This window comes from Lithobates pipiens, unplaced genomic scaffold (genome assembly GCF_037356315.1).
Source record: "Lithobates pipiens isolate NorthernLeopardFrog02 unplaced genomic scaffold, aLitPip1_a1.2 Scaffold_22, whole genome shotgun sequence".
Lineage (NCBI taxonomy): Eukaryota > Metazoa > Chordata > Amphibia > Anura > Ranidae > Lithobates > Lithobates pipiens.
In genome coordinates, this window is record NW_027507784.1 from 312,615,184 (window position 1) to 313,625,183 (window position 1,010,000).

At 44.1% G+C, this 1,010,000-nt stretch overlaps 4 protein-coding genes across 6 annotated transcripts in view; 1 reads left to right on the forward strand and 3 right to left on the reverse strand.

Annotated features, from left to right (window-relative positions):
• Positions 1-60,403, forward strand: part of CHTF18 (chromosome transmission fidelity factor 18) — a 117,510-nt gene extending 57,107 nt beyond the window's left edge. The window contains exons 13-22 of the mRNA XM_077449400.1: positions 5,445-5,543; positions 5,873-6,003; positions 8,095-8,263; positions 10,270-10,494; positions 21,477-21,626; positions 35,806-35,936; positions 43,568-43,712; positions 55,562-55,690; positions 56,166-56,223; positions 59,990-60,403. Coding sequence (XP_077305526.1) covers positions 5,445-5,543; positions 5,873-6,003; positions 8,095-8,263; positions 10,270-10,494; positions 21,477-21,626; positions 35,806-35,936; positions 43,568-43,712; positions 55,562-55,690; positions 56,166-56,223; positions 59,990-60,123 — 1,371 coding nt within the window. The 3' untranslated portion in view covers positions 60,124-60,403. The remainder of the gene's footprint in view (positions 1-5,444; positions 5,544-5,872; positions 6,004-8,094; positions 8,264-10,269; positions 10,495-21,476; positions 21,627-35,805; positions 35,937-43,567; positions 43,713-55,561; positions 55,691-56,165; positions 56,224-59,989) is intronic.
• Positions 60,404-80,574: 20,171 nt separating this feature from the next.
• Positions 80,575-132,467, reverse strand: GNG13 (G protein subunit gamma 13). 3 transcript variants are annotated; one of them, XM_077449401.1, is made up of 4 exons: positions 131,998-132,465; positions 96,008-96,243; positions 90,686-90,822; positions 80,575-81,327 (listed from the first exon to the last, which is right to left on the reverse strand). In XM_077449401.1, the coding sequence occupies exons 3-4, from the start codon at positions 90,781-90,783 to the stop codon at positions 81,222-81,224; spliced, it is 204 nt and encodes a 67-aa protein (XP_077305527.1). In that variant the 5' UTR covers positions 90,784-90,822; positions 96,008-96,243; positions 131,998-132,465; the 3' UTR covers positions 80,575-81,221. The 3 variants fall into 3 exon arrangements, with proteins under 3 accessions (XP_077305527.1, XP_077305528.1, XP_077305529.1); XM_077449402.1 differs by lacking the exon at positions 96,008-96,243 and having other exon boundaries at positions 131,998-132,467; XM_077449403.1 differs by lacking the exons at positions 96,008-96,243; positions 131,998-132,465 and adding an exon at positions 91,084-91,204.
• A 55,890-nt stretch (positions 132,468-188,357) lies between these two features.
• LOC143924895 (uncharacterized) lies at positions 188,358-263,010 on the reverse strand. Its single transcript, XM_077449404.1, has 20 exons — positions 262,941-263,010; positions 259,021-259,173; positions 255,872-255,995; positions 255,697-255,790; positions 255,323-255,473; positions 252,676-252,841; positions 250,631-250,756; positions 242,489-242,551; positions 239,162-239,284; positions 231,452-231,607; positions 230,812-230,865; positions 229,065-229,282; positions 225,605-225,681; positions 225,079-225,189; positions 223,905-223,985; positions 221,877-221,987; positions 215,622-215,743; positions 215,376-215,498; positions 212,555-212,597; positions 188,358-191,981 (listed from the first exon to the last, which is right to left on the reverse strand). The coding sequence occupies exons 2-20, from the start codon at positions 259,160-259,162 to the stop codon at positions 191,889-191,891; spliced, it is 2,178 nt and encodes a 725-aa protein (XP_077305530.1). The 5' UTR covers positions 259,163-259,173; positions 262,941-263,010; the 3' UTR covers positions 188,358-191,888.
• Positions 263,011-407,527: 144,517 nt separating this feature from the next.
• On the reverse strand, positions 407,528-959,521 carry LMF1 (lipase maturation factor 1). The gene is made up of 11 exons (XM_077449405.1): positions 959,303-959,521; positions 922,389-922,698; positions 883,034-883,044; positions 818,910-819,058; positions 709,971-710,036; positions 582,316-582,483; positions 482,413-482,596; positions 470,366-470,519; positions 439,556-439,739; positions 420,867-420,979; positions 407,528-410,735 (listed from the first exon to the last, which is right to left on the reverse strand). Exons 1-11 carry the CDS (start codon positions 959,511-959,513, stop codon positions 410,561-410,563), a joined length of 1,725 nt encoding a protein of 574 aa, XP_077305531.1. The 5' UTR covers positions 959,514-959,521; the 3' UTR covers positions 407,528-410,560.
• Between the last annotated feature and the right edge of the window lie 50,479 nt (positions 959,522-1,010,000).

Here is a 1,010,000-nt window from a genome sequence, read left to right on the forward strand (position 1 = left end):
ACACACATGCACACACATACATACATAGACACATACATAGACACACACATGCACACACATACATACATAGACACATACATAGACACACACATGCACACACATGCATACACATACACACACATGCACACACATACATACATAGACACATACATAGACACACACATGCACACACATACATACATAGACACACACATGCACACACATACATACATAGACACACACATGCACACACATACATACATAGACACACACATGCACACACATACATACATAGACACATACATAGACACACACATGCACACACATACATACATAGACACACACATGCACACACATACATACATAGACACATACATAGACACACACATGCACACACATACATACATAGACACATACATAGACACACACATGCACACACATACATACATAGACACACACATGCACACACATACATACATAGACACATACATAGACACACACATGCACACACATACATACATAGACACATACATAGACACACACATGCACACACATACATACATAGACACATACATAGACACACACATGCACACACATACATACATAGACACACACATGCACACACATACATACATAGACACATACATAGACACACACATGCACACACATACATACATAGACACATACATAGACACACACATGCACACACATACATACATAGACACATACATGCACACACATACATACATAGACACATACATAGACACACACATGCACACACATACATACATAGACACACACATGCACACACATACATACATAGACACATACATAGACACACACATGCACACACATACATACATAGACACACACATGCACACACATACATACATAGACACACACATGCACACACATACATACATAGACACATACATAGACACACACATACATACATAGACACACACATGCACACACATACATACATAGACACATACATAGACACACACATGCACACACATACATACATAGACACACACATGCACACACATACATACATAGACACACACATGCACACACATACATACATAGACACACACATGCACACACATACATACATAGACACATACATAGACACACACATGCACACACATACATACATAGACACACACATGCACACACATACATACATAGACACATACATAGACACACACATGCACACACATACATACATAGACACATACATAGACACACACATGCACACACATACATACATAGACACACACATGCACACACATACATACATAGACACATACATAGACACACACATGCACACACATACATACATAGACACATACATAGACACACACATGCACACACATACATACATAGACACATACATAGACACACACATGCACACACATACATACATAGACACACACATGCACACACATACATACATAGACACATACATAGACACACACATGCACACACATACATACATAGACACATACATAGACACACACATGCACACACATACATACATAGACACATACATGCACACACATACATACATAGACACATACATAGACACACACATGCACACACATACATACATAGACACACACATGCACACACATACATACATAGACACATACATAGACACACACATGCACACACATACATACATAGACACATACATAGACACACACATGCACACACATACATACATAGACACATACATAGACACACACATGCACACACATACATACATAGACACACACATGCACACACATACATACATAGACACACACATGCACACACATACATACATAGACACACACATGCACACACATACATACATAGACACACACATGCACACACATACATACATAGACACACACATGCACACACATACATACATAGACACACACATGCACACACATACATACATAGACACACACATGCACACACATACATACATAGACACACACATGCACACACATACATACATAGACACACACATGCACACACATGCACACACATGCACACACATGCACACACATGCACACACATGCACACACATGCACACACATGCACACACATGCACACACATGCACACACATGCACACACATGCACACACATGCACACACATGCACACACATGCACACACATGCATACAGACAGACATGCACACACACGCATACAGACAGACATGCACACACACGCATACAGACAGACATGCACACACACGCATACAGACAGACATGCACACACACGCATACAGACAGACATGCACACACACACACATACACATAAATAAAGCCTTTTTAAAACGAATCTAGCTTGTAGTACAGTACCTTTCCATTCCATTTCCTCATTCAGCCGGGTACTGCACTGTAGGGGGAAGCAGAGAGCACAGCACACTCCTCTGCACTTTACTTTCACATTTGAAGCCGACGGAGCTTCACACAGTGCCGGGGATCGGCTCATTTGACAGCCCTGATCCCGCAGCACACCAGGCGGGCCGTTCAAAACCGGACTGCGGGCCGCGATTGGCCCGCGGGCCGGACTTTGGACATGCCTGCTATAGAGAGACTATTGTATTTAATATGACATCCACTACCTCTGTATGCAGTAACACATTTATAAAACATGGATTTCAATGAGAGTAACTGCACAGGGAAAGTCCAGCCTTAAAGCGGAGGTCCACCCTAAAGTGGACCTTCCGCTCATCGGAACCCTCCCCCCCCTCCGGTGCCACAATCGGCACCTTTCAGGGGGGAGGGGGGTGCAGTTACCTGGATAATCCAGGTAACTGCACCCACTTCCGGGATAGCTCTCTGCGGAAAGGGGCGTAACTTACGCCCCTTTCCGCAAGTGCCCCGCTGCCTGCTGGGAAACACACAGATCCCAGAGGCAGCGGGGAGCGTCCTTATTGCGCAGCGCGATTCGCGCATGCGCAGTAGGGAACCGGGAAATGAAGCCGAAAGGCTCCATTTCCTGATTCCCATACCCAAGATGGCGGCGGCAGGACCCGACAGACGACCTAGAGATCGGCTTCGGGTGCCGACATCGCGGGCGCGCTGGACAGGTAAGTGTCACTATTTTAAAAGTCAGCAGCTGCAGTATTTGTAGCTGTTGGCTTTTAAAAAAAAAAAAAAAAACTCGGAGTCCCGGCGGACTCCCGCTTTAACCACTTGCTTACTGGGCACTTAAACCCCCCTCAGTCCCAGACCAATTTTCAGCTTTCAGCGCTGATGCACTTTGAGTGACAATTACGCGGTCATACAACACTGTACCCAAATGAATTTTTTATCATTTTTTTCCCACAAATAGAGCTTTCTTTTGGTGGTATTTAGTTACAGCTCGGAGTTTTATTTTTTGCTAAACAAACAAAAAAAGATGCAAAAAAATCATGTTTTAATAGTTTGTTATAAAATTTTGCAAACGGGTCATTTTTCTCCTTCATTGAAGTGCGCTGATTAGGCGGCACTGATAGGCTGCATTGGTGGGCACTGATGGGCTGCATTGGTGGGCACTGATGGGCTGCATTGGTGGGCACTGATGGGCTGCATTGGTGGGCACTGATGGGCTGCATTGGTGGGCACTGATGGGCTGCATTGGTGGGCACTGATGGGCTGCATTGGTGGGCACTGATAGGCATAGTTAAGGCGGCACTAATAGGCACAGATAAGGCGGCACCGATGGGCACAGATAAGGCGGCACTGATGGGCAAAGATGGGCACAGATAAGATGGCACGGATGGGTGGCACGGATAAGTGGCACGGATGGGTGGCACGGATGGGCACTGATAGGTACCACAGATAGATGGGACTGATGGGCACTGATAGGTGGCACTGATAGGTGGCTCTGATAGGTGGCACTGCTGGGCACTGATGGGCGGCACTGCTGGGCACTGATGGGCGGCACTGCTGGGCACTGATGGGCGGCACTGGGGTGCAGCACCTGAGGCAGATTTTGGGTGGCACTGTGGGTGGCACTGCTGGGTGGCACTGTGGGTGGCACTGTGGGCACTGTGGGTGGCACTGTGGGCACTGCTGGGTGGCACTGTGGGCACTGCTGGGTGGCACTGTGGGCACTATGGGCACTGCTGGGTGGCACTGACAGGGGGGCACTTACTTTATTTCAGGATGGCACTGCGGGTGGCAGGTGGGCACTGGCAGGGGGCAGGTGTCCTTTTAAATTGCTGGCCGTGATCGGGACTGATGTCCCGAACACGGCCGCCGGCGATCGGCTTTTTTTTTTTCTCCTCGCGCTGTCAGCGCGAGGAGGAATACTAGCCGATTACCGGCTCCGTTTTATCACATGATCAGCTGTCATTGGCTGACAGCTGATCACGTGATAAGGGGTCGGGATCGACCCCTTACACGGATCGGTGATCAGGCGAGTCTCACGGACTCGCCGATCACGGGGCGCGCAGGCCGCTCGTAACCGGGACTACGTCAATAGACGTAGTCCCGAAAATGTGGGTCCGCGCTAATGCCGTCATTTTGCAATAGCGCGGATCCCAAGTGGTTAAAGCTGAATTCTGGGATAAATAAATATGGTTTAATTACAAGGTGCATGTGCGTTCTTACTTCAATCTTGGTGTGCTTTGTCTATTTCGTTTAGATTTGTGCAGTATTCCAGTGTGAAAATGCTTCCGTAATCCTGTAATAAATACCAGATACCGCTGCTTTTTACCTTTTTCAGTGTGACTGGTCTTGTATTCCCCCCCCCCCCCCCCCCCTTCCACAATTTTCTGCAGTAGTTGGAGCCTGCAGGACTACACACCCTCCCCCTGCTCTGCCCTCTGCTCATGGTATGTACAGCATTGTGTTGAAGGTGGCTATATTTTTTTTTTTTTTTACAAGATATCAGGGTTTGCAAAGCATTTGGTCACACAAATTTTGTGGTTATTGAGAAATATATATTTCAATAAGTTACTGTTCCTGCAGTTCAGATTTAAAGGGTTTGTAAAGGTTTGTGTTTTTCACCTTAATGCTTCCTATGCATTAAGGTGAAAAAACACCTGGCAGTGACCCCCACCCATCTCTCGGCTAGGGGGTTCTCGGCTGTTGATTGGATAGAGTGATAGAGCAGCCATTTGCTCCCGCTGCTGCCAATCAATTCCAATGACGCTGCCGCCGGGGGGTGGGGGCGCGTCCTGCATTCGCCATCTATAGACGCCGAATGCTGGACTCAAGAGAGCTTCTCCCAGGGGGTTATCTGATGTGGGGAGGAGCCGAGAGCTGCAGAGGGACCCCAGAAGACCAGGATCGGGGCCGCTGTGTGCAAAATGAGCTGCACAGTGGAGGTAAGTATGACATGTTTGTTTTAAAAAAAAAAAATAATAATAATAATAATTTCACTTTAAGCATTGCTGTATACCAGTTTCATAACGCATGTGACTCCTGCCAGCACATGGCCTTGTTTCTAATATCTCCCTTTTGTGTTTCTGCAGATCACGGTTAGGCAAGGCATGAAAACTGACACTGGGGCGTTAATGGCTTTGTGCGAGAAGACTGAAAATGATATCCGCTCCTGCATTAATACATTACAGGTATGTTCATATGTCCCCCATACCATGGTTCACTTGTTGGATGATTGTATCATACCTACTACATTACCATCCAAGGGATAACCGAAATTTAGCAAAATGTGCTGCAAGGGCACCTAAAACAGGCAAGTGATGACACTCAGACTAATTTTATCTGTGTTCATCCTTGCTATGAGAGACAACGGGTGCAGAAAGTGATTTATTTTTTATCATATTGAGATTGTGTGTTTTTTTTTTTTTTTTTTTTTTGGCACTTTATAGATACGTATTGTTTTACCATGTCCTGATATTTGAATGTTAACTTGTCATGTTATAACCACTTGCTTTGTCAGTTCCTGCGTGGCAGAGGGAAGAAAGAGTTAAATGTCAAAACAGTCCAAACCATGAAGATTGGGCAGAAAGACCAAAATAAGAGCCTTTTCTTTGTGTGGCAGGAGATCTTCCAACTCCCCAAAGTACAGAGGTAGGGCGAAGGTCTTAAGTGATTGCATGGTGTTATTTTCCATACTTTGCCAGTGGTTGACAAAAAGTGTGCAAGCTGCGCTGGAGTTTCTTTCATAAAGCCTAGCATGCCTTGCACACACCATCAGGGAGGTATCTTTTAGGGACAGTTCACACCACATGCAATCCATTTTTTTTCTCTGCATCATGGGAAGTGGGTTATATGGTTTCCAATTGCATACTTCACACCAGTGCGGTCAGTTCCAGGGCATTCCAGAAAAAAAGTAGAACATGCAGTTTTCCTGCACTGGACACTGTAACATGGTAAAACGCATAAAAAATGTGCATGCTGGAATACTTCTTCTAAAACAGATCTGTAGTGTGTGTGTTTTGTTTTTTGTGTTGTGAACCAACCTTTAAAGGGTAACCGTACTTTCGTGGGGGGAAAAAAAACTGGCAAAAAAAAAAAAATATATATATATATATATATATGTATATATATAATTTGTAATTGAATGGTATTAAAAAATCACCTTTCCTTTTCAATCTGCAGTGCTGTAATTTTCTGTAAAATGCAATATGGAAACCGGGAGACGTTCTCTACACAGAAGGTGTTCAGAACGCCCCTGAAATTATCATTATCTGCTTGTGTGATTGGCTCACTAATTTTCCAAGAAGTCTGCACTGAGATAGTCAGTAAGATTTTGAGCATTCCCTAAGACAAAAATGTCATATTTTGGTGAGATACTCCCAAAGGGAAATCGCATCTAAAGGGATGCAGATCCTGCAGCTTTCCTCATTAGAGCTCTACAGGTGCAGCAGCTAATTGATTATAAAACAACTCCCGCACAGATTCACTTTGCACATGGGCACAGACAAACTGCTATCCCTTTTTAGAATTAAAAAAGTAGGACTCTGCTACAAAGTTTGTTAACCGCTTCCCGACTGCCTCACACAGATATACTGCGGCAGAAGGGCACGTACAGGCAGATTAATGTACCTGTACGTTGCCCTTTAAGATGTGGCTTGCGTACGCCCGCCGGGAGGTCCGTGAGCATGATCGCAGGTCCTGCAGACTCGATGTCTGCGGGGATGCTCACGATCATCTCACGGAGAGGAAGAACAAGCATTTCCCCATTCTGCCTAGGGACACGGTCACTGATCACCGCTCCCTGTGATTGGGAGCGGTGATCAGTGACTTGTCACACACAGCCCCCTCAGTTAGAATCACTCCCTAGGACACACTTAACCCCTACAGCGCCACCAAGTGGTTAACCTCTTCACTGCCAGTCACATTTACATAGTAATATGCCAGTGATGGCGAACCTTGGCACCCCAGATGTTTTGGAACTACATTTCCCATGATGCTCATGCACTCTGCAGTGTAGTGGAGCATCATGGGAAATGTAGTTCCAAAACATCTGGGGTGCCAAGGTTCGCCATCACTGTAATATGCATTTTTAATTGCACTGAATGCTGTATAAATGAAAATGGTCCCACAATCGCACCTAAGGTGTCCGATGTGTCTGCCATAATGTCGCAGTCCCGATATAAATCGCTGTTCACCGCCATTACTAGTAAAAAAAATAATAAATGCCATAAAACTATCCCCTATTTTAAAAAAGTAAAAAATGTGTTTGTTTTTTTTTTTTTCAAAATTTGTCACAATTTTTTGTTCATAGCGCAAAAAATACCGCAGAGGTAATCAAATATCACCAAAAGAAAGCTCTATTTGTGGGGGAAAAAGGATGCCTATTTTGTTTGGGAGCCACGTTGCCCAATTGTCAAAGTGACGCAGTGCCGATTCTCAAAAAGTGCTCTGGTCTTTGGCCAGCCAAATGGTCCGGGGGTTTAAGTGGTTAAAATCCTTTCAACGTACATGGATCACCCAGAGGGGAATGTGTGTTTTTTTTTTTTTTTTTTTTTTTTTTTTTTTTTTTTAACTCTTCAATGCTGTTTTGGTGAAAAAATGTTTTGTACATATGTGATCTGAAAAATGCTCCCAGCTGATCAAAGGCCATCGGAAGTAGCACACATTCTTCTGTTGGTGTAAATGGTTAATATTTATTTGGCTAGTTTACCTCTCTTTTAAATTTTTTATTTTTTTTTAAAGGAAACGTATTGGCCAAGATCTATCTGCACCAGACATCCACCACCTTCTGGGAAACCAAAATGACCCTCTGAACCTGTTGGGCAGGACACCACTGAGTGCCATGGCACAAAGGTTCCACCATGTTTTACACCTTACCTATGCAGCAGGGGAGTACGAGAAGCTGACCATGGTAAGTAGGGCTTCACGTTGCCACTGGCAGTTTATTGATAAGTGACAACACTGCAATGCCAAATGTGTAATTCCTTCTGCAGATGTGTTATTTTGATTCTTTTTTTTTTTTTTTTTTTTTATTGATCAGTTGCAGCCTAAATGCCGGGTTCACACCAGTGAGTGGTGTGGGATCGCATGTGATTCATGCAATGTCCTGCAATGCGATTTCAGCCATACAGATAGTATGGCTGAATTTGCATCGCATTTGGGCCTAACTTGCACAGAAGCCTTTTTTGGTCCGCCCCAAAATCTGATTGCATGGGTGTTCACACATATGCGATCCGATTCATGTCTGAACTGTCAGTTCGCAGTGCGAAATGCGAGCTGAAATGGGGGCGTCATTAACATTTGTATTGGCACTCCCCGCAGTTCACATATGGCTGTGTGAACTGCCTTGTGAGTCGGGTGCGATGCAGGAACCCGCAGTGGATTCACAGGGTCCCTGCATCACACAAGTGTGAACTGGCACTAAGGGATTACCCAGATTTGCCGCCTTAGAGCTGCCATCTTTGCTATGACAAGAAATAATAAAAGCTGGTGACAGCCATCCGCCTTACGCCATTTACCTTCCTAGTCAGAATATGTGGTGGTCAACCTCCAAGAGTTTGAGACCTAAACCATAGATTACTACTGAATGAGAGGAATTACTATAGTTCAGCACTACTAAGTGCAAAGCAAATTCTGCAGTTTGTATATATACACCAATTAATCATAACATTATGACCACTGACTGGTAAAGTGAATAGCATTATCTCGTTACAATGTAATCTGAAAGTGGGTGGGATATATTCGTTAGCAAATGAACACGTTGTCCCTGAAGTTGATGTGTTGAAAGTGGCGAAAATGGGCAAGCTTAAGGATTTGAACAACTCTGACAAGGACCAAATTGTAATGTCTAGATGACTGGGTCAGAGCAACTCCAAAACTGCAGCCATTGTGTGATGTTTCCGGTCTGCAGTGGTCAAACATGGTCTAAGGAAGGAAAACAAGCAACAGGGTCATGTTTGGCCAAGGCTCATTGATGCACCTGAGGCGCGAAGATCTTGTAGTGTAGTCTGAACTGTGTAGTCTGATCCAATAGAAGAGCTAGTGTAGCTCAAATTGCTGGAAAAGTTCATGCTGGTTCTGATAGAAAGGTGTCAGAACACACAGTGCATTGCAGTTTGTGTTTGGCAGTGGTTCTCAACCTCGGTCCTCAAGTATCCCCCAACGGGCCATGTTTTCATGTTTTCCTTTACTTTGCACAACTGCTTTAAATCGATATCGATGACATGGTATTGTTCAGAGCTATTTTATCTGAAGGGAAATTCCCAAAACGTGGCCTGTTGGACTGATATATTGGGGCTGTGTAGCTGCAGACCGGTCAGGGTGCCCAAGCTGACCCGTGTCCACAGCCAAAAGCGCCTACAATAGGTATGTGACTATTAGAATTTGGACCACGGAGCAATGGAAGAAGGTGGTCTGCTTTGATGAATCATGTACTCTTTTACATCATGTGGATGGCTAGGGGGTGTGTGTGCATCACCTACCTGGGAAAGAGATGGCAGCAGAATGTAGTATGGGAAGAAGGCAAGTTGGTGAAGGCAGTGTGATACTTAGGATAATCTTCTGGGTCTTTCCATTCATGTTGCTGTTACTTTGACAGCTTACTACCTACCTAAACATTGTTGACCAAGTACACCCCTTCATGAAAACGGTATTCCCTGATGGCAAGAAATTCACCAAAGTAGCTGAAAAACCTCTAATTTCCTTTGCAGATAGACTTTCTATATATTAGATTTTTTTTTTAGAATAAGAACAACATGACCATTAATGATAAAGTAGCTTAAGTCTCCCTCATTTTGGCCTTCAAACCTCACAGATTAGACCTGCCTTTCAGTTTGTTTACCACTGTACTGCATGAACTGGTTTTCTATAAATGATGGATGTCTGAATGTTGACCATGCTTCTCTTCTATTTCCACAGGGACTGTATGACAACTTTTTAAACATGAAGATTAAGGAGTCCAGTTTTGGCACGGTGTGTTTGGCTATGGACTGGCTGGAGTTCACGGACATTGTTAATACCATGATCATGCATGGGCAGAACTTCCAGCTAATGAAATACTTGCCCTTCCTTCCTGTTGCCTTCCACCTCTTTTTCGCTGCCAACAATATCCCTCGGATTGCCTATCCCAACAGCCATTACGAGGTATATCCTGCCTAGCCGTTTCTTACATTATTTCACCAGCACTTATTTCGTTTAGTTTTGTCATTAACTTTTTTTTTTGTAAATAATCATCCTAAGGGTCCGTTCACACAGGGGCAACTCTGATCCGACTTCAGGTCGCCCCTAGTCGCCTCAGGTCAGACAACATTTAAAAAGCAATGTAAGTGAATGAGAGCCGTCTTAATGCACACTACTGAAGTCGCTCCGGCTTCAGTAAAGGTTCCTGTACTACTTGAATCCGACTTGTAGGCGACCGGTACCCATTGATTTCAATGGAGGTCGCCTCCAAGTCGGATCTCCGTTTATACGGAGGCGACTCTGACAGAATTATCAGCTCTCAAGAAATTTGCCGTGGGTTCCCCCTCCGAGAGCATTCCAGGCCCTTAGGTCTGGTATGAATATTAAGGGGAACCCCCTACGCCGAAAAAACGGCGTGGGGTTCCCCCCCAGATCCATACCAGACCCTTATCAGAGCACGCTACCCGGCCGGCCAGGGAAAGGGGTGGGGACGACCGTGCGACCCCCCCCCCCCTCCTGAGCCGCGTGCCCTCAACATGGGGGGTGCCTTGGGGAAGAGGGGCGCGCGGCCCCCCCCCACCCCAAAGCACCTTGTCCCCATGTTGAGGACAAGGGCCTCTTCCCGACAACCCTGGCCGTTGGTTGTCGGGGTCTGCGGGCGGGGGGTTTATCGGAACCCGGGAGCCCCCTTTAATAAGGGGGCCCCCGGATACTGGCCCCCCACCCTATGTGAATGAGTATGGAGAATTTTAACCCTGTGTTGTTTTTTTTTTTTTGTTTTTTTTTTTTCCCCACAGGTGAATGGGTAGGGGTACGTTGTACCCCATACTCATTCACATAGGGTGGGGGGCCGGTATCCGGGGGCCCCTTATTAAAGGGGGCTCCCGGATTCCGATAAGCCCCCCACCCGCAGACCTCGCCAACCAACGGCCAGGGTTGTCGGGAAGAGGCCCTTGTCCTCATCAACATGGGGACAAGGTGCTTTGGGGTGGGGGGGGCCGCGTGGCCCCCCTTCCCCAAGGCACCCCCCATGTTGAGGGCACGCGGCCTGGTACGGCTCAGGAGGGGGGGCCCGCACGCTCTTCCCCACCCCCTTTCCTGGCCGGCCGGGTAGCGTGCTCGGATAAGGGTCTGGTATGGATCTGGGGGGGACCCCCACGCCGTTTTTTCGGCGTAGGGGGTTCCCCTTAATATTCATATCAGACCTAAGGGCCTGGTATGCTCTCGGAGGGGGAACCCACGCCAAATTTTTTTCATAAATTTGGCGTGGAGTTCCCTCTTGAGAGCTCATTCTCTGATTGGCCGCAGCAAAAGTCGCCTGGCCTGGGGCGACTTAGTCGTGTTGTAAGTCGCCCCAAGTCGTGTTCAGGTCGTGTCCAAGTTGCCTCCAAAAGTCATGTTGAAAGTTGTGTTGCCCCTGTGTGAACGGACCCCAAGTGTATTAGGCAACTTGACAGTGTAGTGTGACTGTGGCTCCCTTGGTTGCAGTACCCCTTTTGGCCACTACATAATGCTAATTCATTAGACTCGTAGTAGTCATTGTTGTGCAGTAGTTTTTCTAGAACAGGGGTCTCAAACTGGCAGCCCCCCAGTTGTTGCAAAACTCTAAGTCCCATCATGCTTCTGCCTGTGGGAGTCATGCTTGACACTGTCAGCCCTGCAATGCCTCATTTTGAATTGTAGTTTTGCGAAAGCTGGAGGGCCGCCAGTTTGAGACCCCTCTTCTAGAATCTAGCAGGTACATCGAAGAGTGTCTATTGAGGATCTTTTATACATTCTAAAGCGGGGAAGTTGTTAATTTTTTCTTCATCCAGTTTTGTATAGCCTGCTTTAATAGCGCTGCAGCATGAGAAGAACAGGTGATGTTCAGGGCAACACGGGTAAAGCTAGCAAGTATAACTTTACCTGCTGGAAAAGAAAATACTTAGAATTAATGTGTAAATTTAAAATGGACGCTTCATGTGTCATAATCTTTATTGCAGACTGGTTAAGAGAAACTGGTAACGGCAATACTCATGATTTTTCCATGAACATCATTTACTTTACAGAAATATTTTTTTATTCTTTTTGGTCGACATCTTTATACTGGATATAATATATACAGCGGATATAAAATGTCTACACACCCCTAAAAATGCCCGATTTTTAAGATGAGAAAAAACAAGATGAATCTCTAATTTAACCACTTGACCACTGGGCACTTAAACACCCTTAATAACCAGACCAACTTTCAGCTTTCGGTGCTCTCACATTTTGAATGACAATTACTCAGTCATGCAACACTGCACCCATATGAAATTTTTGTCATTTTTTTTCACACAAATAGAGCTCTCTTTTGGTGGTATTTAATCACCGCTGGGTTTTTTATTTTTTGTGCTATAAAAGAAAAAAGACCGAAAATTCGGTAAAAAAATGAATTTTTCTTTATTTCTGTTATAAAATTTAGCAGATTAGTAATTTTTCTTCATAAATTTTGGCCAAAATTTATACCACTATATATTTGGTAAAAATAAGTACAAATTGGTGGATATTATTTGGTCCTTGTGAAAGTTATAGAGTCCACAAGCTATGGTGCCAATATCTGAAAATTGATCACACCTGAAGTACTGACGGCCTATTTCAATTCTTGAGACCCTAACGTGCCAGAAAAGTACAAATACCCCCCAAATTACCCCTTTTTGGAAAGAAGACATTCCAAGGTATTTAGTAAGAGGCATGATGAGGTTTTTGAAGTTGTCATTTTTTCCCACAATTCTTTGCAAAATCAAGATCTTTTTTTTAACTTTTTATTTTTTTTCCACAAAATTGTCATATTATCAGGTTATTTCTCACACACAGCATATGCATACCACAAATTACACCCCCAAAACACATTCTGCTATTATTCCCGAGTACGGCGATACCACATGCGTGAGACTTTTACACAGTGTGGCCACATACAGAGGCCCAACATGCATGGAGCGCCATCAGGCGTTCTGGAGCACCCAGGACCATTCTGACATTTCTCTCCTACATGTAAAAATCATCATTTATTTGCTAGAAAATTACATAGAATCCCAAAACATTATAAATTTTTTTTTAGCCAACACCCTGGAGAATACAATGATGGCCGTTGCAACTTTTAATCTCGCACAGTATTTGCGCAGCAATTTTTCGAACGCGTTTTTTTTTGGGGAAAAAAAGTTTTGTGCTTAAAATAAAAACAGTAACGTTAGCCCAATTTTTGCATAAGGTGAAAGATGACGTTACGCCGAATAGATAGATGCCTAACCTGTCACTCTTCAAAATTGCACACGCTCGTGGAATAGCGCCAAATGTCGCTACCTAAAAATCCCCATAGGCGACGATTTAATTTTTTTTTTTTACTGGTTACATGTTTTGAGTTCTATTAGGTCTAGGGCTAGAATTATTGCTCTCGCTCGAACGTTCACAGCAATACCTCACATGTGTGGTTTGAACACCGTTTTCATATGTGGGCGGGACTTACGTATGCGTTCGCTTCTGAATGTGAGCAAATGGGGACGGGCCCTTTAATTTTTAATTTTTTTTTTATTGTTCATTTTACTTTATTTTAGTTTGACATTTTTTTCCCCCCCCCCCAAAAATACATTTTTTGATCACTTTTATTCCTATTACAAGGCATGTAAACATTCTTTGTAATAGGAATATGGCATGACAGGTCCTCTTTACAGTGAGCTATGGGGTCAATAAGACCCCACATCTCACCTCTAGGCTGGGAAGCCTGAAATGGGTATGGCAGGGTATTGGCGGGGTTAAATTCGGTGAGCAGCGATGTGGGCACTGCAGATGCAGCCCACAGCACTGCTGACACTGATCTCTTACCCCTCCGCTGTACCGATCGGTACAGAGAGGGGAGAGAGGTTTGTTTACAAGTGATCGCTCCGTCATTTGATGGAGCAGTCACGTGGTAAGCGGCCGTTTACTGTGATCCGTGATGCGCCGGGTCCTGTGGACCCGGTGTCCTATATTATATGGTCCCCCATCGGATAGTGTCCGCTGTGTACTGCGCATGCGCAGTACACAGCACACGCAGATTCTGAAAATAGCCGAGGATGAACGGCGCCTGCGCCGTGAGTCCAGGTTCTATCCCCACCATCCAAGTGGACATAGAGTTGGAATATAAAAGAGGCAATTTTCCCAATCCTATGTCCGCTTGGATGGTGGGGCTACCACCTCCACTCACGGCGCAGGTGCCGTTCATCTTTGGAGATTTTCCGAAGCTTCTTCTGACACTATATGATGGCAGGACACTATCTGCCAGAACACCGGCGGTCACGGATGCTCTCGAGTGCGGAATTCTGGGAGGACGTCATATGACGGCCTCCCCGAGTTAAGAAACCGCCCTGTAGCTGTCATTCGGCTATGGGGCGGTTGTTAAGTGGTTAAATTTATCCACCTTTTATTTGACCTATTTGTGCATTTCAGTTAAAGTGTAACTTTTCTCTCTCAATCGGCATTGATTATTTTTAATCCTTATGCTGCTACCATTAGTAAATGGACAAGAAAGTATATCATATTTACTTTTAAACTTGGATGGATAGATGGAGTTTGCTTTAAATATTCAAAATTAATTAAACCCTTTTTGGCTTGTGGTGCTCAGATGCAGTAAAATCCGCTTAAAAAAAAAAAGTATTTTTAAAGGGGGATAAAAAAAATTAACGTACAATGACATGGTCACATAAATATGTAACTATAACTTTTTGTTTTTATGACAGCATTTAGTCTTTTGGGGTAGGGGTCTATCCTCATGGCACATCTTGCCCTGGGAATCTTTTCCCACCCTTCCTTGCAAAGCACTCGAAATCTGTCAGATTGTGAAGGCATCTTCAGTGCTTCAGGTCACCCCACAGATTAACAAAAAATGTTTTGTACCCGTCTGCTGACTGATGTCTTCTAATAATGAGATCCTTTTGATGCTCTGTAAGCTCTTTGCTGACCATAATAATAAACAAATCGCCCGCGCTGGATATACTAGTGCCTATGTGTATTTATCTGGTAGCTGTTGTTCATGACCAAGTCAAAATATGAAAGAATGCAAACCACAGTGCAAACAAACCCAAAGTGCAATACAAATTAATAAATTGCAAGTGCTGTGCATAAACAAACAGAATAAAATGAATACAAGTGAAACAAATAAAAAAAAAAAAACTGACAATGTAGCCATTAAAAAACATCCCCAGCACAACCAATGAACTTTTTATTCTGCTACATTGTAAGTACGATTTTACCCATTTATTGAAATAAACCAACACGTTCTACACTATATATGGGTTCTTTTTCCTTATATACGAATCTGAATTACCGAGGAAGATGCATATAAAGTGTCCTTTCATCTCCCTGCTCACCAGTCTAAGCCTGATTGACCCACATGCAATACTGCTAAGGGGTGCATTCCATCTGGTGAGTTTAAGCACAAAAGGGGGTGTGTGAAGCACAGTTTACCTGTGTGATTTTTGAGTACCACAACTCTTCGAAATATCGTTTGCACTGGACCTTTTTTGATGAAAATTGTGTTGGACTGTTTATACAATTTAACGTGGACTTTCGCTGGGTACATGCTTGTCAGTGTTTTTTTTTTTTTTTTTTTTTTCCAGTTGTATTCATTTTATTCTGTTTGTTTATACACAGCACTTTAGTCATTTGTATAGCACTTTGGGTTTGTTTGCGCTGTGGTTTGGATCTTGCATATCTTGCTGACCATAGCTTTTGGTCTAAGAGGCAACTGAGTAAGTGTGCTTTGACGCTTCTTTAGTGCTTTTTTCCCCACAATGTGAGTGCATCTTTTTTTGTACAGGTTACCCACGTTTACCCATTAAAGTAGAAGTCCATGCTCAAACTAAAATCCCTGCATCTATAGACACCCAAGATCTAACATTGACCTATCTAGCCCTGTAAAGAAAAAAAATGAGTATACAGCAAAACCTTGGTTTGAGAGTGTTTGTTTTTCAAGACGAGCAAACATTTTTAATAATTTTGACTTGATAAACGAGCGATGTCTTGATACACAGGTAGTGCCATGTCACAGCTGAGTGTAAAGGAGAAGAGTGTAAGTGTAGCAATATGGTTACATTTAATGAAGATACAACATTTAGCAACTGCCATGGTTGATTAGTAAAACGGGCACATCTAAGTATGCAGGCATGCAAGGTAAAGCTGTCCACATAGATCATCCTCTGCACCACCATCAACGGGTTTGTTCTTCACTACGGTCTCTTCTCATGCTTTGGTTGCTGAGAATGACTGGACCTTCAGGTTTTTCTCAGTTGTTCTTTATGCTCCTACGGATGCCTATTATTTGATACTACTGTACTTTTACTCCAGGTTATACTATAAGCAATGTCTTATATGTCATGATGCATTTCATTATGGCCCTCCCTATGCTACTACGCTAGATATATTTTTCTATGGCTAATTGTTGAAATCAATTTCTTGGAATGTTAGGGGTCTGAATTCACCCCGCAAGCAGTCCTTGGTTTTCTGCTATTTAAAAAAATATAAACCCAATATCATCTGCCTTCAAGAGAATCGCCTAAGCAGTACTACTCTATGTACCTTTAAACATCCCTGGCTGTCTACACAATACCACGCCACCCACACTAACTACTCCTGCAGGCTCTCTATCTTGCTAGCAAAGTTCCTCCCGGCAGAAATTCTGCTGTTAAAGACAGACCCTGAGGGGAGATTCATTATAATTACTCTGTTATTTTTACCAGCTTTACATTAGTAAATGTGTATGTCCCACCTCCATTCTCCCCAGATGTATGTTCTCACTTGTCCCTTTTTATTACTGTCTAGATCCCCTGGTCTTCTACTATTCGTAGGACACTTTAATGCTGTACTTGATCCCACCATGGACCGCTTGAGGGGTGGAGGCAGGCCCTATACCTCATTTGTTGACTGCACTTAGGTGTATAGCCTTACTGAGATGGTGATGGAAGCACCCAGATGAGTGCCACTCTGACTCCTTTCACACCATGTCTCATATAGATCTGGCATTTGCCCCTGCTGATGTGCTACCTATTGCTCACAGTGTCTCCTATTTACCCAGGGGGATTTCTGACCATGTCCCTCTTTTCTGTGGATCTCCTCCTTTCTGCCGAGTGCAGTCCCTTACATTTGGCGATTAAACTCTCATTGGTTGGAGGATGAGATTGTACAGAATGAATGCCAGAAGGGTATTGCCGACTATTGGCATACGAATTAGGCCTCCAAGGTGGTGCTGAGGGGCACCTTTATGTCAATTACTGGTATTTTGCACAAAAATGCCCAACGGCGCACTGAAGAACTAGGAAATGCAATGACAGTCACAAAGAATGCCCATGCTCAGAACCCTAGTACAGCTATGCTAACCCCGTAGTTGCACAGTCATAGGGAGTACGAGCTCCGCTTGCTGGACCTTAATAAATAAACGTATGCTCTGTCACACAGAAGACGTTTGAGCGTGGTAAAAAGGACAGTCGCCTACCTAACTAGATCCGACCATATCCCTATCTCAATAACTAGGATCCTGATATCACAGGATAAGATTAGCGACATCCCTCAGAATATAACTTTTAGATTTTATATATATATCTTTCTGTCATGACCTTTATACCACTAGGGCCCACTACAGTATTCTGAGACCCAACTCGAAGAATATTTAACCCAAACAGCACTTCCCCAATTGTTGGACCAAGACCATGCTGACCTAGACGAACCTCTCTATAGAAGGGCTCTCCCTTGCAATTTCGCAGCTACTGACCCATAAGATACCAGGCTTTGATGGTTTCCCAGCTGAATTGTATACAAGCGTTTGGCACCTCCTGGGCCCTATCCTACTCAATACATATAATGAGGCCTTGAAAGATGGAGTACTTCCTCCCTCAATGAGAGGCATTAATCATTTTGATACTAAAACCTTGGAAAGATCTCCTTTCGATGTGACTATCGGCCAATATCCCTCATCAATGTAGATGTCAAAATTCTGGCCAATTGTCTGAACAAAGTGGTTGCGAAATTGGTTGTGAGCGATCAGGGGGGCTTTGTACCAGGCCACTCAACCATTTTAAATATCCGTAAACTATTCCACAACTTGACTTACTCTCATGACTGTTCACCTACCCGTGTTTTGTCACTGGACACCTGCAAAGCTTTCGACAGTGTGGAATGGCCTTTTTTGTTTCAGGTGTTACAACTATATGGGTTCGGCCCCCGAACCCTTAATAGCTGTAACACCTGAAACAAATGAGAGATATCTCAAACATATCTCAGCGATATCTCAAAGGCCTCCCCATAAATGATATAGAAGAGCCGATATCTCTATACGCAGATGAAATCCTAGTTTACCTAACAGATCCCCACGACTCCCTCACCAACTTCTAAGCTGAAATTAACACATTTAGTGACTTTTCCAGTTTCTAAGTTAATTGCGACAAATCAATCCTTTTCCCCCTAGACCAAACTGCTATATCTGAGTTTCCATCAGACTCTAAGCTACAAGTCGCCACCTCCAGGTACTTAGGAGTCAAAATTCAATTGCCATTATCCCTATACATAACCAATAACCTATGCCCCTTACTGCTCTAATTACAAACCAAACTTTGGAAGGATTTGCCCCTAGACCTCATGGGAAGAGCCAATATGCGTTTCTCCTGAATATTCAACCCCCTAGAGCTGCAGTGGAGACACGATGCCTCCCATACCACATGGCTGGCTTGGCTTTCTCCAACTTCTACCTTTTTACCATCTAGCTTCCCAGCTGGTTAACATTCATGATTGGCTTCACCCCGACCCCAATAATGCCTGTACCACTACTGATGGAGCTATAGTCTCCGCATTTGAAATGCTCCATAACATTGTATATAGAGGATGCACAGCACCTGGACCAGGCATGTCCATTATTCCCACCTGCCTCTCCCTGTTCCAAACTGTAGTAGTGAAGCTTTCCACTGACTCCTGGATGGCCTCTCCCAGTAGTCCACTGTGGTTTAACCCTACTCTGAAGGAGTTATGCGCTATGCCTGACCCTGAAAGATGGACGTCAAAGGCAATCAAGTATTTATGCCACATATATACCCCTCCAGCTTTCAAATCCTTCTCTTGAATGCATTTAGACTTTGACCTACCACATACCTATCTATTTTACTATTACCAACTTGGACATGCGGTACGAGCACAGTTTGGTTCCCTGGACAGTCCTCTCAGGATGCCTGACCTGGAAAAACTCCTGAGATCCCCAGACCAGACAAAACAAATTTCCACCAATTACTCGGCCTTCATGACAGACAACAACCCTAGATTTAAGACCGCACAAAAGAAATGTGACTCCCTTAATGTCCCTATTACAGAAGAAGACCGGTCTGAATTCTGTCACACATTTAAGACCTCTGTTATTTCGTCCAGGGACAGGGTAATCCAAATTAAACTTTCATCATTCACATCTCATCCCACCTAGAATGCATAAAATGGGAATATTCCCCTCTGCTGAATGCTTCCAAACGGCTGATTTTCTCCACTGCTTTTGGACCTGTCCCATAGTATAAGATTTCTGGGTGAACATAGGCTTCCTTCATGTCCTCAGCACTGGGTCTCCCAAATATAGTCAACCCCAAGAATTATCTTCTGGGCATGTTTGGCGACCTCACTATTCCCTCTCAGGCCAAGAGACTGCTTCGTATCCTCGATTTTTAGGCGAAGAAGGCATGGACATGGAAGGGATCAGAGATCCCAACTCAGAATTTCTGATTTGAGTCTCTGCCTCTATACAAGCTTACCTTTGATATCCAAAAGAGGAAAAAAACATTCCACAAAATCTGGGGCAGATGGCTAGCTAGTCCTCTGACTCTCTCCCTATACTGCCATAATTGAAGATTTACTGTGAAATCTGTATTGTTCTACTACACTGAACTTTGCCATGGTTATAATGTTTGGAACTATAACACTTACCTCCCAAGATTGATACCCATATCGGATGTATTTCTGCACTGCCTAGTATAGTGTCTATATGATGCACGGTCCCCTTTGTGATGAGGTGGAATAGGAGCATTCTGTACTTTGTGAGTTTGTTTTTTTTTTTGTTGTTTTTTTTTTTGTATGTATGCATGTCTGTTAGGAAAAGGCAATAAAAAAAAAAAAAAAAAAAAAAGTAAAACGAGCATGCTTTACTGCATTTACAGACTGATTTCACTGTTGTGAGTTTAGTAACACTTAAGTTTGCTTAAAGCTAACCTGTGTTTTTCCAATGCAGGACAAAGGAACAGCTTTGCTTAAAGTGTACAATTCCAAAACCTTTTTATTTATTTTTATTTTTTTTCAATCAGAGTGGCGGAAAGAACAAACTCCATTATAGTGGTTAGAACAAAGAGAATTGGAATTAATGGGACTTTTAGATGCTGAAACCGCCTACTGGAATAATATCTGACACAATGATGTATAAAAATACGTTTTATTAAATACGTAAAAATGTCTTATTGTTTAAGACATGTGTAACAAAAATATGAAATGGCAAACTCCTGTGAACAATTTCCTCAATAGTCATATATGCATAATCATGAACCATGACAAACACTCAGGACCAAAGTATGAGAAAAGAGAGACAGCCCATCATAGTGGTTATTAAAGCCTTTATTACGGTTTGTCCTAATGACTGTTTTCATTGGGGCAAATGTAATAACATCTATACTATACTTATACTTTTCAGTTGTTAGCAAAACAGGGACAATCTGTCAATGGAGGTGCTTGTTCTGTAGTTTTACTTTGGAGAGAATTCTTTTCAGTTCATGTGTCTGTGGGACAGGAAGTGAAGAAAAATCTCCCAATTAGGCAACGGTCTCCTCCCCCAAAAGTATTTTGACCATTTCTTATTTTTTATTTTTTTTCCTCTATCCAAAGCTTTAAAAATAAAAAATAAATAACTGCGCTTATTATTTTTTGCTTTGTTCTTCCAGGCCCAGTCCAAACTGAACCAGATGCAGAATATTCTTAACTCGATGGTCTCCGAAATCTCTCCACATATTCGGACACGTGTGGGCCCTCAGGCCTTAGTATTGGATGCCCTCTGCCTGCTGCTGGATGTCATCTCACCAAAGATGCGCCCTGTGAGTATTTTCTTTTTAGAGTTGTGTGTTTTTTGTTGTTGTTTTTTTTTTTTTTTTTTTTTTTTATTCTTACAAAACCAACATTCTGAGCTTGGCAATTTCTCCCACTTTGAAACTATAGTATATAGCTAAAACAAAAGGAAATAATCAGCATATACCATCACTGCCAAACGCTTACCACGTAGGGGAGCTCACTTGGTAATAACTATGAATTCCTGGACAAAACTATGCTCTGTGAATAGTGGTTCAACTCTACCCCCTTAGTATGAACTAAATATTTAAAAATATCCGCACAGGCTCTAATATGCCTTCCCCTCGCTTCCTCCAGCAAGCATCGGACACATATGACTGATCTGCCTGACGATCCAGAGTCCATGTACTTTCCATGCCTTCCTCTCTTCCTTTTCTTCCTGTTGACTTGACCCTAAATTCCCCTTTCCTTTTCCTTAGTTTTTTTTTTTTCCCGCATTTTCTCCTGCCTCTTCCTTTCAGGGCTCATGACTCGCTTTGTCTTCTTTGTGGTGACATTGCTGACTGATTCAGGTTTAGGTTTAACATATCTTTACAGAATTTTCTGGACCCCGCCTCGACATTCTAAACTTGGCACATATTAAGACACTGACCACAACTGTTCTTTTGGTTTGTAGATGGACTTTTCCCTGTGTTGCAGTTTATATATGAGCCCCTGTGTTGGCAGTTTTATATATGCCTGTTCTTTTAAAATTTGAAATAAAAAAATATTTGTACAAAAAATTAAAAAAAATCTCACTTAAAATATGCTATAATAATAAATGCAAAACACTTATGCAAGAGCTCTCCACTATATGCACATGAGCATCCCAAGTTATATTGAATATTATACCTAGACAGTACCTGTTATATATCGGTAGATCCTTTAGGCTAAAGTTGAAAGCCACATGAAAGATTCCTAGTGTCATGCTAGGCAAATATCTGGGCTTCTGTTCTAGAGCAGCCTTTTTCAACCAGGGTTTCTTCAGGCCAATATGGGTCAATATAAAACCTATTCACAAATAGTCCAAAATTGCCCTCTCGAGTTTCCCACACAGACAGACGACCAGTCTTTTTTAGTCCTAACCCCTCAACCTGCACAAAAAAGAAAACTAGAAGAGGCAGAAGAGGGGGGAGAAGAAACAAAACCCAAAGAAAAGTTTGCCAAACTATAAAAATCTACAACCTTTCTTCACATACCCTGGTCCCAGATGAAATCTCTCTACTTAATAAAGGACTCAACTTCGCACCCACCAGCCAGCCCAACCCTTTCACTTTATTTGTGGATCTAAACAAATTTATACGTAATCTCACAGTGAAACGCTTTTTCAATATCAAATCCAATAAGGAAAATCCCAACAATACCACAATACCCAGTATGTACAATACCTCTCCTTTATGTACAAAAAATATATACCAAGATGATCCCTGCCTAGCCATTTTGGAAGAATTATACAATATGAATGAAGACCCCGCCGTCACCACCATTAGTCTCTCAGACACTTCTTGCATTTATTATCAACCAGATTCCCCCCCAATAAAACACACTTCTCTTAGGCCAAAATCCATCTTCAACCCCAGCCAGGCAAAAGGCCCTTACATACAAAGTTTCTACCAGGTTGTGTATGCAGATATCAAACGACTTTGTAAATTAAGGCCACCCCCCTCCCCCCTGCATCACCACAGGAACAACCTCACCCCACAAGAAGCCCGGGCTCTCCAAAGTCTAGCAAAAAATAACTCTATTGTCATCAAAACAGCAGACAAAGGAGGTGGCATAGTAATCCAGAATTCGGAAGACTATCTAAATGAGGCCAACAGACTACTCTCCGATAACAACACATACAAGCCCTTAAAAAGTGACCCGCTCCCCCTCTTCTCTATAGAAGCTGAAGCACTCATAAAACGAGCCCTTGGAGATAATATTATTACAAAAGCAGAAGCTTCCTTTCTATCCAAAACATATTATAACACTCCCTATTTCTATCACCTTCCCAAAATACATAAAAATTCAGAGAATCCCCCGGGGAGACCAATTGTTGCCGCAATGGAAAGTATAACCAGCCCCTTTTCTATCTACATTGACCATTTCCTGCAACCACTGGCACAGAATCTCCAAACTTACATACGAGATGGTACACACCTACTAGAGATCCTAAAAACCTACTCCTGGGAGCCCACCTACCAATGGGTGTCCTTAGATGTCAATTCCCTCTATACTTCAATTCCCCATGCTGTTGGCCTTCAGGCAGTAAAACACTTCTTAGCCCTAGACCCATCCCTAAAAACTGCACAAGCAGAGTTTATCTTAGATTCCACAAAGTTCTGCCTCACCCACAACTACTTCTCCTTCAATAAAAAATTCTACTTACAAACCCAAGGGACAGCTATGGGTGCCAATTTTGCACCTAGCTATGCAAACCTGACAATGGGCTTCTGGGAAACTCTTTACATTTGGAACAACAATCCATATACAGAGCATATTATATACATAGGTCGCTATATAGATATTATCATCATATGGGACAACACCGGACCACCCATAGACCACTTCGTCTCACACTGTAACGCTAATGATCTAGGCCTATCTTTCACTTTTGAATCCAGTCCAGATACCTTACCCTTTTTAGATCTTGAACTCTGTCATATCAATAAAACCATCTTCGCAAGAAACCACATAAAACCCACTGCAGGAAATTCATATTTACACTTCCAAAGTTGCCACCACCCAAGGTGGATCACCAATATCCCAAAGAGTCAATTTAATCGTTTAAAACGAAATTGTACTCACAACTCAGATTATATCGAGCAGGGCACTCTGTTTAAAAGAAAATTTGAAGACAAAGGCTATCCCCCCACCCTAGTAGATGAAGCCTTCACCAAATTCCTGGACACCCAGCCAGTAACACACCCGGTCACACCCCAACCACATGAAACCACACCGAACAAACCGACTGTCCATTCCCAAACTCACAGCACCAGATTCATTACTCAATATCACTCCCAACACAAAAAAATGGAAAAAATCTTCAAAAACCATTGGAGTATCCTTCTAGAAGACCCTCTGTTAAAAACCTCCATAACAGATACCCCCAAGATAACATATCGTAGAGCACGCAACATAAAAAGTTTTATCGCCCCGAGCAAATTAAAAACCGATAACAAACCAAAGCCACTCAGGACATTCCTCACCCTGAAGGGCATGTACCAATGCAAGAAACAAAAATGTCTCACCTGTAAATTTGTCCAACACCGCCAAAAATCTTTTACGACAAAGGGCAACACATACCAACTAAAAGAGTTCTACAACTGCTCCTCTGAGTTTGTAATATATGCAATCCGCTGCCCTTGCAATCTACTTTATATAGGGCGTACCATTCGTACCCTAAGAAAAAGGTTTGGCGAACATCGCCGATCAGTAGAAGGGGACTCCAATCTCACTATCCCACGACACTTTAAAGAACACCATCAAGGGTCCACAGAGGGCATGCAAGTATGGGCCCTTGAACAGATACCTGGATCCTTCCCCCTCGCAGAACGTTTCAAACGTCTCTGCGAGAGGGAAACTTTTTGGATATATACGTTAGACACCCTCACGCCTGGAGGCCTCAACGAGGACATAGAAATCAACTCAGTTGTCTAATTTTTACCCATCACACTTTTTCCATGAGATTTTTTTAATGAGACTTAAAATTGCTTAGCCGCCCCCGCCCCCCTTCTCCCCCCTCCCCTTTCCCCCCCCCCCCGCCCTCACCTCCACAAATCAGTATCCACGCGCCTTTTTCTGATCCCACTATAAGTGGGTTCACACACGTACGAGTGCGTGTGCATGCGTATGTATGTATGTATGTGTATGTATGTGTATGTATGTGTGTGTATGTGTATATGTATGTGTATGTGTATATATATGTATATATATATATATGTGTGTATATATATATATATATGTGTATATATGTGTGTGTGTGTGTGTATATATATATATATATATATATATGTATGTGTATGTTCTGCTCTAACATCCACGTCTCATTTTAACACCATTTTATTGTATTTTACAGTACCAAATTCTCACAATATCAAATCCTATCAATATACATGTCTCTCACCATGTTATGTCATAATACCCACCATAGAAATATACCTTCAGCAATTTAATTAACAATTTTTTGCCCCTTTTTCATTTTAGTTTTATTTTTATTCCTAGTTCTATTTTTATTTTTATTTTTATTTTTATCTTTATTTTTATTTTTATTTTTATTGTTTTTTTATTGTTATTTTTATTCCTATTGTAATTTTATCCTTATTTTTACCTCTATTTTTATTGATTCTTTATATATTTTTTATATATATTTTTTATATATAAAACCTTTCTTTTTTATATATATATATATATTCTTTATATGTATTTTCTATGTATTTTTTCAATTTTTAACAACCTTCTTTTAATTCTTGCAAAATCCACTTCTATTTTTTACCTTTAACAAGTATTTTCATAATTTTTTAAAACAATTTTTAAAACAATTAAATAAATAAAAAAGTTCCAACTCTTATCACTTTTTCCCACATCTTGTCCACACTATCCAACTTGTATCCACATACATTGATGGACACACACACAATAATCACATACAACCAGCCTGCAACACATGAGCAATCAACACCATGCTTTGGTCGGAACAGCTCCGCCCCATAAGGTGGAACCTAAACGACTAATTAGAACTGCCCCCTTTCCCTATTTAAACCACTCCAAACATAGTACCCAGATGCCTGATGAAGGAGCACGCATGCTCCGAACGCGTGCAACGTAAACCACAACGAAACGTCATCGCAGTGCGCCCCTCAACATAACAACGAACGGACGAACGGACCTCCCTGACGCTGTTACACCAAGCCGTGCGACGCTGGGAACCACCGGCGCCACCGGACGAGAGATACAGCCGAACGAGTTACCGCTTCTCCTCGAGAGCCCTGCGATGCCCTCTAGATACATGATGTGCCTGAAACCTTCTGGTAGAGTGTGAGTGCATAACTTCACAAATTAAATGTCTTTGATTCAACAATACTGCACTTAGATTGGCGCTGTTTTTTCTTCTGTTTATATGTCTTTTACAAGGTACCTTCTATCCTTGAACATGCTGCCTACCTGCCTGTGCTAAAGAAATCATCCCCTTTCTATGACTATTTTTCACAACCAGTAACTGTGGACTATAATTTGTGATCCTGCCAGCTATCCATTACTTCTGCTGCATTTACTGACATACACAGCAAGGATTGCAAAACTCTGTGATAAGCAGACTTGACATCCCTAAATCCGCCACACCAATTTATCAACTTCAGCGGTTTTTTTCCCCCAAACCTTTTTCCCCTCCCCCATAAAAAAACCCCTCTTTTTTCCTTCCTCACTCCCCCCATCCAGGACATATATAATCCAGCAGCGCAACGCACAAAAAAACAATTTTTTCTTACTCTGTACCTTGGCAGAATTCTTAAATTGCCCCTGCTCCGCTCCGTGAGCACTTGGGCCACATTAACTGAATGAGGGAAAAGAGAAACCATGGAATACTAGTCTGTACCAGTTTGCAAAGGTGTACTTGCTTTGGGAAAAATGAATCGCCTCTAACGTTGGGTGTCCTATGTGTGTGGACGTTAAGAGAAAATTGGATTTTTCTTTCCTTTTTCTTAGGGCACACAGGTCCCATCCCTCTGTGCTTATGGTCATGGTCCCGGTACTGCTTTTCTTTAGAAGTGAGGAATGCTGGTAGTAGGAGGCGGTCATTGTAGGCTGATCTTCATATATTTTTTTATTTTTTGTGAGTGTTCAGTTCAACCTGAAGATTTAAGATTTTCAATGTTCCTCAATGGACTGCAAGAAAAGTTTTTAACAATAAGTACAGAAATCCTGTTTTTTTTTTTTTTTTTTTTTTAATACTTTATTAAGAATGATCTGTAAAAATAAGTATGCATACACAAACATTGCAATAGTTGTAAATAAGAAGTAGTTGTATTCCACAAAAGATCATACTACACAATGTTATTTCTGAAGGACAAGACAAACATTAGGCATACCTGAAGCTTGGGGCACACTATTATTTATTTATTTTTTATCATTTAACCCAGTGGGCTGAATATAAAAACCCTGAAGCGCTTGGTAGGATCAGCTGTACTAACAATCTGATGTTAGCACAGCAATCTCCCCCACTAAACTATTGAGTTCTGATAGAAAAGCAAAAAATTTGAGAAACGGGCAAACGAGCACCCCACATGTGAGGATCGCTCTGGATTATAACATCAGTGGTTTAGGCAAAACTGAATGGCTTTTTTTGCTTTACATCTTTACTGTGTTGACTGGATAGACTGTCTGGCCGCGTACACACGCGGGGACTGTTCGGCCAACTTTGTCCGCTGAACAGTGTTTCGGCGGACAGTCCGCCCGTGTGTGGGCGTTCAGCGGACAGTTTCAGCGAACAGTCCGCTGAACAAGGTTTTTCGGAATTTCCGAAAAACTGTCCGCTGAAACCTTGTTTCAGCGAACAGTTCCCTCGTGTGTAGGCTTGTTCGACAAACTAAGTTCCGCGCATGCTCAGAAAGGATTTACACGCTGAAAGTTATAATGCAGTGTATAGGACGTCGTATTTTTCGTCCCGTCGTATGTGCCGTTCACGTCATCGCGCACGGTTTCAGCAAACTGTTCGTACGTCGTGTGTGGCCATGTCCGTCCATGCTAATTTTGAGCGGACTGTTTGCCGAAACTGTTTGACGGACAAAGTTGGCCGAACAGTCCCCGCGTGTGTACGCGGCCTCTGTTGTTTCCCTTCTAATTGCAATATCCAACCTCAGAACGTGCATCTTCCATAAACAAGCCAACAGTTTATCAAAGAAACTCAAGCTAACAAAGTCGTTTTATAAATGATTGTGCAGTAACGTATCACACCAGAGCTGGCCTGCTTGAGCATATAAAACGGACAATGGCTGGAAGTCGCAGCTCTCACAACTTCAGGCTTGATGGTTTAGAAATGTCTTCCTAGCAGTGTTTTCTTTCCTCCGTGGTGCAACTTGGTGTGTAGCATTTTGCCCTTGAGACTCCATTGACTTCTACAGAGCCAGACAGCGTTTGTTGTCCATTGCATTCTCTTGAATCTCGAGGTGTCAGGCAAGGTCATCGTCTCCCCCCGGGTCTGAGGTTATTTTCCTTTTGTTCTTTATTTAGGTCCGTAAGCCCTAGGCTCATATCCTTTTAATTTAATTGTGATTGAAGTGAACGAAAAGCAATTTAATCTGTGTCTCCGGGTGAGCCAAGGGCCAAAGCAATTAGACTGAAAACTCATTTTTAGACTTAAAGTGTTAGCCCCCACATACAGAGCACAGGCCTTTCTCTTGGCCTGTTTTAACCTTGTGCTTCCTTTCTTACAGTATCGTGTAAGAGGACTTTATCGGCTGCAAATGTATTATATTCACATATTGCCCCCTAATGGTACATCCGTCACCTGATAAGTTAAGTTCTACCTGTAATGAAGTCATGGTTCTGTGTTAGTGCTCATCATTGGCCAATGGTACTTGATAGTTTTCCTGCATTTGCACTTCATAAATTGGGTAGTTTTACTGATTCTTGCTGCTGTCCTGCAGTTTTCATACGTTTTAATTGCTGACAATGTCATGCAATTCTGCTAAACATATGCATGTTACTTAAAGTGGCGTTCCACCCACATTTTTCACTCCCCACCATGCAGCACTAATGTGCATTCTTAAAATGAATTGGCAATTATTCATTTTTTCTGTTCACTTACCTGATTTAAGCCTATATCTAATTGCACGTCCTCCTTTAGTGGCCCTCGGACGTCATTTTCAGTTCTGCATTGGCTCCTGGGAGATCTTGGTCAGCTTGGCATGGCACTGCTCCCGTAACATTTAACATTGGCGTCTATGGAAAATCTTGGCCAGCTTGGCATGGCAAGTTGACCAAGATTGCACCGCACATGCGCGAAATCAGCAGGTGCATGCTGGGTAGCCAGCATGCACGGAATCAAGGAAGGACATTGTGGCTTCAGATGCCCACACTGGAGATGACCGCGCTGTGCAGGAACTTCAAAGTAAGAAAATGATGCTGCACAAATAGAAAACTGGGCAAAGTTTACGGCATACCTTTGTAACATTGCACGTGGTATGAGTATTCTGGGGGTATTTTTATCTTTTTAAAGTTCTATTTTGGCCGGAACGCCGCTTTAAACCCTATTGATCATTGTGCCAGGTAGATTTGAGTTTTGAGAGGTGGCTCCATGCACATACTCTTTGCGATTACTAAGCTGTTCTTATGCATGTGAGCACCGTGAAAGCCTTATACATTAGCTTTTTTTTCTTTTTAGACCCCTGTCTAGGAGGGAGCTGCTCACTCGTCCCTCCTTTTTAGGGATCCCGCTGACAGCATATGAGTTATGGTTGTTAAGGACCGCTTAAAGTGTTATAAAAGCAGAAGGTTTTTTTTTTTTTTGAGTTCCACCCAAAAGTGGAACTTCCGCTTTAAGCACTCTTCGCCCCCTTATATGCCACATTTTGGCATGTAATTTTTTTTTTTTTTGGGGTGGTGGGCTTCGTTAGGAGGGGGACTTCCTGTCCCTCTTCCACCCAGGGACCACCAAGGTGATTCCTACTCCTCCTTTAGCCTTAGGTGGCCCCTCCCTCTAGGCAATCTCCTACAGTCCCATTTTAGTTCTCCGTGTAATCTGCAGAAACCATTACACCTAAATGATGCACTGACCTTCAAATAAGAGACAGCTTTCCATACAAATTTCATTGGTGGACCTCAGGAAGCAATGATGGTTCAGAACATTTGTGTAGCATAAAGTACAGTAACATACCACCCCGGAATGAGCTCCACTTCATGGAGTCATCATTGATGGCCTGTACCACTGGACAGAAGCCTTATCTGTTACAGCAACAGCTGTTGTGACAGGCTCTCTTTAGGGCCTCATTCACACCATACATGCAAAAAAAAAAAACGGATGGAAAAAAATTGCTTGTTCACACCATGTACAGAGACGTTCATAAGGACACCCAGAAATCCATTATTTTCTATGTGCTGTGTTCACACTGTATAGCCTCATACACTCAATCGGATTGTTGGCCAACAAAACCGTGGACTTTTGTCTGAAGGGCATTGGCCCAAACTTGTCTTGCATAAGCACGGCACACAATTGTTGACCAGCAATGATATAGTGACATACTTCATTGTTTTCAGCTCTTTAGCGCCACCCTTTGGGCTCCTTCTGCTAATTTCATGTTGGTAGAAGTTTGAATGTTGATTCGCACTTTTCAGTTTGTTTGTGAACGGCCGTTTGTCAACCAGACATGTTCCGGAATCGGAGGAGATAACGGGTTATTTATTATTGGCCTTGACATTATTTTTCTGGTTGAATAATGATTTGATTTGGTATATTTTCGGATGGATAGAATGCACTTTTTGGTAAGTTCTATTGGCAGATAGCATGTCTAATTTTATTTTCTTAATGCACAATAAAAAAATGTTTAGAATAATACTTGGCTATGTGTTTTAGTTCAAATGACAGTTTGGGAGTAGGCAGTTGTATTTTTTAAAATGTAATGTGAAATTGACAAGGGACACCAACATAGTTGTATCTTTTTGATCTTAACCACTTCCCATCCCATCCTTAGTCTGCAGGAGGGATCTCCCATCCTGGGCGGGCATCATATGACGTCCTGGGCTTCCCGGCTGTCTGGGGGGCGTGCGTGTGCCCCCGCCACCTTACAAGGGGAGCCAATGCCCATACCCAGCGTGCGCAATGTCCACCCGGCACCCGCGATTGCCTGTTAACTGAGCAGGACCGGGGATCTGTATGTGTAAACGCACAGATCCACGTCCTGTCAGGTGAGGGGAGACGATTACCGACCGCTTCTGGCTTGTCCTTGCTTCTTCTGTGTAGAAAAGTGCATACACTATGCAGATTTACACACAGAAAAAAAAATCTGCATGTGATACCAGCACTGAACAGGGCACATAGAGAGCAATTGTTTTCCGTGTGTCCTTGCAGAGACAGGTGCAGAGAAACTCTCATCTCTGCCCATGGTGTGAGGCTTAAAGCTGACCTTCAGTCTTGCACAGTTGTACAGGTCCTTTAGGGACTCCAAGTCACATGACATGTGAAATCCCATGTTAGTCAATGAGAACTGTCTTAATTGGCACTACTGAAGTCACTTCAACTTTAGAAAAGGTTCCTGTACTGCTTCAAGACTTCGATCCGACTTGTGCACCATAGACTTTAATGGAAGTCGGATCCTCATCTATTGATGTAATTTGCATCTGACATTACAGGCATTCCCTGCGGTGTAACCCCTCCCTTGCTTCAAAGTCGCATACTCAAAGTAGTACTTAAGTCGCCTGGCAGTCGCATGACGTACAGGTCAAAGTAGCGTGAACCGAGCTAGCTGTGATTTTAACTGCACGCTGTGAGCTTCTCACAATGTGCTTCAGAAGCTACAGCAAGTCCAGACAGAGCCCTCCTCCATTTCCTTAGTAGATTTCCAGCAACATCTAACTCTTTCCTCCCCAGCCTAACTGTCCCTTGCCTGTACCTCTTGTTGATTGGACATCAGTCCTTTCAGTGAAAGGCTCAGCATCACATGTTGGTAATACCACAACTTCCTTTGATCAAGAATCAAATCTGACAGAGCCGGAATCTCTTCCTGGATGGACAGCGGCACCCCGCTGGCCCCTCCCACCAGCTATGATCCACCTGCTATGCATAGAGGAGCAAAGAAACGGAATGATGTCACAGAGTCTAAAATAAGGAACTTGATGAATATAGAGTTTTTATTTATTGTTTGAGGGGAAAGGAGGAGCCAGGGAAGGCAAAAATGCAATCGGAGATTAAACGTTGGCTTTACGTAAAAGCTCCCCCCCACCGTGTGTAGAACACAGGAGAGCCTTCTGATATGAGCATTGCTAGAGCCATGCATGTCAAGTCCCTGTAGCTCTGCTGCGATTTTGTAATCTATCCTCGAGGTGTTGGCTGCCAGCAAAAGCAGAGTGTTAAAAGGATACATTTCAGGAGCGTCGTCATTAGCGGCGACTGCGATAGCTGAGGTCTGACACATCTAATATATGCCCTTTACCTGCCTGAGCGCATAGAATGCCAAGATCAATATGTTTCCTTCAAGAAAAAATGTTACCAGCTCCTCCTAGATCGATGTTTGGAAGCGCTGCCTGTGTCTGCTTGCTTTCCTTCATGAATAATTGATGGTCGATAAGTGTTTGTAAACAGGAAATCTATACCATTCCCCTCCGCCTCCCCAGCTTGTGCGTTTACCCCTTACATTTTCCCGGCCCTCATTCAAAGATTAGCGATACAAGGTACTTAAGCGCTCATAACTTTCGTTTTTTCTTTCTTGTAGCTATCTTTAAAGGGTCAGTCAACCCGGAAGCAATTTCTTCTTCTTCTTCTTTTGAAGGCCCATGGCGTGTGAAACGTACTCAAAAACTTCACCCGGTGCCAAAAAAAAATGTGCACACACACACACATAAGCAGTGAAATACAAGCCCTCTAAAATCAGAGGGCCTTGCCCTGAATCCCCCGGGGCGTTAGGCTCCTGACAAGGACAAGGGTACTTAAAACTTGGTCCATCTGACCGAAACCAGACGGACCCCTTTCTTTGGAAGGTCTGCCGAAACAGACCCACCCAAGTACTAGGTGTGGCTCCCCCGAAGTGAGACCCCATGAGAGAGAGGGTGAACTAAGCCAGAAGGCTATGTCCACCCCTCCCAAGACTTTCAGGGCAGGCCCGAGGACCTGCAATTCTACTCCATCACACGTGCCCGGAAGTAATACTTTAGTTTTTGGTGAATATTGGGGTTCATTTACTAAAGGCAACTACACTGCACTTTTGAAAGTGCAGTTGCTCGAGAGCTTAGTAAATGAGGGAGAGCTCTGCTGACTTCCATCATCCAATCATGAGCAAGCAAAAATGCTGTTATTTTATTTTCCTTGCTTGTGATTGGGTATTCTTTGTAAAGTGAAGCCTTCCTCATTTATTAAGCTCTAGAGCAACTGCACTTTCCAAAGTGCACAGTCTATTTGCCTTTAGTAAATCAGCCCGCTAGTCGCACTCAATAATACCCTATTATTTCTAATATCTCTTAAAGGAGTTTTAAAGGCAGAAGGCTTTTTTATCTTTATGTATTCTATGCATTAAGATAAAAACCTGTGTAGCAGCCCCCAGCACCCCCCTATTGCCTACCTGAGCCCCTTCTCTCTCCAGCGATGTCCACAATCCCCTCAGCCATCCAGGACACTCCTCCTGATTTGCTTAGACAGAGCAGCAGCGGCATTGGCTCCCGTGACTGTCAGCCAGTCGGGGAAGAGAGGGGGCAGGGCCAGGTCAGGGCTTAATGTCTGAATGGATACACAGAGCTCTGACTCTGCTTGGGTGACCCCGGTAGAAAGCTGCTGGCTGAGGGGCACTCAAAGGAGGGAGGGGCTAGGAACACAGAAGAGGGACCCGATAAGAGGAGGATCAGGGCTGCTCTGTGCAAAACCAACTGCCCAGAGGAGGCAAGCATAACATGTTATTTAGAAAAAAAAAACTAGCCTTTACAATCACTTTAAGCCTTCTGAAGGCATAACCTCCATGCTCGAGTTCCCAGTTTAAGCCACATGTTGCGGCTTGCAGTATGAGTTGTGCTGGCCATACATATAGCAATCTAATTGATCAACTGAGTTTCTGCGTGTTTTTTTTTTTTCTCCTATATTTTTCTTCTTTCACTATCATATTAAATAAAATTCCATTATACATCAATAAAAATGTATTTCATTAAAGCAGAAGTATTGACAAAGCTCTTTTGCCCATACTTCTCCTGTAGGTCACAGGAGTCCACTTAGTTCTTCACTTCTGTGACCTAGATTCAGTGGACAGCAGGCTGATCTCACAGAGCTGGTCCAGCCTCTGTAGGGATCCTGGCATTAATGTTGGGATCTGCCTAGATGCCTGACCAGCAGCTGGCTCACCCTCTTGGCATGCTGCTGAGAGCCTGAACAAGTCTCTTCCACCCCCTCCACAGTCCAACACTCCTAGTGAATGCTGGGGGGCAGAGCTCCGAGCAGTGACTAGCGGTGTTCTCAGAGCAGACCTGTGAACTGAGCAATAAGCGGTCTTTTTTGCTCAGCTCTCTGTGTAGAGGTGGCGGGGCAGATGTAGCATCAGATCAATGTTGCATATGTGATTAAAAAAATTATTATTTTTTTTTTTCACTGCTTTTTTTTTTTTTAATGGTCGAATGCCTCTCACACTTCCTCTTCATTCCTTGCAATGTAAAATGAATTAAAAGTCCATCACACAGAGGGATTTCCTCACAAAAGCTAGAAGAGGTGCTGTGGTAACTCAAGTTAAAATGTATGTGTATTTTGGGGCAATGCAGATAGTTCTCATGCAAAAATTTACTAAAAGGGAATACGATTTTTCTTTGCTGGGGGGTCGCGCATCTTTAAACAACTGTGTGCCTATAAAACAGCCATTCACAGCCAGGTTTCTGTGTGGTCCTCCAGAGGTTGCTAGGGGGGATCACTTGAGCTTTTGCTCATGGGCATCTGATCTGATGGTCACTGCAAAATCCCACCTCCGTCTGTAAGGGGGAATTTTGATCACTACTGTAAGGCCTCATGTATATCGGTGTATATATCCTGCTGGCATCAAGATCCCACAAAAGTGTTTTAGTGTGTCTTTTACTTTTACGGTCATATGCATGTTTTTCCATATGGTCTGAAATGTGTATAGGCTTTTGTTTACATCTCCCCTGTCCCTGAATAGCTGAAATTAGTCTTACACTTTTGAAGTGGAAGCCCAGGTACAGAATGACCTAATTCTGCTATTGCTGCCTAATAATTGACCCATTCAGGGCCAGGGGGAGATGTAAACATCAAAGTGTAGGCAGCGGCGCAGGTGACCAAAGGATGAGGTCATTCTGCACTGCTGCCTACACATTTTTTGTTTTAAGTCTTTGCCATAGCCCCGATATCACAAGGCAGTGGAAATGGCCATAGGTCATATCCACTCATGTGATAGCAGAGAAAATTCTTCTGTTTTGATCCAAAAAACGTGTTCATGCCGTCTACATTATGTAGTCTGTATTGGTACTGACGGTCTTTATGTTCTGTTCCTGCAGGTGAACACACAGCTGTACAGCATGAAAGAGAAGCAGCAGTTGGCGGAATTAATTAATACAATGCTGGCCTATAACCTGACCTACCACCAGGAGCGCACCATGGACGGACAATACGTTTACAAGCTGGATCCGTGAGTATGATGTCATTACTGCAGATGCCTACTGTTGTGCACCCTGCTCCTTTTGCGGCCTACCTACGCTCCTCCCTTTTGCGGCCTACCTACGCTCCTCCCTTTTGCGGCCTACCTACGCTCCTCCCTTTTGCGGCCTACCTACGCTCCTCCCTTTTGCGGCCTACCTACGCTCCTCCCTTTTGCGGCCTACCTACGCTCCTCCCTTTTGCGGCCTACCTACGCTCCTCCCTTTTGCGGCCTACCTACGCTCCTCCCTTTTGCGGCCTACCTACGCTCCTCCCTTTTGCGGCCTACCTACGCTCCTCCCTTTTGCGGCCTACCTACGCTCCTCCCTTTTGCGGCCTACCTACGCTCCTCCCTTTTGCGGCCTACCTACGCTCCTCCCTTTTGCGGCCTACCTACGCTCCTCCCTTTTGCGGCCTACCTACGCTCCTCCCTTTTGCGGCCTACCTACGCTCCTCCCTTTTGCGGCCTACCTACGCTCCTCCCTTTTGCGGCCTACCTACGCTCCTCCCTTTTGCGGCCTACCTACGCTCCTCCCTTTTGCGGCCTACCTACGCTCCTCCCTTTTGCGGCCTACCTACGCTCCTCCCTTTTGCGGCCTACCTACGCTCCTCCCTTTTGCGGCCTACCTACGCTCCTCCCTTTTGCGGCCTACCTACGCTCCTCCCTTTTGCGGCCTACCTACGCTCCTCCCTTTTGCGGCCTACCTACGCTCCGCCCTTTTGCGGCCTACCTACGCTCCTCCCTTTTGCGGCCTACCTACGCTCCTCCCTTTTGCGGCCTACCTACGCTCCGCCCTTTTGCGGCCTACCTACGCTCCGCCCTTTTGCGGCCTACCTACGCTCCGCCCTTTTGCGGCCTACCTACGCTCCGCCCTTTTGCGGCCTACCTACGCTCCGCCCTTTTGCGGCCTACCTACGCTCCGCCCTTTTGCGGCCTACCTACGCTCCGCCCTTTTGCGGCCTACCTACGCTCCGCCCTTTTGCGGCCTACCTACGCTCCGCCCTTTTGCGGCCTACCTACGCTCCGCCCTTTTGCGGCCTACCTACGCTCCGCCCTTTTGCGGCCTACCTACGCTCCGCCCTTTTGCGGCCTACCTACGCTTCGCCCTTTTGCGGCCTACCTACGCTCCGCCCTTTTGCGGCCTACCTACGCTCCGCCCTTTTGCGGCCTACCTACGCTCCGCCCTTTTGCGGCCTACCTACGCTCCGCCCTTTTGCGGCCTACCTACGCTCCGCCCTTTTGCGGCCTACCTACGCTCCGCCCTTTTGCGGCCTACCTACGCTCCGCCCTTTTGCGGCCTACCTACGCTCCGCCCTTTTGCGGCCTACCTACGCTCCGCCCTTTTGCGGCCTACCTACGCTCCGCCCTTTTGCGGCCTACCTACGCTCCGCCCTTTTGCGGCCTACCTACGCTCCGCCCTTTTGCGGCCTACCTACGCTCCGCCCTTTTGCGGCCTACCTACGCTCCGCCCTTTTGCGGCCTACCTACGCTCCGCCCTTTTGCGGCCTACCTACGCTCCGCCCTTTTGCGGCCTACCTACGCTCCGCCCTTTTGCGGCCTACCTACGCTCCGCCCTTTTGCGGCCTACCTACGCTCCGCCCTTTTGCGGCCTACCTACGCTCCGCCCTTTTGCGGCCTACCTACGCTCCGCCCTTTTGCGGCCTACCTACGCTCCGCCCTTTTGCGGCCTACCTACGCTCCGCCCTTTTGCGGCCTACCTACGCTCCGCCCTTTTGCGGCCTACCTACGCTCCGCCCTTTTGCGGCCTACCTACGCTCCGCCCTTTTGCGGCCTACCTACGCTCCGCCCTTTTGCGGCCTACCTACGCTCCGCCCTTTTGCGGCCTACCTACGCTCCGCCCTTTTGCGGCCTACCTACGCTCCGCCCTTTTGCGGCCTACCTACGCTCCGCCCTTTTGCGGCCTACCTACGCTCCGCCCTTTTGCGGCCTACCTACGCTCCGCCCTTTTGCGGCCTACCTACGCTCCGCCCTTTTGCGGCCTACCTACGCTCCGCCCTTTTGCGGCCTACCTACGCTCCGCCCTTTTGCGGCCTACCTACGCTCCGCCCTTTTGCGGCCTACCTACGCTCCGCCCTTTTGCGGCCTACCTACGCTCCGCCCTTTTGCGGCCTACCTACGCTCCGCCCTTTTGCGGCCTACCTACGCTCCTTTTTATAAGATTGAACTGACAACTTGTTTTACCCTAAAATAGTTTTTTAAACCCTCTATGGCAGACTATAGTTAGTAAGGATTGTGCATCCCCCAAAAACTTGCTAAGATTTTCACTCAGCTCTTTTTCCAGGGGACTCCTGCACCTGATTGGTGCAATTATTACATTTATGTTTAGGTATTTACTTTGATTATTGCTTCATTGTATTGTAGTTATTTTGGCACTACATATTTTGTTTTAGAGCGGAATCTGTCAAGCAGATCAGCCTGCTCAGCGGAGTATCTCTCTGCTGATCCCCGCTGAGCAGGCGGGTGACCAGTCCATGTTGATGGCAAACGTATCCCCATGCATCTCTGTTTTTAGACCAGATCGGATGCCGGTGGGTGTTTGCGGATACATGTCCGCTGACAACCGCTGCTCAATAGAGAACAATGGGTGGTCCGATCGGGTCCGTCTGAAAAACAGACAGGCAGACCCGATCTGTCCGCTGTTGTGAAAGGAGCCTTATCTGTATCCTGGATGTGATTACCTGAGCATTTTGTGCTGTGGATCTTGCAGCAAATCTTTCGGTTTGGTGTGGACTTTGACATGGAGGTTGGATACAGATCTGACACATGGTGGAAGACATGGTGGGAGATATTCAATGAGGCTGTTCAGATTTCTGCACATCACCATATATTACAAAATGGACAGTAGCAGACACAGATGAATATAACCCTGGCCTCAAACAAGGAACAAAAAGGAAAATAATTGAAATACACCCACCTTTGTGTTAATATGATCAAATTATCATACAATTGGATTGAAATGTGGACCTGTAATTGTAAATGCAGGGCAGAGTCCTTGGGCCTGTGTAAGCTCTGCTTAGATAGACTTGGAGCTTACACAGCTTCTCATTTTCAGTGGCGAGGTAGTAAAAGGTATACAAGTATAAGCTGCTGTGGGGACCTGTCACTTTACCCTGCATAGTACAGCACAGGTTTACTTCAAAGAGACCCTGCCATCACACTGCCATCACACTGCCATTTAAACAAAACTGTTCCTTTTAAGTTTATGCATGCATTTATTGTATTTTATTTAGCATGTTTTGTTACCTTTTTAAAAGCCTCTCTTGTGTAGACACCCAAAAGCCCTGAGACTGCTTCTTGGCATCATCATCTTAGATGTAACATCAGCAGCCCCAGTAAATTCAGTGCTGTAACACTTTATAGTATTCCACTAAATCAGGAGTCTCCAAACTGCGGCATGGGGGCCAGATGTGGCCCTTTGCCTGCTTTTTTCCAGCTCTTGGGGCACTATTCATCCCACTGATGTGAGACACTATTCTGACACCAGAAATGGAGCATAAATCCTGCCACTGACATCAACAATGGGGTACTCTTCTGCCCCCTAATACCAAAGATGGGGCACTGTTTTCTCCCACTAATGGCAGAAACATTTTCTATTGCCGCTGGCCACCGTCCAGCCCCCCCTGAAGTCTGAAGAACCGTAAATTGATCCTTTGTTTAGAAAGATTGGAGACCTCTTCACTAAGTGATTGAATGGGGGGGGGGGGTGGCAGAGGAGCTGGGCCAGCACAGAGACTAATTAGACACTCCCAGAAGAGGAGAGGGCTATGGCATGCAAGGAGAGAAGAAGCTGTGCTAGGAAATTGACCCTTTTATATTAGATGCATTTTCTAGTAAGTTCAAAGGCACAATTCAAGTCAATAAAAAAAATAATCAGGAAAGGGAAGCATTTTAAATACTTGATTTTTCTGTACTTTTACCTGCATTTTTTAAAATGTTTCCTGATGTAAAGAGGGGCCCCTAGGTGATCATAAAATGGCCTGATTCAAGCATCTCTTACAACAGGTGGACAGCAATCATTCGTTTTCCTCCCAGATGTGGAACAGGAATTGTTGTGACGCATACTTCTTTATGTTGGCCCAGTTGCAGGTGTACTGGTAATATTACGTTGGCACTGTGCCATATCTGCCGTTTCCATGGCCTCCTACAGAAGAGCCCAGTCACACGTTGTACCCTCTCAGGACTGGCAAAAAAATTGAAGCAGTGTTATTAATGTGTTGCTGGTTACATAATATCAGGGGTGACTTCTCCTGGAGACCAGATTGTGTTATCGGCCCGCTATCATATGAACTTGTGGGAAGCAGATGGCAGCCCGCTCTATAGATGCTTTCCCCTGCCATTTAATCGCATCGGTAGCCTCTTTGCCACCTCTTCCAATCCAGAGCTTCAATACAGCTACTGCCGCTGATTGGAAATTACAAACCCAAGTTCACCTTTAGAACACTTTCCACCTGTCATATATATTTGCTGTACATTATTTATTTTCTCATTTCGGTTTAATTAAATCTCAGCCAAGGTCAAATATTGACTTAGTTTTGATGATCCCAGCTGCTGCCCCTGTTTTCAATATCCTTGTTGAGGCACCAAAGTAGCTGTAAGAGGGCGCTAGTGGCCACCAGCAGAGCTGTTAATCAGTTCATCTGCCTTGGTGGCCATACATTGTTTTATTTTTCTATCTGATCATTGTGCGATCCAATCAAAATGATGGAATCTGCAAACAATCAGCCATAGCTTCCCTTATAATCCGTTTAATACATAGGTGTATTGCTTTGTAACTGCCTGCAGTGCAGTTCTTTGTCTTCCAAGTTCCTTAATAAATGTGTGGGATTCTTCTCATTGCTGTGTCCTTAGAGCTCCATCTGCTTCTTCAGATGTTACTGGTTCCCATGGGTGAAGTGTACACCCACTGAATCCCTGGGTGTAGGATCCAATCATCTGCTAGAATCAACCCAATATTCCTTCCTTCCTTTCTTTCTTAAAAAAAACATGTCCCACCTACTGGATAATTGAATATGTATGCTGGAAATTAAAGTATATGTGAACCCTTATGCCTGTACACACAGAGATTATTAGACATTTGTGTGTGTGTATATGTGCATATATATATATTCTCACAAGTTAGTACACCCCTTTTTGTCAATGTTTTATTATCTTTTCATGTGACAACACTGAAGAAATTACACTTTGCTACAATGTAAAGTAGTGAGTGTACAGCTTGTATAACAGTGTAAATTTGCTGTCCCCTCAAAATATCTCAACACACAGCCAATAATGTCTAAACCGCTGGCTACAAAAGTGAGTACACCCCTAAGTGAAAACGTCCAAATTGGGCCCAGAGTGTCAATATTTTGTGTGGCCACCATTATTTTCCAGCACTGCCTTAACCCTCTTTGGCATGGAGTTCACCAGAGCTTCACAGGTTGCCACCGGAGTCCTCTTTCACTCCTCCATGAAGACATCACAGAACTGGTGGTTATTGGAGACCTTTGCCTTCCTCCACCTTCCGTTTGAGGATGCGCCACAGATGCTTAATAGGGTTTAGGTCTGGAGACATGTTTAGCCAGTCCATCACCTTTACCCTCAGCTTCTTTAGCAAGGCAGTGGCCATCTTGGAGGTGTATTTGGGGTCGGTATGTTGAAATACTGCCCTGCGGCCCAGTCTCTGAAGGGAGGGGATCAAGCGCTGCTTCAGTATGTCACAGTACATGTTGGCATTCATGTTTCCCTCAATGAACTGTAGTTCCCCAGTGCCGCTAGCACTCATGCAGCCCCAGATCATGACACTTGTCTTTGTACTCCTCACCTGGTTGCTGCCACACGCTCAACACCATCTGAACTAAATAGGTTTATATTGGTCTTATCAGACCACAAGTCATGGTTCCAGTAATCCATGTCCTTAGTCTGCTTTTCTTAAGCTGTTTGCGGGCATCTTTAGAAGAGGCTTCCTTCTGGGAATTTGATGCAGTGTGCAGCGTATGGTCTGGCTGACCCCCCCACCCCTTCAACCTGTGCAGCAATGCTGGCAGCACTCATATGTCTACTTTCCAAAGACAACCTCTGGATATGACGCTGAGCACGTGCACTCAACTTCTTTGGTTGACCATGGCGAGGCCTGTTCTGAGTGGAACCTGTCCTGTTAAACCGATGTATGGTCTCGGCCACCGTGCTGCAGCTCAATTTCAGGGTCTTGACAATCTTATAGCCTAGATCATCTTTATGTAGAGCAGCAATTCAGATCCTCAGAATTCTTTTCCATGAGGTGCGATGTTGAACTTCCAGTCACCAGTATGAGAAAGTGAGAGCCAAAACACCAAATTTAACACACCTGAGACCTTATAACGCTAACGAGTCACATGACACGGGGGAGGGAAAATGGCTAATTGGGCTCAATTTGGACATTTTCACTTAGGGGTGTACTCACTTTTGTTGTCAGTGGTTTAGACATTAATGGCTGTGTGTTGAGTTATTTTGAGAGGACAGAAAATGTACACTGTTATACAAGCTGTACACTCACTACTTTACATTGTTATACAAGCTGTATACTCACTAATTTACATTGTAGCAAAGTGTCATTTCTTCAGTGTTGACACATGAAAAGATATAAAATATTTACAAAAAATATGAGGGGTGGTACTCACTTTTGTGAGATACTGTATGATATATATATATATATATATATATATATATATATATATATCTCTATTATAGAGAGAGAGAGAGATATCTATCTCCATACAATGCACACACACCTTTCTATTTTTTTTATTGTAAGTGATCTCATGACCCCTGTTCTCAGCTGTACAAGTGAGCTTGTGGTGGAGAAACAGCTTACAGTGATCTTCCCTGTGAATGGCTGTGCAGAGGGGCACGTCAGCACAAGTCTGACCAAAGGAGGATAGTTGTACTGTGCTATCACAACCAGAAAACCGACTGTGCTGAGATAGATGTGCTCTCTTACCTAGAGTGGTCAGTTTGAAATGGGAAAGGAGGGGGACTTGCAGGATCTCCGGAGATATTTTGCACAAAGCAATACAAGGAGAACATGATACTTTTTAACAAACACATATCAGGAATATGAAGTTTTAGAGTAACATATTTAAGCATCTCTCTAAATTAAACATATTGGCATATGTGATGTACTACATTAGTGCAATTGGATTGGTTGCTGTGGGCAACCAATCATGAATTGATGCACGAATATAGGAGAAAATATGATGGCATTAAAGCAAAAATGTAACTCAAAGTGAGGCCGTTGCCTTTGTTTAAATCTGTGTTAAACTCACCCTTTAACTTTTTTTTTTTTTTATCTTTAATTTTTAAAGATTCTACTTCTCAAAAAAAAGAAGAGGAAATGCATTTTTTTTCATTTAGACTCTTTATTATATATTGGTTCTTGGGTATAAAGAGGAATTGTGTTCCTGCCTATAGAAACTGATTGTCTTATTTTTCATTTTCTAAAAGCTATAGGCTATAGCAGGCTGGAATATTGTTATTGTTTATAAGCAATATATACCTCTTCTATTACATGCTGTGGATATGAGACGGCGTGGTAAAGGCACCATGTCTTTTTGTTTAGCTCTAATAAATGTTTTCCTATTTTGCAGTAATGTGGAGGATGTGTGCAGATTCCCTGACCTCCCAGCTCGCAAGCAGCTCACCTACCAGGCCAAGCAACTTATCTCGAGAGAGATTGAGCTGGAGAAGATGAGGAGGTCAGAGGCCTTCCAGCAGGCGCGCAACGCAGGAAGGGTAAGTGCTGAGGAACAACCATGGCGATGTGTTTTCATGACCAGGCCCCACCAAAGACAAATTACCCACATCGCTGTGGCCCTAGACTGCATGTATTATGGGAGAAATAAATGGGCTGTTATTGCTGATCTTCTGAAAATCCAGTTGACTGGCTACAATAAAAGCTTCTGTGCTTTGAGTCACTAAACTAATATGCTATTCTCCATACCTGCATACACATAGTTAGGGACTGGTAGTGTGGAATCGAGAGGATTGGCAAGAGAGAGAGACAGCTAGCATGTTTGAAGGGAAAGGTTGAGTGACAGCCTACATATTTTTCTCAAGAATGTGTAAACTAGGCGAACTGACTCTCCCATTGGTCTTATAATTTTTGGGGACTGAAGTGTTACAATATGGCAATATGGCTGTACTACACCTAGAGGTTAACCCTTGTTGCTAAGACGCGGATGCTTATTTCGTGGCAAACAAACTAAAAATCCAACAAAGAGCAGGGTTATTTCTAATGTCTGTGTTAGTTACTGAAGTACCAAGATCTCACCTTTTTTGGAGTCCCCTAGAGCTATAGGAACCCATTTAAAGGACAATGCTTGTTGGGTTTGTTCCCTGATTCTGATATGGACAAAAACACTCAATTTGTACACAAGACGTTGTTCAGAGCCAGAGGGTGGGGATACAGGCTGTACCCTCTTGCTGCCTGGATAACTGAGGACAATAACACTCTACCTTTTATAAGAAGGTGATCTATACCAATAGAGGCTGTCTGGGTAAATACAATAAAATATGGGACAGATAGCTGCAGTCTACATCTACATGCATCACATCTACTGGACTCCTTAGCAAATGCATATGGTTTACACAGTTTGCCAGCGTTAATTATCTTTACCTAAAAAGAGGCTACGTAAAGGGCTAGGTCATTCTTGCACTTATGTTTTTTCAGGACTGGCCCCATGTTTAGGGGTTTGTATATGAAGTTTTGTTGCGTTGGTCCTCTGCACTTCTTTTGGACATATAATGTATGCTGTGTCGCTCAATATGTCTTAAAGGGGTTGTAAAGGTTCATTTTCTTATTTTCTAAATAGGTCCCTTTAAGCTAGTGCATTGTTGGTTCACTTACCTTTTTCCTTCAATTTTTTTCCCTTCTAATTGTTTTTTTTTTGTTTTTTTTTCTTTGTCTGAATTTCTCACTTCCTGTTCCTCCTCAGTAAGCTGTTCTGGCTGACTAAACACCGCTGGGATGATGGTGTGAAGTTTACTGAGGAGAAACAGGAAGTGAGAAATTCAGACAAAGAAAAAAGACATTTAGAAGGGAAATCGAAGGAAAAGGTAAGTGAACCAACAATGCACTAGCTTAAAGGAACCTATTTAGAAAATAAAAAATGAAGCTTTACAACCCCTTTAAACTGGTTATGTTGTAATCTTGGGTTTTCTACCCAAATGTTTCTTCCTGATACCTATAGTCTTTATATGTATCCTGTGTGAACTTCCAATAAACCTTGTTTGAAATAATAATAAAAAAATAACAGAACCACATAGGGGTCCAACGGCAAAACCGTGGCCACACATATGTGAACGGAGCCTTAGGGAGGTGAAGGCACAATAATAGGTTGCCTAGTTGTCCTAGGCTGCTGCCTTTCCAATCGCAATGAACGAGTGGTTCAACCGATATCTGTATTTCGATATAAAGTCAAGCGCTCCTGGTACAACTAGTCAACTTAATGTTAATATAAAATGTTTAGTATAGTCAACATGTTTCTGGGGAAGCGCCTCCCCTTTCTTCAGGGCTTAACCATATGGTTTGTAATTAAAGATTAATTAAAATGCCTATTCTGATGCCTTGTCACATGACATGTTTTATTCTCAGATGTGCTGTTGCCCTTTTTTATTTTTTTATTTTTATTTTTTTCTTTGCTAACATTTTATGGTCATTCACAATATGGGCAGGAGGGGGGGTTTGGAGCATTATTGACGTTGGTAGCTGTAAATGTATATCCTCGTGAGATGTCATGTGCAGAGGGAGCATTACATCTACTACCTGTAGTCACCGTAGAGTATTAACGATTGTCAGGAGTCACACGATGCATGCCAGGGGCTCCCTGCAGAACCACAGTTAAGTAACATGTTGATCCGAGAATCCTCTGTTTACACAGTATCTCAGAGACCAGGCTGGAAAGACGCAAACAGCTATTAACAGCCAATCTCGCTGGAATGTCTTTCTTTGTACAGCAAACGTCAACTAGAGGAGATGATGCAATATGAGGCTAGAAAAAAAAAGAATCCATACATATACATTTGTCCTGTTTTATCATAGTAATGGGATTGATCAATTTTTATTAGCTTTTATCTGCTAAATAATGGTAAGTTGTAGGAATGGCTGTTGTTGGAGGGTAGGTCAACAAACAGCTTAAAAGTAAACCAGTCCTTGCATCACACTTGCAAAACTTTTAGCAGTAATAAAAATTCCCAAGAGATATTTATACATTCAGTTAGAGGTCGACCGATATGGGTTTTTCTCTGGCCGATGCCGATATTTAGAAATCATGGCGGCCGATAGCCGATATATGATGCCGATTTTTTTTTGGGCCGATATGTTAGGCCGATTTTATTTTATTTATTTATTTTTAATCCCTGTTGATCTAACACACCTTTCCCACTGGGGCGTTTTTTAAGGCGCTTTTGGGCTAAAAATAGCGCCTGTAAAGTGCCTGCAAAATGGCTCCCCTGCAGTCTGCGTGAAAGACAGAGTGCTTTCACACTGAGGCGATGCGCTGGCAGGATCTTAAAAAAAAAAAAGTCCTGCAAGCAGCACGTTTGGAGTGGTGTATACCGCTCCTCCACCGCTCCTGCCCATTGATATGAATGGGCACCACTGCCGAAGCGCATGCAATGCGATTTGGCAGCGGTGCTTCATGGGCGCATTTAACCTCTTCCTTGGCCGCTAGCTGGGTTATATGTGCCCCACTAGCAGCCAAATAGCACTGCTAAAATGATGGTAAAGAGCCGCTAAAACTTGCATTTTACCATCAACGCCTGCCCGCTCCAGTGTGAAAGCAGTCTTCATAAGTGATACAGAAAATTTCTTACACTTAAACATTTATTAAACAAAACAAACCTCCAATCAGTTTACTTGTATGTATGATTTAGCTAAAAAAAAAAAACCTATATATTAAGGGTCGGTTCACACAGGGGCGACCCGTCAGGCGACTTAGCCGCCTGACAAGTCGCGTCCCGCTTCTTGCAGTGGAACCGTTCTAATCGGAGCGACTCAAGTCGCTCCGACTTAGAAAAAGGTTCCTGTACGACTTTTGGGGCGACTTGCATTGACTTCTATACAGAAGTCATTTCGCAAGCCGCCTCTAAAGTCGGATCACGGTCGCCTGAGGCAGTCGCGTTGCAAGTCGTGCTGCCTCAGTGTGAACGCGCTTTAAATAAAAACAGGTAGTCAAAACTTTTGGACAAAAAAAAAAAAAAATGGGCTAACTTTACTGTTTTTATTTTATTTTTATTTTTTAAATGGTGTATTTTTTTTCCAAAAAAATGCATTTGAAAGACCTCTGTGCAAATGCCGTGTGACATAAAATATTGCAACAACCGCTATTTTATTCCCTAGGATCTCTGCTAAAAAAATATATATCATTTTTGGGGGGTCTAAGTGATTTTCTGGCAGAAAATACAGGATTTTTACTTGGAAGCAACAAGTGTCAGAAAAGATTTAGTCTTTAAATGGTTAAACTGAGAACTTCTACACACAGAGATGATTTCATTCATTGAAGTGTAAACATTGTATCTTTCTGTTCTTTTCTTGGCAGCCTGCCCAGAGAGGAGGAAAGGGTTGCTATGACGACTCAGTCAACTTGCACTGACTTCTATACAGAAGTCATTTCAAAGTCCCGCTAAAAAACGGCCGATATATCGGTCGACCTCTACATTCAGTGCACTTAGGGAGTCATTGATAAGTCTTTGCTTGGATCTGTGATATTGAGCTCTAATGTATTTCCCTGCACATTTCTAATGTGTGCTGAAGTTCCTTTAGGCAGTGGTCATCAACCTTGTCCTCGGGGCCCACTAACAGGCCAGGTTTTATGTATTACCTTGGGGAGATGCAGACTAGAATACTGCAATCACTGAGCAGCAAATGATATCACCTGTGATGTATTTCAGTTATCTTGCAAACCCGGCCTGTTAGGGCCCTGAGGACAGGGTTGTTGACCACTGGCTTTAACCAAGGGACCAGAGTTCCTCATAACTGTGAGGGGCATATGGGGTGTGTGGTCCGGAGCTTGATTCTTTTAATCATTGCAATTGCGGAATTGAGCACCCAGAGTACTGGAGTACTGAGACTACTTGGATATTCTGGGAGAAAGCTATGTGAAGGTACTGCATGTAGAAGCCCCCATAGGTGATTTTTTTTTTTTTTTTTTTTTTAAGGCATGCCTGCAATTTGTAAAGTTTTGTACAAGAACACGTTTGTCAGCCTTTTTTGGCTTCTCCTTGTTTAAACGGTCATATTTGTGGACACCAAACAATTATGTCTGTTGGACAACCCATTCTAATGCCAAGGGCATTATTCTTGGGGGGGGGTTTAGTGTGCCTGTTAAAATTTGAGCCCTATAGGCCAGGTGAAGCCATGTACTGATGGTGGATGAGAAGAGGTGGCTTGCAATCTGCTTTTTAATCACAAATGTTTTCAGTGGGGTTGAGGTCAGATCTTTGTGTATACCAAATGTGTCAAGCCATGTCTTTAGGGAGCGGTCTGTGCAGAGGGGCACAGCCATACTGAAATAGAAAGGTGCCTTGGGTGAAATGGCACTAGTGTCCTAAAATTTGGAGGGATGCCCATATAATGTACCCTAGGGTCTTTTTATATAAGCTCTCGTTAATATTTCCACCCTGCTTCGAGCCAGGAAGTCCATCTCTCGCTTTTATTTACTACCATACCTGGAAGGTCTATTTCTCTGGGTCCAAATCTCAGGTTTTTCATCCTTGCAGGTTTTTTGTAGCTCGTATTTTGGCCTTCTTCCAACGTGGCGTGGACTGACATCTGGCCCTCAGCACCATAAAAGACCAGGTTTCTGCTTTGGATGTTCTATTTTCATGCCCCTTGCCCTCCCTTTCTTTGGTTTGTTCCTTCTGTCATAGTCTGGTTGCTCCTCCTTTAGACCTCAGATTGATTCCTTGGGACCTCAGTTGGGTTCTTTCTGCCCTACAAATACTTCCTTTTTGAATCTATTCGAGAAGGTCCTCTCTCACAGGCCTTTTTGGTAGCCATCACCTCGGCTCACAGGGTGTCGAAGCTTGCTGCTTTTTCTTGTAAAAGTTAGTTCTTTGTGGGATAAAGGTGGTTCTCCGTCCTCGGTCATCCTTTTTGCCGAAGGTTGTATTGACTTTTTCATTTGAGGACATTGTTTTGCCTTCCTTATATCCTAATCTACCCTATTTTTGCTGGTTATTTGTCTCCCTTCTCTCTAATACTGCTGACTACTAACTGAATGTGTTGTAAATAGGGTGGTTTGGCAACCAGCGGGGGCCGCTGATGGGTTGTATGTTAATCTTTGGTTGTACCTAACATCCTACTCCTGCAGGTGGTGCAAGACCCAATGGTCTCAATCTACTGAGACAGCTGTGTCCTTCAGAAAAAAGATTTTATGGCGAATACAATAATCAAATTTTCCTCTGTCATCCTTCTCACACATATTAGCTAAGAGATACTACGTCATAGTGGAAATCTTAAGGTGTCCTAAATTGTGTGTGAGGCAGGGTGGATATAAATCAATGATTTTTTTTTTTTTTTTTTTTTTATGAATTTTTTTTTTTCTCATCAAATTTATTTTAATAAAATGCTTTTGGAGTAAAAATATATCTAAAGATAGTTTTCTATTTACGATACATTAATAATTTTAGTTTATCCAGCATGAAATGGAGCATAGTTATATAGCATGAGGCTGTACATTCTGCAATGTTACGTTTTTGGTAAACTCATTCAATGAACCCAAGCTCTGCAAGCTGAGAACTTACACCGCATTCGCACAATTTCACAGTAACCATGAGATAAAACAGTTCAGGAATATTTATTTATCCCATTGTTTTTCAAATCTATGTACACTACAAACTGTAAGATTGAATCGGTTCTGATAACACTGTTTTACTAACCTGACAGCTTATTATTCTAAATGGGAAACCTTAATTTTGTTTACAAATATTTAAAGATTCTAACTACCAGCAAGAATAAGACCTTACATTTAAAGAGCACCTGTCATTTCAGATCCATCATGGCAGCGGCTGTTAGCGGGCATCCACTCACCCGCTGTCGCCACGTCCCTCACCTTGTTGTGTCACTGCCGCATCACCTGCCATCCCATTAAAGTGAATGGGACTGTTGGTAAGTCAACTGCGGGTCAGAGGCGGAGCTGCTGCGGGACAGAGATGACAGTTGCTCTTTAAAAATTATGCTGTTAATCGAGTTGATTTAAATCAAGCCTTTTTACTTGTGATTTAAATCGACTTGATTTAAATCAAATCCACCCTGGTTTGCGGTCATTGGTAAACAGGTGGGTTTCATTTTTTTTTGGTTGATTATTGTATGGTAAGCTCTTTATGTATTGTTGGACAACACCAGACAGTCTCAAGAGGAGTCGGAGCAGCTCTTCCCTGCAAATAAATTATGAATAAATTACCTTTTATCATACAATTAAAGGATCAGCCCACGCAAACGTGATATTCCAGATATGGATAGGGCCTGGTAGGCTGAAGCAGTCCCTAAGTTCTTGTATATCGTCGATGCTTCTGCATTGAGGTCTCACTGCTATAATGCCTGGCTGTTCCTGTCCACCTAGGGGTTCTGGGTGTCCTTGCCTCACCTTTTTGTGTGCTTCAGATATATAATATATTATATTATATTCTATTATATTTTTTTGGAAAAGTGGGTGCCTTTCAAAATGGGCACCAACAGTGTTTTGGGTGCCCGAGAGGTATAACAAAATGTAAGGGGTTTAACAGCATCTACCAAACACTTGTCAAGAAGTACTAACCCTTTAATGGTATATTTCCAATATAATGGGCCTCCTACGTCTTGGACTGCTTCTCCCTCTTTTAGAATACTCCAACTAGGAAAAAAAAAGAATCTGTATACATGCTTTTGGCTTTTTTTGCTGGTTGTGTGATGTGCAGAGTCCTCTTCAATATTTGTTGACAGTGCTTATGTAGTGATGTGGGCGCTGTTCTCTGCATCATTCTCCTGTCAGGCTGGCTTGGTTGTTGGCAGCCTGGGCTCACAGGAAGTGAATTTAATGACACTGGGTGTCATTCAGTTCAGAGGATGATTGGTGCAGGACCTCACAGTGCTTTTTGCTGGGGCCAGTGCCAAATTGAAGGCAAGTAACGCAGTAAGAACGTTTTTGTTTTGTTTTTTTGTTTGTTTTTTTCCCCAAATATTTGTTTTGCGATTTGGATTTTTTTTTTTTTATTAAGACTGGAGTTCCCCTTAAAGTGTTTCTTTGAAACAAATAATTTATAGCTAGCCATACTTCTGTTTGTAGAAGCACTGCTGACTGCATCACCCAACAAAATGCATCATTAAAACAGATCTGTAGGAGAGAATTTGCATAATTCCATTTACATAGCCTGGGGGATGTTAGCTTGTATGGATAGAATTTTTGCATAGCAGTTTATACTACTTCATTTTAGTTCTTTGCAATTTTGTATAACCATGTTTCTCTGCGCACTGATCGGGTAGGTACTGATTCATTCTAGAACATGGCTCGTCAGCGAAAATTACGTACAGCTCAACAATGAAGACCTTTCAGGTTATGCTTCCTTTTTTTGGTTTCCAAGTCCTGCTCCAAATGAGCCATGGTTTCCATACACTGCACTGATGATGGCCAACATGTCTGAAAGAACTATATGCAGTTTTGAAAAATGTTTCTGTAATGTTTTGCGCTTATCTGTTCTGTAAAGACACTAGCTATTCCATTTGCAAAGCTGCCCCAGGGGATAGTTTGCATGGCTTCATCCACTATCCTAAATGAGGATTTAATCCATTTATTTGTGGGCTTTGTGATGAAAGTAAGGCAGGCATGCCTTAAGCCTGGTATGCACTAATGTTTTTTTTTGTTTTTTTTTCCTGCTGGGTTAAATAAAAAAAATACTGAGGGCTGCAGTTAGAGCCACTGTATTAACGTACAGCAATCTCCCCTGCTGAGCTGTTGTGTTCCGACAGGGGGACCCTCCCCTCCCCCTCTCTTCCACCAGAGCACTCTAATCAGCGTTCTTTGCCATTGGCTGAGAGCGTTGATCAGGAGCCGGTCTGTTGCTGGTTTTTCAGAGTGCTCGTCCGACAGAAGCTGGCCAAATGGCTGGCTTCTGTTGGACCGGCTGGCATACACACTGGCAGAATGTCGGACGTTTTTTATAGACCCAGCCGATGTTTGCAAATATTTGGTCCATGTGTACTAGCCATTACTTGTTGGCTTTTTTACATTTGTGTTTTTTTTGTTTTTTCCATTCAGCCAGTGGACTGAATAGAAAATATTTATTCTTCTTTTTTTGCCTCCTTCCGCAAGGCGTGCTCCGCCTTTATATGGAGAAGTAAACCTCCTAGAATCAAATACGCAAGACTAATCCTCCCTAAAAATAAAGGCGGAATAGCCCTTCCTGACTTAAGAAAGTATCACCAGGCGGCTATATTAACACATATAGTTGATTGGAATATACACCAGTCAATCAAGGACTGGGTGTCACTAGAACAAGCCCAATTTACCTACCCCATTAACCACCTTCCATGGATAAACCCCAAGTTTCACCCAAATGAGATCAAATCTCACCCCCTTATTGGCCCCACGCTAGCAATATTTCATGACACATTTAGGAAAAGGGACCCCACCCCCTGGATCAGTCCCCTAACGCCTCTCAGAAAAAACCCAGATTTCCCTCCAGGAAACCAACAAAAATCTTTCCTAATTAACTGGCCCCACAAAGCAGTGCTAACTAAACACTTCTTCAGGAATGGGAAATTTCTATCCTTTGAAGAAATAAATAAGGACAACAACCCTGGACTAATATCACACTTTACTTATCTCCAAATCAAACATTATCTCTCCACAGCGGATATGGCAAGTCTAAGGTCCAAAACCCACACGACCCTAGAAATCTTATCCTCAGAAACGAGTCCACAAAGACACAATATTTCAACTCTGTACAACTCCTTATTTGAAGAGGGTTTAGAGTTCTCCACCACATCCTGCCTAGCATGGGAAAATGATCTCAACCTATCGTTTACCAAAGAAAATTGGGAAACCATTTTCACGTACGCCCATTAAGGCTCACTTAATGTCGCTACTCAGGAGTGTGGGTTTAAGATTTTAACAAGATGGTATAGAACACCCAACATCCTACACAAATTTTACCCCCAGATCTCCAACAGATGCTGGCGATGTAATAGTGAGGAGGGCTCGTTAATACATATCTGGTGGTCATGCCCGGATATTCAACCTTTTTGGAAAATGGTCCATGAAACCATCTCATCCATCACCCCAGAAAAGTTAAACTTTGACCCAGCCCACTTTCTATTACATCACAACAAAGTCCCTAAAAAAAAAAAATACTTGAAATCCCTAACCATGATCATGATAAATGCCGCAAGACTTTGCATCCCCGCCATTGGCGGTCTACCTCACTCCCAACGAAAAAAGAATGGTTCAGAAAAATCAACTCATTGAGGAACTTATAAGCATCTCACAGGAAAGAATGTCAAATTTTACCTCAACCTGGCTTAAATGGATAGAATACAAAGATACTCAGGAATACAAATCTTCCATTGTGTAACAATTATTTTCGAATTTTTGTCAGATAACTTTTCTGTTGATCCTTAGATATTTAAAGAGCGCAGGACCGCTATACAAATACCTCCTTGCCTACTCTTCCCATTTGTTAATATGTTTAACCAATTCTCTGCCTCCTCCCCTCACATCAGGGGTGTGGTGTTTTATTCTTTTCTTTCTCTCTTTTTCTCTCTCTTTTCCTTCCCTCTCCCACTTCCTCCCCCTTTATTGATGGAAGCAACCTGGTCTTAGCCTTATATTTGCTCAGATCCTTTAAATTTTTCTTTTTTGGATAATTCTGATTATATACTTGTCATTAGGAAACTACATGTTGTATCTATATATAATCTATCAGTTGTTGTAACATTCTCTGTACTCCTTCTTTAACATGTGAAAATATGTTCAAATGAAACCGACTTTGTACGATGTATTGTTGATTATAATGCTCTGTTCTCTTTCAATAAAAACTTTTGTGAAATAAAAAAAAAAAGTAAATATTTAACAGATTTCTCCTTCCACACAAACAAGTGTATGTAGGAATTCCCTCCATCGGATCTTGTATGCTGACTGCAGGACCTGCAGCAGTCAGAATACACAGATTAGGGCTGTAGCTGATTGGCTGTAGCCTTTGATTAAAAATGTTCTAACTTTTCCACCTGGCAGAATTCAATTAATCGACTTCTGTTGAGCGGGTACTGACGCACCCTGATTAAAATTTGCTGGTATCTGCTGAACCAGCCAAATTTTGATCTGTGTATGGCCAGCTCAAGACTCTATTATGCTTTTTCACTGGTTTACTTGGGATTTTGTTTTTTCTCAGCCTACCTCGTCATAACCTGATTGTGCCATCTGGCCTTAGGGAAATTGAAACATCATGCCTCATATTGTCCTCCTTGACAATCTATCTATAAAATAGTTTCTTTATTCTTGGCCTAATTAATTTCCCGGGCATTAAAATCTCAAGGGGCTGCAAGCTACTTCTTACTACCATATCCCTTGTGACATGGAAGGACTATTTTACATAAGTGGTTCTATCCAGAACCCCCTATTTTCCTTTTTTTTTTTTTTTTTTATAGCTAAATTAGCTTGCGTTTTTCACAGGGAATAGGAGAATGCCTTCCTGCATAAGGAATTACGGGTTCAAAATGTCTTCAAAATCTGGGAGTCTTTCATTTAAACCTTGCCCACAGAAACTCAACAATCTATAATCAAATCCTTTCAACATACTCAATGGTATCTATTCAGACTCCTAGCCGGTGATCCTCCAATCAACATTCCATGCCTCTTAAATTGAATTAGACTTGTTAGTCTAGAAATTGAGACCTCCCCCTCATTCCTCTGCTTGCTAATTACTAGTATGGCCACCATCCATTAAGAAATATTTGAATGTCTAAAGACATGCTGGTAGGTTAATCGGATCCTGTCTAAATTGGCCCTAGTATGGATGAATGTGAGTTAGGGACCTTAGATTGTAAGCTCCTTGAGGGCAGGGACTGATGTGAATGTACAATGTATATGTAAAGCGCTGCATATATTGACAGCGCTATATAAGTATATGAAATAATGTACACCACTAGGCCCAGCACTGCTAGGTCTCTCTCAGCTTATACCAATACTGTATATTGTCTTTCTTGATTTAACTTGTTGGCCAAATGTTTCAGCCATTGTTCTTGTTGCATTCTCACAATAAAAAGAATAAATAAATATAAATAAAAAAAATAAAATAAAGAAATGTATTATTCTCTAAATGACTGGCAAATGGTGCAGCTCTTTTCAGAATGCAGACACATTGATTTCCCCCAAAGTTGCTTACAGTCCATTACTCCCATCACACATTTATATATAATCTAGCTAATTTTGATGGAAGCCAGGCAGGATGTTTTTAGTTTGTGCAAGGAAACCCATATAGACAAAGGCGGCATACAAAATCTATGATGCCCACGAGCTCCAGGGTCGTGGTGCTCTCCCCCTGAGTGTGCATATCTGAAAAATTTAGAATTGTTGTGACATTGGTAAATCTTAATATCTCTTTGCCAGGAAGCTGCCAGCAAAAAGGAAGAAAAGGACGGGGAAAAGAATGCAGCCAAACCTGTGGCCAAACCGGGACCATTGAACCATGAGAAACGTCTTGAGACTATCATGAAGAAGACACCATTTGAGGAGAAGGTAATTCTATAGTTGCGCATACTACACTCTACCAGTGGCTGGCTATGGTAGTCTTAGAAGGAAAAGCCGCCAAGATTGCCGCCGGGAACCAGAGAAGAGGATGATCGGGGCCACTAACATGTTTTGTTATTTTAATTAAAAAAAAAATCTATATAGAGATATCTATCTCTATCTTTCTCTCTCTATCTATATCTTCTCTTTAGTAGCACTTTAATGCATAGAATTCATTAAGGTAAAAAAATATAAAAAATGTCTTCCCTTTTTATTACAACTTTGCAAGAAAAAAAAAGGGGGTGGGGGGGGGGGGGGGAGTGTGGTTTGCAGGATCTAACTTTACCTGTCGATCGTTTATCAGTTGCGATGAGTTCTGGTGATTCTTTAAGTAGCTTGCTTGAGCTAAAAGTACCCATCTACCTTAAAACCTTAACCTTAAAAAAATGTTACTGATTGAGCTTTTTTCTTCTCGTTTTTGCAGCCCGAGAAGGATTTCTTTGGCCGGCAGATAGTGAAAACGGTGGTTTCCACAAGTACAGGCAAGTTTTTCCCTGAATGGCACAGAGCAGGTTCAGTTATTAATACATCACTTCCTGATGGGTGACCAACTTGCCACTCCTGCTTGGTAAATCAATGTAGTTGATGGACATGGTCCCTGGGGTAGCTGGAATTGTCACTCACATGAAGGAGAGATAACATTGTATAGACACTACAGCCATCTGTCCATGTCCGCTAGGGCTATGGAACCATATGTGTCCGATGGATAACTGTTTTTCCACAGCAGTCAGTCAGACTGAAACTTGCAATCTTCCAAGGAAGGTTTACCTGATACGTGAATACAGCCTACAGTATTAAGGTAGGTCTAAACCCAATACCAAAATCGCATACAAAATGTAACATGTTGCTGTAATAAGAAATGTCTGGTGATCCTGCCATGAAGGTCCTTGTTCAGGGAACGTGTCTGATGGGGTAACAACTGGCTTCCAGTTTCGCTCCTGTGTTGTCACCTGATCAAATTTGCCTATGCCGAAGGCTGCAAACAGCCATATCAACACATATTGCACAGGAATGGTCCACCGTTGTCACATCAGGAAGCCAGTCTAGAGTACTGATGTGAGGCATAATGCATGTAGAGAGGAAGTGGATAAAAGACTGCAAGAGATTGCAAAAAAAAAAAAAAAAAAAAAAAAAAGGTGAACATGGTATTTTATAAGGGAAAAAACAAAAACGTTTCAATTAACAGTGCTTTTGCAGACAAGAGTTGCATTCACCCAGATTAGCACCACTTTTACTCAAGATTCACAATTTTTCTATTTAAACCTTATGTGGAAAATTGGGTGAGTCTTGGGTCAAAATACTGAAATACTCCTCTTCAATCTAGAACTCCCCCCCCTCCCCCACAGTTCTCTTCCACTGGATGTCCCCAGTCTTCCACATCGATTGAATGCCAGTGTTATTCAGCTCTCTTCCTCTGAGCCCAGGTTGTCATGGATCTGCTCCCTGGTGAAGCATAATCATGCAGCTTAGTCTGCACTGAACAGAGCTATCACATTTCAGCAGTTAAAGTCTGAGAATGCCTGCTCTGCTACAGCCCATGATTGTTCCAGGTCAATCCCCTACTAGGTAATGAAGCTAGGGCCACAATGCCAGAGCTTGCTTCTTTTAATAAAAAGCGTTCTGCAGCTCCCCACTTTGTCCTTTTATGTCCATTTTTAAGATGCGATCTTCATTGTTCAAGCTTAAAACATGGTTCACTTTTAATAGTACAGTAATATCACTTTTGGCATTTTGCTTCGCAGAAATATACATATTTATTTCGTTTTAAATCCTAGTTAGGCTGCCTAAACTAGAATTTTTAAAGCAGGAACAGCCACCCACGATCCCCGAGGCCAGGAAACAGGCCTCGGTATGATTACCTACTTCAGACTGCTATATTTGGATTGCATTGTGTGTGCATACTTTATTTTAGTAGACAGCGAAGGCAGATAAAGGCCCACGTATAGATTTCTAAGGAAAGGATGACGGCATACATAGATTGCTGCCGAAATGGGCCATAGTCTTCAGCTGCACATACTTCACTTTTACAGCCCATCATTCTCTGCTCTGAAATATAAATGAGCTCTTTCAGTGGCCCCCATCTTCTTGCCTCATTATTATATTTATATACGTTTAATTTGCCAGTCAAATGAGCTGCTTGGTGTGTAGATCTGGGCTGCTGTATTTGAAGCTCTTCTTCGCTGCTCTGCGCTTACTGTAAACTGTGTTTCACTTTACAATGCCCTGACCAGCAGCCAGTTGAAAGCTGCCTAATGCCTGAAAGGGAATATAGATTTAGGACAATTTTATTTTAATGTGTTTTCTTTTAAGTCTAATTTTAACTTTCAGTTTAAATCTGCTAAATGCATTCCACGTACATCAAACCTAGGTGTGCAAAGTCTTGCAGTTTGTTTTCTTTAGAAATCAGTAGAGTAGAAAAACCTGTCCTATGCCAGCATGCTGCAGAAAGGGGCCCGTGCTGTGTGTGTGTGGAAGCAGTGGTCTCTCTGCATGCCATGTGTTTTCACAAAGCTCTGCTGATTGGACAGCTCTAGCTTTGATTCAGCAAGGGTGTGTGTCAGACCACTGCTTCCCCCATAGGGAGCAAAGGGTCACGTCTCTGCTGCCTACCAGCAGGGAGCAGGCTTATTGTTTTCAGTCATTGATGGGTGTTGCGGGCCGCACCTGGGTGACGCCATTCCGATGGAGGCGAGGGTCCCAGAGGCGGGGCTTTTTTTTTTTTTTTTTCAGCCGACGCTAGCCCTGTATTTGCCTATTAACTGCTGTCACTTCTAATACAGAAGCCAGACTTTTGTATTTAGAAGTGATCATGGAATTCTCCAGGCAGCACGGCTTCACTGAATCCTCCCTCCCCAGGTGTAGCTGAGCTTTTGTGATGTGAAGGGAGGAGCAATGACATCGCTGGTGCCAGGGGTGGGCATCTATCCAGGCATGTTGCAGGTTTGACTGCTGCGATTACTGGCACCCACAGCATCTTCCCCCGCATCCATCCTATCCACATCCCAATTCCAGCAACAAACGGGTCAATTCCGAATCGATGCCATAGTCTGCAGGAACAGATGCCCCATACCATTGTCTATCATCAGAGAGCAGCTCTGACCAGTCCAGCTATCCTCCTGCCGGGGGGACGGGGTTGTCTCCAACCCTTGTGATGCCACTGACTCCAGGTATTCTGCTTCTTTGTAAAGAGTGAAGGCACACTATGGGGGATATTTACTAAAACTGGAGAGTACAAAATTTGGTGTAGCTCTGCAGAGAAACCAATCGGCTTCCAGGATATATTGTCAAAGCTTAACTGAACAGGCTGAAGTTAGAAGCTGATTGGCTACTATGCACAGTTGCACCACATTCTGAGTGCTCCGGTTTTAGTAAATCTCCTCCTAATGAGTTAACTCCAAGGAGGTACTTGACATCTCCTAAACTTATCTTTATTTATATCTGACAGGTTTATAGTACTCCTGGAAGACCATAATTGCTGTAGTACCGGAAGCCCGATGCTGATCCTTCAGGTCTCAGCATCTTCAACAGTAGAGTCGCTGCAGCTTCTGTCTGCCCCTCCCCTCAGAAGCCTTTTGTATTATGTGAACTCATTCACAAAATACAAAGGCTTCTGTGAATGGGCAGCAGAGGGGTGGAGCGGACATAGCTGCCCTGTATTGCTCTCTCCCATAGCCCTGAGTGTCTCGGCAGAGCCATAAATCTGTCCCATATAAATAGAGGTAAGTTCAGTAAATGTCATGCACTTCCTTGGACTCAACTCAGTGTGCCTTCATGTTATTTAAAGTATCTGAATTCCTGAAATTCAGCTTTATATTGGGCTATTGTACTTTGAGAATTGGCATATTTTTTTTTTTTTACAACAGAAGCAAAGGAGAAACTGGAAAACCTATGCAAAGGCGAGGCTACAGCTCTGCCTCCTGGCTAGAAATGGGAATACAATAGATTCATAGGAAAGATTTTCTATTTATTTATGCCACTGTGCATGCCCTTTAAGATATGTGCTATCCATTTTCTTGGTCCCATGGAAAAGCACAATACAACAGCCTGACAAATGTACCCATGCCCTCCACATTTTTTCTCAGTAAATACCTTGGTAAACACTGGACTTCTCAGAACCACGAGTGCATATTGGGCCTGCTGTTTGTGTTTTGAAGGCTGCAGATTTTTTTGTTGCTATGGCTCATGTTTGATCTGGTAAAGTATGTCCTACCACCTTGTACCATTCATATTATCTATTTATTTCCCCAGTGGGTGCAAACCAAGAGGAATCCATAGAAAAGAAGATTGGAAAGGCCGTGGGGAACAGCGATGTTTGGTTTCGATTTAATGAAGGCTTTTCAAATGCAGTGCGGAGGAATGTGTGCATTAAAGACTTATTGTAATTTTTTTTTTCTTCTTTTACATTTTTTTGTAAATAAGAAAAGTGTAATTTATAAGACTTTTTCCCAGAATGACAGACTTGGAGCATTTGTCTGTTTGTTCTCATTGGACGTTTTTGTATCAATGTTGCGTGAAGATAAGATTTTTTTTTTTTAGTCTGTTTGACTATACTACTTATCCGGTGAGAGCTTTTATCTCCTCCCTACATTAAGCAGTTTTTCCTGTTTATAAGCAGATCAGTTGTTATAGTTTTTGTATGAAGATAATAAATATTTTCTATTAGCTCTTTTCATTTTCCTTCATTATTCCTTCAGTGCAGGTTTAGAAATTAAAATGTAGTTACTGCGAGCAGCACATACAGTGTTTATTTCAGACATTTTTATAAATGCCAGGATAAATACAGCGCTGTTGGACAAAACAGAAGGGCTCAACCAGCAGCTGACCTTCCAACTGGTGGTCATTTTTTCTTGACCGTTTTTTGATCATACGTGGAATAGTCACCTTGAATCCACAATTTCTTACAATCAAGTCCAGATTGATTTTACAAAGCTTCCCCCAGAAGGATAAACAGAGCGGGTTCCCATGTGGTTGATTCAACTTGACTATCAAAGAGAACAGCAGGAAACAATCAAAACTTGACAATCACAATATAGCACATGAGAAATACCGTATATACTCAAGTATAGGCCAACCCGAAAATAAGCCAAGGCACCTAATTTTACTACAAAAAACTGGAAAAACATTGACTCGAGTATAAGCCTAGGGTGTGAAAATGCAGCAACTACTGGGTAAACAGTGCCCATTTTCAGCCTCACTGTACCCATTTGCAGCCATACCATAGACGGAACACGGATACAGTTTCCCAGCATTGTATCAATGTTCCTCTATCACGGACGAGGAGGAGGCAGGGCTTTGTTACAATGGATGGCTGAACAGACTGCATAACACAGCGGGAGACGCCTGCTGTTTTAGTAATCAAAGGTACGGCTCACTCGAGTATAAGCCGAGGGTGGGGGGTTGGGGTTTCAGCCTAAAAAAAATGGGCTGAAAAACTCAGCTTATTTGCGAGTATATACAGTAGCGCAGACATAGAGCCAGCACACAGGCAAAAAATTTACTTTGTCAGGTAGGCCTTTAAGGTGGATACCAGTAAAAGAGAAAAGGAAATTGGAGAGAAGCATACCGAATATTTCCACGCTGTGATCACCAGCGCTGTGATTAAAAAATTGCAGGCTGTCTATTTCCTCGTCTAGTGAACCTTGCAAGGAGCATTTACTGCTTAAAGCCCAACTCCAGAATATTAGTGTAACACCCCAGTCCCACCTCTCCCTTCCCAGTCCCACCTCTCCCTTCCCAGTCCCACCTCTCCCTTCCCAGTCCCACCTCTCCCTTCCCAGTCCCACCTCTCCCTTCCCAGTCCCACCTCTCCCTTCCCAGTCCCACCTCTCCCTTCCCAGTCCCACCTCTCCCTTCCCAGTCCCACCTCTCCCTTCCCAGTCCCACCTCTCCCTTCCCAGTCCCACCTCTCCCTTCCCAGTCCCACCTCTCCCTTCCCAGTCCCACCTCTCCCTTCCCAGTCCCACCTCTCCCTTCCCAGTCCCACCTCTCCCTTCCCAGTCCCACCTCTCCCTTCCCAGTCCCACCTCTCCCTTCCCAGTCCCACCTCTCCCTTCCCAGTCCCACCTCTCCCTTCCCAGTCCCACCTCTCCCTTCCCAGTCCCACCTCTCCCTTCCCAGTCCCACCTCTCCCTTCCCAGTCCCACCTCTCCCTTCCCAGTCCCACCTCCTCCTTCCCAGTCCCACCAATGGCTCATACACACTAAAAGAAAATCGGGTGAACAGTCAATTACAACCTTACGAATGAAAGTTTTTGAAGGGACAAACGCCCACATTTTTCTCGTACGAGAACAGAACAAATCCTTTTTAATTTGTACTATTTTTGGACAAGAAATATCAGGTACGTAAGTCTCCACATGATTAGAAACCATAATTAACAAAAAAGCCTTTTGTTGTCCAAGAGTTTTCGTACGTTATTTCTATCCTAGGTTCCGACTTGCTGTGAAACATCAAGGGAAAAAGCAGCCGCCCGTTCGCTCAATTTTCTTATAGTGTGTACCTGGTTTAACAAACCTAATCGCTGGAATAAAAAAGCTATCCAAATGCCCGTTTTACTTAAGCTGGCGATACATTTTCTTATTCACAGACCGACACAGCTCCTCTCTGTAACTAAATGGGTTTGTTAGCCTGCCTCTAGGAGAACTAGGCAAAATTGTAACACAATACACAGAATTGTCAGTACCGCCCAGGGGGCGGACCCTGTGCTAACAACCCTCCCTGCTGCCCCAGCAGACTCCGTTTTATTTTGCCTAGTGAAGGAGAATGACCTAGGAACCCTGCGGGCCCTTCGGTCCATTTTTTTTTTTTTTTTTTTTTTTTTTTTTTTGATGCAGGATTTATACTTTTGCGCAAGATAGAAGATCCTAGGATCTTTCATCAACTGCCGGCTGGGTGACAGGCTGGTTGAGTTAGCCTTGTAGTCCCCCCAGTCCGGCCATCGAGCGTGTGCAGGTTGCAGCTAAGGCTCGACAGGCCACAACAGGACTGGTAAGTACGGCTCTCCCTCCCTCGGGGGGTGAGCAGCTGGGCATTCCCTGAGAGGCCGATTTGGGAGCCACCTCACCTCCTCTTCTGTCTTGCGTCCCTATCTTCCCTTCCCCCTGGCTGCGGGCGGTGTGTGTATGGGGATCACTGGGTCTCTCACCTGTAGGGGGCCTGTACGGCTAGTGATGGTCCTGGTCCATGTGTGGGGGGGTCCCAAAAGGTGTCTGTAGAGGTATTTTTGCTGGTTGAAGGCAGCGCTATTCTGGGATTTTTCTTGTCACCGCATGGCGCTGTCCGGCAGCCATTTTGGCTGAGGGCAGAGCAGGTTCCCCTTGTGAGCCTCAGTGGCCATTTTTTATGGGATTTTCCTATTCGTTGCATTGGCGGCCATTTTTTTGAAGCCAGAGCGCTCTTTTCACCGCAGTTCTCTTGTGACAGCATGCCATGTGCTATCACATGCTGTTTCTTGTGTCCATTGTGTATACAGGACGCTGGATGGCCATTCCCTGAACGCTGGTGCAAGCTCTGCAGATCGTTTCACTGCTCTTTTCTACAGCTGCTGCCGACAGTTTCTTCACTCTGCAACTGGGTAACCTCCTGGGGACTACAGGCACGGCTAGTAAATATCGCAGAACGCCCCAGGGTGGTGAGTCTGGCGCTAGGAACCCCCCCCACCCCCAGGCGGTAGCAGGAGGGTGGGACCTTCACTGTCCGAAGTCCCCTTTCAGGTGGCAGGCAGGGTAGGGTCAGCATGGCTTCAGAAACTAGTGTTTCTTCCCCCTGAAATCCAGGCTATTGCAACTGGGTCACCTGTGGATAGAGCTGTGCCCATGGACACCCTGACGGCGGTCCTTAACTCTTTTGTTGCAAAAATAGAGGCGGTGCGTGGAAGGAAAGGTGCACTTAAAAGGCCCCTGCCCCCCCCCCATCCTCTGGGGAGAGCTCTGATGCAGACTCGGGCCCTGCTGTGGCTGGTGACCCCTGCTCTGACCTCTCCGACAAGGCTAACCAGGACCATTCGGACAGAGAGGATGATTCCCCGTCCGGGCGCAAAAAAGAGCATGTTGGAGCACTTATCACAGCTGTGCGTGATACCCTGAAGATCCAGGAGCCAGTGGATCCCTCTGCTGATGTATCGGTCCCTTTTGGGTCTCGCAAGCCAGAACGTTCACCTACAGGGAATGGGGTCGGCCGCAAAGGACCCTTTTCGGTCCCCAAAAACATGGCGGTGCGTTGCCCCCTTGAGGAAAGCCTTCTCAAGAAGTTTCGGTGCCTCCGGTCGTGGACCCCCCAGTATCTTGGTTAAATAAGGTAACCACGATCCCGGTTGAGGGGACTCCTACATTCAAGGATCCCACGGACAGGAAGGCCGAGGCGGTGGCTCGTTCCTTATTTACGGTTGTGGGGGTCAGCCGTGCGACCTGTACTGGCATCCGCACTCGTGTCGCAGACACTGACTTGGCGTGCAAAACCTTTGCACCGTGAATTGGGAGAGCAACAGGCCTCCCCTGTCTGTGTGGGACTAACAGACCAACTAGTGCAAGGCCTTAAGTACGTTTGTCACACAGCCCTGGATACTCTCCCTCTGTTATCCAGGGCTTCAGGGTCAGCTGTGGTGCTGAGGCGTCTGATTTGGTTAAAATGCTGTTCTGCTGACCAGGCATCCAAGAAAGCCCTGACGGATCTTCCCTTCCTTGGTGACCGGCTCTTTGGAGCTTCGTTGAATGACATTATTAAATGCCACGGGTGGTAGGAGTACACTACTCCCACAGGCCAGGAAGGCTAAGGAGCCACGCCGCAGGCAAGGGCCCTCTTTTTCCACTCACAAGCGGCTTTTTCGTCCGCCCGGTTCTTAAGCAAAATGTTCCCAGCCCGACAGGATGTCCACGGACGGTCAGAAGCGTCCCTGGAACCGCAAGCCTGCAAACAAAAGTGCTACCGCATGAAGGTTTGCCCGCACCCACATCTCGGGTGCGGGGTCGCCTTCGGGAGTTTGCAGCACAGTGGACCTCCCGGTTATCCGACAAATGGATCTGCAACCTGATTTCCACAGGCTACAAGATCGTTTCTCTCTTGGCCGCCAAACAGATTCTTCCCCTCCAGCATAACCACATCCCCGGTTCTTGGGGAGGCCCTGTTAGGGGTGGTGAGGGACTTGCTGAGTCAGGGGGTGATTGTACCAGTTCCGGAATCAGAACGCTTCCAGGGGTTGTACTCCAATCTGTGGTTCCCAAGAAGGAAGGGGTATGTCCGATCTTGGACTTAAAAGCCCTCAATCACTTTGTAAAAGTGCAGAGGTTTCGAATGGAATCAGTTCGCTCAGTAGTCGCTGCACTCCATCAAGGGGACTCCCTGGCATCCTTGGACATCCAGGATGCGTACCTGCACATACCCACATGACTTCGGCATCAAAAATTTCTGCGTTTGGCAGTCGAGGATGCCCACTACCAATTTGTGGCTCTCCCTTTTGGCCTGGCATCAGCCCCCTGAGTCTTTACCAAAGTACTGGCTCCAGTGTTGGCGTTGTTGCAACAACGTGGGATCGCGATCGTGGGTTACCTAGACGATCTCCTCCTGAGAGCATCTTCCGCCTCAGAATTAGGAGTGTGGCAATCGCCATGCAGACCCTGTGAGAATTTGGGTGGCTGTTGAACCTAAAGAAGTCAGTGATTGTACCGACCCAGCTTCTGGAGTACCTTGGTTTACCATTGGACTCCAGGGAAGCGAGGGTCTTTCTCCCTTCAGAAAAATTGCAGACTCTCAGATCTGCGGTCAAACTGCTGATGAACCTGCAAGTGGTCGTCGCTCCGCATTTGAATGAGAGTACTGGGGCTCATGGTAGCCTCCTTCGAGGCAGTACCTTATGCCCAGTTCCACACCAGTCCTGCAGAAGGAGATCTTGACAAACTGGGACAAATCTCTGTTGTCCCTGGATCAGCAGATCCAGGTGAGCCAGCCAGTCAGGGACTCCCTGATCTGATGGTTGAGGTCCCCGGTGATTCAGTCTGGAAAATCGTTCCTTCCTCTGAAATGGATGGTGATCACTACTGACGCCAGTCTATCCGGCTGGGGTGGAGTGATGGGGATTCAATTGGCTCAGGGCCTCTGGTCGACGGAAGAAAACAAGTTGCCGATCAATCTGCTCGAATTGAGAGCGATCAGGCTGTCTCCACACATGGTCGATGTGTCTTCAGGGGCGTTCGACCAGGATACAGTCAGACAATGCCATGGCTGTGGCGTACATAAATCACCAAGGGGGAACAAGAAGCTCAGCCGCTGCTCGGGAGGTCGCTCACATACTTTGGTGGGCAGAGCGACACGTTTTGGCCCTGTCGGCCATTTACATCCCGGGGGTGGAAAATTGGCAAGCGGATTATTTGAGTTGCCAGATGCTGGACCCAGGAAAATGGGCATTGCATCCGGAGATATTCAGACGGATTCACCAGATGTGGATCTATTGGCCTCCCGCCTCAATCGGAAGGTGCCTAGATTCGTGTCCAGGACAAGAGATCTGTGGGCAGACGCACTGGTGGCTCCGTGGGATCAGTACCAGCTGATTTACGCCTTCCTCTGCTAAAACTGTTGCCACGCCTGATGCGCAGAGTGGAAGCCAGGGGATCTCAGTAATCCTGGTGGCCCCAGATTGGCCTCAGCGACCCTGGTACACAGACCTGGTGCGTCTGGTGGCAGACGCTCCCTGGCGGCTGCCTCTGCGAGAGGACCGCCTATCTCAAGGTTCAATCTTTCACCCTGCTTTACCGTCACTGGTTTTAATAGCATGGCTATTGAGAGCCAGGTGCTGGGGAACTTGGGTCTGTTGGACTCAGTGATCCCCACTATGTTGAGGGCACGGAAATCTTCTTCACGGAAGATATATCATTGTACCTGTAAGGCCTATATCTCCATGTGTGAGGAGAAAGGGTGGCATCCGCACTCCTTTTCTATATCCAGGATCCTGCTGTTTCTTCAGCAAGGTGTAGACCAGAAGTTGGCGTTGAGCACCATTAAGGGGCAAATTTCAGCTCTGGCTGTATTTTTTTCAGCGATCCCTGGTGTCTCATTCATTAGTGAGTACCTTTGTTCAGGGGGTACGACATGTAGTCGCTCTGGTGCATCCACTGTTACCTCCATGGGATTTGAACCTGGTGCTGTCGGCACTTCAAAAGGCGCCGTTTGAGAATATCAGGGAGATTCCCTTGTTGACCCTTTCACAGAAGGTGGTTTTCCTAGTGGCCATAACATCGGCCAGGAGGGTTTCGGAATTTGCGGCCTTGTCCTGCAAGTCTCCTTATCTGGTCATCCACAGGGATAAGGTGGTGGTGTGTCCGCAACCATCCTTTCTACCTAAGGTGGTCGCGGCCTTTCATATCAATGAGGACATTATATTGCCATCGTTGTGTCCTAAGCCGAAGCACCCCAAAGAGGTGGCCCTTCACGCTCTTGACGTGGTTAGGGCTCTAAAAGTGTATTTGTCTGCCACAGCTCCCTTTCGGGAAGTCAGACTCGCTGTTTGTTTCGGTGTCTGGTCCAAAGAAGGGTATGGCGGTCTCTTCTGCCACCATTTCTAGGTGGATCAGACAGATTGTAGTACAAGCCAACTCCTTGAAGGGGCAGGTGCCTCCCTTTTCGGTCACAGCCCACTCATGGTGGTCAGGGCAATCGGAATGTCTTGGGCCTTCCGACACCAAGCGTTGGTCGCTCAGGTGTGTAAGGCGGCGACCTGGTCGTCTGTCCATACGTTTACCAAGTTTTACAGGGTAGACGTCAGTGCATCGGCTGATGCCTGTTTTGACCGCAAAGTTTTGCAGGCGGCCGTGTAGTTGCAATTGAGATTTTTTTTTTTCCTGGTTTTTCGATAAAAACGCAGTACTGTTTGTTAATGCACTGTTGCATCACTTCCGCAAAAAGGTTGCGGTGTTAGGGATCTCTCCTGTTGAGAATACCCGGTTATATGGCGGTGTGTTTTTCAGTACACTGCTGTTTTTTTTTTGTGGGTTCAGTTTCACTAGTTCCCACTTGTCATGGTGGATAAAGTTTTAATGCTGTTTTTTCCCACCCCTCGTTTGGCACTGCTTGGGGACGTCCCATTTAGTTACAGATAGGAGCTGTGTCGGTCGGTGAATATAAGAGACAATAGGATTTTTGTACTCGCCATAAAATCCTTTTTCTCTGTAATTCACCAATCGACACAGCACCCACCCCTCCTTTCTCTACGTTATACAGCTTGAGTACTGAGTCTGCTGGGGCAGCAGGGAGGGGATGTTAGCACAGGGTCCGCCCCCTGGGCGGTACTGACAATTCTGTGTATTGTTACAATTTTGCTTAGTTCTCCTAGTGACAGGCTAACAAACCCATTAAGTTAGAGAGGAGCTTTGTCGGTCGGTGAATTACAGAGTAAAGGATTTTACGGTGAGTACAAAAATCCTATTATACAATTTTGTTCAATTTTTTTGTGCAATCAGGTAGGGTAGGCCCTTGCCCTACAAAGTTAAAGTGTTTAGGTGTAACCTAAAATGATATGGTTTTGGTAAATCTAAAGGAAAATTGTATATTGTATGGCCAGTCTTAGCTGTAAACACGGTCATATGATGATCCTTTTATCTTGTTTACTCCTGTGGTCCTCCTATGGGTGTCCACAATCAGTGTCTGCACGATGTTGACATCTTCTATAGGTGGAGGTGATAAATTCATACAGTCAGGTCCTTTCCCACAGGCTCCTCAAGCAGGAGAATAGGGGGTGGTGGGGGGACCAGTACCCAAGAAGATAAACAGGAAAAAAAAAGCCTGGCCCATAGGACAGGGAATTGGCTTCACCCAGAGGAAACTGTGACTTTGATCCGTTACACTGCAGGATGGTTTGGTAAGACGCGTTAGAAATAAAGACTGCAGTTTAGGAGCTGGCTCTGAAATCGCCCATGTGAAAACGGGCTGTATTTTAGGGGTGTTGCTGCCCTCAGATGTTCAGGAGTGAACAGTAGTTCATGGATTGACCTTTGCTATTAGTCTAAGGTGATTGCTCAGGCTTCTCATAGCCCACTGCCCTTCTGAGTAAGGTAATTGGGTACTGTAAGACCCCTTTCACACTGCCGCGCCCATAGCGTCGGTGGTAAAACGCCGCTATTTTTAGCGGCGTTTTACTGTGGGATTTGCATCACATTTCTGCCACTAGCGGGGTGCTTTTACCCCCCCCCCAAGGGGCCGAGAAAGGGTTAAAACCACCCACAATACGCCACCATTGCCGGCGGTAATGCAGCACTGCCCCATTGATTTTAATGGGGAGGAGCGGTAAACACACCGCTACTTCACTGCTCCAAAGAAGCTGCTGGCAGGACTTTTCCTGACGTCCTGCCAGCGCAACGCTGGAATGAATGGAGCAGCAATTTGAGGGCGGATTGCAGGTGCTCTTTCTAACGCTATAGCGCCTGGGTGTGAAAGGGGTCTAAATATTTGAAAAGCTCTGTCAGTAAGAGTTTAACCATTTAGAATGTTTGACAGCTCATCATGTAGTTAAACCTTTGGGACTGTGCCTTGCAAGTGTTTTTCAGATGACTACCCAATTTCTGTAGTACTATAACATCCCATACACACACACAAGCCAGTATGTGTGTTATGAGTGAAAGCTCGTTGGCGTGAAATGTCAACATTTGCTCTTACTATGTTATTTGGACTTTTTTGATTTTCTTTCTTTCTTTCTTCCTTTCTTTCCTTCCCTACTTTCCTTCCTCCTTTCTTTAGTGTGGGGTCACCCACCTGTTAATTGTCCAAGCCAGTTTAGGTGCTCAGCTTTTGTATGCAATACCGATGATCTGTGATTTGGAAAACTACAGAACTCTGTTTGCCACGTTGTGTGAAACATAACTTCCCAAAATGACTTTCAGGACAGCCACCCGAGAGATCATGGCTCCACCTCCCAAAGGAAACACCTCCTCCATCAGAGCTTTTTAAGGGAAGTCTCCACGCAGCCTCCTCAGTTTTTTGTTTCCTCCAACCAGGAGGAACACCTCCGGTGCGAACCATGATCTCTCGGGTGGTCCTGGGGGTTAGGTTCTCACCTGGGGTTTTTCTTTTTTTCGGAGCTGGTCCTCCCATCTGCCTCCCGTTGGGGATGGTCCCATGGGCTCTCCCTCCCCCTTCAGTGCTCGGGGAGAGCCAGTACGTTGGAGGTCCTGTGCCCTGTTTTTGGCATCAGGGTGGCAGCCACACCGTTTTGGATTTCCCGCGTACAGCCCGCGCTGCATTGCGGGAGAGCGTTAGTAATCTTCCCGGCGGCCAGGAGAGCTTCGGCTGCGTCCTTCGGGAAGGGGCGGGACTTCCGGCAGTGCGCCGCGTCATTTCCTGGAGATGGAACGCAGGGGGAGAGAGGAGGATCAACTGGCGCCTTATTTTTGGTTCCAGTCGGCGCAGCAGCGCTTTTGAATCTGGGACCGGCAGCGGTGTGTCTGTTGGCAGCCATGGAGAGCTATACAGACAAGGGGGCAAGCCAAGGCGCCAGCAAGGTGAAGGTAGGAGCAGTGCTCTGATTGGCCCGGATCCTATGCTCCTGTGGGGGGGGGGAGGGGGAGTGATCACCCTTCCCCGCACCCCCACCCTCTCTCCCTCCCTTGCTGAGTGTTGCAGTGGTGGAAGTATTAGGGGTTGTCAGCTTGCTAGGGCACTGGGAAATTGTGTTTTTTCCTTGGTTGCACCTGGGTGATGGTTGCAGTTTGTTTGCAAAAAAAAAAAACAGTATGGTTTGTTTTTTTCTGGTCTCTTTCTGTTTGTTTAGGCAAAAAGTGCTGCCCAACCAGTTAAGAGAAAATGTCCTGTCTGCAAGGAAAAACTTAGTGAAACCTGGACCAAGACGCTTTGTGCGTCTTGTATCGCAAGCCTGGTCAGGGAGGAGTCCCCGTCCTTGTGTGGTGACTTAATTTCAACCATTAAATTTTGAGCTTAAGGCTACCTTTCAGGCATTCAGGTCTAATCTATCAGACGAGCCTGGAACGTCAGGGAGAGAGCGTAGAGCCCAGCAGCCTTCTTTGGAGCCGCAAGGGTGTTCTCAGTTGCTGACTGGGGGAGGGTTGTCTCAGGATTCTTTTTCGCTGGCCTTAAAGGAGTCTGACTCAGAAGCAGCTTCCAAGTACAAGTTATCATTGGAAGAAGTGGGAGGCCTCCTTAAAGTGATATATGCCACTTTAGGTATTGAAGAGAAGAAAGAGCTCTCCCTACATGATCGCATGTATGCGGGGCTAGGGGATTCCAGATCTCTCACCTTTCCGGTGTGCTCCCTGGTGTCCGACATGATCAAGAGAGTGTGGTTGGAGCCTGAGAAGAAAACCTTTTATTTTTTTTTTTTTTTTTTTTTTTTTTTTTCCCACCTGAGCACACAGGAGGAGGTTTCCCTTTGAAGATAACCCAGACCTACTTTGGAACAAGGTCCCAAAGTTAGACTTCGGCCTTCTCTCAGATCTCAAAATCGACAGATCTAGCCTTCGAAGATATGGTTATGTTAAAGGAACCCATGGATAAGAAGATGGATCTACTTCTAAAAAGATCCTGGCAGTCAGTGATGATGAATTTAAAACCGGCCATGGCAACAACCTGTGTGGCAAGAAATCTGGATCATTGGGTTAACCAGTTAGTCTCATATTTTAGCTGATTCCCCTAAGCAGGAGATTTTGGATTCCTTTGCTACTCTTTCAGCAGCAATTGCATACATTGCTGATGCCTCGGTGGAGTCTGTCCGCATGACAGCCAGGTCAGCCGCCCTGACTAACTCTGTTAGAAGGGCTTTGTGGCTGAAAACCTGGCCAGGGGATGCGGCCTAAAAAAATGGGCTATGTAGCATTCCTTTTGCGTGGGATTTGTTGTTTGGCTCAGAATTAGAATCCATTCTAGACCGAACGGCGGATAAGAAAAAATCCTTTCCGGTAAAGAAAAAACTGGCGCAGACACGGAAACTTTTTTTGGGGTCCGAGGTGACAAGCCGAGGATAGGACGCAAAGCAGGAGGAAGCCTTGGGCGGTGCAAAAGCCCAAGGGCAAAGGAGGAGTTCTCCTCAATCCTCATGTGTCCGCCACCAAGCCACAATGACTCACTCGTCAGAGTGGGAGGGAGACTCCAGGAGTTTCTCCCTCAGTGGGGGGCCATTACCCAGAATCAGTTTATTTTGAGGATGGTTACAAAGTAGAGTTTACGGAATTTCCCCATCAAAGGTTCCTGTTCATGAACGTTCCCAGAGATCCAGTCAAGGCCCTCACTATGAAGCCCCTCATTCAGGACCTGATGTTTCAGGGATTTTGGGGTTGGGACCATTGTGCCGGTCCCAATAGGGGAACTGGGTCAGGGATTTTACTCCCATGTGTTCCTGGTCCGAAAGCCTTCGGGAAGGTTCCGACTCTTCTTGAACCTCAAGGGGCTGAGCAAGTCTGTGCAATACGAAAGGTTTCGGATGGACTCTATTTTTTCCGTAAGAAACCTCCTGAATCAGGGGTGTATATGGCATCCACAGATTTGCAGGATGCGTATCTCCATGTCCCAATTTGGGTCTGAGATACTTGAGGTTGGCACTAAAGGAAGGGAGCAAGGTCATTCACCTTCAGTTCAGAGCCCTCCCGTTCGGTCTGTCATCGTCCCCGAGAGTGTTCACCAAAATCATGGCAGAAGGGTTAGCTGTTATTTTTCGCCCAGACCAGGGAGGGTTTGCGAAAGCATCTAGACAGAGCCTGCATCCACCTAAGAGAGTTGGGATGGATTATAAATCTGCAAAAGTCAAATTTGGCGCCTGCTCTCTAGACCAAAAGATCTTCCTGCTGGAAGAAAAGGAGAAGCTGGTACAGGGGGTAGCCCAACTGCAATCCAATCAGCCCCTGTCTATCAGGAAGGTTATGTCGGTTTTGGGAACTTTGACTGCCTTCATCCCGGTGGTCCAGTGGGCAAGGCATCACTTCAGGCCTCTTACTTCAGGCCTTTTCAGGCTTTCTTATTGAAGGTCTGGGATCGTCGGCAGAGTTCACTGGACGATCTGGTGAGGATCCCCACCTCGGTAAAGAGAGGTCTCTGGTGGTGGAGAAACCAAGAGGTACTTTTGGAAGGTCTGTTGTGGTCCTTCCCGGTCCAGGTGCGGCTGACAACCAACACCAGTGCCTGGGGTTGGGGGGGCTCATGTGGACACCCAGTGGGTTCAGGGCTCATGGTCCGCGGAAGAGGCGGAGAGGTCCTCAAATTGGAGGGAACTAAAGGCAGTGGATAGGGCAATGTTGGCCCTCTCAGGTGTTATTCAGAAGCAACACGTCCAAGTCCTATCGGACAATGCCACGGTTGTGGCATACTTGAACAGGCAGGGAGGAACCAGAAGCAGGGCACTTCAGGAATCTAGCCAAATGTATCCTGGTGTGGGCAGAGCAGTTTACTCTATCCTTGTCAGCGATCGACCTAAAGGGATCCCTAAACGAAAAAACAGACTTCCTCAGCAGGAAGCAGGTCCTAGAGGCAGAGTGGCAGTTGAATCCCGAGGTCTTCAGACTGATTGGGGAAAGATGGGGTCAGCCAGAGGTAGATCTCTTTGCCGCTCAGGAAAATGCCCAGGTCCCTCTCTTTTTCTCCCTGAACAGGCACGAGACGTCGTTTGGGAGTAGATGCCTTGGCACACAGCTGGAATTTTCACCTATGCTACGCCTTTCCCCCATTTCAGTTAATTCCGCGGGTGTTAAGCAAGATCAGAAGAGAGGAGGCAGGGGTAATTCTGATCACTCCCTTTTGGCCCAAAAGATCGTAGTTCTCGGCCCTACTACAGATGCAGCAAAAACCATTCTGGCATCTCCCTCTAAGGCAAGATCTTCTCCGGCAGGGCCCTCTCATCCATCAAGATCTAGTGAAACTAAGGCTTACGGCCTGGTTTCTGAGAAGCAGCTCTTGAAGAGAAAGGGGTTCTCAGATAGGTTGGTGGCTACCCTGTTGTCCAGTAGGAAGAAAGTCACCAGGGCAATATATTTCAAATATTGGAAGGTGTTTAACTCTTGGTGCAAGACTTCGGCTATATCACTGAGACAGATTGCTTCAGGTCTGGAATTCCTACAAGAGGGAGCAAGATAATAAGTTGGCAATCAGCACCCTCAAGGTGCAGGTGGCCGCTCTAGGGGTCTTCTTTGAGAAACTTATAGCATCACACCCCCAGTAGTAATCCAGGTTCTTTAGAGCTCTTTCTTGATCTAGGTCTGTGGTATCTAAAAGCTGCCCAGGCTGGGACCTGTCTACTGTCCTGCAGGCCCTGACCAAGGATCCATTCGAACTTATTGTTTGACTCCCTGAGATGGATTACATTACTTTTTTTTTTTTTTTTTTTTTTTTTTTTTTTTTTAGTGGCCATTACTTCAGCTCACAGTGAATTGCAGGTTTTGTCAATCAGGGAGCCGTTCTTTTTTTGTTTTTCTGGACAGGATAGTCCTTAAAACGGACCCTAATTTCTTGCCCAAAGTGGCGTCATTTCAAAATCGACCCCAAGAGATAATTCTCCCTACATTCTGCTCTAATCCATCGGGTAAGAAAGAAGAGGAATTCCATACCTTGGATGTTAAGAGAGCAGTTCTAAGTTATTTAGAAGCCACTAAAGACTTTAGACAAACTGATGCGCTCTTTATTTTATTTTCCGGTAGTAAAAAGGGAAAGAGAGCTTCCAAAGGGACCATAGCCAGATGGCTAAGGATGGCAATTTCGGAAGCCTATTCCTGTGCTGGCCAGAAGAATCCAGTGAGTGTCCGGGCTCATTCCACAAGGGCTACAGCGGTGAGTTGGGCAGAGAAAGCTGGCGCCACCCCCGAACAGATATGTAAGGCTGCTACCTGGTCAAGTCTGACATTTGCCCGCCATTATAGATTAGATCTCATGACGGCTGGGGATCAGGCTTTTGGAAAGAAAGTCTTACAGGCTGTTGTCCTGCCCTGAATGGAGTAAGTCTCGGTAATCCTCTCGGGTGGCTGGCCTGAAAGTCGTTTTGGAAAATTAAAGTTAGACTTACCGGTAACTTGTTTTCCAGTAGACTTTCAGGACAGCAGTAACCCGCCCTGTCTTTTTATGTTAATTGCTGTAATACTATGATATAACTTTCACTTGTGTGTTGCAGCAGGGGTTGGAGAGTCTCTACAAACAACTGAGGGGGCTGCGTGGAGACTTCCCTTAAAAAGCTCTGATGGAGGAGGTGTTTCCTTTGGGAGGTGGAGCCATCATCTCTTGGGTGGCTGTCCTGAAAGTCTACTAGAAAACAAGTTACCGGTAAGTCTAACTTGAATTATTTGTGCCTTCTGTTCAGGAGGGAGACCTCTGCCATTGTCTTAACTTTGGATAGTGAAACTTTTTTTTTTTTTTCTGCCAGTAAATACCTTTATACTGCCCACTTCCTGTTTCTTGTATGGTCATTAGCCCAGGCTTATGCCATCATGCACAGCTCTTGTGAGAGTTTGCCAGAAAGTTAAAATGGATGCAGTCAGACTTGGTGGAGGGAGATTTGGCAAGTACAGAATCATAGTATATATAAAATATGAAAAGTGGTTGGAGAGAACTTTTAGAATGACAAATTTGTTTTTATTACAAATTATGTGAGCAGACTGCAGTTCCTCTTTAATGGCAGTCAGGAATGGTAGGATCTGGACAAAAGGAGCAAAACGAATAGAAAGAAATCTTAATACTGGAGAGTCATCAAATCTACCCACAATGGATATGCCAACTTTGGGTGGCTGCTTTCTGCCCAATTTACCTGCCAGCTTCCTAAAGGGAAAGCACTAGGTATTTTCTTTGGGGACAGATTTTGCGTTATTGCGATGTTTACCTATTTATGTCATGCAACGTTGTGAAAAACAAATGTGGGTACAAAGAGAGCTTGCTTTTAGTTGTATTTGATCACCACTGAGTTTTTTTTAAATTATATTAATAAAAAACAAATTTTGAAGAAAAATATATTTTTCTACTTTCTGTTATAAAACATACAGTAAAATCAAAACTCTTCATACATTTAGGCCAAAATGTATTCTGCCACATGTCTTTAGTAAAATATTAAAATAATGTATATTAAAGTGGTGTTCCACAGAAAAAGCTGCAGTATTTGTAACTGCTGACTTTTTTTTTTTTTAGGGAATCTCCTCTTTAATTGGTTTGTGAGAAAGTTATAGTGTCTTCATATGTGTATATACCATGGGTTAAATAAGTATTGAACACATCACCAATTTCCTAGGTTCTAAAGGTGCTACTTACAATCATTTTTCACCACATGTCAGTAGCATCCCATGCAATCCATCCATACATACTAAGAAAGCAAGTTCAGGAATTAAGTTGTGTGTAATAAAATAGAATGACACAGGAGAAAAGTATTGAACACATGAAGAAAGGGAGGTGCAAAAAGGCATGGAAAGCCAAGACTCAAGCTGAAATCTATCAGTAATTAGAAACCAATCCTGCCCCTTGTCAGTGCAAATTAATATCCACTGTTTCAGTCTCAACTGATGGCCTATAAAAGTGTCTCGCACAAGAAACATCTCATGATGGGTAAAAGCAAAGAGCTCTCTCAAAACCATTGCGAATTTATTGTTGCAAAACATTCTGATGGCATTGGTTATAGAAGGATTTCTAAACTTCTAAATGTTCCAGTGAGCACTGTTGGGGCCATTATCTGGAAGTGGAAAGAACATCATTTCACCATAAACCAACCATGACCAGGTGCTCCTCACCATTTCTGACAAGTGAAAAGAATGAAGAAGAGTTGTCCAAGAGACAGGGACCACTCGTGGATAGCTTCAAAAAGACCTAGAATTAGCAGGTACAATTTTTTTTTTTTTTCAAAGAAAACAAGTAATGCACTCAACTGCCATAGCCTGTATGCAAGCTTACCATGCAAGGCTCCATTGCTGACAAAAGGCATGTGGAAACTTGTTTTAAAGTATGCTGCACAACATTTAGACAAGCCTGTGAAATACTGGGAGAATATAGTCTGGTCAGGTGAGACCAAAATTGAACTCTTTGGATGCCATAATACACACCATGTTTGGAGGCACATCACCTCAGTACCAACAGTGAAGTTTGGAGGTGGGAACATCATGGTGTGGGGCTGTTTTTCAGCATGCGGTACTGGAAAACTTCATGTCGTGGAAGGAAGAATGAATGGCAAAATGTACCAAGACATTCTTGATAAGTCTGCTGCCATCTAACAGGATGATGAAGATGAAATGAGGGTGGACATTTCAGCAAGACAATGATCCCAAACACAAAGCCAAGGAAACTCTCAATTGTTTTCAAAGAATGAAAATAAAGCTAGAATGGCTCAGCCAATCACCTGACTTGAATCCATTGGAAAATCTATGGACAGAACTAAAGATCAGAGTTCGTAGAAGAGGCCCACGGAACCTTCAAGATTTGAAGACTGTGTGGAAGAATGGCCCAAAATCACACCTGAGCAACGCATGTGACTAGTTTCTCCATACAGGAGGCGACTTGAAGCTGTCATTACCAACAAACGATTTTGTATGAAGTATTAAATAAATTTCAGTTGGCGTGTTCAATACTCATTCCATTTTATTACACACAAATTAATTTCTGAACTGAATTGTTTTGGTTTCTTTGTATGGATTGCACGGGTTCTTACCGACATGTGGTGAAAATTTCATGTCAATAGCACCTTTACCAATATATTTACCTAGAAAAATGGTGGTGTGTTCAATGCTTATTTTACCATCTGTATACTGGAATTTATACAGCTCTGACTTTCTGAATGCATGTCACGTTTCTAGAGTGACTAGGATAGTGTGGTGGGCAATAGGGGACTGGCACTGACGCTGACTGGGAGGGTCAATAATTGACACACTGTGACATCACCAGTGACGATAACATTGATCAGTGATAATACTGTCACTGTAATAATGACAGTGGGTGATCAGTAGGGCAATCAAAGGTTAACTTTGTGCCTAACAAATATCTGTGTGTTGATTTTACTCAGACTGGCTAACCGCATCTTAATCTCAGCTCTGAATTGTAAGTGAGATTAGGAAGCCGAACGTCTGTGTTGTGGTTGGCCACAACCATCAGCAGGTTCACAGCCAAAATCATTGGCGGCAAGCCTGCTGCCAAACATGTGCTTTGTCCAACCACAGCATGAGGCAGGGAGTGCGCACCTGTAAATCGGGAAGTTTTTCCATGATGTACAGGTACGTCACGGGGGGAACAAAGCCGCTGGCCAGCAGTGTATGTTAATCTGCTGGTCGTCAAGTGGTTAAAGTGGAATTGTGGCAAGACTATAGACATTCAGATAATTGCATTTTCTTAAGCTGTAAATTGACTTTAATAGCATCATTCACTATATTATTAAAAACATGTAGAAGTGTTAATTTTGGCAAAACAGACCCCTGAAAAATCTACTTTTTTGCCTTGCCTTCCTCTTGTAAAATAGCACTTACTGATGTGACTCTGACTAGGTATTCCTGTGTCCAAAGCCTTCATAGGGAGGAACTTCTGCCAGTAATTGTTATTCTTATGAGATTTGGAGGTTGAACTTGGGTGTTGCGTGCTGAAGAGGAAACTGTATCTGAAGATATGCAAAGCCAGAATCTCCCTGCTTCAGCTTTGGACCTTTGCTTCCTCTATCTTTCCTGCTTCTTGGTCGTCACCACACAAGTCATCTGACATGAAGCAAAGCCCTGCCTCTTCCAAGGTGGTCAACTTCACGCAGAAACACGCGCAGACCAAGTCATGCTAAGGAAAATATCAGCTGCAAGGAGTCCACAGGTACTACTGATGATTAGTTCTTTCCCTCTCCTTGACAGTGTTCAGCTACTCCTTAAAGGGATAATAAGGTATTTTTTTGTTTTGTTTAAAAATTACAAACATGTTATACTGAGGACCGATTCACACTGAGGCAGCACGACTTACAGCGCGACTTCCTCAGGCAACCCAGACCCGACCGCTGCGCCGACTTGCAAAACGACTTCTGTATAGAAGTCAATGCAAGTTGCCTCAAGCCTCCCCCAAAGTCGTACAGGAACCTTTTTCTAAGTCGGAGCGACTTGCATCGGTTCCATTGTACAGAACGGGATGCTACTTTTCAGGTGGCTAAGTCGCCTGACAAGTTGTCCTAGTGTGAACCGACCATTACCTGCCCTGTGTACTGGTTTTGCACAGAGCAGCCCATATCCTCTTCTCGGGTCCCTCACCGGTGCTCCTGGCCCCTCCCTCCTGCCAAGTGCCCCCCACAGCAATCCACTTGCTATTGGGGGCACTCGTGCCACTGCTCTGTGTCTATTCAGAGATGGAGCTGGGGCTTGACCCTGCCCCCTCTCCTCATTGGCTCACAGACTTTGGCTGAGATACAGCAGCAGGTGCCAGCTGCTGTCAATCAGGAGGGAGAGCCCCAAGGAGCCAATACTCTTGTGTAACATCCATGGATCAAGATGGGGCTCAGGTAAGTATTGGGGGGAGGGGGCGCTGCTTAAAAGATAAGAAACCTCCTCAGTTTAGAACCACTTTAAAGAGTACCTCCACTTATAGTGAGAAAAAAAAACATTCCACTCTGAGTGATCTATGTAGTTTGCAAGAATTTTACCAAAATTTGTTGCCAATTCCTATCTTTTTGGTATTCTGAAGAAATAGCTGTGTATCTGTCTGTGTCCAGAGTGAGTCTGTATGGGAGTTATTTATAATTCTCAATCGGCTGCTGCACTTGCAGGGGTCAAATGAGGAAAATGTTAGCATCTGCATCCCTTTAGATGTGATTTTTCCATTGGGAGTAACCCACCAAAAATGACATTTTTGTTACAAGGGATGCCAAAAATCTTCAGATTTCTGGGAAAATCAGTTGGTTTGAGGGTGCAGTCTGTGTACAGCACTCCTCCAGGTAGCCATATTGCATTTTACAGAAAATTACTGCGGCTGCACATTGAAAGGGAAAGGTTCTTTTTAATAACATTCAATTACAATATGTCTTAATTGTACGCTGACCCCACATATATATGACCCCACAATATATATTGTATATATTTTTTTTTATTTACAATTCTTCACCCCCACCCCCCACACACACACACAAAAAAGTAAGTTACCCTTTAAAGCAAACCCTCACTTAACCTCCACCTGCAGACACTGTGCAGCACCATCTACACAGGGTAGGTTTAGCCCCTGCGCTCCAGGTAGAAAAGTGCTACTGCTTGCAACATGTCAAAGTTTACAGCAGTCTGAAATATGTTGCAGTTGGATGCTGTACTGAGTGGTACTCCACATTTAGGGGCCTTTTTTGTTCAGGAAATACCCGTGTTTTGGGCATTGGGCTCTAAATGCAAGTACCTCTTGGTGCACCATATTTGAGTCTCTTAGAGACTTTGACAGGCTGCAGGCCACTCCCAGGTGCACAAAAAATGCTGGAATTGGACCCACAGGGGGTAAATGCCCAGTGTGCATGTCATGTATGTCATACCCATGCTATTAGCAGCATTCAAACCTTCTAACCTCCTAATATAAATCCAAACGGAAGTGCACAACTAATCTTTTTTTTCTTATCTTTTTTTTTTTTTTTAAAGCAGTGTTCTGCAGAATGTTCAGCTTAGTTGGGTGGTCATACACTGTACAATTTTACTTTAGATTTACCAAAACCATATAATATATAATATGAGGTCACTTATAATTTTTCTAGGCAGTCAGGCAGACCCTTACACTACATAGTTGAAGGTAAATCTAAAGGAAATTGAATAAGAAAAATTGTATAATATATGGCTGTTCCCTTCTTTCATCGCTCTTCCCATGTAGCTTGGTATCGAGTGCCATTGTGCTGTACTACAGTACACACACTGAGTTGCAACAAATCATAACCAAACACAGGAGGATTGGATAGACACAGACAGGAGAGGAAAAATGCACCAAGAGTTTATTCTTAGATATGAATCGGATTCATTTTACATTTTCTCTGCATTTAGCTCTTTGGAGAAATAAAAGATATAAAGAGGGTCTTGCAAGTCCCATGAGTATATAATTACAATGACTTAACCTGAAAAGCATAGTATGTTCAATATAGTGCATAACCTGGAAGGTACAGTCAGGGGGCGCTGTAGAGACATCTGCACCAGGGCATTGAAGCATCCTAGGATTGCTACAGCCCCAGACTGTATATTATTGCTGTCATACCACTGTGACAAGCAGCTGTGTCCTACCCTTCTAATCTAACCCCGTTTTCACTGTAAACTGACTCCTTAAATCTACAACACGTTCTTTGCCACGCTTCCTAGCCATCCTATAAACCTAAAATGACAAATAATAAAATTGGACCTCTTTGTTACAGCAGAACCACCCCACAGTCTAAGCTATGGTGGGGCGACTGGTTACTGGGGTGGCAGCACTCCCCTCCCCCCTTCCTGCATATGTTATTTCTGCTGGAGCAATGCAGTGTGATCAATTAGGTCTCTTCAGCTGCATATCTGGACTCTAATATCAGAATCTAGTTACATTCAGAGTAGATGAAAGTTGGGTGGGGGAGGGGGCAGAGGCGGTTGTTGGAGTCTCACAGGATGCTACATTTTCCTCTTTCTACCCAGGGGTTATTCTTCATCAGCTCTGGGTTCAGAAATGGGTCGTTGGGTACTCCTTCTTCAATCCACTTTAATAATCTAGAAATGAAAACATACATTTGATCATTACATTGAAAGAGTTATACCCTCAATGTGTCATCTAGAAACTTTTAGGATCAATGCGGGGGAGGGGAAATCAACTGTGCAGCTGTAGCAAAAACGTGCAACTACTATAGATCATCACAGACCTATCTCGGGGGTGCTCAACCTTTTTTGAGAAGCGAGGGCCACTTAACTGCTGAAGGACCGAGCCTCTTTCTGAGATTTGTAGTTTTTAAGTTAAAACCCTTTCTTTCTTCTTTTTTTTTCTTGCTAGAAAATTACTTAGAACCCCTAAACGTTATAAAAAAAAAAAAAAAATCTAACACCCTAGAGAATAAAATGGAGGTTGTTGCAATACTTTGTCACACCGTATTTGCGCAGCGGTCTTACAGGCGCACTTTTTTTTGGGGAAAAAATACACTTTCTCTTTCGTTCACTGACTGACACAGCTCCATTATTCTTGACCATAGGGTTGTTACGCCACCTTCAGGAGAGGACTAGGCAGAACATGTTACACATGTACAAAAACAGAACTTTCTAGTTCTGCCCAAGGGGCAGTCCCTTCAGTAACAACCCCCCAGCCTGCTTCCTGGAGCTTTAGTTTTTTTCTGCTTAGTGAAGGAGATTGACCTAGGAACTCTGCGGGACCGTCAGTCCTGGGATTTTATTTTTTTTGCAGAAGTTTGCCTTTTGTGCAATATTAAGATCCTGTGATCTACTATCAACAGCCGGCTGGGTGACAGGCTGGATACCCTTATCCTTGTAGTCTTCCCAGCCTGGCCATCGAGTGTATGCAGACCATAGCTACGCCCCTCAGGCTCCGGGGCAGCCAGTGAGCGCAATGCCCTGGGGCACACATATGATCGGGCTACTGATGTCTGAGTCACGGTGTGCCATGGCTAGCAGCCACCCTGTACTCTTCGGGAGTGGATCTGTGATGGAATGTCCCCAGCTCGTCTGGATGGTAAGTACAGCTCTCCCTGCCTCGGCGGGGTTGAGCAGCTGGGCATTCCCTGGGAGGTTGATTCAGGGGTCCCTCTCTTCTCTCCCTGTCCCTATCTCCCCCCCCCCCCGGTGGGGGATGCTGCATGGTGGGCTGTGTGCCATATAGCTAGGGGTTCCCTGGGGGGATCTCACCTTGGGTGGATGGCTGGGTCCCTGGGTGTCTGTCGTCTCCCCGCCGGGTGTCTGGAGGTCTGCACGTGCTGATCGCCATAGCGCTGTTCTGCCGCCATTTTCTCTTTCTTTTTCACTGTCCTTTTCTGTGTACAGTTATGTGGTGGCCATGTTTGGTGTGACACAGTGGAAAGCATGGCCAGGAACTATATTATACATTACTACTATATTTCGACGGCCATTTTCCCTGTGATTATGTCCTTTATACTGGACGCCCAGTGGCCATTTTGTTGTAGCCCAGCGCGGTTTTTATGCTCATCGCTGGTACCTGATGCTCAGAACAGCGTGTTTTTTTCACTCAGACACCTGGGAGCTGATACAGGACGCAGGCACTAGTGGCTGAATGGCACAGAACTCGGTGGGCAATGCCAATGGCAGTGCTTTACTAGCATTGGTCTTTCTTCCCTACCCTTTCACTATATGGTTCATTGTGACTTCTTTTCACACTTTTTTTTTAGTACATTTTCAGGTAGTTCATATCACCACCATTTTTACACTGTACACCATTTCACCTTATTATTTACACTCCATGTTTTTATCCCCACTTATTATTTTTCACCAACCCATGGTCATTTTATTCATCATTACAGGTCACATCAAAAATTATTTTGGGTTTTCTCCACCATTTGGTTACACTTTGGACATAAGGGGTCTGCGTCTCCTTTTGGGGGTTTCAGCTTGTGCGTTCCTTCTGGCTATGGGGCATATGATCACCTCAGCTCCCAGGATGGACCACTCCTAAGGCTCCGGTTCTGTTCCTACTGCATACCGTCGCTGTTTACTGGCATGTAAGTACTTAGGGTGGATGACATTGTTGTGTCCTGTCCTGCATCAGGCTATAATGGATGTAGATATGTGCCCCACTAGGAATATCTGGATATGTTACACTTTTAATCATTTTAATTACGAATCAGGCTGCCAGCGTTAATGTGAATTGATTATGTCATATGATTGCCATGTGCTTACCATGCATATATTTGTGAACATAATACTAGTTTTATACCCATGTACAAATATGATATTTATGAATTTTTCACATGAAATGTATCTACTACTGATAATACTATATAATTTATATGTACAGATAGGATAACAGTTACTTATGAAATTTATTATCATTACGTATTGACATTCTTACTCCTACAATAAAATTTCTCTGCATTGATCTACACGAGTCAACCACCTTATTTAAAGTCCCAAATTTCCCTCTTTGTCTCATTGAACCCGGGATGGAGAAGCATTATATGCTCATCATTTAAAGTCCCAATTCCCTCCATATACTACAAATAAAGTAACCACGATCCCAGTAGAGGGGACTCCTGCGTTTAAGGACCCCACGGACAGGAAGGCCGAGGCAGTGGCCCGTTCCTTGTTCTCCTGGCGGATCTACCCTTCCTTTGTGGTCGGCTCTTTGGAGCCTCGTTGGATGACATCATTAAGAATGCCACAGGTGGGAAGAAGAGTACCTTACTCCCACAGACCAGGAAGACTAAGGAGCCACACCGTAGGCAAGTAGTATTTCATATTCCCATTGCACATGTTCCTGGATGCGCTCTCGGATTTGGGTGCTGTAGCAACAACCAAAATTGGACAAATCTCCGTTATCCCCGGATCGGCAGATTCGGGTGAGCCTGTCAGTCAGGGACTCCCTGCTCTGGGGGCTGAGATCCCCGGCACTTCAGTCTGGGAAGTCATGCCTACCTCTACATTGGACAGTGATCACAACGGACGCCAGCCTGACCGGCTGGGGTGGAGTACTGGGTGTACAGTCGACCCAGGGCCTCTGGTTGTGGGGGGGGGGAATCCAAGTTGCCAATCAACGTGCTCGAGCTACAAGCGGTCGGGCTATGTCTCTCCACATGGTCGATGAGACTACCAGGGTGTCTGATCAGGATCCAGTCAAACAATGCCATGGCGGTGGCATATCTCAATTATCAAGGAGGAACAAGAAGCTCGGCTGCAGAAGGGGAGGTCGCTCACATCCTTCAGTGGGCAGAGCGACATGTACCGGCCCTATCGGCCATTTACATCCTGGGAGTGGAAAACTGGCAGGCGGACTACTTAAGTGGCCAGATGCTGAACCCAGGAGAATGGGCGCTGCATCCAGAGGTGTTCAGGCTACTGTGCCTGCGGTGGGGCACACCAGGTGTGGATCTCCTGGCTTCCCATCGCAATCAGAAGGTGCCGAGATTCGTATTCAAGACAAGAGATCCTTGGGCAAATGCGTCAGACGCGCTGGTGGCTCCGTGGGGTCAGTATCGACTGATCTAAGCTTTTCCTCTGTTAATGCTACTACCACGTCTGCTTCACAGAGTGAAGACCGAGGGGATTCCACTTATTCTGATTGCCCCAGATTGTCCTCGGCGACCCTGGTAAGCAGACCTAGTACGCCTGGTTGTGGACGCTCCCTGGCGACTACCAATGTGAGAAGACCTTCTGTCTCAAGGTCCGATTCTCCATCATGCTTTACCATCGCTGGTTTTAACGGCATGGCTGTTGAAAGCCAGGTGCTAAGGAATCGGGGGCCTATCGGACTCTGTGATTTCAACTATGTTGAGAGCACGGAAATCTTCTCGGAAGAAATATCCTCGTACCTGGAAGGCATACATCTCAATGTGTGAGGAGAAAGGATGGCGTCCGCGCACCTATTCCGTTTCCAGGATCCTGCTGTTTCTAGACCAGACCAGAAATTGGCTTTAAGCACCATTAACGGACAAATATCAGCCTTGGCTGTCTTTTTTTCAGTGACCCCTAGCGTCTCACTCTCTAGTGAGCACCTTTGTTCAGGGGGTCCGACATGTAGTTCCTCCAGTGCGTCCACCATTACCCCCGTGGGATCTGAACCTGGTGTTATCGGCGCTTCAGAAACCGCCGTTTGAGAACATCAGAGAAATTCCCTTGTTGACTCTTTCCCAGAAAGTGTTTTTTCTAGTGGCCATTACATCGGCCAGGAGGGTTTTGTAACTGGCGGCCTTGTCTTGCAAGTCGCCTTATCTGGTTATTCATAAGGATAAGGTGGTGTTGCGTCCGCAACCTTCTTTTCTGCCGAAAGTGGGTTTCACATCAAAGAAGACATTGTGTTACCATCTCTATGTCCTAAACCGACACATCCTAAGGAGGTGGTCCTTCATTCCTTGGACGTGGTTCGGGCTCTAAGGGTGTGTTTGTCTGCCACTGCTCCCTTTCGGAAGTCAAACTCTGTTTGTTTCGGTAGCTGGTCTGAAAAAAGGTATGGCGGTCTCATCGGCCACCATTTCCAGGTGGATTAGACAGATTGTGGTACAGACCTATGCCTTGAAGGGGCAGGTGCCCCCCTTTTCTGCCCATTCCACCAGGGCAATTGGAACTTCTTGGGCTTTCCAACATCAAGCGTCAGTCGCTCAAGTGTGTAAGGTGGCGACTTGGTCGTCTGTTCACACTTTTACCCAATTCTACAAAGTAGATGTAAGCGCATCGGCTGATGCTTGTTTTGGCCGCAAAGTTTTGCAGGCGGCCGTGTAATTTTGCAATTGCACTTATTTTTTTTCTGTTTTTTGAAAAGAAAATAGTTACCTTTGAGTATAATGCACTGTTGCATTGTTAGCCACAAGTTCTGATGCGGCTAGATAAGGTAGTGACTTCCCTGTTAGGGAGCACTTCTGGCTGTGGGTGAAGTTTTTTATGCTGTTTCCGACCCCTCGTTATGACACTGCTTGGGGACGTCTCTATGGTCAAGAATAATGGAGCTGTGTCAGTCAGTGAATGAAAGAATAAATAGGATTTTTGTACTTAAAATTTTGTACTTAAAAATCCTTTTCTCTTAAGTTCACTGACTGACACCGCACCCTCCCCTCCTATTGATTACGTTATACTGCTTGTTGATGTACTGAAGCTGCTGGAAGCAGGCTGGGGGTTGTTACTGAAGGGACCGCCCCTTGGGTGGAACTAGAAAGTTCTATATTTTTGTACATGTTAACATGTTCTGCCTAGTCCTCTCCTGCATGTGGCGTAACAACCCTATGGTCAAGAATAATGGAGATGTGTCAGTCAGTGAACTTCAGAGAAAAGGATTTTACGGTGAGTACAAAAATCCTATATTTTTGAATTAAAAAATAAGACAACAGTAAAGTTAGCCCAATTTGTTTTTCATATTGTGAAAGATAATGTTATGCCGCTTAAATTGATACCCAACATGTCACGCTTCATAATTGCGCCCGCTTCGTGGAATGGCGACAAACTTTTACCCTTAATAATCTCCATAGGCGACATTTAAAAAATTCTACCGGTTGCATGTTTTGCGTTACAGAGGAGGTTCAGGGCTAGAATTATTGCTCTTGGTCTACCGATCGCGGCAATACCTTGTGTGGTTTGAACACAGTTTTCATATGCGGGCTCTAGTTACGAATGCGTTCGCTTCTGCACGTGAGCTCGTCGGGACGGGGCGCATTTAACATTTCCTTTTTTTTTTCTTATTTATTTTACCTCATTTTTTTTTTTTTTTTTCGCCACTGCCGATGGCTCGGGTAAGTTGCGGAGGGCACCGGATCATGTCGGGAGACCCCTTTCCCGCCGTCAATAAAAAGGTGTTCTTGCGATGAATCTGAGAGACCACTTTTATCTTAAACTGGACTTCTCACTGAAGAAGAGGATAACTGCGGTTATGGTAGCTAGCTGCTCCCATAACAACGATATCCTCCTTCAAAGTACCGACGTATAACGACGGTGGGCGGTCCAGAAGTGGTTAAAGTGTTACTAAACCCAGGAGCCTGTATTCACTATATCTGGTCTCCCACAGTACACAAAACATGGAAATGCAATTCTTTTAGTAAATATAAATGGCTAAATACCTTTTCTAATCAGCATTATTATAGCAGTCTTGTGACTTCTATCCGTGCCTGGTTAAAGCTTATAGGAGTTTTAATTGTACTCTGACTGTCCTATGAGGGTGCAGAATCCCTGACCCTCTGTCTGGACAGTGCTAATCACATGCACCCTCCCAGGAAAAAAAACAACTCTAGCAATACACACTAAACTAAATGTGCACAGTGCCTCTGAAAGCTCTGAAGAAGGGGAGGATCAGAGACAGGGGCGGACTGACAACTCATGGGGCCCCCGGGCAATAGGAGATTATGGGCCCCCCAGGCAATCAGAGATTATGGGGCCACAAAGTATACACACACAGTATACAATCACACAGTATACACATACATGTACACACAGACATGTTTCTATTGGCTGAGAAGGTACTGGGGAGGTGGGGCAGCTATAATCTCAGGATTTTTAGACCAAAAGGATGTCGGTAAGGGACATTTCAGATATAGATGTAAAAAAAAAAAAACACAGATTTTTACATACTGTCCCTGGTTTTACTGAGGCTGGCAACCCTGATGGGGCCCCCTAGTGGCCCGGGGCCCTCGGGCAGTGCCCGAGTAGCCAAATGGTCAGTCCGCCCCTGATCAGAGAAGACGGGTTTAAACAGCCTTTTTACACAATGCAGAGGATTAACCTCTTAGGTTCCACAGGGAGTATAACAAGCACTGATTTTTACTGTTGAGAGTTTAATAACACGTTAGGTGATCTGGTAACCGTTCGTGGGCTACAATGAACTATGGGGTTTTACTGCCCCCCAAACTGCAAATGTAAGTGAGCCCTTACTGTTCTAAGCCCCCTAGCCTATTGGCTTCTTTCACACTGATGTTGTGCAGTTTATCCACAGTGCACCCTTCGCTTTCCTGTGGGTTAGCTGCACTGAGCCATAGACTTCTGCACTCTCAGAAAATGCACCAAACCTGCAGGATATAATAGAAGTCTATGGCTCAGTGCAGCTAAGCCACAAGTGCACTGCTCTGCAACTGCGAATCAGTGTTGAAGCAGCCTACTAACCCTTTTTTTTTTTAAAAAATGCTAATTTGCCCAATACAAAACTTTGTGATGTTTAACCAACCACTTTCTGCCCGTGCTATAGCCGAAAGACAATTACAGTGTGGGCTTCCAGTGCCGGGAGGAGGTCAATAGATGTCCTTCCATAATCGTGCTGCTCGCCCGCACCCGGCAGCACGCTCTGTGACCGCCAAGTTCTTCACACTCAGCTGATCACAGAACAGGGTAAAGGGCCAAGGGCCCTTTACCATGTGATCAGAAGGAAAAGAATAAACGTCTGCACATCGGCAATATTGATCCAAGGTAGATTTATTTGAACAAACTGGTACTCATGACTGCCAACCAAGACAAGGACAACGGAGAGGTGACATGTTTAAACGTTTTTTGAAGAAGCACTCTTGCCGTGTGAAACGTGTCACCTCTCCGTTGTCCTTGTCTTCATTGGCAGTCATGAGTACCAGTTTGTTCAAATAAATCTACGTTGGATGAATATTGCCGGTATGCAGCCGTTTCTTTACCTGTTACCTTTGGTGATTAGTGGTTTGCACTCAGCATATCCGGATCTATTTCATTGGGATTACCTGGAACGGATTTTCTCTACCATGTTATCAGCCGTCAGCCAATGACAGCTGATCATGGAAGTAAACCGTAGCCAGTTAGCTCTTTTTCTGTCAGGAAAAAGGAAGAAAGCTGGTAACCCGGCTTCTGTTACAGGGACATCGGTCCTACACAGTGCTGCCAATCGGTGGCTCATCAATCCATGTCACCTATCAGTGCAGCCTCATCAGCGCACATCAGTCAAGGAGAAAAATTACCTGTTTACAAAATTTTGTTACAAACTTTTGAAAAATGTTTTGTTTTTGTAAATTTTCGTTTTTTTTTCTTTGCTTTTTTTGTTTCTTTAGCAAAAAATAAAAAAAAACCTGTGGTGATTAAATGCCACCAAAACAAAGCTCTATTTGTGTGAAAAAAAGATAAAAATGTGGTTTGGGTACAGTGTGGCATGATTGCGCAATTGTCATTCAAAGTGTGACAGCGCTGAAAGCTGGTCTGGGCAGGCAGGGGCTATAAGTACCCAGTAAGCAAGTGGTTAACCACTTCAGCCCTGGAAGATTTGGCTGCTGAATGACCAGGCCATTATTTTGCAATTCGGCACTGCGTAGCTTTAACTGACAATTGCGCGGTCGTGCGACGCTGCACCCAAACAAAATTGACATCCTTTTTTTCACACAAATAGAGCTTTCTTTTGGTGGTATTTGATCGCCTCTGCAGTTTTCATTTTTTGCACTATAAACCAAAAAACAGGGACAATTTTGAAAAAAAAATGCAATATTTTGTACTTTTCGCTATAAATATCCCCATTAAAAAAAAAAAAAAAAAACGCACATTTTTTTTCTCAGTGTAGGCCTATATGTATTTTTCTACATATTTTTGGTATACAAAAATCCCAATAAGCGGTTTGCGCGAAAGTTATAGCATCTAAAAAATAGGGTATGGATTTATAGCATTTTTATTTTTTTTTTATTTTTTTTTACTGGGACTGTGACACTATGGCGGACACATCGGACACTTTTGACACATTTTTGGGACCATTGGCATTTATACAGCTATCAGTGCTATAAAAATGCACTTATTGCTGAAAAATTTCACTGGCAGGGAAGGGGTTAACACTAGGGTGCGATCAAGGGGTTAACTGTTCCCTGTGTGTGTCTCTAACTGAAGGGGGGAGGGGACTGACTAGAGGAAGTGACGGATCGTGGTTCCTAGCTATTAGGAACTCACTCACAGAGCAGAACAGAGACTTCGGTGTTCTGCCTCTCATGCCGGCGGGCATTGCAACCGTTGGCCACAGGCATCGCCAACCCCTGCAGTGCAGCGGGCGAATGCGCCTGCTATCCCTATCCCATGAGCCGACGTATGGCTACAGCAGCGCGTAGGATTGTGCCAAACTGACACAATAAAATTACGATGGCTGGTCGGCAAGTGGTTAATAAACGAACCCTTCTCTTTTGCAGCTGCTGCTGGTATCGCTCTCCAGGCTGCTAGAATGGATCAGAGGCGGAGTGCACTTGGTATCATTCCGCCTAGGCCAGGAGCCAGCTTGTGCAGCTCCTGTTTCCTCCTTAGCTGCCCGCTTCCTCCGCTTCAGGCTGTACTCACTGTGATGCTCTGGGCTGGTGGCCCGACAACACGCGATCTGGGAAAGCCTACCCGCCATCCCAGCGCATGAGGCCGCGGGCCATGGTTTGAGCACCCCTCTAACTAGCTGAAGTTAGAAAGGTGACCAGGATAGATCATTTGGTCACCCTGCCATACTCACTCAGGTATAGACTTGGAAGACATCTCTCGTTTGAAAGCCAGCTGATACTTTAGACTCTCCACCTCCTTCTTCATCTGCGGTGCGTCCATCTCATCCATGGTGACCAATAGAAAGGGGTAAAGCCAGCAGGGAATACACTAGAAGAGAAGAACACATGCTATTATAAAAAAAACTGACAAAAATTTAACACTGCTGTCCTCTGGCATCATCAAGTTTAAAAAAAAAAAATTCAGATTTATAAATGCTATGCAAATATATATGTTTTAATTTTAATTTCCTTAATTACGTTTCCATTACAGTTTGCAGCCAGATGTGACTGACTAATACAAATTAAGATTTTGGCAATGCTATGTCTTCTTACCTCACCGCAAACACCCCGCAAAAATCTCTTTGCTCACCTGATTGGCTGGTTTTACAAGCTGTTAGCGGTTCTGGAGTTACAATAAAGAAACTGAACATATCAAGCATCAAGACGCCCCCCACTAAGCACTTCTATTTCTTTCAGTCTGAGGAGGTTACTACAATGGTGAGTGTTAGTATCCACATAGTAGAAGCAGGTAAGAATTTGCAAAGTTTCCTCACTTCCTTGGCCACTGCAAGATGAGTTTTCCCTCTTCATATTATACATTTTAGCACGTTTGGCTATGCAAGTTAACAAACAGGTTGAGTGTATTGGGCCGAATTGTAGATGCTAACACAAGTATTGCAAAACAGTATTTGCAAGGAAATTACTTTTTTTTGCAAGAATTCCTATTGCAATACTCATGTTACCCAACGCCTCACATCTTACTTTCAGAGGAATTACACCGATAGTACGTGTACTGCTAGAACACAGCACCATATACTGTATGTGACTGAGGCTCCATACAGTTAGTATACCGCACCCAGCAAGTGAACCTATTAATGCAGTAAATAGTTCATTTGGGCCAGCTTGGTCCAAACAAACTATTAAAGTGACAATTAACATGGCGTTAGGATTTAACCTGAAACATGGGCAATAATTAAAAGATGAAAAAAAAATCTTCAGACTTAGTGATTAAATCAGCTGATGAAAGTGTTTTCTTTAAAAAAAAAAAAAACTAACCATTTAAACCACCTTTCACACGAAAGGTCTGATCGGGTTCAGCCTGTCTGTTTTTCAGGTGGACCTGATAGGACCCTCCATTCTTTTTTATGGCTTGTCAGATGTAAACGGCTTGTCAGCTTATACCCCGCTACCTCCAATTGGATCTGGCAAAAACAAACGGAAAAAGATTTGCCCCCCTCCTCCTGGCCAGCTTGGATCGGAGGGCAGTTGAGCAGAGTAGTCTGTGTCTGCGCTGCATAAGCGGAGTGAACACGCACCTGTCTTCCACCCGCTCAGCTCTGCAGGGGAGCAGCAGACAGATCCCTGGTGAGCAAAACCGGATCCAGGCCATGTAAAAGGAGCTTTAGTGTAATATATATATATATATATATATATATATATATCCTCAACTTAAGATTGCAAATTTGAACCACAATATTGAGGCAGCTGTCATTTTCAACAGAAGAGTTTAGCAATGGCAGCCTGAATATTTTTTTTTTTTGTATTTTCCTTCCTTCCTCTCTGGAGGGCCCCCTAAATAATAACACTAATATATGCCTGATATGTATGATAATTCTTAGACTAATGCAGAACCCCTCCAGCACTAAGTGAAATTAGAACATTTCCCAGTGGACTCAACTGACACTTCAAACATCTGTAGCAGCTTAACATTACAGTTACAACGCAGATTGTGTCACCATCTTGACTTAAAACAATCCTGTTGCTGTATTAAGTCTGGGTTGTTGTTTTTTTTGGTTTATATACCCCCATTTAGACACTTCTTGCCTATTGGATAGGAGTTACAAATAACAGGAAGCGAGGAGAAATCTTGAATGCAATAAAAACACAACTTCTATTAGAGGGAGGAAGGCTTAGAACCTCCGGTCAGGATTTGATTATGTCTGGGTCCTCATTAGGAGATTTCACTTCCTATCCAGGTGTCAGAACAGAAAAATAAAGGGGAATTTCCACAGTGGGGATACAGAGCATTTAAAACTTTTTATTCAAAGCTTGAAAAAATAATAAAGCGCCTACCTCCAGTCCAGGTTGGGCTGGAGATAGACTTTTAAAGGTACATTTATAATATTGGTAAGAAAAAAGTGTAGCGGCGTTGCTACTCTTTTTTTTCTTATCTATCTTTGTGTGTATCTCACCTCTAGCAGCTGCTTTTTTGTTTAGTGCAGTATTCACCCCCTTTTTTACATTTATAATATTGCATTGCGGCAACACTTCTTACCTGCATTGGGGAATTCTGAATGGTACACCTTGCTGATGGACATGCATTGCAGCACAGCAATGGTGGGGTGTAGTGCCAGAAATGGGGTGTATGCACCGGTTTTAGTACTTAGGTGGCCCGTTCATGTTAAATGTGCTACCTTAACTCAATGCCCATTGGCACATAGCAACACAGTGTGAACGAGCCATAAATGTTTCCTTGGAAATGAAAAGAAAGCTAAACAGTCTTGCATGTGTGGGAGGCATCAGACACCAGTGTCTAATGGTTCCTGGTTTATAAACTCAATGAGAGAGGTTTGAAAACCTTGTACAATTGCGATTTGTTTTTTTCTACCGAGCACCAGTAGTAGTGTCTGACTATTCTTCCACACTCCACAGGCGTAAACATGTATGCACGGTAAATAACCAGCATTATTGATAATTATTTGGAAAGTTGGCTGAGAGACCAACCTCTGGGAGTTTGTCCTGTGCTTACAAACCTATTTACCCATGCAGATCTATGGCCAGCTTTACAGCAGGCCTTGTCACAAAGGTATAAATACTTCAATTTCCAAACATTTTGGTGGGATCTGCCTGGGGGACGGTGTTTAATAATCAGCAGATGCTCCAAACTATCTGAAATACATATATTGCTATTGTGTTTAAGGATCTGGGTGTACTATTGCATCCCCTCTATGAATAGTAGGATTGAACTCCAGAACTGATTTGGATTCTTACATGAATATTTAGCCCTTTATCTTTGAAGCTCTTTGCTTCTGGTGTAAAAAAACGTGAAGGACTATATTGGAGATTTATTATACCTTTTAGCCTACTATCTTCACATTCCTCGGCTGTCCCCTTCTGGATTTGAGAATTTCCACTCCAGCAAACTGTATTGGAAACTTTTGATTTTACACTACTAGGTTTTCCTATTCGGATAATGTTCACATGTGCTCCTGAGGAAGATGTTTGAAGCATTCAAAACGAGTTGAGCTAACGTGGATGTTGAATTGAAATAAGATTTGTGACCTTCACTTTGCAAACACTGGCTAGGGTGATTATATACAATTTTAATGTGTGTATAATAAACTTTATAATTTTATGAATTAACTTTGTGGTAACCCATTCTATATGCCCAGAAAAAAATCCATTGCTATAAGAATTTTTCTGTTTTACATGTATTTGAGGATGTGGGCATATAGGACAGAGAAACTGCATCCTTTTATACCAATTTCCTGAAATTTTAAACCACATTTCATGTGGCAGAAGCTAGAATAAATATTGAAACTCACTTTAATAATACCTAGTTATTATTTTAGAGGGTCTATGTGAACCAAGTAAACCTTAACCTGCTTCATATTTGCCGCAAGTTTAGAAGTTCAGCTACAAAAGTCCTGAGTACTTTACAATATATTGTTCTGAGATATACATTTAGCCCCCAACTACTGCTTGGGGTCCACTGATCCTGATGTACAGCTGTGGCCAAAAGTTTTAAGAATGACACAACTATAAATTTTCACAATGTTTGCTGCTTCAGTTTTTATGATGGCAATTTGCATATACTCCAGAATGTTAGAAGAGTAATCAGATGAATTGCAAAGTCCCTCTTTGCCATGAAAATTAACTTAATCCCATAAAAAAACATTTCCACTGCATTTGTGAAGAAGGCTTCAGGGTGCCCAAGAAAGTCCAGCAAGTGCCAGGACCTACATTTGATTCAGCTGCGGGATCGGGGCACCACCAGTGCAGAGCTTGCTAAGGAATGGCAGCAGGCAGGTGTGAGTGCATCTTCACGCACAGTAAGGTGAAGACTTTTGGGGGATGGCCTGGTGTCAAGGGCAGGAAAAACATAAGGAACAGACTTTTTCTGCAAAAGGTACAGGGATTGGACTGCTGAGGACTGGGGTAAAGTCGTTTTCTCTGATGAATCCCCTTTCTGATTGTTTGGGGCATCCACAAAAAAACCTTTTCTGGAGAAGAAAAGGTGTGCGCTACCATCAGTCCTGTTTCATGCCAACAGTAAGGCATCCTGAGACCATGTGTATGGTTGCTTCTCAGCCAAGGGAGTGGGCTCACTCACAATTTTGCCTAAGAACACAGCCATGAATAAAGAATGGTACAAAGACATCCTCTGAGAGCAACCCAACCATCCAAGAACAGTGCCTTTTTCAGCATGATGAAGCAGAATAAGGCAAAAGTGATAACTAAGTGACTTGAGGAAGAAAACATTAACATTTTGGGTCCATGGCCAGGAAACTCCCCAGACCTTAATTACATTGAGAACTTGTGGTCAATCCTCAAGAGGCAGGTGGAACAAAAAAAACCCGCAAATTTTGCCAATCTCCAAGCATTGATTATGCAAGAATGAGCTGCCATCAGAAAGGATGTGGTCCAAAAGTTGAGTGACAGCATGCCAGGGAGAATTGAAGACATCTAAAAAAAGAAGGGTCCACATTGCAAATATTGACTCTTTGCATAAACCTCCTGTAAATTGTCAATAAAAGCCATAGACACTTATGAAATGCTTGTAATTATACTTCGGTATACCATAGTAACATCTGACAAACACTGAAGCAGCAAACTTTGTGAAAATTCATGTTTGTGTCAATTTAAAAACTTTTGGCCACGGCTTGTACTTGGGTTCTTGTATTTCCTGAAAAAGTTAACTTTACTTTTTTTTTCGATTCATAAGGTTTACTTCTAACATTTCCATTGTTCCCCCATAAACACATTTTTCACAATATGCACTAGTCATGAAATTCAGGAGTTGTTCGGTCGGAATTACAGTATATCTATGAACAATTCCTGTAATCTGACTGGTTGCCCAGAAAAATACTTCCACTTTTCAAAAAAGTCCATAATCCCAGGTTTGCTCTTGTATAGTTGAGGTCCTAATTTATAGAAAATATACTAAAATGGTCATGCTCCGAAATCCATGTCATTAAATCGAAGATCCTTCTGTTAAGTCATTTTGTAGTGCAGATGCGAACCCCATATTAGATAAATAGTAATAATCTTCCTAGCAATTCAAGCTCTCTTACCTGGGCTCAGGCAGACTCCAGATACACCAGGTTCTTATCGTAGGCTCTCTGCTCTGTGTGTTCAGATCCCGATTTGCATGAGCTCTCAGCACAAGTCAAATGATGCACAGGATTTGAATGAGATTTGAATGTTCCACTGGACTGGGGAGGCAGGCTGGCAGTTCTTTAAAGTGGCACTTGGAGACTGCCCTAATTGGCATGTAGGGCAGGTGTGTCAGGGTGGGCCATGTGAGGGCCTGGGGGTGGGAGAGAGAAAGTAGGGCAACATGAGGGAATATTTCAAACCATTAAACAATTTCCTAGACAGAAATCCTTGACAATTGGCCACTGGTGCTTGAATATCTTCTGGCCCTGCCAATGGCTTAAACTAACACAGAGTTACTTGTAAGGGATCAAACGTATTCTCTCCTGGATCAGCTCCATAGGTCATTCACAGGGCTTGACAGGAGAAAATTTAAAGCTGAACTCCAGACCCCATTAATTTGAATATTCCTCAGTGATCACAAAGGATATAAATCCATTTTGTGTGCACCAAGTGCCTTAGGAGATGCAGATATTAACCCCTTGGTGCCGACCGCACACAAATATGCAGCCTCTCGCCGTGTGGGCCTTGGCACCAAACGGCCGCATATTTGTGTGAATTCATGTAAATACTGCTGTGACTAGAGCACGTGTGCCATGCATGGTCCCGGTGTCCTATCATATATGGTCCCCCATCGGATAGTGTCCGCTGTGTACTGCGCATGCGCAGTACACCGCAACACAGATTCCGAAAATAGCCAAGGATGAACGGCGCCTGCGCTGTGAGTCCAGATTCTATCTCCACCATCCAAGTGGACATAGAGTAGAAATATAAAAAAACAGAGCGCAGCGAGGCCGAGCCCGAAGCGTGGCCAGCGAAGCTCGCCCGCAAGGGGCCCTCTAATTTTCACAACCCTATGTCTGCTTAGATGGTGGGGCTACCACCTCTACTCATGGCGCAGGCGCCGTTCAGCTTCGGAGATTTTCCGAAGCTTCTTATGCCCCGTACTGCACATGCGCAGTACGGGGCAGGACACTATGTGCCAGAACACCGGTATGGAAAGATCAAGTAATCGCCAGTCACAGTGATCAAATGATCATAAACCCCACCCTGCCTCCTAACATCCTAAACCTCTTAAAGGGCAAATAGGCACCAGCCCCAAGAAGTTAATTTGTAAAAAAGAAAAAAAAAAAAAAGTAGTGACATCACATCTATAAAGAGCAGAGCTGTGGGAGGGATGCGGCAGGCCCCAACCACTACAGGCTGCCTGCAGAAAACTAATGGGGGGGGGGTATATACATGATCAGTCACCCTGCACAAGGAGAGTAAGCAGCAGTGACCGGTCCTAATTACAGGAATCTCCTGCACAATAGCAAAGTTTCAAGCCAGATTACTGCACAGATCTGGTAGAAATACACAAAGCACACCGAGATTCATACAGGAATACATTGTATTGTATTTAGACAATATTTCCTTTTGTTGGAGTTATCAGCTTTAACTGACGTTTATTGTACTCTGACATTTTGGTCAAGTTTGTGCCCCATCGAAATGTCAAACTACATCAAAGTGTATGTAATATTTATTGCATTCATATAACAATAACTATTTGAGTCTCAGGTGCCATTTTAAAATGGCACTGGGACAGCGGCATCCATCACTAGGCTTAGGAGCTAAAATAATCATTTCCTGGGCTTGAGCGCTTGCTACACCGCACTTTATTTTTTAGAGTGCGGTTTTTAATTTTTTTCACAATGCTTTTTTTTTTTTTTTTTTTACACTTAATTGTTTTGAATTTTTTTACAATATATTTATTTTTATTTTTGGGGGGGCCTTTGGTGAGATGTCAGGGGTTTAAACAGACCCCTGACATCTCCCCTTTGAGACAAAGGGACTGAGGACACAGATTCCCCAGTCCCTTTCTCAGCACTAAAGATGAATGAACAGGAGACAGAGGCTCCTGTCCATTCATAAACTGAGCAGAGTAAACACAGTTTACAATGCTCCGTAATAACAGGACACAGGAGCGATCTGGCTCACTGTGTCCTATTACTAGTTCCCCCCACAGCTGGCGGGAGAGGAGGGGAGCCGGTTACGGTGGACAAGGAGTGGCGGAGAAGGACACGGAGGGGGGTGGGGGAAGGAGTACATGGAGAAGCTGGGGATGATTGGTGTGCTGCAGGAGGGACAGCCACAGCACCGATCATTCCCAGGAGACCGGGAGGCGCTTGTGGGTCTGCAGGAGCCACCGCAGAAATGTCGGAGTCTCCTGCACCTTCCGGGAGACTTGAAATGCCTGCACTCTGCCCCTAGTGGGAGCAGATTCCCAAGTCCAGTTCTTAAGTATGCAAACAGCTCACATCCTGCATGACTGGCCCAATCTAGTGGGTATCTACAGCAGTTTTCTACATTAAAAACTGCTACTATCCTTCTGTAGTAGGAGCAGGAGCCGCATCAGTTTCTATTTCACTTTGTGGTGCAGATAGACATGAAACAGGTTTATCTTTTCAGTCATTGTGCCACATCACTTGCACTAGTTTCCTACAGTAAGCTTAATTCCCAGGAATGCTTCCACATTGTGTTTACATTTGAAGTGATGTGAAGTCGCAGCACTTCACCTGAGTATGGAAATTGGGACAGCATCTTCCTGCAGCAATAGATCACAGCACAGCTCCCTTTCCTGACCTGCCAGGCTGCATGCTCGGATAAGGGCCTGGTATTGTTTTTTTTTTCTTTTTGCAATGTTGGTGTTTGGTTCCCATCCAAATACATACCAAACCTGAAGGGCTTGGTATGGATTGGGGGGGACACCAGGCCGTTTTTTTTTCACCATTTTCTTTTTGGCCAGCAATCCATTTTTTTTTTTACATTCAGCTGTCAGATGAGAATCCCGCTGACTGCTGAGGACTCATCAGTTGTTAAGGATGCGGCGGCCAGCTTCCCAGCCTGCTTCTTAGCAAATCGCTATATACAGTGTGCTTTAAAGAGATAAAAAAAATGCATGAAAACTGCATGCAAAAACACGGGTTTAAAAATGCACTGCACAGTGCGCCTGAAAACACATCAACCGGAACTGCGTAGATGTGAACATAGGCTCAAGGCCAGACCATAAAATATCATAATATGTTGTCCACTGGACAGGATAATATAGTTTATTGCAGTCAAGCCTTGTGAATCTATTTGTTCTTTAGCTTGCAGACTTGTATCCAGGGATATGTCATCTGACTAGACTAGATGGGAAGCATATGAGTACATATACTTTTAGAAAAGTTAACCGCAAAAAAAGAAAAAAAAAAAAAAATAGCATAATGTTCTAGTATGCATTGCATACTAGCACATTATAAAATACTCGCCTTAGAACAAAACCCTTCCAGCGGCGCCTGGTCACTGCTGAGGGAGTTGACATAATCTCCCGTCCTTTCTTCCAGGATTGCAGGCTCCGGCGCTATGAGTGGCCGGAGCCACCATGATGTCACGCCCGCGCGCGGGATACCCTCTGTTCCGGCAAGAAGCTCTGATGGTCCAGCATGCCAGACCTTCAGAACGTATGCACCACTGACGTCAGTGGCTGCATGCAGGGTGAATATCTACCAAGTGGTGCACATTTAGGAGAAATTAATTTTACCTACAGGTAAGACTTATTATAGGCTTACTTGTTGGTAAAATAACAAAGCAGGGTTTACAACCACTTTAAGATGTTCTTGTGAGATAAAAGGGGCCTCAGATAGTTTCTAGACCACTATCCTGTGGATTTAGGTATGCTTTTTTGTATTACCGTATTTTTCGGACTATAAGGCGCAGTTAAAAGCCTAAATTTTCTCACAAAATCGACCGTGCGCCTTATAATCCGGTGCGCCTTATATATGACCTGTTGACATCGCTGGAGTTCTTTGGTTAATGCACCCGGAATGATGGCAAGCACCGAATTAGTTTTCTTCACTTGGGCTTTAACAGTATCTGTCAGATGGGCACGCATGGAGTCACAGATCAATAGGGATGGAGATTCGTGGAAAAAGCCACCCGGTCTCTTACCGTAAACCGACGTACCGTAAACCTCTCTCAGGTTGTTCTACTGCGTGACTGATGGCGATGAGTTTGAAATCCGCTTCGTAAGCATGTCTCTTAACAGGAGCCATTTTTGGGGCAGCGGGTATACCGTAGAAAATGAACGAATGAATGCGCACACCTCCTGACTAAGATGGCCGTAATGCCCAATCCAAGCCTTATAGTCCGGTGCGCCTTATATATGGAAATATCCCATTTTATCAGCCGGTCGTTGCTAGTGCGCCTTATAATCCGGTGCACCTTATAGTCCAGTGCGCCTTATATATGGAAATATCCCATTTTATCAGCCGGTCGTTGCTAGTGCGCCTTATAATCCGGTGCGCCTTATAGTCCGAAAAATACGGTAACTATAAAAACTGGGCTAATAAATACATGATCAATAAACCAGCCTTTCTCAACCTTTGTACTTCAAAGGAACCCTTAAATATATATTTTTTTCTTTGGGAACCCCTGCTAAAACCAATTCATAGGGACGGATTTTTCTTACATTGATGGCCAATGGGTAGCATGCCTTATGCCCCGTGCACATGATCCGAAAATCAGTCGACAGATCGTGTTTTTTTTTTTTGCGCATGCTAGTCGTATATCAAACATGAAGAGTTTACTAAAGTTATGAAAATTCTCCTAAGACAGAATAAAAAATCGGAAGTGATGTAATGTATTGTAGTGCATTTGTATTGTATTATCGGATGACAACTGTACCGATTATCGTATGAGAAAAATTTTCGTGTTTTTCTGATCTGATAATATCGGATGAACTGTCGTGATCGGCTCTCGAAAGCTCTGTACTAACGATCCGATTATTGTACGTTCGTGTAGAAACCGGAATTTTAAGTTTGATTTTCGGATTGTGTGTACAAGCCATAACAGACATAAGAGACCATTGGTGTAATGCAGCTGGCTCTTCCAAGTGGAGTTGGCAACGGGACTATGCAGGCACAATTGGATGGGAGGTCAATCAGACACAGTTCAAGGAACCCCTAGCAACCTCTGGAGGAATTCAAACTGGGAATGGTTACTGTAGACTAATCATCATTATCCATAATTGGTGGAATCATGAGACACTTGACATATCCCTACGGCCTTGGAGGTAGGTATGCTTATAAAGGTTACAAGTGATGTAATGTACCTATACGCAGGAGTTACACACAGATTTTAAAAATGCCTTATTACATCTAAGGGTCTCATTTATTGATTGTGTTGTTACCAGACGGCAGCCCCACTAAGGCCTCACAATGCAAATTCTCTTATTAGATTTCCATCTGTTGTAACCCCTCCCCCTCTCTGGAGGTAGTCGGCGTCATTGCATACTACTACAAAGCCCTTTTTATCGACACAGAGCACTGCAACCAGATGCTAGTAACCCTACGGTTGAGGTCTGTTTGAAATTAGAGAAGACTTGTCCTAAAAAATTCCTGCTTTACATGAATCATAAGGCACATCGGCATTATATTATTTTTTGTTCAAAAAAAATGTAATATTGTATTTCATGAACAAAAAAAATTATCTTCCTAGGGAGGCTGGGTATGATAGCCAGTGACTACCAAGAGCATTGTGGGTATTTCAAGTCAATAGACAAGTCCTGTGTGATAGAATTCAGTGAGATAAGAGGTTCACAACCATAAAGCATACTAGAGCTTGTATATGTAATGAGCAAATACAGCTTGGCATGTATATGTATATCATTATAGGTCATATAGAATAACAAGATCCGACCCATGCTTGTCTCCAGGACTTCCCCAGAGCCTCTCCCATCCTGTGGAACTTCCTACCCCAATCTGTCCGCCTATCTCCTACTCTGTCCACTTTTAGGTGAGCCCGGAAAACTCATCTCTTCAGGGAAGCCTATCTGGTCTTCAGCTAATAACTGAATCTTCTATTTCTCCCATCAGTTCATCCCTCACAGATATTACCGTTTGTACCACCAGCCTCTCCCTATTAGATTGTAAGCTCACAGGTGCAGGGCCCTCCTAACCCTCTTGTAGTGAATTGCATTGTTGCTGTATTGTCTCTTGTCTCCTATATTGTAATTAGCTGTGCAAACTGTTGGCGCTATATAAATCCTGTATAAGATCCTTTTCACCCCTAAAATCCCTGAAGTCCCTCAATTCCCCTGCATGATATACACATCTTTCATTATTTCCTCTCAACCACCAGAGGATGGCGTTCTTCATTGTATAGCTGCCTGGTGTTCTGTTATTCCTGGACAATCCCTGTATTTTGTATGTACTAACAGCAGTGGATGTGTATATTATTTTGGCTGTTAATTAAAGCGGGGCTCCCCCTAATTTGCATTGGCTGCAACTATTGCTGACCACATCCCCATTAATTTTCACATCGATTTCTCTGAGCACACACAGGGCTCTAGGTCTTTTTTTTTCAGTGGATCAGTCCAGCCTTGGGGGCTTGCTGCCACAATCTTGCTGTTTGTGAGCCCTCAACATTCAACCTGAAGGCCTGAATGTTGAAGCTGCGGAGAACTGACTTGAGGGGCTGTCTGCTGAAGATCTAGTCCAGGGGTAGGCAACCTCGGCACTCCAGCTGTGGTGAAACCACAAATCCCATCATGCCTTAATTCCCTCCACCCCATCCAAGTTCTCCAAAAAAAAAGAAAACAAAAACACCCCTAGACTGGTTATTGAAGAAAAGTGCACCTGGCTGCAGGCCACTAGGGAAGAACCTGGACAAATTTCCAGCGGCTCCTACAGGAGTGAGCACTACATACTTGTAGCAGCACCATCTTGAATGTCAACACATTTTAAGTTGTGCCCCCCAAGTATGATTTTGTAAGCACTACATACATGTTGGCTATTAGGTTTTAATTTCATTCTTGCATCTAAACTGACACACCACCCAAACGCCGCAATTGCATGTATTTACAGCATGTTTCCATTCGCTTGAATGGGGCTTGTTTGGCAGCAGTCATATATAATATGACAGGAGTGATCGTTTTTGCCACAGGTGCAAAGCATTGTCACATTTTAATGGTCATCTTATAATAAAGATTACAGAAGAATTTCCAGAGTTGCCGGCGTTTCATTTTTTATTTGCAAAGCATTGTTACCGTGGCATGTGAACACCCTCACCCGCTACCTTTGCAGCTTAAGAGGGGGCACTAACCACAAGTCTGATGAAACGGACGAATTGTGATCCAAGTATGGCCAGCATAATTCGCAGTATCTGTTCTTGTTCTGCATGTATGAACTCAGCATACAGGACTGTTTGTTTCAGGGCTCTGCTAATCTATTTATAGCATCCTCCCCAACACAAAACTCTGGCTGCTTTTATCTCAGTTGAGAGAGAACTTGTCAGAAGTTATCAGGCTGATAACAGAAGAACAGAGCAGGAGACAGCCACTGGACATAGTGCTTTGAAGAGAGATAAGAAAACACTACAGATATTTGCCCAGCTCTAATTTCATGAATCGAGTTTACATCCACTTTAAGGCCACTTTCACACTGAGGCGCTTCTAAACTGCCAGTAAAAACACTGAGCGCTTTTGAAGAGCTTTTCAGGCTCTTTTGAAGAGCTTTCCATTCATTTCAATGGAGAGGGGAGTTTTTCACAGCCCTGCCAGCCCACTGCCCAGGTGTGAAAGCGTTCATTGATTTTAATGGAAATACGTTTTCATGAGCTCGAAAGCGCCTGAAAAGCGACTCAGTGTGAAAGTGGTCTTATTGTTCTTGTTCCTTTGTATACATGCTGCACATCCACACTTCTCTTGTTCTGTATGTTGGGTTTAGTTTCCAGTATCTGTTATTAAAGAGGAAGTAAACCCTGATGAGTTTACTTCCTCTTTCATTCCCTGCAAAGGCAAAGCATAATGGACTACTATGCATCGCATAGTAGCCCATTATGTGTCACTTACCTGACACAGGAGCCAGCGAAGTCGCCGCTGTCCCCTGTAGTCCGCCGCATCCATCTTGTTGGTGGGGTCTCGCAGCTCCACCGCTGTCATTCGGCGAACCCGCGATGACGTCACTCCCGCGCATGCGCACGGGAGCCGACACGCGCGGCAGCTCCATCGCTGAGAATGCCGCGCTCAGTGCGCCTGCGCGCCGCTGTCTACGGCGCATGCGCCGTAGACAGCGGTGCCTGTTTTTGGGCAAATATCTCCTAAACCATATAGGTTTAGGAGATTTTGCTTGGACCTACAGGTAAGCCTTAATCTAGGCTTACCTGTAGGTCAAAGTGGTTTGTAAGGGTTTACAACCACTTTAATCAGTATGTTTGGACTCTGCACAGTACCACTTGTCCTGTATGCTGGATGTAATTCCTGGTATCTATTCTTTTTCTGTATGTGCACAGCAAAAGACCTGTGTTCCAGACTTTCGTCCCTGAACATGCAGGGCCCAAAATAGCGGCACTGCGAAGTGCAGTGTTCAGTCCTGTTCAGCTGCAGCCTGTGCCACCGTGGTGCACTGAACAGCACGATGTGCAAGGGGCCTTTCACTTCTCCTGTCCTGTATCTGTTCGGTCTTATTCTCTATGTATGGACCATTTTTTTCCCCTACATTGCCGTTGACCTAAAACAAACATAAAACCTGTTCCAAGCTCTCTGCTTCGGGTCAGAAGTAACTCCCAAAGGAGCGCAGAATGAGATGGTTATAAAAGGGCAGGATTTATATTGCGATTGACATCTGAACGTCATATGACCCGCCACAGCTGTTGTCTTTGGGTACCAGATGATGGCAGCTATTACACAGGTTTTAGAAGCACTTTAGGTTTTAGGACAGCAGGGAAGAGGGATAAAATAGGACAGATTTGGATTAGGCTTTGGGTCCACTTTGAGCAGTTCACTTTCACATGTACTCATGAATTATTATTTTTTTTAATGACTATGACCTAATAATCATAAGCAATTGAAAAGACAGCCATCTCTTGTGGTGATCAGGCAACATAAAGGCTACTGTGCTCTTCCAACGCTTGCCAGGGCAAAACTAGTTTCTAGCGAGACCAAAAACCTCTGTATGAGCAGAAGCCAACTAGTTCCAATGTCGAGTGTCCCCAGCAGACTGAATGAGAATGGGAACTACGACTGGGCCATGGTGCACAAGTGTGGTTCGGAGATACCCCCCACCATAGGGCAGACTGTGCTGTGGAAGCAGCCATAGAGGAAGAGGGACTGTCATGCTGCAAGTGCTCTGGTCTTGTCAAGCTACAGATGGCTGGCAACCCCCCTCCCACTTATACACATATAGAGCAATTACTAAGATATGTGTGGAGCCGTGTATTATACTGTCACTTCCAGTTAGAGGCTGTCATTCACATCGGAGACTTTCCTGTTACACTAGTGTTGCAGAGGCAACCATGTCACCATTATTAGAGTTGGCCTGCCGTGATGGGTAAAGGCACTGGAGCAGTGAGCCTGTTATAATGCTTATGTTGACCTGTGCTGTTTTGCGGCATTTAAAGCACATATCAAATGCAATTCAGCAAATTGTCAATTACTTTTATGGTGTAGTATGCCTGACAATTCTGAAGCTGCATCTGACCTGCTTTGTGTTGCCGTTCGTTGGACGCAGCAGGTCCTACTGAGATGCCTTTGCATTGAAGGTTCAAACACATACATCAACCCTTTGTCACCTCATGTGGCACACTAGCATGCTGTCCAAACTGATTGTCATGGATCCATCATGTATTAAATGGGGGTTTTGTAAAATAAATATTTACAGCAAAATCCATTATTGTCCCTTTAAATCTTGTCTGCAGGAAAGAGCAGCATTTTCAGCTGGTCATTGGAGACGTTTGTTTTTACCAGCATATTTTTTGCAATTTCAGGTAAGAGACCAGCTGTGTTTATGAACACAAAGCTAAATGCTTTCAGTTGTGATTCTGCAAGGAAATCTAAAGTCACCGGACCCCCTAACTCTTACATGAAACGTGTAAGAAATATAGAAGCTTTCCCTGCTGATCTCTCCCTTTTATAAATACTAGTTGCCTGGCCATCAAGCTGATCCAATCATTCAGTATTCTGAGTCACTGACCCTGATCCCATGCTGCCATTTTTATTCTGCATGCTTGTTTTAGCTTAGGGTCTAAAAAAAAAACAAAAAAAAAAAAGACCGAAGGCAGAGACAACTAGGCAAGGAGGTCACCATTGGCGGCCTCCAAAATTTTCATTTACAGGTTCCCTTAAACACAAACACAAACATAAAAGTACTGTGAATGGGATTTTGAATAACATGTTTGTTTAGGAAAACCTTTTTAATAGAAAGATCATCCAATAGTTAAAAATATTCTGGATGAACATGGCCAGAAATTTGAAAACCTAGGGCCAGCTACTGTGCTTCAGGTTTCAACTGGGCACTGTTGACACCAATGCTGTATCCTGGCCTAGGACGACGAGGCCCAGGCCTAGGGCAGCACTTTCCAGGGGGGCAGCCCCGCTGGCTTGTACTGTTAGTGTAACGCCAGTTTTATGGGGGGCATTCCGCAACTTCTAATTTTGACTGTCCTATCATCCTGGACCACAAACCTTCCTCGTGGTGCTATATGTTTTCTGCTGCACCAATACCATGGTTATATCTTCTTATTCCTCTCCATAAAATTATCAGAAATTTGTGCTTAAAGTATAACGATAAGCAACACTTTTTCTTTTTTTCATTTTGGGAAGAGTAAGGGAGGGTTATATCCCCTGACAGTTTATTTTTTACCATCCCTGTCCCATTGTAGAGATGTCTCTTCACTTCCTGCCCCATAGCCAAACAGGAAGTGAGAGGAAATCAATGCAAATTAAGGGAATCCATTGCCCACACCCCAGGCCCTCAGAACTACTGTCACCACCCAAATATTTCAGGGTGGGTCTTAAACAGCAAGGGGTGTGACCTTGACAGGTAGGGGTGGGTCATATTTAAATTAGGGGGTGCACGAGTTTAGTCAGGCCTAGGGCAGCACAAAACCTAAATACACTACTGGTTGACACGCAGCTTTTCCCAATGGTCTCAACCCTTCTAACATGGCCTTTTCTTACTGACCTCATTGGTCAACTCAACCCTGCTGAGATGCAGCCTTTCCAAGCTCTGGTTCACACCCAGCACCACCACCGTCTATATATAAAATAATATGCAAAGTTGTTAGAGGGAAGCTTCAGAATGGCAAAGATGTTTTTATTACTAATTATGTGAGCAGACTGCAGTTTCTCTAACAATTTTTTCCATCTCAAATACTAACAAAGAAATAGGTATAGGGGCACATAGGGTCATCATTAGAAATTGTGGTGCCCCATAGTGCCTGCCTGATAGGGCCCATCCTTGGGTAAAGAGGAACCAACCTAGGTTCAGACCACGCTTCAGCTGTTTGGGCGTTCAGATGAATGTCTGAACTTTTGGCCATTCAGCCTCCTTCTATATATGACCGCTTCCCACTGTCAATGATCCCTAAGAGGGTAGTGGGTGCTGGTACCCCAATAACACCACATTGTCTTACATGCCTGATAATCCTTGGCCCTGCAGGAAAAGGACAGGGGTAGCGGTGACATCACTAGCCATATTTGGGCCACTTACCACTATTCCCACCCCTTCCCCTATTTAGGTGATGACAGCTCAGGGAGTCAACTGGTCCTTGTGCTCAATGACTGATTCATTTTTTTATCAAGCCTTCTGTAAAGTAGAGCCAGCAAGGACGATGTGAGGGCATTGTTTAACCCAGACGGGTGAGGACATTCTGTGAGTGCAGACCATCATCACGGTACTTTGCACTCGCAGCATATCAATGCAAAGAGCAGCACTAATATCATAGAGCTAACGCTATTCTCTGCTTTATCAAGGGGCCACTTACCACTAAAGAGGAACCTGTGCATCACGTGGACGTCCCTGAAGACATCTGAAGGAGGTCCAACGGAGAAGCCTGGAGTTGAGCTTTAAGGTTTGTTTTTTTAGTTTTGACTGGAGCTTACTTTCAACAGTCATGTGATTCTGTTCCCCGTCTGCATATTTTTAATGTGGACACGCTCTCCACTGATATTGATGTATATACATTTATATAGAATTATATGAGTAATTCCATGAATTATTAATAAAAATCCATTGATCAATAGCTGGGTAAGATGCTGACATCCAGTGAAAAGCTATACATCTGTGAGTCACTAAAAGGAATTCTCTCATTAATATTGTAAAGCACCATTGTCCCTCATTTTCCATCTGGAGGCACCTAAAGTAGGTTGGTAGGCGCTCCTTTCAGTATACAGCTAGCCCTAGGGCCCATTTGCTTCTGTGCTTGAAAATGCAGCTGTGTTTTAAGATGGTGTGTTTAGAAGTCTGTTTTCTATGTGCTGCAGCGAGTATTGGGGATGTTGAACATTTATATATGCCCTTTTGAGCTATAGAAAAGGATACTTGGTCTGTGTGTGGAAGCAGTGGTCTCTCTGCAGAGGTCTGATACGCCCCCTTGCTGAACCAGAACTAGGCCTCTCCAAAACAGCAAGAAGCATAAGAACTGCTGATTGCAGAGCTATAGGTTTCACTGAGCATGGGGTCGTGGCAGACCTCTGCAGAGAGAAAATGACATTCTCTGCAGCTGCTGGCAGGGGATCGGCTTTTCTACTGAGACTGTGATTGCTGATTGCAGAGCTATAGGTTTCACTGAGCAGGGGGCGTGGCAGACCTCTGCAGGGAGACCGCTGTTTCCATGCAGAGAGCAAATTATTTTCTCTGCAGCTGCTGGCAGGGGACCGGCTTTTCTACTGAGACTGTGACTGCTTTATAAAGAAAACAAAGATGTTATGCCCCTTTTTGTTTTGATGCACCTGGAATGTATTTGGCTTATTTAAACTGAAACTTTAATTGGATTTAATGTGGGACTGCAGCTACACCATTTTAGTTTCCACTTTTGGATGGAGACCTAGAACAGCTGTCAGATTTTTATTGCCATCTCCGTTTAGATTGTCCACCATTTCCTGTCTTGTTGACACAACTGAAGGATGGCAGTGCCCCCCCCCCCTCCTTCCTATTGGTCTTTTCATTTAGTATGTGGCTTTGATGCTTTAGCCCCCGTTCACACCGAATCCAATTTTGAAATCATGCGACTTCCCTTGAAATTGCGCAATTTCAAAGAAGCTGGCACAGTGCGAGTATGAATTCAGGTGAAACTTGGCTGATATCTGTGCACAACAGATATCTATGCAAGTTGCATCTGAAATCGCAAAAAAAATAGCGCAGAAACTTTTTTTTAATAAATCAGTGCAGCACTGCAAAGTCGGCGTCGCACCAATTTGAACAGTTCCATTGTCACGTCGCATTCGGCTACCCATCACATTTTGCTACCCGCTGGAGTGCGCATGCGCAACGCCACCATATGCGTTCCAACACAGGGCCCCCCGCGGGCTCGCTTCGCTCGCCATGCTTCGAGCACTGCCTCGCTTGGCATAATTATAATATATGCCACGTACACACAACTGGACTTTTCGATGGACTTGGTTGCAGCTGAGGTCTGCCGGACTTTCAAGCGAACGGACTTGGCCACATACGATCACTCCAAAAGTCCGACAGATTCGAACATGATGACGTAGAATAAGGAAGTTAATAGCCAGTAGCCAATAGCTGCCCTAGCATCAGTTTTAGTCTGTCGGACTAGCACGCAGATGACCGGATTTTTCGACCGGACTTGAGTCCGTCGGAAAGATTTGAAGCAAGTTTTATTTCTAGTTCAGTCGGACTTTTGGGAAGAAAAAGTCCGCTGGAGCCCACACACAATCAAATTGTCCGACGGATTCCAGTCCGCCGGACCAAGTCCATTGAAAAGTCCGGCCGTGTGTACGCGGCATTACTCTATGCCCACTTGGATATTGGGGCTTGAACCTGGACTCGGGTGTGGGCACAAAATTCTGTGCAAGCGCAGATCGCCACAATGTTTGAACGCATATGGTGGCGTCGCGCATGCTCAGTCCAGCGGGTAGCCAAATGTGATGGGTCGCCATATGTGCTGAAACACCATTGCTGACAATAGGGTGCGACTTGTCATATGATTTGGACCTGTGAAATTGTATGACAGCTTAGGGGTTGATAGAGGCCAACTTCATAGGTTCAATCAGTTTCTGTCTATTTGCACTCTAATGCCGTGTACACACGATCTGACTTTCCACCAACAAAACTGTAGATTTTTGTTCGAAGGTCATTGGCTCCAACTTGTCTTGCAGAGGGCCTATGGCTCACAGGAGAGTAAATTCGTTCTGCACTCCTGTGACCCATTTTCAGTGGACAGCGGCTGCCAACACAGAGCCGGTCCGGGCTGGGGAAAGATTGCTACCCATACTTTGGGGATCTACCGAGATGCCTGGATCCACACCTGGCTCAGTCTCTCAGCAAGACGCTAAGAGCCTGAGTCAGCCGCTCCCACCCCTTCCACAGCCCAGTGCTCTAGTGAGCGTGTGGCAGAGCTGTAAACTTACAGTCATGGCTCTCTGCTCAGAGTGGTGGAGAGGACTGGGCGATCAGCGGTGTCCGATCGCTCAGTTCTCAGTCTTAGAGCTGGCGGAGGACAGATAAGGTAAGTACGAATCGAAAAAAAATCCCAAACTTCTTTTTTTAATGCATTCCTTGTGTTAGGGTAAAAAATGCCCCACTACCTGTTCTACCCCCGACCCCCATTCCTAAACACTTACTTGACACCTCTCAAAGCTCTAGCGCTGTCCTGACTCCAGCACCGCTCTCCTCTCTTCCTGTTCCCACAAGAAACACTGATACTAACAGTATTGCCGTGTACATACAACTGGACTTTCTGGGAGAAAGGGTCCAATGGAATAATTTCATCGGATATTACGATCGTATGTTGGGCTTCATCTGACTTTTTTCTTAAAAAATTCTGACGGACCTAGAAATAGAACATGTTTTAAATCTTTCTGACGGAATAAATTGCTATCGGGAAAACCGTCTGTATGCTGTTCCGAAGGACCAAATACCACGCAAGGGCAGCTATTGGCTACTGACTATTGAACTTCCTTTTCTAGTCCCGTCGTACGTCATCGCGTTCAAAAGGAATGGACTTTGGTGTGATCATGTTTAGGCAAGTCCGTTCGGTCAGAAATCCATCGGAAACTCAGTTGGAAAGACCGTCACAGTTTTTTCTAATGGAAAGTCCGGTTGTGTGTACTCGGCATTACACTCTAAAAACATGCTGGTAGGTTAATTGGCTTCTGTCCAAAATTGGCCCTAATATATGAATGGGGACCTTGGATTGAGGTTAGGGACAGATGTGAGTGTGCGATGTACAGGGTTGGGGGCAATTGTAGACACGTACCCACACTCACTCAGGTTGAACTGGATGGACTGATGTCTTTATTCAATCTTACTAACTATGTAACAGGAGCTATTGTCTGTGAGGAGGGAGTAGGGGGGGGCATAGCTTGCTGGCTCTGTGTGTGTCTATGGATACACACAGCCTGGCTCAGAAGTGCACATGCACAGTTGCCCCACTTAGAACCCGGCTTGCTGAGGGGCCACTCGTAAAAAGGAGCATGGGACCGCCAAAGAGAATGTAAGTGATTTGCTCTGTGCAATATCGTTACACAGAGCAGATTAGTAGAGCATCTTTTTTAGGGGGGAAAAAAATGTCCTTTAAGTGAATGGATTTACATATATTAGAAAAAAAAAATCTTTAAAAAAGAGATTCCCTTGATCATTCACTCCGTTCGATGTAAATTAGAGCAACTGCCGTGAAGCCAGACAGACAAAATGGAATGACGAAGCAGCAATTTGCATTTTAACTCTTTACCAGCTGGATTAGAGGGAGCAGAATAGGAGAATTCTGAATCCATCAGGCACACAGGCTGAGATGGAATTGGGCCTCTTCTAGGTGGATGACAGATGACTAGCTGGGAAGATCACTAGACGGCAGGATGTGGGAGCTGAGCTGAGCAGCAGTGAAATCAGAGCCGAGATTAAGGAGAATGAAGATCTCATTAGAGCATCAGACTCTCCTGCATCCAATTAGAGTGAAGAAGGCCCCGATACCACCAGCACAGCCAGCTACAGCCTCATGGGCCAAGAGCGTTCACCGATTACTCAACCAGACTGGAGGCCACCAATTTACATGGCTAACCTAAATCTTACCACCGAAACGCAAATTCCCCAATCCTTGTGCAGAGTGACTGATCCACTGTTATCGAGGTTGCACCTCAGCTTCAAAGCACCAATCATTTCCACAAATGCATTTAGAAGAAACCGATAGTGATAAATATGTAGGCCGTTATTGACACTCTGAATAAGAAAATGCCAGTTATTAAGTTGTCATTCTGATCCTTTAGATTTGCAACCTGCAGACCAGGATTTCTGTCTTTGTTGGCTGCAAACTTGTTGAGGGTCAGAGACTGCCAGGAATAGAAGTCTTCATTCATCCAGCTGCAGGCAGGGTTGCCAACCTCCCGCAGCATTTTTTTTACTGACAAAACATGGAAAATGTACTGGCGGAACACATTTTTTTGTGGCAACCTGAGAAATTACAGAACTCCTATTGAAAACCAACACAGTGAATATTTGAACAGTAAAAACATGATATGGAAACACAGGCAATACCTATAACAAAGTAATTCGCTTGATTTATACTTAAAAAGTCAACACAGAATGAAATTATCAGCCCTGATATTTACTGGCAGTTGTAAAAAAATCACAGATTTTTACAAACTGTCAGTAAATGTACTGGCGGTTGGCAACCCTGGCTGCAGGAGCATGCAAGGCACTTTCAAGTGCACTGAAGGTTTGTTTAAAAAAACAAAAACAAACATGTTATACTTATCTGCTCTGTGCAGTTGGTTTTGCACAGAGCGGCCCCAATCCTCCTCTTCGTGGGTCCCTCAGCGCCACTCCTGGCTCCTCCTCTTCTCGAGTGCCCCCTTGGAGAGCCACCTTCTAAAGGGGGCACTCATGCGAGCGCGCTCCCCAGTCCTGCTGCTGCGTCCATTGACAAAGACAGAGACTCACTCTCGTCGCTGGAAAGATAGGGTTCAGGTAAGAAAAAGGGGGGCTCTGGAGCGTGGAAGGTTTTTCACCTTAATGCATAGAATGCATTAAAGAGGAAGTAAACCCCCTCTAAAAAAAAAAATAAAAAAAAAATAAACCCTGCAGGACAAAGGCATAATGAGCTAGTATGCATAGCATACTAGCTCATTATGAATTACTTACCTGAGATCGAAGCCCCCGAAGCGAACCTCCTTCACCTCCCCCGTCACGTCATATCTTCTGGAGTGACTTCCGGGTATCGTTGCTCCGGTGCTGTGACTGGCCGAAGCAGCGATGACGTCACTCCGGCACATGCACCTGGGAGCCGTCAATAACGGCATGATCGCCTTCACTAATGGCAAGCTCAGTGTGCCTGTGCCGTAAACATCAGTGTCTGTTTTTTGGAAAATATCTCCTTAACCATGTAGGTTAAGGAGATATTTCTTGCACCTACAGGTAAGCCTTAATCTAGGCTTACCTGTAGGTTAAAGTGGTCTGTAAGGGTTACAACCACTTTAATGTGAAAAACACTGAGAATTTACAACCACTTTAAAGTGGTTGTAAAGGAATCTAATAAAAAAAATAACAAACATGTTATACTTACCTCTACTGTGCAGCTCGTTTTTTTCTCAACAAAAGCAGACTTATTCCCTGTACACACGGTCGGACATTCTGACGAGAAAATCCGTCTGATTTTTTCTGACGGATTTTGGCCCAAACTTATCTTGCATACACACGGTCACACAAAGTTGTCGGAGAATCCGATCGTTCAGAATGAGGTGACATACACCACTATATATGACTATAAAGGGGCCAGTAGCCAATAGCTTCCGTCTCGTAATTTATTCTGAGCATGCTTGGCACTTTGTGCGTTGGAATTGTCTACATACAATCGGAATTTAAACGATCGGAATTTGTTGTCGGAAAATTTTAGAACAAGATCTCAAACTTTGTGTGTCGGAAATTCCGACCGAAAAAGTCAGATGGAGCCCACACACGATCGGAATTTCCGACCACACAGTCCGATTGCACATTTTCCATCGGAAAGTCCGACCGTGTGTACTTACCTCACCCCTCGAAAGTCCCGCGCTCGTCCCCCGACGTCCTTTCCACCGTTCAGCCTGGCCGCTGATTGGCTGGAGTGGATGGATGGAAAGCAGCGCAGCCATTGGCTCGCGCTGCTGTCAATCCCATCCAATGATGCGGCGCGCCGGGGGCCGGGGCCGTGTGATACAGCGAGCGGGTATAGCAGAGACAGCCGCCGAGGGACACCAGAAGAGTAGGTTCGGGGCCACTCTGTGCAAAACGAGCTGCACAGTGGAGGTAAGTATGACATGTTTGTTATTTAAAAAAATGTAATAAAATAATAACTTTACAATCCCTTTAAGGATCAGGGCCATAGTGCTTTAGGGTCCAATCATGCATTTTAACACAAGGCATTGCATGTACACAGGCAAGCTATTGTTTGAAATTATGAGATGTGACATCTGAGGCTCGGTTGACACTGCAGCGATGCAGGAACCCTGCAAATCCACAACGGGTTCCCGCATCGCATGTCTCCCGACGGAAGTCCACACTGCCCTATGCAAACTGCTGGGAGTGTCAATTTAAAAGTTAACTATACCCTAAAATCAGTTTGCAGATCGCAGTGCGATTTGCAACTTTGGACAGGAATCGGATCACATGGGTGTGAACATCCATGCGATCCGATTCTGCTGCGGACCAAAAAAGGGTTCAAATGCAATGCGAATTCAGCCATACTATCTGTATGGCTGAATTCGCATTGCATGGGATTTGCACAACGCAGCAGTGTGAACCAGCCCTGATAGATAAATTGATGTGCACTGTCCCTGTTTAATCGATAATATAGGGCCTATTTCTGAAAAAAAAAAATGATAAAAACACATGAAATTGTACATTGAAAGGTGGCATCCCAGGGGTTTTTATTATGACTGTCAAATGTTGAAATATACATATAGGGACTGCTTTACCTGCTAAATAGACAGGCAACCTCAGCACTCCAGCTGTGCTGAAACAAGTCCCATGATGCTCCACAAACTCCTGACAGCCACAGGCATGGTGGGATTTGTAGTTTCCCCACAGCCGGAGTGCCCCTCTAGCCAATGCTGTGATTGTTTTTTTTTTTTTTTTTTTTCTTTACTGCTGTTATGCAGTACAGCCTGGTCACCTCCCTGCCCCAGCCTGTGACTGGGCAATGAAGGAGGTCAGAAGATAGCTGAGGTCCTCTCTAATCTATCAGCAGGTTCCTTATCAGCACAATAATTCCAGCACAAAATTGGTTCCTGGCACTGTAGAGAAGAATTGCTGGCACCATGGTCGGACACAGCATGACATCAGCTTTATGAAGACATCAGTGTGTGCAGCACAAACAGTCGACGCGTTTCGGCCATAGCGGCCTTACTCATGGTTTCCTAGCGCTGTTGCTCCCTGGCCCACTCTGACAAGAGGCTGCTATCTAGTCACATTCAGCTTCACGCACTTAAAACACTCATTTAATTATTTTGTAATGAGTACATAAGTGTAAATTGATGTTGTGTTACATCAGGAAGTGGAAATCTCAAAAGAGTTAGGTGCTAACGACAGCTGTCTCAGGGCTAATGTCTAAGCATGCCGTAAATCCATCCGGTCATTCTCAATTAACTCCCTTTTTATTTTTATTTTTTTAAAGGGGAGAAAGACTTTAACACAATGCTTCTCAAGCAGAATGCCATTTGTTCCCCCTCCACCGGGGTGCAGTGGGTTCATGACACGGTTTGCCATGAATGAGTGGGCTCAGTGATGGGGGTACTGTGATGAGATGTGGGGCAGTCATGTATAGGACACTCGCTCCTGTTTCCCCTGATGATGTGAAACGCGTAGGACAGGGTAGGGAAACCTCGTACATGAAGGGGGGACTCTAACTTGAAGCTCATTTCATATGCATGCGTATGTGCATTGTTTCAGGCTCAAGTTTCCCATTGATAGACAATTAAAATGTTATTAAACCCAAAACCAAAAATGTAATATGTTGCAGCTAACCAGTCATTAGATGTGCTGGCCGCATTTGTTTTCTTTTTTAGACTTTACCCCCTCTGTTTTCAGCTGGTGATCTGGCCAGCAACACAACTCCTGTACTAGAGTGCCTCCACTCTGGATACAGTTGACAGAGCAGACAGCAGCATTGTCAATCTGGCGGGAGGGGTCCATGGCATGGGAGGGTGGAAGCGACGTCAAACATCACTTCTGCCCATAGCTCTTAAAGGAGAATTTTATTATTTTTTTTCCAAGTGATTTATTTTTTTATTGCATTTTAGTGTAAATATGAGATCTGAGGTCTTTTTGACTCATTGATCTCATATTTAAGAGGTCCTGTCATGCTTTTTTTTCTATTACAAGGGATATTTACATTCCTTGTAATAGGAATAGAAGTGGCCCAAAAATAAAAAAAATAATAAAAAAAACAGCTTAAAAAATAAATAAAAGTAAAATAAATAAGAAAAAAAAATTGAAATTGCCCCGTCCCGACAAGCTGGTGTGCAGAAGCGAACGTATACGTGAGTAGCACCCGCATATGAAAACGGTGTTCAGACCACACGTGAGCTATCGCTGCGATTGTTAGTGCAAGAGCAATAATTCTAGCCCTAGACCTCCTCTGTAACTCAAAACTGGCAATCTAGAATTTTTTAAACATCGCCTATGGATATTTTTAAGGGTAAAATTAAGTCGCCATTCCACAAGTGGGCGCAATTTTGAAACGTGACATGTTGGGTTTCAATTTACTCGGCGTAACATTATCTTTCACCATAAAAAAAAAAATGTGCTAACTTTACTGTTGTCTCTTTTAATTCAAAAAAGGGTATTTAAAAAAAAAAAAAAAGTGCGTTTGTAAGAATGCTGCGCAAATACGGTGTGACAAAGTATTGCAACCACCGCTATTAAATTTTCTAGGGTGTTAGAAAAAATAGATAAATAATTGTGTGTGTGTGTTTATATATATATATATATATATATATATATATATATATATGTATATGTATGTGTGTGTGTATGTATATATTTATATATGTGTTTGGGGTTCTAAGTTAATTTCTAGCAAAAAAAAATATTTTAACTTGTAAACAAGTGTAAAAAAGAGGCTCGGAGTTGAAGTGGTTAATACATTCTATGCATTAAGATAAAAAAAAAAAACCTTCTGTATGCAGCAGTCCTCCTCATACTTACACGAACCCCATCTTGATCCAGTGATGTTTCACAAGAGGCTCGGCTGTCTAGGACTCCCTCTTGTTGGCTGAGACAGCAGCAGGAGCCAATCATGGGCGTCCGCAGAACTTTTTTCAGGGGGGGGCATCATTTTAGGGTCACCCATCCACCACCCCTTTTCGACAATGTCATTATCACATTATCATGTTCAGAGACTGCAGACATAGTACATTCCCTAGGATAAGTAATGGATAATGACCAAACAGGCCCTCTTACCAGACCCAGCAAAGCTACAGCAGTGATACCTCCGGTTGGACGATCGATCACTCTGGGTCCCCCGGGGGCCACTCTGGTCAGTAGTGTAGCATGTCTGTACCCTGGTCTCTCTGACTTCCGCCCGGCACACTCCTCATTCTTTGGCCTGTAGCACTCTCTCCCTCAGCTTTTTTCCAGGCTGCAGTCTCTCAATCTCTCTCTTGATCGAGCTGTAGCCACCCACCTCCCTGTGGAAAATGGGGCTGCCAATCTTTGGGACTACATGTCCCATGATGTTCTCCTCTCCTTGTCTCCTTTGATTGGCCCTCAGTTATGGCCAATAGGGAAGGAACGGATCGGGCAGGAAGCCCCGATAGTGACGCAACTGTGCTGAATTTAAGATCTGATCCTCAAATCCGGGGGGGGGGGGGCGTCACTTGACCCCACTTGCCCCTACCTGCGGACGCCCATGGAGCCAATGGCAATCAAAGTCAGTAAACCAATGAGAGAGAGTGGCAGGCTGAGCCGCAGACACCCGAGCTGTGACTCTGCTCGGACGTCCCCTATAGAAAGCTTCTGGCTGTGGGGGCACTCGACAGGAGAGAGGGGCCAGGAGCACCAATGAAGGACCAGAGAGGAGGAGTATCCAGGCTGCTCTGTGCAAAACCAACTGCACAGAGGAGGTAAGTAGAACATGTTTGTTATTTTTAAACCAAAAAGAACTGAGACTTGAAGCCAAACTTCAGCTCACACTTTATAAACAGTTGCAGCAAACAGTTTTTTTTTTCCCTTCGAGGATAAAGGCTTTACATAAATGAAAAAAGCAGATCATTGTAAGCACCCCTGTCAGTGGTAAATGACTTGTCTCAACCTTCTAACTGATACCTCTTCAGGACAGCTTGTGCTGTTGAAAAATAAAAGAAACAAAGCCTAAAAAAGAAAAACAAATTCAGCCACCACGTCTAAGAATTGGTACTATAATTGCAATGTAATACATATTTTCTTTTGGGTTTAATACTAATCCAAATTTTTAGCATTTGAGCTGGGGGTACCTCTTGATTTTGCACACTTTTAAAGGGTACCATGACTGAACAAAGGATTGGGAGGCGCTGCTTTAAGTGAGACGAATCGGCCTGCGATCGATGTGGGAATTGTGTATTTAGCCTCTGGACTTTTCCAGTCAACGCCAAATTTTCCGCACAAGCTGACCCCCCCACCCTCCACCCCAATCAATATCCGCAGAGTGGAGCGGAGGGTAAGGGATGAGCGGCACACATAAAGAAAGAACCATCTGTAGAGATCTGCAGAGTGATTCTAAAACAAAGGCATTGCTACGTTCTCCTGGGCGACTTGCTGTCTATCCTCTGTGAATGCAAACGCTGCAATCATCTGACAAGATCTCTCCAGGCGGAATGCTGCACTGCATCACCATCCAGAGATTTATTAGGAGAGGAGTGAGGAGGAGAGGAGCGAGGAGGAGACACCTGAGCCAGGCCCAGCCAGTGACAACACCGCCATATTAATGGAGCAAGTCCCCCCCCCCCCCCATGGTACAGCCAAGCACTCAACCCCAGGGGGACTGCAAGGACTCATTAACCACTTAAGTACCAAGCCTCTTTTTTAGATTTGTTGTTTACAAGTTAAAAACATTTTGTTTTTGCTATAAAAAAACTTAGAACCCCCAAACATTATAATTTTTTTTTTTCTAACACCCGAGAGAATAAAATGGCGCTCATTGCAATACTTTCTGTCAAACTGTATTTGCGCAGCGGTCTTACAAGCACACTTTTTTTAGGAAAAAATACAAAATTTTTTAATAAAAAATAAGACAACAGTAAAGTTAGCCTAATTATTATTTTTTTATATTGTGAAAGATAATGTCACACCAAATAAATTGATACCCAACATGTCATGCTTCAAAATTGCGCCCGCTTGTGGAATGGCGACAAATTTTTAACCTTAAAATCTCCATAGGTGACGTTTAAAAAATTCTACAGGTTGCATGTTTTTAGTTACAGAGGAGGTCTAGGGCAAGAATTATTGCTCTCGCTCTGCCGATCGCGGCGATACCTCACATGTGTTGTTTGAACACCATTTTCATAAGCGGGCGCTACTCACGTATGCGTTCGCTTCTGGGCGCGAGCTGTAATGTAAACATCCCTTGTAATAGAATAAAAAAGCATGACAGGACCTCTTAAATATGAGATGTGGGGTCGAAAAGACCTCAGATCTCATATTTACACTAAAATGCAATAAAAAAATAAATAAAAAAATGGTCATTTAAAAAAATAAATACAAAATGGTCCTTTAAGAGCTATGGGCGGAAGTGAAGTTTTCACGTCGCTTCCAACCTGCAATGTTATGGAGATGGATGGGGGCCATCTTCCCCTCACTCGTCTCCATGCCCAGCAAGGGTGAAGATCCGATCGCCTCTGCTGCTGCCGATGGAGGCGAAGGGAGGCGGTGGCGCCGGTTAAAAGTGATCTTGCAGCGAATCCGCCACAGAGACCACTCTTATCGGAAAGCAGACCGCCGGCCGAAGAAGCGGTTACTGGGGTTATGGCAGCTAGCTGCTGCCATAACAACGATATTCCACTTCGAAATAAGGCATATATCGGCGTGCGGCAGTTCGGAAGTGAGTAAGCTCAGCCTGTCTGGCCCTCATCTGTACCATGAGAGGTGATCAGTATTACCAACACCCCAATACTGGGGAGTTATGGAACCCGTCTGAGCATTGCTTCCCTATAGGGGGATGTAAAACCCTAACTGGATGACATTTAGTTTGGTAAAGCACTGCATATTAAACAAATGCCTGTTTTTTTTTTTTTGGGGGGGGGGGGGGGGGGGTTGTACTTTTACAATAAAATATCTGTTTTCATCTTTTTTTTTTTTTTTTGCATCCAAGTGTTGGCCTCCTGCAGCTTCTTTGCAGCCACTTCCTGGCTACATTCTGTGATGGCTGCATGGCATTTCTCAGGGGGGTGGTGGTGACAATAGTGGACCATGCTTGTGTAATGTGTTGAAACAGCCACTTGGTAACCCATGTCACAGGGTGACAACGCAGGAGCACAAATGGGAGACAAGGGAAGAACGTTGTCACCCTTTACCAGGACGTGTCTAAACAAGGAACCTTCATGGCAGGATCACCAAGCATGATTTCAATAAAAGCTGCCGCTTCACTGCATACTAGCTCATTATCAAATACTTACCACAAAACGAAGCCCTGCAGTGCCGCCTGCATACCATCGACATATTCCCCAGTGTTTCTTCAGGGTTCGCGGGATCTGGCGCTGTGATTGGCCAGAGCCGCAATGACGTCACGCGCAGGGGCCAACGATCACGGCATGGGCAGCCGTTCCGTCAGAGCACATTCACCAATTAGGCAATTGCCACAGAATACAGTAAATATATTCCAGAGGCAAGTTTAGGAGATATTTACAGTACCTATAGGTACAAACACACAAGGGGCGTTTACTTCCTCTTTACCCGCTTGCCGACCAGCCGCCGCAGTTGTACTGTGGCAACATGGCTCGGCTGCGCGATTTGCCGTTATTTTACATCGCTTCCTTTTTTGGCCACTAGGGGCGTGCACCCGCAGCTCGCCCCCGAAGCCGATGCGTCGGCTCCCGCGATCGCTCGTGACACGGCGAGATCCCGGTTCTCTGAGGGGAGAAGAGACTGATCGTGTGTTCATACAAAGTATGAACACTGAGCAATCTCTTCCCCCCAGAAAGTCCCCTCCCCCCTTCAGTTAGAACACACACACTAAGGGAAACATTTAACCCTTTAATCACCTCCTAGTGTTAACCCCTTCACTGCCAGTGACATTTTTACAGTAATCAATGCATTTTTATAGCACTGATCGCTGTATAAATGACAATGGTCTCAAAAATATGTCAGAATTGTCTGATGTGTCTGCCATAATGTTGCAGTCACACTAGTAAAAAAACAATTATAATAAAAATGCTATAAATCTATCCCCTATTTTGTAGACTCTATAGCTTTTGCGCAAACCAATCAATAAATGCTTATTGCGATTTTTATTACCAAAAATATGTAGAAGAATACATATCGGCCTAAACTGAAGAAAAATGTACTTTAAAAAAAAAAAATGGGGGTATTTATTTTAGCAAAAAGTACAAAATACTGTGTTTTTTTTGTTTTGTTTTTTTAATTGTCGCTCTTTTTTTGTTTATAGCGCAAAAAATAAAAACCACAGAGATGATCAAATACCACCAAAAGAAAGCTCTATTTGTGGGGAAAAAAAAGGACATCAATTTTGTTTGGTTACAACGTCGCACGACCGCGCAATTGTCAGTTAAAGAAACGTAGTGCCGAATCACAAAAAATGGCCCGGTCATTCAGCAGCCAAATCTTCCGGGGCTGAAGTGGTTAAAGTGTTACTAAACCCAGGACCCTGCATTCACTATATCTGGTCTCCCACAGTACACAGAACCTGGAAATTCAATTATTTTCGTAAATATAAACTGCTAAATACCTTTTCTCGTCAGCAGTATATAACAGTCTTATGACTTCTATCAGTGTCTGGTTAAAGCTTGTAGGAGGAGTTCTCATTCTGCTCTGACCTATGAGGCTGCAGGAATCCCTGACCTTCTTGTCTGGAGAGTGCTGATTGGCCCAGACTGTCCCCAATCAGCAGATGGATTGGGAACAGTGGAAGAAGGGGAGGATCAGATCAGAGAAGACGGGACCAAACGCAATGCAGAGGAATAACCCCTTAGGTTCCACAGTGAGTATAACCAGCATGCTTTACTGCATATACAGACTGATTTTACTGTTGTGGGTTTAGTAACACTTTATCATGTACATTAAAAGGTTATATGAAATTTTATTGATTGGGTTTACATTAATTGAACCTTCCTAGCATCATAATTGACATCCTGTACAACCATGACCCCCACTTCCCTTCTCTGCGGAGTAAAGGGAACAAAGCGTTCCTCATGCTGCACTGTCTGCTGAGCCACAGGGAAGACCTGAGCGGCCATACAGGTGACTATATAGGCAAACCTCTCACCTCCTCTGGCTCTTGGGCGAGTGATTTTTAGGCAGCCCCCTAAGATACTAAAGCTGGTCACAGATGGATCGAAATTCAGCTATTTGATGAGGGGCCATCTGAATTTCGATCTATGTGTGGCCCGCTCTCACTCAACAGAAGTCACACCGACGATCGACTTCCGTCAAAAATGTTCTCGATCAGCAGCTGATCGGTGTATTCTGACAGCAGAGAGTGCCCACTGTCAGAATACAATGTCTCGGCGTCAATTGTTCCTCCATCCACCTCACATGTGTGGATGGAGGAATCTATTTTTTTTTTTATTCCAGCAAAAAACAATCCATCTATGACCAACCTAAAGCTGGATACACATTGTACATTTTTTTGGGGAGAGGGGGGTTACATTTCCTTTAGAGTTACCTTAAACTATTGCATGGGCCTACCTGATTGCCTACAAATTAAAAAAAAGTGTTTAGGTTTGACCTCATATTATATGGTTTTGGTAAATCTAAAGGAAAATTGTATAATGTATGGCCAGCCTAAAGCTCCATACACACTATTAGATTTTCTGCAGATTTTTGTCTTCAGATTTATCAAAAACATGTAGTAGAAGGGCCTGCCTGATTGCATACACATTGAAACTCTTGAGGTTTGACCTCATTATATGGTTTTGGTAAATCTGAAGACAAAAGTCTGCAGAAAATCTGATGTGTGTATGGGGCTTTAGTATCAACTTGGGAAGTGGGACTTTCTGCATGCCAGGTTCCCTTTCATTCCCTCCCCACTCCATATGTTTATCAGGAGCAAAGAAAACGACTCCATATTTCCAGATATTGGTGTTTGCCGATTGGCCACTCAATCACCTGGAATAAACCAGCTTCATCTCAAACCCACCGTACGGCCCTCATAGTATCTGTGGCTATTGCTAAACCCAGGCGCCTGCATTCACTATATCTGGTCTCTCACAGAACATAGAAGTTTATATTTACTAAAATAATTGCATTTCCAACTAAATACCTTTTCTTATCAGCAGTATATAGCAGTCTTGTGACTTCTATCAGTGTCTGGTTAAAGCTTAAAGGAGGACTTTTCATACTGCACTGTCTGTCCTATTAGGATCCAGGACCCCCAACCCACTGTCTGGATAGTGCTGATTGGACCTGTGCTGATCACATGCACCCTCCCAAGAAAAAAAAAACTCTCTAGCAATACACATCAAACTGAGCATGTGCAGCCTAACTCCTGTAACTTTGTCTTATCCGGACATGTTTTGGAGTCAGTGGAAGAAGAAGAAGAGGAGGATCTGTGCATACAGGATCAAAAAGCCTTTTTACACAATGCGGAGGATTAACTCCTTAGGTTCCACAGTGAATAGAGCAGATGGATTGGGGACAATGGAAGAAGGGGAGGATCAGAGAAGACGGGACCAAACACAATGTAGAGGAATAACCCCTTAGGTTCCACAGTGAGTATAAGAAGCATGCTTTATTGCATATACAGACTGATTTTACTGTTGTGGGTTTAGTAATACTTTAACCGCTTCAGCCCCGGAAGATTTTACCCAATTCCTGACCAGAGCACTTTTTGCGATTCGGCACTGTGTCGCTTTAACTGACAATTGCACGGTCGTGCGACATTGCACCCAAACAAAATTTATGTCCTTTTTTCGCACAAATAGAGCTTTCTTTTGGTGGTATTTGATCACCTCTGCAGTTTTTTTTATTTTTTGCGCTATAAACAAAAAAGTGACAATTTTGAAAAAAAAACGCATTATTTTTTACTTTTTATTAATATCCCCAAAAATATATAAAAACATTTTTTTTCCTCAGTTTAGGCTCAATAAGCGTATATCGATTGGTTTGCGCAAAAGTTATAGCGTCTACAAAATAAGAGATAATTTTATGTAATTTTTATTATTCTTTTTTTTTTTTTTAAGTAATGGAGGCAATCAGCAATTTTTATCAGGACTGCCACATTATGGCAGACACATCAGACATTTTTTACAGTATTTTGGGACCATTGTCATTTATACAGTGATCAGTGCTATAAAAATGCATTGATTACTGTGTAAATGTCACTGGCTTAACCACTAGGGGGGCGATGAAGGGGCTAAGTGTGTCCTAGGGAGTGATTCTAACTGTGGGGCGGGTGGGCTTCACGTCACATGACAGCGATCACTGCTCCCGATGACAGGGAGCGGTGATCTCTGTCATAACACAAGCCAGAACGGGGAAATGCTTTGTTTACATAGGCACCTCCCTGTTCTGAGGCTCCGTGACACGATCGCTGGGAGACCGGCGGACATCGAGTCCGCCGGTCCCGTGGGCAGGGTCAAGCTGTATGCCCCCAGCTCTTACAGGGGGGATGTACAGGTACAGCCATTTGCCCACAGCTGCCATTGTGCTGACGTGTATCGGCGTGCAGCGGTCGGCAACTGGTTAAGGAGGAACTCCATCCGCAAATAACAATCTAAAAATGAATAGCCTATAAACTCAAAACATAAAACTAGCCTTTGCTGCAATGCTCAGCTTTAATGCAGAGATTTTACCCTGCAGTACTTTTTCCAGCTGCTAGATGTCCTCAGTCTGATGACGGGCATCATTCAACCCACTTCCTCTGAGACAGGATTGTCCTGGATCCGCCCCCTGCCTGTGACTGGACAGTGAAAGGAGAAGTCTCACAGTGATGAGCTCATCTCCCTGCCACTCTGCCCTCTCCTCCTATTAGGATGCTCCTTGTCAGTGCCGGTACTGCTTCCTCCTCTCAAACTCCAGCTCTGCTCTACAGGGACTAGCGGATTCTGATATCAGGTCACATTCGGCACTTTACATTGCTTGTAGTTTAAGGAAAATATATATTAAAGCGGAATTCTAGGAATGTTTTTTTTTTTTTTTTTTTTTTGCATAGTTATATTGGTCTAGCTGGAACCAATGTAATAATCCATACTCTGTGGGACCACTGTGGAAGTAGAGAATCACTGTAGTAGTCACCACTAATACAATAATGGCCACAGTCTTCGGGGTCCTGTGTTGAGTGGCTGCCCTGCTGCTTAGTATCCACAGAGAGCCGCTTGCTTGGAATGGGCACCTTTCACAGAACACCTTGCACCACTCTCAATAAAGACAAAGGGTTCTCTGATTGGATGAGGTGGAGATTGTGACATCACTGCCCCACCTTTTCACCTTATCCAATCTGAAAATGTTTTGCATTAAGAAAAATGCAAGGTTTTCTGTGAATGGCAGCCTTGTTGATTTGGACACAGAAGACGGCGTTGGTAAAAAGGCAGTCTTATTTAGTAAGGTGAGCAACAAGTCATAGCAACCTATTGGATCTTTAGTTTAGAACAAACAAGATGATTGCACAATGATGTTTGATTGATGGACCCCTGATCTGTCAGTGCACAGTGAAAGGAGAAAGAGCTCAGCTTTCTGTCACTCTGCTCTCTCCTCCCATCTGCAACATGCCTAACTGGATCCTTGTGCTGCTTCTCTCTCTCCTAGTGTGAGCTCTGCTGAACAAGGACTGAAAGAGGCTGATGCCAATTCAATTCAAGAACTTGCACTTAAAAATACATTACGTTCAAAGTAATATTAAAGGCAAAGGGATTACAAAGAAGTCATACTTACCTGCTCTGTGTAATGGATTTGTACAGAGCGGCCCCGATTCTCCTGTTTTCGGGGCTCCAGCCGGCGCTCCTGGCCCCTCCCTCCTGCCAAGTGCTACCATAGCAAACAGCTTGCTGTAGGGGGCACCCAAGCAGGCTTGCTCACGAGCTGCTGCTCTGCGTGTCCAATCGCCCGCAAAGCCATGGCTTGGCCCTGCCACCTCTCCCCTCATTGGCTCACTGGCCAGTGAGGAGGGAGATTCCCCAGAGAGCCGAGTCTCTCGTGCACATCTCTGGATCACAATGGGGCTCAGGTACATATTGTTTGGGGGGGGGGGGGGGGGTTGCTGCACACAGAAGGTTTATTTACCTTCATGCATAGAATGTGTGAAGGTAAAGAAAAACTTGAGCCTTTACAACCACTTTGTGGCTCAGTTCACACTGCAGCGACTTGTCGGTCGTCTAAGTCACGCTCCTTCAGTGCAATGGAACCATTCTAATCAAAGGGACTCTGACTTAGAAAAAGTTTCCTGCACTACTTGGGGACAACTTTGGTGCGGCTTGCATTGACTTCTATTAGAAACGTCATTTGCAATTGCAAGCCACGCTGAAGTCGCGATGTACGGAGCAGCTTCAGAGTCGGGCGACTTTGAAGCCACCACAGTGTGAACTGAGCCTAATAGTGGGTTATTGATTACAGAGATGTATTATTTTATATGTTTTATATCTGCCTGGGAGTTCAACTTTAAAGGGCCAGTCCACTTGTAATTGATATTTCAGCATTTGGTAGTGGGGCTGTGCCCGCACTGCAAGGGGTAATTGCTTATGCTGTCTAGGGCAGTTGTTCCCAAACCTGTCCTCAAGTACCCCCAACAGGCCATGTTTTGGGAATTTCTCTTAGCTAAAATAGCTGTCCAAAATACCAATCCATTGACCAGTGGCAGCCCATGTTCTCTCCAGCCACCCCTCTAGCACCAATAGATTCATGCATTGCATGAATCTATCTATGGCCGCCGCTGCCTAACATCTAACACAGCAGGTCACTCAGCTGTGTTAGAAAAGCAAATAAATATTCGCTTTCCTAACACTAAACCACCTCTCTGCCAATCAGGTGCTCGGATCTGTCACCTGTCAGCTGATTGGCTGAAACGACAGGTGCTGTGATTGGACACCAGGTGTTCAATCATAGCAGAGGACGGGAGAAGACATTGAGGAGCTGACAGGTAAGTGCAGATGGCGGGGGCACACTGGCAGCATTTGATATGGCACAGTGGGAGAAATTGATGGGCACAGTGGGAGAAATTGATGGGCACAGTGGGAGAAATTGATGGGCACAGTGGGGGCAATTGATGGGCACAGTGGGGGCAATTGATGGGCACAGTGGGGGCAATTGATGGGCACAGTGGGGGCAATTGATGGGCACAGTGGGGGCAATTGATGGGCACAGTGGCGGCGATTGATGGGCACAGTGGCGGCGTTTGATGGGCACAGTGGCGGCGTTTGATGAGCACAGTGGCGGCGTTTGATGGGCACAGTGGCGGCGTTTGATGGGCACAGTGGCGGCGTTTGATGGGCACAGTGGCGGCGTTTGATGGGCACAGTGGCGGCGTTTGATGGGCACAGTGGCGGCGTTTGATGGGCACAGTGGCGGCGTTTGATGGGCACAGTGGCGGCGTTTGATGGGCACAGTGGCGGCGTTTGATGGGCACAGTGGCGGCGTTTGATGGCATAGTGGTGGCAATTGATGGGCACAGTGGAAGGAGGAGAGGATCAGAGAAGACAGGACCAAACACAATGCAGAGGAATAACCCCTTAGGTTCCACAGTGAGTATAACAAGCATGGTTTATTGCATATACAGACTGATTTTACTGTTGTAGTAACACTTTAACCGCTTCAGCCCCGGAAGATTTTACCCAATTCCTGACCAGAGCACTTTTTGCGATTCGGCACTGCGCCAATTTAACTGACAATTGCGCGGCTATGCGACGTTGCACCCAAACAAAATTTACGTCCTTTTTTTTCCCACAAATAGAGCTTTCTTTTGGGCACAGTGGCTGCGTTTGATGGGCTTGCATGGCATTTCTTGGTTAGCAACATTTTAAACCGAGAAGAGCACACATTGTGACATTTCCATGACTCATTCCAGTTTGTGTAAAGTGTGGATCGATCGATTAGTCTTGCATGCCTAGAGAATGCACACCTGCTGTGATCATTAGGAAGGGTTTCCCCTCTCCCTACTGAATTGTTTGTCTTTATTTTAGCAGAAGCAACAGGGAGGACCACACAGCGGTTATCAAGGTCACCCAGCATCCCACGCTGGTCAAGCCAAAGCCAGGAAGAGGATTCCTCAAGAGACAAATAATCAATAGGTGACTCCTCCAACCAGACTCCACCTATGGTATTGTTTAATGGATTGTCCCTTTACGATCACTCACCCGTCCCCCCCCCCCACACACACACAAAACCTAGTGAATTACAGGTGTCTGTTTATTAAGATGGTAATAAATCCAACAACAAACATTAAATGTGATGGTCGCATTCATTTTCTTTTTTTTTAGGCTTTCTATCTTCTATTTTTATCTGATAATCTGGCCAGTAAATCTGTTTTTCAAAAGCACAAGCTCTCCAGCAGCATTAATAATTTAAAGAGATGAGATAAACCACAGAACACTTGACAGTAGTGCTTACCATGATCAGCCTTTATTTATGTAAAACCTTTATCTCAAAAGGAAAAAAAATGGTTTGCTGTGACTGCTTATAGAGTTTTTCTTCAATTTGTTATGTTATTCAATTTATATCTAAATCTGCTAGTCCATCTAACACAGTGTTTCTCAACTCCCGTTCTCAAGGTGCCCCAACAGGTCATGTTTTCAGGATTTACTGGCCAGATCACCAGGTGAAAACAGAGGGTGGGGGGGATACTAATAAAAAAGTCGAATGCAGCCACCATATCGAAGAATCGGTAAGCTGCAATATATTACATTTTGGGTTTAATACTGCTTTACCCAACACAATCTTTAGACTAGTGGTTAAGCCAGCCGATATCAGTCAGGGTTCCTCCAGAGGTTGTTATGAGTTCCTTGAGCAATGAGCAATTCCTGCCTCTCAGAAAAGTTCCCACAGACAACAATGACCTTTTAAGCGATCTGTAAGGGCCATTCTACCAAATGACCACCAATTTTTTTTCCCCCCACTGAGTGCCAATGTAAGGAACTTTCTTCCCAATGACCACAAATGTAAAGAACATTCTTCTCAACGAGTGCCATTGTAATAAGAATTCTTTCCAAGGAGTGCCAATGTAAGGAATATTCTTCCCAATGAGCGGCAAAGTAAGGAATATTCTTCCCAATGAATGCCAATGTAAGGAACATTCTTCCCAATGAATGTCAATGTAAGGAACATTCTTCCCAATGAATGCCAATGTAAGGAATAGTCTTCCCAATGAATGTCAATATAAGGAATATTCTTCCCAATGAATGCCAATGTAAGGAACATTCTTCCCAGTGACCACCAAAGACAATCCTTCTTCAATGTGGGGGAACACTACTTTTTTTTACTGTCTGATCATTATCATAATTTGTTTTTTTTAGGACTTTAAATCATTTTGTTGTATATAGCAGGCCTAGGTATCCAATACACCAAAGGGCCTATTCATAAAATAGTGAATGTGAATTTCACCAAACATTCTCTGGTGGAGAATCAATTACTGTCATGTATAATGCATGGATCTACAAGATTCGCTTGTGGAGAATGTTTGTTGAATGTCAAAGTATTCCTTTTTTCTTTTATATCAGACTAGAGTTCATAATAATATACCATGGGCTATAAACTTTACTAATCCAGTTCTTAGGGTAACTGTTGCTAATAAAATTATTTTAAGGGCTCCTCCATCCTAAATAGTTGCGAAAGGTTGTAGCAAACATATCAGAAACGTGCGATATTTAATACACCTTATAATCACTCTGTTATATTATGACAGTGGTCCGATCTCATTGTCCTGGTAAAAATATTAATGAGCAATAACACACCACTGACACTAATAAACATATTAGACCCCCATACACACTATTAGATTTTCTGCAGATTTTTGTTTACCATGTAGTGGAAGGGCCTGCCTGATTGTATAAAAATGTAAACACTTAAAGTGGTTGTAAACCTTCGTGTTTTTTGCATCCTATGCATTAAGGTGAAAAAACTTCTGTCAGTCACCAGCCCCCTCCGTTTTCCTTACCTGAGCCCTGGAATTTCCAATGGCGCGAATGCGCTGTGCATCTCTCCGGGGTTCTTGGCACTTGATTGGATAGATTGATAGCAGTGCAGCCATTGGCTCCCACTGCTGTCAATCAAATCCAATGATGCGGGGGCGGCGCCAAGTCCAGCATTCATGTCTGTGGAGGCAAAAGCTGGACTCGGGAGCACGCCCGCAAGGTAACCCCCTCAGAAGAGCGCTTCTCCTAGGGGGTTATCTGATATGGGGAGGAGCCGCAAGAGCTGCCAGGGGACCCCAGAAGAGGATGTTGGGGGCCACTGTGTGCAAAACGAGCTGCACAGGGGAGGTAAGTATGACATGTTTGTGATAAAAAAAAAAAAACACACACACACAAAGCTTTACAATCACTTTAAGGTTTGACCTCATATTATATGTTTTTGGTAAATCTGAAGACAAATATCTGCAGAAAATCTAATACTGTATATGGGGTCTTACTAAAACCAAGAATTGTGATGACAACCCACAAAGCGCAGTAACCCACAGCGACCAGACGGTATGATTTTTAGTTCATAGTAGCCAAAATAACTGCCCATTGGTTAAAGGGAGGCACTGAGATCTGCCCAGTTTTTTTATGTTATAACATCTATATAGCTCCTGGTTTGAAGGATTAAAGTGATTGTAAGGGTTGGGTTTTTTTTTTGTGTTTTTTTTTAAATAACAAACATATCATACTTACCTCCACTGTGCAGCTCGTTTTGCACAGAGCCTCCCCGATCCTTGACTGCTGGGGTCCCCCGGCGGCTCCTCCCTGCATCAGATAACCCCCTGGGAAAAGCGCTCTCCTTGGGGGGGGTTACCTTGCAGGCGTGCTCCCGAGTCCAGCATTCGGTGTCCATAGCCGCCGAATGTATGACTTCTCCCTGCCCCCCGGAGCGCGTGTCATTGGATTTGATTGACAGCAGCAGGAGCCAATGGCTGTGCTGCTATCAATCTATCCAATCAAGAGCTGAGAACCCCGGGCAGAGGGACAGCGCGTCCCCACCGGGTCAAGTCAGGTAAGTAAAACGGGGGGGCTGGGGTCACTGCCAGGTGTTTTTTCACCTTAATGCAGTGAAAAAAACACAAAGGTTTACAACCCCTTTAATAAATCCCATAACAGTTGTTTGCTTCTCCAGGCGCTGGCCAGATGCTGAATCCCAGCAACCCTCCGGGACTCCCTCTGTGAGGTCTGCTCAGCTGCGTTCCCAGCTCCGCCCATCCACTATGACCATTACATAGGGATCTGACATAAAGCAGCATGTTGCGGGGGATAGCCAGGGTACCTCCTGCTGCAGCAGGAGCGAGACTTCCTGGAAATGAGAGGCAGAGCCAAGAACTCAAGGGAGGAGATCTTACCCCTTGGAGATTTAAAAAAGCCAATGGCTGAAATAGCCGACCAGTATCCACCCATAACTGAGCTTAGGGGACCAAGCCTTTATCAAAAAATAGACTAAAATATGTCAACTTTTAGCTCCCCTTGTATGTAAATGTAAAAAAAAAAAAAAAAGACTGCACCAATGTACCGTGTTATAACGGCGTCTAGACACGCTTCAGCTGCAACAGATATTAACCTATAAACCGCCAAGTCCAAACTATATACATGGCTCAAGCCTATACAATTCCGAGCATAAAGAACTAAAATAGGTCTTACCTTTTACTGCTGTGACCGTTCCTAAAGAAGACAGAAAAAAAACAAAACACTGTAATAATAAAAAAAAAAAAATGATGTATAAAAAAAACAATCCTTGACAGAAGGATAGAGGAGGTGTATCCCGGAGCCCGACCAAAACTCCAAATGGCCTTTAAACAGATTGAATCCGGTTAAATCTCCCCAATATCTCCAATGTAATCTTTTAATGGTTGTGCAGCCCAGCTGCTGCAGCAAAGAGGGAGGATTATCAGAAGTGATGGCCTTTTTCTGGGGTTGGGTTAAAAGCTGGCCGAAAGATAGCGTTTTATGGAGAGAGAGAGAGAGACACAGCTGGTATACGCTCGTCTTCTCATAAGCACTTACAATGCTCTGTGCATTAAGTAGGTTTTGTTGGAGAACAGGGAGAAAAAAAAAAAAGGGAGAGGGAGAGAGAGAGGCAGATAAGGATGTCCTCAGATGCAGTCAAGATTCATTAGTTGCCCAGTATATTTTTGCAATTTAATTACTGCCTGATGCTAATGACTTGCAATGTTTGGCTACCATAGATACCTGGATATCTGTATTAATTGCCCCCCCGAGGAGCGCCGTCCCAGTGCTTTTGGATACAGCAATTGACACTTGCTTACGACAATGAGGCATGATCTCAGCCACACGCGACGCCTTCGGTGTTTTGTCTTGCGGTGTTAGATGTGTGGTGCCTACAAGCTAAATGACTATTTGACAACATCTAAAGCACAATAGACCGCATTTGCATATAATTGGCTGCACTGGGGGTCCTGAGTTCAGCGCCAACCAGAGACAACGCGACGAGCCTGTATGCTCGTGACATGTTTGCGTTGGGTTTAATGGAATAATTTAAAAAAAAAAAAAATTTTAATATACGAGTAGGTTAGGGCTTGTCTCAACTGGTGGCAAACAGGGTTGTATTTCTGCTCCACAGTTCCCCATAAACGTTTACTGTGCAAAATAAGGTCCGTTGGCATGGACCATAGGGTGAGTACATGGATTGAAAACTGGCTACAAGGGTGAGTTCAGAGGGTGGTGATAAATGGGGAGTACTCGGAATGGTCAGGGGTGGGTAGTGGGGTCCCTCAGGGTTCTGTGCTGGGATCAATCCTATTTAATTTGTTCATAAATGACCTGGAGGATGGGGTAAACAGCTCAACCTCTGTATTTGCGGAAGATACTAACCTAAGCAGGGTAATAACTTCTCTGTAGGATGTGGAAACCTTGCAAAAAGATCTGAACAAATTAATGGGGTGGGCAACTACATGGCAAATGAGGTTCAATGTAGAAAAATATAAAATAATGCATTTGGGTGGCAAAAATATGAATGCAATCTATACACTGGGGGTAGAACCTCTGGGGGAATCTAGGATGGAAAAGGACCTGGGGGTCCTAGTAGATAATAGGCTCAGCAATGGCATGCAATGCCAAGCTGCTGCTAACAAAGCAAACAGAATATTGGCATGCATTAAAAAGGGAATTAATTCAAGAGATAAAACAATAATTCTCCCGCTCTACAAGACTCTGGTCCGGCCGCACCTGGAATATGCTGTCCGGTTCTGGGCACCAGTCCTCAGGAAGAATGTACTGGAAATGGAACGAGTACAAAGAAGGGCAACAAAGCTAATAAAGGATCTGGAGGATATTAGTTATGAGCAAAGGTTGCGAGCACTGAACTTATTCTCTATGGAGAAGAGACGCTTGAGAGGGGATATGATTTCAATATACAAATCCTGTACTGGTGACCCCACAATAGGCATAAAACTTTTTCGCGGAAGGCAGTTTAATAAGACTCCTGGCTACTCATTAAATTAGAAGAAAAGAAGTTTAACCTTAAACTACGTAGAGGGTTCTTTACTGTAAGAGCGGCAAAGATGTGGAATTCCCTTCCACAGGTGGTGGTCTCAGCGGGGAGCATTGATAGTTTCAAAAAACTATTAGATAAGCACCTGAACGACCTCAACATACAGGGATATACAATGTAATACTGACATATAATCACACACATAGGCTGAACTTGTGTCTTTTTCAGACCTCACCTACTATGTAACTCATAAGACTGGTTTCACACCAGTGCAAATTGGATGCAGGTTTTCTCCACATCCAATTCGCATGACAGGAGATTGTGACTGGCTTTCTATGGAGCCGGTTTACACATCTCCGGAGCGGCTGTGGAGCGGATTACACAGGGGTCCTGTGCATCTCTTGGCTCGGTTTCAAGCCCAAATTCAGGCAAAAATTTGGGTCCGATTCGTTGCTGAAATGGAGAACAGGAAAACACCGGACCCCCCCGCTGTTAGTCTCATCCATTTCAAGTGAGAGCCCAGCCAAAAACTGCAACATGCAACAGCGACGATGCAATCCATAGGCACGAAAGCAGCGGCAGCTATGCAGCGCAGAAAAAAAATAAAGTGCAGTGCAGCATTTAACCACTTTCAGACCGGACCATTTTGCTGGTAAATGACCAGAGGTCTTTTTACACTGTGGCACTGCGCTGCTTTAACTGGTAATTGCGCGGTCATGCAATGTTGTACCCAAACGAAATTTGCGTCCTTTTCTTCCCACAAATAGAGCTTTCTTTTAAAGGTATTTGACTGACTCTGCGATTTTTATTTTTTGCGATATAAACGTAAAAAGACCGCAAATTTTGAAAAAAAATTATATTTTCTACTTTTTGTTATTAGAAAAATCCAATAAACTCAATATTAGTCATACATTTAGGCCAAAATGTATTCAGCCACATGTCTTTGGTAAAAAAAAAGTCAATAACTGTATATTTATTGGTTTGCGCAAAAGTTGTCACATCTACAAACTAAGGTACGTTTTCTGGAATTTACGCAGCTTTTAGTTTACGACTGCCTATCTCATTTCTTGAGGTGCTAAAATGGCAGGGCAGTACAAAACCCCCCCAAATGACCCCATTTTGGAAAGCAGACCCCCTAAGGAAATTGATAAGTGGCATGTTGAGCCCATTGAATATTTTATTTTTTTGCCTCAAAGTTGTCACTAAATGATATATTGCTCACACATGCTATGGGCATATGTGAAATGACACCCCAAAATAAATTCTGCTGCTTCTCCTGAGTACGGGGATACCACATATGTGGGACTTTTTGGGAGCCTAGCCGCGTACGGGGCCCCGAAAACCAAGCACCACCTTCAGGCTATCTAAGGGCGTAAATTTTTGATTTCACTTCTCACTACCTATTACAGTTTTGAAGGCCATAAAATGCCAAGATGGCACAAAATCCCCACAAATGACCCCATTTTAGAAAGTAGACACCCCAAGCTATTTGCTGAGAGGCATGTTGAGTCCATGGAATATTTTATATTTTGCCACAAGTTGCGGGAAAATTACAAACTTTTTTTTTTTTCACAAAGTTGTCACTAAATGATATATTGCTCACGCATGCCATGGGCATATGTGAAATGACACCCCAAAATAAATTCTGCTGCTTCTCCTGAGTACGGGGATACCACATATGTGGGACTTTTTGGCAGCCTAGCCGCGTACGGGGCCCCGAAAACCAAGCACCGCCTTCAGGCTTTCTAAGGGCGTTACAGTTTTGAAGGCCATAAAATGCCAAGATGGCACAAACCCCCCCCCCAAATGACCCCATTTTGGAAAGTAGACACCCCTAAATTTAGGGGTACACTAGTGAGACTAGGTAATAAATGGCGGGTGCCCTGAAACTATAAAAAAATAACTAACCAACCAGCGTCACCTGTAACAGTTATATGGTGATCACTGGTGAAAGGGTTAACTAGGGGGCAATCAGGGGGCTTTATGCGGTAGTATATGGGGGTCCCTGGCGCTATAAAAAGCTGCGGCGAACCTAAATACCTACCTGCCTAACTAGCGTCACCTGTGACACTAATACAGCGATCAGAAAAACGATCGCTTATTAGGCTGGGTTCACACTGGAGCGATGCGGGAACGCCACGAATCCGCGGCGGGTTCCCGCATCGCATGCCTCCCGGCGGCAGTTCACACTGCCCTATGCGAACTGCTGGGAGTGTCAGTGAAATGTTAATGACACCCCCAGATCAGTTCGCATATCGCAGTGCGATCTGCAAACTCGGATCGCATGGTGTGAACACCCATGCGATCCGATTCTGCTGCGGACCAAAAAAAGGGTCCCGTGCGAGTTTGCGGCGGGTGCAACGCGAATTCAGCCGTATGGCTGAACTCTAATCGCACAGAGATCAGATGTGATTTGCACTGCAGTGCGGTGCGAATCACATCCGTTCTCATAAACCGCTGCAATGTGAACCCAGCCTTAGTGACACTGGCGACGGGGGGTGATCACGGGGTTAAACCTTTATTGGGGGGGTTAGGGGGGTACCTTAGAACTAAAGGGGGCTAACCCTAACTGCCCTAACAGTTATTACAGTCACAAATGACACCCGCCGGGTGATCAGGGGGTTAAACCTTTATTAGGTAATAAATGGCGGGTGCCCTGAAACTATAAAAAAATAACTAACCAACCAGCGTCACCTGTAACAGTTATATGGTGATCACTGGTGAAAGGGTTAACTAGGGGGCAATCAGGGGGCTTTATGCGGTAGTATATGGGGGTCCCTGGCGCTATAAAAAGCTGCGGCGAACCTAAATACCTACCTGCCTAACTAGCGTCACCTGTGACACTAATACAGCAATCAGAAAAACGATTGCTTATTAGGCTGGGTTCACACTGGATCGATGCGGGAACGCCACGAATCCGCGGCGGGTTCCCGCATCGCATGCCTCCCGGCGGCAGTTCACACTGCCCTATGCGAACTGCTGGGAGTGTCAGTGAAATATTAATGACACCCCCAGATCAGTTCGCATATCGCAGTGCGATCTGCAAACTCGGATCGCATGGTGTGAACACCCATGCGATCCGATTCTGCTGCGGACCAAAAAAAGGGTCCCGTGCGAATTTGCGGCGGGTGCCGCGAATGGCTGAACTCGAATCGCACAGAGATCGGATGTGATTTGCACTGCAGTGCGGTGCGAATCACATCCGTTCTCATAAACCGCTGCAATGTGAACCCAGCCTTAGTGACACTGGCGACGGGGGGTGATCACGGGGTTAAACCTTTATTGGGGGGGTTAGGGGGGTACATTAGAACTAAAGGGGGCTAACCCTAACTGCCCTAACAGTTATTACAGTCACAAATGACACCAATGCAAAAAAAAAAAAAAATGCATTGGTGTCACTGTGACTGGGGGGGGCAGGGGTAATTGGGGGGTGATCGGGGGGTAAAGGGGGGGTGTGAGTGTGCCTGGCATGTTCTACTGTGAAGTGTCGTGTTGGTGCAACTCACCGATCCTCTCTCCTCGGTGCCGGAACGAAAAATAACGACACGGAGGAGAGATTACATCACTTCCTCTCCTGTGTTTACATTACAGGAGAGGAAGTGATGTCACGAAGGATTTCCATTCGTCGGGAGCGATCGCGAGGGGGTGGCCATGAATGAATGGCCGCCCCCTCATCCCGGATCGCTCCCGAACGAATACCGACCGCCGCCCCCCACCCGCGGGAAGGCAGGGACGTACAGGTACGCCCATATGCCTGCCCGTGCCATTCTGTCGACGTACATCGTCGTGCAGCGGTCGGCAAGTGGTTAAAGTGCTACTAAACCCATAACAGTAAAATCAGTCTGTATATGCAGTAAAGCATCCTTGTTATACTCCCTGTGGAACCGAAGGGATTAATTCTCTGCATTGTGTAAAAAGGCTGTTTGAGCCTGTCTTCTCTGATCCCCCCTTTTTCCACTGTCCCCAAACCATCTCCTGATAGTACAGAGCCTTTGGAGTCACTCTGAACAATTCTCAGTTTGGTTGTATTGCTAAAGACATTTTTTTTTTTGTTCTTGGGAGGGTGCATGTGATCAGCACCGGTCCAATCAACACTGTCCAGACAGAGGGACAGGGGTCATGCAGCCTCATGGGACAGTCAAAGTAGAATGAAAACTCCTCCTGCAAGCTTTAACCAGACGCTGATAGAAGTCACAAGACTGCTATATACTGCTGAGGAGAAAGGGTATTTAGCAGTTTATATTTACTAAAATAATTGCATTTCCATGTTCTGTGTACTGTGGGAACCTAGATGTAGTAAATGCAGGGCCCTGGGTTTAGTAACACTTACATAGAATAAAAAAACGAAATACTAGTAGGTTCGGGCTTGTCTCAGATGGTGACAAACACCCCTGAAACAACTGCAATTCAATCCGGTATGCACAGAAGCAGCTGCTGTGCAGCGCAGAAATAAAATGAACATTAAAGGGATCATTTACAGCACATGCAGTCAAACATGTTTTTAAATGCAGTATATGCAGGAAAAACATGAATGAGTTTTAACAATTTGCTGTCTGCCCCATAGAAGTTTTACTGCTACAGGATGGCAGCTGTGTGCCAGATCACTTATATATATAAGTTATAAGTCACTGATCGCCGCCATCACTAGTATAAAAAAGAAATACCTCCCATAGTTTGTAGACACTATAACGTTTGCATTAACCAATGACACTTTTTGGGATTTTTTTTTTTTTTTTACCAAAAATATGTAGCAGAATACATATCGGCCAAAATTTGACGAAATTCGATTCTTGAAATTCTTTTATTGGATGTGTTTTAAAGCGGAAAGTAAAAAATGTTGTTTGTTCTTTTTTTAAATTGTTGGTCTTTTTTTGTTTATAGTGCAAAAAATTAAAACCGCAAATGTGATCACATACCACCAAAAGAAAGCTTGTGGGGGAAAAAATTATATAAATTGTATTTATGTACAGCATTGCATGACCGCTCAATTGTCAGTCAAGAATTTGCAGTGCTGTATCGAAAAAAATGGCCTGTTATGAAGGGGGGGGTAAATCTTTCGGTGGTCAAAGGGTGTGCCTGGTTTACACCACTGATGTGCTTTCCCATGTTTAAAAAAGAAAAAGTACAGCATGCTGCATGTTTTTTTTTTTTTTTTTTTTTTTTTTTTTTTTTGCACGTCAACATACCAGAACACACAAAAATGTAACTCTGTAAAAAAAAATAAAAAAAAAAATCATAAAATGCATCACAAACAAAAAACCCACCGTACACATATTGCAAATGCATGTACAGTCTCTCATAAAAGTAAGTACACCCCTCACATTTTTGTAAATATTTTATTATATCTTGTCTAAACCACTGGTAACAAAAGTGAGTACATCCCTAAGTGAAAATGTCCAAATTGGACCCAAAGTGTCAATATTTTATGTGGCCACCATTATTTTCCAGCACTGCCTTGACCCTCTTGGGCCTCTTGGAGTTCACCAGAGCTTGACAGGTTGCCACTGGAGTCCTCTTCCACTCCTCCATGAAGACATCACGGAGCTGGTGGATGTTAGAGACCTTGTGCTCCTCCACCTTCTGTTTGAGGATGCTCAATAGGGTTTAGGTCTGGAGACATGCTTGGCCAGTCCATCACCTTTACCCTCAGGTTCTTTAGCAAGGCAGTGGTCATCTTGGAGGTGTGTTTGGGGTCTTTATCATGTTGGAATGCTGCCTGTGGCCCAGTCTCCGAAGGGTAGGGATCATGCTCTCCTTCAGTATATCACAGTACATGTCGGCATTCATGGTTCCCTCAATGAACTGTAGCTCCCCAGTGTTGGCAGCTCTCATGCAGCCCCAGACCATGACACTCCCACCACCATGCTTGACTGTTCACCTAACTGCCGCCACACACGCTTGACACCATCCGTACCAAATACGTTTATCATGGTCTCATCAAACCACAGGACATGGTTCCAGTAATCCATGTCCTTAGTCTTCTTGTCTTCAGCAAACTGCGGGCTTTCTTGTGCATCATCTTTAGAAGAGGCTTCCTTCTGAGACGACAGCCAAACGGGCCAATTTGATTCACTGTGCGGCATATGGTCTGAGCACTGACAGACTGACTCCCCTTCAACTTCTGCAGAAATGCTGGCAGCACTCATACGTCTATTTCCCAAAGACAACCTCTAGATATGATGCTGAGCATGTGCACTCAACTTCTTTGGTCGATCATGGTGAGGTCTGTTCTGAGTGGATCCTGTCCTGTTAATTTGCTGTATAGTCTTGGCCACCATGCTGCAGCTCAGTTTCAGGGTCTTGGCAATCTTCTTATAGCCTAGGCCATCTTTATGTAGAGCAACAATTCTTTTTTTCAGATCCTCAGAGAGTTCTTTGCCATGAGGTGCCATGTTGAACTTCCAGTGACCAGTATGAGAGAGTGAGAGCGATAACACCAAATTTAACACACCTGCTCTCCATTCACACCCGAGACCTTGTAACACTAACTAGTCACATTACACCGGGGAGGGAAAATGGCTAATTGAGCCCAATTCAAATAACTCACTTTTGTTGCCAGCAGTTTAGACATTAATGGCCGTGTGTTGAATTATTTTGAGGGGACAGAAAATTGAAACTTATACAAGCAGTACACTCACTACTTTAAGGTCCAAGCAAAGTGTCATTTCTTCAGTGTTGTCACCTGAAAAAATATAATAAAATATTTACAAAAATGTGAGGGGTGTACTCACTTTTGTGAGTTACTGTAAATGAACATGTGGCATTGCACACGGAACGTGGGGATTGTGGTGTACACTAGCGGTTGGGTAACGGTAAAACCCTGTGTTTTTACCACCCCTTAACCACTCTCCCTTTTAGCTAGGAAGTAAAGAGTTGAAGTTGAAGCACCACAACACTGCTAAGATGTTCAGATACAACTTTATTCCATAAGGTCAGGGGTACAATTCAAAAAATGGAATTACGTACCGGTAATGTCCTTTTCCAGGAGTCTTTCAGGACAGCCACCTTAGAGAGACACCGGCTCCTCCCCTCTGAGGAAACACCGCCTTCAATTTCATAATTTAAGCCTCCTCCTCCCTTCGTTCCTCAGTTCTTCCAGAGTACCTCCGGCCAAACTGGGGAGACACAAGAACACGTCAAACAAATAAACTTTTTAAGTCTTACCTGACGGTCTCATGTAATGAGTTCCCGATGATCTGCAACAATTTGGGTGGGAACCGGTGCTGTCCTGAAAGACTCCTGGAAAAGGACATTACCGGTACGTAATTCCATTTTTCCCCAATCGTCTTTCAGGACAGCCACCTTAGAGAGGATAAGCGAGTATATTACCTTAGGGTGGGACTACTGCCTGTAGCACCTTACGACCAAAGGCTTGGTCTTTGGCTGACAGAAGATCCAGTCTATAGTGTCTCACAAACGTAGAAAAACTGGACCACGTTGCAGCTCTACAGATCTGTTCCGGAGATGCACCAGCCCACTCTGCCTGAGAAGTTGCCACGGCCCTGGTTGAGTGTGCCCTAATCCCAGCTGGAGGATCTAATCCCCCTGCCACGTATGCCTGCCCAATGGCTAACCTTAACCATCTAGCTATGGTACGTCTAGAGGCTTTGGAACCCTTCCTGGCCCCTGAAAATAAAACAAAAAGTGAATCAGTCTTTCTGAACTGACTTGTGCAGTCTAAATAATGAAGAACACATCTTCTAACATCTAGTCTGTGAAACATGTGTTCCTGTTCTCTAACTGGATTTGAACAAAATGTAGGTAGCACAATCTCCTGCATCCTGTGGAAACTAGAGGCTACCTTAGGCAAAAAGGCCGGATCTATCTTCAAAACCAGACGATCCGGAAAAACCTGAAAAAAGGGAGCCCTGATAGAAAGGGCTTCGAGTTCACTTACTCTTCTTGCTGTAGTGATCGCCACCAAAAACACCGTTTTGAGAGTGATCAGCTTTAATGAGCAAGATTCTAACGGCTCAAAAGGTTCCCCTGTGAGAACCTGTAAAACTAAAGAAAGATCCCAAACTGGGAAGGGGGAGCTTGAAGCCGGCCTCTGCCTACCTAGGGCCCTGAAGAACCTTACGACCCAAGGATCTGACGCTAGATGTTTCTCTAAAAACACGCTCAAAGTGGAAACCTGAGCCTTTAGTGTTCCAAGCGCTAACCCCTTATCTGCCCCTGCCTGTAGGAACTCTAGAACGGCTACAGGGCTGTGCACGTTGAAGGAACCCTCTGAACACCAGCTGTTAAACCGTTTCCATACCTTTAAGTAAATGGACTGGGTTTCCTTTTTCCTACAGTTTAGAAGAGTGGCTACCAACCGGTCTGAGAAGCCCTTGGCTTTCAGCAATTCTTCCTCAGAAGCCACGCTGCCAGGTTCCATCGTCCTACCTGAGGACAGAACACCGGACCTTGAGACAGGAGATCCTCCTGCACTGGGAGAATCCAGGGGGGTTCTACAGACAGGCCCTTCAGGATCGAGAACCACGGCCTCCTGGGCCAGTGAGGTGCAATTAGAATGAGGGTAGTGTTCTCCACTTGAAATTTCCTTAATACTGCTGGAATGAGCACGGGAGGGGGGAAGGCATAGCACCTGGAGAAACCCCAACTCTGTGCTAGAGCGTCCACCGCCAATGCCCCGTCCCCCCTGTTTATAGAGAAGAAAGTGGCTACCTTCGCGTTTTCCCTTGCGGCAAAGAGATCTATTGCAGGAATCCCCCATCTCCGGGTGATCATTTCGAATATTTCCTGCTTGAGAACCCAATTGCCTTCTCTCAGAGTTCTCCTGCTGAGAAAATCTGCCACCTGATTTTGTTCTCCCTTCAAGTGGATTGCTGAGAGGGACAGGATATTTGCTTCGGCCCATCTGAGGATGGCTTCCGCTAGGGCCCATAAGGACTTGCTCCTGGTGCCCCCCTGTCTGTTGATGTAAGCTACCACCGAGGAGTTGTCCGACCTTACCCTTACGTGATTCCCCCGGAGCTCCTTCTGAAAGGTTCTGAGAGCTAGATCTACTGCCCTCAGCTCCCTCCAATTCGAGGATCTCCTCGAGTCCCTCTTTTCCCAAATACCCTGTATTAATCGGGAGTCTAGGTGTGCCCCCCAACCTGAGCTGCTTGCATCGGTCGTGACCACCCTGGAGGTTGGCATGACCCACTCTAGACCTTGGGACAAATTTGCTCCCTTCCTCCACCACCATAGAGACCTCTTCACCTGATCTGGAATCGAAACCAGAGAATCCAAAGATCCCTGGCTGTGATCCCAAATTTTCAGCACAAATAATTGTAGAGGGCGGTAATGTAACCCTGCCCACTGAACCGCTGGAAGAGCGGATGTCAGCAACCCTAGCGCTGACATGATCTTCCTTATGGAGATCTGGTGGTTGCCCTGAAGAAACAACAGAGCCCTGTCTATCTTTTGAATTTTCTCCAAAGGAAGAAAGACCCTTTGTACTGTTGAGTCCAACTCGTACCCTAGGAAAGTAACCCTCTGGGAAGGGATTAAGTTGGATTTCTCCAGGTTCAGGAGCCAACCCAGGCTTACTAACAGGTTTCTTGTGACCTGTAAATCCTGAATTAACTGTGCTGGGGAAGGGGCAAACAGAAGGAGATCGTCGAGATATGCGATCACCGAGATTCCCCTGAGACGCAGAAATGCCAGAACTTCTGCCATCACTTTGGTGAAGATTCGGGGGGAAGAGGATAGCCCGAAAGGAAGCGCTCTGAACTGAAGGTGTAGTACTTCCATTGGAGTTCTCACTGCCAGTCTGAGAAAACGCTGGTGGGACTCTGCGATGGGAATATGCAGGTATGCATCTTTCAGATCTATTGATGCCATGAAGCAGTTCGGAGGAAGGAGTGCTTTTACTGAGTAAACCGAATCCATCCGAAACCTTCTGTAGGTAACTGAGACATTCAGGGGCTTCAGGTTCAGGATGAGCCTGAATTTCCCCGAAGGTTTGCGAACCACGAAGACGTGAGAGTAGAAGCCTCTGCCTGTCTCTCCTACTGGAACCCGTACTACCACCTCCTGTTCTTCCAACTCCTGAAGAGAGGAAAGAAGGGCAGATGATTTTTCTGCGCATTTTGGCAGCTCGGTGACAAGGAACCTCAGAGGAGGGAGTTCCGAAAACTCCAAATGGTAACCTCCTCTGACGATCCCCAAAACAAACTGATTGGAGGAAATCATTTCCCACTGTGGGAGGAAGGCCCCCAATCTTCCTCCCACCGTGACCCTGTCACTGAGATTTTTTGGGCTGTTCAGGAGGGCGAAAAATTGCTCCCCCGGGGCCCTTGCTTTTGAGTCCCCAACTTTTCTTCTGCTGAACAGTACGGGGTGGTACAACCCTTTTCTGGGGACGAGTCTTTCTTTTGGCTTGTTCCCCAAATTTCCTTTTAACAGGAAAGGCCTTTCTTTTGTCTGCTGTGCGATCTAGCACTGCTTCAAGACCTGGTCCAAACAGTAGATCTCCTGTAAAGGGGATTCCACAAAGTTTAAGTTTGGATGCATTGTCTCCAGGCCAGGTCTTCAGCCATAAGGCTCTCCTGGCAGAGTTGGTCAAGGCCAAGGACCTTGCCGACATTCTCACGGATTCCGCCGAAGCGTCCGCTATGTAGGCTATCCCTTTAAGAAGCATGGGAAAGGAGGATAGAATAGTCTCCTTTGCTGTCCCTGCTTCAATGTGTGCGCTAATCTGGGTGAGCCAATACTCCATGTTGCGGGCCACCACCGTGGTTGCCATGGCTGGCTTAAGATTTCCCTGTGATGAATCCCAGGCCTTCTTAAGAAGGTAATCCATCCTTCGATCCATAGGGTTAGAAAGTACCCCCATATCCTCAAAGGATAGATCAGTGTGTCTGGACACCTGGGAAAAAGCAGCGTCTAGTCTGGGAGATTTATTCCAGACGAGAGTCTCTTCCTCCGAAAAAGGAAACCTACGTCTTAATGCCCCGGAAAAGAAAGGTTTCCTTTCGGGATCCCGCCATTCCTTCTTGATGGTATCGATCAAGACGTTATGCACTGGGAACACCCGCTTCTTTTGTTCCCCCATGCCCTTGTACATCCGATCATGGAGTGACAATGTCTTAGTTTCTTCTTGAATGCCTAAAGTGGTATGAATCGCTCCCAAGAGCACATCCTCCAGGGAAAGCTTATACCGCGAGATTCTGTTGGATTCCCCATCCAACACCTCGGCGTCAGACTCCCCCTGGGAGTCTGAAACGACACTGTCAATTTCTTCCTCAGCTTCCTCCCTGGGACCCTCTGGATTCTCTCCCCTTGCAGGAGGAACGTCCACAGGGCTGGATGGTACACTCTGCTGCGCTGGTGTAGGAGTGCTCGGAGGCTGAGGCCACTGAAAACTGGAAAAAAAGTTTTGGAAGGACTGAAAGGTACCAGAGAGTTCCTTCATAGAAGCTACCAGATCTGCACCCTGCTCTACTGCCTGTTCCTTAAGTAAATCCTCAATACATTGTTTGCAAATAGCTTTAGACCAAGAGTCTCCCATAGACGTTCTACATGAAGGGCACTTCTTCTTAGAACCATGGGGGGACTTGCTCGTGGCTTTCTGAAAGACACAAAACACAGGAAGGGGCAGCATGAGCCTAAAAAAAAACAGCAACACCAGCGCTACATAGAGGACCACCGGGAGTGCCCCCCCTAGGATCACCATCACCAGGATCCCAGACACACTACCCTTCCCCCCGACCACCAAGGAGGCACACCAGTGGAGCTACTGGATACAAGTAAGGGAACACCTCCCCAGGTTTCCTCTTACCTTCGAGTGGCTGGTGCTGTTATCTCCAGGAGTTTTTGAAGCCTCTGCTTCGGACATTCTCCCGTTGAGGAAGCGTGGAACGAACGTGCCTCTAACAGCTACCTGTGCAACTGTGAAAAGAGAGGCTGCACCAGCCGAACGCTAGGTTCCCCTTCACGTGCCGCGTCCGGAACCGGAAGACGCGGATCGAACGAAGGGGTCCGCCCCCACCGGAACTGACGTCGCCCGCCTACCGGTCCGGCTTCCAGCTCCCAGCCGGCTGCATACACAGGGGGGCCCTGGACGCCTTCGTTCAGTGCCCCACTGGGCGAAACGCAGGGATGAACCTCCCCAAAGACTTCCTGCTTTCCCCAAGCGAAGATTGGAGTGCGTGTAAAGGTCAGTCGAGTATTCAGCTTCCCCAGCCGACTGGACTGTTTGTTCCGTTGAAACACCCGCGGGTGAACGAACGGACGACCCCATAAACTTCCTGCTTTCCCCAAGCGGAGTTTAGGGTATATGGACAGTACGAACACTTCAGCTCCCCGCTGATAGGACTGTCCTGGACCGACCGATGAATGGTCGGATAGCCGAACGGGGCCGGGGCTTCGCTCGGATGGCTTCAGTTTCACCAACCGAAATCAGCCTTAAGGTTCCTTGGCGGTGTCTCCCCGCCGGAGGAAACACCATAACTGAGGAACGAAGGGAGGAGGAGGCTTAAATTATGAAATTGAAGGCGGTGTTTCCTCAGAGGGGAGGAGCCGGTGTCTCTCTAAGGTGGCTGTCCTGAAAGACGATTGGGGAAAATGAGCTACTGTGTTTCAGGGTCTCAGTGCCCACTGTATCGGGGACTTGACTAACAACAAAGTAACCAAACCAGAAGTGAACTGGACCTACAGTGGTATTTTTTATTTCCGGTGTGAATTCAAACACAGGCCTAGTCAGGTTTGTTTGGCAGCCGGGAAGCTAGGAAGGCAGTGGCTGTGGGTGTACTCATGCCACGGGTTCAATGCCTTTCTTTGCCGCTGCAGAAAGAATTATGCCCCATCTCGTTAGGTGGGCACTGCTGTACGCCAACCACAACCCATTCAAGTGAATAGGGGCCGTGCTGAAACTGCAGTCAATCCTATGGTGACAACACTCACTGTGCTGTATCTATGGAGGAGCAGTGTTGTCACCCCAGTCTTCTCTCCTGTTAAAGTGGGGTGCCCCTAAAAAAAAAAAAAAAAAAAATTTAAAGTCAGCAGCTACAAATACTGCAGCTGCTGACTTTTAATAATTGGACACTTACCTGTCCCAGGGTCCAGCAATGCGGGGGATCGAAGCCCCCCCTCATTCCCCGCTCCGCTTGTGGCGCCGTCATTCGTACTGTGGGCACCCGGCTGCGGCTTCACAGCTGGGCACCCACTGCGCATGTGCGAGCAGCGTGAAACGCCACACAGTCATCTGGGACACGTCACAGGTCCCAGGTGACTGTGCGGCGTGAGGGGAAGTGATGTCACCAGCCCGGGCAAAGAAGAAGGCAGACTACGAGGGACTCCCTAGCAACAGGTATTTAGAGGTGAGTAAAACATATTTTTTTCCCAATTATTTATTTTTTTTTGAAGAATTTTAAACACTTTTTTTATTTTTTGGTGGCAACACCACTTTAAGGACTAGGGAGGGGTTTTGTAGTTTACAGAAGATATTGTAGAAAGCTGATAACATTGCTTTAGAGTTCAGCAAGCTATGAGGATACTGGATTTCTATCAGGATCAACTGGAATGCAGATACCACACCTAAAGCCTGTTAAGCTGTAATATATTAGCAGATTTGCTCTTGGTTTAGGTATCCTTTAACAGCTCAAAGAATCAGTGATGCAATTTATTTTATCAATATGTGTTTTGGGATTTTAATTTATTTGTAGACCTACAGAGCAGCTAATTCAGTTTACCCAACTAGCAAACTAGGAGGGTGCTACATGCAGAACGGCAGAGGCAAGTCAAGATACAACCTGATGGTTATTATAGCCTTTCCTACCACTCTCTCTCCTGTTATACATAAAGTATTTATACCCCTTGAAATTTTCCACATTTTGTCATGTTACAACCAAAAGCATAAATGTATTTTATTGGGAGTTTGTGATCGACCAACACAAAGTGGCACATAATTGTGAAGTGAAAGGAAAATGATAAAGGTTTTTTTTTACAAATAAATATGTGAAAAGTGTGGTGGGCTTTTGTATTCAGCCCCCTCTGATACCCCTAACTAAAATCTAGTGGAACCAGTCACCTTCAGAATTCACCTAATTATTAATAGAGTCCACCTGTGTGTAGATTAATCACATTAGAAATACAGCTGTTCTGTGAAGCCCCCAGAGGTTTGTTAGAGAACCTTAGTGAATAAACAGCATCATGAAGGCCAAGGAGCACACCAGACAGGTCAGGGATAAAGTTGTGGAGAAGTTTAAAGCTTGGGATATTTTTTTTATAAGTTAAACCTGCTTTAAACCTCTCACGGACCACTGTTTAATCCATCATCCGAAAATGAAGCGTATGGGACAACTGCAAACCTACCAAGATATGGCCGTCCACCTAAACAGACAGGCCGGGCAAGGAGAGCATTAATCAGAGAAGCAGCCAAGAGGCCCATGGCAACTCTGGCGGAGCTGCAGAGACAACTATTAGTCGTGCTCTCCACAAATCTGGCCTTTATGGAAGAGTGGCAAGAAGAAAGCCATTGTTGAAATAAAGCCATAAGAAGTTGTGTTTTCAGTTTATGAGTGGGGACACAGCAAATATGTGGAAGAAGGTGCTCTGGTCAGGTGAGACCAAAATTTAACTTTTTGGCCTAAAAGCAAAACGCTATGTGTGGCGGAAACCTAACACTGCACATCACCCTGAACACTCCATCCCCACTGTGAAACATGGTGGTGGCAGCAGCATCATGTTGTGGGGATGCTTTTCCTCAGCAGGGACAGGGAAGCTGGTCAGAGTTGATGGGGAGATGGATGGAGCCAAATACAGGACATTAGGGTCTGCAAAAGACTTAAGACAGGGCGGAGGTTCATCTTCCAGCAGGACAACGACCCTAAACGTACAGCCAGAGCTACAATGGAAAGATTTACATCAAAGCATATTCATGTGTTAGAATTGCCCAGTCAAAGTCCAGACCTAAATCTAATTGAGAATCTGTGGAAAGACTTGAGCTGTTTTGCAAAGAATGGGCAAAAATGTGTAAAGCTGGTAGAGAGAGACATCCCCAAAAAGACTTGCAGCTGTAATTGCAATGAAAGGCGGTTCTACAAAGTACTGACTCAGGGGGGCCGAATACAATGTACCCCACAGTTTTCACATATTTATTTGTAAAAAATATTGAGCATCATTTATAATTTTCCTTCCACTTCACAATTATGTGCCACTCTGTGTTGATCTATTACATAAAATCCCATTAAAATACATTTACATTTTTGGTTGTAACAAAATGTGGAAAATTTCAAGGGGTAGGAATACTTTTTCAAGGCACTGTATCTACTAAGCTCTGACAGCTGTGTTCAACAAAGCAGCTATTTCTTCATCTCTATTTGTTTAGTTGCATTTTTTATGCGTTTCGGTGCATTTTGCCATGTTCCAGGTGCATTCTACTTTTGTTGACTGCACTGATGTGAACTGGGGCCATTGGAATACATGGCAAATACTGTGCATGCGTTTTGATACAGAATAAAAACACACCGAACTACATCTGGTGTGAACCAGTCTTAAATTGGTGCTGCATCCCCAGTTGTAATCAAGGCCTGAAAGCTGAGTGTTGTAGTTCTACAACAGCAGGATAACCCTGGTCATAGCTGACATCACCTTTGACATCACCTTTGGTCAAGTCTCTGATACAATTACAGTTATGAGCATGCCATGGAAATAAGTAGCAGGTTTTCCCAGCGGGTGCCTCAAGGACACATCTGCTGGGAACAGAAGCAACTACAGAGGAACTACAAACCGCAATATGCCACCTCTGATACGTCTAGCTGCAGTCAATTGACCATGCTACATGCACCAGCTGTGCCCCCACTCCTCCCCCCACCCTGCTGGCATTGATACTTAAATGGGATGCTTAATCCTTACTAGACATCCAGATTATAATTTATATTCCCCATAACATCCAGAACAAATGCAGTTATCTGAACCACTATGAAATCCATGCTTTTTTTAGAATAAGCTTATTACTGGTTTCCCAAATATTAATGCACTGGTGACATCTGCAAATAGAGTGACATGCCTAATCCGGAGAAATCCTCACTCTCTGAATAATTCATACAAGTCTACAGTCACTAACTTTGTCATCTGCATTAGCGGTCGGTTTTATTTTAGCAGATGTCAGCCAGGAACATTTTAAAAGCACCAACTAATAATTTATATATTTCATTCTTTTATATTCATAAAGAGTCAGGTTATACTGCCACCTACAGGAAGTTGGGACACTGGCAAACTGAAAAACTAAACCAGGCCTTTTTATAACCCCTCCTCTACCCATCGTGCCTCGTTGTTTTCTTTGCGTCCTATGAGGTTGGTCGCCTTTTCTTCAACTCTCCTGAAAAAAAAAAAAAAAGCCAATATTTTGCCAGTCTTCTCACTAGTCCCTGCAAATGTTTCTACGTAGGAAAGACCAAATGTACATTTTGGGGGCGTATACGCGGGCTTGTGAATGATAATCATAGGAGGTGATCTGATTAACTGATTGATTTGTAGAATTCACCTCCGTAACATCTCTAAAATTCGCCCCTTTTTTACCCTCTTGTTATCTCTCACCTTGACTATTGCAACTCCCTTCTCATTGGCCTGCCCCTCCATAGGCTCCTCCCCCCTTCAGTCTATCATGAATGCTGCTGCCAGACTTATCCACCTTACCAACCACTCAGTGTCTGCCAACCCTCTCCTCCAATCCCTACACTGCCTCCCAATTCCCCAGTGAATTAAATTCAAAATACTAACCACAACATACAAAGCCATTCACAACTCTGCCCCGAGCTCCATCACCAATCTTGTCTCCAAATATCACCCAAGTCATCCCCTCCGTTCTTCTCAAGATCTCCTACTCTTAAGCTCTCTCGTCTCCTCCTCCCATGCTCGTCTCCAGGATTTCTCCAGAGCCTCTCTCAATCTATGGAACTCGCTACCTCCACCTGTCCGGCTGTCCCAGGGGTCATCAAACTATGGCCCTCCAGTTCTTCAGCAACTACAATTCCCATCATGCCTAGTCATGTCTGTGAATCTGAGTTTTACAATGCCTCATGGGATGTGTAGTTTTGCAACAGCTGGAGGGCCGTAGTTTGAAGATCCATGGGCTATCCCCTACTCTTGCTACCTTCAGGCGATCCCTAAAAACTCATCTCTTCAGGAAAGCCTATCACGTCTCCAACTAATCTTCTACCACTTCCATCAGCTCATTCCCCACAGTTACAACCTTTTGTACCACCTGCCCCACCCTATTAGATTGTAAGCTCTTCTGAGCAGGGCCCTCTTAAAGCGGTTCTGCACCTTTAAAAAAAAATATTAAAAGCCAGCAGCTACAAATATTGCAGCTGCTGACTTTTAATAAATGGACACTTACTTGTTTCAGGGTCCAGCGATGTCGGCGGCAAATGATGAGCGATCGCTCGTCTCTCTGCTGCCCCCGCCACCATCCTCTGTCAGGGAATCGGGAAGTGAAGCGTTGCGGCTTCACTACCCGGTTCCCTACTGCGCATGCGCGAGTCGCGCTGCGCGTCTCTGCTGGTCCCGGGAACTGTGTGTTTCCCAGAACACAACAGGGGAGGGGGGTGGGGCATCTACGGCGGTCTGTCCCGGAAGTGGGTGCAGATACCTGGATTATCCAGGTAACTGCACCCCCCTCCCCCCTGAAAGGTGCTGATTGTGGCACCGGAGGGGGGGGGGGGATCACATGAGCGGAACTTCCACTTTAGGGTGGAGAACCACTTTAATCCTCTTGTATTTTATTGTATTATAACTGTGTTGTCTCCCTTTTATATTGTAAAGCACTGCGTAAACTTTTGGTGCTATATAAATCCTGTATAATAATAATTTATCCAGTAGCAAGGTATTTTGCCAGATTTCATCAGTATACTCCAATGGGACAACGTTTTAAAGCCTTGGAAAGAATTCACCCCCACCCTTGAGGGAAAGAACTTGATAGAATGATCCTACAAAAGGGAATGTTGATGGATTTTCACTTTACAAGCCTGCAAAAAGCCAGGACTTAACGAAAAAAACAAGTTATTCCACCTTCTTATAAATAGCTTGTACCACCCTAGTGCCACATTTCTTTGCGCCAGGTTATGCCATTCCCTTACTTTTTTTTTTTTAGGTAGTAATAAATGTATTTTGTAAATGCATATACAGTTCTGATTGCTCTTTAACCTCTTCAGCCCTGGAAGATTTACCCCCCTTCATGACCAGACCATTTTTTGTGATACGGCACTGCGTTATTTTAACTGACAATTTTGCGGTCGTCCAACACTGTACGACCGTCGCTGGTCGTTCGACGCTGTGTATAAAATTTATGTGTTTTTTTTAGCAAAAATAGAGCTTTCTTCTGGTGGTATTTGATCACTACTGCAGTTTTTATTTTTTGCGCTATAAACAAAAAAGACCGACAATTTTGAAAAAAAAAATATATATATTGTTTTACTTTATGCTATAAAACCTGTCCAATAAAAAAAATTAAAAAAAAATCTAATTTATTCATCAATTTAGGCCAATGTGTATTCTGCTACATGTTTTTGGTAAAAAAAAAAAAATCCCAATAAGCGTATATTGATTGGTTTGCGCAAAAGTTCTAGCATCTACAAACTATGGGATAGATTTATGAAATTTTCTTTTTTTTTTTTATTTGTAGTGGCGGTGATCAGCGATTTTTAGCAGAACTGCGACCTTGCGGCAGACAAATCGGACACCTGACACTTTTTTGTGGACCAATGACATGAATACAGCGATCAGTGCTAAAAAAAAATTTGACTTATAGCGGGACTGCGATATTGCGGCGGACAATCAGACACTGACACTTTGCGTTAACCAGGGACACTTATACTGTGATCAGTCCTAAAAATATGTAGTCACTGTACTGACACTGGCTGGGAAGGGGTTAATATCAGGGGCGATCAAAGGGTTAAATGTGTTCCTTAGGAGTGCTTTCTAACTGTGGGGGGAGGTGTTTTTACTGGGGGGAAGACCGAGATCCGTGTTCCTGCTTAGCAGAAACACAAGATCTCCATCTTCCCCATTTACAGAACGACAGTCTACCTTGTTCTGTCTCTCCTGAGAACGATTGGGGAGGGGGGGAGCAAACATACAGGTACGTGATTTCGCGCAGGAGGACCGCCCTGCCGCAGTATATCTGCATGGGGTGGTCCAGAAGGGGTTAAAGTGTAGGTTGTGGCAACTGTGATGTTTTCTGGGTCTCCATTGAGCATGTATTTTGTAAAGGGGGAGATTGGAGTGAAATAGGTTGGGGGGTCATGTTTTTTTAAAATATATATATATATATATATATGTGTGTAAAATGTCTTTGTTGAGCTTGTGTTGGATGAAGCAATGTCTGCATGATGGATTTTTTGGGGAAGTGGTTTTTGAGTTTGTATGCCTTGTTGGAAGACATAACATTATTTTTATTTTTTAGACTTGTGGGCTATTTTGTCCCTCATTTGAGCCCTGTGTAATAGTCTGGTCTCGTTTTCCATATTCACAATATGGCGTCCCGATCACTTACACTTACTTAACTCATCAAGCGTCACCTCCGCTACCCTGCTGGGTCCCTGGCTTGGTACTTGATGATGCTTTCCCACTTCTTCACCATCCCCTGTTGGTGAGTAGACTGCTCTGATACTTGCTCAAGCTTACTCACTGTAGTCTCTGGTAGTAGGATGGATGGTCCCTTAGTGACAGCTTCCCCACAAGCTACGACCAAAACTGGTTCCCTGAACTTCTCAACTTGGTTGGACTCCAGTCCAGTCCAACCCTACGCTGCTACTCCTGCTCCTGGATAGGCCTGAGGCAGCCTAGCAGCCAGGTGTCCCCGGGATAGGCCTCAGACTCTGGCCTAACAGCCCAGGGTGACATAACACACGTCCACCTAGACAGCCGTCCAGGTGACACAGAACCACGATCACCTAACTCCACCCAAATAAATAGGCTCTCCCACCGGTCTAAGGGGTCTAAAGAAACCCCTGGCAATTGGCTGAGATACCCATCCATTCGTGATCTGACCTTGCTAAGACCTTACATAGTTGTCATTCTAATGTCACCAGCCACAGTGCCACCTAGTGACGGAAGAGAAGAGGTGCAGCAATTCCAGAGTTAGAGAGGAATCAATTGATCTTCTTACAATTAACCAGGAAAATTACCCCCTGGCAAACTAAATTTATTAGCAACCCTGCCTAAACACCAGGGTGCTACATCTGCTTTAAAGGAGGGGTCGCCAAAAAAGGACAGTTTACTGTCATTTAGAAGAGGTGGGTTGTGGTCAGTGGGAATAGAAAATGCCCCAGTATCATTGGGAGTAAACAATAACCTCAAGCTTGGTGGTGAGTGGGATTTAAAAAAAATATTAATTGTACCTCGTTGTTGGTGTCAACTGGATCTTAAGGTCAAAAGGCAGAACAGACTAACTAAAACTGTGATCACTGTGATTGGCTGTAACAGTGATCACATGATTGGGAGCCCAGCATTGACCCTGGAGTTGGACTTTAATGAGCATTGATGTCTTGCAGTGTCGGGGGCCCACTGCCATGGGTACATTTTACCTATTTTCCAGAGTTCAGCTTTAAGACAGCAGTTAATGTTTTTCAGAGTCCCCCCATAACAGAGTTATATAACCTGTTGAACCGGCCAGTAGATCTATTATTTTTCCACTTTTTTAACTTCAGCATAACACTGACAGAGGTCCTCACAATAGACAGCTTTTTTTCCCCCATATGGCTTAAACCTTTTTCTTCCAAAAGAACCAAAAAACATTTGCTGTGACTGCTATAAAATAGTTAACTGGAGTTAGACTTTGATTATTTTGGCTCTTACCCAAATTTCACTTAAAACATGTCCATCTAAGATTACTCTGTCCACAACCCTACTGTGGAACTGCACTGCAGAATGAACAGCATTGTCCCCTCTTATAGTTGTATTACCTATTCATCTAGCCAGGAGATCCACTGTTTATACACTTCCTATGTTATGGGGGGGGGGGGGGACTCATATCATAAATGCTATTTTTAAAGTGGTTCTAAAGGCAAAAGGTTTTCTACCTTAATGTATTCTATGCATTAAGGTAAAAAACCATCTCGTGCAGCCCCCCCCCCCCCCCCCGCACCCCCTTATACATTCCTGAGTTCCATCTTGATCCAGTGATGGGAATGAGAGCAGCAGATCTCCCAGGTCTCTCTCTCCTCACACAGCAGCAGGAGCCGTTGGCTTGTTGGCTCCTATTGCTGTCAATCACAGCCAGTGAGCCAATGAGGAGAGATCAGGGGGGGTGGGCCAAGCTCTGTGTTTGAATAGACAATATCAATTCACAGGAGCACGGATCAGGAGTGAGCCTGCTTGGGTGCCCCTATAGCAAGAGACTTGCTATAGGAGTACTCGGCAAGTGGGGAGGAGTCAGGAATACATGCGGGGGACCTAAAAAGAAAAGGCACACACAATCTTGCCTCTCCATGGGGGGGGTCGGCTGGAAAATGGATCATGTGAGGTGCTAACCCAGTCGTAGCTGTAGTAAAAATCGGCATGGTTACACACCTAAACGTAAATGGCTAAAATTTACTTTATTCCAGAAGGCCTCAGCAGAGACGGAATATTAGCTGTATGCTGCGGTACTGTGAATCAATTTCTCAGACACCGGTAGATGGTTGTGGCAGCTGAGAATACCTTTTTTGTCACCATTGTGATCTTTCTCTGCTACAACTCAATTTAAATTTACCTCTGCAGCATATTCATATTCTTGCATGCTTCCGCACTGTATTTAAACCCATTAGGTGGAGACCGAAATGACGAAGAGGCCTCTCTTGCATCTCCTGCCCAATACTTTGAAAATGGCAACAGGGAATGTGAGGACATGGAGTGGCACAAGTGTCAGTGTTACAGCCAGATGTGTTGAGTTTGGCAGGTGCATGGACCAGGTGACTGTAGACTCCTGGACAGGAACCAGATGCAGGAACACCAAGGTTCAAGAGCAGGTGCCAACAACATGGACAGGATACAAGCTTATTTTGGTAAGCATTTAGGAGACGGAGTTGGGGATTGAAGTCAAGGTCAATAAGAGTAGGGAAGTGAAGGTACCAATTCAATAAGACCGAATCGGAGTTAAGGTCTGAAGTCAAGGTTGGTACCAGCTGGGAGTGGAGGACTGAAGTCAAGGTTGGTAACGGCTGGGAATCAAGGACTGGAGTCAAGGTCGGTGCCAGCTGGGAGTCGAGGGCTGAAGTCAAGGTTGGTAATGGCTGGGAATCAGGGACTGAAGTCAAGGTTGGTAACAGTTAGGCACTGAAGGTACCAATTCAGAAGACAGGATTGGAGTTAAAGTGGTTCTAAAGGCAGAAGGTTTTTTTTTTTTTTTTTTTAATCATAATGCATTCTATGTAATATTGAAGCCAATAACTGAAGCAGAGGTTGTTATAAATTTGGCAGTGAAGGTACCTATTTAGAAGTTCGGATCGAAGTTGAGGATTGAAGCCAAGATTGGTAACAATTGGGTAGTGATGGTGGCTATTCAGAAGACAGGATTGGAGTCAGGGATTGACCCTGGGGTTGGTAACAGTCGGAGAGTGAAGGACTAAAACTAGGAGGTGATACTGAGCCCATCTGCCATAACCACATTGCCATCTTTGGTGCACTTCTAAGCTTGGAACCTTTTCCGTGGCCCATGCCTGAAATGCATACTATAGCTGAAAAGGGTCTGCCATAGCAGGTCGCAGTTGGGATTTGTAGACCCACACACATACTAGGGCCACCTTGGAATGTAGCTAGTTAACCTTCAGCGTGGCTTTGGAGTGTGGTAGGAAAAGGAATACCCAGAGGCACAGGGAAAACATACAAATTCCATAGTGTCCTGGCTAAGATTTCACCATAGGCATAGTGCTTTCTCTTTGAGCTCTGTGTCAGTACAGAAGAGAGATGTCGAACCAGCACCTGGAATGGTACTTTGAAGTGTGGTGTCTATTCTGACCTGGAGCTGCAAATAAAACTGCTTTAAAAAAAATAAAAAAAATAAAATAGAAGGAACAGGTTCTGGCCGACGCATTTGGCACCAGGCACAGTGCTTTCTCTTTGGGCCGTGCACAAACTGTGTTAGTACAGAGCTTGTTCCTATAAAGGAAGAGTACCATTTTGCATTTGTGTGCTGTGTTCTGAAATGATAAAATGACATTCAAAGTGACTTAGCTCCGGTTCACATTGCACATCGCATGTGATTAGCACCACAGTCCTGTGCAGATCACATGCGATTCTATGTGGTGCAGTTTGAGACAATTTATTTTGATCACACCATGGAAAAGGCAGCTTTTCTTTGTTATTTCTGGAGCAGATGACATGAGTGACACCCAATTCCATCACATTCAGCATTTTGCAACCTGCTTTTGGGTTGTCCTTAATGTGTAATTAGCACCTGCAGCAGATTGCATAAGAACAGTGATTGCTGTGCGGGAAATGCAGTGAGTACCAAACATGAAGACAGACAGAAAACGTACATATTTGATTTTTTTTGGCCAGCAAGGGTGACCCCCATCATTTACTTTTACAAATGTAGAAGTTCTAGAAGGCCGTGTCCCCATTACATCTTCACTAACTTGTCAGACCGTGAAAATCAGACGTTTCAATCTGTTGTCATGACGGAAGGAGAACAATCATCTTTTCCCGCCATTCTTCTGCTGTTTGTCTTTTTACTTGTGTTCTGCCCCGCTAGGTGCGATGAAAGCAGCGTGAGTGGAGCCGTGCGTGTCATTCTGCACCATTCTACACCAACGGTATACCCCTCCCCCTGCTCCTCCCCCCCCCTCCTCCTCCTCTTACTGCTATTGGTTGCTGCTATTCCCACTTTTCTCTATTGTAAATCAGAAACATACAAAGAACGGCCCGACGCATGCGTACTGCGGTCTAGAAACATCCTCTATCAACTGCACATGTGCAGTTTGGTCTGGGAAAATCTGGCATCTACTGCGCATGCACCGATGTTCCGGCCCGTGCATGCGCAGTTCGGTCCGGGAAATCTGGCATCTACTGCGCATGCGCCGATTTTCCGGCCCGCGCATGTGCAGTTCGGTCTGGGAAAATTTGGCATCTACTGTGCATGCGCCCTATTTCTGGCTCGCGCATGTGCAGTTCGGTCCGAGAAAATCTGGAATCTACTGCGCATTGCGCCGATCGTTTAAGCCCATGCGCAGTTTGGCCTGGGAAAATCTGGCATCTACTGCGCATGTGCCGATTTTCCGACCCGCATGTGCGCAGTTCGGTCCGGGAAAATCTGACATCTACTGCGCATGTGCCGATTTCCGGCCCGTGCATGTGCAGTTCGGCCTGGGAGATTTGGCATCTACTGCGCATGCGCTGGTTTTCCGTCCCACGCATGCTCAGTTCGGTGCAGGAAATCTGGCATCTACTGCGCATGCACCGATTTTGGCGCCTAGGGCGCAAGCATCGGATTCCATTTATTACAACCTGAGATACGCTCCATAGAAGAGCCATTACACAGAGCACCCCCTACAGTCCATCTACCAGTCTTACACAGACTGCAATACCCCCCCCCCCCCCCACCATATATATATATATATATATATATATATATATATATACACACTATACGCCCCCCACATATATTCCTACTGCTCTATATGCCCTCCCATATATATTGTTACTCTACACCCCATAGATATGCATATATGAATGAAATATAGATAGGTTGTAGAGATGAAAGTGAAGTTTGGAGAGAGTAAACAAGGTGGGCTGGGAGAGAGGAAACATGTAGTAGTAATATATATTATTACTACATGTTTCCTCTCTCCCAGCCCACCTTGTTTACTCTCTCCAAACTTCACTTTAATCTCTACAACCCCGCTGTTTTCTCTCTACCAAACCCGCTGTGCCCTCTCCCGGCCCCCCTCATCCCCCCAGCAGCTCTCTTGGCTTATGTGTAATTTACTGGCCCCTTCCTTGTCTGAAATGACAGTCAGTGATCAGTACCAATCATTGAATGTTTTTTTTTCATTCATAACTGAGGTATCGTAAACTATTTACTATGCTTCAATTTATGAATAAACGGAAAGCTCTGTAGCGTTATTCCTATTCCCCTTCTTGTTCTAACATTTCCAGTGTTCTGACAAACACGAGAAAAGAACTTTATTTGGTACATCCACAAATTCTAAATATGGAAAACTGCAAATGATTAATACTGAAGTACAATTTTATGCATATGTAGTATACGACATTGAACAAATCAATTGCTTAAAGAGAAAGTATCACTTTTTTATTCAGATGCCAATGGGAGGAACACGTGTAGTACAATGGGAGGAACACGTGTAGTACAATGGGAGGAACACGTGTAGTACAATGGGATGAACACGTGTAGTACAATGGGATGAACACGTGTAGTACAATGGGATGAACACGTGTAGTACAATGGGATGAACACGTGTAGTGTCCGGATTCTCTAAGCACCCGGTGATGGTAGCTGTGATGTTGGACATGGTGGTCCACCTTAGAGCAAAGGCTGTCCCAGCACAGCAGTTTACAAACCTTACTTCCTGCATTCCAGCTTGTCCTCAGCTGGGAGTCAGAAAGAGACCCTCACTATCAAAGCAGAGGTCCCCTTTGCTAGCTGTGGTATGAGGTGGCCAGGCGCCATGAGGAGCTTGCCCGGTCTGACATTATGGGACACCTAGGAGGATGGCATAAAGTACTAAGTGTATTTTGAAAACCGAATACCAAAAAAAGTGATACTTCCTCTTTAAAAACCGCTTCAGCCCCAGAAGAATCTACCCACCTTCCTGACCAGAGCACTTTGGCACTGTGTCGCTTTAGCTGACAATTGCGCGTTCGTGCAACAAAATTTATGTCCTTTCCCCCTTCCCCCCCCCCCCCCCCCCCCACAAATAGAGCTCTCTTTTGGTGGTATTTGATCACCTCTGTGGTTTTTATTTTTTGTGCTATAAACAAAAAAAAAAAAGCGTACATTTTGGAAAAAAAAAAACATTTTTTTTTACTTTTTGCTATAATATCCCCCAAAAATATATTAAAAAAAACATTTTTTTTCCTTCAGTTTCTACCGATACATATTCTTCTACATATTTTGGTATATATAAAAGAAAAAAAACACAATAAGTGCTTATTCATTGGTTTGCACAAAAGTTATAGCGTCTACAAAATAAGGGATAGTTTTATGTCTTTTTTTTTTTTTTTTTTTACTAGTAATGGCGGCGATTTTTATCAGGACTGTGATATTATGGCGGACACATCGGACACTTTTGACACTCTTTTGGGACCATTGTCATTTATACAGCAATCGGTGCTATAAAAATGCACAGATTACTGTAAAAATGTCACTGGCAGTGAAGGGGTTAACACTAGGGGGGCGATCAAGGGGTTGTGTTCCCTAGTGTGTGTTCTAACTGAAGGGGGGATATACATAGAATGCATTAAGGTGAAAAACATTTACCTTTACAACTGCTTTAACCACTTGCTTACTGGGCACTTAAACCCCCCCCCCCCCCCCTGCCCAGACCAATTTTCAGCGCTGATACACTTTGAATGACAATTGCGCGGTCATACCACACTGTAACCAAATGAAATTTTTATCATTTTTTTCCCCACAAATAGAGCTTTCTTTTGGTGGTATTTAATTACTGGGAGTTTTATTTTGCTAAACAAACAAAAAAAATGCAAAAAAAAATAAAAAATAAAAAAAAACATGTTTCATACTTTGTTATAAAATTTTGCAAAAAGGTCATTTTTCTCCTTCATTGAAATGCGCTGATGAGGCGGCACTGGTGGGCACTGATTATTATTATTATTATTATTATTCAGGATTTATATAGCGCCAACAGTTTGCGCAGCGCTTTACAATATGAGGGCAGACAGTACACTTACAATACAAATCGATACAGGAGGGATCAGAGGGCCCTGCTCGTTAGAGCTTACAATCTAGAAATAGGCTGCACTGGTGGGCACAGTTAAGGTGGCACTAATAGGCACAGAAAAGGTGGCACCGATAGGCACAGATAAGGCAGTACTGATGGGCACAGATAAGGCGGCACTGATGGGCACAGATAAGATGGCACGGATGGGTGGCACTAAGGGGCACTGATAGGTGGCACTGCTGGGCACTGGTAGATGACACTGATGGGCACGGATATGTTGCACTGGGGTGCAGCACTGTTGAGGCAGATTGTGGGCACTGATAGGTGGCACTGTGGGCACTGATAGGTGGCACTGTGGGCACTGATAGGTGGCACTGTGGGCACTGATAGGTGGCACTGTGGGCACTGATAGGTGGCACTGTGGGCACTGATAGGTGGCACTGTGGGCACTGATAGGTGGCACTGTGGGCACTGATGGGGGGCAGGTTGGCACTGATAAGCTGGCCGTGATCGGGACTGATGTCCCAATCACGGCCGCCGGTGATCGGGCGAGGAGGAAAAATAGCCGATTACCGGCTCTGTTGTGTCACATGATCAGCTGTCATTGGCTGACAGCTGATCACGTGGTAAGGGGTCGGGATCAACCCATTGCTTCGATCCGTGATCAGGCGAGTCTCATAGACTCGCTGATCACAGAGCGTGCTGCGCGCACCCCTCAGGGGGCGCGCAGGCCGCGCGTGCACGGGACAACGTCAATAGACGTCGTCCCGGCAAAACCAGGTCCGCGCTGTAGCCGTCATTCGGCTATAGCGCGGATCCCTAGTGGTTAAGGCACTACAGCTTTTTTTTGCCAAAGCTTCTAAGCTCAACTCCATAAAAGCCTATGTGTCCATGTACATTTTTACCAGGGTTCGAGAGCTGCTACGATTAGGGGAGCTTCAATCTTCCCTCTCCTGAACGCGAAAGAATTGCATTCACGATAGGAACATTATTACCACTGGTTGAAAAATGTGCCAAAATTACTGTAAATTGGTGGCACGATTTTGCAGTTTCCTGAGGCCGTCAGTCAAAGTAGCACAATCTGAATTTTGGTCGGAAAAAGGTCTCATGGTTTTCCCGACGGAATTCCGTTCAAGCTGTCTTGCATACACACGGTCACACCAAATTCCGGCTGCCAAGAATGCTGTGATGTACAACATGTACGACGGGACTAGAAAAAGGAAGTTCAATACCCAGTAACCAATAGCTTCCATCCCGTAGTTGAATCTGAGCATGTGTGAGATTATCGGACGAATGATCGTCAATATTTTTTTTGCATGCTAATCGGAAGTGATGTCATGTGTTGTAATGCATTTGTATTACATTTTTTGAACGACAGCTGTACTGATTAAATGAAAATCGTATGATCTGGCATCGTACAAATTTTTTTGCCGCGCATGTCCAATTGGATAATATCAGATGAACTGTAATGAGTGACTCTCGAAAGCTCTGTACAATCGATCCGATTATTGTGCGATCGATTTGAAAGCAGTATTTTTCGTACGATTTTCTGATCGTGTACGGGGCTTAAGGCTCCCATGGACATTAAAGTTTTATTTAGGCTACAAAAACCCTGCATAAAAAATGCTGGTAATAACTTTTTGTAGTAGCATTCTATGAGCGTTTAACCACTTGGTTACTGGGCACTTAAACCCCTCTCCTGCCCAAACCAATTTTCAGCGCCGTCACACTTTGAATGACAATTGCGCGGTCATACACTGTACTCAAATGACATTTTTATTATTTTTTTTCCCCACAAATAGAGCTTTCTTTTGGGGTTTTTATATATATTTTTTTCAATAAAGATTATTATTTAGCAAATATGAACAGGTGAACACGGTAATACATTTGCTTGTGACAACATTGTACATCTGGTGAATTTAGTACAACAGTGTGCACAGACAATGAATACAGCATAAGAGAATCAAATTCAGCAGAAAATGAATACACAACGAGATGCTAATGACCTCCATTAACTAGGGGAAGGCACGTTACATTCACAAGAAACATAGTCTGGAGGCATAATTAAACCAACGATAAAGATGGAGCAAAAACTGAGGTTAGATGGAAGGAAGGAAAGCAAGAACAGGTAGAAGTCAGGAGTGTCCCCCCCCCGGGGCCGTCACAGGTACATTTCCAATTCCCTAATTGTGGGAAAAGGACAACGGCTCAACAGTGGTCCAATGGTCAATATTTCTATGTGGTTTATGAGAGAGGGCGGGGAGCTCACCCAGTTGTCAAACTATCATATGGCACTGAATATTTGAACTGGAACAGTGCTGACCATGTTTTGTAAACTTGTCAGAGGTTTCGCTCGCTATAGCGAGAGTTTCTTCCATTTTCAGGACATGGTTCACTGTGGTGGTCCACTCCTTAATGGAAGGGGTTGTGGTCAACTTTCAATACCTGAGCAAGCAGAAGGTGCTTAGTCAGAGAAGGGGAATATTCTAAATATATAGGGGAAGACAACAAGCAGGTGTAAGTTTAATTTTAGTGTCTGTAATGTGAAGGCGCAATTTGCAAACGGTGTTCCAATAGGAGGCTATTTTAGGGCACTCCCATCAAATCTGAAACGTATCGCCCTTCGCTTCCCTACATCTCCAGCATAAATCTGAGGCCGACGGGTACCAGCACTTTATCTTTGCAGGTGTAGCATACCACTGTGCGAGTAGTTTATAAGTTTTCTTGAAATCTTGTGCTAATTGAGCATTTATGTGCTAGTATAAATGCGCTCTCCCATTGGGAATCCGTAAAGCTTGTTTGGAGAGCAGACTCCCATAGGCTTCTAAACCTGGTGGAATCAATGGATTGGGCCTGCTGGAGATGTGAGTACATCCGAGAGGTGTTTTTTTCAGTCTGTTCGCCAGCCTGGCAAACAGATTAAAAAAAATGTAAGGCCATCTTTGGTAGTAAATGCTTTTGCCTTTATGCCTGGGGCAAAATCTGGGTTGTTGTAGAGTGGGGTAAGTGGTCCTGGAGCTGTGGATACATGGTGCGTCAGGGAAATTTTCTGAAAGATTTTAAGGGTTGTTCCTATTAATGGGTGTTGTTTAAGATATGTATATGATAGGGTACGCATGCCAAGGAATCCAGGGAGAAAATTTCAGAGGGATTTCTCTGGAGCTTTCTTCTAAGGACAGTGGACATCCAGTCTTTATTTGTCGCATGGCAATGTCAATCTATAATTCTTGCCAGATGCGCCGCGTAATAATACAGCTTAAGGTTTGGGAAGCCTAGGCCTCTGGATGCCTTGAGTTTCATAATCTTAGATTAATACGTGTTTTATGTGCCCATAGAAATCTCCACAGAATCGTCTGCAATTGTTTAAAGAAGCTAGTGGGTATGTCAACTGGTAGTGTATGGAAAAGGTATAAGAGCCGTGGAAGTATTGTCATCTTGATGATGGCCGCGCTACCGAACCCAGAAAAATATTTAAATGACCAGTTAGTGAGATCCTGTTCTACTTGGCGAGGCATTGGTTTAACTACTTGCTGACCGCCGGCAGTCAAATAAGGGCCAGGTGGCGCACCTATTGTGGCGGGAAGCCGTCATATGATGGCCTCCCATTTAAACAGGGTGTGCGCGCATCCCCGTTTCTTCGGTGGCGGCGTGTCAGAGACACCGCTCGCCACCGAAGGGGGTGAACAGCCATTGGTTATGGCTGGTTTACCACGTGATCGGCCGTGATGAAGTCACGGCCGATCACAGATGGTCACACCCCCACTGTGCACGGCGCATGCGCGTGATCGCGAGCGTCGGTGGCGGCGTGTTCCCCGGGAATGCTGCTCGTCACCGATGCTGGTAAACAGCCATTGGCCAGCTGTTTACCCACGTGATCAGTTGTGATCCGGTCACAGCCGATCACTAAAATGTAAACAAACTGCGGTAACGAGATGTTACCGGCTTCTCCTTCTCACACACCGATCGTGTGTGAGGAGGAGATTGCGGTAACATCACGTTACCGCCTGCAGTGTACACCAATCATACTGATTGCCTGCCAGCCCCCCCCCCCCCCCCCCCCCCCCACAATAAAGAGGACCTGTCACCAGGCCATCAGGGTACCCGAGTACCTGTCACCAGGCCATCAGGGTACCCGAGTACCTGTCACCAGGCCATCAGGGTACCCGAGTACCTGTCACCAGGCCATCAGGGTACCCGAGTACCTTTCACCAGGCCATCAGGGTACCCGAGTACCTTTCACCAGGCCATCAGGGTACCCGAGTACCTGTCACCAGGCCATCAGGGTACCCGAGTACCTGTCACCAGGCCATCAGGGTACCCGAGTACCTGTCACCAGGCCATCAGGGTACCCGAGTACCTGTCACCAGGCCATCAGGGTACCCGAGTACCTTTCACCAGGCCATCAGGGTACCCGAGTACCTTTCACCAGGCCATCAGGGTACCCGAGTACCTTTCACCAGGCCATCAGGGTACCCGAGTACCTGTCACCAGGCCATCAGGGTACCCGAGTACCTGTCACCAGGCCATCAGAGTACCCGAGTACCTGTCACCAGGCCATCAGAGTACCCGAGTACCTGTCACCAGGCCATCAGAGTACCCGAGTACCTGTCACCAGGCCATCAGAGTACCCGAGTACCTGTCACCAGGCCATCAGAGTACCCGAGTACCTGTCACCAGGCCATCAGAGTACCCGAGTACCTGTCACCAGGCCATCAGAGTACCCGAGTACCTGTCACCAGGCCATCAGAGTACCCGAGTACCTGTCACCAGGCCATCAGAGTACCCGAGTACCTGTTACCAGGGCATTAGAGTACCCGAGTACCTATTTGCAGCCCATGTCTCATATGTTGGGGTGTTTACCCACAAAATGACCCCATTTTGGAAAGCAATTTCACTGTCCTGGTGGTCCAGGACCTTCAAAAGTGTGATGGGTAGGAATGAAATGAGATGTGTCATTTATGCTCCTAGGACCCCCTGAACGTACTACTTCAATGTTTGGCCTCTCTATGTGACCAGGCTGTGTAAAAGTCCTACACATGTGATTTTGCCTTACTCAGGAGGAGTAGCAGAATGTGTTTTGGGGTGTAATTTTTGCTATATACATGCTATGTGTTAGAAATATCTTATAAATGGACAACTTTGTGTAAAAAAAAAAAGCGGTTTCATTTTTTTTTCCACATATTCCAAAAACTTCTGGAAAAAAAATGAACCGTTCTAAAGACTCATTATGCCTCACAAATTATACGTTGGGGCGTTTGCTATCCAAAATGGGGTCATTTTATGGGAAATGCCATTGTCCTGGTACTCCAGGGCCTTCAAAAGTGTAGTAGGTGGTTGAGAAATGAGATGCGTAATTTTTGCTCGTAGAACGTCTGAAGGTACTACATCAATGTTGGTGCTCTGTATGTGGCCAGCCTGTGTAAAAGTCCCACACATGTGTTATCGCCATACTCGGGAAGAGTAGCAGGATGTATTTTGGGGTGTAATTTGTTGTATGCATATGCTGTGTGTGAGAAATAACCTGATATGACAATTTTGTAAAAAAAAATAATAAAAAAATCTTAATTTTGCAAAGAATTGTGGAAAAAAAATGACAAGTAGCATGGTGAGGTTTTTTTTAAGTTAATACCTTGGAATGTCTACTTTGGTAAAAATAACCCAAATTAGTGTATATTATTTGGTCTTTGTGAAAGTTATAGAGTCTACAAACTATGGTGGCAATCGCTGAAAATTGATCACATCTGATTAGGCCTTCAGTACATCAGGTGCATCTCATTTCTTGAGACACTAACAAGTCAGGAAAGTACAAATACCCCCCAAATGACCTCTTTTTACAAAGATATGTAGCAGTATAAATTTTGGCCAAAATCTATGAAGAAAAATTGCTAATTAGCAAAAATTTATGACAGAAACAAAGAAAATGCATTTTTTTTCACAAAATTTACGTTTTATTTTATTTATAGCACAAAATAAAAAACCCACTAGTGATTAAATACCACTAAAAGAAAGCTCTATTTGTGTAGAAAAAAGGATGCAAGTTTCATAATGGTACAGTCTTGCATGCCTGAGTAATTGTCATTCAAACTGTGAGAGCGCTGAAAGCTGAAAATTGGTCTGGTCAGGAAGGGGGTGTAAGTGCACTGTATTGAGGTGGTTAAAGTTGTGTGTGAAAATATCGTTGAGCTTGGGTGTTAGCCGTATCCCCAGGGACTTGAGGGCATGTGATACCCACTTGAGAGTTATTTTGATGTGCAAGACCAAGCGCGGATGGGGACAGAGCGAGATGCATGGCCTCAGATTTGCTATAATTGATTTTGAGGTTGGACAGGTAACCATAGGTAGTGAATTCTTGCAATAGATTGGGAATAGAAATGTGTGGCTGGGTCAAGAAAAACAGAAGGTCATCTGCATATGCTGCTATTTTGTAGGTTTTTCTGTTGATCTCAAACCCCTTGGATTCATTCCGGTTGATTGTGCAAATAAATGGTTCTAAGGTCAATATGAATAACAGAGGGGACAAGGGACAGCCCTGTCTTGTGACATCTTTAATGAATACCGGTTCCGACAGGGTGCCATTGATCCTCAGCTTGGCCATTGGACTCTGGTATAGTAAGGAGATCCAAGTAAGCATATGAGCTTTCAAGCCTATGTTAGAGTAAGTTGCTATCAAGAAATCCCATGACACCCTGTCGAAAGTCTTCTCCGCATCAGTCGATAAGAGAAAACCTTCAAGACCAGTTCCGTGGGCTCTCTGTATCCGATTGAGGGCTTTTGTAACGTCGTCCCTTGCCTCCCTACCCGGAATGAATCCAACTTGTTCGGGTCCTACGAGATGTAGGAGAAAAATGTGTAATGGACTTGCAAAAATTTTAGCCAGTAATTTTAAGTGAAAGTTACCCGGAATTAATCCAACTTGTTCAGGTCCTACGAGATTTTGGGATAAAAATGTGTAATCGATTTGCAATAATTTTAGCCAGTAATTTTAGGTCAAGGTTGAGTAGAGAAATGGGTCTGTAGCTTGAGCATTCTATCAGGTCTTTGCCCGATTTGGGAAGTATTGTCACATGAGCCATTAAGAACATGCTTGCTATTTGTATAGGGTCCATTAGGATGCTCAAAGTACTTAGTAGTGGGGCAGTAAGTACATTGGTAAATGTCTTGTAGTAATGCGCCGTGAGGCAGTCGGGTCCCGGGCTTTTCCCAGGTTTGAGACTCTATAGCAGAAAGCAATTCCTCTGAGGATATTGGAGTTTCTAAGGACTCCGCTTCCTCATTGGAAAGGGCCGGCATGTTGCTTTGCTTCAAATAGGCTCTATCCAGATACTTTCCCCTTGCTCTCCGTGCTCGTAATAGATCTTCTTAAGAAAAAGGGCGTGTTTGGCTTTAAAGTCTAACAGATCCTGAAGGCTCTGTTGTGCCTCCAGGAGTTCCAACGTATCTTGTTTTTCTAAGGAGAGTGTGATGCGACTCCAGTTTAGCTATTTTAACTGCTAGCATGGATAACGGACGTTCCGATTTTCGTTTACGCTGGGCCTCGAGTTTTATTAGTACACCTCTAAGGACACACTTATGTGCCTCCTATATTGTTAGAGGGGAGAAATCTTCCATAAAGTTTTCAGCAAAGTAGTGACGGAGAGTGTCAGTCATCGTTCGGAGCGCGTTGAGGTCTGGAGGGGTTCAATCTCCATGAACAGGGCTTAGCATGAGACTCTGGGGGTGTCAAGGTGATTGAGACAGGGGCATGATCCGAGAATGTCTGTATGCCAATTAGAGCATCTAACAAGTCTGGGAGATCTCTTTGAGTGTTGAAAACTTAATCAATACGCGTGTATCGTGGGGTGCCGAGTAGTAAGTGTAATCTTTGCCCGCTGTGCTGTTAGCACGGCATGTATCTATAAGGGTCAAAAATTGCAGCGCCAAGTTAATGTTTTTCAAATGCGGTATGTTAGACTAGAAGTCCCTGAAGAGGTGTCTTGTAAGCGATTTAAAGCGGGAGTCCACCGGGACTCCGCGTTTTTTTTTTTTTTTTTTTTTTTTTTTTTTTTTTTTTTTTTAAAAGCCAGCAGCTACAAATACTGCAGCTGCTGACTTTTAAATAGTGACACTTACCTGTCCAGCGCGCCCGCGATGTCGGCACCCGAAGCCGATCGCTCGCTCGGCTGCCGGGTCCCGCCGCCATCTTGGTTATGGGAATCAGGAAATGGAGCCTTTCGGCTTCATTTCCCGGTTCCCTACTGCGCATGCGCGAGCCGCGCGGCGCAATCCGGACGGTCCCCGCTGCCTCTGGGAGCTGTGTGTTTCCCAGCAGGCAGCGGGGCACTTGCTGAAGGGGGCGGGCGCTTGCGGAACGGGGGCGTAACGCCCGTTCCGCAGAGAGCTAGCCCGGAAGTGGGTGCAGTTACCTGGATTATCCAGGTAACTGCACCCCCCTCCCCCCTGAAAGGTGCCGATTGTGGCGCCGGAGGGGGGGGGGATTCCGATGAGCGGAGGTCCATTTTAGGGTGGACCTCCGCTTTAAAGCTACATTAAAATCTCCCCCCAGGATAATGTATCCTGAAGCAAAGCTTTTAAAGTGATTGTAAACCCTTATAACACACTTTAACCTACAGGTTAGCCTAGATTAAGGCTTACCTGTATGTGCTGCAAATATCATGTAGGTTTAGCAGATATTTACAATTCCCCATACAAGGATTCCTTCTGCGCATGCACCAATGTACTCGGCACATGCGCACTTTAGAAGGGTCACAGCGTGCTATTTTCATGAAACGACATGCCGTGACTGGCGGCCACCGCACGCACGTGCGGAGTGACATCACGTGACTCTGGGCAGTCACGATCCATAGTAGCCCATTATGCTTTGCCTTTGCAGGGAAACAAAGAGGAAGTAAACCCATCAGGGTTTACTTCCTCTTTAAGTTTCTCAATGAAATGTCTACAAAATGAAGCGTGGGCTTTGTTGGGGAAATAAACATTAGCCAACGTCAGAGGTATGGAGCCCCATGTACCTTTGAGAAGCCAATACCTGCCCTCCGGAACAGCCAACTGACAGGTAACCTCGAACCCTGCTTGTCTGCTGATAAGGATGAACACCCCTTTGGTTTTGGTAGTGCAGTTCGTTGCCTGATAGACTTTCGGATAATATTTGTGATACAGGTTTGGAATTTTCCCAGAAAGGAAATGTGTTTCCTGCAGATAGACGAACAAAGGTTTCACTTTGTGGAGTTCCCGTAAAAGGGAAGTCCGTTTCTCTACGGGGAGTTCAACCTCCTTACATTATGTGATATCAGAGTGGGGTTCTTCCCCAAAGAGGAGTAGGCCATGTCAACCGTGTGTTCTATACCTGTGTGACCACCAGGGGGAAGGAGGGGGGGAGAGAGGGAAAGGGTAGAGAAAGGGATGAGTAGGAAAAGACGAGGAGGAAATCAGGGGAAAGAAAAGTACACCCCTGCAGAGAGCTAGGGGCGTATAAGAAACACAGTATCTTCCTACAGCATGTATTGCTGTAAGCTTTTATTCAAGTGTGAGCTGTAAGTGTGCAGTCACAGTCGCACGCCAATGCCCACTTGGGGGGGTACGTGAGAGGAGCCAACTTGAGAGATGGCAATCTATATTTATCTATTTGCTAAAATTTCAATAAACAGATATGTAATAGATATGCAACGTTTCATCTAAAAGAGCTGGTCTTAAGAGAGACCCGCAGTCAAATAAAGCATAAACATTTCAACAATTTAACAATAAAGTACCTTTGAAAATAATATTTAAGATACTATTGAACCTCTGGCTCGCATGTAGTAGGCGTTTCAGCAAGCCGATTGAATGTGGAACAGAGCATAGTGCCATGTATCAATGAAGAAATGGGGTTAATGGCCCCACTTAACTTTCTGCCCTTAAGGGATATCTGCAGGGAGAGGAAAAATGTACTTTAAAGCTTTGCTAGGTATATGGTAACCTTAGTATGGCCCCAGCCCGTTGGGAAGTAATCTCCCCAGTAGGGTATTAGGCTCTGGCCAAAAAAAAAAGTTCAGATACCAGATCAAACTATGTCCCAAGTGGCATGAGCAAGTTCGGGAGAGCTGCTAGACTTGAGGTAAGTCTCCGGGCTGAGAAGAAATCGGTAAGGAGCCCAATGCGATGGGAGACTGCAATATCTGCCGTGACAGTCTCGTGCATAGCCCACGAGCAGCAATTATGTGTCGGTCCCTCCTGCCAGAAAGGATTTTATAGTCAACTGCTGGAGATAACTGTGCAGAGGGGTAGAACTCAAAAAAAGAAGAGGAACAACAGCAACACCCCCCCAACATAGGAACCATGCCATGTGGGTACACAGTACGGGGGGGGGGGGGGAGAAGGAGAAGAAGTAGTGTCTGCACAAGATTTCCCAGGTTTAATGTTTGTCACCCTTAAGTGACTTTGCCTTATTTAGGTTTGGTCTCGATGGTGAAATTGCTTGGACCTTTTAGAGGTAGAGGGTGAATGATTTGATCCTGAACCGAGTTGCTTACCAAACTTGCCCTTCTTTGTCGGTGGTTTGGCTAGAGAGGCATTTGGTGTGGACGGAGGCCTATGTTTGGTTCGGGGCGTGCGGAATTCCGTGAATGAGGCAGATCAGTGGGGGGGGGGTATATGCAAGTCTGTGCAGAAATCTGGAATTCGTAAGATGAATTGTTTCCCTTGAGCAGTGGCCTGTAGAGCAAAAGGAAAGCACCATTTATACACTATCCCATGTTCTCTAAGACTGTCCAGCAGCGGTCTCATGGCCCTTCTATTTTGCAGGGTAATGAGCTATAAATCTTGGTACAGGGAAATGGTGCTTTCATTAAACACAATGCTATCGTTCTTCCTGGCTTGGTTTAGTATTTCTTCTTTCAGGGGGAAGCCCTGAAGGCAGCACACTATGTCCCTGGGGGAAGCCTTCTCTGGGGGTTTCATTCTCAGTGCCCTGTGCACTCTTACAAATCCTATGGGCGAATCAGGCAGTTTTTCCATGAGATTAAAAATGGATGTCCGGGCTGGACAGAGCTGGTCAGGGCCTATGCTTTCAGGAACCCCCCTTACTCTAATATTGTTCCTGCGTCCTCTGTTATCGAGATCTTCCAGGTGCCTGTTGATCAAAGATACCGATCACAAGTCACGTTTCCTGTAATGTCGCCTGCATATCTTTTCTGTTGCACTGCATCACGTCTACTGGTCAGCTCTACCTAAAAGTGCTATTAGCTTTGAGTTTTTCCTGTAAAGCTGATTTATATGATGACCTACTACGTCGCTTAGAGAACAGTAATGTAGTGGAGTTGTGGGCACACCGAGGTGATGCCGTGGCACAATTTCCTATTAAAGGGTTAGCAGATTGCAGAATTACCTTAACCACCTCAATACAAGCATTGCCCAAGCCAATTTTCAGCGTTTAAATGACAATTGTGCGGTCATGCTACGCTGTACCCAAACAGAACTTTTATCATTTTGTTACCACAAATAGAGCTTTCTTTTGGTGGTATTTGATCACCCCTGTTTTTTTTTATTATTTAGCAAAAAATAAAAAACAAACTAACATTTTGAAGAAAAAAAAAAAGTTTTCCTTTTTGTTTCCATTATAAAATTTTGTAGTAATTTTTCTCTTTCACTGATGGGCACTAATACGGCTGCATTAAAGAGGTGGCACCAACGATGGGCACTGGTAGGCAGCACTGATAGGCAACACTGGGCACTGAAAGGCTGCACTGATTGGTACTTATGGGTAGCACTGATGGCATTGTTAGGCATTGGGGATGGGTACTGATTGGCAGCTGCCTTGGCACTGATTGGCATTGCTGTAGAGGCAGGGTCCTGCCTTAAAAATAGTATTTTTAAGCTATTCAAAAAAGAATTATTAAAGTGATTGTAAGGGTTCTTTTTTTTTTTAATTTTAAAATAACATACATGTCATACCTTCCACTGTGCTACTCGTTTTGCACAGAGTGGCTCCAAACCTAGTCTTCTGAGGTCCCCTGTTGGCTCTCGGGGCTCTGATAACCCCCTAGGAGAGGCGATTCCCCCAAGGGGGTTACCTTGCGGGTGCACTCCCGAGTCCAGCATTGGGCGTCCATAGCCGCCGAATAAATGGTTCAGCCCCAAACCCGCATCATTGGATTTGATTGACAGCAGTGGGAGACCATGCTTGCGCTGCTATCAATCTATCCAATCAAGAGCCGAGAACCCCCAGGCAGAGAGACAGCGCACCCCCGGAGGGTCAAGTTCTAGGGCTCAAGTAAGTAAAACCAGTCACTGCCAGGTGTTTTCCACCTAAGGACCAGCCCCTTTTTTGCGATTCGGCACTGCGTCGCTTTAACGGACAATTGCGAGGTCGTGCGACGTGACTACCAAACAAAATTTGAAGTCCTTTTTTCCCCACACATAGAGCTTTCTTTTGGTTGCATTTGATCACCTCTGCGGTTTTTATTTTTTGCGCTATAAACAAAAATAGAGTGACAGTTTTGAAAACAAATGCAATATTTTTTTACTTTTTGCTATATCTCCAAAGAAATATATATATATATATATATATATATATATATATATATATAAAAAAAAATGTTTCTTCCCAGTTTAGGCCGATACGTATTCCTCTACATATTTCTGGTTTTAAAAAAAACAAAAAACGCTATTAGCGATTATTGATTGGTTTGTGCAAAAGTTATAGCGTTTACAAAATAGGGGATAGATTTATAGCATTTTATTAATTTTTTTTTTTTTACTAATAATGGCGATTAGCGATTTTTATTGTCACTACTACATTATGGCGGACACATCGGACATTTTGTTTACACATTTTTGGGACCATTGTCATTTATACAGCAATCCGTACTATTTAAATGCACTGATTCCTGTGTAAATGACACTGGCAGTGAAGGAGTTAACCACTAGGGGGCAGGGAGGGGTTAAGCGTGATGTGTGTTTTTTTTTTTTTTTTACTGTTAGGGGGCGTGGCTTGGCATGTGACGACACTGATCGTCTTACTCTATAAACAGGGAACAGATGATCGGTGACAGCCACACTAGGAAGCACGGGGAGAGGTTTGTTTACACAGACCTCTCCTCGTTCTTCAGCTCTGTGACCCGATCGCGGGACACCAGCGGCGATCGGGTCTGCCGGTCTCCCGACCACGGTCACAGAGCTCAGGACCGGGTCGCGAGCGCCCCGCTGGCGGCACATGCGCGACCCATGGCTGGGCACTTAAAGAGCCACGTACAGTAACATGATTGTGCCCAGCCGTGCCATTCTGCCGACGTAAATGTGCAGGAGGCGGTCCTTAAGCGGTTCCCATTATAAAAAAAATAGGATGCATTAAAGCAGGAGTCCACCAGGACTCCGCGTTTTTTTTTTTTTAAAAGCCAGCAGCTACAAATACTGCAGCTGCTGACTTTTAAAATAGTGACACTTACCTGTCCAGCGCGCCCGCGATGTCGGCACCCGATCTCTAGGTCGTCTATCGGGTCCTGCCGCCGCCATCTTGGGTATGGGAATCAGGAAATGGAGCCTTTCGGCTTCATTTCCCGGTTCCCTACTGCGCATGCGCGAATCGCGCTGCGCAATAAGGACGGTCCCCGCTGCTTCTGGGATCTGTGCGTTTCCCAGCAGGCAGCGGGGCACTTGCGGGAAGGGGCGGGCACTTGCGGAAAGGGGCGTAAGTTACGCCCCTTTCCGCAGAGAGCTATCCCGGAAGTGGGTGCAGTTACCTGGATTATCTAGGTAACTGCACCCCCCTCCCCCCTGAAAGGTGCCGATTGTGGCACCGGAGGGGGGGGGAGGGTTCCGATGAGCGGAAGGTCCACTTTAGGGTGGACCTCCGCTTTAAGGTGAAAAAAACACAAAGGTTTACAACCCCTTTAACTTAAAAACATAAAAGAAAAGCTTTTATATTTCTACTAATTTCTCCTGCATGAAATGCCTGCTGTACTCTGAACAAGACAAAAGTCCCCAAAATTTACTTATTTTGGAGGGAAACAAATAAGCATCAAGGGGAGGTTAAAAACAGACAGTTGAGCCATGGTTAACCCACCCCTCCTGACTGGCCATAACAAGCCAGAGGGGTTGCTACATATGCCAAGGCCATAAAGCTTTGCTTCACAGCCGGAGAAAATGTAATTCAGCTTGTTAGGTTTCATAGGCAATCACCTCCAGTCAAATTAAAGCGGTTTTGTACTCAAAATTGCAACTTAATGTTCTTCCAATCGCTTTGGAGCATAGATGCAGAAATGACCATTAAAAAAAATTATGCACTAATTACTTTTTAGCAGAAATTATTATATTGACTTCCGGGCTCTCCTCCCGTGGGAGTAGGCATGTTTATCGCCTTTCCCTGGCTTCGCAATGACCCCTGGGAACTTTGTTATATTCTTCCCAAGAATCCGTGGGGGGCTCCGTCATGCCAAAATCTCGTGAGATTTCGGAAGGAAGACGCTGGTCACGTGACGAGGTTGTTTGTTTATGTTTTGTTGCCATCACAATGGGGTGGGAACTTCTGGCGACGCCGCCCGTTGTGATGGCAACCCGAAAGTCTACGGCCCTGCTCACTGATATCACTGAGCATGCGTGGGATCGAGCAGTGAATGCTGGGAGCACAGCATTCACCGCATCCAGGAAATCAGTGCTTGTGGGCTTCAAATGCCCACAATAAAAATGGAAACCGCCGGGAGGAATTTTTATAAGTTTACCTCACGGACGAAATCGGCAAGCAACGGATCTAAAAGCTGCAAGAAGTGAGTGATAGCATAATACTTTAAACTTATAGCGATGTGACACAAAAAAAGAAAATAGGTCAGCGGAATCCCGCTTTAACTCTATGGTTACACGCTGCATATTTTCTTCCTTATGTGAGTACTAGGGATGTTACTGATTAAAATTTTCGTGTTCGATTTTTTTTTTTTTTTTATCGATTAATCCAACTACTTTTAGCTGATCTCCTTGCATTGCAACTCTGCATTAGCCAGTGGTAAATGTGGTATACACTAGATACAATCACCCGACACTAGTTAGTTTCCACAATCCATGACTTAACTTCACACAAATATGTTTTAAATTCAAACTGTAGCACTGATGCAAGTCATTTTTTTCCCACATTAGCGTGACAATCACTCTCCCCTTATGGCATGGACCCCTGTGCAAACAGGTGGTCAAGCAAGTGGGTATCAAAAGGGTTAACACAGACCATAAACTTCTCGCACGTCTCCTTAGATCTCAGCAAGGACGCCAGGTCATGGGTAGAAAGAAAAGATCTAAGTGCTCACCGCTTAAATATAAGATTTCACTTTTGTGTACAAACACAAAATACTCACATAAGGATGATAAAAACACAGCATGTAAAGCCGACAATCGTGTTAGTTTGGTAGGGCAGCAGCGGGTGATGTCATGCATAGCACCTCCCCCCGTGCGTGTTATATTCAATCAGAACTTTGACGTCACCGGACTCCTCCCCCCTTCCCTTCGTTATCAGATGGAGGCATTTGGGGAAGGGAGAGTCCGGTGATGTCAATGTCCGTGACGTCACCGGAACTCCCTGAAGACCCGGAAACCGGCGGAGAGGCGAGTACCGATCAAAAGAATTTTGATCGATCAAACAAATTAACGATTAATCGAGGAATTAATCTTTAGTTTCCACAGCCCCTAGTGAGTACCCATCTGTTTCTTTTTAAGTAATGAACTTCGTTGGACTGAATTGTGCTACGAGTCTGAACTGTTCCATGGATAATCCCTGATTATACTGGGGAGATGTGAGGTCCTATTATGGTGGTCCTTCTGGTGGCTTTTTTTTTTTTTTGTAAGAGACCGATTTTGGTGTATGCGCACTGGAGTGACATTGTGTGAAATTATAAAACCATATAACCCGTGACCACCGAGGAGGGTCCCAGCGGTGACTGGCCAAGGGTTAGGGCCCAGTCCACATTCACATCTCAGTCAACTGAGGAGCACAAGAAATGGACTGGGCGATTCATACGGAGCCAGACCACTGAAAATATTGACGTGCTCCCACCAGCAGGATGAACCATGCTGCCCAAAATGGTAAAATTGTATTTCTGCATTTGCTCCCTTTTTATTTCATGGGGTATTGCTGAAAATTTCTATGAATTTTGTCTGTTTTTCATGGTTTTGTAAATTTAATTTTTGTACTTATTACACACCTTGAGATTTAAAATTTTAACATAAAAAGACACTCATTGGGGGTTGATTTACTAAAAGCAAATCCACTTTGCACTGCAAGTGCACTTGCTGTAAATCTGAGGGGGACATGAAAGGAAAAAAAAAAAAAAAACAGCATTTTTGCTTGTACACGATTGGATGATAAAATCAGCAGAGCTTCCCCTCATATCTACAGTGACTGCACTTCCAAGTGCACTTGTAGTGCAATGTGGATTTGCCCAGGGCTGGAGACCTGTGGTAAAGGCGTCCTTGCACTTTTTTCACAGCAGGAACGCCATTCCCTTTGTAGGACTAGAGCCGAATGTCGAGATGCATGCAGAGTAGCGCAGGAAGCGCCTGTCTGTAGTAAGTTCTCTCATGTCACACAGCGCTGCTCGCAGCCCGGCGGCCCCTCCTCTCTTCTATCCCCATTGGCTTGTGGCATCATCTGGGATAGACGAGAAGAGAGGAGGGGCTGCCGGGGAGCGAACAGGAATGCGTGACATTAGAAAACTACAGGCAAACACTTCCTGCACTACTCTGCATGCTGGCTAGTAAGATCCCCTGATGTACTATGTTCCCCATGCCCTAATGTGCCCAATGTCCCTAGCCCTGATGTGCCATTTGCCCCATGATGTGCCCTGACGTGCCATAATGTGCCCTGACGTGCCATAATGTGCCCTGACGTGCCATAATGTGCCCTGACGTGCCATAATGTGCCCCAATGTCCTATTTTTTTTTTGCTAGGGGAGTGAATCTTGGGTGGGAGTTCCCCCACTTTTTTTTCCCCAGGACATGACCCTTAGCTTTGCCTTTAGCAAATACTCCTCTTCCTAGAGAGGTTGGTGCATTGTGTTACCAGTGTGCATGCTCGGTCTAAGCTCTTTGTTAATCTGAATGCAATTGTACTGTGTGTTTAAGGGATCTAGATCTGGGCGTGTATATGGTTGTCGGCAAGCTATCATAGTGCTTGTGTCTGGGGTGTGGTAGAGGTGATTAACACAAGGATTCTAGCTCCTTGGTGGCAGCAGTCATCACATTGCGCCCGCTACTGCCCAGTGTGGGCACGCATTGAGCCACGAGGATAGGCATGGGGAATGGAGGGCCCATTGGAGTGGATGCTAATTGATGACATCATATTGTCTGGGACATCCATTTGGTAGTGGATCGCTTCAGGGTTGTGTGAAAGATTTGAGAGGCCAGTTGTACAAATGTAGAATTTGTTAAATTTTCGGGTATTATTCCCCTCCCCCCATTTTTCCACTACGGTATGTGCTATGTGTATAATTGGGCTGTATAGGCTTACTTTTTGGTCTTTATGAATTTGTAGCCTTTTTGAACCACCTCTTTAGTGAGGACTTTTTCCCTCTGAGTTTTTCATCTCTCTATTAAGGTAGGCCCACTTAGTTAATTGGTTACCACAATGTGTATATTCCACCTGCCTGTTTACACCCGACTACCATCCAGTTTAGAAGTAGGTCCATTGTGGGTGTAAACAAAAGTCTATTTACAGCAGCTGCTCCATAGAAGCTATTCTGACTTCAACTGTTGTAAGGTTTGATTCACACTAATGCTTTTTTGATGCATTTTGCAGAAAGGGTCGGGGACTTTTTTCATGCAAAATGCAGCTTTTTCCATGTAATAGACGTCAATGGACCTGCACCAAAAACGCAGGTATCGCATTTTACCGCGATTTGCGTTTTTTCTCACTGCATATAGCTGGTTGCCAAGCAACCACCGTGTAAAAAAAAAAAAAAAAAAAACACAAACCGCGACAAAATCGTGGTAAACCGCGTGTCCAAAAACGTGACAAGCACTGCAAAAACGCTCAAAAGCAACATACATAGATGTGAATCAAGCCTAAAAGTGACTTATCCCTTGCTGAAACCTCTATGCCTGGCCTGTATAAGCAGATATAATCCCCGTGGACAGTCTATCATCAGATAGCTTGAACTCACCAGACACCGTTTCTTCCATAAGCATGGGTTTTATTGCAAGCAGCAGACGATTAAAACAGGTTATCTGCAGATCAAAACATGGTAATGTGTTCCAGGATGCGAGTGAATTGCATACGGCCTATACAGAAGTGGCAATCTCTGTTCTCCCAAGACAGTGAAAGAATAGGAAAAGGAAGCACATCATAAAATGTACTTTTATCCATCCCCCCTCCCACCATAATTGTGGGAGGGGAGATAAATAATAAACAGAAAAGGATAGTGCTACAACCAAAACCCCCACAAGATAGCAGTATAATAATTATATAAACATTAACTATGCATAGCATTACATTTTACTGTACACAACTTGTGTAAAAGCACAGAGGGTCTGCCTAAGAGGGACACAGTTGGTCCGCCCGCGTGAAAGGGATGGGATTACTGTTTTAGGCTTATATTTTTTTTTTTTTTTTTTGTTCTTACATATTGTTTTTGATCTGAACAGTGGATTGTCATTGTTTTGTTCAGCAGAGGCAGCTGAACAGTTCTTCTATAAGCTCATGGTCATTGGAATTATAAGCTTCTAGCAGAAGGAGGAATGCCAGGTCCATATGCCATACAGACCTGGCAGTAAAAGGGTTAAAGGAGCAGTAAGGCCAAAGCTTTTTTGGCCATACTTCTTTTCCGGGTCACAGGAGTACACTTATTTCTTCCTTCCTGTGACTCTGATTCAGATGACATCGGACGCTAGCAGGTCATGATCCACCTAGAAGCTGGACCAGCCTCACAGTGAGCCACTGAGAGTCTGAGCCAGCCATTCCCACCCCCTCCACAGCGCTGGAGTGGCAGAACAGAGAGCTGGTGACCGGCGGTCAGCGTTGCCTGTTTAGTGAAGAACAAGATCTGAGTGATCAGTGGTCACATTATCACTCAGTTATCAGTCTTAGGGCTGGCAGGGGGACAGGTGAAGCGTAAGATCAGACCAATGCTGCAGCCACACAGGGGAGTATGTGCGTTTGTTTCCCCCCCCCCCCCCCATCTCACACATCTCCTCCAATAAGAATACCTCCAGAAGAATGTTGCAGCAAAGTTTAGTTACAGGGGTGTGATGTGGTGTCCTCTATGTTTAAGATATGAAGAAAAGATCAGCGGTGATGGGGAAATCCCTCCTCCTAGCCTGGATAAAATAAAGCAGCAGCTCCAGTATGGTCTCTCCAAAAAAATCTCTCTATGCACTTCCTTCCTCTGGGGTTTTCTAACCCAACCTTCCAGAGACAGGAAATGCATACATAAACTGTGTATATTAAAAAGCACAAATAGACAGTAGAGGACAGATGATCCCTATACACTTACATTTGTGTTCAAAATAATAGCAGTGTGTTTTAAAAAAAAAAAAAAAAAAAAAAAAAAGTGAGTAAAGCTCCAAATCCTTATAATAGCTTTTATTTTCATACATGTAAATGCATTGGAAACACTGCACGGTCTATTCCAAATCCAAACATTCAAATTGGTTATTGAAAAATACATGAACACATATAAAAGGTTACTAAAGTCCCAACAGTCAACACAAAGTGCTCTAGTGCATCTTCACATTTCAATATGTGCTCCACCATATAACAAGAGTGCTCCGTCACCAAATGAAATACTTGCTCACCTCAGGACAAGACCCTCAGAAGGTCCAAAATAGCATAATGGTAATCAATCCTGTACACCAGATAGCGGGTCCTCTGCATTCTCCGATGATAGAACTTCCCCAGCTGGGATGACTCCACAGAACTCTCAGGATAAAGGAAACAATCTCCAATAGTGCAGTATCGTGGTTAAAATGCATAAGAGAACACCAGCCAAACTTAAGGAAATGCACTCACATTTACTCAGTTAAAAAAAAACAAGCAATATGATATAATAGAATAACAGGGTCTCACAGCATCCAGATCAATGATACACGTTGCCTGGTTCCCCATTACACGTTACACCACTCCCTCATGTGGCTTCTTCAGGAGGAGACTTTACCTAATATGTGTTGATGTACAGTGGCTTGCGAAAGTATTCAGCCCCCCTTGAACTTTTCAACCTTTTGCCACATTTCAGGCTTCAAACATAAAGATATAACATTTTTATTTTTTGTGAAGAATCACCAACAAGTGGGACACAATTGTGAAGTGGAACGAAATCTATTGGATATTTTAAACTTTTTTAGCAAATAAAAAACTGAAAAGTGGTGCGTGCAAAATTATTCGGCCGAATAATTTTGCACGCCCCAATTTTCATTTTTTTTATTAGTTAAAAAAGTTTCAAAAATCTAATAGATTTCGTTCCACTTCACAATTGTGTCCCACTTGTTGGTGATTCTTCACAAAAAATAAAATTTTTATATCTTTGTTTGAAGCCTGAAATGTGGCAAAAGGTTGAAAAGTTCAAGGGGGCCGAATACTTTCGCAAGGCACTGTATTTATTAATATTTATAGCACAGGCGTTTATTGTTATCCAATATGTATGGAGTCACTTTTTTTTTAAGCAATTGATTGTTCACTATCGGGCAGCGTTATCACAACTTTTTTTCTTTACCAATTGTACTGTATGTGGGATTACATTTAATGAGAGCAGCAGCCTCGTGTTATTTATATATAGGCATAAGTGGCAGTGCACAAAATCTATTTTTGTCAAATATATTACTTTACAAAAAGTGAAGAAAAAACAATTATTTGGCTTTTCCAAAAAATAGTGTCTGCATTTTTATTTACAAACTCAAACATTTACTGTATAAACTGAAAAATGCTTGAAGATTTAGCTTGCCTGTAAATCACTGAACTAATATTTATTTGTATAAGAACCGTTTCTGAGAACTGCTTTGCATCTGTGTTGCATAGAGTTGACCAACTTCTGGCACCGGCGAGCAGGTATTCCAGCCCAGGGCTATTGCACTACATTTCACAATTTCTCAGAATTTCTTGGTTTTACCTCCGAAATCGCATTTGTGTCACCCTATAAGTTTACTATTGGATTAAGGTCTGGGGATTGGGCTGGTCACTCCATAACATTAATCTTGTAGGTCTAGAACCAGGATGCTGCTCACTTAGTGGTGTGTTTGAGGTCGTTGTCTTGTTTAAACACTAATTTCAAGGTCATTTTCTCTTCCGCAAAAGGCAGCAAGACCTTCAAGTATTTTGAGGTATTCAAACGGATCCATGATCCCTGGTACACAATAAACAGGCCCAACCAGTGGTCTCCAAACTATGGCCATCCAGATGTTCAGGAACCACAATTCCCATCATGTATGATCGCCAGAGTTGTGCAATGCATCGTGAGATTTGTAGTTTCACAACAACTGGAGGGCCGCAGTTTGGAGTTCCTTGGCCCAACACCATCGTATGAGCAACATCCCCTGTATCATGAAGTGGTGAATCTCTAGCGCTTACCTAGTGTGACTAAAGTGAAGCTAAAATCTAAAATAAATAATATAAAGGCTGAGATCGCAGCTCAATCTAAAGTGTACAAGTGCACTGAAAATGAATGGGTAAATTGAGATGAGCGCAACCTCAAAATAGTGATAATCGCTGACAATAATACCAGTAAATGATAATATAAGCGATGAATAAATCACGTGATAATAGATGATCCAAATAAATAAATGTGAAAAAAGCTCAAAGTATTGAAATTAAAAATGATCAAAGAAAAAAAATAACGTGTATAGTTCAAACAAAAGAATCTAGATGTACAATAAATCTTGCAGTTCATATGTCAAATAAAAAGCTTCTTGCAAAATGCTTCTGATGAAATCCTTCTTAAATAATGAGCTCACAGAGCGCTTACCTCATCGGCAGCTGAAATAAGCATACAACCAACTCCTGGGCGTTCAGATATCCAGATACGACCGTCTGGTCAGCCCTCCATCCGATCGGTGGCTCAAGTGATGGTCCGCGGGGTAAGCAGCAATGGCAATGATAATCAGTAAAAAATAAATATCGGTGGCACATATAGTAAAGGAGAAAATGAAAGGGGGGCATCTGACAAACTGTCTGCCACCCCTAGACCCAAAAACAACAATCTTGCGTTCTTTTTGGGACTGCGATATTGCGGCAGACAAAAATCAGACACCTGACACCTTTTGGGGACCAGTGACACCAGTACAGGGTTCAGTGCTAAATAATATACACTAACTGTACTGGCAGGGAAAGGGTTAACATCAGGGGCAATCAAAGGGTTAAGTGTGCTCCAAGGGAGTGATTCCTGAGGGGGGGAGGGGGGGAAATGCTGTGACACAAGATCTCCATCTTCCTCCCTCACAGAAAGGCAGACAGCCGTTCTGTTTCTCCTGTGAATGATCAGTGAGTCCCGGACCTGCTATTCACACTACATGCCACAGTCCCGGGCCCACTGCACTAAATCACGTACCTGTACGAGATATTCACACTGGACGACCACCTTGTCACAGTATATCTGCGTGGGGATCCTTAAGTGGTTGTAAACTTCCATCGATTTTGTGCCTAAAGGTACTGTAAATATCTCCTAAATGTGCACCGTTTAGGAGATATTTACTGTGTATGCAGCCAGTGACGTGATCGGCGCATGCCCACTGAAGGAATAGCCATCCATGCAGTTTCCGCAGAGCCTTGTGCCGTGACCGGTGACTCCCACGTGCAAGCATGGGAGTGACGTCTTGCAGCTCCTGACAGTCACGGAGCCAGAGTCCATGGACCCAGAAGGAAGATGGGGGAAGATAGATGCAGCCTCCAGGAGGTGACAACACATGGATGGAGGACTTTGTTTGCAGGTAAGTTTCACATAATGTGTTAGTATGCAATGCATACTAGCACTTTAACCACATCAGCCCCGGAAAGGATTTAACCCCTTCCTGACCAGAGCTTTTTTGCGATTAGGACCTGCGTCGCTCTAGCTGACTATTGTGCGGTCGTGCGACGTTGTACCCAAACAACATTGGGATCCTTTGTTCCCACAAATAGAGCTTTGGTGGTATTTGATCACCCCTGCAGTTTTTATTTTTTGCACTATAAACAAAATCTCCCCATTCTGCCTCTGCGCAATCGCGGGCCGCCGGCAAACAGAGTTTGCGAGACCAGCGGGCATGCTCCCATGGCGCGCGCCAGGCTGCAAATACAGAAGGGACTTACAGCTACGGCTCTTTTGCCTACCCATGCCATTCTGCCAACGTAAATCGGCACACGGTGGTCAGCAAGTGGCTAAGGTTTATTTACTAAAGGCAAATTCACTTTCAGTGCAGTCACTGTAGATCTGAGGGGGACAAGCAAGGAAATAAACAGCATTTTAGCTTGCACGTGATTGGATGATAAAATCAGCAGCGCTTCCCCGCAGATCTGCAGAGACTTTTAGAGACTACATATAGACGTTATAGAAACTACACTTTCAGTACACTTGTAGTGCAGACTGTATTTCCCTTTAGTAAATAACCTCCATTAGGTCTTTACTTTGCAGGTCCGAAATAGAAAAAAAAAAAACATACAAAATTAAAAAGGAGGCAGCAGTTTACTTCCTCTTTAATGATTCACTTACACAATCAGCAGCATGCATGTCATGACTGTTGGTTTTCTATTACACCTACTAGTAAAAATATAATTTATACCAAAAACAGGGATTGATCTGATCTGGTTATTGAGGTTTGACTGCTATTATTGTGAACACAGTTGTATCAAACCGATGAATATTCTATTATAACAAAAATATTTCTAACAACTCAAAGGAAAGTAAAAGATAATTGATGAGATTTATATACACTGTTGCCAGTTTGGGCTGATCTACTACTACTAGTTTGTTAAATTTCAATGAAAGTAAACTCATCCAATAAATCTCTTGTCTCAATTGATGACCTCTCTCTCTGAATGTTCTGGCTATTATACTGATCCCCTGCCTTCAATACTTTTAGTCATGGACCCAGAACAATATACAGATTAGGTTATCAGAATTCCTGCATACTTGTTGCGTCAATGACTCAAATACTGAAGCATAAGGATTGTCATGACAGCCAGGCATCTAACATTTTCAGAGGAGGTCACCAATGGATTCTTCTGTTTATAAAAAAAAAAAAAAAAAAAGAAGAAGGACAATAAAAACAGACCAGAGCTTTCAAAAGGCTTTTATTTTTTATTTCTAAATTGTATCTACATGTATATGTACAATAAAAATTAACACAAACAGTATTAAGAAAACAGACAAACCAAAGTGCCAAGTGGATGAAGCCAATTAGCGCTCCACAATACAGAAATATTACACATTAAGAAGCATGTGGACAGGCGTATTTATTTCCAAAGTGAACTAATGGCTTCATATTGCCCTAAACAAAAATGGCTGCCGCCACAGGTCAAAAGTGGCAAGGCACACAGGCTAGTTTAGTTTAAAGTAAAATCTGTGGCCAGGATTACGGATTTTTTTTTTCATATGTCCTCAACAAGCTATAAATAAAGCTTTAAAACAAGCCCTCTGTAGCACTGTGGAATAATTCAAAAGAGAAGCAGTAAAAGGTCTTCATGTCAAGACTTAGCACTATGCTTGCTCCCTCTCTCTGTGCACCCACCTTTACATTAGAGATCAGAAAGCTGGCAGGCAGCCAAGTCACTGCAGGGAGGAGGGAGCTGAATGGCGGAAATGAACACTGAAAAATCTGTGTATTAGGATAGTGAGTGCCACTGATCATAACTACGGATTCAAGTAAAACTATAAGCAAAACTTTTTTTTCCCCCCATTTTGAAGAAAGGGTTATAAACCCCTCTCAGATTTGTTTTCACCGTCTATACCCAGTTGTGGAGATTTACCTCAACTTCCTGTCTCATAGCCAAACAGGAAGTGAGAATCTCTGCAAATTAAGGGAATTCCTTGGGGACCACCGGATCATCAGAACTAGTGCCCCCATTGGAAGATTTCCCTGCAATTACTTTTCTGGGGACAGCCCAAAATGTGGGATTTTCCTTTACTTTCATTGATAACACTAAACAGAACAAAGAGGGAGAAGCAATAAAAACCTTACAGGTGTTCTAATCCTTCTCCATTCTATACAAAACTAAAAGAAAAAAAAAAAAAAGTTTTGCCTTTAGTCATACCTTTCAGCTATAATATGCTGGATTTATTATGCATTGCCACCTGCAGGTGAAATCTGGTATTGCAACACATTCATGTATAAATGTTCCCCAGGGAGAGCCTCAGCTTTTTTTTTTGTCAGTTCCCCTAAGCAGCCCTAGCAAATATGGGTTTGGCAATATTGTGTTTTTTTTTTTTTACTTTAAAATGCAGCAACCCCCCCCCCCCCCCCCAACCAGATATAAGCCTATATCAAGGTTACATGAAATAAATAGGATAAATCATTGAGAAGCTGGAAGAGCCCCAGCACTAAAACCTTTTCAGACAGACAAAAGATAGACATCTGGCTGCCTGTCAGCGCAGACTCTGGCCGACAAAATACGGAAATGATTCCATACAGAATGTAATAACAGGACCCACAGGAATGCTACAGGTCCTGCTTTCCAATGAGGTAAATGCAGAAATCGACTTCTCTCAGACTGGTGGCGTGGAGAGAAGGTAAGCAGTATTTGTTATAGGATAAAGTAGAAGACAGGCTGGCTATTTGGAGCAAATATTACTGTAATCGGTGTGTTTGCTCCACATTTATCCTCTCTCAGCACCATTGGCGGCAGCCAGTACCACCCAGAGAAGAAGCCGATTTGGGAATTTTAAGAGTTAAAATTTGAGAAGACCACTAAGGCCAGGGCATCCTTTCATCACCAACAGTATTCATAGTTTTCTTCTACAACAGGAAAAACAGATAAAAAAAAATGACATCTCTGTAAAATGAGACGTTCCAGGGGGTGGATGAAATGGGGTCCATTTATAAGACTAGAACTATATGCTAATAAAGTACCACACAAATCACTAAAAAGTGCGGAAAATGGTCATAAATAATATGTACAAGAGAATGAAGGTGATGGATGACCAGGGAAGATAATCAATCAATATTAAAAAGGTGGTTTCCAATATATATTGCAATCACTGCGGGGTATATGAAGGGTTCATTCACACATCAGGTTTTTCAAGGTAAATAGCGCTATGCAGCCAATGAAATGATGAATATGGCGTGAATGCCAGAAAACGTGGGTCCTGCTCTATTTATCAAAACAGTGCAGAGTCCTGTGCATGGCGGTGCACTGCAGCACTCTGCATAGGTGCTCTGGGATTAATTTAATAAATGGTGGTGAACCGCAATACACAGACAGTGCGGTGCCATTATGATGTCCTCTATGGTTCTCAACCCTGCCCTCCAGTAGCCTCAACGGGCCATGGTTTCAGGTTTTTCTTTATCGTGCACAGGTGCTTTGAATCAGAGTCAATGGACAGCTATTTTATCTAAATTCCCAAAACATGGCCTGTTGGGGGTACTTGAGGACAGGGTCGAGAACCACTGCTCTATGAGATTCCCTTAAATGGGCAAAATTTCACTCATGACAATGCTAGTAATATCCAAGCTGCAATAACTGCTTCTATCATAAGATGGCGTTACACATCTAAAGCTGTAGCTCCTAGTTAAAGCAGAAAGCTGTGGGAGAAGAGGCATGCTTCTGTGTAGTGATAGGCTCGGGAATGTTCAGATGGAGCCTGCCAGGAAGCTGGCACTGCACACTGCCAATCACAGGCAGTGAGGCATTTCCTGACCTGCACATACATACATATGCATGCTGCCTATGATTGGCGGTGTGCAGTGTCGGCTTCCTGGAGGGGCTCGATCCAAACACACCCAAGCCCACCACTACTGCTGTGTAACCGCATGGTGCAATGCAATCCAGAGATTACCACTTCAACTAAAAACCTAAATAAACTCACCTTTTCCTGAGAAAAATATGAGGGGCTGTGGCTGACCTACTTGTCAAAATGCTATGTGCCTGGCTATAATACTAAACATTTGGTTTCTGGGTCCGACCCAGGAAGATTAGTGTAAAGTCAGAAGAGCTGCTCAGTATACTTGTTCAGAGATGGTTACAAAATATTGGAACAATGGGGATGATTTACTAAAACTGGAGAGTGCAAAATCTGGTGCAAGCCTGCATAGAAACCAATCAACTTCCAGGTTCATTTTGGTCAAAGCTTAAATTAAACAAACTGAACTTAGAAGCCGACTGGCTACCATGTACAGTTGTACCTGATTTTACACTCTCCAGTTTTAGTAAACCCCAATATAACAGCCAGGAAGCTAGCAATATAGAATGTGAAGTCACCGGTTTCCATTTAATAGTTTGGGACAATCCTCTCAGCTCTCACTAAGTACTGAACCGTTTTTCTGCACTCTCCTCAGTATCTCTCTAGCTTTACCTTCTCCAATCCTTGGGGTAGACGAAATAGAGGCTACCAAACCAGTTGCTGGTGAGCTCAGTGCCTGACACGCCATTGGTCAAAAAACCATCAACGGGATTCCCAACTTCTTTATATACATGGACTCCACCTGCAAGCCCTAATGAAGGGGGCCATGTTGGGCTCCATGGAGTGTGTTGGGAGTTCTCATTTGATCTGCTCTCTGACCTTACACCGGAATAAAATAGTATCTGCGTTGTGACATGTCTTTTATATCCATTGTTTGTCTCCTCCCCAGTACACTGCTAGCGCTTATTATCAGGACAAGAAACCTCCTCTGAAAGATACAGCTTCTCTTCACTGGTTTAAAATGATATTCTGACAAACCACCCTCTCTCTATCCAAGGGAAGCTTCCAAAAAAAAAAAAAAAAAAGGCAACAAAGCTGGCAAACAATTCACTGAGAACTTGTAGCAAGAGATGTAATGGGGGAGATTTACTAAGACTGGAGCGTGAAAAATCTGGTGCATCTCTGCATACAAACCAATCAGCTTCCAGGTTTTAATGTAAACATTGAACTAAACGAGCTGAAGTTAGAAGCCGATTGGCTACCATGCACAGCTGCCCCAGATTTTTTACTCTCCAGGTTTAATAAATCGACCTCTAATATGAATGATGATGCCATTCACACAACAGGTGCCTCCATGGTGTACAAGTACACGTTACCAACACACAGCAGCAAAGTCATTACAAATGATTAGTGTACAAACAGAAGGTCCCGGAGTACTCATTATAGAGAAGCAGCATGCACTATTCGCTCACAATAAAACAAGGATACAGCTGCCTTTTTTTTGCAGCATAAAGCAGTATAAATATCCTTTGCAACCAGCCCCTAAGGATGTAGAGATCGAGGACTAGGAAGCATCATGGGATGCTGTGAAAGGATAACAAACGTAATACCAAAGCCACCTGCTGTACATAGACCAGTGCCAGATTTCAGGTTTAACATTTGCCAGGGAGGCACTTAAACAAATTAAAGGCACAGATTTATCAGATGACATGCCTGCCTTCAGCCTCTGCAATTAATGAGAACCGGTCATAAAAGAGCCATTGTACTAATCTGAATCTCTGCTCTCTGAATAGAATAGTCTTACTGGCCAGGAATGGATATTTGACCCATTATTCATCGCCACCCCTGACCCCACTGTAGGCAGAATTACTGCTCTGAAAATCAGATGGAATCGTCCGCTGCTGCTTTACCTGCTGTCAGAGCTCAGTGCTAACACCACAAGCTCAGCGTTTAATGAAACGGTCACATAACACTGAATGATGTATTTGCCTGGATTACATCCCTGCTCTGAAAGCTGATAAGACAGAGGTGCATGATCTTTAGCATCCCCTACAGGAATGGGGTGGAATTCTAGTTAGTGATAATGAGAGCGCTCCCCCCCACTGCCCCGGTGGCCAGAGGCACACATTACAACACAAGGAGATTTTCCAATTTATGGAAATCTTCCTCAAGTGGCACCGGATCCTTTTTTTTCTACCCAAAGGACCAGGAATGCCACATGTGTGCCAAACACACAAGCACAGCTGGTCCCTGTACTAGAACGAGGACATGAAGGTATCTCTCCACTCTGTGTTGTGCCATGTTGCAGATGTGGGGTTTTCCAGTCAACGGCCTAATCTCCATAGAGAAGAATGGTGCTCTACGTAAACTGAGACTAAACCAAACTGCACCATCTAAATCCAAAGAATTGGGCCTCACACCAATGACGTGCAGAAAGTTCAGTCAACTTTAATGACCATGCAGATGAAATGTATATTGCACACTGAAACTCCACCCACCTAAGGCCAAGTTCTAACGCATTTCACAGAGAGCTTAATTATAGGGATCACTGCAGTTTATTGTAGAGGTGTCACCCTGAGCCCCATGGAGTCCTAAACCCTGCCTGTGCTTAGTGCTGATAACAGATGCATTTTATTTGGATATTGCAGCATAAACCGTGTTTGCAAAAAACTGTTAAACATTTAGTGTAGTATTTAGGAAAATGCACCCATAATTAGAATGAATGCTGACTCGCGTTAAAAAGGATTAAAATGTATATTGACTCATCTCACTCAGAGATGTAACTGTAGCCATTGGAGGTGCTCTCACCTCCTGCCTGTGCTCTTTATGAGTTCTTGCAACAAAAAAGGTGTTTGCAAAAGAGTCAAACAGGAATAGTATACAGGTAAAAAAAAAAAAAAAAACAGGGACCCTCCTAGCTACCCCTGACCAGCAAGAGAAAGCTGGTATGACAAATTGCAATGGAGATTCCAATTTTGGCAACTGCTGTGCTGACTAGTTCTCTTTAATGCAATGCTGTGCAGTGAAGACTTTTTAACACAGTATAAAGGTGCCATGAACAGCTGCAACAAATTTAACTTTGAACAATCAGCATTAATGCATGTTTGGGGTAAAACTGATTAAAAAAACAAAGTAAAAAAAAAAAAAATCAGTACATCTCTACAATACATATCATCAGGTTTTCTTCTTTAAACACGCAAGCCCAGAAAAATACCCAGTGATCCTGCAAGAAATCCAGTGAGCTACCAACTTCCTGTTTTAGCAGACAATGTTTACCTGAAATCTCAAGCAGTGTTGTCAGCCCTGCCTGAGTCCTCCACTATTGAACTGAAGAATATATCCCTTCTATGTTATTTTATTCAGAAGGGAGGGGTGTTTTGTAGTCCAGTAGAGAACTGGGTAGGGCTGGCAGCAGTTCTTCAGTGCAGCAAAGGCAGCATTTGCCACTCACTGCAGGAAGTTCACATCTCATGGGATATTTGGCAGGATCACAAACAACTTTTCTGCACTTTTTTGTCAAATAGACAAAATGTGAAGATACATGTATTGTAGAGATAGTTTTTGTGGATATCTTTTCCCCATAAATACACTAGGGCCGGTTCACACCAGAAACCGCACAGAAATGCGCTGCACATTCCTGCGACATTCACATGTGGCGTGGCATGATTTGAGTCCATTCATTTTGAATGAGCGGAATTGAACTGAACCGCACCAAAAGCACTACTTTAGAAAACACACTGCAACCAGATCACAGGCTACTTCTGTACAATGCAATCTGGTGCAGGCAAATGCACTGTGTTTGGTGTGTCGTTAACTTAGCACTGAGGCCAGCTGCAGATCGCAACGGTGGTGCACTTTGAACATGGTGTGGCAATTGTACACGGAACGTGAGTTTCCTGCACCGCATTCTGGTGTGAATGGGCACATAAGGTCACCAACATGCAAAACAAACCTATTTTAACATGGTTCCCGGCAAGATGAATCGCATGTCAACTGGTCACGTTACAGGGATTACACTGAAGACATCAGTCATTAGAAAATAAAACAAAAATTGTGTTACACTTCCTTGACAAACCCTTCTAAATTCAGAACAAAATTCATAAGCAGGGAGTTCAGCTGCAGGAGAGCAAAACAGTTAATCGACCTTGTTAGAGGGAAATGGAGCAAAACCACTGCAAGTAAACCTCACTGCTAAAGTTGGGAGACATAAGGACAGACAGAGAACACAATGGGCTTAGTGATGGAAAGCACCTTAAGGCAACCATACCCATTGACTATTCTCAGTTGCTCCAATTGCCTTGGAAAATGTACATCAAACCTGACGTAAGGCTATGGTGAACAAGAGGTCTTCGGCCACTTAAGGCCTAATGGTCCTAGAGAAATTAACTCAAAGGCACAATAGTAAAAAGTGCAAATTTCACATAATAAAACTCAACTTTTAAATCGGTAAAGTTTGTTTGGTGTCCAGGAAGATAGCAGTCTCTGTATACACCTCACTGGGGAGGTTTACTTCTTTCCAGTCAAACGTCCTAGTTTGCTTAGCAGAATTTGCATTTGCACTTCATTGAAGATAAACAAGTGTGAATTCATGCTGCATACCTGAAAGACAACGATTTGTACAATGCAATTGTGAGTGAGTATGTTAAAAGCAGACCTAACCGCCCCCCCTTTCATAAACCATAAACGAATGAAAATAAAAGAATTGCCCTCGTCTGTGTCTATTTTCTATAATCCCATCTCACTTTACCCACCTCATGCTTGAAAACCCTTGCTGACACTTTCAAAATTTACATCATCAGTGGCAGGATTTTTCTTGCAGATTGTCCATGCTGGCCCACCAATGAGGTCTGTGACAAAGTTGGCAGAGTTTATGTTTAACTGTTTTTATAACAGTTAAATATAAAGCAAAGCGAGCGTCAATAAGCCACCCAACACTGCTGAAACCATGGCATTAGATAAATAAACCACGTTAAATTGCATGGGCAAACCCCAGAGCTGCCTTGGCTTCAGACACCCCCCCCCCTTCCCCCAAAGAAAAGACGCAAGCAGCCTGGAAGGTAATGGCCAACACCACTGCTACCTTAGAAAAGCCAAGTACAAGAAAAAATAGGATTTTTGGACTCACCGTAAATGAACTTCAGAGAAAAGGAATTGAAGGACGCAGCTCCATTAATCTTGACCGTAGGGTGGTTATGCCAACTTCAGGCCTTGTACAGTTCCACCCAGGGGGCCGTCCCTCTGGCAATTACCCCTCAGCCTGCAACTCACTACGTCAACAAGCAGTATAACGTAAACTAATAGGAGGGGTGGGTGCTGTGTCCATCAATGAACTTCAGAGAAAGGGATTTTACGGTGAGTACAAAAATCTTATTTTCTCTTTCGTTCATTGACGGACACAGCTACATTAATCTTGACCGTAGGGGTGTCCTCAAGTAGTTTCATAACGAGGGGTGGGAAAAGCAAACATAACTTCACCCACAACCAGAGGTGCTCCCCGATGGAGGAGTCACCATCTGAACCAAACGCATCAGAACTTGTGGCCAACATATGCATCAGAATTCATCATCAAAATGTAACTTCTCTAACAAGAAAGAGTGTAAATTGCAACATTACACGGCCGCCTGGGAGACAGACGCTTGATGTCGGAAAGCCCAAGAGGTCCCAATTGCCCTGATGGAATGGGCTGTGACAGGAAAGGGAGGCACCTGCCCCTTCAGGGCATAAGCCTGGACCACGATCTGTCTGATCCACCGTGAAATGTTGGTCCTCTTTTCAGACCAGCTACCAAAACGAACAGAGAATCTGACTTCCGGAAGGGAGTCATGGCAGACAGATATAGGGTGTGTCGGTTTAGGACACAGCGATGGTAACACAATGTCTTCATTGAGATGGAAGGCCAAAACCACCTTCGGCAGAAAAGAAGGTTGCGGACGCAACACCACCTTATCCTTGTGGATAATCAGATAGGGCGACTTGCACGACAAGGCCGCCAGCTCAGAAACCCTCCTGGCAGATGAAATAGCCACTAGAAAGACCATTTTCTGAGAAAGTCAACAAGGGAATTTCCCTGATGTTTTCAAATGGCGGCTTCTGAAGCGCCAATAGCACCAGGTTCAGATCACACAGAGGTAGAGGTGGTTGCATTGGAGGGACTACATGCCGAACCCCTTGCACGAAGGTGCTCACTAATGAGTGAGACGCCAGGGGTCATGGGGAAAAAATAGCCAAGGCTGATATTTGTCCCTTGATGGTGCTCAAGGCCAGCTTCTGGTCCACTCCTCGCTGTAATAACAGCAGGATTCTGGAAACGGAATAGGTGCGTGGATGCCATTGCATCTCCTCACACATGGAAATATAAGTATTCCACGTACGATGGTATATCTTCCGAGAAGATTTGTGCCCTCAGCATAGTGGAGATTACAGAGTCTGACAGACCTCGGTTCTTTAGCACCTGGCTTTCAACAGCCATGCTGTTAAAATCAGGGAGGGTAACACAGTATGGAGTATTAGACCTTGCGATAAGTCTTCTCGCATCGGTAACAGCCAAGGAGCATCCGCCACCAGGCATACTAGGTCGGTGTATCAAGGACACACAGGCCAATCTAGGGCAATCAGTATTACTGGAATCCCCTCGGCCTTCACTCTGCGGATCAGACGTGGTAACAGTTTGAGCAGAGGGAAGGCGTAAATACAGCCGGTACTGCTCCCTTGGAGCCACCAACACGTCTGCGCGTCCGTCTAAGGATTTCTTGTCCTGGACACGAACCTCCACATCTTTCGATTGAGCCAAGAGGCCATAAGATCCACACCTGGTGTGCCAAACCACAGGCAAAGAAGCCTAAAAACCTCCAGATGCAATGACAGTTCTCCTGGGTCCAGCATCTGGCTACTTATAGTCCGCCTGGCAGTTTTCTACTCCCAGGATTTATATGGCCGACAGGGCCGGTACAAGTCCCTCTGCCCACCGAAGGATGTGAGCGACCTCTCGTGCTGTAGCCGAGCTTCTTGTTCCTCCTTGGTTGACATATGCCACCTCCGTTGCGTTGTCCGACTGGATTCTGATCGGACGCCCTTGTAATCTCATCGACCATGTGGAGAGAGCACATTGATCGGCAACTGGGATTTCTCCCTCGACCAGAGGCCCTGGGTCGATTATACTCCCAGTACTCCATCCCAGCCGGTCAGGCTGGCGTCCGGTGTGATCACCGCCCAATGAAGAGGCAGGAACGATTTCACGCACTCAGTCACCGGAGAAGAGAGTCCGTGACTAATTGACTCACCCGAATCTGCCGATCCAAGGATAATGGAGATTTGTCCCATTTGGACAATATCTCCTTCTGCAAGACTCTGGTGTGAAATTGGGCGCACGGTGCTGTCTCGAAGGAGGCTACCATGAGGCCCAGAACTCGCATGCAGAAACGCAGCAACGTCATCCTGCAGTTCAGCAACAGCTTCACCGCGGCTCGGAGAGTCTGCAGTTTGCCCGAAGAGAGAAAAAAAACACTCTCGCTTTCATTGAGTCCAGCAGTAAGCCTAGGTACTCCAGGCACTGAGTCGGCACTAGTACTGACTTTTTGAGTCATTTGCATGGTGATCACCACATCCTCCCTTAATTCTGAGGCGGGAGCTGCTCTCAGAAGGAGATCGTCCATATACCGCACGATTGCGATCCCACGTTGTTGCAACAAAGCCAAAATTGGAGCCAATACTTTGGTAAAGACTTGGGGTGCTGAAGCCAGGCCTCCACCCTGGCAACGAATGTTTCAAGGACTGCCGACAAAGCGTCCAAAGGCACTGCACTGTTTGCAGGTGAGCCGGTTGCAATTGCAGGGAGGTCTGGGGAAGAAAAGCCAGCTTCGACGCCATGCTGACCCACCCTGTCTGCCACCCTTGGGGACTTAGGACAAGGTGCTCAATCCCACCCTCCTAGCTGCTAACAGAATGAGGGACCCCACCACAGGACTCACAAGCCCAACAGAGTGCTGCGCCGTGCTGTCGCTGATTGCCGTGTCAGCTCACAAGTGTCCAGGAACAAAAACCGCACTGTTCTGAGGCACCAGCGATGGGGAGAAAAACCGAGCTGATGCTACAAGAAAATGGGCGCCAGCCGTCCTTGTATAGAGGAAAAAAAAAAAAAACACAGGAAAAATAGCAGCCGGACTCCAAGAAAATAGCCGACGACCATGCTTCTCACAGAGGCTAACAGAAAATGGCCGACGATCATGCTGTACAGAGTACACCGAAAATGGCGGTGGTCAGCACTATGGCGGCAGCACATGCAGAGCCCAGACACCAGCAGAGACAGATGACACCACAGGGACACACAGTCAACGCGCAGTCCCCCATCAAGGATCAGATACAGGGAGAGACTAAAGGGAGAAGAGGGACCCCCTAATCGACCTCCCAGGGAATGCACAGTTGCTCTGTCCTGCAGAGACATAAAGAGCTGTACTTACCGTCTGAAAGAGCTGGAGGCATCCCATCACAGACCCACACCCGAGCAGTACGGGGTGGCCACGGCACACAGTGAAAGACATCCGTAGTCCAGTCATATGTGTGCCCCGGAGCATTGAGCTCGCCGGCCTCCCCTGGAGCCTGAGGGGCACGTCGTGGCCGACCCATCGCGTAGCTAGGGCCTGCACACGCTCGATGGCCAGGCTGGGGGGACTATAAGGATCTATATTAATACAGCCTGTCACGCAGCCGGCTGTTGATAGAAGATCACAGGATCAAAATCTTGCGCAAAAGGTGAAAATCCAGAAAAAAAATCCCAGGACTGATGGTCCCGCAGGGATCCTAGGTCCTTCACTAGGCAGAAAAAAAAATAATAAAAAAAAAAAAAGTTGCAAGAAGCAGGCTGAGGGGTTATTGCTAAATGGACCGCCCCCTGGGTAGAACTGTACAATTCTGTTTTTTACATGTATTACATGTTTTGCCTAGTTCTCTCCTGAAGGTGGCATAATAACCCTACGGTCAAGATTAATGGAGCTGTGTCAGTCACTGAACGAAAGAGAAAGAGGGGATGTGTTTCAGAAATAAATGTTAATTTTTCATAAAAACGATAAAGCCATTAGTGTTCAGCGTGCAGAGCTGAATGCTGATGTTCTTTTTTGGTTTGGAGGGTCTGCTCTAAAGAGCATCCAAACCCGGATTTCCCCCCCCCCCCCCCATAAGTTCACTTCCTATTCCTTGGTGGCAACACTCGCTTCAGGTACAATTATTTTTATTCAATTTAATATTTTTATTCAATTTAAAAAGGTATGACAGTAAAGCAGAAAGTCTTCGGATGCCAACATAAATCAGTACCACACTTCATATATTATCAAACAAATAAGACAAAAGTCATAGTTACATTTGAAAAGAATGGACCAATATTGCCACTAAAATGTTGACAACCCCCGAATACAATGACTATACAGCTCTATGGCACAATAAATTACTGAGTTCCTCTCAATTCCCGACACAGAGATATGGAGCGAACATGGGATATATTACTTACACCACATAATTTCCAAAGGCACGCTTAAAAACTTTGAGGGCCTCCAAAAATGAGTTCATGCTGCCTGAATCGCTGCTCTTTAGATTCTCCCAAGAGCGCCACACAGCTCAAACTCAGTTCCCCCAACATTTGCCACACTCTGCACCCAATGTCATTATGGCAGTAGTCAAGGGGGACGATCCACGAAGGCTGATCTCCGATTTTTATGTTATGCTCCTAACCCAAACATCATCCACGCTAGCTTACAGCCTTAAACCAAGATGGGAAAGAGAGGTGGGCCCATTAGAGGATGAGGAGTGGAGTGAGGCACTGGATTCATGCAAGACTTTCTCCCCCAAACTTTCAGACAGGTTGACCCAGTTGTATATATTGCACCGAGCATACCTTAGACCCCCCCCCCCCCCCCCCAAGAGGAGTCGCCCGCTTTAGGCAACAGTATTCTACCTTGTGTACAATGTGTAACTAGGCGACGGGCAGATTCTTCCATTTAATCTGGACATGTCCAGTACTTCAGAGTTTATGGAAGCAGACTGTAGATTTCCTCCATGATGACACAGGATCCCCTCTGACTCCAAACAAAGCCTCCCGGGGATCGCCCCCCAACTCCGAGATAGATAAATTCACTTAAACATTCCTACATTAACCACTTCAGCTCCGGACCAATAAACACCTTAAGGACCAGAGGTCTTTTTGCAATTTCGCACTGCGCTGCTTTAACTGGTAATTGCGCGGTCATGCAATATTGCACCCAAACGAAATTTGCGTCCTTTTCTTCCCACAAATAGAGCTTTCTTTTGATGGTATTTGATTGCCTCTGCGATTTTTTTTTTTTGCGATATAAATGGAAAAAGAGCGAAAATTTTGAAAAAAAAAGATATTTTCTTCTTTTTGTTATAAGAAAAATCGAATAAACTAAATTTTAGTCATACATTGAGGGCAAAATTTATTCAGCCACATGTCTTTAGTAAAAAAAATGTCAATAAGCGTATATTTTTTGGTTTGCGCAAAAGTTATAGCGTCTACAAACTAGAGTACATTTTCTGGAATTTACACAGCTTTTAATTTATGACTGCCGATCTCATTTCTTGAGGTGCTAAAATGGCAGGGCAGTACAAATCCCCCCCAAATGACCCCATTTTGGAAAGTAGACACCCCAAGGAAATTGCTGATGGGTATGTTGAGCCCATTGAATATTTATTTTTTTTGTTCTAAGGGATTGAATAATGACAAAAAAAAAAAAAAAAATTTTTTTTACAAAAAGTTGTCACTAAATGATATATTGCTCACACATGCCATGGTTATATGTGAAATGACACCCCAAAATACATTCTGCTGCTTCTCCCGAGTACGGGGATACCACATGTGTGGGACTTTTTGGGAGTCTAGTCGCGCACGGCACCCCGAAAACCAATCACCACCTTCAGGATTTCTAAGGGTGCAAATTTTTGATTTAACTCCTCACTACCTATCACAGTTTCGAAGGCCATAAAATGCCAAAATAGCACAAAACCCCCCCAAATGACCCCATTTTGGAAAGTAGACACCCCAAGCTATTTACTGAGAGGCATGTTGAGTCCATGGAATATTTTATATTTTGCCAAAAGTTGCGGGAATATTACAAACTTTTTTTTTTTGCACAAAGTTGTCACTAAATGATATATTGCTCACACATGCTATGGGCAGAAGTCAAATTACACCCCAAAATAAATTCTGCTGCTTCTCCCGAGTACGGGGATACCACATGTGGGGGACTTTTTGGGAGCCTAGTTAACTAGCTACCTAGCGACACTGATGCAGCGTTCAGAAAAATTATCGCTTAGTGACACTGGCAAAAGGGGGTGAAAGGGTTAACTAGCGGAAATCAGGGGGTTAAAACCATTATTGGGTAGTATATCGGGGTACCTAGCGCTATAAAAACCTGGCGGTGAACCTAAAAAAATAACTAGCTACCTAGCGACTGTAGCGACACTAATGCAGCGATCAGAAAAACGATCGCTTAGTGACACTGGCAAAAGGGGGTGAAAGGGTTAACTAGCGGCAATCAGGGGGTTAAAAACATTATTGGGTAGTATATCGGGGTACCTAGCGATATAAAAACCTGGCGGTGAACCTAAAAAAATAACTAGCTACCTAGCGACACATGCAGCGATCAGAAAAATGATCGCTTAGTGACACTGGCAAAAGGGGGTGAAAGGGTTAACTAGCGGCAATCAGGGGGTTAAAAACATTATTGGGTAGTATATCGGGGTACCTAGCGCTATAAAAACCTGGCGGTGAACCTAAAAAAATAACTAGCTACCTAGCGACTGTAGCGACACTAATGCAGCGATCAGAAAAACGATCGCTTAGTGACACTGGCAAAAGGGGGTGAAAGGGTTAACTAGCGGCAATCAGGGGGTTAAAAACATTATTGGGTAGTATATCGGGGTACCTAGCGATATAAAAACCTGGCGGTGAACCTAAAAAAATAACTAGCTACCTAGCGACACTAGCGACACATGCAGCGATCAGAAAAATGATCGCTTAGTGACACTGGCGAAAGGGTTAACTCTAGGGGCAATCAGGGGGTTAAATCTTTATTGGGGGGTGATAGGGGGCTACCCTGGACCTAACACTAACTGTCCTGACAGTTTTTACTGTCACAACTGACACTGAATGCATTGATCAGTAAAGAAATGATCAATGCAATCAGTGACACTGTGACTGGGGGGGCGGGGGGGGGGATCGGGGGGCGATCGGGGGGGGTTTGTGTGCCTGTGTGTACCTACATGTCAGTGTAGTGTTCGTGCAGACTTACTTTTACTCTTCTCCTCGTAGTCCGGTCAAAAAGACCGCCCCGAGGAGAATGACATCACTTCCTCCTTCCTGTGTAAACAATACACAGGGGAGGAAGCTTCTCATTGGCCAGGAGCGATCCAGAGGGGGTGGCCGAAAACGAACGGCCATCCCCTCATCACGGAGCGCTCCTGGACCGAATCGGACCGCCGTAACCAGCGGGAGGGGGTCCGATGGGACCCCCCACCCGCTGGAAGGCAATCACGTAGATGTACGTGATTATGCCTGCCTGTGCCATTGTGCTGACGTACAATGGCAATACGGCGGTCCTCAAGTGGTTAAACACTGTTTTTGGCCAGGAAAATTATAGCCAGACAGTGGATGAGATCCATTCCCCCCAGTTTCAACGACTGGAAAATAGATATAAAATAACCCACTTCCCTACAAGAAATTCATATACATCAACAAAGGTTGTCCAAACAAGTACAACAAAATTCGGGACCAGGTGGCTTCCATCTGCCGACATGTACTGGGGGTTCATAAAGCCACAACCCTTCCCAACGAGGAATCTCATGAATAGTACAGACACAAGGGTTTTGACGCAATTGATAGTCGCTGAGTTCATTGTTTAATCTGTACGAATTCCTGACATGTTGTGTTTACATGTTCATAAGCCATATATCTTTGTTATATGCATTTCCCCAGTATTGCCATATAATCTGCAGAAATAGGTTTAAACTGTAAATTGTTTTAATAAAACTTTTTGGGGAAAAACGGCGGAAAAAAAACGGGGTCCAGGTAAGATCTATGTGGATAGCAATGTCAGGCCTGGACAGGCATATTATCTGATAATGGAGCAGTATGGTGTGTTCCCAAAGAATGTAGAATAACCAAGAGATAGTGGCTAGGTGCCCAAGAGGAAAGGGGAAAAAAGGGGGGCTTAGGGTAGTAGGGATAAGGACTCAGGATAGTCTATAACACTAACTAGGGCAGGAGTAGGCAACCTTGGCCCTCCAGCCGTTTTGAAACTACAAGTCGCATAAGACATTGCAAGATCCTGACAATTACCGGCATGACTCCTAGAGGCCGAGGCATGATAGGATTCATAGTTTCACCACTGCTGGAGGGCCAAGGTTGCCCATCCTTGATCTAGAGGAAGGCATATTGAAGCCAAGGTTCCCAAACCATAAGAACATTTGGCTACACACACTTCTAAAGGTTTTCTTTTTTTTCAGGGCGCCATGATAGTCACGTAGGCTGGACTTTAACCACTTGTTGACCGGCTTGTGTCGATATACATCAGCAAAGTGGCCCGTTCCCGCAAAAACAAAAAATGGGTACATTGTCCCCTTTAAGAGTTGCCGGCCACCCACGATCGTGGGCGAGAGAGAGAGAGAGAGGGGGAGAGAGGGAGAGAGAGAACGGGATTTGTGTGTGTAAACACACAAATCCCTGTTCTGTCAGGGGAGAGGAGACATATCGTTGTTCCTACTTACTAGGAACAAACTATCTGTCTCTTCCCCCAGTCAGTCCCATCCCCTCACAGTAAGAAACACTCAGAGGGAGCACAACCCCTAGTGTTAACCCCTTCCCTACCAGTGACATTTACACAGTAACCAGTGCATTTTTATTAGCAAGGATCGCTGTATAAAATGTCAATGGTCCCAAAAATGTGTCAAAAGTGCCCGATCTGTCCACCGCATGTCACAGTACCACTAAAAATTACAGATCACAGCCATTACTAGTTAAAGAATCAAAAAAAGAAATGACATAAATCTTTCCCATAGTTTGTAGAAACTATAACTTTTGCACAAACCAATCATAGGCTCATTTTGATTTATTTTTTTTACCAAAAATATGTAGAATACATTAGCTTAAACTGATGAAGAAATTTGTTTTTTTAAAACATTTTTGGGGATATTATAGTAAAAAGTTAAATATAGTTTTGTTTCAAAATTGTCGCCTTTTTTTTGTTTATAGCGCAAAAAATAAAAACCGCAGAGGTGATCAAATACCACCAAACTAAAGACATTTGTGGCGTGACCCATGTCCTGTACTATACTCCAAGAAATGGATTTTACAAGTCAGTCCAAAATTCCATTTTCTGTTGATGCAGTACAGGACACAGGCAGATACAACTGGGATGTTCCAAAGCAATACCAATGTGGGTGAGGGGTAAAGTAGCAACAGAACCAGCAACAGAACCAGCCACAGACTGCCCCGCAACAACCAAAAAAAAGTCCAGTACTCGTTTTACCCTGAGCCACCTAGAGTCAAAAAGCAGCAACAGGTGAGGCCTGAATGTCATGTAAATCGAAAGACCAGGTAGCAGCCTTACAACTACACAACATAGAAGGTTAAAGCGGAGGCCCACCCTAAAGTGGACCTTCCGCTCATTGGAATCCCCCCCCTCCGGCGCCACAATTGGCACCTTTCAGGGGGGAGGGGGGTGCAGGTACCTGTACAGTACAGGTATCTGCACCCACTTCCGGGATAGCTCTCTGGGGAAAGGGGCGTACATTACGCCCCTTTCCGAAAGTCCCCCCGCTGCCCGCTGGGAAACACACAGATCCCAGAGGCAGCGGGTCCATCATTATTGCGCAGCGCGACTCGCGCATGCGCAGTAGGGAACCGGGAAATGAAGCCGAAAGGCTCTACTTCCTGATTCCCATACCCAAGATGGTGGCGGCAGCACCCGAGAGACGATCGAGAGATCGGCTTCGGGTGCCAACATCGCGGGCGCGCTGGACAGGCAAGTGTCGCTATTTTAAAAGTCAGCAGCTGCAGTGTTTGTAGCTGCTGGCTTTAAAAAAAAAAAAAACGCGGACTCCCGCTTTAATGCTAAAAAGATGCCCTAGAAGCACAGCTAATAGAATAAGCCTTCACCGGAAAGGGAGAAACTCCACGTTTGCAGAACATTCCCAAACCCCAACCTAATGGAACCACCTTGCAATGGTGAAACAAGAGGCAGGAAGCCCTCTACAACATCCCTCGAGAAGCAGAAAGAGGGGAAACTGATTGTCTCAGGGAGGCCATGGCTACAGGGAAGACTAAAGCTGGTCAAAGAGCATCCATCTATGGTCAGCCTCCCACCACTTCCTGAGAGTGTTTCAGAGCATAGCAAGTGGATGGAAAACTGTGTACTAAAAAGGGGCACTTAAAGGGTTGCTTAGGAAAATGTAGGGTACCAAAGTGCATCGGTGTTTTGCGGGTGCATGCAATTTAAAAGCTAAATATGTTGGGTATTTACCCAGTACACCTCATCTTTTAGATTTTTACCCAAAAATTGGTTAACATTGCATTAACTCTTTTTTCACTCATGGTTAGTGTTTGGCTGAAGCCTTTTATTATCTCTTATACTCTTTTTTTAAACCATAATGACAATAGAAACTACCCAAATGACCCTGATCAAAAGTTTACATACCCCCATTCTTAATACCGTGTATTGCCCCCTTTAACATCAATGACAGCTTCAAGTCTTTTGTGGTATTTGTGGGTGAGGCTCTTTATCTTCTCAGATGGTAAAGCTGCCCATTCCTCTTGGCAAAAAGCCTCCAGTTCCTGTAAATTCTTGGGCTGTCTTGCCTGCGCATTTAAGATCTCCCCAGAGTGGCTCAATGATACCGAGGTCAGGAGACCGAGATGGCCACTCCAGAATCTTCACTTTATTCTGCTGTAGCCAATGATGGGTTGACTTGGCCATATGTTTTGGATCATTGTCATGTTGGAATGTCCAAGTACGTCCCATGCGCAGCTTCCTGGCTAATGAATACAAATGTTCCTCCAGTATTGTTTGATAATATACTGCATTCATCTTGTAATCAATTTTGACCAAGTTTCCTGAGCTTTTGTAGCTCACACATCCCCAAAACATCAGCGATCCACCTCTGTTTCACAGTAGGAATGGTGTACCTTTCATCATAGGCCTTGTTGACTCCTCTCCAAATGTAGTGTTTATGGTTGTGACCAAAAAGCTAAATTTTGGTCTTATAATTTCAAATGACTTCCTGTCAGAAGGTTTGAGGCTTGTCTCTGTGCTGTTTGGCGTATCGTAAGCGGGATACTTTGTGGCATTTGGATAGTAATGGCTTTCTTCTGGCGACTCGACCATGCAGCCGATCCTTCAAGTGTCTCCTTATTGTGCATCTTGAAACAGCCACACCACATGTTTTCAGAGAGTCCTGTATTTCACCTGAAGTTATTTGTGGGTTTTTCTTGGCATCCCGAACAATTTTCCAGGCAGTTGTGACTGAAATTTTATTTGGTCTACCTGACCGTGGTTTGGTTTCAACAGAACCCCTCATTTTCCACTTCTTGATTACAGTTTGAACACTGCTGATTGGCATTCTCAATTCCTTGGATATCTTTTTATATCCCTTTCCCGTTTTATACAGTTCAAATACCTTTTCCCACAGATCCTTTAACAATTCTTTTTGCTTTCCCCATGACTCAGACTCCAGAAATGTCAGTGCAGCACTGGATGAAAGATGCAAAGGGTCTGTCAGGAGTCCAGGAACTCATTGACCCTTTATACACACAAATTACAAGCAAACAGATTACAGGGGAGGATTGTTACCTTTAATAGCCATTAAAACCCCTTTGTGTGTCAACTTGTGTGCATGTTATGAGGCCAAAATCACCAGGGTATGTAAACTTTTGATCAGGGTCATTTGGGTAGGTACTGTTGCCATTATGATTTAAAAACAGTAAACACAGTTCATTCAATAATAGCTTCAGCCAATCACTAATCATGAGTGAAAGAAATGTTTGTTTTATCATTCATATTCTCTGGAAAATGGCTAAGAAGTCAAATTCTGCCAGGGTATGTAAACTTAGCACAACTGTATATCTGAAAAAAATAAAAATAAATCAGAAGACAAAAACCACGCATGCTCAGAAACTGAAGAACACGTTACGTGATTTCCGACGTTGTATTCTGTCATACGAGAATTTCCGTAACTTTAGTAACGGTTTTTGATAGACCAGCATGCAAAAAATAAAATGAAAACACACAAAAGGGAGGACAATCATTCATCCAATATTCTCATTGTGTGCACCAGGCTTTAAATCATTTTTTTTTAAGGTGCTCAAAAAATAAAAGCAAAAATTATGCTGGCAGTGAAAAGGTTAAAAACTGGGAGATCCTCCACTGGCACATTCAATGATCTGTTGAGGTAAGCAATGGCTGAATCACTGAGCAGCAAATTATATCACCTGTGATGTATTTCAGTTATCTTGCAAACCTGGCCTGCTAGTGGGCCCTGAGGACAGGGTTGATGACCACTGGTCTAAAGTCTCGTACACACGATCGGATTTTCTAAAGACAAAACGTCAGACTTTTGTCTGAAGGGCGTTGGCCAAGAACTTGTCTTGCATACACACACAATTGTCGGCGAACAAACAAGAACGTAGTGACGTATTACATGGATTTTCAACTCTTTGGCGTCACCCTTTGGGCACCTTATAATGTTTGTGTTTGGTGAGCATTGATTCCGAGCATGCGTGTTTTTACGTTGGACTTTTGTCTGACGGACTTTTGTACACACACGATTGGAAAAATCCGACAGCAGACCATTGTCCGCGGAAAATTTATAAACCTGCCATCCAACATTAGTCCACTGAAAATCCATCACCAATTGTCTGATGGAGCGTACAAACGGTCAGATTTTAGGCCAACAGTCTGTCCTCACACAATTCCAGGCAGAAAATCCAATCATGTGTACGAGGCTTAAGTGATGGGAGTTAACTTCTGAGTTGCTCACATTGTAATGCCAGCTAGGGCAGTCACAAAGTATGGGGAAGGGGAGAACAGAAAACGAAGGCAAGACAGGATACCTACTCCCTGCATGTTAAGTGAGAAGGGGGTAGCCCCACCCTGGGAGAAGAGAGGCACCTAGGGCTTCATATACTCACAAAGCCAGGGATTTGTTTCACACAGAGGTCAATAGAAGATTAAACCTCAACACCCCTGACTTCGCCCACTTTGGAAGGGTAAACACCTTAAGCAATGGGGTATTTCGTGAGCCTCTGTCATTGACCTGTATATCAACATGTAGCCAACTCAACAAGTTACACTGTGTGTCAAGGTGGGCACCAAACAGCAGAAGGGGAGTAAAATGCTGTCATGGTCACAACGCAGCAATATAATTAGATTGAAGAATTTGGCAAATGTAACCAACATTCCACTCAAAGGAGACCTCCAACATCTAAAAGATGCCAGCAAAAGGACTGAGTATTGCTGGAAGTGGGAGGGCTTATATTGGGGTCCTCACAGTTTTTCTCGTGTGTCCAGCCACTGCCTATAATCCAGTTGTCTGCCTGTCCTATATAAACAAGAAATGGGTCACCTTCCTCATGCTTAACAACTGCATAGCACAGCAGGGAAGGATAAATCACAAGTTTGTGCATAATTTTTATTTATTTTTTAAAAGCTTTTGGCAGGTACATAGGTTCCCATATGGGCTCATTCACACCTTCAAATGGCACTGCCATGTGTTCAATGAAAACAGATCCCTATTGCAAATCTGTTTCTATTTGTACACATCCCTGGAGTGAACAAACCAGAAATGTGCTCTGTGTATTTCATAGATTGGCTGGAATGCTCTTACAAACACTGTCGTCTTAGCCATGCAGGGTACAGGGACAGCGTCTCTGCAAAAGAACCTCCCACCCCATCAGCGGCAAGATTGCTGAGAGCTGGGGAGCGAAATTCTGCAGCATTTCAGGCAGCAACATCACAAGCCTAGGTAGTTAGTCTACAGCATGTTTAGGGATTGTGCTGCTAGTGATTTGCCATAAGTGACGTGATCTCTAGTGGGACATAGCCCTTAATCTTCCACAGTAACCTGCTAGTGTTGCCATAGGAACAGGCAAAAAACACGGAATCCCAGAGGACTACGTAGAGCATATATTCCACATTACAAACACACACACACACACACACAATAACTCTATTCAAGTATGTATGTATTCTTAAAGTATATGGTTAAATCAAGCCAGTTTAAAATATAATTAAAAGGCAAACTGTGTGTGTGTGTGTGCGGGGCCCAAAGCACCAGCAGGGGACCTGAAAAGAGGAGGTTCGGGGATGCTCTGTGCAAAACCATTGCACAGAGCAAGCAAGTAAAACTTTTTTTTTTTTTTCCTCTAAACGTTTTAAGGACAATCACTACTATGGACTGTGGGACCCTAACCAATGTGCACAGCTTGTTCCAAGCAGGAGGTGAGGGCAGAAAATTACAGGTTAAAAAACCAATGGAGGACATTACAAAGGAGGCAGAAAAAAAAAAAAACTTTCATAAAAAATAGATTCCCGGGCCAGATAAAATAAATAGTTTAGTGTCACTTTAAGACTAGATTACCATTCACACATTTGGTGTTCTCTGCAAAGTATAGCTTCCATAGGTTCAGGAGCTCATCATCGTCTGGGAATAGGGATAGCCAGAATGAGTTTAAGTGCCAAGGCTTTGGGGGCCTACCAACGGGAATACTCAAGGAGATCCAATATGGGCTGTGATCAGATAACAGCCTTGGGCAAAAGGTCGCTTCTAATAGCCGCGGTGTTAGGGTTCTGGATACAAGAATAAAATCAATGCGGGACATGGACTTGTGGGAAGGTGAAAAGCAGGAGTAAGTCTTTGTAAGAGGGAATTTGTAGCGCCAAGTGTATTAAGTGGAGAGTGGAGCTCAGTTTAGAAAATTTTGTCTCCCTGGTATCCGTGTCCGTCCCCTGTGAGGTCTGTAATCTATCTAGTGCTGGCCGTAGGGTGGTGTTAAAGTCTCCCAACCAGATCGCTGGTATTGTGGGGTGGCGGGTCATAAGGGTGAGTCCCGCCATAATCACAGTCAAACTAAATGGGGGGGGGGGGGGGTATGTAAAAGGCCAGGAGGAGAAACTGTTAACCATATAGTTTGGCATGGAGAAAAACATATCTGCCCTGTGGGTCAGTAATTACTTCACACAACTCAAAGTGTACCGATTTGGCTGTTAAAAGTGAAACACCTCTGGCGTGAGAAGTATGAGTGCAATGATATGCCCACCCCACCCACGGGCGGCGGAGGGCCATCTGAAGCTATATGCGACTCTACCAAAGCCACTACATCTGCCCTCTGCCTCCTTAGGAATGAAAGGGCTGTCGAGTGTTTAATTTGCTCCGCAGGCCCCTCACATTCCACGTCAGGAACTTTATAGAGGTCATCGTATAGCATATGAAAAATAACCCCTTACTAGGATGTACTCCTTAGGACCACAAGCTAGAAGGTCAAGCAGTACCAAGAACATTAGCAGTATTAGAACCTGCCATATAGCTAACCATCTATAGGGTAACCAGTTAAGACATGTACCTGTTACAAACTCCTCTTGTAATAACACTCGTGCACTTAAATTTTGAGAAAATACCTGTAAAACATTCTCTCCCCCCCCCCACACCAACATGTGCGGGCACCATCCCTCAACAGTTGTGAACTACCGCCCCAGAGTCCCATCTCTGGACAACGTGAAAAAAAAGAGCAACAAAAAGGGGGGAGAATAGGAAGGATAAAAAAAAAAAAAAAAGAGAGAAAAAAAAAGGCTGCAAAAATGCAGCCCCTGTATACAGCCAATGCCTCTGGTCATGCATATTCGTGTTAAGTGGTCAATAGTCGCATAACTGTGAAAGTTGTTAGGAAGAGCCAGTGCCAGGTCCCAGTTCCTTCTGTAGTTCTGGCAAGGCCGGGCTCCAAGGATTAGTGGAGCCAGGCATCGCTGCGATTCAAGATCAAGTGGAAAATACAATGTGTAGTAGAACTGAGGTGCGTTGAACACCTCGTGAGGCACCTCTTCAGCCAATGCCCATTTTTCTATACTCGGTTCCGGGGATACAATTTGTACAATGGAAAAATTGCAAAAACAACTGTTGAACAACCCCCTCCCCCCCTCACACCCACCCCAAATTGTGCAGGCATAGTCCCCGAACAACTCTGAACTTCCATCTGGGAAAGAAGGAGACTGCATGCAAAAGGAGTAGATGAAGAACAGTTTTAGCTACTGGGTCATATAGTGGTTCCAAGCCAGCCGCCATGTAAGGTAATAAGAATGGGGTCTAACTGAGCACCCCTGCGAGTTGGTACGAAGAATAGGCAGCACAACCCAATTCCTCCGTTTGTCTACATAGCGGTTCCCAGTGGTTGGTGATGCATAAATTCGCCGCACTATGCATGCAGCTTGGAAGGACCAGCACACTTCCACAGCTGCGTGTGACGGATAAATGTAGGAGTAGTAAAAACAAGGCTCCCATAAGGGGAGCAATGATGTAAATGAAGTCCACTCCGAGTATCCAAACGAGTGAAGAGAAGAGAATTCGCGGTGGCGGGGTCAGTAGAGGTGTAGGGTACCACCTGTCTCTCCAGGTTGATGAGACATACTGAAGTGAAGTCGCCAAGGTGTGATACAGGTCAAGGCGGTAATGAGGCAGAAGTAGTTAGGACAGGTCAAGTAATGGCGGAACCATGAGGCAAGAGGATCTCGCCACGTGGCTCACCCAGAGTGCGGTCAGTGGCCCCTGCCGTGAGCAGGCCCATGTTCTAGCCAGGAGAGGACCTCACGAGGGTCCTCAAAAAAACAACACCCGGCCATCATGTGCCACCCTCAGACGCGCAGGGAAGAGCATAGAATACTTCAGGTGATGGTCACGAAGTCTGCGCTTGTCCCCCATAAAGCTCTGTCTGCGTTTCTGTATTTCGGCCAAGAAGTCAGGAAATATTGCCAGCTTGACATTTCCTACTGGGATGTTGCCCCTCTCTCTCGCCAGCCTCAGCACAGAGTCTACACATTTGGTGTTCTAGTCAAAACTCATTCAGCCCACTGAACTTTGCACCACAGATTTAGTCCCCGTTCAAATCTGGCGATTTGGGACCATGGGCAGAATTGCCGCGATTCTGCCCATCAGTCCAAATCTCACTGCAACAGTTGCAAATCTCACTGTGTGTGTTTGGGTGTCATTCACTTTGAATAACACCGCAATTGTGGTGTTTTATCACTGTCATCATTTGGCAAGTGCTGCAAACCACATTTTGCGAAGCTCGTTACCCAAAAGCTGCCGCTTCTCTTTGGCAACAAGCTTTGCGCTATGCAGTTTGCCGCAATTTATCGTGTTATAATGGCAGCAAAACTGCACAACATTTGAGGTGCCAATCAAAAGGAATGCCAAACATGCGTGGTATGTCTCATTTGTGAAGTTAGGATGTTGGTCAAACTGGCTCATGATCAGGATTCAAATTCATCCCAGAGGTGTTCAGTAGGGTTGAGGTCAGGGCTCTGTGCAGGACACTAAAGTTCCTCCACCACTAAACCCATCAAACCATGTATTTATGGAAAAGAAATACCGACGCTCAAATAATATTCTAATTATGTTCTGTACTGGTGTGCTGCAATCAAATAGACCCCTTCTATGAAGCGAGAAGAAATTTTTTTAGTGATAGAGTATAGATCACGCAAACTACCAAAACAAATGTGGATGTAAATAGCTCCTATCAACTGTGCTCAGTGTTTTAAAGAGGAAGTAAACCCTGATGAGTTTACTTCCTCTTTTTTTCCCTGCAAAGGTAAAGCATAATGGACTACTATGCATCGCATAGTAGCCCATTATGTGTCACTTACCTGACACAGGAGCCAGCGAAGTCGCCGCTGTCCCCTGTAGTCCGCCACATCCATCTTGCTGGTGGCGTCTCGCAGCTCCGCCGAATGACAGCGGCGAAGCCGCGATGACGTCACTCCCGCACATGCGCACGGGAGTCGCGTCTCGCAGCTCCGCCGCTGTCATTCGGCGAAGCCGCAATGACGTCACTCCCGCGCATGCGCACGGGAGTCGACAAATGCGGCAGCTCCATTCTTAGAACTGCCGCGTTTAGTGCGCCTGCGCGCCGCTGTCTACGGCACATGCGCCGTAGACAGCGGTGCCCATTTTCGGGCAAATATCTCCTAAACCGTGTAGGTTTAGGAGATATTGCTTGGACCTACAGGTAAGCCTTAATCTAGGCTTACCTGTAGGTCAAAGTGGTTTGTAAGGGTTTACAACCACTTTAATTGTACATGTATCCCATGCAAAATCTAGATAATACCACTTGTGTTATTATATACTATCAAGTGCACCAGTTCAAACTTTACAAAACAACCCTTAACAAAAACAGAGGACCAATCAAAACAAAACCAAAAAACCAACCCCCCCCCAATAAAGTCCGCGTGGCTTTCATTTTCAAAGTATATTTGTGAAATGGGATACAACTCCCTTGTCACAATTCTGAAGAAAGTTCCTTTATAAATGGATGGTTAAATCTTCCTATATTCACGTGCGTAGCTCCACACTACAATTCGCCCTTTGTGCCGCCACCACCACCTTACGAAATGGCCACTCATAAAAACTTATGGAACCAACAGTGTAAAACGTTTCGACTTATTTATTAAAAACAGATTGCACTCACATGTTCCAGTGTCAGCTAGCCGACACTAAGCTTATCCAGCCATGAATCGGGGTGCGCTCTGGGCCAGTATATGTTGTTGTACAGGTGACCACTTTCTCCCTTTCCTTAGTCCACCTGTTACCGGCACTCGTGCTATAAAACAGTTCCCGCAGCCTCTACGCGTTTCGCAGTCCCCTCTGTGTCATCAGGAAGCTTTTACACTATGTTGGTTCCACATGTTTTTTTATGAGTTTGCATAAACAGTGGATTGCTGACTGGAGAATAAGGGGGTGTAAGGAGTGGTTATCCAATGAATGAACCAAAGACGAGCTTCCATTTATTTCTGGTGAGTGGCCATTTCGTAAGGTGGTGGTGGCACGAAGGGTGAATTGTGGTGTGGAGCTATGCACGTGAATTTAGGAAGATTTAACCATTTATAAAGGAACTTTCCTCAGAATTGTGACAAGGGAGTTTCACGAATATACTTTGAAAATGATGAAAGCCACACAGACTTTATTGGGGGGGTTGGGTTGTATTTTTGGTTTTGTTTGGATTGGTCAGCTGTTTTTTGTTAAGGGTTGTTTTGTAATGTATTATCTAGATTTTGCATGGGATACATGTATAATTAAAACACTGAGCATGTCTTTATGGAGTTGGTTGGGGCACAGGGTACAGTTATGGCAGCAGAAGAAAAAAAAAAAAAAAAAAAAAAAAAAAAAAAAAAAAAGGACCTTCCCCAAACTATTACCACAAGGGTGGAAGTGCACAATTGTCTAAAAGGTCTTTGCATGCTATGGCAAAAACAGCATGCTTTACTAGAAAACAAATTTGGGGGGGTGGGGCATGGTGCCTTTATATTTTTGATCATACAGGTAGGTGTGATATCCGGTATCCTCAAGCAATAGACCATACAGCAAGGTTGAAAAATTTCAAGTCCTGAGCTATGAGCCAGGTCTCAAGGGTTACTCATCACCAGTTGCCCCACCCACACATTCTCATGAAATTACACTTAAATGTTTTATGCAGAATTAAGTTATAAATATTAACAACTTTATCAGTGCGGCCTAGCCCGTGCAGGGGGAAGAGAGAGGAGAGCAGGCGGGTGGATTATCAGAGCAGGGACATCTATCAAAGCCAGGAGGGCTGGGCTGTATGTGACGGCGAGTGCGGGGAACACAAGGCAAATGAAATGTAAGCCATTATAGCGATGTCCCCGCTCTCTGATAATCCAGCCGCCTGCTCTCCTCTCTTTCCCCTCCACAATCACTGGGAGAACGGCCCCATTCAACCTCGCATGCCAGCAGTGCTCGCCCCCCTCCGCCTCCCAGGCAGCCCAGCCCTCAATTTACACTTGCACAAATGCGAGTGGAAACGTTGAGGGCTGCCATACAGTATTTGGGAGTTCAGATGTCACTTTTAAATAAAGAATTAAAAAAATAATGCCACAAACACATCCACTTACTCTGTTCTTTAGGTTGTTGCCAACAATTGCAGTCCAATTATACCTGTGGAGGAAGGGATCAGTTCTGATTATTAATAAGCCCTAATGGGTGCAATTCTTTCAAGTTAACATGTTGCTTTAACAAGCCCATAGTATAAAACTTCTAAAAGTAGTAGAACTCAAAACAAAGCTATTTTTATATTCTGTATAGAATGTGGAAGGGTCAGGTTTTTACAGATGTCATTATCTCCACTGAGAAGATGTCCCAGGAGGTCCTGTTGTGTCACTGAGACGCACAATAAGGAGAAGCTCTATAACATGCACAGCAATAACAGTACAATTATTATTATAGTAGGTGTTAGAACCTCTCTCAGGTTTTTGTGTCCTTGTTGGCAGGATTTGCTCACTTCAAGTTGTAATTCTCCCTCGTTTTATGTAAAATGACCACCACACAGCTGGAAATTGTTAATAGAAACTTGTCATAAGACAGATCTCTTCTACTTTGGGTTGTGTCTAAACCCTGGAAGGGCCATCCACAATCTTTGTTGCAGGTTTTTCATCCAGCCCCTTATATGTCACTGGTCGTGAGCTACAAATCAGTGAATCCTTTGTATATATTCCTAGATTGTAAACTCTGACAAGCAGGGCCATCCGATTCCTCCTGTACTGAATTGTAACTTTACTGTCTGCTCTCATGTTGTAAAGCACTGCGCAAACTGTTAGCGCTATATAAATCCTGTATAATAATATTCTCCTCCAGTTTCATTATGGTGCGTTACTAACCCACAACTAGTATGCAGTTCAGGCTTCCCTCCTGCATGTTTTTGGAAAGTGACTATGTAGGGAAGATAGGTGACAGACAAAAAACAAGTAACATCCTGAAGAAATGCTGTAAAATGTAAAGTGCATGCCCAATCTCCAAAACTGCAGTGAGAACTAAACACTGGATCCCTCTGACAGATGAAGCTCTGGAACATCCTTAGAGTGTCAAAGCTTGCCTGCCCTTTCCTTTACTCTTTCACATTCCTTTTAGTCCGTTGGGTAGCCAGTCATAGTGCTGGACCAAAAGGTGTGAATGTGTGGGAACACAAAGACTGCTGTAGACATTATCTATTCAGGACAAAGTGACAGGTCCTCTTGATAGAGAACTCCACACAGTGATACCTACCTTACACACACATCCCTGTCACCCAATTTACCTGCAGGAGTGCCGAGTCTAATCCTTGTCTAATAACTGTATTAAACATGGTTAAGCTTACATGTTTAATGAGCTTCACCCCTTCTCTACGTGACAAAGCGATTGTCTGCTCAGGCCTGAGAGCTACTTCCTGGGATGCAGAGATAACATGCTCGCCTTTTCTAGAAGTACTGGGCATTGCCAAGGGTCTGACACACAATTAGAGCATCAGGGGAAACTCCTGAAGAATGCGTAGGTGAGGGGGGTATCCCATGAATGCCCTGAATGGGCAAAAAATTACAGGTCCTCTTTAATACACATGCTCCTTGTGTTTTCTGCCATGTTGAATTGACAAGAGGTTAGATTCTTGATAAAAGCAGATTTAAACTCGAACTGGACATTATGGTAAAGAACTGTGTATCAAATTGCCATGTTTTTTCATAAAATATTTGTTTGCTGGCCTCAGTGTCGTTGATCCCCTTTTGAATTACCATGCACTACACACGCAGATCCTGTGCGACAATGCTGGAAGACACATGAAGACGGTTCTCTCAATAAAACAAGTTCAGGGGAAAAAAAAAAAGTATCTTCGTTACTGCATCCCTGTTTTTTAGCGAACAGGATCAGAATGTGGGGGGTGTAAACAGACATGTCCGTTGACATCCGGCACTCCATGAAGAGCAATGGATGGTTTGATCGGGTCTGTCTGAAAAACTGACAGGCTGACCCGATCAGTCCATCAGTGTGAAAGGGGTCTAATATGCGAAAGCCAACAATACATTTTAGCAATCGAGTTTAGACCTACTTTATATGTAAATCTAAAAGCAATGTCAAATACCTGATGGCAATGCTTACCCATCGCCCAAACATGCCATCTCTACAAAAACGTGAAATGTATGTTAACACTTAAAAGCGGAATTCCACCCATTTAAAAGTTAGCAGCTACAAAAAGTGTAGCTGCTGACTTTTAATAATCAGACACTCACCTGTTCTGTGGTCCAGGGATGCGGGCGCAGGAAACCTCGGTCCTCTCCCCCACACCGGCATTCTGACCGAGCCGTGTGCTGTGAATGGCAGGGCAATCTTCTAGGACCTGTCCCAGAAGATTGCAGGGAGGGCGGGAGGAGAGGTGATCTCTCTTCCAGTGCCGCAGTGCCAAGTGAGGAAATGGGAACTGGGTGCCTGTAAATACCGGGTACACACCCCCCCCCCCCCCCTCCCGAAAAACATGCCAAATGTGGGATGTCAGGGGGTCAGCAGCACTTAGATCAGGAGTTTTATTTTTGGGTGGAATGCCACTAAGATATTTCCTGCACAGTTGCATGTCCTTTAACACTCTGGCTACAGGAGCCAATGCCTGTCTCTATCGGTGGGCTGGAAGACATGGCAGACTGAACATACAGAGTCCTGTACACGGATACTGCAGAAGTGCCAAATGTCTTGACAACAAAGAAATCAGGCAGTAACCTGATCTTCTCTTTGTCACCAGGGAAAGAGTAGAAGCTGCTAGCAGGATCACCAGGTAATTGCAAGATAAGGCACATGGGGATTAAATATTTTTGCTAAATAGAAAAATGTAATGCAGGGTTTACGGACACTTCAAAAGAAAGAGCAGACAAGAGGCTCATGCAGTGGATGTGAGAAAACCCAAAGACAAATACTTGCCTTGTTACATTTTTGAGGAGCACATCAATCAGGTGTTGGCCGAAAATCCGAACAGGCCCGCATCCATGCAGCAAAAACACAGATATGAGGTTTGAAGCATAGACGCCACCACGATAGTCCAGTCTAGAAATAGGATAAAGTATAATGCTTCATAAACTCTGGAGAGCTCTAGAGAACAAACATGGAATGATTCCAGAACACTAAACAGTTTAACACATTTTAAAAAAAAAATCTTCGCTTTCTTACGTGTTTAACACTTGCTGTTCATTGTCATTCAGCTCCTTTTGAATGTTTGACATGAATGCCAGCAGCAATGAATTCATAGGAATGATGTTCTGAATAAGTAGATCCAGTCCCCAAAGGTTTGACTATTTAGGAGGAAAGAAATTTGGTGGATCAATACAAGTCAAAGCAAATTTCATTCAGCCAGTAAGAGTTTCAGTCAACCCAAAAGTGATATTTTTAGTCATAGGGGGAGTTAGCCCCTTGATCAGTGGTTCTCAACTGCTGTCCTCAGGACCCACTAACAGGCCAGGTTTGCAAGATAACTGAAATACATAACAGGTGATATAATTTGCTGCTCAGTGATTGCAGTATTCTAGTCTGCATCTCCCCAAGGTAACACCTAAAATCTGGCCTATTGGTGGGTCCTGAGGACAGCAGTTGAGAACCACTGCCCTAGCTAGATTACTCTAACAGTTATCTCCAGCATAATTTGCTACTCTAAATCTGCCCACCTGTAGATTTAGGTGTTCCCACCCACCTTTCTCCGTTCCAGATCCTCCTGTTACATTTTCCACAGTACAGAGGAAAGCAGATGGTGGTGTGGCTCACAGCAAGCCCTGAAGTAAAGATGTACACTAAGCGTGGACAGGCACTTGAACGATTTGGAGAAAAGTCTTACGGGGAAAATTGAATTTTTGGTTTACCTTTCTTGGGGTACATCCCAGAACACAGGGTACCTTCATATCCATTATGATAGGGTTATTTTGCCAGATCCAGGGGATTGCACACTGGAAAAAACACAGGAATTCCCCTCCTTGCTATAACCCCTTCCAGCTAAGCAAGGCTTCTGTTTTTTTGTAGCAAGCCATGAACCACAAATGAAGAGCGTGGGATCCCCGTGTCCTACACCAAACTAAACTCCAGGATATGCAAATATTGTCTAAACAGAGGCGTGCATAGTCTTAAATTAACTGTAAATGATCGCTTTGTAAAACTCATTACATTTAAAATGGAAATGAAAGGCAAAACATTTGTGTATAGAAAAAAAAAAAAAAAAAAAAAAAAAAGAAAACACACAACACCCCCCCCCCCCATTTTTTTAAAGGGATCACATTCCCTCTGTTCTCAGAGCTGGGGGAGGAGAAACAGCAGCACACGGAACTTCCCAGTGAATGGCTGTGCAGCAGGGGCGCGTCAGGACAGTTCTGATCATTGGAGGATAGTATACACACACACACACACTAGGAGATGGTCAGACTGTAGAAAGTCTACAGGGGATGGTCAGAGAGACTGAACATGCTATAAAAGTTATTGGAGAATGAGGACATGCTGCATGAGACAGTCAGACAGGATAAAGTCCAAATCAAAGCTGCACTCCTCACAGCACTCACTTTTTTTGTTTTGTTTTATTGAATATACATATTCGGTATAACAGTGCGTATTCAAGATTCAAAACATCAAATACATGTAAAATACAGTAGCGTATATATCCAGGATACAGACCAGAAGCTTCCGTTAGGAATAAGATATCAAATCATATGCATCAATGAAGGCAAGAATTAAAAGGAACTGAATATAAATTTCTAAGAAGGCCCAGGCACTTTTACACAGGTCTCAGCAGCTTGTAACCAGCGGTCCCAAATTTTGTTACATTTGGATGGGCATCCTCTATTACTATAGAGGAATTTTTATATGGCAACATATTTCTATCGTCCAGTCATTGAATTGGGGAGGCAACAATCTTATCCATTGTCTGGCAAGATTTTCCTCGCCGAAAATAGGGTTTCATGCAAAAAAAAAAAAAAAAAAAAAAAAAAAAAACCCACCTCTTTGTGAACTTAGGTTCTGAATCAGGGAAAATCCCCAACAAGCACTCACCTTTTTTAATTAATAAGTGCTCAACGTGAATGCCATGGATGGTACCATGCCACAACCAGATGCAAAGATTTGAAGTCCCCAGCACTGGTGACATTGCATCTAGTCATTATTCCCAAATAAGCTGCGCTATACTGATCCGATAAATGCTATGTGAAGCAAATGAGTGAATAAATAAAGCATGAAATCAAAAAATATTAACAAAGTGCAGACAGGGAAATGCATATACTAATGTTCAAATATTAGTCCATCATCCCATCAACAAAAAACGTTTTGCTTGTAATCTCCAACGTGTTTTAAACACACCACACCGATATAGGAAAAGTGTCATCAGAGTTTGCAGGAAAAAAGAGGACTTCCACCACCAACACTACTGCCGCTTACCAGCTACACTGATCCCATCTCAGAGACCAGATATCGCCAAATCAAAAACGCTTCCTCTGAGTCAGGACTGCATGGAGGGTGTATCCTCTTTAAGCGCTTGGTTCAAATGGTTAGAAGAATCCTACGGCCACACCGCTTATTCCAATGGTTAGAAGGATAAGGGGGGGGGGGGAATAGTGGTTTTGGACCGCAAAGATTACCTGGCAGAGATGCATAGGATAGTGGATGATAAAGACACCTATATGATCCTCCCGGGTAATCCGGTCATTCAATATAAAAAAACGTTGCAATTATTGGTGGATAAGGGTTCTCGTTTGAGTATATTAAATGAAAAAGAAAAAATCTTTTTGATCCCTAAAGCACCACGAACCCCAGTTTTGTATTATCTTCCCAAGATCCACAAGAGTCTTACTTGCCCCCCGGGCCGTCCGATCGTGAGTGGTATTGACTCCGTCACGGCCCGGGTGGGCAAGTACATAGACTTCTTTCTTCAACCCTTGGTTCAATGTATGCCATCATACATCAAGGACACCAGACATGTAATTAATTTACTGTCAGAATTAAAAGTGGGTGTCTCCACCTTCCTAGTAACAGCAGACGTGTCTTCCTTGTACACTATAATTCCGCATGCCATGGGAATCTCTGCGGTAAAAAATATTTTTTGGAGGGTTTCTCCACTACATCTAAGGTGCAACGAACATTCATTATGGATCTTTTGGATTACGCGGCCAATCATAATTATTTTTGGTTTGAACAAGAATACTACCGACAAATTCGCGGTGTAGCTATGGGGGCAAAATATGCCCCCAGCCTCGCCAATTTGTTTTTGGCCAAGTGGGAGGAGGACGTCGTCTATAAGGACAAGAGTCCTCATCTGTCCTTTTGGGCTAGATATATAGATGACGTCCTCCTCCTATGGGATGGGACAGTTTTGGAATTGGAAGAATTTTTTATTAACTTAAACAATAATGAGAGAGGTATTAAGTTCACATATGAGGCTAATCAAGAGAGAATTAACTTTTTGGATTTAACTATTTGGAAGAGTGGTGATACACTTAAGACAGTCTCTTTTTTCAAGAAGACTGATAGGAATGCGTTTATACCCAAAGGGAGTTGCCATCATGAGGTATGGTTGGACTCGGTCCCAAAGAGTCAATTTTTGAGAATGAGGCGAAACTGTACTGACCTCGTTGATTATAAGCTGCAGGCAGATATAATTAAAAACAGATTAATAGAGAAGGGCTATGAGGTTGAGTCGTTGAATCAGATAATGCACCAAATAGGAGAGATCGATCGTTCTATCTTGCTAACTGTAGGCCCAAACAACAATAAGAAAAAGAGGGAGAGACCGGTTATACCTTTCATTACCACATTTTCAACTCAACATTACCTCATTAAAAAATTGCTTTGCAAACATTGGCATCTGTTGGGGAATGATAGGATCATTAAAACTTTTTTACCGGCTAAACCTCAGGTGGTGTTTAGGGGAGCACCCTCGCTCCGAGATAGAATTGCTCCGAATGCTGTAGATCCGCCCACTAAAAAGATATCTTTTTTCCAGAACATGTCAGGATATCATCAGTGTCGCAAATGCCAAATTTGCGCACTAAACAAAAATAAACAGAGGAAAACTGAATCTTTCATTTCTACAAGTACATCTAGGGAACACATAATCGAACCGTTCATCACATGTAGTTCCACGGGGGTGGTGTATCTCTTACAATGTCCCTGTGGGTTCCAATATATAGGTAGGACCAAACGCACCATGCAGGTGCGTTTGGGTGAACATCTAACCAATATAAGAAACGGGTTCAGATTTCACTCAGTGTCAAAACATTATGCTATTCATCATAATCGCAACCCAGCTAACACGTTGTTCTTGGGAATAGATAAATACAGTGCTCATTGGAGGGGAAGCTCTCTGGTAAGAGAATTATCCAAGTTAGAAATGACTTGGATACATAGGGTACGTTGTTATACTCCTTATGGCCTTAATGTGGAAGTGGATGTTAACGCTTTTATTGATAATAGTTAGATGGCAGGTGATAAGATAAGCTGTGAACCCACTGTGAGTTTCTCTATGACCAAGTAACATGAATTTTGCTCTCCATTTATTTTTACTATTTTTTCTAATAAAATGAATTTTCTCTTGAGGTGTCTTTAGAGAGCCCCACTATTATGATGGCAGATTAACGTTTGTTATTATTATTTGTGGGGTGGCAATTTACATAAATAGCCCACCAATAAACAATCTTAAAAGAAAGGTTTCTGACATACCATATATGATCCATTTGAATTAAATGGGGTCCTTATATATTTTCTATATTTTTTATAGGTTCCCCTCAGAAATGTGTAGAATAGTGGCTGGTAATCCTATAGGTAGAAATAATAATGTAAGGGAATTAAACCTTTTTTTCCCTTATTTTATAAATTTTTTTTATATTTTTTAGATATATATTTTTGTCTTTTAAAATAATTTTCATTTTATTTTTTAGATAATTTATATATTGTCTTTTTTGTCTCAAATTAATTAATTATTTTCCCTTGCTCCGATATGCCTATTGATTTGAATGTGCTGGCCGCAAGGTCAATGCATATCCTGGCGTTCGGTTTGATATAAAGTAATTTTTGCCCAGATCTAATATGGTTACTTTTAGATTTAATATGGCCGATGTTGTTTACAATATAGCTGATCACATGTGGCGGAAGTGATCTCATTACAGCTGATCACATGGGGCGGAAGTGATCTCATTACAGCTAATCACATGGGGCGGAAGTGATCTCATTACAGCTGATCACATGGGGCGGAAGTGATCTCATTACAGCTGATCACATGGGGCGGAAGTGATCTCATTACAGCTGATCACATGTGGCGGAAGTGATCTCATTTCCGCCCACATTATAGGGAATCTTGCCCTTAACTGACATGGTCAATGGAAGCTCAGAGCGGGGCGGAGTTAATTGTACACAGTTCTATTTAATGCGGTGAGTCAGTACGCCGCCTGTGCCCCTGGAAGACGTTACCTATAACGAAACAGCGTAGGGAGGAGCGACGTACTGACGTCACCGCGATCTACGCTGGACCCGGAAGCGACGGGCAGCGTTACTAAGCCGGCCGGCGAATTTGTTTGTTTTACAAAGCAAAGTTTTTTCTACTTGATGTAAGTGCAATCTTTTTTATTATATTAAATTTCGTGACTATATCACACTATGGCGATTCCTTTCGTTATTATATGTGCTGGGCAATGAGCGGTGTGGCCGTAGGATTTTTCTAACCATTGGAATAAGCGGTGTGGCCGTAGGATTCTTCTAACCATTTGAACCAAGCGCTTAAAGAGGATACACCCTCCATGCAGTCCTGACTCAGAGGAAGCATTTTTGATTTGGCGATATCTGGTCTCTGAGATGGGATCAGTGTAGCTGGTAAGCGGCAGTAGTGTTGGTGGTGGAAGTCCTCTTTTTTCCTGCAAACTCTGATGACACTTTTCCTATATCGGTGTGGTGTGTTTAAAACACGTTGGAGATTACAAGCAAAACGTTTTTTTGTTGATGGGATGATGGACTAATATTTGAACATTAGTATATGCATTTCCCTGTCTGCACTTTGTTAATATTTTTTGATTTCATGCTTTATTTATTCACTCATTTGCTTCACATAGCATTTATCGGATCAGTATAGCGCAGCTTATTTGGGAATAATTATTTGAATTGTGGGTATCTCACGGTTAAAGCTGCTGCTGCGTTTATAATTCACAATTTTTTTTTTTTTTTGTTTCATTACTTCACATTAAGTTTACATAGGAACAGCGCTGTATTTTTTAGGTTTTTATTATTGCATCTAGTCAGACTGGAGACACATTACATGAGAATGCCAGAGATCACTGCCAATATTGCCTCTAGAAACAAAATTGCTTTCACATTTATACTCCTTAAAAATAACTTGTGCCACATTTTTTATTTCTACTAGACTGTAAATTAAAAAACAAACTATACAAAACACTTGGGTTTAAAACTCACCCCAAAGGCGAAGACAAGTTCTAACATGGGAGGCAATGGAAGAGCTGCAGACAGCATAAAGCGGGTGACAGCTTGAACAATTACTATGAACTCCGCAGCAACCCTATGGGGCTACAGGAAAGAAAGAGGAGGCAAAACCACACAGAACATGATTTGCAAACGTAATAGAAATAAAATGTACTTTTCAACATCCAGAATACCCAATTTTATAACTTTCCAAAAAGTTAATTCCATGGGGTCGCTGACGCAGAGTGAGCAATCTACTTTAACTACTATGCAATACAGGCGACTTTGCCCTATTCCGGCTTTTTACCTAAAAAGATATTGCCGTTGTCCGACTACTGTATGTTTTTTCAAAGCGTTTTTACTTTTTCCACATTTTATGTTACAGACTTATTCCAAAATGATTAAATACATTATTTTCCTCAAAATTCTACAAACAATACCCCATAATGACAATGTGAAAGAAGTTTGCTTGAAATCTTTGCAAATTTGTAAAGAAAAAAAAAATCCAACGTACATAAGTATTCACAGTCTTCAACATTGAGCTCACTCAAGTGCATCCCGTTTTCACTGATCTTCCTTGAGAGGTTTCTACAACTTGGAGTCAACCTGTGGTAAATTCAGTTGATTGGACAGGATTTGGAAAGGCACACACCTGTCTATATAAAGTCCCACAGTTACTAGTGCTTGTTAGAGCACAAACCAAGCCATGAAGTCCAAGGAATTGTCTGTAGACCTCAGAGACAGGATTGTTTGGAGGCACAGATCTGGGGAAGGATACAGAAAATATCTGCAGCATTGAAGGTTCCAATCAGCACAGTGACCTCCATCATCTGTAAATGGAAGAAGTTTGGAACCACCAGGACTCTTCCTAGAGCGGGCAGCCCTGCCAAACTGAATGATTGGGGGGGAGAAGGGCCTAATGCCCGGTACACGCAATGAGATTGTTTTTTTTTCTTCTTTTGCATGCTAAACTCAGATCGAATCTGATGTGTTTACTAAAGTCATGAAAATTTGCATACGACAGAATAAAAATCTGTAAGTGATGTCATGTGTTGTAATGCATTTGTATTGCATTTTCAAAAGACAGCTGTACTGATTAAATGAAAATCGTAAGAGCTGGCATTGTACAAATTTTTTTTCGTGCACGTCCAATCAAATAATCGGATGAACCATCCTGATCGCCTCTCGAAAGCTCTGTACCAACGATCAGATCACACAACTGCACCAAAATCAGTATTTTTGGTACGATTGTCTGATCGTGTGTGCCAGGCAATAGTATTTTTGAGTTTATCTTTCATCACTTTTTAAAGATTGCATTTATATAGTTTACAAGGAAAGGTCATGCATGCCCAGGGTCCTCATGTGGTAGATTTCCAATCTAATTGGAAGGCACATGCAGACCTGATAAGAAATATAATCTTTCACTTTCAATTCTATAGCGCAGGGATAAAAATATCACTGAAGGAGCACAAATTAATATACACAGATACCCTCTGTTACTTATTAGCCCTCTGTCCACTTGGGATAAGCGACCCAAATGGTGGTTCACTTTTCAGGTGACGGAAGTGAAAAAAACACCCTCCCTGCTTGTACATTCACCTGGAAAGAGCGACTCACTGTGGAGGTTCACTCTTCGGGTGACGGGCAGTGACACCAAACCTATCTACAAATAGTCAGGGAGGTGACCAAGAACCCGATGGTCACTGACAGAGCTCAAGTTTTCCTCTGTAGAGAACCTTCCAGAAACAGACGTCTTTCATGTTGTCATTATGGGGTATTGTTTGTACTTTTGAGGAAAATAATTTAATCCATTTTGGAATAAGGCTGTAACATAACAAAAACGTGGAAAAAGTGAAGAGCTATGAATACTTTCAGGATGCACTGTACAGGCAACAACCCGGTATTTTTTCTTCTTTTTTTCAGGTGAGTATGACATTTTTAAAAATAAATAAAAACAAACATTACTTTAGTAACACTAAAAAAAACTCTTAATGATGCAAGACAGACAAAAGCACGACCTACCTGATGAAATGGAGGCGGTAAGTTTGGCATATTGTGTCTCTGCAGCTCATCCAGAATTGGGCACGACAGATCTAGCAGCATCTAGATTAATCAGAATTAACACCAAAATCAGTGTCTGGAAAACTGTCTGCACCTCCCATGTGCATCTGTCGGATCCTGGTCACCTGATCGATGTGTAGGCAGGCCTCTGATTGGCTATCACAGTGATCAATTGTTCTGAAGCCTGCCTATGTGTTTTCCTTTCATCTTTATTCAGAAGAGAAAGAATTGTATCTTTTTTCCCTTGCAGGAAAAAAAAAGATGAACAAAAGTGTGTTAAAAAATAAAGAAAAAACAGCTAGGTTTGATCTAGGTCAGCATTAGCCTCGGTTCACACTGCTGCAACTGCAAAGTTGTACTTCCTGCAACTTCCTTCAGACTCTTGATCCAACTTGGATGTTATTTAGGAGCCTGTACAAGGGCTGAAATAGCACCCAAGCCCAACCAAAGTAGTGAAGGAACCATTTTTTTTAAAGTCAGAGCAACTTGTGTAGTATCAGTTAAGACGGCTCTCATAGGGAAAAATTTACATATCATGAGACTTGGAGTCTCACAAGTTGGAACCCATGTTGCAGCCATGTGAACCGAGTCTTAGGGTCAAGGTTGTTTTTGGGTCCTACTACACTTACAAACATAGTCATTTGTGGTAGCACTGCAATTGTCAGGAGTAGAATTTATGGTTTATTTTAGGTTGTTCTTTGATGGCATAACATTGTTATTGTAATAAGAAAAATTGTGGGGGGATTGGAGGAGGAAGTAGGGGTGTTCCAAAATATACTGCTTCAATACATGAGGAAGGGGGGTGTAGTCTCCTACCTTTTACTAGTTGTATTCTAGATACACCTTTAACTCTCAGCCACAAAATTCAATGAATCAGGGTCATTTGGCTTGATGCCATGACAGTACAATAGCACCGTCATCTGTCAAAGTGAGCTTCACCCTTGCACTGCCATCGACATGCATCATACGTTGGCAGCAGCAGGTGGTTTTACAAACACTCCTGGCTGTTACAGCACCAGAAGAGCATGTAAATCTGACAAGTCAGCTGCAGATGGCCACATATCCTCAGTAGTTACATACCCTATAAAAAAAGATATACAGATAACTATTTATATTCCATAAAACGTAACCATACCATCTGAAAATCTTTATCAGGTTCGGGGATAATCCTAGGAATTAGCTGTCCGTCCTTTGACAAACGGTCACTGGTACTCCAGATGCGAACCACCGTACTCCAGCACCTGACCTAAATTAAATGACATAGTACAAAATGAAAGATAAAGGAGTATTACATTTCACTTTTTTTGTAAGAACAAAATAGACAAGACTACCACTCTAATGTACAGCATGTTTGTTTATGAAAAATGTAGCGACAAGGTTGAATTTCTCATATGTGGAGGTCTGCAGCCTTTGATACACCCAATTTATAGTGACATACATTGTGCCCCCTGGTAGATTTTCCTTCCATAGGAATGAATGGAAATAGAATTGGCAGTGGGTCATTCTCCAAGCTGCACAGAGAAAGTCTTGAAAAGTGCAGTGGGGACTGGTAAGCAAGACTTTGAAGGGATGCTGGGGGAGAAAGGCTGAGGGCCCTAATGAGGATAACTTTACTAAAAGTAGTTATCCTTGGAGAAAAACACATTGAACAAAGAACTAACCTCATGCAGAAATGCATTATTGCAGAGCAGGATTCGAAGGGCTATTCGTAGGAAAACCCCAGCCTTTAGTGGAGGACCTGTTGAAGTACAAAGCACTTTAAATTATGGGATCATACCTTCCAAAAGTTGCTTGCTGTATTTGCTTCACATTTAGGTGAATATAGCATTGTCCTGTTCTTCAATCTTCTGCATCTAAACGATCCCCCCCCCCCCCCTCCCCTCCATGCAAGTCAATATGAATGCACACAACTAAACTGCAAGATAGCGCTCACATCATGCTTCACTAGCCCTCAGCAATTTAAAAAGGCTGGCAGTTATTTTACAATTGAACTCCGGTCAGCTTGTAAACATGCCTTTTTAGTAGCTCTTCCTGCTATATAAAGTTAAAAAAAAAAAAAAAAAAGTGTTTTTTTTTTGTTTTGTTTTTTTAAGTTTTACGACATACAGACATAAAACAAAAAAGGCATAAGCTAAAACTACAAATCCAGCATATCATGAAAATCCAGGCAGTGTGCCATAATAAACTAGATATTACATCTACCAGTGGATATAAACATCAACAGAGGAGTGATACTGTTTTTAAACATCCTGGGCATAACAGAAGTGCATAACAGAAGTTTCTGTTTAATACAACACTCACAAGGTGAACTCCTGTCATGGTAGTACAGGGAAGAGGGGTCAGTGTGCTAGCCAGTCATCTGCCCCATGTTTTGTGGAATGCTTTAGTCCTCTTACGGCTGTAAAAGGTACGTTTATATAGAGGCAGGGAATCATTGACACGTTTCAGCCATATATTCCGCTTTGGGGGTCTCCGACCCTTTCCAAGTTAGCGGGAGGGACTTCCTTGCATAGAAATAGAGGAAGCAAAGTAATCTTTTAGCCTGAGGCTGGAAAGCAAGGTCACCAAATATGCCTAGACAGTTTTTAGGGTGCACTATATTTGGAAAACACAGTGCAGAAGATATGAAAGAGCTTATATCAACCCAGAAGCCGTGTACCAGTGGACGAGACGAAAAGCAGTGGAGAAAATCAGCAGTTTGTCCACAACCGCAGAAGCAGTCAGCAGAGGGGGATAATCCCATTTTATACAGTCTAGCAGGGGTGAGGTGTGAATGATGGAAAATTTTTAGGAGGCGATAACGGAGGTTTTGAAAATATCACAGAACTCAGACCAATCAAGATCAATGAGATATCAAAGGAGGCCCGCCTCTTTTGAGCCCTCTGAAACCTAGGGTTAGTACCTGTCACGAGAGTGGAGTAATACATACGTTTCGTATGGTCCGGGTCTCAGAGGTTTTTCTAGGTCAGGTGTCTTAATAGGACTGAGCAGAGAACCAAACAGAGTACGTATAGCTGGTCTGGAGTTGGTAATAGTAGAATAGGTAATATTGATGGGATGTCAAAGTCTGTCTGCAGTTGAGAAAAGGATTCAAAACCCTGGGGGGGTATACAGACCTTTGATGTCCATCTGATGGGGCCAGATATAGAATATAACTTGTTAGGGTTAAGTCACAAGGGACTGTTGGGGGAGGTCTGCCATTATTAAGTGGACATTTTCACAACTACCATTCGGAATAGGGAGAGGGAGAGGGGGTTTTGGATCATCAACATTCCCGGCCCAGGTGGTGTGCATCCCCTATAGACAATGTTGTGGAGTGTTCCAAATGAGGAAACTATGGCCCCCTCAGTAGTGGTACAGGCATCATCAGTTAGGGTGGAGCCAATCATGAATGTTAACCAGCTGGGATGCTAGGTAGTAAAGGTAGCAGTTATGGAATGCGAGACCTGTCATATGTGAGGGGATAATAAGGCTTTTAACCACTTCAATATTTTCACCCCCTTCCTGCCCAGACCAATTTTCAGCTTTCAGCACTGTTACAATTTTAATGACAATTGCGCGGTCATGCAACACTGTACCCATTTGAAATTTTGATCTTTTTTCCCTACAAATAGAGCTTTCTTTTGGTGGTATTTGATCACCTCGTCTCCATTGTATGATCTAAATTTTTATTTTTTTTAGAAACCAAGTTAAAAAAAGAAGAAAAAAAAATAAAAAAACACCACAATAAAAAAAAAAAAAAAACAACTATTGAAACCTGCTTTAAGGCAGCTTTTCACATTTTCCAGCACCTCTGTGTTTAGTGGGCATAAAAGTGATTGTAAAAAGGAAGAAGGTTTTTTTCTTAATGCAGTCTACGCATTAAGATAAAAAAGCCTTCTATGTGCAGCAGTCCCCCTAATACTTACCTGGGTCCCTCTAGATCCAGTGATGTTGCAGCGATGTCTCATCTGCCTGGGACTCCCCTCATTGGCTGATAAAGTAGCACATCGCCATTGGCTTCCACTGCTGTCAAAATCAGTCAGCCAATGAGGAGAGAAAGGGGGTGGAGTGGACCGCAGCTCCGTGTCTGAATGTGTATGGATCCCAACGCACAAGTTCCTGCTGAAGTGACTGTGCAATTGAGTGGGAGAGCAATGGCGACCAACGGCCGGAACCGCTTAAAGTCAAAATAAAAAATGTCACCAGCACACCAAGGATGGTCATATGCCTAATGAAGGGGTCCTGCGTGGCCCTGAAACGTTGCCTTCTGCTGTACTATGTGATCGCTATTAAAAACTTTGAACCCATTTTTGGAGATCCTTGGTGTGCTGGTGAAATTTTTGGTTTTGTCCATGTCAGAATGGACACAGGGAACTGTGACTTGGCTCATGTGCTTACTATGGGGGCACTCAACAGGAGAGAAGGGCCAGGGGAGCCGAAGAAGAGGGACCTGAGAAGAGGAGGATCTGGGCTGTTCTATGCCAATCCATTGCACAGAGCAGGTAAGTATAACATGTTAGTTTTTTTTTTATATTCTCTTTCTTTTTTGGTTAAAAATAAGACTACAAATCACTTTAATAGCAAAAGCTCAGATTTTACACAACCAGACCGACTCATTCCTCTTTTCTGCTTTACTTCACAGTGTAAGATTCTGTCCAGGGCTGCAATTAGAGTTAGGTTCTAGGAATTCCTTTTCATGTATTATTTGTGTGTGAAATACTGTACATATAACATTAAGCTCAGATGAAAAATAAATGCCATCGACTCCAAACTATTATGGATTAGTTGTAAACTACTGCTTTGTCATCATTTGTGACTTTGTAACACTACAAGCTAGATAGATAAATCTCTGTATAGCAAAACCTGCCGCAAAGAATTTGGATCCTCATACTTTTCCAAAAAACACTTTTGTAGCATCCATGTTCAGAAATTTGCCCCATTGTAAGAGAATTAAAATGATGCTCCTGCTGTAAATTACAGGTATATTAGGATTTACAGACAAGCCCATTGACTATAAAAATATATATAGGAGTTCACATAAGTACATATATAATAACAATATATAGCATATGTAAATATATACACATACATACAAAATGTAATGCTATGATGTTGTAATGGATGCAACGCAAGTAGTACCTTCACATGGAATCCACACTTCACCCGCTACTGGATCCTTCCCTGGTGGACAACTATTGGTGTGCAGCATAGTAAGGTAGAGTTCATACTGGTCCGGTGTCAGAATTGAGGCCATAGAACACTGCATTCCCTTGGTCTGCAGCAGAAAGAGAGCTGCTTGAGTGAAGTTGCCAAACTTGCACATATAGAAGGCCATCTTCTGCTTCAGGCAGAACAAGCTGCATGGCAAATAAGCAGAAAAAGTAAAAAAAATAAAAATAAACTTTACAGCACTTTTTCACAGTTCTAAAAGTAGAATAAAAAGCTTAAATTTAAGGCAAAAAAAAAAGCCGTACATCTCTGCACTACATGCACATTTTCCCTTGATTCCTTTAAAGTGGAACTATAATCATCTTCACTCAACGTTCCCTGCTATCTGCTGACATTTTCGTCATGTCTGCTTCTGGGTACCGATTTGAGACCTTTTTCATTGGCCGGGTCACTCCTGCTCATAAACAGCTTCATTCATTTTGTCACTGCCGAAAATGTACAATTTGCGGGATTGTGCACCTTGCCACAGTATAAGGACGGCGGCTGGTCGGCAAGTGGTTAAAGACCAAAAATTTTGAAAAAGTAAAAAAAAAAAAGTTTTAGCTTGCCAGAAAATTTTGTAAAGTAGTAATTTTTCTCTTGCACTGATGAGGTTGCGCTGATGAGCAGGCACCAATATGCAGCACTGATGGGGACAGGTTGCCTGATGGGCACTGATGATCATTTCCCCCACGATAACCTATACATGTCTCCCCTGTGATCCAATAAACTTCCTTGTTTACATGTGGTCAGCTGTGATTCGACACACCTGATCACATGGGTAAAGAGATGCGGCTCTTTACCAAGATCAGGGTCGTGCCGTGTTCCAGCATGCCCACGATCGTAGCGATGTCATACAGAACCAGAGGCAATCCGTCATTTCACTATACGGCGGGTAGGAGGCGGTTAAAGGCTAATTTCACCTTAAAAAAAATAAAATGCAATAATATAAATGCTTTTTTTTGTAGATTAAAAAAAAAAAAAAAAAAAAAAAAAAAAAAAAGGAGAGAATTTGAGAATTTTCCTAAGGTGTAAGACCCCACATCTCTCCTCCAGGCTGGAAAGCATGAGATCAAGGAAAAAAAAAAAAATTCATGATCTCATGCTTACCAGCCACGATCATGGATTTGTTTACAATCGCGACTCGGATGTGATGTTATAACGCCACGGCCGGGCCACTGACGGTCAAAGAGATGACTGGAAAGCTATGGACGCCACTCGGAGGCGGCTGATTCTTTCTCTGGGTCCCGATGGCACGGGAGAGCCCAGAGAAACACCGGATGGCGGCGGGAGGGAAATGTCCCCTCCTGTCGCCTGTAATAACGATCAAGCGGCAGGTCGGCCACTATGATCATCATTCTTATGGTGCACAGAATCGCCGACTGAAAACGAGAAAACCTGAATGATGCGTCTAGATGCAGGCACCATTCAGATATTCCCACTGAACATCAAGGATGTACTATGACAGCCTTGGGCTGGAAGTGGTTACTCTTCCCTTTCACCAGGCTCAACCGTTCCCATTAATCACTTCCCAATGTTACTCAGCAGAATAAAGAAAAAAAGGAAAAAAAATACTGTAGATAGGACAGGAAAAGAGGAAAGAAGAAAAAAAAGAACGAGGGTGGCGGCAGGCTGGGGGATACTTTCTAATTAAATTTTAAGCAGAAATAGAACTTACCCAGCCTGGTCTGGACATTTCACTGCAGTCAGGTAACGTACTAACTGTCGGTAACTGCAAAAACCAAAACATAATCTGTACAAGAAATTCATGTTCTTTAGCCTAGGTTGCAGTGTGGGTTTTGATTAAGGTTAGGCTCATGTGTGCGTCTCTCTGAGAGAGTATTTGCATGGGCACAGCAGCCCATTCATTTGAATGTGCAGCTGTACCTATTGGGGGGTGGGCACCAACCCTTTTCCTAATACCAACTTGCTGGGCCACTGCACAGAACTGCATAATGCTGTGGCAGCATGTTGTTTTGTGCACCCAAAAAATGTGCTGCGTTTTCAGATGCGTTGGGGTGCCATTAGGACTTAATGGCACCCCCACCTGTCTGTCAGAGCAGCAGGTTTTGGCTATAGGTGTGGAAACCTGCGATATGTACACACGTTCCTGCATATGTGTTACACTAGATTTAAAATAGATTCCCACATAATAACTGGGGCTCTATTTCATAGGTTTCTACTGACAGACACTTGATAACTGCAAATAAAGGATGCACAATAGCTAGATAGGAAAACTATGCACCAAACCAAAATCCTGACATTCAAATTGTGGCCTAAAATCCAGTTCTGAGTACCACGCAAGACAGAGTGCTTACCTTTGGTCCATCTCCATCTTCTTCACCCTGGACTGTACCACCGGCAGTGGCTCACACAAGTTCTCTCGCTTGCCTTTGTACATCCTTGTTCCTGACAAATTCTGACCAGCCAGCACCGACGTAAGGAAAAGGTTGTCCCATCGGAAGATATTCAGGCTAATGAGAGAAAATTCAGAATGCCAGCACATACGGTGAGCAGTTAAGTCATCTAATTGTATCGCCTTCTCTGGAGGGTACTACGTTGGTGGTTGATTTGAAATATGAATACACATTATCAAAACCGTATGCCACCTGCATGATCGAGTACAATAATATAGCTTCTATACCACTAGTAGAATCTCTCTCTCATATATATATATATATATATATATATATATATATATATATATATATATATATATATATATATATATATATATATATATATATATATATTTGTTGTGAATTCATGAAGAAATACATTTAATATTCGCTGGCAGAGATGAGGGATTTCAGTAGGCCTAAAAAAAGGCGGATGAACTATAATGTTGATATTATTGAACTGTGACCTCTTGGAGACCTTTAAAGCAAAGTACATGATCTCACATGTTTTTCCAAAGGTTAAAAGGATTAGTTCTTTTTAAACTTTTACAAAACCTGTGTTGAAACAAGAGACTGAAACAATGGTATTTTCTGTCACCAAACAAAAAGCGGTTTACTTATTTTGTTGGTTAGAGTGAGAAGACCAAACTTGCATAAGTATTTATCGCATGGAAATAACCCTTAACTAGAAAACCCCATTGTGCGTAAGTAAAAAGACTGTTTGGACAATATACAACCATGCAAATAGCTGACACCTTATCCAACAAAACCTATTGAAGGACACAGCTAAGCCATTTAATCATTTATTGGAAGCTTAGAGTTCATCTCAAAACATGCTGTAAGATTCATATACCAGTATCATCCATATTTTTCTAAGCCATTCAAATTATACATAGGTCGCAACAGAGATATTATAATGTTAGTATCTAATGATCTAAAGAACTTTGTCATAAAGAAATTATATATGAAAGTGTGATTATAAATAGAAGTGTTTTAGCAACGAATTAGCATGATAAACATATAATCGTGATTATAACTGTATAAGAATTTAACCTATGTTTAGATAAACAAATATTGATTGGATACCCGAATTATACATGTATCCATATAGATAATAATTGTATGTGATATTGTTTGATATATATCTAACCTGTGTCCTTTATAAATGGACTAAAGATTAATAGATATACATTGATATGCATATATATCACCATTTTATGCAAGTGATTTATCAAAATTATGTTAAGCGTATTTTATATATACTATCATTCCTGAACACTCGAGATATATTCGTTAGAACATATATAAACAACGAACGCATATTATAGAAATAAAAATATTAACTTAAAGAAATAAAACACCAAACACATGTGAGACACCTGGTGGTTGAAGGTGCTATTACCTTAAAATCACGAGACTACTGGGAAAGGTGATCATTAAGTCTGCCTGCCAATAGGAAAGGGACACATATCCTCTGGGCAGAACTTAGTATAATTTTATGACCTTTTTGTTTAAGACAGGGCTCGACAAAACCCGGGCGCCAGGTCGCATTTGCGACTAGAATTAGCGACCTGGGGCAGCACAGCTGGGGGTATCCTGTCTGTGGACCCCCCCCCGCTCGATCGCGTCGGGCCGCGCCGCCGGTGGCCGGTAATTGAGCCCCCGGCTTTGAGGCCTTCTGTGATCCTATGGTTCCTTCTGGAATCTGGCGCCCTCTTGTGGTGGCCGTTGGAATTACAACCAGCAATGCTAATAGAGCTATTTCCTTCCCTTTACTTAGAACCCCTAAGCATTATAATATTTTATATATATATATATATATATATATATATATATATATATATATATATATATATATATATATATATATATATATATATATATATATATATATATATATATATATATATATATATAATTTTTTTTTTATTATTCTAACACCCTAGAGAGTAACATGGTGGTCATTGCAATACTGTCTGTCACACCATATCTGCACAGCGGACTTACAAGCGCACTTTTTTTTTGGGGGAATAATAATTTATTTAATAAAAAAAAAAAATAAGACAACAGTAAAGTTAGCCCAATTTTTTTTTTTATATTGTGAAAGATAATGTTACGCCGAGTAAATCAATACCCAACATGTCATGCTTCAAAATTGCGCTGGCTCATGGAATGGCGACAAACTTTTACCCTTTAAAATCTCCATAGGCGACGTTTAAAAAAATTCTACAGGTTGCACGTTTTGAGTTACAGAGAAGGTCTAGGGCTAGAATTATTGCTCTCACTCTAACGATCACGGCGATACCTCACATGTATGGTTTGAACATCGCTTTCATATATACGTTCGCTTCTGCACGCAAGCTTGGCGGGACAGGGCGCATTTAAATATTTTTTTTTCTTATTTTAACTTTTTTTTTTCACCGTTTAAAAAATAAAAAAATAAATAAAAAAAATGTGTGTCACTTTTATTCCTATTACAAGGAATGTAAAAATCCCTTGTAATAGAAAAAAAGCATGACAGGTCCTCATATATGAGATCTGGGGTCAGAGAGACCTCACATCTCATATTTACACTAAAATGCAATTTAAAAAAAAATCATTTGAAAAAAATAAAACAAATAAAATGTCTCTCTAAGAGCTATGGGCAATGACTTGGATACAGGTGGGGGGCTGGGGGCTATCTTCCCCTCACTCGTCTCCATGTCAGGCCAGGGACAGGTCCAGATTACCGTCACGGACCTGGCTCCTAACTTTTTTAGCTGGCTCCTAGATTCCAAGCAAATTTGTCAAACCCCTGGTTTAAGAGGATATTTAAGAAACTAAAAGGGAGGAAAAAAGAAAAAGAAAGCTCGGAGGAGAGAGTCAGGGGGAAGCTTAGGGACCCCACCTGAGAAGGGACACTGGAAGACATGCATGAATACACATTCATGAAGATCCCTGCTCCTTGGAACTCAGAGGTCACACAAAGTAATTCCTCTGTAAGAGAATCCATGTTGAAAGCCACGGCAGCCATCTTAAAATTCCTGGTAACCAATCGGAGTGGGTAAATATACCACATTGATAAGTATATGTTTATCATCTATTCTATGTTCTCTTAAATATTGATTTTCTTTGAATATTCTATTATTGAAATATTTCTCCCGAATCAATAACTGCCTTTTAGATTTTTCTCTAAATTAAATTTTTCATTATAAATTTCTTTTTGCATAGATGCCAATTTTATTGACAAACAAATGTCTAATTTATTTCACATTGTTAACCACTTACTTACCTGCAGTATAGTAACGGTTGGACGTGTGAAATACAGATATTCTGTTTAATTGTCAATTATCAAAAGGTTATTGATTCTACCGAGAAGTGATAATGGTGATAATTGTGTCCAAGGTACTACTACGCCCAGTTTGAGGGTGTTTCCAGTAATTGTCAAAATGATCAAGTAATGCAATCTGTATTTTAATATTTCATGTAAATATTTGTCTTTTGTCAACCAATAAAAGTAACTATTTTGTATGATCACTCGTCTCCGTGAATACGTTTCCCATGTATAGACTGTGTCATATAGATTGATTCTGTATCTTAAAAATATCTTCGTTAAAAATTACTTAGTAAATATTGTGCGGGAAAATGTCCTTAAAAAGCACAACAAATAAATATATATATCTCACATACACACACACACTTACATGAAAGCTACCCAAGCATTGACCAGTTATCAGCCAGGAGTAATTAAAATATGTCCCATCAGCTGTCATCCACCCCCACATTGCAAAACATGAGCGAGCACAAAGGGCACCAGGACAGCCCCAATAAGAGTGTACACTAGGGAACACAAATAACCGTAATTATATCAGTTGTCCAGGAAAGCTAAAAAGTTACATATAGCTCCCGCAGAGACCAGCCCTCATTGCTGTCCGGGGACTTGCGAAGCTGTCCATATTGTTGGTGAGCTTTATTGCCTCATAACCCTGTATTTTTTTAGTAAAAATAGTGCTTTATTATGAGGGGGTGGTAGCTTGGCCCTTTTGTTTATGCTTTGAGTCTCTGATCGACATTTTTACATAAATGATTTGCTTTAGTGCAGGGGTGCTTAAGCTTTTGAAGAGCGAGGGCCACTTAAGTGATTTGGTGACCGGTCACAATGAACTATGGGGTTTTACCGCCCCCCCCCCCCCCAAACGGCAAAATGTAAAAAACTGAGCCCTTACTGTCCCAAGTCCCCTATAAGGCTGCATTTGCGCTAATGTGCTGTGGTTTATCCACACCGTGAGTGTGCGTGAATGCTATACTATACTTTGCAGCTTGCTAGGGGGGCATTCTGAAGGCAGGAGATAAACACCTGTGGGGGACCCCAGAAGAGGAGTATCAGGGCTTCTCTGCGCGAAACCATTAACACAGAGCAGGTAAGTATAACATGTTGGTTGGTTAAAAAAAAGAAAAAGAAAAAAAAAGTCAACATTTACACTTTAATAGTAGAAGTCCACCCTAAAACTAAAATCGCTACATCTACAGACATTGGCGAACACTAACCCCGTGACGAAAAGAAAATCAGTATACCTTTTCTGCAGGTGATACGACACGATCTCACGCTGATCTGTCAGCTGCTGCTTTGCTGTGGAGCTGAGTGCAGAAGAGATGTCCAACAGAGGCCCCATAGTAACTCTATGACCACTTTTACACTGAGGCGCTTTCATGCTAAAAACAGCACCTAAAAATCGCATGAAAACTTTATTCCCATTAAAATCAATGAACGCGTTCACACTGGGGCAGTGTGCTGGCAGGGCTGTGAAAAACTCCCCTCTCCATTGAAACGAATGGAAAGCTCTTCAAAAGCACTCAGTGTTTTTACTGGCAGTTTAGAAGCGCCTCAGTGTGAAAGTGATGTCACGCCCCATTCATTTCATAGCCATTATCGGCCGTGTCCTCTGCAGAGCTTCCGCTGCTGGAGATCGGGTCGGATGAGCTTCAGAAAAGTTATGTATACTGATTTTTTCTTTAAAAGGCTAGATAGGTTAGTGTTAGAATGTGCATGTCTGTAGATGCAGGGATTTTAGATTTAAGCGTGGACTTACACTTTAAGGGCTCTGTGCAGGGAAGATCAGCATCTGAACCCAGAGAAGCTGGAGGTAATATAAAGGCATTATAATTACATTTAAAAGTAAAAATGTTTACCATTATTGTGCATTTAAAACGATTATATGAAAAAAGTCTCAGCTTTTAGTATTACGTTAATATATTATAACTTCTATATAAAAAGATCTACCCCTCCACTCTTCATGTCCGACTCCTCGTTAAAATACGCTGTGTATCCAACTTCTGGGTATATATTTTTAAATGATATATAGAATATAAAAAAGTAGGGGTGTGATATTACTTTTATGGTTTCACAGTATAAATTAACTCCTTATAGTAGGATCTGCTGTGTTTGTACTATGAAGGGCACATTTTTTAAATCCCATCATGACAGGTGATACAAAAAGAATGCTTCCGCTACCAAACGTCTTATGCTGGACATACATGAATCTTTTTTTTTTTTTTACGAGAATATTTAAACGAAAATTCTTCATACATTCGATGAACAGACAAAATGTCATTCTGAAGTTTCACTTGCATTTAACATTCAATTTTAAAATTGATGTCATTTCTGAGCAAAATCCACATACACAATGCTCGAAAATTTGTTTAAGATAAAAAAAAAAAAAGTTTTCTATTCTGCACCTCTGAATTTTCCTGTCATTGTGGTTGAAAATGAATGTCGATTTGATCGTGCTAACGCTTAGAAAATCAAGCGCACTCAAAAGAAAAAACTTTGGAAGGAAACATTTGTTCCTATATGGCCAACATAAGTGGCTGCAGGCACAGGTAGGATGTATCAAGCTACTTGCCTATGACAAGGGAGTTGGTCATGCCCAATATGATATTACAATAATGTCTGAAAATCCACAAGTGTTTTAAGTCTCTTTACATTTTTTTTTTCCTTTGAATAAAAATGTTGATACAAGCTTCACGATATGTACCAGACTGAACCTCTAATAGTACATACAGTATCTCCCAAAAGTGAGTACACCCCTCAAATTTTTGTAAATATTTTATTATAGATTTTCATGTGACGACACTGAAGAAATTACACTTTACTACAATGTAAAGTAATGAGTGTACAGCTTGTATAACAGTGTAAATTTGCTGTCCCTTGAAAAGAAATCAACACAGCCATTAATGTCTAAACCACTGGCAGCAAAAGTGAGTACAACCCTAAGTGAAAATGTCCAAATTGGGCCCAATTAGCCATTTATTTTCCCTCCCCAGTGTCATGTGACTCGTTAGTGTTACAAGGTCTCAGGTGTGAATGGGGAGCTGGTGTTAAATTTGGTGTTATCACTCTCACTCTCTCATACTGGTCACTGGAAGTTCAACATGGCACCTCATGGCAAAGAACTCTCTGAGGATCTGAAAAAAAAAGAATTGTTGCTCTACATAAAGATGGCCTAGGCTATAAGAAGATTGCCAAGGCCCTGAAACTGAGCTGCAGCATGGTGGCCAAGACCTTACAGCAGTTTAACAGGACATATCTAGAGGTTGTCTTTGGGAAATAGACATATGAGTGCTACCAGCATTGCTGCAGAGGCTGAAGGGGTGAGGGGGTCAGCCTGTCACTGCTCAGACGATATGCCGCACACTGCATGTCCATGCATGAAGGTAAAAAACCTGTGTGCACCAGCACCTCCTAATACTTACCTGGGCCCCATCTTGATTCAGCGATCAGAAAGAGAGCAGGGGCCTTGGTGTCGCTCTCTACAGTAGCTTCTGCTACTGTGAGCCAATGAGGAGAGAACAGGGGCAGAGCCGATCCACACTACGTGCGTTAATGGACACACAGAACAAAGGCTTGGGAGCAAGCTGCTTGCTATGGTGGCAGGAGGGCATGGCTTGAGAAGTGGAGGATCGGTGCAAAACCACAGCACAAAGCAAGCATGACTTTTTTTATAATAATCACTTTCATTGTTTTATCATGGTCTTTGGGTTACGTGATGCCTTTAAAGTCCTAGTCCTTTTCTTGCAATAAAAATACAGGAATGTGGCACCTAGACAGTTATCAGACTGTATCTTGTCTCATTTATAGGTAATATTTGTTTACAGTTTTGTTTTCAAGGAATAAAAAAGGTATATAATACTAGGAACAGAAAAAAAGCACAACTTATTGATAAAATAAATGGACATAACAAAAATGTCCATAACATGTTGTTCCCATCCTGATACGGGGGAAGCTGTGCTATAACAATTTACAGAAATAAGGTAGGCAGGGGAGGGCAAGAATGGTAGGTACATTTTGTTGGGGGGGGGGGGGGGGGTTGGGCGACTGTGGTGTTGTAGTACATATGTGGAAAAGTCATTCAATGGAATGTAATGAGGAAATGGTTAAAGCAGACCATGCATTAACAGATTAAGAAAAGGAAATTGCTCGATTCCACCCTTTAACACATTTAGCGTTGTTGGGGGAATCCTTCCCACAGAGCTATTGTATTCTGACAATGAAAAGTTTCCCTGCTGTCAAAACACAATGGTTATTCTAACATCTAAAATAAAAAAAGAGTGCGTGCTTTTAAAGCCAATCAGCTGCCTTCAGACACTTACCTGTTTATAAAATTGCAGCAATGTCGAGGTAATGGGATGGATTGGAAAAATGTAATAAACTTCTCATAGAGATTCCTTGGATAATCTTCTAAAACCAGAAGCCTTTGTAAAGTAGCCACAATCCTGGGAGCAAAAAACACCAAAATGTCATACAAAATGTTTCCATCATATTACATTTAAAAACTCAAAGTCCAGCTGCTATTGCTACCTAAAATTCTTACATTTACACATAAAAAAAAAAAAAATTATAATAATAATTCTATGACAGAGAAACAGGTCTATCAGCTCAAAAAAAATAAAAATAAAGTGGAAACAGGAAATCTTTAAAAAGGTGGTTGCAAACACCAAACGTGAAATATAAACACCAAACATGAAATATAAACAAAGCATATGCCTCTATATTTCTAACAACAAAAATGGTGAAGGGGGAGGGACCTCCAGCTGGTTCACAGCCTCAGCTCTGTTCCTGTGTGAAGGGGATGTGTTCCTTCCCTCCAATGAGCTCAACTCACGGAGCTCTGCAGGGTGTAACTTAAGCTCTCCGCCCCCTTTTTTCTGAACTCTCAGGCAAGCTTATAAATTCAGCACTTTGAATGGATGTATAGAAGAGGGCTGCATCTCTATCACCTGAGGCCAATCATTTCACTGGGATTATGTAAGAATTTACAACCACTAACATGGGTTGTCTACTCTGGGATGATTGGGCGCTGCCTGGTAAAACAAATATTAACTGTAGGCCAGCATGCTTCAATCTTGTACCAAAGCAGTACTGAGAGCCCGACCATAAACACATAGGGATGGACATGTGACTGGAAGTAGCTCCAATTCTTGGAGCACTGAAGGATCCATCAGAATCAAGTCAGAGTTACGCACCATCGATTTGCCCCGACGGCCATGTTCTGACAGACAACCACCGATACCACCATGGATTGCATGGCCACACAAGAATAAAGGAGGGGTCTGGGATATCAGAAGGCTGTACCGACTAGGTTACTATCACCTGATGCCAAAAAGGCGTTTGACCTCATTGACTGGACCTTTATGACAGCGGTCCTTATACATCTTGGGGTGGGCAACAGCTTCCTGGATCACCATGATTTACTCACACCCGGTGGCAACAATTAAAATAAATGGTGCCTTATCAGAATCGTTTAAGAGTAATAATGGTACAAGGCAAGGATGTCTCCCATCACCACTTATTTTCATCTTAACCCTAGAACCCCTGTTGTGTTACATACGAGAAAATACCAATATCAAGGGTATTCCCATGAAACAGGATTACCATAAAGTCGCAGGTTACACCAATTACTTATTTTTCATTACCCAGCCTACTACCTCCCTTCCCAACTTACTGTCTGAATTCCTAGAATATGGCATCATCTCGAATTTTAACTGGCAAAACTCAGAATCCATGAATCTTACTATGCCTCTGCCCTTCAAGCTCACTTTCCTTTTAAGTGGACCCCGATATGCCTTAAATATTTCAGAATCTTACTTACTCCTAAGACTGAGGATATTTTTTGTGGCGCACTTCCCTCCATTTTTAGCCCATGTCAAGAGAGAATTTGCTAAGTGGACAAAACAGCATCTGTCCTGGTTTGGAAGAAATAGCACGCGCAAGATGACCGTATTTCCCAAACTCCTGTACCTCTTCCAGACCTTGCCAATATCCATACTGGGAGTGAATTTGGGAGATTCTTTTGAGAGGGCAAGGCACACAGGCTTTATTACCATCTTTTGACACAACCTAAAGCCTGGTACACTCTTAACAGTTTTCTTTCCATGCTACCCAGTGGATTGCATGAGGGGAAAAAAAAAAATAGACAGCTCCAGTCAGCCACTGCACTAACCATCTGACATTAGTACAGCTATCTTCCCCCGCTGAGCTGTTGTGTTCTGACAGGGGGGTGGCCGCACTGCCAAAACACTCCAATCAGCACTCTCCGCCATTGTCTGAGATAGGGAGTTGTTCAGCTGCTGGCTTCTGTCGGACAGACCGACATACACACGGGCCGCTGTCTCCCGAGATTTAGTCCATGTGTTCCCGGCTTAAGTCTCTAGAAGGCATTGGCCTGCCAAATGTCTACAAATGCCACAGAGCAACACATATGGCTCCTATTCTGAGCTGGTGCTCTACAAAAGCAGGGAAACAGTGGGTATGTTTTGAAGAGTGTATTTCAGAATGCTTATTGGGAGGAGTCCCATGGCTCATTCGAGAGGTACCCCGACACATACACCCACCCAACTATTGGGCTACCCTTATGCTCATGCTGAAGGACAAACACTCAATTCTATCTGCATCACCACCTAACTTGACCCCTGACATCTCTCACCCCCTGATCGTGTATGACTTAAAAACAAATAAAAAAAAAAAAGGAGGATGACCTCCACTAGAACTGTTACAGAGATTGGTTTAAGCAAGAATTTGCTAGATCCACCACTAAGTTTCCACTTCTTGTAAGTCTTCTCAGGAGGGTACTGCAGGGTATACCCCTTAGGAAGTGAATACATATTGTCAGACCGCTGCCAGTCTTCGTGTAAAACATTCTGTACCTGCGAGTGGACCGAAAAATATTTTGTAGGCTTTTTGGATTTGGATAGAGATAACAATACTGGTGTACCCTAGGCTCCAAAAGACAGCCGCTCCAACTTTAAACAAGGGCGTATTGCATCCAATAAAGACTTCAACGATTCCCTTCAGCTTTACAGTGATCGTGGCACACGGACCTTCCTCTCTGGATGAGTCGCCCTCCACTTCATCTTATTTCACCTCCTCATGGGGAAGCAACACTTCCGTGAAGGCAGAGTCAGACAACTCAGAAGGGGATACAGACTGATAGCGCTTATGCTTTTTGTGTCGTGTAGTCTCTTGCAACAGGAAGACCTTCCCCATAAGCTCAGACTAAGAGGCTGAAAATTTCCCCCTACCTACAGCTTTTTGTGTACACGCCTGTAGCAGCCTCCAAACCTTTGACATTACTTCTGACCTCAACCAGTTTCTGCTTCAAATTCAGAAGCTATGAAGGCCGCTTTATACCTGCAACACGAAGGACATTTCCTAAATGTCTGGGATGAAAAATAGCAAGTTGAAGTACTCAGAAATTGTAATCAAGTCCAGCCCTGAAGTCCTAGCTCCACATCCTACAGGAGCCATCATGAGAGGTTCACTCAAGGAGTGATAAACCTCCTGCAACAGGAAAAAAAGACGCCATGCTGTGGGGAGAGGCAGACAAGTACAGTTGTGGGCAGGGGACTGCTCTTTTAAATTACGTAATCAGCCACAACCCTGTTAAGCCTTAAATAATAAAAAAGTTCTATCAGACATACCTTGACATTAGGGCGACCGAAGACTCTATAACGCTAGTAGCTGCATCATAGCATTGTACTGGGCTGTTTTTTTGAGGGGAAGAAAAATAAAGACAATTATTCACTGTAGATATTAGAGCATTTTAAAAAATGTTAAAGTTATACTAAACACACTGTTTAAGTTACATTATTCCTTCTCAGTTTGTAGATGGGTGATGGCACTGTAATTCTGGTCAGAAAAAAAAAAATGAAGTACCTTTTTCCTAATTGATATATAGCCGTCACATGATCCAGCTCTTTCCCAGCCTGTCTGCAGGGAAACATAAGCAGGAGGAGCTTCTAGTCCACTGCTGCTGGTCACATGTTCAAAAGTAATAAAAAAAGCCCACACAAAACAGGGTCTGGGATATAGAGCAAAACAAAAATAAATCAAACTGTTTTAAAAGGTCACCTAAATATATATTTGAAATCAAATCTTTATTTTTTGGCAATAACATGCTGTGGGTAAATTTCTAGCAGTCAGTCTGTCTCACTCCTCCAGCTTGTGTCTTAGAATAAGAGGGTGGAGGAGGGAGGGAGCGGGCTGTCATTTACCACTGTGTATAGGCCCACATCTGTGACTCACACATTGGGCTCACATGTGGTAGGGAGGAAATGCTCAGCATAGAAAACTGAGCATGTGCAGATCTGCCAACACTGCTTTGTAAAATCACCAACTGCATCAAGGACATAAACAGAAGGGGGGACAGAGCAACAGGATCAACGAGTTTTTTTTTGCAGAATACAGAACACAAATCTCAGTGACTAAATGAGTATGAACAACATGTAATACACCATTTGATAATTTTTTTTATGATGGGGGTTTAATGACACTTTACGTTACATTATAAAGTGCAGTGGTGTGCTTTAAGCTGACCATACATTGTACAAATTAGTTTTTTTAATTTCCTTTAGATTTACCTTCAACTATGTAGTGCAAGGGCCTGCCTGAAAGTGTTTAGGTTTGACTTTAAAATATATGGTTTTGGCACCAAAAGTGGGCAGGGGTGGCCATCTTAATTAAACAGGGTTCTCCTTTCACTTACTCCTCTCACTATAGCGACCCTCAGGGCCATTTCTTAATCTTCCGAGGTCTATGGCATCATAGAGAAGTCACGTTTTGCAATGTTTATGTCCCAAACGTTAGGCAGACAGGGTTCCTGAATAAAGTCCTAACCCGTTTGTACAGAAGGCCACATGGGATGTTGGTGCTGGGCGGGGACTTTAACCTGATACACTCACTGACCTCGGATCACCAGGGGGTCTTTAGGACGCCCACGACTCAAGCACTGAGAGACTCAAAGATGTTTCGACAGTTAACCAGGAGATACGCCCTCTGATGCGTGGAGAGCACTAATCCCTAGCGACCGACAATACACTTTTTTCTCAGCCCCGCATCAAACGCACTCTCGTATAGACTATATCTTTGTTGATAATACCGCCCTGAGTGTGACCCGGACTGCGCAAATCTTGCCGATTTTGTGGTCGGACCATGCTCGGGTGACAATAACCCTAGATTTCGGCACCCATAACCACAGGCCCTATAATTGGTGACTGAACACGTTCCTGCTCCAGCACCTCCCAGCAAGAACGGAACTATTCACTACACTACAAAACTACCTGGCAGAAAACAATACAGGGGAGGTCTCTACCCCCACTTTGTGGGAAGCACACAAGGCGGTAATGAGGGGCAGATGTTTGGCCCTCTCCTCGGCCTTGAAAAAAGATGCACAAGAACTGAAAGCGCACACAGAAAGGAAGCTTAGAGCCCACGAAATACAACTGCAACACAAACCTACCCTAACTCTCTTAAAAAAAAAAAAAAAAAACACCACAAAACTTCCCTCAGGGCTACGCTAGGCGATTTGGCCCTGGGCCACGTCGAGAAGGCGATAATTAAGCTAAAACAGATCTTTTATGATAAAGGTAACAAAGCCCACACTTTGCTAGCCAGGAAACTGAGGGACAATATCCAGATGTCAACCCCGCACCAGATTAAAACGGGGGCAGGCACCTTGGTATTACACCCGAAGGACATACATTCGCAGACTTCTATAGGACTCTCTACAATAATCCACATATCCCTAGCAACCCTCCCGCGCCGGAACAAACCGATCGAATACGACAATACTTACAGGACAGTAGGCTACCCCAGCTTCAATCTACAGACCTGGACTTCTTAAATGCACCAATAACACCGGAAGAAATAGAGCAGGCCATTAAATCCCTCCCCAACCATAAAGCCCCAGGCCCTGACAGATTCCCTTACGAATATTACAAAGAATTTCTCCCTCACTTCCTCATATGTGTAATCTATTTAAAATGGAAGTAAACCCATCAATTTAAACAGTTTAAAAAAAAAAACGGCATGCCGGGAATGCTAACTGCACATTGGCTCTCAACCAAACTGTCAAACAACCCAATGGCTGGTGTCATAACGGATCACATGTGCAGCACCGTGGCAGCTGAAGATTAAACAGAGGCAAAGATGGCAGCTTCCAAGGATGAAAACAATAGGGGAGTTTACTACCACTTTAATGTCTTTCTACATGACACCCAGATACCTAGAGACATGCAGAGCTCCTTTCTCACAGTAATCCCCAATCCTGAAAAAGGATCCTTCCCTGTGTGCTAACTATAGGCCTATAGCCCTTCTTAACTCAGACATGAAAATGTTTACCAAACTGCTCTCGATCCGCCTGAACATGATCTTCTCCTCTCTGATCCACAAGGACCAGGTAGGATTTGTTCCCCTACGACAGGCAGGAGACAACACCAGAAAGATAATCAACTTAGTTGAGGTGGCGAACAGGGAGGGCAAGCAGGCGCTGATACTTAGTTTGGACGCGGAAAAGGCATTTGATCGCCTGGGCTGGCTCTTCCCGTTTGCCACACTGGGCCATATGGGATTCAGGGGGCCCTTTTACAGGGCTATTCAACACCTGTATTTGGATCCTTCATCTCAAGTAAAAACTCCCTTTGCAATATCTGCCTCGATACCGGTGCGGAATGGCACCAGACAGGGGTGTCCTTTATCACCCCTACTTTTTGCCCTGTGTATTGAACCCCTAGCGGCCACTATCCGACGGAATCCAGACATTAAAAAAGGTATGAGATAGGGAATTTAAAATCTCCATCATTTGCGGACGATATAATTCTTACGTTGACCCAACCTAGGACCTCTTTGCCGATTCTTCATGCGGAACTGGAACCCTACGAAGCCTCATCTAAATGAGAAGCCCTCCCTATGAACACACCAGAGGTAGAGGTGGCACACTTGAAAGCCAACTTCCACTATAGCTGGAAAACTACGGCTTTAAAATATCTGGGGATCAAACTCTACCCTCTTTCAGGAAAACTAACCCCACCCCCCCACCCCCAAACACTATTAGAGGTCTCCTACAACAGTGGAAAAAACACCACATTCCTTTGATAGGGCGGATAGCATCGGTGAAGATGACAATCCTCCCAAAATTACTGTATCTTTTCCAAACCCTACCCATCCCCGTCCCTTATGGACAATGAAAGCTCTTACAGGCAGAGCTCTTACAGTTTACCTGGAATTATAAACGTCACAGAATCCCGCGCTCGGTACTGCAGGCAGCCCGGAATGATGGTGGACTAGCATTCCCCAACCTTATTAAATGCCATCAAGCGGCGCAATTGAGGGCGATCACCTCCTGGTTCCCGCTTCGCTCCTATAATAAAATGGACCGAAATAGAGAAACTATGGCTGGCCCCAATATACCCGAATAGTCTCCTATGGAGTGCAAGGGCGGAGGTAGACCCTTCACGCCTACTTGGCCCAATGGCACAGCTCAGGAAACTATGGCGCAAAATTGGCGCAGCAGCATAATATTTCCTCCACTAGCTTGCTCCCGACTTCCTTTGCTTGTAACCCCAAGATGCCAGACAGCCTGACCCTATGGAAGTTTGGTGGATCCCTGTACACGTAAATTGAAACCGTTCACACAACTGCAAGCAAAATTTGATTTGCCGAAGCAAGCATTCTATGGGTACCTCCAAATCCGCCACTACGCCTTGACATTTGCACCGCACCTGCAATTCTCCCCACCTACTCCATTTGAGAATCTTGTCCTAGCAGGATCCGCCCAAAGAGGCCTGATCTCTGATATTTATAAAATTCTTAACGAAAGACCTACTTCTACTACATTGGTGGACAAGCATGCTTACATGCTTATGTGGGAAAAGGCTCTGGGTGAGATGATACCCATGGATCAATGGAGGATTATATGGACTCAGGCGGCCAAGAGCTTGATTTGCACGTTAAAGAAAACACCTACAAAATCCTATACTTTTGGTACATGACCCCAGATGTGCTTCATGCAATCTATCCAGCTAGCTCGGACCGCTGCTGGCGATGCCTAGAAGCCAAGGGAACACTGTTCCATATCTACTGGGAATGCCCGCGGATAGTCCCTTTTTGGACTATAGTCCAGCAGCTCTTGGTACGTCTCCTTGAAAGGGTAGTCCCCAGAATTCCTAAGTTCTTCCTGCAAGGACTGTCCCCGCTGAAAACATTGGCTCCTCAGAGGAAACTAGTTAGACATGTCCTCACAGCAGCACGCTGTCTGGTGGCGCTGAATTGGAAGCACAGCTCCCCCCCCCCCACCCCCGACTGAAGGAGCTCTATACACTAGAATAAGGGACATATAATTAATGGAGAAAATGACGGTGAGGATTGGAGACTGTCTGGATGCTCATAACGTGATCTGGGAGATATGGCACCGTTGAGAGGAACAAAGAGACCCGGACAGTGGCACAAGCCGACGTTGATCTAACCTACCACCCCCCCCCCCCCTTTTCTCTATTCTACTTTCTTTCTTCCTACTAATGGGAGCCCTTATACTCCAACAAATGTTACGAGTTAAAAGGTTTGGTTATACTTCTCTGGCACGGAACCCATCTCCCGACTTCTCTCTAAAATGTATGTATTACTGAATACCCCACCGCAACCGCATCGTATCTCTAGTCTCGCGAAATGGGAGGGGGATCTGGGTCGCACCTTCACACCCGCGCAAATTGCACAGGTTCTGCGGTTCGCCCTAAAATCTTCCATATGCATCAAAATGCAGGAGCTGAATTATAAAATACTCACGAGATGGTACCTAACCCCTAGCCGCCTTCACCTTATCTTCCCGGACACGTCTGCACACTGCTGGCGCTGTGGGGAGGATAGAGGTACGATCCTGCATGTTTTTTGGTCCTGCCCCAAGCTCTCGGACTTTTGGACAGCAGTCCGAAACATAGCCCAAAAATTCACGGAGTGGCAAATCCCGAATGACCCATCGTTCTTCCTCTTACATGTGTCGGACCTGCCCTCTAGGAAGTATGCACGGTCAATATTGCGCCATCTCACCAATGCGGCCAAAATCTTGTATCCCTCTGCTCTGGAAGCAACAAACTCCCCCTTCCGTGGCAATGTGGCTACGGAGGGTGGAAGAAATTAACAAAATGGAAGATTTGATAATGACTGCCCAGGATAGGCAGGAAGTCTACCGGAGGACCTGGTCCCTTTGGAATACGTTTGTGTACTCGACAGAAGGCAGAACCCTTCTCGGGCAATAGGTGGAGATGGGTTAGTTAACAGGAGTCCGTATGGGGTACACCGAACCACCTCCACTCCCCTCCCCTAATCCATTCCCTGTCCCTCCTTCCCTTATCCACCTCTTTCCTAAATCCCCCCCTCTCTCCTCACTGCTTCTCTATCCTATCCCACTCCCCTTCCTACATCTCTCACCCCCCCCCCTCTTATTTTTTCTTTCTCTTGTTTGTGCGCTCACTTCCTACCTCTTCTTACGATTACGACCCATTGCCTGCTCACAACAGCCTAGACCTTTGTTCGCGGCCCGGACCTTGGGATATTAACTGGACTTGGTATATCTTTGGCCCTTCTACCGGAACCGGCTAAGGGAGTGATCTTTGTGGGGTCGACTCACTATTCACAGTGTAATGCAAAACTGGTAGTCGTACTTTCTGTTACTGTGATGCACATTCGGGAGGCTGGGACCTTCACTGTCTATGTTGTACTTTCTTGCTTGGGGGCTCTACCCTGTATGTGTGAAAAATTCTGAATAAAACTTATATTTGCAAAAAAAAAAAAAAAAAAAGAAGGTTTGGTTATTTACTACTTGAGATGGAGAATGAATAACCGGATACTAGCATTTTGGACCTTGTTTTCCAGATAGAGAGTAACTCAGCATTTAGGATATATGGCAGCTGTGCATGCCCATGCTAAGAAAACAAGTACTTAATGTGAAAATGTATGAACACTGCACTTGAAATGTATCGAATAAAATTGTTATTGACAAAAAAAATTATATATATATATATATATATATATATATATATATATATATATATATATATATATATATATATATATATGGTTTTGGTAAATCTAAAGGAAAGTTGTATGAGAAAATTGTAGAATGTTTGGTCAGCCTTACATGCCCACTTGCTTTTTTTTCCCCTGGGACTCAGATGGTCATATACCCAGCCATGTCATGTTCCTTAACCCTTTCATGACTAAGCCTATTTTTGGAATTTGGTGTTTACAAGTTAAAATCCATATTTTTTGCTAGAAAATTACTTGGAACCCCCAAACATTATATATATTTTTTTAGCAGAGGCTCTAGAGAATAAAACGGCGATTGTTGCAATATTTTATGTCACACGGTATTTGCGCAGTGGTGTTTTAAACGCAACTTTTTGGGAAAAGGGACACTTCCAAGAATAAAAAAAAAACAAAACAGTAAAATTAGCCCAATTTTTTTGCGAAATGTGAAAGATAATGCTACGCCGAGTAAATAGATACCAAACATGTCACACTTTATAATTGCGCGCACTTGTAGATTGACGACAAAGTACGGTACCTAAAAATCTCAATAGGCGACGCTTTAAACATTTTTTACGGTTACCAGGTTAGCGTTACAGAGGAGGTCTACTGCTAGAATTATTGCTCTCGCTCTGACGATCGCGGCGATACCTCACATGTGTGACTTGAACACCGTTTACGTACGCGGGCGCGACTTCCGCATGCGTTTTCTTTGCTTCGCGAGCTCGCGGGGACGGCGGGCGCTTTGAAAATTTTTTTTTTATTTATTTTATTTATTTTTAAATGACTAAATTGTTTAAAAAAAAAATAAAAAATTTGATCACTTTTATTGCTGTCACAAGGAATGTAAACATCCCTTGTGACAGTAATAGGTGGTGACAGGTACTCTTTATGGAGGGATCGGGGGTCTAAAAGACCCCCCACCCCTCCTTTACACTTCAATGTATTCAGATCGCCGAAAACGGCGATTCTGAATACCGGATATTTTTTTAAAACCGGCGCCATTGGCAGCCGAGTAAACGGGAAGTGACGTCATGACGTCGCTTCCGTGTTTACGATGAGGAGACTGGAACGAAGCCGATTACGGCTTCGTTCCAGTTCCTCCCCAGCAGCCAGAGCCGACGGATCTTTAATCGGTGCTCCCGATCGAGCGGGAGCACCGGTAACAGCGGCGAGAGGCGGCGGGAGGGGGGGGACGTCCCCTCCCGCTCCTCCGGCATAACAGCCGAGCGGCTTTTAGCCGCATCGGTTGTTATGCCTGGATAGCCAATCGCCTGCTGTAAAAAACGGTACCGGGATGATGCCTGCAGGTGCGGGCATCATCCCGGTATAACCCCCGGAAGCCGAGTACGCAGATGTGCGTACGCTCGGCGGGAAAGGGTTAAAGAAGACAACACTCTGAGGAATACAATGGCTAGCATTTTATGAATAGCTCATAAAATGTCTGTGCGATTAGGTGTAAACCCAGCCTATAAGTAAAGTTATGAAAGGCACAGTCTATTTGAATATTTGTGGGCAGAGTCGGGGCTTTCATGATAGCCGTCACTTAGCACTAATGAAACATTCCTTTAATACTGGTGATTTTTTCTGCTCTCTCTGCCATGGCTTTCCAGATCTTCCTTTTACCAGTAAAGGTTTGTACGCTCCTGTGCCCGCTATTACAAACTACCAGAGATGACCACCCAAAGAATGACAGCTACAGAATTCCTCTTAAGCACATTTACCCAATACAGATACAGATTAATAAAACAAGTCCACAGACTTACTTAATCAAAATCTTCTCCAAAAGAATCTCTCTGGCAGCACCGAGTAACATCACTGCAGCAGTCTTTGGGTGTTCGTTTTCAGCTTTGTTCAAGTATTCAGTCACCAGCTTGTATACTGGCAAGTAACTGTGTGGTAAGGTTCAGAAATATTAGGTCCATCTTTTTCAATTGATCATAGTACAAAACATTCTAAAAACGTGGCTTGGTTTAAAAAAAATCATGTTGCCATATACTAAGGCCGGCTGCAGACAGTTTGAATGTCAGCCGGAACCGTGTATGGGCAGGCTGAATGTACCAAGTTGATCGATCAACTTATCACTAGCGGCTGCTATAGCCACTAGCAATAGTCACCGTGTTCTCCTGGCGGGGAAGGATTCCCCTGCTGGGAGAATACAAATTCTCAGCAGGAGGGATTCCCCTGTCAGCACGGTCTGTGTTGATGAAGAAACCTGTAGTTGCAGGAAATAAATCTGCGTCATCTATGGTCGATCTAAGTGCATTGCCTCAATGATAACACAAAGTGGAGCCAGTATCATATTTTCAAACTGATATGGTTAATCAAAAAAAAATAAAAATAAATACAGACATGTACAGTCAACAGAGCATTTAAGTGTTAAGTCTATCGAGTTTACTAAACTCGAGAAATTTAGATACTCCCATCAAAATATCAATGTACTGTAAATTAATTCTCCCCAATGGTGTTCTTGTACTGCACAATGCAGATGACTGATGAGGTGTACGATCTCCAACTTCATTTTGCAAATACAGTATATGCATCAGGAGGCCTTTGAAGACGGTATGGGCGAGAGACGATAGATCCTGAATTTTGTGGGCATTAAAATGAAATTGAAACTTTGGATGGGTGCAACTTGGATTTGACTTCTTGTCCATCTACACAGTTAGATTCATTGTTGCATGTAAAACATTTAGGTATGACTTTCATGCAGCTTTTGAGGGTTAACATTGAAGTCTATTGCCCTCAAGTTGCATGAAAATCAGATCAAAAGTAGTTCATGAACTACTTTGAAGTCGTCATGACTTTGTCACACATATATGAATGGTTATCATTGGAAAACATGGAGTACGACTTGTCATGCGACTTTGATGCCCAAAGTCTTATGACAAATCACACAAGTGTGAATGGAGTGTAAGGGCCTCTAGGGGGGACTTTGGGTGTGAAACATATTCATAAGTGAAGGAGCACAAAACGCAACAATGAGTGGTATGAAGGGGTCCCCTTTATCAATGGAGGTAGTACTGCAGCTGATACACACACAGTAATACAGTTGGTAGACCCAAGATTGGACGTTTGATATAGGAAAATATGCATAAAGAAGATGAAAAAAGCTATACTATTGATAAATGCATTTGGTATATTGAAGAACACCCCTTTGATGCAATTGGTATAGCAGATTTGCCCACAACTGGGCTAATGAGGTTAAAGAAATACATGACTAAAAAAACTATTACGGTACATACCATTAACATAATTTTTATTTTTTTTAAACAAACACAAACATATCATACTTGCCTCCACTGCGTAGCTGGTTTTGCACAGAAAGGCCCCCGAACCTGGTCTTCTGGGATCCCTCAGCGGCTCCTCCCCACATCAGATAAACCCCTGGGAGAAGAGCTCTCCCAGGGGATTACCTTGCAGGCTAGCTCCTGCGTCCAGCACTCGGCCCAACCACCCGCATCATTGGATTTGATTGATTGTATTGGGTGAGCCAATGGCTGCGCTGCTATCAATCTATCCAATCAAGTGCCGGGAGCCCATTAAGGCTTAAGGGGTTCAGGTAAGTAAAACAGAGGGGTGGGCTAAAAACACCCCAATTGGATTGCTCTGGGGGGCACTTGTGCAGGAATGCTCCTGAGATAGGCTGCGTGTGCCTCTAAAAAAAACACACACACAGCTCGACTCGGCCCCCACCCCTTTCTCACAGATGCTGATCTACAGCAGCAGGGATAATAGAATAATAATTCTGAATACAGAAAGTCAAACGATTGACTATAAACAGCAAACAAAAAGGATTTTTTTTTTTTACCTGTGCACACGCATTGGTTTGTGAGCCATGATGCACAAATTACACTTGGGCTTCTTGTCACGGTGGCAAACACATAAACACTTGCAGTCCAGCATTATGAACGTACCATCCCTGTACTTTTGCTGCACTGGTGAGAGCTCAGATAGGAAGTTTTCCAGCTGGTTTCCTACAGCAAACAGACACAGTGGTTACTACTAGGATGAAATTAGAAAAATAATTAAATGCTGAACTTCCAGCAAACAGCTAAAGACACAGATGAAATGCATGAACCATGTTACCCACTATATTTTTCTTTTATTTCTGTCCACCCCCTACGAGATTTACACAGCTCTGTGACACAGTACAGCTGTCTGGTCAGGAATCTGACATTTCTGTGTTGTAGTTTCTCTCACAGGTCTTTTTCTCTCCACCCTGTGACTAGACAGTGACAGGAGAACCAGCACAGTAAGTAAATCTCTCTCCTCCTCTCTCCTCCCATCACGCTACTTGCACTGCAACATACCCCAATTGGCAGCCTGTTCTGCTTCTCTCCCCCATTTGAGCTCTGCTGTGCAATAGCCTGCAAGAGGCTCATACCAATTCAAATTCAGTAACTTTATGGGGAGTGCAGTAAAAAAAAAAAAAAAAAAAAACTATGCGCACATCAGACACACACACACACACACACACACACACACACACGACAATACTGAAGAAACAACACTTTGCTACAATGTAAAGTAGTGAGTGTACAGCTTGTATAACAGTGTAAATTTGCTGTCCCCTCAAAATAACTCAACACACAGCCATTAATGTCTAAACTGCTGGCAACAAAAGCGAGTACACCCCTAAGTGAAAATGTCCAAATTGGGACCAAAGTGTCAATATTTTGTGTAGCCCCCATTAATTCCAGCACTGCCTTAACCCTCTTGGGCATGGAGTTCACCAGAACTTCACAGGTTGTCACTGGAGTCCTCTTCTACTCCTCCATGATGACATCACGGAGCTGGTGGATATTAGAGACCTTGCGCTCCTCCACCTTCCGTTTGAGGATGCCCCACAGATGCTCAATAGGGTTTAGGTCTGGAGACATGCTTGGCCAGTCCATCATTCTTACCCTAAGCTTCTATAGCAAGGCAGTGGTCATCTTGAAGGTGTGTTTGGGGCCCTTATGTTGGAATACTGCCCCGCAGCCCAGTCTCCGAAGGGAGGGGGAACATGCTCTGCTTCAGTATGTCACAGTACATGTTGGCATTCCTGGTTCCCTCAATGAACTGTAGCTCCCCAGTGCCATTAGCACTCATGCAGCCCCAGAATATGACACTCTCACCACCATGCTTGACTGTAGGCAAGACACTTCTCTTTGTACTCCTCACCTGGTTGCCACCACACACGCTTGACACCACCTGAACCAAATAAGTTTATCTTGGCCTCATCAGGCCACAGGACATGGTTCCAGTGATCCATGTCCTTAGGCTTTCTTGTCCATCATCTTTAGAAGAGAATTCCTTCTGGGATGACAGCCATGCAGACCAATTTGATACAGTTTGCGGCATATGGTCTGAGCACTGACAGGCTGACCCCCCACCCCTTCAACCTCTGCAATGCTGGCAGCACTCATACATTTATACTCTATTTCCCAAAGACAACCTCTGGATATGATGCAGAGCGAGGCCTTTTCTGAGTGGAACCTGTCCTGTTAAACAGCTGTATGGTCTTGGCCACGTGCTGCAGCTCAGTTTCAGGGTCTTGGCAATCTTCTTATAGCCTAGGCCATCTTTTATGTAGAGCAAAAATTATTTTTTTCAGATCCTCAGAGTTCTTTGCCATGAGGTGCCATGTTAAACTTCCAGTGACCAATATGAGTGATAACACCAAATTTAACACACCTGCGCCCCAATCACACCTGACACTTTGTAACAGTAACAAGTCACATGACCCTGGGAGGGAAAATGGCTAATTGGGCCAAATTTGGACATTTTCTCTTAGGGGTGTACTCACTTTTGTTGCCAGAAGTTTATACATTAATGGCTGTGTGTTGAGTTATTTTGGGGGACAGCAAATTTATACTGATGGGGGAGTATGGGGAATACATGGAGTGTGGTGCAAGTATAGGGGGGATAGCAAACTTACACTGTTATACTCACTACTTTACATTGTAGTAAAGTGTAATTTCTTCAGTGTTGTCACATGAAAAGATATAAGATATTTACAAAAAATGTTGTGTATATATTTCATATACACACACACACACATTTTCCCGCAAACTCCAGTGTGGATCCCACAGAAGCTTTAGACAGTTTGAGACTGCTGTGGTCTCCTTACTATGGGGTCCACATAAACCTAGGTACAGATTGTCAATATTGCAGAGGGGTTTGGCTTGCCCAGACCTACAGTTAATGCCTACTACTTTGCAGCACTGTTCTCAAAACACACACAAATGGCTGATGACCTTTATAAACTGCTGACTTTCTGGTGTAGGTAGGTACAGTGATGAATGCTGAGGACTAGGAGGATGTATGGTATTATTCTATGTCATAATTAGTCTCTACACGTGAATTCAAGATTCTTCATAGAATAGATTTCATTACTCTAAGCTACACAGGATTTTCCCTGAACACTCCTCTAGAAAAAAAAATAGTAAAAAGGTATTGAAAGACATAAGCACCTCCCTCCCTAAGCTCAGCATCAATCTCTGTAAGATCCAGCTTGAAGATGGTAAGGATCCCAGCTAAAGCCATGTCACGGTGCTCCTTCCAGTATTTGCTCTTGTTGTGGGCATTACAATGGCAGCCTGAGCGACACGTCCATGAGGAACACTAAAAGAGAACAAAAGGTAAACGAACATTTAAAATTTTTTTTTTTTAAAATAAAGAAAAAAATAAATAAAGGAAGAAGCAGCTAGCGGTTAGGATATAAATGGCAGTGGTGCAAGCTATTGATTTGTACAAGGTACAAATCTGACACTTCTTGTAGTGTCACAGTTTGGCACGATTTCTTAAGGTAAAAAATAGATTTGGAAAAGTTTTTTTTTTTTTTTACCTCTGAAGCAGGCTTGTCACACAGGTAGCAATAACATTCTCCACAGAAGCTGGCATTCTGCTCCAACGGGACATCAGTTTCCTGCTCCACACGTCTAGGGAACAAATGGTCATGTCATAACTACAGCCCACTATACACTCCTGGCACAATGCGGTTTACACTATGTGTGCCTTACGTGAAAGGATGCAAAGTGCAGTCGTATCTGGCGTGTGGCATCACATGAGGCTTTTTACTATACGTTATCGCAAGTTCATCATCCAGCACTTCCAACTTCCTCTTCTCTGGTGTGAAGAACCTATCTGAAATATTTCAAAAATATATAAAAAGAAAAATTATTAAAATGAACGACCAGTCACAACTGGGCTTTTTTTTTTTAGCCTAATGCTGGATACACACTATACAACTTTTCTTGTTTGATTTCCTTCAACTATGTAGTGCAAGGGCCTGCCTGATTGCGTACAAATTGAAAGCGTTTAGGTTTGTCCTCAGCTCTTGTGCTTCAGTGTCAGAGGTTACCTGATGTACGTTATGTGGGCACTGAAAGGAGAAGAGACCAGAAGTCTCAGGACCACACAAGGCCTGTTGTATGACCTTCATTTCAAGTAAGAAAATGGGGCTCACATTTATTTTCTTTTAAAATGATAGCTTCACTGCCAGTTTCCCTTACCTGAGATATTGGCGGCAGCACCGGAGAGCGGATTAAAAAAAAATCGGCTCGGGTGCAGACACAGCTGGATCTCTGGACAGGTAAGTGCCCCAATATTGAAAGTCAGCAGCTACAGTAGCATTTATAGGTTTTAGTAAAAATGACTGCTCTAATGTCATTTTACATGGATAGCTGCTAGCGCCACAACCTGACAGGACATTGTGGATCAACCATTTATACAAAACAAGTGCTGCGCTTGTTTTGTAGAAATCACTACAATATTTGTAGCTGCTAACTTTTAATTAATTAATTTTTTTTTTTTTTTTCTTATGAGCCTGGAGCTCTGCTTTAAATCATTACTACCTAGGAGACATTACACCCCACATTACGAAGGGAGAGCATTCTGTATACTTCAAAATATCACTCAAGGCTCAACACACAGCTGATACCCCCCCTTCGTCCCTCTGTCTCATTGACCATTCGATTGAGGGAGTACAAAGCATCCCTTAAAGTGGAACCTTAGTCAGAAAATAAAAGTAATTTCAAGGCAGGTTTTTTTTTCTTATCTTAATGCATTCTATGCATTAAAGAGGAAGTATACCCTGATGGGTTTACTTCCTCTTTGATTCCCTGCAAAGGTAAAGCATAATGGACTACTATGCATCGCATAGTAGTCCATTATGTGTCACTTACCTGACACAGGAGCCAGCAAAGTCACCGCTGTCCCCTTGTGTACGGAGCCTCCATCTTCTTGGTAGGTCTCACTGCGCCGGCGCTGTCATTCGCCGGAGCCGTGATGACGTCACTCCCGCCCGCTCGCGGCATATCAGCGTTAACTGCGTCGCGCTCAGTGCGCCTCTGTCTACGGCAAATATCTCCTAAACAGTGTAGGTTTAGGAGATATTTCTTAGACCTACAAGTAAGCCTTAATCTAGGCTTACCTGTTGGTCAAAGTGTGTTGTAAGGGTTTACAGCCACTTTAAAGAAAAAAAGCCTTGTGTGTACAGCAGCCCCCTAAAGACTTACCTGAGCCCCATCTAGATCCAGCGCTGTTGTCAGATTTTCTTGGCTGCCCGTGACTCCCCTCCTCATTGGCTTAGACAGCAGGGCAGCACCATTGGCTCCCCCTGCTGTCCATCAAAGTCAGCCAATGAGGAGAGAAAGGGGTGGGGCCGAGCCACGGCCCATGTCTGAATAGACACAGGGAGCTGTGGCTCATCTCAGGTGCCCCCATAGCAAGGTGCTTGTTGGGGTTGGGGGCACGCAACGGGAGGGCAGGGCCAGGAGTGGAGCACCTAAGAGGAGGATGCGGGCTGCTCTGTCCAAATCCACTGGGCAAGTATAACATGTTTAATTTTTTTGTTAAAAATAACAGACTTTACAATCACTTTAAGTCCTGATAAATCACTTCAGGTTGGCTACTTTTGCAGGTATAGCTATGTAAATCATTAAAAACAAGTACCTATAGTGTTTAAAACCCAGTAATGCAATGTCTCATATCCAACTGCTTGCTATGGGGACACACAAAAAAAAATAAAAAAGATGGCTCACAGGGACCCGAGAAGAGAAGGATTGGAGCCACTGTGAGCAATACCACTGCACAGAGCAGGGAAGTATAACATGTTTGTTATTTTAATTTAAAGAAATAAAATAATTCTGACTTTAGTAACACTTTACCTTCCATGCAGCCGAAAAGGCAGGTTTGCCACTGCAGTAAATGCCCTTGTAGATTCAATTAATTGTGACCGTGCCGATTAGCAGGCTAGTAGTTCATTCTTCCTTCAGCTTTGGAACAGAAAGTCAGAAAGTCTGTACAGAGATACAGACACAAAGCTGGGGGAAGACTGTGCAGGAGAACATAGCAAAAAAAAAAAAAATTATCTAAACATTTTTCCCTATAAATTTTAATTTTTTGAGGTGAACGTCACCTTTAAATAAAAGCATACGAAGGAACTGATTAGAGCTGCCACGACGCGTCGACGTATTTTCTTAGTCGACGTAGTCGATTACGTCGACGCGTCGTGGCAGCTCTAATCAGTTCCTTCGTATGCTTTTATTTAAAGGTGACGTTCACCTCAAAAAATTAAAATTTATAGGGAAAAATGTTTAGATAAATTTTACGTACGTGCAGGGCGTCGATGTGTCACAGTGGTGGCAGTGCTTAGTATCTACCGCTGCCCTCCGTGCCATCACCCCCCTCTCTTCTCCCCCTCCGTCCTTAGGGGTGCAACAGATCGTCACCGATCCGTGATCCGAGCACACATGCTAGAGAGGCCGTGGCTTCGGCCTAGCTCCGAAGCGGCGGCCATCTTTCTACACCCAGGTGTTTACAATGTAATCGCATCGACGGAGCGATCACTTGTAAACAAACCGGCGTCATGATATGACGCCGGTTTCTCTCTCCCTTCTCTGTACTCATCTGTGCAGTGGAGGGGAGAGGTCGGATGGAAGCAGCCATCCCTCCATACCCCACCCATTACAATACTCCGCCCATTACAATATTCTCAAGGTTATCCAAAGGATTAATTAGCTAATCAAAAAAAAAAACTAGATTCATTAAAAAATAAAAAAAATAATCGGATAGTCGTTGACTAATCGAAAAAATAATCGATAGATTAGTCGACAGACAAATTAATCGTTAGTTGCAGCTCTAGGACTAATACATGAATATTACTTACCAGCAGTTTCTTCAATTAGCAGGACAGAGTTGCCAAGTGCTGACACTTCACTCTCATCATCGCTAATTACAATTATGCTCACTTCTGGAAGGGTTGCTTCTAAAGATGTTCCCTCCCCACAACTTCCTTCACCCGTCCTCATTCTGATGGTTCCTAACAGCAAAAAACAAAACAAGTGCTGATGAATACAAACCTGTTAGCTGGAAGCACACACACAATTGGTAATACAATGTACACGTCACTACAGAACTACTGAGTTTGGTGCCACACAAAAGTTAGCTCTTCACTTTTTCCTGATTTCTGTCAAACTCGTGTAAACTCTGTCCAGGTTTTATGAGAAACACATGAATTGAAAATTCCTAAAAAATTATAGAGGGCTTCAAATGCTGCCCAGCACATTTTTGCATCTCAACACCCAAAAACTTCTGCCCTGCTGCATTTTTGCAGCGTATCGCAATGCATACAAAAGAAGTTGTAATACAATAACCTAGGGCTGCAGCGAACGATTATTTTCATAATCGATTAATAACCTTAAAAAAAAAAAGTGGGTCAAATTGACGTTCATTTTCAATCACAGTGACGGGAAAATTTAGAAATAGAAAACTTCTTAGTCAAAGGAATTTTCAGACAGTGTATGTGGTTTTCGTTCAGATATTACATTCATTTTAAAAACAGGTGAAAATGCCACACAAAATTCTTTCATTCAGCGAATGTACAAAGATTTTTAGGCTGAATATTCTCATCCGAAAATTGATCTGTGTGACCAGCATAAGGCTTGGTACACACTTACGCAGTTTTTGCTTTTAATCTGTTTCTGCAGTGCTTTTTGCTGTGCGTTTTGATTTTTGCCCACGTGATTTTACTGCAAATTTGTATTTTTTTTGTGGGCAGATTAAAAAACACAAATTGCTGCAAAAACGCATTACATGCTTTTCTGCAGCTTCTCCATTGAAGTATATTGAACCAATAAAGCACCATTTTGCGTTAAAAGTCCCTGACCCTTTCAGATGTGAACGTGCCCCATAGGAAACCCTGTAAATGAACTGTAGTGCATTTCTGCAAAAAAACACATAGATGTGAACCAGGTCTAAGACGTTTAGTAACATAATGGGGTTAAAAAAACTAAAATTATCCCTTTATAGTAGAAAAAGCAGATAATCACTACTGAAAGGGGTTCATTTTTTTAACTGTAGAACAGTGAAAGTAATATTTCCAGTAGCGATTATTTGCTCTTTTTGTATTATAAAGGGCTCATTTTAGTTTTTTTAACCCCATTAATCGATTATGAAAATAGTAATCGATTCATTTCATAATCGATTAGTTGACGATCAATTCGTTGTTTCAGCCCTACAATAAACCGTGTCGGCCGACGAAACAGCCCACAGACACTGGTGTCGGCTGACCCAACAACAGCCCCCCGACGTTGGTGTCGGCTGATGCAATAACAAACCCCCAACATTGGTGCCAGCTGACGCAATAATAACCCTCAGCATTGGAGCCAGTACTATTAACCTTTCCACCGACATCCCCACCCCACACATTGGTGATCATGGGCGCAAGGCTGGGTTCACACCTATAAATTGGATGGGACTTGCACTGCATCCAATTTGCAGAACATTTTAAAATCTATTAGTTTCAGTCAGTCCGATTCACATATGTGTGTTGCATTCGCACTCCGCATTGCCCAAAAAACGTGTGTGTTTTCTAGTCAGTGTGGTGCGAATTGCAGCGTGGCAATGAAACTTATTTTCTGAGGACCCACACTGGAGCTCTAGGCTCTTCCTCTTCTGTGTCTCCATAGGACACTGCTTCCTATCGGGGCACAGCTGAAGGCTTGCTCCAAATCTGGGCTGTGTGTAACTATAGACATGTCATGCAATGTCTCTTCTGCAATAAAATAAACTGACCACTCACAATCCTCTATTGCCTGTGCAGCTCAGTTTACATTTCTGGCATGGTGCCAGTGTTCTGTCAATTACTACAGATCATCATATAATGCCTCCGACAATCTGCGCATGGTGGAGAGCCGGGGGCCGCAGAGGCCAGCCTTGGCGGAGAGCCGGGGGCCGCAGAGGCCAGCCTTGGCGGAGAGCCGGGGGCCGCAGAGGCCAGCCTTGGCACAGACTAAGGATGAGCTCAGGCGTGTTCACAGGTCCATGTGCCCGTCAGGAAGCTGACACTCTGCAGCACTAATCACAGGCAGTGAGACATTTCCCGATCTGGCGGGCATGTGGACTTGCAAACATACCTGAGCTCATCCTTACTGCAAACCCACGCACCGAGGGCGAGGCAGAATCTGGAGATAAGATGGTCGGGTGATGCCTCTGACGACTTGGGTGCATGCAGTTTTGACATCACGCCAGCATTTCAGCTGGTGTGATGTCACTACTGCACATGCGCAGGTTGAAGGCATTACCGACCATCTGCCGTAATCGACAGAACACTGGGCTCAATGCTTCCCACGCATGCAGTCATGTCACAACCAAGCTGATGAACAACGGCATCCAGAAAAAGATGCCTGCAAGGTAACCTCATGGGCATCGCGGACGGCTGGCGCTAAGTGAAGTGTTCCCGGATAGAAGCAGCTTATGAACATCAGATATGGCGGGAATACACACGCATGGTAGAGTTGCCACCTCATCCCTTTAAACCCGAACACATGAATAACACAGGCTCTGAGACTAATTTAATGCAGATAAGACACCGAGTTTAATTACCACCTTAACCACTTGTCGACCGCAGCACGCCGATATATGTTGGCACAATGGCAGCGGTGGGCAAATGGACGTACCTGTACTTTCCCTTTAATGGGCAGGGCTAGCAGCGTGACCATGCCCGCAGGTGCCGCAGACTCGACGTCCGCCGGTGTCCCGCGATCATGTCATGGAGCTGCAGAATGGGGAGATTTCTATGTAAACAAGGCATTTCCCTGTTCTGCCTGGTGACATGATAGATCACTGCTACCTGTCATTGGGGAGCAGTGATCGCTGTCATGTCAGTCGTAGCCCACCCCCCCCCCCCCCAGTTAGAATCACTCCCTAGGACACACTTAACCCCTTCCCTGCCAGTGTCATTTACACAGTAATCAGTGCATTTTTTTATAACACTGATCGCTGTATGAATAACAATGGTCCCAAAATGGTGTCAAGTGTCCGATATGTCCGCCATAGTGTCGCAGTCACGATAAAAATCACAGATCGCCGCCATTACTAAGAATACAAAAAAAATTATATAATATATATATATATATATATATATATATATATATATATATATATATATATATATTCCCCTATTTTGTAGGCACTATAACTTTTGTGCAAAAAACAATATACACTTATTGCGTTTTTTTACAAAAATATGCAGAATACATATCGGCCTAAACTGATGAAAAAAAATGTGTTTATATATTTTTGGGGGATTTATATTATAGCAAAAAAATATTGTTTTTTCAAAATTGTCACTTTTTTTTGTTTATAGTGCAAAAAATAAAAACCGCAGAGATGATCAAATACCACCAAAAGAAAGCTTTATTTGTAGGGGAAAAAAAGGACTTCATTTTTTTTTTTGCTTGGGAGCAACGTCGCACGACCGCGCAATTCTTCCAGGGCTGTTAATCATGCAAGTTAATCAGCCTCAGAACCTGTGTGATTCATAATAATCCGGTTTTAAAGGGATGATGAGGTGGTAACTGCAATGCACGGTAGAGATGGCTCCTTGGCCATGGGAGAAGAGGCCTAGTCCTGCTTTCAGGAAGCGTTTTGGAAATGGAGGAACTACAAGTCCCAGGATAGAAGCCGCTTAGAAACATCAGATAAGGATAAACTAGAAGAGTCAGCCTATACAGATCACACAACGAGGGACTACAACTCCCAGCCTGTCACACGGGTGACGTATTAAGGGGAATAACAGTCTCTCACCTCGCCCTTCTCTCCTCTTCGAGCTGAAAGTTCGCGCGCTCCCGCCTCCTGGCGGAACAGGAAACGCCAATGTGGGTGGCTACAGACCGTGAAATGACGCATGCGCGGTAAAACCCGGCCGTCAGCTGTTTCAGTGACGGAGCCGCACCGGAAGTGACGCGTTTTGGTTTCTGCATGAGTCACAGAAATGTTTACTACACCGGAGCTCCACGATTGACAGGAAGCATGTGTCCTCCACTGCACTTTTTTTTTTTAAATGAACTTTAATGTCACAAACATTCACTAACTAGACGCGGGCTCGTGGAAGTGGAGGCCACATGTTTCCTGTCAAACATGGAGCTCCACTCCGCAGCCAGACACCTTCTACTCACTTGTTGTGCAAAGCTATTGGATACGCAGCCTGAAGCGGCGGCGGCCATATTTAGTAAGGGAGAGAATAAAAAAAAAAAAAAAAGGGGGGGCATTCCCTTTCTGCTATGCTGTGTGATTTATGTTTAAAAAAATAAGACACCAGCTGATATTAATAAATAATATAAAACGTGCATAATGTTCAGCGGTGGATTTGTTTTTCTCTTTTTAACCACTGACCAATTTTCAGCTTTCAGTGCTCTCACACTTTGGATGACAATTACTCATTCATGTAACACTGTACCCAAATAAATTTTTTGTCCTTTTTTTCCCACAAATAGAGCTTCCTTTTGGTGGTATTTGATCACCTCTGGGGTTTTTCAATTTTTGCGCTATAAATGAAAAAAGACCTAAAATTTTGAAAAAAAAACACATTTTCTTTGTTTCTGTGATAACATTTTGCAAATTATTAATTTTTCTTCATAAGTTTTGGCCACAATTTATACTGCTACATATCTTTGGTAAAAATAACCCAAATTAGTGGATATTATTTGGTCTTTGTGAAAGTTAGAGAGTCTACAAGCTGTGGTGCAAATCATACAAAATTGATCACACCCGAAGTACTGGTGGCCGATCTCATTTCTTGTGACCCGAACAAGTCAGGAAAGTACAAATACCACCCAAATGACCCCTTTTTGGAAAGTAGACATTCCAAGGTATTTAGTAAGAGGCATGGTGAGCTTTTTGATGTTGTCATTTTGTCCCACAATTCTTTGCAAAATTAAGATTTTTTTTCACAAAATTGTCATTGTAATAGGTTATTTATCTCACATGGCATGTGTATACCACAGATGACGCCCCAAAATAAATTCTGCTACTCCTCCTGAGTATTACGATACTACATGTGTGGGACTTTTCCACAGCCTGGCCACTCAGAGAGGCCCAACATGCAGGGAGCACCATCAGGTGTTCTAGGAGCATAAATTACACATCTAACTTGTTGACTACCTATTACACTTTTGAAGGCCCTGGAGCACCAGGACAATGACATGTGACACTGACGACAGATGGCACTGATACGTGGTACTGATGACACGTGACACTGATGTGGCACTGATGACACATGTCACTAATACGTGGCACCAGTGACACGTGACACTGATGACAGATGGCACTTATACGTGGCACTGATGACACATGCACTTATACGTGGCACTGATGAAACGTGGCACTAATACGTGGCACTGATGACATATGGCACTGATACATGGCACTAATATGTGGCACTGATGACAAGTGACACTGATATGGCACTGATGACACGTGGCACTGATGACAGATGGCACTTATACGTGGCACTGATGACAGATGGCACTTATACGTGGCACTGGGTACAGATGGCACTGGGGCAAATGGCACTGACAGCTGGCACTGAGGACAGATGGCACTGACAGGTGGCACTGGGGACAGATGGCACTGGGGACAGATGGCAGTGGGGATAGGTGGCAGTAGAGACTGATGGCAGTGACATTGTGGGCACTTTATTTTGTGTTATTTTTTTTTTCTATTCACGGCCACTGCAGCCGTTCATCTCTCCCTCCTCACACGCTGTCTGTGTAAGGAGGGAGAGTCGGCGATGAGAGATGATCTTATATGTTTACATATGAGATCATCTCTCATTGGACACGGCGATCACGCTGTAAACGGCCGCTGTGATTGGCCGTTTACAGCGATCTGTGACTGTCTGTGTCCAAGGGACACGGCCAGCAGAGAACTTCCCCGATGCGCAGAAGTAAACAGGAGGACGTCCAGGAACGGCCTCCCAGTCTTTCGGCTATAGCGCAGACGCCTAGTGGTTAAACGTGCTCAGTTTCCAGGAAGATTGGAGAAACAAGTGACAGTGTATATACTAACTGCACTAAGATGCAGGCCCGGACTGGGACAAAAAAAATAGGCCCATGCATTTTAAACTGAGCAGCCAACTTTTCCAGGGACCGGGGGGGGGAGGGGGGGAGATGTTGGTAGACACTGTCTACTGTAATGTGCAGGGATATAATGATGTGTGATATAAAGGGTACTGCTCTATAATGATTACATTGTCCCTTTACAGTGCAGTCCCCTTTATATTACAGTGTCCCAGTCCTATTGTGGGCATTCAATACTAGTACTGTCTGTCTCCTATTGTGCCGACACTGCCCAATGACATTGACCTGCTCTCTCTGGTGGTCCTGGACAGCATGGTGCTCTCTTTGGTGGTGCGGTGCAGCATGCCTCTCTCTGGTGGTGCGGGTACAGCATGGCGCTCTGGTGGTGTGAGTACAGCGTGGTTCTCTGGTGGTATGAGTACAGAGTGTCTCTCATGGCTCTCTGGTGTGGGTACAGTGTGGCACTCATGGCTCTCTGGTGGTGCAGATATAGTGTGGCGCTCATGACTCTCTCTGGTGGTGCGGGTACAGCGTAGTGCTCATGGCTCTCTCTGGTGGTGCGGGTATAGCGTAGCGCTCATGACTCTCTCTGGTGGTGCGGGTACAGCGTGGCGCTCATGGCTCTCTCTGGTAGTGCAGGTACAGCGTGGCGCTCATGGCTCTCTCTGGTAGTGCAGGTACAGCGTGGCGCTCATGGCTTTCTCTGGTAGTGCAGGTACAGCGTGGCGCTCATGACTTTCTCTGGTGGTGCGCATACAGCGTGGCGCTCATGGCTCTTTCTGGTGGTGCGGGTACAGCATGGCGCTCATGGCTCCCTCTGGTGGTGCGGGTACAGCGTGGTGCTCATGGCTCTCTCTGGTGGTGCGGGTACAGCGTGGTGCTTATGGCTCTCTCTGGTGGTGCGTGTACAGCATGGCGCTCTTGGCTCTCTCTGGTGGTGCGGGTACAGCGTGGCTCTCTGGTGGTGTGGGTACAGCGTGGCTCTCTGGTGGTGCAGTACAGCGTGGCGCTCTGGTGGTGCGGTACAGAGTGGCTCTCATGGCTCTCTGGTGGTGCGGGTACAGCGTGGCGCTCTCTCTCTGGTGGTGTGGGTACAGCATGGCTCTATCTGGTAGTGCTGGGGCTATTAGTTCCCCCAACACAGTCCTCTTTCTTTTTCCATGTCTCCTGTAGTACCTGCTTGTTTCCAGGTTCTCTCATTTCCCCCCAGCAGAGTGCATGCTCGGGACTGTAGCCGTCTCCCTGCTGAGATCAATTGGGCCTCCTATCTCTGGAATTACATTTCCCATGATGTCCCACTATTTTTTTCTGATTGGTCCTCTGCTGTGGCCAATTGGGATGGAAGAAGAATAAGCAGGAAGCTTTTTTCTCTCCCATCCTGTGCTGCCGACAAGCCCAACGTGAGAAAGGGGGAGGGGGGGGGCATCTTGTCAGTGGCCCAGAGGAGGAGGAGAAGTCCGTAGGGGCCGAGAACGGAATTGTCAGCGCGGCTCTGAGGCTGAGCTGTGTGTGAGAGACACACAGCTCAGCCTATGCAGCGATAGTTCCACCATAGAAGGCACAGGTACAGCCGCATAGCGGTAGGCGAGTGGCCTGTGTTAACCCTATCCAGGCCGCGGTTGCCGCTTACCTCTCGCTGTGCGGCCTGAACATCAACAGGCCACAGAACGGGTGGCCCCAGCCCACCGAGCAAATGCCTGGTCTGCCCTATGGCTAGTCCGGGCCTGCTAACATGTCACTACTTACTGTCATGTGAGTTTATACTGCCCTGCCCTGATTAAGTATATTGCCCTAATAAACTTTAATAATAATAATTCTGTTAGTGTATTTGATCTGTATACTGTGTGTACAGCCAGAAATCACAAGGCTAATAAAATAGGGTCCTGTGTACAAGATTTACATTAAAAAAAAATGCTCTTTTTTGCAAGTAAGTACAAGACTAAAAATAAAAAATAAAAATGTTAGTGTGTTAGCCCTTGTACACACGGTCGGAAATTCCGACCACAAAATCCGTCAGATTTTTTCAGTCGGATTTTGTCCGAAAATGGTGTTGCATACACATGGTCGGACAAAGTTGTCGGAAAATCTGATAGCTCGGAACTTGATGACGTTCGTTCATTACGATGAGACTACGTTCAGGCTAGTAGCCAATAGTTTTTGTCTCGTAATTTGATCTGAGCATGCGTGGCACTTTGTCCGATCAGAATTCTCTACAAACGATCGGACAAAGTCCGATCGGCTCATGTTGTCAGAAAATTTTATATCCAGCTCTCAAACTTTGTTGGTCAGACATTCCGACGGAAAAAGTCAGTTGGAGCCCACACACAGTCGGATTATGCGACAAGACAGTGCGATCGAACATTTTCCATCGGAATTTCCGACCGTGTGTACAAGGGCTTAGATCTGCCACTGATCTGGTGTTGTCACCTATGCGATCCGATTCCTGCGCAAGTTCACAGGTCGCACTGCGATCTGTGAACTAAACTGGGGATGTCATTAAAGTTAATGGCACCCGCAGTGGTTCGCACAACGCAGTGTGAACTGCCTGCGGGAGAGGAGCGATGCAGGAACTGGCGCTGGAATCGTGTTGGTTCCCGCATCGCAATAGTGTGAACCCAGGCTTTATTCACTTAAAGAAGCTGCATTCCACAATGTGTGCAACCTAACACACATTGTGGAAACAGTTTAGATGTATTTCTTATTTTGCTGGCTAGCTGGTAAGTATGCTGGAGGATGTTATGTATTGGTTTGTTCTGTGACCTGCCCTTGCCATGTCCACCTTACTTTAAGCCCCTAATCACACTTTTGTGCTTTACTGTAATGTTACATGTGTTAGTGTGTTGCAGTGCCATCCTTTGTTAATGGTACCCCAACACATTAACCCAACTTCTGCCACACGTGCATTGCAGCATACCGCATTGCACATCCATTGTGCTGTGCTGAGTCAGAAGAAATGGTGCTTGTCTGATTTTTTTGTCTACTCTGGTGTGTTGGCAGCCCATTCAATTGAATACAATGCACCGCAACAAGCAGTTTCAAATCCAGTCTTGTAGCTAGTAATACATTGATCAGAGGAGGTACAAATCTGGGAACTCTTATGACACGTACACACGACCGGACTTTTCGATGGACTAGGTCGGACGGTCTTCCCGACGAACTTTCGGCGGAGTCCCGACTGACTTTTCCGAATGAACGGACTTGACCACCCACAATCACACCAAAGTCCGACGGATTCAGACGTGATGACGTACGACCGGACTAGAATAAGGAAGTTCATAGCTAGTAGCCAATAGCTGCCCTAGCATCGGACTAGCATACACACAAGCACATTTATCGATAGGAACTGGGTCCGGAGGAGTTCCGGCGAAAAAGTTTGAAACATGTTCTATTTCTAAAGTCCGTCAGCTTTTTGGACAGCAAAAGTCTGATGGAGCCCTCACACGATCGAATTGTCCGACGGATTCGCTGTCGGACCTTTGCTGTCGAAAAGTCTGGTCGTGTGTACGTGGCATTAGAATGAGACTGACAGGGAAGGGGCTAACACTAGGGGGTGATCAAGGTGTTAACTGTGTTCCCTAGGTGTGTTCTAAGGGGGGGGGGGACTGACTAGGAGGAGAGAGAGATCAGTGTTCATACTTAGTATGAACACACAATCTGTCTCATTTCCCCTGAAAGAACCGGGATTTGTGTGTTCACACACACACATCCCCATTCTCATTCTGTAAGGAGCAATCCCAGGTGCCCGGGGGTCATCGCGTGCACAGGGCACTCGCATCGGCTCTGGGGACACACTTTGGGAGTGTATCTTACAGAGCTAATGTACAGCTAAGACGGCTTGTGTAGGGGAGCCAACTTTCCACAGTATAACTGTGGCGGCTCTTCTGGAAGAGGTTAAAATGGTCCATTTGATGTTTTCCATTGTGAATAAAATATGGGTTTATGAGATTTGCAAATCATTGCATTCTGTTTTTCTGTAGATTTGACACAGCGTCCAAACTTTTTTTGGAATTGAGGTTGTAGTAGGACCCTAGAAATGAAGAATAGCTGGTTTTTATTAAGGAGGGGACAGCCGCCACATCCATGACTAATCTGCTGTCAGTGGGATTCCCTGCTGTAAAACCTACAAACAGTTTGCTGAAGACAAGCAGACTAAGGACATGGATTAGGCCGCGTACACACGCGGGGACTGTTCGCCCAACTTTGTCCGTCAAACAGTTTCAGCAAACAGTCCGCTCAAAATTAGCATGGACGGACTTGCCCACACACGACGAACGAACAGTTTGCTGAAACCGTGCGCGATGACGTGAACGGCACGTACGACGGGACGGAAAATACAACGTCCTATACACTGCATTATAACTTTCGGCGTGTAAATCCTTTCTGAGCATGCGCGGAACTTAGTTTGACGAACAAGCCTACACACGAGGGGACTGTTCGCTGAAACAAAGTTTCAGCGGACAGTTTTACGGAATTTCCGAAAAACCTTGTTCAGCGGACTGTTCGCTGAAACTGTCCGCTGAAAGCCCACACACGAGCAGACTGTCCGCCGAAACACTGTTCAGCGGACAAAGTTGGGCGAACAGTCCCCGCGTGTGTACGCGGCCTTACTGGAACCATGTCCTGTGGTCTGATGAGACCAAGATAAAATTATTTGGTTCAGATGATGTCAAGCGTGTGTGGAGGCAACCAGGTGAGTACAAAGAAGTGTTTCTTGCCTACAGTCAAGCATGGTGGTGGGAGTGTCATGGTCTGGGGCTGCATGAGTGCTGCCGTCACTGGGGAGCTACAATTCATTGAGATAAAAATGAATGCCCACATGGACTGTGACATACTGAAACAGAGCATGATCCCCTCCCTTCAGAGACTGGGCCGCAGGGCAGTATTCATAATATAGTATAGTATACATAATAAGGACCCCAAATACACCACCAAGACAACCACTGCCTTGCTAAAGAAGCTGAGGGTAACGATGATGAACTGGCCAAGCATGTCTTCAGACTTAATCCCTATTGAACATCTGTGGGGCATCCTCAAACGAAAGGTGGAGGAGCACAAGGTCTCCAACATCCACCAGCTCTGTGATTTCGTCAGGGGCAACCTGTGAAGCTCTGGTGAACTCCATGCCTAAGAGGGTTAAGACAGTGCTGGAAAATAAAGGTGGCCACACAAAATATTGACAATTTGGGCTCAATTTAGACATTTTTGCTTTTGTTGCCAGCGGTTTAGGCATTAATGGGTGTGTGTTGAGTTATTTTAAAAGGAAAGCAAATTTACACTGTTATACAAGCTGTACACTCACTACTTTACATTGTAGCAAAGTGTCATTTCTTCAGTATTGTCACATGAAAGATATAATAAAATCTGTACAAAAATGTGAGGGGTGTACCCACTTTTGTGAGATACTGTATATTCTTTTCAGATTTTGTTTTGTGGACCCATACCTACGGGCATGCAACACCCACCTAAGCCAGGTCAAACGCAGTTCAGAAGGTTCACAACTGCACTTGTCACATTCCAAGTGATAAAAAGTGCTGCGTTCAGGGGCGGACTGACCAGTCGGTCGATCGGGCACCGCCCGAGGCCATTAGGGGCCGGACTCTGCCACATGAGAGGCCACTTTCAGCGGCTGAATTACATGCCAGTAATAATGCTGCTAACGGCGCGCTGCTCCCCACCGGCCCCTCCTTCTCTCCCATCCATCCCAGGTGCTTGTACTGTATGCGTCATGACATCACCTGGAATAGACGAGAAGAGTGGTGGGGCCGGCGGGGAGCAGCGCACCGTTACAAGTATTATTATCGGCATCCAGTGACTTAGTGAGTGAAGCCGAGACACCAGGGCCGCCGCACGTGATGGGGGGTGTAAAGATGTATGGGCCCCGGGTCCCCCCACCCCACAGTGTCCTCCTGGCTGTGTGTGTGTGTCCCTGTGTGCATGTCCTCCTGTGTGCGTGTCCTCCTGTGTGCGTGTCCCCCTGTGTGCGTGTCCTCCTGTGTGAGTGTCCTCCCGTGTGCATGTACCCCTGTGTGAATGTCCCCGTGTGAGTGTTCTCCTGTGTGCATGTCTCCCTGTGTGAGTGTCCCCCTATGTGCGTGTCCTCCTGTGTGTGTGTCCCCCTGTGTGCGTGTCCTCCTGTGTGCGTGTCCCCCTGTGTGCGTGTCCTCCTGTGTTCGTGTCCCCCTGTGTGCGTGTCCTCCTGTGTGAGTGTCCTCCCGTGTGCGTGTCCCCCTGTGTGCGTATCCCCCTGTTTGCGTGTCCCCATGTGTGTGTGTCCTCCTGTGTGAGTGTCCCCCTGTGTGTGCGTTCTTTCTCCAGTGTCCCCCTGTGTGCGTTCTCCCTCCAGTGTCCCCATGTGTGTGTGCGTCTCCCTCCAGTGTCCCCCTGTGTGTGTGCGTTCTCCCTCCAGTGTCCCCCTGTGTGTGCATTCTCCCTCCAGTGTCCCCCTGTGTGTGCGTTCTCCCTCCAGTGTCCCCCTTTGTGTGTGCGCGTTCTCCCTCCAGTGTCCCCCTGTGTGTGTGCGCGTTCTCCCTCGAGTGTTCCCCTGTGTGTGTGCTCTCTCCCTCCAGTGTCCCCCTGTGTGTGTGCGTTCTCCCTCCAGCGTCCCCCTGTGTGTGTGCGTTCTCCCTCCAGTATCCCCCTCTGTGTGTGCGTTCTCCCTCAAGTGTCCCCCCTGTGTGTGCATTCTCCCTCCAGTGTCCCCCTGTGTGTGTGCGTTCTCCCTCCAGTGTCCCCCTCTGTGTGTGCGTTCTCCCTCAAGTGTCCACCTGTGTGTGCGTTCTCCCTCCAGTGTCCCCCTGTGTGTGTGCATTTTCCCTTCAGTGTCCCCCCCGTGTGTGTGTGCTCTCCCTCCAGTGTCCCCTGTGTGTGTGTTTGCTCTCCCTCTAGTGTCCCCCGTGTGTGCATTCTCCCTACAGTGTCCCCCTGTGTGTGTGTTCTCCCTCCAGTGTCCCCCTGTGTGTGTGCATTCTCCCTCCAGTGTCCCCCTATGTGTGTTCTCCCTCCAGTGTCCCCATGTGTGTGTGTGTTCTCCCTCCAGTGTCCCCCTGTGTGTGTGCATTCTCCCTACAGTGTCCCCCTGTGTGTGTGCGTTCTCCCTTCAGTGTCCCTCTGTGTGTGCTCGTTCTCCCTCCAGTGTCCCCCTGTGTGTGTGTGCTCTCCCTCCAGTGTCCCCTGTGTGTATGTGTGCGTTCTCCGTCCAGTGTCCCCATGTGTGTGTGTGTGTGTGTGCGTTCTTCCTCCAGAGTCCCTCTGTGTGTGCATTTTCCATCCAGTGTCCCCCTGTGTGTCTGTGCGTTCTCCCTCCAGTGTCTCCCCGTGTGTGTGCGCTCTCCCTCCAGTGTCCACCTGTGTGTGTGCGTTCTCCCTCCAGTGTCCCCCTGTGTGTGCATTCTCCCTCCAGTGTCCCCCTGTGTGTGTGCGTTTTCCCTCCAGTGTTCCCCTGTGTGTGCATTCTCCCTCCAGTGTTCCCCTGTGTGTGCATTCTCCCTCCAGTGTCCCCCTGTGTGTGTGCGTTCTCCCTCCAGTGTCCCCCTGTGTGTGTGTTCTCCCTCCAGTGTCCCCCTGTGTGTGTGTGTTCTCCCTCCAGTGTTCCCCTGTGTGTGCGTTCTCCCTCCAGTGTCCCCCTGTGTGTGCATTCTCCCTCCAGTGTCCCCCTGTGTTTGAATTCTCCCTCCAGTGTCCCCCTGTGTGTGTGCGTTCTCCCTCCAGTGTCCCCCTGTGTGTGTGCTCTCCCCCCCGTGTCTCCCTGTGCAGGTGTGGCTTGAGTGTGGGGACCAAGGGGGCCCCATGATCTTCTATTGCCCAGGGGGCCCCATGAGTCATCAGTCCACCCCTGGCTGCGCTATACATGTACATTGATATACAATGACCTATGCTGATAAAACAAATTCAGTTAAATGGTGTATCATACATTCCTATCCAGATTGAACCATTCATTATGTATATAAATTATAGTCCATACTTGACATCAAAAAGAAAAATGTTCATAAATATAAAAAGCCCAAATTGTATCATACTTCCATTATGATAGAAGATGCCCTTTAGATTCCGAAGATAATAAAATATTTACAAAAATATGAGGGGTGTACTCACTTTTGTGAGATACTGTATATATAAGAATGGTCCTGCTAACCCCTGTACCCTGCCTTAATGACCCTGTCTTTCATCCTGCTGACCCATGTACCCCGCCCTACTGACCCCCTGTCTTCCGTCCTGCTGACCCCTGTACCCTGCCCTACTGACCCACAGCCTTCCGTCCTGCTATCCCCTGTACCATGCCCCACCGACCTTTTGTGCAGCAGCACCCCCCCAGACCCCCCCCCCTTGTTCTTACCTGAGCCCAATTGTTCCAGTGCTGGGGACAGGTACAGCAGCTCCAGCTGCTGTCACGTGTCCTCAGTGGATAGATTGATAGCAGCAGGAGCCATTGGCTCTTACTGCTGTCAGTCAAATCCAGTGACTTGGAAGCTGGGGGGCGGGGCCTAGCCCTGCTGTTTGTGTCAATGGACGCAGCAGCAGGACTTGGGAGCGTGCCTGCATGAGTGCCCCCATGGAAAGTGTCTCTCTGTGGGGGCACTCAAGAAGAGGAGGAGCCAGGAGTGCCATGGGGGGGACCCCAGAAAAGGACGATTGGGGCCACTCTGTGCAAAACCCTTGCACAGCATTATATTTGGAAAGGACAGGGTATTAGAATATCTCGAAACATCTTATACCGTTCTAAAAAACTAGGGGGACTGGCATAACCAAATTTATTATTATATTATCAAGCAATTGCACTAGCCCGTATGGCAGACTGGAAATATGCTAAAAAGACTAGACTCTGGGTAGAACTTGAAATGGCACTAGCAGATGATGACTTATCAGTAGTTCCATGCATACCATGATCTTTGAGAGGGCTGGCGGCCACAATATCTCCCCTGACAATATGGGACTCCGTACATACTCGGTATGGTTGGGAATTCCCCACTAAAGCCTTTGCTGAAACATGAATCTTTCATGCCAGGAGTACTTGATAAGGGCTTTGAATCATGGTTCCCAGGGGAAACACCGCTATTACATTAAGCATTAAAAGACTCAAAAATTAAACCAATTAATTCCTTATGTGGAGTAGATCAGCCAACATTTATGGACCAATAGAGATACATACAGTTGTCTCAATTTATTCGGAAGCCAATTCGTTCGGTAAAAAAACGGAATCCTATTGAAGCAATTATGCAATATAGAAATCAGCCATAACATTGTATTTCTCTTTTTCTCAAAGCTTTGATGAATCTTCTATACCCAGATTATATAGGTTGGTGGGAAAAAGATTTGCAAATTACACTTACAGATAAACAAAAAGATAAGATTATATAATTTTCTTATATGCCCGCCGCCTCAAGTAGAATGACGGAGGTAAACTTTTACCTCAATGGCATTATAAACCAGTAAAATTACATGCAATATCCGACTGGACTTCGCCCCTGTGTTGGAGGGAATGTGGAGAGCGAGCCACACACGGGCACATATGGTAGGGTGACCAGATGTCCCCGGTTTCAGGGGACAGTCCCCGGATTGAGGACACTGTCCCCGGACCAAGTTTGTCCCCGGTTTTGTCCCCGGATTTGACTTCAACAGGAGCAGGGGCAATTTTCAACCACAGTCAGTGCAGAATAAAAAAAAAATCAGAATTACACACCCCCGCTCCTACTATCTTAGGGGGGTGTAATTTTTCTATTACCTGTGTCCCTTTCTGATGATGATGTGCTGGTTGGAGCGGATGGACTATTTCTTCAGTTTCCGGCACATGCCCATTCAGCTCCGCTCACATGTTCTTCTGCCCTGGCTCAAATCCCGGCCAGATGCCTGCCTGCTTATCTCCTTGCCTTCCCTGGCAGAGTCATTTTCCTCCGCTCCCCACCCAGTAGTAGCCAGAGCCCGGAGAGTGAGATCTGAGAGGCTGTGAGGCGGACAGAGGCGGCGACGGGTAGAGAGAGGCAGCTGAGCTCAACTGACGATGTCCAGCAGCAGGAATAGAGGGGTTTGGGGGTGTCTGTGAATAGACAACATTGTACTGTGTCTGTCTCTCTGGAATAATGGATGGTATCAGAACTCACAGGCAGCAGGCACTTATTGGTCAGAAGTTAACAAAATCAGCACCCAGCAGCTATGTTATGTGAGACAATGTGACAGAGCCATGATAGAGTGCCAGTTGCCTGTGAGTTATCATAATGCTGATGATCTTAACCAGTTGCCGATCGCCTGATAGCAGATTTACTGCTACAGGGCGGTCACGCTGAGCAGGATCACTTATATACGTGATCCTGCATTTCTGGGTATCAGAGCCAATCAGCGGATCCGGCGGACTCGCTTAGTGGTCTGCCTATGTAAACAAGGCAGTTCGCCATTCTGTCAGTGTGGAAGACATTGATCCTGTGTTCCTGCAAAGCAGGTACAGGGATCTATGTTTTCCCTTAGTAAAATCACCTGCCCTACAGTGAGAAAACACTTGTTAGGCACACATTTAACCCATTGATTGCCCTAGATGTTATCCTCTTCCCAGCCAGTGTCATGAGTACAGTGACAGTACATATTTTTAGCACTGATCACTGTATTAGTGTCACTGGTTCCCACAAAGTTTCAAAAGTGTCACTTAGTGTCCGATTTGTCCACCTCAATATCGCCGTCCCGCTACGACTCGCTGATTGCTGGCATTACTAGTAAAAAAAAAAATATGTCCCCGGATTTCATTTTAAAAATCTGGTCACCGTAATATGGTTGTTTTGCCCTAAAATCTGCCCATTTTGGAAAGAAGTGGTGAAGGTTATCTCTCTGATACTGGGCCGAGTAATTAAACATGAACCATTAATGTTTTTACTTGTATGAAAAAAAAAAGGAGCAATACAAGATGTCTATGACCCCATATTTGTTAAACACCTGTAAATCTTTGATTCCACTATACTGGGGGAAAAGTTTAATACCTATCTCACAGTGGCTATGAAGGGTTGATGAGCTCCGTCTAATTGTAGAAATAACCTGTAGAAATAAAGAGCTGACCAGGAAATATATTATGACATGGTCAAAATGGTTTGAATTTAAGGAAACTAAAATATGAAATAATATCAGACCCTGATGGTAAATCAGAGTATGACTTATTAATTAATATTGATTAACCTTATAGTTTTTGTACCTCCCCGATAGTTCTATATTTACATCTGTCATAAGTTGCACCCCCCCTTTCCCTCTTTTCTTTTCTCTCTTTTCCCTTTTTGTGTGGTTCAAGCCTCCCTCCCCTCTTTTTCGCTATGGGAGGGGAGAGGATGGGAACTGATAAGATAAATTGCATTGTATATGTTTCAAGATAATGTTTGGAATTTTCTAAAATGCTGAAAATAATAATAATAAAAAAAAAACCTTGCACAGAGGAGGTAAGTAATGTAACATAACCACTTCCCACACTCCACTTGGGTGCTTCCATCAGTACACTGCTTCCTGCAGTCTGGACCTTCAGATATCAGATATTACAGCTGCATGTTGTAACCAAGAACCAGGGGAGGCTAGCTCAGTTACAAACTGGAACATGGAATGTTTATAGGACAAGGATACAGACTTTTTACTTGAAAAGTATGTCAGTCCCCCACATACACAATAACCCAAATATTTACCCAAAACATCACACAGCGGGTTAGATAACAAGGTAGGACTGACTCATGGCTACTCCCCCTCTTCTAGCAACTACTAGCTGACAATGATATAATTAACATGCTAATTAATGCAGCACTTAAACCAGCCCAGGTGAACAGACTACCCGGCAACAAGGTTAAAGCAGAATACATTATACATTATCCTAACTATAAACACAGGACACCTTATTGAACAGACAATAGCAGAAGACCCCAGTAGAAGGCTGTTTGTCTCCTACACACAATAGTCTGAAGCAAAACTCATACAATGTTCCATCATTCTGGTGGAAATAATGTATCATAGATTTCTTGAGGGATATTGTTGATAAATATTACTGTCCCATCTTCTGTAATCCAAACCACATTCTCAGTGTCCATTAAGTAGTTGTCCATTATTTGCCCCTTGAACCCCTCTAGGGAAAGGGAGCTTTGACTTCTGAAAGCTTGGCATCTATGTGGGTGTCAACTTAAAACAGGGAGGTTAAGTGGTTCCTTTAGGATTGTCCACAAAGACACAAGATGACTGGGTGGAGCCTGAACTCTAGAAAAATACTACGCAGGGGCACGTGCCACTACTCTGAGGAGATTGAGACATCACAAGAGTTTTCTTTACCTTGCCTGGGATTGATATTGCTTATATGCCCGTCTTGCACTTATGGTGAAGATAGACCTCATAGATTATCTGTGTTTTATTATGGATGCCCACGGTGTAACTGTGACTGGCATCATTATGTGGTATTTTAAATGTTGTTATATTTAGAAAGAATCCATCATCCAGAAATGGAGAGTATGGCACAAGTGCAAACCTACCAAGACATGGCCGTCCACCTAAACTGACAGGCTGGGCAAAGAGAACATTAATCAGAGAAGCAGCCAAGAGGTCCATGGTAACTCTGGAGAAGCTGCAGAGATCCACAGCTCAGGTGGGAGAAGCTGTCTACAGGACAACTATTAGTCGTGCTCTCCACAAATTTGTCCTTTATGGAAGTGTGTCAAGAAGAAAGCCATTGTTGAAAGAAAGCCATAAGAAGTCTTGTTTGCAGTTTGTGAGAAATCATGTGGGGGACACAGCAAACATGTGGAAGAAGGTGCTCTGGTCAGATGAGAACAAAATGTAACTTTTTGGCCTAAAAACACAACACTATGTGTAGCTGAAAACGAACACTGCACATCACCCTGAAGACACCATCCCCACCGTGAAACATGGTGGTGGCAGCATCATGTTGTGGGGATGCTTTTCTTCAGCAGGGACAGGAAAGCTGGTCAGAGTTGATGGGAAGATGAATGGAGCTAAATACAGGGCAATCTTAGAAGAAGACCTGTTATAGTCTGCAAAAGACTTGAGACTGGGGTGGAGGTTCACATTCCAGCAGGACAACGACCTGGTTGGTTTAGCTCAAAGCATATTCATGTGTTAGAATGGCCTAGTCAAAGTTCAGACCTAAATACAATTGAGATTCTGTGGCAAGACTTGAAAATTGCTGTTCACAGACGCCCTCCATCCAATCTATTTAGCAAGGAAACTGGGCAAAAATGTCACTCTCTAGATGTGCTAAGCTGGTAGAGACATCCCCAAAAAGACTACAAGCTGTAATTGCAGCGAAAGGTGGTTCTGCAAAGTATTGACTCGGGGACTGAATACAAATGCACACCACACTTTTCAGATATTTATTTGTAAAAAAAATTGAAAACCATTTATAATTTTCCTTACACTTCACAATTATGAGCCACTTTCTGTTGGTCTATTACAAAAAATCCCAATAAAAGAAATGTATGTTTTTGGTTGTAGCATGACAAAATGTGGACAATTTCAAGGGGTATGAATACTTTTTTAAGGCACTGTATGTGAGAAGTGTCAGAATTAGCTTGGACAGCAAGTGGTTAAATTTGAGTATTAGCAGGATTTCTATGCAGACTTATTTGACATTTTTACAGGAATACACTTTATGCCCTTTGTATCTCATTTTACTGACTTGTCTACGGGCTCGCTTACATCAGAGGTTAGGCATGGTAACCGGACCTGTTATTGGTCTCGCCATTCATCTGTTGAAATCATTTGTTGGGCAATAAGATGCTGCCGTCCATCAACTACGTGCTACAAATTCCTTCTTGCATCTTTGGGAGTATTGTTATGACCCCAGAACTGTACGCAGTCCAGTTATTGGACACTGTATGTGTTTTAGAGGGCTCTGCCATAAGGCAGTGCCCTCCAGCTGCCTGCAGGAGATTGGAACCACAGGACAGTTTTCTGACATTTGATGATATATTGAGTGGAAGGAGTCTTGGTAGCATGAACTAAATGGTGTTTACAGGCAAAGAATGTATCCCCAAGACAGTCTTCTGTACTCGATTACCAGGGACAGACCTATTTTTTGATGACTGTCCCTGGATATGTCCCTGATTTGGAAAACCAACTCAATTCAGAGTAAAGGATAATTAAAGTGAACATGTTCTTTGCACATGTAAGACAAAGGAACTTCTCCACTTTACTTATCCCTCACCTGCACCACATACTTACATTCCCTTAGTTCCCTCAGAGCTCCATTCCGCTTCTGGGTTTAGGTGAAGTCATACTGTGTATGCTATGAATTTCTCAAAACTTTACATAGGGCTTTAGACTCTCTCCATTTGACAGTACAGGGTGTCAGGAAGGGCATGCCAGCAGACAAGATGACTCCCTTGGCAGATTCCTGTTCACGGCTCTTCACATGCACGTAGGAGATGTGCATGTGCACATGCCCACGTGCGCACACATTTGCATAGATATGGGTGAGCATGCATTGGTGTGTACATGACAGATATTGGCATCAAATGGACTATTTAAACTGGGCTAGCGCTCAGGATCAGTTGTCTACAGCGTTCCTGTGCAAACCTGCAACCTGTTACTCTGCATCTATCTCCAGTTATTGACTCTGCTTACCTTGACTATTCCAGAACCAGCCTAAAACCTACCTCTACTTGTCTCTGACCTTCACTTCTGCCTGTGCCCATTACTGCTACTTTGCTGATTTGTTACTGACCTGGGCTGTACCGTGATGTCGCTCCTGCATCGGTACCTGATCTTTCTGCCTGTGTATGACCCAACTCATCTGACCCTGTCTATGTTTCAGTACCTACTGGATTTCCAAGCTGCAAGCATCTGCCTGTTTTCCACCAGTGCCTGCTCTCCATCTGCCTGCCTGTGATTAACCTGTCTGCTGTCGCCAGTGCCAGCCTGCTCTTGCCTACTGCTTATCAGCTACTACCCAGCAATTCTACCTGCTGTGGTTCACTGATGACCATCTGCTGCTTGACCGGGAGATTCTGTCCAGCCCTGTAGCTAGCATGCCACTCTGCACTCCTGCGCTACCTGTCCACTCTATCAGGGGCCCAGAGTCAGAGATGTAAGAGATGCCTTCCTCATAATATCAGGCTCTTCAAAAGGTACGGGAAACTGGACCAATTACTAAATACTAACACTTTCACATAGGGTGAGCCCATAGCCCTGTGTAAGCTCTGGCTTGTGGCTTCGTCAGTCTCAAGTTCCAAAATACTGAGAAGTACATAGTTTTAATTTTGTTTCTGGCAGTTGGCTAGTGAAAGAAATGTAGGTTTGTGCTGCTGGGAGGGTTGAGAACAAACCTGCTTGAACAGCCATTCAGGGGATCCGTTCTCATCATACAGTACATCCTACCCCTGACCATGGCTCAGACTCAGAAGTAAAAGTTTGCTGGTAAGCAGCAAAAAATTGGAAGTTCCTGAAAGTGAAGGGTTTTTGAAGCTCCTGGTTGTCTCATGGTTAGTTTGGGATATGGTGGAGCTCTGGTCTTAGTTATACTTTAGGTTTACTGTAGAACTCCTCCTATTGAGATATCATGGATTGACCCCCGAAATAGTAGGACATCAGTCACTGTAGTCTTTTGTTACTTTTAGTTGCTGAACTCAGTTCCAGAATAGTGGGTTTATGGGTGCAGAATACGCAAAAAAGGACAGGTATTCTCAATAAGTAATAGTAGTAGCAGTAGGACTTTTAGGAACAGACCTCTGATTTGATGGAAAGACTCGTAATGTAAAGGAAGGTTTCTGATATGAAGTTAATTTCATGAAGAAATGCATCATGTCTCGGGATTAGGTTTCCTATTCAGGATTAAACTAACATTTACTTATTTTACATTTAAGACTGACGTGCCTTGAAATTTTGCATAGTTTTAATAGGTGCCATGACTAAAAAGGGTTGAGAAAAGCTGGTCTATATAGTAGCTTCTACCCAGAAAGAACATCCCTTTTAGACCATCTTCCTGCAGATATCCACTCCAGCAGGTAAATGTAAAAGAAAATAGTGTGCTAATTCAATGAGTCAGAGTATCTCAATACTCTATGTAGCACTGACCCCTGATGGAGCTGCTGGTTTGATTTGGGCCTGCACTCTGCTAAAAAAAAACACTAACTTGACCCAGTCCCCTTGACACAGCTGTGGTGCAATACAATACAGTACAATATAATATAACACAATATACCTGTATTGTTACCTCAGGATCCACTGGCTCCACCTGCTGGGAAAAAACAATACTCCACACAACGGGGTACTTAACCAAAGTATCTTTTACTGTATATATTGGCAAACAGGTGATTACAGTAATTGTGCTGTCATCCCAACATAGAATGATAGAACAATGAATTTTAATAAAACAATTATAAACAATATAAATGCAAGGGAGCTCCCTTAACTTTTATAGCTATTTGCGAGATCTCATTAAAAGAACTCAGTCTTTAGTCTTCTTGTCTTCTGCTAGCTATTGTAATTCCTTATAATTTGTAATCCAAGGAATAAAGTAAATAAAGTAGAGTTAATGATGATCCTGGTGTTGCTTCCGTAACTATGATACATGGCTTGAAATGCAATAACAGATAGGCCTTATGCCTGCCTAGTGTCAGTTGCTATACTCCTCCTTCATAGGACCATGGATCCCAGTGAGGCCTGTGTATAAGTCTGACTAGGAGCAAAAGTTAATAGACTGTGGGCCGCAACCCGCTCACCAACTGGATCGGAAGCTCTGTATGGTAGCTCTGGTCCAGTGTTTGTAGCTTGCTTCTATGTCAGCTGGCTCGGTCACTCTGTTCCATTCCTATAGGTGGACCCGGTCTTCTGATGCTCAAATGAGTGTCTCTGGATCTTCCCAATCCGATCACTGTGTCTCTGGCACTTCAGGTCACTCGCACAATCGAGCAAGGTTGCGCTCCGTAATGGCAGTAGGCCACTTCTTCCGGGAGGCCTCCTCACAAGTCCTCACAGGCAGGCCATGCATTCCCAAGAGACCTAAAATGGCCACTCCAGGTCCTTTTATGTCCTACCCAGCATGCAGTGCAAGAGAAAGTGTCCATGGGTAGGTCACACGGCATCCTGGGTAAAAAGGTCAACTCCCCAGTTTAAATAACAGTCACTTCCTGTAAATAGTTCAATGCTTTGTGAAAGCAAAAAATCATTTAAGTCCACTATCAGTGTTTGGCTGCTAGATGGCGCCAAACACTAAACCATAGAAACGTCCATAGACTTTCATTATAAATGCTAATATAATTTAGTAGGCAAGGATGCCAGTGCTACATCTTTATTTAGCAACATGAACACAAATGACAGTGAAACAATAATATTTAGTGAAAGAAACTCCCATAAACTGGAATTCTTCCTTAAACACCTTTCTCCAAGTGCGACTTATTGCTATAGATCAGTGATAATGAAAACCACCACCGCCACCTCCTGGTGATTTGCCCACTCACCTTTGGAGAAGACCCTTTGGGTCTAATCACGCCTCAAGTATCGTGGTCTTTAACCACCTCGCGCCCGCCCTATAGCCGAATGACGGCCGTAGAGCAGGCGCGTTCGTCCGGGTGGTCGTCCCTGGACGTCCTGATGTTTACTTCTGCGATGCGCACCGCCGCGGGCGCGCATCGCAGAAGTTCTGTGTTCGCCGTGTCCCCCGGGGACAGGCAAACACAGATCGCTGTAAACGGCCAATCACAGCGGCCGTTTACAGCGTGATCGGCGTGTCCAATGGGAGATGATCTCATATGTAAACATATGAAATCATCTCTCAGCGCCGCTCTCCCTCCTCACACAGACAGTGTGAGAGGGGAGAGATGAACGGCTGCAGTGGCAGCCGTTCTGCCTCGAGTAAAAAAAAAAAAAAAAGTAAAAAAAAATATATGCCATCCTCCCCCAGCAGTGCCATCCTCCCCCAGCAGTGCCATCCGCCCCAGTGCCCTCCACCCCAGTGCTACCTGCCCCCAGTGCCATCCACCCCAGTGCTACCTGCCCCCAGTGCCACCTGCCCCCAGTGCCACCTGCCCCAGTGCCTTCTGTTGTCAGTGTCATTTGTCCCCAGTGCAATCTGTCATCAGTGCCACGTATAAGTGCCATCTGTCATCAGTGCCACGTGTCATCAGTGCCACATAGTGCCATCTGTCATCAGTGCCACGTATTAGTGCCATCTGTCATCAGTGCCACGTATTAGTGCCATCTGTCATCAGTTCCACGTATCAGTGCCATTTGTCATCAGTGCCACCTGTCAGTGTCACGTGTCATCAATGCCACTTATCAGTGCCATCTGTCATTAGTGTCACGCGTCATCGGTGCCATGTATTAGTGCCATCTGTCATCGGTGGCACATATTAGTGCCACGTATTAGTGCCATCTGTCATCAGTGTCACTTATTAGTGCCACATGTCTTCAGTGCCACGTATTAGTGCCACGTGTCATCAGTGCCACGTATAAGTGCCACGTGTCATCAGTGCCACATATTAGTGCCATCTGTCATCAGTGCCACATATTAGTGCCATCTGTCATCAGTGCCACGTATAAGTGTCATCATTGCCACGTATCAGTGCCATCTGTCATCAGTGTCACGTGTCATTGTCCTGGTGCTTCAAAAGTGTAATAAATAGTCAACAAGTTAGATGTGTAATTTATGTTCCTAGAACACATGATGGCTCTACCTGCATGTTGGGCCTCTCTATGTGGCCAGGCTGTGAAAAAGTCCCACACATGTGGTATTGTAATACTCAGGAGGAGTAGCAGAATTTTTTGGGGGGTGTCATTTGTGGTGTACACATGCCACGTGAGAGAAATAACCTATTACATTGACAATTTTGTGGAGAAAAAAAAATAATGAAAAATCTTAATTTTGCAAAGAATTGTGGGAAAAAAATGACAACATCAAAAAGCTCACTATGCCTCTTACTAAATACCTTGGAATGTCTACTTTCCAAAAAGGGGTCATTTGGGGGGTATTTGTACTTTCCTGACTTGAATGGGTCACAAGAAGTGAGATAGGCCACCAGTACATCAGATGTGATCAATTTTGTGCGATTCGCACCACAGCTTGTAGACTCTCTAACTTTCACAAAGACCAAATAATATCCAATAATTTGGGTTATTTTTATCAAAGATATGTAGCAGTATAAATTGTGGCCAAAATGTATGAAGAAAAATTAATAATTTGCATAATTCTGTCACAGAAACAAAGAAATATGCGTTTTTAAAAAAAAAAATCGGTCTTTTTTCATTTATAGCGCAAAAAATAAAAACCCCAGAGGTGATCAAATACCACCAAAAGAAAGCTCTATTTGTGGGAAAAAAAGGACAAAAACTTCATTTGGGTACAGTGTTGCATGACTGAGTAATTGTCATTCAAAATGTGAGAGCACCGAAAGCTGAAAATTGGCCTGGGCAGGAAGGGTGTTTAAGTGCCCAGTAAGCAAGTGGTTAAAAGTCCGGAAGTGTATCTTTGGTCTTTCTGGTCTCCTCAAAATACTCGGAACAGCTTCTCCACTGGGATACTCAGAACAGCTTCTTTAACATTAACTCAGATGGCAAAGAAACTGGATCCTCCTCGCTCACTCCTGCAAGTCTGCTGCGGTTTCTGTCAGTCTCCCTCCTAGACTCATTTCTGTCTGTCTCCTCCCCCAACCGCTGTTCCAGCAGGGGCTCTGCCTCTTCATACACACTCAGGAAGGAGAGAAAGCGGAAGGATATACAGTACATACACACATAACACAAGGCCGTGTTCACACTACAAGAAGTTTCTTGAGCTACAGTTCCTCTGAGTTCCACAAGGTGGTGATCTTCTTATTACAACTGTTTTTTTTGTGTCATACTGTTGGTGTATTCTGTAACAACTAAACTGATCACCAATAGCACTGGTACAAAGCACTGGCCTGTATACCATCGCCAACAGACATTACAATTGGGATTTACCATTTAGTTAACTCAGTTTCTCAAGTTGGAACTTGTAATATTTATAATGTAATGTTCCTAAAGTGTATCTAAAGCCAAAACTTTTATATTTGGAATTGGATACAGTAGTTATGGGGTTATAACCTCTGTTATGTTTGTCTGCTAAACCAAAATATTAAATTGACACTTAGCTCTAAATTAAAAAAAAAAATTCTATTCATGTATGTAACGCAAAAAAGTACCTTCTATTGCTCTCAGCCTTTTCCAAATAACCAACGTTTTTTTAGTTTTTTTTCTTGCTGCTGTGCTCCAACTTCTTAATAGAGGATGACTGCCTTGTTCTCCAAGGTCCAGTATGTAGGACCATAACCACCCTCTCTTGCTTGCCCCTGAGATCGACTGGAGACTATGGATTAAGTGATTTGTAGTATGTATAGTGCAGTGCACATGACCACAACTAACATGGTTTGCTTGTTTCAAACACATGGAAGTGAACGGAGAAAGGGAGAGGTTTGGTAGCTCATGGAAGACAAGGAGGCAGAAAAACACAGTAAGAAAGATTAATGAAAGCAGAGCCGTCTTTAATACTGATTGGACCCTGGGCAAAACTTTTCTTGGGGCCCCCCCATGCAATTTTGCTCTCCACCTGCTCTGAGACATACAATAAATAGCAGCTAGACTCAAAATCAGTTTTCTGAATCAAATCAGGCAGCTATTGCGATTGTTTGCTTAGGTTACAGTGTATCATTACCGTTCACTGACTGGTTGCTAGAGGTTACAGCACACATTACGGCTCACTGATTAGTTACTAGAGGTTACATGATTTCTGCTTGTTGATTGGTTGCTAGAGATTACTGTGGATATGACCTCAGGGGGCATGATATACATATCAAGTCCGCTGGCCACCACTATTTACATATGAATGCCGCTGGTATGTACATATGAATGCCGGTAATTTACACGTAAACACAGAGTTTGCAGGTGAGTCATCTGTACACAACAATAGGGCAGAGCATTAGTAGCAGCACTTCACACTCAGATATTGGGACCCAGCACAGGACTAAAACCTCAAGGGATGAGAGAATTTAAACCAGGATAGTTGGCACACAATGACAGGGCCCAGGGCAGCTGCCCCTTTTGCCCTGCCTTAAAAACGGCCCTGAATGAAAGATAGATTACAGAGCCATTAAGTAGTGAATGTGTATGGTGCCCCCAGAGAAGCCTTTGTTCTCAGTGTCATGATTCTCTGAGCAGCACCACACAATATTTATTGTTGCAACACACAGTAAATCAATAACCAAAAGATGTAAAAGCAACAATAAACACTATAGCAGGCATACCAGGACAAATGTAAAACTCAGGAAATGACAAGCGGACCAATGACTCTACCCCTAATCCCTATACTAAGACAGGACTTAACTAAGGGGTTTAGAGAACCCAAACAGTATTCCAAACAGGCAATACTGTTCCTTTAAACAGTGGGCAGAAGATTGTGTCCAGTGGCCTCTCAGCACTGAATCAGTTAAGAACTATCCTCCTTTAACAAACCTGGAGACCACACTGGCCTCCCAATGGCATTCCCACAGACCTAATGATATCACTAGCTGAACCTCTCCACATCTCTGACGCAGCTTGGTGATAGCTCAGTAGACTGCCTGCTGCACTCCACTTTGTACTCCACACCATCTTCCAAACAACTGCCTCCAGCCCAGGAACTATCTATCCTTTTCCTCTTTAGATCCATGGAACCTCTAGATCCAAAGCACCAGGCACAGTCTCTAGTAGGACTACAATACTGTACAAAAATTCTAGGCAGGTGTGGAAAAATCCCGTAAATTAAGAATGCCTTCACAAATAGATAGTGTTCGTTTTTTTTTCATCATTTAACAAAATGGAAAGTAGATAAACAAGAGAAATACAAATTAAATCAATATTTGGTGTGACCACCCTTTGCCTTCCAAACAGCATCAATTCTTATAGGTACAATTGCGCACAGTTTTTGAAGGAACTCAGCGGGTAGGTTGTTCCAAGCATCTTGAGAGAACTAACCCCAGATCTTCTGTGGATGTAGGCTGCCTCAAATTCTTCTGTCTCTTCATGTAATCCCAGACAGACTTGATGATGTTGAGATCAGGGTTCTGTGGGGCCCAAACCCTCACTTTCAGTGCCCCTGGTTCTTCTTTACACTGAAGATAGTTCTTAATGCCATTGGCTGCATGTTTGGAGTCATCGTTCTGCTGCAGAATAATGAAAAAAAAACAACACACACGAGTATGGAACCTGGATATCGTATAATCCCAATTCCCTTACATAACCCTTTGTGGGTTTTGTTTGCATTGTATTACAGGGATTGCTACCCCCTCAATTTTTCTTTTCGGGTCCAGAAACCTAGCTGCATTTACTGCTGCAGAACACATTTGATGGCATGGCATGATGGATAAGTATCCACCTGCATTTTTCAGAATTGGGGATGCCATTGATCCTGACCAAATCTCCAGCTCCATTTGCAGAAATGCAGCCCCAAACTTTCAAAGAACCTCCACCATGCTTCACTGTTGCCTGAAGACCCTCATTATTGTGCTCATTATTGTACCGCTCTCCAGTCCTTCGGTGAACAAACTGCCTTCTGCTACAGGCAAATATTTTAGATTTTCACTCATAAGTCCAGAGCACCTGCTGCCATTTTTCTGCACCAAAGTTCCTAGTCTTCGAGTCGTTGAGCCTTGTTTCCACATCAGAGGTGTGGCTTAATGGCAGCAATTCTTCCATGAAAACCACAAAAAACACCAAATTTAACACACCTGCTCCCCATTCACACCCAAGACCTTGTCACATTAATGAGTCACATGACACTGGCTAGGAAAAATGGCTAATTGGGCCCAATTTGGATATTTTCACTTAGGGGTGTACTCACTTTTGTTGCCAGCGGTTTAGACATTAATGGCTGTGTGTTGAGTTATTTTGAGGGGACAGCAAATTTAGACTGTTACACAAGCTGTACACTTACTACTTTACATTGTAACAAAGTGTAATTTCTCCAGTGTTGTCACATGAAAAGGTATAATAAAATATTTACAAAAATGTGAGGGGTGTACTATATATATATTATCAATTTTTCACCAACCAAATAAATCTTGGAAGCTCTGTAAGTCAGAGCTTATCCTATTGTCGCCTCTGATTTTATAAACAGCAGGAAAGGTGGACAGACAGGAGACAGGCCTGCCTTAGAAATTGAACACATTGTTGGTTACTGGTCCCCAAGTGCTGTAAATCGCACAACGTAAGAGGCTACCAGCTTTATAAGCAGTGAAGAGACAGAGACGTCAAGCACTTCCTGCCATCACATTGCAGCATTCCGCCCAGGGGATTCCTCCGAACAGTTCCTAGGATTCTGTATTTATGAGGGAGATTCATGAACTTTGGCCCTCTAAAGGCGTTTGGAGAGGTTCTGTTTCTCATTAGGAGTGGGAACAGCAAACAACCGCTTCCCATAGGATACAGAAAGCAATTTTGAAGTGAGAAGTTGATTGACTCAGTTGCCTACTTTAAACCTCATTAAATACCTCACAACTTTCTGAGATTGGAAAGGACACCTAGGGCAAATATATTTAGGTAAAAGAGAACCCTTCACTTGTGGTCGTGCAGGCCATAAAAAATTCATGAGCACAATACATACATTTATGTATTTACAGGTCCCTGAATGGGTCAACATCAGCAGAACTGGATTCCAAACATAGAAATGACTTGAACAGATAAAATCTGTGAATACACGGTTAATTTCTGGATGAACGAAAAAAAAACAAAAAAAAAAAAACTAGCATATGCCTCCATCCACACAAACGTGGTAGATGGAGAAATCCCCCCAGGTGGGACATTGTATTCGGACAGCGGGACCTGTAGCAGCTGATTGCCATAGGTTTTTCTGCACATCCCTTCAACAGAATTTGATCAAAAAACTGAATTATGTTGAGTGGGGACAGCTGCACACTGATCGGAACTTGGCCTGTCCCTGCTGAACGATCAATGCATGGCCAGTTTAAAGTGTTTGTAAAGGAAAAATGTATAAAATAAATAACAAACATGTCATACTTACCTGCTCTGAGTAATGGTTTTGCAAGGAGCAGTCCTAATCCTCCTTTTCTTGGGTCCCCTGCAGGCACAATGGGCCCCTCCTGCTTGCAGAGGGCCCCCCCATAACAAGCTGCGTACTCGCTCTTGAGCTGGCTCTCTGTGCCCATAAGACACAAAGAACGCAGCTCAGCCCCACGCTTGCCTCACTGGCTGTAATTAACAAGGGAGAGACCGGGGAAAGCCTTGGCTCTCATACACATCGCTGTATTGAGATCAGGCTCAGGTAAGTATTGTGGGGGGGGGGGGGGGGGGGGGCAGCTGAGGGAGGAGCTGCACACTGGAGGTGAAAATCCTTCAGCCTTTACAACCACTTTAATGTTATGCTTTACATATATATTCGTTTATATTAACATTTGTTAAAAAAACTCCACTAATTTAAAGAGGTAACCTGGAAATAGCCTATATATCAACGTGAACTAAATAAATCTAGTGCATGTCCCATAGTGTTTATCACCACAGGATGTACATACTCTCAAAAAAAAAAAAAAAAGGACTCCATAGTGCTCTCCAATAAGATATTTAGAAAAGAAATCAACATGTAAAGTGCTCAAGATCAGCATTAACAAAAGCAGAATCCCCAGTGTCTGGAGCAGCCGCCTGTCCTGAACCCTCTGCAGCCTGGGATCCAGCAGCTGTTTTGTTTTTTTAGCATTTCTCCATTATTTCCTTTATTCAAAACCTAGCAACAGTATGGGAAACTGTTATCCCTGCCCACGCTCCGTATTTCATAAGCCTACTTTTAGGGTGCACCCAAACCATGTCCACTTTTTGGGTAGGTCCCGTCTACACCCTGCTTCTAAATATGTGGTTGTAACCAGGTACATACAGAGGTATTACTGTGTTGGTTGTGATCAGGGTTTCTGTGTATTATCTTCTGTATTAATTGTACTAGATCAGTGATGGCGAACCTTGGCACCCCAGATGTTTTGGAACTACATTTCCCATGATGCTCATGCACTCTACAGTGCAGTTGAGCATCATGGGAAATGTAGTTCCAAAACATCTGGGGTGCCAAGGTTCGCCATCACTGTACTAGATAGTTAAGGTTTCCCAGCAGAAGTGGTCCTGCCTAAGAATGTAGAGCTAATGCCGCGTACACACGATCGGAATTTTGGTCGGAAAAAGCTCTGATGGTTTTCCCCGATGGAATTCCGACGGGATTTCGCTCAAGCTGTCTTGCATACACACAGTCACACCAAATTCTGACCGTCAAGAACGCGGTGACGTACAACGGGACTAGAAAAAGGAAGTTCAATACCCAGTAACCAATAGCTCCCATCTTCTAGTTGAATCTGAGCATGCATGAGTTTTTGCGCATCAGAATTGCATACACATGACCGGAATTTCCAATAGAAAGTTTTTCCGTCGGAAAAATTGAGAACATGCTCTCAAATTTTTGCTGGCAGGAATTCGGCCAGCTAAATTCCGATGGAGCATACACAAGGTCGCATTTTCCGATGAAAAGCTCTCATCGGTCTTTTACTAGCCGAAATTCCGATCGCGTGTACGCGGCATAACTCAGACATTCCCACGTTTTTCTGCAGAGCCCTGCCATTGCTGGAGAAACAATTAAAAAGAGATCAGCTTGTGAGAGAGAGCACCAGCATGGGAACAGAGAGGAAGGAGTGCTGCATCATGTAAAGCTACCCATTCGGGGGAACAGGAAGATGGATATGGACTCTTATGAAATCTTATCTGGAAGAATGAACTAGAGTTTGTATGGAAGGGTCTTTAATTGACTAAGCCACATTAACATTGTAATTTGTAAGAAGTTCAATTAAAAGTTCTTAAAGTTACCAAATGCCTGGTCTGAAATTTCTACAAAGATGTGCATAAAAAAGGGGTACTAAAAAGGGGATGAAGAGGGGAAGAGAGATAGCCACCACAAAGGGTAAATTGTGAAGGGGAGTTGGCGGGAGAGGCCGCCATATTGCTATTGTCATGAGAAACCAGTTTAGTGGTGTGGCATGTTATAGCAGCCAGCTAGTGGGAAGTAGTGCCTTGGCATGGGAGATGGTAACCCTGGTAGTGAGAAGGTTGGTGAGCTTGACCCACTCCCTAGGGATTGTTACCCCACATATTTGGGCCTGGACCCATGGAATGAGGAACCTCTGGACCTGCCTGGAAGGTACGGGAAAAGAGAGAGGAAGTAAGTGGATCAACAAAAAATATTCAAGCTCATTAGAAGCAGAGAACTCTGGGAGTGAGGTGGCAGTCATGGCTGTGCTGGTGGAGTGGCACACAGCCTCCACAGTGTCTACTCAGAAATGCTGTATTTTGTATGGAAGGAGAAGGTGTGCAGTTACACGGGAGTGCAAGGTAACAACTCCGTTCTAAGTTGGGGTGCCACCTATATGCTGATTTTTGCAGGACCGTGGGCATTAGTGAGCGCATTCATGAGGGTCCCCACATTGGTTACATAGGCATACATACCTACTCTTAACAATGATTCGTGCAATTAATGTCTTTTTGATCTACTGGGTATGTGCAGTAACTCAAAGTTGGTGCTATGGTCCCAGTATATGGCCCGGGACACAGTACCGGTAGGACAGAAGGGCCATAATGTAGAATTCTCCCAGCACATAGTGGACAGTTGGCATCTAACCTATTTTGATGACGACTGTAACATTTTCAACTTCCCATCACCTTCTACCCAAAAGTCACCAGGACAAAGGTGAGCTCTTCCCAGCAGGGACACAGAAAGCAAAAAAATATAACCAATTCTAACTGTTTGATAGTCTTTTTAAAACTTAAAAAAAAAAGCTTTGTCTTCAGATACACTTTGTAAAAATAAAATCAGGCTCCAGGCTACCCTCACAGCACACCAGCATGGTCCTAAATCTAGAAGCCTCTACTTCGCAAACCAGTTTTTGACTTTTCATACACAAACATTAAATGCGGATAACGTTTTTACCAAACGCTGCACCCAAATTAAAGCCCGGGCATGGGTAAATGATCGCAATTTTTATAACTTGCTATCCTTAAGATTCTGGAAGATATGTGGGCCCAAGCGGAAGATTGGATTTTGGAATCTCTTCTAAAGAATCAGCAAAAGGTCCACCTCCATGGAACAGAAATAGAAGTATTATTAAGCCCCAGTAAATCCTGGGAGAAGACGTAGTGCGTTAATAAAGCTCTAATCCCCATCAGCTGGAAATAGCCTGGCTGTCCCTGATCCCAATGGACCCCCCTCACCCTGCTCACATACACAGATGTTTAATAACCTGCCTTTAATTTATGGTGCACAGGAGGTCCTGCAAAGACCAAGAGGATTACCTGAGTGTCACAAGTATATTGTGACCAGAAACAAAGCCTATTGCTGGAGAAAGTAATGTAGCTTTTCAAAATGTTGCTATTTATTAAGGATTCATGCGTTCTCTTCTTGCCTATCTATTGCTGTGTATAGTGTTAATTTTCCTGAAATGGCTATATCTGACTTAAGCAAAACATACCTTAAAGTGGACCTTTCAAATCCTTGAGAAGTCAGTATTGAGAAATTCCTGACATGTCACAATGTACAGCAACAGTGCCATAAAAAAAAAAAAGGCCCCACCATTTATCATTGAAAATCAGCCCTTGAGCGCCAGTGCAGTGACTTTGCCTTAGCTGAATTGATGCCACTAATGCCGCGTACACACGGTCGAATTGTATGACGTACTTAGTCCGTTGAAACACATTTCAACGGACAATCCGCTCGTGTGTGGGCTTCAGCGGACTTTTTCAGCGTGCAGTCCGGAGTACTAAGAATTTCGGTTTGCACAACAATCTTTCCGTCGTACTTTGGTTTCAGCGGACAATACGGTCGTCAGTATGCTAGTCCGACGGACTAAGAATGGCGCATGCCCAGAAAGGATTTACAGGGCGGAAGCGCTCTGTCTTGTAAAACTAGTGTTCGTATTGAAGCTAGTATATTCGTCATGCTGCTAATTTTGTGTTTTTTTAATATAGCACATTCTTTTCTTCTTCTTCATAATGCAAGAAAAGTGAAGTTGCTTTGCTGCTTATATTCACACAGAGTTACCACAAATGTCTTTATTCATCCTCATCCTATGATTAATATTCCAATTCGAGAATAAATTAAAAAAACAAAAACGGACGAATTAAGCTGAAGTCTGAAAAGCGCGAATCGTCTCCTACCAAACTTCCACTAACGCAAAGTCAGCAGAAGGAGCCCAAAGGGTGCTTTGCTGTGTCTTGGACTTCCTATTTCTAGTCCCGTCGTACGCGCTGTACGTCATCGCGCAAGCTTTCGTCGGACTGTTTGTGTATCCGTGTGTGGCCAAGTCCGTTCGGTAGAAAGTACGCTGGATTGTCCGCCGGATTGTATGACGGACTAAGTACGTCATACAATTCGACCGTGTGTACGTGGCATTACTTTCTCTGTGGAATATATTTGCATAGAGCAGCCCTGAACCTCCTCTTCTCGTGTCCCCCACTGACGCTTCTGGCCCCTCTTCTCTGTCCAATGCCCCTATGGGAAGCCGCTGCCCATGAGGGCACTTGTGTGGGCTAAAGTAGTTCTTCTTTAAAGAGGAAGTAAACCCTGATGGGTTTACTTCCTCTTTGATTCCCTGCAAAGATAAAGCATAATGGACTACTATGCATCGCATAGTAGTCCATTATGTGTCACTTACCTGACACAGGGGCCAGCAAAGTCACCGATGTCCCCTGTAGTCTAGAGCGTCCATCTTCTCGGTGGGTCTTGCTGCTCCGCCGCTATCATCCGGCGAATCTGCGATGACGTCACTCGCGCATTCGCACGGGAGCCGCCACTCGCGGCATATCGCCGTTGACAGCGGCGCCTTCATTGTGCCTGCGCACTGCTGTCTACGCCGCATGCGCCGTAGACAGCGGTGTCTGTCTTTTGGCAAATATCTCCTAAACCGTGTAGGTTTAGGAGATATTTCTTGGACCGACAGGTAAGCCTTAATCTAGGCTTACCTGTAGGTCAAAGTTGGTTGTAAGGGTTTACAAACACTTTAATGCAATGCAAGTCAACACGAAAAAAAGAAAGGAAATAAACCCATGTGCATTAACATAAATCACCAGGATGCCAAGGTCTGCAGGGGCCCAAAGTGCTGTGAATGCAAGGATCTCCAGGCAATAAGCTTTGCAACAAGTTTGTAGGAGGGGTGCAGTGTGGTGCGGCAATAATAGTCAGGTGCAGTGAAGAACTTGTATTGAAATAGTACAGTAACAGTTCACAACAAAACCAGGTGGGAAGGCCCAACCGGATGCACTCACGGTTTCCATTAATGTAAAGAAAGCAGGTATCAGCTGGACTGACAGTGTCTGTTAAGAGAGCAGAATGTGGCCTGGCCATCTTGTGCCCAAACAGGATCCAAAGGAGATGCATCCCTATGCTTTCCCGCCTCATCAGGAGCCTTTCCCTTACCACTAGTACTGCCCCTAGCAGGCGGGGTACCTATCCCTACTCTACCACCTCGCAAAAAGAACATCAAACCTGGAAGTCAGAGCCTTAAAAAGACTGCCTGACTCAAGAATATCAGAGTCACATGGGGCAGCAGCATCCAATTGGAGGCTTCCTCAATGACCCAAGAAACTATAGAGGAAACTCTGTTCCTCTTGACTTCCTCTCCAACAGCAGTGCCGCTGAAGAAGAGTGCCAACTGCAGTGTAGAAAGTAGACTGCATCTGCCTACAAATTCACAGAATATCTATTTGTTAAAGAAATTGTATACAGTGAGCCATGATGCCAAACATACTGGATAATACAGTAGATTTTGGGTCTACGTATATTTTACCCCAAAAGCATTATATTTTCTATATTTTCCCCTAAAGTCTGCAGATAGCTTATTACATGAAACAATCAGCAGAAGGGCTGCAACTAACAATTATTTTATAATTGATTAGTTCGCTGATTATTGTTTCGATTCATCAAATAAAATCATTAAAAAAACTTAATATGCTATTCCTCCCGGGAACAACAATGATAAGGTACTATTCCTCCCAGGAACACCAATGATGGGGGACTATTCCTCCTGGGAACACCAATGATGGGGCACTATTCCTCCCAGGAACAGCAATGATGGGGCACTATTCTTCCCAGGAACACCAATAATGGAGAACTATTCCCCTCAGGAACAGCAATGATTGGGCACTATTCCTCCCAGGAACAGCAATGATGAAGTACTATTCCACCCAGGAACACCAATGATGGGGCACTATCCCCCCCTCCTAGGAACACCAATGGGGCACTTTTCTCCCCCTCCCAGGAAAACCAATGGGGCACTATTCCCCCCACCCTCCCTGGAACACCAATGATGAGGCACTATTTCCACCCCTAGAAATACTTATTATGGGGCACTTGTTGTCATTACAAAAATTAAAGTACACCGAGTATTGTAATAGCTGCAATCTTATATCGCAGGTGCAACTCGGCGCTCAAGGGTGCTTCTCGTCTTTCTCTCTATTCCTTAGAGGCAACAGGAGGGTGGGGCTGAGACTATCAGGGGGCAGCTGACGTCAGTGAGGAGGAGAGAGGCAGACGTGCCTGGTCACATGAGCGCCGCTGTATTCTCACGAGAATACAGCAGCGCCGTCGGCTTGTACATGGGCGTACAGGGGATTCTAACACTGGGACGGAGGTGGGACTGGCAGGGAGGAAGGTGCGTGTCGTTAGACCAACTAATCGATAATGAAAACCGTTGACAACGATTTTCGTTATCAATAATTATCGATTTTATCGATTGTTTTATCCCTAATCAGCGGATATATGAGGTAGATGGCTCTCCATGGCTCACTACAACCCATAAGATTTGGGTTTCCATATAATGCTGGTTTCCATTTGTTCCAAAGTCAACTGCTTGTACAGCTTATAATATATCTTCCACCATTGTAGTTTCCATTTTGCTACAATTTTACCAGTTCTTCAGCAATTTGGCCTCCATAGATGTTAAAATGACCATTCGATAACTGTTCCTTTACACATATGAAAGTCATTGTCTTAAAACTCCCTGATTCCACTACCCGGCAGCTGAGTGTTGCTTTCGCCGCCTGTCAAGGTGCAGAGAAGTTGTCGCTGGTCCAATTCCCATAGCTCTGACCCTTTGATAATAAGGTTGCGAGTATCTTCCAGCATCCTGGTCCTTGTCACCACCTGGACATGTGGAATCCATCCCCTGAACAGCACCTTGTTGTGGAAGGAGACACACCACTTGTCTAGATCCAGGTGTGGGTCGCTGGTTTCTTTCAGTAGCTCTCCCCCTCCACATACTAACTCTCTCTTGTGTATTGCAAAGCTTTTCCTTATTGCTGTTCCACTAGGGCTGCAAATAATGATATTACAGGTGTATTATACCCTCGTTTCACAGTCTGTGATATGTGTATCCCAAGAGGTCATTCCGGCTGGCTTAAAGAGTATGTTTGTCTGTAGAACCAAAAAATAATGATTAAAATATAATATTGATTTCAATAGTAATAAATCATGTTTAAAGGCCCATTTCAATTTTTGCAGTAAGTTAATGCATCTTTTATCAAGTGCTGGGTTAAGGCATCTTATTGAAAATAATGGGCAGCCGACACTCCAAAACGCATAGCTCCCAACTGTCCCTGATTTCAAGGGACTGTCCCTGATTTAGAGCAATGTCCCTCTGTCCCTCATTCCTCCTCATTTGTCCCTCATTTTGGTCTGATCTGTATAAATGTAATGAAAATGCAATTTTTATCTATCAAAAAGTGTTTTCCAGCACTAAACCTTTCATCTGATTTCTAAATTGCTGCATTTGTAAATTCCAAAAGCGGTCAAGGAGCTCAGGACTGCTTTCTCTTTAAGTGCCCAGCAGATCACTGCTGGGCACTTAAAGAGAAACGTACCCGTACGTTGATGTGCTCAGCCGTACCATTCTGGCGACGTAAATGTGCAGGAGGCGGTCCTTAACCACTTCAATACAGGGCACTTTCGCCCCCTTCCTTCCCAGCCCAATTTTCAGCTTTCATCGCTCTAGCGCTTTCAGTGACAATTGCGCGGTCATGCTACACTGTACCCAAATGAAATTTTTATCATTTTGTTCGCACAAACAGAGCTTTATTTTGGTGGTATTTATTCACTACTCCATTTTTTATTTTTTGCGATATAAGCGCAAAAAAAGTGGAAATTTTGAAAAAAACAATATTTTCTTTTTTCTATTTTAAAAGAAATCCAATAAAATCAAATTTTGTCATAAATTTAAGCCAAAATGTATTCTGCTACATGTTTTTGGTAAAAAAAAATCCGTTAAGTGTATAATAATTGGTTTGTGTGATCACGGACATATGTACGCAAATGATCATGTACATATGTGTGCAGGTGATCACGTACATATGTGTGCAGATAATCATTGGGACATGTGATTTTAGTGGGACATATGTGGGGGACATGTTTTTATTATTAGGGACATGTGTATTTATTATTTGGGGACATGTATGTTTTGGGGACATGTGTGGGGACATTGTGTTTATACTGTGTGGTGTGTTTACTGTGTGGTGATTTGTGTTTACACTAGACTGGTGATCAGTGAGTAAAAAGCTGTATAAAACAGCTCATACTCACTGATCATCAGCCGGCTGCAGCGATCTGCTCTCCTCTCCTCAGCGATGACTTCTGTGTGAGGAGAGGAGGAGCCGATTGCCTAGCAACCGGCTGTTTGTTTACATCACATAACGGCCGTGATTGGACACGGCCGTCATGTGATCAGGTGGGCCAATCACAGAGCCCTCCTGCCGATCTGAGATGCGCCGTGTCTGGGTGACACGGGCACATCGGGATCGCGCCGCTGCGTGGGCACGCGCGCGCGCGATCCCGCTCCTTCTGATGGATGTTCCTGAACGTCCTATCAGAAGTAGACGGCTCCCACCCGGCCGTATATGTGCATTGGCCGGGTGGGAAGTGGTTAAGTGATTAACCAATCTTGTTTTTTTGTACAATTCTCCTTTAAGGGGCGTGTCCTATGCCGGCATACTTTTGCTGATACGTGTCCCTCATTCCGATCTCATAGAGTTGGGAGGTATGCAGAACGTCCTGAAAATAGGACGTGACATATAGTGCACATTGCACCACAACCCAAGATAGAACTGTGCATTGCTGCACATTGTAGTATTGCACACGTTACCACAACACAAAATAAAAACAGGCCCTAAAACAAATGAAGTATTTTTTGTTATTTAGGGCCCATTTAAACTTCTGCGTTGCGGTAACATAAGATGTGTTAGTGCCTATCGACACATCCAATTCTGAATATTTTTTGGAATGTGTTGGCAGACCATTATTTTCAATGCACGTGAATGTACAGCAAAAATGTAAATGGACCTTAAAAGTGGAACTCTAGCAAAAAAAAAAAAAAACGTAAAAGGTGCATTGTTTATAATTTTTTTTTTTTTTAAAGTACACAAGTAACAAGTAAAGCCTTGTGACTACACACTGAGCCTTAATGGTCCAACCACTGGGGATGCAGGTAAATATTTCAATCAGTAATGGCTGGCTATCCACCAACCAATCTAGAGTATCTATCGCCTCCTCTTCCCATGGTGCTCCTCCCCTATCAGGAGCAGGACTGCCACTTAAAGAGAAACTTCATCCAAAAAGGGAAGTTTTGCTCTCCCTCCTCCTTTACGTTTGCCATTTTTTTTGGGGGGGGGGGGTCAGGTACTTGATTTTGATAGCCAAGGCAAACTGAGAGAAAGTTTGACCCCCCCCCCCCCTCTCTCGCAGCCTTCTGGGACACATCACAGGTGCCAGAAGACTGCAGGACCAATCACAATCATCATATTGTCAGGTATGTAAACTGTACTGTACATTACATACTCCTAACCAAGGAGTTTGTTTTCTCATCAGTTGCCAACTAGTTTTTAAATTCACCTTTATGCCTCATTCACATGGGCATAGCGATGTGTTCAGCCCTGTGGAATAATTACCGTGCAGCCTCATGCAGGCTGTTCGAATCAATGAAATCTGCATTAATCTGTACAGATCCCCAAGTGCATCCCCATTAGTGGAGGCTGGTGCTAATTTTTTTATTTTTTTTGGGGGGGGAGGGGGGGTGGGCGCAAACAAACTGAAAACATTTTGAACAAAAAAAGCTATCAAACATAGCCACTTTGCCATCAAACGCAGCCACATTGCCATCAAACACTGCCACTGCGCCATCAAATGCTGCAACTGTGCCCATCAAACGCTGCCACTGTGCCAAATGCTGTCAGCGTGACCATAAAATGCTGCCAGTGTGCCGAATTCTGCCAGTGTGCCCAATGCTGCCAGTGTGCCCAATGCTGCCAGTGTGCCAAATGTGCCCAGTGTGCCCAATGCTGCCAGTGTGCCCAATTCTGCCAGTGTGCCCAATGCTGCCAGTGTTACAGTGTGCCCCCCTGCTCGCCTTCTGCCCGGAACTTACCTTGTCTTGTGGGGCAGCGGGTGATGGTGGGGTCCTTCATGCGTCTCCTTCGCTTCTTCTCCTGTCCTCTCCTCCTATCAGGCGTCCAATAGCGGCGCCTGTTGTTTCAGCCAATCAGGTGACAGGTAACCAGACCTGAGAAACCTGATTGGCTGAGAGGCAGGGTCAGTGTTAGGAAAGCGATGTATTCGGTTCCCTAACACACCAATGAGTAATCAGCGCACAGCAGTGCACCCGCTGTTTACCCTTTTGGAAGCCTATTAGAGCCCATGGCTCTAATCAGGAAGCCTATTAGAGACTATGGCTCTAATCAGGCGCTTCCAAAGAAACCCCGCCATTCATATGCCCGGCGCCCGACAAGGGGCCGGGCACATGAATAGGGGGCGGCAGCGGCAACGATAGATAGATTCATGCAATGCATGAATCTATCTATGTCAGAGAGAGTGTGACAGGAGAGGGGGGGCGGCGCTCCTGCGCCCTTTATGGACGCACCGCCACCCATTCCCATCTGTACATCCATACAGGACCGATCGCACGCATCGTCATTTATTTAAGTATGGTCTCTAGTCCTGATTAAAAAAAAAAACTTCAGCTTTAAAGTGGTTGTAAACCCTTACAACCAACTTTGACCTACAGGTAAGCCTAGATTAAGGCTTACCTGTAGGTCCAAGAAATATCTCCTAAACCTACATGGTTCAGGAGATATTTGCCGAAAGACAGGCACCGCTGCGCCGTAGACAGCGGCACGCAGGCGCACTGAGCGCACCGCGGTCAACGGCGATATGCCGCGAGTGGCGGCTCCTGTGCGCATGCGCGGGAGTGACGTCATCGCGGCTTCGCCGAATGACAGCGGCGGAGCGGCGAGACCCCACCGAGAAGATGGATGCGCCGGACTACAGGGGACATCGGTGACTTCGCTGGCTCCTGTGTCAGGTAAGTGACACATAATGGACTACTATGCGATGCATAGTAGTCCATTATGCTTTACCTTTGCAGGGAATGAAAGAGGAAGTAAACCCATCAGGGTTTACTTCCTCTTTAACCACTTGGGATCCGCGCTATTGCCGAATGACGGCATTAGCGCGGACCTAGATTGCCGGGACTACGTCTATTGACGTAGTCTCGGTTACGAGCGGCCTGCGCGCCCTGTGATCGGCGAGTCCGTGAGACTCGCCTGATCACCGATCCGTGTAAGGGGTCGATCCCGACCCCTTATCACGTGATCAGCTGTCAGCCAATGACAGCTGATCATGTGATAAAACGGAGCCGGTAATCGGCTAGTATTCCTCCTCGCGCTGACAGCGCGAGGAGAAAAAAAAAAAGCCGATCGCCGGCGGCCGTGTTCGGGACATCAGTCCCGATCACGGCCAGCAATTCAAGCGGACACCTGCCCCCTGCCAGTGCCCACCTGCCACCCGCAGTGCCATCCTGAAATAAAGTAAGTGCCCCCCTGTCAGTGCCACCCAGCAGTGCCCATAGTGCCCACAGTGCCACCCAGCAGTGCCCACAGTGCCACCCACAGTGCCACCCACAGTGCCACCCACAGTGCCACCCAAAATCTGCCTCAAAGGTGCTGCACCCCAGTGCCGCCCATCAGTGCCCCGCAGTGCCACCCATCAGTGCCCAGCAGTGCCGCCCATCAGTGCCCAGCAGTGCCACCTATCAGAGCCACCTATCAGTGCCACCTATCAGTGCCCATCAGTCCCATCTATCTGTGGTACCTATCAGTGCCCATCCGTGCCACCCATCCGTGCCACTTATCCGTGCCACCCATCCGTGCCATCTTATCTGTGCCCATCTTTGCCCATCAGTGCCGCCTTATCTGTGCCCATCGGTGCCGCCTTATCTGTGCCTATTAGTGCCGCCTTAACTATGCCTATCAGTGCCCACCAGTGCAGCCTATCAGTGCCCACCAATGCAGCCCATCAGTGCCCACCAATGCAGCCCATCAGTGCCCACCAATGCAGCCTATCAGTGCCGCCTAATCAGCGCACTTCAATGAAGGAGAAAAATGACCCGTTTGCAAAATTTTATAACAAACTATTAAAACATGATTTTTTTTTTTTTTTTTTTTTGCATCTTTTTTTGTTTGTTTAGCAAAAAATAAAACTCTGAGCTGTAACTAAATACCACCAAAAGAAAGCTCTATTTGTGGGAAAAAAATGATAAAAATTTCATTTGGGTACAGTGTTGTATGACCGCGTAATTGTCACTCAAAGTGCATCAGCGCTGAAAGCTGAAAATTGGTCTGGGACTGAGGGGGGTTTAAGTGCCCAGTAAGCAAGTGGTTAAAGGCTGTCTACTTTTTAGACTATATTTAATTTAAATAATTCAGTTAGAAAGGTGTCATAACAAACAGTGCATCACAGTTTGTGGTCTAGCACCCTCTAGTGTGTGCTACTAGAAGTGAGAGTAGGACATTTCTGGCACAGGGATAAACCTGAGTCACTGAATCTGGGTCAGGATTATTAGAGGTCAGGGCTGGATGACTCATCCTGGCAGCTCTCTGGTGCCTCCCCCTGGTATGTGGAAAGCTGGAGAACATTCTGTGACTAGTGGGTGGAGGTGGGGAGCAGCTACCTTGAATATTTATGGGCTTTCAGCCAATCCCCAGGAGTGGGTCTGGCAGGGAACTGGGATAACCCCTAAATAGACATGGGCCATGCCAGCAAGAGGGTCGTGGTAGATGTAGAAGCAGTGCTGAGGAGAGACTATCGGTAGCCCTTGAGGGACCCCCACTGGGGGGGTTTACCTCCGGCTGGAGCTCGGAATCCTGGCCTGGAAGGATCACACCACAGAAGGCAGTTGGAGAGGGGGGGGAGGCGCCACCTGAGTGTAGTATTTATTACTTTAAGACTTTACTAAAACACTCACAAAATATAGATAATAAACTTGCTCATCATAAAGTAATAGGCCTTGAGAGGTCTCGCCGTCTTGCAGGCTCCGCCAGTTGTAGTCAATGTCACTGGAAGGAGTGGAATGGAGGCACAAGACGCCACTGTGAGTCCAGGAAGTCTCACGCTGACCAGCGTGGAAGGCATAGGTGGAAATGATGTCACTGGAACGGATGCAATTCGGGGATGGAATTGGAAATTGCAGACTACACGCTTGGAGCTCACAGCTCCTTCTACTGGCCTCGATCGTGTAGCCTGCAATTTCCAGTTCCAACCCACTTCCGGTGACATAATTTCCACTTGTGCGTTCCATACTGGTCAGCATGAGACTTCCTGGACTCACAGTGGCATCTTGTGCCTCCATTCCACTTCCTCCAGCAACATTGACTACAACTGGTGAAGCCTGCGGGAACTGTGGGTCCTCTCAGGACTAAGTACTTTATAATGAGCACATTTATTATCTATATTTTGTAAGTGTTTTAATCCTATGTTAATAAAGTCTTAAAGTAATACTACACTCAGGTGGTGCCTCCCCTTCACCTTTCTCCTTTTACATGTCTTTTCGGAGTTGAACACACTCTTATGCCCTGTACACACAATAGGATTTTCCGACAACAAAACTGTGTTTTTTTTTCCGAAGGATGTTGGCTCAAACTTGTCTTGCATACACACGGTCACACAAATGTTGTCGGAAATTCCTAACGTCGAGAACGCGGTGACCTACAACATGTACGATGAGCCGAGAAAAATGAAGTTCAATAGCCAGTGCGGCTCTTCTGCTTGATTCTGAGCATGTGTGGACTTTTGTGCGTTGGACTTGAAAATTTGAGAACCTGCTCTCAAACATTTGTTGGCGGAAATTCCGACAACAAATGTTCTATGGAGCATACACACAGTCAGACTTTCCGGCAACAAGCTCACATCCAACATTTGTTGTCAGAAAATCCTGAAATGCTGCTTATATTTACTTTACTTATGATTGACGGACTTATGGACTTAAGGACTAAGCTTGCCCCTTTTCAATGTTAACCACTGTCTAAGAGGACTTGTTTTATTTTTTGGGCATAAGCCCCCTGTGCGCCAAATTTTTCCTGTCTCACTGTATAATCCTCTATCGGAGGCAGTTGGAGGGATTCATGCCGGAGAGGCAATGGGAGAGAGCAAGGGGAGACTGTGAGTGGATCAGCACAGTTCAGGGACAGACAAGGGGAGAGATTGCCAGCTGTAGTAGTGCTCTCTTGAAGACAGCGTTGTGCCAAGTCTTTATCCAACCTTGCCCTTGGGAAGCTCCATGTGTATATATCAGTCGGGCAAGACTGGGAAGGAAAACAGGCAGGTGTGGCTGGTGGCAGTCAGGTGGGCTAACATTCTGCAAGCAACTGGAACCAGGATCAGCGGCCATAGGAAGGCAGAAGGAAGTGCTGTTCACCCCATTTATGCTACTGTGTCAAAGGGGCTGCATGTCTCTGCCTGTAATGGGCCTTTGGTGAACCAGCCAAAACTGTTAGTTCACTTTAGGAGTGAATCAGCAGGAGATGTACATAAAGAACCAAAAGTGTGCAGGAGGACATCAGAGGAGGAATCTGTAAACTGGGAGAAAAGTCCCCGAAGTCTGTTTGTTGTCCCATTGGTCATTCCTAGCCCATCCAAGTTATCATCCCCTATAAGAACAAAAAAAAAAAAAAGCGGAAGACTGTTTTCTGTGTTGAGCAAATGAAGGAAATTCTATGTGACTGGCTGTGCAGCAGTGGGGAACCCTAACCTACAGGGGTAATGCTACAGTTCTGTATGGGGTTGCATCAGGGTGCCCATGCTGACCTGTGTCTACAGCCAAAAGTAACTACAATCGGCACGCGAGCATCAGAATTGGACCACAGAGCAAAAAAAGAAGGTAGATTGATGTGATGAATTCAAGAAAGTGTAATGCTACCCCTGTAGGGGCCACTAGATAGCATGGGTCCTCTGTTCTTTGCCTGGACCTTCTCACGGACCTCAGCCACTCTGACACATTAGGTTGAGTGTACATTCTGCACATTATCACAGGGAATCACCGAACGTAATACCCAATATACAGTATGTGCTATATAAAAGAACACGTGGATTTGGTGCCAGATACCAGAGCATACCTTCAGAGGTGTAGGGGAGTCCATGCCTTGACGGGTTTTGGTGGGTGATAATAATGTTATTGCTGATCGGTATAAATGCTGTATGGAGCTGACACTTATGAATTTACTTGACTAAGCTACAACACACATTCAGCATTATAGAACTCGTCAAGGTCAATGTGACTAGCTACTTGTAGAATACCAACTATGGCATAACCTGAATTTAATAGATTGTACAATCAGGTTGTAAAGTATATGGCCAGTTTCAGGCTCTAGAGGCTGGAGGAGGAGTTGTTAGCAGAATACTAAGGAATATACAGATCTGCAGCCTTCCAATAGTCCAACCACCGAAGCGCCTCTGGCAGTACTATCGTTTTGCCCTCTCCCTGTCATTTTTGTTGGAAAGCTTCACCTGCACTTATTGGGAAGAAAAATTAAAATGAAGATAGAAAATAAAATTTATAATAATATATTGAATGCACACATTACAAATATTAATCACATACAGATAACAGAATACACAAGAGCTGTACTTTTATGCATGTGTTTAAATGCAGCATACTGCTGCGTCTTGCTGCTGTTCCTGCATTGGTCTGCAGGGGGAAGTCTGTACACATGATACAATTCCAGCAGCTGCTACTTTGCAGATTGTGAAAGGGAGAGTGTTTGACAAGGCACCATGGACCATAACATTTTTTAAGGGTTGCGCTAGCTGATTAACTATGCGTTAATTGGAGCAATTTCATGGAGTGTAAAACAGTTGTGGTAGCTGTCAGGTCTGACAGTTGATACTGAAGATAGATGGTGTCTTATGGAGTACACTCAGGAGAGAAGCGATGGTGTGGAGGGAAATATATGTCAATGTTGTCTGACACTAAAATAATTGGGCTAACTGGCAAAAGCTGAAAGTTGGTGCTGCAGGGAGAAGGGGGGTCACCTTAAAATGGAACTATGGCAAAATGAACAGTATTACACATAACACTGTTACTAGCATTACCGCAGCAGTATTTGTTGTTCCGAGTTCCCTCAGTTATGTCGTTTTATTACTTGTTGATCCTGCCTGTAGAACTGTTATTTTTCCACGTCCTTTAAACAGGGTGAGAATTCTGTTCATTCTGCAGTGAAATCGCACAGCAGCGTTTTCACCCTGTAAAAAGAATAGTTTAAAGCCCCATACACACGATCAAATTTTCCGACAGGAAATGTGTGATGACAGGCTGTTGGCGGGAATATCCGACCGTGTGTACGCTCCATCAGACAATTGTTGGCCAACTTTCCACGGACAAATGGTGGATAGATAGCAGGTCTATAAATTTTCCGCGGACAAACGTGCGTTGTTGGATTTTCTGAGCATGCGTACACAAGTCCATTGGACAAAAGTGCAAAGTACACACACGCATGCCCGGAAGCAAGGACGAGCCAGAAGTGGTCGGTCTTGTAAACTAGCATTCGTAATGGAGAATTAACATTCGTGGCGCGGCAAATTATGAAATCTCAAAATGCAGCGCACATTTGCTTCTTTTTTAATGGGATAATAATGAAGCTGCTTTGCTGGTGATACTGATGGAGTTATTACAAACTAATTTTCAAAGACTTTTTGTTTCTAGTGATATCAAGAATAATATTATTATGCTTCTTTTTTTTTTTTTTTTTTTGGGCAAGTTACCACAACACCATTATCCTGTAGTTTTTAAAAACAAAGATACAACTATGTTGGTGTCCCTTGTCAATTTTACATTCTATTTTTTTTAATGTAAACGGCCTACTCCCAAACTGTCATTTGAAGTAAAATACATAGCCAAGTATTATTCTCCACCATTTTTTTATTGTGCAAAAAGAAAACAAATAAAATTAGACATGTTATCTGCCAATAGAACTTAACCGAAAGTGCATTCTATGCATCCAAAAATATAGAAAATATACCAAATCAAATCATTATTCATCCAAAAAAATTATGTCAAAGCAATAACGCCAAGGCCAATAATAACATGTTATCTCCTCTGATTCTGCAACATGGCTGGTTGACGAACGACTATTCAGAAACGAACTGAAAAGCACGAAATCAACACTCACCAAACTTCTACAATCACAAAATTAGCAGAAGGAGCCCAAAGGGTGGCGCTAAAGAGCTGAAAAAACACGTAGAACATCACTCTGTATGTATCCTGTTGAAATAAAAAAAAAAAGAATATACTGATTTATATTATTATTTATTATTACTATTATTATTAATAACCACATACAGTTTACCAGAATACAATTTTATTTTGTACTATGGTTGGCCTTTAATTAAATGGCTGCAAGCCCCCCCCCCCCCACCCCCCTAGAAGAGTGGTGCCTGTTATAACCACAAAGGGGTTTACCTCCATATTAATACCCATGGTTTTGGCCTAGGTTCACACAAACCCGCACTGCACATTCCAGGCGATTGTGGGTGTGAGAACCGCATGGTCAAAAAAGAGGATTGCAGTTTCTCTGAAGCACCTTTTTCTTTTGTGTGGTTCCCACCACACAGCAGCCCATTCAAGTGAATAGGCTGCCGTGCCTGAGCTAACGTGGGACGCATGGCTCGCACTAGTGTGAACTGAGCCTTAACCACTTCAATACCGGGTACTTCCCCCCCCCCCCCTTCCTGCCCAGGCCAATTTTTAGCTTTCAGTGCTGTTTGAATCACAATTGCGCGGTCGTGCGACACTGTACTCAAACTACATTTTTATTAATTTCTTCCCCCAAATAGAGCTTTCTTTTGGTGGTATTTGATTACCACTGGGGTTTTTATTTTTTGATAAACAAACTAAAAAAGACCGAAATTTTTGAGAAAAAAAAAAGGTTTTTCTTAGTTTCTGTTATAACCTTTTGTTTTCTCCTTCACTAATGAGCACTGATGGGCACTGATGAGATGGCACTGATAAGGTGGAACTGATGGGCACTGATGAGGAGCCACTAATATGTAGAATTGATGGGCACTGATAGGTGGCACTGAAAAGTGGCACTGATAGGCAGCACTCATGATGAGGTACTGACAGTCATTACTGATGGGCACTGATTGGCATCTGTGAAGGGCATTAACAGGCGTTTTGATGGGCACAGACTGCCAGCTGATGGGCAGTGACTGACATATGTGGTGGGCATCTCTGATGATGGCTGCGCTGATAATCAGTGTTCTGATTATCAGCGCAGACCCCCCTCTGACAGGAAAGCTGCCGATTGACTCTCCCTGTCAGCGCGAACCGAAGAAAGCCATTTACCGGCACATCCTGGTTACATGCTGTGATTGGTTACAGCTGATCACGTGGTAAAGAGCCAACATCATACGCTACTTACCATGATCGGTGTTGCAGTGTTTTAGAGTGACACACTACACTGCCTCCGTGGGCACGCAATCGAGGCTTATCCTGCTGGAAGTCATATGACGTCCAGTCAGGATGACTTAACCACTTTGCGCACGTCATTCTGTTCTATGGCGGACAAGAAGTGGTTAAATAGGAGGGCAAGGTGTGATGGCCAGGTGCCTACAATCTTTTGGCCATATAGTGCATTTCTTAAAGCTATGATGTAAATACCTGAGATATCTTTTGTATGTTTATATCACAAATCCTAAATATATTGTTACAGTGACCAGAGCCATATTGCACACTATGCACAGTTGAATAATAACAGCCCCTTTTTCACAATCTCAACCCCCGGTACCATGTATTTTTTATAACGAATGCTTCTCTATACTATGGAAAAAGCACACAGTCTGCTTTATAGCCAAAGCAACTTTTAACCATGCACAATCAAAAACAAGAAAAAGAAGAGATGGTTGAATGTTTCTTGAACTACTGTGAGTCTGCTGACTCCTCTCAACATCCCCTACATGCCTCTCAACTGTCTCTGATTTGGAGGAACTGTCCCTACATTGTAACTAAATCCCTCTGACCATCATTATTCCTCAGATTGCCCTCTCTCTGGTTTTAGGTGTAGAGTAGACCCCTACAAAAAAACGAATATACTATATGGGAGTATTTATATAAAGTTTGCAGTTGTTCATCCTGCAAAACTGCATGTACATTCATTCTGTGTGAATAGGGAAAAGCTAATGTTAGTAGACTATTTATTTTCCAGGTTAAAAGTGATTCACTTACAAAAAATAGACTGAATCAAGAAAATGTCACAATATGGCCACCAGATGGAGCTGATGACCAAAATATAAAAAAATAAATACGTATTTATGTATCGTCAGCTCCATCTAGTGGCCATAATATTTTCCTGATTCACTCCACTCTTTATGCATGAATAACATTTGGCCTGGAAAGAGAATATAGCCTAATAACACTTGATTTTGCCCTCATTCGCACAGATATACCCCTATGTTACTACCAAAAGGGTCAGACTGTCTTAAACCACTTATACGACCCCTACATGAATGGATATTGTTATTATGGGTAATTAAGTGTGGGTTTAACTATTTATTTTCTGTGCATTCACTCTTCATGCTGTGTGTCTCTAAAGTCTTGGCCAGGGATATGTGCCCTGCGTACATACTTTGTTCTAAAATTGTCCCTCTATGCCAGTGGTTGTCAACTTATGAGCTAAATGGGCCTTAAATGTGGCCTCTGACATCACCAAAGGGCCCCACATAATGTTCATTATATATAATGTTTGTGAGGACTGTTGAAAACTGCAGACCTAAGGCCCCTTTCACATGGGCGGATAGAATTCAGCTTTTAGCTGCCGATAGATGAAGTTATCTACCTCATCTAAACTCACACAATGCTTTCCTATGGCCCGGTTCACAAACTGCATCTAGCATCGGTTTCCTTACATGGGGTTTTGTGCAGTTACAAAAAATAAATTTGACTGCGTCCAGGACCGATTTATCGCAGCTATCTGTACATAACCGCAGGTAATCGCAGTGTACTATTCTCCTTCGGATAGCAGCGGCAACAAGAAAAGAAAAACAACAGGAAGCTCATCAGAAATGGTAAGAATATTCCACCGCAGCTAAACGCAGCCACATGTAAACGCAAGTAATCGCTGCGACTCGCAATGTACAACTGTAACTGATCGCTGTGCCTGGAGTCTTGGAATTTCAAACAACAAAACATGCAGAGCAGCCGCCATGTGAAAGAGGCTAAATAGTGAAAATGAGGGTCAGAGAGGGAGGGAAGGATACATTGTTGGCTGGAGATATGCTGTAAAACAGCGGTCTCCAAACTGCGGCCCTGGGGCCAGATGTGGCCCTTTGCTTACTTCTATCCAACCATTGGAGCATTATTCCATCCACAACTGACACTAATGATGGGGCACCATTCCTCCCATTGACACCAGTAGTGGAACACTATTCCTACCATAGATACCAACGATGGGGTGCTAGTATGCCCACTTATATCAACACTGATGCCAACAATAGGGCACTATTCCTTCCACTGATACCAACAATGGGGCACTATTCCTTCCACTGATACCAACAACGGGGCACTATTCCTTCCACTGATACCAACAACGGGGCACTATTCCTTCCACTGATACCAACAATGGGGGCACTATTCCACTGATACCAACAACGAGGCACTAGTCCTTCCACTGATACCAACAATGGGGGCACTATTCCTTCCACTGATACCAACAATGGGGGCACTATTCCTTCCACTGATACCAACAATAGGGCACTATTCCTTCCACTGATACCAACAATGGGGCACTATTCCTTCCACTGATACCAACAATGGGGGCACTATTCCTTCCACTGATACCAACAATAGGGCACTATTCCTTCCACTGATACCAACAATGGGGCACTATTCCTTCCACTGATACCAACAATGGGGCACTATTCCTTCCACTGATATCAAGAATGGGGCACTATTACTTCCACTGACGCTGGGGCAAGTTTGGAGACCCCTGCTGTAGAAGACAATACAAAACTGGGAAGACGTTACATGAGACTAGTTGAGATCAATGCCATTTCCCTAATCAGTGTTCCCACTACAGACTGCTGAGGCCCGAAGGCCACACATCATATACCAGAGTGCAGCAGGTTAGGCACCAGGGCTCTATGCCATTTTAGAAAGTTGGGAGGTATGCACCTGTGCATCCTTACACCTATGATTAGTTTGCGGAATTTAGCTACAGATGTTTAGATGGACCATAGGTGGGACACAAAATAAGAAAAAAAAAAAAACATTAGATCAATGCTGATTCTTGGAGCTGGAACCATGCTGTCCCAGGATCTGGCCTGCAAATGCCCATATAGTAAGTATAGCCCTGGGTATGACATTGCTGCCATCCTGATGGAAGTACATGTGTATTAGGTGCCCTTGAGTGTTACTAGACCTCTGCAGACTGGACACCTGGCCCTGGAAAAAAGAGGGAAAGTCACCCGGCACAACAGCAGTGGCAGGTGTATCGGGTGGCTGGGGATCACTTGTGCCACGCACACATGTCACTGCCTGTTACAGGGCTGATTTCATGCTGCTAAATGGACGTGTCTGAAAATCCCATGTGCCGCATTCTCCAGCAGAACACCAGACACGGGACATTCCTGATTAACCCTCCACATTCCTCCGGCCTTATCAGCACTGACAGAGTTAACAGCAGGCCTTCACACATCTTAACTGAGCCCATATGTCTTTATAAGATTATACGATATCAGGTTTATTAAGAAATTTTAGATGACTAGTAATATAAATCAGTGAGCTGCTAATGCAGCTCAGTTTACCATCCCATGTGGTGGATTGTTTGGCCAGTTATGACACTAGGGTTGCCACCTCATCCCTTTAACCCGAACACAAATGAATTACACAGGTTCTGAGGCTAATTTAATGCAGATGAGGCACCAAGTAAGTTTAATTACCACCTTAATCAGCCAGAGAACCTGTGTAATTCATGTGTGTTTGGGTTTAAAGGGATTAGGTGGCAACCCTATATGGCACCAAGGCCTACAGTAAAAATTTGCAGTGATGGCGGGTCGGAGCCCGCAGCCACCATCCCTCTGGTTCACTATATTTCACAGCTTCTCCACTAATCTTAACTTTAAGCCCCATACACACTCAGATTTTCTGCTGATTTTTTCCTTCAGATTTACCAAAACCATATAATATGAGGTCAAACCTTAGGAGTTTCAATTTCTATGCAATCAGGCAGGCCCTTCACTACATGGTTTGGGTAAATCTGAAGGAAAAAAGCAGCAGAAAATCTGAGTGCGTATGGAGCTCAAGGGCCAATCAGGAGACACAAGTTACACACTTACAGGAGGGAACTAGGTCATCACAATAGGTCCCACGAAACACTAGAGGTCCATGAGGCACATACACCAAAGGGAGCCTTCAATCCACCACCAAGTAGATGGACCCTCTTTAATAGGCCACCAATCATTCCCAACCCGAATCAGTGGTAATGTCTGTACTCCTTGGCACTGGATGCATTAGGGCTCATTTACATGATTTCACCTGCCTTTCAGAAGGTGTTTGACAGGTAGTTGGGAGGTGTTATGTCACCTCCTCAGCACCTGCTTTGACTCCTAAAACCTCCGTGCCAGAACTTCTGGCATTGCAGTTGCTTAACCACTCAAGGACCGGCTCACGCCGATGTACGTCGGCAGAATGGCACAGCTGGGCACAAGCACGTACCTGTATGTTGCTTTTTAAGTGCCCAGCCGTGGGTCGGGAGCGCGCAGTCGGCGGCACGCTCCCGACCCAGTCCTGTGCTCCGTGACCGTGGGACCAGTGGACCCGATCGCCGCTGGTGTCCCGCGATCGGGTCACAGAGCTGAAGAATGAGGAGAGGTCTGTGTAAACAAACCTCTACCCGTGCTTCCCTGTGTGGCTGTCACCGATCGTCTCTTCCCTTTTATAGGGAAGGATGATCAGTGACATCGCATGCCAGGCCACGCCCCCCTACAGTAAAAAAAACATAACGTCATACATAACACCTACACTGCCCCCTAGTGGTTAACTCCTTCACTGCCAGTGTCATTTACGCAGGAATCAGTGCATTTAAATAGCACTGATTGCTGTATAAATGACAATGGTTCCAAAAATGTGTCAAAAATGTCCGATGTGTCCGCCATAATGTCGCAGTCACAATAAAAGTCGCTGATCGCCGCCATTACTAGTAAAAAAAAAATATATTAATAAAAATGCTATAAAACTATCCCCTATTTTGTAAACGCTATAACTTTTGCGCAAACCAATCAATAATCGCTAATTGCAATTTGTTTACCAAAAATATGTAGAAGAATACGTAATCGGCCTAAACTGAGGAAAAAATATTTTTTTAAATATTTTTGGGGGATATTTATTATAGCAAAAAGTAAAAAATATTGAATTTTTTTCAAAATTGTCGCTCTATTTTTGTTTATAGCGCAAAAAATAAAAACCGCAGAGGTGATCAAATACCACCAAAAGAAAGCTCTATTTGTGGGAAAAAAAGGACACCAATTTTGTTTGCGAGCCACGTCGCACGACCGCGCAATTGTCAGTTAAGGCGACGCAGTGCCGAATTGCAAAAAGGAGATTGGTCCTTTGGCTGCAAATTGGTCCAGGGCTTAAGTGGTTAAAGTGGAAGTTCAGGCAAAACCTAAGTAGGTCATGCTCAGGTCATGTTCAGTGTGTGGTGCTACCAGCCAGATGCATCGGGGGAGGGGGGGGAATTTTTACTGGCCACAGTAAGTTTACAGGACACCCCCAAATGAAATGTTGCCTTTGCAGCCTTAAGGTTTTTCACCTTAAAGTGGATGTAAACCCTCACATATACCCAATGCATAGCTCCCAACTGTGCCTGATTTGGAGGGACTGTCCCTGATTTGGAACAATGTCCCTCTTCCCCCCTCATTTGTCCCTCATTTTGATCTGATCTCTATTAGTTGTATATAAAATTCACTTTTTATCTTTCAAAAAGTGTTTCCCAGAGCTAAACCTTTCATCTAAATTCTAAATTTCTGCAGTTTGTAAATGTTAAAAGCCAATATAAAGGAATAGTAGTGGCAAAAAAAAAGTCCTTGTGGATTTGATTAAACGTTTTTTGGGCTAATTCTCCTTTAAGGGGGTGTGGCAGGGGGCGTGTCCTATGCCTACATACATTTGCAAGTAGGTGTCCCTCATTCCCATCTCAAAATGTTGGGAGGTATGCCAATGAAGTTAACAGCCTCAGATAACACACAAAGATTAAACAAATCTCCCTACATACGTTTTACATGTATACATACCTCCCAATTTTTTGAGATGGGAAAGATGGACACCTATGAGCAAAAGTATGTAGGCATAGGACACACCTTCCGCCACGCCCCCTTAAAAGGAGAATTATAAAAAAAAAAGAAGATTAGCTAAACCCAGAAGTGCTTTTTTTTACCACTACTATTCCTTTATATTGGCTTTTTAATTGCTTGCCGACCAGCCGCCACAGTTATACTGCAGCAGGTTGGCACGGCTGCACAAATCACTGTAGCTATATGTCGCTCCTTTAAGACAATATATGTCCACCGTGCACCTGTGATCGCTCGTGACAGAATGAGAACGGGGATGTGTGTGTGTGTAAACACACAAATACCGGTTCTGTCAGGGGGAGTATAGATAGATTGTGTGTTCCTACTAAGTAGGAACACCGATCAGTCTCCTCCTCCAGTCATTCCCCTCCCCCTACAGTTAGAACACATCCAGGGAACACAGTTAACCCCTTGATTGCCCCCTAGTGTTAACCCCTTCCCTGCCAGTGACATTTATACAGTAATCAGTGGTTATGTTTAGCGCTGATCACTGTATAAATGTCAATGTCCCCCAGAAAAGTGTCAAAAGTGTCCGATCTGTCTGCCGCAATGTAGCAGTCCCAATAAATATCGCAGATAGCCACCATTACTAGTAAAAAAATATATAATAATAAAAATAACATAAATCTATCCCCTATTTTGTAGATGCTATAACGTTTTGCGCAAACCAATCAATATACGCTTATTTCAATTATTTTTTTTTTTTACCAAAAATATATAGAAGAATACATATTGGCCTAAACTGATGAAGAAATTTGTTATTTTTTGGGGGATATTTATTATAGCAAAAAGTACAAAATATTGTTTTTTTCAAAATTGTCACTCTTTTTTTGTTTATAGTGCAAAAAATAAAAACCGCAGAGGGGATCAAATACCACCAAAAGAAAGCTCTATTTGTGGGGAAAAAAATGATTCATTTTGTTTGGGTCCAACGTGGCATGAACACGAAATTGTCAGTTAAAGCGACACAGTGCCGTATTGCAAAAAATGGCCTGGTCAGGAAGGGGGCAAATCCTTCCGGGGGCCGAAGTGGTTAAATGTACAAAGGCAGCAATTTACAAATTGGATGAAAGGTTTAGCTAAGGAAAACACTTTTTAAAAGCTAAAAAGTGCATTTTATATACAGTTATATAGATCAGACCAAAATGAGGGACAAATGTGGAAGACTGAGGGACATTGTTCCAAATCAGGGACAGTCCCTCGAAATCAGGGACAGTTGGGAGCTATGTGTATGTCTGCTGTCTTCAGCTTCAGCTTCATATACTGTTTAGAAAGTTCAGATTGTGTTAGGAGATTTTCTCTTCCTGGTCAGCACTGCAGTGAAGCCTGGGCATACAGCCAAGACAGCTGATTGGAGGAAAAGCACACACACCCTCTCCTTATAGGTAGAGACTTTCAGAGCTGATTTGTTGTATTGTTCAGGGCTCTGATAATCTACTTATAGCATCCACCCCAACACAAACTCCAGCTGCTTTTATCATATGTGACGGAGAACTTTTCAGGAGTTATCAGGCTGATAACAGAAGAACGAAGCAGGAGACAGCTACCGGGTACAGTGCTTTGAGGAGAGATAAGAAAAACACTGCAGATCTATGTGCCAACTCTATCATGAATCGTGTTTACGTCCACTTTAATGCATTCTTTGCATTAAGGTGAAAAACCTTCTGTGATGCAGCTCCCCCCCCTTTTTTTTCTTACCTGAGCCCGATCCGATCCAGCGATGTGCGTGAGCACAGTGGCTCAAGCCGCTATCTCTCTCCTCATTGGACAGATTGATAACAGCAGGAGCCATTGGCTGTCAATCAAATCTTGTAATGAGTGGGCGGGGCCAAGCCCTGCTGTCTGTGTCATGGACGCAGCAGCGGTGCTCAGGAGCGAGCATGCATGGGTGCCCCCATGGGAAGCGGCTTTTCGGTGGGGGTACCCGACGAAGAGGAGGGGCTTGGAGCACCAGCGGGGGACCACAGAAGAAGAGAATCAGGGCTGCTCTGTGCAAAAGCATTGCATAGATATGTTTGTTTACATCCAAAAAAAAAAAAAGAAGCTTTAGAAACACTGTAAAGTGACACTACAAATCTCATAGTCCATCCCAGAAGTGAGAAATATAGGGTGGCTACGTTCCTACATACAGTGGGACCATAGAGAATGTAGGTTCATCATTCATATCTCCGTACAATCGAAAATAGATCTACCAAAACTATGAGGAACTACCTGAACTATCAGGCAGATCCTTCTACTACATAATTACATAATGTAAAGGAGAATGTACAATCAGATTGTAATGTGTATGGTGAGCCTCACTGAGCACCCATGACACTGTGTCATGTATCAGGTGTGACCAGAACTGTGTGGCCAGCAACAGTGGAAACCAAACGTTATAAGTGAGAATATAGTGATTTATTAAGATAAGTGAATGATATAAACACAACCACCTCCAATATAATACAGCGTGCACATAACCAACCACAAATAATAATAATAAACAGACAGATAAAGGGGCGGACTGACCATTGGGCTACTCGGGCACTGCCCGAGGGCCCCATGCCACTAGGGGGCCCCATTAGGGTTGCCAGCCTCAGTAAAACCAGGGGCAGTATGTAAAAATGTGTGTTTTTTTTTAAATCTGTCTCTGAAATGTCCCTTACCGACATCTTTTTGGTCTAAAAATCCAGAGATTATAGCTGCCCCACCTCTCCAGTACCTTCTCAGCCAATAGAAACATGTCTGTGTATACTGTGTGATTGTATACTGTGTGTGTGTTTGTGTATACTGTGTGTCCCCATTATCTCTGATTGCCTGGGGGCTCATAATCTCCTATTGCCGGGGGCCCCATGAGTTGTCAGTCCGCCCCTGGACAGATATATACATATAATGGGGAATACCGGAATCATAAATGTAGCCAGACCAGGGTCATCAACTGGAGGTCAGCAGATGGGGACAGGGAACAAACAGGACAAGGAGAGGATGGATGGATCAGGCTGCAAGGCAAAGGTAAGGGCAACAAGATCACAGGAGGGACAGGGCTCAGGTGCAGGGTACAGGGGGTCAGGTGTCAGGTATCAGCTACAGAAACAGGATCAGGATCAGGTCAGAATCAGGTCAGGGTGCAAGGAAGATACCAAGGCAAAGTGTGTGTGTGCTTTATGCACATCTCCTGCAATCAGGCTCAGGTGACGCCTGATCGCAGGAGATGATGTTGACTCCACACTGCTAGGAACCACCCGGTGGTAGACGCCAGTACTGCGGCCCAAAGATCAAATAATACCACCAGCAGGAGAGAGCTCCCCTGACAGTTCCAGACTGCCAGGAGACACCCGCTGGTGGACATCAGTACTGCACGGCAAATGTCTGACAGTGTTACCAGTAGGTGGAACCATTCCTGACACATTGTAAGCACCTGAGTAGTAGCAATTCTGGAAGATGTTTCCTCTATTGAAACTTGTCGTAAGCCGCCATGTTGAAAGATTGTTTGCTAACAAGTTATATTAAACTAAAACTGTTAAAATTCAGTTCAAACCTAACTGGACATTCTGCAATTGGCTAGGAGGAAGAATGGGTCGGGAATAGGAATGGTGCCCAGAACCATGGGGTGGTTGGTCTGCCACTGCAAGGGTTAAAGAGGTTGTATTGCCCGCTTGGTCATTTTTACCTTCAGGTAAGTCTATAATAAGGCTTATCTAAAGGGTAAAATGAATATCTCCTAAACCTGCACGATGCATACTAGCACATTATGCTATTGTCTTTTTTTTTCCCAGTGATTTACTACAGCTTTAATTACTCATTTTGAGTAAGGGAGAGAAGTTTTACTTATGTGATCCTCCATTCCCTGAGAGGATGGTGCTACACCACGATCCGCTGGTGGACTATCCTATAGTATCCTCACATCCACAGCAGGGCTATGGACATCCAGAGCAGGGACCCTGCCCTGGTCATGATGATGTCAGGACTTTAGATCGGTGGAGCATGGGGGTGGAGGTGCTGCAGGGATCACTCTAGCTGTGGACAGGAATGGAGGGTCACGTGTTCATTTTTTTTGTACCTCTAGGATAAATGAGCAATTAACTCTTGCAGAGCAGGCCTAGCCCCACTGCAAAGCATAATTTTTTATTTGCCCAGAATTGGGTTTTAAGTGACTTGGTTTCTGACCTATCCACTTGTTGAAATAGGCAGTGACATTATTATTATACAGGATTTATATAGCGCTAACAGTTTGCGCAGCGCTTTACAACATGAGGGCAGACATTACAGTTACATTACAATTTAAAACAGGAGGGATCAGAGGGCCCTGCTCATTAGAGCTTACATCTTTGCGTATTTGTCTATAAGTCACTAGGGGGCGCTGCCATAACCACTCGCTCTACAAGTCTGCTGCAGCCATCTGCACAGGTGTTCTCTTTGGAGGATTTGCCCTCACTTCCTGTTCCTGTGACAACTCAAACATTTTGGATTTCCTATCACTTTCTATATAATGGTCAGCAGGACCAATAGTGTGGATGAATCTCCTTAGCATGGACATGATTAACTTTACAGAGGTTTTAACACTTGCACAGTCAACCTAAAACTAAAAAAAAAGTACGTTTTGTCTTTACATACACTGTAAACTTTTATCAGTTTAGAGCTGAGCTGAGAAGGAAAATACCAACAGAAAGTGATTTGAAAGGGTTCATCCACCATCCTGCCACTAGAGGGCAGTGTTCCCTCTTATTTCATTGGGTGAGCTTCCTGGAGTCACACAATGAAAACTTTACAATCATCTTGTATTAGGTATAGAAACAGCAAACCTTTTATTTATCTATTATAATGAAAGAACCGCAAGTTATCTTCCCTGATAAATTGACTCTTTTTTTGTAACTTTTTCTTTCTAAATTTACGCTCACACTACAGACATTTTCCAGCGTGCTGAGAAATTCAAACAGTTAGTTGCTATGTTTTATTGTTTTTTTCCTTTAACCACTTCAATACCGGGCACTTTCCACCCCTTCCTGCCCAGGCCAATTTTCAGCTTTCAGCTCTGTTACCATTTGAATGACAATTGCGCGGTCATGCTACACTGTACCCAAACAATTTTTTTAGCATTTTGATCCCACAAATAGAGCTTTTTTTTGGTGGTATTTGATCACTGCTGGGGTTTTTATTTTTTGCGCAGCAACTTTGAGAAAAAAAAATAGTTTTTCTTTGTTTCTGGTTAGAACATTTTGTAAATAAGTATGTTTTCTCCTGCACTGATGGGCACTGATGATGGGCACTAATGTGCAGCAGTAATGGGCAGTGATAGGTGGCATTGGTATGCAGCACTGATGGGCATTGATAGGAAGCACCGATGGGCACTCATGGGCAGCACTGATGGGCACTGATGATGGGCACTAATATGCAGCACTAATGGGCACTGCTAGGTGGCACTGGTATGCAGCACTGATGGGCATTGATAGGTGGCACCAATGGGCGGCACTGATGGGCACGGATAGGCAGCAATGATGGGTACTTATTGTTGGCACTGATAGGTGGGCACTGATGGGCCCCGATAGGAGGCACTGATGGACACTGATAGATGGCAATGATGGGCATCACTGATAAGGAGGCACTGGCAGGTATTATTACTGGGCACTGACTGGCATTGATTTTGGGCACAGATTGGCATCCCTGGTGGCCATGGGTGGATACCTGGTGGTCATCAGTGGTGGCAATCCCTGGTAGTCCTGGTGGCATCCCTGGTGGTCTGAAGTGGGCATCCTTGGGGGGCTGCGCTGATAATCAATCAGCGCAGACTCCCCCTGTCAGAGGAGCAGCCAATCGGCTATCCTCTACTCGCGTCTGTCAGACACGAGTGAGGAAAAGCTGATACACGGCTCTTCCTGTTTACATTGTGATCAGCTGTGATTGGACATGGCTGATCATGTGTTAAAGACCCTCCGTCAGAGACTCTTTACTGAGATCGGAGTTGTGGTATGTCAGACTGACACGCAGCACCACTGAGCGCCGCGCAGCGGCTGTTATCCTGAAAGACGTTGTATGATGTCCACTCAGAATAACGGAACCACCGCCCGGCTGTCATTCTGCTGTAGACCAGGCGGGAAGTGGTTAAAGCTCAACCCAAAAGGGGAAGTTCTGCTTTAAGGCCTCCCCTCCTCTTCTCCAAATGGCACTTTTTTATTTTTTTTTGATGGGGGGCAGGTACCTGGTTTTGACGGGTGTTCCCCTCTCCTCCTCCCACCCTGCAGTCACCTGGGACAATCACAGGTCCCAGAAGACTGCGGAACAGTCACAATGAGAAGCATGGCTCGCGCGTGCGCAGTGGGCACCTGGGTGTGAAGCTGCAGGCTGTCACTGCCGGGTGCCTACAGCTGAACTGCAGGTGCTGCTGAGAGAAGACTGATAGGAAGGACAGTTCAGGTGAGCACATCACTGGATCTTGGGACAGGTGAGTGCGTGTTTATTACAAGTCAGCAGATACAGTTTTTGTAGCTGCTGATTTTAAATAAACGCACAAATGACTGAAATTCCTCTTTAAAATTGACACAAGTCAGTAATACTCCCCTTACATCCATGTTCCCTTACAGAAGTTTTCCAGGTATGGTTATTTTATGCATACAGTTACATCGGTACAGCTTGAACCAACTATGCATATACTGTACCTGTTGGAACCCCTGGAAGGTGGAAATCACTCTAGTAGGCACTGCTACTCCAGAGATCCCTACTTGCTTCTGGGTCCTGGGAACACAACAGGTCGCCCGCTCAGAATGAGCACCATTTAAAGAAGGCTTCACATTTTCTCATTCTCTGAGACGAGGTGGGCAGAGTGTGAGGTTACTGCCTCATCCATTCAGAGAACGCTTTGCATGTATTGAGGAGGTACAAAGCAATCTCTAATTGGCATCCATTCCAAGAGAGCAACCTCCCATGTTCACAATGCAGAAGGGCAGCCGCTCAGCACAGGACCCGGAAGCTAGCAGAGATCACTAGAGTAGTTGTGTCTACAACAGTGATGTCCAGCTTCTGTGGGATCCCACAGGTATGGAATATACATAGTTACATTGGTCAAAGCTTGATCAATGTAACTATGTATAACATATCCGTGTCTGGATTTCCTAAAGATAATATCCTGTAGACACGTTCGGACATTCCGACAACAAAATCCATGGATTTTTTCCAATGCATGTTGGTTTAAACTTGTCTTGCATACACGCGGTCACACAAAGTTGGTCAGGATTTCCGAATGCCAAGAACGCGGTGATGTACAACACGTACGACGAGCCAAGAAAATTGAAGTTCAATAGCCAGCGCGGCTCTTCTGCTTGATTGCAAGCATGCGTACAACTTGTATACACAATCCGAATTTCTGACAACGGATTTTGTTGTCAGAAAATTTGAGATCCAGATCTCAAATTTTGTGTGTCGGAAATGTCCAATGGAAAATGCCCGTTGGAGCCTACACACGGTTGCAATTTCCGACAAAAAGTTCCCATCGAACATTTTCCTTTGGAAAATCCGACCGTGTGTACGGGGCATAAGGGAACCTATTCTTGATCTCATGTTGATGAGTCAGATAAAAGAAAGATCAATAGACATAGTACAAAACATGAATGCATGGCCAAGCAGAGAGAACCTTTTTTGTATGGTTAACCAAGATAGATGCCAGAGGGCAGTCAGGTTGGGCCAGCACATTCAATCACCCTTTTGTGTCAATAGCCATGTCTACCTTAGCTGCAGAAACAGCCATTTCAGGATCCCCAAGTGGCCAAATAGTACAAGAATTAAAAAAAAAAAAAACCTTTTTAAAATGATATACTTGTATGGCTTATTCTTTGGCTTTATAAAGTACTAATAATCTACAGTTTGGACACTCATAATTCAGGATAAGAAGAATTGAGTGAATCCATTCTCAACTTTGTTCCTTGAGCTGCTGGGGTGAAATGCACTTAAAAAAAGCTTTGAGGATGAATCATTCCACAGTACATGCAGCTACATAAGTCAGTGAGGACCTGTTCTAACACTATTTGCTCTTGCCTGTTAAAGCGGAGCTCCACCCAAAAGTGGAACTTCTGTTCGTTGTACCCCCCCCTCCCCATCCGGGGCCACATTTAGCACCTTTTGGGGGGGTGGACAGGATACCTGTCTTTTACAGGTATCCTGTTCCCACTTCCAGAAGCCTCAGCCGCGGGTATTGACATCACCACCCGGGCTTCCTCCTCCTTCCCCAGCCGCTGGGCCAGTAGGAGAGAGGAGCGGGGCCTCACTCTTGTGCAGTAGGGTTCCCGGGGTGAAGCCATATGGGCTACACTGCCTGATTCCCTCACTCACAATGGTGGCGGCAGCCCCCGACAGCTGATGGAAACATCAGCTGCGGTGCCGACATCGCTGGATTCCAGGACAGGTAAGTGTCTGATTATTAAAGAGGGAGTCCACCCGAAAAAAAAATATTAAAAGCCAGCAGCTACAAATACTACAGCTGCTGACTTTTAATAAATTAACACTTACCTTTCCTGGAGTCCAGCGATGTCGGCAGCCGAGGTCGCGCAATTGCCCGGCTCTCGGCTGCTGCCGGCGCCATTCTCGGTGAGGGAATCAGGAAGTGAAGCGTTGCAGCTTCACTTTCCGGTTCCCTACTGCACATGTGTGAGCCACGCAGCGCAATGGGAATGGTCCGCGCTGTCTCTGGGACATGTGTGTGTCGCAGGAGACAGCATGCCGGGACAGGAAGAGGCAAAGACTCCCATGTCTTAGACAAGTATCTGCACACCCCTGAAAGGTGCCAACTGTGGCACCGGAGGGGGGGGGGGGGTTCCGCTTTAATTATGTGCAGCTGCTGGCTTTTAATTTTTGCAGCTGTGGGCGGAGCACCGCTTTAAGGCAGGTCATACATGGGTCAAATTTCGAAAGAATTTTCTTTCGAAAATCTTATTTAAGAATTTTCATTCATATTTTGCACCATTAGTGGGCTGCAGCAACAGCCGATTTTTGTGCGGCCATCGAATTTGAGTAACTGAACATGTTGGACATTTTTTGAAAAGCAAGCGATTTTCTAATCAGTGATGGGAGAATTGTGCAAGAAATGAATCGAAAAAGAAATGCACATGTGCAAGAAAAGAAAATTCCCAGAAAGAAAAGAAGATTCCAAGCCATGCAAATTCTTTTCTGTAGCAACATGAGGTGAAATTGAAGGCTTGGTTGGTCGAATTTTGAAATCAATGGTGGCACCACTGGATCACAAAACGCACAAATTTTCTGATTTTCAAAAGAAAATTCTTTTGAAATTCGACAATGTATTGTCAGCCTAAGGATTGGTAAACTTTTGATTGTGCATGGCCTGGGTGCAGGTGCAAAATTCTGAGACTACAGTGGAATGTGTAGGGACAGATTTAGACTTGGGGGGGCTGAGGCACGTCGGGTTCTGGGGGCCCCTCATACACAATGGGGATACATTATCAATGACATTCACACATTTTTTAAATGCATGACACAACGTCATTCTGAGGTCAATCGCACAAACACACACAGTCATAGCGCTTTATGTGTGGTTGGCTTGAGCTGCCAAAATTAATTTTTAAAACAATGCAATATAACAATCCAAAGTAAAAACGGTTACAGATGACGGCCGGCAAAATATTACTTCCCAAGGTTCATTAAACAAAAGAAACTTCATTTTAATTCATTATTTTATACTATTTTATTATTATTTATTTGTCATTATTTTATGTTTAATCTCTTTTATTGATTTTAAAAATATAAAAAAAACACAAAAACAAATGTCAGAAAAAGACAAGAGAATACAAACATATCTAAGGAACATTGATATAGCCTAGCTCACACAGATATGTAGAGTAAATAATGGCAACATCTATCAGGAACAAGTCCACATCTGCAGGGAATAGGGAAGCAACCATCATTCCACAGATCGAACATGAGCAACCAAATGACCGAGTCCCATATTATAGAGATGGGGGGGAAACAGAATAGATCTCTATAGCGATAAATTGTAGGGAGAACACTGACACATGACTGCAGTGCACGTGCATCATACAGTGAGAGGGAAAAAAGTATTTGATCCCCTGCTGATTTTGCACATTTGCCCACTGACAAAGAAATGATCAGTATATAATTTTAATGGTAGGTTTATTTTAACAGTGAGAGACAGAATAACAACAAAAATATACAAAAAAAACACATTTCAAAAAAGTTATACATTGATTTACATTTTAATTAATGAAATAAGTATTTGACCCCTTCGCAAAACATGAATTTGTACTTGGTATAGAAACCCTTGTTGGCAATCACAGAAGTCAGACGTTTCTTGTAGTTGGCCACCAGGTTTTCACACATCTCAGGAGGGATTTTGTCCCACTCCTCTTTGCAGATCTTCTCCAAGTCACTAAAGTTTCGAGGCTAACGTTTGGTAAATCAAACCTTCAGCTCCCTCCACATATTTTCTATAGGATTAAGGTCTGGAGACTGGCTAGGCTTCTTCTTGAGCCACTCCTTTGTTGCCTTGGCCGTGTGCTTTGGGTCATTGTCATGCTGAAATACCCATCCACGACCCATTTTCAATGCCCTGGCTGAGGGAAGGAGGTTCTCTTGTCCATTGTCCCTTTGATACAGTGAAACAGTCCTGTCCCCTTAGCAGAAAAACACCCCAAAGCATAATGTTTCCACCTCCATGTTTGATGGTGGGGATGGTGTTCTTGGGATTATAGGCAGCATTCCTCCTCCTCCAAACACAGTGAGTTGAGTTGATGCCAAAGAGCTCGATTTTGGTCTCATCTGACCACAACACATCGAGTCAATGGGTCCCAGTGTACCTATGGGACCCGTTGACTCGATGTCCGCTGGTGTCCCGGCGATCGTGTCACAGAGCCGTAGAATGGGGAGATGCCTACGTAAACAAGGCATTTCCCCATTCTGCCTAGTGACATGACAGAGATCACTGCTCCCTTGCATCAGGAGAAGTGATCGCTGTCATGTCAGTGGTAGCCCACCCCCCCCACAGTTAGAATTACTCCCTAGGACACACTTAATCCCTTGATCGCCCCCTATTGTTTAACCCCTTCCCTGTCAGTGTCATTAACCCCTTCCTTGCCAGTGTGATGGGTATTCCATGCTGGAATACCCATCCATGACCCATTTTAAATGCCCTGGCTGAGGGAAGGAGGTTCTCTCGTCCATTGTCCCTTTGATACAGTGAAATAGTCCTGTCCCCTTAGCAGAAAAACACCCCCAAAGCATAATGTTTCCATCTCCATGTTTGATGGTGGGGATGATGTTCTTGGGATCATAGGCAGCATTCCTCCTCCTCCAAACAGTGAGTTAAGTTGATGCCAAAGAGCTCGATTTTGGTCTCATCTGACCACAACACTTTCACCCAGTTCTCCTCTGAATCATTCAAATGTTCATTAGCAGGCTTCAGATGGGCCTGTGCATGTACTTTCTTGAGCAGGGGGACCTTGTGGGCGCTGCAGGATTTCAATCCTTCACGGCGTAGTTTATTACCAATTGTTTTCTTGGTGACTATGATCCCAGCTGCCTTGAGATTATTGACAATATTCTCCAGTGTAGCTCTCGGCTGATTCCTCACCGTTCTCATAATCATTGAAACTTCAAAAGGTGAGATCTTGCATGGAGCCCCAGACCGAGGGAGATTGACAGTTATTTTGTGTTTCTTCCATTTGCAAATAATCGCACCAACTGTTGTCACCCTCTCACCAAGCTGCTTGGCGAGGTCTACAATCTTGTCCCTGATATCCTTGGACAGCTCTTTGGTCTTGGCCATGGTGGAGAGATTGGAATCTGATTCATTGCTTCTGTGGATAGGAGTCTTTTTAACAGGTAATAAACTGAGATTAGGAGCATTCCTTTTAAGAGAGTGCTCTTAATCTCAGCTCATTACCTGTAAAGAAGATACCTGGGAGCCAGAAATCTTGCTGATTGATTCTGTCTCTCACTGTTAAAATAAACCTCCAATAAAATGATAGCCCGATCATTTCTTTGTCAGTGGGCAAACGTAACAAAATCAGCAGGGGGTCAAATACTTTTTTCCTCACTGTAGCACCTCTGAAGCCAAAAGCAGCAACAGAGTGATGAGACATATATGCTCAGGAATGGTAAGAGAAGAGAAGGAGAACAGAAAGAAAAAGGAGAATGGTAGGAAAGGAAAAAAAAATTAACCACTTGCCAACCGCTGCACGCTGATATATATGTCTACACAATGGCAGCAGTGGGCAAATGAGGGCACCTACACCCCCTTTAACTGTTGGGGCTACCGGGCACGCGCCAGCCACCTACAGCCATGACCGTGCCTGCGGGACCCGTGAACTCGATGTCTGCCGGTGTCACGGAGCCACAGAACAGGGAGATGCCTATGTAAACAAGGCATTTCCCTGTTTTGCCTAGTGACATGACACAGATCACTGCTCCCTGTCATCTGGAGCAGTGATCGCTGTCATGCCAGTGGTAGCCCATCCCCCCCACAGTTACAATCACTCCTTAGGACAAATTTAACCTCTTGATCGCCCCCTAGTGTTTAACCCCTTCCCTGCCTGTGTCATTTACACAGTAATCAGTGTTTTTTTATAGCACTGATCGCTGTATAAATGACAATGGTCCTAAAATGGTGTCAAAAGTGTCCGATGTGTCCGCCATAATGTTGCAGATCACCGACATTATTAATACAAAAAAATGAATAATAAAAATTCCATAAAACTATCCCCTATTTTGTAGACGCTATAACTTTGTGCAAAGCTATCAATATACGCTTATTGCAATTTCTTTTACCAAAAATATGTAGAAGAATACATATCGGCCTAAACTGAGGAAAACAATTCTTTTTTTTAATATATTTTTGGGGGATATTTATTATAGCAAAAAGTTAAAAAAAAGTTTTTTTTGTTCAAAACTGTTGCTCTTTTTTTGTTTATAGCGCAAAAAATAGCGGTTTAACATCCCTGGCCTTATATAATTAAGCCCATTAGCAACAATCACTCCTTTTTCTAATTTTATCAGCCAGGTGAAACATGCCTGCTGTAAGAATGATGAGAAATTGCACCTGGTGTGCAGGGGATGATAGGAGTCAAATAGAATAGATGAAAGATTGTGGAATGTGGGTGTATTATCACAGCCCATTGTAAATTAACATAATCCCAAATGTATTTCCCCCCCTCTTTATACTGGTTCTTTAAAACGATTCCAAGACAGCTATGGCCTCCAGTTGCTCATGAGGTCATCCCACAGAAAAAGCTGCAGCTCCGGCTGTCTGTGTCCCCTTTTCTATGCGACCCATTAGACCCGAGGCGGCTGGCCAGAGTGCAATTGGCAAAGCAGAATAGCCAAATGTTAATTTCCCTGGACTGGAACAAAGTTATCTGAACCCCAACTGCCCCGGAGTCAGGTGCCTGGCTCTCTATAATCCGCTCTTTGTATGATGCTGTCTGGTTCTGCCGTCTAGGCATGTAACTATCCCTCTCAAAGGCCTTTGGATTTGCAAGGTGCGGTGACAACCAATAAAAAGTGTTTATTTACTTATTTATTTTAAACCGATAAACAAATCCAATGTGTTGCTGGGGGCAACCACATTCCTCTACACCTTGTAAAGACTTTCCTAACCACGTGCCATCTGGAAGATTTACCCCCACCCCTTCATGACCAGGCCATTTTATGCTTTTTGGTACTGTGTTATTTTAACTAATTGCACGGTAATGCAAAGCTGTACCCATCAAATTTATGTATTTCCCCCCCCCCCCCCATAAATAGTGGTGGTATTTGATCACCACAGCATTATTATTTTTTGGCGCTATAATCAAAAACATACTGAACATTTAAAAAAAAAAAAAAGCAAATAACAAAAACAATATTTTTCACTTTCTGCTATAAAACATATCCAATAAATAAAATGTAAAAAAAAAAAAAAAATTGGTTTTCAATCTTCCTTTATTCATTTTAAAACAATTCTACAAATACATATACATATCATTCATCATGAAGTTGAACTTTATATTATTATACAGCATCCTTTCCTTAAAACTTAATTTTTCCATTCTACTTACTAATGACCTGTGCATATATATGCATTTTATACAATTACTCATACATGTATTCCCATCCATATCATTCTTCACTAACTTATTTTCCATTTGTATCAAAAAAAAAAAAAAAAACTTTATAATTTCTTTCCCTCTCTCTTCAAGATATTTTGTTTTCATTCGCAACATTTTTTTCATAGATTTAGGTCAATATGTATCCTGCTACATGTTTTTGGTAAAAAAATAAATCCCAATAAGCGTATATTGATTGGTTTGCGCAAAAGTTATAGTGTCTATAAACTATGGGATATCAACTGGAATTTTTAGGCTGGGTTCACACCGATGCGAATTGGATGCGACTTTCGCATGACAGGAGATTCTGACCGGCTCTCTATGAAGCCAGTTCACATATCTCCATTGCAGCTGTGGAGAAGTGTTTGGCTCCGGTTCAGGGCTGAATTTAGGCAAAAATTTGGGCTCCGATTCATCCCTAAAATGGAGAACAGGGACACACCGGACCCATGCTGTGAGCCACATCCATCGGAGGTGTGAACCCAGCCTCATTTCTTTTCATTTATACTTGTAATGGCGGCGATTAGCGACACTAACTGACATTTTTGACACTTGCGGGAACCAGTGACACTAATACAGTGATCAGTGCTAAAAATATGCACTGTCATTGTACTAATAACACTGGCTGGGAAGGCGTTAAACATCTAGGGCGATCAAAGGGTTAAATGTGTGCCTAGCCAGTGTTTTTGTTTCCCCCTTGTGCTTCTTTTACTAAGGGAAGGGGTAGTTTCTAATATCTGCTTTACAGAAGTGGGAACCAGTGACACTAATACAGTGATCGGTGCTAAGAATATACATGGATACTTTTCTAATGACGCTGACTGAGAAGGGGTTAACACCTAGCGCGATCAAAGGGTTAAATGGGCGCCTACCTATTACTTGGTGCATTCGCTGTGTGCTGTTTTTACTAAGGGATGTGCTGGTTTTTATTCCCTGCAGGGGAACAAAAACTGACACATGTTGTTTACATTCACAGAGCTTGGTCCTGTCTTCCTCTTCAATGATCGGTGGGTGTGTGTGGTCAGTCATTGGCCAGCACCCGCCGATCGGCTTGTATTGTGACTAATCACAGCACAGCTGGCGCGCCTCTAGATCCCCATTCTGGCTCTCTGTGCATCGACAGCGGGCGGCCGGCGGACATCACGGTCCCCATCGATGCACATAGAGCCAGAATATTATATATTTATTTCAAATAAAATTCGCCCCAATCCATTTTAGTTTCTTTTTCATTCTTTTTTGAAGGAATACATATTAGTTTCATAATGCGTTCAGAGCTTTGTTTCAAATAAAACACAACATTCGCTGCACTGTAGGGAGCAGCTGCAATTATCCTGCCATTGTGTTATTGAAAGCAAAACAGGGGCTGAACTGGTAATAATCATGACACTGATAGCACGGCACACTGACATGTTGTGTTGTATCTTATCGGGGCAGAGATAGGAGGGATGGACACACAGCTCTGCCTAGCTCCACTCTCCAGCACTTCCTATAGGCTTATCCGGCCTCACCTTGCACCAGGACACAGTGATTATACAGTCCCCCGGGGGGGGGGCAAGTGGCAGAATGGGGAACATGCTGAGCCATCACAGTGCAGCTTAGGCATTTAAAAAATATTATAAAAATCAAATAACTTACTTTCTTTCTTGCCTTTTGTTTCTTCTTTCTTCCTTCCTTTCCTTCTTTCTTGCTTTCCTTCTCTCTTCCTTTTCTACTAGCTTACTTCTTTTGTTTCCTTCTTTCTTCCTTTCCTTCTTTCTTTCTTCATTCATTTCCTATTTTCTTTTCTTTCTTCCTTCCTTTCCTTCTTTATTCCTTTTGTACTAGCTTACTTCTTTTGCTTCCTTCTTTCTTTTACTTCATTTTTCTTCATTCCTTCTCTTCTTTCTTCCTTCCTTTCCTTCTTTCTTCCTTCTTTTCCTTCTCTCTTTCTTCCTTTCCTTCTCTCTTCCTTCCTTTCTAATAGCTTACTTCTTTTGTTTTCTTCTTTCTTCCATTCCTTCTTTTTTCTTTTCTTTCTTCCTCCCTTTCCTTCTTTCTTCCTTCCGTTCTTTCTTGCTTCATTTTCTTCTTCCTTCCTTAATTTTCTTCTTTCTTCCTTCCTTCCTTCCTTTCCTCCTTTCTTCCTTCATTTTCTTCTTTCTTCCTTACTTCCTCCAATGCAAAAGCCACCCCCTCATCACAGATGTCCTCACAGTCACACTCACTTATATTGCAGGAAAGGAGAGGAGGCATGTCTTACAGGTTTGCTACTGAGAGCTGATTACTGCATGTATTGGGTCAAACTTTGGTGCCTTTGCCTTGCATGGTGTCTTTTGCATGGATTCCATGAGAGATGCACTATGTACAACAGTCAATTTGTTTTTGACATGTCTCCATCCCGTATGTACAAATCATCAGTGGCACCAAGGGGAGTTGGACGGTGATTGGAGCCAGAAGGAAACAGCAAAAATGAAGTACCATGGAAAGAAGAAGAGTTGGGTACTAGATACATGCTAGAGAACATGGGAAATATTTATCTAATGCCGCGTACACACGACCGGACTTTTCAAAATCAAAGGTCCGACAGAACAATTCCGGCAGACCATTCGATCGTGTGTGTGCTGCAGCGGACTTTTGATTTGCAAAAATCCGACAGACTTTAGAAATGGAACATGTTTCAAATTTTTCCGCCAGAACTCCGCCGGACCCAGTTCCTACCGAGAAATCCGCTCGGACAAAAACCGACGCGAGGGCAGCTATTGGCTGCTGGCTATGAACTTCCTTATTCTAGTCCGGTCGTACGTCATCACGTTCGAATCCATCGGACTTTGGTGTGATTGTGTGTGGCCAAGTCCGTTCATTCGGAAAGTCCGTCAGAACTCTGTCAGAACTCCGTCAGAACTCAGTCGAAAGTCTGTCAAACCTAGTCCCTCGAAAAGTCTGGTCGTGTGTACGCGGCATAAAGTGTATCTAAAGTCAAACTTTTGTTTTCAGCTTTGAACAAAGATAAGAGTTCAAGCCTCTGTCGGGTTTTTATCATGGTCTGTGTCCATCTAAATATTCCCTGTTTGTGCTGTTAACCAATGTTGCCAGAACAGAACTAGAGGGGATATTTCCATTGGGGAAACTTGCTCCAGTAACAACCATGTAAGAGGGTTCCAGCTTTAGAAATACAGTACTGTGGCATTTTTCACAGAAATTGTGAGAGCTTTTAGGGTTAGCATGAAACATTTTTGGTTGGAGGACTCCTTTAGGAAATAAGCATCCTATTTTACTCCGTTCTTTAAATAGCTGCAGCCATGCTCGCAGGCTCAGATGTTCTCCGTGTCTCGTAGCAGAGCAGTAAATACAGCAGTCTGTAGTGAGGCTTTGCTCTGGCTCCACGCCACCCCACATTTGTGTTAGAATAAACAGAGGGATACATTTCCCGTATCCTGGCACACATGGGCGCTGAGTGTTTGTCGGTATGGGGCCCGCCATGAGGTGGAAGCCTGATCGCTGGCACGGGGACAATTATCAAATCACTGGTGTACTTCCCCGCAGAGCGGAGCTGACCAAACTCATCCCAGATTACACACAGGACCACTCTGCTCGCTTCCTGCGCAAGAACATCTTTTATATATTAATGCTGCTTGCTTGGGATTAGGCTGCCATGTTAACCCCTCATGGGCCAGTTTTCAGTTTTGCCAGGGAAGCCAAATCACCCCTCTGGCTTCCTATAGCTCTTGGGGACTCCGGGGGTGAGATATCCAATTTTCAGTTCTGCTCAAATTTGGCCCTTGTTGGAGCCATGCCAGACTATCTGTACTTCTACTAGCGACAAATGCTCATGTATGTATCCCTTTTTGTTTTTTACCCTTGCTTTTTGGGTGGTTTGTTGTGCACATTTCAGATACTCACCCACCCAGAGGATCCAGCATTGTCTCGCTGTGATCTCTTGTCTTCTGCCACCATTTGTTCCAATGTCACCATGTTGCTTGTGTTGTCATTGAGAGGCCTGTCCTATCACATAGTGTCCCCCATCGGATAGTGTCCGCTGTGTACTTGCGCATGCACAGTACACAGGACACACAGATTCCAAAAATAGGCGAAGACGAATGGCGCCTGCGCCGTGAGTCCAGGTTCTAGCCCCACCATCCAAGTGGACATAGAATTAGAATAAAAAGAGCCGAGCGTAGCGAGGCCGTGCCCGAGGCGTGGCGAGCGAAGCGAGCCCGCGAGGGGCCCCCCAATATTTGCAGCCCCATGTCCATTTGGATGGTGGGGCTAGCACCTCGACTCACGGCGCAGGCACCGCTCATCTTCGGATATTTTCCGAATCTCCTTCTGCTCCGTACTGCGCAAGCGCTGCACCTGCGCAGTACGGGGTGGACACTATCCGATGGAAGAACGATATATGGCAGAATATTGGCTCTTCTGTGTTTATCCGGCACACCTTCTAATGATGAGGTACTACGTTGGGCCTCCGCCTCTTTTCTGAATGAAGAACTTTTCCTCCTGTGATGGGCATATTCCAAGAGACACAGCTAGCACTGTGCACGTTATTCGCTTGGGCCACACGTTTCATTAAAAAAAGTTAAATAAACGGAACAAAAAAAAAAAGATAGCGCTATTCATGTAAAAGGGGAGGGGAATTTAGAAGTTAATCAGAGGGAAGTTCCCTCGGAGGGTGAAGACCTGCTTTAAAAACTAGAACTGCTAGAAAGTGATTCATTCTATATGGACAATGGAAATGAGATGGAGACACAAGTCTAGTACAGTGAAGCGAGTGCCAAACATATAGTATGGTTGTTAGATTTTTATGCATTAGACAGGTGACCAGAGCATGCCTTTTATCCATGCTAGAAAAATCTACTCCAGGATACTTTGTTCCATCTCTCATCTGCACAAGCTCCGATGAAGGGAGGTAGGATTGAAAGTCTCCAAAAGTTGTTGGGTATTGTTTTTACTCTTATTACAAAAATAAATTGAACTGGACTCTCAACCATACTCCTGGTGCTCTCCTCACTCTACCAGACTTGTGCCTCCACCCCATTTCCATAAGGCCATAATGAAGGTGTAATTTTCTTTCAGATGGCATTCTGGGGACCTCCTCTGCATACCCAATGGATCTTTGATCTTACTTCAGCCCTGGAAGAATTTACCCCCTTCCTGACCAAGCCATTTTTTTGCGATACGGCACCGCGTCATTTTAACTGACAATTGTGCGGTCGTATGACTTTGTACCCAAACAAAATGTATGTTTTTTCCCCACAAATAGAGCTTTCTTTTGGTGGTATTTGATCACCTCTGCGGTTTTTATTTTTTGCACTATAAACAAAAAAAACAGCATAAATTAAAAAAAATTATGTTTTGTACTTTTTGCTATAATAAATATCCAAAAAACAAATAAAAACAAAAACAAATGTCTTCATCAGTTTAGGTTGATATATATTCTTCTATATATTTTTGGTAAAAAAAAAATCGCCATAAGTGTATATTAATTGGTTTGCACAAAAGTTATAAAGTCTACAAAATAAGGAATAGATTTATGGCATTTTTATTATTATTATTATTTTTTACTAGTAATGGCGTTGATCTGTAATTTTTATCAGAGCTAAAAATAGCCACTGATTACTGTATAAATGTCACTGGCAGGGAAGAGGTTAACACTAGGGTGCGATCAAGAGGTTAAATTTGTTCCCTAGATGTGTTCTAACTGTGGGGGGAATGTGGCTAACTAGAGGAGGAGAGAGATCGTTGTTCCTACTTAGTAGGAACACACAATCTCTCTCGCCTCCCCTGACAGAACCGGGATTTGTGTGTTTACACACACAGATCCCAGTTCTCCCTCTGTCATGAGCAATCGCGGGTGCCCAGCAATCACCGCGCCCGTCGGGCACGCGTGCCTGTTACAGCTTTTTAAAGAGCTGATGTACAGCTGTGACGGCTCGTGCAGCAGTGTCATCCTGCCACAGTATAACTGTGCCGGCTGGTCGGGAAGGGGTTAAAATAGCAACAGGTTTAAATATGTACCAAAATCCTAAATCAGCTCCATCACATCTTCACTAACATTTATAAGGGGCTAGGAAGTGATCTGGTGCCCATCTAAAGATATGGTACCATTTTTGGGTGCTGTTGGTGCTAACAGAGTAAGCAGACTTCCTTCTGAATTTCTTAGTAGGACTTGTTACATGGAACCTCTTGTAGATCATCTTCTTAAGCCTCATACACACGATTGGACTTTAAAAAAACTTTCCTGTGGATTTCTGTACAAAGGGCATTGGCCGTGAACTTGTTAAGCATACACAAGATTGGACTTTTTCAGCCAGCTTTCACCAAATCACGTGGTTTTTCTGCTCTTTACCGCCACCTTTGGTCATCTTCTGTATTTTTGTCTGATCTTTTGCATTGGTTCTGAGCATGCGTGTTTGTAAAGTCCGATGGTTTTCTGTACACACGATCAGACTTTGCTCCAACGGACTTATGTTGTCGAAAAGTTTGTCTGTTCGCACAGCCAACATTTGTCCGCTGAAAACCGAAAAAGTTTGTCCGATGGAGCGTACACACGGTCGGATGTTGCCGTAAAACAACTAATTTGCATGTTTGTTGTCAAAAAGTCAGATCGTGTGTACGGGCCTTTACATGGGTCTGTGCTTTACAACCTCGCTGTTGAATTATAATATGTATGTGAGGCAAGACCATAGAAAGGAGAGTGCTGGAACCAGCAAAAACATGTTAAAATTCAGAGCAAAAAAAAATACTGTTTTTCCTGAGTGAGACTAAATGTCAGTTTTTCTATTCTCCCTAGTGTGTACTTTTAATTCTATATTCTTTTCTAATTTACGTAAGTGCAGTTCTCCAACTGATTATTAATATTTTGCATCTTATTGAGAGCAAAGTATTAATCCCCAAATGTTCACAGACCGCAGTGTCTGATAAAGCAAATGTTCTGTATCCGGCAAACTACATGCACATGTCTTATTTCCCATTAAATTAATCACAGGCTGAATATTTGTTTCTTTTAAACTGCTTCAGCCTCTTTCCAACTCTGTAAAATACACATACATGTTTATAATCACGAAATGTATACCTAATTAATTACTAAACCACTTAGAGGGGACTTCTACAAAGCACTGTGAATTATCTAGTTTATTAGATAAAAGTTATTTTAAAGTGGACTACATTTTCCGATAAACTTAAGATGTTTTTGCACCCACTGCTCTAAACTTTTACCAAAACCTATGTAGCCTGGCCAGACATTAGCCTTGCTCACCAGTTCCAAACCTGAGGAGGAAGTGTCCTCAATACAGGAAGAGTGGTGGCCCTTTTGCTGGAGACCAGGACTGGGATTGACTGCTTTTCTGAGTTCGGACTTTAGCCTCGTCCAATGGGGCAAGCAGCAGGGAGAACAGGGCTGCTATGTGGTGGTGGGAGAGAAAGCTTGGAGAAAGAGCCTATGAGCCTGGAGAGAACTGCAGAGTGACATAGGATGCAGTGCGTAGAGTAGCCTTTCTCAACCTTTTCAACACAGAGGAACCCTTGAAATAGTTCTCTGGTCTCGGGGGGGAACCCCTGCTAAAAATTTGAAATCTACAACTCATGATACATTAGTGTGATGGTCAGTGGGAAGAATGCTCCTTACACTTGTGGTCATTGGGAAGAATTACCTCTTTACAGATAGCTAAAAAGATCAATGGCGTGAGTGGGAACTTATCTGAGAGACAGAAATTGCTCAATGCTAAAGGAACCCCTAGCAATCTCTGGAGGAACCCTAGGGTTCCACGGAACCCGGGTTGAGAATCACTGGCATAGAGGCTGGAGAGACTGTGCTAAGTTCTGCATGCAGAGGAGAGAACACCATAGATCCTCCCTGGGACTTGTGTTGAGGACCCCATAGAGCAAGGTTTCTCAACCAGGGTTCCTCCAATGGTTGTTAGGGGTTCCTTGAGCAGTGACCAATTTTTGCCTCTCAGATAAGTTCCTAGTGACACCAATGATCTTTTTAGCTATCTGTAGGGGGGGGAATTCTTCCCCAAAACCACAGATGTAAGGAGCACTCTTCCACTGACCATTACACCAATGTATCATGAGTTGTAGATATAGCGATTTTTAACAGGGGTCCCCTGAGACCGAAAGGTTATTTCAAGGATTCCTCCATGTTGAAAAGGTCGAGAAACTCTGCCATAGAGGGAAAAAACACCGGCTTGAGCAAGGTTGCCAACTTCCCTCTTTGGGGACCAAATCCTCCCGTCCCACATAGAGCATCAATTGTCCTTCTTTTATATGTATTGTGTACATCTCTTGACAAAATATACAATTTTACCACCAAAAGTGATTTGCTGCATTAAGCTTTTTATCCAACCGCTATATTACTGCATCTGTTATTTTGAAAAGCCAGCAGAAAAGAGAGAGATTATATTATTGAAAACTCAAATAAAAAGACTAAAATAAAGAAAAGAGAGATCATAAAAGCACTTGTGTGGTTTAGCCAATCATATTCTGCATATTACATCCTTGTGATCCGTGTAACCAGGGCCATGGCAGGGACGTGTCCTTTGCCTACATACGGAGGGGTATTTACTAGACATGTGCATTCGTTTTCGTCCGAATGCATTTTCGTCCGAATTTCAGCAATTTTCGTTTTCGTTTTGACAAATGATAACGAAAGCACAGAATCCGAAAAACGAAAGATCCGACATAAATAAATGCTTTATTTTCGTTTTCATTGTTACAACAGTTTGATATAGAATAGGAGATTCGACATGACTCTGACAATAACAATCTGTCTATAGAACCTGTGGTCGAATGTGCCTAACCTTACCTCTATTAGTCCAAGATTATATAGAGAAAATATTCAACAGAGAAAAAAGATTTGACAGAGAGAAAAGATTCTGCAAGTTACTGTCCTAAAAAGTGTTTGGGGACCCGGGTCCTGCCCCAGGGGACATGTATCAATGCAAAAAAAAGTTTTAAAAACGGCCGTTTTTTCGGGAGCAGTGATTTTAATAATGATTAAAGTGAAACAATAAAAGTGTAATATTCCTTTCAATTTCGTAGGGGGGGGGGGGTGTCTATAGTATGCCTGTGAAGGGGCTCATGTTTCTGGTGCTTAGAACTGTCCCTGCACAAAGTGTCATTTATGCAGGAAAAAAAGTCCTTTAAAATCACTTGCAGCTATTATGAATTTTTGGCTCCGTAATACAGAGAACACTCATTGATAAAATAAATAAATAAATAAATAAATAAAAAAAAGTGTGGGGGTCCCCCAAATTCAATTACCAGGCCCTTCAGGTCTGGTATGGATATTAAGGGGAACCCTGCCTCAAATTTAAGAAAAAATTTGACGTGGGGTTCCCCCTAAATATCCATAACCAGACCCTTCAGGTCTGGTATGGATATTAAGGGGAACCCCGCGTCAAATTAAAAAAAAATTGACGTGGGGGTTCCCCTAAAAATCCATACCAGACCCTTTATCCGAGCACACAACCTGGCAGGCCGCAGGAAAAGAGGGGGGACGAGAGAGCGGCCCCCCTCCCTCCTGAACCGTACCAGGCCACATGCCCTCAACATTGGGAGGATGCTTTGGGGGTCTGTGACCCCTCAAAGCACCTTGTCCCCATGTTGATGAGGACAAGGGCCTCATCCCCACAACCCTGGCCGGTGGTTGTGGGGGTCTGCGGGCGGGGGGCTTATCAGAATCTGGAAGCCCCCTTTAACAAGGGGACCCCCAGATCCCAGCCCCCCCTGTTTGAAATGGTAAGGGGGTACAAAAGTACCCCTACCATTTCACAAAGAAAGTGTAAAAAATAGTTAAATAAGACAAACACACTTTTGAAAAATTCCTTTATTAAAAATAAAAAAAAATTAAAAAAAAGATTCCAGCGGTGGTAATCCACTCTTGCTATCCAGCGACGGACGGTCATCTCTCCAGCGATGGCTCATCTCATCCAGCGCAGCGAATCCATCCTTCTTCTGTCTCCATGCAGGAGACACTTCAGGGATTCCGGCGGTCTGTTTCTTATATACGGAGGACGGGTGTCAGGCTAGGTGCAGATAACAAGTAACAGTTCAGGTGTGCTGATTATACAAAGAGTTCAAAGCACATACCATGAGCAGGTCTAAGCAGAGCAGGTCAGCTGAGACTTGTAGTACACCGCTGCAGACGAAGGTAGATGATTGCTGGACCTTGTAGTTCACTGCTGTAGGTGAGGATAGATGATTGCTGGACCTTGTAGTTCACTGCTGTAGATGAGGATAGATGATTGCTGGACCTTGTGGTTCACTGCTGCAGATGAGGGTACTAGTAGAATCAGGCAAAGCGTAGTCTAGGCAAGCTGGGTCATACACAGGTAGATCAGAATCCAAACGGTACAGAATCAGAAGCAAGTACGGAGGGTCAAACAAGCCGGGTCAAACACGAAAGTCACAGAGCAAATATCAGCTGGATCAAACACAAGTGAACTCTAACACGAGCGCTGACTGAATGCTGATACAGGTGATTTAAACGTGAGCAGGCCAATCACTGTTGTTTCCCAGACACAGGCTGTGTCAGGCGAGTTGTGCTGGGTCCTAAAGGGATTCTAGTACTGACAGTACCCCCCCTTTCTCGAGGGGTTGCTCCTGCACCCCCAGGCTTACTTGGATAACGGAGATGGAACTTCTTCTTAAGTCGATCAGCATGAAGATCACGAGCTGGTACCCAAGATCGATCCTCTGGACCGAACCCTTTCCAATGAACAAGATATTGTAAGGAATTGCGCACTCGTCTGGAATCAAGAATAAATGCCACTTCATATTCTTGACTGTCCAACATATCCACAGGCTCTGGTTCATTTACTAGGAGGCTGGAATGAACAGGTTTCAACAATGAAACATGAAAGACATTTGGAATGCGCATGGATGGGGGAAGTTTTAATCTGTAGGACACAGGATTAACAATCTCCGAGATTTCATAAGGCCCGATGAATTTTGTGCCAAGCTTTTTAGATGGAACATGCAGGGACAGATTCCGAGATGATAACCACACTTTGTCACCAACTTTATATTCTGGAGCCTTTAAGCGCTTCTTGTCAGCAGTTTTCTTAAAAGCCTGCACAGAGCGGGAAATAGCATGATTTACATCGGACCAGATTTTGGAGAAATGTTCAATAGTGGTGTTGGCATCTGGAACATCAGAGGGCGGAAGATCAAAGGAGCACACACGAGGATGCAACCCGTAAACACAAAAGAAAGGAGAGGTCCCTGTAGATGTGCTGGCACAATTATTAAAGGCAAACTCTGCCCATGGAAGGATGTTGACCCACTCCACCTCATCTTTGGCCATCAGACAACGTACCATCTTCTCTAGAGTCTGATTAGTCCTTTCTGTTTGGCCATTAGTCTCAGGATGATATGCTGAAGAATATGATAATTTAATCCCCAGCTGAGAGCAAAGGGCCTTCCAAAACTGAGCTATAAACTGAGAGCCACGGTCAGAGACAATGTTAACTGGTGCCCCATGGAGCCTGAAAATGTGCTTAATGAATAAAGATGCCAATTCTTTAGCAGATGGAAGCTTCGGAAGCGGAACAAAGTGGGCCATTTTACTGAACCTGTCTACCACCACCCAGATCGTGGAACATCCCTGGGACAGAGGCAAGTCTGTGATAAAGTCCATAGATAAATGGGTCCAGGGACAGGTAGGTATTGGTAGAGGACGAAGGAGACCGGGGGGCTTAGAGGTACTGCTCTTGCTTCTGGCGCAAACTTCACAGGCCTGGACGAAGGCTAACACATCCTGCCTAAGCGATGGCCACCAGAGGTTGCGAGAGACAATCTCAAAAGTTTGTCTAAACCCTGGATGTGCTGCGGGTTTTGATGCATGTACTTGTTGCAATACCTGCAAACGAAGAGCCAGGGGCACAAAGAGCATACCAGGGGGAGTGGAGGGAGGGGCTTCAGCCTGTGCTGGTAACAAGGCCTCAGAGATGTCAGTCTGGGTAAAAGCCAAAATCCTATCCTCAGAGATAATGGGTTGAGGAGGAAGCGGAGGAGGAGACTCTGATAAAAAACTACGAGACAAGGCATCGGCCTTAATGTTTTTTGGACCTGGTAAATAAGAAATTGTAAAGTCAAATCTGGAGAAGAACAATGACCACCTGGCTTGACGCGAGTTCAGTCTTTTAGCAGAACGGATATATTCAAGGTTTTTGTGGTCAGTCAGAACTATGAATGGATAGCGAGCTCCCTCCAGCCAATGTCTCCACTCCTCTAAAGCTAGCTTTATGGCTAAAAGTTCTCTGTTGCCTATATCGTAATTGCGTTCTGCTGGGGAATATTTACGGGACAAGAAGGCACAAGGGTGGATGGCAGCGCTTACAGGATCTTTTTGTGACAAAAGCGCCCCCACTCCTACTTCAGATGCATCTACCTCTACAATAAAAGGTAGCTCAGGAACAGGATGGCGTAGAATTGGTGCAGAGGTAAAGGCTTTCTTTAACTGGGTGAAGGCTGCCTGGGCTTCAGTAGTCCATTTAAATGTACTAGGAGTCTTCCTGGTGAGAGAGGTGATGGGATGTGCAATGGTGGCAAAGTTCTTAATGAATTTTCGATAGAAATTTGCAAAGCCCAGGAAGCGTTGAACTGCCTTCAGGTCTGAAGGTGGTGCCCAGTCTAGAATGGCTTGAACTTTGGCTGGGTCCATGGTGAGGCCTGTGTCAGAAATTAGGTAGCCCAGGAAAGGTACTTGTTTAACATGGAAAAGACATTTTTCAGGCTTTACAAAAAGGGAGTGAGTCTTTAGTCGGGCTAATACCGAGCAGACATGCTTCTGATGTGTTTCAAGATTGGGAGAGTAAATCAAAATATCGTCTAAATAAACAAGCATGAAGCGACCCATCATGTCACGGAAAATGTCATTCATGAAGTTCTGAAAGACGGCTGGTGCATTCCTGAGGCCGAAAGGCATGACAATACATTCGTAATGACCATCCTTGGTGTTAAAGGCCGTCTTCCATTCATCGCCTGCACGGATTCGCACCAGATTATAGGCTCCCCTTAAATCCAGTTTGGAGAAGATTTTGGCTCCCTGGATTTGAGAGAACAACTCTGTGATGAGAGGGAGAGGATACCGATTGGGAATGGTTATTTTATTTAGACCTCTGTAATCAACACAAAGTCGCAGTCCTCCATCCTTCTTCGGGACAAAGAAGCATCCTGCTCCTGCGGGAGAAGTGGAGGGACGGATGAAACCCTTAGCTAGGTTTTCCTGGATGTATTCTTGCAAAGCAAGATTCTCTGGTTCAGACAGTGGAAAGACTCTCCCTCGAGGAGGTGTAGTGTCAGGCAAGAGGTCAATGGGACAATCATAACTGCGATGAGGAGGTAAAGTGTCAGCAATTCCTTTAGAAAACACATCCCGAAAGTCCTTATAACAAAGTGGAATCTGTTCTATTCCCACTTGACAGGTATCAAGTCGAACAAGGTGTTGGATGCAGCTCTTTTTACACTGATTGGACCAAGCCAGAATATCTCTTGTTGGCCAGTCAATTACAGGATTGTGCTTCTGAAGCCAAGGAAGGCCTAGGATCAAAGGAGTGGATGGAGAGTCAATGACAAGACAAGAAATCTTCTCCCAATGCAAAGCCCCTACTTGTAACTGGAAAGGGTTGGTGGATTTGAGCACCAGGTCTTGTGAGAGAGGCCGATTATCCACAGAGATCAGGCGGACTGGACAATCTAGAGCATGAGTTTCCAGGGACAAAGAGGTGATCAGAGTTTTATCAATAAAATTCTTAGCTGCTCCAGAATCCACCAAGGCCAGCAGTTCATGAGCCCCTGTCCCAAAGTGAATGACAGCGGGTAAAAGTATACGATTGTCCCCCTGGGGAGATGAGAGTAGACCTAAGGTGACCTCCCCGCAATCACCTAGGTCCTGGCGTTTCCCGGACGTGTAGGGCACGAACGGAGCATATGACCCTTGAGGCCACAGTATAAGCAGAGTCCCATATTAAGCCTGCGTTTGTGTTCCTGGGCAGATAACCGGGTGGAGCCTAACTGCATAGGTTCTTCCTCAGATTTGGCACTGGAGATGGAATAATCAGGTGGTAAGGAAGGTATACAGTTTGCCACAGCCATTGTTTGTTCTCGCCTCCTCTCTCGCTGGCGGCGGTATATTCTAATAGCTAGACACATAGCCTCCTCCAGTGAGGCTGGGTAGGAGAAGTTGACCAGAGCGTCTTTAATCGCATCTGAAAGGCCAATTCTAAACTGGCTGCGGAGAGCTGCATCATTCCAGCCAGATTCCGGGGCCCACCTGCGAAACTCTGAGCAATACATTTCAGCTGTGGTAGTTCCTTGTTTTAAGTTACGCAGGGTCGATTCTGCAGTAGCAGCACGATCTGGATCATCATATAGCAACCCAAGGGCTTCAAAGAAGGCATCTACTGTTAGTAAGGCTGGATGGTTAGGTTCCAGGTTAAAGGCCCAAGCCTGGGGGTCACCCTGTAGCAGAGAGATAATGATTTGAACCCTCTGAGTTTCAGGGCCAGACGAGGATGGCCTCAACTTGAAATATAATTTGCAGCTGTTTTTAAAGTTGCAAAACGCTTTACGGTCACCAGAAAACCGGTCGGGCAAAGGAATTTTAGGTTCAGATGGAGTTTTAGTAATGGTGGTAGTAGAAGGAGATTGCACCTTGGTGAGCTCTGTGGCCATTTCCTAAACTTGATGTGATAAACAGCAAAGTTCTTGTGCAAACAACTGAGCCTGTTCAGGATTCATGATAGGTTTCCCTTTATGTATTGGCTCGTGTTAATGTCAGGCTAGGTGCAGATAACAAGTAACAGTTCAGGTGTGCTGATTATACAAAGAGTTCAAAGCACATACCATGAGCAGGTCTAAGCAGAGCAGGTCAGCTGAGACTTGTAGTACACCGCTGCAGACGAAGGTAGATGATTGCTGGACCTTGTAGTTCACTGCTGTAGGTGAGGATAGATGATTGCTGGACCTTGTAGTTCACTGCTGTAGATGAGGATAGATGATTGCTGGACCTTGTGGTTCACTGCTGCAGATGAGGGTACTAGTAGAATCAGGCAAAGCGTAGTCTAGGCAAGCTGGGTCATACACAGGTAGATCAGAATCCAAACGGTACAGAATCAGAAGCAAGTACGGAGGGTCAAACAAGCCGGGTCAAACACGAAAGTCACAGAGCAAATATCAGCTGGATCAAACACAAGTGAACTCTAACACGAGCGCTGACTGAATGCTGATACAGGTGATTTAAACGTGAGCAGGCCAATCACTGTTGTTTCCCAGACACAGGCTGTGTCAGGTGAGTTGTGCTGGGTCCTAAAGGGATTCTAGTACTGACAACGGGGCCACCCGTCACCTGACCCCGCCCCCCTCTGACGCAAGGGGAAACCCGGGGTTCCCTGTGACGTATGGGTGACCCCGCCCCCCCTCTGATGTAACACAGGCAGGTTTCCATTACATCAGAGGGGGGCGGGGTCACCCACACGTCACAGGGAACCCCGGGTTTCCCCTTGCGTCAGAGGGGGCGGGGTCAGGTGACGGGTGGCCCCGCCCTCCGTATATAAGAAACGTCAGACCGCCGGAATCCCTGAAGTGTCTCCTCCGTGGAGACAGAAGAAGGATGGATTCGCTGCGCTGGATGAGATGAGCCATCGCTGGAGAGATGACCGTCCGTCGCTGGATAGCAAGAGTGGATTACCACCGCTGGAATCTTTTTTTTATTTTTTTTATTTTTAATAAAGGAATTTTTCAAAAGTGTGTTTGTCTTATTTAACTATTTTTTACACTTTCTTTGTGAAATGGTAGGGGTACTTTTGTACCCCCTTACCATTTCAAACAGGGGGGGGCGGGATCTGGGGGTCCCCTTGTTAAAGGGGGCTTCCAGATTCTGATAAGCCCCCCCGCCCGCAGACCCCCACAACCACCGGCCAGGGTTGTGGGGATGAGGCCCTTGTCCTCATCAACATGGGGACAAGGTGCTTTGAGGGGTCACAGACCCCCAAAGCATCCTCCCAATGTTGAAGGCATGTGGCCTGGTACGGTTCAGGAGGGAGGGGGGGCGCTCTCTCGTCCCCCCCTCTTTTCCTGCGGCCTGCCAGGTTGCGTGCTCGGATAAAGGGTCTGGTATGGATTTTTAGGGGGACCCCCACGTCAATTTTTTTTTAATTTGACACGGGGTTCCCCTTAATATCCATACCAGACCTGAAGGGTCTGGTTATGGATATTTAGGGGGAACCCCACGTCAAATTTTTTCTTAAATTTGAGGCAGGGTTCCCCTTAATATCCATACCAGACCTGAAGGGCCTGGTAATTGAATTTGGTGGACCCCCACGCTTTTTATTTTTTATTTTTTTATTTTTTATTTTATCAATGACTTTCAATGAGTGTTCTCTGTATTACGGAGCCGACAATTCATAATAGCTGCGAGTGATTTTAAAGGACTTTTTTTCATGCATAAATGACACTTTGTGCAGGGACAGTTCTAAGCACCAGAAACATGCGCCCCTTCACAGGCATACTATAGACAGACACCCCCCCCCTACGAAATTTAAAGGAATATTACACTTTTATTGTTTCACTTTAATCATTATTAAAATCACTGCTCCCGAAAAAACGGCCCTTTTTAAAACTTTTTTTTGCATTGATACATGTCCCCTGGGGCAGGACCCGGGTCCCCAAACACTTTTTAGGACAGTAACTTGCAAATTAGTCTTTAAAATTAGCACTTTAGATTTTGAACGTTGGAGTCCCATAGACTTTAATAGGGGTTCTAAAGTATGCTATATACTAGCTCCGTCGAATCTTCTTTATACATTCGACAGACACCATAAGCCTTCAAAGACAGATTCGACCGTAATTCATGTGGATTTTCGGACGAATGCAATTTTTGAATGAAAAACGAAATAAATAAAAACGAATTTCGGGAGTAACTAAATAAATTAAGTTTTCGGACGAAAACGAAATTCCGAAACGAAATATTTTACTCTGCACATGTCTAGTATTTACTAAAACTGAAGCATGCAAAATGTGGTGCAGCTCTTCACAAAAACCAATCAGCTTTCAGGTTTTATTGATTAAGCTGAAGTTAGAAGCTGATTGGACACTGTGCACAGCTGCACCAGATTCTGAGTGTTCCAGTTTTAGTAAATCTCCACCGTTGCGTGTTAAAATGTGTCTCTCTTTTCACTTCAGAATGTTGAGAGTTATGCTTGAGAGTGGAGCCTTTTAGCAATATATGACTTTTCCGCTGGTTATTGGAGAGGACGTGTACTGAATGCTGACTGGAGGGCCCTTATCCAACACTGGTGGTGAAAGACCTCTGGCCACCATTAGTTCCACCTTGCTGCCTTTGTGTGGATTTGACTGCTTCCAGCAGGGTTCATTTAGGGGTATTGCTACATCAACTTTATTACTGCAGGGTCCAAATACTCTCTCTTTGACCCCTTTCACACTGGGGCGTTTTTCAGGCGCTTTAGCGTTAAAAAAAAAAAGAAGAAGCCTCATCTGCAATCCCAATGTGAAAGCCCAAGTGCTTAACTAGATGCTGACCGCCGGCTGTCAAATGATGGCCAGGCGGTGCACCTATTGTGGCGGGAGGCCATCATATGACGGCCTCCTGTTTAAACAGGGAATGCACGCGATCGTGCGCGCGCATCCGTTTCTTCGGTGGTGGCGTGTCACAGAGACACAGCTCGCCACCGAAGGGGGTGAACAGCCATTGGTTATGGCTGTTTACCACGTGATTGGCCGTGATGAAGTCACGGCCGATCACAGATGGTCACACCCCGACTGTGCACGGCGCATGCGCGCGATCGTGAGCGCGCTGCGCGTGCACGTCGGTGGCGGCGTGTTCCCCGGGAACACTGCTCGTCACCGACGCTGGTAAACAGCCATTGGCCGGCTGTTTACCCACGTGATCGGCTGTGATCCTTTCACAGCCGATCACTATAATGTAAACAAACCACGGTAACGAGATGTTACCGGGTTCTCCTCCGCACACACCGATCGTGTGTGAGGAGGAGATTGCGGTAACATCTCGTTACCGCCGCCTACAGTGTACACCAATCATACTGATTGCCCCCCCCCCAATAAAGAGGACCTGTCACCACCCCTCATAGTACCTGTCAGTCCATCAGAGTACCTGTCACAGTCCATCAGAGTATTTGAGTACCTGTCACAGCCCATCAGAGTACCCGAGTACCTGTCACAGCCCATCAGGGTACCCGAGTACCTGTCACAGCCCATCATAGTACCCGAGTACCTGTCACAGCCCATCATAGTACCCAAGTACCTGTCCCAGCCCATCTGAGTACCCGAGTACCTGTCACAGTTCATCTGAGTACCCGAGTACCTGTACCAGCCCATCTGAGTACCCGAGTACCTGTCACAGTTCATCTGAGTACCCGAGTACCTGTCCCAGCCCATCTGAGTACCCAAGTACCTGTCCCAGCACATCAGAGTACCAGAGTACCTGTCACGGCACATCAGAGTACCCGAGTACCTGTCACGGCACATCAGAGTACCCGAGTACCTGTCACGGCACATCAGAGTATCCGAGTACCTGTCACGGCACATCAGAGTACCCGAGTACCTGTCACGGCCCATCAGAGTACCCGAGTACCTGTCACGGCCCATCAGAGTACCCGAGTACCTGTCACGGCCCATCAGAGTACCCGAGTACCTGTCACGGCCCTTCAGAGTACCCGAGTACCTGTCACGGCCCATCAGGGTACCCGAGTGCCTGTCACGGTCCATCAGGGTACCCGAGTACCTGTCACAGTCCATCAGAGTACCCGAGTACCTGTCACAGTCCATTAGAGTACCGAGTACCTGTCACAGACCATCAGGGTACCCGAGTATCTGTCACGGTCCATCAGAGTACCCGAGTATCTGTCACAGTCCATCAAAGTACCCGAGTACCTGTCACAGTCCATCAAAGTACCCGAGTACCTGTCACAGTTCATCCGAGTACCCGAGTACCTGTCACAGCCCATCTGAGTACCCGAGTACCTGTCACAGCCCATCTGAGTACCCGAGTACCTGTCACAGCCTATCTGAGTACCCGAGTACCTGTCACAGCCCATCTGAGTACCTGAGTATCTGTCACAGCCCATCTGAGTACAAGAGTACCTGTTCCAGTCCATCTGAGTACCCGAGTACCTGTCCCAGTCCATCTGAGTACCCGAGTACCTGTCCCAGTCCATCTGAGTACCCGAGTACCTGTCACAGTTCATTGGAGTACCCGAGTACCTGTCACAGTTCATCTGAGTACCTGTCACAGTTCATCTTAGTACCCGAGTACCTTTCACAGTTCATCTTAGTACCCGAGTACCTGTCACAGTTCATCTGAGTACCTGAGTACCTGTCACAGTTCATCTTAGTACCCGAGTACCTGTCACAGTCCATATGAGTACCTGTCACCGCCCTTCAGAGTACCCAAATACCAGTCACCAAGCCATCAGAGTACCCGAGTACCTGTCACCAGGCCATCAGAGTACCAGAGTACCTATCTCCAGCCCATCAGAGTCCCCGAGTACCTATTTGGAGCCCATGTCTCATAGAAAATACGTTGGGGTGTTTGCTTTCTTAAATGGGGTCATTTTGTGGGTAATTTCACTGTCCTGGTGGTCCAGGACCTTCAAAAGTGTGATGGGTAGGAATGAAATGAGATGTGTCATTTATGCTCCTAGAACACCTGAACGTACTACTTCAATGTTCGGCCTCTCTATGTGGCCAGGCTGTGTAAAAGTCCTACACATGTAGTATCGCCATACTCGGGAGGAGTAGCAGAATGTATTTTGGGGTGTAATTTTTGCTATATACATGCTATGTGTTAGAAATATCTTATAAATTGACAATTTTGTGTAAAAAAAATGCGTTTTAATTTTTTTCCACATATTCCAAAAACTTCTGGAAAAAAATTAACCATTCAAAAGACTCATTATGCCTCACAGATTATACGTTGGGGTGTTTGCTTTCCAAAATGGGGTCAGTTTATGGGAAATTTCATTGTCCTGGTACTCCAGGGCCTTCAAAAGTGTAATAGGTGGTTGAGAAATGAGATGCGTCATTTTTGCTCGTAGAACGTCTGAAGGTACTACATCAATGTTGGTGCTCTGTATGTGGCCAAGCTGTGTAAAAGTCTCACACATGTGGTATCGTCGTACTCGGGAAGAGTAGCAGAATGTATTTTGGGGTGTAATTTGTTGTATGCATATGCTGTGTGTGAGAAATAACCTGATAATATGACAATTTTGTAAAAAAAAATAATAATAAAAAAAATTCTTCATTTTGCAAAGAATTGTGGGAAAAAATTACAACTTAAAAAAACTCACCATGCTACTTACTTAATACCTTGGGATGTCTACTTTGTAAAAAGGGGTCATTTGGGGGGTATTTGTACTTTCCTGACTTGTTAGTGTCTCAAGAAATGAGGTACACCTGATGTATTGAAGGCCTGATCAGAAGTGATCAATTTTCAGTGATTGGCACCATAGTTTGTAGACTCTATAACTTTCACACAGACCAAATAATATACACTAATGTGGGTTATTTTTACCAAAGATATGTAGCAGTATAAATTTTGGCCAAAATTTATGAAGAAAAATTACTAAATAGCAAAAATGTATGACAGAAACAAAGAAAAAGGCATTTTTTTCACAAAATTTACGTTTTATTTTATTTATAGCCCAAAAAATAAAAAACCCACTAGTGATTAACCACTTGCTTACTGGGCACTTAAACACCCTTATTTGACCAATTTTCAGTTTTCGGTGCTCTCACACTTTGAATGACAATTACTCAGTCATGCAACACTGTACCCAAATGAATTTTTTGTCCTTTTTTTCCCACAAATAGAGCTTTCTTTTGGTGGCATTTGATCACCTCTGGGGTTTTTATTTTTTGCGCTATAAATGAAAAAACCGAAAATTTTGAAAAAAACACATATTTCTTTGTTTCTGTGACAGAATTATGCAAATTATTAATTTTTCTTCATACATTTTGGCCACAATTTATACTGCTACATATCTTTGGTAAAAAATAACCCAAATTAGTGGATATTATTTGGTCTTTGTGAAAGTCTACAAGCTGTGGTGCGAATCGCACAAAATTGATCACATCTGATGTACTGGTGGACTATCTCGCTTCTTGTGACCCGAACAAGCCAGGAAAGTACAAATACCCCCCAAATGACCCCTTTTTGGAAAGTAGACATTCCAAGGTATTTAGTAAGAGGCATGGTGAGCTTTTTGATGTTGTCATTTTTTTCCCACAATTCTTTGCAAAATTAAGATTTTTCATTTTTTTTCTCCACAAAATTGTCATTGTAACAGGTTATTTCTCTCACGTGGCATGTGTATACCACAAATGACACCCCCCAAAAAATTCTGCTACTCCTCCTGAGTATTACAATACCACATGTGTGGGACTTTTTCACAGCCTGACCACATAGAGAGTCCCAACATGCAGGGAGCGCCGTCACATGTTCTAGGAGCATAAATTACACATCTAACTTGTTGACTACCTATTACACTTTTGAAGGCCCTGGAGCACCAGGACAATGACACTGATGACAGATGGCACTGATACGTGGCACTGATGACAGATGGCACTAATATGTAGCACTGATGACAGATGGCACTTATACGTTGCACTGATGACACGTGGCACTAATATGTGGCACTGATGACACGTGGCACTAATACGTGGCACTGATGACAGATGGCACTAATACGTGCCACCGATGACAGATGGCACCAATACGTGGCACCGATGACGCGTGACACTGATGACAGATGGCACTGATAAGTGGCATTGATGGCATGTGACACTGACAACAGATGGCACGTGACACTGACAGATGGCACTGATGACAAATGGCACTGATACGTGGCACTGATGACAGATGGCACTAATCAGTGGCACTGATGACAGATGGAACTATGTGGCACTGATGACATGTGGCACTGATGACAGATGGCACTTATACGTGGCACTGATGACAGATGGCACTGGGGACAAATGGCACTGACAACAGGTGGCACTGGGGACAGATAGCACTAACAGGTGGCACTGGGGTGGATGGCACTGGGGCAGGATGGCACTGGGGTGGATGGCACTGGGGCAGGATGGCACTGGGGTGGATGGCACTGGGGCAGGATGGCACTGGGGCAAGATGGCACTTTTTTTAACTTTTTTGTTTTTACACTTACGGCCGCTGCAGCCGTTCATCTCTCCCCTCTCACAGGCTGTCTGTGAGGAGGGAGAGCGGCGCTGAGAGATGATCTCATATGTTTACATATGAGATCATCTCACATTGGACACGCCGATTGCACTGTAAACGGCCGCTGTGATTGGCCGTTTACAGCGATCTGTGTTTGCCTGTCTCCGGGGGACACGGCAAACACAGAACTTCCCCGATGCGCGCCCGTGGCGGCGCGCATTGCAGAAGTAAACAACAGGACGTCCAGGGACGGCCTCCCGGACGAAAGTGCCCGCTCTACGGCCGTCATTCGGCTATAGGGCGGGCGGGAAGAGGTTAAATACCACTAAAAGAAAGCTCTATTTGCGTGGAAAAAAGGACGCAAGTTTCATATGGATAAAGTGTTGGATGACTGAGTAATTGTCATTCAAACTGTGAGAGCGCTGAAAGCTGAAAATTGGTCTGGTCAGGAAGGGGGTGTAAGTGCACTGTATTGAGATGGTTAAAGAGCCCTTTCACAAAGTCAGCGCACGACAAACGCTCGTAAAGCGCCGCTTAAACTAGCAGCGCTTTACCAGCGTTTTTGATGTCAGTGACATCAAACACTGACATCAATGATGGGGCACTATTCCTCCCGCTGACACCAATGATGATGCACTCTTCCTCCCGCTGACACCAATGAGGGGGCACTATTCCTACCACTTACATCAATGATGGGGCACTATTCCTCCCACTGACACCAATGCTGGGGCACTATTCCTACCACTGACATCAATGATGGGGCACTATTCCTTCCACTGATACCAATGATGGTGCACTCTTCCTTCCGCTGACACCAATGAGGGGGCACTATTCCTACCACTTACATCAATGATGGGGCACTATTCCTCCCACTGACACCAATGATGGGGCACTATTCCTACCACTGACATCAATGATGGGGCACTATTCCTTCCACTGATACCAATGATGGTGCACTCTTCCTTCCGCTGACACCAATGAGGGGGCACTATTCCTACCACTTACATCAATGATGGGGCACTATTCCTCCCACTGACATCAATGATGGGGCACTATTCCTACCACTGACATCAATGATGGGGCACTATTCCTTCCACTGATACCAATGATGGTGCACTATTCCTCCCACTGACACCAATGAGGGGGCACTATTCCTACCACTGACATCAATGATGGGGCACTATTCCTCCCACTGACATCAATAATGGGGGCACTATTCCTCCCACTGACATCAATGATGGGGCACTATTTCTCCCACTGACATCAATGACGGGGCACTATTTTTCCCACTGACATCAATGATGGGGCACTATTCCTACCACTGATATCAATGATGGGGCACTATTCCTTCCACTGACACCAATGAGGGTGCATTATTCCTCCGCCTACTGGGCACAAGCAATATGTACTCTTTAATCCCACTGTCCACCAAGCCTGAGACATAGTGTATTTCCACTATTGCCAGGGCATTTTCTACTCCCACTGGCCACAGTCCAGCCCCCAAAAAGTCTGAATGACGGTAAACTGGCCCTTTGTTTAGGAAGTTTGAAGCCCCCTGCTTCATGGGAATATGTTGGAAGCCCCCGATTGCCTTTGAAAATACATTTGCAGTCTCTGATATTCTTTGCTAATACACTGGCTACATCTCTGATGGTCTCTGTAAATTCATTGGCAGCTTCTTTTTACCTCTTGAAAAAGCCTCTTATATCCTGTTAAACCAAATAACATTTTAAATCAGTAAAAAGTTTTCCCCAAAAGGTCCCTAGTTTTACCATACTCGTTATGATTAGGCAACTCCTTGTGACCATTTAAATGCGTTATTAAACCCAAAAGCAACATTTTTTATATTGCAGATTAGCAATTCTTAGCTGTGATAGCTGCCTTAGTTTTCTTTTATAAGGCTTTCTTTCCTTTATTTTCACCTGGTGATCTGGTCAGTAGGTCTGTTGTTTTATTAACAGAACAATCTGTCATGTGATCCTATGTAGCAGGGATGAGACAAACTATTTAACACTGACAGGGGTGATTACAATGATCAGCTTTTTTTAGTTCATGTAAAACCTTTATCCAAATAAGGAAAAAACAGTTTGCTATTAACCACTTTCAGACTGGACCATTTTGCTGGCTTAGGACCAGACCACTTTTTGCGATTCGGTGCTGCGTTGCTTTAACTGACAATTGCGCGGGCGTGCGACGTGGCTCCCAAACAAAATTGATGTCCTTTTTTCCCATAAATAGAGCTTTCTTTTGGTGGTATTTGATCACTTCTGCGGTTTTTATTTTTTGCGCTATAAACAAAAAAAGAGCGACAATTTTGAAAAAAACCCATTCTTTTTTACTTTTTGCTATAATAAATATCCCCCAAAAATATATATAAAAAAAAATGTTTTCCTCAGTTTAGGCCGATACGTATTCTTCTACGTATTTTTGTTAAAAAAAATGCAATAAGCGATTATTGATAGGTTTGCGCAAAATTTATAGCGTTTACAAAATAGGGGATAGTTTTATGGCATTTTTATTAATATTTTTTTTTTTTTACTAGTAATGGCGGCGATCAGCGATTTTTATTGTGACTGCGACATTATGGCGGACACATCGGACATTTTTGACACATTTTTGGGACCATTGTCATTTATACAGCAATCAATGCTATACAAATGCAGTGACTCCTGTGTAAATGACATTAGCAGTGAAGGGGTTAACCAGGAGGTGGCAGTGTAGGGGTTAAGTGTGTCCTAGGGGCGTGTTACTAACTGTGGGGGGCTGGGCTATGTGTTAGTGAACAGTGATCTCTGCTGCAATCACAGGGAGCAGAGATCAGAGTCACTTGTTGCTAGGCAGAATGGGGAGATGCTGTTTACAACGGCATCTCCCCGCTCAGCCTCCCCGTGAGGCGATCGCGGGTATGCCCTCGGGGATAGAGTCCGCGGGACCCGCGACCAGACTCACGGGGGTCCCGACCGGCACGCGAGCGTGCCGGCAGGGCGGCATGTAGAAATAGACATACCTGTACGCCTGTTTACATCGGCATCTCCCTGTTCAGCCTCTCCGTGAGACAATCGCGACCAGACTCACGGGGGTCCTGACCGACACGCGTGTGCTCCGCCGGCGAGCACGCGATGGAAGGGTGGCAATTTCAACTGGACGTACCTGTACACCAGTTTGCCTGCCCCTGCCATTCTGCCAACGTACATCGTTGTGCATCGTATTAGCAGGAGTTTGGTTTCAGTTTGTTAGTGTATCTAAATCTGCTAGTGCATCTAGTACTCCCCTCCCCTGACTGACAATGCTGCTGTGCAAAGAGAGTTTACAAAGACCTAGACTGATTTATTTTTTTTAGGAACCAGAAACATAAATATTAAAATCAACAATTTTATTGAAAAATCCATAAAAACTATTTTGGCAGGTAATACTTTTTTCCCCATAATAGGCCCGATGTATACTATTGAATCAAAACCACCCCACATACATATGTTAGGAGATAACAGTCAAATTTTGACATAGTTACGAATTCCAACATGTTTCTACTTTAAAGTTTTCTTCAGGAGAGAAGGAGGTTGAGCTAAAAAAAAATAATACATACACTACATTATCAAAAGTATTGGGACACCCGCCTTTACACACACATAAAATTTAATGACATCCCAGTCTTAGTCTGTAGGGTTCAATATTGAGTTTGTCCACCCTTTGCAGCTATAACAGCTTCATCTCTTCTGGGAAGGCTGTGCACAAGGTTTAGGAGTGTGTCTATGGGAATGTTTAACCATTCATCCAGAAACGCATTTGTGAGGTCAGGCACTGATTTTGGACGAGAAGGCCTGGCTCACAGTCTCCGCTCTAATTCCTCCCAAAGGTCTTCTATAGGGTTGAGGTCAGGACTATGTGCAGGCCAGTCAAGTTCCTCCACCCCAAACTGGAACTAAGGGGCCAAGCCCAACCTCTGAAAAACAACCCCCCACCATAATCCCCCCTCCACCAAATGATTTAGACCAGTGCACAAAGCAAGGTCCATAAAGACATGGATGAGCAAGTTTGGGGTGGAGGAAATTGACTGGCCTGCACAGAGTCCCGACCTCAATAGAACACCTGTGGGATGAATTAGAGCAGAGACTGCAAGCCAGGACTTTTTGTCCAACATCAGTGCCTGACCTCACAAATGCGTTTCTGGAAGAATGGCCAAACATTCCCATAGACACACTCCTAAACCTTGTGGACAGCCTTCCCAAGGAGTTGAAGCTGTTATAGCTGCAAAGGATGGGCCAACTCAATACTGAACCCCACAGACTAAGACGCAATTAAATTTAATGTGCGTGTAAAACAGTGGTCATCAACCCTGTCCTCAGGGCCCACTAACAGGCCAGGTTTGCAGGATAACTGAAATACATCACAGGTGATATAATTTGCTGCTCAGTGATTGCAGTATTCTAGTCTGCATCTCCCCAAGGTAATACATAAAACCTGGCCTGTTAGTGGGCCCTGAGGACAGGGTTGATGACCACTGGTGTAAAGGCAGGTGTCCTAATACTTTTGACAATATAGTGTATGTATTCTCACTTCAGACCAACCTCCATTTCCCCTGAATAAGACTTTAAAGTCGAAACAAGTTGGTATTCATAACTATGTCCAAATTTGACTGTTGTCATCTTGTAACATCTCAGTACTTCTGATAATATAGTATATATCAGTGACGGCCAACCTTGGCACCCCAGATATTTTGGAATTACATTTCCCATGATACTCAACTAGACAGCAGAGTACATGAGCATCATGGGAAATGTAGTTCCAAAACATCTGTGGGTGCCAAGGTTCGCCATCACTGGTATATATCAAAATGCTGGTTTCCAAAGGTGTCTCTGTTGCTCCTTCATCCAGAGTGGGGGCATGCTAATACAGGAGGTGTGTTACTGGCTGGATCACCAGGTGAAAACAGAGGGAAAAAAAGGCTAAAAAACAAAACAAAACAAAAAACTAATGCAGCCACCACATTTAATGATTGATAAACTGTTACATTTTTAGTTTTGGGTTTCATACCACTTTAACCACATCCATTTCCACCTACCCATGTCTGGATCTTTGTGCACCACACTCAAGTATGAGTATACTACAGAGGTTGTATGTGTAAGCAAGTTGGTATGTACATATGTGTGAAGTGTCAGTGTAGTTTTCTGCACCGACCATAGCATTATAAAGGGGCAGAGCTTCACAGTCTTTGAGATTACTGGTATACGCAATAGGTGTACTGTAAACAGACCATTACTGATGATCTGTACATGTGACATAAGAGAAAGTTATGAAACAAAGCGAGAGAGAATTGGGCTAAAAATATGGACAGTTTAGTGCTATGAGTGATCCAGGCTGCTGGCGTCCGCCCATACCAGGATATCGTTTTTCAGCGGACTGACCCTTCAACAAAATAGAGGGAAAATGTCCCAGATAACGTAATGTAATGTATGCAGACCGAGTGTGGTGATGGAAGGGGAAAGGGGCAGCTGGAGGCTACAGCACAAATGTGATGAGTTTTGTTTTTCCAGAGCTGGACGCGGCACTGAAATCACAGGGACGGGGACTGGCACAGCTGCGCCTATCTGAGCAGGAACAGGTGACGGGCCAGCTGTCACTGGGAGCCATGGTGCTGAAGTCTGCACACACACAGGATAGAGAGAGGAGCCGAATATGAGGTTGGAAAGATGGCAATGACCGTCAGAAGCCTATCACTGATGGCACGAGCGGACATTATTATAGGACACAGAATGTGCACACCCATAGGTTCCGAGACCAGGCAGCCACAAATCATAGATCAGGCTCTACACCTTCTGCCACCAACAATAAAACAGGATTATTATTACTGTCATTTTTTTCCCCAGTTTTGGATAGTGTTGAGAAGGATAAGAACTTCTGAGCGTTTTTTCCTGCTATCCAGGGCTCCGTTAGAGAGATTTACCCTCACTTCCTGGCCTACTGACAACAGTTTGGAAAAGACAGAAAGGGAAAATCTGCAACAGGGACGCAGACAGGAATTCAAATCTGTCAGGGTTTTTAGCTTTCCCCTACTCAAAGAAAAGCATTTCATTTCTGTTTGTGTTGCTGTTGGATAGTTAACTTGAATTTCTATTTGGTGAAAGGTTGTCAGAAGGACAGGAAATGAAAGTAAATCTCTCTGTGTAAACTCGTATAGAGCAAAAAAAACTAGGAAAAATGACTTTGGATGGACATACATTATAAGGTAATTGTAGCCATATTGGTGCCCCTGTGTCAGGGTCTGAATCTGAACCTGTGACCTCGGTAGAGTCGGTCTGTGGCACTTCCCGCTGTGCCACCTGAGATGCTGGACAGTTCCTTGTCTGATCTCTTAGGACAATCCTGCCTTGTCTCTTGTTTCTGTTAAACTTTGAATTCTTTGCTCCTCTCATGAACTTCCTGATTTAGGCCATGTCCCTACACTTCCTGTTTGCCACATCATTGTGCTCTCTCTAGCCAGCATCTTGCTCCTTTGTCTAACTGCAGTGGTCCTTATCTCCACTACCTTTCATTATCAACCTTTGGCTTGTTCCTCGACTACGCTTCAGCTTGATCCCATCCTGCAATTTTTTATTTTTTTTTACTGACCTTTGGCTTGTTTACGGACTACACTTGTACTTCATCCCTACCAACCCTGGTAGAGATGAGGGGCCTTCCCTGGCATAAAAATTGGTCTGAGATAAGTGTTTCAGTAACACTTAAGAACCATATACAGCCCATTGCACCCTTATCTATATTTATAAAGAAGTGCCATAAAAGTAGAAAAAAATATTTATGGAACCCTCGTCCCATCAAAATATGGACAGAGAAAAGAAAGAGGCTATTTATGGATTTTGATGGTACTGTAGAATTTACTGGTATTAGACCAGGGTTCCATGGAACCTTAGTGTTCCTCCAGAGGTTTATGGGAGTTCCTTGAGCAATGAGCAATTTCTGCCCCTCTGATAGGTTCCCTCTGACACCATTGATCTTTTTAGCTATCTGTAAGGGAGTAATTCTTCCCAATGACCACAAGTGTAAGGAGCATTCTTCCCACTGAGAATCACACTAATGTATCATGAGTAGTAGATATATACATTTTTAGCAGGGTCCCCCCCCCCCAGGTTGAAAAGTTATTTAAAGGGTTCCTCTGTGTTGAAAAGGTCGAGCAAGGCTGTATTAGGCAGCCAAGAGTAAAATTATTTAAAATATTTTTTTTACAAAAAGGGAATATGATAACTAATTTTACAAAAATATAAATACAGATTATGACAATCAAGAATGTTACATCCTGTCTTTAGCGGCTAGGATGTCAAAAACATTTTTATATTTAGTTACTCTACATGTTTCACGGACTTGGCTGCTTCTTCAGGCGCTTTCTATAATTAAATGGTTTAGGGAAGGGCTCGTTGATGCCACTGCGTTGCCAGATTTTATTTCCATGCTTGTATTTGCCTGTAATATGTGAGTACCCATTTACGCTTTTAATGTTAATAAAAGTTTTAAATGGTATTTCACTATGAGGCTGTATTTTCTTTTTGGCCTATAATATACGTGGAAGAATCTCTGTCCTCAGTCACCCCAAAAGGTGGATAGCCATTTCATCTATTTTTGGGTCATCTCTCTGTCTACTCTGGTACCCATGAGAAGTTACAAGTTTTGCCAGCTTTTTTTTTCGTGTGGATTTACATCAATAAACTCGTGTGACTCACTAGGTATATACCTGACTGGGTCCATTACATCTGGTAAGCCTCCTCTCAAGTGGTGGTGGATTTCTGCAAAGTATTCACTGAAGTCACTATAACTTCTCAAGATATTGCACTTTGGTACAATATTGTTTCACTTATGGACTCTTAACACGTTCACCTTGGTGGATATATACGTATATCAAATTTTTTATTAAATTTTTTTATATTTGGATATAGTGTTGTCTAAAACATAGAATCATTAATAGTGTTAATTTATGCAGAGTTTTTTTCACTATTAAAGTTGATTATATTATTTACACTGGTAAAAGATTATATAGATATTGTCATAATCTAAGCGCTGCACCTTTTTTATTATTTCACTCTTCTGGACACATGGGCTGCCTGTGAGGACCTCTGATGAGGCCTCCAGAAGGAGCGGCCTACAGCCATTGAAGAGCGCAGCTCAAACAGACTGTGTGAGCGATCTGACAGCGTGAGAGACACAGTGACTGGATTGGGAAAGATCCAGAGTCGCTTGTCTGAGCATCAGAGGACCTGGTTCACCCAGTGGAGCGGAGCGGTGTGACGGAGCCAGTTGGCGTTGAAGCAAGCCACAGAGCACCGGAACAGAGCTACTATACAGAGCTTCAGATCCAGTTGGTGAGCGGGTTGCAGCCCACAGTTTCATTACGCACTTGCATCTAGTCAGACTCATATGCAGTGTTTGCTGGGACCTGTAGTCCTACAGAAGAAGTTCACAGAGACTGACTTTAGGCAAGCATAAGGCCTAACTTTCATTGCATCTTAAGCATTGTACTATACTTAAGGAAACACTCACTGGAACATTTACAGAAACAGTAACAGGACCACTCCTTAATCAATCCTAATTTCTTTACTCTTTGGATTACAAATTATAAGAGACCATCATAGCTAGCAGAAGACAAGAAGATTAAAGACTGTGTACTTTTAATGAGATCTTGCAACTAGCTATTAAAGTAGGGGGAGCTCCCTTATAGTTACACTGTGTATAATTGTTGTTCAGGTTCATTGTCCTGTTATTTTATGTTAAGGTGACAGTACAATTATTGTAACCACCTGTTCTATCACAATTTACAGTAAAGTATACTTCTGGTTAAGTATCTCAATTGTGTGGAGTATTGCTTTCTCCCAGCAGGTGGAGCCATTGGATACGCTGGTGGTAATACAGGTATATTATATTGTATTGTGTATTGTGGGGTTATCTCGCACCATTTCATTACACACTCCACATCGCATCACAGCTGTGTCAAGGGGACTGAGTCAAGTCAGTGGGGGTTCATTAGCAGAGTGCAGGCCCAAATCAATTTCAGCAGCTCCTTCGGGGGTCAGTGTTACACTTACAAAAGTCCAAAATATGTTTAATATTGTCACCAATACAAGGAGAATTCTCTTGCTCCTCTTATACATTTCACTCCTACAGGAGTTTATTCATAGAGTGACTACATTTCTGCATGAAAGGCCTTGTTAGGGTGCTTCCTGTTATAGGGTGACAAAACTCTTTCCCTACCTCCCAACTAGTCTCCTGCCGTGTCACTCAATCACATCGGTTTGTGACATTATGACCACTGACAGGTAAGGCCTCTTGCACGTTTATTAGCATTTTTTTCAGATTTTTTTTTTCCAATGGATCAAAAACATTAAAAAAAACTGTGGTGAGCCACGTAGTGGTCAGAAAAATGACTCCTGAAAGCAATTTTATGGTGTTCAGAAAACAGCCTATAAACTCCACTGCTGATAAACTTCCGAAAACGTCAATGTGTGCATGGACACATAGGATAACATAGAGGGGAGTTTATGGGCTGTTAAAAAAAACACCCAAACTCCAAAAAACGGCTGTTTATGAGCTCCAGTGTATATGGAGCCTTAAATTGCGTTCAGGAGTTGTTTTTTTGACTACAAAAAACGCCAAATGCTCATAAATGCAGATAAATGTCGATAAACGCTCAAAAACATGGCTCACCAGCAGTTTTTAACGTTTCTGATCCATTGAAAAAAAAAAACACTAAGGTGGAAAAACGCTAATAAACACTATTGCAAAAACTTTGAAAGACTCACACTACAAAGCTACTGCCATTTTTGTAACATTATTTTAACGTCCGGTGTGCATGGAGCCTTATATGTGCGTACATGTGTTTGCATGCCTATATGTATGTTTACATATGTATAGACGCATAGGGTTGATTTACTAAAGGCAAATCCACTTTGCACTACAAGTGCACTTGGAAGTGAAGTCGCTGTAGATCTGAGGGGAAGATCTGAAATGAGGGGAAGCTCTGCTGATTTTATCCTCCAATCATGTGCAAGCTAAAGTGTTGTTTTTTATTTTCCTTGCATGTCCCCCTCGGATCTACAGCGACTTTACTTCCAAGTGCACTTGTAGTGCAAAGTGGATTTGCCTTTAGTAAATAAACCCCATATAGTGCAATGGTGGCAATGAAGAAGAATGTTATGCTTGTATATGCTCATTTGCCTTTATGTTCCTCTATGCAAGTTCTTTATGAAACAGTTTACTCTCTATCTTTTTTGTCAAAAAGATCCTGGGTATTAATAAAATAAACCGCAAAACCATCAAGTCCTTTCCTACTAATTAAAGCGCTTGTGGGATAGGTGAAACCATTCAAAATCCCATTAATGGTTTAAGCAGCTACCTTGCATACCTACAGATGGCAGGTTTTGGACATAAAACAAAACATAAAAGCAGTGCTACATAGCAAAACACAGTCCAATTGTTCCAGGTGTGCTGTCATACAATAGTACATACATATAAAAAGTCTAAGATGAGCTGCAAACGTATGTTATATTGGCTCCACAATATATGTATAGAAAAAAGTCCAAACGGTGTTTGATTCCCACATGGGATGAAAAGCTGTCACCAACACCTCTACATGTGAAAAAATGGGGGATAAATGAGTCCCCCCTTGAATCAGACTCTTACCAGAAATAATTGGATAAAAAGCATAAACACCAGATCTTTTCCTTTAAGCCTCGTACACACTATCGGCTTTTCCGATGGGAATTGTGTGATGACAGGCTGTTGTTGGAAAATCTGACCGTTTGTACGCTCCATCGGACAATTGTTGTCAGATTTTCCACGGACAAATGTTGGATGGCAGGCTTTAATATTTTCCACAGACAAATATCTGTTGTCGGATTTTCTGAGCGTGTGTACACAAGTCCGTCGGACAAAAGTCCAAAGTACAAACACGCATGCTCGGAAGCAAGGATGAGCCAGAAGCAGTCGGTCTTGTAAACTAGTGTTTGCAATGGAGAATTAACAAACGTGACGTGGCAAATTATGAAATCTCGTAATGCAGCGCACAATTCTCTTCTTCTTTAATGAGATAATAATGAAGATGCTTTGCTGGTGATACTGATTGAGTTATTGCAAACTCATAAAGGCTTTTTTTTTTCTAGTGTTACCACTACACCATTATCCCGTAGTTTTTAAGATCAAAGATACAACTATGTTGGTGTCCCTTGTAAATTTTACATTCGATTTTATTTAAATGTAACTGCCTACTCCCAAACTGTCATTTAAAGTAAAACACATAGCCAAGTATTATTCTACACATTTTTTTTTTACTGTGCATTAGAAAAAATAAAATAAAATTATACATGCTATCTGCCAATAGAACTTAAACAAAAAGTGCATTCTATGCATCCAATAATAGAAAATATACCAAATCAAATAAATATTCAACCAAAAATAAAATAATAGCCTCATGCATGTGTCCTGCTTCTTAATATAGGGGGTCAACAATACCAAGAGTTGGTGATAGCAGGGGTCCGTCATCCTGACATAATTCCAAAAATCATCTGGATTATTTTCCTGGAGCTCCCGCAGCAAAGGCATATGACATAATTGGTCATGATTAATAAGGCAGCCAATTTTTGCTCCAAAAAATCCTCCTCCTCCTGTTCCTGGACTGGACTTGGGTCAAAGCAATAACTCCAAGGCCAATAATAAATAACACGTCATCTCCTCTGATTCTGCAACATGGCTGGTTGACGAATGGCCGTTCAGAAACAAACTGAAAAGTGCGAAATGAAAAGAGCGAAATGAAAAGCGTGAATCAACACCCAGCAAACTTCTACTAACACGAAATTAGCAGAAGGAGCCCAAAGGGTGGCGCCTGTTAATTGAACTTCCTCTTTTCGGCTCGTAGTACGTCTAGTACGTCACTACGTTCGTGTTTGTTGGCCGACAATTGTTTACTGTTTGTATGCAAAACAAAATCCAGGCATTCGCCTACGGACAAAAGTCCAAGATTTTTGACTTCGGAAAATCCAGTCGTGTGTACGAGGCATAACACTCTCTCTGGATGACCCCAGATCTTGTTGCAGCCGGGAGGATGGATCACGTGCTAATGAGCTTACTCCAAAACAAAAGAAAAAAACTCAATAGCATAATCCCATATTTAAACAATTATATTATAATAATTATATTCAAATTTCCCCCTTTTAGGACTTACACTTACAGAAAATAAAATGCAAACATACATGTTAATTATGATATCAGTAAACCAGTGGGGATCATAGCGGTGTCTCCTACCACACTCAGCTCAGCTTTCCAGCGAAAAATCCCACCATGTCGGCACCCCAAGCTGATTCATCGGGTGCAGGCACCAGCATTGCAACTAAGGGAGACCATTTTTTCTACTGCGCATGCGTGAGTCGTGCTGCACTTGCTGAGTGGTCGCGTGGTTACACAGGTCCCAGAAGGCAGCATGGGGAATGAGGAGGGCCCAAAGCAATTGGAGGAAATGACGTACCTCGCAGCGCGGTACATAGGAAGTGAAGAAAGAAAAACAATAGAAAAAAAGGTAAAACAAAAAACAAAACAAAACAGTTAGCCAATACAGTTTTGCATGGATTAACTAGATGGCGCAAAGTGTTACATGTGGGCGGAACTGATAAAAATACATTTTAAAATGAACCCAGTAATTAAGTGTAGAAATAGTACCTGGTCCTAAACATTCTTTTTAAATCTCTACAATGCATTTGGAAATCTTGAATTATATTGCTATTCCTGCAAATGCATATTTTATAGTCATAAGCTTCCTATACGTAGTAGTTTCTGTATTTCCTACACTCTAGATTTTAAAGTCCAGAAATTCTATTTCATTTGCACTATACATGTGCATTAGGAAAATATTGCTCCTATTTTGATTAAAAGCAGTATTAAATGCAAAAGCAAAGATTTATTATATTATTCAAAAATAAGTTGCGCTAAACACATAAAAAATAAAAATAATGATAATAATTACTCAATTTTCATTATTTTTATTTTTTATGTGTTTAGCGCAACTTATTTTTGAATACGGTAATATAATAAATGTTTGAATAATGATTGGTGCTGTGTATATCTCACAGGAAGTTGCTGCTTATTTATTATTTTTCAATCATTGTCAATCTTTTTTTTCTGAGAATGCAGTAATATTCCCCCTTTTTTTTCCATTTATTATATTGCAGCGTACTAATTCTTAAGCCTCGTCAGTGTTGCCAACCGTCAGTATTTTTACTGGCAGTCAGTAAAAAACTGGCACTTTTCTCCTGCCAGTAAATTCCAGTGACAGGAAAAGGTTGCCAGTAAAAAATATGTCTGGGATTCTCAGGTCGGCATGCGCAGTTCTGGTCCGGAGCTGGCCAAAACTATTTGAGTGCCTGCTACAGTGTGTTGGGGCAGCACCAGCGGGGGGGCGGGGGGTCTGGCAGAGGCAATGCCTGAGCGTGTCATGTGATGTCATGGTGAAAGGGATCCGAGTGGATCGGCCAGAGCTTCGTATGTGGGTCTGCGGAATGGGAGCTAGACAAGCCACGAGGGGGACTGTCAGGGCTCTTTGGACTGGAGTGGACTGAAAGGACCACCTGGCGTGGAGAGAGACTGTCACTGTGACTTAGGAGGGGATGTGTCGGTGAGGTGTCATCATTATCTTCCTGCCCATTCAAATTTTTTGAGCTCCTGAGTTCTGTCTCTGAGCTAATTACTTAAGGCAAAAAACATATTTCTTATTTTATTTTTGAGAAATATCTACCTTAAAGAGGAAGTAAACCCTGATGAGTTTACTTCCTCTTTCATTCCCTGTAAAGGCAAAGCATAATGGACTACTATGCATTGCATAGTAGTCCATTATGTGTCACTTACCTGACACAGGAGCCAGCGAAGTCACCGCTGTCCCCTGTAGTTCCGAGCGTCCATCTTCTTGGTGGGTCTCCGTGGGTCTCTCTGCTCCGGAGCTGTGATTCGCTGGAGCAGCGATGACGTCACTCCCGCGCATGCGCACGGGAGCCGAGATTTGCGGCATTGCCCTCATCGACGATGCCCCGCTGAGTGCGCCTGTGCACCGCTGTCTACGACGCATGCGCCGTAGATAGCGGTGCCCGTCTTCGGGCAAATATCTCCTAAACCGTATAGGTTCGGGAGATATTTCTTGGACCTACAGGTAAGCCTTAATCTAGGTCAAAGTGGTTTGTAAGGGTTTACAACCACTTTAAATCACATTGCTAGTTGCATATTGTACTTGTTTGCAGCCTAAATACTGAAATTTGCACTTAAAACTGGAATTTTGTAACTTAAGGAAATGTCAGTAAAAACCTGGCTATGCCAGTAAATTTTGGGTGTGGTGCTAATAATATACACACTGGTAGGTTGGCAACACTGAGCCTTGTACTAACAATCAGATTTTCGCCAGGGAATTGTGTGATGACAGACTGCCTAAAATCCGTTAGTACGCTCCATCAGACAATTGTTGGCCAACTTTCCGCCAACAAATGTTGGATGGCAGACTAGTAAATTTTCGGTGCAACAAATTAGACATAGCGTCAGTAGACATTCCGGGCTGGTGGGAAGTGAAAGAGAATTCATCAAATAGTGTTGCCCACCAACAATGGCATTTGATCGACAGGAGGATGAAAACTCCCAAGAAGAATTAAGACTAAAATCGAGGGGAAGGGGAAGTTTCGGGTTAGAAGAATGGGGGGGGGGGGAAAGGTGGGGAAGGGGGAACGCCGCTGGAGGGGGGGGTGGGATGGGTAGGGGCACCCCAATGGGGGTAGCAGAAGCCTGCTGAGGGCACCATAATCATAGTTCAACCTCAGGGGAGGGATCCAGTGAATAGGAAGGTCCAGGGCAACCATGGATCCCAGTGCCTTTGGTAAGGCAATTTCCCCTTTTTGGTTTGGGGGGTCTGGGTGGGGGCGGCAAATAGGGGGGGTGAGGGCATTAGGAGAAGGGGGGACGGTGGGGTGGGGAAGTCTCTCCTCTATTCAGGGAAAGGGGCATATGAGGTCTGAGTCCGCCAAGGCCAGGGAGTGGTACGATGCCATTGGACCGGGGTACGGGTTTTTGGAGTTTTGGACAACGAGAAGGGTAGGAAGGGTCATGGAAGGCTTTACTTTAGATGGCCACATTAAAGGTAGTGTCATATAATGTTTGGGGGCTTAACATCCAAACTAAAAGAGCTAACATTTTGAGAGAAATGAAACACTTAAACACAGATATAGTTCTCCTCCAGGAAACTCATATAGCGCAGGCCTCTAGTTTGAAGATCTGGTCTAGAGATTATCCGACCTGGTTCTATGGGGACTCCCCAACCAAACAGGCTAGAGGAGTCACTATAGGCTTTGCGAGAGGTATAAGGTTCATACCAGAGGAAACGAGGGCAGAGCTGGAGGGACGCTATTTGTTTGTAAGGGGCAGAATAAATGAAGTTAACTACTCAATAGCAAATATCTATGGCCCCAATAGAAATCCAATAGGGTTTTTTTGGGAGTGGTGGATGAGTTTATGAAGTTTAAAAGTGGCTGGGTGCTGTTGGCTGGAGATTTTAATTTTAGTATGGTCCCCGTGGTGGATAGTACGTCGCGGACACAGCGGACAGAGAAGGAACAGCAGAAATCATTAAAAAAGAAGTTACACCAACACCAATTGATGGACGTGTGGAGAACACACAACATGTAAAACTACGGGACTATTCATTTCATTCCGCTGTGCACGGGACATTCTCGAGGATTGACTTTTTCTTAGTTGAACATAGGATGCTAAATGCAGTGAGGAGTTGAAATATTGAGATCGGGGTCTTCTCAGACCATGCCCCTGTATCAATAAAATTAAGGATAGAAGGGGAACGAAAGGGGGCTAATAGGTGGAGATTGAACAAAGCACTTTTGCAAGATACTGAGGTTGTAGAAAAGATAAAAACAGAAATGGATTTTTTTTTTCAACAAATAGTGGTAGCACCACATCGGAAGCTAAGGTATGGGAGGCACATAAGGCCTACATTATGGGTATCCTGATCTCAATTGAAACTGTGAAGAAAAAAGCAAATGCACACAACAGGGAAGGGTTATATAAAGAAATCCATGCGCTCAAGCAGATATATAAAAACGGTGGGGAAAAAAGGGTAGAAAAGGAATTAAGAAAGAGTGTTTAAAAGAAGTCATAGAACAAGAAAATATAACTATTTATTATCGGTTTAAGAAAGAGAGGTGCCAGTGGGGGGATATGTCGAGCAAATATCTCGCTAAAATGCTAAAAAAGAAAAATAATGCCAATTTTATTGAGAGTATACAAACAGGGAAAGGGGTAAGGTTTTCTCTATCTCAGAGATCTCTCAAGCCTTCCAAGAATACTATGGGAACCTATATTCAATAAACCAAAAGGAACCCCCAGACATTGCTAAAAATAGATCAGAGAACATTAGAGTCTTCCTAGAGGGATGCAGCCTAAGGAAAATACACCCAGATAAAGTTGGCCCCCTGGAGGACCCGATAACAGAACCAGAAATATCTAAAATGTTAAAAGATTCTGCATCTGGGAAAAGCCCAGGCCCAGATGGGTTCACGATTGCCTATTACAAAAAATGTACTGATATCTTGGTGCCTAAAATGGTATCCTATATGAAGGGGATAGGAGGAGACTGGGAGATACGACGGGAAGCGCTCGAGGCGGAGATTACTATTATCCCCAAGGAAGGAAAAGATCCCTCTCTGTGTTCTAGTTACCGGCCCATTTCTTTATTAAATGCTGATGTAAAACTATATGCAAAGACTCTAGCCAACCGAATGAAGACGGTAATGAACGATTTGGTGCATACAGACCAAGTGGAATTCATCCCTGGCAGGCGGAGTAGGGATAATGGCATTTTGATTATTCATAAACTGAAAGAGAGCGGATACCCAGGGCTGCTACTGTCTATAGACGCCCAGAAAGCATTTGACAGAGTAGACTGGGGATTCATGCAAAACTCTCTGGAGGTATTTGGAGTTGGCCCTAAGATGTTAGGCTGGACAAATGCCCTATATAAACATCCCACAGCGAGGGTTAAAAATAAACGGGTCTCTATCGGGGCCCTTTGAGATGTTCAATGGGACACGGCAGGGTTGTCCCATATCCCCTTTATTATTTATTTTATCAGTGGAACCACTGTTGACGAGGATAAGGATTAGGATTGCAGATCGATAATGAAGTTCATAAAATAGCCGCATATGCCGACAATGTTTTGTTCTATGTGACTAGTGCCAGGAAAACCCTTCCGAGCCTATTGAACATCTTAAAAATGTATGGTGAAGTCTCAAATTTCAAGATGAACCCCTCAAAATCTGAAATTTTGAATATAAATGTTGCCCCACAGGAGGATCAAATGCTTAAACAGAATTTTTCTTTTACGTGGAGGGATAAGGAAATCAAGTATCTCGGAGTTAAAATAACACCTACACACGATATGTTATATCAACAAAATTTTATTCCGTTAATGAACGATATTAAAACAGAATTAAACACTTTGGCCGCTAGACAGAAATCTTGGATTAACAGGATAAATTGCTTAAAGATGATAATACTCCCTAAAATATTATATAAAATACAATGTTACCAATTCCGATCCCTGAATCATATTTTAATAAACTAAATCTGCTATTTCGCAGGTTTATTTGGTGGCATAAAAAACCACGAATAAGCTTGGGAACACTCTCCAGAGATAAGACTCAAGGGGGCTTGGGGGTTCTGCAATTTTAATGGCACGAGTGGTGGATTGGGTAAAGGATAATAAAGAAAAAAGCTGGGTTAAGCTAGAAAAAGGGATAAGTAATGTCTCATTAGGTAAAGTGATATGGATTCCGTCACATTTAAGAGATTTAGATGTTCACACACACACAATCACATGGACCGCAATGGTAATATGGGATAGGGTTCATAAAAAACAAAAATGGGATCACAATTCCCCGTTAATACCCTTATGTGACACTAATTATTTTGCACCAGGGAAAGATAGGATATTTGGAGGGTGGATTAGAAATAAGGAGGCACAAGTAAAAGATATTATTAATAATGGCAAAATTTGCACGTTTCAGGAATTAAAGACGAAAAAAGAGGTGTTAGATATAAATTGGTGGAAGTACCCCCAGCTGAAACATTTTGTGGAATCCCTCCCATATCTGATTAGATCAGCAGACAGCTTGCTCCCATTAGAGCAGTTGTGTGTGGCGACTGAAGGAAGGAGAGGAATTGCGAAGATATATAAAATATTGAGTGGTTTAAAAATATCGGAACCCCCTGCATATATTAAAAAATGGGATGAAGAGATTGGGACTAGAAGTACGGAGGCTGAGATTAATAAAATATTAAAGATGCCACATGCAATCTCACCGGACTGCAGTTTATTGGAAATGAACTACAAGTGTATGGCCCAGTGGTATATAAGATAGAATACATCAATTTCAAAAAGGGCTCTCCAACCTATGCTGGAGGGGATGCTCAGAAACAGGCTCTATGATCCACATTTGGTGGTCATGCCCTAAAATTAAAGTTTTCTGGAAGACCGTTTTGGTAATAATCAAAGAAATCACAGGTCTAAATATCCCAGAAGACCCTAGGGTATGCCTGCTTCATGGGACCACTTTGCCTATTAAACAATACAGGCTATCATTGACACCATGTCTACTAAATGCTGCAAAGAGTTTAATCCCCTGCCAGTGGAAAAACCTCCCTCTTTGAAAACTTGGTTTAGTAAAATCAACAAAATTTATAATCTGGAGTATTTAAAGCATAGTGGAGAACCAGGAGAAACGGGATTTGTAAAGAGATGGAAAGTTTGGGAAAAATACCAACAAACATCAAGCTATGTCGAAAGGATGGCAGAAGTATTGTAGAACGATTACAGGCGGAATGGGTAGGTTATTCAATATAGATGAGAGACCAAGGGTGGGGGCTGTGTGGGTGGTTGGTGGAAGGGTGGGATAAAATTTTGTAAAGATATGTATATTGCGAGCAGATTAATTCTGAGCCCAATGGGCATAGCTTACGTTAAAAAAAAAAAAACAAAAACAAAAAAAAAACCCACATATATTTAAGAGATAAATGCTACAATGATGTTGAAACTAGTTGGGACTACGATGAACGGCAGAGTTGATTTGAGTTTCCCGAACGTGTTCACTGATGTGGCAAAAAAAAAGAATTTTTCGATGGACAACGGTCTGTTGCCAGATTTTCCTATTGTGTATACACAAGTCCATCACACAAAAGTCCAATGTACAAACACGCATGCTTGAAATCAGTGATCACCAAACACAACATTAGCAGAAGGTGCCCAAAAGGTGGCGCTCAGGAGCTGAAATTCCACGTAGTACATCACAGGGTTTGTGTTTGTTGGCCAACAATTGTGTGCTGTTAGTAGACATGTGCACACTGAAATATTTTGTTTAGAAATTTCGTTTTCATCCGAAAAATAAATTTATTTAGTTACTTCCGAAATTCGTTTTTATTTATTTTGTTTTTCGTAAAAAAATTGCATTAGTCCGAAAATGCAAATGAATTAAGGTCGAATCTGTCATTGAAGGCATATGGTGTCTGTCGAATGTTTAGAGAAGATTCGACGGAGCAGCTAAACTCACTGTATGATGCTGCAATTATACATTCCCGGTTGAATATTTAGACTACAAGCTATAGTAGGATTCTAACATTTTACGTCTTCTATGGGGTTTTTTAATTTAAAATTTTCTATTTGCATTGCACACAGGTCATGTTAGCATTAGCATTTAGAAAAAAAAAAAATTAAGAAAAAAAAATGCGTGGGGGCCCCCCAAAATTCCATACCAGGCCCTTCGGGGCAGCGGAGGTCCGCCAGATTTTCCAAACAAGTGAACTTGCACACACAAGAATGGACTTTCCGGCGCAATAGGTCCGACAGACTTCCCATCGGACTTTTGGTGGAGGTTCCGACGGACTTTCAAAATGAACGGACTTGCCCAAGTTTGAACGTGACTCCAGGTAGACAGGACTAGAGAAGGAAGTCAGTCTCGCCGCTTTCATCCCCGAGATTGATACCTTGCGAGCCCCGTCGCCTGGTAGGGATTTTAAGAGAAAAATGTGTCCCCCCAGACTACATACCAGACCCTTATCCGTGCACGCAGCCCGGCCGGTCAAGAAAGGGGATGGGGACGAGCGAGCACCCCCCCCCTCCTGAACCATACCAGGCCGCATGCCCTCAACCCCAAAGCACCTTGTCCCCATTTTGATAAGGACAAGGGCCTCTTCCTGACAACCCTGGCCGTTGGTTGTCGGGGTCTGCAGGCGGGGGGCTTATCGGAATCCGGGAGCCCCCTTTAATAAGGGGGCCCCCAGATCCTGGCCTCCACCATATGTGAATGAGTATGGGGTACATCGTACCCCTATCCATTCACCTGAGGGAAAACGTATCAATAAAAAAACACACTACACAGGTTTTTAAAGTGGTTTATTAGGCAGCTCCAGGGGTCTTCTTCTGACTTCGAGCGTCATCTTCCGACTTCGGGGGTCTTCTTCCGACTTCTTTGCGCTTTCCAGTTCTTCTCGCTGCGCTCCTCCGCTAGCTTCTGCTCTTTTGCCGCTCTTTTGCTAGCGGAGGAACCCGGCTTTCTCCGTCATCGTCGCCGTCTTCTTCTTCTTCTGTTCTTCCGATGTTGACACGACTCTCTCTCCTGCTGTAATGCCGTGGACACGGTGCGCAGAGACTTATATAGGCATAAGGGGCAGGGTCACCGGGTGATGAAACCCGGTGACCCACCCCTTATGATGTCACAGCCCCAGCATTCCCAGGACTGTGACATCATAAGGGCGGGGTCACCATGTGACATCACCCAGGGACCACACCCCTTATGCCTATATAAGTCGCCGCGCACCATTTCCACGGCATTACAGCGGGAGAGAGCGTTGTGTCAACATTGGAAGAACAGAAGAAGTTCCCCAATCATATCTAAGGTCTATGAAACTGATGAGGATTTTGTCACTTCCAGTTTTGGTTTGATGTAAACAAGCCTTTACTGTCGTGTGAAAGCATCTGATCAAACCGAAATCGGTTTGATCAGACGCTTTTGAGGGCAGAGGATAGACCTCGGGTCTAATAGACCACAGATCTTTCAGTAAAGATTAGCTGTCACTGCCATAGCCATCACAAGGCATATTGTTTGCAATAGCAATAAAGTTGATAAAGAAAAAAATTAAAGAGACAGTGTAAAAAACGAAACAAAAAAAATAAAAAAAAAAATATATATATATATATATATATATTTTTTAACCACTTACCAACCAGCCACTGCAGTTTTACTGCGGCAGGATGGCACAGCTGGGCGAAACAATGTTATGTTATGTCTCTTCGACCCAGGGCCACTAGGGAAGTGTGCGCGGCGCCGGAGCCGATGCGAGTGCCCGGCAGGCTTGATGACCGCCGGGCTCCCACGATCGCTCGTGACACAGCGAGAACCGGAAACTGTGTGTAAACACACAGATCCCGGCTCTCTGAGAGGAGAAGAGACTGATCGTGTGTTCATACAAAGTATGGACAGCGATTTGTCATCTCCCCTAGACAGTCCCATCCCCCCTACAGTTAGAACACAGAGACATTTAACCCCTTGATCACCCCCTAGTGTTAACCCCTTCCCTGCCAGTGTCATTTATATAATAATCAGTGCATTTTTATAGCTCTGATCGCTGTATACATGCCAGTGGTCCCAAAAATGTGTCAAAGGTGTCCGATGTGTCCGCCATAATGTTGCAGTCCCAATTAAAAATCGAAGATCGCAGCCATTACTAGTAAAAAAATAAAATAAAAATGCTATAAATCTATCCCCAATTTTGTAGACGCTATAACTTTTGCGCAAACAATCAATATCAATATTAAATCAATATATGCTTATTGCGATTTCTTTTACCAAAAATATGTAGAAAAATACATATCGGCCTAAACTGCGAAAAAATAGCTTTTTAAAAAAAAAAATGGGGATATTCAATAGACCCCTTTCACACTGGGGCGCTTTGCAGGCGCTACATCGCTAAAATAGCGCCTGCAAAGCACCCTGAAAGAGCCGCTCCTCACACTCCAGTGTGAAATCCCGAAGGATTTCACACTGGAGCGGTGCGCTGGCAGGACAGTAAACAAAGTTCTGCTAGCAACATCTTTGGAGCGGTGAAGGAGCGGTGTGTATACTGCTCCTGCCCATTGAAATAAATGTGGCAGTGCGGCTATACTGCCAGCAAAGTACAACTGCAGCAGCGCTTTGTGGTGGTCTTGACCGTTTCTTAACCCTTTCTTGACCGATAGCAGGGGGGTAAAACCGCCCCGCTAGCGGGCTGAATACCGCCGCTAAAATGGCACAAATATCACCATTATACCAAAAAGTACAAAATATTGTGTTTTCTTCGCAAATCGGCGCTCTTTTTTTGTTTATAGCGCAAAAAATAAAAACTGCAGAGATGATCAAATGCCACCAGAAGACAGCTCTATTTGTGGGAAAAAAAAGAAGGGACATCAATTTTGTTTGGGTGCAGCATCGCACGACCGTGCAATTGTCAGTTAAAGTGATGCAGTGCCGAATCGCAAAAAATGGCCTGGTCATTCAGCAGCCAAATCTTTTGGGGCTGAAGCGGTTAAGTGCCCCGTCCCGCCCATGCTTAGGCATAAATGTGAACGTGCATATCAGTCCCTAATGCATATGTCCCCTAAAATCGCACCACACAAGTGAGGTATCGCCACGAAAGTCAGAGCGAAGGCAATCATTCTAGAACCAGACCTCCTGTGTTACTCCCCACTGGTAACCTATATAGGCTTGTAAAGCGTTGTCTATTATTTTTTCGTAGTTTGTCACTGTTGCACAGTTTGGGAAAGAACCTGTATTACACCCAGCAGCTCCTTGGAGGGTAGCGCTACAATGACAATGCTGTGAGCTGGTAGGATGTATTCCTTGATTGTATGTGAAGCGGAAAAAATCCACAAATCCAGATCATCCAGCGTTCTCCAGAAGATAGAGGAAGCTTCTGGGTGTATCAGCCTGATTGCATCCACCCATAACTAAAACATCAGCTCTACAGGGACTAACCCCTTAAAACATCACAAAAATGCGATGAGATAGCGGAGTTATTTTCAGAGGGTTGGCACGCTTTAAACCTTAGGAAAGAAAACGGTACTCTTGGCAGCATCTACAAGATTTATGATATGGTTTGAGTTTGATGTGAGTCATCTGCGAGCTGCTGAATTGTCCCCGAATCATCGGCCAACATTTCTTCTACGAACGTCTATGTTAATCAGAGTTGCTGTGCACAAGACTGCCCAGGACAATGGAACAAGTTTCCACTTTAAACGAATTCCAGCCCTGGAGCTGGAGGCCACTAGCAATTTATTACTGAGAATGATATTTCATCATTAGACACATGTTTATGTTCATTAAAAAGGGCAATTATTAGGCATCACCCCAACCCTGTCACCTCCGATGGGATGGTGTTATTGTAAGTAGTGATTGTAAAGGTTTTTGTTTTGTTTTGTTTTTTAACCACTTGATCACTGAGCACTTAAACCCCCTTCCTAACCAGACCAATTTTCCGATTTCGGTGCTCTCACATTTTGAATGACAATTACTCAGTCATGCAACACTGCACCCATATGAAATGTCTTTTTTTTTTTACACAAATAGAGCTTTCTTTTGGTGGTATTTAATCACCGCTGGGTTTTTAATTTTTTGCGCTATAAATAAAAAAAGACTGAAAATTTGGTAAAAATAAATAAATTAAAATTCTTTGTTTCTGTTAAAATTTATTGCGGAGTATTGGCGAGTATTGGCAGATTATTGGCAGAGTACTGCAGAGTATGGGCACTGAGCAGCGCTGTGGGCACCACAGATCCAGCCCACAGCGATGCTGCAAACATTCTCTCCCCCTCTCCCCCCGCACTGTACAGATTGGTACAGAGAGGGGAGGGAGGAACCGGCATCATGATGCCGGTTTGTTTACAAGTGATCACTCCGTCATTTACCGTAATCCGTGTTTACTTAGTCCGGAACACCCGGCGGTCACAGATTTTTCTGGGACATCCATGGACATCCTCCTAGAATAAGCTGACCGCGCTGTAGCCGTCTTTCGGCTATGGCCCAGTGGGCAAGTGGTTAAATAACAAACATGTTATACTTACCAGTTCTGTGCAAGGGTTTTGCACAGATTAGCCTTGATCCTCCTCTTCTGGGATCCCCCAGCAGTGCTCCTGGTTCCTCCTCTTCATTGTGTGCCCCCATGGAGAGCCGCTTTCCATGGGGGCAGGCACGCTCCCGAGTCCTGCACAAACAGCAGGACTCCTTCCTTCCCCCCGCTCCCATCTCACTGGATTTGATTGAAAGCAGCGGGAGCCAATGGCAATAGCAAAGCCAATTTATTCAATAAGGACCCAAGACAGTGGCTGGAGCTGCTGTGCTTGTTCTCATCGCTGGAACGACCGGGCTCAGGTAAGTGTTAGGGGGGCTCTGGGGGGGGGGGGGGGAGCTGCAACACAGTAGGTTTTTCAACTTAATGCATAATGCATGGAAAAAACCTTGAGACTTTACAACCCCTGTAACCACTTGAAGACCAGACGCTGCAGTTATACTGCGGCAGGTTGGCTCTCCTGGGCGAATCACTGTCATGGTACGTTGGCCGATTTAATACCACTAGGGGGCCTCATCCCTTTAAAACCGAACACATATTAATTAGGCAAATTTTGGGCGAATCACTGTCATGGTACGTTGGCCGCTTTAACACCACTAGAGGGCCTCATCCCTTTAAAACCGAACACATATTAATTAGGCCAATTAAGGGGGTAATTAAACTCACTTGGTGCCTTATCTGTATTCAATTAGCCTCAGAACTTGTGTTCGGTTCATATGTGTTCGGTTTAAGGGATGAGGTGACAACCCTAGCCGGAACTGCCGGCCTGACAGACACAGAATGGGGATCTGTTAATGTAAACAGACAGATCCCTGCTCTGTCAGGGGAGGCTAGACAGATCGTCTGTTCTTAGTGATTAGGAACAACTATCTGTCTCCTCCTCCAGTCACTACACCAGTTTTGCGGCGCTGCTGAATCACTTTGCAGGCACATCTGCAACGCTGCCCATTCATTTCAGTGTGAAAGCACTCAGGCTTTCACAATGGGGAGGCACTTTTCAGGTGTTTTACATGTGCTATTTTTAGTGGAAAAATGCCTGAAAAGCACCCCAGTGTCAAAGGGGTAGAAGCGTCTACAAACTATGGAATATTTACTGGAATTTTTTTTTTTTCTTTTAACCACCAGAACACTTTTTGCGATTCGGCACTGTGTCGTTTTAACTGACAATTGCGCAGTCGTGCGAAGTGGCTTCCAAACAAAATCAGTGTCCTTTTTCCCCCACAAATAGAGCTTTCTTTTGGTGGGATTTGATCACCTCTGCGGTTTTTATTTTTTGCGCTATAAACATAAAAATAGCGACAATTTTGAAAAAAAAACACATTATTTTTTACCTTTTGCTATAATAAATATCCCCAAAAAATATATATATAAAAAAAATGTTTTTCCTCAGTTTAGGCCATACGTATTCTTCTACATATTTTTGGTAAAAAAATTTGCAATAAGTGTTTATTGATTGGTTTGCGCAAAAGTTATAGCGTCTACAAAATAGGGGATAGTTTTATGGCATTTTTATTAATTTACTAGTAATGGCGGTGATCAGCGTTTTTTATCGGGACTGTGACATTATGGCGGACACGTTGGACAATTTTGACACATTTTTGGGACCGTTGGCATTAATACAGCGATCAGTGCAATTAAAAATGCACCGATTACTGTAAAAATGTCACTGGCAGTGAATGGGGTTAACACTAGAGGGCAGTGAAGGGGTTAATGTGTGTCCTAGTTTTTGTTCTAACTGAAGGGGGATGGGACTGTGCACAGATGATGTGTCAGTTCTCCCCTCAGAGAACCGGAAACTGTGTGTTTACACACAGGTTCTCTGAGTGTCCCAAGCAATCGCGGGAGCCCGGCGGTGATCGAGACCGCCAGGCACTCGCATTGGCTTGGGAGGGTGAGAGCATGCCCCCTAGTGGCCACAGGGCGAAGCAACGTTACATAACGTTGTTTCGCTCAGCCGAGCCATTCTGCCACAGTACAACTACGGCGGCTGGTCGGCATGTGGTTAATACTACCATAGTAACGGCAGCGATCAGAAACTTATGGTGGGAATGTGATAGTATGGCTGGAAATCCAAAATATCAGTTTTTTTTTATCCAGCCTGGAATGAATGGAAATAGAAGTCACCTAGCAGGTTAAAAAAAAACTCCTATATTAGGCTGGGTTCACACTAGTGTGAGTTGGATGTGGGTTTCTCTGCATCCAATTTGCATGACAGGAGACTGTGACTGGCTCCCAATGGAGCCGGTTCACACACCTGCAGGCAGGGGCAGATCCGGGGGGGGGGGGGCAACGGGGCAATTGCCTCCTCCAAGAATGCGGGTGAGTGGGCGGGTGGCTCCGCAAGTGAGTGAGCGGGCGGCCAACTCTGCGGGTGAGAGGGCGAGCGGCTCCGTGGGGGGATAGGTCGGGAGGCTCAGTAGGTGAGTGAGTGGGCGGGCGGGCAGCCAACTCCACGGGTGAGAGAGGGGGCGGCTCGGTCGGTGAGTAGGCGGGTGAGAGAGCTGACGAGCAGCTGGGGCTCGGTGTGAGAGCGGGCTGCTGGCCATTCAGGGAGCCAGCAGGCGAGGGAGCAGAGAAATTACAAAATCTCTCACCGCCCGGAACCCGCCATGCATCCCTGCAGTTCCACCCTCACTGTGCAGGCAGCCACGGGCAGCAGAAAGATTACATCATCTCTCTGCTGCCTGACTGGTAATCTGCTGCCTGACTCTGGGACACAGCAAGAGACCACCTTAGTAGGAAAGTGGCACAGCAAGTGACAATTGCAGCATGCAAGTGACAATCCGCAACGTGTGGCAGGTGACGTGGCAAGCGACAGACTCAGGGCTCCCACTGATTCTGCATTATGGTGAGTTTAACTATTTAATTTCATATTACAATGTAATAATAGAAATAATGCGCTTCAATCATCCATGGTGCCGTAATGATTGAAGCGCCAACACCAGCCATTTCCCCGATAAATTGCCCCCAAAAAAGTATTTTCTGGCAGTGCCCCTCCCGAGACTAGACTCTGGATCCACCCTGCCTCCGGGGTGGCCGTGGAACGCACTGGAAAAGGGTCCTGTGTGTCTTTGGCTCCGTTTCAGGTCCGAATTCAGGCACAAAATTAGGACCCGATTCACACCTGAAATGGAAAACAGGGGTGCACCGGACCCCCCTGCTGTGAACCCGGCCTAAATATTGGAAGCTGTTTACCTGAGTCCAGCTTAAACAAACATGTAGCAAACACTGAAATGGAGTTCTCGGTGGACTTATCCTTTAAGTTAATCACATGCGCATAACTTACGGAACTTTACTAAGTCTAAAGGTTTCCTTTTAATAGACCAGCAGTGATCCGAAGCCTATTGTGGCGGGTTGTGAATAGGCTCATATGTTTACATAAACTTTATAAAAATATTTTGTTAACCGCTAATTAACAAGACAAAATCAAACAAAGCTGGTTTAGTGCTGGAGGAGGCTGAATAGATGTGCAGACAAGGAGCCCATTCTCCCACATGGCAGAGACATCTGCCTCTTTAAATATGAATTGGAGCGTCATTCTTCAGCTAGAGAGCGGCGCTGCAGCTGCAGGGGACACGGCCAGCGGAGGACAATGGCTCTCTGAGCACAGACACAGGGCTGCAGGTGCTGCGATGTCACACACACACTGAGCTCCCCGCCATTCCACCGCCGTGTCCTACAAACAACTGTCCGCATTCACCAAGGCACTGCCGCTTGTTACTGCAAAACTCATCAAATGATTAAAGGGGAAATGCAGTGGCCTTCTGGTTGGTATTATCATCTTCCTTTTACTTTTAAAATGCACAGCGACCAGCAATATCATGATGACCATTGACAGGTAAAGTGACTAACATTATCTCGTCACAATGGCATCTGAAAGTGGGTGGGATAAATTAGGCAGCAAGTGAACATGTTGTTCCTGAAGTTGATGTGTTAAAAGCAGAAAAAAAAAAAAAGCGGGCAAGTGTAAGGATTTGAGTGGCTTTGACAAGAACCAAATTGTAATGGATAGACGACGGAGCAACTCATGTTCAGTGGTCAGGACCTGGTCCAAGGAAAGAGAACCGGCAAACCGGTGACAGGGTCATGAGCAGCTAAGTCTCAGTGCACAGTGCATTGCAATTTGTTTTATATGAGTTTGCCTAGCCACAGACTGGTCAGGGCATCCATGCTCACCCGTGTTCACATCCAAAACAGCCTACAATGGGCACATGAGCATCAGAACCGGACCAAGGAGCCATGGAAGAAGGTGGTCACTGATGAACCAGTGATAGGGTCATGAGTGGCCGAGGCTCATTGATGTACATGGGGAGGAATGGTTGGCCCAAGTAGTCCGATCCAATAAAAAAAATGACTGTAGCTCAATTTGCTGAAAACGTTAATGCTGGTTCTAATAATAAGGTGACAGAACAAACAGTCAATCGCAGTTTGTTGTTTATGGTGTTGCGTAACTGCAGACCAATCCCGTGCCCCCGCTGATACATATCCACAGCCAAAAGGGTCTACAATGGGCACACGAGCATCAGAACCTAAAAATAACGAACACCAGACCCTTGCATATTCTCAAAAGTAATAAACTTCCATAGACCACTCACACATTAGGGTGTTGTCACAATAACCATACACCTAGTATACTACAAAAACCCTGGTAAATAGACTACCTGGGGAACCAACAGGGTTACTTAAGTGATAATAAATCATAATAGGGTTACATTTCCAAATATGTATTAATTGCTTTAGAATCAAAAGTATATTAGCATTAAAAACATCTGATCCCCAGCAATATAGAGTCCCTCAGATCAAACACAACACCAACAATTATAGTGCATAAAGGACAGACAAACATAAAACAAAAAAAAAAAAAAAAAAACACATATACCTACTAATTGTCCGGACGCCAAAAAATATCCCTATACACAAGGTTGTGACACGATAATTACCGCTTTTGGGGTTACAAACCTGGTACAGCAGGACCAATATAAGGTAACAACGAATGAGTGTAGAGCCCTTGGGCTCAAGTGTGACTCTCCCTACTGAATGAGGTACCTTACGGAAACACTATTCGCTATGACAAAGTAAATGAGATAACCCCCAATCCCCTGCCAACAATCCGATTGTGTGTACAAGGCTTTCGTTTTCTGCCACACATAGGGGGTTATTTACAAAAGGCGAATCCACTTTGCACTGAAAGTGCACTTGGAAATGCAGTCACTGTAGATCTGAGGGGGACATGCAAGGAAAATAGAAAACAGCATTTTAACTTGCACATGATTGGATGATAAAATCAGCAGAGCTTCCCCACATTTCAGATCTTCCCCTCAGATCTACAGCAACTGCAATTTCAAGTGAACTTGTAGTGCAAAGTGGATTTGCCTTTAGTAAATCAACCCCAAAGTGTTTTGCTTTTAGGCCAAAAAGTTCAATTTTGGTCTCATCTGACCAGAGCACCTTCTTCCACATGTTTGCTGTGTCCTCCACATGGCTTCTCACAAACTGCAAACAGGACTTCTTATGGCTTTCTCTCAACAATGACTTTGTTATTGCCTCTCTTCCATAAAGGCTAGATTTGTGGAGTGCACGACTAATAGTTGTCCTGTGGACAAATTCTCCCACCTGAGCTGTGGATCTCTGCAGCTCCACAAAAGTGCTGCCACTGTTCCCCAAGTGCTGCCACTGTGCCCCAAGTGCTGCCACTGTGCCCCAAGTGCTGCCACTGTTCTCCAAGTGCTGTCACTGTTCCCCAAACGCTGCTACTGTGCCCTAAGTGCTGCCACTGTGCCCCAAGTGCTGCCACTGTTCTCCAAGTGCTGTCACTGTTCCCCAAACGCTGCTACTGTGCCCTAAGTGCTGCCACTGTGCCCCAAGTGCTGCCACTGTTCTCCAAGTGCTGTCACTGTTCCCCAAACGCTGCTACTGTGCCCTAAGTGCTGCCACTGTGCCCCAAGTGCTGCCACAGTGCTCCAAACGCTGCCACTGTGCCCCAAGTGCTGCCATTGTGCTCCCTGCTCACCCGCCATCTGCCCGGCACTTACCTTGTCTCGGGTGGGCAGCGGGTTATGACGGTAGGCGGCGTCCGTTGTCCTCCATTTCTTCCCCGACCCCGATGTGTTGTCCCTCCCGCTCCTCCCCTGATAGGCGTTCAATCACAGCGCCTGTCATTTCAGCCAATCAGGTGACAGGTAACACAGACACGACAACCTGATTGGCGGTTCAATGTTAGCAAAGCGAATTCCTTCGCTTTGCTAACATAAAGCCGAGTGAGAAGTGAACGCACAGCGTTGCGCCCACTTCTCACATTTTTGGGTGCCTATTAGAGCCTATGGCTCTAATCAGGTGCTTCCCAAAAAAAAAAAAACCCTGCCAGTGTAATTCAGATGTCCGCCACCCGAAAATGGGCCAGGCACCTGAATAGGGGGTGTCAGCATCAATCTATCTATGGTGATTAGAGAGTGACAGGAGGGGGGGGGGGGGCGGTGCTCCTGTGCCCTTTATCGATGCACCGCCACTGGATGTACCTTTTTTAATGATCAACCATATGAGTTGCTAAATGTTGCACCTTCATTAAATGCAACCATATTGCTACACTTAGAGGCGCCTCTCTTCTCTTTTATACTCCGTAGCTTCTGCCAGATTTTGCTTCTAATCCCCTTGTGGAGGCTTCCGTTTGTGGATGGACTTTTTATGGTTACACAACCTATCACATTGCTATAATCTTTTTATATGGACTATAAACTAAAGGACTTCTGAATAAATGGCTGTGGAAGGAATCATCTTTTTCATTTCCATTATTTATTATGGGAAAGTTTGCTTTGATATAAGAGTGCTTTGGATTGCAAGCATGTTTCTGGAACGAATTATGCTCACAATTAAAGGTATTGCTGTATTTATTTGTAAAAAAAAAAAATTGGAAAACCATTTATCATTTTCCTTCCACTTAACAATTATGTGCCACTTTGTGTTGGCCTACTGCGCATGCACAGTACACAGCGGACGCTATCTGATGGGGAACCTTATATGATAAGACACCGGGAGGCATGCGATACGGGAACCCGCAGTAGAATCGCAGCGTTCCCGCATCTCAGCAGTGTGAACCCAGCCTTAGTCTTCTGCCACCTTGTCTCAAATTGGAAACAATTGCCAATAGGCATCCAGAGTGATGACAATAACCAAATATGGCCATATAAAAAAAAAAATAAGTTGCATTGGCATATGTTCCCCATGGCAATGCCCAGATACCCATGTTCCTTTTTTATTACCAAAAGTTAGAAAATTGGCCTTTAACCTTTTTGCTGCCAGAGCTGTTTTTTGCACATATGTTTAAAAAATAATTTTAGGTCTGAAGATTAGTTATATATTTTCTAAAAACAGAGATCCTGGAGAATAAAATAGTGGTAGGTGCAATTTTTTATGTCACGAGATATTTACGCAACAAGCACAAAATTTCAGCAAAAAATACATTAAAGGTCATTTAGCGCTCAAAAACATAAAATAGTACCCTATTTGGTGAAAAATAAAATATGAGGTTGCCTCAAGTAAATAGATATGCAACACATCTAGCTATAAGTTTATGCGCATGTGCAAAGGACAACAGACTTCGGTACTCTATATTTTCCCTAGGGATTCTTTTAAAATCTCTACAGGTCATTATTTTAGAGGTGACTGTGAATAATGGGCCTAGAATTATTGCCCTCACTCCGGTGTATACGACAATATGTAACGTGTATTGCAAGTGACATTTTTGGATGTAGGTGTGGCGATGGATGCATTCAAGTTTGTATGTGCATGCATGTTTTAAAGTGATATTAATGCTTTGTGTTTTTTTTTTTTTTTATTAATGTCATATTTACCTGCTCTGTGCAGTGATTTTGCACAGAGCAGCCCAGATTCTCTTTTTTTCGGTTCCCCCGCCGATGCTCCATGCTCCTTCCTCTCAAGCAGTACCCCCAGAGAAAGCTGCTTACCCTGGGGACACTGCTGCATGCTCACTCCCGAGCCACTGCTCTATGTGTTCATAAGACTCATAGAGATACAGTTTGGCCCCGCCCTCTACTCTCTCCTCAATGGCTCACTGGCTGTGAGGGTGGAGAGTCCCCATACAACCGAGGCTATTGTGAACATCACTGGATCAGAGGGGGCTCAGGTAAGGAATGGGGGGCTGCTGACCAAATAAGGATTTTTACCTTCATGCATAGAATGCATGAAGGTAAAAAACCTTCAAGTGTTTGTGAAGCCTTGAGGTTTTTTAGCTTAATGCATTCAATGCATTAAGGTGAAAATCTTTCTGATTGTTCTGTGCTGCAGCTCCCCGCCGATCCTCCCGCCCCCCCCCCTTTTTCTTACTTGAACCTGATCTGATCCAGCGAAGTGCACCACGACGGCAGCGGCTCCAGACACTGTCCCTTTCTCCATTGGACAGATTGATAGCAGCAGGAACCATTGGCTGTCAATTGAAAGCTGTGACACTGGAGCTGAGGGCGCAGCAGTGGGACTCGGGAGTGAGCCCGCACGGGTGCCCCCATGGAAAGCGGCTTTCTGTGGGGGCACCCGATGAAGAGGAGGGGCTTGGAGTGTCGGTGGGGGACCCTTTACAACCACTTTAAGTGCTTGGGTGCAACTTTTTTTTTTTTTTTTAGTTTCTTTACTAAAACTGAATTTATAATTACATGGGGGAGACATGTGATTTAATATCTTTAAAGACAGGGTCTTTTTAATGCGACATCTCACTTGTCTTTCATTGAAGCTAATGGAGCGCATATCGTGGATTATCCCATCATCAGAATCACTAAAATAAGTTCTATATACAGTATGTTTGAATTATTTGTATAGTCTTTTTTTTCACACAATAAACCCAACTTTGGGCTTGTGATTTTTTTGCCACCCTTTGACCTCCCTCACCCCCCCATGCTTTGATCAAAAGTGCATAATTTCATAATAACTGCTAATTTCATGTTAGTAGAAGTTTGGTGAGTGTTGATTTGTGCTTTTCATTTAGCACTTTTCAGTTCGTTTCTGAAGGCCCGTTCGTCAACCAGCCATGTTGCAGAATCGGAAGAGATAAGTGTTATTTATTATTGGCCTTGGAATTATTGCTTTGACCCAAGTCCAGTCTAGGAACAGGAGGAGGAGGCGTTCTTGGACCAAAAATTGGTTGCTTAATTAATCATGACCAATTATGTCATATGCCTTTGCTGCGGGAACTCCAGGAGAATAATCCAGATGTTTTTTGGAATTATCTCCGGATGACGGACCCCTGCTTTCACCAACTGTTGGCATTGCTGACCCCCCTAGATTAAGAAGCAGGACACATGCATGAGGCTTTTATTTTATTTTTTGGTTGAATAATAATGATTTGATTTGGTAGATTTTCTATATTTTTGGATGCATAGAATGCACTCTTTGGTTAAGTTCTATTGGCAGATAGCGTGTCTAATTTTATTTTCATTTTAGTTTTCTTTTTTAATGCACAATGAAAAAATTGAGAATAATACTTGGCTGTGTGTTTTACTTCAAATGACAGTTTGGGAGTAGACAGTTACATTTAAAAAAATAGAATGTAAAATTGACAAGGGACACCAACATAGTTGTATCTTTGATCTTAAAAACTATGGGATAATGGTGTTGTGGTAACTTGCCCAAATAATAATAAAAAAAAAAGCATAATAATATTATTCTTGATATCACTAGAAAAAAAAAAAAGCCTTTGAAAATCAGTTTGCAATAACTCCATCAGTTTTACCAGCAAAGCAGCTTCATTATTATCCCATTAAAGAAGAAGAGAATTGTGCGCTGCATTTTGAGATTTCATAATTTGCCACGTCACGAATGTTAATTCTCCATTACGATCGCTAGTTTACAAGACCGACCACTTCTGGCTCGTCCTTGCTTCCGAGCATGCCTGTTTGTACTTTGGACTTTTGTCCGACGGACTTGTGTACACACGCTTGGAAAATCCAACAACAGACATTTGTCCACGGAAAATGTGAAAGCCTGCCATCCAACATTTGTACGCGGAAAATCCAACAACAATTGTCCGATGGAGAATATAAACGGATTTTCCGCCAACAGCCTTTCATTACACAATTCCTGTTGGAAAATCCGATCGTATGTACGAGGCTTAAGAGTTTCTATCCAAATTGAGGAGAAATTTTCTCTCTGGGAAAAAAAAAATCCCCATTGCAAAGTTTCCCTTCATGCCTGTTCTGGTGACAACTAAAATGTTTGTTTTTTACCTTCAAGCAGAAGTTAAAAATAAATAGTCCATTTAAAGGTACACAACAAAGCCAGCTTTTGTTACGATATTCAGCTTCATTATATAGCTTTCCCCTGCAGTAACTTTTTGGCCTGCATTCTAATGGGCAACATCATTCAACCTACCTTCTCTGAGCCCAGAAGGTCCTACACCTTATAACCCAGCCTGTGACTGGACAGTGAAAGGAGAAGCAGCGCAGTGATGAGCTCATCTCTCTATCACTTTGCTTTCTCCCTCCTACCAGGATGTTTCTTGTCAGCATATGAAATGATTGGCTCCTTGTGCTGCTTCTTCCTCTTGCACTCCGGCCCTGCTGGAACTTCAAGAGGCTGATACCAGGTCACATTCAGGTACTTAAAAAAAAATGTAGTGATGTATTAATAATTACAGAGTTGCATTGATTTGGGTCTTTTATAGCTGCTGACACTTAACCCTAACCATGCTGGATATTGCATTGTGGAAATTTAGCAATCTCTTTGCTTTATTCCCCAAAATGACGTTATTGGTGGGGAATTTTTGAATAAAAAAAAATGATTGTCAGCATTCTAGAGCTGCAAACATTCAGGGAGGGTGGCGCTGTAATAGCCAGACTGGCCAATTGTGATAAACCTGGAAAAGATCTACTGTATCCACAGAAAATGGATTTTCTCTGGAAATGATCCAGACATGACTACAAAGGGTTAACGCGCAAGGGTTTGTCATTCGCAGCTCGCACAGCAGGCCCAAAAGCGTCCAGTTTGGCCAGCGTCCCTGGCGGCTGTGATATTTTGCATTTCTCATGTCTTCACCGGGGTCTAATATCTGGCTGGACAGTTCCCGGTTTAACCCCATCTCCTCCATGCTGATCTCTTCGCCTCGCTCGTTACGCCCCAGTCCCAAGTCTGTCTATTCCAGCCTTTAACCTCAATAAACGCGTTGGGCTTTTTAAAAAGGTGATGACAGGTATGTTTATGGTGGAGTCTGGCCCACTGTTATTACATTACCAATCTAATTGATTTGTGCCACGGACACAAGCGACGGCCTGACAAATGGCGGGGAAGTGACAGTGACATCTCTGAACTGGGACAGGAAGGGGACAGGGGGAGGAGGCAATGATCTTAAAGGTGCAGTACTCCTAAATTACGAACTGTGCTACATGACGGAGCAAGAAATAACATTTATGGGAATGGTTGTAAAAAAAATAAATTCGGGAGCTCTTTAGAAATTAATTCACAGAAGGGTGATATTTTCTAATATTAGCTGAATTTCTAGGCGTCCGTCTGACTTACTCCATCTGGTTAATGTCTTTCTTCTCCTGCTCATTACATTTGTGTTTTGAATTTCTTGCAGCACCTGTGTCAGAGTGGGGGTGGGGGGCTTTCTGCAGAGGCTTTGACAGGTGCTGCTGTATGAGATGCTGTTGCATGCTGCAGGTACCCTTAGACCGGGTTCGCACTGGTACGACACCACAGTCATACAACTTTGGACCGATTTTGCCCTGCGACTTGAAGTCCAACTTCAATGAACAGGGATTCGACTTTGTGCACTGTGTCTGGTATGAATCTTTAGGAGGAACTCCACACCAAATAAAAAAAAAAAAAAACGGCATGGGTCCCCCCTCCAAGACCATACCTGGGCCTTCGGTCTGGTTTGGATTTTAAGGGGAACCCCCCACGCCCAAAAAAACAGCATGGGGTCCCCTCCCAAAATTCAAAAACCATACCAGACCCTTATTCCGAGCACGCAGGCCGGCAGGTCAGGAAAGGGAGTGGGGATGAGCGATCGCCGCTCCCCCGCCCCCTCCTGAACTGTATTAAGCCACATGTCCTCAACATAGGGGAATGGGGGCTTAGGGGCACCCCTAAGCACCTTGTCCCCAGGTTGATGGGGACAAGGGCCTCTTCCCAACAACCCTGGTCGTTGGCTGTTGGGATCTGTGAGCGGGGGAGCTTATCGGAATCTGGAAACCCCCTTTAACAGGCACTTGTCCTCATCAATATGGGAACAAGGTGCATTGGGGTGGGGGACGCAAGGCCCCCCCTGCCCCAAAGCACCCACCCCCCCATGTTGAGGGCATGCGGCCTGGTACAATTCAGGGGGGAGCTCGCTTGTTCCCACCCCCTTTCCTGACTTGCCCGGCTGTGGGCTTGGATAAGGGTCTGGTATGGATTTTGGGGGGCGCAATTTTTTCTGCAAGGGGGCTCCTCTTAAAACCTATACCAGACCGAAGGGCCTGGTATGTTCTTGGTGGGGGAACCCATGCCTTTTTTCTTTTTTATTTGGCGTGGAGTTCCCCTTCAAGATCATCAGAGCACAATATACAATTTTTCTTTTTCTTTCATGTCTTTGTCTTTTGTAATTTATGTATATTTCAATAAATGCTAATATTTTTGTTTATCTCTATTGTCCGTTGTGCCTTTAAAGTCCGACCATAGGTTTTCTTTCTTTGGAACCTTTTTTCTTTATTTCTCCATCATCAGAGCACGCATGCCAAAGTCGGATCAGTCAAGATGGTGATCCGACTTTGATCCGACTTCATTGATATTCAATAGGCTGAAGTAGGATCAAAGTCAGACCAAAGTAGTGCAGGGAGCATTTTCAAAGTCGGACCAGTTAAAGCGAATGTTCACACAAAAATGTAACCTCCGCTTTTTGGAACCCTTACCCCCTCTGGTGTCACATTTGGCACCTTTCAGGGGGGAGGGGGGTGCAGATACCTGTCTAAGACAGGTATTTGCACCCACTTCCGGGCATAGACTCCCATAGTCTATGCCTCTTCCCGTCCCGCCGCGCTGTTTGCGGGGACACACATGGGTCCCATAGACAGCAGGGACCATTCTGATTGCGCTGTGCGACTCGCGCACGCACAGTAGGGAACTGGGAAGTGAAGCCGCAAGGCAGCATCCGAGGACCGAGGCACAGTTCGGTCTCCAGTGCCGACATCGCTGGACCCTGGGATAGGTGAGTGTCCTCATTTTAAAAGTCAGTAGTATTTGTAGCGGCTGACTTTTAAAAACAGAAATTTCGTGGGACTCCCGCTTTAAGACGGCTCTCATAGGAATTTTCACACGTCATGCGTCATTTTCACAGCACTAGAATTTGTAAACATAACCGTTTGGGCAGGCGTCCCTCCGGGTTGTTGTGAATTGTCGTTGCTTTACTTACAAGTTTTCTATTGCACAATTCCACCAATAGAACATGCCAGGATGGCAGTACAATTGGCAGAGCCCAGCATGCCTTCAACTCCAAGTAGAATATTTTTGTACAATGTAACAAAGCATATATTTAGGTTACCCAGCCTATGGCAAGGAGGGGGGCCATGGGGACACTTTTACCAAGTCCAGATAGGGGCCCCGGCAAGTTCCCATGTTTCGAGTAAAATAAACATACATTTTTTCACATTGAACATCACTGTTCTGTGGATTCTACTGGATTGTCCAAGCAGTGCCAAGTGAAACACTAGCCTGATACGCCCTGCTATTACTGCGGTTACAGTGCACTCTGTGATATAATATTCAAATCAAAGAATGCAAATTAACCAGGACAGATGCTCTTAAAGAGATTTATGGAGATAGAACAGGGGATAACCAGCATTCTAGGGCTCTTACACATTTATTAAGAACAGACGTAACGCAAATACAGTTTTGTATTGAAGAAAGCGGCAGAATAAAGAGACCCTGTCTGCTGCTCACTTTCTGGGTTTGGCTCATCTCCAGAGGAGGTACAGATGACTACAAGTAATACTTCAGATTCATCTGCAGTTTGTGCCAGATTATTGGCTGATATGGCATTTCTTCCTCCTGTCATTGTGGCTGACTATTAAGCTCATCCTCTCACCACTGCAAAATTTGTTTTATGTTGAAAATGAAAGATAATCTCACCAACCCTCCAAAAAAAGAAGCTAGTTATAAATGACTCAGGATGAAGGGTATTTGGGGGATCACTGCTGCTTATCCCTTTAAAAGCTCCTACAGGCTAAATCTGAGTTTCTCAATCAGGGTTCCAGGAGAGATCCCCAGGAGTTCCACCACCCCTCACCATTGCAGCATATATCTATCAGCCCAACCGTTGGCTTCAGTATCACCCCTGAAGGTAACTTCCCACCTGGCATTAGCCAGGTAGATTGATATCAGCCCGACAATACTATTAATTGGTACCTGATGCCACCAGCACCAGCCAGCCTCCTGGTGGCCCTTTAAGTAGGCTTTATTGCCCTGCAGGGGGCACAGCTTCTGTGTCATATGATCGCTGTGATTGGCTCTCACAGCAGTCACATAATCAGAAGCCCGCCCCACATGGTTCCCAGTCAGAAGCCTTGACCAAGAGCTGTGGGTGACAAGTCGGTCAGTGTGCTGGCAACCTCCTGCTGCTATGGATACAAATGTGCAGGCGTGTTATAGCCTACCTTTCAGATCAAGGCCAGCAAGAAGTTAAAGAAGAACCCCACCCATGTTATTATTTTTTTTCTCAAATACCCATCTACTGTACCCTGTGAGCAGGGACATGCAGTCAGGGGAGGCAGAGCCACTGCCATGGACATTAAAAAAAATAAAAATTGAGCTTCGAGGGTTGTAGCTCGGTGACCTGAGGTCACAGAGACCCTAAATTTGGGGAGTGGGTAGCCTAAGTCCTACCCCACCTATGATTTCGGAGCTCCTTTCGCAGCATGTCAGAAGCTACATACAGAGAGGCCAGTTTAAATACAAGCTGGCATACTCTGTTTGCAGCTGACTGAGAGGATGGGCTTACAGTGCCTCTCCTCACGTCTTGTCAGAGGCACTGAGCTCAATGGACAGCTTGGAGTCTTGGACCAATGGTAAAGTACCATTGGCCCCAGCTGTGCAATAAAAGTACTGCGGTGAAGGCACACCTCTCACTGCAGTGTCATAGAAGGGGCATGTGTCTAAAAGACAAATACTCCCTTCCAGCCCTCTTATCTACAAGAAAAAAACATGGGTTTATTTATCCACAATCCCATATTTTTCTCACACAGTTAAGAGGGAGAATGGGAATCTGCTGCTGTTGAAAAGGTACTGTTATAATCAAGCTAAATCATATATTAATATGTTATATGTTATAAGATAATAATTGATTATTCATCTATTTACAGGGAAATTACCGGTTTGAAGTTATAACTTCAAACTTCAGTAATTTGTCCGTTAAGCCACCTGCGTGAGTATAGTTTTTAAAAATATAATAAATTACCTTAAAAACAATATATAATAATTATTTGTATATTACTTACATATGGTAATTAACCCCTTGCCACCCAGGCCAATTGTCACACTTCTCTCCACCATGTAATAATCATCATTTATTTGCTAGAAAATTACAACCCCCAAACAATATATACATTACTTTAGCAGACACCCTAGGAAATAAAATGGTGGTCGTTGCAACTTTTTATGTTACACAGTATTTGCGCAGCAATTTTTCGAACGCATTTTTTTTTTTTTTGAGAAAAAATGTTTCATGAATATATATATATATATAAAAAAAAAAAACACTAAAGATAACCCTTTTTTTGTATAATGGGAAAGATGATGTTACGCCGAGTAAATAGATAACATGTCACGCTTTAAAATTGCGCACACTTGTGGAATGGCGCCAACTTCAGTACTTAAAAATCTCCATAGGCGACTCTTTTTTAGAGGTTACATTTTTACAGGTTACATGTTTAGAGTTACAGAGGAGGTCTAGTGCTGTAATTTTTGCTCTCGTTCTAACGATGGTGGCGTATGTAACCTGGTGTATCTGGCTCTGTTACTAGCTAGTGCCTCACCAGCCACTGGCCTCACCGCACATCCCTGCCTGTTAGCTGGGTTATCCTCAAAATACATACTCATACATCCAGCAAATACTGCTGCAATCTGTCACAGCACACTGGACTCCACGCAGCCATCTCCTTTACTGTTGTTATCACGGGAGTTCTGTCTCTTCCAAATTCTTAGACCATGGTGTGTCATCAGGGGGTGGCTGCAAGACCCAGTAAGAGACAGCCGGACACCTAATGATGCCCAGCAGTGTATGCACTTAAAAGTACTATGACGCCCCCTGGGATGTATGATGTCATTATCCGAGGAGGCTGCAAGTCACTGGAGAAGGGGGGACAATAAAAATAATTGCCCAGTGGTGAGAGAGGAGGGAGGTAAGGATGCATTTATGTTAGGTGGGTAGGAAGGGTTGTTTTCTTTCTAAAGCCTCATACACACGGTCGGACTTTGTACAAACTTTTCCGTGGACTTTTGTACAAAGGGTGTGGTCCACAAGTTTGTATTGCATACACACGGTTGGACTTTTTGACAACAGACACGAACGTAATGACGTCACAACGTACTGACGCCGCTTTGGTGAACTTCTGTATTGTAGTCTGATCTTTTGCATTGGTTCTAATCATGCGTGTTTGTACCTTGTACAAAAGTCCGATGCTTTTGCATACACACGGTCGGACTTTGCTCCATCTGACTTTTGTTGCCAGAAAGTTTGTCCGTTCGCACAGCCAACAAAAGTCCGATGAAAACAGAAAAAGTTTGTCCGATGGAGCGTACACACAGTCGGATGTTGCTCCAAAACAGCTAATTTGCATGTTTGTTGTCAAAAAGTCCGACCGTGTGTACGGGCCTTAAGTTTCACCTTCCATGTTACATTTGATTACTAAAGAACCACCCAGTAGTACTACCATTTTCACACAGAGATCTGAGGCGCACATAGGGTGGGGGATAAAGATGAGCATGAGACAAGAGATCAATTCCATGTGAAAGGGAATTTGAATAGAAATGGGGATTGCAAGATTCAAATCTCTATACAGCTGGTCCTGTGTGCTGGGTGCCAGTTATTCCACCACTATGAAACCAGCTGCAAAATCTGCAAAGCACTATAAGCGCTTTCACTAAGCATAAATGCACTAAGGATAATTTCACACCTGTGTTCTGCACAATGCATGCAAATTCATTGATGCACATTTCATTTGAATAGGCTGGCCAACACGCAGAAATTGAACCATGCATGCATTTTTTTTTTCAATGCAGCGCACTACAAAGCATGATATTAAGCTTCCATGGGTTGTAGAATACTGCATGTGCATTAGCAACGTACATTGGGGTACCATGAAAAATGAATGGCATTGTGATGTACCTACATGAAAAACATGTTTTTGTGTGCTCTGGGAACCTGAGTGATATGGGGCACATTCCCGCAGCTGTGAACAGAGCCTTATGCTGAATACACAATTTTCCAACAACAAATGTTGAAGGTGAGCTTGTTGGAGGAAATTCCATCCGTGTGTATGCTCATAGAACATTTGTTGTCGAAATTTCCGTCAACAAATGTTGGCTAGAAGGTTCTCAAATTTTCCGCCAACAAATTTTTGTTGCCTGACTTTCCGATCATGTGTACACAAGTCCATCGCACAAAAGTCCACGCATGCTCGGAATCAAGTACGAGCCGGAAGCACTCGGTCTTGTAAAACTAGCATTTATAATGGACATATATCGTACGTCTTGTACGTCACTATGTTCGTAATTGTTGGCCAACATTTGTGTGACCGTGTGTGCAATACAAGTTTGAGCCAACACCCTTCGAATAGAAATCCAAGGTTTTGTTGTCGGAAAGTCCGATCGTGTGTATGGGGCATTAGTGTATTTGCTGAGCACCAATGCACCCTTGCAGACGGTCCTGAGAAACTTGCAGAGTGGTGCCATTTATTTGAATGGGTTGTGTTCAGCAGGCGACAGGAGATATTTCCTGTGGCGGTATGCCAGGGGTTCTCCAAGATCTGATATTTTTTTCAAGGGTTTCTCAAGTGGAAAAGGTTGAGAAAGATTGGGGCTAATTGATAATCCATCCATCCAGATTTTGGTTAGGTTGCATTGGATTAAATTTATCACACTTGAATACATGGAGACAGATAGGGAGAGAAGGGGGTCTGGCCAGGCTGCAGTGGTACATGGTCAAATTATGTCTGGATGTCCCTCCGTTTAATTAAATCTTGCTGGAGTGATGAGTAAGCATAACTCTGAATTTGAAACAGTCAAGGCAACAAAGTTAAATAATAATCAGAGGCATAATCTTGTGGTGCCTGCTCTCAGGCAAGACTGATAGACTTCGTCCTAAAAATGCTTGTTGCTTGTCATCCTGATCCTCTAAACCAGGTATATTAAAACTTGCTAAACAAAGGGCCAAATTATTACGGTCCCTCAGTCTTTAGGAGTGATGGACTGTGGCCAGAAAATCCCAGGCTGGTGATCAGTGTGAATAGTGACACATAATTAATATTAGTGCTCATTATTTTATATCAGTGGGAGGAATAGTGTCCCATCATTGGTGTCAGTGGGAGGAATAGTGCCCCATCATTGGTGTCATTTGGGGGAAAACTGCCCCATCACTGGTGTTAGTGGAAAAAAAAGGTGCCTTACTGTTACTGTCAATGAGAGAACTGTGCCCCAAGAACCCAATAAGGGCAAAGGGCCGTACCTGGCCCATGGGCTGCAGTTTGGAGACCAATACTCTAAACCAATGGCAGTCTTAGGTGAGTAGAAAAGCTACAAGAGGTACTTAAAAAAAAAAAAAAAAAAGCTGATGAATGGCAAGAGATGAATGGCAGTCCCCTCTGTGCAATCTACAATACAGGACCAGTAGTAGCTTAAGTTTGTTTTTGTGCTGAACTGCTGGTAATTCTTGTTTCATATAACACAAATTATCTCTGATGCTCAAGCTTATGTTCAGCATTAAGCTGGATTCACATTTATGCGAATTGTATGCTGACCGCCCCCCCCCCCCCCGCATTCAGCCTAGGTTCAGACTAGTGCGAACCAGTGCGATTAGAGGGCGGGTTCCTGCATCGCTTCTCACTGCCCTCTGCGAACCGCTGCGGGTGTCAATACATTGTTAATTACCCCCCTCCCCAAAATGGTTGACAGATCGCAGTGGGAACTGTGGATTCATACAGGAATCAGATCGCATAGGTGAGAACACCCATGCGGTCCGATTTTAGCGTGGGGAAAAACAAGTCCCTGCACCTTTTTCTGGGATGACTGTATGGCTGAACTTGCATTGCTTAGACATCGCATGTGATCGGCACCTGCGGTGCGGGTGTGAATCACATGCGATGTCTGAATTCGCACTAGTCTGAACCTAGGCTCAATACACATGACATGAGAGTGTATCTGGCTTGCAATGGAGCCTGTTCACACACCTCCGGGGCGGCCGCACTCCGCATTTAGAAAGGGTGCTGTGCGTCTTTGGATCCAATTCAGGCAAAAATTTGGACCCGATTTGTACCTGAATCAGTGAACAGGGGTGCACTGGACCCCCTGCTGTGAGCCGCAGCCAGTGTGATCCCAGGCCTTAGGGTTTACTACTGTTTTATATGTATAGTTAGGGGTCTTGCAAAACTTTTTATTGCATGTGATGGGATTTGTTTTTTTGTACCTAAATTCTGGATTTCTATCCCAGAATTCTAGATTTGAAACGCAGAACTGATAGTCATACAGGCTTGCTGGCTCCGATAAGAGGGGGTATAGGAGGAACTCCCTAGAAAAGGTCACATGAAGTTCTTTCCTGAAGCAGTAGGCTTTGGAAATGTAGTGAGGGAACAAAGATCCATTATTTCCCAAAGGCAAAATCTCTTCTGCATTGACATCTGTCTGTAACCTCTAGTGGGCCAAAGTCCGAGCTATTGGTGCCAGGCTCAAACAGTAGTGGAGAGGCGCTCCCGCTCTGCACTTCATGAGCTGCAGGTGTGAACTTGCATGGATTAACCCCTTGTCTGCCTTGTGGCTTTCAAACTAATCACAAAAGGCGATAGATACCCTGTTAAAAATATGCCTTAGTTAATTTTCTTCTGCTGAGTCACAACTGTCACTGAAATATTTCAGCTTTTGATTTTCAAGAAACCTGTCATGAAGGAAATATGGAGGCTACCATTGCTGACTTTTTCTGAAGATGCCAGTTGCAGTGAGCTGGTACAAGTATGCAGATGAGAATTCCTGACCTTTCCAATGACTTTCCTGATCTGTATATTTGTTCTTTGTGATTTTATATGTATTAAAGCCAACTTTAGCCATAACAGTTTGATAATTAATGTTCTTTAACAAAAGAACATACTCAGGCTCTAGTGGCTCTGATTTTAGGCACCATGCCGAGAATAGAAAGCCATTGAGCATGTGCAGAGCAGGATGAGAAAGTGTATTTATGAATTTTAAACAGTATAGGCACTTTGACGTTTTACCTAGCTGTACCTGTAAAAGGGGCCAGCTTGAAGTGATCTATCAGGACTTTGTTTTCTAAAGTTCCACTTTAAAGACACAGGATCAGTACAGCCAGGTAACTCGTACTTCCAATTGGGGTCAGCAATGATAGAAACTATGTTTTTATCATGAACGTTTATTTTTTTTTTAACCAGCTTCAAGTAGATGTTGTTCACCACAGAGGGGACCTTTGGCCTGGGGAGAAACTACAACTAAAATGGCTTTTAAATGGTAGGGATTTCCCTCTGCCATATTCTGTGATCCCATGTCTGAACAAAGATCAGGTATCTATATAATGCCCACTGGGTCTAATTAACGCTATAACGGTATTCACTATAGCGCTGGTAAAAAAAAAAATACTCCCAAAATCGAATCTAATCCCTGAAAACAAATAGCCCCCAAACCCTTACTCTGCTAAAATCTGCAGTAGTGCACATGGAAATAATGTTTAGAGCATGATATATTTGCCTAAATGGTACTAAAATATATAGTATATTATTTAAAGGTAATCTGCTTTTAAACTATGTGAAAAGGTGATTTCTACACTGAAATATCTTTAAAAGTCAGAGAAGAGATAAATTTCCCGTCTCTGTACAACTAGGTGCCAACACAACTGAGCATGCTCAGACCTGCAAATAGCTCTCATTTTAGCTTCAATGTCTTTTTTTTTTACAGGGCGCTATAGTAAATACCAGAATAAGCGCTGTGCTAAAGAGCATTTTTTGATAGGTAAAATCTGCGCTATTATAGTCCAATGCAAGTTTTAGCCATTGATTCTAATGGTACAATTGTAACTTCCCCAAATAAATCCTTTTAATGTTGAGATGAAATGTATCTTTCTCTGAAATAAATTTTCCTTTGCAACAATGTTGCTTCTACTTCAAACATTTTGTTTTTAAGAATGCTAGAATGTGAAATGTTTTGATGTTTTGGTAATATATATTTTTCTGTCACTTTTACTTGTTATGCCCCATACACATGGTCAGACATTCCGACAACAAAATCCATCTGATCCTCCACCCCAAATTCGCTCATCCATGTCTTTATGGACCTTAATTTGTGCACTGGTGTGCAGTCATGTTGGAACAGGAAGGGGCCATTCCCAAACTGTTCTTACAAAGAGCATGAACTTGTCCAAAATGTCTTTGTGTGCTGATGCCTTAAGAGTTCCCTACACCGGAACTAAGAGGCCAAGCACAACCCTTGAAAAACAACCCCACATCATAATCCCCCCATCTACCAAATGATTTGGACCAGTGCACAAAGAAAGGTCAATAAAGACATGGATGAGTGAGTTTGGGGTGGAGGAAGTCAACTGGCCTGCACAGTCCTGACCTCAACACAACAGAAAACCTTGGGGATGACTTAGAGCGGAGACTGTAAGCCAGGCCTTCTCATTCAACATCAGTGCCTGACCTCACAAATGCACTTATGGAAGAATGGTCAAACATTCCCCTAAACCTTGTGGAAAGCATTCCCAGAAGAGTTGAAGCTGTTATAGCTGCAAAGTGTGGGCCAAATGAATTTTGAACCCTACGGACTAAGACTTAGATGCCATTACAGTTAATGTGCGTATGACAGTCAGGTGCTCTTTTTTCCTGTGGGTCACACTAGTGTACCAGTAAATTTAGAGGCCAAAATGTCCAATCGAAGGTAGACTAGTGAAGAGGCCTACGCGTTTCTGAGCCTGACAGATGAGAGTGAAGAGGAAGTCACCCATCTGTCCGATTCAGGCTCAGAATACAAACCAGAAGACAGTAGCGGCACCCTGACAGATAGTTCTGATGAGAGAGTAGTGGTCCCTGCCAAGGTCAGGCGTAGTGTGTTGAGGTCAGGGCTCTGTACAGGCAATTCCTGTTCCTCCACATCAAAGTATGTTGTTATGGAGCTGTACGCAGTGGAACAGTTAACGCTGAAACAGAAAACGGCCTTCCCCAAACAGTTGTCACAAAGTTGGAAGCACACAATTGTCTAAAATGTCTCTGCTGTAGTATTAACAGTACCTTTACTAGAAACACCTGATCTCGGTAATCTAGAGGGGTGGCCATACAAATTGGTGTGATCGTCGGGGGTCCACAAAATGTTGGCTATAAAGTGATGTCTTTGCCTTCTGATAGGTTGTATTCTGCAGAATATGAATCATAGCCAATACTGTTTGTGGTCGCTAAAAAAAAAGGTGGTATTATCCTAAACACAAGGAGCGTCAGTGATGTGACTGACATCTAGTGAATGGATAGGCCACGTTCTTGTAAATTTTTAGCACCGCCATGATGTTAGCACAGTAAAGAATGCATATCTTGCATTTTCATGAGTATAGTGAGTGGATAAGTAAGCTTTCTCAGTTAGTAGACAGAATTTGTAGAAAAGCTCAATAATGTCTACAAAATGGCCGACTTGTTTGCAAGTGTCAAGTACACATTTAATCTATTTATAAGTTCCAAAAATTATTATGACTAATTTGTTTTAGTGTTAACTCTTTACATGTGACTCATATGCTTTTGGTACTAGAAGAGTGAGAGATGAGTTCAAGCTAGAAGTACCTCACAAAGTGCACTCGTGGGGAGAGGTAGTGGGCTGAGAGGACATGCAGGGCAGTAGAGCGGGTCACTGGGTCTTCCTTCTCACCCACTGGGGACTTCTCCAGATGCTGCAGCACAGGTGGGAGAGGGGGTTAAAGCACATTATCCAAACAGATGGGGAGGTGTAGGCAGCAGCCAGACCCAGGAAAGTGAAAGATTACGGAGAGGTCATGGGTGTGTGGGAACATCTCCTCATGTGGCCTAGGGATACCTCACCCTTTAACTGCCACGCTGGAATCCCATTAGCATTCAAAACTGCTTATGGATTACTTCCGTTCCCGCTATTCAACACCATACAGGACCTTTAAAGTAAACACATATTTAAGTTATTACTGCAGGGCCTCCCTTAAGTGATTGTTGATATGACTTTCACATTTTTAAATGCTTACATTTCTGTTTTATTATATATGGAGATTTGTATATTAACCACTATAGGGAGCTCCATTTTTGACTAAAACTCATTCAACTTCCTTTCTTAAAGCTGAATTCCTAGGAAAACAAAAAATACCATTGCAGCAGGGTTTCTTCCCCACTGCAAAGGATAAAAAGCGGTTAAATGCTTGTTTATGCCCAGGCCCAGTGTATATCTAAAAATCAATAGACTTTTCATTCTTTTAATCTTAAACAATTGTTAACTTCTGGCTTGAATTCCTTCTGGACAAATAGCAGTGCACTTCTTGTGCCTAGGCTCTTCTGTGCCTTCAGTGACATACCTGCCTATCTGCGGTATCAGATCAAAGGGACCGCTGCTTCACACCGCTAGTCTCAGATTTGGAAAGTTGGTGATGTCACTACTGCACTGCTCACTGTTCTACTTTCTGGAGAGGAAGCTGTACCTGAGAACCTGCAGTGCTAGAATATGCCTGCTTCTGCTTCATTCATGTTGTGGATCTGAGTCCCATACATCTTCTGATGAATCTTATTCTTCCTTCAGTGATCAGATCACATGTTATCAGGGGGCAGCTCTGACATGAGTAAGCAAAGCCCTGCCCCTACCAAAATGGGTGTCTACACACAAAACTACAAGGTGGAACAGGGCATGCCTACAGATTAGCCTACATGATGCCCAGTTACTAGTCTTTTGCCCTCGGCTTACCTCTTTTTGGGCACAGTTACCACAGTTCAGGTCCTCACTAATAGCTATGATGGGTTTAATAACAGGATTGGCCAGACACATACAGAATTGTTGACTTTGCTCTGGGGCTAATGGGAGCCAAGGCACCCACATTGCAATAAGGGAATATGAGGGGCAGAGCATAGCTCCAAGTTTTATCAAAGTCAGGATTCTTAGGCGGTTTGTACTCAGGTTTGGTGCCATGCACCTTGCTGCCATCGTGGTCAGTTTGATGCTGCAGGTTCTCTTTAAGAGCATACTAATGTTTCTCCAGATTTATACAGGAACATAACTCAGCGTGATGGTGCCATCCATATAGAGAAGCTGTAAAAATAAAACTGCCTCCGTACGGAGCCTTTGGGGAGTTGCCTGTTCAGAAGGGCACACTTGTCCCCCTCACCACACTTAGCAAACCTCTCCCGCTTGCCTCTCATTTTTACTTTTATAATTAAGAATTGATTTGCAACCTCGGAGTTAATGAGGTGACAGAAGTCTGAAGGATTCCTGGACTGGATCCAGCACGCTCTGGCACCATGGCCCCCCCTTGCTTTAAACAGCCCCAAATGCTCATTTGTTCTTTACCGTACCCTGGGGACCTCCGCACCAACTCCCCCTCACCCTTATATGTTAGAAAAAAAGACTATTGCTGGTGGAACTTTGCAAGCTGTTGTTTATTTAATATTAGCAGAAAATGACTGGCAACATTTCACACGGACGGGGCCGAGACAATAATACACTCCGACGTTGAAGCAAGTGGACTGGCATTTTGTGGATGCAGAGTGTCACACGATCACTGAATTTAGATCCACACCCAGATACATTGAACAAGGAAAGATTAATAAGATACATTGAACAAGGAAAGATTAATAAGATATGTCTCCCGGGTTCCAGTACGGAAAGGGCCTACAACTTAGGTCACTATTTGTAGAAGATTTTAGGGCAAATATACAAAATAAACTGCATTTAGTTAACTTATAAGTTTCTTCAAAAGTTATGAAATTAGTTTTCAGTTCAGCTAGTTTACATTAAATGTAAATCCTACCTTAACCACTTGACCCCCAGGCCTTTTCTGGCACTTTTTGTTTACATGTAAAACAGGATTTTTGGTTAGAAATTTTCTCAAAACCCCCAAACATTATATATTTTTTTTAAAGCAGAGGCCCTAGAGAATAGTGGGTGTTGACATTTTTTATGTAACATGGTATCTGTGCAGCGTTTTTCCAAACACAATTTTTTTTGGGAAAAAATACACTTTGAATTCTATTGCAAGAAAACACAATACATAACCCATTTTTCTCTGTAAAATATAAAATATGATGTTACACAGAGTAAAGAAATACCAAACATGCTTGGGGACAGCTGATTTTTGTGCCAGTGTCCACAGCTCGCCTTTGCGTCCGCGTCCTCAGTTTACCTTGGCGTCTCCATCCACTGCTCACCTTGGCATCCCCGTCCTCAGCTCACCATGGCTTCCTTAACCACAGCTCACCTTGGCGTCCCTGTCCACTGCTCACCTTGGCGTCTTCAACAGCCCACCTTGTCGCCCCCAATCACAGCTCACCTCTGCATACCCCCATGCACAGCTCACCTTGATGTCCCCCTGTGCACAGCTCACCTTGATGTCCCTGTGCACACCTCACTTTGGCGTTACCGTCCTCAGCTCAATTTGGTGTCCCTGTCCTCAGCTCACCTTGGCATCCCCATCCCACCTTTGTGTCCTAGTTCACATCTCATCTTTGCCCACTTCTACATCTCACTCCTAGACTCCATCCACAGCTCTCAACTTTCCACCCCAGCTCCACCCACAGCTCTCACCTTGGCACCCTGCCCCCACCCAACCCTGACCTCTGCACCTAGCACCACCCCCAATCCACAGTTCTCACATTTTCACCCATCAGCCCCCTTTGCTCTCATCCACAGTCCCCCCCCCCCCCCCCACAGCTCTTACCTTCGGCAATGCACGTGGCAAACCCCTCCTTGGCTCACTATGTGTCCCCCTTAGAGCAGCCGGGATAGCTCTATTAGGCAGCTACCAGCAGGCAAAACTACAGCACAGCACTCTTCCTGCATTGCCAGCAGCCGTGTACAAGGAAACCTAGCTGCAAGCGGTGTCAGTACCCGAGGCACCAGTTAAGACATGTGGGGCATGATCCCCAAGTCTCAGGAGGTGATAACGCAGCAGGAGTCAAGTCAAGAGCATTTAGCCCTGCACAACCTCCAGAGCAATCTTGGGGGGGGGGGGGTTCTTGTAAGTTAAATAGGTATTGTTGCATTTATTGAACAGATATAACAAAATAATTTTAATGACAGACCAAAGAGAGCAAATAGTTCATTGTTAGGGCTTACCTACACTTTAAGGATTTACTTCACTAGCCTGAAATTGGTCTTTGAAATAGCAGATGTGCAAAATGTACTGTCAAATATTGACCAATCAGAAATTGTTTATTTTCTAAATACTCTGAAAGCTGGATCTAATTGGTTGCTCTGCAGCTAAAAAAATTTCTCCTTTTTAGCTTGCCCAGGTTGAGGACCACCAACACATCTACCCTTCAAGGTAGTGGGTCAGTGCTGGAGTCAGGGCTTACAGTACCCCGCTAGCCATAATGGGCCTCATGCCCCAAGGTGTCCAACAATCAGATTTAGAGCTGTCCTGGGAAAAGTTAGTTGGAATCTGAAATTTCTGAAATTAATAGGTGAGGAAATATTTTGTTGAAGGCTCTTTCACATATGTGACTGGGGGCAGTAAAAAACGGTTTTACTGCCCCCAGGCCACCCATCTGAATCCTAAATTTACAGCATTACAGCACTGCACACATGCTGTGGCTGCAATGCAGTGCTTTGCGGCTGCATTATTTTTTACTCGGGCTGCAGAGTTCGACAACAGTTAAACTCATCCATTGAGGGTTGCACCACAACCAAGAGCTAAAAAGAACAGAACAATAAATAAATAAAAACAAGTGTCGGGAGGCATCAGTAGCAGCTGTTAGTCGCTGCCCTACTACCCTCTGAAAAGCGATCCACTGCGGCGGCAAGCCCTAATCGAGATATTTTGAAGCAGAAGGTCTATTATTTTAAAATATCTACCAGTGTAGTCTGTGGGGAATACATGAAATCAAGAAGGCACTACTCTCCCAAACAGCCACCCTTGTACAGCCATCAAAACGGCTTCAGCCTTCTGGGAAGGGCATCCATGGACTCTCGTGTGCTCTGTGACTACTGTGTCTTTTGGACACAGCTGATCAAAGATCGTGGTAAAGGGCCAATCACAGTGGCCCTTTGCCATATGATCAGCTGTGTCTAATCACATGTAAACAGACTTTCCGGTTATCGACAGTCCTTTCTTCAAACGCTGTGTGTGTGAGGAAAGGATTGCCAATAACCGGCAAGGTTGTAGGTATATTTGTTTACACTGATAATTAGGGCACTGATCATCGGTGCAGCCCCATCAGTGCCCTACAGTTCAGCCTCAACAGTGCCACCTATCAGTCCCCATCAGTGCCGCCTCATCAATCTCCATCAGTGCCGCCTCATCAGTGCCCATCATTGCAGCCCATCAGCACCCACCATTGCACCTCAGCAGTGCACATCAGCAAAGAAAACAATTACTTACTTGGAACATTTTATAACAGAAACAAGGAAAAACGGACCGCCTGTGCATCTCCATGTGGGCAATCACCCGCTTCCACAAGTGTACCCTCTAGTATACCCATGTGAGCAAGGCCTTACAAAAAATAATGCAGGAGAGAGGTGAATAACCACACATTAGATTGTTAAACTGGAAACCATTTTTTCTGAAATTTACTGCTAGTAGGTGGCAATAGAAAGGCAGGTAATGAAGATAAGCCCAGAAGTATTCTCCGGTTACTGGAGAAGCTCATTGTACCACCTGCACAAATCAGGGAAGTTTTGTTGTATTGGAGCATCGCTGCAGAGCCTTCCTGAGGATCATTGGCCTCAGGACAATTCCTACAAGTGATGTTTCCTCTCCTCGCAAAGTAACAACCCCAAACATTATGTGCACAAGTCTTACGGCACTTGCACATGGACACTTATAAATGCCATATTTTTAGGTATTCAGGTCGTGTTTACTTACTGACCTAAGTGCAACCCATTCTTTTTAATGGGCTTGTACACATAGGCTGTAAACGTGTGCTGTGTATAGATCAGTTCAAAAAAAGGATACAAAAAATGTACTGCCCAACAGTAATTTATACATGTATGCTGAAATCCCTTATGCATATACGCATGTACTATACATCCCTTCCTCACATTTTTATGCAGGAACTTTCTGGAATATCTGATGTTTAGGACTATATGCAACAAGGCTTAAAGTGTCACTAAACCCACATCATAAAATGGTGTATTACATGCTGTTTATACTCACTCAATCACTATGAGATTAGTTTTCTGTAAAAAAAAACCTGGTTGATCCTGCTGCTCTCTATCTCCCCCTCCTTTCCATGTCCCCAATTCAGCTAGGGATTTTAGCAGCTGTGGTGACAACTCTGCACATGCTCAGTTTTCAGTGAGTTTCAATGCTGAGCCTTTCCTCCCTATTACATCTAAGCAGCCTATGTGACTATAGAGTGACACATGTGGGTGTATACACAGTGGTGAATCACAGTCCCTCCCTCCTCCTTCGTGCCCACTAACCAGGTAAACACAATGGGGGTGAGATATTACATGTAGATTAATGGAGGCTTCACCTGCCCCTTATTCTAAGACACAGGCTAGAGGGGCTTAACAAACCCTGTGACTGGCAGAAATCCGCCTACAACATGTTATTTCCACAAAATAATAAAATTTGATTTCATATACACTATATTACCAAAAGTACTGGGACGTCTGCCTTTACACGCACATGAACTTTAATGGCATTCCAGTCTTAGTCCGTAGGGTTCAATAATGAGTTTGCCCACCTTGTGCAGCTATAACAATTTAAACTCTTCTGGGAAGGCTGTCCACAAGGTTTAGGTGTGTGTCTATGGGAATGTTTGACCATTGTTCCAGAAGCACATTTTTGATGTCAGGCACTGATGTTGGATAAGGCCTGGCTCGCAGTCTCCACTCATCCCAAAGGTGTTCTATTGGGTTGAGGTCAGGACTCTTACAACCCAAACTTGCTCATCCATATCATTATAGACCTTGCTTTGTGCAAACTCACAAAGCCACTGAAAGTATTCGATTGTGTAAAGTGAAATATACTTGGTTGATCCTGCCTTCTGCTGTCTCTCCCATCTTCTTTGTGTCTCAACTACTGGTCGTGTAGACCAGCTGTTGTCAGCTACTGAGCATCTTCCAGTTTCAATTCCTTTCTAAGCTCTTCATCTTTTCCTTTTTGTTTTCTGTGCAGACCGCATACCTATAAACTCACACATATGGGCGTATACACAGTAGTAAATGACAATCCCATAGCTCCTTTTCCACGTCTTCCTGTTGCTAATCATTATAGGGGTGGGATATGGTATGCTGATTGAATAAATTCACTAAGAAACTCACAATAAAGCTTAATTAGCTTAGTATCATTAAGTATTAAGTATATCAAATGTAATGTATAAATACCTTTAACCACTTGAGGACTGGAAGGTTTTACCCCCTTAACCACTTCCCAACCGGCGCATGCTGATGTACATCGGCAGAATGGCATGGGCAGGCATATTGGCGTACAGGTACGTCTATTTCTACATGCCGCCCTGCCGGCACGCTCGCGTGCCGGTCGGGACCCCCGTGAGTCTGGTCGCGGGTCCCACGGACTCTATCGCCGAGGGCATACCCGCGATCGCCTTACGGGGAGGCTGAGCGGGGAGATGCCGTTGTAAACAGCATCTCCCCATTCTGCCTAGCAACAAGTGACACTGATCTCTGCTCCATGTGATTGGAGCAGAGATCAGTGTTCACTAACACAAAGCCCAGCCCCCCCCACAGTTAGTAACATGCCCCTAGGAATACTTAACCCCTACACTGCCACCCCCTGGTTAACCCCTTCACTGCCAGTGTCATTTACACAGGAATCAATGCATTTTTATAGCACTGATTGCTGTATAAATGACAATGGTCCCAAAAATGTGTCAAAAATGTCCGATGTGTCTACCATAATGTCGCAGTCACAATAAAAATCGCTGATCGCCGCCATTACTAGTAAAAAAAAAAATTATTAATAAAAATGCCATAAAACTATCCCCTATTTTGTAAATGCTATAACTTTTGCGCAAACCAATCAATCGCTTATTGCGATTTTTTTTTACCAAAAATATGTACAAGAATATGTATCGGCCTAAACTGAGGGAAAAAAATGTTTTTTTTATATATTTTTGGGGGATATTTATTATAACAAAAAGTAAAAAAAGAATGCGTTTTTTTCAAAATTGTCGCTCTATTCTTGTTTATAGCGCAAAAAATAAAAACCGCAGAGGTGATCAAATACCACCAAAAGAAAGCTCTATTTGTGGGAAAAAAAGGACGTAAATTTTGTTTGGAAGCCACTCGCGCGACCGCGCAATTGTCAGTTAAAGCGACGCAGTGCCGAATCGCAAAAAGTGGTCTGGTCTTAAGCCAGCAAAATGGTCCGGTCTGAAAGTGGTTAATGACCAGGCCATTTTTTTGCGATATAGCACTCCGTTACTTTAACTGACAATTGCGCAGGAGTGCAAAGATGTACCCAAATAAAATTGATGTCCTTTTCTTTCCCACAAATAGAGCTTTCTTTTGGTGGTATTTGATCACCACTGCGGTTTTTTTTTGCGCTATAAACTATTTTGAAAAAAAAAATACATTATTTTTTACTTTTTGCTATAATACATATCCAAAAAAAAAAAAAAAAGTAAAAAAAATGATTTCTTCATCAGTTTAGACCAATATATATTCTCCTACATATCTTTTTGTTAAAAAAATTCCCAATTAATGTATATTGATTGGTTTGCAAAAAAGGAATATTTTTATGGACTTTTTATTTTTCAGAATTTTTTTTTTTACTAGCAATGGCAGCGATTTTTAGCAGGACTGCGACATTGCTGTTATAGCTTCTACAAAATAGGGGGTATATTTAGGGGCTTTTAATTGTTTTTAATGGTAATGGTGGCGATCAGCGATTTTTAGCGCTACTGCAACATTGCAGCGGACAAATCTGACCCTAGATGACACTTTTTGGGGACCAGTGACACCAATACAGCGATGACTGCTAAAAAAAAAAAATGCACTCATCGCTGTATAAATGACACTGGCAGGGAAGGGGTTAACAACAGGGGCGATCAAAGGGTTAAGTGTGTCCTAGGGAGGTGCTTTCTAACTGTGTGGGGGATGGACTGAAAGGGAGTACACAAAGATCGCTGTTCCTGATTCCTCGAAACAGAAGATCTCTCTGTACTCCCTTGTCAGAATGGGGATCTGCCTTGTTTACATAGGCAGATCCCCATTCTGCCTCTCTGTGGAGCAATCAGGGGTGCCAAACCCGCAGATCGGCTTTCTGCTCCATGACACAGGTGTCCTCAGTATCTATTACACGAAGTGATGTACGAGTACATCGTTTCATGCAATAGAGTCGCCCTGCCGCAGTATATCTGTGGCAGGCTGTCCTTAGGGGGTTAAAGTAAAAAGAGCCTTGGATGTAAATGCCATCAAAATGAAAGCTGGTGTCGGTCATTTATGACTCCTGTAGAATCAGAGATTTAGTATACAAGAAAAAGAACTGCTCCAGGTGTATAAAGATAAGGCTGATTGGAGTATCTAGTACTAGCCCCGGCCCGTCTCCGTGGGAAACTTGGAAAGAAGAAAGAAATGGCTGCGATGTCACCACTGTCCCCTGTAGTCCAGAGCGTCCATCTTCTTCCAGGTATCGCTGCTCCGGCCACTCGCAGCGATGACATCACTCCCGCGCATGTGCACAGGAGCTGCCACTAACGGCATATCGCTGTTAGCAGAGGCATGCTGCTAACGGTGATAGTGTGCCTGCGCACCGCTGTCTTTTATTAAATATCTCCTAAACCGTGTAGGTTTAGGAGATATTTCTTGGGCCTACAGGTAAGCCTTAATCTAGGCTTACCTGTAGGTCAAAGTGGTTTGTAAGGGTTTACAACCACTTTAATCGTTACCAAATGATAATGATTAAGCACAAGATGTATGTGTGAAACGCGTCTATGTGACCGCAGTTTGGTGTCTTTGGTGTTATCTCTGTGAAACAAAATAAAAGGCAATCGGAAGTTCTGGATGTGCAGCCATTTCTTTCTTCTTTCCAAGCATCAGAGATTTGACAGATCAGAGATACAACACGAGGCAAACAATAATAATATATTGATGGCTAAAATTAATTCTTTATTATATATATATTTTTTTACTGTCTATAAAATGAATCAACATTTGCCAGGATTATATAAAACATAACTTTTTAAATGTTGTTTTGGAGATCAGGCCACACGCCCCTCGAAGGATGTATAAACCCCCCATTCATAAAAGCTGACTTGATAAGCGTGCAGCTAATGGACGGAATTCCAGCAGAAGGGCTTTAGGATTTTATGATGTGCACAGAACACAACAGCTGGGACATGTTTTGCAGGGAATCTCTGCACATAGCACAATACCGCTGAGCATTCGGCCAACACAACTGCTGCCTAGTGAAAGCATCAGTTTGCCGCGTCCCATGTCCCACAATCCATTGCTGGTTATGGCCGAGAGCCAAGACTTCTACCCTGGCCGCTCCAGGCACAATTCAACGTGTGTGATGGTTCAGTGATAGATGAGAGCTGTCGGTTTGAATTCTCTGCCACCTGCGCCCATACAGTGTATTCGCAATTAGAGATCGAGTGATATTGTCCAAAGGCGGACGAGGCTTGTGTTGGACAGGGAATCTCTGGTGCCCTTTTAGTTGGGTGCTGGTTGGTGGAGTTACTGTATATACCAGTCTATCACGGTGGTCACAAATGTGCGGATTATTTGTTGATTTGATTACAGTTTTTTTCATTTTTTTACATTTTTTATTGGCCACACATGTTTTCAAATATTTAGACATGCTCAATTGATTTTAAATTTTTTCCAGACAAAAAAAAAAAAAGAGCAGCAATAACAAAGAAAAAACATTCCGCACATCCAGTTTCAATATGATTTTTATTGCATAGTTACTTTGGTCCAGCTTGTCACAATGGAAGTATGCATAGCTCATACCTGTGGAAACTGCAAATCACTGTAATTGTCACCAGCGATAGCTGCAATCTGCAGAGCATCGGCCCATTTGCATAAAAATCACAGGGGGGGTCGCCATTCAAAGAACAGTGTGTTTTTCTCAATGCATACAAGCCGATCTCTGATTGAAAGAGGGGGAGATTGTGATGTCACTGCTCCACCTCATTCAATTGGAGAACACTTTGTAAACACTGAATAAAATACAAGGTGTTCTGTGAACAGCGGTAGTGCTGAGCGAATGACCCCCTGTGGTTACTATGCAGAAGGGCAGTGGCTTGGCACTGGACCCGGGATATCACTGCTATCACTGTAGCAGCACCAACTACTGCAGTGATTTGCAGAACCCCCAGGGAACGTTCAGGTATGCATACAAATCAGTAATAAAAATAAAAAATTGCCTAGGCAATCCAAGCAGAAGTATGGCCTCCACTCTAGCTGCAGCCTCTTGGGACACGTCACAAGTCCCAGAAGCGGGGGAGCTTTCATACAGTCACAGGCGTGCGCAGGGGGTGTGCCAGGGGGTGTGACTCCCCCTTCTGCCCAGGCTTCCCTCCGTGTTGCGCCCCTGCTGGCTTCCCTCCTCTCACCCTGGCTCCTGTGGGAGATGTTTCAGGATAGAGAGTGGGGGAAGAGGCTGATTAATATGCCATTTACTGGCCCCTTCCTAGTAAACAGTGTTTACTATGCTTCAGTTTGTGAATGAAAGGAAAGCCACTCAGCGCTTCACATTCATTCCCTGTCCATTGCCTCAACAGAGAAAGGCATGCGTGTTTGAGCTTTTGGATGCACACCCTAATGCAATGGGCTGTGCACACCTATCTATACAGTGCAGCTCGGTCCTCGCATGCGCAGTGAGAAACTGGCTGCGATGCCACAAGGCTTCCCACAGTAAGCATGGTGCCACTGGAAACCCGGAGACCAACAAAAAAAAATGGCCTTAGTGAGTAAAGCGTTGGATCCCTGGACAGGTAAGTGTCCTTTTACAAATACTGTACCTACTGACATTTCATTTTTTATTTTGGGGCTGGGGGGTGGTTGGGGGGACCGAACAACGGCTTTAATAGGAATTTCCACTCTTGCAGGCAAATTGGCATAATCCCAACTTTATATTTGTTACATGTCCCCAACCACATAGCATAACTTAGAAAGAATATTTAAAAATGACAGCTTACCATTTTTAGATGTTCTATTCTGGACCCTCTGGCAAGGAAAATGCTACATAGTCCTCTTTGTTTGTGAGGAGGCTGGACAGTAGTGTTTGCCATAACTAGGATGTGCTGTCCATCCTAATAAAGGGTTAGAGGTTTGGGGTCCGGGTTTCTTCCACTGTAATGTTAATGAGGACAGACTTGGGACAGACTCACTCTAACATTGTTCAAAAAACCTTGCAGTCAGCCATGACACCTCTTCCTGACAAAACATTAAAACGCAAGAAATATATATATATATTTTTACTTTTTTTGGCTTCCTATATGTATGTAAACACATTACAAATATACAGTGGAGTTTACTTGCAGAAGTGGAAATACACTTAAAGGGGAACCTCTTTTTAACTTTAAGCACATTTATAGCGGGCACCTAAATCTGGCTGCTCATCAGATGATATACCACAGACACACAGCTCCCCTCTCTGTTGGTCTATCAGTGTGATGGACGGCCTCGCTGACCAATATTAAGATGTGGAAGGTAGGGGCCAGCTTGGGGAACTTCAATCTTTGTTATATATATTGGAGCTGTCTGGGTCTTTGGGGTTCCTGGGAGGCTGTGTGAAGTATTGTTTAGTCAGCAAAGGTTCTGTAGTGTCCCCTACCTGGATGTACAGTGTAGAAGGGGAGTGGGAATCACAAAAATGGCTAACTACAACCATAAAATATGCAGAAAATTATTTAATTTGTGTATTCAGCAGTTTGCTCGGAGTTCAGCTTTAATACAGTTTCGATATCTAGCAATACTAGTGTTCACATTTTCCGTTTCAGATGAGGGGCAGCCAGACTTGTTCCTCTTAGGGACACTTTAATTTGTGAGACTCACGGTACTCATGCCAGTCCCCTGTACAGCAATTCACAGGCCGGGTAATGGCTCAGAGTGCAAAATGGCCACTGCCGACATACAGTGGAACCTTGGTTTACGAGTAACGCGGTTAACGAGCGTTTTGAAAGACGAGCAACTTTTTGACTCGGTTTGCAAGTGTTGTCTCGCAAAACGAGCAGGATTCAAGCTACTGGGGTGTGCAGTACCGCATTTGGCCAGAGGTGCAGGGGGGGTGCCGGTGACACTCGGAACGGTTCGGAGCTGTTCGGAAATAGTCAGAATCACTTGGAAATACTCAGTTCCCGAGTGTTTCCAAGCCTTTCTAAGGGTTTCTGAGTTCAGCTGAGCTTTCCCTGAGTATTTCCAAAGCTCTCCGGCGCCCCCCCCACCTCTGGCCACAGGTGGTCATTTCCATTGACTTCTATGGGGAAAATCGCTTTGCTATGCGAGTGCTTTGGACCAGAAGCATTCTCCTGGAATGGATTATGCTCTTAATCCAAGGTTCCACTGTATGAGGGTTTATTTACTAAGGAGTTGAGGATCTTCTCTCAATAAATGATGCGACTATTCACCTTAATTTTCCAATGAAGTGATAATTCTTGTCTTCTTACTTCATATGCACACTCTTGGCTATTTAAAGTGAACAGAAGTTTGCACGATTGAATAATTCAACACCACTTATTGATTGAAGAGTCGTAACTCCTTTAGTAAATTAGCCTTGTTGTGTCAAGTACAGTTCAAGGGATCAGTAGTAACACTAACTGTAGCATCGGGATACAAAACACCACTCTCAGAGTGGGCTAGGAAGTACCTGATTCATCTCTATAAAAAAGTATAAAATTACACATATCAATTACACATATATCGGTTTTAGCGGAAAACAATCCCTAGTGATAATAAAGCTACCATCAGGATGGAGAAGGCAGAGGCCAAGAGCGTGACTTGAAATATTTCTTCAGGCCTGCCAGATTGAGTGGCGGGAAATACGGTGCAATCCTTTTCCGAATCCACCACTTGCCCTCAGAGGCGTGTGTGCCCCATATACGGCTGAACTTGTACCGGTAATGTTCTCCTCGGATCCATCTGCAGGGGGTAGAAGGAAATCACAACAGGTTTTTATCTAAAATGATCATATAACACATCTGCATGGTAGTTTTAGGGGGAAAAAAAATTCTTAAAGAAATAAAGACTGAAAAGGGTGTCAACTGTCAAGATTTTTTATGGGTAAGCTGTGCTTATGCTATAGGCAAGTGATTGGCATTTTGCCCAGTAGAGTAGGGACTGGCTCTGGAGGTATTGCTTTGACACGGTTGACCAGCTTGAACCTGTATTGCAATAAAAATTGTATAGCAATCAAAAAATCCCTATTTGTAGGCAAAAGCTTGCTAGAGATATGAAATAGTTAATTCTGAAATCTCAGAGTATATATATATATATATATATATATATATTTTTTTTTTTAATATGCACTGTGCACATTTTTTTAACTTAACTTAACTTTATTTTATTTTTCTGTTCAAGTGCATTGAAAAAAACAGATATATATCTATATCTATATATGTATATATATATATATATATATATATATATATATATATATATATATATATATATATATATATATACTGTGTGTATATATTACCAAAAGTATTGGGACACCTGCCTTTACATGCACATGAACTTTAATGGAATCCCAGTCTTAAAGCCCGTACACACGATCCGAAAATCAGATGGAAAATTTTGTATGACAAGCTGTCTGCTGACATTCAGATCGTTAGTACGGTGCTTTCGACGGCCCATTTCGCTTTTTTCGTCAGACAAAAGCTGGATGTGCAGACTATAACATTTTTTGTGGGCTGTGAACTCAAAGTCCGATTTTCATTTAATCAGTAAGGCTTTCATACAAAAAAAATTGTAAGAGCAAGACTACGCATGCACAGAAACGAAAGAATACATACAAAACTATTCATACTATAACATACACATTACTTCACTCCTGATGTTGTATTCTGTCATACTAAAATTTTTGTATACCACTCCGCTGAAGCTTTGAAATTGCCGGGAGCCGCAGAACAAGGATTATTCCTCTGCCCAAAAGTCATCAAATAGTCCCTGCGGAGTAATACTTGTTCTGCGGCTCAATTTCAAAGCTCTGGCAGAGAGGTATAGAAGAGGGGTCGGGACTTTAGTTTAATTGGTGGAGCCATAGCATAAGGAACACTCCGCCTGGACTATTTGATAAATTTTCGGGCAGAGGAGGAGTAATGCTTGTGCTGTGGCTCCCGGGGATGACATGCCCCGGTGGATTGCTGTAGAAGAGGAATCTGTCAGAACTGCTCCACAAGCATTACCGCTGGTACCCTAGTCCTGTTCCTTCTCCACCCCCAAAGTTAAGCAGATGGAGCCCAGAGCCACATTCCGGTGTGAACAATGTGTCCGGGTTTCAGGTGGCAACCCTACCCGGTAAAAGACTCTGGGCTATGGGCCCCAGCTTCGGGGCTATAGCCCCAGAAGCCACCCCCTAGCGACCTCACTGGGTGAGGAGATGTCTTTTTTAGGGGTTGGACTTGGCCCCTTAGTTCCAGTGAAGGGAACGCTCAAGGTGTCAGAATACCAAGACATTTTGGACAATTTCAGGCTCCTAACTTTGTGGGAACAGTTTGGGGATGGCCTCTTCCTGTTCCAACATGACTGCGTACCAGTGCACAAAGCATGGTCCATAAACATATGGATGAGCGAGTTTGGGGTGGGTGAACTTCACTGGCCAGCATAGAGTCCTGACCTCAACCTGACAGAACACCTTTGGGATGAATGAGGACAGAGACTGTGAGCCAGGCCTTCTCGTCCAACATCAGTGCCTGATATCACAAATGCACTTCCAGAAGAATAGTCAAACATTCCCATAGACACACTCCTAAACCTTGTGGACGGCCTTCCCAGAAGAGTTGAAGCTGTTATAGCTACAAAGGGTGGGCCAACTCAATAATGAACCTTATGGACTAATGCTGGCCATACACAATATGAAAAATAAACCAAACCCATTTTCCAAAAACGAACATTCAGCCGTGAGCGCAAACGATAGTGCCGTCATGTAATGACTGATAAATCGTTCAGTGGAAATAAATGAATGCGTCTTTTGTTCATTTTTTCACATATACCTAGTGCAGACAGTTTGGACGGGAAGCATATTAGCCTTTCAAGTTATCGTTTGTTTGGCAGAAAATTTAAAAAATTGTCCTTTGTTTTTTCGGCTCAAAGACGTCCCAACGATTATCAATTTTGTGCCCAGTAACTGGTCGAAAAATGAACGAATTGTCTAAATTACCAAATTTCAGCCGATTTTTTGTATAGTGTATGGCCAGCATAAGACTGGGATGCCATTAAAGTTCATTTTTGTGTAAAGGCAGACGTCCCAATACTTTAGCTAATATAGTGTGTGTGTATATATATATATATATATATATTTTTTTTTTTTCCATTATTAAGTATAAAAAGACAAAAATCATAATTAAAACAAACATATATATATATATATATATATATATATATATATATATATATATATATATATATATATATATACACACACACATACACAATCTACATACTGTACTACATATATACACACCATATATTAATCACAGAGAAGTGGAGTTATGAAATACATTTTTATGAACGCTTCCCAGTCAGGTGCACAAAATAAAAAAACACGCTTTTTATTCGCATCCCGCAGAGAAGCGGTTAATGCAGCGTACGCCATTGTTGCCCGGTAGCAGCTGTGAGCAGCGATTGCTTTCATGGCTCTCTAAAAAGCAGCCTGGTGTTATGACATCTTCCAACTGTACGCGTTAAAAATTAGAAGCAATATCTGAGTTGTATGAGGGAGGGGGCCTAAATCTCACAGACAGCTGTAATTAGTTCCAGAGGGCAACAGCTGTCCCTGGGTGAACAGCTGAGAGATTTTTGGAGGGAAAAACAGGAACTGTGTTTTCTGTCAAAATTAACGACCTGACAAGGCCAGCGAGGGTGGGGAATAAGCCGAAACATGAGTTTTATTATTCCATACGTGCATTTAATATATATTATTGGCTTTTTATCTGGAGACCTCTTTGCAGGGTTTCCCTCCTAATTGTAAATCAAAGTGAGGAGGCTGGTGGAGAAACATAAATTCATTAAAAGCCATAAAACCTTCTCGCAGGTCTCGGCTCGGGCCTACCTCGGCCTATTAGGAGCGGTGTTCAGTCATCCCGGTGTGTAAAGTCTCCGGCAATTAATAGGGCTCTTTTTTTTTCTCCTCCAGATTGAATCTAGCGTTTCACCCTGACTCCTTTGTGGGTTAGGCGAGATGTTTTTGCAGCAGGAACGCGTGTTCGTATATCACCAACGCTAATAAATCATGTCAGGTCAAAGAGACGGTTTAATTGACGCCTTAAATGGACGACTCTGTGGGAGCTGGTAAAAAGGTCTTTATATCAAGCCAAAAGGGGTGTCTATGCGTTTTAATATCCTCTCCTCATAGGATATATGTCGCCGTGTAAGCGACCAGGGACATGCGGTACGGAGGCGAGATTTCCAGCAAAACATATGAGAGGGGAACAGAATATTGGAGGAAAAATGCTGCAGAAATTCAAAACATGTCACAAATCCAACAACACTTCTTGGTTTATTTAGAGTGATTCTAAAGCAAAACTTTGTTTTTGATAGAATAGGGAATGGTTGGTACCCCGTCAGGATTTCTGTTTCTTTTCTTTTCAGTTTGTATTCCTATGGAGAGATTTCCCTTCACTTCCTGTACCAGACATACAACAGGAAGTGACAAGAAATCTCTTCAAAATTAGACAGTTGCCACCAAAGCAGCGGTCTTCTGCTCAAAATGTATTCTCAACTTCTTTTCTGATGAGAATTGTAACATTTTTAATTTCCCATCTTCTTTTAACTCAGTGTCAGTGGTTACCAGGACAAATGGAGAGTTAATCTCCCTAGTAGCCATAGAGATAGCAAAAAAGACGTGACAGGGTTTTTAGTCATTGCTACTGCCATTCAATTCCCCTATCAACATGGTGTTAATGCGGGAATCCTTGTCAAGCCATTGTCTTCCCCTGACGGGGGGGCTTTGAAAGTCAGGAAGATGATTATTTCTAGCAGCTATACCAGCCGCTAGCGATATTCGCAAGTAAAATCCGGCAGGCTGGTTGTACGATCGATCAACTTGGTACATTCAGCCTGCCCATACATGGTTCACATCTAAACTGGTTCCTGCTAAACAGGCTGCGATTCGCACCGTCTATGGCTGGCATAAGACTTAAACCACTACATGGTCCTATGAATCCTGATCTGTCTTGTGCTGTGCAGATTGGAGGGTCAATCTGGCATACACAATGTAAATCCATGATCCATTCTGTCTTGTATCAACAGGTCAGGCCACATTGCATTGTGTTCATATTTCAAGTCACACACACCTGTTCAGGCCTGTCATTAGAACTGTAAAGCCTCATACACACGATTGGACTTTGTATAAACTTTCCCGTGGATTTTTGTACAAAGGGCATTGGCCGTAAATTTGTATTGCATACACACGATTGGACTTTTTAGGCAACAAACACGAACGTAGTGACGTTTCAACGTACTGATGACACTTCAAAAGAGGACATTCAATTACTCCGGCGCCACCCTTTGGTCAACTTCTGTATTGTTGTCTGATCTTTTGCATTGGTTCTGAGCATGCGTGTTTGTACTTTGTACAAAAGTCCGATGGTTTTGTGTACACACGTTCAGACTTTGCTCCATCGGACTTTTGTTGCCAGAAAGTTTGTCTGTTCGCACAGCCAACAAAAGTCAGATGAAAACAGAAAAAGTTTGTCCGATGGAGTTTACACATGATCCAACAGCCATTTGCATGTTTGTTGTCAAAAAGTCAAGTCGTGTTTACGGGCTTTAGAAATCATGGGGCTTATACAGTCTATCTCACAGCTCCCATCCACTTAACAGAGCCAGGGCCAAAGCTCATCCACCCCCCCATAGCCCAGAGAAGAAGGAGGTGACATGCACAGTGCGCTTTGGGGAAATTTGGATATGACGCTAACAGTGGCAGGAGTTTAAAAATTGTACAGAGCACATGGGTCAAATATGGAGTGTGTAATATACAGAGTGCAGGGATCTGGAGTGTGTAATGTACAGAGTGCAGGGGTCAGGAGTGTGTAATGTACAGAGTGCAGGGGTCAGGAGTGTGTAATGTACAGAGTGCAGGGGCCAGGAGTGTGTAATGTACAGAGTGCAGGGGTGTGTAATGTATAGAGTGCAGAGGTCTTTAACTGAATGCATTTATTTGCAGTGTGCTGGTTTTAGGGGTTAAAACAGGCCACGAGGAGGCAATATAACACCTCCTCACTGTCCCCCAAACTACTTCTGAAGAGCAGTCCAAACCTGTATCGCTCTTTCGAGAGCACCCCATGTGTAAATGGCCCCTAGGGCTGTTCAGCCAAACAGGTATTTTCTGCCAATTCAGCAGGGGCCTGAGGACAGAGAGGGCACTCTTTACACCGCAAACAATTCACAGGGGCCCAGGCTCCATACAGGAAGGCTAGCTGTACCCCCTAATTAGGGCCCTGCCCCCCCCTTAACACATTCTAGATATTTGTACTGAAAAAGTGGCCACACATTTAGTTGGGTTGGAGATAGATAGATTAGTTGGAATAGATAGAACAGAGGAAGAGAAACAGATACAGATGACAGACAGGCAGTGGAAAGAGAGCGGTGATGGAAAGAGAAAAAGAGGTGATGGAAAGAGAGAGAGGGGTATGGAGAGAGAGAGAGAGAGAGAGAGAGAGAGAGAGAGATGATGATGATAAGAGAGAGGTGATGGAAAGAGAGAGAGAGGAGATGGGAAGAAAGAAAGAGAGAAAGTGAGAGAGGTGATGGAAAGAGAGAGGCGATGGAAAGATAGAAAGAAAGAGGTGATGGAAAGAGAGAGAGGGGTATGGAAAGAGAGAGAGAGAGAGATGATGGAAAGAGAGAGAGAGGGGTGATGGAAAGAGACAGGGAGGTGATGAAAAGAGAGAGAAAGAGAGAGAGAGGTGATGGAAAGAGAGTGAGAGAGGTGATGGAAAGAGAGAAAGGGGTATGGAAAGAGAGAGATGATGGAAAGAGAGAAAGAAAGAGAGAGAGAGATGATGGAAAGAGAAAGAAAGAGAGATGGGTATGGAAAGAGAGAGAGATGATGGAAAGAGAGAGAGAGAGAGATGATGGAAAGAGAGAGAGAGAGAGAGGCGATGGAAAGAGAGAGAGAGAGAGAGAGAGAGGTGATGGAAAGAGGGAGAGAAAGGCGATTGAAAGAGAGAGAGATGTGATGGAAAGAGAGAGAAAGGTGATGGAAATAGAGAGAGAGGCGATGGAAAGAGAGAGAGAGATGATGGAAAGAGAGAGAGAGGCGATGTAGAGAGAGAGAGAGAGAGATGTAAAGAGAGAGAGAGAGAGATGTAAAGAGAGAGAGAGGTGATGGAAAGAGAGAGAGGCGATGGAAAGAGAGAGGCGATGGAAAGAGAGAGAGAGGCGATGTAAAGAGAGAGAGAGGCGATGTAAAGAGAGAGAGAGAGGCGATGTAAAGAGAGAGAGAGAGGCGATGGAAAGAGAGAGAGAGAGAGAGAGAGGCGATGGAAAGAGAGAGGCGATGGACAGAGAGAGAGAGGCGATGGACAGAGAGAGAGAGGCGATGTAAAGGGAAAGGGAAAGAGAAAGAGAGAGAGGCAATGGAAAGAGAGAGAGGCGCTGGAAAAAGAGAGAGAGAGAGGCGCTGGAAAGAGAGAGAGAGGCGATGGAAAGAGAGAGCGAGAGGCGATGGAAAGAGAGAGAGAGGGGTGATGGAAAGAGAGAGAGAGGGGTGATGGAAAGAGAGAGAGAGAGGTGATGGAGAGAGAGAGAGAGAGAGAGAGAGGTGATGGAGAGAGAGAGAGAGAGAGAGAGGTGATGGACAGAGAGAGAGAGAGAGAGAGAGGTGATGGAGAGAGAGAGAGGTGATGGAAAGAGAGAGAGAGAGGTGATGGAGAGAGAGAGAGAGGGGGAGAGAGAGAGAGAGAGAGAGAGGGGGAGAGAGAGAGAGAGGTGATAGAGAGAGAGGTGATAGAGAGAGAGAGAGAGAGAGAGAGAGAGAGAGGTGATGGAAAGAGAGAGAGAGAGAGAGAGAGGCGATGGAAAGAGAGGGAGAGAGAGGTGATGGAGAGAGAGAGGTGATGGAGAGAGAGAGAGAGAGGCGATGGAAAGAGAGGGAGAGAGAGGTGATGGAGAGAGAGAGAGAGGTGAGAGAGAGAGAGAGAGAGAGAGAGGTGATGGAAAGAGAGAGAGAGGTGATGATGGAAAGAGAGAGATGATGGAAAAAGAGAGAGAGAGATGATAGAGTAAGGGTCAGATGATGGAAAGAGAGGTGATTACGGGAGAGGGATGAAAGAGAGGGATGACAGTGGGGAAACATATACAATACAAGGAGAGGGATGATACTGGGAGTAAGCGAAGACCCACGAAAAAAGGGATGAAAGAGGGACAGAGAAAACAGAGATGGATATAGATGGAGAATGAAAAAGAGAGATAGATATAGATAGAGAATGAAAGATAAAAGCAGAGGGAGAGACAGATGATAGATAAAGCAAAAGTGAAGAGAAATGATGGCTAGAGAGATAGATAAATAGAAGAGAGTTGAAGAGACACATGATAGATAATAGAGATGACAGATGATGCAGAGAGATGATAGACAGACAGATGGGTACTGGAAATGAGTGTTTCTCAAAGCTGTCTACAACCCTTGAATCCTGAGTCAGTGGGTCCTGTAACATGAAGGAGAGCAGACTATAGGAGAAGTGGGACCTCAGTGTCCTCACTGGATTTAATAAGGGAGAGCGGGAGAGGTGTAATGGAATCCATGCTAAGACCTGGCCCAGTTCCAGGCTATGATTATCTGACTTGTTGAGCAGGCCACAGTATTAGGCAATAAAGCCAAATGAGCAATAAAGTGGAGAGAGCTTTCATAGTTGTGAGCCCTCTGGTAATTAGTTTTATGTTGCAGTAGCTCCAGCGATACCATTTAAGTACTTAACCCCTGCAGTGCCTGGGCACAGCCATGCTGCAGAGCAACTGACAACAACACAGTCTGCGTTGCCCACATCAACTAATCAGAATGCAACGATCGTTCTGCTAGGACGGGATGGAAAATGAATACATCTGAGGCCTATGAGCAACACAACTCCTTCATTTCCTGAATTTATTTTTGTAATGGCGTCCATAGGGATTAAGCTAAAACAGTTAAAGGGGAAAGTTAAAAAGTAAAAAGGAGACCAACAAACAAAACCAATCAACAAAATGATAATTCTTTGCAGCAGACACCTCCTCCGCGCTAATGTCAGAAAATCCACTCAGCTCTCTTAGTGTGTATGAGGCCGGGTTCACATATGTGCGGCTGCAGCTCACAGTAGGGGGTCCAGTTTGTCCGTGTTCACCGATTCAGGTGCGAATCAGGTCCGAATTTTTGCCTGAATTTGCACCTGAATCGGAACCAAAGACGCACAGGACCCTTTCTAAATGCGGACCGCAGCCACCCCAGGGCTGTGTGAACTGGCTCCATTGCGAGCCAGGCATACTCTCCTGCCATATGACTTGGATGAGGGGAAACCCGCATCAAATTTGCATAAGTGTGAACCCAGCCTTACACACAGCAGTAAGATCCAGTAGGCTTTCCTCAACACATCTGGGCAGGCCTGCAGCCTCATTTTAGGTGACTCTGTGCTTTGCTAGCAGCCTCTCATGCTCTGATGTGTATGGGTGAGGCTGGAGCTAGCTCAAAAGGATGTTCATGTCACTCAGATTAGATTATGCTTAGATTATGCTTGGTTGGGGTGACTGAAGGACAGATTTTTATGACAAGGCAGCACTTAGGGAACACTGCTTGGCTGGATGATCACCGCTAAATGACAGTGATCACCAGCCGGGAAGCAATGTGTTCTGCTAAAAGCTTTTTCCTATGCCCATGCACTCTTCTGTGGTCATACATGTCCCTTGCATTATCTACTATAGTACTTCTATATTCTGATGCTTCAAAGTCTAACATCAAAAAATGTAGATAAACTGTTAGCGGATCTTTAGCCATTAAGAGATCTGACCATAGAAAAGGTCTGCTTTCCATGGTCTGTTATTGGTTGTAGCACTAAATAATAAACATGTATAACAATATACAAATAAAAACCGGATAATGGAAAATCAATCACACAAAAAACAATCAAAAATGAATAAAAGTGTGAGTGGAAAAAGTCCAATGAGTGGAAGGGTCCTGAAAAGGACCGATGTAAGTCCAACACCAGGTGGTGGTTACTGAAGGATGTAATACACTGGCACTGGCCGGCATGTACAGCATCAAGGATGGTACATCTTCAACCAAAGGGAGAAGTATATCTACTCTTACCTGAAATGGTGGATTCAAGTGTCAGCGACAACGAGTTAGTCAGGCAGGGGTGCCACAATCGGCAGATCTCCAAAGGGACCAAAGACCTCCAAACACGACTTCAAAGGGTAACCGCAGAGCTGGAACTCACCAAGGCTGCCTCCATATGGTGTAGGTCAAAAAGTGGGTTTTTTATTATAAAAAACCAACATACATCGGTAGGAATAAAAAACTGTGATCACAGAGTAAAAAAGCAATGTGGGAAGCAGAAAGCCAAGCCTGACGTGTTTTGTCCCAATGGAAGTCCATTGGGACGAAACGGTCCCTTTTGAGATCTGTCAATCTGCCGATCGTGGCACCCCTGCCTGACTGACTCGTTGTCGCTGACACTCAAGTCCACCATTTCCGGTAAGAGTAGATATACCTCTCCCTTTGGTTGAAAACGTACCATCCTTGATGCGCTACATGCCAGCCAGTGCCAGTGTATTCTATCCCTGAGTAACCACTACCCGGTGGTAGACTTACACCGGTCCTCTCCAGGACCCTTCCACTCACTGGACTTTTTCCACCCACACTTTTATTCATTTTTGATTGTTTTTTGTGTGATTGATTTTCCATTATTGGTTATTATTTGTATATTGTTATAAATGTTTATTATTTAGTGCTACATCCTTTATCATTCACCATTTACAATCTTTGTCACATTATTATGTAGCAGCTTTTCACTTCCCACTCATTGAGTTAGCGCAGTAATATTTTCCATTTATACTTGTTATTGGTTGTAGCCCACTTACCTGGGCGGAGCCTTTTCCTGGAAGGGGTTGACAGCCAGAAGTGAAGTTGCAGTTTCATCATTGGCAAGCAGCTTCCCAGCCAGGTGTATTAGCCACTCGTTGTGTTCATAGGTCTAACACGCCAGTCAGGAGAAAGATACAACACATACAGTTAATACCAAGTAATGTTATGAAAAAAATAAAAAATAAAAAAAATAGTAGTTCCAATTATTTATGTCACACAATATTAGTGCTACAGGTTAGGAAAAGCAAAATGTCAGTAACAAAACTACACAAAAGTTAATGTTAAGGCACACAAATTCAATAAATTACTCAAAGGCGTAAAATATAAAATATGAGATTGTGCTGGGTAAATAGATACCCAGCATGTCAAATCTTAAAATTGGCGTGCCCATAAAACAGCGACTAACTTCAGTACCCCATATTTTCCAAAGGCGACACTTTAAAAAGCCCCTAAAGTCATCAGTTCAGAGTTACCTGTAAATAATTATTGGTTTCACTCTGGTGTGTATGGCGATATGTAACATGTGCAGCTCAATGACCGTTTTCCTGCATAGACAAGTCTGACGCATGTATTTACGTGCGTGCGTGTATGCGGGGGGGGGGGGGGGGGGCTTTAAAGTGCTTGGGTGTAACTTTAATTTTTCACACATTTTTTTACTTTTTTTTTTTATTTATTTATGCATTTTTATGCATTTATTTGGTGACAGGTTCTCTTTGATGAGGCATCAGGAGTCCTAAATGTCATCTCATCTGTCCTCCAATGAATGTAATAGAGTGCAGAATGCACTCCATTACATTCTTCCCCATGCTGGCTGGAGAGAGTGACATCAAGACCTGGAAAGTAAAGTTTTACACAAGTCAGTAACAGGAAGGAGACCAGCCTTCCCTATACCCACTATGTTATCCTGGGAAAGGGGGGTAGTGATACCGGGAGTAACAGGGGTTTGTGGAAGCAATTCGGCGGCTATCCTGTAGTCCAATTTTAAAGAAAAATAAATACTATTTTTAATTGAAGCTATAAATAGGCTAACTAGCTTGATTTAATATTTTTCCATGAAGTCCTCTACCTCTTTCTCCATAAAACCACTTCATCTACCAATAACCAAGTGCTCTGGGACCAGCTACAGAGCAGATGAAGCAGGCCCCATTGTTACAAGTCTGTTCCGCAGCCCTCCAAGCTCTTTTGCTAGAGCCCGATGTACTATTAAAACAAACTCCACCTGGTGGTACGAGCAGCACGGTGCGTTACACGCTCCATCTGGTGCAGAACATTTTCTCCATCTGCGAGCTGCAAACCCCGGATAAAGTTTCACTTTTTTCCCAAACAAACATCAATTTCCTCTGGCTTCTTTCACAGACTCGTGCTCCTATAGCAGCCCTGTTCTGATCGGCTTTAGTTCCGGCAGAAATTGTCTGTGGCAAGTGTTAAAAAAAAAAAAAAAAAAAAAAAAAACCTCCAACCACATTTTCTCTGTGCTAAAAGTGTAAAGTGCATCTAAAGCCCAGAGTGGTGAGGGGGTTAGAACATCTGTCTGTATTTTATTGCTGTTGGTGTCTCCTTTAGGAAGACACTCTCTTCAGCTGTCCTGGTGGCTAGTGTCAGTGGGACTAAAATGATGGGAAAATACAAAATTTTGAGTCATCAGAAAAGGAAGCGAGGAGAAATCTTCCAGTTTCCTAAGGCCTCATGTACAATGCTGCTGGTAAACAGACGTTTAGGAGCAGTTGGGCATTTTTTTCAGCTGCACCTGAAGTCTCCTCCATGTTATCCTATCAGTACATGTACACAGGATCCTTTATAGTCTTTTCTAGGCAGTTTAGTTTATAAGCATTTTTTGTAATGCAAAAAAAATGCGTTCAGGACGGATGTTCAGGTTTGAAATGCCAAATGCCCCTAACAGCTTGTAAATGCTGCTAAAACCGGTAACTCACGTTTAGCAGCATTTTGTTTACAGACGTTTTTCATTTTAACAAAAAATAAAAAAAATAATGGTACAGGAAAGGAACCAAAAAGAAAACAGGAATGGTAAAACAAAGCATTGAATTTTTTCGTAAGGACCTGATCTCAGTTCTACAACAGGAGTAGTTTAAAGCAACAGACATTAAAGTGGTTGTAAACCCTCCCCCACAACTTTGTGCTATGTAAATCACCATAAAAAACCCTAATGAACACTGCTTGTAGATATCTCCTTACTTGCTTAGTATTATTGTAATCCTTTTTGTTCTTTAGAATGAAGTCACTGAGCATGCCCAGATCTCCCCTGATTTACGGCACACTCTCTATGTGCTTATCTATCTGTTATCAGGACTTCCTAAGGCACACCACTGAACTCCCAGGAGACTTCAGAATCATTCAGAGCTTCCTCCTATACCCCATGTGACCATGTGACATCACATGCAGTGCAAACTTGGCCATTACTGCAGTCATATTATTATTATTATTCAGGATTTATATAGCGCCAACAGTTTGCGCAGCTCTTTACAATATGAGGGCAGACAGTACACTTACAATACAAATCAATACAGGAGGGATCAGAGGGCCCTGCTCATTAGAGCTTACAATCTAGAATCAGCTGAAGCTGATAAGACTGACAAAGGGAAACATTGGACATCGGCACAAGTAAATACTATGAAATAAAACAAGTCGGCTATGAACAGGGAAGCAGGGCTGCCATAGAAACGTTGGATTGAGAAAGAGGCTTGGTTAACAGTACAGGAAGTGCTCAATGTAAGGGCGGAAATACACTCCACTGTGGACTCAGAAAACAATACTTAACCACTACAATACAGGGCACTTTCACCCCCTTCCTTCCCAGCCCAATTTTCAGCTTTTAGCGCTCTAGCGCTTTCAGTGACAATTGCGCGGTCATGCTACACTGTACCCAAATGAAATTGTTATCATTTTGTTCGCACAAATAGAGCTTTATTTTGGTGTTATTTATTCACGACTCCGTTTTTTTTTTTGCGATATAAGTGCAAAAAAAGCGGAAATTTGGAAAAAAAACAATATTTTCTTTTTTCTATTTGAAAAGAAATCCAATAAAATCAAATTTTGTCATAAATTTAAGCCAAAATGTATTCTGCTACATGTTTTTGGTAAAAAAAATTCCGTTAAGTGTATAATAATTGGTTTGTGTGATCACGGACATATGTACGCAAATGATCATGTACATATGTGTGCAGGTGATCACGTACATATGTGTGCAGATAATCATTGGGACATGTGATTTTAGTGGGACATATGTGGGGGACATGTTTTTATTATTAGGGACATGTTTTTATTATTTGGGGACATGTATGTTTTGGGGACATGTGTGTTTTGGGGACATATGTGGGGACTGTGTTTGTACTGTGTGGTGTGTTGTGTGTTTACACTACACTGATGATCAGTGAGTAAAAAGCTGTAAAAAGCAGCCCATACGCACTGATCATCAGCCGGCTGCAGCATTCTGCTCTCCTCTCCTCAGCGGTGACTTCCGTGTGAGGAGAGGAGAGCCGATTGCCTAGCAACCGGCTGTTTGTTTACATCACATGATGGCCGTGATTGGACACGGCCGTCATGTGATCAGGAGGGCCAATCACAGAGCCCTCCTGCCGATCTGAGATGTGCCGTGTCCGGGTGACACGAGCACATCGGGATCGCGCCGCTGCGCGGGCACGCGCGCGCGCGATCCCGCTACTCCTGAAGGACGTTCCTGAACGTCCTATCAGGAGTAGACGGCTCCCACCCGGCCGTATATATGCATTGGCCGGGTGGGAAGTGGTTAAGATGGTGCTGCCTAACCGCTGGAAACAAGTTTTTTAAAGTTTCTTTAAACAGTATGTAATATGCGATTTGGGCTGGATTACAGTGGCTATAGTCTAATAATTACTTATTATAATGGACTAAATGAAGAGAAGCATCAGAGTGGGAGAGTTTATTTCCTCTTTAATGGGGTGATCAAAAACCCATTTAGAATGTAAATGAAAGCCCAGGTCAAGGGTCGGCTCAGATTTTCAATAAAAAAAAAAAAAACAGGGAATATTGACAGTCAGGGTCTTGGGCTCCATAGCCATATAGCATGGACATCACATGTCACGGAAATTGCATAAAGGTGTTTAGGGGGGCCCCATCTGACCCAGGTGATTCTAGAGGAAATAAAAAGGGGGGGTTTAAGAAAAAAGGGAGAAAAGGAAGAGTGCCGTCCACCTGAGAGCATATGAGGAGAACAGAAGGCAATAAGGCCCTCTTGTAGGGAATTAGATTAGCATCACCAAAAGCCCTCAGCAATTCATTCCCAGTCTCTCCCTCCTCTACGGCAGCCTCTTTAATGCATGTAAACTCAGTCCAATAAAACCATGTATTTCTGAACCTGGTATGTGTTTAAAAAAAAAAAAAAATTTATGGAGATTGTGAGATATTCCATCTCACTGATATTCTTAACCCTTCACTCATCAATTGTCGGGGGCTGAACCAACTTACACAGTGCTGGTATGCAAGACCGTGACACGTTAACCAGGTGGCGCACCACCAGTTTTTTGTAGGCTGATGTCGGAAATAAATTGTGATGCAATAGAAGAATTCAGGAGTTTTAGGGAGTAGGTGATCAGAGAATTTTTGGGTGAACCTGGGTCCAAAAGGTGTCTAATGCCGAGTACACACGACAGCAAAGGACGACGAAACGAATCCGCTGGACAATTCGATCGTGTGTGGGCTTCATCAGACCTTTGCTGTCTAAAAATCAGACTTTAGATTTAAAAAATGTTTCAAATCTTTCCAACAGACTCGAGTCCGTTCGAAAAATCCATTTGTCTGTATGCTAGTCCGATGGACAAAAACCAACGCTAGGGCAGCTATTGGCTACTGGCTATGAACTTCCTTATTCTAGTCCGGTCGTACGTCATCACATTCAAATCTGTCGGGACTTTGGTGTGATTGTGTGTGGCCAAGTCTGTTCATTGGGAAAGTCCATCAGAACTCCGCCGAAAGTCCGTCAGGTACCAACGGACCTAGTCCGTCGAAAAGTCCGGTCGTGTGTACGCGGCATACGGAGGGGCAAGACCAGAACATATGTTCCTTTACCCTTGTTATTCCTGTGTTTAAGACAAGCCTTAGATGAATTTCAAAGGCATTAGACAGTGGTTTCTGAAGCTCTCCAAATGCCAATTTTTTGGGGGATGGGGAAAAAAGCCCAGCTATAGTGCTCCACAAAAGCATGCCAAACACCTTAGGAACATTCAAAGCCCATTTGCAGTGCGCTTCTATTTATATGAATGGAGGCAATTGGCAAGCTTTGCAAGATGTAACCCCTGCAGAATGTTGAATGCAAGGTCAAACTTAATGCAAGCCAAAGCAAAGCTGCTGTTCGTATTAGAATATTCACTATTCATGTAAACAACAGGCATTTGCTTTATAAAAATGTTTGGAAAGCATTATGAATGGAAAGCAAGTGCCTGTTCTTTATGCCCCGTGAAGATTTCAACCACTTCCTGGTGTGTCACTGACACAAACTGCAAAAAATAGCCCAACTGTTTCAACCATTGTTAACACTTCGTCACTACCAAAAAGATTTTGGCTAGAGGTCCACTATAAAATTATAATTGCCTCCACTCTGAGTATCTAAATCTCCACATGCTGTCCATCAGCAGTCCAGTGCTAAGAGTTGGTCCTACAAGGTGCTCATCACCCGCCTAGAGTTGCCACCTCATCCCTTTAAACCCAAACTTATATTACACAGGTTCTGTGATTGATTAAGGTGGTAATTAAACTCACTTGGCGCCTTATCTGCACTAAATTATTCTCAGAACATGTGTAATTCATATGTGTTCAGGTTTAAAGGGATGAGGTGGCAACCCTACACCCGCCTGGTCCAGAAAAGCCGCCTCCTTTACCCTGCCCGAGTCTTTTCTATGGAGTTTTGCCTGCTTCGACTCTGGAGAATAATGCAGAACGCCCTGCACTCGCTAGCATGGCCCTTTTTGATTTGAGGCACAATTTTTGTTTTAGATCATAGAGGAAATTGGAATTTTTAAATACTTGCACTCTTCTTTCTAGTAATTGTGGGTGCTAGAAATTCTTCTGTAGATTTAGGAAATACCTAAATATGCACTTACAAATCAGGGGGCAAGATCTGTACTTATGGGGACAGGACTACTTTGAAGTTTTGTAGGGGTGAGAGGGCAGGGCACCTCTTTAGATCCTTAAAAGGAGGACACGTGTGAGCTTAGCGGATTTTCCCTCATTTCCTGTCTGGTAAAATTGCCAGTGGTATAAAAAGTGAGGGAAAAATCCCTCTAATGCCACCCGGATATCGGTAAATCCTGACTATTGTTTAAATCAGGGGTCTCAAACTGGCGGCCCTCCAGCTGTTGCAAAACTGCAAGTCCCATCATGCCTCTGCCTGTGAGAGTCATGCTTGTAACTGTCAGCCTTGCAATGCCTCATGGGACTTGTAGTTTTGCAACAGCTGGAGGGCCGCCAGTTTGAGACCCCTGGTTTAAATCCTTCCCCTACTAAAACTTCAAGGGTTAGTTCACCTTTACCAAAAAGCTTCCTATGCCAGTAAAGGGCACATGTAGTTAAATAAAACTCTGCAGCTTTGACCAAAGTATAATAATTCTCTTGGTATTGATGTAGGTCGGGAGTGTCTTAGCAAAGTCTTAGCAACAAGACTGGATGGGATGATGCCATCTCTGGGAGTTTTTCCAACCAGGCTTCAGGGGGTATGTAAATGGTCTACACACCAATAGCAAGGGCATTATCCATTCCTAATCTGCATAGGCAGTTTTTTTACCTTGTAAAGGTCTAACCCTTTACAAAAAAAAAAAAGAAAAAAAGGGCTGAACATAAAAATCAGGGTTTGTGCACATGGGTGTATATGGTCATACAGCATAAAAGATGGGTACATTTTATCACCCTGGAATCGGAAGTGTTGCATACTGTACAAATAAATTACAGGATATGGCTGTGTGTGGGTCCTAGCATAAACTTACAGATGTACTCCCCTGCATGCTGACAGTTTGCGTCCAGAGGTGTTCCTCTGTGCGTTTACGCATGTGTACGATAGAACCCATGTACATTCACATACAGCTGTATCCAGTAATTCATTTGTATGCAACACCTGTGACTCCCAGGTGCAGAAATACAACCATATTTTACATTGCATGGCCATATACGCCCATGTGCATGAGCCGTAAGCATGTAAACATACCATTTGAGATACACTATATTACCAAAAAGCATTGGGGAGCCTTCCTTTACATGCACATGAACTTTAATGCCATCCCATTCTTAGTCCGTAGGGTTCAAAAATTGAGTTGGCCCACCTTTTGCAGCTATAACAGCTTCAACTCTTTTGGGAAGGCCGTCCACAAGGTTTAGGAGTGTGTCTATGGGAATGTTTGACCATTCTTTCAGAAGCATATTTGTGAGGTCAGGCACTGTTGTTGGTCGAGAAGGCCCGCCTTGCAGTCTCCGCTCTAATTCATCCCAAAGATCTTTTATCAGGTTGAAGTCAGGAATCTGTGCAAGCCAGTCAACTTCCTCCACACCAAACTCGCTCATCCATGTCTTCATGGACCTTGCTTTGTGCACTGGTGCGCAGTCATGTTGGAACAGGAGGGGCCATCCCCAAACTGTTCCCACAAAGTTGGGAGCGTGAAATTGTCCAAAATCTCTTGGTATTCTGACACCTTAGGTGTTCCCTTCACTGGAACTGAGGGGCCAAGCCCAACCCCTGAAAACAACCCACATCATAATCCCTCCTCCACCAAATGATTTGGACCAGTGCACAAAGCAAAGTCCATAAAGACATGGATGAGCGAGTTTGGGGTGGAGACATTTGACTGGTCCTGACCTCAACCCAACAGAATACCTTTAGGATGAATTAGAGCGGAGACTGTGAGCCAGACCTCCTCATCCACATCAGTGCCTGACCTCACAAATGCGCTTCTGGTAGAATGGTCAAATATTCCCATAAACCTTATGGACAGCCCTCCCAGCAGAGCTGAAGCTGTTATAGCTGCAAAGAGTGGGCCGACTCAATTTTAAACCCTACGGACTAAGACTGGGATGCCATTGAAATTCATGTAAAGGCAGGCGTCCCAATACTTTTGATAATATAGTGTATTTATTTAGCTTTGCTGTGCAGCCTACTGACCTATGATAACACAAACGAAGCAGCATAATGATGGTCACACAATTTGTCCTACGGAATTACAGAACAGGAAGTCAGCAGTTTGCTGGAAATTATCACTCCCAATAACAGCTTCTGTCCTGGTAATCTCCTGAAATGTGAATATATCCATCTACAAATGTTATTCAACCCTTCTTTCCCCTAATAAACGGTTCATGAGAATGATGTCATTTGTGTACATCGGTCCTTTAACGTGCCTGGCCGCGAATCCTGCCCAAGTGGCAATGAGCTGGCCGCGCCGAGCCGAGAGAGATGTGCCAGATTTGCCCACTCAGGATCAGTGAGTCAGAGCAGGCCTGCTGAGCCCACTCCCAGTAGGCAGAGGCAAGTGCGAGCCAGTTCTCTGTTCGAGCAGACTTGTTTATTGCCAGAGCGGATTCCCTTGCTGATAAACGGAGACGAAGCAGCGGACTCGATGGCAGTGTGGAATACGTGTTGGGAAGAAGCCTACGGCAGTGACATTTGCTCAAGAGCCGGTTTACGATGTGATTTCAGCTTCTTGTAACTGCAGCTGGTAGACACCGATGCCACCTCTTGCCTGGCTGAGGGCTCGGCCAAAGCATCACTATGGACACCGCTTGGACAAAGCTGGCCAAACAATGAGTGTCATCTCCAGCTTGCATCAAGGAGGCAACGCCCATCTCAGCAAAAATGCAATTACAGAAATTAAAGGAGAATCCAGAAGGGGGGTACTAAGTAACAGTGGATTAAAACCATGTGCAAAGATTGATTTACTAACATAGTAAATAGTGTCAATTTACTAAAGCATAACGCGTGTCATTTATTAAAGTAGAACTCCAACCAAAATATTAAAATAAAAAATGAATAGCCGATGGGTTTTACTTCCTCTTTTGCTCCCCACAAGGCAGGCAAATTAAAAGCATAATGGGCCAATATGCATCGCATACTAGCCCATTATATGACACTTACCTACAATCGAAGCCTGCGCTGTCCCCTGTGCAGGGCACATCCATTTTGGCCCCTCTTCCTTCCAGGGCCGCGGACTCCGGCTCTGTGACTGGCCGGAGCCGCGTGATGTCACTCCTGTGCATGCGCTTTGGGGCTGTCAGTCATGGCGCACGCTAGGGGAAGAAATGGCACGGTGGTCCACAGCACATGTGGCAATTACGACATTGGCGCACTACAAGTGAAATATCTCCTAAACGCCGCACATTTAGTATATGTTTCCACTACCTATAGGTAAGCCTTATTCTAGGCTTACCTATAGGTAAAAGTAAGACAAAAGTGTTTGCAACCACTTTAAAAGATAAAATAACAAAACCAGTTTTCGCTGCAATATTCATCTTCTAGAGATTACCCCCAGAGTAATTTCTTTGCCACTAGATGTCTTCAGCCTAATGGCCAGTATCATTCAAGCCACTTCCTCTGAGTTTAGGTTGTTCTGGACTTGCCCCAGCCTGTGACTGGACAGTGAACAGAGAGGCAGTATGGTGATGACCTCATCTCTGTCACTCTGTTCTCTCATCCTATGAGCGTGTTTCTTCTCAGCACATGAACTGATTGATTCTTTACACTGCTTTTACAGGGACTGCAAGAAGCTGAAACCAGCTATTTACCCACCCTTGTTCCATGCCGCCAATTTAAAAAAAAAAAAATGTATGCACAGATGTGTTGCCAGTCTCTTCCAGGCATTAGCGAGCTGGCAGAGACCAGCGGCATGTCTAAGCTTTGCACACAAACGCAGCCAGCTTCTGGTGGAAAAGAGTTGTAGTGCCCCTCAGCATTTGTCCATGTGCACAAATGCGCTGCAAACTTGCGGTTTAGTAACACACTGGGGTTGATTTACTAAAACGAGAGAGTGCAAAATCTGGTACAGCTGTGCATGGTAGCCAATCAGCTTCTAACTTCAGCTTGTTCAATTAAGCTTTGACAATACAACCTGGAAGCTGATTGGTTTCTACGCAGAGCTGCACCGGATTTTGCATTCTCCAGTTTTAGTAAATCAACCTTGGGCTAGCTGTCACACAGCAATCCCAGGAGGCAGTGGAGCCTGGCCTAGATTGGAAACATGGAAGTGATGCAAAATGAGCAAAAAAAAAAAAAAAAGAAGTAAAAACACAGAATAACATTTTTTTTAGCAGTTGTAGTTTTTAGATCTGCCTAGAGTTCAGCTTTAAAGCAGATCAGCGTCATATTTTTTTTTTTGCAATACTCAGCAGATTTTAAAATAAAAAATACAGCTCTCGCCTTCTCTCTGGCACTGGCTGCCCAGACACTCTGCCCCCTCCTCTTGCTGCCAACTGTTTTCCTATTTAAAGTCCAGCGACATTCATCCCCTTGGGGGGTTCCTCATCAACCTGGTGTTGGCTCACAGGTGAATGGCACTGACATCACTACCTTAGTGCCCTGCCGTGGGCTGACCATTAACCAGACAGGTTCCATATGGATATGACACTTATCCATATTCCTTCTGATAAGTGATTAAAGAGAGAAACCTTGTTAACTTTTTTTTTTTTCAATATCTTTTTTTATTGATTTTTTTTTATAAAAGTGCACAAAACAAACAAAAAAGTATGAAAAGAAATATACACACACTCACAACCCATGCAGGGGGGAGCAGATATGTAAAAAACGAAACTCAAAACATAGAAGTTGTATAATAAATCGTACAGTGTGTGGCTGGAGAACATGTTGTAGAGAGTATGATTAAGGGTACCATGCCCCCCCAGGAGGATTTCTCAGGGACCAACTTTAACCACTTAAGCTTCGGAAGGTTTTACCCCATTCATGACCAGGGCAATTTTTGCTATTTATCACCGTGCTACTTTAACTGACAATTGCGCGGTCATGCAACACTGTACCCAAATGAAATTTATATCATTTTTTTTCACACAAATAGAACTTTCTTTTGGTGGTATTTGTTTTTTTTTGCTTTCAATTATTTTTTCACATAAAAACATTCCATATCATTGCATTTCAAAAAATCTTATATATAACCATGCTTAACATACATATATATATATATATATATATACATATATATATATATATATATATATATATATATATAAAACAAGACGCATAGTAACCACAATAGACATAGTACATGGATCAATCTCGTATTACCTTCAAGGAATGTTAAAGGTATTCCATCGTCTCCCCTCCTCTCCCATAAAAATAAAAATAAAATAAAATAAACAGGATAAAGTAATAACCATCCAAACTTTTTAGTGTAGTGTATTTCCTCTCCCTTATTTCTTGTTCCCGGTTATAATTATCCTTTATCCCATATTGTGTCCCATATATATATATATATATATATATATATATATATATATATATATATATATATATGTTACTATATCTTTCCCAAACCTGAAGGTATTTGATCACCACTGGGTTTTTATTATATAAATTAAAAAGAAATGTGAAAAAAAAAAAAAAAACACAATATTTTTTACTTTCTGCTATATCCAATGAAACAATTTAAAAAATGTTATTTCTTCATAAACTTAGACTAAAATGTAGTCTGCTACAAATCTTTGGAAAAAAAATCCCAAAAGGCATATTTTATTGGTTTGTGTGAAATTTATCTACAAAAACTGGTATATATACACTGATTTTTTTATTTTTATTCTAGTAATGGCGATGTTTAGTGACTTACAGTGGGATTGTGTACCTACACATACATATAAGTGCGGCGGGCAGCCCTGAACTGGGTAAGGGAGTAGATCAATAACTTTTGGTATCAGCTGATGGGGCTGCAGTAGGATTGTCCAGTCGGTATGACCAAACTTTCTGAATTGTCTATTACAATAATTGGCTTGACACTGAGGTAAATTTGATTTCACCAGTTGCATCCCAAATCAGACAGTAGAAGGCAATCATTTTTTTCCAGAACATTGTGATAGCCATCCTGGCATAAAATAATATGAGTAAGGCCTGCTGGCTGAAACGCGGTGGCTTTTATGACTGTTGTTCACCGGCAATAATAAAACGATGTTTTAGCCAACTTCCATGGCACCAGCCTTTCTCCCTTTTTTGCATGGATAAAACAATATTAGGCTTAAGATTATCCATATCGCCACTGAATTGGCAAGTTCTTCTACTGGGCCCAGAAAACAGTGTCTAGGCGTACAGTGGATTTGTCTGTAAGTCTTGCAGGTGATGACCTGAAGCACATTCTTCCAGTATACAGTAAGCCCAAGTCCAGAAAATGTGGAAGAAATCTCCCGTTGGGTATGTGCACCTCCAACAGACCGCGGGAACCATGCTGGTTCATCCTGTGGAGTCTGTATAGGCTAAAGGTAGCTTGATGTAGGATTTTGAATTGAATGAGTTTGTCCTTGGCGAACACTAGGTGAGTGAAAGGAAAGTCCCATACCTCAAACCAGTCATCCCCATCTAACTCAGGTACATCCGATCTCCATTTCTGTTTCAATGAAGATAACTCAGGGATGGCAGACAAAAGAAGGTACTAGTATAATACTGAAGTAGGTTCTTCTGTTTTTAACTTCTTTACTTTCTACTTTAATTATCAGTTTAGGGATGGCACTGCAGGTGGGATCACATGACAGTGCACAGTGGAAGTCCCATGAGAAATACCCTGTACAAAAGTCTTAATCAAAGGGTTGGAGGCCTGCTGTCTCTGAAATAATATTACAAAAACTGGGACCTGCTCCTTCATGGTGATTACGGCCAACTGCAGGTCCAAGCCTATCTGCTAAAAAGCCAGGATTCAGTTCAAACTATTTCTTGAGTTAATATCCCTAGGTTTGCGGCAAACAAAGTAAGCCTTGTGCAATGATAGACCCTGCAGGAAGTTAACTTCCTAGCTTTGAGCATAATGGCAATCACTGATAGAGGCTGGGATCACACCATTGGATATTGGATGTGGATTCCCCACATCCAATTCGCAATAGAAGGAGATTTTTTTGACCGGCTCTCTATGGAGCTGGTTCGCACATCTCCACTGCCGCTCCGGCGCGAATTTGCACAGGAACCCTGTGCGTCTTTTGGTCCGTTTCTGGTCCGAATTCAGATAAAAATTCGGGCTGAAAACAGACCTGAAGCAGTGAAACAGGACGCACCGGACCCCTGTTAGGAGCCTCATGTAGCAATGGTGTGAACCCAGCCTCAGAGATGCCTCTGTCCCTCAGGATCTGGTCTTCAGAGGCCATGCCAACTGACTGTAAAGCAGAGTAGTAAACTGGCCCTTAAGGTAAAAAATCTGAACAATTTGAAGAGCCCAGGGAGTGTCCTCCAGGAGTCTGACCAGGTTGGACTAACATGCCTCCCCAGGCAAACCTAGAGCAATGAGGATCACTAGAAAGCCCCCCTCTGACACCTGTGGAGAAAGCAAGGGAAGCAGTTTCAGGGGAGGAAAGGCATAAATTATGCTGTTCCAATCCCACAGAGCCATTAAATCATCCATTGCAAACTCCAGAGGAAACCTGTACCCAGAGACAAACCTGCCCAGTTTAGACCTGGAGGTCCACATTGATGTCCACCACCTGTAATACGGACCCTTAAAATGCCTTAATAAAGGTGTCAGCTGGACTTCTCAATTTTTTTACTCTACATTTTATAGAATACATCAATTGGCATGTTATTCAGCTCCCCAGCAATCAGGCAAAATTGAAATATCAGTCTGGGATGGAGTTGGAGCAGAATTACCCTGTTTTGGTACATGGAAATGTGGACGGTGTGCATATTTTTGCAAATGCACTAAATGCACAGATGTGCCAAATTACTGATGAATGATTTAATCCATCTTAACTGGTGTTATGCAGAGGAAGCCTGGGACAGACCACAGGAACGATCACAGAAACATGCCCGAGAGTGCTAAAGGGGTTCGGTCTCTCCGGAAGCAGAGTCATCAGATGCTGCTGGCTTGTGTCAGGACTGAGGTGTAAATTAGACTGGCAGAATGCGTGAGTGAAACACTACCACATGTTATGGCTGCACAATTCCAAATGGTGTTAGTAAATCCAGCCTTTCCACAGTTATGAGTATTGTGTCTGCTGCAAGACTTTAGTCTGTTGGCGCCTTATCGCCGAGGGGCTGCCTTCTAAGATGTACAGGAGGCGGCCATGTTGTATGAGGCTATGTTTATGTGCATGCAGCTTACACAATACTTTGGGACTGGCAGCCTTACAAGGCCCTGATTCATCACACTGCAAGATCACTTAAGGTGTGCAAACCAATGCTTAAAAACCACAGATTTTCAGTCATTTTAAATAATTACAAACTAATATTGTCCAAGGGGCCACTTTAGCATGCACTTTAAAGTTTATCAAAGAGCCCATACACACTATTAGATTTTCTGCAGATTTTTGTCTTCAGATTTACCAAAAACATGTAGTAGAAGGGCCTGCCTAATTGCATACAAATTGAAACTCTTAAGGTTTGCCCTCATATTACATGGTTTTGGTAAATCCATATTTACCAAAAGACAAAAAGCTGCAGAAAATCTAATAGTGTGTACTGGCTTAAATCCAAAATTGTCATATACTGCAATTTACTAGTCTTTAGATGTGGTGGCTACATTTGTTTTATTTTTTCAGGCTTTATATTTTTTTATTCTATATTCATCTGGTAATCCTGCAAATATCACACTTCCTGTCTCAAGAAAGACTCAACTGTAACTATGGAGAGGGACATGGTTGTCACCCAAAGTGTCATATACACTATACGGTCAAAATAGATACCTGTAAGCAGGTGCAGCTAGCTAGTCTGTCACTAGGTGGCTCTGTACCGGAAAAGTGTCTGGTTACAGTAGACAATGTCATCAGGTGCTAGGCCCCCTTTAGTTAGAAACACACAAATGTACAGATGGGTGGAAGCTGCCAGAGCTAGGGACCACTGCTATGCCAATTTCATAGACCAATGAGACATAAAAAGAACCAAAAATTGGAAAAAAAGCGTTGTGCCGCAAATGTGTTTATTTTATGGGAAATACAATTTAAAATGATGGCATACAGCAGTCATGGCTTCTCATGACCTTAAGAAGGGGTTAAGCCCTGAAACATCTAGTCATTGCTGTCGGCTTGTCTTAATGCACTTTTGGCTTCCGCTTCCTTGGAGCAGCCCCTGTGCTTGGTGCTGCCCATAGCTAGTGGATCTCCACGGCTGTGTTTCACCAGAGTGTGACATCATCCTTGGGAGGCGGAAGTAGCTTCCACCCTGCAAGCGGCCGTCACTTCCTGGTAGAGATGGCTGACATACATTCTCAGGGTGAAGGTTCGTGGGCATGGTGGGTGATGAACAAAAAAAGAACATTGGGCACCAGTCACTTTTATGCTTTAAACAAGAGAGAAGTTTGTATCTCAAAACAGGAAAAATATGGGAGGGAGGGGATCGGGTGCTAGACACCCTTAAAATGATCAGCAACAGGCAGATTGGCAGACCCCTTAGACAAAAATAGGTGAAGTAAGGTAGACAACAGTACATGAATAAGAGACTTTAAGCAGAACCAACACATCTGTACTTTGTAGGACAAGCTGTCTCCTCTAGTAACTGAACTTTACTCACAGCTTCATACACTGATTCCCTTGGATGAATTATCTCTTGAAGCTCTCCCAGCTACCTCATGGATCCCTGGTCCGTGAAGAGTCACCTCTGGTGTTTCTTTAGACTTCCATCCCTCCAGAATCATTTCCAGATCTTTAGCAGGCTTTCCTCTGCATAAACTTGAACACCCAGATAGGCCTAGCAGCTGGAAGCCACCTGGATAGGCCTCAGTCCTAGCAGCCAGGAACTGTATACACACCCACCCAGGCCAAAGCCATGGGCAGGAAGACTGACATCACCTGACTTCTTTCAATTAAATAGCTTTTCCCAGTATGCTTAGCCGCAAATATGATTAGCTGAGAAAAGTATGTTTATCCATAACTTAAGTATACTGTAGCTCATCACGCTAATTTCAAAGGCAAAAACAGTGACACCTACTGACAATCGGGAGAAGCCACAGCTTAGAACAGAAGTCAATCGACCATTAAACACTACAAATTAGCCAGGCTGGCTACCACCCAACATAACTAAATTTACCTCTAGCCCTATTCTAGGGACAAGGGTGCTACACACATTTAGGACTTGCTTGCAATGGCGGTCAAGGGGACCTGGGCCGCAGCACTCCCGCTATTGTTGAACTACAGGTCCCATGGGATTCTTACAGTCACAGGCGTAATGCTTAGAGGCATAATGGAATTTGTAGTCTTCCCACAATTGGATTGTTGGGGTTGCCTACCCCTGAGCGAGCATTTACCTATGCTTTACTTCCTCCTCTCTGCCTATTACAGGAAGGTCTGAAATACTAACCTGTCCTTCAGAAACACTGCTCTGAGCTCTGGTGGGAACCAGTTGCCTAAGCATTGGTCATGTGATTTTTGCTGAAGGAGAGTTCAGGCAGAGCTGCTGTTTGGATAACTCTTCATCAGAACAGTGCCCAGAAAGTTTTCTGAAGAGGTCATTTGGCCAATGCTTAGGTGTTTCGTTGTGTGACTGGATGCCATGGAAGGCCACAGAAGCAATTTTTACCTGTACTACTTTAAGGGATCACAATATGCAAATGGACAGTGGTGCATTTTTTAATGCGGGTCCACTTTAATGCTCCTAATTATATGCAGCAGATCCATTTTCAGTGGCTTAGTTTGAAGATGTAGGAAAATGAAGGAGGTCTGGCATTGAATAAGAAATATTTTTTTAGCACACACCCTGCCCGGAATGATGCTCACATAGTCCTCTCATTAATCTAATGTGAGCTTCCTCTGCTGAATCAGCAGGTTTCTGTCCCTGGGTGGTGGCTGCCCGCTGTCCGGCAGTCAGTAAATGTAGGTCACAGTGCTCTTAGCGGATGTTCCTGTGTTGGTCTCTGCATTAAATTCAGCAATGCTTCCACTCTGCAGGGCTTGCCCGTGTTTGCTTTCATAAGGACAGAGACTGGCTTAACCCTATCTTCATGCAGAGGGGTCATCACATACATCATACTGTTCACTACGGTGTGAGACAGATGTATGAAACTGTCCAAATGCTGCTAATGCTACTATACGTGACTACTTGTCTCTAAATGCCCCTGTCTACTAGACACAGAAACACATTCAAGAATCACCATAGAGAACAATATTGTGTTCTGGTACCTATATGAATTCAAAACCAGTAATGATAGTATCCACTATATGTATTCCTTCTTTTTTGTTTGACATGCCTTTTTTTTTCCTCTCTGTTTACATGCAAGTTAAGCTGTTCAGCAAACATGACAGTTACAGGGTGACAACACAGTTGTGCATTTTCACTGCAGAATGAACATTTTTTTTTTTTTTTTTCTTAGTATAATTCTTTATTCAAAAGATTTTTTTTCAATTATAACCAGCATATACATAATAACAAAAAAAGGAAATAAGCCTATTTTAGAATAAAAAATAAATAAAGTCAAGACCAACATCACTAAGCAGATATAAAAAATAAACCAACAATAGCACTCATTAAATTCATAAAATAAAAAATAAAAATAATAGAAGGTTGGTACAGATTATGAGTTTAATACACCACCCTAATGAAAATTCATTATCAAAAAAAAAAAAAGATAACCTCCAAAGTATATCTGATATTCAAAAATTACTTAAATTGTTAACCTATAATATATATACCTTGACTTATCTACTTTAGGATAGAAGAAACCTTTCTCCTGGCCCCAACATTAGGAGCCAGGAGACAAAATCTACAGAAAAAAAGAAGAGAGAAAGAAAGAAGAAACAGTGTCTCTGCAAAAAAAAACTACCATGTTATACATCAGATATTATTTGATTTTTCCTATAGTTAATTGTATCCAGAGAAACTTAAAGAGAAGTATGGCCAAAGCTCTTTTGGCCATACTTCTCATGTGGGTCACATGAATGTACTTACTTTTTCTCTCCTGTGACCCAGAATCAGCTAACAGCAAGCTTTATCAGACTCTGGAGGGATCCCGACAATAATGTTGGGATCCACCTAGATGCCTTACAGGTAACTGGCTCAACCTCTCAGCACACCGATGAGAGCCTGAGCCAGCAGCTCCCTCCCCTCTCCTGCCCGGTGCTTTAATAAGCACAGGAGGAGCAGAGCAGAGACTTCACTGAGCAGTCAGCACTCTCTGCTCAGGGAAGACTGAATACTGAGCGATCTGCAGTCACGTGACCGCTCAGTTCTCGGGCTTAGAGCTTGAGGGGGACAGCTTGCAGCATCAGACTGCATTAGGTAGGCAAGTAAGTGTGTTTGGTTTATAATAAACCTGCGCTTCTCTTTTACGTAGCCTTTTGCTATGCGGGCAGACACAAAGGGGAGGGGCCAAGATCACCGGGGGGGGGGGGTCCCCAGAAGAGGAGGTTCGGGCCCCTCTATGTAACACCATTGCACAGAGCAGGTAAGTATAACTTTTTTTTTAAGTAAAAAAACACCCACAGCTTTAATTTGAACTGACAAATGCCTGTTCCTATGCATTATACTGACATGTGTCATCTTGCTTTTTATAGCTACACAAAGAACTCATAGACAGGAATACAGAGAGACCATTACCTGAAACGCGGCAAACCACATCAGCCAGTCCAGACGGTAGTGATAAGGGCTGATCACACAGGGGCTCCGCGTCAGGTTTCCCGGCTTACATTTAAATTCATATTCCTCCCACACGGCATTAGGGTCACTGGGGTCCAGACTGGACGTTCCTTGAATGACCACCTCAGTCCGTTCCTTGGTGATGCTACATGGACAAAAAGAAAAGGTCTGAAACGTTTTACAGAATTATGAATGCAAAACCAATCCAGCGGGTTTCTCATAGTCTTGATTGGCCAACAATCTGTTCAAACATAGTAAGCTTAACTTATAAGATGTGTAAAAGTGTACAAACAACAGTAAACTGGGTTTTATCCGTTACTTATAATGATCACTAAGGGAAAAGTACAGCTAACTGTAAAACTGAAAGGACCGTTATACCCAAAGCTTGCCCTAAAGACAGTGTTTGCCATATTTGCAAATGATCTTTGGTACAAAATTTAGAGCAAAAGATTATTTTAAAAATTGTAAAGTGTTAAGCCATACATGAATCAAAATTTGGCTGGTAAAGCAGGGACTGGACGAATTTTGATAGGTGGAGGCAGCATTGGTCTGATGTTGCATCTGTCACCTGCGGCCTCTAAGACCGAGAACCAAACACTTGGTTCTCGGTCTTCAGGGAGCAGTGACTATCAGTCATTGGCTCTTTGCTCTGCTCTTCCAGCACTCACCGGAGCACTGGACTGTGGAGGGGGTGGGAGCGGCTGGCTCAGCCTGTTGATCCCGACTATAAAGTTGGGATCCCTCCAGAGCCTGGACAGGCTCAGTGGCCCTACTCCTCCTTTAAGGGCCCTTTCACATGGGCGTTCAGTCTGCATCAATGTGTCAGTTTTTGGAGAGATAAGAAAAATAGAGAAAAGAGGGCACACCAGCCTTGTGCATTATCCTCAATAATATTATTGATAAGATTAAAAACTACTCACAAACATGTGAAGAAAATTCTATTTGTGAAAGCCTCTTAATGATGGCAATCGGTCTAAATATCTATGGTCTTCAGATGCAAGAGAGAACATTAGGACTGCTGCTGACTGACGCGTTTCGAAGGGATACCTTCTTTCTCAGGAATATGTTTGTGAGTAGTCTTTAATCTGCTTTTATCAAGAATATTATTGAGGATAATGCACAAGGCCGGTGCACCCTCTTTTCTCTATTTTTCTTATGACTTCTAGGATACCCCTATCCTGAAGGGCAGCAAGGCCTGAGAAATTATCCTTTGAACATTAGATCACCCGGACATCACACTTGTGCGCAAGAGTATTTGTTTGCTGCTATAAAGTTTTTGGAGGGACCTAGACTAAACCACAATGTATGTCTATGTAATGGATGTATGTTTACATCTGCTCAAACTTAAGTCAACTTATATCTGCAGAAAAGAAATATAAAAGGTGTGTGCCCTTTTCTGTCTTGCCACCACGAATCGATGTAAAGCAGATCATGCGTCTACATTTACCTACATCTGTGTCCGTTTTTTAAATGGAACAAGGCTGCCTCATTTTTCATTTAGACGGTTCTGAATGAATGTGAACAGGTAACGTCCATTTACATCAATAAGTGAAAAAAAGGGGGGTAAAGGTGCGCTAAGGACCCTGGACTATTCTAATGGAACAAAACCAGTAGACAAATAAATTATACCAAAGATAAAAACCCAATGTGCAAACAAGCTGTGTATTATAGTGAAAGGGGCTGCCACTACCTAATATATTCACCTAAAAGGTGAAGGACATAAATAGATGCTAGGGTGGTAGTTACGGCGCTCACCTATTGTTAATTAAATTTACGGGCAAACCCGCCTATTAATGCTTGTGCCTAATTATTTGAAATAAAAATGAAAAAAATATAATGCAAATACAATTCTTTCCCAAAGAGAAAAAAAATATTATTTATATATATAAAAAACAAAAAAAACAAATAAAATAAAATAATAATAGAATGAATGTGTATATCTCTAACACTATGAGATATGCAAAATGCAAAAAGATGCTCAAACAAACCGCTTATTATTATTATTATTATTATTCAGGATTTATATAGCGCCAACAGTTTGCGCAGTGCTTTACAATATGAGGGCAGACAGTACACTTACAATACAAATCAATACAGGAGGGATCAGAGGGCCCTGCTCGTTAGAGCTTACAATCTAGAAGGGAGGGTCAAGTTGAAACAAAAGGTAATAACTATGGGGGGTGAGCTGATGGAGAAAATGAAAATACAGTTAGGTGTGGGTGGGGTAGGCTTCTCTGAAGAGAAGTGTTTTCAGGGATCGTCTAAAAGCTAATAAAGTAGGAGATAAGCGGACAGATTGGGGTAGGGCATTCCATAGGATTGGGGAGGCTTTGGAAAAGTCCTGGAGGCGAGTATGGGAGGAGGTGATGAGGGAGCTAGAGAGCAGGAGGTCTTGAGAGGAACGAAGAGGACGAGTAGGTTGGTATTTATTGCAATATTAAGGTGCTTATATAAATTTATATATGCAAATAAAACCCCTTATTGCAATACTAAAGTGCTAATATGAATTTGTGCAAACCATACGAGAAAAAGTGCTACGTGCTTAACAAAGTGCCATAATAACAATGTCGGCTATGCAAAAAGTGTCACGTGCTCCTAAAATTGCCACGGTACATAAATCCAGTCTATTTTGTTCATAAAATCGCTAAATAGAGGCATGCGATTTTTTCTAAAATGGGCATGGCCTAATGTGAATACACTCTCGTACAGCGGCGGCGGCGGTGGATTCAAAAATAAGCTGTGACCTGGATAAACAGAGACGCTATTTTTTACCTCTTACGGTGTGAGTAATTTTTTATGCATTCAATAAAACGCAATTTTAAACTGGATTACACTATGTTTGCCCCTTTTTTGCTTCCAATGAGGAAAAATGATTGAAAATTACTGGATGTCAACCAGATCAGCTCTGCAAAGCGGCACATAGGCTCACACTGTGAAGGCGCATTAACCCCTCATGGGGAAAGGGAGCTGGTGAGTGCGGTCATTTGTCTTACACACGGAAGTTGCACCGGTTGCAATCCAGGAATTCACTAACATGGAAGCACACTGGCACTTTCTTTTAGCAGAACCTTCTATTGTTCTTCTGGCATGGGTTTTTTACCAACTTCAAATGTGCAATTAATCGCATACTTCCATTTAGCGATTTTGAAAAAATTGCATGCCTCTATTTAGCGATTTTATGAACAAAATAGACTGGATTTATGTACTGTGGCAACTTTAGGAGCACGTGACACTTTTTGCATAGCCGACATTGTTATTATGGCACTTTGTTAAGCATGTAGCACTTTTTCTCGTATGGTTTGCACAAATTCATATTAGCACTTTAGTATTGCAATAAGGGGTTTTATTTGCATATTTGCATATATAAATTTATATAAGCACCTTAATATTACAATAAGCGGTTTGTTTGAGCATCTTTTTGCATATCTCATAGTGTTAGAGATATACACATTCATTCTATTATTATTTTATTTGTTTTTTTATATATATAAATAATAATTTTTTTCTCTTTGGGAAAGAATTGTATTTGCATTATATTTTTTTCATTTTTATTTCAAATAATTAGGCACAAGCATTAATAGGCGGGTTTGCCCGTAAATTTAATTAACAACAGGTGAGCGCCGTAACTACCACCCTAGCATCTATTTATGTCCATTTATATCAGCTCTGTTTATGTCTATTTTTAGGCAAGAAACCCTTTTTGTTCTGACTTTTGTTCATCTATAATTGGTTTCTGCAACAACTGAAAAAAATGGATGCAAAAACGGATGTAAACTGATGCAACTTTAAACCATATTCATCGTTTTTTTTTCTTAACAAAAAACATGACTGAACCGATGACACTCGTGTGGTAGGCCCCTTCGATTTATAACAGTGTCTGAATGAGAGAAGTCTATGGATTCCCCTATCCACTCCAAACTGTGTGCATGGTCGAATCTCCACTACCGGCTTTTGTATTCTGACTGTTGGCGTTCTGTCCGAATTGGCAACGCGCTAGATTAGGTAACGGAAGTTATGTGCCGTCATCCTCGCATGCGTACACCCGCTAGCAGGTTACCTAATCTGACGGCATTCACAAGAAGACAGCGGACATCTTACTACACCCAGCTACGTCTTTAATTTAACAGTAATTTTAGCACTAAAGTGAGCGTATATACATAAACATAGTATGTTGACATCTGTGATGATTGGCCTAAAGGTTTAGCCCTGAGCAGTGCGAGGTGTACCAACATGGCCTCCGCCACCCTCCTACTACTGGCCTCCAGCTTCTTTCAAAATTTAACATCACATAACCATCACAGATGTCCATATACTATATTCTTTTATATATACTCTAACTTTATTTCTAAAACGACCCCTTAAATTCAAGACATAGCTGGGTGTTCTAAGATGGCCGCTGCCGCCTTCTTCTGATTATTGTGTTCTGTCAGATTAGGCAACCTGCTAGCGGCTGTATGCATGCGCAGGTGACGAAATGTCACTTCCGTTATCTAAGCTGATAGGTCGCTGATTCGGATGGAACACCTGCAACCACAGCTGTCTAAATACATTAACACTGGCTGCACCTCATAGGATGTAGTCACTGTCAGTGGTGCCTGGTGCTCAAAATTTATGGGGGGTGCAAACAAACTGAAAAATACTGAACCCCCCCATCAATTACAGCCTCACTGTGCACATCAAATGCAGCCACTGTGCCCCTCAAATGCAGCCATTGTGCCCATCGTATGCAGCCACTTGTGCCTATCGTATGCAGCCACTGTGCCCCATCATATGCAGCCACTTATGCCCATCATATGTAGCCATTGTGCCCATCAAACGCTGCCACTTGTGCCAATAAAATGCAGCCACTTGTGGCCATCATATGCAGCCACCGTGCCCATCAAATGCAACCACTTGTGCCCAGTATATGCAGCCACTTGTGCCCAGTATATGCAGCCACTTGTGCCCAGTATATGCAGCCACTTGTGCCCATTAAATGCAGCCAGGCGTGTACTCCAGCTTGGCTGTCTCTTCACTAACACCCCCCCCCCCCCCCACGGCTGGTCCGGCAGCACTTACCGCTCACATAGCGGGGCTCTGCTCCTCTCCTGACACCTGTGTCCGCTCGGCTCCTTGGGCTTCCTCCACCATGTCTCCTCTTTGGCCAATCGGGAAACAGGTCTCACTGACCTGCCTGCTGATTGGCAGAGAGGAACGTTAGTGTGAAAATAGTGAAAATTCATTCGCTATGCCACACAACAGGGTGGGATCGGGATGCAGTGCTCTGCGCCCCAAACCCACCCTATTTTGAAGCCTATTAGAGCCTCTGTCTCTAATCACGTGCTTCAAAATACACCCCCCCGCCTATCCCTGCCATAGTATTTCATGTGCTCGGCGTCCTGAAAGGGACGGGACACATGAATAGGGAGGGCAGTGGAGGCGTCAGTAGTGGCAGCACCCTTGCGCTCACAATGCACGGGCCGCCACTGGTCACTGTTCAGCCATCGATTTTTCCACCCAGCTCCTTCGTTCTTTAGATTGAAGGACATCCAATGGGAGCTCAAATTTTACCCAATTCATCAGGAATAGGAGGAAATACGCTCCGTGTATTGCTAACACAACACACCTAGATATGGATTCTTTATTTTAATAAAAGCCATAGTTATTCCCAGTTGACTCCAGTGTGATTTGAAAATAACCGTGACATGGCTAAAATAAAGATCCTTATCAATGTGGTAAAGCTTTGTAAATTGAGCATTATCCATGAACAGTTTGCCATGGGGTTGATATACTAAAGGCAAATAGACAGTGCACTTTGTAAAGTGCAGTTGCTCCAGAGCTTAGTAAATGAGCAAAAGCTCCGCTGACGCTGAATGTGATTGGGTATTCTTTGTAAAGTGAAACTGAAACTTTACCTCATTTACTAAGCTCTGGAGCAACTGCAAAGTGCACAGTCTAGTTGCCTTTAGTAAATCAACCCCAAGTTGGCACAGGTAGTGAGATTATTAAAGTGATGTTCCACACACCAAAAAAATAAAAAAAAGCTTAAAATTCCTAAAAAAATAAATAAAAAAAAAACATTTGGAAAAAATAAATAATTTAACTCACCTCTAAATGCCTGTTGCTAGGGGGTCCCTCGTAGTCTGCCTCCTTCAGTGCCCGGTCACCTGAAGTCACTTCCCCTCAGCGTAGGAAGAGCGCAGCTCCGCCCCCTCCCTCCCGTCAGTCATCTTGGACACGTGACAGGTCCTAGATGACTGCGCGGCCAATCACGGAGCGCGTTGCCGCTCTCCCATGCGCTGTGAAGCCACAGCCGGGTGCCCACATTTGCAATGCTGGCGCCGCTGAGCGGATTGGGGATGAGCGAAGCTTCGACCCCCCGCATCGCTGGACCCTGGAACAGGTAAGTGTCTGATTATTAAAAGTCAGCAGCTGCAGTATTTGTAGCTGCTGACTTTTTTTAATGGATACTCCTCTTTAATATTCATGTGCCTTTCCGACGTGCTACTGTATATTTCTCTGTGTCAGCTGATGCTGAAGACATGAAAGGTTATTATTTTCTGTTAAAATAACTAGACAGGAAGTGTTGGAAAATATTGCTTCCCACTACACCACCGTTTTCTGCAACTGTGAGTCATTTATCCATAAAGATCATTACAGCTTATTTTACTTTATTAAAAATAAGAATCTGCTAATAGAGGCCCTTCTAAGCTCACGTCTGACCACAACTTCTTATTTTTAGTTTTGGGTAAAGCAGGCTTAGAACCTTTTAACCAGTTTTTATTGCTGTCTGTCCTCACTAAGGGTTTTTCTACCCATTTCCAGTCTATTTTGAGGATGTCGGTCAGAACAGGAAATGAGGGGGGTATCACCTCAATGGGGACATAAATCGTTTTTTCTTAGCAGTGTGAAGAAGGGTTGGAGCCTCCATCAAGGTTTTATTGCAGCACAGTGGTGTAGTGGGTAGCACTCTCACCTAGCAGTAAGAAAGGTCGCTGGTCTGAATCCCAACCACGACACTACCTGCCTGGAGTTTGCATGTTCTCCCTGTGCCTGCGTGGGTTTCCTCCGGGTACTTCGGTTTCCTCCCACACTCCAAAGACATGCTGGCAGATTAAATGGCTTCTGTCTAAATTGGCCCTAGTATATGAATGTGAGTTAGGGACCTTAGATTGTAAGCTCCTTGAGGGTAGGGATGTGAATGTACAATGTATATGTAAAGCACTGCGTAAATTGACATCGCTATGGAAGTACCTTAAATCAATAATTGCCGTTTGTTTTTATTATGGATTATGGAGATTTTCCATGACTTCCTATCCAGATCAATAATATTAGACACGAAAATCTTTCCAAAGGAGACACAGATAGCAGGTTAAGAACATCTAAAGGCTTCTATATGAGAGACCAAATAGGTCCTAAATCCAGTTATTAAGGTTACCATTAATCCCCATTTCCTTGGGAAATTCCCGGAGGCTGGGCATCATAGCATAATCGCGCAGTGTGCAGGCAGCAACTCAAAAGTCGCACTGTGCACTTATCAATTGAGATTAGCGGCGTTGAAGTGCCTGTGTGTGCAGAGAAATTAAGGTTTCTGAGCATACCGGGGCAGCATAAGGGCCGCTGTTTTTAATTGACTTTGACACTTTGGCACGGCAACACTGCATAGTGGGGTGCAGGGGTGCCAACAATAGAGAGTCAAGGTCACGGATGGAAAAATAGAATCAAATAGAATAAAAAATAAAATAATAGAGTAGAATAATGAAATAAAAAAAAATAATATAATTAAAAAACAATAGAATAGATTAGAATAGAAAGAATATAATCATTTCCCAAAATTCAAATAGAATCAATTTGAATAGAACAAAAAGGAATAGATTAGAATAGGAAGATGATTATATTCATTCTATTCTATTGTTTTTTTTCTATACTATTGTGCTATTTTATATTCTACTCTTTTCTTTTCTATTCAAATTGATTATATCTGAATTTTGGAAAATGGTTATATTATTTCTATTCTATTCTATTTTTTTTAAATTCTATTCGTTTCTATTCAAATTACAGAAGATTTTATTAAATTTTTTATTAAAAATATTCTATTCCATTCTATTTTGTTCTTTTATTTTTTTATCCTATTTTGTTCTTTTGTACTCTATTACATTATATTCTTTTATTTTCTGTTATATTCTTTACTAGTCCTTTATTTTTTATACTATTTTATTCTCTTTGGAAATTGGAAAACTTTTCGAATTCGAAAAATTATTTGAATTTGTTTCAAAACTTTTTGAATTAATCCAAAAACGAATAAACAAAACTAATTCCGAAAATAAATGAAATTAGATTAACTAAACAAATTTATGTAAATAACGAATCAAAACGAAACAAAACAAATGTTTTTTCGCTCTGCACATGTCTACTTATTCCGCTCTGCATTACTTGTTTCTGACCTCTGCGTTATTTGCTCCTGACCTCTGATCTTTGTGTGCTAGTTGCCCCTGACCTCTGCTCTGTGTGTTACTTACCCCTGACCTCTGCCGTGTGTATGTTACTTACTCCTGACCTCTGCTCTGTGTGTGTTACTTGCTCCTGACCTCTGCTCTGTGTGTGTTACTTGCTCCTGACCTCTTCTCTCTGTGCTTTACTTACTCCTGACCTCTGCACTCTTTGTGTTACTTACTCTTGATCTTTGCACTCTGTGCATTACTTGCTCCTGACCTCTTCTCTCTGTGCTTTACTTACTCCTGACCTCTGCACTCTTTGTGTTACTTACTCTTGACCTTTGCACTCTGTGCATTACTTGCTCCTGACCTCTTCTCTCTGTGCTTTACTTACTCCTGACCTCTACACTCTGTGTGTTACTTACTCCTGACCTTTGCACTCTGTGCATTACTTGCTCCTGACCTCTTCTCTCTGTGCTTTACTTACTTCTGACCTTGGCTCTGCCTGTGTTACACCCTGCCAGGCCTCTGTCCTCCATGCATCCCTTACGTCTGACTGCTGCAATCTGTGTGTTACATACTTCTGAGTTCTACACATTACTCCTGAACTCTGCCATTGGTGCAATACTTAGTTCTGAACTTTGCACTCTGTGCAATACATACTCCTGACCTTTGCACTTTGTGCATTACTTACTCCTGACATCTGTAACCTGTTTGTTTAATATGCCTGACACCTGCACTCTGTACATTATGCAGTCTTTACCCATATCAGCAGGTTTAATTTAACCATACCACTTTAATCTTTAAATCCTTTGTTACTGCAATGTGGTCACATCCTTATATTTGCTGCAGCTCCCTACGCATCATTCCTCTGTTCATAGCACATTCTGTATTTATACCTTGAATGTCTTGATTCTTGTTTCAAAATTCTATGACCAACTGTTTCAATGTGTGTTAAAACTGGGGTGTAATTTTGTAGGTGTGTTTTTTTGGGAATGGTTGAAAAGTGGGAGTGGTCAGTAGGATGTTCCTGGACTTAATTTTCAAAATCTTGTAAATACATGATGTGATACACGAGCCTCATGAAGTAGAAAACAATATTTTAGCTTCCCTGAGTGAGTCAAATTCCCCTTTATTAGTATCTCACAAGCTCCCCCTGCCAGACACTGCAGCTCACAGCGGGAGAGTTTCAGCAACTGAGGCAGTGGTGCCAATCCAGGGATTAGTGGGCAGGATTGGATGTGGCCAGCTGCTGACTGATAAGCAACAGGCTTGTGAAACAGCAGTGACAGTGCTGATTGCCTTGTCCCCTGCAATGTCTTCTCAACCAACTGTAGCACATCAGGGACAGCCTACGTGTGTGACTTCACTGGCAGGGTCAAAGGGTATCTTTGAGACTCGGGTGGGACTAACGATAATTTGTAGGCTCAGACACATTTAAAATTAAGTGCTGTACCTTTTTTTTAATTTTTTATTATAGCTGTTAATATTTCTTCTTTGAAACCGAGAGGTTCTAACCCTTCAACGTCTTATCTGAAGTGGAATTGGGCTTTAAAGAACCATCCAAATTCTAATTAAACAGAAGGATAGATATGTAGGTAGATCTACCCACAACCACATACCTCTCAGGGACCATGGAAGCAAAACCCCTGCACCTGAGTTCCCAGTTCTGCCCACATTCTGCAGCATCACTTGGAGGTCTCATTCTCCCTTTTGGTTGAGAGTTCAGCAGATGGTCCGAAACTCCCATAACCCACCCCATTCCTCACTGGTGAGCATTCTCCAACTGCAGCTGACAGTGTAAATACAGATAAATGCCAAAGGACTGAACCTGCACTAACATTTCTTTGCTCCATTTTCCAAAAGGTTTGAAAAAAAAGAAAATTAGGTCTGCAGAAACAAATCCAGTTATGCGTTGTCTTGCTCTAAAGGGCTGCATCTTTTTTTTAAAGATATGGAAGGAACACGTACTTCATCTATTTAACCCCAGCATTCTTAAGGGAGATAATTCATCAGCACTTAGGTGGTCCTTCACCAGATTATGAGGGGAGGTTAAGAACTTATTACAAAGCGTAAACACTGTTATAAGCCAAAATAATCAGTGGAGCATCCCACGGCCTGTTCATTGATATGGCTTCCATCATTACGTAATAACTTTAGTATGGACATGTTTTGATGGAGGCCTGAAGGTAAGGCCAGTTTAAGGCATAAATGGGCCCAACTCAATAATAAAATCATGGGGTCCACAGTTAAAAATAAAAGGGGCATTTGAATTCAAGATGAATGATGAATCTGCTTTCCCAAAGAGTAGAACTAACCCTGTTTTACTGATACTGGTCTAATTTTCCTTTGAAGGTTTCCAGCACCAACCTTTACATTTTTTATAGAGATTGTATTGTCTAGTTTGAAACTAGACAGTTTTAGAAGGTTGCCTAGGCTTTAGGCTTCAACAGGATTAAAATAACAATTATTCTAACAGTATATATATGTCTGTGAGACAGCAGTTACCTCTCTACTTATTGAGCACTTACCTGCTGAGGAACTTACACAGGCCTGTGCAAGCTTTCCTTATTGCCAGCACTGGGGTCTGGTAACTGGCTGCTCAGGAGTGCTGTCTTCAACTGAGGTAGGCAGGGCAGGGATAGTGCCCAGTGTTTGCCCAGGGATCGCCTGAAGATGGGCACAGAAGGTGATAGCTAAACAGATTGGGTTAGTGAGTTCCAGAGGAAGGCAGAGGCTATGGAGAAATCCTGGAGCTGTGGCAGGAGGTGACTAGGGAGCTAGAGAGCAAGAGGTCTTAGCCCTTGTACACACGGTTGGAGATTCCGACGGAGTATGTCCTATTGGACCGTTTTGTCGGATATTCGGACCGTGTGTGGTCTGCATCGGACTGTTTCATCGGGATATCTGACGGACAGGGTTTTCCAACTTGCCGGTAACATTTTCCGACAAAATGCTCCTATCGGACATACCCCGATCATGTGTAGCCTACTCAGACGGACAAAGTGCCACGCATGCTCAGATCAAATTCCTAGACCAAAGCTATTGGCTACTAGCCTGAACGTAGTCCCGTCGTAACGAAATAACGTCATCACGTTATGTACAATCGGATTTTCCGTCAACTTAGTCCGACCGTGTGTATGCAACATCACTTCCGGACCTCTTCCGGAATTAATCCATTGGAATTACTCCTATGGATTTGTTTGTTGGAATCTCCGACCGTGTGTACAAGGGCTTAGAAGATGATGAATTGGGGGATCTTTTGAGACAAGGTTGGAGTCGTAGCTTGAGGCAGAGCTGTGGATGGCTTTGTATGTTGTATTTTACATTTTTTTTCATTGAACGAGGCCAGTAGAAGGCTTGGCAGAGAAGGGTGGTGTTGCCACTGAACGGTTGGCAGCATGGATAATCTGGCAGCAGTATTCATGATAAACTGAAGGGGGTTAATCTGTGTAAAGTTAGGCCAACGAGGAGGGAGTTGAAAAAGTCCAGCGAGAGATAACAAGGAAGAGAATTAATTGCTTTTTGTTGTCAATTAGAAGGGGTGAATTTTGGAAACGTTATGGAGGTTAGTGCAGCAAGGTTTAAAATGTGATTAGATGTGGGGCTGAAAGGAGAGGTCAGAGTCTAGCATCCTGGCATGAGGGAAGGGACTGATAGTTGTGCTAGTTGTTAGTAAACTAGTGATGCATGAGGGAACTAAAGGGGTGACCTGTGGAGTGGAGATAGATTTAGGATTTGTAAGAAAAAATCTGGTTTTGGAAGCCATGGAAGGTTTATAACTGACCCAAGAAGGAGATGTAGACAGAGAATAGAAAGGGTCTGAGGATAGAGCCTTGGGGGACCCCGAAGGAAAGAGGAAGAGGAGAGAAGGAGAGAGAGTTGTAGGTGACACTGAAGGTTGACTGAAATAGGTAGGATGACAAGAGCAGAGTCTTGGAGGCCAAGGGAGTGAAGAGGGGCAGGTGGTCAACTGTATCAAAGGAAGTGGAACGGTATGAAGGTATAAGTATTTAATGATAAAAGATAAAGCTTTCAGTAATGATTAGACTTTATATTATAACATCTCAGGAATCTATTCATGCACACTGAAAATAACTGAATGGCCCACGTTATGAGGTGAATAGTACCTTTTGGCATTCTTGTTTAAAGCCTCCCTGCCGAGTGGAGTGTTTCGGGAAAGGGTTAAGCATTGCACAACTTCCAGGGTCTGTCTAGTGCTAGATTAAGCAATGGAACACCATTTCCCCAGACCCACGGATTGTTACCCAGGTTTTAATAGATTGTGGGGGCAGGCGTGGGCTGCAGGTTTCATATATATATATATATATGTCGACTGAGTTATGACTGTGGCTGCCAGCCCAGCGGTAACAAACACTTTGTAAATCAGGGACACCAAATTAGTAATAAAAGTTTGTTCCTACTGTGTGATTTCAGATATGTCAGCTTCCACATACTCCCAGATTCATTATGAGACGAAGGTAGTTTTTTTTTTTTATAGCTTTACACAAGCTGGAATTACAAGTGCGCACTGGGCTGGCGTCTTGCTGGTCCTTTCTCGTGGCTGAAATGAGAAGCGGGGACCGGAGAGGAAAAGCTGGAGATGGAGAGCCCTGATGGCAGTGGGGAGCCGGCACTTAGCAGTCAAGCCTGACCTACTATGGTTAACCTGTTCTGGTCTAGCTACAAGACCCACTGGTAGGAGGCCAGCAATAATAACTTAGGGATGTATGCTTTTATAACTGCTATGAAACAACGCCACAATTCTGAGTGCAAATTTTATGCTTTTAAAGAGAATATTTAAGGCTATAGTGCCCATTTACATTCTATATACATGTCAGGACAAAAATATATGTTTTTTACATATTTTATTTTGTCAGGCCAATACAAAATATTACATAAGAATACTATGACTGCAAACACTATGTATTATTACATGTAGGTAGCAGGTGGATCTTTAGGCCTTTTTACTTATATTTTCCATATGCCTGCTGTTTACAGAGCTCAACATCTTAAGCCGAAATGTTAGCAAATACAGTGTCTTGAAAAAGTATTCATACCCCTTGAAATTTTCCACATTTTGTCACATTACAACCCAAAACGGAAATATATTTTATTGGGATTTTATGTGATAGACACAAAGTGGCACATGATTGTGACGTGGAAGGAAAATGATAAATGGTTTTCAAAATTGTTAACAAATAAATATCTGAAAAGTGTGGTGTGCATTTGTATTCCGCCCCCTTTACTCTGATACCCATAACTAAAATATAGTGGATCCAATTGCCATCAGAAGTAATCTAATTAGTAAATAGAGTCTACCTGTGCATAATTAAATCTCAGTATAAAAAAAAAAAATACAGCTGTTCTGTGAAGCCCTCAGAGGTTTGTTAGCGAACCTCAGTGAACAAACAGGATCATGAAGGCCAAGGAACACACCAGACAGGTCAGGGATAAAGTTGTGGATAAATTTAAATCAGGGTTAGAGCCGGTTCACACAGCGGGCGATGAGAGGCGACACGACTCGCCTCGCCTCGCAAGTCGCCCCCGTTCTGTACAATGGAACCGTTCTGAGAGGAGCGACTCGAGTCGCTCCGACTCAGAAAAAAGGTTCCTGTACTACTTTTGGGCAACCTCGGGGCGACTTGCATTGACTTCTATACAGAAGTCATTTGCAAGTCGCCGCTGAGGCCGCGGCAGGTCGCGGCGAGGCAAGTCGGAGTCGCCTCGCCTGCAGTGTGAACCGGCCCTTAGGCTATAAAAAAAAAACAAGCTTTGAACATCTCACAGAGCATTGTTCAATATATCATCCGAAAATAGAAAGAGTATGGTACAACTACAAACCTACCAAGACATGGCCGTCCACCTAAACTGGCAGGCCGGGCAAGGAGAGCATTAATCAGAGAAGCAACCAAGAGGCCCATGGTAACTCTGGAGGAGCTGCAGAGAGCCACAGCTCAGGTGGGAGAATCTGTCCACAGGACAACTATTAGTCATGCTCTCCACAAATCTGCCCTTTATGGAATAGTAGCAAGAAAGCCATTTTTTAAAAGAAAGCCATAAGAAGTCCCATTTGCAGTTTGCAAGAAGCCATGTGGGGGACACAGCAAACAAGTAGAAGAAGGTGCTCTGGTCAGATGAGACCAAAACTGAACTTTTTGGCCTAAAAGCAAAAAATTATGTGTGGCAGAAAACTAACACTGCACCTTACCCTGAACACACCATCCCCACTGTGAAACATGATGGTGGCAGCATCATGTTGTGGGGATGCAGGGATAGGGAAGCTGGTCATAGTTAATAGGAAGATGAATGGAGCTAAATACATGGTAATCTCAGAAGAAAACATGTTAGAGTCTGCAAAAGACTTAAGACTGGGTGGAGGTTCACCTTCCAGCAGGGCAACAACCCTAAAAAGCCAGAGCTACAATGGAATGGTTTAAAGCGGTAGTAAACCCGCACATTTTTTTAAAAAATTTTTAAACCTGCAAAGCAAAAGGCATAATGAGCTAGTATGCACCGCATACTAGCTCATTATGAAATACTTACCTTAGAACGAGGCCCCGACATCTGGCCCGATCCACGCAGAGGGAGCCGACATGCACCCTCTGCGTTTCTTCTGGGTATCGTGGCTCTGGCGCTGTGAGTGGCCGGAGCCCCGATATCGTCACTCCCGCGCATGCGCGCGGGAGATTTCATTCCGGCCGGCCGGCCACTGCCGGATTTTCAGGCCGAGAATCCCCTTGTGCGCATGCGCCGCTGCAGTCAGTGGCGCATACCGAGGGGAATATCTCCTAAACCGTACAGGTAAGCCTTATTATAGGCTTTCCTGTAGGTAAAAGTTAAAAATTTGAGTATACAACCACTTTAAATCAAAGCATATTCATGTGTTAAAAATGGCCCAGTCAAAGTCCAGACCTAAATCCAATTGATAATCTGTGACAAGACTTAATTGCTGTTCATAGACGCTCTCCATCCAATCTAACAGAGCTTGAGCTATTTTGAAAAGAATGGGCAAAAACATTACTTAGATGTGCAAAGCTGGTAGAGATGTCCCCAAAAAGACTGGGGGGCTGAATACAAATGTACACCACACTTTTCACATATTTGTAAAAAAAATTGAAAACCATTTATCATTTTCCCTCCACTTCACAATCATGTGCCACTCTGGGTTGGTCTATCACATAAAATCCCAATAAAATACATTTGCGCTTTTGTTTGTAACATGACAAAATGTGGAAAATTTCAAGGGCTATGAATATATTTTCACTGTAGGTCAGAGCAAAGATATGCAGAGAAAGGTGCTTCTAAGTGCAGTATGTCAGCAATTCTATTAAAAGGCAATGGTAAAAAAACACTTACAGGATTACAGAGTAAACAGGCTCATCAATGGATGAAGTCCTGAGATGGTCTTCCCTGTCACTGTGCTTTCCTCCTGAGGAAGTGCAGCAGCCATCTTGCGCCTCCAGACCCTTGGTTCCTGCAGCTGCTAGTCGGCACAGAGACAAGGAAGACCATCTCAGGAGGATTTCACACATTGATGTGTTGCTATGGCCATTTGTATAGTGACTTTATTGCAATAATATAGAGTTAGATTTAGTAACAGCATATGTTTACAGAGGCCTTTCCCCCTCCATTGATATGTAAATAACTGAGGCAGGATGTTAAGTTGGTGTATGCAGGAAATGGGTGGGAGGGGCTTGGAGAGGGTTTGAAAAAAAAAAACATGTGTTTGGGACAGGGGGAGAGAGGTGTTTGGAAGGACAAAGAGGAGGCATGGCTGCCGGAAGCTGGAGAACTTTGTGACTTGGACTGAGCAAAGGACCATGGAGGATATCTTGACCCCTAAGTTGAGTAATTGTTTAGTTTACTTAATGTGTACAAATTGTACATGCTTATATGTGTAGGCATATATTTTGTAAGCTATAAGTTGTGTTGTATTGTTCATCCTACAGTTTGTATGTGCAGATTTTTTCCTGTTTAGTAAAGCATTGATACACTTCAGAAGTCTAAGCTTCCTTGGTTTTACCACAAGAGCTTAATAGATAGACGCAAAGCATTACAATAGTCACTATACAAATGGCCATAGCAACACAGTTGACGAGCCTATTTACTGTGTAAGGCCCCTTTCACACTGGGGAGTTTTCAGGCGTTACAGCGCTAAAAATAGTGCCTGTGTAGTGCCTGGAAAAAACCGACCCCTTTTACTCCAGTGTGAAAGCAGGAGGGCTTTCACACTGGAGCGGTGCGCTGGCAGGACGGTGAAAAAAGTCCTGCCAGCCGCATCTTTGGAGCGGTGAAGGAGCGGTGTATTTACCGCTCCTACCCATTGAAATCAGTGGGGCAGCGCGGCTATACCGCCGGCAAATCGCCGCTGCAGCGGCGCTTTGCGGGTGGTTTTAACCCTTTTTCGCCCGCCAACGTGGGTAAAACCGCCCCGCTAGTGGCCGCATAACGCCGCTAAAACGACGGTAAAGCGCCACTAAAAATAGCGGTGATTTAGTGCCAACGCCCGCACCGCCCCAGTGTGAAAGGGACCTAATCCTGTAAGTTGTTTTTAATGGGTGCCTTTTAATAAAATTGCTGTCAAACTGCGCTTAGAAGCGCCTTTCTCTGCATATCTTTGTCTATCCAGAGCCAGCTTCTCTCCTGTAAGTGCTGCTCGAGTGCCTGTCAGCTTGCTATCCTGCTATCTTGGATGATCCTGAATGTATATAGCACCTGGAGGACCCTTCTAGCAGAAGCGCTCCTAATTACTATTCTCCAAATAGGTCAGAGCAGTGACTTCTCAACCTTACTTTAGAGGGCTCCATACTAAGTTTCAAACACAGACAGGGTGACTGAAAGGAAGACGCTTCTGCTCCACCCACTCTTTAGAAAATCCATAATCCTGTAATCAGTGCTGTCTATCACTTTGAAAATACAAGAGAAGGAGAGGTTCTAAAGCCTAAGTGACCACAATATGTAGCTTAGGAGAAGTATCCAATTAAGAAGTAGTTAACAAAATGGAAAACTCTGGATGCAAAAAGTTCTCCTATGTAGAACCAGTAGTGCTGGGGTAGCAAAGTGATACCCTGAGGGCGAGTGTCCAGGCCAGGGCTGCTGTACCAGTGCCTGCTGCTGAGACAGTGTCCCAAGGGTGACTAAAGGAGTCTGAGAGCAGAACACACAGAGCCTAAATGTGGTAGAAACAGACAGGAACCCATTCCAGTTGCAAGTGGAATCTCAGCAACAGTGATAAATTGTCACCTTAGCTAGGATGCAGAGCATTGTCTCTTGCCAAATAAGCTGCAACAAACAAAAATGCTGTATATCTAATACCTTGGTAACAGAAACAAAATAAAATGGGCAACAAGCCCTAAGGCCCCATTCACACCTAGGTGTAGCGTTTTTAGGCAGATAGTTGCGCGATTTTACCACGATTTTATAAAAGGTCACCAATGTAAAAAGCAGAAAAAGGCCCCAATCTACCAAAAAAAATAATAATTCCAGAACTTGTTTGAGCTTCAGGTGTTTTGGAGTGGAGATGTGAACCATCTCCATACAGAATCGTTGATTTTTTTCCCCTCCAGTGTCTTGTAGCTTTAGGCTTCAAGCTACAAAACGCTCAGGTGTGAATGGGCAAAACTTGGCATGTGGACTGACTCAAGCTCTCTGTTTAAAGTTGATTCTTAAAGTAGATATATTTAACACGGGCTCTATACTGTACATATATGGCTCAGTCTGTTTCAATTAGAGAGAGAGGGGAAAACATATGCTGGGCTTTGTTTAGAAGTGCTCTGTGTATCCTATGTCATGGGTGCACACTCTATTAAATGTTTATTTGTAAAACAAAGAAAAAACCCCAGATATAAAACAGTTGAAAAGCATATGAATTAAAATTAATTGAATAAAATGTACCCCTTTTTTAGGCCCCATTCACACGAGCCTAAAGAAGGCCATACATGGGTCAAATTTCGAAATCTTATCTAAGAATTTTAGTTCAAAGATTGCACCATTAGTGGGCTGCAGCAACAGACGATTTTCAAGCGGCCATTGAATTAGAGTAACCATGCATGTTGGAAATTTTTTGAAAAATTAAAGATTTTCTATTCATTGATGGGAGAATCGTGCAAGAAATGTAATCAAAAAAGAAATGCACATGAGTGCAAGAAAAGAAAATTCCCGGAAAGAAAAGAAGATTGCCAGCCATGAAAATAATTTTCTGTAGCAACAGGAGGTGAAATGAAAAAGGCTTGGTTGGTCGAATTTTGAAATCAATGGTGGCACCATTGGATCACAAAACGCACCAAATTTCTTTCGAAAAAGAAAGTATGGCTTAATGGTGGCCATACACTAGACTAGTGATGGCGAACCTTGGCACCCCCAATGTTTTGGAACTACATTTCCCATGATGCTCCTGCACTCTGCAGTGTAGATGAGCATCATGGGAAATGTAGTTCCAAAACATCTGGGGTGCCAAGGTTCACCATCACTGCACTAGACGAAAAATCATTTGAAAATTTGTCATTTGGACAGTTTGTTTGTTTATTGTCTAGTTAATGGGCACAGATCAAAAATCAGTTGTGATGCTTTTGAGCTGAAAAATCAAAGCAAAAGTTTGGGAAACTTCGGCCGAACGGACGATAAATTAAAAGGTTAATGTGTTTCTCGCCCGAATAGTTTGCACTGGGCTTATGTGACAAAGCAAATGAAAAATGGATTAATTTATGTCAGTTGAACAATTTAGCAATCAATTTTTTTACATGATGGCAAAATCGCTTGCTCTCAAGACTACGTTTGTTTTTCGAAAACGAATTTGAATGATTTTTCGACAGTTGTATGGCTAGCATAAGGGTTGCACACCACCCAGATCAGCATATTTCTGTGGCGAGTATGGTTTGGTGTTTGCAATTTTCTGCAGCCCCGTAGCCTGTAAAAAAAAAAAATCACAAGCTCCACAGCTGTTTGTATGTAATTGCACATAGAGCGATCACCTACAGTTAGGGACAGATGAGTGGCTCTAGACGCAAATTGTTCACGCACAGGGATGCTCATTTGTCCCAGTTACAAACAGCCACTGAATGCAAACACCTAGCTTCTGACATACTCAGATCTGAGTGGTGTACGGCCCTGGAAGGTCATGTGAATGAGGCCTTAAAGTGGTTGTAAAGGGATTTTTTTTTTTTTTTAAATAACAAACATGTTATACTTACCTCCACTGTGCAGCTCATTTTGCACAGAGTGGCCCCGAACCTGGTCTTCTGGGGTCCCTTGGTGGCTGTCTCGGCTTCCCCCTGGAAGTACTTCTCACGTTCATGCGAGCTCCTTCACATGGTGAGAAGTACTTGTGGGCGCGCTCCCGTGATACAGCCGACCGCTATAGCCGCTCACTGTATCACTCGGCCCTGCCCCCTGGTGCGCTGCGTCATTGGATGTGATTGACAGCAGCGCGAGCCAATGGCTGCGCTGATTTCAATCCATCCACTCTAGCCAATCAGCGGCTAGGCTGAGCGGCGAAGAGGATGTCGGAGACGAGCACAGGACTTTTGAGGGGTCAGGTAAGTAAAACGAGGGGGCTGGGGGGGTGGCACTGTCAGATGTTTTTTCACCTTAATGCACAGAATGCATTAAGGTGAAAAAACTTTTACCTTTACAACCCCTTTAAGATAGCAAAGTGGATGCGTAGACAATATAAATAAAAAAAAAATAAGTAACATTTTTTTACAGGATGAAAACAGTGATCATGTTAAAAAAAAAAAAAGGCACATCGTTTTTCATAGACAAACTATTGACTTGTTGCATGATTCTTTAAACTGCTATCTTAGTAATGGTAACCATGCCTGACACAGCAGAATACCTGGGTCTTTAGAGCTGCACCCCAATAAAAAAAAAAATATTGTAGTTAAATATTTATTAGAAAAAAAAGAAAGCAGTATTTTTAAATTCAGCTAGTGTGCATACCAGAAATGTAATTGCTTTTAGTCTCGGTAATTCCCCTGCACAGCAGCACTTGAACTGGGAGAGGGAGACTCAGGGCTGATATCCAGTCTGGTATCCTGAATGTGCATGTAGTGACAAGGAGAGCATTCTGACAATATAGAGAGCAGAGAGATGACTCCATCAGCCTTCTGCTGCTCCTTTAATGTCAGATAACATGCTGTGGATAGGGGGGTGACCTAGATGTGTTGGTTCACAATAATAGAGAAAAGTTGTGTCACTAGGCTGGCTGAGCTATGTGGCAGAACCGTTTAAATAAAATCCTTTTAACAGGAAAAACAGCCCTCTTCTAAGTATTTCAACTTTCTTTTGAGCCCTTTTTCTGGAGTTCAACTTTAAGAAATACAGATCAGCACTAGAAACGTACCATGTACTGTATATTTATATATACATCTATTTTCTGGGTGGTATATTGCTTTGAATAGGAGGCAGCAGCTGCAGACAATCATAGATAGATTTTTAAACACTGTCTTTAGTGAAGGTAGAGATGATTTTATGGTGATAGATTTTGCCAGAAGCTGTTACTGCTGGCACTGAGCTCGGGTTGGAAGAGATGCGTCCCTCTTGGGCCGCATACATATTTGGCCGGCACGGTCCCAAGAATAAAAAAAAAATCCCTTAACATGTGTTTACCTTTAGCGGCAGCCAGGAACATGAAATCCAGAATCACGAGAGAGAAAATAGAGACGGAAAAGGAAAATATAGGAACATGTCTGCATTTTCCATCGCTGCACAAAATAACTGGGCGCCTTGGTTTTCGGTGGCCAAACTCCTTGAAATACATTGGAGTGTATGTAAATATTTGAATGTGAATTATCAATAAAAGGGCCAGTATATGACATTATTTTACTAATTTATGCAGTGGCTATGGTGCTTTCCAGAGAACGCTACCATATACATTACACCTGGCCCCCACCCCAAAGCAGCAAGCAGTTTAATGCCCCCTATTACTTAAGCCTAGGTGGAAGCTTGTTAACCATCAGTATTGGTCTTGGAATGTGCAAGTAAACCAGAACGCCTGGAAGAAGCCCAATGTTGCAAGGCAAGAGTGCTACCTAATTATGCTTCTCAAATGTATTTTTAGAAAAAGCTATTTTTTCCATGACTTGTAGAAGCTTCAGGAGTCTACTAGAACTAGAAGTAAGAAAATGGCTAAACAGGTTATTTTCGTGGTACCTGTTTAAAGATAGAGGGCTTCATCGACCAATAGTGCAGAATAGGAAGTAATAATAGGTTCTTTACCATTCATGTATGTACCTAAACCAGGTATGTAGTAGTAGTAGCATTTTTGACACCTTAGTTTTAGTTTCGGTTCACTTTAAAGCCTAAATACAGTGCCTTGCGAAAGTATTCGGCCCCCTTGAACTTTTCAACCTTTTGCCACATTTCAGGCTTCAAACATAAAGATATAATTTTTTAATTTTTTGTGAAGAATCACCAACAAGTGGGACACAATTGTGAAGTGGAACGAAATCTATTGGATTTTTGAAACTTTTTTAACTAATAAAAAAATGAAAAGTGGGGCGTGCAAAATTATTCGGCCCCCTTGCGTTAATACTTTGTAGAGCCACCTTTTGCTGCGATTACAGCTGCAAGTCGCTTGGGGTATGTCTCTATCAGTTTTGCACATCGAGAGACTGAAATTCTTGCCCATTCTTCCTTGAAAAACAGCTCGAGCTCAGTGAGGTTGGACGGAGAGCGTTTGTGAACAGCAGTTTTCAGCTCTTTCCACAGATTCTCTATTGGATTCAGGTCTGGACTTTGACTTGGCCATTCTAACACCTGGATACGTTTATTTGTGAACCATTCCTTTGTAGATTTTGCTGTATGTTTGGGATCATTGTCTTGTTGGAAGATAAATCTCCGTCACAGTTTCAGGTCTTTTGCAGACTCCAACAGGTTTTCATCCAGAATGGTCCTGTATTTGGCTGCATCCATCTTCCCCTCAATTTTAACCATCTTCCCTGTCCCTGCTGAAGAAAAGCAGGCCCAAAGCATGATGCTGCCACCACCATGTTTGACAGTGGGGATGGTGTGTTGAGGGTGATGAGCTGTGTTGCTTTTAGGCCAAACATATCGTTTTGCATTGTGGGCAAAAAGTTTGATTTTGGTTTCATCTGACCAGAGCACCTTCTTCCACATGTTTGGTGTGTCTCCCAGGTGGCTTGTGGCAAACTTTAGACGAGACTTTTTATGGATATCTTTGAGAAATGGCTTTCTTCTTGCCACTCTTCCATAAAGGCCAGATTTGTGCAGTGTACGACTGATTGTTGTCCTATGGCAGACTCTCCCACCTCAGCTGTAGTTCTCTGCAGTTCATCCAGAGTGATCATGGGCCTCTTGGCTGCATCTCTGATCAGTCTTCTCCTTGTCTGAGCTGAAAGTTTAGAGGGACGGCCAGGTCTTGGTAGATTTGCAGTGGTCTGATTCTCCTTCCATTTCAAAATGATCGCTTGCACAGTGCTCCTTGGGATGTTTAAAGCTTGGGAAATCTTTTTGTATCCAAATCCGGCTTTAAACCTCTCCACAACAGTATTACGGACCTGCCTGGTGTGTTCCTTGGTCTTCATGATGCTCTCTTCGCTTTCAACAGAACCCTGAGACTATCACAGAGCAGGTGCATTTATACAGAGACTTGATTACACACAGGTGGATTCTATTTATCACCATCAGTCATTTAGGACAACATTGGATCATTCAGAGATCCTCGCTGAACTTCTGGAGTGAGTTTGCTGCACTGAAAGTAAAGGGGCCGAATAATTTTGCACGCACCACTTTTCAGTTTTTTATTTGCTAAAAAAGTTTAAATTATCCAATAGATTTCGTTCCACTTCACAATTGTGTCCCACTTGTTGGTGATTCTTCACAAAAAATTAAAATGTTATATCTTTATGTTTGAAGCCTGAAATGTGGCAAAAGGTTGAAAAGTTCAAGGGGGCCGAATACTTTCGAAAGGCACTGTATACCTTCAGCTTTAATATCCTAGTCAAAATCATGGTGCATTAAAGTAATTGTAAAGACTTAAACGTTTTTTTTTTTTAAATAAGAGGTTTACACCAGCAAATAAATCTCCCCCTTCCTCACACCGCCGCCGCCACCATTTCCTCCCTTGGGGAGACGGATGGGAAGGCAGCCTTACCTAAGGAGGCAAGTGACTACAATCCAGGGTAGGGCTGCTGCTCCAGCTTGCCGAGGGAAGAGCCGAGGCTTCTCCTCCCGGCTGATCAGGAAGTGAGTCCTAATGCACCCTGGCCAATCGGTCTCAGGACCCGCTTACTGATTGGCCAGGAGGAGAATCAGGAAGACAATAGCGAATATTAATTTGCTATTGTCACACAACTGGGTGGGCTCAGGGCGCAGTGCTCTGTGTCCTGAGCCCATCCTTTTTTGAAGCCAATTAGTTAAGGAGCAGGCTCCCTATGGTCGCTGACCATTCTTTAACTTTTAAAAAAGAAGGGGGAAAGCCACTCGCCATATAAAAACCTTCAATCCTGTTTATTTAGGCTCTCTAACACAACAGATATTTCCTCCTGGTTTTTATATGATGAGTGGCTTCCCCCCTTTCTATTTGAAAGTTGGAGTTTGGAGCTGAAAGCTTGTATGTTAGGTGCACTACCCATAAGATAGTTTTTTTGTTCCATGGATGCTCTTTTCAAATTATTGACAGATTGACTGATCATTGTCAGCACTGACCTCTACCTCATTGCTTAAGCACCAATTAAGGTACTTTTCTCTGGTTGTTTGACTCTCTCGTAACAGAGCCTTGAATTGACCTCTACTACAATCTTACACTTTGTACTTTGCCTTTGTTTGTCTCACCTGGTGGTTGCAACCAGTATGTGGTTTGGAGGTACCTTTGCCATAAGCTCCAACTACATCATCAGTAACTCCAGAGAATACCTTTCTTTATCAACCATCACAGGACACAGAGCCATAGTAGTTACTATGTGGGTTATATAGGCCACCTTTAGGTGATGGACACTGGCACACCCTAAGACAGGAAGTTCCTTCTATTCAGCTTTGCATGAGGTTATTGTGAAAGATTGTGGCTTCATTCAAAGCCATTCCTTATACTCAGTTTCATTCGAGACTGCTGCAAAAACACTATCCTATCGGCTTGGAACAAGAAGGTACAAGCTCTAAATTTCCCAATGTGTCTGTCTCCAAAGGTGCATTGAAGCCTCAGTTGGTGGTGGATAACCAAGAATCTGCAGAAGGGAAAATCCTTCTTACCAGTTACCTGGAAGGTGGTAACAACAGATGCTAGCCTTTTGGGTTGGGGAGCAGTCCTGGAAGAGGCAACCGTCCAAGGGAAATGGTCCAGAACCGAAAGGACTGTGCCCATCAACATTCTAGAGATTTGGGCAGCGCACTTGGCCCTGGGGGCCTGGATATTCAGGTTGCGGAACTGTCCTGTCAGGATCCAATCTGACAATGCCATGGCAGTGGCCTATATCAATCACCAGGGGGGCACAAGAAGTCATGCGAACCAGAGAGAGGTGAATCCAATCCTAACTTGGGCAAAAACAACATGTACCTTGCCTATTGGCAGTCTTCATTCCAGGAGTAGAAAATTGGCAGGCGGACTACTTAAGTTGTTAGCAGTTGTGCCTGGGAGAATGGTCCCTTTACTCCGATATCTTCCTGGCAATATGCCGGAGATGGGGGATCCCAGATGTAGACCTGTTTGTGTCCAGGTGCAACAAAAAGATTGACAACTTTGTGTCAAGAACAAAGGATCCGCTAGAATGCAGAACAGAAACCTTGGTGGCCCTGCGGGATCAGTTTTCACAGATTTATGCATTCCCTCCTATTCTGCTACTTCCACAACTTCTTCGCAGGATCAAGCAGGTAGGGAAGTCAGTGATTCTTATGGGCCAAAAGATATTCATATGCAGAGATCATAACGATGGCGGTAGGGGACTCACGGACCCTACCACCACGTCCGGACCTACTCTCGCAAGATCCAGTATTCCATTCTACCTTACAAATGCTAAATTTAACGGTTTGGCTATTGAGACCCACATTCTATAGAGGCAGAGGCTGTCAGGATCAGCTGTATCTACCTTGATTAGTGCAAGGAAGCCGGCCTCTAGAGTCATATATTATAGAGTCTGGAAGGCATATCTTTCCTGGTGTGAATCCGGGGATTGGCATCCCAGAAAGTATGTCATAGGTCGAATCCTTGCCTTTTTGCAAATGGGGTTTGAGATGAAGCTGGCTTTGAGTACTATCAAAGGCCAGGTCTTGGCCTTATCGGTATTGTTTCAAAGACCACTTGCTTCACATTCTTTGGTCCATAGCTTTTTACAGGGGGTAACGTGGCTTAATCCATCGGTTAGGTCACCCTGGAACCCTTGGGACTTGAATTTAGTTCTGTCGGCATTACAGAAACAGCCTTTTGAGCCAATACAACATATTCCCTTGGTCCTTTTGACAAGGAAGCTAGTTTTTCTGGTAGCCATATCTTCTGCAAGAAGGGTATCAGAGTTGGCTGCTCTTTCTTGTAAAGAGCCATATTTAATTATTTACAAGGATAGGGTAGTATTGCGTCCTCATTATAAGTTTTTACCAAAGGTAGTGTCAGGTTTTCATCTAAAACCAGGACATTGTTCTACCTTCATTTTTTCCAGAACCCTGTTCTACGCAAGAAAAGTCGCTACATTCTCTTGATGTAGTGATAGCAGTCAAAGTCTACTTGAAGGCGACTGCTCAGATTCGAAAATCTGATGTTTTGTTTGTGTTGCCTGAAGGTCCTAAAAAAGGACAGGCAGCATCGAAATCTACTATTTCTAAGTGGATTCGGCAAGTAGTTCTTCAAGCTTATGGTTTGAGGATGAAGATTCCATCTTTTCAAATCAAATCGCACTCTACCAGGGCTGTTAGTGCTTCATGGGCAGTGCATTACCAAGCCTCCATGGCTCAAACCTGCAAGGCCACAACTTGGTCTTCAGTCCATACCAGATTCTTTACCAGATTCTATCAGGTGGATGTAAAAAGGCATGAGGATATTTCCTTTGGGCGCAGTGTGCTGCAGGCAGCAGTACAGGTCCTCAGGTCTGATGGCGCCCTACTTTTGTTTGTGTCTCCCTTCCCTCAGTTGGCATTGCTGTGGGACATCACACATAGTTACTACTATGGCTCTGTGTCCCGTGATGTACGATAAAGAAAATAATATTTTTATAACAGCTTACCTGTAAAATCCTTTTCTTGGAGTACCTCACGGGACACATAGGTCCCTCCCCTCTTTGGATACACATATATTGCTTTGCTACAAAAACTCCCAGTAATGGGAGTGGTTATATAGGGAGTGAACTTCCTGCCTTAAGGTGTGCCAGTGTCTAACATCTAATGGTGACCTATATAATACACATAGTAACTACTATGGCTCTGTGTCCCGTGTTGTACTCCAAGAAAGGATTTTATAGGTAACCGGTATTAAAAACCCTTTTTTACCCATGTGTTAACATTCTTGGTGGGACTATTTTACCATCCTACAGGTAACCAGATACCTTTTATGACATCCTTACTCTGTTTGCATGGGTCCAGTGTACAGCTGAGGGATCCTACAGACTTACATTCCTGAATTCAGGACAAAGCCATGCCAACTGCCTTAGCCCAATCCAATAAAAGAGCCAGTCTTGCTTACTGAAGCAAGTTCACTTTACCAATCCAGCCTTCTGAGAATACTGAACTTAAAGTGGAACTTTAGTCAAAAAATTAAGTCCTGCTAGATCACTCCAGGCTGGCACCTTTTGCAGGTATAGTTATGTAAAACATTAAAAATAAGTGACTATATAGTGCTGTTTAAACCCAGTAATACACTGTCTTATCCTGCTCTGCACATGCTCAGATGCTCTCTATTTTTCGGTACTGTACCAAATTTGTAGAGGCCAATCTGCTGACAACTTAAAGATTTACTGCTGTTTAAGGGCTCTGGGCTTCAACAAAATGGTGGCCTCCAGGAAGAAGAAACAGGAGCAATGCTGGAGGCAATTTACAGCACACAATAATTTTAGTAGCATAATTATTAATGTGAAATGTACTTTCCTTGTCAAATAACAAGTTGTTATGTGTACCGTTCTGCTTTATACAACTCAAGGCATAGTCAGAGCCAGAATCATTAAACTGCAATATAATGTGCAATTTGACTTTATTTTCCTCTCACATATGTCAAACTTTACTCTTGTTTAGTGCATAAAGTATTGAAAAAAACAATAACATAAAAATAGCATTGCAAAATCTTTGCCACACCTGGATTAATAGTTTAAAGAGGTCCAGAGCTCTTCCCCGTGCCCTCTAACATAGTGGTGAAAGAAGGAACGAAGGACAACTGGGTCTCTTAAACTTCCTCACTTAATTCCTAAATCCTGAAGCAAACGGCTGGACTTGCTTGGGGTATCTGAAATTAGGGAAAGAGCCTGAAGCGACAGCACAAAAATATTTTCCAGTGTAGCTCTGTAAAAGTGTTTCTCTCCTTTGCTATTAGGTCTGGGGAATGTCACCTTTCTTGGCCTGGAATACCCAGAATTCCACTGGTAATGCCAACCATCTTCAACATCGGCACAGAACACACCGTTCCATTCTCAACACAAACAAGTACAACCAAAACTTAAAACAAAAACAAAATGTAAGCGTATCTAGATTAAAGGGATAGAGCCGTACAATAACATAATATATACAACAATCAGCCATAACATGGCCGATGACAGGTAATGTGAATAACAATGGTTATCTCACAAGGGTATCTGAAAGTGGGTGGGATATATTAGGCAGCAAGTGGACATGTTGTCCCTGAAGTCAATGTGTAGAAAGCAGAAACGATGGGCAAACATAAGGATTTGAGCAACTGTGACAAGGGCCAAATTGTAGTGGGTAGACGACTGGGTCATAGCATGTCTAAAACTGTAGCTCTTGTGGAATGTTCTCGGTCTGCTGTGGTCAAAGGAAAGAGAACCGGCAAACCGGTGACAGGGTCATGAGCAGCTAAGACTCAGTGCACAATGCATTGCAATTTGTTGTATATGAGGTTGCCTAGCCATAGACTGGTCAGGGCATCCATGCTCACCCGTGTTCACAGCCAAAAGAGCCTACAATGGGCATGTGAGCATCAGAACTGCACCAAGGAGCAATGGAAGAAGGTGGTCTAGTCTGATCAATTTAAGAATGGTTTGAGGAACACAGCATTAAGGTGTTAACTTGGCCTCCAAATTCTCCAGAACCCAATCCAATCGAGCATCTGTGGGATGTGCTGGAAAAGTAAGGTTCCATGCACACTGAATCTCATAAACGGCAGTTTTTGGGAGATTGGGCAGCCCATAAACTCCCCTCTATGTTATCCTATGTGTCCCTGCACACATGGACGTTTTTGGAAGACTATCAGCAGTGGCATTTATGGCCTGTTTTCTGAACGCCATAAAATCACGTTCAGGAGTCCTTTTTCTGACCACAAAAACGCCAAATGCTCATTAACGTTGATAAACTCTCAAAAATGCGTTTCACCAGCATTTTTTAAGGTTTTTGATCCATTGAAAAAAAAAAATTCAAAGAAAAAAATTGCTAAAAAAACGAATAAATGTTATTGCAAAAACAAAAAAAAAGCATTGAAAGACTCACTGCAAAGCTACTGCCATTTTTATAACATTATTTTAATGTCCAGTGTGCATGGAGCCCAAGTCTGATTCATGGAGGGCAACACCTTACAACTTACAGGACTTAAAGGATCTGCTACTGACAGCTTGCTTCCAGATACTACAGCATACCTTCAGAGGTCTAGTGGAGTCCATGCCTTGATGGGTTAATATTATAACTGATTAGTATATATGAGACAGAAAGTGTCATTAAGGCCTCTTTCACATGGCCGATCCTAAAAAACAGCCAGGCGGACCTGAACGGATGCTCCATAGAGGTCTATGGAGCGTCAGATGTTAGCGGTGACATGTTTCCGCTTACATCTGACCTGCTCCGATCCGAAAAAGTGTGACGGAGGAAAAACCTACTTTTCCATCCGTCATTGAATCGGATCGGGTGACGACGGACACTGCGGTCACCCCATCTCCCATAGGGGAGAGCGGCGCTCTGACATGTCTGTCCCTGCACAGTGTGCAGAGATGGACCTGTCATCTTCCTGCTCAATGGGGATTGACGGAGCGATCCCCGCTGAGCAAGCGGATATCCACGGGGTGAATCAGCACCGATCCGCACCGTGTGAAAGAGCCCTAAAGGGAGAGCAGAGGAACAGCCAAGTACTCAACTGAAGCAAATATATACAAAGGGGAGGATTTACTAAAACTGGAGCGTGCAAAATCTGGTGCAACTCTGCATAGAAACCAACCAGCTTCCAGGTTTTATAGTCAAAGCTTAATTGAACAAGCTGAAGCTAGAAAATGATTGGCTACCATGCACAGCGACACCAGATTCTAAGCTCTCCAGTTTTATAAATCAACCCCAAAGTGTTTCACTTGCCAAAAACATTTTAAAGCTGTGCACATTTTCTTCTGATCCATCCATGGCCACTGGCTTTATGACATCTGTGCCATTGTCTGGTTTTTAGACCGCTAATGAACATCACAACTCTTCCCCTGCCAGATCACGTAAGTACCAACTCCTCCCACCCATCAGCTTACAGAGCATGCATTGCCACTGCAAGCCTTATATTAGCTTTCAACTGTCTAGTGTCAGCTCAATGTAATAGAGGATTTCAGGTAATTGTTGTTGCTGGATAGTACAATTCCATCACCTGGATGTGGAATTACATATTTGGTGAGAGTTCTTCTATTAACGTGAACTACAGTCAAACCATAACATGATTGATTGTGCACAGTGGAATGGAAACAAAAAAATATTAATACAAGCAGTTAAAGCAGAACCTCATTAACTTTTTTCATTTTGTATAGGGGAGGGAAAGGTTAGAACTGTTGTTTTATAGCTAATTATTTTTTTTGTTAATGCCATCAGTGCTCCAGAGAGAATTCATTTGACTTCCTGTTCCAAAGACCAACCAGGAGAGGAGAAATCTAACCAAACGGGATACAGATGACAGAAAATAACTGACAGAGCTTCTAGCCCTTATCCACACCATCCAAAATGGAACAAAATGATTTGGCTGGATTTTAACTACAGCCACCCTCCCGGTCTTTGTTTTGACTTCACAACTATGCCTCAATTGATCGAAAATGAGAAGAAAATCTTTTGGCTGAAAAACAAAAACCCTGTCCCAATATCAGCACTTCAGAGGTTCTAGGTGGACATATCACAAATAGTTCACAGAAGCACATTTGTTTTAAAATGCACACATCCTTAAGTGCTCTGCACGATTCTCTTTACCTAGAGTTGTGCTTCAACATTGGGTTCTCTCTTTGAGATTTAAGCTATATAGTACCTGCCGAAGGCTCCATATGTGTTGACAATCCGTAGAGGGTTGAATGACGTGTTCATAAGTTGTCTGGAGCTCATCAGGTTCACAACAACGGGGATACTGAGGTAGGCAATGAGGACTCCCAGAGACACATGTAGAATCTGGCGGATGTATGAACCTAAGTGAAAATGGCTTGGTTAGCTGAGCTTTCCAAAAATTTTACCTACAATTTTCAAAAGTACCCAATGGCTGTTCTGTTTGAGGAGTCGAAAACCAGAACTTGATTTACGTATAGTCAACATTGTAATCTAGGACGGCAGGTCTTCCAGGAGTGGCACAAATCTTCCTACACATCATGATGCAGTAACACAATCCTGTGTATAATAAAAGGTTCTAGACTGCCGCCCTGCCTGCCAAAGCAATATATCCAGGTCCTCATTGTTACATAATTAAGCTGAAGAACGACACGTCTAAAGAACAAAAATAAATAAAATAACCTGCATCCTAACTGTATTTAATCCAGAGGAAGGTGAGATACTCCTTATTAAACATGATCCTATTTTTTTTATCACTCCCCCCTGATTAAACAATCTAGGATGGTTATATTTTGTTTATCTAGAAACACATCCAACCTTATTTGAAACCTTTTTTTGGCTAGAACCAGATCCTGCAGAGAACTGTTCCACATCTTCACAGCTATTACTGTACCGTAAGGTTAAACACACCTTTTTCAAGAAAAAATAAATAAAAAATCATCCTTGTCCTTTGATCCTAAAGTGAATAACTTTGCACAAGGTTTATTATATGGGCCATTTATGAATATACTGTGTGTGTATATCTATATATATATATATATATATATATATATATATATATATATAAAAAAAATATATATAAAATGATAAATAATGATGTTGCCGAGGCTTCCTTCACATTGGCAAACTACAGTGCACACCCATGCAAGCGTCATGTTTGCCCGCACGGGTGTTCAATTCATCCCAGTGCCGGCAATATCATTCATGTCAACTGGGATGCAGAGGCTGCACAGACACAGCTGTTGCTCCCACCCTGACAGCCGTGCTGTCTGCATTCAGGGATGTGCACCCGCACCCACACTGATGTCAAATTGGGAGCAATGGCTGTGTCTGTGCAGCTGCTGCATCCCAAATGACATGAACTGGACTGCAAGCGCCATGTTTGCCGCACGGGTGTTCAATGCATCCCAGTGCCGGCAATGCCATTCATGTCAACTGGGATGCAGAGACTGCACAGACACAGCTGTTGCTCCCACCCTGACAGCCGTGTGGGTGAAAGTCCCCAAACGCACGCTGTCTGCATTCAGGGGTGTGCACCCTCACCCACACTGATGTCAAATTGGGAGAAATGGCTGTGTCTGTGCAGCTGTTGCATCCCAAATGAGATGAACTGGACTGCCTGCACGGAACACCTGTGCATCTCCTTGTTGGCAAACACTGCCCTTGCAAGGGTGTATGCTGTACTACGCCCATGTAGAAGAGGCCTAATCCTGCAACATGCATGTATTTGTACTTACAGTTTGCCCACTCTGGGTTTGTACACCTAGAACTAAACTGCTAGCAAAGTAGGATGACAGCATGTTGTAGCCTTCTAATTGTCTGACGAAGGGGCACTGCGCGGCTCCGAAACATTGCACTTATCTCTGTGATGTGATCTCTCAACAATAAAGAAACCTTTAGACAGTGATTGTTGATCCATGGTGTGCTGGTGAATATGTACAGATGCAGGCGTAAGACACAGAGGGGGGCAAACTGCCTTTTCAACAACTGCACTCCCAGAATCGGTGTGCCCTGTGTTGTCTTATCTTTGCTATTGAAGATGAGTGAAGATCTGGCAACACGGTATAATATGCCCAGTGAATTGAAGCTACTCTATTGCAGACCCATCAAGACAAGGGGGAATTCAAGATACAAAAAAGTTAACGTGTTTCAGACCTGTGCTGGGTCTTAGTCATAAGCTACAGGGCTGAAACACGTCAACCTATTTGTACATTGGATTCCCTCTTGCCTTGATGGATCTGCAATAAAGTAACATGAATTGTATGATCATGGTATACTGTATTGCTGGACCTTTATTCATCTTTAACATTATCTGACAGTGTGTGTAGCTGTGGTCCAGGCACAGGTATTTATTTATCCAGCAGCCACATCTACGATTCAGGTTGTAGCATCACATACTGTATATATTCTGAAGTTTGAACTCATCTTTGCGGTGTTCTCAATTGTCCATTGAATAGTATATTTAGTAGTAGTCAGTCACCTTCAACATACTTTGTTTTGTAATGTTGAAGACATCCAAGGATCCTCCTCAAATACGATTCGAGAACATACCCCAACATTTAGCTACATGAGTCACCCATGGAGTAAGAAATGTTGGAATATTTAAGCTGAGGAATATCCTTGGATTAGTAGCAAAAAGACTCCAACATTACAGAGCAAGTCCAGTTGAGTTGCTCTTGGATGGATAACCTTCCAGCGGAGCCAACCAATCAACAGTCTAATCGGTGTTCCTCCCCTCTGATTTTTTTTTCCAGATTTGTATTATTTCATCATATTGCATGCAGTTACAACACTTTTTCACTGCTTTTCTCAGAATATTTCAATTTTTAACTTGCCATTTTGCATTTTTATAAACCTTCAGAAAAAACAGACATGGAAAATGGTAAATGCCATATTTTGTCAGCTGCTTTATAAATGTACCCACCCTCTACTACAATATGGTGGAAGACCAACACAAGGCACAGCGGTGGGAACTGTTATGGCATTATGGGAATTTGCCTTTGTTTGCTGGGTCAGACTTGCGTTTTGCCTGTAGAAGCTGCTAATGTACATTAGGACATTTAGAGGCATATTATAAGGTCAGTTTTTAAAGGCAGGAAAGAAAACCCCTCTATTTTGCATTTTTGAGAGCAGAAAAAAAAGCTAAACGCTATTAAACAATAGTACAAAAACATTCAAAATTTGCGTTCTTTTTCCCTGCAAAGATCACTGGCATGTTTTTAAGCAGCTGTGCATGGACCCTTAAGCCCCATACACACACGATCAGATTTTCTGCTGATTTTTGAAACCATGTAGTGCAAGGGCCTGCCTGATTGCATACAAATTGAAACTCCTAAGGTTTGACCTCATATTATATGGTTTTGGTAAATGTGAAGCAAAAAAAATCAGCAGAAAATCTGATAGTGTGTATGGGGCTTTCGACATTTACCGTATTTATCCGCGTATAACATGCACAGGCACATAACACGCACATTCATTTTAAGAGGGAAGTTTCAGGAAAAAAAACGTACATTTTAAATAAAGAACTTTGAAGCAAAATAAGGGTCAGTGCCCATCTGCAGCCTCACCATTGCCATCAATGCAGCCTGATCAATGCCCATCTGCAGCCTCATTAGTCCACATCAATGCAGCCTCACCATTGCCATCAATGCAGCAGCCTCACCATTGCCATCAGTGCAGACTGCAGCCTGATCGATGCCCATCTGCAGCCTAGAGGGGGCAGGGAGGGGGGCGGGACGAGCGCCGACATATTACATACAGGAGAATCTCCTATGATAGACAGAACAGTGGTCCAATGGTGGGACTTTCTATTACAGAGGCAGGAGATTCTTACTGCCCCCCTCCCTGTCCCCTCCGAGGCAGCTAAAATTGAAGTATTGGCGTATAACACGTACCCGCTATTTGTGCCCGATTTTCATGGTGAAAAAGTGAGTGTTATACGTCAATAAATACAGTATTTTTCAGAGTCCATATTTTTAACTGCTTGCCGACCGCCGGCTGTCAATTGATGGCCAGGCGGCGCAGCTTTTGTTGTGGGAGTGCGTCATATGACGCCCTCGCCTTTTCGGCCCACCAGGGGGCACGCACTGGGGACTAAATGGGCGGCCGTGTTTTCCGCCAGGCACCCACGATTGCCCGGGAACACAGCAGGACCATGGATATGTTTATGTAAACACAGAGATCCACGGTCCTGTCAGAGGAGAGGAGACCGATGGTGTGTTCTCAGTACAGAGAAACACTGATCGGGCTCCTCCCCTTATGAATCACCTACAGTTAGAGTCACTCCCAGGGAACATATTAACCCCTTGATCACCACCTAGTGTTAACCCCTTCACTGCCAGTCACATTTATACAGTAATCAATGCAGTTTTACAGCACTGATCGCTGTATAAATGTGAATGGTCCCAAAAATGTGTGAAAAGTGTCCGATATGTTCGCCACAATGTTGCAGTCACAATAAAAAACGCAGATCACCACCATTACTAAAAAAAGTTAGTAAAAAAAAATAAAAAAAATAAAAAAGCTATAAATCTATCCTCTATTTTGTAGGCGCTATGACTTTTGCACAAACCAATCAATATACGCTTATTGCGATTTTTTTTTTTACCAAAAATATGTAGAAGAATACGTATCTGCCTAAACTGAGGAAAAAAAAATGTTTTAAAAGAAAAATTGGATATTTATTATAGCAAAAAGTAAAGAATATAGTTTTTTTTTTCAAACTTGTCGCTCTTCTTTTGTTTATTGCGCAAAAAATAAAAACCGCAGAGGTGATCAAATACCACCAAAAGAAAGCTCTATTTGTGGGGACAAAATGATAACCATTTCATTGGGGTACATCGTTGTATGACCGCTCAATTGTCATTCAAAGTGTGACAGCGCTGAAAACTGAAAAATGGCTTGGGCAGGAAGGGGGTGAAAATGCCCTGTATTGAGGTGGTTAAGGGCCTTGTCAATTAATTTAAACAATGATATCTAAACATACAAGGCTATAACAAAGCAACCACCCCAGAATCCCACAAGGTGTGCTTCCTCTCTAGGCACATGTTGCTAGCAGGCACTAAAGGGATTCTGGGATAAAAATGTAAAAAATAAATTACCAAAGCTTCTGTACATTTGCTTTAGTACATCGTTTATGAGCACCTTATTGAAGGCAATTGCTGTATAAACAAAATACAGTAAAAGTAATAAACCATGGTGGTGACCGCATATGATCTCAGCATGTTGCCGCACAATCCATACGTTTTTTTGTGTGGCATAGAAATTCATATTAATGGAGGTGTGCTTGACACAGAGTCAAGAGTCTGTGTGTAATGTGTCCTAAACTAAGGGTCTCCGAATGCACAGAAATTGACTCAAAGTGATTGTAAAGGCTCCTTTTTTTTAAAATAACAAATATATCATACTTTCCTCCACTGTGCAGTTCGTTTTGCACAAAGTGGCCCCAATCACCCTCTTCTAGGGTACCCCGGAACGAAGGGCTCAGGTGAGTAAAATGGGGGACGGGGGTCACTGTCAGAAGTTTTTTCACCCTTAATGCATATGTAGCGGTGGGCTAAATATGTGTTTTTCAAAATGTAACTTTAACCAAACTACAGTTTGGTTTGGGTCTATTTGCCTAAGTTTGACTTCTGTGTCAGTCTGACTGGGCTGTGAGATGTTCAGCCTGGCCACAGGGGGGCGCTGTCTCTGGTGGCAGGCATGGAACTATGGTCTGGTTGGGCGTTTAATTTACTCTCTATCTGAGTCAGGACAGTGGGAGTGGCCCTCTCGATGTGCCCTCTGGGAGAGAGTATTAAAGATGCGGACTTCATGTGGTCCGGGGTTCCGGTCCAGTATGCTGTGCTGATTACATGGTCCTGGTCCTCCTGACCAGCCCCCGGGAAGGCTATGGCCTGGGGTGCGGATCCACCCGACTTTAATGCCTCAGGGCTGGCTAGCCCAAAGCAAGGGAACTAGGGAAGGATTCCAAGGTGGATGGGTGCTGTCTCCGGTTCGGGAGAGACCCATTGAAATTCGAGCATTCCAGGGGAGGACTCTTTAGAAGAACACCACGAGTGAGTTTGGTTTTCTTAACAAGAGCCTGGAAGGGCTGAAGTAACCGAGAGAATCCGGTCTTGTGGATATCGCCAAGTGGGCTGAAAGATCCAGGTATCCTACACGTGTTCTACAGCTTAGTTTCCCTACATGTTCTGCAACGTTGGTGATAAAGACTTCAACCTGAGTGTTCATCCAGCTGCGAATGGCTATTCTCTGGATGCAGTCAAAGTAAGCAAGTTCCTTAACGTTTTTGGACTTTGACATTGAGAGTACCTGAACTTTCCTTTCCAACCCTCTGATTCCAAGTTGAAAGACTGTTCAATGGTTTGAGTTTTTGCAAATAAAATGCATTCAAGTGGATCTATTGTCAGTCTCAAGTTACTGGGCCATCTACCACAGGACATCCCCTAGACATGCAACAAGGAGAACGAAAGGCAACGGTAAGCCCAAAAATAACCAGCAGCTCCTTCGGGGGTTAGTGCTACACATAGGATGAATTAAAGTGAAAAAAACATGAGGGTTTACAACCCCTTTAAAGAGGAGGGCCGTTAAAAAAAAAAATTTAAAAGTCAGCAGCTGCAAACACTGCAGCTGCTGACTTAATAAGCCGACTTACCTGTCCAGGGCACCGGCGATGTCGGCCGCCCTGTCCTCAGCTCTCGGGTCCCGGCGCCGCCATTCCTTCTAAGGGAAACAGGCAGTGGAGCCTTGCGGCTTCACTGCCCGTTTCCTACTGCGCATGCGCGAGTCGCGCAGCGCTTTGTGAATGGGACGCGCTGTGTTCTGGGACACACAGTTCCCAGAACACAGCGCGATCCATTACCCAGAAGACAACGTGACGAGGAGAGAAAAAAGAAGATCTCCGCGGAGGAGGAAGAGGAAGATTAGGATTATGTGCCTAGCAACAGGCATTTCTGGTAAGTAAAAAAAAAATATTATTTTTTTTTTGGAATTTTTTATAATTTTTTATATTTTTTTTTTTCAGGGTGGCCCTCCACTTTAAGGATTACGTAAACCATACCAATGAACGACTCTCATTTGCTTCCCTTTGGCCTATTAATTATACTATGGAGTAGAGCTGCACTATTAATCGACAAGAATCGTTATCGCGATTTTTTCCCCATTGCGAATGTGACAGAAGTATTTCTTGATTCTTTCTATGCAGAGAATTCTCTCTGCTCTTCTGAAACCACAGCCATCAAAGGAAAGGAAGGAAAAAAACTGGGCAGTCTGCCAAGAATCACAACATTCTTTAGCAGTGGAATTAAGTATAAACATTGTAACAATTTTTCAAAGGAATAGACTTGTGTGTAAATGAGGAAAGTTTAACCACTAAAGCCCCATACACACTATCAGTTTTTCTGCTGATTTTTGTCTTCAAATTTACCAAAACCATGTAGTGAAGGACCTGCCTGATTGCATACAAATTGAAACTCCTAAGGTTTGACCTCATATTATATGGTTTTGGTAAATCTGAAGGAAAAAATCATCAGAAAATCTGTGTGTGGGGCTTTAAACACTAAACCTTTTTCTGACATTTATTGGTTTTAAGATAAAATCATTTTTTTTTCCTAGAAAATTAGTTGGAACCCCCAAACTTTATATATATATATATATATATATATAAATTTTTTTTAGTAGAGACCCTAGAGAATAAAATGGTGGTTGTTGCAATATTTTATGTCACTCTGCATTTGCACAGCGGTCTTTCAAATGCAATTTTGTTTGGAAAAAATGACTTTAATTAATAAAAAAAACAGTAAAGTTAGCCCAATTTTTTTTGTATAATGTGAAAGATTTTACATCACGAGAATTGTGATCTTTTTATTCTAAGCAAAAAAAATTGTGATTCTCATTTTGGCCAGAATCGCGCAGCTCTACTATGAAGTGTTTTGGTATTTTTGTTTGATAAGAGCAAAAAAAATAGTTGTCGATCCTGCCAAAAATCTTGTCTGTTTCTGTAGTTATGTCCTACAATGACAATACTGCTCCATAGGTATACTAGAGTGAGTGAGCATTGTTATTTTAAGACATAACACGTGTTAGTGGCAGGATCACCAGGTGAAAATAAAGGGAAAAAACGCCTAAAAAGTAATACAGCCACCACATATCTAAGGACTGGTAATCTGTAATATATTACACTTTTTTTTTTTGCTCTTCGGTTTAGATACACTTTAAGGATTAGCATATTGCCTTATACACACCTCCCAACTTTCTGAGAGGACAATGAGGGACACCTATTAGCAAATGTATTTAGGCATAGGACACGCCCCCTGCCACACCCCCTTAAGGCTGTATTCACACCTGAGCGTTTAAATGTCACGCATTTTTACCACGTTATTACCATGGTTTTGCCGTGATTTTGTTCAGGTCACCAATGTAAAAGGCAGAAAAACGGCTGTAATCTGCCCCAAAGAAGCTCATGTTCTTTTTTGAGCTTAGGGCGTTTTTCAGACGTTTTGCTTCAGGTAACAAAACACTCAGATGTGAACAGGTGCCATTGAAATGAATGGGATTTTGCTTGTTGGACGTTTTAGGAGGTGAAAACGCTCAGGTGTGAATACAGCCTAAAGGAGAATGGCTTTTTACCACTACTATATATTGGCTTTTTAAATTTATAAATGCAGCAATTTAGAAATTGGATGAAAGATTTAGCACTGGGAAACACTTTTTGAAAGATGCAAAATGCATTTTATATAAAGCTATATAGATCAGACCAAAATGAGGGACACACGAGGAGGAAAGGGGGACAGAGGGACATTGCTCCAAATCACAGACAGTCCCTGGAAATCAGGGACAGTATGCTTATATAAATTTGTGCATTTCAGTATTAAAGTATACTAAAGGCAAAACATATTTTTTTTGTGGAGAGGGATTAAAACACCTGTCAGTTTTTATCGCTGTCTGTGCCCCCGCCCGTTTAGGAGATTCACTATCTCTGTTTGTTCTGTTTACTATTATCATTGAAAGTGAAAGTAAAATAAAATCCCAAATTTTTGGCTGTCCCCAGAAAAGTAATAAAGGGGGAATCTTCCTAGAGGGATGCTAGTTTTGGTGCTACCCAAAGAATTCCCTTACTTTGCAGGGATTCCCCATCACTTCCTGTTTGGTTATGGGACAGGAAGTGAAGGAAAATCTCTCCACTGGGACATCCATAGCTTCCAACTGTCTCTGATTTAAGTGACTGTCCCTGATTTGGAGCAAAGTCCCTCTGTCCCTCTAATTTGTCCTTCATTTTGGTCTGATCTATATAGTTGTATATAAAATGCACTTTTTATCTTTCAAAAAGTGTTTTTCAGTGCTAAACCTTTCATCCAATTTCTAAATTGCTACATTTGTAAAATGTAAAAGCCAATATAAATAAATAGTAGTGGTAAAAAAGCCCTTGTTGATTTAATTAACCTTTTTATTTTGTTAATTCTCCTTTAAGGGGGTGTGGCAGGGGGCATGTCCTATACTGACATACATTTGCTAGTAGGTGTCCCTCATTCCCATTTCAAAATGTAGGGAGGTATGGACACCGATGCCGAAAAAACATCTGACAGGGGTTATAACCCTCCCTTACTCTATCCAAAATGAAAAAAAAAAAAAAGTTTTGCCCATAGTTCTACTTTAATTCTATAAGACGATTAATGGCCAAATAGGTTTTCTTTAATAAAACAAAATATCAATGGCGGTGCAGAGCTAAGCCTTGTTCATATAGGCGTATCCATGTGTACATCTGTGTGAAGGGCCGTCTTTGCCCACACGAGGTGCACAGGTATTCTGTACATCCAAGTGCAGGCAGCCCCATTCATGTCTATTGGCACACAGCTGCCGCATGGACACAGCGGCTGGTCCCAATTTGACATCTATGCAGGTACATGTCCCTGAATGCAGATGTTGTGAGTTTGAGGACACGTACCTGCATGGCTTTCGAATTGGGAGCAGCAGCTGTGTCTGTGCAGCTGCTGAGTACCAATAGACATAAATGGGACTGCCTGCGTGCTAATGCATGGAACACCTGTGCATCACATGCAGGCAAAGATGGTCCTTTGCATGGGGGTACGCATAGCCAAGTGAACAAGGCCTTAGCAGTAAGATCAGCTTGCTACAGCAAGTAGGAAGAGCTTAGAACTCAGGTTCACAGATAGGTCCACCAGAAAACCCATGGATGTAACCAACCAGTGTGTGTGAAACTGCTCAATGGCATCAACTAATGTAAAGTATCACCTTTAGACAGATTTGCCCTTTAAACATTAGACCCCATACTCTTGTTCTTCGCCAGACAAGAGGCTCCAGAGCTATAGACACTGTATAGAGGAAACATTATTGCTGTTATTCTGTATATATATTGTGAGCCAAATGACTTCTCACAAGGCCTCATTAGAAACAGAAAATAAACAAGGAAATGCTGTAGTATGAACTATTTATTTGACATATTTCAAATGCTGTTCATGTGTATACAATAATTTATCTCATGTGGGAAGTAAACACGAGATTTATACAATTCCCTGTTTATGCGAAGCCTTGTATAACATCCAACACCAATCGTAAGTCATATAATTGGGTCAGCGACACCTTGCACAACATCTCACTCCAATTATAGGTTACATAATTGGTTTAGCAAATATTGAAAATTATAGTTATGCATAAACCTCAATAAAAAAATCATGTTTTAACTACCAAAAGTGTTATACTACAGTAAGATCTTCATTCTACCTCTTCATTATCAATTTTGAGAGTTGGGGGGTAAGCAAGGGTGTCACAGACAGAAGATTCGTCCATTTTGGAGAAGTCATCCTTCAGTCTTGTCATGTATTGAAGAGGAATCAGCCATTATTGTGGGATATCATAGTCTGTACAGCAATCAATCATTTTTGGAGGACCTACACTTTATTAATTTCACAGGCTACAGAGCAATCAACCACCTTGGAGGACACACTCCTTCAATGTGGTCAATTGCATCTTCTGTCTGTGACACCATTACACCATGGTGTAATGGTGTCACAGACAGAAGAATAATCATCCATTTTGGAGGTGTCGTTCTTCAGTGTTTTGACAGATTAAAAAAAAAAGCTGCAATTTTTGAGGGATGTCATAGTCTGTACAGCAATCAACCATTTTAAGGAACTCACTCACAGTCCGCAGAGCAGTTAACCACCATGGAGGACACGTTCTTCAGTGATCTCACAGACTAATCAAAGAAACAATTTATGGATCTAATGCCTATGTTATGTCACAGACTGAAGAGGAGGTATCCATTTTGTAAGCCTTATGCCATGATGATGTCAAAGATTGAAGCATAGGCAGCTATTCTGGGATAATCATGACAATGCAGCCAATATGACCCTGTGATGGTAAAAGTACTTATTTTAACAAATACATAAAATGTGGTCATGAGTTGGACTTACAAGGATCTGTCTTTCTTGAAGAGGAATCCTACATCAATTTAGGCACAACATGGTACTCAAACAAAATAAGAAGGCACACCAGCCTGGTGGCATTACTGTATAACTCATTAAATAAATGTTAAAAGTCAAATGTACTCACAAAAGAAGAAAGACACAGGCTTAACATGAACAAATTCCACCCAACGTCAGTTCATCGAGTATAGCCTACTCAATGGACTGACGTTGGGTGGCATTTGTACATGCACTAGGTTGGTGCGCCTTCTTCATTTGTGTTTTAGTTGTGGTTACACTGAATCGAGGAAGGCCGCAAGGATAGTGTACAATTTGGTGGTTCCAGTCGGAGAATACCTGTAGTGGCCCATTTTTTGATTCAAGATGCCCGAAGTGTCCATTTTGGTTCCATAAGGCTGGACTTACTGGGAGAGTAGCATACCAGTAGTGCAGACTTTGTTTAAACTTTCTTGATGAACAGCATGGTACTCACCTGCCCTTTGCTAAATCCCATGCTAAACACAAACTGATAAATAACATAGAATTCAAAGGACAACTATAATCATTCCAAGGCAGAAATTACGAGATTCCCTTTCTGGAATGCAGGATTTTTATGTAAATCCAAAATGACCAGTGAGGATGATTTAGTACAAGGCCTTCATCATCAGCTGATCCTTTAGCAGAAGTTGTCAAGGTAATGGAAATGAACTATCCTTGACTAAACACACCAAATTCCACTTAACACGGACTTTTCAATAATGAGTGGAATTATTCTTCTTTTACAAAAACAAAGAATACATAAACTTGCAATTTAATCCACCCATGGGCTTACCATAACTTTTCGGAAGTCTGCCTCCGCTGGCGTCTTGTCTTTGGATCTTGGCCACTTGGTGTTTGACTGACCCATCCTTGGAGCTGAACAGGAAGCTGAAGCTGGCATCATCAAAACAGGCGAGACATGGCACAATGGTAAGCCAGTTTAGGAAGCTGAGGTTACCACTGAGGATAAGAAGAACCTGAAAAACATACAAATAAGGATTTATGGAGGTAGTGAGGTGTCACACTCTTGGGAAAATGGAAATCGATCCAAAAGCTGTACTAAGGATGAATTCCAGGTAAACAGCTTTAAGTAGTATTAAACTCTCAGGTTTTTTTTTGTGTTTCTCGATAGATCCACTTAATTTGCTGAACTATTTAATTTTTCCTAATCCTTACTGTGCTTCCAAACATCTTTACTTCAATACATATTGACTGTAAGCCTTTTCTAGCCACTTCCATGACATTTTGGTTGCGGAGCAAGCGCTGTGAACAGCAGACAGACATGTTGGGGACTCATGACCCAAGATCCCTTGTATGGATCTTCAACATGTATGCCTACATAGACTCTCTTTACACAGAAGCCTGTCAGTGCCCCCCATGTGTGTTGGTGTGCAGGAGACCGCAAACATAAGGGTTGCTGCAATGGGTCTCCAGGGAGACCCTGTAAGACAACATAGCCACCCTATAGGCTGAAACATTCTTCGAGAGATCAGCAAGTTCTTGTTTTAAAGACACAAGGGGACTGAAGATGAAAGAAAAACAGCAATTAAGCAAGCAGATGAGTAATGGAACTACTTTTGATTATACAGATCTTGTGTTTAAAAACGCATTAAAGTAGATGTAAACCTTAACTAGAAGACATTTAGTTTACGAAATAAATGTATCACAAACAATTGCCACATTTCTGCCATTAAGGCCTCATGGACACTGCTGCTCCTAAACTTACGTTTAGGAGTTTTTGGTGTTTTTTTTTTTGCCAAAGCCCCTGAACGCAACTCAATAAAAGCCTATGGGGTTGTTTTACTAAAGGGGAAAAGACCGTGCACTTTGCAAAGTGCAGCTGCTCCAGAGCTTAGTAAATGAGCAGAAACTTTGCTGGTTTCCATCATCCAATCACGTGCAAGCAAAAATATATATATATATTTTATTTTCCTTACATGTGATTGGGTATTCTTTGCAAAGTTGAGCCTTACCTCATTTATTAAGCTCTGGAGCAACTGCTCTCGCATAGTGCAACTGCACTTTCCAAAGTGCACAGTCTATTTCCTTTTACAGTAAATCAACCCCTTTGTGTCCACACACACATAGGAGTTGATTTATTAAAACTGGGGAGTGCAAAATCTGGTGCAGCTTTGCCTGGTGGCCAATCAGCTTTTATCTTCAGCTTGTTCAATTAAGCTTTGACAACAAAAAAACCTGGAAGCTGACTGGTTTCCATGCAGAGTTGCACCAGATTTTGCACTCTCCAGTTTTAGTAAATCTCCCCATAGGCTTTTACCAGAGTTTAGAAGCAGTAAAATGCTCCTCTTCTGAATGCAGAAGAATCAAGTTCAGAAGAAGAGCTTTTGGGTGCATGGGGCCTCAATGTTAGTTTTCATATATTTTCATCCTTCTTGTTTATCCATGCAGCAGATCTCCTTGAGCTTTTTTCAGGCACTTTCTGTCTGCATACATTTGCTCCAGCTCTGGCTGCACATCATTGCTCAGGAACGTAGTGTTGCCACCCCATCCGTTTAAACCCCAACACATATTAATTACACAGGTTCGGTGACTGATTAAGGTGGTAATTAAACTCACTTGGTGCCTTATCTGCATTTAATTAGCCTCAGAACCTGTGTCATTTATATGGGTTTAAAGGGATAAGGTGGCAACTCAACAGGAGCGGCTTCCTGAGAGCGCCAATGGTGGACCATCCCAACGCAATGTGTGTCAGCACAGCCTTTTGTCATCTGCATTAGGGGACCTGTGATGGAGTCACAATGCAGGAGAACATTTTAAAGACAGTTGTCACAGGAAGTGCTTGAAAAGTAAACTTTGTGGCAAGATCACCGAGTATTATTTAAATGGAACCTGCAGATTTTATAAGATTGAAAACAACACCTGAAAGTACAATGACATATTAAAGCTTATATGAGATTTTCGTAAGTGGGTTTAGCTCTGCTTTACCACACATTTGGAATACATATTTGTGAGCTTTCTTACCTACCAATATATTTGTAATTCTACTTAAATAGTCCTGTGATCTTGGTACCCCTGCCAAAAAGCATGACAAGTTGATCTCACTTTTCTGCACTCCAGTTAAACAACACAGCTTAGTTACTGACTCACCTCCACCCTGCTGACAGGATAATAAAAGAACACCACCAGTCTCAGTCAATGGAAAAATACATTTAATGACTTGTTTACTGAATACATTGCTGGATAGAAGAGTGATCTTTTATATCAGCCTGGAATTCAGCTTTAAATAACAAAAAGTTTCATGTGTCAAAAGTGTAGAAAACTGTATTTGTATTGCCCCCCATGATGTCCTGAAAAATTCAGCCAACGAAATGCCAGCTATACCCTCCCAGCCATTTTTTACTTCTACCTAAACCTTAGCTTTCCCGTTGTCTTGCTTGCTTGTGAGAACAAAGGGAAAGAAACCTTGTGTAAAGCTGGCCATACATTAGGTTGACCAGATGTCGCCAGTTTCAGGGGCAGTCCTTGGGAAAAAAAAGTGTCCCACACTTTGTCCCTGGTTAAATGAAGTTGTCCCCGATTTCTGTCAAGCTTTGATAATGGTGTCACCAGTCCAAGCAGCTGTGGGGTATTCCATCTTAGCAGTAGATAAAGGAGAAAAAGGAGAGAAAGGGGCGCCTCTGGGTGCAGATTTTTTTAAAAGGTTTTATTTTTCAGTGTAAAAAACATAAAATTTTGCACTCACATTTAGTAGGCAAAAAGTAAGCATTAAACACCAGGGGTCATCTGGTATATCTGATTTTTGGGACGTCAGTCTGATTCTGCCTGATGAAAGAGCGCGGTCGTCCGACAATCTCGACCCGCACGCTCAAGAAACGCGTCGCATACCCGCTGACGTCACAGCCCCGCGCCCTGGTCGTCTCTGCCTCCCAAGCCTCGTTTTGAAGACCGCACATCTCGTGTCCACCACAAGCCGGCTGCTTCATACAAAACACCTGCAGTGGACAGCATGTGAGAGGAACAGGAACAACGCGATGAGATGACAGATGTGGACCGGACCACTGGCTGACGTCCCAAAAATCAGATATACCAGATGACCCCTGGTGTTTAATGCTTACTTTTTGCCTACTAAATGTGAGTGCAAAATTTTATGTTTTTTACACTGAAAAATAAAACCTTTTAAAAAAATCTGCACCCAGAGGCGCCCCTTTCTCTCCTTTTTCTCCTTTATCTACAGCAATCCAGGAGCTCAAGTTTCAGCTCTTTTAAGGTGGCAGCCCTGCATGCGGATCCATCCCCCCCTCCCCATCCCTTTTCCCCTCCCCCTCTCCATGAACTAAAGAACATTTATTCCCTCCTTTTTTTGGTCTGGACAAAGTAGTGCATTCCCTGCACTCACCATATGTAACCTTATAGACTCCTTTTTTTCAAGTGGGAACCTAATATCTTTGATTTGCGCCAAATACTTGTCTTATATTCCATCTTAGCAACAATTTTGTAATTGGCCTAGAGCAGGAGGAGGGAGGGGAGGAGTGTGTCTGCTCTCGGCTCTGTCCGGGGTTATTGACGATGTCACACGCCGCTATCATGTGGTCTTACTGGTCCCTCCCCTCTTGGCTCGTGTAAACTTTTTCGCAGGAGGTAAGGATATGGATTATTTGCTGCCTTGCTCCTGTTTGTGATGGTGACCTGCAGGCTGCAGCACACATCTGAGCCAGGAGCCAATAAGTCAACATTACACTAGGGTACAACGTCAGGACAAGGGGTTGAGTGGTCATTTGGGAGAAGCGGCTACCCGATGCACAGTGTTTTAATTTAGGGGATGGGTGCCATGTTGTTAAGTAAATCAGTAGCAGTAGACACCAGTGGCACTTTTTGACATTACTACAGACTTTTTCTTTTCCAATGATTTTTATTGAAAATACATTTTTAACAGACAATAAGGTTCTCAATAACACAAATAGCCTGTCAACAACTGTGTTACAAAAGTGGGTGTCAGATCAGTGCAGTTGGATCATTGTACAACTATACCATATGAAAGTTGCTACAGCCTTTTTCAACCAAGGTGCCTTCAGGTTTCTTCAGGGGTGACTTGGCAAGATGCCTAAAAATTCCCCAAAATTTGTATACAATCCAGCGGGTAATTAAGCCTGTTTTTTTTTTTTTAAACCAACAAACTCTTTATTAGATATAAAATAGGTATAGGAGCAATACATTAAACTCCAGGGAAAAGTGTTAAAAGAACGGTTGTCATTAACAGAGATTTAAAGATATAGCTGTGCTCATACGTTTACCCTGGCAAAATGTATGATTTCTTGGCCATTTTTCAGGGAATATGAATGATAACACAAAAACTTTTCTTTCACTCATGGTTAGTGTTTGACAGAAGCCATTTATTATCAATCAACTGCGTTTACTCTTTTTAAATCATAATGACAACAGAAACTACCCAAATGACCCTGATCAAAAGTTTACACACCCTGGTGATTTTGGCCTGATAACATGCACTCAAGTTGACACAAAGGGGTTTGAATGGCTATTAAAGGTAACCATACTCACCTGTGATCTGTTTGCTTGTAATTAGTGTGTGTGTATAAAAGGTCAATGAGTTTCTGGACTCCTGACAGACCCTTGCATCTTTCATCCAGTGCTGCACTGACATTTCTGGATTCTGAGTCATGGGGAAAGCAAAGAAATTGTCAAAGGATCTGCGAGAAAAGGTCGTTGAAATGTATAAAACAGGAAAGGGATATAAAGAGATATCCAAGGAATCGAGAATGCCAATCAGCAGTGCTCAAACTCTATAATCAAGAAGTGAAAAATTAGGGGTTCTGTTGAAACCAAACCACGGTCAGGTAGACCAACTAAAATTTCAGCCACAACTGCCAGGAAAATTGTTCAGGATGCAAAGAAAAACCCACGAATAACTACAGGTGAAATACAGCACTCTCTCAAAACATGTGGCATGGCTATTTCAAGATGCACAATAAGGAGGCACTTGAAGAAAGATGGGCTGCATAGTCGAGTCGCCAGAAGAAAGCCATTACAATGCAAATGCCACAAAGTATCCCGCTTACAATATGCCAAACAGCACAGAGACAAGCCTCAAACCTTCTGGCACAAAGTCATTTGGAGTGATGAGACAAAAATATATATGCATAGCCAGGTATATAGGATACATAAAAAAAAATAACGTTTCTGCTCACAATAATCCGTGAGGACATATAAACATAGGCAAGGATAGCTTCAAGCAAAATGATCATACTCATTCGGTTACTGGTTCTTCCTCTGTGGAGGTAGATGTTAAGTCTAGCCAATGATCCCATATTCTATGGTATTTTGTCAGGCATTTCTGTGTATGTAAATTACTTTTTAGGGTAAGGACTGATTGACAGCCACCATCCATTCACGTGGTGTGGAGGCCACACTCTCGCTATTAACAATCTAGCTGTAAATAACATTTCCTGTAAGAAAATGTGGTGATGCCTATTATGATCCTGGTCAGGGACTAGCCCCAACAAGCACTGTTTAGGACACAGAGTCAGCGGGGAGCCTATTCCATCATGTTAAAACCGGACAACCTGCTCCCAATATCCCTGAATGGCAGTGCAAGTCCATAGAATGAACCATTGGGTTCTCCACACCTGGGACAAGAGGAGTCGTAGTAAGGTTTACACCTGGTTAAATGGATGGGGTTTATATAGAATATGTCTAGTATATACAGTTGGGTAAGTCTATCAGAAAACTTTGGGGAGACCATCTTACAAGATGTTAAAACATCTGTCCATTCATCAGGGGCGGACTGACCATTCAGGCACTCGAGCACTGCCCGAGGGCCCCATGCCACTAAGGGGCCTCATCAGGGTTGCCAGCCTCAATAAAACCAGGGACAGTATGTAAATATCTGTGTTTTTTTTTTAAATCCCAAGATTATAGCTGCCCCGCCTCTCCAGTACCTTTTCAGTGTGTGTATGTGTATTCCGTGTGCATGTATATTGTGTTTGTGTATATAATGTGTGGCCCCATAATCTCCTATTGCCCAGGGGCCCCATAATCTTCTCCTATTGCCCGGGGGCCCCATGAGTTGTCAGTCTGCCCCTGCCACTCATCATCCTCCAGTTCCCCCACATCCTCCTAAGCCTGCCTTTTACTTGCAGAAAGCCACAGGTTTTGTGCAACATTACAACCTTTCAGCCGTCAGAATCCTAACAACCCTGCTGTCATCGGTTGATAAGGATGACTTTGGGCACTTGCACAGCATCCTTATTTGCCTTTCCATCACCATTGGGGTCACATTCATTGAATAAGGGAAAGAAACTGAGGGAGAAGAGAAACATTGGAATACTATTCAGTACCTGTGTGCATATGTGTGCTTTGGAAGAATAAATCACTGCTAACGTTTGGCGTCCCAAGTCTGTGGCTGCATTATGAAAAACTTTTTGATTAGTTTATTACATTTTAGAGTGGGGGTGCCTCGAAATTGGGCATCGTTTAAAGGGCCTTGACTGAAAAAAGGTTGGAAAACACTACATTACTATACAGAGCTGGATTATGACTAGAGAGCCCTCTGCTGGCAGCCACCGGCCTGGGACATGACCTGTCACATGGGTGTGCTGGTGATTGCCTGTGCAGAGAAAGGCAGGAGGGCTTCAGGAGAGGTGGCATGTTCCACTTGATGCCACAGGCTCCTCCCTGTCCTGAAATTATATGGTGCTACCAATCGAGATGAGGGGAGGGAACCCACCAGCAGAGATTGGACTCTGCAAAGCCACATCAAGGCAAGTACAATTCCGGGAGGGGAGAATTTGTGCTGGAGGGGGCGTTGCAATGGGGGGTAGGGGATTGTATTAAAGGAGGGAGAGATTTTTATTTGGGAGGAGCTTTACTTACTTTTCGTCTCTACACTGTGCATGTTATGCACTACTGACCCAGAACAAAGTAGGCTTAGGTACCATTAAACCATACCCCATTGTTAGCACAATTTGGAGACACCCAACATTTTTTTTGCCCACACCCAACATTGGGTGTAGATTACTTTGTGTGCTGCTATTACCCCCACCCCCTGCTCTAAACCTATACCACCTCCAATAAAAGTATGCATGGTCAGTAGTGTGTGCCTACATTTCATTTTGAAATTCTGATCAGCTTACCACACATACTAAAATTTGATGACTGGACGAATACTGTTCGAAAATGTAATTTGCTTTTAACTTTCGATTTTTGGAAAGAATGTAATTTACCGAAAGAAAACCACGGACATTTTCCCATTATGCTCCTTCAAATTTTCTCATCACTGTCAAAAAGGGTTAAGGTTAAAAGGGTCTAAGCTGATTTAGTCAGGGCTTGCACAAATGACGTGGCTGGCCATTTAGGCAACCATCATTTCTCTGGAAGAATAGGAGAGGCACGTGCTCCCCCCACCTAGAAGTACCAGTATTTTCCCTAGCTTCAGGTGGCAGAATGGAACGGCGAAGGTAAGGGGAGTACATATGGAGGGGGGTGAACATTTCATTGAACTGATTGCTTGGCATGGGCAAATCACAGGTTCACTTTAAGTTATTTTGAAGCCAATACTATTGAGTCCTACTAATCTTCATAAGAATTTAGGTGGAAATGAAAGGGTTACTGCACGAAAATCTAATGACCTGAACGCTAAAATGGGTAATAAAAGTTAAATAAAAAAGTAATTTCTTGCTCATGTCAGATTGCTGAAGATTAATCTTATTCCATTATTTGGGGCCAAAACAGACAAATTCTCTTGCAGGATGCCAGGGGCACTTGTGGGGCTTTGTTTTTATGGAGGGGTTTCCTGGCTGGGATATGTCAAAGTCACAGCCATTAATCTGACACGATGTTTGTGCTGGGCTGGGCAGTGTAATTTGGAATGTCAGCCATGAAGGGCCTGCTCCAGGCCTCTCTCCGCAGCCAGCAAACTAGAGCTCAGTGACTGCATGGATTGTAGAGCTCGTCAGGATCCCACCCTACCGGTGGGTGGTGAGTTATCCTATAATTGCACCCTGCTCTTTAACCCTTCCCAAGCAACACACATCTTTACCACTGTAACACAGCGGCTTATATAGCAATACAATATGGTGTCTCATTGTACTACCTATGATAACCAACAGACATTATTAAGTCCTGGGCAGTGAATCATCTTTGACACTTGCAATACAACCTCCTACCTTGTTATCACCTGCAGTAACCACATCCAGTTCGGCTCCAGAGCAATTTTGTTTTATTTGTCGCATACAAAAAAATAAAAATCAAAATTTTTGGCAATAAAATTACTTAACCCCCCCCCCAGAACATTGTATATTTCTGAAAGCAGAGGCCCTGTAAAATAAACAGGTGATAGTTGCAAATTTTTTTGTCACATGGTATTTGCGCTGTTTATTAAAGGCAAATTTTCAGGACTAAATATAATATGATGAATTTTAGTGCAAAAACACACCATATAATACCCATTTTTGGTTAACACATAAAAGATGAGGTTGCATCGAGTAAACAGATATCAAACATTCAAACATTCCATATCTTAAAATTGCGTGTGCCCATATCGCCAAACACTGTGGTGCCCATAAATCACCATAGGCGATGCTTTAAAAGCCTTTAGCCTTCAGTTTAGAGTTAACTAGGAGCTCTTGTGCTAGAATTATTGTTCTCACGCTGACATTCGTGGCGATATGTCACACGTGTGGTGTGAACGCGTGCACATTCTGGGCTTCCGTTTGCACAGAGCAACTGGGTTTTCAGCAATTAAAAAAAAAAAAAAAAAAATATATATATATATATATATATATATATATATATTTTATTATCATTTTGTTTTTTTTCCTAAAACAGTGCTAAAAATATGCAATGTCACTGTACCAATGACGCTGGCTGAGAAGGGGTTGTGCCTAGCCAGTGTTTTACTGTACTATGTGTGCTGCTTTTACTCAGGGAAGTGATGGATTTTATTCCCTGCTTTGCAGGAACACAAAATCCATCCGTTCTGCCATCATAGATCTGCTTTGTTCTATCTCTCTGCCTGACGATTGGTGGGTGCCAGTGGAAATTCAGTGCCTGGCACCTGCACATCAGCTTCTGGTGTGAGCAATCACAGCAGTAAGTGGCCTGCCAGCGGCACGTGCCACCTAGGTGGAAGTGCAGAACCATGTGTACTTATGTGATTCTGTGCAGGATGGCCACCCTGTAATAGTAAATCTGCTATAGGGCAGTCCTTAACTGGTTAATGCTGATACGGTATAGGGAGAATGCTCAGACTGAACAGCACTACACGTATTCTGGTAAGATAACAGTTTACATGAATGGTTTTCTATTAAATGTTTTATCTTTTATCCACTTCTGGACTGCCGCATGCCGATGTACGTCCTTACTTTGAAGGGAGATACCATTGTTATGGCAGCAGCTAGCTGCCATAATCCCAGTATCCCCTTGTTCAGCAGGCGGTCTGCTCCAAGATAAAAGTGGTCTCTGCAGTGGATTCACTGCAAGATCACTTTTATCGGTGGCGGGGAAGGGCCTCCCCCCACCACGCTTCAGTGCCCTTCGCTGCTTACCAGAGCCGTTAGCAGCAGCGTAGGCTATCGGATGCTGTCACTAGCTGGGTATGGAGACAAGTGAGGGGAAGACGGCCCCCACCCGTCTCCATGACATTGCAGGTCAGAAGCGACGTCAAAATGTCACTTCTGCCCATAGCTCTTAAAGGGTCATTTTTTTTTTTATTGTATTTTAGTGTATATATGAGATCTGAGGTCTTTTTGGCCCCAGATCTCATATTCAAGAGGCCCTGTCATGCTTTTTTTCTATTACAAAGGATGTTTACATTCCTTGTAATAGGAATAAATTCATTGGAAAAAAAAAAAACTGTGTAAAAATAAAAAATAAATAAGAAAATATATATTTTTTTAAACTCGCCCCGTCTAGCCGAGCTTGCGTGCAGAAGCGAACGCTTACATGAGTAGCGCCCGCATATGAAAACGGTGTTCAAACCACACATGTGAGGTATCGCCGTGATCGGTAGAGCGAGATCAATAATTCTAGCCCTGGACCTCCTCTGTAACGCAGAACATGCAACCTGTAGAATTTTTTAAACGTCGCCTATGGAGATTTTTAAGGGTAAAGGTTAGTCGCTATTCTTTCACAATATAAAAGAAATCGGGATAACTTCCGGAAAAAAAAAAGTGCGCTTGTAAGACCGCTGCGCAAATATTGTGTGACAGAAAGTATTGCAACAACCACCATGTTATTCTCTAGGGTGTTAGAATATTTTTTTATAATATTTGGGGGTTATAAGTAATTTTCTAGCAAAAAACCTGTTTTTAACTTGTAAAGAACACATCTAAAAAACAAGAGGCTCAGTGGTTAATATAAAAAGAATGAATAAAAAGACAATCGACACTTACTGCTCTATGGAATTATTGCGCAGGAAGACAACTGTGCATAGGAAAATAGCTCCCACCATAAAGACAACTCTCTTCATTAACAGTAAGAGAACCTGTTGCTCTGTAACTGCATGGGCAAAACGCAGGTTCACTTTAAGTCTGTGCAATGACCATAAGAATTTTAGTTTACTAGCCCTTTAAGTTGCTGTTAAACCCAACACGTCTGCGATTCTAAGAGATCCTAATGAATGTAAAGCATTACCCTGACTCGTTAACGACCGTTCCCTGTGCTATGATTCATGTCTCTGGACGGTGAGCAGCCTGCGAGCTTTACTGATGAATTAGCCCCAACATGTAGCAGGCCCGTGCCCCTTGCAGGGGGATATGTCACCAGCTGAAGCAGCGAAGGGAAAAATTCAATATACTGCACCATAAAAACAAACAGAAGCCATAAAGTGGCTGGAATGCATAGGCCGGGGAAACAATGACGCCCCTGATGGGAGACGTGCCGCTTCATTACCAGACTAAGACCCCATAACGAGCATTTCCTGCCGCTGCTTGTATTTGGCGGGGAGTTATAACCGCTGCAATTAATGGGAGGAGGTGACAAGTGGGGTGCAGGTAACGCTGTGTGGAGAAAGGCTTGCCAAGAGAATGGGATTATGGGTAAAATTGAAAAAAATAGTCATATAGTAGAAACAATGCCAAAACAACCAAGTGATAAATGACCACACAGGGCATAAAACAATGACGCTAGATAAGCGCCAGCCATTTGGTCATCAGGCTGAAAATGACTTTTTCAATTTTATTGTTTGTGAACAAAAGGAAGAGATAGCTTTAAAGGATAAGTCAATCTTTTGCAAAAAAATAAAAAATAAAATAATTACACCCACATTTGCAAGAAAAAAAAAAAAGCGCGCTTAATGTTTTTTCCACATATCAGCCTGTAAGGCATTGCGACTGCAGTGCTTCGCAGGTTAAATGTCCAGGCTACAGCAGACTCTTCCTCCAGCTCTATATATATATATATATATATATATATGGACTTTCAGGTAGAGAGTTGGAAAAAGTATCAATGGACTACGAGTATGGCACTTGTGTTCCTTTGATCAGCCTGCTGCAGTTGGAGATGGGACTTGTAGTTTATTAATATGGGTGTAACCTATAACATGGTCTAAAACAGTGGTGGCCAACATTCTTGATATGGGGGGGCTTAAGTACATCCCCTGACATCACAAAAGGGCTGCACATACAATTTAGTGTCAGAGACTGCAGACACACAACAGGATATAATCAAAGACTATGGACATAATACAAGAGATGGTCAGAGGCTGTAAATATAATACAGGAGATGGTCAGAGACTTCATACATGACACAAAAGATGGTCATAGACTTTGGATATAATACAAGAGATGGTCAGAGACTTTGGATATAATACAAGAGATGGTTAAAGACTGTACACATGGTGGAGCAGATGTTCAGAGACTGCAGACTTGACACAAGAGATGGTCAGAGACTGTGGATATAATACAAGAGATGGTCAGAGACTGTGGATATACTACAAGAGATGGTCAGAGACTGTGGATATAATACAAGAGATGGTCAGAGACTGTGGATATACTACAAGAGATAGTCAGATACTGTGGATATGGGGGAGGAGATGTTCAGAGACTGCAGACTTGACACAAGAGATGGTCAGAGAGTGCGGATATACTACAAGAGATGGTCAGAGACTGTGGATATAATATAAGAGATGGTCAGAGACTGTGGATATAATACAAGAGATGGTCAGAGACTGTTGATATACTACAAGAGATGGTCAGAGACTGTTGATATACTACAAGAGATAGTCAGATACTGTGGATATGGGGGAGGAGATGTTCAGAGACTGCAGAGTTGACACAAGAGATGGTCAGAGAGTGCGGATATACTACAAGAGATGGTCAGAGACTGTGGATATAATATAAGAGATGGTCAGAGACTGTGGATATAATACAAGAGATGGTCAGAGACTGTTGATATACTACAAGAGATGGTCAGAGACTGTTGATATACTACAAGAGATAGTCAGATACTGTGGATATGGTGGAGGAGATGTTCAGAGACTGCAGACTTGACACAAGAGATGGTCAGAGACTGCGGATATACTACAAGAGATGGTCAGAGACTGTGGATATACTACAAGAGATGGTCAGAGACTGTGGATATACTACAAGAGATGGTCAGATACTGTGGCTATACTACAAGAGATGGTCAGAGACTGTGGATATACTACAAGAGATGGTCAGATACTGTGGATATGGTGGATGAGATGTTCAGAGACTGCAGACTTGACACAAGAGATGGTCAGAGACTGCGGATATACAGCGCCTTGAAAAAGTATTCACATCCCTTGACATTTTTCACATTTTTCCATGTTACAACCAAAAACTTAAATGTATTTTAGTGGGATTTTATGTGATAGACCAACACAAAGTGGTACATAATTGTGAAGTGAAGGAAAATTATAAATGTTTTAATTTTTTTTTTTTTACAAATACATATCTGAAAAGTGTGGCATGCATTTGTATTCAGCCCTCTTTACTCTGATACCCCTAACTGAAATCTAGTGGAATCAATTGACTTCAGAAGTTAACTAATTAGTAAATAGAGTCCACCTGTGTGTAATTTAATCTCAGTAGAAATGCACCTGTTCTGTGAAGCCCTCAGAGGTTTGTTAGAGAACCTTAGTGAACAAACAGCATCATGATGGCCAAGGAACACACCAGATAGGTCAGGAAAAAAAGTAGTGGAAAAGTTTAAAGCAGGGTTAGGTAATAAAAAAAACATCCCAAGCTTTGAACATCTCACAGAGCACTGTTCAATCCATCATCTGAAAATGGAAAGAGTATGGTACAACTGCAAACCTACCAAGACATGGCCGTCCACCTAAACTGACAGGCCAGGCAAGGAGAGCATTAATCAGAGAAGCAGGTAAGAGGCCCATGGTAACTCTGGAGAGGCTGCAGAGATCCACAGCTCAGGTGGGAGAATCTGTCCACAGGACAACTATTAGTCGTGCTCTCCACAAATCTGACCTTTATGGAAGAGTGGCAAGAAAAAAAGCCATTGTTTAAAGAAAGCTATAAGAAGTCCTGTTTGTGAGAAGTCATGTGGGGGACACAGCAAACATGTGGAAGAAGGTGCTCTGGTCAGATGAGACCAAAATGTAACTTTTTGGCCTAAAAGCAAAACACTATGGGTGGCAGAAAACCAACACTGCACATCACCCTGAACACACCATCCCCACCGTGAAACATGGTGGTGGCAGAATCATGTTGTGGAGATGCTTTTCTCCAGCAGGGACAGGGAAGCTGGTCAGAGTTGAAAGAAAGATGGATGGAGCAAAATACAGGGCAATCTTAGAAGAAAACCTGTTAAGAGTCTGCAAAAGACGTGAGACTGGGGCAGAGGTTCATCTTCTAGCAAGACAACACTAAACATACAGCCAGGGCCGTCTTTAATATTGATTGGACCCTGGGCAAAAATTTTCTTAGGGCCCCCCTCCCCCCATGAAATTTCACTCTCCACCTTCTCTAAGACATACAATAAATAGCAGCTAGGCTTAAAATCAGTTTACTGTATCAGATCAGGCAGCGATTGCGATTGGTTGCCAGAGGTTACAGCATATCATTACTGCTTACTGACTGGTTGCTAGAGGTAACAGCACTCCTTAAGGCTCATTCATTAGTTGCTAGAGGTTACAGCACATTTCTGTTTGTTGATTGGCTGCTAGAGATCGCTGTACAGTAATACTGCTCACTGGTTGCTATAGGTTACAGCACATCTTCTCCTCACTGCAGGGGGGCATGATATACCTATGAATGCTGCCTTTATTTACATATCAATGCTGTTGGCCTCAGTTATTTACATATGCATGTCACTGCTATTTACATATGAATGCCAGTATTTACATGTAAACACAGGTCTGCAGGTGAGTCACCTGTACACAACAATAGGGCAGAGCTGGGCAGCATTAGTAGCAGCACAGGACTAAAACTTCAAGGGACAAGGGAATGTAAACTGGGATAGTTGGCAAGTATGAGGCAGCTGTTTTGGGCCCCACAACAATGACAGGGCCCAGGGCAGCTGCCCCTTTTGCCCTGCCTTAAAGACGTCCCTGCATACAGCCAGAGCTACAATGGAATGGTTTAGATCAAAGCATATTCACGTGTGGCCTAGCCAAAGTCCACACTTAAATCCAATTGAGAATCTATGACATGGTTTAAAAATTGCTGTTCAGAGACACTCCCCATCCAATCTGACAGAGCGTGAGTTTTTTTTCAAAGAAGAATGGGCAAAAATGTCACTCTCTAGATGTGCAAAGCTGGTAGAGACATCTCCAAAAAGACTTGCAGCTGGAATTGCAGTGAAAGGCTGTTCTACAAAATATTGACTCAGGGGGGCTGAATACAAATGTACCCCACACTTTTCACATATTTATTTGGAGAACCATTTCTAATTTTCCCTCCACTTCACAATTATGTACCACTTTGTGTTGGTCTATCACATAACATCCCAATAAAATGCATTTACGTTTTTTTGGTTGTAACATGACAATATGTGAAAAATGTTGAGGTGTATGAATACTTTTTCAAGGCACTGTAATACAAGAGATGGTCAGAGACTGTGGACATGACACAAGAGATGGTCAGAGACTGTGGACATGACACAAGAGATGGTCAGAGACTGCGGACATGGTGGAGGGGATGTTCGGAGACTGCAGACATGAGACAAGTGATGGTCAGAGACTGTGGACATGACACAAGAGATGGTCAGAGACTGTGGACATGACACAAGAGATGGTCAGAGACTGTGGACATGACACAAGAGATGGTCAGAGACTGTGGACATGGTGGAGGGGATGTTCGGAGACTGCAGACATGAGACAAGTGATGGTCAGAGACTGCGGCACGTATTCACGATGCCCTGTAAATATGCGCTTCTGTGTCACACATTTCACAGAGCCTGCCTTCTGAACTACAGCGGTGCTTCAGGAGGTGGAGTCAGTACAGGAATCACAGCTTGTAGGTAGCAAGGTACAGTGGGATATGTAGTCCTTAGAAATGGAAATGTAACCAAAGGAATGAATAAAGGAGAAGTTGCAAAGCATGCAGGGAATCTAGGAAGTTGCAGAAAGAGGTGACAAGCAGACAGACAGTGCTTATGAATCAACAACATGAAAGGAGATTTTTTTACGTAAATTTATAATGGATTATCAAAAATAATATCATTTGTATTGCTATTATAATGCTGATGTTATAAAATGAAAGTGTATGCTGTGACTACAGATCTTTTTAAGGTTTATACATTGCAGAAAATGAGTGCCCACAAGGCCATTCGTGTATAATGGCATCCCAATGCACAAGTACAATAGGTTCTAACAGACCAGCACTGCAGGACACCACCCACATGCTGTGGGCTGTGTTAAAATAATGCAAGGTCTGGGCTTCAGTCCCTTACTGTAAGTTGGCAGCCTGTTCAAAATGAATAGATTGCATTTTTGCAAATTAAAGGGCAAACCAAAACTCTGCTCAGCCACAAGTGTGCAAAGGGGGTCCTAAATGTTTTTTGTTAAGGTGCAGAAGGGTTCGAATCTCTGTTATTCTTTTAAATACTTTGGGGCGATCTTTCTTTACTCCATGTTTTCTCTGACACCCATCGAGTCACCCACCAGTGTACTCACTTCATAGCTCAGAACTATACAGTTGTGCTCATAAGCGCAGAATTAATGATTTCTTGCCCATTTTTCAGAGAATATGAATGATAACACAAAAACTTTTCTTTCACTCGTGGTTAGTGTTTGGCTGAAGCCATTTATTATCAATCAACTGTGTTTACTCTTTTTAAATCCTAATGACAACAGAAACTACCCAAATGACCCTGATCAAAAGTTTACATACAACAGTTTTTAATACCGTGTATTGCCCTCTTTAACATCAATGACAGCTTGAAGTCTTTTGTGGTATTTGTGGATGAGGCTCTTTATCTTCTCAGATGGTAAAGTTTCCCATTCCTCTTGGCAAAAAGCCTCCAGTTCCTGTAAATTCTTGGGCTGTCTTGCATTAACTGCACATTTGAGATCTCCCCAGAGTGGCTCAGTGATATTGAGGTCAGGAGACTGAGATGCCACTCCAGAACCTTCACTTTATTCTGCTGTAGCCAATGACAGGTCAATTTGGCCTTGTGTTTTGGATGATTGTCATATTGGAAAGTCCAAGTACGTCCCATGCTCAGCTTTCTGGCTGATGAATGCAAATGTTCCTCCAGTATTTTTTGATAACATACGGCATTCATCCTGCCAACAATTTTGACCAAATTTCCTGTGCCTTTGTACCTCACACATCCCCAAAACATCAGTGATCCACCTCCGTGTTTCACAGTAGGTATACCTTTCATCATAGGCCTTGTTGACTCCTCTCCAAATGTAGCATTTATGGTTGTGGTCAAAAGGCTCAATTTTGGTCTCATCACACCAAATAACTTTGTGCCAGAAGTTTTGAGACTTGTCTCTGTGCCGTTTGGTGTTTTGTAAGCGGAATACTTTGTGGCATTTGTGTAGTAATGGCTTTCTTCTGGCGACTCGACCATGCAGCCCATTTTCTTCAAGTGTCTCCTTATTGTGCCTCTTGAAACAGCCACACCACATGTTTTCAGAGAGTCCTGTATTTCACCTGAAGTTATTTCTGGGTCTTTCTTTGCATCCTGAACAATTTTCCTGGCAGTTGTGGCTAAAATTTTAGTTGGTCTACCTGGCCGTGGTTTGGTTTCAACAGAACCTTTCTATAACCCTTTCCTGTTTTATACAGTTCAACTACCTTTTCCCACAGATCCTTTGAAAATTCTTTTGCTTTCCCCATGACTCAGAATCAAGAAACATCAGTGCAGCACTGGATGAAAGATGCAAGGGTCTGTCAGGAGTCCAGAAACGTATTGACCTTTTATGCACACACACTAATTACAAGCAAACAGATCACAGGTGAGGATGGTTACCTTTAATAGCCACTCCCCTAAAGTTTTTGTGTTATCATTCATATTCTCTGAAAACTTGCCAAGAAATCATAAATTCTGCTGGGGCATGTAAACTTATGAGCACAACTGTACATGGATTTGTTTATAAACACAAGCCCATTCATGCATTAAAAAAAAAAAAAAAAATTAAACTGAGAAATATAAAAGAATTGTATGTCTTTTTCAGGTTTTTGGCATATTTTCGTGTTTTTAATAATAATTTTATAAGAAAGGAAATCAAAATAGCAACTTAAAAAAGTTTAAAGAGACACCACCAACACAAGCATGAGTCCGGTGTTCCATACCTGTATAAGCCATGTGTAAGTAGAAAATCACTGTAGCAGTCGCCGCTACTACAGTGATCGCCGCTGTCACCTGGCTGCCAAGTATTCCTCATCTCCCCTTCACACTATCCTTCTGTTCCTCTTTTATATAATCCCCAATTACCAAAAACGAATCTATCATGCGTTTTTTTTTAAGAGGTTGAGGGTCCTCTGCATTTATTAGGTTGACCACCATTGTTCTAACTGTTCCTCCCTCCACTGAAAACTAAAGCGAAAAGTGACGTGCTGCAATCTTGTACCTTTCCATGATTGTACAATCTGGAGTTTGTTTTAGAAGTATATCTCTACCCATACCTACAAATTTGATTCGTTTTGAGAGGAGCCTAATGTCATCCTAAAAACAGCTCAGTGTCTTTTGGTGGAGATAAACGATGGCACAATGTTTGATATGACTGAAGAATCCTAATCATCCATCTGCATGTTCCTGTGACTGGCAATGTGTACATTATAAGAATTATGGATAATGTTAGGAATATAGGGAGGCCACCTCAGCCCACTTTTCTACCAAAAATCCTAAAGTATGTCTTGAAACTCACCTCAGTAATGAAAATGCAGTCCAGGGCATTGAGTACAATAAATCAGTGTCCTACAGTTGCCCACCAGCAAACACTAATACTAATGCTAAAGGGAATAATATAACCTAAAAGTATTGTCAGATCTGAATATGATCTTATGTTGTTAAATAGTTGTCAACCCCTTTTGCGGTGAGAAATCAATCAAGCAGGTTAAAACCAGGCCTCAATACCACTGTTTCCACTGAAGATAAGCAATAGTGACAGAGTAAGGTTTAGCGCTCATCATCACCTCTCATCTGCTCTTGCTTTAAATGAATCCTATACCTGAGGGTCAGCAGGCGCATGTATATCTGACTGCTGCTGTGGGTCTAAAAGCAGCCTAATGTACACATGATTGGAATTTTGGTCAGAAAAAGCTCTGATGGTTTTCCCAGCAGAATTTCATGGGATTTCGCTCAAGCTGTCTTGCATACACATGGTCACACCAAATTCCGATCACCAAGAACGTGGTGACGTACAACACGTACGACGGGACTAGAAAAACGAAGTTCAATAGCCAGTAGCCAATAGCTTCCATCTCGTAGTTGAGTCTGAGCTCGAGCAGAAGGTGGAGTCATTTACACCAAGCACCGCTGCCACAGCATCCCGATCCTCCGTTCCGACAACATCCGCATCTGCACATACAGTAGTGATGCCACCCCCAGAACCTCGAGTTCCTACCCCAGAGAGGTTTTCCGGAGATCGCAGCAAATTTCGCGCCTTCAAGAACGCCTGCCAGTTATATTTTTTGCTGCAGCCTCGTACCTTTTCCCTGGAAAGCACAAAGGTGGGATTCATTGTTTCCTTACTTCAGGGCGAACCCCAAACCTGGCCCCACCGCTTATTGGAACAGGCCAGCCCTCTGCTTGATACCATGGACTCTTTTTTAAATGAGATGGCTAAGTTATATGATGACCCTCAGCGTGCCACAACTGCAGAGGCCAGTCTCCATGCCATTCAGCAGGGTCGCAGACCTGTAGAGGACTACGTAACGGACTTCAGGAGGTGGAGTTCTGATACTCAATGGAACGACGCCGCCCTCCGTTATCAGTTCCGCATTGGACTATCCGAGGCTCTAAAAGACGAGTTGGCCCGTATCGGAGTTCCCAGTTCTTTGGAGGACCTAATACAAGTGTCAATTCAAATTGATCGTCGTCTCAGGGAAAGGAGATCTGAGAGAATCAGCCAAATTCGTCCCACATGGATGTTGCCTAAAATCCCGAATCATCCTCCCATTCCTTCATCTCATACACCTGTTACCACCTCTGAAACTCCAGAACCAATGCAAATAGGCTTGCTTCGTTCGCCGTTATCTGGGGAAGAAAAACAGCGCTGTCGTCAGAACAATCTCTGTCTCTATTGTGGAGAAGCTGGTCATTATGCAAATACGTGTCCAAACAAGACTCGTAAGTTCCATCCTTCGTTTCTTGAACCCAATGCTTTGCCTTTAACAAAATCCATTCACATCGCTGTTCCCATCTCCTTACAGCTTCCAGAAGGAACACTCCAGGTTCAAGCTATAGTTGACTCTGGCGCCTGCAGCTGCTTCATTGATCACGCTCTGGTCCTTCAACATAATATACCTCTGATATCCAAGCAACGTCAACTCTCCATACGGTTGGCGGATGGGTCAAACATTAAATCTGGCCCCATCACCCATGAGACTCAACCACTATCCGCCAGCATACTACCCAACCATCAGGAACTACTCCGCCTGGACGTTATTTCTTCACCTCTATTTCCGATCATTCTGGGGATGCCCTGGCTACAAGCCCATAATCCTCAAATAAACTGGGTGACTGGTGAAGTGGTTTTTCAATCCACCTACTGCCTTCAGAACTGCCTCAAGATCTCCCATCACTTGGTCCCAGTTCTTGCCTGCTCAGAGCCCGCATCCGAGGCTCAAAGACTGGTCCCGGCTACTTATCACAGTTTTCTAGATGTTTTTGACAAACAAAAAGCTGACACTCTTCCTCCACATCGGGTTTACGATTGCCCAATTGAATTATTACCAGGAGCTGAAATTCCCTTCGGAAGGATATTTCCCTTATCGGAACCTGAACTTCTGGTCCTCAAAGAATATATTGATGAGAACCTCAAGAAGGGGTTCATCCGGCATTCCTCCTCTCCAGCTGGTGCTGGGATATTCTTTGTGGAGAAAAAAGATCATTCCCTCCGCCCATGCATGGACTACAGGGACTTGAACAAAGTAACGATTAAAAATCGATATCCCCTTCCATTGATCCCGGAATTATTCCAGAGACTTCGGTCGGCAAGAATATTTACAAAACTAGATTTGCGGGGGGCCTATAATTTGATCAGAATCCGTGAAGGGGATGAGTGGAAAACGGCTTTCCGGACATGCTTTGGCCACTTTGAGTATTTGGTCATGCCATTCGGACTCTGCAACGCACCAGCTACGTTCCAGCATTTTGTTAACGATATTTTCAGAGACTTTTTGGATTTGTTTGTAATCGTTTATTTGGACGATATTTTGATATTTTCAGACTCCTTAGAAACACATCGTAACCACGTAAAACAGGTTCTTCTCAGACTGAGGCAAAACGGACTCTATGCCAAAGCCGAGAAATGTGAGTTTGAGCGCCAGACCATTCACTTTCTCGGCTTGGTGATATCGATTGAGGGTGTGGAAATGGATCCTCAGAAGGTTTCAGCCATCTTATCCTGGCCACCTCCAACCGATAAGAAAGGGGTACAACGTTTTATTGGGTTTTCTAATTTCTATAGAAAATTTATCAAGAACTTCTCCAGCATTATTGCACCTATCACACAACTCACAAGAAAACAAAGTCGATTTCAATGGACTGCTGCAGCTCAAGCTGCGTTTGATAAATTAAAAGGACTGTTCACATCTGCCCCAATATTAAAACATCCTGACCCTGCTCTGCCTTATACCCTGGAAGTGGATGCATCAGAAAATGCTGTAGGAGCCATTTTGTCCCAACGCCAAGGGCCCCAGTCCTTAACGCATCCTGTAGCTTTCTTTTCCAAAAAACTAGGTGCATCAGAAAAGAACTATGATGTGGGGGATCGGGAACTTTTGGCAATAAAATCAGCTTTAGAGGAATGGCGGTACCTCCTGGAAGGGGCAACACACCCAATATTGATCTTCACAGATCATAAAAATTTGGAGTACCTCAGAACGGCCAAACGTCTCAGGCCTCGGCAGGCAAGATGGGCTCTTTTCTTTTCTCGTTTTAATTTTCACATAACTTACAGACCAGGATCCAAGAACAGTAAACCTGATGCGTTATCCCGTATGTTCACAGAAACTGAAGTCTCATCTCCTCCAGACACTATCCTGCAAGCTGGAAATTTCTTATTAACACAACCTAGTTTCTTATCACAGGTTCGTCAGTCCTCCCAAGGAACATTAATCCCTCCAGATACAAACCTCCAAGAGAAGGATGGTCTCTTCTGGCTGAAAGACAAACTTTTCATCCCTCAGGATCTTCGCACTTCTGTTCTACAGGTTTGCCATGACTATCCTCTGGCTGGTCACTTTGGGGGTCACAAGACTACGAATCTAGTACAAAGACACTTCTGGTGGCCAAATCTTGCAAAAGACTGTAGGGACTATGTCAACTCTTGCCCAACTTGCCTCAGGAATAAAAATAGCAAGAATAAAGCATGGGGACTGTTGAGACCACTACCCATTCCCGAAAGACCATGGGATAAGATCGCAATGGATTTCATTGTTGAACTTCCTCCATCTGAAGGGTTTTCTTCCATTTTTGTGGTAGTGGATCGTTTTTCTAAAATGTCACACTTCATTCCCATGAGAGGAACTCCATCTGCGACTGAAACAGCCAAAATATTCATTAAAGAAATTGTTAGGCTCCACGGAATTCCCAGTGATATTGTCTCTGACCGTGGAGTTCAGTTCACGTCAAAATTCTGGAAATCCTTGTGTGAGGCACTAGGCATCAAATTGAATTTTTCTTCAGCCTATCATCCCCAAACCAACGGACAAACGGAACGTACTAATCAGACGTTGGAGCAGTATTTACGTTGTTTCACTTCCTTTTCCCAAGAGGATTGGGCTTCATTATTACCCTTGGCAGAATTTGCATTCAATAATTCTACTCACTCTGCCACAAACCAGTCACCATTCTTTTCTAACTATGGTTTTCATCCTTCTTTTCTGCCAACATTTGTAGTGGATTCTCCTGTACCAGCTGTCCAGGACAAGCTAAATTTCTTTGTTGCCAACAATCAGGTACTTAAGGAAACCATTGCCAAAGCACAAGAAGACAATAAAAGATTCTTCGATAGAAAGAAAAGGGGAGAATTGGATTTAAAGGTTGGTGATTGTGCATGGCTTTCAACCGCGAACCTAAAACTGGCATGTCCCTCTAGAAAATTGGGACCCAGATATTTGGGACCTTTTCCAATTAAAAAGAAAATCAATCCAGTGGCATATGAACTTGAACTTCCTGACTCATTTAGGATCCATCCTGTGTTCCATGCTTCTTTACTTAAACCTGATGTACCCAATTCCTTTCCAGGTCGTGAAATAGGCCCTCCAGAAGCTGTGTTGGTAGATGGGCAGGAGGAGTTCGAAATCGAAGCCATTTTGGATTACAGGAAACGCCAAGGACAAAACCAATATTTAATTAAATGGAAAGGCTTTGGTCCTGAGGAGAATTCCTGGGAACCCGAAACAAACCTCCATGCCCAGAGGCTCATACGGGCCTTTCATCATTCTCAAAGTGTGGTTCGAAGAGGCATCCGGAGGCTGCCCTTAAGGGGGGGGGCACTGTCAGAGAACTCACCATGCGAAGATCCGTCCCCGTGTAGCAGCAGCTCACCCAAGGATCATGCGCGGTGTCCCCGTCGGAGGCGTGCGAGTTCCGGTACGAACTGACGCACGCCAATACGAACACGTGGACGCACTCGCGCCAACCGAACGTGTGTACGTAATTACGCACGCACGGCCACGTCCACCAATCCGGGCACATCTCACCCTATATAAACAGGATCCTGACGGGATACCAGTGCTGGATCGTCTTCAGCTACTCCTGAGACACCCTGACCATTGTTCCTGTGCTCTTGTTCCTGTGACCTTGTTCCTGATACCCATTCCTTTGGATACTCCTTGTTTTGATCTCCTGGACTACCTCTGACCTCGGCTTGGACTTTCGACTTTGGCTTGCTTCCTGATTTTGTACCTCATTGCTAGCACGTTACCAGACCCTTGCTCGTCCTTGACTACGCACCTGCCTCTTGTTCCTGTACCGCATTGCCTGCCAGTTGCCGACCTTGCTTGTTCCAGAGGCGCAGAGTTTCCTGTATACCTGCTGAACCTCCGCTGTCTACCTCCGTGATCAACCAACACCTCTTCCTCCGTGAGGTCCCAGCGTCTCCAGGTCTTCAACTTCCACCTGCAGGCACCTGCACCCTTTCGCTGTCCTCACGCTCCCTGTTACCACCTCCAGGGGTGTGGAGACCGGAACCGTGCAAGAGGCCACCCTCAACAGTCTGACTCCGCTGTAAGGTACGTGACACATACACACAAACGCATTTTCGGATAGGAACTTTTTCGAACCAAAAAATTGAGAACATGATCTCAATCTTTTGCTGGCCGAAATTTGGCCAGCAAAAGTCAGATGGAGCATACACACGATCGCATCTTCTGACCAAAAGCTCTCATCGGTCTTTCACTGGCCAAATTTCCGATCGCATGTAAGCGGAATAAGAGTGGCTATGCATGGCATGATAGGGCAAGCATTATGGGAATGTAGGGAGTCCCTAGGAGGTTTGAAAATACTTTTGAAACTCTTGGAAATGGTTACCATAACCAGCTTGCTGGAAAATGTCTGTGTGATGGTATCAGTCCTTCTAAAAGACATTGGGGAAGGAGATGATTATTAACATGTGCAATGCTTCTTCATATCGTCTGAGTTAAAGGTTGCCGAGTTCAAAGGTGAGCAGAACACTTATTCTTAATGAGGCACCCGCCTATATCTAAAAGGGTAGGTGTCACTACATTACCAGCTGCAATGGCTACTATGTTGTCTGGAAGTCACAGGAGCAGGATTGGTTGGTTATCAGCCTGTAAAGGGAGAAATACATAGGCTGCCACTGCTCTTCTCTTTCTAATAATGCCACGTTGACCCTCTGGCCTCAATACTTCAACTAACTGACATTGAACATGTACAAAGATGGATAGTTCTAACTTCACATGCTTGTTCCAGATCTATGACTTAAACTGCACTGGAGCCAGAAGTATTTTTAGCAGTGATAGCTTGTAAATCCTTCTGCTTTAATTTACTGCTATAAACACAAAAATGTACCAAACATTTACATGTATCCAAAAAACAGAGGACACAGACAAATAGTTGTTCACTTCACAGTACTTACAGATTAATATATATATATATATATATATATATATATATATATATATATATATATATATATATTATTTTTTGCTGCGGAGATCCCCTTTAACAGCACCTCTGTGAGGCATTGCTGGCCCGGTGTGATGATCACAAGGTGCTGCGACTCGCCCGCTTGTCCTTATTAAGCACGGCATTAATCAGAGTAATTGGGTATGTAGGCCTAGGTTATAAAATCATGGCATGTCTAATGAAGGAGCGCCCTATAGAAGGAGTGCAGCGTTTTTAATCTAATGTCAGTTTTATGGATTATGACTGCAGTTTTATGGAGTGTGATATGAAATGGTCAAGATTCATTGCTCTCTCTGGATTAATTTGGAAAAGCAGTTTTTCCTGGTTCTAGGCCCGAAAACAATTATTTCTTGTATATGTCCCTCTCCCGGCACTGTACACACATCTCCCTACTAGGAAACAGCAAGCGTCCAAACATAAACATCTGAGAGAGCCTGGACGAGGCCGACACCATTATTATTATTTATACAGGCAGTGCCGCCGCTCAAACCCAGGGTGGCTGCATACATCGTAAACTGTTGTGTCCATCGTTTCTTTAATAAGCCAGACTTTATCTATTACTAGAACTAGATCATATTTTAAGAGAGATGTGTTCAAATATTCAGAGGATTCCTAAGGTTTTGCATCACAAAAGTCTTCATGTAGGGGTTCTTACCTGGAGGGATCCAAACCTCTTAGGGGTATGGAATTCAAATGACGGAGGATGAGACAGGATCTCTGAATAATTGTTAGCATGCTGTTTATATAGACATAGGTGCAACAACCTTTCTCATATAGTATATCGGGGTTGATTTACTAAAACTGGAGGGTGCAAAATCTGGTGTAGCTCTGCATAGAAACCAATCAGCTTCCAGGTTTTATTGTCAAATTGTTTTATTGTTAAATTGAACGAAGTGAAGTTAGAAGTTGATTGCAGTGACGACTGGTGCTCAATTTTTTTTTTTTTGGGGGGGGGGGGGGGGGGGGTGGTGTGCAAACAAACTGAAAAAGTTTGAAAAATACTGATAATAAAAACCCATCAATTGCAGCCACTGTGCCCATCAAATGCAGCCACACTGTGCCATCAAATGCAGCCACTGTGCCATCAAATGCAGCCACTGTGCCATCAAATGCAGCCACTGTGCCCATCAGTTGCAGCCACTGATCCATCAAATGCCAGCACTGTGCCCATCAAATGCCACAACTGTGTCCATCAAACGCCGCCATTGTACTCTATCAAATGCAGCCACTGTGACCCCACCCGCTGTCTGACTGGCCCTTCCCCCATCTTGGTGGCGGGTCAGGCAGCAGGCGAGCTGTGTCCTCCGTGTGTGTCTTCTTGCTTCCTCTTAGGCATCCAATAGCAGCGCTTGTCCTTTCAACCAATCAGGTGTTGGGTATCAGACCCGCGCTACCTGATTGGTGGAGAGATGAGTTAGAAAAGCAAATATTAATTTGCTTTTTCTAACACATCTGGGTGGATTCTGAGCACAATGCTCTGCACTCTGAGTCCACCTTTTTTGAAGCCTATTAGAGCCTATGGCTCTAATCAGGTGCTTTAAAAAAAAAAAACACCCCCTCGCTGCTGTAATTCAGGCGTCCTAAAAGGGGCCGGACGCCTGAATAGGGGGTGGCAGCGGCCATGGATAGATTCATGCAATGCATGAATCTATCCATTCTACATAGAGGGAGTGGCTGGAGAGAGGGGGCGCTGCCTGTGCTCCCTTAATGGACTGGGCCTGCCCCTGCTTGATTGACTACAATGCACAGCTGCACCAGATTTTGCCATCTCTGGTTTTAGTAAATCAACTACACTGTGGTAGCGCTCTTATATAATGAATTTTGTCCCTAGTGGAACTACATGGTTATGATGTAATTTCCTGTCATGTTGTTTACAATAAAACAAGAGGGGTCCAGGTATATGTCCAGCACCCACTGACTAGTAAAATCTTATCTGCAACAGCTTTCCAACCATAATTAAGACAAAAAAGAAACAGAATTCCTTGCGTTATAGATAATAAAATCATAGTAGAGAAATTGATCTAATTTGTCATATGACATCTAAGTAACATTGTCAGTAAATGGATCTTGATCCAAAGAGCGCAAATCTGACTAGTAATACTATATGGCTAAAAGTCTGTGGCCACCTGACCATGAGCTTGTTGGACCTCCCATTCCAAAACCATGGACATTAAAGTGGTTGTAAACCCTTTCAAACCACTTTGACCTACAGGTAAGCCTAGATTAAGGCTTACCTGTAGGTCCAAGAAATATCTCCTAAACCTATACGGTTTAGGAGATATTTGCCAAAAGACAGGCACCGCTGAGCACAGGCACCACTGAGCATGCCACTGTTAACGAGTGGCGGCTCCCGCGCGCATGCACGGGAGTGACGTCATTGCGGCTCCGTCGAATGACAGCGCCGGAGCAGCGAGATCCACCAAGAAGATAGAGGCCCCGTACACAAGGGGACAGTGGTGACTTCGCTGGCTCCTGTGTCAGGTAAGTGACACATAATAGGCTACTATGCGATGCATTATGCAGTCCATTATGCTTTACCTTTGCAGGAAATCAAAGAGGAAGTAAACCCATCAGGGTTTACTTCCCCTTTAAAAGAGAAGTATGGCCAAAACTTGTTTGGCCATATTTCTCATGTGGATCACAGGAGTGCACTTAAATTTGCATGTCTATGACCCAGAATCAGCTGACAGTGGATCCAGATGCTGGAAGCATCCCGTCAATACTTTTGTGATTCACCCTGATACCCAACTGGCATCTGGCTCAGCCTCTTAACACACCGCTGGGAGGCTGAGCCAGTCACTCCCACCCCCTCCACAGCCCGGTTCTCCATTGAGCGTTGGTGGGGCAGAGCAGAGAGCGGTGACTGACAGTCAATGCTCTCTGCTCAGAGTAGACACAAGAACTGAGGGATCAGTAGTCATGTGATCACTCAGTTCTCGATCTTAGGGCCGGCGAGGGACCGATGTTGCAGCCATATGGGTGAATATGTACAGTATGTATATATTTTTATTTCCCACACGTCTCCTTTAATATTGAGTTGCCCCTCCACTCTTCTGTGAAGGCTTTCTACAAGATTTTGGAGTGTCTGTGAGAATGTATGTTCATTTAGCCAAAATAGCATTTGTAAAGTCAGGTACTGATAATGGATGAGAAGACCTGGCTCAAAATTGGCATTCTAATTCATCTCAGAGGTGTCCAGTAGGACTGAGCTTCTGAAACCAGTCGTGCTGATATAGAAAAGGGTTTTCCCCAAACTGGTGTCACATCTTTGTATGCTGTAGCATTACCAGTACTCTTCACGTTAAACACCTAAACTCAATAATTTGGAAAGGTATCCACATACCTTTGACCGCATAGGTAGGAGTGATGGTGGGATGTCTACAAATGTATAGCCATACAGTATAACGTGTATTGAGGATTAGCTATTTGAATGAAATACAGTGGGAAAAATAATTATTTGATCCCCTGCAGATTTTGTAAGTTTGTCCACTTACAAAAAAATAAGGGTCTATAATTTTAAATGATAGAGACAGAATATCAACCAAAAATCCAGAAAAAACACAAGATACAAATGCTATAAATTGAGTTGCAGTTCAGTGAGTAAAACAGGAATTTGATCCCCAAGCAAAACTTGACTTAGTACTTGGTGGGGAAACCCTTGTTGGCAAGCACTGAGCTAAGACATTTCTTCTAGTTGGTTACCAGGTTTGCACACATCTCAGGAGGGTTTTTGGTCCACTGTTCTTTGCAGATCTTCTCTAAATCCTTAAGGCTTCTTGGCTGTTGCTTGGCAACTTGAAGTTTCAGCTCCCTCCAAAAATTTTCTATAGGATTAAGGTCTGGAGACTGGCTAGGTCTCTCCATGACCTTAATGTGCTTCTTCTTGAGCCACACCTTTGTTGCCTTGCTGAGGAAAGAATGTTCTCATTCCAGATTTTACAATATATGGCCCTGTTCATTGGCCCCTCAATGCGACAACGTCTGCCTGCACCTTTAGCAGAGAAACAGCACCAAAGAATAATGTTTCCACCTCCATACTTGACTGTAGGGATGGCGTTCTTAGGGTCCATAGTCAGCATTTTTCTTTCTCCAAACACGGCAAAGTAATGCCAAAGAGCTCAATTTTGGTCTCATCTGACCACAGCGCTTTCTCCCAATCCTTCTCTGATTCAAAATTGAGTTTAAATTGGATTTTGTTACTATTGTACTAGTGGTGAGCCACTCGGGCAAAAAGTGCTATGTAGACTACCTCCATATGCCGGGGAATTGTCAAAGAAACCTCAGGCAATGTTTAGAGTCTAAAAATTGAAGTGCTACACTAAGTAGGATTTTATTCTAAACTTATAACATATACAAACATGGGGCCACACTACTCCCCCTTCATCAGAGCTCTGAGAATGCTGATAAGGATGCTGAGTGATGATGAATAAGTGCTGTGAATCTACAGGGGACATGGTCATGTTCAGCAGCCAGTTGTGGCTGCACAGGCTTTAAATAAATCCAGTAGAGATAGAAATATGGAAACTTTTACTGATGAGCTCTTCTGAAAATGTTGGTTTCCTGGCCTTAAAGCCGTACTCAATTCCCCTCCTCCTGTTTTATTCCCACTTACCAGCAGTGCTCCTCAAAGCACATACTCACCCGTACAGTGAATCCATCATTGCCCCGCTGCGATCCGCTATTTGGGTGCCACACATCAGGTCCTGCACTGCCATCTTGGTCCGTATCAGCTAACTGCCTTATCCGGGTGCCCTGATGAAGCGCCGGCCCAACCCCCTTCCGGACACCCCCCCCCCCCCAGGTGCATTATGTGCCGATCCTGCAGCCTCTTGAAGGATGTGATCTAATTCTCCTAAGAAGCTGACACGGAAAAAGTACATGACATTCTGGCATAGGCTGGAATAGTGTCAGGGGGCTGGGCTAAAAAAAAATAGGGGAAAAGAAAACAATCTTTTGTTTGGGGGAGGCTGAACATTAATGTGGAACTAACTTCCTGTTCAGCTTTAATATATTCAGAATTCCCAAATTTTTTTTTTTTTTATAAATATGTTATACTTACCTTCTCTATAAAGTTGGTTTTGCATGGAGCAGCTCTGATCCTCCTCTTCTCGTGTCCCTTTCTGTGCTCCTGACCCCTCCCTGCTGTTGAGTGCCCCCACAGCAAGCAGCTTGCTATGGGGGCACCCACCCGAGCTGAGTCACAGCCCCCTCTGTCCATTCAGACACAGACCAGCGACCCGGTCCCGTCCCCTCTCCTGATTGGCTGAATTATTTTGATTGACAGCAGCGGGAGCCAATCCCACCATGCTGCCATCTCAGCCAATGAGGAGAGGTGTCCCGGGCAGCTTAGACACTCCTGCAACATCGCTGAATAAAGATAGGCTCATTTCAGTATTAGAGGGGCTGAAGGGGGCTGCTGCACACAGAAAGTTTTTTTGATCTTAATGCATACAATGTATTAAGATAACAAAAACCTTCTGCCTTTACAATCCCTTTAACCCTTTCAGTAGGGAAGGGGACTCACTGCAAGGGTGAAGACGGTTACAGCGCCGCAAGGGCGTCCATAGATCCTCCCGTGCTCGAGCGCCCTGCGCACCCCCTGCAGGGTGTGTGTGGCGCGCTCTGTGATCAGCGAGTCTATAAGACTCGGCTGATTGCAGGGTGTGCGTGGCGCGCTCTGTGATCAGCGAGTCTATGAGACTTGGCTGATCACAGATCGGAGTAACAATCCCAACCCCTTACCACGTGATCAGCTGTCAGACAATGACAGCTGATCACGTGATGTAAACAGAGCCGTAATCGGCAATTTTTTCTGCTTACGCTGGCTGTGAGAGGGATATTATTCCCGATCGTGGAGAGCCTCTGTAGAGGCTACTGTGCCCACCTGTGCCACCTACCAGTGCCCACCAGCTCCACCTACCAGCGCCACTCATCAGTGCCCACAGTGTCACCTATCAGTGCCCACAGTGCAAACTATAAATGTCACCAATCAGTGCCTCATCACCAGTGCTGCCTATCAATACCACCTACCAGTGGCCATCAGTGCCCCCTACCAATGTCCATCAGTGCCACCTATCAGTGTCCATCAGTGCCTATCTGTGTTGCCTTATCTGTGCCTATCAGTGCAGCCCACCAGTGCCCATCAGTGCAGCCTCATCAGCGAATATCAATGAAGGAGAAAAATTACCCATTTGCAAAATTTTACTTTTTTTTTTCAAAAATTTCTGTATTTTTTTTGTTTAATTTAGCAAAAAATTATAACCCAAGTGGTGATTAAATGCCACCAAAAGAAAGCTCTATTTGTTTGGAAAAAAAATAATAAAAATTAAATTTTAGTACAGTGTAGCAGCGCTGAAAGCTAAAAATTAATCTGGGCAGAAGGGGGGTTTAAGTGGCCAGTAAGCAAGCGGTTAAGTACTTGTTGGGGTGATCTGGTTGGGGTGAGGTGGAATTGTGCAGTGTATGCTGAGATGAGGTTAAACCCAGGATGAAAATATTCAGACTGTTAGATAAAAACTTCCACTCAGAACCAAAGTGACTTTGTCATCTGGTTTCAGTTTAAGGAAAAAAAAAATATCTGCAACATTTCCCCCCCAAAAAAAGTTATTGCTGAAAAATAGCTTGTAAAATGACAGTAAGCAAGAACATTTAATTAGCTGCTCTCCCGCCTTTCATCTTCTGTCATGTTGTTTTCAGTCTGCAAGGAATTCCACTTCCCATATCGAGCCAAGTGTTCGGGGAGTGGAACCTTAACTACATCCTGACTGGGGGGACAGGACTTAAAGCAGAACTCCGGACTTATTACATAGAGAGAGGTTCGTTTTAAAATGAGCAGCAGGTAAAATCTTTACCTATAACTAAAACGTTCACCTCTTTCTTTGTCATGATAAAGCAGAAAGAACGCAGTGTGGTTTTTCATTTCTAACAAACTATGTGGACGTTCCAACCCTCAACACAACGCAACATTCCGACATATTACACCGGGCGTTCCCAACTCAAATAAGTGCCAGGTTCGAGTAGGATAAGGAAGAAGGGGTCAGGTTAGTTCAACCAAAGGCTCCCTTTACATATTTGTTATTTAAAAAAAATGATACGGCAATTAACATTTCAATAACAAGCAAATATACATCTTATATAAACTTGTCCCGAGTGGTAAGTTGGTTCCTTCTCATCGGTACCTCTGGGAGAAGTGGTGGTCAGTGCGGTGCCCCTTCACAACAATGGTAAGTTGGAGAGGTACCTGTGTATAATGGTGGTTAATAGAGAAGAGTCCTTCTTACAACACAATACCCTTGTATTGCTGGTAAGTGACACCACTAGTGTAAGGGTCAAGTTACACCACTAGTGTAAGGGTCAAGTGACACCACTAGTGTAAGGGTCAAGTGACACCACTAGTGTAAGGGTCCCTTACACTAGTGGTCAGTGGCGAAGCACTCTCTAACATTGGTGCTCAATGGAAAAGTTCCCCTTAAATTGGTGGTCAGTGCAGTGCCTCCAAACACTAGTGGTCAGTGATGATGCTGCCCCTTATATTTGTGGTCTGTATAGAGTTCCTTTACATTTGTGGACAGTACAGAGCCCCTTTAACTTAATGGTGAGTGCTGTAACACCTTACACTGGTGGTCATTAGTGTAGTGACTACACACATTAAAACTCTGTAAAGTTTCCCCTTGCATTGAGTGTATTACCTACATACAATGAAGTTATGCAAAGCTTCCCTTTGCATTGGTGGTCAGTGACATGTCCCACTTACCGTACATTGGTGGTCAGTGGAGGAGGGGCCATGCATTGATGTTTTTTGGGGAGGTCCACCCATACACTAGTGGTCAACGGTAACATTACCCTTCAAGAGGTAACTAGTTGGGAATTAATAATGTGAGAATATGTGCCCTTAAAGCAGTTTTGGCGCTGGCATAGAGGCCTGGCAAATCTGGAGCAGAACCCAGCTCAGGTTGGCCTGATACTTCTGGAAAGGAAAAGATACGTGTTTGAAGTTAAGTTCGAGTTTAACCTCCCTGGCGGTACGATTATTTTCGGATTTTAGGTGCTAAAAGCAGTACAATTATTTTGCATGAAAATTTGGCGTTTTATATTGTAGTCCTGTAATTCTTAGCAATAACTCACTTAAATCTGTCCAAACCAGAGTCTAGCAGACATCCCGGGTATGATAAAGTTTGAAAAATGAAATCATAAATTATAATATAATAAATAATTATAAATAATTGTACCAAATAATAATATAACAATAATAAAAATGATTCAATAATGTAATCAAATCAAAAACACTGAAATTTGCTTAGTTGCAGAATTGACACTGTCGTTACTTTTCAGTATTTGATGACAGATCTCTCCACAAATCGCTATCCCTCAATTCTGCGAGTGATTACAATTTATTATCGCTGTTTTCTAGCTGGTCTAAAACCACTTTGGATGTAAAGGGACAGTTTTGGTTGCTATGGACAATCTCCAGTTTCCAGGCATAAAGAACAGTTTTTATTATATAAAACTGCATGCAGGACACTGGGCAGACCACTAGGGACAAAGGGGATGTGAAATAATTACATACAGCAATGTAATCTGTAAGATTACATTATACTGTATGTATACTGTGTGTTTCACTTTTTGAATTTGGCGCCGATCTCCGTCCCCGTGCGTCGCAACACTCGCAGGGAACGGAGATCGGCTCCGTGATAGATCGAGCGAGACATGGCTCGCTCGTACATCGCGGGGACGTCGCTGGATCCGAGGGAGAAGGTAAGTAAACGTCCTCCTGGATCCAGCGATGCGGTCCCGAGTCTGGCTCGGGGGTTACCGCTTTTGATATAAAAATTCCACCACGAGCCAGACTCGGGAATACCGCCAGGGGGGTTAAGGAAAGGGATAGAAGGCTTTTAGCTTCATTCTTAAAGTGATACTAAACACACACTGTTTAATTTACATTATCCCTTCTTTGTCTGTATGGGGGTGATAGCACTGTACTTATCTTAACCACATCAATACTGGGCCTATTCTCGCACTCCTCTCCTACACGTAAAAATCATAATTTGTTTGCTATAAAATTACTCAGAACCCCCAAACATTATATATTTTTTTAGCAGACACCCTAGGGAATAAAATGGCAGTCATTGCAACTGCAACTTTTTATCTTGCACAGTATTTGCGCAACAATTTTTCAAACGCAATTTTTTTGGAAATAAAACGTTTCACGATTTATAAAATAACAAAACAGTAAAGTTAGGCAATTTTTTTTGTATAATGTGAAAGATGATGTTACGCCGAGTAAATAGCTACCTAACATGTCACGCTTTAAAATTGCGCACACTCATGGAATGACGCAAAACTTCAGTACTTAAAAATCTCCATAGGCGACGCTTTAACATTTTTTACAGGTTACATATTGAGAGTTACAGAGGAGGTCTGGAGCTATAATTGTTGCTTGCGCTCTAACGCACGTGACGATACCTCACATGTGTAGTTTGAATGGCGTTTACATATGTGGGCGGGGCTAATATGTGCGTTCGCTTCTGAGCGCGAGCAACTGGGGACAGGGGCGTTTTAAAATTCAAATTTTTTTATCTTTACAACTTTTTTTTTTTGATCACTTTTATTCCTATTACAAACAATGTAAACATCCCTTGTAATAGGAATCTATGTGACAGGTCCTCTTTATGGAGAGATATGGGGTCAGTAAGACCCCACATCTCTCCTCCAAGCTGGAAAGCATGAGATCGTGAAAAAAAAATTCACCCATCCCATGCTGACAGCCGCGATCGCAGCTTTGTTTACATCCGGGAACCCGGGCGTGACGTCATAACATTGCGCTCGGGCCTCCGATGGTCATAGAGATGACTGGCATCCATCTGGTCACCGGAAATCTCTATCGTCATCCTCCGGCACCGGACGATTCTTTCTCCGGGTCCCTGATGGCACGGGAGAGCCCGGAGAAGCACCAGAAGGCGGCGGGAGGGGGGGGTGTGTCCCCTCCCGTCGCCTGTAAGAACGATCAAGCCTCTATGATTGTTCTTATGGTGCACAGAATCGCCGGCTGAAAAAAAGGATTGATGCCTGTGGCTGCTAGCATCATTCAGATATTCCCACTGAAAGTCCAGGACGTCATATGACGGCCATGGGCGGGAAGTGGTTAACCACTTGCCGCCCGCCCTATAGGGAATTGACGGCGGCAAAGTGGTTTCATAATCCTAACCGGACGTCATATGACGTGATTAGGATTATGAGCCGCTGCGCGCCCCCGGGGGCCCGCATCGCGGCGATCGTTGTTGCGGGGTGTCAGTCTGACACCCGGCAACTACGATCTCGGTAAAGAGTCTCCGACGGAGACTCTTTACCATGTGATCAGCCGTGTCCAATCACGGCTGATCACAGTGTAAATGGGAAGAGCCGGTGATCGGTTTTCCCTCACTCGCGTCTGTCAGACGCGAGTAGAGGAGAGCCGATCGGCTGCTCCTCTGACAGGGGGGGTCTGTGCTGATCGATTATCAGCACAGCCCCCCCCGAGGATGCCCACACTGGACCACCAGGGACACCACTAGACCACCAGGGAAAAGGTAATAAAATCCATAATCCTCCCTAGACCACCAGGGATGCCAGTCAGCACAATGGGTGCCAATCAGTGCCCACAATGGGCATCACTGATTGGCATGCATTATTGTTTGGCACTGATTGGCATCCATTACTATAACACCGATGCCGCCTATGAGTGCCCACCTGTGCCGCCTATGAGTGCCCACCTGTGCCGCCTGAGTGCCCACCTGTGCCGCCTATGAGTGCCCACCTGTGCCGCCTATGAGTGCCCACCTGTGCCGCCTATCCATGCCCACCTGTGCCGCCTATCTATGCCCACCTGTGCCGCCTATCCATACCCACCTGTGCCGCCTATCCATGCCCACCTGTGCCGCCTATCCATGCCCATCCGTGCCGCCCATCCGTGCCAGCTATCAGTGCCAATTTGTGCCACCTATCAGTGTCCGTCCGTGTTGCCCATCCGTGTCGCCCATCAGTGCCGCCTATCAGTGCCACTTCATTGGTGCCACATTGGTGCCCATCAGTGCCACCTTATCAGTGCCCATCAGTGTAGCCCCATCAGTGCCCATCAGTGAAGGAGAAAACGTACTTATTTACAAAGTTTTGAAACTGAAACAAAAAAAAACATTTTTTTTTTCAAAATTTTCGGTATTTTTTTATTTGTAGCGCAAAAAATAAAAACCGTAGAGGTGATCAAATACCACCAAAAGAAAGCTCTATTTGTGGGAAAAAAATGATAAAAATGTCATTTGGGTACAGTGTAGCATGACCGCGCAATTGTCATTCAAAGTGCGACAGCGCTGAAAGCTCAAAATTGGTCTGGGCAGGAAGGTGTTTAAGTGCCCTGTATTGAAGTGGTTAATATAAAAAAAAAATCATCTAAGTAAATTTTTTCTTTAATCAATGTACTTTTTTCAGTTTGCAGGGAAACATAAGCAAGAGGAGCTTCTAGCTAATAAAATAAAAAAATACATAAATAAAAAACAGCCTTTGGGATACCGAGTAAAAATAAATAAATAATATCAATAAACTGATTTAAATTCTCATACAAATATATATTTGAAAGTAAATCTTTATTATTTTTTGGAAATAAAATGGTGTGGGCCCCTCCAGCCCATGTCTTAGAATAACAGGGAGGTGAAGCCTCCATCAATTAAGATGGAATATCCCACTCCAATTGTGTTTAGTTGGTTAGTGGGCATGAAGGAGAAAGGAGGGAGTGGGCACATGGACAGAAGAGGGAGATAGAGAACAAAAAAAAAATCCCATAGTGACTGAGTGAGTATGAACATTATCTAATACATAAATACACCATTTATTCATAGTGTTTAAAGTGGGTGTAAACCTCAGACATGAAATATGAACAACGCACATCCCTTTATAGTGTGTACTTGTCTCAATTAGGAGCACTAAGTGTAATTTCTATCTGCTGCTTCACTCTTTTGCTATCAGGATGAGTCACTTCTGAGAACTTTTCCTGAAACCAAGAGAAAAAAGTTGATAAGGGAAGGACCTCCAGCTGATTGACAGCCTCAGCTCTGTTCCTGTGTGCTGTGTGAAGGGGTGTGTTTCCATCCATTCAATCAGCTCTCAGAGCCCTCCTCATCGAGCTCCGCAGAGTATAACATCAGCTCTCCGCCCCCCCGTTTATTAATATCTCAGACAATATTTACAAATTCTGGACCTTCAACTGCTGTAGAGAATAAAGCAGATAAACAGGTACAACTTATTTAGGAGGATTTGTTTTATCTCTGCATATCACCTGAGGCCAGCCACTTTACTGGGTATATATATGCAAGGGTTTATAACTACTTTAATGATATGGGTTTTATTACACTTTGGGGGTTATTTACTAAAGCCGGAGAGTGAAAATATCTGGTGCAACTCTGTAGAGATGGCAAGCAGCTTGCAGGTTTTATGGTCAAAGCTTAATTGAACAAGCTGAAGTTAGAAGCTGATTGGCTACAGCTGCCCCAGATTGTCAGTTTTCGTAAATCTCACCTATTAAGTCTTAAAGGTAACTTTTCAGTTTCAGGTTGGTTTTCATTGTCCATATTTGTGACTGGATTAGGGTTAATTTAGGAGTTAAATTATATTTTTGGGTTTGATTAACCACTTGCCGACCGCTGCACGCCGATATACATTGGCACAATGGCAGCATTGGGCACATGGGCGTACCTGTACTTCCCCTTTAAGAGGCGGGGATAGCAGGCGCACACGCCTGCCGCGCACAGCGTGACCATGCCCGCGGGACTCGATGTCTGCCAGTCTCCCGGCAATCGTGTTACGGAGCCTCCGAACGGGGACGTGCCTATGTAAACAAGGCATTTCCCCATTCTGGCTTGTGTCATGACAGAGATCTACTGCTCCCTGTCATCGGGAGCAGTGATCGCTGTCATGTGACTAGTAGCCCACTCCCCCCAGTTAGAATCACTCCCTAGGACACACTTAACCCCTTCACCGCTCCCTAGTGGTTAACTCCTTCACTGCCAGTGTCATTTACACAGCAATCAGTGCATTTTTATAGCACTGATCGCTGTATAAATGACAATGGTCCCAAAATGGTGTCAAAAGTGTCCGATGTGTCCACCATAATGTCGCAGTCCTGATAAAAATCGCTGATCGCCGCCATTACTAATAAAAAAAAAAGAATAATAAAAATGCCATAAAACTATCCCCTATTTTGTAAACGCTAAACCTTTTGTGCAAACCAATCAATATATGCTTATTGCAATTTTTTTTTATCAAAAATTATGTAGAAAAATATATATCGGCCTAAACTGAGGAAGACATTTTTTTTATATATATTTTTGGAGGATATTTATTATAGCAAAAAGTAAAAAAAAAAAGCTTTTTGTCAAAATTGCCGCTATTTTTTGTTTGTAGCGCAAAAAATAAAAACTGTAGAGGTGATCAAATACCACTAAAAGAAAGCTCTATTTGTGGGGGGGGGAAGGAGGTCAATTTGTTTTGGGTGCAACGTCGCACGACCGTGCAATTGTCAGTTAAAGCGACGCAGTGCCGAATCACAAAAAGTGCTCTGGTCAGGAAGGGGGTAAAGTCTTCCGGGGCTGAAGCGGTTAAAGGGGTTAAGAGTTAGGACTAGCCTGAAACTTTTTTTTTATAATCTACAGTTGCTTTTGGTGATGAACCCCCCCCCCCCCCCCCTTTCCTTGCACCAAGTTCTGCCATCAGTTTTTCTGTGCTGAGGACCAACAAACAAGTAAAAAGCTATAGCAAGTAGTCTCTACTATTTCATTTGTAACCTGCACTGAAAGACAAAAGTTGGAATCTGCTTGGTTGGTATAGCTAAACCTGATAGTCCTTATTTCAGACACATTTTATGCCTCAGCGGATCTCCTTGTGCTGCTCCCAGAATGCACCGCAGGGGGGAAAGGAATGCATAAAATATGAAATGGGAAACGGGAGGAAATATTAAGGGCACCAATATTTTTGGCAACAGCGTAGATTAATAATTTATGGAGAAATTTGTTATCCAATCCACTTGGCAAATCGTCCAGGCTCCCAGCGGCATTTACTGGCAAACAGAAGCGGCACTGAGGAGAGGCTGCCATAGATCTCCTACAGTCTGGTCTGCTATGGTCGAAAGGCTGTGTAAATATATATATATTATATACTGTATACACACGCGTATATGTTTATATGCATACTTTTCCTATAGTCTAAAAGCAAACCACATTCTAACCTAAGTATATTACATTCTTATTGTAAGTAACACATTTACAAATTACGTTTCTTTTATCACATGTCAAATTCTATGTATAACCTTATGATTTTACAAATAAACCTTTAATATAAGGTTTGTCATTACCATTTTGTTCGTACAACATATTGTTGGCTGCAATTCTGACTCGATGGCAATCTGTGTATACAGGACTGTTGTTAGAAACCACGGGGCCCCATACAGACAACCAGACACGGGCCCCATACAGACAACGGGCCCCATACAGACAACGGGTCCCATACAGACAACCTGACACGGGGCCCCATACAGACAACCAGACACGGGCCCCATACAGACAACGGGCCCCATACAGACAACGGGTCCCATACAGACAACGGGTCCCATACAGACAACCTGACACGGGACCCCATACAGACAATGGGCCCCATACAGACAATCAGACACGGGGGCCCCATACAGACAACAGGCCCCATACAGACAACCAGACACGGGGCCCCATACAGACAACCAGACACGGGGCCCCATACAGACAATGGGCCCCATACAGACAATCAGACACGGGGGCCCCATACAGACAACAGGCCCCATACAGACAACCAGACACGGGGCCCCATACAGACAGCCTGACACGGGGCCCCATACAGACAATGGGCCCCATACAGACAATCAGACACAGGGCCCCATACAGACAGCCTGACACGGGACCGCATACAGACAACGGGCCCCATACAGACAACCAGACACGGGGCCCCATACAGACAACAGGCCCCATACAGACAACCAGACACGGGGCCCCATACAGACAGCCTGACACGGGACCCCATACAGACAGCCTGACACGGGACCCCATACAGACAGCCTGACACGGGACCCCATACAGACAGCCTGACACGGGACCCCATACAGACGCCTGACACGGGACCCCATACAGACAGCCTGACACGGGACCCCATACAGGCAACGGACCCCATACAGAGAACCAGACACGGGATCCCATACAGAGAACCAGACACGGGATCCCATACAGACAACCAGACACGGGATCCCATACAGACAACCAGACACGGGATCCCATACAGACAACCAGACACGGAGTCCCATACAGACAATGCTTCAGTTATGAACACAGTGAATGATGAGTACCGATCACTCATTGTGTTCATTTAGGAAAGGAAGAGCCTGGTAAATATGACATATTTAGCAATCCCTTCCCCCTGTCTCAATCTTGAAGGATTCTATGGAGTGCTTGCAGCTGCAAGCGGGAAGAAGGAGGTAGAAGCCAGCAGCGCTGAAGTGGTAGGGGGGCACACAGGGGGGGTCTGGGCAGCATGGTGAAAGGTATGGCGCACAGGGAGGGTGATCGTGTGGCATGGGGGGGGGGGGACAATTACTGGAACCAATCCCCTGTATGGCTCTCTCTGCAGCAGCTAAAAGCCAACTGAAGGGAGGTGAAGGCAGCTTTCAGCTGCTGCAGAGAAAGCCATACAGGGTATTTTTTCCAGTAATTGCCGCCTGCCGTGCCTCTTAACCTCCCTGCCCAAATTCCATGAACTCTGCTGCCTGTGCCTCCTTGCTGGTATAGGCCCCGTACAGGAGGTCTGGTGGTACCCTCTTATCAACAGCCCTGTGTGTATAACTGACAACAAGATAGTTCCTGCTAGATGAGAATAGGATGTGTAATCTAATTGCTTCTGCTTTTCAGCTCCAAAATACTGCTGTAAGTCAGTTCTACAAAACTGCTGTCCTTGATGGAAACTTACCACTTTCTGGTCGCAAGGGTAAATGTTCCTATGTAATATTTTATATTTACACTGACCACCAATGTCATGGGGGATTCTACACTGACCATCAATGTACTGGGGTATTCTACACTGACCCCCATATCCACACTCCAGCGCTCAGACCTAAGTATATCCAATGGTGTCAGAGCCTTAACACAGTTGGAATGGCGACGTGTTTCAGGGGTTGTGCCCCCTTCTTTGGAGCTCTGAAGAAAGGGGCACCTCCCCCGAAACACGTTAGCCTTCCGACTGTGTTATACATGGTCAGTTGACATCGCCTGGAGTTGCAATTTGATAAGTCTGTTCCTTACAATGTCTGTGAGTATGCAATTGGCTTTTGGATCCAACAATAATGGATGATGGTAAAGCTCTAGGCATTTGTGCCCTCCTGTGTGTGTTTTTACTGACCCCCGTATGTAAAGGGAAATTCGATAATGACTACCTATATATACAGTGGGTAAAATAAGAATTGAACTTGTCACCATTTTTCTTGGTAAATGTATTTCTAAAGGTGCTATTGACATATAATTTTCACCACATGTTTATAACAACCCATGCAATCCATACAAAGAAACCAAAACAAATAAGTTCAGAAATTAAGTTATGTGTAATAAAATGGAATGACAAAGGGAAAAAGTATTGAACACATGAAAAAAGAGAGGTGCAAAAAGGCACAGAAAGCCAAGACACCAGCTGAAATCAATCAGTAAGTAGAAAGCAATCCTGCCCCTTGTCAGTGCAAATTATCATCAGCTGGTTCAGTCTCAACTGATGGCCTATAAAAAAAAGTTTCTAATTACTAAGGTGTCACACAAGAAACATCTCATGATGGGTAAAAGCAAAGAGCTCTCTCAAGACCTTTGCAATCTTATTGTTGCAAAACATACTGATAGCATTGGGTTTCAATGTTCCAGTGAGCACTGTTAGGGCTATAATCCGGAAGTGGAAAAAACATAATTTCACCATAAACCGACCACAACCAAGCTTGTTTAAAGTTTGCTGCACAACATTTAGACAAGCCTGTGAAATACCGGGAGACTATAGTCTGGTTAGATGAGACCAAAACTGAACTCTTTGGATAATACACACCATGTATGGAGGTCAAATGGCACTGCACATCGCCCCAAAAACACCCCCCATACCAACAGTGAAGTGTGGAGGTGGGAACATCACAATGTGGGGCTGTTTATCAGCATACGGTAATGGCAAATTTCATATCATTGAAGGAAGGATGAATGGAAAAATGTACCAAGACATTCTTGATAAAAATCTGCTGCCATCTACCAGGATGATGAAGAAGAAATGAGGGTGGACATTTCAGCAAGACAGACAATGATCCCAAACACAAAGCCAAGGAAACTCTCAATTGGGTTCAAAGAATAAAAAAAAAAGCTGCTAGAATGGCTCAGCCAATCACCTGACTTGAATCCAACAGAAAATCTATGGGAAGAACTAAAGATCAGAATTCATAGAAGAGGCCTACCGACCCTTCAAGATTTGAAGACTGTGTGGAAGAATGGGCCAAAATCACACCTGAGCAACGCATGTGACTAGTTTCTCCATACAGGAGACGTCTATAAGCTGTCATCACAACAAACGATTTTGTATGAAGTATTAAATACAATTCAGTTAGCGTGTTCAATACTTTTTCCATGCGTCCTTCCATTTTATTACACAACTTTATTTCTGGACTTATTTTTGTTGGCTGCTTTCTATGTATGGATTGCATGGGATGTTACCGACGTGGTGAAAATGTCATGTCAAAAGCGCCTATAGAAATATATTTACCTAGAAAAATGGTGACGTGTTCAATACTTATTTTACTCACTGTATATCAAATAACAAAACAGCAGCAACACATGAATAAATTGATTAAACCAGTTCAGCAGTTACATGCCACAATCTTAATACTAAAGCTAGAAGGAAGCAATGCGGAATGTTGAAGATTTTACAGTCCGTTAAGGTATAAAAGAGGTATATCATACACACTGGGAGAGATTGCACCATAACTGTATAAGAGAGTGATACAGAAAATGGAAGTACTTACAGTCAGAGAACAAGGGCATAGTACAGATGATAGAGCATCAGGTATGTAAAGAATGTGGTTCAAGACCGCTTTCACACCGAGCCGCCACCGGCGTCAGCGGTAAAGCGGCGCTATTTTTAGGACCGCTTTACCACCGTTTTAGCGGTGCTATTCGGCCGATAGCAGGGCGGTTTTACCCCCCGCTAGCGGCCAAAAATGGGGTTAAATTTGCCCCCAAAACGCCGCCAGAGTGCTGCATCATTGATTTCAATGGGGAGCAGCGGTGAGTTCACTGCTCCAAAGAAGCTGCTGGCAGGATTTTTTCTGACGCTCTGCCAGCGCACCGATCCAGTGTGAAAGGAGCCTCTTTTTTCAGCGCTGTAGTGCCTGAAAAACGCCGGCAGTGAGAAAGGGGTCAAAAGGGCCCAAAGTTGCCATCCTAACCAGGGCCAATGTCTTCTTAATCCAGGTCTGCTGCTGAGTCTCCAAAAGGGATACCATCCAAGACATTTTTGTTATTAGTGGTCAGAGTTGACTCCTGGCATCTTCTATGTCTTAGATACTTCAACAGTGAGATCTTCTTGCCATAAATACAGACTCAGTTTCTGTCTATCTGGGTGTTTTGGGTTTTCTCGCCCACCTTTGTGTATTCCAGCCCCTCCTGTTACATTGTTCGTAATATACACTATATTACCAAAAATAATTTACACGCACGTGAACTTTAATGGCATCCCAGTCTTAGTCCGTAGGGTTCAATATTGAGTTGGCCCACCCTTTGCCGCAATAACAGCTTCAACTCTTCTGGGAAGGCTGTCCACAAGGTTTAGGAGTGTGTCTATGGGAATTGTTTGGCTATTCTTCCAGAAGCGCATTTGTGAGGTCAGGCAGTGATGTAGACGAGAAGGCCTGGCTTGCAGTCTCCGCTCTAATTCAAAGGTGTTATCAGGTTGAGGTCAGGCCAGTCAAGTTCCTCCACCCCAAACTTGCTCATCCATGTCTTTACGGACTTTGCTTTGTGCACTGGTCCAAATCATTTGGTGGATTGACCCCTTATTTCCAGTGAACGGAACTCTTAAGGCATCAGCATACCAAGACAATTTGGACAATTGTGACAATAGTGAAACATATCATCAATCTACATTTATCAGGGATGATAGGAGCTCCTCAAAATGAGCACAGCTGGTGTGCAGACCCAGGAACTCAGCATGGAGACAATAGAGCCGTCAAGAGGTAGAAGACGTCTGGTTAAATTAGCTCTCTAGCAACTACCAAAATCTAAAAGATATTCATTTGGTGGAAAGAAGAAATAAATGGCTACACATCAAGAACTTCCAATTGCTATTTATTTTGCTTCACAAAGAACACCAGAGACAGAAAACTGTGGTCACGTAGACGCGTTTCACACATACATCTTGTGCTTAATCATTACCATACTCATTTGGTGGACTGACCATTTTCAGAACAAAATTTTCAACTGATGCAGTCATGGTCAAAAATATTGGCACCCCTGCATTTCTATCAGATAATGCACCACTTTGTCCAGAAAATTTTTGCAATAACAAATGTTTAGGCATTCTCATGTTTATTTATTTTGTTTGTATTGGTATGACACAAAAAAGTAGAGAAACAAAAAGCCAAATCTGGCACATTCCACTCAAAACTCCAAAAATGGACTGGACTAAATTATTGGCACCTTCAATTCAACATTTGGTAGCACACCCCTTGGAAAAAATAACTTAAATGAATTGCTTCCTGTAACAATCAATGAGTTTCTTACACTTCTCTAATGGAATTTTGGACCACTCTCCTTTCACCAGCTGCGCCAGGTATCTCAGATTGGAAGGATTCTTTTTCCCAACTTCTGTTTTGAGATCTCTCCACAGGTGCTCTAAGGCAGTGGTCACCACCCCTGTCCTCAGGGCCCACTAACAGGCCGGGTTTGCAAGATAACTGAAATACATCACAGGTGATATCATTTGCTGCTCAGTGATTGCAGTATTCTAGTCTGCATCTCCCCAAGGTAATACATAAAACCTGGCCTGTTAGTGGGCCCTGAGGACAGGCTTGATGACCACTGGTCTAAGGAATTTAGATCTGGACTCATTGCTGTCCAGTACTCTCCAGTGCTTTTTCTTAAACCATTTCTGGGTGCTTTTTGATGTGTGCTTTCAGTCATTGTACTGCTGTAAGACCTCTGACAGAGACCCAACTTTCTGACACGGGGCTTTAAATTGCACCCCAGAATTCTTTGGCAGTCTTCACATTTTATAATGCCATGCACAAAGTCAAGACATCCAGTGCCTGAAGCAGCAAAGCAACCCCAAAAGATCAGTAAACCTTCACCTTGTTTGACTGTAGGGACTGTATTCTTTTCTTTAAAGGCCTCATTTCTTTTTCTGAAAACAGTAGAACGACGGGCTTACCAAAAAGCTGTTACTGTGTTTCGTCTGTCCATAGCACATTCTCCCAAAAGGATTTTGGCTTCCTCAGGTAACTTTTGGCAAACTCTAATGTGTTTTTTTTCCTCCTGGGTCTCCTACCATAGCATCCCTTTTCATTCAGATGGTGACGTATAGTGCGTGCCTGAAGGTCAGCTTGAATTTGTCTGGAAGTTGCTTGAAGTTCTTTATAGAGCATTTTAACAATCTTTCGTTGCAATCTTTTTGATCAATTTTTCTCGTTTTTGTCCACGTCCAGGGAGATTAGCTACAGTGCCATGGGCTGTAAACTTCTTGACAATGTTGGACAAAGGCACACAGGAACATTTAGATCTCTGGAGATGGAATTGTAACCTTGAGATTGTCCATGCTTTTCCACAATTTTTGTTCCCATTTCTTTGCTGCTCTCTCTCTTGTCCATGCTCCGTGTGGCACACAGGGACACACAACAGAAAAGGTTGAGTAAATTATTAATAATTTTAACTGGTTGCCGGTGTGATTTCTATATCATCAGCACCTATTAATTGATACAGGTGAGTTTAATTACAAATTACAGGAGCATCACAAACGTGGAATGCAAATATTTCTTACAATTTTGAGAAGGTGCCAATCATTTTGTCCAGTCCATTTTTGGAGTTTTGCATTGAATGCATCAGTTTGGACTTTTCGTTTCTCCACTTTTTTTGTGTCATACCAATACAAACATAAGAAATGAACATGAGAATGCCTAAACATTTGTAATTGCAACAATTTTATGGGCAAACTGGTGCATTTAAACAGAATAAGTGTCCAATCATAAAATAAATATAATAAATATCATGTGGTAAAAAGTCAGTGAAAAAAACAAAAATTTAAAATAAATATGTGTGGGTCAATAAAACAGGTGAAAAAAATATATATATAGTGGAACAAATATTATAAAAACTTGATGGAGAAATATAAAAATTAGTATAAAAAAAATTAATATAAAAAATGAAAAAATATAAAAAAATACATTTGGATAAAATAAAAAGTAAAGATAATGACAAAAAATATAAAGGTGAAAAAATGATGACAAAAAAGTGAAAAAAATATGATGACAAAAAAAGTGGTGAAAAAATAGTGGTGAAAAAAAAGGTGGTGAAAAAATATATCTTCTGTGTATGGGGGAGGAGTGGAGGGGGTGACTTCAATTGCTGCTCCCAGTGCTCGGTGACCACTTATGAAATTTGCTCTCACCAGAGGTATGACCCCGTCCGGGGTGGATCAGCCTTCACAGTATAAGCCACTGTGTCGCTCCCTGGCTTGCCTCTGCTGTGGTGCTGGGGAGTCCCTCGCTCCTCCGTGGGTGTAATGTGCCTCGTTTACATATAACAGGGAAGAGGCATATCCATGGTGTAGTACGTTTAAAATGTAAATTTTATTTGAATAAGCATAAAACTACTCACAATCAATCAAATATAATCGCGTTTGTATTGCTGTTTGTTTTTAAAAGTCCCGCTCGGCTTCCTCGCCGTCTGAGCTGAAGGTGTACGCTGTCTGGCCACGCCCTACGCGTTTCGTCATACAGACGTCATCCGGAGTGGCCATCTTCATACACCTTTTCGTTTATATAGGGTGTAATGTGCCAATCGCGCATGCGCGGAACTTCGCCGCCATGTTTATTAGGGGAATGCCATCATTTAGCATAAATACAACTAATACAGGGCTGCACAGGAGGTATAGTATTGCGCCTGCGTTGAGCCAGTTGATTTACTACCAAAGAAAGGATTGGACATTACACCTCTATATCTGGGACTACACCGTAAAACCACTATTGATTATGAAAATTAAAGCAAGTGAATAAATATAAAAATAAAGATAAAAATAAAAATGTGATGACGTCTGTATGACGAAACGCGTAGGGCGTGGCCAGACAGCGTACACCTTCAGCTCAGACGGCGAGGAAGCCGAGCGGGACTTTTAAAAAACAAACAGCAATACAAACGCGATTATAAAATTACATAAATTTACATTTTAAACGTACTACACCATGGATATGCCTCTTCCCTGTTATATGTAAACGAGGCACATTACACCCACGGAGGAGCGAGGGACTCCCCAGCACCACAGCAGAGGCAAGCCAGGGAGCGACACAGTGGCTTATACTGTGAAGGCTGATCCACCCCGGACAGGGTCATACCTCTGATGAGAGCAAATTTCATAAGTGGTCACCGAGCACTGGGAGCAGCAATTGAAGTCACCCCCTCCACTCCTCCCCCATACACAGAAGATATATTTTTTCACCACCTTATTTTTTCACCACTATTTTTTCACCACTTTTTTTGTCATCATATTTTTTTCACTTTTTTGTCATCATTTTTTCACCTTTATATTTTTCGTCATTATCTTTACTTTTTATTTTATTTTTATTTTATCCAAATGTATTTTTTTATATTTTTTCATTTTTTATATAAATTTTTTATATACTAATTTTTTATACTAATTTTTATATTTCTCCATCAAGTTTTTATAATATTTGTTCCACTATATATATTTTTTTTTCACCTGTGTTATTGACCCACACATATTTATTTTTAATTTTTGTTTTTTTCACTGACTTTTTACCACATGATATTTATTATATTTATTTTATGATTGGACACTTATTCTGTTTTTATGCATTTGAATAATGACACCTGTTTTTTTCACTGGCACTTGCACTTTAATATTAGAATTTAAGGAATAGTATACCTAAATAATTATTTATGGTTTATATATAATTTATGTATGGAGTACTGATATTTATTGATTAACACATACATAGGAATATTGTTTTAGAATATTACACCTTCACCCCTCTATTTTAATTTATATTTCTACTTTAATTATTTACCAGCGAGCTGGAAAATTTATGCATACTATCTTCATCTATTCATTTAGTTTGAGTTAGAAATGGTATAGCGCCGAATCTATTTCCCTCTCTTATCTCGTCTTATTGTTCCACCCAAGTTGGGTAGAAATTAATAGAGGCTGCTCTTACCAAAATTACATTTATTTTATATTTTTTTGTACTAAAAGTTCCATAGCGCAACCTACCCCCCTCTTGCTTCTAAACTGGTGCATTATTTGCCAGAAATGCAGGGGTGCCAATATTTTTGGCAATGACTGTATGTACCTTTTACGGACACCATGCAGTTGCAACTTAAAAGCAATTTTTTTTTCATGCATTATGACAGACATATCTCATTTGCCAACCATAGTGTTGTATTGCTTCCTTCAGGCCAGTAACCCACATTAGCGTTTCCAGGTATCTAAGGCTGTGTGTTGATAAAGGGGGTGTTGAAGTTCAGCAGGGAGAGGGAGATAAATTTCAAAGCCAGTCTTCTACCCGCAGGTGTTTGTGGAGATGGAAAAAAAAAAAAGAGTCTCCTGGAACTTTTCTAGGGGTCAGAGGCCTGCTATGAATGAGAACCAGCAGCTTCCAAGAAACTGTTCTATGTAAAGATATGCACTAGTAATCTGGGAAGAGGACAAAGCTAGAATTCTGAGGAGAATGTAGGTAATGTGAAGAACATGAAAGATAGTAAACTTTACGTGGCACAAAGCAAACATCAAATTCCAGCCATCGTCTTGTAAACTGAGGTTTCTACTTCCAAGATTTCAAGGATGTTTCTTGGACCCAGGCTGCTGCAGTCCTATAACATCTGTATGATACTCCCTTTGAAAGGAAAGCCCCGATTATAACATTATCCAACAATATAAAAGTGCCAGACCTACCACAGAATGTGTTACTATGCAACAGGTTCACTTTAAAAATACAAGCAGAGTGCAAAGGAGTAGTCATCAATACTGCCTGTAGGCTCCCTGCAGATGATCTTTCACCATTGTCTTCTTCTGCATAGTGTCTCTGTGTGGAGGCAGACATCTTGGTAGAGGAACATGGCTTTTGTTCCTCATGCGAGAGTTGCCCCGCTGATGACTGGTGGGGGAAGAAGCAGCAAGAGAGGTGCAGAAAACATAGATCCAAAGAAAGAAAAAAGTAGAAGCAGGGAGGTCCTTGCATTGCAGGTCCTCGGATACAGCTTTCTCTCCAGCGAATAGAATAACGAGCTGCACAAAAGTGACAATGCCAAATCTGTGGTGTCTGCAGTCGTTTTTTTTAAGGCTTTTTTTTCCCTCTGTTACTCTAAAAAAAACAAATGGACATAACTCCATGCTGCAGCCATCCCTTGCTGGGTCTAAGCCTGAGAATTGTGCAATCACGAGCACTGATCGTTCAGTTCTTGGTCTTTTCAAGGCAGAGAGCAGTGACTGATAGACAACAGGCAGGGAGGAGAGGGCGAGGGGGACAGAGGAGAGCTGCGGATGATGGAGGGAGGTAAGCTGACCACTGTAGCCAGGGCTCAGCAGCCCTGATTATCGTGGCCAGCACAGAGAGGGGGACACAGGAAGTGGCAGGATCATCCAGGTTTCTTACAGTTTAGAGAGGAGCAGATTAGACAGCACAAGCACTGTGCTGTTTAATCTGCTCTAAAGAAACAGGATCTATATATTTTTTTTTTTTAGGTTAAAGAGTTTGTTAACCCCCCCAAAAAAAATATCTTGTTCCCTTAAAGCATGTTATACAGCACAGTGTTTGTGCTGTTATTTGGCCCCCTGTATCACCTGAAATACCTGTCTGATTGTACCAGTCCCCCCCCCCCCCCCCCCCGTACGCTGACTCCAATATATCAGGGCTGCTTAGCTCTGACAACAAAGTCAGTACATGCCACCATCATAGGCAGCCTGCTCTCTGTCTCATGTGTCCTTTCCTCCATCCTCTCCCCCCTCCCCTCTCTGAGTGTCTGCTCATGTCAGCGCCTACCCACCCCCCCTTTTAACAAACACTTTAATGATACCTCCCAACTTAAGAACCTAACAATGAAGGACAATTGAGAGAAACACCATCACCGAAAAGTGGGTGTGATTGGATTAAATTGAATATTGGGCATGGCTTAATAGATTCTGATTAGAAACCATGAAGAAACCTGAGATGCAGCACAAATTAATAGAATTTACTGATTGCTCTCTTCTGTAGAGATCACCCACTCCAGTCCCCCACACACACTGCTCTCTTTCCAGTACATATTTCCCCCATGTGGAAACAAAGCCCCCATTTACTTTACTGCCCTTGATCCATTGGGGGTCGAGAGTGATGAGAGGGAGACAAGGTGGAATTGTGAGTTGTCGCTCTCTCTCATTCTTGAAGAACATAACGCGTGACACTCCTTTCTTATACCTGCTAAAAATCACTCCTGTCAGGGAGAAGGCTGTGTCCAGAGCAGAAATGAAGCACAGCAGAGCAGAGGAGTCTGTCTTTCTCCTCCATTTTCCCAGCCCAGCAATACAGAGGCAGAAAGAGCTCTCACTCCACTTGTTCTCTGTGCAGCTTGGCACTGGAAGGAGTCAGTGCCTCTTCTGCCTCTACCTCCTAGGCCCAAAAGTGACAAGCAGCAGAGTGTGGGATTTTACTGAGATCTGCGGGTCCCTGAGACTTAGTTTAAAGCCCGGGACAATCCCGCAGAATCCGGGACGGTTGGGGGGTATGCATTAATGCAGCGTTTTTCAGCAGTACATACTTCCCTTTTCTTTTACATTTACCTGGGAGCAGAACAACACCCTGCATAAGCTTTGAATCACTGGAAATATAGCTTGCACAAGGCTGTGGAGTATTTGTGTTATTACATGGACTGAGTTACATGTTAACCCCATACATTTTAATACAAAAATGGATTGAAGGTTGTTTTTATATTATCGCAAGTTCAAAATGTTCTTCTTTGTCCCTCTTTTATGGGGGTAGTGGCCCCTCTGTGATGCCAGGGAAATGTAAGCCCTAACGAGGGCATGAGGAACTGCTCGGTGCCAACCGGAGCTCCACACAAGGGATGATGGGCTTTGCAGCAGTCAACTCCAAGAGTACTTTGTTACATTTAGAGTGGCAACAGCCGACAGCAGGCAGAAAGGAAAAATTGTATAAAGAACCAAGATTGTCAAACAAGCAAATGTCAGGGCAGGGGGATCATGAAGAAAAAGGCAGAGGTTTTAAACAGGTGTCAGGACTGACATCAGAGATGCGGAAGCAAAGGAAGAGATACTCCGAGAGGTCTTTGCTCAGACAATTCCCAAATGCACTGAGCAAGTTAGAATTGCATTACTGGACATGACCTCAGAGGAAGTGTCTGACAGCACTGTTCACTCAGTACCAGCAGGGGTGGTGTGAGAGCATCTAAAGTCAAGGACAGTAAAAGACCAGGGGCACATTTCTGGGGAATGCTGATATGGTTGTCCAGATGAACATGAATCAAGCATGGGACCCCGGTGTGAAACAACAGATAGATCTGATCGATTGAGGAAGAGGGCATGTCCCTCGAAACGCATCAGCTAAACTCTACCTGATGATTGTGTGTCTGGTGGTGATTTGTTGTTTATATTACCCTGATATTTCTCCTTTTGTGAGTATGTTTTTAGTTTCAAAATACTTATTAAAGATTTATACAGTAATGCACTAGGCTGGTGCGCCTTCTTCCTTTGCTTCTAGTTCTGGTTTCCCCCCCAACTGAAGAGGGCAGCAAGTCCCAAGTGCATACATTGGTGGACCATTTGGGTTGTCTAAGGTTGAAGACATGTCCGTGTGGGTTCCATGAAGATTGGACTGCCTGGAAGATTGTTTCACCTGTAGCACAGACTTTTTTGTACAGGTGCTACAGTCTGTTTTGTTTTCTGCTGCAGTTTATTCATCTATTTCTCAACCAACAGCAATCCAAACTTATAAACCAGAAGTGTGCCTATTCCAGTTCTATTCAGGTTACCAACCAAAGCCATTGCCCTCCTCCACCTGTGAGATACAAGGGCACCACGGCAGTAGTATGGACCAAATGGATTCCAACTGGTCAGTGCCATCCGTGTGATGGTGCTGACCAGTTAAAATCCATCTGGTCTGTACTGGCAGCACTGGACAGAGAGAAAGCAGCAGGGATTTCAAATCCCTGGACCATTGTAGTGGTTTGCAGGAGCGTGGAAAGCTCAGGGTTGAAGGAGGTAAGTAAAGCAGGGACTGGGTGAGCATTTACATAGCAGAGTGGACACGTACACAGTCCCACTCCCCTCTATGGGGCAATCGGATGGAAACGCACTGCCTGTCTGTTTCCATCCGATTCGATGGACAGATGGGGAATAAGACCACCATCTGTTTGTTTTTGGCGGACAGGATCGGATGGCGGTGGGTGTCAGGGGACATTTGTCCACCGACCTCTGCCACTCCATAGAAGAGACTGGAGGGTCCGATCAGGTCCGCCTGAAAAACGGACAGGCGGTCAGATCGCCCATGTGAAAGGGGCCTTATGCAGAGACACAAATCAGCTTTTCTGTGTTTAAGAGTGAGTAGAAGGCTGAGGCGTTCAGCAGACGCACCCATTGTAATCACAGATATAGTAATGGATGTCTGCTCTGCAGGGGGAGGTGAGAGAGAGGACAGGGACATCATCTCCTTACTATCCCCCCTCACTTCTACTACTCCGTTCCTCGCCCATCCCAGCTACAAACTACAAGTCAATATTATCTTTCTATTCACACATGCTGAGCGCTGAATTCTGCTTAGATTTTTTAACTGATTGTATCACGATACAAAGTAAGAATACATCGATGTAGCTGCTAAACGGTGACATGAGCGGGCATGTCCTGATGATACTGTATGTTTGTTCTCAGTACAAGGAGAATCTGGCAGCGTCCAGCACAAGAAACACTGAAATATAATATGAATGTTGTAGCTATCCCCTCTTCCAAAAACTAACCTAGTTTCCCTTACAACAGGGGTCACCAGACTAAGGCCGGCAGGCCACATCAGGCCCACTACAAGATTGTATCTGCCCCCAGCTCGGGACAGTGGCATATTCTCAATGTGCACTGACCAGTGGCGGCTGGTGATCCAAATGTTTTTAGACAAACAAACTGAAAAATTTAACTGTTAGTAATGCAGGACTGTAAATAGCCAATTACTGCTAGATAAAACTATGCCAATCAATTTCAGCCTCATTGTGCCCATCACAGTAGGCCAATCACATCCACATTTCAAGTAAAAGAAAATAAACCCATTTTACATAAGATGTCCTCATCAGAGCCCCCTTTTATATCAGATGTCACCATCAGAGTCCACCTTTACATTAGATGTCCCCATCAGAGTCCCTCTTTACATTAGATGTGCCCATCAGAGTCCCTCTTTACATTAGATGTGCCCATCAGAGTCCCTCATTACATCAGATGGCCCCCTTTACATCAGGTGTACCAATCAGAGCCCCCATTTACAATAGGTGTCCCCATCATCATCCCCCTATAAATCAGGTGTCCTTATCAGAGTTCCCCTTTACATTAGATGTCCCCATCAGAGTCCCCCTTTACATTAGATGTGCCCATCAGAGTCACCCCTTTACATTAGATGTACCCATCAGAGTCCCTCTTTAGATCAGATGTCACCATCAGAGCCCCCCTTACATTAGTTGTCCCCATCAGAGTCCTCCTTTACATCAGTTGTCACCATCAGAGACCCCCTTAATATCAGATGTCCCCATCAGAGTCCCCCTTTACATTAGATGTCCCCATCAGAGTCCCCCTTTACATTAGATGTCACCATCAGAGTCCCCCTTTACATTAGATATCCCCATCAGAGTACTCCTTTACATCAGATGTCCCCATCAGAGTACTCCTTTACATCAGATGTCCCCATCAGAGTACTCCTTTACATCAGATGTCCCCATCAGAGCCCTCCTTTACATCAGATGTCACCATCAGAGTCCCCTTTTACATTAGATGTCTATTATCAGAGTCCCCCTTTACAGTAGATGTCCCCCCTCGTATTTACAGCTCTCACAGCAAGTCGCCTGTCATGCACCTTCAGACCAGCCGGGATGAGTCAGAGAAACTGGAAGTGAAGGCACAGGACCCACCAATCACACACCACAGCAGAAACAATGCTATAGAGAGAGTGTTCTGGGCACAGAGCTCTGCACTCCAATGACTTTCTAAAGAAAGCCAATAAAGCTTCTGGTGTGCAATCACGTGATTGCAAACATGTCATGCTTCCCATAGCAGCTGTGTGTCCGGCGCCCTGCACACACTTGAAGGGCCATTATTTCTTTTCCCATTTTTTTTTCAATGGTAGCAGTACGTCATTCTTCCCATACACCTGTGTGTCCGGCATCCCGCACACACTTAAAGGGCCATTATTATATTTTTTTACATTTTCTGTTTTTTGTTTTTTTCATGATGAGGAGCTTTGGGGGGGGGGGGCAGTGCCCCTGCACCCCCTATGGGAGGGCCATCACTGGCATTAAGGTCAGCAGAGGCTACCTATGTTCTCTTCTTCTTTCCATGCCTAATGTTTTTCATTCAAACAAAATAGCGTTAATCAGAAAATATTTCCTATGATCATCAGCTCCATCTAGAGGCCATAATACAGTATTTTCCTAATTCACGCTATTCTGTATAAATTGAAAAGCATTCAACCTGGAGAGAAATTAGCCTGAAAACATTCATTTTTGACCCAATTCATACTGAAAAAATGTAAGTGCAGTTTGACAGGATGAATAACTTTTGTTAGTTTATTAATCTATATTGTTTATATATAAGTCTGATTGTCATATTTTCCACACCATCAAAACTCTATAGCTGCCGCACCACTTAACCACAGAATAGTCCTAAACACATTCCCATCTCCAGGCTATACTTTTAAAGTGGAAATTCACTCTCCAAATTAGCATTGCTTATTTTTAATCCTCATGCTGCTACCATTATTAAATAGATACGAAAGTATATCATATTTACTTACAGTCAGGTCCATAAATATTGGGACATCGACACAATTCTAAACGTTTTGGCTCTATACACCACCACAATGTATTTGTAAATGAAAAGAACAAGATGAGCGTTAACTGCAGACTTTCAGCTTTAATTTAGGGTATTTACATTCAAATCAGATAAACAGTGTAGGAATTACAACAGTTTGTATATGTGCTTCCCACTTTTTAAGGGACCAAAAGTAATGGGACAGATTAACAATCATCCATCAAACTTTCACTTTTTAATACTTGGTTGCAAATCCTTTGCAGTCAATTACAGCCTGAAGTCTGGAATGCATAGACATCACCAAACACTGGGTTTCACCCCTGGTGATGCTCTGCCAGGCCTCTACTGCAACTGTCTTCAGTTCCTGCTTGTTCTTGGGGCATTTTCCCTTCTGGTTTGTCTTCAGCAAGTGAAATGCAAGCTCAATCGGATTCAGGTCAGGTGATTGACTTGGCCATTGCATAGCATTCCACTTCTTTCTCTAAAAAAACTCTTTGATTGCTTTCGCAGTATGCTTCGGGTCATTGTCCATCTGCACTGTGAATTGCCATCCAATGAGTTCTAAAGCATTTTCCTGAATATGAGCAGATAATATTGCCCGAAACACTTCAGAATTCATCCTGCTGCTTTTGTCAACAGTCGCATCATCAAAAAATACAAGAGAACCAGTTTCGTTGGCAGCCATACACGCCCACGCCATGACACTACCACCACCATGCTTCACTGATGAGGTGGTATGCTTTGGATCATGAGCAGTTCCTTTCCTTCTCTATACTCTTCTCTTCCCATCACTCTGGTACATGTTGATCTTGGTCTCACCTGTCCATAGGATGTTGTTCCAGAACTGTGAAGGCTTTTTTAGATGTTGTTTGGCAAACTCTAATCTGGCCTTCCTGTTTTTGAGGTTCACCAATGGTTTACATCTTGTGGTGAACCCTCTGTATTCACTCTGGTGAAGTCTTCTCTTGATTGTGGACTTTGACACACATACACCTACATCCTGGAGAGTGTTCTTGATCTGGCCAATGGTTGTGAAGGGTGTTTTCTTCACCAGGGAAAGAATTCTTTGGTCAGCCCACCACAGTTGTTTTCCATTGTCTTCCGGGTCTTTTGGTGTTGCTGAGCTCACCGCTGAATTCTTTTTTTTTAAGCATGTTCCAAACAGTTGATTTGGCCACACCTAATGTTTTTGCTATCTCTCTGATGGGTTTTTTTTTTTTTTTTTAGCCTAATGATGGATTTGTTCACTGATAGTGACATCTCTTTGGATCTCATAGAGAGTGAGAGCAACAGATTTCAAATGCAAATAGCACACTTAAAATGAATGCTGGACCTTGTACCTGCTCCTTGTAAATGGGATAATGAGGGAATAACACACACCTGGCCATGGAACAGCTGAGCAGCCAATTGTCCCATTACTTTTGGTCCCTTAAAAAGTAGGAGGCACATATACAAACACCATTCACCTGCTTTGGATGTAAATACCCTCAAATTAAAGCTGAAAGTCAGTTAAAGTACATCTTGTTTGTTTCATTTCAAAACCATTGTGGTGGCGTATAGAGCCAAAAAGATTAAAGAGGAGGTCCGTTTTAAAAAAAAAATAAACACACTCACCTGTCCAGGGCGCCCGCGATGTCGGCCGCCCGAGGCCGACCCGTCCCTCGGCTCTCGGGTCCCGGCGCCGCCATTCGTTGTAAGGGAAACAGGCAGTGGAGCCTGATGGCTTCACTGCCCGTTTCCTACTGCGCATGCGCGAGTCCCGCAGCTACTGCGCATGCGCGAGTCCCGCAGCGCTTTCTGAATGGGACGCGCTGTGTTCTGGAACACACAGTTCCCAGAACACAGCGCGACTCATTACCCAGAAGACGCCGCGACGAAGGGAGAAGACACAAGATCTCCGCGGAGGAGGAAGAGGAAGATTAGGAGAAAGTGCCTAGCAACAGGCATTTCTGGTAAGTAAAAAAAAAAAAATTTTTTTCATTTTTTTTTTTTTTTATATTTTTTTGTAATTTTTAATATTTTTTCGTTTTCAGGGTGGCCCTCCACTTTAAAATTATGTCACTGTCCCAATATTTATGGACCTGACTGTATTTTAAACTTTTTTTTTATATTTCTTCAGTTACTTCCTGGTTTCTTGCCTGGGCAATTGATGTCATACATCTCAGGAGTCTTCAGGAGAAAGGGAGGGTTTTTTCTTAACTAAGCACAGCCTCCTGCCTGCATGCCTGAGCAAAGGGCAGATGGATTGCAGGAAGTAAATGTTACATGAATCGTCAGCCCTTACTCAAGATGGGCACAGGCAGAAATGCTTCTCAACAAAATAAAGCATGGAAAAATGGATGGATGGAGGAGTTTGCTTTGAATATTAAAAATGTATTGAATAGTGTTTTTAGTTTGTGGTGCGAAGATGCAGCGAAGATGCTTTTAGCCCGGGATCTCACTATAACCCGCTGCGGAACGCACAGGAGCGCTGTGCGTCCCTGTTCCCCATTTCAGGGACGAATCAGGGCCGATTCTATGATTGAATTCGGCCCTGAAACTGAGCCAAAGACACACGCGTTTTTTCTGCAGTGCGCTCCGCAGCCGCCCCGGAGATATGTGAATCGGCTCCATAGGGAGCCAGTCACATTCTCCTACTATGCAAATTAGATGCGGGGAAACGCACATCTAATTCGCATAGGTGTGAACGGGGGCTTAAAGCAATGCGTGAGTTGACATACTGTAGACAGACATAAGATGTTGATCATACCATGATGTTTCACTACATATTTCATGTTGATTATTGTGCCTTTTCTTTTGGCTAGGCCACTCTTTCTTTGCTATCAAGATAATGAGGTCCCGAGGCAGCTGATAGGCGAAATGAGTCGACCTCTCGGATCATATATGCCAGTATGGCCAACATCACACAGTAAATTGTATTCAATGGTTTTACCATTAATAATTTTAATATTTTGTAATAAAATGTATATTTTTTATAAATCTGTGTGGTCGGTCCTCCTTGGTACCAGTAAAGTCCAATACATTAAGGCTGGGTTCAGACACACAGAGGAACGGATCGGCTCACAGCAGGAGTCCAGTGTGTCTCCGTTCACCATTTCAGGTCCGATTTTAGCCTGAATGTTTGGCTGAACTCGGACCCAAAACTGAATACGCACAGGACTCCTGTGTAATTCGCACCGGAGCCGGTCCGGAGAAGAGTGAACCGGCTCCATAGAGAGCTGGTCACAATCTTCTGATACGCAAATTGGATGTGGGGACACTAATCCGCATTAGTGTGAACCCAGCCTAAACGTTTTTTGTAGTATAATTAGTTTAACTTTTTTTGTTATAAATACACGAGCTAATCTCATTTCCGCTTGTGTCTTCAGGATAGGAATATAAATTTCCTTAGTGGGAACTCAGACAGCACTTGGCTAAAATCTATCAAACCCAAAGAAAAAAAAGAAGGAATTTGCTGCTTTACTTAAAAGCAACCTGCAAGTTGAGTTGCTCAAATTTTGGTGAAAACATCTAGGAGCAAAGCTGCCATATTCTGTGCCTCATATCATAGTGCTGTCACTGTGACGGATCCAATCCCACACTCCGATTGAGTGCTTTCGTCATACACCACTTCCTCCCAGCCTGAATATAGATATCAGATATTTCAACTGGTCACAAGCACAAAACAAGACGACACTTGCTTAGCTGCTCAACATGGACTGATTTATTAGAACCAAAATGACAAGTATTTATAATACAGTAGAAGACTAAAACCTAACCTAATTAGTATGAGCTAATTATCTAATCATTGACCCAGACTAGTTGTCTGAGAGATAGGACTTTTCAGGGTTAGACTTTGTCTCCTAGCTCACTGATTGACTTTTCAATACACATTACCATAAACACAGGGTTAATTAGCACAAACAACAATGTGTGGAATACTCTTACAAGCCAGACTAGACTCATCTACACAACAGACAGGTGGCTGGAGTTGATGACATTAGCATCTAACAGTTTGTGTCCCAACAGTGTGATTCAGTCTATTGCTAATATGGCAAATACATATCCAGAGTCTGTGTGTCTTGGGGGGGGACATGGATCTGAATCCAAGTAACACCACCTCAGGGGACCCCAGGCATACAGCTCACAAAGAGCATCGTTCCCCCAAATGCCAGGGCCCATAATCGCAAGGCAAGAGGCTCGCATTCTGTCCCCTCCAACAGCCTCTGTCCCAGCTAGGTCTGTCACAGTCACCAATTCCTAAGAACGGTATACAATAGGTTGCATTCTTTGATGTACCGGCCAACCTTAGGTTGCCCAAAGTGGGATGATCGAAAAAAGAAATGAACAGATCCCCCCCCCCACCCACACAAGCGAGGTCCTCCCTGCTGTTCTCTTCTCTTGAGACTTTTCCACTGGCAGAATACACTGATCAGTGCTGCAGCCGCTGATCGACTATACATTTTTCAACATTGCCTTTCGACAGAAGTCGATCATTACATTGACTTCTGTCAAGCGGGAATGGCCATAGATGGATCGAAGTTCGATCGGTCCCCGCTGAACCGCCTGAATTTTGATCCATCTATAGCCAGCTTTACGCAATGGCTGTGCCCACCGATGACAGGTCCACTTTAAGACACTGCTTCTGTTTCAGCGGCTGCTCCAGCGAGTCTGGTGCTGAATCATTCATAAGGCTACTCTGGAGATCTGGAAAAATATCATTACTCGGCAGGATTTTTATGAGTCGTTACAGACTAATGAAACCGTGGAAATTTCCAGCCCCGTCCTCTCTGAGTTGTGCGCTCTGGAATTTGAATGTCCGAATATTCCAATAACAACCGTTTATTTTTCTGTTTTATAAACCGCATGTAAATACACTGCACGTTCCTTACAGCGCTGCTCCTTAGAGGGAATCTTCAGGCAGATTTACATGATGTACCTTTGCTTAAAGGGAAAAAAAAGAGTCTTATCGATTTTTTTGGATTTGATTTATTTTATTTTTTTAGTTACACATATAAATCAGATCACCTTGATGTAATCGTTATTAACATGTGCTATTATTTATAAGGCTACATTTACACCTAAGCGCCATGTTTTCAAGCATTTTTGTTGGCGAAGAATTGCATGTTTTTGCAGCTTTTTTCAAGCGTCTTTCCGCTAAAAGGAGCCGAGTGCTGCTGAAAAAGGAGCCAAGTGCTTCTGAAAAAGGAATTGACTGCTGCTGAAAAAGGAATTGAGTGCTGCTGAAAAAGGGGCAGAGTGCTGCTGAAAAAGGGGCAGAGTGCTGCTGAAAAAGGGGCAGAGTGCTGCTGAAAAAGGGGCAGAGTGCTGCTGAAAAAGGGGCAGAGTGCTGCTGAAAAAGGAGCGGAGTGCTGCTGAAAAAGGAGCGGAGTGCTGCAGAAAAAGGAACAGAGTGCTGCAGAAAAAGGAACAGAGTGCTGCTGAAAAAGGGGCCGAGTGTTGCTGAAAAATGGGCAGAGTGCTGCTGAAAAAGGGGCAGAGTGCTGCTGAAAAAGGGGCAGAGAGCTGCTGAAAAAGGGGCAGAGAGCTGCTGAAAAAGGGGCAGAGAGCTGCTGAAAAAGGGGCAGTGAGCTACTGAAAAAGGGCCACAGTGCTGCTGAAAAAGGGGCATAGTGCTGCTGAAAAAGGGGCATAGTGCTGCTGAAAAAGGGGCATAGTGCTGCTGAAAAAGGGGCATAGTGCTGCTGAAAAAGGGGCATAGTGCTGCTGAAAAAGGGGCATAGTGCTGCTGAAAAAGGGGCTGAGTGCTGCTGAAAAATGGGCTGAGTGCTGCTGAAAAATGGGCTGAGTGCTGCTGAAAAAGGGGCTGAGTGCTGCTGATAAAGGACAGAGAGCTGCTATTTGAGCAGAAAACGTGCAACAAAACTCTTAAAAAAAAAAAAAAGCACATTGCATTTTTCAGGCATTTCTATTGAAGTCTATGGGGACAAAAACGATAGTTCTGCCTGAAAAGCAGCTCATGTACTTTTCTGAGCAACAAGCGTTTTGCTACAAGTGACAGGACAATCAGATGTGAACATGGGCTATTGAAAGACCAAGTTAGACTTACCGGTAACTTGTTTTCCAGAAGTCTTTCAGGACAGCACCTGACAGCACCTGAGAGATAGCGACTCCACCCTCCTCGTTAGGAAACACCTTCTTCCTCCAGACTTTAAAGGGAGGCGCCTCCCTACCACACATCAGTTGTAGAAGAGAACCTCCGGCCCCGGCTGGAACACATAAACACATACGTTAGTCACAGCGTAGCATAATATAATACCATAGGGCGGGATGCTTGCTGTCCTGAAAGACTTCTGGAAAACAAGTTACCGGTAAGTCTAACTTGGTCTTTCCCAAGGCGTCTTTCAGGACAGCACCTGAGAGGATAACAGAGACTTACCCCTTAGGGCGGGACAACAGCTTGCAGGACCTTTCTGCCAAACGCCTGATCGCTGGCAGAAGTGAGATCCAGTCTATAATGTTTCACAAATGTGTGAAAACTCGACCATGTCGCCGCCTTGCAGATCTGCTCCGGGGTGGCACCAGCTCTCTCTGCCCACGTAGACGCCAGAGCCCTGGTTGAGTGTGCACAAATTTCTGCTGGAGGAGATAACCCTGCCTGGGAATATGCCTCCGAGATAGCTCATTTCAGCCATCTAGCTAAAGTAACTTTAGAAGCTTGAAAACCCTTTTTTCTTCCTGAGAAGAGTACAAACAGTGAATCTGAACGCCTGAAGGACTCCGTCCTTTCTAAATAACTCAGCAGAGTCCTCCTGACGTCCAAAGTATGGAAAAAAGTCTCCTTATTTCCTTTGGGGTTAACACAAAAGGTTGGCAGTACTATGTCCTGTATACGGTTCTGCACTGAAGCTACCTTCGGTAACAACTTTGCGTCTGTTCTAAGAATAACTCTGTCAGGAAAAATGGAAAGATATGGTTCTTTAACTGACAGAGCATTTAGCTCACTGATCCTGCGTGCAGAGACAATGGCAATCAGAAAAACGGTTTTTAATGTGAGAAACCTAAGGGAAGCCTCCACAAGAGGCTCAAAAGGCCCTTTTGTTAGAGACTGTAGGACTACCGACAAATCCCATCTAGGAAAAACCTTAACAGGAGCTGGCCTAGATCTTTTAAGAGCTCTAAAGAATCTGATCACCAGCGGATCTGAGGCCACAGATTTTTCTAAGAACACTGTCAGGGCTGCTACCTGCACCTTCAGGGTACTAACTGCCAGTCCCTTGTCTGCTCCATCCTGTAAAAACTCCAAGATGGAGACAAGGCTCCCTGTCACCTGGGCGGCTGACAAACACCAAGTTTTATAACGCTTCCAGACCTTAGAATAAATGGCCCTCGTAACCCTTTTCCTACTTGCTAAAAGGGTCGAGATTAAACGGTTGGAAAACCCCTTGCTCCTAAGGAGCTGCCTTTCAGAAACCAGGCCGTGAGGGCCAGGCTGGCCACTCCTGGATGGTTCACTGGGCCCTGCAACAACAGATCGTGTCTGAGGGGCAGACGCCAACAAGGCTTGATTGCCAGGCCTAGAACTGTCGAAAACCAAGCCCTTTTTGGCCAAAAGGGCGTGATTAGAATAACTGGCACCTTCTCCCTCTGAATTTTTCTTAAAATTAACGGGATTAACTGAAATGGGGGGAAAGCATAACAAAGACGAAATTCCCATGGATAAGCTAGCGCATCTGTGCCCAGCGAGCCATCGCGACTGTCCAGGGAAAAGAACTGGGGAACCTGGGCGTTCACCCTTGAGGCGAACAAGTCTACCTCATTTTCCGGCAATCATTGTGAATACCTCCGGGTTTAGAGACCATTCCGCTTCCCGAATAGCGTTTCTGCTTAGGAAGTCCGCTACCCTGTTTAGATCCCCTTTTAGGTGGACTGCTGATAGGGATAACAAATGTTTTTTCGCCCACCGAAGAATCTCCATGGCCAGTACCTGAAGCGACCTGCTTCTTGTACCCCCCTGTCTGTTTAAATAAGCCACTGCCGTGGCATTGTCTGTTAGGACCTGGACGTGATGGGACTGAAGCTCCTGAACAAACAATTCCAGAGCTAAGGCAATCGCCTTGAGCTCTCTCCAGTTTGAGGACCTTACTGTCTCCTCTTTGGCCCAGGACCCCTGAGTGAAACGTGTTCCTAGATGGGCTCCCCACCCCCAGGAACTGGCATCGGTTGTTAGTCTTTTCCCGACTGGAAAAGCCCAGACTAACCCTTCCGATAAGACATCCTGTCTTTTCCACCACCATAGGGCCCTTTTTACCTGGGTTGACACTCTCACCTCTGCCTCTAGGGATGCCACTGTGTGATCCCAAGATCTTAGAAGGAAAGCCTGCAGACATCTGAAATGCATTCTTGCCCACTGGACTGCTGGCATTGCTGAAGTCAGAACCCCCAAAGCTGACATAACCTGTCTTACTGTCAGATTTTGGCTGGTCTGTAATAAAGACACTGCACCGGAAATCCTGTCCCTTTTGTCTAAGGGAAGGAAGATCTTTTGCTCCGCCGAATTTATCAGAAACCCTAAAAACCGAATCTCCTGAGATGGGTTTAGGGACGACTTTTGGAGGTTCAAAATCCAACCCAACGCCTCCAGATGGCTGCGAGCTTTGCCTAGATTGGTCTGCAATTCCTCGCTGGATGGGGCGAAAAACAGCAGATCGTCTAAATAAGGAATAACTGCGATTCCCTGGAGACGCAGTGGCGCTAAAGCTTCTGCCATTATTTTGGTAAAAATTCGGGGAGATGATGACAGGCCGAAGGGTAGGGCCCTGAACTGGAGATGATGAACCACACCCCCCAACCTCACCGCCAGCCTGAGAAACTTCTGAGACTGGGGAGAGATCGGAACATGTAGGTATGCGTCTTTTAAATCTACTGACGCCATAAAACATCCTGGCGTCAACAGATTTCTGACCGAAAAAATTGAGTCCATTTTGAACTTCCTGTACCTTATGGACTCGTTTAAAGGTTTTAGGTTGAGAATCAACCGAAATTTCCCTGTCGGTTTCTTTACTAGGAAAACATGGGAATAAAACCCCTCCTGCTGTTCTTGCAGGGGTACCTGTACTACTACGCCCTGTTGCACCAGTTCCTCTAGAGAGGACTTCATGGCCAGGGCCCTTACTGGGTCCCGCGGGGTGTTGGTAATCAGGAACCTTTTTGGGGGGTCGTTGACAAACTCGAGTGAGTAACCCTGCGCGAGAATGGTCAGGATAAACTGATTTGAAGTTATCCCTGACCACTGCGGAAGAAATTCTTGTAGTCTTCCGCCCACCCGCAGAGACGAGTCATTGCGATTTTTCGGCCTGTGTAGGAGGACGGAAGAGAATTCCGCCTCTACCCTTCGGCTTCGGGGCGGACCAACTTTTCCTTCTCCCCTGCAACTTGCTGTCCTGATCCTGAGTTTTTTTAGGTCGAAAAAGACGCTTTGGTACCTGCTTTTTCTTTTTGACCGGAAAGGATCTCTTTTTATCGGCTGTCCTGTCAAGAATATTATCGAGGTCAGAGCCGAAGAGCAAGTCTCCTGAAAAGGGTAACCCACACAGCTTATTCTTTGAAGCAGAGTCACCCGGCCAGGTCTTAAGCCATAAGGCTCTTCTTGCAGCATTAGCTAGAGCTGCTGACCTGGCTGATATCTTAATTGCCTCAGCTGAGGCATCTGCAACATAAGCCACTGCCATAATCAGGGTAGGAAAAGAATCTAAAATTTCCTGCTTAGGGGAATCTGCGGCTATATGTGACTTTAACTGGTTAATCCAGTATTCTAAGTTTCTGGCTACACACGTTGTGGCCATTGCTGGTTTTAAATTGCTCACAACTGATTGCCATGATCTCTTGAGCAAAAGATCCATGCGTTTGTCCATCGGATCTTTCAAAACTCCCATGTCCTCAAAGGACAGATCCGTGGACCTTGAAACCTGGGAAAAGGCGGCATCCAGTCTGGGCACCTTGTTCCATACTGCTGCAGGGTCCTCCTCGAAAGGAAAACGCCTTTTGTGGGCTTTGGAGAAAAAGGGCTTTTTCTCTGGATCCTGCCATTCTTTCCTAATGGCCTCAGAGATGACCGGATGAACTGGGAATGTTCGGCCCTTAGGCTCATCCAACCCAGCATACATGCGGTCATGGAGTGATAATTCCTTTTTCTCCTCACTTAAACCAAGCGTAGCATGAATGGCTTTAAGGAGCCCATCGACCTCTTCAAGGGACAGTTTGAATTTAGAGGGGGCTACCTCAGAATCCTCCAACTCCTCTTCCGAATCTTTAACGGAAAGAGCAGTGGACTGCTTTTCCCTATCTGAAGGGTCTTCAGGCAGAGATTCTAACACCGGGATTGAGAGAGACCCCTGGGAAGACTCTGAAGTGGAAGGCTGACTAGCAGCTGGGTTTGCTAGTGAGTCACGAAAATTCTGGATCGTGGCGTACAGCTCCTTCTTTACAGAGGCCACCAGATCCTCACATACAGAGGCAGATTCCTCCTTAACTAAAGAAGTAATGCAGGGACTGCATAAGGTTTTCTTCCAATTTTCTCCCAGCTTGGCCCTGCAAGAAGGACATCTTTTCTTTGGGTCAGAGCTCTTAGCCTATGAAGAAAAAGACAAAAAAAGGGAAAAAAACCAGGGAACCCTTAGTGAGACCCAGTCTCAGCTTTGATAGGGATCACCACACAGGTGCACTGAGAAGAAACCAGTCAGCTTCTAGTGCCCAGACAGGCCCCTTGCCACCAGGGGGGAAAAAAGGAGAGAGAGCGAGACCAAACGCCAGGAAATAGGAAAAGAAAGGCAGACTTTAACTGCTGCCTCTTACCTGGGCTTTGCTGGTGCCTGTGCCTGTCCCCACCGCTGCAGACGCTGAATCTTCCATAACAGGTGTGCAGAGATCCACTTGTGGCTAAACGCCGCCTCCGGAGTCACGCCGTGCAGCTGCACCGGACCGGAAGCGGAAATAGGCACCAGCACCTGTCCTCCCTCCTCCCCCCTGCGTCCACGCCGGAAACGACGTTTCAGCTGACCCGATGACCCGCTCTGTCACTTCCGGCGCGACCGCCGAAAAAAAACATGGCGGCGGCACACGCGCGCCGCCGCGCCTACGAACGTGCGGGCCACCGAATCTTCGGCTCTCTCCGAGCACAAGAGGGGAAGAGGAGCCCGCTTGCTACCGCTGACGAGGCGTGGGTAGGTCGGGAGGACAGCGGGTCTCTTTAAAGGAGGAAAAAAAAAGGGAAAGAAGCCTAGTCCCTCAGGAACACCTAAGAGAAACAGACTCCCTCCCAAAAGGTGTTCCCTCCGGGCCGGAGGAAACACAAAAACTGATGTGTGGTAGGGAGGCGCCTCCCTTTAAAGTCTGGAGGAAGAAGGTGTTTCCTAACGAGGAGGGTGGAGTCGCTATCTCTCAGGTACTGTCAGGTGCTGTCCTGAAAGACGCCTTGGGAAACAAAGTTTTGATTGGCAGAAATCTACCCACACCATGGTATTGCCTAAAAATAATAAAGATTTGATTTCAAATATACATTTTATATCACAATTTAAAACAGTTTATTGATATTATTTATTTTTACACTGTATTCCAAAGGCTGTTTGTTTGTGACCATCGGCAGAGGAATAGAAGCTCCTCCTGCTTATGTTTCCCTGCAGACAGGCTGGGAAAGAGCTGGATCATGTGACAGCCGTATATCGATTCGGAAACAAGGTACTTCTAGATTGTAAGCTTTAACGAGCAGGGCCCTCTGATCCCTCCTGTATTGATTTGTATTGTAAGTGTACTGTCTGCCCTCATATTGTAAAGCGCTGTGCAAACTGTTGGCGCTATATAAATCCTGAATAATAATAATTTTTTTTAAATTAAAATAATTACAGTGTTATCATCCACTTACAGAAATAGAGGGACAATGGAAATGAAATAGTGTGTGTTTAGTAGGTCTTTTGAAAATGTTTAATGGTTAAAAGCATCAAATACAGCCAACGCGCTTCAAGGAAAAAAGCCTCCCCCTTCCTCAGGTCCTGATCATTTGAAGTTAAAAGAATCAGGACAGAATGCACTCCGGGACCCGTGCTAAGTTTTGATGAAGACTGATGTCTCCTAATAGCACAAGGAACTGTAGGCTGCTCATAGTGTTAGAAGATGCTTCCCTTCATTAAGCCTTACTCCCTCTAATCCCCTGTGCAGTCCAACTCAAGCTGGCAGAGGGAAGGTGTTCTATCACGTTGATGTCAGGACTCTGTGATGGCCAGTCAAGTTCCACCACCCCAAACTCGTTCATCCATGTCTTTATGGACCTTGCTTTGTGCACTGGTCCAAATCATTTGGTGGAGGAGGGGTATTATGGTGTGGGGTTGTTTTAGGGATTGAGCTTGGCCCCTTAGTTGCAGTTAAGGCATCAACATACAAAGACATTTTTGACAATTTCATGATCCCAACAGTGATGACCCCTTCCTGTTCCAACATGACTGCGCACCAGTGCACAAACAAGGTCCATAAAGACATGGATGAGCGAGTTTTGTGGTGGAGGAACTTTACTGGCCTGCACAAACTGATAGAACACCTTTGGGATGAATTAGAGCAGAGAGTGCGAGCCAGGCCTTCTTGTCCACATCAGTACCGGACTTCACAAATGTGCTTCAGGAAGAATAGTCAAACATTCCCATAGACACACTCCTAAACCTTGTGGACAGCCTTCCAAGAAGAGCTGAAGCTGTTATACCTGCAAAGGGTGAGTTAACTCAATACTGAACCCTACGGACCAAGACTGGGATTCCATTAAAGGTCATGTGCGTGTAAAGGCAGGCGTCCCAATACTTTTAACAATATAGTGTGTATATACACAGTACACACACACAGGCTAGTACTCAACTGGTTAAAGCGAGCCTGTGATGGAAATACAAAAGCCGACATTGATGACTAGTTTTTAGAGGTGCAGGCTCATGAACTGTCTCACTAATCCTGTATCCACTGATCTGGAACTGGGGAAAAGCTTGCTCCAGGTGGGTGAGTCACTAGGCAGCAAAGCCAGGAGCAAGATGAACGTTCTCGGAGTATTACAGACTACAAGTAGGCTTACTGCAATCCTGGACATCAGAATAACTATACAGCTGCATTTACCGTATCTCTACATCACTGGGAAACTTAAGAGAGTAGTTTTAACTTTTTTTTTTCCCATACAGTGTAAGCCTACTTTTTGATATAACACCCTGGCTGGTACCCACACTTGTTGCCACTTATAAGCCGCGATACCTAGCCCCTGGCAGACAACTCAGTGATATTTCTCTCTGCATCTGGCACTGACGAGGGTTAAGGAGGTTTGCAGTTAATGCAGAAGAGCGGTTAGTGGCCCTGGGAGACTTCCAAGAGCAGATGTTGCGGGGTTGATGTTACACGATGCTGAGAAAGAAGAGGAAGGAAGAGTACGTCTGCCAAGCCTCCACCCCCGATGTGCTGTAATTGAGTGCAGCCGGTCTCTAAACCCATGTGGAGACAGCAGGTGCGGCTTGGCCAAAGGATTTCAACTCCGCAGTCCGGGGTATCCCCACCTGTGATAGGGCCTCCGAAGCCTATTCCATCCTTTCTCCATCGGTGGCTGGGAGTAATCCGATTAGCTTCTAATTACACACACCAATATACTCCAACATCAAAAGAGGCTCTGTGACACTAAAGAGGTCAAAAAGGCTCTCATCTATGAGGTCATGGAGTTTATAATGCTTCCGGATGAGCATTGGGACATCAGCAGGCCTTTTAGAAGCTCAGACTTCATAAAGATCAGCCCCGTTAGGCCTAAATTAATTGCGTTACCAAAATTGCCTGCCAAGGCCTGAAGTGACAGTAGCCCTATTTAAATGTGAACAATTGCTGCATTGCAATAGGATGTTTGAGTGTAAAACTTCCATCACAGCAGGTCTCATGTAGGGCAGCCCAATTCACTTTTGGAACCACAGATCCCAAAGCAACAACAGGTGGAAATCTCAAAGGATTATCAAAGTGCTATTGTGATTATCATGTGTTATTTGTATTTTTTAGACTCTTTCTTCACTAAAGGTTTTATGGCATGAACACACTGTATTCTTTGCGTGCAAAAAAGGTTTGTGGACACTTGACCATCACATCTACATGAGCATGTTGGTGATCACATTTCATAACCACAGGCCTTGATATGGAGTTCCCGTTTTCCCAGAGGCATGGATATGGAGTTCCCTTCCCACCATTTTGGGAAGACTTTCCATAAGATTTTGAATTGTTTTTGTGGAAATGTATGCCCGTTCAGCTGAAAAAAGGTCAGATACTGATTCTGGTGAACATCTGCTCGGCAACTGGCATTGCCAAATAATCCCAAAGGTTTTCAGTAGAGTTTAGGTCACTCAAGCTGCTCCACACCAAACTCTTCAAACCACATCTTTATGGAACTGGCTTTGTACTCAGGGGCACAGTCACGGTGGAATAGAAAAGGGCCCTCCATAAACTGTTACCACAAGGTTAGGAAAACACAATTGTCTGATGTCTGCATACTGTAGCATTAACAGTACCCTTCACTGGAAACATCAGAATTCAACATTTTGGAGGATTGTCCACATGATTTCGGTAGCTGTGATGGTCAGATGACCACAAACTTTGGGCCATATACTTTAGCATAAAAGCTAATTTGCAAAGATTATCTCAATGGTTTGCAAACGCCCAAAAATGTAATATTTCAGACTCAGTTTGAGCCCCCCCACACCAAAGCACCCCCCTCATGTTGAGGGCACGTGGCCTGGTATGGTTCAGGAGGGGGGCACCCCCCTTCCTGACCTCCCAGGCTGCATGCTTGGATAAGGGTCTGGTATGGATTTTGGGGGGGGGGGGGTGCATGCAGTTTTTTTTTCTAAATAATTCCCATTATAATCCATACCAAACCCAAAGGGCCTGGTATGGACTGGGATGACCCCAAGCCATTTTTTCTGACTTTTCTTTTGCCCGCTCCTTAACAACCAGCTATTCTTTGCACAGAATTCATAATTTTTTGACTGATCTGAATTTGAACCGTTCCAAAAATGTGGAAATTGTTTGAAAATAATAAACGAAATGAAATGGAATGAAGCAAAACTAAACCAATTCCGAAACAAATAAACAAAACGAAATTAGTAACTTTACGAATCTATCCGAAACTAAACAAAATTTTCCATTCTGCACATGTCTAACAAGAAGTGTGGTGGGCCGGCACTTAAATAAACCACAGATTCACTTTCAGGGAAAGTTTAAAAAGGCACATGTACACACCATAACAAGCATTAAAATGCAAGTATTCGGCACAGCGTCACTTTAACTGACAATTGCGCGGTCGTTCGACATGGTTCCCAAACAAAATTGACGTCCTTTTTTTCCCACAAATATAGCTTTCTTTTGGTGGCATTTGATCACCTCTGCGGTTTTAATTTTTTGCGCTATAAACAAAAATAGATCACAATTCTGAAAAAAAACGCATTATTTTTTACTTTTTGCTATAATAATTATCCCCCAAAAATCTATAAAAAAACATGTTTTTCCCTCAGTTTAGGCCGATACGTTTTCTTCTACATATTTTTGGTAAAAAAAAATCGCAATAAGCGATTATTGATTGTTTTGCGCAAAAGTTATAGCGTTTACAAAATAGGGGATAGTTTTATGGCATTTTTATTAATAATTTATTTTTTACTAGTAATGGCGGCGATCAGCGATTTTTATTGTGACTGCGACATTATGGCGTACACATCGGACATTTTTGACACATTTTTGGGACCATTGTCATTTATACAGCAATCAGTGCTATACAAATGTTCCTGTATTCCTGTAAATTCCTGTATAAATGACACTGTCAGTGAAGGGGTTAACCAGGGGTGGCAGTGTAGGGGTTAAGTGTGTCCTAGGGCCGTGTTATTAACTGTGGGGGGCTGAGCTGTGTGTTAGTGAACACTGATCTCTGCTCCAATCACATGGAGCAGAGATCAGTGTCACTTGTTGCTAGGCAGAACGGGGAGATGCTGTTTACATCGGCATCTCCCCGTTCAGCCTCCCCGCTAGACGTTTGCGGGTATCCCCGCGCTGATCGAGTCCGTGGGATCCACGACTGGACTCACGGGGGTCCCGGCCGGTGGCGCGCACGTGATGGCAGGCGGCAAATACATATGGACGTACCTGTACGCCAATTTGCCTGCCCGTGCCATTCTGCCGACGTACATCATCGTGCGCCGGTCGGGAAGGGTTAAAGGTAATACGTTTCACCTCCAAGTTCTGTGACCAGTACTCTAAAGCCTCATACACACGATCGGATTTTCCGCAGACAAAACCTCTGACTTTAGTCCAAAGGCCTGTGCCTGGATTTTGTCTTGCATACAAACAGCAAGGAATTGTCGGCCAACAAATACGATTTTTCTTTGGGCTCCTTCTGCTAATTTTGTGTTAGTAGAAGCTTGGTGAGTGTTGATTCATGCTTTTCATTTCACGCTCTTCATTTTGTGCTTTTCAGTTCGCGCTTTTCAGCTCGTCAACCAGACATGTTGTGGAATCGAAGGAGATAATGTGTTATTTATTATTGGCCTTGGGGGTTACTGCTATGACCCAAGTCCAGTCCAGGAACAGGAGGAGTTCTTAGACCAAAAATTGATTGCTTTATTAATTGTGACCAATTAGTTCATATGCCTTTGCAGAGGGAGCTCCAGCAGAATAATCCAGATTCAGTTTGTTGGAATTATCTCCGGATGACGGACCCCTGCTTTCACCAACTTCTGGAATTATTGAACCCCTATATTAAGAAGCAGGACACATGCATGGGGCTTTTATTTTAGTTTTTTGGTTGAATATAATTGATTTGATTAGTTATATTTTTTCTCTAATTTTGGATGCATAGAATGCAATTTTTGGTTAAGTTCTATTGGCAGATAGCATGTCTAACTTTGTTTTCTTTTTTTAATGCACAGTAAAAAACAAATGTGGAGAATAATACTTGGCTATGTGTTTTACTTCAAATGACAGTTTGGGAGTAGCAGTTACATTTAAAAAAATACAATGTAAAATTAACAAGGGACATCAACATAGTTGTATTTTGATCGTAAAAACTACGGGGTAATGGTGTTGTGGTAACTTGCGCAAAAAAAAAAGCATAATAATATTATTCTTGATATCACTAGAAAAGAAAAGCCTTTGAAAATAACTCCATCAGTATCACCAGCAAAGCATCTTCGTTATTATCCCATTACAGAAGAAGAGAATTGTGCGCTGCATTTCGAGATTTTATAATTTTCCACGTCACCAATGTGAACTCTCCATTACGAACGCTAGTTTACAAGACCGACCGCTTCTGGCTCATCCTTGCTTCCGAGCATGCGTGTTTGTACTGTGGACTTTTGTACACACGCTTTGAAAAATACATTTGTCTGTGGACAATTTTAAAACGTGCTATCCAACGGAAAATCCATCTGCGGAAAAATCCATCAACAATTGTCCGATGGAGCATACACACGGTCGGATTCTCCGCCAACAGCCTGTCATCCCATTTCCCGTCGGAAAGTCCGATCATGTGTAGTTTATATGGTCACTAATCTCCTGACATTCTAATGTAGTATCAAACTCAAATCACATTTCACAGTAGCCAGAGCTTTACATTTCAGCCTGTTAACATGGCCGCTGGCCTAGTAATCACCTGGGGTATACTATACATGTACAGTATGCTGGGTGTGCATCATTAAATAATGTCCCTGCCTGGCTGCAACCAGTAAACTGCATCATGTATAGACCTATTTATTCCCACCAGGCCTTCCCTCCCAGGCCCCACTCGCTGGCTGCTTTTTCTCAAACTTGACCAAGCTCTGGAGCGGACAGCTGCTAATGAAAAACAAATTGTTATATTACCTGGGAAAATAATTTGCAGGAAACCCGAATTAACAGTGATGGAGGAAGGGGGAAAAAAGTGGTGGATGGAGCCGGAGGAAGGTGTATGTTGTTCAAAATAAGAAGGACACTTATCTGAAAACCAGGAGCCAGTCCCATTAGCAGGAGTACACATTTAAAAAAAGGAACATCTTAAATAAAAGGCAGTTTCAGAGATAGGGATTATTGAAGGATAAAATGAATGTTATAACGAATTCCAGGAACTAACTAAACACAGTTTGCCTTGTCAATAAGTACCATATTTATCAACATATAACACGCACAGGCGTATAACACGCACCGTCATTTTAGGAGGGAAGTTTCAGGAAAAAAACTAAAATTTTAAATAAAGAACTTTGAAGCAAAATAAGGGTCAGTGCCCATCAATGCAGCCTCACCATTGCCCATCTACAGCCTGATTAATGCCATCTGCAGCCTTACAATTGCTCATCAATGCAGCCTGATCAATGCCCATCTACAGCCTCACAATTGCACATCAATGCAGCTTGATCAATGCCCATCTGGCATCTACAGCCTCACAATAGCCCATCAATGCCCATCTACAGCACCACAATTGCCCTTCAATGCAGCGTGATCAATACCCATCTGCAGCCTGATTAATACCCATATGCAGCCTCACCATTGCCCTAAATGCAGCCTGATCAATGCCCATCTGCAGCCTCACCTCGGATTACTGCTGCCTCGGAGAGGACAGGGAGGGGTCAGGACGACCTTTGTCAGATTACATACAGGGAGAATCTCTTGATGACTCGGCGGCCTCTTTAATACAAAGTCCCGCCTCGTGGACAGGCTTCTATGATAGACAGAACACTGGTCCAATGAGACTTCCTATTACAGAGGCCGCTGAGTAAACAGGAGATTCTCGCTGTATGTAATCTGACAGTGCTCGTCCCACCCCCCTCTCCGTTCCCTCCTAGGCAGCACACTATTTGTACCCGATTTTCAGGGTGAAAAGGTGCGTGTTATACGCCAATAAATACAGTATATTGAACCCCTTTTCTACATGCAGCACAAAAGCTGCATCTTGTTGCTCAACTTGTACAGCATTCACAGTGGTGCCAGGACATGCAGGAGGGTCAGGGACCTATGTAATGATGGAGACAGTGTGTGGGGTCTGCCTGGGGTTAACTGTAGGATAGTCCAATAGGCTGGATCAGAGTGTGACTACACTGCCTAGTGAAGTCTGTAATTTAACAGACCTGGCCAGACACACAAATTTTATTCTTCATCACTACAAGTTCATGTAGGACATTTATAATGAAGGATGTGGCTGTTTCTCGCCTATGCCAGTACCATGGGTATTGCTAGTGCTGGGCATGTGCCCTGAGCATCTGCTGGTGAATGCCCTGGTTCTCAGTGCCACAACCTGTGTTTTTTACTTCATTATATCACTTATCCAGCTCCTGGATAAGTGAAATAGATATACTGGTTCCTTTACCTCCCTATTGCTGGCTTTTGTCAACATGAGACTGGACCAGCACATTATCTACTCCTGACCTCTGCACTCTGTACTGTACTTAATCCTCACCCTTGCTTTCTATATTGAGAATTAACAAAGAGTTGTGCAAGCACAATGCTTGTACAACTCTTCTAAACCTATGATGTAGAGCACATGCTGCTCTTAATTAAAAAAAGGGGCACAGGCCCCTTTGTTAATTTAGGAGCAATCCTTTCTCTGTTATCTGTCCATGACAGGCACAGTACACAGCACAGAGAGAGCTGGAGCTGCATACTCTGATCTCTATGCCCATCCCACCCCATTGCTCAGCTCAGAGAAGAGCAAGGTGGAGGGTGTTAACTTAGCAGGCTCTGCTCATGTAGTGCAATTACTACACGGGCAGAGGAGGGGATGTGAGTTGTCTGCTGACAGCTCACATCTCCTATGACAAGGTCACACCAGGCGGAAATCTGCAGCAGTTTTCTGAATGGAAAACTGGAAAATTCCTTCTGTTATTCAGGTGCAGATCACAATAGAAACTGGCACTGGTGGTGCAGATAGAACTGAAATGGATCTATCTGTTTTTTTTATCGTGGCACATGGCACTTTTGACAGTTTCCTGCACCATTATAATAGTGCAGGAAGCTTAGTTCATTCCCCGCTACGTGTTTTACCAATTCCTGTCCCCTGCACTCTGTCCTTTACATTCTGTATTTTACATACTCTGGACCTCTGTATATTATTATTTCCGACATCTGGACTCTGTGGCGTTGATTTACTGAAACTGGAGAGTGCAAATTCTGGGGCAGCTGTGCATGGTTGGTAATCAGCTTCTAAATTCAGTTTGTCCAATAAACTTTGACCAAAAAAAACAGCCTGAAACTGATTGGTTTCTTTGCAGAGCTGCACCTGATTTTGTACCCTCTAACTATGCTAAATGAATCCCTGTGTTTTACTAACTCCTGACCCCTGCACTCTGGATCCTACATCAACGCTGAATCTTCGCCTAGGGCAGCACTTTGCAGGGGTGCAGCACGGAAAGAGTCCCCGTCGGCTTGTGCTACATTGTTAGTGTAGCGCCAGTCTTATAGAGCATACTGGGCTGAGAGGCAAATTTGTCTCATGTCCCCATAAAGCGGCCGCACTGCTTCCGGTATGCGGGCGGGCGGCCAGCATTCCGCAAATGCGCTGCTTCTATTTTTTTTGACTGTCCTATCATCCTGGACCACAAACCTTTCTCACTGTGCTATGTTTTCTGCTGCAGCATTGGCATGGTTATATCTTCTTAGCCCTCTCCATAAAATTATCAGAAATTTGTGCTTAAAGTAGAAATATAGGCAACACTTTTTTTATTTTTTTATTTTGGATAGAGTAAGGGAGGGTTATAGCTCCTGTCAGTTTATTTTTTACCATCCCCGTTCCATTGCAGAGATTTCCCTTCACTTCCTGCCCCATAGCCAAACAGGAAATCTATGCAAATTAAGGGAATCCATTGCTCCCCCTCCCCCCCCCCCCAACTAGTGTCCCCACTCAAAAAATTTCAGGGCAGGTCTTAAACAGCAAGGGGTGTGGCCTTGACAGGAAGGGGTGAGTCATATCTAAATTAGGGGGTACACAAGTTTAGTCAGACCTAGGGCAGCAAAAAACCTAAATACACTACTGCCCTCCAATATGTGTGTTACTTATTCCAATGTAGCACCCTTGTCCTAGAATAGGGATACAGGTAAATTTAGTCAAGCTGGGTGATAGCCAACCTGGCTAATTTGTAGAGTTTAGTGGTCAAATGGCTTCTGTCCTAATGTTTAACTGTGGTTTCTCCCTTTTGTCAGTAGGGGGTGTTGTTGCCTTTTACATTAGTGTGAAGAGCTACAGTGAGTTCAGGTTATGGATAAACATACCTTTCTCAGCCAATCATATTTGCTGCTATGCATGCTGGGAAAAGGTATTTATATGAAAGGAGTTAGGTGATCGATGCCTTCCTGCCCAGGGCTGTGGCCTGGGTGGATGTGTGTGAAACAGCTCCTGGCTGCTAGGCCTGAGGCCTGAAGCTTGAAGCCTATCCAGGTGTCTAAGGTTCTGCTGAGGAAAGCTTGCCAAAGATACGGAAACAATTCTGAAAGGGATGGAGTTCTAGAGAAGCACCAGAGGTGACTCTCCGTGGACCGGGAGATCCATGACGTGGCTGGGAGAGCTTCAAGAGAGAACTTATCCAAGAGAATTCAGTATGCTATAGTCAGTACAGCTCAGTTACCATAATAGAAAACCTATCCTACAAAGTACAGATGTGCTCGTTCAGCTTAACTGCTTGTGCTGATATACGCTGGCGGAAGGGCACGTATAGGCATATTAACGCACCTGTACATTTCCCTTTAAGAATCGGCTTGTGAGTACGAACCCACTGTGAGCTCCGTGAGTGTGATCGTGGGTCCCACGGACTCGTTGTCAGCAGGGATACCCGCGATCCTCTCACGGAGAGGAAGAACGGGGAAACGTTCCAACACTACCTGGAAGTGTCAAAATGGTCCAGGATTAGAGTGCAGTTTTTCCTTGGTTCTAATAGAGTCTCTTTAAGCCTAGGTTTACATTCATATGATTTGGCATGCGATTTGACATGTCAAATCGCATGCCTTATCGGCGGCTATTGCACCACCCGAATCGGTTCGACACTGCATCGATTCGCAAAAGTCGTTTCTGTACTACTTTTGGCGACTTTGGGTGCGATTTCAATAGACATCTGTGCACAGATATCTCTGAAATCGTCCCCCGAAGTCAGACTGACATGCGGGAATGAAATCGTGTGAGTTCAGCTTAACTCGCACAATTTCATTCCTCCAGCAGTGTGAACCTAGGCTTAGACAGGGTTTCTTCATCTACACATATTTCAGTACATATTCGATCTCACCAACTGCGTCAAAGTGATCCTACTCTAGACATTCTAGACTGGTCTCGGGGGTATTTTCCCCGTTTCCCCATCCTTTATAAATAGTGCACGCTTGTTTTGCCTGTTGCTTACCGTGACCCACAAACTGTTTTAAAAAGCTACGGCTGTGTTGCTAACCTACGCTCTGCAATAAAAACAAATAAAAGAGCTAAAAGGCAAATAAATGCTTGTAATCGCAGCGACACGGTCACGTAGGGCCACGATAATAAGAGAATTTTAATACGGCCCTGTGTACTTGTTATGGAATATAAATATTTATCTGCATAAATACACATGGACACGCTCATACACACACTGGCTTGCAGATGCACACACAAAACCTTGATGGCTGCGGCGCTGCCACCATGCCAAGAGCGGAGTTCTGCTCACCCCCCATCCCGAGCCGGCACCTGGTCCCTTGGCAGGCTGGAAGGGCAGCTGCATGGGCTGGAGTCGATTCTGACTCTGTTACAGGGATAAATGTCTGACGAGAGTCGGCTGGACCCAATTAACCCTTTTGCGGCCTTGGTCGGCTGAGGTGACCTCTCTTGGCTTTAGTTTTAAAAGAATTCCAGTCTTGTTTTCATGCCATGTAGGTACCTTGAATATCTCCTAAACTTGCACATAATTCTAGACCTAGACCTCTGTAACTCAAAACTGGTAACCTGTAGAAATGTTTAAACATCGCCTATGGAGATTTATAAGGGTAAAAGTGTGTCTCCATTCCACGCGTGGGCACCATTTTGAATCGTGACATGTTGGGGTATCAATTTACTCAGTGTAACATTATCTTTCACAATATAAAAAAATTGGGCTAACTTTACTGTGGTCTTATTTTTTAATTCAAAAATGTATTTTTTTCAAAAAAAGTGCTCTTGTAAGACCACTGTGCAAATACAGTGTGACAGAAAGTATTGCAATGACCACCATTTTATTCTCTAGGGTGTTAGAAAAAAATAAATTAAAATAAATGTCATATATATATATATATATATATATATATATATATTTATATAAAATGTTTGGGGGTTCTAAGTAATTTTCTTGCAAAAAAAAAAATATTTTAAGTTGTAAACAACACGTGTAAAAAAAAGAGGAGTGGTTAAGACTGGAGAGTACAAAGAAACCAATTAGCTTCCGGGTTGTATTGCCAAAGCTTAATTGAGCAAGCTGGAGTTAGAAGCTGATTGGCTCCCATGCACAGCTGCGTCACATTTTCACTCTCCAGTTTTAGTAAATAAACTCCAGTGTGACATTGCCCCCTACTACCCTTTGCTTCTTTCCTAGTTTATACAGTATAAAAACTACCTGAGATACAGTATACAGGTATAGCAGAAATCAAGAAAAAATATACGCTCAGAAGGAAGGTTTTTTTATAAAATTTTTCTAAGATGCAAATGTGTACACTCTAATAAACTCTAATGTCCTGGCGCCCAATCTGTGGCTCTTTAGCCCTTTTTGTTCACCCTCAGGGCTCCTGAAGACACTAATCTGCATTTCCCTATTGCCCTGTTTACATCAGTGATTTCTAGAAGTCTCATGGAATATGTCTCTATTCAATGACTGTCTCCGGGAGCCACGTTCCCAGTTTCCAATAGCTCCTAGAGCATGTTCGCAGTCTCTGGCTATCTCTTGTATAATATCCGCAATCTCTGATCATCTCTTGTATCATGTCAGCAGTCTCTGACAGTCCCCTGCAGCGTGTCCACAGTCTCTGGCTATCTCCTGTATCATGTGCGCAGTCTCAAACCATCTCTTGTATCATGTCTGCAGTCTCTGACCATCTCCTGCATCATGTCTGCAGTCTCTGACCATCTCCTGTATCATGTCCACAGTCTCTTACCATCTCTTGTATCATGTCCACAGTCTTTGACCATCTCTTGTATCATGTCCACAGTCTCCGACCATCTCTTGTATCATGTCCACAGTCTCTGACCATCTCTTGTATCATGTCCACAGTCTCTGACCATCTCTTGTATCATGTCTGCAGTCTCTGACCATCTCTTGTATCATGTCCGCAGTCTCTAGCCATCTCTTGTATCATGTCTGCAGTCTCTGACCATCTCCTGTATCATGTCCGCAGTCTCTGACCATCTCTTGTATCACGTCTGCAGTCTCTGACCATCTCCTGTATCATGTCTGCAGTCCCTGACCATCTCTTGCATCATACCCGCAATCTCTGACCATCTCTTGCATCATGTCCGCAGTCTCTGACCATCTCTTGTATCATGTCTGAAGTCTCTGACCATCTCTTGTATCATGTCTGCAGTCTCTAAATCTCTTGTATCATGTCCGCAGTCTCTGACCATTTCTTGTATCATGTCTGCAGTCTCTGACCATTTCCTTTAGTGTTTCTGCAGTGTCTGATCATCTCCTGTATCATGTTTGCCATCTCTGACCATCTCATGTAGTATAGCTGCAGTCTCTGACCATCTCCTACAGTATAGCTGCAGTCTCTGACCATCTCCTGTAGTACAGGTGCAGTCTCTGACCATCTCCTGTAGTATAGCTGCAGTCTATAACCACCTCTTGTATCATGTCTACAGTCTCTGACCATCTCTTGTATCATGTGAACAGTCCCTGACCATCTCTTTTATCATGTCTGCAGTCTGACCATCTCTTGCATCATGCCTGCAAGTCTCTGACCATCTCTTGCATCATGCCTGCAGTCTCTGACCATCTCCTTTAGGGGGGTATTTACTAAAGGAAACTTGGAAGTAAAGTCACTGTAGATCCGAGGGGGACATGCAAGGAAAATAAAAAACAGCATTTTAGCTTGCACATGATTGGATGATAAAATCAGCAGAGCTTCCCCTCATTTCAGATCTACCCCTTAGATTCAGAGCGACTGCACTTCCAAGTGCACTTGCAATGCAAAGTAGATTTGTCTTTCATAAATAACCCCCTTAGTGTTTTAGCAGTCTCTGATCATCTCCTGTATCATGTCTGCCGCCTCTGACCATCTCTTGTATCATGTCCGCAGTCTCTGACCATCTCTTGTATCATGTCCGCAGTCTCTGACCATCTCTTGTATCATGTCCGCAGTCTCTGACCATCTCTTGTATCATGTCCGCAGTCTCTGACCATCTCTTGTATCATGTCCGCAGTCTTTGACCATCTCTTGTATCATGTCCGCAGTCTCTGACCATCTCTTGTATCATGTCCGCAGTCTTTGACCATCTCTTGTATCATGTCCGCAGTCTCTGACCATCTCTTGTATCATGTCTGCAGTCTCTGACCATCTCTTGTATCACGTGCGCAGTCTCTGGCCATTCCATTAGACTATATCCAGTTGTGTGTCTTCTGTCTCTGACACTAAATATTCACTGAATTAAAAGTAAGGCTCTTTGATGATGTCGAGGGCCGAACTCAAGACCCATAGCATCAAGAAAGATAACCGCTCTAATAGTTGACCCCACCCATAAACATTTCTAAGTTAGAAAATCCCACCAAAATTGTCAGTTCCATTTGGGTGATTCAACATACCCACAGCCCTAGCGGTCAGTTCTGGGTGGAGTTATCCTTTCCAAAACAACAATGTTCTTTATTTCATCAAAAAAGAAGGAAGGGGTTAAAACCCGATTTAAAACTGTATATAAAATATAGGGGGGAAAAAAATCCCACAGTTGGACCCGCCACCGCGACTCCAATAACAATTATAAAAAGCGCCGTAAAACCGTGCATGAAATGTCAATGGAGATCTTCAAGCGCGTGTATTAAATGGCATATCAGCATTAAAGTTTACAGCTTCCTCTGCAGAACAGGAGTCTGTCCATAAAGGCAGCTGAATGCCCAGACTGTGTGTGTGAAAGAAGCAGGGTTTTGTTTAAGAGCCAGATTCCCCCCTGCGCTCCGCTGTGCGTTTCTCGTGCACAGGCTCTCTCCCCGCCGTTAGGATAAATAAGTCCGTAATTGTGAACCGTCAATAAAATAGCAATTAACTCGTGGTTGGACTCGCGTAATTACGAGGTTTTATGGGAGCTTTCTAAATCCTACTGGCTCCTTGGGCACTGACACTGAGCAGGTAGCATGCAGTGAGCATAAATGTCCACTAGGGGCCACCATTCAATATGCAGGTCTTGTCGCAGCATCATTAGAACAATACAGCAAACTTGGCGAGTTACATTTTGTTTGGCTTTTAAAGCTGAACTCCGGGATAAGCACATATTGTCTTAATGCAAGAGGCATGTGTATTATTACTTGAATCCTGGTGTGCTTTGTCTGTTTCTTCCAGATCTGTGTAATAATCCAACGTGAGACTTGCTTTTGTGCAGGAGCTTCCTGTAATAAAGACCGCTCACTGCGGCGCTCTCTCCTTGTGCAGAGTGACTGGTCTCGTCTCCGCCCCCTCCCGTAGTTTTCTGCAGGTAGACTGTAGTGGGTGGAGTCTGCTGAGCCCCTCCCATAGCTCTGCGCTTTGTACAGCATAGTAATGATCTCACTGCTATTTTTACAAGGTAATATCTGGGTCTGCAAAGGCATTTTGTATTCACAAAGTGGATTTCTATCCTTTACCCCCAGCCTGACTGTCCTGTTGATTCTTCATGATTCTTTCAATCGTGGAGAATTAACCACTTAAGGACCGGGAGATTTTCCCCCTTAATGACCAGGCCATTTTTTGCGATGTGGCACTATGTCTCTTTAACTGACACTTGCGCGGTCGTACGATGCTGTACAAACAAAATTCATGTCTTTTTTCCCACAAATAGAGCTTTCTTTTGGTGCCATTTGATCACCTCTGCGATTTTTATTTTTTTGTGCTATAAACAAAAAAAGGCCAACAATTTTGAAAAAAAAAAAACAATTTTTTTTACTTTTTCTTATAATAAATATTCCCCCAAAAATGTAAAAAAACAAATTTCTTCATCAGTTTAGGCCAATATGTATTCTTCTACATATTTAAAATGGTAAAAAAAATCCCAATTAGCGTATATTGTGTGCAAAAATTATTGCCTCTACAAAATAGGGGATAGATTTATGGCATTTTTATTATTATTTTATTTTTTACTAGTAATGGTGGTAATCAGCAATTTTTAGTGGGACTGCGACATTGCGGCGGACAGATCGGACACTTTTTTGGGACCACTGGCATTTATACCCCGATCAGTGCTATAAAAATGAACTGATTACTGTATAAATGACACTGGAAGGGAAGGGGATAACACCAGAGGCGATCAAGGGGTTAAATGTTCCCTAGGGAAGTATTTTCTAACTGGGGGGGAAGGGATGTACAGGGAGTACTGAGAGATCGCTGTTTCTGATCACTAGGAACACAATCTCACTCTACTCCCCTGACAGAACGGGGATCTGTTTGTTTACACTGGAAGATCCCCGTTCTGCCTCTCTGAGCGATTGGGGGTGGCCGGCGAACATCGAGTCCGCCGAACCCATTGATTGGTTCCCCCCCGCTAGCGAATGGGCATGCACAGATCGCCGTGTACGCGCCCGACGTACAATGACGGTGATTCGACGTACAACTGCGGCGGCTGGTTGTTAAGCAGCTACCATCACATGTGGGCATTATCTAGGGTGGTCTGCATGCAAAGCCAGTCTGCCTAGGAAAGTCCACTACTCTGGACTAGGGATGAGCCGAACACCCCCCGGTTCGGTTCGCACCAGAACTTGCGAACGACCCCCGCGTTTGGCACGAACGTTAGAACCCCATTGAAGTCTATGGGACTCGAACGTTCGAATTGGAAAGTGCTAATTTTAATGGCTAATATGCAAGATAGTATGCTAAAAAGGGTTTGGCGATCTGCCTCCTGCCTCAGGGGACATGGGTCACTGCAAAAAAAAGTTTTAAAAACTACCGTTTTGGCGGGAGCACTGATTTTAATGACGATTAAAGTGAAAAAAAAAAGTGAAATATTCCTTTAAATATGGTGCCTGGGGGGTGTCTATATAGTATGCCTGTGAAGTGCCACGTGTTTCCCGTGTTTAGAACAGTCCCTGCACAAAATGACATTAAACGGAAATAACACCATTTAAAACTGCTTGCGGTTTTAATGTTACCGTATATCTGGTTCCTGCAATATGGTTGAAAATCATTCAGAAAAATGGCATGGGTAGCCCTCCCTGCCCATTACCAGCCTATTTGGGTCTTGTACGCACATTAAGGGGAACCCTGTACCCATATTAAAAAAAAGGAAATGCGTGTGGCCCCCAGGCCCTATATACTCAGAACAGCAGTATACAGGCGGTGCAAACAAGACAGGGACTGTGTAGGTTTGTTGTGTTAAGTTGAATCTGTTTGTCATTTTCAACCGGTACATTTTTAAAGTGTAGCTCCAGTCAAAAAAAATATCTTTAAGCTTTTTGGAAAACATAGGGAAGGGTTATCACCCCTGTATAATTTGTTGTCCATCTTTTTTCATCTCACTTGCTGTTGTCTCCTTCCGTTTGCAAGTAGGAGATGTTTGTAAATTGGATGTTTGAAAGTAGGGGCCTGCCCTATATGCTCTGCAGAAATGGCGGAACAAGGTGTTGGTTTTGCAACAACATTGTAAGCCCTCAAAGTGACTCTTGGTGGCCGCTGGAGCGCCCTGCTGTGAACGATTATATCAAGAATTGTAATTACATGCCATTGTTGAACAGTGGTAGAAAAATTGACCTTTGGTGGTTGTGGTGCTGGTGCCACAACACTATAAGTCCTCACAGTTACTCTGGGTGGGCACAGGAAGGGGCCCTCCTGTGAAATATTATATCAAGAATTGTAATTACATGTCCCTGTTAAACAGGGGCAGAAAAATTGGGCCTTAGGCACTGGTGCCATCACACTGCAACCTCTGCCATACACTCTAGTTTTTTTGCAGGAATTAGCCCTGCTGCAAAGCATTGCATCAAAAATTTTACTTAAACGCCCCTGTTAAACAGGGGCAGAAAAATTGGGCCTTAGGCACTGGTGCCATCACACTGCAACCTCTGCCATACACTCTAGTTTTTTTGCAGGAATTAGCCCTGCTGCAAAGCATTGCATCAAAAATTTTACTTAAACGCCCCTGTTAAACAGGGGCAGAAAAATTGGGCCTTAGGCACTGGTGCCATCACACTGCAACCTCTGCCATACACTCTAGTTTTTTTGCAGGAATTAGCCCTGCTGCAAAGCATTGCATCAAAAATTTTACTTAAACGCCCCTGTTAAACAGGGGCAGAAAAATTGGGCCTTAGGCACTGGTGCCATCACACTGCAACCTCTGCCATACACTCTAGTTTTATTGCAGGAATTAGCCCTGCTGCAAAGCATTGCATCAAAAATTGTACTTAAACGCCCCTGTTAAACAGGGGCAGAAAAATTGGGCCTTAGGCACTGGTGCCATCACACTGCAACCTCTGCCATATACTCTAGTTTTTTTGCAGGAATTAGCCCTGCTGCAAAGCATTGCATCAAAAATTGTACTTAAACGCCCCTGTTAAACAGGGGCAGAAAAATTGGGCTGCTGGCATCACCCAGAACCAAAAATGTTCTTCCAATATATCAGCGGAGGAGGAAGAGGATAGACAATCAACATAACAGGACAGTCACTCAGCATCAGCATAGGCAGTCTTGAAGGGATGTGGTATTTCAAAAAAAATTATTCGGTTACATCAGCTTCAGGTGCTTGGTAGCTGTGGGTGATCCAAGACTGATTCATCTTGATGAAGGTCAGTCGATCAACTGATTCGGTGGACAGGCGCACCCTGTGATCGGTAACGAAGCCACCAGCAGCACTGAAGGTGCGTTCCGAAAGAACGCTGGATGCAGGACAGGCCAGTAGCTCAATTGCATACTGTGCAAGCTCTGGCCAGTGATCCATCCTCAAGACCCAGTAAGCCAGAGGATTTTCAGTGGGAAAGGTGTCCAAGTCTGACCTTGCCCCTAGGTATTCCTGCACCATGTAAATTAGACGCTGGCGATGGGTGCTGGAACCAATCATACCTTGGGGCTGCGGACTAAAAAATTGTCTGAAAGCATCAGTCAGACGGCCACCTTCTCCACCGCTCCTTCTGACTGATGCCTCAGCAACACGTTGTCCAGGACCAGGAGTTTGTGACCTCCCAGTCTCTGGGAACGCGTTGCACAGAGCTTTCTGCAAGGCCTCCCGGAGATGTCTCATCCTCTGCTCCCTCTGCGATGGCAAGATAAGGTCGGCAACCTTACCCTTGTACCGTGGATCAAGGAGAGTGGCCAGCCAGTAATGGTCCCTCTCCTTGATCCGAAGAATACGAGGATCCTTCCGCAGGCTTTGCAGGATCAGGGAGGCCATGCAGCGTAGGTTAGCTGAGGCATTCGGTCCGGAGTCCTCTGGGTCACTAAGGACAACATGATCCGCAGCTACCTCCTCCCAGCCACGTACAAGTCCATGTGTTTCTTGGGACTGTAAATCATCCCTATAAGACTGCTGCTGCTGATGCTGAGTGCCAGCCTCCACCTCCATGCTGACACAATCATCCTCCTCCTCCTCTTCCTCCTCCTCACCCTCTTCCTGTGTGATGGGTGGCACAGCAGGAACACTGTCTGGATAAAGGGGGCCTTGAGAGGCAAGGAAGTCCTCCTCTTCCTGCCTCTGTTCTGCCTCAAGTGCCCTGTCCATTATTCCACGCAGCGTATGCTCCAAGAGGTGGACAAGAGGTATAGTGTCACTGATGCATGCACTGTCACTGCTCACCATCCTTGTGGCCTCCTCAATCGGTGACAGGACAGTGCATGCATCCCTGATCATGCCCCACTGGCGTGGTGAGAAAAAACCAAGCTCTCCTGACCCTGTCCTGGTGCCGTAGTCGCACAGGTACTCATTGATGGCCCTCTGCTGCGTGTGCAGCCGCTGCAGCATGGCCAATGTTGAGTTCCATCTGGTGGGCATGTCACATATAAGGCGGTTCTTGGGCAGGTTCAACTCCTTTTGGAGCTCAGCCAGCCGAGCACAGGCATTAAATGATCGGCGGAAATGCACACAGACTCTCCTGGCCTGTTTCAGGACATCCTGTAAGCCGGGGTACCTGCCCAAGAACCGCTGCACCACCAGGTTAAGGACGTGAGCTACACAGGGCACATGGGTCAGTTGTCCCTGTCGGAGTGCGGAGAGGAGGTTGGTGCCATTGTCGCAAACCACCATTCCTGGCTTAAGCTGGCGTGGCGTCAACCACCTCTCGGCCTGCCCCTGCAGAGCTGACAAAACATCCGCCCCAGTGTGGCTCCTGTCCCCCAAACAAACCAGCGCAAGCACGGCATGGCATCGTTTTGCCTGCGTACTTGCGTAGCCCCTGCAACGCCTACGGAGCACCGCTGTTTCTGAGGACAGAGCACTGGAAGAGGCCATGGAGGAAGAAGAAGAGGAGGGGGTGGAGGAGAGAGGTGTGTCACAACCAATAGTAGCATTTTGGAGGCGTGGTGGCGGAACAACCTCCAATACTACTGCACCTTGTCCTGCATCCTTCCCAGCAGCCAGAAGAGTGACCCAATGGGCCGTGAAAGACAGGTAACGTCCCTGTCCATGCCTGCTGGACCATGAGTCAGCGGTAATATGCACCTTACCGCTGACCGCCCTGTCCAGCGAGGCAAGGACATTGCCTTCCACATGCCGGTAGAGAGCCGGAATTGCCTTCCGTGAGAAAAAGTGGCGTTTGGGGACCTGCCACTGAGGAACCGCACATTGTACAAACTCACGGAAGGGGGCCGAGTCTACCAACTGAAAAGACAGCAGTTGAAGTGCTAGCAATTTAGCCAAGCTAGCATTCAACCGCTGGGCATGTGGATGGCTGGGAGTAAATTTCTTCCACCGGTCCAGCAGCTGGGGCAGGGACATTTGTCTGCTATAATCGGACGTGGATGTACCACTAGCAGAGTTCCCGGAAGCACTTGGCTGTGACACACCTAATTCTACACCTTCATTCCTCTCAGAGCAGGTTTCAGAGAGGACTGAAGGTCTAGTGGGGTTGGAGATGCCAGCTGATGAGGAGCAAGGAGAGGTCCGCTTTGTTCTTTGGTGTGGGTCTTTGAGGTATGCTTGCCAACGAGCTGCATGGCAGGTCAACATATGTCTGGTCAAGCATGTGGTGCCCAAGCGGCTGATGTTTTGGCCACGTGAGATACGCTTGAGACATATGTTGCAAATAGCAGCGGTGCGATCTGATGCACTCGTCTCAAAAAAGGGCCACACCAAAGAACTTTTAGAATAACGCGCAGAGGAAGCGCTCTGCGCAGGCGGAGCTCTGCGGTGTGATTCAGTCGGTGTGCTGCCCCTAAGCTGGCCCCCGGAGGGCATCCTGCCTCGTTGGACATGTGCCTCCTCCTCCTCCTCCTCCCTCCTTCCAGGCACCCACGTGGAGTCAGTGCCCTCATCATCCCCTCCCTCTTCATCGCTGTAGCAAACCTGGCAGTATGCTGCAGCTTGTGGAACATGACTGCCAGATTGCTGTCCTTCTTGAGCATCCCCTCTCTCTGTGCTCACGCTACTGCCTTCCTCTAGCTGAGTGTCATCATCAGAGCCCACCAAACACTGGGCATCCTCCTGGAGCATGTACCCAACACTGTGCTCAAAGAGTTCAGGAGACTCCTCAGGAGGACGTGGTGGGTCTAGGGAAGGAGTCACTGATGATGACATTGAGAGGAGGGACGACAATGTGTTAGCAGCTGCTTTTCTACTACCCTGAGACTGGGTGAGAGAGGATGAGGAGGATGAAGAGGGCTTGGTCATCCACTCTACCAAGTCGTTGGCATGTTGCGGTTCAACATGTCCAGCTGCAGAAAAGAAGGACAAGCATGTCCCATGGCCACGTGCTGATGACAATGCACCGCGTCCCCGACCAGCACTGTTGTCTCTAGACACAGAGCCTGCTTGCCCTCTTTTATCGGCTCGCGCCTGTCTGCCTCTCCTTGCTGGCCTTCCAGACATGGTAATGGCCTGAAGGGAGTTGGGTAAAACAGTAGTTGGGTAGTTTATATTGTGCTGGAGGCACACAACACCCACTAACTCCTGCAGATGCCTTTTTTATAGAACAGCAGAGTTAAAGGGGTATATACAGATGTATACTGTGCTGTGCTGGAAGCACACACAACTTCCAATAACTCCAGCAGATGTCAATCGGGCCCAAATAGAGAACAGCTATGTAGGTGGATAATAGCGGTATGTACTGGGTACAGAGCAGGCACACAGCATGCACTATCTCCTGAGTGACACTGCTGACTGCAAGCTCTATTGTTAAAGATGGACCACTAGCTATATAGGTGAGGTGAATATCACGGTGTATACTGCGGTCAGGGCACGCAGACAATAACCAGAAAACAGCAGAGTTAAAGGGGTATATACAGATGTATACTGTGCTGTGCTGGAAGCACACACAACTTCCAATAACTCCAGCAGATGCCAATCGGGCCCAAATAGAGAACAGCTATGTAGGTGGATAATAGCGGTATGTACTGGGTACAGAGCAGGCACACAGCACGCACTATCTCCTGAGTGACACTGCTGACTGCAAGCTCTATTGTTAAAGATGGACCACTAGCTATATAGGTGAGGTGAATATCACGGTGTATACTGCGGTCAGGGCACGCAGACAATAACAAGAAAACAGCAGAGTTAAAGGGGTATATACAGATGTATACTGTGCTGTGCTGGAGGCACACACAACTTCCAATAACTCCAGCAAATGACAATCGGGCTCAAATAGAGAACAGCTATGTAGGTGTATATAGTGGTATGTACTGGGTACAGAGCACGCAGACAGCACGCACTAACACTACTGACTGCAAGCTCTATTATTAAAGCTAGATCACTAGCTATATAGGTGAGGTGAATATAGTGGTGTATACTGCGGTCAGGGCACAGACAGTAACCACTACACAAGAGCAAAATAGTAAATCAGCCAAAAACGATTGGTGTGTAACTGTGTTGAAGGTACACAGAACACCCATTGCTTCAGATGCTAACAAACACTACAACGAGGCCGCCTGAAAGGCAGCTTTATATAGTGTGGGGCGTGCACTACACAGTCTGAGCTATGATTGGCCACAGGCAGGATGCCTGTGGCCAACCATTGCTCTTCCCGCTACTGGCGCTGCGATTGGCCAAGCATGCGGGGTCACAGTGCATGCTTGGCCAATCGTGAGACACAATGCATTGCGCCATCGCAGTGCATTGTGGGCCACACGAATTTTGCCGCGAACGGCCCAAACGTTCGGAATTCGGCGAACGCACGAACGACCGATGTTCGAGTCGAACATGCGTTCGACTCGAACACGAAGCTCATCCCTACTCTGGACCAACATCCACCCATCAAGGGATTCTGATCAAATCCAGAAAAAATATTTGGGACTTTTTAGGCATTATTATGAAATAAAGACTTGTAATTTTTATAAAATCTATAACTTTTTTTGTTGACAACGTCAATAAGAACAAGATAAAAAAAAAAGCAAGGCTGACAAATTACAATATTAAGTTACCAAATTCTAGAGATCATGTGCTAATATTGTGTAGGAAAACCTGGCGCGTTTCGAGAAGTAACTTTTCCTCAGGGGTTGGAGTGAGGTTATATTATTGATGAACCCAGATAACTATCAGCCATAATTAAAAAAAAAAGTGGTTGGAGTCCATACATCCACCTAGGCAGCCACCTGCCCACAGGAGCCCCGGCGGTCAAACTGCAGGGAAGGATCCTTTATTGCAGGGATATGCAATTAGTGGACCTCCAGCTGTTGCAGAACTACAAGTCCCATGAGGCATAGCAAGACTCTGACAGCCACAAGCATGACACTCAGAGGCAGAGGCATGATGGGAATTGTAGTTTTGCAACAGCTGGAGGTCCACTAATTGCATATCTCTGCTTTATTGGGTCTATCATTATTTAGGCCTCCACCGACTGGAACCACCCTTTGTACAGAAGGCGTGTGACAGGCAGTGAGGAAGCATTACATCATCTCCTTGCTGCTCACTTTAACCCCTTGGACACTGCACTAGCGTGCTGCAACTGCGTGCATTGCGCACTGTTGCGGGGAGCTTGCAGAGCAGCCCTTTTCATTTATATGGGTTGCAATCTGCAGGTGGTTGTCAGGGCTGGGCTCAGTCCTTCCTTCTCTGATCTGGCCGCTCAGCTGTCGGCTAATTACCAGCTCCTATCTCTCCACAGTTACTCAGCTGTTGATGATATCCTGCTCGTCAGTCCCGTCTACTTATGCCGTCCAGTCCAGCGGATCTCTGCCTTCGCCTTGGTCAACATCACAGAAACTATCTCCTGTGATCCTGTTCAAGACCTGCTTTGATGACATCCCTTCTGGCTCCAGATCCTGCTTGCTGTTCCACTACATTGATCCCCGACTTCTGGCTTAGCCAACTATCTGTTCTGGTTACTGAACTTTGGCTTATTTTTGACTACATTTGTTCTCTTTACTTTTATTATTAAAAAATAGTGATTTAGCTGTATTTCTGTCTCGTCTCGGCCTGATTTTATGGTTTCTGACAGAGGTAGTGCCTGCCAAAAGTATAATTCCTGCCATGGACGCGAAGCATCGCGGCAAACCCATGTGTACACCCCAGCTGTTGCCCCAGCAGCTAAAGGGAGTAGTAGTTGGAAAATGGTAAAAGTGAGCGTTTTACCACTCCTCAGCCTCACGTGTGAATAATTTCCTATTCCAGGACCAATGGGAATTCTTCACAAAGACAAAGCGGAAAGGATCGCTGCTACTCCCAACCAGTCCAGATGAATAAACGATAAAGATCAGCCCCAGCTTACATGTCTCCACCCAACCACATACCATGATGCATTTTGCCCTGCCCACCGGGGCTTAGTCATAGTCTATGTGCAGGGTCGGTGCACAGATTTTTGTCTATTTAGGCAAATGTGCACAATGGCAGTCCTGGAGCTTTTTTATTTATTTTATTTTTTGTTTGCATGTTTTAAAATGTATTTTTAGGCATGCAGATTACTTAAAATCCCAAAACATTATTTTTATTTTTTTTAAAGCAGACACCTTAGTGATGGTGAACCTTGGCGCCTCCAATTTCCCATAATGCTCATGCACTCTACAATGTAGTTGAGCATCATGGAAAATGTAGTTCCAAAATACCTGGCATGCCAAGGTTCACCATCACTGCGAGAATAAAATGTGAATAAAAAAAATAAAAAATTTCAGCAAAAAATACATCACATTAAATTTATGAATACACAAATGCAATGTATTACCTAATTGTTTTGGTAAAATATAAAAGATGAAGTTGTGCCAAGTAGCTAGATACCCACAGATATGCCCCAGCCGATGACCTATTGAGTCGAAACGCGTCGGGCTTGCTTATCTTATGCTTCCCACATTGCTTTTATACATTTTATGTGATCACATTTTTTATAATCACATCTGTTTTTCCATGTAAGATGTGAATACAATTTTATCAGTTTTGACCTGCACCATCGGAGTATCTTCCGTTTTTTTTTCTTCATATTTTTTCCTTGCCCTATTGGATTTCTGCTGAGCCATTTCACCATTTTGGATGGATGCCATTCCTCCATATGGTCGTTTTCCAGCCTTTAGCCATTGGATTTGGTTTGGCGCTCTAAGCTCAGTTGTACTGCGATAGAATGGCGTGGCTGGGCGAAACAACGTTATGTAACGTTGCTTAGCCCTGTGGCCACTAGGGGCGCGCACACCTGCTGCTCGCCCCCCAGGGCCGAAGAGAGTGCCCAGCAGGCATGATCACCACTGGGCTCCCGCGATCGCTGGTGAAGGGGATCTCCGAGGGGAGACTGATTGTGTGTTCATACAAAGTATGAACAGTGATCGGTCATCTCCCCTACACAGTCCCCTCCCCCTTCAGTTAGAACACACAGAGGGAACACAGTTAACCCCTTGATCACCCCCTAGTGTTAAGACCTTCCCTGCCAGTGACATTTATACAGTAATCAGTGCATTTTTATAGCACTGATCGCTGTATAAATGCCAATGGTCCCAAAAATGTGTTAGAAGTGTCCGAGGTGTCCGCCATAATGTCGCAGTCCCAATAAAAATCACAGATCGCCACCATTACTAGTAAAAAAAAATAATAATAATAAAAATGTTATAAATCTATCCCATATTTTGTAGACGCTATAACTTTTGCTCAAACAAATCAATATACGCTTATTGGAATTTTTTATTACCAAAAATATGTAGAAGAATACGTATCCGCTTAAACTGAGAAAAAATTAGGCTTTTTTAAAAACAAAATGGGGATATTTATTGTAGCAAAAAGTACAAAATATTGTGTTTTTTTCAAAATTGACGCTCTTTTTTGTTTATAGCGCACAAAATAAAAACCGCAGAGATGATCAAATACCACCAAAAGAAAGCTCTATTTGTGGGGAAAAAAGTACATACATTTTATTTGGGTACAGTGCCGCATGACCGTGCAATTGCCAGTTAAAGCGATGCAGTGCCGAATAGCAAAACATGGCCTGGTCATTCAGCAGCCAAATCTTCTGGGGCTGAAGAGGTTAAAAGCTCAGGTCATCAGTTTAGCGTTACACAGGAGCACTGGTGCTAAAATTATTGCTCTCGCTCTGGCTTGCGCGCTCATGTGTAGGACAATGGCCTTTCTCATACGTAGGTGCCCCAACAAATGCATTTTTTGTAGGTGTGTGTGTGTGTGCGTGTGAGGGGGGATCTAAACATTTTTTTTTAAATTCTTTATATGTCTGCTTATATATTTAAAACATTTTTGGTTTAATTTTTATTTCTTTTTACATAACTTTTTCCGCTATCACAATGGGGACCAATAGCCCCCTATGTAATAACATATAGGTGACAGGTTCTCTTTATGGAGACACCCTATTAGAGCCTGGATGTCTTCTCTCTGATCCACATTTCGACAGAACACCGGTCCAGGAAGTGACATCATACATGATGTCACTTCCTGGCCTGTGTACAGGAGGGAGGTTGAGAGGATGGAGGTCTGTTGAGCTCCAGCTGCCCTTCCCAGCCACAACTGCAATGACAACACCAGGCCTGCAGGTGGGACAGCAAAGCCCTGTGAACATGGCAGGGGATTAAGATTTTACCGAAGAAACCCCCCCCCACCAGCACCAGGTCCTGCATTTATCCCATCCAGGTTGCGGGTGGCTTCCCTGGCTTCTCCTTTCGGCCAATTAAAACTTCGGTCTTAAGACTCGCTTCCTGTTCTGATTGGCCGGGAGGAGAAGCAGGGAGAAAATGGCAAATGTTGATTCGCTAATGTCACAAGTGGGTGGGCTCGGAGCGAAATTCTCTGCGCCCCAAGCCCAACCATTTTGAAGCCAATTAGAGCCAAAAAGCTTGTAGAAATCTATGCATCCGGCACTCAGAATGGAGATTAGGGGCGGGCCAGCCGGCACATGGAGAGTAGTGTGGTGGCGCTCCGGCATTCCTTATGGACCGGCAATAGCTGATTCTTGCACCCTAAGGTGGTTGCTTAAGTCCGCCTTATGGTAGTGCCGACCCTGTCTATGTGATACAATCAAAGGGAATATCTATAATTTACTTTTTGATCGATTTAAACCCGTTTTTCGACTGGATTTGATCAAATAAGCCAGGGCAGAAAATTACTGAAAGTTTTACATGGACCAGCAGCACCGAGATGCTTTGATCTTGAATTTGTTTCATTTCGACTAATCAGATTATGAGTTTGCATCGTGGAAAAAAAAAGATAGGAATCAATAACGTACGATCTTCTGACTATCAACTAAAATCTACTTCTCGGTGAGTGGCATGGTGATTGATTGGGTTGTTGACTATAGTTTGATTATTGCGATTGACAGAAATCAATCAGCAAAGTAATCAATCACTTATCGAAGAGGTTATGGGCACGATTACCGTTATCAAATAATCTTTTGGGCCTGTATAGGTACCCTAATGCATACCTCCCAACATTTGCAGATGGGAATGAGGGACACCTACTAGCAAACGTATGTAGGCATAGGACACGCCTCCTGCCACACCCCCTTAAAGGAGAATTAACCAAAAAAAAAAAAAGGTTAATTAAATCCACAAGAGCTTTTTTTAACACTACTATTCCTTTATATTGGCTTTTAAAATTTACAAAATGCAGCAATTTAGAATTTGGATGAAAGATTTAGCACTGGGAAACACTTTTTGAAAGATAAAAAGTGCATTTTATATACAACTTTATAGATCAGACCAAAATGAGGAGGAGTGAGGGACAGAGGGACATTGCTCCAAATCAGGGACAGTCCCTCCAAATCAGGGACAGTTGGGAGCTATGGAACTTGTTAGTGTTATACACATAAAAGAACAAATTCACCTATGGCTACCTGATTCTAATAACAAGCCTCTCTCCTTTCTGATTGGATGCTGCTAACCTATTGCAGATTGGCGCCTAGTCCTGCATCTGCTTTCATATTCAAACCTGTGCATGAAAAATAACATCCACCATCCCAGCAACATCTCTGTGCAATGGTCCGGATAAAAAAAAATACCAAGACTTCTTCAGCCTTTAGTGCATTCAAGGGGCACTCTGGGATCTGTAGTCCCACAGCAGCCCAGGACTGATCAGCTGTCTCCGCTGTTTAAAAAAAATTGTAACCTAAAAAAATAAATGAAAACGGGGGCAATGAGAAAACATTCCCACCTTCGGCAGGAAGGTCCCTCCCCTCACATACAGTGACGCTGCTCCCTTTCCTCCCAGTTACAATGGGGCTACAGATGAAAAACACTACAACCCTGTGAATATACACTTTGTAACAGATACAGGTGTAAACAGTTCCATGATTACATAGGATATTCAACAGGAGTTAGGCAGTTTTCACCCATAATTAAAGGGTGACTCCAGCCAAACCGTTCCTTGGCAGGACAGGGTGGTTTGCATTATATACAGAGGTCACAGAGTTTTATTAGTCTAGAGCCTGCAGAGAAACAGGAGAGGGATGCATACTACTTGAGCTACAGAGAGTCTTGATATTACTCTACTGGAGTTTCCCACAAATGTATAAATGTAAAGACAACATTCATATAAATGGTAAACATGCCTATGCTTGGGGGAGATTTACTAAAACAGGAGAGTGCAAAATCTGGTGCAGCTCTGCACAGAAACCAATCAGCTTCCAGGTTTTATTATCAAAGCTTAACCGCTTCAGCCCTGGAAGATTTTACCCCCTTCCAGACCAGAGCCCCTTTTTTGCGATTTTACTGACAATTGCGCGGTCGTGCGATGTTACACCAAAACAAAATTGACGTCCTTTTTTTCCCACAAAAAGAGCTTTCTTTTGGTCGCATTTGATCATCTCTGCGGTTTTTATTTTTTCCGCTATAAACAAAAAAAGAGCGACAATTTTGAAAAAAAAAAAGCTATATTTTTTACTTTTTGTTATAATAAATATCCCCCAAAAATATATATATATAAAAAAAAATTTCTGCATATTTTTGCTAAAAAAAAAAATCGCAATAAGCGTATATTGATTGGTTTGCGCACAAGTTATAGCGTCTACAAAATAGGGGATAGATTTATGGCATTTTTATTATAATTTTTTTTTTATTAGTAATGGTAGTGATCTGCCTTTTTATATCGTGACTGCGACATTATGGCGGACACATCGGACACTATTTTGGGACCATTGTCATTTATACTGCAATCAGTGCTTTAAAAATGCACTGATTACTGTGCAAATGACACTGGCAGGAAAGAGCTTAAACACTAGGGGGCGATGAAGGGGTTAAGTGTGTCCTAGGGAGTGATTCTAACTGTGGGGGGGGATGGGCTACCACCGACATGACATCGATCGCTGTTCCTGATGACAAGGAGCAGTAGATCCCTGTTATGTCAGTAGGCAGAACGGGGAAATGCATTGTTTACATAGGCATCTCCCTGTTCTGCGGCTCCATAACATGATCGTGGGAGACCGGCGGACACCGAGTTTGCGGGACCCACGGGCACGGTCACGCTGTACGCAACAGGCCCGCACTAACCCCGCCAATTAAAGGGGACGTACAGGTATTGCCATTGTGCCGATGTATATCGGCATGCAGCGGTCGGCAAGGGTTAAAAGAGATTTGGGATTTGTTTTTTTTCCCCTAATCATACTTACCTAGGTAGATGCAGCATCTGTCCCCCATAGGCTCTAACACCAAGAACCAAGAGATCAAACACCGCTGATTGCTCAGTTCTCAGGACTTCCTGAACAGAGAGCTGGTGACTGTCAGCCCTACTTTTGTGTTCTGGCAAGTGGAGCCTTCCCTCCCGGCACAGCACAAAAATTAGCGTTGGCGGCTATAGCCGCCAACACTAATCATTCAGAAAAAACATGACAGGCTGGTTGTACATGTCAATCGATAGATTTGTTTGCTACCTGGATGCCCATACATGATTTGAAACTTGGCCGGTCTATGTTGAACTGGCCAAATTTCGATCCATGTATGGTCAGCTTTAGATTCCCCCATCTCTACTCTCCACCTAGACTCCTACTGTGTTTAGAACTTTATTGCAAAGATCTTCTGCTGGTCACAGCTGCACAGTAACTCCCCACTGAATTCTACAGAAGGTGTGCTAGCAGTACAGCCATAATTAAATCTGAACCATAGTCTCAAAAAAAAAAAAAAAAAAGCGTGCAGCAGAACATAAAGTGGCATCTGAGCCCCACAAACCAGAACCTTCCCACTGTGAGCTGTAAAGCCTGGGAGGGGGAGTGTGTGAGACACAACTGAAGGAGGATTTTGCTCTGTCATTAAAGCGGGAGTCCGCCGGGACTCCGCGTTTTATTTTATTTTTTAAAAGTCAGCAGCTACAAATACTGCAGCTGCTGACTTTTAAAATAGTGACACTTACCTGTCCAGCGCGCCCATGATGTCGGCACCCGAAGCCGATCTCTAGATCGACACTCGAGTGCTGCCGCCGCCATCTTGGGTATGGGAATCAGGAAATGGAGCCTTTCGGCTTCATTTCCCGGTTCCCTACTGCGCATGCGCAAGCCGCGCTGCGCAATGAGGACGGTCCCCGCTGCCTCTGGGATCTGTGTGTTTCCCAGCAGGCAGCGGGGCACTTGCGGAAAGGGGCGTAATGTACGCCCCTTTCCGCAGAGAGCTAGCCCGGAAGTGGGTGCAGTTACCTGGATTATCCAGGTAACTGCACCCCACCCCCCCCGAAAGGTGCCAATTGTGACGCCGGAGGGGGGGAGGAATCCGATGAGCGGAAGGTCCATTTTAGGGTGGACCTCCGCTTTAAGTGTTTTGTTTATTTTATGAGGCTTGTGCATGATGTAGCAACTGGATTTGGTACTTCTAAAGGTTCTAAAACCTTTTTTTTTTATTTATTTTTTTACTTTAATGCATTTCATGCATTAAAAGAAAAGTATGGGAATCAGGGTTATTGCATATTTATACTTAGCGAGGTGGATGTAGCATTGGTCTGATGCTGTATCAGTCCCCCGCCGGCTCTTCACTGAGAACTTAGTGATCTAGCACTGCAGATCACTCAGTTCTCACATCTCCCCGAGCAGAGACTGTCAGTCACCACTCTCTGCTCTACCCCCTCCTGGGCTGTGAAGGGGTGGGAACTACCGGCTGAAGCTCTCAGTGGCTCGCTAAGAGCCTGAGCCGGGTGCCAGTCCAGGCATGTGGGGGGATCCTGACCCTAGTGTCGTGATCTTGCCTGAGCCTACACCGGCTCTGTGACATCACCAGACAGTGGACTTCTGCCCGCAGCCTGCTGAAAACAGGTCACAGGAGTGCAAAACTAACTGCACTCCTGTGATCCACAGGAGAAGTACAGCCGAATGAACTTTGGCTGTAATTCTCCTTTAAGATAAGAAAAACCTTCTGTGTAACAGAATCCCCTCTATATACTTACCAGAGCCTATTCACGATCCAGCGCTGTGCATAAGCGCCCATGATCTTCCGGTTTTGTCCCTTCTCTCTGGGCAAATTGATAGCAGCAAGAGCCATTGGCTCACGTTGCTGTCAATCAAATGCTGTGATGAGGAATGAGGAGTGGGGCTGAGTGTCCTGTGTCAATGGAAGAGGGGGGCACTCGCTGAAGAGGAGGTGCCAAGAGTGCCACCGGGGAACCCCAGAAGAAAAGGATCCAGGCTGCTCTGTGCAAAACCATTACACAGAACAGGTAAGTATTACATGTTTATTATTTTGTTTAAAAAAAAATAAGAAATAACCTTTAATACCACTTTAAGTCCATTGAGAGATGCTATATTCCTATAGCAAAGGGTACCTATGATTTGACACTCTGTGAATACTTCTTGAAAAAGCAAGGAGACCATCACATCAGAATTCGATTCCTGGACGTACTCAGTACTCAAATGGTGTACGCAATGCCCTTAGATTTACCATTGTTGCAAAGATGCAACAAGTTCATTTTTTGCCGATAATGTAAATTTATAGCAGCTGCAGAGTAAAATGGATAGATCATCTTTAATAACTTCAAATTACAAGCTGGTTTGTGTAGGAATTACATATGTTATATGAAAATGTTGGTGGCGTTTCCCTTTAACACTGGGTGCTGCGGCGCCGATAGCATTCCTTCTTATCTTCTCCATGGTGGAGTTGTTTTTCTTCCTACTTGGTAAACATAACTAAGGCTTTCCCTAATGAGTGGAGGCAGCACTGTGGCCAGGAGGGATACAGAGAGCCAGTGTAAGGCTGGGAGGGCCGCCCGGGGCCCATCGGCTGTATGGAAAGGGGATGTTAGGTAGATTCCTTGCTGCATAATATTCATGTCATCCCTGGAACAACCGGGTCTTTGTATACCAGCCAGAGGCTTGTGGTCAGTGGAAGCCACTCTTTCCTATTGTTATCATTCAACTGTATATCTGTCATTTACAATGTGTACCATCCAATCACATCACAGAATGGAAGAATACAAGAAAAGGGAACAATCTGTATCAATTTTACATTAGACCTTCTTCATTTATGTGTCTTATAGAGACAGTCCCCAGGCAAATGGCTAAATACACTATAAAATACGTAGATGGGAAGGAAATATTTCACCTGTCACTTTGCTCAGTCTTCTGATCCTTACGACTCTGTCAACCTGTATAGCTTAGTAGACATCTCGGGGGCGATCATCAGACTAATTGCCCCTCGGGATCCCTTTACCAGTTCTGTAGACACTTTTCTCAACAATATCATGCCCTTTGAATCTCCAAAACGCATGGGATATTTATAACATACGAGTCTGCATAAACTTGATTCTGGATTTTATATGTTCTGCTTGTGGCCCCTTCCTTCATGCCCACCCAGAAAGTGGACTTCACTATTTCCTGGCTCGGTTTTGTAGCTTGCTGTGTCACCTGCCTGCCCATTTATTCGAGTGATTAGCTTGGTACAATGGAAAGGCCGAAGGCAAAAGCTTTCACACTGAACCAGGAAAAGGAGGTTGTAATGGATCTTAAAACTGGCTGAACAGAATCACAAATTCTTGGGCCAGTGAAAACGTTTCTATACGTGCATTTAGAGGTTTCCCTACCTGGAAGAGGATCTGGAGTATCCCGAAGATGGTGCACATACGTCTGCCCATTACAACGAAGAACGGCACTACCAGCTCAATGAAGTGGTTGATCAGGGTCTCAAACTGGTGGAACCACACTGGGTTACGATGCATGTAGTAGGCTAAAGGGTTGGGCACTGGTTGTGTCTGTAACAAAAACAAAGCAAAAAAACAACAGAATTATAAATGGGTCTGTGTGCCCAAAAGTGATAATTCAGTACATAATAATATTTAAAGTATATACCTGTATATTAGACATGGCAATAATTATGCAATGCAAGAAAAAGTATCATCATCAGATCACTACCTGGGAATCTTTTGGGGAGATATCAGCACATTTGCTATGACCAGTGCTAGGCAGCTCCACTCTCTATGTTGAGTTTTTAAACCCTAGGACCAGCCATACACACTATCTCTTTCTCCCTGCGGGCTGAATAAGAGAAATCTATTAATTCCCCCATCCACACTAACTGTAAGGTAAACCGGATTTCCAGCACCAAAAAACCAGCAAGGATCTACGCTCATGCGCATTGCACACATGCTCAAATTTCCAAGCGAAGGAACAATGTTAGATGTGCTGTTCCAGTACGTCACGCACATGCGCATACCAATTATCTTGCACATTTGACACAAAGTGGACTATTTAAACTGGTCCACTGAGCAGTTGCTGAATGTTCTTCAGCTTGTTCCCATGTTCCCAAGACCTGATCTGCTGTATCCGCTTACCTGTTTTTGAAATGTCTTGCCCTTGGACTTCATATCTGCTCCTGCCTTAACCTTGCACATCTGATTACTGTGACTTCAGCCTGTTTGTGTCTTTGCCTGCTGATTTTGTACCGCTTTGCCCGGCTGTTACTGACCTTGGCCTGCCTTCTGGACTTGCTCTGCCTGCCGGTTTGGTCCCTCGCTGACTGCTGCCTGTCTCCTTGTCCTGCTTCTGCCTTCTGCTCTGGAGCCAAGCTGCTCCTGCATCCTGTCCAGAGGACTGCGACTACCAGCTCAACCGACCCAAAGAGCGGATATCACCAGCCAGCTACTCCGGGACTTGTGCCACTTCATGCCTTCACATTCTCTGTCTCCATCCTCAGGGGTGTTGGGCAGGAGGTGCAAGAGAGGCCGCCACAACATTCCAGTCTTCACCAGGTATGTGATACTAAACAGAGGAGATGGGGGATCCGCCACTGCTGGCTATTGTATTCAGACAGCAGCAGCCCCTATGACTGCCTAAATACCTGAACAGTGACTGCAGCTGATTGGATGCAGTCACTGTTTGCACAACAATTTTCCACCTGGCTCCTTCCATTTTGAAATCAACTTTTGTTGAGCCATTAATGATCAGCCTAACTGCCCTCTTCAGGGGATAACGCCCCTAATCTTTGTTCCCTCATGCCCCATATTAAAAACAAAATTGAAAAAAATACTATCCAACACCTGCATGCCCCATTGCTGCCCTTCTGCATCCTCCTCTGGTCAGCGATACTCTTCGACTGAATGGCACCTGGTGTCATTCAACAACTTTTGGAGAGCCCAAGGTGTCAATGCCCTTTTTTAGCAATGTTACACAACCTGGGATCACAGTACGATGATGCTCACATGTCACATAAGCAATGGCATTCTATGGAGCTGATGTATCATTCTATGGAGCATTGAGTTTTGAGGATGTTGGAGGATAAGAAGTATCTGGCTCGTCACGTGGCCACCAGAATTAAGATGCGTTTTCTACATAATTTGTGGCTGATAAGGGTTTAATAGGTGGGGGGAGAAGACTGAGGGATGACCCCTAAACTGGAGTTGGGCTTTAGCAGCTATGGACCTGGCATCCCACCACTGATGTCCTCCTGAGTAATAAGAAATCACAGGGTGGGTACCCACAGCAGTACGGTGAGCCATTCTAAAACTGTTGTTTCACAGTATCATCAGCTCCGTCTGTTTTTATGACCGCTGAGCTTAAACAGGACTTAAAGTCGGGCTGCTGGGAAGGGGTTATGTAAGGCTGTGGGATTTAAGGCTGCAACTTCCAGGCTACTTTTAATTGAAGGAGACAAAACATCTTTAAATTATTTGTAGCGGAATTAGGCTGGGGTAATGGGAGAGCTACAAAATGTAGGAGACAGGAACAGAGAGCCAGAGCTTCTCACACACAGAGTTTCCTCGTAGACTAAAACTACTGGAAACCAGGTACCGGCCCCATGGCTGACATCCCAAGGACAGTTCTGGGCTTTAAAGCCTTGTCCCTAGAAATTTCGTTTTTTGCTGTAAGCCAGATTGAACTTTTATCAAAAATCAAGAACGGCTCCACCCAAAACATAGCAAAGGGTAAAACTTGGGTTTGGATATATCTAGAAAACGCAAGGGCTGGTAACACAAGTAGTTTGACTGAAATAATGGGTCCTCAGCCAGTCTTCGCCACGACGGGGATTGGTGGAGATCCCGCCATCAAAACTCCAGATGGAAATGAAGCTCTGGTGGGGGCACACACTGACTTAGTTGTTGCTTTTTCAAGCTAAAATTTATTGGAGTATAAATTACAACACAAGAAATCGTTTTTATACTCCAAAAGAAATATGTTTTTGTGTATAAAATGTTTTGCCATTCTCCAATAAAGTACCATGTGATGGGCTAAGCTACTTCAGCAACAACATTTCTAGGGAATGTATTAAAAGGCCTCATGCACGCTGCAGCTCAAAAACACCCGTTTTACAGACGTCCATGCACACATAAGGGTTAACGGGAGTTTAGAGGTAGGAAAAAAAAAATCACTTGCGCGTTCAGGAAAGGAGTGTTTAGGCTGAAAAACAGCAAAACATATCTAAACGCGTTTCAACACACAAGGCGCGTTTAGAGCATTTTTTTCATTTCAATGGCCAGAATAAATGAATATACTGGCCAATGAAATTATTAAATGCCCAAGAGCTTGGTGCGCCTGAACACGCCTAAATGTGTATGGAAAAACACAGCTTGAGTGCGTTTTTGAAGTTGCTTTTCTCCTTCCAGGAGAAAAGTGTTTACAGGAGAACCAGTGTGCATGAGGCCTTAAAGTGTTACTAAACTCACAACAGTAAATCAGTCTGTATATGCAGTAAAGCATGCTTGTTATACACACTGCAGAACCTATGGGGTTATTTCTGCGTATTGTGTTAAAAGGCAGTTTGATACTGTCTTCTCTGATCCTCCCCTTCTTCTACAGTCCCCAATCCATCTGCTGATAGAACAGAGCCTTGGGGGCAATCTGCACAGGCTCAGTTTGGTGGGTATTGCGAGAGATTTTTTATTTTTTTTGGGAGGGTGCATGTGATCAGCACAGGGCTAATCAGCACTGTCACGACAGAGGGTCCGAGGCTAGGCAGCCTCATAGGACAGTCAGAGGAGAATGAAAACTCCTCCTACAAGCTTTAACAGGACACTGATAGAAGTCACAAGACTGCTATATACTGCTGATGAGAAAAAAGGTATTTAGCAGTTTATATTTACTAAACCATGTGCACTTCCATGTGTGTACTGTGGGGGACCAGATGTAGTGAATGCAGGCTCCTGGGTTTAATAACACTTTAAAGTCTATGTAAACTCAATCATTAAAGTGGTTGTAAACCCTTACAACACACTTTGACCTACAGGTAAGCCTAGATTAAGGCTTACCTGTAGGTCCAAGAAATATCTCCTAAACCTACACGGTTTAGGAGATATTTGCCAAAATACAGGCACCGCTGTCTACGGCGCACAGGCGCACTGAGCGCGGCACCGTCAACGGCGAATATGCCGCGCGTGGCGGCTCCCATGCGCGGGAGTGACGTCATCGCGGCTTCGTCGGATGACAGCGGCGGGGCAGCGAGACCCACCAAGAAGATGGAGGCTCCGGACTACAGAGGACAGCGGTGACATCGCTGCCTCCTGTGTCAGGTAAGTGACACATAATGGACTACTATGCGATGCACAGTAGTCCATTATGATTGAGCTTTGCAGGGAATCAAAGAGGAAGTAAACTCATCAGGGTTTACTTCCTCTTTAATAACTCATATAAGCTTAAATATGTTAAAGTCTAAGCCCGGATCACACCAGTGCGACTTGTCATGCAACATGACAGTACATTGCAGCAATAGAACCATTAAATCGGTGTGACTCAAGTCACAGCGACTTTGAAAAAGGTTCCTGCACTATTTCTGAGCGATTTCATTGTGACTTGCATACAAGACCGGTGCAACCACACAAACTAGACAGCTGCCTAGGGCACCCGGCCACTGGTGTCATTACTCTCTTCTCTCTGCAGCAGGCAATTAAGTCTCAGCATCAGCTCCATTCACACATAGTGTCCCAACTCCTGAATGAAAGGAAGCAAGCAAACATTCATTGATGTGCACTGGTAGGCTGCATTTGATGACTGCTGGTGAGGCTGCATTTGATCTACGCTGGTGAAGCAGCATGTGATGGGTGCCGGCGAGACTGCATTTGATGGGCGCCGGCAAGACTGCATTTGATGGGTGCCGGCGAGACTGCATTTGATGGGTGCCGGCGAGACTGCATTTGATGGGCGACGGTGAGACTGCATTTGATGGGCGACGGTGAGACTGCATTTGATGAGCATTGGTGAGGCTGCATTTGATGGGCGCTGGTGAGGCTGCATTTGATGGGTGCTGGTGAGGCTGCATTTGATGGTCGCTGGTGAGGCTGCATTTGTTGGGTGCTGGTGAGGCTGCATTTGATGGTCGCTGGTGAGGCTGAATTTGATGGGTGCTGGTGAGGCTGCATTTGATGGGCAATGGTGAGGATGCATATGATGGGTGCTGGTGAGGTTGCATTTGATGGGCACTGGTGAGGCTGCTTGATGAATGCCGGTAGGCTGCATTTGATAAGCGCTAGTGAGGCTGCATTTGATGGGTGCTTCATTAAAAAGGCTGGGTAAACATGGGCAGGGCAAAGGGGTGGGGTCAGGGGTGGAGCCAAGGGGGCGGAATAATTAGGTTTCGCCTAGGGCAGGCATGTCCAAAGTCCGGCCCGTGGGCCAATCGCGGCCCACGGTCCGGTTTTGAACAGCCCGCCTGGTTAATTAAACATATATATCTTTTGTGGCCCCTGGCGATCTCCCAGCGCCGGGGCCACAAAAGATATATAGTCCGGCTGCCTCGGAGGGAGGAGACGGGACGAGTGCCGTGCACACAGGAGGAGAATTTCCGGTTTACACGGCAGCCTCTGTAATAGGAAGTCCCGTCTCTGCCATTGGACGACTGTGCTGTCCATCGAAGGAGGCGGGACTTTCTCTTAAAGAGGCCGCTGTGTAAACAGGAGATTCTCCTGTAGGATGTCTTTAGCGCTCGTCCTGCCCTCCATGGCTGCACTGATGGTAATGGTGGCTGCATTCCTGGCAATTGCAATTGTGGAGCTGCATTCCTGGCAATGGTGAGTGAATTCCTAGCAATGGTGGCTGCATTCCTGGCAATGGTGGGTGAAATTCCTGGCAATGGTGCCTGCATTCCTGGCAATGGTGGGTGAAATTCCTGGCAATGGTGGGTGAAATTCCTGGCAATGGTGGGTGAAATTCCCTGAAATGGTGGCTGCATTCCTGGCAATGGTGGGTGAAATTCCCGGCAATGGTGGCAGCATTCCTGGCAATGGTGGCTGCATTCCTGACAATGGTGGCTGCATTCCTGGCAATGGTGGCAACATTCCTGGCAATGGTGGCAGCATTCCCGGCAATGGTGAATTCCTGGCAATGGCAGGTGAATCCCTGGCAATTGTGGAGCTGCATTCCTGGCAATGGTGAGTGAATTCCTAGCAATGGTGGCTGCATTCCTGGCAATGGTGGGTGAAATTCCTGGCAATGGTGGCTGCATTCCTGGCAATGGTGCCTGCATTCCTGGCAATGGTGGGTGAAATTCCTGGCAATGGTGGCTGCATTCCTGGCAATGGTGGGTGAAATTCCCGGCAATGGTGGGTGAAATTCCCGGCAATGGTGGCTGCATTCCTGGCAATGGTGGGTGAAATTCCCGGCAATGGTGGCAGCATTCCTGGCAATGGTGGCTGCATTCCTGACAATGGTGGCTGCATTCCTGACAATGGTGGCTGCATTCCTGGCAATGGTGGCAGCATTCCCGGCAATGGTGAATTCCTGGCAATGGCAGGTGAATCCCTGGCAATTGTGGCTGCATTCCTGGCAATGGTGGGTGCATTCCTGGCAATGGTGGCAGCATTCCCGGCAATGGTGGCTGCATTCCTGGCAATGGTGGCTGCATTCCTGGCAATGGTGGCAGCATTCCCGGCAATGGTGGGTGCATTCCTGGCAATGGTGGGTGCATTCCCGGCAATGGTGGCTGCATTCCTGGCAATGGTGGCAGCATTCCCGGCAATGGCGAGTGAATTCCTGGCAATGGTGGCTGCATTCCTGGCAATGGCGGGTGAATCCCTGGCAATGGTGGGTGAATCCCTGGCAATGGTGGGTGAATAACTGGCAATGGTGGGTGCATTCCTGGCAATGGTGAGTGAATTCCTGGCAATGGTGGGTGCATTCCTGGCAATGGTGGGTGCATTCCCGGCAATGGTGGCTGCATTCCTGGCAATGGTGGCAGCATTCCCGGCAACGGTGAGTGAATTCCTGGCAATGGTGGCTGCATTCCTGGCAATGGCGGGTGAATCCCTGGCAATGGTGGGTGAATCCCTGGCAATGGTGGGTGAATAACTGGCAATGGTGGGTGCATTCCTGGCAATGGTGAGTGAATTCCTGGCAATGGTGGATGCATTCCTGGCAATGGTGGGTGCATTCCCGGCAATGGTGGCTGCATTCCTGGCAATGGTGGCAGCATTCCCGGCAATGGCGAGTGAATTCCTGGCAATGGTGGCTGCATTCCTGGCAATGGCGGGTGAATCCCTGGCAATGGTGGGTGAATCCCTGGCAATGGTGGGTGAATAACTGGCAATGGTGGGTGCATTCCTGGCAATGGTGAGTGAATTCCTGGCAATGGTGGCAGCATTCCCGGCAACGGCGAGTGAATTCCTGGCAATGGTGGCTGCATTCCTGGCAATGGCGGGTGAATCCCTGGCAATGGTGGGTGAATCCCTGGCAATGGTGGGTGAATAACTGGCAATGGTGGGTGCATTCCTGGCAATGGTGAGTGAATTCCTGGCAATGGTGGGTGCATTCCTGGCAATGGTGGGTGCATTCCTGGCAATGCTGGGTGTATTCCCGGCAATGGTGGCTGCATTCCTGGCAATGGTGGCAGCATTCCCGGCAATGGCGAGTGAATTCCTGGCAATGGTGGCTGCATTCCTGGCAATGGCGGGTGAATCCCTGGCAATGGTGGGTGAATCCCTGGCAATGGTGGGTGAATAACTGGCAATGGTGGGTGCATTCCTGGCAATGTTGACAGCATTCCCGGCAATGTTTGCAGCATTCCCGGCAATGGTGAGGGAATTCCTGGCAATGGTGGGTGCATTCCTGGCAATGGTGGCAGCATTCCTGGCAATGGTGGCAGCATTCCTGGCAATAGCGGGTGCATTGCTGGCAATGGTGGGTGAATTCCTGGCAATGGTGGGTGCATCACTGGCAATGGTGGGTGCATCCCTGGCAATGGTGGGCACTGCATTACTAGCAATGGTGGGTCTACAGATGGACACTGACCCTTATTTTGCTTCACAGTTCTTTATTTAAAATTTTAAGTTTTTTTTTCCCTGAAGCTTCCCTCTTAAAGTGAAGGTGCGTGTTATACACCAATACATACGATGTATCCAAATAATACACTTGAGTTCAAATATTCACCACACACAGCCTCAAAAGCAAGAGAATTCTTGTGGGGAAGTGTATTAGTGCTCGGACTAACACACTTAGACCGAACTTTAATGGTTCAAAGAATGTCAGGCAAAATGGTCGGCCCTCGCACATGTTCACTTCATCAAATCTGGCCCTCTTTGTAAAAAGTTTGGACATCCCTGGCCTAGGGTGTCAAAAATCCTTGCACCAGCCCCGCTTGCATAGACATCTGTTAAATGAAGTTGCACAGAGATCGTTGGCCGCAATCTCACTGATAGATGACTTTGAAGTCATGCTGGTGTGAACCAGGGCTAAGTTCACTTTTTAGACTATGTTTAAAGTGACACTAAAGGTTGTTTTCTTTTGGTTAAAATAAAAAAAAGAGCATCCAGGCTATGATCCATAGCAAAATTGAGGCAACTATTCAGGATAAAATTCCTAAACACCTCAAAATTTGACAACCCTGGGTGGATCACCTTCTTCCTCCAGGCTTTGATGAGTCTGTCCTGGAACCTCGAGACAAGATCCATCATGATTACTGTGACTAGGGCCTTGGGCTGGCTCGGAGCAGTCCACCTTCCTTCTTGCCCCTTTTTTCTTCCCCCTTTACCCTTCTTATTTTGCTCTGTTTATATTCCCTCTTCTTCAAACATTAAAGGAACGTGTTTTTTTTGGATGAGGGTTTCTTCTTTTTACACCTTCTGTCTATCAGTTGTAAATACATTGGTGATTGTTTCAATGTCGGTTCCTCTCTTGTTGGATTTAATATGCTTGGAAGGCCTTACGTCTTTTATTCATTATATACAATGCATAATTGATGTGTCCTCAGAACTGACCCACTGCTGAGCTTTGTACCTGCATTTATGCATTTTGTTCCCTTTATACTGGAATCTGATTTCTACTTTTTCTATAACAATAAAAAGTTTGAAAATAAACTAAAAAAGAGGTTATAAAGGTTATATAGATGTTATACTGTGCCCCTTTGTGTAGGCGCAGTTGTTACTATCAAGAAACCAGTCCAGAGCAATGATGAACAACCGACGCTGGAGGGAGCGTATATGTAGACAGGAAATGGCTGAAAGAGACTGAAGGAGATCAGCAACACTGAGATAGCTCTGAAGAAAGGCAAAAACAAAAAAAAAACATGGTAATTGCTTAACGCACGGCGTATCATAAACAAACTAAACGTCTTCCTATGTATATCTAACTGCTGACAATTATGCAACGGTTTTAATTGCAAAGGCTGGAAAAAAAAAAAACACTGGGTTGGCTCCCAGCAGATTTGACAACAGGAAGGTAATAAGTTCCACCATCCGCTCTCCTAAGCAACCCATCTGCCTGTCCTAGTATAAATTGTAGCCTCAAGTGACTGAACTGAAGGAAATATATGAGGCACATGTGTGACTGCACCACAAGGAGAAACAAAGGAACTCCAAACCTTCCCCCCGGAATCGAGTGTCTTAAGCCTCGTACACACGATCCGATTTTCTTACGGGAAATGTGTGATGACAGGCTGTTGGCGGTAAATCCGACCGCGTGTATGCTCTATCGGACAATTGTTGTCTGACTTTCCGGCAACAAATGTTGGATGGCAGGTTTTAAAATATTCCATTGACAAATGTGTGTTGTCTGATTTTCCGAGCGTGTGTACACAAGTCCATCGGACAAAAGTCCAAAGTACAAACAGGCATGCTCGGAAGCAAGGACGAGCCAGAAGCGGTCGGTCTTGTAAACTAGCGATCGTAATGGAGAATTAACATTCGTGACTTGGCAAATTATGAAATCTCCAAATGCAGCGCACAATTCTCTTCTTCTTTAACCACTTCCCACCCGGCCAATGCATATATACGGCCGGGTGGGAGCCGTCTACTCCTGATAGGCCGTTCAGGAACGTCCTTCAGGAGTAGCGGGATCGCTCGCGCAGCGGCGCGATCCCGATGTGCTCGTGTCACCCGGACACGGCATATCTCAGATCGGCAGGAGGGCTCTGTGATTGGCCCTCCTGATCACATGACGGCCGTGTCCAATCACGGCCGTCATGTGATGTAAACAAACAGCCGGTTGCTAGGCGATCGGCTCTCCTCTCCTCACACGGAAGTCACCGCTGAGAAGAGGAGAGCAGAACGCTGCAGCCGGCTGATGGGCTGCTTTTTACAGCTTTTTACTCACTGATCATCAGTGTAGTGTAAACACACAACACACCACACAGTACAAACACAGTCCCCACATATGTCCCCAAAACACACATGTCCCCAAAACATACATGTCCCCAAATAATAAAAACACATGTCCCTAATAATAAAAACATGTCCCCCACATATGTCCCACTAAAATCACATGTCCCAATGATTATCTGCACACATATGTACGTGATCACCTGCACACATATGTACATGATCATTTGCGTACATATGTCCGTGATCACACAAACCAATTATTATACACTTAACGGAATTTTTTTTACCAAAAACATGTAGCAGAATACATTTTGGCTTAAATTTATGACAAAATTTGATTTTATTGGATTTCTTTTCAAATAGAAAAAAGAAAATATTGTTTTTTTTCCAAATTTCCGCTATTTTTGCGCTTATATCGCAAAAAAAAAAAAAAAACTGAGTCGTGAATAAATAACACCAAAATAAAGCTCTATTTGTGCGAACAAAATGATAACAATTTCATTTGGGTACAGTGTAGCATGACCGCACAATTGTCACTGAAAGCGCTAGAGCGCTGAAAGCTGAAAATTGGGCTGGGAAGGAAGGGGGTGAAAGTGCCCTGTATTGTAGTGGTTAATGAGATAATAATGAAGCTGCTTTGCTGGTGATACTGATGGAGTTATTGCAAACTGATTTTCAAAGTTTTTTTTTGTTCTAGTGATATCAAGAATAATATTATTTTTTTATTTTTATTTTTATTTTTTTGTGCAAGTTACCAAAACACCATTATCCCGTAGTTTATAAGATCAAAGATACAAGTAGTTTGGTGTCCCTTGTCAATTTTACATTGTATTTTTTGTTTATGTAACTGCTACTCCTAAACTGTCATTTGAAGTAAAACATTTAGCCAAGTATTATTCTACACAATTGTTTTTTATTGTGCATTAAAAAAAGAAAACAAATAAAATTAGACACGCTATCTGCCAATAGAACTTAACCAAAAAGTGCATTCTATGCATCCAAAAATATAGAAAATATAACAAATCAAATCATTATTATTCAACCAAAAAAGTGATGTAAAAGCAATAACTCCAAGGCAAATAATAACACGTTATCTCCTCCGATTCCCCAACATGTCTGGTAGATGAACAGCCGTTCAGAAACAAACTGAAAAGTGTGAAATGAAAAGTGCAACTCAACATTCACCAAACCTCTACTAACACGAAATTAGTAGAAAGAGCTCAAAGGGTGGCGCTAAAGAGCTGAAAAACCATGTAGTACGTCACTACGTTCGTAATTGTTGGCCAACAATTGTGTGCTGTGTGTATGCAAGACAAGTTTGGGCCAACGCTCTTCGCATAAAAGTCCGCATTTTTTTTGGACAACAATCCGATCGCATGTACAAGGCTTTAGACTCTCTATGGAAATCGGTCTCATGATAGTGCTGCAAATGGCGGAACTTGCGACAGATTCATGTAATGTCGGTAAAGTGTATATGAATCTGTTGCAACTCTGGCCGGTCTGTCCCAATCATCCTGCGACGTGGTGCAGTTTTACAGATTGGTAGAGCAAAGCCAGCCATACAGTACATGGATTGGAGTTCAAACCATGTATGGGCAGGCTGGTTGTACACAAGATGATTTATCGACAGTCTTGTATAAAATCAGCATCGATCATCTTGTGTACAACCAGTCTGTGGGGTTTTTTCCGAACGATCAGAGTCGCCAGCTATATTTGGCAATACGAATCATTGCATTCTGCTGGTCGGTGGGGTCTCCCTCCTATCAGAATACATATAAATAATAACGTGTGCTGGTGCCTTATAATGTCATACCTTCATCCCCTATTTGCATATACAACGAACTAAAAACATTTTCCATGGGACTTTAAATGAGGTACAACATTTGCGTAAAAAGATTTATTGAGCAACACATGAAAATCAATTTTTAAAACAGCAAGCTGATTTGTATAAACTACCGTGTAATGGCATCAGTCAACATAGTACATGTCATATAATGATACATATACAAAGTCTTCTCTTCCAGGTATTTCACAAAACATGATGGGTACATCCTTTAGCTCAATGCGTTACGTGACAATAAACATATTATTGCTTAAACCAAGAAACCTACTTACACTATTGCAGTGGATCGTGCAAATCCGATGAGTTACAATAATCCTACTGGATTTGCACGATCCACTGCAATAGTGTAAGCAGGTTTATTGGTTTAACCATTTGCTTACTGGGCACTTAAACCCCCCTCCTGCCCAGACCAATTTTCAGCTTTCAGCGCTGATGCACTTTGAATGACAATTGCGCGGGCATACAACACTGTACCCAAATGAAATTTTTATAATTTTTTTTCCCAGAAATAGAGCTTTCTTTTGGTGGTATTTAATTACAACTGGGAGTTTTATTTTTTGCTAAACAAACAAAAAAAATGAAAAAAAAAAATCATGTTTAATAGTTTGTTATAAAATTTTGCAAACAGGTCATTTTTCTCCTTCATTGAAGTGCGCTGATGAGGCGGCACTGATAGGCTGCACTGATGGGCACTGATAGGCATAGTTAAGGCGGCACTAATAGGCACAGATAAGGTGGCACCGATAGGCACAGATAAGGCAGTACTGATGGGCACAGATAAGGCAGCACTGATGGGCAAAGATGGGCACAGATAAGATGGCGCGGATGGGTGGAACTAAGGGGCACTGATAGGTACCACTGATAGATGGGAATGATGGGCACTGATAGATGGCACTGATGGGCACTGGTAGATGACACTGATGGGCACGGATATGTGGCACTGGGGTGCAGCACCGTTGTTGAAGCAGATTGTGGGCACTGATGGGTGGCACTGTGGGCACTGCTGGGTGGCACTGATGGGGGCACTTATTTATTCCTGAGGTGGCACTGGCAGGGGGCAGGTGGGCACTGGTAAGCTGGCCGTGATCAGGACTGATGTCCCGATCACGGCCGCCGGTGATTGGCTCTTTAATTTAATTTAATCTTTAATTTTTCTCCTCGCGCTGAGGAAAAATAGCTGATTACCGGCTCCGTTGTATCACATGATCAGCTGTCATTGGCTGACAGCTGATCACGTGGTAAGGGGTCGGGATCGACCCCTTGCTCGGATCCGTGATCAGGCGAGTCTCATAGACTCGCCGATCACAGAGCGTGCCGCGCGCGCCCCTTAGGGGGGCGCGCAGGCCGCTCGTGCACGGGACGTCAATAGACATAGTCCCGGCAAAGGAGGTCCGCGCTGTAGCTGTCATTTGGCTATAGCGCGGACCTCTAGTGGTTAAGCAATAATATGTTTATTTTGGTCAGTTACTACATTATATGTAGATTTACATTTTTTTTCTTTTCTGTACAATGTATTTAGTGTTGCTCTACTGTGCTATATTGGGTCCTGAAGAAGCCGGGTTATTGGCGAAACGCTGACCTGGCAGATTGGGTTAAAGGAAACATGCAGCTCTACAAGTGTTGTTATGTTTTTTGATACCTATATAGTTATGATCTTCCAGTACCTTAATAGTTTGATTTGCAACATTTATTTATGGATCAATTTTAGGCTTATATGCCTCTGTTTTTATGAATTTTGTACAATAAAAGTAATTATTTTATCAATGTGTTCTCTCCCATCTTGAGCCTTTAAAGTCCGGTTTGATAGGCGGGTCCCGGCATATCTGGTCCCGCAATCTTTTTGTACCTCCAAATGGAAACCACCGCCAGGTGTCTGTCTTGGCAGTTGTGGGGGGAAGACATGACACCCTAATGGCAAAACAGAGGAGCAGCGCCAAGTGTGCAATCATGACATAATAACTCTTACAGGAGTGAATTTCCCTTCCTAGGGGTAGATTTCCTCTCACTTCCTGTTGTCTCCCTTCGTTTGTAAGTATGAATCGTGTGCAAGTCGGATGTTTGTAACTTGGGAACTGCCTGTATACTATAATGTTTTGGGTCAATTTTAAAAAGGGATTCAACCAAAAAAAAAAAATATTAAAAGCCAGCAGCTATAAATACTACAGCTGCTGACTTTTAATAAATGGACACTCACCTGTCCCGGGTTCCAGCGATGCCGGCAGCCGAGGCCGACCGATCGCTCGGCCCTCGGCTGCTGCCGCCACCATTCTAGGTGAGGGAATCAGGAAGTGAAGCGAAACTTCCCGGTTCCCTACTGAGCATGCGCGAGTCGCACAGCGCAATAGGAATTGTCCGCGCTGTCTCTGAGACCCGTGTGTGTCCCAGAAGACAGCGCGGCAGGGCAGGAAATGGCGTAGACTCCCACGGGAGTCTATGCCCGGAAGTGGGTGTAAATACCTGTCTTTGACAGGTATCTCCACCCCCCTCCCCCCTGAAAGGTGTCAATTGTGACACCGGAGGGGGGAGGGATCCGATCAGCGGAGGTTCCACTTTAGGGTGGAATCCCGCTTTAAATGTTTATGATTTCAATTGACATCTTGTTGATCGCCTCCCATAAGTCTTATCGCTGGGAGGTGGAGCTGCTGATTATGTGACCATTGTGATTGGCTGTCACAGGATTCAGAGCCTGTTTCATCATCTTGTAAACGATGACCAGGAGCTGTTGGTGACAGCTTGGTCAGCCTGCTGGGCCCCTACAGACACATATACACTATATTACCAAAAGTATTGGGGCGCCTGCCTTTACACGCACATGAAATTTCATGGCATCCTAGTCTTAGTCTGTAGGGTTCAATATTGATTTGGTCCACCCTTTGCAGCTATAACAGCTTCAACTCTTCTGGGAAGGCTGCCCACAAGGTTTAGGAGTGTGTCTATGGGAATTTTTAACCATTCTTCCAGAAGTGCATTTGTGAGGTCAGGTGCTAATGTTGGACGAGAAGACCTGGCAAGTAGTCTCCACTATAATTCCTTTTAAAGGTCTTCTATTGGGTTGAGGTTAGGACTCGATCCGATCGCACATTTTTCATTTCAAGTCTGACCATGTGTATAGGGCATAAGTCTGTGGGGTTCAATATTGAGTTGGCCCATCCTTTCCAGCTATAACAGCTTCAACTCTTCTGGGAAGGATGTCCACAAGGTTTAGGAGTGTGTCTATGGGAATGTTTGACCATTCTTCCAGAAATTTGTGTGGTCAGGCACTGATGTTGGACGAAATGGCCTAGCTCACAGTCTCTGCTCTTATTCATCCCAAAGGTGTCGGGTTGAGGTCAGGACTGTGGGCAGGCCAGTCAAGTTCCGCCATCCCAAACTCGTTCATCCATGTCTTTATGGACCTTGCTTTGTGCACTGGTGTGCAGTCATGTTGGAACAGGAAGCGCCATCCCCAAAAGTTGGGAGCATAAAATTGTCCAAAATGTCTTGGTATGCTGATGCCTTAAGAGTTCCCTTCACTGGATCTAAGGGGCCAAGCCCAAGTCCAAATGATAAACAAGAAAAACAAGAAACTCCACCCAATGGCAATTTCTTTTCTACCTAACTTCCATGCATGCTAAGTAACATGTCCGTGTAACGCTTCCAGATATTTATTACCTCTCGCAAAGATCACTGGACTTCCCCTGACAATACCTTCATTTACGCTCCTCTCCTGAAGGACAGGGACATTTTGGTCACCATCTATTTCCTGAAATTGGATGCTGGCTCCAAGATTACACAGTTGTGTGACTTTTGGTTACTGTACAATTCTTGGCTGTGTTCTTGGATGGGGGGATGTTGGATGTTTTCACTGCTTTGCTTCCTTTTAATTATTTTTGTAAATTTCAGCTTGAGCTATTGAGCTTTGTAAACAACAGAGTTTAAATGGCAAATCAGAATATGCATAGCCTGAAAATACATGAAAAGGGAGCCCAGAACTCCATATGCAGACTTAAAAATAGTTATATACAATTCATATACATGTACAGTGCCTTGCGAAAGTATTCGGCCCCCTTGAACTTTTCAACCTTTTGCCACATTTCAGGCTTCAAACATAAAGATATAAAATGTTTATTTTTTGTGAAGAATCACCAACAAGTGGGACACAATTGTGAAGTGGAACGAAATCCATTGGATTTTTTAAACTTTTTTAACTAATAAAAAAATGAAAAGTGGGGCGTGCAAAATTATTCGGCCCCCTTGCGTTATATACTTTGTAGAGCCACCTTTTGCTGCGATTACAGCTGCAAGTCGCTTGGGGTATGTCTCTATCAGTTTTGCACATCGAGAGACTGAAATTCTTGCCCATTCTTCCTTGCAAAACAGCTCGAGCTCAGTGAGGTTGGATGGAGAGCGTTTGTGAACAGCAGTTTTCAGCTCTTTCCACAGATTCTCGATTGGATTCAGGTCTGGACTTGGCCATTCTAACACCTGGATACGTTTATTTGTGAACCATTCCTTTGTAGATTTTGCTGTATGTTTGGGATCATTGTCTTGTTGGAAGATAAATCTACATCCCAGTTTAAGGTCTTTTGCAGACTCCAACAGGTTTTCATCCAGAATGGTCCTGTATTTGGCTGCTTCCATCTTCCCCTCAATTTTAACCATCTTCCCTGTCCCTGCTGAAGAAAAGCAGGCCCAAACCATGATGCTGCCACCACCATGTTTGACAGTGGGGATGGTGTGTTGAGGGTGATGAGCTGTGTTGCTTTTACGCCAAACATATGGTTTTGCATTGTGGGCAAAAAGTTCGATTTTGGTTTCATCTGACCAGAGCACCTTCTTCCACATGTTTGGTGTGTCTCCCAGGTGGCTTGTGGCAAACTTTAGACGAGACTTTTTATGGATATCTTTGAGAAATGGCTTTCTTCTTGCCACTCTTCCATAAAGGCCAGATTTGTGCAGTGTACGACTAATTGTTGTCCTATGGCAGACTCTCCCACCTCAGCTGTAGTTCTCTGCAGTTCATCCAGAGTGATCATGGGCCTCTTGGCTGCATCTCTGATCAGTCTTCTCCTTGTCTGAGATGAAAGTTTAGAGGGACGGCCAGGTCTTGGTAGATTTGCAGTGGTCTGATACTCCTTCCATTTCAAAATGATCGCTTGCACAGTGCTCCTTGGGATGTTTAAAGCTTGGGAAATCTTTTTGTATCCAAATCCGGATTTAAACTTCTCCACAACAGTATTACGGACCTGCCTGGTGTGTTCCTTGGTCTTCATGATGCTCTCTGCGCTTTCAACAGAACCCTGAGACTATCACAGAGCAGGTGCATTTATACAGAGACTTGATTACACACAGGTGGATTCTATTTATCACCATCAGTCATTTAGGACAACATTGGATCATTCAGAGATCCTCGCTGAACTTCTGGAGGGAGTTTGCTGCACTGAAAGTAAAGGGGCTGAATAATTTTGCACGCATCACTTTTCAGTTTTTTATTTGCTAAAAAAGTTTAAATTATCCAATAGATTTTGTTCCACTTCCCAATTGTGTCCCACTTGTTGGTGATTCTTCACAAAAAATTACAATTTTATATCTTTATGTTTGAAGCCTGAAATGTGGCAAAAGGTTGAAAAGTTCAAGGGGGCCGAATACTTTCGCAAGGCACTGTATAATATTATTTTTAATCATTGACAATACTAAAGAAGGAAATGTAAAATCAACCAACATGCATCCACTTTTGATTGAAGCCCAATTCCCTTACTTCTTTTGACCTGGTGTCAAAGGGATAAAAAGAGAAGAGAAATCTCAACACAATGATAGCTACTGAATAAATTCTGACCTTTCTTCACTCTATCTAAAAACATAAATAAAAAATAAATGTAAAAAACGTCATGAGTAAGATTGGTGTGGGGCTGTCAGTATTATACAGGAATGAGTTGTTAATCCCCAGTACAGGAACCACAAATCCCAGCATATACTGCCAGACAGCTGGAACTTGTAGTTCCTCAGCAATTGGAAGGTTGGTAGGGGGTCCATGTTTACTCCTCTTACAGGGAAGCCCCAGCAGTGCCAGGGAGGGAGAGTTGGCATACACAGTGCCATGTGCTAGGTGAAAAGGAAACCTCGGTCCCTCCCTAGTCCTCGGATCTCCCCCCAGCTCCTCTATTGTTATTTCTTTCTCAGTGGAGCTGGAAAGCATCATATTCTATCCTGATAGAAGGTGGTGAAGAGATCCCTTCCCCCAGCCCTGTGGACGGGACACGTCAGTGGGTCATGAATAGGAAGGCCGGGTGGGAGCACAGCGCACAGGGAGAGGCCGAGCTTTACATATTTGTCCGGATCAGCACAGAACTCTCTCTGGGGGAGGAAAATGGTCCTTCTCTTCAACACAAAAAATACGATCGTCTTTCCTACTGCAGTACAATTACTGGCACCAGAGGGGTTAATGCTAATCAGACGTTGATTCAATTGTGGGTTAAATCACTCATACAAGCAAAGTATTTTTTTAAAGATTGACAAGACAGTAAAATCATACAGATGATGGTGAGACGGACTATAGCAATGCTCTGCAAACTGCAGGCTTAAAGCGGACCTTTGCTAGCCAATAGCCAGCTCTAGGGGCACGATTCCTCCCATTAATATAAGGCAGGATTCCAATGATGGTGACTTCCTCCCACTAATACCAATAATGGGGCATTATTCCTCCCACTGATACCAATAATGGGGCATTATTCCTCCCACTAATACCAATAATCGGGCACTATTCATCCAACTAATACCAATGAGGGGGCACTATTCCTCCCACTAATACCAATAATGGGGCATTATTTCTCCCACTGATACCAATAATGGGGCATTATTTCTCCCACTGATACCAATAATGGGGCACTATTCATCCCACTGATACCAATAATGGGGCACTATTCATCCCACTGATACCAATAATGGGGCACTATTCATCCCACTGATACCAATGAGGGGGCACTATTCTTCCCACTAATACCAATAATGGGGCATTATTCATCCCACTGATACCAACAATGGGGCACTACTCCTCCCACTGATACTAATAATGGGGCACTATTCCTCCCACTGATACCAATAATGGGGCATTATTCCTCCCACTGATACCAATAATGGGGCACTATTCATCCCACTAATACCAATGAGGGGGCACTATTCCTCCCACTAATACCAATAATGGGGCATTATTCCTCCCACTGATACCAACAATGGGGCACTACTCCTCCCACTGATACTAATAATGGGGCACTATTCCTCCCACTGATACTAATAATGGGGCACTATTCCTCCCACTGATACCAATAATGGGGCATTATTCATCCTACTGATACCAATAATGGGGCATTATTCCTCCCACTGATACCAATGATGGGGCATTATTCCTCCCACTGATACCAACAATGGGGCACTACTCCTCCCACTGATACTAATAATGGGGCACTATTCCTCCCACTGATACCAATAATGGGGCATTATTCCTCCCACTGATACCAATAATGGGGCACTATTCCTCCCACTAATACCAATAATGGGGCATTATTCCTCCCACTGATACCAACAATGGGGCACTACTCCTCCCACTGATACTAATAATGGGGCACTATTCCTCCCACCGATACTAATAATGGGGCACTATTCCTCCCACTGATACCAATAATGGGGCATTATTCATCCTACTGATACCAATAATGGGGCATTATTCCTACCAATGATACCAATAATGGGGCACTATTCCTCCCACTGATACCAATAATGGGGCACTATTCCTCCCACTGATACCAATAATGGGGCACTATTCATCCCACTGATACCAATAATGGGGCACTATTCCTCTCACTGATACCAATAATGGGGCATTATTCCTCCCACCAATTCCAATAATGGGTCACTATTGGTCCCACTGATACCAATGATGGGGCATTATACATCCCACTAATACCAATAATGGTGAATTATTCCTCCCACTGATACCAATAATGGGGCACTATTCCTCCTACTGATACCAATAATGGGGCACTATTCCTCCCACCAATACCAATAATGGGGCACTATTCCTCTAATACCAACAATAGTGCACTATTCCGCCAATACCAATAATGGGGCACTATTCCTCCCACCGATACCAATAATGGGTCACTATCCCTCCCACTAATACCAATAATGGGGCACTATTCCTCCCACCAATACCAATAATGGGGCACTATTCCTCCCACCAATACCAATAATGGGGCACTATTCCTCCCACCAATACCAATAATGGGGCACTATTCCTCTAATACCAATAATAGTGCACTATTCCGCCAATACCAATAATGGGGCACTATTCTTCACACGAATACCACTAATGGGGCAATATGCCTCTCACTAATACCAATGAGGGGGCACTTTTCCTCCCACTGACACAAATGATGGGGCACTATTTCTCCTAATACCAATTTAGTTGGTACTATTCCTCCCACTAATACTAATGATGGGGCACATTTTCTCAAACTGATTCCAATGATGGGGCACTATTCCTCCTACTACTACCAATTTAGGGGGCACCATTCCTCCCACTGATACCAATGATGGGGCCATTTTTTTTTACTCCTACTGACCACCAAGCCTGAGGCATTGTTTGAAGAGCTCTATACTGGCCCTTTATTTAGAAGGTTTGGTGATCCCGAATGTATATGATCTCGTTCCTGAGCAGGTACCTTCCACACCCCAAAGAATCTCCATGGTCTTGTTGGCTTTGTAGTGTAATGCATCAAGAATGGGAACTGAAGCCACACCACTAAGAGGACCAGATACAACTTTATAGTAATAAAAGCCAGGGGGAAATCCAAAGAGCAGCCAAACCAGCTGCTGACAAGACCTGTGCTTGTAATCACACTGCAAGAAATAACATTAAAGGTCCATTCACAGTGTTAATGTTAATCATTCCTGATGAAGGGAGCATTTTCTGGAACCCTGAAACTTATTGGTTACTCTCTTACATTTCCTCCTGACTTTTATTTGGAATAAAGTTGTATCTGGACCTCTTAGGGGCATATTCCAGGTAAGCAAAAGAGTATCTTATGACTCCTTACCCTGGAGTGGAGTAAGCACCAGATGGAGTGAAACGCGTTGGAGTTTTTGTGAACCAGTCTATAATTCTGAGAGCTCAATAAACTTTAACAAAGCTTTTACTGGGGAGCGCCTTCAATTTTTTTCTGAGAGTTTGTGGGTGGAATTTATGGAGTGAACCCCCCGAGTCGGAGGATTACTGAGGAAGGGTGCCTGTAGAAGAACACTACTTTCTGCATCACATTATTGGCTCCTAACATAGTCCCTCCCTCTATGAGTGGGAATGCTGCTGTGCAGAAGACAACAGGATCCAATACCAAGACAGGTTCTTCTATACTTGTATAAAAGAGAGAGAAACAAATGTGCAAAAACAAACTAACCCAAAAATACGAAATAAAAATGAGAGAAGCTGCCTAGGTACCCTACATGGCTCTATCTAGGAATTGTAACTGTAAGTTACTACATTTTGTTTTAATAAATCTGATTGAAATACTGCACTATGGAGCCCCCTCCCCCTCTTTATTGCATGACCCTACCACATTGGATGAGCCTGAAGTCCACCTCGATATCGGTATTCGATAGATTGGGGAGTCGATCGATTGCAGAGGATCCTGGTTTTATGCATACCCAGGCCTGACTTGACCTGTAGGGGTCCTCGTATGAGGTGAGAGGCTGGGGGGAAATGAGTGGCGCGCTACGGATGGTGATTATAATTGGATGAAGTGGATATCGTTCGATCATATTGCACATGCACTTTTTTCTTTTTTCTATGAATTGTCAAATGGAGATTGGTCTCCTCTTCATTGGACTCGGATTGCACTTTCATCACTTTTTTGGCAATTTTTTGCACTTTATTGCTCTGTTTGCACTATATGAGACTATTGGACCTTATTGGATTTTGATTGCACTATCCACACTAAAGCAGACCTCCATCCTAAAGTGGAACTTCCACTCATCGGATTCCTCCCCCCCCCCTCCGGTGCCACAATTGGCACCTTTCAGGGGGGGAAGGGGGTGCAGATACCTGTATACTACAGGTATCTGCACTCACTTCCAGGCATAGATAGCTGCAGAATTCCCGCAGATGCCCCCCCCCCCCCCGTTGTGTTCTGGGAAACACACAGTTCCCAGAACACAACGGGGCCAGTGAAGAAGCGCATGCACAGTAGGGAAACTGGGCAGTGAGGCCGCAAAGCGGGGGCAGCCGAGAGACAGGCAATTGCTCATCATCTGCTGCCGACATCGCGGGCACCCTGGACAGGTAAGTGTCCATTTATTAAAAGTCAGCAGCTGCAGTATTTATAGCTGCTGGATTTTAATATATTTATATATATATATATTTTTTTTTAAGGTGGAGCTCCGTTAAGTACATTTGCACTTTATTGCTTTGTTTGCACCTTATTACCATTATGCTGAAGATGAATTTTTCTGCACATTAGCTGCAGCACGGCTCTGGAAGTGACTTGTGTTTAGTATGTATACCACACCTATTATTGCCCACTTTTTGTATTTAGGATTTATAGTTAGCGCCACATACTCTTTTATTCATGTATACTTGTATGCTATTTCCAGGTAACAATATTAGGGCTGTGAAAATGAAAGATTAATTCCTTGATTAATGTTTTTGATCGATCAAAATTCTTTTGATCGGTACTCACCTCTCCGCCGGCTTCCGGGTCTTCAGGGAGTTCCGCCGGAGATCCGGTGACGTCACGGACATTGACGTCACTGGACTCCTCCCCCGTTCCCCAAGTTACTCCGTCTGATAATGAAGAGAAGGGGGAGGAGTCCAGGTGACGTTGAAGTTCTGATTGAACGTAACGCGTACGGGGAAGAGCTACACACGACATCACTCGCTGCTGCCCTACGGAACTAACACGATTGTCGGCTTTACATGCTGTGTTTTTATCATCTTTATGTGAGTAGTTTGTGTTTGAACACACAAATTAAATCTTATACTTAAGTGGTGAGCACTTAGATCTTTTCTTTCTACCCATGACCCGTCGTCCTTGCTGAGGTCTAAGGAGACGTGAGAGAAGTTTATGGTCTGTGTAAACCCTTTTGATACCCGCTTGCATGACCACCTGTTTGCACAGGGGTCCATGCCATAAGGTGAGAGTGATTAGTTAGACCGGAGGTGGAGGGATTGTCACGCTACTGTGGGGGAAAAAAAAAGACTTATGTCAGTGCTACAGTTTGAATATAAAATGTATTTGTGTAAACTGTGAAGTTAAGTCATGGATTGTGGAAACTAACTAGTGTCGGGTGATTGTATATAGTGTAAACCACATTTACCACTGACTAATGCAGAGGTGCAATGCAAGGAGATCAGCTAAAAGTAGTTGGATCTGTATGTGCGTTATAATTAATCAAAATTAGTAGATTAATCGATTTAAAAAAATTGATTAATTGAACACGAAAATTGTAATCAGTAACAGCCCTAAACAATACATTTATTTATTCATGCTGATATGATCGATCTGAAATGAAAAGTAAAATCGTTTTTTTTTGGAGCTTGTAGAGTAGGGAAGGGTTAGAACGTCATATGTCATCCCCATTGGGGAAATGTGGACTTCTTTTCCTGGTGACCACTGTCACCTCTAAATGCGTTCAGTACATTCTTCTCTTGAAGTGGGACTCCAGCACGGCTTAAATACACATGAACAGCTTTCCACACTTCGGCCACAAAAAGCCCCCACGGGGTGACACAGCTTTTCCCATTGCAGCTTTCTGTGTCACTTGCCTGTTCACTGGATCATCAAACAACCCTGCTGACCCCCCCCCCCCCCCCCATCCTTCTCCTGTAAGCTGCCAAAACATCTCCTTCAGCCCCCCAATGCCTGCAGGCATGTTAGACTGACAGCTCAATGCAAGGCAGTAGAGCCTCGGGGGTCACAACACACGCTCCCTGATCTGCCTGATATCTGATGTAAAGGGGACTTTGGGAGGATAATATAAATACGGTTACACTAGCTACAATTAAAAAAATCCTACAATTTTTTTTTTTTTTTTTTTTAAATACATAACTCCATTAAAGGGTGTGTTTTATATATAATATTTCCCACTCTGATATCTGCTGTGGAGAGGGAAGTAATAGAACGACTTGTGCTCACTTTACTAGCAGCATTTTTTTATTTATAAATTATTATATAACTGGACTTAAGAAAGTTGTCTTCATATTCCCAACCTGCTGTGCTTGCTGGATAATAATATAAAAATTATTTTCAATAGTTATACTAGCTACATCTTAAAACCCGCTCTTTTTTTTTTTTTTTTTATTCGATACATAACTAAACTTAAAGCGGAGTTCCGCCAAAAAAAAATTAAAAATTAAAAGTCAGCAGCTACAAATAATGCTGCTACTGACTTTTAATAATCGGACACTTACCTGTCCCAGGGTCCAGCGATGTGGGGGATCGAAGTCCCGCTTGTCTCCCCCTCCTCTCTGCAAGGTTGGCATTGTCACTGTGGGCACCCGGGTGTGGCTTCCCAGCCGGGCACCCACTGCGCATGCGCGAGCCACGCAGCACGATGTGATAGGCTGGGCAATCATCTGGGACCTGTGACATGTCCCAGATGATTGTCAAGGGGGAGGGATGGGGGAGGTGATCTTCCTTCCAGCTCCACTGTGCCCTGGGAGGAAGTGGGAGGTGGAACCCTCTAAAAAGAGGATTTCCGCCCCCCCCCCAAAAAAAACGTGGCATGTCAGTGGGTCACCTTCCCTTCAAGCGCAATTTCCATTTTTGGGTGGAAATCCGCTTTAAAGTGTTACTAAACCCACAACAGTAAAATCAGTGTGTAAATGCAGTAAAGCATTCTTGTTATACTCACTGTGGAAGGGGTTAATCCTCTGCAGGCTGTTTGATCATGTCTTCTCTGATCCTCCCCTTCTTTTACTGTCCCCAATCCATCTCCTGATAGCACAAAGCCTTCGAGGCGCTCTGCACATTCTCAGTTTGGTGCTTATTGATAGTTTTTTTTTTTTTTTGGGAGGGTGCAAGTGATTGGCACAGGGCCCATAAGCACTGCCAAGATAGGGGTCATGCAGCCTCATAGGATAGTCAGAGGAGAATGAAAACTCCTCCTACAAGCTTTAACCAGATGGAACTCACAAGACTGCTATATACTGCTGATGAGAAAAGGTATTTAGCAGTTTATATTTACTAAAATAAAATAATTGCATTTCCATGTTCTGTGGGAGACCAGATATGGTGAATGCAGGCTCCTGGGTTTAGTAACACTTTAAAGCTGAACTCTTTGCAGACATATTAATGCAGCTTTGTATTCATTAAATGTAACTAAAGGCAAAACTTTCTTGACTTTTGGACAGAGTGGAGATGGATTAGAACACCTTTCAGGTGAAAGACAATCCGAAAGTTTGGGTTATCAACAGAACAGGAATAGAGGGGAAATCTTCCAATGGGGACACTAGTTCTGGTGACAACCGGGGATTTCCTTTCACTTTTTGTTTTGACTATGGGACAGGAACTGAAGGGAAATCTTCCCAATGGGATACAGATGGCAAAAAAACAAACAAAAAAAAACCTTTCAGGAGTTAAACCTTCCATAGTCGATCCAAAATCATCAGAAAAGTTTTCATTTTTTTTTTTCCAAATATTTTATTTCATCCATCAAGGTTGAGTCCAGGTACTCACAACAGTCTATATATATATACATACATACATACATACATACACACATACATACACACACACACTTTAACCACTTGCTTACTGGGCACTTAAACCCCCCTCCTGCCCAGACCAATTTTCAGCTTTCAGCGCTGATGCACTTTGAATGACAATTGCGTAGCCATATAACACTGTACCCAAATGAAATTTTTATCATTTTTTTCCCACAAATAGAGCTTTCTTTTGGTGGTATTTAATTATAGCTGGGAGTTTTATTTTTGCTAAACAAAAAAAAGATGCAAAAAAAAAAAAAAAAAAAAAAATCATGTTTAATAGTTATAAAATTTTGCAAACAGGTCATTTTTCTCCTTCATTGAAATGCGCTGATGAGGCGGCACTGATGAGGCTGCACTGGTGGGCACTGATAGGCGGCACAGATAAGGCGGTACTGATGGACACAGATAAGGCGGCACTGATGGGCACAGATAAGGCAGTACTGATGGACACAGATAAGGCGGTACTGATGGGGATAGATAAGGCGGTACTGATGGACACAGATAAGGCGGCACTGATGGGCACAGATAAGGCGGTACTGATGGACACAGATAAGGTGGTACTGATGGGCACAGGTAAGGCGGTACTGATGGACACAGATAAGGCGGTACTTATGGGGACAGATAAGGCGATACTGATGGACACAGATAAGGCGATACTGATGGACACAGATAAGGCGATACTGATGGACACAGATAAGGCGGTACTGATGGGCACAGATAAGGTGGTACTGATGGGCACAGATAAGGCGGTAATGATGGGGACAGATAAGGCGGTACTGATGGGGACAGATAAGGCGGTACTGATGGGCACAGATAAGGCGATACTGATGGACACAGATAAGGTGGTACTGATGGGGACAGATAAGGCGGTAATGATGGGGACAGATAAGGCGGTACTGATGGGCACAGATAAGGCGGTACTGATGGACACAGATAAGGCAGCACTGATGGGGACAGATAAGGCGGTACTGATGGGCACAGATAAGGTGGCACCGATGGCCACTGATAAGTTGGCACTGATGGGCATTGATAGGTACCACTGATGAGTGGTACTGTGGGAAATGGTAGGTGGCGCTGGTGGGCATTGGTAGGCGGCACTGTTGTGCATTGGCAGATGGCACAGATGAGCTGGCAGGAGCTCTCCTTGATTGGAACCGATGTCCCTCTGAGAGCCGCCGGTGAATGGCTTTTTTTCACAGAGCGCGCCGCGCGGGCCCTGCAGGGGGTGCACAGGCCGCTCGGGCACGGGAGGACGTCAATAGATGTACTCCCGGCAAAGTAGGTCTGCACTGTGGCCGTCATTCAGCTATAGGGCAGATCTGAAGCAGTTAATACATCATTAAATATAGATTTTTAAATGCAAGCAATGCAAGTACCTGGATAAGACCCGGTATATGTCCCTGTACAACAGGGGTGGAGGGTAAAGCAAAGGAGCAGCACAAGGAGACAAGCAGTCCATATGCTGACAAGTAGCATGCTGATAGGAGAGAAAGCAAAGTGACAGAGGGATGAGCTCATCACACTGCTGCTTCCTCTTTACTGTCATAGTCTGGGGACGGATCCAGGACTACCTGGGCTCAGATGAATGATGGGTTTAATGATGCTTGCCATCAAATTGAGGACACCTAGCAACAGAAAAAAGTACTGCGGGGGAAATTGCTTGAAAATCACAGAAAAATCTGAAATTTTTATTTTATCTTTTAAAGTGCTATTTATTTAATTTTTTTTTCAGTTCAGCTTTTGCTTAAAGAGTCAATTTTTATATAATTCCCACTGTCATGTTAGCAGCATTGTCAGTTACAGTAGCAGCATTTTCAAACCCATTTGAATTATTTTTTTTTTTTATACAGCTGGACTAAAGGACACTTCTGTCTATACAGGTTGTACATTTTAGGGATCCTCTTGAAGGGTTAAGTGACTACTTGAGAGGTTAATAATGGAGTCGGTACTAGTAAACAACATGTGCAGGAGAGACATGTGAAAGTAGGCAGGCCGGGGATCAGAGGCAGCTCAGGACGCTGGCTGTGTGTGTGTTCTCCGCACAATGCTTTCCATATGTGTGTACAGCCCAGGCTCCTATTCCCGGGAGGACACCCCATAATCTCTCTCCCCTGAGCTTCAGGATTACACCCTGACCCCCCCGGATCACAAGTGAGTCCCACCTACCTGGAGAACATACAGCATCAGCCTGCTCTCTGCCCTATACTGAAGTGTGTTATCACTTAGTATTAACAAGCCTGGAGTAGAGGAATGGTGTGACCGCCCGTAAAGCCATTAGTGGGTTGTACAGATTAGCACTGCTCCTCTCCCCGAATACAGCTACCGCCACCACACACTAGAGGTCTACACACCGACAGACCAGATTCTATAGTCTTACAACACTGAACTCCATGGACAGATAAGAAATACAGACTCATGTAGTTGTATATTTCTAAATAAATTAAATGGTGGGTATAGTTAGTACAAATGTCTTTATTGCTTGAAGTTATTTTAAAATATTTCTAGGGTGGCAACGATACCACTTTTTTTAAGACAGAGATACTTTTTTCCCCAAGTACTCACCAATACCGATTACCGATATGTTTTCTTAATGTCATTTGACAGTGGCACTAATATGCAGCACTGATGACTCATTGACTGGGTCAATAGATTTTTTTTTTTTTTTACAATTTTATTTTTTTTACGTTTTATTTTATTATTTTTTACAAATATTTTTCTTTTTGCAATGCTTATTTTGGGGGGGGTGGACATTGTCCGTGTGTTTTTTATTTTTTATTGTTCTTACAATTTCAATTTCTTTACTTTTTTTTTTACAATTTTATTTTTTTATTTATTTTTTATTATTTTTTGCAATGCTTTTTTTGGGGGGGGGGGGAGTGGACATTGTCCGTGTGTTTTTTTTTATTTTATTTTTTTAGTATTCTTACAATTTAAATTTTTTACATTTTCCTTTTTACAATTTTATTTCTTTAATTAATTTTTTTAATTATTTTTTGCAATGCTTTTTTTTTGGGGGGCGGGGGGGACATTGTGTGTTTTATTTTATTTTTTATTATTCTTACAATTTAAATTTTTGAAATTTTTTCTACAATTTTATTTTACAATTTTATTTTTTTTACATTTTTTATTTTATTATTTTTTTACAATTATTTTTCTTTTTACAATGCTTATTTGGGGAGGGGGGGGAGTGGACATTGTCCATGTGATTTTTATTTTATTTTTTATTATTCTTACAATTTCAATTTTTTACATTTTTTTTTTTTTTAATTTTACAATGCTTTTTTTGTGTGTGTGGGGGGGGGGGGGGGTGGACATTGTCCGTGTGGTTTTTTATTTTATTTTTTGTTATTCTTACAATTTAACCTTTTCAATATTTATTCAATATAATGCTTTTTTTCTTTTTGGTAAATTTATTTATTTTTATTAGCCCTGTTGGGGGGGGGGGTGGCTTTGGTGAGATATCAGGTGTCCTATCAGACCCCTGACACCTCCCTTTTGAGACAAGGAAAAGGAATGAGGACATAGATTACCCTGTCCCTTTCTCTGCAGCCTCAGGTGCACTGAAATGAATGGACAGGAGACAGAGGCTCCTCTCCATTCATAAACTGAAGCATCCTAAATGTGCTCAGTTATGTCAGTGATCACTGACTGTGTTCATTCGGAAAAGGAAGGAGTCGGTAAATGACATATGACTGGAGAGGAGGAGAAGCGGCTGTCAGCTTCTTTATTGAAATGTATACAGGGAGATCAGTGATTGTAACTCCCCCCCCCAGTGCCACACCGATCCCCTCTGACTGCCCAGGTATCGGATTAGGCATCGGAGCATTTGACCGAGCACCGATACTCGGGCAAATGCTCGGTATCGGTACCAATACTAGTATTGGTGTCAGTGCAACCCTATTTATTTCTTAAGTGCATCAGATACAGCCAACACACTTGAGGGAAAATTACTCATCTTCTTCAGGCCTTGAACAATGAATTTTCGCTGTCTGGATCTTTGGGCAACATCCTTAGGCATATAATCTGGCAGGCTTGATGTACGGCTGATTTATAATGTACTCTTTTGGAATCAGCATACTTTATTGTTTGGTATTCAATGTACTTATTTATATATTGTATTTTCTAGAAATCTGTACCTTTTCCCCCTGAAGAAGACCTTTACTACATATGGTCGAAACACGTTGGGGTTTTCCCAGTATGATTCTATATACGTATCATGCCATGTTTTAATGTCCACTGTACAGCTGTATTAATATGCATATCATGTATGTTTGCTAGCCTCCATCACAGAGCTCATGTTTTAACAGATAGCTTCTGTAAATTATTTTTGTAATAAAAATTTTTTATAATCATTTTGGACTCTTTTGCTGTAATACAAAACCCCATAGGGAAGCCTATGATATTATATAGGAAGCCAGAACAAACGCCAGGCCGTAATCGGGCAGTGCAGGAGGAAATGGTTTATTTCCCTCCCTACTGACCACTGTCAACTCAAAATGCAAACTCATTACAGCACCGTCTCTTTATGAAGCTAAAAAAAACTATATGTGAACGGATTTACACATTTTTACAACAAAAAGCCCACAGGGTGACATGGCTTTTCCCATTGTGGCTCTGAAGCTTCATATACCAACACGTTTTGGGGGAAAGGACTACTCCTTTGTCAGGTCTTGAACAATGATTTTTGGGACAATAAGGATGACAGCATATGGAAAGCCTGAAATGAGGCTGGACTGAAGCTAGTATGTTCTAATGAAATGTAAAGTGCTTGTTCCCCTGGCATCCTGATATGTACCTTGTAGAGCTGCACGATTCTGGGAAAAATGAGAATCACAATTTCTTTGCTTAGAATAAAGTTTACGATTCTCGTGGTGTAACATCATCTTTCACGATATAAAAAATATTTTATTAACCACTACCCATACGTCCCTGCGGAAGGTGTTGCGTCGTGGGAAATGGTGTGTCGCGGGAGGTGTTACGTTGCGGGAGGTGTTATGTAGTGGGATGGGAGATGTTGTGTAGCGGGAGGTGTCGTGTAGCAGGGGTTGTTATGTAGCGGGAGGTGTTACGTCGCGGGGGGCGTTGTGTAGCGGGAGGTGTTGTGTAGCGGGTTGGTGTTGCTTCGCAGGGGGTGTTACGTAGCAGGAGGTGTTCTGTTGCAGGGGGTGTTATGTAGCGGGAGGTGGTACGTAGCGGGAGGTGTTATGTCCTGGGAGGTGTTATGTCGCGGGAGGTGTTGTGTAGCGGGAGGCGTTATGACGTGGGAGGTGTTGTGTCGCGGGAGGTGGTGTGTCGCGGGAGGTGGTATGTTGCGGGAGGTGTTGTGTCGCGGGAGGTGGTATGTTGCAGGAGGTGTTATGTCGCAGGAGGTGGTATGTCGCGGGAGATGTGTCACGGGAGGTGGTATGTAGCGGGAGGTGGTATGTCGCGGGAGGCGGTATGTAGCTGGAGGTGGTATGTCGCGGGAGGCGGTATGTCGCAGGAGGTGGTATGTCGCGGGAGATGGTATGTCGCGGGAGGCGGTATGTAGCGGGAGGTGGTATGTCGCGGGAGTTGTTGTGTCGCGGGAGGTGGTATGTAGCGGGAGGTGGTATGTCGCGGGAGATGTGTCGCGGGAGGTGGTATGTAGCGGGAGATGTGTCGCGGGAGGTGGTACGTCGCGGGAGGCGGTACGTAGCGGGAGGCGGTATGTCGCAAGAGTTGTTGTGTCGCGGGAGGTGGTATGTAGTGGGAGGTGGTATGTCGCGGGAGGCGGTATGTCGTGGAAGATGTTGTGTCACGGGAGGTGGTATGTAGCGGGAGATGTTATGTCGCAGGGAGTGTTATGTAGTGGGAGGTGGTATGTCGCGGGAGGCGGTATGTAGCTGGAGGTGGTATGTCGCGGGAGGCGGTATGTCGTGGAAGATGTTGTGTCACGGGAGGTGGTATGTAGCGGGAGATGTTATGTCGCAGGGAGTGTTATGTAGTGGGAGGTGGTATGTAGCGGGAGGTGGTATGTAGCGGGAGATGTTATGTCGCAGGGAGTGTTATGTAGCGGGAGGTGGTATGTAGCGGGAGGTGGTATGTAGCGGGAGGTGGTATGTAGCGGGAGATGTTATGTCGCGGGAGGTGGTATGTAGCGGGAGGTGGTATGTAGCGGGAGATGTTATGTCGCGGGAGGTGGTATGTAGCGGGAGGTGGTATGTAGCGGGAGGTGGTATGTAGCGGGAGATGTTATGTCGCAGGGAGTGTTATGTAGTGGGAGGTGGTATGTAGCTGGAGATGGTATGTCGCGGGAGGCGGTATGTCGCAGGAGGTGGTATGTCGTGGGAGATGTGTCGCGGGAGGTGGTATGTCGCGGGAGGCGGTATGTAGCGGGAGGTGGTATGTCGCGGGAGGCGGTATGTCGCGGGAGGTGGTATGTCGCGGGAGGTGGTATGTCGCGGGAGGCGGTATGTAGCGGGAGGCGGTATGTCGCGGGAGATGTGTCGCGGGAGGTGGTATGTAGCGGGAGGTGGTATGTCGCGGGAGGCGGTACGTAGCGGGAGGTGGTATGTCGCAGGAGGCGGTATGTCGCGAGAGTTGTTGTGTCGCGGGAGGTGGTATGTAGTGGGAGGTGGTATGTCGCGGGAGGCGGTATGTCGTGGAAGATGTTGTGTCACGGGAGGTGGTATGTAGCGGGAGATGTTATGTCGCAGGGAGTGTTATGTAGTGGGAAGTGTTACGTAGCGGAGGTGTTGTGTCATTCACATACACTTTAAGACAAGTAAACATGCAAATTATCACAGGTTGACTGCAGTGGAACAGATAGGTGTGAATTAGGGACTTCAAGATGTGAAAGTCAAAAAAATCTAAATAAAAGACTGTAGAACTTCTGATCTGCATGTTTGCTCCAGGTCAGTGACTTTGTAAGTATAGAAGCCACTGGATTAGCATGACAACCAGGTAGTTTTCAAAGAAGAAAGTTTGAATCATTATGGCTTCCATGGATTGAACGCCACCTACCACCTGGACTTGATCACTCATATTTTCCTGAGGTTAACTACCTACCTCGCATATCACCACTTAAGTATCATTCCGAATTCACTAAAACACCAATCTTTTCTGGAGATATCCTCCTTCCCGCTTCCTTTAAACATACTTCCCAGTCCCCACCTTTCCCCCTCCTGCATATAAGAAACCAAGCTAATAAATCAGCTACATATTATTTAATAATACTTCTACAAAGGAGACACTTGGTATGGTCCAATCTATGATCCTTCTCAGGATTAACCAAGCCACATGGATGGATCTTGGACCTGGATTGTTAACTTACTTTCCCCGACTATCCCGAGGATAATCACCCTTTTAAATTCTAAGATACGGCGTCTCCTCCAAACCCGAGTCTTGATACCATATTTTATACTTTAGATTTAATTTTTCCTAAAATATTTTACATGATTGTCTAAATTAGAGAAATATCTTCAAATTACGCTTCAAGTTGTATAATTAAATGAAAATATATACTTTCCGTTAAGCTATTGAGAAGCCTTGTTTTCCATATTTGTACATCTTGATTACCTACAAATTCATTGTATGACACCTTGTGCTGTATTATTCTCAATAGAAATATTTGAAAGAGAAAACGCAATTCTTTCTGACCAATTTTTAATAATCTCATTGAGCCTCAACTGGATTCCACATGGCAGAGCCCAGAACCCGTGATGAAAAGGGGGCTGAAGAGGGATTGAGGACAAACTCTAAGCATGCGAGGGTGTTGGGTCAGCGCATTTTGACAAACATTATGACAAGTAAATGCCCCCCATCGGTGATCGTAATCAGTACTGCTCAAAAGCCACCAATCACATTCAAGCCTTTCATGGAAAATGAGAGATTGGACTAAAACTGGAATTTGATTGGTTACTACAGTGCAATGCCAACACACACCCTGTACATCCACGACGCCTTATGTCTACATAGCTTACAGAATCTTCAGTCTGGAAGTCCATTACGTTGTCAGCAGATCCAGCTGTATTTTCAGGTGAAAAATAAAACTTGACATCTTTATTCTTGCCAGACAGACACAAAGGAATCCTCCAGCCTTTGGAACTGTGCGTCCAGCCACAGAGATGTGTTTGATTCGGGGCCAGCAAAACCATAAACTGCTGGCAAATCGCTAGCCACCCTCGGCCCTCGCAGTCCTAAATCTGTTTCAGATGAAGAATTTTTAATGCTTTTTATGAAGCTGTATACAGAAAAAACATCAATGGGGAAACTATCAGACGGTATTAATCTGTGTACTTCTCTTTTACATAATCGGAACGCGTCGACGTTACAAGAACAACGTGCCAATGATATGATTTTCCCGAGGTGCACTGAGCATCCCAAACACTATAATGCACATATTAAAAAAGGGGTTACCGTACACCTCGCCATAAATCATAAGGATATTAAAAGTCAAAGAGTTCACAGACCGGGTTCTCTGGCCAAGTATTAGGCCCTTAGAGGTGAACCGGCCACGATTCAAACCCTCTATAGCTGGCTTTAGGCAACAAATTAAAGCAACCAAGTACTGCGAGAAATACAGTGGCTTCCACTGCTGACCTCCTTCTAAAAGTACTACCCTGGTGCCCCGAAAATAAGACCTAGCGTGATTTTCAGGGATGGTTGCAATATGAGACCTAACCCAAAAATAAGCCCTAGTTTAAGCCCTTGTAAAAACATGTACCATATATACTCGAGTATAAGCCAACTTTTTCAGCATTTTTTTAAGCTGAAAAAGGCCCCCCTCGGCTTCTACTCGAGTGAGGGTCCCCCGCTGTCATGCAGTCTTAACTGTTCGGCGGCTGTTCACTGTAGCAAAGCCCCACCTCCTCCTCATCCATGATGGACGGAACACTGAACACTGATACAATGCTGGGAAACTGAATCAGTGTTCCGTCTATCACGGACGAGGAGGAAGCGGGCTTTGTTACAGTGGACGGCCGCCGAACAGTTAAGACTGCAGTTGCATGACACAGTGGGAGACACCCGCTGTTTGTAATCAAAGGTACAGGTGGGCGCAGTGAGGCTGCAGATGGACACAGTGAGGCTGCAAATGGGCACAGTGAGGCTGCAAATGGGCACAGTGAGGCTGCAGATGGGCACAGTGACGCTGCAGATGGGCACAGTGACGCTGCAGATGGGCACAGTGATGCTGCAGATGGGCACAGTGAGGCTGCAGATGGGCACAGTGAGGCTGCAAACGGGCACAGTGAGGCTGCAAACGGGCACAGTGAGGCTGCAAATGGGCACAGTGAGGCTGCAATGGGCATTGTTTACCAGTAGCTGCTGCATTTCCCACCCTAGGCTTATACTCCAGTCAATATGTTTTCCCAGTTTTTTGTGGTAAAATTAGTTGCCTCGGCTTATATTCGGGTCGGTTTATACTCAAGTATATATGGTAATCCATTTTGTAAAAAGATTATATAATGTGCAGAGTGCCTCCTTTTGTAACTTTATTGTGGAAAATACCTTATTTACAGTGCTGCTGGCCGCTCACGTGACCCGCCAGAGATCTTCTCCTCTCCTCCCGGCTGACATCAGCGGGGATCTCTGCTCTTCCCTCTGCAGCATTCAGAGCGGGAAAGAAGAGCTTCGATGGGTCACGTGAGCGCCAAGCGAGGTTTTTAATAAGGTATTTTCCACAATAAAGTCACACAAGAAGACAAATTGCCCATTATATAGTCTTTTTACAAAACGGATTACATAAATTAAGGACTTTAACCAAGGTTTTGGGAATACAGATTTTGGGGATACAGAATAATGCTAACTCCTGAGCTGACGGGGGGAGAGCGGGAAAGAAGACACAGGAACTTAAAAAAAACAAAACATTTTATTGTTTTATTTCAGGTTTTTTAGAACATAGAGGGGTAAATGGCATAGTACAAGCACTGTGCTGTCTATTATGCTTTAAAGGATCAGGATATAGATTTTTTTTTTCCAGAACAAGATGACCTGACTGTATTTGAATAAATGCAGATTACTGTACATACTATAAATACATAAGACATCCCTGAAAATAAGCCCTAGTGTGTTTTTTTTGTAGAAAAAATTAATATAAGACCCAGTCTTATTTTTGGGTAAACATGGTAGTTGGTGGCTTTCACTGGCGTCAAAACTTTAAACTACTGACCAAATTAAAAAAATCATAGGAGGAATCAGAACTTCAGATACTTGTTTTACGTCAGCACTGAGACGTACTGAAACCACTGGATCAGCATGACAGCAGACAAGTAGCATTTTAGATAAGAGAGATCAGCCAGGGTACCCCTTATATTCTCTCAGTACATGTTCCTGTAAACTAGTCAATGAACCACTAATGTTGGATTCTCTGGGCTCCTGAAGGCACATTTTCATCAGAGTGCCCATAACTTTCTAGAGTGTAAGCTCTAATGAGCAGGGCCCTCTGATCCCTCCTGTATTGATTTGTATTGTAAATGTACTGTCTGCCCTCATGTTGTAAAGCGCTGCACAAACTGTTGGTGCTATATAAACCCTGTATAATAATAATAATAATAACCCTAATATGGGACCTGGAAGTTTTGGATTTTAAATGGAGCCGGAAATGAATGGATACGTATGTCACAAGAGGAACATCAGTCCCATTCTGCTCCGAGTCAGCAGGGGATCTTCAGGAAAGAGCATCACCAATGACAGCACCAACTTGGCATTTTATTTCCTGCCACAACACATACAGCGTGTGAACGCACCAAGAGCCTGTCACCAGCACTCATAATTATAGGCTACGATTGCACATAACAAGAGTTCACAAATGGACAGACATTTTCAATTAGGATTAAAGTTCTGCAGTGAGGAGTCCCCAGATGTGTTCTGTAGTTTTATTTCCTTATGTGCACGCCACTGCAAACATTTTAATATGTGGTTTAATTAATCAAATATAGACAGGGGGGTTGCAGCCTCTTATACTCTATTGCTTTGCAACCTCTTATGCGGAAAAAGCTGTAGTGTTCCCTAGATAGATGGTGCTGCATAAACCCAAGAACACAGCATCCTGCAACCGCCCTGACACCCCACTTATACAACCTCTGTTTCTGTACTGGGAGCCTATTCAAATACCCAGAGCTTCAGAGTATGAGTATTTCCTCCCAGAAAGCAGCGTTCAGACCTGACTGGCCAATCCCCAAAGACATGTGAAGTTGGAAAGAATGTCATCAATAAGGATGAGCTCAGGCGTGTTCGCATGGTCCATGCGCAGAGCCCGCCAGAAAGTCGGCGCATCGCTAATCACAGACAGTAAGGCCGCGTACACACGGGCGGACTGTTCGCCCAACCTTGTCCGCTGAACAGTGTTTGGGCGGACAGTCCGCTCGTGTGTGGGCTTTCAGCGGACAGTTTCAGCGGACAGTTGGACGGACAAAGTCTTTCGGAAATTCCGAAAAACTGTCCGCTGAAACTGTGTTTGAGCGAACAGTCCGCCCGTGTGTGGGCCTGTCCGCTGTACTTTCGAAATGAGCGGACTGTTCCCGCTCGGAAAGTCCGCCCATTTCGAGCGCGTGTACAGGTAGGCGGGGCCCGCGAAGGATACGTCGCGGGCTCCGCCGCCTGGAATGGGCTTAAAGGGGAACACCAACGCCGAAAAAAATCGGCGGGGGGGTTCCCCCCAAGTCCACACCAGACCCTTGTCCGAGCACGCTACCCGGCCGGCCAGGAAAGGGGGGCGAGCGAGCGCGCCCCCCCTCCTGAGCCGTACCAGGCCGCGTGCCCTCAACATGGGGGGTGCCTTGGGGAAGGGGGGGGCCGCGCGGCCCCCCCACCCCAAAGCACCTTGTCCCCATGTTGATGAGGACAAGGGCCTCTTCCCGACAACCCTGGCCGTTGGTTGTCGGGGTCTGCGGGCGGGGGGCTTATCGGAATCCGGGAGCCCCCTTTAAGAAGGGGGCCCCCGGATACCGGCCCCCCACCCTATGTGAATGAGTATGGGGTACAATGTACCCCTACCCATTCACCTGTGAAATAAAGTACAAATAAAAACACAACACAGGGGGAAAAAATATTTTATTGCACAGCCGGGGGTCTTCCGTCTTCGGGGGTCTTCTCGCCGGACTCCTCCGCTATGTGTGTGTAGCTCTTTTGCCAGCGGAGGAGTCCGGCTTTCTTCCTCCCCGCCGCCGGCCTCTTCTCCCGACTTCGGGGGTCTTGTCCCCCTCTTCGGTTCTTCTGCCGGGCCACCGCGCCTGGTCCGGTGGCCCGGTCTTCTGTCGCCGTCTTCCGTTCTTCTGTCGCCGCCTTCGGTTCTTCTGCCGGGCCACCGCGCCTTCTTGTAGCTCTTTTACAGGCGGTGGCCCGGTCTTCTGTCGCCGTCGCCGCCTTCCGTTCTTGTTCTTCTTCTTGTTCTTCTTGTTCTTCTCCAGGCGATGTTGACTCGACGAGCTCTCCGGCCGGAATGCCGGGGACGCGCTGTGCGGTCACTTATATAGTGACAATGGGGCGGGGTCACATGGTATATGTCACATGGGTTGGTCACATGGGTTGATGTCACATGGGGACTATGACATCGTAAGGGGGCGGGGTCACCATGTGACATCAACCCATGTGACATATACCATGTGACCCCGCCCCATTGTCACTATATAAGTCACAGCGCAGGGCGGCTCTGGCATTCCGGCCGGAGGGAGCGACGTGTCAACATCGCCTGGAGAAGAACAAGAAGAACAAGAAGAAGAACACGAACGGAAGGCGGCGACGGCGACAGAAGACCGGGCCACCGCCTGTAAAAGAGCTACAAGAAGGCGCGGTGGCCCGGCAGAAGAACCGAAGGCGGCGACAGAAGAACGGAAGACGGCGACAGAAGACCGGGCCACCGGACCAGGCGCGGTGGCCCGGCAGAAGAACCGAAGAGGGGGACAAGACCCCCGAAGTCGGGAGAAGAGGCCGGCGGCGGGGAGGAAGAAAGCCGGACTCCTCCGCTGGCAAAAGAGCTACACACACATAGCGGAGGAGTCCGGCGAGAAGACCCCCGAAGACGGAAGACCCCCGGCTGTGCAATAAAATATTTTTTCCCCCTGTGTTGTGTTTTTATTTGTACTTTATTTCACAGGTGAATGGGTAGGGGTACATTGTACCCCATACTCATTCACATAGGGTGGGGGGCCGGTATCCGGGGCCCCCTTCTTAAAGGGGGCTCCCGGATTCCGATAAGCCCCCCGCCCGCAGACCCCGACAACCAACGGCCAGGGTTGTCGGGAAGAGGCCCTTGTCCTCATCAACATGGGGACAAGGTGCTTTGGGGTGGGGGGGCCGCGCGGCCCCCCCTTCCCCAAGGCACCCCCCCATGTTGAGGGCACGCGGCCTGGTACGGCTCAGGAGGGGGGGCGCGCTCGCTCGCCCCCCTTTCCTGGCCGGCCGGGTAGCGTGCTCGGACAAGGGTCTGGTGTGGACTTGGGGGGAACCCCCACGCCGATTTTTTTCGGCGTTGGTGTTCCCCTTTAAGCCCATTCCAGGCGGCGGAGCCCGCGACGTCTCCTTCGCGGGCCCCGCCTACCTGTACACGCGCTCGAAATGGGCGGATTTGCCTCCTCCTTACGTGGGCGAGTCCGTTCATTTCAAAAGTTGAGCGAACTGTTTGCCCAACCTTGTTCGTCAAACAGTCCGCTCGTGTGTGGGCAAGTCCGCTCATGCAAATTTTGAGCGGACTGTTTGACAAACTGTTTGCCGAACAAGGTTGGGCGAACAGTCCGCGCGTGTGTACGCGGCCTGAGACATTGTCCCGATGCGCGGCTGCAGAGATCGGGCAATGTCTTACTGCCTGTGATTAGTGCAGCGCTGCGCCGACTTCCTGGCGGGCTCTGCACGTGGAGTATGCGAACACGCCTGAGCTCATCCCTAGTCATTCACCTTATGTAAGCTCTGAAAGCTTTAGACATGGAGCTTACACAGGATTTGGGCTCCTGGCTCTGAGAGAAGGGGCGTATGGTGGAGGTCAATGTAGGTGGGCCGGAGCTGGGCTTTCAACTCTGTCACTCTGCGCTCTGAATTATGTTTACTGCATGCAATACTGTCTATTTGTTTCATTTGTTTACTGTTGTTTTTTCATTGTTCGTATCTTTATGTTCATTTATTTCTTTTATAAAATGTTATACAAGATTGATTGGTAGCTCAAAAATGTATATGGCCTTCTCTGGATGGTAGTACTTATAGTTAATTCCTTCTACCAACTGTATAATTTTTTATTTTTTTTATTTTACTTGAATTTCATTAGAATTGATAAGAAAAGTAGACAATTACATAGCTAAAAATACTATGCGAAAGCATGAACAAGTTCTTAAGGAGTTTCCCTCAGCAGATGTCTTTGTCTTGGGGGCTCACTATAGATATGTTAAATATGTCGTATTACATTACAGTTCCAGGAAGCGTGTAGGTGGTTGCGTTGATGGGAAGTAATCAATTGTATACCTTTTTAACTTGTTCTCTGGTTATCTGTTACTCCTTTTAGTACAAAGAAGTTGCCCAAAAATATTTTTTTTTCTATTTAGGTTATCGAGTATGCTACACCTTTGTAACTGGATAATGATTTGCTACTTTTAGATCTATCTATTGATATTGTTTTTTGTTGTTTTGTCTCTCATGCCTGATAAAGGGAGAGTTGCAACCTCAAAACGTGCTGGCTTTATATACTGATTTTTTTGTCAAGATTAATAAATACACGACTTATAAATTTGGGGCACTCTCATGCATTGTACTTTCATTGAATGGGGAAAGTAACAGAGCCTCTTTAAAGTGGAGTTCGACCCATTTAAAAGTCAGCAGCTAGAAAAAGTGTAAATGACTTTTAAAGAGTAAGTAAACCCTGATGGGTTTACTTCCTCTTTGATTCCCTGCAAAGGTAAAGCATAATGGACTACTATGCATCGCATAGTAGTCCATTATGTGTCACTTACCTGACACAGGAGCCAGCGAAGTCACCTCTGTCCTCTGTAGTCCGGAGCATCCATCTTCTCGGTGGGTCTCACTGCTCCGCCGCTGTCATTCAGCGAAGCCGCGTTGACGTCACTCCCGCGCATGCGTACGGGAGCCGACACTCGTGGCATATCGCCTATCTTTCGGCAAATATCTCCTAAACCGTGTAGGTTTAGGAGATATTTCTTGGACCTACAGGTAAGCCTTAATCTAGGCTTACCTGTAGGTCAAAGTTGGTTGTAAGGGTTTACAACCACTTTAATAATCAAACACTCACCTGTCCCATGGTCCAGCGATGTGGGCACACAAAGCCCCGCTCCTCTCCGAATCGCCGGTGATCTTCCAGGGGAGGAAGTGGGAGCTGGATGCATGTAAATTAAACAACAATACCGGGAGCTGTAAGCCTGCTGTGCAAGATGGAAGCCAGGATAACAAAGCGCAACGACTGGCCAGTTTTCCATGAACCACATTTGAAATCGTGTTCACATTGGACAATGGCAGCCTTTCTCAACCTTTTCAACACAGAGGAACCCTTGAAATAACTTTCCAGTCTCAAAGAACCCCTGCTAGAAATGACTATATCTACACTTCATGATACATTAGTGAGATGGTCAGTGGGAAGAATTCTCCTTACACTTGTGGTCATTGGCAAGAATTATCCTCTTACAGATAGCTAAAAAGATCAATGGTGTGAGTAGTAACTTATCTGAGAGGCAGAAACTGCTCATTGCTCCAGGAACCCCTAGAAACCTCTGGAGGAACCCTAGTTGAGATACCCTGGACTAAGGTGTACCGAAACTGAGATTGCTTATTATAACCTGCCACAAGGTAAAAGTAAACGAATGAGCTCTAAATCGATTCAGCTAGCAAAATGGTTGCCCATGTAAGATACTTGCAGGTACTCTTTACAGAAAGGTGTTCAATGGAATTTTTTTTCCCCTAAACTTTACCATCTGCCTAATTTTACGCCTTGTAGACTCTGTGCTGCATCGTAACCACAATTCCCTTTGGTCAGGAAGATGTTAATGCAAAGTGTGGAAGTGTACAGAGCTGCCATTTAAATGAAGGTGTTCCACGTGATTCTGGGGCACTGCCGCCCTCCCCAGTGCTGTATAACTGGCACCAGTCTGAGCCACAAGTGACCAGTAAAATAAACATCTCTTGGCCGCGCTGACAGGCAGTCTCCAGGAGAGGCTGGTCCCGTTATGAGGGAGGAGGAGGGAAGCCCAACATCTTGCTAATAACCTGACTACTTTAAACAAACACTCCTCCCTTACCTCCCCCAGGCCAGGCATCACCCAGCCACTGGCTTCAATGAGCGCAGTGTCTAGTGCTAAGGCGTACACTGATCCCTGAGGGCTCTGGGATGTTTACCCCTCGCCCATTGCTATGCAAACATTATCATGAGCCAATGCTTCAATGTCCATCCACATCTGGGCCATCCATCAGCTGATCTCTTCTAACCTGCAAGTGCTACGTTCAAATGGGCTGTCATAAGACAGGATTAAAATGGAACTCCAGCAGGCAAACAGTTGAAATACATATAATGGAGCTGTTTTACATGCCAAGCAATAGCCTCGTCTAGAAAGGATGGGACTTGATCTTTCTCTGGTGCAGTTTCACTCAGAGGTCTCCTCCCTACCACCGACCTCCCTGTGCCCGGACAGTAAAAGGAAGAGCAGCACACTATTGAGGGCTTCTCTCTCCTCCTATCAGGATGCTTGTTGCACTGAAGCATACCCCACTGGCTCCATGTGTAATTTCTCCCTCCCTCTCTCTTAGCTATGTTGTTGTCAGAAAACATGAAATCAGACCGAGACAGAAGTACAGTTAAATCACACTTGTTTAATAATAAAAGTAAATAGAACAAACTTAGTCAAAACATAGCCAGAGTTCAGCAACCGGAACAGATAGTCAGAGAAGCCAAACGTCAGGGAGCTAGAGATGAGCGTAGTAAAACAGCAAGCAGGATCTGGAGCCTGAAGGGATGTCAGCCAAGCAAGTCTTTTAACAGGATTGCAGGCACTAGTCTCTCTGATGTTGACTTAGAAGGCTTCCACATCGAGCCGCCCTGGGCGTCTGCTGTATAGCGTCGCTATTTTTAGCACGACTTTACCGTCATTTTAGCAGTGCTATTCGGCCGCTAGTGGGGCGGTGTTAACCCACCCCTGTGGGCCGAAAAGGGGTTAAATCCGCCTGCAAAACGCAGCCAGAGTGGCATTTTGCCGGTGTTATCGCATCGCTGCCCCATTGATTTCAATGGGGAGCAGCGGTGGAGGAGCGGTGAGTTCACCACTCCAAAGTAGCTGCTGGCAGGAATTTTTCTGACGTCCTGCCAGCGCACTGTGGGCTTTCACACTGGAGTGAATGGAGCCAATTTTTTCAGGCGCTATACCGGTGCTATTTTAGAAACTGGATGAAAGGTTTAGCACTGCGAAACACTTTTTGAAAGATAAAAGTGCATTTTATATACAACTATATAGATCAGACCAAAATGAGGGACAAATGAGGAGGAATGAGGGACAGAGGGACATTGCTCCAAATCAGAGACAGTCCCTCCAAATCAGGGACAGTCGGGAGCTATGAGTGCATACTATACTGTACATGGACATACTTTTCTGTAAGCCAACATTTCTGTATTAAAAATCCATTTTTTATTAGTCTTATGTCAAATTTTCTGACATACTGAATTTGGGGTTTTCACGAGCCCACAATCGATGGATTGACTTTGGTAAAATCAGCCTGCCCATAGATGGTTTGAATCCCTGCTGAACCGGCTAAGATTCAAACCATCTATGGCTGGCTTAAAGTGGTTGTAAACTCACTAACTCAAAAAACTAACACCTGCAAGACAAAGGCATACTGAGCTAGTATGCATAGCATACCAGCTCATTATGTAATACTCACCCTCGCTGTGGTGCCCGTACACCACTCCAGTGGCCGACATCACTCCTGAGGGTTACTTCTGGGTATCACGGCTCCGGCACTGATTGGTCGGAGCCACGATGGCATCACTTCCGCGCATGCGCGTGGTAACGGCACGCTCACCGAAGCAACGGCACATATGTGCCATTGCTTCAGTTTGTGTCAGTGCGCATGTGCCAATGACGCTGGCACATGCAAATACAGGGGATATATCCTAAACCGTGCAGGTGATATCCTGGGTAGCTACAGGTAAGCCTTATTATAGGATTACCTGTAGCACAAAATGACCAATCTCATACCCAGAAATACAGTCAGTGAGAGATTTGCTCTCACCAATCAGCTGCCATGGTTGGCCCAGGCAGGTGTAAGCATTGCATTGTTTACAACATTAGGCAATTAAGGGTGGAAGGTGGACAGGCTGTTTGCTTCTAGCCGTTTGTGATTTCCAATGATAAGTGCATTCCAGCAGAGAATGCATTTATAGCTCTTGGCAGTGAAGCCAATGAATTAACCAGGTATGTAGAGTAAATGCTATCCTTGTTCTCACTCCTTGTCTGTGCAGTTGCAGACAGGCTCAATGTAAACAATGCCAAGTTTACACCACAGTGGGCCCTGGTTTTATAGCATAGGGAAAGATCTCTGGATGTATTAAAAGATATATAAAAATATAGCTATCCTTTAGGAGATTAACCCTTTATGTTGAGAAGATTACATGCCCCACGGGCATTGAGCAGCCTCTGCAGGAGCACAGTTTGGCAATGCGCAGTTACCTGGTTTACTGGAAGCCTTGTCTGATATGTCAGATCTGGATAAGGGCCAGCTGAAAGAGGGGCAGGGAGGGGGTTTGGCAAACAGTATACTTCCTTTAGAAATTCCATGTCAAAAATGTAACCTAACAAGTCCCAGGCTCCAGTTTCAATAAATCAGCCGCGCCGGGCAGCAGTAGCGCACGTCTCTCTCCTACTGCAGGTAAAGTCACCGTGAAGTGCAGAACAAAACGCTCGTTCTGTCTGGAGCCTGGCACAGGAACAGGCAGCTTTCTACACCTCCCTGCCTCTAAACCGAACCATTCATTAACCCGTGGTGCCAACACTTCATCGAGTCAACACGTACAACCACATACCTGCATGAGAGACCGGTAAATTGGACTTATCTAGTGAGGCGAAGAACAACGTTCAAAATAACCAATCAGGGATCATCTTTCATCGCACTGAAATTTCTAAGACAATAAAAGTCAGTTAACGTTGTGGCACTTAAAGTATTATTCATTTCTTGTATTATAGCATAACACTATATTGCCAAAAGTATTGTGACACCTGCCTTTACACAAACACACAAAATTTTATGGAATCCCAGTCTTATGTCCTGTACACATGGTCGGACATTCTGACAACAAAATCTGTCTGATTTTTTCCGTCGGATTTTGGCCCAAACTTGTCTTGCATACACACAGTCGCACAAAGTTGTCGGAAAATCCGATCGTTCAGAACGAGGTGACGTAAATCATGGACGACGGGACTATAAAGAGGGCAGTAGCCAATAGCTTTTGTCTCGTAATTTATTCTGAGCATGCGTGGCCCATTGTCCGTCGGAATTGTCTACACACAAGATTGAAATTTAAACGATCGGATTTTGTTGTTGGAAAATTTTAGATCCAGCTCTCAAACTTTGTGTGTCGGAGGAACCCACATACAATCGGATTTTCCAACAACACGATCCGATCGCACAAAGTTGTCAGAAAATCCGATCGTTCAGAACGAGGTGATGTAAATCACGTATGACGGGACTATAAAGAGGGCAGTAGCCAATAGCATTCCTCTTGTAATTTATTCTGAGCATGCGTGGCACTTTGTTCGTTGGAATTGTCTAAACACGATCGGAATTTAAACGATCGGATTTTGTTGTCAGAAAATTTTAGATCCAGATCCCAAACTTTGTGTGTCGGAAATTCTGACGGAAAAAGTCAGATGGAGCCCACACACGATCGGATTTTCCGGCAACACGATCCGATCGCACATTTTCCGTCGGAAAGTCAGACCGTGTGTACAGGGCATAAGTCTGTGGGGTTCAATAATGAGTTGGCCCACCCTTTGCAGCTATAACAGCTTCAACTCTTCTGGGAAAGCTGTCCACAAGTGGAAGGTGTGTCAAAAACATGTCCCAGGGCGTGACTGTTTAAGGACAGTAGATATTTTCCCACCGGTCATTGTGGGGGAGACCTCAGCCTACCTATGACGAGGCTTTGTGTGAGCTTTTTTCTCACAAACCAAAAATACACTAGTAGGTAAACTAGCATCTGCCATTGCCACCATCGCTATATAAGTAATGGCACACGGTGGACCCAAAATTGCAGCAGGAGAGAGCGTCCAGAGAACATCGGAGGAAGAACAGAGGGAGAAGACAGCTGAGAGAGGAGAACCAGCAGTGGAAGAAGAAGAAACCGGAGGATGAAGACATCAGCAGAGGGAGAAGAAACGCCAGAGATGCTTTAATAAATGACTTTGTCAAAACCCTGTGTACTGTTTTTATTATTGACACTTGGGGGTAAATGGGTAGGGGTACAATGTACCTCATTGTTAAAGCGGGCTTCCAGATTCCAAAAAGCCCCCCGCCCACAGACTTTGACAACCACCGGCCAGGGTTGTCGGGAAGAGGCCCTTGTCCTCATCAACATGGGGACAAGGTGCTTTGGGGTGGGGGCCCCAAAGCACCCAGCCCCCCCGTGTTGAGGGCATATGGCTGGGATGGTCCAGAAGGGGGGGGCATGCTTGTCCCCCCCCCCCTTTCCTGACCTGCCGGACTGCGTGCTTGGATAAGGTTCTGGTATGGATTGGGGGGGTGGGGGTGGGCACGCCAATTTTTTTTGGTGTGGGGGTTCCCCTTAAAATCCATACCAGACCGAAGGGTCTGGTACGCTCTTGGGGGGGAACCCCATGCCAGTTTTTTTTTCTTCATTTTAGCAAGGGTTCCCCTTCAAGATCCTCAGTGCACAAGCCGCACCGCAAGTCGGATCATTATGATCTGGCTTGTGGCGCGACTTCTATTCAAATCAATGGGCTCTCATAGGAAACCACTGATTTTTAATAGAGGCAGAGAAACGTTGCTAAAAGCTAGAGCGGCTAAATGTGCATTAACGCCAACGCAAAAAACTACTAAAAGCTTGTTTTTACAGCCACTTTTTCCTGGCATTGGTAATGGCTTTGCAGTTTTTTTCTAACATCCTGTGTGCATGAGGCCTTATAGTGGGCCTCTGATGAGAAAAAACCTCCTGCGGCGCTATTGTGTTCTGCCAGCAGGGAACATTCCTGGCCGGCAGAACACAGTGATTACTGCTAGCAGCCATAGCCTCCGGCATTAACCACATGTAAAAAATCTGACAGGCTGGTTGTACACAATCAGTGGATCAACTTGGGTATAACCAGTCTGCCCATAGATGGGTCGAATCTTGGTCAGCCCTTGCTGAACCAGCCAAGATTGCCATCTATGGCCAGCTTAATCCAGCCATCACATCTAAGGACTGGTAAGCTTTAGATACACTTAATGGAGCTCAGGGTTGATTCATCTTGTTTCTCGCTGCAATTGCTAGTTCCAGTCTTTATTTCAGTCCTAGTACACGTCAAATGTTGTGCTCCTCGGCCTGGAGGATGATGTCATCACACGTTCAATCACATCCCATCTCTCCTGTCCCAGCATTTAGATGCTCATTTTGGAGAACAAAGGTTTCCCAATCCCCGGTGATCAATGCAATTCTGAAAATGCCATAACAAACTGAAGACAAACAAATAAATGAACCGCTGCTAAACATGTGTGTTCCATGCTTGTTTACTGAAACATATACAAAGGTCACATCCACAAACTTCCTGCAGGGGGCAGCCATGTAATCCGTGATGTATAGAATGCCCCATATAAGCAAGTATGATAGCAGGGTTTCATTAAAGTGCTTTTAAGTTAAAATAAACCTAATCAATAAAATCTCATATAAGCTTTAACATGTTAATTTAAAAACTAAAATTTTTAACTTTTTTTTTTTTTTTTAATCTTAACCCCTTTGGCGCTGGCCGCCACAACCCTTTAAGGAGTTTGCCATGTCGAGAGGTGGGGCGAGCCTTATGACTACGTGCCCGCCGTGATTGGCTGTCACAGCGGTCAGATGATCGAGAAAAGTCCTGTGCGCAAGGCGCGTGCTCTCAGCGCTAATATGCGCAAATATGCGGCTGCTCTGCGCCAAGGTCCAGCCGCAGAGAGGCTGCATATTTGCGTGCGCTCGGTGAAAAGAGGTTAAAGTAGGACTATAGGCAAAACTTTTTTTTTCATTTTGGATAGCAAAGGAGGGTTATAACCCCTGTCAGTATTTTTTTGCCATCTGTTTCCCAACACAGAGATTTTCCTTCACTTCCTGTCCCATAACCAAAAAGGAAGTGAGAGAAAATCCCTGCAAATTAAGGGTATTCCTTGGGGACCCCCAGCTCACCAGAACTAGTGTCCCCCTTGGAAGATTTCCTCTCTATTACTGTTCCTGAGGTTAACCCAAAGTTTGGGATTTTCTTTAAATTTCAATGATAATGGCAAATGACAAATAGAGAGGGTGAATTTCCTTGTAGTCTTGCTGCACTTGCTGTTGTAGGAATTGTGCTCCTACATTGTCATGCTTCCACTGCAGCCTATGGAGCACATGCATGTAGACAGGTAACTGCAAAGAGGCCGCAGGAGATCCGACTTGTCAGCCCTCAAGTCGCCCCAAGTTGTTGCATTATAGTCAATGAGAGCCGTCTTAATGCACACTACTGAAGCCATTCAGAAAAGGTTCCTGTACTGCTTCAAGGCGACTTCTAGGCGACTGGTACCCATAGAATTCAATGGAATTCGCCTCCAAGTCGGATCTCCATCTATATTGAAGCGACTTTACAGGAAAATAAATTAGTTCACCCCGCAAACCCCTCTCTCCCTCCCAGAGAGCTGATTATTCTGTGATTGGCCACAGCCAAAGTCGCCTGTCCTGGAGGCAACTTTAAATTGCGTTGTAAGTTGCTTAAAGTCGCGCTGAAGTTGCCTCCAAATCGCCTTGCAAAGTCGCGCTGTAACTCGGGTTGCCCCTGTGTGAACTGAGCCTTACAATCACTTTAACTTCAAATTTGTTTGAAGATTTTAATTTATTCCCAGGAAAGTTGTCTATACAAACAAAACAGAACAAGGCAGGCAATTCCATTTACAAAGCTGGTCATTTCAATACCCTTTCTTACAATTTCTAGAATAAAGAAGTTACACATTGGATTATGTGTACTGGGTTTCTAAAATTCATATTAACTTCTAAAAGTTACCTAATGATGTCAGAATAAAGGGTGGTCTTCCCCAATGGATCATACATGCTATGAATGGCCTGATACATGGATGGACAATAGCACTGCAGGAGATCTCAGAAGGTCAGAGGTCAGAGGTCATTACAAATTACCTAAAATCCCCTATCAATAACTCAGCAAAAACTCATTAGTCCTGCATAAAAAAAACTCCTTCATCAGCAATCCTACTGACAGTGGGGAAGAGGCCAGGCCATGACTCTATCTGCTTATAAAAAGTAGCTAAAACTAAAGAATCAGCAGATTTATATAAATAATAATAAGCAACATTTAGGCCGGGTTCACACTATTGGATGTGGGGAGATTGTGATTGGCTCTCTATGGATCCGGTTCACATATCTCCGGCTGCGGCTCCGGTGAAAATTTGCACAGGAGTCCTGTGCGTCTTTTGGTTTGTTTCAGGTCTGAATTCAACCAAAAATTTGGGCTGAAATCGGACCCGAAATGGTAAACGGCAACACACCGGACCCCTGCTGGGAGCCGCATGCGCAGATAGTGTGAACCCAGCCTTGGGTTGGAACTTTACATGATCATCACAATGGATATAAACTCAGGTCATCCTCCTGAAGAGCAACGGCCCTCTGAAGGTATGGTCAGCCACAGACAGACAGATGTGTCACAAAGTAGGATGAGGAGGGAGACATCCGCTTGCTCTTAAAGCGGTATTTAACCCAAAGCAATCATTATATTGCGGCTTACCAATTCTTAGATATGGTGATTGCATGTGTTTCCTTTACTTTCATTTTCATCAGATGATCTAGCTAGTAAGTCTGTTGTTTTTCAACAGAACAAGCCACCCTGCAGATGTAGCAGGTATATATTTTTTTTATTATTTTTCCATTTTTTCCTGTATTTTTTTATTTTTTTTGCATTCTGTTGGGTTATATACACGATGCACCTTTTGGAAATGTGAGGTGGATTCTAAGGTTTTTAACATAAATGTCTTATGTGGTATCATTTTATATGATATACTTATATACTTTTTGATGATAATAAATCTTTAAATGACTCTAATGGATCCAGCGGGTTGAGATATACATACATACATATATACATGTGACAGAATAGGACTGCAGACAATAGTATCCTAGAACAGGGGCATATTGACACTGAGCTTTCGGAATATGGACAGACTAATGGCGCGTACACACGGTCAAACTTTCCGATGGAAAATGTGCGACTGGATCTTGTTGTCGGAAAATCCGATCGTGACTTTTTCCGTCGGAATTTAAAACACACAAAATTTGAGAGCAGGAGCTAAAATTTTCCGACAACAAAATCCAATCATTTAAATTCCGATCGTGTGTGGACAATTCCGACGGACAAAGTGCCACGCATGCTCAGAATAAATTACGAGACTAAAGCTATTGGCTACTGCCCTCTTTATAGTCCCGTCATACGTGGTTTACGTCACCTCGTTCTGAACGATCAGATTTTACGACAACTTTGTGTGACCGTGTGTATGCAAGACAAGTTTGGGCCAAAATCAGTCGGAAAAAATCAGACGGATTTTGTCGGAATGTCCGACTGTGTGTACAGGGCAAAACACTGGGGGTTCAAGAACAGGGGTACACTGACAGTGGGGATCCCACAACAAGGGCTCCTTGACCCTCGGGGTCCCAGCACAGGGGTATACTGACATTGGGAGTCCCAGAACAAGGGTACATTGCCTCTAGAAGCTCCACAATAGAGGCCTACAGACACCAATAGGTATCCCGGAAAAAAGGCACACAAACAGTAATGGTAAAAAAGGGCACCCTGACACCGGGAGAGTCAAAATAAAGGCACACACTGACACTGGGGGTCCTAGAACAGGTTCACACTGACATTGTAGGACCCAGAACAATGACGCAATGATACTAGTAATCCTTTAACCACTTGCCTACCAGACCAATTCTGACATTTCTCTCCTACATGTAAAAATTATATTTTTTTTGCTAGAAAATTACATAGAACCCCCAAACATTATATATGTTTTTTTTTTAGCAAAGACCCTAGAGAACGCAATGGTGGTCATTGCAACTTTTTATCTCACACAGTATTTGCGCAGCAATTTTTCGAATGCGTTTTTTTTGGAAAAAATAACATTTTTTTTGCTTTAAAAAAATAACAAAACAGTAAAAGTTAGCCCAATGTTTTTGCATAATGTGAAAGATGAAGTTACGCCGAGTTAATAGATATCTAATATATAAAACTTCAAAATGGCTCAAGCTCGTGCAATGGTGCCAAACGTCACTACTTAAAAATCGCCATAGGCAACGCTTTACATTTTTTTTTTACTGGTTACATGTTTTGATTTACAAAGGAGGTCTAGGACCAAAATTATTGCTCTCGCTCTACCATTCATGATGATACCTCAAATGTATGGTTTGAACACCGTTTTTATATATGGGCGAGACGTATTTATGCATTCGCTTCTGCGTGCGAGCACACGGGGACAGGGGCGCTTTAAAAACTTTTTTTTTTATTGTTAATTATACTTTATTTTAGCTTGACACTTTTTTCCCCTAAAACATTTTTTGATCACTTTTGATGTAAACATCCCTTGTAATAAGAATATGGCATGACAGGTCCTCTTTACAGTGAAATATGGGGTCAATAAGACCCCACAATTCACCTCTAGGCTGGGAGGCCTGACATAAAAAAAACGATCCTGGCTTCCCATGTGAATAGGCACCATTTGTTTGAATGCAGATGATCAGAGAGACTCCGGCAACCATCTGGTCCAACGGAAATCTCTATGATGAACATCCAGGGCCGGCGGATCCTGTGTCCGACTCACCGATCGTATCGGTGAGTCAGTAGAAGCACCGGAGGGCAGCGGGAGGGGGGGGACGGGACGTCCACTCTTGCCCCCCCCCCCCCCCCCCCGTAAGAAGAGCCACTATGATCATTCTTATGGTGCACAGAATCGCCGGCTCTAACAGACGATATCCCCGTTCAAAGCTGAGGACGTCATTTGGTGTACGGCGGGCAGGGCTGCTAACAATGGCATATTGACACTGGAGGTCCCAGAACAGGGGCACACTTTCCATGGGGCCCAAAAATGGCACACCAATGCTCACAATCCCAGACCAAAGATTCACTAAAATGGGACACTTGGGACCCCAGACAAGTCATACTGACATTATCAGTCAAAAGTAAAATGTCCAAACAACTTAATTTTTTAGAAGATGTAGCCTATGGCTTTCCTGTCTGTATAACGTGCTGGGACAAGTCCTGCAACAGCAAAAAAGACAAGGTTGCCTGAACCTCCTATGACTATAAGGGGCGTTTAGACACTCAGCGAAGATCCAACCACCCAAAGATTTTCTTTTCAGACTCTTTAAGCTCAGATCACCTACAAGGATGGCATAAAGCCATCACATCACTATTTCCCCTAAGATCAGATGGCACTCTGCTCTTGCCCACAGACATAAGGACTGCTGTCAAGATGATCAGATTTGGCCACAGTCATTCGTTTCTTACATTTGAACTAATAAATTAAATCTCATATCAGCTTTGACATGCAATGATGTGTAGCTGAACCTGGAGCGAGTGCCTGTAGACAGCAAGGGGCTGAAAAGGGCTGCAGGAGTTCAGGAGCAATGAGATCCAACAAAGGATGAAAAAAGGCAAAAATATTATCAAATATTTAAAAAATGCGAAAATTGTTTATATATCTAATGTAGGGCTGCAACTAACAATTATTTTCATAATCTGTCTGCCAAGATCAATGGCACATCTATCAGTCCATCCCCACATGCCGGGGTGCTCGGGGGAACCTTAGACTCTGAACTATCCTTTCAGGCCCACATTAAACCCCTGTCCAAATCATACAGCCTTAGCCTCCGCAACATTTCTAGAATACGCCCCTTTTTAACCAATGACACCACCAAGCTTCTAATTCACTCCCTGGTCATCTCTCGCCTCGACTACTGCAACTCCCTCCTCATTGGATTACCTTTACATAGACTATCCCCCCTCCAGTCCATAATGAAGGCTGCATGCAAGACTCATCCACCTTACCAGCCATTCAGTGTCCTCAGCTATTACCTTTTGTATCAATTGACCCTTCCTTTTTAGATTGTAAGCTCTAACGAGCAGGGCCCTCTGATTCCTCTTGTACCATATTGTAACGTAACTGTAATGTCTGCCTTTATTTTGTTAAGCGATGCGCAAACTGTTGGCACTATATAAAACCTGTATAATAATAATCGATTAGTTGGACGATTATTGTTTTGATCAATTGGTTAATAGCCGTGAAAAAAAAACGGTGGTATATAATTTAGCTAATATGTACAGTTTAAAAAAAAAGGCAAATTATTCTTAAATATCTCTATGCGGTAGTAAATATAAATATCCAACTATATGGTTAGGGAGCAAAATCTCGAATCCACTCTGAGAATAACAGACAGAAGAGATATACTGTATATACTATTAGAGGAGAGATATACTGTATAAACTATTAGGCCGCGTACACACGGGCGGATTGTCTGCCCAACTTAGTCCGCTGAACCGTGTTTCAGCGGACAATCCGCTCGTGTGTGGGCTTCAGCGGACTTTTTCAGCGGACTGTCTGACGAACAAAGTCTTAGGCCGCGTACACACGCGCGGACTGTTGGCCCAACTTTGTCCGTCCAACAGTTTGAGCGAACAGTCCGCTCAAACTTAGCATGGACGGACATGGCCACACACGACGGACGAACAGTTTGCTGAAACCGTGCGCGATGACGTGAACGGCACGTACGACGGGACGAAAAATACGACGTCCTATACACTGCAATGCAACCTTCCGACCTGGAAATACTTTCTGAGCATGCGCGAGACTTAGTTGGCCGAACAAGCCTACACACGAGCGAACAGTCCGCTGAAACAAGGTTTCAGCGGACAGTTTTTCGGAATTTCCGTAAGACCTTGTTCGGCCAACTGTCCGCTGAAACTGTCCGCTGAAGCCCCACACACGAGCGGACTGTCCGCCCAAACACTGTTCAGCGGACAAGGTTGGGCGAACAGTCCGCGCGTGTGTACGCGGCCTTACAGAATTTCCGAAATTTTGTCCGTTCAAACTTGGTTTTGTCCGTCCAAACTTGGTTTCAGCGGACAGTCCACTCGTGTGTAGGCAAGTTGGACGAACTAAGTATGGTGCATGCTCAGAAAGGATTTACACGGCCGAAGGTTGCATTGCAGTGTATTGGACGTCGTTTTTCTAGTCCCGTCGTACGTGCTGTACACGTCATCGCGCACGCTTTCAGCGGACTGTCTGCTCATCGTGTGTGGTCAAGTCCGTTCATTCAAATTTTGAACGGACTGTCTGTCGGATTGTCTGACGAACTTAGTTGGGCAGACAATCCGCCCGTGTGTACGCGGCCTTAGAGTAGAGATATACTTTTTTTTTTCAACCCCTTTATGTTACGATTAATCGATTGTGAAATAGTAATAGATTAATTTCATAATTGATTAGTTGTCGATTAATCGATTAGTTGTTTCAGCCCTAATCTAATGCTTTAGAAATGTCATCCAGGTACAGTTTAAATCTGCTTTATCATAACACAGTATCAGACTGTTCTTCCCCAACTATGCTGAATAAGAACGATTTGCTTATGTGTGCAAGTGAGCGAAAAAAACCCCCAAAAAACCAAAGTTAATCAGCGCAATATAAAAAGTTTTACATGCAATCCCATAAATGCTGGCCTCCGCACAATGAGCGAGGGTCTATATCCCAGCATTTAATTGGTTAATTTTGCATGGGACACTGCAATCACAAGCGTCTTTATAGTCACATAACATGCAACTACTTTCCATTTTAAAGAGCCTAACAGAATCTGCAGACGGCTCTCTCCAACAGGCCCTGGGTCCTCCTGCTGGGTTAAAGGACCTGAGTGCCTATAAGCAGTGCGGTGCTAGACTATCCGGAGTCTGCACTGATCGGAGAGGGAAGGACTGGGAAGAGGTGTTGGAAAAACAGAAACTGACACACACACACAACAAAAATAACCAAGAAGACGTATTAAGCAATTACACTTTACAAGATTTAAGGTAAAGTCCCAAGATACCCCTAAATCCTCACTGCCACCTCTCTGTTACCGAGCGTCCAACCTGGAAAAAATGTTTTTGGGTTGGTCTCATTTTTCAGCGATGGTGGACTGTAAGCCAACTGGACACTTACCGGCGCCAAGCGAGCGCCGCTATAGACGTTCTATTTATAGACCCTCAGTGTTCCACTAGAATCCTTTTACATGGAACGGGAGCAGGAAAATGTTTGCAACAGTTTGAAGCTGCCACCGGTGTCATTAAAGGTCCACTACAACCCAAAACAAATAGGAGTACAATAACAGGCTCATTCAACAAGTACAGACGCAACAGTCAATGAAAATCCATCTTGTATGGTGAATTCTGATTGGCTGCTATGGGTTAAAATTGACCTAAAAAACTATATTTTCTTTTTAGTCTTAAAGGGGAGGGGCAGTAGAACATCTGTCAGGGTATTATTGCTGTCTGTGCCCCCTCTCCCCCCAGTAGGGAGATTCACCCTCACTATTTGCCCTATTTACTATAATCAGTGAAAATGATAGGTTTTGGGTTGTCACCAGAATAGGAATAGAGGGGAAATCTAAGTATGGGGCATCATTCCTGGTACAGTTTACTGAATAAGAGCCTCTGCACACCACTGCATTGTGGTAATGTATTTACATACATTGGCATTTGAGTTACACACACCTGTCATTTGGTTGTCATTCAACTGGCACTCTAACACACCACCACAGTGTAATGCATTACCACTGTGGCGCACTGTGCTAACAGAAGAAAAGGTGTGTGTGTGTGTTTTATCATCTGCTCTTGTGTGTTGGCAGTCTATTCAAATGAATGGGCCACCTTAACGCAACACACCTTAAAGGAGAAGCACAGCCAAAGCTTGTTCGTCTGTACTTCTCCTGCGAATCACAAGCTTGCAGTTCGATCTGCACTCCTGTGACCTGTTTTCAGCAGACATCGGGCCGAAAGCCACTGTCGGCTGACGTCACAGAACCAGTCCAGGCTAGGAAAAAATTTAGACCATATGGTCGGGGTCCACCCAGAACCCTGGACTGGCACCTGGCTCAACCTCTCAGCGAGCCGCTGTGGGCCTGAGCCATCCACTCCCGTCCCTCCACAGCTCAGCACTCCAGTGAGCGTGGGGGGAGGGGGATAGAGCAGAGTGCTGGTGACTGACAGTCACCAGCACTCTGCTCATAGAGCTCTGAGAACCAAGCGATCAGTGAACAGCCCATGTGCGCACTAGCCTGTCTGAAAGAAAAAAACAGAATGGCTGGATTCTGTTAAATAAGCATGCTGGAAAAACAGCATCTAATCGGTATCTGATCAGCGCTGGCAGCCAATGGCTGCGAATGCTGACCGGTGTGTTATGGGGTTGCAGAACACAATAGCTTTGCGGGGAGATCGCTGTAGTAACTTTGGATAGATAATACAGCAAGCTCCTCATTTTTTTTTTTCTTCAACCCGCTGGGTTGAACGGAAAAAAACGAATAGCGTGTACTAGGCTTTACTGTAAAGAAGACATCCATGTGCTGAAGTATATTGGTTCTAGGAATGAGCAAAGCTGTTGGTGAGATTTAAAGTATGCCAAACCTTTTTTTAAATTTAGGACAGAGTGGGGAATAGTTAGAATCCTGTATGGATTTTTGTTAGCACCTTTGGGTAGATTCCTTTTTGTCTCATGCAGTCATAACAGGAAGTGAGAGGAACTCTATCCGGAAGCGGTTAAAGTGCTCCTGCCCATTAAAATCAATGGGCAGCACCGGCAAAGCGGAGCTTTTAACCCTCTCCGGCTGCTATCGGGGGTTAAAAGCATCCTGCTAGGGTCGGAAAAGGGTTAAAAGCACAGTTTTGCCATCGCTGCCCATTGATTTCAATGGGCAGGCACGCTTTAACCGATTCCCGACTGCTGCACAACGATATAAGTCGGCAGAATGGCACGGGTGGGCAAAAGGGCATACAGGTATGTCCCCTTTAAGAAGCGGTACTGGGGGCACGCGCGCCTGCCACGTTCTCCGCGACTGTGGGTCCCGCGGACTCAATGTCCGTCTGGTGCCCACGATCGTGTCACAGAGGGGTAGAATAGGGAGATGCCTTTGCAAACAAGGCATTTCCCCATTCTGTCTTGTGACATGACAGAGATCACTGTTTCCTGTGATCGGGAACAGTGATCGCTGTCATGTGTATTGAAGCCCATCCCCCCACAATTAGAATCACTCCCTAGGACACACTTAACCCCTTGATCGCCCCCTAATGTTTAATCTGTTCCCTGCCAGTGTCATTTACACAGTAATCAATGCATTTTTATAGCACTGATCGCTGTATAAATGACAATGGTCCCAAAATAGTGTCAAAAGTGTCTGATGTGTCCGCCATAATGTTGCAGTCACAATAAAAATCACAGATCGCCGCCATTACTAATAAAAAAAACACTGCTCCTAAAGCGTCTTAAAGACGTGGCTTGCACGACTTTTTTAAGGGTCCTGCCAGCGCAGCGCTCCAGTGTAAAAACCCTCAGGCTTTCACACTGGCGTGACAGGAGAGGCACTTTGCAGTTGCTATTTTTCGCACTATAGCGCCTGTAAAGTGCCTCAGTGTGAAAGTAACCTAAGCCTTCATCACATTAACCCCCCCCCCCCTCAAAATAAAAGAAACAATACAAAAACCTTATGCTATATGTATATATAATGTGTATGAAAACTGACTTTATCCATCAACTCATCCCCTTCAGTTAATACCTTTTGTATTACTTGCCCCTCCTCATTAGATTGTAAGCTCCCACAATCAGGGTCCTCTCCTGTCTTACTTTGTATTATATTTTTACTGCCTCCCTTTATTTTGCAAAGCTCTATGCAAATATTTGGCCCTACATAAGTCCTTGTGTTCTAAAAACAATAATAATCATAGTAGTAAAGGTTTAAAATAAATATAATTTTTTTGTTTAATACATTTTCATTGAGATTCAATATAATAATAAAATGTCACACAAAGTATCATTTATAGTGTTTACTGTATAAATGGTTTACTCAGCTTAAAACTAACATACAAAGTTGAATACATATGGTTTCATTATTTGAAGTACTCTATGTGATAATTTGACATTTACAATTTTCAGCCAACAGGTGGCGTTGCAGTCTCAATTTCTTGTTTACCTATATATTATTAGCTGCTCTGTTGATGAAGGCCTGTTGTTTACAAAGCTGAATAGGTAAAATGCAAACTAATCACAGCTTAATAAGACAGGCAAGTGACTCATCCCCCCCATCCTTGTTCCCACCGCTTGCTCTGCACAGCTCAGTAAAGACTTCTAATTAGCAAGTGACAGCTGAATAACATTAGTTTAAAACTTTTTTTTTTTTTTTTAATCGCCCATAAAACCAATTTAGCTGCTACACATCTCTGCATTGCGTGGACCAAATTGTGCAGCGTCACCATTCATTATGAATAGTATTCTGGGTTCTCATAGATAAGTAGTCTTCAAGTTAGAGGAAATCTTCCCGGGCGCTCAGATACCAGTAAAGGCCTAACACAGGTTCTAACCCTTCCCCAATCTGTTCCACGCTAATAAATCTTTTGGCCAGGGGTTCCATTTTAAATGAAGAATTTGATTAGAGGCCAATCAAGAGGATTGCTATTTCCGTCCAGTGGTCTTATTCTAACTGCATAGACACTAAGCTACCTAGACCAGCAGGAGGGGTTGCGTCATGGAGCTACTGCACCGTATTGTTTGGACATAATTGTCAAAACACAATCAGGACGTTAATTAGGTGGAGCGGCCTCCACTCACAGCTCCTTCAGTCAGATGCAATTAGAGGAGTAGTAGGTAACAGCAGACGTTGCTTGTTACACATGTTTCTAATAATTCAATTTTCTTTATTGATAATAATTAAAAACATTTCTCCCCGGCTGGATTCTGGTACAAACATATACATTTATTCAGGAGACTCCCCTCTCGATCGGCCTGTGGCTATTTTTTTTATGCTTGAGTGAGCCGCTTCGTCTTTCCAGACATCGTAGTGCAGACCCTACTAAGAAGCTGAGCTGTAGGTATTCAGGGAGAAGCTGTGAGCCCGACCACAGATTTAGGAATATTTTATTATAGGTAGATCCACCTGGAGACCTGTGAGATTCTTCATAGTCACAGGACTAAGGAAGCACGTGGCTAATGTAGGCATCTGCATAGGGTACGTAAAGTAATGGGCAAAGCATGGTAACCTATCGCAGCCACATATGACTTCAGGACACGTAATTTGATTGGAAGTGGTGGGTTCCAGTTTCTCAATCAGGGTAGGTGTTCTCCTTGGAGAAATTCCAACTGTCCTTGGGGTTGTTTTTGGTTGTTAAAGTGGAACTAAACATTTCAATACCCAACTCCAAAATCGGTGATGTGATGTCTGCGAGCTCCCTTGCCAGATTCTGCTACATATTATTGGTAAAAAAAAAAAATACCAATAAGCGTATAATGATTGGTTTGCGCAAAAGTTATAGCGTCTACAAAATAAGGGATATATTTATGGCATTTTTATTTATTTTTCACGTGTAATGGGGGTGATCAGCAATTTTTAGCAGGACTGCGACATTGTGGCGGACCGATCAGACTCCTAGCTGACACTTTTTTGGGAACCATTGACATTAATACAGTGATCAGTGCTAAAAATATGCACTGACACTGTATAAATGACACTGGCAGGGAAGAGGTTAACATCAGGGACAATGAAAGGGTTAAATGTGTTTCTAACTGTGTGGGGGATGGGCTTACTGCATGGACACTCTGATCCCTGTTCCTGATTAGCAGGGAGACTAGCCTGACAGCATGGGGGTCTGCTTGTTTACATCAGCAGACCGCTGTTCTGTCTCTGTGGGGAGCAATCACAGGTGGCAGGCGAACATCGCGTCCGCCGGGCCCGCTGATTGGTTCCCTCTGTGGCCAATCAGCACATGATTGTGTTTCTGTACAGGTACATGATTTTGTGCAATAGAGCCGCCTCACCGCACTATATGCATGGCAGGCGGTTGGGAAATGGTTAATATTCTTCTGTTGAAGCCATTCCTTTGTTGATTTGGATGTATGCTTTGGGTCATTGTCATACTGAAAAATGAAGTTCCTCTTCATGTTCAGCTTTCTAGCAGAAGCCTGAAGGTTTTGTGCCAATATTGACTGGTATTTGTAACTGTTTATAATTTACTCTACCTTGACTAAGGTCCCTGTTCCAGCTGAAGAAAAACAGCCCCAAAGCATGATGCTGCCACCACCATGCTTCACAGTGGGTATTGTGTTCTTTTGGTGATGTGCAGTGTTGTTTTTGCTTCAAACATACCTTTTGGAATTTTGGCCAAAAAGTTCAACGTTGATTTAATCAGACCAAAACACATTTTCCCACATGCTTTTGGGAGACTTCAGATGTGTTTTTGCAAAATTTAGCCAGGCTTGGATGTTTTTCTTCAAAGAAAAGGTCTTACCACTGTACCCCATAGCCCAGACATATGAAGAATATGGGAGATTGTTGTCCCGTGTACCAAACAGCCAATACACAGCCAGATATTCCTGCAGCTCCTTTAATATTGCTGTAGGCCTCTTGGCAGCCTCCCTGACCAGTTTTCTTCTCATCTTTTCATCAATTTCATAGGGACGTCCAGTTCTTGGTAATGTCCCTGTTGTGCCATATTTCCTCCACTTGATGATGACTGTCCTCACTGTGTTCCATGGTATATCTAATGCCTTTGAAATTCTTTTGTACCCTTCTCCTGACTGATACCTTTTATCAATGAGATCCCTCTGATGCTTTGGAAGCTCGATGAGGACCATGGCTTTTGCTGTAGGATGCGACCAAGAGCAAAGACTTTCTAGAACAGCTGAACTTTATTTGGGGCTAATCAGAGGCACTTTAAATGATGGCAGGGTGTACTGACTCCTATCTATCATGAGTTTGAATGTGATTGCTTAATTCTGAACACAGCTACAACCTCAGTTATAAGAGGGTGTGCACACTTATGCAACCACATTATTTTCGTTTTTTTATTTGAACTCTTATTTTCAATTGAGTTGTACAGTTTATAGGTCACATTAAAGGTGGAAAAAAGTTCTGAAATGATTTACCTTTGTCTAATTTTTTTACATCACAGAAACCTGACATTTTAACAGGGGTGTGTAGACTTTTTTTTTATCCACTGTATATAGACAGTCTGCTATTCTGAGTCAGGTTAGACATGATTCTCAGAACCCCCTTGCTCCCTGGACAGATGGAGGGAAGATATGCCAGCTCTAGGGAAGGACGAATGGGAGGACTCATCCAACTCAAATGCCCTGTAACACGCGGTCGGACTTTCCGACGACCAAATCCGTCAGATTTTTTCAGACGGATTTTGGCCCAAACTTGTCTTACATACACACACGGTCACACAAAGTTGTCGGAAAATCCAATCGTTCTGAACGCGGTGACGTAAAACACGTACCATGGGACTATAAAGAGGCCAGTAGCCAATAGCTTTCGTCTCGTAATTTATTCTGAGCAAGTGTGGTACTTTGTCCATCGGAACTGTCTACACACGATCGGAATTTAAACAATCGGATTCTGTTGTAGGAAAAATTTTAGATCCAGCTCTCAAACTTTGTGTGTTGGAAATTCCGTCGGAAAAAGTCAGATGGAGCCAACACACGATCGGATTTTCCGACAACACGATCCGATCGCAAAGTCCGACGACGAGTACAAGGCAAAATTCACACACAGGGCATACTACACCCTGCATAGAATGGCCAACATATACACCTTGACCCATACTGCGCTAGATGTAGAAGCAAAGTGGGGACATTTTAGCATATGGTCTGATAATGTTCTAAGCTCCGGCTATACTGGGAGGAAGTGGCGGGGACGTTGAGCAGCCTGTGCGTGGTCCAGATACCAGTGGAACCCATGGTGCTCCTGCTGAGCTACCTGGAGGAGGCTGAGGGAGACAGGTACACCAAACTATGCTTACTTTCTCCCTGTTTTATGCCAGGCGGGAGATACTTCTGAAATGAAAAATCGGCCAACCCACCCACTCCTGATTACTGGCGAATGGTCAATTCCGTATTGCCCCTATACAAACTTACCTACGAGAGCAGGCAATGCTCGGGTAAATTTGACAAAGTGTGGGCTGCATGGATAGATGCCTGCGGCTGAGGGGGCATGGAGGGTTAGCAATGTGCAAACAGGATCTTCCCTCCTGTTTCGTCAGGGGACCCCCCCATCCCAATTGTTAATGTATCCCACAACATACAAGAAGGAGTCCTATTTCCGCTCTCCCCCCAGGATACTGCTTCAGTACCCTTCACTGGTCAAGGGTAAGATACTGGGGAAGGTGTTGAATAAAAATCTTCATCATCATAAGTTGGAATATTGCTTTGATCCTCTTCGTAAATAGTTTTTTTGTAATGTGACCTGTGGGTTAATAATCCCCAACTATGGAATACCATTGTATACAATATTGGCACTGTAGCAAAAGGAATGTCTTCTGCTGACTTTGATGCAATGCTGATTTGTTTGTTTAATAAAAACGTTTCTGTTAGACACGATTCTCAGACTTGCACTGAAAAAGGAGAAACGAAGCACAGTCACTGTGCGCTACATAGGTAGGTGCAGATCTGCTATTAAGGATTTCAAGGTTCCTTATAAAGCCAAATTAATTTGCAATAGATCCCTCGTGTATGCAAATCTATATATCAGACCTAAAAGAGAGCCAGTTCTATAAGGAAGACAGAAATTCAGATCCAAAACACTGAGAGTGAAGAGGCCTCCGTAGCACTTGACATCTCTAAATTCCATGAGTCTAACTGTATCACTCTCAGTAATTCTATACAAAGTGGAAAAACACAAAGGGATCGCTGTGGTTTCTGGTAAGCTCTTTACAAATACATGTGTTCCTGCACAGTGTTGACCTCTGACACGTCAGTATTCTTATTTGTTTGTTCTGTAGGGGGACCAGCAGGTGGCAGTGTTGCTGCTGCTGCCCAATGAAAAAAACAAAACAAAACGTAAAGTCACGCTTTGGAAACAAGTTACAACCCAACATAGCATACAGCCAAAAAATAGTTTGCTCAATTATAACTCTAGATTTCTCTGATATGTCACAAATTCTGAATTCTTCCTTTATTTCTCTAACCGTCCAAAATGTTTTATACATCTGCAATGTTCCAAGTTTATTTCCCATATTTATATAGTGTGGACATACAAAAGAAATAACTCACGTTGTATGCAGTTGCTACCACTGTATTTTTTTCCTTTTGCTGCAAACACAGTCTAGGTCAGGGTTTCTCAACCAGGGTTCCTCCACTCGGGGTAGGGAACCTCGGCTCTCCAGCTGTTTTGAAACTTCAAACCCCATCATGCCTCTGCCTCTAGGAGTCATGCCTGTGATTGTCAGGGTCTTGCAATGTCTCATGGGACTTGTAGTTTCAAAACAGCTGGAGAGCCGAGGTTCCGTTCCTTGAGCAGTGAGCAAGTTCTGCCTCTCGGATAAGTTCTCACCGACCCCATTGATCTGCTTAGCTATCTGTAAGAGGGTAATTCTTCCCAATAACCACAATAAGGAGCATTCTTCCCACTGATCATCAAAATAATATATCATCAGATGTAGTTATAGTCATTTCTAGCAAGGGTTCCCTGAGACCGGAAAGTTATTTCAAGGGTTCTTCTGTGTTGAAAAGGTTGAGAAAGGCTGGTCGGGGTCTTGACTAATAGCCGGTATTATCGGTCAACGCTGTTTGCCACTCAAACCAATCCTTGGTACCAAGTATCCTGTGACCGATCGTAGATTCAGGCTGGGATGACACTATTGCCGGTGCGACCCCATTCACTGTTTCAGGTCCGATTTTATCCCAAATTTTGGGCTGAGTTCGGACCTTAAACAGACCAAAAGACGCACCCGGACCCCTGAGCAAATTCGCACCGGAGCCGCAGCGAAGATATGTGAACCGGCTCTGTAGAGAGCCAGTCACAATCTCCTACCATGCAAATTAGATAGGGGGAAACCTGCATCCAATTCGCATAGGTGTGAACCCAGCCTCAGCTATGAGACGGTAAAGCAATGGATCTCCATTATCTGATGAATTGCCAAGCATGATAGCAGTCTGTAGAAGCAGACACAGACTGCAGTGTTGGTCAGGTGACGAAAAACCTGCTTATTTGGGCATGTGATCTCTATCAAGGGGAAGGATCAAAGTTTATACTAGCTGATCCTCCTTTCTTCAGAATTCAAACCAAATTCCTAGGCATTTGATCACATTGAGTGAGCCTGTAATTAATCGATTAATCAATTACTCATTGTGTTCATTCATAACAAAAGCATAGCAAACTGTGTTTGCTATGCTTCACTTAGTGAATGAACAGTAAAACTGTGTAGAGCGCTTCCTGTTCATTCATTCATTCTGTGCAAACGTGAGACATCATGGGTCTGTTTAGACCCCCCAATATTTCACCAAAGCGCATTTGTGAGGTCAGGCACAGATGTTGGACAGGAAGGCCTGGCTCACAGTCTCTGCTCTAATTCATCCCAAAGGTGTTCTATCGGGTTGAGGTCAGGACTCTGTGCAGGTCAGTCAAATTCCTCCATCCCAAACTCGCTCATCCATGTCTTTATGGACCTCATTTTGTGCACTGGTCGAAATAATTTGGTGGAGGGGGGATTATGGTGTGGGGTTGTTTTTCAGTTGTTGAGTTTGGCCCCTTAGTTCCAGTGAAGTGAACTCTTAAGGCATCAGCATACCAAGACATTTTGGACAATTTCATGCTACAAACTTTGTAGGAACAGTTTCTGGATGGCCCCTTCCTGTTCCAACATGACTGCGCACCAGTGCACAAAGCAAGATCCACCCTTACGGATTAAGACTGGGATGTCATTAAAGTTCATGTGCGTGTAAAGGCAGGCATCCCGATACTTTTGTGTATATGAGCGCGTTGAGCATCCCATTCCAAAACGATGGCGCTAATATGGCGTTGGCCTCTTTTTGCCTAACAGCCTCCACTCTTCTAGGAAGGCTTTCCACAAGATTTTGGAATGCGTCTATAGGAATTTGAGCCCATTCAGCCAAAAGAGCATTTGTGAGATCAGGTACTAATGTTGGTCAAGAAGACCTGGCTGTTCCAGCTCACCTCAAGGTTTATCTCAATTCATCCAAAGGTGTTCAGTACAGTTGAGGTCAGGGCTCCTCATGAAACCATTTAAAGACCTCAGCCTCCACTCTTATGAGAAGGCTTTTGAATTTTGAAGTGTGTCTATGGGAATTTCTGCCCATTCAGTCAAAAATTTGTCAGGTCAGGTACTGATTTTGGAGAAAACCTGGCCTGCAGTTGGCATTCCACTATATCCCAAAAGTGTTCAGTAGGGCTGAGGTCAGGGCTCTGTGTAGGCCACTCAAATTCATCCACACCAAACTCATCAAACTGTATCTTTATGGAGCTGGATTTGTACATAGTGGCCTAGTCAGGCTGAAACAGAAGAGTCTTCCCTAAACTGTTACCACAAGGTTAGAAGAGCACAATTGTCCAAATTGTCCTTGGTATGCCAATGTTTTTCAATAGAGGTTGCATTGCTATGCGATTGATTTTACACACCTGGTTCTGGGATGGAATATATAATGCCGCGTACACACCACCGGACTTTTCGAGGGACTAGGTCCGACGGTCTTTACGATGGACTTTCCTAATGAACGGACTTGGCCACACACAATCACACCAAAGTCTGACGGATTTGAACGTGATGACATATGACCGGACTAGAATAAGGAAGTTCATAGCCAGTAGCCAATAGCTGCCCTAGCGTTGGCTTTTGTCCGTCGGACTAGCATACACACGAACGGATTTCTCGGTCCGGTGGAAAAATTTAAAACATGTTCTATTTCTAAAGTCCGCCGGATTTTTGGCAAGCAAAGGTCCGATGGATCCCATACAAGATCAAATTGTCTGACAGACTCGTTCCGTCGGACCTTTACTGTCAAAAAGTCCGGTCGTGTGTACACGGCATAACATTCTCATATGGGTGTGATGGTCAGGTGACCACAAAACTTTAGTTATACAGTGTAACTTCTAATGTATGCATAACAAGATTTTATTTTTTCTTTAAGTTGGCTCAAAATTCCCCTTTAAAAATGAAATGCTAGACAGAAAACATAGGCAGTTTCATGTCAATCCCATGTTCCTGGAAGGAAAAAAAAAGTTCCAAACCAGTCCTGGTCATAAGACCCCTGTGTGGTAATTAGGGACTGTGGAGGAATTAGTTCAGGCGAATGCTCAGCATATTTTTGTATCGGACAGAAGAGGGGCTCTATTGTTCCCAGTGTCCCGAGGGGGACAGGCACACAGCAGCACATGAAGGACCCGAGGCCAGCTTGTTGCCCTGGTGCCACTCTCACACTGTCACATCCCATCTATCTCCCAGCAGTGATGAGTCCCCATGTGTAGAGGCCAAAAACCGGGAGCCTGGCCTCTGCTACCGCTGCATACCCGCAACATTCTAGAACTAGATATGACCTGAAGATTCAACTGTGCTGACACGTAGGTCTGTCATAGTGATTTCTGAGGGAAGCTTTGTCTTATGGATAATATATATGACTAGCAAAACAGTCAGCGGCTAAAACTGTTATATTTTTAGCTCAACACAAAAAAATAACCATAAAAAAAATGACTGATGGGAAAATGGACTATTTATGTACACTTTGTGACTATGCTTTTGTATCGTAAGCATCCATGGCAAATGCATTATATTTCTTCTCAATCATGAAACCAAGTGGAATTTTAATGGGACACAGTGTGGGCATAAGTGAATATAATGTGGCACTATGGTTGTGGGCACATTCATGTTTAATGTGACACTGCAGGTGTGTGCACATCTGGATATCATGTGTCAGTGTGGTCTTGGGCATATGGGTATCACGTGACACTGGGGTGTGGTCACACTGCCACTAGAAAGTGGGCACAGGGGGCATCATGTGGCACAGTGAGTTAAGTAATGTAGGTATTATATGGCCCTGAGAGGTAGATACAATGGGTATCACATAACACTGGGGTGAGGGCACACTGGGTATCATGTGCACTGGAATATGGGTACAGTGGGTATCATGTGGCACTGGGGGGTAGGCACCATGGGTATGATGTGGCCCTGAAAGGCTACATACACCGAGTATCACATGGCACTGGGGTGTGGGTACACTGGGTATTACATGGCACTGGAATGTGGGCACAGTGGGTATCATGTGGCACATGGAGGTAGGTACATTGAGTATCACATGGCACTGGGGTGTGGGCACACTGGGTATCACATGGCACTGGAATGTGGGCACAGTGGGTATCATGTGGCATGAGGGTTGGGCACATGTGGTACCACACTCTGGGTGTGCTGATTTCAATTAAATGTGATCAAGTGCAGGACTAAAGGGCACCGCCATCTACATCAGAATCAGTCCAAATAATGGTAAAGAACGGTGATGTGTTATTTTCAAAAGCATTGCCAAAATGTCTAAGAAGTTCAAATTGATGTTAAATTAGAAGTAAACACTAAACAAATTACATTTTGGTTAACTGCAAGGAGCACATGGAAGGGCGACGTATGTCATACAACAAAGAAAAGTTTCCAGCTCAACTTACCAGCTAGCAAAAAAACAAAATTGTCCTGTCTGTAAGGCTTCATGTACACTTGAACTACTTTGACCGCCGATCGCGGGAAAATGCAAAACACTGCAAAATTGCACCACGATTTTACTGCAATTTTGTGAGTTTTATCCTGAATGCGGTTCTTATGCGTTCAGGGGAGGGAGGTTATGGTAGGTTGATTCTCCTCTAACCGCAGCAGCTCCTAAACATTTCTAAAATCCTATGTGTACATGGAAACATACTGTAGGCTTTTATGGAGTTGAGTTTTTGAGCCTTGTCAATGAAACGGCAAAAGCTACCTAACTCGAGTTTAGGAGCTGCTATTGTACATGGAGCCTAATGCCACGTACACACGACCGGACTTTTTGACAGCAAAGGAGTCCATCGGACAATTCGATCTTGTGTGGGCTCCATCGGACCTTTGCTTGCCAAAAATCCGGCGGACTTTAGAAATAGAACATGTTTTACATTTTCCCACCGGAACTCCGCCGAACTGAGAAATCCGTTCGTGTGTATGCTATTCCGACGGACAAAAACCAACACTAGGGCAGCTATTGGCTACTGGCTATGAACTTCCTTATTCTAGTCCGGTCGTACGTCATCACGTTCGAATCCGTCGGACTTTGATGTGATTGTGTGTGGCCAAGTCCATTCATTCTGAAAGTCCGTCGGAACTCTGCCGAAAGTCTGTCGGAAAGACCGTTGGACCTAGTCCCTCGAAAAGTCCCGTCGTGTGTACGCGGCAACACAGTTTATGTTAAAAACAAGGGTTTAAATTGCACACATTTGCAAATAGATCTGTAAGCTGCAGAGGCCACGACAAGGAACCCCGGTATTATTTGCAGTCCTAATGCTATAAGACTGTTGCTCCATACGTGTCCATTGCCTGAGTCCCACACCGCACTGAGATTCTTTCCATTAGTCTCTAGTGTGTCCTGTAGACACATACACTATATTGCTAAAAGTATTGGGACCCCTCCTTTAAACGCACATGAAATTTAATGGCACCCCAGTCTTAGTCTGTAGGGTTCAATATTGAGTTGGCCCACCCTTTGCAGCTATAACAGCTTGGAAGGCTATCCACAAGGTTTAGGAGTGTGTCTATGGGAATGTTTAAACATTCTTCCAGAAGGGCATTTGTGAGCTCAGGCACTGATGTTGGACAAGAAGGCCTGGCTCGCAGCCTCCGCACTAATTCATCCCAAAGGTGTTCTATCAGGTTGAGGTCAGAATTCTGTGCAGGCCAGTCAAGTTCCCCCACCCCAAACTCGCTCATCCACACTACATTGCCAAAAGTATTGAGTCACCCCTCCAAATCATTTGGTGGAGGGGGGACTATGGAGGGGGGGGGGGGGTTTGCAAGGGTTGGACTTGGCCTCTTAGTTCCAGTGAAGGGAACTCTCAAGGTTTCCGCATACCAAGACATTTTGGACAATTTCATGCTCCCAACTTTGTGGGAACAGTTTGGGGATGGCCCCTTCCCGCTCCAACATGACTGCGCACCAGTGCACAAAGCGAGATCCATAAAGCAGTGTTTCTCAACTCCAGTCCTCAAGGCGCCCCAACAGGTCATGTTTCAGGATTTCCCTCAGATGAAATGGCTGTGGCAATTACCATTGATTTTCACTGATCAAATCACCTTTACAAACTAATGGCAAGCCTGAAAACATGACCTGTTGGGGAGCCTTGAAGACTGGAGTTAAGAAACACTGCCATAAAGACATGGATGAGCGAGTTTAGGGTGGAGGAACTTGACTGGCCTGCACAGAGTCCTGACCTCAACCCAATAGAACACAAGAGTTGAAGCTGTTATAGCTGCAAAGGGTGGGCCAACTCAATATTGAACCCTACAGACCAAGATTGGAATGCATTAAATTTAATTTGCGTGTGTAGCGGCCATAACCCTCATTGGGGCGGCCTTGACTTTTGGGCTTACCGGTGTTACCTCTGCTTGGCTTGTTCTTCCAGGTCTAGGGGTTCCCAGGGTTAGTACCCAACGACTTTGGACGCTGACACCATAAAAGTCCTTTAGAAAGGTTTTTATTTGCAGGGGTAACATCCAACAATCTGTCTTGTATGGGAACAGAGGGCATGGGTGAAGAAACTCAGGCACCTTGAACTGCTAATCATTAGAAAATCTCTAATGCAACCCAGAGAGTAGCCACTCGCAGCTGGGCGCTTCAAAGCTGAACAAATCTCTAGCCAGAGATTATGGCAGTCAGCACTTTAATATGGAACTTGCAAAGTCTCTAACCTTGAATAAATTTGCAACCGAAAGTGAACAGGAACCTTTCCTCAGTACCTGGAACGTTCTCTCTTGTCTCCTTGGCAGTACTGGAAAAAACGTGGATTCATTAGTGTCCTTGACAACCCAGCAACCAGGCACTTCTTGGGATGCCAGCTTGTTGGCCCTCCTCCGAAGAGTCCTCCCTTGGTCGCTTACACGAGCTGCGGTGCCCCTCCAAGTTGAGAGCACACCCGGACACCTTGAATCCTCCCTCAGTTACTGCGCCTCGGACCAGCCGGTTCCGAGACTCGGGAACGGATGGATCCTTACCCCAGACCATGCGGGTCTAATGGGGCTAGTCAAATTGACCATGTTGTGGGGCGGCACACGCTCCCCTGACCGGGACCCCTCTCTGGGCTACCCCGATCCAGCTTCAGGAACAGGCAGCTCTGGCCTAACGAACGAACCCCGAACACGTGACTTCAGCATCTTAAGCACCCTTCCCCAGTCTCCTCAGCAGGGCCAGACGCACCCACTGATTGGCACCGGGGAACGCTGATACTCAAAGCGTCCAACCAGGCCTGGTTCTGGACCTGTTATGTGCACCTAACTGTACACATGACCAGGCAGAACCCTAACTCAGCCCAGCCAAACTGATACCGAAGTTAAACCTGCACAATCCCTCAGAACCACTTTACTGTTCTGAGGAAAAACTAAATTTGTACATAGCGGAAACCTTGTCAAAAGCGTCGCCGCTACACGTGTAAAGGCAGGTGTCCCAATACTTTTAACAAAATAGAGTGTAGATGTCTGCGGAAGGAACCACAAAGCGTTTCGAGGGATTTAGGCATCAGACACACCCGGAAGTGTGTCGGGTGTGAAGATTCTTGGACAACAGATCAAGGATTCCAGGAATGGGCCTCTTCTTTCACTGGAGATTTTTGTTTTTTTCTGGTGTCCTATCATATATGGCCCCCCATTGGATAGTGTCCGCTGTGTACTGCGCATGCGCAGTACACAGCACACACAGATTCCGAAAATAGCCGAGGATAAACGGCGCCTGTGCCGCGAGTCCAGGTTCTATCCCCACCATCCAAGTGGACATAGAGTAGGAATATAAAAGAGCCGAGCGCAGCGGGGCCGAGCCCAAAGTTCGCCCGCAAGGGGCCCTCTAATTTTCCCAACCCTATGTCCGCTTGGATGGTGGGGCATGCACTGTACGGGGCGGACACTATATGATGGCAGGACACTATCTGCCAGAACACCGGCAATAGGATCGTTTCAAACCTGGGTGACTTTACTTTCAAGAGGCCAACTTAAATCTTATTAGAAGACAATGTCACTGAGGAGTAAGTGACTTGTAACCTGGGGCACGGTCATTTATCTGCTCCTGTCTAGGGCTCAGCCCGCTGCAGGCACTGGCAGGGATCTGAAGAGAGCCATCCCAGGGACATATGAGGGCCCAGTAAAACACTGCTGAGCCATTGTGCTCATCCACAGGGGGGCCACAGACATTTTAATTCTCACTTCTACCGCTCAGGCCCTAAATACAAATTACTGTTAACCTTCCTGGCTTGAGATAACCTTTCAGAGTAATTATTAAACGCAGTCAGTGAGTAACCTCACAGTAATACGAGATTGTGTAATATTTCAGAAATCCCGCTGAAGTGCATTTTATTACACCTAATCCCGCTTTAAGGAAGTTCCATTTTTATCCTTTAAATTTTTTCAGATTTTAATCACAAACCTCCCATAATACTTAATTGTTTAGCTCACCATATAGCATGATTCAACATCAAAGAATACCCCACAAAACTGATATTTGAAGCAAATTTTTTTTTCATTTTCTTTTTTCCTGCTTCCTTCCCCCGACCTCCGACACATTAGAAAAAAAAAAAAGTTAAAAACCTAAATTATAATTTTTTTTGTTACTTCCTAAATCCCAGTCTAGGTCACGGTGACATCACGGCATCCTCCCGCATGTGAAATTGCTACGGGTCTCTGTCAAGTTCATTTAAAATTTGGCAATTTTATTTTTATTTTTCACAAATGTAAAAAAATAGGCATTTTTTGCAAAAAAAATAAAATAAAAATAAAGGAGTTGTAAAGGCAAAAGGTTTTTTATTTTAATGCATTCTATGCAATAATCGGCCTTACTGGTAATCAGACGATCCCTAATCAGGAATCATGCAGACTCATAGGACAGTCAGGGGAGAATGAAAACTCCTACAAGCTTTAACCAGTGCTCGGGAAAAAAAAACGGAGTCTTTACAATCACTTTAACCGCTTCCCGAGCAGCCGCCACAGTTATACTGCAGCAGGTTGGCTCCCCTGCGTGAGCCGTCGTAGCTATACTTTGGCTCGCGGGGTTGGGATAGCAGGCGAACGAGCTCGTGCTGCACAGTAGGGGTGCCGACGCTTGTGGCCGACAGTCGCGATAACCGCCGGCCACAAGCGATCGTGTGCAGGAGACACAGAACAGGAACGAGTATGTGGTAAACACACACTTCCCTGTTCTGTTCTGACAGGAGTGACAGATCGTGTGTTCCTATTAGCTAGGAACCCCGATCCGTCACTTACTCCAGTCAGTCCCCTCCCCCTACAGTTATAATCACCTCCCAGGGAACACAGTTAACCCCTTGATTGCCCCCTAGTGTTAACCCCTTCACTGCCAGTGACATTTTTACAGTAATCAATGCATTTTTATAGCACTGATCGTTGTATAAATGCCAATGGTTCCAAAAATGTGTCAAAAGTGTCCGATGTGATCACCATAATGTAACAGTCATAATAAAAATTACAGATCGCTGCCATTACTAGTAAAAAAACAAAAAATAATAATAAAAAATGCTATAAATCTATCCCCTATTTTGTAGATGCTATAACTTTTGCGCAAACCAATCAATATAAGCTAATTGTGATTTTTTTTTTACCAAAAATATGTAGAAGAATACATATCGGCCTAAACTGAGAAAAAATTAGCTTTTTAAAAAAAAAAAAAAAAAAATGTGGATATTTATTATAGCAAAAAGTAAAAAATATTGTGTTTTTTTCAAAATTGTCGCTTTTTTTGTTTATAGCTCAAAAAATAAAAAAACTGCAGAGGTGATCAAATCCCACCAAAAGAAATCTCTATTTGTGGGAAAAAAGGGACGTCAAATTTGTTTGGGTACAACGCAGCACGACCGCGCAATTGTCAGTTAAAGCGACACAGTGCCGAATCGCAAAAAGTGCTCTGGTCAGGAAGGGGGTAAAATCTTCTGAGTGTGAAGCGGTTAAATTGCCACTTTGGGGCTAAAGCATGCATGTTTTTAAACTCATACATTCAGACAACATACAATACATGCATGTTGCTTTCAAAAAGCATACCATGTGGGGGGATTATGGGGACAGAATTGGGTGTTCTGGTAGATCATAGAACTAAAAAGTGAAAATGTGTGAATGGGCAGGACTTTCATTGCAGAAGAGACATATTATATTCCTTCCGCAATAAAGAATCCTTACCTGCCTGTTCACAATCCTCTTCACAATGTGCTGAGCATATGCAGCTCAGGGTACGTTCATTTCGGCATCTGCTGGGATGAATGATCAAGATTGCCAAAGATCCTGAACAGAACGGGCAAATATGTTGGCACAAGCAAGGGAGCTCACAGACGTCACATCACTGGAGGGGAGGTGAGAAGAGATGCAAATGGTGTAGTTCCTAGGGCCAGCAAGAAATGTGTATAGACTCAAAGGAGACATGACCTTCTCCTGTACACAGCATTGGTAAGACTCCATATTAAAGTGTTACCAAACCCAGGAACCTGCATTCACTATATCTGGTCTCCCACAGGACATGAAAATGCAATTATTTCAGTAAATATAAATTGCTAATACTTTTTCTCATCAGCAGTATATAGCAGTCTTGTGATTTCTATCAGTGTCTGGTTAAAGCTTGTAAGAGGAGTTTTCATTCTCCTCTGACCGTCCTATGAGGCTGCATGATTCCTGACTAGGGATCGTCCGATTATTGGTAAGGCCGATTATTGCAGGACGTCATCAGCATTTTCCAAAAAATCCTTATCGGTCGCAAAATAGACTAATATTACCGATAATGCTTCGGGGGGTTTTACCGGGGTGATGCCTGTAGCTGTACGCATCACCCCGGTACTGTTCTTTAGAGTGGATGGCTGGCTTCATTGTAATAACAGTGGGAGGGGACATCCCTCCCCCTCCCACCACTTGCCCCGGATCTCCCGTCCCACCGGTAGGCTAGAGCAACCAGCCGGCACGTACGCTGGCTAGCTGGAGACCCAAACAAAACCAATGCTTTGTTTGAGTCTCGGATCTAGTAACCCGGATACGATGTCATGACATCACTTCTCAGATTACTGGCATCTTAAAGGCGCCAGTTTAAAAAAAATAAAGTATTCAAAAACGCAGATCTTGAGGTTTTGAATACTTTCACGTGCAGAGGAGGGGTTTGGGGTCTTACAGACCCCCAATCTCTTCATAAAGAGGACCTGTCACTGCCTATTACTGTCACAAGGGATGTTTACATGACCTTATACAGTAGATGCCAATGGAGACAGCACAAGAGGACGCCAGCCTAGATGGGTAGGAACGAGGTTCACTCATTGGCAGCTGTAGAATGTGCAGACCGTGGCCATTGGAGGGCTTGTAGAATTTGTTTTCACATGACGGGCAAAGTGCATTGGCATTGCCACTTTCAAAGGATCAGCATACTTCTGCAAGAACTCCCTGGCAGAAGATGGATCGATCGGTATGTTATATGTCTACAAGATGATTTTAAATGAGATCCACAAAGCTAAGTTTCTCTGGCTAGGAAGAGAGATCTCCCTTTGATAAGGGCACAGTGTCATTCAGCAATGGCCCTAAGGTTTTGGCAGCGGCCTCATATTCCACTGTGATTTACTTGGCTTCTTCATCTGTTAAAATTGCAATTCGGGTCAAGCACCATAATGCCAGCTAAATAACCCCACCCGCTTCACCTACTCCACCATCAGACCTGTCCCTGCCCCCAACCCGCTGTCCTGCCGGAATGCTACAGATAATGACATAGGTGCGGAAAGGATGAAGGACAGCATCATACTTCAGGCCCACATTACAAAGAAATGATTCTGTACCATGTCTTTTTCCGTTTTCATTTTTGTATTTGTTAAAATGTAATTTTCTAACATGTGGTGAGATAGAGATGATGCTTCTGCAGGGTCGGGTTCACACCAATGCATTTTGTTAGCAAGTGTGCATTTATGTGCTGCAGTGACATTCATTTTTAACAGACTCAGCAACACATGGCAGCCCACTATTGTATTTGTATTTCAGTGTACAAGTGCTAAAAAGGAACATGCTGATAGGATGAAAGAGCAGAGTGATTGAGATGGGCTCATCAGTTTGCTGCTTCTCTATTCAGTGTCCAGCCACAAACGTGGAGCGGGACAAAATCTATGTTACCGTATTTGCCGGCGTATAAGACGACCCGGCATATAAGACGACCCCCTAAAAACCTGCACAGTTAAAATGTTTTGCCTGTACTCACCGTTTAAGACGACCCCCGATTCCGAGGCTTCCGACGCTTCATATCCCTCTTCTTCTTCGTTCTTGCTGGAGCCATTTCCTTCTTCCTTCTGGTGCTGGAGCCAATCACGGCGAGCAATGTATTCTATTAATGAATACAAAGCCTGCTGGGATTGGCGGAGGCTGTTACATCATCAGCCCGCGCCTCACTCTCAAAGCCAATCGGAGCAGGCTACTGTGTGTAGCCTGCTCGGATTGGCAGAGATTGCTGCTCCAATCCGAGCAGGCTCTGTATTCATTTGAATACATCGCTCACTGGGATTGGTTCAGTGGTATATACTGTATGTAGCCGAAGCTACATACAGTATTACCGGACAGCCAGAAGGCATCCCAGCAGCGGACCCGGCGTATAAGACGACCCCTCCTTTTTGCTCAGTTTTTTTAAGTGTAAAAGGTCGTCTTATACGCCGGCAAATACGGTACTTAAAGTGGTGTTGTACAAAAAAATAAAAATAATAATTCATTAAAATTCCTAAAAAAATAAATAAAATAAAAAACATTTGGAAAAAATGTTTTTTTTTAAACTCGCCTCTAAATGCCTGTTGCTAGGGGGTCCCTTGTAGTCTGCCTCCTTCAGTGCCTGGGCTGGGGACATCACTTCCCCTCGGTGCAGGAAGGGCTCAGCTCTGCCACCTCCCTCCTGTCAGTCATCTGGGACACGTGACAGGTCCTAGATGACTGCGTGGCCAATCACTTGCGTATGCACAGTGGGTGTCTGGCTGTGAAGCCACAGCCAGGTGCCCACAGTTAGAATGCCGGCGCCGCCGAGTGGAGGGGGCAATGAGCGGGGCTTTGTTCCCCCGCATTGCTGGACCCTGGGACAGGTAAGTGTCCAATTATTAAAAGTCAGCAGCTGCAGTATTTGTGGCTGCTGATTTCTATTTTTTTTTTTTTTTTTTAAGGGGAACTCCTCTTTAACTTTGAGGGTGCCTGCAAAGTTCTAGGGCCAATAATCTTTTTTTCCACCTACAAGGGTGCGCTCACACTGGCAGTTTTAATCGAGCCTAGGTGTGGTTCACTCTCTTTTGTCTAGTTCGTTTTCGTAGCATGAGTGCTCTAAACCATGCTTGTGAATGGTTAAGTATACCATACCTGGAACCACTTGGAAGAGGTGGTCATTGTTCATTGGTGGTCTAGTACGGGTCGCTTTGGTGTTAGGGCAAACCATGCCTGAGCACAGAACTCTCCATTGTTGACTGAGCAGAGAAGTGGGGATCGCTGTAGTCTGGTTGGCCGAGGTGATGATGTAAGTGTGCCTGGAAACAATTGCTTATAAGCCAGCGTGAGTGCAGACTGGTGGGGGAGTGAAAACAATCAAGCTCAGGTTCAGTCAACCATCCCTAGTGTGAGTGCACCCTAAAGCCTCGTACACACAATCTGATTGTTGGCCAATAAAACCGTGGAATTTTGTAAGAAGGGCATTGGCCCAAACTTGTCTTGCATACAAACGGCAAGGAATTGTCGGCCAACAAATACGAACGTAGTGACGTACTACGTTGTTTTTCGTCAATTTAGCGCCACCCTTTGGGTTACTTCTGCTAATTTCATGTTAGTAGAAGTCTGGTGAGTGTTGATTCGCGCTTTTCATTTTGCACTTTTCTTTCGCACTTTTCATTTCCTGCTTTTCAGTTTGTTTCTGAACAGCCGCTCGGCTAGACATGTTGCAGAATTGGAGATAACGTGTTATTTATTAATGGCCTTATAGTTATTGCTTTGACATTATTTTTTGGTTGAATAATGATTTGATTTGGTATATTTTCTATATTTTTGGATGCATAGAATGTACTTTTTGGTTAAGTTCTATTGGCAGATAAAATGTCTAATTTTATTGGTTTTCTTTTTTTAATGCACAATAAAAAAAATTATGTAGAATAATACTTGGCTATGTGTTTTACTTCAAATGACAGTTTGGGAGTAGCAGTTACATTTAAAAAAATACAATGTAAAATTAACAAGGGACACCAACATAGTTGTATCTTTGATCTTAACTGCGGGATAATGGCGCTGTGATAACTTGCACAAAAAAAGAGAAATAATAATATTATTCTTGATATCACTAGAAAAAAAAAGCCTTTGAAAATTAGTTTGTAATAACTCCATCAGTATCACCAGCAAAGCATCTTCATTATTATCCCATTAAATAAAGAAGAGAATTGTGCGCTGCATTTCGAGATTTCATAATTTCCCACGTCACGAATGTTAATTCTTCATTACGATTGCTAGATTACAAGACTGACCGCTTCTGGCTCGTCCTTGCTTCTGAGCATGCGTGTTTGTACTTGGGACTTTTGTGTGACGGACTTGTGTACACAAGCTCGGAAAATCCGACAACAGACATTTGTCCATGGAAAACATAAAACCTGCCATCCAAAATTTGTCAGTGGAAAATCCGACAACAATTGTCTGATGGAGCATACACATGGTCGGCTTTTCCGCCAACAGCCTGACATCACACAATTCCCGTGGAAAATCCGATCGTGTGTATGTGGCTTTAGAGTGGCACTCTCACCACTATTGTAAGGGTTATATTCTTCCCACTAATGACCAGTCTAAGGGGCCTTTTCCCACAAATCCCCAATTATTTGATTTTAATAGAAGTTCCCTGAGACCTGATAACTATTTTAATGGTTCCTCTGGGGTAGAAAGGCTGGTCACCAGTTTTTGGTGAGTTGCCTGTCCTTTAGATTTTGGTTCTTAGGCCGCGTACACACGCGGGGACTGTTCGCCCAACTTTGTCCGCTGAACAGTGTTTCGGCAAACAGTCCGCTCGTGTGTGGGCTTTCAGCGGACAGTTTCAGCGAACAGTCCGCTGAACAAGGTTTTTCGGAAATTCCGAAAAACTGTCCGCTGAAACTTTGTTTCAGCGAACAGTCCCCTCGTGTGTAGGCTTGTTCGTCAAACTAAGTTCCGCGCATGCTCAGAAAGGATTTACACGCCGAAAGTTAAAATGCAGTGTATAGGACGTCGTATTTTTCGTCCCGTCGTACGTGCCGTTCACGTCATCGCGCACGGTTTCAGCAAACTGTTCGTCCGTCGTGTGTGGCCATGTCCGTCCATGCTAATTTTGAGCGGACTGTTTGCCGAAACTGTTTGACGGACAAAGTTGGGCGAACAGTCCCCGCGTGTGTACGCGGCCTCACTCAATATCTCATGGATATCCAAATGGTAGAAACGTCCTTTCATGTGGGATCAGTTTTAAATTATATATTTTTTTTTTGTCTTTTAAAGAATCTGTTTTGAGCAAAAAGGAAATCCAGACTCAGCTTGAATAAATTCAGTTTTTACAAGCTATATCTTCTCAGAAAATAACAGTGCATGTGCCAAAAATAAGCTTAACGGGGCATCTGCTTAATGGGAGACGAATATTAAAAGCACGTGCAACAGGGATGCTAGAGAGGTATATTTGTAGGAGAACACCGATGTTGTAGAAAATCGAGATATTGTTGATAATATATATATATATATATATATATATATATATATATATATTGATATTGAGAGCAGAGGTGGAAATAAAAGCAGCCAATTAACATTTTCCCCACTTTTTTCCGCAATGGGAGAACAGCTGATATGCAGACCTGCATCACGCGCCTTCCCATACCTGCGCCTGCCTACAGATTGATTGTAACAGAAAATGTTCTTGGCTTTAAAAAAATAATGGTTGTCACTCTAGATAGAAAATTGTGTGCATCCTTGCTAGGCAGCAGAAGTTGATGTTGGTCTTCCTGGCAGACTACCACCATTTTCCTTCCTCCCCCCTTCCCCATATCCATAGTGGTGCAGGGAAAGCCGGAAGACATCGCTACCTGTTCTGCTTTACTTGGTTCCTTTCTGAGCCTCTCGCATCCATCCCAGGTGGTTGATTGTAATATCACATAAAAACATCTGTAGAATGGATGCGAGGGGAAGGATCGTGGGGACAAGTGTGGCAGAACATGGGACCGTTAATAAGGTAGTACAGCCAGCGTTTCTGTACCAGGCCCAGGCCCCATCAGTTCAAAAGGGGCCCGACACCTGCCGAGCAGGAGCGACGCCTGTACTGCCTCATTGCCAACTCTTGTGGCTCCCCCTGCAGCTCTGTCGGCTTCTCTTCATTTTTCTTCCTCCGCATGTACTGCAGGGGGATTAGTATCTATGTCCCCACCCCCTTATTATTGGGGTCTTCCTGTGTGCCCCCCTACCCTGCAGCAGTACCAGCTTCCCTCCTCTCCTGCCAGCAGCTGCTGAAGGCACATAGGGGGAAATTGTGTTTACTATGCTTCAGTTTATGAACAGAGAGCCTCAGAGCTCTTCCCATCCCATTCACTCTCCAGTGCAGCTGAGGCTGCAGAGAAAGGGATTGGGGAATTGCTGTCCTCAGCCCCTTTCTCTGTCTCAAATGTAAGTCATCAGCCGTCTGTTTAGACCTGATATTTCACCAAAGGCCCCCCAACAAGGCTGTAAAAAAACAAAAGGGGGGCTGTCAGGTAGGCTGTGCAGGGCCCTGTGATTTCTAACAGCAGCTATGGGTTGCTGCCACTCTGCATATGGGGATGGAGGGCCAGTATGGCGGGGGCACGGACGGTCTACCCGTCACATGACCAACTTGTTGCCAACCCCTGTTCTAATCCTTCCTTGCTCTATTAAAAATGTGTTTTTGGTTTGCCCATTGTCCTTAATTTCCTGCCCCCTGTGACAGCCACACCAGAAATAGGAGCAGTGGCTGTCACCGAGACCGGAAGCCACAGACACAGATAACACCATTGTCCAAAGTTCTTACCCTTTCCCACTCCACAAAATATGTGTTGTTGTGCTCGTTTGCGTCCCTGATGTGAAATTTCCCCTAACTTCTTGTCCTGACAGATGGCAATAACAACCTGGCATAAGACCATATGATCACACCATAAGATAATTTTCTCTGTGTTCAATGGATCACACAGCTCTGCTTCAGATCAACACCTACTGGGTTAGGGTGCCACTTGCAGGAGTAGGTGATGACCTCAAGCACAGCTGTGTCCTCCAATAAACAAAAAAGAAAATATAATTTTTTTTACCAACCATAACATTCTTTACTCTGTGTTGATTGGAGGACACAGCTATAATTTTAATCATCACCTACTCCTGCAGATGGCGCTATAACCAGTAGGTGATGATCTATCTTAGATTGTAAGATCCTTGAGGGCAGGGACTGATGCAAATGTATAATGAATATGTAAAGTGCTGAGTAAAAAGATGGCACTATAGAGAAATAGACCTTTTACATTTGCAAAAATTGAATAATAAAAAGGTCCGGATGGCCGCACTCCAATGAAAACGATTTCTTTAGTGTTATAATAAATCCATGCAGCAAGGATAAAACAACTAACGCGTTTCACATCGTTATAGCAGGTGCACCTGCTATAATGGTGTGAAACGCGTTTGTGGTTATATCCTTGCTGCATGGATTTATTATAACAATAAATAGTTTTTCATTGGAGTGCGGCCATCCGGACCTTTTTGTTCAATTTTTGCATATGGTTGTATATTGAGCTGCACCCACGCCTGGAGAGGGCAGAGATCATTAGGAAGTAGACACCTGGAGCGGGTTCTTCTTTTTGTTTTAGACTTTTTACATTGCTAGGGACATTTCCAAGCACAAGTTTTGAAGACCCTGGCCTGTCCCAGGAAATCCGACACAACTGGCACCTGAGGAACTATATGACAAGACATCATAGCTTGTGAAGCCCTGTGCCATGCAGGCCTCTTAACGAACAACAGCAGTGCCCGGCGTCTCCCTACCGCGGAATGCCCGATGCATTGAAGCGGTTAATGTCCTCTTTAGGTTTCTGGACTCTGTGCCAGTTTTGGAGGAGAGCGTATATGTCCGCTTTTGTTTGCTACCGCTTGGAAAGTCCAGGCTATAAATTAAATTAGCGGCAGACAAAGGAGTCCATTGTGCTGGCGCGGAGCTGTACAGATTTTACTTAGAAAGGGGCTAGAAGGTGATTTATGTGCCCAGATGAGAGGTCAGCGCCAAGCACACGACTTGGGCTGGAAGATGAGCAATACATGTAAATGCACTGTCCTTAAAGGAAAACTCCAATCACACAAAAATCCCTATGAAATGCATATATTATCAGGTTTGGTGCACATTAATTGTCTTCTCTCTGTGAAATGCAGCAGTACCGGGTTATAATTTGTATTTTACCTCTATGCAAGTAAGGATAACATTGAACTCCAAGCTCCAAGAGATACTAGCTGGGACACATACATGGGAATGTTGTTTTTTTCAGCCAAAGGGTTTGTAATTCTGTTTGGCTAGTCTACTGATCAGGTACCTCTACTGGAGAGCATACTGACGGCAGAGACAGACTGGCTGTAATAATTGTGATCCTTCCTTCCCAGTATCAGATTTGCTGCATAGGCAATTAAAGTCTTTGTAAATCCTCACATACAGTGCCTTGCAAAAGTATTCACCCCCCCTTGGCATTTTTCGTGTTTTGTTGCCTCACAACCTGCAATTAACATGGATTGTGTGAGGATTTGCATCATTTAATTTAAAGAACATGCCCCCAACTTTCAAGATTTTTTTTTTTTATTGTGAAGCAAACAACAAATAGGACAAATTAACAAAAATAAGTCAATGTTCCTAACTATTCACCCCCTAAAGTCAATACTTTGTAGATCCACCTTTTGCAGCTATCACAGCTCCAAGTCGCTTTGGATCAGTCTCTATGATCTTGCCACATCTTACCACTGGGATTTTTGCCCATCCCTCCTTGTAAAACTGCTCCAACTCCTTCAAGTTGGGTGGTTTGCTCTTGTGAACAGCAATCTAAGTCTGACCACAGATTTTCTATTGGATTGAGGTCTGGGCTTTGACTAGGCCAATTTAACACATTTACATGTTTCTCCTTAAACCGCTCGAGTGTTTTTTAGCAGCGTGTTTGGGGGTCATTGTCCTGCTTGAAGGTGAACCTCAGTCCTAGTCTCAAATCACACACAGGGTGGTACAGGTTTTGCTAAAGAACATCCCTGTATTTAGCACCATTCAACTTTCCCTCAACTCTGACCAGTTTCCCAGTCCTGACTGCTGAAAAACATCCCCACAGCGTGATGCTGCCACCACCATGCTTCACTGTGGGGATGGTGTTCTTTGGGTGATGTGTTGGGTTTGCGCCAGACATAGCGTTTTCTTTGATGGCCAAAAAGTTCAATTTTGGTCTCATCAGACCAGAGCACCTTCCTCCATACATTTTGGGAGTCTCCCACATGCCTTTTCGCAAACTCAAAACGTGCTTTTTTTTTTTTGCTGAATGTAATGGCTTTCTTCTGGCCACTCTGCCATAAAGCCCAACTCTATGGAGCGTACGGCTTATTGTCCTCCTATGTACAGATACTCCAGTCTCTGCTGTGCAGCTCTGCAGCTCCTCCAGGGTTACCTTATATCGCTGTGCTGCCTCTCTGATTAATGCCCTCCTTGCCTGGTCCGTGAGTTTTGGTGTGCGGCCGTCTCTTGGCAGGTTTGCTGTTGTGCCATGTTCTTTCCATTTGGTTATGATAGATTTGATGGTGCTCCTAGGGATCATCAAAGATTTGGATGTTTTTTTATAACCTAACCCTGACTTGTACTTCTCGACAACATTGTCTCTTACATGTTTGGAGAGTTCCTTGGTCTTCATGGCAGTGTTTGGTTAGTGGTGCCTCTTGCTTAGGTGTTGCAGCCTCTGGGGCCTTTCAAAAAGGTGTGTATATGTAATGACAGATCACGTGACACTTAGATTGCACACAGGTGGACATCATTTCACTAATTATGTGACTTTTAAAGGTAATTAGTTGCAGCAGAGCTTTTTTATGGGCTTCACAACAAAGGGGATGAATACATACGTCAATTATCAGTTTTTTATTTCTAAAAAAAATAGTTTTATGTATATATTTTTCAAATTTTACTTCACCAACTTAGACTATTGTGTTCTGATCCATCACATATAATTCAAATAAAAAAAACATTGAACCTCTAAAGGCTCTAATGTAACAAAATGCGTAAAACACCAAGGGGGTGAATACTTTTGCAAGGCACTGTATACTATATCTATACAAGTTGTACCTGTTTATCTGCAGTCTTCTCTACATCCGTTCAAAGTCCAGAATTTATAAAGCTTTCCTGAGCTGTCAGGGAAAAAAAGGGGACGGAGAGTTGAAGTTACCCTCTGCAGAGCTCAGTAAGGAGAGGTCTGAGAGCTGATTGGAGGGAAGGGATACACCCCACTTTCACACAGCTCACAGGAACAGATGTGAGGCTGTCAATCATCTGGAGGTCCCTCCCCGTCACCTTTTTTCTCTTGTAAGGAAAACTTGTCACAAGTGATTCATGGTGATAGAAGAAGAACGAAGCAGCAGACAGGAATTACACAAAGTACTCTGAATTAGGACACACTGGTAGCCCATTATTTCCAATGGGCTGTCGCATGATCATTAACACACAGCATAAATGTAAATGGGCTGCTAATGATTTTTAATCATAGCTGTATGTATGTCCTAACCGAATGATAATTATTTGGCCAAAACACAATACCAAACACCTGCATTGTTTTTGTTCAGGTAAAATAGTGTTTTCACCTTTTTTTTCTATCCTTACTTGCACCTCAGTGCTGCTGATCGCTTTCAGCCTCTTTTAGCAACTTCACTGTCTACATGCACTTGCTGCACTAGCATTAGCACCATGTCATTGTTCTGGACCCTGACGGTGTGCCAACACAAAGGGTGCAGTTGTTAGACAGATGTCATGCCATAGCATAAAGTGCATAATTAAGTATGTCCATAGAGAAATCATCAGGTATTTTTTTTTTTAAACTAAAACTGCAGGTTCAAAAACACTGCAGACAATAGCTGAAATGTTAACAATACAATACCGTTTATGAGATTTTAGTGATTGGGTCAACTTTGATCCAGTTTTTTTATCAATCTTCATTACCATGATTGTCCTGTTGATGGCACTGATGTGCAGCAATAACTGCATTTTCATGTGCCACCTTTAGAGGTCTCACACCTGACCCTCACCTAGAACCTATTCATAGTCCTCCCACCAAATTCCTCAGCATTGTACCTGGTGCCAATATGTGTAGACTGATCTCCCTTCCCATGCCTGTTCCTGGTTTTCTAATTATGACTGTACATGTAGCAATCAGAACATACAATCTCAATTGTACAACTTGCTTTTCCATCAAAGCTGAAAAATAATCAAATGAATGATCCACTGTCTTCCATCAGACTGCTGGAAATATTCTATATTTTCAATCAATTTCCTTCTCTATTTTCAATGTTTCCTTCGGTCTAATGAACATACAGTGCCTTGCAAAAGTGTTCACACCCTTGGCTTTTTACCTATGTTGTTACATTATAGCCTTTAGTTCAATGTTTTTTTAATCTGAATTATATGTGATGGATCAGAACACAATAGTCTAAGTTGGTGAAGTAAAATTAGAAAAAATCTATACATAAACCTATTTTTCACAAATAAAAACCTGATAATTGTCATGTGCGTATGTATTCACCCCCTTTGTTATGAAGCCCATAAAAAGCTCTGGTGCAACCAATTACCTTCAGAAGTCACATAATTAGTGAAATGATGTCCCCCTGTGTGCAATCTAAGTGTCACGTGATCTGTCATTACATATACACACCTTTTGAAACACCTAAGCAAGAGGCACCACTAACCAAACACTTCCATGAAGACCAAGGAACTCTCCAAACAAGTAAGGGACAATGTTGTTGAGAAGTACAATTCAGGGTTAGGTTATAAAAAAACATCCAAATCTTTGATGATCCCTAGGAGCACCATCAAATCTATCATAACCAAATGGAAAGAACATGGCACAACATCAAACCTGCCAAGAGACGGCCGCACACCAAAACTCACGGAGCGGGCAAGGGGGGCATTAATCAGAGAGGCAGCACAGAGACGTAAGGTAACCCTGGAGGAGCTGCAGAGTTCCACAGCAGAGACTGGAGTATCTGTACATAGGACGACAATAAGCCGTACGCTCCATAGAGTTGGGCTTTATGGCAGAGTGGCCAGAAGAAAGACATTACTTTCAGCAACAAAAAAAAAGGCACGTTTTGAGTTTGTGAAAAGGCATGTGGAAGACTCCCAAAATGTATGGAGGAAGGTGCTCTGGTCTGATGAGACTAAAATTTAACTTTTTGGCCATCAAAGAAAACGCTATGTCTGGCACAATCCCAACACATCACATCATCCAAAGAACACCATCCCCACAGTGAAGCATGGTGGTGGCAGCATCAGGCTGTGGGGATGTTTTTCAGCAGTCGGGACTGGGAAACTGGTCAGAGTTGAGGGAAAAATGGATGGTGCTAAATACAGGGATATTCTTGAGCAAAACCTGTACCACTCTGTGTGTGATTTGAGGCTAGGATTAGAGGTTCACCTTCCAGCAGGACAATGACCCCAATCACACTGCTAAAGCAACACTTGAGTGGTTTAAGGAGAAACATGTAAATGTGTTGGAATGGCCTAGTCAAAGCCCAGACCTCAATCCAATAGAAAATCTGTGGCCAGACTTAAAGATTGCTGTTCACAAGCACAAACCATCCAACATGAAGGAGTTGGAACAGTTTTTCAAGGAGGAACGGGCACAAATCCCAGTGGTAAGATTTGGCAAGATCATAGAGACTGATCCAAAGTGATTTGGAGCTGTGATAGCCACAAAAGGAGGCTCCACGAAGTATTGAATTTAGGGGGGTGAATAGTTATGCACATTGTCTTTTTCTGTTATTTTGTCCTACTTATTGTTTGCTTCATAATAATAAAAACACATCTTCAAAGTTGTAGGCATGTTCTGTAAATTAAGTGATGCAAATCCTCAAATAATCCATGTTAATTAAATAAAGATTGCTGTCCACAAGAGCAAACCATCCAACTAGAAGGAGTTGGAGCAGTTTTACAAGGAGGGATGGGCAAAAATCCCAGTGGTAAGATGTGGCAAGATCATAGAGACTTATACAAAGCGACTTGGAGCTGTGATAGTTGCAAAAAAGTGGCTCTACAAATTATTGACTTTAGGGGGTGAATAGTTATGCACATTGACTTTATCTGTTTTGTCCTATTTGTTGTTTGCTTCACAATAAAAAAAACATCTTCAAAGTTGGAGGCATGTTCTGTAAATTAAAGCGGAAGTAAACTCCCCTATCGTTTTCAGCCAAGGAAGCTGCCATCTTTGCCTCTGTTTAATCTTCAACTGCTATGGTGCTGCACATGTGATTCGTTATGACACCAGCCATTGGATGGTTTGATAGTTTGGCTGAGAGCACAGCCAATGTGCAGTTAGCATTCCCGGCATGCCTTTTTTTTTTTAACTGTTTAAATCGATGGGTTTACTTCCACTTTAAATGATACAAATCCTCAAACAATCCATGTTCATTTCAGGTTGTGAGGCAACAAAACACGAAAAATGTCAAGGGGGGGGGGGGGTGAATACTTTTGCAAGGCACTGTATTTTAAGCCACAAAACTGATTGAAATTTGTTGGCCATTTGAAAGCATTAAAGTGACCCTGTCATTATATTTAATTTACTCAGACAAGATATACCTATAAAAGATGTAAAGGGGGTGTTTGGGACTTTAAATTAAGCATGTTTCCTATTGTTCATCGGTGCCACGCCTCGCTCTGGATGGTATAGATAACCCAGCGCCAACGCACCCTTTTCATCCTATTGGTTGATTCATGGGGGAGTTTTGGCGCCAACTGTGAGCAGCAGTGACTCTCAGGTGAGGACACCCCCATTTGGACCTGAAAGTACTGTCAGTTGCTGTCCTTGGGCTTACTGCACACCACTATTGGACCTCGATCTCTTGTGGCCACACAAGGTAACCACCCTGGGAGTTTGTCTATCAACATTTTTTTTCTTTTCTTTTTTGTTTACGGTATTTACTTTTTGTTTTTTCTTGGGATGCTGCATAATGGGTTACACGCAACACTCCAACCACCATCCCTGACTTTTTCTCACACAGTGTTCATGGTCCAACCTATAGGTCCTTTTATTCATCCTTTCTTCCATGTGTCTAGAATCACTAATGATCACTTTGAATGGCATCCAGAGAGCTTTAACAGAGCCTGTCCAAAGCCTTGTTTTGAAGCAAGTGTAAACTAACCCTAAGAAAGGCTGCTTTAAGACCCCTTTCACACTGGGGCGTTTTTCAGGCGTTTTTCAAGCATTTTAGCGTTAAAAAAAAGCACCTGTGAATCGCTTGAAAGAAGCCTCATCTGCAATCCCAATGTGAAAGCCCAAGTGCTTTAATAGACCTTTTACAATGTCAGCGCCTGAAAAACACTCGTAAAGCGCCACTATACCAGCATTTTTCCGAGTGCTATTGGGGCGCTTTTAACCCCTGCTAGTGGCCAAATAAAGGGTTAAAAGCGCCCACAAAACGCTGCTGCTAAAAGCGTTTTTCAGGCGATTTTCAGGCGTTTCCCATTGATTTCAGTGGGAAGGGGAGCTTTAGGAGCGTTGTATTCACCGCTGCAAAGAAGCTGCTTGCAGGACTTTTTTTGACACCCTGCCAGCACAGCGCCTCAGTGTGAAAGCACTTGGGCTTTTACATTGGGATTGCAGTTGCGGCTTCTATCAGGCGCTTTTTTTAACGCTAAAGCATCTGAAAAACACCCCAATGTGAAAGCACTCAGGCTTTTACACTGGGATTGCAGTTGTGGCTTCTTTCAAGCGCTTTACAGGCGCTTTTTTAATGCTAAAGCGCCTGAAAAACGCCTAAAAAACGCCCCAGTGTGAAAGGGGTCTAAGCAATTCTGTAGCATGGAGAAGAGAAATGTTTAAAACCTGGATATCAAATATCCAACATTTTACACATTCTTTATTCTTATATTTATTACGATTATATAAAATATACAGGTCTTGCTAATGTACCATGAGCTGTACACATCATTTTTAGCAAGGGTTAATTAAATCTTGAAATTTATGTTAAGCGTTCCTTCATGGTAAAAGAGTTGAGTGTCTTCTCTAGAGTACAGAACACCGACAAGCCTGGCATAGATGGAGATCCTGAGGCCGGGATAAAGGGAAGATGATGCTGGATACTCAAAGCTCCACAAGGGAGCCCAGTCAGATAAAAGCCAATTAGAAGCTGTGGTAAAGAGCTGATTAAGTGGCTGTAAAGAGTTACTTGGAGGATTAAACAGATTAGTGTGAGAAATCCGGAGAGCCGAGCTTCATCCAGGATTCAACTGCACTTGTCACAGCTTAATAGAATGTTGATTTGGTTACAAGGAATGACACAATTTGAATCTTTGCCAAAGGAAACTGAAGGTGCAGGACAGCAGGCTGACCGATTCAACTCAGGGTCAGGTAAAGTCAAATAGAAAGTGAACCTGTCACATCGGTGTATTGTAGCCGATATTAATATTCCTGAAGGGGCAAACGATACCAAAATTAGCCCGTCTAACCCAGCTTCTGAAGACTCTGCCAGCCTTGCCGTATTTAATCCTAAAGTGAGCTGTACTGACGTTGTTAATTTATTGCCCAGATTTGTCTTCACAATTGATTATTTTCTATCGGACTCGTAGTTGGTAGATCGCGTTATCTATTTTCGGGATGCTGCTTCTTTAACTAGGACACGTCTTCAGTCTGCAGAGATGCTGCAAGAAGCACAGAACGCTTGTAACAGCAGGTGGTGGCCGGCCACTGCCAGTACAGAAGATGGGCACAGACTGGTACCATACACACTCCGCAGGCTTGCCAGGGGAGAACACAAGCTGCTATAAGAACGCAGATGGGGGCACAGTAGGGGGTGGGTAGTAAATTAGTGGCAACAATAGAACCCGAATCTTGTGGAATTTGCACTGACGTCATTAAAAACAGGCCTGCAGGCTTCTCTTGTCTCAATTAAATGCTCAACAAGACGCTGTCTCCAGCTATCAGCCAGAACCCGAATAGTCTTACACCGTGACCATCTCTAGCTCCTGGCTGCAGGACAAAGACATTATTCCCCAACGGAAGCTACGATTGGCTAAATTAGGTTCTAATAATACTGAACAAGAAACTTTCCTAAACTAGACATATATTGTGAGATTTGATTGTAAGCTCTAACGAGCAGGGCCCTCCGATTCCTCTTGTACCAAATTGTAATGCAACTGTAATGTCTGCCCTCATGTTGTAAAGCACTGAGCAAACTGTTGGCGCTATATAAAACCTGTATAATAATAATAATTTGTGATTAGCGATTAAATCTGGGGCCATTTGCCAGAATCGGGTGGTAAACAGGTCAACAATAGACTACTGAAAAATGATGATAGATGTTAGCATGCCAATGCATGAACAAGCTGTAAATGTTAACGTTGACCTCCAAGCAGATTAAAGAGGAAGTAAAGGCAAAAAAAAAACACACCCTGTAAGGCAAAGGCATAATGAGCTAGTATGCATAGCATACTAGCTTATTATGAATAACTTACCTGAGAACGAAGCCCCCGGAGCGGTCTTCCGCCTTCCTCTTCGCCGTTGCCATGTATCCTGCAGCAACTTCCGGGTCTCGCTGCTCCGGCGCTGTGATTCGCCGGAGCCGCGATGATGTCACTCCCGCACATGCGCACAGGAGCCGGCACTTGCGGCATATCGCCGCGATCTGCGTCGTGTCCAGTGCGCCTGCGCGCCACTGTCTACAGCGCACGCGGCGTAGACAGTGGTGGGTGTCTTTGGGTGAATATCTCCTAAACCGTATAGGTTTAGGAGATATTTCTTGGACCTACAGGTAAGCCTTAATCTAGGCTTACCTGTAGGTCAAAGTGGTTTGTAAGGGTTTACAACCACTTTAGAAACTATTTATTGCAACTGTGCAATCCTTTAAAACAACAAAATTTGCTTTTACATTCAACTTGCATAAGTGTTTGAATCTTTTTTGATAAGAGCCATAAATCATGCCTTACACAGCAGCACTCAGGCTGGAAGAGGCAGAACCTGATTGGCTTCTAGTACTGACCCAGCACTAGAGGCCAATCAGGTTCTGCTGTATGAGCATGGGCTGACATGTTGATGACTTACCAGTGTGGTATTGCTCCTTCATTGTCCAATCACCAGGCTGCAGAGAGAGTGACAGACCCAACCGGGCAGGGGCTTTTGGAGGGGATTGCAGGGTAGCCGCTTGCCTACTGACTATGGGCCTTAGAAGGTGAGGGAGCTACGAGAGCATTCAGGAAGATGTCAGATTATATAATGCAAGATGACATGTTATTACCACATTTAAAAGCCAAGGAAGCCATGATGGTCTCTACCAATTTGAGACTCAGTGAGAAGATGGATGTGGAAAGAAATCGGATTAACCCCCTTACGAACCGCCGTACGCCGATATAAGTCCTAACTTTGAAGGGGGATATCGCTGTTATGGCAGCAGCTTAGCTGCCATAACCCCACTACCCTCTTCTTCGGCCGGCGGCCCGCTTTCCAATAAGAGTGGTCTCTGCGACGGATGTCCCAGCAGACAGCGCGGCGGCACAGGAAGAGGCAAAGATAGGTATCTGCACCCCCTCCCCCCTGAAAGGTGTTAAATGTGACACCGGAGGGGGGGAGGGTTCCGAAAAGAGGTCCTGTCATGCTTTTTTTCTATTACAGGGGATGTTTACATTCCTTGTAATAGGAATAAAAGTGACACAATTTTCTCTTTATTAAAACAGTGTAAAAATAAAAGGTAAAACATATAAGAAGCAGAAAAAATTAAAACGTGCCCCGTCCCGCCAAGCTCTCGCGCAGAAGCGAACGCATACGTGAGTAGCGCCCGCATATGAAAACGGTGTTCAAACCACACATGTGAGGTATCAACGTGATCGGTAGAGCAAGAGCAATAATTCTCGCCCTAAACTTTCTCTGTAACTTAAATTATGCAACCTGTAGAATTTCTTAAACATCGCCTATGGATATTTTTAAGGGTAAAAGTCTGTCACCGTTCCACGAGCGGGCGCAATGTTGAAGCGTGACATGTTGGGTATCAATTTACTCTGCGTAATCTTTCACAATAAAAAAATTTTTAGCTTACGTTACTTTTGTCTTATTTTTTTATTCAAAAAAGTGTATTTTGTTCAAAAAAAGTGCGCTTTTGAACCTTGGCACCCCAGATGTTTTGGAACTACATTTCCCATAATGCTCATGCACTCTGCAGTGTAGTGGAGCATCATGGGAAATGTAGTTCCAAAACATCTGGGGTGCCAAGGTTCACCATCACTGGTCTAGGGTGTTAGAAAATAAATGGGGGTTCTCAGTAATTTTCTAGCAAAAAACAGTTTTTAACTTGTAAACAACAAATCTCAAAAAGAGGCTCGTCCTTTAGTTCCAAAACATCTGGCGTGCCAAGGTACGCATTCACTAGTCTATGACTTAAAGCGGGAGTCCGCCGTTTTGTTTTTTTTAAAAGCCAGCAGCTACAAATACTGCAGCTGCTGACTTTTAAAATAATGACACTTACCCGCCCAGCGTGCCCGCGATGTCGGCAACCGAAGCCGATCTCTCGATCGTCTCTCGGGTTGCCTGTCTTTCTGGGGTGGGCACTTCCTGATTAAACAAGGCTTGTCTAGGGGTCTAGCTGTTGATTAGCTGTTAATTACATTGCTGTTTAAAGAGGGATTCCACCTACAAAAAAAATATTAAAAGCCAGCAGCTATAAATCCTCCGCTCCAGAGGACGTCGTAGTGACGAAACGCGTAGGGCGTGGCCACGTTGTGTGCACTCGTTTGAGACGAACGGCGGAGTTTTTCCTATATGCACATGCTTTTAATGTAATATGTGAGTAGATTTTAATATTAATAAACGAACGATTTGGTTAAGAACGTATTACACTATGGATATGTCTTCCCTTATATAATTAACGTTGGATACCATACGGACGGAACAACGAAGCTTCACCCAGTGCACCAGCAGCAGCCAGAGAGCGACACAGTGGCTTACATTGTGAAGGTCCATCCAGCCCCACAGGGGCATTAACTCTGGTGAGAGCATTCACATACTATAGCACAGAGTGGCGCACCGGGGATGAAGTTCTCTAATTGAAAGCCCGCACTATTTGCACGAATAAATCAAATACCCCCCATTGACTTTTTGTAACAATTACAAAAATAGTCTGAAGAGGCAGCACTACCAAGCCAAATATTAAGTTTGGACTTATATTGGACACAGATGCGTCTTCATGCGATTATTGGTTGAAAATATTGTCTATTCGCACATTTAGCGACTTCATGCGATTTTATGGTTAAATTATTTCTGATCCTTGGTTGTTCTGACCTTTAGTTGCTTTTTTGTACATTTTTTTGCACATGTTTGCACAATCTGTTTTACACTAACATACTGTTGAATATTAACATTATTTCCACTAATTTGCACATTTAATGAAGGTTTACATGTTTTTAGCAGGCTGATACGTACATGATAATTTAATACTCATTTTTTGTTTTTATTATAATGGAACATGAATGCTGACTCCACATTAATCACACACAATTTGTTTTGGATAAAATTGCTTTAGGACATATATATTTTTTTCACGGTATCACCAACAGCTCTTTTCTTTTTCTTTCTCTTTTTATATAAAAAATCAAACACTAGGATTTGATAAGTCAACTCACCTCATCACTAATAGGGTTTAGCGCCATAACCTTTTTATTTCACATTTCCATTTCCCTCTCCTCCCCAATAAGGAAGTGAGGGCTTCAGGCACAGGCAGCTCTAACCCAGTATATTTTTATTTTTATTTTATTTCACATATTTCTATCACTTAGGAGATCTGGTTTTTCCATAGCGCGACTTTATTTATTTATTCATATAAATACTACAGCTGCTGACTTTTAATAAATGTACACTCACCTGTCCCGGGTTCCAGCGATGCCGGCAGCCGAGGCCGAACTATTGCTCGACCCTCGGCTGCTGCCGCCACCATTCTAGGTGAGGGAATCAGGAAGTGAAGCGAATCGGCTTCACTTCCCGGTTCCCTACTGCACATGCGCGAGTCGCGCAGCGCAATAGGAATTGTCCGCGCTGTCTCTGAGACCCGTGTGTGTCCCAGCAGGCAGGCGTCTTTGACAGGTATCTCCACCCCCCTCCCCCCTGAAAGGTGCCAATTGTGACACCGGAGGGGGGGAGGGTTCCAATCAGCGGAGGTTCCACTTTAGGGTGGAACCCCGCTTTAATTAGGTTACTATTAGTTGCTAGCTGTTTATTAGGTATACTGTTATATGTTCTGATGATATTACTGTTTAAAGTTTGCATTGTTTAAGATAATGTGATCAAGCTCTTATCTAATTTTGTGTGGTATAAATTCTGTGAGAATTTTCAATAAAGAGTTCCAGTTTGCACCTAACCCAGTGTCATCTACTTCTTGGGTGCAATTCTCAGCTATAACACCTGGCTCCTGGAAGAAGGAAGCTGTATCTTGGCAGAAGCACCCGGGCGTGGTGCCAGGCAGTCCGTCACAGGGAGGTTACACCACTGTGCAAATTAGAGCTTAGCTCCAGGCATACAGCTGAATGCTCAGATGAAATGCACAAAAGGGGAGTGTTCTGCCTGTCAAAAGAGTTCTAGTTCTGTTCATCCAGCATACAGATTTACACAGCTCTGCCATTTCTGGCAGTGCAGAAGACCTTAATTTTGTCTGCTGTAGTTCAGAAACACTTACAAGTCTTGCCCCCCTCGCAGCCTGTGACTGGTCAGTGAAAGGAGACAAAGCAGTCTGATGAGCTCAATTCTGCTCTCACCTCCTTATCAGTATGCTTCTTGTTAGCATAGGAAAACTAAAGCACAATTGATTGGCTCTTTTTGCTGTTTCCCCCTCTCCCAGCCAGGGGCTGCATGTTGCAGAATTCATGAACTTACGGGACACTGCATATATTAATTTAATGATGAATATAAATCTGCAATCAATCTTGGCTCTATTGTCTGGTAGTTGCATACAAATCACTAAAAGTAGCTGAACAGAATTACCGAACCTTTGGCAGATAAAGCCGCGTACACACGGGCGGACTGTCTGGCCTACTTAGTCCGCCGAAACACATTTCAGCGGACAGTCTGCTCGTGTGTGGGCTTCAGCGGACTTTTTCAGCGTGCAGTCTGGCGGACTAAGTATTTCGGAATTTCCGTAATACTGTCCGTCGGACTCGCATTTCGGCGGACAATCCGCCCGTGTGTGTGCCAGTCCGCCCTACTTTTGAAATGAGCGGACTTTTCCCGCCCGGAGAAAAGTCCGCTCATTTCGAGCGGGTATCCAGGTAGGCGGGGCCCGCGAAGGAGACGTCGCTGGCCCCGCCGCCTGGTATGGACTTAAAGGGGAACCCCAACGCCGGAAAAAAACGGCGTGGGGGTCCCCCCCAAGTCCACAACAGACCCTTGTCCGAGCACGCTACCCGGCCGGCCAGGAAAGGGGGGCGAGCGAGCGAGCCATACCAGGCCGCGTGCCCTCAACATGGGGGGGTGCCTTGGGGAAGGGGGGCCGCGCGGCCCCCCCACCCCAAAGCACCTTGTCCCCATGTTGATGAGGACAAGGGCCTCTTCCCGACAACCCTGGCCGTTGGTTGTCGGGGTCTGCGGGCGGGGGGCTTACCGCTTATAGCGGAGGAGTCCGGCGGGAAAGACCCCCGAAGACGGAAGACCCCCGGAGCTGTGCAATAAAGTATTTTATCTCGTGTGTTGTGTTTTTTTTTGTACTTTTATTTTACAGGTGAATGGGTAGGGGTACATTGTACCCCATACTCATTCACATAGGGTGGGGGGCCGGTATCCGGGGGCCCCCTTATTAAAAGGGGCTCCCGGATTCCGATAAGCCCCCCGCCCGCAGACCCCGACAACCAACGGCCAGGGTTGTCGGGAAGAGGCCCTTGTCCTCATCAACATGGGGACAAGGTGCTTTGGGGTGGCGCCCCCCCATGTTGAGGGCACGCGGCCTGGTACGGCTCAGGAGGGGGGGGGGGGGCGCTCGCTCCCCCCCCTTCCTGGCCGGCCGGGTAGCGTGCTCGGACAAGGGTCTGTTGTGGACTTGGGGGGGACCCCCACGCCGATTTTTTTCGGCGTTGGGGTTCCCCTTTAAGTCCATACCAGGCGGCGGGGCCAGCGACGTCTCCTTCGCGGGCTCCGCCTACCTGGAGACGCGCTCGAAATGAGCGGACTTTCCTCCGCGTGTGTGGGCGAGTCCGTTCATTTCAAAAGTAGGGCAGATAGTATGGTGGACTTAGTACGCCGTATTAGTCCGCTCAAAAAGTGGTGTGTGTGGTCAAGTCCGTTCATTCGAAAGTATGACGGACTGTCCGTCAGATTGTCTGACGGACTAAGTTGGCCAGACAGTCCGCCCCGTGTGTACGCGGCTTCAGACTGCTCAAATTTGTTGTTTCTAAATGTGTAATTAGTGAATTGTCTGGAGTTCAGCTTTAAAGTGGTTCTAAAGGCATTTGCTGCATTAGGGCAAAAAAAAAAACCCTTCTAATGTCTCACCCCCCCCCCCCCCATCCTTAAACACTTACCTGTCATCGCTCTCAATCCAGCATTGTCCCCGCAGGTAGCCTTCATTTCCTCTCTTCCTGCATTCACAGCTGCTGCTGCTGTCAGTTAAATCCTGTGAGAAGGAAATGGGGGCAGGACCAAGCCGCGCTGTGTGTGTCTATGGGCTCAGGAACATGTTCACACAAGGGGGGCACTCGGAAGAGGAGAGAGTGCCTGCAGGGGACCCCAGAAGCAAAGTAAAAGGACCACTCTATGCAAGGCCCATAAAGACATGGATGAGCAAGTTTGGAGTGGAGGAACTTGACTGGCCTGCGCAGAGTCCTAACCTCAACCTAAAAGAAGACCTTTGGGATGAATTAGAGTGGAGACTGTGAGCCAGACCTTCTCATCCAAGATCAGGGCTTGACACACCTCACAAATGTGCTTCTGGTCAAACATTGCCATTGACAAACAAAGATAGTTTGTAGAACAGATATAACTTGTCAGGTTCAAGGCTGTGGAGCATGAAGTAGCTTTGAGGTGCAGGACAGAAAGTAGGCTCTGCTTCTAGAATCCTGGAACAGGATCAGTCCATAGATGCAGCCTTTTGTACAGTAATCCAGCATCCAGTCCCAAGGTGTCAGGGGCAAGCGGTCTCTCTCCTCCCCAGCTCACTGGTTGATCCCCTTTTGGGGAAAAGTGACAATCTTTTCAGGGCTTCAAACTATTTAACAACTCTCCCAGCCACCAGCTCGGCACACCTCCCCATGGATTGGCTGGGGCATGATGGGACTTGTAGTTATGCATCAGCTGGAGGGCCGCCAGTTTGAGACCCCAGTTCTATATGCAGGTGGAAGCAATCAAACTCCCAGCTTTGCAGCCCTGCTGCTGTCAGTTAAATCTTGTGAGAAGGAAATGGGGTCAGGGCCAAGCCACGCTGTGTGTGTCTATGGGCTCAGGAGCATGTTCACACAAGGGGGGCACTCGGAAAGGGAGGAAGAGCAAAGAGTGCCGGCAGGGGACCCCAGAAGAAAAGGAAAAGGACCACTCTATGCAAGGTCCATAAGGACATGGATGAGAGAGTTTGAGATGGAGGAACTTGAGTCCTGACCTCAACCTAAAAACACCTTTGGGATGAATTAGAGTGGAGACTGCGAGCCAGGCCTTCTCGTCCAACATCAGTGTCTGACAAATGTGCTTCTTGAAGAATGGTCAAACCTTCCCATAGACACACTCCTAAAACCTTGTGGACAGCCTTCCCAGAAGAGTTGAAGCTGTTATAGCTGCAAAGGGTGGGCCCACTCAATATTGAACCCTACGGACTAAAGCGCCATTAAAGTTTCTGTGTGTGTGTTTTGACAATATAGTGCAGCGATTCTCAACCAGGTTTCCGTGGAACCCTAGGGTTCCTCCACAGGTTGCTAGGGGTTCCTTTAGCATTGGGCCATTTCTGCCTCTCGGATAAGTTCCCACTGACACATTGATCTTTTTAGCTATCTGTAAGGACGTAATTCTTCCCAATGACCACATGTGTAAGGACCATTCTTCTCAATGACCACAAGTGTAAGGACCATTCTTCCCAATGGCCACATGTGTACGGACCATTCTTCCCAATGGCCACATGTGTACGGACAATTCTTCCCAATGGCCACATGTGTACGGACCATTCTTCCCAATGGCCACATGTGTAAGGACCATTCTTCCCACTGACCACAAGTGTAAGAACCATTCTTCCCACTGACCACAAGTGTAAGGACCATTCTTCCCACTGACCACATGTGTACGGACCATTCTTCCCAATGGCCACATGTGTAAGGACCATTCTTCCCAATGGCCACATGTGTAAGGACCATTCTTCCCACTGACCACAAGTGTAAGGACCATTCTTTCCAATGGCCACATGTGTACGGACCATTCTTCCCAATGGCCACATGTGTAAGGACTATTCTTCCCACTGACCACAAGTGTAAGGACCATTCTTCCCAATGACCACAAGTGCAAGGACCATTCTTCCCAATGACCACAAGTGAAAGGACCATTCTTCCCAATGACCACAAGTTTAAGGACCATTCTTCCCAATGACCACAAGTGTAAGGACCATTCTTCCCAATGACCACAAGTGTAAGGACCATTCTTCCCAATGACCACAAGTGTACGGACCATTCTTCCCAATGACCACAAGTGTAAGGACCATTCTTCCCAATGACCACAAGTGCAAGGACCATTCTTCCCAATGACCACAAGTGTAAGGACCATTCTTCCCAATGACCACAAGTGTAAGGACCATTCTTCCCAATGACCACAAGTGCAAGGACCATTCTTCCCAATGACCACAAGTGCAAGGACCATTCTTCCCAATGACCACAAGTTTAAGGACCATTCTTCCCAATGACCACAAGTGTAAGGACCATTCTTCCCAATGACCACAAGTGCAAGGACCATTCTTCCCAATGACCACAAGTGCAAGGACCATTCTTCCCAATGACCACAAGTGTAAGGACCATTCTTCCCAATGACCACAAGTGCAAGGACCATTCTTCCCAATGACCACAAGTGCAAGGACCATTCTTCCCAATGACCACAAGTGCAAGGACCATTCTTCCCAATGACCACAAGTGTAAGGACCATTCTTCCCAATGACCACAAGTGCAAGGACCATTCTTCCCAATGACCACAAGTGCAAGGACCATTCTTCCCAATGACCACAAGTGCAAGGACCATTCTTCCCAATGACCACAAGTGAAAGGACCATTCTTCCCAATGACCACAAGTTTAAGGACCATTCTTCCCAATGACCACAAGTGTAAGGACCATTCTTCCCAATGACCACAAGTGTAAGGACCATTCTTCCCAATGACCACAAGTGTACGGACCATTCTTCCCAATGACCACAAGTGTAAGGACCATTCTTCCCAATGACCACAAGTGCAAGGACCATTCTTCCCAATGACCACAAGTGTAAGGACCATTCTTCCCAATGACCACAAGTGTAAGGACCATTCTTCTCAATGACCACAAGTGCAAGGACCATTCTTCCCAATGACCACAAGTGCAAGGACCATTCTTCCCAATGACCACAAGTTTAAGGACCATTCTTCCCAATGACCACAAGTGTAAGGACCATTCTTCCCAATGACCACAAGTGCAAGGACCATTCTTCCCAATGACCACAAGTGCAAGGACCATTCTTCCCAATGACCACAAGTGTAAGGACCATTCTTCCCAATGACCACAAGTGCAAGGACCATTCTTCCCAATGACCACAAGTGCAAGGACCATTCTTCCCAATGACCACAAGTGCAAGGACCATTCTTCCCAATGACCACAAGTGTAAGGACCATTCTTCCCAATGACCACAAGTGCAAGGACCATTCTTCCCAATGACCACAAGTGCAAGGACCATTCTTCCCAATGACCACAAGTGCAAGGACCATTCTTCCCAATGACCATCACACTAATGTATCATGAGTTGTAGATTTCTAATTTTTAGCAGGGGTTCCCCGAGACCAGAGAACTATTTCAAGGGTTCCTCTGTGTTGGAAAGGTTGAGAAAGACCGATATATTGTATTTGGGCAGCAAAAAACAAAACAAAAACGTTCACTGTTATTAAAGAAGTGCCTCACAGCCACCAATCACAATCTTACTTTCACTCTCTAGCGAAGGATTTTAGTGCGATTCGCCAGGGCAGCAGATGAAGTTCGCCTTTTCAGATGCCAATAACTGAGGCCTTACTGACGCCCTTTTGACGTCACACCGACCTGTCAAATCGCGCAGCTTAGTAAATGTCGCCCTGAAGCGGAGACGTTGCGATTTACAGACTTTATTTGTTCTCCAATCACTAAACATTTCTGTGCGTGCCGCACCTGGGACCCATTAAGAATTCAGTGGACCATTATAAAGTTCTATAAAGCTAAGCATTGAATACAAAATCCAGACTCGGGGTAATAAGCTTGATGGCATGTTGACATTTATCTGCCAGTGTTCCTGCCTGTGCGCCGGGCCTGCACGGGAAGCCGCTCGTTAATTGCTTACATGCAGGTTTGAGGTTTACGGCTTTGGAATTGTCTGACGAAAAACTCTTTCCAGAGGAGCCAGAAGAGACGGCCCGAGCACGGCCTCCAATCAGGCTGAATTGCCGCTCAATGAGTGTTAATCGCCGCAATTTGTCCTTCACTTGCACTTCGGGGAAAGGTTATTATTCGGGAGCAATGACCACATTAAATGCCCCTGAGACTGGGGCTGGCTTTTCCTTTCAGCCCATTGTGTTACCGGTCTCAGGCATTGACAGGCACCAGCCAACACCTCGGAAAGGCATGGGCTCTCCTGGGGTCTGATTGACAGATGAACCACAGCAGCTTGAACTGTTTTTAAAGTGAACCTGTCAAGCCCAGCAAAGGGTATACTAATATTATACATTAAATGTGGGTACAAGTAACAATGTGTGGCTTCAAATCAATGTCCTATGTGCCCTGGGGGCGTTCTGGCCCAGGGCAATGACTACTCTTCAAATCTAGATTAAAGTAATTGTAAACCCTTACATATACAACCATTGGAGTGACTAGCCTCAGGTGATACAGCAAGATGAAACAAATCCTTCTACATAAGTTGTACCTGTTTATCTGCAGTCTTCTCTTCAGCCTCCTAAATAAGTTGCACCTGTTTATCTGCGGTTTTCTCTTCTCTACAGCCTCCTACAGAACACATTTTACACAGTAGTTCTGAGCTCTAGAAGGCAAGTAGTGGGGATCTGACGTCACACATTGCATAGCATTGAGCAGGGAGCTGAGTGTTATCTGAGAGTGGAAGGAATTGACACCACCCTTTATACAGTCTCATAAGGAAACATGCACAGCTGAGGCTGTCAATCACCTTCTGTGTGCTGGAGTGGGCATAACCTTTCAGAAGTTACTCAGAGTGGAGGAGAGAACAGAAAGGAACCACGCTAGGTGCTTGGATTGAGGCTAGTACACACTATAGAGGGACTTGCTTTGCTCATTGTACATTTTAGAGGTTTATAACTGCTTTAAAGAGGAAGCAGACCCTGGTGGGTTTTACTTCCTCTTAATTCCCCTGTAAAGTAAAAGCATAATAGGCTAGTATGCATTGCATACTATCCCATTATGTGCCCCTTACCTGCAAACGAAGCCCGCAATGTCCCAGAGGTCCCCGCTGGTTTCCGAGTCCATCTTTACCCCTCTTCCTTCTGGGGCCATGGACTCCGGCTCTCTGACTGGCCAGAGTCGCGTGACGTCACTCCCACGCATGCGTGCGGAAGCCGATGGTCACAGCATTGGGCCCAATAGAAACGGCACAATCGTGCCCTTTGTTTAGTGCACATGCGCCCATGATATCAGCACAAGTGTATATGGTAAATATTTCCTAAACCATGCAGGTTTAAGAGATCTTTCCAGTACCTACAGGTAAGTCTTATTATAGGCTTACCTGTAGGTAAAAGTGGTCCGTAAGAGTTAACAACCACTTTTTTTAGGTGCTTAACTCTACATTCTGTCACTCAGCTGACAAATACAGACTTTTGTTGGGCAGATGAGTCTCAAGTATTTATCAACTAAAAGTCTGGAAGTGGGCCCAATAAACTTGGAGAGAAACTAGGGTTTTGTATATGATCTAGGTCACATGTGTCAAACACAAGGCCCACAGGCTAAATCCAGCCCACTAGGTCATTTCATGTGGCCCTTGCCCCTCTCCTGCAGCTGTGTAACCCCACCCCCCCCCCCCATCTCCGTCCCCAATCTGTCTCAGCAGTCGGCAGCAGAGAAGAGGACAGCACTCCTCCTACAGATCCTGCACCTCTTTGTGCAGCTGTAGCACCCCCTCATCTCTGTCTTTCCTGGTCTCACCATTCAGCAGACTCTGGCAGCTGACTCCAGCCCTCCTCTTGTCCTCCTGCAGACCCTGCACTTTCTGCTTCCCAGCTCCACCCTAAGCTTCTTCCCATCAGCAGCACAAGATAGGGGGTACACTGTAATATATGGGAGGGTGGGGGACTCGACTTATGATAATGGAGGGACTCTTGACATCTGATGTAGGGGGGGGGGGGTTGGGGTGCTCTGGACATCCCCTTTGAGGGCAATGATAATGCTGATACGGCCCACGATGAAATTGAGTTTAACACCCCTGATCTAGGTCTATGATCCTCCTTAGTCCTCTTTCACACTTGTGCGACTTTTCCTGAGACTTGGGACTGCAAAGTCACATGACAAGTTGTGCCCCATGATTTCCAATGATAACCATTCATATCTGTGCGACTTCAAGTCGCACCAACTTCAAAGTAGTCCCTGTACTGCTTTGGTCCGACTTTGATATAAGTTGGGAATCATAGACCGCAAGTTTACACAGGCATTCCCTGAAATCGTAGTAAAATTGTGCGACTTTGAAGTCGGGGTAGTGTGAAAGGGGCCTTAGTGCCGGTTCACACACACACAGTCGCCTGACTCTGGAGCCGCCCGTACAGTGCGACTTCAGAGCAGCTTGAAAAACGACTTCTGAATAGAAGTCAATGCAAGTGGCTCTGAAGTCGCCTCAAAGTAGTACAGGGACTTTTTTCTAAGTTGGAGTCGCTCCTATTAGAACGGTTCCATTGCACAGAATGCAACGCGACTTGTCAGGCGGTTAAGTCGCCTGACAGGTCGCCCCTGTGTGAACTGGGTTTTAGGCACAAAGGAAATAATGTGAAGTGCAGATACCTGCAGGCTCCACAAGGGATCTACTCGTTCAGGGCAAAGCAACATGTTTGCTATAATGCCTCTCCCTAGCAGCATATACTTACCTTGTCTTAATTTTGCTGCAAAAATATACCCAGTACTCTCAGGTATAAATTAGCATTGGACTGGCTCCATGTGGCAGTGCTGGTGCTTGGAGAGTGGCCCACAGCTGTCATATGGAGGTGTTGAGAATTCTCAGTACTGTGTAAGCTCCAATTTGAGTACATTAGAGCTTACATAGGGATGACTTTCGCCTTGCTGCTGGAGGCTGAACACAGCATTGGAAAAGTGAAGGATAAGGAAGTATGTGCAAATGGGGAGCATGGTATTAAGATTCACTTTAAGCAGCATCAGCCACCAAGGAGCAAATTCAGGTATTACCCAGAAAATATAATACCAGGTAATACCTGAAATAGTGTATACTGTACCAAAAAGGGTTTAATAGAATAAAAGGATTGCACTTACAAATAAGAAGATAAAAACGATCATAACAAACAGCCGCCCAGCAAGCGATCACCCATCCACTGAGAAAGCGCAATGACGTCAGCACGTCAACCTCCCTACGTGCGCTTCGTCACAATCTGACGTCGTCTCGGATGCTCCTTGGTGGCTGATGCTCGAGTATTCCAGGCTATTTGGTGCTCATTATAAGCTCCTTTCAAATACTAGCAGTGGATTACCATCTTCCCTGAAAGCTTGCTTTCTGAGTAAGCGCACAATTTATGTGGTGAAGGTACACTGTCGTCAAGAGGTGTTATTCTTAAGCACTCACATTATGTGCTATTTATGGATTGTTTATTTACCACTTATGTCATTTGTACATAACCACTGATGTAGACTAATTCATTTTATTTTTTATTTTATTTTAATTTTTACACTTATTTGGTCACGTTTTGGTTAGCGCTGCTACTTTGTATTATTTATCTGTTTCTGTGTGTATCTCATGGTTATAGCAGCTGCTCTTTTTAAACAATTTTTTTGTATCTATGTATGTTATTTAAGCTGGGTATGTTTCCATTTTTTTATTATGGGGGTAAAGGGGTTGGAGGGGAGGGGGGGGGTTGCCATAGATGAACTATAAGTGGACGTTTGCATTTTTCAGCAACGTCCGCTTTAAAATGGTAACTCGATATCCAGAGGCATTGTAATTGTTTTACTACAATTCCCCAATCTCATGCTCCTATATGCTGCAGAATAAGGAAGGTGATTCCTGACATCATCTTCACGTAAGTTAATAAAGGGGAAATGTTTCATAGTCTGAAGCTATGCAATTCTTAAATTTATTCTGCTTCACGGCGCGAAAGGACCACAAAGCTGAATTAATAGAAGGGGACTCCCACTATTAGTCTGCAGGATTAAAAAACTCACCAAACTTCCTGTTTTCAGGGATAACAGTAAATGTGTGTGAAATGAGGACATAGCAAGTCGTCAACCACAGTCTCCCTTTGAGAGCATACAGTACATCAGAACAATGCAGAGTTCACAAATGACATCCACTTACTTAGTTTGTTCATTGTCATTGAGCTGCAATGTCATTGTAATTAGAAGAAATCATCTTGTCTGCATTTGAAGTTGTCAATATTGAGTCATAACAGATCTAAGGCCCTTGTCAGTAGAAGTGGGCAGTCAGTCATGTAGGCTTGGTAGCCTGATGCATGTGTTTTGGTTGGCCGTTCCATAGACATGAATTCATGTGCTCGTGGCGAAAGGGCAGCACCAGAAGTTGCAGAGGCCACTTTTAGGGAGGACAAAGAACAAAAAAGATATTTCTTGATGTAGGTCCCTTAGACCAATGTTCACCAGCCAGTGGTTCCTGGACTACTGATGGGCCATGAGAAAATGTTGGTGGTCCCAAATGGTTCTACCGCAAATCAACATTGTGGCGGGTTACTGCCCAGTGCTGTTTCCAGTGTTGTACTCAGTCAATGCTGTCAGCGCGCTTTGATAACCGACGGCTCCTCTGTAGTTCCGGTCCTGTGAGCTCAGAGGGAGGTGAAGAAGGTGAATGGTCCAATATCTCAAAGGCAACATGGGCCAGGTGCTCGTGCATGCACATGGCTATCCAGAGACAAGTCAAGAAGCGCCACTTAGCGTGGAATACATGTGACCATCAGGGTAAACCCACTGTGGGCAGTCAAACATAGTCAAAGTGAAAGGTAGGGTCAATGTGCAATGGAGGAACGAGTGATTATCAAGTTCTGCTACAAATTGGGGAAACCAGCGACAGAGATGCATGAAATGTTGGTGCAAGTGTACGAGACGGAAGCCGCGAGCAATAAACGTGTTTACGACTGGTTCAAATGCTTTTGGGACGGGAAGAAAACGTCTGAGAATGAGCCACGTTCAGGTCGGCTGTTGACACACAGCAAATGCAACAAATGCCGGCATGAGATCAGTGACTGTCTCTGCGATTAATGGCGCGGAGGAATCGGGCAGTACCAAGGACACGATGCGCTCAATTGTCCATAAAGATTTGGGTAAGCAGAAGATCTGTTCCTGGTTTGTGCCACGCAAGCTGACAGACAAACAGAAAGCAAGACGGATGGAAACCTCTGGAGTTCTATACCATGTGTGACCAGAATCCATCCTTTCTGCCAACCATCCTCACAGGGGGTAAGACCTGGTGCCACCAGTTTGATCCTGAATCCAAGTGGTATCCACCATACTCTGCTGATCTGGCGCCTGTGGACTTCTGTTTTCCCACCTGAAGAGTGTCATAAAAGGCATAGGTTTTTCGGACGTGGCGGCAGTCCAAGAATGTGTGACAGTCGTTCTGCGATTGATTCGTGAAGAGGACTTTGCTGACAGTTTCCAGAACCTTTATGAACCAAAGTGAGTTGCGAAGGATGGCGATTATTTTGAAGGCCATTAAAGGTAATTTGTTTGTATCTTCTTATTTGTTTGTTCCCTGATACCATTCACCAAACTTTTTAGATACACCTCATACATGAATAATAAATTTTTTTGTTCAACCCCAATGACCTGATTACTCCATCCACACACTCAATGTGGATGGGGAATCACTCCTGCTTTACCACTGTAATCTGACAGCAGGAGTGATTCCCTGCTGTCAGAATACACCAAACAGTGCTGCTGGCTAAGGATGAGCTCAGACGTGTTCACAACTCCACGTGCCCACGCCCGCCAGAAAGAGGAAGCTCTGCATCGCTAATTACAGGTAGTGAGACATTTCCTGATCTGTGCTGCCATGGATCGGGAAACGTCACATTGCGTGCGATTAGCAATGCAGAGCATCAGCTTCCTGGCAGGCACGTGGAGTTGCGAACATGCCTGAGCTCATCCTTACTGCTGGCTAACTGTTTGGGAAAAACCCAAAAGGCTGGTTGTACAGAAGTCAATCGGTAGATCGACTTCTGTACAACCAGCCTGCCCATACATGGATTGAAATTCAGTCCCGACTCTACTGAACCAGCAGAATTTTGAGCCTTGTATGGCAGCACTAAGACTCCTGTTCTGATGCCACAGAGACAAGAAGAGAGGGGAAATCTCTCCATAATAAAAGTCGAGTTTCACCTAAAAAAAATTTCCCCCAGTCTAAGCTTGGACCTGGCCTTATAAGACTAATTACTGCCTCTTTAGATGTTGGTCTTATTAACCACGGAACAGTGTAACTCAGCATGCGCTCTCATTGCTGCCAGCAATTATGAGAAGACGGCTAATTAAGAATGATGGTTTATATGGCTCCTTTAACCATTTGGCTCCTGGTGGTGACTTTGAGGCACTTTGAAGATATACAATAACAAAAGGAATCTGTAATTTTAATTAAGATTGCCCAGATGGAGTTTATTTACTGACAAGACGTGTGTGTGTGTGCGTGGAATATTGGGGGGGGGGGGCGGGGGCAGCGAACCGATTGCTTTTCATGTTTATGTAACTTTACGAAAATCGTTGCTTGCGTTTAATAAAATTCTAGTTTAGGCCAACATAAAATTTTCAATCAGCAACATTAACAAGATATTCCCAGCTCACACTGAACGTCTTCGAGAAAAAAAACAAAAAAACGGGGCTTTATCATTTCAAAAGAACTCTCTTATAACTATAGGTTAGAGTTCTTTGCATTCATTGCTTTTCAGAATCCTTAAAACAAAAAACGAAGTCCATCTTCAAATATGAACATTGCTGTTCAGATCTCGAGGGCTGCCTTTCCGTGGAATCCCAAGAAACCAACAGGCACTTCAAGTTGGCTATCAGCGACGAATCCATCGATTTGCAAAGCAAGTTAATTAACTTTTTTGTAAATTTCCATTGATTTGAATACTGTCTAGCAGAATTTTCCAGGGTACATAGATTCATCCAGAGGTGTGTGCTATTCCAAGGAACCAAAAGTGAACAAATAAGTGATTCTCTTGTGATGTTTGTCTTGAAAAATGCTCCAACAAAGTTGATCCAACACCCTAAAACAACGGGGATTTCGGTGAAGTCACTTCCGCTGTTTGGAATGCAAACCGGCGTTCCTGGTTTCAGTTTTTTGTTGCCTTATTTTCAATGTGATTGTAAGTGCAATACTATTCCCCAAGGATCGTATATTAAAAAAATAAAATACATTATATGCAATTTTCCCCACTTTCTCACAATGGTTATGTTGAGGACCCATAAAGGGACTAAGCAATGTTTGAGATCTTAAAGGAAAATTACCCAGTGTGTACTACTTAAAGGGACCAAGAACCACCATTTGCTACACGCATGACACACAGATGGAAAAAAATCTCTCATTGACTTCTTCTAATTTGGAAGTCAACATCTGGTGAGTGTGGTGTGTTTGTGTTTTCTTAAAAGAACGGAGGAACACACTTCAATAGGTCACAACGCAAGTTTTTATAGATTGAAGATATTATATGAATTGATGGTTTAGGCACTTAAATCCAATGTAAATCATTTGTGAATGCTTTACATTGGATTTATGATAATATGGTAGCGTTGTCTTCTTTCTGAAGAATTTTATTTATAAACTTTATTCTGGACTTCATATGTCTTGTTTTTTGTACTTTCCATTGTGAACTTTTAATCTACTAGTATTAGTTGTTTGGTGTGTACCAAGCCATTTTCAGTAAATAGCTGCACTGGGAAGCATGCTCTTGCCCCAGAACTAGCAAGCAGCCCAGAATGTAAGCCTGCATTCAAAGATTCTCACACAGATTTTTTTAGTTGTTATACAGTGCCTTGCAAAAGTATTCAAGGTTCTGGTGCAACCAATTACCTTCAAAAGTCACATAATTAGTGAAATGATGTCCACCTGTGTGCAATCTAAGTGTCACATGATCTGTCATTACATATACACACCTTTTTGAAAGGCCCCAGAGGCTGCAACACCTAAGCAAGAGGCACCACTAGCCAAACACTGCCATGAAGACCAAGGAACTCTCCAAACAAGTAAGGGACAATGTTGTTGAGAAGTACAAGTCAGGGTTAGGTTATAAAAAAACATCCAAATCTTTCATGATCCCTAGGAGAACCATCAAATCCATCATAACCAAATGGAAAGAACATGGCACAACAGCAAACCTGCTAAGAGACGGCCGCACACAAAAACTCACGGATCGGGCAAGGAGGGCATTAATCAGAGAGGCAGCACAGAGACGTAAGGTAACCCTGGAGGAGCTGCAAAGTTGCGCAGCAGAGACTGGAGTATCTGTACATAGGATGACAATAAGCCGTATGCTCCATAGAGTTGGGCTTTATGGCAGAATGGCCAGAAGAAAGACTTTACATTCAGAAAAAAACAAAATGGCACGTTTTGAGTTTGCGAAAAGGCATGTGGGAGACTCCCAAAATGTATGGAGGAAGGTGCTCTGGTCTGATGAGACTAAAATTGAACTTTTTGGCCATCAAAGAAAACGCTGTCTGGCACAAACCTAACACATCACCCAAAGAACACCACCCCCACAGTGAAACATGGTGGTGGCAGCATCATGCTGTGGTGATGTTTTTCAGCAGTCGGGACTAGAAAACTGGTCAGAGTTGAGGGAAAGATGGATGGTGCTAAATACAGGGATATTCTTGAGCAAAACCTGTACCACCCTGTGTGTGATTTGAGGCTAGGACGGAGGTTCACCTTCCAGCAGGACAATGACCCCAAACACACTGCTAAAGCAACACTTGAGCGGTTTAAGGAGAAACATGTAAATGTGTTGGAATGGCCTAATCAAAGCCCAGACCTCAATCCAATAGAAAATCTGTGGTCAGACTTAAAGATTGCTGTTCACAAGAGCAAACCATCCAACATGAAGGAGTTGGAGCAGTTTTGCAATTAGGAATGTGCAAAAATCCCAGTGGTAAGATTTGGCAAGCTCATAGAGACTGATCCAAAGTGACTTGGAGCAGTGATAGCCACAAAAGGAGGCTCCAGAAAGTATTGAATTTAGGGGGGTGAATAGTTATGCACATTGACTTTTTCTGTTATTTTGTCCTATTTGTTGTTTGCTTCATAATAATAATAAAATAAAATAAAAAACACATCTTGAAAGTTGTGGGCATGTTCTGTAAATTAAATTATGCAAATCCTCAAACAATCCATGTTAATTCCAGGTTGTGAGGCAACAAAACACAAAAAATGCCAAGGGGGGTGAATACTTTTGCAAGGCACTGTAAATACACTCAATGGCCACTTTATTAGGTACACTTGCTTGGTAACACAAATTGCTAATCAGCCAATAACATGGCAACAACTCAATGCCTTTAGGCATCTAGATGTGGTGAAGGGGACTTGCTGAAGCTCAAACCGAGCATCAGAATGGGAAAAGAAAGGGAATTTAAGTGACTTGGAACATGGCATGGATGTTGGTGCCAGACGGGCTGGTCTGAGTATTTCAAAAACTTCTGATCTACTGGGATTTTCACACACAACAGTCTCTAGAGTTTACAGAGAATGGCCCAAAAAAGAGAACATATCCAGCAGTTGTGTGGAGGAAAATGCCTTGTTGAGGTCAGAGGAGAATGGACAGACTGGTTTAAGATGATAGAAAGGCAACAGTAACTGAAATAACCACTCGTTACAACCAAGGTATGCACACATCGAACCTTGAACCAGATGGGCTATAGCAGCAGAAGACCACATCGGTAGCCACTCCTGTCAGCTAAGAACAGGAAACTGAGCCTACAATTTGCACAGGCTCTCCAAAATTGAAGAGTAGAAGATAGGAAAAACGTTGCTTGATCTGATGAGTCTCGATTTCAGCTGCGACATTCAGATGGTCGGGTCAGAATTTGGCGTAAACAACATGAACGCATGGATCCATCCTGCCTTGTATCGATGGTTCAGGCTGCTGGTGGTGATGGTGGTGTAAGGTTCCATGCACACTGGAGCTCAAAAATGGCCGTTTGTTGGAGTTTGGGCGTTTTTTTTTTTTAACAGCCCACAAACGCCACTCTATGTTATGCTATGTGTCCATGCACACATGGACGTTTTTTAGCTTTTATCAGCATTGGAGTTTATGGGCTGTTCTCTCAACGCCATAACATCGCGTTCAAAGTGTCGTTTTTCTGACCACAAAAAACGCGAAACGCCCGTAAATGCGTGTTAATTAGCATTTGGTGTTCTATTTTTTCAATGCATTGTGGGAGTTTGGGGATGCATTGCAGGATTTTTGGAGTGTTCTCTGTGTATTTTTATTAAAAACGCCCATAAACACAAAAAAAACGTGCATAAACGCTAGTACAAAACGCTGTTAAAAGTGTGTTTTTCAACCAGCGTTTTCTGCCAGCAATCTGGCGTCCAGAAAAAGCTTTTCTGAGCTCCAGTGTGCATGGAGCCTTAAAGTGTGAACACTTCCATACACGAACCTTTGTAACCTCATAGATAGACATAATATCTGCACGGGTGTTCTTTTGCTGATGCATGTGGGGACTTTTTACAAAGGCCATGAACTTAGTGCTGTCATTACTTATTTCCCAGATGAAAGTTTTATTTTGTAGGGGGAAGGGGGGGGCAAAGGACTTAAACCAAAAGGGAAGTAACATTAATCTGTAAGTAGGACAAGAAAAAAAAAAAAAACATCCCCACAAGTGACATGTGACCAAACATTCATCTCGTGTTGTCATTGAAGGTGACTGGACATTCATGTCCTCGCTCTGCCATTAGGTCGAGCTGTGAGCCTGGGCTATCATGAAAATAACATTCTGCAGAATAGTTTGCATATTTGTGTGGAGACAGACACCTCTGCATATGCAAATATACCTGGAGAAGGTTGAAGGGCTTGATTTGCATAATAAAGATTTGCATTGCAGGAGGTGGCCTAGCGTAACAAAGGGATGATTTGACTATCTTACAGCACCCTGGGACACAAGGCCTGATGCACATTGAGCTGCTCAGCCTGGTTAGAGGACAACGAAAGAAGCAATAAGCTTAATTTGGCCATGGGCTTTCTGCATTTTGCTGCAGATTTGACCTAATGGAGCCATATTATTAATAATACCATTATACATATACAGCCAAGGTTATATTTAGGCCACTCTAGTGCATTGCAGTGTGTTGCCGCACACGTGATAAAGAGACCCTGTCCCCAGACCATTCATTTCAACAAAATTCTTCCCATTAGACAATATCTGCAGTTAACATATTGTCAGGGCTGGGCTCAGTCCTCCCTTCTCAGTGCTCAGCTGTTGGTTAATTGCCAGCAATCATCGTTACATAGTACCTCATTTGGCGATCATTTTCTGCTCGTCAGCCAGCCCCTTCTGGTTATTCAAACTGTCTGGTTCATTTCTCCAATGCCTTCGCCTTGGTCAACATATCTGAAGATTCTCTGCTGTGTTCCTGTTCAAGACTTGCCTGGCTGACGTCCTCTCTGGTTCCTGATCCTGTATGCAGTCTACAACTACGCCGATCTCTGGCTTCCTGATTTACTGGCTTGCACTGACTACCCACTTTGATTACTGACCCCTGGCTATGTTTTCACTATGTTTACTATTTGTACCATTTTTACCACTATATTAAAAGGTGTGATTTGTACTGCATTTTCTGTCTCCGTCTGATTCATGGTTCCTGACACATATTTAATTCATATTATTACCTGTAAAAACTTCTCTTGGTGCACATATCCAAAAGCCAAGACTGCTGTCAGGCTCCACCAGGTGTGATGTCAGCAGCCCCAGCAGACACTTTATGGTAGACTTTTTCGACCAGGGTTCAGCAGAACCCTAGGATTCCTCCAGAGGCAGCTAAGGGCTTTTAGGGAAGACAACGTTAGCTGCATCTCACATATGCAACGACTGACATCAAGGATCTTTTTAGCTATCTGTAAAAAGAGCCATCTTCCCAATGACTACCAGTGATGAACTTGAGCATGTTCAGATGAGGACCAAACCAATATGTGCAAAGCTGCCAGGAAGCTGTCACCTGTACGGCCAATCATCTGTGGTTGGGGCAATCACCACCCTACAGCCGCACGTATACACACCCCTTACTGCAGACAATTGGCCATACAGGTGGTAACTTCCTGGCAGGTTTGCACATATGGGTCTGGATCCTAGTCTGAACATTCCTAAGCTTATTACTACTGACTACCAATGTGAGGAGTATCGTTCTCCCCTACCATCATGCTAATGTACTGTGAGCAATAGCTATAGCAGTTACTAACAGGGGTTCACTAAGGCCTGTAAACTATTTCAAGGCTACTTTATAGTATTCCCCTTTGCTCCTCTCCTACAGCTATGTAAAAGGTTATGTAGAAAAGCGAAAGAGCTGGACCAGTCCAAAAACATAACCCTCTCCAGTCCCAGAAGAGGATAGGGTTATGTTTCGCAGGAAGTTAGGGGGTGTGCCAAGGAATTGACTCTTCCTGGAGCAGTCATCATTTCTACTAAAATCAAAGGATTATTGCAAGTGAACACAAAAATCATTTAGGAAAAAGCATTTTTTGTGAAGGAGCTGGACCAGCCCTAAAATTTGTTGGACAGTCCCAGAAGAAGAGAGGGTTATGTTTTGCAAGAAGGAAGGGGGGGGGGGGCTGTGCCAGGGAATTGACTCTTCCTGGAGCAGTCATAATTTCTACTAAGTTTAAAGAATCATTGCAAGTGAATACAAAAATCATTTATGAAAAATAAAAAATGCTGCCAGTAAGCATTTAAAATACTTTTTTTCTTTGCTTTCCCCAACATTTTTTAAAGTTGGTAATAAAGCCCCTTTAACATCCATTATTTTTTGTATCAATGTGTGTTGGGTTGAGGCAGTCCATTCATTTTAAAAGGGCTGGCAATAAAAAAAAAAATTAGACAGGGCCATTTTTGTCCTAATGTAATACACAACTTGCACTGGTGTAACTGAGGAATCCATTTTAATAGCACTGTAACAAGACAACCATGCAATACTGTTCATTTTTGTAGAATGTGCATTTACTGCACTTATTGCAATGCTCATATATTAAGCCTAAGTATTAAAGCTTATCTAAAACCCCCAAAAAAAGTTTTTTTTAAATAGCAGCCTACCAGTCCTTTGATGAGGTGTCTGGTTCTCTCTTTTTTTTTCACCTTTCTGTCTCTGGGTGGCTACATTTGGCTGGTGGCTGGCATTAGGAACAGGCATTTGAGGGACATTTTTGCAGCTCCTTAATTGCCTAGTAGCAGCCTGCAACAGATACCATATTCATTGGCGTATAACACGCACACTCATTTTAGGAGGGAAGTTTCAGGAAAAAACTTAAATTTTAAACAAGGCAGCTAAAATGTAAGTATTGGTGTATAACACGCACATGCTATTTGCACCCGGTTTTCATGGTGAAAAAGTGAGTGTTATACGCCAATAAATACAGTAATATGGACAGCAGACAGGACATGTAGCTTTTGTGTGGCTGTGCGGCAAAAATAGAGCTCCAAGTCTAGTCTGGGAAGAGTTTAAAGTGGTTGTTAAGCCACTCTAACCTGTATACACCATCAGCACTGCCTCCTATTGTAGTACCCCTCTCTGTGTATGATTTATAAAAATAAATTTTGCAAATATCTAATTTCACTGGCAAGATTGCGATCACATGACTGGCCAGCATTCTCCTTTCCTCCTCTGAGAGATGCAGTGGGTGTGGCTGAGGTTCCTCTGCCGATGTCAGCCTGGAGGGGGGGAGGAGGAGGAGGAGAGAGCTGGCTGGTCATGTGATCACAATCTTGGCTCTTAAATTAGGTATTTGCAGCATTTATGTTTATAAATCATTCACAGAGGGGGGACACTGTGAATGATAGAGGCAGTGCTGTAATGTATACAAGATAGTGTTATGAGAGCAGCGGGGGGGCGGCTCACAAACAGATAGAGAGGGAAGGGGGAGGAGGACACAGGGGCAGAGAGGAGAGCAGATAGCAGGCTGCTGATGACAGAGGCACCTAAACTGACCACGGTGTCAGGTCTTAGCAGCTATGATACATCGTGGTCAGTTTACAGAGGGGTGGGGAGAAACTGGCAGGATCAGCCAGTTTTTTTTTTAGATGTTACAGGGGGCCAAATGACACAGGACAAGCACTGTTTTATATAGCATGCTTTAAAGGAGGGGGGGGGGTAACAAATGCTTTAAGCTTGTTAACTCCTTCCATTCAAGTCTACGGTAACATTAACATGCCTGTAGCGTTTACAGCAGGGGTCCCAAACTGGTGGCCCTCCACTGTGAAACTACAAGTCCCATCATGCCTCTGCCTGTGGGAGTCATGCTTGTAACTGTCAGCCTTGCAATGCTTCATGGGACTTGTAGTTTTGCAACAGCTGGAGGGCTGCCAGTTTGAAACCCCTGGTTTACAGTGTGTTTGTCGAGTGTCATCAAATATCAGTGAAGTGGAAGATAGAATGTCAGTGAGGTGCAGAAAAAAAATCACTTGGAGTGCATCTGGGGTGCGTTGTTACCGCACTTCAAACATGTCAAAAACAAGTGTCAATGCTATAAGTGCATTGGTTCGCGTTACTGTCAGCATTAGTATTTTTAGCAAGTGTGAACTTACTACTGCCCTACTGCTGCATCTCAATCAATGCATTTCTACAAAATGTAAAAAAAATATATGACTGGACTAAAATAGTCAGCAATGTCAGTTCCTCTGAACTTTACAGGTTCCCTTTATACCCAGCGTAGGGCTGTAACCCCTCAGGTCAGTTGAATAAAGGAGGACATGCAATACAGCACATGGCAATGTAAACAGGATAGGAATTGCTTACTATCAAAGACAAATTCCCCCAAGTTACATTTAAAACTTTCTCTTTATTTCCTCCTTTTTTATTCATTTGGGGAAATTCTGTTAATCACTGATTAGGTGGCCGTAACACAACAAATACAATGTCATGGACTTTTACATTTCTGATAAAAGTTCAAGAGAAAAAAAGGAGAAATTAATTTTATTTCCTCGTTCTCTGTCTGGTCTTAAAGTAAAAATGTGCCCCCTATGGCTTTTAGACAATCCAAACCCAAGAAGGAAATATAGAATATATATTGTGGTTTATACAGTAAATCCTTAGATATGGTGGCTGCATTGGTCTTCATTTTCCATGATTTTTTTTTCTCTTTATTTTCATCTGGTAAACCACTTTATAGCATACTTATGCCCTGTACACATGATAGGATTTTCCAACAACAAATGTTGGATGTGAGCTTGTTGTCGGAAAGTCGGACCATGTGTATGCTCCATAGAACATTTGTTGGAATTGGAATTTCCGCCAACAAATGTTTGAGAGCAAGTTCTCAAATTTTCCGACAACAAAACTTGTCGGAAATTCCAAGCGTATGTACATAAGTCCGACGCACAAAAGTCCACGCATGCTTGGAATCAAGCGGAAGAGCCGCACTGGCTATTGAACTTCATGTTTCTCGGCTCATCGTACCTGTTGTAAGTCACTGTGTTCTTGACGTTCGGAATTTCCAACAACATTTGTGTGACTGTGTGTATGCAGAACAAGTTTGAGCCAACATCCTTCGGAAAAAAATTCAGTTTTGTTGTCGGAAAATCCTATTGTGTGTACAGGGCATTACTGTCCTAGAGCGACAACGCTGACTGGCTGTAATGCATCTTTTTTGAGGAGCAGTGTTGTCATCCTAGCAGGCCAAAAAACACCTCTTCTTCAACATAACAGAGGAAACATGTTCAGCAGTTCTCAGATATAGCTAAAAATATTATAATTGTCAGTACAGGAAGTTATCAGCTGATAAGATTTCTAGGTAGTTTATTGCACTTACTGAACAGAAATAACACAATACTTTCAAAGGTGTATTTAACAGACCAAAAGGAAGCAAATAAGAGCATAATCACACTAGGCTCGTTTGCCTTGTATCATGCTCATGCACGATTGTCCCCTGTCCTCCACTGGCCACATTGTGCCAGGCCTGAGCATGCTTACATCATCACCTCTGGTATAGACCAAAGTCAACCCTTTGCCACCATGTTTGTCAAATGGGTCAGTCGCATAACTGAGGTCATAACATTCAAGATCTGTGCTAACACAAGCATCGTATACAGCGTGATCACATGAACTGGACTTTGGGGGTCCAACGTACCTAAGCACAGTAATGATTATCCTAAAATAAATGTATTGAGGTTTACATACCATTTAGACATCATGCACACTGGGCACTTAGCCCTGGTGTATGAGGCTCCTGCGTACCATCCAGCCCCATTGCCAGCAGCCTGTCAGTCTCTATGAGAGTCTGACAGTGGCTGGAAGGGGCTGGGTAGTGCACCTAGCATATTGTGTGCTTAGAGCAGTATGTACCCAGGGACAAATGCTGGAACGCAAGCATTCTGGGCCTATGTCCCAGGGAGCACATGGCACCAAAGTAGCCCTGTGTGCACTGCACAGCCTTGTCCAACCACAGCAGTTGTCAGCCTGTTATAGGAGACTTTTCACACTTTTCACACTGGGGTGTTTGTGCCGATTGGCCGGGCACAGTAGTGCCCGTTCGGAGGTGCTCCTTGCCCCCCCCCTGACGTGTGCGGCGGTCTTTGTGGGGACGCCTATAGAGGCGTAACTTCGGCGGTGCTGGCTCTCAAGGCTCCCATTACACTGGATGTTACATATGCTTGGGGATTGTTATTTCCTTCCTTTTGGCTTACTCCACACACCAGGTACTGTCACTATCTTACTGGGTTTTTTTTTCCCCCTCATTTCCCTTAATTTTTTTTCATGGTTTTTATCTGGCATTTGGTTTTCTCCTTTTTTTTCAGCAATCCATTTTTCTCTTCACGTTCCACTCTTTCTCCATTTCTCCCAATCACTACCACATTCCCTTAGCTCACTCATTCACTCCCTGGTGGCACTTCTTGTTTTGTACTTTCACTTATATAATCTCACTTTACACACAGACCTGCCTCGTGAGTTTATGCCGGCTGGATGACTCCTTGCGGGTTGCCTCCGCTTATCTGTCCACCTCAGCTCCCGGGGGTGGTGCCTCCTAATGGCTGGTGGCGCCCGACTTTCAGCCACCATCACATGAACCATTATGCGTAAGCAGGTACTTTGGGTGGGGTTTTTTCTTACCACCCCACCTCTGCTTTTTGTCTGTAATTAACAGACCATTTCTATACTATATTTTTATTCTAGACAAGACACGCGCTTGCTTCTGACGAGTGGTACCTCAGCCACGAAATGCGCTACCAAATGTCGTGTTCTTTACAAACTGTATCCAACTTCCCATAATGTCTTCCCTACAGGATATCCGGGCCACTTGTCACGTAGGCACCATCTTATATTTACAGTTTTATATTATAAATTGGTGTACTGTGGAAATTTCTTTGTGTTCATATTACTATGTATAGTTGTTTTATTATGTTTACTGTGCATATCTATTCTTACATGGAATTGATATTTTATGTATACTGTCTATATATTAATTTTTATGAACCAATTACTACATTTTCTCTTGTTCACCAAATTCTACTTTATTGCACTCACACACTTCATGTAAAGTCCCACCTTCGTTGCTCTCCCCATTTTGATTATTACAAGGATGGAAACATATGACCCTACCAGATTATTGTTTCATTCAAAGTCCCAAGGGATGGAAATAGGTGGCCTTACCAGGCCATAATTTCGTTACAGTCCCTGAACTCTCCCCCCCCCCCCCCAATCAAGCCTGTTATAGACTTGAGTTAGGCACATTGTCGGAAGTGGGGCTGGATTGTGTGCCTGTGTCCTTCAGCTGCAGCTAAACACTGGAGCCATATGCACTGAATCTAAATGCCATGTGTGCACGAGGCCTAATGTGTATGTCCAGTTCAACGTTTTTTGTTTAATTTTATGAAGAACTGGGAAAGGTTAGAACCTGGAGCTCCGTAACAGATTTCTCCTTACTTAAGATGGCCATAGATGCCTTGGCCATCGAACCACTTCGTACTTCATGATTGGTGAAGGGTGTTCAGGTAGGCCCTCTAGAAGAGCAAGTTACGTTATATGCCAATGGTATGCTGTTATACCCGGTCCAATGCCTAATTCAGTACTTTGGTTGCTATTCCGGGTATAAGGTTAACTGGACCAAATCAATTGATCAATCTTTCAGCCTGTCCATACTGTTCAAATCTCGGCCGATTCTTGTTCAAACCTTCTATGACAAGCCTTACTGACCTCATCAGACAGGAAGTGAGGGGAAATCTGCAACACCAGCACAGACAGAAAAAAAAAAAAAAAACATTTTTTTCATAAGAGTTTGGAAATGCTAGAAGCCCCATCATTGTTTTATTGATGTCTACAATCATATATACAGTGGGGGATTAAGATTTTGTTTATTAGCGGGCTGCAATTTTTAATGCTCACGTTCCAGGTACGGACCTCAGCCAATCATAATGTGACATGCCAGCCATAACAGTTACTGTACAAGAAATCAAGAAAGAACAATTATTTTTATCCATATTCAGATAGCAGAATTGACTTCCCCTTTGAAGGTGATCACACCTAGTAAATTGGGTCATAAATTGCTGCTTGGATTCAGGCTCCAGTCTTTATCTCAGCAACCCAGACAGAATTATCTTTAGAGTACTCATTTCTAGCCAGATAAATGATTTGGTGACAAAGCCTGGGGAAGCGAGTTATACTGTAATCAAACCTCCGCTACAGGCAACCAATTATTAACATGTAGGTTACACATTGTCCCACTGCACATATGAAACTCCGGCGCTGTTACCACCTTTACTGCTGAACACAAATTACTTGTCGGGTCCAAAGAGAGACAAATGTCCCAGTCACTTCGTCACAAAGTCACCCCCCTGCTGAGACACAAAGGTCTGAGCTCCTTAGGCAGCCTTGGGTTATAATCACACTAAGTCCATAAAATAGGGTGACTTAGAGCACTGCTGGCTGGGTAATAAATTCCATAGACAGCACTCAGTGTAATTAATCAGTGGCAGAAGATAAGGTAGATGGAAGGAATTTCATTGATTACATTCTAACAAAAGTGTGCCCAAGTGTTACACAGGAGAAATATACAGAGGGGTTATTATTTATCTATCAGATCTATCTATTTATCCATCAGATCTATCTATCTTTAACTCATCTATCTATTGTATCTATCATATCCATCTAGCTTTTGCTTCTACGGTATCTATCTATCTTTAACTTATCTATCTATTTATCTATCTATTTATCGATCTATTGTATCTATCTAGCTTTTGCATCCATCTATCTATCGTATCTATCTATCTATCTTATCTATCTATCGTATCTATCTATCTATCTTATCTATCTATCGTATCTATCGTATCTATCGTATCTATCGTATCTATCGTATCTATCGTATCTATCTATCGTATCTATCGTATCTATCTATCGTATCTATCGTATCTATCGTATCTATCTATCTATCGTATCTATCGTATCTATCTATCTATCGTATCTATCGTATCTATCGTATCTATCGTATCTATCTATCTGTTGTATCTATCGTATCCCTCTAGCTTTTGCATCTATCTATCTATCTAACATATCTATCTTATCAATCTATATATCTATATATCTATCGTATCTATCTATCTATCTTTAAGTCATCTATCTATTTTATCTATCGGATCTATCTATCGTATATATCTGTCTATTATATCTATCTATTGTATCTATCGTATCTATCTATCATATCTCTATTGTATCTGTCGTATCCATCTAGCTTTTGCATATATCTATCTATCTATTTTATCTATTGTATCCATCTAGCTTTTTTCATCTATCTTATCTATTGCATCTATCTATCTATCTATCTAATCTATCTAATCTATCTAATCTATCTAATCTATCTATCTACCTAATCTATCATATCCATCTAGCTTTTGCATCTATCTACCATATCTATTTATCATATCTAATCAATCTATCTATCGTATCCATCTAGCTTTAGCATTTATCTATCTATCTCTCATATTTTCAGGTTTTCCGTCAGATGAAACGGCTGTGGTAATGACTCATGGCCCGTACACACGATCCGAATATCGTACGAAAACGGTCATTCAAGGAAGGATTGTACGATTTTCGGATCGTGTGTACACTACTTTCGACAGCTGATCACGACCGTTCATCCGACATTATTAGATCGGACATGCATGGAAATTTTCCTCGTACGATTTTTGTTTAGTCAGTATAGTTGTCGTCCGAAAATACAATACAAATACATTACAACACATGACATCACTTCCAATTTTTTTTTCTACCATACGAGAATTTTCGTGACTTTATTTAGCTATTAAATTTCTACTTGCAATTATTAAACGAAAACGGTCGTACGATATTCGGATCATGTGTACGGGGCATAAGGCAGTGAAACTAATCAAATCACCTGTGCAAAATAATGGAGAGCCTGAAAACCTGTTGGGGCGCCTTGAGAACTGGAGTTGGGAAACACTGATCTAATCTATCTATCTTTATATCTATATACCATATCTATTTATCTATCTACATATCTAATCCAGTGTTGCTCAACTCCAGTCCTCAAGGCGCCCCAACAGGTCATCCCAATAATCAATTGGATACTATACTCCCCTCCTTTTCTTTTATACGTGCGTATTGGTGGCATCGGACGTTGTCTGTCTAATGGCTGCGTCTTTCTTTGTTATGTCCCGGGGTTGCGACACGAATTGGGGATTTCCCCTCCGCCCTGTTCTGGAGTAGGGCGGGTGGGGTCTCCTCCACTGCGCGTCGACGTCATGTTTCCGGCGCCGGATATTTGCCGTCCTTGTGGCGCACTTATACCGGCTGTGGGTTTTCCATCTCCGACAGTTGGAGAGCTCGGTCTGATGCTCGCAGCTGCCTAGCCTAGTTGGCATGGCAGGCAGCCTTTGGTGTCTCCCTTACCCTTTTGAATGTCGGGTTCTTGGCGTTGGGGGTAAGTCTATGGCGGCGCCCTCTGCATGAGTTTTCCCCCCCTGTAGGTTCTCATACTCAGGTCCTTTTATTCACCCCTTTTTGCAATCACATGCACACACGGTTTCCTGACCTTCATTCACGTTATTCTTATATTCTTAGGTATTCACACATTTAGATCTCCTTTTCCTTTTTTGTTTAAGATGTAATTCCTCCTTTTTTTTTTTTTTTGCTGTTTTTTCACCACTTGATTTTGTTTTGCAATTCTTTACCTCTCAAGTTTTTCCATTTTTTATTTTCTTCACTAATTTTTCTTCCTTTACACTTTTTCCTGCACTTTTAACCTTTCCCCTTTTTCTTCTTCTCTCCATTACACTTCACTTTTACATTCACTTGTCACACTTAGGATTTTTGAATGTTTCATTTTTTAGATTTCCCCTCCATCTTCAACACTGAATTTGTGTCACATTCTACACTTGGACCTGCTTGGGGTGTCATTTGTGCTTTTTGGGTGTCGCCTTGTTTTTGCCCCCTCAACCCCGGTCTGTGGCATTTTTAATGCCGGCCTGATTACCAATGTGCCGCACCACCTCTGCGCAGGTATATATGTAAGTATATGGGCCAAGTATACATATGGGTTTCTTCATATTGTATATTTGTCCACTTTTTCCCAGACCATCTCAAAAATGGTTGTTCTCTCTATTCATAGGTTACCACCACGGTCGTGCTCCTGATGAGTGACAAAAAGGTCATGTAACGCGTAGAGCTGTCAACTTCCGTGTTGTGTATACAATTTTTAACAATGAATGGACGTTCCTTTTTGATTTATCCCTTTTTTTTTTTTTTGTAAGTGACATTTCAGTGTGTCACATACCCGTAGATAATTGGTGCTTATTGAATGTGAAGTTTCTCACGTATTTAATATTAAGTCCTTGTTGGAATGTATATTTTGATGAAATTGAAAATATTAATGTATGGTTATGTGCAATAATATGTAAATATATGACTATTCGAATCTATTAAAACCTGTTTTTTACCTAAATGAATTTTTCTGCTCCCGTGTGCCTCATATAAAGTCCCGCCTGTTGCTCCCCCTTTTTTTTTCTAGGTCATGTTTTCAGGATTTCCCTCAGATGAAACGGCTGTGGTAATTACTAAGGCAGTGAAACTGATCAAATCACCTGTGCAAAATAATGGAAAGCCTGAAAACATGACCTGTTGGGGCGCCTTAAAGAGGAAGTAAACCCTGACTCTTTTTCCCTGCAAAGGTAAAGCATAATGGACTACTATGCATCGCATAGTAGCTCATTATGTGTCACTTACCTGACACAGGAGCCAGCAAAGTCGCCGCTGATCCCTGTAGTCCGCCGCATCCATCTTGCTGGTGGCGTCTCGCAGCTCCGACCAATGACAGCGGCGAAGCCGCGATGACCTCACTCCCGCGCATGCGCACGGGAGTCGCGTCTCGCAGCTCCGCCGCTGCCATTCGGCGAAGCCGCGATGACGTCACTCCCGCGCATGCGCACGGGAGTCGACAAATTAGGCAAATCCATTCTTGGACTTGCCGCATTTAGTGCGCCTGCGCGCCGCTGTCTACGGCGCATGCGCCGTAGACAGCAGTGCCCATTTTCGGGCAAATATCTCCTAAACCATATAGGTTTAGGAGATATTGCTTGGACCTACAGGTAAGCCTTAATCTAGGCTTACCTGTAGGTCAAAGTGGTTTGAAGGGGTTTACTTCCTCTTTAAGGACTGGAGTTGAGAAACACTGGTCTAATCTATCGAGCTATCTACTTATCTTCTACTCTATCTATCTTATTTACTTTAGAAAAACCTGAATGATACATGAGCTGTTTCATAATTAAACTGTTACATTGTTCCCATAACTGGTTGATTCAGCAGCCATAAAATCATGATTACTATACATCACATGCCTTCTCTGAAGTGACGAGATGCATGCACAAAAGGAATTCATGGCCAAGATCCCTTTAGGAGTCCATGCACCCCTATCAGGAACTAGCCTTCTGTGCATGCAATATATATAAAGTGCATATTACACTGTATATTATAAGAGTAGCACTCCAAACAGCGGACTGACAATGACAGAGGAGCAGAGTGGTGACTTACTACTTACTTTATTATAATTCTATTACCATTTTAAGAACCTCCAACGCTCCCGTGTAATAAAACCCTACAGATGTGATGTTTCCATGCCTCTTACTTCCAGGATCCATGTGTAGAACTTTTAAATTGTTCCTATGTGACTACTAGACTTCCTCCTGTATGTCACAGATGAGCAGGTCTGTACCAAGAAAGTTGTCTCAGCTCCTGTGATTCAGAGCAATGTGGAATAATCTGCATAAGGTGTGCTGATGATTACGTGATGAGGTATGGGGTGGGGGGCACAAAATATCAGAGGGTCATCAGAGGGTGAAGGATTTACACTTCTAGAAATACATTGAAAATCCTCTCCACTAATGAACCACCCAACTGTTTTTTTTTTTTTTTTTTTTGCAGGTCATCAGAAAATAGGTACCAAAATAAAACAACATACCCTGTTTCCCCCCGAAAATAAGACCTAGCGTGATTGTCGGTGATGGCTGCAATATAAGCCCTACCACCCAAATAAGCCCTACCCTGTTTCCCCAAAAATAAGCCCCACCCGAAAATAAGACCTACAAGGACTTTAACTAGGGCTTATTTGGGGGGTAGGGCTTATATTGCAGCCATCACCGACAATCACGCTTGGTCTTATTTTCGGGTTAACAGGGTATCTACAGCTGTCATATGGTACTAATACATACTGTAGCTTAAAGGCCAGTTCCAGACAAAACTTTTCTTTTTTCTTTAAGTGTTTAGGAGAATGTGGCAGGGTTTGGTGTCTCTTTGTGTTCTGAGACCCGTCACCTGGACAGGAAATGAGGAGACATCTCTCTCGTGGCGATAGAGGCAAAAATCTAATTCTAAATATCCAATCCAATTGTCGAATGTAAACAGAATTTTTTTATAAATATATGTAGCAGTGGCCCCCGAAGGAGCTGCTGGTTGTTATTGGGCTTACCGTTACCTCACCTGCTCGCTTCGTCTGTCTTTGAGGTCACGTTGGAAAGTGAATTAAAAAATGTTAGCTCCGAGACTAATGCCGCGTACACAAGACCGAATTGTCCGGCAAACAATCCGCCGGAATTTCTAACGAACGGACTTGGCCACATACGAACACTCCAAAAGTCCGGCGATTTCTAACGCGATGTCGTACAGCACATACGATGGGACTAGAAAAAGGAAGTTCAATAGCCAGTAGCCAATAGCTTCCTTCTCATACTTGCTTCAGAGCATTTGTCATTCTTAGTCCGCCGGACTAGCACACTAACGAATGGATTGTCCGCTGAAAGCCAAGTCCGGCGGACAAATTTTGAGTCAAAACTACTTTCTAAGTCCCCCGGACTTTGCGATGAAAAAGTCCGCTGGAGCTCACACATGACCGAATTGTCCAGCGTAATGCAGTGCGGTGCGGCGCACTAAGTCCGCTGGACAATTCGATCGTGTGTACGCGGCATTAGTCTTTTTTTCAAAGATTTATTTGAGGTACCGTATATACTCGAGTATAAGCCGAGATTTTCAGCCTCTTTTTTGAGGCTGAAAGTGCCCCCCTCGGCTTATACTCGAGTCATCGCTGTCTGCCCGCTCGATCAGCGTGTCGAGCAGACAGACAGCGGCCATTCTATGATTCAAAAGCCGCGCCTCCGGCTCCGCCTTCGCCTGTGATAGGCGGAACACTGAATTTCCCAGCAGCCTGTGTTCCGCCTATCACGGGCATCGTCTCATCCTCGTACTACGGACGAGGATGATACGACGTCCGTGATAGGCGGAACACAGGCTGCTGGGAAATTCAGTGTTCCGCCTATCACAGGCGAAGGAGGAGGCGCGGCTTTTGAATTTTACAATGGCCGCCGACGAAGAGGGCACGGGACGGAGGCAAGGCAAGGCACGGCACGGGACGGGACGGGACGGGACGAAGGCAAGGCACGACACGGGACGGAGGCTCGGGACAAAGGCTCGGGACACAGGTAGGCTGGACACACACACACACACACACACACACACACACACACACACACACACACGGATGGAGACACACACACACGGATGGATGGATGGATGGAGACACACACACACGGATGGATGGATGGATGGAGACACACACACACACAGGGATGGATGGATACACACACACACAGGGATGGATGGATGGATGGAGACACACACACACAGGGATGGATGGATGGAGACACACACACACAGGGATGGATGGATGGATGGATGGAGACACACACACACAGGGATGGATGGATGGATGGATGGAGACACACACACACACAGGGATGGATGGATGGATGGACACACACACACACAGGGATGGATGGACGGACACACAGGGATGGACGGACACACAGGGATGGACGGACACACAGGGATGGACGGACACACACACAGGGATGGACAGGCATGTCTCACCCTCGGCTTATACACGAGTCAATAAGTTTGCCAGTTTTTTTGGGGGTAAATTGGGGGCCTCGGCTTATATTCGGGTCGGCCTATACTCGAGTATATACGGTAAACAAAAAGCTTTGAAATAGAGGGATAGAGGGTTAAGGGAAGTTCAGGTACCTGGTAATTGTGGGTTAGAGGTATTTCCTTGATCCAGAGGACAAACAGCTTCCACAGACTGGATCTAGCAACCACCGGATAGGCCTCTCTCACTGGCCTAGCAGCCGGTGAGATGCTCCAACAAAGTCTCTGCCACAGACTTGTCAATTTAAATGAAGTCGTTGTGCAATCCTCTGCCACAGGAAAGTAAAACCAGAAACTTGTTGAAAAAAAAACTAAAAAGAGTTGTCACACAGTACCAGTTTCCTTCAGCCGATCCGGCGATACTGTGTGGTAGGTGACCCGGGATGGGTCCTCCAACTGAGTCTCCAGGCTCTTCCAGAGATACCAGCTTTGTTGCTCAGTCCTCTCCTGAAAAAGTCCTCCCCTGGATCCTCCAGTCGCTTGGCTTCTTCCCGCAGGCAAGACAGCACAGGACCACCCCTGGATCGGTAGGCCCAAGACTTTTGGGCCCACCCCTTCAGTTACAGAGCCTTGGGCCAGCCGGCCCCGAGACACAAAAACAGGCAGCACACACCTCAGGCCAGGAGGGCCATGAGGTCGGGATAGCGAACCCTGGAAAAGAGACCCTTCAAAATGGCGTCAGTACCTTAAGTACCCCCACTCAGAATGCACAGCGGGTGAACCACTCCCACCGGGCTATCTCCGAGCAAAAGGGGCACTCAACGCATTCAGCCCGTTGCACCTCCAACACTCGCCAGTGGCGACACCCATGGCCAAGTGGAAACCAGCACAACCCAGCCCAACTGGCACAAAAACCAGAACCCCAAAACAACCAGTCTGAGCCAACCTGCAGCTTCAGACAACCTAAATTTACAAAAACAATAGCGTCTGCTCATTAGGAGCAGGGCGCTACATATATATTAATCCAAAGCAGTGGGGTTTGCAGCACTTCACCCAGATCACTTTAAGGCTTCATTTAGATGGGCACAGGCACTTGTTCTGTGTTCCGGCTGGCATTGTTTTGGTGTCTGCACAATGTCTGTATTCAGGGTCATGCCATTACTCCTGCACAGTGTTCATTTTGGCATCAAATTTCATTTTAGTCATAGTCTTTTGACTAAAATGCCATTTTAGTCATCTGAATTGTTTTTTGTTTTAGTCGTATTTAGTCACCTAAAATCTCCAGTACATTTTAGTCGACTAAAATCTAATGTGTTTTTGTAAATTGTAATGCATTAAACATTTTCCTAGAATTTCCAAACTCCTGGAGTAAAAACAAATCGAATATGTTATTATTTCTGGTATTAAGATTTGAACAAACTACACAGACACTCTGGATGGTGGTCTGAGGAGGCCTGTAGTGCTGCAAGGTGCTCTGGACGATCTGAAGAGGCCTGCAATTCACACAGTGCTCTGGATGTTGTCTGAGGAGGTCTGTAATGCACACACAGTGCTCTGAATGATCTGAAGAGGCCTGTAATGCACACAGTGCTCTGGACGATCTGAAGAGATCTGTAATGCACACAGTGCTCTGGCCTATCTATAATGCACACAGTGCTCTGGACGGTTGTATGAGGAGGCCTGAAATGCACACAGTGCTCTGGATGGTCTGAGGAGGCCTGTAATGCACACAGTGCTCTGGATGGTCTGAGGAGGCCTATATCTTTTGCACAGTGCTCTGGATAGTGGTCTTAGGAGGCCTGGAATGCACACATTGCTCTGGGTGGTCCGAGGAGGCCTATAAATGCAGCACAGTGCTCTGAGAAGGCCTGGAATGCACAAAGTGCTCTGGAGGGACCAAGGAGGCCTATACATGCTGCACAGTGCTCTGGATAGTGGTCTGAGGAGGCCTGTAAACACTGCACAGTACTCAGGACAGTCTGAGGAGGCCTGAAATTTACACAGTGCTCTGGAGGCCTATAAATGCTGCACAGTGCTCTGGATAGTGGTCTGAGGAGGCCTGTAAATGCTGCAATGTCTTTACTGGAAACATGTGCCGCTGACGAAAAGTATGACAAAAAAAGTTGGCAATGAAATTAACACTGCTTGCACAGCTGTCAAATTTTGACATGTAGCTGTCTGTGCAGCCACTGCATCTGCACTCCCCTCTATAGGTTGCCTGCACTCAGCATTGGTGCTGCAAACTCTGCTACATTGGATTTATATATATATATATATATATATATATATATATATATATATATATATATATATATATATATATATATATACACATATATATATATATATATATATACACTCCGTATATACGATCAAGCTGGAGGTGGTAATGCAACACAGAGGCTTCAGAGCTAAGCCCCTGACTAGACATGCCACTGTTTGGCTATAGAGTATGGCAGGTGTGTCAAAATACAATATACATTTCAACTGCTTATTTAACCATTTTGCTAGAGTTCTGCTTTAAACTGTCTGAAGGAAACCTTACTGATTCAGGGAAACATCAGTAAAAGCCAAAATCAGTCCATACCTCGTAATGGTAGTTCATGCAGGTTAGGTCACGCCAGCATTTGTCACCTCGAATTTTAATCAGACCCTGCACAACATAAAAGAGAGAAATGAAAAACAGTCAGTAAAAATACTTCTTGTAAAAAATATGGCAGATCTGTCAGGTCAGTGACATTTAGTGCCCACCGAAATACTGGATCTTTTATCCCTATAAATGCGCTGCATTAAAGGGTTATTCCACCCAAAACAAAACCTTTGTCTCACTCCACACTGTAGCTGTTAACAAGCATAGCGCCTCACTACCAAATACATTTATATTGTTCTTGTAGTGTTCTGGAACATATAACGTGATAATTTAAAGGCTGTCTGTATCCCTGAGTAGATTTATCAGTCTGATATTGTGTTTTTCTCTTCTAACAGCCGTCACCTGGACAGGAAGTGGGGTAGAAAGTCTCTCAGGGGGACACAGACATGGATAAAATACCAATATTATTGTGTTAGTGGGATGCAGGTATGTGCAGTCAGGGGAGGCAAAGCTCGCCTGCCATGAACATTATAAAAAAAAAAAAAAATTGACTTAGAGGGTCATAGCTTGGCGACCTTGGGTCACAGACACCCCAAATTTGGAAGGTAGGTAATTGATAAATATTCCCCAAAAATATAATAACAAATTTTTTCCTCAGTTTAGGCCGATATGTATTCTTCTTTATATTAAGTGTGTCCTAGGGTGTGATTCTAACTGTGGGGGGGGGGGGGGGGGGGGCTACCACTGACATGACAGCGATCACTGCTCCCGGTCACAGGGAGCGGTGATCTCTGTCATGTCACTAGGCAGAACAGGGAAATACCTTGTTTACATAGGCATTCTGCGGCTCCGTGACATGGTCGTCGGCAGACATCAAGTCCGCGGGTCCTGTGGGTACAGTCACATTGTACGTGGCGGGCACATATCCGCTAGCCCTGCCAAGTAAAGGGGATGTACAGGTATGCCCATTTGCCCACCGCTGCCACTGTGTCGACGTATATCAGCATGCAAGTGGTTAAAACGCACTGCCAATGACAACCAACAGGTTGGGTTAAATAGCATTGCTTCTGAGTACCAGTGCAGGAAGGGGAAGTTACCAGTACTGCCACTGATACCATTGCTGGGGGATACCAGTGAGGTCACTGACACCACGGTTGGTGGTTTTCAGTGTGGCCACTGGCACCAATGATGACTTCCACTTCCTCTTCAGTGTACATTGCAAAAAATGCAGCAGGTTTTTTGGGTGTTGCGGTTCATTACAATCCACTCATTTTGAATGGGCTGCCTAACTTGACGCAATACACTTCAACACACATAAACGCACTGCTGTTGTGCTACCCTCGGGAAGTGTAAAGGGGGCAGCACTTGAGGCCTTCTATTATTTATAAATTGACGACCACTGTTCTAAACCTTCTCTAATTGAAATAACACACAAAAATTCAGAACCAGCTACCAAAAATCATGCTCCTTTGCACTTTAGCCTCTTAAAATAACTGAACCGCAAGGAAAGGTCAGCCCCACAGCAGTTCTATCGGCCTTTCTGCATCAGATTCACCATTTTCAGTTGTCGCTGATCATAAGACAAGGGCACATTTGTATCTGTCTAGAGAGGTGTTGTAGCCAGTCACAGCAGCGACCGCACAGCCAAAGTGTTCTACAACTGCTACAAATCGATGATAAAAATCTACAAGTGAAAACATTGCCTAAACCCAATCACTAAAATTTCATAAAGCTTTAGCATGTTAACAGTTTTCTATAGAATACCCAGTGCTCCTGCTATAAAAGTCTCAACTACGCCTCAACTGTGCTCCTGAGTTGTCACTTTGCTGACACACATTGCACAGACATGGTCCACTGGTGTCACGATCAGAAAGATGGTCCAGGGCAATGATGTGCATAGGGCTGCCACCTGTCTGGGATTCACCCGGACAGTCCGAGTTTTGAATCAGGTGTCCAGGTTTCATACTGTCTGAAACCCGGACACAATATTCAGACGAGACTGAACCCCCCCCCCCCCCAACTTAGGCATGCCAGGGCACACCCTATTCACCCAGTGCATTTCCCCCTTTTACCGGGGTTGCATACACCTATGCTCCCCATTAACCACAGTACCCCAACCACCCAGTGCATAGGCCCCCTCTCTCCCTTCTTTGTTCTTTCCCTGAGCAAGTGAGTACACTAAGGCAACGGGGACTCAGATGTAACGGGTGCTCTGTGGACTCTGATTTAAGGGGGAGCTTTGGGAACCCTGATTGAATGGGAAATGCTGAAAATTCTGATGTTAGTGGGGGATTTGGTAAGCAGAAACCCCCTTACATCAGAGTTCCATTTTATACCACAGTCCACAAATGAATGGGCTGCTGTGCTCGAGCAAACGTGGGACACATGGCCCGCGCTAGTGTGAACCGAGCTTTAGAAGCCGATTGGTTATCATGCATTGCTGCTCCAGATTTCGCACTCTCGACTTTTAGTAAATTAGCCCCAGTACTTTATTAAATGAAACATCATCGAGTTTATCCATACACCTTGCGTTCTGACTAAACAACCTTCTTTAGATCTACAATTACATAGATGCGACAGCCTGGCTACATACAAATGGAGTTGGGCTTCTACTACATCGTTTTGGTAGCTCTGATGGCGATAAAATAGAGATTGTATACTCAGATTGCAATGTGATTGACCAAATTAGGCATCAGATCCACTTTAACTGTGGCCACAGACTTGACAGTTTTCAGGCAACTTCAACCACTCTCGACCAACTTTTCATCATCAATCGATCGCACGGATCAGGGCAATATAGCACTAAAGGCCCACTCCCATTATGACACCCCAATGTGTGTTGCAGTGCATGCACTTTTTTTTGGAAGGGCAACGCATGCTGCGCTGCATTGCACATCCTTCAACACGTGTTACTGTGACAAGTAAAAAAAAAAATGCCAACGAATGCCAACGATGCGCGTAACACACATTGGTGCGAGCATTACCATAACGTCATAGTGTCAATAGGCCCTTACGTTTCTAAGATGCGTTAATAAATGACTTGGGCCCTGACAGTTTTAATGTTGGAGGAAGGTTGCTGCTCGCCTTGCTGTGTCTGGCAGAGCATGTGTCTGGCAGAAGTATGGTAAAAAATCTGTCTATGGAACAGATTCCTCTGCACACTAAAGACTCAGGTCTGGAAACGATAAAAGATTAATAAAGGGCAATGCAGACACCTGAGCCAGGGGCACCAGGGACATCTGCAGAGCACGTTCTCCGCCTCAGGCCAGGCCACTGTCTCCTGTCTGCTTTGATCAGCGCTTAAACCACTTCACTAATTAGGATCACAATCCTTCTGATGAAGGAAGAGCTTGACTGGTCAAAAGGCCAAGGGATGATGTACATATGGATGGATACAAGACATGTCTTCACCTTCTCATCTCTCACAATTCTTCATCAGCTAAAAAGACAAGCAGAAAGTATCAACATTCTAATATCTGGGTTAGGAGAAGACATATCGTAGACTTATGCAGGCCATACATGGTCGAATTTCAAACAAATTTTCTTTTCAAAATCAGAAATTTTGTTTTGTTTTTTGTGATCCGATGATGCCACCATTGATTTTCGAAATTCGGCCGACCAAGCCTTCAATTTCACCTCATGTTGCTACAGAAAAGAATTTTAGTGGTCGGGAATTTTCTTTTCTCTCCATAAATTTTCTTTTCTTATTACATTTCTCGCACGATTCTCCCATCATTGATTAGAAAATCGTTTGTTTTTCAAACAATTTCCAAGATGTCCGATTCCTCAAATTTAATTTCCACACGAAAATCGGCTGTTGCTGCAGCCCACTAATGGTGGGAAATTCATACGAAAATTCTTAGGTACAATTTTCGAAAGAAAATTCTTTCGAAATTCGAACCGTGTATGGCCGGCATTATATGTGGATGTTATGTGTGGGTTAAGAGTAAACACCTTTACATTCATTTAAGAACCCACGGTGAGATAAAGCTTCATACACCTGGGCATTAAATTGTATACCGATTAGCCATACCCTTATAACCACTGACAGGTAATGTGAATGAGATTGATTATCTCCTTACAATGGAACCTGAAAACAAGTAGTATTTATAAGGCAGCAAGTGAACACATTATCCCTGAAGTTGATGTGTTGAAAGCAGACAAAATGGGCAAGCACAAGGATTTGAGACCAAATTGTAATGGCTAGCTGACTGGGTCAGAGCAACTCCAAAACTGCAGCTCTTGTGGAATATTCCCGATCTGAGTGGCCAGGACTGACCAAAAGTGGTCAAAGGAAGGAAAACCAGAAAACTAGGGACAGGGTCATGGGTGGCAAAGGCCTGATGCATGTGGGGAGAGAAGGTTGGCCCATGTAGTCCAATCCAATATAAGAGCTACTGTAGCTTAAATTGCTGAAAAAGTGAATATTGGTTCTGATAGAAAGGTGTCAAAAAACACACGCAGTTTGTTGTGTATGGGTATCAGAGAAGTACTTACCAAGGCCGAGATGCCGAGAGCAGTTCACCCTTGCGACTAAGCGCATTTCGCCCCCTGGAGGTGATACAGGGAGCAATTGACACAAAAAGGCACGGGCAACCCTTGCATGCAGAGAAGGGCAACCAAACTGATAAGAGGCATGGAGGAACTCAGCTAGGAGGAAAGATTAGAGGAACTGAATTTATTCACTCTTGATAAGAGGAGATTAAGGGGGGATATGATCAACATGTACAAATATATAAGGGGTCCATATAGTGAACTTGGTGTCGAGTTATTCACTTTACAGTCAACAAAGAGGACAAGGGGGCACTCTTTACGTCTAGAGGAAAAGAGATTTCATCTCCAAATACGGAAAGGTTTCTTCACAGTAAGAGCTGTGAAAATGTGGAATAGACTCCTTGTAGAGGTGGTTCTGGCCAGCTCAGTGGATTGCTTTAAGAAGGGCCTGGATTATTTCCTAAGTGTACATAATATAACTGGGTACTGACATTTATAGGTAAAGTTGATCCGGGGAAAATCCGATTGCCTCTCGGGGGATCAGGAAGGAATTTTTTCCCCTGCTTTTGCAAATTGGATCATGCTCTGCTGAGGTTTTTTGCCTTCCTCTGGATCAACTGTGGGTATAGAATTGGGTATATGGGATTATTAAGCTATAATGTAGCGCTAAAAAAAGAGAAAGTGACCTTGTATACACTATAGCTTAATATTTGCAATTTGTTCACTGCTTTATATCCTTGTGATTGTGTTAGCAGCTTTCTTTTATTTTTTTGGGGATAGCGCAGTGTTGATTGGTATTGACGTTTTTGGGTATATGGGATTGTATGATATTATTATTATTTGTTTTTTTTTGTTTTTTCGTGGTTGAACTGGATGGACTTGTGTCTTTTTTCAACCTGACTAACTATATAACTATGTGAAGGTCTGGTAGAGATGGACACCTTGTGTAGCAACTGGCTGGTAGCTGTAGAGGGCGGAACGCCCAGCTGAGGGTCAAACACTGACAGTCCTAGATACAGGCACAGGCTCAGGTAAGGTGTCTTAGGGAGACACAAGCAAGTCCGGGTCACAGGCCGTAGGTCAGGGCAGGAGACAAGAGGCAAGTCCGGGTCACAGGCAGAGGGTCAAACACTGGAGAGAAGCAGAGTCCGTATACCAAAGCTGAGGGTCAAGTCCAGGAGATAAGCAGCAGCGTCAAAGAGCAATCCGGGTCACAACAGGTAATCAGATGCACAAAAAGGTTTTCAGGTAACAGGAGCTGAAGACAAACCAATAATTGATGTGTGCACCAGAGCAGCTTTTATAGGCCGCCAGGGGGACGCTAAACGTGCGCCAGTGCGCATGTGTGCACCTGAGCGCCGGACCGCGAATGTGCATGCAGCGGAGCGCCGTTCCACCGCGCATGTGCGCAGGGACACGGCTGAGGCGCCTGGATGGCCTGAACCCCTGACAATGGGGCTGTGTAGATGCAGAGCGGTCAGGGTGCCCATGCTGACTCGTGTCCACAGCCAAAAGTGCCTACAATGGGCATGTAAGCATCATAACTGAACCATGGAGCAATGAAGGAAGATGATACCAGGGTGCCTTGACAAGGCTCTGTGGCTTACGCATGCATTTGCAAATGTGTGCAGACTAAACCCCTGCTTTTAACACATACTGTTAGACAGGTTATTTGGCTGTCTGCAGGCTGGTGGTAAGTTAATCTTGGGTTTTCCCTTGGATTTATCCTTGGCCTTGTTTGTACCTGTCGTTACCCATCCAATGCTTCTTACTGCGATAGCCAACTATAGATGGGAGCAAATGGAATTTTCTTGTATCGCAGCAATGGAAAAAGGCCTGGTCTGATGAATCACATTCTCTTTTACATCATGTGGATGGCCGGGTGTGTCTAAGTCACCTACCTGGGGAAGAGATGGCCCCAGGATGCAGTATGGAAAGAGGACAAGCCAGCGGCAGCAGTGTGATTGATGCTTTGGGCAATGATCTGCTGGGAAACCTCGGGTCATGCATTTCATGTAGATGTTACTTTGGCATCCATTCCTCGACAGGTCAGGGCTGTTTTGATAGCAAAAAGGTGACATGCTCAATATTAGGTGGGTAGTCATAATGTTATGGCTGATCAGTGTATCTCCATTTACAATTATTGGGCTATACTAAACTTTCACATCCCCACTCACAAGTCTAAGGCCTGGTTTACATATATGCAAGTTTACATTACATTATTTGAATGGGCTGCTGTGCCTGTGTTTCCTGCAGGAAAAAAGTTCCTGCACCATTCTAAACACAGAGGCCAGGAAATCACATGGTGCTTTTGCACCATAAGATTTCCTGGTGGTTTCAGCACCAGCAAACACGCTGCAGGTTTGGATGTGTGGAGGTGCTATTCAGAATAAATTGGCAGCTCTGCGCGTTTTCAAACAACAGCATGTTTTGGTTGCGGGTGCAGGAATTGCTGTGTTTCCCCCACCCGCATAGATGTGAAGCAGGCTGAATACCTACTTAAGTAGAGTAATGTAGAAAAAATTATCCGCACTCTGGTTGTTGCTCTTAAAATGTCTTCATTTTATTGAATAGTCACAGTGAATAAACACAGATTAAGTCAGTTGACACGTTTCAGCCTATAAGGCCTTAGTCATAACCACTAAGGCACATCTCAAGGAGTACTGTTCAATCCATCATCCATCAAAAATGGAAAGAGTATGGCACAACTACAAACCTACCAAGACACGGCCGTCCACCGAAACTGACAGGCTGGGCAAGGAGAGCATTCATCAGAGCAGCAGCCAAGAGACCCATGGTAACTCTGGAAGACCTGAAGAGATCCACAGCTCAGGTGGGAGAATCTCTCCACAGAACAAATCTGGCCTTTATGGAAGAGTGGCAAGAAGAAAGCCATTGTTGAAAGAAAGCCATAAGAAGTCCCATTTGCAGTTTGTGAGAAGCCATGTGCGGCACACAGCAAACATGTAAAAAAAGGTGCTCTGGTCAGGTGAGACCAAAATTTAACTTTTTGGTATAAAAGCAAAACGCTATGTGTGGCAGAAAACTAACACTGCACATCACCCTGAACACACCATCCCCACTGTGAAACATGGTGGTGGCAGCATCATGTTGTGGGGATGCTTTTCTTCAGCAGGGACAGGGAAGCTGGTCAGAGTTGATGAGAAGATGGATGAAGCCAAACAAAGGGCAATCTTAGAAGTAAATCTGTAAGCCCTTGTACACACGGTCGGACATTCCGACAACCAAATCCGTCGGATTTTGTCTGATGGATTTTGTCCGAAACTGTTGCATACATACAGTCGGACAAAGTTGTCAGAAAATCCGATCGTAGTTAACGTGACAACGTTATTTCGTTAGGACGGGACTACGTTCAGGCTAGTAGCCAATAGCTTTGGTCTAGGAATTTGATCTGAGCATGCGTGGCACTTTGTCCGATCGGAAATCTCTACACATGATCGGACAAAGTCCGCTCGGATTATGTTGTTGGAAAATTTTATAGCTCAGCTGGAAAACTTGGTCCATCGGACAGTCCAATGGAACCCACACACTGTCGGATTATCCGACAACACAGTCCTATCGGACATTGTCCATCGGAATGTCCAACCGTGTGTACAAGGGCTTAGAGTCTGCAAAAGACTTAAGACTGGGGTGGAGGTTCACCTTCCAGCAGGACAATGGCCCTAAACATACAGCCAGAGCTACAATGGAATAGTTTAGATCAAAGCATATTCATGTGTTAGAATGGCCCAGTCAAAGTCCAGACCTAAATCCAATTGAGAATCTGTGGCAAGACTTGAAAATTGCTGTTCACTGCCATTCTCCATCCAATCTGACAGATCTTGAGCTATTTTGCAAAGAAGAATGGGCAAAAATGTCACTCTCTAGATGTGCAAAGCTGGTAGAGACATCCCCAAAAATACTTGCAGCTGTAATTGCAGTGAAAGGTGGTTCTACAAAGTATTGACTCCGGGGGGCTGAATACAAATGTTCACCACACTTTTCACATATTTATTTGTAGAAAATGTGAAAACCATTTATCATTTTCCTTCCACTTCACAATTATGTGCCACTTTGTGTTGGTCTATCACATAAAATCCCAATAAAATTCATTTACGTTTTTGGTTGTAAGATGACAAAATGTGGAAACTTTTAAGGGGTGTGAATACTTTTTCAGGGCACTATAGCCTACCTTAGATTGTGATGTCGCGTACACATGACCGGACTTTCCGGCAGACTAGGTCCGGACAATACAATCATGTGTGGGATAGTCCGATCGTTTTTCAAAAAAAAATAAAAAATCAGACGGATCTAGAAATAGAACATGTTTCAAATCTATCCGACGGACTCAATTCCGACGAACTAAAATCGGGGGAAAAAAGTTGGTCTGTGTGCTGGTCCGACGGACCAAATACGACGCAAGGGCAGCTATTGGCTACTGACTATTGAACTTCCTTGTTTAGTCCCGTCTTATGTCATCACTTTCAAAACGAACGGACTCAGTCCGTTTGTATGTGGCCAAGTCCATTCGTTCGCAAAGTCCGTCTAAACTCCGTCGGGAAGACCGTCAGACCTAGTCTGCCAGAAAGTCCGGTCGTGTGTACACAGCATAAGCCTCTTGAGGGCATGAGCTGATGTGAATGTACAATATTTATGACGGCTACAGCGCGGATCTCCTTTTCCGGGACTACGTCTATTGACGTAGTCCCGTGCACGAGCGGCCTGTGCGCCCCCTGAGGGGCGCGCGCGGCTTGCTCTGTGATCGGCGAGTCTACCAGACTCGCCTGATCACCGATCCGTGCAAGGGGTCGATCCCGACCCCTTATCACGTGATCAGCTGTCAGCCAATGACAGCTGATCATGTGATATAACGGAGCCGGTAATCGGCTTTTATTCCTCCTCGCGCTGACAGCGCGAGGAGAGAAAAAAAGCCAATCACCGGCGGCCGTGATCGGGAACATCAGTCCCGATCACGGCCAGCCCTGCCAGTGCCCACCTGTCCCCTGCTTTGCCTGCCTGAATAAAAAATGTGTCCCCCCTGTCAGTGCCACCCAGCAGTGCCCATAGTGCCACCCAGCAGTGCCCACAGTGCCACCCAGCAGTGCCACCCAGCAGTGCCCACAGTGCCACCCAGCAGTGCCCACAGTCTGCCTCAACAAAGGTGCTGCACCCCAGTGCCACATATCCGTGCCCAGCAGTGCCGCCCATCAGTGCCCATCAGTGCCGCCCATCAGTGCCCAGCAGTGCCACCTAGCAGAACCACCTATCAGTGCCACCCATCAGTGCCCATCAGTCCCATCTATCAGTGGTACCTATCAGTGCCCCTTAGTGCCACCTATCCGTGCCACCCATCCGTGCCATCTTATCTGTGCCCGTCTTTGCCCATCGGTGCCGCCTTATCTGTGCCCATCGGTGCCGCCTTATCTGTGCCTATTAGTGCCGCCTTAACTATGCCTATCAGTGCCCACCAGTGCAGCCTATCAGTGCCCACCAGTGCAGCCTATCAGTGCTGCCTCATCAGCGCACTTCAATGAAGGAGAAAAATGACCTGTTTGCTAAATTTTTTAACAAACTATTAAACATGATTTTTTTTTTTTTTTTTTGCATCTTTTTTGTTTGTTTAGCAAAAAATAAAACTCCCAGTTGTGATTAAATACCACCAAAAGAAAGCTCTATTTGTGGGAAAAAAATGATAAAAATTTCATTTGGGTACAGTGTTGTATGCCCGCGCAATTGTCATTCAAAGTGCATCAGCGCTGAAAGCTGAAAATTGGTCTGGGACTGAGGGGGGTTTAAGTGCCCAGTAAGCAAGTGGTTAAAGCACTGTGTAAATTGTTGGTGCTATAAAACTACCCGTAATAAATAAATGTAAAGTGTTCTTTTTCAAACGTATATTTCCTGGAAAGCATAATCAGTCAACAGACTGATTTTACTAACTGTTGTTTCTTATTAATTTCTAGGAGAACAACTGCCGAGATACAAACCCCTCCTCCAACAGATTGTTTGGCCACCAGCAGGGCTCATCAGTGAAAGACCCTTCCCATCATTTTGTTCTGGAACCCATTCTGGAGCCGAGTGCACATAATAAAGTAAAACTGGAGAACATGTCTGGGGAATCCTCATTGCCAGAACTTTAATCCTAATTGGAAATGTCTGTCCGTTTGTGAAACTCTTGTTATGTGCAATCGTAGCCTATAATTATGGGCGCTGGTGACAGGCTCTTGGTGCGTTCACACGGCGAATCGTGTTGTGGCAGGAAATAAAGCGCCATGGCGGTACTATCATTGGCGACGCGCTTCCCCCGAACGCAGACAATTATTTACACTCCGGCTTTGCATGATCCTTTTGTAATGAGTTGCAAATGTGAGGAGCCCATCAATAACGACACTACAAGTGGTACAACATTAGCCACACTCGGAACACCCAGGGACTCCGATTAACCCGTGGTGGGATGGAGAGCTTTTTGAGAATCGGTTGTCTTCCAGGGGACAAGTTAATCAGACAAGGGAACAATTGGTAACATCTGGGGGCACAAGCAGAGTCTCAGGGCCGTTTGCTCAAACAGATAGTACATTCTAACACATGGTGTTCAACCAGAAGAAGAATTACAGCGTGTACGAAAAACACCTGGGACCCTCCATGTTACCACACTAAGGGCTCTTTTATACTTGACATCGACTTGCTTTTTTGATGCTTCTGTGATGCTTTTTTTTTAAGCTTTAATGATGCTTGACAAATCCCCTGTGTGTCGATATTCTATTTGTTTAAAGGGGACCAATAGAACCCAAGTAAATTTTTACCCCCGTTCAGCAAATCCCCAGCTTAACCACCTCAATACGGGGCACTTACCAGCTGTTGCTGTTTAAATGACAATTGCGCAGTCATGCTAAACTGTACCCAAACAGAATTTTTATCATTTTGTTCCCACAGATAGAGCTTTCTTTTATGGGTATTTGATCACCTCTGCTAAACAAAAAATGACCTAAAATTTAGATTATTTTTTTTTCTCTTGTTTCTGTTATAAATTTTTGTAAATAAGTACGTTTTCTCCTTCACTGATGGGCACTGATAAGGCGGCACTGACGGACGGCACTGATATGCAGCACCAATGGGTATTGATAGGCAGCACTGATAGGTACTTCTGGGTGGCACTGATAGGCGGCACTGCTGGGCACTGATAGGCGGCACTGCTGGGCACTGATACATGGCACTGCTGGGCACTGATAGAAGGCATTGATAGGCATCACTGATGGAACTGACAGGCATTGGGGATGGGCACTGATTGGCAGCTGCATGGGCACTGATTGGTATTTCTCTGGTGGTCTAGGGTGGCATACCTGGTGGTCCAGGGAGGTGCCAATCCCTGGTGGTCCTGGGTGGGCATCCGAGGGGGGGCTGCGCTGATAAACAATCAGCACAGACCCCCACTGTCAGGAGAGCAGCCAATCGGCTCCCCTCTACTCACGTCTGTGAGACGCCTCTTCCCGTTTACTGTGATTGGACATGGCTCATCACGTGGTAAAGAGCCTTCCGTCAGAGGCTCTTTACCAAGATTGGTGTAGCGGTGCGTCTGACTGACACACCAGACTACCGATCGCCTCGGTGCACGCCCCCACAGGCACGCGAGAGCGGTCATTCTGGGAGGACGTCATATGACGGCCTCCCACAACGAGAATTGCGCGGCCCAGACTTCATTTGGTGGCTGGCGGAGCCTGAGATGGTTAATAGTACCCCTGTTCAGCAGATCCCTAGCTCATTAGAGTCCCCATTCAGCAGATCCCGTGCATAGTAATACCCCCAAACTCTGCTGATGTCCCACTCAGTAGTAGCGCCCAGCAATGCTAATCCTCTGCTCAGTAGTAACTCCCAGCACTGCTGATCCTTTACCTGGTAGTAACCCCCAGCTCTGCTGATCCTCCACCCAGTAGTAACCCCCAGCTCTGCTGATGGTTTTCTGATCCTCCTCTCTCTCCAGTCCCTGCTCCTTTCCTGACATATTGCTCCCATGTTGCGTGCACCATGCGTGACATCTGCTAGTTCTTCTAGTTCCAGTCCCCCAGCTCTGCTGATCCTCTGCCTCTCAGTCAGTTCTCTCTGATCCCTCATATGGAAAATTTCTGCAATTTGGTTCAGCAGCTCTTGAGATTTACACAAGCCAAAACGCTAGAAAAGGATGCTACTGTTCAGCTTCCTGCGCCATTTAAAGTGGTTGTAAAGGCTGAAGATTTGTTATCTTCATGCATTCTTTGCATGAAGGTAAAAAACCTTCAGTGTGCAGCTCCCCCCTCAGCCCCCCTAATACTTACCTGAGCCTGATCCCGATCCAGCAATGGCTTTCCCTCCTGATTGGCTCCCACTGCTCTCAATCACAGCCAGTGATGCGGGAGTGGGGCTAGGCCATGCTCTCTGTGTCTTATTTGAGCACACACGAGTGTCCCCACAGAAGCAGCTTGCTATGGGGGGCCCTCAGCAAGGAGGAGGGGCCAAGAACGCCGGCGGGGGAACCGAGAAGAGGAGGATCTGGGCTGCTCTGTGCAAAACCATTACACAGAGCAAGTATTTATGACATGACTGGAATTGTTTTCCCCCTTCATAATCACTTTAAGATCTTTGCTCTCTCCAAGCCTACAGTACCCAGAGAATCCCCTATTTCTCTGGGCTTGGTCACACTAGGGGTTGGGGGCGGTAAAATCCCATGGTTCAGCTATGCTTTTACTGACCCCCCTCCACCAAACTGATGGCCACATGCTGCTCTTCGGTTCTTGTGCAACTTGAGAACCCCAGCAGTCAGTAGTGGGAGTAGGAGCACTGATTTGTAAAGAGGTAATAGCAGTGATCTCTACTAGCCTCATGTCCTAAGTCTATAACTGTCTTCTGCAGCATGTCTCCACTCTCCAAACAAACTGGTATGGCATGTCCATCATTGGTCAATGGCTCCCGCTGCTGTGTCTAAGCCAATGTGCACATCGCTGGGTCAAGATCGGGTTAAAGTACGTATAAGGGGGGCTGGGAAAGGAGCTGCATGCAGAAGGTTTTTTACCTTAATGCAGAGAATGCATTAAAGCGGAGTTTCACCCAAAAGTGGAACTTCAACTCATTTGTCTCCTCTCCCCCTCTGGTGCCACATTTGGCACCTTTTGGGGGGGGGGTCTTTGACCGGTATCCTGTTCCCACTTCCGAAAGTCAGTGCCGCGGCCCAAAACGTCACCCTGGGGCTCCCATCTCCTCCCCCTCTCGCCAGGCCAGTAGGAGAGAGAAACGGGGCCTCGCGCATGTGCAGTAGGGTTCCCGGCATGAAGCCGTAAAGATACACTGCTGGGTTCCCTTATCCGCAAAGGCGGTGGCAGCACCCGACAACACTGGACTCCAGGATAGGTAAGTGTCTTATTATTAAAAACCAGCAGCTGCAGTATGTGTATGTATGTGTTTATTGATTGGTTTATGCGTACGTTATAGTGTTTACAAACTATGGTATATATTTAAGGAATTTCTATTTATTTTATTTTTTTATACTAGTAACGGCGGCAATCGCAGGAGTGCGACATTGTGGCGAACAATCGGACATTAACTGACATTTTGAGGGAAACAGTGACACGAATAGAGTGATCAGTGCTAAAAACATGCACTCTGACTGTACTGACACTAGCTGGGAAGGGGATGAACATTTAGGGTGATCAAAGGATTAACTGCATGCCTAGCCAGTGTTTTTTGCGAAGTGTGTGTGATGCTTTTACTAGGGGAAGAGATGAATTGTATTCCCTGCTTCGCAGGGGCACAAAGTCTATCCCTTTTCCCCTGTCAGAGCAGAGATCTGCCTTGTTTACATAGGCAGATCTCTGTTCTTTGTGTTTTGCACAGTGATTGGTGAGTGCCAGCGGACATCCTGTGCCCGGCACCCACAGATCTGCTTCTGCTGTGACTGATCACAGCAGAAGCGGCCTGTCCACGGCACCCCCCTGCAGTGCAAAATCCCATATATATATACAGTGGTGTGAAAAAGTGTTTGCCCCCTTCCTCATTTCCTGTTCCTTTGCATGTTTGTCACACTTAAGTGTTTCGGAACATCAAACCAATTTAAACAATAGTCAAGGACAACACAAGTAAACACAAAATGCAATTTGTAAATGAAGGTGTTTATTATTAAAGGTGAAAAAAAATCCAAACCATCATGGCCCTGTGTGAAAAAGTGATTGCCCCCTTGTTAAAAAATACTATAACTGTGGTTGTCCACACCTGAGTTCAATTTCTCTAGCCACACCCAGGCCTGATTATTGCCACACCTGTTCACAATCAAGGCATCACTTAAATAGGAGCTGCTTGACACAGTAAGGTCCACCAGAAGATCCTTAAAAGCTACACATCATGCCGAGACCCAAAGAAATTCAGGAACAATTGAGAAAGAAAGTAATTGAGATCTATCAGTCTGGAAAGGGTTATAAAGCCATTTCCAAAGCTTTGGGAATCCAGCGAACCACAGTGAGAGCCATTATCCACAAATGGCGAAGACATGGAACAGTGGTGAACCTTCCCAGGAGTGGCCGGCCGCCCAAAATTACCCCAAGAGCGCAGCGACGACTCATCCAAGAGGTCACAAAAGACCCCACAACAACGTCCAAGGAACTGCAGGCCTCACTTGCCTCAGTTAAGGTCAGCGTTCATGCCTCCACCATCAGGAAAAGACTGGGCAAAAATGGCCTGTATGGCAGAGTTCCAAGGAGAAAACCACTGCTGGGCAAAAAGAACATCAAAGCTCGTCTCAATTTCTCCACAACACATCTTGATGATCCCCAAGACTTTTGGGACAACATTCTGTGGACCGATGAGACAAAAGTGGAACTCTTTGGAAGGTGTGTGTCCAAGTATATCTGGCGTAGAAGGAACACTGCATTTCATAAAAAGAACATTATACCAACAGTAAAATATGGTGGTGGTAGTGTGATGGTCTGGGGCTGTTTTGCTGCTTCAGGACCTGGAAGACTTGCCGTGATAAAAGGAACTATGAATTCTGCTGTCTACCAAGAGATCCTGAAGGAGAATGTCCGACCATCTGTTCGTGTACTCAAGCTGAAACGAACTTGGGTTCTGCAGCAGGACAATGATCCTAAACACACCAGCAAGTCCACCACCGAATGGCTGAAGAAAAACAAAATGAAGACTTTGGAGTGGCCTAGCCAAAGTTCTGACCTGAATCCTATTGAGATGTTGTGGTATGACCTTAAAAAGACCGTTCATGCTCGAAAACCCTCTAATGTAACTGAATTAGGACAATTCTGCAAAGATGAGTGGGCCAAAATTCCTCCAGGACGCTGTAAAAGCCTCATTGCACGTTATCGCAAACGCTTGGTTGCAGTTGTTGCTGCTAAGGGTGGCGCAACCAGTTATTAGGTTTAGGGGGCAATCACTTTTTCACACAGGGCCATGATGGTTTGGATTTTTTTTCACCTTTAATAATAAACACCTTCATTTACAAATTGCATTTTGTGTTTACCGGTACTTGTGTTGTCCTTGACTATTGTTTAAATTGGTTTGATGTTCCGAAACACTTAAGTGTGACAAACATGCAAAGGAACAGGAAATGAGGAAGGGGGCAAACACTTTTTCACACCACTGTATATATATATATATATATACACGTGATCCTGCACAGGAGGGCCGCCCTGTAGCAGTAAATCTGCTATAGGGCGGTCCGGAATTAATTAAAGATGGCTTTTCACTGATAAAATGTGGAACTTTCTTGATAAATTATATTGTTCCCATATATTGTGACATCTCAGATATTTATTGATACAGATTGTAAGGTTACTGGTAGCTTCCCTTTAAGTGTGGCCTGTGCTGTACATCCAGCCTTCCATACGAGAGAGCTCTATCTAACTTGTGTCAGCCTCTAAGCTCGGCCCTCAACTCCACCGTCCCGCTATTCATCAAGACAGGAAACAAATGTGACATATCATTTGCCATGAATGAAGAAAAATAAATATAGGAGGATCTGTGATAGGAAGACGAGGCTGCGTGTTCAGTGGCGGCTCCTGCGTTCTGCCCGCCCAGTATTGGTCAATCAACTCCAAATGGCGTCACTTTGTGAACCGTTTCCAAGAACTAGTCCAGAGGATGCCATTTTTACATAAATCACAAGTCAACGAGATGAATGAAGGCCTGGCTAATTGGCTCTGGGTTAATTGCAAGCCATTGCTGCAGAAGAACAGCTGTTTTGGTACAGTAAGTCAGTCCAAATTGCTCGGGTATGGCGTCAGCCATTAACAATAAACACAGCTTCTCCCTCCACCCTGGGGACGTCGCGTGGATGTGTTTATGGAACGCTGGATACTTATATGTGCCGCCGAGTGGGGGGGGAGGGAGCAGATACATGGCTAAGCGAACAAAATGTAAAAAAAAAAAAAAAAAAACGCCGCTTTTGAAGTGTCGCGTTTTATTACAATTGTCTAAGGAAATTTTATTGCGGTTCGTTAGGCAGGCAAAAACAATAGGTGACTCAGCTTTCTCCAAGTGAGGATGTAATCCAACGTAATCGTTTGAGATAACAAACTGCGCTGTGCAGTGCCCTTGAAAAAGTATTCATACCCCTTAAAATTTTCCACATATTGTTACCACCAAAAACATACATATATTTTATTGGGATTTTATGTAATAGATCAACACAAATCGGCACATAATTGTGAAGTGGATGGAAAATGATAAATGGTTTTCAATTTTTTTTACAAATAAGTATCTGGAAAAGTGTGACATGCATTTGTATTCAGCCTCCTTTACTCTGATACCCCTAACTAAAATCTAGTGGTACCAATTGCCTTCAGAAGTCACCTAATTAGTAAAAAGAGTCCACCTGTGTGTAATTTAATCTCAGTATACATACAGCTGTTCTGTGAAGCCCTCAGAGGTTTGTTAGAGAACCTTAGTGAACAAACAGCATCATGAAGGCCAAGGAACACACCAGACACGTCAGAGATAAAGTTGTGGAGAAGTTTAAAGCAGGGTTAAGTTATAAAAATAAAATATTCCAAGCTTTGAACAGCTCACGGAGCACTGTTCAATCCATCATCCGAAAATGGAAAGAGTATGGTACAACTGCAAACCTACCAAGACACGGCCGTCCACCTAAACTGACAGGCCGGGCAAGGAGAGCATTAATCAGAGAAGCAGCCAAGAGGCCCATGGTAACTCTGGAGGAGCTCCAGAGATCCACAGCTCAGGTGGGAGAATCTGTCCACAGAACTATTAGTCGTGCTCTCCACAAATCTGGTCTTCATGGAAGATTGGCAAGAAGAAAGCCATAGGAAGTCCCATTTGCAGTTTGCGAGAAGCCATGTAGGAGACACAGCAAACATGTGGAAGAAGGTGCTCTGGTCAGAGGAGGTCAAAGTGTAACTTTTTGGCCTAAAAGCAAAATGTTATGTGTGGCGGAAAACTAACACTGCACATCACCCTGAACACACCATCCCCACTGTGAAACATGGTGGTGGTAGAATCATGTTACGGGGATGCTTTTCTTCGGCAGGGACAGGGAAGCGTGTCAGAGTTGATTGGAAGATGAATGGAGCCAAATACAGGGCAATCTTAGAAGAAAACCTGTTAGGGTCTGCAGAAGACTTGAGACTGGAGCGGAGGTTCACCTTCCAGCAGGACAATGACCCTAAACATACAGCCAGAGCTACACTGGAATGGTTTAGTTCAAAGCATATTCATGTGTTAGAATGGCCTAGTCAAAGTCCAAACCTAAATTCAATTGAGAATCTGTGGTAAAAAATTGCTGTTCACAGATGCTCTCCATCCAATCTGACAGATCTTGAGCTATTTTGCAAAGAATGGGCAAAAATGTCCCTCTCTAGATGTACAAAGCTGGTAGAGACATCCCCAAATAGACTTGCAGCTGTAATTGCAGAGAAAGGAGGTTCTACAAAGTATTGACACAGAGGGACTGAATACAAATACACCCAACACTATTCACATATTTATTTGTAAAAGGTTTTGAAAACGATTTATCATTTTTTTTTCCACTTCACAATTATGTGCCACTTTGTGTTGGTCTATCATATAAAATCCCAATAAAATTCATTTACATTTTTGGTTGTAACATGAGAAATGTGGAAAATCTCAAGGGATATGAATACCGTATATACTCGAGTATAAGCCGAGATTTTCAGCCTCTTTTTTGAGGCTGAAAGTGCCCCCCTCGGCTTATACTCGAGTCATCGCTGTCTGCCCGCTCGATCAGCGTGTCGAGCAGACAGACAGCGGCCATTCTAGGATTCAAAAGCCGCGCCTCCGGCTCCGCCTTCGCCTGTGATAGGCGGAACACTGAATTTCCCAGCAGCCTGTGTTCCGCCTATCACGGACATCGTATCATCCTCGTACTACGGACGAGGATGATACGATGTCCGTGATAGGCGGAACACAGGCTGCTGGGAAATTCAGTGTTCCGCCTATCACAGGCGAAGGCGGAGGCGCGGCTTTTGAATTTTACAATGGCCGCCGAGGCGCCGACGAAGAGGGCACGGGACGGAGGCAAGGCAAGGCACGGCACGGCACGGGACGGGACGGAGGCAAGGCAAGGCACGACACGGGACGGAGGCAGGGCACGGCACGGGACGGAGGCAAGGAGGCAAGGCACGGGACGGAGGCTCGGGACAAAGGCTCGGGACACAGGTAGGCTGGACACACACACACACACACACACACACGGATGGAGACACACACACACACACAGGGATGGATGGATGGATGGAGACACACACACACAGGGATGGATGGATGGAGACACACACACACAGGGATGGATGGATGGATGGATGGAGACACACACACACAGGGATGGATGGATGGATGGACACACACACACACAGGGATGGATGGACGGACACACAGGGATGGACGGACACACACACAGGGATGGACAGGCATGTCTCACCCTCGGCTTATACACGAGTCAATAAGTTTGCCAGTTTTTTTGGGGGTAAATTGGGGGCCTCGGCTTATATTCGGGTCGGCCTATACTCGAGTATATACGGTACTTTTTCAAGGCACTGTATATGTTAAAACAAAAGGCCGCTCCACCCAAAAGCGATATTTCAGTTCTGCCCATAAGGTTTGCTTGGATTTCTCAGGCAAACCATAAAGAGGCTTCTTCTCTCCATCTCCTAGATCTGCACAATGGCTGCAGCAATCATGAGGCAGTGCCCTGTTGGACTGTTGGATGGTAGTTTATTTACATGACATGAAAAGGCAAACAAAACGACGTGTTTCAACATCCTCAAACATCCCTGTTTTACCAGCTGGAGTGAGACTATATAGTGGGCATAGAAAAAAAATGAAGAAGACACGGGGGAGTGGGGGAGGCCGGGTTGGGTAGGAGGAGTTATCAATATGCAAATCAGCCCACCAGTCTCCACCTGTAAGTGCAATATTTGCTTTAACCCTTTTGCTGCACACATGTGCCTGAAGATTAGTTAAAGTGGTTGTAAACCCTTACAACCAACTTTGACCTACAGGTAAACCTAGATTAAGGCTTACCTGTAGGTCCAAGAAATATCTCCTAAACCTATATGGTTTAGGAGATATTTGCCGAAAGACAAGCACCGCTGTCAACGGCGATATGCCGCAAGTGGCGGCTCCCGTGCGCATGCGCAGGAGTGACATCATCGCGGCTGCGCCGAATGACAGCGGAGGAGCAGCGAGACCCACCGAGAAGATGGATGCTCCGTACTACAGGGGACATCGGTGACTTCGCTGGCTCCTGTGTCAGGTAAGTGACACATAATGGGCTACTATGCGATGCACAGTAGTCCATTATGCTTTACCTTTGCAGGGAATGAAAGAGGAAGTAAACCCATCAGGGTTTACTTCCTCTTTAAAACCCCCAAATATTATATATTTTCTGAAAGCAGACACCCTGGATGGAGAATAGCTGCACAGCAGTTTATCAAGTGAACAATTTCACAAAAAATATATTTAACCACTTGCTTACTGGGCACTTAAACCCCCCTCAGTCCCAGACCAATTTTCAGCTTTCAGTGCTCTCACATTTTGAATGACAATTACTCAGTCATGCAACACTGTAACCAAATGATTTTTTTGTCCTTTTCTTCATACCAATAGAGCTTTCTTTTGGTGGTATTTGATCACCTCTCAGTTTTTTATTTTCTGCGCTATAAATGAAAAAAGACCGAAAATTTTGAAAAAAAATGAATTTTTCTTCGTTTCTGTGACAAAATTTAGCAAATTAGCAATTTTTCTTCATAAATTTTGGCCACAATTTATACTACTACACATCTTTGGTAAAAAATAACCCAAATTTTTGCATATTATATGATCTGTGTGAAATTTATAGAGTCTACAAGCTATGGTGCAAATCATAAAGATTTGCAAAAAAAGATCACATCTGATGTACTAAGGCCTATCTCCATTCTTGAGACCATAACAAGCCAGGAAAGTACAAATGCCCCCCAAATTACCCCTTTTTGGAAAGTAGACATTCCAATGTATTTAGTAAGAGGCATGGTTAGTTATTTTAAGTTGTCATTTTTTCCCACAATTCTTTGGAAAATTACGATTTTTTTTTTTTTTTCACACAAAATTTTCATTGTAATAGCTTATTTCTCCCACACGGAATGTGCATACCACAAATAACACCCCAAAATACATTCTCCTACTCCTCCTGAGTATAACGATACTACATGTGTGAGACTTTCGCACAGCCTGACCACATACAGAGGCCTAATTTTGAAGTAGCACCTTCAGGCATTCTAGGAGCATAAATTACACATTTCATTTCTCAACCACCTATTACAGTTTTGAAGGCCCTGGAACACCAGGGCAATGGAAACGTCCAGAAAATGACCCCATTTTGGAAAGCTAACACCCCAACGTATAATCTATGAGGCATAATGAGTCTTTTCAATGGTTCATTTTTTTCCAGAAGTTTTTGGAAAATGTGGAAAAAAATGAAAACGCATTTTTTTTTTACACAAAGTTGTCCGTTTATAAGATATTTCCAACGCATAGCATTTACATAGCAAAAATAACACCCCAAAATACATTCTACTACTTCTCCTGAGTATGGCAATACCACATGTGTGAGACGTTTACACAGCCTGACCACATACAGAGGCGCAACATGCAAGAAACACCGTCGGCGTTCCAGGGACATAGCCTGCACATACCAAGAATTACACCCCCAAATACATTATGCTGAGCAAAGGGTAAAGAAAAGATTACCTGTGGTTTTAGAAGCGCAGTTGTCCACAGGAGGATATCACTGGTCCAGGCAGCAGGCAGGGACTTGGTCAGCAACAGCGAACACAGTTTTTTAGGCAGCAGGCAGGGATACTGTCCATATTACAGTCCAGGGTCAGTGCAGAGATGTCAGCAGTGCCAAAAATATTGGTCCTGGTAGTAGGCAGGTCCTTGTGGTGTGGTCAGTGCGGCATGATGGCAGTAAGTCCTACAGGCAGCAGACAGAAGTAGAGCCTCGTTCAGGACAGAATGGGGATAGGGGTAGAGGCTTCTCCCTCCCAAATCTCTTTGAAGACTGCCTCCGAGTCTCCAGACCCTAATCTAGGAATAAGAAAACAAAGAAAATTGTTTTCTTCTTCCAGAAAAACTATACTGGAGCCCCTCACATATGTGAGACCCCGTGTTGAATCCCACTAGTCCAGTTGCAGAATACAAGATCAGTCCAAGAGGCAGGCAAATATCGTGGTCAAACAGTCCCAGGTCAGTTCCAGATCAGGCAGAGATATGTACAGAATCGTTAGGCAGAAGCATGGTCGAATAACAGTCCAGGGTCAGTTCCAGATCAGGCAGCGGTATGTACAGAATCGGCAGGCATAAGAGTGGTCAAATAACAAGCCAGGGTCAGTTACAGAGCAGGCAGTGGCATAAGGGGTGTGCAGGTGTATGAAGGCAGGAACTGAGGATTATGTTTACCATACTTCACTAAAAATTTATTGAAGTATGGTAACGCCGAAAACAGTCGCCTATGCAGAGGCCTGGTTGGGAAGGACATTGTGCACAATAATAAGATGTGTCTCTTCTGACTCCTGCTCTGGTACACACCTTACATCTTTTTTGGCGTCTTTTGCCTGTTGGTGTGGGGGGGATTTTATCGGGAAAGTGGCGCTCGGAGAGTCGACTAACAACGTCTGATCTGATATTTTCTGGTGGGCCGTTTGGGAAAATAAGGGCAGTGAAAACTTCCTCCTGGTAGCCAAAGAAACGTTTGGGGTTTTGGGTGGCGTTGCGGTAAATGACATATGAATTATAAATGGCCAATTGAAAAAAATAAATTGCTACTTTTTTGTACCAATGGTATGTCCGTCTTGTGACCAGATATGGTTCCATCATTTGGTCGTTGAAGTCGACTCCTCCCATGAACAAATTATATTCGGAAATGCATTTGGGTTTCTTTACGGGGCCATTCCTTCTGGGGATTTCCACGAAGGTATCGTTGTGGATAGAAGATAACATGTATACATCCCTTCTGTCCCTCCACTTCACTGCCAGAACCTCCTTGTTTCTTAGACTTGCGGTTTCTCCTTTCCGCAGCTTCTTGTTCACCAGACTTTGAGGAAAGCCCTTCCGATTCTTTTTTACAGTGCCACATGCTGGCGTCTTCTTCCGGTGAAGGTTGTGGAACAGGGGCAGAGATGTGTAGAAGTTATCTACATAGAGGTGGTAGCCTTTATCCAGTAGGGGGTATATGAGGTCCCAAACAATTTTTCCGCTGGATCCCAAGTAGTCCGGACAATTAGGGGGCTGTAGCTGGGTGTCCTTCCCTTCGTACACCTTGAATGAATATGTGTACCCTGTGGCTCGGTCACATAATTTGTAGACCTTCACCCCATAGCGGGCCCTTTTGCTGGGCATAAATTGCTTCATTCTAAGCCTGCCACTAAATTTAATAAGGGACTCGTCCACACATATGTGTTGGTCCGGGGTAAACAATTTGGGGAATATTTCTGAAAAATAATTTAGTATTGGTCTAATTTTGTAAAGGCGGTCATAATTTGGATAATTTCGTGGAAGGCACTGGGAATTGTCACTGAAATGTAAGAACCCCAGGATCATCTGATACCTGGTTCTGGGCATTACCGCGGAGAAGAGCGGTGAGTGGTGGAGGGGGTGGGTTGACCAGTAGGTACGTAATTGATTTTTTTTGTTGAGTCCCATATTAAATGTGAGGCCTAAAAAAAGCTTGAACTCCTCCACCGTTAGGTCTCTCCATTCGTAGGGACGGGCATAATAGGAGGTCGGATTTTGAAAAATAAATTGTTGTGCATACAGGTTGCACTGGGCCACAATTGACGCCAACATATCCTCCGTAAAAATTTAATTAAAAAAATCTATAGGGCTAAAATTCTCCGTGTCCACCTGGACTCCTGGCTGGGCGGTGAAAGGGGGAACATTGGCCTCTCCTGAATTAGGAGGAAGCCACAAGGGGTTCTGAAGGGCATAGGGAAGGCCAGCATGGCTCCTAACCCTTTGGGGCTGAGATGACACCCCACTGGTACTTGGCCTTTCTTGCTGGGGCACTGCGGTGCTGGTGGACGGCACTGCGGTGCTGGTGGACGGCACTGCGGTGCTGGTGGACGGCACTGCCTCACTAGAACGCCTTCGCTTGATGGGCCGGATATCTTCCTCCTCGGATTCATCAGTCAGTGTTTCACTGCTGAGGACTGGCTCATAATTTACGTCGGCTTCAGAATCCGAATCCGAAAAGGAATCTGAAGAGGAGAGCTCCCCGTTGCTCTCGTCGGCCGTGGAAATAATTTGGTACGCCTCCTCAGCGGAAAAGACACGTTTAGCCATGGTAGCACTGATGGGCACTGATGAGGTGGCACAGATGGGCGCTTTTGAGGTGGCACAGATGGGCGCTTTTGAGGTGACACAAATGGGCACTGATGGGTCGGCACAGATGTGCACTAATTTATTGCACAGATGTGCAGATTTATTGCACGGATGTGCACTGATGAGGCGGCAGATGGGCACTGCTGAGGCGGCACAGATGGGCACTGCTGAGGCGGCACAGATGGGCACTGCTGAGGCGGCAGATGGGCACTGATGGGTCGGCACAGATGTGCACTGATTTATTGCACGGATGTGCACTGATGAGGCGGCAGATGGGCACTGCTGAGGCGGCAGATGGGCACTGCTGAGGCAGCAGATGGGCACTGCTGAGGCGGCAGATGGGCACTGCTGAGTCGGCACAGATGGGCACTGCTGAGTCGGCACAGATGGGCACTGCTGAGTCGGCAGATGGGCACTGCTGGGTCGGCACAGATGTGCACTGATTTATTGCACGGATGTGCACTGAGAAGGCAGCAGATGGGCACAGATGGGCACTGCTGAGGCGGCACAGATGGGCACTGCTGAGGCGGCACAGATGGGCACTGCTTAGGCGGCACAGATGGGCACTGCTGAGGCACAGATGGGCACCGATTGGTACAGATGGGCACCGATTGGCACTGGCGGGCACTGGCGGGCACAGATGGGCACTGGCGGGCACTGGTGGTGCACAGATGGAGCACTGGCGATGCACAGGTGGGCACTGGCGGGCACAGGTGGGGTAGATTTGGACACAGGTGGGGTAGATCTGGCCACAGGTGGGGTAGATCTGGGCACTGGCAGGGTATATCTGGGCACTGGCACGTTTACACACTACAAGAACACTCACTAGCTCTCGCTGTGTGAGGAGACACATTCGGCAATGGGTGATGATCTCATTTGTTTACATTTGAGGTCATCACCCATTGGAGGCGGCGATCGCGCTGTAAACGGCCGCTGTGATTGGCCGTTTACAGCGATCTGTGATTGGCTGTGTCCAGGGGACACGGCCAACACAGATTTTCCCCGATGCGCGCTCCCGGGAGCGCGCGGGGAGCTCTTAAAGGGGACGACGTCAATAGACGTAGTCCCGGAAATTGAGATCCGCGCTGTAGCCGTCATTTGACTATAGCGCGGATCTCAAGTGGTTAAAGTGATTGTAAAGCTTAACATGTTTTTTCATTAAAGTAACAAACATGTTATACTTACCTGTTCTGTGCAGTGGTTTTGCAAAGAGTGGCCCCAATCCTCCTCTTCTCGGGTCCCACGACGGTACTCCTGGCTCCACCCTTCTGTCTGATGTCCCCACAGCAAGCAGCTTGATATGGGGGCACCCAAGCCGAGCCGCTGCTCTGTGTGTCCATTCACACCCGGAGCCATAGTTCATCCCCACCCCCTCCGTCTCCTGATTGGCTTGCTGGCTGTGATCCCAACAGCCGATCAGGAGTGCGAGGCACTTATGGACATCGCTGGACAGAGAGAGTCTCCGGTAAGTATGGGGGGGGGGGGGGGTCTGCTGAACGCATAAGGTTTTTTTACCTTCCTGCAGGTAAACAATCTTGTGCCTTTTCCAACCACTTTACAGTGATGGTAAAGTCTCCTTTTTCTTTTTTGCTTTAAAAATAACAAATTATACTTGCCTGCGCTGTTGCAATGGATTTGCACATAGCCACCCGGATACTCTTCTCGGGTCCCTCTCTGGAGCTCCTGGCCCCTCCCTCCTGCCAAGTGCCCCCCACAGCAAGCAGCTTGCTATGGGGGCACCCAAGCTGAATCACAGCTCCGTGTATCCATTCAGTCATGGAGCCCCAACCCGGCCCGCCTCATCTCTCCCCTGATTGGCTGACTGATTTTGATTGACAGCAGCGGGAGCCAATGGTGCCGCGCTACTGTCTCAGCCAATGAGGGGGTGTTCCGGCCAGATGAGACACTTGTGCAACATCACTGGACAGAGAGGGGGCTCAGGTAAGTATTGGGGGGTGGGGTGGCTGCTGCACACAGAAGGTTTATATTAATACATAGAATGCATTAAAATAAAAAGGAAGGCATTTCCCCTTTCTGCCTAGTGACATGACAGAGATCTATTGTTCCCAGTGATCGGGAACAGTGATCTCTGTCATGTTCCTGGCAGCCCACCCCCATCCCTGCAGTTAAAACACACTGAGGGAACACGCTTAACCCCTTGATCGCCCCCTAGTGTTAACCCCTTCCCTGCCAGTGTCATTTTTACATTGATCAGTGCATTTTATGACACTGATCAATGTAATAATGTCACTGGTCCCCAAAGTGTAATTTGGGGTCAGATTTGTCCGCCACAATGTCAACGCCCCCCCGCTAAAAAAATTTTTTTTTTAAAACGCAGATTGCGGCCATTACCAGTAAAAACAATAAATTGCGCCAAGTAATTATATACCAAACATCTCAAGCTTTAAGCCGCGTACACACGGGCGGACTGTATGGCCAACTTAGTCCGTCAGACAATCCGACGGATAGTCCGTCCTACTTTCAAATGAACGGACTTGACCACACAAGGATTGAAAAAAAACAGTGCACAAACAGTCCGCCGAAAGCTTGCGCAATGACGTGTACGGCACGTACGACGGGACTAGAAATAGGAAGTCCAATACACAGCAATGCAACCTTTCGCCGTGTAAATCCTTTCTGAGCATGCGCCATACTTAGTCCGTCGAACTAGCCTATTGACGAGAGGATTGTCCGCTGAAACCAAAGTATGACGGACAGTATTACGGAAATTCCGAAATACTTAGTACGCCAGACTGCACGCTGAAAAAGTCCGCTGAAGCCCACACACGAGCGGACTGTCCGCTGAAATGTGTTTCGACGGACTAAGTTGGCCAGACAGTCCGCCCGTGTGTATGCGGCTTTAGATTTGTGTGTGCCTGCAACACAACAAACTTCGTACCCTATATTTTCCATTGGCAACGCTTTAAAAGCTTCTATAGGTCATCCGTTTAACCGAGTTGACCGAAAATAATTGCCCTATAATTTTTGCTCTCCGGTAAGTATGGCAATATGCAATGTGTATTGCAAGCAATGTTTTTGTACATAGGCACCCCTGACGAATGCGTTTATGTTAGTGTGTGCATGCATGTGCATTCAAGGGTCGCTGGTTTGAATCCCAACCACGACACTACCTGCCTGGAGTTTGCATGTTCTCCCCGTGCCTGTGTGGGTTTCCTCCGGGTACTCCGGTTTCCTCCCACATGCAGGTAAGTTAATTGGCTTCTGTGCAAAATTGACCCTAGTATATGAATGGGGACCTTGGATTGTGGGCTCCTTGAGGGTAGGGACCAATGTGAGTGTGCAATTTACAGGGATAGGGAGAATTGTAGACACTCAGGTTGAACTGGATGGACTGGTGTCTTTATTCAACCTTACTAACTATGTAACTATGTGGGGGTTTTAAAAGAGGTTCAAGGGGTGGGAGTGGATTTATGCTTAGTTTGGTTGTGACTTGCCTTCCACTTTAAGATTTTTAGGCCAGTTTATCTTTGTTTGCCAAAGTGAGAGTCACAGGAGTAGCCAACATTGTAAAGAGCTGTGTAAACTGTCGGCGCTATATAAATCCTGTATAACAATAATAACAACTGTCACACTCTGGGTTGCCCATGATTTCCATAGCTCCTCATTGCCCGTGCTACACTGGAAATATTGGCTGACCCAACAGACATCTTGAGGACCAGGTCATCTACTGTGTATGGATGGCTCAGATTGATCCACCTGAGAACAGATCAGCACCGCCTGGCTTGCAGGTCAATCGTTACGGAGCTGACATGGCGTCACAGACGTTAGTCGGTTAAGCCTTTACAGGCCCATGCAGGTTTATCCATTGTTTTTTCTAGATAAGAGAATCACAGTACAGCCTCTGGACCAGGGAGGTTTATTGGCTGCCATGGCCTGGTTGCTGAGTGACTGTATTACAATCAACACAATTGTCACTGTCTCCCATGGCAGAAAGCAACCTGTGTGATTTCATTTATTAATCATTATTTAGCCTTGGTAGCTATAGGATAAGGGTGGGGGTGACCAGGTGAATGCCCATAACAATAGAATGGTGTGTGCCAGAGGGACATCAGTGGTGTGATCTATATGCATGACTTAAATAGTTGTGATGAAATCACAATTATAATAATAATGCTAGAAAAATAATCCTGGAATGGGACTTTAACATCTTGGAATCTTCTGTACAATGGCATTCAGGTTGGAAGAGGAACGGGAAGCATTACAAGCCAACCAGGTGTACTACACTCACATGTTGTGACAAACACGCCGACAGGAGGAGAGAGCAGAAGGATGACTCCTAAAGGGACCGGCCGAATTTTCATCCATGGCTAGTTGTACAGACGTAGATCCAACATAATATATTCAATAGTGTTGCGCAGTAAATACACAGCGGGTAAAATAAGTATTGAACACGTCACCATTTTTCTAGGTAAATATATTTCTAAGGCTCGGTTCACACAGGTGTCGCGTCGCGTCCTGCTCTATGCAATGGAACCGTTCTAATCGGAGCGACTCAAGTCGCTCCGACTTAGAAAAAGGTTCCTGTACGACTTTTGGGTGACTTGCATTGACTTCTATACAGAAGTCATTTCACAAGCCGCCGCTAAAGTCGGATCCCGGTCGCCTGAGGCAGTCGCGCTGCAAGTCGTGCTGCCTCAGTGTGAACGGGCTCTCCAAGTGATATTGACATGAAAATTTCACCATAATCCATACATACAAAAACCAAAACAAATACGTTCAGAAATGAAGTTATGTGTAATAAAATGGAATGACATAAGGAAAAAGTAATGAACACAAGAAGAATAGGAGGTGCAAAAAGGCTTGGAACGCCAAGACACCAGCTGAAATCTATCAGAAATTAGAAAGCAACCTTGCCCCTTGTCAGTGCAAATTAATATCAGCTGGTTCATCTCAACTGAAGGCCTATAAAAAGGTGTCTCATTACCAAGGTGGCACACAGGAAACATCTCATGATGGGTAAAAGCAAAAAGCTCTCTCAAGACCTTCACAACCTTATTGTTGCAAAACATGCTGATGGCATTAGTTACAGAAGGATTTCTAAACGCTTGAATTCCCTTGTGAGTACCGTTGGGACCATCATCTGAAAGTGGAAAGAACATCATTTCACCATAAACTGGCCACGACCAGGTGCTCCTCACAAGATTTTTGACTGAGTGAAAAGAATTATAAGAAGAGTTGTCCAAGAGCCAAGGGCCACTAGTGGGGAGCTTCAGAAAGACCTGCAATTATTAGGTACAATTGTTGCAAAGAAACCAATAAGCCATGGTTTGTATGCGCAAACTCACCACGCAAGACTCCATTGCTGAAGAAAATGTTGAAGCTCGTTTAAAGTTTGTTGCACAACATTTAGACAATCCCTGTGAAATACGGGTAGAATAAATATAGTCTGGTTATATGAGACCAAAATTTAACTCTTTGGATGCCATAATACACACCATGTTTGGAGGTCAAATGATCCCAAAAAACACCATCATACCAACAGTGAAGTGTGGAGGTGGGAACATCATGGTGTGGGGCTGTTTTTTAGCATACGGTACTGGTAAACTTCATGTTATTGAAGGAAGGATGAATGGAAAAATGTACCAAGATATTCTTGATAAAAATCTGCTGCCATCTACCAGGATGATGAAGAAGAAACGAGGGTGGACATTTCAGCAAGACAGACAATGATCCCAAACACAAAGCCAAGGAAACTCTCAATTGGAAAGAAAATAAAGCTGCTAGAATGGCTCAGCCAATCACCTGACTCGAACCCAACAGAAAATCTATGGGAACAACTAAAGATCAGAGTTCATAGAAGAGGCCCACGGAACCTTCGAGATTTGAAGACTGTGTGGAAGAATGGGCCAAAATCGCACCTGAGAAACCAACGCATGTGACTCGTTTCTCCATAGAGGCGTCTTGAAGATGTCATTACCAACAAGGGAGTTTGTATGAAGTATTAAATACATTTCAGTTAGCGTATTCAATACTTTTTCCCTGCGTCCTTCCATTTTATTACGCATGGATTGCATGGGTTGTTACCGACATGTCAATAGCACCTTTAGAAATATATTTACCTAGAAAAATGGTGACGTGTTCAATACATATTTTACCCGCTGTATATTAAATGTAAATATAACAAACCTATAGGAATAGCCCACAGAAAATGGTGGGCTGCAGATTTCCGGGTTAAGCTTCTCCCAACACATTGCTTCACAAATTTAGAAGAGATTCCCCTGAGGAAGTCCCGTATCTCTGTGATGCAACGCTGCTAAACTGGAAGTCTATGGGCTGCCATTTTCTGTAAGTCTTTCCTATACACTTGCTTGTATCCTGATATGTGGCAATCATAGTGCATTATAAACTTTCCCACACACTCATTGAGGGATCTCGGAAGATGGAGATGGATTGAAGTATACCCGCAGGAAATGTAGGTTAACATCATTCCTGGTACACCAATCCTGACTTAGAGAGAAAGCGCATTTCACTTGACGATTATGAGGTCTAACTAGAAGGTGGAAGCATTGCCACATTGGTGAGGGGTACTGTACATTTAAGAGTTAAAGTGACGCACATTCATATTTAGGATACAGTACTTTCAGCACATATGGATGGAAAATAATAAGGGGCACACACTTAAATATTTGAAATACTTTTATTTATTTTATTGGATGCACAAGATTATACGATCTGTGTTATTATGTATGTAGATGTTGAGAGCATTTTTTATTTGAATTGAGATCTGCACTGATGTTGAAGATATAAGGTTTTCTATATTTACATTTAGTATATATTTACTGTGCGGCACTGTTGAATATCTTATACTAGGTTAAGTCACATATAGGAACACACAGCAGGGGTCTTGAATTAAAATTTACGGAGGTCCAGTCAGTAAAATGTTCTTTCGTCAGATGTCCGAATCTCATGTTTGCACTAGAACACATCACACAGGATTGTATCAAAGCACAGATCTGGGGAAGGGTACAGAAAAATTTCCGCAGGATTGGAGGTCCCAATGAGCACAGTGACCTCCATCATCCGTAAATGGAAGATGTTTGAAAACACCAGGACATTCCTAGAGCGGGCCGCCCAGCCAAACTGAGCGATGGGAGGTGAAGAGCCTTAGTCAGGGAGGTGACCAAGAACCGATGGTCACTCTGACAGAGCTCCAGCGCTTCTCTGTGAAGAATGGAGAACCTTCCAGAAGAACAACCATCTCTGCAAAACTCCACTAATCAGGCATGTATGGTAGAGTGGCCAGATGAAAGCCACTCCTCAGTAAAAGGCACATGATAGACCACCTGGAGTTTGCCAAAAGGCACTTAAAGGACTCTCAGACCATGAGAAACAAAATTCTCTGGTCTGGTGAAACAAAGACTGAACTATTTGGCCTGAATGGCAAGCGTCATGTCTGGAGGAAACCAGGCACCACTCATCACCTGGCCAATACAGTCCCTACCGTGAAGCATGGTGGTGGCAGCATCATGCTGTAGGGATGTTTTTCAGCTACAGGTACTGGAAGACTACTCAGGATCAAGGGAAAGATGAATGCAGCAATGTTCAGAGACATCCTTGATGAAAACCTGCTCCAGAGCGCTCTGGAGCTCAGACTGGGGCAAAGGTTCATCTTCCAACAAGACAACAACCCCAAGCACACATCCAAGATAACAAAGGAGTGGCTATGGCACAATGCTGTGAATGTCCTTGAGTGGCCCAGCCAGAGCCCAGACTTGAACCCGATTGAACATCTCTGGAGAGATCTGAAAATGGCTGTGCACTGATGTTGTCCATCCAACCTGATGAAGCTTGAGAGGTCTTGCAAGGAAGAATGTGAGAAACTGCCCAAAAATAGGAGTGCCAAGCTTGTAGCATCATACTCAAAAAGACCTGAGGCTGTAATTGGTGCCAAAGTTGCTTCAACAAAGTATTGAGCAAAGGCTGTGAACGCTACATGTACATGGGATTTTTAATTTTTTATAAATTTGCAAACACTTTAAACTTCTTTCATGTTGTCATTATGGGGTATTGTTTGTAGAATTTCGAAGAAAATAATGCATTAAATCCATTTTGGAAAAAGGCTACAGCATAACAAAATGTGGAAAAAGTGAAGCTCTGTGAATATCTTCCGGATGCACTGTAACTGTCAACACTGATCAGTGTGTTCAGATGGCGCGGTAATCATTTTTTACCATAACTGAGAGAATGCAATTAAGGGAAAAAAAATTTGACTTTAGATGTTTGAAATCCTTTACATTATGCTTCTAATCAATCAGAGAGCAGAACTCAAATCTTCTCCCAGGGACAATACAAAACGTGAGCAGTGCAGGTAAGAATGGCAGTGCCGGGCACTTCTAATAATATAATAAGGAGGTCTGAGCTTGCAGGTAATCAGTGAAGTGTGTGTAATATCAGTGATACAGAATACATAGCACAGCTGGCACTGCGGAGTAATGCTGCTGATCATATCTCACTCTACAAGATGACGAGAGAGGCTTTAAAAAGCTGCCAAGAGGCTCTTGTATGTTCTGGCTGCAGTGAAAGCGTGAGATAGGGGACACTATCTGGCCACCTGGTAATAGTAAGAAACAAGCCACCCCCTCCTATACTCCACCAATAACCCAGCACCTAGGGACGCAGCCTTGCAACAGAACAGGAAATGTGGTAAAAAGATCTGTGTTTCTCGGGTGACTTGCTTCAAAATAGAATTACTAGTATGTAAACAGTGTTTTCTGACAAAGGTTTTGCTACTCTACTCAGCCCATCTTGTGATCTAGGGGTCCCTGCCAAACAGTACAGCCAGCTCAGTAACCTCACTGTCTTCCACTGATCACAGCCACACCCCGATGTCTGGACTCTGCGCTCTACTGTGGTCAGCAAATGCAGAATAGATTGACTGGCTCACAGCACATCCTCTCCATCTCCCAGTCTGATCTCTGCTGTGCTGCGGACTACATTGGGGTCATATAAGGCTGAATTAATTTAAATGTTATGAGTCTGTACATTTTTGTTGAACACATATCTCTCACACTACTGTTGTGAACCTTTTAAAAACCCATGTGTTCCCTGGAATCTTGTATGCAGAAACAGGGCTGCTGTAAAGATGTATGAGAATGGTGAAGGGTAGCCTGGATCTTCTCTCCTCTGAGCACTTTTAGGGCTAATAAATGGCAAATGATTGTGAGCTGCCAAATCCCAGTGCTCAGCAGTGGCATCTCTAGGGTTGGTGTCACCTGGTGCTGTAAAACATGGTGGGGGGGGGAGTGAGGGGGGGGTGAGAGAGGGGGCAGGGATAGAGAGAGAAGGGGGCAGGGATAGAGAGAGAGGGGGGCAGGAAAAGAGAGAGAGGGGGGCAGGAAGAGAGAGAGAGGGGGGCAGGAAGAGAGAGAGAGGGGGGCAGCAAGAGAGGAGGAGGCAGAGAGGGCAGTAGGAGGCAGAGAGGGCAGGAGGAGGCAGAGAGGGCAGGAGGAGAGAGAGGGGGCGGAAGAGAGAGAGGGGGCTGAAGTGAGAGAAAGCGTGAAGAGAGAGAAGGCGGGAAGAGAGAGAAGGCGGGAAGAGAGAGAAGGCGGGAAGAGAGAGGGGGCGGGAAGAGAGAGCGGGCGGGAAGAGAGAGGGGAAGGGAAGAGAGAGGGGAAGGGAAGAGAGAGGGGAAGGGAAGAGAGAGGGGAAGGGAAGAGAGAGGGGGCGGGAAGACAGAGAGGGGGCGGGAAGACAGAGAGGGGGCGGGAAGACAGAGAGGGGGCAGGAGGAGAGAGAAGGGGTGGAGGAGAGAGAGAGGGCGGAGGAGAGAGAGAGGGCGGAGGAGAGAGAGAGGGCGGAGGAGAGAGAGAGAGGGCGGAGGAGAGAGAGGGGGCGGAGGAGAGAGATGGGGGCAGGAAGAGAGAGAGGGGGGCAGGAAGAGAGAGAGGGGGGCAGGAAGAGAGAGAGGGGGCAGGAAGAGAGAGAGTGGGGTAAGGAGTGGATGCTGACTTAGCAGCTCAGTTTAACCTGCTACCCTCTTCTAGCAATAACTCAGTAGATTATGTTCTTGTGCTCTCTCCGCCAGCAGTGACTTGACAGGTCAACTCCCCTATTTTCCCCTCAAAGCAGTGACTCAGCATCTCAGTTCACCCTGCTCCCACTCAGGCCAGTGTCTCAGCAGCTCAGTTCACCCTGCTCCCCACTCAGGCCAGTGTCTCAGCAGCTCAGTTCACCCTGCTCCCCACTCAAGGCAATGTCCCTGCAGCTCAGCTCACCCTGCTCCCCACTCAGGGCAGTGACTCAGCAGCTCATATCACCCTGCTCCCTACTCAGGGCAGTGACTCAGCAGCTCATATCACCCTGCTCCCCACTCAGGGCAGTGACTCTGCTAAAAGAACAACTTCAGTTCTCCTGTGGTGAACTTTGAAGATAAACTGCTCCACAGTACCTGCAACTACAGACAGCAGTGAGAACGTTTCAATACATATCAATGCTTGTTGAGAAGCTTGTTTTCACATTCATACTGTGTGTATAGATAAGTTTAACTAGGCATACTGGAAGGGAAAGTTAAAGTTTTTGCATACCGTTATTTTTACCTGTAGGTAAAATGAATATCTTCTAAACCTGTACAGTTTAGGAGATATTCAATTGGCATGCAGCCGCTGACGTCAGTGGCGCATGGGCTGTGAATGCCCGGCTGAAGGTCTGACAGCATCTTGCCGGGAAGAAGACTCCCGTATGAATGCATGTGGTATTGACATAATCGCAGCTCTGGCCACTCACCGCGCTGGAGCCACGAACCCGGAAGAAATGCCAAGGGCAAAATGTCGGCTCCCTCAGCATGGACCGGGCTACGGTATGGGGACTTCGTTCTAAGGTAAGTATATCATAATGAGCTAGTATGCGGTGTATACTAGCTCATTATGCCTTTGCCTTCCAGAGTTTTTCTTTTCTTTTCTTTTACATGTGCAGGTATACAACAGCTTTAAGGCTGGAAACTGCTATTATAACAGCATTCACCAGCATTGCAAAATAGAGGACTGTACTATAAAGTCTACAGACCTACAAGTTCTACAAAGTCTCTTCTTTCCTAAAGTACATGGAAACCCTTTATACTGCAAACTATACCATCAATTTTCTAAGATTAAGGAATGTTATGGGATAGTAACACAAAAAACCCTTCAGGGAAATACCAGATTTTATCATTTTGAGATGCGTTCACATTACCACTAAGCCCCTCATAATGCCCTCAATATGTGGCCAGTAGGCAGGGACTAAATACACATTGGCATCACACCAGGGATCCGTCTCCTCCTGTGGTCATCTGTAGTAAAGCTAGGAGAAGAGAAAGTTTTCATGTTGGCAAGCAGTAGGTGTTGTCTGCATTTTTCCATCTACATTAAAGTGGTTGTTAACTCACAGGGTTAATTTGCATTATCCTCTCGGTTGATTCATGTAATGTGCCCGTGACTGTGCTCTATAAAAAAAAATACAGCTATATAACTGTTTACAGAGCGCAGATCGGTGCACACGTGACCCACCGTCTCTCTCCTCTCTCGGCCTGACAACTGCAGCAGGCGGGACCAAGCATCCCCCGCTGACGTCAGTCAGGAGGGGAGGAGAGACACGGCCCCACCCCCTGCAGCTGTCATGCGAGAGAGGAGAGAGGTGGCGAGTCACATGCGCACCGATCTGCGCTCTGTATTTTTTTTTTTATAAAGCACAGTCATAGGGGGACATTACATGAAGTCAATTTAATCCTAATTTGAGCAGCTGGAGGGGAGGGGATGGGCACAGAGACAGGTGAGACAGCGGATGATGGAGGGACGTAAACTGACCACTGTGTCAGGGCTCAGCAGCCATAATATACCGTGGTCAGTTAATACCGTGGTCAGTCTGCCAGGCAGGATCAGCCAGGTATTTCAGGTGATAGAAGGGGCCAAATCATACAGCACAAGCACTGTGTTGTATTAACATGCTTTAAAGCAGTGGTTCTCAACCCTGTCCTCAAGTACCCCCAACAGGCCATGTTTGCAGGTTTTCCTTTATCTTGCACAGGTGCTTTAAATCAGAGCCAATGGCTTGGTATTTTGGAAAGCTATGTTATCAAAGAGAAATTCCCAAAACATGGCCTGTTGGAGGCACTAGAGATCCGCGCTATTGCCAAATGTCGGCTACTGCTTTGCCGGGACTATGTCTATTGACGTCGTCCCGTGCACAAGCGGCCTGCGCGCCCCCTGAGGGGTGTGCGCAGCGTGCTTTGTGATCAGCGAGTCTATGAGACTCGCCCGATCACAGATCGGTGAAAGGTATCGATCCCGACCCCTTACCACGTGACCAGCTGTCAGCTAATGACAGCTGATCATGTGATGACAACAGAGCCGGTAATCGGCTCTAAAGCTGATCACCGGCGGCCGTGAGAGGGACTTCAGGTGCTACATTATCCGTGCCTATCAGTGCAGCCTATCAGTGCCCACCAGTGCCGCCTCATCAGCGCATTTCAATGAAGGAGAAAAATTACCTGTTTGCAAAATTTTATAGCAAACTATTAAACATGATTTATTTATTTATTTTTTTGCATATTATTTTGTTTGTTTAGCAAAAAATAAAACTCCCAGCTGTAATTAAATACCACCAAAAGAAAGCTCTCTATTTGTGGGAAAAAAATGATAAAAATTTAATTTGGGTACAGTGTTGTATGCCCGCGCAATTGTCATTCAAAGTGCATCAGCGCTGAAAGCTGAAAATTGGTCTGGGCAGGAGGGGGGTTTAAGTGCCCAGTAAGCAAGTGGTTAAAGGAACAGGATCTTTATTTTTTTTTTTTTTTAGGTTAACAAATGCTTTAATTTCAGTTGTGGGCAGTACATTTTGTTTCCCCTCTGCTGGAAATTCAATAAACAACAAGGAACTGGTAGAATCAATTGGTAATATATGAATGCAAATGCAAGGAGAATAAACAGCTAGTATCATTGAACATAAGTTGGACTGTCCTTACATAATGTTGATTCTTATATTTACCTGGGGATACATTTTAAGCTATATAGCGCTGCGGGGGATGTATGGAACATAAGCTGGAAGTCCCCCTTAATCATGTAGATGCCGTTCTATCAGGAGTGCACACAAAGGCTGAGGTATGGCCCCTTCCGTTGCTGAGCTGTTCTCATGAAAATTTTCAAATAACTTTCAAAGAATGAAAAAAAAAAGTTCTCCAGAGAGGAACCAAAATTGAATAAAGAACAGGAAACAGGTGCCCTAAATGGATTAGGACCTTGACCTTTCACCCCCGAAGACCGCAAAACTCCATTCTAACCCAATTTATGAAAGCTCTGCTGATCAGCCTCTGGCGGCAAGATTCCCATCACAGGGGACGGTAATGCTGTCTTCGGAATAATTCCCTTCGAAACCTGGTCTACATTATTGGTGAGATGGTCCACATTCCCAGGGGGCTGTCAGGCTGCACTTCTAACCTTTGGGCCAACGGCAATTATCTCTATATATATCCTTATGCATAACACATCAAAAAGCAAAACACACCTGTAGTCTAAAATACTAGATGCAAAAACAGGAAAAACCTGACCAGGGGTTCTTGGGTTCAGTTCCCACAGGAGGTAATGCATGCCAACATAATGTTTTCCCTATGGTGGGATTCATCCCAGAGTTTCCCTAAATTACCCTGGTAGATTAAATGTTATCTACAGTACACACTGCCATTGATATGTATACAGTGTAGGTCTAAGTGAGGCAAAGACAATGGAATGTCAGTTCTTTTAGGGCTGAACCTCATGATAAACCATCATAGACCCACTTCAAAGATCTTTAACTTAAAAATGGGCATTCAATAAAACGAAGCAAACATTAATACGATCCAATTTGGCAAGATTTTTTAGCAAATTGTTTACTTTATTTTAAAAAAAAACTATTGATCCAACCTGCCTGTGTAGTTTAATGCTGGCCATACATATATCAACCCAATCATATAACAAAGGGAATGGTTTAATGTTCTGCTTAAATCTAGCAATTATCAATTGGTTACCAGTACCAAATTTACCAAGATTAAACCTGACATGCAAAAGATCAGATGGATCTGAAAAGTCTGATCAGTTTTAATGCGCCGTAGACAGAGGCGAGCAGGCGCACTGAGCGCGCCGCGGTCAACGGCAATATGCCGCGAGTGGCGGCTCCCGTGCGCATGCGCGGGAGTGATGTCATTGCGGCTTCGCTGAATGACAGCTGCGGAGTGGCGAGACCCACCGAGAAGATGGATGCGCCGGACTACAGGGGACAGCGGTGACATCGCTGGCTCCTGTGTCAGGTAAGTGACACATAATGGACTACTATGCGATGCATAGAAGTCCATTATGCTTTAACCTTTGCAGGAAATCAAAGAGGAAGTAAACCCATCAGGGTTTACTTCCTCTTGAATGCTGCACAAATTTTTCATATGGTCATTCCTTCCATCCAATCAATTCTTAGATTATTTTATGTGTGGCACAAGACAATTCCTCTTCTTCCAATAAGATTGGAGACCTCTGATATAGGGGAATCAGTATCTCCTTCCTCCTGAAGATCTAAATAGGGCGACCAAAGCCTCCTTCCTCTTGCTGGTACCCCTAGTGATAACTAAAGATCTTTATAGGGGAACCAGGACCTCCTTTCTCCTCCTGCTGATCCCTATAGTGATCACTAAAAATCTATTTAGGGAATCAGACCTCTTCAACCTTAAAAACTATTATAGAGGTTAAAGAATAATTTCAGCCATCAGCATTTAATACATAGTTACACTGGTTCAGCTTGAACCAATGTAACTATGTATATGACATACTTGGCTGATGCCGTCGAAGGATGGAAATCGTAGAAGTAGATCTCCACTTGTTTCCGGGTCCTGTGCTGAGCGGCTGGCCTGATGTCTTGTGAATACAGGAGGTCAGAAGCTCAGCGTTGGCACCATTCAGAGAATGCTTTGCATCAGCCAGGTATTTAATATACACTGTACTTACAGTACAAACTAGACCAATGTGACTGTATAACATGCTAATGCCTAGAATTATTCTTTAAACTTACTGCCCTATAGTTACCAGCTTCCTCCTTTATACCCCTCTCGTGGACAGGTAGAATATTAGTTGTTTGCCAGCCACAGGGAACTTCTGTTTTATGTTAGTGAAAAGTTTCCTTTAACTACATTCTTAAAAAGAAATATTTCTGTCTAGGAACTGAAAAAGAGAAATAGTTTGTTAACCTGCTTATTTAAAATAAACCTATACATTTATTATGCATGCAAGAAGAGCTTATTAACTGAGAAGGCATGCGTTCTTCCTGACCACCCGTCCTACAGGGTGACCTGATGACAGAAGAGGACTGGAGGCAGGAGGCCATCTGCCCTGGGCCAGTGTTATTAAGATGAGTTGGGCTGGTGGCCCTGAGTGGGGATACTTAAACAGTTGGATTCTGCAATCGACACATGGTGGTTGTTACATAGTTGTCCACAAGACCTGTGACTATGGAATCCTGCAAAGTCTTCCAGCACCAACCTACTTTGTGACTATGAGGTATCATGTGACCAAATTCCATTACCACCAACTTTTTGGGTTGATTGATAGCTAAAGCCATGCAAATCATTCCTGCAAGCCACGGATACCCTCTTGGGGGTTTGCCATCATGCCTGCCTGTGCTGCTAGTCTAAATGGCTCTCCTGCATTCACCCAGTGGTTGTATGTCAGGCCTGTATGTCAAGGCTACTATGCACTGCTATCAGAGTCCACAGAGCGCCTCAAAGGCTCACTAGGAGTTTCCTTCTGAAAGTCTGGACTCCTGAACTCTTCTCTGCTTAATGCATCACCAATCACATTTAAAAGAGAAGTATGGGTTTAGTAAGAAAACAAAAAAGTTTAAACTCACCCAGGTGGATGCAGCATCTGTTCCCCACCAGCTCTGCAGTGAGAACTGAGTGATCAAACACAGCTGATCGCTCTGTTTCCCCCCTCTGACTGTCAGTCTCCGACTCTCTGGTCTACCCCTCCAGCGCTCACTGGAGGGCTGAGCTGTGGAAGGGGCGGGTGCTGCTGGCTCAGGCTCTCAGCGGCATGCTGAGTCCATACTGTAAAGTTGGGCTTGATCCAGAGTCCGGACTGGCTGAGTGATGTCAGCTAACAGTGGACTTTAGCCCGCTGTCAGCTAAAAACACACGTCACAGGAGTGCAGAACGAACTGCATCCATACTACTCCTTTAAAATTTTGAGAGAAGTGTTACTCTACTTGGTGGCTGTGAAAAAAATTTTTTTGCTGGGAGATACAGCAAGGATTATGGCAAGGCTGTGTTTGGGAACAGCTCTCTTGTATCATAAATCACAGTTTTCAGATGATCATCAAAAGGAAGTGTGATGAACAGGTGCAAAGTATGTACCATGCTCCATGGTATACTCCATGCATGTGCAATTTTTACACTGTACAAAGTAGGGATAGGGTCATCATCATCAATCCACCTGTGGCTGGTTGTTCAGGTTCATTGAATGGCAGACTGCACCATCTAAGCATCCTGGCAAAGAACTAAGTTATGTCCCACAGCAGTCTCTGGAGCTTGGCTTCAACTCTCTTTCTGATGGTGTCCTGGTTGGTACATGTTTTTGTCAGCCTCTTCCATCTAGTTAACTGAACCACCAGCTGCAGGTCTTGGTAGCTGCTCCTGAAATGCTGCCATGGACTTGTGTCAGGGCTGGGCCCAGCCCTTCCTTCTCTGAGCTGGTCGCTCAGCTGTCGGCTAATTGCCAGCTCCCAGCTCTCTCCACAGTTACTCAGCTGTTGATGATATCCTGCTCGTCAGTCCTGCCTACTTAAGCCGGCCAGTCCAGAGGAGCTCTGCCTGCGATCCTGTTCAAGACGTGCTTTGCTGACATCCCTTCTGGCTCTAGATCCCGCTTGCTGTTCCACTACATTGATCCCTGACTTCTGGCTTGGCTGACTATCCATTGAGGTTACTGAACTTTGGCTATGTTTTGACTACATTTGTTCTTTTTCCTTTTATTTGTGTGATTTAACTGTACTTCTGTCCCGGCCTGATTTCATGGTTTCTGACACTTGATACACAATGATCCTATTCCTACTTTACTTTAATGGAACCATGCTACTAACGTCTGTTTAATAAATATTAATGCTTTTGTTGCTTATGCTCTTGCATCTATGTTCAGAAACTGAAGAACTGTAACCCACGTCATACGTATTGCTTGGACACAGCAAATGACATGATTGTGGCGCACTGATGGCCAAAGTGGCCGCACACTGTGAGAGCCTATCGCTGGGCAGACTTCAGAGAAAGGGCAAGGCTGTCGAGCGCGGGTCACATACAATACATTCCTCCATCCTACAAGAGATGGAGGCCGCGCATTTCATAAAAAGCCCATCGCGTCAGCTTGCTTCGCGGTTATCTCTCGCCCTTTGCCACCAGCCTGTCTAAAACCGCAAATCTGCAAAACTGATAATACACTTTGTCTCCTGACATGAGCAAGATGCCATATAATTAAAATGGCAGTCAAGCTCTAAACTGATATGAGGCCCTCACAGATTCCTTTAGAAGCGGGGGATAATTATATTCCTCCTAATCTATTGATTTGTTCCTTACAATGCAGATGTCAAATTTTCCACGGCACTCATTTTTTTTTTTTCTGCAGTGTCCAGGGAACAAAGCCGGCTTTCAGCCTTTTTCAGCCCAAAGTGAGTTTGGACGGGGAGGGGAGGGGAGGGGGGGATGATGAGATGGCACAGACGAGCCCATGGAGAGGGAGAGAAGAAAAAGTACGAAGTGACCTGTGGCTATGGCTGTAAAAATTCCATTGATATGGGCTTGGGAAAGTGGCAGAGAACCGCAGGCAAATGCCCTGAGACCACAGCTTCCCTTTCTGAGTGTCAGCTCTGCAGGCATGTCCCCAGCAAAACATTCCAGTTTTTTTTTTTAAATCCATATACTTAAAGCATAAAGATTATCCTACAGATTTAGTTTTAAAATTCAATTGTGACCCTGTGAGTCAAGATTGTATATGCATAGAAAATGCATTTTGTAGAAGTCGAATGTTGTTAGACGCTCTGGGAGGCCCAGTGTGCATAAATTTTGCAAATTACAACAATGTTAAGCACAATACATGGCAAAAAATGGGCGAACCTGTCGGGTGTTGAGATGGTCTCACAAACAGATTAGAAAAAAAATATTTATTTATTCTAAAATTTGAATGTTTAATTGGACAATATTTTGGAACTTTTCTGCCCCCATGTAACAGTTCCTGGGCCTGTCAATTTAATATATAGGAAACAAGCGCAGCATCATAGGAAGGCGGGGTAGTGTTGTGCATTTCCCGATATACTATATTGCCAAAAGTATTTGGACGCCTGCCTTTACACACACATAAACTTTAATGGCATCCCAGTCTTAAGTCCGTAAGGTTCAATATTGAGTTGGCCCACCCTTTGCAGCTATAACAGCTTCAACTCTTCTGGGAAGGCCGTCCACAAGGTTTGGTAATGTGTCTGTGGGGATGTTTGACCATTCTTCTAGATATGCATTTGTGAGGTCAGGCACTGATGTTGGACGATAAGGCCTGGCTTGCAGCGTACGCTCTAATTCATCCCAAAAGTTGTTCCTTTAGGTTGAGGTCAGGACTCTGTGCAAGCAAGTCAAGTTCCTCCATCCCAAACTCGATCATCCGGATCTTTATTGTCATTGTTTTGTGCACTGGTCCAAATAATTTGGTGGAGGGGGGGATTATGTTGTGGGTTTTATTTTTCAGGGGTTGGGCTTGGCCCCTTAGTTCCAGTGAAGGGAACTTTTAAGGCGTTAGCATACCAAGACATTTTGGACAATTTCATGCTCCCAACTTTGTGGGAACAGTTTGGGGATGGCCCCTTCCTGTTCCAACATGAATGCGCACCAGTGCACAAAGCAAGGTCCATAAAGACATGGATGAGCGAGTTTGGGGTGGAGAAACTTTACTGGCCTACACAGAGTCCTGACCTTAATTTGATAGAACACCTCTGGGATAAATTAGTGGAGACTACGAGCCAGATCTTCTCGTTTACATCAGTACCTGACCTCACAAAAGCATGGTCAAACATTCCCATAGACCAGTGATGGCGAACCTTGGCACCCCAGATGTTTTGGAACTACATTTCCCATGATGCTCATGCACTCTGCAGTGTAGTTGAGCATCATGGGAAATGTAGTTCCAAAACATCTGGGGTGCCAAGGTTCGCCATCACTGCCATAGACACTCTCCTAAACCTTGTGGACGGCCTTCCCAGAAGAGCTGAAACCGTTATAGCTGCAAAGGGTGGGCCAACTCAATATTGAACCCTACAGACTAAGACTGGGATGCCATTAAAGTTCACGTGTGTGTAAAGGCAGACGTCACAACACTTTTGGTAATATAATGTATCTATAAGTGTTCGGCAGGAAAAAGATTGGAGCTAATGGTCAGTATTGGTTTCTTATGGTCCCACCAGTAAAGTGAACCTGTCACTGTATCTAGTATGGACAAAACACAGGTTCACTTTAAGAACAGATATAGACATTACCAGCTCACTGAAATAGGTTTTAAATGTGCTTCTAACCCCAAAAACATAATATATCATAGCTGACCCATCCATAAATGTAATCGACAATCCAGAACCCCCCTGCATCACTCCCCCATAGCATTGGCCATAGCATTTCGGATACCGACATTTCCCTGAAAGTGTTAAACACATAAGCAAACAGCACACTCCAGAATAGACTCACTGGATTGCTTACTGATTTCTCCAAGCCTTTGGTCCCTACTGTTTATTATTGTTGGATGAACAAACACAGCAGAGCTTAAGTCGAGATCCCTAAACAAAGTGCGCCTTATTTCCTTGGTAAACGGTAAAACAAGTTGATGTGCCAGCAGGGCTTCTGAGCTGGCGTCAAGGTGATCTGAAGCGTAAAACGGGTCTCGTGGAACCACATTTCAATCCACTTTATCTCTCTGTGCTTAATTGATCGGGTTCCGTTTTCTTTGTATTTGATTTGGAGCCAAGGTGAGTGAGCCAAACAATTTAAAGGGGAATTCACCTACATACCTTGCCGTTTTCAAACACTACAAGCATTGTAATGAATGTGCCATTCATCAAATGAAGCTGTAAGAACACAAGATGATGATACCAATGGATAAAAATACCAGGGAAACATTTGTTATTGTTGCCTGTACCCTAGATGCCATCCATCTCCACAATGAAGTTATGTTGCTCAGCTCACAGTGGGCCTTCAGCCTCTTTTTAAAGTTCCTCTTATTGTATTTCTTTTCCCACCTATAACATTGCTGAAAAAAAAAAAATATATAAAAAAAATTGGATCCCAAAATACCTTTTTTGAATTGTCCCGCTCTACTTCCTGCTTTTTCGCTGAATGGCGTAGCCTCTGCTCCCGTTGACTCCTGGGATATCAGCGTCACATATCCCAGGATTCTTCGGGCACTTTTTTTCTTTTGTTACAGTGAGATCTCTGCCCTTGAGAAGGAGGAGTAGGGTAGAGAAGCATGCAATTGCACATTAAGGTGAAGAGAATGGGCGCTGGCTTCAGCCACCCTTAAGGTAGGTTCACATGGTTCCATTTTCTATGTGTCATGTTTGTGGGGGCAGAGCAGTACATTCATATGAACGGGGTGCTGTACTTGCGGGAAAACACAGGGAAAAGATGCACCTTTTTAAAATTGCAACTGCATGAAAATGGAGAATTGAAACACATTGCGTTTTCTGATGCATGGGGGTGCCATTAAGAATTAAAGTGGTTCTAAAGGCAGAAGTTTTTTTTTACCTTTATGCATTCTATGCATAAAAAAAAAAAAAAACCTTCTGAATGCAGCCCCCCTTATACTTACATGAGCCTGATCTCGATCCAGCGATGTGCAGAAGAGCAGTGTCAACAGACGCAGACAGCTTAGCTCTGGAGCAAGCCCGCAAAAGTACCCCCATAGCAAGTGGCTTGCTATGGGGGGAGCAGTCAGAGAAGAGGAGGAGCCAGGAGCACCGGCAGAGGACCCGAGAAGAGGAGGAACGGGGCTGCTGAGTGCAAAACGCTTGTTCGTTAGTTTAAAGCAGAGATCCAGCCAAAAGTGGAAGCTCCACTTGTCTGCCTCCTCCCGACCTCTGGTGCCACATTTGGCACCTTGTGGGGGGGGGGGGGGAGCGGGTACCTGGTTGACAGGTCCCTACTCCCACTTCCTGCTGAGTTTCCCGAAGCAAACTCAGCCGGAATTTCGGCCCCCACCGCAGCTGGCCCATTGAGAAATAGGCTTCGGGTCCAGGCACCAGCATCTTAACTAACATAAACCGGAACTGAAGACTTGCGGCTTCGCAGCCAGTTTCCCACTGCGCATGTGTGAGCTACGCTGCCCAATGTGAGTGGTCCCATAGTCTTCTGGGACCTGTGACATGTCCCAGAAGGCTGCAGGCAAAGGGAGGAGAGTGAAATTCCGCTCGCTTCCCGGTGGAAGTGACGGCAGTGGGACTGGGCCTCTATGAAAACCAGGTACCCCCCCGCCCCCTCCCCCCCACTAAAAAAAAACAATGGCAAAAAACGTGGAAGAGAAGGAGATGGAGGGGTCAAACAAGCGGAACTTCCCCTTTTGGGTGAAGTTTTGTTTAACCGCTTGAGATCCGCGCTAAAGCCGATTGGCGGCTACAGCGCAGACCTGCTTTGCCGGGACGACATCTATTGTCTATGAGACTCGCCTGATCACAGATCAGAGCAAGGGGTTGATCCCGACCCCTTACCACGTGATCAGCTGTCAGCCAATGACAGCTGATTATGTGATCACAACAGAGCCGGTAATCGGCTATTTTTTCTCCTCCCGCTGACAGCGTGAGGAGAAAAAAAAAAGCCGATCACCGGCGGCCGTGAGAGGGACTTCAGTCCCGATCACGGCGAGCTGGGGCCAACTCATCAGTGCCCACCTGCCCCCTGCCAGTGCCACCTAATGATAGGAAAAGTGCCACCCATCAGTGCCACCCATTAGTGCCCATAGTGCCATCCATTAGTGCCCACAGTGCCACCCATCAGTGCCCACAGTGCCACCTATCAGTGCCCACAGTGCCACCTATCAGTGCCCACAATCTGCCTCAACAACAGTGCTGCACCTCATATGCCACATATCCATGCCCATCAGTGTCATCTACCAGTGCCTATCAGTGCCGCCCATCAGTGCCCAGCAGTGCCACCTATCAGTGCCCATCAGTCCCATCTATCAGTGGTACCCATCAGTGGTACCTATCAGTGCCCATTAGTGCCACCCATCTGTGCCACCCATCCGTGCCATCTTATCTTTGCTCATCTTTGCCCATCAGTGCCAGCTTATCTGTGCCCATCAGTACTGCCTTATCTGTGCCTATCAGTACCGCCTTATCTGTGTCTATCGGTGCCACCTTAACCGTGCCTATCAGTGCCCACCAGTGCAGCCTATCAGTGCCCACCAGTGCCGCCTCATCAGCGCATTTCAACGAAGGAGAAAAATGACCTGTTTGCAAAAATTTTATAACAAACTTTTTTTTTTTGCATCTTTTTTTGTTTGTTTAGCAAAAAATAAACCTCCGAGCTGTAATTAAATACCACCAAAAGAAAGCTCTATTTGTGGGAAAAAATTGATAAAAATTTCATTTGGGTACAGTGTTGTATGACCGCGCAATTGTCATTCAAAGTGCATCAGAGCTGAAAGCGGAAAATTGGTCTGGGCAGGAGGGGGGTTTAAGTGCCCAGTAAGCAAGTGGTTAAAGAATTATTTTTTTTAAATTTAGAATCACTTTATTGGCACCTCCTTGCAATGGCAAAAGAGCAGCACATGTTGTCTGTGGGTGCTGGAATGCTTGCAATTGACACGCTATCCTGCACCAGCGACCTCCTGCAACAGTGTGAACCAAGCCTTAGTGAAAATGGATGCCAACAAAGCACAGGTGCCTTGGCTGCTTCAGTTTTTATTTTTGACTGAAGTTCCTCTTTAAGCTGCCCTACATAAACACGCAGGAAAAATGAATGGCACTGCAACACACCGCACAGAGCGCAGGTGTGTTGACGTGTTTTAGCGTGCGTCAATGCGTACATTTTAGCCACATTGCCACAAAACATAAGAGTGAATGGTCTCCATGATTAAACCCCAAGGGCGGGACGAAACATGTTGGGAGTTGTGGTCTGGAAAAATCAAGCTGAGGCTGCTTTTACCTCCTAACCACTTGGGCTGAGTGAGGTGAGCGGCGGCTGGCCTATCTCTTTCCTATTTTTGCGGTACGTCTCCAAAAGAGCTGCAAATAAAACTCCAGTCTTGGCAAATTCACACCACACCAGGATTTGTGCTATTCATAATTATTGTTGACATGCAAGTGTCCCTGTTTGCTTCCTGCAGAGAGGGGAGTGGGGCTGCCCTTACACCAACCCGCACTGTGTGTAATGGCTAATTTGGTGTCCTCAACCTTCTGAAGCAGGGTGATGTCCCTGGCAATGCTTCACTTACCCCATTATTTCTCCTCTTTCAAACAGCATATATAAAAAAAAAAAAAGCAGACATGAGTAACTGTTGTTTCCTTGATATATATGACAGAAATTTGGATTTTGCCTGCAGGTCTCTTTGAGTGCTGCAATATGCGTGTGAAATCTGAACTGTATGTAAGAAAAAAAGCAAAAAAAAAAAACCAACTGTGCCGAAGGCAAATGGATGGTGCAATGGCGATCACATGAGATAAAATAAGTTATAAAGACTTGTTCTAGTATTGGACTCCTACTGAAGAGAAGGAGGCTGCAGCTGGAGAGGTCATAGGTTGATGCCTTGTAAACACCATTTAACCCCCCCAAAAAAATTCCCATGAAGCCCCGTTGCCCTGTATGAATAATGATTGAGCCGACTAAGAATGCCCTCTTTCTTTGCTTTCACCCACGCTAATGCAATAAAGCTAATTAGTATGAGCGCTCTTCATTTCAGGACGGGGCTGGCAGTGACATGACGAAGGGGCAGCTTCTTGATAGCAGAGACCACAGACTGGATGAGGTCAGATGGTAGACTGGCAGACATGGGAATGGAGCACAGCCAAGGACAGGGCCCAGGGAACAGGGCAATGCCCGGCTGTAATAAAAGGGGGACAGTTACCAAAGCTTACAAAGAACACGTCTATTATTATTATACACGATTTATATTATATATATATATATATATATATATATATATATATAATTTTTTTATACTAGTAATGGCGGAAATCTGAGACTTATATCGGGACTGCGATATTGCGGTGGACATCACGACACCAACTGACACTTTTTGGGAACCAATGACACTAATGACCAGGGCCCTCTGATTTCCCCCCTGTATTGAATTGTATTGTAATTGTACTGTCTGCCCTAATGCTGTAAAGCGCTGCGTAAACTCTTGGCACTATATAAATCCTGTATAATAATAATAATACAGTGATCAGTGTTAACAAAATGCTCTGTCACTGAACTAATGACACTGTCTGGGAAGAGGTTAAACCTCTAGGGCGATCAAAGGGTTAAATATACGCCTAGCCAGTAATTTTGTGTACTATGTGTGATGCTTTTACTAAGAGAAGTGATGGATTTTATTCATCAATTTATAAGAAAATTCATATTTTCCCCCCTTGTCAGAACAGAGCTCTGCCTTGTTTACATATGCAGAGCTCCGTTCTGTGTGCTTTCCTGGTGATTGGCGGGTGCCGGCAGACATTCAATGGCCAGCACCCGCTGACAAATCAAAGCAGAAGTACCGCTCTGACGGTGCATGCCCACTACCCGTAAATGCAAAATGATGTATATATTAGAGCTGCACGATTAATCATTATAAAAATTGCGATCCCACATCAACCTCCTTCACGATCTTAATCTGGCATTTCCTAGAGATAACTATAAACAATGTAACATTTGGTTCTTTTAAATCAAAGGAATGAACTTCGGTCTGTAAATGAGGATAGTGTAACCACTTAAAGGCTAAGTTTTTTTCTGACTCTTGTTGCTTACAAGTTAAATCGGACCTTCAGTCAATTTTTCAACTTTCCATCTATTAAATCTTCTGCCCTTGTAGTTTCAATAGAAAAACATTGTTTTTTTCTGCCAGTAAATAACTTATACCGCCCACTTTCTGTTTTTTGTCTGGTCATTAGCCTAGGCTTATGACATCATGCACAGCTCTCTCTCTCACTTTCATGAGTGTTTGCCAGGAATGGAGGGGGGGGGGGGGGGGGTGAGTCATAAGAGGGCCAATGAGAGCTGCAGAGCGTGCCTCTGTGTAAATCCAGGAAGTGAACAGGCAGCAGCTTCAGCTGACCACTGTTAAAATGGTTGCAGCCAGACTCAGTGGAGGGAGATTTCTGCATCATATTTGGCAAGTACAGAATCACAGTATATATATATATATATATATATATGTATGTATATATGTGTATGTGTATATATATATATATATATATATATATATAAAAAAATAATATGCAAAATGGTTGGAGGGAAGCTTCAGAATGGCAAAGATGTTTTTATTACAAACTACATGAGCAGACTGCAGTTCCACTTTAAAATCAGTATTTTTTGCTAGAAAATTACTTAGATCCCCAAACATTACATAAATATTTTTAGCAGAGACCCTAGAGAATAAAATTATGGTTGAGTCGATATTTTATATCACACTGTATTTGAGCAGCGTTTTTTCAAATGCAATTTCTTGAGAGCTAAAAAATTGTGATTCTCATTTTAGCCAGAATTGTGCAGCTCTAGTATATATACAGTGGATATAAAAAGTCTACACACCCTGTTAAAATGTCACATTTCTGTGATGTAAAAAAATGAGACAAAGATAAATGGTTTCAGAACTTTTCCCACCTTTAATGTGACCTATAAACTGTACTGTTGAAAAACAAACTGAAATCTTTAAGAAGGGGGGAAGTAAAAATAAAAAATGAAAATAATGTGTTTGCATAAGTGTGCACACCCTCTTATAAGGGGGGATGTAGCTGTGTTGAGAATTAAGCAATCACATGCAAACTCATGATAAATAGGAGTCAGTACACCCCTGCCATCATTTAAAGTGCCTCTGATAACCCCAAATGAAGTTCAACTGTTTTAGTAGGTCTTTCCTGACATTTTCTTAGTTGCATCCTACAGCAAAATCCATGGTCCACAGACAGCTTCCAAAGCATCAGAGACATCTCATTGTTAAAAGGTCAGAGCAGTTAGTAGAAAGCTACAAAAGAATTTCCAAGGCATTAGATATACCATGGAACACAGTGAGGACAGTCATCATCAAGTGGAGAAAATATGGCACAACAGGGACATTACCAAGAACTGGATGTCCCTCCAAAATTGATGAAAAGGAGCTGCAGGAATATCGGTCAAGAATTGGCTGTGTGGTACATGTGACAACAATCTCCCGTATTCTTCATATGTCTGGGCTATGGGGTAGAGTGGCAAGACCTTTTCTTGGAAGAAAAACATCCAAGCCTGGCTAAATTTTACAAAAACACATCTGAAGTCTCCCAAAAGCATGCGGGAAAATGTGTTCTGGTCTGATGAAACCAAGGATGAACTTTTTGACCGAAATTCCAAAAGGTATGTTTGGCGCAAAACCACACCCCACATCACCAAAAGAACACCATACCCACCGTGAAGCATGGTGGTGGCAGCATCATGCTTTGGGGCTGGTTTTCTACAGCTGGAACAGGGGCCTTAGTCAAGGTAGAAGGGATTATGAACAGTTCCAAATACCAGTCAATATTGGCACAAAACCTTCAGGCTTCTGCTAGAAAGCTGAACATGAAGAGGAACTTAATCTTTCAGCATGACAACGACCCAAAACATACATCCAAATCAACAAAGGAATGGCTTAACGAGAAGAAGATTAAAGTTTTGGAATGGCCCAGCCAGAGCCCAGACCTGAATCCCATTGAAAATCTGTGGGGTGATCTGAAAAGGGCTGAGCTCAGGAGATGCCCTCGCAATCTGACAGATCTGGAGTGTTTTTGCAAAGAAGAGTAGGCAAATGTTGCCAAGTCAAGATGTGCCATGCTGATAGACTCATACCCAAAAAGACTGAGTGCTGTAATAAAATCAAAAGGTTCTTCAACAAAGTATTAGTGTAAGGGTGTGGGTTCTTAGCTAAGCACGCTCTCCTGCGTTCATGCTTGAACTAAGGGCAGATGGATTCCAGGAAGTAAATGATACATGAATCATTTGCTCTTACTCAAGATGGCAACAGCCAGAAATTCTAGGGGGTTTTTTTTCAAAGTGATTTCTCAAAAAAAAAAAAAAATTGAGACAGATGGAGGCAGGAGTTTGCTTTGAATATTAAAAATGATTAAATAGCAGTTTTGGTTTGTGGTGCTCAGATGCAGTGAAGATCCACTTTAGCTTTCCAACAGATGGCCTCACATTCTCATCAGGCATACTTTGACATGCTGCAGAATTCACAGTTAATTTACTAACTGAAAGCTGCTCAGGCCCCAAAGCAGCAAAGCAACCACAAACCATAACTTTTCTTTCACCATGCTTCACAGTTTGTAGGATGTTATTTTCCCAGAATACTGTCTACAGTTTTCACACACATATTTACTGTTATTGTGGCCAATGACTACTAAGCTTTGGTTCATCAGTGCCCAGTACAGTCCAGGAGGCCTGGTCTACGTCTATATGTTCAATGGCAAACTTTAGTCTTTTGAAAAGCAAAGACTTTTTCCAGGCCAGGGTAGATATGATTTAAATCAAGTCGATTTAAATCATCATTTTTAAAGAGCGACTGTTAACGGCTCCTCCTCTGACCCGCTGTTGACTCACCGACAGTCCCATTCACTTTAATGGGACGGTTGGTGATGGGGCAGTAACACCACAAGGTGAGGGACGTGGCGTCAGCGGGTGAGTGGATGCCCGCTAACAGGTGCTGCCATGATTGATATGAAATTACTCTTTAAATTAGGGTTGCACCGATACTAGTATCGGTGCTGATACCGAGTATTTGCACAAGTATTGGTACTCGTGTAAATGCGCAGATACCTGAAACCGATACTTTCAGGCTCAGTTCTTTGAGCTGTCAGTGGGTCTCCCCTGTTGACAGCTGAAGTGTTAAAGAAGGTAATTGGAGCTGTCAAAAAAAAAAAAACAGCCAGCAATGTTTATTAACAACATTGCTCAGCCACACTAAAATTTAAAGAAACATTGTTTCTTTTTGTATCTTTCTGTTTCTTCATCTGCAGATCAAAGGGATGAACAACCCCTTATAAACCCCTAAAGGGATGTTTAACCCCTTATAAACCCCTAATTTACTCTAATCACCCTTAATTAACTCCCTATTCTCCACCATTTAATTATTTTCCTGCTTTTTTTTTGTTCACGTCTATTTTTATAAACGATAAATAATTAAAACTTTTTTTTGTTTGCTTCGTTAGTGAATATTTTTACACATATATTTTAACATATATTTACACATTTCACATTGAAAAAGCGCAAAATCGAAAATCTATTTATTTAATTTGTAAATAACTTTTCAATGCTTTGTACCATTGCTGACAGCTGAAGTGAAAACAAAACAGTTGCGGTAGGTATCGGTAATCGGTATCGGCGAGTAATAAAAAAAGAAAAAAATGGCATCGGTGCATCCCTACTTTAGATGTAAGCATTTATTCTTGCTGGTAGTTAGAATCTTTAATATATGTAAACAGAATGAAGGTTTCCTATTTAGAATAATAAGCTGTTAGTAAAACAGCGATATTCAAACTGATTCAATCATACAGTTTGTAGTGCACATAGATTTGCAGAACAGTGGGATAAATAAATATTCCTGAACTTTGTTTTATCTCATGGATACTGTGAAATTGTGTAAATGCTTCAATGCAGTGCATGTTATCTCAGCTTGCAGAACTTGGATTCATTGAATGAGTTTTCCAAAAATGTAAATATTGTAGAATATACAGCCTCATGCTTCACAACTAAGCTCCATTTCATGCTGAATAAACTAAATTATTAATATATTATTAATTATTATATTATTAATATATCCTAAATAGAAAACTATCTTTAGATAGATTTTTACTCCAAAAGCATTTTATTAAAATAAATTTGATAAAATACAAAAAAATCGATTAAAATTAAAAAAAATATCAGATCTAAATCAAAAAAATCTGATGTTTTTTAAAAAAAATCATTGATTGTTATCCACCCTGGTGTACAACGCTGCATAATCCCGCAATTGTCAGGTAAAGTAACGCAGTGCTTTATCACAAAAAATTGCCTGGTTATTTTATTTCAAATTTTTTTTATTAAAATAGATATGAACAGCAGTCCCTAGACATCAAGAAGGGTCCCTTCTATATCCTCCATTCTTTTAATAAGTGAAAACTATTCTGGAAAATTAGATTCTAATTTCATGGATTTGTAAGTACTGTAGTGGTAAAATGTAGGGGTGTATTTCCATTTCCATTAGACTAAAGCCCCATACACACTATCAGTTTTTCTGCTGAGTTTTTACTTTAAATTTACCAAAACCATGTAGTAGAAGGGCCTGTCTGATTACATACAAATTGAAACTCCTAAAGTTTGACCTCATATTATATGGTTTTGGTAAATCTGAAGGAAAAACTGATAGTGTGTATGGGGCATACATCTCCAGTATATTTTAATCGACTAAAATGTCCTGTTTTAGTCGACTAAAATGTCCAGTACATTTTAGTCGACTAAAACTAATTTTAGTCATCTAAAACCAAATGGGTGTAATTAAATTGTAATGCATTAGTTAAAAATTTTCTACAATTTCCAAACTCATTATATACTACTGGAGTGAAAAACTGAATGTTATATATTACGGTATTGAGGTATGAACATGCACTACAGACCAGTGTTATTTTCAAAGTCAAATTTCAATTTAGTTTTAGTCTTAGCCCTTGTACACACGGTCGGACATTCCGATGGAGAATGTCAGATCGGACCGTGTTGTCGGATAATCCGTCCGTGTGTGGGCTCCATCGGACTGTTTCGGTCGGAATACCCGACCGACAAAGTTTTAGAGCTGGGCTATAAAATTTTCCGACAACATGATCCGATTGGACTTTGTCTGATCGTTTGTAGTGAATTCCGATCGGACAAAGTGCCATGCATGCTCAGATCAAATTCCTAGATCAAAGCTATTGGCTACTAGCCTGAACGTAGTCCCGTCGTAATGAAATAACGTCATCCCATTCCGAACGATCGGATTTTCCGACAACTTTGTCCGACCGTGTGTATGCAACACCGGTTTTGGACAAAATCCGCCGGATTTTGTTGTCAGAATGTCCGGCCGTGTGTACAAGGGCTTAGTCTTTTGACTAAAAGGCCATTTTAGTTTTAGTCGTATTTTAGCCATCTCATTTTTTTTTTTTTTGTTTTAGTCATATTTTAGTTGACTAAAATAATATTCATTTAGTCGACTAAAATGTTTTAGTCAACAAAATTAACAATGCTGTAGGCTCTGTTTGAATGAAGATCTTTTGTTTACATTTTGAAAAATTCTAAAATTTCCATTGGTGTGTACTTGCTTTCCCACATGGCTGTGCATCATTCATTAATGCACGCAAATTTAAATATAACCGTGTTCTATTTCCATTAAAATCAATGTTATTTCTCTGAAGAAACGCTGCAATTATTTTATGGAAATGTTATATTTTTGTGTTTTGAATTTAGATTTTTTTTTTTTTAACTATGGACAATCAGCTACTTAGATTTGCTTTTGGGTGTCTGTAAAAAAAGATCACATTTGGTCACCAAAAAAAAAAAAAAAAGAAAAGAAAATGAGAATATAGGATCTTGTGGTGGAGACAGCTTACTTGATCAAGGAATGACCACAATAATGAAAGTCCCTGAACTTTCCTTGTACTCGGCGGGGAGTAGAAGGGATTGGCCCGGAGCCAGTTAGTCAGAATGTACTGTTCGGCTTTTATGCAGGGGAGAAGTAACATTTAGAGGGCAGAGGTGTGACAGATCATAAACCAGGGCAAATAGACCCCGAAGCAACATGGCACCCCACCATCCCCTTCCCCACGTCAACATCAGTCATCCAAGATGTTCTTAGGATTAGGAGCCCCGATCACTCAAAGGATTGAATGTCCTATCTTCGTGATCCACAGCTTCAGGAGTCCACAAACCAAAAATTATTTTGTCATCAGATTTAAGGTATAGCTGAGTAAAATAACACTTGGAGTGGAATTCTGCCCAGGAAAACATTGAGAGCAGAAAGGTTTTCTTTTATTGAAGAGTAATGTAACTGTATTATAGGTTTTACGCGCCACACCACTGCTAAAATGTCCAAATAAGACTATTCAAATAAAAATCAGGGGGACAATTCCCCAGATAGAAAATAATTGTGCTGCAAGTTTGAAAATAACTTGCTAAGCTATTACTAGACTTGTCAAGCAAGTTTGTTGCACAATTGCAGCAAGTCCGCATTGCATGACTCCAGATCAACTTTCTTTGCAAACATTCTGCAAGTTCTGGTTCAGTTATGTTGTGCAATAGTCATCCCACCACCGGGGGTCACTGTGGTTAAATTTTCATGCTGTAGACTTGCAGAGCTCTTGCTGTAGACTCACGACTGCAACTTTGCTTTTGCTAGAGATTTGCCATGCAAATTTGCTAAAGATTGGAAAAGTGCCAACTAGAACTTGTGTTTCAAGTGCTCTGCAAGTATACAACTTGACACACACACACCTTTTTTTTTTCTTTCTGTCCCTTTATTCTTTCTCTCCTCTTTGCCTTGGAACTGGCATTTTCCCCACAAGCTACAGTGGTCCCATAGACAACTGAATGTTTTTTTTATTTTTTAGCTCTATAGTCCCCCCCCCCCTTTTTTTTTTTGACATGAAACGCATCGCAATTTCAGGCATAGTTTGCTATTTGATTGCCTATTAACTTAATGCTGCTGGGCCTAGTTATTCCTTTTTTTATTTCTTATTTCTGTATCATTGATTAATGTATAAAACTTGCAGAAAAAAAACTCCTTTTTTGCTATTGTATAATTTTAAAAGTGCCCATTTTCCTTATTCTTCTCGATCAAAATTCAAGTAAATGAAAATGTACAGCAAGTTAACAGACTTACAATTCAACACTGTTATCTTTTGTTATCCTTGCTATCTGTTCATAGAGCAGCCAACATGTTTCAGGGGTCCAAAAATGCCTCCTTCACCTTAACAGCTGCAAGACCTGTGCATTGGAAATAATAGCATTAAGGATCTAGTTCACTTTTAGTCCATTCATATTGGTTTTATTCCCATGCCTTGATAAAGGGAGTGTTTTTGGCTAATCTTTGGAATGTCCATCTGACTCCTACTGCAATAAGTATCTGGACCTTTTAGCAGTGGTGTGGTGGTTCAAATAAATCTATTTCAAAATGATCCTTTTTTTTCTTAACCACTTGCTGACCAGCCGCCACAGATATACTGCGGCAGAATGGCACGTTATGTTACATTGCTTTGACCTGTGGCCACTAGGGGAGCACACATGCCCGCTTCTCGACCCCCGAGCCGATGCGAGTGCCTGGCGGGCGGGATGACCGCCATGCACCCACGATCGTTCGTGACACAGCAACAGTAAACACACAGATCCCGATTTTCTGAGGGGAGAAGAGACAAATCATGTGTCCATACAAAGTATGGGCAGCGATCTGTAATCTCCCCTAGACAGTTCCATCCCCCCTTCAGTTAGAACACACACTAGGAAACACATTTAACCACTTGATCGCCCCCTAGCGTTAACCCCTTCCCTGCCAGTAACATTTTTACAGTAATCAGTGCATTTCTAAATTATACCCAGACTGGGGGTGTAGCTATGGGGCACGTTATGCCCCAAGCATGGCAAATATAGTACTGAATATAAAAGGTATATCGACAACATCATTCTGTTTTGGGAGGGCTCCCATACAAGTATCGTAGTATTTTTGACACAAATGAATAATAAGAATTATGGTCTAAATTTTACGGCAGTTACACCACTGTCAACTATTTGGATCTTACACTTACCAAACATCATAATACTGTTGGCTCCAAGACATTCTTCAAAGAGACTGACAGAAATGGGTTTGTGCCAACTCACAGTTGCCATCATCCCCAGTGGATAGGGGCTATCCCAAAGGGACAATATATGCAACTAAGGCGCAACTGTGATAATAATGAGGATATTTTTTCTACAAGCAGAATTACTTACCAGAAGGTTCCTTGAGAAAGGTTACCCACTAACGACATTGGAGAAAATACAGGACCAGGTTTCAGTAATGGATAGACAATCACTCCTAGCCACAAAGCAAAAAACAGAATATAAAGGGGAAGTGGTGTTTGTATCAGGGTTCCATAGGCAATACAAACAAGTTGAAACATTTTTAAAAAAAAATTCTGGCCCATTCTGCTAAAAGATAAGGATTTACAATCCACAATACCCCCTAAGCCTACATTTATATATAGGAAAGCCCCAGATTTAAGGAATCTCATTGCCTGAAATGTTCCAGACCCCTAAGAAAAAAATCCACCTTTTTAGATGGTTCAGGTTTTCATTATTGCACTAGATGTAAAGCTTGTAAAACAACCAAAAAAACAGGCCCAAACAAAAAAATCTCCCATTTTCAATCAATAGTGATCAAACAAGAATTTAAAATCAAACTTTTGATCACGTGCTTTTCGGATCATGTGGCTTATGTTTTGGAGTGTCCATGTTCCCTACAATATGCGGGCAGAACTACACGCCAGCTAAGGGTTAGAATTAATGAGCACCTTGCCATTATAAAAAAGGTTTCCTAAACCACAGTGTTTCAAGACATTTCAAACTCTTCCACAATAGGGACCCGACCCTTCTAACTTTTTAAGGTATTGACAAAATATCCAAGCACTGGAGGTACACACATGAAGAGGGCAATCTCACAAAATGAAACCCATTGGCTGCACAAACTCCGCAGTATGCAGCCTTTTGGCATGAGTCTAGAATTGGATCTAAATTGTTTTCTGGCCAGCGATTAATACACTTCTATACCATCATGTGTTTACCCTTTTTTTCGTCTCTTTTTTTCTTGACTACATATTGGAGGTAGTATTTTTATCATCACCCATAGGTGATTCCACCTTTGTAGATATATATTTGTTTATTTATATTTTTTATAATTTTATATTATAAATAACTATTTTTACAGCTATGCATAACTTCTGTTTCTTTGAATATTTACCATTCCATTGTATATGTTGTTGCAACGTTCAGTGTGTTGATTGGCTGCGCTTTTACAACTCTCTTTTAAAATCAACACGCCCATAATCTGACATTTGACTATAAGTATCACATTTCCTTAGTGACCAGGTACGCTTCCTGAAGACGTAATCACGAAACGTACGTTGGAGCGGTACCTGGTCATGCTATCCCACGTCACATCCAGTCCCTTTGGCTGTCTCTCCCAGCTGGTGGAATGCATGCCGACCATGGAGGTCAAAGTAAGGCATCTACACACAGTTCCAGCACAGATGAGCTAGCAGCCCCAGTGCCGGGTTAGCCACTTGAAAATGTAAGCAGCGCCTCTTGGTTTTTTTGTATTTTAAACCTTTTTAATAAATAGAATTACGCTATGGATCGCTATTGTTTTTTTCCCATATATCCCATGTTTAATCCTGGGGAGGAAGGTTTTTTCACATCTCCAGTCCATATATGCGTGTAGGCATTACCCTGCCAAAGCAGAATTTGACTATCTTTTTAAGTAAAGAGGTCAAATCTATCTGGTAAGCAGATTTCATACTCAGCACACGTTGGGTGTCATCTCTTGTTTTTTGGTGAAGGATTTGTCACAACTTCTTTGGAAGATTGTCCACACAGAAGAATTTGTTGTCTACCTAGACAACTATGAACTTTTTGTTTGGGATTTTATATACTTACTTTTTCACTTATTATGATTGATCGAGTTTGTCTTGCTATAAAGTCTTTTTAATAGATTTTTTGTACTGTTCATATATGCATGATTATTTATCATATTTTTGTGTTTTGATTAAGCAATATTTCACAGCACCCTCTATATACCATACAATTGGTTTTGAGTACTAGCATACCAAATTAGGGGACCAGCTTTTATTATTTTGTATATTATCACTTAACTACATTCACGCTTTTATTTTTATTTTTGTTTGGCGTGGAGTTTATATTCACTTTCTTATAGCAATGATCTCTGTATAAATGCCAATTGTCCCAAAAATGTGTCAAAAGTGTCCGATGTGTCCGCCATAATGTTGCAGTTCCGATAAAAATCGCAGATTGCCGCCATTACTAGTAAAAAAAAAAAAAGAAGAAGAATGCTATTTTGTAGACACTAAAACTTTTGCGCAAAGCAATCAATATACACTTATTGCGATTTTTTTTTTTATACCAAAAATATGTACATCGGCCTAAACTGAGAAAAAATGTGCTTTAAAAAAAAAAATGGGGGATTATTTATCCATTTATTTTAGCAAAAAGTACAAAACATTGTGTTTTTTTCAAAATTGTCGCTCTTTTTTTGTTTATAGCACAAAAAATAAAAACTGCAGAGATGATCAAATACCACCAAAAGAAAGTTCTATTTGTGGGAAAAAAAGGACATCAATTTTGTTTGGGTGCAACATCGCACGACCACGCAATTGTCAGTTAAAGTGACGCAGTGCCGAACCACAAAAAATGGCCCGGTCATTCAACAGCCAAATCTTCCGGGGCTGAAGCGGTTAAATGGACTGTTTTTCAGTGTAAACATGTATTATGTTTCTATTGGGAATAAAATATGGGTTTATGAGTTTTGTAAATCATTTCAGTAAACAAGGCCATAGGCTTAGTGGTCAATGGGATTAAAAAATATTACCTCATTGGTCTTAGTGGGAGAATTAGTTCCACATTTCTGGTGTCAGTGGGAGGAACAGTGCCCTATTGTTGGTATCAGTGGGAGGAACAGTGCCCTATTGTTGGTATCAGTGGGAGGAACAGTGCCCTATTGTTGGTATCAGTGGGAGGAATAGTGCATCATATCAGTGGAGGGAATAGTGTCCAAAGGGTCAGATGAAGGCAAGCAAAGGGCCACATCCGGGCCACAGTTTGGAGACCCTGATACAGGTGGTCCACGGGTTACGAACAATATAGAGACTGTATGTTTGTTCTTACGTCAAATTTGTTTGTAAGTCGGAACAGTACATTTGTAACTCCAGCCTGTGCAGTGATGTGGGATGTTCTGGGTGCTTCTGCGCATGCAGTCATATTATTTGGGGCTCTTGTGGCCATGCAGTACTGTAGTGTGGGATGTGTCCGGCACTGAAAAATGGTTGCTCGGCTGTATCCGGGACCAGTGTGGAGAGCAAGCGGCTGGCAGTGACGTCACACCACCTCCGTTCATAAGTAGAGGTCGACCGATATATCGGCCGATATTTGCCGTTTTTTAATTAATCGGCATCGGCCGATTGTGCTGGTAAAAAGCCGATATAGAACTGCAGCGGGACTTTGAAATGACTTCTGTATAGAAGCCAGTGTAAGTTGCCATAGAAACGTCTTTCCTCCTCTCTGGGCAGGCTGCCAAGAAAAGAACAAAATGATACAATGTTTACACTTGAATGAATGAAGTCATCTCAGTGTGTAGAAGTTCTCAGTTTAACCATTTAAAGACTAAATCTTTTCTGACACTTGTTGCTTACAAGTAAAAATCCTGTATTTTCTGCCAGAAAATCACTTAGACCCCCCCAAAAATTATATATATTTTTTTAGCCGAGATCCTAGGGAATAAAATAGCGGTTGTTGCAATATTTTATGTCACACGGCATTTGCACAAAGGTCTTTCAAATGCATTTTTTGGGGGAAAAAATACACTATTTAAAAAATAAAAAGTAAAATAAAAACAGTAAAGTTAGCCCATTTTTTTTTTTTTTGTCCAAAAGTTTTGACTACCTGTTTTTATTTAATACATAGGTTTTTTTTTTTTTATCTAAATCATACATACAAGTAAACTGATTGGAGGTTTGTTTTGTTTAATAAATGTTTAAATGTAAGAAATTTTCTGTATCACTTATGAAGACTGCTTTCACACTGGAGCGGGCAGGCGTTGATGGTAAAACGCAAGTTTTAGCGGCTCTTTACCATCATTTTAGCGGTGCTATTTGGCTGCTAGTGGGGCACATATAACCCAGCTAGCGGCCAAGGAAGAGGTTAAATGCGCCCATGAAGCACTGCTGCCAAATCGCATTGCATGCGCTTCGGCAGTGGTGCCCATTCATATCAATGGGCAGGAGTGGTGGAGGAGCGGTATACACCACTCCAAACGTGCTGCTTGCAGGACTTTTTTTTTAAGATCCTGCCAGCGCATCGCCTCAGTGTGAAAGCACTCTGTCTTTCACACAGACTGCAGGGGAGCCATTTTGCAGGCACTTTACAGGCACTATTTTTAGCCCAAAAGCGCCTGAAAAACGCCCCAGTGGGAAAGGTGTGTTAGATCAAGGGGGATTAAAAAAAAAATAATAATAATATATAAAAAAAGGAAAAAAATAAAGAAATAAAATAAAATCGGCCTAACATATCGGGCCAAAAAAAAATCGGCATCATATATCGGCTATCGGCCGCCATGATTTCTAAATATCGGCATCAGCCAGAGAAAAACCCATATCGGTCGACCTCTATTCATAAGTAGAAGTCGTTTGTAATTTGGATGTTCGGAACTTGGGGACTGCCTGTATAGAGGGTGCTTAAAGTTCACCAGCTATTTCAAGAGAAGGATGGCGGAAGGTGTGTTTTACCAAATAATGGTAATAGCCTTCTTGACATACAAAAGTAGCAAACCCAAAAAAGTTCCTTCAGGGATCCACTAGGCCCAGCAAACAGATTTTGGATGTGGAAGGTGGGCTAAAGCCACTATGATGACAAAGTTCACTATCCCTCCAGAACAAAAAAATGTGAGGGCAATTCCAGAATATATGGAAAAATTCCTCTGCTTAGAAGAGACCAAAATTGAACTTTTCTCCTAAAAGCAAAACGCTATGTGTGGTGGAAAATTAACACTGTAAATCACCCTGAACACACCACCGAGAAACATAATGGTAACAGCATCATGTTGTGGGGATGCTTTTCTTCAGCAGGGACAGGGAAGATGGTCAGAGTTGATGGGAAGATGGATCGAGCCAAATACAGGGCAATCTTAGAAGAAAACCTGTTATGCCGCGTACACACGATCAGAATTTTGGTTGAAAAAAGCTCTGATGGTTTTCCCGACGGAATTCCAAAAGGGATTTCGCTCCAGCTGTCTTGCATACACACAGTCACATCAAATTCCGACCGTCAAGAAGAAGGTGATATACAACACGTATGACGGGACTAGAAAAAGGAAGTTCAATAGCCAGTAGCTTCCATCTCGTAGTTGATCTGAGCATGTGTGAGTTTTTGTGCATCGGAATTGCATACACACGAACGCATTTTTGGATAGGAACTTTTGTCGACCGAAAAATTGAGAACATGCCCTCAATCTTATGCTGGCCGAAATTAGGCTAGCAAAAGTCTGATGGAGCATACACATGATCACATTTTCCGACCAAAAGCTCTCATCGGTCTTTTGCTGGCCAAATTTCACATCGTGTGTACGCAGCATTTGAGTCTGCAAGAGACTTGAGACTGGGGCGGAGGTTCACCTTCCAGCAGGACAACGACCCAAAACATACAGCCAGAGCTACTATGTAATGGTTTAGATCAAAGCATATTCATGTGTTAGAATGGCCCAAAGTCCAGACCTAAATCCAATTGAAAATCTGTGGGAAGACTTGAAAATTGCTGTCCATCCAATCTGACAGAGTTTGAGCTATTTTTGCACAGAAGAATGAGCAAAAATGTCACTCTCTAGATGTACAAAGCTGGTAGAGACATTCCCAAAAGACTTTGCAGATGTAATTGCAGTGAAAGGCGGTTCTACAAAGTATTGACTCAGGGGGGCGCTATACAAAAAACACAAAACTTTTCACATATTTAAAAAAAAAAATTGAAAATCATTTATCATTTTCCTTCCACTTCATTTATCGGCGTATAAACGCGCACTTTTTTCCCCTTAAAATCAGGGGGAAATCGTGGGCGCGTGTTATATGCCGATCCCCGCTGACTGAGGGTGAGAGGAGTGAGCGCTGCCAAGATACAACATAGCCGAGTGTACTGTGTACTCGGCTCCTCTCGCAGTCCCGTCCAGTCCTGCCATTGGACCTCTGTTATGTCCATCATAGGAGCCGGGCCAAGGAGCGGAACTGCGAGCGGAGCCGAATGGAGCCGAGAGGAGCCGAGATACACGGAACATCCGGTGTCTTGTAAAATAGTGTCCCCCATCAGATGCTGTCCCCTGCGTACTGCACATGCGCAGTACACAGGAACACAGATTCCGAAAATTGCCGAGGACGAACGGCGCCTGCGCCGTGAGTCCAGGTTCTATCCCCACTATCCAAGTGGACATAGAGTTAGAATAAAAAAGAGCCGAGCGGAGCGAGGCCGAGCCCGAAGCGTGGCGAGCGAAGTTCGCCCGCGAGGGGCCCTCTAAAATTCTTAATCCTATGTCCACTTGGATAGTGGGGCTACCTCCTCCACTCACGGCGCAGGCGCCGTTCAACTTCGGAGTTTTTCCGAAGCTTCGGCTGCTCCGTACTGCGCATGCGCAGTACGGAGTGGACAGCATTTGATGGCCGGACTGTATTAGGCAGAACACCGGCTCTGTGTATCTCAGTGGTGTTCATTTTAAAAAACGAGCAAGGCTGCAAGGCTGAATTGACACTGAGAAAGGCTGCAATCAGACTGGGCAAGGCTGCAGTGACAGTGATCATTCTGCAATGATGGACAAGGCTGCAGATGGACACTAATAAGGCTGCATTGATGGGCATTTAAATTAAAAAAAAATTTCTTTAAACTTCCCTCCTAAAACTTTTTTTCCTTAAAATTCCCTCCTAAACTTGGGGTACGTGTTATACGCCGATAAATACAGTATGTGCCACTTTGTGTTGGTCTATGACAGTAATGGTGAACCTTGGCACCCCAGATGTTTTGGAACTACATTTCCCACGATGCCCAACCACACTGCAGAGTGCCTGAGCATCATGGGAAATGTAGTTCCAAAACATCTGGGGTGCCAAGGTACGCATTCACTAGTCTATGACTTAAAGCGGGAGTTCCGGCGTTTTTTTTTTTAAAAGTCAGCAGCTACAAATACTGCAGCTGCTGACTTTTTAAATAAGGACACTTACCCGCCCAGCGCGCCCGCGATGTCGACACCCGAAGCCGATCTCTCGATCGTCTCTCGGGTGCTGCTGCCACCATCTTAGGTATGGGAATCACTTCCCGGTTCCCTACTGCGCATGCGCGAGTCGCGCTGCGCAATAAGGATGGTCCCCCGCTGTCTCTGGGATCCATGTGTTTCCCAGCAGACAGCGGGGGACCCGCAGTAAATGGCGTAAATATCCACAGATTCTGCAGATATCTATGCCGGAAGTGGGTGCAAATACCTGTACTATACAGGTATCTGCACCCCCCTCCCCCCTGAAAGGTGCCAATTGTGGCACTGGAGGGGGGGAGGGTTCCAATGAGCGGAAGCTCCACATTAAGGTGGAGCTCCGCTTTAAATTCCAATCAAATACATTTATGTTTTTGGTTGTAAAATGACAAAACATTTCAAGGAGTATGAATACTTTTTCAGGGTACTGTACACTAATCACTGTGTAGTCCTAGGCAACTCCCTACTGCTTCATTTACATCATGACATGCGTAATGGAATGTGGTAGTTGTGTTGCTTGAAAACGTCCCACTATTAGGTGAAATTCCCCTTTAAAAGGTTTTAAACACGTACAGATCATATGCTCATTATGATGATATAAAAACATTGTGTGAACTCTGATCACGTTCTATTCTGCATAAAAATACATTTCAGTGATTCAACGTTTGTGGTTTTCAATAAAAGAAGAAAAAGGCAGATGATCCGATTCACTGATCTTATTTTATACATTTTATTTTTATACAGGATAGAACGTGAACATCGCTCACATCGCTCACATCGCTCACGCACTGTTTTTATTTTGTCATAAGGGGCCTATCACCCATATGTGTAGAAGACTATATAGAGGGAAATTCCAGCTAATAACGTGATATCTTGGTTTTGATTTGTGGGACAAATTACTGCAAATGTAATATGGAGCAACTGTGAAAGGGCAACGCATGAAATGAGTCAGTGAAGTCCTGTTCCAATCCAGAAAACAATAAAAACTGTAATAAAGTCACTAGGTTTACGTAACACAACTTAGCATACCTATGGTAGAAAAGACGATACAGAGAACAGTGGCAGGAGGTAGTCGACTCGACAGCTTGAAACTGAACTCCAGGTTAACAACTAAATACATGGATCATATACATATATGGGAGCCGTTTTACTAGCCAAAGGATTTGCATTTCTGTCCATGAGATTTACAAAGCTCTGCCACAAAGCACAGCCTTGTCTGGTAGGGCAACAGCCCTGACTTTTCTCTGCTGCAGTTAGATAACCCTTATAGGTCTTCCAGCCTTTGAATGCACAGTAAAAGAAGAAGCAGCAGCCTGATGAGCTCATCTCTCTGCCCTCTTCTCCAATCAGCATGCTACTCAATAGCACATGAGCACTGCACCACACCTAATGGATGGCTGTGCTGCTTCTTCCTCCTGCATTCTGATCTCTGCTGTACAGGGACTGCAAGAGGCTGAAGAAAGCTCAAATTCAGGTATATACACTGTTTGCGTTTACAGAATCAATCAAAGCTGTATTAATCATTACAGAGCTGTGTTAAAGCGGAGCTACACACAAAAATGGAACTTCTGCTTTTCGGAACCCTTCCCCCCTCCGGTGTCAGATTTGGCACCTTTCAGGGGGGAGGGGGGTGCAAACACCTGTATAATACAGGTATTTGTACCCACTTCTGGGCATAGATCACCGCGGTGATCGCGTGACCTACGGCACTCCCCCCCCCCCCCCCCACTGTTTGCTGGGAGACACACGGTTCCCAGAGACAGCAGGGACCATTCAGATTGCACAGTGCGACTCGCGCATGTGCAGTAGGGAACCAGGAAGTGATTTGCTTCCTGATTTCCTTACCAGAGATGGCGGCGGCAGCATCCGAGGACTGAGGTACAGTTCAGCCTCAGGTGCCAACTTCGCGGGCACCCTGGCAGGCAAGCGTCCTTATTTTAAAAGTCAGCCGCTACAGTATTTGTAGCTAACTTTAAAAAAAAAAAATTGGCGGATCGCCGCTTTAATTCCTGTATTTTATATTAAAGAGTACTTGTACTCTACCCCGACTTGGCACCAAATGCTGAGCTGTGGAAGGTGAACAGAAGTGCCTCACTGTCACATACCTTGAAGTGCCAAGTTATTCTTGGAGTTGATCAAATAGCAGGGGAGCATAGAGAAAGTAAGAGCAGGCATATTAGGATGTCAGGTATGCTGTGTGCCTGTTACTTTGCCTAATCTGATCAAAGCGCAGGTTCTCGTTTACCTGTCAGGACATATACAGCCCTCTCATCTTCTGGGAAAGTCTAAATTTTATCTGTGCTGGTCCAGCTCCTATGCCCCTCCCACCACCTTCCTACATAACCTTTTATGTAGCTGCTGGGGGAAGAAAAAAGTGGAATACTATAGAGCAGGGATATGCAATTAGCGGACTTCCAGCTGTTGCAGAAGTCCCATGAGGCATAACAAGACTCTGAGAGCCACAAGCATGACACCCAGAGGCAGAGGCATGATGGGACTTGTAGTTTTGCAACAGCTGGAGGTCCGCTATTTGCGTATCCCTGCTAAAGAGTGTCACTCAGTGACAGCTGTGATTCTGCTGGGGCAGCTGACATCACATCCAAGATGGCAGTGCCCAGCAGCAGTCTTAGGGCTTTCAGGAGTCTAAAGAAGGAAGGCTTCTACAGGTAAATAACATACATAACAATTCTTAACCTCTTCACGTCGGCACCTCCCAGCCCTTTAAGAGGTTTAGAATGCCGGGAGGTGGGATGGTGTTTAGGATCACGTGACTGTTGTGAATGGCTCTAACGTGATCCAAAAACTCCTGATCGCAAGTAGCAATTGGGAGCTTTGGGTAAGGCATCGGTTACTGTGCTGGGAGGTGGCACACTGTCGGCACAGCTGTATTGACCGCAATTCAAGCAAATATGTGACCTCTCAGCGCCAAGGACCAGGCACAGAGAGGCCACATATTTGCATGCGGCCGGCACCAAGAGGTTAAAGGAGAAGTAGGGCCAAAGCTCTCTTGGTCCTACGTCTCCTGTGTGTCCCAGGAGTGCACTTAACTCTGCACTCCTGTAACCCGACGGCGGGCTAAAGTCTACTGTCAGCTGACGTCATTCAGCCGCTCCAGACTCTGGGGAGATCCAGACTTTAATGTTGTGACCCGCCCAGATTCCCGAGCAGCTCTCCAGCCCCCTCCACAGTGAGCGCTGGAGGGGCAGAGCAGAGAGTCGGTGAATTCTGCCCTTGATTGCCCAGTTCCTGGTCTTAGAGGAGGCGGTGGACCGCTGTTGCAACTAAATAGGTGAGTATGACAGTTTGTTTTGTTCAAATCCCACACTTCTCTTTTAAATGCACATATAACCTTATTTTAGAGCTGCACGATTAATCTTTAAGAATCGTTATCGAAATTTTTTTCCCCGTTGCAAAGTATTTCCTGATTCTTTCTATACAGGGACAGCCGTCAAAAGAAAAAAGGAAGAAAAAAAACTGGGCAGTCTGCCAAGAATCACAACATTCTTTAGCAGTGGAACTTAAGTATAAACATTGTAACAATTTGTCCTTTAGATCAAAGGAATACACTTTGGTGTGTAAATGAGGGAAGTTTAAAGGGGTTGTAAAGTTTCGTGTTTTTTCACCTTAATACATCCTAAGCATTAAGGTGAAAAAACACCTGTCAGTGACCGGCCTCCCAGCCCCCTCCGTTTTACTTGCCTGAACCCTCGAACTTGTCCCACAGGGACACGCTCTCCCTCTGCCCGGGGTTCTCGGCTCTTGATTCGATAGATTGATAGCAGATTGATAGATCGATTGATCGCTCCCGCTGCTGTCAATCAAATCCAATGATGCGGCCCAGGGGGGCGGGGCCGGGTCCTGCATTCGGCATTTATGGACACGAATGCTGGACTCGGGAGCGTGCCCGCAAGTAAAAGCGCTTCTCCCAGGGGGTTATCTGATGCCTGGAGGAGCCAAGAGAGTCGCCAAGGGATCCCAGAAGAGCAGGTGCAAAACGAGCTGCACAGTGGAGGTAAGTATAATATGTTTGTTATGGGGTTTTTTTCCTTTAAAAACCCAAACTTTTAGTGTCACTTTAGACACTAAACCTTTTTCTGACATTTGTTGGTTTCAAGTTAAAATCATTTTTTTTTTCTAGAAAATTACTTAGAACCCCCAAACATTATATATATATATATATATATATATATATATATATATATATATATATATATATATTATTTTTTTAGTAGAGACCCTAGAGAATAAAATGGTGGTTGTTGCTATGCCACACTGTATTTGCGCAGCAGTCGTTCAAATGCAGTTTTTTTGTGAAAAATTTCACTTTAATGTATTTAAAAAAAAAACGAAACAGTAAAGTTAGCCCAATGTTTTTTGTATAATGTAAAAGATTTTACGCCGTGAGAATTGTGATCTTTTTATTCTAAGCAAAAAAATTGTGGCTCTCATTTTGGCCAGAATCGTGCAGCTCTACCTTATGTGAAGATCTTTGTTGAAACAAATGGTCTGATGACAGGGTCTCTTTAACATAGAGTTGATGAGAAAAACTGCAGGATATGTAGATTGATTGCGGAGGGATCAGAGGCCTTAAGAGGGGGCATATAACCAAGGTGACAATAACGGCATTGCTCCTTATAAATAAAATACAGCTTGGCAGAACAGTCCTGGGGAAGGAAGTACTGCTTACTGTAATAGTTAGCAAGGCATCGTTGTTTAATGGCACCAACCCTCTGCAAAAGCAAATGAGATTCTTGGATGTATAAAAAGAGAATTAAAAGAAGTCATGATAGTATAGCATTACCCCATTATTCACTTTTAAGGCCACGTCATGAATATAGGGCACTGTTTTGGATACCACACTGCAAGGAAATAGGAAATTTGGACAGCATTCAAAGTTGGGCAGCCAAATTAATAACAGGGATGGAAAATGTCTCCTACAATGAAAGGTCAGAAAAACTGGGCTTGTTTAGTTTGGCAAAAAAAAGACTTATAATTGAACTAATTAATACTTATAAATATATCCAAGGTCATTAAAAAGATTTGGCAAATGCACAACAAGGATTGTCTTGCATTCTCAGCAGCTCTATGGTGAAATATATGCAAAATATACTTTACAGGAAGTTCAGCTCACGGAAGTGAGGTGTAATCTCTACTCTGGGGAGCGGGATAGTAATAAAGCCCCGACAGAGGATCTGACCTTTCCAAAATGGGCCAACTGTAGCCAGCAGCTCTACCAAGTTGTTAGCTGACCCCTGGCTGGCCACTTCCTACCTCTGATTACTACATTACTAGGTAAGTTAGTTCCGCTCCACACCCAGTTTGGCAATACCACTCATCTATGCTCCCCCTTTTTTTTTTGCAGTGTCATGACGGACAGTTCCACCTCTCAAAAGGTAAGGGTGTCAGGGCTGGGCTCAGCCCTTCCTTCTCTGAGCTGGCTGCTCAGCTGTCAGCTAATTGACAGCTATCTCTCCATAGTTACTCAGCTGCCGATGATATCCTGCTTGTCAGTCCTGCCTACTTAAGCCATCCAGTCTTTCGCCTTGGTCAACATCACAGAAACATTCTCCTGCAATCTTGTTCAAGATTTGCTTTGCCGACATCACTTCTGGCTCCAGATCCTGCCTGCTGTTCCACTACATTGATCCCTGACTTCTGGCTTGGCTGACTATCCGTTCCGGTTACTGAACTTTGGCTATGTTGTGTTCTTTTTACTTTTATTATTAAACAGGTGTGATTTAACAGTACTTCTGTCTCGGCCTGATTTCATGGTTTCTGACAAAGGGTAGGGCGAGTTAAAAAAAAAAAAAAGACTGAGGATAGGTCACAATTCATAACAATTTAATGATTTTTGCAGCCCTCCTCATAAAACCTTGACCGAAGATCATATGCTAGTTCATGAACTGAAACTTGGATCTCCTTCACCTAGACACTACCTTCACAGAAATAGTCACTTATGTTCTCAGGCTCTCATTGGCAGCACAGATACCCGCATAAGAGCTTAGAGCTTATAGTTTTTGTGTCTTTGAATTTGATATTTTTGTATTTGATATCACTCTAGTATAGGCCACTAGTTTATTATATCAATATTTTTTGCACTTTTGCAAGTTAGGTGGTTCTGGCACATTCTAACCAGACTATCACATTCAGCGCTACACTTTATTTACCAATTTACCCGCATAAGAGCACCTGCTGGGTCTATGGCCATACAGCACTCTAGTGCAAGCTATAAACAAGCAGGGGTGGCAGATTCAGTCTCAATCACAAAGCATTTGATAAAAGTTTCCATTAAAGAACTTTGCAAGCTAAACCCACAATCAGTGGCTGGTTCCTCTTATCAGGTAACCAATGTGCCTCTGGATGAACCACAGTGATCAGTGAGAAGAACCTTGCCCAGACGTGTTTCGACTTGTCTGGAAGAGCCATTTGTGGTGACTGTATCAGACGTGTAAAAGTATTATTCTAACTTGAACAAATTTTGTGGCTTACTTTCCATATATTGAAGAGATAAAAGGGATCATCATAACGGAATGGAAAAGGGTTGAAAAGTAACCTTGTTTTTAATAACAAACTTCCATAGTAAAACCCTCTAAAAGAGCATGGAGTTCTTCCAGCCGAACCACTCTCTCCATTGTGAATGTCTCAGTTAGAAGGTTAGCACATGATGATATCCTCCAATAAAGGATGCCGTGTCTTACCCAGTCAACAGAAAGGAAGATCTTGACCTGAGAAAAAGAAAATTCGTGTTTCAGGTGGGGCATGTCACCCCACAATGACTCTAACATGGACCATAAGAGCAGGTTCTTCATGCACAAATAATACCTTGTGTTTGCTTAAATCGCTTCAAAGGGAAACTAGGCACTGCTATTTCAAAAGTGACAGGGGGTTGCTCAAGTTTATTGCCAAACAACAGAAAACCCTGCTGCCAAAGACAACACATGGAATAGAGAGCATTCAGTGACAGATCCAATGATTTGTGATCACACAAACCTGGTACTGAGTTTTGTAGGGATTGGCGAGGAACACAATTGTTCGTCAAGATGTCTAAACAAAATTCCACGTCTACTTCCTGGGAGACAAAAAAAAAAAACCTTCTGCCTGGTGGGGATCGCTCTTTGGGCATTTCTCGGGTGTGGAAAAATAATATTGAGGACTGTTGGGTGATTTCTACATTGATGAAAGGCTATTGCTGGTCCTTAAAAACATTCTCCTTGGAACTATCTCTGCTGTTCATCCAGTACATTTAAGGCTCCATGCACACTGAAGCTCAAGAAAGCTTTTTCTGGATGCCAGATTGCTGGCAGAAAACGCTGGTTGAAAAACTTGCTTTTAACAGCGTTTTGTACTAGCGTTTATGGGCGTTTATTAGCGTTAGCGTTTATGGGCGTTTTCAATAAAAATACACACTCCAAAAATCCCACAGTGCATTCCAAACTCCCACAATGCATTGAAAAAATAGAATGCCAAACACGAATTAACGAGTGTTAATAAGCATTTATCTGCGTTTGTCGTTTTTTTGGCGGTGAAAAACTGCACTTTGAGCGCAAATTTCTGGCATTCAGAAAAAAGCCCATAAACTCCACTGCTCATTAAAGCTAAAAAACGTCCATGTGTGCATGGACACATAGCCTAACATAGAGTGGAGTTTATGGGCTTTTACAAAAAATGCCCAAACTCCAAAAAACTGCAGTTTATCAGCTCCAGTGTGCATGGAGCCAAAGGGTCCGTTCACACAGGGGCAACTCCGATCCGACTTCAGGTCGCCCCTAGTCGCCTCAGGTCGGACAACATTTAAAAAGCAATGTAAGTGAATGAGAGCCGTCTTAATGCACACTACTGAAGTCGCTCCGACTTCAGAAAAGGTTCCTGTACTACTTGAATCCGACTTGTAGGCGACCGGTACCCATTGATTTCAATGGAGGTCGCCTCCAAGTCAGATCTCCGTTTATACGGAGGCGACTCTGACAGAATTATCAGCTCTCAAGAGGGCACTCCACGCCAAATTTATGAAAAAAAATTGGCGTGGGTTCCCCCTCTGAGAGCATACCAGGCCCTTAGGTCTGGTATGAATTCCAAGGGGAACTCCCTACGCCGAAAAAACGGCGTGGGGGTCCCCCCCAGATTCATACCAGACCCTTATCCGAGCACGCTACCCGGCCGGCCAGGAAAGGGGGTGGGGACGAGCGTGCGCCCCCCCTCCTGAGCCGTACCAGGCCGCGTGCCCTCAACATGGGGGGGTGCCTTGAGGAAGGGGGGGCCGCACGGCCCCCCCACCCCAAAGCACCTTGTCCCCATGTTGATGAGGACAAGGGCCTCTTCCCGACAACCCTGGCCGTTGGTTGTCGGGGTCTGCGGGCGGGGGGCTTATCGGAATCCGGGAGCCCCCCTACCCATTCACCTGTAAAATAAAAGTACCAAAAAAAACACAACACAGGGTTAAAATATTTTATTGCACAGCTCCGGCGGTCTTCCGTCTTCGGGGGTCTTCTCGCCGGACTCCTCCGCTATCTTCTTGTAGCTTTTTTGCTAGCGGAGGAGTCCGGCTTTCCTCCTTGCCGCCGGCCTCTTTGGTTCTTCTGCCGGGCCACCGCGCCTTCTTATAGCTCTTTTACAGGCGGTGGCCCGGTCTTCTGTCGCCGCCGCCGCCTTCCGTTCTTCTTCTTATTCTTCTTCTTCTTCTCCAGGAGATGTTGCCTCGACGCTCTCTCCGGCCGGAATGCCAGGGACGCGCTCCGCTGCCACTTATATAGGGACAATGGGGCGGTGTCACATGGCTTTATGTCACATGGGTTGGTCACATGGTGACCCCGCCCCCTTACGATGTCATAGTCCCCATGTGACATCAACCCATGTGACCAACCCATGTGACATAAAGCCATGTTGAGGGCACGCGGCCTGGTACGGCTCAGAAGGGGGGGGGCGCACGCTCGTCCCCACCCCCTTTCCTGGCCGGCCGGGTAGCGTGCTCGGATATGGGTCTGGTATGAATCTGGGGGGGACCCCCACGCCGTTTTTTCGGCGTAGGGAGTTCCCCTTGGAATCCATACCAGACCTAAGGGCCTGGTATGCTCTCGGAGGGGGAACCCATGCCAAATTTTTTTCATAATTTGGCGTGGAGTTCCCTCTTGAGAGCTCATTCTCTGATTGGCCGCGGCAAAAGTCGCCTGGCTGGGGCGACTTAAAGTCGTGTTGTAAGTCGTGTTCAGGTCGTGTCCAAGTTGCGTCCAAGTTGCCTCCAAAAGTCGTGTTGAAAGTCGTGTTGCCCCTGTGTGAACGGACCCTAAAGGTCACTTAAATTGGGCTAATCAGCCAGTTCTAGGAGTAGATAGATTCATTTCCTTCCACTCAATTCTTTTCATAATAAAAAGAAACAGGAGACCTAAGACCGGTTTTGGGCTTGTTATCATCAAACTGATCATATCAGCTATTCACATAGGGTCCGATTGGTGACCACAGCATCAGACTGAAGAGATAAAGGTTGACCAACGCGTTAACTGTTCTCTGTCCGTATGTCGGATTTGTGATCTATGCAGTTTTTATTGTGAAGATTTCAAGAAACAATCTTTTATCTGGTACATTGTTGGAGTGTAGTCAATTCTTATCTCTACCACTTACGATTTGTAAGTCTTTAATTCAGAATACCAACACTGAGGACCTTCCCAAATGTGTCAATGCCTCTCACTACACATCTTAGAATAAAGAGCTTTAGACTAATGCCGCGTACACACGATCGGAATTCTCGTCAGAAAAAGTTTTCCCGACGGAATTCGGCTCAAGCTGTCTTGCCTACACACGGTCACATCAAATTCCGATCGCTTATAACACGGTGACGTACAACACGTACGACGGGACTAGAAAAAGGAAGTTCAATAGCCAGTAGCCAATAGCTTCCGTCTCGTAGCTGAATCTGAGCATGCGTGATTTTTGGCGTGTTGGAATTGCATACACACGATCGGAATTACTCAATTTTTGGCTGGCGGAAATTCAGACAGCTAAATTCTGATGGAGCATACACACGGTCGCATTTTCCGATGAAAAGCTCTCATCTGTCTTTTTCTGGCTGGAATTCCGATCGTGTGTACGCGGAATAAGTCATTGTCTAGAAAACATCTCACTCCTACGCATGAAAACATCAATTGTGATACACTTGTTACATATCGTCGCGCACCCTTTAATGAGAGCAAACATTCCAGCACCAGACCTCCTTCATAACGCTAAACTGATGACCTATAGGGTCTTTTAAAGTGTTGACTATGGAAAATATAGGGTATTAAAGTTTGTCGCCCATTCATGGGCACACGCAAATTTAAGGTTTAACATGTTTGGTATCTATTCCCTCTGTGCAGCTTATATTACCAAATATATTACATATTTTACCAAAAATTTGGGTAATTTATTCTTTTATTGCGCCCTAAAATGAACTTTAGTGTATTTTTTACTGAATTTTTTTGCAGTAATATCGTGTGACATAAAAAACTGAACTACCGCTATTTTATTCTCTAGGCGTCATAGTGCTACATAAGAGAAGAGGTTTTGTCATTGAAAATAAAGCTTTGTGTCAGTTAACAAAAACTGGCTCCTAACTTTTTTAGCTGGCTCCTAGATTCAAAAGCCAATTTGCCAAGCCCTGATCTAGGGGAGATATCTATCCGGTCTACTGGACATGATAAACAATTTCATACAGTTGCCACAAGAAAACATATTGGATGTTCAGAACAGAAGTAAATAAAAAGGCTTGTATGATTTTCTTTTACAACTGCGGATATCGGCAAATACTTCTATGTAATTACAAGGAAAGATCTGACAACCTTTGCAGGCTCAGTAAGGATTCCTCCTCACCCCCACGACACAGAACACAGTACCCCAGAGGGTCTCGTCTTCTTCTGGACTAGAACTGCAGCAGTCTGTGAGAGGCTGAACTTGATAGACTGGTGTTTTTTGTTATCTAGTTAGTTTAAAATTTCACAATTAAAGCAGTATTAAACGCAAAAGCAAACATTTATTATACTGCAGCTTACCAATTCTTAGATATGACGGCTGCATTAAAGTCTCTTTTTTAAGCTTACTTTATTTTCACATGGTGATCCAGCGAGCAAGTCTGAATCAAGCTGTCCTGCAGATGTTGCACCTCTATGACTTAACCTTTGGTGGACGGAGGCAAAACACGTCTGGGGGGCGTGGTTAGTGGGGTATTGCTGGCTGAGGCCACTCAACACTGTACACTGGTAGCGGCTTCCCAGATACTGCCTATTGTTACTACTGCAGATGTTGCGCCTCTATGACTAAACCCCCGGTGGGCGGAGGTGAAACATGCCAGGGGGCGTGGTTAGTGGGGTATTGCTGGCTGAGGCCACGTAACACTGTACACTGGTCAAGTCAGGGAAGTGGCATCCCAGACACTGCATATTATTACTAATGCAGATGTTGCGCCTCTATGACTAAGCCCAGGTGGGCGGAGGCGAAACATGATAGGGAGAGCATGGTTAGTAGGGTAGTTCTGGCTAAAGCCACTTAACCCTATACACTGGTCAGGTCGGGGGAGTGGCATCCCATATACTGCATAATGTTATGACTGCAGATGTTGAAGTTATAGGGCTGAGACAAACCATGTACCACTGACAGGGGTGCTTATAATGATGAGCTTTTATGTATTCAATTAAAACCTTTCTGCAACTGCCTAAAAAGTGCTGGAGTTTGGTTTCATTGTGTTGATGTATTTAAACCTGCTAGTACATTTAACACTTTCCTCCCCAGATTAAAAATACAGCTGTCCAAAGGTGTCTCTGTTGCTTCTTCATCCACAGTGGGGGAACTCTAATACAGGAGGCGTGGTTTGGACCAGATCACCAGGAAAAAAGCCTAAAAAAAGGAAAACTGATGCAGACATCACCTAATGATTGGTAAGCTGCAATAAATATTTTTGGTTTTGTGCTTAATACAGCTTTAATAAGTATTAAAGTGGTTACTATACCCCGGCAAGGATAGCTGGGATATATGGCACGGATACGGCAGTGTGCTGGCGCTGCCCGGACAATAATGCTGACTTCGACCATGTGTTCTGGCGGTGCCAGCAGATACAGGTATTCTGGAAGGGGGTGACACACACTATACAGACGGTGCTTTCGGTGCCGATTCCTGTTACGGTAGCGATCTGTTTACTCGGGCTGGTGGAGGAGTTGGCGCCCAGAAGGGCACAAAGAATTATGATTTCTCTTTCTTTGTTCTATGCCCGTAAGGCTATTCTGTTGTGTTGGAAGAGTCCAGAGCCACCCACGGTGTCATTCTGGAAAAGTATAATTAACAAATCGCTACCAATGTATAAAGCTACTTACTTGAGCAGGGGATGCCCTAAAAAATTTGAGAAAGTGTGGCAATGTTGGCTAGATGCTAATGGTACTGTGAATTAATCCATTGTGTTGGGGCTGGGTTTTTGATTTCAGGCTTGCTATGCTGGGCGGGGGAGTGATATGAGTATGATATTTTTCTGTATGCGGGTTGGACGGTACTGTTATGGATGTCTTAGACATGTAATATTTGTTATAGTTGGAAATATGGAATGTGATTTAGTATTGGTCGGAAGGCTGCACAGGGGATTAAGGGGGGGGGGGGGGGGGGTTGATATATGTGTGTTGTACTGTGTGTGTTGATAAAACTGTTAATAAATAAAAGTTTACAAAAAAAAAAGTATTAAAGTGGTTGTAAATGCTGAAGGTTTTTTTACCTTCATACATTCTCTGCTGTGTGCTGCTCCCCCGCAGCCTCCTAATCCTCGATCCAGTGATGTGCATGAGAGCCTCAGATGTCCCGGGACTCCATCTCCTCATTGGCTGAGCTAGCAGTGGAAGCCATTGACTCCCACTGCTGTTAATTACAGCCAGTGAGCCAATGAGGAGAGAGCAAGGGGTGGGGTCGAGCCATGGCTCTGTGTGTCCTATGGAGCAGGGCTAATGAGCAAACACACACCAGTGCCCCGATAGCAAGTGACTTGCTATTGGGGGCACTGGTCAAGGGGGAGGAGCCAGGAGAAGGATAGGGGCTGCTCTGTGCAAAACCACTGCACAGAGCAGGTAAGCATGATATTTGTTTTTTTTTGTTTTGTTTTTTTAAAGCCGAACCTTTAAATATCACTTTAATTTATATCAATTGAGCAGTAGAGCGTGTTGTGGCCACAGAAATGTGTAGTAATAGTAGAAAATAAAAGCAACTTAACAAACACATAACTTAACCACTTCCTAACCGCAGAACGCAGATATACGTCCTTATTTTAAGGAGGAATATCGTTGTTATGGCAGCAGCTATCTGTTCGGCCAGCGGTCCGCTACAAGTTAAAAGTGGTCTCTGCAGCGGATTCACCGCAAGATCACTTTTATTGGCGGTGAGAGAGGGCCCCCCCCTCCCGCCGCGCTCCGGTGCCCTGCCCCCTGGTGATTGGGTACTCTCTGCAGCTGGGCATGGAGACGAGTGAGGGGAAGACGGCCCCCGCCCGTCTCCATGACATTGCAGGGCGGAAGCCACGTCAAAATGGCACTTCCGCCCATAGCTCTTAAAGGGTCGTTTTTTTAAATAATTTTTTTAAATGACATTTTATTTTTTTATTTTTTTTTATTTAGTGTAAATATGAGATCTGAGGTCTTTTTGAGCCCACATCTCATACTTAAGAGGTCCTGTCATGCTTTTTTTTCTATTACAAGGGATGTTTATATTCCTTGTAATAGGAACAAAAGGGACACATTTTTTTTTTTTTTAAACAGTGTAAAAATAAAAAATAAAAAGGTATCCTTTACCACTTCTGGGAGTCCGGTGTTGTGACAGATACAGTCCACTTATCGAAAAGTGTGCGCTCTGAACTGCGCAGGCGCAGCGCTTGCGCAGTACGGAGCAGAAGGAGATTTGGAAAATCTCCGAAGATGAAGAAGAGTCCAGGTGCAAGCCCCACCATCCAAGTGGACATAGGGTTGCACATATGAGAGGGCCCCTCACGGTCTCGCTTCGCTCGCCACACTTTGGGCACAGCCTCGCTTCTCTCAGCTCTTTTTATTCTAACTCTATGTCCACTTGGATGGTGGGGCTTGAACCTGGACTTGCAGCGCAGGCGCCATTCATCTTTGGATATTTTCGGAATCTGCTTGTACTGAGCATGCGCAGTACACAGCGGACACTATCCGACGGGGGACACTATATGACATGCCACCGGCAGCAGCCGTGATGTGTCTGTGATGTCACCGCGGGGCTCCCTCATCCTCCTCCCCCGGCCACCGGGCTAATAGGAGAGAGGAGCGGGGCCTTGCGCATACGCAGTAGGGTTCCCGGCGTGAAGCAGAAAGGCTACACTGCTGGGTTCCCTTACCCGCAATGGCGACGGCAGCACCCGACAGCTGTTAGAAACATCAGCTGCGGTGCCGACATCGAGGGGCTGCAGGACAGGTAAGTGTCCATTTAATAAAAGCCAGCAGCTGCGGTAAATGTAGCTGCTGGCTTTTATTTATTTCTTTTTTCCCCCACTTTAAGTGGTTAAAACGACTGCAGTCTCTAATAATGTGAAATACCCACAATGCTCCTGTAGCCAAAGTCCATGTCTTATAATCAGCAGAGTGTGCAGCATTTTTCTTATTTATGCCAAGTAAACAGATTTAAAAAATAAATAAAAAACGAATAATAATAACGTGCTTTCATGCCATGTGCCCTACTGATTCATGTGCAGTATGAATTTTAGTAATAGGTCCACTTCATATGCCATTTCTGCCCACTTACTTCCAATGAAACAGAAAAATGTAATGGAATCTTAACAAAACTTGCCAATGTGGAGTTTTAAAAAAAAAAAAAAAAGAGGAAATACTCTGTGAATAATAACAGAAAGAGACAGTTGTGCAAAAAATAATGCCTTTGGCTGAATCACAAGAAAGCCAGGGAGAGCGCGACCACAGCAAATAAACCACAAGGAAATCAGATGAGCCGTGAGCCAATGAGATGGGCAGCGAGGCAGTGTCCCGCTGCCAGTTACAGATAAGATTTAAACTGTGGTCTGAGGTTTACCATCACATCCTGTTATGTTTCATGCACTCCTCTGAGTTGGTTACGGTAAGGAGAGGAGAAAAAAAATAAAAAATCTCTGTTCCAAGCTTCACCCTTACATTGCCAATCGACTCGAGGGAGACAATCGTCTTTTTTTTTTTTTAATGCAATTTATATCAGCAAGATGTTTATGTCATTGTGGCCTGATTGGCATAAATTATTGTTAATATAAGAGAAATAATCTATTTATAGATAGTTTGTGATTTTCTATGAACAATCAGGGGAGGCATTTCCTCATGCAGGCTCTGCGTTCTACTTAGTAGTGCTGCACAGTGCTTGTGATCTGCGGCTCCTGAATTTTAATGCAAGCTTATTATAAAGTATAACTAAAGGCCAAACCTTTTTTTTTTTTTTTATTTTTTTTTTTAGGAGAGAGAGAGTGGAGAAGGATTAGAGCACCTGTCAGGTTTTTATTGCCGCCTGTGCCCCTGTTAGGCTAAGTTTACACTTGTGCAGGGTGAGAACGCATGCATAATCGCGTTCCTGACCGGCAGACAAACCGCATTGCTCTTTAACTCTTTATGGCACCCTCATGTATTGGAAAATGTGGCACATTTTCATGTGCGCAAAACGGCATAGTGCTGGCTTCAAAAAGTGTTGAGGACTTTTTCTCCACGTTTCCCACAGATACATCAGCTCATTCAAACCAATGGGCTGCTGCAGGGCCACCAATAGGGGGCCTGGGCGCACGCGGGGGCCTGAACAGCAGGGGGATCAGTGCGGCAGGACGAGAGGACAATTACAGAACAATGCTCTGTCTCTGTGTCTCCCCCCTCCAGCAGCTGAAAGCGGTTTCTCCCCCTCTCCCTGCTGCCAATTTTCAGCTGCTGGAGGGGGAAAAACACAGAAACAGCATTGTTCTGTAATTGTCATCCCATCCCGCTGTATTTATGACTCTCTGTGTGCTGCCCACATCCGGTTCCCTGGGCCCCACCTCATCCCCCCGCAGCACTGTTGGTTTCCCTCTCCCACTGGCTGCTACAGTCGCACAGGAGGATGGAGAGTGGGGGAGGGGGATTAGGGTCCAGTAAATATGTAATTTAAATAATTTTTCTGAATTGGACACAGTGAGCGATCGGTACGGAACACTCCTGTGTCCATTCATAACTGAGCATAGTAAACTGTGTCCAATTCAGACCGGCAGCAACAGGAAAAAAATGGTTAAAGGAGAAAAATTGTATGCATTCTAATTGTTTTTTGGGGACTTTTAAAGTAATTTCTGATGTAATTTTTTAAGTAATTTCTGATGCAATTCATTTTACTGGCTGTTTTTATTTTTTATAAGTCTAGGTTCACATATATGTGAATTGGATAGCATGTTTACTATGCTTCAGTTTATGAATAAACAGGAGCCTCTGTCTCCTGTCCATTCATCTTCAGTGCAACCGAGGCTGCTGAGAAAGGAATGGAAGAATCTGTGTTATCAATTCCTTTCTCTGTCTCAAAGGTGAGATGTTAGAGGTCTATTTAGACCCCTGATATTTCAACCAATCCCCCCCAGTGTTGTAAAAAAAAAAAAAAAAAAAGAAAGAAAGGTTTTGCCTTTATTCCTACTTTGAAGTGGCACTAAACCCACATCATAAAAAATAACTATCAATAAATGGTATATTACATGCTGTTCATACTCAGTCACTGAGATTCATTTTTTGCATTCTGCAAAAAACCTGGTTGATCCTGCTGCTCTCTGTCTCCTCCTTCTGTCCATGTCCCCAATCCAGCTATGGATTTAGCAGCTGTAGTGGCAAGTCTGCACATGTTCAGTTTTCAGTGAGTTTCTATGCTGAGCATTTCCTCCTTATCACATCTGAGGAGCCAATGTGACTACATAGTCACATGTGGGCCTATACACAGTGGTAAATGACAGTACACTCCCTTCCCCCTCCTCCATGCCCTCCAACCAGCTAAACACAATGGGAGTGGGGTATTACATGTAGATGTACGGAGGCTTCACCTCCCTCTTATTCTAACACACAGACAGGATGGGCGTGACACAGCCTGTGTCAGAAATCCGCCCACACCATGTTATTGCCAAAAAAACAATAAAGATTTGATTTCAAATATATATTTATGACAATTGAATATTATTTATTTATTTTTACTCTGTTTTATTTATTTTGAACATGTTACTACTTACCACCAGCAGAGATCTTCCTGCCTATGTTTCCCTGCAAGCAGGATGCTGGGAAAGAGCTGGGTCATGTGACAGCTATATATGGATTAGGAAAAGGTACTTAGATGTGTGTGTGTTTAGTATCACTTTAACTTTCTCAAACCTGACCCCTTTCACACCGAGGGCGTTTTGCAGGCGCTATAGCGTTAAAAATAGCGCCTGCAAAACGCCCTAAAACACTGGAGCATTGCACTGGCAGGGCATCAGAAAAAGGCCTGCCAGCAGCTTCTTTGGAGCGGTGAACTCCCTGCTCCTCCACCGCTGCTCCCCATTGAAATCAATGGGGCAGCGCTGCGATACCGCTGGTAAAACAACGCTCCGGTGGCGTTTTGCAGGCAGATTTAGCCCCTTTTCAGCCGCTAGTGGGGGGGTTAAAGCCACCCCGCTAGCGGCCGAATAGTGCCGCTAAAACGGTGCTAAAAACAGCGCCGCTTTACCACCGACTGCGGTTTTCTGTCCCGGATCTGGTGTGTTTCTATTCACCGGTTCAGGTGCGATTCAGGTGCAAATTTTTGCCTGAATTCACACCTGAACCGGAGCCAAAAACACACAGAACCCTTTTCAAAACCGCCCTCCTGCCCCCTGGACATGTGTGAACTGGCTCTATTGAAAGCCGGTCACATTCACGTTATGTGAATTGAATGCGGTTAAAAATGCATCCAAGTCACATATATGTGAACCCAGACTTATAAAAAATAAAAACAGCAATTAAATTGGAAAATTACTTAAAAAGTCCACAAAAACAATTAGAATGCATTACATTTTTCCCCTTTAACCATTTTGTTTCTGTTGCTGCCGGTCAGTTTGTTTTGAAGGGCCCTAGCAGAATATAGTCACTGAGCCGGGTGCAGAAACGGGGTGAGTTTGTCCCTGAGGATTCATGTACACGGGACGTTTTTTCTCCTGATCGATTTAAGTTGACAGATAGTAACTCACGTTTAAAATATCCATTTTGCAGCGTTTAAATGACGCATTTAGCAGCGTGTTGCCACGTTTGCGTTTCAAAGTGTTTTAAAAAAAAAAAAAAGAATAAAAATTTTTTTTTTTTAAATTAGCCAAAAATTTAAAACACCTGTAAGTGAAACACGAGTTACCACGCTTAGAAGACCTTGGCGCTTGAAATGCCTCTAAACTCAGCTTCTGAACCAGTTTTTTTGCGTTCCAAAAAAAGCCCCTAAACTCATCTGCCTAAAAAATTACTATAAACGACGCCTGTGTACATGTACTGATAAGATAACATGGAGGAGAGTTCAGGGGGCAGTTGAAAAAAAATGCCCAACTGCTCCTAAAGGTCAGTTTACCAGTAGCAGTGTACATGAAGCCTTAACCACTTGGCGATCGCCGCACGTTGATATACGTTGGCACAATGGCAATGGTGGGCAAATAGGCGTACCTGTACGTCCTCTTTAATTGGCGGGGCTAGCGGGTGCGGGGATGCGCTCGCTTCTTACAGCGTGACCGTGGGCGACCGTGTCACGGAGCCGCAGAATGGGGAGATGCCTATGTAAACAAGGCTAGTCCCCATTCTGCCTTGTGACATGACAGATCACTGCTCCCTGTCATCTGGAGCAGTGCTTGTGGTCATGTGAGTGGAAGCCCACCCCCCCCCACAGTTAGAATCACTCCCTAGGACACACTTAATCCCTTGATCACCCCCTAGTGCTTAATCCCTTCCCTGCCAGTGTCATTTACACAGTAATCAGTGCATTTTTATAGCACTGATCGCTGAATAAATGACAACGGTCCCAAAATAATGTCAAAAGTATCTGATGTGTCTGCCATAATGTTGCAATCACAATAAAAATCACAGATCACCGCCATTACCAATAAAAAATAAATAATAATAAAAATGCTATAAATCTATCACCTATTTTGTAGACGCTATAACTTTTGCGCAAACCAATCAATATACGCTTATTGCAATTTTGTTACCAAAAATATGTAGAAAAATACACATTGGCCTAAACTGAGGGAAAAAAAATATTTTTTTTATATTTTTTGGGGGGATATTTATTATAGCAAAAAGTAGAAAATATAGCTTTTTTTTTCAAAATTGTCGCTCTTTATTTGTTTATAGTGCAAAAACTAAAAACCGCAGAGGTGATCAAATACCACCAAAATAAAGCTCCATTTGTGGGAGGAAAAGGACATCAATTTTCTTTGGGTGTACCGTCGCACGACCGCGCAATTGTCAGTTAAAGCGACGCAGTGCCTTATCGCAAAAAGTGCTCCGTTCAGGAAGGGGGTAAAATCTTCCGGGGCTGAAGCTGTTAAAGAGAACACAACAACCCGGGGCGTCCACCATCCTGTGCGTCAAACATCCTCCCCATATTACCACTATTTTTGAAAGTTACATAATGCTTTAATTTTTACAAGTGTATATGGCAAACATAAATCAGACACAGCTGAGGATGGACAGCGACATGGGATTTGGCTCCAAAAGAGCCAGTTTTAAGCCACGGCTGATTTTACTGATTTATTGTGGTTTATATCCTATTGTTAGACTTCATTGCTCTTTCACAATTAAAGAAAAAAAATTTCATTTAGCAAACAATGGAAGCTTCCAGCACCCAGACATTATAAAAAAGAAAAAAAAAGAAAAAAAGAAAGATGATGTTGGTTTACTGAGTATGCCAATATGCTGTATTTTCTTTTCCTAAATAAAAAAATATTGGAAAAGAAAAAAAGAAATCAGATGTGCGGGGGTTAAACTGTCTGTCAGTCTGCAAAAACACCAGGCCTCATAACTCACACTGTTCCCTCCATTTCCCTGACAGTTATCAACCTGCTACAGCTCTGCTGCTGTCAATCAACTACTGCTATGAGACTTGCCAGGGCCTGTCCTACACTCCACATCATGTACCCTCCATACTACACTCTGGTACCATAGTGCCCCTCTACATCCTGTACCCTGCGTACTGCACTCCTGTACCATAGTGCCCCTCCACATCCTGTACCCTGCATACTGCACTCCTGTACCATAGTGCCCCTCTACATCCTGTACCCTGTATACTACACTCCTGTACCATAGTGTCCCTCTACATCCTGTACCCTGCATACTACACTCCTGTACCATAGTGCCCCTCCACATCCTGTACCCTCCATACTACACTCCTGTACCATAGTGCCCCTCTACATCCTGTACCCTGCATACTACACTCCTGTACCATAGTGCCCCTCCACATCCTGTACCCTCCATACTACACTCCTGTACCATAGTGCCCCTCTACATCCTGTACCCTGCATACTACACTCCTGTACCATAGTGCCCCTCTACATCCTGTACCCTGCGTACTACACTCCTGTACCATAGTGCCCCTCTACATCCTGTACCCTGCGTACTACACTCCTGTACCATAGTGCCCCTCCACATCCTGTACCCTGCATACTACACTCCTGTACCATAGTGCCCCTCCACATCCGAAACCCTTCATACTACACTCCTGTACCATAGTGCCCCTCCACATCCTGTACCCTGCGTACTACATTCCTGTACCATAGTGCCCCTCCACATCCTGTACCCTGCATACTACACTCCTGTACCATAGTGCCCCTCTACATCCTGTACCCTGTATACTACACTCTTGTACCATAGTGCCCCTCCACATCCTGTACCCTCCATACTACACTCCTGTACCATAGTGCCCCTCTACATCCTGTACCCTGCGTACTACACTCGTGTACCATAGTGCCTCTCTACATCCTGTACCCTCCATACTACACTCCTGTACCATAGTGCCCCTCCACATCCTGTACCCTGTATACTACACTCTTGTACCATAGTGCCCCTCCACATCCTGTACCCTGTATACTACACTCCTGTACCATAGTGCCCCTCCACATCCTGTACCCTGCATACTGCACTCCTGTACCATAGTGCCCCTCTACATCCTGTACCCTGCGTACTACACTCCTGTACCATAGTGCCCCTCTACATCCTGTACCCTCCATACTACACTCCTGTACCATAGTGCCCCTCCACATCCTGTACCCTGTATACTACACTCTTGTACCATAGTGCCCCTCCACATCCTGTACACTGTATACTGCACTCCTGTACCATAGTGCCCCTCTACATCCTGTACCCCGTATACTACACTCTTGTACCATAGTGCCCCTCCACATCCTGTACCCTGCGTACTACACTCCTGTACCATAGTGCCCCTCTACATCCTGTACCCTCCATACTACACTCCTGTACCATAGTGCCCCTCCACATCCTGTACCCTGTATACTACACTCTTGTACCATAGTGCCCCTCCACATCCTGTACCCTGCGTACTACACTCCTGTACCATAGTGCCCCTCTACATCCTGTACCCTCCATACTACACTCCTGTACCATAGTGCCCCTCCACATCCTGTACCCTGTATACTACACTCCTGTACCATAGTGCCCCTCCACATCCTGTACCCTGCATACTGCACTCCTGTACCATAGTGCCCCTCTACATCCTGTACCCTGCATACTGCACTCCTGTACCATAGTGCCCCTCCACATCCTGTACACTGTATACTGCACTCCTGTACCATAGTGCCTCTCCACATCCCGTACCTTATGTACTACACTCCTGTACCTTAGTGCCTCTCCACATCCCATACCCTATGTTATACACTCCTGTACCATAGTGCCCCTCCACAACCCGTACCCTGTATACTACACACCTGTGCCTTAGTGCCCCTCCAAACCGTGTACCCTACATTCTACACTCCTGTACCATAGTGCCCATCCACATCCTGTAGAAAACATTTATAACTGTCAGGGGTGCTTACAATGGCCAGTTTTTATTTATTCATGTAAACTTTTATCCTAAAAAATAAATAAAAAAACTGTTTGCTGTGTGAGCTGGAGTTTGGCTTCAATTTGTTAGGGTATCAAAACCTGCTAGTACATCTAACACTCCCCTTCCCCCAGACTCACAATTTTGCTGTCCAGAGGTACCCATGTGCTCCTTCATCCAGAGTGGGGGCACTCTAAGCCCCTGTACACACGGTCGGAGATTCTGCCAACCAAATCCGTCGGATTTTGTCCGTCAGATTTAGTCTGACGGATCTTGTCCGAAACTGTTGCATACACACGGTCGGACTAAGTTGTCGAAAAATCCGATCTTTCAGAACGTGATGACGTAATTTCGTTACGATGGGACTACATTCAGGCTAGTAGCCAATAGCTTTGATGTAGGAATTTGATTTGAGCATGCGTGGCACTTGGTCCGATCAAAATTCTCTACACATGATCGGATTACGTCCGACCGGCCCAGTTGGTCGGGAAATATTTCCAACATGTTGGAAAATTGAGTCGGACGGAGATTCGGACGGAATCAGTCCGATGCATACCACCGATTATCTGACGACACGGTCTGATAAGACGCATTCCGACGGATTCTCCGACCGTGTGAACGCGGCATAATACAGGAGGAGTGCTACTGGCCAGATCACCAGGTATAAACTGAGGGGGGGGGGGAAAAAAACAAACAAAAATAAAACAAATGCAGCCACCACATCTAATGATTGGTAAGCTACAATATATTACATTTTTTATTTTGGGTTGAATACCACTTTAAGTGCATGCATGCCCACTAATGTGTCAGTATAACACTTCCTATGGGTGCCAAGTATACCCCACGGGGAAGTATATCAATTTTTTGGAATTGGTGGCATCATTGGGGAATATACCTATGGCCAAGTGGAGACATTACCAAATGACAGACATTTTTTTTTAGTAAATTAAAGTGGTTGTATAGTCTTAATTTGAACTTTTACCTACAGGTAAGTCCATAATAAGGCTTACCTGTAGGTAAAAAAAAATCTCTTAAACCTGTAAGGATTAGGAGATATTCCCCTCGCAATGAGCCGCTGACTGCAGCGGTGCATGCGCACAGGGAATTCTCGGCTGGAAGCCCAGCAGACGCCGTACCCTGACAGAAAGAAATTACCCATACTAGCTCATTATGCCTTTTGCCTTGCAGGTGTGAAAACCCCCCCCCCCCCCCAAAAAAAAACATGTCAGCGGGTTTACTACCCCTTTAAAGAGGAGCTGCACCTAAAAAAATAAATAAAAAAAGCCAGCAGCTACTAATATTGCAGCTGCTGACTTTTAATAATATCACACTTACCTGTCCCAGGTTCCAGCGATGTCGGCGGCAGATGACGAGCGATCACTCGTCTCGCTGCAGCCACCGCCACCATCCTCTGTCAGGGAATCGGGAAGTGAAGCATGAGGGCTTCACTGCCCGGTTCCCTACTGCGCATGCGCGAGTGGCGCTGCGCGTCTCTTCTGGTCCCCCGCTGTGTCTCTGGGAACTGTGTGTTTCCCAGAACACAACGGGGGGCGGAGCGATGCGGGGGTCTGCGGCGGTCTGGCCGGAAGTGGGTGCAGTTACCTGGATTATTCAGGTAACTGCACCCCCCTCCCCCCTGAAAGGTGCCGATTGTGGCACCGGAGGGGGGGAGGGATAATACTAGCGGAACTTCCCCTTTAGGGTGAAGAACCGCTTTAAAACCTAGAGTGAGACCCTTGAGTACTCTCACTACATTGGAATCTTTGTGTATTCATATCTCAGAGCCTAAACATTTGTTATCTCTGATGTATAGACTAGTTCTTAGTGGCCAACATACCTAAGTCCCTTATTTTATTAGCGTGGGAGAGAGAGCTAAACCATATGTTTACTTCACTACAAATAAAAAAAACTGATCGAATCGACTCACTCCACCCCAATAAGTTCCTACATTCAAGAAATGTCTTATAAATTCTTGGTTAGATCAGAGATCTTCAAACTACGGCCCTCCAGCTGTTGTGGAACTACAAATCCCATGAGGCATTGTAAAACTCTGACATTCACAGACGTGACTAGGTATGATGGGAATTGTAGTTCCTGAACAACTAGAGGGCTGTAGTTTGTTACGGGTTAGATGGTATCAAACACCAGTCAGGTTGGCACAGGTGTATTTGATAGTAAATGATCACTGTTGGAGGGGTTGAGATCAGAGGGGTACATTCCTCCACTTATGGTGGGACTGCCCTAAATTGAGACCATTCTGGGAGGCGATTGCTCCGTGGATTAAAAGGATGACTTTGAGACCCATAGAATTCTCCCCGCTGCACTTCCTCTTTGATGGGATGCCCTCCTCTGCTAAGTTCCATAAAAAAAACATCAATCCACACTTGTTGAATGCAGCCAAATTGTTAAAGAGAAGTAAAGGCACTTAAAAAAAAAAATGCAACCTGCAAGGCAAAGGCATAATGAGCTAGTATGCATAGCATACTAGCTCATTATGAATAACTTACCTGAGAAGGAAGCCCCCGAAGCGGTTCTCCGTCTTCATGTTTGCCGCTGCCATAGATCCCGGAGTGACATCCAGGTCTTGCTGCTCCAGCGCTGTGATTCGCTGGAGCTGCGATGACGTCATTCCCGCGCATGCGCACAGGGGCCGACACAAGCGGCATATCGCCGCGATATGCGGCCTGCCCAGTGCGCCTGCGCGCCGCTGTCTACGGTGGCTGTCTTTTTGTAAATATCTCCTAAACCTTATAGGTTTAGGAAATATTTCTTGGACCTACAGGTAAGCCTTAATCTAGGCTTACCTGTAGGTCAAAGTGGTTTGTAAGGGTTTACAATCACTTTAATACCTAGGTTGTGGAAAAAAGGCTACATGTCCTTTCATAGTTACATAGTAGGTGAGGTCGAAAAAAGTCCATCAAGTCCAACCTATGTGTGTGATTTTATATATATACACATTATATATATATATATATATATATATATATATATATACACACACACACACACACACACACACACACACACAGTATCTCACAAAAGTGAGTACACCCCTCATATTTTTGTAAATATTATATTCTACCTTTTCATGTGACAACACTGAAGAAATGACACTTGTCTACAACGTAAAGTAGTGAGTGTACAGCTTGTATAACAGTGTACATTTTCTGTCCCCTTAAAATAACTCAACACACAGCCATTAATGTCTAAACCGCTGTCAACAAAAGTGAGTACACCCCTAAGTGAAAAATGTACAAATTGGGCCCAAAGTGTCAATATTTTGTGTGGCCGCCATTAATTTCCAGCACTGCCTTAAAGGGGTTTGTAAGGCCCCTTTCACACGGGCGGCTGTTCTGCCGCTGTTAAAAGCATGTTTTGTTATTCTGAAATTCAGAGACTCCTGGCACAGCGTTCACTTGCAGTTGTACATTGCGATTAGCTGCGTTTGGAAAATTTTTGCCATTTGTGATGAGCTTCCTATTGTTTTTCTTTCCTTGTTGCCGCTGCTATCTGCAGGAGAAATAGTACACTGCGATTACCTGCAGTTATGTGCAGATAGCTGCAGTAAATCGTTCCTGGACGCAGTCAACTTTATTTTTTCTATCTGCACAAAACTGCATGTAACAAAACCATCACTAAACGCAGTGTGTGAATGGGGCCATAGGAAAGCATTTAGCTGCGGTAGATATCATCTGTCCGCTGCTAAAAGCACAATTCTATCCGCCCGTGTGAAAGGGGCCTAAAGCTTCGTGTTTTTTTCACCTTAATGCATTCTATGCATTAAGGTGAAAAAACACTTTGCACTCTCCGGCCCCCCCGAGCCCATGTTTTACTTCCTTGAGTCCCAAATCTTCCTGGGCATGATCCCACATTGCTTTCCCCCAGCTCTTCATTAGCTGATTGCTAGCAGCGCAGCCATTGGCTCCCGCTGCTGTCAATAAAATCAATGATGTGGTGTGCCAGGGGCGGGGCCAAGTAATACACTCGGCGGCTATGGTCACCGAGTGTATCACGTGGGAGAGTGCCCGCAAGCTAATCTTCTAGGGAGCGCGCTTCCCAGAAGGGGGTTAGCTCTTGTGGGGAGGAGCAGAGACAGCCGCCGAGGGACCCCAGAAGACAAGGATCGGGGTCACTCTGTGCAAAACAAACTGCACAGGGGAGGCAAGTATGATATGTTTGTTATTTTTTTTTTATTTTTTTTTTTAATTAAACCTTTACAACCCCTTTAACCCTCTTGGGCATGGAGTTCACCAGAGCTTCACTGGAGTCCTCTTCCACTCCTCCGTGATGACATCATGGAGCTGGTGGATGTTGGAGACCTTGTGCTCCTCCACCTTCCGTATGAGGATGCCCCAAAAAATGCTCAATAGGGTTTAGGTCTGGAGACATGCTTGGCCAGTCCATCACCTTTACCCTCAGCTTCTTTTGCAAGGCAGTGGTCATCTTGGAGGTGTGTTTGGGGTCGTTATGTTGGAATACTGCCCTGTGGCCCAGTCTCTGAAGGGAGGGGATCAAGTTCAGCCTAAGTAAGTCACAGTACATGCTGGCATTTATGGTTCCCTCAATAAACTGTAGCATGCTTGACTGTAGACAAGACACACTTGTCTTTGTGCTCCTCACCTGGTTGCTCCCACACACTTGACACCATTTGAACCAAATAAGTTTATCTTGGTCTCATCAGACCACAGGACATGGTTCCAGTAATCCATGTCCTTAGTCTGCTTGTCTTCAGCAAACTGTTTGCAGGCTTTCTTGTGCATCATCTTTAGCAGAGGCTTCCTTCTGGGACGACAGCCATGCAGACCAATTTGATGCAGTGTGCGGCGTATGATCTGAGCACTGACAGGCTCACCCTCCACCCCTTTAACCTCTGCAGCAATGCTGGCAGCACTCATATGTCTATTTCCCAAAGACAACCTCTGGATATGACACTGAGCACTTGCACTCAAATTTTTTGGTTGACCATGGCGAAGCCTATTCTGAGTGGAACCTGTCCTGTTAAACTGCTGTATGGTCTTGGCCACCGTGCTGCAGCTCAGTTTCAGGGTCTTGTTGTAGCCTAGGCCATCTTTATGTAAAGCAACAATTATTTTTTTCATCCTCAGAGAGTTCTTTGCCATAAGGTGCCATGTTGAACTTCCAGTGACCAGTATGAGAGAGTGAGAGCGATATCAAATTTAACACACCTGCTCCCCATTCACATCTGAGAACTTGTAACACGAACAATCCACATGACACGAGGAGGGAAAATGGCTAATTATGCCCAATTTGGAAATTTCCACTTAGAGTTGTACTTACTTTTGTTGCCAGCGGTTTAGACATTAATGGCTGTGTGTTGAGTTATTTTGAGGGGACAGAAAATTTACACTGTTATACAAGCTGTACACTCTCTACTTTACATTGTAGACAAGTGTAATTTCTTCAGTGTTGAAAAGGTATAATAAAATAGTTACAAAAATGTGAGGGGTGTACTCACTTTTGTGAGAGATAGATAGATATATATATATATTTTTTATACACTTTATAGATACTGTACACAAATCACTATTGATCACTGCACTGGGGGATTCCCCCCCCCCCCTGGATTTTTTTTTGGGGGGGGAGGGGGGGAGTTGAGAAGAGCGTAAATAATATAACGTTTATTGATGATATTGGTAATTTGACAAATTTTGTGGAGAATGTTTAGAATGTTTGTGATTAATGGGATGTGAGATTATAAATTACTTATAGTTTAGAGATTTAAGCACTAACATATAGACCACTTTGGAGTTTGTTTAAAGGGGAAAGGGTGAGTGGGTGGGTGGGGGGAGGGTTTTCGTTTTTTTGATGGTTTGATGATAAGCCATATCATATGTAGAGATATTATGGGAGAATATAAAGTTGAGGCAAAGAGACTGGTTAAGGAGATGTTGGGGGTTTATTTGGCGTTAGTCTAATCCTTGTATAATATAAAAGAAGGAATATGGTTTTACAAGGTAACTGTAATTGGAAGAATAGAATATTGGACGGGCCTTTCCCTTCCTTTTTTTGTTTTGTTTGTTTTTGTAGATGTTTTGGGGTTTAGGGGAAAATACCCCGAGATAGGCATACAAACAGGATATAATGTGTAAACTAATGTTTTTTAACGGTGGATATGAGTTATGGTCTTTTTTAATTGACTTGTTTTGTTATGTTAAATCTCAATAAAACTTTGATTAATAAAAATAAATAAAAAAAAAAAACACTTCCAGGTATCAATTGCTCCTCGTCGAGATCACAGCACTCCCCCCGATGACGCTTTCATACGTTTTTTTTTTTCCAATCTCCAGAATGACGGAGCCATCTTTGTTCAGCCATATTCATTTTTTTCCATCTACTGCCTGGACTTAAACGCTGACCCTGAGATGACGTCTTCATGTAAATATTGGTGGCTGTGTTCAAAAATGTCTAAAGCCATACCATAGACGGTGCAATTTTTTTTTTTTTTCTACAAACACAGGTTGCAGGAAAGAAAACTGCTTGATTCACTGACTGCACTGGGGGAATCCCTCGGGCGGCGCTATTGTTTTCTCCCGGCAGGATGACAAGGGGTTTGTCTATGGCCGGCTTAACGCAGATCAGCCCACGCTGCAGCCTCTCACTTGCTGCAAACTCAGATTGCTGCAGTCTAATCACTGGAAGAGAGGTGACTGAGGAAATGCTTCCTCCTGCGTGCAGCTGACTGGTGGCATCTGACAGCCAATGACGGCTCTTTAATGGTAAAATGTGCATTTTTTTTGGGGGGGGGGGGGGGTGGCACTTTAGCTGCATAGAAGTTACTGGAAGATTTACGTTACCATAAAGCAACTTTTGCAAACACGTTTTATCCATAGATTTCTGAAAAGACTCATCAAAAAAAAAAAAAAAGGGAGCCCCCCTTTGCCCCTCCCGTATAATAATTTAAGCTACAGTGTAATTTGGACAGAGGGTTAGCCTGGCCTGGAAAGAGAGGCAGGTTCTGTGTACATGTGTCAGGCCTCAGCTGGCTCAGGACACAAATCATAAAACGTCCCCCTCCCCACCCTCCCAAACAGGTGCACATGTGCCTGGAAGGAAACTTTGCTTTCACGCATCAGCCGTGCTTTATAGCGCCTGTCAGGATCATTATCCTGTGCGAGAAGGAAACGTGCAAGTGTTTTGGCTCACGGTGACATTAGAGCCATCAATCACAGGCTCCTAATCGTAGGGATTACACAGCCAGCTAATGCTCTTCCCATCCTTCCCTGATCAACGTCATCCCTGCAAACCTGTCACTGAAGACTCATATCCAGTGACAAGGAAAAGGTGGACCTCCAGAAATTAGGACCTCTCCGATTTACAGAGGTCAACGAGAGGAGGTGACCTTCAACCCAACATCATCTGAGAACCTCAACATCTTCTTTTTTTATGGGAAAATACATTAAAAAGCAATATTATCAATTTTTATGGAGGTGGGTCAATAGCTGCTGACTGAAAACAATATTTTTTTTCAAGTGCTTAAAGACCTCTAGCAAAACACTGGCCCGACCTGTATGTGTATGGACAGACCAAGGAATATTTCTATGTCTATAGCCAGACCTCAAAAAGGCACAAAGTCCCACAAGAACCCTCCAAAATCTTGTGGAAACTCTTTGTAGGAAAGGTAGAAGCTGTTACAGTTGCAGAGGGAGAGTGTGGAGGGCAAATCAATACTGATGCCAATAGTCTTGGAATAGAATGTCCAACAAACTTCTGGCCATGTAGTGTATGTAGGCATTTTCTGCTCAGGTCTGAAGTCTACAGTCAGATTTGTCAGGTGCCACTTTACTGACCAGTGTGTCCAGAGAGGTGCCAACCAACCTAGACACATTGGTAGGTCTAGTCTGCAGCCAGATTAGACAAATGCCAGGTAACTGACCAATGTGTCTAGATTAGTCCCAGCCATTCTTGGACACACTGGTAGGGCTATTCTACAGCCAGATTAGTCATATTCCAGACAACCAGCCATCCTAGACACACAGGTAAATTACCGCCCGATTAGTCAGATGCAAGGTAACCTACCAATGTGTCTAGATTGGTGCCAGCCATTCTAGACACACTGGTGAGTCTAATCTACTGCCAGCATAGTCAATCAAAGACAACCAGCCACTGTAGACACACTAGTAAATCTAAACTACCGCCAGATTAGTCAATTGCCAGTTGACCTACCAATGTGTGTAGATTGGTGCCAGCCATTAGACAAACTGGCTAGTTTACAGACAGATTAGTCAGATGCCAGACAACCAGCCACCCTAGACACATTGGTGGGTCTAGTCTACAGCCAGATTAGTCACATGCCAGTTAACTCACCAATGTGTCTACATTGGTGCCAGCCATTCTAGGCACATTGGTAGGTCTAGTTTGCAGCCAGATTAGTCAGACGGCAGTTAACCTACCAGTGTGTGTGGATTGGTGCCAGCCATTCCAGACACACTGGTAGATCTAGTCTACAGACAGATGCGTAAGTGCCATACAACCAGCCACCCTAGACACACTGGTAAGTCTAGTCTACTATTAGATTAGTCAAATGCCAGTTAACCTACCAGTGTGTTTAGATTGGTGCCAGCCATTCTAGACACACTATTAAATCTAGTTTACAGCCAAATTAGTCAGGTGCCAGACAACCAGCCACCATTGGTTTGTCTAGTCTTCCCCCAGATAAGTCAGATGCCAGTTAGGGTGGTAGGAGGAAGCCCTTACAAACACAGGAAGCGTAAACAAACTACATGCAGACAGTGCTAACCAGTGTACAGTGGGGATCGAAAGTTTGGGCACCCCAAGTAAAAATGTGTATTAACCACTTCAGCTCCGGACCAATAAACACCTTAAGGACCAGAGGTCTTTTTGCAATTTCGCACTGCGCTGCTTTAACTGGTAATTGCGCGGTCATGCAATATTGCACCCAAACGAAATTTGCGTCCTTTTCTTCCCACAAATAGAGCTTTCTTTTGATGGTATTTGATTGCCTCTGCGATTTTTTTTTTTTGCGATATAAATGGAAAAAGAGCGAAAATTTTGAAAAAAAAAGATATTTTCTTCTTTTTGTTATAAGAAAAATCGAATAAACTAAATTTTAGTCATACATTGAGGGCAAAATTTATTCAGCCACATGTCTTTAGTAAAAAAAATGTCAATAAGCGTATATTTTTTGGTTTGCGCAAAAGTTATAGCGTCTACAAACTAGAGTACATTTTCTGGAATTTACACAGCTTTTAATTTATGACTGCCGATCTCATTTCTTGAGGTGCTAAAATGGCAGGGCAGTACAAATCCCCCCCAAATGACCCCATTTTGGAAAGTAGACACCCCAAGGAAATTGCTGATGGGTATGTTGAGCCCATTGAATATTTATTTTTTTTGTCCTAAGGGATTGAATAATGACAAAAAAAAAAAAAAAAAATTTTTTTACAAAAAGTTGTCACTAAATGATATATTGCTCACACATGCCATGGTTATATGTGAAATGACACCCCAAAATACATTCTGCTGCTTCTCCCGAGTACGGGGATACCACATGTGTGGGACTTTTTGGGAGTCTAGTCGCGCACGGCACCCCGAAAACCAATCACCACCTTCAGGATTTCTAAGGGTGCAAATTTTTGATTTAACTCCTCACTACCTATCACAGTTTCGAAGGCCATAAAATGCCAAAATAGCACAAAACCCCCCCAAATGACCCCATTTTGGAAAGTAGACACCCCAAGCTATTTACTGAGAGGCATGTTGAGTCCATGGAATATTTTATATTTTGCCAAAAGTTGCGGGAATATTACAAACTTTTTTTTTTTTTGCACAAAGTTGTCACTAAATGATATATTGCTCACACATGCTATGGGCAGAAGTCAAATTACACCCCAAAATAAATTCTGCTGCTTCTCCCGAGTACGGGGATACCACATGTGGGGGACTTTTTGGGAGCCTAGTTAACTAGCTACCTAGCGACACTAGCGACACTGATGCAGCGTTCAGAAAAATTATCGCTTAGTGACACTGGCAAAAGGGGGTGAAAGGGTTAACTAGCGGAAATCAGGGGGTTAAAACCATTATTGGGTAGTATATCGGGGTACCTAGCGCTATAAAAACCTGGCGGTGAACCTAAAAAAATAACTAGCTACCTAGCGACTGTAGCGACACTAATGCAGCGATCAGAAAAACGATCGCTTAGTGACACTGGCAAAAGGGGGTGAAAGGGTTAACTAGCGGCAATCAGGGGGTTAAAACCATTATTGGGTAGTATATCGGGGTACCTAGCGATATAAAAACCTGGCGGTGAACCTAAAAAAATAACTAGCTACCTAGCGACACATGCAGCGATCAGAAAAATGATCGCTTAGTGACACTGGCAAAAGGGGGTGAAAGGGTTAACTAGCGGCAATCAGGGGGTTAAAAACATTATTGGGTAGTATATCGGGGTACCTAGCGCTATAAAAACCTGGCGGTGAACCTAAAAAAATAACTAGCTACCTAGCGACTGTAGCGACACTAATGCAGCGATCAGAAAAACGATCGCTTAGTGACACTGGCAAAAGGGGGTGAAAGGGTTAACTAGCGGCAATCAGGGGGTTAAAAACATTATTGGGTAGTATATCGGGGTACCTAGCGATATAAAAACCTGGCGGTGAACCTAAAAAAATAACTAGCTACCTAGCGACACTAGCGACACATGCAGCGATCAGAAAAATGATCGCTTAGTGACACTGGCAAAAGGGGGTGAAAGGGTTAACTCTAGGGGCAATCAGGGGGTTAAATCTTTATTGGGGGGTGATAGGGAGCTACCCTGGACCTAACACTAACTGTCCTGACAGTTTTTACTGTCACAACTGACACTGAATGCATTGATCAGTAAAGAAATGATCAATGCAATCAGTGACACTGTGACTGGGGGGGGAGGGGGGGCGGGGGGGGATCGGGGGGCGATCGGGGGGGGGATCGGGGGGGGTTTGTGTGCCTGTGTGTACCTACATGTCAGTGTAGTGTTCGTGCAGACTTACTTTTACTCTTCTCCTCGTAGTCCGGTCAAAAAGACCGCCCCGAGGAGAATGACATCACTTCCTCCTTCCTGTGTAAACAATACACAGGGGAGGAAGCTTCTCATTGGCCAGGAGCGATCCAGAGGGGGTGGCCGAAAACGAACGGCCATCCCCTCATCACGGAGCGCTCCTGGACCGAATTGGACCGCCGTAACCAGCGGGAGGGGGTCCGATGGGACCCCCCACCCGCTGGAAGGCAATCACGTAGATGTACGTGATTATGCCTGCCTGTGCCATTGTGCTGACGTACAATGGCAATACGGCGGTCCTCAAGTGGTTAATGTGCATAACGAAGCCAAGGAAAGATGGAAAAATCTCCAAATGGCATCAAATTACAGATTAGACATTCTTAGAATATGTTAAAAAAGTTAGATTTTATTTCCATCATTTACACTTTCAAAATTACAGAAAACAAAAAAATGGCGTCTGCAAAAGTTTGGGCACCCTGCAGAATTTATAGCATGCACTGCCCCCTTTGCAAAGCTGAGACCTGCCAGTGTCATGGATTGTTCTCAATCATCATCTGGGAAGACCAGGTGATGTCAATCTCAAAGGTTTTAAATGGCCAGACTCATCTGACCTTGCCCCAACAATCAGCACCATGGGTTCTTCTAAGCAGTTGTCTAGAAAACTGAAACTGAAAAGAGTTGACGCTCACAAAGCGTCAAAAACAGCTCGCAGGATTGTGAGAAAAGCAATTCAAAACCAACGTTTGACTGCACGATCCCTCCAGAAAGATCTGGCAGACACTGGAGTTGTGGTACACTATTCCACTATAAAGATATACTTGTACAAATATGGTCTTCATGGAAGAGTCATCGGAAGAAAACCTCTTCTACGTCCTCACCACAAAAATCAGCGTTTAAACTTTGCAAATGAACATATAGACAAGCCTGATGCATTTTGGAAACAAGTTCTGTGGACCGATGAGGTTAAAATATAACTTTTTGGCCGGAATGAGCAAAGGTACGTTTGGAGAAGAAAGGGCACAGAATTTAATGAAAAGAACCTCTGCCCAACTGTTAAGCATGGGGGTGGATCAATCATGCTTTGGGGTTGTATTGCAGCCAGTGGCACAGGGAACATTTCACGAGTAGAAGGAAAAATGGATTCAATAAAATTTCAGCAAATTTTGGATGGTAACTTGATGCCATCTGTGAAAAAGCTGAAGTTAAAGAGGAAGTAAACCCTGATGGGTTTACTTCCTCTTTTTTTCCCTGCAAAGGTAAAGCATAATGGACTACTATGCATAGTAGCTCATTATGTGTCACTTACCTGACACAGGAGCCAGCGAAGTCGCCGCTGTCCCCTGTAGTCCGCCGCATCCATGTTGCTTGTGGCGTCTCGCAGCTCCGACGAATCACAGCGGCGCAACCGCGATGACGTCACTCCCGCGCATGCGCACGGGAGTCGCGTCTCGCAGCTCCGCCGCTGCCACACGGCGAAGCCGCGATGACGTCACTCCCGACAAATTTGGCAAATCCATTCTTGGATTTGCCGCATTTAGTGCGCCTGCGCGCCGCTGTCTACGGCGCATGCGCCGTAGACAGCGGTGCCTATTTTCGGGCAAATATCTCCTAAACCATATAGGTTTAGGAGATATTGCTTGGACCTACAGGTAAGCCTTAATCTAGGCTTACCTATAGGTCCAAGTTGTTTGGAAGGGTTTACTTCCTCTTTAAAGAGAGGATGGCTTCTACAAATGGATAATGATCCTAAACACACCTCAAAATCCACGGGGGATTACATCAAGAGGTATAAACTGAAGGTTTTGCCATGGCCTTCACAATCTCCTGACCTCAACATTATTGAAAATCTATGGATAGACCTTAAAAGAGCAGTGCGTGACGGACAGCCCAGAAATCTCAAAGAACTGGAACACTTTTGTAAGGAAGAATGGGCAAAGATACCTCAAACAAGAATTGAAAGACTCTTGGCTGGCTACAAAAAGCGTTTACAAGCTGTGATACTTGCCAAAGGGGGCAGTACAAGATACTAACTCTGCAGGGTGCCCAAACTTTTGCAGATGCCATTTTTTTTGTTTTCTGTAATGTTGAAAGTGTAAATCATGGAAATGAAATCTAACTTTTTTTGACATATTATAAGAATGTCTAATCTGTAATTTGATGCCATTTGGAGATTTTTCCATCTTTCCTTGGCTTCGTTATGCACATTAATACACATTTTTACCTGGGGTGCCCAAACTTTCGATCCCCACTGTAAATGGGATTTAAGAGCACAGTAGTGAAAGACGAGAGTTCTAACCACCCTTTTGCCTTTTTTTTAATCCCCTGCACAGCAGCAAAAAGGCTAAAAGAGGAAGGGGCATACTTGAAGACATTCAGGTGAGTTCATAGACGTTGCTAAACCCCAACATTGGAGGAACATGCCCTAGGTCTTGTACCCAGTGCCTTGGGTCTGGCGAGAGTGTTAAAACATCTAGTCACTCCATCAGAGGGATTTGCTTAGTTCTATGAAGGCAGCGCAGAGCGGAGGGCTATCCAGCTTTTTTTTTTTTTTTTTTTTTATAGTTTTGGCCCAATACAACAAGCAGAGATCTGTGAGCCTGAAGGAAGTAGTGTGGAACCTGTACTGGTGAGTACACATTGCTCACACTAATCACCAATAAAAGGGGGTTACAGATTGTTGACCATCACAAGGGGGCACTATCTCAAAGGGGAACTTACCGCTGCCCTGAGGAGCACGGACTACTTCAATGCATTAGCAGAGCTGCTTTCGTCACTGTACCAGAGGTTGGCCTGCAATTTCCTAATCCTAGAAACACCACTGGGTGAGTTGAATGCACAAGTCCTGACAAGGAAGATGCTGATCAGGGGAGAGAGCAGAGTGAATAAATGGACGAGATCACAATTCTGTTGCTTCTCTTTCACTGTCCAATCACAGGATGGGGGGGGGGTTAACAAAATGCGTTACGAAACTGCAGTAGAGAAAAGTCAGGTCACCAGGCCGGCTGTGCATTCTGGCAGGGCCCTGTGTATCTTAGGACAAGGCAGAAAGAAATACAACACCTTTGGGAAATAGGAAGCTCCAATAAATGTATTTCAATTGTGTGTTTAGCTGCTTGTCTGGAGTTCAGCTTTAAGCTGAAGATCTCCATGTGGCAGAAGTTGGACCAGAGTGGGAAGTGTTAAGTCTTTTGTCGGGTGAAGGTTTTGGTAGATGGGCTGTCGGTCACGAATTGAAGGGGGAACTGGTGGCGTCTTTGTTCTGGAATAGGAGTTCTGTTTGTATTGCGATGGTGAGGCGGCCCTGCTTCTCTTTAATGCCAGATTTTACAACCTTTGCTTTTGCACCTAAAGAAAGCCTATAGGATTACACATCTGCTTGGCCTGATACCAGAGCAGCTCAGGGAGATAAGGCACCTCAGCAGAGCCAAAGAAAGCAGCCTGGGACAAACCCTCTGTATTCTACCATTTTATTATTTTATAGGGTAATCTTCTGTTATCTTGGAAAAACACGTACGTACAACATGTGGGATTAAAAGCCTCACACTATACCGTCTGATAAGGATTGCTTCAATGTTCAGCTAAGTGTGGACTCTGTCCTCATGCCAAGTGCTGGCACAATAGCTGGTCACATGACTGTTCAGGTTATAATTACTGTCCTTATGATAATAGCGGTGATTACCCAGAATCCTTAGGGCACACAGGCTCATAGCTTATGTTGGGCTCCCGGCATTGCTATGCTGACATTTACCAATCTCCAAGGTTTGGTAAAAAGTGAATTACTAAGCACTGCAACAGGCCACCTACAATTGGCAGCACGTTGTCTATTAAAAAAAAAAAGAGACCGAGCAACACATCTACTAATCTACAACAGACGGCAGGCTGGTAACAAGAGAGCATCTTAATTCCCCATCTACCAATCTGCAACTGACCTCAAGCCATATAACAAGAAAGAGTCCAAGAGACAAATCCACCAATCTATACTAACAGTGAGTTATACAGGAAGATAGAGACTGAGAGCTACATCTACCAGTCTATAATTGACTTCAGGTTAGGTGACAATTGAGAGACTGTGAGCTACTGTACATCTACCAATCTATAATTACAGTTAGTTATAAAGTAGGAAAGAGACTGAGAACTACATCTACCAATCTTTAACTAACCTCAGGCTATGTTACACGAAAGTGACTGAGAGCCACCTCTACCAATCTATACTGACAGTGAGTTGTATAGCAAGGGACAGACTGAAAGCCACTAATTCCAATCTATAATTGACTTAAGGCTATGTAACAAGAGATCGTGTGTGGGCTCCAGTGGACTTTTTCATCATAAAAGTCCGGCGGACTTAGACAGTAGTTTTGACTCAAAATTTGTCCGCCGGACTTGGCTTTCAGCAGACAATCCATTCGTCAGTGTGCTAGTCCGGCAGACTAAGAATGACGCATGCTCTGAAGCAAGTACAAGAAGGAAGCTATTGGCTACTGAACTTCATTTTTCTAGTCCCGCCGTACGTGCTGTATGTCATTGCGTTAGAAATCGCCGGACCTATCGGAGTGTCCGTGTTTGGCCAAGTCCGTTCGTTATAAAGTCCGGCGGATTGTTTGCCGGTCCAAATCCGCCAGGACAATTCGATCGTGTGTACGCAGCATGAGAGTTACTTCTACCAATCTATAATGGACTTCCGAATACGTAACAAGAGACAGACTGAGGCTCGGTTGACACTGCTGCAACTTATGGTGCGACTTTGCCAGGTGACTTCCAGGCGATTTGCCAGCAACTTTATGTGACTTGAGTACTACTTTGATGCGACTTTAGACATGACTTTCAGGGAATGCCCGAGTAATCTCCCTGTAATGTCGGATCCCAATCACATCAATATAGATGAGGATCTGACTTGGAGGTGACTTTCATCAAAGTCTATGGGCACAAGTTGGATAGAAGTCACCTTAAAGTAGTATAGGAACCTTTTCTAAAGTTGGAACGACTTCAGTAGTGCTAATTAAGATAGTTCTCATTGACTAACATGGGATTTTACATTAAAAAAGAAGGAGTTTTGTGGGACTTTAAAATGACGTGCATGACTCCATGCACCTCCATCCCTGTATCAAAGTTTCATAAGAGAGGGGAGGGGGAATTTATGGATTGTGAGGCACCGGACACAATTGTAAACTGAATAATGTTTAGTTTACTGAAAGACATGACATAACCCAAGACGTATAATACATAGAGCAGGCCGCCCCGGCCAAACTGAGCAATCAGGGGAGAAGGGTCTTATTCAGGGAGGTGACCAAAAACCCGATGGTCACTCTGACAGAGCTCCAGTGTTTCTCTGTGAAGAGAGAAGAACCTTCCAGAAGAACAACCATCTCTGCAGCAATCCACCAATCAGGCCTGTATGGTATAGTGGCCAGACGGAAGCCACTCCTCAGTAAAAGGGACACGACAGCCCACCTTGAGTTTGCCAAAGGGCACCTAAAGGATTCTCAGACCATGAGAAACAAAATTCTCTGGTCTTATGAAACAAACACCGGTAGTCTATGACTAGGTTGTCTTTAGGCGACTGAAGTACTCCATGCATTCAGCCCATTCACATCTATGGGCATGCAGCAGCTGCATGGACATTTGCATGGCTTTTGAAAATTAGCATGGTTGTTGGGTACCAGCTTTTCAGCATCACAGGTTTCAGCATACAAGTTTTCTTCACCAAAAATAACTGCGGCTGTTATACACTTTCCTACTCACACCTGAAAATGTGATCTTCATTTACTAGCTCCTAACTATCTCAGCCATAACCCTCTCAAGGCACACTTGGTCTTATATCTAAAGTTTGGTTGCGCAACATGAATTAATTTAGTGCAGCTTAATGTGACAAAAGTGGTTTAGTGGCTAGCATTTAAGCCTTCCAGCAATTGGGTCCTTAGCTCAAATCTATCTGCATGGAGTTTACATGTTCTCCTTGTGCTTGTGTGAATTTCCTCTGGGTACTTTCGTTTCCCGCCACATTCCAAAGAAAAGCTGATAGGTTAGTTGACACCTATCTAAATTGGCACTAGTATGTACATACAAGTTGGCTGAGTACACATTTTATCGCATTCTACATGTGATCCCAAAGTCCGAGCAATGGAAGGGTTGAGGAAAGACCTTTAAGTACCAAGACAGTTCTATGGAAAAGGCCCTCAAGTGTATCAGATATAGTGCCTAGAGAGCTGGCTCCCTAGAATTGCTAAGAGTTGAACATGACTGAGTGGATATATACTGTACATATATACAATGGGGGTTATTTACGAAAGACAAATCCACTTTGCACTGCAAGTGCACTTGGAAGTGCAGTCTCTATAAATCTAAGGGGTAGATCTGAAATGAGAGGAAGCTCTGCTGATTTTATCATCCAATCGTGTGCAAGCTAAAATGCATTTTTTTAATTTTCCTGGCATGTCCTCCTCGGTTCTACAGCGACTTTACCTCCAAGTGCACTTGCAGTTCAAAGTGGATTTTCCTTTAGTAAATAACCCCCAATGTGTATATTGGCTCCAGGAGCAGGAGGAGTTGTCCAATAATGGTTTGTAGCTCTACTACTATGTTTGCAACAACACAGCGCTGTGCAATGGGTGAAAAAGTGAAAAGGAGCAGTTGCAGAATAAACACTTTAAGTGCTATATCATTCACTACTGACTTTTCTCACACCTAAGGATAAGTTTGTCTGCAAAATGTTCAGTATTACCTGTCTTGTAATGGCAATAGCAATTCTCAGAGGCTTGTAACATGGCCAATGAATGGCCAATGATTCAATATATATGCAGTGTTTGCATTGATTTTTTTTTGTTAGTACTGATTTTCATTTGAAGGAGAGGTGCGGTAATAAAAAAATAAAAAAAACATACATACTTACCTACCTGTTGCAGCATTGGTCCAAGCTGCCGGCTCTAAGCCTGAGAACTGAGCAATTACATGACAGCTGATCCCTCAGTTCTCAGTCTGTTTTGAGCAGAGAGTGGTGACCATCAGTCACTGCTCTGTGTTTTGCCCCTCAAGTGGCTGGCTCTTAGTGTTGTGCTGAGAGGCTGAGCAAGCTTCTTGAAAGACATTATTTTCAGGATACAGAAGGAGGAAACTAAAGGGGAAGTAGTACGGGGAGTATGCTATAGGCCCCCTAAAAAGAGGGAGGAGACGACGGCGGACCTCCTATCACAATTTGGATTAGCGGCAAGAATCGGAATGTGTCATTACAATGGGGGATTTTAATTATCCAGACATAGACTGGGTGGAAGGAACCACGCATTCATCTAAGACTCGCCATTTCCTTAATGTCTTTCAAGACAATTTCATGGTTCAGACGGTAAATGCACCAACTAGAAACAAAGCGTTACTAGACCTACTGATTACCAACAATACAGACCTGATCACAGATGTGGAAATATGGGGCAATTTAGGAAACAGCGATCACATGTCAATTAGTTTTAGTATAAATCAAACAAATAGGAAACATAAGGGAATACAAAGACACTGAATTTCAAAAAAGCCAACTTCCCTAAACTACAGTCTTTGCTAGAGGATAATAATTGGGATAAAATCTTAGGAACAAAGAACACAGAGGAAAAATGGGTATGTTTTAGGAGCATATTAAATAAGGGCATTAGCCAGTGCATCCCAATGGGAAATAATTTTAAAAGAGCTAATAAAAGTTCTGGGTGGCTTAACGCCAATGTAAAAATGCATATAAAAGCAAAGGATGAAGGCCTTAAAAAAAAATACAAGGCTGAGGGATCATCATCAGAATTCCAACTTTACAAAGAATGCAACAAGAAATGTAAGGCCACGTACACACGCGGGGACTGTTCGCCCAACTTTGTCCGTCAAACAGTTTCAGCAAACAGTCCGCTCAAAATTAGCATGGACGGACATGGCCACACACGACGAACGAACAGTTTGCTGAAACCGTGCGCGATGACGTGAACGGCACGTACGACGGGACAAAAAATATGACGTCCTATACACTGCATTATAACTTTCGGCGTGTAAATCCTTTCTGAGCATGCGCGGAACTTAGTTTGACGAACAAGCCTACACACGAGGGGACTGTTCGCTGAAACAAAGTTTCAGCGGACAGTTTTTCGGAATTTCCGAAAAACCTTGTTCAGCGGACTGTTCGCTGAAACTGTCCGCTGAAAGCCCACACACGGGCGGACTGTCCGCCGAAACACTGTTCAGCGGACAAAGTTGGCCGAACAGTCCCCGCGTGTGTACGCGGCCTAAGGGTGCAATCAGTGCAGCCAAGATAGAACAAGAAAGGCACATAGCAGAGGAGAGTAAAAAAAAATCCCAAGAAATTCTTTAAGTACATAAATAAGTAAGAAGGGGCGGTCAGATCATATTGGTCCCATAAAGAATGGTGAATGGAATCTGGTTACTAAGGATGGAGAGATGGCAAAGATTTTGAATTTATTCTGCTCCTCGGTCTTCATTAGGAAATCGGGGGCCTTCAGCAAGCAAAACATGACATGTCACAGGAAGCACCCTCATGGCTAACAGAGGATAGAGTTAGAATTAGACTTGAAAACCGTAACATTAATAAGTCACCAGGACCAGACAGCTTGTACCCAAGGGTCCTTAAGGAACTCAGTCAAGTAATTGCCAGACCATTGTTCCTAATTTTTACGAACAGTCTACTGACTGGAATAGTACCAGCTGATTGGAGAAAAGCCAATGTAGCACCAATATTTAAAAAAGGGCCAAGATACATCCCTGGGAATTAGAGACCAGTTAGCCCAACATCAATTGTATGCAAGCTCTTGAAGGGGATGATAAGGAACTATATACAAGATTTTAGTAATGACAACAATATCATTAGCAGTAATCTATTAACCTGCTATGAGGAGGTGAGCTGCCATCTAAATAAAGGAAGGCCCGTAGACATGGTGTGTCTGAATTTTGCGAAAGCATTTGATACAGTTCCCCATAAACGTTTACTGTACAAAGTAAGGTCCGTTGACATGCACCATAGGGCGAGTACATGGGTTGAAAACTGGCTACAAGGTCGAAGTTCAGAGGATGGTGATAAATGTGGAATGCTCGGAATGGTCCGAGCTGGAAAGTAGGGTCCCCCAGGGTTCTGTCCTGGGACTAGTCCTATTTAATTAATCATAAATGACCTGGAGGATGGGATAAACATCTCAATCTCTGTATTTGCGGGTGATGATACTAAGCTAAGCAGGGCAATAACTTCTCTGCAGGATGTGGAAACCTTGCAAGAAGATCTGAACAAATTAATGGGGTGGGCAACTACATGGAAATGAGGTTTAATCTAGAAAAATGTAAAATAATGCATTTGGGTGGCAAAAATAAGAATGCAAATCTACTCACTGAGGGGAGAACCTCTGGGGGAATCTAGGATGGAAAAGGACTTGGGGCCCTTTAGGGGGTTTGTCTGGGGTTTTTTTTTTTTTTTTTTGGTGGTTTGGTGTGTTTTTTGTCTCTTTTCCCTTTTTTTTTTTTTTTTTTTGTTTTGTAGAAGGGAGTGGGGATGGAAGGAGAGGAATCCCCACCTTACACAAACCACAAATTGGAATTAAGAAAAAGCGTCACGAGGGGGGGGTAATAAATATGGGTAAGATAAAATCACAAAAGGATAATTTTAAACACATGAAGAGAGGGGGAGGGGGTGTGCTTTAATTTATTTATTTATTTATTTTATTTTTTTCTCCCTCTCTCTCTCTTCTTCTTCTTCTTCCCTCTTGGGATATTTAAGATCGATCCGGTCGGGCACCCAATGTGTACTTTTTTTTGACTGTTTGTTTTTATGTGAATGTTGAAAACTCTGAAATAACATGAATGTTAGTCAAAGTGATTTTTAAAAGTATGTATAAGGAATATTTTGTACTGTTCTTTTTGTAAATGTGGAAAACGAAATAAACAATATTTAAACACGAAAAGGACGGAAAGCTGCTGCAAGCAAAGCAAACAGAATATTGGCATGCATTAAAAAGGGGATTAACTCCAGAGATAAAATGATAATTATCCCACTCTACTCTGACTCTGGTCCGGCCACACCTGGAGTATGCTGTCCAGTTCTGGGCACCAGCCCTCATGAAGCATGTGCTGGAACTGGAGAGAATCAAGAGAAGGGCAACAAAACTAATAAATGGACTGGAGGACAAGTTATGAGGAAAGGTTACAAGCACTGATATTGTTCTCTCTGGAGAAGAGACGCTTGAGAGGGGATATGATCAATACCATACTGGTGACCCCACAATAGGGATAAAGCTTTTCCGTGAAAGAGAATGTAAGATATGTAGCCATTCACTAAAATTAGAATAAAAGCAGTTAAACCTTAAACTGCGTAGAGGGTTCTTTACTGTAAGAGTGGTTAGGATGTGGAATTCCCTTCCACAGGTAGTGGTTTCAGCAGGGAGCATTGATAATTAAAAAAAAACTACTAGATAGGCACCTAAACAAAACATACAGGGTTATACAATGTAATACTGACATTAAATCACACACATAGATTGGACTTGATGGTGTCTATTTTCAGCCTCGCCTGCTATATAACTATGTAAGGTCTGGAGCACTCTGTGACATCTGTGTGGCTAAAGCCCGCTGTTGGCTGATTTCTGGTCACAGGAGAGAAGAAGTAAGGGCACTTCTGTGACCCACATGAGGATTATGGCCATAAGAGCTTTGGCCATGCTTGTCTTTTAAAGCAGAACTAAACCCCCAATCCTTTCCAGCCAAGGAAGCTGCCATCTTTGTCTCTGCTTGATCTGCAGTTGCCATGGTGCTGAACATGTGATCAAATATGACACCAGCCATTTATTGACTTGACAGATGGGTTAAGAGAACAAGCACCCATGACAGTTTTTAATCACAGCATGCCTTGAATGTAACTGCTTTGAGAAATGATTACAGTGATGGGTTTAGTTCCACAAGCGGAACTAAACCCTCCTATCTTGTCTTAGCCCCTGTCTGATCTTCAACTGCCATACTGCTGCACATGTGATTGGTTATTACACCAGCCATTTGATGGTTTGACAGTTTGGTTGAGAGTATCAGCAAATGTGACAGTGACATTCCCGTAGCATCCTGAGAATGTTACTTTTAAGTCGTTTGGTTTAGTTCCGCTTTGAGAGGAGGTGCTGTTACCAAGGACATTGAACAGAAGGGGCAGAGAACACAGTTATGGAAATGATAACCTTTCCCGGGCTTGAGCCTGTATTATTCCTGGTCTCTATTAGAGGGCCGTACCCAGAACAAAATTAGCGTTATCGAGGAAGTCTTGTCACACTGTGATTTTCCACCCAAAAGGGTAGGTGTGGTAGAGCACATACAAACACTTACCGCCCCAAGCATGATGCGGAAGATGAGCCAGCGAAATGCCCAGATGACGATGCCAGATGGGGGTGTTTGTTCCGGCACTCGTGACAAAGTCCAGACAGGGCACAGAAAGATTCCCAGAAATCCTGTTTCCAAAAGCTGTGACTCCCATCCTAAAGAAAAAGAGACAAGATTGTACACATAACTTTGTTCTGAAAAGAAAGCCTACATTTATAGGTGAGAACATAAGACAAGCCAGGTGTGGACAGTTCTAAACGTATTCCATAGAAATGGAGGAGTAGGATGTAAAGTGCTTCCTACACCTATCCTAATAAGTTTCACTTAATCCTAATAATTATCACATCAAACCTGGTCAAATGCCAATTGCTCCAATACAACGGCAGCCATTGTAAATGGAGGAAGCTCTTATCTGGCCTCCTGATGAAAGATCATACACCGGATAAGACTGGAGATCAAAGAACAGTTCCTGTTGGACTGGTTTATTTGTCAAAACCCAACAGTGAACTTTTCTAATTTGCTCCCTTGTGTTCTGTTAAAAAGGTTCTAAAAGCTCAAGGTTTTTAACCTTCATGTATTCTATGAATGAAGGTAAAAAAAATCTTCTAAGTGCAGCAGCCCCCCCCAATACTTACGCGATCCAGAGATGTGCACGAGAGCCTCAGCTCTCCGGGACTCTCCCTCCTCATTGGCTGAGACAGCAATTGAAGCTGTCAATCCCAGCAAGTGAGCCAATGAGCAGAGAAAGGGGTGGGGCCGAGCCGCGGCTGTGTGTGTAAACAGACACGCAGAGCAGCGGCTCGAGAGCGAGCCTGCTATGGTGGCCCCATGGCAAGTCGCTTGCTGTGGGGGCACTTGCCAGCAGGGAGGGTCCAGGAGAGCTGGCGGTGGGGGACCTGAGAAGAGGAGGATCAGGACTGTTCTATGCAAAACCATTACACAGAGCAGGAAAGTATAACAAGTTTTTTTTTTTTTAAATGCCTTTTATATCACTTTAAATACAATTGAAAGAGTTTGCTATTAGACATGTGCAAACTGGAATTTTTTGTTTTGTTTCATTTTGAATTCATCCATTCATTGAAGAATTACTTGAAAAGAGCCTGTTGGACTGTGATTGGCTCCTGTGGACAATACAGATACTTTTTGCTTTAGTTTATACACAAAGGTTCATATTTATATGTGGCCATGAGATGCACATAATCTCCAGCTCTGTACAACGTATGACACTGTCCTTGTTTAGGCATGGCCAGCCTTGTAAGTTATAATAGGTTGCCAGTATGCAAAGGAACCATTTGCATGTTAGATTCCAGGCAAGTTGATAAGAAACATAACTACTTTGAAAGGCAAAACAAACCGCTGTGTAACTGTGACCTGAAGGCATAGCTGTCACCTGGAGCTCAGCTGCTGATAAACCTTTAAACTAAAATTTAAAGGGGAAGAACTGGTCAACCATATATCTTATTACTGAACTCCAAGCAGAAATACACTAGATCAGTGATGGCGAACGTTGGCACCCCAGATGTTTTGGAACTACATTTCCCATGATGCTCCACTACACTGCAGAGTGCATGAGCATCATGGGAAATGTAGTTCCAAAACATCTGGGGTGCCAAGGTTCACCATCACCGCACTAGATGGTCAACCACCAAAAATATTTGACTTCAGCTCCATTAAAACATGGTTTGACCAGCTTACAATGGAGGCGCTAGGGAGGGGCCTGACCTCCACCTTCCTAAACACCTCTGTGGTGAATTAGAATGCGAATTGCAAGCAAGGTCTTCTCATCCAACATTAGTACCTGACCTCACAAATGCTATTTTGGCTAAATTATTACAAATTGCCAGAACAACCATTCAAAATCTTTTGGAAGGTCTTCACAAAAGAACAGAGGAGGTTACAGCCGCCAAGAGGGGTCCCCATTTTAATGTCTATGGTTTTGGAATGGGTTGTCCAGGAGCTCATATAGATGTGATGGTCAGGTGCCCACAAACCTTTTTGATGGTAATGGGTCTCCAACCCTTTGGCCATATAGTGTACATTATTGTGGACTGTGTTACCTGCCAATGATTTCAAATTCTGCTCATCCTGTCATTGTCCTGCTAAACAGTGCAACAAAGTCCAGAATGAACCTCCTTGCAGACTACATTATAGTTAAGGCTACTTTTACACTGAGATGCATTACAGGCGTTTTACCGCGAAAAATAGCGCCTGTAAAGCACCTCTCCTGTCACTCCAGTGTGAAACCCCAGTGCTTTCACACTGGATTGGTATGCTTTCAGGACATTAAAAGAAGTCCTGCAAGCACCATCTTTGAGGCGGTTTAGGAGCGGTGTATACACTGCTCCTAAAACGCCCCTGCCCATTGAAATGAATGTACATCCTATGGGCCTGCGGCAGCAGCGCTTTGCGGGCACTATTGACCCCTTCTTTGGCCGCTAGTGGGGGTTAAAAGCACCACTAAACCTAGCGGCGCTTGCACGCTGCACACACATAGAGACATACATACCGACACATGTGCACACACACACGTACATACAGACAGACATACATACAGACACATGCATACACATACTTACAGACACATACAGACATACATACAGACACATGCGCACACACACACATACATACATACAGACACACATGTACACACATACAGATATACAGACACATGTGCACACACACACATACATACAGACAGACAGACATATATACAGACACGTGCACACACACATACATACAGACAGACATAAATGCACACACATACATACAGACATACATATAGACACATGTGCACACAGACACATGTGCACACACACACATACACATGTGCACACACACACAGACACATGTGCACACACACACAGACACATGTGCACACACACACAGACACATGTGCACACACACATACAGACACATGTGCACACACACATACAGACACATGTGCACACACACATACAGACACATGTGCACACACACATACATACAGACACATGCGCACACACATACATACAGACACATGCGCGCACACACACATACAGACACATGCGCGCACACACACATACAGACACATGCGCGCACACACACATACAGACACATGTGCACACACACATAGACACATGTGCACACACACACAGACACATGTGCACACACACATACAGACACATGTGCGCACACACACACATACAGACACATGTGCGCACACACACACATACAGACACATGCGCGCACACACACACATACAGACACATGCGCGCACACACACACATACAGACACATGCGCGCACACACACATACAGACACATGCGCGCACACACACATACAGACACATGCGCGCACACACACATACAGACACATGCGCGCACACACACATACAGACACATGCGCGCACACACACATACAGACACATGCGCGCACACACACATACAGACACATGCGCACACACACACACACACACACACACACAGACACATGCGCGCACACACACACACACATACACATGTGCGCACACACACACACACACACACACACACACACACATGTGCGCACACACACACACATACAGACACATGTGCGCACACACACACAGACACATGTGCGCAGACACATGTGCGCACACACACACACATACAGACACATGTGCGCACACACACACACATACAGACACATGTGCGCACACACACACACATACAGACACATGTGCACACACACACACATACAGACACATGTGCACACACACACACACACATACAGACACATGTGCACACACACACACATACAGACACATGTGCACACACACACACATACAGACACATGTGCACACACACACATACAGACACATGTGCACACACACACATACAGACACATGTGCACACACACAAACAGACTAATCTGCACACACACACACAGACACATGTGCACACACACACAAACAGACACATCTGCACACACACACAAACAGACACATCTGCACACACACACAAACAGACACATCTGCACACACACACACACACATACAGACACATGCATACATACACACACACACATGAATAAAGCCCTTTTTAACACTAATCTAGCTTGTAGCATAGTACAGTACCTTTCAAGCTTCCTCATTCAGCCGGGTACTGCACTGTAGGGGGAAGTAGAGAGCACAGCACACTCCTCTGCACTTTACTTTCACTTTTGAAGCTCACAGAGCTTCTGACAGTGCTGGGGATCGGGCTCATCTGACAGCCCTGATCCCGCAGCATAATAATATGAGAAAGACCAGATGGGCCGTTCAAAACTGGACCTTGGCCGCAATTGGCCCGCGGGCCGGACTTTGGACATGCCTGCCCTAGGGAATAAAATGGCGGTCATTGCAACTTTTTATCTCGCACAGTATTTGCGCAATAATTTTTCAAACGCCTTTTTTGGGGAAAAGAAACGGTTTTATGAATTCAAAAATAACAAAACAGTAAAGTTAGCCCAATTTTTTTGTATAATGTGAAAGATGATGTTATGCCGAGTAAATAGATACCCAACATATCACGTTTTAAAATTGCGCCAAACTTCGGTACTTAAAAATCTCCATAGGCGACGCAGGTTACCAGTTTAGAAGTACAGAGGAGGTCTAGGGCTAGAATTGTTGCACACGTTCTAACGCACGCAGCGATACCTCACATGTGTGGTTTGAATGGCGTTTACATATGTGGGTAGGACTTGAATGTGCGTTTGCTTCTGAACACGAGCTACCGGGGACAGGGGCATATACATTTTTTTTATTTTTACACTGTAACATCCCTTGTAATAGCAATCTATTGTGACAGGTCCTCTTTATGGAGAGATGCTGGGTCAATAAGACCCCACATCTCTCCTCCAGGCTGGAAAGCATGAGATCGAGAAAAAAAAATGACTGATCTCATGCTGACAGCCGCGATTGCGGCTTTTTTTACTTCCGGGAACCTTGGCGTGACATCATAATGACGGTCATAGAGATGACTGGTGACCATCTGGTCATCGGAAATCTCTATCGTCGTCATCCAGCGCCGGCCTATTGTTTATCCGGGCCCACGATGGCACGGGAGAGCCCAGAGAAGCACCGGATGGCGGTGGGAGGGGGGGGGCACCTATAAGAACGATAAAATGGCAGAACTGCTGCTTTGATCATTCTTATCGTGCACAGAATCGTCAGCTGGAAAATAATGATATCTGAATGATGCCTGTAGCTACAGGCATCATTCAGATATTCCCTTACAAAGTCAAGGACGTCATATGACGCCCTAAGGTATTGAAGTGGTTAAATGTGTATAACTTCTATATTTAAGAAAATAATTGTCCTAAAGCCAGCATTACCTGTGAATAAAACACACCTTTAGCGCCCTCTACATTATTCTAATACAAGGCTGGCCTCCAAGGAGCTTGAATTTTTTTTCTTATAACTTACAAAATATATATATACAACTTTTCCCTGTTGTAGTAATGAGCTTCTAATGCCTTGGCTTTTCCATAGAGCTGCAGAGGGTGATCTGCTCAGTATCAACAGCACTTGTAGAAGATTGCTCTCACTCCATTACTACCAACATCAGGGTCACCCCGCGCAGCTACTAGAGTCCGCATGATGATCACATCGTAAAATACACAAATTCCCACCCTACTGACCATCTACCTACTTCTGGTGTGTATGCTTCAATATTCTGTTCTGCTTTATCATTTAAATCAGCGCTCATTCCTTCAACATTCTGCAGAGCCCTGTGCGTAACAGAAAGAGCAGGAGTAGCAGAACTAAAGAAAATCTTATCAGAAGTGCAGAGCAGATGGAAACAATACACAACTGTGTTCTCCTTTCTTTTTTATTTCAGTCTGCTATTGCTGAGTTAGCAATAGAAAATCAAATATTTTATGCCTATTTAAAGGGAGACTGTCATCGCCTATATAAACAATGAAATATGCTTTACTGGCAAGGTTCTGGACACCCAACTAATACCCTTACGCTATATAGTCAAAAGTATGTAAAACATTCTCCAAATTGTCAAGTCCATATGCTCGCAAACTGAGTCAGAATAAAAAAAAAGAAAAGAAAAGTTGCTCGTCTTTCAAAAGTCTTGTTAACCGCGTTACTCATTAAAGAGGAAGTAAACCCTCTCTTAAAAAAAAAAAACATACTAGCTCATTATGAATTACTTACCTGAGAATGAAGCCCCCGCAGCGGTCCTCGGTCACCTCCTTCTCCTCCGGAGTGACTTCCATGTATCACGGCTCCGGCGCTGTGACTGGCTGGAGCCGTGATGATGTCACTCCCGCAAATGTGCGCGGAAGCCATCTGGCACGATCCCATTCATTAGACAGCATGTTACAGGTAAGCTTTAATCTAGGCTTACCTGTGGGCCAAAGTGGTCTGCCACTGTACTAACATAATTTTTGTTTCCTGGTGCCAATTCATGGCAGCATACATGTAAGTATGCTGCCATGTTGGTACCAGGAGGATGGAAAATTGTATCAAATACCGTAATTTTCCTTTCCTGGCGCCAATCCATGGCAGCATACTACATGTATGATGTTATATTGGCACCAGGAAAGACGTGTTTTGATGAGTTTGGTGTAGAGGAAATTGAGTGGCCTGCACAGAGCCTTGACCTCAACCCGATAGAAGACCTTCAAGATCAACTTTTTGCATTGGCCTCAATGCGCATTTAGCGTTTCTCTGCCTCTATTCAAAAGCAATGATTCCCTATGAGAGCTGTGTTAAAGGGGTTTCACCTTAATGCATCCTACGCATTAAGGTGAAAAAACTTCTGTCATTGACAGCCCCTCCAGAACCCCCTCCCCCCCCCCCCCCGTTTTACTCAACTGAGTCCTGTAATTCCCACGCTGGTGACACGCTCTTCTCCTCTGCCTGTTGTCTCACCTCTTGATTGGATAGATTGATAGCAGTGCAGCCATTGGCTCCCTCTGCTGCCAATCAAATCCAATGACGTTGGGGATGGGACCGAATTCAACATATTGAATCTATGGATGCAAATGCTGGACTCAGAAGGGCGCCCGAAAGGTAACCCCCCGGGAAAGCGCTTCTCCTAGGGGGTTAAACGATGCGGGGAGGAGTTACCAGTGCCGCCGGGGGACCCCAGAAGTCGAGCATCGGGGCCATTCTGTGCAAAAAGAACTGCACATTGGAGGTAGGTATGACATGCTTGTTATTTAAAAAACAAAGCCTTACAATCACTTTAACTGATCCGACTTTCAGCCCATTGATTTGAATAGAAGTTGCATCCAAGTCAGATCATGATGATGAAAGGGAACCCCACACCAAAATAAAAATGGCATGGACCCCCCCCCCCAAATCAATACCAGACCCTTTCCTGAGCATGCAGCCTGGCAGGTCGGGAAGGGGGGGGGGGAACGAGCAAGCATAACCCCCTCCGGACCATACCAGGCCACTCACCCTCAACATGGAGGCCTCTTCCCCACAACCCTGAACGGTGAGTGTGGGGGTCTGCGGGCAGGTGGCTTATCAGAATCTGGATCCACCCCCCCCCCCCCCTTAACCACTTCCAGCTGGGAGGGCGTACATGGACCTCCTCCCGTTTCAGTGGTTATAATGGGATGATGCCTGCATCTACATCCCAGTATTAATCTTTTCAGCCGGCGATTCCCTGCACTGAAACAATCATAATGGCAGTTCAGCCGCTTGATTGTTCTTATAAGCACCCACCACCTGTAAGAACAATCAAGTGGCTGAACTGCCATTATGATTGTTCTCTATGACTCTCGGAGGCCCGGGTGCGACAGTATGACATCATGTCTGGCCTGGCAATTGTAAATACTGTACTCGGCTGGAAAGCCAAGATCGTTTTGTTTTGTTTTTTTATCTCAGGCTTACCAACCTGGAGGAGGGATGTGAGGTCGTATTGACCCCAGATCTCTCCATAATAAATTACATTCCTTGTAATAGGAATAAAAGTGATCAAAAATAATAATTTAAAGGGAAAGTGTAAAAAAAAAATAAACAAAAAAAAAAGTAAAGTGCCCCGTACCCGTGTGCTCGCAAGCAGAAGTGAACGAATACTTACGCTGCTCCCACATATGTAAACGTAGGTTCAATCCACATATGTGAGGTATCGTCGCAAAAAAGTGAGAGAGCAACAATTCTATCCCAAGACTTCCTCTATAACCCTAAACTGGCAACCTGTAAAAAAATTAAAGCGTTGTCTAAGGAGAAGTACCAAAGTTTGGAGCCAGGGTGTGCGCAATTTTAAAGTGTGACATGTTAGGTATCTATTCACATCATCTTTCACATTATACAAAAAAATTGGGCTAACTTTAGTGTTTTGTTTAAAAAAAAAAAAAAATATAGCGTTTGAAAAATTGGTGTGCAAATACCATGAGAACATATTGACCACCATTTTATTCCCTAGGGCAGTGATGGCAAACCTTGGCACCCCAGATGTTTTGGAACTACATTTCCCATGATGCTCTACTACAATGCAAGGTACCAGAGCATCATGGGAAATGTAGTTCCAAAACATCTGGAGTGCCAAGGTTTGCCATGACTGCCCTAGGGTCTCTGCTAAAAAAAAACATATATAATGTTTGGGGGTTTTGAGTAATTTTCGAGCAAAAAAATGATGATTTTTACATAGAATTGGGCCGGATGGCAAGTGGTTAAAAAGGTGGCCGCCAGATTTCACCCCCCCCCCCCCCCCAATGTGAATGATTATAGGGTACATACTCCTACCCATTCACCTCAAAAAAAGGCAATGTAGCGTAAATAAAAACAAGAGATGATTTTGAAAATTCCTTTATTAAAATATCTTCTTCCAGTCCTCTCTGCTGCCGACCCGGTTCTCCTGATGCCGTCTCCCGTTGTTGTGCCAGCTCCACTCTTCAACTGTTCTTATATAGCCATGAGGACGTGGCTTCACAAAAGGGAACGTTCTAATGGTGAAATCACCTGATGGCCACACCCCATGGCTATATAAGAACTGGCAGAGAGTGGAGCTGGCACAATGGGAGACGGCGTCGGAGGAGGACCAGGTCGGTGGCAGAGAAGATAGCAGAGGTGGAGGGAGGAAGGGAGAAGACCAGAGGAAGATTTTTTTAATAAAAAACTTGTCAAAATCGTCTCTTGTTTTTATTTACACTACAGTGCCTTTTTTTGGGGTGAATGGGTAGGGGTACAATGTACCCCATACTGATTCACATAGGGGGGCAGGATCTGGGGGCCTCATTGTTAAAGGGGGCTTCCAGATTACGATAAGCCCCCTGCCCACAGACCCCCGCCTAGGGTTGTGAAGAACAGACCCTTGTCCCCATCAACATGGGGACAAGGTGTTTTGGGGTGCACCCACCCCCCCATGTTGAGGGTGTGTGGCCTGGTATGGTCCAGGAGAGGGAGCACTCGCTCACCCCCCCCTCCTGACCTTCCAGGCTGCATGCTCATATAAAGGTCTGGTATGAATTTTGTGGGGGCCCCATGGTGTTTTTTTGGCATGGGAGTTCCCCTTAAAATCCATACCAGACCCTTGGTATGGTCTTGGGGGGACCCCACACCATTTTTTTTTTCATTTTGGTGTGGGGTTCCCTTTCAGGATCCATACCAGACTAAAAGGGCCTGGTATGAATCTTGGGGGGACCCCACGCCGTTTTTTTTTTTTTTTTTACATTTTGGCGTGGGGCTCCCCTTCAAGATCCTCAAAGCACAAGTCACACCACAAGTCGGATTATCATGATCCAACTTGGATGGGACTTCCATTCAAATCAATGGGCTGAAAGTCAGATAAGTTCTCATAGGGAACCATTGATTTTCACATGTCAAAAAACGCTTAACGCTGTATCCAGCGTTAAACTTTTTTACAGCTATAATGCCTGTCCTCAGAATGCACTGGACCTGAGGTTTCTTTGCAGCTTGAAAACACCTATGCCACTTACAGCTCCTAAAAGCCTGTGTGTGCATGAAGCCATAGAATAACATGGAGTGGCGTTTTTAAGCTGAATAAAAAAAAAAAAAAACCTCTGACGCTGATAAAAGGCGCTGTAAAAAAAATGCCTATGTGCATGGGGACTAATAGTTGTGATGGTCAGGTGTCCACAAAGTTTTGGAGAGACAGGATATAATAAGTACACATTTACATAGCATACAGTATGACGTTAAACAAATTTGATTGTAAACCCATATTATTATTTTTTTTAATAACAAACATATCATACTTACCTGCTCTGTGCAATCAGCAGCCCTGATCCTCTTCTTCTTGGGTCCCCGCCGGCGCTCCTGGCTCCTCCCCCCTGTTTGCTATGGGGGTACTCGTGTAGGCTCATATCTGAGCCACGCTCTGTGTGCCCGCTGAACACACAGAGCAAAGCTAGGCCTGGCCCCTCGCTCCCTCCTCACTGGCTGTGATTGACAGCAGCAGGAGCCAAGGGCTCTTGCTGCTGTCTCAGAACCTAGGAACCTAAGAGAGCCTCCGGTTTTTGTATACAGTGCTGAATTCAGATTGCATTCAGGTAAGTATAAGGGGGAGGGGAGCTGCACTTAAAGGGTTTTTACCTTAATGCAGAGAATGCATAATGGAAAAAAACCTTTAGTAAGCGTGGGACGTACCCGGACGTTCCCCCGTGTTCGAGCTTCCTTTGGAATCACAGATCAGGGTAAAGGGCCGATCACAGCAGCCCTTTACCACGTGATCAGCTGTGTCCAATGACAGCTGATCACGGATGTCAACACAAGCCGGTTATCGGTTTTTCTTTACTCACGCTGACAGCCAGAGGAGAGAAAAAGAGAACCGGCTTGTGTTAAAGGGATCGACATTGATAATCAAGGCACCTATTATCAGTGTCCTGATTATCAGTGCAGTCCCATCAGTGCTGCCAATCAGTGCCCACCAGTGCTGCCCATCAATAACGCCTATCTCTGCCACCTATCAGTGACACCTATCAGAGTCCATTGATGCCACCTATCAGTGACACCTATTAGAGACCATTGGTGCCACCTATCAGTGCCCACCAGTGCCACTCTCCAGTTTTAGTAAACCAACCCCACTGCATCATTACTTTTTACTTCCTCACCCTGTCTCTGACTTCAGTAGACAAACTTCTTTAGGAGTAGCACATGTACTATATTGTTTCAACTTTTTAAATAATGGGTTCATTCAATTTTTATGACCCAACTGTGATTGGTACTTTTCCAGGACTTTATCTGGAACTTGTTTTGACAATTCCTAGGTCTTCATGATTCTGGTGTTCAGTTTTTGTGCCAAAAAATATTGGGCCTTCCAAAAACAGGTGTATTTATCTTGAGATCATGTGACACTTTAATGACACACAGGTGCACTCCACTCAACTAATGGTGACCTCTGAAGGCAATTGGTTGAACCCGAGCTCATTAGGAGTTTTCAAAGCGAGAGGGGTGACTATGTATACAATCAAGATTTATTTTTATTTTTTTCTATTTTTGGTTTCTAAATAGATTTGTTTTGTTTTTTGTTGTAACTATTTTGTCTAGATCGGTGACGAAAAATCCCAATTTAAGCATATGTCCGACCAAATAAATTTTTCTAAGTTTTGAATAGAGTAGAGAAAGATGGGATCCCTTGTTGGGTCTTTATACTGATCTACTACAAAGATCTCCTTTCACTTGCTGTCATGTTGACACCGTTTTATTTTAATAGGAAGTGAATCAGACAAAACAAATAAAAGGCCGACTTCTTGCCTTTTTCTATTCTACTTAAAATGGAAGTAAACCCTTCCAAACAACTTTGACCTACAGGTAAGCCTAGATTAAGGCTTACCTGTAGGTCCAAGTAATATCTCCTAAACCTATATGGTTTAGGAGATATTTGCCCGAAAATGGGCACCGCTGTCTACGGCGCATGCGCCGTAGACAGCGGCGCGCATGCGCACTAAATGCGGCAAGTCCAAGAATGGATTTGCCAAATTTGTCGACTCCCGTGCGCATGCGCGGGAGTGACGTCATCGCGGCCTCGCCGTATGACAGCCGCGGAGCTGCGAGGCGCGACTCCCGTGCGCATGCGCGGGAGTGACGTCATCGCGGCTTCGCCGCTGTCATTGGTCGGAGCTGCGAGACGCCACCAGCAAGATGGACGCGGCGGACTACAGGGATCAGCGGCGACTTCGCTGGCTCCTGTGTCAGGTAAGTGACACATAATGAGCTACTATGCGATGCATAGTAGTCCATTATGCTTTACCTTTGCAGGGAAAAAAAGAGGAAGTAAACCCATCAGGGTTTACTTCCTCTTTAAACATGCATTGTTATTTTTGTCCGTATTGATGGTAGAATTTCTTTTTCCTATCACGTCTGGTGAATCTGATGTCATCAGGACAGTAAGCGGGAATTTCTTTCTAATAGAACCTTGCCTATCAGGAAAAATGTGACAAAGGTTCTGATACATTTCTAATCTGTCTAACTAAAAAAAATTGTGGCTGGGCATACACTATAAATCTGAATTTCACAGATATAAAAGATTATTAATGCAGCCAGGGGCGGACTGACCATTGGGCCACTCGGGCACTGCACGAGGGCCTTGTGCCACTAGGGGGCCCCATCAGGGTTGCCAGCCTCAGTAAAACCAGGGACAGTATGTAAAAATTTGTGTTTTTTTACATTTGTCTCTGAAATGTCCCTTACCGACATAATTTTGGTCTAAAAATCCAGAGATTATAGCTGCCCCACCTCTCCAGTACCTTCTCAGCCAATAGAAACATGTCTGTGTATACTGTGTGATTGTATACTGTGTATACTGTGTGGCCCCATAATCTCTGATTGCCTGGGGGCCCCATGAGTTGTCAGTCCGCCCCTGAATGCAGCTCTATAATCATTAAATAGGTTTATCTTTTCACAAAAAATAATAAATGCACATTTTTTTTGTAGGTAAAATAAAATGTGCATTTATTATTTTATTGTTGCAGGAGCCTGTAAAGCATTGCCATGCTGGTCTCCTGCAGATCTGTCAGTGTATAGGCTTGCTCCTACCTCGTACGGGAGAAGGTTCCCCGCTAGTCACAGTGGGGGGGGGGCAGGAGGTTCGGGGGCAAATATGGGTGTAACCGGTTATCCTTTATCCTCAACAAAAGCAAAATAATTTTTTCCTTTTGGACAGAACAGATCAGGTTGTTATTGCTGTCTGTTCAACCACTTCCGGACCTCGGCACACTGATATATGTCCTTACTTTGATGGCGGATACCGTTGTTATGGCAGCAGCTAGCTGCCATAATCCCAGTATCTTCTTGTTCGGCTGGCGATCCGCTTCAAGATAAAAGTGGTCTCTGCAGCAGGTTCGCCGTGAGATCACTTTTATCAGTGGCGGGAGGGGGTCCCTCCCTTTGCGCCGCTTACCGGAGCCATCGGCATTGGCAGAGGCGATCGGATGTTCCTCCTACCTTGGCATGGAGACATGTGAGGGGCCCCCACCCATCCCGATGACATTGCAGGACGGAAGCAATGTCAAAATGTCACTTCTGCCCAAGCTCAGGCCATTTTTATTTTTTTTTAAATGACAAATTTTTATTATTTTTATTGCATTTTAGTGTAAATATGAGATCTGTGGTCTTTTTGACCCCCGATCTCATATTTAAGAGGTCCTATCATGCTTTGTTTCTATTACAAGGGATGTTTACATTCCTTTTAATAGTTATAAAAGTGATATTATTTTTTTTTTAAAAACAGTGTAAAAAAGGTAAAGGTAAAATAAATATAAAAAAAAAAAAAAAATTTTTTTTTTAAACGTGCCCTGTCCCGACGAGCTCACATGCAGAAAACAGTGTTCAAACCACACATGTGAGGTATTGCCGCGATCGGTAGAGTGAGGGCAATAATTCTCGCCCCAGACCTCCTCTATAACACTGATGAGTTTACTTCCTCTTTCATTCCCTGCAAAGGTAAAGCATAGTAGTCCATTATGTGTCACTTACCTGACACAGGAGCCAGCGAAGTCACCGCTGTCCCCTGTAGTCCGCCGCATCCATCTTCTCGGTGGGTCTCGCTGCTCCGCCGCTGTTATTCGGCGAAGCCGCGATGACGTCACTCCCGCGCATTGCGCACGGGAGCCGCTACGCGCGGAATAACGCCATTGACGGGTGCCACGCTCAGTGCACCTGGTGCCTGTCTTTCGGCAAATATCTCCTAAACCTTGTAGGTTTAGGAGATATTTCTTGGACCTACAGGTAAGCCTTAATCTAGGCTTACCTGTAGGTCAAAGTGTGTTGTAAGGGTTTACAACCACTTTAAAACATGCAACCTGTAGAATTTTTTAAACTTCCCCTATGGAGATCTTTAAGGGCAAAAGTTTGTCGCCATTCCACGAGCAGACGCAATTTTGAAGCGTGACATGTTGGGTATCAATTTACGCGGCATAACATTATTTTTCACAATATAAAAAGAAATTGGGCCAACTTTACTGTTGTCTTCTTTCTTTTTTAATTCAAAAAAGTGTATTTTTTCCCCAAAAAAGCGCGCTTGTAAGACCGCTGCGCAAATACAGTGACAGAAAGTATTGCGACGACCGCCATTTTATTCTCTAGGGTGTTAGAACCCCAAACATTACACATTTCCTTCTAAATTTTCTAGCAAAAAACAAACAAACCTGTTTTTAACTTTTAAACGACACCTCTAAAAAAAGAGGCTCGATCCTTATGTGGTTAAATGTTATGGAGATGCACCCCCTTTCAATTAATTATCAGTTAATTAAATCACAAATTTTGGGTTGTCACTAGAACCATTTTTTTACCATGCAGTGGGGCTGTGCTTGTTAGCTGGGGCTGTGCAGTGGGGTTAACTGCTTGTTTATTTTCTAGGCGAGAGGAGAGCACAGATATTGTTACCTCCAATCCTCCCAGCACAAGACCGATCCCTGTGGCTTCTGCCTCCCCTGCGGCCTTGAATAGTGGACTGTTCCTGACGTCATCACGCCCATACCAGGCTCCATAAATCGGGAATAGACCACTGCTGGACCATGAGGGAGTGCTGTTTTCCGGAGGATCGGGTAAGTATAAGAATTCTGCTCTCCGCCTAGACAAAGTGAGTAGTTGACCCATGTAGTGTGGGCACAGCCCTACTGCATGGGGAAATCATTTTTTGCCTGGAGTTGGGCTTTTAAAAGAAAAAAGTAGATGGAAAAAGTGAAAAAGAGAATAAAGATATACCAACAGGCTTATAATAAAAGTACAAACTATTATTATGTCATAATAATATTATGTAAACTTTTATATTTAACAGATGAAAAAAAAATTTTGGATTTAGGCCTCACGTACACAAGACATTTAAGAAAAAAAACGCCAGAGCTGCTGCCAGTAAAAAGCAGCATTAAAAACCCGCTGTTAGCTGCATCTTTGAATAGCGTTCATTGGCCTTTTTCTGTAAAAACACCAAACGTAGCTAAACGCAGCTAACAGCTTGTTACAACCGTTAGCAGCGTTTTTACAGCTCAACCACCTCTCGCTTTTTTTCTGCTTATGCCTCCAAACGCCTCTGAGAGTTTGTGTGTGTATGGACACATAGGCCGACATGAAGGGCCATTTAAAGGCAATTTAAAAAAAACATCAGATGCCCCTAACAGCAGCTGTACAAATATCCTGTGTGCATGAGCCCTTACCATAAGGATGCATTCACACCAGAGCAAAGCGATATACTGGTTGTTTTTTGTTTTTGAGAGTTTTCTAGCAGAGTATTTATTTATAAGAGTATTACAAGCATTTCACAAGTGTATTACTTCAGGTCGCCCCAGGTCGGACAACATTTAAAAAGCAATGTAAGTGAATGAGAGCCGTCTTAATGCACGCTACTGAAGTCGCCCCGATTTCAGAAAAGGTTCCTGTACTACTTCAATCCGACTTGTAGGCGACCGGTACCCATTGATTTCAATGGAGGTCGCCTCCAATTCGGATCTCCGTCTATGCGGAGGCGACTCTGACAGAATTATCTTATTAAACTTATGAATAAAAATTTGGCATGGGTTCCCCCTCCGAGAGCGTACCAGGCCCTTAGGTCTGGTATGAATATTAAGGGGAACCCCCTACGCCAACAAAACGGCGTGGGGGTCCCCCCAGATCCATACCAGACCCTTATCCGAGCACGCTACCCGGCCGGCCAGGAAAGGGGGTGGGGACGAGCGTGCGCCCCCCCCCCTCCTGAGCCGTACCAGGCCGCGTGCCCTCAACATGGGGGGGTGCCTTGGGGAAGGGGGGGCCGTGCAGCCCCCCCCACCCCAAAGCACCTTGTCCCCATGTTGATGAGGACAAGGGCCTCTTCCCGACAACCCTGGCCGTTGGTTGTCGGGGTCTGCGGGCGAGGGGCTTATCGGAATCCGGGAGCCCCCTTTAATAATACTGGCCCCCCACCCTATGTGAATGAGTATGGGGTACAATGTACCCCTACCCCTACCCATTCACCTGTGAAAAAATTAAAAAAAAAAAACACAACACAGGGTAAAAATAGTTTATTGCACAGCTCCGGGGGACTTCCGTCTTCGCCCACCCCCTTTCCTGGCCGGCCGGGTAGCGTGCTCGGGCACGGCCCCCCCTTCCCCAAGGCACCCCTCCATGTTGAGGGCACGCGGCCTGGTACGGCTCAGGAGGGGGGGGGGGCGCACGCTCGTCCCCACCCCTTTTCCTGGCCGGCCGGGTAGCATGCTCGGATAAGGGTCTGGTATGGATCTGGGGGGGACCCCACGCCTTTTTTTCGGCGTAGGGGGTTCCCCTTAATACTCATACCAGACCTAAGGGCCTGGTATGCTCTCGGAGGGGGGACCCACGCCAATTTTTTTTCATAAATTTGGCGTGGAGTTCCCTCTTGAGAGCTCATTCTCTGATTGGCCGCGGCAAAAGTCGCCTGGCCTGGGGCGACTTAAAGTCATGTTGTAAGTCGCCCCAAGTCGTGTTCAGGTCATGTCCAAGTTGCCTCCAAAAGTCGTGTTGAAAGTCGTGTTGCCCCTGTGTGAATGGACCCTTACAGCTTCAGGCGTTTTTGTTTGGCCAATAGAAAGCACTAGGGCAGTGATTCTCAACTCCTGTCCTCAGGACCCACTAACTGGCCAGGTTTGCAGGATAACTGAAATACATCACAGGGGATAGAATTTGCTGCTCAGTGATTGCAGTATTCTAGTCTGCATCTCCCCAAGGAAATATTTAACCACTTGCTTCCTGGGCACTTAAACCCCCCTCCTGCCAAGACCAATTTTCAGCTTTCAGCGCTGTCACACTTTGAATGACAATTATGCGGTCATACAACACTGTACCCAAATAAAAAATGTTATCATTTTTTTTTCATACAAATAGAGCTTTCTTTTGGTGGTATTTAATCACCACTGGGGTTTTTTATTTTTTGCTAGACAAGCATAAAAAGATGGAAAATTTTGAAAAAAAAAAATCATGTTTTATAGTTTGTTATCAAATTTTGCAAACAGGTAATTTTTCTCCTTTATTGATATGCGCTGATGAGGCGGCACTGATGGGCACCGATAAGCTGCACTGATGGGCACAGATAAGGAGGCACTGATGGGGACAGATAAGGCAGTACTGATGGACTCTGATAAGATGGCCCTGATGGGTGACACTGAAGGGCACTTATAGGTGTTACTGATAGGTACCACTAATAGATGGCACTGAAGGGCAATTATAGGTGTTACTGATAGGTACCACTAATAGATGGCACTGATGGGTGGCACTGGTAGGTGACACTGATGGGCAGCCCTGTTGATGAGGCACTGATTGGTGACATTGATAGGTGGCACTGATGGGTGGAACGGGTAGACAGCACTGTTGTGCACTGGTAGGTGGCACCGGTGGGCACAGATGAGCTGGCAGCTGGTCTCCTTGATCGGGACCGATGTCCCTCTGACAGCCGCTGGTGATCGGCTTTTTTTTTTCTCCTCAGCATGGAGAAGGGAGAGGAAATTAGGGGTGGAAAGCTGCTGTTTGAGCAAAAAACACATGACATAAAACGCTCAAATCAGGCATTTCTATTAAAGTCTATGGGGCCAAAAAACTCATGTAATCTGCAAAAAAAAGAAGCGCATGTACTTTTTGAGCGACAGACATTTTGTATCAGGCGACACAATGCTCAAATGTGAACAGGGGCCATTGAAATGAATGAATGGGATTTGGCTTATTGGTGGTTTTAGCGCTACAAGCAGATAATCGCTCAGGTGTGAACGGGACCTTATAAAGCAAAATGAATCCATAAATATCTAAAATTAAAAACAAAAGTTTGGGCTTTAGATATTAAACCAACATAAACTACCGCATATGTATTTTGCTTAGCTTACTAAACAGTCCCTATAAAGTAGTCTCAGTACAGCATTTCCTATGTGTTGTTGCAGAGGGTTTGCATGTAAAAGACGACGGATCATCTGAGGAAAGTTGGGAACATGGGAATTAAGTTGGAGGAGGAGAACTTTTTGACTGATGTCATTCAGGTCTGACAACCAGGTCCCTTTTCCCACCAGAACTAGGAGACGCCAGGCTTCCCTCAGGGCCATGGGTGCTTGGATACTGCTGGGGAGGGAAGGCTTGGAACTGTTGTCCCACCTGCTCTCGTTCTGTGCGGTGGCACGGAGGGCTAGCTCCAGCAGCTGCATACAGGAGCACAAAGAGCTCTTTTGTCCCGTCCCCTGCTGGACCCAGACACAGAGAGATAGGAATAATTAGGAGTATCTTCCAGCAGCCCTAGATGCTGCTACTCCTCCTTGTACTCCCCAGATCCATTAACCTATTCATTGCTGCCACCCCCAGTGCTCTGGTTTATAGCCCAGCTAATATGACATCGGCTCCTTTCATCGACTTGGTGGCTTTCCTTTGAGCTCTGAAAGATCTTTTTATGTTACGTGCAGAGATGTTCCCATGATAGAAACTGGGTTCTTCTACCAAATAGCTTCAGGGTGAAAAATCTGGGAATTAAATGGAGTACTACCCAAACTTTCCATAGAGTTTCAAACTACACTAAACTTATTTCTAAATATGTCACCACAGGAAAAAGCTGATCAGAGGAGAGCCCACTGGCACCGCATCTCATATACCTTATTTATCGGTGCATAACACGCACATTCATTTTAAGAGGGAAGTTTCAGGAAAAAAAATTACATTTTAAATAAGGAACTCTGACACAAAATAAGGGTCAGTGCCCATCTGCAGCCTCACCATTGCCATCATTGCAGCAGCCTCACCACTGCCATCAATGCAGCCCCACCGTTGCCATCAGAGCAGCCTCACCGTTGCCTTCAGAGCAGCCTCGCCGTTGCCATCAGTGCAGCCTCGCCATTGCCATCAGTGCAGCCTCGCCATTGCCATCAGTGCAGCCTCGCCATTGCCATCAGTGCAGCCTCGCCATTGCCATCAGTGCAGCCTCGCCATTGCCATCAGTGCAGCCTCGCCATTGCCATCAGTGCAGCCTCGCCATTGCCATCAGTGCAGCCTCGCCATTGCCATCAGTGCAGCCTCGCCATTGCCATCAGTGCAGCCTCGCCATTGCCATCAGTGCAGCCTCGCCATTGCCATCAGTGCAGCCTCGCCATTGCCATCAATGCAGCCTCACCATTGCCATCAAAACAGCCTCACCATTGCCATCAAAACAGCCTCACCATTGCCATCAAAACAGCCTCACCATTGCCATCAAAACAGCCTCACCATTGCCATCAATGCACCCTCACCATTGCCATCAATGCAGCCTGATTAATGCCCATCTGCAGCCTCACAAGAGCCATCAATGCAGCAGCCCCACCATTGCCATCAATGCAGCAGCCCCACCATTGCCATCAATGTAGCAGCCTTACCATTGCCATCAATGCACCCTCACCATTGCCATCAATGCAGCCTGATTAATGCCCATCTGCAGCCTCACAAGAGCCATCAATGCAGCAGCCCCACCATTGCCATCAATGCAGCAGCCCCACCATTGCCATCAATGTAGCAGCCTTACCATTGCCATCAATGCACCCTCACCATTGCCATCAATGCAGCCTGATTAATGCCCATCTGCAGCCTCACAAGAGCCATCAATGCAGCAGCCCCACCATTGCCATCAATGTAGCAGCCTTACCATTGCCATCAAAGCAGCCTCACCATTGCCATCAAAGCAGCCTCACCATTGCCATCAATGCTGCCTCACCATTGCCATCAATGCAGCCCCACCATTGCCATCAATGCAGCCTCACCATTGCCATCAATGCAGCCTCACCATTGCCATCAATGCAGCCTCACCATTGCCATCAATGCAGCCTCACCATTGCCATCAATAAAGCCTCACCATTGCCATCAATAAAGCCTCACCATTGCCATCAAAACAGCCTCATCATTGCCATCAATGCAGAAGCCTCACAAGTGCCATCAACGCAGCCTGATTAATGCACATCTGCAGCCTCACCATTGCCATCAATGCAGCAGCATCACAAGTGCCATCAATGCAGCCTCAGCATTGCCATCAATGCAGCAGCCTCACAAGTGCCATCAATGCAGCAGCCTCACCATTGCCATCCATGCAGCACATATAATGCAGCATATACTGTATTGGGTCACCAGCAACCCAATATATGTACCCTGAAAATCTTTTGTGTACTCTGTTCTTTATCCCTTTGTATTTAATAAAGAAAATATAATTTTTTTACTCAATTTGTTATGAAATAATTGTTGGTAGCACGTTACAATCCCATTCCTTCACATTTCATTTGTTACCTGTTTAGTTGGTACTTTAGGCGCATTTTGCACTTTTCAATACACACTTTTGACCATTGAAGTCTATGGAACCAAAAAACAGAAAAACAGTCCCCGGCCCTTTCCATAAAATGCACAGATGTGAACGTGACCCATAGGAAACCATGTTAGATGGACTGTATTGTGTTTCTGCAAAACAGAAAACCCACTAAAAAATACATAGGTTTGACCTAGGCCTAAAGTATCTCCAGGCATGTTTGAATCAATCACATCATCTGCCGTTTCCTGGCTCTGTACTGGCAGCCTAAAGTGCAGAGAACTCTGAAAGATTTATTTTGGATCTTTGTAATTATTCTGCTAATGGGTTTCCTCTGCCTCTCCCCTCCTTCTGTTTGATGTAGGTGTCTGTCAGTTTGACAGATCCATATCTGTTTAATGAGCTTGTCAGATAAGAGTAGAGGCAGATAAGGAGAGGGGATCCAGCTGTCACCATAGCTTGCTACTGTGCTATCAGAGGACCTCGAAATGCTCTGCTGTGATAATCTGCAGACATGCTGATAGAATGGCGGATGGATGGAATATTTACCATTTAGCAGATCCAATCTTCCATTGGGCTCCCCCAGCTCCCAGACAAATCCGATTCAGCCAATCAATGCCTCTGCTATCTGTCTTTGTGAACACTTTTACGAATTGGAAGTGAAGGGTAAGGCTCTATTCACACGGGCTTGTCCGTGTATGGATTTCACTTTGCTCAGTGGAGATCGATCCGTTGATCCCCGCTGAGCAGGCGAATGACAGTCAGTGTCTGCTCACCCGCTGCGGAGATGGACCTGTCAGAGCCCCGCTGTCCTCTATGGAGATCGGATGAAAACGGACCACCTGTTTTCACCTAATCCGATTCTCTAGACGGATGGAATATAGGGTTTCCATTCATCTGGATTTCACGGACAGGATCAAATCGGATCGATATTGGCGGATTTGACATGTCCCCCCTGACATCTGCCGTTCCATAGGGCTGAACGGAGCGTCCGATCAGGTCCACCTGAAAAACTGACAGGCGGGACCTGATCGGAACGCCCTTGTGAAAGGGCCCTAAAGCTGGGTACAGACTACAGCTGCACGATTAATCGTTAAAGCGGCGTTCCACCCAAAAATGGAACTTCTGCTTTAAGCACTCCTCGCCCCCTTACATGCCACATTTGGCATGTCATTTTTTTGGGGGGGGGAGTGGGGGCTTCGTTAGGAGGGGGGACTTCCTGTCCCACTTTCTCCTTCTGCCCAGGCGACTCCTCCTTTCGCCTTAGGCGGTCCCTCCCTCTAGGCAATCTCCTGGAACACATGACAAGTTCCAGGAGATCGACTGTCCACTCCGGGAGCGCAGTGCGACTTGCGCATGCGCCATGTGTGCCCGGCCATGAAGCCGAAAGCTGTCATGGCCGGGTGCCCAGAGTGGTAATGGAGCTGCCGGAGGAGAGGAGCGGCGATCCGTTCGGCCGCATCGCTGGACCATGGAACATGTGTCTGTTTATTAAAAGTCAGCAACTACACTTTTTATAGCTGCTGACTTTTAATAAACATAAAAAGCCTGGAACTCCACTTTAAGAATCAAAGTCGCCATCTTTTTCTCTTCCCGATCTTCAAAACAGCATGTCACGATTCTAAAAAGTGCAGAGAGTTCTCACAGCTGGGGAAAAAAATAAAAATACAGGCAGCCTGCCAAGTTTAATCACAACAAATAAGTAGAAACAAAGTATCTTTTCATTCTTTTATCAAAGGAAAGAACTCCGCGTGTAAATGAAGGAAGTTTAACCATTTAAAGACCAAACCTTTTCTGACATTTGTTGATTACAAGTAAAAATCACTACTTTCTGCAACACCCAAACATGATATATATATATATATATATATATATATATATATATATATATATAAAATATATATATATATATATATATATATATTTTTTTTTTTTTTTTTAGCAGAAACCCTATAGAATAAAATGGTGGTTGATGCAATATTTTATGTCACACCGCATTTGCGCAGCAGTCTTTCAAAAGCAGTTTTAAAAAACAAATACACTTTAATGAATTTATAAAAAAATAAAACTAAACTGTAAAGTTAGCCTGATTTTTTTGTAGTGTGAAAGAAGATGTTATGCCACCTACACAGGATCGGAAATCCCACCAGCAAAAGTCAGATGAGAGCTTTTGGTTGGATATTCCAACTGCGTGTATGCTCCATCGGACTTTTGCTGGCGGAATTCCCACCAGCAAAACATTTTCGAGCAAGTTTATTATTTTTCCGTCTGAAAAAGTTCAGATCGTCTGTAGCAATTCCGACGCACAAAATTCCTACGCATGCTTGGAAAAATTTGACGCATGCTCGGAAGCATTAAACGTAATTTTCTACGGCTCGTTGTAGTGTTGTACGTCACAGCGTTCTTGATGGTCGAAAGCTCAGAGAACTTTTGTATGACCGTGTGTATGCAAGCCAAGCTTGAGCGGAATTCCATCAGAAAAAGCATCAAAGATTTTTCTGACGAAAACGCAGATCGTGTGTACGGGGCATTACACTGTGAGAATCGTGAGAGAATTGTGATCTTTATTCTAAGCAAAAAAATTGTGATTCTCATTTTAGCCAAAATCGTGCAGCTTTAGTACAGACTATTCATTTTTTTGTTCAACAAGCAGGCTGAATGGAAAAAAACAAACTAACGTGTACCCAGCGTGAGCCAAAATTCAGGTGATAAACCGTCTATGGCAGTGGTTCTCAACTCCTGTCCTCAGGGCCCACGAACAGGCCAGGCTTGCAAGGTAATAAGATAACTGAAATACATCACAGGTGATATAATTTGCTGCTCAGTGATTGCAGTATTCTGGTCTGCATCTCCCCAAGGTAATACTTCAAATCTGGCCTGTTAGTGGGTCCTGAGGACAGGAGTTGAGAACCACTGGTCTAAGGGCTCTTTCACACAAGCAGCAAGGAAAGGAGGTAAAAACAGACAGCTGAGAGGCACTTTTACTGCCTCCCTGGCCACCCACTCAAATTGTAACAATACAGCCAGACAGGGCGGTCGCAGCCACAATACTTTGCTTCACAGTTGCAACAGTTTAGCCTGGCGGTTCAGAGTTTGACAGGCAGCGCCACCTGTCAACCGGCCACATGGCAACCACAAGCCGAACATTCAGCATGCAGTTGAGGCACAGCTCCGCAATATAGAATTGCTATTTGGCAAAAAAAAGGCGACAGTAGCTCCTCCTGAACGACTCTCAGCCACTACTATGCCGCACTCTGAAAAGCGATCCACTGCAAGTTAGCAGTGTAGTGAAACCAAATGAAACGATTTCCCCAATCTTTCTGCACAGACCATATAAAGTAAGAAGCTGAGAACTAAGCAGAACTTTGAGCTCAGTCTTCTCCAACAACCTGTTGTAAGCTCTCAGTGAGAGTGTCTGAGGGCTGCCTTCCCCTGCTGAGAACTGTCATGTTACACAGGTGTCGGAACAGCTTGTAAATCCATCAGCAAACTGATACTACATCGTGTCTGCCCCGTGTCACACAAACAAGTCTGACTGGAAGCTCTTTAATGTGACATTTCCCTCCGAGACACTGATCAGCAGATCAACCAGCTACTGTGGGACTATGAAATATCAGCAAATGAATGACTGGAAAACACCTAGAGCCTTATAGAATGTTAATGGGAAGAATATTGACTATTACAGCGGTTCCCCAATTTACTTTGTTTTCTTTTTCTCCCAATTTATTTTGCCTGTATACCCCATTTCCATAAATTGTACTCCTTGGCAACCCATTTCCATATATTGTACCCCCCGGCCACCCACTACCCTAAATTTGTACCCCTTGGCATGCCATTTCCATAAATTGTACCTTTTGGCAGCCCATTGCCATAAATTTGTACCCTTTGATAGTCCATTTCCATAAACCGTATCCTTGCCAAAAATTGTACCCCTTGGTACCCTATTTTCATAAACGGTACTCCTTGGCATCCCATTCCATAAATTGTAGCCTTTGACACACCACTTTCAATAAATGTACCCCTGGGCAGCCAATTTCCATAAATTGAACTCCTTGGTGGCTAATTTCCATAAAATGTTACTATTTGGCAGCCCAATTTGTTTTTATTTTTTTTGCAGGCTAGCTAGGAAATTTGTATCCGGTTGCGTTGTGCATTGCCCTTCCATGTGCACCTTACTACAAAGGCTAGTTATGAATTTGGAGTGGCTGCCATCTTTTCGTATAGCTTGATTGCAGGATTTTGCATGGGGACACATTGTTTGCCTCAAGCCGCCATTGTGCTATTTCTGGGTGTCTAATGTGACCCTGTGCTTTTAACTGCTTGTTGACCCACTGCAGTACATATACTGTGGATGGACAGCAAGTACGGGAACTGTAAGGTACTTGTAAATCCCGGCTTTCTTCCGTGTCCAAGCTGTCATTAGCTACAGAACAAATTTGTCAACGGATGGTCGGGACCTGCTGATCGGCTGAGCGAATGACAGAAGAGAGATCTGTGTTGGTAAACAACACAGAGCTCTCTACAGAGTACAGCGACGAGGGAGAAACAGTCACACCGGTTAGTAAAAGCAGCATAAAGTAAACACTTTACACATTTTAGGCACACAGTTAACCTTTTGATTGCCCCAATGGCGTCACTAGGTTGATGTCATCCGGTGCAGAAAAAATTGGTGTCACCCCCCCTCCACCTATAGTCCACCATCCCTCAGTACAGACCCCCCCCCCACTAAGTTCAGACCCCCCTCTCTCAGTATAGACCCCCTCCATCTTTATAGCCCCCGTCAGTGCAAACCCTCCTCCAGCAGTATAGCCCCCCCTCAGTGCAGAACCCCCCTCTCCCCTCCCATAGCGCCCCCCAGCACATGTCCATCTGCATTACAATAAACTGTACAGACCTGGGAATACAGCGGGATATGCACAGCGGTGTGTGACCCTCGGACTCTCGCCTCCTGTGTAGATGTAAACAGAGAGGAGGGGGAGGTGGCTTTGGTCCACTCCACTGAGGGAGAAAGCTGGCGAGACACGAGACATTAGAAATCGTGCGGTGTTACTGGTGCCGCTGCCCACAGGTGTCAACCCTCTGGCGGGTGTCACCCCGGTGCCCCGCACCCCCCATGCAGCCCCCCCCCAGCGACACCACTGGACTGCCCCTAGATGTTAACCCTTCCTAGTCAGTGTCATTAGTACAGTGACAGTGTATATTATTGTCACTGCTCCCTGTATTAGTGTCACTGTTGATGTCAGTTACTTAGTTCCCACAAAGTATCAGATTGACCACTGCACTATCACAGTCCCACGATAGGTCACCGATCAGTGCCATTTCTAGTATAAAAAAAATCCAGTATATATACCCCATCGTTTGTAGATGCTATAACTTTCACGCAAACCAATTAAAATACGCGTATTGGAATTTATTTTTATAAAAGACATGTAGCAGAATACATATTTTCCTAAATTTATAAAGGAATTGTATTTTTTTTATTTGATACGTTTTATAGCAGAAAGTAAAAAATAGTTGTTGTTTTTTCAAATTTTTTTTTTTTGATTATATAATAATAAAATAAAAAAAAACAGATGTGATCAAATACCATCCGAAGAAAGCTCTATTTGTGTGAAAGAAAATAATATAAATTTAATTTGGGCACAATGTTACATGACAATTACCAGTTAAAACAGCACAGTGCCCAATAGCAAAAAATGGCCTGGTCATGAAGGAGATAAAAATGGACATAGACGGAGAAAGCGTTGACAGGGGAATCCCTCCCATTGAGCTGTTGTGTTCTCCCGGGGTGAGGAAAGCTGTCCCTGCTGGAGATCACAGTGATTATTGCTAAATGCTATAACAGGCGCTAATGATAATCGCATTGTAAAATTCAGCAGGCTCATTGCATCCAAGTTGACATATCGATCAACTTGGGTGCAACCAGCCTGCTGGAATATCCATGCGATTATCACTAGCGGCTGTTATAGCTGATAGCAACCATCACTGTTGTGTTCTCCAGCGGGGGGGGGGGGGGGGGTGGGGGGGTTCATGTCTGGCATGAGTTCTGCTTTAAAAAAAAAGACAAGCCACAATTCATTTATTAACTTTTTTTAAAACTGCCAATTTTTTTCATTTTAGCCTCAAGTGAGGAATTCAAAGAGGGTCTGACATGTACAGAATTTCAGAAAGGTCACCCACTCCTTTAGCACAAAGGAATAAAGAGAATCCAACATCAGCGAATTGCTGCTACAATGTCAGGGCTCTGCTTCTATAGCCCACCTGGGTGTAGGAGGTTAGCGGTGTCTGAACTGGTCAGTCTTTGTAGTGGCAAAGTAAAAGCAGGCCGACTTCAGAAACCCCAAAACACTTCAATGGCTGAGGCAAATCTGTAGGCGTTCAATGCACAGAAAAGCTTTACATCTTCCATAGACAAGAGTGCTTCAGAAGGAGGGCATTGCTGAGAACGAGCTCAGTGCAAGGGTTCAGTATTTGACGGGTCAGCCCATCCAAAAACGATTTTATAGTTTTTTTCTGTATGTTGGAAAAGCTTTTATCTATTAACCACTTCAATACCAGGCACTTAAACACCTTCCTGCCCAGACCAATTTTGAGCTTTCAGCGCTGTCGCACTTTGAATGACAATTGTGCGGTCATGCTACACTGTGCCCAAATGAAATTTTTATCATTTTTTCCCCACAAATAGAGCTTTCTTTTGGTGGTATTTGATCACCTTTGCGGTTTTTATTTTTTGCTAAACAAATAAAAAAATACCAAAAATTTAGAAAAAATAAGTAAGTTTTCTCCTTCACTGATGGGCACTTATGGGGTTACACTGATGGGCAATGATAAGGCGGCACTGATGGGGCACCGATGAGGTGGCACCAATGAAGTGGCACTGATGAGGTGGCATTGATGGACACCGATATGTGGCACTGATAGGCGGCACTGATGGGTGGCACTGATGGGCGACACAGATGGGCACTGATAGGTGGCACAAATTGGCACTGATATCTGGCACGGATTGGCATGGATGGGCATGGATAGGTGGCACAGGTGGGCATGGGTTAGTCGGCACAGGTGGGCATGGGTAGGCGGCACAGGTGGGCATGAGTAGGCACTGATAGGCGGCACAGATGGGAACTGATAGGCACAGGTGGGCATGGGTAGGCACTGATAGGCGGCACAGATGGGAATTGATAGGCGGCATTGTATTATAATATATTGTACTAATGGATGCCAATCAGTGCCAATCAATAATGCATGCCAATCAGTGATGCCCATTGTGGGCACTGATTGGCATCCATTATGGGCACTGATTGGCATCCATTGTGGCACTGACTGGAATCCCTGGTGGTCTAGGGTGGCATACCTTGTCCTTGGCATCCCTGGTGGTCTGGTGGTATCCCTGGTGGTCCAGTGTGGACATCCTCGGGGGGGCTGTGCTGATAATCTATCAGCACAGACCCCCCTGTCAGAGGAGCAGCCGATCGGCTCTCCTCTACTCGCGTCTGACAGAATCGGCTCATAATCCTGATAACGTCATATGACATCCGGTCAGGATTATGCAACCACCATATGTGGCACTGATAGGCGGCACTGATAGGCGGCACTGATGGGCGACACGGATGGGCACTGATAGGTGGCACAAATTGGCACTGATAGCTGGCACAGATTGGCATGGATGGGCATGGATAGGTGGCACAGGCGGGCATGGGTTAGTTGGCACAGGTGGGCATGGGTAGGCGGCACAGGTGGGCATGGGTAGGCACTGATAGGCGGCACAGATGGGAACTGATAGGCGGCATTGTATTATAATATATTGTACTAATGGATGCCAATCAGTGCCAATCAATAATGCATGCCAATCAGTGATGCCCATTGTGGGCACTGATTGGCATCCATTATGGGCACTGATTGGCATCCATTGTGGCACTGACTGGAATCCCTGGTGGTCTAGGGTGGCATACCTTGTCCTTGGCATACCTGGTGGTCTGGTGGCATCCCTGGTGGTCCAGTGTGGGCATCCTCGGGGGGGCTGTGCTGATAATCGATCAGCACAGACCCCCCTGTCAGAGGAGCAGCCGATCGGCTCTCCTCTACTCGCGTCTGACAGAATCGGCTCATAATCCTGATCACGTCATATGACATCCGGTCAGGATTATGCAACCACTTTGCCACCGTCTATTTGTTATAGGGCGGGCGGCAAGTGGTTAAGAACTTCACTGAACCTCGAGTTCCCAAGTGTGTCCATCTGAGGAGGTCCCACCTTGTCTGTTGGATTTTTTATTTAATTTGTGTAATAATTCAGTAGAAGAAAATAGGAATCCCCCAGGCTGTGGGAACACTTAAGGACCTGTTTTGCATTTTTTTTTTTTTTTTTTTGCATTTTCATACAAGTGGGAATGTAAAACCAGCTTTAAGCCGGTCAGAGGTAGGGCAACTGCAAGTCAAACATACCGGTCAATTAATTCTGAACAATCTCAGAAGGGTCTCAAACTGGTCTCAAAGGGTCTCAAACTGATCAACACAAGAAAAGCCTGTCAACACAGACTCTAACAAAGTCAAGGAGATGTTCTGTTGGAAGACCCCAAGAAAGATAAGGAGCAATTGGGTTCCCAAGTGTGTCCATCTGAGAAGGTCCCACCTTGTCTGTTGGATTTTTTATTTCATTTGTGTAATAATTCAGTACAAGAAAATGGGAATCCCCCAGGCCGTGGGAACACTTAAGGACCTGTTTTGCATTTTTCTTTTGCATTTTCATACAAGTCCATGGGAATGTAAAACCAGCTTTAAGCCGGTCAGAGGTACTGCAAGTCAAATATACCGGTCAATTAATTCTGAACGATTTCAGAAGAGTCTCAAACTGATCAACACAAGCCCAAAGCCTGTAAACCTAGACCCTAACAAAGTCAAGGAGATGGTGTGTTGGAAGACCCCAAGAAAGATAAGGAGCAATTGGCTAAGGATCTTACTTTGCGGTGGGGTGGCCCATTCAGGTTTACGATGGCATGCCAGTAAACGCACTGACTGCACTTATTGTTCTGTTATTCAGACAGCCATGAGTGTGAGATTCCTCCATTCATGTGATTTAGCATGGATGGGGAAATCGAGTGTATGGCTACCGTTATAGGGAAGCTCCTGCTGGTAGTAGAAATGAAGGAATGCCACCAGTCGGAAATTAAATGTGCAGCAGCATTATATGAAATCTTCTTGGCTGCAGCAGGGGCCAACTACATTATCCAGCGCTAAGGCCACCTCTTTGGCAGTTCAACAAACCACAGTGCCCTCAAAACCAACCCAAAATCAGAATAAACTATTCTCTAAAACCAACTTAAAACAAACAAAACTTTTATCTTTGAAAGAGCTAAGCTTCATGATGACATTTCAGTATTTGACACTCCTGGAAGTGTCAGATACCTAATCCCTCTCTCTCTGCACTCTAAGTTTCCTCTTGCCAAATCCTTACATCACTACAAGACAAAGTAGTGACATTGAGACTGATGGAAGGAACCACAGCATGAAGTGCGGGGGTGAGGAATACAACTCACAATGGGGTTGGTTTACTAAAACTGGATAGTGCAAAATCTGGTGCAGTTCTGCATAGAAACCAATCAGCTTTCCTTTTATGTTTTGTTCAAGCTTAATTGAATAAGCTAAAGTTAGAAGCTGATTGGCTACCATGCACAGCTGCACCAGATTTTCTACTCTCCGGTATTATGTTAAAGATTCTTCTACAAGTTAAAGCGGAACTCTGTCAATCAACTTTGACTATTTTTCAACCTTATGCTGCTAGCATTAGTAAATAGATAGTAAAGTAAATAGATAGGAAAGTATATCATATTTAAGTAAGTTTGCTTTAAAAATTTAAAATTGATTAAATGGGGTTTTTGTTTTGTGGTGTTCAGATTCAACTTTAAGCTCTTCCAAAGGGTGAAGATTGACAGCATGATAGGAAAGTATTTACTGTATTCTTTGCAGGAAGTTTTTGTTGTTGTTGTTTGTTTAACCACTTGCCTACTGGGCACTCTTACCCCTTTTCCTGCCTAGTTCAATGTTCAGCTTTCAATGCGGTCACATTATGAATGACAATTTTTTGCACACAAATGGAGCTTTCTTTTGGCGGTATTTATTCACCACTGGATTTTTTTGCTTAATAAACAAAGGCCGAAAAAAAACAAAAAAAAAGTTTTTATAGTTTGTTATAAAATTTTGCAAACAGGTAATTTTTCTCCTTTACTGATGTGCGCTGATGAGGCTGCATTAATGGGCTCCAATAGGCTACCCTGATGAGGCAGCATTGACGGGCACCGAAGAGGAGGCACTTGTGGGCAATGATGAGGCTGCACTGATAGGTGACAATGACTAGGAGGCATTGATTGGCAGCACTGGCAGTGCCCTGATTATCAGTGTAGATGTCCCTTTCACACAAAGGAACAAAAATGGTAATATCATGCTAGTATAGTGCCACATCCAAATTTTTTTGAAAAAGAGAGGGGTTTCCCCTAGGTGGACTTTAAAAGCACATAATAGTATATATTAGAGGAGTATACAAAGTATTTATAGTATATATAATTTGTATACTCCTCTAATATATACTATTGTGTGCTTTTAAAGTCCACCTAGGGGAAACCTCTCTCTTTCTTTCACACAAGCCAGTTATCGGCTCTCCTCTCCTCACACTGTCAGCGTAAGTAAAGGAACGCCGATAACCACCTTGTGTTTACATCGTGATCAGCTGTCATTGGTCATGTGGTAAAGGGCCGCTGTGAGTGGCCCTTTACCCTGATTTGTGTCCTAGGCTCAAACTAACATTAGTTTTCAATTGCAATGGCAAGAAAATTTGAAAGAGCAGGATGAAAAATTATTCTCAAACATATTTTCAACAGTGAATGTTGTTTTCGTTCGGTAAAGTCCGTTCATTCTGAAAGCAAAAGTTAAAAGCAAACAAATCTATCAAATGTCATTTGAATGTTCTGAGAATTTTCGTACATATTTTCCCCAGACTTTTCCGAATAATTTTTGTTCAAAATTCTATTTACCTATGGCCTTCCCATAGCAATCCTAAGAGGTTGGATGTATGCGATTTGACTGCCTTCAGGCACCCCTATCGTTGGTGTCTACACAAACATGGCAGCCCAGTTTGGCTGAATCTCATGTTTCTATGCAGAGGGAAATGAGTGGCATATCTAAATGCTACTGGAACAAGTTTTCTGACTTGCCCCATCCCAATTGATTGTTCTCTGCAAGCAGACATGGGGCAGTTGGGTATGAGAACTACAGTAATGACATTGTGTGCAGCCATGGCCAAAAGTTTTAAGAATTACACAAATATTAATTTTCACAAAGTCTACTGCCTTCGTTTTTATGATGGCAATTTGCATTTACTCCTGAATGTTATGAATTGCAAAATCCCTCTTTGCCATGTAAATTAACTTAATCCCATAAAAAAACATTTCTACTGCATTTGTAAAGAAGTATCAATATAGGAAAAGTGCATTTTGGGACTTTAAATGAGGCCAGCATCAAAGGGACGCCAGCCTCCATCCCTGTCAGTAGTTTATAAGGAGAGGAGAGAGATGGGACTTTTAGTGAAGCACACAGCAGTAAATGGATTGGTCAAGTGACTGGAAAAATGTAATTTATATTTCACAAATCATACATTGTTTGTATTTTGGGCAACAAGCCTCTAAAAAATACTTGGGGCAACATGCCTCGTACAATATAAATCACAGTTCAATAAATAAACATATGTTGAGTAGTCTTGAGACTTTGGTTAGTAAGTAAATTAACCAAACGACCAAAATAAATATTTCTAAATATGAATAAAAATTCAGATTATGTAAAAACTGGATATTCCATGATTACAATAAAAAGAAGGTAATAATTCAAGGCTCTACGCGTTTCGCGGCGCTGTAGCCGCTCATCAGGAGCAAGTACCATGGAATAGATATTTGCATCAGCACACCATCTGGGTGGCATCAAGGATCGCCAAAAAAAGACCGCAAGGTGAAGCCCTCAGGTAGCACGGTAGCCTGCATGGATGATTACAATCGCCAAGGACACCTCCAGAGTCGGTGAGTGCAATGGGTGTGATGTGAACATAATGACTGAAAGAAACCCCTAGGGGGACATGTAAAAACATAAGTGTCAGTGCTTACGAAAAATCAGCTGCTCAGAGCGTTCCCAACACGGCCCGCTGTGTTCACGGAGATACCTTAGAGTGATGTCACTGGCTCCTCCCAACCCATTGCGTCACGTCACGTGACTTTATCAAGGGAGTCAAGTTTGGCTGAATCTCATGTTTCTATGGGGAGGGAAATGAGTGGCATCTCTAAATGCTACTGGAACAAGTTTTCTGACTTGCCCCATCCCAATTGATTGTTCCCTGCAAGCAGACATGGGGCAGTTGGGTTATCTGAACTACAGTCATGACATTGTGTGCAGCCATGGCCAAAAGTTTTAAGAATTACACAAATATTAATTTTCACAAAGTCTACTGCCTCAGTTTTTATGATGCCAATTTGCATTTACTCCAGAATGTTATGAATTAATTTCAAAGTCCCTCTTTGCCATGTAAATGAACTTAATCCCATAAAAAAACATTTCTACTGCATTTATGAAGAAGGCTTCAGGGCGCCTTAAGAAAGTCTAGCAAGTGCCAGGACAGTTGATTCAGCTGCAGAATCGGGGCACCACCAGTGCAGAGCTTGCTCAGGAATGGCAGCAGGACGTGTGAGTACACCTTTACGCACAGTGAGGCAAAGACTTTTAAAGGATAGCCTGGTGTCAAGAAAGGCAGTCCTGGTATCAATAAAGGCAGTCAAGAAGCCACTTCTCTCTAGGAAAAACATCTAGGACAGACTGATATTCTGCAAAAGGTACAGGGATTGGGCTGCTGAGATCTGGGGTAAACAAATTTTCTCTAAAGAATCCCCCTTCCGATTGTTTGCGGCATCTGGAAAAAAAAAACCTTGTCCGGAGAAAAGCTGAGCACTACCATCGGTCCTGTGTCATGCCAACAGTGAAACATCCTGAGACCATTAATGTGTGGGATTGCTTCTCGGCCAAGGGAGTGAGCTCACTCACAATTTTGCCTAAGAACACAGCCATAAATAAAGACTGGTACTAAAACATCCTCCAAGAGCAAGGTCTCTCAACCATCCAAGAACAGTTTGGTGATGAACAATTCCTTTTCCAGAATGATGGAGCACCTTGCCATCAGGCAAAAATGATAAAGTGTCTTGAGGAGCAAAACATCAAAATTTTGGGTCCATGGTAAGGAAACTCTCCAGACCTTCATTCCATTGAGAACTTGTGGTCAATCTTCAAGAGTCAAGTGAACCAAAAACCCACAAATCCTGACAAACGCCAAGCACTGATTATGCAACAATGGGCTGCCATCAGTCAGGATGTGGTCCAGAAGTTGATTGACAGCATGCCAGGGAGAACTGCAGACGTCTCGAAAAAAGAAGGGGCAACGCTGCAAATATTGACTTTTTGCATAAACCTAATGTAATTGTCAATAAAAGCCTTTGGCACTTATGAGAGGCTTGTAATTATACTTCAGTATACCATAGTAACATCTGACACAAAGATCTAAAAACACTGAAGTGGTAAACTTTGCGAAAATTAATATTTGTGTCATTCTCAAAACGTTTGGCCATGGCTGTACAGTAGTCTATGGATAGTTTACCCACCAATGGTCTTTGCAGTGTTTTACTGTGTAAGCCTGTAAGAATATAACCAGAATCGAAAACTGCCATAGCATGTAATGTAGACATTCCGTACCCCTATACAGTTTCAGCACAAGAAATTGTTTACAGCATTTAGTCAGCGGAGCACTGTTGCTAGTTAAAATGTTTTGCATATTCTCCCCCTCTCTCTTATTAACGATGGTGGAGGGGGGGGGGGGGGAGAGGAAGTGACCTTACTGACCGGCACACCCACAGCATTGACCCCTCGGCCCATTCTGCTTTTGTCATGGTACTTGTTAAAGTTTCCGTTGCCATGACAACGAAACTTCCTCCTCGCAGATGGCTCTAATCCATACAGGTGCCACGGGGCCAGGCTGAAAGAAAAAAAAAAAAAACTGCGCTGAACGGCCTCTGCCGGGGCTAATGGAGCTGCAATGGATAGGAACATGCTTCCCTTCAGCGGAAATTGGGCCTAGCAACACAAGGCCATTTAGCCTTGATATATTCAGAATATTCAGCATATACTTTGCTTCGGGGCACTGCACATTAAGCATTTCTCCGTGCTCCCAGTTCCTGCTCTTGAAATGCAGAACAGCTTTCTGAAGTTAGACGTTAACCCAGAAGCAGACAAGCCGCAGAGGCAGGGTGCCAGCGTCACACTGGGGAGCTCGGTAGTAGCGAGAATATGCTTCAATGTGCCAAAAAGAAAGAGGGGAGGCTTAAAGGGGAACTCCACAAAAGGGAAATCTCTGAAGCTAAGGAAGATAAGCATACATCTGCAAGTTTAAAAAAAAAAACACACACACCTCTGTGGCTGCAGTGAGTAGAAACAAAGCTTAAAAAACTAGGCTCCATAAAAAAATATTCAGATGCCTAAAATTGGTCCCGGAGTCCCGTTCTTTATCAAGCAATACTACGACATCTATAAGGGCCACTATTTTACAGCTGAACTCCAGGATAAACAAGTATTGTCTAAATACAAGATTATGCTTACTTGAGTCTTTGTGTAATTTTGGTGTGTATTTTTCTTCCAGATCTGAGCAGTAATCCAGTGTAAGACTTTACCTCTATGCAGGAGCTTCCTATAATGAAGACCGCTCACTGCTGCTCTCTCCTTGTGCAGGGTGGCTGGTCTCGTCTCCGCCCCCCTCCTGTAGTTTCTGCAGGTCGCCTGTAGTGGCTGGGCATGCTGGCCCCCTCCCAGAGCTCTGTTCTCTGCACAGTACAGTGATGCCATCTTTGAAGTTTCTCATTTATTCAAGTCATAGCATATCTAGTAGTAGTTAGGCAAATTCGAAGGCCTTTTCTGTAATATTGAACACATTTCATAGTTTATCCAAGCCAATTCTGCAGATCTAATGAGCATTGGCAAAAAATACCCCAGTAGCCACACACAGGTAGCACAGGCACCTTAATCCAATCATTATGGAAAGGCAGAATTTATTGTATAAGAACAGGATGGGATGTGTGAAAATTGTGAAACCACCCTGCTCCAGTTACCGATTTCCATTATGGTGTCAACAATTTCCACAGCTCCCATCTTGGTCTTTGACAATATCATCTGCCTTTTTATGGTAATTGGTCTAAGGTGTATGTGCTCCCTGTGTGGATATACATATTGGGGTATGATCCTGACACTCATTAGAACTGAAGAAGTGACTTGAAGTTGGATAAGCTATGAAATGTCTTTCGCATTACAAAACAAGCTTGTGTTGCAGACTAAGCTGGACCGACTGGATTGGTCACTGGTTCTAACTGGGTATTTGTGTGGGCAAAAAGGAAAGAACGTTTTTCCGGTGGATAGTGCTCAGTTATAGATTGTGGTGATGGGCCCTCTCGGATACTGGGCTGCTGCCTTTTATGTGCGACCTTAAGGTCGTTTCAGCATGTAGACTTATGCCCCATACACACGATGAGATTATCGGACGAATGATCGTCCGTTTTTTATTGCATGCTAATCTCAGATCGAATCTGATGAGTTTACTAAAGTCACGAAAATTCCTGCACGACAGAAAAAAAATTCGGAAGTGATGTCATGTGTTGTAATGCATTTGTATTGCATTTTCGAACGATAGCTGTACTGATTAAACGAAAATCGTACGATCTGGCATCGTACGAAAAAAATTTCCGTGCATGTCTGATAGAATAATATCGGATGTACTGTCCTAATCGGCTCTCGAAAGCTCTGTACTAACGATCCGATTATCGTACGATCGCTTCGAAAGCGGTATTTTCCGTACGATTTTCGGATCGTGTGTACGGGGCATTAGATTAAAAAAGGAGCCCCTGAACCCTTGTATTAGATATCTCCAATCGCTGTGAGGGGCGGGGGGGGGGGGGGGTGTCAGTAGCCTGGAGTGTGGGGGTCGTTTGCACATTCCTCTTTTTTCTTCCTCTCTTTTTCTCTTCCCTCTTCTTTTTCTCCTCTTCTCTTCTTTCACCTCTTCATACAAACTTTTACTTTGTCCCCATAGTTGGGTTGCCACATGCTTGATAGTGGGCTCTACAGTATATTAAGCCCAGAGTATACTTAATACCTAGGCTTTCTGTTATAACTCCAAGCTGGGAAATCTGATTCCCCCACACGATAGTCCCTCTACAGGGAATTTCACAGTTTCATCAGCCCCCCTCCCCTACTACTTTTTCGTAAGGCCTTCCTGGGTTACACAAGAATAGCCTTGATCTGTTATAGAGGTTTTTAATACTATCGTTAGGTGTACAGTGAACAGTTTTATCGATAGTGTGTTAGGCACCTTATGAACCATCAGTTTGCTTATGGACAGGGTTAGTACCTTTGTTTTAGTAAGGATGAACCACCGCTCCAAAGTAATCCTCGAGGACTGAAGCTCTGTCTCCTATTGATGAGCCCCAGGTGCTGACCATTACACACACCATGACCTCATAGCTTGAGTAAGCACTGATTACGGTGCGAAACGCGTCAGTATTTTCATGTACCCTGTTATTCCTTTTGCTGTGGATTTTTTGATTTTGTTTTGCCGTGACCCACGTTGTTTCAATTAAAGATGGGATTTCAAGTCTTTTTCCAGTGTGCGGCTATCCAGAGTTTTGTCCTGCTTGTTTACCTTTGTTTTAGTACAATCATATAATGTTTCATTCGTGCTAATCTGAGACCCACTATTGCAACATTACTGTTGGCATAAAACTTGTATCAATGTGAACCCTTGTTATCTGTCAAAATTTGATTTCAATAAAAAACATTGAAAGAGAAAAAAGGAGCCCCCAATGTCCAGAGAAATGTGACTTATAAAATATGGTTCATGAACCTTTATTAAAATTACCAACATGTACATCAATCCAACATGTTTCAGGGGAATAGACTCTCCTTTCTTCAGGGCTGTTGCTGCATCCTATTTGGTGAGAACGATTCCCATGAGTGGTTATGTTGGATCAAGGTTTCTGAATGGCAGTATGTTGGCTTTAGTTATACAAGCAAAAAACATTACAGGAAAAGTCGAGTTGTATGTGACTAAATACTACTAGATACTAGGCCTGTTAAAATATTTCGCATTATGGGAACCCATTCATTAGGATGGTGTGTTGTGCATTGGGCTTTATTGTATAATGTGTTGTCCTGCCATTTACACCACAACAGTCAGGAACATTGTACCAGCCATCAAGCTTATGTGCCTGCGCATAAGAGTGCACATATTTGTGGGCATAGAAGCCCAACTGCACATGCATTGTTGCGTACATGTATAAGCATGTACGCACCTCCACTGCCACCAAGCAGGCTATTTAAACCTGAACATTGCAAGCTCCTTCCTGGAGCTTGCAATTGCCAATGGCCTTCACTCTTGCTCCTGTTTTCCTGATCCTGATACTCATTCTAATCCCGTTATTGACCCTGCTTCCAAATATCTTTCTTTGAGCTTGAGACCCTTGTCTGCTTACATTTGCTGCCTATCTTCATTCTTGACCATTGGCCTGGATTAGTAACTACACTTCTACCCATCCAATTCATACCTCACTGCCTGCTCATTATGGACCTTTGCTGGTCTGACTGATTCTGCCTTCCTGCTGTGCTGTTACTAGACCTGGCTTGGGACCCAACTGAACTTGGTACATCTATGGTGTACTATAAGCTGTACCCCTGATCACCCGATACCAGCGCTCTCAAGTTTCAGCCCACAGTGCTGGCACTTGTGCCATTCCATCACCCATGCAGATCCTGTCTCAACTTCCAGGGGTGCTCCGATGGGAACTGTTCAAGAGGCCACCCTCGCTATCTCAGGTGCAGCATACATGTATATGAGAACAACCCATAGCACATAGGTCAGGTGCTTTGCCAAGCATTGTGGCAATGCATGTTAACGTGTGTTTTAGCATGCATTCCCACAACAAGCAAGTGTAACTGGGCCCTGATGGTTTCCAGTAAGGTAGAGACAGCACAGCCTGAGACACACTTTAGGAGAAAAGGCAGATCTTTGCAAATGAAAAGAAACTTGCAATAAGGAAAGTGCGGTTAACGGATTATGAAAAGCAGGCTAATAAGTGGAGTTTTCCTTCAAAAGTATCTAAAGCCAGGAAACAAGGCATTGTCGGGGGGTCCATGTTACCGCTGTTCAGCATTACATCAGAATCCTGTAGGAGACCACAATGTGGTTAGATCACCTTATCCCAATCAGGTGGGGCAGGGGAAATAGCCACAAGCGGGGTCCGTCTCGCGGAAATTAGTGGCTTGGTGTTTCCATGCTAGGGGCTGCTCCCCCCCTCCCCTCCCCTCCCCCTTTAAAATGTGCACATGCCTGTAATCACTGGTTATAAATTACTGCAATCTTATTTTACACAGAGTCTGACCAGGTCAGCAGACAGGCTAATGAGAGGCGTATAAATCTGCAGTAATGTGCGGGGAGCCTCGATGAGGTCTGCTGGAAGTGATGGGGTGAGGCACCGCGCTTGTCCGGGACCTGCACACACACAATAAGAAGCACTGCCTATAAGCGCCTATGCATCATGCCGAGCTGGATTAGGGGGGCTTCTGGCAACGGAGCACAAAATCATTACAGGCTTATTTTTAATGATGGTAAAGAAAATGAAATCGAGAATCTAAAGCTGATTAGCGAAATTAAAAATATACTGGGATTTTGTTAGGTTCGCTTTTTAAATTGGTTTTATGTTGAAGGTATTAACGTGTACTTTCTGTAACTCTTCTGAGTAAACCAGGCTCAACGTAGGTTACTAATGATGAGATATTAAAGAAGACCTCCGCTAAGCTTGGCTTGCAAACTAACTGCAAAACATAAAAACTCAGTTTGATTAATATAACCCGATGTGATCAATATATAACCAACATTTTCCTCTTGGATATTTTATGTATCCCACAACTTTTTTTATGTTGTTTTTTTTCTTAGCGCTGGTTGATTATCTGTGCTTATCCCACGACTTGGCATCCTCCACAGTGCTGGGTCTGTACCCATCACTTCTCCTATCTTTAATATAGAAATCTGCTACCGCTGCATCATGAGAAGTAACGCTTTTTCTTTCTTGATACGGGCCTGTAAAGTTGTGACACTCAGAGGGAGTGGACGCACACAGATCCTATTATTTGATTCAGTTTATCCAAATATCTGACTGTCCCTGACCTGTTGCCAAAGCACTGTGTATCATAATCATTTCAATTGCGATAGAGTACAGCGCCGCTTTAACTGGCGATTGTGTGGTCGTGCAACGCTGTACCCAAACAAATTTGACGTCCTTTTTTGTTTCCCGCACTTAGAGCTTTCTTTTAGTGGTATTTGATCCCCTCTGTGGTTTATCTTTTTTGTGCCATAAACAAAAAAAAAAAAAACGACAATTTTGAAAAAAGAAAAACAAGTGTTTTTTTTTACTTTCTGCTATAATACATATACAAAAAAAAAAATAGAAAAAAAAAATATTTATTGATCAGTTTAGGCGGATATATATTCTTCTACATATTTTTGGTAAAAAATAAAAATCGTAATAGGCATATATTGATTGGCTTGCGCAAAAGTTATCGCGTCTACAAACTATGGGAAAGATTTAGGGACTTTTCTTTTTCTTTTGTTGTTTTTACTGGTAGTGGCGGCGATCTGCGATTTTTAGCGGGACTACAACATTGCGGTGGACAAATCTGACCCCAAATTACACTTTTTGGGGACCAGTGGCATTATTACATTGATCAGTGCTATAAAAATGCACTGATCAATGTAAAAATGACACTGGCAGGGAAGGGGTTAACACTAGGGGGCGATCAAAGGGTTAAGTGCGTTCGCTCAGCATGTTCTAACTGTAGGGGAGATGGGCTTACTGAAACATGAAAGAGATCACTGTTCCCGATCACTGGGAATTGTAGATCCCTGTCATGTCACTAGGCAGAACAGAGAAATGGTCAGTTTCTCTGTTCTGCCTCTCCTCGCCATGATCGCGTGCCCCCGGCAGATATCGAGTCCGCGCGCCGGCTATCCTGCTCTTAAAGCACGTTATATGACACCGTGTTTGTCCTGTGTCATTTGGCTCCCTGTAACACCTTAAAAAACCTGGCTGATCCTGCCAGTTTCTCCCCACCCCTCTGTAAACTGACTTCAGTGTATCATGGCTGCTGAGACCAGACACCGTGGTCAGTTTATGTGCCTCTGTCATCAGCAGCCTGCTAGCTGCTCTCCTCTCTACTCCTTTGTCCTCCTCCCCTTCCCCTCTCTGTTTGTGTGTGAGCCGCTCCTCCTCCCTCCTGCTGCTGCTCTCATAACACTAACCTGTATACACCATCAGCGCTGCCTCCTATTACAGTGTCCCCCTCTGTGAATGATTTATAAATATAAATGCCGTAAATACCTAATTTAAGAGTCGATATTGTGATCACATGACCAGACAGCTCTCTCCTCATCTCCAGACTGACATCAGCAGAGGAATCTTAGCCCCGCCCACTGCATCTGTCAGAGGAGGAAAGGAGAAAGCTGGCTAGTCATGTGATCGCAATCTCTGCAGTGAAATTAGGTATTTAAAACATTTTTTTGATAAATCATACACAGAGGGGGGTACTACAATAGGAGGCAGTGCTGATGGTGTATAAAGGTTAGAGTGGCTTAACAACCACTTTAAGGACTGGCGTACAGATACGTCAGTTTGCAATGGAGAGCAGACCTACCACAATATATCTGCATGAGCAGGCCAGCAAGTGGTTAAATAAAATGGTTGTTTTCACCTTTTTTCATCCTGTGTTGCATCTCAGTGCTACTGATCTCCAGCAGCCTCTTTGCAGGCACTTCCTGTCTACATGCACTCCAGTGATGGCTGAATTGCATTTCTTGGAGTTGTTTTCTTGATGGTGATAACAGTGAACCATAACTGTTCAATCAGTCTCTTAGAATTGTGAGACAGAGTGTTGCCACAATATAACAGGAAATGCCTGAACAAGGGCTAGTATTCCAATGTTTCTTTTCTCCCTCAATTTCTCTCCATCAGTCTGCTAATGTGACCCCAGTGGTGAGGAAGAGGGGCAGAGGAGGGTCAAACAAGGATATTGTGGAGGCAACAGACATCCTCGCTATGAACTGATAATGTCATTGGTTGTTAGAATGCAGATGCCTAGAAAGTTGCAATGATGCATAATGAAAACCCGTTGCTTGGTGTAACTAAAAGGCAGGCTTGATCCACAATTTTTTATACATTTTGAGGCATTTTGCCAAGGCACCTCTGAAGAAAGCTCAAGGCACCCTAGTTGAAAAAGGCTGCTCTAAAGCACTGCACCTGCCATGCAGGTCTCCTGCAGGTCTGTCAGTGTATCTGTATGCCCGTACATCGTACGAGAAAGCAGGTACAATCTGACAGGAAGGCTTAGTGAACTACCACAGTGTTGCACAGCGCCATGGTAGGTAGTTCATTGAAAGCTACAAGCTGACATCCACAAAGGCTGCTGGGACTTGTTGTTTTTCCATTCACAGAACACTGTGATTGGGCGACGCATCCAGGTGGGCAGAGCCGTGCTCAGCTGTTTTTTTTTTCTTATTTAAAAAAAACACACCCGGGCAAGTTTTTTTTTTTTTTTTTGTGACAGCCAGGCTTAAAGTGGAAGTAAACTCCCCTATCATTTTCAGCCAAGGAAGCTGCCATCTTTGCCTCTGTTTAATCTTCAACTGCTATGGTGCTGCACATGTGATTCGTTATGACACCAGCCATTGGATGGTTTGACAGTTTGGCTGAGAGCACAGCCAATATGCAGTTCGCAATTCCCGGCATGCCTTTTTTTTTTAACTGTTTAAATCAATGGGTTTACTTCCACTTTAAGATCTCGATCGGGGGATTGGGGGGTGCGGGGGCCGGTCCCTTCATAACATGTTACACCCTGAATATGGGTGTAACATGTTACGAAAGGGGAGCGTATCCTTCAATTTTCTTGTATTTTGCATTCTCTGGTTCCTTCTTTTCCTCTCATCAACGTGACAATTACATTTTTGAATAAAGTGCTGAAGCATGTCAGCATCGAAACGCCATCTTTGACTGTGCATACTCCGGGAGTGACATCGGAAGTAGGCTTTCCCTGTCTTCTAGGCTGCTCTCTGGTTGGATGAATGTATACCAGACTTACACAGCTATACATGGCACCCTCTACCATCTTCTGGGCTGTGTCAGCCGCTATCCTCCACTGCTGGCTGCCAAGCCTGGTGTTGTGGTGCTTAACTCTCCTGCCCTGCCCTTCCTGCCCTGCCTCTCCCTTCTTCTTGTGAGTGTAACTTATACTCATTGTTTAATAAACTGTTGATTTTAACTATTGCACCATGGTGGCCCTTGTACTTGTCTTTTTCCTCCCCTTGTGGATATTTTTCAATTAAACCCACCCATATTCATTACAGACAATGATATAGTCATTGGTTCTTTGCATTTCTCAGTGCAATGCAGGCAGATTATGGTTGATGGGAAGAACCCACAGGGTTCTGTACAGAACTTCCTTAACCACATAAGGACCGAGCCTCTTTCTGAGATTTGTTGTTTGCAAGTTAAAAACATTTTTTTTGCTAGAAAATTACTTAGAAACCCCAAACATTATACATTTTTTTTCTAACAACCTAGAGAATAAAATGGCGGTCATTGCAATACTTTCTGGCACATCGTATTTGCACAGCGGTCTTGCAAGCTCACTTTTAAAAAAATATATATACTTATTTGAATAAAAAAAAAGACAAAAGTAAAGTTAGCCCAATTTTTTTTTTTATATAGTGAAAGATGATGTTACACCAAGCAAATTGATACCCAACATGCCACGCTTCAAAATTGCGCCCGCTCGTGGAATAGCGACAAACTTTTACCCTTAAAAATCTCCATAGGGGATGTTTAAAAAATTCTACAGGTTGCATGTTTTGCGTTAGAGCCGGTTCACACTGCGGGCGATGCGAGGCGACACAACTTGCCTCGCCTCGATCTGACAAGTCGCCCCCGTTCTGTACAATGGAACTGTTCTGAGAGGAGCGACTCGAGTCGCTCCGACTCAGAAAAAAGGTTCCTGTACTACTTTCGGGCGACCTCGGGGCGACTTGCATTGACTTCTATAGAGAAGTCATCTGCAAGTTGCCGCTGAGGTCGCGGCAGGTCCGGGCGAGGCAAGTCGGTGTCGCCTCGCATCGCCTGCAGTGTGAACCGGCCCTTACAGAAGAAGACATTTTCCTGATCTGCGGCTGCAGAGATCAGGAAATGTCTCACTGCCTGTCATTAGTACTGTGCAGTGTCGACTTCCTGGCAGGCTCTGCACGTGTGGTTGCGAACATGCCTGAGCCCCATCCTTACTGCAGATATACTGTACAGCTTCAAGGCTCAAGGGACAGGAGTACCTAGGCACTGGTTGCTGTTTTTCAGGAGAAATTTGAGACAAAAAGGTTGATCTTTCAAAGTAACACCGTGTTATGCCGTGTACACACGACCGGACTTTCCGGCAGACTAGGTCCGACGGTCTTCCCGGCGGAATTTTGGCGGAGTTCCGTCAGACTTCCCGAACGAACGGACAAAGTCCGTTCGATAGTCCGTTCATTTTGAGCGTGATGACGTAAAATGGGACTAAAAAAGTTCAATAGCCAGTAGCCAATAGCTTCCCTTGCGTCGTATTTGGTCCTTCGGACCAGCACACAGACGAACGGTTTTCCCAATAGGAATTGAGTCCATTGGATAGATTTGAAACATGTTCTATTTCTAGATCCGTCTGATTTTTTTTAACGAAAAACGATCGGATTAGCCCACACACGATCAGATTGTCCGACAAACTGATTCCGTCGGGCCTAGTCTGCCGGAAAGTTCGGTCGTGTGTACGCGGCATTAGGAGCAAATAACATTTCTAGATTGTCTTTCTAAAACAGAAAATCTTTATTTTTTGGAGACCACTTCAATAAAGAAATCAGTCTGGAAAAGGACAAATTGTGAATGTAAAGGTCATTATTTAAATGACATGCCAGGTAAAAGGTTGCTTCATGCTAATAACATTATGGGGTTGATTTACTAAAGGCAAATAAACTATGCAAGTGCAGTTGCTCCAGTGATTAGTAAATTAGGTAAAGCTTTACTATGCCAAGAGTACCCAATCATGTGCAAGGAAAAAAAATAAAAAATAAAGCAACATTTTAGCTTGCACCTGATTGGATGATGGAAGTCAGCAGAGCTTCTGCTCATTTACTAAGCTCAGGAGCAACGGCACTTTGCAAAGTTCACAGCCTATTTGTCTTTGTAAATCAACCCCTATACGTCATCCACGCTGGGTGTTGCATTATTCCAAAATTTCTCCATTCTTCTTTTCATTATAAGTAGGCTAATTAATTGGTTGGCTTATTTTTCTCCCTTGTGCAAATTTAAACATGGATTAATAATCTAAAGGTAAACAGTTTTTGAAGGCAAGGATTTCGTTTTGAGTAAGTAGATCCTAGGACATAAATAGCTTTCATGAAAGAAGTAGTATTGTGTATTTTCAGTTATTATTGCAGCCGTTACTGCAAAATAAATTTTTACGTGACATTCTATTTTTTTTATTATAGTAAAAATTTGTAGACTAGCCAACAAATGCATTGTAGAGTAGACAAAAATACAGCTTTCTGTATTGAAAGTGATTGTAAATGCAAAAAACAAAAAGGTTTATACATTTGCACAGAGCAGGTGTCCTGTCAGAAAGCTGCTACCCATCAGAAAATGCAACCAAAGTGATGTTCCTTCTCTGGCCATCTTGGTAAACCCCGCACTCGGCTGCAGTAAGCCTACAGTCAGAAGGCGACAAGGGGACATCTTTTTAAACCCACCGGAGTCTTGCATTTCACACTTATTATTACTGGTGCCTATACTGAGCTTATATAGTGAAATACAGTGTTTTAAAATCCGTCAAACAGTTTTGATGTTGAATTTTAAAAGCAGTGATGTTCCGTCAGATTAGCAAACCTGTGAGATCAGCAGGCTTGCTGGTTCTTCTAATATTCAACATCAAAACAGTGTCAAGGATTTCTAAATACTGTATTTTATTATATAAGCTAAATTTTCTGGTAAAACTTTGGTGGGCGTAAAAAGATGTCCGTTTACCGCCATCTGACTATAGGCTGACTGCACCCGAGTGCGGGTGTACCAAGATGGCCATGACGGAACGTCACTCCCATTGCATTTTCTGATGGGTTGCGGCTTTCTGATAGAACACAAACCCCAAACATCTTCTCAGGTCCTCCACCAGTGCCCCCCCGCTCTTGTCACTGGCCTTGATTGACAGCACTGGGAGCCAGTAGCTCCCGCTGCCTCAGCAAAGCCAACAAGACCAGGGAGTGAGGGGAGAGAAGTGCTGCAGGCATGGATCAAACAAGGGCTCAGGTAAGTATGTGGGGGGGGGGGGGTGAGGGGGGCGATTATGATGCCTAAATATTTTTTTACCTTAAAGGAAGGAATGCATTAAAGTGGAACTAAAGGCAAAACTTTTTTTTTTTCATTTTGAATAGAGGAAAGGAGGGTTATAACCGGTCAGATTTTTTTTCATCATCTGTGTCCCATTGGGGAGATTTCCCTGCACTTTCCGGCCCCATAGCCAAACAGGAAGTGAGAGGAAATCCCTGAAAATTAAGGAAATTCCTTGGGGATCCCCAGGTCACCAGAATGAGGGGGCTTGTACTTAAAGTGTACATCTGTACTTAAAATTTTGCTAAACCCAGGACCCTGCATTCACTATACCTGGTCCCCCACAGTACACAGAACATGGAAATGCAAATATCTTTAGTAAAAATAAACTGCTAAATATCATCAGCAGTATATAGCAGTCTTGTGACTTCTATCAGTATTTGGTTAAAGCTTGTAGGAGGAGATTTCATTCTCCTCTGACCCATGAGGCTGCAGGATCCCCTTTCTGTTTGGGCAGTGCTGATTGGCCCTGTGCTGACCAAATGCACCCTCCCAAGAAAAAAAAAAAAAGAGAAACTCTCTAGCAAAATACACACCAAACTGAGCATGTGCAGGGTGCCTCCCAGGGCTCTGTTCTAGCAGGAGATGGATTGGGGACAGTAAAAGAAGGGGGGGGGGGATCAGAGAAGACAGGATCAAACTGCCTTTTTACACAATGTTCAGGATTAACCCCTTAGGTTCTACAGTGAGTATAACAAGCATGCTTTACTGCATATACAGACTGATTTTACTGTTGTGGGTTTAGCAGTACTTTAATGCAAAGAAAAACATCTAGACTTGTGTTGCTTATAGTTACATGCCTCTGTTCTCTTTCCCCCAGTCTCACTGCTCTGACCCTCATTGGCGAAATTAAAAAAAAACTGAATGGGATTTTTGTTTCTTTTTAGTGGCTGCCAGGGTGATAATTCCGAGATAGTGGAAATCTCAGCACACGCCTCCAATAATAGAATGGCTAACCAAACGGGTAACAGGAGTGCAGAACAAGAAGTACAGCCAAATGAGCTTTGGCTGTACTTCTCCATTATCCAGACACTGTCTCCTCTGATCCTCTCCTTCTTCCACTGTCCCCAATATATCTCCTGATAGTACAGAGCTAGGGGACAAGCTGCATGTGCTCAGTTTGGTGTGTATTGCTAGAGAGTTTTTTTTTTTCTTCTTAGGAGATTGCATGTGATCGGCACAAGGCCAATCAGCATTGTCCAGACAGAGGGTCAGGGGTCCTGCATTATAGGACAGAGTAGAATGAAAACATCTCCTACATGTTTTAACCAAACACAGATAGAAGTCACAAGACTGCGATATACTGCTGATGAGAAAAGGTATTTAGCAGTGTATATTTACTAAAATAATTGAATATACATGTTCTGTGTACTGTGGGAGACCAGATATAGTGAATGCAGGGTCCTGGGTTTAGAAACACTTTTCAGGGCATTAAAGGAAGCGAATAAAAAGCCAGAAGCAGCTACCTATACCAGCTGTATTTAAAAACAATACAGTTAACTATTTTTTCTTTCAGAAAAATATACCTGGATTGAATGGAAATATATTGCATCTGCCCAGAGTTCAACTACAAAACTAAAGTAGAAGGAAAAACATCCCAAATACAATGACTACATCAGTGTCATTGTAACACTGCACAAGAGTTACTCTGTAAGATCGATGTGACCTGGCTCCGTACAGACGGTTTATATTGCCGGAGACACGGAGGACCTCCACGTGAAGCTGCCAGCTTCTTGTAATGGAACATGGAATCGGTCTGGAACAGTTTAAGGGGAACATGGGGGGGGGGGAGAATAGGATTTTTTTTTTTTCCTGCTACAACTGGGGAAATCTCTAAACTCACTTACTTTTCGCTAATTGCTTCCTTCAGGCGGACTGCTTCAGTGCACTAATGGGTTTTAATAAAAACTTCCAATTGGACCAGTAAACCCCTCATTAAGCTGTTTGGAGAACATGAATTTAAGAGAGGGGAGGGCAGGAGGTCGCTAGGAATACGCAAGTCACCTTTGCTGGTGAGTGGTACAGCCCTGATTGAAAACACTGGGGAGTGACTGCCCATGTCCGCCAAATGCTATATTTAAAGGGACACTCCAGTCCAACAAGAAAGCTCCACCCAGGACTTTTGTCCTTCATTCTCGTGTTCAGGACCGTCTTTAAGGCAGGGCAAAAGGGGCAGCTGCCCTGGGCCCTGTCATTGTTGTGGGTCCCAAAGCAGTTGCCTTATACTTGCTAACGCTTTCTGTTTAAATTCCCTTGTCCCTTGAAGTTTTAGTCCTGTGCTGTGTCCCGATATCTCAGTGTGAAGTGCTGGTACTAATGCTGCCCTGCTCTGCCCTATTGTTGTGTACAGATGACTCACCTGCAGACCCTGTGTTTACATGTAAATAACCGGCATTTGTATGTAAATAGCAGCGGCATTTACAAGTAAACAGCTGCGGTCAGTGGCATTGATATGTACAGTGGTGTGAAAAAGTGTTTGCCCCCTTCCTCATTTCCTGTTCCTTTGCATGTTTGTCACACTTAAGTGTTTCGGAACATCAAACCAATTTAAACAATAGTCAAGGACAACACAAGTAAACACAAAATGCAATTTGTAAATGAAGGTGTTTATTATTAAAGGTGAAAAAAAATCCAAACCATCATGGCCCTGTGTGAAAAAGTGATTGCCCCCTAAACCTAATAACTGGTTGGGCCACCCTTAGCAGCAACAACTGCAACCAAGCGTTTGCGATAACGTGCAATAAGGCTTTTACAGCGTCCTGGAGGAATTTTGGCCCACTCATCTTTGCAGAATTGTCCTGGGCTAGCCACTCAGCTGTCGGCTAATTGCCATGAACGGCCTTTTTAAGGTCATACCACAACATCTCAATAGGATTCAGGTCAGGACTTTGGCTAGGCCACTCCAAAGTCTTCATTTTGTTTTTCTTCAGCCATTCGGTGGTGGACTTGCTGGTGTGTTTAGGATCATTGTCCTGCTGCAGAACCCAAGTTCGTTTCAGCTTGAGTACACGAACAGATGGTCGGACATTCTCCTTCAGGATCTCTTGGTAGACAGCAGAATTCATTGTTCCTTTTATCACGGCAAGTCTTCCAGGTCCTGAAGCAGCAAAACAGCCCCAGACCATCACACTACCACCACCATATTTTACTGTTGGTATAATGTTCTTTTTATGAAATGCAGTGTTCCTTCTACGCCAGATATACTTGGACACACACCTTCCAAAGAGTTCCACTTTTGTCTCATCGGTCCACAGAATGTTGTCCCAAAAGTCTTGGGGATCATCAAGATGTGTTGTGGAGAAATTGAGACGAGCTTTGATGTTCTTTTTGCTCAGCAGTGGTTTTCTCCTTGGAACTCTGCCATGCAGGCCATTTTTGCCCAGTCTTTTCCTGATGGTGGAGGCATGAACGCTGACCTTAACTGAGGCAAGTGAGGCCTGCAGTTCCTTGGACGTTGTGGGATCTTTTGTGACCTCTTGGATGAGTCGTCGCTGCGCTCTTGGGGTAATTTTGGGCGGCCGGCCACTCCTGGGAAGGTTCACCACTGTTCCATGTCTTCGCCATTTGTGGATAATGGCTCTCACTGTGGTTCGCTGGATTCCCAAAGCTTTGGAAATGGCTTTATAACCCTTTCCAGATTGATAGATCTCAATTACTTTCTTTCTCAATTGTTCCTGAATTTCTTTGGGTCTCGGCATGATGTGTAGCTTTTAAGGATCTTCTGGTGGACCTTACTGTGTCAAGCAGCTCCTATTTAAGTGATGCCTTGATTGTGAACAGGTGTGGCAATAATCAGGCCTGGGTGTGGCTAGAGAAATTGAACTCAGGTGTGGACAACCACAGTTATAGTATGTTTTAACAAGGGGGCAATCACTTTTTCACACAGGGCCATGATGGTTTGGATTTTTTTTCACCTTTAATAATAAACACCTTCATTTACAAATTGCATTTTGTGTTTACTTGTGTTGTCCTTGACTATTGTTTAAATTGGTTTGATGTTCCGAAACACTTAAGTGTGACAAACATGCAAAGGAACAGGAAATGAGGAAGGGGCAAACACTTTTTCACACCACTGTAAATAAAGGCGGCATTCATATGTATATCATGTCCCCCTGCAGTGAGGAGATTATGTTCTTTAACCTCTAGGAACCAATCAGTGAGCAGAATTACTTTACATTAATCTTCAGCAACCAATTAACAAGCAGAAATCATTTGCTGTAACCTCTAGCAGCTAATCAGTGAGCCGTAATGTGTGCTGTAACCTCTAGCAGCCAGTCAGTAAGCAGTAATGATATGCTGTAACCACTGGCAACCAATCGCAAATTCCTGCCTGATCTGATACAGTAAACTGATTTTAAGTCTAGCTGCTATTTATTGTATGTCTCAGAGCAGATGGAGAATGAAATTGTGAAATTGCATTTGGCCAAGAAAATTTTTGCCCAGGGTCCAATCAATATTAAAGACGGCCCTGCTCGTGACGTCTGTGTAAAGCCTCATACAAACAATCAGACTTTGTACAAACTTTCCCATGGATTTTTTTCCCATGCTGCATTTTTCCTGTGCTAGACTGTACTGCAATGCTGTAAAATGCATAAAAGAAATAAATGCACCGGACCCCAGTAAAGTGGAGAGAAAAAAAAAGAATAAAAAAGCATCTGGACACCCACTTTATCTAATTCTCTGGCTGTTTGGGATAGGTGCGAAACAATCTCAAGCTAGTCTCTCCTTTTCGCCCTCTAAACCTTCCCTCTTGGTCTGGAATCTGACGCTTTTCATTGGTGACTCAATAAGGGCCTCTACACAATTTGTGCACTTTTTGACCTTCCATTAGCCCACTGCGGATCTATTTTGAAAATGCCTTTTTCGTTTTAGTTTTTTTTCATATCTCCCATTTTTTTTACACTCCTTGGGCCCGTCTGTGACTAAGGATCCTTCAGTTACTCCCTACGAGACATGATGTATGCAGCAGGCAGGGCACAAGGGGGGTATATCCACCATCTATAGGCTGCTGCTTGACTCCTCTGACAAATTTCCCTACACGTGGGCATGGGATTCGGATCTAGCCTCCGAAAGTGATTTGGATCATTGGCCTATAAGGGCATTCTGAATATTTCCCTAGTGGAATCCAATGTCAAAGTATTGACTAGGTGGTACTTGGTGCCTTATTTATCAAGGCTTTATCCGTCTTCCTCACGCCTATGTTTTTTGCAGGTGCCACTCGTTTGGCACTATGTATCATATACAGTTGTGCTCATAAGTTTACATACCCTGGCAGAATTTATGATTTCTCAGCCATTTTTCAGAGAATATGAATAACAACACAAAAAACTTTTCTTTCACTCATGGTTAGTGTTTGGCTAAAGCCATTTATTATCAGTCAACTGTGTTTACAACAGAAACTACCCAAATTACCCTGATCAAAAGTTTACATACCCCTGTGATTTTGGCCTGATAAAATGCACACAAGTAGACACAAAGGGGTTTGAATGGCTATTAAAGGTAACCATCCTCATCTGTGATCTGTTTACTTGTAATTAGTGTGTATAAAAGATCAATGAGTTTCTGGACTCCTGACAGACCCTTGCATCTTTCATCCAGTGCTGCACTGATGTTTCTGGATACTGAGTCATGGGGAAAGCAAAAGAATTGTCAAAGGATCTGTGGGAAAAGGTAGTTGAGCTGTATAAAACAGGAAAGGGATATAAAAAGATATCCAAGGAATTGAGAATGCCAATCAGCAGTGTTCAAACTCTAATCAAGAAGTGGAAAATGAGGGGTTCTGTTGAAACCAAACCACGGTCAGGCAGACTCACAAACAACTTCAGGTGAAATACAGGACTCTATGAAAACATGTGGTGTGGCTGTTTCAAGGTGCACAATAAGGAGACACTTGCATGGTCGAGTCGCCAGAAGAAAGCCATTACTACACAAATACCACAAAGTATCCACGGTATAACAGCACAGAGACAAGCCTCTAACCTTCTGGCACAAAGTCATTTGGAGTGATGAGACCAAAATTTTGCTTTTTGACCACAACCATAAACGCTTCATTTGGAGAGGAGTCAACAAGGCCTATGATGAAAGGTACACCATTCCTACTGTGAAACACGGAGGTGGATTGCTGATGATTTGGGGATGTGCGAGCTACAAAGTCACAGGGAATTTGGTCATAATTGTTGGCAAGATGAATGCAGTATGCTATCAAAAAATACTGGAGGAACATTTGCATTAATCAGCCAGGAAGCTGCGCATGGGACGCACTTGGACATTCCAACATGACAATCACCCAAAACACAAGGCCAAGTCCCCCTGTCATTGGCTACAGCAGAATAAAGTGAAGGTTCTGGAGTGGCCATCTCAGTCTCCTGACCTCAATATCATTGAACCACTCTGGGGAGATCTCAAATGTGCAGTTCATGCAAGACAGCCCAAGAATTTACAGGAACTGGAGGCTTTTTACCAAGAGAAATGGGCAGCGCTACCATCTGAGAAGATAAAGAGCCTCATCCACAAATACCACAAAAGACTTCAAGCTGTCATTGATGTTAAAGGGGGCAACGCATGCTATTAAGAACTGGGGTATATAAACTTTTGATCAGGGTCATTTGGGTAGTTCCTATTGTCATTATGATTTAAAAAGAGTAAACACAGTTGACTGATAATAAATGGCTTTTGCCAAACACTAAGCATGAGTGAAAGAAAAGTTTTTGTGTTATCATTCATATTCTCCTAAAAATGGCCAAGAAATCCTAAATTCTGCCAGGATGTGTAAACTTATGAGCACAAATGTATGGTGGGAATGTCTGAAGTTGCAGGGTTTCTGGAAAAGAGTATTTGCTATAATACGGAAGGTTTCGGGGATAGGTGTTGTTCTGTTAAATGAACCCGTTGGGCACATTCCCCGCTCTAAGCAGTGTTTGATACTCTAAGTTTTTAGCCACGAAACTTACTATAGCCTGTTCCTGGAAAAAGACCCCAGTATGTGTTTCGTTATATAGGTGAAAGGTATCTTGGGATAATGCTCAATGAGCAATTTGTAAGTAGAATTAATGATACTAATAGTTGTTTTGAGGCAGTCTGGAGCCCCTGGGCCAACTATGATCATCTGCAGCTGTAGGGGCCTTGAACATGGTTGAAGCTTCTCCTGGAAGCCTCATTTCGTTCTCCCCTTTCTGGGTTTCTTTCTTTTTCTTTTCTTCTTTTTTCCATTTCCGCTACTGGTTTCTCCATTATTTTCTTCGTTATCTGAGGTCTCTCTCGTGGGGGGCTTGTTATCTTAAAAAAGGGTCGCAGTTGGTGTTCATGACACTTCTTTGTCTTAGGCGTCTGACATAGTAAATTGCCAGTCTCTCCCAATGATTCTTGTTACAGAATGTGTAAGCCCTTGTACACACGGTCGGAGATTCCGATGGAATGTGTCCGATCGGACCGTTTTGTCGGATATTCCGACTGTGTGTGGTCTACATCGGACCGTTTCCGTCAGAGTATCCGACGGACCAAGTTTTCCAACTTGTTGGTAAAATTTTCCGACAAAATGCTCCGATCGGACATACTCTGATCATGTGTAGAGAATTCCGATCGGACAAAGTGGCAAGCATGCTCAGATCAAATTCCTACACCAAAGCTATTGGCTACTAGCCTGAACGTAGTTCTGTCGTAACGAAATAACGTCATCACGTCTGATTTTCCGACAACTTTGTCCGACTGTGTGTATGCAACAGTTTCGGACAAAATCCGACGGATTTGGTTGTCAGAATCTCCGACCGTGTGTACAAGGGCTAAGGATTTTTTTTTCTAGATTCTCTGTATCGTCCATACCTAGACTGGACAAGGCTTGAGGTCACTTAGACATTAAGTATTCATTTTGCCATTGTCCCTTTCCCCATAATTGTGGTGGAGAGATGCCTATTATTCAATGTATTTACAGAGTTTGTGACAGAATCCTGGCTGTTGCTATGATTACAGTACTTTTCTCTGCCTGATGTTTAAATCTTCAATAAAAATCTATTTAAAGTAAAAAAAAAAACATTGTCTGGAATTCATCAAAAACACACTAGAATGCGTCAAAAACATGCAGAAACGCATCCAGAAACGGATCTGGAGTGCGTTTTTGTGGTGTGAATCAGCGTTAAAGAACAGGAAGCTAGTGTTATAGGCACTCAGAAAAAGTTCCCGTTTGACTGGAGTGCACTTTTAAGGGAAAAAAAAGACGGCACGCGCATCCCCATTATGGCACAAGAGTTAAACATGAGACAGAAAAAAAGCCATATTCAAATGAAGTAAAAAAGAAAAGAAGAATAAAAATAAGATTTCAAAAGAGCGTCTTCCTGCGGGGAACAGGAAGAGAGCGGGAACACAAAGCGAAGTTTCGGAATGTTTTAAGGCATTGTTCTTTGAAGTCTTGGTCGGCCGTCTTCAGTGCGGCAGAATCCTTCCTTTAGATAGGAGGGAGTATGAGAAGAGATGTTGTTCCTGCAAAATTATAACGCAAACTATATTGTGGTTTTCCTGTATCTCCGCTCTGCCAGGACACATTTACATCTCCTTCATCTGGACGGTCAGGAACATCGCATCCAAGGGACAAGAAAAACACGGGTCCCCCTGGCTACAAAGAACGAGCGCAGGAAACAAAAGGGGATCAGTCTGCACTCACAGGCAGTCGCTGAGCTTTGTTTAGGAACAGGAAATGGACGCAGGTGACAAGGGACATGGTTCAGGACGATGACAAGCCAGCCGAGGGTAATGTTAAAGTGTAGTCGGAGCTTGTGCTGTTGTAGAGCAGTCTGAGACAATGTAGACATTTCTTTTACCTTAAAGTGGTTGTAAACCTAAGCCTAGGTTCACACCTGTGCGTGCAAAACACGCAAGTGATTCGCACTGCATTCACATGCGATGTCTGTGCGATGCGATTTGAGCCATACATTTTGTAAGGCTAATATCGCATCTGCACTAAAATGGTGCAGGACAGTTTTTTTCCCCCGGCACCTGAATCACACCCATACGAAGCGATTTTGGCAATTGCACTGCATTTTGCAATCTGTTTCAGGGTGTTGTTAATCTAGCATTGACAGCCGCTGCAGAACGCAAGGATAGCGCGTGATTGACTTGCAGTGTGATGCGATGCGGGGAAACGCAGTGAATCCTGCATCGCATCAGTGTGAACCAGGGCTCAGACATGAAATATGAACAAAGCATATCCCTCTATAGTGTGTACTTGTCCTAATTCAAAACACTAAATATAATTTCTGTCTGCTGCTTCATTGCTCTGCTATCATCATTAAATTATTATTATACAGGATTTATAATCACTTCTGACAAGTTTTTTTCGCACAGGAGCGGACGCATGACTCCAAAACGCATCCGAAAGAGGACCTGTCTAGTTTTACTTAATAGCAGGACTAACGCTGCCTACTGTACTGTACTACAAATGTGAACAAATATATTATAAATATATAAACCCGTGCTAATTGTGCACAAATATAACAATAAAATAAAATAACGTAAAATAAAAGTGCAATATCAGGTGCAGCTGCTGTACACAAAGTGCTATTCACTTGACAAAAGACAATAAAGATAAGAATAAGCGCTAGCAAACACAACATTAATAAATGTGGAAAAAAAATCATTAGTAATAAAGAGTGAAAGTCCATATAAAGTGACTGATGTGCTCCAATCCAACAAAAGTGCAAAGTGCTCCGGAGTTTTCACCGGATGGAATGGACTAGAGCTGCACGATTCTGGCTAAAATGACAATCACGATTTTTTTGCTTAGAAGATAGATCACGATTCTCGCGGCGTTTTCGTTTTACTCATTGAAATGTATTTTTTCCCAAAAAAATGTGCTTGAAAGACCGCTGGGCAAATACAGTTTGGCATAAAATACTGCAACAATTGCTATTTTATCCCCTAGGGTCTCTGCTAAAATATATATAATGTTTGGGGGTAATTTTCTAGCATAAAATATTGATTTTAACTTAAGAAAGATTTAGACTTTAAGTGGTTAAACTTCCTTCATTTACACTGTGTTAAAAACTTGGCAGACTGCAGTGTATCCCTTTGATCTAAAGAAGGAAGTTAGTTACAAGGTTTCATAAGGAAGTTAGTTACAATGCCGGTGTCCTGTCGGATAGTGTCCCCCGTCGGATAGTGTCCGCTGTGTATTGTGCATGCGCAGTACACAGGACAGGCAGATTCCGAAGATGAACAGCGCCTGCGCCGTGAGTCCAGGCTCTAGCCCTACCATCCAAATGGACCTAGAGGTAGAATAAAAAGAGCCAAGCGAAGCGAGGCCATGCCCGAAGCATGGTGAGCGAAGCGAGCCCACGAGGGGCCCTCTAATATTTGCAGCCCTATGTCCACTTGGATGGTGGGGCTTGCACCTCGACTCACGGTGCAGGCGCCGTTCATCTTCTGAGATTTTCTGAATCTCCTTCTGCTCCGTACTGCACTTGTGCAGTACGGGGCGGACACTTTTCGATGGCCGGACTGTATAAGTCACAACACTGGGATGTTTTCTTTTGACAGCTGAGTGAGCAGATAAGTCTCTCCACTTGTTATATGAAAGAATCGGCAAACTCAGCAATATAGATCGTGGGGGGGGGGGGGGGGTAATCGAGATCGCGATTTGTTAACGATTAATTGTGCAGCTCTAGAATGGACCCCCAGCTTTTCAGTCTAGGGGTCACTTCAGGCTTTATTAATGGTGGCCAGGGATGGCAGCTTTAACATTAGATCATCAGGTAGATCTCCCTTGTTATGGATACTCAGCCAGGATAAAAAGGTACCCAAAATGAAAGGAAGGGACTAATAGTGAAGTACCGTTGTTGCAGCGGGTTTATTGCGCCTAAAAAAGAATACTTACAATCATTTCTGCTGGCAGCTACAGTCGCTGGCAGCAATCACATACACAAAAAAAAAATCAGACAGGCTGCTTATATCGAATTCAATCGATGAATCAACTTCAGTACAGCTATTCCCCCTTCAGTCTATTATGAATGCTGCTGCTATACTAATACACCTCACTAATCGTTCCATGACTGATCCCTTCACTGGCTTCCCCTACCCCACTGTATAAAATTCAAAATGCTAACCATAACATACAAAGCCATTCACAACATCGCTCCCATCTACATCACCAACCTAATCTGCAGATATCGCCCAAATCGTCCACTCCGCTCCTCCCAGGACCTCCTGCTTTCTATCTCCCTTGTTACCCCCTCTCATGCTCCCCTTCAAGACTTCTCCAGAGGCACTCCCATCCTCTGGAACTCCCTGCCTCCAGTCTGTCCACTCAGCCCCTACCCTGCCTACCTTTAGAGGTTCCCTGAAATCATTTATTCAGGGAAGCCTATCCCACACCCAACTAACTGTCCCCAAGCCACCCCCATCAAATCATTCTCTGCAGCTATTACCTTTTGTACCACCCCCTCCCTTTAGAATGTAAGCTCTATGAGCAGGGCCCTCCTGTACCTTTTGTACTGTGCTATAATTGTGTTGTCCCCCCTATACATTGTAAAGCGCTGCGTAAACTGTTGGCGCTATATAAATCGTTATTAATAATAATAATAATAATAATATTGTAACATGTCAGGGATTAAATCATGAAGACTCGCAAAGTTACTGAAAGGTCTGCTTAAAGAACAAGAAAAAAAACAAAGACTTCTGCTTCTTGTTCATAGATTTACTGAAACACATACTGTTTTGGGATTGAAAGAAAAGCACCTACATGTTGCAAGTCTAAAAATAGAAAAACAAGTTTTTTATATATCCATATATATATATATATATACACACATACACACACACACAGTATCTCACAAAAGTAAGTACACACCTCACTAACATTTTTTTTTTTTTATATTTTATTCTATCTTTTCATGTGACATCACTGAAGAAATAACACTTTGCTACAATGTATAGTAGTGAGTGTACAGCTTGTATAACAGTGTAAATTTGCTGTCCCCTCAAAATAACTCAACACACAGCCATTAATGTCTAAACCACTGGAAACAAAAGTGAGTACACCCCTAAGACCCCCCACTGAGATGTTTTTCAGGTGCTAAAGCGCTAAAAATAGAGTCTGTAAAGCACCTGAAAAAAGCCTCAGCTGCAAACCCAGTGTGAAAGCCCTCGGCTTTCACACTGGGGCGCTGCGCTGGCAGGGCATCACAAAAAGTCCTGCCAGCAGCTTCTTTGCAGCAGTGGAGGAGCGGTGAATACACTGAAAACAATGGGGCAGCACTGCTATACTGTCGGCAAAGCGCCACTGCAGCGGCGTTTTGCGAGCGGATTTAACCCCTTTTTTGCCACTAGCAGTGGGTTAAAAACGCCTCGCTAGCGGCCAAATAGTGCAGCAAAAAATAACGGTAAATTGGCGCCAAAAATAGCGCCACTTTACCGCTGACGCCCAGGGTGGCTCAGTGTGCAAGGAGCTTAAGTGAAAATGTCCAAATTGGGCCCAAAGTGTAAATATTTTGTGTGGCCACCATTATTTTCCAGCACTGTCTTAACCCTCTTGGGCATGGAGTTCACCAGAGCTTCACAGGTTGCCACCGGAGTCCTCTTCCACTCCTCCATGACAATATCACAAAGCTGGTGGATGTTAGAGACCTTGCACTCCACCTTCTGTTTGAGGATGTCCCACAGATGTTCAATAGGGTTTAGGTCTGGAGACATGCTTGGCCAGTCCATCACCTTTACCCTCAGCTTCTTTAGCAAGGCAGTGGTTGTCTTTGAGATGTGTCTGGGGTCATTATGTTGGAATACTGCCCTGCAGTCCAGTCTCCGAAGGGAGGGGATCATGCTCTGCTTCTGTATGTCACAGTACATGTTGGCATTCCTGGTTCCCTCAATGATCTGTAGCTCCCCAGTGCCGGCAGCACTCATGCAGCCCCAGACCATGACACTCCCACCACCATGCTTCACTGTAGGCAAGACACACTTGTCTTTGTACTCATCACCTGGTTGCCACCACACACACTTGACACCATCTGAACCAAATAAGCTTATCTTGGTCTCATCAGACCACAGGACATGGTTCCAGTAATCTATGTCCTTGGTCTGCTTGTCTTCAGCAAACTGTTTGCAGGCTTTCTTCTGCATCATCTTTAGAAGAGGCTTCCTTCTGGGAGGACAGCCATGCAGACCAATTTGATGCAGTGTGTGGCGTATGATCTGAGCACTGATAGGCTGCCCCCACCCCTTCAATTTCTGCAGCAATTCTGGCAGCACTCATACGTCTATTTCCCAAAGACAACCTCTGGATATGACGCTGAGCACGTGCACTGAACTTCTTTGGTCGACCATGGTGGGGCCTGTTCTGAGCGGAACCTGTCCTGTTAGACCGCTGTATGGTCTTGGCCACCGTGCTGCAGCTCAGTTTCAGGGTCTTGGTAATCTTCTTATAGCCTAGGCCATCTTTATGTAGAGCAACAATTCTTTTTTTCAGATCCTCAGAGAGTTCTTTGCCGTGAGGTGACATGTTGAACTTCCAGTAACCAGTATGAGAACGTGAGAGCGATAACACCAAATTTAACACACCCGCTCCCCATTCACTACTTAGACCTTGTAACACTAATGAGTCACATGACACCGGGGAGGGAAAGTGGCTAATTGGGCCCAGTTTGGATATTTTCACGTAGGGGTGTACTCACTTTTGTTGCCAGCGGTTTAGACATTAATGGCCGTGTGCTGAGTTGTTTTGAGGGGACAGAAAATGTACACTGTTATACAAGCTGTATACACTTTTCTTTCTATCAAATCATTCCCTGCATTCCCTTTTGTACTACCACACCCTCCCTTTTTTGTTTTCATTATGATTTAAAAAGAGTAAACAAAGTTGATTCATAATAAATGGGAAAGAAAATAATGAAGGCATGGGACTTTAAAGGTGTGATTTAGAACACCAAAATTTATATCAAAAATATAATTTTATTTAGAAAAATATTAATAAAAAACAAAACGATATAGTAGTTTTAAAATTCATCCAAAATTACAGTACAATTACAAGCAATGCAACCGAAAACATTTATTTTGTTCTCAACATGTTTCACCACATCCAGTAGCTTCCTCAGGAGAATGGTATTTTGCAGGCACTAAAATAAAATACTATTTAAAAATACCAAACTTTTTTTTTTTATATAGTTATATGTATATAGATATATTTATATATAATATTTTAAATTATAACCAAACTAGATAAATTCTTTGTGTCTGGAAATTTTGCATAGTACTGGGCATAGCCCACAGAGCCTCAATAGAAATGAGTCCCCGATAGTATCAGCAGCTATTTGATTTCTGTTAATCTCTACATTTCCTCTTTAATTAAATGAAGAAAGCATAAAGACCACCTGTGTTTTGCTCATGCAAGCAAAGTAAAAGCTTCACTTTAATATCCGTACCGCTGCAGAATATACTGCCCGTTTTATTGTGCTCTGTTCAGCTGCCGGGAGTGAGGTGGAAATCCTGGTACTTCTGGGTATGGGGATCATGTGACTTTCTCCTACATGACAGCGCTGGTTGCAACATGTTGCTCAGACTCCCAACACTGTCTTGGAAGAGAGAGAGTTCTTGTGAGCATTACAACAGAACTTCACTCTATCAAACAACATCGACTACTTTTAATCCTCATGTTGCTAGCATTAGTAAATAGATAGGAAATTATATCATATTTACTTGTTTTTACTTTTTTTTTTTACATTTATTCAGTTTCTTCCTGGTTTCTGGCCAAAATTATGTCATACATTCTAGGAGGGGTTTTCACAGCTAAGCATGCCCTCCTGTTTGTATGTCTGAGCTAAGGCCAGATGAATTCCAGGAAGTAAATGCTACATTTGCCCTTACGCAAGATGGCCACAGCCAGAAATGCTAAGGAAGTTATTTTTCAAAGTGGTTTCTGAGCAATAAAACACGGAGACATGGATGGATGGGTGAGTTTGCTTAGAGGAGGCTTAACTAGGGCTTTGTTGCATCCATATGACAAATCCAGTTTTTGGTTTGCTATGCTCAGGTGGAGTGGAGTTCCCCTTTAAACCAAGGACTGGAGCTTACAAAGGGCTAACTCTTCTTCTCTCCCAGTGACAGAGGGAGAGGGAAGGGAAGAGGAGAGGAGAATATGCAGCTAATGAGTCTGTCATTAAAGTGAATCTCTTGCTTGCCCTGCATGCAAAGGTGTCATAAACATGCATATCTCCCAGGAAATCATAAACAGTGTCAGGAACAACGACAGGGAAATCTTGCCATTGGGATTATCCAAGAAGCCAGGAGCCGCCTCAGCCCATCAGACTACATTTATAAATATGATATCAGTTCTGGGGTGACTATCCGTTTAAATGATAAATACATTTTCTAAGAAATCATTAATTTAGCCAAAACCTCCTCAGCCAACTCCTTGGTCCAGATGGACTGGATGTGTCTGCATTCAAAATCCAAATTTCGGTAACCAGCTTATGTGCCTCCATCATCTGCTCTCTCCTGTTCTCCTCTGTGCTCTCCTCCATCCTCTCCCCCCTCCCCTCCCTGCCTGTCAGCTCAAATTACTGTTATTTTTTTTACACCATCCTCTCTGTTTATTAATGTAATATGCCCTGTGTCTGTGCCTTATAAAAAAAATGCAGCTATATACCTAATTTCAGAGCGCTGATCGGTGCCCATATGACCCGCCAGCTCTCTCCTCTCAGCCCAACAGCTGCTACAGGTGGGGCCGAGGATCCCCCGCTGTCAGTCAGGGGGAAAGGAGGAGGAGGAGGAGGAGGAGAGAGATGGTGGGTCACGTGAGCGCTCTGAAATTAGCTATATTGCTGCATTATTTTTATAAGCACACAGTATACAATGTCTTGGTATGCTGACACCTTAAAAGTTTCTTTCACTGGAACTAAGGGGCCAAGCCCAACCCCTGAAAAACAACCCCACACCATAATCCCCCCCCCTCCACCAAATTATTTGGAGGGGTGGCCCAATACGTTTGGCAATACAGTGTGGATGAGCGAGTTTGGGGTGGAGAAACTTGACTGGCCTGCACAGAGTCCAGACTTCAACCCGATAGAACACATTTGGGATAAATCAGAGCAGATCTTCTCATCTATCAGTGACTGACAACTGCGCTTCTGGAAGAATGGCCAAACATTCCCATAGACACACTCCTAAACCTTGTGGACAGCCTTCCCAGAAGAGTTGAAGCTGTTATAGCTGCAAAGGGTGGGCCAACTCAATACTGAACCCTACGGACTAAGACTGGGATTTCATTAAAGTTCATGCACGTGTAACGGCAGACATCCCAATACTTTTGACAATATAGTATATTTTTGTGAAGACAGAATCACATAAGTCATAAGAAACAGACATATCAGGGCCTTGCATTGTCTCTTCCTCAAGACAACATAGTGACCACTAGGTGATCTTGAGAAAGGGATCCCGGACAGCCTCAAAACATGATTTTCTTATCATTTATGTGATCTGTCTTCACAATGAATGTGTGAAACACATTTATTCGAAGTGCCAGTGACTTTGTATTTTAGTAATTTACTGATGTATTTTAATAATGGGAAAACGCTAGAGTGAGCCTACAGGCAATATTGGAGTCCCTTTCCTTTTGCTTGCTTTTTTGAGCACAGATTTCACAGTACAGGTCCTCTTTATGATACATACATGTCTCAAACACAAGAATCATTCAGCAAAATGAAGTGATGGCCTACTATGAGTACACACGTGTTACACTTACTGTGAGTTACACTTGTATAGTTTATTACAGATTCATATGTCTTTTATCATTCAATACATTTTTTTAAATAATTCTGTATAACTTCATTAACCACTTGACGACCAGCCGCGGTAGTTTTACTGTGGCAGAATGGCATGGCTGGGCGAAACGATGTTATGTTACGTCGCTTCGCCCTGTGGCCACTAGGGAAGTTCCCGCTGCTCGCCCCTCTGAGCAATGCGAGTGCCTGGCGGGCGCGATGACCGCTGTGCTTCCACGATGGCTCGTGACACACCGAGAACCGGGATCTGTATGTATAAACACACAGATCCTGGTTCTCTGAGGGGAGAAGAGACAGATTGTGTGTTCATACAAAGTATGAACAGTGATCTGTCATCTCACCTAGACAGTCCCACCCCCCCCTTCAGTTAGAACACAGAGAGGGAACACAGTTAACCCCTTGATCGCCCCCTAGTGTTAACCCCTTCCCTGCCAGTGACATTTTTACAGTAACCAGTGCATTTTTATAGCAATGATCGCTGTATAAATGCCAATGGTCCCAAAAATGTGTCAAAAGTGTCCGATGGGTCCGCCATAATGGCACAGTATTAATAAAAATCGCAGATCACAGCCATTACTAGTAAAAAAAATAATAATAATAATAAAAATTCTATAAATCTATCCCCTATTATGAAGACGCTATAACTTTTGCGCAAACCAATCAATATACGCTTATTACAATTTTTTTTTTTTTTTTACCAAAAGTATGTAGAAGAATACATATTGGCCTAAACTGAGAAAAAATCTGCCTTTTAAAAAACAAATGGGGATATTTATTATAACAAAAAGTACAAAATACTGTTTTTTTTTCTCAAAATTGTCGCTTTTTTTGTTTATAGTGCAAAAAATTAAAACCGCAGAGGTGATCAAATACCACCAAAAGAAAGCTCCATTTGTGGGGAGAAAAGGACGTCAAATTTTGTTTGGGTGCAACGTCGCACGACCTCGCAAATGGCTGAATGGTCATTCAGCAGCCGAATCTTCCAGGGTTGAAGCGGTTAAACTGTATTTTGTTTTATTGTAATGGAGTTTCCTTTATTATTGTCCTCCTCTAATGTAAAGTAAGGGTGTGAGCCGTGCAATCACTATACACTTACAGTTGTGATACAGACAGGAATAGGCAGACATGTTCCCCATCAGGTCACTTACCAAAAGAATACCTGTAATAGACAAAAACAAAGAAATCTATTAGACAGAAAATTCCATTCCAAATGTAAAGAAAGAACTAGAAGTGTTTTCAGGAACACCCAATCACATTCAACAGTCCACACACTGTCAGTTTTCTAAGGACTAATAGATACTTACATGTGCAAGGGTATAAAATGACAAACCAGATATTAGCACACATATGCGATTTGCATGCCGTTTCCATTTAAGTCTAGAGATATACAAATTGCACCGCACTGCATTAAACTCGCACAGGACCCTTTTTAGAATTGCATCATTTTCACACAGCATATAGGTGAACAGCCTCCATAGAAACAAATATTATTTCAATAGTCATGCAATTCCATGCAATCTGGAATGCATCAGAAATCGCATCAGTGTGAACCAGGGCTTAATCCTTCCCAACTCTATCCAAAAATTAAATGTTTTGTCTGGACATATGAGAAACCCTCACTTAAAAAAATAAAAATACTGGCGCTCCAGGGAAATGTCCAAACAACCCTTGCAGCAGGACTACACTACACCACAGCCCGCCTGTGTGAGCAGATTCTCTGTTTCTTCACTAAGGCCTGAGGAAGAAGACACCTTGGAGGTACGATGGGGACATTCTTCAATTAATAAAGGACTTGTCAAAAACTCTCTCTTTGTTATTTGTAAAACTAAAAAAATGGGTAGGGGTACAATGTAAATAAAACCCCCTGCCCACAGACCCCCCACAACCATCGCCCAGGGTTCTCGAGAAGAGGCCCTTGTCCTCATCAACAAGGTGCTTCCTGACCTGCTGGGCTGCATGCTCGGATAAGGGTCTGGTATGGATTTTGGGGGGGCCCACACCGTTTTTTTTTAAATTTTGGCGTGGTGGTTTCCAGCATCAGTAATTGAGTATTTGGGCGAGTTGGCTGTTTTCACAGAACACCGGCAGCGTATACACTACTGTACGCGATACGAGTGGAGATTGTAAGACCCCTTTCACACGAGCCGCCCCGGCCGTCAGCGGTAATTTTAGCAGCACTATTCGCCCGGGGGGGTTTTACCCCTACTAGCGGCCAAAAAGGGGTTAAATCCACCCGGAAAATGCCACGGATCTACGTTTTGCCAGCAGTATCGCAGTGCTGCCCCACTGATTTCAATGGGGAGCAGCGGAGAGTTCACCGCTTCTTCACCTCTCCAAAGAAGCTGCTGGCAGGACTTTTTTAGGCACCCTGCCAGCGCACCACTCCAGTGTGAAAGCCCTCGGAGTGCATGGAGCAGCTGTTTTAGGGCGGTTTGCAGGAGCTATTTTTAACGCTATAGCGCCTGCAAAACGCCCCCAGTGTGAAAAGAGCTTACCGTAAGTCTGCCGGGAACTAACGAACAACTTTTTTCCTCCTTACCCAGTGTTCTGTGAAACCAGCCAACGCGTCGAAATCTCCAATAATTGCTGCTAGAGAGTCACCAGAAGTGACGTGGTTAGAGATTTTAGCTAGTTGGGAGTTTTCATCAGAACACCTTGTTAAAGGGGGCTTCCAGATTCCGATAAGCCCCCTGCCACAGACCCCCACAACCACCGCCAGGGTTGTCGAGAAGAGGCCCTTGTTCCGATGGGGACAAGGTGCTTTGGGGTGTGGGGCGCCAAACCACCCACCCCCTCATGTTGAGGGCATGGAGCCTGGTATGGTCCGGGGGGGGCACTTGCCCGTCCCTCCCCACTTTCCTGCCTCACCAGGCTGCATGCACGGTAAGGGTCTGGTATGGATTTTTTTTTACTTTTGACCTAGGGTTCTCCCTCAAGATCCATAGCAGAGACACCAAAAGTGTTTTTTTTTTTTTTTATAAATTCGGTTCCTGCCCACGCTGATGAAGTCCCGCTCACGGACGTAACGCGTATGGGGGGTCAGGAATCACGTGCGACATCACCCGCGGCCATCTTGTTGGTTTGATAACATTACATGCCTGCACTCGGATCTGAGTGCTGCTGAATGTAAGTAGATTTTCAAACTTTCTTATAAATAAATACACAGACACATAGCATTAGATCGTTTCCCTTCTGTTTTATATATGCTGTGGAGTACAAATTAAATACAAAAGGTGTGGATTCGAGGACGTTTATCCAGAGAGTGGGGTTATTGCTTGGAGATCTGCTTACTGCTTTGTGACCTGTGTCAGGTCGAATATATGCACAATCTCACAAAGAGTGACCCTGGTGGGGCTGAACGTAGGACCCCAGCGCTGACGCCAGTAAGAACGTACTGATTACAGCGAAGGGGGTGCGCACAGAAACTCCCCACCTCTCCCATGATCCATGTCTATCCTTCCCCTCCGCATCCTAAAAAAAATGCAATTCAGCTTGGCAAAGACAGAGTCCTATTAGAGGAAGCCCTGGAGACAGCATTAGCACCAGGCACAGGATGCTGCAGAGATGCTCTGGCTGTTTATAATGAAATGAATCTTTGAAATCCAATCCTTTCTCCAGAGTGCAAGAATTCAAACTGATTCAGACTTCCAGTCAGCTTTCAATGATTATCTTGGTCTGTTCTTCAAATAAAGCAAGAGACAAAAAAAAAAAAGAGAAAACCCCTCAGCTCCTTCTGCCAGGACAAGCTGATGTACAGTTCCTGTGCATTAAATAAACACAGATAATTACAAATGTCATTAAGTGCCGGTTCACACATAGGCGACGACAGACATTGCATGCGATTCCCACCGCATTGCTGTGTCGATCTCATGCAATGCGAATTTTAGCCATACAAACTGTATGGCTGAAATCGCATCGCATATGCACCAAAATGGTGCAGGATCCTTTTTTTGGTCCGTACTGGAATCAAATCACATGAGTGTTCAGAGCTATGGGATCCGATTCCTGCACCATTTGACAGTTCGCACTGCGATACGTGAACCGATCTGGAGGTGTCATTAACTTTCTATTTACACCCTCAGCGGTTAGCATAGGGCAGTGTGATCCGCCGGCAGGTGACATACGATGCAGGAACCGGCACTGGAATGTGTGAACCCAGCCCAATGGTGACATTTTTGTTAAAGAAGCACAAGGAATTAGTCAGTAACTTTAAGGAAGGCCATAGATTTCCTTCCACCTTGTTCATACAAAAACAAAGAAAAAAAATTACCACCACACCAGTCATATTGTGCTTAATCACTGCTACGTTACTTACAATGGAAGTTATGTACTAAAGGAAAATCCACTTGAAAGTGTACTAAAAAGTGCACTTAGAAGTAAAGTCGCTGTAGATCCGAGGGGGACATGCAAGGAAAATAAAAAACAGCATTTTAGCTTGCACGTGATTGGATGATAAAATCAGCAGAGCTTCCACTCATTTCAGGTCTACCCCTTAGATTTAGAGCGACTGCACTTCCAAGTGCACTTGCAGTGCAAAGTGGATTTGCCTTTTGTAAATAATCCCCAATGTCTCTGATCACCACCACACTAGTTACAGTGCCTTGCAAAAGTATTCACCCCCTTGGCATTCTTCGTGTTTTGTTGCCTCACAACCTGGAATTAACATGGATTGTTTGAGGATTTGCATCATTTAATTTACAGAACGTGCCCACAACTTCGAAGATTTTTTTTTATTTTATTTTTCTATTGTGAAGCAAACAACAGATAGAACAAAATAAAAGAAAAAGTCAATGTGCATAACTATTCACCCCCCTAAAGTCAATACTTTGTAGAGCCACCTTTTGCAGCTATCACAGCTCCAAGTCACTTTGGATCAGTCTCTATGAGCTTGCCAAATCTTACCACTGGGATTTTTGCCCATTCCTCCTTGCAAAACTGCTCCAGCTCCTTCAAGTTGGATGGTTTGCGCTTGTGAACAGCAATCTTTAAGTCTGACCACAGATTTTCTATTGGATTGAGGTCTGGGCTTTGACTAGGCCATTCCAACACATTTACATGTTTCCCCTTAAATCACTCAAGTGTTGCTTTAACAGTGTGTTTGGGGTCATTGTCCTGCTGGAAGGTGAACCTCCGTCTTATCCATCGTATTTAGCACCATCCATCTTTCCCTCAACTCTGACCAGTTTCCCAGTTCCAACTGCTGAAAAACATCCCCACAGCGTGATGCTGCCACCACGTTTCACTGTGTGGATGGTGTTCTTTGGGTGATGTGTCGGGTTTGCGCCAGACATAGCTTTTTCTTTGATGGCCAAAAAGTAAAATTTTAGTCTCATCAGACCAGAGCACCTTCATCCATACATTTTGGGAGTCTCCCACATGCCTTTTCGCAAAGTCAAAATGTGCCGTTTAGTTTTTTGCTGAAAGTAATGTCTTTCTTCTGGCCACTCTGCCATAAAGCCCAACTCTATGGAGTATACGGCTTATTGTCCTCCTATGTACAGATACTCCAGTCTCTGCTGTGGAACTCTGCAGCTCCTCCAGGGTTACCTTAGGTCTCTGTGCTGCCTCTCTGATTAATGCCCTCCTTGCCCGGTCCATGAGCTTTGGTGTGCGGCCGTCTCTTGGCAAGTTTGCTGTTGTGCCATGTTCTTTCCATTTGGTTATGATAGATTTGCTGGTGCTCCTAGGGATCATCAAAGATTTGGATATTTTTTATAACCTAACCCTGACTTGTACTTCTCAACAACATTGTCCCTTACTTGTTTGGAGAGTTCCTTGGTCTTCGTGGAAGTGTTTGGTTAGTGGTGCCTCTTGCTTTGGTGTTGCAGCCTCTGGGGCCTTTCAAAAAGGTGTATATATGTAATGACAGATCATGTGACACTTAGATTGCACAAAGGGGGACATCATTTCACTAATTATGTGACTTCTGAAGGTAATTGGTTGTACCAGAGCTTTTTATGGCTTCATAACAAACGGGGTGAATACACACGCACATGCCAATTATACATTTTTTATTTCTGAAAAATAGTTTTATGTATAGATTTTTCTCATTTTACTTCACCAACTCTGTGTTCTGATCGATCACATAGAATTCAGATTAAAAAAACATTGAAATAAAGGCTGTAATGTAACAACATAGGTAAAAAACCAAGGGGGGGGGGGGGGGGTAATACTTTTGCAAGGCACTGTACAATGTCTCTGATCCCCACCACACCAGTCATATTGTCCCTAATCACCACCGCACCGTTACAGTGTCTCCCATCACTGCCACACTGGTTACAATGCCTCTAACCACCAACACACCAGTTACAGTATCTCTGATCACCACCACACCAGTTACATTGTTCCTCAAGAAATTAGATAGGCAGTCAGTACATCAGCACTAATTGATTTTCAAATATATATATACACCATAGTTTGTGGACTAACTTCCACACCGACTAAAAAATATACACTGATTGGGTTACTTTTACCAAGGAAATGTAGCAGAATACATTTTGGACAAAAATTCATGAAAAAAGTTTATTACAAATTTTTAAAACAAAAACTAAGAAAAAAACATTTTTTTTTTTCTCAAAATGTTCGACTTTATATAGCAAAAAAAAAAGAAAAAAAGTGTTGATTAAATACCACCAAAAGAAAGCTCTGTCTGTCTAAAAAAAAAGGTTTAAAAATGTCGCTTGGGCGCAGTGATGCATGCCTGAGTAATGGTGTGACAGTGCTGAAAGCTGAAAATTGGCCTGGACTAGAATGAAGTGAAAGTCTCTGGACTGGGTGGTTAAAGAGAACCGTTCTTATAAATATTATATCACATAGCAGACTTTGTGTCCCCTATGTGACATTAATCATATAATACTGAAAGTTAAAAAATTAAATTATATCCAAGCACTTCAAATTTCCCCTCCAAATAAATTTTAGCCCACCCTGCCCCTACATACACGCACACACAATGCACATCTTACATATATGGCTGTGTACGCTGGAGCAAAAATTCTAGGCCCATTATTTGTGGTAATTCTAAATGGATGACCTATAGGGGCTTTTAAAGTCACAGTTTGGTGTGTATTGCTAGAGAGGTTTTTTTCTTGGGAGAGTGCATGTGATCAGCACAGGGCCAATCAGCACTGTACAGAGGGTTGAGGGTCCTGGATCCTGTTAGGAGAGCCAGTGCAGTATGAAAAAAACTCCTCCTACAAGGATTAACCAGGCACCGATAGAAGTCACAAGACTGCTATATACTGCTGATAAGAAACGGTATTTAGCATTTTATATTTACTAAAATAATTGCATTTCCATGTTCTGTGTACTGTTGGAGACCAGATATAGTGAATAGAGTGCGTTCCTGGGTTTAGTAACACTTTAACCACTTCTGGACTGCCGCACGCCGATATACGTCCTAAGTTTGACGAGGAATATCGTTATGGCAGCAGCTAGATTTTTTTCGGCCGGTGGTTCAGTTTCCGATAATAGTGGTCTCTGTGGTGGATTCACAGCGAGGTCACTTTTACTGGTGGCAGGAGAGGTCCCTCCCCCCCTCCTGCCGCGCTCCGATGCCCTCCACCACTTACCGGCAGTGGCGGAGGCGATCGGATGTTCTTCCATCATCTCCAATGATATGGAGACGAGTGAGGAGAAGATGGCCCCCACCCCTCTCCATATCATTGCTGGGTGGAAGCAACGTCAAAATGTCACTTCCACCCATAGCTCTTAAAGGGTCATTTTTTTTTTTTTTAAATGACAACATTTTTATTTATTTATTTATTTATTTTATTGCATTTTTGTGTAAATATGAGATGTGAGGTCTTTTTGACCCCAGATCTCATATTTAAGAGGTCCTGTCATGCTTTTTTTCTATTGTGATAGAAAAAAAACATACAATAAATTTTTTTTTTTAAAAGAAATATAAAAGATAAAATAAATAGGAATTTTTTTTTTTTTTTTAAATGTGCCCCATCCCACTGAGCTTGTGTGCAAAAGCAAACACATACGTGAGTAGCGCCTGCATATGAAAACGGTGTTCAAGCCACACATGTGAGGTATCACCGCGATTGGTAGAGCGAGAGCAATAATTCTTTCCCTAGACCTCCTCTGTAACTCAAAACATGCAACCTGTAGAATTTTTTAAACCTCGCCTATGGAGACTTCTAAGGGTAAAATTTTGTCGTCATTCCACGAGCGGGCGCAATTTTGAAGCTTGACATGTTGGGTATCAATTTACTTGGCGTAACATTATCTTTCGCTATAAAAAAAGGACAAAAAAAGTGCGCTTGTAAGACCGCTGAGCAAATACGGTGTGACAGAAAGTATTGCAACGACCGCCATTTTTTTCTCTAGGGTATTAGAAAAAAAATGTATAATGTTTGGGGGTTCTAAGTAATTTTTGTAGCAAAAAAAACTTTTTAACTTGTAAACAAGATATCTCAAAAAGAGGCTCGGTCCTTAAGTGGTTAAGTGAATAAACAAGCTCTTTTGGGACTACACGAGATTCGCCAATTGTTGGGCTGATTCCCACCTGAGCAAAGGATCTTTGCAAATTATCAGCACCATACAGTAAAAAGCTTTAGGATTCAACAGAAAAATAAAACCAGGTGGGGTTTTCTTTAGGAATAACGGCCTGGAACGGAGCTTGCACTGTCTGCCTGCTGTAATGATTCTAGAAGCTCGGAGTTCCCCAGGGTTAAAGTTTATAGCCCTCCCGTAAGACGCGGCGTTGTCACTAATTGCGTTGAAGCTCATTTCAGATTTGAGAATGTGACTTTTCATTTTGCGAATCCTGGTCGTCCCGGGGCATTATGAGAACGCGCGGTCAGACAAATCATAGAGTCTGCCTTTTTTTTTTTACGAGCCTATCTGCTGTACGACTGATCTCTAATCACGGCTATTTTCTGAATCGCTCCAACACTCCAAAGTGTCTGAAGGAAGCGAAGGAAGCGAAGGAAGCCAGTGCACTTTATTGGAAGTCAATGAGCCAAACGTCTAATTACCTTGTAAAAGAGGTTCTGGGCTTCACCAAACAAAAAACAAAAAAAAAGATTAAGCAATGGGAAAATGGCTTTAGGGGGCCGCCTATGTTATGGGAATTATAAAACTATAGAGAAAGAAAGAAATAGAAAGTTAAACTCCACCTTTGTAGAGGAAAATTTATAGATTTAAAATCACTAAACATCATTTTGAAATATAGAATTTAGGCCCCTTTTCACGTGATTTTGCCGCGATTTTACCGCAATTTCAGGGAATGCCTGTGTAAACTTGAGGTCTATGGACCTCAACTCGCATCAAATTCAGACCAAAGTAGTACAGGGACTACTTTGAAGTCGGTGCAACTTGAAGGTCGCACAGATATGGATAGTTGTCATTGGAAATCATGGGGTACAACTTGTCCTGCGACTTTGCAGTCCCAAGGCGCAGGACATGTTGCACAAGTGTGAAAGGGGCCTGAAACAAATCCCTTCTGCAGACAGGTATGACTTTCAGGGATCAGCAAAAAATTTCAAATTTCTGCGACCATAACAACAGTATTCTGTGTAGGGACTTTCCAGAATTCCCATTATGTGACTGGCTCATTGCTGTTCTAAGTGATCTACACAGATTTATTTAAAGTGTAAACCTCAGACATGAAATATGAACAAAGCATATCCCTCTATAGTGTGTACTTGTCTCAATCTAGAGCACTAAGTGTCATTTCTGTCTGGTGCTTCATTCCTCTGCTATCAGCATGAGTCACTTCTGACAAGTTTTCCTGACACCAAGGAAAACAAAAAGGTGACAGGGGAGGGATCTCCAGCTGATTATAAGCCTCAGATCTATTCCTGAGTGCTATGTACAGGGGGTATGTCCCTTCCCTCCAATTGGCTCTCAGATCTCTTCTCACTGAACTCTGCAGTTTGCGATTTTAGCTCTCCGCCCCCTTTTTTCTGACAGCTCAGACAACCTTTATAAATTCTGGCTTTTGAACGGATGCAGAGAAGGGACTGTAGATAAACAGGTACAATTTATGTAGGATTATTTGTTTCATCACCTGAGGCCAGTCACTTAACTGATATATGTAAGGGTTGGCATTACAAATATAAACTCTACATGCCCTCTTTACTTACTTAAATGCTAATGTACACACGATCGGCCTTTCCGTCAACAAAATCCATGGTATTTTTATCCGACAGATGTTGGCTCAAACTTGTCTTGCATGCACACGGCCACACTACCCACGCCTTTCCATGTTGTTTTATGTTGGTCTACCGGTTTACACAGACTCTGTTCCTGATCCTAAGGCTCTGATGAAGAGGTTATCCTCAAAACACGTCGGCCTCATTTTAAGTACTTGCCCTTGCATGGGCATGTTCTACTTTTAACCTTTTACGTGTATATTTTGTAACCTATCTTTTTATGTCACTTAGTATATATATATTTTTATATATGTATTCCATTATACACCAATAAACTGTATGATTTTGATGCAGGCGGTTGATCACGCGCCTTCCATCCACTCTTCCCATACAGACATTCCGAATGTCAAGAACTTGGTGATGTACGATGAGCCGAGAAAATTGAAGTTAAATAGGCAGTGCGGCTCTTCTGCTTGATTGTGAGCATGCGTAGAACTTTGTGCTTCAGAACTGTGTACACACGATTGGAATTTCCGACAACGGATTTTGTTGCCGGAAAATTTGAGATCCAGATCTCCAATTTTGTGTGTCGAAAATTCCGATGGAAAATGTCTGAAGGAGTCTACACCCGGTCATAATTTCCGACAAAAAGCTCCCATCAAATATTTTCCGTCCGAAAATCCGACCGTGTGTACGCGGCATTAGTCATGTGATGCTCCAGTCCCAAGTCTTCTCTGTTCTGTTTACAACAGGCGGGGTCCTCCTTTGGGTGTCTAAATCACTGTCTGCATGACATGGACAATTCCTATTGGCTGTCCAGTGGCAGGGTTTTCTCAGGATCTGGGGGAGGTGTCTGCACTGGTGCCTTCAGTACAAGGTGCCTGTCAGAGGCCAGTTGGTACAGGCACATCTACAGTGCTGGATTAGTGCCCGACCCCCTCATTTTCAGATTTATAAAAGCATGTCAAAGCTTACTCCTGCATCTCCATTTCAGAAGCCAGTATGACCTCGTTCACACGGGCATATTTAAAGTGTTACTAAACCCAGGAGCCTGCATTCACTATATATGTTCTCCCACAGTACACCAAACATGGAAATGCAATAGCTTTAGTAAATATAAACTACTAAATACCTTTTCTCATCAGCAGTATATAGCAGTCTTGTGACTTCTATCAGTGTCTGGTTAAAGTTTGTAGGAGGAGTTTTCATTCTACTCTGACTGTCCTATCAGGCTGCAGGACGCCTGGCCGTCTGCCTGGACAGTGCGGATTGGCCCTGTGCTGATCACATGCACTCTCCAAAAAAAATAAAAATGACTCTATATTAATACCCACCAAACTGAGCATGTGCAGCTTGTCCCATAGCTCTGTACTACCAGGAGATATATTGGGGACGGTGGAAGAAGGGGAGGATCACAGAAGACAGGAGCAAACAGCCTTTTTTCACAATGCAGAGGACCAACCACTTAGGTTCCACAGTGAGTATAACAAGCATGCTTTACTGTATATACAGACCGATTTTACTGTTGTGGGTTTAGTAACACTTTAAGCGTACACCCATATGTGTGCTCTCTCTCGCTCTCTCTCCCCCACCTCACTGGACTCAGTGAGAGCAGCGGAAGTCATTGGCTCCTGCTGCTGTCAATCAAATACAGTGATGAGTGTCCTGAGCAGCACTGTGTGTGTGTCAACAGACACACACAACATGGCTAGGGATCGAGCCTACACATGAGCCACCATAGGAAGTGGTTAACTATGGTGTGCACTCAGGAGGGGGGAGGAGTCAGGAGTGAATTGTGGGGACCCTAGAAGTGGAGGACCAGAGCTGCTCTGTGCAAAACCAGGCAAGTATAAAAAGTTTTTTTTTTTTTTTTAAAGAACCATTACAATCACTTTAATGATTCATACTCTGAATGGTGTAAGGTTATTAGTGGTGTATCCCAAGGTTCAGTGTTGAGACCCCTGCTTTTTATTAGCTTTATAAATGATATTGGGTCTGGGATTAAAAATACATCCTTACAGGATGTCTCCGATTTACAAACTGAATGTACCTCAATACACTATTTAATTGGGCAACTGAGATTTAATGTTGGTAAATGTAAAGTTATGCACTTGGGGGGGGGCGGGGCTAAGAATATGCATGCATCATACTGTACATACTAGGGGGAGTAGAACTGGGGGAATCCATAGTGGAGAAGGATCTGGGGGTTTTGGTAGATCATAAGCTTTATAATAGCATGCAATGCCAAGCTGCGGTTTCCAGAGCGAGAAAAATCCTATTATGTTTTTTTTTTTTTTTTTACCTTCCTCTGGATCAGCTATGAGTATAGGAATGTGCATATAGAGGTTTTCTACTTATTTACTCATTTTTTTTTTCTATTAGTTGAACTAACTTGTGTATTTTTTCAACTTGACTAACTATGTAACTCGCTAAGAAATACAATTCTGGTAAATATTATTGATCCAGACCAGTAGTCTCCGATCTGGATGTGGCCCTTTGCTTTCCTTTATCTGGCCCTTGGGGCACCATTTCACCAACTGACATGAATGGTAGGGCATCATTCCCCATACCAAGATCATCAATAGGGCGCTATTCCTCTAATTAAAACCAATGATGGGGCACTAATGCCGGGGCATTTTCTATTCCCAGTCTAGCCCCCCCCTAAAACCTAAAGGACAGTAAACTGGCCCCTTGCTTAAAAAGTTTGAAGATCCCTCATCCAGACAACTGAACATAGAAGCTCTGCCTGGGAACCTTCTCCTCTTACTTATTTCACCCACAAGACTGGGCTTAGTCGAAAACTATGACTTCCCACGAGACTAGGCTTAATAGAAAACTATAGACTTCCATGAGACTGGGCTTAATTGAAAACTATAGACTTCCATAAGACTGGGCTTAATCGAAAACCATAGACTTCAATGAGACTGGGCTTAATCGAAAAACCATAGACTTCAATGAGACTGGGCTTAATCGAAAAACCATAGACTTCCACAAAACTGGGCTTAATCGAAAACCATAGACTTCCATGAGACTGGGCTTAATCAAAAACCATAGACTTCCACAAAACTGGGCTTAATCGAAAACCATAGACTTCCATGAGACTGGGCTTAATCAAAAACGATAGAACACCACTAGACTTGGCTTAGTCATAGACTATTAAGTTGCTGGTCAAGTTCCATCAATGGTTCTACAGGTCAGGATCTTTGTCTCCCAGTGGCCCCAGACACAAGAATCTAAAGTTGACCTACATCTAGCAGACAGAAAATACTGCCGACTCTCTGGCTTGGGAGCAGTTGGACTGTTTATAGGAGACCCAAAGCATTTCATCAATTGATTTTTACTAGTTGCTTGGAGCTGCTTTATAAATTCTGTATTCCGAGTGTGCCAGACTAGTCTGTGAACTTTGCACCTAACGTCCGTATTAGAAAGCGATGCATTTCCAGAATGCAATCACAGATACTCTTCGCCGCTCTGAGTTGTGTATGTAGCATCAGCCATCTCAGACAGCTGTTTCCCGTTGCTGCCAAGCCTGGGCAGACCCTACGTGGTTTGGGATGGGGGGGGGGGGGGGTGAGTAGGGGAGGAAGCACAGCACAGAATGGTAGTAAATGAAACTTGTCTGCTTTCTGGATTCACTTTATTGTGGTTGTGGAATTCTGAGATCTGGGACACTCATTTCTGCAATTACTAGAGACGACTTAACCCCTGCACCGATGGCGTGCAAGCCAAACCAGGCTAAGAGTTTGTGGTTTAAGGACTCTGCAATAGTGGTATTTAAAGTGGACCTTGTAGTAACTTCAACGGTATACGTGAAAAAATTGTTGAAATGTAACAATAAGCAGCAACAATATATTTTTTTTAAACCTCTGCATTTTTATAATCATTACAATTAAATTCCTGGCCTCCGGTTTTTGTCTAAGCTGATGTCACCAGTCTGCTGCAGGCAGCAGAAAGCCTTTCCTCAGTCTCCTCTCTCCAAGTGATCAGACAGCAACATTATAACTTTGTAGCAAGTTACAAATGATGCAGCAGAAGGGTGTCAGACATCTGTGTCACCTAAGGCTAGGGGTAGATGGTGACCCTGGATGATGCCTGAATGCAGGCCTGCACTGGGAGATAAAATAGACCCGGGCATTTTTGACTGAGCAGCCCACGGCATATTTACCAGCCCCTTCCCCAATCTCCATCTTAATGGAAGGGGGACCAGGAATGAGCAGGGGAGGGGGGGGTGGGATTGGAGAGCATGAGGGGATGGCAGCACGTGGGGGAGTGAAGGGCACTGTCAGGGGGCAGGTGAGCGGGGGGGGGGGGGGGGGTCGGAGAGCATGAGGGGATGGCAGCATGTGGGAGAGTGAAGGGCACTATCGGGGGGGAAGATGAGCGGGGGGGGGGATGGAAAGCACGAGGGGATGGCAGCATGTGGGGGAGTGAAGGGCACTGTCGGGGGGCAGGCGAGCGGGGGAGGGGGTTGGAGAGCACGAGGGGATGGCAGCACGTGGGGGAGTGAAGGGCACTGTCAGGGGGCAGGCGAGCGGGGGGGGGGGGTCGGAGAGCATGAGGGGATGGCAGCACGTGGGGGAGTAAAGGGCACTGTTCGGGGGGCAGGCGAGCGGGGGGGGGGGTCGGAGAGCATGAGGGGATGGCAGCACATGGGGGAGTGAAGGGCACTGTCGGGGGGCAGGCGAGCGGGGGGGTCGGAGATGTCAGCACGTGGGGGAGGTAAGGGCACTATCGGGGGGCAGGTGAGCGTGGGGGGGTCGGAGAGCACGAGGGGATGGCAGCACATGGGGGAGTGAAGGGCACTGTCGGGGGGCAGGGGGAGTCGGCGAGCAAAGGGGGCCCTAAAAAAAGGAACAAAAACAGTAAAGTTAGCCCAATTTTTTTTTTGTATAATGTGAAAGATGATGTTACTCCGATAACCGTGATATTTATTCTAAGCAAAATAATCGTGATTGTCATTTTATCCAGAATTGTGCATCACTACTTTTGGCTTATCAGATGTAAACAGCGCCATTTTTAATTTGGTAAAGCATCTGATCAGATGCTTATAAGGGCAGAGGGGACATCTGGGGTCTAATAGATCCCTCCATAAAGAGTACCTGTCACCGCCTATTGCTGTCAGAAGGGATGTTTACATTCCTTCTGACAGCAATAAAAGTGATAAAAAATAAATAAATTGAAAGAAACAGTGTAAAAATAAAAATAAACTTAAAAAAAGTATGCTTGCGCACAAAGGCGAATGCATATGTTAACAGTGTTTGCAGCACACATGTGAGACATCGCCACAAACTGCATAGCGAGAGCAATAATTCTAGCACCAGACCTCCTTCGTAACTCTAAAATGGTAACATATACATTTTAATTGAGGTTTGGTGCCATTCCACAGGCATACACAATTTGACTTACTAAAGCTGGAAAGGGCAAAATCAGGCTCACTTCTGCATAGAAACCAAGGAGCTTCTAACCTCAGCTTGTTCAATTAAGCTTTGGTAATAATACCTGGAAGCTCATTGGTTTCTATGCAGAAGTGAACCTGATTTTGCACTTTCCAGCTTTAGTAAATAAACCCCATTGTGTACTTAAAAGTGGGGTATGCTTGTGTGTATGTGTATATATATATATATATATATATATATATATATATATATATATATATACACACAGTGGTGTGAAAAAGTGTTGGCCCCCTTCCTCATTTCCTGTTCCTTTGCATGTTTGTCACACTTAAAGAGGAAGTAAACCCTTCCAAACAACTTGGACCTATAGGTAAGCCTAGATTAAGGCTTACCTGTAGGTCCAAGCAATATCTCCTAAACCTATATGGTTTAGGAGATATTTGCCCGAAAATGGGCACCGCTGTCTACGGCGCATGCGCCGTAGACAGCGGCGCGCAGGCGCACTAAATGCGGCAAATCCAAGAATGGATTTGCCAAATTTGTCGACTCCCGTGCGCATGCGCGGGAGTGACGTCATCGCGGCTTCGCCGTATGACAGCAACGGAGCTGCGAGGCGCGACTCCCGTGCGCATGAGCGGGAGTGACGTCATCGCGGTTGCGCCGCTGTCATTGGTCGGAGCTGCGAGACGCCACCAGCAAGATGGACGCGGCGGACTACAGGGATCAGCGGCGACTTCGCTGGCTCCTGTGTCAGGTAAGTGACACATAATGAGCTACTATGCGATGCATAGTAGTCCATTATGCTTTACCTTTGCAGAGAAAAAAAGAGGAAGTAAACCCATCAGGGTTTACTTCCTCTTTAAGTGTTTTGGAACATCAAACCAATTTAAACAATAGTCAAGGACAACACAAGTAAACACAAAATGCAATTTGTAAATAAAGGTGTTTATTATTAAAGGTGAAAAAAAATCCAAACCATCATGGCCCTGTGTGAAAAAGTGATTGCCCCCTAAACCTAATAACTGGTTGGGCCACCCTTAGCAGCAACAACTGCAACCAAGCATTTGCGATAACGTGCAATGAGGCTTTTACAGCGTCCTGGAGGAATTTTGGCCCACTCATCTTTGCAGAATTGTCCTAATTCAGTTACATTAGAGGGTTTTCAAGCATGAACGGCCTTTTTAAGGTCATACCACAACATCTCAATAGGATTCAGGTCAGGACTTTGGCTAGGCCACTCCAAAGTCTTCATTTTGTTTTTCTTCAGCCATTCGGTGGTGGATTTGCTGGTGTGTTTAGGATCATTGTCCTGCTGCAGAACCCACGTTTGTTTCAGCTTGAGTACACGAACAGATGGTCGGACATTCTCCTTCAGGATCTCTTGGTAGACAGCAGAATTCATAGTTCCTTTTATCACGGCAAGTCTTCCAGGTCCTGAAGCAGCAAAACAGCCCCAGACCATCACACTACCACCACCATATTTTACTGTTGGTATAATGTTCTTTTTATGAAATGCAGTGTTCCTTCTACGCCAGATATACTTGGACACACACCTTCCAAAGAGTTCCACTTTTGTCTCATCGGTCCACAGAATGTTGTCCCAAAAGTCTTGGGGATCATCAAGATGTGTTGTGGAGAAATTGAGACGAGCTTTGATGTTCTTTTTGCTCAGCAGTGGTTTTCTCCTTGGAACTCTGCCATGCAGGCCATTTTTGCCCAGTCTTTTCCTGATGGTGGAGGCATGAACGCTGACCTTAACTGAGGCAAGTGAGGCCTGCAGTTCCTTGGACGTTGTTGTGGGGTCTTTTGTGACCTCTTGGATGAGTCGTCGCTGCGCTCTTGGGGTAATTTTGGGCGGCCGGCCACTCCTGGGAAGGTTCACCACTGTTCCATGTCTTCGCCATTTGTGGATAATGGCTCTCACTGTGGTTCGCTGGATTCCCAAAGCTTTGGAAATGGCTTTATAACCCTTTCCAGACTGATAGATCTCAATTACTTTCTTTCTCAATTGTTCCTGAATTTCTTTGGGTCTCGGCATGATGTGTAGCTTTTAAGGATCTTCTGGTGGACCTTACTGTGTCAAGCAGTTCCTATTTAAGTGATGCCTTGATTGTGAACAGGTGTGACAATAATCAGGCCTGGGTGTGGCTAGAGAAATTGAACTCAGGTGTGGACAACCACAGTTATAGTATGTTTTAACAAGGGGGGCAATCACTTTTTCACACAGGGCCATGATGGTTTGGATTTTTTTTTCACCTTTAATAATAAACACCTACATTTACAAATTGCATTTTGTGTTTACTTGTGTTATCCTTGACTATTGTTTAAATTGGTTTGATGTTCCGAAACACTTAAGTGTGACAAACATGCAAAGGAACAGGATATGAGGAAGGGGGCAAACACTTTTTCACACCACTGTGTATATATATATATATATATATATATATATATATATATATATATATATATATATATATAAATGCTTGGGGGTTCCAAGTAATTATCTAGCAAAAAAAATTGATTTTTACATGTATGTGAGAAGTGTCAGGATTGGCCCAGTGGGGACGTAGATAAAATGGTCACATGACCTAAACCCAAAATAAAATTAGAAGACGGCATCTTTTTCTGTAGACAAATGATCAATGCGGTTCACAGGATCCCATTATCTCTGTCAGGTACAACTTGAGCAGGTCAAATTTTAGAAAAACAATATTTGGAGCAGAACTCAAACCGTAAAGTCCCACTAGTCTGCTCTCTCCTTCCACACTGTAACCGAGGTACAGGTTTCGATTTTCATCGGTACCCACTCCCACAATCCTTGCCTAGGTGAGTATGATGTCCCCCTCCCCCCGCACTAGAGTCCCGTAGCGGTAGGACGAATCGGCTTCAGACAGCGCTGGACCCCAGGCACTGGTAAGTACCCGATTTTTTTTTACTGTAGTTCCTGACTTTTAAAAAAACTGAAGTTCCTCTTTAAAGTTTAACTTTTTTTATATGTTTTGCATAGAGAGAGAGAGAGAGAGAGAGAAAGGGTTAGAACCTCGTTATTGCTTTGTGTGCCTGTTGGCATGTACAGCTTAATAGTGAGCTATTCTGTCTTGCAGAACTTGGGTCCAAGTCAGAACACCCTGTGCTTGTGCGGGTTTCCCCCAGGTACTCCAGTTTCCTCCCACACTCCAAAAGACAAGCTGATAGGTCAATGGAATCCTGACAATTGATGAATCAGAGTCTGATGCAATGTGAACCTACACCCTAGCGTGTGTTGTAAAGGCTACTTGAAGTTTCCACGGGTGGGGAGCATTACGCACTAAATATGAGTATAAAATCAATCATGGTCCAAAAGGTGGACTTGGCCTTAAACTTCAACATAGACCAAGTAGGCTCCAAGTCAACCTGTTGTTTTGCCCTGCAACAGTGGCAGCTGGTGCGCAAACAAACTGAAAAATACTGACCCCCCCCCATCAATTGTAGCCTCACTGTGCCCATCAAATGCAGCCATTCTGCCCATCAAATGCAGCCACTTGTGCTCATCAAATGCAGCCATTGTGCCCATCAAATGCAGCCACTGCGCCCATCAATTGCAGCCACTGCGCACATCAATTGCAGCCACTGCGCACATCAATTGCAGCCACTGCGCCCATCAAATGCAGCCATTCTGCCCATCAAATGCAGCCACTTGTGCTCATCAAATGCAGCCATTTGTGCTCATCAAATGCAGCCACTAGTGCCCATCAAATGCAGCCACTTGTGCCCATCAAATGCAGCCACTTCTGCCCATCATATGCAGCCACTGTGCCCACCGACCCCCCCCCCCACTCGCGGCTCTGGCAGCACCCAACCCTCCACCCCCCACATGTCTCTCGCAGCAGCACCCCCAACCCTGCACGGTTCTGGCAGCACAAAAACCATCCAAAAGAGTTGCCAGGCGCTTTGGCCAATCAGGAAACAGGTCTGTCGCCCTGCCTTCCGACTGATGGGGAGGAAGGTTAGTGTGAAAATAGTGAACATTTGCTATTGTCACACAATTGGGTGGGATCAGGGCGCACTCTCTGCACCCCGACCCCACCCTATTTTGAAGCCTATTAGAGCCTCTGGCTCTAATCAGGTGCATCAAAAATTACCACCCCTTCCCACTTCCGCCATAGGAATCCATGCGTCCGGTGTCCTGAAAGGGGCCGTTCGCAAGGATGGGGGGAGCTAATATCAACACAAAAAATAAGGGGAGATGTTGCCGGTCATCACTGCTGTCTAAAAAAAAAAAAAAGCAAATCCGGCAGAGCCTAGATCTCTAGAACTTCTTGCCCGTCTTTAGATGGGACCATAGACAGGTGCGGGCTCCCTGGGAGGAGCACATGGTCCTGCACCTGTGAGCACAGGCCGAAGCAGATTTCGCCTCGCTGTCTGAAAATAGAGAAGATGCTGTGCAATAAACCGTTCTAGCCAGACAAATTCAGGAAGCCTCTCTGTTTCCCTTTCTATAGCCACAAATATGCTGCTTTCCAATAAGTTTCCCTCCAGAATTTCCCCTCTGTATTACGGTTTCTGGTCATTTTTTTTTTTTATTATTTCACAAGTCTGTTAACTGAGTTTTATGCAACTTTTAATATATCAATAAAATTGTACTTAAAAAAATAAAATAAAAAAAATGCATTAAGGCTGCACCCATGACGCACACCTTGCAAAGCGTACTGAAAACGCATAAGAAAACTCTGCACTGTCTTTGCTTCTCGATATCCCGTGTAAACTCTATCCGCTAGGAGGGAAAGAGTCATTCAGAAACCGCATAATTCAAACTCTCCCATTCATTTATGTGGTATGCCCTGTACACACGATCGGACATTCCGACCATAAAATCCATCTGATTTTTTCGGACGGATTTTGGCCGAAACTTGTGTTGCACACACACGGTCGCAGAAAGTTGTCGGAATTTCCGATCGTTCTGAATGAGGTGACACAGAACACGTATGTCAGGACTAGAAACGGGGCAGTAGCCAATAGCTTTCATCTCTTCGTTTATTCTGAGCATGCGTGGCACTTTGTCCGTCGCAATTGTCTGCGATTGGATTTTGTTATCGGAAAATTTGCTCCTGGGAGATGTCTGTCATCATTTCCCAGGAGTTTCTGGGCAGTGCCAAGGGCTTTGTTGCCATCACAACAGAGGCGGGCACTTCCGACGATGACGCTCGCTGTGATGGCAACGTCAGAAGTGTACGGCACATGCGTGAGAACGGGAAGTGCCTGCTGGTCGCTCAGCTGCACCAGAGCCCGAAAGATAGTGCTTGTGTGCTTCACATGCCCACAAGCACTATGGAAACTTCCAGTAAACAGGAATATAAGATATTCCTATCTATATATCAAATTGGCAACCGAGCACAGATTAATCTCACAAATCTGAGTGCGCTAAATATACCTAAAAAAAAAAAAATGCATCCTAAAAAAAAAATGTTTAAACAGTGAGAACTCCGCTTTAAGTGGTTAAACTTTCCTCACTTACACATGAAGTCTATTCCTTTGACAAATTGTTACAATGTTTAGACTTAGTTCCACTGCTAAAGAATGTTGCGATTCTTGGCAGACTGCCCGGTTTTTTTTTTTCTTCCTTTTTTTTTTTTGACAGCTGAGGCTTCAGAAGAGCAGAGAGAATTCTTTGCATAGCAAGAATTGTGAAACACTTTAGTCAAGATCGCAATGGGGAAAAAAATTGCGATAACGACTCTTGATGATTAATCGTGAAGCTCTAATTGAGAGGTAAAGGTGATTGTAAATGATCACCTTGTAAAACAATCAATTCCATTTAAAGTTAAAAATTATGAATACCTTTTTTTCTCATTTTTAAAAGTGATCGCATTCCCTCTGTTCTCACCTACAAAAGAGCTGGGGGGAGGAGAAGCAACAGTACAGGGATATTCCTAGTGAATGGCTGTGCAGGGGAGGCATGTCAGGATCATTGGAGGAGAGTACACCGAGTTCCCAGCAAAGCTAGAGAACTCACCATGATGTGCTCTCTTGCTTAGTGTGGTCTGTTTTTAATAGGAAAGCAGAGGGTGCAGCGGTGGGGGGAGAGGCGGTGGTAGACTTTAATAAAGCAGCTGAAAGCCGCTTCTCTTCTTCTCCCTCCCGTACCGGTCAGCTGCTTTGATTAAATCTATACAGGGAGATCGGTGCTTGCAACTCCCCATCCCCCCGCCGCACCGATCACCCCTGACTGTCCCCTGTGTCCTCTTCCGGTCCTCTTCCAGTCCCCCTATGTGTGTTCCCCCAGTCCCCCTCCGTGTCCTCTTCCAGTCCCCCTCCGTGTCCTCTTCCAGTCCCCCTCCGTGTCCTCTTCCAGCCCCCCTCCGTGTCCTCTTCCAGTCCCCCTCCGTGTCCTCTTCCAGTCCCCCTCCGTGCCCTCCTCTGTGTGCTCCTCCAGTCCCCCTCCGTGTCCTCTTCCAGTCCCCCTCCGTGCCCTCCTCTGTGTGCTCCTCCAGTCCCCCTCCGTGTCCTCTTCCAGTCCCCCTCCGTGTCCTCTTCCAGTCCCCCTCCGTGTCCTCTTCCAGTCCCCCTCCGTGCCCTCCTCTGTGTGCTCCTCCAGTCCCCCTCCGTGTCCTCTTCCAGTCCCCCTCCGTGTCCTCTTCCAGTCCCCCTCCGTGTCCTCTTCCAGTCCCCCTCCGTGCCCTCCTCTGTGTGCTCCTCTAGTCCCCCTCCGTGTCCTCTTCCAGTCCCCCTCCGTGCCCTCCTCTGTGTGCTCCTCCAGTCCCCCTCCATGTCCTACTCTGTGTGCTCCTCCAGTCCCCCTCCGTGCCCTCCTCTGTGTGCTCCTCCAGTCCCCCTCCATGTCCTACTCTGTGCTCCTCCTCCGGTCCCCCTTCGTATCCTCGTCCGGTCCTCCCTCTGTGCTACCCGAGTCCTCTTCCGGTCCCCCCCCCCTTCTAGATCTGTCAGGATGGAGAGTGGAGGAAGGAGCTGGTAAATCTTTCTTTTACTGACTGCTTCCTTTTTCAAATGCAGTCAGTGACTGTCCATTCAATTCATAACTGTCCCTGAGCACAGTAAACTGTGTTTATATGGGGAGGACCTGCTGTCTCCTGTCCGTTAATTTTCAGTGCAGCTGAGGCTGCTGAGAAAGGGGCTAGGGAATCTGTGTCCTCAGTCCCTTTCCTTGTCTCAAAGGGGAGATGTCAGGGGTGTGTTTAGACCCCCGATATCTCACCAAAGCCCCCCCCCCCATAGGAAACAATTGTAATAAATATTTAAAAGTTAAAATTGTAAAAGAATTTTAAAAAATAAAAAACATCATCAGTGCTGCATATTAGTGTCACTGTCAGATGACATTAAAGAAAAAATGTATCGGTAATCGGCATCAGTGAAAAAAAGTACTGGTACTTGTCTGGTACTCGGTCTTAACAAAGTGGTATCGGTGCAACCCTAGAATATGGACAACTGATCCGTTTAAATCCAGCTGCCAATAGAGCAGGGCGGGTTGTGTCCGTGTCTGCTCTGCATATACAGAGCAGACGTAGACCTGTCATCCTGCTGCTCCACTCAGCTCATCAGAGGATCAGCGGATGTATCCCCCGCTGAGATAAAACCAGATCTGGTCCATGTAAAAAGGGCCTACACGCTGCAGTTACAGAACAGTTCAAGCTGATCCTACCAGAAAACCAGTTAACTGTCTGTGCTGCACTGAAGTCCAAAGGTATATTATCAGTCCCTGCACAGTTCTACTATGCTAGACTACAGAACACATCCCCTTATGCTATAAAGATGAGGAGGGAATGTAATGTACTGTAGTTCACTGGGCAAGACTGAAAACACTGCTTGGGATTTCAGTGTAGCAGGTGCATGGTGTTGTAATCTCAAGCGAGGAGCACGCTGGATTTTTAGCAGATCAACAGGTTGATTTTGCTGTACTTGCAAGAGTCGATTGCTCATTTTGGTCTAAGGGGCTTATCAAGGTAGATTTACTTACCAGATACCAGATGTGCTACTAGACCGATCCCTGCAGTGTCTTCTCCCCGACGCTGCAACAGTTTAGGGTGCTGACATCATCAAGAACAAAGCGAGGTCGGTAGCCCTGCACTGAATGTGATGATGCTGAGGGACAGTCTAACACAGAAGCACCTATTGGGGAGCAGAGGATCAAGAAACTAGAAGAACTTTTACTCTCCAGAAGACTAAACAAGCAATAATAACCCCTTGTAGTGCAAAAAAGCCCCATTGCAAGGGATCATTTTCAAGCTTCCTGGGGTTGGGCTTTAATAGAGCTAAAACATGGATGAATTGTGCATGCATTGCAGAGATGGCCATATATAGAGAGAGATTTACTAAAACTGGACTATTCAAAATCTGGTGCAGCAGTGCAAGGTAGCCAATCAGCTTCTAACTTCAGCTTTTTCAATTAAAGTGACACTAAAAAATCGTTTTAATTTTTTTTTTAAATCACAAACATGTCATATTTACCTCCACTGTGCAGCTTGTTTTGCAAAGACTGGCCCCGAACCTCCATTTCTGGGGTCCCTCAGCGGCTCTTGCGGCTCCTCCCTGCATTAGATAACCCCCTAAGAGAAGCGCTCTCCCGATGGGAGACACGAATGCCGGACTCGGACCCGATCCCCGCGTCATTGGATTTGATTGACAGCAGCGGGAGCCAATGGCTGAGCTGCTATCAATCTATCAAATCAAGAGCCGGGAACCCGTGGAGAGAGGGACGGCAAGGACGCGCTGACGGAAGTTCGGGGCTCAGGTAAGTAAAACAGGGAGGGGCTAGGGGGCGGTGACTGCAAGGTGTTTTTCACCTTACTGCATAGGATGCAGTAAGGTGAAAAAACACAAAGGTTTACAACCCCTTTAAGCTTTGACAATAAAACCTGGAAGCGGATTGGTTTCTATGCACAGCAGCATCAGATTTTACACTCTCCAGTTTTAGTACCGTATTTTCCGCACTATAAGGTGCACCTAAGAGCCTTATATTTTCCTCCAAATTGGCAGTGCGCCTAATAATCCGGTGCGCTTTATGTGTGCACTGAGTTCCAAAATCAATTCCTGCTGACACAGGGACGTAATACGTGCAGGACGTACGCTTATCTCCGCCACGCCTCCGGTAGGTATACTACTGGTATGCTGAAAAACAACGTTTATGTAAGGATCCCCAAAAATGGCACCAGTCAAGAGACATGCTTACGGGGCACAATTCAAGATACAGGCTATCAGTTACATGGTTGTAAATGGGAATAGAGCAGCTACGAAAGAATTCAACATCAATGAATCTATGGTTCGGAAGTGGAGGAAGCAAGAAAATGAACTGCGCCAAGTTAAGAAGACGAAACAGACTTTCCGCGGGAACAAAGCAAGGACTACCGTGGCACAGAAACTGCCAGTGGATTTCAAAGAAAAGCTGGCCACCTACTGCAAGATTACTGACAAAAAAATCCAGCCCAACTACATCACCAACATAGACGAGGCCCCCCTCACTTTTGAAATCCCATGAACCATACTGTGGAGAAAAAGGGGACCAGCGCGGTATCGATACGTACCACGGGGCATGAAAAGTTGGCTTTCACTGTTGTTCTTGGTTGCCACGTTAATGGACAGAAACTACCACCTATGGTCATTTTTAGGAGGAAGACTCTGCCAAAAGAAAAATTCCCAGCCGGAGTCATCGTTAAAGCTGGATGGACGAGGAGAAAAAGAGAGTGGCTGAGGGAGGTTTATGTAAAGAGACCGGATTTTTTTTCCGCGCATCACCGTCCCTGTTGATCTGCGACTCCATGTGCGCCCATCTCACCGCTACTATGAAAAACCAAGTGAAGCAAATGAATTCGGAACTTGCCATCATTCCGGGAGGATTAACAAAGAAACTCCAACCACTGGACGTTGGTGTAAACAGGGCGTTCAAAGTGAAGTGTCGAGCGGGGTGGGAGCGATGGATGACAGATGGCGAACACACCTTCACTAAGACTGCAAGGCAGCGCCGGGAGAGCTATGCCACCATATGTGAATGCCTAGGCTAAGGTATCTGCTTTAACTGTTGTCCGAGCTTTCGCGAAAGCCGGCATCATTGCTGAACAGCCACCTGGCAACAAGACTGACTCCGACAATGATGAGAGGGAACCTGGCATGTTTGATGGTGAAATTGCCCAGCTTTTCAATTCAGACACAGACGATGAGGACTTTGATGGATTTGTGGGAGAAGATTGATTAAAAAAATAATGTGAGTGTATTGATAAATAGTAGAATAAAGTAAACTCACGTTTTGCTTCCGTTACCTTTTTTTTTTGTAGACTGTATGTTTTAGCATGCGCCTTATGCATGGGTCAAGTACAGAAAATATACCCCGTAATTGAGACTGCGCCTTATAATCTGGTGCGCCTTAAAGTGCAGAAAATACGGTAAATCAACCGCGTGTGTTTTTTCCATTACCCAGACACTTTAATGTCTGCGTTAAAGATAAAAATAGGCACTATATTGGCCGGAAACATATCAACGTATAAGAATTATACCTTATTCTCTTGAGCTTTAATATCTAATGCTATGTTCCTTTTTTCAACTGTACATTGAATGGCATATATTCTGTATTATGAAAAACGAAAAAAAAAAAAAATTTTAATCAGAAAAAAAAAGTAGGATAAAATTGAGTATGATATCAAATATACCAGCTACAGACTGTAAAGATTAAAAAAAAAAGTACACAGTGCGAATGTCTTTGAACTGTCACAGTTGTCAGGGTAACGGCGCACCCTTTGGCTCCTGGAACAACAAAACTGGCACAGTACCACCAACGTTCCAGAAGGCAAAAATAGAGACGGGGGTGACCGTAGCTTTGAAACTGATCCCCCTTCTCTCGCCGATGACACAGGAAGTCTCCCCCAAAGCCTCTTCCCTTTGCAGGAAGGATGACCCCCCATGAGCCCAGAATGTTGACTTTCAAAGTCTCAGTGATAATCTGCTTCCCTTTTTGTTCTCTATCTCCAGTCTGTGCAAAACAAGAATTAAAACAAAGGCAGCTCTGTGTGCCGGGCCAAGGAGAAGTGACACATGAAAGGACATGGACCCGGGCAATTAATAGGGAACGTGACTGAGCACGCTCTATGTTCCGTCTAGGTTCTGTGTGCATTACAATTCAGCCTTATGTTTGTATTTGTTTTATTGAACTCAAAATGACGGTAAGATCTCAATTAGGTTGAATCAGTAAAGTATATCTAAAATCTAAAATCAATAGTTTTTTTTTTTAACAAGTGAAAGTTTTTATTAAGTATAAAAATAGTATACAAATAAAGGCAGCATTGGGCATGTCAAAAAAGGGATAGATATGGTGATACAATGGTTAAATCCATCGTCATCCACGACAATAAGTACGTTCAGCTGATATGCAAAAGAAAGAAATGGGAGCACAAAAAACATCAATGACCCAGAGTAGTACCATCCCTTATAAAGGAACAACTTAAATGAGGGAACAGGGAGGGAGAGAACCCGGAAGGAGAAAAGGGAGAGGAGACCAGGAGCAAGGGACAAAAAGGAAGCTGAGAGCGTTGTGTAAGGGGAGAGAGAAAGAAGGGCAAAGCACCTAGACAAAGTCACCTATTGGTGAGTCTAGATTTTAACCACTTCTGGAATGGCCCAATAAGCGGGTCATTCTCAGGAGAGTGTATGTAAACTAGACAGACTGCCATTCTGTCCAGGGCCGGTGCTACCACTCAGAAAACTAGGCAGCCGCCTAGGGTGCACAGCTGCCTAGGGCACCCGGCCACTGGTGTTATTACTCTCTTCTCTCTGCAGCAAGCAACTAAGTCTCAGAATCAGCAGGCAGCCGCCGCTCGGTGGTGGAGGACTGTCTGTGTTCTGACTCCTGAATGTATGAAAGCAAGCAAATATTGATTGATGGGCCTGGTGAGGTTGCATCGATGGGTGCTGGTGAGGCTGCATTTGATGGGCGCTGGTGAGGCTGCATTTGATGGGCGCTGGTGAGGCTGCATTTGATGGGCGCTGGTGAGGCTGCATTTGATGGGCGCTGGTGAGGCTGCATTTGATGGGCGATCGTGAGGCTGCATTTGATGGGCGATCGTGAGGCTGCATTTGATGGGCGCTGGTGAGGCTGCATTTGATGGGTGCTCGTGAGGCTGCATTTGATGGGCGCTCGGCTGGTGAGGCTGCATTTGATGGGCACTTCATTAAAAAGGTGGGGTATACATTGGCAGGGCAAAGGGGGTGGAGTCAGGGGTGGAGTTAGGGGGGCCGAAAAATGAGGTTTCGCCTAGGGTGTCAAAAATCCTTGCACCAGCCCGGATTCTGTCAGAGGGGAAAATGGGGATCTTGTGTTTTAGCAGAAACACAGATCTCTGTTTTCACCTAGTCAAAGCACATCTCCCCCAGTTAGAAAGCACCCCCTAGGGCAGCCATTCTCAACTAGGGTTCCTCCAGAGATGGCTAGGGGTTCCTTGAGCTGTGGCTGATTTACCTCCTGTTTGATGGTGCCTACATACTTTTGAGCCAATGCCACTTGGAGGAACCAGTGGTATGACACCAATGATCTTTATAGCTCTCTGTAAGAGAGCCATTCTTAAACACCATTGTAAAAAAAAAGGGCATTCTTCTCACTGACCACCAAAGTAAGGGGCATTGTTCCCACTCACCCCCAATGGATGGGTTTTATCAGGGGTTCCCTGACACCTGAAAATGATTTTAAGGGTTCCCCTGGGGTAAAAAGGTTGAGAAAGGCTGCCCTAGGGACACATTTAACCCTTTGATTGCCCCTGATGTTAACCCCTTTCCTTGTTAGTATTTAGTTTTTTTAGCACTGATCACTGTGTTGGTGTCACTGGTGCCCAAAAAGTGTCAGATTTGTCTGCTGCAATGTAGCAGTCCCGCTAAAAATCGTTGCCATTACTAGTTACATTTTTTTTTAAAAATCTGTAGATGCTATAACTTTTGCGCAAACCAATCAATATACGCTTATTGGGATTTTTTTACCAAAATATGTAGCAGAATACATATTGGCCTAAATTGAAAAATACATTAGATTTTTTTTTTTAAATGTTATTGGGTATGTTTTAGAGCAGAAAATAAAAATTATAGTTTTTTTTTTTCAAAATTGTTGTTTTTTTTGTTTATAGCGCAAAAAATAAAAACTGCAAAGGTGATCAAATACCACCAAAAGAAAGCTCTATTTGTGGGGGGAAAAAAGGACATCGATTGTATTTGGGTACAGTGTCGCACGACCACGCAATTGTCAGTTATGTTGTAATAATTTGTTTGCTAGAAACCCCCCAGACACCCTAGGAAATAAAATGGCGGTCATTGCAACTTTTTATCTTGCACGGTATTTGCACAACGATTTTTCAAACGTGTTTTTTTTTGGGGGGAAAAAAAACAGTTTCATGATTTACAAAATAAAACATTAAAGTTGGCCCTTTTTTATATAATGTGAAAGATGATGTTACGCCGAGTAAATAAATACCCAGCATGTAATACTTTAAAATTGCGTACTCTCATGGAATGACACCAAACTTCAGTACTTAAAAATCTCCATAGGCAACGCTTTAACATTTTGTACAGGTTACATGTTTAGAGTTACAGAAGAAGTCTAGTACTAGAATTCGCACGTGGCGATACCTCACATGTGTGGTTTGAACGGCGTTTACATATGTGGGCGAGACCATAGTGTGCGTTCGCTTCTGAGTGCGAGCTACTGGGGACAGGGGCGTTTTATATATATATTTTTTTTTTACTTTTTTTTTATTTTTATCTTTACTTTCTTTTACAAAATGTTTTTTTTTTTGGATCACTTTTATTCCTATTACAAGGAATGTAATCCCTTGTAATAGGAATCATTCGTGACAGGTCCTCTTTATGGAGAGATGCGAGGTCAATAAGACCCCACATCTCTCCTCCAGGCTGGAAAGCACGAGATCGGGAAAAAAATGAACGATCCCATGCTTACCAGCCGTGATCACGCCTTTGTTTACATCCGCGGCCCGGACATGACATTATAACGCCCGGGCCTCCGCCGGTCATATAGATGACCGGTGACCATCTGGTCACCGGTCATCTCTATGCTCATCATCCGGCAGCGGCCGGTTCTTTCTCCTCTCTCTTTTTAATATATGCCTTGTCACAATGGGTCCCTGATGGCACGGAGAGCCCAGAGAAGCACCGGATGGCGGCAGGAGGGAGGGCATGTCCCCTCCCGTCGCCTGTAAGAACGATCAAGCGGCGAAACAGCCGCTAAGATCGATTTTATGGTGCACAGAATCGCAGGATGAAAACAAGGATATCTGAAATGTAGCTGCAGGCATCATTCAGATATTCCCACTGAAAGCCCAGGACGTCATATGACGTCCTTGGGCGGGGAAGTGGTTAAAGGCCGATTTAGCACAACACACAGGAACAAATATGAGGCTGTCAATCACAGGCTGTGTGCTGGAGCTCCCTCCTCTATCAACTTTGTACCAAAACTTTACAGAAGTGACTCTTGCGATAACAAAGGAATAGGGCAGCAGACAGAAATGACACTTAGTGCTATTGGGATGCAGTGGATGCACTGACACAGCCACTGCTGCCAACTTGACATCCATGTGGGTGCAAGTACACGGCACTGAACGCACGCTGTCTGCGTTTGGGGCTGTGCACCCAACTTATGTCAATGGGGAGTAGCAGCTGTGTCAATAAAGCCACTGCATCCCAAAAGACGTGAATGCAACTGCTTGCATGCGGATGCACGGGAACACCTGCACATCCCATGCGGGCAAACATGGCCCTTGCACGGTTGTATGCTTAAAGTGTTTATTACCCCAACAGTTCATATTCCTGATATGTGGCTGCTGTAATTGGATGAGAAAGTAGCCTCTTCTCTTTGTATTGCTTCCTTTATGTGAAATCCCTGGTGTTCCCGTTAGTCCCTTTACTTTCCTATTATTACCTGACCACACTAAGCAGGAGAACACACCGTGGTCAGTTCTCTAGCTATGCTGGGCCTTCAGCTAGCACTCCTCCAATGATCAGACCTGTCCTGACACCCCCCTTCCCCACACAGCCATTCACTGCGAAGCTCAGCATACTGTCGCTTCTCCTCCCCCCAGCTCCTATGCAGCCGAGAGCAGAGCGAAGGTGGTCAGTTTAAAAAAAAAAGGGAAAAACAAGGTATTTATAATGTTTGTCTTTTTTTATATATATATATATATATATCTATAAGGAAATGTTTTGCCTTTCATTTCAATTGTAAACTGAATGGGTTGTTTTACAAGGTGATCGTTTACAAGCACAGCTCATTTGGCTGTACTTCTATGGATCACAGGAGTGCAGTTCCTTCTGCACTTGTGACCCATTTTCAGCAGACTGCTGAAGCCCGCTGTCTGCTGACATCACAGAGCCGGTCCAGGCTAGGGTAAGATCGTGACAATGAAGTTGGGATCCGCCTACATGCCTGGACTGGCAGCTGGTCGCTCCTGGCCCTTCCACAGCCCAGCACTCCAGTGAGCGCAGGGGGGCCGAGCAGAGAGCCTGTGACTGAAAATCCCCAGCTCTCTGCTCAGGAATCAATGAAAACCTGAGCGACTTGCGGCATTTGATCGCTCGGTTCTCAGTGGGGGACAGATGCAGCATCCAACTGGGTGAGTATGATTCTAAAAAAAAAAAAAAAAAAGACTCATACTTTTCTTTTAAGTACACCAGTGTGAACGAGGTCTTTCAGCATAAGGGAGTCCACTCAAATAAACGCACTGCGTCAATACAACGCACATAAACGCACCAAGTAATAAGTAATGCATGTCAATGTGGTTTGTGTTACCTCACTGCAGAAATTTAATGCCAGCCTACATCTTGGACTTAAAGCGGAATTTCACCCATAAGTGGAACTTCTGCTGATCTGATTCCTCCCACCCTCCGGTGCCGCAATTGCCACCTTTCGGGGGGGGGGGGCAGGATACCTGTCTTTGACAGGTATATTTTCCCACTTCCGGGAGCTTCAGCCGCGGGTTTTGATGTCACCGCAGGGCTCCCTCCTCCTTCCCCCGTCGCCAGGCCAGTAGGAAAGAGGAGCATGTGCAGTACGGTTCCTGGCATGAAGCCAAAAAGGCTACACTGCCGGATACCCTTACCTGCAATGGTGGCAGCAGCTGATGGAAACAACAGCTGCGGTGCCGACATCGCTGGACTCCAGGACAGGCAAGTGTCCGATTATTAAAAGCCAGCAGCTGCAGTATGTGTTTGCTATTTTTATTTATTTATTTTTTTGGGCGGAACTCCTCTTTAAGTCCACTTTAATATGGCTGGCAGGTTTGCTTTAAAACCTGCTCTTTTCCACAAAAATCCGCCCTTCAAAGCTACAGAAAACCCAGAGAGAGAGCAGGTCCTATCCCACCTGTGACCAGCTAAGCGTGCTCTGGCAAAACCAATAACAAGAGCACTCATGCGATCCGGCAGAACGCGATATGAATCCTGGTTTGGTGAGCAGGAGGGGATGTGAGGTGTCAATCAGCACGGTGTTCTGGAAAAGGGAGCGCTCCTCTCTTCAGAAGATCCGGGTGATCCACATGCTGGGACACAATGATAAAACTGCCCATCATACAAGATGGTGTTACAGTGCGTGCACAATAATAATGTGCTCTCCTCGCCGCTGACCCGTTCACTGCGTGTAATGAAAGGCGCGATCACACACCACTGAGCACCAGAAATGAGAAGATTTCACTTGGTTTTCCTTCTCTAAAAAAAAAAAAAAAAAAAAAAACCTAATTTCCTGTTTAATATATGCCATGTCACAATGGGTACAGAGTATATGTGGCGGGTAGGAAGCCTGTGCGGCTCGTCCTGCTAGGAGGACCAGCTGCTGTCACTGTACCTGCTGATCCCCAGATGGTCTCACAAGCAGTCAATGGACTAACAGGTGAAAAGTAAAGAGACACCACAAAGCTTTATTTAGTAATAGAGAGGAAGGGCGAGCACAGTGCAAGAATAACCCACAGCAGCCATTTGGCCTTTAGTGGTTTTGTCAGACTAATAAAAAGCTGTTTCCTCATTGGCTGTCCTGGGTTACTATATATCAGTGGTCTCCAAACTGCAGCCCAGGCGGCCGGATAGGGCCCTTTGGCCACCTTTATCCGGCCCTTGAAGCACTTTTCTTCCCACTGATGTAAGACATTATTCCCACTGACACCAAATGGGGCATAATTCTTACTACTGACATCAATGGGGCACTATTCCTCCCATTGAAACCAATGATGGGGCAACTATTCCTCCCACTGACACAAATGATGGGGCACTATTCCTCCCATTGACACCAATGATGGGGCACTATTCCTCCCACTGACACCAATGATTGGGCACTATCCCTCCCACTGACACCAATGATGGGGCACTATTCCTCCCACTGACACCAATGATGGGGCACTATTCCTCCCACTGACACCAATGATGGGGCACTATTCCTCCCACTGACACCAATGATGGGGCACTATTCCTCCCACTGACACCAATGATGGGGCACTACTTCTCCCACTAACACCAATGATTGGGCACTATTCCTCCCACTGACACCAATGATGGGGCACTATTCCTCCCACTGACACCAGTGATGGGGCACTATTCCTCCCACTAACATCAATGATGGGGCACTATTCCTCCCACTGACACCAATGATGGGGCACTATTCCTCCCACTGACACCAATGATGGGGCACTATTCCTCCCACTGACACCAATGATGGGGCACTACTTCTCCCACTAACACCAATGATTGGGCACTATCCCTCCCACTGACACCAATGATTGGGCACTATCCCTCCCACTGACACCAATGATTGGGCACTATCCCTCCCACTGACACCAATGATTGGGCACTATCCCTCCCACTGACACCAATGATTGGGCACTATCCCTCCCACTGACACCAATGATGGGCGCACTATCCCTCCCACTGACACCAATGATGGGGCACTACTTCTCCCACTGACACCAATGATTGGGCACTATTCCTCCCACTGACACCAATGATGGGGCACTATTCCTCCCACTAACACCAATGATGGGGGCACAATTCCTCCCACTAACACCAATGATGGGGCACTATTCCTCCCACTAACACCAATGATGGGGGCACAATTCCTCCCACTAACACCAATGATGGGGCACTATTCCCCCCACTAACACCAATGATGGGGGCACAATTCCTCCCACTAACACCAATGATGGGGCACTATTTCTCCCACTAACACCAATGATGGAGCACTATTCCTCTAACTAACACTAATGATGCGACACTATTTCTCCCACTGATACCAACGATGCGGCACAATTCCACCTACTGAAACCAACGATGAGGCACTATTCCTCCAACTAACACCAAAGCCCCATACACACTATCAGATTTTCTGCTGATTTTTGTCTTCAGATTTACCAAAACCATATAATATGAGGTCAAACCTTAGGAGTTTGAATGTGTATGCAATCAGGTAGGCCCTTCACTACATGGTTTTGGTAAAACTGAAGACAAAAATCAGCAGAAAATCTGATAGTGTGTATGGGGCATTAGTCCACCCCCTGACACCAATGATGGGGCACTATTCCTCCCACTGACACCAATGATGGAGCACCATTCCTCCTACAGACACCAATGATGGGGTACTATTCTTTCCACTAACACCAATGATGGGGCACTATTTCTCCCACGGACTCCAAAGTTGCATTGTTTACTCCCACTGAAGCCAGGGAAATTTCTACTCCCAATAGCCAGTGTGACCCCCTGAAGTCTGAAGGACAGTAAAGTGGCCCTTTGTTTAGAAAGTTTGGAGACTCCTGCTATAAACCATCACTCGCTATGCTTGACAAAGTAGATCTAAACCCTTTCACTAAATATCCTATAAAAATAACATCATTTTACATCATTTAAATCTAGTCTTCAAAAAAATATTATCTGGTGAACCTGCCATGAAGGTCCTTGTTCAGACATTTCCTGTTATGGGGTGACAACTCTCTACCAATTTTGCTCCTGCATCATCACTCTGTCGCAGGCACCCCTGGTGGGGGCTACAAGCTTCTTGACCGGAAACACACTGTACATGTATGCTCTACTCTGGACACTATCAGGAAGCCAGTTCACAGCAATGATGAGCAGCCAAAACGAGTTCATGTTGACAGGAAGTTGTTGAAAAGGCTGGAGGAGGTCAGCAGCACTGAGATGCAAATTAAGATAAAAAAAAGGTAAAAACTGTATTTGCAGGTTGGTACTTACCTCCTCTGCACTGTCAATAGCCCAGCCAGCAAAAATGTGTTGCTGGGTGGGACACTCAAATGCACAGACCTGAATGGAATGAGGCTCCTACAGTATGAGAACATCTGACTCAAGTGTATGGGATGCTAGAATGAAGGAGCAGCCAGGCACAGCATTTTCGTTTTCTAATTGAGCTTTAGGAGGAGGTAAGTACAGGCCTGCAGGGAGTGGGAGGGATGAAGCACATCTGAATATATTGAGGGGGCTGGGGGAATTTTTAATTAAAAAGGTAAGATCTTTTTTAGTTTTACTTTGGTTTTGGATAGTGTGTGGATGAGTTAACACCTCCGTCAAGTTTTTACCCCGATCTGTGTCTCATTGAAATTTCCCCATGCTTTTCAGGACTAGAAGTGAGAAGAAATCTCCCCAACATACAGTGATGAAAACTTGACCGGGGTTCTAAACTTCTCATTCAAAACATAACGTTGACCTGTTTTTTGCCAGTGCAGGGAAAAGCAAGGGGTTCTCATTAAGGCCATATGTACATTTCTGCTCCTACACAAGTTTTTTTTTTTTTTTTACCAAAGCCCCTGTAGCAGGGTGACCCCATGGCACTGGGTAAAATGGTGGTTTACCCCACATTTTGCAAGAAGCAAGCATGCAGGTGTGTGCCTCTCTTCATATGAGAGCCAGAGATAGCCGAGGGGGACAGTGTGTGAAGGGAGCCGTGAGAGGTGCTGGCGTGCACCATGGCGTCCAGGTCAGGACAGGCAAAGGCCCGAGTCGGAGGGACAGAGTGGCTAGGATGCTGTAGAGAGAAAGAGAAATAACAATACAAAAAAAAAAACAAGGGCGCTTCGACCTAGCACATTACCTCAATAAAATTTATTCCAAGATAAAAATAGCAAAAACACGAATTACGTAAACGCAGGTCATAGCAAGTGAGTTTGACTGCCTGAAGGTCTAATCAAACCTAACGGTACTGTCCATTAGTAATGTAAAAAAATTGCAGCAAAAATCACGGCATGCTTACTTGCCACGTTTAGCGTTTTTCTGCAGCCAGGAGAGTTACGTTTAGGGGCGGCCAGTGTACATGTAGCCTCAGGCTGTTCCCTGTAGCATCTAATATTTACCTTCCAGTCTCTGCCAGACTGTTCAAAGTTGGGAGAGAGAAGAAGCCCTTGGTAAAATGCAGTCAGAGCTTACACAGGGCAGATGACTCTCACACCTCCTCTATCTGAAAGAGCTTGGCCTTTCACCAAGCATCACCTCAGTCACATGGGAGAGAGTGAGTCACATGAGCCCCATACTCCGAAGTCCTGGATATTTCACTTTGTTCCCATTGGTAATAGGATTCCCAGAGAAGTGTAGAAAAGGTGAGTATATGCATTCGAGAGGCTAGGCATTAAAGTGGAACTAAGACCTCATTGATGCTGAATGCGGCTTTGAAATTGCGCTACTTCCACTTGTTTTCAAAGCCACCAGTCAGTGTCATTTCATGTTCGGCTTGCCGACATCTGTGCAACTTCTTGCAATGGAGAAACCATTTTCAAATCGCTGCAAATCAGAGTCACACCGATTTGAACAGTTCCCTAGGCACAAATCGCATGAAAATTCAATTTTATTTTGAATACAGTAAAGGGAGGGTTATAACCACTATAAGGTTTATTTTGGCCCACTGTGTCCCATTAGGGAGATTTCCCTTCCCTTCCTGCCCCATAGCCAAAACAGGACGTGAAAGGAAATCCCTCCAAAGTGAGGGAATGCCTTCTTGTCACTAGAACTAGTCCTGAGATTCACCCTCTCTATTTTTCCTGTCCTGATTGGTAGATGTTCCCACTATTCCTGTTATGAGGACAAATCAAAATTTGGGGTTTTCTTTTATTTTCACTTTCAGCAATAATGGTAAACAGGACAAATAGAGAGGGAAAATCCCCCTAATGGGGACACAGGCATCAATAAAAACCTGACAGATGTTCAAATCTCTCTCTGTCCAATCCAAAACGAAAAAAAAAAAGTTTGCCTTTAGTTACTGTATTTATCGGCATATAACACGCACTTTCTCCCCCTGAAAATCATGTGTGCGTGTTATACGCCGAATTCCTGCTGCCTCGCCGATGGAGGACACAGAGCCGCGATCTACTGTGTATCCGGTGCTGTCGCACACAGTCCCACCCCCCTGGCCCGGCATTGGACCACTGCTCTGTCCATCATATTAGCTGGGCGGGACTGTGAGTGACTGAGTGCCGGATACACAGGAGATTGCGGATTTGTGCAATCCAGCACTGGCATGGCTGCAGTGATCGGCAAAGGTGAGGATGTAGATGTACACTAAACAGGCTGCAATGATGGGCATATTAGAGGATGCAGTTGGGCACTAAACAGGCTGCAATAATGGGCACTAAACAGGCTGCAATGATGGGCATATTAGAGGCTGCAGATGGGCAATAAACAGGCTGCAAAGATGGGCATATTAGAGGCTGCAGATGGGCATGGATCAGGCTGCATTGATGGGCACAGGTGAGGCTGCAGATGGGCACTGATAAGGCTGCATTGATGGACACTGACCCTTATTTTGCTTCAAAGTCCTTTATTTAAAATTTAAGTTTTTTTGCTGCAACTTCCCTCTTAAAGTTAAGGTGCTTGTTATACGCCAATAAATACGGTAGTTAAAGTAAATGGCTGGAATTCATTTATTAAAGTCACACTATTGTGGAATTAATGCCAATCTGATCTTTTTTTTTTATTTTACTTAACTTTCTCTGGAGGTAAAGAAATGCTGCTCTTGGTCCCTGTGATATCATCACAGGGGTGGCGGGGCCACCAAGGCCTTCACTCCTTTGAGCAATGGTTTTCAAACTGGGGCCTGAGGCCCAGATGTGGCCCTTTGCTTGCCTTTATCCATCCCTTTGGGCACTACTCCTGCCAATGATACGAGGCGCTATTCCTCCCACTGGCACCAACAATGCGGCACTATTCCTGCCACTGACACCATTGATGTCTGTAGGTGAAGATTTAAATCTGATTCATGATCAGGAATCTTATGTAGTTTTTATAGTAGGTTGGTGTTGTTAATTATTATTTGGGGTAATGCTAGAGAAATTGATGTATTATTTGCATTTTAGTTGTTTATTTTTATGTGATTTTTTAATCTGTTATTTATTCTATGTTGTATTTTAATTGTATGTATGGTTTATTAGGCCCCTTTCACACAGGGTGGAATCCGCCCAAGCAGATCTGCTTGCTCAGCAGGGAATCTCTCCACTGAGCAGGTGGATGACAGGTCCGTGTCCCCTCCGCTATCCTGAGCAGACACGGACACAGACCGCTGTTCATTATAAGGCAGTCCGATGGAAACAGACTGAATGTCCGTTTTCATCCAGTTGTTATGCAATCCTTCAGATGGATGGCGAACGCAACCCCATCCTTCTGTTTTTAGCAGCCCGGATCGGATGCCAGCAGGTGGTCCGATTTGGTCCACCTGAAAAACGAACAGGCGGACCCGATTGGTCCGCTGGTGTGAAAGGAGCCTTAGCGTGTAGTTTTAATTTGTTTTATTAATGCAAATTGCGGTTATTGCTCATTTTGTTGTGTTATTGTGTCTTTTTTGTTTATTGTGATCTTGCGTTGTCTTTGTTGAGTGTGGCTGTGTCGCAATAATTTCCCTTTAATAAAGTATTCTAAATCTATTCCCACCACTGACACAACAATGTGGCACTATTCCTGCCACTGAAACCGATGATGGGAGTACTATTCCTCCTCCTAATGACCACCAACCCTGAGGTCATGTTTCTTCTCACTAATGTTGGGTGCAAGACATTTCTTACCCCCACTGGTCACAATCTGGCTCCCCTAAAGTCTGAAGGACAGTAAACTGTTCCTTTCTTTGAAAAGTTTGGAGACCTCTGTCTCAGAGCCATGACTCAGGATCCAAGAAGGTGCCTTGCATTAGTTTCTCCTGATGCCAGATTTTCTAACTCTAACAACATTTCAAATACCGCTTTCCTGCAATGACGCCAATACTGGGTCACTCTGTACAAAGTTTGCTTACAGAACGCTCCTAAAAAATGATTGGTCTTCTGATGCAAGCTATTCCCAGAAATCCCTGTGCACAGAGTTTGCAATCAAATGACATGCATCCCCACGAGAAGCCTTTTTTTTTTCTGAGGCGCTTTTGAATATTCAGACATGTAACGGCTTTTCCTGCTCAAACACTGAGACTGTTCAGGTTGTGGTAATGAAGGCAGACCCACATAGCAGTCAGTTTGCAAAAAAGAACTTGGTAAGGCTTGCATCATTTTTTACAGTGGATGTAAAAAAAAAAAAAAAAAAACATTATACAGAAAATAAATTGCTCAGCAGTGGATTATTTTTATTGTGTTTCTCAATAAAAGTAAGTTTTTTTTTTTTTTTTTTTTTTAAAGAAAAAGGAAATTCACATTTCACAACATATCCACAGAAAAACGTCCGTTAAAGCTAAACTCCAGGCAGACATAAAATACACAAATGAATACAAGTTTATATTTAATAATAGACCCTTAAATACACTATATTACCAAAAGTATTGGGACGCCCGCCCGCCTGCCTATCTATCTATCTATCTATCTATCTATCTATCTATCTATCTATCTATCTATCTATCTATATATCTATATATATATATATATATATATAAGCTTCTTCTGGGAAGGGTGTCCACAAGGTTTAGGGGTGTGTCTATGGGAATGTTTGACCATTCTTCAAGAAGCGTATTTGTGAGGTCAGGGATTGATGTTGGACAAGAAGGCCTGGCTCACAGTCTCCACTCGAAATTCGTCCCAAAGGTGTTCTATCGGGTTGAGGTCAGGACTCTGAGCAGGCCAGTCAAATTTTTACACCCCCAACTCGCTCATCCATATCTTTATGGACCTTGCTTTGTGCACTGGTGCACAGTCATGTTGGAACAGGAAGGGGCTATCCCCAAACTGTTCCCACAGAGTTGGGAGCATGAAATTGTCCAAAATGTCTTGGTATGCTGACACTGTAAGCCCTTGTACACACAGTCGGAGATTCCGACGGAATGTGTCCTATCGGACTGTTTTGTCGGATAATCCGACTGTGTGTGGTCTCCATCGGACTGTTTCCATCGGAGTATCCGACGGACCAAGTTTTCCAATTTGTCCGTAAAATTTTCTCACAAAATGCTCCGATCGGACATACTCCGACGGACAAAGTGCCACGCATGCTCAGATCAAATTCCTAGACCAAAGCTATTGGCTACTAGCCTGAACGTCGTAACGAAATAACGTCATCACTTTATGTACAATCGGATTTTCTGACAACTTTGTCCGACCGTGTGTATGCAACAGTTTCAGACAAAATCCGTCGGACAAAAATCCAACGGATTTGGTTGTCAGAATGTCCGACCGTGTGTACAAGGGCTAAGAGTTCCCTTCACTGGAACTAAGGAGCCAACCCCAGAAAAACAACCCTCACCATAATCTCCCCTCCACCAAATGATTTGGCCAAGAGCACAAAGCAAGGTCCATACAGACATGGACCAGTGAGTCATAACCTTATCAGCCTTCTGATGCATTTTCACTGTCTAGTCAGCAGGCTTGGGGTGGGGAGATGACAACACTGCATTCATTTACTGCAAAAGAGCAAATGGTGTCATCAGCCTAATTGTGCCGAATAACAAAGATCTGAGAATCTCAGGACTGGATGAACAAAATTTTAAATCCTTTGACATGACAAAACAGCTCTATTATATGTATTTCTTATGTGTGTTTAACAGTTTGCCTGGAGTTTAGCTTGTAGCTCCCCAAGTATCAGGATACACTCACCATCTCTGTCCTACGGCCACCAGCGAGTGATAGAGAATCCACAGAGTTGTCATCAGGATCATGTTAGCACATCCAGTTAAAGTAATGAAAGCTGAAATCCCAAGGCCAGCCAGAGCAATGTTATCTAGGTGGGTATCCATGTGTGTCCAGTCTAGGAGCCAGAGGACTGTGGGGGCATAACTGAAAGCCTCCACGCCAACCTTACCTCCGAAGTACTCTTTGATGTTCCCCAGGTGGAGTTTACATGGCAGCAGACCCTTCTCCCCAATCAGCTGCTTGTTCTGATGAAAAGCCACCAGGAATGCTACAACTGAAAGAGAGGAACAAGAATGTGAGATCAGGAGGGATAAATATTAGATTGTACTGTGCATACAGATGACAAAACGAGGCCCGACTTCTGCAGACTAAAAACATTTTTTTCCTATTCAACTTGATTACAATTTTCGGTTATTCAGTCTTGACGGCACCAAATGCTCTTTCTTGCCATCAACGTTTCTCTAACAAATACTGTGACAAAAATGTACCAAACCACCTTCAAGTCATCTTCACAATGTTGGGGGGGGACTTATAGGTAATATGTACCTTATACAACATATCAGGTCTTTATTTCTTCCTGGGATAGAGTGCGCACTGCATTGTTTACATTCAGCTTGTCTGCATTCTGCACAGTAACTGAAAACAAAGACTGAGCTACTTCTAATGCTGCGTACACATGACCGGACTTCCCGGCAGACTAGGTCCGCAGGGATTAGTCCTCGGACAATCTGATCGTGTGGGGGCTAGTCCGATCGTTTTTCGATAAATAAATCAGACAGATCTAGAAATAGAACATGTTTCAAATCTATCCGACAGACTCCATTCCGACTGACTAAAATTGGGAAAACCATTTGTCTGTGTGCTGGTCTGACGGATCAAATACGACGGAAGGGAAGCTATTGGCTACTGACTATTGTACTTCCTTGTTTAGTCCCGTTTACGTCATCACGTTCAACACGAACAGACTTTGGAATGGACTTCGTTCGTGTGTGGCCATGTCCGTTCGTTCGGAAAATCCTTCGGAACTCTGCCATTTTAGAGGGTTCCAGCTCCCACTTCCAGGGGCTCCGCAGCACCGGAAGGTAGTTCACCTCTCTCTCCCCCCCCCCCCCCCCTCCCACTCGGCAATCATCTGGGACACATCACAGGCCCCAGATGATTGCCTGGCAGGTCACAGCATGCCGCGTGGCTCATGCATGCTCAGTGTGTGCCCGGCTGTGAAGCCACAGCCAGGCGCCCACAGTGACAATGTCGGCACTGCAGAGAGGAGGGGGAGACAAGCGGAGGTTTGTTCCCTCGCATCGCTGGACCCTGGGACAGGTAAGTGCCCGATTATTAAAAGTCAGCAGCTGCAGTATTTGTAGCTGCTGACATTTTTTTTTTAAGCAGAACTCCGCTTTAATGCATCCTAAACTAGCTTTAACATTGGTCTGTAGTGCATGTTTTTAGTCGACTAAAATGTCCTGGAGATTTAGTCGACTAAATATGACTAAAACAATTGCAGAAGACTAAAATGTGACTAAAACTAAAAGTTTAGTTCTAAGAGTAAAACAAAACTGAAATTTGCTGGCAAAATTAATACTACTGTAAGGACACGGATGATATATGTACTCAAATAACTGTTAATAACTCCGCTTTGTTCCATATTGGTGGGACCTTTCTCTGTAATATAAATGTAATAAAAAGACTGAAATGAAAGTGGAGTTCCACCCTAAAGTGGAACTTCCAGTCATGAGAACCCTCCCCCTCTCCGGTGCCACAATTGGCACCTTTCAGGGGGGAGGGGGTACAGATACCTGTATAATACAGGTATCTGCACCCACTTCCGGGCATAAATATCTGCAGAATCTGCGGGTATTTACGCCACTTCCTGAAGGGCCCCCGCTGTCTGCTGGGAAACACATGGATCCCAGAGGCAGTAGGGTCCGTCCTTATTGTGCAGCGTGACTCGCGCATGCGCAGTAGGGAACCGGGAAGTGAAGCCGCAAGGCTTCTCTTCCTGATTCCCATATCCAAGATGGCAGCGGCAGCACCCGAGAGCCAAGCAACAAATAGGCTTCGGGTGCCGACATCGCGGGCGTGGTAGACGGGTAAGTATCCATATTTTAAAAGTCAGCAGCTGCAGTATTTGTTATATATATTATATTATATATTATATTATGTTATATTTTGTAATATTTGCTATGGAGCCACATAGAACAGTGGTGGCGGGCAAACTAAAAATGTATTTATGTACCAACACTAATGTCCTGGCAGGTACAACAGTTCCTATATATGGTTCTTAAAGCGGGAGTCCACCGGGACTCCGCGTTTTTTTTTTTTTTTTAAAAGCCAGCAGCTACAAATACTGCAGCTGCTGACTTTTAAAATAGTGACACTTACCTGTCCAGCGCGCCCGCGATGTCGGCACCCGAAGCCGATCGCTAGGTCGTCTGTCGGGTCCTGCCGCCGCCATCTTGGGTATGGGAATCAGGAAATGGAGCCTTTCGGCTTCATTTCCCGGTTCCCTACTGCGCATGCGCGAATTGCGCTGCGCAATAAGGACGCTCCCCGCTGCCTCTGGGAGCTGTGTGTTTCCCAGCAGGCAGCGGGGCACTTGCGGGAAGGGGCGGGCACTTGCGGAAAGGGGCGTAAGTTACGTCCCTTTCCGCAGAGAGCTGTCCCGGAAGTGGGTGCAGTTACCTGGATTATCCAGGTAACTGCACCCCCCTCCCCCCTGAAAGGTGCCGATTGTGGCACCGGAGGGGGGGAGGGTTCCGATGAGCGGAAGGTCCATTTTAGGGTGGACCTCCGCTTTAAAGCGGAGGGCCGGTTATAAAAAAAAAAAAAAAAAAAGTCAGCAGCTGCAAACACTGCAGCTGCTGACTTAATAAACACACTCACCTTATGGCTTCACTGCCCGTTTCCTACTGCGCATGCGCGAGTCCCGCAGCTGCTGCGCATGCGCGAGTCCCGCAGCGCTTTCTGAATGGGACGCGCTGTGTTCTGGAACACACAGTTCCCAGAACACAGCGCGACTCATTACCCAGAAGACGCCGCGACGAAGAGAGAAGACAGAAGATCTCCGCGGAGGAGGAAGAGGAAGATTAGGATAAAGTGCCTAGCAACAGGCATTTCTGGTAAGTAAAAAAAAAAAATTTTTTTTTCATTTTTTTTTTTTAGATTTTTTTGTAATTTTTAAAAATTTTTTGTTTTTCAGGGTGGCCCTCCCCTTTAACACTGTACTTAGTCAATTGGTTAGAGTAGCCCTTTAATAACAAATATACGATTTGCGAGGCCTTTACTGAATTCAACTCACGTAGGCACACAAAACCATCAGCAGTTGGTCTCGTGATGAATGAGAACGTTGGGTCCTGTAGAAGGTGGGAGAGTTCGTGAAAGATCTGGCATTTGCAAATTACAGAAAATCTCGGCACCGCTCATTGCTAATAAAGTCATTTTCCTTGCAGCAGACTAACATTATCCCGCCCTGCAAATTCAGCCCACCAAGTCCAAACGGAAGCTCTTTTCCTGTGCAGTCTGTCTGAGGGATTTAATTAAGGCACATGAGCTCAGAGCCGAGAAATCGCTACAGAAACTGGTCATCTCCTTGGCAGGAGATAATATTTTTGGAATCCCTTCTGCTACCCAACTCACAGCTTGTTCCCCTAGAATAGGAAGATTACATCCTAAATTATAGCGAAATTCTGGGCAAACTACTCAATACACAGATAAATACACAGGAATTATGGGCCTAAAGGTTGTAAACACCTAATCATCACACCAATGGAGAACCCCCCTAGTGTAGAGTAAGCGAAGTAAAAATAGTTAGCTCCACTGTAACAAAGGAGCGGGGGGTTGATTATTTAGGCTGCTCAGAGTTTCACAGGCCGCTGCTCTGTTACTTCTCCCTATCTTCTAGACTCTAGAGGATTCTAGAGAGAAGAAGTACAGGACATGCAGCCTTGACCACTTAAGGACCGAGCCTCTTTTCAAGATTTGTTGTTTACAAGTTAAAAACATTTTTTTTTGCTAGAAAATTACTTAGAACCCCCAAACATTCTTTTTTTTTTTTCTAACACCCTAGAGAAAAAAAAATGTCAGTCCTTGCAATACTTTCTGTCACACCGTATTTTCGCAGCGATCTTACAAGGGCACTATTTTTGGAAAAAATAAATTTTTTGAATTACAAATTAAGACAACAGTAAAGTTAGCCCATTTTTTTTTTTTTTGTGTTACGCCAAGTAAATTGATACCCAACATATCACGCTGCAAAATTGCGCCCGCTCATGGAATGGTGACAAACTTTTACCCTTAAAAATCTCCATAGGCGATGTTTAAAAAATTCTACAGGTTGCCCGTTTTAAGATACAGAGGTCTAGGGTTAGAAATATTGCTCTCGTTCTACCAACCGCGGTGATACCTCACATGTGTGATTTGAACACCGTTTTCATATGCGGGCGCTACTCACGTATATGTTCACTTCTGCCCGCAAGCTCGGCGGGACGGATCGCATTTAAAAAAAAAAAATGTTATGTATGTTTGTATATATATATATATATATATATATATATATATATATATTGTTTTTTTTTTTTTTTTTTTATTTATATATATTTGTATTTATTTTACCTTTTATTTTTACACCATTATTAAAAAAAAAAAAAAAAATTGGGTCACTTTTATTCCTATTACAAGGAATAAAAACATCCCTTGTAATAGAAAAAAAGCATGACCGGACCTCTTAAATATGAGCTCTGGGGTCGAAAAGACCTCAGAGCTCATATTTACACTAAAATGCAATAATAAAAAAATAAAAATAAATTGTAATTTAAAAAAAATTGCCCTTTAAGAGCTATGGTGACATTTTGACGTCGCTTCCACCCTGCAATGCTATGGAGATGGGTGAGGACCATCCGATCACCTCCGCCGCTGCCAACGGCCCCAGTAAGTAGCGGAGGGCACCGGAGCTCGGCGGGAGGAGGGGGCCCCTCTCCCGCCACCAATAAAAGTGATCTCGCTGTGAAACCGCCGCAGAGACCACTCTTACCGGAAATTGAACCGCCAGATGAAGAAGAGGATACCGGGGGTTATGGCAGCTAGCTGCTGCCATAACAACAATATTCCTCTTCAGACTTAGGACGTATATCGTTGCCTGGCGGTCCGTAAGTGGTTAATATCAATGGGACTCCAGCCAATCCCTGGGGAGGTGTTTCCAGTAGGTGGACAGAGAACCCATAAATAGTCTGGGGCCTGAGCAGCAGATTTTAGTGTTTCTGGGTCCAGTCCCACAGGAGACCCCTGTGCAAGGGCTCTGCCACCGGTGCAGGATCCTAGAGAAAGTCTTCATGAAGACATTGAGATCCCAGCAGGGCCTATGATCAACTTGGGTCTGGGGACGCTCACTGGAGAGAGCCAGGGGGAAGTTGGTGGGAAAAGGTCCAGCTGTCCTATGGTGGTGTGCGTCTATATCTTCCTTACTACGAAGAGCCTTGTAATTTCGTCAGGAAGCAACCAATGATCCTGTGGCTAAGACCCCTTTCACAATGGGGCATTTTTCAGGCGCTTTAGCGTTAAAAAAAGCGCCTGTAAAGCGCTTGAAAGAAGCCGCAACTGCAATCCCAATGTAAAAGCCTGAGTGTTTTCACACTGAGATCCCTTTCGCACTGGAGTGTTTTTCAGGCACTTTAGCTTTAAAAAAAGCGCCTGAAAGAAGCCGCAACTGCAATCCTTGCTTTCACACTGAGGCGCTGCGCTGGCAGGGCGTTAAAAAAAAGTCCTGCAAACAGCTTCTTTGCAGCGCTTTTGGAGCGGTGAATACACCGATCCTAAAGCGCCCCTTCCCATTGAAATCAAGCACTTTTGGCAGCAGCGTTTTGCGGGCGCTTTTAACCCTTTATTTGGCCACTAGCGGGGGGTTAAAAACGCCCCAATAGCGCTCGAAAAATGCTGGTAAAGCGCTGCTAGTTTAAGCGGCGCTTTACGAGCATTTTTCGGGCACTGACATTGTGAAAGGGCTCTTAAAGCACTTGGGCTTTTACGTTGGGATTGCAGATGAGGCTTCTTTCAAGCGCTTCACAGGTGCTTTTATTTAACGCTAAAGCGCCTGAAAAATGCCCCAGTGTGAAAGGGGTCTAAGTGAGTAAGTGACTCCCAGTGCTGAAGAGTTAGTGACTGTGTGTAGCTGTTAAACTCTGGTAGGAGTAATAATCATTATCAGCATAGAGATCCTTTTGGGATTTTCTTTTTGTATTGTGCAGCCGGAAAGTGAGGCGTCCTCAAGTTATTCAGTTCTTCACTTTCCTGGGGTAACCCATTCCTAGTTAATGGTTCCCAATAAAAAAAACAAAAAATATACCCCTAGACTGTTATTTGGAGCCAGTGGAAGAGTGAGAAATATGTTTGGTGCCTGGCTGTGTGCTCTAAGTGGGGGATAGGACTGCGCTACACCGATATAAGCTTATTGGATATCCCAAAACCACGAGCTTTAATATGGAGTTGGCCTTTCTTCGTGGCTTTCAAAGCCTCCACTCTTTTGGGAAGTCATTTTCACAAGATTTTAGAGCATGTCTGCGGGAATTCCTGCCCATTCAGCCAAAAGAGCATTTGTGAGGTCAAATACTGATACTGGACGAGAAGAACTGCCGGACAATTCATCCCAAAGGTGTTCAGTAGCATTGAAGTAGGTGCTTTGTGCGAGTTCCTCCACATCAAACCATGTCTTTACGGTTGTATGGCTTTATGGAGCTGGATTTGTACACATGGAAACAGCCATGCCTCAACAGAAAATGGCCTTCAAACTACTACCTTAGATTTGGAAGCACACAATTATCAAAACTGTATTTGTATGCTAGAAACACAACGCTTTTGGCTATACAATTGGGTGTAAAAACCAGGTATCCTCAAACTTATGGCCCTATAGTGCATGTATGTTGTCCTACCTACCATGAGATATGCAATTCTGGTCTGGTTTTGTTTAAGGGGGGGTGAAAAAACTTATGGCTGGTTTGCTACATTGACTGAAAAGCTCTGCACTGAGCTCATCCTTCCTAATAATCCTCTCAATTGGGGAAGATGTCACAATACTGTAGGAGAAGGGGATGTTCAATATCTCTAGAATCTAAGCAAGCAGAAATCTGAAAAAAAAAAAGAAGTCTAAAATGCTTCCAATAGACGCACAAAGGAAATCTGTTTTTGTTTGTTAAAAAAGGAATTTCGCTTTAAATGTGTTTCTCTGAGTTTGTTTTTTTGCTGAAAACTTGAAGGGGAATTCAAGCATGGCAACTGCAAATTGCACAATGTTATCACATGCCAAATCCCTCCATTTTAACCATATGAAGGAATTATATATGCTTACCATAGGCATTATCAAACCCAGCATAATGGCTTATGTAAGAAGCATATTTGAAAGGCATGCCCTTAAAACTAGAAGATAAAATTTTACTTGCAAATGATTACAGTTTCTTATGCAATGTGATGATGGACAAACATATTAGGAGGGTGGTTAGGAAAATGAGAATCCGCATAAACATATTTTTTCTACAATAAGCAGAAAATTTGAAATTTAAATAATAAACTTGTCCCAGATAATACCATTATACCAGGACTAAAAAACAAAACAACTTGCCAATGAGTACTTAGGCTCCATAAACACCTATGACACTGTGCACGTTTGTGCGCGATTTTGCTCGCCATGCATTGGTTAGCCTATTCATTCCAATGGGCTGCCCAAAATGCAAAAAAAAAGGTAAAAAAAAAAAAAAAAAAAATCGCACAAAAGCGCATAAGCCTTTTTTTTTTTTGTAAATTGCGCTGCACCAAAATGCTTCGCACTTTGCTACAACGTGTTTTGGTACATGTGCTAGCAAGGTGCATTGGGGTGCCATTAAGGGTGTGCACAATTTTGCTTGATTTTGCACAATTTAGTGCATCAGGTCTAGAGCAACCCATACATTTCAATAGCCGCCCTATATGCGAAAATCACATGAAAGTGCATGACCCCTTTTTAAGGCCCCTTTGCCACGGATGTTCTGATCGGGTCCGCCTGTCAGTTTTTCTGGTGGACCCGATCAGAAACCTCCATTCTTCTCTATGGAGCTGCAGGTTCAAAACAATCATACATTTGTTTATACCCGCCCACATCCAATCTGATCCGATCCAGCAAAAAGAGACCGATGAGGATACGTTCACCATCCGTCCAGCGAATCGGATTGGATAGCCATTGGGTGTAAAAACGGACAGGCGGTCCGTTTACATCCGGCGGACCAAAGGAGAGTGGTCTGTTTCCGCGTCGGACCAGACACGGACCTGAACGGACCAGACACTAACCTGTCACCCGCCTGCTCAGCAGGGATCAGCGGACAGATCCCCTGCTGAGCAAGCGGATCACAGCCAGAGTCTGCCCCGGCTGAAAGAGGCTTAAAATAGAGCAGCACCAAAATGCATGGTACTCTGCAAAGGTGCACTGGGGTGCTACTTTTTTTTTTTGCACAATTTGTTTGCAACACACAAATATGAACCTGGTCTTTTGGAGCATTCACGCCATATATGTTGAGCTGCTTTGATTTGCACATATCAAGTCAGGATCAACACAAGAGCACACAGAAAATAAATGTTTTCTATTTGCCCTGTTCCCATCATAAGACTGCCTTGAGCTGGGTTGCTGAAAAATGCAGACATGACAGCATTTTTACTAGGGATGCACCGATACCATTTTTTTTTTACGAGTGCTGACACTTATTTATTTTTTTGTACTTGCGGATACCAATTACCGATACCTACCGCTTTTTTAATGTGAAATGTGTACATCTATGTTAATATTAATGTGTAAATATATTCACTAACAAAGCAAACAAAAAAAAAGAAAAAAAGTTTTTATTATTTATCGGTTATAAAATAGACGTGAAAAAAAAAAAAGCAGGAAAATAATAATTAAATGGAGAATGGGGAGTCAATTAAGGCTGATTAGAGTAAATTAGGGGTTAATAAGGGGTTAAACAGAGGAACATTTGTTCATCCCTTTGATCTGCAGATGAAGAAACATAAAGATACAAAAAGAAACAATGTTTCTTTTAATTTAAGTGTGGCTGAGCAATGTTGTTAATAAATATTGCCGGCTGCTTTTTTTTTTTGACAGCTCCAATTACCGGACTTCTTTAACATTTCAGCTGTCAACAGAGGAGAACCACTGACAGCTCAAAGAACCAAGCCTGAAAGTATTGGTTTCAGGTATTGGTGTACTTGCACGAGTATCGATACTTGTGCCAATACTCGGTATCGGAGTAACCCTAATTTTTACCCAGCCCAAATGGACAAGTCGCAATGCACTGTGCAGGCACAAGGTTAAATGGAGTGTCATCACACTGCCCCTACACAACATAGTCCTTATGTCGGCTCTTGCAGTAAAATACAAGGTCTCCTTGCAATGTCTGAACCACCTCTCCCTTCACAATCACCTACTATTAGGAGATGTAAAATGTACCTGTAAAGAAAAAAGTTAGATTTATACTTATTTCCCCCCCTCTTCCACCTTGCTCTCCTCACGCTGACAGCGCGAGGAGAGGAAAAAAAAGCAGATCACCGGCGGCCATGAGAGGGAGTTCAGTCCCGATCACGGCCAGCTCATCAGTCCCCACCTGCCCCCTGCCAGTGCCACCCAGATATTTAAAAAGTGCCACCCAGCAGTGCCACCTATCAGTGCCCACAGTGCCACCCATCAGTGCCCACAGTGCCACCCATCAGTGCCCACAGTGCCACCCATCAGTGCCCACAGTGCCACCCATCAGTGCCCACAGTGCCACCCATCAGTGCCCACAGTGCCACACATCAGTGCCCACAGTGCCATACATCAGTGCCCACAGTGCCACCTATCAGTGTCCACAGTGCCACCTATCAGTGTCCACAATCTGCCTCAACAGTGCTGCACCTCAGTGCCACATATCCGTGCCCATCAGTGTCATCTACCAGTGCCCATCAGTGCCGCCCAGCAGTGCCACCTATCAGTGGTACCTATCAGTGCCCCTTAGTGCCACCCATCCATGCCACCTATCAGTGCCCATCTTTGCCCATCAGTGCTGCCTTATTTGTGCCCATCAGTACTGCCTTATCTGTGCCTATTGGTGCCACCTTATCTGTGCCTATTAGTGTCGCCTTAACTGTGCCTATCAGTGCCCACCAGTGCCGCCTATCAGTGCCCACCAGTGCCGCCTATCAGTGCCCACCAGTGCCGCCTATCAGTGCCCACCAGTGCCGCCAGTGCATTTCAATGAAGGAGAAAAATGACCTGTTTGCAAAATTTTATAACAAACTATTAAACATGATTTTTTATTTTTTTGCATTTTTTTTGCTTGTTTAGCAAAAAATAAAACTCCCAGCTGTAATTAAATACCACCAAAAGAAAGCTCTATTTGTGGGAAAAAAATTATAAAAATTTCATTTGGGTACAGTGTTATATGGCCGCGCAATTGTCATTCAAAATGCATCAGCGCTGAAAACTGAAAATTGGTCTGGGCAGGAGGGGGGTTTAAGTGCCCAGTAAGCAAGTGGTTAAAGAGGAACTCCAGTTATATTTGCGTTTGTTAAAAGTCAGCAGCTACAAAAATTGTAGCTGCTGACTTTTAATAAACAAACACTCACCTGTCCCAGGATCCAGCCATGTGCTCCACCGAGTGTTGTTCCTTCCATCAGCGTTTTGTCCCCGATGCCAGCATTTCAATTGTGGACACCCGGCTGTGACAGCTTGCGACTTCACAGCCGGCTGCTCACTATGCATGTGTGTGCTGCGCTACGCTTTGTGAATGGTCACTGTTATGTGTCACAGAAGACTGCAGGAAATGGGGGGAGGGGGACTTCCGCTCAGATCACCTAGGAAATTTGAGCAGATATGGGAGTGGGTACCTATCAAAATCAAAGAGGAGGGATAAAGGAGGCCTTACAGTAGTACTTTTTGGTGGAGCATCTCTTTAAATTAGGTCAACAGTCTTTTTTTTTTTATGTATTTGTACTGTACAACCCTCCACCCCGAAAACTACAGATGTCTAGAAAAAGACAACACAAACTGAATTTTCACAGTCAATAATGAAACACCATTATTAAAACAAGGTAATAAACCAAGACACTTAGTTAATAACATTTGCCTAATCAGTATCCTTTAAAAAAAGTTCACTTTATTCTGTCCAGGAAAGTGTCCGCACAGTTCCATGCTCACCACAGGCACTTCATCAGGGGACAAAGATACTCCATATATCTATATATAGCATGCCTAGAGAGATCACATGACTGCAAGTCGCAACAATAATATAAAAAAACTAAATTATAAAAGAATGTGGAACTGAACTCAAAAAATGAAGAATTGTTATGTTTTATGGAACAAAAGTGAAACTTCAATCCTGCCTACGAATACCCTGTAAAATGTAATTGCTCCTAAACAAAGCAGTGCACTTCCTGGTAGGTGATTGCACCGAGGCTCTCCTGTGCCTACATCCTCATAGTTGTATATCTGCAGTGTGAGATCTAAGGCACTGCTGCCTCTGACTGCCAGTCCCAGGAGATTTGGATTGAGATTTGGTGATGTCACTACTGTGCTTCTTATTGTTCTACTTTCTACAGGCAAGTAAATGCCTGCCTCTAACAAAATGGCTGAATCCATGGAGACACAGATCAAGGAGTGTATAGATGCCAAATGCCCTGGATTTTCCTCCTGCATCTTTTCTCATTTGTTCCAGAATCACAGGATCAACCTTATTTGCGTTAATACACATGTGCCATAACCCAACCCAATTGCAGAGATTGAAGCCAAGGGTGGGTGTTCCCTGCTTATTCAAAGGCAGGCTCTAAAATGGGATCAACCCCTAAAGTGGGTGTAATGTATAGTCTCCACATATTTAGAGGTGGGGTCTGGGCAGGACCAATCCAAAAAGTAGGCGTAGTTTGGGCACACCTTCTTGGGAAGTGGGTTGGAGAACTGCGATCCGTGGGTAGGGTTATTTACTGTGGTCAAACCCTTACAGACCACTTTGACCTACAGGTGGACATGTAGGTCCAAGAAATATCTCCTAAGCCTACATGGTTTAGGAGATATTTGCAAAAAGACAGGCACCGCTGTGCTTGCGCCGTAGACAGTGGCGCGCAGGTGCACTGAGCATGCTGCTGCTAACAGCAATATGCCGTTAGTGGCGGCTCCCGTGTGCATGCGTGGGAGTGACGTCATCGCGGCTCATGGCCAATCACAGCGCAGCAGCCACGATACCCAGAAAGAAGATGGAAGCTCCGTGGAAGAGGGGACAGCGGCGACATCGCCGGCTCCTGTGTCAGGTAAGTGACACATAATGGGCTACTATGCGATGCATAGTAGCCCATTATGCTTTACCTTTGCAGGGAAACAAAGAGGAAGTAAACCCATTTACTTCCTCTTTAAGTATGAGAATGGAAAGTCGGCAATGGGTGAAAAGATCAGCTACAGGGAGCCCATAGGCACAATGGGCGACTAGTCCACTGGCCTCTGCCTGCCTTTTTTTGGCACAGCTTCCAGAGTTCAGTTCTTTTTTTTATTATTACTACAGAATGAAAGCTATATACAGGGGTTTGACAAACATATGGATACACCAGGTAAAATAATTAACTCATTACATAATGTGGAGTTGGACCGCCTTTGGCATTCAAGACAGCCTGAATTCTCCTGGGAATTGATAAATATAAAAGTCTTGGGTGGTGGATAATGGAATCGGATACCACTCTTAATGCAAAAATCGTTCCAGTTCTCGCAGAGATGCCAGAGGCGGAAAATGAACCTGAACCTTTTTGACCATGGTGGCTCTATGATACTAAGGTCCGGCGACTGCAGCGCCCAGGGAAATTGCGACTTCATCTGCATGCCTGTCAAACTACGATTTGACAACACCAGCTGTGTGAATCTGAGCATTATTATTGTCTTGGTAAATGGCACGGTCTTCAAGAAAAAATGACTGACTGCACATGGTCGGCCAAAATTTGTACATGGCAGTGACTCTACCCTTCAAGGTGATGATGGGGCTTGCAGCATACCAAGATATGGCTGCCGAAACCATGATCGCACGTCGTAAGTTTGAGACAGTTTTGGGATCAGTGTGAAGCTCGATTCATCAGGACATATTACAACAGTCTATTGATCGATAGTCCATGATGTATGGGTGTTGCACCACTCTCCTCTTCTGAGCGTCCATATTAGTCACTAGTGGTTTGGCAATTGCAGTTCGTCTGTGAATGTTTTGCTTATAGAGTTCAAAAGAATGTGAGGAAAGGGGGGAGACTCTGTTTTGCATTAAAGTTTTACATTAAAGCTGATTGTTTTCTTGTTTTTCCTCTCAGTACCAAAAAGAGAATTTTAAACCTCGGTGATGTAGGTAGGGTACATGTTTTACATGGATTTACAATAATTACTTTGGAAGGTTCCTTTGGTTGTAATTTTTTCAGTAACGATCATGAAATGGAACAAGTAAACACCAACAGTAAAAATGATTGTGCCCCTTACATTGTTGCTCAGTGAAAAAGTGCCTTCTTATATTGGTAGTTGGTGTAGTGGTCCAATACACTGGTGGCCAATGGAAGATGTCCCCCCTTTTTTATAAATGATCAGTGTGACTGGGCACTGGAAAACTGACCCTCCCATTTTAACAAAGCTAAAAATAAAATTAGTATAAGTGGTAACTGGGAGGTAGAAAGTCTTCATTGCTCAAGGAACCCAACCCAACCCAACCAAGCTCTGAAAGAACCCCGTTTGAGAAATCCTGTATTCGAGGCTTTGGTTGTATAATAGACTCATCACTGGCACAAAATAAAGTGTGTAGGTTCTTATGTAGATTGCTGAAGATATTGGGGTCAAAAAGACCATTCAGAGAAGATGGATAACAGCAATTTAGCTTTGGAGGATATCCAGCATAACAAGACGAATGCCGCAATGAAGATTAGAGACACTCATTGGGTTAGGTGTCATCGGAGTGAGCCTCGGTGCAAAACTTTCAACTATGAACAAAGTGAACATTTGCAAAACCATTGGAAGACATGTACAGTAAACCGCCCACTAAATGCAGACAACATTCTTTGCAAAATTCTCAAGCTAATCAACGGACGGAAGACAAGGACTTTCTAAGGAACTACGCTGTTAGTCTTGATCCTTTTCTGTTACTGCATTCTTAATTATGAACATGAGTGCTCACCAAAATATAATTTTGCACGGTTATTTCAATAAAATTCAGAAGAGATGCGTGAAACCACAGTCAATTAGATGATCAGGCAAAGAGAAAAAAAATATACGCTTTTCTGGAACCTCCAAGGCTGATCTCCGAGACTCTGATTAAACCATTTAACGACACAACCTTATTCAGTCTGGTTTTGGTCCTATAATCGGTCCGTTCTTATAAACACGGTGCAGACAGAACTGGTTTTCCAAGGAGAAATAATAGTATGTATTTTATGTGTAACTTCAGAGGGGATCATTAAAAGAAAAAAAATATAAGAAACTAAGAGGAATTTTTGAGTGGAAAACATTCCAATATCCTCCAAGTACTGAAGGTAATAGAACAGAGAGGAGTCACTTTTTTTAAAAAAAGTTCAAGGTTATGGGAATAGGCAAAACACCAAATTCTGAATCCAAAATGATATGATTTTTTTCCTTGTATAATTCAGGAACGTTTAAATCTATAGAAAGTTCTCCACTGTTTCTGACTGGGAAACTTTTTGCTCTGCAGGTCTCTCCTCTCACCTGGTTACACACCGGACCACGCTGATCCCACTGATACCAGAGCAGATTTCAATCCTTGGTGGCTCCTGAGGAAGCTACAACGTGAAACACGTAGAGATGTGTTTTTGCCCTCATTCAGCATAAACCTGACATTGTTATGTGATTGATATAGTGTCTTTGCCATAACTTGGTATTAAGGGGTTAACCACCAAACAAAAGTCCAATTTTTCAAGAGAATCCGGCGGTATGGTACAATAACCGATAATATTTGAAGTTGCCAGCACCCCAATTATATTCTCAGGGATATAACCAGATGTAAAAAATTATAAAGATGGATGCAGAGCTGCACCCATATTTATCATTTGTTTACCATTTTTTTTATTGTATAACTTCAAGCTCGAAAGCAAACTGATGGGGCATCAACAAGGCAACCATAAACAGACCATTCTGGGCAAGTAATACTCCCCCATTTCAAGCAGCAATCCTAATGATCAAGCCGTTTCTGAGCTCCCAACACTTACTTTCAACAGAAATGGGCACTTACAAAGGATCTAGTTAAAAGGCATCCCTAAGATCCCATTCACACCTATACAATTTAACGAAATTTGCCCAACATGCAGTAATGCAGGACAAGAGGAATTGCCATTTGTTTAATGGAGCCCTCTCACAGAAGAATAATACAGGTGTATTTGTTTGGTGCTTCAACGTGCCCCCCCATAAATCTTAATGGCAGTGCACAAACAAGGCGTTCAACATTTATTTTCAGGCGTTGTCATACAAGAAGCCCCCCAATCCCTCCAAAAAAAGTGCATTAAAAAATGCAGACGCAAAGATGTGAACCTAGGCTAAGAGTAGATCAGATTTTTCCATCTTTTCTATAGCACCATCTGCACTAGGCATGAACATAGCCAGGCAATTTAGAGACTTCTTTGTGCATCTTTACACACGACCAGTATGGTAGTACAGACGCACAATCTGTGTTTTTGGCCCCATAGTCTTTTAAATGGGACCACCTGCAATACGCACACTTTTTCTCAAGTGTTTTTTTTTTAGGCCCTTTCATTAGCCACTTCAATAGCGGGCACTTTCCCCCTTCCTGCCCAGGACAATTTTCAGCTTTCAGCGCTGTTGCCAGCGGAGTATTTGTATTTGGGCTGCCCTAGGCCAGACTAAACTCATGCACCCCCTAATTAAAATATGGCCCACCCCTTCCTGCCAAGGCCATACCCCTTTCTGTTTAAGACCTTCCCTCTTTGTAAACCCCACCCCTTCCTATTTAGGCTCCACCTTTTCTTTTGAGAGCTCCACCTCTTCAGCTCTCTACATTAAAAGTGGGTACCAAGTGACCTCATCAGTGCAGCCTATCAGTTCCCATATCAGTGCTGGCTTATCAGTACAGCACATCCTTATCAGTGCCCATCGGTGCAGCCTCATCAGGGGCAACCAGTGCAGCCTCATCAGGGGCAACCAGTGCAGCCTCATCAGGGGCAACCAGTGCAGCCTCATCAGGGGCAACCAGTGCAGCCTCATCAGGGGTAACCAGTGCAGCCTCATCAGGGGTTACCCAGTGCAGCCTCATCAGGGGTTACCCAGTGCAGATTCATCATGGGTAACCAGTGCAGCCTCATCAGGGGCAACCAGTGCAGCCTCATCAGGGGCAACCAGTGCAGCCTCATCAGGGGCAACCAGTGCAGCCTCATCAGGGGCAACCAGTGCAGCCTCATCAGGGGCAACCAGTGCAGCCTCATCAGGGGCAACCAGTGCAGCCTCATCAGGGGCAACCAGTGCAGCCTATTAGTGTCCATCAGTGCCCATATCAGTGCAGCCCATCAGTGCCCATATCAGTGCAGCATACCAGTGCCCATATCAGTGCAGCCGATAAGTGCCCAAATCAGTTAAGCTAAGTGTCCAAATCAGTGCAGATCATCAGTGCTTATATCAGTGCAGCTGATAAGTGCCCACATCGGTTCTGCTAATAAGTGCCCTATCAGTGCAGCCTACCAGTGCCCGTATCAGTGCAGCCTACCAGTGCCCGTATCAGTGCAGCCTACCAGTGCCCGTATCAGTGCAGCCTACCAGTGCCCGTATCAGTGCAGCCTACCAGTGCCTGTATCAGTGCAGCCTACCAGTGCCCGTATCAGTGCAGCCTACCAGTGCCCGTATCAGTGCAGCCTACCAGTGCCCGTATCAGTGCAGCCTACCAGTGCCCGTTTCAATGCAGCCTACCAGTGCCCGTTTCAATGCAGCCTACCAGTTCCCGTTTCAATGCAGCCTACCAGTTCCCATTTCAATGCAGCCTACCAGTTCCCATATCAATGCAGCCTACCAGTTCCCATATCAATGCAGCCTACCAGTTCCTATATCAATGCAGCCTACCAGTTCCCATATCAATGCAGCCTACCAGTTCCCATATCAATGCAGCCTACCAGTTGCCATATCAATGCAGCCTACCAGTTCCCATATCAATGCAGCCTACCAGTTCCCATATCAATGCAGCCTAGCAGTTCCCATATCAATGCAGCCTACCAGTTCCAATATCAATGCAGCCTACCAGTTCCCATATCAGTGAAGCCTACCAGTTCCCATATCAGTGAAGCCTACCAGTTCCCATATCAGTGAAGCCTACCAGTTCCCATATCAGTGAAGCCTACCAGTTCCCATATCAGTGAAGCCTACCAGTGCCCATATCAGTGATAGTAACAACCAATTTTACCTGCTGTCCCAAACGCTGGCTGGGGGTTCCCCTCGTGCTCATCTCTCTCGCTCTCCTCCTCCTATCGCCCCGGGCCGAGGAGGGGGGGGAGGGTTTTAGTGAAAAAGAAAGCCGTGCAAAGGAGGATGAGTGGAGCATTGGGTAGAGCCTCTGCCAGTCAGATTATGTGCCACCGTGCTGACCAATCACCGGCTGCTTAGGGGGGTGCCAGTTGTCGTTGGCGCCATCCCTCCCCACCCCCAGCACCAGCCAAGCACGCTCCGTATACTGCCCGCTGTATTTGTGCGGGAGGGGGCCGCGGGACTTAGGAAAATGGGATGGGGGACCTGGGCTAAGAAATTTTGAATGACAATTGCGCAGTCATGCGACATTGTACCAAAACTAAATTTTTATCATTTTCTTCCCACAAATAGAGCTTCCTTTTGGTGGTATTTGATCACTAATGTTTTTATTTTTTGCTAAACAAATTTTTATTTGTTTGTTATACCATTTTGGTTTCTCCTTCACTGACGGGCACTGAGGCAGCACTGATAAGGTGGCATTGATGAGGAAGCACTAATATGTAGAATTGATGGGCACTGATAGGCAGCACTGATATGCAGCACTGATGACCAACGATAGGCAGCACTGATATGCAGCACTGTTGGGCACTGACAGGCAGCATTGATGGGCACTAATAGATGGCACTGATTGTCAGTACCTTATTATCAGTGCTGCCTGTCATTACTGATGGGCACTGATTGGCATCTGTGAAGGGCACTGACAGGCATTACTGATTGGCACTGATTGGCAGCTGATGGGTATTGATTCGCAGCTGTGGTGATGGGGGCTGAGCTGATAATCAATGTGCTGATTATCAGCGCAGACCCCCCTCTGACAGGAGAGCCGCTGATTGGCTCTCCCTGTTAGCACAAACTGAGGAAAGTCGTTTACCGACACTTCCTGGTTACACGTTGTGATCAGCTGTGATTGGTCACAGCTGATCACGTGGTAAAGAGCCTCCGTCATATGCTCTTTACCACGATCGGAGTTGCGGAGTGTCAGAGTGACACACAGCACCACCGATCGCCGTGCTGAGAACCCCCGCAGGCGCGCAAACGGAGCTTATCCTGCTTGACGTCATAAAACGCCCAATCAGGATAACGCAAACACCACCCGCCCGTCATTTTGCTATAGGCCGGGCGAGAAGTGATTAAAGTCTATGGAGCCCAAAACCCATGATTCAGTCACATAGAAGGTCACATGCAATTATCTGCTTCGAGCAACAGGCGACAAGCTAGGTGATACCCGGGTGTCAATGTGCCTATCAAAGCCTGGTACACACGATCAGAAAATTGGACAAAAAAAATAACGCTTTCTAAGCAATCGTAAAGTAATCTGATCAATAGTACACAGCTTTCGAGAGCCGATCGACCACGATACTTTTTCCAAAATTATCCAAAGGGACAAAATACAACAAATGTTCTCGTACGATACCAGAGATTGTACGATTTTCATTTAATCAGTACAGTATTCATCCCAAAAAAAAAAATCAGAAGAACAAGTTTACGCATGCTCAGAAACTAAAGACTACTACTTATAATTACTATACAATACAACACAATATATCACGTCTGAAGTTGTATTCTGTCGTACGAGAATTTTTGTAAGTTGAGTAACCTCGTTAGGTTCTATATGGAGAACATATCTAAAGACGCCGAATGCTGGACTTGGGAGCGTGCCCGCAAGGTAACCCCCCCCCGGGAGAGCGCTACTCCCAGGGGGATTATCTGATGCGGAGAGGAGCCGAGAAAGCCGCAGAGGGACCCCAAAAGACCGGGATCGGGGCCACTCTGTGCAAAAAGAGCTGCACAGTGGAGGAAAGTATGATATGTTTGTATTTTTTTTTTGTTCTTTTCTTAACTTTAGTGTCACTTTAAAGTCAAATTAATTTAAATAAAATAACAAGCATGTCATACTTACCTGCTCTCTGCGGTGGTTTTGCACAGAGCAGCCCCAATCCTCCTTTTCTCAGGTCCCCTCGCCGGGGCTCCTGGTCCTTCCCTCCTGCCAAGTGCCCCCAGAGCAAGCAGATTGCAATGGGGGCACCCAGCCGCTACTCTATGTGTCCATTCACACTCGGTCTTGCCCCCTCTCTCTCCTCATTGGCTCACTGGCTGTGATTGACAGCAGCGGTAGCCAATGACTGTCTTAGCCAATGAAGAGGGGAAAGTCCCAAGGCTCTTGTGCACAAGCAAGGAGGCTGATCTGGCTCAGGTACGTTTTTGGGGGGGGGGGGGGGGGTTGCACACTGAAGGTGTTTTACTTTTGTTCATTGAATGCATGAAGGTAAAAAACCTTCAACCTTTACAAACACTTCAATCTATAAAAAAAAATTATTCTTCCGTTTTTGTTAGATGCTGGACAGTTACTAGGGTTACACCGATACCATTATGCAAACCAATAGGCTCAGTTCTTTGAGCTGTCAGTGGGTCTCCTCTGTTGACAGCTGAAGTGTTAAAGAAGTCCGGTAATTGGAGCTGTCAAAAAATGTTTTATTAACAACATTGCTCAGCAGCTAAAACACTAAAATAAAAAGAAACATTGTTTCTTTTTGTATCTTTCTGTTTCTTCATCTGCAGATCAAAGGGATGGGCAAATGTCCCTCTGTTTAACCCCTTAATAACCCTTAATTTACTTAAATCAGCCTTAATTAACTCCCTATTCTCTTCCATTTAATTATTATTTTCCTGCTTTTTTGTTTATAAATGATAAACAGTTAAAACTTTTTTTGTTTGCTTGCTTTGTTAGTGAATATTTTTACACATATATATATTAACATATATTTACACATTTACATTGTAAAGGGCAAAATGTAAAAAAAAATATTTAATTTATAAATAACTTTTCAATGCTTTGTACTATTGCTGACAGCTGAAGTGAAAAAAAAAAAAACAGTTGTGGTAGGTATCGGTAATTGATATCAGCGAGTATTTAAAAAAAATTAAAAAATAAAGTACTAGTAAAAAAAAATATGGTACTGGTGCATCCCTAACAGTTACGATACCTGAAAGATTCTCGTATACTATGTAAGAAAATGTTTGTGGACACAGATTAATTTTAGAACTCCCATGACTAGCAATAAGCGAACGAAACCAAATCTGCGTGATTTGGCTTTTTTTATTTTCTTACATATATGCCCCTAAGCCTGCTCATGTGAACTGAAGATGGCAGCAATGGTCGATCGTAACATACGCTTATTTTAAGACTTTTTTTTTTTTCCTAGAGTTTTGCATGGATATTCGAAGCTCCCTATTTGCACCCCAGCTCCTATCACATCTCTTGGCTCAAGCTGCTGTCAGCTGGTGCAGCTGGGGTGGAACATTAGCTTTTGCATTGAGGGGAGAATATCCAATTTTCCGCCACATTTCTAAAGAAAGCTCCCAGGAGAGTGGATTTTAAGCACTGCAGGAGCAACAGGGAATGGGATAGAGCGGATTCTTAGGCTACATACCGTGCACGGATCCAAATGCTGATCACATGACCATTACGGGACGCTAACACTCAAAGCCGGGCCCCCAAACCATACAGCTGCTTTTGCTTTGCTCCAAATTTTTTGTGACATTTTAATGTCCGTATGCAAGAACCGCTGCAGCTGCTCCATTTTTTTATTTTATTTTTTCACTAAGACGACGCACGTTTTATACAAGCGTATATAAGGCGAAATGTCCGCCCACAAGTGAAACCTCTCAAGCACAGCAATAGTTTGGCATGACAGAGCTCACAAATCGGATAACCCCTTGAGCGTAAATAGTAAATTAACTTTAAAAAAAAAAAAAACATTCATTTATTAAAATGCTCGAGCAAATCAAGCAAACTGGCAAATAACCCCTTTTGCCTTTTTTCCTACATCTTAAAGTCCTTTGAGAGCTGTACATGGAATCAAAGGTCCTTCAAGTTTACATTTCCTATTTCTTCTTGAGATACTTAACCACTTCAATACCAGGCACTTACACCCCCTTCCTGCCCAGGCCATTTTTCAGATTTCAGGGCTGTCACACTTTGAATGACAATTGCGCGGTCATGCTACACTGTAACCATATAAAATTGTTATCATTTTCTTCACACAGAGCTTTATTTTGGTGGTATTTAATCACTTGTGGGTTTTTTATTTTTTCCTGGAAAAAAAAAAAGACCAAAAATTTGGAAAAAAAAAAATGTCTTAGTTTCTGTCAGTAAATTTTGTAAATAAGTAATTTTTCCCCTTCACTGATGGCCACTGATAGGCTGCACTGATGGGCACTGATTAGGTGGCACTGATGAGGAAGCACGAATATGCCGCACTTATGGGCACTGAGCACAGATAGGTGGCACTGATTGGCATTGATGAGCAGCAGTGATGAGCATTGATTGGCAGCACTGACTGGCATCACTAAAGGCCACTGATTGCTGCCACTTGTGGGCACTAATTGCTGGTACAGATTGGTAGAAATTGTGGGTACTGGTTGGCACTGATTGCTGGCATTGGTGGGCACACAGTTCTGGCACTGGTGGGCTCTTAATTGTAATCAGGGCACTAATGATCAGTGCCCTGATTACATCCCTACCTGTGAGGAGATGCTGCTGATCGGCTCTCCTCTCTTCATACTCTCTGTCACTGTGAGGCGAGGAGAGCCGATTACCGGCATCTCCATGTTTACATGTGACCAGCTGTGATTGGGCAGAGCCGATCACATGGTTAAAGAGCTGCTTTACACAGATAGGGGTCGCGCTATGTGCTGCACACCCCCGATGCACCTGTATATGTAGCCTCACAGCCCATGTTTCTGCAGTGGGATGAGAACTTCCTATCCCACTGCCGAAATGGAGTGGGGCTCAGGCTTACTCAGAAGAATCTTTATATAATATGAATGAATACAACGCTTTCTGTGATTGGCTAAGGCAGAGTTTGTGATGTTATCAGCCCACTTCTCCTCCTCAGCCTATTAGAGGAAGTTATCTATTCATTCATAGAACACAAAGCTTCCTCTGAATAGCTGAACAGCACTCAGTCCGACTGGATTTTGTTCCGGAAGTTCTAATCCCGCTGCCGAAACACAGCGCTGTATGAAGTATATAGCTGAGACTATATACAGCACACACAGCCTTTGCCTTTTTATTAAAAAAATCTAATCAAAATCAAAAGATACATGCCACAGCAGACAGGGGACTGATGCGTTTCGCACATTCAGTAGTGCTTATTCATAAGTGTGAAACGCGTCAGACCGTCTGCTGTGGCATTCTGAGAAATAGCTACCTGCAGCCACCAGCAACCTGTCAATATAGTGAAAAGAGTCGGCGGCCACACCTAGGTGCTCACAGCCACAGCAGAAATCAGAAGTTTTCTGCCACTACAATTTGCACCGGCCTAAATCACCAGTGTGAATGTAGTCTAAAGCTTAGATTTTTTTTACATAGTTAAGAGTGATCATACTAAATTCAGTACATACTCTGTTCATCAGCACCAAGCCCTGATGAAGGGGAACCCTGTAAACCTCTGAAATGTGTTGTTTTTTTATCATATAGGAATCTGAATCAAATAAAGTCCCTACTTAAAGAAAAAAAACCTGACAAAAGGTTTAAACCCTTACACATTCTGTCAAAAACATAAAAGGGGTTGTAAACCCTCATGTATTTTCACCTTAATGCATCCTATGCATTAACCACTTTCAGACCGGACCATTTTGCTGGTAAATGACCAGAGGTCTTTTTACACTTTGGCACTGCGCTGCTTTAACTGGTAATTGCGCGGTCATGCAATGTTGTACCCAAACAAAATTTGCGTCCTTTTCTTCCCACAAATAGAGCTTTCTTTTGATGGTATTTGATTGCCTCTGCGATTTTTATTTTTTGCGATATAAACGTAAAAAGACCGCAAATTTTGAAAAAAAATGATATTTTCTACTTTTTGTTATTAGAAAAATCCAATAAACTCAATTTTAGTCATACATTTAGGCCAAAATGTATTCAGCCACATGTCTTTGGTAAAAAAAAAGTCAATAATTGTATATTTATTGGTTTGCGCAAAAGTTGTCACATCTACAAACTAAGGTACGTTTTCTGGAATTTACGCAGCTTTTAGTTTACGACTGCCTATCTCATTTCTTGAGGTGCTAAAATGACAGGGCAGTACAAAACCCCCCCAAATGACCCCATTTTGGAAAGTAGACCCCCTAAGGAAATTGATAAGAGGCATGTTGAGCCCATTGAATATTTTATTTTTTTGCCTCAAGCGATTGAATAATGACAAAAAAAAAATTTTTTTTTTTTTTTTACACAAAGTTGTCACTAAATGATATATTGCTCACACATGCTATGGGCGTATGTGAAATGACACCCCAAAATAAATTCTGCTGCTTCTCCTGAGTACGGGGATACCACATATGTGGGACTTTTTGGGAGCCTAGCCGCGTACAGGGCCCCGAAAACCAAGCACCGCCTTCAGGCTTTCTAAGGGCGTAAATTTTTGATTTCACGCCTCACTACCTATTACAGTTTTGAAGGCCATAAAATGCCAAGATGGCACAAAACCCCCACAAATGACCCCATTTTAGAAAGTAGACACCCCAAGCTATTTGCTGAGAGGCATGTTGAGTCCATGGAATATTTTATATTTTGCCACAAGTTGCGGGAAAATTACAAACTTTTTTTTTTTTTTTTTTTTTTTCACAAAGTTGTCACTAAATGATATATTGCTCATGCATGCCATGGGCATATGTGAAATGACACCCCAAAATAAATTCTGCTGCTTCTCCTGAGTACGGGGATACCACATATGTGGGACTTTTTGGGAGCCTAGCCGCGTACGGGGCCCCGAAAACCAAGCACCGCCTTCAGGCTTTCTAAGGGCGTAATTTTTTGAGTTCACTTCTCACTACCTATTACAGTTTTGAAGGCCATAAAATGCCAAGATGGCACAAAACCCCCACAAATGACCCCATTTTAGAAAGTAGACACCCCAAGCTATTTGCTGAGAGGCATGTTGAGTCCATGGAATATTTTATATTTTGCCACAAGTTGCGGGAAAATTACAAACTTTTTTTTTTTTTCACAAAGTTGTCACTAAATGATATATTGCTCACGCATGCCATGGGCATATGTGAAATGACACCCCAAAATAAATTCTGCTGCTTCTCCTGAGTACGGGGATACCACATATGTGGGACTTTTTGGGAGCCTAGCCGCGTACGGGGCCCCAAAAACCAAGCACCGCCTTCAGGCTTTCTAAGGGCGTTACAGTTTTGAAGGCCATAAAATGCCAAGATGGCACAAACCCCCCCCCCCAAATGACCCCATTTTAGAAAGTAGACACCCCTAAATTTAGGGGTACACTAGTGAGACTAGGTAATAAATGGCGGGTGCCCTGAAACTATAAAAAAATAACTAACCAACCAGCGTCACCTGTAACAGTTATATGGTGATCACTGGTGAAAGGGTTAACTAGGGGGCAATCAGGGGGCTTTATGCGGTAGTATATGGGGGTCCCTGGCGCTATAAAAAGCTGCGGCGAACCTAAATACCTACCTGCCTAACTAGCGTCACCTGTGACACTAATACAGCGATCAGAAAAACGATCGCTTATTAGGCTGGGTTCACACTGGAGCGATGCGGGAACGCCACGAATGTGCGGCGGGTTCCCGCATCGCATGCCTCCCGGCGGCAGTTCACACTGCCCTATGCGAACTGCTGGGAGTGTCAGTGAAATGTTAATGACACCCCCAGATCAGTTCGCATATCGCAGTGCGATCTGCAAACTTGGATCGCATGGTGTGAACACCCATGCGATCCGATTCTGCTGCGGACCAAAAAAAGGGTCCCGTGCGAGTTTGCGGCGGGTGCGGCGGGTGCGACACGAATTCAGCCATACTATCTGTATAGCTGAACTCGAATCGCACAGAGATCGGATGTGATTTGCACTGCAGTGCGGTGCGAATCACATCCGTTCTCATAAACCGCTGCAATGTGAACCCAGCCTTAGTGACACTGGCGACGGGGGGTGATCACGGGGTTAAACCTTTATTGGGGGGGTTAGGGGGGTACCTTAGAACTAAAGGGGGCTAACCCTAACTGCCCTAACAGTTATTAGTCACAAATGACACCTGCCGGGTGATCAGGGGGTTAAACCTTTATTAGGTAATAAATGGCGGGTGCCCTGAAACTATAAAAAAATAACTAACCAACCAGCGTCACCTGTAACAGTTATATGGTGATCACTGGTGAAAGGGTTAACTAGGGGGCAATCAGGGGGCTTTATGCGGTAGTATATGGGGGTCCCTAGCGCTATAAAAAGCTGCGGCGAACCTAAATACCTACCTGCCTAACTAGCGTCACCTGTGACACTAATACGGCGATCAGAAAAATGATCGCTTATTAGGCTGGGTTCACACTGGAGCGATGCGGAAACGCCGCGAATCCGCGGCGGGTTCCCGCATCGCATGCCTCCCGGCGGCAGTTCACACTGCCCTATGCGAACTGCTGGGAGTGTCAGTGAAATGTTACTGACACCCCCAGATCAGTTCGCATATCGCAGTGCGATCTGCAAACTCGGATCGCATGGTGTGAACACCCATGCGATCCGATTCTGCTGCGGGCCAAAAAAAGGGTCCCGTGCGAATTTGCGGCGGGTGCGGCGGGTGTGGCGGGTGCGGCGGGTGCGGCGAATGGCTGAACTCGAATCGCACAGAGATCGGATGTGATTTGCACTGCAGTGCGGTGCGAATCACATTCGTTCTCATAAACCGCTGCAATGTGAACCCAGCCTTAGTGACACTGGCGACGGGGGGTGATCACGGGGTTAAACCTTTATTGGGGGGGTTAGGGGGGTACATTAGAACTAAAGGGGGCTAACCCTAACTGCCCTAACAGTTATTACAGTCACAAATGACACCAATGCAAAAAAAAAAAAAATAAAAAAAAAATGACATTGGTGTCACTGTGACTGGGGGGGCAGGGGTAATTGGGGGGGTGATCGGGGGGTAAAGGGGGGGTGTGAGTGTGCCTGGCATGTTCTACTGTGTGTGGGATGTGTTGGTGCAACTCACTGATCCGCTCTCCTCCGTGTCGGAACGAAAAATACCGACACGGAGGAGAGAATACATCACTTCCTCTCCTGTGTTTACATTACAGGAGAGGAAGTGATGTCACCGGGGATTTCCATTCGTCGGGAGCGATCGCGGGGGGGTGGCCATGAATGAATGGCCGTCCCCTCGTCCGGGATCGCTCCCGAACGAAAACCGACCGCCGCAGGCACCGGGCGGGGGCCCGATCGGGCCCCCGACCCGCGGGAGGCAAATCACGTACATGTACGTGCTTATGCCTGCCCGTGCCATTCTGCCGACGTACATCGGCGTGAGGCGGTCGGCAAGTGGTTAAGGTGAAAAAAAAAAAAACAACTGGCAGTGACTGGCCCCCCAGCCTCCCCCCCCCCCCATTTTACTTACCTGAGCCCTGTATTTGTCGGCAGAGTCACGCTCTCCCTCTCTCCATGAGGTCCCGGCTCTTGACTGGATAGATTGCGCAGCCATTGGCTCTCGCTGCTGTCAATCAAATCCAATGACGCAAGTGCCCGGGGGTGGGGCAGTGTCCGGCATTCGGGTCTATGGACGCAAATGCTGGACTCGGGAGCACGCCCAGTAAGCTAACCCCCTCAGGAGAGCAGTTCTCCTAGGGGGCTATCTGATGTGGGGAGGAGCCGCGAGAGCCGCCGGGGAACCCCAGAAGACCAGGTTTGGGGCAAAACAAGCTACACAGTGGAGATAAGTATGACATGTTTGTGATTTAAAAAAAAAAAAACAAGCCTTTACAATCACTTTAATGTTTTGGCTTTACATTATACATTAAAGAGGAACTTCACCCTTTAAAAAAAAATAAAGTCAGTAGCTACAAATAGTGTAGCTGCCGATTTTTAAAAATCAAGTATTTAAAGTGGTTGTAAAGCCTTAGACCCTTTTCACACTGTGCCGCCACTGGTGTCAGTGGCAAAGCAGCGCTATTTGACCACTAGCGGGGTGGTTTTAGCCCCCCCGCTAGCGGCCAAAAAGGGTTTTTATCGCAGCACTGCCCCATTGATTTCAAAGGGGAGCAGTGGTGAGTTCACCTTTCCTTCACCTCTCCAAAGAAGCTGCTGGCAGGACTTTTTCTGACGCCCTGCCAGCGCACCGCTCCAGTGTGAAAGCCCTCGGGAGCAGGGGGTGGGATCGAGTCCCATGGTCTGTGTCAATGAACGCAACAGCAGGACTTGGGAGCAAGCCTGTATATGGGTGCCCCCATGAAAAGTGGCTTTCGGCAGGGGACCCCAGAAGAAGTCGGCAGGGGACCCCAGAAGAAGAGTATCGGCGGCTGCTCTGTGCAAAACCATTGCACATAGCAGGTAAGTATAGGCATGTTTGTTGTTTTTTTTTTTTTTTTAAACAAAAAAAACACGAGCATTTACAATCACTTTAACAGACCTTGGAGTTCAACGATATCTTCCCACAGCGGTTCTTCTTAACGCCATCTGGAATTTGGGAGCTGGTTATGACTTCCTGAGGAATCACAGCCAGCGCCCCACTGCACATGCACAAGATTGTGCATTGCAGGGAGTCGGGTTGTGCAGCCTCCTAGGACGTCTAACGTGTCCCAGGGGGCTACACATGGGTAGGGAGCGAGGAAAGTGCAGTCATTCTCCCCTGGGCGGGTACCTGTCAAAAAAGGTGCCTGCTTCCTGTGACAATCCCCTCTGTACATTGCAAGGAAAGTTTTTACATTTCAGCCTTGAAGAGTATCTCACCAAAACTGAAATTCTTATTGCAGAGGATGCCTGCAATCTATCTTAGTGCAGACTTCTAGGGATATCAGTAAGCCAATCACACAAGCAGGAAATGACATTTCCGGGGGACAGAACCTAGACCGTATGTGTACCGAACACCTCCAGGTTGCCATATTGCTTTGAATTGTACAGAAAAATGACAGCGCTGCAGATTAAAAAGGAAATTAAATTTTTAATCATTTTCATTTTAAATAATTTTCAATTAAATTCATTTCTTTTTTCTATATATTTTTTTTCACAAAAGTGGAAGTATCCTTTAAAGTTTAACTTTTTTTTATTTTTAAGAGGAAAAAAAAAAAAACACACAGCAAAAATTCATTTTTTCGGATTATGGCCGTACAGGACCCCCGAATGGAATGCAATCTGTGAGGTCGGCTTTGCTTACAATATTTTGCCCAGTTTAAGGCTGTTAATTAAAGACAGAAGAGAGAATGTGGGGGGGCATCTGTCAAGTAAACAACGCTGAGCTGGCTGGGGTTATCAAAAATGTTCCGCTGCAATCACAGTGCCGGCCAAAAGATGCAGCAAATATACTCAACAGGTCCTGTTACTCCGATTCCCAACAAATATCTTCTATTCAGGAAGACGTATTGGAGACAATGCAAGTCTCGGCAGGGTTCCCTGTGCTTTTTTGTTTTTTTTAGGGAAACTATTATTTTGCGTTTATATACAGTAGTTATACAAAATAATCACCCTCCTTTAACATTTTGTTGCTTTGCAGCCTGAAAAGAAGACAAACACTGTTTTTGTTTTATCCAGCTGCATTTATCATAGTATTTACTTGTGCCGATTACCTAGTGTTTGCCTGTATGAGTCCTATCAGCTTCAGTTGATAAGACTGCAGTACTGCTGTCCTATTCCCTGCTTTACACTGTATGTGAGGTCACATGGTCACATGGTATGTAGAAGGAAGCTCTGAGTGATAAGCAGCCTGCTGGGAGCTCAGTGCTGTGCTGTAGGAAGTCCTGATAACAGATAGATAAGCACATAGAGAGTGTGCCGTAAATCAGGGGTGATCTGGGCATGCTCAGTGACATCATTCTAAAGAACAAAAAGGATTACAACAATACTAAGCAAGTAAGGAGATATCTATAAGCAGTGTTCATTAACCACTTGCTTACTGGGCACTTAAACCCCCCTCCTGCCCAGACCAATTTTCAGCTTTCAGCGCTGATGCACGTTGAATGACAATTGCGCGGCCATATAACACTGTACCAAAATGACATTTTTATCATTTTTTCCCCACAAATAGAGCTTTCTTTTGGTGGTATTTATTTACTGCTGGGAGTTTTATTTTTTGTTAAACAAAAAAAAATCATGTTTAATAGTTTGTTATAAAATTTTGCAAACAGGTAATTTTTCTCCTTCATTGAAATACGCTGATGAGGCGGCACTGGTGGGCACTTACAGGCTGCACTGATGGGCACTGATAGGCACAGATAAGGCGGTACTGATGGGCAAAGATGGGCACAGATAAGGTGGCACAGATGGGTGGCATGGATGGGCACTGATAGATGGGACTGATGGGCACTGAGAGGTGGCACTGATGGGCACTGGTAGATGACACTAATGGGCACGGATATGTGGCATATGACGTGCAGCACTGTTGTTGAGGCAGATTGTGGGCACTGATGGGTGGCACTATGGGCACTGATGGGTGGCACTATGGGTGTCACGTTTCCTATAATTAGGTGGCTCTGGCAGGGGGCAGGTGGGCACTGATGATCTGGCCGTGATCGGGACTGAAGTCCCTCTCACGGCCGCCGGTGATCAGCTTTTTTTTTTCTCCTCGTGTGGAAAAATAGCCGATTACCGGCTCTGTTGTGATCACATGATCAGCTGTCATTGGCTGACAGCTGATCACGTGGTAAGGCGTCGGGATCGACCCCTTGCTCCGATCTGTGATCAGGCGAGTCAATAGACGTAGTCCTGGCAAAGCAGGTCCGCGCTGTAGCCGTCATTTGGCTATAGCGCAGATCTCGAGCGGTTAAGGTTTTTTATGCTGATTCACATGGGACAAAGTTGTAGGGGAGGGTTTACAACCACTTTAAGGCTTACCTGTAGGTGCAAGAAATATCTCCCAAACCTAAAAGGTTTAGGAGATATTTGTAGAACTAGCTGCACCGATGTCTACGGTGCAGGCCCACTGAGTGTGCCGTTTGTAACGGCGATCATGCTGTTAGTGGCGGCACCAGCGCGCATGCACAGGAGTGATGTCATCGCGGCTCCGGCCAGTCACAGTGCCCGAGCCGTGATACCCGGAAGTCACTCCGGGATAGATGGCAGCGTCGGAAGAGGGTAACGAGGACCGCTTCGGGGTGCTTCGATCTCAGGTAAGTAATTCATAATGAGCTAGTGTGCTATGCATACTAGCTCTTTATGCCTTTGTCTTGCAGGGGTTATTTTTTAATTTAAATTTTTTTTCTTTAAAGTGGAAGTCCCACAAAAATATATATTTTTTTAAAGTCAGCAGCTACAAATACTGCAGCTGCTGACCCTTATCTGTCAAGGGCGCCCACGATTGTCGGCACCCGAAGCCATTCTGTCGCTTGGCTCTCAGGTGCTGCTGCCACCATCTACGGTAAGGAAATCAGGAAGTGAAGCCTTGCGGCTGCACAGCCTGATTCCCTACTGCACATGTGCAAGTCGAGCTGCGCAATTCGGATGGTCCCTGCTGTCTCTGGCATCCGTGTGATCCGTGACAGCGGGGGGGGAAGAGGCGTATTATACCCGTATCTGCCCCCCCCCTCCCCCTTGAAAAGTGCCAAATGCGACACCAGAGTGGGGGAGGGTTCCGAAAAGCAGAGGTTTCATTTTTGTGTGAACCTCCGCTTTAAATGTGATGGTGACTGTTTGTGGCCTGCAAGCTTCAAGTCATTCCACAGATTTTCAATGGGGTTGAAGTCTGGGCTCTGACTAGGCCATGCAAGGACATTCACAGTTTTCTCCTTCAACCACTGTGTGGTCATTGTTGCTGTGTGCTTTGGGTCACTGTCATGTTGGAAGGTAACCCACCTTCCCAATGACAACTTGCAGAAGGCAGCAGATTTTCCTCAAGATTTTGATGGTATTTTTCCCCATGCATTTTTCCTTCTATCCTGACAAGTGCTCCAGTCCCTGCTGCAGAGAAACATCCCCATCACAGGATATTACCACCTCCATACTTTACTGTAGGAATGGTGTTATTTAGCTGTATAGGATTTCTTCCCAACGTCAATTGGTGTTGAGGCCAAATAATAAAATTTTTGTCTCATCTGACCAGAACACCTTTTTCCATGTGGCCTCAGAATCTTCAAGGTACGTTTTGGCAAAGCTCAGTCATGACTGCATGTGGCCTTTCTTGAGTGGCTTTTTTCTTGCAACCCTCCCATACAAGTCACATTTGAAGAGAATTTGTGATATTGTCAAGTGCACACAATGACCACTCTGTCATAAATACCTCCAACTGCTTCAGGGTTGCTGTAGGCCTCTTGGTAGCCCTCTTTGACCAGTTTCCTCCTGGCTCTGTCCTCCAGTTTGGAGCAACGGTGTTCCACATACCTTCTACTTCTTAATAATAAACGTCATTGTGCATCTAGGCCTTGATAAAACCTTTAAAAATAATTTTTTATCCATCTCCTACTTGTGCCTGTCCACAACTTTATCCGGTAGATTTCGGTGACAGTGGCTTGCCACGCATAGTTGATTGCTTCCTTCGGTTGCACCACCAGGGACTGAAATGCTCCAGGAAAGCTCTTTTCATGCTGAGCTAATGAAATAGACCACAGCTGATCGCAGTTGAAAGTCAAATGGCTTTATGCACCATTGAGAAGGTGATTAGCTACATCTGATTGAGTTTACAAGTCATTTTTAGGAGGTGGGTGATACTTTTAACCAACTCAGTGATTCTCTCCTTTCTTTTTTTTTTTTTGTTATATCTTTCACTTGGATGTTATAAGTTTCACTGACGAAATACAGCTGGATAAAACAAAAATTGTGTCTGTCTTCAATTCAGGCTGCAAAGCAACAAATGTGATTATTTTAAAGGGGGACGATTCTTTTGTATAACCACTGTAAGACTAGGTTCAGGCCTATGCATGTCGGGAAGGTGCGCAAAATCGCATGCTTTCCCAAAACGCAGAGAAACCCGCCGCCATTTAGCGAACATGCAGCAGTGCCATTCATTAATGGCATCCCCATGCATCTGCAAACTCGCTGCATTTTTAGAAAATATTCTCGGACTTCTTTTTTAAGCATTTCTCATACATAGGGCAGCCTATTGAAAGAATGGGCTGCCGTACATTTGAGACATGGGATTTTGTGAAAAATGCCCGTGTTTGGTGGCACCTGTAGATGTGAACCAAGACTAAGAAGACTCATGTATGGTATGTTGTACAGTATCTCACAAAAGTGAGTACACCCCTCACATTTTTGTAAATATGTTATTATATCTTTTCATGTGACAACACTGAAGAAATGACACTTTGCTACAATGTAAAGTAGTGAGTGTGCAGCTTGTATAACAGTGTAAATTTTCTGTCCCCTCAAAATAACTCAACACACAGCCATTAATGTCTAAACCGTTGGTAACAGAAGTGAGTACACCCCTTAGAACAAGAACGGAAGGCAGCGACAGCGGCGACAGAAGACCGGGCCACCGCCTGTAAAAGAGCTACAAGAAGGCGCGGTGGCCCGGCAGAAGAACCAAAGGCGGCGACAGAAGAACGGAAGGCAGCGGCGACAGAAGACCGGGCCACCGCCTGTAAAAGAGCTACAAGAAGGCGCGGTGGCCCGGCAGAAGAACCGAAGAGGGGGACAAGACCCCCGAAGTCGGGAGAAGAGGCCGGCGGCGGGGAGGAAGAAAGCCGGACTCCTCCGCTAGTAAAAGAGCTACACACACATAGCGGAGGAGTCCGGCGAGAAGACCCCCGAAGACGGAAGACCCCCGGAGCTGTGCAATAAAATATTTTTTCCCCTGTGTTGTGTTTTTTTTTGTACTTTATTTCACAGGTGAATGGGTAGGGGTACATTGTACCCCATACTCATTCACATAGGGTGGGGGGCCGGTATCCGGGGGCCCCCTTCTTAAAGGGGGCTCCCGGATTCCGATAAGCCCCCCGCCCGCAGACCCCGACAACCAACGGCCAGGGTTGTCGGGAAGAGGCCCTTGTCCTCATCAACATGGGGACAAGGTGCTTTGGGGTGGGGGGGCCGCGCGGCCCCCCCTTCCCCAAGGCACCCCCCCATGTTGAGGGCACGCGGCCTGGTACGGCTCAGGAGGGGGGGCGCGCTCGCTCGCCCCCCTTTCCTGGCCGGCCGGGTAGCGTGCTCGGACAAGGGTCTGGTGTGGACTTTGGGGGAACCCCCACGCCGATTTTTTTCGGCGTTGGGGTTCCCCTTTAAGCCCATTCCAGGCGGCGGAGCCCGCGACGTCTCCTTCGCGGGCCCCGCCTACCTGTACACGCGCTCGAAATGGGCGGACTTTCCGAGCGGGAACAGTCCGCTCATTTCGAAAGTACAGCGGACAGGCCCACACACGGGCGGACTGTTCGCTCAAACACAGTTTCAGCGGACAGTTTTTCGGAATTTCCGAAAGACTTTGTCCGTCCAACTGTCCGCTGAAACTGTCTGCTGAAAGCCCACACACGAGCGGACTGTCCGCCCAAACACTGTTCCGCGGACAAGGTTGGGCGAACAGTCCGCCCGTGTGTACGCGGCCTAAGTGAAAATGTCCAAATTGGGCCCAATTTGCCATTTTCCCTCCCCAGTGTCTTGCGACTCGTGTTACAAGGTCTCAGGTGTGAATGGGGAGCAGGTGTGTGAAATTTGGTGTTATCACTCTCACTCTCTCATACTGGTCACTGGAGTTCAACATGGCACCTCATGGCAAAGAACTCTCTGGGGATCTGAAAATTTTTTTTTTTGCTCTACATAAAATGGCATAGGCCAAGGGTAGGCAACCTCGGCCTTCCAGCTGTGGTGAAACTACAAGTCCCATGAGACATTGCAAGACCTTGACAATCACAGGTATGACTCCTAGAGGCAGAGGCATGATGGGATTTGTAGTTTTAAAACAGCTGGAGTGCCGAGGTTGCCTACCCTGGCCTGGGCTAGAAGAAGATTACCAAGACCCTGAAACTGAGCTGCAGCATGGTGGCCAAGACCATACAGTGGTTTAATAGGACAGGTTACACTCGGCCTCGCCATGGTCGACCAAAGAAGTTGAGTGCATGTTCTCAGTGTCATATCTGTCTTTGGGAAATATACGTATGAGTGCTGCCAGCATTGCTGCAGATGTTGAAGGGGGGGGTCAGCCTGTCAGTGTTCAGACCATACGCTGCACATTGCATCAAATTGGTCAGCATGGCTGTCATCCCAGAAGGAAGCCTCTTCTAAAGATGATGCAAAGAAAGACCGCAAACAGTTTGCTGAAGACAAGCAGACTAAGGACATGGATTACTGGAACCATGCCCTGTGGTCTGATGAGACCAAGATAAACGTATTTGGTTCAGATGGTGTCAGGCCTGTGTGGCAGCAATCAGGTGAGGAGCACAAAGACAAATGTGTCTTGCCTACAGTCAAGCATGGTGGTGGGAGTGTCATGATCTGGGGCTGCATGAGTGCTGCCGGCACTGGGGAGTTACAGTTCATTGAGGGAACCAGGAATGCCAACATGTACTGTGACATACTGAAGCAGAGCATGATCCCCTCCCTTTGGAGACTGGGCCGCAGGGCAGACCCCAAACACACCTCCAAGGTGACCACTGCCTTGCTAAAGAAGCTGAGGGTAAAGGTGATGGACTGTAGGGCTGCAACTAATGATTATTTTCATAATCGATTAGTTGACCAACAGCCCCACATCACACAATTCCCATTGGAAAATCCAATCGTGTGTACGAGGCTTTAGTCTTGGCTAAAATATTGTTTTGGTCATATTTTAGTAGACTAAAATGGTATTAAGTTAGTCGACTAAAATGTTTTAGTCGGTTTTAGTTGATGACATTAACAATGCCTAGCAGTGTACATACTGTACTGGAAGATTTTTTTTTCTGTTTATTTTTAGAGGTTAACCACTTGCCTGCCGAGCTATTTCCCCCCCTTTCCGCCCCAGGCCATTTTTCAGCGCTGTCGCACTTTGAAAGACAATTGCGAGGTCATCCAACACTGTACCCATATGACATCTTTATCATTTTTTGAGACCGATAGAGATTTCTGTTGGTGGTATTTAATAACCACTGGGGTTTTATTTTTTGGTAAATACATTTAAAAAAAGGCAAAAAATGTTGAAAAAACTTTTTTTTTTTCTTCATTTGTTAGAAAATTTTGCAAGTAAGTAAATTTTCTGGCTGCACCGACGGGGTGGCACTGATGAGGTGGCTCTGATTATTAGTGTAAATGTGCCTGTCAGAATTGCCAGTTACTGGCTCTCCTTTCCTCACACTGTGACAGTGCATGAAGAAAACAAATTTGGCAAATTTGTTTACAATGTGATCAGCAGTGACTGGACACAACTGATCACATGATAAAGGGCCACTGTGATTGATGAGCCGAGTCCAAATGGCACAGCAATCACAGGACACGACCAATGTGCTCCCCGGGAGCGGGATTCTGGGAGGACGTTAATAGATGCCCTTCCAGAACTAGCCGACCATGCGGTCAGCAACAAGCTGCCTGGCACGGCATCTCCGGGGGCATCGGGTAATAGGAATTGCTAATGCTTGGGGATGGGCTGACAGATGCCCAGGCACCAGGACCCAATTTCTAGTCGCCATGGCAACCTGGAGCCTGGGTTTGTTGATACTATAGATATTATATTATTATATGGGGTTATCTATATATCGTATAGGGGATATATATATATAGTATTATTATATAGGGTTATCTATATATTGTATAGGTATATATATTGCATTGGGGTATATATTATTATATAGGGTTACCTATATATTGTATAGGGATATATATATATATATATATATATATATATATATATAGTATAGTATAGGAGTATATATTATTTTATAGGGATATATATATATATATATATATATATAGTATTATTATATAGGGTTTTATATATATATATATATATATATTGTATGGGTATATATTTTGTATAGGGGTATATATTATTATATAGGGTTATCTATATATTGTATAGGTATATATTGTATAGGGGTATATATTATTATATAGGGTTACATATATATATATATATTATAGGAGTATATATTATTTTATAGGTATATATATATATAGTATTATTATATAGGGTTATCTATATATATATTGTATAGGGGTATATATTGTTATATAGTGGTGATTCAGTTCACATTGTGCGCTATACAAATATTTAATTCAGTCATATAGAGGTATGTATGTATGTATTATATAGGTTTATCTATTATATTACATAGAGGGATATATATATATATATATATATATATATATATATATATATATGCTTGTATATGTTGTATTGGGGTGTATATATAGATAGATGTATGTATTATTATATAGACGTATGTATATATTATATAGGGTATGTATTATTCTATAGGGGTATGTATGACACTCCCAGTACAGGACCCCCAGGCTGTCAGTATATATAATATAGGGGTGTATATATATATGTATATTCTATAGATATTATCTATCAGACTCACAGTAAAGTCCCCCCAGGGCTCTGAGGAGGACAATCCTGGTCATCCAGAAGGTTCCTGTCCTCAGGGTCCCGCCATGGCGGCTCTTCTCCCCCCCGGGCTCCGCTGTGCCCTCTGGCGGTGGGGGAGGGTGTGTGCGCGCCCCCTTCCTCCTCCTCAGCCCCCCATTCCCGCTATCACTGGGCGCAGACATGTTGCTGTCCACACCGCGCATGCGCCGACCTGTCAGTCCCCTCCACGTGGATCCCAGCCAGTCGCTGCGCGATCCCGAATGCCGGTACCTAACTGTGCGCGTCCCCGACAACTATTCACCTGGGACACAGCAGGACTGCAGGTCCTACACCCTGGGGCCCCTGTGCTGTGTCCCCCTGGGGCCCCTGTGCTGTGTCTGCTGTCTGGATCGCATATATCATGTAACAGGCTTTGCTCTGCTGACTGAGTGTTATTAAAGGACCCCCCCCCCATACACCATCATTAGGGGTACACAGGACCCCAGACTGGTCTGATAAAGTAAAGATCAATTGATTTGATAATCTATGCAAAAAGATCAATTGTTTTCTGCCAACTCAGTTTGAAATAATCTGATCCAAACTGAGTTGGACTCTAAATGAATGAGAAGGGAAGTGAATTTGATTGCAGATCACACACCACCATTATGTGCAGACTCCGGATTCCCGCAGATTTCTCTGTGATTTCCAGTGGATTCGCCTAGACAGGGAATGTCTCGGACCTCCCGGGTTGTCTTTGCGAATGTGCGGGAAACCCTGCATGTGCACAGATGTGCCGCACTCTCTGAGGACCTGAACCCACATCTGTGCACACCCAGGGAGCCGGGAAAACAATGAGGAAAAATGAAAAGATATCCATTTGGAAGAGGTGAGGAGACAGAACAGCACAACGTGACCTTAGGTTAGGGAGAAGATCCACTTTAACCATTCATCCAGTTCTGGGAGGGCATCTATTGACATCCTCCCAAACCATGCACCCGCTGAGGCGCACATCTGGCACACTCTGTGATCACTGTGCCCTTTCCACACAGCTGATCACAGATTGGACTAAAGGGCCAATTACAGCTGATCACAATGTAAATACACTTGCCAGTTATCAGCATTCCTTTCATGCCCATCAGTGCTGTCTTTCAGTGCCACCTATCAATGTCCTTTAGTGCCACCTATCAGTGCCCTTCAATGCTGCATATCAGTGCAACCTCATCAGTGCTGCCTCATCAGTGCAGCCTGTTAGTGCCCAGCAGTGCAGCCTATCAGTGCAGCCTATCAGTGTCGCATATCAGTGCAACCTCATCAATGCCTCCTAATCAGTGACAACCAGTGCAATCTATCAGTGCCTACCAGTGCAGCCTATCAATGCTGCCTTATCAGTGCCCACCAGTGCAGCCTATCAGTGGCCAACAGTGCCGCCTCATCAGTGCCCACTAGTGCATAGTATCAGTGGCCAACAGTGTCTCCTTATCTGTGGCCATCAATGCTGCCTCATCAGTACCCACCAGTGCAGCCTATCATTGCCACATATCAGTGCCTCCTCATCAGTGGCCAACAGTTCTTCATCAGTGCCGCCTCATTAGTGCCACCTCATCAGTGACACCAGTGCAGCCTATCAGTGGCCAATTGCCGCCTCATTAGTGCCGTCTAATCGATGCAGCCTATCAGTGTCGCATATCAGTGCAACCTCATCAGTGTCCACCAGTGCAATCTATAAGCGCCGCTTAATCAGTGCTCACCAGTGCAGCCTATCAGTGCTGCCTAATCAGTGCCCACCAGTGCAGCCTGTCAGTGCCTCCTCATCAGTGCCATATATCAGTTTTTGCTCATCAGTACCCACCAGTGCAGCCTATCAGTGCCACATATCAGTGCCTCATCATCAGTGGCCAACAGTCTTCAGTGCTCATCAGTGCCGCCTCATGAGTGTCCATCAATGCAGTCGATCAGTGCCTCCTCATCAGTGCTGCTTCATCAGTGCCCACCAGTTCAGCCAATCAGGGCCACATATCAGTGCATCCTCATCAGTGGTCAATAGTGCCTCCTCATCAGTGCCCACCAGTGCTGCCTATCAGTTCCACATATCAGTGCCGCCATATCAGTGCTGCCTCATCAGTGCCCAAGAGTGCAGCCTATCAGTGGCCAACAGTGCCTCCTTATCTGTGCGCATTAGTGCCGCCTCATCAGTGCCCAGCAGTGCAGTCTATAAGTGCCACACATCAGTGCCTCCTCATCAGTGCCCGTCAGTATAGCCTCATCATCGCACATCAGTGAAGGAGAATAATTACTTATTTGTAAAATGTTATAACAGAAACTAAAAAAAGAAAAAAAATGTTTTTTCCCCCCAAATTTTCTGTCTTAATAAGAATACTCAGTGGTGATTAAATATTGCCAAAAGAAGAGCTTTTTGTATGAAAAATATGATAAGAATGTCATATGAGTACAGCGTTTCATGTCCGCGCAATTGTCATTCAAAGTGTGACAGCGTAAAATTGGCCTGGGCAGGAAGGGGGTGAAAGTGCCCGGTATTGAAGTAGTTAACGTCTATGGACCGTGGTGCGTGGCGCTAGATTGCGTAACACTACTCTGCTCTTGAAAGAAAAGGACTACATGCTGCACTTTCTTCAGCACACACTGGTCCGATAGGAGGCGAGGAGTTCACCTTGCTCTGGAATAGACCAACGCAGTCCCACCGCACCGGCCAGGAATGGGCCCTCAATGATTATTAGCAGGTTGTGTTCTCCTAATCAGCTTCTTCCAGCTTGGAGATGGGAAGTGTCATTAGATGTGTAATGTACAGTAATCAGGAGGAGGAGGAGGAGAGGGGACCGAGGGGTCTGAGTGACACACTGTCTGCTGTGTCCTGGGATCACCATGTAACCTGTTGTGTCCAGACTGTGCCGTAATGTACTGTTATCAGGATACACTCAGACCCGCACTCCCGCCATTCTCAGCCCGTCAATGTTATCTCCAGGAGGTACAGTCACATGAGGTCATACCGCGCTCTACACACCATGGATCTTGTCTGTCTGCTCACATTTTAGGTAAACCAAAGACATGTATTGTAATACATAACCAGAAATATTAGTGTCTTCAAAACGTATATTAAAAGGAAAATTCAGGTTATGTTAAAAGGTGATAAGAAATATACACTTGCTATATAACCGAGTTAATGGTCTTAAAAAATATATATATTTATTATTTATTACGGTATTTATATAGCACCATCACTTTACACAGAACTTGTTCAATTGCTTGGTAACACAAATTGCTAATCAGCCAATCACATGGCAGCAACTGAATAGGTTTAAGCATCCAGACATGGTAAACACGACCAAACCAAACCAAACATCAGAATGGGGAAGAAAAGGGATTTAAGTGACTTTAAATGTGCCATAGGTGCCAGAAGGACTGGTCTGAGTATTTCAAAAACTGCCGATCTACTGGGATTTTCACCCACAACCATCTCTCGGGTTTACAGAGAATGGTCAGAAAAAGAGAAAATAACCAGTGAGCGGCAGTTGTGTGGAGGAAAATGCCTTTTTAATGTCAGAGGAGAATGGGCAGACTGGTTCCTGATGATAGAAAGGCAACAGTAACTTAAATAATCACTCGTTACAACCAAGAGTTGCAGAATCCAAGAGAAAACAGCTGCACACCATGGCAAGTCCTTCCACCATTTATTTTATAATCTCCAAAACAGAGTGACACAAACAGGACACAAGCAAACTGCTGCTAGTTGACGCGTTTGACACAAACATTGTGCTTAATCACAACCCATTATGATTAAGCACAATGTTTGTGTGAAATGCGTCAACTAGCAGAAGTCTGTCTGTGTCCTGTTTGTGTCACTCTATTTTGGAGATCGGGTGGAGGATATTACTCTGTATCATCACTTAATTTTCAGTTGGTGTACTCTTATTTAATCAGGCCATGTACATTTTATGTTATTGTTTTTAAATGAGGAGATATAAATAAAAAAAATGTTTTTATCTGATTAATTGTGATACGAGTCAAGTGGCTGCAATGTTACATTAAAGGGGAATGTCTGTTTTCCATTTCTATTTTGGAGATCATACAATAAGACCCCTTTCACACCACACCCCCCATTTCGCTCCCGCTAGCGGGGAGCATTTACCCCCCGCTAGCGGCCGAGAAAGGGTTAAAACCGCAAATAGCGTCGTTTTGCCGGCGGTATTACAGCGCTGCCCCATTGATCTCAATGGGGAGCAGCGGTGGAGGAGTGGTATACACACCGCTCCTTCACCGCTCCAAAGAAGCTGCTGGCAGGACTTTTCCTGACGTCTTGCCAGCGCACCGCTGCGGTGTGAAAGCCCTCAGGCTTTCACACTACAGACAATGGTGCAGCTGTTTTAGGGCAGATTGCAGGCGCTATTTCTAACGATATAGCACCTGCAAAACGCCCTTGGTGTGAAAGGGGTCTAAATGGTGCAAGGACTTGCCATAGTATGCAGCCGTTTCTTCTTGGATTGTATGTATTATGAAGGCAAGTCGGGGCGCGTACCCATGTGTGGAGTCTATTAGGCTGGTCCATCTCACCCGGAGCATGGTGTTTGCCATTATCCATGTAGATATGCAGAATACCATCTCTGAACACACAGCACACAGGCTACAGCAGAAGAAGACCAAACCGGGTGCCACTCCTGTCAGCTAAGAACAGGAAACTGAGTCTACAATTCACACAGGATCACCAAAATTGGACAATAGAAAATTGGAAAAAACGTTGCCTGGTCTGAAGAGTCTCAATCTCATCTGTGACATTCAGATGGTGGGGTCAGAATTTGGCATAAGCAAAATGAAAGCATGGATCCATCCTGCCTTGTATCAATGGTTCAAGCTGGTGGTGGTGTAATGGTGTGGAGGATATTTTCTTGGAACACTTTGGGCCCCTTAGTACCAATTGAGCATTGTATAAACACCACGGCCTACCTGAGTATTGTTCCTGACCAAGTCTATCCCTTTATGACTACAGTGTACCCATCTTCTGAGCAGTATAATGCACCATGTCACAAAGTTGCAATCATCTCACCACTGGTTTCATGAACATGACAATGAAGCCATCAGCCAAGAAACTGTTGGCCCAGTCTGCCCCTGCTCCACACCGGCCCTCAGCTAATTTCCCACTCACCAAATGCAAGCAAGCGAGTGGAAATTTTTAGGGCTGCGCATAGCATCATATTTAACTTCTGCTCACACTCTGGTTGTCCAGCATCCGGGACTGCAAACTTCCAGTTATTACCAGTGACACCATTCAACGTATGGTGCCACTCAGCCCCCCTATGCTAGCTACGTCTTTGGCAGGATCAGGGTACAAAGCACGTGTTTCCCAGAATTACAAGATGTAGATAGCATGGTGGGGGGGGGGGGGGAGAGCTGAGCGACACTATGGTGTCGTATGGTGTCGCTGATAAATGGCCACCAGTTTCCAATGCTGACTTCTGGACATCTGGAGCATGGGCAGACATCAAATATGGTGCTATGCATTTATCAAGGCACATCTGTTAAATGGCTGTTTAGTGTTCATATATATATTATTATTATTATAAACTATATAAATGACATTACATATGCAACGCTTTGGGGTGAACATTTAAAATTACAATCTTACCAGTTGATTTTTTATTTTTTTTAGATAGGTCATATATGTTACGATGTAAGCATATAATCTCCCTGCAATCTACTTTAAATTGTGAGAGTCTCATTAAACGATTGACTGATTTGCATCCAATCAGACAGGTGCTTCTACTGTGCGGTTGTTGGTAGGTCTGAACACAACATAGAACAGCAGTTTGATATGATAAAAGGCTGGAGGAGGGGGGGGGTAAAAAAAAAAAAAAAGATCAATTAGAGGTAGGAATGGAGGGAATTGTTTTGGGGTTTTTTTTGACTGGAGATTGGCTTTAAGACGGTAGACAGTTGACACTTGCAGACAGTGTCACTATGTGTTTACTTGGTGTCACCTGCCAGCTGGAAGAGGCCCATGAGCTGGTCTCAGCTGGGGACACTGACCTACTAGCACTTGTTCCTATAATGAAGGGTTTTCCTTTTTAAGGCCTACCGTCCTTCTTTCAGATACTTTTAAACACAAAGGCCTGTGTGATTTATTATGTCAGTTGTCAAAACAGTGTGATACGTAGTGTCCTAAGCTGTCACAAAGGCTCTCCCTGTCTCCAGATCTGGCTCCTCTCAGGTATAGTAAAACGAAGGAATTATAAATGACCTATTGTTCAGAACTTCTGCCATCAATACTGGAGGTAACACTGTTCTACACAGCACCGTACATAATGGTGCATTGTACGGACAAAGAAAATAAAGAGTAACAGCCACCGAAGGTTAATAAATACAGCACTGTCTGAAGATCATTCACAACTAAGTCTGCCAGCAGCATGTATATATCTGGTCTGTGCACCTTGCAGATCCAAGGATTCGGGCTCTTTGTTAGGAGGATCTGGGGATGTGGGCTTTTGGGTATGAGGATCTGGCATATTCTGTATGAGAACCTCAAGATCTAGGCTCTTCTGTATGAGGGCTCCAAGCTCTAGGCTCTTCTTTATGAAAATCCAAGGATCTTGGCTCTTTGGTGTGAAAAACTGAGGATCTGGGCTCTTCTGCATAAGGACCCAAGGATCTAGACTTTTCTGTATGAGGATCCGAGGATCTGAGATCATCGGTATGAGGACTTGAAGATATGGGCTCTTCAATATGAGGACCCAAGGATATAGAATTTTCAGTGTGAGGACCTGAGAATCTGGGATCTTCAATATGAGGACCTGAGGATCTGGGCTGTTTGGTATGAGGACCCGAGGATCTGGGTGGTTTGGTATGAGGAGCCAAGGATCTAGTTGCTTTGGTATGAGGACCTGAAGTTGTAGACTCTTCTGTATGAAGATCTGAGGATCTGGGCTCTTCTGTATGAGGAATCGAGGATTTGGGATCTTCGACACAAGGACTGGAGAATTTGGATTTTTCCATGTGAGGACCCAAGGATCTCAACTCTTCAGTATGCAGACCTGAGGATCTGGGCACTTCAGAATGAAAGTATGTTCTCTGCATTATGGGCATTTTACTGGCACTGGAAATGATTCGCACCTCCCAGCATGCTATGACTAAAGGTGAGTTTGGGGATTTCAGTTTGTGAAAACTTTGGAGTTGAAAGTGTGGCTCCTTTAAAAACTATAAAGCAGGGAAGTAAATCAAGGGACCTTTGCATACAGTATGAATTACCTGATATAGTGTGTGCCACCAGCGCAAAACAAATTCCAAATGCTTTTTAAATATTTTATAGTGCGGACTATGCTGCAGCTAATATTATATATTGTGTTGTGTTGCTGCGCTGGCCCTTTAAATCAAACGGTGTAATGTTTAAGCTAACAGTTTACCATCAAAAACATAAAGTCCCATAAAAAATATCATATATGGTATCAAAAAATATAAAGTCCAAGTCCAATCTATATGCTTACCAAAAACCAGTGATAAACATGCCTATATGTAGCCTTTCTTTTATCTTCCATGTGAGTAAATAGATTTTGTCTCCACCAAACCCCAGATCACTTTCTCAATCCTTAATAGTTAATATGTTTCTCAAAAGAAAAAAAACGGCCATCATTGCGCCAAATTCCATACTTTAATAGTTTACAAGGTCGTATAAAAGATTTGCACTCACATGTATGTGTGCCTCAGACCGGCACTGAGTTTCTCCAGCTTTCCAGTATTAACCAGTAATGGCGGTGTGCTACTAGGAGTCGGCGTGCGGTTCAAGCCTCTTTTTCGATACGATACATTTGTCAGGAAATTATTTTTCGATGTGGTACATTCAACAGGAAACAATGTCAGCGTCACACCATGAATTACCTTGTCTTCGTGTTGAACTAATCCATTAATGGATGATATTTAGCTTGGACATAGAACACAAGTACAATGTTTATTTTCTTTAGAAAATCTTGTTTTTACCTTTTTATCTTTTTTTTTAGTGCTGCTGATCGCCTGCAGCCCCATTTGCAGCCACCTCCTGTTCCCATGCATTCCAGCAGCTGCATGTCTTTATGCTGGATGCCAGTGACTGTTGTCCATAACTGTAACCTCCCAACTGTCCCTGATTTCGAGGGACTTTCCCTGATTTGGAGCAATGTCCCTCTGTCCCTCATTCCTCCTCATTTGTCCCTCATTTTGGTCTGATCTATATAGATGTATATAAAATGCACTTTTTATCTATCAAAAAGTGTTTTCCAGCACTAAAACTTTCACCTGATTTCTGAATTGTTGCATTTGTAAATTCCAAAAGCCAATATAAAGGAATAGTAGCGGGAAAAAAAGCATTTTGTGGGTTTAACCAATCTTGTTTTTTTTTGTACAATTCTCCTTTAAGGGGGCGTGGCCAGGGGGTGTGTCCTATGCCTGCATACTTTTACTGATAGGCGTCCCTCATTCCCATCTCAAAAAGTTGGGAGGTATGGTGTTGTCACCTTACATCAGGAAGTGCCTGAAGGACCCTCATGGTGGTATCTGGTGATTTTGGGTTATTAGAAGAAACGACCCCAGGCGTCCTCATCAGCGGTAGCTGCTCAGCCTGTACAACTAAATGGCAGGCTGGCAGGAGCCATAGTTCTCTGGCTCTACAAGGATGTATCCGCAGATATCAGCACATCCAATGGTTACCTGCAGTTAGGGACAGATAATCAGCCCTGGATGCAATAAAACTGCATCCAGGGGCAGACATTAGTCCCTAATGGCAGGTAACCACTGGATATGCTGAGACTTGTGTATAGATTCTTACAGCTGCAGAAAACTGTGGCTAATGTCATTCGGTTGTTCAGACTGAGCAGCTGCCACTGAACAGATACACCTGGGATCCTGGCTGCGAGCATCTGTAGTATATCTGCAGCAGGAATCCCCAGAAGAGCACTTTTTTCCCATGTGAGTGAGGCCTTGCAATGTTGCAGTATGATCCTTGGAGGAGAATAGACCGAAGAAATGTTTACTCCTGCCTGCAGCAGACTGATGACATCATTTCCTGGCCTAGACAAAGTCACTGATTGAAGCTCAAGGGCAGTTTTAAAAAACTACATTCCAAATATGGGCAATTTTTACATGGTTCCATTTTACCAGCTACCTATGGGATCCCTTTAGAAGCTGGTAATCACTGTAGTATGCATAGCTAATCCAGTGATCTCCACTGGCTTCCGGGCTTCTGTGCTGAGCTGCTACCGTGCTACATTCAAAACACAGTGCTGCGCACACCATTCAGTGAACACTTTGCATTCTCTTAATGTATACAAACGCATTCCTTAATTAATTGAGATGGAGCGTTCACTTTGTCCAATCAGGGAATGTTTTACATTTGTTGAGAACATTTTTGGCGTTCTCTCAATGGTGCCCAGTGAGTGTCCTCCTGTGTTCAGTAAGCAGCAGGGCAGCTTGGGAGCAACTGAAGAACACAGTAGAAGCAGTGTAGTAGCAGTACCAGTACCAGTGTAGTAGCGTTTTTCAAGCTTCCACAGGATCCCATAGGTATGGCACATACATACTTACATTGCTCCAAGCTTGTTGGAGAACCTTTGTTGAGAACATTTTTGGTGTTCTCGGAATGGTGCCCATGCAGAGTGAGTGTCCTCCTGTGTTCAGTAAGCAGCAGGGCAGCTTGGAAGCAACTGAAGTACACGGTAGAAGCAGTGTAGTAATGGTCCCAGTGTAGTAGCAGTACTAGTGTAGTAGCATTTTTCAAGCTTCTACGGGATCCCATAGGTATGGCACATACATACTTACATTGCTCCAAGCTTGGCCAATATAAACATTGCCTGGAGTACCTGGAGTTTTTTGATAATGGTACTGTTGCTGTATACTGTATAATGTCAGCACATTATTCATTCAGCTACTCAAATGCCAACTTTAAGCACGGTCAACACAGTTAAACAGAATTTTGGATTGGTTGTTTAGAAGTCCTATACTTCCTTCATTGTGCTTTGTCTTATTAAATGAGCATAACAAATTCAACTGACATAGGGCCTACTTCTTCCTGGACTCACGTCTCTGAGTTTTTGCTGCCCACGTTGGCACGGCAGCCCACTCATTTGAATAAAAATGAAGATTATACTACGCTAAATAAAAAATAAAGAATAATAATAAAAAACAAAAGCAGCAGCAGAAAATGGGAGATACACACATATACAAGTATAAAGTTGAATGAAGCTGCGCTAAAAAGAAAATAAAACAAAAAATGAAAAATATTAATTTAGTCCATATGACAAAGTGAATATATATAAATCCCAGAAAACTTCCAACACAGGAGCAGCCCATGTGTTGTACAGATTCAGTCCATGTAATATATGCACCAGTGTGTAATCTTGCAATAAACACCACTAAAGAGAAGTACACTTCCACCACATAGAGTGTGTGCTTACCAGAAGGCAAGCTCTCATGAGCCTGCGGCTATAAACCCAGCCAAGGCTTCTGTCCAGAAGGATATTGAGATAGCAGCTCACAGGTACTGGGTGGGAAGGAACTTGGACTACACACCAGGTGACCAGGGAACTGGATCATCAGTCAATCAAGGAAGTAGGTCGAGCGTTACCCAAAATGCAAACAAACCATAGTGTGCATCACACCATACAAGGTTTATTAAAAGCTAAAAGTTTTTCTTACAAAAATTCAAGATAAAAGCATCAAGGAAAAAGGCGGCAGGCTTGCGAACACCCGTCTACTACGTTACAACACGATCCACAAGACAACGTCAGATTGTGACGAAACGTGCGCCAGGAGGATTGGCATGCTGACCTCATCGCGTTGTAACGTAGTGGACAGGTGTTCACAAGCCGGCCGTTTTATCCTGCATTTTTGTAAGTGCAACTTTTAGCTTTTAAAAAAACCTTGTATGGTGCGATTTACACTGTGGTGAGTTTGTTTGCATTTTGGGTAACGCTTAACCTACTTCATTCATTTGAATGGGCTGCCCTTCCTGCGTTTCCCCCAGAAAAAGGTGCATGCACCTTTTTCAAAACGCGGCCCGGCCCGGTTCCTGCAACCGCAAACACACTGCATTTTTTCATGCGTGGGGGTGTCATTCAGAATCAATGGCAGCCCCGAGAGCGTATTGTCACAGCACCACATGTTCACTGCGGGTACGGGTGTCAATGCAATTCCAGCACCCGCAGCCACACGCATAGGTGTGAACCAAGCATAAGCATCCATCTTGGATTTAGATGAAAAAACAAACTGAATCTCGTCACTGCATACAAGGACAGTGGAAGTCCCAGAATTGCTCTCATGTTTTCTAGGGAAGTGGTCCAAGAGGCCTAAACATCCCAGAGGCCTTCAGACAAACCCTGGCCAAATGTGAGAGTCGCAAATCTCACTTCATAGAGCAAGGGAACTTCCCTCAAGAGAAATCCCATCAACAGCTGCATATAAATATATATATATTTCAGTAAAGACCTCTCTTGGTGGAAAATGCTTTATGGAAAAGAAATGCAATATCTGTTTCTTGTTGAAGAAGGACAACCATGCCTAGGCCTCAACACTATTAAAAAGTAAATAAATCTCATAATGCAATCAATTATTTGTTGTGACCTGGTTTTTATATTTTTAATATTTAAGATTAGTTTTAATAGAAACACTATAGGGATACAGTTAAAACATTAAAAGAACAAATACAATAAAAATGGCATTTAAAGATGGATCAAAAGAACTTACGTACCTAAGCACTGGCAAAAATACAGTTTTAACCAGTCAATGCATTCTTTTTTCAAATTCCTTTTTTATTTAATTAAACCCCGTCATCTCCTACTCATTTTAAAAAAAAAATTTTTAACATTAAATTATTCCTTTATTGACGCATATAATCCAAACATGATACAACAGTTGTCCAGAATGGACCAAGTCAAAACATACAGTACAGGCAAATTGTTTGGAGAATTAGTATGATAGAGATACAACAGTAAAACCCTATTATTGTAGGAGATTCTCCCCGTTCTCGATGGTCAGGAGGGCCAGGGCTGATATTACATATTCTTTAATATTATTTCCCAACCAGACTCTACCACCACCTACGCTGTCCATGGCTGCCATACTTTGTTAAACTTTTTGGGGCAGTTCCTGTTTAGGTACGTTAGCTTGTAGAGAGGAAGCACTGCATTTATGGATTTCTCCCAGGAGTCCACCGGGGGGGGGGGAGGGAGCAGTCCATCGCAATATAATTTCTCTCTTTGCGTAAAAGAAGAGGTAGGTTATAAGCAATTTAGTGTAACGTGGTCTCTGATCATCGTCCTGAATTCCCAGTAGCACAGTTCAGGGGACACAGGAAGATCAAGCTGGAGGCGATCATTTACCGTCTCCACCACTGCAGCCCAGTACCTAGCGATCCTGGGGCAACTCCAAAACATGTGGAAGTATGAGCCTATGCCAGTGTGGCATCGAGGACAGGCTTGTGACCTCTGTGGGTAGACCCTGTGCAACCTCTGGGGGGTGTAGTAGACCCTATGGAGAAACTTGACCTATATTAGTTTTCCTTCGAAGAGAATAGCAAAGAGATACTATCGGCCAAACAGTCGTCCCAGTCCTTTCTGTCTAGGTCAGGTATGTCTGTTTTCCACTTATCCCAAAGTTGGTCTAACTTGGTGGAGTCCTTTCTCAACAGGTTAAGGTATAGAGAGAAGAGGGTTTTCTTTAGTGTCTCCTGGGTCAGCAGCTCCTCCACAGGGTCCATGGTCAGTCCAGGTATTGTGGAGAATTGTGCCCGAGTGGCATGGCGTAATTGGAGGTACCTAAAATACATCCATCCTGGTAGATGCTTTTTGGTTCAGAGGGATGTGAATGTCAGTATACTACCCTCTGAGATAATATCCCCAAGTTTTTTTATGCCATATCTAGCCCAAAGGTATGGTTTGTTTACTGTCCTAAGATGCGAGAGGTTGGGGTTCCCCCACAGTGGGCAAAAGGGAGACCAATTTTGAGGGCGAAGAAGTCCCTGTCTAGTCATTATCCAAGCCTGAAGGGTCGTTTTGGTGGGAGGCTGTCGTAAGACCTATGCCCCCTATAGACTAGATTGCCCAATTCTTGGAGCGATCCCAAAATAGTTGCCTCCAAGAACACTACTGCATTCTTCTTGAAGAGTACATACCACCACCTGACCGTGACTAGCACGGCCGCCCAGTAGTAGGTCCGGTAATCCGGCAGAGCCAACCCCCCATACGGGGCAGGAAGAATTAAGGTTGATCTGGCTAGTCTAGGGGTCCCTCCCCCCAAATGAATGAACCCACAAATTTATCTAGTTTTGCAAAGAAGGAGTTGAGTATCCAGGCAGGGCTGTTTCGAAAGACATACATACATTTGGGGAGAAAAAACCTCTTTAGTAAGTTGATACGACCCATGATGTTTAGGGGGAGGGAAGCCCAAGAGGCACACCTGGCCCTAAGTTGGGACATGATCGGCTGCAAGTTCAATTCCTGAAAGCTTGTCAAATCCCTTTTAACCTGGATACCCAAGTACTTAAATCTCCTACTCATTAGCTGATGTATCAAGCTTATTTTCAGACTTTTTAATAATAATTTTCAAAGAATGGGGAAGAATTACATCTGAATTTGGTTATACTGTATTTTGCTCCCCCCACCCCATCAACGGCCTAATGATTTATTTTTATTTATTTATTTTTTTAAATAAAAACTTTTCTTTTTTATTTCATACCTTACTTTAGACTTTTTAATGCTTATCTATACAATGCAGGCAGATCATACCTGTTGGGAGGCGCTGGCTGGATGTTGTACATGGTTTCCTGAAAAAATCACAGCACCAGTACTCCTCCCAAGAGACCTCATCCCTGATGCAAGCAGTGGGCTGGCTCTTTGGAAGCGTTATGCAAATATCAAAACGCCTTGATGGGTGGATGTCAGTCAGGAGTAGCGGACATTCCTTGGCAGACTGTATTTGCATACTGCTCTAGGTAACGCCCACATATGGTACTGAGCATGGGCGCCACTCACTGTGAGGGGTAACACTGAGACCAAAGTGTTCATATAACATACTCCACCCTTACTAAAGCTCAGTAGTGTTTCCCTGTATACACAGACCAGCTTTAATGAGCTGGTTTCCAAAAACAAACGATGAGCGGCCCAGCTGCCTGCGCCCTAGCAACCAATAACCCATCCTCCAAAATCCTAGCATCCAGTGATGCATGACTGCAAATCAGTTGCCGGGCCATTGCTCTGCCAGTGTTATAGCAACCAAAGGGTGGGGGAGGGTTGAGAGCAGTAAAATGGCCTTCCATAAAATGGGGTGGCATCTGGAGTGTCCATGGAACACAGCATAGCAGGATCACCAGAGACATTTAAAAGATGTTATGATCGCCTTTTGGTGGAATGTTGGTGGGTTGCCCCCTGGAGATCGTACCAGCTTTTGAATGTTATAAAAGCAGCCAGTATGGTGTGGCAATTAACCTAGCAACGCTCCTTTAGGTTACCATTTAAAAACAATTTTGCTGACTTTATCCTTTGCTTCCCTGGCAGTAAGCATTCTTCTTATGCTTGTGATGCTCCAGGTTCTGGATGGGTCAGCATCCTCATTTATAATGCAGGACCGCTGGTCCTGCATTGTACATGTACCTCCCAACTTTTTGTCTGCCCCTGGATGCAGTTTGTTTGCATCCAGGTCTAATTATCTGTCCCTAACTGCAGGTAACCATTGGATGTGCTGATATCTGCGGATACATCCTTGTAGAGCCAGAGAACTATGGCTCCTGCCAGCCTGCCATTTAGTTGTACAGGCTGAGCAGATACCGCTGATCAGGACACCTGGGGGAGTTTCTTCTAATAACCCAAAATTGACAGATACCACCATGAAGGTCCTTCAGGCACTTCCTGATGTAAGGTAACAGCATACCTCCCAACTTTTTGAGATGGGAATGAGGGACACCTATCAGAAAAAGTTTTCAGGCATAGGACACACCCCTTGCTGCGCCCCCTTAAAGGAGAATTGTACAAAAAAACAAGATTGGTTAAACCCACAAGTGCTTTTTTTTTTTTACCACTACTATTCCTTTATATTGGCCTTTGGAATTTATAAATGCAGCAATTTAGAAATCAGATGAAAGGTTTAGCACTGGAAAACACGTTTTTATAGATAAAAAGGGCATTTTATATACAACTATATAGATCAGGCCAAAATTAGGAGGAATGAGGGACAGAGTTAAAGAGGGACATTGTTCCAAATCAGGGACCATCCCCTCGAAATCAAGGACAGTTGGGAGCTATGTTGTACATGATGACCTCAGAGTGCGACCACTGGGGTGCCGAAGAGTAGCGGCTACGGGGGATAAAAATCAAATTTACTTACCTTGTTCCTCACCTCCCAGGCTTCTTCCTCTGTTTGCAGCCATCCCCTGAATGGCTGCACACAGATGATTTGATTGTATCGCCATATACGGCGTGCGGCCACAGCCGGATGCCCACAGTTACAATGCCAGCATCGCAGAACGGAGGGGGAGACGAGTGAGGCTTTGATCTCCAGCATCGCTGGACCATGAGACAGGTAAGTGTCCGATTATTAAAAGTCAGCAGCTGCAGTATTTGTAGCTGCTGACTTTTATTTTATTTTTTTATAATGGGAAAACCTCTTTAAGTTAAAATCAATATTTATTGCTAGAAAATTACTTGGAACCCCCAAACATTATATATATATATATATATATATATATATATATATATATATATATATATATATTTTAGCAGAGACCCTAGGGCAGTGATGGCGAACCTAGAGAACCCAGATGTTTCGGAACTACATTTCCCATGATGCTCATGTACTCTACAGTGTTGTTGAGCATCATGGGAGATGTAGTTCCAAAACATCTGGAGTGCCAAGATTCGCCATCACTGCCCTAGGGAATAAAATGTCAATTTCTGCAATATTTTATGTCACACTGTATTTGCCCAGCGGTCTTTCCAAATGCAATTTTTTGGGAAAAAATACACTTCCGCGAGACTCATGAGAGAATCGTCATCTATCTTCTAAGCAAAAAAATTGTGATTCTCATTTTAGCCAGAATCGTGCAGCTCTAATTCTGCTACAGATTTTTGGTAAAAAAAATAATCCCAACAAGCGTATATTGATTGGTTTGCGAAAAAGTTATAGCGTCTACAAACTATGGGATATTTTTATTAATTTACTTATTTATTTATTGTACTAGTAATGGTGGCTTATAGCGGGACTGTGATATTGCAGCCGACAAATTGGACACTTAACTGACACTTTTGCAACTTTTTTTGAGGACCAGTGACACATTAATACAGTGATCAGTGCTAAAAAATATGCACTGTCACTGTACTAATGATGCTGGCAGTGAAGGGGTTGACATTAGGGATGATCAAAGGGTTAATTGTGTGCCTAGCTAATGTTTCAGTGTAGTGGGAGAGGTGCTTTTACTAGTGGATGGAATGGATCGGTACTCTTGCTTTACAGAAACGTGGGATCCATCATAGGTGTGCGAAGCCTATTGCATTAGGGTGTTCACCTCAAAGCTCCAACACGTTTTTACTGGCCTCTTCCCCGCTCTCCATCCTGAAACAATGGGGGGAGGGGGGAGCAAGGGAGCACACAGGGGGATCCAGGGCAGCAGAAAGAAGAGGAACAGGTACAGGAGGGGTGGCAGGGGGTGGCATATGTTGGTACCAATCCTCTGTATTTTCCTCCTATGGCAGCTGAATGTCAGTGAGAGAGAGAGGGGGAGAAGCCTACTTTCAGCAGCTGCAGGTGGAAAATACAGATCGGTTCCACTAAATTCCACCCCTGCCGCCCTTCCTGTTCAGGTTCTGGGGGTCAGCAAGGAAGGATCGCTGTTTACCTGTCACCCGCCCGTGAACGACGGGTAGATCGTGATTTATGGGTTGCTAACCCCAGGATTAGGGTGTGCCCTGGCACACCCCTTGTGCAGGCCTATGGGATCCATGCCTTCTGTAGAAGGCATGGATCCCATAGAATGGCAATCTCGCGCCCAATACCCAGAAGTGCAGGATTCTACACAGCGCGGCCCCCTGTAACAATAAATCTACTATGGGGCGGTAGGCAAGTGATTATAGGTCATCCGCTTTAAAGGATACCAGCACGCCTTTTAAGACTCCTAAATAAATATTTTGCTTTCTTTTTCACCGAATTCATGCAAGTAAAATCCAAATTTCTGAGACATCTTATTGCACTCATGAGTCCTACCCACAAGCATTTGCATATTCAAGCAAACAGTTTGGAGAACGGTAAACAATTTCTTAGTTTGTACATTTTGTGGATTTCTGTGTGTTTTAAAAGTTATCCAACAAGATCTGGAAAGAAAAACGTACCAAATAGAATTTTCTTTTTAATTGCTTGCAGATTTCTGTAATTATGGGTTCGTTGGTAATTGAAATCAAATGCTTTCAACGTTTCTAGAAGCAGCTAATTATTTTTTTTTCTTTCTGAAACTGCGGCCATTTTTATTATACGACGAGAGTCCTCTGTACTTTATCCAGCGTTTATGCTACATGACTAATACAAGGCGTCAGTTTAGAGATCAGGGCAAAAACATAAATTACTGTTGTTCTGGTATTGGCATCCCAAAATTCATATGGTGCTTTAGATATTATTAGGATTTTTTTTTTATGTGTTAATAGAAACTTATTGTTAAAAATGTTGCACATTTTATAGCTCATTTAATAGATCAAGCAGGTTTGCAATTAGAACCTTTTCCCTTTCTCCTTCTGTCCCCAGGGAGAAATGTTGGGATTTCACATATCAGCTAGGTCAAATTGCCAGTCTGATGTCCGATAAAGACATTTGCAACTGTTTCAGACTGGAATGCTTGTTTCATTACTGCTTAAAGAGGAAGTAAAGGCAAAAAAAAAAAAAAAGCACACCCTATAAGGCAAAGGCATAATGAGCTAGTATGCACTAGCTCATTATGAATAACTTACCTGAGAACGAAGCCCCCGAAGCGGTCCTCCGTCTACCTCTTCGCTGCTGCCATGTATCCCGGAGCGACTTCCGGACCTCGCTGCTCGCTGTGATTCGCCGGAGCCGTGATGATGTCACTCCCGCGCATGCGCATGGGAACCGACACTCGCGGAATATTGCCGCGATCTGCGGCATATTGCCGCGATCTGCGGCATATTGCCGCGATCTATGGCCTGCCCCAGTGCACCTGCGCGTCGCTGTCTACGGCGCATGCGCCGTAGACAGCGGTGGCTGTCTTTGGGTAAATATCTCCTAAAATGTATAAGTTTAGGAGATATTTCTTGGACCTACAGGTAAGCCTTAATCTAGGCTTACCTGTAGGTCAAAGTTGGTTGTAAGGGTTTACAACCACTTTAAGGACCGCCTCCTGCACATGTAAGTCGGCAGAATGGCACGGCTGGGCACAAGCACGTACCGGTACGTTGCTCTTTAAGGGCCCAGCCATGGTTCGGAAGCGCGCTGCCGGCCTGAGCTCCATGACCTAGGCCGCGGGACCAGCGGACCCAATCGCTGCTGGTGTCCCTCGAACAGGTCACAGAGCTGAAGAATGAGGAGAGGTCTGTGTAAACAAACCTCTCCCCGTGCTTCCTACTGTGGCTGTCACTGATCGTCTGTTCCCTGTTATAGGGAAAGACGATCAGTGATGTCACATGCCAGGCCACGCCCCCTACAATAAAAAAAAAACACATAACATCACACATAACCCCTCCTCGCCCCCTAGTGGTAACTCCTTCACTGCCAGTGTCATTTACACAGGAATCAGTGCATTTAAATAGCACTGATTGCTGTATAAATGACAATGGTCCCAAAAATGTGTCAAAAATGTCCGATGTGTCCACCATAATGTAACAGTCACAATAAAAATCGCTGATTGCTGCCATTACTAGTAAAAAAAAATTAATAAAATTAATTAAATATTATAAAATTAATAAAAATTCTATAAAACTATCCCCTATTTTGTAAACGCTATAACTTTTGCGCAAACCAATTAATAATCGCTAATTGCGTTTTTTTTTTACCAAAAATATGTAGAGGAATACGTATTGGCCTAAACTGAGGAAAAAAATGTTTTTTATATATTTTTTGGGGATATTTATTATAGCAAAAAGTAAAAAATAGAAAAAAAAATTCAAAATTGCCACTCTATTTTTGTTTATAGCGCAAAATATAAAAACCGCAGAGATGATCAAATACCACCAAAAGAAAGCTCTATTTGTGGGGAAAAAAGGACGCCAATTTTGTCTGGGAGCCACGTGGCACGACCGCGCAATTGTCAGTTAAAGTGACGCAGTGCCGATTCGCAAAAAGGGGCCTGGTCCTTTAGCTGCAAATTGGTATGGGGCTTAAGTGGTTAAAGGCACTCTTAGGCTTCTATAGACAAAAAAAAAATCATAAATACCCAAGTCTTCCTATAATAAATTTATGATAAATCACAGTCTTTCCATATCCTATTATATGTAAATATGTTTGAACCTACTTCTAACACAGCGATACGTGACTGCCTCTAAACACCAGTAGAGCTGGCAACTATAACTTTATTTTTGATATGTAGGGACAAGTGGGGTACAGGCACATGTGGGGGCTCGTCCGGGATGACTTCTTTCCTATACTAATCCAACATATATTCAACTTTTGTCCTAGTGTTTTAACTGCTTCCACTGCGACCACTCACGCAGATATACTACGGCAGAAGGGCACATACAGGCAGATTAACGTACCTGTACGTTGCCCTTTAAGACCCCATTCACACCTGAGCATTTTGTAGCTTGACGCCCGAAGCTACAAAACGCTGGAGGGGAAAAAATCCATTATTCTCAATGGAGATGGTTAACGCGAATCGGGCTGATTTGGGCGTTTTTCTTCTTTTAACATTGGTGACCTTTTGCCCTGCACAAATTTGCGGCAAATCGCGGTAAAAAACGCAGCGAATCGCGGTAAAAACGCCGCAAATCGCGGTAAAAAACGCTGCAAAAAACGCTTGAAAACGCTACGCTCAGGTGTGAATGCAGCCTAAGAGGCGGCTTGCAGGTGCGCGCCCGTCGAGACATCCGTGACCGTGATCGCGGGTCCTGCGGACTCGATGTCCGCAGGCATACCCGCGATCGTCTCACGTTGAAGAAGAACGGGGAGATGCTAATGTAAACGAGCATCTCCCTGTTCTGCCTAATGACACTGATCACCGCTCTCTGTAATCGGGAGCGCTGATCAGTTACGTGTCACACACAGCCTCCCACAGTTAGACTCACTCCCTAGGACACACTTACACCTACAGCACCACCTACTGGTTAATTATTAATGCAATTTTTAGCATCGATCATTGTATTAATGCCAATGGTCCAAAAATGTGTCAAAATTGTCTGATGTGTCCTCCATAATGTCACAGTCATGATAAAAATCGCTGATCGCCGCCATTACTAGTAAAAAAAAAAAAAAGATCAATAAAATGCCATAAAACTATCCCCTATTTTGTAGACGCTATAACTTTTGCGCAAACCAATCAATAAACGCTTATTGTGATTTTTTTTTACCAAAAATATGTAGAATACGTATCTGCCTAAACTGAGGAAAAATTATGTTTTTTTATATATTTTTTGGGGATATTTATTATAGCAAAAAGTAAAAAATGATGTTTTTTTTTCAAAATGTGCGCTATTTTTTTGTTTATAGCGCAAAAAATAAAAACCGCAGAGGTGATCAAATACCACAAAAAGAAAGCTCTATTTGTGGGGAAAAAAAAGAACATCAATTTTGTTTGGGAGCCATGTTGCACGACCGCGCAATTGGTTTTTAATGAATTTTGGTTTGTAATGAAACAAATCGCCCATGTCTACTGTGTGTATGACCCCTCAATGGCAACCAATGCATTAATACAATGCACATGCATCACATTACAAAATATGTGGTGCCTCCAATTTTTAGCACATTTGGTGGATTGGCAGCCCATTCATTCTAATGGGCTACCTTGTTAAAGCACAACATGATGTACATTAATGTAGTACAAAAACAAAAATGGGTTCTTAACCATTCCCTTCATCTATTCAAAAACTAAAAAAAAAAAGAGTTTGGCTTCAGATATACTTTAATTAAAGCCAGACCCCTCAAATAGGATATTTTAGTTATAGGAGGTTCCTAATATGCTGATGGCAAGAATATCCCAACAGCAAGCTCCCTTATCCTCTGGAGCAGTGATTGCTGTCATGTCCTAGGTAGCCACCCCCCCCCCCCCACAGTTAGAATCACTCCCTAGGACACACTTAGCCCCTTGATCGCCCCCTAGCATTTAAGCCCTTCCCTGCCAGTGTTATTTACACAGTAATCAGTGCATTTGTATACAAAATAGTGTCAAAAGTGTCTAGTGCGTGTGCCATAATGTCGCATTCACGATAAAAAAATCGCAGATCGCTGCCATTACTAATAAAAAAAAATGATAATAAAAAATGGCATAAAACTATCCCCTATTTTGTAAATGGTATAACTTTCACAAAAGGCATACATTGATCGGTTTGCGAAATTTTTTAACCAAAAATATGTAGAAGAATACGTATCGGCCTAAACTGAAGGAAAAAAATGTTTTTTTTATATATTTTTGGGGATATTTATTATATCAAAAAGTAAAAAAAAAATAGCTTTTTTTTCAAAATTGTCGCTCTTTTTTCTTGTTTATAGCACAAAAAATAAAAATCGCAGAGGTGACTAAATACTGCCAAAAGAAAGCTCTATTTGTGGGAAAAAAGGACCTCATTTTTGTTTGGGTACAATGTCGCACGGCCACGCAATTGTCAGTTAAAGCGACGCAAATGAAATAATAAATCCACTAGGGATGAAGGGGGCCACTCATAATGGGCACAGCAGGTGTACAGATCTAGGAAGTAAGCACTGAGGTCCCACCAATATGGTCCCAAGAAATAGAGGAAACTCTCCAGAGCAGACTGACCCTTTAACCTTCCTTATTATATGTATAGATGACAGAGACCTGGAGGACAGCATTGGACAATGACTCTAGCGAGGCCAGGACCTCATGGTTCCCACACTCAGAAGAGATACACAGGGCAGGGATAGTGTGCTTTTCACAGAATTCATGCCCCAGGTGTCTTTCATGCTTACAACTTTTAACCAGTCCGGTCAATAAATACATGTGTGATTTCCCATGGCCGTCTGTCTACAATCAATAGATAAGAGGATGTGTCATCAAGCTTGTGCTCCGTATGTGGCTACCTGCCATCTTGCATTTAAGACCCGTTTGTACTGTTGTGGTGCCTTAACACACATACGTTGACGCGCGTTATGCCATACGTCAATGTGTGTCATCATAAGGCAGCTCATTCATCCTAAAGCCCCGTACACACAATCGGAAATCCCGCCAGCAAAAGTCCGATGAGAGCTGTTGGTCGGAAATTCCGACCGTGTGTACGCTCCATTGGACTTTTGTTGGTGGAATTCCCAGCCAGCAAAAGATTGAGAGCAGGTTCTCTATTTTTCCAACGGAAAAAGTTCCGATCGGCAATTCTGTTCGTCTGTAGCAATTCCGACACGCAAAATTCCTACGCATGCTCGGAAACAATTCGACGTGTGCTCGGAAGCATTGAACTTAATTTTCTCGGCTTGTCGTACTGTTGTACATCACCGCGTTCTTGACGGTCGAAAGTTCAGAGAACTTTGTGTGACCGCGTGTATGCAAACCAAGCTCGAGCGGAATTCCATCGGAAAAACCATTCAAGATTTTTCAGACGAAAACTCTGATCGTGTGTACAGGGCATTAGTGGTCTGTCTAATCAAGTACTGTATAAAAGATGCTTGGACCATTTTGGGCAGTGAACTGCACCACAATGCACGACATTGTGCATCTGCAATGTGTTTTGCGGTGCCATTGAAAATGGATGGCATCACATTGCACTAGTAGACGTCATGCACGTTACGGTAACGTGTGTTCTACCACAGCACTATTTGGGGTCTTTTAGACCCCCGATCCCTCCATAAAGAGTACCTGTCACCACCTGTTACTGTCACAAGGGATGTTTACATTTCTTGTGACAGTAATAAAAGTGATCAAATTTTTTTTTTCAAAAGTGACAATGTAAAAAATAAAATAAAATAAAATAAATAAGGAAAAAAAAGTTTTTTTGTAAAGCGGTCCCATCCCCACAAGCTTGTTCAACAAAAAAAAGCACACGTAAATCGCGCCCGCATATGTAAAACGGTGTTCAAATCACACATGTGAGGTATCACCGCGATCATCAGAGCAAGAGAAATAATTCCTCCTCTGTAGCTCTAACCTGGTAACCGTTATTTCTTTTTTTTAAAGCCCCGCCTCTGGAGATTTTTAGGTACCGTCGTTTGTTGCCATTTCGCAAAGTATGACATGTTAGGTATCTATTTACTCGGCATAACATCATCTCACATTATACAAAAATATTGGGATAACTTTACTGTTTTGTTTCTTTTTTGATTCATGAATGTGTCTTTTTTCCTAAAAAAAAATTAGTTTGAAAGGCCGCTGCGTAAATACAGTGTGACAAAAAATATTGCAACGATCGCTAATTTTATTCTCCAGGGTCTCTGCTAAATATATATATATATATATATATATATATATATATATATATATATATATATATATATATATATATATATATATATATAATGTTTGGGGGTTCTAAGTTATTTTCTAGCAAAAAATACGGATTTTGCCTTGTAAGCAACAAATGTCAGAAATAGGCTTAGTCATGAAAGGGTTATTATTGCACATTGAATTTATTTTCGCATATTGGCGCTACACCATTGTTTATCAGGTTAGGCTCCATTCACACTGGATCTCATAAACGACCATGTTTTGGAGTGTGGGCATTTTTTTTTTAACAGCCCACAAACTCCACTCTATGTTATTCTATGTGTCCATGCACACGTAGACGTTTTTTTTAAGCTTTTTTCAGCAGTAAAGTTTATGGGCTTTTTTCGGAACGCTATAAAATCGCATTGAAAGTGCAGTTTTTCTGACCACAAAAAAACCTTAAAAAACGCCAAACGCAGAGATACGCACATAAGCGCTAGTACAAAACGCTGTTAAAAAGTGAGTTTTTCAATTATGAGCTCCAGTGTGCATGGAGCCTACATTTTTATTGTTTTTAGTATTATGATAGTAGAGTAGTAGAATATTGACAAACTTTTTCGTGCTGTGGGTTGTGGAAATTGCTTTCTATGTGTCCTTGTTTTGAGTCTGCATTGATCAACACAGCTCAAAGGGCATGGTGTGAGTCCTAGATCAATAACTGAGCTGTTAATATGCGTTGCAGCAACACGCAGTAAAAACGCACATTACCGCAACACTTCGGCTTAAACAGACACAAAGAAAGATGATAGATTTCCTTTAATGAACTTCCTAAATCAACCTTGATGACCCCTGAGACTCATCAGTACCTACACCCTGGGAATGGAAACATTTGTTCTTCACAGATACATATTAGTTTTTTCCCCCCCAGAAGTCCTAACATCTTGTCCCTGCTACTTAACAGACCACTGTCACCAACCAGGTGCTTCATCTGGCCTTTCACTGTAGGATGTTACATTTCCAATTACCGCCTACAGTGCAAACTTTGTATTTTTTCCTTCAGAAAAGTGAAACTGGATTTTTTTTTTTCCTCTTCCTTTCGGGCTTTGCATTCCATTTGGTGGAAGTTTTGAGCTACCAAAATGTAACTGGATAGTTCCGATTTACGGGAGAGGCGAGGGCGAATTGCTGAGCTTTCTCCTTCAGTTGATGCAGAATTACAGTTTTTACCCATTTTGACTTAATTCCGAGATTTAGGAAATCCACTTGGATCATCTGCGTGAAGGCTTCAAACATAAATGTTTCTGTCTGAAGGGGAAGATGTTTATGACAGGAGGAAAAATGTTGTGTATTGGGATAAACATGTTTGATCAGAGGAGAAATGTATTTGATTAGAGTTAGGATTACATATAAACATTCAATCTATTGGGTTTAAAAGGCTTTCGTTGACCTGAACGTTGTTTTAACCCCTTGTTAGTTGGCTGGGTCCTCCTCCCAAGATGTTGACCTTCCTTTGGAAAGTCTTATCATATCTTCCCAGAAGCCTTGTTGGAGTGCTGGACTTAAAGGTAAGTATACTTACATAGTTGGTTGAATAAAGACACCAGTCTATCTAGTTCAACCCGTGTAGTTGTGTGTATGTGTGTTTATGTCAATATAATTTCCCATATCCCTGTATATTGCATTCTTTAAGATGTGCGTCTAAAGCCCCATACACACTATCAGTTTTTCTGCTGAGTTTTTCCTTCAGGTTTACCAAAACCATGTAGTGCAAGGGCCATCCTGATAGCATACAAATTGAAACTCCTAAGGTTTGACATCATATTAAATGATTTTGGTGAATCTGAAGGAAAAATTTAGCAGAAAAACTGATGGTGTGTATGGGGCATAAGAGTTTTGTTTTACACTATCGACACTTCCCGCTGACACCACTGAATGTAGGAGGGAGTTCCACATCCTTACCTCTCTAACAGTAAGGAACACCCTACGCAATTTAAGGTTGAACCTCTTCCCCTCCAACTTCATTGATTGGCCACGTGTCTTCTTAAGCTCCCTGAAACTGTATAATTTGCTCCCTATGCTGGAAAAAACATTGAGGTATTTGTATATTGCTATCTCCTCTCTAGAAGAGAATAAGTTTAGTATTAGTATTTACCGTATATACTCGAGTATAAGCCGAGATTTTCAGCCCCTTTTTTTAGGCTGAAAGTGCCCCCCTCGGCTTATACTCGAGTCACCGCCGTCTGTCTACCCGATCAGCATGTCGTGCAGACAGACGGCGGCCATTCCACTATTCAAAAGCCGCGCCTCCCTGTCTGTGATAGGCGGAACACTCAATTTCCCAGCAGTCAGTGGTCCGCCTATCACGGACATCCGCTCATCCTCATACTACGGATGAGGATGAGAGGATGTCCGTGATAGGCGGAACACAGACTGCTGGGAAATTGAGTGTTCCGCCTATCACAGACGGAGGCGCGGCTTTTGAACAGTGGAATGGCCGCCGTCTGTCACAGACAAGAAGAGGTGCGGCGATCCTGGCATGGCCGCCGTATGTGCAGAAGGACACAGGCTCAGGACACAGGTAGGCTGGACACACAGGGCGGCTGGACACACAGGGATGGACGGACACACAGGGATGGATGGACACACAGGGCGGCTGGACACACAGGGCGGCTGGACACACAGGGATGGACGGACACACAGGGATGGACGGACACACAGGGATGGACGGACACACAGGGATGGACAGGCATGTCTCACCCTCGGCTTATACACGAGTCAATAAGTTTTCCCATTTTTTTTGTGGTAAATTGGGGGCCTCGGCTTATATTCGGATCGACCTATACTCGAGTATATACGGTAGTAGTTCTTCCTCGTAACTGAGGTCCTCCAGTCCACTTTTTAGCTTTGTTTACCTTCTCTGAACTCTCTCCAGCTCCAGCACATCCTTCCTGAGGACGGGTGACCAGAACTGGACAGAATACTCAAGGTGTAGCCTTAAGTAGGATCTGTAGCTCAAAGAGGAAGCTCTCTAAGATACCTGGTACCCCCGAGTAGTCCAAAAAGACTGCAAAAATGGAGCATCACTAGTCCAGACCAATCTTGATAAGAACAAAATACCTTCTAATCTTTTATCAAGTTTAAAAAACAAAGGCTGGCCATAGCTGAGTCAGTTTCTTTTTGTTCAACCAATGGGATAACCAAAAAAAAACTACCCTGATTCCCCCATCCACAAAGTCAGGAAACGAATGTTCATACTTGTGCAGCTGATGCTCATAATCGTGCAGCTAATGATAATGCGCATGTGCCAGCACACAGATGAGCTCTAGCCAATAGCTGGCATGCACTGACACGTAGGCACATCTGTGTGCGTCAACACTCAGCACACATTGGTATGCGTGTGCCAGGGCTGGGCTCTCAGCAGCTCTTTTCTCCGTGCTCAGGCTTCTCAGTTGTCGGATAATTGTCAGCACTCATGGTTTCCACAGTGGCTTACCTGGTGATCATTACCTGCTCGTCAGTCCCACCTACAGCCAGCCCCTTCTGACTATTTAAACTGTCTTGTTCATTCTTTTTGTGCCTTCGTCTTGGTCATCATATCTGGAGATTCTCTGCTGTGTTCCTGTGAAAGACTTTGCCCAGCTGACGTCCCTTCTGGTTCCTGATTCTGTTCTTCTGCCTCCGACTACGCTGATCTCTGGTTTTCTGACTACTGGTCTGTCTGACTACCAGCATTGACTTCCGATCTCTGGTTTATGTTTTGACTATGTTTCCTGATCTGTATCATTTTTAACATTACATTAAAAGGTGTGATTTTTACTGCATTTTCCATCTCAGTCTGATTCATGGTTCCTGACAGCGCGTCTGTGTGTTGTGGCACACATGTCCGCATGCATTAGTGCATGCTCGCACATGCCCAATCCTGGGAATGGCGCCAAGCTGCCAATTTAACGGAGACCCTAATGTGAGCTAGTTGCTGGATGTTCCTCAGCTTCCCCATGACCTGTGCTTCTGTGTTCCTTTTGAGTGATCTTCTGTTGCTGACCCCGTTAGCTCCTGGCCTTGAATGAATGAATGAATGAAATACTTATATAGCGCACAATGCGAACTGAATCGCCTCTAGGCGCTGTGGCGAGCTTTGATCATCTGCTAAAAGAGGAAGGTCTTGAGTTTTTTCCTAAAAGCCAGGTGATTTTCTTCCAGGCGGATGTTTATTGGTAGAGCATTCCATAGCCGAGGCCCTTGGACAGCGAATCTCCGATCCCCCTTGGATTTATACCGGGCTTTGGGCACGAGGAGGAGGTTTTTGTTGGCTGATCGAAGACTGCGGTTTGGTGTGTAATGATTTATTTTCTCCATTAGGTATTGCGGAGCTTCTCTATGCACGCATTTGTGGGTGAGGCAAAGGGTCTTGAACGTGATCCGATTTTTTACGGTTAGCCAATGTAAGCTCCTCAGTGAAGGAGAAATGGATTCCCAGGGTTTTTTTCCTGTTATCAGCCTTGCCGCCGTGTTTTGGATCAGTTGTAATCGCGCAAGTTGATATTGTGGTAATCCTATGTAAAGCGAGTTTGCGTAGTCCAGTCGTGAATTAATGATTGTTCCAACTACCACTGCTTTGTCATTCTTTGGGATAAAAGGGATGAGTCTGCGAAGCATGCGCAGCAGATGGTGAGATCGACTGACTACTGCTCCTATTTGCGCATCCATTGACATTTGTGCGTCTAAAATAACCCCGAGACTCTTCGCTTTGGTCTTTGGGGAGATAGTCTGCCCAAAGACGGTTGGTGGAGACCAGGAGGTTTTGGTTGCGGGCTTATGATTTGGGTGTAAGATAAGAAGCTCTGTCTTTGATTGGTTCAGCTGGAGGGAGTTGGTGGTCATCCAGTCCTCTATTGATTTGAGGCAGTTTTCAAGTTGTTGTTGGTGATCTTTTTTTCCATTGATCCGGAAATAAAGTTGCGTGTCGTCAGCGTAAGAGTGGAAGCAGAGATCTGAGCATCTGATGATTTGAAGGAGTGGGCGAATGTAAATGTTGAAGAGAACGGGTGACAACGGAGAGCCTTGAGGGACTCCGCAGGTGACTGCCCGAGTTTCGGAGAGGAATTTTCCTAGTTTCACTGTCTGTGACCGATTTCCTAGGAAGGACGCGAACCAATGGAGATCTATGTCTTGGACTCCGGCTACTTCTGTGAGGCGGACGAGTAGAGTATTGTGATCTACTGTATCAAACGCTGCACTTAGGTCTAGCAGTACGAGGAGACACGGCTCTCCGTCATCTGCCGCTTCGAGGGCGTCATCCCAAATCTTGAGGAGAGCTGTTTCTGTTCCATGACCCGGGCGGAAGCCTGATTGCAGCGGGTCCAGGAGTTTGTGAGTATCCAGGTGAAGTTGTAGCTGATGTACTACAGCTTTCTCCATGATCTTAGAAATGGTGTTGAGGCTTGTAATTGGCCTACGGTTGTTTGGATCCTGAGGGTCCAGGTTTGGTTTCTTGAGTAGAGGTTTGACGATGCCTTGTTTGAGGATGCTGGGAACAATCCCTTCGTGGAATGATCGGTTTATGAGGTGGGTTATGGTTGGAGCCACGATGTCGGAGCATTCTTTCAGTAGTTTTGTGGGGATGATGTCAATAGGTGAGGTACTGTCACGCAGTTTATTAATGATGTTTTTTGCGGTGTCTACGGTAATTGGGGATAGTGAAAATTTTGGCGGTTGCGGTATGTTGGTGCAGACATCCTCTTTATGTATTTGCTGGCTGGGGTCGGATGTTTTCTTCTGACAAATTGTTTCCCTGATGGTTTTGACTTTATCGATGAAAAAATCTGACAGTTTGTCACAGTAATCCTGGGATTCGCTTTCTGGGGGTTCTAGGCACACCGGATTCATTGATTGATTAACCAGTTTAAACAGTTCCCGTGGTTGGTTTGCGGCCGTTGAGATTGTATATGAGAAGTGGTCCTTTTTGGCTTTGAAGATTGCTTTCCGATAATTCTCAGTCAGACCTTTGTAGTTAAATAGGTTTTGCTCTGTGAAACTCAGATACTGACCTTGGTTTGTTCTTGACTAGTGATGGCCGAACGGTTCGCCCGGCGGTCGTTTCGCGGCGAATTTCCGACATTCGCGGTCCGCACGTTCGAACGCCTTTTTCCGTCGTTCGCCGCGGCGGACTTACGTGTTTAATGTATACAAGAACTTTAACCTTTGGTGACACGTTTATCATGTGATACAGGACAGCCAATTGAGACATGACAGCACATGGACACTTGTACATTCCCCCTAACCTATAAATACACCCGATCCGGTGGCCATTTTACATTCTTTCTTCTGTTACGATAGGGACAGGTTCCTGTGTGGAGTAGGGAGAGATAAACCACTAGCTATTTGGTACACAAAAGTTCTTTTCAGGACTGGTATAGGTGTTAGGTGTTGATAGGTTTGCTGTGCTGCTGATTCTTGCAGCAGCCTGAGTGTCTTTTGTTAGTTTAGAGAAAGGGAAAGGACGGTGTATGCTACAGGGACAGCCAGATTAGTCTTTCATCATCATCATCATCATCATCATCATTAGCTGTTACTATCAAGGTCCACAAAAGAGCTGTTCCAGTAACCACTAATCGTTCTCTTTTTTTGCCAATTTGTATAGGGACAGGAAGGAAGCAGTGTTGTCAGGCAGTGAGGGTAATTTTAAAGACTTGCTGTTATTATTAGTTCCACAAAGGTTCTTTTCAGGACTGGTATCAGTGGTACAGTAATAGGCTTGTACATGTATAATATTCTTTCTTCCAAATATAGAAAGGATATTATACTTGACTGCTGCCCTTCTGCTGCAGTCTGCTAAACATTCACAACTCACTTGTTCCACAAAAGTTCTTATAAGGACTGGTAACTTGGTATAGGGTGCTACGGTACATAGGCTTGAGTGCGGTACAGTCTGCTGTTCTGTAAGGACCGCTATCGGTCCACAATAGATAGGGTTGACGTGCACCACTGCTGACCGCTGCCCTATACTGCAGCAGTCCTTCAGCGGTATAGGAACTGACGTACAGTCTGCTAATCACTAACACACAACCTGCTTGTTCCACAAAAGTTCTTATAAGGACTGGTAACTTGGTATAGGGTGCTACGGTACATAGGCTTGAGTGCGGTACAGTCTGCTGTTCTGTAAGGACCGCTATCGGTCCACAATAGATAGGGTTGACGTGCACCACTGCTGACCGCTGCCCTATACTGCAGCAGTCCTTCAGCGGTATAGGGACTGACGTACAGTCTGCTAAACACTAATACACAACCTGCTTGGTCCACAAAAGTTCTTATAAGGACTGGTAACTTGGTATAGGGTGCTACGGTACATAGGCTTGAGTGCGGTACAGTCTGCTGTTCTGTAAGGACCGCTATCGGTCCACAATAGATAGGGTTGACGTGCACCACTGCTGACCGCTCACCTATACTGCAGCAGTCCTTCAGCGGTATAGGGACTGACGTACAGTCTGCTAATCACTAACACACAACCTGCTTGTTCCACAAAAGTTCTTATAAGGACTGGTAACTTGGTATAGGGTGCTACGGTACATAGGCTTGAGTGCGGTACAGTCTGCTGTTCTGTAAGGACCGCTATCGGTCCACAATAGATAGGGTTGACGTGCACCACTGCTGACCGCTGCCCTATACTGCAGCAGTCCTTCAGCGGTATAGGGACTGACGTACAGTCTGCTAAACACTAACACACAACCTGCTTGGTCCACAAAAGTTCTTATAAGGACTGGTAACTTGGTATAGGGTGCTACGGTACATAGGCTTGAGTGCGGTACAGTCTGCTGTTCTGTAAGGACCGCTATCGGTCCACAATAGATAGGGTTGACGTGCACCACTGCTGACCGCTCACCTATACTGCAGCAGTCCTTCAGCGGTATAGGGACTGACGTACAGTCTGCTAATCACTAACACACAACCTGCTTGTTCCACAAAAGTTCTTATAAGGACTGGTAACTTGGTATAGGGTGCTACGGTACATAGGCTTGAGTGCGGTACAGTCTGCTGTTCTGTAAGGACCGCTATCGGTCCACAATAGATAGGGTTGACGTGCACCACTGCTGACCGCTGCCCTATACTGCAGCAGTCCTTCAGCGGTATAGGGACTGACGTACAGTCTGCTAAACACTAATACACAACCTGCTTGGTCCACAAAAGTTCTTATAAGGACTGGTAACTTGGTATAGGGTGCTACGGTACATAGGCTTGAGTGCGGTACAGTCTGCTGTTCTGTAAGGACCGCTATCGGTCCACAATAGATAGGGTTGACGTGCACCACTGCTGACCGCTCACCTATACTGCAGCAGTCCTTCAGCGGTATAGGGACTGACGTACAGTCTGCTAATCACTAACACACAACCTGCTTGTTCCACAAAAGTTCTTATAAGGACTGGTAACTTGGTATAGGGTGCTACGGTACATAGGCTTGAGTGCGGTACAGTCTGCTGTTCTGTAAGGACCGCTATCGGTCCACAATAGATAGGGTTGACGTGCACCACTGCTGACCGCTGCCCTATACTGCAGCAGTCCTTCAGCGGTATAGGGACTGACGTACAGTCTGCTAAACACTAATACACAACCTGCTTGGTCCACAAAAGTTCTTATAAGGACTGGTAACTTGGTATAGGGTGCTACGGTACATAGGCTTGAGTGCGGTACAGTCTGCTGTTCTGTAAGGACCGCTATCGGTCCACAATAGATAGGGTTGACGTGCACCACTGCTGACCGCTCACCTATACTGCAGCAGTCCTTCAGCGGTATAGGGACTGACGTACAGTCTGCTAATCACTAACACACAACCTGCTTGTTCCACAAAAGTTCTTATAAGGACTGGTAACTTGGTATAGGGTGCTACGGTACATAGGCTTGAGTGCGGTACAGTCTGCTGTTCTGTAAGGACCGCTATCGGTCCACAATAGATAGGGTTGACGTGCACCACTGCTGACCGCTGCCCTATACTGCAGCAGTCCTTCAGCGGTATAGGGACTGACGTACAGTCTGCTAAACACTAACACACAACCTGCTTGGTCCACAAAAGTTCTTATAAGGACTGGTAACTTGGTATAGGGTGCTACGGTACATAGGCTTGAGTGCGGTACAGTCTGCTGTTCTGTAAGGACCGCTATCGGTCCACAATAGATAGGGTTGACGTGCACCACTGCTGACCGCTGCCCTATACTGCAGCAGTCCTTCAGCGGTATAGGGACTGACGTACAGTCTGCTAAACACTAATACACAACCTGCTTGGTCCACAAAAGTTCTTATAAGGACTGGTAACTTGGTATAGGGTGCTACGGTACATAGGCTTGAGTGCGGTACAGTCTGCTGTTCTGTAAGGACCGCTATCGGTCCACAATAGATAGGGTTGACGTGCACCACTGCTGACCGCTGCCCTATACTGCAGCAGTCCTTCAGCGGTATAGGGACTGACGTACAGTCTGCTAAACACTAACACACAACCTGCTTGTTCCACAAAAGTTCTTATAAGGACTGGTAACTTGGTATAGGGTGCTACGGTACATAGGCTTGAGTGCGGTACAGTCTGCTGTTCTGTAAGGACCGCTATCGGTCCACAATAGATAGGGTTGACGTGCACCACTGCTGACCGCTGCCCTATACTGCAGCAGTCCTTCAGCGGTATAGGGACTGACGTACAGTCTGCTAAACACTAACACACAACCTGCTTGGTCCACAAAAGTTCTTATAAGGACTGGTAACTTGGTATAGGGTGCTACGGTACATAGGCTTGAGTGCGGTACAGTCTGCTGTTCTGTAAGGACCGCTATCGGTCCACAATAGATAGGGTTGACGTGCACCACTGCTGACCGCTGCCCTATACTGCAGCAGTCCTTCAGCGGTATAGGGACTGACGTACAGTCTGCTAAACACTAATACACAACCTGCTTGGTCCACAAAAGTTCTTATAAGGACTGGTAACTTGGTATAGGGTGCTACGGTACATAGGCTTGAGTGCGGTACAGTCTGCTGTTCTGTAAGGACCGCTATCGGTCCACAATAGATAGGGTTGACGTGCACCACTGCTGACCGCTGCCCTATACTGCAGCAGTCCTTCATCGGTATAGGGACTAAGAGTTTTGTCACAGGGTCATTTAAAAAATGACAGGCAGAGGAAGAGGCAGGCCCTTCCGCAGGGGTGGTAGGGGTAGGGCAGGAGCAACAGGCTTGAGCCAAAGTGGGAAGTTGCAGAAGGTGCGTTCAATTACTTTAAAGGATGCACCAGACTTGGTTGAGTGGCTCGCTCAGCCTTACTCTTCTGCACCCTCCTCATCCTCTCGATCTGCACCCTCTTCTTCACTCTCTGCTATGTGCACCCCCAAAGACACTACCACCAACAACACGACCACCACCACCACCACCACATACCTTCCGCTTGAGTCACTGGAATTATTTTCCGATCCATATCAAGAGGACATTTCTGATGCGCAGCCACTCTTGGTATTGGATCAGGAAGAGGAGGTAGCAACAAGCGCTACTCAGCAGTCTGACGCCAGTACCCAGATCAGCCCAAGGAGGAGGTTGGTCCCCGGTGTTGCTGCCTACTCCGAGATCTCTACTTATAGCGGTGGGGAAGGTGACGTTGATGATGACGTGTCTAGTGATGTCACGTGGGTGCCCACAAGAGAGGAAGAGGAGGGGAGTTCAGAGGGAGATATGGACCAGCAGATAGGGAGGAGAAGCAGCAATGACTTACATTGCACAGCAGGGACAAAGCAGACTGCAAATGTATCAGGAGCGAGTCATCGACCATGTACGGTCACATCTGGCGCTCCCAGGACACCGGCACATGGCTCCGCAGTGTGGGCTTTTTTTAACGTGTCCGCTGCTGACAATAGCGTTGCCATCTGCAATCTTTGCAGTCAACGCGTTAGTCGCGGTAAGCCCAATACTCACCTAGGGACGACCGCCTTAAGAAGGCACATGAGCAGCCATCACCGAGCCCAGTGGGAGCAACGGAACACACAAAGCCACACTGCAGGCTCTCACCGTCCAGCCTCGTCTTCTACTTCTCCTTCTCCTCTCTCCTCACAATTGTCCTCCACTCCACCTTCCATCACGCCAAGCTCACATTTTTCTGCAAAAAGGCAGGCTTCCGTGGGCCTAATGTTTGAGCGTAAAAAAATGATGACGCCGGATAACCCTCTTGCCCAACGGTTGGCGGCTGGCTTGTCAGAACTCATAGCCCGCCAACTACTGCCATATAAACTGGTGGACTCGGAGGCCTTTCGCAAATTTGTGGCCATTGGAACACCACAATGGAAGGTCCCAGGAAGGAAGTATTTCTCAGAGAAGGGCATCCCAGAGCTATATGGCCATGTTCAGCGGCAAGTGAATGTATCTCTGGCACACAGTGTCGGTGCCAAGATACATCTGACCACAGACACGTGGTCTAGCAAACACGGGCAGGGAAGGTATATCAGTTTTACTGCCCACTGGGTGAACCTTCTGACGGCCGTCAAGCATGTAACCCGTGGCACCCGTGTAGATTTGGTTTTACCGCCACGGATTGCATGCAGGCCTGACTCTTCTTCTCCTCCTCCTACTCCATCCTCCTCCCTCTCCTCCTCAGCTGCCTCCTCCTTTTCCGCTGCTAGCGTCTCTTCCACTGCACCGCCCAAGCTCCCCAGAACCTATTCCACATGCCAGGTGAGACGTTGCCATGCCGTGCTGCGTCTGTTGTGCCTGGAAGCAAAGAGCCACACTGGCCCGGCACTCCTTTCAGCTTTGCGTTCACAGGCAGATGAGTGGCTAACACCGCTCAATTTGACAGTTGGTAAAGTGGTGTGTGACAACGGTGCCAATCTGCTTAGCGCATTGAAACAGGGCAAAATCACGCACGTGCCGTGCATGGCACACGTCTTAAACTTGGTCGTGCAGCGATTCCTTGTCAAATACCCTGGGGTCCAGGACATCTTGCGGCAGGCAAGGAAAATCTCGGCCCATTTCAGAAGATCTTACACGGCCATGGCTCGCCTTGCTGACATTCAGCGGCGACACCATCTGCCGGTCAGACGTCTTATTTGCGATTGCCCGACGCGATGGAACTCAACCTTCTATATGCTTGATAGGCTGCTCCAGCAGAAACGTGCAGTTAACGTCTACCTGTATGAACTCTGCGAAAGAAACGGTTCTGGGGAGCTGGGTTTTTTTTCACCGCGCCAGTGGCTGCTCATGCGCGACACATGCAGACTTCTGCAGCCATTTGAGGAGATCACCAAACTGGTCAGTCGCAGCCATGGCGCCATCAGTGACATGGTACCTTATGCCTTCTTTCTGGAGCGTGCATTGCGTCGTGTCATTGATCAGGCTGTGGAGGAGCAGGAGCGGGAAGATGAGGAAGTCGCAATGCTGGATGAATTCCCAGGGGGGGCTACTCTATCTGAGACAAGTCAACAACAGGAGTCTGATGAGGAGTCAGAGGAGGATGGTGCCGGGGCGGATGAGCAGGAGCAAGAAGAGCATGCTTTAAACCTTTCTGGGATCCCTGTTGTGCGAGGATGGGGAGAGGAGAATGAAGAGGACGACATTATCCTGGATGATGAGCAGGAGCCAGGCCACCACACCGCTTCCACTTTAGTGCAAATGGGGGCCTTCATGCTCCAGTGTTTTAATAGGGACCCCCGTATAAAAAGCATGAGGGTCAAGGACCAGTACTGGGTGGCAACGTACTTAGACCCCCCGGTACAAACACAAAATGGCGGAAATGTTACCGCCGTCGCAGAGGGCTGTCAGAATGCAGCACTTCCAGGCCTTGCTTCGAGAAATGCTGCATTCTGCTTTTGCGTGCGCTGGCAGAGGAGCAATTCCCACTCCCAGAGAAGGATTTGCGGGTACCAATCCAACAGCGCCTGCAAGAAGAGGCTGGTTTGAAGATGTGTTGGTGACTTCGGATATGAGGTCATTCTTTCAGCCGACCCATCGACAGGTGTCATCCGGATCCAGCATCAGGGAACGCCTAGACCGTCAGGTGTCCGACTACATTGGGTTAACGGCCGATGTGGACGCTCTGAGGAGTGATGAACCCCTAGACTACTGGGTGGGCAGGCTTGACCTCTGGCCAGAGCTTGCCCAATTTGCAATCGAACTGTTGGCTTGCCCCTCATCCAGTGTCCTGTCCGAAAGGACGTTCAGCGCAGCAGGGGGGATTGTGACCGATAAGCGTACTCGCCTAGCTCACCACAGTGTTAACTACCTCACATTTCTAAAAATGAATGAGGCATGGATCTCGGAGGAATTCAACACATGTGACCAGTAGACCATGTATATGTCTATAAACTATTTTTTTAATCAAGCACACAGACCTTCTTAATTCATTTGGCTCACTTCCTTGACCCAAAAAAGCACACCGTACTATATGCCCCTACCCTCCTCTTTGAAGAGGTTGAGCGGTGTCATATTTCTACTGGGGCTGCTTATGATATCCCTGTGCTGTGCTGACTTCCTCCTGGGGGTTCTTATTATGAAGGGATCACACTATCCCTGTGCTGTGCTGACTTCCTCCTGGGGGTTCTTATTATGAGGGGATCACACCATCCCTGTGCTGTGCTGACTTCCTCCTGGGGCTGCTTACGGTGCTGCTGTCAGTGCTGTATGTCACGGTGCTGCTGTCAGCGCTGTATGTCACGGTGCTGCTGTCAGCGCTGTATGTCACGGTGCTGCTGTCAGCGCTGTATGTCACGGTGCTGCTGTCAGCGCTGTATGTCACGGTGCTGCTGTCAGCGCTGTATGTCACGGTGCTGCTGTCAGCGCTGTATGTCACGGTGCTGCTGTCAGCGCTGTATGTCACGGTGCTGCTGTCAGCGCTGTATGTCACGGTGCTGCTGTCAGTGCTCTGTATTACGGTGCTGCTGTCAGATGCCTCTATCACGGTGCATGTGTCATTCCGGTATGTCACGCTGCTGGTGATCATCTCCTGCACCCTCTTCTTTGCCTACCCTGGTCCCTGACCTTCCCTCTCCTCCATTGCCTTCATTAGCTCCATAGTCCTGAATTGTTAGAACAATTTCCCAAATAAAATAAAAATGCTTGTAGTTATCGATCCCAAATTCACCTCATACATGTATTATGTCATTGTCCAGATGGTGGGACTACGTTTTACCCCCTAATAATTACCACGTGGCCGCAAATTCGACATGAAGGTTTGCAAAGTTCGCCTCCCATTGAAGTCAATGGGGCCCGCGGCGAACGTTCGGTTTCGCGAACGTTTGGGTCCGTTCGCATTTCGCGTTCGCGAAACGTCCCGTCGGAAGTTCGTCCATCACTATTCTTGACTATGCTCTGCCTGTTTCCTTGATACTGACCTTGGCCTTCTGCGTGACCATGCTTCCCCCTGACTAACCATGTATGACTCTGGCTTGCCTTGACCATGTCTCTTACCCTGGAAATTATCTGCATCTGCTTGTGAGTGTACTCCTCCTAAAGTTTTTACACCATGCTCCCAAGGTTCGTCTCCCGGGAACCACTGTGTGATCTGCAAATGCTGATCCTTTTCTGATGATTCTCAACCTGCTACTCACCCACTGGCACCCATGCTCCTTTGAGCCTTGTACCTCTGTCAACACATTCAGGGGTGCTGGGACCAGAGTTGCAAGGGAAGCCCTCTCGTCAGCTTGTCCTCCAACCAAGGTACATAACATACACATTAGAAGAAGTGGATGGGGCAATCCTTGCCACTGTTTCATTGTATTCTGACAGTGGGGAGAGTTCCCCATCATTAGAATACACAGATTAGCGCTGCAGCCTATATCAGAAGGCATCTTTCCAACAGCGTAGTTGTACAGAAGCAGATCAGTAGATTGGCATCTGTTCAACCATAGTGGACATACATAGCTCGAAATTCAGCAGACAGAATTTCGATCCATGCATTGCCAGCTTTAGGTTGGTCTTATACCAATAAAATTTTGTTAGGAAAATATTGTTTCTCTTATGTTTGTTTTTTTTTTCATACTTGATGTCAATCAGCAATCATTTTCAGCCATAGTAACAAGTAAAATCAAATGAGAAGAATGGAAAACTTTTCTCAATGTGTACAAATCTAACTGTGAATGTGGCTTTCTAGTTAAATAGTTGCATAGTCAGAGTGGTAATAAACCAAAACCAAAAATGTATTATATTGCAGCTTAGCAATCATTAGATGTGGTGGCTGCATTAGTTTTCCTGAATTGATAGGCTAACCAATAATAAATGTTTGCCTTTGAGTCAATTCCCCTAATTCAACCTACAGAAAAAACAAGACTAAATAAATACGTATAAATAAATAAACAAAATACGTATAAATAAATAAACAGAATACATATAAATAAATAAACAGATATAATAAATAAATCAAAATAAATAAATTGTTCAGGAAAAATCATACCTATTGTAATGCGCATGTGCTTCATAGAATTCATAAGAAACCAAGTCCACAATGGTCAAATATTCTGACCAGCACGTTTTCTGAATTTCTGTGCGAATGTTTTATCTGAAGCTCTTCTGGTGTATGGCCAGTCTTTAGGCTGGCCATACATGATCAAATTTCGAAAGAATTTTCTTTTGAAAATCATATTTGTGCGTTTTGTGATCCCATGATGCCACCATTGATTTTCGAAATTCGACCAACCAAGCCTTCAATTTCACCTCATGTTGCTACAGAAAATAATTTTCGTGGCCGGGAAACTTCTTTTCTTTCCGGGAATTTTCTTTTCTTGCACATGCGCATTTCTTTTTCAATTGCATTTCAAGCAGAAGAGCTGCACTGGCTATTAAACTTCAATTTTCTCAGCTGATCTTATGTGCTGTACGTCACTGTGTTTTTGACATTCGGAATTTCTGACAAGATTTGTGTGACCGTGTGTATGCAAGACAAGTTTGAGTCAACATCCGTCGGAAAAAAAACATGGATTTTGTTGTCGGAAAATCCTATCGTGTGTACAGGGCATTACTGTGCCCATCATATGCAGCCTTACTGTGTCCATCATATACAGCCTTACTGTGCCCATCCAATGCAGCCTTACTGTGCCAATCAGATGCAGCCTCACTGTGCCCATCATATGCAGCCTCACTGTGCCCATCATATTCAGCCTCACTGTGCCCATCATATGCAGCCTCACTGTGCTCATCATATGCAGCCTCACTGTGCCCATCATATGCAGCCTTACTGTGCCCATCATTTGCAGCCTCACTGTGCTCATCATATACAGCCTTACTGTGCACATCAAATGCGGCCTGTACAGTAATAGAGGGGGTGGATGGTATTAGTATATACAGGAAGGAAGGTGGGTGTATACAGCTATATATACACCCACCTTCCTTCCTGTATATGGAGTCCTTCCTTGATCATCACTAACTGTAGATATACATCCTCAGTCCAGTTACTGTATATATAGCTGTGTACAGGACAGATGATGTATATCTGCAGTCAGTGATGATGTAGGAAGGTTTATATATACAGGAAGGAAGGTGGGTGTGTATATAGCTGTATACAGTCCTTTATACAGCTATATATACACCCACCTTCTAAATAGCTACCATAACCCCGGTATTTTGCAGGCGGTCCTCTTTCAGATAAAAGTGGTCTCTGCGGCAGATTCGCCATCTTCCACAATATGAAAAAAAATTGGGCTAACCTTACTGTTATCTTATTTTTTAATTTAAAAAAAGTGTATTTTTTCCCCAAAAATTGCGCTTGTAAGACCGCTGTGCAAATACAGTGTGACATAAAGTATTGCAACCACTGCCATTTTATTCTCTAGGGTGTCTGGAAATATATATATATATATATATATATATATATATATATATATATATATATATATATATCTTTTATCACATTAACCACTTAAGGACCAGGCCTATTTTTCAATTTTTTGTTGTTTACAAGTTAAAATCATTTTTTTGCTAGAAAATAACTTAGAACCCCCAAACAATGTTTGGGGGTTCCAAGTTATTTTCTAGCAAAAAAATGATTTTAACTTGTAAACAACAAAAAATTGAAAAATAGGCCTGGTCCTTAAGTGGTTAATGTGATAAAAGAAATTCAGCTTTCTCTGCTTCTGTAAAGCCATCTGTTCACTTCAATGCAACAGCGCCCCTGATGGTCAGATTTCCACATGACGCAGTGAAAGCAAAAGATTTTTTCCAAATCAGTGAAAAGTTCACCAGTTATAGTTGGGGTTATTTACTAAAACTGGATAGTGAAAAAATCTGCTGCAGCTGCGCATAGAAACCAATCAGCTTCCAGAGTTTATTGTCAAATTGAGCAAGATGAAGTTTGAAGCTGATTGGCTACCATGCACAGCTGCACCAGATTCTGAGTGCTCCAGTTATAGTAAATCTGCTCCACTGTGTCAGGGGCCAGGGCAGATCAGCCACGGGCAGGAAACACTTTGACTTGTAGATCAGTGAAAAATATAGTCTTTCTATTTGGAATTTGCAATTATTACAACATTGCTACTACTTTTATTAAAGCTGACGTTTAGGTATGGCAATTTGTACATATTTACCTTGGACCAATGTGGTTAGGTATGTATATACCATACCTGTGGTGTCCCTGTGGAAGCTGGAAAAAAATGCAGTAGACACCTGCTGCATTGTGAAAATAGGAGGTTGCTCGCTCCATTCACAGAAAACTTTGCATATTCTCAATGAATGCAGAGCACTCTCTGATTGGATGAGGTGGAGAGGCTGGGTGGTGATGTCATGAATACATTATCCAATCAGAGAATGCTTTGCATTTATTGAGAAAAAGCAAAGTGTCCTGTGAAGGGTGTCCATGCCAAGCGAGTGACCTTCTGTGCCCAGAAAGCAGTAAGCAGGGCAGGTGCTTGGCACAGGACCCTGAAGATAGTGGAGATCAATGGATTAGCCATGTCTACCACAGTGACTTCCAACTTCCACGGGGATCCCACAGTCATGGTATGTGCATAGGTACACTGGACCAAGCTGGAATAATGTAACTATGGGAAAATTGCCATATACCTGGAATTCTTTGCTAACTCACAAAGGTTTATAGTCAGTTCTCATAAAACTGATATTTTAGTAGATTCTAGAGAGTTAAATCCTCTGATTGTTTCTTTTAGAGAGGAGGAGAAACAGAGAGAGAGAGAGAGAGAGAGAGAGAGAGAGAGAGAGAGAGAGAGAGAGAGAGAGAGAGATGGAGAATAAGAGAGAGAGAGAAAGAGGGAGAGAGAAAAGAGAGGGGGAAGAGAGAGAGAGGGGGGTGAAGAATAAGGGAGAGAGAGAGAGAAAGCGGGAGAGAGAAAAGAGAGGGGGGAGAGAGAGAGGGGGGATGAAGAATAAGGGAGAGAGAGAGAGAAAGCGGGAGAGAGAAAAGAGAGGGGGGAGAGAGAGAGGGGGGTGAAGAATAAGGGAGAGAGAGAGAGAAAGCGGGAGAGAGAAAAGAGAGGGGGGAGAGAGAGAGAGGGGGATGAAGAATAAGGGAGAGAGAGAGAGAGAAAGCGGGAGAGAGAAAAGAGAGGGGGGAGAGAGAGAGAGGGGGATGAAGAATAAGGGAGAGAGAGAGAGAAAGCGGGAGAGAAAAAAGAGAGGGGGGGAGAGAGAGAGAGAATAAGGGAGAGAGGGGGACAGCAAGGGGAGAGAGAGAGGTAGAGAGAATAAGGGAGGGGGGAGAAAGAGAGAGGTGAGGGAGGTAGAAAGAGACAGAGAGAGAGGGGGAATAGAGAGAAAAATAGAGACAATACAGGGAGAGAGAAAAAAGAGAGAGAAAGAAAGTGAGAAAGAATAAGGAAAAGAGAGAGAGGGAGATTGAAAGGGAGAGAGAGTGGGAGAGAGAATAAGGGTAAGACAGAAAGAAAGAGAGAGGGGGAGAGAGAAAGGGGGAGAAAGAAAGAGAGAATGAGAGGGGGAAAAAGAGAGAGAGAGGGGGAAGATAGAAAGAGAGAGAGGGGAATAGAGAGAATAGGGGAGAGAGAAAAAGAGAGAGAGGGAGAGGGAGAATAAGGAAAAGAGAGAGGGAGGGAGAGAGAGAGAGGGAGGGAGAGAGAATAAGGGAGAGAGAGCGAGAGGAGAGGGGGGTAGAAAGCGAGAGAGAGGGAGAGAGAATAAGGGTGAGACAGAAAGGAGAGAGAGAAAAAGGGAGAAAGAAAGAGAGAGAGAATAAGAGGGGAAAGAAAGAGAGAAGTAAAAGGTTGGTAAGAGTATGAGAGAGAAAGATAAAGATGGGGAGGAAAAAGAGAGAGAGTCGCCGAGAGAGAAGACAGGGATGGAAAGATAGAGGGAGATGAAGAGGGAAAGAGAGAGACATAGAGCAAGAGAAAGAGGGGAGGGGGGAGGAAGATGAAAAAGAAAGGGAGGGAGAGAAACAGGTGAAGATGGAGAGAATAACAGTATAAGCATTATTCCTGTACTGAGTGACCTCCTCTCCCCTTCATATTATCTCTTACTCTGATCTTTTCCTAGGACTTCTTACCCCCCCCCCCACCTCCTTTCCCATTTCCCCCCATAATCCTTATTCACTTTTTTTTGGTTATGCCAATAACGCCTATTTACATTTGAATTTGCAAGGGAGACAATGAGCAAGAGATAGTGACAGAAAGAGAGAGAGGAGAAAAGGAAAAGAGTGTGAGTGTGAGTAAAAAGGAGAAGGTAAAGAGTAGGAAAAAATCTGACAAAAGTATCTGGTAGAGACAGTATGATAGATAGCAAAACAGGGACATTGGAAAGACACAGGCAGAAAAAAGAGACAGACTGTGAATTGGGCATTTAGTTGTAGCAGGATCAGGAACTGCCATTGGATCAGGAACTGCCATTGGATCAGGAACTGTCATTAGATCAGAGAACTGTCATTGGATCAGAGAACTGTCATTGGATCAGAGGACTGTCATTTGATCAGGAACTGTCATTGGATCAGAGAACTGCCATTGGATCAGGAACTGTCATTGGATCAGAGGACTGTCATTGGATCAGAGGACTGTCATTGGATCAGAGGACTGTCATTGGATCAGAGAACTGTCATTGGATCAAAGGACTGTCATTGGATCAGAGGACTGTCATTGGATCAGGAACTGTCATTGGATCAGAAACTGCCATTGGATCAGGAACTGCCATTGGATCAGGAACTGTCATTAGATCAGAGAACTGTCATTGGATCAGAGAACTGTCATTGGATCAGAGGACTGTCATTTGATCAGGAACTGTCATTGGATCAGAGAACTGCCATTGGATCAGGAACTGTCATTGGATCAGAGGACTGTCATTGGATCAGAGGACTGTCATTGGATCAGAGGACTGTCATTGGATCAGAGGACTGTTATTGGATCAGAGGACTGTCATTGGATCAGAGGACTGTCATTGGATCAGAGGACTGTCATTGGATCAGAGGACTGTCATTGGATCAGAGGACTGTTATTGGATCAGAGGACTGTCATTGGATCAGAGGACTGTCATTGGATCAGGAACTGTCATTGAATCAGAGGACTGTCATTGGATCAGAGACTGTGATTGGTTCAGCAACTGTCATTTGAACAGGAACTGCAATTAAAAAGATTTATTCCATAAAATAGACTCTGTAGCTGACCGAACAAATCTCCAGCCAAGACGACATCTAGCTGGACAATTACAAATACATAAAAAACAAACAAACAAAAAAAACCTTCCTCATCACTTCCCAGCAAGGAAGAAGATTTTTGAGCCGAGAATTCAGAGATAAGAGAAGTTACAATTGAACTGATCGGCACATTTGTGTAGCTGTGGGCTGTTGCGCCTTCCTCACATCTGAAGGACGGTTTGCTGTCTAATAAGGCAGTGCAAAAATATTTTGCAAGTTGATGAATTCAGATCACAGCAACTCCCGGCATACAAAGTAGTTTTGCAATTGTTGGTGGATGAACACGGGTTTATTTATTCAGTGCAAAAACCACGGAGAGCACTCTTATTGTAATTCTTAGCATATTTGCAGAATTAATGTTGACTGGGCAATGACAGGCTAAGTTAAGCAGTCAGTTACCTTCTTTCCTTCCATTACACCCCTCCCCCCCCCCCCCCCCAATTTGCCTTCAGGCTTCCTGAGATTCTTGTGTAAGTAAAAATGTAATCCTGATTCCAGGCCTAAACGTCCCCCCAGAGGTCACCCCCATGGATGGTTCATGACGCCCTGCACTCACAGGCTGTCTTCAGTCTTCTATATGAATTGGCGCTGAGCTTCATTCAACCTGGAAGACTGAGGACATCTAGTGGCAGTAAGATATTACTGCAGGGTATAGTGCTGGAGGGAGGTAAGTACTGCAGCCAGAGCTGCCAAATATGCTTCACAATTTAAACCAGATATTTAATGTAAAAAAAAAAAAGTTTTAGGGCTTGTAAACACCAGATGCAGTCAAACATACTTTTAAACACATTACAAATGCATATGTAAGAATAATGTGCAGCACAGCATGCTGCATTGTTTACATGTAAATGCATGGGGATGCATGTAAATGTACCATGCATGAAAATAAATGCAACTCAGTATAAAAAAAAAATAATGTATTGCAAGGGCACCGCAAGCGCATTACAAAAGCATGCTAACGCACGTGTGAAACTGCACACTGAACGCAGGGATTGTGGCGTAAACAAGCCCTTGATCCCTAAGGTTTAGAGTTGGAGAGGGAGCGTTAACTCTAGGAGCCAATCTCCAATTGCTTTGTTTATTGCTGTCCGTCATCCTTTTTCAACATTCTGACAGGGGGGTAGAGCAGAGTGAGGCCATACTGTGAAGCCATACTGTTGCTTTACTGCAGTGGGGGGAAAAAATGAAGTCAATGGCCTGGCTGTGCTGTCTGGCAGAGATGCCTGAATTACAAGCATGGCTATGCAGAATTTTAATTATTTCATAGGTGAGACAATCGACATATACCGTATGCATTTCATTTGTCTATTTATATGTTTGCTTGGTGTACACACTGTTTTATTTTATTGGTTATTTCCAGGTGAATTATTTATGAGGCTCAAGCTGTCAGTTGGTCCTTGCAGACATCATTAAAAGACATCACATTGCAGGTCATTGTATTAGTGAAGCCTATTATTAGGAATTGCTGTTATTATATGACATGCCCCTGATTTACTAGCAACACCTGTTGTCACAGACAAGCCCAGCAGCCCTCAACATGACACTAGTCTATGATAACATAAGCATGGTGGATGTAGTCCTGTGTAGACTGACAGCTCCCAGTACACATCCACTATCACTGCTATAAGATCTTATATATTCCTTGCACTGCATCATAGAAGGAATTGTGTTCCGGCTGCCATGCAAGGCATGAATGTTAATTGAGTAAAGGCTTCTAATGAAAGTAACACTTTCCTGGGATCAATACAGGGGCTGATCTGTGTTCTACACAGTACTAGGTAAATACAAATACACCGGTGACACTTTCCACGCCTTCTGGAGTCACTTCCCGCAGACACTGGCGAGTTTTATTCAAGCAGAGGCTTTGAAGACAAATGTCTTCACACATTACTTGATTGGGTTATTTTAACATGGTAAAGACCAGGGGTCTCTAGTGTGAGGGCTGCATTGTATAATTTACAAAGACTGGGGGGGCCAAAAAAAATTTTTTTTTTAAATTTATGAATAACATTTGAATAAATCAGGGTTCCCATCAGAATCCCCCTTACATTAGGGTCCCCCATACATCAGGGTACCCATCAGATTCCCCCCTACATAAGGGTCCTCATCAGAGTCCCCCTTTCCTCAGTGTCCCCTCCAGAGCCCCCATTACATCAGGGTCCCCTCCAGAATCTTGCTTGCATCATGGTCCCCTTAGAGTCCCCTTTACATCAAGGACCCCATCAGAGTCCCCGCTTATATCAAGGTTCCTATCAGATTCTTACATCAGGGTCCACATCAAAGCCCCCCTTACATCAGGGTCCCCTCCAGAATCCCCTTTACATTAGGGTCCGCTCATAATTCCCTTTGAATCGGGGTCCCCATCAGAGCCCTCTTGGCATCAAGGTACCCTCAGTGTCCCTCCTTACCCAAGGGGCCCCATCAGAGCCCTCCTTACACCAGTGTCCCTTCCAGAGCCCTCTTTACATCAAGGTACACTCAGTGTCCCCCCTTACATCAGGGTCACCATCAGAGCCCCCTTTACACCAGGGTCCTCTTACATCAGAGCCCCTCAGAGTCCACCCTTTATACCAGGGACCCCATCTGAGTCCTTCCTTACATCAAGGTCCCCATTTCAGTTCCCCCTTCTATCAAGGTCCCCATCTGAATCTCCCCTTATTTCAAGGTCCCTATCAGAGCCCTCTTTACAACCGTGCCCCAATCAGAGTCCTTCCTTACATCACTTTCCCCAACAGAGTCCCCCCTTAAATCAGAGTCCACCTTTACATCAGGGTCCCCATCAGGGTCCCCCTTACATCAGAGTCCACCATTACAACAGAGTCCCCATCAGAGATCCCCTTACAGGCTGGGAAGAGATCCAGGATGACCCGGGTTCGAAGTTGGCAGGATGAATGATGCTGTCCATCAGACTGATGACATCTAGTGACAGAGAAAAAGGACTGCAGGAGAAATCTTTGGATGAAAGGGGAATCCTACAATAACAGCTCAGTTTGTTTCTTGTTTTTTTTTTTTTTATTAATTGAATGACTTATTTATATCTTGTTATTTTTGCCTGGAGTTCTGCTTTAAATTATCCATAAAAATCAGGGGATAAAATATCTACCCACCATAGCTTAACTGACATTTAATATTTTCCTTTTATATTTTGGTAACTAAAAAAAAAAAAAAAACAATAAACAGAAATATATACTTCTGGCTTGGTGCACTCTATGGTCTGTGAGCTCGGTAGAGCCATTAGATTGTCAGCTCCTTAGCACTGATGTGAATAGATCTTTGTCCCCCTAATGCTGCAATGAATGTTGGTGCCATATGCAATCTGGAAATACAAACAATAAAACTTTATATATAAAGTATATACAAACACACACTGCTCATTCTGAAAGGCTGATCAATTGAAGGAAAAACCTCCTAAATAGAACACATAGAGAATGAGGAGCATCAGTTTTTTTTTTTTTTTTTTGTATAAAGTAAAACATAAAAAATAATTTAAGAATGACGTTTATTGCTAATTTGCTACCTATATTGTGATGTATACAACACCGTCACCTAGCAAGGATGGAGGAACGCCACACATAGTGGAACGCCCACTAGATGGGGAGATTAGTGAATTGGATTTAAATGTAGTATGTTTGATCCTATTTGACAATTATCACTGCCCTGAAGGGTCTCATTCATTATGTGCAGTGTCCAGGCACCCAGCAGGGGTAGAGATTCCTGACTCCATTCAGCTTTGACTTTCTGCAAAGAGTTGGAGATGTAAATAAAATAAGCATAATCTGCTTCATTTACACTGCTGATTACTCAGCGACGGCAGCATGAAAGAAGAAGCAAATTCCGCAGCATCACGGTTTGCGTCATCTTGTTTTCGAGCGCATCAAACAAAACCTATGGCTAGAAAATAATGAACTCCTATCTCCGCTAGGCTCCATAGCCCATATGGACCACCAAAGCTGACCATACAGTGTGAATGAGACCCAACCAAGATATTTTTGCACGGGGGATATTTGTAAAAAAAAAAAGTGAAAGAGTCGCTCTAATCAGAGTGGCTTTAAATTCTGCGGGTGGGTTTCTGATACCTAAGTCTCATTCACACCATGTGCACATTTTGTTATTATATATATATATATATATATGCGTGTAAATTAAATATTTTGAGATTTTTAGACCATAACATGGTCTCTATGTGTTTTATGAATTTATAAAAATATATATATATACATTTTCTTGTTTATATATATATATATATATATATATATATATATATATATATATATATACATACATTCCCTGTTTATATGTTTATAATTTATATATAAATTTTCTTGTGTGTATATATATATATATATATATAAAAGTATATATACTTACATACATGCATTTCCTTGTTTATATGTTTATAATTTATATATAAATGTTCTTGTTTATATATATATATATATATATATATATATATATATATATATATATATATGTATAAAAGTATATATACGTATATATATATAAGTATATATACATACATTTCCTTGTTTATATATATTCTTTTATATATATATATATATATATATATATATATACTTATATATATATATATATATATATATGTTCTTGTATATATATATATATATATATATATATATATATATATATATATATATATATATATATGTATAAAAGTATATATACTTATATATATATAAGTATATATACATACATTTCCTTGTTTATATATATTCTTTTATATATATATATATATATATATATATATATATATATATATATACTTATATATATATATATATATATATATATATATATATATATATATATATATATATATATGCTATATATTTTCGCTTACCTATATAAAGTCTTGTGGAAGCTCCTGAGGAAGCCATGATCTTGGCGAAACACGTGGAGTCAAAAACCTTTTGTACAACGACGGTATGAATTTATTCATGTTTGTTTTAATATTTGTAATTTTAATGATGTACACATTTGATTTTTGTTTTCAATTTGATTATTATGTAGCTTAAAACTCCAATTTTCTACTTTTCCTTTTAAAAATGTCTCTATTATGGGAAGGTGGTGCATGTAAATGAGACCTTGCATCCTTGGTTAAATTAAAACGAGCCAAAATATACTGTTTCTAATAGGCTCCGATCACATCGACGTGTTAAAAAAAAAAGGCACAACACAATGCGTTAAAAAAAAAAAAAGATGTTAACACACTTCAACTCAGAAGGTTTTACCCCCTTTCTGACCAGGCCTTTTTTTGTGATACGGCACTGCGCTGATTTAACTGACAATTGCGCCGTTCTGCGACATTGTACCCAAACAAAATTTACGCACTTTTTTTCCCCACAAATAGAGCTTTCTTTTGGTGGTAGTTGATCGCCTCTGCATTTTTTTATTTTTTTATTTTTTGCACTATACACAATTTTGAAAAAAAAAGCAATATTTTTTACTTTTTGCTATAATAAATATCCCCAAAAATAATATAACAAAAAACTAATTTATTCCTCAGTTTAGGCTGATATGTATTCTTCTACATATTTTTGGTAAAAAAAAAAAAAAAAAACGCAATAAGAGTATATTGATTGGTTTGCGCAAAAGTTAATGCGTCTACAAAATAGGAGATAGATTTATGGCCTTTTTCTTTTTTTTCTTTTTAGTAATGGTTCCGATCTGCGATTTTTATCATGACTGCGACATTGCGGCAGACACATCGGACACTTTTGACACTATTTTGGGACCATTGACATTTATACAGCGATCAGTGCTATAAAACTACCCTGATAACTGTGTAAATGACACTGGTAGGGAAGGGGTTAAACACTAGGGGTGAGCAAGGGGTTAAGTGTGTTCCCTCAGTGTGTTCTAACTGTGGGGGGGGGGGGCTCACTAGAACATGACAGAGATCACTGCTCCCGATTACTGGGAGCAATAGATTCCTATCATGTTGCTAGGCAGAACAGGGAAATGCCTTGCTTACATGATCGCAGGACCCCGGAGGCGTGTGTGCGCTGGCTAGTCGCCGGTGACGGAGTGACGTACGGTTAAGTTTTGTGCTTCCGTGCCACTTTGCCAACATATATCGGCGTGAGCCGGTCGGCAAGTGCTAAAAAGAACAACTGACCACACTAGGCACAAGAGCACAGCGTGGTAAGTTTTCTAGCTGTTCTGGGAACTCAGCTTGCTCTCCTTCAATGATTCGACTAGTGCTGACACGCCCCTCCCCTGCACAGCCATTCACTGGGAAGACCAGTGCACTGCTCTTTCTCTAACCTCACCTCTCTATGCACCTGAGAATAGAGATTGTGTGATCACTTATAAAAAAAAAAAAAGGGGGAGAAAAGGGTATTTATAACTTTTTTTAATTTCTATACACATTTACACAAATGTTTTACCTTTCATTTCTATTTTAATGTAAGAAAACAAATCGGATCCTGACATTGCAAATCATATTGTAATAAGGCCGTATTGGTAACGGCACTCCAAACACATCAAGCAGGAATGTGTGGCAAATGCAGCTGTTAAAGCACCAAGCCTGAATCTCAAAAACACGCATGAACTTCTGTGCTA

What these genes read in the sequence shown, in the direction of transcription:
- LOC143924895 (XM_077449404.1), bottom strand. Translation starts at nt 259,162, where the DNA reads ATGAGGACGGGTGAAGGAAGTTGTGGGGAGGGAACATCTTTAGAAGCA. An exon ending in TGCACTTTGCATCCTTTCAC is followed by an intron (nt 255,791 to 255,871) that starts GTAAGGCACACA and finishes TTTGTTCCCTAG; the next exon opens with ACGTGTGGAGCAGGAAACTG. An exon ending in TGCTGAGCTTAGGGAGGGAG is followed by an intron (nt 252,842 to 255,322) that starts GTGCTTATGTCT and finishes TGTTTGCTGTAG; the next exon opens with GAAACCAGCTGGAAAACTTC.
- LMF1 (XM_077449405.1), bottom strand. Translation starts at nt 959,513, where the DNA reads ATGCGCGGTGTGGACAGCAACATGTCTGCGCCCAGTGATAGCGGGAAT. An exon ending in GCATGAACTACCATTACGAG is followed by an intron (nt 582,484 to 709,970) that starts GTATGGACTGAT and finishes TTTTTGTTACAG; the next exon opens with ACACAACCAGTGCCCAACCC. An exon ending in CAGGAAAAGGCTCCGCCCAG is followed by an intron (nt 410,736 to 420,866) that starts GTAAGTGGGCTA and finishes TACCCCCTGCAG; the next exon opens with ATGGATCCGAGGAGAACATT.
- GNG13 (XM_077449402.1), bottom strand. Translation starts at nt 90,783, where the DNA reads ATGGATGAGATGGACGCACCGCAGATGAAGAAGGAGGTGGAGAGTCTA. An exon ending in TCTTCCAAGTCTATACCTGA is followed by an intron (nt 81,328 to 90,685) that starts GTGAGTATGGCA and finishes TTTCATTTCTAG; the next exon opens with ATTATTAAAGTGGATTGAAG.